The following is a 1,040,350-nucleotide window of genomic DNA, read 5'->3' on the forward strand; positions in this document are numbered from 1 at the left end:
ACTTTTGTGCACTGGCTCATCTAAAAACTGCAATTTAATTCCTTTTTTAAACGGAACTCTATGTATAATTTCAATTCCACTATTCGATGCAGTTTTTCAATCTCTACAAAAGAGTACTAAGGAATTTATGCGATAAATCTAATAGTTCGAGAGAGAGTTAACACACCATTTCAAAGATTACATCTCCAAATTTTAGTCGAAGAAATTCACAAGAGAATAAAAACAAAATATAAGCGTCATGGATTATACCAAAATGAACAATTAAAAATGTTCGTTTTTATGAATGTGTCGGCTAGGTTTAAAAACAATCGTTCAAGTTAATTAATATTTTTTCATTAATTTCGTTCGAATCGTTCCCTGGTATTTTCCACAAGTCCTTTTTTTGATTTCAAACGCGTTTCTCTTTGCTTTCTCGTATTTATTTCGAATTTATGCGAGGGTTATAAAATTCAGTAAAATCCAGTAAAGTAGAAACTTTTTTGGGACACCGTATCTGCTGCTTAATTTGCATTTCCCAAGACGGACGAGCTACAATGTCTGAGTGTAGTGTATGCGCGTAAGAACATCGACATGGTCGATACACGTGTACGGATTATTGCGGTCTATCAGTTTGCGCCACTAACTCTGGCTGGTTTTTGCATCGGCGCGATCTTTATCGACGCTGCTCGAATAAGTCGTCAGTGTAATTTTAAATTCGCGATGCGTTGGAGCGTTATTAAAGTGGCTTAAGAGGTATCGCCGGTGTTACAGCCGTTTTTGGATTTAAACGCGGTGCCTCGAGGTGCATTTAACTAAGATTACAGAAACCTGAACCGGTTGCAGCTTTCCGGGACCCAGACCCCGGAATACTTCCTCCTCTCGCACCCTATTCTTTTCCATCCCTTTTGCCTTTTTAATCTTTTTCACGCCCCCATCTTCCCATAATTTTCCTTTTTCATACGAATTTTTCCAAACTAATTCCGTAAATCCTCAATAAATTAGATCGCTTTACTAGCATGCCCAGGACGAAACGCATTTCTTTCCTCTTTCGTTAGATTCCTAATTTCATTAGGAGTTCCAAACATTTTCCATAAACATACAGTATGAAACTGAAAAGGATATTATTCTTTATACAGGGTGTTCGGCCACACTTGGGAAAAATTTGAATGGAAAATTTTAGAGGCCGAAATAAGACGAAAATCAAGAATATCAAGAGGTTATTAAACAATTAAACTTGTTATTAAACAGTTAAGAGGTTATTAAACAATTAAACTAAAAAATTTCAAATCATTCTGAAAAAATTATCTTTGGTTGCGGGGCTCAATTATAATCATTTTTGGTGAATATACATACCCCCGAAATTCTACGCACTTTCAAGAAAAAAATTCATTACCGAAAATCTAATGTGAGGCCAGAAATGTTTCTCTGAAATTTCATGCGAATCTTTAAAATGTCATAACTCCTGAACGGATTAGGCGATTTTAATGTTTCAAACGGCAAACAACTAGTATTTAGGTGAAGAATATGTAGAAATTGTAAGACTATTCGAAAAATTGTTTTTTAACCCCGCAAAATGAGAAAAACCCTATAAAAATGGTCCAATTTTCAAACGACCATAACTCCTACGATAGTGAATATATTTCAATGAAATTTTTTTCTGAAGTAGGGTTCATGGGTACCTACAAATAAGTATTAGAAAAATTTTTTGTAGGCTCGTCAAACAAAATTGCTAAATATGTAAAACGAATTTTTAAGAAAAATCGACAAGGGGTAGCTGCCTAAATTTTTCGTCGAAAAAAAAAATTTCAAATCATTTTGGAAAAATTATTTTCGGTTGCGGGGGTCAATTACAATCATTTTTGGTGAATAGACATACCCTCGAAATCCTACCTACTTTCAAGAAAAAAATTCGAGAAGGTGTGAAACTTTTCGATAAAATTAAAACATTTCAAATCGTTCTAAAAAAATTATATTTAGCTGGGAGGGTCAATTGCAATCATTTCTGGTCAAGACATACCTTCGAAATCCTACGCACTTTCGAGAAAAAAATTCGAGTATGTGTCTAAATTTTTCGACGAAATTAAAAAGTTTCAAATCGTTCTAAAAAAATTATTTTTGGTTGCAGGAGTCAATTACAATCATTTTTGGTCAATAGACGTACCCTCGAAATCCCAACCATTTTCAAGAAAAAAATTCCTTACCGAAAATGTAATTTCAGGCCAGAAATATTACTCCAAAATTTCGTGCGTATCTTTAAAACACCATAATTTCTGAATGGATTGAAGGATTTTAATATTTAAAAAGGCAAATAACGCGTATTTTAGTGAAAAATATGTAGAAATTACAAAAATATTAGAAAAGTTGATCCTTGACACCGCAAAATGAGATAAATCCCATAAATATGGTCCAATTTTGAAACGGTCATAACTCCTACAACAGTGAAAATATTTCAGTGAAACTTTTTTCTGAAGTAGAGCTCACGAGTACCTACAAAAAAGTATTAGACAACATTTCCGTACAGCTTCAAACAAAGTTATTAAAAATGGAAAACTAATTTTTAAGACAAATCGACAAAGGGAGTAGGTGCCTAAATTTTTCGACGAAAAAAAAATTTCAAATCATTCTGAAAAAATTTTTATCAGTTGCGGTGGTCAGTTACAAACATTTTTGGTGAATAGATATACCCCGGAATTCCTATGCACTTTCAAGAAAAAAATTTTCGAAAAAGATTTTTCGAAAAAATCAAAAATTTCAAATCGTTCTGGAAAAATTATTTTTGGTTGCGGGGGTCAATTATAATCATTTTTGGTGAATAGACATACCCCCGAAATCTTGCGCATTTTCGAGAAAAAAATTCAATACGGGCGGAACTTTAAACGTTAATAACTTTTTAATGAAGCCTCCATCAACAAATTGGTATTCTTGATTTTCGTCTTATTTTAACCTCCAGAATTCCCCATTAAAATTTTTCTCAGGAGTGGCCGAACACCCTGTATACATATGTACTTGTTAGTACTTGTTAGTTTGGAAAGGAAACCATTTTGACTGGTAGTGAGGCTTCAGGTGGGTTCGATTAGATGATCAATGAGAAATAAAATGGATCAAATACCATTGGAGTGGACTTATTGGTTTGTTTCGATGGCGCGTTGCAATCGCCACGGAACGACGAGCAAGATATCGAATCGGGAACGATTCCATAACGAAACGCGATGTCTGTTAAGGATTATGGAAACGGCGCGTCCGCGTCGCGTCGGGCCCGGTTAAATCGATCCGAGTAGCACGTGCTCGGCCATAAGCGGGCGCAAATAAGCGGGCATAAAAATAAATGTCATGCCGAAGCAAGTCGCCACTCTCCCTTTTTCTCCGTTCCTTGGTCGGGACCTGTTGCTCGTTTCCTCCGGCATCGTTGCTCCTTCTGCCGACTCGTGAGACGCGTAAATAACGAGGGACAGCTGTAGACACACGCGCGCCCATACACCGACGTATTTACGCGCCTCGATACACGATTATTCAAACACCTCGATCAAACTGAAATCAAAAAGTGCGTTTCGCCGGGGGGAACGTGACGTTCCATAGAGACCGAATTTCGAGACGCGTACGTAGTCAGATCTTGTCGTACAGAGAAAAATTACGTGTTTCGAAAACGATTAGAGACCGACACGAATGTCGTAACAAACTGGATTTAATTTTATTCATTTTTCCAGCATCGATCTAAAAAAAAAAAACAGATAATTGTTTTTGTAAATGGATCAAATGGATAATTTTGATTACGCTATTCGGTGCAGTTTTTTGATCACTACCAAAGAGTATCTAGATTTTTATGCCCTATATCCAACAGTTTATGAGTTATTGCACTTTAAAGTATACTAAATTATTTCACTTTAAATTGCCATAACTCTTTAACTATTAGGTTTATGGCATAAGTACCATAATACTATTTTGTAGGGCTTAAAAAACTAGATGGAATAGTGCTATCGTAGTCATAGAGTTTCATTTTAAGAAAGAATGCAGTTGCATCGGTGCATCTAAAAAATGCAATTGCACTTTAAAAAAAAATCGAATTTTATAATTTTGAATAGGCTATTCGGTGTAGTTTTTTAATCACTACAAAAGAGTATCAAGACACTCATGTCCTATGCCTAATAATTTATGAGTTACAGCACCTTAAAGTATACTAAATTATTTCACTTTAAATTGCCGTAACTCTTGAATCATTAGGTTTATGGTATAAGTACCTCAGTACTATTTTATAGGGCTTAAAAAATTAGATGGAATAGTGCTATCGTAGTCATAGAGTTTCATTTTAAGAAAGAATGCAGTTGCATCGGTGCATCTAAGAAATGCAATTGCACTTTTAACAAAAATAGAGTTTTATAAATTTGAGTACGCTATTCGATGCAACTTTTTAATCTCCACGAAAAAGTATGGAGGTACTCATGTCCTAAATCTAAGAGTTCCAAAGCTATACCTCTTTAAAGTTTACTAAATTATTTTGATATACTTTACACTTGAAAACGGTATGATTTGTTAACTATTCAATTTAGGGCATAATTGTGTCCATATCTTTTTGTAGGGATTAAAAAATTGCATCGAATAGCGTAATCAGAATTATAAATTTCCGTTTTTTATCTATACTAAATTAAGTTTACTGCATCCTTAGACTGCTTTGTTACTTTTGCAAGTATTACTCGATTCATCTCAAAGTTTGTATAGAAGATCTCTTGTACTTGGTAGTAGTTATAATATTACTATCAGAACTTAAATTTAACACGTATATTCTTATTAACGAACATTGGAATACTTTGGTGTGCGAGTGTATTTATAAAAGAGCACATACGACGCGTGTTAAACCGGATCGGTTAAGCCGCGGGAATTATTTATTGTTGTGCACTTGGCCCAGTTTAAGCCACGCACGTCCTGCTCGCTGCACACATCGGGGTTGCGCCGTTAATTTTTACACCGTATCTTTCATATTTCCGCCATACTTCGCGATTCAGACGACACGGAATATATTTTAACAACCTCCAAACGGAATTTCGGATCCAGAATTGTCGAGGATGCCTCTCATAAATTGCCCGTTTAAAAAATAAGTCGAGTCGTGTCGTATTACGTTTGAAATTCCACGGAAATTCGTTGTACGAATACTACATTTACTATAAACGTTCATAAGTGCCTTCAAGACAGTACAGTCGGGGAATATTCGATTTAATGCTGTTGGTTGGTGGAATAATAATTGAAGAAATCACAGTTTTATATTCACAAGAATTCATATAGAAAGTAAGACGTATTCGTTTTAGCTGCCAATACCAGATGAGAGGTTGACTACGTGCACAGCACTTGTACAAAACCTAAACGGCAGCAATACACAGAAATATAGACAAACAATGTCTATCGTATAGTAACATAGGTGTTGCGATTATCCCTATACTGGAATTTCCGTATTCCAACAATTGCGTACGATATCAATTTCACTTGTTCCTACTCGTATCGTTCATGTCTTAACTTTTTGCTTAGGTGCCAAGTTATCGATAAATTATCGATATCTTATCGTATATAACGTCTCGCAGAACCTTTTGCTACGTTATTGTGATCGTCGTTCTATTTAACTATCAAGCATGTCTAAAGTTCTTTCACCAAGTAAAAAATATGTCACGGATTCGAAGCGGGCCGAAGAAATAACCAACTCGTTGATAGAAATGATAGCGAAAGACGTTTCTCCGTTCTCGATCTTGAACGATACGGGTTTCGTAAATTTCGTGAATGTGTTAAACCATACATACGAGTTACCGAATGAAAATACTTTGACGTCCAAACATCTGCCGGAATTGTACAAGACCAAGTGCAAGGAGATCAAGGAAAAGCTTTCAAAAGTCGAGGCCGTTCATTTTACGATTGATTCGTGGACGGATATTAATCATGACTTGTATTTTCTCGCCGTTACTGCGCACTTTTGCACCGACGGGACGCTGCAACGCAATACCCTGCAGGTTTCCCATTTTTCAACACAAGACGAGGTTGAACGGGTTCGGAAAACTGTCGCTTGTACAGTGAATGACTGGAAAATCAGTTCGAAAATTAAGACGGTCGTCAGTAACTGCGAGGACCTTGTAAATGATACGCCGTAGCAACATATATTGTGTTTCGGACATAACCTGTACCTGGCGGTGGAGTACGCCATCAAGAAATCAACCACCATCGACGCGGTGTTCTGTAAATGCAGAGAAATCGTTACGTTTTTACAAACTAGCGACTTGCTGGAGGAACAGGAAAGTGAAGGTTTTCCGGAAATCTCGAGTCTGAAAAGGGGCACGATCGGTCGTTAGATATCGACGTATTCGATGCTGAGTCACATGATAAAGTTGAAAAACATTTTTTCTTCTACTATCTATGCGGATTCATCGCGTGAGAAGGACGTTCCTATCTTAAATGAAAACGACTGGAACATAATTTCTGGAATAACTAGCGTCTTGGAACCGTTATACTTGGCGACCGAAGAGATGTCCAGCGATCATTACGTCACGATCTCGCAAATAATACCGATCGTTTACTGCATAGAGGCCAAATTGAAGAATCTGGAAAACCTGCAGTCGGACGTTGAGCTTTTCCGCAAGAATTTCTTGTACCAACTAGAAAAATATCACAAAGAGATCGAAAATAATTTGGTTTACACGTTAGCCACGTTCCTGGATCCCCGTTACAAGGGTAACGTGTTCCGTTCGAAGGATTCCGTGAAATTGATTAAGGATCATCTGTCGAAAACGTACGGTAACACCAGAAATGAAAACGAGTCCGTCGAAAATGAAGAAACGAACAGTCTTTTGGGAGAGCTCTATAAAAATATGGTCGATACCGAATATTCTCCTCCCTCTTTTACAGCTGAATTGGATAGGTACATACACGAAATGTTGATTAATTATTTCTAAATAATATTATTCCAATCAGGCTAAAATGAAAATGAACGTAACACTTATTTAAGACAAAATATATTTTGACCGTTTTGTACATCTTTTTGTTTACATTTTTAATTTAAACTCGAAAGTAATTCACTGGACATCGAATCCCATTAAGTGGTGGAACACAAAGGGCAATAAAATGATTCCGGAACTCGTGAAGCCTGCGTTAGAATATTTGTGCATTCCAGCATTGGCTGCACCCAGTGAACATTTGTTTTCCAATATGGGACAGATTATTCTCGAACGAAGGATACAATTGCAACCGAAATACGTGAATATGCTCACTGTCTTAGGCTGCAACTGAAATAAATAGAGTAACGTTAAACACGTATTAGTTATTATGTGTTATTACATTAACACTACTGTTGGAACCCCGGGGACCGAGAATTGAAAAGAATTACTTGTATTTAATACAACTGCTTTATTAATAAATTTCTTCGCTATACCGTTCACTCTCGCTATCATTCAAACTCTGGCACACTTCTTTCAACCGCTTACCGTTCCTCTCATCTTCTATTTCTCTCGCACTCGTTCTGCCATGCTCTCCGTCCTCATCCTCGCCAATCATACAATCGTTTACAAACATTCCATCTTCCGCACTTTTCGATTCGCTCGATCATACACACTCGTGCGCACCTAGTCGCGCGTCGTTTCGCGGCTGACGCGCGGTTCGATGCCACACTACGTTTGTTCTGTAGACGAAGAACAATGAGAGTCCAATCGGTGTTACGGATGACGCATGTCGTAGGTAGCAGTTGTCTTTCTGTTTTCTGCGGTTAAATTCTTCTTCTTCCACAAGGATAGAGTTGGCTATGGAGTCAACAGGTGAAGTTTAGCGTCGATAAATCAGTGAAGATAAAATGAGTCTAGCCGCCGCGCCGAACCGAGCGTTGCACCCGTTTTAGTTTTTCTTTTTCAAACTACCTGCCAGTATCCATTCAACTTTCCTCGGTTGAGCCACGGGACGCGACTAGGAATACCGAATCACGCAAGTGTGATTTGTCGTTTATGAAAATAGTTTTAGATTTTTGTATCCATAAGATAGTTTTTCAAATGTTGTTCAAATAGAAAGGTTTATTTTACAAACGATAATCATTATGAAACTTCGAATTGAAATTCAACCTGAAAGTCGAAGTAGTTACACACCGTAGTGGTTGATCTCGTTTCGCTAGCTTTCTAGGTGATTTCCGCTTTAGCTAAAAAAGAAAACAGATGCTTATTTTCATGATTTTTGTCGCGAAATTATGGCCTCTGTAAAATAAGCATCGGAAGTTTTGGTCGAACGAGGACCGTCCGTATTCGACGGCAAGGTGTTAAATATCGGACGTAATTGGAAATCGTGGTCACAGTTAATGGTGCGATTACGCATCAAGAAGGATTGCAATGAAACGTCAAGATATGCGGGTAGCATGAACGTTCCCGCGTAACCGTGCCTATAGCAATGTATATGTACACATGTATAAAGCCAGTTCTTGGAGGTTGGAACGCGCAGCTGATCGTTTTCCATTGCCACCTGTACCGTTTGTCTCCTTTCGTGTATACTTTTCCGTTTCACGGTCTTTTCGAGCAGGCCAATCGAACAATCTTAATAAATATGAAAACAGTGTATCCATCGAACCGACCGGGATAAATAAACTATACGCAGTACTATTTTACGAAAAATAAATCATGGGTCTTTCTGGAAGAAAAATAAAACATACAGTTCCAATATTTCTTTTAAACTAAACTTTCTCTTTATTCTAAACACTTGGAAGGGCACGTCTGTTCAGTTCGAAAGAAACTTCCAGAATGAGAAGGGTCAGTGAGGAAAAATTCGTCACGTACCTACGGACCTAATCGGTCCTATTCTTTGTCTAAATAAGCCAAGGAAGGGACACTGCCTGCACCCTCTTGACTTGTGCCCCGAAAAGCGAAACGCAACGCGCACGTCGATGGTTTTTGTAAATGATAGAAAGCTTTCTTTTTGAAAGAGACAAACCAACATGTACCGTAAGAATTGTAATTATCGTAAAGATATAGAGGGTGTTCGGCCACCCCTGGGAAAAATTTTAACGGGAGATTCTAGAGGCAAAAATAAGACGAAAATCAAGAATATCAATTTCTCGATTGCAGTTTCGTTAAAAAGTTATTAAAAAATTCAATTAAAAAATTTCAAATCATTCTGGAAAAATTATTTTCGGTTGCGGGGGTCAAAAAAATTCTTTACCGCAAATGTTTCTATAACTTTTTAACGAAGCCTCAATCAACAAATTAATATTCTTGATTTTCGTCTTATTTAGGCCTCTAGAATCTCCCATTGAAATTTTTCCCAGGGGTGGTCGCACACCCTGTACAACTTGGTTGACTAAGATGGTGGGGGTGGCATTGCAATGTTCGAAGCGGTGCATGATCGAAAAGAGATTTTTATTCTTTCGGATAACCGGGATGACCTAACATCGCTTTACCAAAACGATACGCGCACGTAACCGGGTGCTATCGATCGATTCGATTAAAAGTCACGTGGACAAGTCGATCGGTAGCGCGGGTGCAGGCAATGCGATAATGCGCATTTAATGACAAAAGCGAAGGGGATTATCGTCCCTGGGGAAGATTTTTGCTTTGACGATAGTGGAGCGTTGCTGCCCCTCGGTCTCCACGTAAATCCATTTCGGGATTATCACGCGACATTGCCGTTAAAGCCAAACAAAGTCGATTCTCATGGCATACCTCAATGTAGCGTTTGGTCATTCGATATTAAAAAAAACGAGTATTCATTTTTCAGAGAAATAATAATATTCTTTATCATGCTGTCTAGGGAAGACTTAGAAAGTAGTTCAATATCTTGAAAACATTTTTGTGAGTTCATATAAACGATCCGTTAGCTCTTCTTGTTCCACGTATGGATTAAAGAGAGCTCGAAATAAAGATAGAAGAGACGAAATTAAGGTCTCTGAGGGTCGAGCCAAATAAGACTTCAAATGTAAAATTCGATCGCAGAATAATTGTTCAACTGTAGGTTCATCGCAAATTTCCTTTTTAACACTTTATGGAGCTGGAAAAATTCATTCTCAAGTTGAGATATCGACGGAAATAAATTTGGATAGGATTTGTAGATTTTTAGCGAGGTCACAAAAATAAATAGTGTAACAAATTTTAGATTGTATAGTTTACAATGGTCTAAAATTACAATTTTGGTCTTGTAGAATATTGTACGGGTTTGATCTGTGAACGTGTTGAAGGAAAAACTTAGTTTCAACTTGTTCTATGGCAGTTTGTAATCACTAAATTTTAATTCTCAAAAAACTACAGAATGCACTTAATATGGAAAAATATAAGAAATACTTCAAGTAAGATACGAATTATTATATTTTGAGGTTGAAACAATCTTCTGCAAAGCTCTCATTTCGTTAATTCTATTAATAAAAATATGAATTTGTATAAAGATCCACAGTCTAGTGATCGCTATTCGAATTTCGTTTGTTTTCGTTAATCATAAAGATATTTTTGAAAAATTGTCTTTTTCATTATGGACACGTTCCGAGGGCACAGACTGCGAGTCTCTAAATGGCATATGGTGACGATGCAGCTATGCACAGAACGATGATCCACGTCGATGATGACTATGTCGGGGGATGTCGGTTGAATTGGACTGCTGGTTAATTTGTAGTTCATCCCCGCGACCTATTACTGTTTAGGGGTTCGAGCTCTACTTCCGCTTGACCCTTCCCAGGGGGGAGTCACGCATCGCCGATCTCGTGCTCTCCTTTTGATTTATCCTATTTGCTTTCATTTTCATTGTGCCACGCTTTTCCTTTAAAAATTCGAAAACATCGGATTTCTGTCCGCGTATTTGGAAAATTCAACTTCTCAACACGTCCGCTACGTCGATAGTTTTTACCGTGTAACTCTACCGTTGTTTAATAAATTATTGAACGGGTAGGTTATCGTAACCTTCGCTTAACACATAAATAAGAAGTAGCGGTAAATACATCCCGTCTCTCCAAGTAAAGAGTTGCTATAATTTATGGAACAGTAACTCGTACGCGTACTTTGTATTAATTCTTGCTTTATCGATGAAGTGTCAAGAGCTTGAAAGTGGCCGATTTTAAAGGCTTCGAGAAAGTAAGTTTATAATCAAATTTAATCAATCGGAAAGTAATTTAAAAAAATTAATTTTCGAAATTTTAACGCTGCAACGTGAAGTCGGCACCTGGACGCGAACGAAATATTTACGAGATAAACTTTTTCGGATATTATCCTAATATTACGTTTTAACAGGCACTGTACGTCAGCTCGGTTTCTTTTGTATTTTCCCACAATACCGTATAACATTTAAGAGCACGAAGCCTCGGAATAAAAATTGAAGAAATGGAGACAAGAATTCTTCTACACAAAGATGATGACAAAAATGTTTACTTGTAATATATGTACATAGAAGGAACAAAGAATACGAGGCGACCCGTCGGTGGGGCACGATTCGTCGGGGAAGGAAATTATTGGTAAAAATCATGTGAACAACGTGTATCGTGTATTAATAAAACGACGAAGCGTTTTAAGAGGTATGTTTTGTAGACTTGCGAATTTCGATATCCCTTGTCGCAGCATATGGTACCGAAAACTGGCTCGGCATACATAACTTTAAACGAAGTACTCGAGATACCACCACCTGCTTCTCTCACTCATTTTAATTTGTCACCACGTTCTCGCCATCGACTTCGGGAGTAAGACTTTCTCTGTCTTCTGGCTTGGCACCATGAAATCCGAACATCGGGCACCGGCCACGGGGAATTCTCTTCCTTTTTCGTGAAGCACCGTGGAACGCGCACTATGTCTACAAAGAAAGCGGTCGTTCGTTTCGTTGTTACATGTTCTCTGGCCGCCGTTTTGTCCAGACCTTGCAAAAAACTCATCCTCGCCTCGGATAACCGCGGCCCGTAATTATTTCGATCGACCCGGAATTCCACGGAGCACAAACACCGCGCGCAATGCGCCCACAAATATTAAGGATCCAGAGATCGTTGCTTTAAACGCGCCAAAATTAATCTAATTTTTTATACCGTATGCGGTAGAGATTCCTCTTTGACTAACTTTTGCTCGTAGCTTTCATAAACGTCGGTCGTAACAAATTAAGAAATTAGTATTTTAATTTACGAACGGATCGAGAAGTTCTATTCATTCTCTTAACTTTTGCTCGTAGCTTCCACAAACGTCAGTCGTAACGAATATCTTAATTTGTATTTTAATTTATGAATCGAAAATATCTATTCGTCGTTCGCGAATAAAAATTTGCCCGATTCCGTTTTGAATCTTATTTCGCATTACAACACGTATCATGTTCCATTTACGAACATGTTCGAATTTAAGGTTTAATGGAGGGTTTGCTCGCAGACTTTCGACCAACAACATCGAAAATGCATCCTCCTTTATCTCGTGACGGTCCAATTAACACGCCACATGACGTTTCCGACGAGCGGAAATCGACGGAGGGATGTCTGACAGAGAGAAACGAGGAACGGGTCTTCGACACACGGCCAGATACCTATATCGGGGCTTGCAGAGGGTCGAAGTTAATTGTAAATCGGTAATCCAGCCAGCTCGTTCCGCCACGCTATCGGAAGAATCATCGGTCAGGCCCTGCGATTTTTCTAATTAAAAAATTTCGTTCAGATTTTACGATACTCGATCTACTTCTACGAAAGATTTTAACGATCATGCAACGACTCTTAGAAGCTTGTTTCTTGGGCGTGACAGTCTCACAATTACTTTAAACATTCTTATTTTTGATACTCTTCCACGGTTAGATTTTACGAGTTCTGCTAATCAAGAACTTGCAAACGATTCCAAACAATAGGAGAACTTCAAGGGAATGGATAATTAGGGACTACAGTAAGGAGAAAAACATTTTATATTCAATATTTGCACATAGAATACAAAAAAAGCAAATTATTTAATATTATCTACAATTTTCTGGCTTTTCAAAACAAACTTAACATTCGTGATATCATTATTATTTTATATAATATTTTTTTATCCGGGGCTTCAGTTTCGAGAAAATCGAAGTTTGTTTATTTTTGTGAATAATTTAATCGTTGTTCATTCTTCTACCGCTGTTGTTTCCGTTCGAAATATCGAGATAGTGTTTACAAATATTAACAATGATGGAGACATTGATTCGTCGAACAAACTCGTATCGTACGTGAGTTCAGTTTTGCTCCTTACTGTAAATGAATCGACTTTGGAAATTTAGTATCGCGATGCTGAACGTTGCACGAAAGTAAGTAGAATACGACAGCTGTAAGAAAAAAAAAAAAGAAAAAACGTAAAGAGCAATCATTGATGACGGGGTAGGTATTTGTCCCGTATATTGGTTCTAAAGCCATATATTAAACCCCATATAGTCTGCCACGTGATCTCTGGACGTTTTATATTACCGTGGACGTTATATGCATGGGAACTTTTGAAAAAGTATATACTCACGTGTTACCCTGATCAAAATGCGTCCGTCTATTTCGGGGACAAATATTTGGGTCTATTTCGTGTGTAAACCGACGAAAGTTTAGTTTTGTCGCTACGATGGTTTATAATACCGCCCATGCAAATTGATTATTTCAGTACATAATGCAAAAATTTATTAAAAGGTTCACCGTTACTACGAAATAACTATTAAAAGTAACGCGAAGAGCGTAGTCGATAAACTGTTAGTAATATTAATTGCTCGATATACTATCATAAAATGTTAAATATGAAAAGTAAATTATTGCGTCATAGAATATTATTATTTATAACGCATTAGATTCTTGTTATCTAGAATAATAGGCTGTTTCTCTTTCATAATAATGACAGAAAAAAAGATAAGTAAATACGATAAGAATAGATTAGAAACATTTTAAAATAATTATTGTAGGAATCTAATCGTTTGAAAAAAAATGAATTTTTCCAAAGTCTGAAGGCTAGAACTCTGTAAATAGTTTTGTCCGGATGCTACTCGTCTGTTGTTTGCTGGAAGTTTAAGTGTGGGTTTAGTTTGCTAAACGCGAGCGCAGTTTGTAATTTTCATTTTCAGGAACGAGGAAGGCGATAATGACGTACGTAAACACGAACGACGCGTGCGTAGACAATGTTTCGGACCGAGACGATAATTTTTGCAGACAACTATGAGACTGGAGGGTCTTCATCCTGAATTTTCTCGTTGTACACACAACCGTTAGACGATCGAGCAACGGCAGCTTCGTCTTTGTAGCATCGTCCAATTAGTATCCCGGAAAATCGGGCGTGTCCGATCCAAGTGTGAAATTGTATTTGCCACATGGCACGCGTTCGCGGACAGATTGTTAGCGAGAAATTGGCAACATTTTTTTCTTCCTTCACCGAAAGAATTCGATCGGTTCGCGTTCCTTGGCTTCTTCCTTTGCGATTTTTATTCGAGTCTTTTATCGGATTGTAATTTTAACAATTTACAACAAATTTTTAATCACAACCGACGGGACTCTGAATTGTCTTTAAAATAAAATTGTAATTAAACGCGTAATTTCGGCAATAAAAGGATGCGTTGTTGAGCTGTACTTAATATGGCGAAATCGTTGGGTATTAATCGGTCCTGGAGAAAACGTTATTCGTTTCAGGGGTGAGCACAAGTTTGGGGGAGTCGCGAAGCTGTTAAGGGTCGTAATCCTGCGAGATAGGCAATCGAAAATCAAATTCTTGTCGTCGAACGCCATCGAGACGAATCAAAAAGCGTCGGAGAGTATCGTTCGAGTGCGGGGGTGGGGGAGTTGGGCGCATGAAACGAGGCCGCCGCGCCGCGTCGTACAGAAATAAGTTTGTTCCTCGAGGATGGCTTTTACCTTTCTTGTTCCTCTTTTATTTTTTCGTTACCTGGCCACGTGGCGACGCGTGCTAGCCTCGGGGGACAGTTGGAAGGGTCCCTCGGCCGATGCTCCGTCTGTCGCCTGGAACGCGCTCTAACGTTCTAAAGGCGTGATTCCATCGAGACAACACTACGCGACTTCTACTTGTAGTAGGCCACATGTTGTCCACTGTCGCCTATCCTTAAAGGGGTATTCCCGTGTAACAGAGTTAAAATTAAAGTTTCATTTTTAATTTTTTCCCATCAAGTATGTCAATTAAAAGTTCCATTGTACTATGCTTCTAGTAACGCGAATAGAGACCTCTAAACTATATGAAAATATTTTTTTAGCCCATTCTTTACTATCCTTTATTAAATACTAATTAAGTCTTTTAATTTAACAATTTTTTTCTTTAAAAAGTTTTTTAAATTTTCCATATTTTTTGTTTAAAATAGGTTTAGTATAAGTGGAAATCATCCAGCTTTAAGACAATTTTTCTCTATGATGGATTTAATTACTATTTAATAAAAGATAATAAAAAATGGACTAAAAAAATATTTTCTTTAGTTTAAGGGTCTTCCTTTACGTTCATAAAAGTCCAGTACAATAAAGTTTTTAATTTTTCACGAAAAAAATTAATAAAGGAAATTTTAATTTTAACGTTATTACACGAGAATCCCTCCTGAAAGCACAATTTGTACTTTGCTCGTAAAATGGAAATATAGTACCCGAATTCTCCATCGATGGTCTACATTACTTTTTCCAACACATAGTTTCACCGAGACAATTTTTTTCTTTAAATTATGAATATTTCATGTCCCCGAGGCTGGTGCAACCCTTCGGATTCGACGACACCTGAACTTTCTCGTAGTACCAGGAAAACACGACCGGTCGCCGATGTCTGTCAATCGCGTTTTTTAAAGTGCATCGATGAATATGCATGAAAGAAATACTTAAAATCGATTTAATAGCAGTCATTTATCGGTGTCATGGGCTCGTGTATCAACCGTTGCGAAACGAAATTCGATGTTTGATCGGTAAGACACTAGATTGTACGAAAAGGAATAATTTCTCGCACTCTGTCATCTACATGGTGGACTCGAATACGAGAAATTTCAGTGGAATTTTGGTTCTAATAAACATATCGTTCTTCATCCCCTTCAACACAATAACCGGACAGAGCTCAAAATAAAACGATTAACACTTTTATGTTATTAGATCTTTACGACCTGATGATTTTACTCTGATTTTGCTTGTATCGAGGTTGCAGCTCCATTTTCGAACAAGTAGGTTCTAAATGTACTCCCAATGTTCCTGTGTAATATGTACCGCTATTTTCACTTTATTTCTGATTGGATAATAAAGATAGGACTCAGAGATTGGAAGAGGGAAAGAAGTTGGACGGAGGGTTCACTTTTATGTTATTTAATTATTAGATCTTTACGACCTGGTGATTTCACTTTCATTCTGCTTGTATCGATGTTGCAGCTCCATTTTCGAACAAGTAGGTTCTAAATGTACTCCCAATGTTCCTGTGTACTATGTACCGCTATTTTCATCTTATCTCTGGTTGGATAATAAAGATAGGGCTCAGAGATTGGAAGAGGGAAAGAGGTTGGAGGGCAGGGAGGGGAAGGTTGCAAAAGGTGGAACAAAATCGAGGCGCACGGGTACGTGGCACACGGCACATGGCTCACGGAAATCATGATGAAACGGTGTGATTGAGAAAACCGGTAGGACATTACGTATGCGAAGTATGCCTGCATCGGAACGGCTGTACGTACCAATGCAGTAGAGAGAGAGCATATGGTGTCCTCACAAAGTCCGACCGTGTACCGTATACCGTCTTCGACGTGCAACGAAACGATGTAACAGATGGTGCAGGAGCCGCATGGCTCGTGCTCTACTCCTTCTCCTTCTCCTTGCAATTCCCCATCCCTTCTTTCTCTTTTGCTTTTTCATTTATCCACACCACTCTCGTCTCTCTTCCTCTTCCGCTCTGCCTCCCCTTGCAAAGATTTACCAGGGTTCCTCTTCCTCTTTCGTCCACTTTCGAGGATACTTCCGAAAAGCAGAGGAGAGGGGAGGATCCTCGAGAACTTAGTCAGGATTTTGGCCAGGAAGAAACAAGAATGGAGAAACTTAATCGAGACGTTGGGTGCCGTCTCGATGAAATCAATTTTATCGGTTTGGCCAAATAATTGTTTAATTGTATATTGTCAGGAAAAGTTTGATTGGATTTTTTTTTATAATTTTGGCATAATTTTACAAATGAACAAACGAAGCGCAAACCTGTACAAATTCATGGAAAATATACGGAGAGAGAATCAAAAGTAGTTTTTTAAACATTTTTATTTTATTTAAAATACACTCTCTGTAAAATCCCTTCGATGGACGAAACTTCGATTCCTAAGAGGTAATTAAATAGCGTCTGTTTGGATTTTTATGGGAATTATGAAAGATGGGAATAGTTTGTAAGTTAGAACGTAAAATTTATTATCAAACGATTTTCCTACCATGAAAGAATTGCCTAGTTTAGAACCGTACGAACGTTTCTAGGCCATCCTAATATGACGTTATTAAAAATTGAAGGTTTTACGCGTGAAAGATGGTGGCAAGTGTCTTACAGAAACACGACCACGTACGAGATGATGCACCTTTCTGGCTTAGGGCGACGGAATACATCTCGGAAATAAGATAAATGTCGCAGCAAACATGGGCCTGCACGCGTTCCGTTCACGAAATATCGCCTCCCGTATGACTTAATTGCAAGGGAGGATATTTGCGGTTGTTTGAATACGACAAAAGAAAGAAACAAAAGTCGCGCGTTGACTCGACAGGCCAGAGTGACAAGAAGTTCCCCAGCGAAAGTGCGAAAGAATTATTTCTTTTAGAACGCACGGTACGACATTAATGCCATCGAACGTATTATATATTGGCCCCGCAGTAATGAAAAAATGCAACGGTACCTTGCTATATTAAATTTATTCGCAATGTAATAAAAACTTGTCTTGTAGCAGGTGGTCTAAGACGTTTACACAATACCACCTATACGTGTAGACACGGATATCGCAAAGCCGTTTGTCTCAATCCTTGCAGGCACACTTTCACCCGACATCGAATTTCTTATCTTTCTTTCGCGAAAAATTAATCGACCGCGCAATCGTCCATATATCGATTGTCAAACTTATCCTCCTTCGAAGACGCTCGTGGCACGGTTCTTGTATCTTCCCTCGAAGATCGCGAACGTTTCAAGTAGAACGTCTAGACTACCGTTGAGCAACATTTCTTGCCCCGACTCTTCCCTACGAAATTTCTTTTCATACCAAAATTGTGTAGAAATCGCAGGTATATTTAAAAATCTAACACGTATTCGTTTAATAACGGGACCAATCTCTCCCATTAGCGATCATTTTTCACAACTTTTCTGCATATAATGTTGTATATTTCTCTCTCATTAGGTATAAAGTTACGGAAATATTGCGTCCGCGTTTTTATCAAGCAAACTGTAAATAAAAAAGAAAACATGAGAAACTTTGTTGGGAACTTTAACGATACTAGATCGATCAAGTGTTAAAGGCCGGATATTCGAGAAAACGGAACCTGTCAACGGAAAACCGCAGGTGTATAGCAAACGCAAACGAATTAGGGTGACTGTGCGGCACCTTTGGTCGCACGTGCGTGAGAAGTCATCCCCGAAGAAGAAACTTTCAAGACGCTGGCAACCATCATCGTTTCTAAGAGAAACCGCTTGTCTGGCGTGAAAACATGCGGGAACATTTAACGTACTTTCGACATAATTCTCGCTAAAAGACACGTGTGCTTCGATAGTATGTTGGGTTTCTTTCTTTTAATACTGGCTAGCAAGACTATTGTGTTTGGAGCACGTGTCTTCCGTTTCTAAGTCCATTAATTTACGCGTGGGTTACTATCAAGATAGAAACACGCCACGAAAAAAAAAGCTTATCGTTTTACGTTCTGGTTCGAAGATGACGAAGAAATTTTTGTTTTTGATCTAGTAAAAATATTTTATTTATAATTAGTAGATTTTAATTCTCAGAAAACTACAGAATGCACTTGATACGCAAAACTATAAGAAATCTACGAAGCTCCCATTTCATTAATTCTATTAATAAAAATATGAATTTGTGTTGTGATTCTGTACAGTTTTCTAACTTCAAGCTATCTTTTTCTTAATCATATTTCAAAGTTCCTACATTCGTAGAAAATTTAGGTATGTTTCCACGTTCCTCTCATAATTCTTGGCATTTATTTTTTTACTTTACCGTTTTAATGAAATCAAATGTCTAAAATCGCGACAAGCTTGTCAGAAATCAAATTTGTGAATTTTTGTTACGCAAGAGCATATCCAACGAAATTAAGAAAAATCATGAGATACGTAAACCGGAAACGATTTATTGACTACGCTATCTTCCTCACCATTGGACGGTCTGAATATGCACGTCAGGGAGGCAGAGTGCTCCGCGATAAAAACTACACCCTGACAACGATCTATTTAATTATATGCAATAATATGTTTCGCAGGTGTACCGTCGACTATCTGCCGCGTCTTTTTATTTTTAACGTTTTTTTCCGAGCCACGAAACCAATCGACCGTGTGAACCGATCCTCGGCCAACGCGACCAATGAAATTATACTGCCCGCATTTTAAAAACTCATCGTGGGAACGAACGCGTCTGACATTTCAATTTAAACACACGTCCATCGGCCAATTGTTGTCCAATCGATAAAAACAATAATTTTCGTTCCGACGAAATAAAATGGCTCGGAACGATCCGATCGAACGACATACTTTTCTAACGAGAAGGGGGGGGGGGAGATCTTTGCAATTACTTTCCTCTCTTATTAATAAAAATCACCGGGATATTAATAATCGTTAGTTAATCATTACCGTGAAAACCGATCACCATAAATTACGCCTGTAATCTGCAATCAGGGTTCCAGTAACTTGTAACCGTTGTAAGATTATTTTACAAAAAGCATTTAGTAGCTCTTCGGCCTTTTTTTCTTATCAAATTACAGAGTCGATCGCAATCGAAAACGTAATTATTTCGTAATTAAATATTAATAAGGTAAACGAATTCGACGATTGCAATTCACTCTGATTATTTCTGTTGTCCATTAATCACGACTACCGATTAATGAACAATCATTAATCACTGCTTGATCACGCGGAAATCGGAATTAGAGACTTGGATAATTTTCTTTCTGAATTTTTTAATAGTGAACGTCAATTTTATAATGAAACTTTTACGGTTGCGTCCAAAAGCGTCTAATAAATAATGGAAAATAGCATACCACCAATTTAATAATCGTGCAGTTTCTTCTTCCCCTTTTTCCACGTAGTTTTACAGAATATTCGTCTCTATGTATATTAACATTTTTAACATACGTAGAGATTTATAGTAGCTTCCCTAGATTTTTGAATTGTTCGAGAAACAAGAAAACTTCTATTCTAATAATGCCACCATTAAAAAATATGTTCGCAACAATCAAATTTCGTCCACGATCTTTATTCATCAGTAATATGCAATTTGGACAAACTTGAAAATTTACACCCAAAGATAAACGAATCCTTCATTGCGACTACTATCATTTGGTTCGAAAGTTATGGTCGATTCACTCAGGTTTCGCTACAACTGGCGTGGCAGCCCAAATCAATGAATGCTCCGTGGAATGATTGAAAATAATGCATGGAATACAAATCGTTACAGGCTTTGATGCTTATCGATGGATCGCAAAAGAAAACAGTCGGCGCCTTCGTCGAAGGAAGAGTGTACGAGAAATAAAAAGGAAAAAAGGAAAATGATGTGGCTTCTACGTCGAAGAAAGGAGTAATATATGATCCAGACATCGATCACAGTGAGCAAAATAAGATAACAATATTTTATTTGATGATAGCGTACGTTGCGTAAAATTTTAGACGTGACTCTTCTCGACCCAATGACTTTGTCAAAGGAAGGGGAAGGATTGTTTTCATAAAAATTCAATCATATGTTTAAAATATCGCTGTAAGTTGTAGTAGAAAACTCGGCACGAACATGTGGGACGACCTAATATATTAGATTACCATAATTCTTGAACTATTAGGTTTATGGCATAAGTACCATAATACTATTTTGTAGAGTTTAAAAAACTAGATGGAATAGTGGTATCGTAGTCATAGAGTTTCATTTTAAAAAAGGATGCAGTTGCATCGGTGCATCTAGAGAATGCAATTGCATTTTTAAAAAAAATAGAATTTTATAATTTTGATTACACTATTCGGTGCAGTTTTTCAATCACTACCAAAGAGTATCTAGACTCTTATGCCCTATACCCAACACTTTATGAGTTATTGCACTTTAAAGTATACTAAATTATTTCACTTTAAATTGCCATTACTCTTGAACTATTAGGTTTATGGTATAAGTACATCAGTACTGTTTTGTAGGTATTAACAAACTGGATCGAACAGTGCTATCGTAGTCTTAGAATTTCATTTTAAAAAGAAATGCAGTTGCATCCGTGCATCTAGAAAATGCAATTGCACTTTTAAGAAAAATAGAATTTTACAATTTTGAGTACGCTATTTGATGTAATTTTTTAGTCTCTACAATAGAATATTAACACACTTATACCTTATACCTAACGGTTTAAGAGTTATAGTACTTTAAAGTAGACTAAATTATTTCACGTTAAATTATTATAACTCTCAAACTATTAGGTTTATGGTATAAGTACCTCAGTACTATTCTGTAGAGCTTAAAAAACTAGATGGAATAGTGCTATCGTAGTCATAGAGTTTCATTTTAAAAAAGGATGCAGTTGCATCGGTGCATCTAGAGAATGCAATTGCACTTTTAAACAAAATAGAATTTTATAATTTTGATTTCGCTATTCGGTGCAGTTTTTCAATCACTATCAAAGAGTATCTAGACTCTTATGCCCTATACCCAACACTTTATGAGTTATTGCACTTTAAAGTATACTAAATTATTTCACTTTAAATTGCCATTACTCTTGAACTATTAGGTTTATGGTATAAGTACATCAGTACTGTTTTGTAGGTATTAACAAACTGGATCGAACAGTGCTATCGTAGTCATAAAGTTTCATTTTAAAAAAGGATGCAGTTGCATCGTTGCATCTAGAAAATTGCAATTGCACTTTAAAAAAAAATGGAATTTTATTTTAGAAAGAAACTCGAAATATCTGTTTTGCGTCAATTTAAGTACGCGACACTCGATTTGGATAACCGTATAGTGTAGCGGTCATCGAAGACACAAGATGGTTTATCGGAGCATAATGCGAAACACGTCCCTCTGTTCGTTGCCGCTGAAAAGCTCGGAAATATAAACGAGTTGGCCGGTCCTGTTGTAAGAGCAATCGCGTTCGAGACAATTACTCACTCTCTCGCTCCATTTCGGCAGCGGGCACAGTCCAGGCGCGTCAATAAAACTTATGCTTGCACTCCGCCTCGGTCCCCGAGCGATTACGAAACTCCGTTTCCGGGTCAGATACGTCGCGCTCGATACGATCGCCGAGCAAGCTTTTTTAATTCGGAGCTGCCACGAGCAAGTGATATATACCACGGGCCTGAAATTAATTCAAAAAATCAATTTTCGTTATTCCTTTGTCGAGGGTCTGATCGATACCCGATTAGCGTACTTTGACCCACTTCGTTTAACCGTGTTACCGTGTACGACGATTTAACATTTACAATCTTACTTCTTCGTCCTGCGAGCAACCAATTAACAATCCAGCCAATCGCATTTTTCTTCCCCCTTCTCTCTGACGGGGTGCAACTTTATCTTCAAAAGGACCTGACTATACAGGGTGTCACCTTCGAAACTTTGACTTTATACCTATTTTTAAATGAAATTAGGATATACTGATGACGGTTGTAACGTTGTAAATATTTCAAAATATATAATAAATATTGACATAAATTTCAATAAATAACAGTACATTCGGTACAAAGCACCGCCGTATAAGTGCTTTAATAAATAATAGTTTTAATGTAATCTTATTCTAAAGTTCAAGTGTTGCAACCATCATCGGTCAAGCCTAGGTCATGCAGATTTCTGGACGACATTTATTCTTCGAGTTCTGGCAGTCGCGCCGACGTTTCGACCAAAGTGTAATATTCATGAGGGACAAAGTACATTCTGTAGACGTTTTTTATACGTCTATGACGTTCCAAATCGGTCGATCGGTGGCCAGGTAAAAAGGACGACCATAAATTTCAAAGAATCACAAACATTGTGACCAAGTTGGAGGAGTGGTTCCGGTTTTGGTCGACTCCGATGGCAAAGCAACTCCAAAAACGATCGGGACCCGGTCCAATTGTGAAACTGAAATATCTGATCCGGGTGATTCTTTCGCGTGCTCTGTTTCTTTTCCTCGATACACAGCTTGCACTTGTTGCCGCGTATTCGCAGCTGTACACCATTTAAGGGTTTACCGGTACACCAACCGCGGTCTGCCTTTTTTCTTCCCTCTTTATAACCTCGCGCTTACTTTTGACAAACATCTCCGGTTATTCGTTTCGTAATCCAATCGTTTACCTTTTGACGAATACTCTTGGCAACTGTACCGCAACAGATACCCTCGAAGACCCCTTCGAATCTGCATAGTATAACAAAAAAGATCCAACGTTAATATAAAATATATTCGTATATTTCGATTATAAAATATTTTTACACGTAATTGTGACCGATAGGAAACTGAAAGGGGATTCGATTTTTAAAAAATAACTATAAAATGATACACACTTTCGTGTTTATAATAAAAAAAAAAACAGCAAGGAATAATAGAAAATGTAACGTGGGAAAAAGTGTTTCGATCGGATTTCTTAACACGCGACTATGAAAGACATACTTTGTCGCGTTCTATGAACTGTCGGTGAAATTTCTTCCACCGATACTTTTCTTAGAGACGAGCAATTTCGCTTTCGACGCATTCGCTCACCCGCACGCGAGCTTATTGCTCGCTGCAAACTACCGTTTTCTCTTCGATCGTACGGAAACTTGTTATTTCAACAATCTGGATGCATTATTCGCAGAAATTATTGGTCCAACGTTGTGACGCTATAATTGAAACAGAAATGGTACCTGGGGGCTTGGTTTCTCCTTCGAAATTGATGGAGTCATATCTGAAAAAACCATCTCTGTATAATAACGCTCGACTGTGATGATAATTGAGACATAAGAATTAGGATATCGTTGCGTCCACGATGATGTAGGTCGCGCTTGGCCAGTAATCATAGTAATCATAATCGTGATCGTTGATCGAGTAATCGTCACATGATCTAATAATCTTGCACAAAATTTGCAGTCTGTGATCGTTGTAATCTATAACTTATTATAGAAATTTTTATAATAGCCAAATAGATCTAAAACGCGGTTGGAACCAAAGAGACGCCACCGAACTGTTCTCAAAACAAAAATCGATCATTTTTTTTCTACCTTTAAAAACAAACCAGTTTCCCAGGTAACTACGGAATCGTTTGTGTGCTCGTCAGATCGCTGATAACGAGTAAATGCGTAATTGCAATTCCCGAATCGTTTTCATCCCGAGTTTGGTAAAATTATTACAATAAAATTGTAGCTATGTAACTTGGTATTTTCTTCCCGCAAACGCGAAGGTGCTCGGTATTTCCGTAATTGCAACATGTTACACGCGACTGTAACGAAAAAGTCGAGCAGCAGACCACACGTTGCGAAGGTGTAGCAGCAGCCTTAACCCTGTCGACATTTATCTGCAATTTTCAGATGCAGGGAGTTCCTCTTGGAACAGCTGCATGCTTCGCTTTGTGAAAGTGTCGACGTTTTTCATGGCATCCAGAAGAGAAATCGTAATCGGGATCGGTTACTCCTTTCTATTTTATAGCATCGTCGATATGTACCTGAAAAATTAATAACACGGGACAATGCTAGTTTAGCGATTCGTTCTCTCCGGGTCCCCCGATGCCTGGCGATAGTTTTTAATCCGAACATTCCGATCTAAACGCGCAACTTTCAAGGCGCCTTAATTGTTTTTTTTAAAGAAAAAATGGATTATCCACGTACATTTATTTTTAGTATACGCGGTATCTTTTTCGAGTAAAAATAATGAAAATTGTACGAGCTACAGATCGTCCAAGAAAGTCAAAGCCCAATTGATTTGTTATTTGTTTCTGACGAAAATAACGTGTATCTAGGAGTCGAACGTGATTGTTAAAAATTTTTCAATGATTATTAGCTAGAAACATGGCGTTGTTGGAAGATTTTTGAGCGATGCGTGCAAAATTACTCGGTTTACCGGTTTAAAGTCTAAAAACGTATTAACTGGTTCCTCGGTGTACTACATACGTCACCTGTGTGAGTGCATGAAGAATCTGATAAGCCGTTTCGTTGTTTATAGCACTTTCGTTAAATAAAAGTCGAAGAACGTAACGCAGCGTCCAGCTATAACTGTACTTGATTACCGTGAACCAGAAAATTCCACGGATAATTTCTCGGTCATCTTGTAAGCCCCGGCCGAAAATCATCCTCGTCGCGTGAATGGCAATCACCGATCAGTAATCAGCGATACGAATGGCCACTCTTGCGGTCGAAATCCCAACTGGAGCGCGATTCAGGACGCACCGATACGTCGCCTCTACTACTCCAATTCCTTCGCTAAATTATCTACAGCAAACATAAACCCAAGCATCCTGATTCGTTCCTCCCGCGACCCTTTTCAAAGACTCGACAAACTCGAATGGAAAACTGCAGAATGTGAGTGCTGTGTTCGATGGTTGGGAACCATAGCGTCGATACACATTGATTATCGTTCTAATGGCAATTTTTGAAAACCACAAGCTACAGTTTTCTAGGAACAATGCGTTGGTCGTACCGATGTTAGCCATTTTAAAAAATTGCATACTGGCCCTGACTACGTAGCCTTAACGGGGATTTTCGGACACGACGCGTAGAAATGACACTGGTTAATGATATGATTGGTTGAAGCGTGACTGCACGAAATATTGATGGAAAGTCTCGTCGACCATATTTGGTCATCGCGTCCCGAAGCGACATATTTGTCCTTATTAGCCATTTTTGGGAGCACAGTGAGCATTTGAACGAATTCAAGAGATCTCGCAGCCGTCGCTGGTCCAAGTTCTCCGAAAGCGGAAGCCTTGGAGATGTGGGTCACTCATGGTCCGATAATGGAGAGAATTAACCCGGTAATCACCGCGTTCGACTTCTCTCCACCCACAGCGAAGAGGACCCGGCCGTTTGCCGTCGCTGCCGGCTGATTTTCACTCTCTAGCCAATTTTCGAAGCCACCAATTACCGACCTGGAATCGGCCAGGACTAACAGGACTAACTTTCCGTCTCCCGACAGTCTGCTGATCTCTTGTGAACTCTATTTTTTCTTCCATTTTCTCCAAACGCAGAGCCTCGAAAGCGTTATTCTGAATCTAGGTCTTTTCGACAATCCAATTTTCTTTAAATTACTTTTCCTTGTCTACATTATTAAAAGTTTCTTACGCTGATTACTATCGTGGTTACAATAATCATCGTTCGTCGAAACTCCGCGATGAACGATTACGTTAATAAGAGACGTTACAAAGAGCAATTAAACTTTGACAGACCTTAAAACGTCTTCCTGTTGTCTTATATACAATAGACATCTTTAATACCTGCCCAGTAAAACTTTTATAGCTTCATTATTTATCAAAGAATTTTAACGAATTTCTGAGGGACCATATTCGTGAGACCTTACTCTATAAGGAAACGCAAGAAACGTAGAATGCATCCCTTGAAAAATTATTTCGTAATACAGTGATCCGTAAACCGTGAACCGGCCTATCGGAGACGTTTATCTTTATCATTTTGCTAATTTCGCGCCATAATAAATATCGGTAAGATGTAATCGCGAAGTATGATACAACTATAGGTGTTCCCATGCAATTGTCGAGCCGTTTCTCGCGTTCGTTCGTGCCTTCTTGTCCTCGAACGATACGCAAAAGTACCGACGAGTATGGCTTATGGCTGCGAATCCTACAATAAGAGCAGCTGTTATTTCGGTAGCAATTCTCACAATGCCATCGCGAGAATAATTCTTAATATAATTGCAACCGTCCGTCCTTTCTCCCTTTCGAGTCTTATTGTTTTCTCGTTTCCATCTGGTTCCTTTCGTGGATTCGTCTTTCTGCTGTTTTCTCACGAAACGAGAACAAAGATCATAACGGTTCTCGATAATCTATACAAGGGCAAATATTATTCGAAACAATTATAAGAAAGCTCTTTTATTTCTCGTAGCGTTACTCGGAAGCTATTCGGTTATTTTAAAAATTATTAATAGAACCATGATCGTTCGAACGCCGATTAAGTTGTTTGAATTCTGATCTAGATTAGAAAGGTTTAATATTTGGAAAAGATGAAGTATAATGCGATGCAAATACACGTTTCGTATTAGAATTGACGCAGTCGTTGGTCTGTGGCCCCTTGTATCCGGTTTAATATTCCTCCAGCGTGAATTGTAGGGCAGTGTAATCCGATTTGAATTCCCATCTTAATTTTTAGTGGAAAGACAAAAGTCCCTAATCGGTAAATCCTTTGTCAGTTTTCAACGGAACATCTGTCGCGCGTGTCTCGAGGAAACAAAACCGTTTTCCACGTACGATACAGAACCAAAATAAAATAAAGTCCCAAGCGTTGATATTAATTTTGAGTTTTCGATCGTTTCAAAATCAAATTATCATACGGTGACAGATTCACGAGTAAATTTTTTAACGTTAGATTCTATCGTTGGTAGTATCGTGTAAGAGGGGTGTAAATAAATTTCCATCGTGAGCTTCTCTCCGTATTTGGAAGGTAAACGTTGAACGTGGCACGTTCGTAAGAGGGTTCGTCGATGAATTAATTTCGAAGCGTCGGGAAGGATCGTTGACGAATTAATTTGGCCGATCTCTCGGCCCAAGCACGTGAAAATTTGCAGAAGCTAATTGTATCCATAGCCCGGGTAGGTTCGTTGCAAATTAAGCTGACGCGGCGTATATGAAAGACGAGTCGATCATGCACAGCATCGGGCAGCATTTTCTGCACGGAACAGCCAAAGGGGAAAAGGAATCGTAATTACGGAAATCAGCCGTGACGGAGCAGCTGCCGCCTCGTTCGATTAATTGTCGTACAACATCCTCGAGGCTGTCCGAGACTCGGCGATTCCATGCTTTCTTACCTGACATTTGATCCCCCGAAAACTACCGTGTAACGCTGCCGTTCGCCGTTTACTCATTCGCCCGAAATCTTAAGAAACGTTTCCTTTGTGCGTGAACGCGAGAAATACGTTCACGGTGGAAATAAACGAGGCTAAAAAACCGCAGGAATCGTTCAAATATGGTGGCTCCTCGATAAAGCGCTTGAGCTCCGAACCGATCGTAGCTCTTTAACGAGGTGGGGGCTCCAGTTCCCCGAAATAGAGACTTTTCTTATTTCTGGCAAGTTTCTCAAATTCTTTACTCTTCGCTTCGTAGTCTTGGTTATTTTTTTTAATAGTTTGACAAGCGAATCGTAAATTAAATCGTATAATTATTTTGTCCATTTCTAAAGAGATTTCAAAATCGTGCAGGACGAAAAGTTTCTTACCGTTTCAATCGTTCAACAAATCGAAACGTATACTATTCCGAAATGTCTAATAATTATAGTTTTGCAAACATTGTTACTTCTAAATACACGACGCAAACAAGTTGTTTATTTTTTTTTAAATGTGATCATAGCTTCGATAATGTTCTACACCGTGAACGTATATATTATACGTATTAGTTAGACATTTAGCTTACTTTTCTTACGTATGTACATATTTTGCGTAGATATCCCCGTGTTCTTTGCATATCGTGCATAAACGTTCGCAGTATATCGAAGAAACAGGACTATTTAGCGAAAAAGTTACAAAGTGAAAAATGAAAATGGCTGAAACCAACGTGAAAATTGAACGTTGCTCCGCAAACCATCGCGAAGAATTAATAACAAGTGCAACAATCGAGAGGACATGATAAGTTGCGGTGTTTGTTATACGAGTATTTGCAGAGTACGTCGTCGTAAAACCGAGGATTTAATTGCATCGTTGCAACGAGAATTTGATCGTACTCGCGTTTATGCGCACGCTCGTTGCATGAAACGAATTCGTTTATTCGGTCGTTGGATGTTATGCATCTGCTCCGCGATCCAACAAAAACCGCAAAAGATTCGACTCGATGCGAAACGTTCGCGAGCCTTAAAATTAATTATCAATGATTTATTTGACCCTTATGGATCTTGACTTACGAGATACAAGAAAGGAGGAGGAAAAGGAGAAAGAGGTCGTACCGGGCAAAAAGAAAATATTCACGATGCTTTCTTCGCAATTTCATTGCAACGGCATTCATTCGAACGATAATTATTTCAATTAAACGGTAGATGGTAATAATTTCAATTAACCAATTTGTACGTAATACTTTGTGCTTCGCGAGTCCAAAGTATCAGTTTACCATTTTAGCTAGCTGTTAATTGTGGTTTTTTCGAAAGACGAAAAAAAAACATACAACATTTTATACATAGATATCTGATGTAAAATAAACGCGATTTAAAAAATTTTGTCTCTTCGAAAATTCGTAAGAAACGGGAAGGTACTGTTTTAATTATAGTAATTAATTTCAGTCTTCTTAGTATGTACATACTAAGTACTCAAAGACTCTTAACGACAAATTGAGGCGTTTAGGTATATCGAATTGATAAAATTCTATCGATGGCGTAATCGTAACACGATTCCAAGCGTCCCCGATCGCAGTTTCGTGCTTGAATCGCTGGCAATTATTGCACATGTCGCGCACCAACTGGTACTGCTATATGTTCCTTGTAAGATTAAACTCTGTGGACTTTCATGGCCGCGTGAACGTCTCTAACGGGCGCGTTATCGTGCATAAATTTGAGATTAACGGTCGGAAAAAGGCGAATGTAGGTCAAGAGCGTCCGATATTTTCGGGGATCCGATCGAGCGTCGATAAGAGACGAACAACATCTTGTTGAACGCAGAAAACTGCCGAAAAATTTTACGAAACTCGTCGCCAGCCATACATATCCATTTTTCAGCGTTAATTTCCGTAAATTAAAATTAGTTAAAGCGAGATTGCCCGATATATAAATGTAAAAATGTTCCAACGTTCTGCTCGCTTTTATGTTCTTTTTTTTTTCAATTCGTATAGATACGAAGACGATTGTTTCCGTGTTTCGTATATTGAGCGGAGAGAAAGAAAGATCGAGAGAACCGGAAATCAGTTGTGCGTTCGTGATAAATTTCGAGCAGGTGAAAAAGACACAAGTAAAAGGTTTACGAGGGAGAAAAAAGGATACGGAAAGAAACGGATACGCGATCCGATGGTTGAAAATGACCGATAATCATGATTCACTGCTCCTGTGTATTACGGATAAAATAATTTATAGATCGACCGGCGCGTGTTACGGCCGAGCTAATAATTTGTCACGGGCGTAACGGGATTTCTTTGAATCACTTCCCATTTCGCGCGGGCAGGTGGAAAGCTGGCTTTCGGCAATTAACGCTTCCAGCTTCTTTATTTTCACAAGTTATCGATACAACAGCCATTTAATTACGTAAATTGAGCAGTTATGGGGTTCGAGCTTGTCGTCGCCGGACATCTTTTTCACTTGAAAAAGTGAAAATGCTGCCAATGTTGATATCCTTTGGTTATCGAATATATTGACCTGACCACATGCCTTTCGGTGCTCCGATAATTTTTAACGAGTCTCCGCATTAGTGTTCTTTTGGTACCATTTTTTATGTATTCCGATAAATGGGAACTGCCGTAAGATCGAACAAGGTTGGGATCAGAATACTCCGACACATCTGAATATAATAATATAATTTTATAAATGTAATTCTCAAATATTCGACTATAAATGTGAATTGTTTCGATTATTCAGGATATAAATGACATAAGGTAAAACTAAAAACTACCGACAATTACGGTGTATTTATTTGTTCCAAAGAAATTAAAACGATAGATACTTGAAGAAACGTATAATGCGATGGAAATAAATAAAAAATTAAACTTGCGAAAATCCAGTCGAGTAAATTTTCTACAATTTGTTATTAGAAATAACGAGCCATTTTGACCAGTTCCGGTAGTTCTAGCGTTAAATGATACAAATTGGTACAAAACCTCGTATCGATTAGTTCTCTACCGTTTCTGTTGTTCCGTTAGTGTATTCTGACGCCTTAAGAGTCACGTGTAACCGCACTAGAGTCCCGGGTATACCTTGTAAGCGTATCGAAGCGGCAAATTGACGGGCAACCGGGCCAGAAAACCGACGAGCTGACTTTTGGCGCGTGCCAGCTTGGTGTCCGGTTGCCACACGCCGAAGCGCAGTATTCGAAGGACTGATATCGCTGGTGCAGCAGCCATAGAAGGCACAAATGCAGCAACTGTCGATTCAGTTACCAGCAACCTGTGTGTATTAATTACACGCTCGAGGCGCGTCAGGTTGGTAACGATGTCGTCGTGGACGTCGGATTAGTCGTACGACCCGTTTCTATTCTCGATCACCCAGCTGTCCGTATCTGTGCTCCTCGATCGCTCGTGATCCTCTTGGATTTTGGATAAATTATTAAAACTCCAGTATTTCCACTCTTAACATAAAATTAATATTCGTAAATTTCACCATCCTCGTATACAATGAGGAGCAAAACTGAACATACATACATTTTAACAAAAGGTAATTTTTTAATCAATATTTGCATGTAGATTACAAAAGAAACAAAATTACCATTCGTGATATTATTATTTTACTTCGTACAATTTTTTTTCGTGTAGTAGATTTTAGTATACGATATTATTTTTTACATCTTTAGATAATGGTTTCATGACGTATCGATGTATGTCATTGCATGAACAACAATAAACTAACGACTGCACTCCTGGTCATGGCATTGACCGTGATGGGCTATCAAGTCGTTCGCAAAATCTATGTTTACAGTTCCTAATCCCGAGAAGCTTAATGCAAAACCGACAACACGATAAATGTTGAATTTGTTTTGAAAAAACCAGAAGATCGTAGATAATAGAAATATTTTAATAAGATTATTTTTGTTAAAATGTATGCGTGTTCAGTTTTGCATCTCACCGTGCAACTGCTATCGAAACTCTCATCTTCCGGAGCTCGTTTTTATTTGTATCGAACAAAGTTGGGAGTTATATCGAGCGATGAAGCGATTCGAGCTTCGAATCTTGGTAGTCTTGAAAAGTTGGAACCGTTTCAAAGATTTAGGTATCTTATTTTTGTACCTTTCTAAATTCCCTTGCGGTCGAGGTAAAAAAATGCGTAAGGGCCCGAAATTCCTGCGGTTTGCAGCTCGCACTATTATTCAGTGTGGATTACACGGCCGTAAAGATTTCCGGTTAAAAAAAAAAAAAAAAAATAAGGAAGCGGCGAAATTGCGAAGCAAACTCTGCGGTCTTGCGTTCTGATACGCACCTGTCCGGTTGCAGGGCCAATCACGGCGCCCTAACGAACGCGGACGAGGAAACCCTTTTTGCGTCAGTTTCTCTTCGTTCCTCTTTCCCGAGGGACCAGAGGCATGGCTCCTCTTTCTTTTCAATCGTGCCGCCAGCAAATTACGATCAAGTTCACACAGAATTCGTAAGAATCGAAATGGTCGGCGATCGCGCGTCTTCTAATTAGCCGGGCTACATCTTTGCAACATCTTTCTTTCGACGTGTTACATTTTGTCGGGCACTTTACGTGACAACACGCCACAACTCGCCTTGGGGTACGCGGTTTGAAAAACCTGCACCACTTTTTAACTTCACTTTTTTAGCGGTTGGACGACGAACGAAACTGGATTCGAATATTTTAAATACATATTCGTTGCTACTCCCCATAAGAGAATCTAAAAAAAATTATAAACTTGACGGATATGAAAATTTCATACATTTATTAATGGTTGAGGTGCTCAAATATTTGAAATGCGTAAATAAAATAGTTGCATTTTTCTTGTTGACTAGTTAATTAGAAATTTTTCGACGTATCGCGTTGAAAATACAAAGAAATATTTTTCAGTTGTACTCAAGCGACAAAATATTTTGCTTTATGGGGTGGTCGATGTTTATTATTGTTAATAGTTCGCGGAAACAGCAGTGATTTTTTTACCTTCTTACCATCTTACCGGAAATTAATCAACATTGCTGCTGATTATGGTCAATCTGAGAACCGTGTCAGGTTCCGGTATAAAAAACGGTCATTTCAATTACCGGTCGACTTATAACCACTTAAACTCCTTGAAGTTCATAATTGACGTCGTAAAAATCTGAGTTCCCCGCGTATATCGTGTCAGTCACGAAACTGCCTCGTTTGTTGAGCTCGTGACGCCGCTTTTAACAATCCCGAATATAAATTAGCAAATAACCGGCAGGAACGTATTTCAAAAGAAACGGTATCGTATTTTTACTACAAAACGTATTAATGAGTTACTATATTCTCGTGGTCTTAACATTTCTACGAGTACCGATATTACCATCGATCGTGACACCAGTAAAATACGTATTTCATTGAATTTATCGACCGCAAATAAGATATAGTAAATTGTAGTATCGAGATAAACCGAAATGAAAACGTTCATACGATCCGTTCAAAATAAACAGAAACATAATTAGCAGTTGTGATACGTAAAATATCATCTGTATGTAATATTTTATCGACTCATACAATTTTCAATCCGATGGATCAAGTTTCGCGTAACATGATAAACGATCAATGACCACCCTTTAGCTCTTTATAATCAAATTGTATTGGCAGGAACTGCTGCCACTTCCTATTGCTCAAAATGTTCTGAAGAACGTTTTTGGAAATAAATAGAGGCCTCCAAGATTTCTTTTTATCGGGCACTATTAAAGATATGGTTTACGACGTACCATCCAGAGATGTAAACAATTAAAATGTATAATTGCGATCAAGAAAAGCGTCGAAGTGTTAGATTAGGGGAAAATTCGATGAGGCCCCCCCCCCCCCCCCCCCCACCCAGGGTTAATCCCGATGTAAGAGCAGGGTAGCGAAAACGTGGATGGGACGAGTATGGTTGCGCGTTGTGTGGTAATTAGAAACGAGGCGAACTCTTGGTAGGCGTAGGCGATAGTGATCGCACACGAGCCACGGTGAAACGCGTCTGTGCGTGAATATTCAAGCTATGCTTCGCAGGATAGCGGTCACCTGCCGCACAGGTGCCCCCTACTCCTTCGCTAGCTCGTAATTCAACCTTCAGGGCGATCCTTACCAGCAGTCGCTTCCAGGTGTTGAACAGAGAGCGTACCCGATTTCCGTTTTATCTCCACTCTGACCCTCGTCTTATCTCTTTCCTTTCATCTCGCCCTCGCGTCCGTTTCAAAGTCTCTCAGCTTCGTTCCTATTTAAACGTACCATCCTCCATCATCGATCAAGAACACGCTGAAATTAATGATGGACTCTGACCATCGTCAATCATAATAACAAGTATCATAGTATCACAAGCATCTATGATTCAATTAGGTCGTCCCGTATGTTCATGTCGAGTTTTGTACAAATTAAAGTTCCATAATAATGTTCCGTTTCCACTATACAAACAAGTATTGAGGTACTTTTGCTCTAAAACAAATAGTTGCATCTAATAGTTCGAGAGTTATGTAGCACTTTAAAGTGAAATAATTTAGTATACTTTAAAGCGCAATAACTCACAAACTGTTTGGTATAGGACATAAGAATATAGATACTCTTTGGTAGTGATTAAAAAACTGCACCGAATAGTGTAATCAAAATTATAAGATTCGATTTTTTTTAAAAGTGCAATTGCATTTTTTAGATGCACCGATGCAAGTGCATCTTTTTTTAAAATGAAACTCTGTGACTGCTATAGCATTATTCGATCTAGTTTTTTGAGCTCTACAGAATAGTATTACGGTACTTGTGCCATAAACCTAATGGTTCAAGAGTAATGGCAATTTAAAGTGAAATAATTTAGTATACTTTAAAGTGCAGTAACTCACAAACTGTTTGGTATAGGGCATAAGAATATAGATACTCTTTGGTAGTGATTAAAAAACTGCACCGAATAGTGTAATCAAAATTATAAAATTCTATTTTGTTTAAAAGTGCAATTGCATTCTCTAGATGCACCGATGCAACTGCATCCTTTTTTAAAATGAAACTCTATGACTACGATAGCACTATTCCATCTAGTTTTTTAAGCTCTACAGAATAGTATTACGGTACTTGTGCCATAAACCTAATGGTTCAAGAGTAATGGCAATTTAAAGTGAAATAATTTAGTATACTTTAAAGTGCAGTAACTCACAAACTGTTTGGTATAGGGCATAAGAATATAGACACTCTTTGGTAGTGATTAAAAAACTGCACCGAATAGTGTAATCAAAATTATAAGATTCGATTTTTTTAAAAGTGCAATTGTATTTTTTAGATGCACCGATGCAAGTGCATCCTTTTTTAAAATGAAACTCTATGACTGCGATAGCATTATTCGATCTAGTTTTTTAAGCTCTACAGAATAGTATTAGGGTACTTGTGCCATAAACCTAATAGTTCAAGAGTTATGGCAATTTAAAGTGTATTAAATTATTTTACTTTAAATTGTTATAGATGATATCAGCGTACCGAGGCATTTTGCTTATCGAACAACCTTTGACCCGCAGATCGAAGTAGCCGTTTTATGGAGGGGGTTGGGGGGTGGGGGAAATGTTCCTGTTTAAGTTCAAAGAAGAAAAGAATTAATCTTTTATTTACCGAGTGTTTAGAACTGTTTAATTTCGAACTGCTTCTTTCCATCGCACTGATAGAAGGAAACGACATCTAGGAATAGGTTTTGCTTTCAAGTCAGAGTCGAAGCAACGTCCTGCAGATTGTTCGAATCATCTTTGTCGCTGAAAAGGAAAGAATGGACGGGGCAAAGATGGCGAAACAGTTTCCTGGAAGGAAGCAATTAATGGCTGAAACGATGACGCCCGCCGAAAGAATAAAACCGTCGTGTCGTGTAAAAGTTACGTAAGGAGCGAGAAATACGAGCAATTCAGTAATATAGTTGTCTGGTGAGGTACTGTTTCGTAACTTGGGCACCGGCACGTGGCGTAGCATAAGGAAATTGCGTCGGGGTGTCGCGTGCTACAGTTGCATCCGCGTGCATCAGCGCGCGTCGCTGCTCGACTCGTCTACGACATTAATAACCGACGCATTTGCATAATAAATGCGGAGTGTGTGCGCGAACAATGACAATTTGTCGTCCAATATGAAATCGAGTCGCGTACGATCGATATCTCTCTTTTGAGCGACGACCAAGTAACGACCTGGATAAAAGCCTTTGCTAACCGCTAAGCTGGCTTTTCTATATTCTCTGTCCTTTCCAACCAAGTACGTTCAACCTTCTGCCATGGAAAATTAAACGCCACTAATTGGATTCGTTTCTTTCGTGATTTTTTTTTCGTTGCGTGGATACCTCGGTACAAAAGGAAAACATGAACGTTTCGATCCTTATCCGAGTCATCTTCAGGCCGAAAAAAAATTACAATATCAGGTTTTCCAATAAGATCGACTTTTGATTGCCGTAGCTGCCACGTTCGAGATGCGTTTCCCCCGATCTTGAATTCGCTCCGAAACCTTAAATGCATTTTTTTTTTAGATCGATATACCGTAAATGAGAACGAAATACGATTTACGAAATCGTGTAACAGCAGTCTCAAAGCTTGTGCTAATTTTTTTTCGGCCCAACTTCGTTCCTCCCGACCGTAAAGGATCACGTGTACGGAAGAACTAAGACGCTGAAAGAGGATTATGATCCTCTACTCCAGCAACGAACTAATCCTATCGAGAAAAAGAGCAACTCGACCGGGTAATCCCAAAAATACACGCAAACGTGCTTCGCCAAAAAAACGGCTCTTTCGTTTTCTTCCTTTTTCTTGTCCCCGTTCGCGTGTGAATCCCTAGCTGACGATGACAAGAATCGCTAAACTATGTATTCTGTGTTTCTGCAACACGATTTCATTCTAATAGATACGTCCATTGCAATAATCAAAACAAAATGATAGTTTTATTATTGGAGTCTACTTTTCCTTCGAACTTCTTAGTAATCTTTGATCCTGTATAGCACGGTACTTTTTAGAAACTGCAGCTATCGCGTTGTACGGGGGGGTTGATTGTGCGCGACATCGAAATCACGATGGACGCCGACCTAATTCGCGTCGACGAAATACGAATGGAAAGTCGCTCGAACGGAAACCAAATTTGATCCGCGATACTTTCTTCCATTTGCATCTGCAGTTAATAATTTAAAGACCACCTGGATATTATGCGTTCCTGATTCGCGAGGCACATGAAAATTTATACGGCCGCGTTGACATGGATGCGTAGCGATCGTGAAACTTACCTGTCTTACGCAGCAATTCCTCGTACGCCAGTTACGCCAATTAATACCATTTTTGTCAGAAACTTGGAAGGAATACCAAAAACAGAAAAGAGGGTTGCAAAATTCATGAAATCGCCAATCTCGATGGTCTCCATCGAAGATTTAGAACTAAATTAAATTGACGGTGGGAAATAGGGCTCGAAAATCTCTGAATCCCATCTGTGAACTCAACTTAACAACGAAATACGACAGGAAATCTAAAATAAAAAAGAATATCGTAAAGTTGGAGTTACCAGTTAGAATAATTGTTAGAAACGAAATCATCCAACTGCGGAACGACCAAAAAAAGACGGCGTTAAAGAGTTCCGCCTGGTTCTGGGAAAATTCTAGAAATTTGCATGTACGAGTTAATAAGAAAAACGAGATACGGGTAAGAAATAGTCGGTGGGTACTAATTACGGCACAGTTAAATCAAAAGATATCATTGAGGGGAAGAATTGCGAGGCAGTCTCGTTCGCATGATCGGTTCTTTTAGCGCAATTAATACGAAACTGGCGTACGGGAGAATTACGGAAACGATAATAGATTTTGATAACAAGCTGCGCACCATTATAGAGATTTATACATCCGAACACTGATTGCCGAGGAACCATCGCGGCCCTTAATAATCGGCAATGATCGTACCGTAAGACGATAATTAGGTATAGAATAACCGCGGTTAAGTGTACAGTCGGCTGTTGAAATTTTTTCCGTCGTTTTAGCGGTTTCTTTGTTCGCTGCGGGACTCGAAAGGGGGAAAAAGTTGTCGACGGTGGCCGAGGCCAGTGGTATTTAATTAGTTCCCTTAACGACACGAAAATACAGAGAGCGGACAGGAGCTGCGCGGGGAATGGCTTAAATCAAGGGGACTTATCAAGCTGCGTGGCGTTTACCGGCGAGCGTTTAGTTTAAATTAGCCGCGGCTGACTCGCGCCTCGGGGATAAATCGGCAAAATCATACACTTCGGCACATTCAATTACCGAACCAGTCCTCGCCCCTCTTCACGCTGTTCTTCTCGCGTTGCGCGTCGTTATAACTGCCACCTTAACCTTGCTGCGTTCTTCCTTACTTCGCACGGTGCATGCCGATCTAACAAAAATTCCCTTACATCTCAAAAACTACATTTTTTCTCCTTCGAACTTAGACAGGAACATTTTTCTACGATAACCAAGGTGCCTTGGTACGCTGACATCTTGGAATAAGTCAGATATATTGGGAATTTTACAAAAAATATTATAAGGCAAAATTGATTATAATTTTATTCATTTTTATGCATCGGTGCAACTGTATCCATTCCCCACATGGAACTCTGCAATTCTTCGTAAATTTTCATGAATTTTTCACAATTTTTATCATAAATCTGGTAGTTCAAGAGTTATGACTTATAACAATTTAAAGTGGAATAATCTAATACACTATAAATTGCCATAACTCTTGAACTATTAGATTTATGACACAAATACCATAATACTATTTTGTAGAGCTTAAAAAACTAGATCGAACAGTGCTATCGCATTCATACAGTTTCATTTTAAAAAAGAATGCAGTTGCAGCGGTGCATCTAGAAAATGCAATTGCACTTTTAACAAAAATCGAATTTTATCATTTTGATTCCGCTATTCGATGCAACTATTTAATCTCTACAAAACGGTATTAAATCATTTATGTCCTACACCTAATAGTTCCGGAATTATGCCACTTCAAAGTTTCTTAAATTATTTCACAGTAGAGTGGAAACGATGCAGATTTATTATAGAACATGAACCAATTTCACTTTATCGAGTATTTTACAGTTACAAAGTACACATGATTCGGAAATTGAGCACGTAGTTTTTTCAAAATAAATTTCTCGTATTGTCCGAATACAATAGATTTGTTGTAATATTTATGAGAACGAAACAAAATTACGGATCAGCTTCCTGAAGAAGCTCTCGCGAAGAAGAGACTTTAATCTCAAAATTCGTGGCAGTTTTGGACCGGCAGAGAATTTTTAAGATTCTCGAGAGCCGTTTGAGAGGAAGAGAAAGTAGACCGACGCGTTAGATACGAGAGTAACAGTCAGATCGTATTAAAATATCGTCGGGATGGGTTGCAGGAATTTCGTGAAAGAACCATGTGCTCGGGACACGAATTTTATAACGGCGAGATTAAATATACGTTTTAATGGGCACCCGTAGTATCTCCCAGTCATCTGATCTTTTACGGTCCTGCACAGAGATTTAAGGGGGCGGGCTCCTTCTACTCGGCCAGGAAGCATCCCGAAGAACAGCTGATCCTCGCGTTAATGGTCCCTTCTACATTCCTTTTTTCAACAACCTGCAGCCCTAACCATTCGAACAATGACTTTGGGAAAAATTTTAACGCCCGGCACGTGCCCAGAATTAGACAATTTTCCAAACTACCTTTCCCCTGTACAGAACCGAAACACGTTTACGTTTTGTTTCTACGTCGATCGTGGCAATTGATATTCGTAATTTTGCACGACTTCATTCACGAAAACGAGCACACAAGGGACTTTTACGACTTCATTCATAGCCTACAGATCCCTTTAGCGAATTCTCGTTTCTTGCACCCTTCGATTCACCTCGAACCTTCTATTTTTACACGCTGTCGATTATATCGTCGAACGTTCAATTGTAAATGGATAACGAGGGTGTAATTTCACCCTGTGAATTGCTTCGAAACCCTTTACCGGTGGCTCCCTTTAATTACCTCCAAAGCGAGAGTCACGCTGACGACTTATAGTAATTTTTCTTCCTTCGAGAAACTTGAAACGCGGGAAACTCGTATGAGAACGCTTGGTCGGGACGTCGTCGTTTCGAGGGTTAAATCTTCAAGTTTCATCGGATTTTAAAGAGTTTCTCGTAAACGAATTTGTCAGACGAAAGAATCGCCTCTTAATCGAGCGACGATGACGGTGTCTGGACAATGTTGCACGAAACATGAAACGATGTCGGGACGAAGATAATTTTCCAGGGCGAAGGTGTAACACGTGACGATGGGTCGCGTGGTCAGCCTTGAAAACATATGCATCTAGGTCGGCGTATGTACGGCAGATTGCAATCTGTTGGCGTTGGAACGGCAAAGGAAAACCTCTCATTAGCGATGGAGGCAGCGAGTGGTAGCGTCTCATTAACGAACCCTCAATCGAAGCGGCACGGATATCTGCTCGTGCCTGGAAAAGAAGCTGAATGGTCAGGTGCAACCTGAAAGCGCACGCGTGCAGTTGGCTACATAATCTTTCGCTTCTTCGTCTTTCTTCCTCCGGGCGATACGTCGTCGTTCCTCCTGCCATCTTCCTTCTTCTTCGCGCTCTTATCGTTCACCAATCTCGCAGGGAAAGTCTTTGCGCGCTCATTATTTGCAACCTTCCGACGGATCAATTGTTTCCAAGCTGAATTTGTCGTCAAACTTCACGCTTTCCTCGTAATCGTCAGGGGGTAGATGCAGAAATTTTTCGTCGGAATTAAAAAATTTCAAATCGTACTAAAAAAATTATTTTTGGTTGCAGGAGCCAATTACTATCATTTTTGGTCAATAGATATACCCACGAATTCCTACACACTTTTGAGAAAACAATTCGAAAAAGTGTGAAATTTTTCGACAAAATTAAAAAATTTCCAATTGTTCTGAAAAAATTAGTTTTAGTTGCGAGGGTCAATTACAATCATTTTTGGTCATTAGACATACCCCCGAATTCTTAGGTACTTTCGAGAAAAAAATTCCTCACCGAAAATATAATTTCTGGTCAGAAATGTTACCCCGAAATTCCACGCGAATCTTTAAAATGTCATAACTCCTCAACGGATTGGACGATTTTAATGTTTAAAAAAGCAAACTACGCGTATTTTGATGAAGAATATGTAGAAATCCCAAAAATATTCTAAAAGTTGATCCTTGACACCGCAAAATGAGAAAAACCACATAAAAATGGTCCAATTTTCAAACAATCATAACTCCTATAATAGTGAATATATTTGAATGAAACTTTTTCCTGAAGTAGAGCTCATGGGTACCTACAAAAAAGTATTAAACAACTTTTCTATAGGTTGTCCAACAAAATTATTAAAAATGAAAAACGAATTTTTAAGAAAAATCGACAGGGGGTAGGTGCCTAAATTTTTCGGTGAAAAAAAAAATTTCAAATGCTTCTGTAAAAATTATTTTTAGTTGCAGGGGTTAATTACAAGCATTTTTGGTGAATAAACATACCCCTGAAATCCTACTCATTTTCGAGAAAAAAATTCGAATAGGTGTGAAATTTTTCGGCAAAAAAAAAAATTTCAAATCGTTCTAAAAAAATTATTTTCAGTTTCTGGGGTCAATTACAAGTATTTTTGGTGAATAGACATACTCTCGGAATCCTACGCACTTCCGGGGAAAAAATTCCTTAACGAAAATATAATGTCTGACCATAAATAATTCCCCTGAAATATTATGTGTATCTTTAAAACGTCATAACTCCTGAATGGATTGGAGGATTTTAATGTTTCGAAATGCAAACAACGCGTATTTTTGGTAAAGAATATGTAGAAATTCCAAAAATATTCGAAAAGTTGATCCTTGACACCGCAAAATGAGAAAACCCCCATAAAAATAGTCCAATTTTCAAGCAACCGTAGCTCCTGCAATAGTGAATGTATTTCATTGAAATTTATGTATGTAGTAGAGCTCAGTTCTTTACGTGAAAAGCTGGAGGACTGGCGTTGCGTCGGATGGTGTTATCGAGAACGATCATTGTAGAAATTTAATATTCGGGATGAATGCGAATTATCGTGATCGTGTCACTCGATGTGCCACTTGGTAGCGATCAACGCGAATATACCGTTTAATTGGCAGTGAATTCACTTAAGTAGATGTCCGCAAAATGGTGTTCTGCGTTTTCGGTCCGTATAATCACTCGGAATGGCAAATGATACCCGGTGTGGTCTACCGATACGCCGCCGTCCTGCCTCCTGGAACGCCCGCTTACAGCACGCCGACCAATTTCCATAATTTCGCATACTCTCATCTTTCTGGCCCATAATACACGTTCAGAGACTGTTATGGGTCCACGTTGCCATAATACCCATTTCTCGGCGACTTTTTAGAGACGGAAACATACGTTCCTTCGTCGGCAAATTTACTTTTATTAAACAGACGCAGCCAGTCTTCAAATTAAATCGCTCTCGATCGGAACATAGTTTATATTTTTCCATCCATTTTCTGCTTCTCTATTGTCTTTCGTGGTATGCTAATTAAATATTAGATATTAGGGCATTTTCGTTTGAATACTCGATTGGTAGTAGAATGGTATATCAAAACACGACGCGATGTCATTGAATTAATTTGTGCACCTAACGTGAATATATTACATCCACTTTGGGTGAACGGAAGCAATAACGAGTGCGTTAATTACATATATCGATACCGTTAAAAGTACGTGGTAAATTTCTGTAATTTTTGAATTAACGACAATGTTGAAAGTATTGGGTCATTCCATAAGTTAGTTGCTGGCCACAGGTGGAGTTCCATACACGGCTTTGTCCTCCTGCTCGCGCCATATTGTATTTGTATGGTGCAAGTAAACATAACCTGGCATCGGTTATACAGGGTGTCTGATCATTTTCAGACCGTGCTACGAGCAAAAATCAGGAAAAATATCACTAGGCTTCGCGAGAAAACGAAGACTAAACCGGAAAATACTAAGGAAAGTGCATCGTTGAAACTTTTGTTTCGATTAAACTAATCCTCAGAATCGACCTATTAAAGGTTATTTTTATAAAAAAATGACATCAAATGATAAATTGTCGTTTTCTTAAATTTCAGGATCTCGTCAAAAATAAAAAAGCGAATAACGTATCAATAAATCGATCAATGCTTATCAAATTTATTTATGCAAGATGTATTTATCGTTAGAGATGAACAATGTTTCCATTAAACGATTACTCGAGTATGTTAGTCGCGCCGTATAGAAGGAAGAGCCGCCTGTTGGACCCGATTAAAAGCGAAACTCAATGTTGTTATATAAACGAAAGGAAATGCAAGAGTCGGAAAAAAGCCAGACTACCCGTAGACTTTCAACGGTTGTCCGGTTCATTATCTGTTCGAATTCAGAGCCCATTTCGTCTAATTAAGACGTACAAAATACTGATGTAACGACGGTTCTTTAAAGGAAAACACAAGTCAATTCGCACTAATGAAAAACTGGTCCTTATTATTTTATAACCGGTACAGTCTTGCAAACGAATGGTTCGCGGTTAGTGCACTTGAGAATAAAACGCAAGAACCCGAGCATGCATTCTCCTGCGTGGAAAAGCTTGGAACAAGAACATGATCGAAGAAAACAATAGAAAATTAAAAATAATAATAGGGCTAGAAATACTATGTTTAAATGCGTATTGGTATCGTTTAAGTTAAGTTTGTGTTTCAGAAAACCTATAAGCGAATATTTTAATTTAACGTTGATTATTTTCGAGTCATGTCAGGAACTAGAATCGATCGCTTAGACGAACAAAACATATTTGCTGTAGACCGGTGTAATCGACTCGATACGTCTGAACAAACCAATTCGTTGGCTGGGAGAGTTTGACAGTGGTTGACCGCTTCGTTTCTGTTTTTTTTTTTTTTTGTCACAGTTTGCGATGCTTTTTTCTCTCCCTGTGAGCGTTCGTTCCCAAATACGTATACATCTCGATTCTTGTGTCGAACCCTTTGCGATCGATCAAACTCTTTCTTTCGATTGCGTTCAATTAAAACGGAATGAGCCGCGTCGCCGTTCGCCACGTGGGCACTCTCACCCGATTAACCGCTCCGAAATCATCCAAGCGGATCTTATGGTTTAACCGTACAGTTACCGAAGTAGATGTCCGACTTTGCGCGCACGTGTCGAAAAAGTTTACCATTTTTTGCTCGAGATACAATATCGTTTGCAATAGCACGCCAAAGTATTCGAAACGATAAAAATATTTATGGAAAGTTCAAGCTGCGAAAGTAACGTTGCAACTATCGCGAGACACGAGCATCCGATAGTCATCTGACACCCCCAAAGCTTCCAAATTGTTAGGATCGAATTTGCAAAAGTAACGATGTAACGAAACGTGTTGCGAGACTCGTCAAACTGTGAAACGACGAGCAGTAGTTATAAAAAAACGTAGAGTTCGTTTTTCGAGAATTCATTGGGGAAAAATGGACAGCAAGCACCGTTCGGCGCGGGGCAGTGGAATCGGCAGATTCGACCGTTATATAGAGGCATACGACGCTTCGAATTGGATGTATTAAGTGGAAGCACACACAAGCAGGAGACAAAACACCCATGTGTTTTCGGGTCGCTCTGCTTGCCAGATGACACCGGCCAACCACTCTCGAGCCAACGTCGGCACGCTGCCTCCGACGTGCACACGCGCGCAACATACGGGCCCTGGAAACGGGCCCACCGCTCCCCTCCCTTCTCTCCTCCCTCCCTCTCGCCCCTTGTCCCTCACCCCACCTCTGTCTCACTGGCGTGTGCCCATCGCGTGCCAATCTCCTTCCGGGATTTTCCAATTGCCCACCTCCTGTCTCATTTTCCCTCTACGCTCGATACATTAAGAGACAGGGTACACCAAGCTCTTGTATACAATGCAGAGTATAATAACCAGGGACCTGTCACAAACGAAGGAGTCGTTTATCGAAAACAATGTCAAGTATCTAGTTTTTCAATAGAAAGGAAAACCATTGATTTTAGATTTCATTCGTTTGCTCGCAAATTACTTAAGAGTATCAAAATATAGAAAATATAAACGGTACATTTGATATTATCATTAGCGCGTAGAATATTTTAAGAAGAAACAACGGTTGTTTGGTTTCTTCGACTGCACTCGAGACAGAATATTTATGCGAACGTTGATTCGGAACAGGTGTAAATGTTTGGACGAGTCTCACAGTTATACGAGCGAACACAAATCATCGCGTAGCGTACCGGGGCCAATTGACCCTGACGTTTCTAACGGCAATAAAGGAGGCTCGATATCGTAGAACAAAGCGACGGATACGATGCTCGAACTGGTGTGTTCCAGTCTCGCCATAAAACGACGAATGAATAATTCCCCAACTTGGGAAACAAACTGCCGCGAGACGCGATGACAGCTTTACTTCGGCCATGTATTCACGTGGCTCGCGACAATTAAGATCCTCGCGTAGGAAGTCCTCGAAAAATGAACGCTCTTTAACGTAACTCGTGTCCTCGTGGCGTTTCAGCTATGTCAGTTTTTATACAAGTTTTTTTATCGTTGCCACCGGGGCGATAGTATCGATAGCATTTTGCAAGGAAACGGGGAGGCTACGTCACCGTCGTTTAGATGGACGGATTATTTATAACCCGCACGACCAACAAGAATGTCTTGCTTCGATAGCATTGCAACCTGGGAGAGTTTCTTTGCTCGTGCAATTAACGAGGGAAAGGAGAGAAATTTAAATATTAAGTTTGATAAAATACAATTTCTTTTTAATATTTTATAGGCAACTTTATAGCACCAGTCTTTTTTCATAAAACGAGGTTAATCGCGGTTTTCTTTATTTTGGTCCCTGAATATAGACACTGTCCAACGAGGAGAGACCCAAGTTATCCTTGCTTGTAATAGTAGCGGACCGTTCACGAGCGTCGAGGGGGCTAAGAATTTCTGGGTCTTTAACCTTTTATACAGAGCGGCCAGGATGCAAATAAATAGGTATTACGAATCGAAAAGGTTGATTGCGATTAATTTTTTCGATCGATGAATAAAAAATTGTGTGGATGCACGAGAGCTGATAATAATGCAGAGTCGACGGAATCCCTTGAAAATATGGTGCGTTCGAAGATATAGACCGGTCTTCGTAACCGTCGGTTAAAGTTTCGGAACTGGGTGTAGGGTGATGGGGGCGCAACAGTGTTTTACGGTTGGTTTCCTTTGTGAATCGTGGTGCTTCATTTAATCACCCTGCAGGGGATGAACGAGCGCCGGGCACGCTTGCCAGGCCCTTGCCTCGCTCCTCGTGCATCGGACTCCACAAGTTAGGTGCCCGTGCCGTGACACCGGCTCCCAACAGCTGCTGTCGCCAGGTTAACTGTGCTCCGCGCTTCAAACGCCACGATTTCAAATCAACTTTCCAACAGAGCGGTTTCAACTTTGTTAAATTCACGCGTTTTTCCACACTTTTGTGTCGCCTACGTACGATACGGGCGACAGGACTCTTCAAATCGAGACGTTGAAGGAACGAAAATTTATGATGTAGAGTCGAAGATACTTGATACCATATAGCATGTGATAAAATATTATCGATATTACGAATATTCATGATCAGAAGCTGTGCGTTTGGTGATACGTCTATTGTATTCCACACTATGAGTTATTAGATTCAAATTAAAATGTCACAGCAATGTGGACAACTACTTTAGAAACAAAAAATTAGGAATATTTCCTCGTAGAATTTATTTTAATCGGGTGTCGTGCTCCCCATATTTTTATACGTATAAAAAAGAAGATGTGTACTGGAAGAAATCGAAATAAGAAATTTTGCCCGTGCAAATAGCGGTTTCGAGAGCAAAGTCCGATGGCGGAGGGCAGTGCGTAGGCGAAGGTGGCCGGAGGCGTCGTTTAATTGACGCAACGGCAGTGTCCGCGATGCCATCGGGGATTCAAAGTGTGTGTGTGTGCGGGTGTAGTGTGTGGCTGCACGAGCCGCAGTGCAGCTGCCTGGTCTGTCGTGTCCCTCCGGTGTGCAGAGGGACGCGTGCCTCGTGTCCCGTATCTTTTCGGTACAGTGACGTCAACGGCAACGCATTCGCTACCACATGCACACGCACACACACATACGTGTAAACACGGTGAACGGGGAACTTTTGAATAATGCATAACGCATCGGAATTGCGAGAGGGCCACGATTTTCGGATGCTTCTCTCGATAGTATCCATCCGAGCTTGAAACATGCTCTTTCGCCCGTCCGTTGAGTACCGTCGTATTGCTTTTCTTCCTTTTTCTTTTTTATTATTGCCGCCGACACGATCGAATGCTTCGTCACAACGACGAGAATCGTGCTAACTGTGTTTCTCGAATGAATGGCATCGAGTTAACGAGATGTCGGTATTCTTTACCAAAGTTGGGATCAACTACGTTTAAACCCCTCACAACTATTCCTTGATCGTAGACTGAATAAGACTTTGCACTTCAAATTAATCCTTTTGCAGAGCAAGTTTTCGTAAAAATTTATTTTCTCTGAGCTATCGTGATAAAAATAAAATTCAACGTAACGTTATTTGATATTTTTATTAAACATTCGGGGTTTAGAATCGATAAGTAATTAGAATGCAAAATGTTTTATCCAACGGCGAAGAAATATGTATCGTGTTTCGTTAAAAAGCACGAATGTTTTCAAACTTTTGAACGCCGGTGTAACATTGAATCATTTACCGTTGGAATAATTTTGTGGAGAACATGAAAGCAGACGTTCGAAATGTTTGTTAAACGTCGGGCGAGAAACAAATTGCCTTTCACCCGGGCAATGAAATAATCGTCGACGTTTCCTTCGAATCGATTTTATTTATTCTCGCATTTCGCGTAATAAAAATGTAAAAATGCATTGGGAATGAGATAGAAAGGTTCGACGGAAAATCGTAAGAATTCGTCGAGATGTCGAGTGGAAGAGATAAGGAAACGGCAAAAAGAAGGTAGAAGAGAAATTGAAGATTTTAGTTGGAGTGAAACGTATCGGTTAAAGCGAAGAGAGAGATTCAGATTCGGATCAAGATTGAGAGAGAGAGAGAGAGAGAGAGAGAGAGAGAGAGAGAGAGAGAAAGAGAAGGGAGAGTATTGAAGAAGGTGGCGGAAGGGAGTAAGAAAAGGTCGGGTTGAAAGTGGGAATGATAAGAAGAGGGGAGGTGAGGGAAGGGAAGAAAGGCGCGTGTTTTCTGTGAGAAATGTGGCGCGTGCCGGCGCGTGCCGCGTAGTCACGTGCTGTTTCACATTGGCGTAGATTGCGTCGATTTAATCGTCCACTTCGAGACTCGCTGCAATCGCGTTTTCTTTTCCAGAAATTTTTCAAAACCTTTGAAGATTACCAATGCTCTCATCGAGCTCTTTTCATTCTGACAATTCTAATAAATCCAACTATTTTTAATATCAATTTTTATCGATGGTATTTTTCAATCGCTTGTACGTTACGAATTTTCTTTCCATCCTCTCCATCTTTGAATCAAGGAATCTTCTACTTTTTAAAACGATATTTGTTGTCGAAAAACATATAAAATAATTTTAGTACAAATTACTGCAATTACTATTGCTATAAATAATTTTGTTCATTCGTGACCGATGGGAATTATCCTTGAAGTCTTGACTGAAAGGTGTAGAGAAATGTTAAAAAATGTTTGAATACCAATCGTTATAATTGACACGGTACGAGTTAAAATGAATGAAAATGTTTTGTAATATATTAATGCGATTGGTATGGTACCTGGGCATTGGAATTGGAAGTTGGCGAATCAGAAGGGTTGGAAAGACAGATGGTACGCCAATGTGCGATTCGCTTATCGGGCAAAGGAAAGGAAGTCGGATGCGCTAGACTGGCTCACCGCGTCGGATGCACGTTCCGCTCGGTGCATCCTTCGTGCACACGTCTTCTTGGCCATGTGTGACTATCACACTATCGGTAAACTCGTCTCACCTAATCCTGATCCGTTTCACCCATGACCCTTCGCCAGTTAGAAAATTATCTGCGCTGATTGCTCCTTCTGTGTGTATAAATTCGTATTACTACCTGGTGTAATAATAAAATGAAACAGAATAGGCACACTTATACTAGAAAACTGAACTGTATACACGTTGGAATTGTTTGGCTACCGATGCTAGAAGAAGGATTACCTCGTGTTGTCATTCGTATTTGACAAAACATGACGCGATTATTATAAAACGACAATATTGACGGTTCAACACTGCCATTACTTTGCTAAATAGAAATTTTCTGTGTGGAATCGGTCTTGCACCGTGACTTATGCTCAATGAATCATTGAGAGTTTGCAAACTCAAGGAGGGATTCTCTTTTGATTTCTTTTTTTGACTATTGTTACTTTGGATCGAACTTCCTTTGAGAGCATGAGACTATAAAATAATTCTTCTTACGATTTATTAATTAATATAAGAATCATGTCGAAAGGGGTCAATCGCGAAGCGTTGTCAATATTTATTATTTTAAGTAGGCTTAGCGGTCCGAAAATCGGTAAAGAGTTCCGTATCGAATGTTCTGTACGCATGGCCAGCTGAAATTACGGACCCACCTATGACAAGTGGCAAAACGAGTCCACGACTGATTTCCGAGTAGATGCGAGATTAACGGGAAGCGACTTCAGCACGCGAATCACGCGATTCCGATGTCAGCCCCGATCTGTCCGTTTGTCGATAATTACGCTTGCTTATTAATTGCCTCTCGCACACCTACTTTTCCTGCCGTTCACTTTTTTGCACCTGGAACCCACCGAGGCTTTACCGAATTTCGGATAATCTTGCTGTCAGAACCTTGACGTACGAACTTCCGCGAAATTACCAAATCCAGTCGTTCCTAAGAGCCTAAAAGAAAAATATGTGCAATCCATGTCCTGAGACTACATAAGCGAAATTAGTACCATTTTCACAATACATCTATCATATACGTATACCAGAGGTGGCTTACGGTATTTGAATCGACAGAGTTATTAGTAAGTAATTTGAAAATGTTTATTGTAATCTGAAAAGTTCGTCACGTCGCAGTTAGAGGTCCAGCGATGGTTCTACGAGTCGTAGTAGGTTTACACGTTGTATTGTCGATGATAAAAGCGCGGGAAAGTGACGCACGAATGTGTTCGATTCGATCGGGATGGAGATAATTAAATTAAGGTAATGGTAAATGGTACCGATGATGGTTCGCGTCGCGAATGCAAGCTGTTCCGTGATAATTGTTGGTACACGTTAATTATTCCTTTTACTGCTGAACCTCACCCCTCAAGCTGCACTCGCTATTAGGTATTCTCCTTTGCACCTGCATTTTAAGCACCGTTTCGTAACGACCGCTGGATCTCGGCGACAGATTAAAAGCTTTTGCCCGAGACAAATCTGAATGTACCGTGCAACCAGGGAACAATAATTGGCCGAAACTAAAACGGTACGACGTTTCCGTTATCCGGTACCTGGGTAGATCGACCTTACGTATATCTCGAGGAGTATACAGGATTATTTTTATTTATACACGGAATAAAATGAACAGAGGAAGCGACAATACTCTTTTATCGAGATACGGAGATCAAGTTAGATTTTAATAGAACTACCTTTATAGACTAGCGTTTCGGCGATCACCGACAACTGAAACAATTGTTTCCAATTTTCTTCGATAGGCTGTTTGCGTTTGTTCCCAACGTATTATATTTGTCGTTTATTTTATAGCCAACGAAATATGGTTACCGTAATTAAAGTTGATTGCAATGGATAATAAGGCAGGTGTGAATTTCGAAACGCGTTTCGAACGGATGAGAAAAAAAGAACCGTCCGGAATAGAAACGGAAAGGAGAAAACCGGGCGCGGTTTGAAAACCGATGGATCCATTCAAAGGGAACGAGAGATGTTCCCTGTCGGCGTTGTTTTTCTTTTTTTCGTTTCTTTTTTTTTTTATAAACACGCGTCTTGATATTCGCGACGCGTTGCGTGCCTGTACGCGAAAACGTATGAATGGGACACGTCTCACGATCCGACCGCAAACTTTCCTGCCATTTGGAGAGGATGTACGAAATCTTTCACCTCGCTGGGAGCGGAAAGAGCGCGTCAAGCCTTGAAAAGTGTGTCCCTCGGACGTGGTTGGAGACTTGCTACACCATCCTCTCGCGTTACGACATCGATAAACTCCACCTGTAACGAGAACTGTTTCACTCGAACAACGAAATCGCAGGACCGACGAACCCGACTACTTCCGGTCGCGACGTCTACGCGATTTCACTCTTTCGATCGTCATTTACACGGATCTATAGTTAATTCTTTTTTTTGTTTACGAAGAAAAGAAGATCGCTGATCATATTACCAAAGCATTCAAATCTGTTTGCATCGGCTACGATAGATAAATAGTGCGGAGAGTAGGAATATAGCAATGATTATGAACACTTGTCATAATTAAGTGACATTCTGTTAACGCGATACCAGTGGTCCAAATTCCAAAGATCCATCTACATTTCTTTACTATCACAAGTTTAAGAAATGATCCTAAAAAAATCGATTAAAAATTCTATCGCTCTTATTGGAAAACCCTACAGTGAAATTGCATTTCAGTTTTCAGTAGTATATTTTGGTTTATCGACATACCAAACCAGGCTAGTGTTTAATTGATTCGTAGGTAGTACAAATAACCAAGGAATAGGTTTCTCTAGAGCAAGATAAAGTGGAATGTTGTTGTGCAGGGAGAAATGGATTCGAAATTGCTGAATTCGAGCATTTCGATGTGCTTTTCGGGATTCTTGGGATCACTATGCGTCGGTTTGGAATTACACCGGATACGATCGTCTCGGGAAGCACACTTGTTCGAGCAAACCGGCCAGTCGCGGTCGAACGGCCAGGCGTACGCGCGCACCTTGGAAACATCGCAGGTGCAGTTACCTGCTGGTCGAGTTCTTTCCTCGTCCTTCCTACGGCAGCCAATTATGCAAGTTTCACTTATCCGAAGTAACCAGGTAGCTCGTTATCGCGAGACGCGGGACCACGAGTGGGTTAAGGACATCGGGACCTGCTTTCAATACATTCCTCGATACTCATTCTTGTAACACAAAGGTGCTCCGTATTCCAATAATACAATGTTCCTGAATTTTCCGTTTGCCCTCCTTGTATCTCTTCGACGTTCGTAGAAACATAAAACGTGCCCGATTTGTTCATAAAGCATATTCATCGTTACAGCAATAGATATAATATTTATTCATTAATTAAAGAATAATACACTTGACATTATTTTTGAAACAGTCGTTTTCATCGCTGATCCTTTTACATTTCTGTGTCGTCCAGTTTCTACGTTGAATTAGTTAAAGCGAATAGAACCAAAACCCCTTTGTTAAAACATTTGATTTTTTACTCTTTAATTCCATAAGTATCCTACGTACCCCGAAAATTTCATTGTCCCTTGCAAGTTGATCAAAACATCAAGAAGATTTCGATTCGATGCACCGTTAGGTTGATATCGCTTTGAGAAGCATTGTGCTACCAAGTACTTTCGATCCGTATCTTCTATTCGCTATCGAATGGTATCGAATCGATACGGTATCGTCGATAGTATCGGTCTCAACTCCATCGGTAACTCGAACTATGGACCTGACCTACATCGACCCAATGTCGGTTGTAGGAACCGCGGTGGCAACGGTTCGGTCCCGATGGATATTTACGACATCGGTGGAGGTTTCAAGGTCAGCGGTCGGAAACCACCTAATCTAGATCCGACTAGAGCTGGACAACGCACGCGATCGTTGAAGGTGGATCCGGTTCTAGGAAGGCGGCCCAATAGAACGTGTCGGGTCGGCGCAGACGCACTGGTTGGCTCTCCTTCCCCGCGAGACTCTTGCCGAATCAAATCTACTCGCGGCGCTAGTATGCGCGCGCATCTCTCTCGTTTTACCGTCTCGACTGCCTATTGGTCTCGCCGCGTCGTCCCCCGTTCTCCCCGACTGCCCGCCAAGTTGTCATTAACTAAATAGACTGTGCCGATGATTTTCCTCTGTCATGCACCGGATCATCCGCCATTTTTCATCCCTTCGTCTCCCGCCGCCACGTTTTCATCCCCTGAGTCGTCTCTGGCGGTTCTCGAGGATAAGATTTTAGATTTTAGTTTTGGTTTTTGAAGTGGTCTATAATCGTACTTACGACGATTAATCTCACGCTGATGCATCTCGAAACGGTGACTAAAGTCGGACTCCATCTCTCAAGAGAAACGTTATTCTTCGAATTTACGGTGATCTTAGTCGTATCAAACCTCTGTTAAACTTTTGGGGGCCATTTGAATTCGAAACGCTTTCAGAGTAAAACTACTTTTATTTTTTCACCTAATATAAGAGGATGTTTGAAAATATTCGTTTTAGGGGTGTGAAAGTAGAGGATTTACGCTTCAGAATCACTCTAGGGAGATCAAAATGTCCGGCATAGCTTGAGCATTGATAAAAGCAAAGATAAATTGTAAACAATTACAAGTGGTAATACTACGCTGACTAGTGCATTGAGCATTATGAGATGCCAGAATCTTAGTTTCTGCTCTTTTCGATGATCCGTGATAAAAAAAACTTGCAACATTGTTATTTTATATGGATAAAAAATAAAAGTTCTTCTTACGGAGCGTTGTCCTCGAGAAAATTGATTTTACAAATTCGTAAGTACGATCTCGTGAACGTGTCTGCCCATTACTCAACTTTTCTACTTACTTGTTCTCAATACTCACGGCACCTTTGATAAAAATAATGTTAACCATTGAAGGCAATGCAATGTAATGCATCTTTTATTGATCTAACTGTCTCTTAGTTTGTTAGAATCGATCGAAACGAACAATATCGATGCTTACGCGCAAAACTAGTAGAAATATCAAGCAATGGTCAGACACTCTAGACAAATCGAGAGAAAAATATAATTCGAGCTTCAGGTTGAATGATTCTGGTTCGACCGATCCAAGTCAGGAAATCGAAGGCTTAGTTTATGGTATATCAGCATCGTAGCGTAACCATGTCAATGGATTAGGTGTGTAATAGAAACAGTTCCTTTCAAAAACTTAGTTTCTCGCAGAGACTCGATTCTACGTACGCTGGTGGTTTTAACTGATAACAATATGGGTAGTGGACCGAAGGAGGAAGCGATTCTTGTATAATATTATTATATTATATAATTATAATAAAAAGAACACACGACAACGATAATGATTACGCTCGCTACGCGGTTCTTTCCTCGACGTTGGTTATAACGACGATCGAGTAGGACCCCTAAAATACAAACTAAAAACAAATATAATAAAATATAACATACATACACACGCATACGCATTCATATCCGGACGTAATTTCGAGTAAGGTGTGCTGAAAACGTTCCATTTTATCAACAAGTCGTGAGTTAAAAGATATTCCTCAGGTGCCATTCTGAAGAACGACTATAGTTGATAGTTTAGCTAAATTCGAGCTGCTTGTTTTGAAAGTACAAGTCCCAAAAGATCATTTATCGTCACCCTTGCCCTACGTCGTGTTTCTAGGGGTTTTCGGTGGGGTGGGGGAGGAAAAAGGATGCGCTCGGTCAGGCAGAAAGAGGAAAAATGAGGAGCGTGGAAGGCAGGGATGAAACGGTCGCCCCGACAGCGCGCGTGCGCCGATTCTCGTGGGCTAAAGTTGCGTGTAGCACGGTGGGCGTGGCCTCCAGGTAGCGGAGAACGCGCGAGGTGACGCAGGTGAGAAGAGAGAAACCCGAGCACGTAAACGGCTGAGCTACCGGCAGACTGCGACGCGCGCTCCTCGCGAGACCGTGCGTGTAGCCTTCTCGGCCAGACCGAGGTCAGTCAGGGTCCTGCTCTTAGCCAGGACACTCCGGAGAACATCTTCGAGAGGATCAGCCAGACAGCCGTTGTCTGTCGACAACCCTTGTCGCAACGATCTATTTTTTCGTTACCTCGGGACATTCCTTGGACGGTATCGTCGCGAACGATCGATATCGATCGCGAGACCGTCCGCGGGAGGCGAGTGCCGCGCGACCGCGGCTCGAGGGAAGTGTTCCGCGTCTCGATCCCGATAACGAAAGGAGGAAAAACATTTTTCGGTCTGTGGATTTGTGTGGAAGGTTTGTGCGCGAACCGCGGGGAACTGCAAGCTTTGGTGCAAGGTACTCGCGGTGGAATTACCTCGTTCCTCTCCATGAGCAGTCGGAAGCTTTGACGCAACGATCGATCGACCAGCAAAACGCGATGTGCGGTGAGTCTATTGTCGCTCTGTGTCATCCTTTTTCGAAGCTAGAATCGACGCACTTAACTTCTGTCGCGACATAGTTTGCTCCCGGAATAAATGCTCCGACATTTACTAATCTCGTAATTGTTATCTAAACCAAAATTTGGAATAAGAAATAGTTACAAAGTTCCTAAAATATCCTTGCTTTTCTATGGCTAGACTAGAATACCCCCCAAGGTTGGTCGTCAGTTTATTTAAAAAAAAAAATAGTTTATTTATTTATACGGCACCCTAGAATAATATCGTTGCTTACGTTTGAGTGTAAACTTCTCATTTTTTGTATTGTCCGTTTCGTGGCTAAACGATTTTAATGGAAACGTAATAAAAGTGTGACTTTGTACGTAGAAGGAATTAATTCAGTCGTAGTTTCGATCGAACGTTTAAAATTCGTCTCTGATTAAAAAAGAAAACAGTGTTTATACAAGCTGTTCCATCGTAGATAGTGCCAGATTTTTAGAGAACATCTGTTCCTGGTACCGATTCCGAATCTTTTGGAAAGACAGTCGTTTATATCGACACTTGTTTACACGTTTTTAATCGACTTGGAGCCACAGCTGTTTCTCAAGATTTTCAGAAAGTCATCTTTCTATTGCTAATTTATTTTAGTAGTTCTATTTTAGTAATTCGATTCGCTGGTGGATTTGGTACGAAATTTATTTCGATTCTGTTACGACTAAAATTATTTATGCGAATCTAAGGAAAAATTGAAAAAGATAGGTGCTTGTAGAAATAAGGAACGTTTAGATAATGAGTAGGAGACTTTATCGTTTCAAGGATGTAAATATGTACGTTCGAACTCGATTATAACAAACACTGGAAGAGTGACAAAGCATTCTATTTATAACTATTAGTTGCTATATCAGCGAGAAGTTTAAATCCAACAACTTTTTTCTAATTTTCAATAATTTGAAAGACGAGTTCTAAAAATGAATTGAAGGGAGGAAAATAATGCAATTATGTACCCACGAGTAATACTTGTATTAACATGCTTGTACAAATTACGATACCCTTAGTCTTGAACGCAATTTATTTCTCTATAATTGCAAGCATTAATAATTAACCCTTTGCAGTCGTATTTGTTATAGATATAACTGTTGTATATAATCTCTCGAGTAGTAAACCAAGTTTATTAGTACAATTCTAACGCAAATTAACAATAGAAAACACGTAACTATATTGTCTACTCTATACGAATCATTATGTATAATAAAATTACTTTGTAAATTTCTTTTATGCTTGATAGTTTTTCGTTCCCTTACTTGTAAATTTACACTTTTTTTTTGTAAACTCGAGTAATAATGTACGTTTGTGCGACGCAATATTTTCCTCCTTTTTCCACGGAATAATACAAACGTTGTTAAACTCGACAATAAATAACGGTCGGTGATTGACATCGAACTCGGGCATTATACCTCGATATCTATGCTAAGCAGGAACGACTTATGCGTGTACCTTGCACGGTCGTGTTTGCAAATTGTATTACAGATTTATTCAAACATCGAGTCACGATTATTAGGTACATTTACGCTCGAGCACGGCCGTTATCAGTTAGCAGAAAGCCTTCGAGGCAACGGTTACCATTTTCTTGTATTATTGGTCGAGCTATAATACGATCGTGTTTCTGTAGGTTTTTCGAAAAATACACTCGATCGTGTACTCTCGAAATTTATTTTAATCTCCTTGCTTAACGAAGTTGATTTCCATCGATAAGACGATTTTACGATTCGTTTGTCTTGGATCGTGTTTTAAAATTTTTCTCCGGCCGAATATTATTTTATTCGATTATTTATTTCCGGAACCCTTTGATAAAAGAAGTAACAAGCGTGACAAAAGTAAATATACGCAGTCAGATACGAGAAAACAGAAATAAAAGATAACTAAATAAATAAAAACAAAGAGAAAACATAATTAGTAGAGAAAGAAAGCAAAGTATCACGAATTGCAGAAATATAGGAGAAAAGATTTATGAAAATGAGTGTACTTTATTGTTGATGTTTCGAATTTTAGATAATAGGTATCAGAGTTTTTCAAGAAAAAACAAATGTAATACAATCTTTTTGCCATCGTCTTACTTAATTATACAATGCATTTCATCTTTAATAATACTTATACATACATTAAGGTATTTTCTAATTTTCTTTCATGTAACTAATATACACATGTATACTCTCATCTTTATTATTCATAATTCCTATTGCGTAAGTTTTCGACCTCTGAATCCAAATATGTACCTGAAGAAGAGGATTCAAATACCTATAGAAGACATATATGTCAATATGCAATAACGGCTTATTTAAAACTAGCCATTCGAGTTATTTATTATTATTATCTAGAATCATTTGCCTTTTACTATAATTTTATCTATTTTTACTGGTCAAACCCGTCTTTCTTGCTCAAAGCATCGCAGAATACTAATGTGTTTGCTATGGATTCGTGCGTAACGCGTTACTGCTGTAAGGAAAATATTCGAATTTTGAGTTTCCAGTGATCCAGTTATTGTTAAATTAGGGTTGATTGACTCCAGACACGAGTTAAGGGGCAAATTACGGATGACATCAGTCTCGAATCCCCCTAATTTTTATCAAATACTAAAATAAACTTTTACAAATTTGAATTCGAAGCAAAACATTGAAGGGAAAGTACAAGAAGTGGACTTTTCTAAAACTTTAGAACTGTAAACTAATCTTACTAAGATAATACACGGAAGAACTAAGATTTATTTTATTTTTCTCATTATTAGAGAATCGTGTTGAAAGAGAAATGTCTTTTGTTCTATTATTAAAAATCTGATGAAAGAGTCTTAAAAGATTTCATGCTTGATCCCGTTTTCACTCGAAGCTTGGTTCTTAAAATCTCGATGGTAAAATGGATGATCGCTGTCCTTCGTTTTATTACTAATGAAGTTCGTTGAATAGCCACACCTGTTTCGACTCATGATCAGATGAAGTTTCCGTTCTCTGTGCCCAGAACGACCACTCGCACGCGTACTTTATGATATATAATTCATAATCGTTGCTCGAGGGAGGAGCACGTTTGTGATTTTCACTATAAATCTGATAACTATGACTATCCGTGGCTCGCTCGGAATACTGCATTAACGTATGCTCGCTTTTAACTACACTGAAAACGCGTTTCCACTCTCTCGCTCTGATGACCGACTATAATTGCTTGTCATGAAACGATCTCTGAATACTAAGGGCGAGCTTAGTTACTTGCAAAGCAAATGCCACGCGTTATAATAAATAACATCATGTATAACGGACAGTCGAAGATCGGAGAAAACCTTTTTACACTTTCGTTCCTTTTCCTTTTCTTATATGTACTTTGTACCACATTCGTTGGAAATCTCTAGCCTATTGATATTTCGCAAAATATAAATTATGAAGGGCAAGCAGAAAACGAAGAGAAAAAATTTCCTCCGAATTTGAGGAAAATATTAGGAGTTGAAGGGTGAAAGTTGAAGGGTGCAAGGATTTTGAATTTTATATAAACGACAATAATGCAATATTTTGTCTGAATGTTGTGTAAACACAATCCTCGTAATAAAAAAGTTTTAACGTTAACAACTCGAATAAGTATTGAGTTTACGAGTTTATGATGTATTTTTGCAAAGAGGGTGTCGAATCGTAACAGTAGCGGCGTTGTTAGCGTCGCGACGCTCGTTTGCATGCACTATATAGCGACGATTTGTCCATTAGAAGCGGTACCGCGGACTTGGTACACGAAACCAGAGCTTCACTGCAACGGCGTTGGGGTTCCAGCGGGGGCGTTGTCACCCCCCGCCACGCTTTCACCACCCAGCAGCCCGAGCGTGACTCTGCCGCCTTCGCCTTGGAGTCCTGGCGCGACAGGAAACACCAACAGCACCGCGACGTCGTCCCATCGTTCCTCGGTTTGTTCCTCGGGTCTCAATCAACCATCCTCGGATCGATTCAGCGCTTTCACTCTCGTCTCTGCGTACAATCCTGACACGAGACTTCAAACTTTGCCCTCGACGACCATCGCCGCCACACGAGGTAACACAATCATCTCTATCCCCTGCAAGAAATTGCTCTCGATAAGGGTAATTGTGCAATTCAACAACTTTGTCTTCCTGAACACTGAAAACTCTTGAATACATTATAATACAAATAATTGAAGATACATTAGATCGTCCCATAAGTTCGTGCTGTCCGATATTCTGAAATTTTGTAATTTAATAGAAAACGATGCAACTGTATCCTATTTCTAAGCGGAACTCTACAATTTTTATTGCACTATTCAATAATGTTTCAATACGTACAAAATAGTAGTAAATTTGATAGTTTAAGAGTTATAACATGTACCAATTTAAAATAAATTGCCATAACTCTTGAACTATTAGGTTTATGGCATAAGTACCGTAATACTATTTTCTGGAGCTTAAAAAACTAGATCGAACAGTGCTATTGCAGTCTTAGAGTTTCATTTTAAAAAAGGATGCAGTTGCGTCGGTGCATCTGAAAAATGCAATTGCACTTTTAAAAAAAATAGAATTTTATAATTTTGATTACGCTATTCGGTACAACTTCTTAATCTCTACAAAAGAGTATCAAGACACTTACGCCTAGGAAATGAAATTTGGTGGGTTTCAGAATTACGGTGTGGTCTAATGTACGGTGGTTATGGGTCGGCGGGAGCTACCTGGTGGGCTCGACACGTGAGCCTCTTACTACCCCATTCCTTGCTGCCATCCGCGAGAATAGCTACTCAACAAACCACGCCTGTCGCCAATTGTTCGCCTATTCATCTAGAACCTCTCAGCCCATCCAGATCTGGCTCGCCAAGAAGATGCACCCCCGAAAAGACTAAATTCGGTGAGCATTTATGGTTCACCCTTTCAAATCACGTTCCTTCTTTAAATTCATCGTTTTACAAGTGGAGATTTAAAAAAATTCTTTTCCTAACCTTATGTAAAAAAATAATCTGTTTGCTTGATTTCAACGAAAAAGTTTGGGTAAATTTTATTCGTAATTTTCACCTGAATCGTTCAAAACGTTTAAAGCATGTAAAACAAGTTTGAAAAAGAAACCCTCTCGCCGATTATTTCTGCTCGCAACGATTCCATTCTGCTAGCAGTTTGCAAGCACTTAATTACTATCATTAGTGTCCACGCGTGTTGTTATCAACAAGAAAAGGAAAACCTGGCAACTAAACCAATTACGAATCCTTCTCAGCCTCGTACAACGTCTCGATTTCGAAAATTACCAACGATTACGTGACGTGTCCCTTTTTGCGCAGTCTATAGAACGCTAACAAATTAGGTTCCTGTCACAGTAATATTGTTACGCGTTTATCATTTTAGCCACGGTATTTCAAAACCAACATTTCACTGGAAAAGCTTTGTGCGGACTTAAAAATGTATAAATTATTGGAAACGAATTAGATTACTCTAATTCGTTTTAATTAATCGTTTTAATTAATTGTGACTCTTTGGAAATTGTTTCCTTTGCTAACTCGAAATATTTGAAACGAAAAGTGAAATTACAAAGGCAAAGCATATTTTATTCACGCATAGTAGTAATAATTTATTAACACGCGACTCGTGGAACACGATTAATATGGATCAAATGTGTATGAATTATTGAAAGTGAAATATTTAAATATGAATTTCAGAAGAAGAGGCGCCGCTGAACTTGAGCACCAAACCCGGCGACGTTTTGTCCAGTGTCGAGCGAAAAAGTAAAATTTGGTCACCGGGGACGGTTTGCGAAAGGGAAGCAAAAGAGATCAGAGTCCCATCTTCGAGGAGTCCATCTTTAACGCCTGTTGTCACTCGACAGATTCATCATTCACCCCTGACGCCACCCTCCTCGTCGGAAAGGACTTTCCAGGTAAGTCTTTAAATTAAAACACTGTAACGTGTTTCCATTTTTATTTTTAAATTCGCTTCTACTAATCCTAGCAACGATCACTAACTCGATTTTAATAAAGGAAATGTGCCGTATTTAAGACACTCGATACGTTTTTAATTCTATCTAAAGAATCACACCGAGTGTAAATTAATTTGTCAGAAAGTGATACATAAACTAGCGACATTCCAGCGTGGGCCACTCGATAAAAATAACGACACAATGAAATTTTCTGTGGAAAGATGAAGTTCTTTCAGTTTATAATTTTTTTTATTTCGAAAAAAGTGAATAATTTGGGGAAAGAAAGTAACAAAGTCGATTCGAACGTTATCGATATCGGTGTAGGAAATCTCCAACGACAAATTACTCGCCGTGAACAAACGTCGAGCATTCCTTTCCGTCAGTGCGCGAAAGCCAGCTTTACGAGTTTCGTAAACACTCGTTTCGGACTTTTACAGGTTCGACACCCTCGAGCTCGTAAACCGTACCGCGGTCAACTAGAGTCGTACTTATGGAAGTGCAGAGTTGTGGAACTCTGACGATTCATACTTCTCGGTGCGCCTCGAACATAGAAAACGTTTCCTCGCAAGCGCGTAGGGGAGAACAACGCAACAACGATTACTCGAGACCGGAGATGGGCAAAGTTTTATTCGAATAATAAATAACGAACGAAATCAACTAGCAGTAATTTATCCGCGACGATTCTTTTATCGAAAAGTCTGGAGAAAAACACAGTTGTTTCGTGTTTTTTAAACAGCTCTAACGTCGTGAATTTTATGAATTTTAAGAAAATAATTCTTGTTTAAACTTGTAGATCTCGGAATACTCGTTTAGTCTAACTTAAAAATCTATATATATATATATATATATATATCCTGAAACCAATTGTTGTGCTTTGTTAATCCATTTGCATCTTCACTCCAAACATAAAAATTATACATATTTCAAAATAGAATCGTTTTATATGATGTTAGAACCTAAATATTTATTCTTTTTCATAACTATACGGTAAATAAACTCAAAGTACATACTAAAATTTTTTGAACAGTACGATAATCTTTAAAATATAGTATTTATTTCTCTCGTGCAATTATTATTATTTGAACTCTATCCGATAGGAAACTAGATAGCCAAAAGAGCGTGTAGCCGTTTATTCCTGACGCCTTTAATTTGGAAATTAAGATCGAAAGGCTTTAGAAAAGTTGGTGGTTTTAGTGATAAGCAACGATTATTGTGCGCGTATTGTTCCGCTCAGCGATACGCCAGTTCGATTTAGAGAGGTAGCCGATTCCGTGGGATTGAGATTCGGAGTTCCGTAAAATGGGATATTTGCATACGGAGGAGAAATCCGTGGAAGTCACGCGATGGGAGTATTCGCGGTGGCGCAAGTGCCCTAAAGTGCACCGTGGATCGACGAAGAAGAGGGTCAAGCGTTTGACGAATGTCGGAACTCGACAAAAGGCAGCGGCGCAATTACGGCTGATTGAATGGAAGTAGAAACTCGCTTGGCCGCAGTTTTACGCGCGACACGTAACAGCCAGTGGACATATTAGGATATCTGGGGCACACGCGCGTCACACGATCCTGATTCCGACCGACAAAAGCTCTCCTGTCCCCGAAACCGGACCCGAGTCTCTTTCCGATCGTCCCCCAAACAATTCTCGCGAACAGAGCGTCTCTCCTTACCTGACCCTCCTCGATCCAGGAAGGAAACGTTCTTCGAATCTTCCGGCACGGAAACCGCAACCCCGGTGCACCCAATTAGAGACCCACGATCGTCTAAACGTTTACGACTAATGTCATTTCTACCAAAGATGTCAGGCTTATTTTCTAGATTTAATTTCTCCTCGTTTTGGATCTCTGTCAAAAGTTGCAAAATTTTATGAAATTAGGCACCCTTCGTGTTTCAAATTCAGCGGTATTTCGCAGAAATATTTTTTTTCTTCCTCGACGATACCGACACTGCGTTTCGACCTAAATTAAGTATCCCATTTGCAGATGTTTCGCGATATTTCGATTCGAGGCACCGATACGCTGTACCGTTACGTTCAGCGACGTCCCCGTAATCTCAGGTTCCGTATACAGTAATCGCCGAATCGTTAATTCCTTTTCCATACGAAGTCCTAATTTCTTCGCTAATTTAGTTAATATCGTAGAGTGACAATTAAAACATGGTATCGCAACGTAGAGTCTCAAAGCTTCAATTTAAAGAAGTCACAGCCTTTTCAACACCTTTTTTAATTCACAAACGACAAATCCGTATTTGTATTTCTCACCGCGTTTGATATCCACGCTAAAAGAGTTTGTCGGAAAATATACAAACGGTACGTAAATTTACGAACGAATAAGATTCGCCCGACTCTGATATCCCAGAATTTCTGGGAAAGTCCAACGATTCTCGAGCATCTCGAATAGCGTTCGGTCGAGGAGACCGTAATTTCGAATTCGTCTTGCGACGCGGTTACTTACTGCATTTGGACGACATCGAAGAAGTTCACCGAAACTCGTTCGCGTGTCCCTTCGGGAGACCGCAGAACGTGTAATGGTTCCTAAAGAGCTGATAAATCGTCGGTACCAAAGTACCGAGGTTTCTTCGTAGAAGCGACGCTCTTTGGAAAAAAGTCTGAAAAAAGGCGAACGTCGCGAGTCTCGTCGAGTTTAATTTTCTGTCGGTGCATTTGATGCTCGAACGAAACAATCTTGAGCTTAACCGACACGAGAATTCCTGAAATTTATAAAATTCTTCGAACAGAATCAAAGAAACGAACACGAACTGTCAGAGTTCCCTCTTGATATTTCTAAACGCAAAATCTGAACGTTCGTACAGAGGCCACCTACGAAAATAACAATTAAATTTTAATATTTCACGATTCTAAACGAAATCGTTGGAGCTGTCGGGGTTCCCTCTGGTTCACGAACGAAATATTTCGTGCATTTATCGCGAGGTAAATGCACGATAATATCAGTTTTGTCTGAATATTTGACGATGGTATTCTTGGAATAGAGAGTATTGTTAAAGAAACAGAATTATCGGAACTGTGACAGTGACGTTCCCTCTGAAAGTGTTTCCCCAATAGACATTACGTTTATCGACGGGAAAAGGTTTTCTAATGGCGGTTTGGGTAAAACGTCGAGTCCGGGAAACGACGCGGTTCTCCGCTAATTGCAATAAGAGTGGAAACCCATTAAAAAGATTATCGAGGGTCAAACACCGTGCAGAATTAATATCGTTGTAATATCGTTTCTTATTATTGATCGTCGAGGGTCGTGAATCATGCGTACTGGCGGGTCGCGTCTACCGGTACCGGTGCACACTCGTAAGTAATAATATTCCGCGGTGGCGCGTTCGTACGCGATTCCACGCATGTACCTATGCGTGTATCGTGAAAAGAGACACGCCTAAGTCGGCAGCATTGTCAGGACTGGCGCCCATGCGACAATTAGTCGAGGAGAAAAACCGCGGCTCTGTGAACACAGGTGCGCCTGGCGCGACCGTCTTGCCGATCCGATCGTCTTCCTTTTGCAACATCCTCCGCACCGATTTCGATACTCCAACCAATCCTTCGTCCACGACCAGTCATCCTCTTAAAACGCCTAACGAACGAACCGGAAAATTGACAATTAAAAAAAAAAACATCGCTAAACATTGTCGAGATTCCCTCCCACCCCCCTCATAAATTATCAATTTAAACAGATTATAGGTTCCTTTTACGCTTTATCAAGTATCAGCCATTTTGACTGGTGTTGGTATAAGTATGATACAAAACTAAAATTGCAGAAAACAAATGTCACATGAAGTAGGAATTTTTGAATAAAGTTGCGAAACCAGTAATTGTGACGTGTATTTTACAAAATGTTTCTAGCTGGTGGCCTGACAAGTTTCAGCTAATTAAAATTAAAATCAACCGTGAATCATAAAAAATAAAACGGTTTTTCCATTAACGAGTTTTTCCTCAACAATTAGTTCAGTGTTTCAAACATGAAAAATAATAGACATCCTGACGAAGATGTAATTATTTCAAGAACTTTGATAGTCAGAAGAGACTGTAAACAATTTATTTCTTCACGTTTAATGGGAAATAAATTAATAGGGTGTACGTTCACCCTAGTATTTGAAAATCGAGGGCTCCGTTTCGACCACGTTTTTCTTTCTGTCGCAGTGCAAACAGTGTGGGAAGGCTTTCAAGCGATCGAGCACGCTCAGCACCCATCTTCTGATCCATTCCGACACCAGACCGTATCCTTGTCAATATTGCGGCAAGAGGTTTCATCAGAAGTCGGACATGAAGAAGCACACGTACATTCATACCGGTGAGTTTGGCTCTACCATTGAAATAAAACGGCTCGTTTGTAAGATCGTGTTCATCGCGACTGATCGCGGGACGGTTTTGAGGAAAGTATCGCGAATGGAGAATTATCGAGTCGACGACAGGTGAAACTTTGTTCGGATCGTGCGCGTCTAAAAGCGCGGCTAACTTTCAAATCGAAGAAACTTGCCGGTCGTTGTTGAATTATTCACGCGAACCGTCTCGTTTCTAATATGCTCGTTCGGCCGCTGTATTATTCAAGGTATCATTGTTGTCGCGCGATCGTCGAAACCTCCTACCTTCTGCTACCCGAGAAACAACTCTACGAGTTCGCAACTTTTCAAGTTCTTTCCTCTCGAGCGCGGGAATCTTGGGGAAAAAAACGCGACACGCGTTAACGATTCCTCGACTTTTGACGAAGAGACGGTCGTGGAATTTAGTATCGTCGTTTTTTCGACATTTTCAACCGTTGTATTATTCAAAGTATCCTTGTCGTCGCGCGATCGTCGAAACTTCCCACCTTCTGCTACTCGAGAAATAAGTCTAGAGTTTGCAATTTTTCAAGTTCTTTCCTCTCGACTTTCGACGAAGAAGCGACACAGTCGTGGAATTTGGTATCGTGCTTTTTCGAAATTTTTTTTTCACCACGATATCGGTTTAAGACGACCAATCCCGAGGACGAAAAGGTTTGCTACGGCACTGAGAAATCCCTGTTGTTCTGGTTTCCTGTCGAACACATGTAGCGATGGCAACAAAAATAGCAATACGCCGCGGGAACGAAAGTATACGATCCGCGCGTGATTCACGTAACGTACACACGTAAATAGGACACAGGTTAGATGTAGGTGCGACGAGCATGGATGCACACTGCCGAGGATGCGTTCTATCGCATTGTATAGTGCGCGTTAACATGCACGAGGCGCGTGGATCAAAAAGGCGCGGTTTGTATGACGACCCCGCAACACAGGCTTTTTGGCATCGCTCGTGACAACCAGCGAACGTGCATGCCGCGATAAGCCTGCCTTCCTTTCGATGATAACATGTTTCGCTCGTTTAATCATGACGAGCCGCCACGCTGATCGATTTCAGAAATCGATTTTCCCAGTGAAATAATTTAATAAACTTTAAAGTGCTATAACTCATAAATTATTAGGTATGTGGCATAAGTGTCTTCATACTCTTTTCTAGCAATTAAAAAATTGTATCGAATAGCGTAATCGAAATTATAAAATTCGATTTTTTTTTAAAGTGCAATTGCATTTTTTAGATGCACCGATGCAACTGCATCCTTTTTTTAAATAAAACTCTAAGATTATGATAGTACTATTCGATCCAGTTTTTTAATCCATACAAAATAGTACTAAGGTACTCATACCATAAACCTAATAGTTCAAGAGTTATAATAATTTAAAGTGAAATAATTTAGTCTACTTTAAAGTGCTATAACTCATAAACTGTTAGGTATAGAGCATGAAAGTCTAGATACTCTTTGGTAGTGATTAAAAAACTGCAGCGAGTAGCGTAATCGAAATTATAAAATTCGATTTTTTTTAAAAGTGCAATTGCATTTTTTAGATGCACCAATGCAACTGCATTTCTTTTTAAAATAAAACTCTAAGATTATGATAGTACTATTCGATCTAGTTTTTTAAGCTCTACCAAATAGTATTACGATACTTGTGCCATAAACCTAATAGTTCAAGAGTTATGGCAATTTAAAGTATAATAGATTATTTCACTTTAAATTGTTATGACTCTTGAACTATCAGATTTATAGCACAAGTATTTTACTACTATTTCGTATAGATTGATACACTATCGAATAGCGCAATGATAATTGTAGAGTTCCATTTCAGAAAAAGCTCTTCCCCAAAATTCTCAATGTATTATATTTCGTTTCAAAGATAGTTTTCCGGGTTAGCGAAAATTTAATTAACGAAATAAACGAAGAAATTTTTCACGATCGTGCAACATTTCTCGCCGAACGAGTAATAGATTTCTTTCATATCCGGAAATTTTCCTTTCATTCGGTCGCGAAAGCTTTTTTAAAACACTTGTAAACTCCGCAAACGTAACAATTTTCCACGCAATAATTTGCACAATTATCGTTGTTACGACCACTGAAACGATAATTGTAAAATGTATTGGATTGTTTACAATTTGCTGAACAACGGCGTTTCTATACAACTATCGTTGTAATTCGATGCAAATACGACTTATCGTACTATAAATAGTTACGACTCATGGCCCCTGTACAATACATAAAAATTTTGCAGGCATGTAAACATGAAAAATAGAAGAATGTAAGTTATATAATTGATTAATGCTTGTCGATAATCTCAGGATTCGTTTAAAAACTATATTTCATTTTTATGCAAATTATTCATATTTGCGTACAATATATGTACGATATAAGTTTTTTTCCATTCAGGGCTTAGTTCTCGAGGTAATCTGGTTTAAACAACGACTACGCAATTTTACCAAATTGCTTGGAAAATCTAAAGTTCGTAATTAGACGAGTACAATTTTATGTGTATAAATAACGAGGAGTACAATTTCAACAGTTTTATAATCGATGTGATGAAATATTTTTAAACATGATATGTTAAAATATTTTGAAAAAAAAAGAAATTAGAAACGGGGAGCGATCGAACGACGTTTTAATTAGTTCCGTCGGGCTCGTAAGCCGGAAGAAAAGAAGATCAGCATAATAAAATCAGATTATCTTGGAATTTGATTCTTTCGAGCCACGTGTCTTCCATCGGACGACGACAAACGTATTGAAGGATCATAGTCATACTTTTAGCCGGGAAATATACGCACATGTATTATTTATTGCAACGTGTCACGCAAGGCTCTGCTTTTCCCTCTGTTCCCTGTGCTGGACTAATTACACACAGAACAAGTTCCTATCCAGACAAAATTTTCTTCTAAAGATTAACCACATTCTATCCGCTATTCATCTAATAAAAATTACAATTAGAATTTTAATTATAGCATATATTTTTCAATATCGTTTCGAAGTCGTTAAAATCATAAACAACTGGGATTAATAATCGTATAAAAATTGAATAGTCTCTTGTTAATCGAAACATATTTATGCTATCGGTCCCAAAAATAGTTTAAAATGATGAATGTGCGCGGAATTAGTCGCCACCCGACCAATTCCGGGTCACTTTGACCCGCCTTTTGCATGTCAAGCGTTATCGAAGTGAAAAATAAAATAATTTGTAACGGTGTTCTCCACAAAAAGTGTTAGTATATCTACGAACAATGTAAATGTAATAAAAAATTATCGTAAATTCAAAATGCACATTCCTTACAGTAATTTGTAAAGAAACACATTGTATTTGTTTGCTAAATTTGTTCGAGGATTAACAATATTATAATATTAAGAGAATACTCTGCAAATGCCTCTAATAATTTGTTCTTACATTCTAATTGCTCAACAAAATTCTCGAATCATAAATTTGAACTATTAATACTGAATTTAATTATCAGTTGTGGTCGAGTCTCGACGAAACCCTTTACCTAAAATATAAATAATGGAGTGTTGGAAATAATTGATCTTTGTTTTAAATTTTTGTTCGTTAGTTTATTGTGATTGTAAGACGTGGCGATGGCAAGTTCGAATAGTGTTGGTAAAAAGAAATGCTGATATCGCAGCAGGGTCGTTTTAGGGACGATTTAATCGGGCTCTCCCGCAGAAACGACCGGAAGGAATAGACGAACGATGGGAAACGCACTGTTTGTCATGGTCTAAGGGAGTTTCCGGTTAGACACGTGCCCGACACAAGGCGGGCGTCCTTTTCTAATTAGCACCGGGGCATCGCGAGGGCTGAAATCATGCTTAATCCCTCTTTTATCCAGCCGTGTAAACGTTTCTGGCCCCCTGTTCCACAAACCACCTAACGCAAATTTAATCGCTCTTCGTCGCGATTTCTTCCTATCGATTCCTCCTTCTGAACTCACGAGAGAAAGCTGCGACAAATTTTAATCGAATTAACGACTCTTCAACGACTATTATTTTTCCACGAAAAATGTCGTTTCTCCATTACCAAAATAAAAATATCGACGCGCAAAGATACATGAACAAAATTATATCGTCGTCTCGCACGAATATTTTCGTCAAATTGTATTTTCCAAATAAAATCTGAAATTTCATGTAAAAATTGCTCGTTTTCCACTCGCGACACGTATAATAGATAAATTAGAATAAACTTACAATTTCGAAAGATAGTGCACATAACTTTTTGGTTAATATTACGATATACTAATCAGTTTTTACCTTGTTTTTTTTTTATTGAGATAGATTAAGTAGAAAATGAACAGGAATGGGGACGTTCTTAAAATAATTTTTAACGTAAATGATACATGAAATGTTGTTTTATTAGACTCGATATAAATAGCCAACATAAATATAAATTATACATCCTGTACAGTATGTATTACATATATTACTAAGAATTTAAATACTTGAACAAATAAATTTACGATATCAAAGTTCCCAATACGTGAAACGTTGGTGTTTTCAAAATTCATTTTATGACCAAGTTTTGCCACGTTCGCAATCATTGCTTTGCACTATTATTGCAGGGACATCTTTGCTTTGTTCAACCTATCTGACCGCATTCTTGCAGTTTTGCATCGGTGATTCTAACAAACATACGTTTGTTTAAGATAATATACCGAATATCACGAAGATTTACATTTTACACGTGGAATGTTGAACGCGTTCTTCGAACGATAAACGAATACGGTATAGTTCGCGAGCTTATTTTTGCACGAAGAACCACGGTTCTATTGTTTTTCGAACCCTGTGTATTCGTGGCTCGAATAATTCACGGTGCATTCTTCTTGTCTAGAAACGAAACTGGTTCGCGACGGTTTAAAAACTAGACATCGCATAATTATCGGATAGATAAAATACGCCGTAGGTATTACGTAACGTAACCCTGGAGTGTGATGTACACACTTGCAGTGTTTCCAAGTGTACCGCGAATCGCTAGTTAAACGCATACAAGTGTCAGCCTTTTCAACATACCTCTGCTTTTCGTCGTGTTTTGATAAAAGCAACCTTGGCAGATAATTGCGCTTAATTGCTATGGAATTATTAAAAAAAAACACACACACACACGCGTGCACGCACACGCATACACACCGACGACTGGTATCGAATTTTAATAGGTCGTCGGAAAGTTTAACGAAGCAAACTCGAGATAAAATGACCGATATAGGCTGTGGTTAATTTCGATAATGGCCGTTCGGAAAATATCTTTTCAACCGATTCACTGTTGCTCTTTATCGTGTCGATTAATAATCGAAGCAAGCCTCGCTGTGCACTTTATTAGTAATTTTCCACCATCTTCTTTTCCGATCTAAAGTTCAACGTAAACATAATAATGAGAATTTACTTACCGTCACGTGTTCCAGTAAAAGGTTTCTAATTTAATTTTTACGTTACCATATTTTGTAGATTCTGTATTTATCGATTTCGAGAACCAAAGCTCGACGACTCTGAATGAAATAGATCGCAGAAGTCGGAATGGATCCCGGAATCCCGTTGATTATTCTACGACTTTGTTAATTCGCTGGTCGCGTCTCGGTGTTGCGCCATTATTAAACCGCCCGTCGTATTAATTAGCTCTGCTTCTACTCGAACCAATTAAACGACGGTAAAAATTGTTTCGATGCTATGACGCAGAACGATAAGCAAGGTGTGCATAAAACTTGGCGACCGATGACGTACCGTCGTGCCTTTTCGTAAGCCGATGCTGGCCGTCTTTGACGTAATACTACGTTCTCCTTTATGCTCTATTAAAACATATGACAATTAAAATCCACACACTTTCACGTTTTACGTCCGTAAAACGAATCTGTTCTTTCTTCGCGATATTTAATAAATTCGTGCGTATTTTTGGAAAGTTTTGAAACACATTTTACTGATGATTCATTTACTCCTGTTACAGCAAAAAAAGAATTGAATTAATTAAATTTAATGTTGTTATAAATCGAAGGTTTCAAGGGACCGTTGCGGGGGAATTTTTTTACGAAAATAATTAATATCGAGTTAAAATTTGAAAAGGTCTTTCGACACCTTTCGTAGCAATAAAGTTCAATAATTCAATTGAGATCGATAGACGGGACAATTCGACTGAAAAGCGGTCGGCTGTTTGTCACCGTATTCCATGAAACACAGCAACACTATAATAATCGTTGTTTGGAATAGCAAGTACGAATGGAGTCTAAACAATGGTTACACGCAGCTTGTAAATTTTTTGCTGGAGTTTTCTGTGGTGAAACCTCGCCACATAAATAATTCCCGTGGGAGACGGAACACACCTTATCGTCACTAACATGCAAAGTATCCACCCTTTTCTTAGCTCGACATCTGGATACTTGGAATCCGACATAAGATTTAATTTTCAGTTAACGCATAAGCGATACGTTTCTGATCGTTCCTGTAATTTTCTTAATTCTTCGTTTTGCCATGCATCGTTCAAATAATTTCATCGGTGATGGGAAATCTAAAAGTCCTACTTTTCTTTTTAGTACAGATAGAATAAACACCATCTTTAGAGAAAATGATAATAATTTTTACAGTCACATATTTTTCGATACTCTGGTATACCAAGTGTTCGAAATACGCCGCGTTTCTTCTACGATTTATTATATAGATTGACGTAAAAGTACGTTGAAGATGCACATACGACAGGCATTATTATATTTGTTCATCATTGTTCCGCTTCGAAAAAGAAAAATATATCGTGGGAGACAGGTATGATCGCTTTGAGAAAATAAGTTTCTTAGGAACGACCAAGGTGGACACGTGACAGTCAAGTTTTCTACACACCGTGGCAAGGTACAATTGAAGGAAAGACATAGAACAGGAAGCTGGCAGTCAGAAAAGGGTATTCGCAAAGTTTCGCTTACTATGTTTCATCGGCGATGCACGCATATTGTAGAAAATTGTAGACTCTTACGTCCGCATTCAGGGAAATTATTCTCTCGGGTAACAACGATCGAGGAAATTCCCTTACCATGTTCGAAACGATATAGCCTATCGAGGAATTTTGTTTGAACATTGCTTAGATTACCCCCACCTTAACCCGTATTATATTTAGTTTCTGGAAGAAAGACAAACTGCGAAGAAAAACAATAATTGAAAATACCAAGCTACGTAATAAACTAATGAATTTTATACGTGTTAGGTTACACTATCTAATACTTCTTTAAAATACAAGAACGCGTGAAAAAGTAAGTTAAATTAAATTGAAATAATTGTTAAAAAAAATGTTTGTTGAAAGAAAAATTAACAATACGATCGTTGTAGAAGGAATGAAAATTATTGAACTTAAAAACTAATTAAAAGAAAGGCGCCTTTTGGCTAACGTGTCTGATTGGAAACGGTATAATCTACTTCCCCTGTGAGCTCAGACCAACGAATCGATGAAAAATAGATTACGCCATTAACGATCAGACCCGACAGTCGACTTCTTGTCTCTGCACAATAATTTCTTCCGTTCGCGTTATTCGAATTTTCAAACATCCTTGTTATTATTATTTAGTCAGAATATCAAATAAACGTTTGGTCGTCGAGGAGAACGGAACCATCGGGCATTTCGATATCTCTTGACAAATATCTCAGTCGCGGCATGAAATCGATCTTCCCAGTGTCAGGACTCTTCGTAATCCATGCAACGCCATTACATGAAGTTCATTAAGCGATCGCTGCATAATTAAACGGGCTAGCTGCTACCAAAACACACGTACGCGCACCCACACGCGTAACAACGTATCCAGTGCTATCATTAAAATCGGCCACGAAGTAAACGTTACAGTTGGTAAATATTTAAGCCGGCCGGTAAGGGTTCGGTAATGAGAGTCGAGATGGATCGATACCACCGTGTATAAAACGACAACGTGTGCGTACGTTCGTCGGTCGCCGACACTCCCGATAAATATTGCCCATCGGCTGAAATTGCTTTCCCATTTTCACCCTTCTTTATGCAATCGAAATCGCGACTAATTCTTTGCAAATACCTCGCTCCGTCCAATCAAAACTCAGCCTTTTAGACATTATTGAATAGAATCTTGTCTAAATTAATCGTTAAAATATTATCGAAGCACGAGAAAAATATCACAGGGTTAAATTAAATGCACTATTCGATACAGTGTTTTAATCCATACGAAATAATACTAAACCATTTATGCCATAAATCTAATAGTTCAAGTGTTATAACGATTTAAAGTGAAATAATTTAGTATACTTAAAATTTCTATAACTCTTGAACCTTTAAATTTATGACACAAGTACTTTCATACTATTTTGTTGAGCTCAAGAAACTGGATCGAATATTGCTATCGCAGTCCTAGAGTTCCATTTGAAAAAAAGGATGCAGTTGCATCGGTGCATCCAAAAATTGCAGTTGCACTTTTAACAAAAATAGAATTTTATCATTTTCATTTCGCTGTTCGGTGCACCTTTTTAATCTCTACAAAAGAGTATCAAGACACTTACGCCCTATACCTAACAGTTTAAAAGTTATAGCATTTTAAAGTATACTAAATTATTTCACTTTGCATTATTATAACTCTTGAATTATTAGGTTTACAGTATACGTATCTTACTATTATTTTGTAGGGATTAAAACACTTCATCGAATAGTGCAATTAAAGTAATAGAGTTCCATATGAAAAAAAGGATGCAGATTTTTTAAATGCATCGATTCGACTGCATCCTTAAGAATAGAAGTTCTTTGTAACAATTTTGATCAGAAATTTTATGTAACGATTCGAAATAATTATTATCGAAACTTTTTCAAGCTCTGTTTGAATTGTAAGGGAAATTAGAATCATTTGGTTAAACGCAGACATTACGATTTTCGTCAGTGCCTTTTCAATTCTGATTAGCGTTGCAACATCGTGTTTATCATACTGTCACCCGTATATACGCATCGGTTCGTGGCCTTATCTCCTGCTAGTGTAACCTTGACGTTAATTACTTGCCGAAACGGTGCAAAAAGAAAAAAAATCGCAGCGCAATGCGGGCGAATGTACAGTCTTGGATAACGTAGAAGTTCGTTCAAGTTCAAGAATATTTTAATACGGTGGAGCCAGAGTTGTGCAGAATTATAATTAAATTTATTCCAGGCATTAATCCTATCAAGGAGGCAATCTTTATCGAGAACGTTGAACATTTTATTCGCGAATAAATGACAGAATTTATCGCACGATAACGCAACGTTTTTCTCGTTTCGAGTGGAAAATGGAGACTGTACTCTCATTGTGGATGGTTGAAAAGGTTTTCGCAAGATATTATACTTCCGTTCCAATACGCTCTATTCCTCTAATATGCAAAATGGAATTCTGTGATCGGAATAGAAAGACGCAACCGATTCAGCGCGTTGTGTTCCATCCGCTTCGCAAGTTTCTCTTACGAGCGATCCTACTTAATGGAAAGTTGAAAAGACTATGGTTAAAGTGGAAAATTATATAAAAAAAAAATATTTTCTACCGAATTATTTACTATTCCCAAGCTTCTTTTTCTTTTATTGCCTCTTTTATTATTTTATAAAAAGTGTTTATATCGATCATCGAAAAAAATAACATTTTTTTTTAAGAATTACGAAGTTTCCACTTTAATTTGTGTATTAGAAAAACTGGGGCCAATGTTTTAACTTTAATTTTCGTAATTCGAGTCGTAACGGAGGCTAAAACTAATCGCTTGGACGAAGAGTACATATTGACCAATATACAGGGTGTTCGTCCACTCCTGGGAAAAATTTTAATGGGAGATTCTAGAGGTCAAAATAAGACGAAAATTAAGAATACTAATTTGTTGATGGAGGCTTCGTTAAAAAGTTATTAACGTTTAAAGTTCCAGCTGTAATGAATTTTTTTCTAGAAAGTGAGTAGGATTTCGGGGGTAGGTCTATTCACCAGAAATTATTGTAATTGATCCCCGCAACCGGAAATAATTTTTCCAGACCGATTTGAAATTTTTAAATTTTGTCGAAAAATTTCACACCTACTCGATTTTTTTTCTCGAAAGTGAGTAGTATTTCGAGGGTATGTCTATTGACCAAAAATGATTGCGATTGACACCAGCAGCCAAAAATAATTTTTCAAGAACGATTTGAAAATTTTTTTTTCGCCGAAAAATTTAGGCACCACCCCCCTGTCGATTTTCTTTAAAAATTCGTTTTTGATTTTTAGTAATTTTGTTTGACGTCCTACGGAAAAGTTGTCTAATACTTTTTGATAGGTACCTATGAGCTCTACTTCAGAAAAAAGTTTCATTGAAATATATTCACTATCGTAGGAGTTATGGCTGTTTGAAAATTGGACCATTTTTATGAGGTTTCTCTCATTTTGCGGGGTCAAGGATCAACTTTTCGAATATTTTTGCAATTTCTAGATATTCCTCGTCAAAATACGCGTTATTTGCTTTTTTAAACATTAAAATTCTTCAATCCGTTCAGAAGTTATGACGTTTTAAAGATATGCATGAAATTTCAGGGAAGCATTTCTGGCCAGAAATTATATTTTCGGTGAGGAATTTTTTTCTCAAAAGTGCGTAAGAATTCGGGGGTATGTCTAATGACCAAAAATGATTGTAATTGACACCCGCAACTAAAACTAATTTTTTCAGAATGATTTGAAATTTTTTTTTTCGCCGAAAAATTTAGGCACCCCCTTCGATTTTTCTTAAAAATTCGTTTTTCATTTTTAATAATTTTGTTTGACGTCCTACAGAAAAGTTGTCTAATACTTTTTTGTAGGTACCCATGAGCACTACTTTAGAAAAAAGTTTCATTTAAATATATTCGCTATTGTAGGAGTTATGGACGTTTGAAAATTGAACGACTTTTATGGGGTTTTTCGCATTTTACGAGGTCAAGGAGCAACTTTTCCAATATTTTTAGAATTTCTACGTATTCCTCACTAAAATACGCGTTGATTGCTTTTTTAAATATTAAAATCGTCCAATCCGTTCAGAAGTTATGACGTTTTAAAGATATGCATGAAATTTCAGAGAAGCATTCTGGTCTCAGATTTGATTTTCGGTAAACAATTTTTTTCTCGAAAATGCGTAGAATTTCGAGGGTATGTATAATGACCAAAAATGATTGTAATTGCCCCCTATAACTAAATATAATTTTTTTAGTATCATTTGAAATTTTTTAATTTCGTCTAAAAATTTCAGTACCTACTCGAATTTTTTTCTCAAAAGTGATTAGGATTTCAGGGGTATGTGTATACACAAAAAATGATTGTAATTCAGCCCTGCAACCAAAAATAATTTTTTCAGAATGATTTGAAATTTTCCAATTTAATTATTAATATCTCTTTAACGAAGCCTCAGTAAAAAAATTGATATTCTTGATTTTCGTTTTATTTTGGCCTCTAAAGTCTCCTATTAAAATTGTTCCCAGGGGTGGCCGAACACCCTCTATAATCACGCGATTTTATGCTGTTTGCTATTACTAAACAATTTCTTTTACTTGATTATGATTCAGTTTTCGATATTACCTTTCTTATCTATTAATGTCATACTACATCGCGTCGCAGCCATTTTTTAATTTGCACGAAAATCATTTCGATAATAAGATGAGACTCGATTCGAGAAAGGTTATGAGGCAACCATCTTTCATTAGTTGTAAAAGGGTTGCGGATCGAAAGCTGACCGAACAATTACGATAATGGTATTTTTCCTTGCGTCGGCCTAAGTGGTGACACAAATCAACCGGTGCTTGTTGTAACAAGGTGTCATCGTCGCCATGTTGCAAGCATTGTTCGTATTTATAGCAAAGGCAGTAATTCTGATGCGAATCGATGACACGTTAAAATGAGAAAAGCTTGAAGTCGAGTACGGTGACATTTTCATTATTACAGAAAGCTTTTCTGCCCCCCCCCCCTCTTTCTCTCTCTCTTCCTCTTTCATTACCAACCAGTCTTTCCAACACAACAATTTGTTCGAAAGCTAATCTAATTATTTGTTTATAGCGTAAATATATTTTTTTAATATCGTATAATTCTCAGGAAAAATTAGATAAATAACATTTAAATGTTAATTATTTTCTCGAGATTATCTTCCAACTTTGATCACTTTCCTGGATAATGTTATATTAAATATAATAATATTCGCATTAACAACTAATTCCAAATGTAAAGGTGCCAAAGAGGTGCAAAAACTTATAAAATTAAGAAATTAGAATAAAGATAATAGAATAAAAACGAAACATATTAAGCAAGCCTGCGACAGACCGTAAAGAAATTCTGCTTGGCAATCGATGGACGGCATCGGAAGGACGTTGGTTCGTTAACGTGGAAAGTGTTGTGTCAATTAATGATTACCTAGGAGAAAAATTAAAAGGTCGTCGAGGCAGATAACCAACTCCGTGGACAGTTTTTTTTTTCTCGCCAGAGTTTGTGCACTTAGATAAAGTCCTCCTCCCTCCCTCGAGCAAAATTAATTTCTTCTCGATAGAATCTTAACGACAACAGGTACCGTCGTACGGTTTGCGCGCAACACTTTTATCAACGTTTTACAATCGTTAAACCGTTTGTTTGGAATTTCGTCGGGAGAACAGCTGTTTGCACGAATTATCGAACGATCATCCAGTCAGACAAGTACCTAACCGAGGACTTTTCGAACGAGCTTTTCCTCTTATCGGTAACCCGATCCGTACGAAAGATTGTTCTTCAACCACGCGATAACAGTACCCTGCAAATATTTAAGCTTCGACGAATTCCTTTTGCAGCGACGAACGAAGAAGCTTCGAACTTAACGAGAACTCGTACAAACTCGAAAAGATAAACTTTTAGTACATTTATTACAAAAAGACAAAATATATACAAGGAAAACTTATTTTCTCGAACCTTAACCCATTGTTTTTCTTTTTTTATGTAGCGTTCAAAAAAGAAAAAATAATTCTTTCATAAAAAAATATCCTTTTCTTTTACGTTACATGGTGTCCTATAAACAGGACATTCATACCTAGTAATATCGTGACACTCGTAGGTACAACATACTTGAAAAGCTTCTTGAAACGTTACTTCGGTGGGGAATTCCAACTTGCAGATATTTTATTAAATACAACAAAGTCGAAGATCGATCAATTATCTATACGGAAAAGCTCTGTCTCGCTGAACGGTGCAACAACATACCATCGAGCGACATTAATTCGGTCCCCGCGATCGCGAAACGCTAAATTATCGATTTCCGCTTCTTTGTTTGCCGCTAGTCGGTCTTTTGACATATCTTGCACGCCAGGAATCGTTTGCAATTGAAAGAAGAAAAGCGTAGAGAGACCCATTGTGTCGAAAAGGGACTCGGCTCGTCGGTGACGTAAACGGATTGTCCGGAATGACGGTGATAAAACAATCGTCACGATTTATCGGTTGATTCAGGTGTGTTTTATTCACCTTGACTCATTATTATAAGCCGCGTTCCGACGCTTTCCACGCTCGTTAATCGAATTTGCATCTTACCCCGTGGTATCCTCTGCCCGAGGCAGCTCGACCGAGCCAATGGTAATTGATTCGAACAATTAACCCTTTATTTTGTTCCAACTGGTCCATACGCGATTCATTTCCACTTATACTTTCTTATTGCAGTGATGAAAATTAACCGTAATAACACTTAAAGTACCCTGTCTTTGAAATTATAAAATACTACTTTTTTAAACACTGCAATTGCGTTTTTTTAGATACACCGATGCAACTGCATTTCTTTTTAAAATAAAACTCTATGACTGCAATAGCACTGTTCGATCTAGTTTTTTAAACCCTACGAAATAATATTACGATACTTATGCTATAAAACTAATAGTTCAAGAGTTATGGAAAGTGAAATAATTTAGTATACTTTAAAGTGCTATAACTCATAAACTGTTAGATATAGAGCATGAGAGTCTAGATACTCTTTGGTAGTGATTAAAAAACTGCAGCGAGTAGCGTAATCAAAATTATAAAATTCAAGTTTTTTTGAAACTGCAATTGCATTTTTTAGATGCACCGATGCAACTGCATCCTTTTTTAAAATAAAACTCTATGACTGCGATAGAACTATTCGATCCAGTTTTTTAAGCTCTACAAAATAGTATTACGGTACTTATGCCATAAACCTAATAGTTCAAGAGTTATGGCAATATAAAGTGTACTAAATTATTTCACCTTAAATTATTATGACTCTTACACTATTAGATTTATGGCACAAGTAGAGTACTACTATTTTGTATGGATTGAAACTCTGTATCGAATAGCATTAAAGATTGTAATTGTTTCATTTCGTTGGACAAGTACGGGGTAAGTTTGACACCGAATGGTTTGAATTTCTGTTTTCAGGCGAGAAGCCGCACAAGTGCGTAGTGTGTGGCAAGGCGTTCTCTCAGAGCAGCAATCTGATCACCCATATGAGGAAGCACACTGGTTACAAACCGTTCCAGTGTGGGCTGTGCGACAAGGCGTTCCAGAGGAAGGTGGACCTAAGGAGGCATCGCGAAGGGCAGCATCCAGCGGCGCCGGCGCTCGACTATCGCTCTCTTCAGCTACCCTCCCAATCCGCAAACGTCCCTCACTCGCCCACTCTCCAATCACCCTCCGCTTATCACATGATACCCATTCCCGGAAACAGTTGAGACTCTTTCACGGTCACCGTCCGTCCATATCTCTTCGTCTTTCAGCAGCCGATCGCGTGCTATTCGATCGTCGTTAAAAACGGAACGCAAGACAATCGGGAAGAAACGGAGTCGCGACGAGTCGAGGGTTTCCATAATCCATGCGTGGGTGTAAGTATCGAATGCGATTTTAATAGGACACGCTGGCGGCTAGATTCGATCTTCCTGTTTACGAAGACGCAGCGTCGCGAGGGCGGAAACTCAAGAATTTTTTAAATATTTATAATTCATTTTTCGTCGGTATTTTAAAACGTGGTTTAGTTACGACGTTTATCGAGTCGAGTGGTTTCAAGGCACTTTGATTACCCCTCCCCCCTTTTTTTTATCCGTTCAGATGAATTAGATCTTACGTGTGAAAGCAAATAGTGGATGTTTCCGAGAATCGCAGGAAAACACGGACGTGTACACTCATATACGAAGATATTCGACCGCTCGCGTTTATAACTTTCAACTAATTAAATACATGCGTGTGTCTGTGTGTGCTTGTGTGTGTGTTAAACCGAAGCATTTGATATAATACGACACATACAACTATGGGTCTTAAGACCGCGTAAATAAAATCAGAAAATAATTCAACAAATATTTAATAGTATTTAAATTAAATAATTGAGTTTAATAGGAAGTAGTGAGCCCACTGTTTGCTTCTATGACAATCTTTGTTTTCCCATCGAGTGGAATAACTTGGAAGAAACATTTTAACGTGTTTACAATATTTTTTAATTTCTCTTATGTAGTCTTAGGATCTTGTATTATATATATTAAATGCTTCAATTTGGCACACAGTCGTGTGAACAAGTTTTCAGAACTTCTTTTCATGTTGCAACAAATAAATAACATTTCGGTTTTCAATCGGTTTATTTATGATCATTAGCGAGGGAACAAGATTAGGCGTTTTAGATAGAGAATTTTCAGCCGTCCATTATTACTGTACTTTCAATATTGTACATACATGTGTATTGTATACAGGATACGGTTGAATAACACGTACAAGCGAATGGAAGAGGATGATTCTTTATGACAAAAATAAGAAAAAAGAAAAGAATAAAATTATTTTTATTTGAAATTTGATTCTCCTCTTTTTTCTCATTTTTCTCGTAAGGTACGACTTTCCAGTCGTTTGTACTTGTTATTCAGCCGCAACTTGTATACAGAGTAAAGTAGCTAAACGGGAACACCTAAATATGGGGTATTGGTTGATAACTAAAATTCATTAATAACTCCGATCCTTTAAATATGTTTGGGACAAGAATTAATGAAACCAATCACAAAATAAATTCACTCTACTTGAAACGTACATATTTATTTTTTTACGTAATCACTATTTAGTGCAACACATTTTTTCAAATATCCATGAAGAAACATTTGGGTTTATGGAAAATGTTGATTTTTTAATAACTCATTTAAGTTTGAGAACAACTAAAAGTCTGATTGTGCAAAAGCATGAATTTAAATTTAGAAAAATTGAATTTAGAATGCAAAATATGTATAGTTATACGAGCCCCTCAAAATAGCGTAATTTTATCCTAAGCAATTTTAAATAACAAAGTTAGGTGTTTCCGTTTAAACGCTACGTTCAGTATACACACTTATATGTAGATATATTCAAAAAAAATATATATGTATATATATATACGCGTTAATGTAGATGCAAAGATGTGTGTGTGTGCGTGTGAGTGCGTGTACACATGGTGTGCAAACACACGCGTGAATGTAAGTACGAGGAAATAGAATAATCGGTCCACCACGCAATTGAAACGTTTAAAATAATTCAGTGATTTGCAACACTGATTATATATTTACATCCAACAGAAGTTAACACTAAATCTACCGACACTTCATGTTTACCTATTTCTACCAAGAGGAATTGCTGAAACTTCTTTAAGTATATAGAGTCAAAGTAAATGTCAAAATAAACATAGAAGACAGCATAAAATATAATAGTTGGTATAGTCATTGGATAGAGAATGAAACGCTCTTTAAAATGAGCGTTTGTGAGAGTCGATAGCTTTATTAGTTCCGGAGATATAGCGATTTTAGTTTCAAGTCGATGCGGTGGCTAGTTTGTTTATGTTTCATTGAGATGAATGAACTCGCGCGCGTGAAAATAGTAAACAGTGCGTAGTAAATTCTTGGAAATACTACGACTTCCTGGTCACGTGACTGTCTCGACTCACGCGCGACAAAGAGGTACGACGCAATGCGTCAGACGGAGACAGAGATAGTCAAATTGAGAAAAATATCCTTTTACATAAATTACGATATCTCGAAAACGAAAAGTCGGATCGGCAAAAACCAAAAACCATTTTAAAAGGGAGGCTTTACCGTTTCTAACAATGCCTCAATAATTAATAAAACGCTAATAGTTTCGGAACTGCACGCGTCTAAACTGTTGGTATTTTTAATGCGCGTTAATAGCCTTTTCTAAGGCGGAGAGCGGAATTTAAAAAATTACCTTTTACATAAATTACAATATCTCGAAAACGGAAAGTCGGATCGGCAAAAACCAAAAACCATTTTAAAGGGGAGGCTTTGCAGCTTCTAACAATGCCTCGATAATTAATAAAACGCTAATAGTTTCGGAACTGCACGCATCTAAACTTTTAATATTTTTAATACGTGTTGTTAGACTATTCTAAGACAGTGGCCATTGAAGATTCTCTCTTTTCATCTTTGTTATATATTTCTTATTTATATCGGCAGCTGACCAGAATTTGATACCAAATTCTGTCCGATTTTTACAAAAAAATATAAATCGTTCAATCGATCAGATGACCGGTCGTGATAGGTTTAGTGTTAAATTCTGTTCAAAGGAATCGTTTAATTTTAGAGAGAAAACTATCGAATAATTTTAAGTTTATACATACATTTAGTTATATTTTCACGAGCCACGAGATTCAGTATAAACGCTCGTATCAAGATAAACAAAACGACAAATAACTTTTTTTAAAAACCCTATTGGAATTTACTTTTATGCGTACGTGAAGGTCCATTTATTCTCGAAATATTACGTAAACGATCTTGAAAAATATTTTGTACATAGAATGTTCAGTTTAAAATGTTGAAATTGTTTCTTCTGCCTGAACATAGAACATTAACACCGTAACATGTTATTAATATTAATACGATTCGCGTTAATAACTATGTCTACGGTTGTTTGCATCGAAACAAAGCGTAGAAACACTGTAAAAGATTTTACATAATTTCCTTTCTACAATCGAGTGGTTCTATAGTCATTCTTGTCCCGATTAATTTCAAATTACGTCCTGTTCGTACACGCGTGCACTCTGAGGATATTTTTCATAGTTCGAGCATGATCGTCGGAATCGTAATAAACCGTAAAAGAGTAAAAAAAAACTTCATAGTTGTATTTTTTAACGAAAAAAAAACACAGTACGTCTATATTAAGATGCGTGTATGCGTGTGTGCGAGTATGTGTATATGTTTGCGCTTATAATTTCGTACATACGAGTCAGCGTTACCAATTGCACGTGCAGGGTTTTAAAAATACTTAGATATACGTCCACTTACATATAGAAGCGATCGCTCGAGTGGCAATGGAACGTTTAAACCTCGCGGAGACAATAAATTATCGTTGAAATTAAACACAGTTGTTTCTGCTACGAAGAAGAGTGGTAACAAGTGGCGATTGTTAACGATAATTTATTGTTACGGGCACGCGAACTATCGATTCCGTTGAATCTTTATTTCGTGGTCTGACGCAGTTTCAATCAAGGATGAAACGGTTTGCAGAATATTTGAAGTATCGAAGCTTGGTTGGGCCGTAATGGACTTGAATAAATTTGCAGGTTTCAACGAAAGGAAATTTGAGAAAAGGTGAATGTCGAGTCGCCGCTCGATAGATTAAGAAATAAAAGGTAACTTTTAAAAGTGTGCGTTTAAAGACCGCTCGAAGGAAACTGTGCGTTAGGTAGAGTAAAAAGTGTTCTACCACTTAAACGATGGCCGATTTATTTGGTCCTGTCACGCGTTTCGCGCCAATTTGTTGTTGACAGTTGCGTTTAGGTGGAAAAAAAAAACGGCTCGATAGCGCCGCAATAATCTATGTATGCATCATCACTGTATACGTTTCTATGCTGACCGATATTTTAATAACAATTTTCATTCCTTCTACCTCCTGAAATCCGTATCACGGACGAGCAAACGGGGTTCGTCTTTCTAGATCTACGAAACCAAAATGCCGCGAACGTGCCTTATTTTAATTACGAACGTCTTTACGAAATTAAATCGTGCCATTCTGGGGAAACGGGTTGCATCGATCGGATCGAGAAACTCCGCGACTCTTTTGACCAATTAAGAATGAAAAGTTCAAGTTTCTTTGTTGGGTCCTCGGGTTTCAAAGCAATTATTCCTTTAACGTTGTCGAATGATTCGTCGACGCGTTTTGTCACGCGAATCGAAATAAATAAATCGAGAGTCTTTCTTTTACCATAGAAAATAACGTATCCGTCCAACGAGAACAAAGAGGCGGAGAATGAAGAGAACTTGAAAACAAATTTCTGTAGAAATTGGATGTCCGGCGAAGAATCATAGCGGCTAGAGGACCAAAGATAGAATAAGCTGGACCTGGTCGAACGGTACTGTTCGGGTTTTCGAAGGAGATAATAAAAAGAGAAAAATTCGAATTGTTTGAAATTTTATCGATCGTTTCAACGGGATCGAGAGCCCGAAATTCGCCGACGACCTTGGTCCTTCGTGTGTACGTACAGATTGTATTATATGGTTAGAGTTAAGTCGATCGTTTAATTAAGAATGCGGACTTTTAGATCCAAGTGTCGTTTGCGTGGCCATGATGATACACCGTGCGTACGAACTTTATATTTCTTTTCTTTCTTTCCTTTTTTTTCCGGTATCTTTATGGCGGTCGATGTGCGTTTTCTATTGTTCAACACATTTCGTGGCTATTCGATCTCAATTCGAACTATAATAATTGAAAAGACTGTGTGCTTCGAATCACTCGTCGATCGAAAAAGATAAACGGCACAGCGAACAAAGTTTTAATCCACGATGCGTTAACCATACGATCGTTGCCATAGATTGCATATTCGTTTAAAAAGCCTTCGATCGTACGAAATAGTTTCAAACGAACGCAAAACAGAATCTCATCGAGTTTCATTTTAATTATAAATCCGTTAGATTTCGCATGTATTCGACACGACTTTCGTAAATGATACTCTTGGGGGTTTAAGTATAAATAAAATGTAAAAAAATAGGCGGAGGCCGGATGCGTAGTTAAGTAGACATTAACTTAAAGGAAGCGTGAGATACGAGCAACAGTCAACGAAAGAAACGCGAGTGCGAGTGTAAATGATAAATTTATGTTAATCGGTTAAACCAAAAAATATGTTTATAATTGGTATAAAGACGGTATCGATTGAATAAATTGTTTTTCTTATAAGCTGCGTACACTGTTTTCTATTGTGTAAAAAATGTATCTCTATCGTAGACCTGGGCGAAATTTATTTGAAATAAAAAAAAAGTAATCATTTCGAAATGGATTATTTTTCAAAGCAACTCTGAAAATTAACTTTAAAATAATTTTGTTGAAAAATTTCTTTGAAATTAGATTTCTACCTTTCATTAGAACAAGCTGGAAAATATTATACGGTTTAGTATTTTTTAAATACAGCTTTTCTTTTGATTAGAGTATATATTCATATCGTTACATCGATTGAATTCAACATAAATTACTAACAATTAATATTTACGTGTTCTGTAACGTTTGATTTAGAATCTAAACGCGTCGAATTTACGTAAACCTGTTTCGTAAACCTAGCGTTAAAGAAAACTAATTAAAAAGCATTTTTAAATTGTTCTGATATAAAGGAAGAGTCTGTTGGAGCGCAAAGGGTTGAGAAATCTGATAGGGAAACGATGGAAACTTTTGCGCAGCACTTGTAAACGTGTCTTCCGGCAAAGACACCGTAAGTTATAGTTCGTAGAAGTTGTCAGAAAGGCAGCATTAATAATTTCTTGTTTGATTTTTCTCGGCCAGTCACGTGAACGCTAGTGTAATGATAGAGAGTGTAGGTTTGATGGCGTTTCCCTTATCTTTGCCATACCGGTTACCGGTTATCGGTTGACGCGACTCGCTGCGACACGGTGCGGTTATTACCAATGCCTTCGCTATATAAATAACGAGTCGGTAAACAATAGCGTTCTAGGTAAGCAACACGCGTCACGCTATGAGCATTGCAGCCACGTTCGATGCGGAATCACAATAAAATTTCCCTTCCTTATCGTGCCAAATCGCCACGAATACACCACCATCGTCCTTATAACGGCTATTTTAAAACAACACGTACTCGTTGAACGAACAAAAATCAAATTATGCAAGTTTCAATTTTCATTCTCTTCGAAACATTACTTCATTTTGCAGTAGAATCCCGATTATCCGGCATAATCGAGACTAGGTCAATGTCAGAAAATCAAATATGCCGGATAATTGGACTATACCTACATATGAAGTGATAAAAACGAGGAATTAGAACATTTTTATGGGGGTTTTCTCACTTTACGACGTTAAGGAACAAATTTTTGAACATTCTTGGAATTTCTACATGTTCTCCACTAATATACGCGTAGTTAGCATTTTGAAACATTAAAATCCTCCAATTTGTTCAGGAATTATGATGTTTTAAACATACGTATGATAAGAAACATTTCTGGTCACACATTACATTTTCGGTAAGGAATTTTTTTCTCGAAAGTGCGTAGGAATTCAGGGGTCTGTCTATTGACCAAAAATGATTGTAATTGACCTCCGCAATCGAAAATAATTTTTCCAGAATGATTTGAAATTTTTTTTTTCACCGAAAAATTTAGACACCTTATCTCCTGTAGATTTTTCTTAAAAATGCGTTTTTGATTTTTAGTAATTTTGTTTGACGCCCTATAAAAAAGTTGTCTAATACTTTTTTATAGGTGCTTATCAGCTTTATTCCAAAAAAAAGTTTCATTGAAATATATTCCCTATTGTAGGAGTTATGACTGTTTGAAAATTGAATCATTTTCATGAGATTTTTCTGTCAATTTTCCTTAAAAATTCGTTTTTCATTTTTAATAAATTTGTTTGACGCTGTACGGAAATATTGTCTAATACTTTTTTGTGGGTATCCATGAGCTTTACTCTAAATTTGATATCTCAAAGTGGAAAGAGAGCAATAAAAGTTGAAATTGAAACGTTTCCATGGCATCTTTGGTTGAGAAAGCCTCGGAGTAAGACAGGTGAGAAAAAGGGTACAGAAAAAGAGAAGAAGAGAACAGGGTCGGTGGCGTAATAGATTACCGTCGATTATCCTTCGCCGTAGGGACAAATTACCGAAGGAGGACGCGCCTCCTTTGAAAGATAAGCGATGAAAGCGCGATAGAAAAAAAAAAGATAAATTATTCGAGATATCATCTTGTTCCTTTATTTTAGCCGACCGAAAGTCCCTTGATTATCCGTCCGAAACTGTTACTACCCTCGTACAGCAAACAATAACCTATTAACCTATTAACCATCTCGATCGCTCGCTGCAGGATTTTTTTCATCGATCGTAATACATATTCATTGGGTGGGAAATGATAGTCTTGGACAGAATTTCTCCAACGCCGTTTACTGCCAAATGCTCATATGTTAGGAACGAAATAATAAACTCCAGTGTTTTCACTTAAAAACTAGTATAGACTACTACTATAGTAGTTGCGTTCATCTTCCACAATTAGGTGAGAAATACGTGAATAATCATTATATGTATAGATTGCGAGACCATGATGAAAAGTTCAAAACTGTAACCAATGAGAACAAAATTTAACGCGATATACAGTACGTACAATGTGGATATTTGTGTCTGCCCTTGCGTACGGTTATGTCTTTTATTATTTTCAAGCGTTTCAAATTGGATAATGAAATGCTCGAAGACGAAGTGGGTGCTTTATGGGTTGACATTATGGATGCTTGAAGTCCCAAGTCCGTGTGCAATGTAAAAAGAAATTGGCAAGATAAATTGGTGGCATTATTAACGAAATGAATGCTATCGCAGAGAACAAAACCATGGAAATATCGAGAGAAAAGAATATTGTAATAATAAAACTATTTGTGGAAAGATAGATTGCTAACACGATCTAAAATTTGGCACGTTCTGTTCGTTGAAATTTAAATGATAGAAAATTTTAGTATGCTTTAAATTACTATAACTCTTGAACTGTTAGATTTATGGTATAAGTACCTTAGTACTATTTTGTAGGGATTAAAAAACTAGATCGAATAGTGCTATCGTAGTCTTAGAGTTTCATTTTAAAAAGAAATGCAGTTGCATCGGTGCATCTACAGAATGCAATTGCACTTTTAAATAAAATTGAATTTTACGATTTTGGGTACGTTATTTGGTGTAATTTTTTAACGTCTGTAAAAGAATATTAACACACTTATACCTTATACCTAACGGTTTAAGAGTTATAGCACTTTGAAGTATACTAAATTATTTCACTTTAAATTGCCATAACTCTTGAACTATTAGGTTTATGGTATAAGTACCTTAGTACTATTTTGTAGGGATTAAAAAACTAGATCGAATAGTGCTATCGTAGTCTTAGAGTTTCATTTTAAAAAGAAATGCAGTTGCATCGGTGCATCTACAGAATGCAATTGCACTTTCAAAAAAAATAGTATTATACAATTTTGAATACGTTATTTGATGTAATTTTTTAACGTCTGTAAAAGAATATTAACACACTTATACCTTATACCTAACGGTTTATGAGTTATAGCACTTTAAAGTAGACTAAATTATTTCACTTTAAATTATTATAATTCTTGAACTATTAGGTTTATGATATAAGTACCTTAGTACCATTTTGTAGGGATTAAAATCTAGATCGAATAGTACTATCGTAGTCTTAGAGTTTCAGTTTAAAAAGAAATGCAGTTGCATCGGTGCATCTGCAGAATGCAATTGCACTTTCAAAAAAAATAGTATTATACAATTTTGATTAGACTATTCGCTGAAGTTTTTTAATCACTACAAAAAAGTATCTAGACTCTCACGTCCTATACCTAACAGTTTATGAGTTATAGCACTTTGAAGTAGACTAAATTATTTCACTTTAAATTATTATAATTCTTGAACTATTGAATTTATGGTATAAGTACCTTAGTAGTATTTTGTAGAGCTCAAAAAACTGGATAGAATAGTACTATCATAGTCATACAGTTTTATTTTAAAAAAGGATGCAGTTGCATCGGTGCATCTAAAAAATGCAATTGCAGTTTCAAAAAAAATAGAATTTTATAATTTTGATTAGACTATTCGCTGCAGTTTTTTAATCACTACCAAGAAGTATCTAGACTCTCACGTCCTATACCTAACAGTTTATGAGTTATAGCACTTTAAAGTAGACTAAATTATTTCACTTTAAATTATTATAACTCTTGAACTATTGAATTTATGGTATAAGTACCTTAGTAGTATTTTGTGGGGTTTAAAAAACTAGATCGAATAGTGCTATCATAGCCATACAGTTTCATTTTAAAATATGTTTAAAATGTTGTTTTAATATACGACGACTTAATATTATTGAAAGTACGATTTGTATGATTTTTTAAATTCGAACACGCGTGAAAAGAGAATCGAACCGGGGCTTGTAAACGAGCAGGGAACCGTGAAAGTACGACGAAGCGAACGCGGAGGAAGGCGAGATTAATTTCGCACCGCGAAGGAAAAGCCAAGCCGTGTTTCCAAATGACTGCATTACAACGAGGATTTACTGCATCTATAATTATAGGTAATAAAGTCAGAGACGTGGAAACCAGAGCGGCCTCGGTCTGTACTAAAATATTCGTTATCGACGTTGCTGTAAAAAACTGTTTCCAGAAACCGTGCGCTGCGGTTCTTTAAACGCCTTTAAAGGTACCGATTTCTCGTCTCCTCTATTGCACGCAGAATTTTAATGCTACTGCTTCCTAATACGTACGCGAACTTGAATTATTTTTTCACCTCAACTTTCTCAAACTCTCCTCTCCTGCTGCTCTGGCTCGTTTCGTCGAAATTAGAGATTCTCGGAATCTAACAGCAACCATTCGCTGCTATGCAAACCATTTTTCTTCCTCGATGTTCCTTCTTGTTAACGGTGGTGAACCGTGAAACGATAACATGTATTTTAAGATAATTAACGACCATTTGGAACGTTAAAAGACCGAACAGAGAAAGTGTTTTAATCGAAAACGGTGAAATAATTCACAACAGGGATAGAAAAGAAACTGAACCCGAAGAAGTTCAATCGACCAGCAAAATCTGTTCTCGATGCGAGTGATAGAAAATTAAAAAATTACGTCGAACGCGGTTGAAAGAGAACCAACGGCTCAGGGTAAAAGGTTGAATTTTCTAGGGGCGCTCGTGTTTTAAGATAACATGGCTTTTTTTTATGGAAGTTAATAGCGGTAATTATACGAGACGCGTTTGATTCAGTTAATAGATAGCGACCGGTCAATAAAAAGACGACTTGGTACTAAAATTACCTAGAAACGGATGATTAAAATAAAAATTTTACGCGACCGTGCACGAGTTCCCGTGGAGACCCTTATAAAAACATTTATCTGCTTTCCCTCGGGGGAATTCACTTCCTAAGAATGCTTTTGACCGCGTGTCTTGCGCGCGGCAAGAAACGTCCGATAAACGCCGAGAGAAAATTGCTCCCATAGGACTGATAAATAAAAAATAAGCAGAGGTCTTTCATCGTATTATTCCTTAATCGTTCCCTGAATACCTATCGTTTTCTAGAATCGTTCGAATTGCGATGAATGCTCGCGATTCCGATCACGGAACAAAATAATCCGCGATCGTTTTATCGTATTCCTCTCGTCCGCGAGTCGCGAGCCCAATATACAGTACACGTATGTTCGATTGCATCCGAAAGAAAAAAAGAGTAATATCGCGTGTAAAAATGTTATTTTAACGATTTTTCCCCGCATTTAAAAAATAAAAAGGGAACATCTCCCACGCGTAACTTTGCAAATACGAATCGGTGGGTTCTATACGTAGATAAAAAATGGATCGACGGTTGCTTGAACTCGTACCGCGCGTTTTAAAAGAGCGGAAAGACCTAATAGGATGTAAAAAAATCCTGATACGGTTTGCAAATTTTACGACCCGCCATGAATTATCCTACGGTAATTGGTTTCTCGTACAGGAACAACAGAATCTTGGTTTATCGTCCATTCTCGTTCGTGCAATCCCTTGCGCGTGCAAATCGAGCAATTTAATAAGTAACTTGCAAAACACTCGTGCGCGGTTATTAAAATTTATTCTATACGATCGAACGAATAGTTTACGCATTTTTGGCAAGACGTCTCGATCGAAACGATCTATTATCGAAATTTTTAATTGTAATCCACGCGTATAAACGGTTTCGAAAAATACCTATTTGTTTAAAAAATATTCCTTGCTTTAACCCCTTAACGCTCATATTTTTCGGGTTAACCAAGAATGATCAGTTTTCTTTATTGGATTTATTTCTAAAAATGCGGTTTTTATTACAATGTTGTATCCAACGTATAATTTGAAAGAAAACAAATATTATCATCCCTTAAATCATTAGATTAAACAAATATCGTTTTTCAGAGCAGTCAGACTCGGGCATGAACGTTAAGGGGTTAATTTATCCGAAACTCTTGTCGTCGACAACAAAATATTATTTATATCGCGTGAAGTGATTCTTTTTTTTCAAGTACGATTTTTACCTAAAGTGGCACCGCTCATTTGACGATAATAGCAACAAAGTACCGGTGTTTAAATTTCATGTATTTTACTAGTTGCAATATTGGCATGGAAACGGAAATATATTTCTTCTTTATCATAATTACTACCCTCGAGATCAATCCATCCGCCTGAGCTTATAAAATATAACATGAAAACGTGTCATGCTCGTATGGGGCGATTAATTCTGCTCCCAAGAGTATAAAACTTGTGACTCGTTCCATTAGTATAGCAAGTTTTCACGATCGAAGATCTCTCAGGAGGTACGGATGGATATCAGAGCATAAATTATTTAAACAAACCCGTCATCGAATGCAATTCTTCCAACGTAAAAAAAATAACGTACAATCTTTGACTTTAATATTTCCTTAAAATTGATTGTCGTCCATCGATTGGAATTTTATTTTATCCGAAACAGTGGTTTTTTTAATCGAGATATTCGTAAAGACGAACGTTAGGTGGAAAATTCATATTTTTATTAATAAAATTAACGAAAGGGGAGGTTTGTAGAGGGTTGTCTCAACCTTTAAATATAAGGATCCTATTTTAAGTATTTCTTATATTTTTATATAAGTATTTGCATTCTGTAGTTTTTTTAAGAATTACAATTTCCCATAAATGCATAAACATCTGCAGTCATAGATAATATTTTATTCATCTCCTCTATCCTGTTCAGGGGGCATTAAGAAACATTTTTCTTATCGATATTTTCACTAAAGTATCATGGGATTTTTTAAATAGAAAACTCGTACTTGAATAAAATCCCCGCTCGGTAAATTTTTATTTGGAAATTATTCGTGTCGATCGATTAAAGTCCTACTCTATTCTATATTATAATATACTGATCGCGAGAAGCAGTATGCAATATTAAACATATGAAACAAAAAATAACTGTATACTTGTAGTTTATTAGTCTGAAAACATTTTCTTATCGTAGGTAGCGATCATTTGTAATAATTTCGTGGCATTTGTATATTTGAAATGTTAAAGATTCCTTGGAGTATTTAATTTATTTTTTTTTATTAAAATTTCAAACGATTGGAATGCAGCAGGTGAAACATGAATGCAAGAAACCGGGACTGTGTCCACATTAACGCGAAGGCAATACGATTATCATAATAAAAGCTGGAAGGTCTTAGAATTATATGTAGATTATGGAAAGAGACGTGCCAGGAACGAAAATGGAAATAACGACTCCCTTTCTGTGCTACAAATATACACTATCGTTCGAAAGTTTGAAACCAGTTGATTATCGTAAAATCATGTTACAGATATTTTATCGCAAGTCCTGTAGAACAATTTATACTATATCTAAATCGAAATAACTAGCTTGAAGGTATTAAATAGGGTTGAATTTACAAATGCAGACACCTTTTGGTCGAAATGTAAGCATGCACAGAAATAGTTGTAAATAAATTTCTGGTAGATGAAAAAGGAAGCGAAGCGTCGTTCTAAAACAATATTTACAATATTGCTCGTAATGTACATGCTTGGAGACTAGACGAAATCTTGTATGCAAATTATCCTGATTGAATCGATCGTTTCGAAAGTCTAAAATCGACCAGAAAGCTCATTAGCAGCGACACATTCGTTATTGTTGACCGAACGACGTTCCAGTGCTTTTAATCGACTCAATCTCCACTTTTCAAAGAACCCTGATTACCATAAAAGAGAACTTCGGCGTCCATTTTCAAGTAGATCCTACGGAGACGTGTCACGAGACTCTTATGTATAAATTCGGACAATAGACGACTAATGAATTGTACAGAAATCCAACACAATATATACGTATTAAGGTGAAAATCGAAAGGGAAACGCAGGCTGTCTCTAGTGCTAATGCCATTCATCTAATTCATTTTTCTTCTGAAACTTACGGTGAATAGAACTTCTATAAGGGACACAAATTGTTTAGAAAAATGACAAGAATTTTGATAATATTATTACAGTGAATAATGGAAAATAGAAAACGAATAAGATAGAATTTCATAAAACTGTTTTTATATCTGTTGTAAACAAAACATTGTTAAAAAACTAAATTTGCAATGCTAATGACTAATACTGCTACAATTATATTTAACTACCTGAAATATGTATTTTTACTATAACAACATTCCTGCATTAATTTATATGCTTTATACAATTATTTTATAAAGTCCAAATCCCTAATACATTCTCAAAACATTTTTCTACCCATTTCACAGATAACTAATTAGTTATAAACGATTATTGGAAACGATAATTCTCTTATTCGGCATTTAGAATATTCATTCCGCGTTACAAAATGGCCACCGTGAATTGAGATTCAGGCTACTGAAAAGTATCAGGATCATAGAATAGGAAAGGAGGTCGACGATGAACATTTTCCCGCCAATTCGATTAATCGATCCACACAGTTTGATTATTCACTAATTACCCCTTTTCTGTGATTAAATTATGAACTTTTAGAATTTAATAATATAGTATAGACCCTTGGCAATATTTAAGGACCAATTTTGCAACGATTCTCGCTGAAATTAATTAGTTATTAACAATAATTCTCTAAGTCGTTGCATTAAAAAATTCGAAAAAATGTGCCGTCCAATATTTGTTAACAACTCTTCAATTACGAACAGAATGGTTATAAAAGGTATCCTTGAATATTGTCAAGAGTCTACGCTATAATACTGAAATTTAAAAGTTATTAAATTAATCCCACGAAAAAAGTAATTAATAAATTATCAAACAGTGGTTCAATTTATCAAAATGGCGGAAATATATTCTCTCTCTTTATCGCACGCTATTGTTCTCTTTTTCTAATCGATTGCACCACCATCTACGGTAAAACGTCCAAGTTTGTCGTAAAATAGTACACTGTCTTCGCCACTAAGTGGCGACGATCTAAACATAAAACATTACTCGTGAATGTTATTTATTTATAAAACGTGCTAGCAAAATTTCGAGGCACGTTATTATTCAATAGAGTTAGAAATGTGTAAAAAATTACTTATATTTATATTAATAAAAGATTGATAAGCATTCTACGGCAAACTCATATTTGATCTCACGTACATGTGACTATGAATTAGGATGTGTAAGCGGAAGGCAGTTTCCTTTGGGCACCGGTCTAGTAACACTGTGAGAGAACAACCCTTAAGTGTAATTTTTGACTTTCTTAGCATGACCAGCTCTTCTGGAGTCTTTCGACTTTCTCACAGACTAACAAAGGCAAAGAGAATCTCTCTCAAAATTTTCGTGACAAAACCAAAACACGGGATTAGTTTCGGGGCTTGATAATTGGCTCCCCTTTCCCCGCATCGTAATCTTATTTAATAATCATCATCAGAATCTAAAGGACCTTTCAAATTTCGCTGTTTATTAGATCTCAGTTTCGCTATTCCATAGCTATATTCACAGCATATGATATACATATCGTTGTTAGACTTGCAACAATGTTCACTTCTCTATTTATACATTTATTCAGTGTCACCACATTGTGAACTAAAAGATACCTACGTTATTTGCCATTATTTGGTTCTTCAATGTGAAATGCGTTGAGACACAAATATTTTTGGAAATATTAAAATATGCGTTATACGATAATGTTTGATTGTACAAATTCTTGAAGACGTCTTTTCAGGACTACCGTTTGCATAAATGTCTATTATTGTGTTGATCACGATTTTCAATTCTTACAAACAACGTACAGTATCTATATATTTATTACATAGCTTTGTGTTATTCACTGAATTCGATTGATGTTTCTTAGAAACAAATATCATTTTCATGCTTAAAATAGTTTATTTCCGAATTAGTTTTGTCAAATAAAATAGTGTTTGTTTTATGTTAATGTTTTAGGTTAAACTATCTACAGATGGCTGATAAGGCTATTATGAAGGTATAATTGTATAAATTAATTCTACTGTTTAATTATATTTCAGTACTCCTGAATGATTATTGTTTCGAATGTTTAGCAAATTGCAGAACAAAAACTGAAAGCATTTTCTATTGGCACAATGGGTAAGAGACCGTTGAGTAAAAAAGAATTGGAGGAACAACGCAAGAAAGAACAAGAGCAAGCTGCTGCTCAAGTAAGCAATACAGAATTTATTAAATCAAACTAGATCTGAGCAAAATTGATTTCGCACAGTAATTTAAAAATAATTGCTTCAAATAATGTTAATCTGTATTACATAAATAATGTGTTCTAATTGATCTTTGGTTCTTTATTTGGTCAGTTAATGATAAATTGAAACATTGCTTATAAAATGTATTACAAAAATTATTCAAAATGTCCAGATCTGGGCCACTGTATACATTAAAAAATATTTAATATTGTTATAATTTTAATTTATACATAGGCATTCGAAGAGTTTGTAGCAACTTTCCAAGAAACACCTAGTAAAACTACAAGCAAAGTTTGGGTGAAAGCAGGAACTTACGATGCTGGTAAACGACGTAAGTTGTTTTCATTACATTATTAATGCACGTTAAATTCAACAAAATATATTTTTATAAAAATAGAACTTATAAAATTATTAACAATCTACATCTTTTTTTTAAGGTTTTCAAAGCCAAAATTTAAACTACCCGCTACATACTTTGCATATTCTCCTAGTTTTTTTATATTATTGCTAAGATTTTTCCAATTTTATTTGATTATGAAAGTTTCATTCTTTTATAATAATATAATAAAATAATATTTATGAACTTGCACTCCTATATATAGCAGCACCAATAAAGAGAAATATACTCTGTATGTTATTGCTTAACTTTGCCTTGCAAGGTCGTCAAAAAAAAAATGAATAAATAATTTAAAAAGAATATAAATTTTCCTATTCTCGTGCAATAATATTAATGTGTATTAATGTTTGTTTAATAGAGGAAGATACAAGAGAAAAAGGAAAACTGTACAAGCCTCAATCGAAAATATCGGAGCTTGTCGACAGTAGATCATCCGCGGAACAGGCACAAGAATATGCGAGATTGCTCGGATCGAGCGAAAGGAAATTGGATAGATTGGGAAAAAAGAAAAAGGAAGGTGAAAAGAAAAAGAGCAATCTGGAACTGTTCAAAGAAGAATTAAAAATGATTCAAGAAGAGCGTGAGGAAAGGCATAAATATAAAGGTGTAGTGAAAACTGTGATTTCGGCTCAATCGGAGGATCCAATGTTGGCAGCTTTGAAATGCGTCGAAGGTAATTGACATAAGTCTACAAGATTTATAAAGCTGTATACTTACATAAATTTATTTACGAGCAAACCCACAAAAACGTAATTCAGCGACAAAGTGTAATTTTCTACAGTTTCAGTAGAGAAATAATTATAATACAATTAATGTATTTTTGTCCTTAAATTAACAATTTGAATCTAACGGAACCTCTGATAGGTATACCCTCCTATCCTGACCCACGAAAGGCCAACTTGCATAACCTTATAGATGATCCTCGACTCCTAGCCCTGATTTATGAGGGTAAACAATGCCCTTTTCATTAGTTTTCTTTGCTTCACCTTATCCTAGTAAAGATACATCGCGATAATAAAAAGATTGTTTTTTTTTTGTAGATGGATCATTCGACAATGGTGATCCTAATACCACAAATCTATATTTGGGAAATTTAAATCCAAAGGTACAAACAACTATAATTGAAATATATCGATTGATAATTACAATACATATCACATTGTTACCTTGAATAGATATTATACTTTATTTGGGAGAAATGTTTTCAATTATGATCTGTTTAATCGTTTACGTCGATTGAATTAATTATATAAAAAAAAACAATTCATTTTGAAATTTTGATGATACTTATTGCAATACATTGTACATAAAAAATATAGAAATAATCGAACACATTGTTTCATATAATAGATCACGGAGCAACAATTAATGGAAATATTTGGCAAATACGGACCACTGGCTAGTATTAAAATTATGTGGCCGCGTAGCGACGAAGAGAAAGCTCGACAAAGAAACTGCGGTTTCGTTGCTTTTATGAGTCGCAAAGATGGAGAACGTGCTTTAAAAAATCTCAACGGTGAGAAAATTGTACTTTAGAGTCTGTAATTTTTTTATTTAATTTCTTGTTAAAAATGTGAAATTTTATTTTTTTTTTTTTTGATGAAGTGAAAAGGTAAGGATTTTAATTTATTAGCATAAAACATTATTTTATTATCCAATTATAAAAAATGTTTCCTTATATGTTGAGGTAGGTCGTGATATAATGCAGTACGAGATGAAATTAGGCTGGGGAAAAAGTGTACCAATTCCACCTTATCCTATTTATATTCCTCCTGCTTTGATGGAAATCACACAACCTCCACCTCCATCTGGTCTTCCATTTAATGCTCAACCTCATCGTCGTGACAGACACAAGGTATATAGAATAAACTAAATCATAGTAATTAATTAAACCAGTGTTAAATTTTAGTAGAATTATAAGAACATCAACTTTATGGCTAAAATCAAGTCTGTGATTTAGATATCATTATTACTGTTTAGGATAAATGTAAAATTAGTCCTAACTTGATTTTGATATTATTGTATAATACTATTCTATTTAGATACAAATTTTATAATTCATTTTCCAAATACAATTTCAGGTACCTCGAATTCGCAATCTACAAACTGCAGATACTCAAGAGAAGGAAAACTTTGAAAAGGTAAGATTATTTTCTTTCGATAATGTTCCGATTTCGACGGTAATACAATTTTTAAATTAAATATGTGTGTGTTACACAAGTTATTTATGAATAATATAACTCAGTAAGTTTTATCGATTCTTATGGGTATGCATATGTAATTATTCTGGAATAAAACGAAACTAAAACATTTATTATATATATTATTTGAGTATCGCTTAAACATTGTAACCTACGTGTGTAATATATGGACAAACTATAGTATGTATCAAACATGGAAATCATGCTTGATTTGAGCTAATATGGGCTGGCACATTTAATCAAATATAACTGTTGCTCTGTAATGGAAATTGTCACAGGTTTTGCAGAACGCAGTGGTCAAAGTGGTTATTCCAACAGAGAGGTAAATTCTGATTTCAGTAATTTCTAAACATACATATTCATTTTTCAAGATATTACATAGTCATAAAATTTACAATTAAATCTTTAATGAAATTCTGTATTGTAGAAACTTAGTAATGTTAATACATAGAATGGTAGAATTTGTGATAAGAGAAGGTCCAATGTTCGAAGCAATGATAATGAATCGAGAACTGAATAATCCAATGTTTAGGTTTGTGGAATTTGAATCTCGTACAATGAACTCATTAATGGTGGTGGGTATTTCAAAACTATTGTTCTTAAACTTCAGATTTCTGTTCGAAAATTATTCTCCCGCGCACACGTATTACCGATGGAAGTTATATTCCATATTACAAGGTGATGGACAAAAGGAATGGCGCATCGAAGATTTTAGAATGTTTAAAGGCGGAAGTGTATGGAGACCACCGCCAATCAATCCGTGGACACAAGGAATGCCTGATGAATTGATCGAAATGGAAGAGAGACAAGAACCTAGAAGGGGCAGTTTATCAAATAGGTAACGATTGAAAAACTTTAAAAGATGAAAAATTGATTATATTATATTTTTTTTCATTAATTTTACCGAACATTTTGTTTGAGAAAAATGTATGTGTTTATAGTCAACGAGATCGATTAGAAGATTTATTGAGAAACATATCACCAGAAAGAATAAAAGTTGCAGAAGCGATGGTATTTTGTATAGAGCATGCTGAAGCGGCGGAAGAGATTTGCGATTGTATTTCAGAGTCACTGTCAATATTACAAACTCCTGTAAATAAAAAAATCGCGCGACTGTATCTCATATCAGATATATTACATAACTGTGGCGTTAAAGTAAATAATGCTACTATTTATCGAAAAGCGTAAGTTGGTTTAATTAAAGATACAGGAAATATTTGCAATGTGGTTATTAATAATTAATATATAAATGCATTTAGTATAGTTAATATTATATGCTTAAAATATAGGTTTGAAACCCGACTATTGGATATATTTAATGAAGTTCACCAAGCCTATAAGCAATTTGACAGTAGATTAAAAGCAGAAGGATTTAAAGTTCGTGTAATGAGAATGTTTAGAGCATGGGAAGATTGGGCAGTTTATTCGCGAGATTTTCTTGTTAAATTACAAAACACTTTCCTTGGTCTTGTCTTGGTAAACCCATTCTTTTAGACCGTGATTTTTCTTCCTGAGGATAACAGGAATGGAAATAAAAATAAATAAGTGATTTTAGATGGATGAGCCTGAACCGGAAAACGATGAGGATATCGATGGAGCACCTTTATCGGATGTGGATGGGGATGGTGCAGAAGATTTGGATGGAGTACCATTAGACGGTGCTGCACTTCTTAAAGGAGCTATGAAACATGGTCTAACTCCGCAAACAACGTCTAACTATGATGACATTGATGGCGTTCCTAGTAAGAATGTTTTAACCACATTTATTATTACTCAATTGTTATTATGTTTCATCTATTTATAATAATATATTTGTATCTTAAACATTTTGTGTTCTTTAGTGGATGAAGATATTGATGGCGTGCCTATGGACGACGAGGATTCTTTAAATATACGAAATAAAGAAGACGAAAGAAAACCATCAATCCCTGCGGGTTTTGTACCATCACGATGGGAAACTGTTGATCCTGATCAGGTTGAGAATATTACCTTAATACTATTTTGCGTACTTTCCTATTTTACAAAACAAGTAATGCAATGTTAGGTTGAAGCACAAGCTATGACAACTAGTAAATGGGAAGAATTAGGTCAAAACGATGATTCAAATTCTCAAGATACTAGCATGGATTCAAGGTAGTATACTTTTTACTTTATGGAAAATTTTAAGTCTTGATTACATCATAATGTACGGGCCTTGCAGTGGTAGAGATTATAACGAGGAAAGAAGAAACAGACTGCGCGAAATTGAAGTTAAAATAATGCAATATCAGGATGAATTAGAAAGCGGTAGGCGAACATTGAAATCCGGTATGACAATTCAAGGGCAAGTAGAACATTATAGAAAAAAGCTGATAAGAAAGGTAAATTTTTGTATGGTACTGCCTTTAAAAACGTTCACAATCTAATGAAATATTAATTGTAGAGCGAGAGGGAAATGAAAGATGTGAAAAGCGAAGAACGAGACGACGAAAGACGAAGGGAAAAGAAACGAAGTACAACTCCAGAATCTCCGAGTCATTACAGAGACCGAAGACGAACTTCAGCTAGTCCATCGTCTAAAAGCAATAGATATAGGTGAATATATGTTGCCATAAATTCATGTAACTTTAATTAGATTCTCCTACGTTACTGCGCTCCTATGATCATCGAGGGCTTGGGTAATAGGAAACATTTTAACGTATACACGCACATTTGGATATTAGAATGTTATTTATCTTATCCTACTATATGCGTAAAAATGTGTCATACATATATTTTTAGGTCTCGTAGTAGGTCGCCACGTGGTAAACGCAGATCACGATCGCCCTACAAAAAACGAGTACCAGTGACACCGTCACCGCCACGTATTCGACGAACACCTTCGCCTTCCTTTTCGTCCAGAGTATCTCGTAGGTCGCCGGTCAATGAACGAAACGACAGAAAAAGACGTGTTCGATCACCGTCATTATCACCGCCTCCACCACCGCGTACTTCAAAGCATAGAGCCAATAGTCCACCTTCTCCATCTCCGCGTAAACATAGACATAAGCATAAATATTAATTTATCGTACGTTGCGTTTTCTTAATTGTTACATTATAATGATCTATTATTTCTGTAATATGTATAAGTTCATAATATTACAGAATAATACTATCATTAATGGAAAAAAGAATTAGTTAACGCAGTATCAATTATACATTCAATATCGTAAGAAATTCTTATCTGATTAAAAATATTTAAGATATTCTTTCTCCGATTCCCATTCAAATTGATTTATTTTATACGCATAAATATTTGTATTTATGATAATACGACGAATGCGTGGATGAGAAACATAATGATAGGATTTTTTGGAATCATGAAAATCGTGTATCCTTATTCTATATTTCTAGAATGTAACTGCATTAATAATTATTAAACACATGTACAGATATAAAATTGTCATTTTATCCTTAATTATTGTACGATAGCAAAACGCTTGCAAATGAAATCAGTTGCGATAACGAACGTCAAATCAAACAAAAAATTATAGAATTCTTTTTAACTCAGATATTTTGTAATTAACAATTTAATTGTAAATAAATCCTTGCTTTTTATTGTTTCGTTTCCTTTATAAAACTAGCATAACGTGTTATAAGCCATGTACCTTAATCTATATCTCTAATAATTAGTAACATTGAATAAAACATGATTTTTCAATATTTCTTAAATCAATTATATTCTATTATGTATTATATTTTTTATTTTACACGCGCATGTGGTTAACAGATTTTTTTATAGTAATGCCCTTTGTAACATAAACAATACGATTTTCTTAAATTAATTCGTGAATTGTTGACACTTACTGTAGTAAACCTTTGAAAAAATATTTAATACGTTAAACATGGGGACTGACACTAAACTCTTCGTTTAGGCGGTGTCGGTCCTTGAGAATCGACTGTATCAAATTTAAAAAATAATACTTTACAATACATATAATATTGAAAAATATGTTTACGCTATTTATATAAATTTTCTTTGAAATATTTTAAACAAAAATAGAGTTTCTATTCATTGTCTTTTCAATATACAGACACCTTTTCTGTATTTACATGCTGCTTAAATTTTACGTAAAACAAAACTAGCTCCGCATTTAACGAATCAGTCTAATCCTAATATATTTGCATATATATATTTTCACATATGGTGTTGAGCAGATGAAATGTTGTTTTATAATAGATTAACATGTGTCTATTCAGATGTAAAAAATTGTAATGTACATATGTCACTATTAAATCATATATAGTGTATATATACATATATTACTACCAATGGCAGCAAATAATATTAAGCAAGGATAAAAACTAGTTAATATGTTCCTAAAAAGAAATGAGAAACGTTATATTTTCATAATATCATAGAACACATGAAAATGAAACAATTGTTTAGAAAATTATTCCTATTCACAACAATTATTTTTAAACACATGACTAACCTTATATGTATCATTATTTTCCTTCTGTTTCAGATTACTTTCAACGTTCGATATATTAAAATCATACACTTTTGTGCCACTTTTGTTCGTCATAATATTCTCCGTCTTCGTTTTGTCATTAACTTTCGCTGTGGCAGCAAATTCTGCTACTATGTTTCTAGATGCTGTAATAATGTATAAAAGAAAAATTACATATAATTAAAAATAGAAATATCACTTTACGCGTTTAATAGAACAGAAGATGATGAATAATACACGTACGAATATACATATATACATACGAAATATACATAAATCTGTTACAAAAAAAAAGAAAAAGGAACAAAATATTTTTTATTTTGACGAAAATATTTTGTCCTTTTATACACATACTTCAACTTTTTGAATTAACAGAGGTTTATATGGAGTATATCATTTCTTAATACCACTATACAAGATTAAATACCTCGTAATAGATCCTCCATGCTCGCTAGATCTTATTAGTTTTCCGTAATTTATATTAGTCATATTTCATATACACATTCGTTCTTTAAATTCTGATTTAAAACGACAAAAGCATAAAAATTATTATTTTAAAATAATCATAAATTTTAAAGAATAATTATAAAGCACAGTGAAATGAATAACATAGGACGAAAAAATTATATAAACTTAAAATCATTTCTTAAACTTTGTGCATTTGTTTCTAAAATCAACATGTATACAATTTTGACAAATTAATTACGTTTCCATTTTGACACACTGCTAGTTTCTGTTTCCTTTACTTCTTTAGTTTCGTTTCTATTATTTTGTAACTTTCCATATTTAGCTTCAAGTTTAGCAACCAGTTCAGAATCATCAAAATTGTCAATTTCATCATCATCATAGTCATCTTCTTCATCTTCCTCCTCTCCCTCTTCTTCTTCTTCTTCTACTTCTTCTTCTTCATCTACTTCTTCTTCATCTTCTACTAACTCTTCTTCATCTTCCACTTCCTCTTCATCTTCTACTTCCTCTGACTCTCTTTCTAACACTTTCTTTTCTTTCATGATCTTTGGTTTAATTTCTTCCTCTTCTTCCAGTTTAATATCAATTTTTTCTTCTCTCTTCCATTTCCACTCTTCACTATCATCCTCAATTTCTTCCTCAGGCTCCCTCTTCACCACTATTTTCTCTTTATCTTCTTTTCTATACTTTCCTGCTTCAGATATCCTTTTCTTTTCTGTAGTTGTAGTTTGTTCCCTGCTTCGTTTCTCAGATGAAATTATGTTAGATTCAGTTTCAATAAAGGTAACTTCTAAACATCAAAAAAATATATCATTAATTAGTTACATTTTATACATCATTTGTCTTAATTATCTTAAACAGTGAATTTGATGAAGTATGATGTAAACCATTTTATATAATACTGTAACTTCTATCATAATATTCATATATATTCTTAAATATTTTGTTTCAGGTACATGTTGTGATATACATCAGAATTTTTATTTATTTATAACTGTTACATTATTTCAATTCATATAACTATTTCTAACTTCTGATGAATTCAATTTACATATTATTTCTCCATTTAATTTTTTAAATCCAGTAATTTTTCTAAAACATTCATTTTATGTTTTTCAATTTATCTTTTTGTCTTTGAATTTTAATTATTTATACAGGGTGTTCCCGAACGACATGTATAAGCAAGCGAGAGATGATTCCCTATGAAAAAATAAAAGAAATAAAAAGAATAAAATTTTTTTTATTTCAGCTTAGTTTTCGATTATTTCGAAAACAAACTAAATTTGAAAATTCGCTGTGCTATACGCACTCACGGCTGAGACGTATAGTCAACAGTGTCTACCGTGTTTGTAAACAATGTGTACAGAATGTTTACGAGTTACTGGATTAAAAAAGAAATTAAAATGGATCAACTTCATCATTTAATATTAATAACAGAATTACTGAAATTAATTGCCTCGCTTTCGTTGACGAAGAATTCTACAATTTTGTAGTGATTGTTGAGGTTGGAAACAACCATTTTCCAAAAGATTCCTTTCTATCCTGTGTATTGTTCTTCGATCGGGAGTCTTACGATTCGGATATTGTTCTTTGTAATAACGAGAAGTAGCAAGATAACTTCCGTTACAAATTCCCAAAGCTCGAATCATATCAAGATATTCTCGATTCGTGTAAGTCATCGCGGTAAATTAATGAAAACTGACTATCTATGATGAACCATCGATTTGAATAGTATATCAAATATACAAAATGAATTTTTAAACTTGATTATTTCGAAAACTAAGCCAAAATAAAAAAAATTGTATTCTTCTTGTTTCTCTTATTATTCTATAAGGAATCACCTCTCACTTGCTTGTACATGTTACTCAAGAACACCCTGTATATCGTACGAATTTATATAAAACAAATATATGGAACTTATAACATGCATAAATGATGTAAATTGATCAACAATTTTTCAATTCCGTGTTTTAGAAAATGAAAATGAAAGATTTATACTGAATGTATAATGGTTATGATATTACACTTGTAAAACATAAGTGTCATAACATTTACCATTGTTCCATCGTTTCACAAGGACAAAATGTGCAGCAACAACAAGTGCCACACCAACTCCAAACTTCATTGCCACTGTAATCATCAGATATTATTTGTCATTGATGTTTGCAAAATTATAATGAAATATCATGAATTTAGTAGCATTCTGATATTTTTTTATACTTGTATTATTTGTACAATTGTATTTGTTGGATGAATATAAGAGCATGGAGGATCATCGAACTTGTTTCAAATTATAGAATTACTGTATGAATCAGTTTTAATCGGATACTGACATTAGACTTACCACTAATAGATTCTTCTTCAATTTCTTCTATATCTGGCTTTTTATCTATATCGCTAATATATTCTTCGGGTTCAATACTTTCTACCTAGTACAAAAATTATTAAATAATATGGTATACTCTAACGATATAATTAGGAAATAAATAAACAAATTATCGTAAAATATTTTATATACGCGGAACTCTATACAATTTAGACGGTATTATTGATAAAGCTTCGTGTTTTGCATTCTTCAAGTGTTCTGAATATTTAAAAAATCGGTATAAAACATTATTTCATTGAATATTTCAAAGTTTAAACAAAATGTTCCTTTTATTAAAAGATATGTATCACTTTCATAAACGGGATATATGTGTAATATTTAATAATTGTTCTCCTTTTAATTATTATGTCAACAATAATATGTAATTGTATTAATCTTACCTCTTCTAATGGTTCTATATTGTCATCGTTAATTTCATTAATGTCAGGTATGTCTAAAAACGATTCAAATATGTCCTCATTTGTTGATGTTTTTTCGATTTCATGAAATTGACTATCTGTTTCGTACAATACATTTTCTTTACTTTCTTCTTTACTAGTAGCATAAATTTCTTCTAATACATCAGTATCGTATGAATTTTGTGGACTAATATTTTCGTCTTCTCGTATAATTTTCATTAGTTTTTCCTCATATTCTTTTTGATGATTTAATTCTGTGCTGACATATTCTGTTAGAATTAAAATTCATAATAATATCTTCAGTTTGTATTCTTTTTATATTGCTATGTTTTACATCTCAATACCTTCTTTATCCTGAAAAACTCTACTTTGTTCTTCGTCTGATTCAACTTCTGTTGTTTCCTCCTCTAATTCTTCATATTTATTTGTATCTTCTTCTTCATCCTCTTCTTCTTTTTCCACTTCTTCCTGTTCTTCTTCTTCTTCCTCCTCTACTTCTTCTTTTTCTTCTACTACTTCTTCTTCTCCTTCTTCTTCTTCTTCTTCTTCTTCATCAACTTGTGTATCTTCACTGTCTTCTCCAATCTGTTCTTCTTCTTCATTTTCTTCATCAATCTGTTCTTCTTCTTCATTAGAATTTTCAGTTATTGTAGACTCTATTTCTGTATCATGATCATCCGTAGCTTCATCTCTTTCAGTTTCTTTACCGTCTTCATATCCATTTTCATTGTGTAATTCCTCATTGGATAAAGATATCGAATCATCTACCCACCCATCAAAAATGAAGGCCCAGCGAGATGATTCTAATGGTGTATTAACTTACAACATAAAACATTTTAAATAAAAACTCTGTATTTGTAACAATTATACCTCTATTAAGAATGTATTTCAAATTCACTTACTGTCTGTAGTACCTCTGTGTTCCAGAATAATTATACCAATCAATCCAATAAGAACTGCTAAAATAGCAAAGAATATAATTCGTGCACACCAGTGTCCACCTGTGCTGTTTTCTTTGTAAATATGTATAGTTATATTGTCTGTTAAACTTTCGTTAGAATTTCCCAAGGTAGGTGCAGGTATACCACTGTCTTCCTCATCTGAGTGATATAATACATTCGATAATAATAATTTTTTAAACAATTTTCAGAATTCTCTAATCCTAAGTTAAATAAATTTGTCTATGATATATACAAACATACAGAACATACAAATGTTCATGCGCGCGCGCCCGCGCACACAACCATATACTAGATAACAAAATAATATGTATATTTTATTTTTTTTTTTAATAATCATCAAAATTTTCGATAAAACATTCTCTTTGCATTGTTTCAAGCTAGTTCTACTATACTTAATTATAAATAAAATAATTTAATCAATGATCATAATAATAATAATGTTAAATATTTTATATCTGATGATAAAGTAATGAAACTATTCGATCTTTGTTTTAAAAATTTTGTTAAATATCTACTATAATGGAATCATCGATATGGTATATTTATGATTTATCGTATCGTAAAACAATACTAAACATTCATTGAAATTGCAATATTTATGCAATTTATGATATATACATATGTTTCAAAAAATAAATTTAATAATACGTAATGTACGAATATTTCCACATAGAAATATGTATCTATGCATAACTTTCTGATATACATAGATGCTGATTCGTATAACCTTCACTGTTACGCATTTATAATATTAAATTCATATCTCGTTTCGTTTCTATACAAAATTAAAAGCTGAACATATTTCATACGCAAGTATAAATATTATATTTATAAACATAAAATATGCAAATAAATTAGAGGAATATGTTTTTGGATTGGATATTAAGGTTGATCTATTTTTGAAAGCCAAAAGCTAGGCTGATCAAGCTTCTAAGACCCTGCATTTTCTAATTTGAGCAACATTGCCAAATATGCCTTAAAATATCTGAATTTTCACTCTTCATATAATATTATTATAAAGTGTTTTGAAGAAGTAGGTATTAAACAGAAATATATATATTACAGTTTCGATAAATAATTTAAAATACACCTTTCAAGTAAAATGTAATTTTATTCTGTAAGAAGAATCATAAACTTAAAAAACAAAAGAAAACATGTATAATAAATAGATATTTCTAAATAAAAATAAAAGTGATAACATCAAAACGAAATATTTTTAATAATATTTTACATGTTAGGGTGTTAGTTGCATAATAACACAAAAACTTTTAGAATCGATTCGTTTATAATATTTAAGTTTAATTTTTAATGCAATCTTAATGAAAATAATAATATGCATAATAAAAAATGTCAATAAATTTGATAGATATCAATTAATAAAGTATAAATTTATAAAACGACTTCTGATCAACTACGTAAATATTATATATTAATTTCATTGTTATAATTATATATATAATAAATATTAAAATGTATTAAATCGATAAACATTGTGAATAGTAAATATTTTTACGAATGTGACATTTTAAACACGAATTGTACGATTTTCACGGTATAAAGTCAGCTCAAAAGATGAGAAGGTATCTACATTTATTCTTCTTTAATGTAAAATATCTAACGTGTATTTCCAAGGCTAAAAATAAGAAAGTAAACATTGCTAAAAATATTGAACGCAAGAAATCAAAGTTATAATAATTCTCTCACACTTTCAATAGCTTATTTTTTACCCTTTTTACGTCTCTTCTCTTTTCGTTTTCTTGCTTGTACATCTCCGGACATCTTCCGCGAGGAAATGTACTTCAACTTTTGGGCGAACAAGCAGACACAATGAATTTAAATTTTTAAAACGATCGAACACTGTACCGCGTCTGCGATTATTTGGTTTGTAATGATCTTAACAAGTATTGACACAATATGAAAATCCCTAGTAACTTATCTTGAACATTTTCTCACACAAGGTTCTCAGTTTTTCCCAAATTTCTGCCGATCTTGAAAAATTATAAAACATAACAGATATTCGTCGAGAGTTTAACTTTGTACCGAATTTAAATTTCTTTAAAATTAAGAAACAATTATATGAATTTAAATTGAAACTAACGAATAAATATTACGATAAAATCAAGTTAACATTGTTAATCAAAGAGCAGCTTAAGTATTACTAGATTTAAAAATAGTAGTAAAAATTTCTGCACTAATAATTACATATGAATAAAGTTATAATATCAAACATGTAATATATATATTATTGAATAACTGATTCTTTGAAGCGAAAAAAAATATATATTTTTTCAACGAGACGCTTCATAATAAACAGTTTATTAACATTCCGAGTTACAAAATTATAAACTTAAATTCATTAAAAAACATTTACCGTAGAAAGCATATGTACAATATTAAAATACGTAGTATGGTTTAGTACAAGGTATAGCTAAGTTTCAATTTCAATAAATAATTTACGAAATACACTTATTTGCGAGTAACTTTTTAGCTCATCGATATACTTCAAAGCGTAGTTGTGCGAAAAATTTCTGTCAAAAAAAGAAAAAGAAAAAAAAAAAAAAAAGAGGAATACTAACTTAATGAACACAATGAAATAGGATACAAAAGTATTACTAAAATAATCAATTAATAGAACAACTTTAATATAAATAGTACCATTTGTAAGCAGAATTTTATATAAAGCAGAAAGAAAATATTATATACAATAAAATATATTCGATATAGTTTTAAAAACTATTCGTTATTTTTGATTTTATAACCAATTTACCTTTTATGTAATTAGTAAGAAGCATATTATTCCACCTTAAAAAATCTAATCGATTTTTTTACGAATTTCCGTTACCGATTCCTATCAACAACTTATATATAAACTATGCTAAAATTGTAATTTGAAAGTGTGAAATTGATCATACTACAGCTGGATTAGAAAATAGAATCGATCGGATAAAAGAGTATAAATTCTGATTTTTGTAATAAATTTGTTTTCCGAATGAAAATATCGTTTTATTTTAACTATTCGTACGAATAGTTTTCGTGCCCTCTTATAAGATGGCACTTTATAAATTTTTTACATTTATCAACTTATGTATTGTTCAAATACTTTTTCTACTCAAATACAGTACAATCACATTGAAAGATTAGAGCATAAAGATCTTTTTTTTTTTTAAATTATCTAACAATTTTGATATTCTATATTATCTTACAATAGTGTTAGTATCTGTTCTTCTTATTTGATAAAATTTGCAGTAGTTTATATAAAGGCATTGAATGAATATGTATCAAATTTTAATAATTATATGCCAGTTTTAATTACAGTCGTTAAATAATTTAGCAATCCTATAAATATTTCAATTAATCTACGACCTCTTTAACGTTGTTTCTAACCTTATATCTAAGAAGTTAATGCAAATTTTTTATCGTAGCCCTACCCTTAACAACGTGAAAGTAAATTAATCATGTATACTGTACAAATAAAAAATATGTAAATTATGTAATATTTATAATACATTTACAAACTATATAAATTTATTCGCTAATTTGGAGGGATGTTTTAGTATGGCTATCATTAAAAGTACAACTTTGCTTTCAAGATATCTAATTGTTCGTTAGTTAGTATAGTATCAGGAGATTACTGGAACATTAAATTTTGTTTTTCGAAAATAAATATTATACAATCAATTAAAAATTTAATGTTAGTTATTAATGTTTTTAAAAGTTTTGTAAATATGAATACTTTTTTATTATTAGTAGTTTCTAAAAATTTATAATTTTCACTAAAATTAGTTAAAAAAAAATATCCTCTGGCTGTTCGAAGTTAAAAAGTATGTCGACGCAAGAATAATATTTTAATATGATTTTACAAAAATATTTTATTAAATAATGAGCAAGTACTATTGAGTCGAGTTGTTCTTTAAGAGGAAAGTTGTTGATATTGTTCGTACCTACACAACTATTGAGTACAACATTAAATGTAATTGTAATTTATGAAAGACGAAGTTTTTTGCTAAATGCCAATTATGAGTTTTGCGCGCCCATAAGAGTAGATTACACAAGATTTATCACAATCATGTCACGTGTATCAATGAATATGTCTTGCAATTAATCAATTATTAATCATTTACAACACTTAACAAATAATTATATTGAAATAGCAGTCTTATTTATATTAATAAGATCATTTCTGTACTACAACTTTTGTTTATAAATCGTAGATTTCACAATACTATAAACATTTACTTTTGCAACTTTATTAAATGTTTCAAGTATTAAGAGCAATTTATAATTAGGTAACATAATAAAAATGTATCGATATGTATTTCTATATACAAGCTTGTCACACAAAAAGGACATAAACGCATTTTAAAAGGAATTTTAGCCATTTTTTTCAATTCTGAGTAAAAATCTATTCATAAAGATAAATGCAGTAAAAGATCATATTTTTCTGTTTAAATTATTAAACGTTTAAAAAAACATATGAAAGAAGCAAGAAAAAAAAAACTAAATAAGGTAAAGAGAAAGCTCAAATGAAAATCATAGAATTTAACACGTTGTACTTAATCACTGGAAAATCTATAAAATTACTATACTTAAATATATATTTATATTTTTTATACACATTTGACTCGAGAAAATTATGTTAAGATACAAAGACAAATTTGAAAACCACGATTAGTAATAGTTTTTGTAATGCTGCTATGTATAGATTAAATTTCACTTTGCATAACTGATATATTATATTTGTGCTGTTTGATTCGACTCTGTAAAAATGATCACGACCAATGTTACTTTTCTAATATTCAGATAGTATCGTTAATATATATTATATTCTCTTCGTTGTTATTTACAAAGATCTAGAAATGAGTGACATATGAATAGTACTAATCACTAACAGCATACCATTCAAGTACAAAATGCTATAACTTGATGAAATTATGAAGCAATAATTCGCGTAATATGTTGTACATTAAAAGTTCAAGTGCCTTTATGCATTGTTACTCATGACTTAACTCTCTCGATAATGAGATTGCAAATTTAATTTATCAATAATTTAGTTTACTATTATACTTATGCACATGTGTCTCCAATATATCAAAATTAGATATAAATAAATAAATAGAAGAAACTTTTATTGTTACAAAATATTATATTAAGTGCATTTTATGATAACAAATCAAGAAGTATAACTTGCTTCTTGAAGTATTGCTCACAATATGTTTTTTTAACAGATTGTGTGTAATAGCACTTTTATAGAATTTATACGATCCAAAAATAATTAATTTGATAAAGACATGTGCATATAAATAAAAAGAAAGATGACTCCTTATTAAAGGAGAGTCAACAGTATTCGAAACAGAAATAATTATACAGTATATTTAGTTTAAATTTAATTTAAAAATTTGTTGCTATTCAAAATACAAACAACAATTATTTATATAAAAATTGTTTAAACCTAAATCTTCGGTGATATTAATATTATCTTTAAACAAAACCTTATATGTGTCTAGTTTATTCCAAAAGAAATTAAATCGAGGTACGATAATAATATAATTATTAATATTATAAAGCTGAACAGTAAGTTCAGTCTTTATAAAGTGATTCAATTTTCAAAATATTTTTATGACCAAACTCTGATCAAAACTCTGGAAATTATGTCCATTTTTATTATAAACTCTGAAGAATTAAGATTTGGTTTTAAACTTTAAATTCTTTATCGTGTTTCCCCCTCTAAAGTACTGTAGGAAACTGGTAAGTTTGCGAGCAGGGCCAAATAGAGGAAGGAGAGATTTTCCATTTACTCTATCTATCCCCACCATTAATCAGCTGTCTCTATGTTTAGGGTCTCGGCGACTTGTCGAAAGTACGTACAGTATACGAACGGGGACTCTACAGTCTAGACCATAACCTATCGGGTCTCGTAAACTTACCAAATATCTACTGTACATATTTTTTATGTGAACAATTCTTTGTATCTTCAATAGCTTAAAAAATAACAAACGTGCCCTTTAAACTAGATATACTGTAAACGATTGTAAAATATATAGATTTCTACAATTTGATTTTAAACGCTAGATTCATGTTAGAATATAAGTAACGCGAACGTACGAGAAAAATTTCTTAAACAAGTTCATAAAAACATATCATTTTTTTTATCTTCACATTCGAAAAGAATTATTAGATAACATATTCATTAAAAGAATTATAAGAATACGTGTTATCTCTTAACGTTGTCACTGTATGTACATACATTCACTCAATATTTTAATATGATCATAATTGCTGAATTTTCTTGATACTAGACATACTAATTCCATCTGTTGCCAGTAAACTAGAGCTATCCAATCTTCTATTGTTTTCTAAATTTGCATTTTTCTCAAACTTATCTGTTCTTAACGTATTATTTAAACTATGGTCAAAGTTTTTGAGATCATTTTGGATACTTTTAATGGTGTCAGTATTATTTTCATACCGTCGTAATAAATTGTTTTCGTTCTCATACCTACGATGTATCGAATCAGAATCTAAACATTTCCTAAATGTTTCATCGTATCGTCGATCCTCTATTCGCCTAGAAAATTCACTGTCGTAACAATGACCCGTTTCTATATAATGTTGATTTAAATTGTCCACTTCGTAAACACACTTTGTTAATTGATTCTCAAACCCAGCTCTAGCTGCTAAGTGGAGGTAATTGTCATCACCGATCGGAGCTTGCCTAAAATAATAATTATGAGAGCATAATTATATAAGATAATCTCTAGGAACTAGAACAAGCTGTAACTATTTTTTTTATAAATATAATTTAATGAACTTACTTGCTTCCGTATTTAGTATCGTGCGCCAATCTTCTAAAATAGGCTCTGTGTTCGTGCTGTAAAGCATAAGCAGCTTCTCTTAACGCAGTTAAAGTTTTAAAACAAGAGGGCACATCTTCTATAGGAGATCCACCACCCGGTATAACGCACATATCACTAGCTCCGTATACAGCTTGACATTCGCATGCACTCATTAACGTTTCAAGCCTCGGCATGTTTGTAAATATTAGAGAATGTATTCGTTGCAAATCTCGATCTGGATCTAGAACCATGCGTAATCCAGCTTCTACGCCCGGTGACACCTCGCTACACCCTGGAGCATTTTCGGTCACTGCTTTGCAACTATAATCATGTTTTATTAACAATTGGAAATACTCTGTACATAAGTGATGTTAAATAACATACCAAAGCCAATGACCATTGATGTATGCGCTTGGGTGATACTTTTCTAAACGATTATTGTTCGTACGGCAAATTTTTGTTAAAATATCGATCCACTCTTTTTCCTCTACGCAATTTCCGGCTTGAACATACAATGCTCTTTGCGACTGAATAATTTGAAACATATTTTTCATTTTAAAAGAATTTTCTTGAAGCCTTTCAACAGCTAAAATTTCTTCAAGAGGTATTTTACATAAAGGTTCTTTACCTAAGAAATAATTTATCAAACATAAATTTCATTAAAAAAGTTACGGTTTTATAAAATTGATACACTGTTTTCATAATACGTATATTCACCTTTTGTTTTAGAATACGTTAGGTCTTGTGTAGTAAGTCTAAAGTATCTCTGCTTAAAATTTTTACGACCAAATCGTTTTCTTCCTTGTGCCCTTTTAATCATTACTCTGTAATAAAATAACAATGATATTAAACTTATCGACTACGCAGATCGTGTATTAAGATAAATACCGAAATCGTTAAATATCGCTACAAACCTCTTATCATAATCAGCAGTATGCAAGAAGAGAAAATATATTCTATTAGAAATGCTTTCCATTAATAATAGTTATATGCATGAACGAATACTATGGAATTTAAAACTTTATTGGAAAGTAGAAATTAATAGAAAAGATACGAAGACTTAAAATTAAAATATACCAATATAATCAACACACATACCCTTCTTTTAGCACAACCGGTTGTTCTTGTTGGGCACTTGGTCGTTGATTCGTAATACCACAATTACTACTAGTCGATATTAATTCCAAAAATTGTTTAACTGCTTGTATGTGCTTTTCCGTGTAAAATTCTCTATAAAAGTAATCTATGAATAATATATGAAATCTGTTTGTTTACGAAATAAATTCTGAAATAAGTTTTATCTCTGTGTACCTATACACACATTCCATGTATTCTTCTTTACAAACGCTACCTGCTCCGCCTCTACAACTTACTAAGTTTCCTAGACTCTGAATTGTTTTAGAAATTAATGTTAATGTCCTGTTAGTCTGAGAATCCTAGAATAAAAATAATAACAGTTATTATTGACTTAATAGAAAGCCAGCATTGTAATAATTTTTTTGTTAATAATGTAGATTCTCTTACAATTTGCTCAGTTGTAATATCAAATAATCTTGGACCCAATATTGCAGGAGCAAAAAATCGTAGAAAAATAAATCCACTAATGACTGAATATCTTACTTCTTTATTTTTTGGGAAATGTGTTGTTGCAAGTTCTCTTAAGCACCAGAACATTTCACACATTAAAGGCGGACACCGCACACCTGATGTTGTAATAGCAGTAAATACTCTTTCAACATATTCCTGTTACATTACACAGAGTTATTAAGGTTAATACAAATATAAAATCATAAGAGAAACTTAATTTTTTTGTATTAAATACCTTTAGATTTGCTAAATTAGTTTGAATTGTATTTGCATCCTTTACTCTTGTTGGATCTATTTCACACGGTTTTTTTTCTAGGAAGACTTGCTCCATCGCTGGTCTAAGCGTACTATGTAAATAATGAAGTCCTGCTAATCTCATACCTTCATCCATCATTTTACTTACTAACGTATTACCACGAAATATTGTCGTTGGATCGCTTTAACAAAAATTATACTTTGTTCTGTACATCGTTTTATATGGTTCTTATTCTTTAACGTTACAATTTATTTACTTACGTTAATTTAGAAATTTCATGACTAGCTAAAGCTCGCATTACAGAAACCAATTGACCATGATGTACTAATACTCTAACCAATGGTTGCGCAGCTTCCATTTTGCTTGCTACAATTTCTCCCAAAATATATACAGCAGACGACGTAATCGGTTGAATATTAACGCTTTGTAACAACAAATTTCTAAGTCTATCGTACATCGTTGACGGGAAAACATGATCTGCCGTGTAATGTATTTTTAATCGCAGAGATCCTAAACCTGGTAATACGCCCGACGGTGTAGAACTGCTTGAGATTTTACTTAGGCGATGTTTCGCTGCTCTGGGCTGTAGGAAGTACCTGTTTGTAAGGAAAATAAGATAAAAGTTATTCATAATATTTTTTTACAATTCCATATTTCCTCAATCTAGTTTGCAAAAAATAAATGTAAATAAGTACCATGCAGTTGTTGTACTAGTTGGTTGCTTCTGTAGGCCTCTTAGTGTAACTCTAACTTCACCAAGAAAAGCTGGTTGTTCTCCCATACCGGGAGATGCATGCCATAAACCTACAACTACTTCACCTACTTCTCCACTTTCAATAGAGTAATGAGAAACATCCTTCTCTTTGGATTCTGTTATTTCTGGCTATGAGTAAAATGGATAAAAAGAAAAAACGATTATTTAAAAACTAGATTTTCGCGTTGAAACGCAAACTTCAACGCAATGAATAAATTTAGTGAGAGAATAGAGAGAGAATCAATAGTATAAGTAATTTATTTGTATTTACCTCAAAAATAAACGTTTCGTTAAAATACGGAGACACTGTTTTTTTTTTTATTTTCGTGCGTTTCGATATTTGTTTACCGTTACTATAGATGACCGTGACAGTTGCAAACGGATCACAGCCACCATTTTTAATAGTTAATTCGCTACATTCTATAACTCTAAAAAAAAATAATTACAATTATGAAAACACAATTTATATCATTAGTTTAAAAATAATTTAAAAAATAAACTATTTCGAAATAACATTATTTCATGAAATATTTTATATGGCGCGTATATACCCCACGATACGATTAACGCGGTAAACGTAATATTAAGATATCAATACATGACTCCAAAAAGTTTTAAAAAGGTCTTTTTTTACAATGAAAATTCTAAATGCCTTAAATGGAAAGTTCAGCATGGGGCATATACATTCGGAAAATATTAAGATTCATTTATTGTAAATGTTTTAAAGACATGTTTTGATCGGTAACTACCATAACAGTTTATGTGTTAGCAACAAACAATTTACCTCACTGTTAATTTAGATTGAGCATGTCCAATTTGAGGTTGGAGAGCAAGTTCCAAATGTGTTTTGCCTTGAACTTCAGAATCAGCATCCACTGGTCTCAAAGGAAACCAATGTTCTTTATTATGATACGTTGCTAAATCCTCCCTCTTTATAGCTACTTTGCCTAAGATTTTATCTTGCTTCAAATGTCTATCTCGATCATAAACATAAATACCAAGATGACGAAATTTCCTAGGTACTTCAAATTGGAATTCTTCTCCAAAAAATGGGCTATGCAAAAGACACATTCTTTGTAGCTATTTTCTTAACAGAAAGTAATTTAAAAGAATATTATATTTTATGAGGAGAGTAAAAACAGAAGCTTACTTGAGAGTTCTTTCCATTGTTGTTGTTCTAAATATTTCCTCTTGATCAAGAGACAGAGCACAGTATACATCCCTTGTACCTGGAGATCCATGACTTCTACTTTGTAGATTTTTTACTTCACCTGCATGTAATTAAATAAACACTTCTAATATTTTCCATAATAACAAATATACTTATGTTCTTTGATATTGTTAAAAAATATTATTTTTTATTTTAAAAAATGTAATAGTATCTTATATTTTGGCAAAAGATAAAAGTATCAATGAATTCAGATATTTTATATTATTAATACAACATCCTGATGAGGAAGCTTAATATTACATAAACTACATAATCAACTTAAAAAGTAAATTTTAAGTCAAAACCAAATTATTCGTCTTACATAAATTCATCGATTCGATTCAAGTAAATAAATGTCGTAAAATCGTAATAATTTTTACGTTATGAATTTCGGATGTGATAGAATGTACATATGTAAAATACGATAAAATAAAATATTATCGAGCAATTGTTAAGTACTTCGGTTTGTATCTCGTTTCACCGAAATAAATGATGTTTCCCGTGACAACATTTTTCGGAAGAAATATAACGCACGGGGAAATAATACTGCGATTTTGATACGTTCTTGATCTCTGTCATAAGGTTAGTAAAACCGTACCACAGGAAAACCATTCATAAGACGTTTTAGACGAAAGTAACGAGCAAAGGGGGGAAAAGTTACAACCGTTAAAATTAACGAAGGCGGTTAACAATATTTAGGTTTGTCAATGTATTAATGAACGTAGCAAATATTATTTAGTGGTAACTATCGAAAAGTATTTCACGTAGGGACAACGATGCGTGGGAGCTGAAAATGTACGCGTACGCGCTTCTGATCACTAAAATTTGGAATAAATACCACCACACTGTGACCGTACAACAGATTTTTCGACTACACAGAAGAAACCATAGAATGAACCGTAAATCGATGTGAGAAAAGGATCAACAATGCTTTTCGTTCAGATAGTAAAGTTGACTAGCCGTAGGAGTCAAATTAGGTGACATCCCGAATGAACAGTAGCACGCGTGCACGAATATATCAGACTTTTTTTCCGAACAACAATATTCTTGCGACTTTTGCATAGCATATAACTCGACCAACTTTCACATTGTCGTCGAACGACATTTCTGACGAGTTTGCGTACCGATTTTAATCTTTAATCTTTCTTCAACGCGAACTAGGCGCGTCTCCTCGGCCATGTTACCTCCATGACACTACTGAGTAACTACATGAACAGAATGCAGGCGGTCTTTCATTCTGTGAATGGATTCTAAGCAGGGCCGTATTTTTCTATATTCGTACCCACCCTTTCAATCATTATGAATCAGAGATCTTTCAAATTAATTTTCGGTCGACGTAAACATACGTTATTTTTCCATTTACAACAAAAACCAGGATCCGGATACGTGAATACATAATAATTGAGCCCTTTATAAGCCAAAATGATTAATATCACTTTGCGAATTATTTATATGTTAAAACAAATTTCCTTAATAATTATGCTTCGCACTAAAATTGACAGGAAGACATTTTAAAGGGAACTTTGAGAACGAATATGTATTATTTTTGTCAATTTTATTTACTTTTCCTTTTGTTAAGTTAATCGGCTTGCAAATGAGTGGCTCGATGTTTATTATATTCCAAAAGAATTTTTCTTCATTATAGTAGCAAAGGTAGATTAAAATGAAACGAAGACAATCATTTTATTTGTACCATGTATAAATACAAAAATTACATTTATATTCTCGTTCCATAATAATAAGGAATATTATTCTAAAGAAATGTCGTCAGTGGATCTTGCTTTCCAAACTTGTCTGTTCAGCAAAAAAATACGTAGATATATACTACGTTTGAACTCTACGTTTACAGTTTTCTTTTCGTTTTCTTTTTAACCAAAGAGAAAGTTCACGAAATTGTGTAACAAATAATGAATATTGATAAAAATGATCATTGTACTTGAAAAAGAAAAAACTTCGACATTGTTAATTATTAATATCAGAGAAAGAAATTATTTAGATTGTAGTCAATTGTTTACGTTATTGTCGATCGCTAATAGTAAAATTAAATTATCGTGATCAATTATACATTTATTCTTGCGTTGAAAATAGTTTTTAAAAATCAAATTTTTTTAAAGGAAATATTCGATTTTTATTAACATATTAGTACAATAGTATGTATGGTCGGTATAACGACTACAGAACGTAGAAAAAAAGTATCTGCTATTATAGTTGCTATTAGAGGAAAGCGACTGAAGAAATGTGGAAGTCGTAAAGGAAGCTGATCAATATTATCCTAAGAGTGGAAAAAGATTCATCTTATCGAGTTAATAGGAGGACTTGTGCTAACCTGAGCAAGTGCTAGTGGCATAGTAATATTCGGATACGGTATTGACATGTGTAAGTACACAGTGTGCGGTATGTAAAGGCATTCTCCCGATGATGTCGATATTTACACACATACAGGGTAAAACCATCATTCGCGCGTTCCCTCTCCTTCCCATCACACCACTCTTTTGGCCAGTGCCTATATTCCGTTCTTATCTCAATGTGTTAAGTTTGCTGGCTGTTGTGGAATGAGAGCAAACCTCTATGTTCGAACATGTTAGTTAACTACACTCGTGTAAGTGGTGAGCCACTTCCTCATGGCGCAATGGCCCGCTTCCTCTCCTCTGAGCTTCTCTTTGCTCCTCACTCTTTGTAGAGCTCCATAGACCACGTCGCCTTCCACTCCCCTCTTCTCCTTCCTCTACTCACGCTCCCTTTTGCTGTCCTTCCCCTTCCCCCTCCTTCCTTTTGACTTTCCTCGCCATCGCTATTATAAAATCTTAATAAAAAAAAACAAACAAACAAAACCGAGGCATATTAAAGATGCAAAGAACGGAAAAGAGACCGAGACTGTTTTCTCCTCGTTTCCTTTTTTTGTATAGAATAATAAACATACAAATACAAAGCAACAGAATTGTTGAGAAGAAAATATTATACAACCATCCAGCCAAAGTTGAACAAATTTTATTCATGAATAACGAATAGAAATTTTTAGATTTATTCGTAAATTCATTTTATAAATTAGAATTTATTAGCAAATTTTTTATACTAATGTTCGCATAATATTTTTTATTTAAGAATAAAGAATTATAAAAAAATAAGTAAAAAAGAACGATCATTACTATTTTCTACACGTAAAACACCGCGAACCAAAAATGCCTTTTATTCTGACGTTTGTGTTGTTTACATTTTTGTTTAATAATTGAGATTTCACTTTCACAGTAGAAGTAGGATTTAAATAAATAATCCTATAGATATTCGTCGTTAATTATTACAACTATATATTAAAAATGTTTACTTCTTTTTTTTAATTATTATACATATAGTAATTAATGATAATTGCAACTGATAAAAAAAATATTACACGATATTTTGTCGAATTGCACTTTTCCTTACTAACTGTTCACGTTCAGCGGAGAAAAGAAGAAAGCTGATAATTCATGATAATACAATACACAATTCATTCTGATGTTCACATTGTGGGGTAATTGATACCCAAAATGGTTCTCTAACGCAGTCTCGCTGAAGCATTACCACATAATAATTTAGAGTTTCGTGAAAGTTTCACGAACTTTTTCACACAACTGCGCGTACACATAAATGTTTTTCCCGACTAACAACAATATCGTCGCTGTAAGAACAATAGTGATAATAACTAATTACACTCCATTGAAAATAAAACTTAAGGCATTTCCAGTGATGTTGTTCTCGCACACCTTAGTGTATCTTTTTTTATACTTTGTTAATACGCTGATTACCAGACTAAATTCGTGAGACTTTCTACGAGATTAAAATTTCCTTTTTTTTTTTAACATTTGGATACCGATTTTGCACTCCAAATTAACCTTTTTTCAGATCAATTTAATTTTTCTATAATTAACGAGCTAGCATTCGAAAGATGATCGATTGATAGTTTTTAGCGTTAAATAAGTATTTCGTGTCTTATTATTATATAGGTGCAATACAATTTTTTTTTTTTATTTTAGAATTGAAGCGCGAGACCAGTACTACCGAATTGTGTTATAGTAAAAAATGAGCTTGAAAAATGATTAAATTAAATAGATCTGTTAAAAAAGATACACGTAATATCTTGTAACGTTTGCTGCTGCCAACCATAGGTTTTGAAAGCTTGCGTGCAATATTCCCATACACGTGAGAAACGAAACTTGTGCCGTTTCACAAACCTCAATGTTTAACGTGTTCGTTTGTAAAATACGCCAGTATACTCTTCGTTTTCTACTCTGGTTCTCGATACCCTTACGGTGGCCCTAAATTTTAATATTTAAATATTGCTTGTGTTTCCCCCATAAATTTCCCCAAAATTTTGATTAATTGTCTCGTGATGTAAAACACAGTCCGAACGACCTAAGAATTAACAAAATTTCGAATTCGTCTTGGAAAAATAAAAAATTATAGTTATTAGCAAGGGTTCCAATAACAGTCACGGACTTTTTAAATAAATCCCCCCCCCCTCTCCTCCCACTATTAATAGTGGGTATCTGATCCTAATTAAACAGTATTATTCCATTTGTAACTTCGCTATACGAGACCCATAAATACGACAAAAACATAGAAAGTATTTGTACCTCAAAAATCTTAATTCAACCCTGATATGACAGGCGTATTATTATTCATAAAGTAGAATGAACGTTCGCGAAATATGGTTCTTTTGAATCAGCTCATGTACATTGTGGTCACTTCTGTCAAATTAGCCGGGATGTAGAAGAATCTTGCAGGATGTATCGTCCTTCCACGAAAAGAAGGCACAGCGTGTTTACATCCCCATTCTTGCTGCAGTTCGCTGATTGGCTGTCACGTTGCATATGTATAATATACATATTTCGTTGCTTGAATGTATAAATGTAAGTGTTCGAATACTTCTTTTTCACGTATGAGTGTGTATTCCAGTTGTTGTTTCTCATTTAGAACTTCCCCAGAAAATTCGTGATCCAGTAGTGTGAGATCCAACGAGCAAATTGGCTATAACACGATCCTATTACGGCCAATCCAATGACTTGAAAATTTATCATTAAATATTCGTGCTACAGCACATAAAGTATGAGTTGGACCGTTATTATATTTTGCGCTCCTTCGTCGTATGGTTGCCCTTGCTTAAATTGTATGTGATACAAATTTTGAAAAAATAAATTAAAATAGTATTTCACATTTAAACGAGAGTTTATCACGAATAACGCAAGTTTTGACGACTTAATCTAATATAATAATCTCGTGTATTAAATTTTGTTGCTATTTAGCTACAGAAGACATTCTACGAATCTGCTACGATCGAAACGTTGCTAACAGGACTCCATTCTCTCCTAACCTTTCTGTAATTGCTACTTCTACTGCTGCTACTTTTGGAATCACTACTGATATTATGACTACTGTAACTATTATCTTCATTTTTTTCCTCATTTAAGCTGTCATAAAAAAGTCCTTTGAAGTACAGATTTTATGTACTTAACTGCGGAACTTGGGCCGATTTTCCAACTTTTCTATCAGGAGAATATGATATCGGAAGAGGTAGCACGAATTTTGGCGGTTTCAAAGAATCGTGACGTCATTTCCAAGAACCATTGGTAACAGGAATTAGTAAGAATAGTGGTCCACAGTGGTCAATAACAGCAATATAGGTACGTCAGTTTAATTAATGAACAGTGTCTAAAGCTTATTAATATTATAATAACTATGTAATTCACTGTATATTTATATATATCAAGACGACATCTACGATAAAACGCCCAAGTTTGTCGAGAAATAATTCACCTTTTCGCACACTAGATGGGGTTCCAATTATTTACGATCGAAATCTAACTTTAATTTATTTATTAACGCAACAATAGAGTACTCAATAATTTAGATCACTTGTAAATGCTTCACTATTAACGCCAAAGGCCCAAATTTGTCTAGAAACAGTCCTATTCCTGTCAGAAGACATTGCTAACCTAAGACACAGGTTAACAGTATCTTCTGACAAGAATAGTATTTAAAGCCTATTATTATAATAATAATAAAGTAATGCACTGTATATATACATATATATATACGTCCTCCCCAGAGCTAAAATAAATGTATATGCTTGAAATTTATATACACAGAATGTTTGTTATCCCTATTTTAATAACTTGTTGCTAGAAAGAGTCATTAGATCCCTTAGAATACAAAGTAACCGCGAGATAATCATACGTTAGTTAGTCCCTTTGGGATTATGAGAATTGAACAAGACATCTACACCTTGCATGAGGAATCCCATATGATTTTAACAATGGCCAGTGGCTCAGCTAGATTATAGTATTTAGATGCTGTTTTGTTGGTTCAAATAATTAGATATCGAAGCAATATATTGCATTGTATTTATTAAACGAATAGAGATCTTTGGCTTACAAAGAAAAACATATTTGTAGTTTGTACGTTTCTTTCGACAAGTACATGGTTTCACAACACATCAAACATAATACACATTAACTTGAAACTATATGTACTTCAGTCTAATTAATACACAGTATCTAAAGCTTATTATTATTATTATAACAACTACAGTAGTATCTACATAAGTGACTGTCCGTTTAATTTGTCCGCGATGCACCCTATCTATAAGTTAAAGAAAGTGTGACCCATCGGTGGTACATGATTTGCACAACCATTTACGGTAAAACGTCGAAGTTTGTCGTGGAATGGTTCGTTATTTTCAACAATAGATGGCGCTTATTTTTCGACCTCAAACCCTCTGGTGTTAAAACGCCCAAGTTTATCGTGGAATAGTTCGTTACCATCAACGCTAGATGGCGCTTATTCACCAATCTTGGGCCCTCTGGTGCTAAAACGTCCAAGTTTGTCGAGAAATCCATCTAGCGTGGACGATGCGAACTATTCTACGACAAACTTGGGCATTTTAACACCAGAGGGCCTGAGGTCGGTAAATAAGCGTCATCTATCGTTGAAAATAACGAACTATTTCACGGCAAACGAGACCAGAGATGCCAGAAAGGCACCGAAGGTGCTCTCTCACACTATGCCAGATCACGCGTACGTGAGCTCGTGGAGTTTAGGAAACCCGACAAAGGCAAAATGACGCATGCCCTCTTTCTCGATTCTCCGAAGTTGTCCGAAGTAATTTCGGACCGCCTCGTGAGAGTCAAGAGAGAAAGGCTCACATTTGCCTTCTCGCTCTTAACAACTGAAATCCGACCTCCCGTCTACGGCATACGATTTGGAATCTCGACTGCCCAGGTATTTTTACTTGCCTTTCCTAGAGTTCATTACTGAACTCTGCAAATTACTTCTGGTTTCTATTTGCCTCTGATGACCTCTGATGGCCAGTGCTGAGAAAAGTACAGAACTCCCGACAACTTTTAACACCATACAGCAACTGTTACTGACTGCTCCTGATTGCCTGCTTGCCTCTGCTGGACTCTGCTGACCATAGCTTATATTTCTGACAACCTATAACGATTACTATTGACTTCTGCTAACCTCTGTTGGTCTTTGCTGATCTCTGTCAGCGTGTGCTTGTCTCTGCTGAACTTTCCTGGCCTCTGCCGAACGCTACTGACCACTGCAGGTATTTCTGATAATGTATAACGATTAATACTTACTACTGCATGCCCCTACAAGTCTCTGCTTGCCTTTGCAGGTTTCTGCTTGCCTGTGCATGCCTTTGCTGGCCTCTGCTGAACACTGCTGACCACCCCTGATGCTTCTGACATCGTATAACAATTACTACATGCTACTGTTCGCCCCTGCTGATCTCTGCTTGCCACTGCATGACTCTGCTCGTCTCTGCTGACCACTGCTGACCACCTCTGATGCTTCTGACAACATATAACGCTTACTACTTGCTACTATTCGCCCCTGGTGATCTCTGCTTGCCACTGCTGGTCTCTGCTGACCACCGCTTATATTTATGGTAACGTACAACGATTACTACGACTCCTGCCTTCCTTTGTTAACTTCTGCCAGCGTCCCCTGGCCTCTGCTGACCGCTACTGATCACTGCTGACCACCGTTTATATTTCTGACAACGTACAACGATTACTACTGGCTACTGCCACCCTCTGTTGACCTCTGCCAACATCTCCCGACGTCAGCTGACCATCGCTGACCATTTCTGACCATTGCTGACCATCGCTGACCATTGCTGACCGTTGCTGACAAATTGTGACACGATGTAATATAATATGTTTATATGTATTAAAGTGTTGTATAATGTAAATCTATGGCAATAAATGATATAATTTCAAAGAATTCTATGTGTTTTCATCATTTTTACCCTTCTTTTCCTATCGAAATCATTCTCTTAGTTATAAGACACTTCGAATCTTTTAAAATTTTCTAAGTTCCCCGGAAAGATTTCAAATTTCCCGCGATTCCAAATTACGTAATATTACGTAACATTACATCATTTTTGCCGAAAAATTCCGGACGGAGAAATTTTGAAGAGCTATTACGTAATATTACATAATTTTAGCCGAAAAATTCCGGCCGGAGAAATTTTGAAGAGCTATTACGTAATATTACGTAATATTACATAATGTTACGTAATATTACGTAATTTTTGTCGAAAAATTCCGGCCGCGAAAAATTTTAGAGAGCTATTACGTAATGTTACGTAATATTACATAATATTACGTAACAGCTCTTTAAATTTTTTGTCGAAAAATTCAGGCCGGAATTTTTGCCGCTGCCTGAAACTTCTTGGAAATTTCAGGGATTCTGAGAAGTTTCAGGGACGCCGGTAAGTTTCAGGGATCCGAGAATTTTCAGGAATTCTTAGAAATGACGTCATTTCCAGGAATTCGCAGAAATTCCTGGCGGCGGGAAATTTGGAGAGGGAAAGAGGGGTAAAAAATAATGATAGAATACATAGAATTCTTTGAAATTATATCATTTATTGCCATAGATTTACTTTATACAAAACTTTAATACATATAAACATATTATATTATATTACATCATGTGACAAGTTGTCAGCAACGGTCAGCAGTGGTCAGCGATGGTCAGCTGACGTCAGGAGATGTTGGCAGAGGTCAGCTGAGGGTGGCAGTAGCCAGTAGTAATCGTTGTACGTTGCCAGAAATATAAGCGGTGGTCAGCAGTGGTCAGCAGCGGTCAGCAGAGGCCAGCTTAGGCCAGGGGACGCTGGCAGAGGTTAACAGAGGAAGGCAGGATTCGTAGTAATCGTTGTACGTTGCCAGAAATATAAGCGGTGGTCAGCAGAGGCCAGCAGAGGCTAGCAGTGGCAAGCAGTGGCAAGCAGAGTCAGCAGGGGCAGGCAGTAGCAAGTTGTAATCGTTATACGTTGTCAGAAGTATCAGGAGTGGTCAGTAGCGGTCAGCAGAGTCCAGCGGAGGCAGGCAGAAGTCAGTAGTAATCGTTATACGTTGTCAGAAATATAAGCGGTGGTCAGCAGGGGACAGCAGAGGCTGGGAGAGGCTAACAGTAACCAGTCGTAATCGTTATACGTTGTCAGAAATTCCAGGAGTGGTCAGCAGCGGTCAGCAGAGGCCAGTGGAGACCTGTTGACAGGAGGTCGGATATTAGTTGTTCAAGAGCGAGAAGTGAAGTGTGAGCCTTTCTCTTTCGACTCCCACGAGACGGTCCGAACTTACTTTGGGTAGCTTCGGTGAATCGAGAAAGAGGGCGTGCATCATTTTGCCTTTGTCGGGTTTCCGAAACTCCACGAGCTCACGTACGCGTGATCTGACATAGTGTGAGAGAGCACCTTCGATGCCTTTCTGGCATCTCTGTCGGAGAATCGAGAACGAAAGCATGTGTCAGTTTGCCTTTGCAATTTGCAACTTTTCGAAACTATACGAGCTTACGTACGCGTGATCTGGCATAGTGTGAGTAGTGCACCCGGTGCTCAATCTCAGTTATATTTACGATATTATGAGGAATTATAAAAGTTAAAGAATTAATAGAAACGTAAAGTATTAAGATAATGAAAATAATGCAAGCAGTGCTTTAAAGGTATAAATTATTTATTAGAATGATTAAGAAGTTCATGTATAACAATATATTAAGGTTGAAAAATAAAAATTATAACTATTTTGTTTTTTTTATAGCTTAGTATCGAGTAAAAAAAGGAAACAATATCCAATACTTACATGTTACACGGGATGTTTAATTGTTTCTAATATGCAATGATAATATAATGCAACAAAATTAAATTAATACAACTATTTTATTTAATAACTAAATAAATTAAAATACATTTATAATAGCATACAAATTATTTTGGTTTATTAGCTGCAACTTCTGTAATTCGTTGAAGTATTTCTTCAGACTTTAAATTTTGTAAAGGAACACGCTTCTCTAAGCCATACTCTGAAATATATAATTAAAAATAAATAAATATATCGATACGAAAATATATATTAAATGTGATTATTAACATTTTTCTCAAAATACTGTAATACTCACAAAATTATAAGTGTATCGATTAAGTGTAAAAACATATTAAAATTATTAGATTTACCATATCGTGCAAATAGAAGAGGTTCAATTGCAGAACATTCTCTAATCAAGACTGGAAACCCAGGGTTGTTCTTTTTAAGAGGAACATATTGTTTTTCGAGAAAATCTCTGAAAAAGGATAAATAGGTTAGAGTTTTATTATATATAGACACAATAATTGCTATATCTTACGACAATATTAAATATTATGCATAGATAATATTAATATTATTATTACCTAACACCCTGACTAGATTTTGACGTTTGACACAAAAGAATCCGTAACTCTTTCAAGTGTGGTCCAAGTTTGATCGCGGCCATCTTTGAACTCTATACTGCATTATGTCATGTTATCACTGATCTCTATATTCAGATCAGTATATGTGTAGGTATAGAGATCAGTGCACTTTATACGCTGCAATAAAGTTACAAAATATTACCAAGTTACATTCTGTAATGTTTCTAACATTAGTTATAATTTAATGAGTCTTGATATTTATTCATCTAGACTTTTTAACATTATTCGAATAATTAAACTAGATTTATTTGGATACATTAATACTTCTTCTATCTTCTTCCTCTCATCTGTTCACACTTCATACTATTTAACACGTGATCATGTGAGTTTGTACTCTTGTCTACTGACACTGCGTTCAATTTTGTTTTGAAAGTGAGACAATTTAGGTTAGATACACAAATTTAATACAAATAGTAGTTAATGCAACTTAAGTAGTCATCCAATCAATGACGCATTATCTTTCTGTTCGGTAGATATGTGGTAATTTTATTAAATTTCTTTATTGTAGATTGTTTAACTAATACAAAAAAAAGCAAAATGAGACAACAAATAGTTGACACGAAGATTAGTTCTCACGTGTCCGGAGAAGCTGACGAATGCCTTTTTGAGTATTTGCATACAGAGATGGTTAATTACACCCTCAGCAAATCAGTTAACAAAAAGGTAACTATTCATAAAGAGTAATGAATTTCTAATTGCTTAATGGGTGCTAAATTTTAAGTAATGTTTAGATAGGTGTTATTAATTTATAAATATACTTCTAAAAATTTTGCTCTTTATGAATATAATACCGGTATGAGTGCAATGAAATTTTCTTATTTTTAACATTTACAATATAAAGGAAAAAGAGGAGGAACTCTGTCGACTAGAATGGATGGGATTCAGTGTTGGATACAGAATCATTGAACGATTGACACGGGAATGCAGTCGATTTAAAGATGAACTGGATATGATAAAATTCATTTGTACAGATTTTTGGATCAGTCTGTATCATAAACAAATTGATAATTTAAGAACAAACCACCATGGTGTATACGTACTACAAGACAATTCATTTCGATTATTAGAAAAAGTTGGTACTAATAGCAATAAACAATATCTTCAAGAAAGTCCACGTTTATTAGCATTCACTTGTGGACTTTTAAGAGGGAGTTTAGCCAATCTTGGAATTATTAGTACTGTTAATGCTGAAATATCTACATTACCAACTTGCAAATTTCATGTACAAGTGCAACAAATTTAATTATTTAATATAAATAGAATAAAATATTCGAAACAGAGAAAGCTCTTGTAAGAATACAAGACAGAGTAAATGTTTCTCTCTGTACCTAATGAATCATTTGTATATTTTCCAGTAATACATAAATATATATAAAGGATATAATTTATACCAATGTTGTATACATTAATATGTATTCATAGTTGCATAGAATATTGTAAATTTATATTTATATATAAATTACAATTCAGTAAAATAAATTTACTACATTATACAAAATTATATACAAATAGATACAAATATTTATAAAGTGTATAATTCAGTAAAAAATGCATATAGATTAATTAGTTACCAAGAAATAATATAAAAATAAAAATTATCTGTTAAAACCTATTGTAATGTTATAATATACCTTATGATTTAAGACAATTACATCCATCTTTAATATACCTAGTTATTAGAATTTATTGTACCGTTATTTTTAATAATAAATTTCAAAATATGAGATTGGTTCACAAGCCCAATAAAAGCATTATCATCTTCATCGTTTAAAATAACTGCATATAATTCTTTTTCGAGAACACGTGATAATTGTCCGAGACTTGATGAAACTTTAACTTTAACGTAATGTTTGATCATAATTTTTTCTACAAAATCTGTGAGTTTTACCGAGCCGGATATTAAATTTGACATTAACGTATCCGACATAACGACACCTTTTACATGTACGTTATCGTTACTAATGATTAATTGTCGAGACTTTGTTTCTTCAACCATGCGAACAGCTTCTTCACATTTTGTATCCTCTTTTAACAAAGGTACTTTATCGAAAGATAATGTTGAAATTGGTATATTCCACCACCATTTATTTGCTTCATTTTGATATGTAGATTCTAAAAATCCCCTAACTTCCATCCAATTGTCGGACACAAATTTAGTCATGTAGTTTCGTATTCCATCAGGCAAAATAATAACAACTCGTTTTCCTTCTGGAATATCTTTAGCAATTTTAAGAGCAGCTGTAAGTGCAGCGCCGCTACTACCACCGCACAGTAAACCTTCCCGTCGTATAAGCATTCTAGCAGCATTCAATGATTCATAATCCTCGGTTTTTATCCATTTATCGATCACATTACTGTCTAGAACTGTAGGTATAAAATCGTAGCCAATTCCTTCTACTTCGTAAAAAGTAATGTCATCTTGTAATTCTGGTGACTGGGCTAAGATACTCCCTTTAGGATCCACAGCAATAATTTTTGTATTCGGCGACAATTCCTTCAATTTACGCCCAATACCACTAACAGTACCACCAGTACCTGCACCAGCTACCAAATAATCTATTTTCCCATCGCACTGCTTCCAAATTTCAACTGCAGTTTGATCGTAATGAGCTAATGGATTTCCAGGATTTGTATACTGATCAAGAACAATACTGTTCGGTATTTCCTTTTGTAATTTATGTGCAACATTAATATGTGCTTCTGGACTGTCCCAACTTGCTTCTGTTGGTGTCCTAACAATTTCAGCACCAAGAGCATGAAGCGTGTAGACTTTCTCATTAGACATTTTTTCTGGCATAACAATAATACATCTGTAACCTTTAACAGCAGCAGCCATTGCTAACCCAATTCCAGTATTACCGCTTGTAGGTTCAATAATAGTATATCCTGGTTTCAATAAACCCTGCTCTTCAGCATCTTGAATCATCCTGTATGCGATTCTATCTTTTACGGAACCACCAGGATTAAAGAATTCACATTTTACATCTAAAAATAAAATTAAATATTTATCTTGTATTTACATTATGTAAAATTATACTAACACATTTCACACTTAATTCCATAGGATTTTGGGATACTGTTTAATTTTATAAGCGGTGTTTGTCCAATGGCTGTCAATATATCAGGTATTATTTTATTACGATCAACAGTTCTGAAATAAAAAATTTAAATTGGAAAAGTGAAACAATTTAGCACTTTCATGATAAATGTTAACAAATATATGATAAAAATCTATTAGATAATACTAAAAATAAAATATCCTTTCTTCAAATTTACAACTAACAAAATAAACAGAATACTAAGGAAAGTACCATACAGTCCTCATGTTAAGACATAATTTTTACACGGTACTTACTCAGTTCTTGTTGTATGCGGTGAATTTAATGCATTTGGTTTCCACGTGCAACGACTAGGCCGATTAGGTCGTGTAGATTCCATTATAAAGTTTTTAATTTTATTTCAAATAAAATCTCGAAATTTAGTTAAAATATGCAAAAAGTACAATACCCTTCGTTCAGAGTAAATGCAATATGTTAATACCCGTTATGCGTAACCACTGGAATTGTTTTGAACGATTACTGTGAATCAGTGTAGCTCAGTGTGGCCACGTCTGGCATAATTGAATGCATTGACATCGACATGAGTAACGACGAACTTCTTTAGCGTTGCATGAATAGCAGTCAATTTAATGTATTTCATTTTACAGTAATGAATTCAGTGGGGAATAAAAAGAAAGGCAAGATAAATGTGGACGTTTTAATATACGGTGAGTGGTAATGTTACAAATAAATAATGATTTTTTACATCCTAATAGAAGGAGGGGAATTGAGATCTATCAAATTTCCATTGAACGGTAACGTGCATGTTATTGTTTTTACAATATTGAAATTATTTTGAAAAAAGGCTCACACTAGCGTTCTTTATCGATTTCCCGAAGTGTGGGAAGTGCCGAGCTCACGTACATGTGGCTTGTGCAGTAGTATATGCCTATTATCCCCGCTACTCCGATAGACGCTAAGGAAGTTCGTCGTTATTAATGTCGATTTCGATGCACTTAATTATGCCAGATCTGGCCACACTTGTTGAGTTGCCGCTTTCACGACAGGTGGCAGCACCATTCGCTTTTTGGTGATACGCGATACTTGCCATAGGCGCTGCTGCTTGTGGCGAGAGCGGCAGTTTAATTGTCACAGTATCCTAGGTAGAAACCGCGGTTGTAAAAGAAATACAATGAGATTCGAGAACATTTCGTTCCCTAATAATTTATTATCTTTACGGGTTTACTGCGTTACTCTGACAAACAACTGATTTTCGATTAATGCGATAGTTTTTCTCGAAGAGTAAATATCTAAGTATATATATTTGCTAGCACTGTCCACTTAAGTTATCTGCTCTAACCTATAACTCGTCCGTGATAGGGACATCGTACCTATTCATTGCGTGTTGAGTGTGTAGTATTTGTGTCTTTCTGTCAATCAAGTGAACAATTGAACTCTCGCAGCTTCGTACTAAAGCCGTTTGTGATAACGCGCAATAGTTTTAACCAAATTATCTAGAGCCGCGTCTATAGATATATATGATCTAAGATTACTATACTTTGCAATTGACATAACCTCAAAAGATAGTAGTGGTTACGATGGCGCCCAATACGGAACGTAGGCACTGTATAATTTTCGCATTTCAATTAAAAAAAAGAAATGTTGCCATAGCAAAGAAATTAATTTGGAAAAATTGGCACCAAATGTTTTGCAATGAAAATTTCACATGAAACGAAGTTGTTTTCTATTCTACTCACTCTGGATAAGCAGGCACCAAGGTTACAAGATTGCTCCTGTACCTAGAAACACAAGGGGTTCTGTATCTGGTAAGGTTTTGATTGTGGAACTACAGTTTTTCGAATATTATAATTGTTAGTGTGTTCATTTTCTCATTGATTGATTGTAGAGCACCAAGAAGGTCTGAACTGATGAGAAAAAGTATGAATTGCTTTTGTCCGATTTGGCTAGATTTATGGCTATGGAAGCCCCCATGGAAATGCAACCATCTCTGGGTACAAATACACTCTGGATAGTGAGAAGCTGTAAGTAATTTAACTTGATAATTAAGATTAGTTGAATTTTGCACACGCTGTACAGTGAAGTTACAATTGATAGTTGCAAACTATGAGAATTTTTGTGAGCAATTGAGTGATAGAATTATGTGGGTTTGTAATTTGGTCCAAATATGGTGCTATTTTGTACCAGCAGAGGCTAATAAGACTAGTTAAATAACTTATTATAGTTGGAGTAATGGATTGGTTGTTAAATTTATAGCATCTTGTTTAAACATCTTTTCCAATTGTGGCAACATAGAATCTATTTTATGTGTAATTTAAATGTTATTGACAGATCAATATATTGCAAATATTTTTTCTAAGGTCACTTTTGGATGTTTCTTGCATGTAAGTACATATTTGTTTTTACTGTATTGTGTAACTGAAATTGAAATACATTCAGATATGTATATGATATGACTTTTGATTCTGAAAATTAAAAGCTGTTTTTCTTAATTATTGATCACTTTTATCATAAAGTAAAATTATATCAATTTTCTCTTGCTTTGAGTAACTTAACGTGAATGACAGATTGATAAACTAATAAATTGCTTAAAAATGGCTAGACCTCTGTGTTCGCAGAGGTCAAATTTTGAAAAATGATATTTAAAAAATATATTTTTTGCAACGTATTAGTCGTAACGCATTAATTTGACTGTTACTTAAAAGTTAAACGCTCGGCCACAATCAATTGCAAGCACCAATTGACGACACAATAAGGTAAATATGACTACATTCATTTTGTAGTTATACTTGTTTTTACAATGAATTTTAAAATATTTATCCTTATTATAGATATGCTTGGGTTATCGGGAAATCGTTCACATTTGATCAATGTGAATGAGGCGGCCTTCCCAATGGAATTGAGTGCAAAATCTTGTATGTGTAAAAATAGAGCTTTCATTAGATACATGTGGTGACTGAAATTTAAATGTTTCGATTATTTTTTATGAAAAAGTATCACACAAGTTCGTGCACTTCATAAATTTAAAATAGCAATTAAATTCGTTTCTTAAAAACATACATCTAAATGTCGGTGAAAAACATAGAATATCGTATTCAAGCGTGCGATTGAAAAATGATTGTAAAAATGAAAAAAAAAAATCCTGTACAGATTGATTCAGTAAGACTCAAAAACCTACACCGCGTCATCATATTACCACAAGGCGAACGTCTTACTGATCAGGCTGTAGTACATTAATTTTTTAAACATGTAATTATACTTCATCAAATAAACGTCAGTAACAACTCAAAGTGTAATATTTTAAGTTTTAGTTTCTTAACATCTACGACTATGCAAAAGTTGATTAGTCAACAGCGAACCTCGGAACCTCTCCTCGTTACATCGATAGAAGATACAATAGGTGTTCGTAAGATGGACAAATTTAATGGTAAAAATTTAAATGGATTTCATTTACTGGTTAACAACTTTTACCCTATGTCCCGTAAAAATTTGTTGTTTCTCGTTTCGCGGAGTATGTGAAACATAATAGGACGAATGAAAATGTAATTGCTTGCATATTCGTAAATACATAAATATGTATATGTCAGTCATAAGCCGTGGACATGAGTAAAAATAGCTGAATCGCGTACGGGTCTGCTGCAGCGAAATATTAAAAATGTCTGGAACCGCAAAGGGTTAAAAGGGTCTTGTATGCGCGCAGGCGAAACGGTCTGGAACGTCGTAATTGTGACGTAAACATATACATGTACATAGATAGTCGCGACGGACGGGTACGCGTTCACGGGAGCGGAAGTCGAGCGCGCACAATCAGGATCGGAAGTAATTCCGGTGGCCGTGGTCGCCGCGATGGCATTGTTAGCCGATCCGCTGAATAATAATTGGCGTTCGGCACATTCACATGGTCAGGATCGTAAAGCGTCAATATCTTTCCGGATGGAATAGAAACGTCACCTGGCAGCTTTGCTCCACGATATAGCGTTCGTTCAGTCGTTGTGGATCTATACCTGTGATTTGATCGTCGCTCGCTACGTATGTACGTATTAAAAGTAAATCGGGCCTAGTTATTTTCTATTAGCGATCGAAATTCGTTGCGTTTGATAGTTTTTTGCGCATCGATCAGCCTTGGAGCTTAAACTTTTTTAAGTTTTGTCGCGATGCGAAATATTAATTTTAAAGATTTGTTCAGTTTACCCAAGGCAGTAATTTAAAATCTACTTAGCTTTACTATTGAAGTATAAAGCTATTACCAGAGTCGGTTTAGGATACCTTTGATTAAACGAGGCGTCAGAATGGTCCATCGTAAAGGGTCCCGTGAGGCTTGGCTTTACTGTTAGGCCAGGATTTTTTTACCTGGAACGTGCTCGCCCTTTTGAAAGAAGACTTTTCTGATTGGTAGTTCGCTTCTCCAAACAGTATTTACGACGGCAACTTGTATAAGAAGGACAGTTAGAAAATTATATCGAAACCGAGAACACATATTATACCGAGCTAGGATCAATACCAAAAAGCAGTTCTATTATATTTATTAACAAATTATATATATATATTTCGTCGCGATCTAAATCGACAATTATGTACGTCAAAGCGGCGTATGCGACAAGTTTCATTCGAATTTAATTTGATTTATTCACACAAGATGAAAATATGAAGAGTACAGAAAGAAGAAATAAGTGACGCCTAACAGTGGCCACACAACGTGTAAATAATAGAAAAGGATTACACAAAAAGAGTGGCGATATTAAAAAATTAAGTCAAGTTTGTCAAGGTACGATTTAATGAAATAAATCGATCATAAAGCGTTTTTATATATGCAGGAAATACGAATATTTATTTCATATTTCTATACATAAGGATAGGTAGTCGATTGATTAACGTTATCTACGAGGGTTGATTGATAACTAAAGCCCCCAACAACGCCATTTTGCGAGTAAAACAGGGATGTAAATACATTCTAATCTCAAGTGTTTAATTTAAATATACAAACTTCTAGTTTCCTGTGTAGCTTAATTGCATAACGGTGTCATCTATCATGAGTGGGACTTTTAAGTTACGTACCAATTATAATCAATATGTAATTCGTCGTTAGATACTGACTGTCGATGAAAAAGCGTTTGGTAACCCAAAGGTAACCCGTTTCTTGCCACTGTTCTGAGCGATTCGTTAAATAGATAGATTGTGCCGACGCGTTTCCGGCAGAATTAGGAACCGTTTGAAATTTATCCATCTCGCTAGCCCTTTAACCGGAAAATGTTGATAGCTCAGCGCATACATGCATATGTATGCGCCAGACCATGCGCATGGAATTCAATTAACAATCCTTGTTTGTTTCCGTCTTTTTCTTTCGGAGGAGGATGGGCTGTGCACCTAGCGGGCCTTCGTATACGAAGGGCGGTACTCGATTAATGGCCACGAAGCTTGCTTTCACCAAGGGTCAGCTGCATAACCTGAACGTATATTTCCGCAAACTGCTCGACGAGGCTCAAAACGGTGAATGTTTAACCGAGAATTATCTCGATATATGTATTGGGTCGAGCGGAAAGTTTGTGGGTTGTTGGCACGAGCAAAATCAATTTTGTTAATCGATGTATTTCGTCGGACATCGCCGGGAATAGAGAGATTGGTCGGTTGCTATTTTTAACGCACTTTGCAATTAAAGGGGTATTGCTGCCTAGACTGCTATTTTTCAGCCTTTTTTGTGATTTTTTTTTTAATGGTAGATGAGCTGTTTTGTACTGAGACCTTTGTAGAGATCAAAATAAGGCGAAAATTAAGAATACCAATTTGTTGATCGAGACTTCGTTAAAAAGTAATTAACATTTAAAGTTCCGTCTGTAAATTTTTAAAAATCTCTAGTTCCAGCGATGAAGGCGTGTCTGCTGAATATTTTCTCCAAATTTAAAATCAATCGATCTACAATTTTTAATATTTTTTTACTTATAAAGATGAATAAATACATCTACAAAATTTCAGTACAAAACAGTATAAACCTACCTATCATTAAAAAAAGATCACAAAAAATAGTACACAGTAATACCCCCTTAAAGTGTTCAGCGATAGAAAGCTTTGTACGATTATTTTACAGAGCCAACGTTGAACGAATGTTTTACAGATTCTCGGTGCGATTCTGCGATCGAAGCCACCGTAGAAGGATTGGTTCAACGTTTGATGCTGGCTGTTGGGAATCTCGATCGAAAATTTTCATCCGTGTTTCTCGTTTCGTTGAATGAGTCTCGCCGGATAAAGGTAAACAGGCTAAGAGGTCCGGAAACTTCGTGTGCTGTTACCGTAACGACCCTCGTGAAGTTTAGAAAAGATACTGCGTGAACGGGGCGCAAAGATCCTCGTGTAAGCTTCTCCGTTTTTTGTTTGTTTGGTCAGTGTCTCAGGTTTGAGTACTTGCTGCGAATAGACGCCCTATCCGAGCCAGCCGCAAGTTCCGAGCTAGAAGTCTCGAGGGTAAGCGTGGAAGAGGATGCGGCTCTGCCAGGCTTTATTCGGTTAAAGATACTCGGCCCTGGGGTGGACCACTGGCAAGAGTACACGGATGCTGCAGGAAGATTGAGGAGGGATCTAGTGAAAGCGAAATTAGCAAATTTGTTAGCTACGGCCATTAAACTAGCTACCTCGTACCCGACAGGTCTGTTGGTCTTTGCTGGACGTTCTTAATCGCCATTCACAACCTACGAATTTCAATTTATATTTCTGTATATATAGAGTACACTACCAACCATAAATGATAGGGTATTAGGAATTTTCATGAAGTTAGATTAATTGAAATATTGATACTTTGTTCAAGTGTCTTAATACTTATCGGTAACATGTATTGTCTTTCTAGTGGAACCGTTCTATAATTAAATGCTTCCGGTGTCGGTCGGAAGCGTCTGTCCATTCATTAGGATCGCTCGAGGATACGAAACGTTGGATATTAATATCGAACAAATGTTTTCAGATACGACGAGTTCAATGGACAACGAGATTTGCGTTTCGCCGGGCCAAGTCGTCGACGCCGAGGTGCTGGACAAAATACTGAAGCAACCGACCCACTGTAGGATATTTTACGGACCAGGTAACGATCTTAAATTATCGTGAAACTTAAATGCTGGCGTTAATTAAGGAGGATAAAAGTACGCGATAAATTTCTGTAGGTGGATTACGTGGTAACCACGATGCGTTTCTCTATTCTGAGATATTATGGCGCGTAACTAACGAAAAGAACCCGATTCCAAGGAATCGTGAACAAGGACGAAACACTGGCAGCTTCGTTATGTATTATAGAATATGATAGTATTTGGAAATTCAAACGAGAAAGGTAGCATGTTTATGTTATCGAAAAGCTTGTAGGATTTCAGGTACTCGGCCGCCCCTAATTTCCTTCTTCTTCTCGTTCATCGTTTTTAACCCTTGTTCGTTTAAGATCCGTATTCGCGCTTTGTATTAAATAACCGATGCGCGAGGCGACTCGGTAATTCGATATACACCGGGTGTTGTATAAATCAGAATAGGACGTTCGGGCAAAGTTGTTTAATAACGACTTCTAGGGATTTAGAATAACGAGCGCCGCGAAATATGCCCGGTTTCCGTGTAACTGGATTAAGGAACGCCTCGTAAATCAAGCCGCGCCGCGTCTCGCGGAACAACAGGCTCGGCTAACGACGCGATTTTTAACAACGCGAACTATAGTCCGAACAAAATCAACTGGTCGCCGAGAGGTTGTTTTTTTCCAAGATCGCGGTTGCTCAACTTGGTAAAACATGGCGAAATCCCTACTATTGTTTACGCGAAATAGCGATCGCGTAGTGTTCCACACTGTGAAGATAATTTTCTAGTTTGATATACATTCGTGTATGAATTGTAAACGTCAATGTATCGATGGCACCGAAACAAGTTTTGAATCGCTAACAGGAGTTAGCCTGGCAGTGATGAACAAGTTGATTTTGTTTCGACTATAGATACCAGCGAAGTTTCGTGAAACTGTTTGCAGCTGCTTCGAACGGACCATTACCGGAACCCAGGGATCATCGTGTGGCTCTAATAGAAGACGCTGGAGGAATACTACTCAGAATTGGATTGGATGGATGCAAGACTCGCGAGGCAGAGGTCAGGCTATTAATCGGCATCGGTGTGTCGTGCTGGCCCAGTTTGTCAGATTATCCTAGAAGAGTGCCTCTTCATCACTGCGACGCTATTCTTCATTACACCGCGGCGCAAAGTGTGAGTACGTTTCATTCGATTGGACGTCAAAATGATGTCGTGTGTCTAAAGCAACTGTCAATACTTTCCCTACATAGTAAATAAAAAGTAATAAAAGACCTCTACTATACTACCATCCTTAGAACGAGTAGAATGCGACACGAAAGTTTGGCGACCTATTTCTCAAGCATGTCGACAAATTAGCTCGATTTTTAATAGTTATCATTCAACGTTTGGGGAACTATCGCGTAATTGAACGAATTAGTTTATCGATGATGCCGCGATGAGGAATCCTGCGAGTTTGATAAAATAAGGAACAATAGAACAAACGAATTGTGCTGGGATTCTATGGATTTCTCGCTGCGCAATTTGTTCGTCGACTTTTGGGGCCCGTTGTCGAGCGTTCGATATTTCTGTTCCGCTCCAGTTCGCGGGAACAAAATTATCGAAAAGCGAAGTTTATTGACTTGCGGTCTACGCATGCGTCGTGCAATTAGAGCATTGATTATTTCTATTTCATCGTTTGTACGCGTTGTAAATAAGTGATTATCTATTAAAAAGATCAGTATCGTGCGAGGAGATGAAATAGTATAAAAATAAATCGATACTGTTATTGAGTTTGCTTGCCGCGATCAATAACCGAATAAAGGTTCTATTGTAGGTAGCGTAATTGGTTCTCTGACATGAGTACAGATACGAAACACAAAAGGTTGACGCGAACGTCTCGTGGGAATGTCGGGCAAAATGCGACTTTAGAAATTAAATACGCGGCTCGGAACGATATCGATATAATCACGGTCGTGGGGATCCTCTTTTGTTATTTGTGCTTTAACGATCTATCGATGTACAAGCATAGCGATAATCAAACAAAAACAGTGTAAACTTGTTCTCGCGGAAACGCAAACTGTTTGGAATATCGATACGCGCGAGACCCACAAGGTAAATCCTTGGTTGGTCGCAGTTATCAGCGATTCGACCGAATCGCCGGCGAGTTTAATTAATGAATGCGAGAACCGGTACACGATTGCGCGAACCAAGCCTCTTTTCATTCCGTAAACGTGTCGCAGAGCCACCGACTTTTTAAACGTATTGACCAAATAGCACGCCCTATCCACCATTTTACGCGATCGATGTTTCATTAGGAGCGTTAAAAAAAGTCCACGCTTCCCGTCAGAAGGTTTTAATCTTTAAATTCATGCAATTTTTAGTTAGACTGTTTCTTAAATTAAAACCATTTTCGCTTAAGTAGATGGTTCAACCTTTAAAATGACCACAGGAATATTCATGTATGATTTCTCGTTACAAAGACACGATAGTTTAAAGATTGATAACGTTTTGGCCGAGTGCTCTAGTATTTACTTACTTATGATCAGCAGTGTATGATTATTAAAATCATTTTGACACGTGTTCGATGAGATTCTTGTTGAACAGACTTGTTTTGTTTCACAACCTCGTTTTACCTGTGACTATTTCAGGGTATGTATGCCGTGGCTGTTGGACCATACACTGGTGCACGCTGCGAGGATCGAGTAACTCTCTGGGGAGTACGTGTTCCAGCAGCGGAGAAAATTATGAGTCAACACTATGCCACCGACAGTGTACCCGCCCTAACGGAATCTCTGCTCATAGAAATCTTGCACCAGCTGCGCGAGGGACGCCCCTTGAATCCACCGGTCAAATCGAAGGTGACATTTTCTCCTTTTCACGGACTATTAATATTCTCTACAACCTGAATAATGCTGTCTTTCGTTTGCACTCGGTGATCGATAACTGTGCTCTTCAAGAATGTAATTGTGCGAGTAATAGGGATAGAAACAACTTCTAGCTTACAATTTTTTCTGTAGAAATTCATTTAAAATGTTATTGTTAGGTAAAGGGGAAAGTAACATTGAAATCGGAATTTTACAGGTATTCAGGCTGGTTCGTCTCTGTTACCTTTGACATTTTCATCTACGGTGAATATTAGGCGAGTTTGATACCTTTGCGACGCAACGAGATGGCTCGATAATAATTCAACCCTCGCGTATCTGGTCGTTGCATTTCGTTCGACGCGGCCATTGCTCGCGTTCGCGCATTCTCGATTCTGTGGCCTGTGTTTCTCGAAACACACGGACCGAACTTCCTCTTTTTTTCTTGGCTTTTTCTTCCGTATTTCAGATACACCCTATACTAGCACGGCGTCGCGGCTGAAAACGCTATTCTCCCTGACGCGCCGTTGCGTCCTGGATGTTTAATAAAAACGCTGTTGGATGCGACTCGGCAATAATTTATCCGTCCCAGCCACGGTAACCGAACATGCAGCCCCGGCGAATACGTAATGAGAAAAGTTGAATCGATTTTAAAAATTTCCATCTCGCTACCCCTTCCTCTGCTTCTTGTTTAGCTGCGTCCTGCTCCACGGATCGTAAACGAGCAAGGATTTTCTACGCGTCGGTCGAGTATATATTTAATAAATCTATTCTGCAATCTTTGCCTGAAATCTAAGTAGATGTAGTTATCGTGAAACATCCAGGAGATTATCCACTCGAGATATTCATTGCCGACTCAAATTCAATTCGACTCTTATTCACTTCCATAATTCCATCGATATTTACACATAAAAAAGAAACTTTAACTTTTTGTTTTAGTTGATTATTCATTTATAAGTCGTTATATATTACTCCAATACGAGTTAAATAGAGAACGAAGAATTTATACGACGCAAGGAAAGTATGTTTATCAGTTTTTCTATAGTAAAGTAGTATCTGTGTTGGGGTTAAAAGGGTGAAGAATACGATCGAAACGTTTTCTCAGGCAGGACGGAAAGGTGGTTCCCACTCGCAAGATCAGCCACGAGTGATTTCCAGGCATATCGTGAGGACGGTGCACCGGTGGTCTCTGGAAAGAGCAGGAGTAGATCCTTTGACGAGTTGGTCGCCCGATACTCTTTCGCGTCATGTTCTTTCAGCACTGGACGAGTTGGTCGGTGCTCTGAGATGCCAGAACTTAAGGTGTTACTTTCAGCCACGGTGCAACGTGATGCTACAATGCGCGAGAGGTAAAGTAATTCGGTCGATGGAAATAAAAGGACCGCCAGAGCCTCGGGGCCTGGCTCTTCTTCGCGCCCCGTCTTTATTTTTCCCCATTATTTTGTTCGTGTGACAATCAATATTGCGGTGATACGCTCGCGGCACGATCCTCTGGTTTCCATGGAAATCTTAATTGGTAACGATAACGACGCGTACCATTATCGCGGCCGACGAACGCGTACCGACAATTTGTATACATCCATAAGCCATTCGACGATACACTTCGAACTCATCAACGTTTTTCAGAACGTTGGAATTCCCTCGACAACCGTTCGTTCAATCCACGATACGACCAGCATTTGCAATTTTATCACATCGCGCGAGCTTGAGAAATTGCTATCGGCCATATTGAACATCCCCCACCATTTGTTAACCATTAGTTTGTCAAAAAGTTACTCCACCTACGGACAATGTACAGTTATGATTCATGGATAATTTATTATTTTACCGATGAAAAATTTGATCAATTACGTTGTTGCATTTCAAGGTGGAATAGTGCATCACGAGGGCTCTTACGTCTCGGACTCGAGACTGTTGGAATCTTATCTAGGAATCCTTCATCATCGTTCCGTTTCAATGACAGAAGGAGTACCCAGACCTCTAGAAGTTATGGAAAGCGAGCTCATTGTCCGATGGCGCGACGTCTTGGCCTCTTTGCCCAGGGGAACGACGGACGCGAATTACGGATACAGCTGGAGACAACTGGAATATTTAAATCTGATCTTGGAGCAAGTGTTACGAGCAAAAGATGCCTCGTTACAGGTATAACAGCAGCATAATAGGTCGATCATCGGAACGAGTCCTTCTCCGTATTAGTTTTGTTGCGTTCGCAGGATTGGTGGCACTCGGATAACTGCGCGTACCTGAATTTCCCGGAGATGTCGTGTCATACGACGAAACAGCTGGAAAACCTTGTGTTCCTGCTGAAATTAGTTGCGACTCAAGCCAGGGATCAGATCCGCGCGATGAGAAACCATAGAACGTGGGTTCGCGATCACCGTAAGGTATTCAGAAAGAGGAAGAATTACAACACGACCAGTCAGTTTGATTACTCGGTTGGGCTGTTGATCGACGCAGTCAGAACGGACAGAGAAACCGCCAATACAGATCTAGAAGGTTACCTCATAATGGCGAAAATGCTACTACAATGGTTACACTTCGGTACGTAGATAGTTTTTATTCTTTACGATTAACCTATATTTCCATTTATTTATCTATACCGAGATAGGAGATGACAGAAAAAAATGTTTATTTGCCTCTGGTTTGAAAAATATAAGGAATGATTTATTCGATTTAAGTGCAGTAGATTAAAGTAGATTAATATAACCCATATATGGGTAACAAGGATTTTTCACAGAGGAACTAAAAAAAAATGGATTTTGATCTTAAGGTACAACAATGAGTACTTCAACTGTTTAATTTCACTTTCGCGTAAACTGTTCCAGCCATGGACTACGACAGAAAATATTTAGAGCCAGTTCTACGCCCGTACCTGAACAACCTCTTTAACAGCCTTCACGAGAACGGTTGGTTTGCAAACCCTTGGAAGTGTAGACAAGAGATTTACACTTCCGAAATGCAGTCGTTATCCGCGTTTTGTAAATCCGTGATAACCGAACAAGTATCGCCTGCCGTCGGGATCGTCGACTATCTGTCCAAGGGCTGGCGATGGGCGGAAAGTATGACAAAAATGATCGAACGTTCGGGAAATTCTTTGAAACTGGTCCTCCTCTCCCGGGACAGAGTGCTGAGGTATAATTTGACGTTCGCCGAAAACAAGGGACTCGGTGCTTTCTCTGAGTGGAGCAAGGCGAGGAGAGTCAGCACGATTGCCAGGAGAAGAAGAATGAATTCGAGGGCCAGTGAGATAATCGAGTATCTGACGGAGTCCCACGGAACGTCTGGAGAAAAGAACGGTGAGCGATGAAACTTTGAAATACAGTATTTCTCGCTCCTATGCGGTTCGTTTTTACCTGTTTAGAGGTATTAGGATTACGGCTAGTCTAGAGAAATAGATTATCAGTCACTGGCGAGCATATAACTAGGGAAAAAATTTTTTTTAAATACAATACGATGATCTATCAACATTTTTCTTTTGAGAAAACTATGATTCTTAGTCTTTATCATTGGATCGAGTTTAAAAAAATAAGAATCTTAGAATGGTAGCTCGTTCGATAGTTTGTAGAGTCGAGACGAAGCGGCACGCGAGTAATTACAGCAAGAGCTCCGCTAAATCAGGTATTAAGATAGAAACTTAAGCAAGGATCGCGGAGCTTCCGGTGGCTCTCGGTTCCGTTATACTTGAGAGAAATTTGTCGCGATGTAATAAGCGTGCTTCGGGCAACGGGATCGGTCGTTCGGGTTCAAGTTTAGAGCATTAATTAGATTCGTCGTTTCCCGTTTTCACGGCAATCTAGAGATAGAAAAACATTGGTCCCGCTACCAACACCACCGATCGTAATCTAAGCTTTCGATGATCGTACAAAAAAAAAAGACCGAGGTGTAAAAATCCACCCTTCAGTCCCTCCAGCCTTCCAGTGAGATTTTTTCCAACACCATCAAGTCTGTATTCTACTTCATGCGTGAAAGAGGTTAATTGCCTGTCGACTGTGCACGCAATTCCGGTGCTCGTAAAGTCGCAGAGAAGATCAATCTCCGAGTACCGAGATATTTATTTACATTTTAAAGCCAGATGTGGTATGCACTCGTACGCGAAAGTATTCCAACGTTTACGTTTATAATTGTTTGTAAGGTGACGGGAGATGCAACGTTGACTGTTTATTTAATCTACGAAAAAACGATTTTGATTGATTTTGTTTCTTGGTAATTTCAGGGAAAGTAGGAAATAAAAGAATAAATGTCTTATAGTGCCTTATATTCTTTTATTTTCTAGTTTTCATTCAGATTAAGGCTGAGGATAAAGGTACCAAATATTAATTACATTACTATAATCTATATTTATGAAACGAAAAACTATGATTTTTCTTACGTAATCGTATTAATTTGGTCGCGTCTGCCGGCGTTAGTATTCTTGGTACCAAGTTTTCGAGCAAGTTCAGAACACGTTGAGACTGTCTTGCGACTGAAACGAGATTGAAAATCCTGAAAATCTTGGAAGTTTTGGAAACGTTGAATATTTCAATAGTCCTGAAAGTTTTGAGAGCGATGAATATTTTAAAAGTTTCGAAAGTCTTGGATATTTACAAGTCTCTTACAAGAGTTAAATGTTTCAGTAGTCCTGAAAGTCTTGACTGTCTTGAAAGAGTGTCATAAATTTGTTCAATGTGATGGGGAAATATCGGGATTGTTTGATAATTAAGATAATTCTTGGACCGTATAAAATATGTTTGAAATAAGAGGAACTACCGTAATTGATTTTAAAACGGAGGAACAGATTTTTCATATTTCACGAGGGTTGTGTAAAACTAGATCTAGAATATAGAACGTTTAGGTAAGTGAAGTGTACGCGGGATGTGGCGCAAAATCAATATTTTCGCTAGGCATTGCAGGACACATAGAACTGAGGGATGTCAGCCCTTTGACATATGTCGCGTCGATGAGCAGGTTGCAGGCTCGACAACGCGGACCGGGAGATTTGATCTCGGCCATGATCTCCCTCGGCAAATTCAGGGTGAGTTCCTTCATTTTTACATATAATTCTTACTCTGTTAAAATAAGTTTTATTTTGCTTCGCCGTCTATCGAACGTTTTGTCCCCTGTTCGATACTGCTTCCACAGTTTGTAGTAATTTTTCTAACCGTGAAGCACTATGCCAGAGGCAACTTGCAAACTCACGCGCAATGGTAACATACAAAATAGGGCAAAAGTACCTAACAAGTTTCTAATATGGCCTCTCGTAATATATCTTGCAAAGTAAGCAAAAGTAAGCTAAATTAGTCCTTAATACTACAATTACCGGTGAAAAATATTACAGAAAAACAGTAAAGATCAACAGTATTGATTTTGACGACCGTTTTTAAACGAGGCTGATAGGTATGCTAACGTTTTTCTAAACTTCATAACATATGATTTCAGTTCCTTTGTAATCTAATAAATAGTTTGGTTCGATTATTTACAAATATTGTTTTATTTTATAATCGTAAATCTCGTTTTCATTTCACGTTAGTTAAGTGTCCGGTGACGTATGTAATTAAACGAGTCGCGTGTTACAATTTCGAACGTCTTGTATGTGGTTGTACGCGGTCCAGTTTCGATGATCGATTATTTGTTAAAGTAATTTCTGCGGTGAAACTCGTATCCTCGGTCGTACGCGTTCCGCCGTTTGTCCGTCGGAGTTTCGGCCGTGGTTTTCGTTCCGTGCAGCAGACGCGAGCCAGCTTAATTACACGCACACAGTTCGCGCAATTTCATTAGATTAGACGAGCACAGATTTCCGACGCAAGCGGAGAAGGCAATTCCAGGACAGTAATTTCGCAGGAGAGCGTCCGCGTAGGAAACGAGCGCCGCGCCGGGGACGTTGTCGAAAACGACGCTAGATTCTACGACAATAATATCGATGCGACAGTCTCGAAGGAAGGAAACTTGTGTAGACTTCGGTGCTCGAGTTCCGTCGTTTCCGGCGATCCGCTTCTCCCTTCGAAGCGCCTCCCATTATCCTGCGCTTATATAATCGGCTCGCAGTCGATTCGATAGCGTCGACGATAACCCTGTTACGACTGCCCGGTTGAAATTTATCGATCTTTACCAATTTTGCCTCGATCGAATACCTTCGAACTGGCCGTTAGGGGAGACCTCGCATGAAATGGCAGTATAAACTTGTGACTTTTGTATAATTTCTTTCTAGAAAGCTATTAATGATATAAACATAGTTTTTTTAAGGTATACGTTTTAAGAAAACGCGAATTCTCGTTTTATTGAAATTTACGTTACCAACAAGTATTCTCGTTTTATGACAAGCGTGTGTTTTCCTAGTAATTTTTCCGACTACGGTATTATTTATGACAGTGGTGCATTTTTACATTTATTCTACGCATTGTAACATACATTTATTAGTGTTTTTTTAACAGTTGAATACATGACAGTAGTTAATTTAAAAGCATATTTTTGGTCTAAACACATCACCCGTTGTATGGGAAAGTTTTAATAAAAATGCACCGTTGTTAATGTGTTGATGTCTTTCTGCATGGAGATCAACTATACAGCCCCAAAGTATGTACGAACAGTCTCGATTTGAACTCAAAACTGATTTACATGGGAAAACCAAGAACGAAAAATGATGCTAGGCAGCGAATCAAAGTCGAATCTCGGTTGCAACCGTAGAAACAACGGGAAAAATTGAACGTAGCGACGAGGAGTATTTGCGCGACGTCGGTGTTTGCATCTCATGCACATGCATGCATGATATATGTATAACGAAGGAACGTTTATCTCCCTCCAGGAGGCTCCTTCCTTGACAACGCGAATTAAACGTCGCTCACACGTCGCCGTGAAGAAACCGGCTCCGACACTGCATCGTTGCTGTTCCCCCTTCGCATAAATCTCCGAGGGAATATAAATTTACTTTTAATCGGGCCGTAAATGAGCGTTAATGCGACGAGCATATTGAATTGTTGTTTCTATCAAACCGGTACCGTGAATGAAATGTTTGACCGTGATTAACATTATTCTTTTCTTTTTCTTGCAAGGGGGAAAAAGCTAAAGGTTGTCCCCATTTTGACGCCCGCGTGTAGACGTCTCGCGATGGTAAAAACTTTTAGAAACATAGACATTTCACGTGGTCACCCTTGCGTATTTGAGAGATTCTTCTGGTTTCCTGTAGAGAACAATACTTTTTTTTTTTATGAATCTTTCGCTCAGATATTTTTGATAATAGCTTTTGATCGATTTTTGCATGTTCGGAAATAATGTCGGAAATATATGTGGATACTACTTACTTGATTAGCGCGTCTGACTATGACTTGGTATTTCTACTTGCGTTGGCGTTAACGCATTACTGACCGGCGTAAAAGGGGAAATCTCCCATATTGTTTTTTGTTTTTTTATTCGGTTGGTTAAATTCCTTTTTAACTTTTAGAAAATACTATTTTTATTAATCAAAAATAAGGAATGCGGAATCGGTGTAAATAGTTCCAGTAAAAGAATCGCGATAGAACGAAGATCGATTTTGCCTTGGTGGTGCGTCAGTATAATATTATTTCAGTACATAAAGCAAAAGAATTATGGTAGTTTAGTATTATTAATTACTTAGATTATTAATTACAGTAATCTAACAGAACTACTTTTGAATATTTATTTGTATAGCACTATCTAAGAATAGAAAGTACTGTTATAGCTTAATTTATTTCAAAAAGATCAAATTCCATACATTTTAAGGAGTTGGTATATTTATGATACTCACTGTATAATATTTCCAACTAGATTCCATGGAGAGTTTATCGAAGGTTAGACAGATTGGTTCTTCTAAGGATAAAGGAATCGTTCCCAAGAGCTACTTTCGGAAGCTTCGTGTTTTACCGATACAGCGAACAGGAAGGTAGTAATGAAAACATTCGGTGAAAAATATTGCGTTGCATCCTCGTGAAAATAGAGAATCGAGAGGAAGATTAACGTTTGGATAAGGGGCGAGTTCTAAGTTCCTGATTACGAGGCTACGCGAACCTATAGATATAATGGCGGATCGTAATTTCGGGGAAGCTTCTTTGCGATATATCAATCCATCAAGCTTTGGCAATTTAATACGGTTTCGACAGTCTAATTTTCTTGGAGATCCCACAGGGGCTTTTGGTAGTAGTCGATTAACCCTGCGGATAATTAGACGGAAGCCACCGTGCCGCGAGAAACGGACGAACGGAAGTCATGCAAACGACGGGACATGATCCTGCACTCTGGAGGACCGAAACTTTTTTACGGCCCGTTAGGAATATCGCCCCCGTCTACTGGAATCTCGACTTCCCTTCTTCCAACGAGTCACCTCCGCTGAAATTTCGCTCTGCGATCAAAAGAGACTTCTTTAAAGGTTAGAGAGTCTACGTATCAGCATTTGGGGAGCCCAAGTATCGAGTTAAACCAGACGTAATGGGCGTCAGCAAGTTCTCTTTAGCCAATACGTAGCCCTCGCGTCGATATCCTTAAACTGTCGATGATAAAATTCTTGGGCAGACCCTTCGACTCGGGCCTCTCTTAATTAACTCTGATCGAATTGACAGTTTCATACCTAGAGATGCTCTCCTCCTCGACAAATTATATAATGTTTCATTTTTATAAAAAACTTTATCGTTTATTCGCCAGAGAAATATAAAAAGACATAAACGCCGAGTGTTGGGTACAAAGTAGGTTTCAAGGTGGGACGTTGGAACAATTTGTCGGACGCTTGTGCCTGAAAAGTGGCCAGATCTACGCCATCCGACGAGACTTCCGTGCGGGATCAATAAAACTCTGCCTGATTCCCTCGTTCCGCGCAGAACGGTGCAGTTAGAACGGAATTCTCATACAAGGGTTCCGAGGTGGTTGCTACTTACCCGATTAACGGTCCCATCGATCGAGCCATTGGCGTCTCGAGCCATTCTCTCCGAACAAATTAAACGACGCGACGCGACGTTCGTTTCTTTCTCTGCTCGAATCTCCCGCGAGATAACCGGGTCCGACACGTCCTCGAACCTTTCCAGAGTTTACGAAGCAACAGGATTCCGCGACGAAGGGTTTTCATCGTACGATATAACGATCAAAGCCCGGGATCGATGGCTTTTCGTCGCGTCTCGCTCAATTATCGCGACGAATAATTCTCTTTTCTCTTGACAACTTTGTCATCTCGAAGGTAACAACGAATTAATAAACAAATGCCTATTTTAATTATTTTTACATGTTCGTCCAGCTGTCGAGAAAAATGTTCGTTCAGCCAATCAATCAGCAACGAAAATCGACGTGCTTAATTCCGCTCGCGAATCGTAAAGGTGTTTGCGAGGTTCCCTCGATTAAATTACACCCCCCAAGGCATCAGCGATTCTTTTTCGTATTTCCCGACGATTTCGCCTTCCGGAAACCCCCCTTAGTCTCCTTTGCACCAGTCCCCTCCCCCCTCGAGGGAATCTCGGTCGATAGTCGAGCTACGAAACTGTCTCTCGAACGCAGAATAAAAAGAAAACTCGGCCGTGTTCCCGGTACTCTGGATGTATGTATTTCCAGCGCCACCGTCGGCGAATAAAAAGGGAAAAAGTGGACACGTATTTACTTTCCCGAAGCGCCCTCGCGAGCTATACTCGCCGAGGAGCTCTTGGCTCCTGCTCCTCGTCTCCGTCCTCCGTGTGCCAACTAACTTTCTACTTAAAGAGCGACAGCCCGAGAATCGGGGGGCCAGGAGGCTAGGCCACCTTATGCTTATGGAAAATGCGTTTTGCGCTTCGAAACTAAGTTTAATCCCGGCCACCGTCGAACCTGCACAACGATACATACATACTGCCCCGACTCTCGTTTGGTCCTTGAATAAAGAACGAGTTTCGAGGGAAATTTATGGGAACGTATTCGTTCCATCGTCCTGGACAGGTTGCTAAACACGGCTCGACAAGCGTTTGAAACTGTTCGCGTAACGACGCGACTTCTTTCATTGGCGATTCTTGTAAAGCAGTTGTAATATCGCGAATTAAATGGGACAGGGAACAGTTCTGTCACTTTTTCGTCCAAGCTTGGTGAAATCTTCCTATTCGTATCGTGATATTAGAAATTAACGCAATTTTCGTAACAGATTCAACTCGATGATAACTCGCTACTTGTTTCTTTCATCATCTGAAATTTTGTAATTTAACATTTTATAAATACTCAAATATTAGCCTTCAACTTCTTGTTTTCAACAAGATCGGAACTTTTACTTGAAATGAAATGAAAACTACAAAAGATAATCTGGTGTTTATTTTCATGTTTGTATCTATATTCTGACATTATACTCACACTTATCAGCCAATCTTTATACATAAATACAGAGTGTTACAGTTTTTACTATAAGCAAACGTAAGAAAAAAATGTTATATGAATATAATACTGTATGTAAAATACAATATCCTTCATATAATCACCACAATTACGTTTGATGAGGACGATACGTACAAGTATCTGTAGCTATTGGAAATAGATAGCGCTTATAGCGTAAGTTACGATTACTCGGTGATATTAAATTATCGAATCGAGAATAATTGTTGTCCACAGATTTTGCAGGAGCTGACGAGCGTTTTGCCACGGGAGGAGCAGGCGGCCATGTTGGATATGGTTCAGCGAGTCGCTAGGGAATCGTCTCGTCGGTGTAGGAAGACCAGCAGCCTGGACGCGACGAATTCACCCAGAGAAATCTATAGACCGAGGTATTACGGTTTCGCGTTGAAGAAAATCGTCGCCTTTAAAGAGTCGTTAATGGCCACGGTTCCACTCGGTTGCCTCCGGATGCATAATAGATCCGTCTTTCTCCGCTTTAGACCGGATTCGGATCTCCTGGATTCATCGCTGCGATTATCGCCCGGTGGTAGCGAACGGCGAATCGTAGCGGAGCATCAGAAACAGCTCGAGAAAGAGATGCAGGAAATGCACGACACTTTGAGACGCAATGCGCTGACGAGACACCGTCCTTCCGTTTGGGACACGTACTCCGTGTCTTCTTGGAGCTCCTCGATCGATTCTATCGCGGGAACAATAACGCTCAGGAAATATCGCGCGCCGATATGGGGCGCTATCAAAGGTTGCGTTTTATTTTTCTTATTCGAATCTCTCAAATTTCTCTATCCTTAGTTACTTATGGCGTCGTTTCTTTTTATTATTATTATTATTCATTTATTAACGGGAAGAAAAAACCCTTTAGTACAAAAGATGTAATATGTAAGGAGCAACAAATGTGGATTGTAGATAGTATATTATAATAATTAATTTACAATACTGCAACGATAATTTTAGATTTTCTAATAATTGTTCAATTATATCTGTTTTTCTGTGTACAGACTTTGCACGAATAATTATTCTATTATTCTATTTATACAATTCTGAGATCCAAATGGAATAGGATAGCCAAGAAAGCATATAGCTGTTCATTAATAACCAGAATTTTTCTACAAATTATTAATGGGATAAATAATATTTGTACAGGATAATAAAGAACGAACAAAAATATCGTGAAACGTTTGAAAAGTAACGTCAACCGAAATCGAAGAAATTTTTACTCACTACGACTGTGAATCCGGCGTTTGCAATTGCATTTGCATTCGCCTAGATTCAAAGCTACCGTTCAGTTTAATACGGGCGCAGCGACAATTTATTCGGAGAGCACGGCGACTAATTTTTTTCACGAACGAGCGCGCCTAGTAAACGGTGTGCAAACAATACTGCAATCGATTTTTCAATTTTCAGGAAGCTCGCCGGCGCGGACCGGTCACCCCACCGCGGATCGTAATATCGTGGAAAATAAATTCGACGAGATGATCAGCCGCGAGGAGTCGCCGATCTGGAGCACGCTGGACTCACGACGAATCTTCGACGACTCCGGCTCGAAGAATGGAGACGAATTGCCATCTTGGGAAACGCTCGAGGCTACGTTGAATAGAAGGCTGTGTAATTACGGCAACGCCCTGAAGGAATCCTTCGAGATAGACGAAAGTGTCGGAGGAAGCTGCGCGGCAATACCACGAGAATGATCTTAGCACGGAACAGTAGGTGGTTCGAGGTAGTGCTGTTGATCGACTGGGTAAGTGCGAGACTCGGAAGAACCGAGAAGCTCGAATTAATTAATAACGCTTCTAAACTACGTGCAGGGAACGATACCAGTTTGAATCATTAACGCGTGGATAGTGTGTTCATTATTTTTATACGGCTCTATTAGAAATTATTCTGTTCTCGATCGAAGCGTTTTTAAAAAGATTCTTAATAATTTTTCTTTCGTGTAAAATTTTAAGTTTTACACCCCTTAAATTAATTAATTTTTTTTAATATAAATGATAGATATTTGTTGTTTATCCTGATCCAAGGTTCGTAATCCAACAGTTTTCTAATGTTTCCAACGCGCGACCAAGTTTTCCGGGTTTCGGCTGACTGTTGGCCGTATTGTACCATGTTCTCATCAATCTTTACCACCTAAGGCTACTCCGTGACCGTACATTTTTATTAAGGATCCACGGCAGAGCCCCGGCAAGGTTTCCTCTCGGAGAAGCCTTTCTATGTACATGGAGTCTTCCTTGGTTTCCGCGTAACGTTCAACGTACCTTAAATTGCGAAAAGATGTAAGGCTACTTTATTGGGTAAAATTATTTCGATCCGTGGCGACCTGTATGGGACGCAGAATATAAAATAACGTTCGTTCGAAAGGCAATCGTTTGCCTTTCAGGCACTGGAAGCAACGGTGGATGGTAATTAAGCAAAGAAGAAACCGTACACTTTGCCACGTCATGAAATATATTACGTGTAATTGCCAATGACTCACACTTTCTGAAATTAACTGGTGATTAATCGCGTGTTAATTGTTTTTGGAAGCTAAGGATCATCTTTTTTAACGGTACTATAAATTTTTACACGGAACCTTGACTAATGTTGCAATTTAACAAATACAAGTTGCAAAACTGTTGAACGAATGCACTTTCCCAAGAAATAATAACGATTTTCGATGGTTAGTTGTCGAGGGCCTAGCAGTCGGTCAAGTTCGCATAATGTCTTCCAAAATAAATCAGCGTCGAGAGTCGATGTACAGGGTGTCGTAAAGCAAAATTAAACGGCACCGATGCATACCTAAATTGAATGTAATTGTATTCATTTTTGAAACTTTATAATTTTTATTGGCGAGAAAAGAATGTACTGTTCTTACATGAATTTGGTTCTCCTTTTCAAACCGAGAACATGCATTCTTACAGGAACATTGTCCACTGTAACTTCCGTCGATCCAAAGATTATCTGGGCGATGATCTATTCAGCGATTTACCGCGAGTTCGGGAAACGCGAAAAGCGTGCGTAATTGGAAACAGAGTTTCTATGAGCGCGCGATTCGATTAATCGAATTTAAAATAGCACGAGTGTTGCCAACGGGCCAATAATTGGCAATTAAAGTCGCCAGAATGAGCAACATTGTTCAAGCTCTCTATCGATGAGTCATTGAGCTTCACTCGTGCAAGCTCTAATCGCGTGAATTCTACTGGCTCGGAAAACCTCGAATTCGTTCCATTATTTTTTTTTCACTTTTTTTTTTTACTTCTTTGCTACGGAACGTTGCATTTACCGCATTACTGCAACTGCAACCCATTCCGCGATGCGAGTCACGTCGGTTCTTTCGTCGCGCGAACGTCGAGTTCCGTCCTGATAGTATTGGTTCTCGTTTTAATCCCTTGCGTTCCATCCACGAGACACTCGAAAATTTATCCGGAATCTCCGTTTCTTCTTATTTTCCCCTACAGTCTGTTACAGGGCTTAAAGGATTACGACACACGGTGGTTCGAATTCGTCAAAACGCGAACCGAAGCGAAATTTTACCATTGAATTCTGACATCCAAACAGTTTTTCACAGAACTTCGATGTTAGGAAACATTGTCTTTGTCAAAATACACATATATTAACCTTTTCAAAAATAACTTTAAGAGAATATTTATTTCTTTCCTTTTAGGAACAGTTTTAAGGCGGAGGTCAATGCACGGTCAGCACGCTAAACTCAGAAGAAAAATTCGTACAAACGTATTGATAAAGTATTTCAAGACGATCGAAGTCTGAGAGGTGGGCCCCAATACGTATAATAATTACCGAAAATTTTATAATAAATGTTTAATTATATATTTTAATATTAGTATTAGCACATTGTAAATAAAAGTTGGTGAGTTCGGTGAAGAAAGAGTCGATCCTGATACCGCTGACGTTAGGTTTTGGGATGCTGTTTATAGATCCTTATACAAAATCCTTGGTTCCGATAAACATTAAACGCAAAAGGGTGTCTCGTAGTTTTGGCGCGGACTGTAGGGGATTCAGTTAAGCTTGTGCAGTTTAGGATGCGGTGGACAAAGATGTTATGTTGCATTCTAATGCTTAACGCTCGAAACAGTCAGGAGGAAATCGTCCGATCGATCAATTAAAAACGCGCCAGCGAAAAAGTAACGAACGATCATGGACGTACGGGTTACCGACCCGGAAGCATTCACCGATAACGGTAGAAACGTTGGTCGCGAAAGTCTCGAGACTTTGATTCGCGCAGAGGATGTTCCACGGTCGGACAGCAGGACGAATGTCGAAAGAACGAGTGAAACGACGAAGGAAAGAAGAGAGGAAAAATGGAAGCGGGGGCATCGTCGTCGTCGTCGTTGTCGTCGTCGTCGTCGTCGTCGTGGTAGTCCTGGGGAGAAGTAAGCAGAGCAGAAGGAGGGGTAGCGTTCGGTTGGCCGGGCTGCTTCCGTGTATTCCGGGGGTGGTTTTGGTGCGCGCGCGCACCGGGGTTGCGCCGTGGTTTCATCTCAGTTTCGCAGCCTCCCTTCCGCGGTCCGCATCAACTCTGGCTCGCTGATACAGAGGTGTGTCGTTTTATTCGCGTTTCTTTCGTCGTGTTTCGTCCCCGACAATATCGTCGACGCATCTGGACGGTCGCTCGTGTTTTGGACGATCCCCTGCACACGGCAGATCCGATCGTAAAGTCGCGAAAGATCGGGGAACAGAGTGGAAATCGGCTACGACGTTCGACTTCCGCGCGCACCGTTCTCTCTTTCGGAGTATGTTATCTGTGCCATAGGTGATTCAGCGACGATTCCCGAGGACTATGGTGCGCAACCAGGAGCTACCCGCGCGAGTCACTTGGTAAGAACACGTATCCGTTTACGTGAAGATCTCCTGGGCTTAACCCCTCGGCTACGACGCAACTTTGAATTTCAACTTGTACGATAAAGCAGCCATGCTCAACCTCTTTTTTTCTCGGGCAGCGTACATATGCGTTCGCAACGTTACGTGGGTCGTAACGTAATATACTATACCTCGATATTCAAAGCTTGATAACTGTTGTAGATTTAGGTTCGTGAAATGGTCACGAGGAACTTCTATTCCGAACAACTGTTACGAACAATCGAGATTTTGTACTATATCGGTTTAAGTTAAGGTTGTTGCATCAGCTTCTATGTATATAGGTTCTGTACAGGCTTTGAAACGGTTTCGAATGTATATAGTGTAAATATTTGTCGTATGTCGTTTTCGGAGACCAGATCAGATATCGAGGCATTCGCAACCTAAACGTGGGTTATACATATGTATAGGAAAAGCTGTTCAAAATATTCAATCTAACAATATGTTTTTTGTTTCAAACTATCACGTACCAATAATAGCATATAATAATGGGATTATCAATCGATTTTTTCATTCTAGGTATGTTTTATTAAAATATTCTTCTATCTCATTTTCCTTAGCCGGATATATAACAGTCACGATGATTTTTTAATACGTTTTATTCTTAGTTAATATCATCGTTGCTCGAGGGCGTATAAGTTTACAGAAACTGACGCCAACTTAAACTATAGTCCGATTGTTAGGTTTCTCGTAACAGGTATTTTCGAAACCTTTTCAATCCCCGCGTCAAACTAAAGAAATACAGACTCGCGTGAGATCTAATTTCTATCCTTAAATTTATAAATATAATTTAAAATTATGTACACTGGTAGACGAAATTATTCAAACGCTTATATTTATAACGAACAACTTATTGATTTATGATATGTATAGCAAGGGATGAGTTTTAAGACTACACAAACGAAATTAGAAAATAATTCAATAATATACATTGTACGTTTATCGTAAACAGGTACCAGAAGTGGGTTACGAAGTATTTGAACTCTCCCGGAGAATTCCGAAAGATGACAGAATGTAAACAAACATTGGTCAGTTTATGAGCAGTGTTGAAAATTAATAGTGAAGAGAAATCGGAATAAAAGAAATATAAGAAAGTATCATGTAAAATGATAAAAAATTATAACGATATAAAACACGTAATCGATTGATGTAAAGTCGAAAATTCCATAGATTCGGTTCAAGAGTACGGTGTACGTCCATGGTTTCGATCTTTGCTTCGTTCCCGATCGTCGTTTAGGGTTGCTCGGACGACGTTAACCGCCGCTGGTATTGCGCCACGCAGTGTTGAATACCGCGAGAATCGCTTTGTGCTCCCGAGAGAATAGCGCATTCTGAAGTTCTAGCCAATGGTTGGGATGGTAAAGCACCCTTTGAACCCTTGCTCCGTCATTACGCGTAATGTGCCTAATCGTTGGGAAATCGGTCGCCGTGGAGACCGGCGCGGCGCGGCAGGACAACTAGAAGCGGAAGTCAGGATGCACAGGGGCTCGTGCTATACCAGAGAACAAAGATGGGAATATACAAATATAATATACGCGTATGCGTCGTTTTATAACATTCTAATGGAAATTAATTTATATTTTTTCTACGCGATATTACTAACGATAGAATTTAACGTGCAAGGAGGGTTCGTAAGTGTATGCACGCCACTGTATATTGCATATGCAAATTGTGTCAAACTTGAACTCGAAATCATTTTACGAGTTTCAAACGAGTTTTCTCGCGCGCGCCGCGCTGGGAGCTGCTTTACTATTCAGTGGCTGCTATTTTCTTCTCTGCTAGATATTGCAGTTATCCGACATCCGCGAACAACGATCGAGGAATATCGCGACTATTCGCAACGCTGAAACTTTTCGATTTTTCGTTGTTAAATCATAAATTTGATTAAAGAAAGTATCTGGTACGATACAGGTTTCTTGGTCTTGGTCTATTTGTATTCATAGTTAAAATATAACTTCGTTCTTTACTCATAGATGACAGTAACAACAAATAATTTTTTGTTTCGAATCAAATAGGAAGATAATCGTAAATAATACGAACCAAGTATTGTCTAGAGTTTGTTGACCCGCGTTGTTAACTCATCATCGTAACTGTGAAATTCAAGGAATATTAATTCGCGGTTTTGTTTGCAGGCAAAAAAAACATTAGAACGCTAGAAGCTTCGGTAACCGATATGAAAGCTAACGAGGTATCGTACTCGCGTTTAATTTCGAGTCCAGGGTATTTTCCATCTAATTTAACCGGACCAAAAGCGGGTTCTATTAAACGATGCATCGACAAACGTCCGCTCGTTTGAAATAATCGGTCGGCCGGCTGATTTTCGAGCGTCCGTTTCCGCTGTGCGTCGATCTACGTGCAATCGCAATTACTAGATGGCCGATGGGAGACAATCGAATTCGTGTGCATGCGTATCGAGTGCCATTTCCATCGAGAACGGGGCACAAGACACAAGCACGCGTCCAAAGGTGCGTAACGTGACGCCGGAATCGAGTATATTTTATTCACGAACAACGAGTCAAAGTTTCGTTAACGAAATTAGAATCGAACATTTTAATAATTCCTACAACCGTACAAGAATCGATGCGTTTTAAAATAAAAATACGCGTCGTTAAATCGGTAAACAAACTCGTTGGTCGATCGATCCCTGGTTTTATTTATAACACCGACCCGATGGAAAGTTGGAAACTAGTCGCAACAGCTCGTGCCAATATCCCCGGGACTAATGACTCTTGGAAGCAAAGTTTCGAACAACGTATGAAGGAACGTTTGTCTTCGCCCAGCAAGGAATACAAGCCACCTAGATGTTTAGGCTACGCGTACAGACATGGAAACGATCCGTAACCATAAATATTCGCAACGCCGATCGTCTCGATCCACAGATCGCCTCGCGATTAATGTGCGCATGTTAATGGCGTACGCGTGTCGATTACCTTTGAATATTTCAGCCATTCATTTGCCGGACGAATAGGTGACCCGAATAGGGGACTCGGGAATGAATTGGTCTCGGTGCAATTTTCGTTTGCGATTTCCACCGGGCGAATAAATCAACCGCGGTGTCGCGGACTCGGGCAAATTCTATCCACTTAATTTTTCCCTATAAACGATTACAATATTAGAGTCAGCCGTGGCGTGAAACCTTCCCGTCTGTAAGATTCGTGGTGATTTATAGCAGAATTTATTCGAACAATGCGATGAAACAACGGCAACGCCAATAATAATAATGGCTGTACACGTTGGGCGTCTGCTCGCGTTTCGGTTACAGAATACGCGAAACTGTACAGGAATTTTGTTGTCTGTCTCCGGCGGAGAATAACGAGCTGTCTTGTCTAGCCTCCGTTTTCCCTTCTGCTATTCTCGCTTCTTCGACGCTATTCATAAATTATTTCAATCGATTACGATCAACCGACTCTGAATATTAATTCGTCTCTGGTGAAAAATAGTGTGTTCGACTGTCAAACTTATCCCCTCGCGAAATCATAGCACAGCTTGAAACTATCGTCGAAAACGTTCCAACTAACGGGCCACGGGTATTGTTCTCGAAATTTCTATGCGGCGCGGCGCAAACAGACATTGGTCAAGGAATTATCGAGACGCTTGGTGAAACTTGGAGTCGGCGGTTGGTCGAGGAAATAGGATCAGACGGGTGGTTTCGGCAGGGCAAGTCGTACTCCGCTCTCGAGACGAGTACTCCTTGACCTGCACTTCCTCTCTATTATCACTCGCTGCACCCCCAAGTGCAGCTAAACGTTTACTGTTCTCAAACGACGCACCTCCTTCTTCTCGGATCGAGGGTTCCCGAGACAGATTCTTTCTCGACGATGAATGTTCCCGTGGAACGGCGAAAGATCTGTCGGATCGTCACCCGGCGCAGTCAGCACATTTTACTTTAACTGGAACAAGCTGCGCCGAGTGCCCCTTGACCCCTTCTAACCATTTTCGCGCTGTACGATCATTCCGAAGTGCTCGTCTCGTGTTTAACGTTCTCTCGTCCGTTCCTTTTTCGGCCCCGTCGTGTCGACGAGCAATTTTCCAACCATAGCAGACGAAAATCCCAGCGACATGCTATGCATTCGACGCTAATTGAAATTTTATTAAAATTATTTGGTATCTTACCCTGTTGCGATGTCCAATTGGGGAAGTAATCCGACGCGGTCGTTGACTTTTGTCCGACTTGGGTTGCTCGATCTGCAACGTGCATTGTACGCGTTTTTCGCTCTCTCGCGCGAGTTACTGTTTATTTTTCCGACGAAAAGAAATACTAGCGGCATTTTAATAACGTAGCTAAAAGAGGACGCGGTAAACCGTGGAGATTTACTACCGGGGTTGATTTATTTTCGCAGTGTTTAATGGTGTCGGCACGAGGGAAAAATTTAGTCGGGGGAAATCACTGCAGTCTGGATCGTCGGAAACGGCGCGTCGGAGAAGCTCCGCGCCGATGTACACCGGAAAGGAATTCCGTAATTAACCGACTCGAGTAATTAATGAAAACTTCCTCGTCCGAGGCTGGGAAGGTCTTAACCTTCTCAAGGGATCGAAGGTTTCCGGAAAATACAACCCCTGGCAGAGTAGTTCCGATCCGACACAGTACCACGAAATTTATTATACTTGGTTAAATGTCGTGGGAAACTAACGTTATACAAACTTTTATTTCTTAGGGAGGATATACGAAATTTTATTAAAGAGTTTTCGTTCGTTGGACAGTTTGGGAAAAACATTTTGACCAGACTTGTTAATTTAACCCTTTATGAGCCGAATTTTTTTCTTAAACTTGCTATTTACTTTGATATTTCAGGTTGATGGTGCTGTCGACCATCATCTTGTGAAAAAACTAAAATTATTTGGTAAAATGTCGATGTATTAGCATGTGACTTGAAAATTACATAGAGGGTTAATTCTATGAGAAATTATTTTATTCCAACACAGTATTAATCATAACATTAACGAAACACGTGCAGTCTGTTGTCGATTAAACATTAATTTGTGACTTTGAAATTATTCAATGACATTTACGAAAATTACCTAAATTACATAACGTGGTACAACCTTTTACTATCTTTGATTTTTCCAAAGTTAGACTACGTGCTTAGATCGCGTATTCCCGAATCCTTTCTCTTGTTTGTAAATCCGTTTCTTCCTGTAAATTCCTTATACCGCGACAGCATAGCGCGCGGCGTTCGTTGTAAATGTTTAACGCTCGGTTAAATTGCAACTCTGAATGTCACGTTCTCTTTATGGCTGTTGCTCGCCAAGACGTTGCATCCAATTGCACCGCATGCACTTTGTGGCCTGCGTGCACGTCCGACAAACTCGGACTCCGTTGGTATGTCTGACACGTGGTACACGTGTTATACATTGTGTCTGACATTCTATTCTATCGCGTTCGCTTTGAACGCGAATACCGATTGTTTCCCGTGCAGGTATCGCAGACAAAGCACTTTTAGTATAGAACGACAGACGCGCTATCATAAGTTTAATAATCCGTCGAGTTTCGTCCAAACAGTTAGCTTTTCTTGGGAAAGTTAGGCCTGATAAAACTGTGGTTGCAACAACGAAAACTCCAGGAAAGATTATAAAAATCATTTAAGAACGAACGAAACGCAGTTTTGACATTCCATTACGAAAGGTTGCTCTTAAACTTGAAGTAACCCTAAATTGCGAGTGAAAATATAGGATCGTGATCGAAAATATCATACAGGACGTTGTACAATGCTTTCAGACGGCCTTCGTAAATAGGTATGATTATATTGTAGAACGCTGCCCGGAATATACGAGAGGCAGCTTTTATCATGAGCGAAAACAGCATAATTCGTGTTATGCAAGGCGAACAGAACGAGCCCGTTGGCTTTGTAATTAACGCTATTAAACCCGAAAAGGTCGCGTAATTGAATTGGTCATTCATTATTTCGCTGGTGGCTCGCGCGTACCGCCAGCGATCGATCAGAGATTCCCGATAAATTAATGGCGCTCGCCCCGATTCGATCGTTCGCCGACAGTATTGCAAAACGTCTCCGTTCTTCGATCGATTCGTTCGCCGGGTTCTCTCTCACAGCGAATTTTGATTTTTCGTACGGGACGCGCCGGCTCGAATTTCATTCGTGATCCACTCGCAAATGGAATCAGCGATTGGTAGCGGCGAGGAAATAGTTAATCAGGTTCAGTACCGTCCGCTGTTCGCTGAAAGTCGAGAGAGGCGAAAGGTGCACCCGGCCAAAGTTAATTATAAAGCGCGATCCCGCTGGCTACTATCGAGGATCAAAGTCCGAAACGTCCTAGCGATGCTTCCGGTCGGCACGATGCGCTTGTAAAATTTATAACGCGAAACAATGGACACTCGTACAAATTATTTATCCGTTTAATAAACTAATAAACAGCGACGTGTCGTTGACTTCGCGTGTCATAAAATCTGTACAAAAATCCTAAGGTGCATACAATTTTTAGTCCCTCCTTGTAATGTACCAAGCTAATCTTATTTTCCTCGACCGTCATATTTTCTGTGTGTTTTCCACAATTTTCTCTTTAAATCTCCTTTAATTCTTCTCTTACGTTTGCGGACAAAATTAAGTGGACAGGTAGGGAAAATAGGTATGAATTAAATTTAATCAAAGTACTATTATACACTTAAGTTTTATATATTATATATCCTTATAGTACATTGATTATTTAGCGAATAATTTGAAAGAAAAATAATATGGAGGGATGAAAACAAATTTAAACTGCAGCAATTAAAAAAGAAGCATCCTTATGGAGAAAAAGAAATGAAGCATCCAAAAAATCGTTTTGTATTGTAACGTCAACTGTTAAATTTGATGGAGGGTTATTAATGTTGTGTTTTTCGTGGAATGGAGTTGGCAATTTGGTACAGATTGACGGATTAATGAATGCAAACAAATATATTGAAATAATAAACGAACGTTTAGAAGAAGCAATTACGAAAATGGGACTTCCAGAATTTATTTTGCAATAGGGCAACGACCCGAGGAACACTGCTAAAAAAAAACAAGCAAATTTTTAATGATTCCAATATTAAATTATTGGAATGGCCGACACAAAGTCCGGCCATTCCGATAAATCAATTGCTTTAGATATTTACGATTGGCATTTGAAAATATTGATAAAAATTACATTGAAAGTCTGATAAATAGAATTCCACGATGATTAAAAGCAATCATTCCAGCAAAGGATGGTTATACTACATATCGATTTTATATTTTTACTTATTTTTGTCCCTCGGCAACTAACCAGCATTTTCAATTAAGTTCAATTATATGTTAAATAATCTATAAAGATATATAATATATAAAACTTAAGTGCATAATAGTTATACTACTTCGGTTAAATTTAATTTATACTGATTTCCTTTACCTGTCCACTTAATTTTCTAAGAACCCAATGATTTTCTGCAAAATATATCGTAGGAAAACAATTTCAGAGCATAATGAATTCAATAGGAAGTTTAACAATTTTTTTTAACGATTGAACTATTATTGTGTCCTGATTTTGTAAGATGCGCGGATGCAAGTTACGAAGACATTTTTATTAGATCGTTCCATAAATTCGAGTCGTTCCATATTCTGAAATTGATGAGGATAAAATTTATAATTCAATAGAAAACAATTCAACTATGTATTTTGATCGTACTTGAGTCTGATTGCATGAATATTTTTGTTAGCATATAATAAAACCGAGCCTTATAAGAAATAAAATACAACAATCTCCAGGCTTATTAGTGGGTAAACAATTTGTAGACGTTTTAATGAAAAGCGTTAAACTACTTTTTAATAAAAAATTCAAGAAATTTTGTATCAACGATATACTAACTTTGCCAAAGGATAGGGAGTTGTCGAACGGGAAGAGGTTTACTACACTTCGTAAAATATCATTATATGTTTAAAATATTGCTTTAAGTTGTAGTAGAAAACTCGATACGAACGTATGGGGCGATTCAATATTTTTAAGCGAGTGCCAAAACTGGCCATTTTTCAGGCTTATCTTTCGGTTCCCCCGCCACTGTCGTGGCCGACGGCCATTTTTGACCGAACCATTAAAACGAAGAGCCACGTAAGGCGGCTGCCACGGCGCCTGTTTAACGAACCTAACGGAATTAATGTCAAGAAAGTTTCTTATTAACGCCGCAGATGCCGCAATTGCGTTTAGCTGGCGCAGCAGTTAGTAACTCGGGAGACTGAACAGCCGAGTTCGATTATGCAAATCACCGCCGCGATCCTTCGCCAAGTTGCGTAACGATTACGAAAACCATAACGGAGAAGCCACGCCTAGGTCGAAAGAATCGGTTTCGAAGCACACTTTGTATCCGCTTATACGCGATCGCGTGTCTTAACACCCATAAGCTTTTTCAACTTTCGATCGCCGTAGACATGACATTTGTTTTTGGTAGTTTCTCTCAACGCGTTGAAGTTATTAAAATTTATCATAAAAATTTTTCATTAATTCAAACAACGCTTACAACGACGTGCAAACATATTTTTACCTTTCTGAACGTTAATTATTATTAATTATTTCTCAAGTGTAATTAACCAGAGCGCTGCCAATAATCCCGTAGGAGGTTCGTAGCGTAATAAAAAAAAAACTCAGCTTAACCAAAGAATTTACGTCGATGGTACGCGCCTAATTGTAGACGAACCAGCCGAATAGAGGCAATGTTCTCGCAAAGATCCACGAACGTACGAGGGTCTGACAGATATTCCGGGGAATATAGGCACTGGGAAGAATGTAAATTTTCATTAAAATCACAGCTCACGAGCAGAGCCACGTTCTCTGCGGCTCTGATTGCGAGTTGGGTGGCGTTTCGTTGATTACGCGGACGCGGTAACTCGTAGAATCTTTGTTTCGCTGCGTTCGTCGACCGAACAAATATTTTGAGTGTCTTTGATCCGTGAAATAGACAATCGACGATGTCGTACCAAAAAATAATCGAAATTCTACGGTGGATATCGTCGTTTAAATTCAGGTTCGACCAGCCAGCTGTGCATCGATGGTTTCTCGTTAGAGTTTGCGCGAGTCAGGAGGAACACTCGAGCATCGCGGATGATCGTTATACGATACGAGCGCGATGGAAGTAGATGTTGCCTAGGGGATGTCTCTCCGAGTCGGATACGTCACGCTCGTTGGACACAGCCGGGAATTTCCGCGAAGTAAATGAGAGATGGCGGTAAAATAGGTTGCAAAGGAGCACGAGAGCCGCGTAATCACCGTTACTCTCTTGTTCCCGTTGAATCGACGAACTTTCCTAGCTCTAATAAAATAACGGGCTGCCGCGTTCCAGGCGTGTTCCGCCCTCGAGAAAGAACCACCAACCGCGACGCGTTCCATCGAAACTCGCTGGATCGCTTTTCAATCCGATTAATAATTTTGAGTGTGTCGCTTGTTACGTTACCGTAGCGTCGAGTTCGTTCGAGCTCATTATACGACGTCAGCCGCGGCTCAGGGTGGATTTATCCTTCGACGACGACCGACCGTCCTCGAGGCGACCGCAGTTGCAATTTCAATGCACAATACCTTGAATAGAGAGGAACTTCGGAGCAAAAATCTAATTTTCATTTTTCATTCATACATATTTTAATGCATTGCGCTGTCAGAGCTCTTTTTATAATACGAGTACATAGAGGTACGATAAGTAAACAAAGGTACAGAGAATATAAGTTTAATATGTTGAGAATATTGTATAATTTTAAATATAATTTCAAGACACTTGGCTATGTCCTCTGAAGGGATATCTAGCATAGAATTTTGATGTACTCTCTAAGGGAACACAACGACATTATTTTTTTAAAGTGATTATACAGGGTGTTCGACCACCCCTGGAAAAAATTTTAATGGGAGATTCTGGAGGTAAAAATAAGACGAAAATCAAGAATACCAATGTGCAAACAGCTGCCTGACAGACAGCCTTACAATGAAATACATAAGCGAAAAATTAAAAAAAGAAGATGTGTTTGCTTGGAGTATTTACTATTGTATTATACTATTCGCAAGAAAGTTTGTTTGAGTCAATGGTAGATGGTGGAAGAGAAGTCTCCGAGTGCAAAGGGTTAAATTTAACAATGTTTAATTGTCCACCACTCGTTACGATCGTCAATATCAAAGAAAATTTAAGTTGACGTAATTAATGCCAATCCTAATTGGAACTGTTGATAGTTCGAGTTAACAACGTTCCAGCATAATCGTCGAATGAAACGACGCGTCGCGGAGAAGGTTTTCACGACTTTTAAGCTTCCATTGGTCCGCGAAGTTCGATTCGATCGACCTCGTTTGCCATATTACGAACCAGAGCTGACCACTCGGGAAGTAACGCCATTTCGAATGCTGTTTTCCTTCTGAAGCGCGACCGCGTGTTCCATGGCTCGAGAAATGATTTCAACTATTAATTGGCCTCCCGGGGAACTAATTAATAGTTGAACGCAAACGGGCGCTTCCGGCGTTGGAACGTTTACATTCAACTATCGACCTTTCACTGTTTCCACGGTTTTCTTTATTTTCTAGCGCTACGTTTGCTACACAAGTTGGATCATTATTTTTAAAAAATGTAACATTTCTTTGCTCGTTGAATCCACGCGTGAATCCTTTCCGTGATCGTTCTTTTATCGTACTTTGGACTTACTTGGAATTGGTTCCAGAATTGTCGATGCAAGTCAGAATAAATATGCAACTAGTGTTAGGAATGAGTTGCTTAAGTTTTACGATAAGTGTATGTTTTCTAGTAATTGCAAGTAGAAGAAAAAAGTTTCAATATTATGCAGGGTGTTCAGCCACCCCTGGGAAAAATTTTAATGGGAGATTCTAGAGGCCAAAATAAGACGAAAATCAAGAATACCAATTTGACGATGAAGGCTTCGTTAAACAGTTATTAACGTTTAAAGTTCCAACCGTACTGAATTTTTTTTCTCGAAAATGCGCAAGATTTCGGGGGTATGTCTATTCACCAAAAATGATTGTAATCGACCCCCGCAACCGAAAGTAATTTTTCGAAAACGATATGAAATTTTTTTCCCTCGTCGAAAAATTTCACACCTTCTCGAATTTTTTTCTAGAAATGGGTAGGATTTCGGAGGTATGTCTATTCACCAAAAATGATTGTAATTGACCTCCGCAACCGAAAATAATTTTTTCAGAACGATTTGAAATTTTTTTTTTCGTCGAAAAATTTAGGCACCTACCCCCTGTCGATTTTCCATAAAAATTCCTTTTTCATTTTTAGTACTTTTGATAGACGCCCTACAGAAAAGTTGTCTAATACATTTTTGTAGGTACCCATGAGCTCTACTTCAGAAAAAAGTTTCAGTGAAATATATTCACTATTGTAGGAGTTATGGCTGTTTGAAAATTGATCCATTTTTATGAGGTTTTTCTCATTTTACTGGGTCAAGGACCAACTTTTCGAATATTTTTAGAATTTCCACGTATTCTCCATCAAAATATGCGTAGTTTGCTTTTTTAAACATTAAAATCGTCCAATCCGTTCAGGAGTTATGACATTTTAAAGATTCGCATGAAATTTCGGGCAGACATTTCTGGCCAGAAATTAGATTTTCGGTAAGGAATTTTTTTCTGGAAAGTGCATAGGATTTTGGGGGTATGTGTAATGACCAAAAATGATTGTAATGGACCCCTGCAATCGAAAATAATTTTTTTAGAATGATTTGATAAATTTTTTTTTCGCCGAAAAATTTCAGCACCTACCCGATTTTTTTTCTCGAAAGTGGATAGGATTTTGAAGGTATGTGTATTCACCAAAAATGATTGTGATTGACCCCCGCAACCGAAAATAATTTTTCCAGAACGAATTGAAATGTTCGTATTTAATTGTTAATAACTTTTTAACGAAGCCTCCATCAACAAATTGGTATTCTTGATTTTCGTCTTATTTTGGCCTCTAGAATCCCCCATTAAAATTTTTCCCAGGGGTGGCCGAACACCCTGTATATAGCTCTTCAAAATTTCAATAAAATAATCAATTACAAAAATACACACGTTAAAGGAGTTCTATATCATTAAAATCAATTGTCATATTTTAATAAAAACGGCCCGTCGTTGATGTATTAAAATAACGTGTATCTTCGACTTATTTTTAATTTAATAATTGACTTAGATTAACAGAAAGGAGGACGGAACGGAAAGGAATGTTGGTGGATAATTTAAACCGGCGCGGCGGGGTCACCGGGGCCAGATTTTCAAGCCCGCCTCCCAGTACGCGTGCAGTACACGTTCGTTACGAACTTGCGCTTATGAATAATTACTCTGTGCCCGGAAAACTGTTAGCCGAACAATGCCGCGCTAACTAACGGCCAAGTTTAATTATCGAGCACGCGCCGGGGTTGCAAACCGTTGTTGGGAGGTGGCACGGGACTGTCTATTTCGAAATTAGGTTGTTCGTAGGTGCTCCGAAATCGAACTAGATCTATTACTAATTAGTGTCGCACGTATCGCCGATGGACGGTCCGTGCAAATCGGGAAATTAGTCCTATCCTTAGGTTAATTGCTCTATCGTCAAACGGCAGTTTCAGCATCTGCGTGTGTTCAGAACAGTGATGAGCAACAACTCGTTACTGAAATATTGATAATTGCGTTATTTTCGATGGATAGTAGTACCGAAAAGGAAGACGGAAGCTCAACGATACACCAGTCATGGTATACCAGGTCGTTGAATTCCTCTTGACACGAGTTACAATAATATAACGCAAAAACTATGCAATGCCATTTAAAAAAATTAAAATGACTTTAATTTTTTATAATAAAAAAATTTTCTTTCGCACTTCTTATATTTAAAACTCGTAGCGACAGTTACGTGCCACACTCTGTATAACAATTAAACATATGCTTTGCTCTATTCTGCATTTTTTATAATGCCTCATTCTTTTGGTGGAAATATATTTTACAGAATTAAATTTGTCATAAAATATAAGTTTTCAGGGTATTTAATAAATATGTATGCGTGGACCATTTATGGTACAAGAAGGCCATAAATGGTACACGTGGTACGGTACGTGTTAACCCCTTGACGTACAATTTAATTTCAAATAATTTTTTAAACGTATACAATTTAACTTCATTTAAATTTGTTCGTAGAAAGAATGACCACGAAAAAGAATAGATTTGTTTTACGAGTAGCCTCATGGCTGTGAAGGGGTTAATAATGACGATATTTTAAGCGTGTGCAGGAATTGTCGCCTATTATTCGTGCAATGGTATTATCGCAGACTAAACGTTTTGAAATTTCTAAACGAAGCAGTATTATTAATAGTATTTGGTTAGGAGGCGGTTTTAAAAGGCTGACGCATCGGGAGTAATGTCGCTTACAATGGTGGTATCTAGGGCGGGAAATGAAATTACACGGACAATCCAGTAACGGGGGGTTCCTTTTTCTGTTACAGAAACGATTCTCCCGGGAGCGCAGTAGCGAGAATGAGCGACGCTCGCTCGGTGGGTAACGAACACCAACAGGATCATCGTCTGCGCCTGTGAAATTGAACCGAGAAACGGTAAACGAGGTTCTCTATCCCCTCGTAGGAATTTCTTCGCTTAATCCACTCGCGAAATCCGCTCCGCTGCCGCGGCGTGGGTCAGAAACCGCCGGCAGCCTGAACCCAGCAACTGTGAATGATTCGTTCGTCTCTGCCTGGAGTCTGTATCGTTTCTCTGACGGAACGCGATACGGAAAACGAATCGAGGTTGTCCCTCGAGTAACGACCGGTAAATCTTGCCCACGGGTCACCCGCGAACAGGACAAGACAAGAGGAAACTTTCGTCGTGGCGAAGGTGTGTCCGGTGGGCGAGATTTTGTTCGTTGGCTGATTCGGTATCGGCGGATCGAATTGACCGTCTTTGACGCGTCGAATTCGGTGAGAGATGAGAAACGCCTACCGTGAGATTCCCGTGGCCTTTGCGAGAAACGCGATTTCAAACGGGCCTAATCGGTGCGGCGTAAGTCTAAATTGAATCGTAATTGCGAATCGGAACGTTGCGGATCGTGTCTCGCCGACACGACGGAACCAACCGATCGGATCGATGAACAGGAACTAGTCTCGGTCCGTGGAATTTCGTGCAATAACGAGGTTGCAAGAGGCGATATGCGAGCGTAGAGCAACGACGATGACAGAGCTGAACGCGATGAAGGTCGAGACCTCGACCGGCACGATGAATCTCGTATCGACGATATCCTCGTCGCCACCTAGCGCGGTGGTCGCAGCCGCGATTAGCGCCGGCACAGCGATCCCGACTAATCCGTCCACGACGGTAACGGCTGGAGATGCGGTCACCAGCACCGCCAAACCCGACCATCACGTCTATAACACGACCGGGAACCTCGTGGAACACGACGAGCTTGATCACAGTGAGTAACAAGAGGGCAGCTTATCTGTACCATTCGTTTTAGACCAACCAGACACACTCGTACAGCCACAGTTTCCATTTTCAACTTACAGTTATTCCCAAAAGTATTCGGACACTACAAATTTTACTTTAAAATGCTGTATCTGGGTTAATTGCAAAGGAATTGCATAAACTCAAATCGAAATAAATCTTGAAAATCACACTCAAGAATTAAACTGAAAATTGGGAATGTAAAACCATTAAATATGGTTTAACTTATAAATATTCTTCATTAACATACGCGTCGTTTCCATTTTGAAACATTAAAATCCTTCAATACGTCCAGGAGTTATGATTTTTTAAACATACGCATGAAATTTTAGAGGAATCGGAATTTCAGGGTCAGACATTGTATTTTCGGTAAAGAATTTTTTTCTCGAAAGTGCGTAGGATTTCGGGGATATGTCTATTCACCAAAAATGATTGTAATTGACCCTCACAGCTAGAAATAATTTTTTCAGAACGATTTGAAATTTTTTAATTTCGCCGAAAAATTTGTCCTCTTACTGAATTTTTTTCTCGAAAGTGTGTCGGATATCGGGGGTATGTCTATTCATGAAAAATGATTGTAATTAACCCCTGCAAGTGAAAATAATTTTTTCAGAACGATTTGAAATTTTTTAATTTTGCCGAAAAATTTGTCCTCTTACTGAATTTTTTTCTCGAAAGTGCGTAGGATATCGGGGGTATGTCTATTCATGAAAAATGATTGTAATTGACTCCCGCAAGTGAAAATAATTTTTTCAGAACGATTTGAAATTTTTTAATTTTGCCGAAAAATTTGTCCTCTTACTGAATTTTTTTCTCGAAAGTGCGTAGGATATCGGTGGTATGTCTATTCACCAAAAATGATTGTAATTGACCTTCACAGCTAGAAATAATTTTTTCAGAATGATTTGGAAAATTTTTTTTCGCGGCAAAATCTAGGCACCTAACCCCTGTCGATTTTTCTTAAAAATTCGTTTTTCATTTTTAATTATTTTGGTTGGCGTTGTATGGAAAAGTTGTTTAATACTTTTTTATAGGTATCTATGAGCTCTACATCACAACTAAATTTCAATGAAATCCATTCACAATTGTATGAGTTATGGCCGTTTGAAAATTGGACTAGTTTTATGGGGTTTTTCTCATTTTCCGGGGTCAAGGATCAACTTTTCGAATATTTTTGCAATTTCTACATATTCTTCACTAAAATACGCGTTGTTTGCCTTTTTAAACATTAAAATCGTCCAATCCGTTCAGAAGTTATGATTTTTTAAAGATACGCATGAAATTTCAGTGAAACATATCAATGGTATGGTCAGACATGAAATTTTCGGTAATGAATTTTTTTCTCGAAAGTGCGTAGAATTTCGGGGGTATATCTATTGACCAAAAATGATTGTAATTGACCCCTGCAATCAAAAATAATTTTTCCAGAATGATTTGAAATTTTTTAATTTTTAATTTCGTCGAAAAATTTCTAAACCTACATAGATCAAAACAGTTTCTAAGACTTGCCTATTCGAGATCCAACAACTTAAATCGATATATGCAGCTTGACTCGTAGGTTTGTAATAGTTTTTTAACCACAATGGTTTTAATCGAATTATTTTCGGAATCTTTTCAAGATGGCGCTGCGTATCGTTCAGAAACGTCTAACGTTAATCTTATCGAGTGTTCCCATCGTTCTTTCGCCTTTTTCGACGTCTCTTGTCGAAGAGTCGAGGTAGCTTCGATGCCCTTTTGATACAAATTGCGTTTCCAATATGTAGCAGGGTTGTAGGTCACAGAGGGCGCGGCACTCGTCGGGACTTCGATCCAGCTTTCGTCGACGCGACGCGACGCAACGCGACGAAGTCGTTTTGTTCGTTCGGAAGCGTTTCCATTGAATTAACCGAACGCCGCGCGAAACTCCAATCGACGCTGTTCAGTTTTTCCCCCCTCGGCGTTATTCTTTCCACTCGATAATTTTTCATTCGGAAAAATGTCGACGACCCCCGTGTCCTCGTTGGTCCCGTTCGAAGGTCGAACCACTCTCCGCGGAGCGTTCGAATCCCGTTTCGTCGAGCAACGAGAGGATTTTTGGAATTGATCTAAACGTTGCTTAATCCGTGTATCTGTACGTGGATTTCCACGTATGCCCTAGCATCCCATTCTCTGAATTTATTACACCGTCGCGTTTTCCTATTGGAAAAATATCTTCCTCGGCGTTGTGTCCTCGTTCGCAACGATCTCCGGGAAGTTTTCGCTGGATATTGGAGATTCAAGAAGTTTTAAGCTCCGTCGTTTGCTATTCCAAGTTCGCGCGAGACTCCTGTTTCTACCCTTAGTTACTCGCGGTATTTTCTATACTGTCGTAACGTTTTGTCGTGCCATTTTGCGCGACTAGTATAGACTAGTTAATAAAATTGTACTCGATACGGAAAACAACGGTTGGAAAACAACAATCTTGAAAATATCAGATTTTATAAGCCAGCGTAGTTAGATTTCTAGTTTTCTATTCTATCAACAAATATTTCCGTGTTATCGCGCGATACGGTTTCAATGTATAGAAGAAAGGTCTGGCGTATGTCTCGATCCGAGGATAATCCGTTATCAGAGCAAATCTTACCATCTTCGTCCTTGTCCAACTGCAACACAGGCGGAATACTAATCGCAACGCTGCGGTCTACCAAAGTCGGATCGATACCACCCACGCGCTACAACCGCGATGTACGAGGAAATTCAGTTTCCGATCGAAGCATTTTCAACGACGGTAGAAACGGTGCTCGCGATCGGCCATGGGCTTCTTTTAAACATTCCCGCGTGGCACAGTTCGAGAATAGTTGGACGCTCCGACGTTGGTAATCTGAAAAATCGAGCGAAACATCCTCAGCTCGGAATCCACGGAGTTATTTAACCGTTTCGCATGCATCTATACAGTGGGCGAAATTTCTATAAGAACGCTACTATACAATTCATTTATATGAATTTCGATTCTCACCTCGGTTTAATGTTTCTTACTTTCAATGTACACTTGCCAATTAAACGTGCTTGTATACGAGAAATATTCATTTGAAAAATAAAAGATGGCGTAAAGATTTTGTCGAGCACGCGTCTGCAGATTTCAAATCGTTCGATTCTTCTCGGTCTAAAAATAATATGGCATCGATGCGATCATAAATAATTTTATCGAAAGTTTCTGATAGTTACGTTCGATTCGGCCAGAAAGATCGACAAGATTTTCTGAATTTTCCTTTGCGCTTTGATCGCAAACGGTCTGTCCAATTTCCTCAAGAGACGCGTGACGGTCATGGAGAACGCGTCATAGTTATCCGAATCGGTCTCGAAAGAGTCACTGTTCGACGACGCGCTATGCAATCCATAGATTACAAATTCATGATGCTTCTTATGCTGCAACGAGACGATTTAATTACGCGTGGATGAAATTGCGGTATCGATTCAATCGACTCGTTTCTGGTCGATTTATTCCTTTGCATCGATCACTCTCGTTATATCGTTACCGATAACTCGTCATCCAACTGTTTTGTTGGGCGAATAATCCTGCTGCAGGATCGAGGACAAGTTCGAGGATGAGTATCGACCTCTGGCATTGAAACGGTTGGGGAACTAGTTGAACCTAGGGCACCAAAAGCTCGTCGGGTTAGTGAAAAACATTTGATAGAACCGTCGAGGCACCGACGATCGAAAGGATTCCGACGGCCATCTTCACCGTCCGTTTCTTCTAGCTCGCAGATAGTTTGACCCACGTCCTATGGATATTCATTGCGACAAATGTCACTAGATAGCAGCTTTAGCTATCTAAGTGGCTTTTACGCAGTAGTATTTAAATTAGAGTATAAAACTCCACCTTGAAAAAGTACAGGCTAAAAGTAAAAGATGCAATTATTTTTTATGTAGACTCAGGATATACAGTTGCGGACAAAATCAAATGGGCAGGTAGGGAACATAGGTATGAATTAATCAAAGTGCTATAACTATTATGCACTTAAGTTTTATTGTACAAAATTTTATTGTATAAAACTTAAGTGCACGATACAGTACAATTCCGATTATCTGATATACTCAGGACTGGGGCTATGCTGGAAAATAAAATATGACGGATAATTGGACTATACCTACATCTGAAGTGATAAAAACGAGGAATTGGATCATTTTTATGGGAGTTAGATAACTTTACAGGGTCAAGGAACAATTTTTCCAGCATTGTTAAAATTTCTACATATTCTTCAATAAAAAACACGTTGTTTGCATTTTGAAACATTAGAATCCTTCGATTCGTAAAGGAGTTATGATCTTTTAAACATACGCATGAAATTTCAGGATCAGACATTGTATTTTCGGTAAAGAATTTTTTTCTTGTAACTGTGTAGGATTTTGGGGGTATGTCTATTCACCAAAAATGATTATAATTGACCCCCTCGACCAAAAATAATTTTTTCAAAATGATTTGAAATTTTTTAATTTTTGCACCTGCTCCCTGTCGATTTTTCTTTGTTTTTCATTTTTAATAAACATAACCATGGGTAATGTAATAATACAATATATTAATAAAAAATAAAATATATGAAATTCCTACTCTTTATTCGTCAACTGTTTAGTATCGACGTCACTGTTGGATGCATGCGCCTGCGACTTCTTTGTTTGTGTGAAATATAATGCGTAACATTAATAACCGGATGCCGGATAATCGTACCTCTACTGTAGTTATACTGCTTTAGTTAAATTTAATTTATACTTATTTCCTTTATCTGTCTACTTAATTCTGCCCGCAACTGCATAAAATGCTTCTGTTTAACATGCATAATTAATTACTTGAATGTTCTAAACGTAACCGTTCGAACAGTTTTGTGACCGCAGTTCGCGAACCGAGAACTAGGACGAAAAAATTGAAGTAGAACAAAAAAATGTCGCCCGTTAGCTCGACCGGCTTTCCCGTTTCACCCGAGTCGGAGCGTTGCATTAAAAACAACGACATCAGTTTCGCTCGTGTCGGATTATCGGGGGCGCCGTTGTAATCGTAGTATCAAACGCGTTTCATAAATCGTCCCCGATGTGTAGTCTGCCTAACGAGAAGCTACAGCGATGTTATTATTGGCAAAACCGTCGAGCACTGTCGTTGCTAATGGCGTAACGAATTTATCGATACGTACATGCAACTCGACCGCCTCTTCGTAGTCCAGGTATGGATAGAGAAATCGATGCAAATCGTAAAACCATGGGTACGTATTCTCGCGGTGGTCGCCGCTAGACTCGGCCTCCAGCAGCTTTTTCAGCTCCAGCACGTAGAGCCTGCGCATCTCGCGAATCCTCAGCAGAATCTCGACTAAACTCACCCCCGGTATAGCCAGGCTTTCGCGAATATACCTGTACGCGCGGTATCTGCGCTCGTTGTCGAGATAATGCCTCGAGTCCCTCTTCCATAGGCACGGCGATTTCCTGTAAAGCGGGATCAGCTTCCGGAAATGACAGTCGATCCATTTCGACTCCCCCACGCGACGCTCGTTCATTTTGCGCCCTATGTTCGGGCCCGTCTGTTTATCGTAGCGTTCGATGCGCTTCGATGCATCGTCGACGTGGGTCTTGGAAATTGTGTAACCTAAAACTTTTCATCGATTCGTTCGTCAGCGAAAGCGAAGCGTTTCAAACCAGAAATTGCAGCTTCGTCGATTACTTTTAAACAGATGTCATCTTGCGGTCCCTGGCAGCTGTCGTCGAAATCGGTTCAACGCGAATGAAAAACGCACGTTCGCGTCGCGTTGCTCGTATATTTCGATTCGCAAAATCGAAGTGGCCACGAAAACCGTTTATTTGTTTACTAGACACTGGGCGGATAATTGATTTTCTGGTCCTACGAGCCTAGCCAATTAAATGTGAAAATGTCCCGTATAATAATTAAGACGTTTTGAAATTAAAATGTTGGTGTTTTACAGGTATACTCGCTGGTTTCTCAGATATACAGACAGTTTTTCTTGCGTGCATCTCGACGCTGTTGCCGCTGATCGTTGCGCTGGGAATTGCCTTCGGCGTTAGGTAAGATATATGCATACAGTTTCTTTGCCCTGTACGCCTCGAAAGCTGTCGGAAACTTTTGCTTTTGCCTCTGCTTTGAACAAACCGCTCGTGTCTCATCACCGTGAGAATTTTTTTTTTTTTCTCTATTCAAGCGAATAATATTATAAAATATTGAAACAGCGAAAACTTTGGAAAACTGAGTGAACTCTCGTTTGTGTTAGAAACAAATGCAGTAAGTTTAGAATTTTTTTTAATTAATTGTCACTTCTTTAATTCTTTGTTATAGTTTACACGTTTATAAAGATATTTCGTACGTCGTTTTATGAAATAAAGTAGTTTATTTTGAATATGAATATTTACAAGCCCGAGAGAAACAGAACAGTGTGGACAGAATTGAGTGGAAATTTTCATTTTTTCTATATTCTCCTCTATTTACATTCTTTTAATATTTTCTATTTCCTCCTTTGGTCTTAATGACTGCTTTTAAACGTTGTGAGATACTTTTTACTAAATATTCGATGATGTTTTTCGTTATACATTCCTATGAATATTGTAACCGCTGAAAACGAAGTCTTGTCTGTTCTGGTGGTTATTGATATTCCTTTATTCAATAAGGCTCATAGGTTTTTAACAGGATTCAAATCTGGACTTTGTGGTGGCCATTCCAAAAGCTCTATTGTTGAAATCTTCAAGAAATTCTGTAGAATTCTGTAGAAAATTTTGTTACAATGCTTCAAAATATAGTATCAACATTTTCATTAAAAATTCTTGACTTGCTGCATTTTTTTCTAACACAAACGAGAGTTCACTCAATATTGTCCCTGACCGTAGTTCTCGATTGTCTAAAAATATAACGTTCGCCTTCGGTAAATTGCAGTAATTTGAACGCGTTAAAGCGCAGAAACGAGATTCATTTGAAACCGTGGAAAGAACAGCTCGAGAGACCGTTAAGTCAGCGAATAAGTTAACGGTACAGTAACAGTCGCGTTACAACAGCGAGGAGGATGAAAAGCGCGGCGGTCGGCTCGCGAAAGCGAAAGCTTCGACGTTGATTAATGGAGCAATTAAAGGGTAACAATAAGTCAGGCAACGCGACGAGCGCGACTCGATCACTGTCGAACTTACTTGCTGCCATAACGCCCACTCTCGCCGGATATTCGTGACGTGATCGATTGTTCCCCGCTGATCGTAATCTCTCATCCCCCCGCGTCGTATCGACGGCTAAATCCTGGCTCGCCTCTTGCTTCGCCTCCCTTGACGTTAACGAGGGACTAAAACCCACCAAGGATTTCGGTTTCCATCGTCCAACTTGAACTTTCCGTCGCGGAGTCTCGAATTTTCTTTCTTCTCGCGAAACAGAGACACGTTCGAACGCCCGCGACTCAAAGAGAGGCGTGTGTCAGCGGGAAATGTATCGATTAACTTTGAAATTTTATTACAAAATATGTTGACTGTAACTGCAATAATTTGAGTGAATACCCATATATGTGTTCATAGCGCTCAGAAGGTTAACAGAAACATGATCTACTAAAGTTTTACACGTAGAACTCTTCAACTATTAGGTTTAATTCAAAAGCACACAACTGATTGTTTTAGCAAGTTTGACTTGGCAATATACAATATCAGCAGGCGTACGCATAATTGGGATTGCAACGTTGCAGCGGTTGCATTCGCAAAGGGAACTTACTTTCCGGATACGGCCTCGTAAAATTCTGATTTCGCGCGATCCTTTGATCCCGAGAAATTAACTCCGGCCTTTGCGATAAAAACCGATAGTCCAGTGTTCTACGCGCCCGTGCGTCGCTGGGAGCTCGAAAATTTTCGCGGTAACCGATGCTAAGCCATGTAATCCCACGCTATTGCAGGAACTGTGGCGTCGCGATCGCGGCGATCGGTTTCATAAATCTACCCGGAGAAAATTGTAAAAATGCTTGGCTGCTTGGGATCGTGACGGGTTTTCCAACATTTTGAAACGATGAAAAAAAGATTTGTTTTCGAAACGCTCGGTGCCCGTGAAACGGAGCCAGCGGATTAAAGATCGTCGGGTTTTCAACGGGACGGATCGTTTATCGAGTATTGAAAAACGCGTTTTGTTCTGTTTCGCAGACACGTGTGGAGGAAATATCGGAACAGACGAGACAGCTCGAGTGGATTGCCCTGGTACAGGAGTGTCTGCTCTCGAGACAATACGGCCGAATCCTTGCGTCATCGGCCCCACTCGGGAAGCACGACCATTCAGTCGGCCACGAGAATTCTCTCCGCGCAAAACGTGAGTACATTTTCCGTTATCTGAAACGCGGACGATTAACGAGGTTTTTCCCCCCGTCGGAGGGGGATAAACGGGAGATGAGAGCGCGCGTCGCGATGGATCGTCACCGTCAGGGTTTAGGTCGTTGCACACATGGCATGGACGACGAGTGTCCCTGACGAGTTCGGAAATCGATTTCCCGTCGATAATTCGGTGGCCTATGATGCTAAGTTTGACTGGGCATCGTGCATAAATAAAACGTTCGGCCAGCTCGAAAACCGAGCCACCCTCTCGAGCGTGGAAAACGAAATTCTCGCGCCCCAGTTGTCACAGATCTCGGTTCAACTTGGTCTCTGACTCTGCGCCCATTTTTCTCGACGAGCTTTTGCAATAAAACGCGCGTCCGTTACGCTACTTTATAATTTTTCATTCTATACCAAATTGTATCATAGGTATCAACAAGTATCTGTTAATTTAGTATTATTTAAAAAAAAACAACTAATTATTACGGTCACTTGACTCCGTCGCTTCGTTACAATGGCTTTCGTTTTTCTCTATATACATATATACAGGGTGTATATAACTGGTGGTATTTTTCATCTACATGAAAAAATAAGCATTATTTCCGAATAAATCGATGTTAATGATTCGTAGAGTAAGCGTACACTTGACTGTGTTGCAGACTAGTCTTCGTTGTATTTTAATTCATAAACAGTACCAACGTCATGGCTTAAACTTCTTGATCAAAATGTAGTCTTATTACTTCAATGTTTATCCCCCAATATCTAAGCTAAGCAATCGGAACAACAATTTGATTAACACATATCCTTCATCCTTCAGACAAAAGAATGTTTCAATCAAAAAAGAAGATCCGTACGAAAAAATGTCACTCCACATTTCCTTCTTATTTTTTCATCTAGATTCACCCACTTTCCGCTTGTACCATCAGTTCTGTAACACCCTGTATATATATACGTACGAGATAAGTGCGTTAGTCCCAAGACAATAGATGTCACGCGTCTGTTTACACGTGTACATATTATGTACGTAAATCGCATATTACCTTATCAGCATGATTTACAGTTATTCTTAACAGATGGGAAAACAGAAGCTACAAAAGTTTTTTTGAAAAGGTGACAATTTTCTAGTCGTGAAGGTATGTGTGAACGCGTGATGTGGTCAAAGGACAATCGAACAAGTTTTGCGTTGTCCTTAGAGACCGTAGTTTTCGGAAAGATCGATGGTGTCTGGATTCAGAAGGACTGAAGCCAAGCGCGGAACTCTGCAAATGAATGCGAGGCTAGATTCGTCTCGTCGACGCACACTTAAAGTATTATGGCTGTCGTAATGCCGAAGAATGCACAGAATGCCGAGATCCCGGCTCCGGAGAGGAATTTACTCTGGCCGACGACCGATGCTTCCTTTCTCGAGCGAGTGTTTTCTTCGAGATACCAGGCCGCAGGCTAAATCGAGGATAATTGCGTGGCCGTTGCAAACTTTTGGCATAATCGTGGCCCGTTCCTCGCACGCATTCATCCAGAATAATAGGTAGAAACCGGAAGAGATCCCGAGGTGTCCGTAAGAATAGTTCTCGCGCCTCTCAACCATCGATCGAGTTTGTCGAAAAGAAAAAGACAAAATCTGGGAAAACGATTTCACGTCGCCATATTTCTTGTTATTCGCTCGTTCGAGTCGCATGACGTTTGTATTCTGTAGGTTTACGAGCGATCGTGACGAGACAGACGGTCGTTGAACGCGTTGAAATTTATTATAGAAATTCTTGTTGAAATTCAAACAACTTTTAAAGCAACGAGCATCGTTTATATTTGTACTTTTCATTTTATTCTATTCGATTTGGAGTTCTATCGTTGTTATTGGGAAAGCTGTTAGAAGGAAAGGGAGGTCCGTGGAGGCGGTTAATACCGTATAATGGAAAAACAGTGTATGGCTTCATTGTTGCAGCGTGTCGCTCCCATCCGTCGGACAACCGATTCGCGGGGATTGTCCATTATCTTTTTTCCCTTTTGTTCGTTCTCCGTTCGTGGCCTGACACCCTCCTCGTTAGTTTCGGGCCGACGTATTTTGAAAAGTAGTCGCTGGACAGTAACAAGAAACTATCCGAAAGCAAGGATTGCGAGTCTCTTTATCCAGGGTGTCGTAACATTTATCAAAATAGATCTTAAATACGTGAGAAATTGAATAACATTATTATTGAAATAATACATTTTAATGGGCAATGCCCTTTTTACAAACTTACATAGCTAAAACAAAATAGAAAATATTAAAATAATACAAGATTTAGAAATATAATACATGTAAATATAAATACCGACATACATTATACTTCCGCCACTCGTAAGACTCGTTGGACATTTCTTTTGAGGGTGACGAGCGATGCATTAACATTAGAACTACCGGAAGTGGTTAAAAACGAGTCGTAATTTCTAATAAAAAATGGAAAAAGTATATTCCACGGGATTTTTGCAAATTTACCGTGATATTCTATAAGAGAATGAATAAACATTTATTTCAATTACATTATACAGTTCTTCGAGAAGCTATCGTTTTAATTTCTATGATACAGAAAAAAATGTACATTCTAATTGTCGGTAGTTCTAATATTAAAGAGATCTATTTCATCCATATGTGTATTTTCTTAAACTTGCAATGAGGCAATTTCTTTTTACGCACTAGATCCTTCAAGCATGACGGGAGCAATACTTAATAATATACTTTGACAGTATACTATTTTTACCAATGTTGATTATACCGAAAAGGAAAGAAAATGCTATCTATTTTGTAGTTATGTTACAATATTGGGGATCGGTTTGATCGAAAAAGAAAGTTGAATTTTGGGGGAGGGGAGGGGGGAAATCGTCGGAAGTCGATGTCTGGTAATGAAAAATGCCATAACTCTGTGTTTTTTACGTTCCAAGCGGACCTTGGTGGATCATGACTCACACATACATATATTGCAACAGTTTTCAAGCCCTGATCGACTCGAAGTCGAACAATGTAGGTCAAACGACTCGACTCGACTCGACTCGCAGGCACAGACCTCGCGCGTCGATGAACACCCGGCGCGAATTCAACTTTACGACCGCGTTCCGCCCTTTTACGACGACTTTTCATGCTCGCGACGCCTCCCACCTTTCCTCCCACGATTTCAAACATTCATACCCACGCTTCGTGTCTTTTCTCCTCCGAGACGATCCGAATTGCTTCGTCAAGAGAGACTATCCGCGAGTTAAGAAGTTCTAATTAGAAACTTCTAACTTCTAAAATTTCTAAATATTGATTTTGACGAGAAATTAAACACGAACCCAGGAAGCAAAATTGTGGTGTTACGTGAAAATTAAGCACGCTAGAATATTTCGGATGGTCTTCGAAAACAGAGAAAAGTAGATAAAAAGCGAGTAGTTAGGAAAGGAGCAGGATCTCGAAGGGGAGGTTAAAAGTTTGGATGAATAATTCGTTGCGGTGGTGTAAAAAGACTAAAGTTTTTATCTGAAAAAAATGAAGAGGGTTGTAAAGGTGGAACGAAAGGACAAGTTCGTTTCTATGCGACCGCCACCGGACCGCAAAAGTTGAAGCGGCAGAGCGAAGGTACTTTGTACGCCCCTTTTGCCACCGTTTGCCCGCCCAACAGAAACCCGTAGGGCATAAGGGTGCCCGGCTGTAATGTCGGAGCAGTTGGCCGCGATTTCTGTGATCTTAACTGGTCGGCCGAGCAAGTCTTCGTCGAAGTCTCTTTGTCGGTACGGTCCGTGCCAATATTTGCTCCGCCACTTGGCGCTCGTTCGCTAAACGATCAGAATTTGCTCTTCCTAAGCCCGCCGAGTCGAATAAACCCGCCATCGCGTTTGGAAGTACGTACGCGTTATCGCGACTGTGGGGGAAAATCGGCGGTTCCATGGCCGAAACCACAAAGCGATATCTTTTGTACCTTCCATACAATTGTTTTCATTTTTCTTCTTATTTAGACTTTCACGTGAAAAATATGTATCCGCGTTTAAAACGATAATTTTATACTTATGTCTGACTTAAATGAAAAATGGACAAGTAGACTTTGTTCTTTCTTTAAGGATGCGGTGTGCATTCGTGTTGTGTTTAAACCAACGTACAGTAAAATTCCGATTATCCGGCATACTCGGGGCTGGGACAATGCCAGAAAATCAAATATACCGGATAATTGGGCTGTACCTACATATGAAGTGATAAAAACGAGGAATATAATCACAAACGAGGTATAAACATACGTATGAAATTTCAGGGGAATCGGAATTTCAGGATCAGACATTGTATTTTCGGTAAAGAATTTTTTTCTCGAAACTACGTAGGATTTCGGGGGTATGTCTATTCACCAAAAATGATTGTAATTGACCCCTGCAACTAAAAATAATTTTTCAAAATGATTTGAAATTTTTTAATTCTATCGAAAAATTGCCGCACCTACCCGTTGTCGATATTTTTTTAAAATTCGTTTTTGATTTTTAGTAAACTTAACCATGGATAGTGTGGTAATGCAATTTGTTAATAAAAAGTAAAATATATACAATTCCTACGGTAGTCTACCGTATTAGGAAATATAAATGCCGAATTTGACGTAGAAATTGAGTTTCTTAAGGTTTTGACCATGAATTGGACGAATTTGGCCATCGTGCGGCGTACCAAAGGGGCAAATGACTGGCAGAAAGCGGGGCTGCGACCGCAAGCGCAGGTTTCGTAACGTGCAGCATTCGGGAACAGCGAAACGAACCAACGCGACGCTTTGCGGCAAGTGCATCGCGACGAATGACACACAGGATCGCGGACAATGAGCGCCAGATGGCGAGGGTTGCATCCACCCTATTCTCGGTCCTCTGCATCAGCCAAGTGCTCGAATTACCAAGTAACCAGCTTGTACGCTCATTATCTAGTCGGTGCTTATTTTTTTGTAATCCGAAACTTGCGGTTCGAGGTTAGACGAGATCCCATTCGATAGGCGATCGCACGCAAACTTGGGCAAACGCGTGAAACGCTTCAATAAATATTTATTTCATCAATGAATTTCCCGGTTGTACCACCATTAACGAATCACCCTGTACAACGTTTTCACGAAGCATACGGGAATCCTATGTGCACATATCGCGTCGTCCGTCTGTGTACTCGATTTGATCCCCTTTTATCTGATCGACTTTATTTCAACTCCTTTTACCCTCTTGTCGCTGTTACCAGCTAACATTACACGAAACGCGGTTCATTCGCCACCGAAAGGGGATCATTATTAATAGACACAATTGAAAAATTCATTACTCGACGGACGTTTACGTCAATCACGCTCTAAATGCAAATCACGGTAAACGATGAAACGCTTTATACCTTGATGTACTCCGAATTGTTTTTCACCTTTTTGCGTCCGCTGTTAAAAAGTTGACACGAGAGCAGATCCTCGACGACAGACTGCTAATAATACTATTTAAAAATGTCAAGGTGTTGAGAACTTTTTATTGGAAAAGATAGTGTTTTGGTTATTTTTAATATAGGTCGACAAGCTTCCGTCGAAAACATATCGTTAATGATTAAATTTGTTTGTACAATGGTCACGAATAAGAATAGGTTTGTTTCACCAATACCTCGTGAATGTAAAAACGTGTTGATTTTAATCAAGAACTGTACAACGAGGGATTTATCATGAGGAGTACAAACTATTGTTTACAATTTGTTGATGAATAGAATCAATATAGTTAACGTAGTTTCGTAGTAGTCTGTTCGACGAGAAAATTGCCGCGAGACGTTGGACGACAGGGTGAGTCGTTCGGTGTTTCAGCGTCGGAAACGACGCGATTATCGAGATTTCAGGACGTGCCGCGATAAAAGATTAGATCTCCTGGACGTGCACGGCACAAGGAGTGCCGTAGAGGAGCGGTTCAGGTTGGTAGGTGTTCGGGACTGCACTTTAATCTCGCAAACGATGTGAGGACACGGTTCGCTACCCTGGGAAGCTCGAGGATTCTGGATAAAGAATACCGACTGGCGAGGATCACGGCGCTTTTCGACTTGTTTATCGCAACACCGCTCTAGACGAAACGATTTCTCGTATGTGGAAGGAAATTGAAGCCCCCGAGCTTGAAACGATGCTCCAAACGGATTGAATTCCGGAGAAGATGGAAGACGCGGCACGACGTCTGGGGCACAATGGCCCAGAATGCTTTCGGATTAGAAATCAAAAATTTCTCGCTTCCTCCTCGCCAGACGTTATCGAGGAAAACGCGTTGCAACTAGGGACATGCAGCCATTATATGTCGTGACATAACATATGGGGATATTAGTTAAAAAAGAATAAGCAAGATGAAATAAAATTTTAGTGATTATAAAATGTACCTTTCGATATACATATAATTCCATTCGATAACACCTTAACAACTCGAGAGAACGTATATCCCTTTTGCTGAAAACTATAACGTAATACTTGTAACAATCACATAATCACACGTTTGGAATCACTTTTACGAAGCACCGATGCTCACTTTGATATCGTGGTATATTGCCACCGTGTCTTCGTTTGTCTTCCTTGTTTGTGTTTCCTTTTTCAAGGAAGTCAAGAACGAGCTTCGGTTTTTTAACCGAATTTTCTCAATTTTAAATATAGTAATTCGCTGCAATTTTACCAGATAGTATGTGTCGTATTTATTTTCTTGCAAATATATTTTATGTACATATTAATGGCTATATCCCGTATAAATGAATAAATAAATAAATTTCCGCGTCAATCGATATCGAGGAGCGTTTATTACGCATACTCGATAAATATTCGAGGCTGATAGAAAATAATGCATGTATCACGATTTACGGGATGACCTGATCGAAAGGCTCGAATAATAATGTTAAAGAAATGGCTCGTAGAAAAAGGGTGATTTTATTGGACGATCGTTTATTCTTCATACGCTATAATGTCCTCGTCAAAAGCATATAGATGAATATTTTTCCGCTCGTCGTGCCAGAGAAAATATAGTCTTGGAAAGTAAATAACGTCAAGTACAATAATCGTAAGGAAATTCCTCTTTCGTGTATGATAATTAATATTCTTTTGTTTCTCATTCATTCTTTTACTAATTTAAAGGCAGATAAAAGAACTACCTTCTAATTTCTGAATTTTATCGTTGAATAATATTTACTGTACATTCGTTACTAGAAAAACCTAAAAATGCCAAACAGTTTTGATCCATCGATAAAACCCGTCTTAGAAATTTAAGCTACAACGTAGTTGCTAATAACTTGAATAGTAGATTGATAAAAGAAAACCATTGATAAAAGAATTCGATAAAAAAGAATTTGTACGAGTTATAAATTACCCGTCGACAGGGCGTGCCATTCCTTTCAACCCCTAAAATTGTAATAGGACAGAGACGAAGGCTTCGCGATAAATCATACGATTCTGTCAGACTTGTAAATACTTCCACCGAGATCGATACTCTGAAAATTTCATCGTGAGCGACGGCTGCCTGATAAATTGTTATAATATAAAGCGTTCATAGTTCCTTTGAAATTTTGTGGTTGCTTGCTAACTTGAGAGCAATCGGATGCATTATTATTACAAATTTTTGCTAGTATTTACGTAAAGACCTATGTGGAACCGTCGAAAGTTGAGATATTCACGCGACGAATTACGAATTACGATATCGAGGAAGTCGCATGATCGCCGACGCGCACTTTGTCACCGAACACAGTTTATCCGTCGCTGGTGCCAGTAGTAATTTTTCCGAAGCGATACGTCGCAAAGATCGACGAGAGGATCCGGCTGTGATACGTCCAATTCAATTTCCTCCTGGTGGTTGGCCACCGGGTATGACTTCCCCCGCGTTTTCGGGACGCCAATGACGCGTGGCCGATTCCGGAGACGGTAATCGAATTTTCACGAAATCCGATCCGCAGTCGTGGAGCCCTTTTCGATCGCCACTTTCGATCGGGTTTAATCGAATGTCCTCGGTTCCGTTCGCTGCTGTACCGTCGAAATTCCAGCTCGACGGGGCGTCGCTTTGCCGGTAAATAGTAAATTTCCCAGACGAGGCGTCGAGTGTTTGTTCGTCGCGACGATCCGCGCTCCGACGCGCAGGAGATTCTCGCGATTAATTTTTCTAGTTGCATTTCCCGGACGCGATCTCGTAGAGTTTAAAAAAACCGGCCCAATCGGTCGCACTTCCATCGATTTTCCGCCGCGAACCTCGGCCACGACGATGCAACTATTTTCCAGCAATAGTAAGCGCGAGGCTTGTCTATGTCGACCGCTAGTTGCTCGCGTAGTACTCGAGGGTGGGGGGTTGGCGCGCGCCTTCTTAAAGCTTTGCGGTTTTTTCAAAAGCGCCGCGTCGCCCCCACTTCGACCGACTGGTTCCCTCACCACCTATAGTCGCGTCTCTTTTCTACCGCTGTTCCCGTTCCTTCGGTCTCTCTTCCTCTCTTCTTATCTCTCTCTACGGTTTCTTCTTTCTCTGTTCCGTCGCCTCTCTCTAAGCCTGACGTTTTACGCCCCCTCTTACCGAACCCTCCCTCCACCTCCTCACCCCCATCCGTTGCACGCCTCTAGCATGTCTCTTTTTCCGACGCTCGCGCTGATCGCCTGCACTGGCTCGTCGCGAATCTCGACCTTTGCGTCCTCCTCGACGACTAGCGAGGGTTAGCGATGGGATCGATACCGTAGCATCGAGAAGCATTAAGCTCTCGATCCGAATCGATACTTCTTATCGAGCTCTTTCGTTCGGTATCGTCGATAGAATCGATACCGATCCCATCGACGCTCGAGGCTCGAATCCTTTCCTATGCAATCCGAGTCTCCATGACCCGCATTCGGGGAAATTTAAAATACGCGCGTACTGCGACGAATCGCAAGGCTGATTTCCCCACGTTCGAAAACCAGTCGGTCAATACACAATATCTCGATATAGATTGTTTACAGTTTGCTCTTTACAATTATATTTTTAACAAATAAGTCTTTCGTCTCGTTCATTTGCATATACCGAAATAGAAAATTTAGCTCCAGTTTCAAAAATATAAGGCACGATTTCTTCAATTCTAATAGAACGAATTTAAGTGCACAGATGTGCATGAAACACGTTTGCACGGTAATCGTTGCTGAAATTGATGGATAGCATTGAAACGTACGTTCCTTTATCAGTATTTGAGGACATAGGAATTTGGGAAACGTAGATTTCAATTTTGTTGGTTTTGTTCGTTGTTGGGCACACTGTGTGGCGTCGATATGGAGAACCGCGGGGCCCGAAGAACGCGGCCATTCGACAGCCCAGTGAGAGATAAAATCCTACAGAGGAGAAACGTGGCGGCCGGGCCGGGCCGGATCGTGGCTGGGGCCGGGGCTGGGGCCGGGGCTGGGGCCGGGGCCGGGACCGGGGCCGGGAGAGATGCACTTGGTTGCAAGCGGGGAGAACTAGCTGGACGCGGCGCTAATGCGCCTGCTAACCTTACTTTCGCATTGCTAGACTCAATTCATGCCAAGGCTGACTGGGTGCGTTGCCCTCCATTGCCCCTATACTGCCGTCATTGGCCCCCTCCTGCCCCTCGCGAGCCCGGGCAGTCTTCGTCGCCCGCTGCCACGCCGCCCACCGACAGTTTCTTGCCCCCTCCCCTCCCCCTTTTGTCCCCGCTTGAACCTCTCGTTCGGTCCGCTTAGTCCCTGCTAGGGAACTTCGTCTTCGACTCCGACTTGGACTCCTGGCATCGACTATCTTCGATAGCTACGAATCGAATTTCAGTTTTTAAGTTCGATAGTATCCAACCACGCGAAAGAAATTTCGCGTCGATCGCAACGAATTTCGAGAATTTTCTTTATCTCTCTATCGTAACTAGTAATTTTTCATCGACGCTATTGGAGAATATTTTTTATGGAAGGAAAAAGTAGTCGGTTCCAATTCCAATTTTCTGTGTCAAACGTTTGAACATTCTGGCGAATTGACATACGGCATTTCCGTTCGAGAAATATTTGGAAAGAGCGAGAATCGATCGCGATCGATAGTCAAACGTTCCACCGCGACGAATATAGAATTCGCGGGAACTGTTTTTGGATCGAATGCTGGAAAGTTATTTCCGTTTGCGAATCACCGTGACTGGTTACTCGTTTTTATTATTGTTTCGTCGGTATTTTAAATTGCTCGAAGCGTTTGCAGAATACTCGGGTTCCCGTCTGGCCCGTGCAACGAGAATCCACGCATCGTTCGATGCAAATGGCAGTCGGTTAAAAGTTTTACCCACTGGCGGCAGTCAGTTTCTTTCGTTTCGCTTGTTTACCGCTGGTCGAAATGGGTTTATCGAATCGCTTCTATTTCGAGAAGACGAAAAAGTAAACGAAACGGTTATATTCGATAGGTGACAGGCGTTATCGAGATGGAACCTCAATCGAAAATATTGTCACGATTCCAAAGTGGCAGAAATCTGCGTCAACTTGTCTGGCTAACCTAAAACTTTCCACGTTACGTTGAAACGCAATTCCATTATCAGTGACGAGGATTGCAGGCGTGTGTTTAATCGGCGATAACGCTGCATCGGCAGCGTTTCGCGGACCGCTATTTCGAGCGAGAAGCGTGTGCTTCGTGTACAGCGGACTGCACTATTTCGCTCGACCCCGCCCATAGTAGCGCTGCCTATTATTAAAATCCCCGAGCACCGCATAAACTTCCCCAGAAATAAAACTGCAGCATCGTGTTCTCGGCCCGTTGCTACGAGGGTGGATTAAAAAGTTCTCGGAACGGAGAGGATAGAAATAAGAACTTTTAACAAACTGTTTCGATTGATCAAAATGATAGAGGATGTAGTTGGATTTTTTCTAAATTGATTTAGAAAATAAAAATAATAGATTGCAATCGTATTCCATCAGAGTATCGTCGAATTTTCAGATTCGCTTAGCTCTCTCGTTTAGTTCGTTCGCTCGAAACGCGAATCAAATTGTAGGAGACACATCAATTTGAATTCTCGACGGAACCAATCAACGAACGCTCGATTTGATTACCAAATGCGAGCAAGACACTCGAGAATCCCGGTGGATAGAAGAAGCGTTAATTGGGGAGCGATCGGTGTCGAGAGATCCGCGGCTCTATGTTTGCAATAGCAACCAACACGTCGTCTAACGCAACGCTTATTTATAACTTTTTCATCCGACGAGCTCTCTTATCTGGCGTCTTGCCATCGGACTACCTCCCTCCATTTTACCACTCTATCTCTCTTTTCATAGCTCCCACTCGTTGCAACTGTGCAGCAAAAAACGTTAGAGAAACGCGATCTGAAGAAAAATTGTTTTCTCGTTCGGGGTTATTCCAATCTGGGTTCGCAGTATTTAGACATTGTCATTTTTTAAAAAGAAAACCTTGGGCAATTTTATTGGACAAAATTTCTATAATTTCTAATATAACACTATGATTTTTTGCAAAATATTCCTTTATTTTATCAATACCTTGTATTCGTACGAGTAAATCTTTTGCCATCCACCGCATCGTTACTGAGGCACAACAAATGTAAACAAATATGCTGATAGAGGCAATGGCGAAATTTCTATAAGAAGAGTAAGTATTCCTCAACATATGTGGAAGTAACATTTCATCTCACTAAGAGTAGGTATTGAAATACAATATTCATATGAAAAATGTAATATTTTCGAACGAAAAAAGGTTGAATCTTGAATCACGATTTAAGAAAAGATAAAACCGTAAGCTTGATTATTAAAAATCATAGTGTTCTTATAGAAATTTCGTCCACTCTATTTACCGATGTTCCGAGTACACGTACATAGTATTTTTGTCAAAATTTGTATCGGTTATTTCTGAATGAAATTTATACGCTGCTAGAACACGATGGAGTCCGGCGGTTAGTCGCGCGAGTTGATACGTTGCACATGGTAGAACCGTGCAAATTGGCGTGCACATTGCCGGTGCAGGTTGCACTGGTCTCTCTCGGAAGGATGCAACTCGCTCGAGTTGCCGTTCGGTACACCTGTTTACACGGCCGCGTTGATATTAAAAGGATTTAACATGGCGTGCGTCGAGCGGCGAGAGTTACGTCGAAAGGGCGGGTATTCCGCGTAGGAATCGACACGCTCGCGCTCGTAGCGTTCCCCTCGCCTTTCTTTTCGATGCATCGATGCATCGCCATTTCGGAGCGTGCAGCCAGCGATCACGGGAACGTCGCTGTCGCATTTGTAGCTGACTGCTGACACCTTTTCCGATAATGTCGCAACCCTGACGGACACCGGCTGATGAACGCAGCCGTAATGAACTCGCGAGATTAATAAACGCTGTTGCATAATTTCTAGATAACAGCTTTATTATAGCAGAGGACAATGTCGATAGATGGTCGTTCCTCGAGCTCGTCTGAAAAGTATGCTCTTAACACGCGAGTGTGTAATTTTAACGGTAGGATAAGCAAGGATTCTATTAGGTAATTCTATAAATTCGATAGAGTTTTGTACTACGATTTATTAAAAATCTACTAAAAATAGTAGAACATGATAGTCAAAATAAGGTTACAAAGGTAACTTTAACGCCAAACGGGTAAAGAACATAAGGACAAAATGTTGATAAAATTTAAATATACAGTTTTTGAAAGGTGCAATAAGTGCTCGTGAAGAAATCCAAGTAGAATAAGAGTTTGCGATCAAGCAGAGACGATTGAGTGGATCTATCGACATCAGGAAGAAATGTGAGAATCTAAACGTCCTTGTGGGAGCAGTGAATATGAATATTGGCGTTAATCAATTCGTATAAAAGTTATTGATTGAACAATTATGGATTGTTTTGGATCTCTAAAAACTATTCTCGACGCGCGAAATGATTAAATAACACGACACGCTTGCTTACGTCCATATTGTCGGGAGGAAAGTGGCATGCGCGGCCTTGCATCTTTCAAAGCACGCGCCAATATGTCGTCGTGATTCGCGAGGAAATTTATGCGAGGCGCGGCAAAATTCCATACGGTTCGCTCATTGTTCGTTCCGCGTAATTAGAATACAAAATCCCGTGGAAACGGTTGATGATTCGATGCGAGCGTTGCCCTTGACCGCGAATTTAGGTGAATCTGTTTTCGTCGCGTTTTGTTCGAACGTCAAACCGGAAATACAAATCTTTCCAATGACACCCTAAAATTTGGTAAATGGAAATCAACTTTCCTCGAATGACATACATTTCAAATGATTACATTGACATATATTAAATAATTATTAGTTTTAACTTGCCCCAATAATCCACTTAAGGGTTAAATGATATTAAATAATAAAATGAAGAAGAATAAGAAGCACGAGATTATTTTTTCTAGTATTCGTTTCGTTTCGATTGGAAGTTGTATCGCTGACATCGGAAAAGCCCAAAAGATCGCACGACGATTCCATTTGTCTCTCGAAGCGTAGGCAAATGCGGCGCGATCGATCCTTAGATCGTGTCGGAGTCGCGTTTCCCGATACATACCACGTGTTCGTCGTGACTCTGTTATTGTATTTCCTATTCTCGGTAGGTTTCTCCTTCGTTTCCAATATCATAAGCGAGCTTTGTGACTCTGACTTCTGTCGAGTGAAAACCAATAAGTGCATCGGCTGCCGGAGACTCTCGACGGTCTCTTTGTTCTACTCGCGCGCCGAAATTCCATTTCGATCTTGAAACATGGATTCGTGGAAACTCGATACCAGCCACCTCCATCGGGGCTCGCCGCTGATGTGTACTTTCGGAACGGTACTCGTTCGCAAAAGCGAAACGAGTTTTCCAGTTACACTTTCGACTGGAAAGTCGACAGGGAAGATCCACCGGTGCCTCTGCGTCGTGAAACTCTAAAATTAAAAGCGGGCCACCCGTTCCCTGACCAACTCGTTCCGTCTACGCTCTGCGACAAAACGATACCACGCTAAATAATTTTTAACAATTATTAGTCCTTTTCAAATCGTTGCATTCGGATTACCGATATTGTTTCGTGTAAAGCTACCTATAGAACGACGTAATGAATCTTGATCTCTCAGATTTGCATACATTGCCTCGAAAGCTCTAACAACGTTCCCTGAAAGTGCTAGCTTATGCTACATATGTACATGTTGAAGGGAGGTTTACTGTTGGTGAGAAGTACGTGCTTTCATGGAAATGGAACTTACGTCAACGAGATTTCTTTCTATTTTAGAATATTTTGCAAATAATTGAAATATGACATATACAGTGGACGAAATTTCTGTAAGAGCACTATGATTATTGATTTATCTTTTCTTAAGTAGTGCCAATAATATTTGTATCCGTCCGGGTTTTCTTACGATATATTTTGCGGAAAATCATAGTGTTCTTAGAGAATTAAGTAGACAGGTGAAGGAAACAACTATAAATTAAATTTATCTAAAGTAGTATTTACTATTATTAAGTTTTATGTACTATTAAGATAAATAAATATATATAAAACTTAAGTGCATAATAGTTATAGTATATTTATTTCAACAAAGTATACTTTATTTCACCAGAAATGTAAATATTAATTTCAATTATTCGCTAAATGATCTATGTACCATAAAGACGTACAATATATAAAACGTAAGTGCATAATAGTTATAGTATATCTATTTCAACAAAGTATACTTTATTTCACCAGAAATGTAAATATTAATTTCAATTATTCGCTAAATGATCTATGTACCATAAAGACGTACAATATATAAAACGTAAGTGCATAATAGATATATCTATTTTTCTTACCTGTCCACTAAATTTTGCCCGCAACTGTGTAGTTTTAGATAGTAATTAAATAGCGAATCGTTTAAACGAAGATGAGTGTAACGTCAGAGCGGTAATCGGAAGAGGATCGTGACGCGTGACGTCGCGTCGCGGCGTTTTCTGTTGAGCGCGTGTTGGTTGCTCTCGATGCACAATTACACGATTCCCCAAGTTCGTCCATCGGGACTGTCCATTCGTCTGTACATCTGTCCATCCGTATGTCCGTCCGACCACCCGTCCGTTCGTTGGTCCGGTCCGGTCCGGTCCGGTCGTGTTGCTTGGTCCGTGGGGTAGCTGACCTAACGGAAGGGGTCGTTGCACTCGTTTGGGCCCGCTTTCATCCCCTCCAATCGTCCTCCTGGTTCTTCTGGTCAGCCTCGCGGACCTAACCGCTCTTCTTCTCCTCTCCGTCTACTTTCGGCCCGTTTCTTCCTTCCTTTCTTCCTCCTCTTCTTGCGCCGTTCGACACGGATGCCCGCTTCTTCGATCCCCCTCTCGCTTCTATCCGTCGCGTCGTGCGCGTGTTGGCCAACCTACTCAACCCTCGGTGTACCCGTGGCCAGCACCAAAAGAAATTATAGTTATTTACCGTCGGCCCTTTCGGATAGTCGGTTATTTCGCGGTAGTTGTTCCCTCTCTTGTAGGCATAACTCGACTTGGGAACCAAGAGACAACTTCTTTGCTCGGCCCAAAACGAAGGGATGAGAGCCACGATAGAACGAGTCGGACGGAGACGGATGGACGACCGTTGGAGGGGAGTCGAGGAGGAGAGATCCGAGTGGACGAGGGCTGGTAATGCCGGTGATGTTGCTGCCGTTCGCATCGTCGATGTCGAGGAACGAGGAATCCTTCCGTTCGCCCTTTCCTTTTTTCTTTGACAGGGGTCCCGCGATAACCATCGCATGCGATTCGCCTATCTCGTCGCGCGATCTCGTGAAAATTATGATTCCCTGGAGCGACGAGCAACGCGACGCTCGACTCGCCGATTCTCTTCCTCCGCTTCTCGTCGCAAGGCAGTAACGATCGCCGGAGGAACCTTTTGCTAACTCGCGAATCGAACGCGATAAAGGCGACACTCCTAAACGGTCTTTCGTATAGATATTTAAACTTAAATAACGTTCGATAAATTTTTATATTAGTAAGATTCGTTAAAATTCCTCTGCTAATTGTTGTTAGTGCTTATTTAACTTAACCTGTATTAGGTACTTCTAAATTTTGAGTATTCAAATATTTGAATAGTATGCCCTCCTCTAAGGGAATACAACAACATTATTGATTTAAAGCGATTATATACAACAAAATACATAAGCGGAGAATGTAAAGAAAAGATATGTTTACTTGGATATTTACTATCTATTTCGTAAGAAAGTGTGTTTGAGTAGGTGGTCGAAGAAAAGTCTCCGAGTGCAAAGGGTTAATATTCGATCTACCTCGTTTTCCACTCATCGACGAGGTGATTAATTTCCAAAAGGGCGGATTCGATTATCAAAATGATGGTTATGGTCTGCGAAAGGGTAAATTTCGAGTGGAAAATCTGTGATTTACGAAGACGGTTGCGATCTATTGTCAAGTTCATCGACGCTTCTATCGAGGGGCCCTTTAGATCGCGATTCGTTCGGTCCCGCGATCCTCTCCGCAGGAGTCAATGCCTTTTCGGCGGCACGCGGAGCATCGTGGAGCGTCGAGGGGCGGCGAGGGAGCAGGAGGGGGGGGGCCGGGGAAGGGAAAAAGAGGCCCAAGGAAATCACGCTGTTTCGACGGGATTCACGAAGCGTGCATGACGGAAATGCAGCGCGGTCGTGCAGCGGTGGCACGAAACCTGGCCCAAGACAAAAAGTCCTCTCCGCAGGGGAGGAAGAGAAAGGAGGAAGCGCATAGAATGGAGACGAGAGAGGGAAGAAATCTGCCTGGTCGAAGGGGGCCATTGGCCTACAACACTGACGGAGTCGAGGGAAAGGGGGAGAAAAAGTTCCTCGCCGCACGTTCTACCGCTCCGGAGGAGTCGCGAGGAGTCGGAGGAGGTTAGCTATCCTCGTGCAATCCTGATTATAGCCCTCTCGTGTTTTATTGCGGTCCTCTCGGTGCTTCATCGCGATTCCCATTTCACGCGCTCCTGGCGACTTGCGCGCGAATTAGACGCGTACAGCGCCTCGATCAGTAACACTCTAATGCATCGTTAAAGAGACTCGATCGCGAGAATCGGGAGGATTGCAGACCTTTAACAATTCTGTGAATCGTATGGGTGATATTCTGCACACGTTTATCGCAGCTTTCTATTCTAAATCGGAACTTTCTGCGCTGGATATTATTTGCTGGCAAATACCAATTAATTAATAACGGTATATCGAATTTACAAATACCTAATAATAGACCAATGAAAATTTTCGCCCCATTGCACAATCGAGGCATCGACACCGATGTAGCATTAACGTTTCGGCACGAATAATTAACGTTTAATCGGCCAATATTATGGGTAATATTATACAGTTTAAGAACCGAATTGAATCAATTATTGGAATATATCCCGTTTGAAATTCTGCAAAGCACTTTTGCACGCAACGGTGCCCCGCGTGTCGTTTTAATTATTTTTGTATAAGAATAAGAAACGTCATAAATGCCCCACCCATCGTACGCGAACGAATAACGTGTACTATAAACCGCATTGCGCTGTAAATTATTTCTCTAGCGGGAAATGGAGAACTTGTTTGGTATCGATCCGCACACCGCCCGCTCCGGGATGCTGGAAACCTAACGGATCCACGAACTATTCGCTGGCGGATTTAGGTTTTTAGCACGAAATGGCGCGCGCGGTCTGGTTATCGGGTGACGTAGCAGCCACGGACACGATAAGGCTGCCTGTTTACCCGTGCGTTCCAGACTATGATAGCTTATCTCGACTACGAGCCACAAGGAAGTCTCTGTACATTCGCTCTGGTACTATGTCAATATTATTTCAGTGACCGTCGTCGTGCAAACAGCGTCGCGATGCTTCGGAACTGCGACATATCCGTCGATGAAGACGTTTCGACGCGCTTCTTTGAACTACAGTTACTGAAAAAAATATCCACATGCCACCAATACATTCAATTTAACAATCTTTCTCTCACATTTCTCTCACATCTACATTTTAGAATGGATGTTTTATATCTCTAAAAAAAGTTACGGTTAAGGGGGTATTGCTGACTAGGTTCATTTTGTGATTTTGTTTTCAATGCTAGGTAGGCTGTTTTGTACTGAGATTCTGCAGATATATTTATTCATCTTATGAGCATGCACAGTATTTTTTTCATCAAGAAATATTAAATATTATGGGAGTTACAATTTCTTGTTTAATGGGTCTTCTGAAAAGGGCACTCCACTGGCTTCCACGATTCCATCCGATCTAATCTGAAACAAAGAGAGCTAAAGTACCTTCATTAGGAAGAGTGTAGTTATAGCAGGAACTAGAGAGAAGTTAAAATCTCGATAAATAAAGGAATTTTAATCTTTTGTTTTTAGCATATTAAAAAAAAAGTAGTAAAACTCAATATTTTTAAAAATCTCTAGTTCTAGCGATGAAGGCGTGTCTGCTGAATATTCTCTCCAAATTAGAAATCAATCGTTCTGCAAAATCTTGAAATATCATAGAAGCCAGTTTAAAAAAACGCATTTAAACAAGAAATTATAACTCCCACAATTTTTAATATTTTTAAATGAAAAAAATACTGTACACACTTATAATACGAATAAATATATCTGCAAAATCCTAGTACAAAACAGCCTGCCTATCGTTAAAAAAAAATCATAAAAGAGGTTTATGACAGTCTAAAAATGACAGTTTAGACAGGAATACCCTCTTAAATCGGTGTCCGAATGTGTTGTTCTTTCCTCGTGCGTAAACTGTTCCGTGACTGTGTTGAAAGAGAGACAAAATTGGTAGGAAAAGACGGCAATTATTTACGACTCGACCCAATATGTATTTCGAGCGGCGGAGAGTCGCGAAGATTCCTGGAAACGAGTTCATTTGCATGCTGCGGAATACGAAACGCGGGTCAGGTATCGCTAAGGGTCGTCGAAATTTAATTCCGACCGTCCGTGGGGAATGAAGCGTGGGAGGCGAGGGGTTGAAATAATTTGTCGCGAGAATATAAGGAGGGCAGAGCTCTCGCGATGGTCCGAGGAGTGTGCGAACGCGAGCGGCTTCATTCACGGCGCTTCAAACGAGCGCGTCCGCGTTCCTTTCGCCGTGAGACTTAAATTATTAATGCCAGCTGCTTTGGGCACTCATGTAACATTTATGGGAGGCGGCGTTTCGAGGAAACACGGCCGAGAGATTCGCCGATTCGCCCTGAGCGAATTCGCTTGACCTTTATAATAAAAGCGGCCCGAAATAAATCTAGTAGCGGATACAACGAGTGTCGCTCATTATAGTTCGACGATACGATTCTTATTCCCTTTCCATGAACGCGTCAACCCGGATAGACGATGCGTTCGTTATGCCAATTGGATTAATGCAGTGGACGAAATTTCTATGAAAATTAAATTTTCAATTGGGGTTATTCCGATCTAGGTTTGCAGAATTCAGGCATTGTCATTTTTTAAATAGAAAACATTAGGCAATTTTATATTGGGATTCCGCACATATACAGTGGACGAAATTTCTATAAAAACACTACGATTTTCTGTAAAATATTCGTTTATTTTATAGACATCTGGTACTGGTACGAGAAAATTTTTTCCCAACCATCGTTACTAGGGTATAATGAAGGTAAACAAACTCGAGCACTCAACACTTGGTAAACAGAAATACTAATACGCTGATAGAGGCAATGACGAAATTTGTATAAGAGCAGTATTCCTCGGTTTTAGTTCGTTGTTCATGGAAGTAACATCGATCTCATCTCACTAAGAGTAAGTATTGACACTGAAATACAATATTCATATGATAACATTAAATCACTTTGTGGTGTATAAACTAAATTTACTGTACTTGAAATATACATATTTATTTATCTACGTGATTGGTTTACTCTTGATCAAATAGACAGTTTTATTCACGGTATGATCAAGAAAATGAAACTGAAACCATAGGTGTTTTCAGATGTGGTGGGTACATTGGAGCAAGTGTACGTCATCCCCAGGAGACACTACTCCAGAAGAGGCTACAAGTGTTCAACTTGTACCTACGTGCTATAAGTTTTACGCTAAATAATAATACTTGGGATTTCTGTTTACTCGTTGTTCGATTAACCACGATTTAGATTTATCGGAATTTATACCGAATTCGACAACATTATCGAACTGGTGATACAAGTGGAAAGTGGGTGAATCTACATGAAAAAATAAGTCAAAAATGTGGAGTGACATTGTTTTGTACAAAATTCTATTTTTAAATAAATTAATATTAAGTGTTCGTAGAGTACGTGTACAGTTGTATTCGATCTCACTTACGTTTATGTCTGAATGACGAAGGATATCACTATGTCATTCGAATTGCGAAAAATATTCCGATTGCTCGGTTAAAATTCTATGGAATAAACATTGAACTAAAACTACTTTTCGACGAAGTTTTTTATAAATTCAAAAATTGTTGGAAACATTAAATCACAGTTAAGTCACTCCACATTTTGACTTATTTTTTCATTTAGATTCGCCCCCTTTCCGCTCGTACCGCCAGTTCGGTGACATCCTGTATCATTTCATCGGTTTCTAGCATAAATTTCTGCAGCGTAGATAGAAGAAACTTTCCCGCGCGACTCGTTAATCGCAAACTGAAACGACAAATTCGAGCCCGGGGGTTGGAACGAACTTACAGGCTAGATGGCTCGAGCGATACGAACTTTGCTCTATTTTCTGAAGATTTTCTATCCGCGGAGGAAGTCGGCGATCAAGGGAGTGGGTGGACCGGACAGAAGACAATAAGGAAGACGTCAAGGGGATGGTCGATATTAAAGGGGGGTTAACAACAGTTTGTCGAGGTAGGAATCGGAGACTCGAGCTGGGAGAAGGATAATAATGGCGTGGACGGTGCAAAGCTGGCGGCTGAGTATCGCGCCGGGCCATCTTTGGTCTTTGTCTCGGTGACCTCTCCGACGCAGATTGCTTTCGGGTATTATACGAGAAACGTGGGCATAATACTCGGCCACTACACTATTCCTGTACTAACGGTATACGGCGAAACGCGAACTCGCATAACGGGCGACTGGTTTATGGTGGCCTACTGAGAGAAAACTTAGTTCGTCTCTAGCGGAGCGCTAGCTGGTTACATCTCGGAGGCCTACGAAATACCAGGATCGCGATTTGATGCATTGCTCGGAGAGTAAGAAAAAAGGACACTCCGTGGATCCTCCGTGATCTATTTCAGTGTAAGGTCGTGGTTTAATTATTTACGCTCCCGCTAGATTTTATCGAACGAGTCCATTCATCAGAACCCATTGCTTTATGTTTTTATATAAGATTTCTTCATTATTAGGTCGTCCTATACGTTTTGTATTACGACTTGAAGCAATATTTTAAACATGTAATGGAATTTTATGAGAAACAGTAAACCTCTTTCCTTTAACAAAGATATTATATCGCTATTTGATTTTTTATTGAAATGTTGTTCAACGCTTTTCATTAAAACGTTAACATTTTCATATTATTTACTCACTAATAAGATCGTTGTATTTTATTCCTTAGAAGGCTCGGTTTTATAAACAAATTTGGGTAGGATTTGTGAATTTCAGCAAAGTTACTAGAATTAGTACTGAAACAAATTTTAAATTTCTAAGCTAAAAATTTTAGTAAAAACGGTTTCGTTCCGTGAGTCAGTGCGAATTTTCAAACTATTTCTAATTTTTATGTACTCTTGATGTTAGTTTAAAATTTCTGAAATGCTCTGAAATGACAAATTACTATCAATTTCAGAATATCGAACAGAACCTATGGGACGATCTAATATAAATTTTAAGTTAACACTAGAACAAAGAAATTAAAACGATAGATACTTGAAGAAACGTATAACGCAATGGAAATAAATGTTTATTCATTTTCTTATAGAAAGAACTATGATAAATTTGCAAAAATCCAGTCGAGTAAATTTTATACAATTTTTATTAGAAATTACAAATCATTTTGAACCACTTTGCTAGTTCTAGTGTTAAAACCCTTTCCACCTGTTTCCATCATCGTGTTCCCTTTGACTTTTTTCGACCTTCCCCAACGCGTCGTAATGCTAGCAATTTGCGATTGCTTTTTTTCACCCTAAATTCCGTGGCCCTTGGACGAATAAGGAAGCTACTCGACGGGAAGCGTTCCTCGCGTGGTTTCTCGCCATTTTTAACGAGTGTTTCTCTTATGCGCGTGCAACGTAACGTCGCGTCGCGTCAGTTTCGCCGAGGAAATAAATAGCTCAGCGATCGCAAATACGTCAAAGGCACGTCCCACAATATCCCGAGTTCCCGTTGGAATTTAGGTTAGACGATAATGGCGGTTGAGTGGGTACGAGAAAAGCATTCGTGTCCCGGCCAAGCCACCGGAGAACCTTGGCTGTTCTGGAGCCGAGGTCATTGTCTCGGTTCGAACCTTGGTAATGAACAGCCACGAGACTGAGCCCAGTTTTCGTACCGTCGATAGCTTCGTTCGATAATCACATAAACTCTATCGAAACTATTTTTAGCGTAAAAGAATACATTATTAAATTTTCACTTAAAATCAGCTTCGAAATTTTCTCGATCGACTCCTACTTTTTCTTTAACGATTCTTTCTGCAATTATTTTCATCGAGATTCACGGAAGCGTCGGTGATGAAATGGCATTAGAAAAGGACCTCGAAAACCGCGGTCGTTGGCTGCGGGACCATTAAACGTCCTTCGTCTCTGGCGAACACGGCCAGAAAATTTGGTCAAGTTCGCGCGACGGCCTCGATCGACGCGTTTCTAATACCAACGCCAGTTAGAACCGGAATAGAACCGTCTTGCCAGATGGCAACGTACCTTACAAGTCGGCCAAGATCAACGAAAGGACGAGTCTTGGCGATTCCCTGACGTAGAGTCGAGTCGATGCTCGAATTGTTTCGAATAAATTCGCAGGATAGTTTTTATTATTATTCACGGGGATGAATCCCCTTTTATACAAAGATAGGGAGACGTCAGTATAAAATATATGTGATTATAAAATCACATAAACTATATAACAAATTGCAATTAAACATAAACATAACAGATGCCACACTTAGTTATACCACTTACAAAATTTATGTAACTTGTCTTGATCTTGCTGTATTATTAAAAAGTTTATATGTTCGCAGAACTTATTGGCATTGATTATTTGACGATTAATGTAGTTAAACTTTCCATGTAATGTAAAATTCTTGATATATAATCTTATAGTGTATTCTTGTAGTTGATCTGTCTTGTCTTCTTGACGATTTTCGAGCGGCCAAATATTTACATTAAGTTGATAAATATTAATGATTTATTGCTGCCATAGGAGTTTCCGAATATCTAGAAGCTAGTCGTAAAAATCTGTGTTCAACCCTTTCAATAATGTTTGTTTGATAAAGATAATAGGGCGACCAAATCAGGGATGCATATTCTAGTTCAAGATCTACTAAAGTACAATACAAGTATTAGTCGTATTACAAGTTACAAGTATTACTGCACTACTCGTGTGTACAATATGTTTTTTAACATTACTTGTGTTGAGAAGTATATCCCAAGTTGTGTAAAGCGATATCGTGTTTGCGTGAAAAATGCATTATCAGACATTCAGATAAATATAGAAATAATTTATTACATCAACCGTGCATACGGTTTAGGTCCTCCAAATTTATTATAGGATAATAATATAGGAATAATTATTTTTTGTGTCACGATGACAGAGAATGGTTTGAAGACAAAGTGGTCAGCATCTGGTTCGACGAGGCATGCAAGTTTATTGCGAATTGCGGTCGAACTCCGCGGCGATAGTAATTAGCACGAAACACGCTCGCGCGCTGATTAAATTCGATTTTAATCGGCGATTTTAGTTTCGCGCGGGACGATAAGTCGGCCTTTGAAACGTCCAAATGAATAATTACGTTCTCGCAATAATGGTAATGGGAACAGCCTGGCCCGCTATTTCCGTCCGTTTGTTTACCTCTTTATTTCTGACTGCAAACCGGTCGGCCGGACGTTTCTCCGCGTTTTAAAATTCAAAGCCAGGCCTGAACCGTGGGCCTTTGTTTCTCTGTGTCGTCTAGTTGCTGCGCCACGTTACATTTTCCAAATTTGCACGTAAAAATTCCGACGAAACGTTGCGAAGGCAGCTCTTGTCCATCCTAGAAACACTGAGATACAGCTTGTCACTGTTTTTAATTATAAATCATTTGCTTGGAATTAAAAAAACATGGGTTATTGTAGTTCTTCATTTTTCGTATATATAATAGTACTTAAAATCCGTCGAATCATTTAATGGCACGTAATTTGGTTATATGTTGACTCCCACGAAGTTCGCGAAGCAAATAGAAAAATTCTTATTTGCAAACACAATAATTTATTAATAATTCTATGATATAACTATACAAAGATTAACAGAAATTGCTCATCATTTATTTGAATATTTAACGAGGTAATAAAAAATTGGCAATAGATTGTCGTTCCGAAGAATTTCTATTTTGTATTGTTTGTCGTTTAATCATAAATCGTTATATGATTGATGTAACGTTTCGTGCTTTACGTGAGATTTATGGTCGAGAAACGTTATCTTTAGCGACGAGGCAGATTTTTGGTTAATTGGTTTTGTAAATAAGGAAATTTGCAAAAGTTCAACAGCGTCGAAAGAATCATTGTTTGGCGAAGACGATATCGTTGGACCTTATTTATTCAAAAACGAGCGATGCATTTTCTGTTAGCGACTAAAGATATCGAACGATGATAACAGAGTTTTTTTGGACGATTTTAGATGGTACAGTTAGAACCAATAACTGGTTTCTGCAAGATGGTGCTACTTGCCACTTTCAAGGTGCCATTATTTCGCGAAACGGTGACATAAATCGGTCTCCGAGGTCATGTGTGATCTAAATGAATCACGATGCGTCGATCGGTGCAATTCGTCGTTCGTTTCGACAAAACTACTTGTAGCAAAAAATAATTCGCTTGGAAGATATTTTAACATCATATTTTTAGTGTCGCCAGCCATACCACAGCGGTCAGGATATTTATTTATTTATTTATTCACGGGATTAAATACCCATTAATACAGAAAGAGATACAGGCATAGAAGATAGTTATATAACAAAACTAAACAGAAATACAAAATTGAATGTTATGAGACTGACTGTGAATAATTACAAGGAGAGGCCAAGTATAGAACATTTAAATGATAGAATCGAATGGTTAAAAACATCGATCAAACCATGTACAGTATTCGCGTGAATGAACAAACGATTATAAGGGTTATAGAAGTGTTCGCTACTATTTTATGTGAAATAATTCAGAACGATCTAAACATTTCAATGATATTCGGATACGAGATCGGACCATTAACCCTTTTTGCATTTCTATGTCGAGTGTGACTCGATATCAGTTTTTCGAGTCCAAACCAAAGAGATATCGTACACTTAAAAATTACAAAATACAACAATAGCATGAATAAAACGGATATTTGATTAAATTTGTTTGCCCCTCTATTCGTTTAAATTGCCCTATTTTTTAGTTAACGTAAATTTCAAATAAAACACTTAAAAGCGTTTGGGAGCTGCTGGCAACAAAATTGAAATATAATTCGGAGTGCAAAGGGTTAAGTACCCTGTTAACAAAGAGTAAGTCAGCTACTATTCTGCGGTGCTCGAGCGTGGTCAAATTTAATTTGGCTAGAACGTAATCGTAATTATGAGAATATCTAAGCAGCCAGGCGTAAAAATTTGTGTTGTGGTCCTTGAAAATTGGCCTAACCAGTGTGCAGTAAAGTAATCTTAGTGTGTTCGTGTCATTGAAAAGTCTAGCGGTTCTATGAGTAAGACCTAAAGATCCATTATTGTAAACTATTATTAATTAATTAGATTTGGTTGGGTTGGTCATGTTGCGTTTGTTCGCTTACATTTCGCGACCGTGAATCACTTTTTCACGGTAAAGGCGGGTATTTCGAGCGAGCGTACGAGCCTCGTATAGAAAAGGAAGAAACGAATTGGCATTCAAAGTTTGCCATTGCGGAGTCGCGTTCGCTTAGGCTCTCGCTTAGATAGTTACGTAATGCTGAGAACCGGTGTGAGAGCGAACGTTACGGCAAAGTTGCGCAACCGAGCCGGAATAATAAGGAACCTTGATCGTTCTAACGAGCCTAGCTCCGAGCGACCGTCTGCGACCCTACCATTAGAAAGCAAAAGTTAAGGCTGCCGACTCATTCTAGTCAATCAAGATTATTTCCTCCCGAGACGGCCTTGATTCTCTTTTCTGCCAGTCTATTACCATGAACTACGTTAGCGAAACCAGCGACTCGTCTTCCTAGCGACGCGAGAAAACGAACGAGATCTTCGATGCTCCTTTGATTGAAAACGGCCAGCATCTTTCCAATACCTTGGAAACTTGATGAAATTAGTCGGGGCAAAACTTTCGTTTTTATAGGAGATTATTTGATTGATATGTTACCGAATCTGGGTTAGAACACACGCTGCGATAAGACTTTCCGTCGCTACGAAGATTGAATACAAAATTTTCTGTCCAACGCGTAAAAATGGAGTGCAACCTCTTGCGCGTGGAGAGGAGCTGCTGATTAATCTCGAAAAATATTAGATTGTGATGTTGTCCGAAAGGGGGAAAAAATCTCTCGTCAAGTTGCTTGAAAATATTAGCAAAGGCCCGCCTTCGCGTTGTTACCGCGTTGTTAATTATATTAATACGTCCGACGTTTGCTGACGCGATAGGATTGGCTGCTCGCCGCCCCACCTCGAGCGCGTTTTAACGACAGGTCAATTATTTAATTGGCGGTGACGCGCTCGTGATTCCGATTAGAAATTACGAGCAGAGAAGTCTCGGGTTTCTCCTGTTGCCTGCGATCAGAGTTGGACGAAACGTAATCTGATTAGGTCGCGTACGTTTGTAAGAATGCACATTTTCATAAGAAAATATAAAGTTAGGCGAATCGAACAAAAATTTGTCTTTTTCATTGGAGCATTCGAAAAATATAATTTTCACTCTACGTATCGCGTGTCTACGTATATTTTGCACATTCTAAATTCGTCGTTTGTCGTTGATTTCGATTTCTTTGCACGTGCAATGTAGAATCGTCGTAGGAAGGATCCTCTTCCGCGGAACCTTGGCGTTTACAGCGTTTTTGTCTAATTGTAAGTGTCCTCTAAAGCTTGTTTGACCGTCTACGACCTCTAACGGTGCTGGCGAAAAAGCTAGTCGTTAAATAAGGATCCTTATCCTTGAGTGTCTAGCACTTTGGAAGGGAGCGACGACTCTCTACGAGCCTGCTAATGCGCGCGCGATAGACACGGCATACATGTATACACATCCACCCACGTACTTTCTACGATCTTCTATTCCTCTGGAATATAACCATTTTCTACGATTTAGCTCGTCGTTAGCGAACGAATCGATCGTTCTGTCGCTCGTTTTGAACAAACGTGCGTTTCTCTTTGGTGGTTCGATCTAGGAACGTACGTATGCAACTTGAGGGAATCAAATTTTTCAGTATAGAATATTTCTAGATTAGTCTTCTAAATTTGACTTTGATCGTCATTTATTACTCTTCAAAATTATGCATTATCATTTCATGTACATTACTGTAATATAAATAAGTAGAAATCATGTTCAATTACTGCGTGACAAAATTATTCGGACATTTATGAAAAAAACTGTTTTTGTACATATCGAATGGAATAAATGCAATATTAATTATTTGGTTAGCTGCCCATTTTGCTGGATCTTGTATTTCAATCTTTTGAGCATATTTGAAATTATTTATTTTTTCTCTTCTATTAATCTTGTTATTAATTCTGTCTTACTGCGGACGTTTTTTCGAATTCTAGAATCAAGTTCACCCCATAGATTCTCTGTAATTGCGGTGGGGGATGCAAAACTTTCGAACAGCTTTTTTCTCTATGAAATATGACTAATTTACGTTTGTCAAAATTAGTATTTCTTCATCTACGTCTCATTATTAACACGTGGTGTTTACGCTTTCGTTGAAAATTCCAAACTGATGGGTAACCAAAATATTATCCCGTCACATACAAAATATAAATGAACTTGGCAACGAGGAGGTTCGCGTATAGAAATCCAAGGTGCCCGAATACTTTTGCCACGCAATAATTGAACATGATTTTATCTTATTTATGTTACAATAATGTATATGATATAATTTTAAAGAGTAATAAATGTCGTTCCATGAGAGTTTATGCAATTCCTTCGTAATTAAACCAGATACAGCACTTTAAAATCAAAAGGTAGTGTTCGAATACTTTTGGGAGTAACAGATTATAACAGTTTCCGAGTCCTCGGTATCATAAACCAAATGCAACAACTTAACCCATTTGCATCTTCGTTCTAAATGTGAAGTTTGTTTTATAAATCAGAAATACTCGATGAAAGTCTTTCAAAAGATATACATATTTCAAAATATTAGATTGGCCAGAAAATTTGTGCAATTTTTGACAATGTTTGTCATTTTGCAGTCTAAATAGCAACCAACTGCAGTTTAACTCTTGAGTGTGCGATATAAATCGATAGCAGACATTTCACCGTACTTATTGCCACAATATTTTCACAATATTTACTTCGATTCGAGTTTATGCAATTATTTCGTAATGAATCCAGATACAGGCCGTGTTCGAATATTTTTTGGAGCAACTGTAAGTTGAAAATGTGAAGTAAAATAAATATTTACAGGAATGGTTCGCCTTCGTCTCGTCGTTTTCTGTATTCAGCGATTCAAGACGTATTTTTTAGACGGATCAAAATATTTGCTGAGATTCTGGCAACGAGTCGGTTCTCGTGGGCCGCGAACACCGTTAGGAGAGGAGAAATTCGAAAGCAGAATGATGTATCGGGAGGTGGTCGATCATGGTTAGAGAGTCGGTAGCCATGTGCAGTGTACGAGGCTTTCCATCGGCGTAACGTAAACACTCGTTGGTAGACTAAGCAATCGGACCGCGTCTAATCTTGCGGCCACTTTGCACGACCTCCGCCATTTCTGCGAAAGCCGGAAACGCGGTTTTAGTCGCGACGTCCGATAACGCGGACGGAATCGAGCTCTTCGACGCGCGAATAAACAAAAAATGAATAAATCACCGTATTTAGAATCTACAGCTTTTCCTCGATTGCAACGGGACTCTTTGTAGAGCGCTCGAGCATACGATCTATTTTGTCTCTGGATACAATTGAATCATTGTTGGAGACAGACAATATCAAGTGCGCGAGAAATTGTGGCGATCGAGCGAATCCGGGTCACCGAATTTACGAACCTCGCGAAATCACGCGAACGTTTGATCGGTTAAACGTTTGATACTCTCGATCTCGATACGCGGGGCAATTAAATAGAATTTCGAGGCGAGCATTTTCGACGGATTCTAGAATTGCAAAAGGAATCCTACGAGGTATCGTGCAACGAGGGAATATGCGAAAATTTGTCTGACCGAACGGTGGAAAATTCCACTTGAGGGGAGGGACTCATGTAAAATGGTGAAACGAAAAGTGATATTCGACAATTTTTTTACAGCGTAAGGGTTTGATGAAACTTTCCGCCACTTTTTACATATATTCTTTAACATTTCAAGATAGAAATATTCTTTTTTCGTTACGTTTTATCGACTTTGAATGAAATAATAAATGAATAAAAAATCGAACGACATTTTGTTCATAATAGTACTACGCGTCGCATGATCCTCCTTAAAAGGTGCAAAATTGTCGAAGATACACGGCTCTGAACCTAAAAAAATTTCTAATTTAATTGTGCAATAAACATAGTTTAAATATTCATTGTTATTATGAAGGATGAATTCAAAGAAAATTACAAACGATTCGAACTGGAATTTGTTTCGATTCGTTTGCGTGAAATTGAATGTCGTTGACTGGTGACAGTAACGGTAACGTTATCAGTGACTATCTAGAAGAACGTTGAAACAAAGGGGGTCGTAGACGTTCGAAGAAACGAAGCAGTCGCTTGTTGATTGATATAAAAAGACGTCAGCGTTGGCTGCAGTCGCAGTTTTAAGCGGACGCATGATTATGGAGTGACTGGGTGCATATTTTTAAACGGCTGGCGTAAACGCCATTAGATCGCGTCACGATCTATGACTCAATTCCTCCTCTGGTCTCTCTGTTTGACTCACAGCCTGGTCTGGCCGTGCTAGGCACGACCTTCACGGTGTCACTAACCTATGTTACCGCGCGAGTCGTCGAGACGGACCTTAGAAAACGCCAACTAAATTAATAATATTATTATTTGTACATTGTTCGTTACGATAGAAACGATTCCAAGAATAAAACGACTTCGAGCACGTTAGTTCGTAATGTATTCTAAACACACCGGGTGCCAGACTTCCGCTTGAAATCTGTTAGCCTTGAACTAGCATCGACAACCTCGAAGCGTGTCTGCGTACTTGGAAACCACTTGTCCTATGAATAGATTCACGACGAGGCGTGCAACGAAATTATTTAACCTCTTCAGAGTCCGAGGAGATTTTATTCGCGACCAACAAATACCAATTTTACACTTACTCGTTGTACCAGCTTGCGTACACGACATCGAATGGTCCGTTAAGGCCATAATTGGACGCCGTGCAACGCGAAAATCACAAAACCAACGAGAGCGTATTTTATGGCCGGCCCGTATTGTTCGAAATTGAAACCAATTGTTGATTTTTCCAGCGGGAACAAGCGCGTTTTATGAAAAGCCTACGAGCACCTAGCGGAGAAAGAACGAGGGAAAAGCGATTTATTTATTCAATTGCAAACAATAGATCGCTATATGAAATGTATCGCTTTTTAAACGAACAAGAACGGTTGGATAGTCTCGGTTTTCGTTCGAAGGCTGGACGGATGGGCCACACGCTCGCTCTAATTCGGCCTTGAGTCTAATCCTCGTCGTTGACCGCTGGTCACAGACCCCGGCTAACGTCCGTTGCAAATAATTCTCATTCGACTCGGCTGAAAAACTCGACCCGCGCAACGAGCTGCTCGAAAGCCACCGTCAAGACGACTCGGATTCTTCAATTTGCTGAATTTGTTCGCCGTTTCGGAACGAACTTACTACGAATGTTAATTGCTCGACGCTTGGAAGCCAAGATCCGCGAAAATCTTTGCTTTCGATGTAATGTCACGGAAAAACTAATAATTGAATTGCATTCTAAGAAGACCGGAAAACTGCACGAAGGTTTTGACACGATGCTTTGGTAGCTTAAAATGTATACAAATTTTGCAAACATTGTAATAATGACTTTGCGTCATTATTGAAGCAGCAATTTCAACAATTTCTGTCCCACTGAATAATTTTCTTGGAGCAATTTTCCAGACTAAATTATTAAAACTTTCCTTTGCAATCTGTGTATAGCTACAAATACATCGCTCAAGTAGCTTTTCGTTGCTCCAGTCTTCATAAATGTGTAAGATTATTTTAAAAACATCATCGCGAAGTGCTGGTTTATATAGCTGTCCAAATTATTTTGTTCCGACACCTCCGACTTCCGGCGCTCGACATTTTTATCTCCCAAATCCTCATTTTCCACCACAACGTCATGAAACTTTGGCATTTAATTTCTGAATAGTATTAATTTCGAAAACAATATATAAAATTAAAATCGATTTTCTGATTGCCTGATGACCTTAAGAAATTGTCGCCATTGTGCATTGAGGTACAAACGAGAAACAATTTCGCGAAATTATTTTCACGCTCGAGTATCAGCATCGCTTGAACATTTACCGAGAGTGACGCGCGACAAACGATCGATGGATCGATCGGTTGCGTAACGCGAAACCGCAGGATTTCCGAATACTCATCGAACACGGTGTTTACAGTGTACGGCGATCGTGTTTATCGCGTGGCTTCATTCATCCATCGAAACTCCGTTGTTGGACTATTTTCATTCCGCGAACCCGCGGTTCTGTTGAACGTCGCGAAATATATCCTGGGTGGTCTGGCGCGATGGGCATTTAAAAAGAAATGGCGACGGAGCGAAGAGCGACGCTTCGATTCCCCGGAATTCGACCAGCCATCTCTGGCCGGGCGAGCTTGAATCCTGGAAACGTGGCCTGGCCTCGCCTTTCTTCTCCTCTCGAAGACGAATTTACCGCGCGATGATCGATCCGTAGCGAACGCGAGATGCTCGTTGCTTTTAAAAACGTCGACGAACGAAGTTGTGTTCACTCTCGATACTCGATTCGTACGAAAGAAATGTTTGTATTGTCGAATGTTGAGGATCGTCGAAGAGGTGTAAATTCGACGCGCGAGAGAGAAAGAAGAAGCCTGGCCGTGCGATTTCCGGCTGGGCAATTTCTCCTTGCGAGCGCGCTGGCAAAAAATCGCGCAGTCGAAGGCCCCAAGAGATCGTGGCATGGCTCGCGCGAGTCGACGATTCGCGCCAAAGGTGAAAGGCCCGGTATATGGGACACCGGCTGGCCAAAACTCGTCTACGTGGTATCCTTTTCTTGACGGTACGTCCGCACGTCGCGCTGGAGGGGGCAGATGAACGGGCCGGGGGGCTCGTGGGGCCCGGGGAACGATCTTAGCCGAACCTTTTATGGGGAAGGCGAACGACCACCGAGAAATCGGAACGCGAATCGCTTGACTATGCTCTTTTTTCGACTCGAGTACTCTAACGAAGATGGGATGGGACCGATTCATCGCGGAGGACGATTCTCGCGTCCTCGATTCCCCGCGACACGACCGACGATTTCGAAACGTTTCCGCATACGCTCAAGCACGAAAGTTTTCGAACACTTACATTTATAATATTCGATTAATTATATTATTTTATTCTCATGAACATTTATCCCTTATAGCGATAGATCCATAACATTCGATTGTTTAAATTATTTTATATTCACGCATATTTCTCCCTGATATCGATAGATCGAAGTTTGGAGCGATAGATCCACTTATAACATTCAATTAATTACATTAGTTTATTCTCATGTACATTTCTCCCTGATGTTGGTAGATCCAGGTATAGAGCGATAGACCCACTTATAATATTCAATTAATTAAACTATTTTATACTCACGGATATTTCCCTCTGATGTTGATAGATCCAGGTTTGAAACGATAGATCTACTTATAACATTCAATTAATTAGATTAGTTTATTCTCATGCACATTTCTCCCTGATGTCGATAGATCCAGGTTTCGAGCGATATATCCATAACATTCAATTATTTAAATTATTTTATACTCATGCACATTTCTCCCTGATATCGATAGATCCAGGTTTGGAGCGACAGATTCACTTATACCATTCGATTAATTAAATTATTTTATTCACTGATTTACATACAGTGATTTGTTTAAATGTCATTTTTCATTTAGCAACTAGTGTATCTCATTATTGAGCTATTGGTAGATGAAGTCTCTCTAGTCTTTTCGTTTGTACAATATTATTCAATAATTTTCCTCTCCAATTTTTTGTTTATCTTCTTTATAGTCTTTGAATATTCCTCTCTTGGTGATAAGCAACCGTTATTGTGTGCGGATTATTCCGCTTAATGATGCAAATGGGTTAATTTGGTAAAAAGAGTTTTATCGTTCGAGTTTAACGGTAAACCGGGATCCCTGATCGTCGATCGAATCTTTGGAAATGTTTAGACACATGTAATAATGCGATTTTAAGAAACAAAAAGTAGGTGGACAAGATAGAGGCAGAAGTATACTGTAGGTATAGTTGCCAGGTCCGAGTACATTTATTTACATATTTCTATGTACGGTTTGCTGGGAATTCTTCGTCTCCGTTTTAATTGGTACATACCAAATAGTTATCGATTCGTAGAGCTAGTCGGTGGCACGCAGTCGGGTTGTGTATTCTGCGATACCGGAATTAGATTTAAATCGTAATTATGTAATAGGTGTCGAGCTGTATTAAATTGCAGGTTACGCGTACCCGTAATTGTTCTGATAATAATTAATTGGGAACGCAAACGCGGCGTCGAATAATTGGACGAGGAACGGTTCAACGCGATAAACGCATACTCGATATCGATTCACGTACATGTTTCGTCGATGCTCCGACGACGATTGATCGATTTTCGAAATCAACTTGGACGATATTCGATTCAATCTTCTTTCTAAACATACAGTGATTCTCTTATTATGTGAATTTTTCTCCTTCGTTTTATATGTTAACAAAAATGAAAGTTCGATACAAGGACCTTATTTATTTAAATTTAACAAGTTGGCGTATTATTAATCGTAAACGCTAAATAAATTCTGCACACACAGGCTCGATAAGAATTTTTACGTATCTTTTATTGTAGATTATTCGTGTATCCAAGGACCCGATGTAAAGTCGAACACGATAGCACGCTTTTACAGGCTAATTAATAATTGTATACAACAAGCACGAACACACGCGATCTAAGTAATTTATTTAATTATCCCCGGCGCGAATAAGTATACGTATGATGTAACTTTTTCCCCGATAATTTCCAACAAATAAACAATATCGATCAGCGTTAAGCGACCGACTCTGCTAATTGGATTTACGGATTTAATTTTAGCGAACATAGGAAAGTTTATACGCCGTTGTAGAAATCCGTCGGATAAAATTAATTGTTCGAAACAAAACGCTAATTAATTGTTCGTAATTAGAGTCGTGGCGGAGACTATAATAGAATAATTTTGCTCAGCGAATAAAAGGGATTAACCGACCGGCGTTAGAAAATAATCTCCATTAGGCGACGTTGTTTGCTCGATGTCTCGTGGATTCCTGAATGAAAAGGAAACCATGAAGAAATACGAGGCGCGTATCGTGCGAATAGGAAGTGGTTTCGCTGCCGCACGAGTTCCAGACACGACCTCGAGAAGAACGATAGAAAGAGCGATAGTCGTTAGTCACGCTCGGCTTGGCTAGACGCATGCTAGACGCAAATTCCTAGACCGGTCGGGCCAAGGTTGTCTAACAAGAGTCTATTCAGGTGTACCTGCTCGCGTCTAGTCGGTCTCTGAATCACGATCGAGGGAACGACAATGTCAAAGGGACCGCGGGAAACGGTAATCCGTACCGCGTTACGATTACAATTTCAGATCGCGTGTCGGCTACAGCTGGCCGAAAAAGAAACGAAACCTAAGCACTTCTTTGCATAACAAGATCGCACGGAGCCGCTCGGCCGTCTCTAAGTGGAACGTAACGACTTTGGTCCTCGACGAGGAGGCGGCGGCCATCGCCTTGTCCAGCGAAACGACCCAACTTTTCGCGAAATTCCACTACCGAATCTAAAACGGGGAAACGAGGAGTAGGGATATTATATTCGTAGCTCTTGAATACCGAATAACTCGTCGAAACAGGTATTTGTTTCCAGCGGAATAGGAAACTAGGTGCGCTAATTCCTCGACAGTGCACGTACGATTTTACGTTTTTGACGAACGATCGAAAATTATAGGGTGAAATTAGAAAAAGATCGAAAAGTGTAAATACAACGGAGGTTCAAATTGATACTGACGCGCTAAGCTAAGTATTGGGCAACTTTTTAACTTTGATAAAGCAGATTTTAAAATCGATTGGTCGTCAAGTATGGAGTAAAATTGAGATTTCTTGGTTCCAAGAGCTTCGGAGTTTCGCCATTTTTCCAGCTAGATTCGCGGTTTGGCCCACTGTGGGTCGTGCAGGTGTGCGTGCGCAGACGCGCGAGCGATCCAGCGTGGCTGTGTGTGCGTGTGCGTGTGCGTGCGTGGCTCTGGTTCGAGTGGCTTGTGCCAAAGGGTACTGACCCTGACCCAAGGGGCATTGCTCCTACGGTGCGTTTCTCCGTTCCTTTTCTGTTAGATCGCTCACACCGGCGTAGCGACGGCTTAGTAACGATGTCCGGGCCATCATCGGGAATCTTTTTTGCATGGATTCTGGAACGGTGAGCGTCGGAAACAACTAGTCGCTCTGGATAAATCCGCTCGAGCCCGGATCAGCTTCGGAGCGAGGAAGCGATCGGACTCCCGAGGACGCTACCGCGATCAAATCGATTCCGAACCATTTTAAACCGGTGCTCGAAAATAATTTCTTCGAACGTTATAGAAAACCTCCGCTCGACATTGTTAATTGTTTTCACCAGTACTTTCCACACGTGTCATAACTATAAAGTCACGATAAAATTTGCAATTTTTATATGTTGCTGTTAAAATAATGAAAAGCAAAGTGCACTGTATTTGAAATTGTGTTAAGAAACGATATTCCGCCGAAGAAGGATAAATTGTATCCACTAGAAAAAAGGAAAAATTACAGAAAGTTATACAGGCTGTTTGGCTACCCCTGCGATAACTTTTAATGGGTGATTCTAGAGGCCAAAATAAAACGAAAATCGAGAGTATTAATTTGTTGATTGAGGCTTCGTTAAAAAGTTATGGAAACATTTCCTGCCACACAGTATATTTTTGGAATAGAATTTTTTTTCTCGAAACTGTGTAGGATTTTGGGGGTATGTGTATTCACCAAAAATGATTCTAATTGATCCCTGCAATCGAAAATAATTTTTCCAGAATGATTTGAAACTTTTCAATTTCGCCGAAAAATCTAGGCACCTACCCCCTGGCGATTTTTCATAAAAATTCGTTTTTCATTTTTAATAAATTTGTTTGACGTGCTACGTAAAAGTTTTTTAATACTTTTTTGTAGGTACCCATGAGCTCTACTTTAGAAAAAAGTTTCATTGAAATATATTCACAATTGTAAGAGTTATGGCTGTTTGAAAATTGGACCATTTTTATATGGCTTTTCTCATTTTGCGGGGTCAAGGATCAACTCTTCGAATATTTTTTGTATTTCTACATATTCACCACTAAAATACGCGTCGTTTGGACTTCGAAACATTAAAATCGTCCAATCCGTTCAGGAGTTATGACATTTTAAAGATTCGTATGAAATTTCGGAGGTCTCACATTAGATTTTCGGTCAGGAATTTTTTTCTTGAAAATGGGTAGGATTTCGGGGGTACGTCTATTGACCAAAAATTATTGTAATTGACCCTCACAACTGAAAATAATTTTTCCACAACGATTTGAAATTTTTTAATTTCGTCGGAAAATTTCTGCGTTTAGGAATTATTTTCTCGAAACTGTGTAGGATTTCGAGGATATGTCCACTCACCAAAAATGATTGTACTTGACCCCCGCAGACAAAAATAATTTTTCCAGAATGATTTGAAATTTTTTTTTTTCGTCGAAAAATTTAGGCACCTACCCCCTGGCGATTTTTCATGAAAATTCGTTTTTCATTTTTAATAAATTTGTTTGACGCGCTACGTAAAAGTTGTTTAACACTTTTTTGTAGGTACCCATGAGCTCTACTTCTCCCTAAAATTTCATTGAAATATATTCACTACTATAGGAGTTATGGCTGTTTGAAAATTGAACCATTTTTATGTGGCTTTTCTCATTTTGCGGGGTCAAGGATCAACTCTTCGAATATTTTTTGTATTTCTACATATTCTCCACTAAAATACGCGTCGTTTGGACTTCGAAACATTAAAATCGTCCAATCCGTTCAGGAGTTATGACATTTTAAAGATTCGCATGAAATTTCGGAGGTCTCACATTAAATTTTCGGTCAGGAATTTTTTTCTCGAAAATGCGTAGGATTTCGCAAGTATATGTAATGACCAAAAATGATTGTAATTGACCCCCGCAACTGAAAATCATTTTTCCGTGAATGATTTGAAATTTTTTAATTTCATTTTTTATTAACTTTTTTACGAGGCTTCAATCAACAAATTAATATTCTTGATTTTTGTCTTATTTTGGCCTCTAGAATCTCACATTAAAATTTTTCCCAGGGGTGGCCGAGCACCCTGTATAAGGGTATTAATAAAGGAGTATTCTTCATGAACAAATCATACAAATATTGAGCTGAGAATACAATTGAATTAAGAATAATAGAGAAAATAATTTAACAACGCGTAGGATATCTCTTATTTCCAAGAATTTCAATTTTCCATTTGTCATACTTCTTATTAGATTTTGTCATTTCTTAGTTCGGATATATTTTGATACTGTTTATTATCAGAATAGATCACTTCTCGTTTGAATGCTTTGTAAAAAATTTACTCGATCGAATGCTTGCAAATTTACCGTCGTTTTCCATACACGAATGAATAAACTGTAGTTTTTATTCCTTTGGTACAAATAAATATAACATTATTGTAATGTTAAATATAGTTTTAGTGTCGAGTAACGTTGAAACTATTAATTCATATTTTTATTAATAGAATTAACGAAATGGGACCTTTGTAGAGGGTTGTCTCAACCCCTAAGTATAATAATTCGTAACTGCGTTCAATGTTTGTGTGTGCAAACTCTCGTCTAGATTTTTAGATTTCCTTTTCGAAGCGCAGATGCGCGTAAATAAAATTGTAAATAAAATTCACGATGCAAATGACCGGTTGGTTACTTTGTTGCAGAGGGTAATTGCCGGTGCGTATCTGGCTCATAACTTTTGGTAAGCTATAACATCGCGTCGACCGACAGATGGTTTCGATTCGGGTAATTAGGAAGGTAGCGATTACTTGTAACGAGGGATTCCCTTTCGTCCTCCTCCCGATCTTTGCGAGATCGGGATCTCGCGTCGATCCCGCCGGGATCAGATAATCGTAATCGATCACTGTGCACCGTGAATTTCTCTGGCTCGCGTTCGATTGGTCGGTGGAGAGGCTCAGCCTGCATGGGACGGTAAATGCTTTGGCAATTTAACGCGCAATATATGTACCTAGAGTATTAGTGTAGGTAACGCATAAGAACGTGCTTACATAGAACGGTCGAGTGAGTAAACGGTATAGTAGGGGATAAAAGCTCTGATGGCCTTGAGCGTCCGATTGATTTTGACCCGACCCGAAATAGTGTTCCGGACAGCAGAAACGCGGAACGTATTGAACGATTCTATCCGTGGTATTGCAATCGATGGAATACGCTCCATCCAATCTCTTTCTAACCATTTGGATATCTCAATGAATCTAATGCCTTTCGTACACGCGCGATACGTTTACGGGAATCTTCTACTGTAAATCGCCAAAAAATTGCATTTTTTTAAAGGATATAATATTAGAAGTATACAGTTACCGAATGAAGTATCCATACATCGTAACACGTTCAGTTTAAACAATAAAAACTTTGATTATAGAAGGCTAGTTAACTATGAAAAGCACATAAGCAGTCAGGGAATTAACTCAGCTTTCAGATAGTCTGAATTTTATTGTAACTTAAATAAAAATACAACAGACAAATTTCAAATGTCGAACGATGTAAGAAAATCAGCGAGCAAAAGTATTCATACAGAATTTTGTTTTATAGGGTATCGGTTATTATTAATAATCGGTTGTAATTGCCTGGGCATATATTTATTATTAAAATTTAAGTTTATAGATTATAATATTCTATCTTATATTTTCAAAATATATGCTTAATCAAGCTCATAAACTTAAAATTTTATATTTATTATATTTAAAATTTTAATATAATAATATTATCTCAAAATTTATTAAATGTTGAATTTAATAAAAAATATGAAAAATATAATAATGAAAATAATTGTCTTAAATTAGTATAAGGATATTCAATTAATTGACTACCTAATCAAGTTAATAAAATAAATACATTAACAAATATTCAAAATATAATTTTATTAATTGGATAAAATTTACTTGATTTAATATTATAATTATTAATAATTGGTAAAAAATATAAAATTAAAATTGATATAAATAATATTAATACCCCTCCTAATTTATTTGGAATAGCTCGTAAAATTGAATATGCAAATAAAAAATATCATTTATCACATTTCCCTCCATTTTTTGTCATTCTTCTTGTAAAGCATTTTTTGAATCATTTTTATTTATAATTTTATATTCTTGCAAACGTTGTCTCAATTCTTGTCATATGTGCTCGATTGGACTTATGTCCGGTGATTGTGTATAATCCTAATTAAACGAGTCTTGTGGATGGGAGCGTTACCTTGCTAAAAATTGTAATTGCCAGGAAGACCCTTCTGTGCGCTGTTTTTCAAATTTGATTTTAAAATATCTAAATATTTATGTTAGTCTGCTATTCCATCGATGAAATGCAAGTTTTCGAGGCCATTCGCGACTAAGTAAAGAGTAAAATAAAGAAAGTAAAATGAGAACAATGTAAAAACCGGATAAGTGGCGTAAAAATACCGAATGTAATGTATCCGAGCACCGAATAAAAACATTCTGAAATTCTGAGCTATTCTTTCAAAGGAAATAAAAGGAAAGAGGAACGGGAGTGCTAGGCGAAGTGGAAGAATGAGAAGAGAATGGAAGTGAGAATAAAAAAAATGGGAAATGGAAAAATCGATGTAAAAGAATCTGATATGGAATTCTGAGCACCCGAAATAAAGCAGCACTGAAACTGAACGATTCTTTCATAAAACACGACATTGTTTCGACAGGATCGATGCACCAATGAGTTCCCTTTCGACGAATACTATGCAAATAAATTATTTAAATAGAGGAAGCTGTCTTTCGAAAATAGTTGCGTCGTGTCTCGTTTTAAAATGTTCCCGATCGAGTTGTTGTATCGTTTGGTGTTTCGTGTTTCGTGCAGTGGTATTGGTCACAGCTTTCGGTGTCCATGGACGTCGTAATCGGAATAAAGGAATCGTTAAGAGCGGACCGAGAAAGCCGGAAATTATTTTCCTCTCGGTGTCGCTCCTTTAATGAACGCTCGCGAACGTGCCCCCGCGTTCACCCTTTCTAAATCGGTGAGAGACGATCATCGAGAAGCGGAGGAGGCAATGAACCAATCAGGCCTTCGATCGAGAGGGTTGAGAACGGGGTCGCAGCCACCTTCGTGCGACGACCGCGGAGACAATGGCGGCCTTCCAGACTGCTGGCGAACATAAAAAAATGCATCTTTCGTCTTGGAGGTGTCTGGAAAAAGGTTTATGTTACCGGAAACGAAAATAAAAATACGGTAGCTCTCAAATTTACAAAAATAATAATATATCGTGCATTATTTCTCAAAGTTTTTTTTTTGGCAATTTATGGCGTCGAGGAAACACGATTAGAAGTTTGAAAGCGATTTCAAGCGAGAATTTTAAAAAATGTCTCTCGACGCTTTTAGTAGGAATAGCGTTAAGTATAATGTGCATTATGAATAACAGTTATATGAAACAAATCGAGAGGAGGAGAAATATATACAAAAATCAAATTGTGCGGAGGGAGTGAATTAATATTAGATTATTAGATTAAACCGCGCTAACGAGATCGAGTTTAGTTTAAATTTGAATAAACGAGGTAAGCCCATGAAAAGATCTACTCAGGAGTAGTATTTGCATATGAAAGCATTCTAGAGATTAGTTCATTACGAACGTAATTGGTACTCTTTTTCTCTTACTGTACACGAGCTTTCGCAACTATACAGCATATACTAATTGTAACATTAAATTGATGGAAATCCACCGAGGGGCTTTCATCCTTAGCACGATACTTGGTTAAATGAAACTAGAAAAATGAAAGATTAAATTGTAGAGGATAGATTGGAGTAGATTGGACCCCATAACGATACTTTAGAGTTCAGACCTTTTACGTCGTCCAACATGTTGAACAGAGTCTTAAATCTCTATAGTATTGTTTATAAAAATTGCAATTCTTGGAAGCACGTTGAATTCATGAATTAGATAAAACTGATCAGAAATAGAAAGGCAGAATCGAGGACATTCTTTCAGATGACCATACAGGGTGATCATACAGGATGTGTTGCAGGAAAAAATTTTGTATGAAAAAGTTGCATGGTTTAAAGGGGTACATTATGCAGTATATTCCCTTTTTCCAAGTCTCTATCGGTCCAACTTTAAACAAATCAATTAAGGGAAGTACCTACATTGGGAACAATTTTCTTCCTCAGACGTGATCAACAATTTATGGTCCCATTTACGGTAAATTTACGTTTCAAACTTTTGAGCTACAACGTGTTCGCTAAAATATAGCAAACGGAGGATCGAAAGGAGAAATCTTGACAATGCACGTAACAAAGTCTAACGCGACTGCCCTTTGCGTAAAGATTAGACAAGATAACGTTGCTTTGGCGTTACCTTCGGTTCGCCGATAACGCGACAAAGTCGTCTCGCGTGTTTTCTGATATTTCATTCTTCGTTTATCTCTGTTCTTATCGGGTATCGTACTTGCCGCGACACTCGTCGACCACGGCGGCCATCATCTACGCGGCGAACGAATAAAACGCGAACCGTTCGATGAGGGTTTCACGGCGAGAACGCGTTTCCGGTTGATTTGCGCGCAGCTACGCGAGAAAGGGATGAATTTCTGCATTGGGAATTGCCCCGGAGGAAACGAACTTTGGAGCGAGGCGCGGCCTCTTCCGTTTCGCTGTCAATTTCCTTGACAGATAACTCTCCTCTTCCGTTATTCAGCATCTCCCCCGGGAATTTCGAGCTCCGGTGATACGCGGGATCGTGACGCGCGCGTGCACCATCCATCGCGCACGGTAGCAACCGTTTCCTCGGGCATAGATTGGATCTCTCGCAGACATTGACCCACTTTTCCTCTCGCCAACGAGACGGAGAAAAGTTCTCGCGCCGGAGAACCGGCGAGGGAATCGTTCTCGACCCGTTCGAAAGCAGAAACGCATTCTGTTGCGTCTTGACTAAATATTCGGAGCCACCGGGTACACACCTCGTCGCCAGGAAATCGGTCCCTGGGTACTTCAACCCCTCGCGATTTGAAACGTGTATTCTTTTAAGGGAGGAAACCACTGACGGATTGACAAAATCGAAATTTTTTTTAGCTCTTTTCAATGCTTGGGGGTTTCAAGAATGACAAAATATTAAAGTAAAATTCGCAAAAGTGACAAAATTACAGAAGATTTAGTAGATGTAGAACATGTAATACGCGCAACGCTTGAAACTAACTGCTCTTTACTATGGGACATTCATTTGAAATTGTTTTATTGTTTCTAACAATATTGTTTCTGGGAAGTGTTTTGATCTAGATAGCTATGTGAATCAAGAGTATTTAGTCTAGAGCGATAAGTGGTGTGAATGAAATGTACCGATGCACGACTAAAGTGCTCCAACTGGCATCTTATTTAGCCGTAATTCAATTTAACGATAGCTATTCAGGATTATTACAAATAATAAAGGTCCTCGATATTAAAATTGGACCACAGGCAGACACGTATCGACGTAAATAGGGCATGCTATAATAATTATAATAATCACGCTCTATAATAATTAATATTTTTATACAAAATTTTTGCAAAATATAGTTCAAGAGATGTACTTTCGAAAACATTAAACATTTACTAAAAAAAGTTACTAAGTTACCTCCAAAAAATTCTTGAAAATTGCTTTTATTTTCAGTCGTCACAGTGGTTTTCCTCCTTAATAAAAAAAATCCAAATTACACAAATATATTTAATAGAAAAAAGCGAATGTTTTTTAACATAGATATTTCATTGATCGAATGTTAGAATGTTGGAATGTTTTCCTGTACAAAATGTGTGTGTGTGTGTGTAAATGTACAATCTATCATTGATTGTCCAAGAAACGACGATTCTATTATTATTATTCATAGATGAAGTCGAGAGACCAGTGGAAGAAGCAATTGATTCTCTTCTTTCTTTCTGGTTTCAGCTGGTGAACGGCCTCGATGGACCCAGGTACATTTGCGAGACCGAGGTCATGGAGGAAGCGAACGTAGCCAACGCGGTCCCGATGGAATATACTACACCAGGGAATCACACTAACAAGAACGCCAATGGGAACATCATCACTCTCACCCTCAAGAACAACCAACTTATCGTGGAAACCGAGGAACGGACAGTGAGTATATTACCAATCATTTTTCTGCTTACTTTTCCATCATTCCACACGGAATCGAACACTTTTTTGAGTAAGTTTTCAAATTATTAAGTTTTGAAATACGTTTAAACATCCAAAGAGTGTCCAATTTTGCGTGAAATAACCCCTTTCCCTGTTACTTCTACCACCCAACAGGACCAGCAATTTTTTCACGAACTTTCAAATTTTTATTTTACACGAAACAATACTAGAAAACACGCGTCGAGGAGTCGTTAGAGTAAGCGTCAACTATGACTCGATTGACTCGAGTGTTCGTCAAGGATTCGAGCCTCGACTTTGTTGACGTACAAGAGGCGTGCTTCCGCGGTACCAATTAAATGAGATTCGTCGATAATTGGAAGCCCATTTCATTAGCGATTCGTGAAATTGGAAGAAGGGGTAGACGGGTACGGAGCGTTTCGTCACTCGCGTAATAACTGAAATGTCGATTATTCTGCATAGAAGATGGAGTCACGTCGCGATAAAGGTAAAAAAAGAGCCATTAATTAGGTTGGAAAAGACGGACGTTGCACAGAGCTTCAAACTCTGGCCACAGTCGACAATGGTATCATTTGATATTTTGAAAAAATTTGGAAAGAGAACCATAGGACGTTAACGAGGGTTACAACGGCAGTTTTTACCAAATATAATAGTTCCACTCGTCAACATTCGATTTCTAACATTTTATACAGGATGTTTCAGGGTTAATTTACATTTATTAACAGTTACATTCATTAAAGTAGTAAATATCTCTTGAAGGAAGCATTTGCGAGCAAACTTCCACAGGAAAAATTTATTTATTTTAGAGTCCTAAATTCATACGTAAAGTTTTTTAAATCTCTAGTTCCGGCGATAAAGGTATGTCTGCTAAATATTTTCTCCAAATTTGAAGTAAATCGGTCTGCTAGATCCTGAAATATCATAGAAGCCAATTTAAAAAGTGCATTTTAACAAGAAGTTATAACTCCCACAATTTTTAATATTTTCTACTTTTAATAGTTCTGAATAGTATTACTTTCGAAACAAAAAAAAAAATCGATTTTCTGACTACCTGGCCCCCCTAATGCTGTAAGGCTGAACGAGAACCGAACGTCCGTCGATCGTCCTCGTTGCCAGGAATTTTCGAATCGCGGGGACGTCGAATCGAGCGGAATAATCGGCATGCCGAGTACAATAAAGGCGCAACAGGTGTTGAAAGGTCGTCGAATCGACGAGAATCGGGTCGAGAAAAGTCGACGGGTGACTAATTAATCGGTTCGCTGTGCACGGCGCGACGGTTTCGTCTCCATCGAGATTTCTCTGTTCGTTAGGTCTGGCCTCTCTCAAGGGTCGTCACGATTGGCGTTCGTGGTTCGCGCGGACCCTTCTGTTCCTTTTCGTATTTTCTCCCGCGCGTCCGCGGGTGAAATAGATTAGCTACGCGTCGGATTAATATCTCCCTTTGTTCGTAGCATTCGACAACGCGAAATCGATCCACGATGCCCGGAGATTTGCGCAGCTGGGTCAGCCATTGGCTCCCCCTTTGACAAGGATAACAGGTTCGCAATTATCGGTGCTCGTACGGCCCTGTAAGGTCGAAGGTTACCAGGCAATTTCGCCTCCGCCTATCGTCCTACTTACCGGTCGAGGCTTATCCGTGGAAACTCATCTTGCCAGGGATTCTCGAAATCCGCCGAATTACCGCTCCGAATACCCCTTCCTTCCTCGCGAGCGGATTTTGACAAAATTTCATTGAAATAATTCTTCGGAAATAATTGGGAACCAAAGTAGTTTAAACACCTGCATAGGTGTCGAAACTGTGAGATTTCCACCCCCTTTTTCCAAAGTTACGAACGCGAGTCAAGAAACACGAGGCTCGACTTTTGAACTGTACAAGCGATGTCTAAATATATTACACGTTGACCCGTGGTTTCCTTTTTTCTTATCCTCTACAAGACATATTTCGTCCAACTCCTGTATCTTGTCTGACTATCATTATTTATTTATTTATTCAATAAGTGTATAACGAGCCCTATGTATAAATCTCCATGAACTGTTTTCAATACCTAATAATATACGTACTATTTTATTTTATTTATTTTTATTTATTCGATAAACGAGAAGCCTCATTAGTGTACAAAGTAGTAGAACATGATTGTCAAAATAAGGCTACAAAAGTAATTTTAACCCCAAATGGGTAAACAACATAAGGACAAAATGTTGACAAAAATTTAAATACAGTTTTTGAAAGGTGCAATAGTGCTCGTGAAGAAATCCAAGTAGAATAAGAGTTTGCGATCAAACAGAGACGATTGAGCGGATCTATCGACATCAGGAAGAAATGTGAGGATCTAAACGTCCTTGTGGGAGCATAAAAATTAATCAACTCCAACAATTGGGAGCAGTAAATATTGCCGTTATTATTATAACATTTTTGGGTAAACGCAAACGCAACGTTTGCAAGCATTTAGAAAATCGCCTATTTAGTTTCTGTTCACTATTTCCTAACGAATGTTTCACAATTTTCAGAATCATTACTCGATTTATTTCAAATTTTATTTCTTCATAATTCGATACTTGTACCGTGTAATAATCACAAAGTTACTTTCATTACTTTTTTTATCGTTGAAGAATTAATAAGTAACGAGCGTTGTAATGCTTTGAGCATCTCTGTAACGCGTTGCGTCATAGATCGAGAACCAGCGATAGTTTGACAGAATTGGCTGCTACAGCGAAACGTTGAGGAAATACGGAGGGTGGTGGAAAATTCCAAGCAGGGTAGGTAAATAGATCGAGAAGATGCCTTCTCGTAGTCGGGTCCCGGGCAGGACAAGTGTCGCGGGCCACTTTCCTCGTAGCGGAATGCAAAAACCGTGCGTTACGCTCGCCCAAGAGGAGAAGAGACGGAAATGAGACAAGGAACGGGACGGAGTTGAAGGGGTGGATGCTCGGGATGCTTGAACGTAATACCTGGCCCGACGCCAGGTCGCGGTGTTCACCCTTGGTCGCGTGGAATACCCTCAGAATTCGAGAAATATTCACACTATCGGGGCCACAAGTGCTTCTTTCGAATGAAGTGCGCTTCGTTGAAGGCCATCCAACGCGGCGCTTTCTACCGTAGGCGTCGCGACGCTTGCTTTGCCGTCGAAACAGATAAAACGGAGAAATTAACCTGTCGCCGTTCCGAGTGTTTTCCTTGCTCTCGACGAAACTAACGCGGAATCGGCGCATTTCACGTTATTACCATTCATTTATTAACGAGAAGAAAAACCCTTCAGTACAAAAGATGTAATACACTGCGCGTCATAACTATAAAATCATCCAAAAATTTTCAATTTTATATATATTCTTATTCAAATTTTTAGAAACAGAATATACCATATTTGAGATTAGCAATCTATGTTTCTTTAGAAACAGTCGAATTATATTTATTTTAAAAAAATGAAGTGCAGAAATAATTACAGAACCAAGCATTCGAATGTTGTTTTCTATCTATATTTCGTCAGTTTTGTTTTCTCTAGCCACTCGTACCAACTATTGGTTCCTGCTGGCTTTTTCTCAGCATTCTTGAGATGTACGAGCCTTATTTTATGCAAAAAAAATTATATTTTTTCCCCCAAATAAGCCCAACATATTTTTATTGTTTAAAGTTTCCAATTGAATCCAGTTTATGAATTAATACGATTAATAGGAAACAACAGATTCTCGTTCGATCGTTTAATAAATCAATCGACGTTTCGGCGATACGATGCGTGCGCGGAATTTCAACGCACAAATAAAAAACGTAAACTAGTTAATATTGAACAAACATTTCTCAACTTTATCGAACGTGCCCATTTTACGACAGATGTAAAGAATAACCACAACGGCAAAGCCAAGGTAAAAAGAAAATAAGAAATTCCATTTTACGATTCTCGAGTTTCTTCTTGTTGATCGGAAGTTAGAGAAATGTTGATTGTAGTAGGTTATTAACTAGCAAACTGTATAAATAGCAACAAGAACGGGGTACGGAGAACGCGTCATCCGTTTAGTAGAGCATCCGGGATCAGTAACGCGTGATCGGTAATCTCGCACCCTATTATGCATCGATTAATTTATTACGCGGAAGATTAAATTCTCAGCGAAGCGTTCCCTCTCTGATCTCGATAGGCAAACATATTTATACGTGTAATATGGTAATAAAGTACAATATCCTCGACGCTATACCCACGTCGCAACACTTTCTAATTCTGTGTCGTTGCAAACATCGACGACCCTAAACGGTCGTAGACACGGGATATCAATGCATTTAATTATTTGTCGTCACACGGGAACGTTCCTCGCGACATAAACACGCGTGAAAGTATTAAATTGTCAGAACGTTCTACCATCGTAAACAACAATTCCGCGCGATGCAAACTAATAGCCGGGGTGAGTAGTTTGTTATCGGCGAACGATGGTGATTGATGGGTCGGCTCTCGATTGTTTAAAATGGCATCCGTGCAATTATCGATCGCGAGCGTACGGGCGTGTTTGCAGCGTCGATCGCGTAAATAAATGATTCGGGCGGTGAAAGAAAAATTGGTTGGGAAATTTTGCGTTAAACGTGGCAAACAACGAAACTGAAAGTTTGCAAATATTGAGAAACAATTAATAGTTTTGGTTTTTGCAGATTTTTGTACGGGATCGAAAGAGTAATACTAACGCTATTATCTCGGACAGGGTGTCCCATTTAAGTTGAGGTTGTAAAAAATCTCGAAGAGACGCGATTTAACCCTTAAGTGGACTCTCAATCTCTGTTGATTGAAAAACAATAAACTAATGGAGGATTATATATTTTAAACTTGCAAATTAATAATCCACTTAAAAGTTAAAAGGAACAAACTGATACGTGCCCTTTAGAGTTTCGAGTTATTTCATCTTGTCTTTTCTTACCATAAACCCATATTTTTTATTTCGGAATCGTATTTTTCCGTAGCATAGTCGCATGGACGGCGGTCGATCGATCCCATTAACAGATTTGAAAGGTGGCGAACAAAGTTCCAGAATTATGGACTGTTTCCCAGCGACTTTTCGAAAACGGCCGCCGGGAGTTTCCTACCTGAGACGTCGAGCGAGATCTCTAAAGTGGAACGAATGGCGGTGCTGTCCCATTTTCCTTTTCGCGCGTCCTCGAACGCTTCCAACCCCTACGTGTGCGTTCTCGTCTGCTTATCTCGGCACACCGACACTTCGAGCGTCGCGCGACCCAGGGAAATGTCTCCTGCGAACCATTCGTTTCTCGATCCGTGGAAGAATCGACGCGATCGCCTCCGATTTCCGACCAGAGTCGGCACTTTGCGACGGCTGGTGAAAAACTGCCATACTCGGGCCGCGTTTATACGACGCCTCGGGGATACAGTTTCTTCGAGGAACCGAGAAATAGAAGCCACCGTCGTTTTACCCTCGTCGTTTCCTTCTCCCTCCGACGAGGGTGGACGGAGGCGTTCTCGAACGATCCTCTTTGCCCAACGACGAATCGACTCGCTTTTTCGAACAACCCCGCCAAGAAAATGCTTCCACCGAACCACGCTTTTACGTACATAATTTTACGACAGGTATTTTAATCGAATGTCATCTCTTTTCTCAAACTGTAAATATACATAGGATTTAACAAAGAGAATTCGTATTTGGAACAAATATACAAATGATAGAATTATATAAACGAATTTAAAACTCACCAAGCACACAATCTTTTTACACAAATTAATATTATATAAGAATTACGTCTGTTCTTCACAATCACTCGTTTTGTTCTCCCTGTTGTCTGTCCTTGGTTGGCCATTTTTTCACGAACAGAATACCTTCAACCCTTTTGCACATAAATTAACATTCAACAAAACTACAGCGCGGCACGAATATTCAAGTTTGAGACGAAAAATAGCTGAAAAGTACAGCAATTATCGAGTAGAATTTCACTGGACCGGAAATGCGAAGTTAATTTTTAGAATGGGAAGCCATATAACGAAACGTTTTTTTCTCAAACCACAAAATGTATATAAAACATCGCGAGGAATATATGTAAATATATATATCATAAAGTTTGAGACGAAAAATAGCTGAAAAGTACAGCAATTATCGAGTAGAATTTCACTGGACCGGAGAGACAAAGTTAATTTTGAGAATGGAAAGCCAAATAACGAAAGTAATTGGTGCGAAAGCCAGTCATGTATGGATATAAAATCAATAGGTAATAAAGAAGTACTAATATCTAACTGTTTGGTAATAGAATAGAATTTGTTTGGTTTTCAGTTCCTCGAACGGGAGAATGGGGAAGGTAAGGGACAATAGCGAGAACTAATTCTGCGGTCCGTCGAGTCGAGCAACTTCCATCGTGGTCGCATTTATACACGCCCACGGCGGGGGGAGGGGAGGGGGTTGGTTACGGGTAAACTAGAAACATCGGTCAGGAAATCCATAGGGTGGAAATTAATTTCCCAGTTTCGATGCAGCGTGGCGGTTTGTTCGCTGTCGTCGGGCGTTGGACTGCTTTGGCCTTCCCAACCTCGCGAGGAATCTTAACCCTTTACAGCTACAAACATTTTTCATATTGTCGTTTCATTGTTTTAATTAGCTAATAGTGCTTGAACACTTTTAATTCGTCCTCGCATAGTTTTAAGGCTGAGCGTATCGAATTGCTGGAGACTTCGAATATTTAGTTATAAGAACTGCGGTAACTTCGTAGTCTCCTTTTGCGTACTTACGATGTAATTGTGCTCCTTTTTATTTTTTCACTTTTTCGTAAAGAGTGTTTACCCGTCAAATGAATAAATAAATAGCCATATTGTCGATCGGATAAATCAATTGTATGTATATCTGTCGAGTTTAAACCTATGGTCGTTCCGTGTTTCAGGTGTCGATGGAGGATACTAAAACTCGCATGTACCAAGACAACGGATGCTCGTTCGTGGTGGAGGTGCAGCCCAGCTACCAGAACGACGACACGGAGGCTAACAAAGGATCCTCCGACGACATGACTGCTGGCGTCACCGATCAACAGGCCCTGGTTCACAGAGAAGAAATTCCAGAGGATCGATCGCCGGGTACAGAAACAATTTTAACCCTGGAATCATTGGGTCAGAAGCTACTACTTCTGAAACACCGTTCTTTTAGAAAATTATCGTCGTTTCGTTTTTGCTCTTGGCTGTATTTTTCGAATGAAATTAACCAAAGGACGCATCGAAAAAATCGCAAGCTCTGTTTCGTCGGGTTGCAGGTAATGTTTGGCTGAAACTGTGTGTTTGGCGGTGTGCAGGTTTCGAGAACACGAGGCTATTCGGGAGCACGAACACGGGACTGTCGCAGTCGGATCTCTCGATCTCTAGCCAAGGCTCGGTTAATCCCAGCTATCGTTATGGAAATCAACTAGAGTACGATGCGGGCCATCTGGGGTATCCGATGTACGGTGGTAATTACGAGTCCGATACGGTGTCCCGGAAACTCGAGGGTGGCTCCAAATGGGTGGAGTTCGATAAGTCGCCGGACACCGAGAAGACGCTGTTGAACGTCTCGAAAACGTCCAGCATCGAGAAGGAGGCTGATGAAAGCGTAAGTAAACATACGTACGTTACACTCTGTGTGACCAAAACTTGATCTAGAAATCTATAACTTGTATTTATATTAAATAAATACAAATTGACCCACAACGTCCATCAATGTTCTGACGATACTGCGATTGAATACTAAAACTTGAATACTAAACGTTCACGTACAGATAGGGACAAAAAATTGCGTCTCTTCAAGCAATTGCGTACAGAAAAAACCTCGTCACGAATTAAAAAAAATACCGGCAAATGCACGAAATGTAAAGCTAGGGAGAATAAAAACAAAGAATCGTACTAGAAAAGTGGGTGACATACTCGATTCTTTCGAATTGCTTCCCCGTCCGCTTATCGCGTTTCATGTTACCGTAAATTGTTTCAGCCGTCGATGGCGGAGAAGCAGAACAACCTGGACGCGTCGCAGGGATCCGGGGGATCGATGGATCAGCAGGACTCGACGGACGCGAGCATCTCGACGGAGACGGTACGGTCGAACCCCAACCTCCAAGCGAACGGCGCCACCCCAAATAAGCTGGAGACGACGGAACAGAAGGCGGTGAGCAACGAGTTTGGAAAATCGGAGGCGAGCAACAAGCCCGTGATAACCGGGGCGTTGCTGAAGGACGACGTACAGGAAGACACGTTCCAGGAACAGCAGCGAAAGCTGGGTAACGGGACCCTGACGCCGGAGCACAAAGGCGACAGACCGAAGGATCAGAAACCGGAAGGTAGCGCGTTCGTGCCCAGCCACAAGCGTAGCGGAAGCATCCCGCCGCGACTGATCGAGGAGAGCCTGGAACTGGACCGGAAGAAGTCGTTGGACATTTACAGTCAGATCAAGACCAGCACCAAGAGCATACTTCCGGGCCTGAGCCCGAAGTTCGAGCTTCTGCAGAACGAAGTGAGTCCCATCGAGGAAAAGGAGAGTTAATGGGTACGGCCAGTCGTCCCATCGTGTTCCGTCTCAGGTGATAGCACGACATCGAACGATCGAATCGAGCATCGAGGGTCGCCACGACGACCCTGGCCGGACAGGGTTGCTTTGCGCGTGCCGATTTTCGACAAACTCATCGGGGAATCGCGGTTCCTCAGATTTGCCCGCACGGAGCGAAATCAAAATGAATGCAACCGGTGGGGAACGGTTTTTATTTAAACGCGCAGCCCAAACTCATTGTAGATATCTCATTAACGCCGTTTCGCGCGTCTCGCGACCCGTTTCGGGGAACTTGCGCGACGAAGGGGCGGAACGGCCATTTTCATCCGTCGACGTCGCACTGCGTGCAAAAGCTAAGAAAATATTTGATTTTTACTAAAATTGACACGCTACAATCTCTCGTGAAACGAACTTTGAATTTGGGATTAACTTTTTGATATAATTTTGGTTTCTGTACATTTCTATTATCTCGGACAGGGCGTTCCATTTAAGTTGAGATTGTAAAAAATCTCGAAGACGATTTAACCCTTAAATGGACTCTCAATCTCGACTGAATTATTTTACTTAATGTTTCAACTTTCCTTTAAAGCATTTAAAAAACAATGAACTAATGGAGGATTATATATTTTAAACTTGCGGAGGACCGCAGCGGCCCCAATAATGCACTTAAGTCATCTTGTCTTTTCTTACCATAAACCCATATTTTTTATTTCGGAATCATATTCTCGGTAAAAAAATGACAATTTTTTCCGCTGATTTTAGGTGATTTTTCATGTTCACGTAAAGGATAATTTTCTTTTTCTATTAAAATGACGTCTCCGTTCGTAAATAGTTGAAATCAGTCCAACTATCCTCGTCTTTGGATAGTTGGGTCATATTATTCGAGTATTTAATGCAACTAAATGTATTTTGCCACGCTGTGCGTCGTCGGCGTTGCAGCCTCGCTCGATGAATGGGGGGATGAAAAGGAAAGATAAGAATTAGAAAATGGCTCGAGTTTGTCTAGAATGGAATGATCGAGGGAGAGAATGGCGGGCCGGATCGATTCGGGAGGCAGAAGGTGACCAAGGGCAAGTTGGTCGTATCCGGTGGAAAGCGTGTTTCAAAGCGTTGGATTTGACAATATATCCTAATGACTCTCCGCAGTTCCCAGCCCTTAACTCTCGCGCTCCCTCTCCGTTCCTCCTCTGTTCGTTCTCACGCCGCAGCAAATTTACCAAAGCGAGGATACACGAACCGCGGAGAACAATTGTCGGCTAACGAACTTGACGCGGCGCCGCGGATTCCGCGTCCGTGGCTCTGTGTGCAAGCTTAGACCGCAACCAGTGCTCGAATATCGCGCGAAACGACACGCGGGTCCGCGACTGTTTGCCAAGAGGGACCGTTTCGCGAAAAAAACCCGGAGGGAAACATCGAGACTGATTAGATAACCGAAACGGGAGAGCAATCGGAGTAGGGGCAAAGCCAAACGCCAGCTCGACGATTATTTCTCTACCATCTGTCGTACTTGACGATCTATGTGCTTTCTTTGAGATCGAAGAAGGGATGCGAAAGGGGTGTTCGAAAACGACGATTTAGACGCCAAAAAGTCAAATTTTTTACTGTCTCCAATCACTTTACTTTGGGTGTCATTAAGTTTGTAAATCCTTGAATTTAGTTTAGTTTCTATTCTTCTTGGAAACCAGTTTTTGCAGTTCATATCTCTCCTTCTAGGAAATAATGATATTACAATGATTTCATTTTAAGCTGCATGAATCTTTCACAGGAAGGTACACATTTTATTTTAGAATAAAAACAACTGATCAAAATTTATTATAATTTTAAATACGGGTAATGAAAAAGAACCAATTTTAGTATGCAGTTATCGTAAGTTTTTGTTCATTTCTTTGGTTTCTCTGGAAATCAGCTGCTACTTTTTGCTACTTTTTTAATAATATAACTTTAAAGTTAGCGAATCTTATTCTTATTATTCCTATTTTCTATTATTTCCTTCATTATTTACATACATTGTATAATTCAAAATGTTATGCATCAGTGAAACTTTCGTAACAAATACATTTCGTTTTTTTCTATAATTAAATGATTTAATTTTCATTTAATATAAAATGATATAAAAATTATTGAGCAAAATTAATGTTAACAGTGTTAATAATCGTTATGCACTTACAAGGTGAAATATACTTTTTCGCGTCTAAATCGCCGTTTTCCAACACTGTGGGACGTCTCACATCAAAGGCACACAAGCACCGAGAATCTGGGTTAGGTCTCCAATCAACAACGTGGAGAAAGGCAAAACCTTTTTATTTTTTCTCTTTAAAATTCTGTTTAATATATTTGTGTATTTTCCTCATTAAAACGAGACAAGACACAAATTAAATAGAAACGTTTTGCCTCAAGTATTGCGTCGTACTGGTTCCGAAGCTCATTACCCTAGTAGGTGGGAGAAGATTTTCACATTTAACGCGATGAACTTTCTCGCATTTACAATAGAAATATTATCGACTTTCTGTAGCACATTTTCTTAACTTAACAAGAATTTTGATTAAACGAACACACTCGATTACCAATTAGTTATTTTTAAATATAATCGTCCAAGCGACTAGTCGATGGAAAGTCGATAGTATGGGTCGAAGCGTTACGGTCGATCAGATATTTTGAACGCGAGGTTTCAGGGAAAGGGAGTCCGCACAATGGTGGCCGATTCGTTGTAACGTCGCTGAATATCGTTGAAAACAAAGCCGTCCTGGTCGCCAGCGACCTGCGCGATTTGCATCTGAAAACTGAACCGGTGCAGCCCGTTTCGTACACGGGAGACGAATACAGAATGTTGCAAAAATAAATGACACCGTTCGAAAAAAAAGGATGGTCCCATCCCTTTTCGAGTTTGACCATGCAATTTTTGACACTCCGTACGAACGAGTGTTATATTTTTTTTTTCCTCCACCCTGTTTGCACCGTCACCTTCTGCGTCAAAGGCTGCGGATTTTTTCCTCGACGGAACGTTCGCAGGAAGAACTGAGATTCCCTCGCGTAGTTTTCCCACGAACGAGAAGAAACAGGGCACCCGATATGGTAAATTCGGTTCGTTCGAAGAAATTTCTCCGAACACGCCGATCGTAAAGTGTTTTCGAGCGAATTCGTAATCTTTTTAGCGCGTACGTCTTTAGCGCGGACACGTATGCCGAATTTTGTAATCGTAGCGACAGGTTCCGCTCGATCGACACAGTTTTACAAAACGAATCAGATTTACTAAGAATTTTCTATTGTCCTAGACCGTAGGTACGAAATAGCAGATAATTAAGCATCATAATTGAAAAACGCTACTAAGTGTCCAGACCGGTAGAATATAAGACACGGATCGCGGCTGTCGATCGTTCGAACGATCGCAGAGTCCAGGAAACCTTTCGTGGATCCGTTCGAAATATCGAGGGCCACGGTCGTTTTAGCAGGTTCTGTACGCCTGAAACAGCTCGATCTAAGATTTCACTTCAGAGATAATCAGAACCAGTAAACTAGGTATACAGTATCCATAAACCATACGTTAAACGCGGGACTCGCGACTCGATTAAGTCGAACACGCACGCGTACACGTGCACGCGCGCACACACATACACGTACACACAGAGGCTTTAAATTAACGCTACCAAAGTGGATTCTAGTGCCAAAATAGTTCCTTAAGGTTTCTCGAGAGCAACTCGACGAACGTATGCCGAACGACTATACTCTTGATGATCTTATTTATTACTTGTACGTTTCGAGCAGATGCTGCGTTACCAATATTTCAAATTTTATACGCTTCCGTTAATTAGTGCGAACGTTTGTTGTTGATACGGTGCTATTTGCGTGCGAATCCACGGGACGTGGACCAGGTTCGCGTTCTCGCGACGATTCAGAGTTTGTCAAATTTTATTTTCAAATAACGAATAAAAGTTTCCGACTTCCGTTTACGTTTCATTCGTAAACTATACTCCCAGTACGGATAATATGGTGAAATTAGGGGCTAGAAATGTTCACGATATTAGATTTTGCGAACAACGAAGGAAAACTATGCTAAGAACGAAATGATAGCATATTTTTGTTTCGTCGTAATCGGTTCGATAACACACCACTCTCGATTTATTCTACAACAAATCGAGTTGTTGTTTATTCGAGGAAAATAATATCGACTGTCCAAACGATCAATGCCAGAACACATCTATAAAGTGATCAAAATATACAAGGTGAGACACGAATTAGTCCCCGCGATTTTTCAACCCCTTTCGATGATCTGACAAATAAAGGTTTCCTATCGAACGTTAATCAGTATTTAATCGACAAGAAATTGCAGTTGCGTGAATTTAAAAACAAATTGATTTTCGATACAAAATTGAGGTCACTGTTATATTTTTAAATGGAACTAGCTATTTTTAACTCCATAGTATTGTAGACGAACTCAACGACCTGCTACACTATGACCGTAGAGACTAGTTCGTGCCTCATCCTGTGTAACATTCGATACTAACTTTATCCATCATGTCTATTTAATAATTAGTAGATCCTTTATTTCCTACTATCTCAGTCATTTGATTTATAGTCTTTCAGGCGTATATTGTTTCAAGTTATATAACTTGTTTTAATTCGTGAATGTTTCCATATTGTCTTCCATTCTTTCTGACCCCCCAACAATTTTCAATAATATGGTGAGCTTGAAAACTACTATTGAGTATTTTACTAAATGTATAAACGAGTAATTTCTCATTCTTGAATCATAATTTTGTCTATTAAAATTGATCTGGACTTACGTACAGTTGAAACACGTTGCATACGTATTAATTCGTGTCGTTTGCGAATCTAAAAATTCTCGTTCGTTATTCGAAAGTAAAATGTGCCCAAGTCTGGGAGGGATCTAGATCCTTCCGACCGCGTTCCGGAAACGAACGGAACTCGTCACCGTTTCTGGATCGCGGTTCCACGTTTCGCGTAACTCATCGAAAATGTAATGGCGAATCGTCGACGTAAGATAATAGACTATAGCGCGTCTAGGAATTAAGCACGCCCATACGTAAGAAGTTAGCCGTAATCTCGATCCCCCGGGGCAGAATCGATTATTCATTTCCCTCTTCCCCGCTTTTACACCGCTAACGGGTAAGTCTAGTTTCCAGGTATAGCGATTCTCGTGTGGCTGTCAATGGTGTTAGAGGTCTAACTGTGGGCAAGCATAAATTTTATATAACACCTGAATGTCTCGCGTATTTCTAGAAAATAACTCTCACACAAGTAGCTGATCGCGTAGCGGTCGATCGCGCGACCATTTAGTTCGACCTACCGTCGATCTTCAATAGTCTGAACGAACCGAGAAGCAGAACGTTATTATTAAAAATGGATGAACGTGATCCGAGTTCAGGCGATTCGAGTTCGACGCGAGAGGCCGTGTTACAGTTTGTAAGTGGAGATTCTATCTCTGGTTCTTTGACGCGACACGCTCTGGTATTCTATCGCAACGCGCGTCACGAGCTCGTAAGGACACTTTAGAGATAATTACTCGTAGAGACTCGTCAAAGACTCGATTAACGATTAAGCGAGACGCGGATCCCCCGATGGGGATCCCGGCACACAACCGTTCCATATGATCAATTAAATTCGAATCGTAGTTGTTAAGCGAATGGTGGACAGAGAGCAAGTCAGTTGAAACTTGGGGCTCGGATGAATATTGAGCTTTCGATTCGCACCGATTACGTTCACTCACCTTCGGCTATCTTCCAGCATGACAACCCCCTCTCCCACTCTTCGTTTATCTCCTCCAGCACAGCCCCGCCTAGGGGAAAATCGTGACGAATCACACAGGCTGAACGAGGCAACGTTGCCCATCGCGCTGCATAGTTGTACGCTCGAAGCACACGCGCGACTCATTTTAGAAGGAACGCGTGGTGGACATTCATTTTCGCTAAGGTACCACGTTGTATATGTCAATTTATTTTGCAAAATAAACCATTGGACACGAGCTATGAGTGATCGTGAGTCCCCTACCCCTGTGAAAATTAACACGTTGACTGTCGTGGGGGTCACCGGTGACCGGCGACGCGACCAATAGCAAAAATACATAATTAAAGTAAATATCGATACTGATAAATTTTTTAATAATACCATTGTTACTATGATGGGTTGAAGAAATTAATGAAATATAGAACATACAAAATCCATACAAAATGTTTGATGGAACTTCAATTGATTCCAAAAAAGAACTTCGTGCCTTAAATTTTTCGTCAAGAAGGGGGAGACCAAAATTATTTCGTAATCTACAGGTAGGTGCTGAAATTTTTCAGCGAAAAGAAAACAAAATTTCAAATCGTTGTGGAAAAATTATTTTCAGTTGTGGGAGTCAATTACAATCATTTTTGGCCAATAGACATACCCCTGAAATCCTACCCATTTTCGAGAAAAAAATTCCTCACTGAAAATCTAATGTGAGACCTCCGAAATTTCATGCGAATCTTTAACATGTCATAACTCCTGGACGGATTGGACGATTTTGATGTTTCAAAATCCAAACGACGCGTATTTTAGTGGAGAATATATAGAAATACAAAAAATATCGAAAAATTGATCCTTAACCCCGTAAACTGACAAAAACCCCATAAAAGTGGTTCCACTTTCAAACGACCATAACTCCTATAGTAGTGAATATATTTCAATGAAATTTTAGGGAGAAGTAGAGCTCATGGGTACCTACAAAAAAGTATTGGACAATTTTTCCCTACGGCGGCAAACAAAATTATTAAAAATGAAAAACGAATTTTTAAGAAAAATCGACAGGGGGTAGCCGCTAAAATTTTTTGGCGAAAAAATAAAATTTTAAATCGTTCTGAAAAAATTATTTTCGGTTGCGGGGGTCAATTACAATTATTTTTGGTGAATAGACATACCTTCGAAAACGTACCCATTTTTTAGAAAAAAATTCGAGAAGGTATGAAATTTTTCGACAAAATTAAAACATTTCAAATCGTTCTTAAAAAATTATTTTTAGTTACAGGGGTCAATTATAATTATTTTTTGTAAATAGACATATCCACGAAATCCTACGCAGTTTCGAGAAAAAAAATTCTTTACCGAAAATACAATGTCTGACGACTGTCTGATTCCCCTGAAATCACATGCGTATCTTTAAAACGCCATAACTACTGAACGGATTGGAGGATTTTAATATTTCATAATGCAAACAACGCGTATTTTGATGAAGAAAATTTAGGAATTCCTTCAATGTTCGATATGTTGTTCGTTAACCCCGTAAAGTGAGAAAACCCCCATAAAAATGGATCGAAAAAGTACATTGGTTGTACGATGCACTCCTCTGTGATTTGACAACTACAACGGAAAGTCCGTTTGCGATTAACCACGGTGGATAATGTGCCGTGTCGGTAAGGTGGCTCGATTAGTATCGTTTCGAGCTTGATCACAGAGGGTACACACCCCCTAGAGCCCGCGAGAACCATCGATCTCTTTTTAGGGGTTGAATCGACCTCGACGCGACGCGCCATCTGGAAAGAGGAGTCCAAGGGATGGCTCGATCGGTATAAAGTTCGAGGGGGTGGTGGAAAATAAGGGCGCGAGACTGGCGGTGCCAACGGCGAACCCGAGTAAACGCGGAATATCGCTGAATTATACATGCGCGTTTTTAATTCGGTAATCAATAGTAAAAACCGCTAATATATATCCCCACCATTTTTCCGCTATTCCGGATTCGCCAATGCCCAACTACCGGGCAACCCTTTACGATCTCGCGTGGGTGGAGCCGCCAAACACTGGCTCTGTATTACCGCGATCGACCCGGGCGGGATTTTGAAAGGGAGGACTTCTTTTTTCCCCCTGTTTTCCGTACGTCGAACCGGAGTACAATTTACAAAATTAAATACAGTAGAACGTCGATTATCGGAACACAAAACGAAACGCACGAGCCACGCTAACGCTCTTTATTATCGTTCGAAAGTGGGATGGACAAGTGTTGTCGATGTTTCGCGTGCGGGAGAGATCAATTTTTTTAACTCCGGTTTCGAAACCTTTCATTAATAGGCTCAATTGTCTGTGACTTTTTCGAAGAACAGTGTATTATTGTCTAAAATATGAGAAAAGGACTACCTTTTTCGAGACACTTCTTGTCCACGTATCGCAAAATCAACGCTCGAAACCAGTAAAACATTTTATCGCTTCCGCTTTATATTTCCAATTCTATATCGTCAGATTTCTTATTCGAAGAAGCGAAAAGGAAATGCCCAAAACTGGCTGAAACTAAAAGACAAAGAATCATTCGCTGCTGGTTATAATTAACGGAAGGTTTCCAAGTTGCATTAATAATTGTAGGAATGTACTTTTCTTTCGTTTGAATCTATTCAGGAACCGTTTTGTACAAGTTTAACTAAAATCGACACACGTCAGGTATCGATTTTATGACGACGTCGCCATTGGAAAACGTAATTATAAATATTTATTCGCTATTGTAGCTGTTGTCTCGATTTTGTATCGTTTAAAGTACAGGAAAAATTTAATCGACCTCTTATAAAATCTATTTTGTTAGACTATATAAGAGTCCGTAACAAAATTGAATTTACCAAGTAATTGTAAGTTTTATCTTGGACAATGATACCAAAGCATTTATGAAATAAAATAGAAAGATGGTCATACGGGTATAGTTTGAGAAAAAGCGTCGAAATATTATAAAATTACGGAAATCGATAGGTGCAAATGTTTACAACGAAACAATTGCGATTATATATAAAAATAAGTACACGATGACAACGACTAACGTGTAACTTATGGTCGACAGAATTTATAAGAAGCATCTGTTTAGGATTAAGTTATAAAACTGTTAAGCGCTACGAGTTTTGTATATTTAGAGAAATGGCCCCGTTTAAGGACCATCGAATAATTTACGTTGAGAATGTTTATAAGCAGCGCAAAAAGGTATGCCTGGTGGGGCCTCCTCTAAGGGTCTTAATTTTGAAGAGATCTAAGAGTCAGTGTTGTCTAAGCAAGGGTAATGGAAAGACGTACCCAGGGACTTTGTGTGAAACGTTCGAAAGGACACTTAGGATTTATCGACGTATCTGCGTGTCGCGTCGGAAGGACCAAGCGAACTTGCGGGTCATGGGTATGAATAGTGCTTGTGTTCGATTAATTCCCGTTGCTTGAAATATATTTTTTAATATCGATGACCATGGTCTCCTTGCAGCGATCGAGTACGAGCGTTTGAAAGAAAAAAAGATGCCACGAAGATTCGGAGGATAGTGAAATCGTCGGGCGACAAAGCATGGACAGCGGGCTTTTATTCGATAATTTTTCCAAGGCAAAGCCTATTACGCCGTGAAAGACGCGAAGTAAAGAGTAAACGGGAGGAGGGGAACGGCCCGCAGAGGCACGCACGTCACCCGAACGAACGTTTGCTCGACCATAATTACTGTTTATTAAAGACGATTGCAAAAACCGGGCAGGTGCTCCGTCCAGAGAGCGAGAGAGACCGTCGGTTAAACCCTCGAAACACTGTGTATACCTGTTCGACGCGAGTTCTCGACGGTTTTATTGTAGCCCCGTTCAGGGCCCTCGCGCTAAATTCCTTGCCTCTTTGCGATTTCGTTTTCGCTAAGACGACTCCTCGAGAAGCTGGATGCAGGCACGCATTGTTCGTTAGGCACAGAGGCTAGGGCCAACGAAAACCTCCATTACTACGTGCTCTCTACAAATCTATGCACTCGTACCGGCTCCCTATTCTCCTAGTCTTTCGTTTAAACCCTCTGGAACAACTTGCACCCTTCTTGCAGCGCATTGACCATTCTTAAGGACACTCACCCTCGGACGTACAAACACGCACACTCCCAGCCGCTGTTCAGCCACTCAGACGTATGCATTCTTCTTCACGTTATATACTCTTGAACATTACAGTCACGCTCGCTTTTTGCCGTAAATATTAGGTCATCTTCGTGACGAGGTTTCTATTACGACTAGGCAATGTTTCAAACCGTGAAATTTGATGGGAAATAGCTTTATTAGCAAACGATCTTTTGATGTTTGACAGAAAATAATAATCTTAAGCGAGTAACTTTATTTTATCGAGCAGGTCAAAAGAAAATTTTCTATTACGACTCGAGGCAATATTTCATACCGTGAAATTTGATGGGAAATAGCTTTATTAGCAAACGATCTTGATGCTTGACAGAAATAATAATCTTAAAGCGAGTAACTTTATTTTATCGAGCAGGCCAACAGAAAATTTTCTATTACAACTCGAGGCAATATTTCAAACCGTGAAATTTGATGGAAAATAGCTTTATAAGCAATAATCGTTCTTGATGCTGGACAGAAAATAATAATCTCAGGCGAGTGACTTTATAGTATCGAGTAGGCCAAAAGAAAATATTCGTGAAACAAAAACCTATAGACTTTTAACTATACTCGTGTATTCTTATTTAATATTTTATCTTACGAAGTTTCATCGTTGTGGTCTAAGCCCCTTTTCGTTCGATAGTTTAAATATTTTATTAGATTCCCAAGTTGACACTAGAACTGAAGTGGTTCAAAATGATTTGTAATTTCTAATAAAAATTGTTACAAATTTACTCGACTGGATTTTTGAAAATTTACCATAATTTTCTATAAGAGAATGAACAAACACTTATTTCCATTGTATTATATATTTTCTTTTCTATCGTTTCAATTTCTCTGATACAAATACACTATAATTGTCGGTAGTTCCAGTGTTAAGTTAGCAGTTTACGTAGTTTTTAGCCACGAGCTTTTAATCTTGACTTCAGTATCGTCGATCGAGACAAAAGGTTGCTAAAAGACTATGTCTTTGAAGAAAGGTCCAACAGGGCTATCGGGCAGCTCGTAACGCCCCAATTAAGACACAATATGTAGATAACAGTAACGTATCGAATAAAGTGGTTTGGCACACTTTGGCTGCTACGTTCGCTCGATTTGAATCGACTCGATCTTTTCTTGTGAGGTTTATTAAAAGGTAAAGCGTACTAGCAGCCTTTAGTTTAAATCGGTAACATAAAAGGTAGAATTAAAATTTATTGAGCACGAGTATAAACGCTGCCTCCAGAATGTAATAAAAAATCCAAGGGAGTGAGTAATTAAGCGTTTAAGCACCGATGGTGAAACGTTTGAACACCTGATGTAACAAAATAAGTTTGTAACGCAAAGAATGAAATTTTCTTACAAGGTATTCGATGCTCGTGCCTTGATACTTTTACATGAAAAACGATACGGGGTAAACAAGCATACATTTACAGTGTAAACAAGGTTCTACTTCAGAGGATTTCTATCGAAATGAAACACATGTAACAATCTTTTAAGGGGGGGAGACTCATGTAAAATCGTAAAACGAGAAGTGATATTTGACGATTTTTTTATAGCATAAAAGTTTGATAAAACCTTTTGTTACTTTCTACATATATTCCTCAACATTTCAAGATACAAATACTTTTTTTTTGGTTACGTTTTATCGACTTTTAATGAAATAATAAATGTTATTCCTTATGGACCTTCCGGTCGACGGTGTTCATTGACGTGCAGTCATTTTTTCTTTGATCTAGAATAAGAAATCGAACGACATTTTGTAGTATGTGTCGTATGAACTAACATCCTTCGTAATAATAATTATTTAAACTATGTTTATTGCATAATTAAATTAGAAATTTATTGCAAGAATCATTTTTTTTGTGTTCAGAGCCGTGTATATTCGACAATTTTACATTTTTTAAGGAGGATTTTAGTTCATAATAGTGATCAAATATCACTTCTCATTTTACCATTTTACACGAGTCTCCCCCTTAAGAAGATCTTGCAGAAATTCGATTGAAAAATAAGTTTTTCGGCGTGGATTCTGCTCGTTTTGCAAAACCAGCATGTGATAAGATTTACTTTTAATTTATTAGAACTTTCGTACACATAATAGACGATCTCACTTATCACGTGTCTACTGTATCTAGTATCTTTACAGACTAGAGGATACTTAAATACAACGCAACAGTCATCCTTACATACACACATATTTCTATACATGATTTGTCGATGCAACGGATAAAGATGTTAACGAATTACAGCTGGTTGCATCACACTCTTCACAGTAAGGGCCTATACAGTGATAGTAGTTAAAGATTTGTTTCGAATTTTTGCAACAGTATTGTTTGGGACAGTAAGGAAACATGAATTAGTTAGGATTACACAAACCTGTATGTGATAAGTTTTACATTTAATTTATTAGGGCTTTTGTACACATAATAAACGATGTCACGTGTTTACTGTATCTAGTATCTTTACAGACTAGAGGATATTTAAATATAACGCAACAGTCATCCTTACACTCATATTTCTATACATGATTTGTCGATACAACAGATAAAGAAGTTAACGAATTACACCTGGTGGCATCTATACACACTCTTGGGCCTGTACAATAGGGCGGACCTTATTTTTCAATTTTCGAATTCTTTTTGAGACACCCCCTGAAATTGTGTCACTAAATGAAAAAATAACCTATGGAAAATTTGTGCCACAAAAAAAATTTGAAAATTTAAAAATAAGGTCCACCCTACCGTACAGTGATAGTAGTGAAAGATTTGCCCCAAATTTTTGCAAGAATATCGTTTCGTCGGATTTCCAGATGTCACGGATAGTCGTGAACGTGATTGTTGACCTAAGATAGGTAAAGAAAGGGAAAAGGAAGGACAAGGACACCGTAATAAAAGGAAGCAGTATGATTCTGGGGCTAACGAGCGGCTCGTCGCGAGTTCGTCGGCCGACGCTACACGACGCGACGCGACGTCCCACCATCCGCGAATGGAGCGAACCGGGACTGCCCACCGACGCGCGGCACCGCGCTCTTGGCCAATTATTTTTACCGGTGGAATCGAATTATCGGGCCGCGGCGATTAACGCGAATTTAACGCCGTTGGAAGGACGAGGACGGAAAGAAGCCGACCGGCGGAGATATGAAAATAGAAGGGAAAAAGAGAGGGGGCGGCGAAGGGCGGTAGCGTCATACCTACGCGTGGGTGACAAGAGAGCGAGGCTGAAGAGCAGGTTAAGGGTGAGAACGGCAAGGACGGAGAAAGAGAGAGAGAGAGAGAGAGAGAGAGAGAGAGAGAGAGAGAGAGAGAGAGAAACGACCACCGAGAGCAGAGGGTGGAAGCGAATCGGAGAACCTGCCGAGCGTTTCGGGGGACGGCGGGGGCGGTAGAGAAGAGGGTGCGCTTGAGCGTCGGTACAGATACGGCATTATGAAAACACGAATGTACTTTTAAATCAATACCACCATCGCATTGTGGGGAGCGAGCTGGTGGGGGCGGAACGCTCGCATCCCGGAATACAGGAGAAGAGAGCGAAAGAGAAAAGGAAAGAGCGAGAGGGAGGTCGTCGGGACACGGGGGCGGTAGAGGAGCCGTAAGAGGAGATGTGCATAGGCACAGGGTTGCCACAGGGGGTGGCGGTGGTGGCCGTGAGGGTGCCGTTTGGAACGATTCAGCCTGGTGAAAAGTATGAACACCGGTTACCGTCGCTGCTCAGCCTCGCGACGACAACTACGCGCTGCACCCGCCGTGGAGAATGGCTTTTGACAGCTCGATCCGTCCTCGTCGAGGCGACGCGACGCTCCGCGGGACACGGCCGGAGCGTCGTTAATCGACGCGGCGTCCTTCGTCCTGGGACCAGCCGACGGCCGTCGACCGAAACGGAGTAATTGGGACGGATGCCGCGACGCTCGAATCGATTAATCCGGTCAGCTGAATTTTGATCGATGCGCGACAGAGAAAGTACCGCCGGGGAGAGATGATTGAAAAATGGACGGGTGGAAAAACGGTGTAAAAAAAAAAAACAAAAAAAAAACGAGAGGAAAAAAATAGAGAAATAAAGAGCGAAGGTTGCTTTCCGCTCCGCGAACGGGGCCAAACGCGAATAAATTCGTCGATAGAGGAATATTTATTTTCAATAATATCGATGTGCCCGCGACTCCCGATGTACCCTTTCGTGGCCGTTTTAATGCATCGACGACCGGCCAATTTATACCCACTGGGAAATTAGAGTTTACGTTAATTATTTTAATTGGTTTTGCTAATTAAGCGCGGCCATTACCAGTAGGACCGGACAATGATAGCAAAACGGACATATTATTTGCTAAACACATTATCGTAGTCGATTGGGACGCCCCGTGACGAGTTCTGGCGAACGACCGGCCTCGTCGCCGGTTAATTACGTTGATTAGAAACGCAAGAAGAACGCAACCAAACAAACTTCCACGCGTTATTTTACGCGAACCGACGCAAAGATCGCCCGGAACTGTCTAATATGGTCTAGCAAAATTTTAATCGCTGTCGATCGATATATAATTCATATTTTTACGTATAATTTGTCTCCAAGTGAAGAGAAAATTATTGCACTGCTCAAGAAATATTGATTATTTGGTGTACATATGAGTTGATAATTTTATATATATTGGAGGACGACATAAATTTCCAAACAATTATATTGGCATATATCAAATAATTATTAGTTTAAACTAGTAGAGGGTCGCTGCGACCTTAATAATCCACTTCAGGATTAAATGCTTCATTTCTATTTCGGTAGCCTTCTAAATTTTGCCATATTGAAGTCGTTATATAATTCATATTTTTACATATTATTTGTCTCAAAGTAACGAGAAAATTATTGCACTGCTCAAGAAATATTATTTGTTGTACATACAAGTTGATAATTTTGTATATACATTTTTTAAATACTTTATTCTACTTTGATAGCCTTCTAAATTTTGGCACATTGAAGTCATCCCAGTGACAAAATTTTAATCACTGCCAAGCAAAACATAATTCATATTTTTAATATAATTTGGGTTCTTAATTAACTAAGAACATTTTTTAAATACTTTATTTCCATTTTGCTAGCCTTTTAAATTTTGCCACGTGGAACTCGCATCATTGGCGACACCGAGAGATCCGTATCGATGAAACAGCTCCGAATAAAAATTGTTCCCCAAAGGTTTTCTGGGGGAATAGATAAGCATCATAAGCCCGGGGGTGGAAAGAGCGTTAAAGTTTTGCAACGTCGCTAGACCATTGTCCATTCCGGGGTCTGTGTCGCGAGAGGCGGGAAAATGGATCCGCGGAGGAGAGAATAATCGGGGTTAGCGATGTCTTTAACCGGAAACGGAAATCCCCCGGTCGAGGGCCTCGGGCCGACTACCTCGCCGCGCCGGACGAGTAACAGGTAAGGTTCGATCCACGGTTAAAGCATACAGGTGGCCGAGCACGCTTTCATCATCCTTCCCACGTGCCGGTGTATGTGTCCCCCGTGTGTTAGTGTGCGTGTGTGCGCGCGTGTAGATGCACGTAGGTGTCCCTGGCGGTGCGTGTGTGCGTGGCGCTCGGGCGTACATATGTTTACGAGCACGAAGACGATGAGAGGGAACGGTACGATATCGGATAAGAAGCTGCGAGAGGACAGCCGACGAACGATGGGGTTGCCACCGATGCCACCGTCGGCGGTTACGTATCGGAAAACCCACCCCCGGTCGACACATCCGGCGAACAGGCTGCACCCTTCTACCAACGACCGTGGCGAAGGAATTTGGCCGAGGGGCGGAGAGGGCAGCGGCTGAACGACAGTCATTCCGTTCCCTCAAGATCCCCGACCTTGTGTGTCCTGTTTGTAAACAAGGGGATCGACGAGGAGGGGATGGAGAAACAGGGGATGGTTTTGTTCGATTCCGATCAGGTGTCTTTCGAATCTCGGCCACGGTGACGGGTTCGCGCTTCGATTAAATTTCATACGGCACCGAGTCGCCTCTTTTCTTCTTTTAAGGGGACCAGGCAGTCAAATCGAGCCATAAAAGAAATGGTTTGGTGTAATAATTTCCCTTTTACACGATGTTTTGGTAGCTTAACACTAGGTTTACGTCAATTTGACGCATTAAGATTCTAAACCTAACGTTACAGAACTTATAAATACTATTTGTTAACAATTTATGTTGGATATAATTGATCTAATGATATGAATATACACTCTCATTAAAAGAAAAATTGCATTTTAATGTCATTGTTAACACAGCAAATTACAATACAAATATGCGCAACGAGTGTCCTTAAACCTAGTGTTAAAATGTATATGAATGTATTGAGCCTTATTATAAGGGCTTAGTAAAAAAAGACTGTTAGGAATAAATAATTTCCCTTTTACACGATGTTTTGGTGGCTTAAAATGTGTATGAATACAAATTTTTTATTGCAAAATCTTGTCAAACAACCATGTAGCGAGCACTTAAACAAATACAAATTATTTTTTATTTTGCAGTGATTTCTCTTCCCCAGATGAAGCGAATCGAATATACCAGACAAAATACTCGAAATAATTCCTGTTTTGCAGTGAACCTATTTGAGTATTAACAAAAATTCAAATTATGAAAATAGCCCATTGAATACGAAAAATGGAGATTTTAAGGTAAAAGACTTCTCTTATAAATTTCTTTTTTCTGAAAATTAGAAGTTTTTACGGATTCATACTGAGGTTCAGTGCATAAAGGAACATTTTTTACGTAGATAAAAAAAATTTCATGTCAATCTGGAACTCTGTCTTTTTTTTGCAATCACTGCAAAATGAAACGAAAACAAGTTTTCGAGAAAAACGCATTTCAAGTTTAGAGAAACTTTTTATTGCTGTAACCATTGCATATCTCTTTTAAAAACTTCCAGCAGAATAATACGACGTTTCCAGAGCTTCTTCAGTATCACGTTGCTGCTTAGCAATCCTTCTATTAATTCGGTTCTGTTTGGATCTATTCTTTATATCCATTTGGGATTTGTTTAAGCGTCGCTTATTTTTTTCCTCACACATTGCCTCCACGCGCTGTCTATTTAATATATGACAATGTAATTATTTGAAAATTTATGTAATCCTCCGTTAGTTCATTATGTATTAAATGCTTTAAAGGTAAGTTGATTTCCATTTACCAATTTGGTAAAAGTCAATATTAAGTAAAATAATTCAGTTGAGATCGAGAGTCCACTTAAGGGTTAAAATTTTATTCGATAAAAATAGAAACACGGAGGTCAGTTCAGGAGTAATGACAATTTTTGGTGTGCCTTCGGCGAGCCAGGTTGCCTACGGAGGGTTAAATTGCATCGAATCAAAATACACACCATTGGCGTCAATAGTTTTCTCTCGACGGTTTATTGAAGGATATATATATTCAAATAAATTCGGAATTTTTAAACTTTTATTTGAATATATTTTAAAATTTTATTTCAATATAATTTCATTGCTTTTCAACGCGCATGGCACATTAAAATTGGTAGAAATAGTTTTAATCCGTTTAATTTACATGAAATATTTATTTATTTATTTACGGAAGGATCCTTTGTCTCTGGGTTCTCTTAATATTATATTTAACGTTAGATTGCATACTGTTTTAATTATTCCAACAGTGCGAAAGGAAGTCCTACCATAATCTTTCTGGGGTCAGTTTAAAACACGAACTCTCTATTTTCTATTTTAATCTCAGATGCGTAGCAAATTTTTAAAATTCCTGAGGCTTGTTTAAATTTGAAACATTTTTTTAAAACAAAATAAAACAAAAAAAAATTCGGTCTAGGGACATGAAAGTAGAGATTTAGCCTTTAGAAAGATCTCTGTTGAGTTACAATAGTTCAACAGTAAATTTTTGAAAATTTACTGTCATTTTCTATGAGAGAATTAATAAACATTTATTTCCATTACATTATAAACTTCGAGTATCTATCGTTCTAATTTCTCTGGTACAAATAAACACATTATAATTGTCGGTGGATTCCAGTGTTAATCATCCAACGTATCTGAAAATATTTGAAAACATAAAAATATGAAATAAATTATCAAAGGATTATAATATTTTTCTTAATGAGTAAGAGACGAAGGGGAAAGGGAATGAAGAACACTCTCAACATATCTGAAAATATTTGGAAACATAAAAATATGAAATAAATTATTGATGATCTATAGTATTCTTCTTAATAAGTAAAAGACGAAGGGGAAAGGGAATGGAGAATACTCTGAACATATCTGAAAATATATGAAAACATAAAAATATGAAATAAGTTATCAAAGGATTATACTATTTTTCTTAGTGAGTAAGGGATGAAGGGGAAAGGGAATGGAGAATACTCTGAACATATCTGAAAATATATGAAAACATGAAAATATGAAATAAATTATCGATGGACTATAACATTTTTCTTAATAAGAGTGAGGGAGGTTTCCTATGGGACCTAGGTACCAAGTAGGAAGAACTCTGAACATATCTGACAATATTTGAAAATATAAAAATATGAAATAAATAATTGATGGACTGTAATATTTTTCTTAATAAGTAAAGAACGAAGGGGAAGGTTTGCTATGGACCTATGGACCAAGGAGAACGAGGCCGTTGGTATCGAATAGAGAACACTCTCGGTCGAGAGGAATAATTTGCCTAACAAATCAGATCACCGAGCGTGACCACGGAAAACGGTTCGATTTAACGAACGGGTCGTCGTTGCGCGGGAACAACAGGTACGCCGATTATCCTTCCGTGATCGCGTCGCGGCGCCGTTTCCCGAATCGAGACGGCTCGCCATCGGTTGGATCGCACGTAGGATAACGTTGGCGCGTAAACCGCAACGGTGAGCAATCCGGTTGGCAAAGTACCGTCGAAAGGAATGCAAACGGGACGCGAAAGTGAAAAGCAAAAGGGGGCAGAGCGATCGGGTCGGCGAACGGTGGAAATCAGAAATTGTATCGGTACGACAACTATTCCGGGTTACTTTTCATGGGCTGTAGGGGCTGATGAGGGTGGTGATGTTCCTGGCAGGGTCCCCGGGCACGTGGTGCTACTATTGATTTTAATTTTAGCGAAAGAGGTGGAAAAATTAGAAGGGTGGCACGAGGAGGGCTGACACACGGTAGGAAAGAAAAGGGAGGACTGAAGCGAGTCGCGGCGAGCCAGAGGGAGAGGAAGGAAGAGTCGAGCGAAACGCGAGGGTGGAAGAAGAAGGACGCGTACCCGCGTGAGAGACCGAAAGAGAGCCAGAGGGAGACGCGAAGATCGGGTGAGAGCACCGCTGAACCGTTTCGCTTTCATTTCCCTCTTTAGCCGAAGGCAAAGGTAGTCGTTGCCGAGGGTGGGTGGGAGGGATCCCGGTGCCCGAGGGAAGGCGAGCCAAGGCACAGGCATGGCAAGGCGAGCCGAGCCAAGGCGAGCCAAGGAAGGCAAGGCAAAGCAAGAGGGTGAAATCGTATCACGGGGGGAGGACGAGATAGTTTGAGAGCGAGGGAGAGAACGATCCGGTGGAAAGACACCGCGTGAGTCGGTTGGAAAAAGAGAGATGTTACGGGGGAGGGTAAAAGGAGGGTGGTACTATTGAATGAGAGCGTGGAACGGGGGGCAGGGCTCGCGAAAAAGAGGAGAACATACCCTCGACTGTGTAAAACACAGAGGTTCGCGGTGCCGTAGCGAGTTTCGCGTTTAAAAAACGGTGATACCTCTCTCTCTGGCACATGGATCGTGGTTCTCGTCGTGTCTTGTTCGGGTACCCGTTACCCCTTTTCGTCCCACGCGGCTCCATTCGTCAGCAACCGAGGACGACCTCCGCGATAATTCTCGCCCGACTCCTCTCTCCCGTCGTCCCTCGCACGACTTTTCTTTCTTCCACCGGACGGGGTAGGGTTTTTTTTTTCTCTCCTCCTCGGTTTTTTCGATCACGGGTGCACGCGCGTACGCGCCTCCACGCGTCGAGAGCGAGAGAGGGTGAAGGATGAGTTCCTTTGTGGCCGCCTAGATTAAAGGCAGACGCTGATGGGCCGTCAAAGGAAACTATTAGCGTAGAAGGTAATGCAATATTTTTTCCCTCCCCGCAGCCAGGATTTCTCTCCGCGAGGGTAGAGACGCTCTCTGCTCTCTCGAGGAGAGAAACGACGACGACGTCGACGACGAAGAGTCCCCGTAAGTATAGCCAAGTATATTGGCGTCCGTTGGTCCGTCCGTCCGCCGATGGCTATTTATTATTAATGTCCGATTAATAACAGCGTTACGCATCGGAACTCGTTCGAACGAACGAACGAGTCGCGGTGGATAATTAATATCATTACGTCCTGCGAAACACAAAGAGCGGAGTTACGACATTTAATTAACAATATTACGAATCGGCGCGGGGGGCGACCGGGGGGAGGCGGAGGGGGGTGGGTGGCAGAGAGGAGAGCGGAGGGTGGCGGTGCGCCGGTTCGGGCGAACGGGGGAAATATATAAAGAGAAACAACGATGTGTTTTTCCTGGCGATAGGCGAGTCAGGTATGATCGAGAGGGGTGTGGGCGGAGGGGGAGTGGATACGGTGGTATAACCAGCGTGTCGAGAGGGAGGGAAAGAAGAGCGGCAAAAAATTGACTTTGCCAAAAGCCGGCATCGGTCGTGATCGTTCTCATTGGCCGGCAGCGAAAAAATCCCATCGAATCAGCGGACGAGGTGAGATTTGCAATTAAAACGCGGGATGGTATACCGCGGGGTGGCGGCGAAGGGTGCGCGGCGAGGGTGGAGGAGGGCCGTGGGGCTGCTGTTAAGCGGGAAGGGGTAGGCGGATACCGACGACCGAAAGGGCGCAATAAATGTACGCATTGCGCAGAATTAGTTGATTAAAATATAAAAGAAGAGCGGTGGGGATGGAGGAGGGTTCGGGCAGGGGCGAGGTGTGGCGCGGGCGACGGGACGGTGACGGCGCGGGGGCGGGATAGGCGCCAGAAGGAGAAATCTCTTTTCCCCTCTCGGTTTTGCTCCTCTTCTCTACGGACAGGAGAGCAGGGTACGGGGATGGGGACGGGGACGGGAACGGGGACGGGGACGGGGCGAGGGTGGAAAGCGCCGGAGAGAAAGAGAAAGAACAAGACTAGGCGGGAGAGCGCAGCAGCCCGGGAAAAGAAATAATCTGCGAGCTGTATTGACGTTTCTAGTCTAACTCTGATTGAATTATGCATGAGCACACCGGAGATGCCGAGAGCTGCCCTTCTCTTTTCCACCCCGCGCGCATAATTTTCCTCCCTGCGTGCGTAAATATAGTGCACGCATACCTCGCGCCGCGCCGCGCCACGCCACGCCACGCCGCACGACCATCTAGAAAACAGGGGTTCGAGTGTCGCCAGCCGCGCGTCATAATCACGGAAATAGACAAAACGCCTTCAGCCGTTATCGCCTCGCACCTATACAACGTACACGGGACCACGGTTATTTATTAGAAATCAATCCTACGGCCACTACCATTTTTATCCAATTATATTGCAACCTAATCAAACGCACTTGATCGCCCATGAAATCTAGCTTATAACTTAATTCGTTGGTGTTAAGGACCAGAACACCGTTATTTTTATTTACAACTTTATTAACTCCTTGACTTACGATTTAATTACAAATAATTTTTCAAACATATACTTAAATTTGTTCGTACAAGGGTTGGTCACGAAAAGAAATAGACTAGTGAATGTAAAAATGTGTTGATTTTAATTTATAAGACTCGATGACCGGGAGTAGCCTCATGATTGTGAAACTTGACGTCAAATACTTGTGACGAGTCAAACACGTCATTGTATGGCAAGGGATTAATATAGAAACATTGAAACAACGACTTAGCGTATGGAGCTCCGTTTTATAATTAAACGATGGCTATATGGATTATCAATTACATAATTAGATGCTAGGTAATGTTGGTTTACATTGTCAGAGGAATTACAGTTAAGCGTTATCGATTATTCTAACACCTGGCCCATATAATTTATAGTTTAGAATTTCCCAAATTGACCATGTCTTTGATAGACTTATGATCTAGGGGTGAGTGTAGCCAAGTTTATTTGTAAAGAATTACATTGCTCAATACTTGTTCGTTTTTCTTCCTATACCTATTATATTAATTATGCTATTCTTTAGTTGCAGGTATGCTTCTTCAAAGAAACTATGTTTAGGTAATCTTAAGAACAAGAACTGAGGAGGACCACAGAGTAGGAATGACAGGAGGGTGTATTCTGCGTTTACCCTGACTCGCCCCAGAACTTCAGTTACAATCGGTTTTCGGTATATTTTTAACAGACCAATTGCTCGATTACGTTAACCCTTGAAAAGCCTTTATGTAAACTGACACGTAACATTACGGATACGCTAATAGAAATTTCTTGGTTGTGTCATTTGCATATTCAGAAGACAAAGTTGTAAGAATAACAAAAAGATAGCGACGACAAAGGAATTATTTTATCGAAATTTCACGATTCTTGGGGGCGCTCGTTTCGTTGTTTTTTATTCAGCTGTAACACTCGTTTGGCCCACTGTGCGTCGCGACGCGTGTCTTTAGCAAACGCTAGAGGGAAAAACCGCGGCGATATGAGCAACCGACGAATATAGATGCACGCGCGGCGCGAGTTGAACGAGTCGAGACCTCTTAGCTACCCTTGGCAACGTGGTCGCTTGCGTGTGCCACCCCTTCGGTGTCCTTTCCAACCGTGGAAGCCTCGGGTAACATGTTTTTTTCCAACGTTTCCCTGACTAATTTGCCGGAACGCCACGTCGCGCTGTTCTTGTTCAGTATCTCGCGAAGACAGCCACTTTCGTTCCAAAATGGCTCTAGCGCGTCTATCGAGCCATCCTTTCCCCCATTTTGAACCACGAGCTTATTCAAGATTCACAGAATTTCACAAACTAAATGTAATCTGTCCATGTTCACTTTGTGGGTCGGAAGTGAACCGGTCCAAAGTGGCCTGAGTCATGAAATCAAACTAATTGAGATTTTCATTTAGTATCATATCATATCAACTATATTTCATTATTACTTCATTATAAAACTCCATTTATATGCGTTGTGACAGAGAAAGTAACATTTTCATATTTTCAGCACAGTTTTCTACAAGTTATTCATAAAATTTAACGATATTAGATAAATGTCACATTAGAAGAACATATACATATAACTTTCGGTAAATTTTCACAATGTTGAAGGAATATTTTTCAATACAATCAAACGCAAAAGTTTGGATATCTCCAAACCGTCTTAATTATTAAGACGTTGCTAGACGACAAAGTTTAAATAATCGAAAATCTGTTTCGTTTCGCGAAAAGGAAACGCGAAGGAAGCTTGGACGTTTCTAGAGGAAACGGTGTACGGTGCCGAGACGCGACTTGGAAAATATTTTTTTTCTTCTTGAAAGTGGTTCGATCTCGGGATTTTTTTCTCCCCCTAGGCGAGCGTCCCCGTCGAAACGCACGGTCTCCTTCGTGCACGCAGGAAAGGAAAGCTCGAGGTTCCGCTATTAATAGAAAAATCCAGGCCAGGGGAGAACGCAACGATCAGCGGCGCGTGCAAGAACATAAGGGTGGAAACGCGGCGCACTGCTTACGATATCGGGAAGGGTTGCGTGCGACGTGCGTGTATCCCATCGCGTAAAGAAACGCGCGAAAATCTTGTCCGACCGTGTCATCGACTCCGGCTAAGTCCACGGGTCGGTCGCTTGTCAACATCCTGCGACGCGTTTACCACGGGGTTGTTCTATGCTCGGCTGCAACCCCGTCTATCCAACGCAACTAAAGTTCGTTCCATCCCTTTTGCAAATTCAGTTAATATATTAGAGGTGCAACGTTGCGATATATTTTTATTAGGGGTGTGCGAGGTCTCGAAAGGCCTCGAAAGTATCTTGTTGATCGAGGATATCGACAATCTCGAATGTACAATGAGATTATCATCGTTTAGTATTATCTCTGACTGAATCATTATATGCTCAATCTGTACTATTACCAGGCAATATAGAAAAATTAGCACTTTTACAAGTAAATTCTAAATAAAATATTGTATAGTTAATTACATATCATTTCTTTCTTATATTCAGGTTCATTTAAACTCTTTGAACTTCCGAGAACCCGAAAATTTTCGAAATTCTTGGTATTCTTGATTAACAAGATGGTCTCGTCTTAAACGTCGAGATCTCGATATTTTCGAGAAGAGGTACGTTAGGTATTAACCCTTGAGTGGATTCTTGGGGCAAGTTTAAACTAATAATTGTTTAATATATGTAAATGTAGTTATTTGAAAATTTATGTAATCCTCCATTATTTTTAACCCATAATGGGATAGTATACTTAGCGAACTTCCACTTCACTTAATTCTCTATTTTGTCTTAAAGTCATTGGGCTAAAAGAAACTATGATTATGAAAATTATAAAAACGTATACAAGAGTCTAAAAAACTATATATACAAGAGTGTAAGAGACTATATATACGTTTGTGTTATTTTAATAGTTTTCTCTAAATATTTTTTATTTGAAAAATAGTAAACTATTTTAAAGTTTATTTTCAAACACCTTATCGTTGGTCTTCAATAGCTGCAAAAATAATAATTCTAAACTATTGTTTCGACTACTTTTATACTACTACTATACGGTGAAAGGTAAAAAAAAGTTGATTTCCATTTACAAATTTGGTAAAAATCAACGTTAAGTGAATGAAATCAGAGATTGAGAGTCCGCTTAAGGGTCAGAGCGTTATCGTTTGAATAATTTAAGAAGGACGTCCGGAAGCTTTCGCTGACCAAGCCCCCCGCGAGCCTTTTTTTTTTTTAGCGACACAGCGTCGGTTTTAAACCTCGTTAGAGTGCGGAAGATATACCGTTGCCGGTGTAAATCGGATCCGGTGAACCGTTTGACGAACACAACGAATTAACTGGATATTTCAGATACCCGGTGCGCCGATATACATCTGGCTGCCGTTTATCGCGCAAATATTGCGTCGATACCGGCCGAGCGCAATTGATAGTCGTTTTCCTTCGTTTAATTTATTAATCGAACATTTACGACAAGCCCGACGGCCGACAGCAGACAAGGGGTGGAGCGGCGAGGAGAAGGAGGGGAGGGGGAGGAGGAGGGGGAGCAAGGTGGGGACACAATGATCATAGGGAACAGAAAGAGCTCTACTTCGTGTTTGTTTAACTGTCGGGATAATTATGAAATGCATTTCGTTGCTACGGGAAAATAACGATAGGTATATACTTTCGTACGGTAACGCGACTAATTATTATAAATGGTCGTGTTAATTTATAAACGAAATTCATCGAATTACGCGACGAACGCCGGGGCTGGATCGGGGGGTGAACGGCGGCCGTACGGGAGGGGGAGGGAGGGGTTTGAAACGCGTCAAATGGAAATGCATGTTTTTTGCCGCTTTAGTAAAATCAGGGGCGCAGGAATTACAGTCCCTCCGATGCTCGGCGCGCGAGTTTTATTATGCATTTACACACTTATATACCAGCCAGTGTAACTACGCATCGCTCTCTCCGCGATGGCAAGCCAACCCGCGACAGGGGCTGGCTGCCAGAGGGATGTTGAGTCTCCCACCATCGCGGTCCAGGTACATCCCCACCAGCCGACCGCCGATGAGGGAGTTTCGCGTCTAGTACTAAAAACGGTAGGATCGATACTAAAATGCTTTAAAGTCCTGAATTTTATGCCCGACCCTTTCCTTCGCTCGGTTCAAGGACAACCGACACGCGCCTCGCCCGGTGCAGCCTCGATCGCCCGACGACGACCGCGATCCACGATTTTCCTGGGCCCCGATCGAGCCGAGACTTTCGCGACGAAGGTTCCTATTTTCCTTTTTTTCTTCGTTTTTTTTTTTTTATAACGAAGGGAGAGCCACGAAGGTCCTCGACTCGTGGGTGGGTTCGGGCTCTCGGCCGAAAGAGAGAGAGAGATCGGTCCGAAGAGCCCACCGAACGTCTGGGTACGCAACTTTTTCTCTCCCTCGTTGACGAACCCTAGAGCCACACCGAGCGAGGCGAACGCGGCAAGAAAGCAAGAGAAAGAAGCTAAAAGGCGTGCCCGCTCGAGCGGGAGCAGGACGGAGCGAGGGTCGCGGCCACGGCGGGGAACGAAGCGCCCCTTGTTTCATTCCGCTTTTTAATAAGGACCTCGTTTGGAACTCTAGGCTTTAAATAGATCAATACCTACGTACTTCATCCCTGGCAACGAACCCATCCCGCTCCCGCTCGCTCCGACCCCCTGGTCACCCTTTTTACCCCGCGTTCAACTTCCCTCTTTCTCTCTTTTACGTCCTCTTCGCCCCTCTTTGCCCTTCTCTCTTTTCCGCCGCTCGCCGTTCTACTTCCCTCTTTCTTCCACCGTCCCGTTTTCACCCCGCGAACCATCCGCGACGAAACTACACCCTTTTTCGCGATCCCCCTCGCGCGTCGTGCGTCCCCCGCCCTCGAACGTACGCGTATCCGTTTGCAAACGTAACCTACGCACGAACCTCCGTACGCGTAGCTATTAGCGTGCACGGTTCACCGTACGCTCTCTTTCGTCTATCTCTCTCTCTATTTTTTTTCTCCTCTCCCTCCTTTTCCCGCCGTTCGCCGCAAAACACCCTTTTTCGCCGCGTCGCTGCCTGTACCACGAGCGTCCTGCTTTTTTCCCCTTTTCTACCGTGCTTTTTCCTTCCTCCTTCGTCGTTTTACTTTTCCTTTTTTTTCCGTTTCTTTTTTTTTCCTTTTTTTTCGCCTACCCTCCCCCCCCCCCCCCTCGTTCGTTGGCAGGCGCCTTCTCCCCCGCGCCCCTCGGTGGCCACCCTCCAGCCTCGTTCTCGGGCTCTCCGCGTGAATGGGCGAAAATGTAGGTAGGAAACCCGTTTTCGCTTTCTATACGACACCCGGCGAAAACGAGAGTCACGTACGCTCCGGAGCACCGACGCGACGCCGGTACCATCACGCACCGACACACGTGGTCGACCGACCTCTCACCTTTCCCTCCTCCCACACCCCTCTTCGACAACCTGTCCGCCGTCCAGTCGATTATCTAGCTGTTTCTCTATTAACCCTTTCGTTGTTGGACGAACGAGCGATCGCTTCCGTTGCATTTTGCGTTCGTGGCCCGTTGGAATTCGAAAAAGAAGGCTCGCGTGCGCGTTCGTCTCTCGAGACCGAAACTATTACGAAAATAATTGGCGATTCATTCTGGATGGCCTCGAAAACTGTTACGATGCACGAGGCGTTACCGGGCTGGCGATACGAGCGAAAAGTGGGTGAACCTACGGGGAAAAAAAAGTCGAAAATGTGGAGTGACATTTTTCATAACGGAGTTTCTTTTTCGAATAAATTAATGTTGAATGTTCGTAGTGTAGGTGTACACTTGCGTACGATTTCACTTATTTAGATTTACGTGTGAAAGATGAAGGTAAAATGATGATAAAATATCACTATGTCTTTACTTTTCAATCAAGAAGTTTTTTGTAGATTCAAAAATTATTGGAAATGTCTGTTTTTCTGCCAAAATGATTGTGTCGTGTTTCGCGAACGTTTTGTAAGGTATTTTCCATTATTGAATGTTCAAATGCATTTTTTAGAGTCATGATACTGGTTCTGTTTATAAACTCAAACGCATCGAAGATTAGTTTATAATGCAGTCAAGTATTCAACATCAATTTATTCGAAAATGAAACTTCGTACAAAAAAATGTCACTCTACACTCTACACCAGTTTGGTAACCCCTGTAGGTTTAACTTTTTGAAAAATTAGTCTTAAATACTAATAATAATTAAAAATATATAGTAATTAATACTTGCGCGAGTTGAACCATACGATTCTCGTGGCAGATTCAAAATGCAGGGTTCGTTTCAAACGATCGTGATTCCGCGAAAATAAATCGCTCCATTAAAAAAGACAGACCTAAAGCGGAGATTGCAATGTTTAATGTCTCGTTGCTAAAAATTAAAAAAAATTCTCGAAACCGCGTGCACGGTACCGAAATTGAGGAATTTTAAACGATTTGACACGATGCTTGGAGAAACATCTCCGAGAAAACCGTTTTACAGCATTTAAAAAACCGTAGCTTTAACCCTTTGCGGTCGTATTAAGTTTATACTTGGACGTCATGCTGGTCGGAATTATAATATGCAAGATTACGAAGGAAAAACAAAATTTATTAATTCTTTTTTAAACTTTAGATACATGTAATACAATAATATGTTTTAATTATATGTAAAAACTACATTTTATAGTTTCTCGTGTCGCAAAAATAATTAATTTGGCATCTTCTGCCCTCAATTTTTTTGTTTGAATATACACAACAATCTTCATGTAGATTGCCCTCAAGACTAAGAATTAAAATAAAATTCTTCAACTTTCTTTTCGCCAATTTTAGAGTATTATTTTTAAAATACTTTAAGAACCGAAAAAACTCAATTCTAATTACACTTAAACACAATTTGTGAAATATTATTTCGAATTCTGTGTGTATCTCTGAAGCTCATCGACTTAGTATAACGTAAGATCAGTGTAAACTATAAAATCCTTTTCTCGATATCGTTGTATAGTTATTATTCACGAAATTTCACCATTTTCTCAGCTCGTGTAGCTTATACTTTAAAGTTTCAAAACTTTTTCGAACCCTGGTTCAATCCGATCGATGACTCGGATAATTTGTCAGAAACACGTTCGATGTTCGAAACGTTCGCAGCTGGGAGATTGGCGTCCTGCGGGAAACAACAGAGGTCTTACAAACCGGGGGTGTAAACATCCCCCGAAACGATTGATCGAGCGACGTCCGTCCATGCGTCGTTAGCGGACAATTAGCAATCAAGCTGGCTCTTAATCTAACCAATTCTCTCGAAATGAACGGCCGTAGAACAACGTTCACGCGTGTATTCATAGTTCGATACAGAAGAATGGCGTTTCGCGTAACTGGTTTCGCGCCGTGATAAAAACAACAATGATACGCTGGGCCTAAAAAAAAAAAAAAAAAAAAAACAGTCGAGTTTCATCGATATTCTATGTATCCGCGTCGGTTCAAGGGACACGAGCCCACCGACCGAAAAATCACTGATTGTTGCCGCCGCCAATTCGTGTAAGCGATCGGTTCGATAAATTCGTTTCAATTAATTAAAGCGAAATCAAGTCTGGTCCATCGAACTCTTCGCCGGCGAGAGGGTTAAAACGCCGAGCGTCCATCAGCGCTTTCCACCTCCCACGCAGAAGCGTCGTCGCCCTCGGGACACGCCGATCGTTTCCAGCATATGTTTCGAAGGTTTATCCGAGCATTGTAGGCGAGTCACGTAATTTTGTGGCCGATGAGGCGAACGACGGAGGGTGGCTACGCCCGGATCGGTCGCGCCATTTGTATTTTCCTTTTTTTTTCGGGGTCAAAGGGAGGCGGCCATGGGCGAGGAAACTCGAAGGGCGTTGGATCCGCTCTCCCTATCCTCGCTTCGTCTTTTTTTTTTACGGATGTTCGGTCCGGAAAGGGTGATTTGTCGACCTGACCTCGAGAACCGTGAGAGCGTCCTTGACCTATCGACGTCGACGCGCAACGTCGATCACCGGAAGAAGACGTATTCGCTCCCTCGTTCGCGAACGAATTGTCAAAGGATGTAATCGAATTCACGCAAACAAAAGTTCCCGTTGTAAATTACATCTGAGATGCTTATAGGAACGCTCAATGATCGGTAAAGAATCCAGTTTTATTCTTTGGAACGTGAAAATAGAGAATCGTAATCCCTTTTGGCTGTTCAGTTTGGTTCACGAATCTTATTTTCCAGCAGACCGGATGTTGCGTCGTTGGTGCGAGGAGTTGTAAATTCAGGGTGTTCAGGCTGTACTTTTAGACTGGTTGGAAATAGAAAAAATGTCGTACTGAATGTGATCGTATTCGTTTTTATGCACAAATATTTTTTTTAATGGAATATAATTTCAATTGCATTCCACTTGTTTAAAGTTTGTTAGAAAGAAACGAATAGTTGAAGAGATATCGAGGATCCGGATGTCAAGCGTGTCGTTGGTGCAACAGGGTTGTAAATTCGGGGTTTTAGACTATACTCCCAAATTGGTTAGGAATAGAGAGATGAATTTAATTGTATTCGTTTTTACGGATCGATATTTTTTTAAATGGAATATAATTTCAATTGCATTCCACTTGTTTAAAGTTTGTTAGAAAGAAACGAATAGTTGAAGAGATATCGAGGACCCAGATGTCAAGCGTATCGTTGGTGCAACAGGGTTGTAAATTTGAGGTTTCAGACTATACTCCCAAATTGGTTAGGAATAGAGAGATGAATTTAATTGTATTCGTTTTTATGCGTTGATATTTTTTTAAATGGAATATAATTTCAATTGCATTCCACTTGTTTAAAGTTTGTTAGAAAGAGACGAATAGTTGAAGAGATATCGAGAACACGGATGTCAAGCGTTGGTGCAACAGGGTTGTAAATTCAGGGTGTTCAGACGAAACTTCTAAATTGTTTAGAAACAGTGAAATGAAATTAATTGTATTTGAAATATAATTTCAATTGCATTCGACTGGTCAAAAGTTTCTTGAAAATAAACAAATATTTGACCAGATGTAGTGGTACTGTGAGTACTAGACGTTCGATGGACGGTATTGTAAGAGTTTCGCGGCACGCGAGAGCCGGTTCTCCTAAACTGATCGTTCGGAGGAGCTCGAGGGAGAACGGTGGATCCACGCGGAGGAGAAAGCTTATAATTTCCATGACGTCTGTTCTGAATCCTCGAGGCCACGGGTACCCACGCGGGTCTCGGCATACCGGAAGCACGCGAAGGGGCGTAGCAGAAGAAGCGTTCGGGAGGCGAGGTTATCGTTATCGTTGTCAGGGATGATGGCGGGTTTGCCGAGCCAGCAGTCAGTCAACCGGGCATCCAGAGCCCAGAGGAGAGGATACGAGACGAGACGAGTCGAGACGAGACGAGACGAGACGAGCTAGGGCGTGCATACATCCATGGGCCGTATAATTTCCGCGGGTCGCCGCAAAATCAATAAAAGAAACATTACATCGGCGGCTGGCAGTACTGAGCTTGGCAGGGGCCATGGGATTGGATGGGGAAAACGAGATGGGAATGGGTCGCGCAAGCGTTGCTAGAAACTCTGACAGCGGCACGGGGCTCCGGTGGCTCTCGGCCGTTCGACCATCCAAAGAGGAAAAAGGAAAGGGAAAGAAGAACCGGAGGAGCTGGAACACCAGCGGCTGGAGGAGGCGGCGAAGAAGGAAGGAGGAAAGGAAAGCAGCCGGAGGAAAGCAGCGAGTCTTATGAAATATGGCCTCCTTACCAAGGAGTCTGTACTCGCGTTCCTGGGCTAGGGAGCGGCCGCGAGGGGATACGGAGAGAGAACACCGAACGCAAAAGTCGATGGGAGAGAGATAAAGGGAAGAAACTTTGCCGTATTACCTGAGCTATAGTCTACGATGAATCTACGGGGTGTCTTGCCGCAGGACCGTACCTTTCGTCGGTATTCAGACCAGACGGTCGACGAAATTTGTATAGGGACACCATGATTTGCGACACGAAACGCAGTCATTGCGAAAGTTGCAAAGAATTTAGAACCAGTCAAACTCGTCGTGGGGGTTGCAGATCGAATTTAAACGTTTCAGAGACTATTTTAAGATATATTTATCACTATTAATTTACACGATTGTTTGTATATTACGAGAAGGAGACGAAATTTGTATAGGCACACCATGATTTGCGACACGAAATATAGTCATAGAATAGAACTAGTCAGACTCGTGAGTTGCACCTTGATTCGTAAAATATTTAAACATTTCAATGATTATGTTAAGATATATTTATCAGTATTAGTTTACGCGATTATTTGTGTATTACGAGAAGTAGATAAAACTTGTATAGCTACACCATGATTTGCGACACGAAACGCAGTCATTGCGAAAGTTGCAAAGAATTTAGAACCAGTCAGACTCGTCGGGGGGGTTGCACATCGAATTTAAACGTTTCAAAGACTATTTTAAGATATATTTATCACTATTAATTTACACGATTATTTGTATATTACGAGAAGGAGACGAAATTTGTATAGGCACACCATGATTTGCGACACGAAATATAGTCATAGAATAGAACTAGTCAGACTCGTGAGTTGCACCTTGATTCGTAAAATATTTAAACATTTCAATGATTATGTTAAGATATATTTATCAGTATTAGTTTACGCGATTATTTGTGTATTACGAGAAGTAGATAAAACTTGTATAGCTACACCATGATTTGCGACACGAAATGTAGTCATTGCGAAAGTTGCAAAGAGTTTAGAACCAGTCAGACTCGTCGGGGGGGTTGCACATCGAATTTAAACATTTCAAAGACTATTTTAAGATATATTTATCACTATTAATTTACACGATTGTTTGTATATTACGAGAAGGAGACGAAATTTGTATAGCTACACCATGATTTGCGACACGAAATGTAGTCATTGCGAAAGTTGCAAAGAGTTTAGAACCAGTCAGACTCGTCGGGGGGGTTGCACATCGAATTTAAACATTTCAAAGACTATTTTAAGATATATTTATCACTATTAATTTACACGATTGTTTGTATATTACGAGAAGGAGACGAAATTTGTATAGCTACACCATGATTTGCGACACGAAACGTAGTCATTGCGAACGTTGTCGTAAAGAATTTAAAACCAGCCGGACTCCTGAATCGAACCTCGAATTCAACCCTTAAGTGGATTATTGGGGCAAGTTAAACCAACAATTATTTAATATATGTCAATGTGATGATGTGAAAATTCATTAGTTCATTATGTTTTAAATGCTTCAAAGGAAAGGTGATTTTCATTTACCAATTTGGTAAAATTCAACGTTAAGTGAAATAATTCAGTTGTGATCGAGAGTCCACTTAAGGGTGAAACGTTTCAAAGATTATTTTAAGATATACATATTTATCAGGGAAAGAAAGTAGGTATTAATCTACGCACTTATTTGTATATAACCAGAAGTAGACGTAATTTATTAATCGCCGCGCCGAATCTTTTTCTCCAACGTGATGCACCGTTCGCTCGATCGAGCCGGTCCGTAACGAACGTATGTTAATCTTTTAGATCAGCGATCCTCAAACCGCGATCTCGACGCGACGGTTTCTCGATTTTATTCTTATTAAAAGAACCTTTTAATCCAGGGTATTAACAAAATTAGCGTTTCTTTGTGAATCTTTTGGTCGAACGACGTCTCTTTAAAAGATTGCATTCTTATCACTAGACTTGGGATATTTATGCATTTATAGGAAATTTTAATTCTCAAAAAATTACAGAACGCACTTAATATGTAAAAATATAACAAGTACTTAAAGTAAGATTGAGTCAACCCACTACAAAGCTCCCATTTAATTAATTCCACTAATAAAAATATGAATTTGCATAAAGATCCGCAGTCTACTTATCACAAATACTACCTACTATGCATTGTACATTAATTAGTCTGGATGGACCATGAATAAAAAGAAATTGGTTTCTCAAGTCTCATCCATGAAAAAGTATCGTCGTTTGTGTTTAGTACATCAGATTTGTACAACTTTTTCTTGTAAAATTCATTTGTCAAATCGCTACGGGTAAAACCATAATAGAAATAACGTTTTGGTCTGTAAGTTACATAAAATAAAAATAAGAGATTAATATCGGTGTCGTTGGTCCAACAAGAAAGCGTTCCTTCATCAAAAAGTTTGAGAAACACTGTTTTAAACGATGATGCACCGTTTGATCGTGCCAGTCCACAGCGAGTGCGTCAATCTTTTAGACGATCGGCGCCAATCAACCGTGCAACAGCCGCACTAAAATTTAAAATGCGTCAGTCTTTTGGACGATGATGCACCGTTTGATCGAGCCAGTCCGCAACGGGCGCTTCGATCATTTACGAAAAAACTTCGCCAGGACTCGCGCGCCGGCGCAACGTTAAATCACGCGCGCGAAGTAATCTGTTTAGAGGCGTTATCCATCGATCTGTACACGGATAACGATTAAGCGGCTGGTCGAGCCTCCGGAGGTCTCTAATCCGAAGACTGGGAACGCTTAGCGCCGAGAAGAGAAGAAGGCGTCGCGTCGTTAAGCAACGCATTATTATTCCAACGGTATCTGCGCCAGCATTGTTCGCCGGTAGACAAGAGACGGCGAGCAACAAGGTGCACCCCACTTGTGGCTCGAGCTGGAAACGGAACACCTACGTCGGTATCGGTTCTCCGAGCAAAGCCGACCGAACGGGGTGGAAGTTGGGGGGGTAGGTCGACGATACAACGAGCTCGAGTAGCGACGTACAATCGAACAAGTCGGTCGATAGAACGGGGAGACGAGCGTAAGAGCAACGCGGACGTCGGGGATACCGGGCAGAGGAAATGAGAAACCCGCCCTTTCGAAGGCCAGACAAAAGGAAAAAGCAGGGGGACAGAAGTTTGTCTATCACTCAGCGGGCGCGGTGGATATTTATCGAAGAGCTCGATTCCTTGCCCCGGGATCGAACCCGTCCCCGCTGTCATCGAGGCTCGAAAGGATTTTGCAAAGTTAAGGGCCCCCCCCCCTCACGCTTTATCCACCCTCGAAAAGAGCACTTTTCCCACACTCGCCCCGATACCGGAGTGCCAACCGTAATTGCTCCGTTCGATGCTCTCGTTAGAAACGTTTCTGTCGTGCGTCAAAGTCATTCGCGATAGCTTCCGATAGCTATACTGGACGTACCCGGGACCCGGGAACAGCACTCTAATTAGAGGATTCTCGTCCGACTCTAAAACTCCTATTTAGGAATTTTATTTCTCTCGATTGTTTGCATTGTTCGTTGATTAATGTAGAATCTCGTTCTCGATCCCTTCCCACCTCTGCCTTTTTTCTACCAGGCACGTTCGATTCTAAGTTAACTTAAGTTGATTTATTCTGTAAATAAATGTTAACTACCAATTGTGGCGTATTTATTTGAACGAAAGAAATTAAAACGATAAATGAAGAAATGTATAATACATTGAGAATAAGTGTTTATTCATTCTTGTGTAGAAAATCACAGTTTTGCAAAAATCCAGGATACTTTTTACAATTTTTATTAGAAATTACGAATGGGTAATTTTGACTGGTTTGGTAGTTTTAGTGCTAATAACGAGAAGCTTGTAAACTGTATTGTATCGACGACCAGCGGCCACGAAGCGACCTTTCCCCTTCCAGCGTAGCGATTTTATAGCTCTTCAACGGCTGGTTATCTTGAATTATATCCGCGTCCGAATCGCGGATAACGCCTGGCTCGCGTGTAAGTAAAGGCTGGTTTTCGGGCTCGTGCACGTTCGTCGTCGGTAGCGTGTGTGCGGCAATTAGCTTACCAGCGAGCGGGTCTTCTTGTGTCACTTTATCGGGGACTCTTCGTCCCGGAGGCGCGAGGCAATAAATCCGCCGTTGGGAACGGAAATACTCGATGCGCATGATTTTCGAAAATGCCGATGCGACGATTTCGCATCGATAGTCAACGCGTCGCGGTTCCTATTTTAAATTCACCGAGCCGCGAATAGTTACATATTTTATGCAAATACGCGCGCCGTCGAAGGATCGAAATTCGCCATTTTTTCGCGCCACTGCCGTCACCGTCGGCCAGCATGGCGGCGAGGGACGGTTCACGTGTTGCGAACTTGCGCGTAAAATAGACAGAAATCGAATTAAAATATACAGATGCCCCTTACCATAACAAGGTAGTCAACACTAGCTTCACGGTACGCGTCAATTTTACGCATTCAAATCTTAAACCTAAAATAAAACTCATAAAATTTATTTCTTAGCAATTTATGTTGAATTTAATTGATGTAATGATACGAATATATACCCTAATTAGAAGAAAAAGTGCATTTTAATGTAACTGTCAACGCAGCGAATTACAAGAAATATATGCACGAGTGTCCGTAAACCCAGTGTTGAGAAGTGTCTTATTATATGAAACAGAAGACTAATATGAAACATAAATTAGTATCAAAATTAACGAAAGCATACTACAATACATTCCACGTTTATTAAAATAATTAAGTAAAGATGACGAAGTAAAATATACAGACATCTCCTGCCATATCAAGGTAGTTAAGAAGTGCCCTATTGTAGGAAACAGAAAACTAGTATGAAACATAGATTGTCAAAATTAGTATACTACAATATATTCCATATTTACTAAAACAATTAATAATTAAACTATTGTACGTTAATGTTACGTAATATTTTCTTGTCGACACTAGAACTACCAAAGCAGTCAAAATGACCCATTCGTAATTTCTAATAAAACTGATGTAATGTATCCTCCTGTGTAAGTTTCTATGTAATCGTGCTACTTTTTATTCTTACACTTCTTCATAAAGAGCGTTTATCCGTTAAATAAATAAATAGTTATATTGTCGATCGGACAAATCGATCATCTAAGTATGGTCCGAGGGGCATCCTATGTACATACATCTGTCGAGTTTTATTATTATTATTGAAATAATACATTTTGACGGGCAATGCCCTTTTCACAAACTTATACAGCTGAAACAAACTAGAAAATATTAAAATAATACAAAATTTAGAAATATAATACATGTAAATATAAATATCGACATACATTAAATCTTTGCCATTCGTAAGACTCGTTGAATATTTCTTTCGAGAGTGACGAGCGATACATTAACGCTAGAACTACCGGAAGTGGTTCAAAATGATTCGTAATTTCTAATAAAAATTGTTACAGATTTACTCAGCTGGATTTTTGCAAAATCATAAGAGAATAAACATTTATTTCCCATTGCATTCTATCTAACGTTTCAATCTCTTTGATACAAATAAATACGCCATAATTGACGACAGTTCCAGCGTGGAGAAACCTATATCAAATAATGCAACAAAAATTACGTAGTTTCATTTAAAAAGTATGATACAGATGCAGTTTAATCGTCGCTTTACGACGTTCGTTCGTGCCTGTAATCGTTTTAGAGATCTAGTTACCGTTTTGCACGAGGTTGCAAAGCGTCGAAAAAATTGTCGAGGATAATAGGAAGCGACGAGATTGGAGTTCGCCGCGTCCCGACGAGCGTCCGTGAGTTTTACGGAGTGCGGTAAGAGATGCGAAAAGAATTTGCTTCCCTCCTTCTCCATCTTCTTTGGCGACACGTTCTCGAAGCGTGACGCCGACAGCTGCGCCGACAGCTTCACGAAAATCGCATAACCGTCGCCGGTTTATCGTGCAGTACCTACAGGACAGGGGTTATGCGTATCGAGTGACGGGGAACATTGGAACAGCTTGTCGGACAACACCTTCGATTCTGCTTTATTCCGCGCCCGGAGCCAGCCGGTTCGTTTGAGAAAACGATCGTCTCCCATCGCAGAGGAGAAATCGACCTTGCGATAGAACTCGCGAAACCGTAAGAGGGACGCTCGTGAAAATGATACGCGAAACTTTCTCTTTGACGAAGGTTGCGCAACCGAGCGACGATCGTTGGTACGGGGTACGTTCGAGCCTCGAGTCCCGTTCGAAACAAATTGAAAATAGCACGGGGGACGTGAAACCGCGACGCGACGCGTCTAGCAAACGCGCGTCGCGGCAAAACGTCGCTGGAGAAAAATTTGCGAACCACTGAGAAAACTAGTTGGCGTTCTTGCGGCCAAAGAAGTCGAAAACCTCCCGTGAACCCTACGTACCCCCCACCATCGGTCCAGGCTCCTTTCTTTCGTCTCGTTGGGCCCACTCCCCGCCGACCGGGCCTCGCCGTGCACCTAAAATGCATGCTAGGCTTTCCCCCCGGGCTCGCTCGCGCCCCCGCCCACCAAAATTTCTCCCCACCAAGAGCGTTGCTAGGTATCTTCCTCTGGTTGCCACGGCCCCATGCACTCGAACCTCCTTTCCCTCTGACGATCGGTCCCCAACCTAGCGACGGGGACCAGCGCGCCTCGAATTGCATCGAACCCATTGCGAAAGCTGCGTACGAGCTGCCCCGTGAAATACCTTTTTATTTACTTCCCCCGAAGATAAGCCTATTAATTAAGATTCATAAATTTCGTTTGGCAGATTGAGGGGGGGGGGGGCTGAAAATTTAGAGAGAAAAAGTAGGGTTCGAAGGAGAAACGAAAGAGACTTGGAGTGTTACGGGAACGTGGCTCCGGGCGGGCCATAATTCCCGGACAGGCCCTGATAATTCAATACTGTTGCGTGTCGGGTCGTAACACCCGAAGGCTTCCAAGAAACTGAACTTGCACATTTATTAGCGTTGCCCTTGGTGGATTTGAAACGGTCGCACGACAAAGTTGCACGGAGGTGCAAGTTACGAAGGAACAGAGGCCCCGACCGCCTATCGCTATCCTTTCCCAGCATCGACAATCCCCCCTTCGCGGTGCAGCTCGTACAGTCGCGTCGGTTGGACGCTGGCAAATAGTCCCAAAATGCATCGGTGCCCCGTTCCTCGTCCCTCTAACCGCCCGCGCCGATGCGAGAAACCGAGACGGAGGGGCCCCAAGTGCAACGGCTTCTACACCAATACGACGTCGTCGTGGCCGAACACAGCCTCTACCACCACGATCGCAGAGCCCGCGATCACCTTCTCTACAGCTTTAACTTTTAAGCCGCTGCTCGGCCTGGGCCCTGGGCCCTCCTCTCACCCCTACCCTTCCATCCACGTAATGCAGCTACCCAGCCTTCACCGAGCACTCCCCTCTAGTTGCTAGGTCCACTTACCCGCTTTCTTCGCGAATAGACATGTAGGTATATAACTTATACCCACTTGGACGATCGGTGGGTATCGGGGGAACGGCGTGGGCAAACCCCACCTTAGGTGCAACGGCCTAAATGCAAGTTGTTCCCCGGGCTACGTTTCTTCGGCCCGGACCCCGTTTGCTACTCCTGCTGCCGCTGCTGCTGTTCAAAGGCTTTCTCCTTTACGCGGCATTAGATTCATCTGCGATCGTATCCTCAACCCCGTCGACGTACGATTTAATTACACATTATTTTTCGAACGTAGGGGAGGTTGGGGCTGGAAGTATCGATTTTGAGAAAACATAGAAAATGACTAGGAGATGATGTTGTTACTTTTTTCACTCCTGACTAATTTACTGTTAAATTGATTATATTTTAAAATTTTCAGTTGAAATTTAATATATTTAAAGTTTTCATAGAATATTTTTCTGTGGTTGGTCGAAACGGAACTTCTTACACCGTCGTGGGGAAAATTGTCATCACTCTGGAGTAAGTTGTTATTAAGAAATAAGTGTTATATTCTAATGAGACGTTTCATTCTCTAATGAAATAAAACACAATTTTATTAATAAGGTCCGTGACAGGTGACAACATGACCCGAGTCGTGGGAATAATTAGCCCCAATTGACATATGTGGCAATGTTTACAAATATTTTGTTTATATATTCAAATATTCTAATAAATGCTATTATAACATGTTCTTAAATGTCATTTGATATATAATGACAGAACGATAAATAATATTGACATTAAATAATTTAATTTAAATAATTTTAAATAATTTAAAAGTACACAAATCGCTGTCACGGACGCTACTAAAATGTTTGACAGCGTGGCATGATCAGTTTGTTTTAAAAATAATTGAAAGCACAACGCCTATCTTTTTCCATTTTTAAAATATAATCGTCGGAACAACTTACCCCCGGAACTTCTAGCTCCGGTCTCGAAGAAAAAGATTCTAGGTTCGAAAACTTTTAAAAGAATTCTTTGTTTATATTATTTTTCCATTTCTGTGGGTGAAATATTCTTTTCCTGTCGTCTTAAATATGAAACGACAAAGTCAGAAAACGCCTTCCATGTTATTGTACACGGAGTCAAAGTTGCTGTATTAGAAATAGTCAAGTGCATGCTTACCTGACAGACCTTGAAAGTTATTTTCCTCGATAATGGAAGGTCGTACACAAACAGTTTATTCAACATTTTCGATTTATTCTTGCATGAAGAATCACCCTGCTCCCGATTCTACCACGATTGCTGAGAAACTTTGCTCAATCGTGTAAATTCTTAAATGGTTAACTCTTGGACCTGCGAAATTTAGTACGATTTAGTCCTTTCCAGAAAAAAGCGTCTCTTTTCAACAAATATTTGTCATAAATGTGCTATTCTCGAGACACTTGGATTTAAACGAAAGCTTCGAAACTATTAGGTTGTTCGGAAAATTTCTTTCAAATCTTGTACGTGAATTCAAAACACAATATTTTGTTTATCGTACAACTGTATTGAACCAACTATGCACCGGTTTGTTCTATGATCTTGACTCATCTTTCGGGTAACTGTACAATACATTTGCTCCAAATGAAAGGTTCTTTACTTCTAAAAAAATAAATCCAGGTGATTTTTAATTTTTTAGTGAAAGAAACGGGTGGAAATCAGAACATCGCAATCGAAGTTCAATAACTGTTTTGATTCTCCATTTTACCATTTAATTTCTATCGAAACAAACGTACTTAGTAAAGCCTGTAAAGTTATGTCAGTTAAGACCAGGGTCACACGAGTGTCGAAGCAACGTCCGTTTTTATGTTTTTCCTTGTCTTACAATTGAAAAAACCCAAGACAGACCTAGGAACGCCAATCTTAAAATCTAAAACTCTAATAAAACTAAAATCCTCCTTAAAAAATGCAAAATTGTCGAAGATACACGGGTCTAGACACAAAAAAATGATTCTTGCAATAAACTTCTAATTTAATTATGGAATCAACGTAGTTTAAATAATTCTTATTATGAAGGATGTTAGTTCATACTACGCGTAGTACTATTATGAACAAGATGTCGTTTGACTTTTTATTCTAGATCAAAGGAAACAAATGCTAGACTACACATAAGAAATAACATTATTATTTCATCCAAAGTCGATAAAACGTAACGAAAAAAAAGTATGTGTATCTTGAAATGTTAAGAACATATGTGGAAAGTGGCGAAAAGTCTCATCAAACCCTTATGCTGTGAAAAAATCGTCAAATATCATTTCTCGTTTTACCATTTTACACGCGTCTGCCCCCTGAACCCTTAAATGGATTATTGGGGCCTCCACAAGTTTAAACTAATATGGTATAATACATGTCAATGTAATCCTCCATTATTTCATTATGTTTTAAATGTTTTAAAGGAAAGTTGATTTCCATTTACCAATTTGGTAAAAATCAACATTAAGTAAAATAATTTAGTCGAGATAGAGAGTCCACTTAAGGGTTAAGGCCAAAATAATTTTATTTATGCAAGTAACACGAATGTTGGTAATGAACATTTTCTAATGGTCTACGACGCGGTATTATAAAAGTCTCTGTACGTGTTTCGTTCGGTGGACGTAATAGTGGTGGTTGGAAGAATTTCGAGGGAAAAGCGGCTCGCTGGGAAGAAAGGAGAGCGAGGCTCGGTAAGAAATCGGGCCGTGTAAAAAAATTGCAAGCCAGATGCGGCCCTGTCTCTTTGCTAGAGTCCCCTCTACCGAGTCCGAGGCTGCACCTAAATGCGCTATCCCTCTGTGGCTCGTCGTTGCGCCTCGGTGCCCCACCAAGCGCATTCCTCCTATTTGGGCCCCCCACCATACCGGGGCCGAAAAGTGCAACGGCCTAAATTCACGTAGGGGAAGGTAACAAGGGCCTTGGGCTTCTCCCACCCGTGGCCCGGTGCAACAACCTAATTTCTAGAGGCCCCCCCACTCCCCTCGAGCAGCCGTTTTGCACGGTCTCCTCCTCCTCCTCCGCCTCCGCCGCCGCCTCCGTTTTCATCCTCCCGATGGCCCCCGTGCGTCCCTCGCGACCCTGTTCGCCGTTAGCCCCTGGCCCCGCGCGCCCTTTGCTCGTCCACGAGGAGCTCAGACGTTCCTCGTGGCGGCCGGCTCGAAGAATCATCGTGCTTCTTCTATTTAATGCAATCGCTAGTCGGTTTTCGGCAGCGTTGCCTCGCCCCTCCGCTCCGCGTTCCGCTTCCATCCGCTCTCCACGGCTCCGCGTCGACGTCGTCTTCTTTTTCTTCCCTTCCGTGCAATCGTCTCGGCTTACTAGCAGCGAGTCGTGCATGCAATACGATGCCCGCTCCGTGTACTACGGCTAGCACGAAGCCCTTGCCTCGTCCTTTGCGCCTTCCTCGGCTTCGACGGAGTACCCGGTTCCTCCTGAGAACCACGAGCTTTTCAACCGACTTTGCATTCTTCTCGCGGATCGACGACCCGGCATCGGACCAGAACAACAACAACGTTCCGAACCACCGTCGGGAATCGAAATTCTCGTTCGAACAGGATTTACGAAACGTAAATACGCTAAATACTTCGTTACGCGAACTCGATGGTTTCGCCGTGACTGGTTCTATGGCGTCCCGGGAGGAGAAGGCCTAACATCGTTGCACAAGACGCGTATCCGTAAGATGCTTCTCCCCGCCAGTGTGTGCAACTTTCGATAAAACGGCCCCTCCGGGAACGGAGGGCCTTCCGGGGGCCAGCGAGGCACGCTGCACGCTTTCGAATTTCATGCGAAAATCGACCGATTTTGACGGCGGGGTCCGCGCGCTGAGAATATTTGAAAGCAGCTCGTTCCTTCCTTTCTTCCTTCCTTTGACTCGTAAAAAAAAGGGAAACTGTCGTCGGTACTCGCGCCAACATCCTCGCGTAGAGGTGTGTTTCCCAAGAGAGAGACTCTGTTAGCCCGTGCTCGGCAAGATCAACGCCCCGACAAAAGTTCTTTGAGCCGAGGACCACCTGCCCGCGAGAGACCCGCCCCGCGTGCATCGACTCTGGTGCATTGCCCTCGTCCTTCGGTGTTCGCTTCACTTCACTTGACTTAGCCACTTAGAAGCGACGCTGGTCCACCGATCCACCCGGGAAACACGCACGGGAATCTCAATTGCGCTGTTTGCGTTTCGTCCTCGCGACGGAGATAAATACCGCCTCGATACCACTTGATCCTTTTTCGTTCTGTACGAAATTGTATCGAACGCACGGCGAGGAGTCGAATCAAACCGGAATCCTAATCCATTTTTCAGGCACAAAGTAGACGTATTTGGTTCGCCATTATCGATAGACTGCGAATGCAAATTCGTATTTTTATTAATAGAATTAATGAAATGGTGGCTTTGTAGAGGACTGTCTCGACTGTTGAGGATAAGCTTCAATAATATTTTTTGTTTTACAAACTGTGTGCGTGAGAAGTTGCAACCAAAGTTGCTTTACTATGTTGTGCTAACAGTCACCTTGATTAACGTGACATTTTCTAGAACAAGATAATTTATTTTTGCTAGTATCTCAGTAACTATTTTTTTCAGACTCCATTTGGTATAATACTTTTTTATATAGAATTTAATGTTTCATCTAAATTCGAGAAAAACTATTAATCATTACATTTAAAAAATTAAAAGTATCCTTCCTCTAAAAACCATGCAACTTTTATCTGAAATACCTTTTTATACAATACAATAAATAATTTATGAGTTACTTGAAATCATCATATTACGAGACTCACCCTCTATAAATACTTATTATTATAAGAGGTGTGTCTTTCCACTAAAAAACTAACATCAACCCCTAAATATAATTTATATCTTACATTATGTGTTTCTTATATTTCAGTATATGAAGTGCATTCCGTAGTTTTTTGAGAATTAGAATTGCAAAAAAACATATTCTTCTTACGCAAATAATTATCATTTTTCATGGAAACTCTTTAATCGTGCTCCTAAGCCGTGTAAAATAGTTGAATGGAGTCGATACAACGAAATATGAAAAAATATGTCTGACAATGCATTAATTATCGAAAGACGGCGATAAAATGGAGCAGCAAGGAATCGAACGTTGGTTAATGCCTTGAACCAGTAGCGAGTAGGTAGCGTGGTCGTGTAAGTCGAGTGTTTCGAGGGTTCCGGTGCAACGGCCTTAATCTTTCTAGGGCCAAACTCCCTGCAGCGTGCGTGACTATAGCGCGCGTGTAGCCGTTCCTCGTGCGTGAGTTTGCGTGCACGTGAGACCCGGGGGCACCGGTCCGCGTATGAAACGGCCAAACTTTGCATCGGGAATGTTTGATTCCGCGAAAGAAATAGCCGAGGACCACGGCCGTGTTGTAAACCGGCGTCGAATTTAACGGGTTCTCGATGCTCGGTCCGCGAGGGAGCGAAAAAATAGTAACGAACGATGTTACTTGCACCGCTAGCGTATTATTAGAGCGGGCCGGTTGCAGCGGAAAAGTTGGCGCGGCGAAAGTTTACGCCGAGGCCCCCGTTAAAAATAGGCCACTCGCGTTACGAGAAAACGCAGGTCCTCTCCTAATCTTGTCCGCCCCGTCGGCACGAAATTCGCGGAAGATGCGGTTCGATGTTGTTTCGCGAACGTTTCGGTCGGACAGTGTGCAGAACCGTCGAAAACGCGGCCAAGACGTAGACGAACCGAACATCGTTCGCGAGGGAATTGGAAATATTAACGAGAAACGTAAGCGTCCTGCGGAGCTGAATTTTGGCCGGGCGCGGTCACGGCCCCGTGAACCAGCTAAAAATTTTTTCCATTCTTCCTGCGGACACGATTGTTTCGTTGCATCCTGCCCGCTCGCACTCTCCCACAAGCTTTGGGAATCAGACTGCCGCTCGTCGTTTCGCCGATTCGTATCTATGCTTTGTGAAATATATTTTGCGCCCGTCTCCGTGAAACGAACAAGCAGTCGAGGAGAAAGGGTGGTGAGGAGGGGGTCCCGAAACTCGCACCCGTATGTTCTGCACCGGCGACGGACCACCTTGTAAACTCTAGCCGGTACTAATTGCAGTTTCTCCCCTTTTCGAAGCTACAGTATGGTCTGGAATGCGGCAATTTTTTTGATGGACAGTGTCCTCGACGACTGAGGCTTTGTTTTAGCTAGATTCGGAGCTCGAAAGGATGGGGAACCACCCGGAACAGAGGGACGTTCGACGTATGGTTCCGCTATAATCTCGTTTGAAACGAGGTAATTTTTTTGATAGCCATCGATAGCCGCTGTTCTCAACAACAGAGACTTTGTTTTAGCGGAGAGATTAACCTTTTGAGCGCTATGAACACATATATGCGTTCGGCAAGATCGTTCACCATGTGCTATGAACGCATATATAGGTTCTCTTAGAACCTTTCGCTGATTTTTGCAATCGCTGCTCAAATTATTTCACTTACAATCAACATATTTTCAAATGAAATTTCAGAGTTAGTCCACAACTCAGCGCTCGAAGGGTTAAGGAACGACCGGAACAGAGGGACGTTGGACAGCTCGCGCAACGCCCGTAAAAATTAAGCGACGCAACTGTCCAACGAAATACAAGCACCAGAGAGAGAGAGAGAGAGAGAAGTTCATTTTTTTTTTAATTTTTCGAAAAGCCAATCGCTTAAACCGGCGGGTGATTATGGGATCAGCGGAGCGTGCAGGGGAGGAGACGCGGTAGGCGCGGCGGATCTGTATCTCGTTTCGGCGGGTGGCGCGGCCGCGTTATCGACGAGCCGGGCGCATTATATTTTTGCAATTTTATCAAAAAAGAGGGGCGAGCGTCGAAATAAATGCGCAAGCCATCCGCCGTCGAGCGTGATCAGCATTATCGAATTAGCGCGGACGGTCTACGGGAACGAAATTTTCGATGGTACCGCGGGCGCGTTTGCATTAGCGCGTCCGCTCCAGGGAATATTGCGTTCCGATTGGACGTGCACGCGGAAATCGTGAATGATAAATATTAATTATTTTTGTTTGCCTCCCGCCGCGCGTACCAGCATTAATAACACTTCGACCTGCCCCCGGACCACCCCGTCCCACACGAACCCACCCCCCTCCAGGTTTCCCATCTACGGCCCCACTCGAACAAAACTATAACGTTGTGCCAGCAAACGAATCGGTTAGCGCCGGTACCTGTCCATTCGACCTCGCAAAAACGTTAAAATAACAGAGATCTCGCGCGCAACCACCCACCAGCACCGCACCCCGGCCTCATCTCTTGCCCCGTAACCCCGCCTTCTCTCGCCCCCTACTTCCGCGCTCCATCCCCCCACACCACCCTCCGGGGTTCTACGTAACCGAGGCACAATGATCGTCGCGCGAATACGTAATTTTCGCAAACAAAGTAGCCGCGCAAATAATAAAACGCCCCTGTTTACCTTGACCGACGCGTTTCCCTCCTCCTCCCCCCCCCCTGCCCCCTGGCTGTGTATCGCGTCGCGAATTTAATTGCGATACCGGGTACGCCTAAAATACCCTCGGCTTCCGGTCCTAGTCGACAGTTTCCGGACCGAGCCTCCTTAGAAATTGCCCTCTTCCTCGACGCCGATCGGTCCGCGAACGGAACGACCGCGCGTCGCGCCAAACAAGATGGCGGGTTCATCCCAAACGCAATCCTCATCGGTACGATTCGACTAGACGTTGTAACGACTCGAACAATTAATAATCCGAAGGAACAAGGTTCTAGGTTGATACAGTCGAGTCTTCTATAACGCGGTTAACTCGTATTGCGTTCTATGGAAACCGTTTTATAAGAAAATCAGAATTAATTGAAATCAGGAAACCGCGTTATGAGAAACATAGTAATAAGACAAATCAGATTAATTTTTACTTTGTTGCATGGAGACCGCGCTATAAGAAACTCAGAAATAATACAATTGAATGAATTCGTACCGCATTATATGGAATCTCTGCATTCTTTATGTGGAAAAACTGCATTCTCAAAGTATCAAGTTGAAATTGATACTTGAGTTGAATAGATAAAATTTTATAATAGAAATGGCAATGAATTATGTGGATATGTTTCATGTACGATTCGACTAGGTGCTGTAACTATTACTTAAATTAATAGTCCAAAGTGACAACGTTCTAGATTATTACTAACTTCATTTGTCTGCATTTGTTTGAATTATTACTTCGAGGAACGTAATAATAACCTGATGATCCGACGGTCTTCATCGTTATTTACGTTTCCAATAGTCTTTATAATTACTCTTACTCTGCAAAAGCTGAATTTCTTTCGTCTATTCTCGCCTTTTGCCTCGTCAAAATTGTCTAGTTCCTTCTCGTATGCTACACCCTACTATTTTAATCTCTTATCTGCTCATATCCGCTCACTCGCCATTATTCTTTCGTTTATACATGCGGATAAAACCTTCATCCCGAACCAATTCTTTTTAGTTGGACCGAACCTTCTTTAGAGACTACGCAGAGACGAAATTTTTCCTCCTTTTGCTCCGAGAAGTTATAAAAATATTTAGTATTACCTTGCTGGAGAAAGTATTGCGCATTTTGTAATATTTATTTCTGTCGTAACAATAACGATTTTAGGTAGGTACGATAATCTGTGGTCGGTGGGAAAAGAATTTTCTAATAATATCTATTGAGAGGCATATTTTGTTTCAATAGACGGTCTGAAAACAATAGAAGGTAGTGGCTTGAACAGAGTAATATTTTCTGACCGATCATAGTGGATTAAGCTTCACTGCAGAGCAACTGAGTCTCGCTATTGTATATGACGAGGACGATATTGTAATAGAAATACTTATACGCTCGCAATAGAATGTACCAAGAATGAATGTCAAGTTTAGAGTCTTGATTACTGTTATCAATTTGTTAAGTTAGAAGAACGCAATAATGATACTCTGAATGGATTGACTTTGGAATCATTCTACGTTACATTAAGGATGAAAATGGCTGAATTTCTATTTAATTTGATATTTCATATAACGTTTATCGATATGGCAATTTATTCTAACATCGACTGGTCAGATATCAGTTACTCGTACGGATGAGTTAATCAAAACTACAAAGAAACTTAGAATCGTTGTCGAAGAACCTAACTTCGTAGATGATCTGTCTAAAATGTACATTCAGTTCGATTCATTAATTTAGAAAAATCTTCATTATTTTCGCACAGTACGATTTGTTCGAGGCAAGATACGCAATTAATCCGACAATCTTTATATGTTTTTTTCCGAACCGTTCCTTATCATTATTACTAAATTTTCTTGCATTTACCTGGTTCGTGAATTTTCAATACTCGCAATTATCCGATAACGATTCTAACTACCCACCCGTCATTTCTTCTTTCTTTTCTTCGTTGTACAGCTGTTATTAATATTTAATTCTCGTTTTACTTGTCTTATTTATTCCGCTGTGTATATAGGGCGGACTTAATAATGCATTTTACACGATACATAAGTAATTAGTATATGCAATTTCGTTGAGCAGAGTCGTAACAAGTGATTAATTCTTTCTGTTAGTAGTTGTACTTTTTATTTGGTAAATCTCAAAATAAATCTTTATTTAATACATTTGCCATATTGTTTTTATTTATTAGTAATTTTTACTCAAACATTTTGCACACTTTCTAATTTTCTCGTTGGGTATTCACAATTTTCACCTAGCTGCGATTATTTTGTACCGATCTGGAGGTTTCTGAAAATTATGCATAGAAAGTTGTTTGTTTTTTACTCGTCGAACGACCCTCGTACAATAAGGTTTATTCCTTTGAATTTTTTTATTATTCGAACGTAGCTGCGGGAGATATTTCTGTACTGCGAATTGTGTAGCTATTGTGAGTGTTAATGACAAGTGTTTGAAACAGAAGGGGCGGGATCGAACGAATATTTAGACCATAGTATCGGACTGTAAGCGAAGAGTGCGTGGGAATTGATTGGTAGAATACACAAGAAGATTTTCGATTCAAGAACTCGAGTGAATCAGTCTTTTACATAGTCACGATCGGATTTCTCAGGCTGGTTGCGTAAGGATTACAGAATTCAAAGCGACAGAGTTATTTCAGACGATAAAATGTTAAATACATGAACGAACGTTTGTAATTTAATTTCATTTAAATGCGCAGATGATACTTGGATACTTGAAGGTGATATAGTTCGTATTTTCTATTGCAGATTCACATATTGGTTTTCAATAGGCAACAACGTGTGCACCAACTCTACATACGTATGTCTAATAATACTTTCTAATACATTTTTATTTTTACCTAATAATATAATATGTATTTTCGGTGAAGAATTTCTTTCTCGAAAGTGCGTAGGATTTCGGGAGCATGTCTATTCACCAAAAATGATTCTAATTGAACCCTGGAACCGAAAATAATTTTTTCAGAACGATTTGAAACTTTTCATTTTCGTTGAAAAATTTAGGCACCTACCCCCTGTCGATTTTTCTTAGAAATTCGTTTTTCATTTTTAGTAAATTTGTTTAGCGCTCTACAGAAAAGTTGTTCAATACTCTTTTGTAGGTACCCATGAGCTCTACTTTCCCCTAAAATTTCATTGACATATATTCACTATTGTAGGAGTTATGGCTGTTTGAAAATTGGACCATTTTTATGTGGTTTTTCTCATTTTGCGGAGTCAAGGATCAAGTTTTCGAATATTTTTGGAATTTCCACGTATTCTCCATCAAAATACGCGTAGTTTGCTTTTTTAAACATCAAAATCGTCCAATCCGTTCAGAAGTTATGACATTATAAAAATTCGCATGAAATTTCAATAGATCATTTCTGGCCCGAAATTATATTTTCGGTAAGGAATTTTTTTCTCGAAAATGTTTAGGATTTCGAGGGTGCGTCTGTTAACCAGATATAATTGTAATTGACCACCCTAGCTAAAAATAATTTTTTTAGAACGATTTAAAATTTTTTAATTTCGTCAGAAAATTTCTGCATTTAGGAATTATTTTCTCGAAACTGCATAGGAATTCCAGGGTATGTCTACTCACCAAAAATGATTGTACTTGACCCCCGCAGACAAAAATAATTTTTTTAGAACGATTTGAAATTTTTTTTTTTTGGCGAAAAATTTAGGCACCTACCCCCTGGCGATTTTTCATGAAAATTCGTTTTTCATTTTTAATAAATTTGTTTGACGCGCTACGTAAAAGTTTTTTAACACTTTTTTGTAGGTACCCATGAGCTCTACTTCTCCCTAAAATTTCATTGAAATATATTCACTACTATAGGAGTTATGGCTGTTTGAAAATTGGACCATTTTTATGTGGTTTTTCTCATTTTGCGGAGTCAAGGAACAACTTTTCGAATATTTTTGGAATTTCCACGTATTCTCCATCAAAATACGCGTAGTTTGCTTTTTTAAACATCAAAATCGTCCAATCCGTTCAGAAGTTATGACATTTTAAAGATTCGCATGAAATTTCGGGGTAACATTTCTAACCAGAAATTATATCTTCTGTAAGGTATTTTTTTTCGAAAGTGCGTAGGAATTCGGGGGTATGTCTAATGACCAAAAATGATTGTACTTGACCCCCGCAACCAAAAATAATTTTTTTAGAACGATTTGAAATTTTTTAATTTATTCGAAAAATTTCTGCATCTAGACATTGCTCCTTATTGTGAACATAATGTTGGTGCATGGATTGACAATTCTTACCCTCACGTAACCATAATTTCATCGTTTTTATAATATACTTGACACTAAATTACAAAGAATTTACCTTCTATTATTTGAAATAATTATTTTACTGATAAATCACCTTGCAAACAAGAAAATATTAAATACCAAATATCAAAGTATTTAGTGAATATTACAGGCGATATTTCAAAGTTTACGTTTATTTGTAATAACTGTACCATCGCTACTCGTTTAAATAATAATGTATCCAAAATTTCTGATAAAATTTTTCTTTGCCATGGTTAAAAATCGGCCTATTGGCGAAATTTTGTTTCCTTTCGATAGTCGTTCCAGGAAAGCTTGTCAAATCCGCCCTCGTAATTTGATTCGGTGTGGATGCACGGTACGGCAGAAAACGGTTAGCAGAGCGGGGAAATAGTTGACCGGTCCCGGCAACTGCCGAAAACTGGGAAAAGGAAGTTCACATGGGTAACGACGCGCGATGCTAGACCGGGTACATACCTAATTATAACTATCTTACATCTACCGCATCGTATTATTAAGCTGAAATGTATCCGTCAGCCTGTTTGCGCTGCGCGTAGGCCGTCCGCGATACGCTGTTACGGGCACGTTCAACAAACGTTTCTGACGAAATTTGCAAGGATGCGCATAATAATCGGCCATTATGCAGTCACTTACGTCCGGGAAGAGGGATTCCCACGCACCGTTCAATCACACGTAATCGCGGGTACGCGCGCTCGTCGTCGACGATCGATTCGCGATCGACTTCGGGGACGAGATTCGTCCACGCTGGGAAACGTTTCCACCGACCCGTTCGGCCGTCGATCAACGGGCGCGAGGGGCAGGGGGGAGGGAAACGAAGATAAACCCCGACCAACGCGAAAATAAAAACACGGCCACGAAAAACTTGACCGGATTAAAAGCGCCGGCCGTGAAACAAATATAAAACGCTTAACCGTGAACATCGATTTTTATGCGCGATATAGAAGCCAGATTTTCACCGTTCTGCGAATTTAACAAGCTGTACGCGATTTGGCCGATTAACTTATACCGTGACACGATGTTCGCTTTCCATCGGTGCATTCCTCTCGTTTTTTTTCAGTTTTGTTTTGTTTTGGAGTTTTTTTTTTTTCATTTCACCGTCGATTCATCCGCTCCGAAGCCAGTGACATTGGAAATCGAGTCGCGGGAAAAACCAGTGGCAATGTCGAACGACGGGGAATTTTAACACCTCGTTTTACGATTTAATCTGAGACCCCGCGCGCGTTGATCGCGTGCCGCGGAACAAACGTCCGATCTACTTTTACCGATGGACCCGGACGCCCCAACGGTGTCGCGAGAAGGAACTTTCGAAAATTAACTCCTCTCATTATTTTTATTAACAGCCCCGGCGAAGCGATCGTTCGAACGTTTCGAAATAGATTTCTCGCGAAATAGAGATCACCCCCGTGCACGCTGTAAACGCATCGCGCGCGACAGTCTATAATTAAGATCCTAGGGTGGATCGAAGCAGGTAGAACGACTTCTCCGGTCCTGTTCGATCGAGGCTCTCGGCTGGTTTAGTCGGCCAGGTGACGGCTGCCCTGTAGTTTATTCACGAAGGTGCAAAAAGTCCTACGGCTGTGTGCACCTTGAAAGCGGCGATGCAAGTATCTGCAAGTGCGTATCGGGCATATTGCGCGCGATTGGTCGAATGCACACGGCATTAAGCACGAGCTCATGCACTACAAAGCGACTAGTCGAGCAACACAATCAGCCAAACATTCGTCGGATAAGCATGAACATTCCCCGAAGCAGGATGACGCAAGACTGGTTATGAAATCGCTGAAACGGGGCCTGCAGAGACGCGTTTTGCTATTTTTACGGTGTAAAAAGTAGTCGTAGATGCGACGAGGAACCGAAACTAACGGTCCCCGGTGTTTGGGTTATCGTTCGCGAGATGTTAAACGTTTCGTCTTGAATTTAACAACCGATAGTAGAAGAAGAAACAAAATATACAGCGGCACCACGAATGGTTCGTTTTGGCTGCTTCGAACAGAGTTTAATCCTTGAATTAATTTTTGATCGGAGATTAATTTGTGCTTAAATTTAAGCGCAATTTCTTGTCGATTGGATACTGATTAACTTCGATAGGAAACATTTTTTTCTCGGACCATCGAAAGGGGCTGAAATCATGGGGACTACTTCGTGTCTCACCCTAATTAAAAGAAAAACTGTATTTTAATGTAACTGCACATAGTTAGATTTAATAGCATATAGTAGGTCACAAAAGTATTCAAACCGTAAGGGCAACCATCGTATTAATAATATTTCTAGCTAATGACGAATGTAAACAAACACTGCTCAGTTCATACACAATTGGTCTAAGAGGATCACTGCGTCGAAATTTATTTAAAATCAAATTTTTTCCCCTTCCGCAAAAGAAGACAAGTTTATATTAAACAGTTAGTTATTATATATAGGCCACAGCAGCACTAATGATCCACTTAAGAGTTAAAGAAGCAATTGCTCGAATAGAAATGCTTTTTACTATACGAAAACTAACGTAAAATAATGAAATGTTCGAACAGAAATCAGGTACGTGCAAACGATGAAAACATTTGCATACTCCTAATATCAGGGGCGCTTAAGCTGATCGGACATCCGGCGCTCGTTACGCCGGTGAAATTTCATTTATTAGCTCGAACGTGTGCGGCCAAAGCGACCGGGCTCGTCCATCGTGCGCACAAAAATTCGCTGGAATCACGAACCAGGAGGGGAAGACGCTTCCGGTTCTTCATTATGCGTTAGAATGCACACGCGTGTAATTGGGAGCCGTGTCGTGAATTAGGGTCCCGGTATCCTCTTTATTTCTCTCCCCCCCGCCTTCCGTAAAATTGCAGAAACGTCAGCAGCGTTTCCTGCTTTCTCGCGTCGAAAGACTGTCTTTTCGATAAATCTGCGTGCCATCGCGATGCATCTCGGTAGATTCGATGAAGCAACACCTAACGCGAGCAAACGGTGCTTTGAAGGTGCCAAAACTCGAATGAAAGAGAATCACGTTTGAAAAATATAGTTCTGAAAATGTTAAGGAATTTACAAAAATAAGAAAGTTACTTTACTGCTCCCATCGGATAGAACCCCAAGACAAATCCCATATCAAGACCTTGCTGTTGCGATAAATCACGCCACAAAACAAGAATGGAACACATTATGGATCTCGTCCAACAAAACAAAATGGCACGAAATAACACAAGATTTTTATCAACCATTACCCACCAATAATGTGAAGAAGAAAGACCGAATAATCATGACAAGGCTACGAACAGGACACTGTAAACTCACACACGAATGCATAATCAAAAAAAACTGAACCATCAATCTATAACTTACGCAATAAAATCATAACGACTAACTACCTACTATATGAATGCAGAAGATACATATAGAAAATACCCTGAAATATCTAAAAGAAACCAACATCTACCACAAAATATAACCACGCCAAAAGAAGAGAACCCAGCACCAAGTCGTCGCTAAAAAGTTACTTCGTAATGAAAATTTTGAAGAATAAGAATATAGTAACGTTGGATCGAACGGATAAAATAGTTTGTAAAGATTTCTTTGATCGAATTCGCGACGAATAATAAACGTAAACAAAGGTGCAATGAATCTAGTTGGCGTCTTGACGATCTCGATGCCCAGTGTTCAGCAGGCAGAAATTGAAACCCCAAATATCTAAAGTTTCTATTTCTATTAGAAAAGTTTGTCGAGTGTTTCTGGATTCATCGGTGTAACGCCAAGTCCGCTGAGCTGTTCGAAAAGTTCTAGTTCCCGTTCCGACTGCGTCCTGGACCTAAGTATTGATTTCTAACTCTAATCCAAACCCGTTCTAATCCCGCTCGGAGCCTCGATACTTAATGAAACCGTGTTCTCTCCTCCCGAGACGTTCCTGGACAACTGCGAACGCGGCTGATTGCACGAGATAATCGATACCGTGTCTCTTTTTTTCTTTTCTGCGGTTTCCTGAATTTTGCATGAGCACCGTCGAAACCCAGGTGCACGCAGCATGCATTTATGCAATGCAGGATCGTTGCATATGTTCCTGATTTCGGGAAGATCTACAGTCCGTCAGGGCTGCTGATGCGAAATTACGATGCACCGCGAGAGAGCAAGTTCTAGGCTAGACGCAGAAGAGATCCTGCAGCTGGAAACGGAGCAAACCAGTTTTTCGTAGGATATACAAGATTTCACTCATTTAAATAGCGCCCATTTGTAAAGTAGCACAAATTCTTGTTTGAAAAAGGACTTTCGACTTGGAAAATATCTGAAAAGTGTGCAATGTCTCGATTAAGTGTCGCAAAGAATAAATAGAAGATTATTTCCAAGTTTGGATTCGCAAATTTTGAGCTCGTCGATGCTTCGCGTATGGCACCAGAGAAATTGTCTCTCTTTTATTTAGTACTACTTTTTGTGAAAATAATTGCGTAGCTGATAACGAACGTCGTGCCCTAGATACTTTTTAAATGAAATTTATACAATTGGATAAATAAATTATGTAGCAATCGTGATATTTGATAGTAGGTGAGTTCCACGATATTCATATTATTTTAGTGTAATGTTGACAAGTCCTTTGAGACAATCTTGTTGAGGCTAAAAATCATTTTTGCATTCACAAGGTATTCGTAAAACAAATCTATTATTTCCCGTGGCCATTACTTCTGCAAATTTAAATAGAATTAAATAGCATACGTTTAAAAAATTATTTGGAATTGAATCGTACGTGAACTGAGGGATTGGCGAAAGAGTTTGGGAACCGCTGAACTAGAATGCAACGACTCGTCTAAATATGCACATAGAACTCTTAGGCAATCGCGCGCGCCTTTCCTAGAGCTTCAATTACGCTGACTATGTCGCGGCTTCGCTGGCTACACGGATAGGACGTTACAAAAGGAATACATATCACGGTCAAACGATATAAATTATTTTTATGCGATTATGCGCGCGCCTGCATACACACGTACACACAGACGGTAGGATAGAAGTCGCGGCACGGTAGTGGGTGCAACGTCGTCACTTAGAGGAGAATGGCGAAACGTTCAATGATGAAATAGGCGTTCAAGGAACTGGAACTGGATCTCGGTTGTCGCCATTTTAAAAGCTTTATTACCGGCTCGTCGGATTTGGCAATTGCGGTTCCGTCGAACGATGCATCACTGTAACTGTCACTGTCACTGTCACTGTCACTGTCGCTTCGCCTCGATCCGCTTGGTCCAACAACTTCTTGCTTCCTGACCCTTGGCCATTCAGGGAAGTAGCCGGTCACTGAACTTCGTTCGTGTATTTGGGACGAGCCCTTTTCGCCCGAGCGCTTATGCGTATCGATATTAAAAATAGTTCCCCCGTTCACGAATCGACCGGGGAACTCAAATCGACTCTTCACGTTTCGCCTTTCTTTCCTTTCCGAATCCTTTGACACTTTGTTGCGTGAATTTTTCTAATATATCGCAGGCAGACTCGTTACTGTTTATTAAACGTTCGATACAGAAACGTCGCGTAGAATTAACTACGTCTCGAAAGTCTCTTGTTCGATGCTGCTAGTTTTTTAATTATCAATTTTTTTTCTGTACTTTTTCTCTGCCCTGTACTGCCACTTGACTATTTCTCGTTGTAAAAATTTGTGAATATTACCGATATAATAAATATATACGTGAAACACCGGTGCAGGAAGTTGCATAGTTTCTTTCTAAAAAAAAATATCAAAGAGGGCATAGAAAAACGCGTTTTACAGTAAAAGACCCTCTCAAGTCGAGCACTGTACGTTCTCGGTGGACTCGGGACAGCAACAGTCGATTTAAATCGATCGAACAACCACCACGCGGTCGTAGATCAGCCGAGGACTGGTTCACGGATGAATGGCGGTCGCGTGCGATCGATCGTGGTAACGTTAGACGCGAGATACATCGACGGGAAACACGAGCAAGCTACAAATCGCCCGTAACCGGTCACTCGCGATAGCGCAGCCAATCATCCTCTCAGGGTTCTACTGATCTCTCGAAGAATGACCCTCAAAGACTGTTCGCCAAATTGACATTACTATATCGCCTAGAAAAGCTTTTACTTTTTGGCGATTTTGCAATAGTATCCCGAAGAGGACCTTTAACAATCTATAGAGGATCAAAGTTTCTAATGAATTTCTTTGAATTTAAATTGATACGAACTATCACAGCACGACGATACGTAACACTATTCTAAAATGAGCGATGGTCCATGAGAAAACACCTCACGTGTCACAAATGGCCCGCGGGTCGTATATTATCCACCTGTGATATAACTATCATACATAAAATATGACCAATCTATAAAGTGAATATTATTGAATTATACCGAGCGTAACATGCGTTTTGAATTTGTCTTTGCATCTCCTATCGTACGATTAGAAAAAGTCTACGACGGTGAATCGATAATTATCCACGATGTTGCTGTCAGATTTACTCGAATATAAATATAATGTCAACATTGGCAAAAGGAAGGGAACGTTTTCAACCGATTCACAGTCTGTGAGCATTGCAAACGATTTCGAAAATGTTCCATCCCGAACGATCATCGATGGGAATAAAGAAAACGTGATACGTTTGTCTTTTTGCTCGTCAACGATCGCTAGACACCCGAAAATGTCCGACGCTAGCCAATTAATTTCCACAATTACCCAGCACATACTATCATCTCGATTCCGCTGGTGAAAAGGGCGTGGATGCAAATTCGCGTCATTACGCGCCACTCCGGGCTGCGATGGAAACGAGCGATTTTTCCCCCTCCCCTCCCACCCGTCGTGAAAAAAAAAGAATACGGTAACAATATAAACGAAATATTGATTGCCGTACTTAAATTAAATCTATCATACGCTCCGGGGGGATGAAAAGGTAGCACGCGAAGTAAAACAATCAGTTTTTTTGCAAAGAAAATTGATAAAAAAAAATGCGAACATCGAACGATCGTCGCTGTCGGACGCGACAGCTGATTGAGTCCCGATAGGAGAGAAAGTAATATTTCGGTTATTAGGTATTCGAAAAATCCAAAGCCATCTTTCGCTCCGCTAATTCGGATCATCTCTTAATCTGGTTGACCAGCCCTCCCCCCTCCCTCCTCCACCGAAATTAATCCGTATTAACGAGGCTTTACTGTAAACAGAAAAACGAAAACACGGAAACGGGAGTGAAGGAAGAGAGAGAGAGAAAAAAAAAATATGGCAGTCAAAGGAAAAGAGAGAATGACCGTGCGAAGAGAGGCCCCCGACCGGAATCCGAATCGTAGCGCGGCCACTTCTGAACGGGAGAGGAATTTTTGCGCAGGCCCCGAGGGCCCAGTGTGAGATTTTTAACACGAGAGATTATCTAACAGCGGCGAAGTGGCGTGAATATAGCGTGGATTCAGTAAGAAGCGAAACGTGCGAGTCCTCTCGTGCAGAGAGAGAGAGAGGGGCCCAAACGACGGGCAGGAGGGGGATCGCAGGTCCCTGGGGCCAGGGTGGCTAGCTTTTGAAGCTGACCAGAAAAATGGTGGTAGAGGAGCAGCGAGGGAGAGAGAAAGAGCGAGAAGGGGCGAAAGGGAGGGGGTACGAGGCGAACGGACCCTTCCGAGCGAGATAGAGCAAGAACAAGGGCCAGAGGGACGGGTGTCGAGGCGGCACAGGAGGTGAACGTCCAAGGGGGCAACCTGTTCGGGGTTCATGGCCCTCTGTCGACTAGCAAACTCGCAGGAAGCCATCCTGCCCAATCCGCTAGCGCGGCCCGTGCGAAGAACCGCGGCGTCCTGGCCCAACGAGACGCGGGGCCTTCGCGAATAAGCTCGTGGAATAGACGGTCGACGTTCAAGGACGCCTCTGGGATGCACATCTAGGATGCAGCGAGCGAGGAATGTTCGTAGGGCCCGTTGGGCCCGTAGAGACACGCGATTCTGGGAGAAACCGAGTCGCTTCTGTTCTTTCTCAGCGATTAACTCGTTCCTCGATGTTTCTTCCGAGTCTTGGTTTTCTTTTTTTTTTCTGTTTTTTTTTTTTTTTGCGAAAGAATCATCGACGAGGAGAAAAGCGAAAAGACGAGAAAGTAAGGGGAACGGTCTAACAGGAACCAGTTTTCTGACCGTACCAACGCCGCGGTTCCTTAGCTACGAATTCTCTGGCTGTTCCGTCATACTGTTCGGGGCAGATTTATTTACCGAACAGGACACAACGCGATACCGAAGTGGTTATAATTTAGAATTGATTTGCGCCAGGAAAACGGTCGTTTTTGCTCGCGCGAAACGATACGAAAGTTTGTTTCGCTCGACCGATCGGATGAGTCAGGTCAAGGATCGCTCATCCGGGAATAATTTTTAGAGTAAAGTTCGACACAGGATTTAACAAACTACGTAAACCACATCTAGACTCGTTACTATACAGGACAAAAAATCATTATAATTAGAATATCATTATTTTGTTTGATAATTACTTGCAATAACGACAGAGTATGAAGTTTCTGTCGTGTTCAATCTTACAGTAGAGGCACTATAAAACTGTATTGCATACTTTTTTTACTCAGAATAATCATCCTTTTAAGCTGCAAGTCATTCGATGGAAATGTGATTTAAATAGTTTAACTCAAAATAGAACTTGCATATTGAAAATTTGTAATAATTGAGGTTCCTGCAATAATTGACACAAATAGCTGTCTTCTTTACAGTCAGGATATAAAGATACTTTAGTATCTTAACTCTGCTACAATATTCCGGGGGTTAAACGACAGTATGATGAAAAATGAATTTTTTTTGTAACCTATTGTCATTTAAAGAAAGACTGTGCACGCCGTTGGGATAATCTAAAGAACACCCTACTTTTAGTTATTTTCACGTGAAAGGAATCGATAGACAAAGGAAGAGCGATCGTTTTGGGAAATAATAAAAATACTTTGCTCTAACCGCGACAGGGGACATTAGGCAACCGAGATCTCGGCGAGTGTGAATTTATAATCTTATCTTGCACGCGCGTTAGTCACGCCATAAATATGCTTGTACACAGGAAAGCGATAGGTTTAATTCTACACCGTCGCGATGATAGACGACTTCTAGCGACTAATGTTTAAAGAATACTAATCTTCTTAGCGACTACATTAACTTTCCTCGTCTCGTTATAAACGATACCGTTGACGTATAGAATCCAGTGTAAGATTAATAAATCCCACGACGTTCACGATTTAATTAGAAGTAATTTTTCAAACGTACATTTAATTTTGTTCAAGTTTGATCGTACATGCAATGTCGAGAAAAGAGACAGATTTGTTTTACTTATTATTATTTGAACAATACATTTCAACGGGCAATGGCCTTCTTTACAAACTTGTACAGCTAAAACAGAATAAAAAATTAGGAAATTATTAAAAATACGTTGATTTTGATACTGGTTACACACTGGTAATTGTGAAACTCGACGTAAAGAATTTATGACGAGTAAGATTTGCCGTTGTACGACAAGGGGTTAATGGGTTCGTCCCGTCTAGACAAATAAATAAATAAAAGACTCGTTTCCAGAGTTTCGGACGGTGAATCGTACGAATCGAATTCGGAATTCTCGCTGGATGTTGTAATTCTTTTTTGTCCAGCGAATTTCGGTCAGAGGTAATACGAGAACGGGCAGAAGGCGTTCGAGAACTCGTCGCGGCCAGGGATCCGGCTCGATTTACTTTGTCGAGACCGCAAGAAAATCGATGTCTGCGAAGATTCGTGCACGCGGTCGAAAGTCGATAAGGAACGTGGAAGAGAGTTGCAGATTAGGAGTCATCGTACTGGGAATTCGGTTCTTTTGATCCTCGGGTTTCAACGTTCTCTTCTGCCCATTCGTGCTAGGACGATCTTTGCATTTATTGTTTAATCAATGTCTCGAAAACGTACGCAAAAGCATACACGCTTCGAAAAATAGAGTCGAGTTTGCTTAAAAATGCATCGACGCCAACACATATTTTTCTCGTTAAAATCAATAATTTCGCTCCACCCGTTCAGTCAGACGCCCACGCGAGGCAAAGTTGCAATAAACGTGTCCAGACGTGTCCGCAGTAAAAAACTGGCCGAGGATGGATTGCCGCGAAACGTTCGACGATCATTGCATGTAACACGTCCGGGTGTATGAATTGCTTGCATTACACTTTGTATTACACGTTCCATTACATCCATCGGTACTCGTCCTGAAATGCCGGTTTCTCGGACGGGGAAGCTCGACGACGCTCTTTCGTAAAAAGCTAAAGATCTCGAGACTAACAGCTGCCAGTTAGTCTCTCGCTAAAATCGTTATATCATTGAAAAGGCGAAAATTAAATTTGTATCGGATAGATTTTGTACCGAAATCGAGTTCCATTAAAGGCAAGACTTTTACAAATAGATGTAGACCAAGATCCAAAATCTGTAAGCAACGTTTGAAGCAATGGGCAATTCAAACATTTCGATTCGCGATTCCTGTCGTTTGCTTTATTTTTCAAACATACAATATCTGTGCCAATAATTCTCTGACTCACCGTGTACGTACTTCGACGACAGTTTCTCGCGATAACGCAACAAACCTGACGAAATCCTACTGCGAACTAAACGCTAGACGTGCACTTTTCGACGATGCACGGTGTGGCAATTAACTAATAAAATTATTACCTTGAAAAATCATTTCAATTTAATCGAAATACATGTATCCGTGGAGCATCGATCAACCGAGGTTGTTTAAAAATGTTTAAGCGAAGACTATGATCGAAATTCCATATGTTACGTTTGATAATAAACGTCTATAATCGGTTAGAGTGTTTCGTCACTGAGAATTTGCGTTCGACGAGAAATTTGCAACGTTTCAAATTGTCGAAACAATTTGCAATTTAGCAAACGCGTTCGAGGAAACTAGGTCTGCAGAAAGAACGAACGTTTTCTTACCGAAATATCCGTTTAGTTGTAGGAATAATTCGATGACTTGGCGTGTTCGGTAGTTAGGAAATGGCTGGCGTTGCCGAAGGTTCGCGCGTAGATTGTTGTTTCTTTGGATCGGTCGATGCATTATGCGCGTTGTCGCGATAAATTCGCGCGAGCTCGCGAACCACGTCGATTGTTCTGCGACGCGAAATATATACCGGGGTCCGCGCGGCGCGATTTCTGCGTACGTGTACTTGCGTGCACGCGCGCGAAAACGCTATTTCAGAAATGGTATTTTTAGAAATGGCATACATATCTACCCGATGCAGAGGTAACTTTTTATCGACGACGAGCCGTTTTCTTTTTCAGGCCGCGTGTACGCGAGCACCGACGAATCACCGCATTCCTCGATGTCTTCGATACGCGGAAAATGCCGATCGACGGCGTAACGAGCTCGAAAGATTCAATGCTGTCGATGCACGCAGGTGATGCAAGAAAGTGTCGTAATCTCCGAGAGTCCCCGCGAAAGCGCACCGACGGTAAATCGCTAAATCGTTGCCACGATAAAAATGTAGAATGAAAACCGCAACCTAATCCGGACTATAAAGTTAAAATAAAAAAAGTAATTTGGTTATACGTAGTTATATAAAAATGAAAAGATAGGAAGCGAGTGTTTACTTTGCATATTTATATTATGATGCCTTGGATAAATAAATGTAATAAAAGAGTGGAATAAGGGTCGAGGTAAAACGATCAGATTAGCTATTCACGGGACAAGAAGATGTCGGTTGTCGAAGAGTTTATGAACGACAGAGTGGATGGTCGATGCGAGGAGGCGATACGACGAAAAAGGGAAGGCACTTTTCGCGAACGGGTGTACACGTAACATCCGACCTCGAGTCGGTCGAACGCGTCTTACCCGCCAATTAGATTCGCAAGTACGTGCTCGCAGCAAAGTACGGGCTGATCGAAGAAGACGGTCAATTAAGGGCGAACGAACGGGAGTTCGCTAATGACCCGCAAGATATTAATTGGCCCTGGGACTCGACTGGACGCGGCGTTCGAAGGCGGATCGACACATAAACGAAACTCGAGATAGTCGGTGGGCTCGCGTGGAACACCTGCCAGCGATTCCGTCGACGCTCGGGAGGACAAAGAGGCCACGACATTAGGGAACGTCTTCATTCGAGTTTGCGAAAATACGACGCGTGCTCCCGTCAGCTTCTCAGCCTCGGAACGCAAACACGCTCGAACCACGATGGTTGGCGGCTAAACGAGGATAAACGTTGTTGCGAGTCTCCTGGTAACCAATCCGATAAGAATAATTACACGGTGTAATACTGTCTCGCGTAATGTCACGATTCCTGCTTTCCGTTATGTCACTAACTTATCTTCGCATTGTTTCTCGCTCGCTCTCGAAACTCTTATCTGAAGAAAATCGAATGCAAGATAAACAAATGTTTATCCTCCTTAAAATTTCAAATATACCATCGTTTCGCTGCAAATGGAAATTTAACGATTCGATCGAAACAACGTCACTGATCTTGTTCTTATTTTCTCGAGAAAACAAGGATGATTACTTCCTGGTTTTTTTTCCGGATATTTTCCGCATTCTTTGTGTATTTGTTGACAACATTGCACGAAGATGCAGGAACTCGGATTCGCGGTTAACTTTTGTCGATCGACCCGCGACTCGATCGTTGCATTAGTATTTTAAAAGCAGCTATCTTCGTTGACCTCGCTGTATCTGTAAACGAGCTTGTAATCGAGGTCGACGTCGATCTGGTTTAGTACAGTTTTCTTGGAACTGTTTGACGCTCGCGCGTCCTCGTGGCAGATAATCGGAGCCCGTGTAATTTCAAGGCGTACGAAATATCGAATATTTCGTCGCGTTCTTACGATCAATAGCGCAATTAGATCGCGAATCGACGACCACGAACGATCGAGTCGACGAACGACGCGATTCTAGTCTAATCTGGAGACACGCACGCAGAGCCAGGCAATGGCGAACACCTTGCAACGTCGTTTACACAGATGCAACGAAATTACAAACGAATAATACGCGTCTGTGAAAATGATCGATCGGCGGAAACGCTTGTCCGATTCGACGCGACAATGTCTTCTGTGTTTGGAGCAAGTGTTGGGTGTTACGCTTGCTATTTTTTCCACTTTGATTAATTGATTTTAGGAAATTACTATTTGATTTGGCTGAGAATCTGAAAAGTGTTTTTAAGAAGGATCAAAAGGGATGGGAAGGAAGATAGATCGTGGATCGTCGGGCATCGCGAGATCCACGAGTCGCCGGCCGGCCGGCCGGCCGGCAGAAAGATCGACACGACTATTTGATGCGCAGCTAACTGTACACAAGTTCGGCTATGCACGGCTAAATGGCATGGTGTACGGTCTGAGGTGGTGCGCGGAGGCACGGAAAGAAGGAAGGGTGCGAGCGAGCGAGCACGGTGGACGAAAAGAGTAGGAAGTTAGAGAGAAGGGTGTGCAACGAAGAGTACGAAGGGAAAGGGGGTAAGGGAGGATGAGGACGGAACGGAATGGAACGGAACGGAACGGAACGGAACAGCGAGAGGGTTAGGAAGGGTGCAGGCAGAGCGCGTGGAGCGAGTACAGAGGGAACAGCGCCCGAAAGGCGGTTGCGAGAAGGAGACGTAGAAAGGAGGGCCAGGGGTCGAGGTTCGGGGTGTGGGGTGACGAAGAGAGAAACGCAGTGACGAGGTGGCAGAGCGGGAGGGCAGACGAACCGTGGATAGCAGAGACGGTCGAGGGGAAGGAACGAGGAGCGGGACGGCCGTGGAGGATGGCAGGACGGCGAGGGGGCGGGAGGGAGAGAGAGGGAGGAAAAGGGAGGGTTGGGGGAGCACTAGCGAGGAAGTGGTGGGGCCAAAGAATTGGCGAGGACCAGGCTGCTCGTAGCAGGAGGAGGAGAAGGAGGTGGCGGAGGAGGAGGAGGAGGTGGCGTGGAGGAGGAGGGTAGTCGAGCGTACGGAGGGGTGTCGTGGGGCAGGAGCGAGAGCATAGGTGGGGGTTGCCGCCCCTCTCACGCGTTAACCCCGCCAGCGTGGAGAGAATCGTGAGACGGACGGAGATAGAGCGAGAGAGCGGGGGCCGTTGCCCCTCTCCTCCTTCCGCGAGGTTCCTATGAATTTTGCGACACTCAATAAAAAGTGGTTCCACGAGGTTAACATTTCGGTAACTATACCCTCGCCTACCCAGGCCGCGCACGCACGCAGCACCGAGGAGCGGATCGGGAGGACGACTACGCGACGACGCCGACGACGACGACCAACGACGACCACGACCACGACGACGAAGACGTAGACGTAGACGAAGACGTAGACGAAGACGAAGACGAAGACGAAGACGAAGACGAAGACGAAGACGAATACGACACGCATATACGCGATCGCGGCGAACGGAGGACGCGTAAATACGCAGACACGGAGGCGAAGAGACGCGCGCGTAGAGGAGGCCCTGTGCGCACCAACACGAGGAGGAAATTGAGCCGTGTGGACGACGCGACGACGGACAACACACACGGCCGAGCGGGAGCTAAGCCGGTGTGTAAACGCGTGCAGGGAGAGAAACACGGTGGTGTGTAAAAGCAACGAGAGCGAGAGAGGGAGAGAGGGAGAGGAAGAGCGTGGAGGAAGGAGAGACAGAGAAAAAGTCCGAGGGACACGCACGCACGGACACAGAGGAGCGCGCGGGCGGGCGCACGCATACATGCACGCGCATGCACGCATACCACGGGACCGCCGAAAAAACTGCACGGGAGAGGCGCAGCAACGGGCAAACCGAACCGCGCGCGAATCAAGTGCTTTGGCCAGTCGCGTTCCCAATCACTCTACGACTAGGTAGTCCCCCGGTGTGTCCCAAAGAAGCGGCAGGGAGCTGGTCCTTCGCTCGATGGTGTCGTCCCGCAAGATAATACCGGATACTTTGACGCGGGATCCTTCTTACTCATCGACGCGAGATCAAACATTTTAGATCGTTTCAAGAAACTTCGATCGTGCGATCCCCCCCTCGATCGTCGATCGCCGATAACGTTTCTCGCGTTCGTGTCCTCTGCGCCATCGGGAGACAAGACACACGGGAGTGCGTATCGCGTGCGTCGTTTTCTTTATTTTTTTACTTTTTCGCGCCTCGATTCTGTTCGTCGTCGCGAGGACGGAACAAGGAAGAACAGCGACCGAGTGAAGCCGAGCACCATCGAAACGTATGGGAATCGTCGCCGGCCACGTTACGCCGAGGATCCATTTCCGTTTACGCGTGTCTTCTTCGTCCTCTTCGTCCTTCGAGGCGCGAGTGACAACCCCCCCGTAACCGAGGGCTCGAAGAAACGCAGTGCAAAGCAGCGAGAAAAGGCCTAACGGGGGTATAACAGTGTGACCGTAACTGTACGCGTATTCGCGTCGAATAAACGTGGTTACGAAGGGAAAGGAACAAGGGATTGTTGCGATCGCGGAAGGAAGTGTTACACCTTCGGTGGATCCGATTGTTCTTTGTACGTCGAGAATCGTGCGTCGTGCGTCGTTTCTCACGAGGATGGACCCACGAGCGTCCTCGGGACCCTCCGGAACGCACGAGACCGCGAGAAACGATTGCGTGGCTTAAGGAAACTCGAGTAAATCCATAGGCTTCCCGGTCTGCTGTCTCTGTGCGTTTCATCGACGGCTCGGAGGAGAGACGGTCGAGCGAGCATAGGTCAGACCGACGAATCGACGAGGAGCTGGCCGCCCGGAGTCGCGGAGGACAAGGAAAGAAGGCTTGCTCGCGATCGTCGTCGCATCCGACAGTCTCAAACGGTGGGTTTAGCACCGACGACAAGGACACCGGGCAAAGGAGCCCCACACTTTACTTCGCGCTCGACGATCAAGGTACGTTCACAGCTGACAGCGGTGGCCTTCGGCCGCCCGTCTCTGTCGGCTTCGAAAGCGAGAGACCGCCGACAGAGAGTACGCGCGCGGGACGCCCGTAAGAGAGAAAAGAGGAGCGGGAGAGCGCGTCGTGTGTATATGCGTGGCAGAAAGGAAACGACCGATCGTCTGCGTCCCGCGGGCAGCAGCGAGAGCAACGCGCGGGAGAAAGAGAGATGAAACGAAACGAAACGTGTGTGCGGCGGCCGCCGCGTCGTACGCTGTGTGTCGTGTGGTGTCGCGCTAGCTAAGCGTGCACGCACACCGCGCGCGATCTCGCTTGCTATCGCCTGTCGACGCGACGCGACTACGTGTGCATTTATTCGTGGCGCGGCGCGACGCGACGCGACGCGACGCATACGCACGGCCGCCACACGGCCACGCCGCGACGCGCCGCGCCACCGCATCATCTCGGTGTGTGCGTTTGGTCTGGTGGCACCTAGCGAACGCGTCGCGCTAGAGTAGCTACGCGCGAAAGGTAGCAGAGAAGCGCGTAACCGGCCTCGATAGTTAGTGTGTTAGTCCGAACAGGGATCGCCTCGCCACGCCGAGCCGGCTAGACGACCGCTAGACGAACGTAATGCCAGACGTTAGAGGCTGGCTGGAAATGACGTAATTTCTCTGTGAGAGCGAGCGAGCGTTCCGATCCTTTTGTCGCGCGCCGCGCATCGCTCCGGGCCGCGTGTTACGAGTACCGTGTGTACGTTCCACGTACGGTTAAGCTCGACCCTGGCTTTCCTCGTTCACTCTCGTTTTCTCCGTGTTTTTTGCCCGGTTTTTCCTAGTCGCTCCTGCGTACCACGCGCTCCGCGCCTCCTCTCACTTTTTCGCTCGGTCGTCCGTCTCTCTTTCACACACCCCCGCTCGTCGTCGCGTTTTTCCCTTCTCTCCTTTTTTTTTCGCTTCGCCCCCCCCTGGTTCATTCACCAAAAATTCGCGTCTCGTAAAACCCGACGCTCTCTCGCTGCCCCGGAGAAACAGAGACAGAGAGAACCCCCGTCCCCCCGCCGCCTCCCGCTCTAGCGAGATTCAATTAAACCCAGACTCTCTGGTCGCTGGCGATCGCGTCGGGGCGATCGTTTGTTTTTTCACGGGCTTGTATTTGCACCGTCGAATTAGGAAAAACCGACGAAAATAACCGTACGAGGAAATCGCCTGTTACTCCCCAAGGTCACCGGTGCCGATCCCGACTTTACGATTCCTCTTTTCCTTCGCACCGAGGAACCTACAGCGTCGTTTTTACCCTGCGTGCCGCGTCTCTTCGGCTGTTTCGCGGATCCTCTCCCCCTCTCTTGCCGCGAGACGTGCAACGTATCCGTGCAGATCCCCTATTTTTACGATGGACGCGCGTTTGTTACACGATGCCGCTGCAACTTGAAAACACCGTCCGACTAGGTATAAATAGATCTCGCGATACCGAACGCCCGGATAAAGAAGAAGGAAAAGCGAGGGGGAAGCAACGGTAAAAAATAAAAATCCTCTCTCTCTCTCTATGCATGTGTGTGTGTGTGTGTGTGTGTGGCTCGCTGGCGCGCGCGTGACTTCTCAAAAAAATTCACTCGACCGCCTGCGCGCGTATATTATGCGCGCGTCAGACGCAGCGCTCGGCCAATAAAAATTCCTCTGTACAAAGCCGATCCTTGAACGTGAGTTTGGAAGCGAGATCCCAGGAGCCTTGAGGCTTCGACGCTCGCCTACGAAGCCGTTGATTCTGTCCTCGCTAGAAGGATACGCGGATTTTTTTTTTATTCATTTTGTTTACCTTTCGTTGCGTTCTCGGCGATCGTCGAACAGAGTTAGCAAATTGGAAACGTAACGAAGGTATAATACGACGGCGAACGGCGCGGTAGAGAAACAATAGATCCTCGCGGTTCGCGGAACAATAGCACTCGCGAAGCCGTGGATGACTTAAACGCGAGAATAAAGATGTCGTTCCGGGCGGTTGTGTAAATATCGTTAAAATCGCCGTTGAATTTTGGGAAAACGAACGTTTTCGGAGCGTCGATGATCTCTATCGAGCAACACCGTGAACGACCGTAGAAAAGAGGGAAAAGACAAACCAGCTTTACTAGTCGGGGCCACTGTTTTGTCGACGTTCTCCTTGCGTTATGGCAGCCTTACGGCTTTTTTTTTTTATCGTCCACAATGACGCATAGATGCCCAGGTGCTCCTGCCTGCATACACACGTACCTCGCGTACGCGCGAGCACCAGTGTGTGCAAGCTCGTGCGACGCAAAATCGAGAGATTCGACGTCGCTCTCTCGTCGACGAAACCCGCCTTTTCAACGAGCGTCGACGGATTTTTGCACGATCGAGGTGCCATTTTTAAGCAACGCGCGGTTCGATGAGTTGGCAAAACGGTTCGTTTACCGTGGAACCACTTCGATCGCGTCGTTTCGACATCTAACGACACACTTTCGTCGCGCTCGCGCGCGACCGTGTGCGCCGCGGCGCGGTTCGTGTTTTCGTAAAACAATAACACGTGGAGAAAGCAATCTGTCGTCGTTGCAAAATGCGCCGCGATATTTTCGCCGGTCCCCCCCTCCGCGCTGCAAATTCCAATTGGCCTCGTTTTCGTTTCGCGTCAGGACGATCGAGGCAGGAAAGAATCTTGATCGCGCGCGAATAAATATTTTGAAATCTGTCGGTACGTTTTCCTCGTTTGAGCTGGACTCGTATCTTGTTCCAGTCGAACCATCCAGCGGACGTAAACCCGATTGAAAATTATGGGCGTCGAAATAACCAATTTTAATCAGTTAATTCAATTCCGAATCTCTCTGCGCGACCGCGAAGGGTTCGATTCTCATCGACGGGGGACGAACGTGGCTGGAAACTTTTTTTCAAGCAACGCAACGGCGAGAATCTGCGCGCGGAACAGGTGTCTCGAAGCCCGATTCGTACAGGATGAAATTACAATGTCGTCGAATTTCCAGCCGATCTCTGGCATTAACGCGTTCTCGGTCTTCCCGCTTGGCACCTGCACCTGGAAAGGGGTATACATCCTCCGATAACGGTTTGTTCTCCTTGAACGGCGGAGGGCACTGCTTCTCGCACCCGTTATTTCTCCCATTCTCTTCTCCGCCCTACCGTTTCCTTTCTTCGAGTTCCGCAGGAACTGCGTGTCGCGGAAGGCCCGTCGCGTCCGTCGTCTCGCAGTCTTTTTAAACGCGTGTCTGACCGTCGAAAACTCGCAATTACTCCATCACGTTACGTAACCTTGCATTTTTCTGTGCCCAGAAATCTCCAAGATTCGGAACTTCCGCTATCATTTACGTATAAAAATTATTCGAGCACCGTAATAGACGCGTCGAAGTCCAATAATTTTGCTAATAGTTTTCTTTTATATTAATGGGTTAAATATTGTACATTTCGGAAATTTTGTATAGAAGAGTGCATATAGACTTGTAATTTTATTAATAGAATTAATTAAATGGAAACTTTGTAGAGTACGTATTTCTTATATTTTTTCATATTAAGTGCATTCTGTAGCTTTTTGAGAATTAGGATTTCCCATGAATGCGTAAAAATCTGCAGTCTAAGTATCACTTTATAACTGAAAGATGGAATTTGTAACTTCGGTATTGAAGAGAAAGTTTATATTTGTATTAATAGAATTAATGAAATGGAAGTTTTGTAGAATACGCATTTCTTATATTTTTGCATATTAAGTGCATTCTGTAGCTTTTTGGGAATAAAAGTTTTCCATAAATGCATAAACATCCGCAGTCTGTGTATCACTTTATAACCGAAAGATGGAATTTGTAATTTCGATATTGAAGACAAAGATAGAAATGAAGTAGACGGTGTCGAATACGAGTTAATGTCGAAATTAGGAGTACTTATCCGAATACTTTGTCAGTTTCGTGCTAAAGTGTGACGAATGTTTCGATAGGAGGTGAGATATTCTACAAGGACGTGTTATGTTCGTATAATAAAACGTTCAAATAACGCAGTGTTCCGATGGTGGAGTACTTGGGTAACGGAGATTCGGATAAAGAAATTTTAAACGTGGTCCTTTTTTTTTCTTCAATAACGTGCAACAGTCCATTTAGTTGCATATGCAATGAGATTGTAAAGAACATTTAAAAACAATGTAGATTATTATCTACACAAACTGAAATACACGAGTATAAATGACAGTTGATTGAAGCATAAAAATTGCATGGTATATAAAAATGATTAAAGTTGAAAAATGTGTCTTTCGACGTATTTGGTAGAAACAGTATTAAACCAAGTGGCCAATTTTATATTCCCTCGTCGAAAAGAGTGGCTTAAAACAAAGATACCAATAAGCAAACTTGTTACGCTCGAAGAGAACGATAGTTTCGGTCTAATCAACGACACGTGTACATTTATCTAATATCGCCAATTCTCGATATAAATTTATTATTATTCGCACTAATGAGTGCTTGAAGCTCTCAAATCGATTCCACGAATCGATATACGTAGCAAGGAACGGCGAATTGCTCGTAACGTGTTATACGATTACACGGAGCATGAATTTCGTTCGAAAATGGCGGTTTCCGTAAATCTATCGTTTAGCGCGTGAAAAGAATCCGAATAGAAGCAAGGATCGTTTCCTTGGTAAAATTCCAATTGGTCGATGGCGAAATTAGCAAAGAAATGGTCGTGGCTGCGGAGCCGAAGAGAACGAGCTTCCAGGACGGGATCGACCCAGTTAAGCGGCGTTTTTAAAAATAAAGGGGGGCCTAATTAAATTTAATGAGCGGCAGCCGGTTGTCGCGAAGCGTTCGACGAGTCACGCTCGCTCGTTCGTTTCGTCGTCGATTCTATTCGGTTGGATTTTTCGGTCTGCGCCGCAGGTATGCATGCACATAATCCGAATCGACCGATTAGATTAGACGCCTAGCAACTAGATTACGCGACGTCCGTGTTATCTGTGAAATTAGAGCCCCGGCTTGAATACGTTATTTAGGCGAGACGGATGTTAGAGTAACCTCGGCGAGGATTTAACACGACTGGCCTTTGGCTCGTGATTTACGATCGTCGCCCGTGGATCGTTTCGATTATTGGCGAATACGAAATGGCGCGCAGTTTCGTGATTTTTGCGTTTGGCCTCGGTTTCTTTCTGCAATCGTCGTCCCGTTCAACCGCGCGACTCGGTATTGAAAATTCGCGATCGCCACGAATCGACAAAACGCGATCTCGCCGCGTCTCCGGCCGGTATCTTATTGCGATCGGGTTTGCCCGCTGCTAGGCAAATATGCATTTCGCGTGGACGGTCATTGAAATTCATCGCCAGGCTCCGACCAGTCTCCTAGCGAGCGCGTGTTACAGAGAAACACTGCCCATTATGAGAAGCACTGGCGAGACGTCGTTCGCGAATATGCATGCATTTGAATGTACGCGTTGATCTGGCAAAGAACGAGCTTTGTGCCTCGGACTCGAAACCAGCTCGCTTTCGGGCTCTTATCGAGGCGCCAATGATTCCTCTTCGAACAGACTTCGCCTACAGTGCTTTAACAGCTAAATTAATACTTTTATTATTTGCACATTCTCTAAAACAGTTTTAAAAAAATTTTCAGCCGTAGAATTTGATTGTTATATTATTATTATTTTTTGTTTTATTAAAGAATACGATGGAATTCGCTTTCGAAATCGTGGCCTGACAAACATAACGTCTCGCATCGGATGGCATTGTTAACCTGAATATTATTGATCGGAACGTTTCCCAGAACGGTATTCGAACGCTTCGGTAAAAGCACGTGCAACGTTTCGAACAAATACGTAGAAAAATTGGTATTCGATAGGTTTTAGACAGCGATTTGTCGACGGTGTGGTCGGTTTCGATATCGGTTCTGGAAATACTTGGGACTGCCCCGCGGCGATCGAAAAATATTTACATAGGGTGCTTAGACTAAACAGAATGCGTATCTGAAACGTGCGCGCGCCAAAATATAAACGCGAAAAATATCCGAGTGTATTACAGAGCCGTCCAAGGACGGAGAAAGCTGAATCTGCAAAAATGTTTAAACGTTATTATCGCTCGAAAATTGCAACGAATATGCCCGTGTGTTCTACAAATTCCTATTTATTGAATATTTATTTGCTAAATAAATACGACAGAGTTTCGACCTAAGTATGCATTTAATTAATGTAGTTTTACAAAACGAAAATGCTGTTCTTGACGGTTTTCTGCTGAGCTTGAGTCTCAAAACAAAATAAAAACGAGACGGGGGTTCAATAAACGAGTGCCCCCAGGTAGTACTGATCTTTGCGAGTGGACTGCACCAATGGATACAAATTTTCATTAAAAATACACGTATGCAATGCTTATTCTCAACACTGTTTCTCAAAATACTAATAAAGAAACGCACATGTCAAGAACTTTAATTGCATTTTTTAAAAATACGTGTCATTTTCCGAATGTTTGTGTTTTCAATTTGATTTATTCAAGGTTACATTTGGTCAAACCGTCGAATAATTTTTCTTCCGAATTGCCGTGGAAGCGACACGCTGTCACGATGTTTGGCGAACGAGGAGGCGTCAAGGTTCCACGTTCTGCCGGTAGAAATTCTTTCCGCGTAAAGGCGGCCGGATGTCGCATGGAATCCCGATTAATTAGTAGCGCGCGCATATCGTTAAGGTAACAGTATCCACGGCGTATTGCAACCGACCGCCGCCGAATTAGAGAGAAACAATGGGCCGGCGTTTTCGCGCTCCTTAAAATTCGACTGACACAGCTGATTATGACGAATCGCGTCCCGCGAACGGACCAATTCACACCTGCGTCAACACACGAACGAGGGGATCAAACGGGCGAAACACAATTTGAAAAGTTTAGCCACGATACAAAGAACAAGAAAGTAAACGTAGTATTTTGTAAAACAGCGTAGCGTTACAGATATTGGCTGTTTACACCTCGAGTCCTCTTTATGTTTAAAATCGTTAGCCATTCCATTACCTGTTCCGAACTACGTTAGTTAATTAACTCCAACGCGTGTCCTCGGTCGCTCCCATAATATGCCACATTATCGTACGCGTAAATTCCGAACAAATTTTCCTTTCTCCGTATCTAATTACCAGAATTTCGAACTTTGCAAACTTTCTACGCGACCATTATTTCGTTCCTTTTCGGATCGATTCGTCTTGTCTATCTATGCTTTTTCTCACGATCTCGTCTCGTTACCTGTTTAAATTTTGTCCCCCCGCTATAGTAACCGCTATTCTAGAATTTCTTATGAACTTCAGCGTTATGTACTCGATCTCATCGCTAGAGGCGTGAGTCGGCCTCTGGTATTTATGCGAGCAAGCGGTCGTGCGGTTCTTTCGTTGCTTCTTTGTTTCTCGTCGTGTGTCACGCACATGCACATGTGCACGTGTGCATATGCTCGCACCCACAACCACCGTACGGCTGAAAAAAATGTCGCCTCGCTCGTTGGCCCATGTCTACGGCCGTCTGCGTTTCGCCAACTCGAGTCCGCGCTCCATTTGCAGATCGTCAGGGCAAACGTTATTTCTGAATATCGAATTAAAATTTTACACAGGTTCGTAAACTAATTTTACGTTTCGTTTGTAAACTCGTTTAGAGCTTCAGACGTCATTTTTACCGCGATTTTATACGTATACCTACTCTTTTTGACACCTTTGTACTTGGATGCAATTTTTTATAAAGTGAAAAAATGAATCGAGGAAAAATATTTTAGGGAAACACTTCGACGTCAAGTCATTTTTTTTGTGCAACTGGTTAGAGCTTCAGATTTCTTAACGCCATTTCTACCGCGGTTTTATACGTATACGTAGTCTTTTTGACACCTTTGTACTTGCATGCAATTTTTTATAAAGTGAGAAAATGAATCGAGGAAAAATATTTTAGGGAAACGCTTCGACGTCGTGTCATTTTTTTCGTGCAGCTGGTCACCGAGCAGATTCGAGAGTGAAATTTCTTGGTTCTGGAAACCTTGGGAGTCTCGACTATTTTCTCTCAGTTAGATTCGCGGTTTGATCCAGCGTTTTTGGCAGATCGTAATCGAACCCACGCGGTTTTGTCCCGATCGTGAACAGCCGGTGACAGATGCACCCGTCTACGTGGATGTCTGCAGCGCAATTAAAAATACAGCCGCCGCGACCTATTTTCCGTATTTTTAGGTCGGAGAATACGTATATTCGACGCAAATATATTCGGCGGATCATCGTGTCTCAATTAATCGCGCGAGCACCGATGGAAAACTGGGTCGACGCGAGACTCGGGGACACGCTGGAAAAAGTAAAACGGTTCGAACCACGGATTTTTACCGATTCACTATCCCGTCCTGCCCTGAAATAGATATATCGTGGCTATACACACACGACAAAAACGATATCACCGATGCTTAGCCAATGAACAATAACCACTCTCAGACAGTAACGGAACACTACTCTCCGTTAACACTTTTCATGCGTCAAAAGACACGGTTGCTTTCATCGAAATATATTAACGCGTTAATAACCAAGGAAGATTCAACAATTAAGAATAAAGAAAAGATCAGTCCGCTAGAACTATCAGAACACTACTACTCAGTTAACACTTTTCATGCGTCAAAAGACAGTTTATCTTTGAAATATATTAACGCGTTGACAACGAAATAGGAGGATTCAAAAATTAAAAATAAAGAAAAGATCAGTCCGCGACAGCTATTTATTATTAAAAGGATAAAGTAAATAATAAATTGTTCGATGCTGACGTAGGTGGAAATAGTGTTAACGGAACGGTAAAAGAATGGATAAATTTATTTCACCGTAGGCATAAAGGAATCCCATTAATCGAACGGTCGTGACTGCTTGGTGGCTCGGATAATGGAGATGTTACCGTGCTACACGTCGGAGAAATTCTTTCATCGTACGTTACAAGCTTTTTTATCGTTTTTCCCCGGCTCTGAACGCGTTAAGAATTCGATTCGCGAAAGCACGCGCTCGGACGCGTCGTTCGAGTAGTAGCGAGAAGAAGAGACGCGACGCGGCTGCAGTAGTACGAGTACAGCGATAGTTGCAGTGGAACAAGACTCTATAGGACTAGACACGCACTAGCCGCCGATGCAAGTAGTCCACGTCTATTGCTAGGCGGACAGGAGCACCGCGTCGCGTCCCATTCGAACACTCCACGCAACGTCTCCTCTCTCGCGGTTCAATTTCTTCCCTTTGAATCTAGCTTCTATATACTGTGGCGCAAAATCGCGCCATTTGCCACCTTCCAGACCTGACAACGATGATAATAAGCAAGGAATCTGACGGGGTTTCCAACGAGAGCGATCACAACTTTCAATCGAAATGAAACGATAACTACGATAGATAATCTTTCGATTACAGACGAAACGCAGTGTGTTTATGCATTATATTACAAGCTTTATTTCTACCAATAGAGAACAATTTACGTTTATTTACAGATTAAAGCATTTCCTTATGAAACTCGTTACAGATAGAAATATTTATATAATACTTCCTTTAAATGTCTGCTTGTCGATTTTTAGAAAATATTCTTTGAGATTTCAGGGCAACGCGTATGTTTTCGTATTTCGAAGATCTAAATTACATTTGCAATTGTCTCGACGTTTCGGTCTTGTTTCAGATTCGCTTCGCCAACAGTTCAGATTCAGGTCAAACCGGCCGCGTGTACATGGATTGTTGGAGTTAATTTTATTTCAATGAAATGAAAATAAACTAGTACGAGCGTCGAATTTGTCCCGGATAACACAAACTCCAAAGTGGCCAATAAATTACAAAGGTTAAAACAGTTTCCATTTTTTACAACCTCTTTAATCGACTACTTTACGGTTTATATTATCCATAAAAATAACTAAAACAATTCATGTATATATATATTCGCGGTTGCTTTAACCTCAATTTAAATTGTTCTCGAAGTGGACCCGAAACAAGGTCGAAACGTCGGGACAATTACAAATCTAATTTAGACCTTCGGGATACGAAAATACTACAGGTCGCTACGAAAAATTAAAAAATATACGTTTTATAGATGATACCACACATTCGAGCCAATTTAAACATTCATTGACGATAATAGAATCGAAACTTTTACTCGTATGAGTAAAAGTAAATTTTGAACGAACAATTGACCAACTTACACGATACTAAGAAATCAAAGTCTTGGATTGCACGACGACCTTTTACAAACAGTGGAAAGTAATTATGTATTTGTTAATCTTGTCACTGTGTAAATCTGTTCGTTGAATATTTCGAGTTAGTTTACATTACCTACGATTTTTCTCTTTTTTCTTATTTCTAAAACGACGAGACCGGACGTAATTTTATTCTTTTTTACGCACCGAGGCATGTTTCCAATTATACTCTTCAAATAATCTGCGTTTACGTCGTTTCATTCTTCGACCGACTTTTGTTTTAAAGTTATTTTCGATGATATCGAAGTTTTTCCGATCCTCCGTTCCCGTAGTTTCGGCTAACGCGTCGAGAGGACCCGTATCTCGGGGAGTCCCGATGGCTCTCGACCCGTTTAGAAAATATAGATCGCGAGGAAAGCGTGGGAACGACGTTCTGCCCCACGATTTAACACGTCAACTGCCATCAAATCCTCTGCGAGGCCAAAACTTTGATTTCAGACGATCGTAAGCTGTACAACTTGAAATTTCTACTAACGGGATACTCATTTTTGTAACCTCGTTAAAATTCACGCATCCTATCCAAATTTGCGTCCTTCGTCTACACTACAAATGAGAGTTCATTTTTTTCTGGTTCCACAGTTCAAAGTCCTGTGACGTGGTAAAACAAAATAATTACTATCAATTGGTATCACATTTTGATGAAACATTGTATCCTAAAACGTTTACACGTTTAGTTGATGGTAACCTCGTTAAAATTTATGGGCCCTCTCCAAATTTGCGTCCTTCGTCTACGCTACAAATGAGAGTTCATTTTTTTCTGGTCCCACAGTTCAAAGTCCTGTGACGTGGTCGAAAATAATTACTATCAATTGGTATCACATTTTGATGAAACATTGTATCCTAAAACGTTTACACGTTAAAATTCACGAGTCCTATCCAAAGTGTCCCCCGTGTCGACTTCAAATGAGAGTTCATATTTTTCTGGTTCCACAGTTCAAAGTCCTGTGACGTGGTAAAACAAAATAATTACTACCAATTGCTGTGACATTTTGACGATGAAAAAACATTGTATCCTAAAACATTTGCACGTTTAATTGTCAGTAAATGGAACGTGGAATGCAAAGAAACGAAGATCGAGGTCTGAAATTGACAATTTCGACGATCGATCGGAGTACCGAAATAATTTTGTTATTTATTAGAACGGTATTTTTGTCGACATAATACCGGGTGATAAATCGTTGTATTGGACCCTGTGGAACTATACCGACGAAAAGAAATAATTGGTTGTTTGGCTATAGGCGGATTAGTCGGCTCGAGGTCAACGTCCGCCAAATGTTTGCGAATGCTGAAGTAGGGAGGGAAAGGGTACCGGTTCGAACCGAAACACTGGGAGCGGAGACGAGGGGATGAGGAACGACGGAGGTGACGGCAGAGCGGAGGGAGGGAAGAATTTGGCGAGAGGGGTCACGCGGGGTGGGTTGGAGGGGAAAAAGAAAAAGGTGGAGAGGGCACGTACGATGCCGCCACAGACCCCGCATATTCTTGCCCCTGCCGCACCCCCCACGAGACTCTCGCGTGTGTAGAGTGCATTTGGGACGCGTGTACGTTCGCTGCCTAAAGAGGATGATATTCTTTATCGTTGCAGTTTCTGTCTATTGGGAGACGAATTCGTGCGCCGATCGTTGCCAGCCCCGTTAACCAGCAGGTGCGCCGCGTCGCGTCGTTTTAACGACCGTACGGTAACGAGCATAACCGATAACAACAAGTTTCGTATAAATCATCGATTACCATTACGGTTACGGGAACAAAGAAACGTTATACGTATGTTTTATCGTGGTTGGAAATTTTAAATGACCTTGAAATACCTCGACACAAGCACGAAAGAGACATGTACGCGAGTCAGGGTACGATTGGTATTCTATTACGACGCCTAAAAAGACAGAGTCACGATTTCGTAGGTCTCGTTGTTTAAACGACGATGGTGTATGGGTACAGAGAAGGATGGTCAATGGAAGAGTAGACCCGTGACGTAAGATGGCAGAGAGATGGTAATGCGTGTGGGTGAACCGGTAAGGAAGGAAAGGTGGGGTGGTAGGGGTGGTTAGGGGGTAGGAATGCTTCTTGGTCCAGTGTTCCGCGATAGATAGCCTTGAACTCTGTACACCGGTGTACGTCGCAGACCGCCCCCGTGTACTCCGTTTCTCTAGTTTCGGATTAGCGAGAACTCCAATCGGAGTTTAAACTATCCGTTGTTTCCCTGGCCAATGTTGTTCGACCGACTGGACTTTCGACCTAATTAATGTCGAACAGGGCACGCTGGAAGCGCTCGATGACGCTGAAAATATTATCCTTTCATATTTCAAGACGGTCTAACGCGAAGGAGGACGGATATAAATAATACCGCAATTGTATCGATCGCGTTCTGGAAAATTTCTCACCTCGCAAACTGTCGAAGCGCAATTCAACCCTGGATTCGCAAGGTTTTATCCATCGAACGTCCATCGACTAGCTTTTTGGTACTCCGGAGCGATTTCTAGCCCCCGTGAACTCTTCTTTTCCTTCGAAGAAAAACGATGACTTTTGCCTCGAATTCTGTATAAATAAAAGGTGGTCTCTGTTTCGCTAATTTACGATAAAACGGTTTTACGAATCGGGGTTCGTTATACTTGGTGCGCCACGGAAACCGTTTCAAAACCAGGGACACCTGCACGTTCACGGTTCGGCGCGCATGCGCCTCGCGAATCGCGAAAACGAGGATCGAGATGTATCGCGTAGATCTAATCTAAACGCAGGTGGAGCTGCGAAACTGTACGCAGCCGCGACGGACCAAGATCGATCGAAACATCTGCAACTTTGCTGTAAATCGTGTCACATCGTTCTTCTTATCCTCCGATTTGTTTCACGGCGATCGACGGGAATCGAATTCTATAAATTCTGGATTACTTTACGTAATTCGATTTAGGGTTTTTTCTCGGGTCAACCCCTGTCCTTCGTGTGCTTATTTAGCCGACATCTCGCTTTCTTCCTCCTCCGCGTATACTACACGCTCGTACCGTGCGTCTAAATACTCCACGTGCGTTCGTAGGAACTCTTGAGCAATCGGCAATTCATTGAAATAGTTTCGATGGTACAGTTATAGAAACGATAAAATGCATTGTCTCGTAACGATATATCGGGTCCAGTCTGGTCAGGACCTCGTTAAAATTCACGAGCCCCCTCCAAATTTCTATCCTTCGTCTCGACTTCAAATGAGAGTTCATTTTTTTCTAGTTCCACAGTTGAAAGTCCCGTGACGTGGTAAATGAAAATAATTATTACCAATTGGTATCACATTTTGACGAAACATTGTATCCTAAAACATTTGCACGTTTAGTTGGTAGTTAAGGGTGGCGTTTCTTTTCGAGTACGAAAAGATCCCGGAGGCTGTACCTCGTAGGGAAGGGTTGTCCAAGGATCCCTTTCTGTCTGCGCCGCTAGATACCGACCGGCGTCCCGTCGCCGAAATTTCTGGTAGACAGGAGTCGAATTCCCATGATCGTTGCTATTTTATCACGGACCGGGTTCTCTGTCTCTATTCATCTGGTTATTCCCCTCCTCTCGGACAGAGTCTAGCTTCCATCCATCTATTCGACAGTCGGCCTGTCTCGCGATCCCTTCTGCCGTCCTGCTCCTGCTAAGCTCGCGCCCGCAGCTACTACCCCCTCCGACGGTGCTGTAGGCGACCCCACTCGATTCGCCCCTCAAAAAATCATTACGCCCTTCCGCGGGCTGCGCATGAACGCGGTTTTAATTCGCTACTAGAAAAGTAAAATGTAAACGCCGCTGGATGAGAGGGACGAAGGGGTGTGGGCTGTGGGTTGCACGCGCGCGCGTGTGTGTGTGTGTGTGTGAACGGATGCGTGTATACGTGTGCGTGTGCGTGCGTGTGCGTGTGTGCGTGTGCGCGCGCGTGGAGTAGGGGAGGAGGGTTGGCGCGGGTTTAGGAAGGGCAAGGGAACAAGGGAGACCGTGGAACGGGGCGAGAAAGGCGGAGGGGCTGCAGTAGGGTAAAAGGAGTAGGGTAAAGCGATGGAAAAAAGTGAGTAAGAGAGAAAGAAGAAGAGTTTCGTGGACGAGAGGCGTGGAAGGACGAGGAACGCAACGACTGCAAGAGCGCGACGTAGGACAGATCCTTTTTCCACCGACGCGACAGCCGGAGGAGCACCGGGAGAGAGAAAGAGGACGTGGCGCGGTGACGGAGGGACTCGAGGGCGAGAGGAGGATGCTCCCCTACTTCTCTAGGGGTTCCATTGTAATATTTATTGATTGGATTCCTAGGAGCCGAAGCTGAGGGCTGTGGCACCTATACTTCGTCTAGATCGCCTAGAAACATTTCCCGCTGAGCAATCTTAATCCTGGGTCTTGGGAGATTTCTTTGGACGTCCGAGTCCTCGACGGAGGAACGTTTCCGTTGACCTTGGTCGAACAATCGCCGTCACGCGACCCGCCAACGGGACGATAGGTGCGAAATAACGTTCCCGGTGAAAATACCCTGATGCGTTTGCGATCGTTGACTCGTCGTGGTAGGGGGAGGCGAGAGAGAGAGAAAGCGAGAGAGAGAAAAAAAACATCGCGTACAGGAATTAATCCTTTTATGTCGGAATTAATTCAGCGGCAAAATATTTCTAAATAAAACGTTTATCGCTTCGCGGGCGCAACCGAGTCTGAAAACAGAAAAATCGAGTGTTTGCACGATGAATCACACGGTTCGCACTCCATTTTTACCCCGTTAGACCAACTATGCAGCGCGAAAATCATAAATTTTTTTATTTTTCCTCTATTTACTTAACGTCTGTATTTTCTGTATTAAAAATGAAGACAACACGCGTGGATGAAACACTGCATTTCACAGGGTAAACGGAGTTTTCGGAAAGACTGCGTTGGAAACCTAACCCTCGTCAGGGGTAAATCATTTTTTCGTGTCTGTTTATTCCTTTCCCTTTTTCATCGTTTAGTTTATCGAAACGACAGTTAATCCTTATCGTACGTAAATAAAAATTTTATCCGACTTTGCTTGCGATCATTAATTTAAAGTACTGCTTTGAAATTCAATATTAACGGGAAATACAGTTTAAGCTGTTCGGGTAAATATCAAAGAAAAGTTTACTCTCGTTAATTAGCAAGTCTAAAAGGAGCGAATCTGTAAATATCAATTGATAAATAGTTGATAAAGTAGCGAGACACGTAGGAAAAGGAAGCTTGCAAGACTGCTTTTTCATCATATCTCTGGGCCCGTGCGCCGATTAGCGATCAAATGATCTAGAAACGAACCATCAAGCGCGTCGACATCGTTGTCTACGTCGCTATTCTCATTCAACGATACGCCATTGAGACAGAAACAAACGCGACGGCCTTTTTATTCCCCACCCCTGACTATCGATGGACGAATACCTTGGCCACGGTGACTCTTATGAGTAAGTTGCCCTTGAACGTGTATATTCAGGATGCTTCGCGCCGCTTCCCGTACACCTCCGTGTTTGCAGAATCGAGGCTACGGGCTGAAAAATTAATGACTCGCCGAGGGAAGATGGCAGAAAACCCAGAGACGCGGTGCAACGTCGCGTGCACGAGTGATCCGTCTAATTCGAAGATCGATTAAAATTTAATTCTTCTCTCGTTACCGGTATCACGAAAGATCGAATCTCTATAAGGGTGTTTCGCTTATATCTTTCCTTGATCTAGTAATTAGACGTTCCGTGGCCTCTGTACCGTTTCCTCGAGGCTCCCGGGAAAGGTGTAACGCGTTCACGCCGCTGTTGGACAAGTAAAAAAATAAAAAAAAGTAGCTTCTGGCGAACCGTCGATGAAAAAGCGAAACGGTATCTAAACCATACCGGATATACTCGAGGAGCGTTATACGGCCAATCCGCGCGCGATAATCCCCGGTGTACCGTCATCGGGATCGGGGCACGCGTTGTCCGTGACGCGACTCGTCGCCTTAAAAATTCCCGAGTCCAGCGCTTTTAATTGGAAGTCGTTAGCTTTGTGCATTTTCGTCTCGCGGGCCAACGGATGAAGCGGGGTGGGCCTCGACGAGGGCGCGAGAAAGAGATGGAAACGGTTTCGCGGAGGGCGTACGGGGGGAAGAGGAGGAGTGAGAGGGAGAGGGATTCGGGAAGAGGGCGCGAGGAGAAGCAAAGAGAGAGGTGGGGTGAAAGGGGAGGCCACGGCCGATGCGGCCACAGGCATAAAGCTCTTCCCCACCATCGACTCTCTTTTCTCCATTCCTCTCTCTCTCCTCTCTCCCTGCGTACGCACTATTTTTTAGTCCGCACTTATTACGACAGATGTCTCATGCTCCGATAAAGAATAACGGCGGGCGCCGATCCCCCCCTCCCCTTCCCCCCGCGTGTACCGTGCTAGTCCTATCCAGGCTCGAGAGTTGCAGCCCGTACTCTCGGCGCTTCTCGTGGCTCTCGTGGTGTCGTCGTGACACGTCGCGACGCGACACGGTTACGTTACCTTACGTTACGCACACCTTTTTTGTCTCCCCCCCCCTCTCTCTCTCTCGATCGTTTGCCACCCTCGCCTGGAGCGAGGGCTCCACCTCTCTCCTCCCTCTCTTACGCGCTCGGAACGTGTTGCGCCGCCGTGACAGTGACTTTGTTCCACGACGTGTCAACGGCTGGCTGGCTGACTGGCTGACTGGTGTGTCCGCTCCGCTAACGCGATCCCGTCGTGTCCACGCGAGGAGATAAACTCTCGCGCTTCGGTGGTGTGGCGGCGGCGGCGGCGTTGGTGGTGGTGGTGGTGGTGGTGGTGGTGGTGGTCGATGGTGGTGGTGGTGGTGGTGGTGCGGTGGTGGTGTCCGAGTGCGCTAAACAGGCCGGTCGAGAGAGATCCTTCGCATTCCGGAGAGTGTGGAGCGTGGAGCGCGCGGCAATTTGCGTCACGGTGGCTGCTCGCATCCCGAACAGAACGAACACGTGGCTAGGTGGGTAGCTCGTGCGTGCGTGTGTGCGTGCGACCAGGCGAGGTTTGAAATTCCCGCGCGTACGGGTCTCCTCTCGCTGGCCGGGAACCGATGCTTTCGTATTTCGCGGGAACCGCGACAAAGGGAATTCAAAGAAAGCTCCACTCTCCCGTGCGTGCTCGCTTGGGCGTTGTATCGTCTTTTTCTCTCTTTCTCTCGCGCACACCGTCGGAGGGGTAGAAGGCGGGGGCAGGCTGGGGTGGGGGCGATGGTGGTGGAGGCTTTAGGGGTTGGAGGGGTTGGAGGAACGAAACGCACGTGAGCGGTCTGACAGGTGCTGCGAGGAAAAGCTCTCGTCGGATCTGGAAAAAAATTGTGAAAATTCGAGACGGCCGCGCGGCTGCCCCGTTCTTCTCGATCCTTGTCGAAATCTACTTATTCGCTTTCTCCGTCCTGTCTTCGTTCTCTCGCTCGCTTTTTTCCCTCCCGCTTGCTGCCTCCCTCGCGGCCAGACTCCTCGCGTTCGTCTGCTGCGTCCCCGTGGTACGTCTCGTTCTATCTCTTTCTCTCTCTCTTTCTCTCTCTCTACGACGCTCCGTCTTCCCCTCGAACCGGCTTCTCTCTCCTCTCGGTCGTTCTCGGTCGTTCTCTCTCGTCGTACCGGCGATCGCCGGCTTTTCGTACGTTTTCGTGCGGCCTCGCCGCGACGTACGCCCGCGTCGTCGACGAAGGCACAGCTGCACAGTCGTGACGTGACGTTTCGGGGGTTAGTTCGCACGGTATGTGACGGAGAAAGAGGCCACCGGTGGACTGCTCTGGTCGTAGTGCGTTTCCGGTTTTTCCAACTGCTTCGCGCGGCGCCTTGGATCCCCGCTCGCGACATGTGATCCTTGTTGGCCGGAGTCGACGAATCGCGAGTCCCGGTGCCCCGGTGCCCCCGTGCCCCCGTGCCCCCGTGTCCACGGAAAGCGGGAAACAAACGCGCTTTATCTGCCTTACACGCTCCCTCTGGACACCTTTACGGTTTTCTCCCTCGCGCGTACGCGTCAACGTCGGCCACGCGATCAAACCGCACGCGGATTTCCTTCCTGCTGAATCGTTTCTGCCGCGTCTCGTACCATCATCGTTGGTCGTACACGACCAGCTTGCAGATTCCCCGCGATCGAGAATGACTTTCCGGCACGAAGCACTACTGGTCGAATGTAGGGGACTCGTTCGCGAACTTGTGAAGTGCGCACTTTTTTGCGAGGTGGCGTTGTGGAGATAAAACGCAAACCAGTTTCGATTCAGTTCATTGTTACGGTCATTAGCTTACGCGGCATGACGAGTGATAGGTGTGCTTTCGCGATAACGCATCCGCATTTTTCCAACTGTGATTCCTCTCTGGATAGTGTGGTGGTGAATGTGCCTTAGAAATTACGCAAATATCGTAAACAGCCATTTAGCCGCGATCGCAAAGGAAAAGGTAATCAGTGGTCAGACCGGTCACACACACACACACTCTCTCTTTTTCTCTCTCTCTCTCCTGTCTCTCTGTCATTCTCCATTTTCGAAACGCGTGCACGAAATAATCGTCCGCGTATTTCCCTGCACTGCGACTCTCTTTCGCGAGACAGAGACAAATTGAAAGACGGATTCGCGGTGTACCTTTTTTCCCCGTTCGTTCGACTATCGCGTTCACGCTCGCTTAGGATCGTGCGTGGTAAATAAAGTCGACTTTTGTGTTATTCGGGTGTCTTATAGGGCCACGCTGACACACAGCATACGGATGTAAACAATAATATGGCAAATACACAATTTTAACGTCCGAGGAGCGTGTCTAGTATAAATTACGCCCCGGGATTAATTCGCGAAAATTAGTTACCGTTAATGATTGGAGAAAGTAAAAAAATCGTCTAGTTAAAAAGATAGCGCTTTTTAACGCTGAATTTCCTTTATCGTTAATGATTCAGCAATTGAAAGAAATGGTGCATTTTAATGTAATCGTTTCGATAAAAATACGTGCAATCTGGTGTTACGAAATTTTTAAATAATACTTGACGCGGATCTGGAAGGTTCGCGAAGAAAAGCATCCGTGGAATGAGAAGGAAAGGGTTCGATGTTGCATTCGTGTAATATGGATACCCTGTTTTGGATAATCATGCATTTGACGTCGGGGGGAGGAGGGAGGGCGAATGAATTTTGAAAAGGGAGACCGGACGATTGGAAACGGTTAGAAAAGGTGGATAGTTTGAACGTGTACTATTATGAAAGCGTTTCGCTGGTCAGAATTTTCACGAGACTGCGAAACTTATCGCGAATTGGTCACATATAAATTTAGCAGTGCGCGATAGCCAAGTTAAAAAAGAGTCTGAAAACAGTTTCCGAATCGCACCGCCGGCTTATGATAAACGAGTATCGAGAAAGAAATTTCTTTTTTTCCTCCTCGCACGTCGCTAACAGTGGCCACACGATAATCGTTCGCACGTAACCAAAATGTTGAAGTAAATATATTTACCGAAACGATCGTTGCGTGTTTGGTCTCTTGTGTCGCGGATCGCGTTGCGTTAATGACTATTTTCTTGGAGACGGACGGGCCTGAAAAATATACGAGCGTAAAAATACCTTCCGAATCAGCGATACGACGATTATCAACGGAAACGTTATAAAATAGTGTACACGGTGTCTGTGGTGCTTGTTATCGTAAATAAACGCGTTATAAAAAAGACAAAAAGAAGAAAAAAAGAAACTATACAATCGACGATCATTAATTCCATTCTCTACATCGAAGCTTTTGTCATAGCAATACCAACACATACGGACGCGTAGCCAGGCGAGCACTGTAAATTTGTTTTAAGATCTTTTCTCTTTTTTTTTTTATCATTTTGCTAAGATAACACTATCAGCATACATTTAATGCCTGCGCTTTTATAAGTGGCGGAGAGAATTATTTAATCGTACGTTCTGGCTTCGCTCCAGCCTGGCGACCTAATTTTCTCGTATGGTGCAAATAAAAAGTAGTGTATGTAATTCCTCGACGACTATTTTTACGCCATGCACTCTTTAATTTTTATTCTTCGTAAGCTCGCGAGAGAACTCTACGTCCCGTAACCGATTTTCGTTCGTAACGGTTGTACCCCGGTGCGGGCGTCGTGGTTCTTTGGCTGCTCACGGCGAAGATTCCTCGAAGGATCCTCGCGGCCCACGATTCGATGCCACGTAAAAATACCGCCGACTCAGAAGTGTCGTTTTGCGCCACCGTATTTTTATTCCGTCGGAATTAACGACATATGTTTCGCGCGCGACACATTCGGTCCGGTTCGAACCGCAGCCGAACCGAATCTGCGTATTAATTCGTTATATAAGTTATTTTTTCGCGGGTACAGAGAGAACGTGGACAAAAAAAAATTGACATCTGTTCTAACGCCACACCTACGGGTAACGCGCGCTGGTTAAATACCGGTCGACACATCGAATCGTTATATAATTACGTTGTTTATTGGATCCTTTTCTTTTTTTTTCTTATTTTTTTTACCGTTTCGATCGAGTTGCAACAGCGCTCTTCGTTTCGAAACGTTTTTTATCGAGCATTATCGGGTTTTCGGAACGCTTATCGACGAGGTTTATCGCACGACTAGAAATTGCAACTCGACGATTTCGTGTTCCGGTTCCTTCGGGTGCACGCGAACGATCGAACCGATCCGAGCCAGTCTATCGAACCTTAATTGACTCGCAGCGGGGCATAATGTTTTATTAAGCGATAAGATAAAGTCTTGCGTCGTTTTAAATAGCGCACATATTATTTCTGATTATAGGTGAATAGACAACGATGGTAGATACGCAACACTTTTGCCTGCGATGGAACAATTACCAAAGCAGTATAACGTCGGCGTTTGAAAACTTGAGGGACGATGAGGATTTCGTGGACGTCACATTGGCCTGCGATGGCAAGAGCCTCAAAGCGCATCGCGTCGTACTTTCCGCCTGCAGTCCCTACTTTAGAGAATTGCTCAAGGTAAGATACACGCGGTTCCGTCCGTTTTCTATCCCCCTTTTTTTTCGTTTCTTTTTGTTTGTTTCTTCTTTTTTTTTCATATCCCTGCCATAACCGCGACTCGATGCATCGTCGAGCGCAACGTCAATGTTTAACTAATCCGAGAAAATGTCCCTTCTTCTCTTTCCCGCCAACCTTCCCCTTTTGCAGAGCACACCGTGCAAACACCCGGTGATAGTACTTCAGGACGTAGCGTTCAGCGACTTGCACGCTTTGGTGGAGTTCATCTATCACGGGGAAGTGAACGTGCATCAGCGTTCCCTTAGCAGTTTCCTGAAGACCGCAGAGGTCCTCAGGGTATCGGGGCTCACGCAACAGGCGGACCAAACGGACAGGGACGAGGTGAGCTCGACTTTTACCCTTTAACCTCGCGAGCAGGGCTTGGAAAGATCCCGGGAAATAATCGTTTCGACCTGATTCTCGAAATAAAAATTCTTGGTAATCGTTTCGAGAACCTAAAGTTACTACAAGCCCTGCTTGAAAGGTGCACCTGGTTTCGAAAAATTGAAAAATTCTAAATACGCCAGCCAACCCGCAAATTGATTGTGCTTTGCATGTTATCTCTGACAGAGACGTGACTTTCGACTAAAGTACCACCTTATCTCGCTGCACAATATATATCCATCTTGATTTCGATCCATAATTGTCATAGGTCAAGCAAACAAAGATAACCGACCATGTTACAAATAGAAAGCCGAATAATCGTAATCGTTCGCGGATCCATTTTTCGCTAGTCGATTAATAACGACGGAGAAGCTCTTGTCTTTCTTTCCCCTCTGCTTTTTTTAACAAATCTATAGAAAATTTCGATAATAGTTTCTTGATTGAAAAAGTCAATTACATTATAGTTATCGAACAGTAAATCGCCAAACTGATCTAATTTTTGATTATTTATTACACTCTTGTCGTGAGATTGAGCGAAATTGTTCTATTTCGTCATCGTATGTCTGCTGATAAGATTGTTATGCTCGTTGTTAAAGATTTGATTTGAAATACTCTAAAGTCGGGATCTATCGCATTTTATTGTTAGGCGCGACTATGGCAATGTTTGCTCAGTCAGTCATCGAAACTTGGACAAAACGGGAATTAATGTCTAATTTTACACAAAGTTGCATGATTTTATGAATTATGTAATTCATTGGTGGCACGATTCCGATCGGAGAGTTCTTTCGAATACTAGAAACGTAGTCGTCTCATCGTTAAAAATGCTCTTCGAAACAATATCTTGGTTCTCTAGGCGATGTAACGCCGAGCTGTTTGCTTCTCTCAACGCAACCAAGCCTAATCTAAACAATCAATCCTACGATACCTGATAGCTACGTGACTCGGAGTCTGTGGGGGTGTATGGTTTATGTCACAATCCCATTTAGTCTCTGACCCAACCATGAACCTATAGAATAACAAAATAGCGTCGATCTGTCTGCCTTTGAACACATTTTCAACGTTACTTCTATCGCGGTTAATACTTAATTCGATCAAAGGGTATCACGCTTTCGTGTTCGGATGAAAATACTGATACTTGTTTCGTTAGAAATGAATTTAAAGTGCAAATAAAGTGAATTATTGAATTAAACCAGAAAAAGCATCCTGTCGCATTGTAAAATTTTGGACAATAAGCTTCGCCAAGGTCATAGTACTTCGCCTTGACGATAAGAGAAGTTTGTACAGTCATGCTTGTTTTACCGAGAGAGTAAAGTTAATAGTGTATTAAGTCAATGGTTTATATTTGTCTTTTTATTTATCTCTTTCTTTATCTTTTTTAATAGAAAAAAAATCAAACAAGTTTTGTAGCGACGATACAAGGAATACAACATAAGGAATAACATTTATTATTTCATTCAAACTCAATAAAACATAACGAAAAAAAAATATTTCTATCTTGAAATGTTAGAGAATATACGTGGAAAGTGGCGGAAAGTTTCATCAAGCCTTCATGTTGTAAAAAAATTGTCAAATATCATTACTTGTTTTACCATTTTACATGGAGTCTTCCCCCTGAAGTTGTAGTAAAAAACTCGACACGAACATATGAGACGATCTAATATTTTTGGAAAATTACTGTAGATACTTGATTCGTTAAACCATGTTTATGATTGGGTCATCGTTGGGAAAAATGAGATGTACATGTGATGTAAAAATTCGAGTGGTCATGAGTTGATCCAATTATGGTCATGGGAACTATTACGATACAAGGTGTTCGGTCACCCCTGGGAACAGTTTTTATGGGAGATTCCAGAGGCCAAAATAAGACTAAAATCAAGAATACCAATTTGTTCATTGAGGCTTTGTTAAAAAGCTATTAATGTTTAAAGTACCGCTTGTACAACGGTAATCTGCGAACAGCTACGTGCGCGTGATAGTGTGGTAATAACTTTTTAACAAAGCCTCAATGAACAAATTGGTATTCTTGATTTTCATCTTATTTTGGTCTTTAGAATCACCCACAAAAATATTTAAACATTAATAAATTGGAATTCTCAATTGCCGTCTTATTCTGGCCTCTAGAATTGCCTATTGAAATATTTTAAAATCAACAAATTGGTATCGCCCATTAAAATTGTTCCCAGAGGTAGCCAAACATCCTCTGTGTCGGTCACGATTCTGAAAATCGGTGTCGAATTTGTCTATCCGATGGTTCGTCCGATCCTTTCCCCTTTACCGCTTTTCCCGTTAGCTCGAACGTCCCGGAAGACGAGACAGCCGGCACACGCTCCTGGTCGTCGATTAAGCGGCATTCGACCGATGGTTTGTGCCTCTGTTGCAATTGCAATTGTTTCTCTTCAGCTGTCCCACGTCCGCGCGTTGGCCGCCGGTGGCAATCATCTTCCTTTCCACGAGAAATTGGACGAAAGCTTTCCCCGGGGTGGTTCCCCGCCCACGCCAGTGACCCCGATACCACCCACCGTGCAGCAATTGCTACGCAGGACGCAGATACGTAAGAACGAAAGACGAACGCCGGATCCGCACGAGGAGCCCACCAGGAAGACGAGGCTGCTGTCGCCGCCGTTGAACAACAACGACGCGACGCCCACGGACTTCTCGATGGTGAAGAACAACCATCTTTCGAGCAAGGTCGAGGGTAACGGCGTGCACGAGGAGACCAGCCCTCTGGAGGACAACATTAAGTGCGAGCCGTTGGAGCTGACAGGTGGTAACGGCGGAAACGGAGGCAACAACGAGGACTCGTCGGATTCTGCAGCGGCTGCGTCGGACCGACCACCAGCGTCTGCGAGCAGTAACGAGCACGAGGTCGAGTCCGAACACACGTCCACGCCGAATTTTTTGTCAGAGACGAAAATCTTCCCGCCGACGCCTGGAGGTTATAATTTCAGTATGGCGGCGCTCTCCACGGACCACATGCCGTTGTCAGGTACGCTAACTAAACTCGCTTGCACGTAGGCCTGTACGCATTGACCAATTTTTATCGTCCAACGAAGTCTCGATCGTCTCAGGTACAACGGTAACACGAATTCTCGGTGCTCTTTTCTCTTATCTGTCTATGGACAATAAGACTCGAGACATTCGGGTCAACGATTTAACCGAACTTCGTGAAGTGGTAGATTTCAACATTCTGGTTACAAAAATAACCTATTGTGCGGTTAGAAACGTTTTTCATAATATTAATGACGGTTGGTAACATCCAGAAATATCAAAGTAAATGCCTTGCAAGTTTATATTTGAGATAAAAATTCGGCCCATAAAGGGTCAACGATTCATCATGTATTCGTGCAATAGAGTATGACTTGGATGTTACCATAAGTAGAAACCATGATGGTGGAGATATACCTAAATTCAATTATACGGAAATCAAAGCGGTATTTTATAGAATTAACCCACTGTACACGGCATTTAGAGAGCTAGAAACGAAAGGAAATATATCTGTTTGCTAAATGTGTTCGATTTAAAAAAAGTCTGCTCAATTTCCAATATTCTGTCATCATTCTGATCGCTCCGATTGTAACTAAATTAGTCGCGGTGTTTTTCCCTCATTGTTCTATATATTCCTTTAAGAATACCGAGTGATGCTTTCTTTTATTATTAATTTTGGTAATCGATACCAAGATGACGACGTTACAGAAATATAGATATTCTAAATACAGAATTAAATTGAGAATATGACCTGCTATCCAGCACCAAATAACGGTATAATCAGGGATCGTAAGAAACGAGACACCAATTACGATCATCGAGACGCGGCTCTACCCTTTTCTTTCATCGAATCACTCTTAAAACACCTAACTTTACGTACAATAATTATCAGTAATATTTTGTACCTTGATTAAAATATTTAATCCATTCGGTAGTTCTCGAACAATATTTACATGCTGTGAAAAAAATATGCTCAATTTTCTCTAATGGACACTCGATTGACGTTACTATGTCAGTTTTACGATTTCATATTAGTTGCCCATTTTATCCGTGCATTCGATGGGTTTAGGATAGGCGGAACGAACAAGTTTTTCCTCTTGTTCTGCTCGTTGCAAGTTTAACCTTTTGCTCATACAAATTCTTGATTCTAAGTTTCACAATCATGAACTCGTCATCAAGTCTTATACAGGGTGTTCGGTCACCATTAGGAAAAATTTTAACGGGGGATTCTAGAAACCAAAATAAGATGAAAATCAAGAATACTAATTTGTTGATGGAGGCTTCGTTAAAAGGTTATTAATGTTTAAAGTTCCGCCAGTACTGAATTTTTTTCTAGAAAAGGCGCAAGATTTCGGAGGTATGTCTATTCACTAAAAATGATTGTAATTGACCCCCGCAACCGAAAATAATTTTTCCAAAACGATTTGAAATTTTTTTTTTCCGTCGAAAAATTTCACACCTTCTCGAATTTTTTTCTAGAAAGTGGGTAGGATTTCGGGGGTATGCCTATTCACCAAAAATGATTGTAATTGACCCCCGCAACCGAAAATAATTTTTTTAGAATTAATTAAAAATTTTTTTTTTCGTCGAAAAATTTAGGCACCTACCCCCTTTGTCGATTTTTCTTAAAAATTACTTTTTTATTTTTAGTAATTTTGTTTAACACCCTACAGAAAAGTTGTCTAATACTTTTTTGTAGGTACCCATGAGCTCTACTTCAGAAAAAAGTTTCATTGAAATATATTCACAATTGTAGGAGTTATGGCTGTTTGAAAATTGGACCATTTTTATGGGGTTTTTCTCATTTTGCGGGGTCAAGGACCAACTTTTCGAATATTTTTACGATTTGTACATATTCTCCACCAAAATACGCGTAGTTTGCTTTTTTAAACATTAAAATCGTCCAATCCGTTCAGCAGTTATGACGTTTTAAAGATTCGCATGAAAATTCGGGCAGACATTTCTGGCCAGAAATTATATTTTCGGTAAGGAATTTTTTTTTCGAAAGTGAGTAGGATTTCGGGGGTATGTCTGTTGACCAAAAATGCTTGCAATTGATCCCTGCAACTAAAAATAATTTTTCCATGACGATTCGAAAGTCTTTTTCATCCAAAACTTTCAGCAGTTACTCGAATTTTTTTCTCGAAAGTGGGTAGGATTTCGGAAGTATGTGTATTCACCAAAAATGATTGTAATTGACCCCCGCGACCGAAAATAATTTTTCCAGAACGATTTGAAATTTTTGAATTTAATTGTTAATAACTTTTTAACGAAGCCTCCATCAACAAATTGGTATTCTTGATTTTCGTCTTATTTTGGCCTCTAGAATCCTCTATTAATATTTTTCCCAGGGGTGGCCGAACACCCTGTATATTAAAATCGACACATTTTCCTATTTACGAGGTATTCGTAAAAGAAATGTATCCTTTTTATCATTCCTTGTACGAACAAATTTAAACAAAATTAAATAGTATATTATGAGGATACTCGTCATCAAATCTTATAAATTAATATCAACACATTTTTCCATTCAGAAGGTATTCGTAAAAGAAATCTATCCTTTTTATCATTCCTTGTACGAACAAATTTAAACAAAATTAAATAGTATATTATGAGGATACTCGTCATCAAATCTTATAAATTAATATCAACACATTTTTCCATTCAGAAGGTATTCGTAAAAGAAATCTATCCTTTTTATCATTCCTTGTACGAACAAATTTAAACAAAATTAAATAGTATATTATGAGGATACTCGTCATCAAATCTTATAAATTAAAATCAATACATTATCCATTTACAAACAAATCTATTCTTTTTATCATTCCTTGTACGATCAAATTTAAACGAAATGAAATAGTATACGTGTGAAAAATTATTTGTAATTAAATCGTACGTCGACGGGGTTGATTATGTACGATCGATTATATCGTTAATAAACGGATCGAAGACGATTAGAAAGATTGCTCTGCTCGGATCTCTGGTAATTGCGAAGTTGCGTACAGGCCGTCGTTCGATCCCACGCCGCGGTAGAACGTTCGTTACTACGTGTAACGATAGTGAAATTTCCAGGATTGGGCCACGGGTTGCAACCACCGGACTTGGCAGGAACTTCGCAAGGTAAGAATATTTACAATCAGCTCTGCCCTGTAAAATCATTAGAATCGATGCTCGAGCGCTCGCGTCGTATGTTTGTTGACGATTGATCTGTAGTTGAAGGATGTTAACGGGAGGTGATGCCCGATCGATTCGATCCTTTGTTCTTTTGATTTTGCCAAGGGCGTACTCTATGCTATTCCATTATTTTCCACCGACAGTCGATACATCGTGGCCGCAATCGTCTGCGGTGTAGCGGTTCGCTCTAATAAAAGTAACTAAAAAAGACTTGTGCAGTTATATCAAACTAACAAATCACGAATTAAAAGAATAAATATTTCTTTTTTTTTCATTATATATATATATATATATAATTTATTTGGTTGCGGTGAAAGAGCACTACTGTCTGCTTGGACGATTAAAACTTCTTCTAATTGGCATGCGTTAAAAAAAATCATCGATATCATCATTCCTTATTTGGTTTACCATTTACAAATTCGCCTGCATTCGCATTTCATGATGTCATTACGTTTCGCGTTTACCAACGAATTCCCGTCGTTCGAAGGAATTTATCTGCCGATCGCGCGGACGTTCCTTTCTTTTCTTACCCCGAATTTTCGAGGTTTTCGCTCCTCGAAGGATAAGAATAGCCGTTCGAAACGAATGTGCAGCCGATTCGAGGCACGCGCCCGGTGTCCACGGGAACCGTTAAAAAGCGAACGTTCGGCAGATACATTCGCTCGATCGGCCGTCGAATTCGCTGCGATCATTCTAATTGGCAGAAAAACGATCGATGAAACCATCAGTTTGGAATCACTGTACAAAATATCCGCTGTAATCTCTACCCGTAATCTAATGGGAAACGAGAATTTCTCTCCCCCCGACCCCAGCCTCCCCCACGCCCGAACAAAAAAAAGAACAAAAAGGGACAGAAGAAGTCGACAAGTAACGGATGCAGCGACAGACTGTTTTCTTTGTGTACACCTAGAATTTTCGAGTAAAATTGTCGCCGATTTATTAACGCTTGACGCTTTTCGAGTTTACGCGAAACCGCGTCGAGCGTCGATCGACGATCGCTCGTCGACCATTTGCATATATGTATTTATACGTGCCGTGCTCGTATTGTCCAATTCGTCGTTGAAGTATTTTTTTGTATCAGTGTTGTTGTCCCATTAACGTTTGGTAACAGTATATACACGACGCTGCCGCGATATCGCCGATAGGACAACGTTATGACATTGCTTACCAGACTCGTGTTTACGAATATACAAATTTATATACAGAGCGTTCGTTTAAAAACTTTTACATCGAAATATCGATTACGTAACGAATATTAAATACAAAAGTTTTGCTCGGTTTCAAGGTGGAACGTCGATCGACTTGCGTATCTTTTATTCGTTCAACGTTTTTAAAGTTACGTTGGCGCATCGAAGATGCTGGGAATACTGTTACAAAAAAGTTCTAAAGGCTGACAATGTCAATGTCGATAGAAAGAATTTGATACGAAAGTCTTGTCTTTTTCTTCGTGGGAGAAAAAGGAAGTTGACCTTCAAATAACCTTGAAAACCAGAGAACCGGGAGAGTTTCGTATTTAAAATTTGTACGTAAAGTTTTCGACCAAACGCTCTGCATAGGCATACGTATAGCAGTGTGTATCAACGTATGTGCCTACGTTACTTTTTATTGTATGTACTTTGCAGACGTTAACGTTATCTACTTAATTCGAAAGCTTACAGTGTACACCGTAATTGTACGTAATTATAATCGCGAAATGTTTCGTTACGAGACACCACTTTGCAGCTTGCTCGTTTTCAATTACGAAAGAGGATGTGATAGGTCAGGCCCAAGTTTGTCACGCTCCTTAATGCGTTACGTTCGAGCGACATTTGACCCTGACGCGGATACCATACGGCAACGACGTTGCTACGGTGTATATCTCGACTTATTGACGATTTTTAATTCGCGCAACCGCGAAATGTCTGCTCTCGCAGCGCAGGGTGGGGGCGTTAGCTGTAAACACGATTATTATCGGTACAGATTTCAACATTCGGTCTCTACAGACTGAGAATGGAAGGTGTCCTCAGTTTCCATGCTTAGAATTCACCCACTAGTCAACGAATGCCATCGTTGGTAAAATTTTATTAGAATTTATCGAGGGATCCTGGTAAAATAAAATTTGCCCAACTTTTGGCAAATGTAATATTTTTTTTTGTCACTTCACCGGAGAGGAGATCGCGTATTTTCCACGGTATTACCAGCGTACATATTTTATACATTCGTTACGTTCCACCAGGGGATTCGTTTGAATTTTTAACCGCGGTTCGGCGAGCTGGTTTCGCGATTTCGCGCGAAACTTCGGCCTCCGTAATATTCCCGACATTGTTTTCGACGCGATCCTGGGCGAAAAGAGAAGGCCTTTAATATAAACGCGTCCTGACAGCGCCTAGCATCAGCAGCAACCATCACCAGCAGCAGCACCAGCAGCGTCGTTGAGTAAATTCAGGTGTGGCCTCTCGTCGTTTTCTCGATTAATATTTGAACGGCTGGCTTATACTAGGTTAGTACTGAAAAAGTTATCAGGGGCCGTCGATAAGGCCGCAGATGTTATCCGCGAATTTCAAGGTCCCTCTATCTCCGTCGAACGTGGCCAGCTAAACATTGGCCTAACTAAAAATACGACGACCTTGGTACGCCACTCACGTTCCCGCTGCGCGTTGCGAATCATTAGACACATTAAATTATACGCGGCTCGTCGTTCGACCCGTACCGTCTCAACCGGCGTATTTTCTCGCGACCTCTACCCGCAGATGGCCAAAATTCTTATCTAGATAACGATCTCGTGCAACAAATAAAAGACAAACAACTTTTTTTTTTTCTCGTTATCGTCTGAATTAAAATACAAATTCAAGCGTCGAAGAAAAGTTTGACGTGTGGTACCACTAAATGTATGTATATATATATATATACAGCGAAACGTCGATTATTCGAAAATTATGTTCAGAGAACAAACGATAAACCTATTATATTGTGTTGATAATTTTTTTTCGATTTAATTAAATTTTCTTCGAATTTCAATAGCTTCGAAGGTCGACTTTTGTTGTCGGTTCTCTTTTCCAGTTTATCTGGTCGCGAGAAAGAAGAAAACGCAGCGAACGGGCAGAGGACGTTGCGGCGTTTTCGCGACGCAAAAATAGACGGTTGTTTGGACGGGCCGTTAAAAACGATAGCGGCGCATTATTCGCTCTCGGTTCGAAAATTTCAAACCGTTTAAAAATTCCCTCGAGTACGGTACCGATCTCTAATCGGTCATTTGCTCCGACCGAGGTGTTTGTTTTTCGCAATTTTTTTTTCCTGGTAAGACCTTTGCTTATCTCCGGGTGTCGCGCGCCGCACCCTGTGGATACTCGCGACAGGCATTTTTCGCTTCCTGCGTGACCAATTGCAACGCCCGTGATTTTTTGGCAACGTTTCAAACGTCGAACGCGAGACAGTTGCAGGGTCGTCGGTCTTTGCAAAACTCTCCAATCATTTTCTTTTCCAGTACAACTAAACGACAATGAGAAATCTTTTAAAAATCGCATAATAGTTTTGCACGCTTCTTGCGAAACTCGTTTCTTTAATTACAAAGGTTTAAGAGGCTTCTTCGAGATTATGTGTTTAAAAAACAGTGATTATTGCTTTCGAAATTACGGATACGCGAAATTGTGGCACTGGTAATAATTGTTGGCGCGACCTTGTGTAAAAAACGATTCAATTATACGCGCAAGAAGGTTAGGCGAATCGAGAGTTTCGGCCAATGGGGATACGTCGAGTCGTACGTTTCGTGGATTACACGATTATGGTCGATAATAGTGGTAGTGGCGCGTCGATTCTTATCGGGCGTATCGAAAGAAAAGAGCAAGGTCTAAAAGTTACGTAGATCAAATTTAGAAAGCGCGTTATCATCGGACCCGATAAAGTGAAATTTTATTCGCGTCGGTGGATCGTTCTCTCGCACTCCGCGCGTTCTTTAATCGTCTTTAATTCGTAATGGCTGTGGTTACGTAAAAAACAATCGTGCCAGATAGAAAGTACAACGTACGACCACTTGTCGCGCGATCAGACTTAAACGCGCGGAGCTTCTTTGTTCGTACGCCACTTCTGCCCGCTCCGTTAAGATCTTTTTATTCCAGCAGCCGGCTGCGAGCATATGCTCCGCAGTCTGCGCGTTTCTAGGCGGATTCGTTGCGACGTCGAAAAATTTTCGATCTCGCCGACGGGATTTGCTCAACATTTTTCTCTTACAACCGTTCTATTCGTCTCTTTCCCTCTCTGTTACCACTTTTTCGCCACCAACGATGTCAAATTCTTGCAAAACAATTGATTTTTCACCGTGAACCCTGTAAAATTCTAAAATTTTTCTCGCCACCAACGATGTCCAATTCTTGCAAAACAATTGATTTTTCATCGTGAACCCTGTAAAATTCTAAAATTTTAATCTGGAAAATTGCTTTCGTTTTTAAACATCGTGAAAGAAATTCAGAGCGGCGAATACTACTGTTTATTAGCAATTCATGGAGAGCGTTCTCCTGGAATGGATGTCTTCGATAATTAGCAAATACTGTCCGACAAGGACGCTTAACGAGGGACAAATAATCTCGCGTATATGTACTTTCCAGTAATTCTTTGGTAATGTCCAGCGATAATGCTTGCTTTTATCGCGAAAAGAAGATTGAGGTCCTTGTGAAATTTAAAACGAACTCGCCGGACGGTTCTTAACGGGGAAAGATCGATTGGTTTGAAAATCGAATGCAGAAGAACCGTAAAAAAAAGAGCTCGTTAATCGCCTCGGAACGATCGATTTCACGAAAAAGAGAGGAGGATCCCTGGCACGATCGTGGAACTCCGGCGATTCGCAAACTTTTTTATTGCTACTCGATACGCGGTTTTATAGATGGGCCAGAGGTTCCAAACAATGGGAATTATACGATCGATTAAGTTAACCTTTTGCACTCGGAATTGTTATTTTTTTCCCCGTAACGCGGTCGACATTTGAAATTAAAATAATCGAACGATTCTTTTGTTTTTTTTTCGCTTGCATTTACTTTCTCGTTAATTTTTTTCTGATTCTTTATCGAACTATTCGAGTTACGGATTCCTACGAGGAAACCGTTCTATTTAGGTATAATTTGTCCCGCGTTTTGGGTGGTTTTGCGCACCGCGTCGACGTTTTACGCGTATTCTTTCCGCGACGCGGAGACAAGCGGTGGTCTCGCGGCCTCCTCGTTGTTTATTGAGCGTGCCCAAGAGAGAGAAGTTTCGCATAGAGCCGACACACTCGGGAGAAAGATGCGTTTATCGCGGTCTAATTTTAAATCTATTCATTCCGGCCCCCTTTCACTCCGCGCGCCCGTGTCTATGCCAGGCGGTTCGCGGCCGGTTTCGATGTCATTATCGCAAAGAGAGGAGAAAATTCTTTTTGCCCGGGCCTAGATATTCTTAGCTCCGTTTCCACGGCCGAGCACCGAAAATTGCTTTGCAAAAACCGATACGCGCCGCGCGTACGAATAAACCCCCTCCTCCCCCGCCCGCGCTCCTCTCGACGATTCCCTTTTTCCTTCTCTTACTCGTCGTTATTATTTTTCCTCTACCCCCGTCCTCCTCCGCGTTTCACCTCTTTTTCCCGTCAAACGACTGCACCCGCGGTGGTGACCTGTTGTAAAACCCGGCTGCATAAAAATAGCGGGTGGCGAGCTCCTCCCGGAGTCGTCGAGCACTTTATCCTCTTTCTCTTTGTATCGGAGGGCACCGTTGCAGCGCATCGAGCAAATATTTATTTCACGGGACGTTCCCTGCCGCCTATAACGCGCGCACACACGCGCGTAACATGCACCAACGTCTACTATAACTCTTCTTCTCGTTTTTACTCCGGCGTGCTCTTTTTAATGGCTGGCCGAATTCCTACGACGAAAGCGCTCTCCGGCTTCGCGCGGTCCAGTTTCGCGTCCCGTTCGAGAATCGATCCTGCGTTTCCTCTCGATTCTAGGGACGCTGCAACGACCACTCGATCGATATTCTTCTCTCGAAAGATCCGACCCCTCTCGACGAAACGCGACAAAGTTTGGTATTTTTTAACGAACGTGTGCTCGATTCTGCGTGGTAAATTATTAGGTCGTTCGATAAGTTCTGTTCGATATTCCGAAATTGATAAAATTTATAATTCAACACATTGACTGCCACGTCGCCCACATATGGGTGACACAATTTTTCACTAAGGAACTAAAACTATTAATTGTCAAGATTAGATGTTAAAAAGAATAAATTTAGATGGGGCTCTTGAATTTTAACTAGTCTAAAAAATAAGGTCAATAACAAATAATAGGTATGCTAGTTTTTTCAGTTGTCTAAAAACAAAGTTTTGTTTTCGTGGTCAATTTGTGGTTTGGTCTGGCAGCCAACGTGTTAATAGAAAACAAACAAAATTTGTCAGTTCGGGAGATTTATAAAATTTTAAACGTACCAACATCAACTATTCATACAAATTTTAGATATGGTGTCGAAGTTTGAATTCCACACTGGCTTACGGAACGAAAATTGAGCCTCATCGCACGAATAATTTTGTTAGCATATAAGAAATCCGAACCTTATAAGGAATATGTTGGATTATTTATATGCTAAATACATACAACAGAGTTTCGACCCAAGTATGTATTTAATTAATGAAGTTTTACAAAACGAAAATGCTGTTCTTTGACGGTTTTCTGCTAACTGAGCTTGAGGCTCGGAAAAAAAGACGTTCAAGGGGTGCAATAAACGAGTGTCCTCAGACAGTACTGACCTTTGCAAGGGGACTGCGCCAATGGATACAAATTTTCATTACAAATACATGCATGCAATGCTTATTCTCAACAAAATAAAATACAACAGCCTCCAGGTTTATTAGTCGACAAACGATTTAAAAATGTCAAACGTTTTAACGAAAAGCATTTAACTACATTTCAATAAAAAATTAAACAAGTTTTGTATCAACGATATAATAAATTTGCCAAAAGATAGGGAGTTGTCCAACGAGAAGAGGTTTAATGTTTTTCATAAAATTCCATTATATGTTTAAAATATTACCTTACGTTCTAGTATAGAACACCGCACGAACATATTGGACTACTACATTGAGAATGTAGAATAAAATTTCGAATATGGTTTTACTTGGCGCGTCTGAGCGCGTAGCGTCTGTTCATTACTCGCCGTTTCCACTTCCAGCGCTGTCTAACCGTTACGCGCGATCTCCTATATTTTTCTTGCGAAAAAATGTTTACTGTTTCTTCTTTGACTCTGTAACCGTAAATTCTCTACTTCAAAGTTTTAACGCTCGATACGTGGAGAGGCAACATGTATGGATCGTTTTACAACAGGAAACGTTGACGGAAAAATGTTACTCTTTCTTCCTCGACTCTGTAACCGTAAGTCCATTTCTCTACTCAAAAGTATTAACGCTGGTGGGGTGTGCAAAACGTATGGATCGTTTTCTGGCAGGAAACGTTGACGAATATCGAGCGTCTTATCGTTTTGGCCGATCCAATATATATGTCGGGGCTCGCGCGACTAGTCGAGGTAAAGAAATTCGCAGAGTTGCGTAACCCGTTTGCTAATGGCCTGTTTGCGAAACGCGGAATTCATGCTGCCATCTGTCGTCGTTAGCGATTTCGATGGCGTGTGCATACGTTTTTGTCTGTGTGTAAGTGCCCCCGGAGCTCTCTTCTGCCTCTTGCTTACACGACGTCCATGAGTCTTCTCCTTGTGCATACGTCTATTTACTCGATACTTACTCATCTCTCCTCTCTCTTTCTCTCTCTTTTTTTTCTTCGTCCCGCGACCCTACCAGTCTCTTCTCCGACGGTTTTGTCGTTGGTTCGTTTCGGTAGCCGACGATCCGCGCGGCTGGCAATTTACTTTCGTAGATCGCGGGCGCGGGTGCGGGTGCGGGCGCGGGCGCGGACGCGGCGCCTGCCAAGGCCAAACGAAAGTTCGTTCTGAACCAAATCCGACGGAATTTTTTATCTGTAGTATGTGTACTTATCGGGGACGCCCAGGTCTAGCTGCTTGTTTTCGCCTTGCTTGCGCTATTATCGATGATGAACTTGAGGTGACCTCGAAAACTGCGCAACAGTGAGCGCGGGCGTCAGACAGAGAGAACCGACTGCAAAGGGGGACGGAGGGGGGCGTGGGGCTAGGAAGGAGCCAGGGAGGGGCCAGGGAGGGGCTGTAGAGCGAGAGAGAAAGCAAGAACGAGAGAGAGAGACAGGGGCGTTTATACTTTCGTTCCATAGTCGTTCGCTGTCACGATTCGATCTGTATTTTTTTCACGCAGTACTTTCCGGTATCTTTCTACGAATATATTTTATTTTTTCCGCACGAAACAACGAAACTTAGTCAAACGAAGTTGCCCTCCTAATAAAAACATAATACCCCTACTATCTAGTGCCCGTAATTTGGCGATAACGAAGCGGCCCGAAACTTTTGTCCGTTACTGTATATCTGGTGTTCCGCAACGAGCGCGTTAAGACTCTCCAATCTCGAAGACAATAAAGAAATCAGTCGACGCAACATTTATCGGTTAAAATTAGCTCGAAAAAATTTGCACGAAAATATATTTGCATTTCATCTGGAGGCGCACCGTGCGTAACGCGAGCGGCAGGAGTTAGTGCCTGGCGTCCCGTACGACCGCGGCGCGTTCCTCCCCGCCCTAATCAATTCCGAAGACTGTGCGTCGTTTGCACAAATTCGAGCGCGTTACGTACGGATCCGGGGACAGGGGGGGAAAAGCAGGAAAAGAAAAAAAACGCATCGACGATCGTCGCGCGTTCCCGCGGAGCGACGCAACGCGAACTTTCTTTACGCGCGCGTTCCGCGTTATCGCGGGATTTTGCGCGTAACAATCGGAAATCGATAAAGGCTGTTTACGGTATCGAGCGAATCGGGGATCTCCGGGTACGAGGCGTGCACGGCGTTCGAGAGACAAGGTGAAGGTCTACTCGGTTGCGCCGGTACTTAATTCATCGAGACACTTTAGTTTCGCGCTATACTCTGCTGGGCTCTCTCGTCTTGTTCTGCGATTAACCCTTCGCAGCCCCGCGTCGTGTTACGGATACGTACCGAAACTAACGTTTTGCAACGCGGTACGCTTTTGTTTTCATTTCTTTTTACACGCTTAAAACGTCTCGAAGAGGAATAGTGTACAGTCGAACTTCGATGATTCGAGTCTCGAGGGATGAGCTAGAATCTTCGAGTCATCGAAGTTTTCGACCAAGAGAGGTTCTCAGGAGGAGACTTATGAAGGCTTTGTATGATAGTTAATAACTTTTGTAATGACTTAAAGTTCAATTTTTAAAGGCGAGTTATTTATTTTATATATGCAGAACATAATCATAATCATAAGCAAATTCTATTGCAGACGAAAGGCTGCTATTACTGATTATTACTAAAACAGTCTCGTAATTTTACTTTGCGTTTATTGGAATTGTAAGGCTATGGGTTGTATGACTGAATTAAACAACAGTATTTCACTGTAGAGTATTTAGTCTTTATTCGTAACGCGAAGATGTTCATTCTGAAATCGGGTTTTAAACAGTACGATTCAACCGCAGAAGGTAGGCGAGAGTAAAAAGCAGTTCGCCCTCGCGACGAACTCTTATCTTTGTTTAATAAACACCATGAGTTCGTAGAATCCATGGTCAAAACAGGAAAGAAACTTTAGACATGTACAGTGGTCACTGGAGATTATTTTTGTAACATCATGAGACGGTTAGGAAATTCAACGATGTTAAAGATTGAACCCTTAAGTAGACCCTCGATCTCAACTGAATTATTTTACTTAATATTGATTTTTACCAAATTGGTAAATGGAAGAAATAATGTACTAATGCAGGATTACATAAATTTTCAAATAATTATATTGACATATATTAAATAATAATTAGTTTAAACTCGAGGAGGTTAATAGATTGTTGATCAGTGGCATTTTCAACGATAACTAAAGCAGAAAATATATTGTCTTCAATGCCATTACACGTTTCTATAAAACATCATCTTATGCTTCCCAGCGTTCATTTGTTTCCAGTTAGGTAGCCATGATAAAAGTTTGATTTATAGAGGTTCGGCGATTCTAAGTCGAGTTAGAGGTTAAAGAATGCATACGATATCTGTAGCAGATAATTCGAGTTGAAGTAAGTGTTGTTTCGACTTACAGAGGTTTTCGAGTTATCGAAGTTGGGCTGTATTATAAATCGTGCATTTGAGTTATATTAATTATATATTATAGAAGAATTGAATTATATTGAATTACATAGAACGACGAAAGATCTCGTGGCTGACAACGAAAATACGCACCCGCAAGAAGGGAATTGCTCGACAGAAGCGACTAATTATTTAGGGTTGCACGCAATGAGAGATATTTCCGTTGGAAGCGAGTGTATCTTTTTGGCTGGGAGTGTAGAAGGTTCGAGAAGACTCGAATCCTGTAATCGCGGTGATTTCGCGAAACGCGCAACCGCATATCGGAGGGAACGAGGGCCTGGGAGGGCCGAAGGGAGGGTAGTTGTTCCACTCGTCCTCCTTGCTTCGCAACCCCCTGTCTTGGCTCGTCCCCACTACCGTTCGCGTAACTCTTTCAAAAAGTTGGTAAGACTCGCGTAACCAATCCGGAAGCTACTTAGATTTTTCTCTCCCCGCCGATCCCTCCGGCCCTCGACTCTTTGCAACCCCGTTGGCCCTCCCTTCGTCGTTGGTTTCGTAGTCACGGCGGTAGTCGAGTTATCGATCGCCGTGGCTCTCCGCGCTTAGAGTCAACATCAGTCATAATACAGCGCAACGGCATACGGGGGTTATTAAGAATAATACGCATCCTACGTATATATCCCCCCTCTATCCCCCCCCCTTGTTCCTGGCCAAGCAGCAAGGCACCACGGAAAATCGGGGGAAGAAACGTTGCTCGTAGGGGGTTCCGTTGCTAGGGTAACCGGCTGGGTAAAATCCCGCAAAGAAGAAGCATCGCCGTTACGTTCCCGCTGTTGCTCTTGCTCTTATACTCCCATTACTACTGCCGCTCTCTCGTTGTATCGACATCTCATCCTCGCGGACGTTATACTCGCTTTTATGAGACGATGAATGTACGCACGCCCTACCTTGCTCAGCTCCCCTAGCCCCATCCACCTTTCGAGATCCTTCTCTCTTTCTTTCTTTCTCTCTCTCTCACCCTTCCTGAACCTCTCGCGGACGATTAACAACATACCGGTGCCCGTTTAGCCGGAAAGCGGCTCGCGTTTCTCTCGATTCTCTGTTCTTTTCTCTCTTTTCCACCTCGTTTTCGACCCCATCCCGGTCGTCGTGGCCGCCTGCGAGCCATTCGACGCGCCGGGACGACGACAGAACGCCCGGAAAAGACGAGTAAAATCGCGACGCGGTTATTAATTCGCGCGAATCTCGGTTGGACTCAGCCCCCTCCTCTTTGGTTGCAGACCGGGAGGTCGCCGAGGAGGACGGGGGTTGGCAGTCCGCTACCAACGGAGACGGTCAACGGGAAACCGGCGAATCGGGCCAAAGTACAGGAACTAGTCAGTGCGAGGTGGCGCAGCATGGCCACCAGCAGCACCAGGAGCTGCCCATTATCGATCTTTTAGACGACATTAACGATCAGATGCAGATCGTGCTCAAGTCTGAGCCTCTGTCGCCGAAGATCGACGAGCTCGAGTCCTGTCTGCTCTCGGAGCAGATCGATCTGCAGGCGGATCCGCTGTCGACCGCCCACCATCAGAATCGCCAGCAGATCGGCAACAGACAGCAACAGCAAGCGAGGACCACCGAGACCGGCCCGTTCGCCGATCTACGATGGCTCGCGCAGAACGGTAACTTGCAGACAGCGTCCAAGTACCGCGACGCGGACCACAAGAGCTCCGCGAACCGATCGAACAGCGCCACGTACTGCAGCTTCTGTCAGAAGACGTTCTCGCGAGCTTGGTCCCTTCAGAGGCACCTGGCGGACACGCACTTCTACGTGCCGCAGTCACTGTCGTGCGACCAGTGCGGCAGGAGTTACAAGTCTAGGAACAGCCTCGTTAGCCACAAGAGCCAGTACCACGCGAGGAAGGACCGCAAGGAGCACGAGGAACAGTGCGAGGTCACGTATTGAACGTCCTCCCACGCGGTTTACTGACCGAATTGCGTCGGTGGTCCCGTCACGCGTCTCGAAATCGAGAACACACCGACCGCCCAGGGGACGCGTTTAGGCTGAAACCAGGAGTTTCAAGCGCTCGCGTGGATGTTCACCAGGCACAGATTTCGATTCCGTTCGAGCTCGTCCGCCAGGCGGCCATTCCTTCCTAGTCCTCGGATCGCGACGAAGCGTTACCTCGTTACACACGCCAAAGAGAGTTTAATGACTCGTGTTAGCTTAAGTTTCGCGCGGACCTTCCCTCACGGTTCTGTTGTACAGTCGTACCCTCGCGTCGTTTCCATCGCGTTACGGAAAAGGACAGAACTTTCGGTTTTACATTCTGTATCGGAGACATTAGTATTAGAGTCGTAGAGGATTGTCTACTCGAACGAAGAGTACGTGCATGGTGGCCACCTCTGGGAAAAATTTTAATAGGAGATTCTGGGGGCCAAAATAAGACGAAAATCAAGAATACCAATTTGTTGATCGAGGCTTCGTTGAAAAGTTATTAACGTTTAAAGTTGCGTGCGCGCTCGCATGCTAAGTTAATAACTTTTTAACGAAGCTTCGATCAACAAATTGGTATTCTTGATTTTCACCTTATTTTGACTTCTAGAATCTCTCATTAGAATTTTTCCCAAAGGTGATCCAACACCCTGCATTTGTTGTTGACCAGTGTTCAGTAATTATCCCACTCGTTCGAACGTACCAAATCGGTTTGATTTCTTGTTACGTTGTTCGAAGATAACGCTTCATACTTAAAGTTGCAGAACTTACTTGTTACCAATTTATGTTGAATTCGATCAATGTAACGACAAATATGTATAGTGATTTAAAAAAAGACGAATTTCAATAAAAATACGTACCTACAATTTAGTGTTGACTATTTATATGGTTTCGTTTTCTTTTTAGAATTTTTCTTTGACGATCGTAGTATACGTAAAGGAGGAACGAAGCAATTAACTCGAATAAAAATTACGAAAATTGAAAACGGAAGAACGCGTGTACCCCAGTTTCCATAGCAGCGACGTTTCTTCAGATTTTGCGTATCTTATAATTATTAATATAACCGTACGCTAAACTTCACCTCCCTCATCGCGTTTACTAAAGAACGGAAAAAGCTAATCTAATACAGTGTTAATATATACAGTCATACCCTGATTTACGTTTCCTCGACTTACCGTTGTTTCTCACTTATGTCGTTTCTAGCAGCGATACACGTTTCGTGCTCGCGTGCTTCGTTTTACATATTTTAGAATTATAAATATAACTGTACGCTAATCTTTATCTCCCTCGTCTTTACTGAAGAGTGGAAAACGAGTTCTGAATCTTTTTATTTTCATTTCTTTGTATATTTGGGTCTCTTTCTCGACTCGCGTCGGCTATTCCGGAGCTAATTAGCACGCAAGTTCGGGGTACGACTGTATATGTTTGGAAATAAATGTGTTCCGCCATCTGAACCAGTCTCGTGCCAAGTCCGCGGCGAAATCGATATCTGTCTCGTTCGGTACGATTGTGCTCTTCCTCATCCACCCCCGAGGGTTAGCCGAGGGTACTTCACCCACGATAAAGTCGACTTTGTAGTCATTCCTTCCTCCGTTGATCGCCAATGCTCTGCGAACAATCGATGGAGGAACGGCCATCTCCGCGTAGCGCGATATTTGCCACGAAAAGCTGGCCAAACGTCGATTATCTAAAATTTCTAAAAGTTTAGTAGCAATTACAAGGCACGGTATTCGATTATTCTTTGTACGACCGGCGAAGAGTGATCCCTCGCGAAGGAACAAGTCGAAAGGAAAGAATAACATTTTTTCGTACGAGACTTCGTTTTCAAGAAAATCGAGTTTCAAGATATATGGGTACGCGTATAATAGATTCGAGTTGGAGGTAGAAGTAGAAACAGTGAGTAATGACCAGACGCACCGCACAGTGTTCGAGAACGGCGGTTTAGACGCGAAAAATGATATTTAAAAGTGCATAAATCCTTGAAAACAAGTTTATGGACGATTATTAACACTGTTAACATTAATTTTGTTTAATAAGTCTTATATTATTTTGTGTCAAATGAAAATTAAATTATTTAATTAAAGAAAGCTGTACGCCGTAAATTGTTTTCGAGAAACTTTTCAAATAGGTACCTACACTGCATCTTCTTTATTTTCCCTGTATATTTGTATCGTTAGTTATATTTGAAGATAATTAATAAAACTTAAGATACATTAAGATACGATAAAAAAAGATTTCTACTACGTTCAACTTTGCGTTTTATATTCGGTTTACGAAGAAGCGACGCGAAGTAAGTATTTACCAAGGAATTGTTTAGTTGTAGTTCGATGGTTTCATTAAATTTGAATAAATTTTTAACAAAGTTTGAAGATCGAACGAGTATCGAAGTAGCTTTGGTCACCGTTTCGAGATAAATATCTCGTTTGTGTTTATTCGCACCAACGACGCGTCTAATTTATCGTTAGATTGGACCGTGGCCCATGTATCTGCGAACCTTTGAAAGTAATTTTTCGTGTACGGACCTCGCGTCTCTCGTTTCTCGTATCGTTCCGTCCGTCCCTCGTTCTCATACACGGGCAGCAGCGGTGTCTCGTTCTCCGCGATCCAGCATCGTCGAATCGACGAGGATCGAGCGTAACTGTTACTAGCGCGTAGCATGTTTGTCGTTAGAACCGAATGAGGAAATAAAAATACGTTTCTGAAGGAAGGAAATCTGTTGTTTCACTGTTAAACGCCAAACCCGCGGAACCGTGGAACTCTCAGATCCCTGATAGGCAATTTCGCGATCGTAAAATAAAACCAACAAATCAACCGTTCGCTTCATCGCATCATTCCGTTAGACCAATTATATCACACTCTTGTATATACATATATTTATATATATATATATATTTACATATATATATATCCACACACGTATACCTACAAGAATCTACTCTGCTCTGTCTTGCTGTAAATAATACGCATCGACATGGATCCATCTCTGGTGCTCTGAAAACACTAACGTCATCGCTCACGATCGTTCACTGGAATCTTGGAATTGCTTGCACTCTACTATCGTAATGCGCTAAAAAACAAAAAACAAAAAGAGCACAACGATGAATCGTGAAAAGTAAAGGTACTTCTGCACGCCGCTGCCTTTCGAACCGGAGGAATTCTTCTGCCAAACGGTCGTCGCCATTGTCATCGTATCGCGATATATGGATTCCCGATTCGAACTACAGTATCTCCATCCACGAACAATACTTTGTTATATCAAAATGCCGATGGCCTTCTTCGAACTTATTAAATTCCTCGGCCCGCTCTTGAGGCAATTAAATTCTTTCGATTTATTTAGAAGAATACAGTCGATCAGTGTTATCGTTGCAACGATAAATCGATCTGTCGTACAGTTAATTTTACATAAATTTCAATTTCACAAAGTTCTCTCGCTATGCTCGTGATCGTTGCATTCCATCACGGAACGAAGTAATTTACAAAAAAAAAGAGAGATAAAGCGTTTTGTAACGCCGAAATGTGGGCGTCGAATCAGTTTTAGAGACGATGAGACGATCGAGAAACGGAACGATGACAATGGCGCGGACACGATGGCTGGCGGAAGACTGGGGTTTCCCGTCGAAAAGCACGCGCGCGTAAAGAAAAAGCGGAAACTAGAATGGGCGATACGATGAAGATGCAAAAGACAAAGACAGTTTGAGCACGGCTTGGTCGGGTGACGGTGCAACGTTGTGCGCGAACTAATCGAGAAGGGCGCACGAATATTTCTCTCTCTCGGATAAAAAAAAAAAAGGTGGTAGATGGTGGTGTTGAGAATGGATAAAAAAAAGTAAATGACCACGTGTCACGGTACACGCGATGCACGTGACTAGAGAGAGGACTCTAGAAACGAGTTTTCCCATGCGTGCCCGGACCCACGCGTCCGAATCTGACAGTTTCGAGCAGAAACAAACCAAAAGTAACCCCTGTGTCTGGTTCTGCCGCCAGGTCAGTTGGCTGGCAGCGGCGCGTCCGATGAGTTTCGATGCGAGCCTTGCAACAAAATCCTGACCTCCTTAACGCGGTTGAGGCGGCACATACAGAACGTGCACACCAGGCCCAGCAAGGAACCGATCTGTAACATCTGCAAGCGGGTTTACTCGAGCCTGAACAGCCTCCGGAACCACAAGAGCATCTATCATCGTCAACACAGCAAGAACGAGCAGCAACGCAAGGAGATGGAACAGATGCGAGAACGGGAGAGAGAGCAGAGAGAACATTCCGAGAGAATAAGCTCTCAGCAACAACAGCAGCAGCAGCAGCAACAGCAGCAGCAACAACAGCACCAGGATCAACAACATCATCAACAATCGAGATTGGGATAGACGAACGTCCGTTGAAATCTTGATTCGATTTCGCGGGACTCCCCGGGGTCCCCGACTTCGTGGAACGCGCGACCAGTTTCCGTAGAACGATTCACGCGTGTGTGTCTCCGGATGGATCTGAGATCTAGGGATCGAGAACGATGCCGGTGTTCCACGCGTCCGTTGTCCGTTTCCGTTCAGAGTTACAGCGTTGGTTGGCGAACCATTTTTAATCGTTTAATGTACACGTGATCGACGAGTCGTTAAAGAATCTCCTTTGTAACGCCGATGGTCGATTCAAACGTTGGTTTCTCGGCAATATCGTTGGGTTATGTAGACGTCACGCGTGGTTATCGGTTTTTTCCATGCGTTCTCTAGCATTTACGAGGCGGTATCGAGAAGACTCTCTTCGCGGAATCATCGTTAATAATCGATTCCGCGAGGAGAGTCCAGTTTCTTTTCGATACCACACCCGGAGAAAGAGGCGTGTTCGAATTCGAATCGCGAGAAACGCTATGTGATACTGTGAAGGAGTCTCCGTTCGAGCAGACAAATCTCGTATTTAAAGAAAAAAATGAAACAAACGATGCGCTCCGAATCTGCGCTGGAAATTTAATTTTTCTACTAAGGTTATAAAGAGAGAAATATATATACATATAGAGAGCGAATCGTAAATTCGCGATGCAAATTGGCTCGGGTAGACTCTATCGCTCGAAATAAGACGAGAACCTGTACTTAATTAACGACCCAACACCTTTTGGATTCCTATCTACGTGGAAAATAGTTTATTTCGAAAACATCAGTCAATTTCGTTGCTCTCGATTCTCGTCCCGTTTCGAGACACGAGAATCTAGTCGATCCAACGCGCGCCACGAATTTACGACTTACTCTGTATATACGTTGCATTGTATGTAAATAGTCGAGCCGAAGCATCGGTACTTCCATTCGCGGCTGAATTTACTTAGAAGACGTTTTTTATTTAATTCTGTCCGAGAAATAGGAAAACGAAAGCAACGTTCCTTGTTATTTTTGTATTACTTAATTTACGGAAGGGTGGTTTATCGGGTGTCACGAGGATAGTCGCAGTACAAACCTTAAAGTAAAGTATAAGTTAATGTATCTAAGTTAACGTCTCGCGGTGCTCTCCGTTTCCTAAACCGTACAACACGAGGGATCTTTTCTCGTCCTGTTTCCGAACCTTTCTCTCGAACTCGAAGTACGCGTTTAGGGGTACTTAAAACGCGCGTTGGCGTCCTAAAGGCGCTACCAAAGGAAACCTCTCGATCCTGATTCTCGCGGGAAATGGTGCAATGCGCGATCGAAACGATTTCAGAATTTTCGTACAATCGCGAGAACAATTTTCGCCCGAGACAATCAACGTCGATTGCAAAATTAGTTACATTCAGCGCGATCGATTACGACCGGTTCGAGGCGGAAACATGTTCCCTCGTATTTTTCGTTACTCGTCCTTTGTTTATTTCTACGGTGTTCGGTACATTCTCGAGCGAGCGATCGATGATTTTCGACGTTTCGACGACTAAATTACTATATCGAGATGCGAAATTGTGATAAACGCCGTGCGCCGTCTTCGAACACCTCTACGTTCGCGCGAAACAATAAAAAACATCGACTTCGATGCGAGTAGAACGTTTGTCTGCACGTAGAATGTAAATAAAAAAAAAAAAAAAAGTTCGATCAAGAATAAACGGCGTAGAACGCGTGGTGTGTACGTATTTCGTGTAAATAAGAATGTCTCTTTTATATTGGAATTTATCGATACGAACGCAATCACATTATACATTGTATTCGCAAGCGTATATACGCGTTTTTTTTTTTTTTTTTTTTTTTAATCTCTATCATTGTTCCTTTTTATTATTTTTCTTTTTTTTCGTTATCGGTTTTTCGGGGATAGCGTACGTCCAATGGTGCATATCGTATCCTTGTTCCCCCGTTTCGGTATTATTATTAATCGGGTTCTCAAAATTATCGACGATGGATTTGTCCATTTTACGATTACTATTGTCATTATTATACCAATATTATTATTATGATTTATTATTATTATTTATGAATAAAATGTTTTTTTTCTTTTTGCACGCTAAGAGAGAGCGGCCCCTTCCACCCCACCCCCCTACTTTTCACATACATTGCCGGTTACAAGTATTAAAAATGTTTGGTCGAAACGTTTCCATTGCCAGGGATATTGTAACTTTAAAAAAGAAAGTTGTATGTATAAATGTCGATTACTGAGAGCGATTTCGAAAGTTAAATCGTGCGTTTTCGTGTCCCTGAGACGAATTCTTTTTGAGATATTCTTGCAATAGGAAGAGCACGAAAGAATAAAGGGCAAACGACTTCCAAAAGATTTATCAGTTGTATTTAATTTTTGCTTTCTCGTTCTTCCTTGCGTAAAATGATCTTTGAGAAAATTCGACACAGGCGCGTGAAAGTAGAAGGTTCCTTTAAAATCACTCCGGGAAGATCAGTGTACGATTTTTTTTCACGATCTTACGATAGTCGTTTAGGCCAGGTGTCCTGATAGAGGAAGAGGTAGGAACATGAAATACTCATTGTATTCTTTAGGGAAACTCATAACAAATATAATGTATGAGAATGAATAGCCTGGACCTAACAGAACATATCAATTTAGAAAATTTGCGACGATTCTACTGTGTCTAATCTGTTTTGTTGTTCCTTACATACACTGCGTGTCGTAACTATAAAACCACTCTAAAATTTTCAATTTTTAACTCTCGTCTAGCTTTTTTGTGCCGACTTAATAGTCGTGGAGCTTTAATAAAATTTTGTCTTCTTATGTGAGAACTACTTGTGATAATTCGATGTATCGTCGAACGAAACACATTTAATTGAAGTTTCGACTTAATTTCAGTAAGTGTTTTACTGGAATTGCTCACTGTGTTAAAGATTGAACGTTGAGATCTGAGGGAAAGCTACTTTTTTGGTCCCCCTTTTTTATTTTGCCCATATCGATTGAGATTAAAAAAAAAATCATCACAACATTGTGAGAACGATTAAGTCTACGTACAATTTCAGGTATTTTCGCATTACTTTCGTGAAAAGCTAAAATTTTGCCTTTTTCTTGCTCACTTAAATAACTTCCACATGTCATTATTAACCAAATTAATATTATCACACTAGACAAAACAAAACAGCTTGTTTTAAAATGCTCGATTCTATAGTTATGAGACAGTAACAAATCAGTTTTCTGTAGTTCATTTTGTTAAAATAAATATAATTCAACTGTTTCTAAGGAAACATAGATAATCTCAAATATGGTATATTCCGTTTCTTCAAATTTCAACAAGAATGTATATAAAATTGAAAATTTTTGGGTGATTCTATAGTTATATCGCAGTGTATATCTCAAATAGAGAATCCTGCGTTTTGGTATACATCTGTTTTTATTTTCTCTTCAGGAACTCTCACTGTTCTTACACGGATATCGTTTCGTTACCTCGAAAACTTCGATATTTCTGTTTCGAAAGCGAGAACACGCCGTTTCACGATAATGATACCGGTTCGTAACGTACCATCGCGTTAATAATATATATTTAGGGAATAAACGAAGTTTTGGTACAGTTAATTTCGTCGATAGTAGAAAACCTTGATGTCCCATATTTCTACCCTGTCTCATAATCGTACGGGTTTACCTCTTCCTCCGCTTATGGCCCGCAGCGTGGATCGGAGAAAGGTGTACGCGCGGGCAACGTCGGTGCACGCTCGTTAACCTTCGCGAGCTGATTACGCAACCTTCTGGTTGCAGGTAGTTTTGTATTTTCTTTTTCCGTTCCGTTTCGTTTTGTTCTCTTTGGCTGCGTTACACCTCGTTGCCCTGCGTGCGCTTCCGGTCGACCCACATACACGCGTACCCCACCGTATAGCACGTAAGCCCCAGACCCCGTGACACGTATATAGTCGCCCGAGATGCCTCCTCGTCTCTCTCGTGTTCATCCCCAGAGTCAATGGGTGCGAGTTCACGCTTGACAGCGGCCGAGGGTCAGGCCAGCCACCATCGAGAATGCGTCGCGTCGCGTCGCGCCGTTATATTCGCAAGCCCCGAGGACACACGCCCGCGCCGGTCGCCTCTCTTTTCTTTTTATCCCACGGAACGGAAGCTCTTTCGCGGCCTAGGACGAGAGAAACCCGGGAAGCTTTCGTGTTCAACGGGTCAGGTTCGACGAAAGCGACAACCGCTCTCGCTTTCTCCTCGTCGACGCACAGTGTTCGAAAAGGGCGATTTGGACGCGAAAAATTCTATTTCACCTTACCATTTTGGTTGCTACGTCACCCATATACAGGGTGTTCGATCACTCCTCGGAAAAATTTTAATGAGAGATTCTAGGGGCCAAAATAAGACGAAAATCACGAATATAAATGTCTTGATTGAGGCTTCGTTAAAAAGTTATTAAAAAATTAAATTATAAAATTTCAAATCATTCTGAAAAAATTATTTTTAGTTGCGGGGATCAATTACAGTTATTTTTGGTGAATAGACATATCCCCGAATTCCTACGTAGTTTCGAGATAAAAATTCATTATCGAAAATATAATGTCTGATCATAACAGTCTGGTTACCTTGAAAAAAAAATTTCAAATCATTCTGAAAAAATTATTTTTAGTTGCAGAGGTTAATTACAATCATTTTTGGTGAATAGATATACCCCCGAATTCCTACTTACTTTCTAGAAAAAAATTCATTACTGAAAATATAATTTCTGGCCAGAAATGTTTGCCCGAAATTTCATGCAAATCTTTAAAACATCATAACTCCTGAACGGATTGGACGATTTTAATGCTTAAAAAAGCAAACTATGCGTATTTTGATGGAGAATATATACAAATCGCAAAAATATTCGAAAAGTTGGTCCTTGTCCCCGCAAAATGAGAAAAACCCCTTAAAAATGGTCCAATTTTCAAACAGCCATAACTCCTACAATTGTGAATATATTTCAATGAAACTTTTTTCTGAAGTAGAGCTCGTGGGCACCTACAAAAAAGTATTAGACAACTTTTCTGTAGGGTGTTAAACAAAATTACTAAAAATAAAAAAGTAATTTTTAAGAAAAATCGACAAGGGGTAGGTGCCTAAATTTTTCGACGAAAAAAAAAATTTTTAATTAATTCTAAAAAAAATTATTTTCGGTTGCGGAGGTCAATTATAATCATTTTTTATGAATACACATACCCCAAAAATCTTACGTACTTTCGAGGAAAAAATTCTTTACCGAAAATATACTGTGTGGTCAGAAATGTTTCCCCGAAATTCCATGCATATGTTTAAAAAATCATAATTTCCGAACGGATTGAAGGATTTTAATGATTCAAAATTCAAACAACGATAAATACTAAAATTGGTTCGCTTTGATTGCCTGTATTTAAAATTATAATAAATTTGGATCAATTATTTTTATTCTAAAATAAAGTGTGTACCTTCCTGTGCAAGATTCATACAGTATAAAATGAAATCATTGTAATATCAATATTTCCAAAAACAAATTTCCAAGAAAAACAGAAATCCGAGTTTCCGAGTAAAAATTAACCTATTTAAACAATTTCTAGGGATAAATAATGCTTCAAATGAAGATCCTCAAGGATTTAGAAATTTAAAAATTGAAGTTTTTGGCGTCTAAATCGCCGTTGTCGAACACTGTGTGTCGCTTCTATGGGAACGTTCGCAACGAAAATCTTCACTTGTTGACTAATTCATTCTCGACATCATGCTACTAATCCTTTTTTTTTAACGCTGAATTTATCAAGTCAATTTCTCGACTTCTCTACAATTTTTACGGGGCGTTTCTTCACGAGCAGTTTCCATGGCTTCTTCAGGCATTATGTATATAAAATTCAATTCAATTCCTGCGCATCGATTATTACAACAGTTTGAAAAATACGGTAAATCTACGCGTTCCTTTATTAGTATTTTAAGGTACGAGTAGAGTATTATAGATTTTGTTAACTTTTATCCATTGTTGGACATATTATGCGACGCCTCGGGGCTTCCATTGCATTCCCAGATCTTGTCGAGCGTTTAACACATTCGCTACCACGTATCACCCAAAATTGAGTATCACAACTGTCATTGAACAGCTAAGAAACACTAGTTCTCAAGATAAAATGTTAAACAAAATAAATAAATCGAAATAGAATTCTTGCTAATGAGGTTAAAAACAAGTTTGTCTGGCACTGAAGGTGTTAAATATATATTTTATTTGTACCTAATCGAAAGCATGCACTGCAACGAATAAGATTATTAGAAACGTAGACGTGGTCTGTGGCAGACGGTTTTCCAATCAAATGGTAGTGATCGGATCGATATCGATACTATCGATAATATTCGATCGGTTCGATACCAAAGTATTGATATGTATCAAAATTTCAAGTACTTGGCACCCACTTACGATACTTTATCAACTGATACTCGTACGAATGTATCGATACCTGTTTGATCCTTCGATAAGAATTTCAATACTCGTTTCAAATCTTAGCCCCTTGCCATACAATGACCAGTTTGACTCGTTAGAAATTCCTGATGTCAAGTTTACACAATCATGAAGCTATTCACTGGTTATCAAGTCTTATATGCTAAAATCAACAAATTTTTCCATTCATGAAGTATTAGTGAAACAAATTCATTCTTTTTCGTGGTCATTCCTTGTACGAATAAATTTAAATAAAATTGAATAGTATACGTTTGAAAAATAATATAACTGTCTCCCAGGTCGTTCTATATACTTTGAAATGAATTTTTAGCACTGTACGTTACTATTAGTAAGTAGTTTTGCGAGGTACCGAACAGGTATCGATGTTTTCGATCGACAGTATTCGATTCGACACGATAATTAGCTGACATCGATAACTATCGATTCGATATCGACCCGACGAGTACCGAATGGTGGTAGCGAACGCGTTAACACACAGGAAAGGAAGAAATTCGGAGAATGCAGCGGAGACCTCGACTCAGTCACGGCTCAGGGCCGCGCTGGAACGCGTACGCGTGTGCATCGATAACCAAACCTCGAGATTCGTAGAGAATCCCGGACTTCCGGTGGCGACGATCGCCGATCGTTGCGTTACCTATGGTCAATGACAAACCAGAGCCCCGAGCCACCTTTCTCTCTGCGATCGAAACGATTAAACAAATCGAAATAAAAAAAAAATGAAATAAAAAAAATAGAAAAAAAGAATTTCGAGCTCCGGGGGTTGAAACGATCCCGGAGAATGGCTGCCACCATGGCGGCGATCGGCGGCCTATCGACGCATGTATCTCCTTATCAACCTATTTTTACACCCTCTCCGTCGAACCTTTTTGTTTCCTTCGCAGTCTTCCTTGATTTTCCCCCCCTTGTACGAACGCCCACCAATTCCCCGTTTACCGACCATTAATGCCCCCCACCCCCAACCCGAGTATCACATCATACAACCCCTGGCCCTGCGCATCGAAGAATACCACCAGCGTACACTAATCTTGTCCAGTGATATTAATGGCAGTCGTATCTTTGTTCTTGTTTGTTCCCGGTCCCGCTCGCTCGGCTATACGTTCGGCTCTGGTTCGTCATTGTTCTGTGTGTACCTACCCGCTACCTTCACGAACACGGATTTGCGCTGGGGGTCCATCCACACACGTGGCTCTCCGTGTGCCTCCTCCTACGCCACAAATATTGGTTCGTAACGGAAAATATCTTTTCTTTTTAATTGGGTGTCGATATTTATAACGGACATATATTGGTGCTTGGTCTCTCTCTCTCTCTCTCTCTCTCTCTCTCTCTCTCTCTCTCTCTCTCTCTCTCTCTCTCTCTCTCTCTCTCTCACTTTCTCTCTATCTTTCACATAATTTCCTATACTCTTGGTTACTATTTTGTATTCTTTTATTTTTTTCGTTGCTTATGTCTCTATATTTCTCGCTGCTTTAAAACACTCTCATTCATCTAACTCGTTCGTATACGCGTCACTTTCTTGCTCTTTCGTTTCCGCCTAACCTCTACCGGCCGCGTTTCACTTTCACGTAACGATAACCGTGCGGTCGTCTCCTTTCGCTTTCCGTATAAAAAAAAAAAAAAAAATTGAAAAAAAAACCAATTCAGTCGGTGGCGGTGCAGCAGGTCCACCGTCCGCGATCCTCGCGATGAGATTGTCGCACCCGTTGCACGGCAGCTTGCTACCCCCGGGCGTTTGCTATACTTGCGACGTTTGCGGTAAAACCCTTTCCACGAAGCTCACCCTCAAACGGCACAAAGAGCAGCAGCACTTTCAGCCCCTGAACAGCGCGGTCTGCGCACTCTGCCACAAGGTGTTCAGGACGCTGAACAGCTTGAACAATCACAAGAGCATCTACCATCGTAGACAGAAATAGAGCCGGTTATCGTCGCGTTACGCTCGCACCGTGCCGAGGAACACTGTGAAACGAGCTTAGTAGACAAGAATGAAAATAAAAAAAAAAAATAAATAAATAACGAAAACGAAAAAAAAACAAAGTAAAAAAAAAAAAAAAGAAAACGGTGCCAATGGACGACGGACGGGGGACGGGCTCTGGAGGGACGAGAACGACCGACTTCGTCGACAGCAATGGCCGCTCGAGGGACGGATCGCGCTGAGTTCTTCTCATTTTCTTTCCAATTTTCGACGTGTTCGACGCGCGTTACGCGGCCCGCGACACGTTTTGCGTTTCTCGTTGTCCCAATCTCGACACAGGCCCCGTGTGTCGATGGCCGCGCGGATAACGGAATATTGTTGTTACTGTTAGTTATTAGAATTCGGTTGCGTCGCGACAGCGGCGAGACGCCTCGCGTTCGTTCGTTGGTTCCACGATTCACTCTGTTGACGTTTTTTGCGATACCATGGGACCAGTTGCAGTAACGAGAATTCTCGCGTTTGATAGTTTTTATTCCCTGTCGTGAAACGAGGGGCGTGGGCGAGGGGGCAAGAGGGGAGATTATGGTCGACGAGATGCCGAAAGTATAGTAGAAATAACCGACGCGAAGCGTGGAGCATGCTGTTCGCGACGAGAATCTCATTCCGTCGACGAAGGAGCGAGAAAAAACGTGCACGTCCGTAGCGAAGAAAGAAGCGATCCTGGAAATCGAAAGGGACTGGCTTAGAGAAAACGAAATCAGTGCTTCCAGACGAAGAATTTCACGGACACGTGGTGATTTTTATTCCAAGATCTGTCTCGGATCTTTCGTCACGCTACGTTTCCGAATCTGTATATTTTCATCGTGTTCCGACGTTTAACGATTCGGCCTCTTCGGTCTTTACAGCCGGACTAATGTTATCAATTGTTAGGACTAAGCGATACAAAATGAGATTAATCGCGAATCGTGCGCAAAAAAAAAAAAAAAAAAAAACAGCGAGACGAACGGGGCTCGTCCGCCACAAGCGATTCTCCACGAACAAAAGGGGTTTCTTGTATATCCTCGTACGATGGATCGAGGACTTTCCTCGATCCCCGCGTCGGCTGAAGTCTGTAGGAATCAACCGATCTTCCGGACGTGTCCCTTCGGTCGAGGCCTGCTCGTTGTTTCGACGTCACGAACGTTCGGTTTCCATCGGTTCAAGCGTCACCCTCAACGCGTCTCGCGACCGACGAAACTCTACCGATCCAACGCGATGTCTCTTCGGGTCCCACGCAATTTGCGATCTTCGAGGGGGAAAACATCTAGGGTATAGTTATTTTCGTCTACTTTTATACCATCGTTCTCTTGGTCTTTACGCGATATTTGCCGACGAAGACTATACGACTCTCGACGATTCAACTGTCCTCACCTGATCTCAGAGTTTCGAGGATCATTCGTGAGATAAATTTCCTTCGTGTGCGCGTTGACGGTGATCGCAAAGCGACGGAAGAAACGAGCAACAGTTCGTTCGAACGATACGAGAATGAAAAGCAAGTTCTTTTGGAAATTCATTTTCTCCGTTACGTGTAATTTCTAATTTATTCGATCGAGTTCTGGGTACATTTTACTACGTTTCCTTTTGCTCCTCGTTGAATTGAAATACCAAATTAATATAATTGTGCAAAAAATATTCTTACGTGAGCAATATTTTTAGAATCATCGAGAGCTATATAATGTAAAATTTTAACGAAAAATTCAGCCTTGACCCACACCTGTTATGGAAAGTAACACGTTCGTCTTCGTTGTCATAACATATGTCACGTTTTGTTTTTCTTTTTCGAAATTCTTCTCGTAGCACGTAAATTCACTTCCACAAAGACTTTCCGTCCAGTCTCGGACAAGAATAACGCGCAACGAGATTCGTTCGGCGGAAATTTTTGTTCGACGTCGAATCGAAATTTCTGTCGAACGGAGTAAAGGGTGAAAACTTGTCGTTGGAGACCATCGTACGGATGAAAATGTTGCTCGTCCGTGATCGTCGGCGCGTCGAGGGATCGCGAATCGTCGAATATCTCGCAACCACGATTTTTGTTCGCACGAACCACGTCCTCTCAAGACGAATCGCGTACGAGACGCGTCCGGTCGATCCAGTCGCGTATCGATAGGACACACGGCTTAACCGCAGGCTATACACGGTAGTTAGATTTACGTATTTCGACGAAAGAAAGGAAATGAAAGGAAACGAATACTTCCAGGTGTCGGAGACACCATCGTCCAACTAACTTTAGGCGGAAACGTCCGAAACGTTTCGAAAAGACTGTAAAACGAATATTGATTAACAGAAGACTCGAGAATTTTTAATTGTTTCGATGTTCGATGGGGGGTACGGGAGGGTGGGGGGGGGGGCGAATTTCGGATAAAACGGGGCTGAAAAGTACGCGCGGGAGAAGCAAAATGGGGAACCTCGTCCGTCGCGGATCGACAACGATCGGTGACGCAGCGACGCGCTTGTAAAAAGTAAATAAAAAAAGTTACAAAAAGTTAGGGCGAAAGAAGTCAGGGTAGAGCCGCGGCGCCGGAGGAAAACTCGACGGTTCCTCCGTAACGATTATGGTTGTCGTTTCGCGACGGATCGCGAGAAAGGACGTACACATTGATATAATATAATATAATATATACATATATATTTTATCTTAATATATTCATTCCATATTAAATGCTTTAGCGGGGTACCTTGCACACAGACACATATTCATTTATTGGTATATACCGGGCTTTACGTAAAGTACCTTATCTTATTATTATTTTTTATTATTACTATCGCTATTATTAACGTACGAACGAGATGCACAGGATGTTTCACTGGACCACGTTAGGGGAAATGTGCGCGATCGATCGATTTTTTTCCCAACCCTTATAGTACAAAAAGTTCTGTTCGTACTATAACGTTTAATAAGGAAACGATACCGATTTTACGGGATACATTCTCCGGGGAACTCTGACCTGCACCTGCATCTCTGTTTACTATTATCGAATGATCTATCTATATACCTTCCTCATCGCCGTGCGTGATAACCATTCGTTCGTGTTTTCGTTTCTTTACGTATAATTCTTTTTTTTACTTTCTAATTCGTCCGTTTCCACCACCGATCGTTCTGTTTCGTTCCGTCGTTGTCTCTGAAAGTCCGTCAGAAATACTCAAGCGTGAGAACAGCAGAGGAAGGAAGGCGCGTTTCAACCCTCGACACGATTTGGCCTTGGCGCGTTCATTTCTATACACTTCCATTCTTCGCTGCCTCTCCGCGCGTACGTAACCAAACGCCGTCTTTGCTTTCTTTGCGACTTTCCAATTTTCTTTTTTCTACCGCGCTCGCGCGCGCGGTACCAAGCCTACGTCCGTTTCACGGCGAAGAGTTTGTCAACGCGACGGAAACCGCGTCGCGAATTTAAACGTGTTCGAAAAGGGGCAAGGGGCGAGAGAAGAGGAAACACGGTCCATTAACACTGACAGGTTACTTATATACTAAACGATAATAGCCATATAATGCATATAACCGACTACATAGCATATACCTATATTTTAGTAGAACTTTGATAAGCAACCACACGAGGACTTCCTGACGATCGCGAGATCCTTTTTTCCGTTCAGGTTTTTCGTTCGCGTCGCGTCCCAGAGAAAAGTGTCGCGCGTTCCTGGCGAGTTGGCGCAGAGAAATACGCGTCTGGGAGTCCTGGACGAGTCGCGTGACCGGTCCAAGCTAACAAACAGAAGCGACTAGGCGTGCCTAATCCGTTACCAACCGATAAAACTCCCGTTTCTTATGGCAACTTACCAGCAACGTGCGATATAACGCAGTGGTCCTCGCTTTAGGACATTGCACGAAATGTCTTGGAACGTGTGTCTACTTTTCTTACCAAGTTCGAAAGGAGGGACACGTATTTCGTCTGTTGCTAAAAAATTCTTACTCGATCGCGCGGAAAGCTCTGAGAGGTCCCAATTTCCGATAATTCTAAACGGGGAAAATTCCGGGACGCTAAAGCCAGGACTACTGTCGAATAAAATGGCGCGCGACACGTTTCTACGCGCATCAGGAAGACTTCGAAGGTCCCCGAAACGATAAACATATAGACAGACTAGGTCCCGTCGTGCGTCGACATTCGTAGAAGATCGATTCGCAAAGTAATTCGCAGAGCACACATAGACGACACATACGATATATATTTTACAGCGTACCGGGGATAGCACACACTGTGCGTCATTGTACAAACGGTGAACTCAGCCAGGCATACACAGACACACATACCACACATATGCCACAGAGCACACACACACAGGACTGACACGAGCAGCTCGATACGATATTTATCGACGAACACGGAGCAAGTCGACTCAAAAACACACTTGTGCATCGTTAGATAGGCTATGATAATTTAAATTAGGTTATATTCCGTTTCAAGTGATCCGCGTCGCTCGTATTTTCGAAGAGGATTTCTCCGCGAACGTTGTTTCGATCGATAGGAAAGGGATTGACAGTGAGAGAGAGAGAGTGAGAGAGAGAGAGAAAGAGAGAGAGAAAGAGAGAGAGAGAGAGATCGTTTAGCAGATTTTTATTTAGCGTTTCGAAAGTACGCCCGACGCCGAACATTATTATGCAAATAAAGAAATGAGTGGGGGATAAAAGGAACGATGTCGGGAAAGAGTCTGATGTTTCTTTGTTCGGTTGGAAAGAGGAAACGAAGAAGAACGAAGCTTTAAATTACGAAAGAGGGAGAGAAAGGCAGAGTGAGAGAGAGAAAAAGAGAGAGAGAGATAGAGAGTAACGAACACAATTTTATAGTAGTCAGGACTGGAGAAAGAACTGATATTGATAATATTTAAACTAGTAGGTTTATTCAAAGAAATTGATTTGTGACTACTGTAAAAATGGCCAAATATTAATTGCGGAATATATATTCGCCCTCCGATCCGCGGTCGGCGCTATATTATGAGAATAATAAATTATTAATGAAATTAATATAAATTGAATGAATATTTAACTGCAAATTATATATTAGTAGAGGTTTATTCGAGTATTTTCTTTTTATTTGTTTTGACGTTCGTTTCTTTTTTTTTTTTTTCTTCTTTTTATATATATTACTATTAATTTCGCTCTTTGTTAATGCGTTAATGAAATTACGCGATCTCGTGAAGCCGCGGGGATTTTTTTTTTCCTTTTCTCTTAAAGATAATTTATAATTATTGTCGACGGCTCGTTGGAATTATAAACCGACGCGTCACGCCGTTCTCGGAATTCGCGCTCTGTAGTTGGCCTTGCGAAATTCGCGCGCAAAGACAAGGAGAGCGAAGGTGCTTCCTTATTGATTTACGATTGGCCAGTGCAAAAGAAATCTGTTCGAAGGCGTTGTCGAACTTTGAAAGACTGAATCGTTGAATTGAACGTGTCGCGGTTGGTCGCGTGCTCAACGCCATTTTCATCGAAGAAGAGAAAGAGAGAGAGGGGGAGAGAGGATCGAAGCGTGAAATAAAAAAAAAAAAAAAAAAATGATACGTTCGACCGAAAACGGAGAGAGCAAACGACACCTAAGAGAAAAGGCTCGAGACGCGTACCTGATTGCAATTATAGTTGGCCGCCGCCATCCGCGACACGATTTGGTTGTCAGACTGAATTGGGACTGATTTATCTTAATTTTTTTTCTTTTTTTTTTCTACTTTTTAATTGTTCGAATTAGTCAACATCTACACATTGGACTGATGTTTTAAACGTTTCTTGACTGATGTTACCAAACGATGTTAATTAAAAGTATCTAATTTCTAAGTTAACACGGGTAGAGGAAAGCATGCGAACGCGATTAGATTCGGCAGGGCACCGCAAGGAGTTCGAATCAACTGAGAAAGAAAAGAAGAGGGTCAGAATGATTTTTGACGAACGCATATTCAATTTGATATTTTGCAAAACGCAGTGAGTTTCATTCGTCGAATACGACAAAACGTTTGTAAATCGTTTTTTTTTATACTATCTGACATATCCACGTTTCCTTCGTTCACTTCTCGTTTTTGTTTTTTTTTTTTACGTTTCTTTATTTTTTCCTTTTTTTGTTTACACGATAGGCTTTTAGCGCACAGATTACAGATTTAACCACTGTTTAATTTTATGGTCATGGGTAAGAGGTACGTTTGTACGCATAGTTACACACACACGCACGGACGCACAAGTCCTAGAATCTTCATATTTTTTTCTTTTTTCTCTTTTTTTTTTATTTTTGTTTGTTTCTCGTAATTATTAATCCGTAGACTTAACGACAAATAGGGACGATAGGATCTTACGTTGTTCTTTATTTCTTTGAGTTACTTTTACCTTTCTGTTTGCTGCTCTTGACGCGAGTACGTATTTACGAGTACGAACGGAAAGGGAAGCAGCAGTTTCGTACAACATCTATCTTAAATAATAAAGTAAGCCGCAATTCCGTTTAATTACCCTACGATATAGAGTTAAATTAGCAATCACCCACGGATACTAAGCAGACATACCATCGACGATAATGGTTACCTGTGCGAAAGCAAATCGCGATTACCGTTGCATAGAATTATTTTGTATTCACGAGTTAGTGAAGAGGGGGAGAGAGAGAGAGAGAGAGAGAAAGAAAGAAAAAAAGAGAGAGAGAGAGAGAGTGAGAGACCGAGCAGGAGAGCAAAGAAAGCAGCGAAGCACTGATAGATACAAAAGAAAAAAACAAAAAAACAAAAAAACGAGCTTATTCAAAATTCGTGAGATATGTAAAATTGTATGGAAAGAAAAATAAACAGGGAAAACCGGTGCCATTGGCTCGAAACATCTCGAAACGTCCGAGAAACATGAAAAAAACAAAAAAAAGTCTGAATTCTTCCCGGTAACGACTCCGTTTCGGGTACAAATCGTGTCATCTTTTAAGCGAGTATGTCGAGCGTTACCGTGCTTACTTATTATTTGTTATCTGCCAAGGTGTTCTGGTTATAATATATATTTATTGACGACTATTATTAATATTATTATTATTATTATATTATTATTATTATAGTTATTATTATTTTTATTTTTAAGCAATGTCAAATGCATCTTAATATATTTTCACCTTTTTATATATATATATATATACATACACATACATATATATATATATATATATGTATATATATATATATATATGTAATATGAAATGTACTATTTGGTTTAATAACTCGCTTGTATTCCTTCGTTTTTTCTTTCTTTCTGTATTTTTAGTCACCTATCACATCCTCGATGAAAAAAAAAAGAAAAAAAAAACTAAGAAACCGATGTAACTACCGTTTTGCACCTTAGGTAATTCGCTACCCCACGCGCCACACGCTTCTTTCTTTCAGCCGGCAGGTAAGTTTATACGCGGGACAACAGAGGATCCGTGTCGTCAATGGAAAGCGGACACGGATCGAAATTCCATCGTCCGTGGACGACGGGGCGATCATTCAATAAATCGTGTAACGATCCGCAGCCATTGTTCCGTGTGTGTACGTTCGCATTTCCATCGGCGGGCACACTCTCTACACGGTGGAACGGTAACCAAAACGGCCTTCGCTTTGAATACACGTGGTCGCGGCGGAGCACGAAGTAAGAACGATTCAGAAACCAGGAGGCCGCGGACACGACGGTCGTAGAAAGGGTTCTCGGAGGAGGAACAGGTGCACGCGACCGCGATACTTGGATGCTCGGAAGGCAAAGAGCGATACGAACCGGAACAGAGTAAAGAAAATTCAGGAAAAATAACGAGGCGCCCTTTGGAGCCAAAGGACCACGCGTTCTCGATCACGTTCGAGAGGGCCATTCGCGGCCAGGATAAACGGGAGAACAGATTAACCCTTTCGCTGTTGAGTAACCACACTGGTACTGGATAAAATGTTTGGACTCGAAAATATCTTGGCTCTTTAAAATATACAGTAATGTTTCCAATTATTTTAAGCTACTCATTTGTCCAGTGGATTAAAAATTCATTTTTAATTCTCACTATAAAATATAACAGTTTGGCGAGGTTCTACTAAAAAATTACTGCATTCGATAGAGAGACAGTTTATTATATCATCGACAGTTACGAAGAAGAAATTTTCAAATGTCTGTTTTTAAAACGTAAAAACGATAAATTTATACGTAAAAGAAGGTAGCGACATTTTAAACCGTATAATTTGATTAGGCAGCGAAAGGGTTAAGCCGCCACGCCGCTCACGCATTACTATTACGTTTACTTCGAATTGCATGCTTTAAGTGTCACCCAGAATGCTCAGTGTTTCCTTCTCGTCGTCTCCTTTATTTCTCGTCTGGTTTTATTTTTATTTTTATTTTTTTTTTTTATTTCTTTTGACATCCCCCCACGTTTTGTTAGGAGTCTAACGAAGCATACGTTCGATACGTGTACGTATGCGTGTACTGAGAGTGACTGGTAAAGTGTTTATCGTCGGAAACGAGCGCGCAGTTTTTGTGCATACCTGGTCTGTTTTTATCCACGTTGAACCTTCCCCCTATTATTCCATTCCCCTCTATTGCTCGGTAGCGAGCAACGTGCAAGCAAATGTGCGTCGTATACGCGTGTACAAGGAATATTCACGATATTCTATCAGAAATCCAGTCGACCGACCTCATCAGCGAGGTGTTGACTGGTTTTTCACAGTTTCTTTCGGCCCGGAGTTTAACGAGAAGCAACTCGAGAAATTGGATAAAGAGCTTTTTTTTCGCACGGGAAAGGCATTTCGAAGGGTTGTGCGCGTTCGATGGCTAAAGGACGAAGAAAAGGGGCAGATACGGCATTATGCGTATACGCGCACGCATGTGTATGCAGATATATACGTGTGGGGTAGCATAACGGGAGACTTTAGCGACGGAGAACGCCAACGTCTGACCGGATCTTTTTTTTTTTTTTTTTTAATTAACGAGCACGCCGTCCATTACAAATGAACCGCGCCGCGTTTCCGTGTCCATGCTTCGTTCTTCATTCGCGACCCTTAGTTTTCCCTTTCTTTTTCTCGTTCTCGGCCATCTCTTCGGGTCTTGAATTGCGTGGTGCCCGTGAATGCACAGAAGTCACACGCGCAGCACACCGACTTATATCAGCGATATGCACGGGAGCCATTCTACTCCGTTCCCCCGTGTATGGCTGCACGCGCGTACATGCGTCTTAACCCTTTTCGAGCCTTTGGTTACGCGGCCCGAAGAAAAGACTGGCATTGAAAGTTCTTACTTCGCTACCCCGAAAGGCGACCAGGCGTCTCGTAACGTCGTCGGAAGAGTTTCCAACGGGTCTACCCCCCCTGTATTCTTCGTTTGTCGAATGCGCCCCGCCGCGCTTCTCCTTACCCTTTTTTTCGATTTCTTTTTGTCCCCATTCGAATCCGCGGCCGCGCTCAATCTCGTCGCGTTTCAATGAAATAATCGTCGTGTGCTTCCCACAAAAAGAAAAAAAAGAAACCGGCACCGGTGCGCGAATATATCGTTCTCGTCGTCTTTCGGAACCGCGAGAACCGCGGAAGATGGCCGCGCGACTCTATTAGTTGCTCGGGCGAATAATTTCTAAAGAAGAGACCCATTCGAGGAAAACGTTTCAGCGATCGCGCGGCTTCGAACGTTCAACCCTTTGCAATTTGCCAAAACGTAAATCAGATTACTTTTAACTTTCGTTCGTATTTCATTAAACGCGATGCATACACTCTTGGTAAATTTTCTTGAGAAGAAAGACTCTTCTTCCTCTCTTCTAGATCATTTATTTCACTTCTTAACGAATTATATTGCATAAACAATAGAAGGTACTCTGATTTATCCGAGCGACCCATCTCAGATCGAAAGTAAAATTTTCAATATTGTACGATTGTTTTTGTAGCGGCGTTTTTTCGAAGACCGAGGAAATTAAACCGTGCATTAGTTGCGTCAGACCTGTCGCGAGCGTTCGCGTCCGGGATAGTACGAGCACGAGCAGAGAGCGTAAACGACACTAATGGGGAAAAGAGGAGAAGAGAAAGCAGAGAATCCGCGAACACACAGAGAAAGAAGTTTTATCGGTTTGCGTGGTGACCCTTTGACACGGCCGTAGGGTATAAGTGTGGGGGTTGCAGCTGCATGAGGTGCATTGTTGTGTTTCAGTGCTCACCTCTATGACCTTGAACTCTCTGAACACCCAGTCAGCGAAGAAGCTGTTCACCTGCCAGCTGTGCAACAAGGTGCTATGCAGCAAAGCGTCCCTGAAACGCCACGTTGCCGACAAGCACGCCGAGCGACAGGAGGAGTACAGATGCGTCATCTGCGAGCGGGTGTACTGCTCGCGTAACTCCCTGATGACCCATATATATACCTATCATAAGAGCAGACCCGGCGACATTGACATTAAGTTCTTTTGAAGGTTTAGATAAGGTAGGGGTGACACGTATCTGTCAACGCCGCGCACTTTTTCAAAAAGTGTGCTTTCTCGTCTTTTCTATCTTCTTGATTCGATCCTCCTTAAAAGTCCGGGTCCCGTCCTTTATTCCCCCCGTTACTTATCCGTTATCCCCCTTTACTCGACCGTCTGTCTCTTAACCACGTTGGTGCGCTCGCGTAGGTCACAATCGCATAATCGTTGGTTCGCAACGACCTCGGCTCCTCGTCGACAGTTCGTTCCCTCTTCCTTTTTCCGGTACTCCCCCTGTCCCCTCCGCAAGTGAGTGCATGCCAGAGAAACCGGTCTCAACTCCCACGTGGATCGACCCTTATTCTTCTTCTTCTTCTTCTTCTGCGTCTTCTTCGTGCGGTTCGAGCTTTCGTCCCAGCGTCAAGTTCATTCCTCCGTCCTCCCTCCGCGCGAAACTGCTTTTCTTTCCTCTCCTCCAGTCGTCCTTCGTTCTCTTCGGTACCGTACGGTCGCCGATCGAATTCTTCCGGTATTCGCAGCTCCGTTATAATACCATACCCCCTGTCGATGACTCGGAATCGACGCGTCGGGGTCGTCCTTCGCCGCACCGACGCGACGCCGCGCCGAAGACGCGGGAATCCGACCGCCTCGTTCGTTGATCGGTGATCGGGAGAGATCGTTAACGCTCGATTTACCGGTAATGCTCGCCACAACTGCACCGATTTCGCCAAATTTCTTGTTTCTTCAAGTTTCGCCGCCATTGATACGAATTGAAACATTTTTCTACCGAGAATTTTTTCATTTCGATGCAGTTATCCGAGCATTATCGCACACGAATTTTCAAACAGGTCTGAAGATTTCGGATCTCGTACAGGGTTTACGATTACGCTTCAAGTTTTTCCTACTAACACCTCCACCTTTTCCCACCAACGATTTTTTTTTTTTTTTTTTTTTTGTATACGTTTCGTGGCAAACACCCTGTGCGTTGTTCTTTTTTTTTTAATATAGTTTTGCTTTTCTTCTTCCTCCATTGGTCTCCTTCTTTTCTTTTTTCTTTTTTTTTTTTTAATTTATTGTGGCTTTTTCGATGTTCGATGTTCGATGTTGTGTGCATGTTGTTGTGTATCGTAGTTTGATACTCGTTTTGCAGCTTCGATACTCGCCTAACACGGAATGCCTTCGAGAACGGCGGATCGATGGTCGACGAATCCGTCGATCGGTTCGAAACTTTGAAAAAAATTTCTCTTTCTATTTTTCTCCCGTCGATAATACTAAACTGGTTCATCCTTTGTTAATTCTATTAATTCTATTCTCTTGCTAACATTAATTTTGAAAACTGTCGCGTATCGATACCTTTTCTCTTTCGCTAATCGTGCAAGCATGACCGCCTGTATTTTTTTGCACGCACGCGAAACCCGCGTAATCGCTTCTTTCATGCACGAGTAGAAAAATTAGCCTTGCACTTCCGAAGCGTCGAGTAACAGATTTTTTTTCTTCTTTTTGCGTGGCTAGTTAATATTCCGGGAGATTACGATATCCGAAAGGCACACACACCTAACTGGGTCTCGACTCGCGACGCGTCTGGCATGGTGGTTTTGGTCCTCTTCGTCTCTGCTCACTTGACTAATTACCACTCGGTTTAATTAACGATACCTCGCTACTCGTGCGATGGAATAGAGTCAACCTGTGCTAATCCTTGATCGATCCCGTGACAGACGGTAGGGTTGCGTTACACTGGGGCCGAGGTCGTTTCGAGAACGAAACGAGAAACGAGATCGAACGTTCCAGCTTCCGGCCTATCGCTGGTCCAGGACTACAGCGGATGTTCCGACATCGAAATGTCTGACAGGCTGGTTTAACGCGCGTTCTTCATCCTTTCCTTTTACTTCCCATCTAGGACGTTTGAGAAAGATCGAACCCCAATCGAACGACTGTTTTGGTACACGAAAGGATCGACTTACATACGTATTTTAGTGTCTCGTGTTTCTGGAGATCTCTTTTCGCAGCCAAATCGATCCTTTCGTTTACCGTACTTTGGAACTTTAGCGAACCTATGGGACCCAGAGTCGGGCAAAATCTGATCGGATCAGATAATTTTTACCAAAGTTACTTTTCGATCGCAAGCCTTCGTAATCGTGATCAGATTTTGGTCGACTCTGACAAGGTGACCTAGCACCTGTGGGATCGTTAATTTTATCCAAACTTTTTCTGATGATTCTAGAGCAAAAATATGTAGACACGTGTTTAAGCTGTTTTGCCAATGCTCATTATTTCTGAAGATATTTAATATTTCATTTTTAGATTCGGATTATATGTAGTTTCGTCAGGGGATCGTAACAGTTACGTTAGCGACTGTGAATAGTATGTACATGGATTCTTATTCTCAAAATTCGAAATTTTGAATCTCGTTAGAGATGACAAATTTTTTCATTTTTTAAGTTTGTTTTTGGTATTTTTGTTTATCTGTTTCCTTTTGCGTGTTCTCATTTACTGCAAGCCGTTCATCTAACAACTAAACGAAACGTGTTTAACTAAAATAATGTATATTTACGAGCTGCAAATGGACTTACACCTTTCTTAATTAGTCACGTAACTTTCATAATTAGTCAGTTGTAAAGATCATTTAATTTCTGTTATGAAAAATTAAATATCACTTAAAATATATTTCGTATTAATCCAATTTTCTTTACATATAATAACAAGAAGTAAAATAGGAGTAGCATTTTTTATTAAGTATTTTAAAATACTCATGATGCGCAGGAGGTATATAATATATAACTGCTCCGTATCCTTATATTTTTCATATGTAATAGGCCAAAGGAGCCAGGGTGATTTTTTTTTAATTTTGGCAGTCTTCCCAGCCATGTAGGTGATAAATCCCAACTCTTAAATTCTGTGTCCTCCATTTATCTTTCATATAAAATAGTATATGATGCACTTTTGCAAAACCTCATCCAACATACTTTCAACCATAAAATAAGTAACCTAAAACGGTAATTTTCGGCACGTGAAATAAACCAAACGTGACCACTAGTCTATGAAGAAAATTGGACTTTTACCATTTCCATAATCAGTAGCTAAACAATTTCTTATACCGGTCAATTTTAAATTGAACAAAGCATTAAATATTAACATAAATAAAAAGTTTACACTGAATTATTCTTTTACAAAATGGACTTTCATCACTTTCAAAATAAACCATACAATTCGAATCTAAAAATTCAATATTAAATATCTTTAGAAACAATGAGCATTGGCAAAGTAGCTCGGATACGTGTCTCTAGAACCGCCGGAAAAAGTTTGGATAAAATTGACGGTCCCCAACAGGCGTGCGAGGTTCTCCTTGGGAGAATCGGAGATTCGAGGGGTCGTAAATAATTTGACTAACAGACGGACGATTTTCAGGTACGGGCAACGGGATGCATCCAGCATCGACGCCTCCCTCTGCCATGTACCGGATGCCGCCGCCAACGGCGGGCGGCATAAACGAGCCTCAGGAATGCCCGTACTGCCGTCGCAACTTCTCATGCTACTACTCCCTGAAGCGTCATTTCCAGGACAAGCACGAGAAATCGGACACCCTGTACGTTTGCGAGTTTTGCAACCGCAGGTACCGCACCAAGAACTCGCTCACGACGCACAAGAGCCTCCAGCATCGCGGCTCGAGCGGCATGCTGAAGAGGCTGCTCAAGACCACGTCGATAAAGAACGTTCTAGGCAGCATGCACCAGGCCCAGATGCAGCAGCAGCCGCAATGAAAATGTCGGGACCGTCTTAAGATCGACCCGTCCCCGGACTCTCTTATGCGTCGCCATCCACGGCGACGCGTTCGCGTTTCCATCCGGTTCCTCGCGTCGACGACAGATCGGCGTTCCTCCGTCGAGGGGACGCGTTTCCGCCCCCGTCGCAGCCCTCGTTTCGCGGTCCTCCTCGTCTCAAGACTGCGATCAAATCCAAAGAGGAAAGGAGGGAGTAATCGACCGAGACGCGATCCGTAAACGTTCGCTCGATGGTCGAAGAATACATTCCATTTAAGGTACCGATTTTAAACGAGGTCTCGAGGCGCGTTGCTTTAAGACATTCGACGAGGGGGGTCACGAGGACGTCGGTCACGCGGATCACTCGCGGAATCGCGTCCCCCTGCTCGCGGGAGAACGGAACGCGAGAGCAGAGGGCAGAGAAAGACACGGGTGTGAAGGGAGACGTAATCGTGTGTGTCATCGCGGTAATTGGAACCGATAGGCGATCGTGGATCGCGAGGATCCGAGGATCTTAGGCCTAAGCGACATTCAATTACAAAAGTCTGCGGAATATGTGCTCAAATTTTTGGAAACCGAAAGAGAGGAAAGGGACGGAAGGGACGAGGTTTTGGATGTATCGAGGCAGACCGAAAGACGATGAGAGTAGGAAGGGGGAGGAGGAGCGTGGAAAAGTGCAAGTAGAAGTTATATGGGCTTTTACACGTGTACAGGTCCGTCGTGCGCGCAAATTACACAGACTATATTTTTAACTCTTTAAAAGTAATATTTTGAGCTGTACATATATATATATACATACATATATATATATATATTATATTCGTACGATAATTGATAACGATGATATTCTCTTGTTCAGGTTTTATAAGTGGGGGAAAAAGATGGAATGAGAGTGAGAAAGCAAAAGAAACAAAGTAGTTCGACGTAGATAGACAACGGCAAAGCAGGGCAGTGAAAAGCGTCCTCCAATTTTCATTTACGAATCGAATGCAACGCGATTAAATAGAATACGGCTATTAATTAACGCGTCTCGTTGGCGAATGTGCAATATTACGAGTAAGTGGTAAAATAGAATTTGGATTCGTCTTGAAACGGCACGGATTTCTTTTCTTTCCGTCTCGATCATTTGTCGTCTTCTCATCGTTTCGTGCAAGAAATAGAATTGATAAACGATAGAGAGACAATCCGATCAGGTTAATGGAAACCGATCGGGACGGGGAACGATTCGTGCGAGAACCGTCGAGCACTGCCCTGTTCTTTTAAATCTTGGATACATCCATATTTACGATCGTACAAGGTGAAGAGAAACACCCTAAAAGTTATTCGTCGCGCAACATATTCAGGTTTAGAGCTCAGCGTTAAACAAAGTTGATGTTTTATCGTAAGGGGATTACAAAGAAGCAACAAAAGAAAAAAAAAAAAGAGATAATGAAACAAAGGAAATGCCATTATAACTAACGAGCAAGTACAAATTATTTGAGGGGGAAAAAAATGAATAAAACAAATTATGTCTACGTCTAATTCTTAGATTCCGTACTAAGCGGGGAATAATGGAAAAAATGGGGGAAAAAAGTATTTAAAAAAGGGGGAGTTTGAGTGAATCGCGCTCGTCTTCTCGGGGTTTCGACGACGTTAGCACGGAGATTGGAAGAGAAACGGAAACGAGTAGAGAGGGAAACGCGGATAAACTAGAACGGGAGAAGAAATTTTCCAAAACATATCTTCGCGAGAATGAAAAAGTATACCGTGAGAAAGAGAGAGAGAGAAAAATTATACGATTTTAGATTTAGGTGTCTTCCGATGGCGGGAGTTTTTAAAATATTGCGTATACATTCGTAGAGGTAAAATGAATAATAATAATAAAAAAAATGTCTTTTCCACGACCGGCCAAAGCATAATGTGGAGATAACAAAGAATACGAGAAACGTTTCTTCCGCGGAAAAAAGGGAAGGGGGGAGGGGCGGCACCATTGCGCGTGTACATCTTTGCTTTTCGAAAATTTCTTTTTCGACTCGGGAAAAGCTGAAGATAGAATTCGTTAGTGAAAATTATCCTAGTCATTTTGGAAACCTTTTATAATTCTGTGATATATACATATATATCTCTATGTCGAACGCGAAGAAGCATCAAAGATACGATATATTCGGCGCTACAAAATGAAAGGGGGTCAGGGAACGTGGCAAACGGGTTGGGGGGAGGGATTGTAGGGGATTAAAAGAAAAATAGAAAAAAAAAAGTCTCGCGAACGGTTCCACATTATGATTGCCGGCGTGCGTGCTGATCGTGTATATAGCGAAAGGAAATTAATTGGTTAATTAATATCGGGAAATTCTGTGATGTCCTTCAGTTTGGTATACTGGAACGAAAAATATTAGAGGTATATGACGAAGAAAACAGAAAAAGTATACGGAATTAGGTCGATGTTCGGTGTTGTGTAAGTTAATTGTAAAAAAAAAAAAACCAAGAAAGCCGAGACGAGACTCTTTTAAGCCGAGAAGATTGAATCGGATGCTGTCAAAGGTCTCGCGATCCATCACGGGCGACCGCTGATCCATTTTGGTGTAGTCGACGTTCGACGATCCGGAGAAACGAGCGAAGAACTGAACGGCGCGCATCGTGGAAAAATTTTGGCGGGAAAATCTCCGTGAAAAAAACAATGGCGAGTCCCGAGACTCAGGATTAACGTAATAATCGGTACGATACCAAAGCGAATTTGACTGCTGTTGCGACTATTTTATTTCTTTCTTTAGTTTTCTGGGTTTTTTCTTTTTTTTTTCAAGCGAGACCAAAGCTAATAATGTCGTGGATATTCTCGACGACGATGCGCGGAAACGGACGCGTATTTCTTGCGAGATCAGCCGTCGCCACGGATCGAGGGACAAAAGCTCAGTGTTTGGATATATAAACATATCTCTTCAGGGTACTCGACCCTATTTGTACACTGTCATACGGTGTTGAATCGAAAATTACAAAAAAGTATAAAAAAAAAAACTTTAAAAAAAAACGAAAAAAAAAATGATACACATACACACATACACACACAAAATCTATTCCAATGTGCCAACGTCTTCAAACTAAAAAAACAAGGAACTTTAGGTCTTTTACTGTTTACACGTGATGAAAATAAGAAAAAGATGTAGTTAGGCGTCGCGTTTGCATCTTCTATCGCGAAACGAAATATTACCAACATTATTACTACTACTAATCGTTCTAGAATTTAAAGCGAATATTATTATACGGAATATTATCGATGATCTTTTTTCGAACTTTAATGCATGGATTTTTGTCTCGTATGCTATTACAAGGAAGAAACGTAAGAAGAGGACGAGAGAGTGTGACTGACGTGTGAATTTACAGAGGTAAACGATATATCATCGTAAACTGGTAGTTGCATAGGCATTATATACTGTATCGGCAATGGAATGCAATCCGTATGAACTGGACGTTAAAAAGCCCTGGGCGTCTTTGTGTGAACGATATGTGGGTTATTGTTGTCTCGAGAATAACGCTGTTTGTATCGCGTACTTCCTTTTTTCTTGTCGATCGTGTATAATCGCAACGACGATACCAAGTGGCCGACTTTTCTTGTGCGCAGACTTTTTATACTGTAAGCCCCGACTGTAATACTAAATAACCGTATTCAATTGTAAAGGATTATTCGCGCGAACGCGAACGCGAACGCCACGAACGAGACACAGCGTTAATCGCGTGGCCCGCGCACGTTCGACGGATTTTTCTACAAACAATCATACACGTAGATTCTAGCTTCCGTTTGATCCGTTAGAGCCGTCGTTGGACTTTAATACGTGAACGTTTATCGAGGTTTTACGTTGATTAACATTCTTTTTCTTTTCTTGTTTAATTAACGACTCGTAATCGCACTTGAGCCGGCATTTCTCGCAAGGGCTCAAGCTAATTTCCTGGCGCTGTGACGAAATACTTTGATACGCGAATTTACTTTCGAGAAGGCTGATTTTTATAATTTCTAAACGTTAACGCGTTTAATCAAAGACTCAAATTTATTTTTTAACTAGTTTCCAGACTTAAAAAAAAAACATCCCTACATTTAGGGAGAAATCGACTGATTAGACTGTTTTTTTTTCGATTGGTTTAACTTCTTCTTGATCATGTGATATTGTCTTACCAAAGAGCATCGGGAAATTGTGAAAGCTTCTCGGACTTTCGAGCGATGTCCAACCGTGAGCGAGTACTTTTAGTGAAAAGAGAAAATATTTCGTTCGAGATGGGGGACACAAGTTTATTGCTTTTCGATTAATAAACGTTTACCTTCTGATAGAAACAGAACCGTTCCACTGTGCATTTACTACGCCAACGATCTCGTAAAAGGTATCGAATAGTTCGAAAAAGCTGGATATTACGAAAGTCCGAGAAAGTGTTGCGGATATATTATTTTGGGTACAAACACTCTTCGGTTTCGTTTGGAAGAAAAACGAAATTCTTATTGTTTTTCAAAAAGGGTATTAAAAGTGAAGCGAAATCGCGAGGGTATAATGGGGGAAAAAAAAAGAGAACAGAAGTAAGAAAACGCATCTTTGAATCGAAAACAGACAAAAGTTGCTTAAGAACGATCTATAATTACGAGAAATTGATAGAAAAAAAAAAGTAACGTCGAGCATAGGAGAAAGACTACTTAAATTTATTTTTATTATGTCTTCAAAAAGACTTTAAATATAATATTTATATTGTGCCATAATTAATATTAACAGAACCTTAAGTATAAATTAATTGTTACGAAAGTTTTTAAATTTATCGGAAGGGGAAAATTGCAAAATCATAAAAAAAAAAAGAGTGGAAAAACGCTAAGAGGAAGAAAAAGATATCACTTAACTGTCTATCGATAATTAACTGTACGATAGTTATTAAGGAAAGGACCGCGTCATTTTTAAGTGAAACACACCGCATTTACAAGAGAAGCTAGGATTAAATAAAAACGGTTTTATCACCTCCGCTCATCATGTAACACTAACGACTCGCGTGCGTCCCCTTATCGCTTCTATGTCGGAAGCAGGGGGGAAGAAGATTGTAAAAAAAGAGCTAATATAGAAGTAAGACTCGCCGTTCTTCCGCGTATCAAGTATCGTCTCGCTTCGTTCTTGCCAAATTTGCGAAAACGTGGCATCATCGTCTCGTTGCTTGCCAATATTTTTGCTGGGTCTTATTTATTTAAAAGTTTTTTTTTTATCGGCGTTGATGAAAGCCAGCGTTAAGGAATCAACCGTCCCGAATGCAAAGAACGACGAAGAAACGAGCCGATGATGGAATCGCGCTCGATGTAAGGGATGAACGGGCGAGGTACGCGCGATTATTCGAACGACGAGCCGCGCTGTTGCGCGCGCAACACGCTGCGCAGAGGCGTTCGAACGAAAAGGGTCAGTGCGCATCGAGGGAGCATCTCGAATCCATTCGACGATGCGGCGAGAGCGCGAAACGCACGAAAACGAGGCCCGACGCGAACAAACGAATTAATAAAAAAAAAAGAGTTTCGCGATTCTAACGAATCTCTCTCTTTACGCAATATCATCGAAACGCGCGGAAGGATGCAGAATTTTTTTGAAAGATTTCGAGCCTCCTTTTTGTTCGTTCGCTCTGTACCAAGCGACGCGTGAACCACATCGAATATCATCGTTTCATTTGATTCTACATATCGTCTGTTAGTGTACTTCCCTATGGATATTCGGGTCTTCGTGTCACTTCGACATCGTATCGGAACCACTTTACGTTGTTCTGCTCAGTGTATTATTATGTATGAATTTTCTGTCTGTCGAGTCTTCTGCCTGTTCAACGTTATACACGTATATATACATATATGTGTACATACACGCGCACGCGTGTGTGTACGATGTATGTATCGGTAACGTTTATTATCGGTACGTCTACTAATATCATTAATTGATCACCAGGGATAGTTCGATCGTTTAGCTAGCTCGAAAAAAGAAGAAAGAGGAACGATGTACGATACTGACGAGAAGTCGATGGCACGTTATGTTAACTTTTTATGTACATAAATATATATATACAGATATGTACGTATACATACATAACACGCATAAAATATTATATATAGGCCTATTTTGTAAGGTTTCTCCTTGATTTTATTTTTATGTTAATCTTTTTCGATTTGTTACAGCGACTTATGAGAGTGATTGTTTAAACGCGTTAAGGAGAACTTACTGGATACTTATTATTATTATTATTATTATTATTATTATTATTATTATTTTATTATTATAATTCTTGTAATAATAATTATTAGTACTACAATTAGCATTATTATTTTTATTATTGATTTTGTCGCAATTACGGTCGTTTGTTTCTTTCTTTTTACTATTCTTTTTTAAAATGACGATCGATCGCGATGTGTGCACGGTCAAATTACGCGCATGAAACCGTTCAGGCCAGTTTCAAATCGCCCACACATCGCGACCACTATCGCTTTCTCGCTTGCGTGTAATTTCTTGCGATTTACTACTTCCTTGTCACGATCGCGAAGCGTCGATGGTTTCCATCCGTTTGTAAACTTAATTTTAGTCCCATACGTAACTCACCGTACGAAGCACAAATTATTAAGAGATAGACCGGGTCGTCGAGCGCAAAAGGATCCACGTGTTGCAAGTGTCTACAGTCCACTTTTCTCAGTTCGAGTATTCATTTCGTGAATAGCAACGCAATTCGGGTTTGCAAGCAAGCGTGCAACCACCGTTTTTCCACCCCCTATCATTCCTAAAACTAATTTTCTTCGATTGCAGAATCCTTTTCACTGTCGTCGAAAACAAAATCTGGCCCCTGTGTTTACATTCTCGATTCAATTGCTTGTCCGTCTCTTCAATCGTTCACGTATTCCATTTTCGAAACTCAGGTCGAGAGACAGAAAAAGGGAAGAATCCACGCGGAAGATGCAAAATACACACACACAAAAAAAAAAAAAAAAAAAAAAAAAAATGAAAAAAACATAAACAAAAGAACCATTCGCGACGTTGTGGAATCTTTCGTGGACAATCACGGCCCGACTATAATTGTAATTGTAAACAAAGTGCAACACGCTGCCTTGCTGAACAGTACAAGTACAAAACGAATACAAATACATAAAAAAAAAAAACATGTCTTCGATTTAATGGATGGAAATTGATTCCGGTAGTTAAGATATCAAAAAAAAAAAAAAAGAAAAGAAAAAAAAAGAAAAAAAAGTACGAGAGGGGAAGCGAGAAAAAAAATAATTTAAAAAAAGAAAGTTGAAGAAGAACAATGCGTTCAACTTGTAGGGAATGAAAGAGAAAACGAACCTCCGTAGTAAGCAGCGCCGTTGTTCGTACAGAGTGTAGGAAAAAAGAGAGAAAGAGAGAGAGAGAGAGAGAGAGAGAGAGAGAGAGAAAGTGAGTGAGAACGAGAGAGTGAGAGAATGCGACACGGCGTGCGTTCGTTCACAAATACCTCAGTTGCCGTGGCCTCAGACGATCGAAAAATCGCTATCATTCTTCTAACGCGTTTCACGATTTCTTTCGATGAGATTTCGCGCTCGATCGCCGCGAACAACGTTTCGCGATCGTATTTCCACCTGAACCAAAAACCGGTAACGCGGTTGAGAAAAGAGGACGGTTCTGGAATCGAGCAGCAAATCGTCCCGTCGTTTGGGGACGAAACGCGCAAAAATCGTCACGGTTAGTCCAACGCAAGACGTCACTGCCAAACGAAAACTTAGCGTCGAAAGAGACTTTTTGGCCGATCGGCAACAATCGAGACGAAAGTCGTGGAAATGCAAACGCGTCTGAGGCCCGGCAACAACAGATTTTCATCTAAGCTACAATAGTTGTTGTACTTACTTGTCTACTATTTTGTCACTACATTGTCTGGGTATTAATGCGAGCAGGGTGACGGGCGTCGTTCCCCCGGGCGGCCATGACGCTTCAACCGCGGACCGGAAGCTGAGCGCGTCGACAGTGTCGCTGAAGAATCTCTGACATCGCGAACATGTTCCAAATTATGTGTAGACAACAATTTCGAGTAACAAATACAAGGCGAGCGTTTATCTGAATCTTGGATGAACGAGTCGCGATTACAGATTCTGGTACGGGGCCTGTTTAGAATGTTCTAATTTTTATTGGAATATATTACGAAAGGATTCTTTTGATTAACGACAAAAAAATTAAAGACGAGGAAAAAGTGGACGTTTCCATCAAGATTTGTAGAATTCTATCCATAGTTCTTTTATGGTATATTCGAACGAAGATGAAAAAGTTTTGAAATAATCGTGACTTGTTCTTTGACAATTTATGGCATCTTAGTATCAGTTTTTACTTAGATTTATGGATCGACGATAATCAGAAATATCCCCTTTACGTATCCATTAATGCTGTTGGTTGTAAATTACATTTAGAAATTTCCTCCAAAGATATGCGTATTCTAAATTGATTTTTTCGAAAGGAATCATCCTCCTCCCTTTCCTCTGTATTTGAGTTTCACCACATACTTTGGAACATCCTGCACAGATGGGAACGTCGCGCGTGCACCACGAGCGCGCAACAGTCGCCGTATTATTATATTTTACAGAATACAAAATATAGATATATAAACAAATGAATAAATAAATGAAATTATATATATTGTTCCGTTATCGCCGTTATACCATCCGTGTAACATATAACATTGCGAATAAATTTGCAGTTTATTAACCGACGAGAAAAATTCTTCAGTGTACTCCGTAAACGATTAACGAGCTTCTTTTTCCGTATATTAATGATATTATAAAATATCGCGTAATACATATAAATAAATGAATAAATAAATAAATAAATATATATATATATATAAATAAATGAATATATAAATAAAATTCTCCGCCCGGTTGTTTCGCCGTCTGTGGATGCAAACCCCGGGGAACCTTCGTTTTCTGATTATCATTGTAACAAACGTACCTCTTGTCTTTCTTGCGTAAATGATGGAAATAAAGGAACAGAACGAATGAAAATGCGACCGAGAATGGAAAGAGGAGATTGGAAATGACAGGGAATATGATGACGAAGAACGAACGATCGATCGATCGGAGGTTGATGTGTATTTAACGTATGTAGCATAGTATGTATGAAACTTCCGCGACGGAGGCTTCGCTCGTAATTGCGCACCTGTGACTTCTTTGTCGCTGTAGCCGAGAAACGATTTTCGAACGCTAGACCGGTCGACGAACTTGCCGCGGTCGAGCATTCCACTCGTGTGTGTTGACGACGGAAAGTAACCGAGGATAAACGGTTCAAGGCGTTGTAGCAAAACAAACAAACAAACAAAAAAAAGAGGACGATCGATTCACGCGACCCAGATTGAAAAACGAAGAAGAGAGAGTAAAAGAAATGATATATAATTCTACAAATATATACATATATGGCGAACAATGTCGACATATTTTCTAACGCGCGTCGCGTCTTTAGGCTATTATTGCATTAATTGTAAGACATTGCAATTAATTAATGTATGTATGTAAGCGTTCATTCGTATTTTTCAAGCAGTAAAAAAAGAAAATTATTATTGTCTTTATAATTATTATTATTATTATTATTATTATTATTATTATTATTATGTTTATTTTTATTACTATTATCATCTATTAATTATTATTATTATTATTATTATTATTATCTATTAATTATTATTATATAAAAATTCAATAATAGTTGTTGGTGTAATATTATGAAATAAATCTTTAACGATAGTAAAAGAGAATCTACGTGCGCTTTTCTTTTCGGTTACCTGTTGTCCATTTTTACCTGAAACTACTATTGCATGGTACAGACTAGACGTTAATGGCGATGAGTGGCAATTAAATTTCTCGTTGACTCTAATTCGGGAATCTTTACTGTGTTTATAAGAGGATTATTGTGATCGGCATAATCTACTGCAGTTGCTAATGTTACTATCATTATTACTACTACTGTTACTGCAACTGCAGCTGCTATTTCTATTGTTACTACTGCTGAGGATGCTGGTACTTCTATAATTATTGCAATTTCTACTATTACTTTATCTATTATTGCATCTACTAGTGCAACTATTCCTGTAAGCAGTCCTTCAATCCCAACTGTAACTCTAACTTCCACTGCTCCAACTATCTCTGTAATTCCTACCACTATTATAGTATATTTTCGCTTGTGTCCATGTCCTTTGGGACACATACATCATGAGGATTTCCCCACATAAAAAAAAAAGAGGTGAACCCCTACGTGGCGCGTCCCAAGGTAGCGGATAGGGATAGCCTGGGAGGCGTAGGTGCTTCTGCGAACCACACACACGCATGAACGAGTCTATGAAAGGGCTGCTGGGGCCGTGGGATTTTTGTAAATTACGCTAGTGTACGCGATGGGGTACAAATTTCAATTTTTCAACTCCTAATACGTTTCCTGGTTTCATGACACGTTTTAAGCGATATGCCTAATTGTTGAGAAATATTTCGATCGAACGCGAAACTGTATTTCGTGAACGGACTTATTCTTTAATAATAAACCTACCGCGACCGATCAAATTACCGTTTTTAAAATTTCGTTTAGAATTTCTAACACGCAATATTATTTTAGCGCCATTTAAGTTCACGACTTTTCTTATAGTATACGTACAATGAATTTTACAATGTTCACGTCTATTCTTATTGTCTGTTTTCTGAGAAAAATATGTAGTCTACCTTGCCTACCACGACCGGTCATCTGACCGGTTGAATGATTTATATTTTTTTGTAAAAAACTGGACAAAGATACCAAATACTGGTTAACTTCCGATGTAAATAGGAAATACATGTATAGCAAAGACGCAAGGAGAGAATCTTCAGTTTCGACTGTCTTACAACAGTCTAACAACGAGTATTAAAAATAGTTAAACTTCAGACGCGCGCAGTTCCGAAACTACTAGTGTTTTATTTATAATTGAACCACTGTTAGAAGCGGCAAGGCCTCCCCTTTAAAATGGCTTTTCGTTTATGTCGATCCGACTTTCCGTTTTCGAGATATCGTAATTTATGTAAAAGGTAATTTTTTTTAATTCGACTGTCTCACTGCCCGGCTCGCGTATAATAGCCTATTCACGCGTATTAAAAATACTAAAACTTTAGACGCGTGCAGTGCCGAAACTATTAGTGTTTTATTAATTATTGAGCCATTGTTAGAAGCGGCAAAGCTTCCTCTTTGAAATGGCTTTTGGTTTTTGTCGATCCGACTTTCCGTTCTCGAGATATCGTAATTTATGTAAAAGGATATTTTTCTTAATTCGACTATCTCTGTCTTCGTCTGACGCGTCGCGCTGGACCTCTCTTTTTCGTACGTGACTCGCGACCCAGTCACGTAGTACATAGTTACTCGGCGTAGTATTTCCAAGAATTTACTACGCTCTATTTACTATTGTTACGCGCGCGAGTTCATTGATATCAATGGAACGTAAACAAACGCTTCGGATCCTTATATCTTCGTAACTAGCCACCGCATCGACTTGAAACTAAAATCGCTATATCTCCGGAACTAATAAAGCTATCGACTCTCACAAACGCTCATTTTAAAGGGCATTTCATCCCCTACCTAATGATCATATCACCTACTATAATTTTTTCTATCTTCTATGTTTATTTTGACATTTACTTTGACTGTATATACCAAAAGAAGTTTCAGCACTTCCTATTGATCATACGACTGGTGTGCGATATACCTGGATCATAAATTTTTTATTTAATTGAAAATTAATTTAAATTTGTATACAGGGTGTTTGCATAATTACTATGACATTTTTACGTAAATAATTGTTTTCTCCGAAATTAACTACGGTATCAACTTCAAAGAAAATTTGTTTTCAAGAGCGTTTTATCTTCTATCTGATGAAAATTACTAATTATCTAATACTATTAAAGTACTAATGCACGTTCAGAGTAAAAGTATTGAATATTTTTGGACAGGTTCTTAGAATTCAATGTTTTAAGAAAAAATATGAGACATACAAAAGAAGGATATCTTACGAATAAACTTCAAAACACAACTTTCTATACATATAATGCAAAAATTAGAAGTACGTTGCCTCGTAAAAGAGAAAAAGACTGGTCATTTGACCAGTCATAGTAGGAGTGGGTATACATGAAGTGGTAGTAGGTTTAGTGTTAAGAATTTTCAATCGTCGCCTTGAGAACGCTGTTTAATATCATATTGCGTTCTGTGAAACGTACCTAACGCCGCTATTGATAGACGTGACTGTAGTTCACATACGGCTACTATGTTCCTCGACTGCTCTACCGGCGATATTGTATGAAATTGCAACGAAATGGATTATCAAGTATAGGCAAGTTTAGATAAGATTATTTTGAGTGTATCAAAGTCTTATTAATTTTTAACGGTACGTTGAAAAGTGCTTTGTTGAACATCAAGTAAGATGTCTGGTTTTGATGAGAATCCCTTCGGGGAACCGAATATCAATGATCCATTTTCGGTGAGTATTTTAATGCAGGCTATAACAAGGCATGCATTGCTTCCTTCAATATTGCGTGTCGAACTGTCAAATGGAAATTAAATATTTGTAATTGAGTTATATTTTCTTGAGGAAGTTAAATAATGTATATGCTTATTGCGCCTTAGCGCGTATCATTTAATAATATTTCTATATTATATTTTTTCACATATATATAACTATGTAAATCTGTTTTATTTGTTAATTGTTTTAATTCAATTAGGATCCTGCTATTAGGAGAGCTGTAGCCTCTACACCAGCTAGTAGGGGTTTGGAGGATTATAATCCTTTTGCAGAACAAGGCACACAAGGGACTGGACAAGTTAGAGGTGCTGCAAATCCTCCAATTTATGATGGAATTGGAGCCACCCAGCAACCAGCAACGCTTTTTCCATCAGTTCCAAAAACTCCACCACCTCCATATGCTCATCGTCCTTCTCGGCCAACTGTTAATGAATCGGTTGGGAGCACATTGTCTCCTACATCGGATGTAAATATATGCAAAGCTTTATATCCAAAGACATCTTAATGATAAATCCCTGTGTTTTAACATATCCTTGAAAAATTATGATATTTTAGCAAAGATCAGAGCCAGAATTGAAAGCAAGTACAGAAGATATGAGAAATACCCTATATTATCGTAAGTTTGAGTATTTAATTAATAATATGTTTGATATATTTATTAATAAAAAATAAATATATTAATAAAAATTTTTGATATTAAAGCAAAACCGAACAATTGGCCACCTTTGCCTGACAAATGTTGCTTCCAACCTTGTTTCTACCAAGATATAGAAGTTGAGATTCAATCAGAGTTTCAGAAGGTAGTCAGGCAACTGTATCGTTTATGGATTTGTAAGTCTAATGTATTAAACATTGATATAATAGTTGTTTTCTAAAACAAAGTCCAAAATATTCTTTACTTTTAAATTACAGTCCATGGCTGTGTGTTGGTCTTGAATGTTATTGGTGGATTTATATTAATATTATGTAATGAAAAATTCTCAACGTTTGGTCTTGGAATATTATTCCTCATATTGTTTATACCATTCTCCTTTTTGTGCTGGTTTAGACCTGCATACAGAGCTTTCAAGTATGTATTTTCTAATATATTAATAATTTGACATTTGCTATTTATTTAAAATGAATTTCATGTTTTCTTTTTTTAGAAATGACAGTTCGTTCAACTTTATGGTATTTTTCTTCGTATTTTTCTTTCAATTAATTGTAACAGCGATCCAAGCCATTGGTATTCCCGGTTTTGGAACTTGGTAAGATTTTTATTTTTAAAAACGAACTTATATTTACAACATTTTGATTTTGAACTTTTGAAATTTATAGTGGTATAATAACGGCAATTACAATGTTTGACTCATCGGTCAAAGGAATCTTTGTTGGCCTTATACTACTCTTCATTGCCTTTTGTTTTGTTCTTGCCGCGTGCGGTGATTTCCTACTGTTGACCAAGGTACCAGTAAATCTTGTTTCTATCGTCGGATCATATATTACAATTAAGAAACCGAATATATTTCCCATAGATTCATCGTATTTATCGTTCTCTTGATGCTGTGAGTATGTCGAAAGCACAACAAGAATTTGCTACAACATTTTTGCGTAACGAACATGTGCAAAGTGCAGCAACTGTCGTCGGTGAAAGAGCTGTCCGCGCCCAGATGGCTAACGCTGCTAATCAACCACGTTATTAAGATGATTGCGCAACTCTACAAAATTTATTCTTCAGGTATCCTAACCTCTTACCGCTCAGTAAACCGATAGTTCTTAGTTTTAATGCATACATGAAACTGTAATGTTTCACGGAAAATCTATTCTTACATTGAAAAGCTGTATTTATCTATTTAGAGTCATTATTTTGTTAAATATTGTATATGCATGCTTTTTTGAACGAAATTGTATAATTTATTGATCGATTCATAAATATGAACCCATACTTTCACGAAAGCTTAAAAAATAACGTGTATTATTTTTTCTGCAATAATAATTTCAAATGTGATTATCGCGTAATGTGCGTGTCATCTAATATGCAAATTATATGTCATGTTTCGTTTTTATTAACTAACGAATGTCATCAAATTATTTATCATCTAATAAGAGTGAGCTATTAATAACCATATCACTAATTCTTGTATTATTGCTTCTATATACATAAATATATTTGCTAGTTTTTCTACTTTAGCGACATTATTTTATGATATCATCATATTGTGGTTTATTAATGAAAAGCATTCGGTTTGCTGAAAATCAAAATAACTTTAATGGTTATGTCCATTAGTATAGAGTTAATTTCAATTGTTGATCGATATGCGTTAATTTAATTATCTATTAGACACATATTATTAATGTTCTCTATCTACTCCTAAATATCCTATACATTCCTTGCATTGTGTATTATATGGCCTTTCTTTATTAAGTACTTGTTATTTAGGTCCTTGAAGTATTATATCACTTTGTAAAGTTTAAGGTATATACATATACGTGTAAAGGATATTTTAAAATATGACTTTTACGCATGTTTAATTATTTATTAATTATCGATAAATTATTTATAGACTATGAAAAATTGGGTTATATCGTTGCTGTTACTTTATTGGGTGTATCGAATCGTCTTATTGAACTGGAAAATCGATATCAAGTAAATGTTCGGGATATAAAAAAAAGGGTTAAGACCTTGTTATTTGTTGAAATTTAAATCAAACAGATTATGCCCTCTAAATATATTTTTACATAAAAAACAATGTTTAACTTGATTACAATGATTATTATATACCTTTATTACATAACAATGAACAATAGAGTATGTAATTCGTTTTGTATAAACAGAAAGTTGTTTAAATTTTATAAATATGCTGGTATATTTGTACTTATGTAAGCAGTAATATAAAAAGTGACAAATAAAAGATTTAGTTTACTCATAAAAAAAAAATTTGTTTTATCGGACTAATCAATCACAGATTTTTCGTTTTTGGGAATATTTACAACAAATTTATCAAGTGTTCTAAGCCAATAATCCGCAATAACTTTTTAGCTGGAATCAGGGAAATGTCATGAATCAACTTTTGAACGCGATTAGATAAGGGGATGTTCGATTCTAGTAATTACAATACAAGTCACTTAATTAATACGAAAATAATACACTATATACCTTCAGCCCTGTATACCGCCATAGGATCTGTTGGAAACGGACAACCGAGATCTGTCTCAAAGGCAGTTTCTGTTCCAATTAATTTAACTACGTATACGGCATCCATAAGTTCAATTTTTGATTTATACATTAATTTAGCGTGGCCTTCAGCTAATCTGAAGAAAATTATTTTCAAATGTTTTCAAAGAAATTATAACATTTCTTCAAAGATGTTTGTCTCTTTGTACCTAATAAGACTATCTAGAAGTCGTACTGTTGTTCTCTCTTCCCTTCTATCTGGGTGAGATCTATGATAAAGATAAGCCGCTCTAAGAACCTGCTCAGCTTCTTTCGTCAATACCGGATGCAAAGAATGTATATACGCCAAATACTCTCGTAAAGTGTCTTCTTTCCAGAGACCTTCCGATTTCAGAAGCTCAATATGATTTTTTGAATGTCTGATAAAATAAAAACTGCTTGAATCGATAAATAAAAACGAAACACAAAAATTCCGTAGAAAATTTTGATTACGTTTGTGCTGTGTTTTCTCTAATTTCGTAAGCGGCTCTCAAAATGTGATCTGACGTCAGTTTGTCCCACTCTGGGTTTCTGTTGTCTTTTAAAAGAAGTATTAAATCAAATCGCGACAAAAGGGGATTCCCTAAGTTCGTTTCCCATTCTTCTTCGTCATTAAATTGGCCGCCATTTGGATTAATAGCTGCAATGACCGAACATCTAGAGTTTAGCGTACTTACTAACCCAGCTTTGGCAATTGATATCGTTTGTTGTTCCATGGCCTCGTGCACGGAAGTCCTATCCTGTGAACTCATTGTCGTGAACTCATCTACGCAACAGACTCCGCCATCAGCTAACACCAAGGCTCCAGCTTCCAAATGCCAACCGTCCGAATCCTACATATGCAAATGTGAAACAAGAATGCTTTAAATGTTAATTATTACAGAGAAAAGATTGCGCATTAAGCTAACTAACTCTAACAGCAGTCGCTGTAAGTCCAGCTGCTGTTGATCCAATGCCGGTTGTAAGAACCGATCTTGCAGCTAGACGGGACGCCGCGCGAAGCAATTGCGACTTGCCAGTTCCGGGATCGCCGATTAAAAGAAGATGTGGTTCACCTCGTACGCGTGCCCCTTTATTTTTTTGTCTAATATTAAGTATATTTTGTATCGAGAACATATAATAAAAGATTGCAATAAATAATTACCACTTTCATTACACTTTGGCACACCACCAGCTAGAACGATAGCCAATGCTAATTTTGCTGTATACATCCCATAAAGCTACAAGTAATTACAATGGTGGTTATGAATCTTTGTATTTATGTTTTTTATAGTAAGAGTTATGCTTTAAACTGCTCTACCTGGGGGCAAATTGATGCTAAAATATTATCTCTACCAAGTAAAGGATTATCAGTATATTGCTTCCAATAATTTTTGAAAATATCTCTCATCTCTTGGGTAGACGCTGTTTCGGATAATTTACGACGTACCGAGACACTGTTTGCTAACATAATGGTCGTTGCTTCCGAACGCTCGCCTACTTCTAATTGTCCCCATATCCGTACAACTACACCACTACAAATGTACGTTCGTCGATTAAGAAATTTTATTTTTTTTATTGAAATATACAAGTAAGAGAAATTCACCTAATTTCAATATTATCCCCTGGCCTACATTTATCTACCAAATCATCCAATAAGATAATCTGCATTTCTTCAGCAAAAGATCTATTGGTGTCTACTCTGCCTTTTTCCTAATTAAGAATACTTGAAAGTTAGAAAAGCTAACAAAGCAATTAATAGTAAAGTAATTGTTGAATCAAATAATGATGTACTTGGATTCTTATTTCCTGATAATCAGATGAATCTTCTAGATCAAAATCTGTGAGAGTTGTTAATTTTGTTGCATGACATGCTTCACATTCAGAAATATCTATAAAATTTTGTATTTCCCACTGGTACTACAAAGGGATAATATTTAATACAAAAGTATCTGGCTTAAGATGAAATCCTGTAATATGCACAACATACTTTAATAAGAGCAACATGTTTGCACTTCTTACAACTGTATCTTTGAATAAGCTTTAGCACAGTTGGCTGTGATATTTTCACTGCAATGCCACTGGTTGAAACCAGTTGTCCTATTTGCCCTTGGTCCACCGTGACTGGTACAGCTGTAATTCTGATACGTACCTGTCCATAGCATTTAAATTAACATTTGGAATAATGCAATTGTCTAATGCAGCACAAACTCAAAGTATATCTATATTTTATGTCGCTAATTATGGTAATTTGTTATTACTCTTTTTTTCACACTTTGCTCTGGCTTTGCTATTTGTTCTTGTGTTTTTATTGCTGCCTCGTCGCACATTGGCAAATAATGCCTAGGGTACCGCAGAATTTTTTGCGCTACATCGGCGTCTGCTTCGAATAGCGATACAAAACTGCAAAACGATCTCCCATAGGTTACTATTAAACAAACGCATTTAAAAGTCACTCACTTTACGTGGACCGAATAGAAAATATTGACATCCATAGCGTTTAAAATTTCCTCCAAGTCACCCAAATGATTCTTTAGTAAATAATTTTCTAACATCTTGAACGTTTACTCTATGGACACGAATCGAGGTTATAACACGTGTGTTGTGTATGACGCCATTCGCACGTGTCCGGCGCCATAGATCTCCCGCCATCGGTAGAACTGTCAGTCACATACTCTTCACCGTTGACTAGAATTTTGGAACGCGTCAATTCGATATATTTTTCAATTGGAAAAAATAGTCAATATTCTTTAGTAGACCCACAAATAAATATATAACAATTTCGAGTGGTGTAACACTATCGAAAACCAAAAATCTCTTAACAGGACATTGCTTTTCTAAAAGTACACTTCTCGAAAGAATTTTATTAAAAAATTCATTGTTAAGTGAATGGTAAGAGGTACATACATTGGAAGAATTGACATATAATTTGCTTTTGTTTTTTCACTTATCGAATGATCCTCGTAAATCATTTTACGGTCTGAAATTCTATATTTTACGAATTTCTTTACCTTTGTGCCAGTTTCATAAAAAAGATAGTATATCTGTTACTTGTCGTGAAACCGCACTGCCATTTCACCCATTAATCGATTCTCGCGTCTCCCTGTATCCATCTCGTAATTCTGTTCCCGTGGTTTTGCACGGAATTCTGCGGTAAAACTTACTCCGCAACACCGGAAACCTTTTCTGTGTCTACTTTTCAATGGGCAATTCTAACGTTCCATTAATCGTGCGTTTGTAGCGGATATACATAAATGTGTATATGCCCGTAAACGCGCCGAAATAAATAGTTTTGCCTACAAATTGCGGTCGATCAATTTGATAATCCCGATAAGTACCGTTCAAATTGTCTATTAAAGAGCTTTGATTTATCTTCGACGTCGTCAGCTCTGACGATTCGGTTGGGAAGCCCGCTAGAAGGGACGTACGTTGTTTGAAATCCAGCGTTTCCTGCGATTGATATCACGTCCTCTAGACATCCGATGTACCCATTATCCTTCCGGGACTAATTGTTTCTTTCATGGAACGTACTAGGGAAGACCACTCGATCACGCACTCGATGATCTATAGCGAGGTAAATCTTGTTTAGCGAGATACAGGTGGCCATCCTATACTCCGGATATAGAGCTTGATGGATAGCCGGCACGATCTTGCGGTATACCGTGGTTTAGACGGCAAACATACTGATACGTTAACACTGTGGAACGTTTGGTAAAGCGAGCCTTGCAGAATTCGTCTTCGAGGTCGTTATACGCGTGAGTTCGCTCGAGACAAGTAGCGTGGTGATAACGTTAAACTCACTGGTGAAACGCGATATTGGATATACCAATCAAGTTGCAACAATCGTGTCCTCCAACCATTATCTTTAGCTAGCTTTTGCTTTTAATATTTAAAGCTTGGGAGTTAATTTATTCCTTTTAAAATTTACATACGCACTAGCATTAGTTTTCTATTCTTTCATTCCTCTTCTAGACGAGGCACCGATTAACGATTCGTAGTATGCGTTGCAGACTAGTTTTATAGTTACTCCCGATAAATAAATTTGGTACGCGTACTATTGAATACGATGTGGCTGGGCGCGGCGTTATATAGGAATTCAATAGGAATTGCTGAAACTTCTTTATCTATATAGCATCAAACTAAATTTCAAAATAAACATAGAAGGTAACATAAATTAGAATAGCTGTTAGGTTTATGGGATAGAGGATGAAAAGCCCTTTAAAATGAGCGTTTGTTGAAGTCGATAGCCTAATTAGTTCCGGAGATATAGCGATTAGTTTCAAGTCGATGCGGTGGCTAGTTTCGGAAATATAAGGGTTCGAAGCGTTTGTTTACGTCGCGAGATCAATGAACTCTTACTACGGTCTTAGCAAGGTTGTTGACCGCACGTGATTCTAGTAAATAGTATACACTACGTCACTCGGCCAGTCGCGTGCGAGAGAAAGAGGTCTGACGCGTTAGACGGAAACAGAGATAGTCGAATCCAAAAAATTACCCCTTTACATAAATTACGATATCTCGAAAACGGAAAGTCGGATCGACATAAACCAAAAACTATTTCAAAGAGGAAGCTTTGCCGCTTCTAACAGTGGCTCAATTATGGAAAAAACACCAGTAGCTTCGGAACTGCACGTGTCTAAAGTTTAACTATTTTTAATATGCGTTGTTAAACTGTTGTAAGACAGTCGAAACTGAAGATTCTCTCCTTTCGTCTTTGCTATACATATATTTCCTATTTACATCGGAAGTTAACCAGAATTTGGTATCTTTGTCCAGTTTTTTACAAAGAAATATAAATCATTCAACCGGTCGTGGTAGGTAAGATAGACTACATATTTTGTTCAGAAAATAAACAATAAGAATAGAAGTGAATACTAAAAAATTAATTATTGTACGTATACTATAAGAAAAGCGAAGTTAAATGGCGCTAAAATAATATTGTATGGTAGAAATCTTAAACGAAATTTTAAAAACGATCATTTGACCGGTTTTGGTAAGTTTAATATTAACTCAAACCTATTATACGCGATTTCTTATTGTAATATGTATCCTCAAAGTGGATTTTCTGTTAAGAGCAGTCGACGAAAGGCAAATCGTGTAGCAACTTTCTGACCGTCGCAGGCAAAGAGGTGTGGCAATGCACGTCGCTAAAGAGACGTAGATCATTGGATAATGATGGGATGTTCCATCCCGTTCCATTCTATTCGGTTGTAATCCCATCCTCCCTAACACAACAGTCATCATGTCGTCGTGGTACGGATCACTTAGGGATCATTAGCTTTATGGCGCTTCCGTATGGTCAGCCGTTCGCGTGCAAGTGGATATCGTTCGATGCGGTGCCACGTTTCACGATGCATTCGAGAGAACGACCAAAAAAAAAAAGGAAGACACAATTCTGTCCGTTCGTACAACTATCATTTTTGCTAGAGCGAGCTATAAAAACGTTGGCGCGTGGGTGGGTCAGGGTCGGCCCCGTTAAGCTTCTTGGCCTCTTTCTTAATTGTCCGCGCCCCCATCGCCGTCTCGTGGGCTTCCCCGAATCCTGATTAATTCAGACGGTACGCGATACCCTTGGACACGTATTCCCAGGACGTGACACGCATGTCGCGTCGTGTCGTATGCACGGCCGAACGTTCCCTGTGTAACGATACACCGCGGCTTGCCATCCGCATCGCGGATGAATATCGCGGATATAATGTTACTGTATTTCATTACCCGAGAGTACACCGGATGCGCTATGCTGGCTCGTTCCCGTGTATCCTGCATCAGCACCGGGCTATCCAGCTATACGTGTACGCGCCCCACCGCACCGATCCTAGCTCTCTCGCCCTCGTTCCGTTGTATATCCTCCTTTATGCGGCCCGGTTTCGGCTTCCGGCCCCGCCATTCAGGAATATCACCTTACGCGCGCGTCCTCGTGATTCAGCCGAGGCTCGAAACACGTTGTAATCAAAGGATTACCACGGGTACCGAGGCGCGGCCTCTAAGTCAGTCTTTGCCTGACCCGGACCACCTGGCCTGCGCTATAATCAGCCTCGTACACGCGTCCCGGAGGCCCTCGTTCGACGAACCCCCACGCTAAAGATCCCTTCGCCCTTTCGTTAAGCGACCGATTTTCGGACGAATTGCCCCCCTTCCCTCTGGATATCGCCGGGGAAGTTTCGAAATTTCTCCCGCTTCTCTTCCGTACCCTTCAATTTCCTTTACTGACACGACGGTCCTTCGTCCTCGTGGCTGCAACTATCGCCTTTTCCCGTTGCACCATTATATTACGATAAAATATTACTGAAAATTTTGTTCTATTTTTGTAACATATTAAGCAAAGGAGCATCAAACTATATACCTGTATATGTATTTTAGTCACTTATTGTGAATTTTACGATTTATAAATGGAAATCGACTGAATGCAATTTTAAGTGACAGTCACTGTAGATAGTTACTGGGCTCGTGTCTTTCAAAATGAAAGGGTGAGAATCTCCCACTTCCGACACCTTCTCGAAGGTTCGAGATCACTCCAGAATGCGGTATAATTACAAAGGTGTCGGTCGTCTTTACCAAAAAGTCATCGCGCCACTTACAATATCGCGCTGACAGATAACCAAACGGCGCGGCGACATTAAAAGTATTCGCAGAATCCTGCAGTAAATAAAAGTTTCCTAACGTTTGAACGGACGGATTGGAATTTATTACCGCCGATAATTTTTCGAGACCCCGAGCAACCCGGGCGGAAGAGTCTCGAAATCGCGAATAAATTTCAACGAAGCGAGCCCGGACGCGGATGGAAGAGCGGAAAATAAATCGGTAGTATCGTTGAAATGTTATTACATCGGGATCCCGCCGAATTTCGCGGCGGAACCGCGCGCCGTATCTAATTATATCGTGATAACGAGGCTAATTTGGAGCCACGCAAGACCGTTTCGCACTTGTGCACTTATAAAGAGAATAGGATTATAAATAGAAGTAGCGGAGACGACCAGAGAGAGGGAATCCGAGCAGCTGAACTTCCTCGTGTTCTACCCGGCCTCTCTCCATTATTATACCGTCGACCTGTAAATTGTAGACGCTTTCTCTCGAATTCAAGTGCCACCCACTATTACGTGATTAACGCACAGACTGGCATACGTGATATTATCTGCGCCAGGGCTGCGAATAGAATTCGCCAAGACGAACCGTTGCACCAGAGACATAATAGTCCCTCTATTCCCCGTCCCTCGTTTCTTTTCTTTTGTTATTTTGCACGTTATCCCGACGGTGGGATCGCGCATTGGGCCAGAATTCAATTTTAGCTTTTCTAATCAATATATTATTTCTAGCGTCATAGTTCTGTTTTCTGTAAACGAGGAAACTTACGATCCATAATCGAATGGATTTTTCCCCCCAAATAGTATTAGTTTACAACACGTTGAATAGAAATTTTCGAAAACGATAGCTTTAGGTACGAATCTTTCCATTTAATTTACCTACTTCTAGGGATCGAGGTAGCCAGGCGATAGATCCTTCCAATTCATTCATTTGGAAGTCGTTTATTTAAAAATTATCTCGCCAAACGACTGAAACGAGCAGGAACCAATATGAACAATTTCGAGCTGGACGTTCACCAATGATTCATTCGACTCGTTCGTTAAAAAGTTGGTGTATTATTTACAAGTTAATTTTCCAGTCACAAAAAATGCTCCAATAAAGATAAATTGATGTTGATGCTTCCATTAATTGGGAACGTATACAGTCGATAGATGACTATTTTCGAAATATTCTAATATTACGCGCGCGAATTGTTAACGAGAATTATTCAAATACAAAAATGCTTGTACTCGGTATAGAAGGTTGAGTAGGGTAAATGTTTCTATGAACATTATCTTCACGATGAAAATTTTCATCTTGTACGTACGTTCTTCGTGTTTTTTCGCTTAATTTTAATTCAATTCTTTCAAGAGTCGTCGATTTTTACGGCGATAAACAACTTTCTGCTTACTGACTCGCAAAGCTGAATTACTTCCGCTGATTCGAAATGTTAATCGTGCGTCGTTGTTAATAGCTTCGCCGTCTCTTTATCTTTGTTCAATAACTCTGAAAGATCGTATTGGCGAGCTCCAGAATTATTTACCTACTGTTCGACGGAACCGGTCAGGTAATTATTTACACGGCCTGTCCGCCGGTCAATTATACAGCCAATTATTTCCGGGGAACGGTCGATTTAATTACAGGGTCTGCACGATCGCAATTTTTAGGTCGGCCGCGCAACAAACTTGGACGAAATTAATTGAATTTAATTTGCCGACTGGTAACATCGTAACGTATCGTTTCACCGTATTATTAACAACGGTTCGATTGAATTTTTATTCGTCTTTTGTCTTTCTACGAGATGTATGCGATAATCTGAGAATATCTTGGATTCTCGAATCGTGAGATACTTTTGGGAAAAGGTTTTTATTTCAAAAAAATTGTCGACTCGACCAAACGTTTTCTACTTCACGCACACCTTTGCTTCTCCACCTATTTGTTGACGGAAGAACGTAAAATTTACAGCGTAACCTGATAAATGATTTCAGCGAAATCCGTAATTACTTTTGAACAAAGTAAATTTGCTCTTTCTTTTTCCTACGATAACGTTGTTAACGATTTTTGCTTCCATTTCGGCGGGATTCACGCGTTCGGAAGTTTGCTTAATTTAGTTTTAAGCGCGAAGGATTATTGCGTCAGGAATATATAGAAGTTGTTCTCCGATGAAAATTTCAATAGTTCCATAATGAGTTGCGAGCCGTTAATAATTAATTCAGCAAACTTACATATATTCCATTACCGAGTTAATTTCCGAACCACGCAAATTAGGATTTTAATCAAATCTTGGGGGATCGTTTCAGCCGCGGTGGTCTGACGCACAAAAATAGCAATTAAATTCAACGGGATATCGTTGAATGTCACCGATGATTTATGAGAAATCTCAGTATCTAAATCTTCTCCGATGGTGTCATTTATTTCTTTAACAATTCTTATTATTTCTACGTCCAACGATGTTGCAAAACAACTTTTACGTTTGTTGCACAGCGTCAGAAAATATTCTTTACAGCCGTGTCGAAAGCTCTGCGCAATCCACGACGATAAATATACGTTATCGATATTACTTTCCGAGTGGTGTCCACGATAGCGAGCCGATTCCCCGGACCATCTTCGTTTCTTCCTTTTTATCGTTTTGTTACTCCTTCTCATCGTCGTCGAGAGGAAAAGAATTTGTGCTCCACGGGCAGCCCCGGGGGCAGCGAGCACCGTTTCTATTCATCGAAAAAAATAAAGGCGTGCCCGATCGCAAGTCCCGATAGCCATGAATATTTTATCTGAATAATATCTCGTACACTCTACACATTCAATCTCGTACGTTCACACGTACGCCCGAACGCTTCTCCTTTCGTTCTTTCCTGTTCGACCAGTCATTCAACCCCCGTGGAGCTCGTACGCTGCCAGAGACAAGTGTAAAACCATAGCAGGGGATCGTATTAAATAGTAAGAAAATTATAACATTTATTAACCCTTGAGTGGACTCTCAATCTAAAATGAATTATTTTACTTAATGTTGACTCTTATCAAATTGGTAAATGGAAATCAACATTCCTTTAAAGGAAAAAACAATGAACTAATGGAAGATTACATAAACTTTCAAATAATTATATTGATATATATTGAACAATTATCATTTTAAACTTACAGAGAGCCACAGCGGCCCCAATAATCCAATTAAGGGTTAAACAAACGATACTTTAGCAGTAATCGTTTTTTGTAAAATTATTTTTCAATTTGGGAACGCGTCAAATACTCCGAAAGGGAACCAGCAAAAATTCTACCGTACACAACAAACCGCTTAGAACGTACCGCGATGAGCGATTTCGATGGCACAAATTTTTTCGAGTCGTCCAAATCCAATTTCCCCATCGCGAACTTCCTCTAAAAACCGATTGACCAATAGAGAGGGTCACTGAAAAACCGCGTGGCTTGTTGAAAATCACGGATCGCTTTCACGACCAGTGCCATCGACGCGCGTTTATGGGGGCAGCCTCGTTTTACGCACGAACCTACTTCATTCGTAATATTAATTAATCCATGATAATTAATTCATGATTCAAATAAAAATTTTACGGAAAAACCACCCCTTTGTCTACAGAACCGCGTATTATTATTATTTTTAAACAATATCATATAATAAACCTAACGTCACAGAATTCATAAATATTATTTGTTAACAATTTATGTTGAATTCAATTGATGTAATGATACGAATATACAGGGTGAGGCACAAATTAGTCCCCACGATTTTTCAGCCCCTTTCGATGGTCTGACAAAAAAATGTTTCCTATCGAAGTTAATTAGTATTTAATGGACAAGAAATTGCAGCTGCTGAAATTTAAAAACAAATTGATTTTCGATCAAAAATTAAGGTCACTGTTACATTTTTCAATGAAACTAGGTATTTTTAACTTCATACTTTTATTGTAAGTGACTCTGTAAGATCGTTGAATTCGTTTATGATACTATGGAGTTAAAAATACCTAGTTTCATTTAAAAATATAACAGTGGTCTTAATTTCTTATCGAAAATCAATTTGTTTCTAAATTTAAGCAACTGCAATTTCTTGAAAAGGATTGAAAAATCGTGGGGGCTAATTTGTGCCTCACTCTGTATACCTTAATTGAAAGAAAAAATGCATTTTAATGTAACTGTCAACACAACGAATTACAATAAAAAAGTGTTCGTAAATCTAGCGTTAAAAAAGTAAAAAAAAATGAAAAAGTAATATAACTTGGAACGTTAAGGAAGACACATATAACGCGTCGTGGAAAACAAGGAACAGTTTACTGTGTTTTACAGTTTCACGTTCTAAAAAATTTGCCAAAAACAAGTGTTACTCGCACGGTTTATACGAGTCTGCCCCCTTGATGGCAATAAATGAACGAGGATGATCAGCAGAGTGCGGTTTCTTCGCACACAACCGCGATTCGGGCACTCCCACAAACATGATCCTGTGGGATACGCGTAGAGGCTCGAGTGGCTCGTCCCGCGTTGATTCACGCACCGTTAGTGTGGTTCACACACGCACGCACGCACGCACGCACGCACGCACGCACGCACGCCACGAGCACAAGCGTTCGCCGCTTTGTCACGCGTGCGGTCGACTGTCTGCTCGTGCTTGTCTCTCGTCTCTCACCTAAGTTTATTGTTAGAGGGTTCGGTCGGCCGCGGACGTGCCACCAGGATTTAGTGCGTCTTGCACGGCCATACCGGTACCACGCGTCTTTCGATCGTTCCCCGAATCGATCCTCTCGAACATTATCGTTCGAAATCGTTGTCGATATCAGTGACGAGTTTTCCAGTTTGGTGAATTCGGTGATAAGTGATACGATGCCAAATGGTGCCGAAAGTAGAAGCGAAATCGCGAACCGGAGATTCGAGTAAATCATACTTATTTCGTTAAATTCTGTTTCTGTTCTCCTCTACCATTTCCATTTTGATTTGCTCGTCTATTCTCGCGACACCGGCAGTAGGAAGTTTTAATTCCATTTCCCTCTTTTTTGTTCGCCACAAAAAAAAAAAAAAAAAAAAAAAAAAAAAAGTATCGCGATGTCCGCGACGGATATCGCGCGAAAGGGACTTCCGTTCTGTCGGATGACGGGGCGCTGCTTTCCACGGGACGCCGAATCGAGAATGAAAAACGTGAAATTAGGATTTCGAGGACATCGGAGTGCGCCGAACACGAAAAACCAATTGCTGGAGTGCACGTGAGAGCAGCCGGAGGGGGTTGAGCGGTATATAGAGGGATGACGACCTGTTTCGGCGGGGCGGCGCGCGACAGGGGAGTCAGGGCCAATGGTAGGGTGTGGGAGGGCGGTGTAACAGTCATCCTTTGAGCAAACGCTATTGCGTCAAAATAGAAAATACCAAGCCTCGGGTATAAGTGAAATTTACACGAGCAAAGCGTGCCAGCTACCATGACTATCGTTAACAAAGTCTCTTCTAATATTCTCTCTTAATACCAGACTAACGAATCGCTGCAACGATTTCGAGAGTGTTGTAACATTCTTCCCCATTAGATATCGAACCGATCGACGTTCGAAAGTACACAGAAAAGAGAACCATCGCTCGATATTAACGCGGTGTATTCAACAAGTTTCTACGTTGCCGGAGGAACCACTCGTGGTATTATTTTTTTTTTTTACGCAAAGTATACCCCGACGGCGAACGAAGGGACACGCGACCCTCCAGATTTTTCGCGACGCTCGGTCTCGAGCGTTTTGCCACGTTTTAACGCCGTTTCTGGCCCCGGCATCCGCCGGCTAATACATCCTTAAACGTAGCCCACGCCAACATCCAGCACTCGTTCTCACTCTCTTTCATCTCCAAGGCTCTAATTAACTTTGGTAATTATGTGTACTCCCGGGCAGAAGGGCTTTGCGCTCGTTCCGCTCGAAAGTGTGGGGGTGGAGAACGGAGGTTTTAAGGGGAACGATGCACGCGCGTGCGACCGGCACCGTGTCAGGCAAATTTTCGCTATAAATAGCGCGCGCGCGAGAGAGGAGATCTCGCGAGATTTGACAGCTCGTGACGAGCGACCGCTCCGACGGATGCCATTTCGCGAAAACGAGGGGTTCTCGCTTGTTCCTCGAGGGTCTTTTTCACCGGAGCTTCCCCGGAACGACGTTTATTCTAATATCAAAGGTAGCCCTGAGCCCGTCTCGAACAGCCTCCCGTCTTTTTATCGCCCGTACGTTCCCGGGAAACCGTGCTCCTAAGTGGACCGTGTACTTTCGGTTTTAAGCGCGACGATAAACGCGGACGCGTGTTGCGATCTTTTTATCATCATTCTTCTAGTTTTATTACGTTCTCGTGAAAACGGGAAGCGCACCGCGGCCAATAGAGACAGGCCAACGACTGTTTACACGTTAGATCCGAATTTGCAACATTCGATATTCGATGAGTATTCTTTGGAGCTTCTTCAGACATATGCAGGCTCACCAAAATATTCGAACGATGACATATTCCTAATTGAAATTGACACAAACCGTCAATTTCTGACGAAAAATGTTCATATGTGGATGAATTTAAACTAATAATTGTTTCATATATGTAAATGTTTATTACTTTTTAAATGCTTTAAAGGAAAATTGATTTCCATTTACCAATCTGGTAAAAATCAATATTAAGTACAGTACAGTAAATATTTTGAAATTGTCGTAAATATTGCGTATGGAAAATATGTGAGAATAATATGGAATTTCATTGAAATCAAATAACACATACTCGAGTTAGAAAGACTTTATCAGATTTAATAGCATATAGTAGGTCACGAAAGTATTTGAACTGTAAGGACAATCATCGTATTCATAATATTGCTCAGTTCATACACAGTTTGTCTAAGACAAACACTGTTCAAATCTTGCGTCGTAATTTATTTTAAATCGAAGTTTTGCAAAATGAATCGGAAAAAGTCAGAAAGAGAACTGATAGTAAAATGGTACAAAGAGAAAAAATCTATGAATGAAATTGCGAAGCTTATACAGGGTGTTCGGCCACCCTTGGAAAAAATTTTAATGGGGGATTCTAGAGGTTAAAATAAGACGAAAATCGAGAATACCAATTTGTTGATTGAGGCTTCGTTAAAAAGTTATTAACGTTTAAAGTTCCGACCGTACTGAATTTTTTTCTCGAAAATGCGCAAGATTTCGGGGGTATGTCTATTCACCAAAAATGCTTGTAATTGACCCCCGCAACCGAAAATAATTTTTCCAGAACGATTTGAAATTTTTTATTTTCGCCGAAAAATTTAGACACCTACCCCCTGTCGATTTTTCTTAAAAATTCGATTTTGATTTTTAGTAATTTTTTTTGACGCCCTCCAGAAAAGTTGTCTAATACTTTTTTGTAGGTACCCATGTGCTCTACTTCAGAAAAAAGTTTCATTGAAATATATTCACAATTGTAGAAGTTATGGCTGTTTGAAAATTGGACCATTTTTAAGGGGTTTTCCTCATTTTGCGGGGACAAGGACCAACTTTTCGAATATTTTTGCGATTTGTACATATTCTCCATCAAAATACGCGTAGTTTGCTTTTTTAAACATTAAAATCCTCCAATCCGTTCAGGAGTTATGACATTTTAAAGATTCGCATGAAAATTCGGGCAGACATTTCTAGCCAGAAATTATATTTTCGGTAAGGAATTTTTTTCTCGAAAGTGAGTAGGATTTCGGGGGTATGTCTGTTTATCAAAAATGCTTGTAATTGACCCCCGCAACCGAAAATAATTTTTCCAGAACGATTTGAAATTTTTTATTTTCGCCGAAAACTTTCAGCAGTTACTTGAATTTTTTTCTCGAAAGTGGGTAGGATTTCGGAAGTATGTGTATTCACCAAAAATGATTGTAATTGACTCCCGCAATCGAAAATAATTTTTCCAGAACGATTTGAAATTTTTGAATTTAATTGTTAATAACTTTTTAACGAAGCCTCCATCAATAAATTGGTATTCTTGATTTTCGTCTTATTTTGGCCTCTAGAATCCCTCGTTAAAATTTTTCCCAGGGGTGGCCGAACACCCTGTATACTGGAGTAAGTCCACTGTTCGCTATATTCTTACAAAATTGTAAGTCAAGACACGGTTTGTGTCAATTTCAATTGTGAATATGTCACCGGTCGAATACTTCCATGAGCCTGTGTATCTCTCCAGAAAAAGTTAAAAGAAGCAATCCTATTACTCCGTTACTATTCATACTATTGTTAAATGCATATTACGTTTCTATTTTACACAAGTTTCTACAAAGTCGAAAAACGAACCTACGATTCGCATTCTCCCTCCAACTATCGCAACGACATCGGATCAAAAACCAGCAGCCCGCATTATTATCGTTCAATTTCCGCTACAGATGTTTAGTTTCAATTAACTCTGTAACATTTGTGGTAAATTAAATTTAAACATCCCCCGAACGTTCCCGCAATTTAATATTTAATATTAAAACATCCTGCTGCCTCGTTTCCCTTCCGAGCAAAGAACAGCAACGTGCATTTAACCTCTTCGCACTCTTGGACGAGATACTCGAATACACGTTTTTCATGTAACGCGAACGGGTTAAATACCGATTCTTTATTCTTCAGAATGTTTCGTTAGCTCCTGGTATCGGCTGTTCCATCGCTACGAGGTACCAACTCGATGGTGACGCGTTATTAAGAGATAAAAATGCAGTTAAAAACAATTACTACGGGAAGACCGTTTCATCCTCGAAGAACTCCAGCGATGAAAGCTGCAAGATTCTCGGGTCTATCCAGCGGTTGTCGCCGGTGAATGCGTTCTTAAGTAAACGAGGTGTTATCGCGCAGCCCTTCCGCAGCCTTGGTCGTTGCAAAAACGTCACGCGTTAACACACCTATCGCAGCTTCCTCTTCTTATCCGCGGGTCTCGCGCTTATCTCCGATCGTTTCACGGGAACGAACCGAGCAGTCGTCGTAAATAAACCCCTGACCGCGCCGTGGAGTGAAAAGCTTGGCCAAGTGTACGGAACGATCGAGTGCAAAGTGTTCGCTGAGATTCTGTGTTCGCGACGAGCCGACGAGTGAAAGCGTTCGAAAGTTTGGCGGGTTCGGCGGGTTGTTGAAGTCTGCGTTACGTGTGAACAGGCCACAGGGAAGGAAGGAAGGGAGGAAGGAAGGAAGGAAGGAAGGAAGGAAGGAAGGAAGGAAGGAAGGAAGGAAGGAAGGAAGGAAGAAAGGAAGGAAGGAAGGAAGGAAGGAGGGAAGGAAGGAAGCCGCTCGAGGAGGCGTTATTAAAGTTTCCCCCGATCCGGGTGTAACGTTCGCGTTTACGTGGCCGGTACGAAAACTATGAGGCACGATGATGGGTCTAAGAATCGGTGGCCTACCGAGTGAGAAAATGCTGGACTTCTGCCAAGAGCCGCGTCATGGTTGGACAGTGTTGCTGCTGTTATACTTGGGTGTCTGCTCCTTGCTGCCTATCGCCTGTTTCTCCGGTTAGTATACTCGATATCGTCGCTTTCTACTTTTTATTTTCCTACCATTGTCCGTCCTCGTACCACTGTTAGGTTCGGTGCACGTCGAAGCCAAGGATTTCATCTGTTTCACTCCATACCGAAACGTTGAATAAAATATTGCTTGCGTTAAAAGTCTACGTTATGTTATTGGCCTCGCTAGGTTTTCGTGAGTGATTTTTTTCACGTCTCATTGCACGCAGCCCTGATTCCGGTTACTCCATTAGCCGCGTCTGGCTCGTCAGAGTTTCAACGACGCGAACGTTCCCAATGTTTTTCCACGTTTTCCACGGGTAAAATTCAAGACGAAACATTCGACGTCTCCGTGTTCAATATCGGCTTTTTTCGTACGAATGATTATCCGTGTAGGCGCATTGAATAGAAACGCCAGCGAAATGGGAATAAATCCAACGACTCGTCGTTTCTCGTTGTTTCGTCGACGACGAAAAAGAACGGATCGACGACGCGCGATTCCTCAACGCGGAAACCGCAGAAAGTTCCCTGCATTTGTTTCTCGATATGAACTGTGACGGTCCCACCTGAGAAATGAACCGCCATGAATCACGACACGCTCATCGAGTCTGCCACGGTTTCAATTTTACCAAACTTTTCTCACAAATCGTCGGTCCGTGGCTAAGCGTCGCCGTCGCCGTCTCAGTCTTTAAAGAATTCTTTTAAACCCCCTCCCCCAGTCGCCCGCCTTTCGCGACACTGCGTCAGTTTTAGAACGGGCGAAAACTTTTTTTGTTTCTTGCGAAATAAAAGCTACTTGCGTAACGATAACAAACGCGACAGCGAAATATTCATGCGACTATCGTGCTTAAAGAATCGTCGGTTTTCTGTGAAAGAATGCTAGATATCTTCACTTATTATTTTTTTTGCAACTTTTTATAAACTACCATAGAGTATACGAGCCAATTAATTTACTACTATCGCGAAAGTATTTCTATAACAAATCGATCGAATACGATCGAGCTAACTGTAAGAGCATCGAAATTCGTTGCTCTCCAAAATTGAAACGAGCACGAAGCTCCAAAATCCCAGCGTACACGCAAACAAAGTTCGTTGCAAACGGTCACGGTGGTGGAAATTTCGATCGAGCGTCATTCGATCGATTAATTCGAACGAAGTATTGACGGTACGTTCTCATATTTTTCCGTCGAATCGGTTTTCCGGGGGAGCCAACAATTCGCGTCCCAGTCATCGAAATTCCCGTTCGTCGTCAATTAACTGTGTTTCGCGTTCCAATCTGACGCTCGATAATTAATGTAGAGAATTTTAATCAACATCGTGCCCGATCCGGTGAATTCGATTGAACGCGGACACGCGTTAACGAACTACGAGGACCTGGCGATTGGGAAACTCATCGTCACGGCGAGAAGTTTGTCGTTCGAAAAGCTCGAACAACAGGAGGATCCCATTTTCGTGCCGCGAGACAATACGAAGCGCGTTTCTTTTAAAAATAGATCGATGAACGGCTTTCCATCGACGAAACTCGGATCTTCGGCACGCAGCGACGACGAATAAAGAACAAACTTAACGTTGAACGATACGAATAACTTAAACGTTTCTTTTCTAAGGATATTTCTTTCACGCTATTTTAAAACCAAAAGTAATAAAATAATGAATAATAATTCATTCGATAATATCGTTTAGGTAGAAGAACGGGGTCGTGGTAGCACTTTGGACGTTTGTAATGGAAATTGCGAGTCGTATTAACAATTACCTCGTAATTGTCTGCGAAAACCAGACAACGGATTTGCGAAGCAGAATTACATTTCTGTCGCGATATTCCATTACACGAATGTCACTCTGGTACCCAGCGCTCTATCGCGGATCCTCGCCATTGTAGTTACTCCGGGCGCTTTGTTGCAATTTTGACGATTTAGTCGTGCGGTGGACCGTAAAATTGAATTTTTACTTAAAAAGCCCGCGCGCGCTGCTTTGTTCCTTGAGAAATTGTCCCCGTTTGACGACCGTACCGTTCGTCGACGCTCTCAATTGTTTGAAAATTACGTATCACGCTGCTGTTATTTGTTTACTCGACTTTGCGTATCTCGTTGATAAACGATTCCCTTGTTCGCCGTTTAAGAGACGCGAGCGTGTAAAATAAATTCACGCAATGTAACAAGGAATAAGGGATAAGAAAAAGATTATACTTTGATACGAACTCTTCCGACTCGAATAGTGGGACGAGGCCAATTTTACTCTTGCTAGCAGAAAAGCATGAATTATGCACTTGTTGAACGATCAGCCACTCGAGTGGATACTCAGCCCATTGACATTCAAAAATCTATTATATTGTTCCAATTTCTTTTGGAACGTGAAATCATTCTTCTTTCGATAACAGATCAATTTACAGTCGGTATCGAAACTTGATAGAAACTGGATGTATTCACGTTTTCGTTACTTTAAATCTCCTTTGAGATTTGAATGCTTCGATAAAAAAAAGAACCGATAGAGTTTGGAATATCTTGCTTCGCCTTTTCATCGCCATTTCCAAAGGTTAAATTATTTCAAAGACGTCGAGAGCCTTCCAATTTGTCCACATTTTATTTTGTAAAAAGAGGCGAGGAATTAAGACCGCCTGTCCGTCTTCGTTTCCATGTTCTTTCGAGGAAACACTCGCTTTATGACACGCACGTGCTGCCATAAAGGTCTGCACACGGTCGAGCCAGCGCACACTAACGTGCTCGTACGGCTTCAGCAATTCCAAATGTGCCAGGCTGCATAAGTACTTCCGTTAAATCTGTGTCAGAGAGAACACGGACGACAATTTTTTCTTCGTCGCCGTACCCTTCACGCCTCATACATCTCGAGCGGCCTAATCTGAATTCTTTTTCGTATCAAGCTGAGCACAATTAAAAGATACGATCCAATTAAACCATTCGCGTATGTCCGGTAATTACGCCGATAGTAAACCTACGAGGATTTAATTAAATCGGAAGCTTAGTTTAACCAGAAACTACCCTTCCTTTTAATTCGAATGCTTAAACGTGTTTTCACCGAAAGGATAAACAAAAATAGTTCGAATTCAATTTTCAATGCTTTCAATACTTTCTGTTGTATCTGCAATACCGTGTATTTTATATTTGCCATCCTGCAACTCTCACTCTCAGCATGAATTTTGCGACGAATTTTTTAGTCCAGGCAGATTTTAAGTTCAGCTCCCTTACATATATGCTTTCAGTTTTATTAAAAACAATCTGTCCGATTTCCCGTCATATATTGTAGTAACAGACGCATCAACAGAGTCGTGTTTTTTAATCTCAGGTTGCTATCGATTTGTTTTTTAAATGTGCATAGCAAAGAAATGTTTGCAAATTTAATTTTTAGCAGATTTTTTTTATGCACGTATTTGCTGCGAAAATATTTGTGGCCGGAGCAGCGTGCACAGATTGGCGGTAACGAATAATCAAAATCGACTGCGTTTTATTTGTATAAATGCTATTTTTCTAACGTTAACAGCACGTCAACGTGCGATTGAAAATAACACGTTTGAATCACAGAAACGATGTTATAAATTTTTGAATAGCAATAACGACATGACATGGTTCAGAGTAAGTTCAGAGTTTTCCCGAAACAGATAAAAGACGCAGATGTCGTGTACGTGCCAAGAAGAAAATACGATTTGCTACTTTGTATGTATTCCAAGTACAGGGTATTCGAGTTTATGTATCGATAACTGATTTTAAGTACACCTTGTATCCTCCCTCGGTCTACAAAACGTTCGATCTTCCTTTTATATAAATTTTAATCGGAGAATTCAGTCAGGTACCTTCCGACTGGGTAAAAAAAAAAATTCTTTTCCAAGGAGATGATTTTACAAATTGTTCAATAAGTAATAATCCGGTAGAGTCGTGTCTAAAGAGTAAGAGAAGTGCATTCTTCGTTCCTATTAGATTTAATCAATTTTCTGCCAACGTCGTATTTGACACGTGTGATCAAGCATTATTACGTTCGTTTTAGTTGACTCTAATAAACTTTCATATAGATGGATTGGATCCCAGCTGTTCGAAATGGATTGTCCCTTCTGTAGCTTACCAAAGAGAGGCAAAATCTTTCGTGGATGATTGCCTGTGACGTAAACACAATGCGTTAAAGATTCATATATGTTTGTAAGAATTATGTCGAAAGGGGGTATACAGGGTGGGGCAGTAACTATTAGCACCTCAGATATCTTGGAAATTATAAGTTTCACAGAAATGTTTGCTAAAGTAAATTGCACAGTACGAAGGGCGCTATTGGGTGGCGAGAATAGTTTTTTTGCAGGTGGAGGTACTTCGGACATTTGAAGGTCACATCCATTTTTTTAAATGGATCGGTATGTTTTTGCTTCCGTATCACGATAGAGAATCTTAAAACGAGTTCAACGACCTATTACACAAGGTCATTGAAGGTCATAGAAAGTAGAGAAAGGCGATAATACTTACGGTTTTGGTAGTAAATGAAACATACGTATTGTCAACAGTAGAGGAATGCGTAATGCTTACCGTTTACTTTACTGAGAATAAACACTGCTTGAAGGACACTTTAATAGTTTGCAGAGTGAGATAAACATCATAAGATTAGTATCGATAAATCGGTCAATCCGGCACAATGTATCCGTTTGAAGAGCAGGTTGATATGCTTCTTATTTGTGGCGAATGCCAACAAAATTCTGTAAGGGCGAAAAACTTGTATGCTGAACGATATCCACATCGGTCTCAGCCTTCGCGTCAAACATTTAAAAATGTGTATGATAAACTTAGGCAAACCGGTAGTTTAAGTGTTCGTAAAAGTGAACGCCAGAAACGAGTAATTAACGAAGAAATGGAAATCGGTGTGCTCGCTAGTGTGTCTAGAAATTCTCATATTAGTTCGCGACAAATTGAACGCGAATCTGGCATTAGTAGGAGGAGCGTACTTCGCATTTTGTACCGTCACAGATTTCATCCGTATCACGTTAGTCTTCACCAAGAATTGCATGGGAACGACTTCATGAATCGCGTTGAGTTTTGTCGATGGGCTATACGTCAGATTCAAAACAATGAGCTTTTTTTTAATACCGTCTTATTTACTGATCAAGCAACATTCACAAATCACGGGAATGTTAATTTGCATAACATGCATTTATGGGCAGCGGAAAATCCACATTGGCTGCGACAGGTTGAACATCAAAAACAATGGTCTGTGAATGTATGGTGCGGTATCATAGGTGATCAAATTATTGGACCTTATTTTATCAATGGAAATTTGAATGGCAACGTCTATGCTAATTTTATTAAGGATACATTGGGTCTTTTGCTAGAAGAATTACCTTTATTTACACGACAAACCATGTGGTATCAACATGATGGATGCCCAGCATATTATTCATCGATTGCGCGAAGGGAACTCGATGAAAAATTTCGAAATCGTTGGATTGGACGCGGCGGTCCAATATCGTGGGCAGCTCGTTCACCAGACATGACACCTTTAGATTTCTTTCTGTGGGGAACACTAAAAGAGAAAGTGTACAAAGAAGTACCAACTACATCTCACGATATGCAATAGCGAATTATTGCAACCTGAGCATCAATAAGTTCTGACGCTGTAAGACTTGCAAGTCAATCAATCGTAAAAAGAATCCAACGGTGCATTGACAGTGATGGTCATCATTTCGAACACCTACTATAAACATGTTTCATTTACTAGCAAAACCGTAAGTATTATCGCCTTTCTCTACTTTCTATGACCTTCAATGACCTTGTGTAATAGGTCGTTGAACTCGTTTTAAGATCCTCTATCGTGATACGGAAGCAAAATCATACCGATCCATTTAAAAAAATGGATGTGACCTTCAAATGTCCGAAGTACCTCTACCTGCAAAAAAACTATTATCGCCACCCAATAGCACCCTTCGTACTGTGCAATTTACTTTAGCAAATATTTCTGTGAAACTTATAGTTTCGGAGATATCTGAAGTGCTAATATTTACTGCCCCACCCTGTATTTACAGGAAAACTGGTTACTCGATATTGTCTGACAATGATAGGAGATAGTAAGTAGCGTTTACACGCCCCAGGCACGCGGGTGTGCGATATTAATTGCTTTCTTGAACCGAGTGCCACATTCGAGGTAGTCCGCGAACTAAACATCTGGTTTCAACGGCGTAAACAGTTGCGTCCAAACCCGGCCTCGTCGTTCTCAAACGGGAACACTGAGCTAAAACAGTGTTCCAGCCTGACTGCACAAATAATCGTACGACTGTACGGACTCTTTTGACACGCGACTTCTTCAAACACCGTGTTCATTACTTGTCAGTTAGCTACGCGGAAGTTTCTTTTCGAGTAAAGCTTTTATAAATTTTATTTCATATGTTTGAAATTCAATTCCAGTAGGACCACGTAAGATAAATCGTCGCGATACAGGTTTTCGTTTAATGCGTCGAGATCACAGGAAATATGCAAATTGTTCTATTTACAAGTTGTATAATTTTTCAACGAAGTTTAGAGTTATGCAGCGTCGTTTAAAATTCAGAAAAACCTAACGTGTTTTTACCATATCCCCTAACGGCACGCAACTATAACTATTTATACGTAAATAATGGAAGAGTCACGTTCGCTAAACTCTTATCCTTGTCAGTTTAGGGAAATTAGTTTGGTAAAAAACTTTCGTACCGCTACATATTTAATTTTTTACCGGTTGCTCGTAAAAAGTTCTCCGTATTAAATTTAATGCGTCACGCTGAGAAATTCAAGTGCATTCAAAATACGCGCGCGAGAACTTATGGAACGTGGTTCCGTCGAAAGTCGCGCATTACCGATGCTTTCAGAATATTTTACGCTGTTGCGCTATCGCAATTTGCATACGTACGAAACTTCGTGGAAAACCAACGAGTCCCAAGGAAAATTAACGGGGATACGCGCACCCTAATATACACATAACTTCTCATCTGCAAACGCTGTATCATCCATCTAGTACGATCCTTGTCATACTTTAGACTTTTTATCGTTCACGAAATTTTCTATGCATCCTACAGTAAAATTCGGATTATTCGGCATACTCGGGACTGAGGCAATGCTGGCAAATGAAATATACCGACTAATTGGACTATACCTAATAAAGTCTCGAATTGGGCATCGATCAATTAATTTCATTGGAAATATAAAATCATTAAATATGGGCTGATTTCTAAATATTCTTCGCCAAAATACGCGTCGTTTGCATTTTGAAACAATAAAATACTCCAATTCGTTCAGGAGTTATGATTTTTTAAACATACGCATGCGGGGAAACATTTCTGGCCTCAAACCAAATGTTCGGAAAAGAATTTTTTTCTCGAAAATGGATAGGTTTCCGGGGATATGTCTATTCATAAAAAATGATTATACTTGGACCCTGCAACTAAAAATAATTTTTTTAGATCGATTTGAAATTTTTTAATTTTGTCGAAAAATTTTACACCTACTCGAATTTTTTTTCTCGAAACTGGGTAGGATTTCGGGGGTATATCTATTCACCAAAAATTATTCTAATTGACCCCCGCAACCGAAAATAATTTTTCCAAAACGATTTGAAATTTTTTATTTTCGCCGAAAAAGTTAGGCACCTGCCCCCTGTCGATTTTTCTTAAAAATTCGATTTTGATTTTTAGTAATTTTGTTTGACGCCCTACAGAAATGTTGTCTAATACTTTTTTGTAGGTACCCGTGAGCTTTATTTCAGAAAAAAGTTTCATTGAAATATATTCACTATTGTAGGAGTTATGAACATTTGAAAATTGGACCATTTTTATGGAGTTTTTCTCATTTTGCGGGGTCAAGGACCAACTTTTCGACTATTTTTGCAATTTCTACATATTCTCCGTCAAAATACGCGTAGTTTGCTTTTTTAAACATTGAAATCCTCCAATCCGTTCAGAAGTTATGACGTTTTAAAGATTCGCATGAAAATTCGGGCAGACATTTCTGGCCAGAAATTATATTTTCGGTAAGGAATTTTTTTCTCGAAAGTGCGTAAGAATTCGGGGGTATGTCTATTCATCAAAAATGCTTGTAATTAACCCCCGCAACCAAAAATAATTTTTTTAGAGCGATTTGAAATTTTTCAATTTCATCGAAAAATTTGTCCACCTACCCCCGTGGTTTTTTTCTTAAAAATTTGTTTTCGAGAAATAAAATATATAAAATTTCTACCTTTTATTTGTCAATTGTTTATTATCAACGTCACTGCTGGATGTATGCGGTTGTGACTTGTTTGTTTGTGTGAAATATCAGAATTCTACTATATTAGGTTATCTTCTGAAAGCGTTTCGATTTCTTTTCGAGAATGATGACGAAATTAATGCATTAACGAGCGGCTGCTCATAGAAAATAATGAAACTTTTCGAACGTGAAAAACAATTTTGATAATGGCACAGGTACGCGCATAGCGGAATAGCTGTAATATCAAATTACCACGGGCAGGAAAGCAATTAACATTACTGACTGGTTCCGACCTCGAGTCTTGAACCTTCAACCTCTTCTCCCTTAATCGCGCGCACGCATGCTTTGCATCGCGAGCTCGTACGCGGCACTTGAATTCCTTCCTTTTTACCCCACTCTCTCTCTCTCGTTTCTCTCTTCTTTATTTTTATTTTTATTTTTTTGTTCGAATCTCGAGCACGTCGTCTCGTGGCGTAAATTAACGCGACAAACAAACGCGCAACGGTTCGACGGCGTTTAATTGCAATGTTTGTCCATTGTCGCGACACGCTCGCGCGCTCGTTCGCGAGGCAAACGTTAGAGGATAATTTTGCGTGTACGATTTGCCAGCCTGTATGAATCCGGATAATTAGAGACTGGCGCATTAAATGGAGAGTAGAATTTCATGGATCGTCACGTGGATTTCCATAGGTTTGTGCAGGGGAAATCGAGCTCCAACGACCCGTTATATAAAATTCCAATTGCGTGTAATGATATGCAAATTTCGGCGGTGGTGTTTTATCGAGGGTACCCTGACTCGTCGGGGTTGTATATATTTTTACTCGTTATATACGTATAGTTGAACGATTAAACGATGCGTTGAGTCGAAAACGTGCAAGCTAAAATTTAATACCGATCTGCTATGAGATGTAGCGAATATTTGTTAACGTCTGGTGACTCGAATAAATATCCCGGATGAGTCCACTAGCAGGTTCGGGACGAAACTACTTCCTACCTATCTAGCAAAGTGCGCCACAGAGCTATAGTCACCCTACTGTCTGATAAAACAAAGCGATTATACGTTACGAAAAGAGACACGTTTCACCCACTACTCGGCGGATGACAATGGTCGAGAAGAACAAACCGCGCGAAACCGATCTTCTTCAGGAAACTCGTTTGCCGGGCCAGACTCCTCGAAGAGCGTTCTGATTACCAGGAAGAGGGAGAAGGAAAGGGAGAAAGACTTGGTCCAAGCGCCGGTAGTTACTTACGCTTAGGACAATTTACCTTAATTAATTAACCGGCGTTGCGACGGTCTGCTAATTTATGCTCATGAAATGATTCAGTGTTCTTTCTCGTTTCTTTCTTCGTCTTCGTCCAGCCCCGTCGACGAGAAGCGAAAATTTCGTCGGCTATATCACGGAGACAGACGGCCGAGCCGCTCTAATTAGAAGTCGTCCGGAACGTTTCGGATCGTACTCGAGAATCCGGGTGACCGGTCGCGGTTCGTTTCGCAATCTTCCCCACGACGCGACGGGACCGCTTAAACGACTCGACTCGATTGCCCCGGAATAAAATACGCGTCGGGTAGAATAGCGTCGTCGTCGTCGTTTTCAGTGTAGGGTCGTGTACTTGTTGCTCGTTTCGATGCGTGTTAATTTCCGGCGCATTTTCGCGCCTTGTACCGCTCCCTCGCATTGTTCTCTTTCGGAGCTGTCGTATTCGCGAAGAATCGAGCCCTCTCGGCGTGCTCCACGCGTCAGACGACGCTCCAGCGACGCTCAAATCGGGGTTTTAATTCTCTTTTGAGTTCTCTTGGGTTTCTAGGAATTTACATTAAACTAGGGAAATTCTATCAAATGAAGACGAATTTATGTAAAATGACATTTTAGCATTTGTCGAGTCCTGCGAAAGTTGTCCAAGAGTCAATAACGTCCAACTGAAAAGGATACATCTCTATGAACACACAAGTTACCAACAAGAATCGAGCCCTCTTGGAGTGCTCCACACGTCAGACGACGCTCCAGCGACACCCAAATCGGGGTTTTAATTCTCTTTTGAGTTCTCTTGGGTTTCTAGGAATTTACATTAAACTAGGGAAATTCTATCAAATGAAGACGAATTTATGTAAAATGACATTTTAGTATTTGTCGAACCCAGCGAAAGTTGTCCAAGAGTCAATAACGTCCAACTAAACAGGATACATCTCTATGGACACACAAGTTACCAACAAGAATCGAGCCCTCTTGGAGTGCTTCACACGTCAGACGACGCTCCAGCGACACTCAAATCGGGGTTTTAATTCTCTTTTGAGTTCTCTTGGGTTTCTAGAAATTTACATTAAACTAGGGAAATTCTATCAAATGAAGACGAATTTATGTAAAATGACATTTTAGTATTTGTCGAACCCTGCGAAAGTTGTCCAAGAGTCAATAACGTCCAACTAAACAGGATCCATCTCTATGGACACGCAAGTTACCAAGATTTAATACGACCGTGTCACGGCCAAGTGATTTTAATATCTCCGAAAGCAGAGGTACAAGAAGTTTTGTTTGCAGTTACACGCGTCCCCGTGAACGTCCAATCTCGTTAATGAAACGCCGTTAGAGAAATTCGTGGCTTTATGTTAGATGGAATCAAACTGGCCAGAGATTGCGTCCGAGATAGAATAACAAGGGAGAGGAGTTTCGTTTAGGACGGTTTAATTCGACGTGCAAATCCGAGAAACGATACGGAAGGGGCAGACTTCAATTCCGCGGTGTTTTCTTTGAATTTAGTTACTCAGTCGGTTCGAATACCCGATCATAGAACTTTTTCTAATTTCGAACTCCGGACTGGAAATCAGCGTCCTCTATTTGCTCTGTATAGAACGTGGAATACTCTACCATTGAAATTTCGCTCGTGTATCTGAATTTGTATATTTTGGTTGGACATTTCTCTACACTCGTTTCAAGTTCTCTCGGCCCTAAGCGTCGAACGTTCGTTGTAAAACGTTCAGAATCGGATTCGAACGGTTTAATTGCGAATTAAAACTCCCGCGCGACTGGTGGAAGCGAAAATCTTCGGTCGGGCCACGCCGAGGTGCTTTTCCTTCCAAATTCCGCCTTAGAAGCGACCGTACGGATAGGATTTCTCGTTCAGGCAGTTAGAAACCGTTTGCCAGAGTTTCAAGTGCCAACGAAACTTGAGCGGGAGTTTGCGTTCGCGTTCTCGGGTCCGTTTATGGTTTCACGGATTTACACGAGCTCCGATCCGCAGCCAATTTCGGGCGAATTTTCGAAGCGACGTAGAGAAGCCTCGGTTAGCCACATTTTTTGCGCGCGTCTCAACGTTGAAGACGCTTTCTTGCAACGGAACGCTCGACTCACCGAATTTTTCTCGCATTAACGACCCTCAAGATAAATGATCTTTTTTCCAGGAGAACGACGCGCGCGCGCGTCGTCGAAAAACACGAGCCGTCGATGTACATTCGTTAAATTCGTGTCGTTATATAAATTGTTGTCTTGCCAGGGGTAAAAAACGTGGCCGCAAGTGTCGCTCGCCTACAATTTCACGACGGTTAAAAACGCCCTCGAAAAAAGAAAGTCGACGCTGGGCGAAGGGTGGGTGATGCCTTTGATTAATATCGCAGTAAAAATTCCCGTTAACGAGCGTCTTAATGACAAGATAATTAAAACAACACCGGGAATTTCTGGGACGGCGTATACATTTAACGGCTGTTGCACGACAAAAGGGTTAAAAGGTTAATAAATGACTTCGCTCACCACCAGATTATCTACGATGACGTGAATTTCTAATGTTCCTTTTGAAAGTAGAACAAGAACACTATGTTGTTATCTTAACATTTTAATCTTAACATTTTGTTGAATTTAACATCGATTTTAAGGAGATGTAGCGTTCCAAAATTTGAACGAAAGAGTAGAAAAATCATAAGCTAACATATGAAACTGAATCTCTCCGGACCTATTTATCGTAGAGAGTTCCGTAGGATCCCATTTTCTTCATTGGAAAACAATTCTTTTGCAAAATTCTACATAGTTTCGGGCGTACATCGTGAAAACTGGAAAAATTGTGCCCTCCATAGCTTTATCTTTCACGTTCCTCTCTGAATTCGTTTCTGCAAAACGAAATGCGTTAAATTCGCGCTTAAATGCATTCATTCGCGTTATAAAACGTTTCATTTTTAATTAACCTAGCTTTTAAACCTCTAGGGTTGGCTAACAGACCTAGTTCCTAAACTCGTCCTTTTAAATAGTATTATTTTCCCGCAAACTAGCTTCGATTTAATCGCTTTGTTTATCATGCGATACGAATACATGGTATTTCGAAATGCATATTTGCGAAAAACGTGCACAGGAATCGCAACGACAAAATATTGTTCGGTCAGGTTTTCGGTCAGTTATCTGTTACGTATTTCCATATTAAATTTATCCGTTCCGGTGAATAAAAATTATCGAATTAAACTTTCCACGCTACGTACACGACGACGCTATCGCGCGACACGAACGGAGGACAATGCAATTATCGTTACCGTCGAAAAATATCGTTCGCGCGACAGGGAAACATTTTTCTACGGATCAACCGTGCGCGGTCGCCTCGCTCCCCATTTTCGTTCGATCAATTCTTTCTACACGTGTTCCGGTCCCGGATTACGCGCCGTAAAACGAAACGCGTATGCCTATCGGCCGCGCCTATCGACTTTCACGATCGTTCGCGCAATTAAAACGAATTCTCGCGACCGTAATAACGATCCTCGCGTTCCGACCGTACACGGAATTCCGCGTGTCCCGCACGCATCACGCCACCGGGGAAATTCCGATGCGACGTTAGGTCGAATGGCATGCTGGAAAATAGGAAACTCGTGCTTATCGTCGTGGAATTCGGTGACGTTAATGGAGGAACCTTTTATAGAGACGAATCGTCGGGTTTCATTGGACGAAGTAAGCCTCTTCCGATTTTTCGACAACTTTCCAAATTACTAGAATCCGACTACTTCAATTTGAAGAGTATATTCCATTTCCCAATAAATTTTTAAGGCGATATTCTGGCGTGAACCTTTGAAAAAAATCGATTTCTTTTTTGCGTTGTCTTAAAGAATAGAATTTGAGAAATGTCTGCAAAACCTGATACCTGAACTCCTACTATTAACAAAGTTAAAGAACTGTACCCTTGATATTTCAAAATCTACTTGACCAATCAGGTTAAAATTGTAGATGCACATTCAGTACATATGTAACTATAGCCCGTACTAGAATCAACCCAAAATTGTTACTTTGTATTTCTTTAGGGCTCAAAATTAAAAGTAAGCTGAACAGAGCTCCTGATGGTTAGTAATTGAAAACAAATTGCTCGTATTACTTATTCCTTGGACCATCGGTAATTTTTTCGAAATATTTCCCAACGTCGAACAATTCCACGGGAGAAAATTATTAGATTCCTCGTTGCCGAGTTTCTGTCTCTTGTCTTTCCCGTTTTCGGAATAATACATTAGGAGCTGGCTGCACAATGATCAAATTATCCGAACAACAGGCATCGTAATGGAATAATACCCGCGGTAATTACATTGTGCAACTAATTGGAGGGATGTGCTTCGCACTTTGGTCGGGCTGGGTATTATCCTTGCGCGAAGCGTTTCCTTTTGGAACGCGCTACACCGTCGACGGCCAGAAATAAATTATTTGGAATGCGTCCTCGTCATATGGCTTTCACGAGCAAGTTACAGTTGGCGCCGTGCATCGGATCTTTTTTCGTTTTGCGACTTCCGCTTTCTGGGCTTCAGAAACTAATCTCACAAAGGTTTACAAATAAACGGCGCGCTCGCGTTCTTCCTCTCTGTTTTCTCCCATCTGTCTTCCACCGCGTCACTAATTTTACATATCGCTCCGTTGCTCTTCAACTACATTTCGCGACAATACAACAACGTATCCCTGAATTCTTTCAGCTTCGATAACGCGCACAAAGATTTTTTCTATAGCCGCGACTTCAAGAAGTATCACACGCAATTTTGCGTGTATTTTAATAAAATTGAATTTCCGCGCAATCTAGGACGTTTTTATTTTAAAAGTTTCCACTTCGAAGGATTGAACGAAACTCTGCCTTTTCCTCTTTGTTCTTTCGCGACGACGTTGGCTGCGTTGCATGTCAATCGAGTTCTACGGCCTTGAAATCTACATTAGACATCGAGGGGTCAATTGTCGTTAATGGCTCCCTGCACTGCGAACAAGTAATTCTATGGAGGAACATAACCAAGGGTACTTCTTTGAACCCTCCCTGTAATTTATCTTCAATTTAACTCTCTATTAGATGCATCCATCTTAATCTACGTTTAAACGAAACCGATAATCGCTTCGCTCGACGACTTTTCTTCGGAAGGAAAAAGCATAATGAACTATACAAGAAACTCTGAACTGCTTACGCGACTAGGTACTGTACGTAATAATCTTAAATTAATTGAATAAAAAATTGGACAGTGTTAAATTCGATGCAAACATCCCAGCTCCGTATTTTAAAAGAGGTTATTGTTTCGAAGACTCGATAATTTTTCCGATAACTTTTATATAATATATTTCCCGGATCGTTTTATTATCACTAGGTATCGAGAACGCGATAGGCTCGCCGTCGTTTATTCGTTTCCTGCGGAACATTAATTAAAATCTGCCGTCGAGCTGTCGATTTGAATGCCTAAGTCGGCAGTGTATAATTAATTTTATTGAAATCGAGCACAATTGGGCGCCCTGACCGCGCCCGGTGCGGGGGACAATATAAAAGTTAGGATCGCGAAAATCGATTCGGCGGGGGTTGGGTGGCGGGGGGCCAGTACGGGACAAAATATCGGTCGAAACGCGAGCGGAGACGAGATTGAACTTTCGACCCGGTCTCTCGCCGACGCTTCAGCCCCGACAGCCTCGCACTTGGTGCAAATTGCGAACTTTGATGCTCTCCTCTTCTGCTCAGCTTTTTCAATAAACCGTGGAAACGCGAGAGGAGAGAAAATTGCCCGTTCTACGTGAAAGGGCGCCGGAAAAAAACCATTCGCGGAACGCGATAGTTTCTTCAAGCGTTATCCGGTCTGCGGGGAGGGGGCAGTGACCAGACCACCATCGTACACTGCCTCGAAACCCTTTCCGAGAAAACGGAAACGAAAAGGACGATGTTCATCCGTCCCACTCTGCCAGTAAGAATAACTCGAGAACAAATTCTTTACTGTCAAATATGATTTGGAGTTAAGAAGGTTGATCGAATCTACCTGTGTGACGCCTGGCGACGATACGAGCGATCTACGCTTTTCTTGCCCGGATTCCTACATTCGCGTTTCCTGGGCACGAGTGGGCGAACTTCCGGCCGCCGAGGAACGAAAAATTAAGTCGTTAAAGTAGGTCGGTTAATTACGAAACTTCGTCGACCGGCCAAACTGGCTTACGATTTTAAAACTGATTCGTACTCGCGGCACAAGACGGACTTCGTTCGAAGGCATTATGAAGGAATTAATAGTTGGCTGACTGGGAACGACGTACAGGTGTTGCAAACTATTGCTTGTAATATGGACACATAGAATTTAGAATAACGACAAATAAAAGTGATGGATCAAAACTGCAATTTCTACGTAAGACTCCAAATATCGTTAAAATATTAACACGTAGTACGGAAGCTTCGGGGAGGGTATCCGCCTATTTTTTTTACGATATCAGCTTTCACGCGATAAGGCTCGTATTGGAAAAGGCGTCATTTCTCAAATCGATCGTCGCTCGTTTATTTTACCGGGCGAAAAAATTCACCTGTACCCGGAAAGTTGTTTCGACGTTGAGATATCGTGTTCCGTCATTCTAACGGGCAGGAACCGGCCTCTGAACGGACCGTTAGGTAAATAGAAAAAATAGACTGTACCCGGTCGAGTGATTTCTTCTCTTTAGAAGTGCGGCTAGCAGTACCGTGCTTTCCACCCACGAAACTCAGAAAGCTTTCTCGCCTTTCCCGCATTTTTCAAGTTTCCCGGCTGACCTGCTCGGTTTTTCTCACCCTCGTGCACCATTCTCGGCCCTTCTTTTTGCCCTTTACCCACCTTCGTTCCGCGTCCTCCCGTCCCTTTAACCTCGTATCCTTTTGCCTTGGCTTTTTTCCACGCCGAGACAAACGTTATCATAATTTCCCGACGACCACGCGCGGCGGTTCCGGCCACACACGCTCTCCAGCGCGGGACCGAGTCGTTTAATTTTATTATTTGAAATACCGAGGGTTACTACGACCGTCTCGAGTTAGCCTTTTTCCTTGCCAACTGAATTACGAACGAACGTTAACATCGTGTTGCTCGTGCTTGTAGAACCTATTGTGATTTTAATAGTAGGCGATCACCTCCATCGTCCCTCCTTGGATCCACCTCCGACGAAGCAAACAAAGTGGTAGAAACTTTGCGATAGATATATCGCGGAAATGCTATCCGATAAATTTGATACCGTTTTGACGAACGAGTTCCCATCGATTCGAGCAATAATAAGCGCCTGGCGACATTGCGCGCGAAGATTGCGCGAGTTTCTCGGTTTCGGCGGCCGGGGAAACCGTTTCCGCATTCGAGTGGCTCGGCTAGAATTTTTCTCGAGCGATCGGCGAACTTCCTGGATATCGTTTACGATCTTAAGCCGTCGTAGTTAGGAAACGGAGTTACCAGCGAGATGGAGAAAGTTCCATTGTTTCGCGCGCGTGTGCGTCTCAAACGGTGCGCGGCCACGTCTCCCTTAAGCGCCATTTCGGATAACGGGTTAATAAGCAGAGACGGGCAAACCGTTATTTTAATATGAAACGAACAATAAAAATCTTCGTATAAATCTAATGGTATCACCAAAAAACCAAAAAAGTAATTTGCAACATAAATCGGATTTCCTACACTTAGACCAGAGTTACAGCAACTACAATAAAATCTACAAATTACAGGACTTCTTCCAACAAGTACCACACCGAAATCTCATCAAGAAAGATTGAATAATTCTATTAAGATTAAGAATCGGACACTCAAGGATTACCCATTAATACTATAAACATGAATCTACTGCATAATTGCCAAAGATTTATTGTACAAAGTAGAAAATATGGACACCATCCAGAAATATCGTTGACTTCAGAGGATCACGTCAAGAACACCTTGAACTATCTGAGAGAAACCCAATTAAGTATTAAAATTTAGTAAAATGAAAAATAAAGATTATAGTAACGAATAATTGATTCAATAATTTAGATTGTATTTTCTATTAAACGAATGCTAGATTAAATGTACCTATCTAAAACAGTTGTGCATACTATGTGGTATGTATAATTAAAATATTTTGGAATAGTTCGATTTTTTCGAGTATTCGAACAGCTCGAGGTCAGAGATGTGCGCTGAACAACGCTTGGTATTCGGTCGTTCATCGCGACCTCGTGTGGTCGACGATTCTCTTCCACCCCCTACCCTGGACGAAGTTCCAAATTGTAGGAATCGAGGAAAAAGAGAGGCACGGGATTCGAACACCCACGATCTTTGGATTACTGGCCAGCCATCCTACTCGCCTCGCCATCGCCGCAACGCCACCATTCTGTAATTGTAGATTCCTTTTCTATGGGTATTGGGGATCTCCGATTTCACACTATAATACACAGAAGTAACGCTACTAAAACCTGGCTCGGTAGTCACCGTATCGATCAAAAAAAAAGAAAACTGAAAAACATTCTCGAATAATTTACTTCAAACTCCTATAAGAATTCGACGCGATTCGTTATCTCGTCGCGATAGAGTTTCGCTATTTAGAATGTTCACTATATCTCGAGCGTAGTATCAAATTAATGCCATCGATAGTATCGGTTTCGATTTAATTGCCAGCAGAGAGACAGTACCGGAGCCTAGATTTGCGACGGAACGGCTTCTGTTCGTTTTCGTTTGTTCGATCATCTCGCTGTCCGTCCGCGACAATTAACCGCGTTTCCACTTTAAGCGTTGTTACTGCATTCGCAGTGAAAACGCCGGCTGACAGCGTCCTGGAGTGCATCCATTACCTCCGGGCGCTGTTACCAGCGTCTAACTGCACGTATCCGTGCCCATGCACACGGAAATCTCGCGCCCTCGAACCACACACTGACACGATAGCGTACGTGTGAATGCATCATATGTAAATACACGGGGAACTGGATAGCGTAGACGCGCGGTTTACGGAAGCTTGCGCCTCGATGGAAACTTCGACGCTAGGAAGCTGCCTCGACGGCTGCGCGTTGGACCGCGTTTCGATGCGTCATAAGGATTTCCGAACCAGTAAAGGGTTGCCCCTATTCTACGCAGATAGCAAGATTAGTCCTGCAGAACATTTGGGCGTTTATAATCAACCTTCGTGATGCTCGCAACTAGCAATCTTTATCGTCCACTCGATCCGAGACTCGTGTACCTTCTTACAGTAACTAATGAAAGTATTCGAACGCACATGTTTAGCACATTAAACATGTATGTTAAACTAAAGTGTTTAAAACAATATGGTACATCTGTAGCAAGGGGGAAGTCCCAGGATTTTGTTAGTAAAATTAGAAAATAATCCAACTCCAATACTTCAAAATTACTAATGTTTCTTCGCGCATTTCAACTATGAATGTAAACAGTAGCATCAAATTTAAACAACAGATATTCTTTTAATTCTAAATCGTGTCTCGAGAAAGAGTAACAGTGAATTATACAGCGTAATAATGAAACAAACTAAGAAGTCAGAAATGCAAAATTGTGAACGTGAAATAATATTTAAATCACATGAGGATAGAAAATCTTATACATTACATAATAAAAAAATCACAAACCCAAGGAACCACTACAAACAAGACTCGTTTGACAGCTGCATGCATGTTTCATGTGCTAAATGTCGTGAATCTAAGCGTTCCAATACTTTCGTTAGCCACTGTACATATGTATATCGTACGGTTAGAACGAACAAACTATTTTGTCGATAATATGGGAGGTATGGACACGAACGGAGGAAACAAAGGGGTTGCTTCTGGCTGGCCATCTTACCCTGATCTGGCACGAATTTCTACAATGTGTACACACCGACGACTATACTTTGCGCGAAGAGCGTCATTTCCGCTTAACTATCCGGCGAGGCGACTGTTTGTCGATCGGAATACCGTGTCTATTGTTATCAGGAACTGTTATTATATTACGGGATGTGTACTGTCTTGAAATTACTCGACGCTGTAACGGGATATATAGGGTTCTACGGTTATGTCGATAGCGGTGGCCTAGTTCCGCGAACAATGGACCAACCCCACTTACGGTTCTCTCCGTCTCTCCTATGATAATTAAAATTGTATTAACGATTACATCGGCGAGCGAAGCGGTAACTCGATTCCGCGTCTTTTCTCTCGCGTAAAGGCGAACAGGATCCGCGATAGAAGCATTTCTCGCGTAGTTTCGCCCGACCGAATTGTCTCTATTGATTCTCTGACGTTTTTATCTTACCCGACGGATATGCCCTTTGTTCGTCGTTACAACGGGTGAAAATTTTCCTTTCGCGGTGTAATTGAAATTTCATTGTTTTCGCCTCTTAACCGCAGTCGAATGGATCGCATTTTCGAAATGGAATTTAAAAATTTCTCGCCGAGCTCTTCCACCCTTTTCGTTTTTCGTTCCCACGGCGCGTCGTGTCGACTTTCAAAGCCGCCCGTTTGAATCGCCTCGGCGAGAAATTAAACGCGAAAGAGGTTTATTATAGAGGGTCGCGCGAATGGAACGGGTGACTAACGAAAGCAGGGTTAACTCGGTGTTATGTCGCGATACTTTTTCAGTCGTCCGCGAACAGGACCAGACACACGCGCGTTTCGTTTCGGAAACAGGACACGTAGCTCAGAAACAAAACGCCCCCGAACGCAACTTTACACCGGTCGTTCGCGCTGCACCGACGTATAGAGTCAACCCCGAGGAACACTGTCCCCGTAACGTTATCGACACTCTGTACATACACACAGAGCTAATTCCGTGATCAGAATTGTTCGTCGAACGAACGAGAAACGACGCGAGCAACGGCGTGAATTCACGATCGCTCCAAGTTCGCGCCCCGGGAAACGGCGAACAAAACAAGCTCGTCAGGTTCCATGGGGCTTGAAAAATAGTAGCGGGTGTCGACTTGAAAACTCCCTGTCGACCAGACAGCCACTCGAACACGATATGCGATGGGGTCGTATGATATTTTGCTGCGTGTGCATGATTTTAGGACGAGCAAACGTTCGCCAGCCGATACGAATTTTTATTGTTGAATAATAGTGATTTGCGGCGAGCTTGACCTTTCTAGGATTAATTCCAGCTGTCGCCGTCCGGAGATTCAGATAAATCTCCGTTCGAAGAAGCAATGGTTTGGCGGGGGCTGGACGAATATCGACTGGTCGAAAGGAAAAGGAGATGGCTATAAAACTACAAAGCAAAGCGGCTGTTAATCTTACGTCTGCCTCGAATCGCGTGGCGGTTCGCCGCTCTTAAACCAGACCACCCCCGTCCCCGAGCCTCTTCTGCCGCTCGAAATAATGAGGACGAAAGTTTACGGTCGCGCTAGGCCACCGGGAGAATTATATATTTTCGCCGCAAAGCTCGTAAAATTTGGTCGCTCTAGCAGTCGGCGCATCGGTAGTCCGGTTGCGTAGCTATCGTTGCGAATATCTTCGCGGAAGAACACGCGAACCGTTCTTCCCGAAAAGTGACAGGGGTAAAGAAGGAATAAGAGGAAGGAAAAGGTCAAAGAATTTATCTACCCTATTTAAAACCATCAACGAGAATCGGTTAACGGATGTTAACTCGGGTCAACGAATGTCTACAGTGGATGTATGTTTATGTATAGGGAAAAGAAAGAAAATGTACAGGTAAAATTTAAATAAAAAATATAGAATCTTTGTTAATACAAAGTTGACATTCTATGAAATTCGTACTTCATGTACGTAATGAAAAATTAAATAGAACAGTATAATGTATCGGAAGATTTGAACGCAAAAGTATCTAAAATGATGGATGAGAAATGTAAAACATTCTCGTCCGAACATGAAGTTATTGTAAAATTATAGAAAGAAGGAAAATTTTAAAAACAAATTGCAAATATAATGGAAAGGACTACGATACAATATATATTGCACAAATTGTTAAAATACGAAACCATTATAAATAAACCGCGACAGGGAAGACCTAAAACTACTGACTAATCGTGAGGAAACACGTATACTGAGAGCTGTTAAGCAGGATCCTCGTATTTCCAATTATGAGTTCTACAAAATGTCAATTCATCTCGTATTCATAAAGGTTAATTTCCACATATATTATTTTGATTTCACTTGTACGTTTCTGTTCTTTTCCCCATACATACGCTGAACGCAGTAGGTGGACGATCACTTATGCAGCCAACTGTATGTGCTTATCGATCTACGTAGTGTGGGTCAAAGGGTCGGTAAATAAATTCCATACTAGTTTTCTTCTGGTTGCGAGAGTAACTACGTGCATTTAGATATCGGTTAACCGAGTTAAAACTCTTTTCAACCCCTGTGGTTTGTATCCCTGGCGGATTCCGAAGGTCGTTCGTCATCGTTTTGCGCGCAGCACGTTCCGCGTTGCTCGCAGGGGTGGCGTACGGAGGGAAGAAGGCACGCAATACGCGGTAAGGATCGCCGGTGTAAAGGGAGAAAACCAGGGGATAATGCTATCAGGGAATAAAAATGTCGTTTCGCGGTGGGGAAAAAACCTGGTCGTAATAGACGGTAGAGATTTCGAGAGGTTGCCGGTGGCGGGCAGCCCGGAGTCGAGTGCCTGCGAAAGATAGCGTAACGTTGCTAGATTTAGCACGTAGTAATTCGCCTTAATGCCGACGTACGTACGCGTCGTCGACGCTCCATTCGAAAGCGATATTTGTATTCCGGGTACGGGGCCCGGCCTGCTTATCGAACGCCGCGAGGAAATTTGCCGAGCGTCTCCCTTTTATCGGATTCCTTACGTTGCAAGCGAAACGAGACGAGTGCTTTTTCCCCCTTTTTTTTCCTTTTTTCGTACCCGCGACGAAAGTTTTATCGGTTACCGCGCCGACGTTAAACTGTCACTCGTTTCCTTTATTCGCCAAGGTCTCAGACATGACCCCCGCGAAAAATGCATCGATTGCAATCGGTGCCTTTTAACAAAAAACATTGGCTCTTCATGGTTCGAGCACAATTGTATCTTAATTTCTGTAACCCTTTTGTACTCTCTACGAATGTTCGCTGATACGTGGCGCCAACTGCAGCAGATTTTATGCTTATATTCAAAGATATACATCAGACTATCAAATATTAAATGACGCTGGGACTAATAAAATTTAATATTCCGATGAAGGCGCTTAGAAACAATAGGATTTTTTTATATCTTTCCATACTGGACCTCGCTAGAAAAAGAAAATTGCATCGCGGGATATGTGCGACGATAAATGGCTTTAATGTGCCCGTAACCTTCTTTTTATGAATTTTTCATAGTTCCGCGAGACCGTAGTCGAGCTTTTGCGTAATGATGTGCTCGTTTCGATTTGTTTACCTAATGTTTTCGACACCAAATATTTATACCTTCAATTGCCTGGTAGAGTTTAATCTTGCCAGTGTTGCAGGATCAGGTCTGGACCACGCCTTGGAAGAATTACACCTGTAATCACAGAATTAAGGAATAAATATAACTGCAGTGTAATTTAAAATATTTTCTACAAACTAATGCACGTTTGTGCAACCGTATCGAAGTAAATCTGTAAAAGGTAATCCTGCAAAAAACTGTCGCGCGAAAAGAGATACACGCGTACGCTTGCGAAAATGGTACGAAGCTCAAGGAACTGATGATTACAGAAATCCCGCATTGAGATTCACTGCGGGCGCAATAACGCATTGTAAAGTCTCCTTTTTTGCTTCGAACAATGCGCCTATTATGTTTTAATTATTCGCGTAATGACCGCGAGCCATATTCGCGGTATAATTCGTCTAGCCGAGCTTTCGATGCCAATGAAAACGAAATTTAACGTGCGTTCGTCGTGGCTGTGCCGGCCCGGCGGCGTTATTCGCTTCCCAGATGCGTGGAATAAAGAGAAAAATGATGCCTCGACGCCACCCATAAAGTACCCAAAGAAAAATAGCCCGCGGCATCGCGAGCACTGGGAGGGGCGGAAGAACAGAAAGAAAATATTCCCCGGCTACGGGGCCTCCTTATGCCGTTTATAATATTATAAAGCAGCGAGAAAAGCGGCGAAGGAGTCGTATACGAGCTTTACCCGCGAGCGCTCTAGAAAACAGTAGAAACGAACGACGCTTGGTCAGACCGAACGCTTCGCTGCCAGAACAAAACACTCTATATGTATAGGGTGTTTGGCCACCCCTGGGAAAAATTTTAATGGGAGATTCTAGAGGCCAAAATAAGACGAAAATCAAGAATACCAATTTGTTGATCGAGGCTTCGTTAAAAAGTTATTAACGTTTAAAGTTCCGCCCGTATTGAAATTTTTTCTCGAAAATGCGCAGGATTTCAAAGGTATGTCTAGCCACCAAAAACGATTGTAATTGACCCTCGCAACCGAAAATAATTTTTTTTAAATGACATGAGAATTTTTTTTTTCGTCGAAAAATTTGTCCACCTACTGAATTTTTTTTTCTCCATTTTCCGTATTTAATGCGCTATTTTTATAATTTCGATTCTTGTTAATATTTAAATAGGTTCGGTGCAAACCAGGGGTTATTCCGAGTATTTTGCTGTTTGGTACATTCGCATTTGTTTAAGTGCTTGCTACATGGTTGTTTGACAAGATATTGCAATAAAAAATTTGTATTCGTCTACATTTTAAGTTATCAAAACCGTTTTTTTTTTTAATAAGCTCTTATAAAAAGGGTCAATCTGATTGCCTGGTCCCCTTGACGGCGGTGTCAGTAAACTTGTTACTCTTCAATTGCAAGGCTATTTCCCGGTATAACGGGAACGGGATAAAGAGCCCCAATTCGTTGGAACGACAGCGGCCGGAGGATTTTGAAGCGGGCTGGTTTTTGTCAATTAATCTAGAGTTATCAGTGGCAGGGGCGAGGTCGGCCAGGGGGGAGAGAAGTTGGTCATTTGTATGACGGGAGGCGTGCTGGTGTGTATAGGGGCGTTATCTGCACTCTGAGCTGACCCCCTGGGGGGGGGGGGGGGTGAATCTGGCTCGCGGCGCGTTAACTTAAGGGCGAGAGAGCGAGAGGAATGTTGCGCAACGGTAGAAACGGGATACCGCTGTGTTTGGGGAGGACGTTGTTTATGCGAAACGGTCAGCGCAACGAATTACAATGTCAGCGGCTCGTTCTGGTTGGGTTCGTTTGATAATTCGATACCATTTTTGCACCTCGTGCTAGCCGCTACACTCTCTTTCTTTCCGTGTCAAGCTATACACGCGCCCGGGCTCCATTCCAATTAAATTTATCCGGCTGTGTTTTCGACCTCGGGGAAAATATGCGATCCGCTGCCTATAAAAGGAGAACGGCGAACGAGACCATGCGAGAATGCAATTAGAATTCTCTTTATATATATATATAAATATAAAAATGTATATATATATACACGCGTATATACATATTTTTTGTTTCTTCCGGCGATTTTTAAAGCTTGCGGTTTGCCCGTTTCGAATTGCGTTGATTGACGCGCACCCCTCGCCCGCCGGGGACGATCCAATTTAGTCTGATAACGTTCTTTAATGCTTTTCGAGAATTGATGTTCGTACGTTTCCAGTTCGAGTTAACCTTTAGACGACGAATATCAGCCATTTCTGGCTCGTATTAACTCTCGCCCGTCCTTTGTGCCAATTTGAATATAATAAATTTGAAGAAACGTCGAGGATAATCCAAATCGCTCTCGGAGTGCTCGGCGGAAATGAAAAGGCATGCAAAATTAACTCGGCATTCAATTTGTTAAATGGAAACATGCATCCTTTATTGCATATATCAATTCTTTTTATCAGACTGCGTAAAAAGTATTATACGTCATTTGATATTTTATATTCCATCGTTGCAGTCCAATCACTTTTTACTTGATTAATTTCTGTCTATTTCTATTGCGTTTTACAAATACTCTGAACGCGTACATCCTCTTCGTTATTATCAAGCTCTCAGAAAATGCTCGCAGTGGTTTCTATTTAGGTTCTCGGATTAGTCTCTCGATTAGGAGGTTCCGAAAACATCAAAAGGAAGAGAAGCTGCATCTTTGGTGCGGTTTGCAGCGGAATATTAGCAAAGTCGTAGCCAAGCTAGGTTTTATTACACCAACTTCCCTTCCGGATCAATCCCTGTCAACCAGCAATGGATATCGTCGCTTGGTCTGATGATGATTGATGATGATGGAGAGACGGTTCGAAGGTATACTAACGAGGCAGCGTTCCGAATAGACCGACGGCTATTCGACGAGCCGAGGCTATTCGGGAAACTTGGAGAGGGATCACGTTACATGTACCCTGATGACCAGCAGGAACTGAACGAATCAAAAGGAAAGAAACGAACCCCACAGAGAAAGTTTTAATTAGAAATATCGACCCCGTTCCTGAGATTCGCGAAACATTAATCCGAGCAAAGAGGAAAGGTACGATTGTTAAATGCGTTTCTACTTGTCGAAAATAGTATTTTTTCTCTTGTTCCACTACGTTTTTGCTTTAATTTCGTCCAAGATTCCCTCTATCTCGTCATTGTTAAAAGTTCTCCGACTTTGACGAAAACGCGGTCATTTGTATCCACCCGCCGCGTGGCGATCCCAGAAATTCATTTAGAGAATTAAATTTAATGCCCGGATAAGGGTTAACAACGGTCGTTGTTCCCGGCTGTTCGAAGAAATTCCAGGATTAACGGAAACGACGAGCCACCACGAAAAATAGCGTTCAGTCCACGGTTGTAGAATGGCGGTTGTAGCACGCCGAAGGATTTCTAGTTCTCCGCGGGGAGGTCGTTACACGAGCGTTGCATAATCAAGTATCCGCTTAAGAAATGAGCCGAGTTTGCTCAACCGGTAGTAGTTTACTACTTGCCGGTGAAATGCATTCGGATTCTGGGTATCTGGTTAAGGATGAGGCTGCCCCAGACAGAAGGCACCGGAGTTCCATTCCCCAAGGAGAACAGCCAGAGTGTCGGCTTCCTGTCCAGAATTTGCGTACAAGTTTTGCCGAAGATGGAAGCGCGTATGGTGCACGACGACGTGCTTCCGGCGCGATTCAGTTAGAAACTGAGAAATTATGGGATCCTTCGAAAGCATCCTTTTACGTGCTGCTGCGTGCTTTTGAAAAATTACACTGTCTCTTCAGACCATACGTTTCTCGTTCCGCGTTCCACCTAGCTATTATCGTGGCCTGGATCTTTGCACAAAATAGATGGTTCTCAAAATTCAGCCCCTGGACGATTATTTCGCGTTCCTAGATGGTGATTTCGTTGCGACAGTTGGAATTTTTAAGAGGCGCAGCAACGACTTTTATATTTGTTCCTATATATAAAGTTCGTATTAATACGCACTTTTTAAATACATTTTATAAGCACATGAATTTGGCCCTTTTCTCTCCTATTTGAACTGATTTTTTGGCCGTGCAGTTTAATTTGCGACACTTTATTTGTCGGATCGAGTATATTCTTGAGTATGATATCAACGAACGATAGATCTTTTTTCCTTTACATTTTATTCCATTGTCGGATATTTATGTGAAATTAACAACCTTTGAATAATTACTTCGCGTCCCGAAATTAATAGCACTGAATATATTTGTGGAATTTCGTATAATTAGCAGGATATGCATTTCTCTGTAACATTAATTACCGCTGCGATGCGGCTTATGAAAAACACCGTTAAATTCTGAATCACTGACATGTACTGGAATTTCTGTTACTTTGTATAATTGTCATGGTGTAAATTTCGACGTGAAATTGATGTTCGTTTTCAATGTGAAGCGTTTCATTAAAGTTGCTGTAAATTACCAATCGAAATTTTCGATGTTTCATTAAAAATCCATTTAATTTTCCTCTCTTAACAAATTGACTGACACGTCAGTTTTTTAGATCCAGAGACTCAATGACACGTATTTAAAAAAAATTACATTCGGCGAGAATATATAATATTAAGCTCTATGTTCTTTTACTAATATTTACAAATTTTTTATTTTTGCACATTGGTTGTCACTAGACTGCGGATCTGTATACGAATGGATGGGGACGTGGATTCAGACATCAATAGTTTATACTATGGATTTGGAAGATATGAGAAACGTAGTTGAATCGCAAGATGCTCTTCAAAATGAATCGTTAATACAGAATTTACTATTTATTGAAACTAGTTTCCAAACTTTGCCCGACGATATAAAAATATTGTCACACTGTCGCTGTATCGATTCGCGCTACGTTTCCGTTCGCAACTATTACAACAACGCGGTACTTCCGTCGAAACATAATTCCGTGAAAATGTTGTTTTGCTTCCAGTTCCGATGCAAGTTCGTGAAATATCGAGGGAGAACTCGCAACGGCGTCCGAACGACGCCAATAATGACTCAGCCGAAGGGGATTCACCGGTGTTTGAACCAACGGCGGCGAACGTCAGCGCCTTCGTCGGTCAGACGGTCTACCTGCCGTGTCGCGTACGAAATTTGGGAGACAAAGTGGTAAGCCGCAACGATTTGTTTCAAAAACGAGGGAAAAACAACAGAAATTACCAATTCGAGGTGTCGTTTAAGAGAGAAAAAACCGAACGAGAGACCAGGCTCTCGTTTAACCGCGACGCTCGAGCGGCGTCTAGGGTAGAAAAAGAAAAGAAAAACGTTTCCGGAGGGTAAAAAATTTCGTCCCGTAGCCCATATTTTATATAACCGCGGAGTTTTATAGCCGATATGAAAAGTTACATCGTAAAGGTACGGCGTAAAAATTCCAAGCCTGAAACTGTCCCCGAGCCGACGTTTCGTTAACCAACGCCAATAAAGATTCTCAGCGCTTTTTAAAATCCGAAACTTCCGGTTCTTTATCCTTGCGTCGTCGCGTCGCGAATACGAGAATTTATCGTCAGTGTACTTTCCGTGTTCCTTAAGGTTTAAAAAAGCGTCTTCTCATCTAGAAAGAGGATCCTTACTAAAATTGCGTTTAGCAATAGAGGTAATTTCGCCAACGATATCCGCGAGTCGTGCTCCGCGAGTCACGGAGATCGCGATTTCGATTCAAAACACCCACGCGTTCCGGCACACGCGTTACGAACGCTGTAGCAATTAATTTTAGGAAGTTGCTCGAGTCCTGGTTCCCATTTCGAAGGCCAATTTCTATTCAAACAGGTTGTCTCGCGTCTCTGACGACGACGTCGCGGCCCTTTGCCTCCGTTATCTGTACAAAGGGGACTCCCGTGTAATTAATACTCTGCTCCATGACAAATCGTCGTTTCCGCAATAACGATCGTCCAATAAATATACAACGGTCGCGATTAGAGAACCTGGCACGAAAATGTAGATGCCTTGCTGGGGCGCTCGAGTGCGCCTAGCGTGCTTGTGACAATCGATCAAAACGAAACGTTTGGACACAGACATCAGCATGTTCCCCTCAGGACTAAATATCTGCGCGATCTCTATCTTACTCGTGCCTCTCTTTCCCACTCCAGCAATCTGTTATCTTAATTCGTCGTTTGTAAGTTAATAATCCCTCTACGATCGCGCAAAACGAAGAAGCAACAGTGATTCCACCATGATACTAATGCAACAGGGATCTATTAACGATTTGACTGCCACTAAAATTATTAAAAAAATTCCGTCGGGTGAATAAAATAAGATTTCGGGTCATATGCTGTTTCTTCACCGTGTATGAATATGCTATCGCAAAAGGAAGAGAATTCGATACTAGTAAGAATATCAGATTACTTACGAAGAAGAATTTCCTTGATACGGTTTTATCAATGTACGACAGACTGACGAAAAGCTACTTACATAGCATGATTTTGCGTAAGAATCCAAAAGATATTTCCCCATCGAAGAGCCTTAAGATGCACAAAGACGCTAAAGAATTATTCAAAGTCTCTAGAATAATGGAAAAGAGGTTTGAAAATATTTTATGTCCTGTTCCGTTGCGGCACAACAGACATTGAATCAATAAAAGTGCTTACTGATATTGCATTTTTCCATTAACGCGAGTTAAACCAGGCATTTCAAGCGGTTAACTCATAAAAACATAAATTTAATTACACACGATATCTTCAAATGACCTTGACCAGCAAAAATTATTTCTATACGAGTCGAAAGGTACTGTACACAATTTACGCGATAATACTTTATTTTAGAAAGCGTGTATCGCGATGACCGTCAATTCCCATTCATTTTCGAATGTATAGCTGTATTATTCGAGATATAAATGAATGATTGTTTTATATTTTCGACAGCGCCAGATATGAATGCATCGAATGTTTGTAAATGTGCTTTCAAGTTGAATCATGAATGTATCGCCATTACTTTGGAACAATCGAACGTGGAAAATGGACATGCATTTATCGTATTCGAAAATGTATGGAAACATCTCTTCAAATAAAATTATTACACGTTTATAGTACCGTTTAAGAGTAGAAATATTGTTTACGAAAGTTTAAGAAATCTCGTGTATCGTAAGGAATATACAGGCTGTCCCATTTAAGTTTAGATTTTAAAAAATCTCAAAGACACGCGATTTAAAAGAAACAAACTGACACGTGTCCTTTAGTGTTTCGAATGGGGAGTCAAATGGCACTACTAGTTCTTTAATGCGTGGATGGTTTCAAGATTATTTCAAGGACATCTTACCTTTTTTTTTTAAAATGCACAACTTTTGTTTGAAACATTTTTTTGTAAGTTCAATATTTTTTAAGATACGTAGCGAAATATTTTTTAAAATTTATGCTGATACCACATCTGGAGAACTTACATCTTCAAGTGTTATTAGTAACTTGAGATCCAGAAAATGTATCTTGCAATGTGCTATCAAAACAGGATAAGTTTGTAACAATGGAATATGTAACAGTTGTAAAAAAAAATTGAAATAAATCTTTTTTATGATGAATCAGGACGAAACATTGAAGAATCTATTAATTTTACGTAGTATATTTTACCGTATTGTTAAACAATTTATGCAACACGCACAAGTGAAAACAATGCAAATCGCGTATTATATACAGCTGTTCCCAATCCAAATACGAGTATTTAAATATATTAAGAAATATTGAACTCGCAAAAAAATGTTTCAAACAAAGTTTGTGCGTTTTTTGCGTAGAATATGATTCCAAAATAAAAAATATAGACTTATGACAAAAAAAGACAAGATGACAGAGGCACTACAAGATTAGTAGTGCCATTTGTATCAGTATGTTTGTTTTAAATCGCATGCCTTCGAGACTTTTTACCATCTCAACTTAAATGGGACGCCCTGTATAGAAGCGGGAACTATATTTTTAATAACCTCGTGGATTCGCGTTTTTAATTCGCGTTCATGGACGATTGCGGTGCCGGGTAAAAGTTGCGAAACGTAGCTGAAAGCAGTAATCAACGATTCTCCGGATTCAGCGATTCTCGATAAAATCTTCTGCGCGTTGCGTGATCGTCGAGGCAAGCGGGTCGGCGAATGTAAAAGTTTTGAAAATCGATCGCCCGGTTAAACACCCGAAAGAGACCAAAGACGAAAAAGGGAAAGAGGAGAGAAGCGGTATGAAAGAAACGGGAGAAATTTATGCTAATCGATGATCATAATCATTTGACGGGAACCACGGATCGTCGCGTACAGGCAATAATCCCGTCTGCTTGATTCGTTTTGCTCGTAGATACTCGTTAGATTAAGGGTCGCTTGGCGCCGCGCTCGCCTCTATCGCTTCCTATCCCCTGTCGAACGTCGACCTGTTATTTCTAAATTTCCTCTGAAAGCCAGCATCAAACGCAGAAAACGCGTCGAATGGAACGCTATCAATTTTTCCAACATTTCCCGTCCGGATCGGACCGTCGCGTCGCATCGCCTCGATTGGTACGATTGATTTTTTCCCCGTACATTCGCGACGATTCGCTGTTTGATCGAGCTTAACGCCGATCAATCGCGCCTGCCGCGGCCCGAATATCGGCCAAATTAATGCTCATCGCCGATCGTCTGGAGTTAATTTGAAAATTAAATGAAGGTTAATCGCGGGGTCTTATCGGCCCACCGGTCGATTCTAATTAGGTTAGGTTAATTCGGCTTTGCGTCGAGAGTGCTCGTAATCTCGTTTCGAATTAATGCAAAACTCCAGCCTTTTCTGCGATGCGTCGATCGAACGATGATTTCAAACGTTTATAATATCAGCAGTTTGGTAAAGAAGACCGAAATTGTTTACCTCCGATTTATAAAATATGAATTTCTTTTTAGTGATACAATTTTGTCTTCTAACAGCAATATTTTTCATTTACTTGCTGTTAATATCACGATTAAAGAAACTGTAGAAAGTCGTTTCGGACAGTTCGGGTATACTACACATATTTCAACACTTAGGCAACAAACATTTTCTATCGCGAGTAGTACCTATATTTGCAGACGCTGAATTAATGGTTCAATAAAGTCGGTTTTTATCCGCGATCCATATTGACGAACGTCGTGTCGCTTGTTCATTACCTTAGATAGATATTTCATTGGTCTGGATACCGGTGGCTACATTTTTTTTATTTTCTATTTCGTCCAAGCAGCGAACGAAAACGTACCCAGACGTGCTTTTGACCAATTTTTCCTATACAAAGCATACTAGTTTCCTCTCGCTTTTTTTTCGTGTTATCTTTTGTATCGTGTTTCTATCGATTTATTCTTTATCGAACGATCGATTAAACAGCGAACCGAATAGACCGTTTCAACTGTCCGCGTGGGTTACCTGCCAACAGATTCTGAAAATATACAGTTGGTCACGGAAAAAGCTGATGGGATTCTAAATTCGGAACATCCATACCAAAGGCGATTTAATTAACAAAATTAGAATTAAATTAATGCTCCGGTAAGAAATAGAATGGAAAAACACGTTAATAGAGTAGAAATGCCGCTAATAACTTCGCGGTCGACGCGGCGTATAAAATGGTATAATTAAAGAAATAAAATTTGTGACATTCGCAATCCTGCAGCATGATCTCTTAACACGGTGGATCGATACGATAACTCAGAATTGTCGTTGCTCATTCGCGAATCGTCACTGCATCTAGTTCCCCCCTGGCCTAGTTTTTCGCTAATGTGCTCCAAACGATGGAAGAAGGACGAAACGAATCGGGCACGGGGCTCGAACAGTTTCGCGAACACAGGCGAAAAGTGACCGGTGATTTGTTGACCCGGTAGACAGGCCAAACAGCGGTGTCATGATGGATCGTCGTGAAAAAGAGAAGCCTCATCCCGCAACGAGATCGATTTCCCGACGCGTAAGACTCGAAACCCTCCCCTCTGCTTCTGTCGTTGCGTTTCCACGGCATAAATTGAACATTCGTGAATTCTGGATGTGCATTATTCATGGCGTTGGCGGCGGGCAGCCGTAAATACGATTAATTTTCGTTCGGTTCCGAAAAACCAGGTGCCCCGCCTGGGATAATCAGTCGAACGGAAATACATCGCGTTTACGAACCCTCCCTCTTCTTTTCCTCGTTTTCCACCCGCGAAATGCCGCGAGCAATCGAATACTCGTCACGAATCAGCCGTGTGCTGTTAACGATTTTTCTTTCTTCGCGGATCACGGGTCATCGATCCCCTGTTCGCGTTGTACAACGTAAGGTTACAGATCTTGTTGGATCTATGTCAGGGTCTTCCAAAGCACGCGGACATAATTTCGTAGCGAATTCAGTACACTACGGAGAAGAAAACTCACCCTATTTAGTACACTTTCTCTTGTGCATTGTTTTTCTTGGTCTTTGTTTGACGAATAAAGTCGTTAAGAAAAAAACTGTTGTATATTACAGTTAATGCATGCGCATAATTAGCTTATGAGCGATCGAGAACCTTGTCTCTTCATCTAACAAACACTGTGTTTACAAACATCATCTACTTTCGTGAACAAAGTTGATCTATTAATTATGTTGACAGTCACGTTGACTGAACGCGTTTGCCAACAAGATAAATTATTTTAATAGTATCTCGGTAACTATTAACTTCAAACCGTATATGATACGTTTTCTTACGGAGAATATGATATTTTATCGAAATTTGAGATGAATTAGGCACAAAGAAGCAAGTAAAAATAGTTGTAACGCGTGTCCTCTTGAAAACCATGCGATCGATCGAAATTTTGTACGTTTCCTAGTGCTTCAACCTAAACTAACTGGTATTCAATACAAATGCATCAATTTTGACCTCATGAATTTCTATTTTTAAAAATTCTACAAAATGCGATGGTAACTTTCGTTTTGCCTCGAGGGAAATCTCTATTGTTGGGACTGTTCCAATTTCAATTTGCAAACAAAATTCGCGATGTATATTGTTACATCATAATTTCCCATAAAAGAGAATCTGCTGGGAGAATGGTTCCTCTATATTTTTACGATCCAGCAATAAAGCACGTGACTCTCTAAAGGGGAAGACTTCTGAATTTTTCAAGAGGAGACATTAATTTGACCCTGCATTAAATAAACGACGAACAACGTGGAATAAATTTGAATGTATTTTCGATAATAATTCCATTCTGGGCGATAACTCTTAAACTTTGCATACGTAACCTTTAAATCATATTCAGTGTATTTATTGACTAAATCCATGCAACTATCACCCGAAATCTTTCTTAAAGACGATAATTTGTGCATACGTGATAGATGGGAACACAATTAAAAACCTTCTTACGCAAACTCGACCATTACAAATTAATGCAAATAATAATGGGAAGCGACGCAACATGGAAAAAGTTACATTGCAGTACAATGGTACTTTAATTCCGTTCCGAGTGGTTATGGAATAATTCGAGGGCCAAAAATTTGCAATGTCATTCCGAGGGAAGGTATTTCGCTCGGCTTAACATCATGCCGGTTAAACTGGCTTTGGGATGGACAATTCAGTACAATTTTCAAATTCTTTCAGCACGCGATGAAAAGGTTTGGAACTGTTCAATTGCATCCAGTACACCGATGAAAATACTTCGCGTTATCGGTGAAAAAATGACAAAAACGTATTCTCCGGCACGACGAACAAAACATGAACACGTAAAATTGAGCTTCGCGCTGTTTCCGTGTTCCGATTCAAAACTAACGCTTTTTACATATCAAATTATAAACAATCATTGGAAGCAAACTTTGATGGTTTTAATGAATCCAAAATATTTACGAAACTATACATTAATTATTTAAAATTTTCAGGATTTAACAAAATACTATATACCGTAACAACTTTAATAATAAATAGACACAAATATGAAAATTCCAATCTCGTGTTTTACGATATAATTACGGACTGGAGGAATAAAACATTGCATCCAACTTACCAATTCGGGTATGCAACCATGAGATATACAGAAAATGTAGAAAACAAAAAAAAAAATGATCTATCGTATAAATTATAGATATTCCATAATTTTATATATGAAAGACTCCACGTCCAAAACTGAGCACAGGTTTCTGATAATTTACAAAATTTTTTACTGATAACAAAATTTAAAAATATCTTTTTCTTTCTAAACGTGCATAGAATAAAGTAAGGTGGTACTTACATTGTTTATTTGTAGACTTTCACCCAATTTCTTTTCAGCGGTGCACTGACTCTAATACCGGTAACGAATAATTTTTATTTAGAATAGAAAAAGTTATAAAAAGTATAACAAAAATATGAGAGCATAGTAGATTAACACGACCGAAAATCAAAATCGGCAAACAAATGACTCTAATGTCGAGATTCATAAAGCATAAAGAGCCACGATGCTCTGGAAAGTATTTGCAAATGGGCGATATACACTGACTCGATCTTCGCGTGTGTCTAAAATGTAAACGGAACTCTATGCAAAGCAACTGTATTTCGAAAAATAAAACTTTTACGAACCAAGCACTGACTCTATTAACCGCATTGCACGCGATTACCAAACTGTCTGAAAGAGAAAAAACTGTTAAACACTCAGGTAAACTCGATAAGAAGACATAAACCGTTTATATACTCACGTCACTTGAATTTCAAATCCTTTCGATTCGAAAGCATAATGGTGTCGATTGCGTGGCGGTAGTGTTACACGTGCTTCGATTGCAATCATGGGCTGTAGCAGAAATAAAACATAAATTTCGATCAGATGCATTATAATAAACGTATGACGAAGCTTAATAGTAGCGATTAGAAGTAAAGATAAATGTTTAGAAGAAAAAAATACGTACTTAATTAAACGTGAAACTGTCAACGATCAGCACGAAGCACAAGCACAAAGCACACTAACCGTTAACCAATGGGAATTAATGTGGTGGGGGTTAGGGTAAGTTAGTCACGTATTCCATCATCTCGACTTTCGGTTTGTATTTTCGAAGGAAAGGTTAAACCTTGCATCTCGGATAACGTTGACGATACATTTAGAAACTGCGGCTGTCAAATAAACACAGAAAGATACCAAACATATTAATTACAAAATGATTCATGACCGTTACACTTCGTGACGTCACAATGCGTAGCATCCGTCTTTCGATACATTCGATAGATTCGATACTGTCTCTTAAAGATGCAATGTCGATATATCATGTTATTCATAAGTATTTCGGTCGATCGAAATATGTACTTAATGATATGTAAATATGTTAATTTTCGATCGAAATTTTAATCGATGCTTTTATATAAATTCTGTGAATAATACAGAATACACGAAAACATTACTTTTTCACGATGTTCGTATTTTACTTTGTAAGACTCTGACTCCCATCAAATAACTGTTCTAGTCTATTACTCGTCAATGCCTATTTCTTATGTGCTTTAGAATATTCTTTTAACGTGATTTTGTTCTTACCATTGGTAGCATTACTAAGCCAGGAACAGATTCGATGCACTTGATACGTTTTGAAGACTCGGTCGGGCTGTGTTTATATACTGAATCGCCGGCCTCTCGACTTCGCCTTGAAGTTAGGTTCACGAACTCCTTGGCGTGTGACACGAAAGAGTATTATTTTACGCGTCTACACTGTGCATCGTCTGTGGCCTTACTTCGCGGGTTACGAAAAAATATTGGTTGTGACCTCTATGTTATACTTCGTTTATGCCTATACTACAGACTAATAGTGTGTTCGTCGTTCTTACCATTAGTGCGTCAATCCCAATATTATCGACTAAGAATCAAGAAGATTTTTACGTAAATCTAGTGAGAATCGATATTTTATGTTCGAGAAGTGTCAGACACTGGTTACTTCGTATTGTGATGTTACGTAAGTGTAACGATAATAAATCATTAAATAATTAATATGTTTGTCTGGTATCTTTCTGTATTTATTATACAGCCGCAATTACTCTATGCATCGTCAATGTTGTTTGAGATGTAAGGTTTAACCTCTACTTCGAAAACATACAGAGTGTCAAGACGTCTAACTACGTGACTGCCTTACCTCAACCCCCACCACATTAATTCCCATTGGTTAACGGTTAGTGTGCTTTGTGCTAGTGCTTCGTGTTGATCGTTGACAGTTTCACGTTTAATTAAGTACGTATTTTTTTCTTCTAAACGTTTATCTTTACTTCTAATCGCTACTATTAAGCTTCGTCATACGTTTATTATAATGCATCTGATCGAAATTTATGTTTTATTTCTGCTACAGCCCATGATTGCAATCGAAGCACGTGTAACACTACCGCCACGCATTTGACACCATTATGCTTTCGAATCGAAAGGATTACAAATTCAAGTGACGTGAGTATATAAACGTTTTATGTCTTCTTATCGAGCTTACCTGAGTGTTTAATAGCTTTTTTCTTTCAGACAGTTTGGTAATCGCGTGCAATGCGGTTAATAGAGTCAGTGCTTGGTTCGTAAAAGTTTTATTTTTCGAAATACAGTTGCTTCGCATAGAGTTCCGTTTACATTTTAGACACACGCGAAGATCGAGTCAGTGTATATCGCCCATTTGCAAATACTTTCCAGAGCATCGTGGCTCTTTATGCTTTATGAATCCCGACATTAGAGTCATTTGTTTGCCGATTTTGATTTTCGGTCGTGTTAATCTACTATGCTCTCATAATTTTGTTATACTTTTTATAACTTTTTCTATTCTAAATAAAAATAATTCGTTACCGTTATTAGAGTCAGTGCACCGCTGGAAAGGAATTGGGTGAAAGTCTACAAATAAACAATGTAAGTACCACCTTACTTTATTCTATGCACATTTAGAAAGAAAATGATATTTTCAAATTTTGTTACCAGTTAAAAATGTTGTATATTATCAAAAACTTGTGCTGAGTTTTGGACGTGGAGTCTTTCATATATAAAATTATGGAATATCTATAATTTTTATGATAGACGAAATTTGTTTCTTATTTTCTGCAGTGTTTCTATATCTCGTGTTTGCATATCCGAATCGAATCGAAAACTGCTTAGACAATTTCGTCGCTGATTCCTTCGTCATAGTCAACGATTGGTGAGTTGGATGCAATGTTTTATTCCTTCAGTCCGTAATTATGTCGTAGGACTAAAGGTCCGTTGTTTATTTTCTATCTTCGACGAATATAATTTAATATTGGAATTTCCATATTTGTGTCTATTTATTATGAATTATTTTTTTGTAAATATTAATATTTACACAAATTCTTCTATATCTTCTATTCTGTTGTTACGCTTTATTAAAATTAAAATTATCGATCATATGGAGACCAAATCATTTGGTAACTGTTTTCAAATAATTTTAATTCTGGGCCCCTTCTGTTCTTCCGACGATTTCACGTTGATCTATCGACGCTAAGCTGTGGGTCGTTAATTACCGAATTACACGACGTATCGCTAATTTAATTACGCAGTTTCGCGGTTAGATAGGCCGCACGGAGCGGCGTATAAATCTTCCCGACAGGGAAAGCGTGGAATCGTCGCTGGTTTTGGACAGAAGAGACCCATTTCTACCACTTTCCTCCCCTTTTTCCATTCATTCTTGCCGCAGTTTTCTTTTTTCCTCTTATTCTTTGCCCCGGATGCCTGGTTCCTCCTTCGAGCATACCTCGTGCATTTAGTAAGCCGTGAAAGTAAAGGAGTTCCTTCTGAGCGCAAAGTGGTCTCTCATCTTTGAAATACCTAGCTACTCGCCCTCTGTTTTATACGCGTGCATTCCCCGTTCTTTTCTTCTTCTACCGCCTGCCCTTTTCTCTCGCCTCGTGTACTTTGTTTCATTCTCACCGACCGTTCCCGTCTTGGCTCGACATAACAGGAAAACGAACATTTTGTTTAGAGAGAGAAAGAGAGGGTGCACTTGGTCGAGTGTAATCTTAATGAAAAAAGCTTCCCCCGTCTTTTGCCTCCTTCTTGAGGCCGCCTCTATGTAATTAAAATTCCAAAGCTCCGTCTCCGTCTCGCTCGTTTCCTCTTCAGGCTATAAGAATTAGTCCTTGACGACTGCATTATTGCAACGCGCGAGAAAGTTTCTCCTTTCCCCGAGGAAAGCGCAACGACTGCCACGAATAATTCCAGAGAAACGATCCCGTCGCGATTACGCGTTCCGCGCGACGAAAACCTTTAAATCTTTATCTTCTCTTGCTGTTGACGACTGCTAGACACCAATCTCCTTTTAACTATATTCGTACCGGTGATTATGAAAATGGCCTAACAAGGAACATTACGCGATCGACAATCTCCGAATTTCATGAATCTTACAAAGGACCATCTCAAAACGTTAATTCTATTTTCTTTTTATCTACCATGGTCCACACTGGAGGGATGAAAGCGTCCCTCTTGTTAGAATTTAATCTCGAGAAGAATTCTACCGTCGCGTGTAGTTGCGTATACGTTTCCCATTTGGCGCACACAATTTCTGTGAAAGGTAGGACGTTCGGGGAGCAAGTTAGTCGTACGAGTTCTTCACCAATGTGTCACAAGCAGAGCAGATAAACTCGGCTGGTCGGGAAAAGCTGTAAAGCACTAGAGAGGAGGAACTGTTTGACGCTCGCGACTGTCGAAAGATGAGATTTCAGGCTTTGAGACTAAGATTCCGACTTTCCTTCCTTGCCCCGCCGCTTCGTCGACTACTCGAAGAGATTCGATATTCCCTTTGACGAAAAAAAAAGAAAAATAACGCGAACGACGACGCGCCGGACACGTCCATCGGCAATGACGCGCTATGTAAATGTATATCAAGCCGCGTTTGATGTAAAGCCTTAAGTCCGACATGTTTTGCTTTTGTTTATTTATTTAACGCCGCATTAGCTTGAAAGCCATTATCAGCTACCGAGAGTTACACGATTTACGTTGAATACTTCGAATTTAATAAATAAACCGTACCGCGAAATTATTTATGGCAGAACCTCGATTATCGGAACTAATAGAATTCATTGTTTTTCCACCGGCAATGAAATTGGAAAATATTCTTTCACAATTGCTCGCGGAACCAATGTGCTTCGTTGGCGAGAGAACGGTGAATGGAAAAAATTTCGCGATAAGTTCGCGGCAGACAGAGAAGTCGAATGTGTGAATCCCGACAAGGCCTGAAAGAACGTGATATCAAAAGAGTTCGAGATAAAAGTCCGTTGACACAACCAGCTTTAGATTTCGAAGACTCAGTGACGTCAATGGGCCTCGGAGAGAAACTTTTCTCAAACCAACTTGCGATTTACCGGTAAAAATTTTATCAGACACTTGGGTTTTCCTCTTGTCTGAACTTTAAGAAAATGTTAAAGTTCCTGATGTACTATATTAACAATTTACTGTCGCCGCTGTCGACTTCGACAATAGGAGTTTCGAACTTTAAGAATTTAAAATTGCAAACGGGTCCCATAGTTGTCCAATTATTGCTGAAACGTACGGTACTTTTTTCCTTTTCTTCTTGCCGATAGTACGGAGGCGAAACATTGTCGAGGAGTTCGAATTACTCGCGAAGAATTTTGTTTCAATTTTATGCATAAATGATAAAATGGCAGTTATTTTTTTACTGCACCGTCGAAAACTTCTTCACTGAATTCTATTATCATTCTAAGTGGCGAGCGTCAAATAATTTATGGATAATTAAGGGAATTTACCTTATGTAAAAAAGTTGTAGCCGTTAACTTTTGCTACCGAATTTCGCGAACATTCGAATTACAACGGGATGTAAATATGCAAAGCAACCTCGCCTTTCGATTATCAAGGATGACCGCCGGTTATTTAGTTAGCCGTGGTTTTGGTTCATTAGCGAAACTAATTTTACTCCAACTAAATGACCCTTTACCATTTTGTGACATTTCACAATTTCCGTGTACACGGATTTATAATCTGAATCCGTAATTCTCTTTTCGGTGGTTACCGGTCCGAACAGCCAGACGATTTCATACGTAAATCGCTTTGCATTTAGAGTCATGAAATTAGGCTGTATATAAGGAGAGTAAATGTAATACTTTCAACAAAATAACAGAAATACCGAGACGAAAGATATGATTTTTCGCGTATTATTCAAGAGTCGCCTTAACTTGTAAAAAATTTAATACAGAATTTCCAATTTTATTTTGTACCTGTTCGCTTCGTCGACCGAGATTTAAAATGAACGGGGACCCTTCGCGACGGAATAAAGATCAATAAAACGTTATCAACGGAAATGGGAAGACGTGACTTCGATCGAGAAGAATGGCCAAGGAGAAAAATTGTGGACTCACCAATTAAATTCTGAAACGCTGTGTTTGGCGAAACGTCGATGCCATCTGGCTTCATACTTTACTTCCATCTGGCAGCTTCCTCTGCTGAAGGATGTCGATAAAATCCATCGAGAGGTCATCTAATTGTTTTCTTCGGGAAGCTTCACCTAGGGGCGTCTCGGGGCTGTGACAAATGACGCCTACCCCTTATTCGACGTTCAGTTATTCCTATAAAAAAATGCATCGACGATCAGGAACGGAGGGAAAAGTGGCCGGTAATTTTCTCGGAAAATGCCACGCGACGCTTGTGTGTAGCGAGAGGAGAAACGGCCGCGTAAAATTTCAAACAAGAACTTTCGTTGTTTTTAATGGCCGTCGGCGGAACGTGGTTTCCAGAGAAGCGCTCGCAATTAGAAAGTTTTTGAAAACGTACAGGAGTGGAAACCGGACAATTAAGAAGGGAAAATTAGAATTAAAAATTTTAAGCTCGGCCTCGGTGGACCGTCGCAAACGCGCATGGCGCCGTAATTCTCAAATTCCTCGTGGACCGAGAAAGTTGGACAAAAATTACGTAGACTTATTCTTTTCAAATGTCTCAATTTAAAAATTGCGAAACTGTTTCTATTATTGCTCTGCATGAATTATCGATAAAGCAATAGTTCTACGTAAGCCACATTCAAGCATTATCCAATTTAAATGATTCGATCGGGGAAAAGTCATCGGATTCACCGGTTCAGCTGGCAACCGCGACTATTATTTTATTCTTTACGAACCGACTTCTCCGGTGCATTTTCGATTCCACGAACGTGGATTAAGTTACACCGTCGACCCGCAGAATTAAAACGCTAATAACCAGCGGCCAATATTTATTGGATAGCCTTTGGGGGTGGTTAAAGTCGAATCCAGCCGGTGTTCAGCCTCGGCCAGCGCGGCCCTCTATCGGTCCTCTTTCCTCGTTATACGCCTGTGCCTTTCGTTCTCCCCGCAAAGCATCCAAACTTTTACGAACCCTCGAGAGGAGTCTGGTAGCGCCACCATTGTTTCCCAAACAGGGGTTGTTACCACTTTTATGAGGGAGATTTCGAGCTTAGCCGGGCAGATAAGTTCGGTACGCTCGTCGCTTAATCGGCCTCGGCCCCCTCCCCAACTTCTCTGCCACGCCTTCAACCCTTTTTCGAGGTGCAGTTTTAACCCCTATTCGCTCCTGGTACTCGTTGCACTCGTTGGAATCAAGTGATTTCGGGATCAACCGAAACGAACCGTTTCTGCTTCAACGTGGACTGTTTACGAGGCTCGATTCCTTTCCCATTCTGCGTGATGGGAATATGGAAATTCCCGGGGAAATTGTTTCCCTTCTGGTAACCGGACAGGTGATATTTTCCACCCGGAAATAACGTCCAGTCTGTTGATCCGTATTCATAGTTCGTTCCTAATGCCGCTTTTAACTGTGTTCGTTGTTACGACTTATACAGTGGATGGCCAAATTGTCACGTATGTTAGGTGTACGTTTTATCTTACGTATTAAAATTTCGAATGTGTGTTGAGACGTCGTCCCTCGCAAAGTATCGATATCCAACGCGAGGACGAGCCAATAGCGATCGATATTTGTAACCAGACAAGACCCCAGCTTGTCGAAACGTGGAAAGCACAATACTCGTCGTAAAATGAACGAGCGACTCGGATGAACGAAAAGACACCAGAGACCACGGTCATACAGAATTTCACAGGATCGCGTATTCCTTTTACGTCCTTGCGTTCTTCACTGCGAAGCTATCTCTCGATCCACGCCGCCGTCGTTTCTTTCTACTTTGAATAATCCAGACCGGATACTCCGAAGCCGCGCGGAGTCCCTGAGAAGAATTATTTAAAGTCGCTTAGGATCAGCCACGTTCAGCTATGTCGGTCACTGAGGACTTCGCGGGCTGTTCTCCTAGTGACTTTGTAATTTCAACTTCGTCGCGGTTTTCGAACAGTTTAATCGCGCCGAATTATTCCGAGGATCCGCGGAAATTGGAAAAATCTTAAACGCAGCTGAATTAATGTACCTTTGGGCCGTCAGGCAAAGATGGATTGTTTCGTTGGGAACGTAGTGTCTTAAAAATCATATGGATTTTCTAAAGGAAAGATTGCTAACGAGAAGAATCGATGTACAGTGGAGTATTTGATCGGAAAAGCTGGCCAAAACTATTTTGACCACTTTGATACAACGAATTACAATTGAAAATAACACAAAAAGTGAACGTAACATCTTCATCACACATAAACGATACTAATAACCGTTCGATATTTCAAAAACGGATGAAACAAAAGTGTTTAGTTTCGGTGCAAAAATACATTATTCGATGCAAATAAATTATACTGATACAATGTCGTTCATATATTCAATTAGCTCAAACAACGAAAATTTTACATCTTGCACAAGATTTGAAAAATCGTATTTTGGCTCGAATATTCCACTGTGCGACGTTCGAAACTATCTCGAGAGCAAAAATGCTCGAGACACGCGGCGCGTTCCCTTCGAACCGCAGAATTCTACCTTAATCACCAGTCACGGGAAATTAAATTGGCGCCTGGTGTACATAAAATATTAATTTCTACACGAAACACCTCCTCTTCTACCGTGCACTAACCATCGACTTCTAAAGTACACAGTCTTCCGTAAATTACATCACGATCGATGCTCCTACGACGGCTCTCCGTCTGTAAAGACGTTACAACACGCCTCGCCGTGCCAGAGTGCTTTGAACGGTGTTGCAGCAGTCAAAGGACCATCGATGGAAAATAAATAACGAACACGAGCGAGAAAGATGGTCGTGGAGGGCGATAAATACAGGAAAATAGAGAGGGACGAGGTCGCGATGGGAACAGTGAGAAGAAAGATTACGGTTTAATTTATTCATTGACACCTCGAGTATTTTAAACAATGAAACAGTATCGGTTTTTCTTTTCGTATATCGGATCGAACAGCAGCCGCGCGGGCAAATCGAGGCTCGTTCTCGAGGATGGTCGGTGACGGGGGTGGCTAGAAGGGGTGGGTTAGTTTCATTTAAGCGTATCAACTGGCGCCGGTGTACACGGCCCCGGGGCTTGAAACGCCTATACGCGACTTCGCTATCGAACAGTTCTCATCCCCGATTAACTTTAACACCGGGAGCCGGTCTCTAACAGGTTTCAGGCTCCCAGGGAATGCATAAAAATTTCATCGAATGGCATATCGGTTAGCGTTCCGCGAGACTAAAGCGCGCGTAATGAAAGCGGTACACGTGCCGCGAGAAATAACGATCCTCTTTTCCATGTTTCATCACTTTTCTCGTTCTCCTTCTTCTTTGTTCCTTTTTTCACCCGAGCGACCGAAGCATCGGAGGATGGAAATTAACTGCCCCGCCGTGCTTTGGAATATTTCGGTAATTGATATTTCGGATTCGACCTGCCTTCGCATACAGCCCATGATTTCCTCGGTCACGATTCCCGATATTGGCACCCAACGTTGAATCTACGAATTTTTTAAACGATACTGACGTTGTTCAATTTACGCGTCACGGGACTCGTCAACGAATGGTTTTTTATCGTCGTTTCGAGGGTGGAAACTTTGAACGAGTTACTTCCGATACTTTTTATTCGATCAAGTTTCGATCCTGCGTGGTGAATTTCGTCAATAATACAGACCCCTAGCAATTCTCGAAACTGAGATTAGTTTGAGGCAGCGGGCTTATCAAAGCTGATTAAAGAGCGTTGGAAGGAATGTAGAGGAAAGAGACGGTAATGAGAAACGAAAGGAGGGACAAGAATTCACCTCATAATCTCCGTAATAAGCGTCCTCTTCATCTCCCTTTTACCATCGCCTCGGGTGAAGGGCCCTCTTCAATAAATCACGTGCTCCAACGCCGTGTAAACAGGGCTGACTTAATAAATGTAATTATCTGCGGAAAGAGAGCGTTCCGCCGACCGTGGAAAAATAATTTATCGCGAGGAATATTCGGTGCGCCGATGCCGATAACGTACCTCTTGCTCGATCGACTTTAAAACTGTCAACCAAGAATATTTATTAGTTTGAGGCGGAGAAACTTGTTCGACGACTGTTGAAGGTTGTACAAATTTTATGCAAATATGAAAAGATATGCCTAACGATGCAATTTCTCTACATTCGTTTTCTAATCGAAATGTTAAAACAATAAAAAACGAAACGTATCGGTTTATTAACGTAATCCAATTTAGGTGGTGGTAAAAATAAGGCTTCATCTATGTATTCTTTTTTTTTTTGGATTAAATATTGGACATGGACGTGGAAATTTTTTAACGAATCGAAAAGACAAATTTTTCTTCGCAGGATCGTTTAAACCAACGTTTCGCGCGTGTCTTTGCTTCACCTTCGCCCTTCCATATATTCTAGCTTCTCGTTCGATTTCCACTCTTTCCTCGATCCACCCCCATTTTCTTCGTGAACTTTCGCGGAACTTCTTGATTAAGGATTTGACGATGTTTTTTATGTTATCTCCCTTGATGCAGAATTCGAGAGGGCAATCGCGGCGAACTATCTTCGAATTTAGGTCCTCCCTATTGACTGTCCCTTTTTCTTATGGGATTAAAATTTGGAACTCGATTCTCGAAACGAGATACCGTCCCTCGCAACTCTCAAAGTAACACAGATCGAAATCCCATTGATATTTAAAAGGAATCCAATCAGCAAACATAATTAATTCGTTAATCGTTAATAGATTGCGGATTTTATGTACGTTCGTGGTGCTTGTGAATATAGAAAACATGATAAATATACATATGCAGACTATTACTATATACGAAACATTAATATTATTATACTAATTTATGAAATTGATTATGGTGCCTCCGTGCCAAGCCATTTTTGTATAAATAATTAGCTTGTTTAGATTAGTTATCACATTGTGTACTATTTATGCTGTAATCAGTTCGATTGTATTAGTCAGATCGAAACTTTTCAATTAGTAAATAGAACCTGCTCTATTTGTATTTGTTACGTGAAAAACAAGTGATAATAAAATATTTAACAAAAGAGGGAGTGGATAAATATACAGAGATAGCATTTTGTGTTTTTTATTTGTTTCTGTCGAAAAACAAGTATTTATTGTTTACCTTCATTGGTTTATTCTTTCATCTTTTAATTTTTTTGTATCGATAAAGCGATCCAACTTTTACTTTTTATACCCGATGATAGGTAACATTGCTTTAAAAAAGTAATTATTAATTATGCTTTGTTCTATACTGCATTTTTTATAACGCCTCATTATTTCGGTGGAAACATATTTTACAGAATTAAATTTCTCATAGAATGTATGTTTTCAGCGTATTAAATAAATATGTCTGCACGGTACATGTTAATGATTACTCCTATTAGAAACAATTCAACACAAATAATCAGAAAATAACCAATTACTTGCCAGGCAGTCGATAAGAAAACTACAGGAGCAAGAAATTAGAGATACAACGTTCCTCCAAAGGTAGCCTAAGTTCTTTTTCCTCCTACGTATGTCTTGTTCTCATTTTCCTCGTACGATGCAGTTCTTGCATCGGCATTCAGCCAGACACAGACTCCCCTTTCTCTCTCTCTCTCTCTCTCTCTCTCGTTTCCTTTAGACTGCGAAACTTAACTCGAGCGAGACTGCTCGACTCGATAGGCAGCTCGCCTTTGCTCCCACAACTTCTCTCCTTCTATTCACGACATTATTTTCCGCGCGCTCCAAACTTCTCGATTACTTTTATTAGAATGAAACTCCGAGAATTAACGTGGCTGCGAACGTTCCCCGGAATTGTTTGCGACGCGACTCGGCCTTATAGCCGCCGGAGGTCCCTCAACCTTGCCTCCTTCGACTTCCGAGCGAACTGCAGTCGGCTACGACCTCCGATAACAGACTTCCTTTACGATCTACCAACGAGTCGAAACTTGGTTCTACCTGCTTTCGAATTTTTCTCGCCCTTCGACTCCCTTCGAAGGCGTCCTCCGTGCTTACGCTCACGCTCGGTCTCCCCGATGAGATTCCACGCACTGGAATTATCGTCGATCAGCTGGCCAATCGAAGCACATTCGGAGCACATTGTTTCGAAGTTATTTATTCTTATTTTTCAGCCTTTCTTCCCTCGTTTCCTCGCGCTTCCCTCAATCTTATCAGCGAGTCAATTTATCCGTCGCGCTCAAATTCTTCTGTTCTTGCTCGCTCGTCGTTCGTACGTTCCTTCCAATTTTTCCTCCGCGACTCTCATCCCTCGTTCTCCGCGGCGTATTTTCTCCCTGTGTCGTCTACCTTGTGCCCCGGCACCCTCTGCCCCATCGTCGTCAGGCTTGCTCGTCGACGAGCTGCATAAGGGCCCGTCATCTCGACGTTACCCCCGCGGTGGAAATAAAATTTCCCCGTAGCGAACGTCGTTATCCACGCGCACGCCTAGCCTGGCGAGAGACCGAAATACAATAATGAGCAAAAGAGAGAGAGTTTCTCGCAGGCACTCTTCTTCCCTCGCGAGAGAATCCCGTATATAGGGTCCGTGTAAAACTGTTCCGCCGCGGAACGGAGTTTTAACAAGTTAAATGGTACCCTTCTTCCACTCGGCTCGGTGAGAAGAGATTCCGTCCTCTAATCTGGCCGTGGAAAGCGCGATCGATCATTTTCTCGGGCCAGGCTTTCCGCGCCTCGCCTTAAAAACGCCCTCTCTCTCGAGATGAATGCAATCGTTACCGAAAGGGAGAGAGAAGACTCGCGAAGAAGGGCTTCCCGAGAAATTCTTCCTATACGAGCCCCGGAGAGAGGATGCATCCTCAGTTTTACGCGCGGCCTTTATCGCTATTCCCGTTTCCTTGTGTCCGACGCTTTCGTCCTCCCCGTTGCTCCCGTTTTCTGACACCGCGGGCTTCTTTGAGGGATTACCTCGCCGCGCTACTTATCTCGAATTAATACCGCTTCCATCTTTGCTCAGCGATTTTCCCTTTTCAGCTGCTCTATTCTGGGTAATTTCGTATAATGGAAGCAGTCACGGGGCATCGAGCGGAAAAGCATTGTAAAAATAACGGGCGAATCAGTCGAGTACACATCTCCGGGGGGAGCTCGTAGCTTCCAACGACGCGAAAGTATGACCAAATCGGGCTTCACTGAGTTCGTATTATGCTTTTTTGTATCTATACTTGAAAGGAGAGCTCGAACGAATTACTGACAATTTATTTATTTATTTATTTACGGGTATGAATCCCCTTGTATGCAAAAAAAGATAGAGATACCGTAAGTGTAGAATACATGTAAATGTAACAATGAGCGAATGACGACATGACAAATTGCAATTAAAGATAAACATAATAGACGCCATACCTGGTTATACTACTTACAAAATGTATGTAAGTTGTCTGAAATCTTACAGTATTATCTAATTTCTACATGAATGCGGTATAAAAGGAGAAGTTACACGTTTGCAGAACTTATTGACAGTTAAACTTTCCATATAACGTAGAATTCTTGATATATAATTCTATGGCGTCTCCTTGAAGTTAACTTAGGTATCGTTAGATGCGACAGAGAGAGTATTTCAAGAGATACAACCAATCCATTAAGAGCTCTATAAATGAAAACTAGGTCCGATTTCGTACGACGATGTTCGAGCGGCCAAATATTTAGATTAACTTGAATCGATAAATATTGGTGGTCCATTGCTGCCAGAGGAGGTTTGAACCCTGTCAAAAATGTTTGTTTGATCAAGATAATAGGGCGACCAAGTCAGTGATGCATATTCTATTTTAGAACCTACCAAAGTACAAGTATTGTACTAGTATCTCTAAAGTATTTGGCAACCTTACTAATAAAGTCAATAGTTCTAAATGCTGCACTACTTGTGTGTACAATATGTTTTCCAAAAGAAAGATTTGTTGAAAAATATATCCCAAGATGTCGTGTTTGTGTGAGAAACGCATTATCAGAAATTTAGATAAAACTAGAAATAATTTATTACACCAATCGTACATACGGTTTAGATGTACTCTTGATCAACAATAGTATGAAACAGCTTTGAATCATCAGCAAAAAGTAAAAAATAACAGTATGGTTAATAATTCAATAGCGTTGAATTGGCAAACAGCCTCTCACTCGTCCCGCATCGTATTTGAATCTCATTTTCCATCCGTGCGGGGGAAAATTATACCGTATCTAGAGATATTTTATTACGCGTACTTTATTATGGCAGGGGGCCCAGACAGACGACCGACACGACATTTTTATGCAGCGATTTGCTCGCAATTTCTTGAGAACCATATACGGCGCGTAGTCAATATGAGGGCTAGATGATGAATTGCCAACAAGTCGTTTTGTGCGCTTCTCCCATGCCTAGGGAAACTACTTTGCCGCTGGTTCACCGTTTCCTCGCATCTCTTGCAATCTTAGTGCCATTCCGAAAAGATATACGACACCTCGCGCGACGGGAGCATATTAAATCTCGACCAAAAATTGTTTCAACCCCCAAACAGTGCATTTGCCAACGTACCGGCATTTCTAAAGTAACTGTACCGCTTTCAGCAATTGTGAATGTCTTTGAGTTATATTGTCCAATAAATCTACCTATCTGTCTAAATACACTCGTTAGAAATAGGAATATAATTTGATAGGAATCGAACGACCGTTTTGCGTTTCGAAAATTCCAAAATTCCATGCGCGAGATAAACGAAGCCTGTTTCCCTCTGTCCTACTTTCTATTCGATTTGTGCGCTGGAATCGAACGGAAAGATCGGAACTGAAAGAAAGAAGATATCGGTGGGGTTGGTGCGTCGACGATATCGCTCTGTTCCTCCCCTTGCCGGATTTCTACGGAGCAAAGCATCGGCATCAAAACTAAATTCCGTCAAATCTCGTCATTTCCGATCGCGCAGTCCGCGTCTCTCGGGGGAAAATCGATGGGTCAACATAAGAAAGAGAGCTTTCGTCCGAGCTTGTACACCGAATCCACTAACTACACGGCCTAGTCTTGAAAACTGAAACGTATGCTACTTTTTCAAACGCAAACGATACATTGTGTAGGGCTGGCATTAATTTGCAACTAGGATACACCTGTACCAATTAAAGTAAATAAAGAAATTAGATATCGAGAAAATTGAGCTCGAGGATTTAAACATTACTACTAGAATTATTTTTAAACTGCATTTCCTGTTAACGGAGTTCAGTTTTGGAGAGAATTGGAAATTTCACGATCAGAAATCGTTTATTAGAACTAGAATCGGGCCTCCGCCTCCGATATAATTACGCTCGATCAAGAGTTCGGGGTGGCCAGGGCTCGAAAACTGAAGGGTTGGCGAGGGAATTATCCTTGCGAGCTCCGGTCCGAAGTTTCACGCCGTTTCGCCCTCGATTTCCTCGTTAAGGTTCGAGTCGAGTGTCGAAATCTCGTTCGCTCGCAGCCGTGGCTGCAGATGTTGGAAAACTCGAAACGGTCGCACGGCTGCCGACTGACGGCGGATGGTTTCATCGAAGTTCTTCGATCATCGTAATTGCGGCCCCGAATGGCCCCCTCCCCCCTATCTGGACGACGAATCACTAACGTCTGCGGTCCATTTTCGTCGGACTCCCAATGAATTTCTCTTCGAACGTCCGACATTCTGGGCCTCAACTTTCCAATGTTGTATCTATATCGTTATGAGATTTTCTAAGTTCTTCGCACGTTATTTTCCCAAATCAAATACGTTTTAAAAGAACTAGTTTTGATATACTTATATTAAAAATTTTATAACTAGGTATACTTTTTGTTATGTTTACGTAGAGTTGCAATTTGTCATTTCATTACTCGCCCATTGTTATATAGTTTGTAGTGAAGTTTATTTTTTGTATAAAAAATATGAGTTTCGTTTCACCCTAGAGAATTGAAATTACTTTCACGCGAACCCAATAGTTCGTCACGGATGATAGTCTAAAACGAGACGGTACGCCTTCGATTTCGATTATTCTCAGCCGCGCAACACAACGTCGGAGGAGCCATCGCGTAATGAACAACGGGACGAAATTGCAATTTCAAGAAGTTGTAATCGCGCGTTCTGCGCGAAAGCCCGGTAACGATCCTGGCAGAAGTCAATTAAGACGATCGTACAATAAACATATCGGGCGTATTGCGAATAACCGAGTTCCCGCGGAGTCGATCGAACTCTCTTTGGATCGAGGCTTTACAATTAGGAGCACGTCGGTCCGTACGTTTCGACTCGAAACCGAATGCTCGAACTTCGAAAGCCCCCCCTGGCTGCTGCTTTCAGACGTGTATCCTCTTTACGCGTGAAGTTCGAGGCTCGTTCCTCGTCTACGTTATCGAGAGTTGCTGTTACGAGGTCAATTCGCGAATCCACGGGAACCGCGAACGCTGTTCCTAGGAAATAGCAACTGCACTGTTCTCAAAATTGCTTCAGCGAGAACGTTTCCCCGCGAGAAGATACGACCACCTGCCTTTCGACGTTCCCCTCGATAACGTTTCTATCTTGTAAATTTTTAATAAGACGCTACAATTGTATAAGTGATGATGGTCGCATAGCGGATCGTTTCCTCGTCTCGAAAATTCCCGACGAGCTTTTGATTTCGATGCGTCATTTTCAATTTCCCAGGGTTACTCGACGCAATGAATCAACGCCTATCGATCGACCGCGAACCAATAACTTTTTGCGCCGCCTTGGGTAAGTAATCTTCGTGACGTTCAAAAGATTGTAACTTTATATCGTGGAAGAGACTATCTACAGGATAGGGACGCTCGAGGAGGCGTCTGGCGACGGAAACCCTTGGAAGGCGTCGGTTTTTGCGACAACGCCCAGACCCACGGCTTATCGTCGAGAGGATAAACGAACGTCATACAGTCGGATCATCCGGATTTGGATGTTTCGCGAATCGATCCGAGGATCGAACCGACGCTGCGCCGACACCACGATCTTTTCAAACGTGGCGCAATTTGCGAATCGTGAAAATCCCCTTGACGATTCGTCGATAATGTCTTGAGCACTCAGACCCCGGGGCTCGACTGTTTCCCATAAAATTTTAACACCAAACACAACAAGCATGTAATTTTGGCTCTTTGAGTAGAAGGCGAATTTTTTGAAGCATTTGTGCCAAGGCTAGACTATTGTTCGTATATTCTTTTGATATTTCTATTGGGTTTGGTGCTCTGATTGCATTTTCTAGAAAACTTTTAATTTGGAGATAGTTTAGTAGATGGTTGTATTCTTGGCCTTCTATATACTTTTTGACTGGTTCGAGCATATCATCGATTTTGTTAAGGGTGAAAGGCGGGGGATGGGGGCCGTTTTGATTTCTTGATAGTTTGTTTAGAGGATTTAGGAGTCGAAATATCACTTTTTTAAAACTAGTTTCACTTACATTATTCCATTCTCGTCTAAATTAAATTGCCCCAAAATAGAAGAACAGAATCGTCGGAATTCCATCGAGTCGAGGATCCGTTTATATCGCAGCAGGAAGTGTCTTCCTTTATAAAGTCGGCGGACAGTACACGGCCGGCAATAACGCCAGGTTAAAGATTTTCGGCCGTCGATATACGCTTTCCACGGTTCGTCAATTACCGAAAGTTCGAGTATCGATGGACCGTAGGGAGTACGGAAATACGATATAACTTCATCTCGGTCCTTTCGACAATCTCGCCGGAAATAGTGTAGCGAACTCGCGGGAGGGTTGGAGGTTCGAAGTGGATCGAGGGCAAGGGAATGCACCTTCTGAACATATATTCCGACAGAACAATATGATACGACAGCCGAGGGAGAAGCGGCGACCAGTTTTCTCCGTTCGATAAACCGACCCCTGTTTGCGATTCGATTCGTGTACTCGACTCCCACGCGTGTTGCACCAGCCAGAAAGAACCGAAGGATATCGGTCGTTCGATACCCCTAGGGTACCCGTGATACGTTCACTGAAATCACGGGTCCTCTAATTTAATTATATTCCTGACCGTGGGATAGCTTACAAAATATTGCGTAGCAGTTGATTGTATGCGCTTCTGGTGGATTTTTATATTGCTCTGGCATCATTTACCGTCTACAGCCCTGCAGGATATTAACAGGTGCAACTACGGTCACCTAACAATCCGTTTAGGGCATCCTGAACCTTTAAAACCAACGAAAATCATTGCAACTACCATCAACTTTGGACCTTTTTATTTAATTACGGATATGAATTTTCTTGTATACAAAAATAGAAAGACATATGTATGTATTTTCCTTTCGGTTCAATCGTCCTTTGCCATCTTCCTTGCAGTTTCATGATTCCACGTTCATAGAAGTTTTGAAACTTTTTAAACCAATTCAGACAGTTACGTTCTGTTATGCAATCAACACCATAAACTTCTACTAACTCTTTGTGAGTCTCAACAGCTTTTTCCCCGTTACGGGAATAAAAAAATAGAATATAACGAAAATGTTAGTTTCTGTACTCCATGTTAAAATGGACACTTAACTAACAGTTACGTACAAAATTAGGCACAACTTGCTTCTAGAGTAATCTAAATGTGACTGATATCAAATACCATCCTTGTGGATTGTGAACATAACACTGACGGAATTCCTGCAAAGCAATTACAACACTATCTACGCGTGACAACCGAAACTATTTCCTTGCCAACTTAATAAATTTGCCCGAACTGGACCATTTAACAGTAATAGTTAATTAATTAATAATACGAAGAGAAACGATATAAGAAAATACGAGCTTGTAGTAATTTGTCAATTTTTCGAATATTCGATCGAAGAACTCGGGCCACAACAGTCTGGTGGACTCAAACCATCCGGTACTGAGGTCGTTTCTCTGAGCTGTTGTTATAGTATCGTATAATGGTTACGATCATGCTTCAGCGTTTCGGGTATCCATACCGTCAGGCTTCTGCTGGTAGGAGCGCGGAACAGAAAGCTGATCCACTTTCCAGAATCGAACCGCTGGTATTTCGTATCATTGGCCAAAGTGGTTTCGCAGATTCGCGAACCCATGTTACGCGTACACCACCGATAACATCGAATTTCCCGCGCTCGATCTGCCTACAAATCAAGCAACGACAGTTATCTCGTTACACTTTCGATACTTACACTATTTATGACGCGAAACGTAATCTACGTCGACCGTACCTCTATTGTAGAGATTGCACCTGAATTCGTGGTATCGTGACATATTTGCTCCTCGAATATATTAACTTTACTGTCTCCATCGTTTACTTCCGCCAGCAGTATTTCACGCGGTTGTATGTATCGTTCTGGGAGGGTTGTAAAAATATTTAAATTAAATTATACAGATAACTCTTCGACATAGACAGTATCTATTTTTTATAATCGTTTGAATAGAGGAAATAAGAATAAATAACTAGTATCGATCCCAGGGCAATATACACAGTTTATAAATTAAAATACGACTTTTATCGATGATTAATTTATGTTAAAACGTCCCATTGCGTCACGATTAAAAATTGAGCATAAACACTAGCTTTATTTACGGTGAAATGAAATGTTCAATTGTTTGTTCAGTATATTCCGTAGATTAATGCGACGTGTTCAATCACGCGAATCGCAGAAACGAAATTAATGCGATGCGAAAAGCGTACGGACTATTTTTATTAAATTCCTTTAACGTCGAGCATGACGTTTTTTTTTCATATAATCACTGCGCACCGCAAGCTCTGAAAAGCTTCATCACGAAGCGCACCGGTTGCGAAACCATTTTCATTATTTGTCTCTCATTGATACAAGAGCATTTACTGAGCGAAATGAAATGCGTGTAACGCTCGGTATTCCAGAAATAATTCTATTTGCTGGTTTTTTAGCGGAAATAAAATACGCGGAGGTTCGATTTCAACGAGACGAATATTACTTGTGACAATTAATATTTCAATCGTAACGTACTTTTAATGCTTCTCGTTTAGATTGCGGGTGTAATTTTTTCATTCAATTTTCCCCTCTTAAAACTAGTTTCCAGGAAATTAATCGTTTGATGTGTTTGGAGAGAAGATGAAGTACGAATGCTGCAGCAATTAAGCGTATCTTTGATCTTTTTAATAAAGCCCTGTTACAATATTAGGTGAATGTTGATGTATTCGTATCGCGAACTGGTTTCCCTGCTAATAACGATGGTAATAAGAACACCGGTAATAACGGCAATAACTGTCGAGGCAACGAAATTCCCGAGAGAATAGCGAACTGGCAAATTCCGCGCGTGTAAAATGCAAGAACGCAGAGAGGAGTACGTGTACTTACTCGATTCAGTTTCTTTGGGACATCTGCTTCGCATCCTGCCCGCGGATTCCATCAAAACTTCCGTCTATTCGCTCCCGCGCGACACCACGCGGATCACAAACTTCACACGCTTTGCGTCGATGTCGACACGTCGGAGGATCGAGATCTACGTATACTTCTGCGTTCCACGACCTTTGATCTCTGCTTTATTTCCTCGACTATTCATCAAATTTGGGAAGTTAGCGAGAGCTACCATTTTTTGTTTCGGCAGTGGCCTCGCAATAACGTCGCGGAATCCCACGTGTGCGCTGTATTTTTCATTTCGATCGTCACAGAGACACGGGGAAATGAGTTTCGGTGGTAAAAATTCCGATCGTTTCTATTCATTCGCGACAAATTGCTGTTATGGAAATATCGAATTAAACCGTAGCAAATTTCGCACGGCAATAAACGTATTTTCGCGTGCATAATAACACCAATATGACAATGGTCGTGGAACTCGAACCAGCTCGATGATGTTCATTCGAAAAGCAATTATGTTTTTATTCATGTAAATGATATTTTCACTCTTTCCAAACATTTTTCCGCGTTACTACGCGCGTGTACTGTATATGTTCGATGATATCCGATAATGCTTGAAACACCAACGCCGTGTAACCGTAATATGAATAAAATATATTCTGTGGGGGACACTTTGTGCATATGGTAAAAATAATATTTTATTTTTACGCTGTCGCAATCAAATTCTGATATTTAATACGAGAACACTTCGGTTATAACGGTATCTATATTTCCGACAGCAACTGTGGAACCGTGTTACATCGTATTGCATTTTTCATTAAAACACCGTTCGATGAAAAGTAATACAATAATAATTGTCTTTTTTATAACGTTTAAGAAATTGCTCAGTGCTCCTTTCTTTGTCCGTAAATAAATAAATGCCTGAGACCCTACGTTCCATCAATTTGAAATATTGGAAAGCTATTTTAATACGCGACGAATAAGATTATTTAATTCGACCGTCCATCGTCTCGACTTTATCCCGTGGGATTTCGAGGAATCGCAAGTCCATCGATATTCCCGCGAATCTACCGTCCATTATCGTCCACGATCACCATGACAATGCGACCAGAATTCGGGCAGGAGAGTTACGACGCGAGTCGACGCCAGACGTCGTGATCTTGGACCATCGAGGCGCGATTCGCACGAGTCTCTGGCATCGTTCTCGGCCAGGGTCTATTCGGGTCGGGTTCCTTCCTAATCTTCGCAGTATAATTCAGGGGGAAGACAGTTTAGTATTCGTCGAACGCCTGGAGCGTCGTATCCAGGGCGCTCCGACGCGCTGGGCTGCAACGATTCGCCTTGTCTCGCGGTTAATAAACACGGAGGGAAACTTGCCGATGGTCGTTCCGCGGGAATCGTAATCCGGAAACTGGCTGGAACTTCCGGAGTATCCGCCTGAGTATATTTCGGATCTGTAGCCTACTATGAAAGCGGCTTTAACCGCGCCCTGTTCCACCGTTTCACGGCCGTTCGCAGATTATTGCTCAAAATTAATTACACCGACTTATTATAGTCTTAGACAAGCGTCAGTCTTCTTGATTGCATAGGATGACTAATCAAACTTGGTCACCTTAACCCCGTCAACGTACGATTTAATTTCAAACAATTTTTCGAACGTATACTATTCAATTTTATTTAAATTTGTTCGTTCACCTACTACTGACTCAAGCACACTTTCTTACGAAATACATAGATAGTAAATACTCCAAGCAAACATATCTTTTTCTACATTCTTTGCTTATGTATTTTGTCCTGTATAATTACTTTAAAACAATAATATCGTTGTGTTTCCTTAGAGGGTACATCCAAATTTTTTACCTGTATGTCCCTTCGGATGGTACAGCCAAGTGCAAAGGGTTAAATTTGTACAAAGAATGGTCATCGAAAATAGGATGACTAATCAAACTTGGTCACCTTAACCCCGTCAACGTACGATTTAATTTCAAACAATTTTTCGAACGTATACTATTTAATTTTATTTAAATTTGTTCGTTCACCTACTACTGACTCAAGCACACTTTCTTACGAAATACATAGATAGTAAATACTCCAAGCAAACATATCTTTTTCTACATTCTTTGCTTATGTATTTTGTCCTGTATAATTACTTTAAAACAATAATATCGTTGTGTTTCCTTAGAGGGTACATCCAAATTTTTTACCTGTATGTCCCTTCGGATGGTACAGCCGAGTGCAAAGGGTTATTATAAATTTGTTTCGTGAATAACTCGTGAATGTAAACATCTGTTGATTTTAATATACAATACTTGTCGACGAGCGAGTAGCCTCATGATCGTGAAACTTGTTGACATCAAAAATTTGTAACGAGCCAGACTCGTCGTTGTACGATAAGGGGTTAAGGTGGTGTTTGATTTATTTTGAAAAAGATGAAAATCAAGTATCGAAGAAGGTTGTTATAACGCCATTCCGTGGCAATAATATTTTTCAGAGTCGTTATCGCCACGAGAACGTTCACCGGTGGCACACGGCCGGTTGACTAATACTAACCGCGAAAAGAAAGATATTCGGAGCGGCCGTTATCGATATTCACATGCGAACGCGCAATAAAACTCTATCGCGGGGAACAGCGATCTAGACAGCCGTCTTTCGGGCCAGGAAATACCTAGTCGAGGAAATACGAGGAAAGCAGAAGGAAACGAAGGGGCCCGAAGGAAAATCGAGCGTAAGGGAGTCTAATCGACTGTGTACCGTTATTGCTATTGTCAGATATTACGATCGTCGAATAGTCGACGCCGCGGGAACGCAGATCCCAATATCAAACCGAAGTGAAAACAGGGTCAAACTGATGACACCGTTCCCCTTGACGTGTCTGCGAGAGATTATTGCAACGAGCAGTCGATCCCGACCCAAATACAACACCCGGCTGTTGTCTACCGTTCGCGGAGTATAGCCAAACTGTTCCCTGCATATCTGATGCGTGGTACGATACCCTCGTAACACGTGGAACGCGTTCATTCCTCCACTTTTCTCATTTCCGAAATGATAACTGCTCCGTTATGGGGATCCACCGAGAGCTTGTCGTGTTATTCGACCGACGATCCACCGAGATCTGACAAATAAATTGTTTTAAAATAGTAAATGTTTTACAGTGGACGAAATTTCTGTAACAGCACTATGATTTTTAATAATTATGTTTATAGTTTTATCTATTCTTAAGGTCATATGCAAATTCTAATCTCGCAGCTTAGTGCTCTTGGATAAGCGGTGGCTCAGTTATTAGTTTTGTCCATTTTAGCCGTGTATCATTATGCAATATTTGCTGTACACATCGCGTAGTTACAGTTAGATATAGATCTCTGTTTACTTGAGCGGCAGTTGTATTATTGCCTCCGATATAGTGTTTATAAAAGATATATTTATACAATGAAGGAATATTTTGCAGAAAATCATAGCGTTCTTATAGAAATTTCGTCCACTGTATTATCCGTGTTTTTTCTCAATGGTTCTCGAGATGGCCACTCGGACGATTCGATATCGCTCATCGAATTGCAGTCTCGCGTCGATTCATTCGCCGCGCGAAACCGCCCCGCGTTCTTTTTAATACGAAACACCGAGAAAGCGAACACGTGCCGAGATAATAAAAGAACAAAAAAAAAACAAGAATGGTTGCTGAAACGGTCGATTTACCGGCGGGAGTTCCCTTTATCAGATTTCCAAGCACCATTCTCATCAGATACTCTATATAATAGAAGCATGTTCCGGCGTACGTAGTTCCCCTCGTACGGGGGTAGCCGTTGAAAGGGGAGGAATCGGTGGGCGTAGGTGAACCTATCATCGAACGCCATCCAGGCAATAACCGGAAAGCTTTATGAACGATTGGACTCGTATCTCCGACAGAAAGTACATCAACGTGGACGTCCCGACGGCGAAAACAACGAGCGAACGAGCTCGAAGGAAATATGAACGGCACGCCCGATCGAGCGGCTATATATTTCATAACTCGCGGGTACGACGCCGGTGAAAAGAATCGTCAAGAGTATCGTTTCTAAGTGGTCCGTAAAATTTCGCCGCGCTGTCTCTTTCATTCGACGTCGCGAGTCTTGTATACCTGCTCTTTCAGCTGGGTATATTTTTTTAAATCTGCTTTCTCTTTTTTTTTTGCGCGCGTCTGGCAACCGACCAACAAACTTTTCATGCCACCGCGATACGACCGGTACAGTAATGACCCGAAGGGCGGTACCCTTTGTACTTTCTTCCTTCATTTTTCTCGCTTCAGCCCCCGACGTTATTTCTTTCCCAGACGTTGGGGATTTTAAAAGTCATTTCATCGGCAATTTACGCCCGAATCCGGGCTAATTAGCCGAAGGATTGTTTGCGTTTGCAAAGGATTCCCTCGACGATTCACCTTTTCGACTCGTAATTCCTCGCTAAGCATGTCCATCGGCCGCGTAATTAATACGGCTGGAGAAACCGTTGAAACATAATGGAGGATAACACTGGTTCTTCCTTTTCTTCCGTGTTTTAATTTTTAAATCGACGATAGCGAACGATGCAGCGCCAAACTCGTTCCGATAGGAAATTTCCATGTGGATCTCGGTCGCGCGGAATGAGAAATAAACGGTACGATGATCGTTCCGGTATATCTGAAAATCGACGTCCCTTTTCAGGGCCGGAATGAAAGCTGGTGCAAAAACGAAAGAAAGCTTCGCGCGGTTTACACGGTATTACGGGCAATCCATGCTGATGTAATCCCGACGTGAAGCTTCGTGGCTCTCTGAAGGTCGCAAGAAATTCTCGATGAGAATCGGTAAAGGGATCTACAGGGATTCTGAAAGCTCTTCCATATATGTATGCACGTGGTAATTCTATCCTTGGACCTTTTTCGCGCTCACGAGAGGTCATTCGATCGCGTTACGTTTCGAACGTTCCGCGAATTAATTCGCTCGGTCGAATAAAAATAAAGTAGTATATTATTCAGCGATAAAAAGTATCACTTTCGTCCTTGAATCTCATTCTGCGACGTCCGTGTATCGGAAAGCGACACACAATGCGTTGTCCTAGCGACAAAACTTGAAAAATCGTCTTTTCTGTCGATAAAGATTCGTAGACGTGTTTTACAATCCATAGTTAAGTAGGAAATTGTATAATTAGACAAATAAGTCGCCATGAAAAGGTAATGAGATAATTGCTTTTTTATTGTATAAGTGATAATTTATTGTTTGCACTGGAATGTGCTGTGAGAAGTCATTGTTTTGGTTGTTTTGTTCTTGTTTTTCTTTTCATTTTTCTAATGATACGTCAAATATATTAAGAAGAATAGTTTTACTAAAATACTCCTCAAACCTACTCACTAATTTTTACTGTATTGTTTCGTTATTATGCTACGTAAAAGATCCTACAAAAATTAGCTGCCAAGACCTGCCAGAAACTGTGCTATAAGTCTTTTTGACTCGACATCATTGTGCGTTCACTATAATTTCTCAGGAATTTTGATTAAAGTTGTAAAGGAACGTTTCTAACAAAAGTTCATCACAAATTATGTGACAATAAATTGCAATAGTAAAACTTAAAAAAATACACTTTATTCGATAACAAGTTCAGGTCAGCTTAACTAATGAAGTTGCATTTGTATTTTCTATAAAAAAAAATTATTAGCGGTTCTAAGTCGAAAATCAAGTAGCTTAGAAGTTATGAATTTTGTCTCGAATGCCCATATACTTAACGTACGTGTCGGTGCAGAGTCTGTTTAAGTTGAATAAAGAATTGTGGAAACAATTAGGTTAAAAAGATGGACGTTTCGTAGAAGAAGGCTCGATCGCGCGATGTATCGGTTTATTTTTACGGACAAGGGAAACGACACTAAAGTTTCATCGCTGTGAACGTTTTGCTCGCGGCAATATGTAAATTAAAAATTGTGTCTCACCGGCGCGACGGAGAGAGTTTTTTCCGGGTCAAAGCTACGGACGAGGATAACGAAGGCTACGGAGGAGGGCGGTTGACTGAAAACAAGTTTCATCCGGCGAATATGTACTTGCGCGTCGTTGTAAAAGAAAGGCAATTTCCATGATTCATAAACTCCCCGGTTCATTCAGTGCATCGTACGCAACACCCACGCGAGCACTCTCCGTATTGAAATGCAGAACCTGTAAAGCGACAAAGCTCTCAAGGTCAGCCGAAATTCACAATTCCGGCTGGTAAAAGGATCTTCCAGAGATTCCAGCGATTCTCCTACATACATGCATGTCGTTATGGTAATTTTGATCCTCGACGGTGCTCGCATGCGCGACGAATTTCACGAGTACGCGGCACAATACCGAGGTTCGTTCTTTTTCGAGCATCTTCGAGATCTTTTCCCCCGCCGGTCGTAGGGACGAATTTCCGTGGAAACGGCGTATAATAACAACTGTCGCAACTAGTTCCGGATAATAATAAACATCGTCCGTTGCATAGAGACGCAGACGGACCAGAAAATGCGCGGCGAACGACAAAAGAATTGCAATTTCCGCTTCCTACTTGGCGGAACCGAATTGTTCCGCGCTTTCTATGCTTTGGCGTTCTTGCAAAATGTCTTTTTCGTCCCGTATTTATTCTATGGGCCAGGAGCCGACCACTTGCAGCCTTTTGGATAAACTATTGCCACCCTCGAACGGAATCTAGTTATTTGGATCATATTTCCATTAAGTTTCCTGCAAACTTTGTTGCTTGAAACTATATGTGGCGCTGCTTCGCTGCGACGGGGGGGCTGCTCGAGTGAATTCTGTTGGACGGACGGAAAAGGAAAGGAGGGGGCGCGTTTCGTCCGGGCCTGCTAGTGGACTCATCAGTAAGGCTTTTTAGCAGGCCCTGCCTTAGACGACGGGATATTGGGAAGTCGTTCGAGGAGTGTATACATATATAGGAACTGAGGGGTCGGTCGAGCGCTTGCGAGAGCGCGACCCCTCTGGTGGCGAGCATGGGAGGTGACGCCACATATATAATTATGTAGGAATTTACTTTAAAGAAGGCGAGGAACAAAATTATTTTAAGTATAATTATATATACATTGCTGGACATAAATCGTTTATACAAACAGAACAAATTTATTAACGTAGTAAACATATTTGAGTATCTATTACATTGCTTGATTCTTAATCTCGAGTAACGCGAATACGGAAATTATCTTGAGACTGTAAATTTTAATAGCGCCGTGACTCTTTGCTGGAATATATTAATACCCGTTCCGTAATTCAACTTCTATCAAAGTCTGTGACATGCAATTTAGGAAACAAGTTTCTGGCTTGAAGCTCCTTGTTCGAAATTTGGTTATTAGGTTTAATTTCCTTCGCTGAACTCGCGGAACAGCCGCCACGCGATACATCGTGTGTACCCACGGTTTTAAAACTACCTAACATCGCGTAGTAATTTCGGCTTATGAGACACGGTGATCATAGTTGGTACGGTCTACCGCTTGAGAATATTCCGTGTGCAATATTCCCTTATTCTGCGGGGGAATTAAAATCATTAACTAACACGAATAATCATTAGTTACGGGCGCATAAGCTATGATTCGGTGTTAAATTATAGTTTAAATCAGAATTGGACCTCGAGTGGACTGTATAACGGTAATTAATATTCGACCGCCATTGACCATAATTATAACGAAGCCAATATTGTTATTGTATTCGTCGACATAGCGACAATACCATTCGCGCTACGTATTTAATTATATGCATATGTATAGAATGTTTTAAATTAACCAGCGTGTTCAACGGGTGGAAGAAGATAATATTATAGAAACGTAAATTAAAGTAAATATAATGGTTGCAGCGAATTGCTCCGCGGGCCGTAGTTTGCTTTTGGCGTAGACGGTTTGACGATGGAACGAAGTTATAACAGAAGCTGGTGTGGTTCGAATAAAAATCAGGGCCAGAAGGGTGGTTTCGGGACGTCTTTCCGATGGAAACCCGAGATGAAAACTCGATCAGCGTGGTGGTGGGTTGACGTACCGCGGGCCGCTGGGAAATGGGGGATGAAAGTCGTTGCGCGGTGGACGACGGAGGGTGTCCACCACTCGCGATTTCTTCCACGATTTCGTACGCACACCGAGATATCGGAATGAACGAGAAAACCAATGGCTCGTGAGTTGATTTCGAACGATTCCAGATTTCCAAGGGCGAATAAAAAAAAAAAAGTGAAACGAATTTCCGCGGCAACCCTTTTGTTTCTCTCCTGCGAGAAAACCACCGCCTACCCTAACCACCTCTCCGTCGCTCTGTTTTCCGCTCTTGAGAAGGATGGTTTTGCGGAGGAGTTTTATGCCGATGGAAGAGGGTGGTTGGGAGACGAGGCGAAACACAGGGAAAGCGAAAGAGCAAGTGAGGGCGTAGCAAAGAGGAACAGCGAATCCCGAGGGGAATGAGAATTTCAGCGTGGATCGTAGTCGCGGATGATGATCGATCTTTTTTCGGTGGTTGGCTATCAGGAAGCTAGAGGCTGAAATGTGCTTTGACCGTTACCTTCGTTCCAAGAATTCCGCACTTTGGACGCTGGGGGATGCCGTCGATTTCGTTCTCGCGGAACGAACAGCTAAGAAGGATATTTGTTAAAGGGAAACGAGATTTGATAGTCCCGCTTGGAGCTCTTTTTATATCCTCGCTTCTCTCTCTCTCTCGGTAACGATTGGCTTTCTTCTTTTCTTCGACGGAGTCGCGCTATTCGCGAATTCTCCGAAGCTAACGGGGCGAATTTCCCATTCAGTGCGCTGCTTATCGTCGGTGATCGATACCCGTTTAGCTCTTGGTATAGGAATCGAGGCATTCGATGGTGTTGCGGCTTCGGCTGGAAGAGGCTCGTGGAAACGAAATCGTTTCAATTCCCGCGGAATTTCTTTTCATTCTCGACCCGCGATGCTCGCGCGCGCTCGCGAAAAGAGATGAAAGCAGGATTTCAGGGACAGCTTTCTATCTACTTTTTAAACCTAACGAGCTCGTTTCAGATTCCATGCTAGATCCCGCGAATCGACAGCGGTTCGTTCTTAAACGATTTCGAGAACCTTTACGTGCAGGCTAATGCGAGGCGATCGTTTCGATAGTTCGTTTATACAAATTCCGGAAGTGCGCTTGCAAACTCTTTGGTCGAAAAATATTGACTTACAAAGTTACACGAGCACAGAAATGAAAAATATCAAAATATCTCGTTTATTTTAAAGATACCGGCGATGTTTTTGTCTGCATTGTAAACAAAACTGTCCATCCGTAGCAAATAATTTTTAGTTGGTTTTCTGTTAGCGAAAATAGATCAATATCGATAAAATGGAGAATGGTGCGAGCAACCGTTGCAACGGTACGAGATTGGAAATTTAAAATATATGAAAATCGAAGATGTTTTCTCAGCATTCCGATATTTTAAGGTGGGAAACCGCTGTGACGGCTGAAAATAAAGTCAATTTTCAAGAATTTTTTAGGCGTGACTATGAAACTTTTTCTGATAAATTAATTATTATGGCTATAATAGGAACCAGCGTGAGTGGCCTCTAAAAATTTGTTAGAAACGAGCGGACAATTTTCTTAAACTATAAAACAGTACCTTCAGCTGCATGTACGGATTTTTAAAAATAATTATTCATTATAGAATGATATAATTTTGAAGGAAAAATCTCAGAAAACTGTGACAAAATCAATATTTCTTTTAACACCACGTCGAAACTAATTATTTATCAAAATACTTCTCATTCATATGAAACCTTTACCATAGCAGAAATAATAAAAGAGTTTCTTTAATGAATGTCCCGAGGTAAAGAGCAGTTAGTTTCAAGCGTTATGCATATTACATTTTCTACGTCTACTAAATCTTCTGTAACTTTGTCATTTTTGCGAATTTTACTTTAATACTTTAGAGTGCCATTCTTAAAACTCCAAGCACCGAAAAGAGATAACAAAAAAAAATTTCGATTTTGTCAATCTGTCACAGTGGTTTGTCCCTTTAAGGGGGTCTTCTACTGTAAACCGCCAAAAAATTCAATTTCTTTTTTTGTATTTTCATAAAGGATATAGTCTTAGAAATATGTGTGTAAAAGCATATCACTGAACTCCTAAAATTATCGAAGGTGTCCGTGTTACTTACAAGGCACTGCACTGCCACTAATTTTGACTATTTCTCGTAAAAATTTGTGTATATTACTGTAAGAGTAATAAATATGTATACGAAACGCCGATGCAAGAACTTGCATAGTTTCTTTATAAAAAAATAAAGAGAACATGAAAAGACGCGTTCTATAGTAGAAGACCCCCTTAAACGTGGACGGGTCGAACGCAAAACCAGGTGTCCGCGAACGCGTCGAAGGAATGGTATCTCGAGCAGGTGTCGCTGCACCAAGCGAAAAGGAAGTCGGTGGTTCATCGATCTTCCTCGCGACTGGTATCAGGACGCCATAGCGTCGAGGCGCTTCTGCCTTTTGCCTTTGTTGGCTCCTCCCGGCCCTTTCTTTGGCACGTCGAAATCAGGTGGTTTCGAAACATCCAATGCGCCGGAGAAATCTCTCCTTTCAGTCCGGGATCCGGCAATGCCGAGGAGTTCACCGGCTGCGCCAAGTCCCGACCCCGGTATTCGGTATAAAAGTACTTTTTCCAAGGCCCGTTTGGCCGGCATCGAAGTTTCAAAATGAGTTTCCTTTGAAATTTAACTCCCCCGCTAGTAGCGTGAAAGCATCGAATCGTGCGTTACCGGGGCGCACGTGTCTGCGGGGAAACTCGATGGAGGCGGACCGCTTGAATACGGAATTGAAGTTTCCTCGCGATTCACGCTTGATGAGGAACGCAAACAGGCTTCGATAGATACAGGGTAAATATCGAGTCTGCCATATGGTTCAAAGTGTTCACTGGCGACGGATCGCGTCGACTAAACTCGATTTTTGTTTCGTCCCTCCCTCCAGTTTCCATCTCCTATAGACGCGTTACAATTAGACGATGTGCTTTGCAAGTCGGGGGAACAGCAGGAAAGTTTCAAGCGAATATTTAATAGTGACAGCCAAGTGCATAACGCTGAATAAGTAGGGTGTGACAGAAGGAATTATGCAGTAGATGGAAGGGGTTCAGCGGAGGTGCAATATCTCGCGCCAGGGAGCGAATACTCTTGCATTCGTTCGCTGGAAAATTATTAGATAATCCTCTTTCACCATAATAATACGGTACAAACGGATTAAATCCGGACATATTTCGTGAATTCCGTCGGTATTATTCAGCCTCTTTAAGAAAATCTCGGGATTCAGAACTCGATTGCTAGCTTTTCAAAATCCGTAAGTGAATTATTTCAAACGTAAAATTAAGGAAAGAATTTTTCATTATATAAAAGAATTATAAACGTTAGAAACTTAAAATATGCAGGACTATATTGTAAATGGGGGAGAGTCAATAATTTTTCCTCGAATCGTGTTCATCGATACTGATAATTAAAATTATCTTTTTAACAACCCTTTCCTCAATCTCAACCCTTGAAAGAAAATCCCTTCCTCAACCAACCGCTCGTTATCGGAACGTTTTCGTTTTTCCTAGATGTTTACCCAGCGCAAAAATGGAAGTTTTTAATTAAAAATTGAGAAGTTGCAGTTTAAAGTTTCACCTTTCAACGCGTCGAGAGAAACGGGTGCAATTCGAAGGGGGAGGGACTAATGCACGACGAATAAAGTTAGACATAGTGTTCGCTGGAAGTGAAACGAAATAATGACAGGCCGACGTAATCGTGTTTCCCGATCACAATGGGTTCTGATAGAACTCGATACTAAGCGTTAAAGTAGCCTGAGCTGGTAACGAATTACAGCCGCCAAACAGGCTGGTGCATTAAGCCGAGTTTGAAGCTTCCGTGAAATTTTAAACGAAAGTGGAATGGCGTTGCTCTAAGTCAAGTTTACTGGACTACCGTTCCGTGTTAATTAATACTGGATTCTAGATGCTCCTCTGGGCATGCATACACATACAGAATGCAAATCAAACGTTTCGGGAACGAGGTTGCCCATTTCCGCCAATTGGGAACATCGTACAGTATCTAGTCGATATAGTCGACCAAAATTACTTGTAAAAAGTGTATACAATACGTTTAAACCGTAGGAACGTTATCGTTGGCTTCGTTGATGGAAATATTTCAGGGATCTGCTCCTCGAACGTGCATAGTAAAAGGAATTTTCCGTGTCGGTGACCTCATTTGTTTATGATATGTAAATAAGAATTGAGAGGGTTCGACTTCATCAGCAGAGAGACACTCGATATCGTAGTTTGGTCGAGAGAAGTCTTTATATACTTTGTGTCAAATAGTTTATCGTAATATTAAATAATATAGTTTATACAATTACGTTTAAACTGTTCCTTCCAACCATCCCTGACATCTTTATATACTTTTATTATATCTTACGATGTCGCGATTAATTATCAACAACTGAGGGTATTCGATGCAACAGGATGTGGCGCGCGTCAAACCCAGTATTTGATATTATTTCCATCGAAGCACAAAATTGACACGTTTCCCGACCGTTACAACGACGGAATGTTTAAAGCGTCGGGATACATTACGTTAATGGAGATGGATGAGCGATTGTAACTGGTACTAATATTCAATATTTGCCAATAATACTCTATCGAATACCGTCGACGAACGATGGGGAAGTTATTTCGTTGGGAATGCTGAGTGCTCGATAACGAATTGTACAAAGGGCGGAGAAGCGGGGTAGAAAAAAAAAACGCGCTCTGTTGTTCCGAATCCAGAGTGTTCAACCGTGGATCGTGGGCTCTTTCATCGTCACGGGATGGTACCATCAGCTTTACAGTATTGTGGAAAAACGCCATCGGTAGAACCGACGGCCACTTACCGGCCAGGACGGAAAAATTGTACTCTATTCTCGGCGAGAATGTTGAAAGCGTTATAAAATAAAAATTCATAGTCTGGACGGGGCATCTGGATTTGTCTCTTGTCAGCGTGCAATTTTCACCGTCCCGCCGATTGTTGCGCTTCAACCTGAAAACGAGCGTAAATAATATCGCGTACGCGCGCAATCGTTCTTATTATTCAAAAATGTCCAGCTTCGGTTATACGTATGTACGTCCGACCGGTGACGTTCCTTGTTGATTAATGAATAGAGATCCCGATAGAGTTTCGAATAATATTTTTGTGGATAATCTCCGCGCGAAGACGCAGCCGGAAAAATATCGAAGTGGGTCGTTATCTGGGAGAAACGTCAAAAATACCACTCGCGGAGAATGCAGTTCTTGGACGGTTTCCAATCGATCGCTGAAAGTAGCGCGTAAATCTTTATTTGTCGGCGGTCGTTATGCTACCGAAGAAAAAAAAAAAAAGAAAATTATCGGTTAGTCGAAATAATGAATATTCCGGGAAGAAAATACGGCACTTTTTCCAGTGTTTCCGGGTTTTGCTGAACCGAGGAAATTGAGCGTGGAATTGTGGCTGACCTACACAGTCCGTTTCTATTGGGAAATGTTTGCCAGTTTTAGGGAAGGTATTCTCATTCGCGAGCGGAAATGGGTGTTCGTTGAAGATATTTCCGTAAGAAAATTGTACGCGCAAGTAATTTGAAATTTTAATACAAGGTTCTGGAGTACGTTTACTATGCATTCGTAGCTTTCGATGCTTACAACTGGAATAGAGTCTGTTTGCAACCCCTCCAGAAATATAAAATACGATTTATAAATTACTACGTTTTCTTGTAATTACGAAACTTGTTCGTTTATTGATGCTTTCACGTTGGAATTAAACATTCCGAAATATTCCGTCAAAGGATGAAAGTCAGTGGCATCTGATGGCTGACTCGTACATTCCGCTATTATTACGAACGTCGGCTTCGTCATAGACCGTTGCTCCTGTGTCAGCATATTCGCGCGGAATACTACTGACGAAATGGTAATAATGTTGGATAGTCGGGGTCGGTCGTAAAAGCTTCGAGATTCTCCTGATAATCGCATTAACCGCGCAAACACACCGCGTACGGACCTCTCCGTCGTCAAAATCCGCTCCAACAACAACACGAAACGTTTCAATAAAAGTACGGAAAATAAAAAGTTAAAGAACGACGACGAAACATTCTGATTTCTGCACGATGAGAATCCGTGCGGGGAAACGGTTCCATTCTCGCGTCGGATTGATCATTACGCGGTCGCCCAACGTCGACAAGACGGAGGGTGGCCCAGAGACAGGAAAACGACGCAGGGAACGCTGAAGAAAGGAAATGGGAGGCGAAGTGGCTCGAAAGTGGTCTCATCAGTATGCAAAATGCACGAGTCGCGAAGGGGTGCACGCGTGGTCCGTCGTGGCCTCCATTTACCCTACCAGCAGCCATAGTATTGCGCAGCATTCAGCCACCTAAACCGCCCGGAAAACGTCGTCGTCGCTTGTCTGACCCGTTTGTTCGCATCCTGGAGAAGAACAGTTCGCGCGATCGTCGAAATTCCATTACCATTCTTTTTTTGTTCTCCTTCAACGTGCACGAGTAAACACGTTCGCGGATCCTTAGTGCGTTCCTAAGAAAACGGTGCAGACCGTATCCAGATATAAATTTCGAGTTAACAGCCACGTAAGACACGCGATATAATATTTGGCGCGGGTATATGTTTCACGGTTCACATAATTATCTTCGTTCCCCTCGGTTGCGTCTTATTTTCCCGGATCCTCTTATTTCTGCCTCCATCTGGTCGCTTCGTGCACGTCTCAAAGAACTGTCTCTTTATTTTTTCGCTTGCCTACTCTTTCTCGTTTCTCCTTTTTTTCCTTCCTTTGCATCGCCCCATCCCCTCGGCGCACCGACGCAACTTCCTCCAGACGCGCTGGCTAGGCATCTTTGATGCCCTAATGAAGTTAGTTCGCTAAGAAACTGCGTCGGCAGTTAGATTTTCTTTCTCTCCGTTACTCCCGTAGCCTTTTTCCGCGACGGTCGGAGAAACGAGCTTCGTCGTCGCACGTTAAGCGACGCTTCTCCCTCTCGAGCGATCTTTTACACGCGTACCCCGTCGACGGAGACGAGGACGCGAGACCCTGAGGTGGCTTTCGTAACCGGATCGCGCCGCGACGGTCTGAGACGGAAAACGCGTGGCTTTTTATTCATCAAGCGGCTCGCGATAGGCATTCGCGTTCCCAGCTACGGGATGCGAGTACACAACCGGAGAAAGAGAGCGAACGACGAGAGGGAGATGCTCCACAGCTGCATAATTAAGTAGCCTCGTTTGTACCGGAGGCATTAGCCTCTGTTTAGACTTGTGAATTTTAAATCGCGAACGCGCCGACCCGCTTGAAAAATTAATACACGCCTTAAGGAGGAGTGGAGCGAGATTGCGCCGCGAGTATGATAAATTCATGGCCTAGATGCTGGCGTTACTCGCGGCGGGATAATTCGCACGAAATGGCGTGCTTCTCGAGTACCGGAATAGTCAGTCATCACTATGATGATAATTTGTGGCCGTTTCGAGTATCATGCTTCAGCATCTCAGTACTCCAGTGTTGTTTCGTTTCGAAATTTATCAGGTGTATGCAAATTTTTAGTCTTTTCGAGGATGCGGCTCGTTGCAAATTCCATTTTTCGTCTTCGGTGACTGTCGACACTCTGTTAAATGCATTTATCTTTATTTTTTGAAAATTGTTTAACGATATGACGTTAAAACGACCTCTGACACGGGGTTTATAGAGGGTCTTTCTGGCATACAGTTAGGCGAAAAGGTCTTCAGAAGCCCCATTAAAATTTATTCAACAAATTTATTCTACACAGTCTGGCTCGAGAGTTTTCCAACTGAATTTGAAACAACGCTTTTGCCATAAAATTTTATACTTTTTATCACACCAATCGGTATTCTTTACGAGAAAATATTAATCTTAATGTACACATATATGTATGAAATTTCGAGAAGACATTTCTGGCCACACATTATATTTTTTTCTCGAAAGTGAGTAGAATTTGGGGGGTATGTTTATTGACCAAAACTGATTGTGATTGACCCCTGCAACAAAAAATAATTTTTCTAGAACGATGTGAAATGTTTTAATTTTGTCGAAAAATATCACACCTACTTGAATTTTATTCATAGAAGTGGATAGGATTTCGGGGGTATGTTTACTCACCAAAAATTATTGTAATTGACCCCCGCAACCGAAAATAATTTTTCCAGAACGATTTGAAATTTTTTATTTTCGCCGAAAAATTTAGATACCTACCCCCTGTCGATTTTTCTTAAAAATTCGATTTTGATTTTTAGTAATTTTGTTTGACGCCCTACAGAAAAGTTGTCTAATACTTTTTTGTAGGTACCCATGTGCTCTACTTCAGAAAAAAGTTTCATTGAAATATATTCACAATTGTAGGAGTTATGGCTGTTTGAAAATTGGACCATTTTTATGGGGTTTTTCTCATTTTGCGGGGTCAAGGACCAACTTTTCGAATATTTTTGCGATTTGTACATATTCTCCATCAAAATGCGCGTAGTTTGCTTTTTTAAACATTAAAATCGTCCAATCCGTTCAGGAGTTATGACATTTTAAAGATTCGCATGAAATTTCAGGGAAGCATGTCAATGGTATGGTCAGACATTATATTTTCGGTAAGGAATTTTTTTCTCGAAACTGGGTAGGATTTCGGGGATATGTCTATTGACCAAAAATGATTATAATTGACTCCTGCAACTAAAAATAATTTTTTTAAAATGATTTGAAATTTTTTAATTTTGTCGAAAAATTTCACACCTACTCGAATCTTTTTCTCGAAACTGGATAGGATTTCGGGGGTATGTCTATTCACCAAAAATTATTGTAATTGACCCCCGAAACCGAAAATAATTTTTCCAGAACGATTTGAAATTTTTTATTTTCGCCGAAAAAATTAGGCACCTATCCCCTATCAATTTTTCTTAAAAAGTCGTTTATCATTTTTAGTCATTTTGTTTGACGCCCTACAGAAAAGTTGTCTAATACTTTTTTGTAGGTACCCATAAACTCTACTTCCTCCTAAAATTTCAATGAGATATGTTCACTGCTATAGGAGTTATGGCTGTTTAGAAATTGGACCATTTTTATGTGGTTTTTGTCACTTTACGAAGTTAAGGAGCAACTTTTCGAATATTTTTGCAATTTGTACATATTCTACATCAAAATACGCATAGTTTGCTTTTTTAAACATTAAAATCGTCCAATCCGTTCAGAAGTTATGACGTTTTAAAGATTCGCATGAAAATTCGGGCAGACATTTCTGGCCTGAAATTATATTTTCGGTGAGGAATTTTTTTCTCGAAAATGCGCAGGATTTCGAGTATATGTCTATTCGCTAAAAATGATTGTAATTGACCCCTGCAGCTAGAAATAATTTTTTCAGATCGATTTGAAAAAATTGAATGATTTGAAAGTCGGATCGATATATGACAAAAATGATTTCAAAGAGGAAGCTTTGCCGCTTCTAATGAAGACTCAGTTTCTGTAGAAAATATAAAATGAAAGAATCAACCATAGTCAAACGGCACGAACTTATGGGACGACCTAATATAATTTATAGTATCCAGAAGCTTTCAAAGTTCATGAATTTGTACTCGGCGTTCTTTTAGACGACTATTGCAGTACCATCGTGTGTTTGAAATCGTTCCGCAGTGAAATACAATTGTAATCTAAAACGCATCTTCAAGGGAAAGAATTTCAATTTCAAATTTTATTCTGAAAATATTCAGTCCGGTAGCTTCTACGCGTTTCTACTTACGGCGGAGAGTCTGTTTGGTTTCACGGAAAAATACAGAGAATATGCATTTCACGAAAAAGTCGGTCGAGAGTCAACAATAGGAAGCAAGCTTGAGTAAACTGACCTGCGAGGTGCAGTTGTAAGACTTGTTTGATATGTTCTGCCCGAGATGCGGGATATGGAAAGCATATGGGAACAATCAACGTTTGATGGTTGTTTCGCGTTTTTAATAAACGTGTATTCAGAAATAAATTATGATACAGTTATCCAGATGTACTTGTATTATTAAAATTTAATTTGAATTTAGAAACCTTTTTAAACAAGCGATAAAATAAAATGCACAGCATTATTTGAAGCGAGAATTCATTCAAAGTGCTATTTTAAACAATAAATTCTTCAGAATTCTGGCCTGTGCATCGATGCGTGAAAATCGAATTTGCTAGCGTCTGTCCATGTCGTGCATCATTTTCGTCGAAAGCTCTTGTACTCAGGCACTGGCTTCCAACACTGTCGGGGAAGTTAATTGAATCACGCGCGATACGTCGTATCATAATTCGATGCTCCCGGAGCGGCCGAGCCGATGTACTCCGAGATATCTTCGAGTTAGTCAGCGGTCCTATTGTGCGCGACAAAAGGGACACGACAAAGCCCCGTGGCTGCCGGTTTCAGTCCCCGTCCATCCGCGAGAAACGGCCTAAGAAAGATAAACTGAAATAAGAGGGACGGCTGCTGGTAAAAGACGAACGAGTAACGACGGAATATAATCGGAAAGGACAAGGAAACAAACAACTTTTACAACTTTCAACGTTAACTGTTGTAAGAAATTTGTGTTACAGGAAACGTGGAACTGTATCGACCGATATCGCGAGTTGCAACCTTGTCCTGATAAATTTAAGGTTATCCCTATGCGTTTGGAAGCACGCGAGGTATTTCTGTTCGAAAGAACTACGGGGCATGTATTATTCTTCCAAACTGCATTAAGGTCGCGCGTTCCGCCATCGCCACGCCGGAAAATGAATTTCCCCGCGATCCACCCACAGGGTTTTTTCCTCTTCCGCGTACTTAGTTTTCTCACTTTCGCGGCCCGACGGACGTAACGAACGGGCTCTAGCCGACTTTAAATTACGCAAGGGGTTAGAAGCGCACGGTTAATCGAACGGCATTACTGTCCCAGCGGTAGCAACGTGTAACGGAAGAAAGGTAATCGATAAAAGCTCAGTGACCCGGGTCCGTTGTTGGTCACCGATTAGTTTAGGTTAGCCGAGGTCAGGTTTAGACCGGAGCGACGCGACGCGACGCGTTGAACGGGGCTGTCCTCGCCATTACACTCTCTCTCTCGACAATACGTCGTACGCCTGCAAATAAAAAAAATACACTTCCCATCGCCAGGCGCCGCGAGAATGGTTAGAATTTTGTTCGTTTACAAACAGGATTGACACGTGTTTCGACGACGGTAAAAACTGCACTGGTGAGAGGGGCATTTTCAATAGCTCGATAGTCGTTCCTAATCGAATATTCATAGAGTGGTTTACGAAAATATTCGAACGCTCGCTACCGACGCTTTAAACAATTAAAAATTTGCGCTGTTAAAGTTAAGTTCCGAAGGCAAACTTGAAGTACTTTTGTAGATCGTCGTTCAACCGATAGAACACAATACGTGATACGTAACAAAATTATTTGTATAGTTTTCTTGAAGGCTATCCGTTTGCTAGATTTTGATTATTTTTTATCGTAAAACGTACGAGACTGGCGAAGTGTTCCAACATTGATGCGACGGAGAAAGAGCGAAACGGGGAGCAGGTTTGCATCGACCGATACAGAAATGCTTGCCCGTCCGTTTTTTAATCCGATTTCGTTTATCGAGAAAAGTCGAATATCGTTCGCGGAAAAATTGCGCCGCCGACGCGGGAACGACGTACACAGGCCCGGCCGTCTATCCGTCGAAGCGGATTACGCGCAGCACGAGGGCCGGTTCGGAGCGTGATTTTTTGAACCCTTCGACAACCACGACGCTTTCGAATCCGTCGATGTCCGAATAATTAACCTACCATCGATTATTCCGGGGCATCGAAATGCCTGTCCAGCCGGCAGGAGAGCTTCGTTTTTCGGTCGGACATGTGCGACCGGATCGCCCGGAATTCTTATTCATACGTCCGTTGGCAAAACTTTGCCACGCAAACACCGTTAAAAAACTGGCGCAGAAACGTATTTGAAATCTTTTTCATTTCTGAAGAAAGAACTCGATTAAAATGATTGAAGGTAAATTGAATCGCGCGTCGCTGGTACCGACATCCGTTTGAAAATAAATTTCCAAAGAGCGAAGCTCTGTAATTTTCAAAGCTGCTCCATTCAAATTTCGTTTCGCTGTTTCCTGACTTATTTCGGTCTCCTTGGTTCTGGAATTCAGCCGCGAATAGGATTTTAATAACGTGTCCCGCGAAAATTTCATCGATAAACTGAACTTTTTATGCGTAACAGTCGAATTAAGGGACGAAGAATTTCGAATCGAAAGCTACTGTGGTCAAATCGTTCCCTTACAATTTGTTTCGAAATAACTGTAGAACCGTTCTATGAACAAATATTATACATACTCTCCAACATGCTCGTTCTTGCTCGGTTTGTTCCTCTTCAGACCCGAGGGCATAGCAAGCAGAAGGGAAGAACAAGAACCCAAGTAAATAATACGTCTTCGGGCTCGAACTTAGGCGGTTCACGTGACGTAACAGCAAACAACTTTTCATTTACCATATAATCGGTACCACGAACTTCCGTTGAGATCCAACGCGTGTGTTCGAAACTTCCTACCGAAAGATCTAGCAATGATAGATCGATTTCGATGCATTTGCATCATTCCTTACGAATCGCTCTGCATGAAAGAAAATAAATCCTACGAACTAGAAAGAATTTCCCTGAAAACTGACACGCTCGGGAGTTTGTGAGAGCGACCGTAAGGAAGTTATTATTATTCAATTATAAACGGGAAGAAAAACCTTTTAATATAAAAGATGTAATATATAAGGAAGAATAAAATATAAATTATACATAGTAGATATTATCGCTTATAAAATTTTAGCAAAATAATTAATATACAATGCACTGCAAGGATAATTTTGGACTAATCTAATGATTGTTCAATTATATCTGTTTTTGCATATGCAGAATTTGGATGGATAATCTATTTATACAATTTTGAGATCCAAACGTTGTGCAATGGCTTTCAAAATAAAATAGAATGTGATTTCTATGGTATATATAAAGAAAACGATTGAGTAATTGTTGGACATGAAATACAATCTCTGATTAGTTTACTTACAAACATGATATCGCTGATTTTCCTTCTATTATGCAATATTTGAAGATTAGTATTATCAAATAAATTATCCTAATTATGCGAGTCAAGAAGCATAGGAGAACAAGTGTGCCTAGCAGCAAGGCGAAGAAATTTGTGCTGCATTCTTTCAATGTCATATACCAGAATATTAACATGATTAAGTGTAGTTAGTAAGATACCATTTAGTTGTATTAAACATTTGAATTTTTACATAATTTTGTATCTGCATAGGAATAAGTTTGCATTTCATGTATCTTTTTCTTTTTGTTAGAAAATAAATATAGAGCTCCTCCAACAACGGTAACTGATTTGTGGCAAAGAGTGCAAGAACAATAGTATTCTATTAAACCAGAGTATTACGAAAATGTAGTATTAAGAATGCCTAAACGTATTGAAGCAATTATCAAAGTTAAAGGTTTATAATCGAAATATTAAGCGTCAATATTAAATTTGTTTTGAAAAGCCAGAAGATTGTAGATAATACTACGTATTTTGTATTCTACATGCAAATATTGAGTAAAAAATTATCTTTTATAAAATGTCGTATGTGTGTTCAGTTTTGCTCCTTACTGTAAATACCGACGCGAGTATACAGAGTGGGGCAGTAACTATTAGCACCTCAGATATCTTGGAAACTATAAGCTTCACAGAAATGTTTGCTAAAGTAAATTGCACAGTACGAAGGGCGCTATTGGCTGGCGATAATAGTTTTTTTGCAGGTGGAGGTACTTCGGACATTTGAAGGTCACATCCATTTTTTTAAATGGATCGGTATGTTTCTGCTTCCGTATCACGATAGAGGATCTTAAAACGAGTTCAACGACCTATTACACAAGGTCATTGAAGGTCATAGAAAGTAGAGAAAGGCGATAATACTTACGGTTTTGGTAGTAAATGAAACATGTTTATAGTAGGTGTTTGAAATGATGACCATCACTGTCAATGCACCGTTGGATTCTTTTTACGATTGATTGATTTGCAAGTCTTACAGCGTCAGAACTTATTGATGCACAGGCTGCAATAATTCGCTGTTGCATATCGTGAGATGTAGTTGGTACTTCTTTGTACACTTTCTCTTTGAGTGTTCCCCACAGAAAGAAATCTAAAGGTGTTATGTCTGGTGAACGAGCTGGCCACGATATTGGACCGCCACGTCCAATCCAACGATTTCGAAATTTTTCATCGAGTTCCCTTCGCGCAATCGATGAATAATGTGCTGGGCATCCATCATGTTGATACCACATGGTTTGTCGTGTAAATAAAGGTAACTCTTCTGGCAAAAGACCCAATGTATCCTTAATAAAATTAGCATAGACGTTGCCATTCAAATTTCCATTGATAAAATAAGGTCCAATAATTTGATCACCTATGATACCGCACCATACATTCACAGACCATTGTTTTTGATGTTCAACCTGTCGCAGCCAATGTGGATTTTCCGCTGCCCATAAATGCATGTTATGCAAATTAACATTCCCGTGATTTGTGAATGTTGCTTCATCAGTAAATAAGACGGTATTAAAAAAAAGCTCATTGTTTTGAATCTGACGTATAGCCCATCGACAAAACTCAACGCGATTCATGAAGTCGTTCCCATGCAATTCTTGATGAAGACTAACGTGATACGGATGAAATTTGTGACGGTGCAAAATGCGAAGTACGCTCCTCCTACTAATGCCAGATTCGCGTTCAATTTGTCGCGAACTAATATGAGAATTTCTAGAGCACACTGATTTCCATTTCTTCGTTAATTACTCGTTTCTGGCGTTCACTTTTACGAACACTTAAACTACCGGTTTGCCTAAGTTTATCATACACATTTTTAAATGTTTGACGCGAAGGCTGAGACCGATGTGGATATCGTTCAGCATACAAGTTTTTCGCCCTTGCAGAATTTTGTTGGCATTCGCCATAAATAAGAAGCATATCAACCTGCTCTTCAAACGGATACATCGTGCCGGATTGACCGATTTATCGATACTAATCTTATGATGTTTATCTTACTCTGCAAACTATTAAAGTGTCCTTCAAGCAGTGTTTATTCTCAGTGAAGTAAACGGTAAGCATTACGCATTCCTCTACTGTTGACAATACGTATGTTTCATTTACTACCAAAACCGTAAGTATTATCGCCTTTCTCTACTTTCTATGACCTTCAATGACCTTGTGTAATAGGTCGTTGAACTCGTTTTAAGATCCTCTATCGTGATACGGAAGCAGAAACATACCGATCCATTTAAAAAAATGGATGTGACCTTCAAATGTCCGAAGTACCTCCACCTACAAAAAAACTATTATCGCCATCCAATAGCGCCCTTCGTACTGTGCAATTTACTTTAGCAAATATTTCTGTGAAACTTATAGTTTCCAAGATATCTGAGGCGCTAATAGTTACTGCCCCACCCTGTATATTATAAATAAGAAAGGTCTCACGTGGGAACCTTTTGAAACACCAGATGTAACGTTGCAACGAGCCCAGAGTGGCACTGAAAATTGTCCCCGATGGGAAAGGATTTCCTCGAAAAAATTCATTTCTCCCGAAAGACAACGTCAGAGCGTGGTTTTCGAGGGAATCCAAAATTTGGTCAGATCGGTCGCGCGGCTACCCGAGACACGGAAGCGTCTAATTTAAGAAACGCTCGACGACGCGAGGCGTCGCGTGTACACGCTCGATTTCCCCGGGTCGGAGGGGATGGCGCGAGCGTCGGAATGGCGCGCATAACGTAGCCGCTCGAGGAGGACGCGCGGAACGAGCAGCGAGACTCGTAAGGTTGCGGCGAAACGACTTGCTAGGAGTTGCATTTTTATCCGGCAGACTGTGTCGACGTAGCAGATGAAAGCGGTTATGCCGGGGCACCGTATATTGCCATTCTTTTGTCTCCCTGCGACGACTCTCCGCGCGCACACCCCAGAGGAAGCTTCGCGACGCTTTTTCCGTCTTTTCCGTTTTCTCGCTCCTCTCCACCGCGACCTCAAAGCCAGTTCTATTTCGGTGCCATCCGACGTATACTCGAGTAAACTGGCATACGACCAAATGCCGTGATACACCGGCCGGGGGACCCGCCATGCCGTACATTCTTCTCACCCCTAACGTTATGACCTTCGCCGTAACGCCGTGGACCATTACGCTACGCCGTGTGCTGCTTACGTTATTATTGTATAAATCAGCCGCACGCGGCGCCCGGATTCTCTTCTCGTTACGTCTAACGCCGATATCGCGCTGGTCCTCTTCGGTTCCAGCAATTGTTTCACTTTATTGCCGGGGGATATAACCTATTTTCAAAGGCCTTATTGCCCCTATGCTTCGAGAACCTGTTTGCTCCGACCAGAAAACTTCTCCTCTGAAACTAAGAGTAACGGAACAAAAATGAAATTAATTTTAAAGCGGGTTATCTTCGTGGGGCCCGCAGTGTACGTCGTTCTTAAATGTAAGTTCATCGACGGCACGGCGAACGTTACGGTAGCCCAGCATCGATTTAATTACCGATTAATCCGGACTTCTTTTGTTCGCTTTTGAATAATGTTCTCGCGCCGACAGACACGGTTCCTGTATCGCGGCGGTTCTCTTAATAACGACGATAAATCTATGGTTGGCTGAAAGTGTCGGAGCAACAAGCAGTATCTCATCTTTTTCTTCCGGGAATTATCGCGTTCTCCTGTTGGTAGCCGGGGCGAGACGTCGCGGGAACCGCCTCGATTCCACCGGTTAGGTATTAGGACATTATTAAAAATCGCGGGACAGCCCACGGAACGATTGTAATTTAGATATCGCGTCTGTGCCACCGCTTCGACGAGTTCTCGATACCCTTTTCCAACAAATCATCTCGTCGGCGATCGTTTTCTCTCGTTTTCGCGGTGATTTCGATTTTGCACTCTCGAACGATCGATAGGAGAATAGCGACTGGGATGCTGATAGGAACTGACTGTAACCCGATAATCAGGCGTCTAATATTCCGCCCTTTGGCTCGTCGACGAAAAAATACGACCGATCGGATAAGCCCAGTGTCCAACTAACCATATTCGACCGGCGTGCCCCTCCTCTCGTCGATCTTTTTCCCTCGGGCCGTGTTGCAGACTCGCCCTTAAGGTCGCCGGGGAAATATTTAATCGTAACGAGGAAGGTGGCTCGCCTTTTTGAAGAGTCGCAGCAGTTGGGTGTGCACACTCGTCTTTGCAAGGGTCGCGCAAACCTTTGCTCATTACATGACGAACGAAACTCTGAAAGGGAATGAATTAACAGAGGGAATTATGCATGCACGGGAGCAGCTTGACGCAAACGCGTTTTTAAACTTTGCTTCTAGCGAATCGTCGCTTCGCCGACGTACAGCGCATTTCTGGCCACTTTGATCACTGTTTTCTTGAAATTTCGTCGATTAGTTTCATCGGCTGGATTACTAATTTTGTCGATTAAATTATCACGCTAGTTAAACTATCTTAATTCTCTGTTTGTTAGTTTACTAGTATTCCACCGACATAAAATTATATTACAACGTGATAGAAACGACGATCGATAATTTTTACGCGGTTTCGGGAAGCCAGGCAAACCCATTGGGCCATCGATCAAAATTAAAACAAACTCGCCAATGAAACGATCGTCGTAAAGTAAACTGTGCGCAGGGAATTAAGGATTAAATTCATCGGCCGAAAGACGCGAGGGAGGAGAAAACTTGTAAGAATTGATGAATCAAGCTACCGGGGAAGCAGGGAATAGTACACCAGTTGAGAAACTCGTGAATTTAACTGAGTAATCGGTAAACTCCCATTACCCCTCCCCTCCTCGTCTACGGGTGCAGAAGTGGGAGATGGGGATTAATTATTTAGCCCGGAGCAATAAGATATGTCAAAGGTGCCTCTAACTACGGGAACACGGGGCCGTCGCGGCCCGGAGTTGGTTGCTGCGTTTTATTAACGACGCTTGCCAGTGACATAAGAAAATCGTGAATTTTATTGTCCGGCGCCAAGAAAGAATAATTGCACCGTATATTAACTGGACCGGCGTTTAAATTACTCGGCGAATAGTTGCAACGATAAAAATAGTTTACCTCCGGCCGGCGAGCTCGCGCCTAATAAAATTATAACTGCATAAATATCAACTTGCCACCGTTTCTCCTTAAGGGGACATAAAACACCGAACCCGCTGGATACTCGTACTTTTACCGAAGTCGGCGAAAACAAAATTATTAACGCCTTTAGTTTTCCGTTTACCATTATACCGATCGTTTCACCGGTTACGTTAAAAATAAACCGTGCAAATACTTTTTCCCAGGTGCTATGTATCTTCTTAATTCTGGCTTCGGCGCTGGAAATTTCAAATTTCCCTCTTATTTCTGTGAAAACGGTGATTATCTCTTGTCGGTCCATTAAATTCCACTTTTGTCCGTTCCGCTATTCTTTCCCCTCTTAGCCGAACTTTCTTTTAATAGTCTCTATCCTTTATCTCAGTCGTGGAGTAACGATGTCGTAATATGTTACTATGTTCTGTACCGCAGCCCTCGTAACGCGGGTGTATCGATGCGGAATATTAATGTTAAAGGTTTGTTCGATTCGCCAAAGGCGACGGTTTAAAGTCTGTTTAACTTTACTATCAAAGCGTGGAGCTATTCTGATTGAGATCAGCTGACAGCTACTCCAAACAGTATTTACGGCGACAACTTGTACAAGGATAGTTAGGAAATTGTACAGAAACCGAGAACATATATTATACCGAGCTACGAGTAATACCGAAAATAAACAATACTGAAAAGCAGTGGTATTTAACTTATTAACAAATTACACACATATTTCGTCACGATCCAAAGTGACAACTACGTCAGATCGACGCGACGTACACCACCGTGTAAAGTAATTGTAACGGGAGGAAAATAAGTCATAATGGAGCGCTGATTTACTGACCGCAAGTGTGCATTCCTCTGCCTTCGGTTTTAAGGGGACGAATCGCGTACATAGTCGTAAATAACATCTGTCAACTTTCGCAACGACGAGTCCATTAGATAAGAGGAAGATTGTACGATTCTATAAAACGCGTGAAATGTAAACAAAACCAACAACGTAAATACTCCGGTCGATGTTTATTTTGAAACATCGGAAAGAATCAAGATCGTCACGACTGCAAAAGGATATTTCGCAATAGCACATTTTGACTTGAATTTTTCTTAATCGTATCGACTTGCGTTCTACTTAGTACAAATTGTGATTAATTATCGAAGAATTTAACACTTTCGTCGACTCGTAAGCTTAATATTGTAAAATATTTGCCCGTCTCGAGCTTCGAGTTGTCAGCCACGACAAAGTCCAAGTAATTTCATTACACCCGCGGTAATTTCAACATCCATCGCTCGTGTTCTCAGGTGTCCTGGATGAGAAGCAAGGACCTCCACATACTCACGTCCGGGAACATGCCGTTCAGCTCGGACGCGAGGTTCGGGCCACAGCACACACCAGGAAGCGACGCGTGGACCCTCAGGCTGGACAACGCGAGGAAGACTGACTCGGGCAAGTACGAGTGCCAAGTGAATACCGAGCCCAAGATGATGTATGCTGTTCAGCTGTCCGTGCGAGGTAATTGCTATTTATCTTCTCTCCTTTATTTAAATCCGCCCATCAAATTTAATTGCTTTTAAATCGTTCTTCGTTTAATAACTTTAATAATCACAGTTCGCGGAGAGCAAACATTTTACTCCGAATAAACAAAACGCGCCGCTATTCCGTTAAAAAATCATCGCGATCGTAGATCGTAAATTGCACGATGTTCCTCGTTTCGTAATGGAGTCGTCAAGATTTCGAACACTGTCGCAAAGCGAACGCGAGGGAGAATAAACGGTTAGGTTCCTCGGGCAATTTGAAAAGTTATTTATCTGTTAAGCAGTTCGCGACCGTGTATGACAAATTGCGTTTTGATGACCGACTGTTGCACTTTTGCTTTTAGATCCCGACAAGCCGGAGGGTTACGACGAGCCGCATTCTCAACAGACGCGTATAAGTAAGTGCGCATCGTGTAGTCAAAGGCTTATTTCTGGCCAGTAGTACATTCGTACGAACGTTCCCTTAGCTTAATTGTAGCACATCTTTGCCGTTGATTGGTTGCTAACCGAAATAAATCCAACCTCTCGACATATGATTTGATTACGAGTTATTTTTCAAACGGCTTTGAAATTCGGTTGGTCAATCAGTTTGCATGGTTCTCAAGAAAAATTGTAAAACATATCGAATATTCAAACATTTTCGTTACATTGTTTACTATTGAATAACTACGGTTTGTGTAAATTTCAATTAGAAATTTATCATCGTTCGAATATTTCCGTGACCTTGTGTATATACTTTTACTTCATGTTTGACGATCGAATCGAATGTGTTGACGAGAAACGAAAAAATTTTGTGCCGGAATCGCGATAAAATATAAACCCGTCCATCGGTAGAAAAGTTCCATGCGCGAAACTAAACAATTCCACTATTGTATATTTTTATAGGTTCCAGGGATGATTAAAAAATGTTTTCAATCAAAATCTAGCGATGGATCGTCGTTCATTCCCGGCGTTTTATTGCAAATTTTTCGACGCGTACCGACAGCGCGCAGACATACATATGAGCATACATACGTCAGGAATGCAATCAAAACTTCATCGAAAGTTTTTCCGTGTCAGCTACTCACGGGAATTAATCTCGCCTTTTTCAACGTACAGATTCACCGAGAGTTTCCGCCTTTTTTAGACGCGTGGTTAGTCGACGATCGTAATGAAATACTCGTCGAGGACGTTATAACGGAACTTGTGGATGTAATGAGCAAATTAAATTTCAGTCTTTGCGTATGCTACGCGTGGCGTTATAGACGTTTGATTAACACTGTGCAATTTGTCTTTTTTTTTCGTATAAAAATATTATTTTTAGTCCGAGAATATTGTTAGGCAGCTCGCAGAGTTTCGGACCAAGTTTCTAGGGAATAGAGTTTTTCGACGGTGCATAATCTCTGCTAAATTCCTAATCCATGACACTTGAGGGCTCGGTACTTATTCTGGGATTTCAAGCGCCGGGCGAATTAATTTTTGAAGCTTAATTACGCACGAGTTTTACGAGGGATACCAGAACGCACGCTGTTGGCCGTTTCGCCGGGTTCGAGCGAACTTCTCGACGAACGAATTATTAGATATTTCTGTTGTTCCCTACGATAGTCCCTACGAAAGCTTCGCAGATATATCGCCGCGTAACTTTGTTTCTAAATTTGCATACTCCCCGGCGCGCGGAATGTATTCCGCCGTTTTCAGGACGATACTTAAATTTCCGTTTTGAAGCGGTTAATTAGTGTCGTCTGCGTTGTACTATTTAAAGCTGTTAGAGCGAGTATACTGCTAGTGAAAAAGAATGCACACGCTATAATTAATTTTCCAGTTTTACGTTCGTAATAAATAACATGTCGACGGGTTCGATGCACGATAAGCGTTCAAAATTCGATCGCGCGATTTCTTATTTATAAATACGCCAAGTTAATGGAGATTTATGTATTTCTCTGGTACGAGATAGAATGTAGCGACACTTTTATACACCGTCGGTCTGTTAAAAAATCATCCGACAGACACTTTTTATTCCTTCGCCGGATCCAGCCGACATCAATCACTTAAGGATAAGTGCGCTTCCTCGCTGGCTTTGACGGCCGGTATCTGTCGTCGATTCTTCTTGCAGCGTCCTTCTAGACGCTTCATAATTCTTTCCAAGTTCCATCATTTCATCCTCGAGACGCGAGATTTCTGGACCTTTTCTTTATTGCTTCTAACTCCGGCTGAAAGTCTTCCCAGCGCTCTTCGAACAGTCACGAAATTACAAACGATATTAAATCGCCGTGAAAATAAGCAGAGAGATTTCGAATGGAAATATGTTACGGAAAATGCAATTCTATAATCTCTAGAGAATATGTTATCGGATTATTTTTAACGGGTCCTGACTGTATTAAAAATGTTTAATACAATTAAAGGTTTATGAACGCAATATTAAATGTACCAAAATCCGAATTGTTTACTCAAAATTAGTTGCGGTGCAAAACCGATTACACGAAAAAAAAATTGTACGAAATGAAATAATAATGGTATCACAAATGTTAAATTTGTTTTGAAAAGCCAGAATATTATTTAATTAAAATTATTTTTGTTAAAATGTCGTATGTGTATTCAGTTTTGCTCCTTACTGTATTTAAAATTTCAGGGATCCACAGATATCTATCTACGGTCTTTTTAGGGCCTGCGGACCACAGATTAAGAACCACTGCTCCTAGAGTTTTCTGTCGTTCTTGACTTCGTCGTCTCAAAACATTTGTACGTTATTGTCAGCGCATTGGGCCGATAATCGCGAATGGAACGTTAGGCTGGAGAAAAAGCGAGAACAGGCTGCCGCGTCGCGAACAGTAATAACAGCATAACGTAATATTTCGCCCCGGAGAAATGCAGTTCCCGCGGGATTAATTCGAGTCTAATAGGATTATCCTTAATCCCGGTAGTCCTGGAAAACCTCCTCCGTTCCAGGGTCTTTTTCCTCGTCAGCCGACCGCGGGCATAACCGCGTCTCCGTAGAGCTCAGGTCGAAGACAACGTGGCGTTAAACGAGTCCCAACCGCGCTTCTCTCGTTGAATAATGTATGCTTGTCCCGGCATTATCATGTGCTATGGAACGTCCACGTAGCGCACGCTTCCCGGTGCCCCGTTGTTTGTCCCTTTCGCTCCTAATGAATTATTAGGCCGCGCGTCCTTGTCTCAAGAACGCGACGTCGGGGGCTCCTCTCTCGTTTGTTCACACTTGAAACTCCAATTTCCGGACGAGGATCTCGCTACCCGGAGCAACCAACCGACGAGCAGCTTTCCACTTTTTCTACTCTTTTCTCGCCTTTCTTCTCCGCGGACTAACTCCCCCCGTCTACGTCCCGCCCGCGATCCGGAGAAATGGGTCCCGTTTTAATATACCGACCAGACTTAAGGCTCGACTCACGGTAAGTGAATCGTAATTGTGATCTCTTTGGGGCGTCGCTCGACCTTTGACCCGCTCGACCAAAGATTTTTCAGACTTCTTCCACTCTACCGTCTCTCGCCGCTTCGAAATAGTTGTTCTCGAATTCAGTTACTATTGTAATAAACATTCCTGGATGTGTTACTTAACTAACGTAACTTCACAGACGTTACTAAGTACGTTTGTTTTGATAGAAATTAAATGGAAAAATGGAGAGTCAAAAAATTCACTATCGTCACGTAATGTCACAAAAAAATTCTTTTTTTTTAAAAGAATCGTCATTGGTGTTGGAAAATAAAACGTCGAATTATGAAACAGCAAGAAAGATGATAAAAGGTGATCGAACAGAAAGGAAAATACGTGATTGATCAAAGTTTATTCCTTATATAAATAAATTGTATTTAACCCTACAGAATTGAAATTACTTTCTTGCCAACCCAGTATTTCGTTTCTTGAGTAAACTTAATCCCTAATCTCAAATAACTCGCGAAGAAAAATCCTTCCGCCCTAAAAACCGGGTGCCATTAGCTTCGATGCTTTAACACCTGACAATTGTGGAGAAGCTGATCGAAAAGCGAGTGTTACGCTCTGGGATCTCTCCTTGTTAGAGAGAAAGAGTGGAAGAGGAAGAAGTCGCGCGGTTCGATTTCGAGCGCGAACTGGAGCGTACAAAACGCTTTTACGGCGAAAGAAGAACGCGTCGTTTCACGGCGGCACGCATATTAAACGAGTACTTGGCCCGTTCCTCTAAATTAAAACGTACAAACTCGACTGTACGTCCCGCGTACGTGCCGCGTTCTTTTCCCGCCGTTTCAGCGGGAAATACGTTTCCTTTCGCACGGTTCGCATTAATTAAAATTATTGCGTAACATTAAAGCAGTCCTGGCGCTGTCGGGGCCTTATCCCTCCGTAGGACGGAGCCGATGCTTTGTCGGGGAGATACTAAAACCGAGAACGGATTACGTCAATTACGAAACGTTCGCGATACGTCAAGCCGGCTGGCGCTGTCAATTAAAAAGTTGTGGAAAAGTTCGTTTTCCCGGAGACGGTCGATCGTTCCGCGGCTTTTTGAACTTACGCCCGGTAATATTTCTGCCCGGGGAACGTAATTAATTCGCCTCGAGGGGTGTTTTAATCAGCAAGACCAAGGAACGAAACCCCCGGTCTTCTAATGAAGTCATCGAGGAAACCAAGGAATCTCCATTGATCGCGGCCGATTCGCGAAACTTGACCTCGTCTTTCGTATATACGTCCGCTAACGAACCCACTTTTCCAACTACACCGAACGTAAAATGGATTTATCACCTTCTGTCGCCCGGTGCACACCGTGTAATTACTTTTCGGACCCTCGACTCTACGAGCTTCTTAACGTCGCTTCAGGCATCCGAGTGTGATTTATTTATTTGTGTCAACGAGCTCGGTAGAAACACTTTCGTGCGACCCGTTTGTTCCGCTCGTTGCGAACGCGTATAACTACATCGAGGCAAGAAATTGTTTTAAAGATTTCGCTACCCTTTGCTCTCGACCGTAGACGGACAAACACTGTACTTCGTTAAATACAGTTCGTGACAATATAATACGACTAGAGTTTTCCCGCCACTGAAAACTCATGATGAAATTTAAATAAACTCTCCAAAGTAATTTCTTGCCCTTCGTGCTTCTTCCTCATCGCTCGGTTCTCTGATCTCGATTCAATGACTCTTTGACACCAACTGATTTTCGCTTGACCTACCGTACTGCACTCTTCTGATCACACAGACGCACAGATACCGAGCATCTCTTTGCATCAAATGGGTACCTTCGGCTTGATGTTCACGCGCTGTGAACGTTTACGCTTTCAAGTACTATTTCAAACTGTACTCTTTGACTTTTACGGGAGATTTTAAGGACTATCTTTATCAATTGCTTCTCAAGTTTCCGCGCATTTCTCATCATACTCGTGGTAAATCGTGTATTTATCTTTGATGATGTTTCATCTATATTCGAATGTTTACAAATTGATCATTTTTTAACCGGCTCGTTTCTCAAAAGGATCGAACGCAAATAGTCGCCAACTAATTGGAAGGGCAAGTGTTTAGAAACCGAGTGAAATGTTTGCCAACGGTAATAACCACGCTCGGGGTCTAATGATTCTACATTGCCAGCAATCTAGCCCACGAGACCTCGCAAACAGTTAAACGAACCAGCTGAAAACTGGAAGCTGTTTGCTACAATAACATATCTCCGTGCACCGTGGCACGGTAACAGCCACCGGAGGTCTAAAGAGGCGAGAAGGGACTGATACGACGAGCTTGACGAATACCGTGCGTTGAGAAACTATTTAACATCACCTTAAGCCCGTTTAATCTCGCTGGTAGACTGCGTCGGTTGTCGTATGATATTTGTCCGTACATGGGTTGCAGGTTATGAGAGCACGGCGCCAGTGGCGGCCATAATGGGTCCTCGGGAGCAAAGCGTGCCGTCGGGGTCGACGATCACCTTGAGGTGCGTCATATTGTCCCCGTATCAGACTCGACCCATCCGGGGCGTGCAATGGCTACGGGATAACAAACTCCTCACATTCCAGGTAATTTCTATTATACACTCCTCCCTTTCCCTTGGATCGACTCTAACAGGGATGGGATCAAGTATATTGCAAGTATACTCGAACCTCTGTGAGGTAGACTCGAACCCTCATAAATTTTTGATTGAGAACCCTCTATTTTGGCAAAAAGAAAACAGCACCTTCAAATATAGTCGAATAGAATCGAATAGAATCGAAACCTTCATAAATATTATATGTATGTACATATAATGATGTAATTACAGTTTTACAATGTGCTGGATTTTTATATCAGCACTTCTGCACCCTCGAAAAGAGTCTTCTCCAAAGCAGGAAATATTATACATAAAAAAAGAAATAGGTTAAAACCAAGTATTGTAAATAAAATATTATTTCTAAATAGTTGTAAATTCAGCTATCAAATATCTTACGTAAAACCTGTTACAGAATTCTGATTTACAAGATTCGAGGACTACTTACAAAAGGTTCGAATATCCATAACATCGAAGTGCTTACGTGCTTCGATATCTATTTGTATAGAATAAATACACTTTATGAATAATTATTGAAACATTATTGCTTCCGAGTAGTATTCGAAACCTGGGAAACGAAGCATAGTTATTGAAATTGACTCGGTTTCGTATACCGAACTTGATTCCATCTCTAGACTCTAATTAAACTTTTTTTATTCATGGTTTCGTACCTGTTTTCTCCCTCTCGGAACAAAATCTCGATTCCGCCTTACCGTATCGTTCCAGTTTTCTTTCATTCTCGAATCGGGCTGCCCTAAATTTTGGCGATTTTATTTCGACATCGTCCGAGTCCCGTAATATCGGATATCTGCACATCTCTATCGTCGGCACGTTTTGGCACTAAACGGGAAACGCGGGATCGCGCTGCTTGGCACTGAAACTGTTAAGGCAAGTTTCCTAGTTCCGGTTCACTTGAACTATAAACCAAATCTCGTACTATCCGGTTGTAGATTAATTTACACGGAATCTCGCGACGCCCGCTTGACGATAACAATAATTCTGTACGGAGCACGCAGATTGTAGTAATTATTGGTGCACGGTTGAATTCCATTCGACCAGAATGAAAAACGTTTTCGGTTCAGATAGGGGGTCGCGATATCGACGGACACGAAAATTTATTCGCGGGGCTCGTTTCGATTCGTTCGCCTCGCGATTTATTATGAAATTACGAACCGTTAACGTTCCCGGATATTTATATTTAACTTTCCACGGTCCCCTCGCGATGGTTTTCGATCGCAATATTTGCATGATCAACACGCGACGTGCGGCGGTGGAACGATGTATATTTTACAGATGAAACGGTATTAATTGTAAACACTCGCCGTGCCCGGCGTCGGGAAAAAAGTTTGTCGACGTCGAGTTCGTCGAACAAACTATGGAATTTTACATTGTATTTGCCGGTTGCATTATTTACAGGCTGCACGGGGCGGAATAAACGTGGAGACTGAAAGAGGCGCGGCGCGCACGGTCTCCGAATTGACTTTGGCGTCGGTCACGCTAAACGACGTCGGAAAATATTCGTGCAGGCCGACGGAAGGACGAACGGACACTGTAATGCTGATCGTCGAGCCAGGTTAGCGTTTAAAATTTCGTTTTTACCCGTTACCTTCGCTGGACAATTTCTGTTTACCTTTTTCCGCGTACCTACACCAGCGACAGTATTCGAACGATGACGTATTCATAATTGAAATTGACGCAAACGGTACGGTATATTAAATATTTTGAAATTGTCGTATATATCGTGCATGGAGAATATGTTAGAATAAGATGTAAAAATTCCATTGAAATTAAGTGACACATATCTGACTTAAAAAGATTTATTAGAATACTTTTGTGACCTACGGTATGAAAAAAATCTATTAAAATCTTTCTAACTTGGATGTGTGTTACTTAATTTCAGTTCAACTTTTATATGTTATTCTCAGATATTCCCCATATTCGATATATACAATTTCAAAATATTTAATATTCCGTACGGTTCGTGTCAATTTTAATTAGAAATATATCATCATCGTTCGAATACTTTCGTGAGTTTGTGCACATATCCTGATTAAGTTTGAACGGAAAGGTTCTACAACGTAGATAAACTTTGATCGTCGGACCTAGCAGGTTTCTGAGACAACGCGGAGAGCATCGCGCAAAGAAAATTTCACGAAATCCGTTTGGCAGCGAAGGTGTTAACTCGATCGCGCGAACACACACGCTCGGCGGAATATTGCGAGCCCTCGAGTGCATTTGCATTTGCATTTGCATTTGTATTCGACCGGTCGCGGCCGAGTCACGCGCACCCCTCAGGAAGCGAGCGGAAAGAAAACGAGAAACAGCCTGACAGCGGTGAAAGAGGGAAGCAAAGGTGGTTCGTGTGGGGGGTGGTATCCCCCATGATCTAAAGTCGCGCCTTAGGATTACTCGAAACACTTTAAAGTTTTAAGGAGGCGGCGGTATTTCACGGCGGAACTATTTGTCTAGCTCAGCCCCTCGGTTCGCCGCGGACGTCGTTTGGGGTCGCAAGAAAGAGAGAAAATCCCGGTTAAAACGGGTGGTTCGTGTGTCCGCATGAGAAATAGAGAGGGAGAGTACGAAGAACGTGGTGCTCCGCGCTAGGGGTGGGAAACGCGAACGTGGAGAAGCGAAAGGAGGGGGTGGGGCTAAAGGAGAACCGTAAGCACATTTGCATGCGGAATTCACAGGCAGTAGTCTCTATTATCGTGAATTTTCCTTCGGAAGTTATTGCGAGGAAGCGGCGGCCCGCGAGACGTCGCATTTTTCTTGGACGACCGACGCCCACCGTCGCCCTCTGTGGCTCGTACACATGCACACTCTAGCTCTGTTCGTTTTCTCTTGTCCCGCGTACGACCAAAGGGACGCGCCATGAATCAGAACTTCGCCGACTCGTTTCGTAGTTTCACAGATTGCGAATTTACGCGGCTTTAAAGCGACGCTGGGAGCAGCCAGCCACCGTTGCTTCGCGATTTTTCCACGATGGCCGACGGTAACTGTCTTCCGATACCCGTTCGCGGCGGTCAGGGTCTAAATTTTATACTTGTTTTTTGATCGTTGAAATCGGGTACGCTTGCTTCGTAAATAAATAAATATTCGCCGCATGCAATGCCCATATTCGGAAAAGCTTGGATCGTATTCTGTTAATTTACATTCGGGTCGCCCGGTCGATCGTGACTTTTGAAATACGCACACAGAATTCGAACAAATATTGAAACAAAAGGACGTCGTTTCTCGAGTTTGACTGGCTCTGTTTGCGGATCTTCGATTGACAGAGGAAATACCTATTTCCTCGTCCTCCAACGTTTCGAGGAATCGACTATCCTAGTGGCTGTTGTCCTATGAACACAAAAACGTGTTTTTCAAAAAAAAGGGCTGCGCGGAACGAGGTACCATTATCCACTTGGAGGCTCTTTTGGGTAATTCGACCCATTGTACGACGATACGGTGAACAAACGTTGTTCGTTACATCGAGCGTGTAACATTTTCCGGCGATATCGATCGCGCTGATAAATCAGAGTTTCGGCAACTCGCCACACGGTTTTCCAAATTGCGAAATTACGCATGTTTATGGGCCTGGCCGAGTAGCCGGTACCAAAAGAATTACCGTTCGAACGGAATTAAACGCGACCGTCACTGTGCTTCGACGACGAGATGATTTTTACGAGCTTACACCGATGCAAATGCCCTCATAAATATCGTCATAAATGCCGTGTAAACTGCGCGTCTCGATGAAACACTGTCCCAATCACGGGGTCGAATAAATTGTGAACATCGAACGCTATTGGCCAGAAAGGAATTATTAACGGCGACCAATAGCAATCGCGTTATGCAACAGGAACCTGAGAAGTTGGCTAGTTCTACCATTTTGACCTCGTAAATAGATTTTCCTGAGATAAAACGAGACTCGCAATTTGTCTAGTCAGAATTTTTCACGAAAAAAATTAGAATAAAAGAGGTTGCTATAATTCCTCTATTGGCTAATGTATTAATCTTCAGTCTGTTAATTATTGGTTTGTAATTATGGCCATTAACGGCCGAGTGAAATTAGCGTCGAACTCTTTCCAGCAACGTTGTACGCTTCGCGTAACATTTTCCGGTTCATTAATTGCCCCTCTTTTCGCCGTGAGACTTACATCCTTTGCCGCGCTTAATACCGCGTTGTACCATAATTGTTTCTAATTTTTAATTAGATTCAAACAAGTAATTTATTGACGAAAACGAATAAGGAATTATAATAGTTGACCACCGTATTCTGTTTTGCTTCTTATTTTGTATTTCTAATTGAAATAAAAACGGCGAACGATTTAATGTATCAAGTTCCGCAATTGCAACTAATAGTCAGAGACGAAAAGCTCGTAAGGTAAGGAAAAAAGCGGTATAAATTCGTTCTTTCACTATTTTTAGCGTGTCGGGGGAGGAGCGCAGTTACGTATGCACGCTCGAAAGCGTTTACCAGCACGATAAATCAGAACTTTGGCGACGGGTTCCACCGTTCTGCAGATCGCGAATTTACGCATTTTATCGCGACTGTGGCATTTCCATCGGGGATGGGATTAAAGGCGCCTGTCGTGACGATTTTTATGAGCGTACACCGAGGTACAAGCGTCGTGACCCCCACCCGAGAGATGTTGCGATTCAAAAAAGATTAGGAAACACTGGCCTGGCACCTTCGAAGCAGGTGAATCGATCGTCTTAAATAACGAACGGTTACTGTCGGTTTTATTAATCGTGCCCCCCCTGTTGAACAAAATCGACGTCCCGTGATTAATTAATCGCAGATAGCCGTAAAGAGCTGCGAAGAAAAATGATTTTTGGTGGTTTTCCGGCGAGCCGAGGTCACTGGAAGCTTTCCCTGTTAATTTTTCATGCCGCTGATACGATTCGTTGACAATTTCACCAAAGCAAACGGGTCTCCGGGCGAAACGGATTCGTCGACAAAACGCTGTCTCAGCGAACTTTATCGTTTTCGGCGCGAAGTTATTCGATTTTAACCGAATAATATTATTTTTCTTTTACAATTCTTGACCCACTCATCTGTACGTAGCAGTTCTTGGTTAAAACCAAACAAGTTATTCGATTTCAACCGAGCAATAGTATTTTTTTCCAAAAATTGTTGGCCCACTTATCTGTAAGTGGCAGTTCGTGGTTGAAATCAATGCACGTTTCTGTAATATTTCCTAGTCTGTGATAGTTTCATTAGGAATCGAGACACACGACGTGAATTAGCGTTACTTGCGCTCCCATCGATACGGTTTACGGCAAGAAGCGTCGTTTGGTCGATTCGTCGAATGCCGCGCGAGATTTAACGACTTTTGAGGAAGCGGACCCGACAAAAACCGGTCGAGTACAGTACCAACCAGTCAGTCCATGACGCAAAGCCGGCTTTTTGCTTACCGGCAGACTGGCTTGCTGTCTGAGCTAATTCTTATGCGATCGTAAATAACGTCGCGCATATATCAAAACTTAACAGCGACTTCCCATCCTCTTTCGTTCTCGCAGTCGTCGCCACCATCTCCTGCAACAATTCTGTCTTATACCACCGGCCTTACTCCCCCCTACCCCTCTTTCTCATCCAACCCGTTCTATCTCCTTCTGGTGGTTTCATCTTTCGCTTCGCGCCAACCCCGTGCCCTTCTCGTTTGCCAACCGAGCCTCCGAAAGCGGAAACTCTCTCCTCCTCGTGACAGAAGCTGCCAGAAGCACTTCCAGAAGCAGCCAGATTAAAGATACAATTCCGCGATTCTATTAATTAAGAAAGTTAATTACGTCGGAATTCAATTTTCCTAATTGCACATCAACCGGGAAGTCCTCGTGGCACTCGTCGTCGAGCCCAATCCTCGATATCTTCGTACCAAGACTCGGCCTTCAAGGCCACTCGAGCCCGTTCGTCCAAACTTTTTTTTTCCCCCTCCCGCCCCTCCGCCAGTCTGCTTGTCCCTGTTTTTTTTTCTTCCTCGTGTCTCCTTCTCCCCTTTCGAACGTCCGTTCTCTTCTCTTCCGTTTGCATTCGAGTGCTCTCGCTTTGAGTTTTTCAAGGACCTTCGGCGACCCGAGGGTCCCGATCCACGGAATTTCCAAGGGGTAATCTTCCGGAATCTGTTTTTAAGCGCTCACGACCTGGCCCGCGTCTTTGATGTTTATTTCGGCGGCAGAAGATTTTAATATTTGGCTGGTATTCAGCGCGCGCGCCATTAAGGGCCGCGGCGGCGACGAGCTTTTAGTGCCCGTTGCGTTCGGGATTACGAGTTTCACAGTTTACCAGGGGAAAAATTTGGCTAACGACTCCGGGCCGCGTAAGTCGCCCCCGCCTCGTAATAGCGCGGAAACTTCGGTTAAAGCAGTGGTTGCGCTCTAACGATATACGCCGAACATAACGCGCGAAAACGTTTTAACATGTAGATTTTAATACTGGTTTCGATGCTTCGCTCTCTGGAGAAGACTATTCGCTACGAGGTTATCAAGGCCTTAAACTGGTCTGAGAAATGCAACGCATATTTACTCGTATAATAGAAAAATTCGAGAACGCAAGTATCAGAAGTTTTAACGTTGTCTGACCATACCTCGATATTACTACTTGCGTCGAGTGTTGTATAAGCATTAACATTGGGCACGTTATTATTTATTTCAATTAATTGCATATATTATCAATTCTAGTTCTTATTAATTGAAAAATGGTGGATTAATTGAAAAACTAACGTCAAGAACTTCGATGCAAGTAGAAATATCGAGCAATGGTCGGACACATTCGATCTTAAACGTACACCACGAATTTTCTCAAAAACGAAGCATCGTACGAACAAATTCCATTCTACATTTTCGATTCCTTTTTTCATATAGAACGATGATATTCATTCTATCAGTAATTACTGGTAATTTTGCATATATGAAAGTATTAATTCCAACATACACTGCAAAAATTGACATTCACGCGAGTTAATGCGTTTTAAAATCCCAACGAAAAGTGAAGTAACATTTTCCAGAAATCGTGATCAATAAATCTGAATTCTAGCCACTAGATTTCGTTGTTAAGGAGATGAGGACGAAGCGTATGGCGCTCTAGGAATTAACCATGGTGAGTACTGCCGGTAATTTCGCATTATGCGTTATTGGCATCGTCATCGGAGGACGATGTGGTCTCATTGTTGACCTTAATAATGTTCTAAGCCGAGGACAGTTTAAGGCCAATGCTTGGCGGGCTCGCGAATCAGCTTTAAGAGCGGCGCTGATCTGGCTCACCGAGGTTAGCCGACAGCCTTACTGGGTCAGTAGTAGTAGCAGCGGTAATGGATCGTATAAATCAGCCATAAGTGCTCCGGTAAGCCAGCCTACCAAGCTTACCGAAGAACTGTAGATCAGCACCCGTGCTATCAGAAGCTACGAATTAAAATATATAATGCAGCGATTAAGGAAAATTATTAGGGCCACTTGGAGCCATTTCTGGCGTTTGAACGATCCGCCGGGGCGAAAGCTTTATTCGTTGTGAATTACCGCGCGACCATTACCTCTCCTAATCGATTCGTGATTATCCTCATTGTTTTTCATCGTTCGTAAAGTCGGACGATTAGTTCGTCGTTCCGTTATCGATGCATTCTGCGTTATTAATTGCTGTTCTCCGAGTCAATGATTATTAAAAGACCTACAATAACGTCTGATTTATAACGTGAACGCAGCTTTCTTCCCGAATATGAAAGGAAAGTGGAAATGAATGCGAGGAGGAAATGTAAAAGGATAAGCAATATGTTTAAATGTAGAAAAAATAGGTAACAAAATTGGATAATGTGATGTTAAAGATCTGTATATACAGTAAGGAGCAAACCTGAACACACGTACGACATTTTAGCAAAAATAATTTTTTATTCAATATTTGCATGTAAAATACAAAAGAAATAAAATTCTTGGTATTATTTACTATCTTTTGGTTTTTCAAAACAAATTTAACATTTGCACCGCAACTAATTTTATAGGTAATAGTAAGTATTTTGTCTTTTCTGTATTCTACACGCAAATATTGAATAAAAAATTATTTTTGTTAAAATGTCATACGTGTGTTCAGTTTTGCTCCTTACTGTAAAGTTTTTCTGAAATTTGAAATCTGAGCTTCCTTCCTACTGTAGAGATTATTTGGTGCTCGTTCGGTGAGTCTTTTAAGAAGTAAACAGTCAAAATCGAATCACTCGAATAAAAATTAAAGTAAAAATATAGTGTAAATCGTATTTGTGCGATTTTCATGATTTGCGAAATCGCGAGGTCGAAGAGATTCGGTGGTAGGTTCGGTGAGTGAACTTTTATCCCGGTGGTTCGACGCGTCGATGTGGAAGACTCCCCTGTTGTCGCGGGAAAGTGTTTGCGTTACGACCAGCTCGGATTCGCGAACGATCTACAAGCTTCGAAAGTTGCGCGAGTGGCACTTCAGTTCCTCTAGTTTCCCGTAGGAGCTCTTGGAAATTCTCTCCTGTCCCGTGCGTTTCTGAAGTCGATCGTTCTTGGGGCGTTACTTCGTCGCAGCTTAGCAATGGTTTGAGATTCATTAGGGCGATCGATGCTCCAACCTCGACAATGCTTCCAACCGGATGGTACTCTCCCCGAACGGGAACACGGATAAAATCTCGCTCGAAATACAGCGACTCGTATTGAAAATTGCCCGTCGCGTTTGTTCCGTTAACCCTGGAATTGGGTGTCTTTCGTCGTCGGGAAAAATTTCATTATAAATAAATAAAAAGTGGTTTTCATTCACTTTGTTAAAAGCCAAATGGAAGTTATTGGTGTTTCCGAAATCGTGGATTGCGATCGATTAAACAAAACTGCACCGTCGAAAAGTTTCGCTCGCCTCTCGCGCGAGTCGTGCAGTGAATTTTTTAATAACACGGAAGACAAAAGGGAACGGAAGAAAATGAATTCACCGACTGCGATTCGCGCAGATATTTCGAGTCTGAAATTTAATAATATCGCAGGAAAACGAGTTTAAGCGCGACGTAGCTCGTGGAAGGTGTACGAAGAGAAAAAGAGAGGGGAAGAAATGAAATTTGGAGCCGTATAAAAGGCAGCTCGGGGAGTCGTTAAGTGTTAAGCTACCTACGAACTTGCCGTCGTGTCCCGCTTGCTGTACGCAAATACTAGGCGTTCCATGGGAAACAGGCCACCGTAATATCTACACTGGATTAAATAACAGGAAGAAACGTTTCTTACAAAAGTTATGTAGCTTCGAGGTGGACGTTACGTAGTGGCGATATTTGGCCGAGGACGTTTTAAAGATTTCGACATCAGCCTTCTTATTCAAAATGGAACGACAAGCATACAATTGCGGAATTTTAGTAATACAATTTAGAAATGATTCTTGAAGTGTATCAACAAAGAACCAAGACCGTTAAGCTAATTCTCAAATTTAACACGTGCTCGCTCAACGTGCTTCCAAGGCCCACATATTTTTTAGCGCTCCACAAAAAATTTATACAATGCACTATGTACCTTTTTAATTCACATTAATAAAGTATTCATAAATATTACTATATATTTTTTATATACCTATACTATTTATACAACATTGCAGTAAGTCCATCTCAATGGGTATTCCACTTCACAATTTAAACTCCTTCAATTTTTATATACAGACACTTTATGACACGTTTCTGAACTTGTAGAAACGTTTTTGTAACTTTAATATGTGTTTGGATATTTTTTAAACAACGAATGCAAAATATCGTTTTACGCAGAATAGCTAAAATGTGATTGAGACCACTATGGCGTAAGTGTAGTGTAGCAGGTCGTTGAATTCGTCCCGACGTCGCCTACAATACTATGAAGTTAAAAATACCTAGTTCCATTTAAAAATATAACAGTAACCTTAATTTTTGATCAGAAATCAATTTCTTCTTAAATTTAAACTGCAATATCTTGTCAGTTAAATACTGATTAACGTTCGATACGAAACATTTTTTTGTCAGATCATCGAAAGGGGCTTAAAAATCTTGGGGGTTAGTTCGTGTCTCACCCCGTATGCGAGATATCTCGTAACCCGTACGCGAAATGTCAAGATCCCGTTTTTTAATCGCGAGTCGTGGTTTCAATTTTCGAACTTCTCCCTCCATCATGGCCGATGACATTGACGAATATTCGAAGCTTCGAGACGGAGATCACCGATTAATGCCAAGCAACGCCGACCGAAAATCCGTCGATGCCCTGCCACTCTAATTAAACGGTCAATTGACCGTGCTCCATCCCGGCAGCCAATTAACTACCCTTGATACCCATGCTGGACAAAGGACGAGAGTGGATCGCGCGCTGATGTCCGGAATCCGTCGTGATCTTCCGGCCACGAGGCGCCAAGTAGGAACAGAGTCCTCGAATTCCGAGGAAATTCTGTAAACCGCAGGCGATAGGCTCTGATGCCCGCAAACGTTCCATCGACCGTGAACCAAATCGCCTTGGCAAAGATTTACGCCGATCATGTTTCCTCCCCCGCCCCAGGTCCTCGTTTGTATTAACGATGAGAATCTCACGTGTGCTCTTCGCGCGCTTATAGGCCAGCCGCGTGGGTCAGTGGTTTCCGTTAGAGTAGTAAGCCGAGGATTACTATACTTGGCAGGGCCGGTTCTCGCACGAGGCATGTGCGCAAACAACTTCCCTATACCCCTAAGCTCATTGTTTCCGACTCTAACCTTCTCATCTTTTCACAACAATCGAGACAAACTTACATAGACTCTCCTATAATACGATCTTCTTTTCACCCAAACAAATATATCGAACATTTTCGTGGTTGTCCAAGAGTTGTTGGATAATTCATTTAGTATTTCCATGTATGACACTTCTGTCACCATCTACTAGATTGGACTCAGTCAGTGTTATAAAAAGGTGCGAAAGAAATGTGTATCAGTGGTTTCCGTTAGAGTAGTAAGCCAAGGATTACTATACTTGGCAGGGCCGGTTCTCGCACGAGGCATGTGCGCAAACAACTTCCCTATACCCCTAAGCTCATTGTTTCCGACTCTAACCTTCTCATCTTTTTACAACAATCGAGACAAACTTACATAGATTCTCCTATAATACGATCTTCTTTTCACCCAAACAAATATATCGAACATTTTCGTGGTTGTCCAAGAGTTGTTGGATGATTCATTTAGTATTTCCATGTATGACACTTCTGTCACCATCTACTAGATTGGACTCAGTCAGTGTTATAAAAAGGTGCGAAAGAAGTGTGTATCGAGCAGAGTGATCATACATGTTAATCCCTTCCCGTGGCATTTAGCTCGACAAAATCTGGACCCAAACGATAGGCGTCAACACACGGTAAACAGACCAGACTGATGCTAAACTGCTTTGTAAGGGAGATTATAAGAATCGTGGCCGACTCTTGTGGCGTACCGATAGAAACTAAAGCTCAATCACGATCGTCTGCGAGTTTGACTCGTGATTACGTTTGGGCCGACCTTCTGTTCGCGAGTCTGGCTCGTGATATTCATGTTTGGGCCAAAATTTTTATCACGAGTCAGACTCGTTAAAGTACAGGAAGGGGTAAACTGTGTCTTTTCCTTTATATCTTAAGAGTTAGAATATTTACGTTTGTTAATCTACGAAATAAATATATTGAGTAGTGAAACCAAGTTTTCCTTTAAGAGTAATCATGTAATTAATAACGTGGATTTCGTAGGAACGATTGATTATACGTTTCAAACCCATTACGCTCTAACGAAGCCATTCGAACGCTAGAAATCGATGTTCTTGTTGCATAATCAATCATCCTTCGATCTTATTATAGCAAACGCGGCGGATCAGGATCTCTGCAACAGCGTTAACGTCCATGAACCCTGTGATTGAACGTAATATGATATTTCAGAGTAATGCGAACACGCGTGGCTCTAGTACGCTGGCATTGTGTAATCTCGATATGAATTCTTGATCGTGTAATTAACAACGACATTAAAATATTTACGAGACGAAACGACTACGAATTTAATTTATATTTTAGCAAATCCCGTTTCGATTCGCGAGCTTCCGAACGTCGTTTTTCTGATTCGCTGCGCAACCGTTTCGCGACGCTCGATCGATTACGTCTAATTAAACGACGCAATTCGTAATCGCGCCATCGACAGAACGCGCTCTCGATTTAAAGTTTTAAAGGTAGTGGCGCGCGAACGCTTAATCGTTCGAGAATATGCAAGGAAAATTACCGTTGGGAGACCGGAAAATTGTTGCTGCCGACGAGCCCGTTGCATTCAGAGCACAGAACGAAGTGCCTGTTACGGGAGAAATTAGGAACAAAAAAAAAAAAAGAAAAGAAAAGAAACGGGAAACGGGAAACGGGAAACGGGGAAACGAAGGAATTTGCTAGTTATTGACGCGCGCAGACCGACGTAGGGCAGTTTCTCTTTCGCGAGCCGTTCGTATTTCCGCCATTAGGGAATCAGGGCTGTGTAATCAGAGAGGAAATCGATAAAAAAGTAATTTCAGAAAATGCAGTACCTGTTGGCGGTTCTTGATGAAAGTCAAGACGGCGCGCGTTCGTGCCGTTGGCCGTAAAGCGCTTCTAAGACGAGCGCTGCTCGCCAACTGCAAATACCCAATAGTTTCGACCGGGGCTTCCGCGTCGTTAACGTCTTTAATCGCTTTCTGTATCCGAGCACCGACAGCCCCCGGAAACGTTCAGGCACACTTCTACCCCGTAAACGTAAAAATCTTGGAAATTCATTCGTCTTCCGACAGCCTTTTCAGAAATCCATTCGAATCTACTTCTTTCGCGATATCGAATCGCACGCGCTTCCAATTAACTATCGAACGTTTAGAATTTCCAAACGAAACGGATTCGTGCTTTTGGAAACTACAAGAATGCGTTTCTCTGATTTTCTTGCGTCTTGCGTTACCCAGATATAACACGTTTTCAAACTACGATAAATGCTGTGTCGATGGTTGTATGATTTCAATATATTTTTGGATAGGATTTTGAAAGTGTTTGGCGATAAGAAATGTTAATAACATGCCCCATCGTAGATATTCCCAATAATCCTGAGGTCCTTTTGAATTTAGAGTTGAAAAGGCTGCGATTTAATATCACGATGAGAATTCGTGGTAAACGTTTTAATATGTAGATTTTAATACTATTCTTGGTGCTTCGCTGTCTGGAAAAGCGTATTCGTTACGAGGTTACCAAGTCCTTAGATTAGTCTGAGAAATTCAACGCAAGTTGCGCGTATCCGGTATCAACGTTGTCTGACTATATCTCGATATTACTACTTGCGTCGAGTGTTTATAAGCATTAAAATTGGCACGGTATTATTTGTTTCATCTTATCGATACATATATTATTAGTTCTAGTTCTAGCTGCTTAAAAAATGGTAGATTAACTGAAAAATTGACTCCGAAAAAAGTAGAAATATCGAGCACTGGTCAGGCATATTCGATTTCAAACTCCACGAATTTCCTCAAAAACGACGCATGGTACGAACAAATTCCATTCTACATTTTCGATTCCGTTTTTCACGTAGAACGATGATATTACTCATTCTACCACTAATTACTGGTAATTTGCAAATTCTTTAAAATTGACATTCACGCGAGCAAAAGTTCACGCGTTATAAAACCCTGGCCAATAGCGAGATAACCTTTTCTAGAAATCATGATTCATAAGTCTGAATTCCAGCCACTAGATTTCCCATGTTGTTGAGAACCGAGATCCTTTCGAGTTTAGAGTCGAAAAGGTGATTTAATATCACCGGCGGTGCGAAACCGCGATAATCGTCGCACTCAGCTCGAGATTGTATGAAATAGATTTTGGCAACGCCAAGGGACTTCTTGTAAGCACAGTCCTTACACGTGTGCGATGCCATCTGCTCGCAACCCGTTCTTTACATTTACGGCGAACGTGCAACATCTTTATCTTCGAATTCCACGATCGCGAATCTTTTCTCTTCGAAATTCAATATTTTTGGGGTGAATCTTTATCGAGTTCCTATTATGTCTATAATAACTAATATTTTTATACGAAATTTTTACAAGAAGTAGCTCGAGAAATGTACTTTCGAAACCATTAAATTAGAAAAAGTTACAAAGATGCTCCCAATGAAATTCTTGAAAATTGCCCTCTTAATGGCCCACGAACATTTCAAACGAACAATAGATAATTGCCCGGAGAAAGAAATATTTAATTAAAACGAATGAATTGTTTCGAATCACGGGTTGTTCGAATAAGTCAAAATATCCCATCGAACAATCGAGTTAGCCGCCACGGTGGAATAAAAAGGCGTCCAGGTTTGCGGTCTAGAGCGCTAAAGAGCTTGGTAATTAATGAAGACCTTTCGCCGGCACTGAGTCCGGTAACGCAGAAAAACCTATAATCCGACAGTCCTCCGCGAGACGTTGATTTACGACGACCCTGGTCTCATTATTCTTTCGCGAGCGCCGATACTATCCTCCGGGCAGCATAGAATCGCCCGGGAATCCGTTCATAAATTGACGATTGTTCGCCACGCCGCGAAACTGAAGACCTCCCCCCTCCTCCCGTGAAACTGAGAGAGAGTTTTATTTCTGTTTCAGGAGAACGTACGGAAGCCATGCAACGTGACGCCGGATACGTCTCTTCCGGATGCGACGTCAGCCACTGGCCCGGGTTTCTACTTCCGTTCTCGTGGTTTCTAATACTCGCGCGAAACAGCCAAACTTTCCTGCAATAGCGCCACACCCCGACAGTATTTCACGCGTGCTTCTCTATTCTCTCATTCCGGAGGAGAAACGGTGGGAGGGAGGCCGAGGAAGCGCCTAGAAATTCGACCAAGGACGACTAGATTCTAAGCTAGATACGTAGGAATTATCGACGAGAGTGCAACGACGGGCGTCGAAACTATGGATCTTTTGCTCTCAGAACTTTGAAAAGAGCCTGCTCTTTAGGAATTTCTTTCGAAACGTGTTGTCGAAGACTTTTTCGAGAAACCTAACCAAGAGTGGAAGAAAAGATGACAGTATTTTAGTCATTTGGTACTCAAATATCCTTCCTTTTCCTGTGCCATCCTGCTAATCATCGTTCCAGCTCAACACAATAGTTTGGTGACTTTTCAACGTTTACATTCAACGAGGTACGAATCATCAGCATTTCTTCTAACTAAAACATAAAATTAATATAATATTATTTTATTATTCTATCTCTGTCATTTAATAATTTACATTCTTTGTGCACTGATACATATTATTGAAGCATACGAATCACAAGTTATCCAGTATTAGTTAACGCTTTAAGAATATGTTTTTAAAGAACCGATTTTTTTTGTAAGTTCTAAACCAGAAGATCCCTTAGTCTAAGGTCCCTTTGGAAAGATGCATTTTTACGAAAATGCACAACTTGAAGTACAAATTTAAACTTTTGTTTAAACGAGAAAATTTATCGATTCGAATAGTGTTTCTCTAACTAGGACTTATAAAAGAAGAGAGTTATGTAGATATTCCTGGGGGTTTCCCGTCAAATTACGGAAGCATATTCCGTAGGAAAGAATAAAGAGAAATAAAGGTTCGGTAGAAACACTTTGTCTCAAAGGTATAAACGTTGAACGCAACGTGAAACAGATAATAAATTTTCCATTACTGAATATGAGAGATCGTTTTCATTTCGTCTGCATATTCGCATAAAACGTCAGAATAATAAATCTATATTGTTTCGAGACAATTGGGTGTGTGAGCCAATGCTCTTAACGATGTCATTAATAAATCAAAATGTTCTTGCGCGTCTACGTAAACTTTATATCGATGTGGCGTAGAATATATCATACTACGAATTTCCTGTGAATTTTGCTCAATTTCTATTAATTACAGTCGTGGAAACTGCAGGGTTGAAAATTAAAACTAATCTTCGTTCGCAAGTATTTCAAATACACTGTATTTAAATACCAATGAAGGGAAATAGAAAAACGTCGAACGGAGAAAAATTATTAACGAGCAACGAGATTCCAAAAGGGCATAAAATGGCGATCGTGGGGGGCAATTTGTTGGAAAAGTGGTCGCGATAAGGTTCACCGCGTCCTCGTCGCCGGCGAAATGTATTTTTTACATAAATAATTCAGTAAGTGGCGATGCTGCGCTCGATCTCAATCCATCGGAACGTCCTTTTCAATTCGTCGTTGCGATTCACGACGGTTCTTTGAGCGTGCCTCTTGAACCGAGTAGAATTAAAGTGGCCGTGCCGGCGTCAAAGAATGCGGAGATAATTTAATATCCAGCGTCTTAGCTCGGCTGTTGCGTCTTGCGCGCTAAGGAACGACGACATTAATGAAATCTTTAATTCATAACTTCGTTCGCGGGGACCCGTCGAAACGGGCGCGGTCCCGCGTGGGTCGTTGCAGGGTTGTAAATAATTAAGCGATACCCACTAACAACGCACAACTTTTTGTCGAATTTAGAATAGTATTTATTGTTACGATACCTTAAGTAGATTTCTAAACGCACAAAATCAGGTCGAACGAGTTTATTTGTACGATTGCACCAGCGTTATCCAATTTATATGAGATTAGCAATTAGACGAACGAAATAAAAGGGATTAAATAAATTTTCCACATTTTTAGGCTGTACAACTTTCTTAGTATTGTACTCCTTAACGTTATTATTTTCGGTTATTAACACATTTACGACGGGACATTTTTATTAAAACTTCTCTATACGGGTAGTGTATCTAAAAATACTAATAAATGTTTGTTACCATTGTAAATGATACAGTTATCGGAGAAATTATTAGAAAAACCACACATTTGTCGTAGAACGAGAATTCTCGTTTCTCGTCGGTAATGTGTTAATATACAGCAGAACCTCTGTTATTCTAATTCAGGAACAGAATCGATCAGTTAAGGGAATTTTCGGATAACATGTACGGAAAATTCTTAATAAAGACAGTTTTAATGCCGATGATAAAATGTATCAAGCGTATACTGTGTTCGATATAAATTGAAAGTGCACAGAGATGCGTGTGGTTTGAACAACCACGTACAAGCGTAATTCACGCAGCTGGCTGTGTAAATTGAAATCAGTGTTGACGCGAACGCGAGTAGAAAAAACGATATTCGAATCGAGATCCGAGTAAATTCAAGTTCGTGACCCTAAGCGAGAGGGAAGAGTGAATCGAGGCGACTCGGAGGTTGAGGAATCGTTTCACAGTTCGCAGACTTTCAGCGTTCCTGAATACCCCGATGTGTTACGAATTACAAATAAGACGGCACAGTCGAGCAGTTTTCCCGCTACGTGGTCAAAATTCAAACAATCGACCAATACTCTCGACACACAATTAATAAGCGTCGAACGAAGCTGTCAATACGTTTTCGACTGTTAATATTTCGTTGAAATTTTTATTCCAGTAATTTTTCCACAAACAAACGGGGACTCCGTAGTAAGAATTTCGTAGTTACACATTTTAGTCGCGTTTTGGGGATATTGGTCCACTGTGCGGCGCAACGATTTGCAAAGGGAGGTGACGAACAGATTAAACGTTCGATCGTTCCAGTGAATCGCCTGCGAGTAGAAAAAAGGGGTTGAAACGAACGTATCGCGACCCTCCGTGTTGTTCCCGACCACTCTCGACACGTGCGTGTTGAACGTTACGTAACTCTGTCCGTTTGGGTTTTACAGGCTACGTCACCCTTTTCACGGGCTGACAGTTACGCGGGGCAGCTTAACGGTATCCCGTGAGATTTCCACGTTCGTTCGAAATCGCATGTTAATAAAATTTCGTTTCGTCCGAGACGTCGCGAGAAGTAGAATATTCTCCGAAACGGACAAAATGATTTTTATCGTCGTCCTCGTTATCGAATAAGTTTGTTCAGCGCTGTGAACCTGTTAAAAATTCACCTAGTCACGCGCGAAATAATGACGCGGACAAAATATCGTTCCGAAGCAGAACATTAAAATCGTTCGTGGTCGAAATCGCGAAAGTTCTGAAATCGTTTCGCGCGCGGGGTGGATAGAAGCGAGGTCGAAACGGTGTACGGAAGGTTAGGGGGAGGTTGAACCTGGACGACAAGGCTCCCAACCGGAAACAGTTACCAGCGCCAGCGACGGCTACTTCGGCTGCAGCCACCAACGGCGCTGTCCGAACTTGAAAAATAATTCAGCACGCAGTAATGCCCCGAATAGAAAATTCCCCGGGTAGCCAGCCAATTCGGAGGCGGAAAGGGTGGATCGGGATTCCGGCGAATTTTCATTTATAAGTTTCCCCGAAACTTCGAACTGGATCTCGCGTAAAATTGCGCCTCGAAGCTGTCGAGCTTTCGAAATTAAGATATCCACGGTCACTTCGAAGCTCCAAAAATTCAGATTCGATCGATCCTTTTCTTTTTACAAAATTCTAAATCGTATCAATTTCAAACTTTTATATTTAGAAATTTCTTCGACTACAAATAATTAAGTTTGTCCAAGTATATATTTCCAGAATAAGGCCAAAGAGGGAACGTAATAATAAAATTCAGATTCGTTTTTAATTAATTTTCAATTGGCCAATGAGAATTAATTGGAATATTAGTTTACGATTAAGTACAATGAAGTTATTGTGGAATATCTTATTTGACAAAAAGAATTACTAAATAATAAAAAAAAAATCAGATACGGAATTATAATTTTAATTAATTTTCAATTGGCCTGATTCTTTTTCTTTTACAATATTATAAAACATATCAATTTCAAACTTTTATATCTAAAAGTTCCTTCGAGTACAAATAATTAATTTTGTCCAAGTATATATTTATATTTATATTTAATTTAATATTAATTTATATTTAGAAGTTTCTTGGCATATAGATAATTAATTTTGTTCAAGTATATATTTCCAGAATGAGGTCAAAGGGGGAACGTATTGGCACGAATTTTTTCCATTGTTTTCGCGTCCTCGATCGACCGCCGAAGTGGGCTCCACACGTTAGGTTATATCCAGTATAGTTGCAATTTTTGATCGAATTACGCGCAGTCCGTATCACGCCGGATTACTCTGGTAGATTGAATTTTTATCGAAATCGCATCACTTAGCGAAATTTGGCATCGGCCGGTGGCTTTAAATCGGCCTAGTTTTTCGGCCGATGTTCACTCGAACGAATCCATCGAATTGGAGAGTGTACAGAACACCGCGGAGAGGAGAAGGGGTTTTGCGTCCGTTTCGGGGCTGTTTATTCGTTACAACGAAATTGAATCGCGCGTCAATAAAGCAAAATTACAAACACTTTTTAAGGGAAACACAAGCCTCCGGCAACTACGCTGACGATGATGAAAATTAACTGTTATTTCCAGATCGAAACGTTTCGTTTATTCGTTCAAATGGAAAGAGGAAATTTATTCCGTTGACCCTTTTTCTCGAATGGATGTTAAGATGTTACTTTAACATTTTATTTTATTTGCTCTGCACCGTGTTTCGTTTCAATGAAATCTATAATATTTCGTGTATATCGATCAATTCTTACACAAAGCTCTTCGTTCGAAATCTGAAACCGACTCGATTGCAAGGAAAGAGGCAGCGCTGTACCTTTTGCCTGATCGCGTTGATCTTTAATTTGTGCTAGAATGAAAGACGGAAAGGCGAAAGATACGCGAAATTTATTATCGGTTGGACGATACAGCTAACGAATGTGTCTCGCGGGAACCGAACGGCTGGACAATGCAGTTTTCCAATTTTCACCCTGTTACTCCCCGCCCCCTTCGAAAACCATGGTAGCCTTCGTTCGACCTCTCTAGTCCACCTAGCCCTCCGCTCTCACCCTTTATCATCCGTAACCCGAACAATCATAAAGCACGTTGATTCACGGCCCGTCGTAAATTTAGCGTTATTTTATTCTTGTTCTGGCATCGGTTAAACGGATACTTTGAACCACTTCGAGCGTTACGCGTTTCGTTTAATCGATCTCGATGATTCTCGAATACTCGTCTCTGGAAAAGATGCAATTTTAAACAACTTTTTCCTCTGGCAAGATTTCCACTCGGCTTTGGTTCCCGAGATATTAGGAGCGGGTCTTGAATAAGCAAATGTTTCCAAGCAGTCGAAAGAATAAAAATTCAGCGAGATTTAGATTCAGGAAACGAACAGGCCAGATTATAGGTCCTGCAGGACCTATCCATCTCTTAGAACATTATTCGTTGGAAGAATTATGTGACTATTCGGCTGAAATATGGCGGTGCACTATCGGGCATAAATCACACGAGACCTACATTTAATGGAACTTCTTCTTGCGACTCGTGCAATTGATTATTCAAGGAATTTACGTAAAGGGTGAAACGTATTAAATGGAAATTAAATGCATCCTGTTCGTAACGATTGTTTAAGCCTGACGCGTTGGAAAACTGTTTTCGAAGGACTGCCGTGGAAAGTACCCCGGTTCACGAGATTTCAATTTAGAGAACGAAACGCGGAGCCCATACGTTAAGTTCGGAGCTTCCGTCGGTAGGCGAGTGGCGAAGTGGAAAATTTCGGTGGCGAATCGATTACTCGAGTCACGGTCCGAGTTACCCGAACAGAGAATTATGCTGCCAATAAAGGGCTGTACGCCATCTTGGACCGTTAACTCGCGATTCAGTTTCGCTGTAACGAACGGCCGAAACACCATCGCCTCCCCCGCCAATCGCACGCGAAAACCTGAAATTGCTCTCGACTATCGAAAAACAATTAAACTGGTAAAATATCGGCAAACAGGATTCGATGGACGACTGATATTTTAACAGCGGGCGAGGTTCGATCGATCCTGTAACCCTTTGACACCGGGTTATATGCGATGACCTGTGCACTTAACCCACTTGTTCTCTCGTTAACCTACGTCGAGTCAATTTTCACTTAACGTACAGTTACAAGTGCAGGGAGAGAAAAGTGCCCACCGTAACGATACCATCGCGCGTTTTCATAGCCGCTGCCATTGCAGTTTCTTCTGGAAGTTTAAAGGGCATGCTTCAAACACGAGCACGTAATACTCGGTTTATGTTTAAATATGTCATACACGGCAATCCTGGTACCACTTTTTACGAGTTGTTTGCTGAACGTGCGACTGTTTCACTAAATTTTTGAATTTCACGCGTACAGTCTCGTAAGTACTGATCTGATCGTTCATACAAGAATTCGAATCAAGAGACGCGTGAGAGATTTCGCAATAAATTTTTTAAGCGTTTTAACGCATTCGTGTTACGCATTGCCAGCGCACGAATGTACTCGTGGTACCTTAAATTGAATTCACAAACCTTTTGTTTTATGCATATAAACATTTATGACAAAATATGAGTACTTATCAAGAAATAACAGATGGACAATACACCACTCGAAACAGAAATCGCGATAGGAATAATACCACATAATTTGATTCACGTAGAGTAATAATTATTTTATGCAAATTCATATATTTATTAATAGAATTAATAAAATGGGAGTTGAAATTTCAGTATTTCTCATAAATATTTGCATATCAAATGCGTTACGTAGTTTTTCGAAAATTAAAATTTGCCACAAATGCATAAACATACGCATTCAAGCAATAATATTCCGAATTCCATGTAGATATTAATCACTGTACGTTGTATAGATTTTGTCGAAGCGAGCACCGAGTTTAGAGTAAACGTACCTATCGTCGAAACGTTCCGTCCAACAATCCGTCGAACGTTCGTGCCCAATCTCGAGAGATTAGCGGGGAATCGGTAAATTGTTGGAACTAGTTGTTCGAAAGGTTTACCAACCATGCAACTATTAAAAGACGACGGTTCGCATACGGGCTCGCGACAATATATTTTTCCAAGCCCAGACCGTGCTGCATATGTAAAATTGATCCCGCCGCGCTTGTCCAACAATTTTTCCTCGCTTTTTATCCGGTTCTCTCGTTCTGTCATGATCGCGTGCGCAACGATTTCTCTGTCTCCGTATGCGTTCGGTTTTCACGTGGAAATTACCTCGCGCTCACGTTCCGACCCGAAAACGAACGACGGGCTAAGCTTTTCGGGGCTATCCGGCGCGCACAGGCCACGACCGAACCCAGCTTCGCTGCTGTCACAATTAATGAATCGAACCGGTCCCACCTGCTGTCCGACAATTTCGGCCGGAGAAGTGGGCGGGGATTGCAAGCTTTTCCGAAATCGTCTCCGGAGACTCGCTGACGGACACACGACTGGATAATAGTGGCTTAGCACGCGGCTCCGGAGCTCGAAATCAGTACCATCCAATTACGTGGCTGCGTTGTCGATAGACTCGATCTTCGTTAGACACTGACGAGGGAACGCTGCAAACTGTCAGACGTCGTTTTTTGACGGAAATTTGCATTGTTCCAACGTAACAACGCTCGTCAATTACTCGACGATGGTAGTTTCCTCGTGTCTAGAATATCAAGATGTGTTTCGTTAATTATTACAACGGGCAATCTTGACTACGGAAAGAGTATCTCGAAACTTCGCAAAGGTTAAACCGATGGGGAATCCGGGTGTTACAGTTTTGTACGAACCAGTTCGCTAGGTCAGAGGATTAGACCGATTCGGACAGGTTACTTTTTCTTTGGTCGAAAACCTCGGATAGCGGTTGGATAACGTGCACGATCCACCCAGACCATGCTCGAAACTTAACATAACACGAAGGTTCACCGATTAATCTCAACGCTGAGAATCGCAGGTGGAATCAACTTGGGCCGCCCGGGATTTGAACCTCGAACCTTTCGTTTCTTCTCTCTAAGCCTAACTACTAAGCAGCTTAACAAGAAAGAAAAGTTAGTTCGTAGAAATGTGGCCAGTGTCGAGTAAACTCTGCTTAAACTTAGTCCCGACTGAAATTTTCCGAGTAAAATATCGTTGGTTCTCAGGGCTCTTGGTGGATAAATACTACGAATGAATTAAATTTATGGCGTCACCTCCTGTACTTGCCACCAGATGGCTGCTCTTGTCTATTCCTATATAGTCGAGCGCTTGCGAGAGAGACAAGACCGTAGTAGCCCTCTAAGGTAGGTGAAGCCATAGTCAACGAAATAGCTGAAAAGCCAAACCGGGTGAATTTTATTTCCGTCAGATCCAGGAATAACAACCCCCCGGGATTTGAATTTTAGAATCTTTGCAGCTCGAACCGGTCCTGATTAATCGAGTTAACCAGACCGCCGACAGAATCCATCTACCTAAACTTGAAATCTTGAATGGCTGACAGCGAGACTACTCTGCTAGGAGCGTGGGGTACGAGAGACAGAGGAAGTGAAAAATGGACGAAAGAAATTGCGGGAGGGTGAAAAAGAGAACGCCAAGGGACGCGAAAGCGGCGTAGGACAGGGAAACAAGTTTCGGGGAGGATACACGCTGGCTAGGAACGGATAACATCGCGTTATAGTTGTTTTTCTTTCGGGCTCGACGGATTCGCAGTCGAATGATTGCATCGAGTCCTGGAGTACCTTCGAGGCCGGATGTCGGTGTTCGCGCCCACGGATGATGTCGAGAGACACTTCGGTACCGGTCGATTGTTTTTTCGGCGACGGACAAAATTGATTACTCGGGCGTCTGGGGAAATATGACGTAATGGCGCTTTGTCGTAAGCGTATTATCCGGCTGTTTCTTTTTTTTTCGCGGCAAATGGAAGCTTGAGAGATTGAATCTGAAAATGTCCCGAGGAGAATTTGACATTCGCGAGATTAAGCGACACTTCTTGCGGCCGCGGTGTCGTCGACGATGATGAATCGTCGGATCGAATTTTCAGGTCGCCCTATCTGCGGAATTTTTCAGCGGAATCGTTCGTGTCGATCGCGAAAGTCCGATTTGGGTCGCGACCAAAACTACGCGTACCCGTTAAACGCTTTCATTTTCGGAACAGATACAACGCATGTCGAATCATGCAACATCAAACACCGTTCCCGTGTTCGTAATGAAATTTATTTTCTGTGTTTTGCCGTTTAAACTTAAGATTAGGCTCGGTTATCTTACCTTGCGAAGCCTGGATACAAAGTTCTCGAACGTGTTCTCCATTTTGTTGCATCCTTAGATCCGTTTTATTAGGGAAGACAGCAAAGAGCCATCCTTGTTTGGGCCTCGATTCTTGAAGAAGCATAAACACAAGATAGTATGTTCCTCGTCTTCAGGAGAATGGCCTGCGACGAAAATACAGTTACCGATTTTATTACCGTTTCAACTACACTTGTTGCTCACTAATCTTTAAAAATTTGTTTGCATACACACAGCGGGAGTTATAATACATATAATACTTACCTGCTGGTCACAGTTTAGCACTCGAACCTTTCGTATAAACCTCTCTCTAATATTAAGAAATTTAGTTTTCTAGTCGATCATAGTAGCATTAACAATTTAAACAGAAACGTCGCGTCGCAGGCTTGCTCTTTCGCTCGTCACCGTAGAAAAGAAAACGAACGATGCGGAGGGACGAGAGTCGTTTTCGTATCGACGTTACTTTATTGAAACACTATCCTCGTCGATGCCCACCTCCCTTTATTGCCCCGATAGAATAAATAGAAAAGAAATCGAATGATGCGGGAGGAACGAAACTGTGAGTCGTTTTATATCATCATTACATTTATTGAAACAGTATTCACGTCGATGAATATTTTTACAGTATAATATTCCGTACTCGTTCTCGCCGATTTTGTCTTGTGTCTCTTTGATTCGTGCTGACGTTCCTCTATAACATGATACATTATCGATTATGGATTTTATGTACAATGCAATCTAACCCTTACCTATAAATGTGCAACATTCTGTAACTGTCGCGGATATCGATTATCTAACGTGTGTAATAACGATTTTTCTCGATATCTTTCTGTTTGACCAGCGATTTAATCAGCCCGCGAGTCGATATGGCCATTCGTTCGTTTCGTTGCGCGACGTCGAGTCGAGATCGAAAGGAACCGAGCATCGAAGGTTCGAGAAAAAAGTTTACGATAAAGATTGGAATGAAATTTCACCGATAATATCCCTCTTGTTTCCAACGTTGTTCAAATCGCTCGACGCGCGGATATCGTACGATCAACGTTCGAAAACTTGGCTGGATCGATCGACGATCGACGATCGCTCGTTTCTTCTCTCTCGCGTCTCGTAATTATTAATATATTAATTCGCCTAAACGTGGTTCACCGTGCTTCGTACTCCCGTCGCCGTTCTCGCGCGTCAACTTCAAAATATTGTCCTCTCACAACGACATAAATTACCGTATATAAACTATACAGGAAGGAATAATATATCGCGAACCATAACTTTTTCTCCGTGTTCGAAACCTCTCTCAATTACAACATACGTGAACGTGTTCCGGCAGTCTGTTTTACACCGTAGATCCTATCGCCTCCCTGTTACAACATTATAAAAAATCTATTTAGACTATTAAGGGTAAGTTCACACCTTAACACGCTAGACGTTATGATATCGTTTTTTTTTTTTTTTTGCTTTGCTTCGTTTACTCGTTAACGTTACATTGTAGTAAATCTACTTAATCAAGTTACTACTATCGTGTCCTTACGTCGCGACGAAGACCTAGGCAGGTCCTTCGGGGAGGTTATTTCAAAATTGAGGGGGGGAAAAAAGATTTTCAGTCCTGACCTATAATAGAAGAACGTAATCAATTTTTTAGCACCGTTTCGATGAGTACTCGTTCACACTCGAAAGCGAAAGTGGAATGATGAATTTTTTCGATATACACATATATATATATACATATTATATATATATATATATATATATATATTTTTTCTTCTTTCTCGGAAAGACTTTGACGCAGAAATACGCTACGAAAATGAAATTTTTCGTGAAACGACGAGATTTATATTATTCATGCACATTGCCCTTTTAAGCGCGCTCATCGGGCGACCTCACAGACATTCTCGATATCGGATTTATACACACAATCGTTACGTTTCTCGAACAACAACGGAACGTCCTTTTCCAAGCACGTAGCAAATAGTACTATTACCGATGCGCTTAAATATACAATTATATTTATTCTTATCTATACGGGCTCCATGATTAAGTCTCGTTCATAGAGCTCGCGGTCCTTACGAGGTATCGAATGTGATTGCATTTTGATTAGACGTTAAACGACAATCCGAGACACATTCTCGCGTCCGGGTGCTCGCGTGTACAAGAGAGGGGACGATAAAAAGAACACGCGTTCAATGATTTACCTGTTTCCCGTTGTTCCTCGTTCCGCGTCGAGCAAACAGAAACATATCGAGGACGATTACCGTACCTATTATCGTTCCTAAAACGACTGAAAACAACGATGAAAGCCTTCCAAGAAGGGAAACGCTCTTTGGAAGAACGATCTTAGCGTCCGGTGGGAATCGTTCGCTAACTCGCAGGCCGATTGCGTCGTTCGAGCGTCAGCCGTTTCGGAATTACAGTCATCTTTCGTACGGAGGCCGACCAAAGTCGGACCTCGGCAAACCACGAACGTTCGTTAAGAAAAATCCCACGCTTCGATCGCACTCACCGCCAAACGGAACGATTTTGCATCAATTATACTAACTAATTTCGAATCGTATGGAAACTAGTAAAAGGAAAAGTGCGATTCGCTCCTCGATTTTTATACTTGTCCGTTCAAAGTTTGAAGTCGCTTGTAAAATTCGGATATTTTCGGGCAAATGCTACATTCTATCCTCGTTGCTTTTGTCGACAGGCAAGAATAAAGTACTAAAAAGATATCCAGAAGACGTAAAGCGGTGCAAATGTCAGCCCGTTCGACGGTGCTCGTTAAAATCGACCGGATGTCGGTTATTCGGTAGCCTCGCGCGAATTCTATGTACAAATCATTGCCCAGATCCGACAACGTTCCGCGATCCTCGGACGTATTGTACTGTACAATCCAGGCCGACGAACCCTATCGTTAAACGTCCGTTACTTTTTTATATACAGAAGAACTTACTCTACCTACGCAACACCGTTCATTGGTAAATATCGACTGTCCGACAGCGATGAGTGTTGAACCTTCGTTAATTTCCCAGGGTCCTTGCGACGCGATGCACACGTTCGTCCATCGAACGATTCGAAATTCGCGCGTAATCACCAGCCAATCGAGAACGGGAACTGTGAAGGAGTCCGGAGAAAAGAAGATCCACGTTCGCGTCGCTGCGTATATTGCACAGGATTGTTCGCTGCACTTTGCGCGATCCTTTCTTTTTGTTCGAATCGCTGGCGATTTCACGGCGAGCGATCACCGCGCGAATTAAATTGATTTATCCCGGCTCCGAGAGCCGGCGGGGAGCGGTTTTTTTCCTGTCTTTCCTGTTTGTTTTCTTTTATTTTTGTTCACCGTTATTCCCGATCCATGGTTCGTGGGTCGAAAGGGAACGCGGTCTCTCTTTACGGTCGCGTTTCACACAACGTTCCGACCCCCTCTTTTTCGAAGTCGTCACGATTCACAACGAGACTGCTCACCTTAGCAGATTGGCGATCAAAAGCGTCGCGGTCGCCAGCAGAATGGTGGGCGTCACGCCGCAGCTTCCACCGTGTTGCATGGCCGCCGGATGCTCGCCTGGAACAAAATTTTAAGAAGATCGTGCATCAAATTCTAAGGGGATACTTCTAAGAAGGCTTTAATCTTCGACTTTGTAATGGTTTTAATGAGTTATTGGTTATTCGATGGTCGAGAATAGTTGGACTATGGTAATAGATGGTCAATAATGAGATTGATTTCAAGGTCGGCGATGCAGTGTAGACCAAGGAAATGCAAAGCGATAGGATCAATGAAATACATTCACTATTGCAGGAGTTATGACCATTTGAAAATTGGATTTTACATGGTTAGGGAACAACTTTTCGAATAGTCTTGGAATTTTTAAATATTCTTCAATAAAATACGCGTTGTTTGCATTTTCAAACATTACAATCGTTCAATCCGTTTAGGAGTTATGATTTTTTAAACATACGCATGAAATTCCAGGGGAATCAATCAATGTATGGTCAGACATTGTATTTTCGGTAAGGAATTTTTTTCTCGAAACTGGGTAGGATTTCGGGGGTATATCTATTCATCAAAAATGATTGTATTTGACCCCCGCAACTGAAAATAATTTTTCCAGAACGATTTAAAATTTTTTAATTTTGTCGAAAAATTTCTCACCTTCCCGAATTTTTTTTTCGAAAATGCGTAGGATTTCGAGGTTATGTCTATTCACCAAAAATGATTGTATTTGACCCCCGCAATTGAAAATAATTTTTTTAGAACAATTCGAAAATTTTTTTTTTCGCCGAAAAATTTAGACACCTACCCCCTGTCGATTTTTCTTAAAAATTCGTTTTTCATTTTTAGTAATTTTGTTTGACGCCCTACAGAAAAGCAGTCTAATATTTTTTTGTAGGTGCCCATGAGCTCTACTTCAAAAAAAAGTTTCATTGAAATATATTCACAATTGTAGGAGTTATGGGTGTTTGAAAATTGGACCATTTTTATGGGGTTTTTCTCACTTTACGAGGTTAAGGAGCAACTTTTCGGATATTTTTCCGGTTTATACATATTCTCCATCAAAATACGCGTAGTTTGCTTTTTTAAACATTAAAATCGTCCAATCCGTTCAAAAGTTATAATGTTTTAAAGATACGCATGAAATTTCAGTGAAACATATCAACGGTATGGTCAGGCATGAAATTTTCGGTAATGAATTTTTTTCTCGAAACTGAATAGGATTTCGGGGGTACATCTATTCATCAAAATTTATTGTAATTGACACCCGCAACTAAAAACAATTTTTTTAGAACGATTTGAAATTTTTTTTTTCGCCGAAAAATTTAAGCACCCTACCCCCTGACGATTTTTCTTAAAAATTCGTTCTTCATTTTTAGTAATTTTGTTTGACGCCCTACAGAAAAGTTGTCTAATACATTTTTGTAGGTATCCATGAGCACTACTTCAGAGAAAAATTTCACTAAGATATATTGACTATTGTAGGAGTTATGGTCGTTTGAAAATTGGACCACTTTTATGGGGTTTTTCTCATTTTACGAAGTCAAGGATCAACTTTTCGAATATTTTTGCAATTTCTACATATTCTTCACTAAAATACGCGTTGGTTGCTTTTTTAAACATTGAAATCGTCCAATCCGTTCAGGAGTTATGACGTTTTACAGATACGCATGAAAATTCGGGTATACATTTCTGGCCACATATTATGTTTTCGGTAAAGAATTTTTTTTCTCAAAAGTGCGTAGGATTTTGGGGGTATATCTATTCACCAAAAATGATTATAATTGACCTCCGCAGCTAGAAATAATTTTTTCAGAATGATTTGAAAAAATTTTTTTTCGCCGAAAATTTTCAGCACCTGTAGATTTTTCTTAAGTCGTTTTTGATTTTTAATAAATTCGTTAGACGTTCTACGGAAATGTTGTTTAATACTTCCTTGTAGGTATATGTGAGCTCTACTTCATAAATAAATTTCAATGAAATACAGTCGCTATTCTAGGAGACCATTAGAATCAACTACTTCTTTCTCAAATCGTCGAAGCTATACAAGGTTCCAGAACTAGTTATACAAAGTAGCTATGCATTAGTGTGCGTAATTGGAGAGGCAGTTTCCAGATAATACTGGATTGTCTGTCTTTTTCAATCCCTCCCATAGTCAACTGACATCTATTTACGCAGACACTACATCTGTCTGTCCATTAATACTAATTCAGTGAATAGTTTCTCAATTGAACGAGGATGCTACCACGTCTGAATTTTTTACTCTTCTACTACTCTAGGACCGACTTGCCTCAACCTATCGCGAGTACACAGCTGTTCTTAGATTGCCGTTCTACAGACGGAACTTTAAACATTAATAACTTTTTAACGAAGCCTCAATTAACAAATTCTTGATCTTCGTTTTACTTAGGCCTCTAGAATCTCCTATTTCTACCTATTCCTCTAACGCTTTTAACACGGGGGAAAAAATTTTCCGAAAATTCACTCGACACCGTAATCATTCTCCCAACCGCGCAATCAGAGTTCCAATAAATTCCTCAGCTGCGACGCGAAACCTATTTCCAGGACACACTTGTAATTCACACCGTCGCGCTGTTCCTTCCATTACAAATAACCATTAATAACAGCGACAGCAGCCAGGGAGTGGAAGTGAGAGGATCAGGGGGGGGGGGGGGGTCGTAACCGAGCGCAGAGGGCTAAAACGCACGGACGCCAACAGAAGCAACAAACCAGCGTTAATCAGGAACTACCCCGAACAGGGACCACGATTTCCATACATATATTTCCCATATCCAGACAAATGTTAACGATGTATCGGGTCGGATGAACGCGCGCTACGTCCGTCCATAATAAAGATAATCACGTCGGTGTAACCGCGGTTAAGCGAGTCCCTCTACTCGCTTGTTCCCGCGATTTACGAACAAACGGAAAATCTCGCGCGTTCGCGGATATTCCGCGAGGCGAATGCTCGGTACCGGGTGGCCGTTTCGTCGAAAAACGACGCCGTTCGTCGTCGCGATGCGCGTACAGCCCTGGTAATTCCCTTAATGCGCCGGTAGCGCGCATCCCCGATGGATAATCCTGCCTCGCGTACGGTCTGATCGCGAAATAACTGAAACTTGCGATCAATTTCGCAGGCGCGAGTCACGGTGTTCGCTGTGATACATGCAGCGAGAGCTAAAATTAACGGATACTGCAAGTCAGAGGCAGCAACTGAGTAAATCCAACGAATCCGTGATTGGTCAATAACAAATTGCACAGTCGCGGGTTCGATCTGACGGCCGTACCGTCGAAAAATGGCGTCGCGCTCATCCCGTTGCCCGGTAATTGCGTTAATGCGCGGATAGCGCGCACCCAGGACGGATAATCCTGCGTTGCGTACGGTCTGATCGCGAAATAATTGAAATTTGCGGTCAATTTTGCAGAGTAATCAGCCGTGTTTGAAATAACGTCGATGGTCGTGCAGAACGGGACGAGGACCTCGCGTCTGCCCGATTGTAAATTAATTATGCAGACGAACTGCGCTGCATTAATTTTCATCCGGCGCGCGGAACCCGCGTAGCGCTTTTCCCGCGGATCGTCGCGACGCGGAGCGTTCAGGGACGCGCTCGAGGGTCATATCTGCGCGCGATCGATGCACGCCGTCGGGTGTTCTAGAAATCGTATCGATGGTATCGGACCGGCTCGAAAGTATGCTCGATTCAAGTCCGTTAATAGAATCGCGTGCACTAATCTTCGAGCCATAATTCATGCAGCGTTGATTAGCAGTTCATTGTTGGGCCACCGCACCGGACGCGGCCAACCTTCTGCCTCGGCTGAATGCGTGATTCCGCCGATGAGAACGGAACAATTCGGTGCGCTGCGCTGGACCGCGGAACAAAATGATTATTCGTCGAGCGAATTGGCATTCGTGGACGCCCGCGAGCTTCGAACGCGATATAATTAATACGCGATTATGATTAGAATCGAGAATTCGAAACGCGGCGTCGTTCGAAAGGAAGAATACTTGTTTAGGTTACAAAAAACTGAACAAATTGCAATTACTGCGGTATCGAGCTTCGAAACGACGCACAGTGGCCCATTTGGCTGAAAATCTGGTCAAAATGCTATTTTTGAAGTACAAACCAGCTCCTTGTCTGTATGGTACATTTATTGTTATATCAGAGCATCAAATGCCGATTGCAATTTTAAAATATAAAGATCGGTTACTGAATGATATATTCAGTACCTTTGAAGCTGACAATTTTTGCCATTTTTATCCATTTCGTGTGTTTTAACAAAGAAACAATCAACCGAGTTTCACAGTTCATATTTTTGTTATAACTTTTCAACAAAGCATTTATGGGTTTTTTGTTACATAACATTTTAATTTTAGTGTACGGAAAAATGCGGAACACCTTGTAGTCGATGCGACGTAAAATTCTCAAGAAGAAGAAGAATAAATAAATTTCTGTTCAGGTTAATGTTGCAAATTTTGTTTCAGTCAGTATCGAAATTAACTGTATCGACCTTGCGCCGCGTAGTAAATTTCACCGTTGGTTCGAAAGCGCGCACCATAGTTGGGAATTTTATTAAATAAACGACTCGATCGACGAACTTTGATGGCGGCTGTCGGGAGATTGTTCCTCCGAAAACGGGTGAACGGTACATCCGCCAATGAGATTACATCGCCGTGAAGAGAGTAAGTCGTCGACTTCCACGGCTGACGTGTTTCACCGGGACTTTCTGGCGGAGGGTGCGTGCGCGGGAGCCCCGGCCGATGATTGACAGTCTGGATTGGCGAACTTGCCGGAGCAAGATATTGCACGCGTTACCACGAGTGTTGCCGGCTGACAATAGATCAGAGCCAAGAGTATGCGTGAGAGGGCCGAAGTACTTGCCGCGGCCCCAATACACGAGGCTGTCAAACTTTATGACGAGGGATTCAGATGCTTGATGAATGAACACGTCGTCCTTCTCTCGCTTCTGCCTCTGTTACGGGAGCCATTCATGTTGCATCTCGCTGTACGCGGACAGCCATTGTCGGGAAATTTGTCGAACAATCGCGACGTAAAGGGCCGGCGATACGTCTTCGACGTCGAACCGGGCGCTGGGATGCTCGAGATGGTCCCCTGATTTTCAAGGTGTCGCCCATTCGTACGGACGATATTAAAATAAACGATTTATCGATACTCGAAACATCGTACGAAATTATGCACCGCGTTGGACGTGTTATAAAACTTTACTCGTTGAATTTGTCGAATAATTGGGCCGTAAATGAGATTCACGGTCACGCACGGAGGGGGGGGGGGGGGGGGGGGACTTTGACCGTGACGTTTGAGTTATGGAAAACGCTACCGGCTTCGTTCGCGATGGCGCAACACCCCGAAGATGTACTTATGCAATGTAAATTCTCGATGGAATCTTGACGTTGACTTATGAGAACCGAGGCACTCGCCGGCGAATTCGCTGGAGAATCGATTAAAAGCTCGGGAACAACTTTGTAAACGTTCCAATTCCTTCGGTGGAGTCTTCTCGCTCTGTACGAATGTTTCCAAACTTTCTTTTCGACTCACGATAAAGCATTGTAATCGAGACAAATTTCGAAGAGATTTCTTTACGAACAATATGATTAATACTTTGCTATTATTATGGCGATATTATGCGAGATGAGGCGCAAAAGTATTTACAGTATGGCCGACAAGATGGTTGCTAATCCTTTCGTGCGCGATTCCTCCTTTTAAACGGATTTGCGCGCGACGTTTATGGGGGCGCGTGTGCATGACGCGACACTCGGAACCTTTCGAACGATTCGCGCGTGTCGTGCAAAAAGAGATATGCGCCTAAAACGGTTCGCATAACGACGTCGTATCGGGAAACTCTGGCGTAGAGATATCGAACGGATAGCGTCAACCGAGTATAAAAATAAATCGACGGGGTAAAATTTCCCTCGATCTTGCGTCGAAGATGAAACGTTGGACAGGATTCGAAGGAATTTTTGGGGCATTTTTGTATCACGCACGGTAACGCTTGGAATATTTTATCAATGAATTTACATTCAATTTTATTTCCAATACGAAAGCTTGAGAAAAGAATTTTGTAGAAAAACGTGATTTCCGAATAGTTTAATTTGGAGTGAAAAGAGAACGCTTTGCATCGCGATGCATAAGATACAATTAGATTTGATAATCGATATCGAATGGTTTTGTCAGGAATTACGATTTTTACATTATACAAATCCTTTTAAATTGTCATCAATAATGAACAGAATATCGTACAGGTTTGGTCCGTCAGTCCTTCGTCAATAAATCCCGCAGAAACGGCTGACTGAAATAATCCAAAGTACACGGTAATGAATGCCCGCGATTTAATCTGAAATCTCTTGCGTTATTAACAAATTTCAACGTGATTTGAGTTCCAGTAAAACGCTCTAGAGCACGTAAATATGTAGAGTAAAATACAGAATTGTCCATTGGGAGGCTTTTCGAAAACGAAGGGAAACCCCACGATTGAAGTCAGCATTGGACGAGTTTCTTAACACTAAACCTACTGCAATCGCTCAAATGACCGTTTTTAAAATTTCGTTTAGAATTTCTAACATACAGTGTTATTTTAGTATCATTTAACTTCACAACTTTTCTTATAGTATTCTTACTGAATATTATTCCTAAGAAGAATATGTAATCAGTCTTGCCTACTACGATCGGTTATCTAATATTTATATTTTTTTGTAAAAACCTGAACAAAATTTGGTATACGGTCCTGGTTAATCTTCTATGTAAATAGGAAATATACAGGGTGTTCGGTCACCCCTGGGAAAAATTTTACTAGGGGATTCTAGAGACCAAAATAAGACGAAAATCAAGAATACCAATTTGTTGATTGAGGCTTCGTTAAAAAGTTATTACCGTTTAAAGTTCCGCCTGTATTGAATTTTTTTCTCGAAAATGTGTAAGATTTCGGGGGTATGTCTATTCACCAAAAATGATTGTAATTGATCCTCGCAATCGAAAATAATTTTTCCAGAACGATTTGAAATTTTTTTTTTTCACCGAAAAATTTAAGCACCCTACCCCCTTGTCGATTTTTCTTAAAAATTCGTTTTTCATGTATAACTAATTTGATTGACGCTGTACGAAAAAGTTGTCTACTACTTTTTTATAGGTATCCATGAACTCTACTTCCATGCTAAATTTTAATGAGATACGTTTACTATTGTAGGAGTTATAGCAGTTTGAAAATTGAACCAGTTTTATGGGGTTTTTCTCACTTTACGGGTTCAAGGAACAACTTTTTCATTATTATTAGAATTTCTACATATTCTACACCAAAATACGCGTTGTTTGCTTTTTTAAACATTAAAATCGTCCAATCCGTTCAGGAGTTATGGTGTTTTAAAGATACGCATAAAATTTCGGGGAATGATTTCTGGCCTGAAATTAGATTTTCGGTAAGGAATTTTTTTTCGAAAATGCGTAGGATTTCGGGGGTATATGTAATGACCAAAAATAATTGTAATCGACTCTTGCAACCGAAAATAATTTTTTTCAGGATGATTTGGAAAATTTACCTAATGGCACCTAATTAGATTTTCGGTAAGGAATTTTTTTCTCGAAAGTGCGTGGGATTTCGGGGGTATGTGTAATGATAAAAAATGATTGTAATTGACCCTCGCAACCGAAAATAATTTTTTTAGAACGATTTGAAATTTTTGAATTTAATTGTTAATAACTTTTTAACGAAGCCTCCATCAATAAATTGGTATTCTTGATTTTCGTCTTATTTTGGCCTCTAGAATCCCCCATTAAAATTTTTCCCAGGGGTGGCCGAACACCCTGTACAGCGAAGATGAAGGACAGTCTAAGAATATTAAAAATACTAAGAATTTAGACGCATGCAGTTTCGAAAATACTAGTGTTTTATTAATAATTGAACCACTGTTGGCAGCGGTAAAGCTTCCCCTTTAACATGGTTTTTGGTTTTTGTCGATCCGATTTTCCATTTTGAAGATATCGTAATTTATCTAAAGAGATAATTATCCAGTTTCCACTATCTCTCGGTCCGTCTTATGTACAATAGCCTATTAACGCGTATTAAAAATACCAAAACTTTAGACGCGTGCAGTTTTGAAACTACAAGTGCTTTATCCATTATTAAGCCATTGTTAGTGGCGGCAAAGCTTCCTCTTTAAAATGGTTTTTGGTTTTTGTCGATCCGACTTTACGTTTTCGAGATATCGCAATTTATGTAAAAGGTAATTTTGTAAAATTCCACTCTCCGTCTTAGAAAAGTCAATTAACACGTATTGAAAATAGTAAAAACTTTAGACGCGTGCAGTTCCGAAACTATTAGTGATTTATTAATAATTGAACCACTGTTGGCAGCGGTAAAGCTTCCCCTTTAACATGGTTTTTGGTTTTTGTCGATCGGACTTTCCGTTTTGGAGATATCGCAATTTATGTAAATGGTAATTTTTCTTAATTTGACTATCTCTGTCTCCGTCTGACGCGTCGCGCCGGACCTCTCTTTCTCGTACGTGTCTCGTGACCGAGTGACCTAGTTTCTCCGAGTCACGTGCGGTCAACGGCCTTGACAAGGCCGTAGTAAACAAACACTTCGGACTCTTATATCTCCGAAATTAGCCATCGCATCGACTTGAAACTAAAATCGCTATATCTCCGGAACTAATAAAGCTATCGACTTGTTCGAGCGCTCATTTTAAAGAGCATTTCATCCCCTATCCAATGACTATGCAAGCTACTATAATTTTTACTATTTTCTATGTTTATTTTGACATTTACCTTGACTCTTCATACCCAAAGAAGTTTCTGCAATTCCTATTGATTATACGACTGTTGTGTGATACAACTGGACCATAAATTGTTTATTTAATCGACAATGAATTTAAATTTGTACACAGGATGTTGCGTAATTACTAGCCAGCATTTTGTTCGTAAATAATTGTTTTCTCTGGAACTACGGTATCGACTTGAAACAAAATTTGTTTCCAAAGACGTTTTTATCTTCTATCTGAAAAATATTAGTTTCCGGATAATTTGACACGGCAACGAATGGATGTTGCGCGCGTGCTCAATCTTGGGAGCGCATACGTTGCAGGATCGATCTAAAATCATAGCCAGGTGATCGTGGGGTAGATAGTTGACGCTTAGGTGACACTTCTCGCAAGAAAAGAATCGTGACGAGCTTCCTCCAGACAGGATAAGCAGTGTCGCAAGAAGAGTGCTGATCGATATTAAGAAAGTTGTGTGTTACGGCGCAGCTACGTCTGGGCGCAAGACTGATCGTTGCTTGGAGCCTCATAGAAATTACGTTAACTCGATGGAAAGGGGAACGTTTGAATTCGTGGAATAAAAATGTCTCTTACCATTCAGCACGTGGACCATTACGCTGGCTGGATTCGCGTTGCTGGGAATGCAGGTGTAATTTCCGCTGTCGGTCAATCTGGCTTGCGTCACCAGAAGTCTGCTCGTTGTGCCGCTTTCCGTCTTCTCCGTTTCCAGGGAAACCCCGCCCCTGCGGTGAACGCTGAATTATCAAAGATACTTTGGTACTGTTCACACATCGACATAGGTTTATAATACTTTGTTACTAGTTTCTAAGGTTTCTGACTTTCGTGGGGCGAGCTTCTACTCTTTCGCGTCCATCGCTTGTTTAACGAGGCTGTTTACATGCCCGCTATTTCCCGCGTTTTCGCGAATTCCCGGTTCGAACATCGCAAGTTCGAAGTTCGGAATTTCATGACTCGCATCCAAGTAGAAACTACTACATTCGAATTGACGTACCGACGAAGTTTACGCCAAGTTTTGCGCGATCCTTTCGCAGTTTAGTCCGTCAGAGACACGGAAAAGGCGTGAATCGCCTTGGAATTTTTCTATCGATTACACGACGGATTTTTATTTCATTCGATTCTTAATGCAAACTGATAAACTTTAGAGGATATAAAGAAACACACGTATTTAGTCACATAATGTTACTCGTGTTAGTTGCATGACAAGCCGCATTAAAACTAAGCATTTGCGATCGAGAAATTACTCAATTTGCAGGTTAACGAGCTAAGAAACAAGTGAATCTACACGCGTGCATGCTAGTTAGCAATCAGCGATAACCCCGGACCCAACGACCCTGTCGCATGACTAATTGCAAGTACTTGACGGCCGCTATCACGAGCACGTGAATAGACTACGGTTTTTAAATGCTTCACGATTCTTTTATTTGCCTCGAACGTTCGTTGGTATTCAAATTCGAGGTTACGTTTGAAAGAATTGGTTTTATGACTAATGTCGATCATCGTGCAGCATTAATCGTAACGCAAGCGATCGAACGAAAGCAAGGATAGACCGGCGGTTAGAATATAGCAGATAGGTATGCACGAGGGGGCATTATGGGAACAAACTTGGGAACTTGATTCTCGTGGCTTGTACCTGGGACTGTCGAAATCCACCACGGCTCCTCCGTGATGCCACGAAACGCTGCTGGGCGGTGTACTTTGCACATTAACGGTGCACGTGAGGCTTATCGTGCTGCCCTTCTTCACATAGACGTCTTCCGGACCCAGGATTTTCGCTTGAGCGGCTGCAACACACATTGGAAATCGGCTGTTTAAATATTCCGTCCTCGGCCCTACTCAACTTTCGTTTATTCGCTCGGGGAAATGTTGCGTCTACGGTCTTATGAATCTTGCAGGCACCTTTAAGCATCTTTCAAGCCACAACATCGCGCAAGCGACGCGGCGTGCGTTAAAAATTGACAATTTCAATGCCAAAGTACAATTTTATGCCACGTTTCGATTCGATCGAGTAAGTTTCAATTCGTTCGAATAACGATAAATTGATAATTTTAAGTAACCACGTACAGTAGTTACCACAAAAGTTACCTAAATCTTTCCCCATGTACCGCGAATGACTCGAATTCTAGTTTAATTCGTGGACGTCTAAATACCCAAGAAATATTGTTTTTATTTATTCCACTCTTGTATAACATTAAGTACTCGAGTAATATTCGAGGATAACCTCGATTTACGCTAGTTGAAATTGAGTTGTCGAAAAATGCTCGCATAAGACTGTACCATAACATTTTTTGGGTTAACGATTACGTGCACAGTGCGAGCGGAGTTTCGTTGAAAACGTCTATGCATATAAATGGTCGCTTTAACGCGTTAATCCAATTCTTATGATTTAATTTTCCGAGCGTGAAATGTTGGATCATCGATGCCCCATGGTTGATAAAACTCGAGCGAAACGGAGTAGGGTGGTTGGATCGAAATTAGGCAGGAAAATAGCAACGAACCGTGGCGCGTTATTAATGCAGAGAATTACGAGATCCGGTTCAGCAAATTGTGGTAAGTGAACTTAAATTCGGTTGTGTGTAATACTCTATGCAAATGTCGGCGGCGGGTATCCGCGAATTCCGTGGCGTCGGCCGTGACTAACATTCGAAACGAATTTCCCCGAAGTTTTAATGGAACTTCGAAAGTTGAGGTCGACGAAAACAAAAACAGAAAAAAATCGAGCCAGAAGGACACCCGTCTAAACTTGAGTTATTGCCGTGGATATTTTAATCGCGAGGGAAGTGGAGAATTGGATAAACAAGTTTTGCCCTCTCCACGCGTGGGCGGAGATATTCCGTAAATTATTTTTCGAGAGCAACTTATACTCGACCACTTTGTTGTTAGTTTAAGCGACCCTCTGTTTCAAAATTCGGAATATGTCACTTTTTAAATGGTAAAGTTTAAATCGAAACATCCCTCGAAGGCGATTAGAATTCTTCTCGAGACACCCTGTGCGTGTCGATATACAAGAAAATTGAGCTCATGCTGAACGCTATGCAAAATCTCGTCCGTGCCATAACAAATACAACGAAACACTCGCGTGCCCGTTGATCAGAACGCAATTATAGTCTACGAAACGGATCGCTGTAATTTAAAAAAAAAGTTGCTCGTGCGAACTATCCAGTTCTGTTCTATCGACAAAATGCACAGCAGTTTCGATATTATCCATGCTCCGTTCAATGTAGCTTTCGTATCAGCGATGGAGTCGAGCAAAGAAATCGCAAACGCCAAGAATTATCGAGCATCAGCACGGAGGCGGGGATATCCGGGGTGGAGGATCGGTCGAGCATGCGTGTCCACGAAGTCTTCTTGGCGATTATCGCTTTGTAGAATGATATGTCGATAATTAAAGGAGACGAGCGAACGCGTAACGCGACGATCAGCGAAACGGACCACTCACCGGTTAAAGTCAGCTCGACCGGCCCTCGTAAAACAAAACCATCCGAGATCGGGGGTTCGTCGAGGGGGCTGGATTGCATTAATTAACGCTAAATGGAGAAGACGTGCATGCACTGATAGAGCACGAGCCGGCACACAGACACTAGCACGCAGAGTAACGCACATGCTAGCCAGCGACAGACGAACACAAGCATACCGATCTCTACACAATTTCGGTGGCAATAGAACGTCTAGGCAGCATGTTCAACAGCTTGGAAAAGGAGTTTGTTCTTGCGTGATTCTAACCTGAGTTGAACGTCCGGTGAATGGCGTTCGGTGTGGTGGTGGCAGGGACAGGGGCACTTTCTGGAACGGGAGGACAGAAAAGATATCGAGTTAATCGATTTGAGCCGAGAGGGTGTACTGTTTTGTGGCTGGTCCGGGGGATTGCACTGCCACCGGAAAGCACCGTGAATACGGACTCGATCTGCATACGTGTGTACCGTACGCTGCTGTTCATTCATTGTATCCCGACCCACCCCCACCTCCTGGTACGCCCTCGTCCTTCTTTCTGTCGCGATAACAGTTTCGCGGCTTCTCCCGGGAGTGCGCGCATTTATCTTTAACCCGCGACGCGAATTCGCGAGGAGGAAGCTCGTTTCGCGGCCATTCGAGGGAACGGCGGACGGAAGTTTCGATCAACTTTGAGTTATTCGAACAGGGAGCGGGGGGGTTGGAGGAAATTGTGTTAGTCGACGGTGAAATGGATTTTAGAAAAATATACGCGCAGAATGTTAGTTGACTGCTCAAACGTCTTTTCTTTACGACAAAAATAATATTCTAATAAATGCTACTTTAATATTATTATCGTTCGTTTATTAACGGGAAGGAAAACCCTTTGGTACGAACAAGAAAATATAGATTGTAGTAGATATTATCGTTTATAAAATGTTTGCATTTACAATACGTTGTAAGGATAATTTTAGACTTTGTAATGAATGCTCAGTTATATCTGTTTTTGCATACAGATCTGGGCACTTCTGAAATAACTTATGAGAAATTTTAATTTTCAAAAAACTACAGAATGCACTTAATATGCAAAAATAGAAGAAATGCTTAAAGTATAATACGAATTATTATATTTAGGGGTTGAGACAACCCTCTACAAAGCTCTCTCTTAATAAAAACATGAATTTGCATAAAAATCCGCAGTCTAGTTATTCTTGTTATAAGCGGTGGAAGTTATACAGGGTGTTCGGCCACCCCTGGAAAAAATTTTAATGGGAGATTCTAGAGGCCAAAATAAGACGAAAATCAAGAATACCAATTTGTTGATCGAGGCTTCGTTAAGAAGTCATTAACGTTTAAAATTGCGCCCGAACTGAATTTTTTTCTCGAAAATGCGCAGAATTTCGGGGATATGTCTATTCATCAAAAATGATTGTAATTAACCTCCGCAGCTAAAAATAATTTTTTCAAAATGATTGAAATTTTTTTTTTCGCCGAAAAATTTGGGCACCTACTCTCTGTCGATTCTTCTTAAAAATTCGTTTTTCATTTTTAGTAATTTTGTTTCACGCTCTACAGAAAAGTTGTGTAATATTTTTTTGTAGGTACCCATGAGCTCTAGCTGACTACTAAATTTTAATGCGATACGTTCACTATTGTGAGAGTTATGGTCGTTTGAAAATTGGTCCATTTTTATGGGGGTTTTCTCAGTTTACGGGGTCAAGGAATAACTTTTCGAACATTTTTGGAATTTCTACATATTCTTCACCAAAATACGCGTTGTTTACCTCTGGAAGCATTAAAATCGTCCAATCTGTTCAGGAGTTATTATATTTTAAAGATACGCATGAAATTTCAGGGAAACATATCAATGTATGGTCAGACATTATATTTTCGGTAAGGAATTTTTTTCTCGAAAATGCGTAGGGTTTTGGGGGTATGTGTAATGACCAAAAATTATTGTAATCGATCCTTGCATGCGAAAATAATTTTTTCAGAAGGATTTGAAAAATTTTTTTTTTGCCGAAAAATTTCAGCACCTACCCGAATTTTTTTCTCAAAAGTGAGTAGGATTTCGGGGGTATGTCTATTCACCAAACATGATTGTAATTGAGCTCCGCAACCAAAAATATTTTTTTCAGAATGGTTTGGAATTTTTTAATTTAATTTTTTAATAACTTTTTAACGAAGCCTCAGTCAAGAAATTGATATTCTTGATTTTCGTCTTATTTTGGCCTCTAGAATCTCCCATTAAAATTTTTCCCATTAAATAAATTAGACAAGCTCGTAGAATTGATACGTTTTACGTTCCGACGGATCCCAGACGAGCGAGACTCCCAATCTCTAAAATTACTAATAGTTCCTTTGCGCTTCTACGAAGCAACGTTTCCTTATTCATTAGATACATTTATTCTTTAAGAAAATCCGGCGCCAGAGATCATACTTAAAGCTCCATTTCCCTCGATCCTATTCAAAGGTCTACGAATTCAATTACGTGCAAAATGGTATTCCATTGAAGCTCCGTGTCTCAATCTTTCGACCGCATTAAGGATTCAATTCTCCGGACGACGACTGACTGTATCGTCACGGTTTTCATCGGTCGAAATCGATATTTTCGACCGACTGACGAGCAATTACTGTTCGTGATAAGGACAGGTACTGGCGGGGAACATAATTAATGAACAGCCCAGCGTTCGTGTGCACGCGGAGGCTTCGAGATCTCGAGAAACACGGTTAACAATTTGCGGACGCCGAAGAAACCGTTTTTCACGTAAACGACGACTAATTGCTCGACTGGATCTCGTTTGGAGCAGTGGCTGTTAGCGGACGTTTTAGATGATAAAAATATTGCAAAATTTAACGTTTATATCGTTCGAACCTAGCTCGCAGTTCGACGATGAGAAGGAATGTCGATTACGGGCGACCTAGGATAGAAATTACGAGCGCGTTGCTGAAAACATCGACCAACGACGCTGTTAAATCACGTCGATACACGGGAACGATAGAACGCATTATTAAATTACCGAAACACTGATACGATACGGAGAGCGTTATCGTTTGCCGCGGTTATTTGCGATAGAACTGATCTCGAACCGTGTATATCGTTATTCGTTACAGGTTGCCGCGCGCGAGCGCGAGCGCGATTAATAACGATAACGCGTAATCGTCGAGATCGATAAATATTTGCAGCCCCGAATAATAGGGACTCGTTAGCGCGCGGCAATATATTGTACAGGGGGAACAGAGGAGCACGAGGAAAGAAACGAAATTATAAACGACGCAGCTGCGAAATTCGCAATTACGCGGAATGACGTGAAACGTTGACTGAATCGAATCGAAACAATCGAGGAAAAATGACGCGAAAGTAAGCGACCCGTTCGACTGAAACGATCGCATAACGCCGGGGCGTTGTTTGCTAATTCCCCTGCATCAGTGTTTCTCAAACTGTGCTCCGCGAACCCCTTTCGCGTGGACTCACAATCACTGAAAACCCATTTGCATCTTCGCTCTAAACGCGAAGCTCGATTTGGACCGTTTATTTTGAAAGTGGTGTAAGTCCTTTTTTTAAAAAAAATGAGATATGATGTGATTTATGCTTAATTTAGTGTAAACTTTTTGTTTATAACTAGTTAGTATTTAATATCTTAAAAAATGCTAATGCTTTGTTCAATTTAAAATTTGACAGTAAAAGAAATTACGTAACCATTGATTATGAAAGTGGTGTAAGTCCAATTTCCATACTTATGTTATTGCATATAGTGATACGTGAACTGGGCAAAATTGAAATTTACAAATGGCGTTGATGTGGTTGAGGGTTGTCCAGTCTTTGGAAAATAACATTGAGGTAATTGATCATCAATTTTTACTCCCCGGACATTCGTATCTTCCAAACGATGCAGATTTTGGTATCATAGAAATGGCATTACGAAAAAAGAATTTCCTGGACACACCACAGGATTATTATGACGTTATAAACCAATGTAGGCGACATAATAAATTTATTTTATACGAAATGAAACGAGAGAATTTCGTTTCAACAAAAAATCTACAAAACGCAATTAAAAAACAGATAAGAAGAAACACTAATGGAGGAAAAGTAAATTGGTTGCAAATATGTTGGATGAGATTCTGCAAAACTGCACCGTATACTATTTCATATAAAACATCAATGGAGGACACAGAATTGAAGACTCTAAATTTATCAGCTACATGTCGGGGAAGACCGCTAAAATTTGAAAAAATCGCTCTGGCGCCTTTGTATCACGATGCCAAGCCTATTACATATGAAAAATATAAGGATATACAGCAGCTATTACCTTATATACCTCCTGTGCATCATGAATATTTCAAAACACTGCCATATGAAGAGCATAAATAATTAATAATACCAATATCTTGTGTTAAGTTTAACAATATATAAATATAATTAACGTTCAAAATAAAAAATGCTAATCCTATTTTATTTCTTGTTATTATTTATAAACAAAATTGGATTAATATGAGATATATTTTAAGTGATATTTGTTATTTCAAAATTGAAATTAAATGATATTTACAATTGACTAATTATGAAAGTGGTATAAGTCCATTTGCAGCCTGGAAATTGTACATTATTTTAGTTAAATTCGCCTAAAAGAAATTTATATAATTAAATTACATATTAATAAATTAGTACAAACATTCCCAGACTTCACATAATTAACCAATATTTTTTAATTGTCAGATCTGCTAACATTCAATTTTCTCGAAATAAAAGTAAATGGACTTGCACCACTTTCAAAATAAACGGTCCATTTATAAATTAGAGACGCTCGACTGAAAGTCTTTCAAAAATTACATTGTAAATAAACTTAAAATAGATACTAAAATATTTTAATTGGTACGATAATGTTTAAAATGATCGATACATAATGGAACATCGCAAACGTCACATTTGAAAACAGTTTAAATGACCTTTTTCATTTAGCTTCCGTTGGAGCTATCGGTAGATGGAGTCTCTTTAGTCTTTTCGTTTTAATAAATAAAATTTTTGTTCATAAACATGGGGAGCTCGATTTTGTTTACATGTGAAATGATGCAAATGGGTTAAAATCGTACACCAACAAGCATTAATAAATAACAATGCTGAATTCTTTTTCTAACAATATGTTTCCAAAAACAACGTTTCTGAAAATAGCTCGTTTCATCGCAATCGGTGAATCGTAGAGGGGGTCTTCCAGTCTGGAGGTTTAAAATTTCGCAGAACCCTGCGTCTGCGGTTCTAAGTAGATTACGCCCAGAGTAGAGGAGCCTCGTTGACGCGCGAACAGAATGATGCTCGATAATTCGCGAGAACTTTTAATTGACACTGTTGCATCACCGGATGTATGGTCGCGACGGGCGTTCGACGTTGACAAGGCAATCGATTAGATGAAAAAATTGCTCGGTAAAAGTACCAGGGAAACGGAAATCAACGGTTTTGTTGCAGGCACGTTCATCAAACGTTTCTCACCGGTGGGTAATGAATGCATCGGTACTAATTGTAAGAGAAAAGAAAACCGTTCTCTTAAAGATTCGTACGCTTCACGGTGACAGGCATGCAAGGCGGTAAGCTTCAATCCTTTTTCGCATGCTGGTGCGTAGTCAGGGTACCGGAAGTGTCTTGATCGAACGGTAGACACGTACACAAGCGTTTCGAACGTATTTCTCATCTACCTCCATTACGCATAATATTTACAGCGATACTGTGATTTTTGTAATGTTGCCAGTTAACCCTTTCGCGATCCATCTGTGAACGTTCAGATCAGCGTTACAGATTGGTAAATTTATCTCGGGACCCAACGACGTGGAAAACAAATAAGTGAAAATTAGTTATGGAATGTAGAAGGTTTTACGTTTCGTATTGTTGTTTTTGGACACATATTTTAAGTTCTCCTGATAAATATAAGTTTAAACGCGACATTATTAACCAGACAAAGGTTTAAAGAACAACGTTTGAACTTCTTAAGAAGGAACATGATTCTAGCTAAGATATAAATTTATAACAGCATGCTAGTTTTGAAGCGGAATAATATTTATTCTACGTTTTCTAATACATTTCTACTTGAAGAATCACTTACTTTCAGGTTGTGACGCTTTGATATCGCACGTACCGTATAATTTAGAAGGGCAGAGACAGTGTGTATACTTTACTGCTCAAAAGTTTGCAACGCTCTTCGATCTTTATAGAAATAAAGCTCTTGTGCACGCAATGTTCGGTTCATCGAGAACTTTACTCTTTCATATTAAGAGAACATCGATCAGGCGTCATTTTCGAAGAAATTTACACAAAGAAACGATTAAGAATTTGCAGAAATAAAATATTAAGTAGCAAAATTACATTGGTATTTAAGTAACCCTCGACTCATACGTAAGGATAATATTTGAAACGTTTAGGTATGTGAAAAAGATTTGCTTATTTGAAAGATCAAAGGGTGCTCCAAATATTTGAGCAAACATGGAAGCACTTGGCGATTGCTCAAAGTTTGATTTCCATAGATTTCGTTTGTATGCGTCGGTCGCGAAAGGGTTAACCGGTAGGATAATAGTCGCGCAACAGCAGCTTTACCTTCGACTCTCAACACGAAGGCTAAATTCATTTTGGGCTCGGTGTTAACCTGGCATTCGTAAACCCCGGCGTCACGTTGCTGGACATAATCGATCTTCAACGTCCATTCGTTGGATGCTTCCGGGTGCTTCACGGAAAATCTTTCGTCTCCCGTGTACGCGTAAATGGACGACGTGAGTATGTGTAAATCCCTTTTACGTATCCAGGATACCTGAAATCAAAATGCAATCCATTCAACATACAACGGAATTTCTACAAAAATTCTGGGACCCTCGATTTTATATCTTTTTAAAAATTATTTCCTCAAACATTTTTTTTTACTACACACGAAACAATCGTCTGGGATTCTCGACATTATATATTTTTTAAAATTATTCCTTGAAACATTCTTTTTATTGCTACAAATCTCAGAGTTTACTGTAATTAATGAAACGTTTCTGGGAGGCAGAACAAGGATCCCAGGATCGAAATTACACACGAAACAATCGACTGGGATCCTCGACATTATATATTTTTAAAAATTATTCCTTGAAACATTCTTTTTATTGCTACAAATCTCAGAGTTTACTATAATTAATTAAACGTTTCTGGGAGGCAGAACAAGGATCCCAGGATCGAAATTACACACGAAACAATCGACTGGGATCCTCGACATTATATATTTTTAAAAATTATTCCTTGAAACATTCTTTTTATTGCTACAAATCTCAGAGTTTACTATAATTAATTAAACGTTTCTGGGAGGCAGAACAAGGATCCCAGGATCGAAATTACACACGAAACAATCGACTGGGATCCTCGACATTATATATTTTTAAAAATTATTCCTTGAAACATTCTTTTTAGTGCTACAAATCTCAGAGTTTACTGTAATTAATGAAATGTTTCTGGGAAGCAGAACAAGGATCCCAGGAACGAAATTATGCACGAAACAATCGACTGGGATCCTCGACATTATATATTTTTAAAAATTATTCCTTGAAACATTCTTTTTAGTGCTACAAATCTCAGAGTTTACTGTAATTAATGAAATGTTTCTGGGAAGCAGAACAAGGATCCTAGGAACGAAATTACGCACGAAACAATCGACTGGGACCCTCGACATTTTATATTTTTAAAAATTATTCCTTGAAACATTCTTTCTAGTGCTACAAATCTCAGAGTTTACTGTAATTAATGAAATGTTTCTGGGAAGCAGAACAAGGATCCTAGGAACGAAATTACGCACGAAACAATCGACTGGGACCCTCGACATTTTATATTTTTAAAAATTATTCCTTGAAACATTCTTTTTAGTGCTACAAATCTCAGAGTTTACTGTAATTAATGAAATGTTTCTGGGAAGCAGAACAAGGATCCCAGGAACGAAATTACACACGAAACAATCGACTGGGATCCTCGACATTATATATTTTTTAAAATTATTCCTTGAAACATTCTTTTTAGTGTTACAAATCTCAGAGTTTACTGTAATTAATGAAATGTTTCTGGGAAGCAGAACAAGGATCCCAGGATCGAAATTACACACGAAACAATCGACTGGGATCCTCGACATTATATATTTTTAAAAATTATTCCTTGAAACATTCTTTTTAGTGCTACAAATCTCAGAGTTTACTGTAATTAATGAAATGTTTCTGGGAAGCAGAACAAGGATCCCAGGAACGAAATTACACACGAAACAATCGACTGGGACCCTCGACATTATATATTTTTAAAAATTATTCCTTGAAACATTCTTTTTATTGCTACAAATCTCAGAGTTTACTGTAATTAATGAAACGTTTCTGGGAAGCAGAACAAGGATCCCAGGAACGAAATTTCACGCAAAATAATCGACTGAGATTGATCGTTTCGCATCGAACAGAGTTTCAAGATTTGCCCTCGCAACGGTACAGATTTACAAGGGGTATTGCTGAAACGGTCGCGACGAAACAATGTTTGACGGGAATATACATCTGTCAAATCTGCTAACAGTCGTGTAATAACATTCCCATTGATCTATCGGTGCACCTGTGGCAATCTAATAATCGTATCGGCACGCAGCTCGTATCCAATTTTCGATGTCTATTAGCATTGACGAAATTGTGGTAACGCAAACGTCATTATATATCAAACCGTAGACGAAAGCCGTTAAATCGTATGGTGGCGACGTCACGTTCGTTAACGTCTCAAACAGAATCGAATAATGCAGTCCATAACCAAATGATTAGTTCATCTACTCGTATTTAACCTCCATTATTTCGAACATACCGTTTTATAGTAATTTTTATTGTGCTATCCGGAGAAATGTTACAAAATCTCTTAATCCTTTGACTACCGTCGATTGTGACGCAAGCACAAGTTGCGTGCAGAAGACTTTTTCGCTCATAGGCGTTTAACGCGCACAGTTAACCGATCGAGTGAGCGCCAAAAGGTTAAAACTGTTTTCTGTTGAGAAAATAACGAAGAAATAAGAGTGCAGTGAGTTTAGTCGACTGAAACAATATAGCAACGTCAAAGATGATCGACTATTCGGCTTTATCGTCTAATATTTGAACGTTTTATCCGGGAAAAAATCCCCTCCGGGTGCTAACGACCGCAATGAATCAATGGAGACGCGCGACAAATTTCATAAGGTGGACTACGCGGTGTGTCTCGCGCGAAAAATGTTTGAAATTTTCCGGCCCTGACGGATCACCGACGTTTAGGGTGATCGTTAAACGTCTCCATGATGGCTGAACAATTATAGAAGTACGTGACGTCCGACGACTGTTTCTGCGCCAAAAGTCACTCTCCCTCGCGAACCCCTTTTCCAACCCTCGCGTTCATGGGTGGCGGCACTTGTAACCCTCAACGATGGGGGGATCGTTAAACGTATGTTCCCTAGAAAGAAGATCTTCTCACCCTCGTTAATTATTCCCGACTGCATCCTTCCGCGACTCGCAGGAAGACAGACGGAGACAGAATCATGCTACGAGCGGGAGAAATGCAATCCTTCTCGTCAGATCCGGGAACACGTCGAAACGGCGTGGATCTCCCCGAGAAGTTTTCGCCGTTAGACGTTTGATAAGGGTTCGTCGTTTCATTTCACGGCCGCCTTCCGTGTACGCGACTCGCGCATTAATCGAACATTACCGTTTCGTCGATGTTGTCTCCGGCGGTTTAATCGGTCGAAGAGCGTCTCGTAAATCAACGGAACGCTCTAACGCGGAAAGACGAGGCAGAGTTTTGGAATTTTGTTAAGCAAACGCTATGGGAAAGGTTGCACGTTTAACTCGTTTGCATTATTAAGCGGAATAATCCGCACAACTGTTGCTTACCGCTAAAAGCGGAATATTCACATAAATGATCGAGCTTTACGTGTTTATAAACGAAAATTAGCGTAGACGATTATTGAAGAATACTGTATGTAAATCGATATCAGTTAGAAAAGAAACTGGTTTCAAATGTGACATTTTTATTTTAGAAATTTTATTTCACTCTTCAATACTTTTTTCAAATTATTTTTTGTGGAAATGTGATGTGATCGAATTTTTCTTTTTAAATATATATGTTCGATTATATTCATATCTGGCGATTGTAGAGGTGTTACTAAATGTTTTCAGACATTGCATAGGATCCACATTTGTGTGTTATACGCGCGATGTTTCGGATCGTTGTCTCGAACAAGGATAAAATTATCTTTCAAGCCCATTTCTTCTGCACTCGTGTGAACGGTTCAGAAGCCAATCAGTGCAAGTCCACTTTTTTTCGACAATGAATTACGCAGTGAAAAAACATCCTTTTGACATTAGCTACTGTAAGAATACTTTTCACGCAAACTGTACGTATAATTTTCGAAAGACTTTGCGTTCCGTATCTCTGATTTATAAAGCAAGCTTCACATTGTGAGCGAAGATGTAAATGGGTTAAACGCTTAGCGTTCTAATCCGAATCTACTCTAATAATAACATATGTACATATTGCATTTTCCGCTGCATCGAGTTAATCCGTGGATTTAACGGTACAACCAACTCAGATGTCTCCATTAACATTGTAAATATCACTCCTTTCATTGTCTTTCTACGAGAAGTGAAAAAGCGGTTTTTGAAATATAAATTTCGCGTATCAGTTTTCTTCTTGCCAGGGCTCGGCCGGTTATCGTTTCGCGCCTTTCGTATCTAACGGACGACCGGCTCCGGGGAAAATTAAATATCTTCCTGGTCTTCCGCTCTGCCTCCCCCTCTCCCTCCCCCAGAGGAGTCGAATCTCTTCGTAAGTTACCCTACGGGCGTCTTATAGTTTCGAACTCTCGGGCTCTCGGGCGTTGAGATTACAGGAACAAGGATGTTACGTGCTCGACGTGTTATCGCGGAATTTCGCCTCTATTAAAGTACAACGGGGCGAGAAATCTGCAAATAAAAGGACCGGTGCATGCCGCAGACCGGCTTGAAACATTCTTCTGGCAGTCTGAACGCCAGCATTTTAATTACAGAAATATTTCCCGTCCGAATGACAAGGGTACAAAGGGTTTTAGTAAACATGGACGTTGTTTGAGCTCTATGGGGAAACGTAATATTAGTCACGATTGGGTAAAGTTTCTTTCTTGTTTTCTTGGCTTTTGAAACTCGAAAGGAGCTTTACTTGTCAGAAATTAATTTTGTCTCGCACGGAGATGCGTTACGAGGGTCAAATTTAGATTTTCTATCATTTATGAATTAATAATATTAGGCGAATAATCTGGTTTCGTTCGGCCGGGTAAATACTTTGTTCCTCCGATTAAAGCGAATAATAAATGACGCAGAGGAATATTAGATGTACATTCGCCTAACGGAACGAGAGAATTAAAACGTTATACGTTATTATAATGAAATTGTGCCCAGCGTCGTAGAAAGTAATTAATCCAGACGAGGTACAACAGAAATAAGTAATTAGAAGCGTGAGAGCTCCTACTTACCGCCGGAACGGAATATATAATACTAACCAAGTAACTCGTACTCCCACGGGATTACAATTTTTAACCCGTTGGAGAGGAATCTTATTAAACAGAAACTTCTCTTCTTTCGCAGAAGAGAACTCCTCTTGGATCGTTATTTATCGCACTCGGATAAAACAGTTGCGACGAATTCATCAAACTTTGTACGATTACCAAAAAATATTTCAAAACTAAATTATTTCTCGTCGTAAAAAGTTCAAATTCTTGATTTAACCTTCGAAAAGAATTATTGGGGCAAATTTAAGCTAATAATTATTTAATATACGTCAATGTGATTATTCGAAAATTAGTTTTTAAATGCTTTAAAGAAGAGTTGATTTTCATTTACGAATTTGGTGAATAATTCGGTTGAGATCGAGACCACTTAAGGGTTAACCAAATCTCAAGAAGAAGCGCGGGGGCCGATTCGTAGCAATTTAAACGAAGAAGAAACACAAGACGGGAGTAAGAAGAGAAAACCGAAGTGACGAGAAACTTTTTCGCGGACGGAATATTTCTTCGTGGCGTTTTCGTTTGCCCTGTCCCTCGTCCCGTGGAAGCCACGACATACGTGCAGGCATTTTCTAAACGACACAGACGGCACCCGGACGACGACTGTTGCAGCCTCGACGCGCAACCAAGTCGCGTTTCCGCCCGAAGCGTCTCGAGCGTTTCCGCTCGGGGCTGGATGAAAATGGAAGCCACGGCGAACGATGATTTTCCTAGCCATTCGCGGTAATTTCTCGGGATAAAAGGATTCCTACGCAGGTCGTGAGGGGGGTGGAAAAAGCGTTCGTGTGAGGTAAACTCGATGTACGTCTCCGCTTGCACTTGTCTACGTGCGCCCGTGGCTTTCTTATTTCGCTCTTACCGCGGCTTTCGCGAGATCCACGGCCGCAGTCGAGCGTGTCAGTCAATTTAGGGGCGACAGATCGGTTTGCCTCAATTTTATTTCGTTCGTGCCATACGGGAGGCGGCGAGGCGGACTAGCGACAAACATTGACTGACGCCTGGAACGAAGGCTTGGCTTGGATAGATTTTGTAAAATGTCGCGCCCCGAGACACGGTTCGACGATCGTTCGAACGTTGTTTTTTGCTACTCGAAACCCACCTTGGTCGCAAATAAATTTAATTGCTACCCACTAGTTTATGTAGGGTCATTTGCCCTAATATGGAATACTTTTTCTTTATTCACATGTTTCATTTGCTCGCAGAACTTAAATATTATGAATTTATAGGAAATTTTATGCTCTTTTGACTGGTAATGGACAAAGTTAAAATATAATAACGGTTTAGGAAATGTTTACTTTTTTACTGTAGTTCTATTTATATTTATGTTTTAAGAAATAACCGAGCTAACACAAAGCTGATGCACCTACCTTATTATGTATAATATTAGATCAAAGATCACTTTGCGAAAACTCAGACTGCGATATTTTCTTGAATATTTTCTTTTTTGGACACGTGTTGCTTTGGAATTCATCGCCAATAGATAGAAAAATCACGATTATTTAATATTGTTGTATTCCAAATTAAGAACGTATTCCATATTAGGCCAACTGACCCTGCTCATTAGAAGAAATAGTTCTGGAAACTTGGATTTTCTCTTTCCATCGCCAGACGGTACACTAAAAGCCGAATGTAACCATGAAGCGACACAAAAATATCGGATGGTAGCTGCTCTCTGCTGCTTTTAAGACGTTACCACTCGAGACGCTAACAAGAAAAGGAATTTTCTCATCCTTTTCAGGTGTCATTTGCACTGTTCCCGTATTATTTACACCCACGCGACGCTTCTTTTCGCGAAACCTTTCAGCGATACTTGCACAGGCGCGATACAGGGATCGCATCCTGTAAATCCTCCGAAGTAAACTAGGAGCATTATTTGCAACCGCGGGAACGTCGATCGCCACTCTGACGATCGTTATATCGTAAGCTAGTTGGGTACACGACCAATAGAAATTAGCGATACCAATTAGCAGGTAGTATCAATTTAATGGCCTCTCGATGTCGTTCGTCATCGTCGTCGGTGCGGCAAACTGCGTTCGATACGAGTGTTAGCCGTTGATTATCGTCAGCGTCGTTATCGTTGTCATTACTTGAATATCCCGTCGATTCCAGTTTTCTCCGTCTCTCTCTACCTTGCTGGAGTTCTCTGTCTTTGGACGCGGATCTCCACGCTCGCCGGGTCGTTCATTACCTGCCCATCCATGCCTGCTATTCGGTCAATGGCGAAACGGAGGCCCACCGTTTATAACACTCGATATGCGACCTAATAAATCGGCAGCTTTTCGGCCAATAATCCGCAGACCTATTCGCTGGATCGTGCAACAAATTCTACCCCGCATCTGACATTTCTACAAATAAAACTTTACTACGTACAACCCCAATTTTCAAATATCTTGTGCTTTTTCGTTTAAGTACCTTCTACTGTAAATCACCAAAAAATTCGATTTTTCTTTGCGTTTTCTTAAAGGATATAGTCCTAGAAATATGTATATGTGCCAAAATATATCACCGAACTCCAAAAATGAACGAAATCTATACCTGTTTGAACAGTTCGACCCTTCTGTTTAAATGTACTTTTCTCAAAACTATTTTTTCTGAAACGGCTGTCGTGATATTTTAAGATCTACTCTATCGATTTCTTTCAAATTTAGCGTGTACCTTCAGTACACGTGACAGTATAAGTTGTAGCACAATGAAGTCAAACTCATTATTTTTCCTACTTTTTTTTAGCCTGCTAAAGTTGAAAACAACAAAAACAAATCGATATATCAACTTCGAAATGCTACCATTTTTTAAATTATCAATATTTTTCTGTCCTTCTGCTGTAGAACAATGTATCCTGATTAAGAATCTTTTTCGTCTTTTTGTTTTAAACAAACAGAACCGGCTGTAATCGTGGAATTCATGAGAATACCTTTTCTATCTGCACTACCACTAATTTTGACTATTCTAAAAATTTGTAAATATTATCCAAAGAGTGACAGATACATACGAAAAGCACCGATGCAAGAAGTTGCATAGTTTCTTTATAAAAAAAAAAATGCGTTTTACGGTAGAAGAAATCCTTAATTTGGTAGGTCGTTGAACAAACACTGCATGCATCTTGAAGAGCCGCCCTTAATGAAATAATGGCGGTCGCAAAGGGCGCCCAGGAAATTGCTCTCTTCGCGCCCCCGGACGAGATGAAACGAGAGTAATGCCTGGTAATTGGACGAGTTTCGGGAGTGCCAACCAGAAACGTCCGCGGGTAGGACAGTTGGGCATGGCAGCGGTCCAAATTTCAGACAGAGGGCAACAGAACGAAGAGAAAGAAATAAAAAAAGTAAAACACGAAGAAGGTGACACGGCCTCTTTCGGGGCAACTTTCGGGGTTCGTTTTCGCGCGAATTTCTTGTCGGTCGCGCGATCGACAGAACGTTCCCGGCTCTGGCGAACGCTGAAACAGACTCCCGAAGAAAAATGAGAATAGAGTTAACGAAGGGAAGTCCGAAAAACGACGGAGGAAACGGCCGTAGCTTCTGCTGGGGAACGATCGAACCGATGCGATGGGCTAATTAGTATTGGAGCTCTGCAGGTTCCTCGCGCCCAAACGCGCCGACTAAAACCTCCGGGCTTCTGGCTCGGTTCGAAGGCACTGCTACGGGTGTCTTGGGGATAGTTCCCGTTAATGAGCCTCTGGTAACGACGCCTTTTTCCTCCGTGCCCATATATCCAGCCCGGGGATCTCCTCCTAACCTGGCTCGGCGCATTCTCTCATCCTTACGCTTAGATCCTCTCCGTTGCAACGGATCATTCCCCATCCCTCCCATCCCTCCCCCCCTCCCCGTCGTTCAACTATTCCGAGAGTGGGCGAAATCTACCGGGTCCTCTGCGTTCGACGTACCCTGCCTTCGGGAGCGGTTAAGCGTCGATAAAGTACCGGTGTTCGCCAAGTTCGAAATTGTACCTGGAACAGTTTGCATACTCGGTAGTTGAAACGCAAACTGTAATCACGGGACACTTTTTCGGGGGAGACTGCGTCCGGTAAACACGAAATTTTAATCGCCTTAATTATTTCTCGTAAGTACACTCGCGTTGGTATTTACGTTGACACTTAATTTTTAGTAGGGACAGGCGAGGTTTCGAAAATATCGAGGCGAGACGAGACAAGAAGTTTATTTATTTATTTATTTGTCTTCTTCTTTTATATTTCTGTCGCGTGTCCCTCTTTTGTTTGAAACTTGGCGTTTGTCGTTTGTTGTTTCCCCCACATCGACAATGCATCAGTATAAACGGAGAAGCTGAACTGTTAATATTGCTTTAGATTTTTCAATTAAAAGCGTAATTCTTGAATTTATTCTGCCGTTAGGAAGTACGTTGACATGTATTAAATTTTATGTTTTTATTAGAATATTAAGTTTTTATTCAGTTATTTGTATGTTTTTATATTTAAAGAAGTTTAAACGATATATTTTGTGTATATATTTTATAAGATGTGCATTAAATTATAATGTCAACATACTTTCCGTTTTCAGTTATATTAAACATTTTGCTACTTTACATAATTTTGTATCCGTATATGAATTAGTTTGCATTCCATGTATTTCCTTCTTTTTGTAATAAGCTCCTACGCGCATGTTATTAACTTTATTTTTGATCGTTCATAATAGACATTACGTGTCAATATAAATATCGACGCGAGTGTACATGCTGCTTATTTTCTTTTAAAAAGTGTTTCGATAAAATCCACTAACCCTTTTACTATGAAAGATTTATTTATCAATTATTATAGAAGAAACGAGCAAGTTAAGTAAATTGATAATAATTTAGAAAATTGTCAAAGGGTTATGTTGAATTCCCTAACAGTCTCGTGATGATATAAAACTCATCTCCAGTAACGATGTATACAGGGTGTTCGGCCATCCCTGGGAAAAATTTTAATAGAGGATTCTAGAGGCCAAAATAAGACGAAAATCAAGGATACCAATTTGTTGATGGAGGCTTTTTTAAAAAGTTATTAACAATTAAATTCAAAAATTTCAAATCGTTCTGGAAAAATTATTTTCGGTTGCGGGCGTCAATTACAATCATTTTTGGTGAATACACATACTTTCGAAATCCTACCCATTTTCGAGAAAAAAATTCGAGTAAGTGCTGAAAGTTTTGGGCGAAAAAAAAGACTTTCGAATCGTTTTAGAAAAATTATTTTTAGTTGCAGGGGTCAATTGCAAACATTGTTGGTCAATAGACATACCCCCGAATTCCTACTCAGTTTCGAGAAAAAAATTCCTTACCGAAAATATAATTTCTGGCCAGAAATGTTTGCCCGAAGTTTCATGCGAATTTGTAAAACGTCATAACTTTTGAACGAATTGGACGATTTTAATGTTTAAAAAAGCAAACTACGCGTATTTTGATGGAGAATATGTACAAATCGCAAAAATATTCGAAAAGTTGGTCCTTGTCCCCGCGAAATGAGAAAAACCCCATAAAAATGGTCCAATTTTCAAACAGCTGTAACTCCTACAATTGTGAATATATTTCAATGAAACTTTTTTCTGAAGTAGAGCTCATGGGTACCTACAAAAAAGTATTAGACAACTTTTCTGTAGGGCGTCAAACAAAATTACTAAAAATGATAAACGAATTTTTAAAAAAAATCGACAGGGGGTAGGTGCCTAAATTTTTCGGCGGAAATAAAAAATTTCAAATCGTTCTGGAAAAATTATTTTCGGTTGCGGGGGTCAATTAGAATAATTTTTGGTGAATAGATGTACCCCCGAAATCCTATTCAGTTTCGAGAAAAAAATTCATTACCGAAAATTTCATGTCTGACCATACCGTTGATATGTTTCACTGAAATTTCATGCGTATCTTTAAAACATCATAACTTCTGAACAGATTGGACGATTTTAATGTTTAAAAAAGCAAACTACGCGCATTTTGATGGAGAATATGTACAAATCGCAAAAATATTCGAAAAGTTGGTCCTTGACCCCGCAAAATGAGAAAAACTCCATAAAAATGGTCCAATTTTCAAACAGCCATAACTCCTACAATTGTGAATATGTTTCAATGAAACTTTTTTCTGAAATAGAGCTCATGGGCACCTACAAAAAAGTATTAGACTACTTTTCTGTGGGGCGTCAAACAAAATTACTAAAAATGAAGAACAAATTTTTAAGAAAAATCGACAGGGGGTAGGTGCCTAAATTTTTCGGCGGAAATAAAAAATTTCAAATCGTTCTGGAAAAATTATTTTCGGTTTCGGGGGTCAATTACAATAATTTTTGGTGAATAGACATACCCCCGAAATTCTACCCACTTTCTAGAAAAAAATTCGAGAAGATGTGAAATTTTTCGGCGGAAAAAAAAAATTTCAAATCGTTTTGGAAAAATTATTTTTGATTGCGGGGGTCAATTACAATAATGTATGGTGAATAGACATACCCCCGAAATCTTGCGCATTTTCGAGAAAAAAATTCAGTACGGTCGGAACTTTAAACGTTAATAACTGTTTAACGATGCCTTCATCAACAAATTGGTATTCTTGATTTTCGTCTTATTTTGGCCTCTAGAATCCCCCATTAAAATTTTTCCCAGGGATGGCCGAACACCCTGACCAGTGTTTTTTTCCTGCTTTAGACACGAGCTCATGTTGTTTATTATACAAAGATAAGAGTTCATTGCCAGGACAAACTGATCATCACTCTTGCCTTTGACAGGTGAATCGTACAATTTAGAAACCGATCTCATACCGAATTGACCTCTGAGATATATATTTACGCTCATAACAAAGACTAAAATATTCATACATTTAAATATCGAAGTTTGATTTAATTATGCAACCCATAACCCTACAATTTCAACAGAGTTAATAAACGTGCGGACATGTTTCGTAGTCTAATAAAAATTGCAAAGTATTACTTTTAAATTTGATATTCTCGATCTCCTGGGAGTGCGTTAAAATTCATACGTTTAAATATCGAAGTTTGATTTAATTATACAACCCATAACCCTACAATTTTAACAGGTTTAATAAACGTGCGGACATGTTCCGTAGCGTAATACGAATTGCAAAGTATTACTGTTAAATTTGATATTCTGGGTCTACTGAGAGCGTGTTAAAATTCGCGACAGGGTTCGAAGAGCTTTATAAATCTGTGGAGGTGTTGGGGGTGCACCAATAAGCGTTACGTGGCAGCTAGTCTGCGAGCGGGGATGGCCAGGGGGGCGCGGAAAGTACCGGATAACGGGTGAGAAGGTGAAAAGGGTCGGCGTCCTTTGCTCGTCGATATCGAAAATTCGAAATTCGGAGCAGGTAGACGGTCCGCTCTTTCGCGCGCGTACATTTCGCACCGCTGACACAGCCGTACGTGAATAACCGACGCTGCGGTCGCGTAGCCTCGGCCATTGCTTGCGGATGCAGGTTACGAAAACACTTCGTGATCGTGCACCGATCGGCTATGCACTCGCGGCTCATAAATCAAACAATATCGATCCCCTGTTTACCTTGCCATTCTTGCGTCGCGTCGTCGCGAAGCAATATAGATCTCGATTTTCCATTGTGCACCGAACTGCTCAATCAATTTTACAGTTTACGTCTTTCGACAGTCACCGTCAAGTTAAAACTGTATCGACATTTGCAATAATTTTATTTTCGAAACTAGGGGCGAACCGTTCGCGCGTGGTTTGCTTCTTCTCCGAATTTACAATTTCGCTTCCTCGAATATTATTGAATGTCAGAGGCCGATGTATTGCTATCGGTCAACATTTGATCGTCGCTGTATATTGCATTCCTCGATGTTTTAACGTGCTCCGGGACAAACATTGAAAACAACCGGTTACAAAATTCTATACACACGTATAGGCGCGTGTGTACGTATGTTGACTTTCCTTTCGCTTTATGTTTCAAAATGTCATAAACTAGGTATTGTGATTTTTACGTATCGATGCCATTCAATTTTTTTTTAGACTGAGAATGTAACACGGGAATTATAACATTCTGTTTCGAATCTAAAGAAGGATGACGTAAGCACTTTTTACCTCTACTGTGTTTTTATATTTCTTCGTACGTTTCAAACTAAAACGTAAAATATGTCCCCTCGACGAAAGTTACCGGAAACGAAACGTAGGGTAGCCAATAGCTGTGAAAAACGCTGTTACACGCAATGACACTGACATTTTGTGTTCGTTAGTCTGTTTCGACGCACCTTCCGTGGATTTTCGACGTTCCTTTTTCCAATCCCTTTTACTAGCGGAACGTTTTGATGTCGGGTTGATTGGAAAACGTTCATACTCATTTGTTCCAGCAGGCCAGTGGAATACCCATACGTCAAGCGTACACGTGTTATTATCCTGTAAAGCTCACTTTTATGGACGCGCTTTTATCAACAGTACGGACATCTGTTCCGCTATCGATATCGCGGCCCGGCCTAAAATTAATGGTTGTTTCAGACAGGAAACAAGCCGTCGCCATTAAATGTATCGCGCACGGTTTAATCGACAGTCCTCGGCTAAATTGACTGATGCGATCGGACCCGTCCCGGCTGTATACAGAACAAAATAAAAAACTATACGCAACGACCACATCTTCCATCCTCTATCGTGGCATTTTTTCTAATCGTTCTACAGAAACAAAACCATAACATTGTCTGTAATAGTTAAATTTTTAGGGGATTTTATATCGCTGGAATAACGACGCGTGTCTCTTGCAATTTTCCAGTTTTTTTCAATTTTTTTTAAAACCTGCCAGCCTGGCATATCCCCCTTTAAATCGATACTCGCGTGACGCTTTTGAAACGCGAAACGTTGTTTGGCAATAATTCAATCTCGTTGTTCCGCGCGAACGTTAATAAGTAACATGATGGACGGCGTTGCGTAAATTACATCGAGCACGTTGATCTGCGCTGCATTACCCGGCCGTCAAATTCGATGTAATTTGCTTGTAATCTGGCAGGTTCATCGCGCCACGATAGCAAACGCGCTCGAACGATTATGGACTTCGAATTGTCTACTCGTTTGCGTCGATTTTCCGACTGGAGAAGATTCGCGCGTCCATCGATAACGTAGAAAACCATCTTGGGCCATCTATGCTTGCCCGGAAGTCGATATTTACGAAGCAAGGAACGACGCGATGAATCGAGGGAACATTAGTCTTTGTTACGAATGAGAAATTGTCTTTCATCTTGAATCGATCCACACGCGAGCAACTGCAAAATCACGTGAGATCGAGTCACGATCCGTTGCATTCATTCGCGTGGAAATAGCGTTCTCATCTTGGAGCTTGTTTCCTCTCTTTTTATATTTTATGATAGTATTAATGTAAACGTAATGTTTGGGGAAAAGTAGACTTACATTTTTGTAGAAACAAAGCATAGGAAATGGTCAAGTAGATTAAAGAAAGAAGCCACTTATAGTATTCTCATCTTGGTTCCTTTTTCTATTTCCTTTACATTTTATGATAGCTTTAATATAAACGTAATGTTTGAGAAAAGCAGGCTTATATCTTTGTGAAGACAAAGCATTCGAAATGGCCATGAATTTGTTGCACGTTCGAGTAGATTAGAGAAAGAAGTCACTCATAGCATTCTCCTCTTGCTTTTCTTTTATATTTTATGATACTTTTAATGTACACGTAATTTCCAGGAAAACGAGCTTTTATCTTTCTAAGAACAAAGTATAGGAAATGGCCATGAATTTTTCCGTTTCTTTTGCATTTTATGATAGCATCAACGTAGACACAATTTCCGAGAAAAGCTGGCTTATATCTCTGGAAATCAAAGCAAATGGCCATGAATTTGTTGCGCGTTCGAGTAGATTAGAGGAAGAAGCCACTCCAGAGGCAATTGGTTCCACGAGTGGCCAGTGTTTTACTGTTCGACCAGACGCTGGAAGAGGCGAGGGGCGTGGGGACGGTTCCGATATCGGGGCTGGAAAAGCGTCTCGCCGCGGTAGTTTCCTCGCCCAAAGGAGGACGAAGTTCGATGAGAGACGGGGGATCGAACTAAAACGGGACGTATTCGCGGTCGGGTCGCAAGAAAGGCGTTCGCCAAAGTCGTAAATCTCCCCGGGCGAAAAGTCTCGGTGAAACTCGCGCCGAGTGTGGGACACCGAAGTAATTTGAAAGACAGCAGGGCTGACGCTTACGTAAGCTCCGGTTGTCAGATCGAAGGGGTGGCTACGGGGGCTGCCCCGCGTACCACCCTTCGCTCGTTTTTCCGTTGCCTCATCCAGCAACGTCGGCAATCCGGCTGCTCGTCGCCTTTCAGAACGGAGGTCCCTCCTTCTCGCGAAAGGAAAAGTTACATTTGCATTCGGCACCGTCGTCTGAGCAAGGGTTCGTGTTTCTACCATTCCCCCCCCCCCCTCTCTTCTGGACCTATTCGAACCCTGTCCCCTTTTGCTTCTATCGACCTTTTTTTGCTTTGCCTCGTGATTGCTGCGCTTCCTCGGGCGACCACGTTTCTCGTCGTCCTTGAATTCGGATTTAGCCGCGATAGAAATTTATAACGTCGAGGCCCGGACCGGAATAAAAATTCACTCTCGGTCGAACCCTATTCCTTCTGCTTTGCTTAGCCTTTTCTCTGGGTTAGGTCCGCGTACGAGGTGAATCGAGAACGCAGCAACGAATTTGTTGAGCGCTGAAGCAGCCTCTTTCCATTCTTAGACGAGGTTTATGAGAGAGCAAAAATCCTTCACTCCAGCACACAGCCCTAACGTGATCTTCTCTAACTGGAAACCAGAGAAAGGCATTGTCCTAAGGATGCTTGGAAGGGAGGAGATGGCGTAGGAGTTTTCGTTAACACAAAATAACCAAGGAATCCACACTTGGTTCTGACACGCCATCGACAACACATCAATGAAAACTTTCAAACATCACGTTAGAATTCAGTCAGGACAGTTGTAGAATCGCAAATTCAGATTTCACTTACCATAGAACGCTTGTACATCATAGTCAGAGCTGGTATTAAATTGCAAATATTGGCAAAGTCTCGTGTTCGTTGATGTAAAAGCACAGAAAACCATCCTCTTCGAATATTAATTTATTTGTAGAATAGTCACGTGAACGATCCATTAGAACATGATCGATCGTCACCGTGTGTCGCAACAGAATTCATATGGTGTAAAGGAATATTTTTTTCTGCCTGCAGCCCTTATTGATGATCCATCATTTGGCGATTGTTTTGAAATAAACGAAAGTTTGTATTTGACACGCTGCACTAAAGGGGTGAGTCGATTCTGAATCGTGAGCTTTAGCGTTATCTGGCCAAGAGTGTGGGTAACGTTCGCGCGTAAATCAGGAGAAACGACCCTATTCAGCGGCTCTATTGAGAGAGAGAGAGAACTGTAAACGCGTACCCTATTTGACCTTATTCCCGAATTAGGATACAGCCATTTCGGTACTTCGGTAATGTACAGCTGCTTATTCGAGTTGAAATTTTCGTCCACATATTAGCCTTTACAATTTACATTTTACTATTCAGGTTTCACGTAGGGCAGATTTACCAGAATCGTACTAGTAGATGAAATATTAGAAACGATGACACGTTTCCATTTTTGTCGTTCACTCGTGCCCTCATAGATAAGCATTGTTGGATACCTTTTACTTGTGACATCCTTTGAAAAATGAATGCAAAATATAATTACGCCATTTTTGCAAATAAATAAATCAGTTCTACGCTTAACCCCTTGTCGTACAATGACGAGCCTGACTCGTTACTCACTCGTCATCAAGTCTCATATATTAAAATCAACACACTTTTACATTCACAAGGTACTCATAAAACAAATCCATTTTTTTCGTGGCCATTTAAAAATTATTTAGAATTAAATCGTACATCAAGGGGCTTGGCTAGTAATTATGCAAACACCCTGTATACAAATTTAAATTCATTGTCGATTAAATAAACAATTCATGATCCAGTTGTATCACACAACAGTTGTATAATCAATAGGAATTGCTGAAACTACTTTGGGTATGTAGTGTTAAAGTAAATGTGAAAATAAACATAGAAGACAGCATAAATTATAGTAGGTGATGTGATCATTAGGTAGGGGATGAAATGCCTTTTAAAATGAGCGTTCGTGCGAGTCGATAGCTTTATTAGTTCCGGAGATATAGCGGTTTGAGTTTCAAGTCGATGCGGTGGCTAGTTACGGAGATACGAGGGACCGAAGCGTTTGTTTACGGCGCGAGATCAATGAATTTTCTTACTACGGCCTTAGCAAGGTCGTTGACCGCACGTGCTCGTAGTAAGTAGGTCACGTGCAGTCACGAGTCACTTACGAAAAAGAGAGGTCCGACGCGACGCGTTAGACGAGGACAGAGATAGTCGAATTAAGAAAAATTACCTTTTACATAAATTACGATATCTCGAAAACGAAAAGTCCGATCGACAAAAACCAAAAACCATTTTAAAGGGGAAGCTTTACCGCTGCTAACAGTGATTCAATTATTAATAAATCACTATTAGTTTCGGAACTGTACGCGTCTAAAGTTTTAATATTTTTTTATGCACGTTAATAAGCTTTTCTCAGACGGAGAGTGGAATTTTACAAAATTGCCTTTTACATAAATTGCGATATCTCGAAAACGAAAAGTCCGATCGACAAAAACTAAAAACCAATTTAAAGGGGAAGCTTTACCGCTGCTAACAGTGGTTCAATTATTAATAAATCACTAATAGTCTCGGAACTGCACGAGTCAAAATTTTTAGTATTTTTTTATGCACGTTAATAAGCTTTTCTCAGACGGAGAGTGGAATTTTACAAAATTACCTTTTACATAAATTGCGATATCTCGAAAACGAAAAGTCCAATCGACAAAAACCAAAAAGCATGTTAAAGGGGAAGCTTTACCGCTGCAAACAGTGGTTCAATTATTGATAAATCACTAATAGTTTCGGAACTGTACGCGTCTAAAGTTTTAATATTTTTTTATGCACGTTAATAAGCTTTTCTCAGACGGAGAGTGGAATTTTACAAAATTACCTTTTACATAAATTGCGATATCTCGAAAACGAAAAGTCCGATCGACAAAAACCAAAAACCATGTTAAAGGGGAAGCTTTACCGCTGCAAACAGTGGTTCAATTATTAATAAATCACTAATAGTTTCGGAACTGTACGCGTCTAAAGTTTTTAGTATTTTCAATACGTGTTAATTGACTTTTCTAAGACGGAGAGTGGAATTTTAAAAATTGCCCCTTCATTGAAATTGCGGTATCTCCAAAACAAAAACATCGAATCGATATAAACCAAAAACCATTTTATAGAGAAAGCCTTGCCGTTTCTAAAAGTGACTAAATTATACATAAATACTATTAGTTTCGAAACTGTATGTGTGTTAATTTTGACTATTTTTAATTCGTGTTCTTAGACTGTTCTAAGACAATGGAAATTGATAATTCTCTCCACTACGATGAACCGAGTAATAGAAAAGTATTATGCCAGATATTATATTTGGAAAATATATGAGAATATAGGTTTATGGAAATGTCGGGCAGCGTAGAACGATGCGTTTACGGTTTTAAATCTTCCGTGGGGCCTCGGTTTTCTGCGGTTTGCTGCTCTCGTAAGTTCAACGAGAGTAAAAAAAGGGACGTTTACCACGGGTGAAATGTGAGCATAGCCGCGCGAATCTGGAGAGTATCGTGGCTATGAATACATAAAAGTACATTATCTTAGGATCCGCGTGAGTTTTTGTTTTTACATCGGGCCGCTGTTTTGAATATAAAGCAGCGCAGAAAATATTCGGAGCGTCAGGTGTGTATTCATACATCTCGATGCCTGTTGCTGCCTTCCGGCTTCTCCACGGTTACGTGTTTCTCTGCAACGCGTTTTTCACTCCGGATCGGCGTAATTCTTTACATCACGCTCGCTTTCACTTTTCGCCCGTAATCGATCAATCATCCGTACAGAACCGAACGACAGAGGGAGAATACGATATGAAAAAGTTACGCCCGACGTCTGCGAACACGGTTACGCAAATACATCCCCGGTCCTCCCATCGAACAGTCAGCCCAACGAAAATTCAATTTAATCGTCAACGTTCTCGAACCTTCGTTCGCCCGGATCCCAGACGTCCAAAAGATCCTCCTAGGATCGATCGAGAGATAAATCCTAAACGAATATAAATACTCGCTTTTTCCCAGTTACGCTATTTATTCCGATGCAAAGGAAAAAATTGCATTATAGAGGATTAAAAACATTCCCTCTTTATTTTATTATCGAATTCAGTAGTACGCGTCGGATCGCTGCTCCTATGCGCTTCCTGCGATATCGTGCATCGTTATCGCGCATTCATCTATATAGTACGCGCAAACACACCGCTACATCGCGACACGTGCAATACCCGCTATCGATCATCGCATGAAATTAATTACGGACCGTCGATCGGACAGTCGGATGAAGATCGAAGGCTCGTCACGGATGTTTAACGCGACGACAACACCGCTCTGTCCGCCATGAAACGAAACTATTCGTATAAGTGGGACGGACGTTTACACGCGTTCGTTTAACGTAATTAACGACCGCATTGTTCGGGGGAAAATAAACTACGGGGTGGCGCTGAAAACAGGACCCATCGGGCGCATTCAAAAGAGATCGGTTTATTTCATTAATCGTGAATTTAACGCGTCGCGGAACGACGCCGATGGCGCGCGTATATATCGCGGCTAAACTGAATCGACTAAATCGAATTTCCCTTCGACGTTCGCCCCTAATAACGCGACGCGGGCATTTTTTTCTATCTCCGGTATTGTTCGGATCCGCCGTGTCACGAACGTACGCGAGCACGTGACTGGATTCGTACAGGCTGCTAAAAAAAAGGGATTCAGCACTTTCGGGACCAGACAGTATTCTACAAATGGGGGGAAAAATGTCCTAATAAACATGCGTTGGAAAATAAATTATCTTGTGGAAAGCGAGACAGTAGTCATCTCCAGTGGCGACTGTATATGTCTGAAGTTTCTCTCCTATTTTGGCCATGGGTTCTACGAACTTATGGTGTTTATTATACAAGAGTTCGCTCAGACTGAATGGATGTCTAAGATATATCTTCGCGTTAAGAATAAAAACTAATATTCTACAGTAAAATATTGTTGTTTAATTCAAACATACAATCCATAGCCCTACAATTTCAATAGAAATAGACTTTTTGCTTCTCATAAATACATATTTCGAAACGAAAAAAAAAGGTTAGAAGCACCAACCTTTTCCCTGCACCTAATGTTTATTCTAACGAAGATCACACGCGAGTCGCGCGCACCGTGTGATTGATCGCATGACTTTATGCCGGTTTACTTTTTCCTTCATTTTTTTTTTTCTTCTTTTTTTTTTGTGTTCGTTCTTCTTTTTACTTTGCTTCTTTGCCAGACTGTCCACGCGTACCTCTCGCCGCCGTCGATCATTCCTTTGAGAACTGAACGTTCCACGCGTGCCGATATCGATTTCCTATAAAACCTTCGGGGAGATGCGCCGCGTTCAAAGGAGCATCGGCACACATAGACTCGCGGTCGGTGAATTTTGAACAATGTCGGATAGAACTGACGCGCAACCGTTTCATTTGGCTCGATGGAACGGATGAAAAAAATTGCGCGCCGCTTCGCGCGGATAAATTACGCGAAAGGAAATAAACACAGGACCGCCTTTTTTTGCTCGGCTCGAACGTAATTCCTTTCTCTCTTTTTTCTGTTTTTTTTTTTTTTTTGGCAAAATTTCAATGCAATCGACACTTTCTTTTTAGCGGATTGACACACTTTCGTTCGCCGTGCTATTCCGGGGCTTTGTTCGTCGTAGAAATCGAATTCTCGAGCACGACGAGCGCGATGTTTACTTATAAATTACTTTTTTCAGAGAATGGAAGTCTGTTTCGGGCGTCTGAATATTTCTCTACGCGCGATGGTTCACGAAAGTATTCGAACGCTTACAATCTACATAGTTAACGAATAGAATGCACACGTTAGGTTTAAGTTTTCAAAGTAAGATCGTAAGTGAAGTCACACGGGAGTCTCGAGAATGCATACGTAAAACGTACCGTTTTCGGACGTCAGAAAAGTATTCGAACGTACGAATAAGCACTTGACTTGTTTGATGTTAATATCTGAATGGTCCTCTTTGGCATCAATAACGTGTCTCATGTACAAATAGGCATTTCTTTCATAGTAGGAAATACCTTCATTCGATAATAAATTTTACGTTCTAACTTCTAACCTATTCCTATTTTTCAGGTAGCTTCATGATTCTCATAAAAAGCTAAACAAGCACTATTCAATGACCTCTTAGGAATCGAAGTTTTACTTATCATGCTCGTCAATGTGTATTTTATTTGTTAACGATGTAGATTGGAAGGGTTCGAATACTTTCGTGAGCTATTGTACATACGTATTAGGTTGCCCCATAAGTTCTTGCTATTTGATTTACTCGGATTGACTAGGGATGAAATGACAATCACTAATTTCGATGAAATTAGCACACTAGCAGAGCGATCAAAAATATTTGACCTTCATTTCCTTTTTATCGTCTATGTTGAGGAGGTGAAATCCGTCATCAAAGTAGAGTCTGTATCTTATTTTGAAAACTTTAATCTAACGTGTGCATTTTATTTATTAACGATGAAGATTGGAAGCATTCCTATTTCTTCGTGAATCACTGTATGTTCTCAGCCACGACAACCGATCAACCGTCGATTTTTCTTTTGAAGAGAACTTTTGAAAGAGAACTCGTCGCGAAATCAGTTTCACGGAAGTATCGCGAGAGGAAGATCGTCAGGGTCGCCACCGAGGGTGAACACGCCAAGGGATGTTTATTTTTAGGGGAATGCTGGTACGAGGACCGACGGGCGGTGCACTTTCCCAGGTACTCGCTCGGTCGTTTGTCGAGTATCATATCATACAACACTCGACCTCTCTGGCCTGACTACACTAACCTATCTCGAGCTAACTCAACATCGCCGTAGCCAGGCCAACCCTCCGAGCCACCCCCACGGACAACGGGATACTTTGTTTGGTTAGTGCTCGACCATTACTAACCCAGACCTAACCCAGAACCTCTGTTATGTACGATGGCTCCATGGATGAGCTACAACCCACACGAGCATAAACGACGTCAACCCGTGGCACACGCACGCACACGTCCCTCGATCGCGTACCCGGAAAAGCACCGTGATTGTATTTATTTATTGTACTTGGAATACTTTTTGCAGTCCCAGTTTTTCCCCCGGTAATCCGAAATCAGGACGTCGGGCTCTTGTTTACTGCAAATATTGGCTCCTTTCGTTTCCACGGCCGAGGATGCTTTTACGTAATTGATAGCGCCCGGTTCCTGATGAAACATCTGTCGTGATTATTCTGCACGATCGTCTGTGTCAATAGAATCGGGGATCGCGATGAATCGTCCATTCCGGTTTCCACCAAAGCCCGCCGACTGTTGCTTACGAGGCTGGATTCGAAAAATGCGGACGTTTCAAACGCGATACGGAGCCAATTATTAGATTTCGCGATTCAGTTTCTATCCAACGTCGGAAGCTAGAGACTGGGTTTCATCGTCGATCGACCGCGTTGAAATTACAGACGCGATTAGGGTCATTTCATTGGCCGACCGTCGCGGAAGCTTCAGCATTCGAAGCGCATTATCCCTCCGATATGAATATTTTACCGATTTCGGATACTTCCGCGGACGCGAGCGGCGTTTTTATCCTTCCAGCCTCGAGGAAACCTACTTCTACGATAACAGCTAGTTATGCATACATAGATTGAGTCGTCTAACCTCTTTAAATAATTCGTAAATTGTTTCGTGTACAAAATAATATCTCGAGCAAACGTACAGCGATTGATTTCTTTATAATTTTTCTATCGAAATACGAAGGTTGCCTTGAGTTTTGTATATATATAATGTTGAGTATCTATTACATTTATATTCTGTGGAGATTCTCTTGGGGATCCATAGTTTACTATTAGCGGATAAGAGGATGGAATCTCTAACCTCTCTTTAAATAATTCGTAAATTGTTTCGTATACAAAATAATATCTCGAGCAAACGTACAGTGATTGATTTCCTTATAATTTTTCTATCGAAATACAAAGGTTGCCTTGAGTTTTGTATATATATAATGTTGAGTATCTATTACATTTATATTCTGTGGAGATTCCCATGAGGATCTATAGTTTACTATTAGCGGATAAGAGGTTGGAATCTCTAACCTCTCTTTAAATAATTCGTAAATTGTTTCGTATACAAAATAATATCTCGAGCAAACGTACAGCGATTGATTTCTTTATAACTTTTCTGTCGAAATACGAAGGTTGTCTTGAGTTTTGTATATATATAATGTTGAGTATCTATTACATTTATATTCTGTGGAGATTCTCGTGGGGATCCATAGTTTACTATTAGCGGATAAGAGGTTGGAATCTCTAACCTCTCTTTAAATAATTCGTAAATTGTTTCGTATACAAAATAATATCTCGAGCAAACGTACAGCGATTGATTTCTTTATAATTTTTCTATCGAAATATGAAGGTTGCCTTGAGTTTTGTATATATATAATGTTGAGTATCTATTACGTTTATATTCTGTGGAGATTCCCATGAGGATCTATAGTTTACTATTAGCGGATAAGTTTGGAGCTGTTAGTAGTGTGTGAGAGTTTGCCAATAAGAATATAAGAGCGTAACAGTAAGGAAGGTCACGCGAGGAATAATATAACGTATAACAGAAAAATAAAATTTGACAATAGTTGATAGTGTAGGCTCGAACCGGACGCGAGGGGCCCTCGAGAGGAACTTTAATTCTGTTTACGATATTCGTCGTTCCACTCGAGGCAGGGTCAACACTCTGGCTCGTTCAATTACGCAACCTTGTAGTACCCAGGGCGCACGACATCAATTGATTTACAAGGGTGCAACGTTCCAGAGAGGCGATAAGGGGTGTAAGGGTTGCTTTTAAGAGCCGCGTCGCGCGGATGGAACCGATAAGGGCCGAGCGTGGAAGAAACAGCGTATGGGAATGGGAGCAGAGAGAATGGGTCGGAAGAGGGAAGAACCACGAGGCCGGACCAGTCCTTCAGGATTAAAATAAATCCTAATCTGGCGCGGGTCGTAAAGTCAAGAGGAAAGGCTGACCCCTCAGGCCTTAGGTCGAGGAACGAGCCAGGAAGCTGGAAGGAAAGAGGAAGGAACGGAGCAAATAAAAGGGTCTCAAACACGCCAGGAGGAAATGTTACCTCGGATACACGAACCTTTTCCCCTGTACTCTGGTTCACCCTCGAGATTTTCACCTGTTCTTCCGTATAGATATTAATCCCTCGCGCGACACCGGGAGGATTGTAAATTTCAAACGTGTCCCGTCCCCTTTCGACCAGCTTCTGGTAAAATAGGACACTCGAAGGAGTATCCAGCGCGAGTGCAATTTCGTAAAACCAACGAAGGAAGTTGTTATCTGCTGTCTCTCCGGTGATTCGGGTACCTGTCGGTCCTCGAGAAATATTCCGGGGAGCCCGGATGCTCGCCGAGCCGTGAACGGACCAAGTTTTAGGGAAACTGACGCAAATGCGCGACAAAGTATTCGAACGCTCGCTAGTAAAACGATTAAAATATGCAGCAGCTCGTTGGCAAATAGAATGCACACGTTAGGTTCAAGTTTCCAAAATAAGATCGTGAGTGAAATTACGTAGGAGTCTCGAGAATGCATACGTAAAATTGCAAACACATCTGACAACGACATATAGAATTTACAGGACATTTAGTGCAAACATATCGTAAACAAAAAGCGTATTTCTAATTAATGGAATGTAAACATTAGTCTTTAGTCGATTCCGAGACATTGTGTGATTTCGTAAAGTATAATCTTTTATAATTATTCTAATTGTAAAATTTATTATCGAATTAAGGCATTTTCTACCATAAAAGGATATATTTGTACTTTTAGAACCGTACGAATTTTTTGGCCATTCTAATATTAAAAATATTGGGACGAATTGGTAAGAAATGCATTTGTTTAAATTCTATGTTGAAAAATGGGTGTAAAATGAGTAAGTTCTAGTAGAAAACACCAACTTACGGGACGATGTAATACATAAACTCAATCGTTGTTGTATACTTTTAATCCTTTGACTAGTAAATTATAAGGAAATCGATTCTCTCTCTTTTGGAGAGGACGAATGCTCGAACGAATCAGCGAAACGACGAAATGGCGCGAACAAGTATAAATGCACTCAATTAAACAAATCAATCGGTGGGAAAAGGTACGTTTTCGAACGGCTGCATCTGGCCCGCCGATGGTTATATTTTTCTGCTTCGAATGGCAGCACGCTCGGTTTCCTAGCCGCGATTTTGCCGAAATTATTTCGCCTCGAATTTCATCGTAAATACGCTCGAGAGCGGCGGGGGGCACACGCTCGCGGGCCGCGCGAAATCGCAGCTACTGGACATATCATTCCGTGGAACGAAATATCCTAAATATCGATCGAACCGCGCCGCTGGAAAGCAAATCCCGAATTACGCGGTGTCCATCGGTTCGTCACCAACGCTCTCTGAATATTACAAACCAACCGTACCCGTTTCGATTAAAATAAAAAATCCGATCGAACGAAAACATCATACTTTATGATTTTTAAATATTTCCAACAAATCGAAAGGTATATTTTAAAGAAGTTATACAAGGCCCTAAGACCCACTTCAGGACTAGATTCTACACATGAAAACAATAAAAAAAAGTTCATATAAACGTACGTTCTATTCGACTTTGTTTTCGAGCTATGACATGTTGTATATCGATATAATTATTTAGAAAATTATTAATGAAGGAACTATGCTTATCTCAGTGTTTAGAAATAGAGCTCAGTATCTTAGTATTTATCAATGATAAAATGTCTCCAGGCCTGTGCTCATTTCGAACATTTGTTGCGAAGGCGAACAAACAATTCATTTTACTTCTTTCATGTTTAGAATCTAATCCTGAAGTGGGCACCACATGCTACGGGACACCATGTGTAAATATACAAAACGGTTTTGCGGTTGCATCGCGAATTCGCGCCGTTTTCAAAATATCGACTCCCCGCGTTGCGTACAAAGGAATTTCGAAACATCGAAACAACGACGGAAAGATTAAAATTCAAAGTTCAAACAGTTCTGGTCAATGGTCCGGGGATTTTCGATCACTGTGTGCTCACTCGAAATGTAACTGCTCTTCCAAACTCCCTTTTGCGCTTTGTTAAAGCCATTCGACAAAACCTGACAGATCAATTCTACTTGTAAACCGGAACGAAACGTAAAAGGGCTTTAGGAATGCGTGTCCTTGCAGGGATAACTACGCGTTCAGTTTAGTTAACTGTGTTTCGACCAACACCGAACTAGTAACCTTTGCGTTCGGTGGTAAGTTATATTCGAAACAAAAGACATTACTGGGAAAAAGAATTATCATGAATTGCGATTCACTTTGTAAGGGATACCAATGGATGCAGAACGAAAACGGAACGAACGCAGAATTACTCCACGTTCTCGGAATAAAAAAAACTGAATACTAATTGCCAAGGAACGAAACAGTAGCGAGGATTAATTCGGCATTCCACTCGCAATAACGGCACACACGGAGAAGTTTGCGAAGGCGAAACAATGGGACGAATCCGCGCGCTCCGTGTTACTGCGAAAGGAAACGTCCCTGTGTTGTTTGCGAGCAAAAAAATGCGGAAAAAACGACAACTTATTGTTCAACGTTACCGTACACGGTCGCGACTCTATTTAAAAAGCTTTGCACAGTTTCGTGCTGGCAACGTAAGTTCAATCCATTTTTAAACCGAACAAATCTCGTATCTCGTACGCTTACAATATGCTTTTCATTCTGTCGAATTGAAACGTATCGCGTATCGATTCACTGGAATTTCAGAAACTCGTATGGAGAAGTAGAAGGGGATAAGAAAACGAAAGAAACTTATTTTGATATATTTTCTTGAGTTTTTAGTATCGTATTTGATCGACCAGCCACTAGAAATATCGCGGCTGGTCAGACGTGTATACGATTGCATTGATTATAATCATGATACGATCGAGAAGCTGATGATTCTATGGAAGAATGTTAGTTGAAAATGTAGAGATTAAATTTTGTTCGTTCGATGCTTTGGTTTTGAGATAATCGAATTTTAATGCCGCGTCTGACCATATCTCGATGTTTCTACTTACAGATGGCGCCCAACTTGTATAATAGAAAGTGAATATTCTCGAAAATAAAACCTCGTGCGTGAAAATGTTATTCCACACTTTCGACTTACGTTTGTTAAGTTTGATATTTTGAAATTGATAAAATTTGTAATTTAATAGACAACAAATAAAATTTGTCAGTTCAGGGGATTTCTGGAATTATAAACTAACATCAAGAATTCATAGAAATTTGAAACAAATAGATATTGTATCAAAGCTTGGAGTTTGGAATCTACACTGGCTCAAAGAATGAAATTTTCTTGATCTTATAAGAAATAAAATATAACGATCTCCAAGCTTATTAGTGAGTAAACAATTTGAAAAACGTTGAACATGTTTGTTCAGCAACTATGTTTGCCTAATATTAACTTTTATTCGCCCAAAAAATTTGCAAATCTCACTGAAACATGTATAAATGAACCTTGTAAATTTGACTGCAAAATGTACTATAGTTTATAAACAAAAAATTCCCCAAGAAAGTCTAAGTGCATTTCACACTAGAATACCTCTTTAAGTTGCAGTAGAAAGCTCGAGACGAACGCATGGGACGACCCAATATACAATAAATAAAAAATGTAAGATATCGTTTTTGTCCCGGAGCGTAACCGTGTGCGTTCGATAGGGAACTTCAAAGGGGCCAGACGAAGAGCTGTGCGAAATTTCGCGTTACCGTGGTCGCAAATCGATCTCACCGGGACGTCGACTCTCGCCCACCCCCCGACCGGCGATTCGCTCTTCGCCCGCGTTCCCCTTTTAGTGACCCCGTTTTTCCCAGACACCGGCCCACTCCTGGTCTTTTTCATTTGTTATTCACGGGTCGGTGATTTTTAAAAGAAAGCCTCCGCAATAATTATTACCGTGGGCAATCTTTGGCCCGCATTCAAAGAAATCGTCTGTTCCAAGAGCATCGCGAGCGCGACTGTCGTCGGTACGAATCTCTCGGTCTGAAGAGGCTGGAAAAGAGGGGGTAAAAAATTGAGGATTCCCAGAAAGAGAGAGAGAGAGTAGCGTGGGAGGGTGCCCGGAGAGAATATAATGAGAGGAGCCTTACGGGTTTTACGGTGTCTATATTCGGCTCGTCATTACCGTCGTTCGTTTCATCGTGCACGAATTTCTTCCTCCTCTCCCCCTATTTGGACGTTTCTCCTTCTACTTTAACGTTTTTCTTCCTTTTTTTATAACTTCCTCCGACTTTCCACTCAAGGCCATTATGTTAACGGCACAATGCCCGCCGACGACGATTGTGGGAACGATTGCTGATTCCCTCGACTCGAAGTAGCAAGACAGATCCTCGGCCCGCGAGCGACTTTCGAAACCCGAGCAAATCGACGGTTCATTTTAACCATCGAATCTTACTACTAGACTGCGGATATTTATGGGAAATTTTAGTTTTCAGAAGACTAGGCACTTAAAGTAAGATAAGAATTATTGTATTTTGTAAGGATTGTCGAGGATGGTCAGAGGCGTATGGTCGGATTCAAACACGCGGATAATAAACGTAACTAGACTAACTGTGTTATTTAATATTTAGTAAAACTATTTAACATAAAGAACATAAAATAAAGACATAAACGTAAATTCTGTAAGCATCAAAACTGTTACTCCTCTCGACTAACGTTCGATGCAGAGTGAGTTCTTGCCGTTGAAGTCGACCCTTCCTTATTCCTATCTTATAATACTGAAACGCACGTTCGAGGCGCAGTCCCCCGAACGTATTCTAGCTTAAACCTAAACACCTCACTCGATACCTACTCTAGCTTAGACTAAACATCATCGACGCCAACGGTCCCACGGTCCAAACACATACACTTCTTACAATTTAGGGGGTGAAGCAACCCTCTACAAAGCTCCCAGTTCGCTGATTCTATTAAGAGGGTATTACTGTCTAGCTTCTTATTTTTTTGAGCTTCTTTGTGATTTTTTTTTTGTAATGATAGGTAGGCTGTAATTACTTGAAAATTTATGTAATCCTCCATTAGTCCATTATTCCTTAAATGCTTTAACCCCTTACAATAACGTGTCTGACTCGTTACAAGTTCTTGATGTCAAGTTTCACAATCATGAGGTTGCTCATCGAGTCTTATACAGGGTGGGGTAGTAACTATTAGCACCTCAGATATCTTCGAAACTATAAGTTTCACAGAAATATTTGCTAAAGTAAATTGCACAGTACGAAGGGCGCTATTGGGTGGCGATAATAGTTTTTTTGCAGGTGGAGGTACTTCGGACATTTGAATCCAAGTTCACATCCATTTTTTTAAATGGATCGGTATGTTTTTGCTTCCGTATCACGATAGAGGATCTTAAAACGAGTTCAACGACCTATTACACAAGGTCATTGAAGGTCATAGAAAGTAGAGAAAGGCGATAATACTTACGGTTTTGGTAGTAAATGAAACATGTTTATAGTAGGTGTTCGAAATGATGACCATCACTGTCAATGCTCCGTTGGATTCTTTTTACGATTGATTGACTTGTAAGTCTTACGGCGTCAGAACTTATTGATGCACAGGCTGCAATAATTCGATGTTGCATATCGTGAGATGTAGTTGGTACTTCTTTGTACACTTTCTAAAGGTGTTATGTCTGGTGAACGAGCTGGTCACGATATTGGATTCGAAATTTTTCATCGAGTTCCCTTCGCGCAATCGATGAATAATGTGCTGGGCATCCATCATGTTGATACCACATGGTTTGTCGTGTAAATAAAGGTAACTCTTCTGGCAAAAGACCCAATGTATCCTTAATAAAATTAGCATAGACGTTGCCATTCAAATTTCTATTGATAAAATAAGGTCCAATAATTTTATCACCTATGATACCGCACCATACATTCACAGACCATTGTTTTTGATGTTCAACCTGTCGCAGCCAATGTGGATTTTTCGCTGCCCATAAATGCATGTTATGCAAATTAACATTCCCGTGATTTGTGAATGTTGCTTGATCAGTAAATAAGACGGTATTAAAAAAAAGCTCATTGTTTTGAATCTGACGTATAGCCCATCGACAAAACTGAACGCGATTCATGAAGTCGTTCCCATGCAATTCTTGGTGAAGACTAACGTGATACGGATGAAATTTGTGACGGTGCAAAATGCGAAGTACGCTCCTCCTACTAATGCCAGATTCGCGTTCAATTTGTCGCGAACTAATATGAGAATTTCTAGACACACTAGCGAGCACACCGATTTCCATTTCTTCGTTAATTACTCGTTTCTGGCGTTCACTTTTACGAACACTTAAACTACCGGTTTGCCTAAGTTTATCATACACATTTTTAAATGTTTGACGCGAAGGCTGAGACCGATGTGGATATCGTTCAGCATACAAGTTTTTCGCCCTTGCAGAATTTTGTTGGCATTCGCCATAAATAAGAAGCATATCAACCTGCTCTTCAAACGGATACATCGTGCCGGATTGACCGATTTATCGATACTAATCTTATGATGTTTATCTTACTCTGCAAACTATTAAAGTGTCCTTCAAGCAGTGTTTATTCTCAGTAAAGTAAACGGTAAGCATTACGCATTCCTCTACTGTTGACAATACGTATGTTTCATTTACTACCAAAACCGTAAGTATTATCGCCTTTCTCTACTTTCTATGACCTTCAATGACCTTGTGTAATAGGTCGTTGAACTCGTTTTAAGATCCTCTATCGTGATACGGAAGCAAAAACATACCGATCCATTTAAAAAAATGGATGTGGCCTTCAAATGTCCGAAGTACTTCCACCTGCAAAAAAACTATTATCGCCACCCAATAGCGCCCTTCGTACTGTGCAATTTACTTTAGCAAATATTTCTGTGAAACTTATAGTTTCGAAGATATCTGAGGTGCTAATAGTTACTGCCCCACCCTGTATATTAAAATCAACACATTGTTACATTCACGAGGTAACCGTAAAACAAGTCTGTTCTTTTTCGTGACCATTCCTTGTACACAGAAATCTAAACGAAATTAAATAGTATACGTTTGAAAAATTATTTGTAATTACATCGTATGTCAAGGGGCTAAAGGAAAGTTGATTTCTATTTACCAATTTAGTAAAAATCAACATTAAAATAATTCAGTTGAGATTGACAGTCCACTCAAGATTTAAAAAAAATTACAAAAGAGGTCGAAAATTGACAGTCTAGACAGCAATACCACGTTAAGAAAAGTATGAATTTGCGTAAAGATCTGCAGTCTACTTACTACTGTAAAATTATTTATCAAAAATTAATACTCGAAGACCTCGATAAATACAGGAGGACTAATAAAACTTCTAATAATAGTATTCTTTCCAAGATCGGTATTTTCATCGCGGCAGACAACGCGACGCAGCACGTTTTTCTTGGAAGTTTCCCTTTGTCTTCGTTAAACGGTGGGAAAGAGGTTATTTCACAGGTACGGCGTGCACGTGCGCTCACAAAGGGCTTGGAAGTCGAGGTATAAATAAGGGAGTACGTGTAATTACTTGGGCAGATAGTTTCAAGGAGGATGCGTTTATTCCGACCTCTGCTTTGCGATCGTCGGACGACAAGGATTCGCTAATAGGCCTTCAAGAATAGCACAGCAAACCCTGGAAGCGCTATCAGCCGGCTTTGTGTACAGCCATCGCTCTCTGTTCGCTATCCTATTTGTTCTGGATTCGCAGAATCTCCGAATATGGCTTCGTAAGCGGGTGCATGATCAATTCGGAACGGAGCACGCGTCCATTTTAATCGAACGAACGGTACGAACTTTTTGCAACGATACGAGTGTCTCGAATATCAGTCGATTTAATGTTTGATGGTTTGGTATCGAATGCACGAGAATCAACAGTCGCGTAATTCGAGTGCATCACGGCTTCGAGAACACTCGATTCCATCGTTAGCGATTTAATGATTTGTTTTATTTACTCGATCAAATGCTAAACTGCCGAAGTGACCCGTTGATTATAATAACATAATTGCCAGGTATTTCGAAGAAACAACGCCGGAAGTTTTCACGAAAGTGCAGCGATAGGTCAAGCCAGCGCTCAACGAACAGCATTTAAAGCGGCGTTGGTCTCTGTAAAAATTAACCCTTAAAATCTTTGTCGAGCTAAGAACAATCATCAGGATTCTTTACGTTCCGTAATTATTAGCTCGGATCAATCCAAATATTGCCGAGAGCCAATTAGTTCGTTCAGGTGCCCACTTCTAACGTCGAGCCCTCTATCGACTATACTGTTTTTTTCAATATTCGCGCACCAGGCTATGCAAATTTACCTTCTTAAACAGCTTCGAGTTTCGCGGTAACGAACACTTGCAATTACTCGACGTCGTCGATCGTTATAAACCGGAATATCACTTTTATCGCCGATGGAACTTGCCTATCATTGCCTTTAGGTACGCTATTTGAATATTGATTTTGATTTGAACGTGTTAAATCTTAATATATTATTCATACGTTTAGTTAACATACCTTCTAAATTTAATCGATAATAATAATAATACCTGAGTACACTATACAGGGTATTCACCAAAAATGATTGTAATTGATCCCTGTAACCAAACATAATGTTTTCAGAACGATTTGAAATTTTTTAATTTTGTCGAAAAATTTATCACCCTGCTCGAATTTTTTTCTTGAGAGTGCGTAGGATTTCGGGGGTATGTCAATTGACCAAAAATGATTGTAATTGACCCTCGCAACCGACCATTATTTTTCTAAAATGATTTGAAACTTCTCAATTTCGCCGAAAAATTCCAGCACCTAGCCCCTGTCGATTTTCCCTAAAAATTCGTTTTTCATATTTAATAAATTTGTTTGAAGCTGTACGGAAATGTTGTGTAATACTTTTTTATAGGTACCCATGAACTCGACTTTCTTCCAAAATTTCATTGAGATAGATTTACTATTGAAAGAGTTATGGCCGTTTGAATATTGGACCACTTTTATGGGGTTTTCCTTACTTTACGGGGTTAAAGAGCAACTTTTTGAATATTTTTAGGATTTCTACATATTCTCCATTAATACACGCGTTGTTTGCATTTCGAAACATTAAAATCCTCCAATTCGTTCAGGAGTTATGATTTTTTAAAGATACGCATGAAATTTCAGGGAAACATGTCAACGTATGGTCAGACATTACATTTTCGGCAAGGAATTTTTTTCTCGAAAGTGCGTAGGATTTCGGTGATATGCGTAATAACTAAAAATGATTGTAATTCATCCCCCTAGTTAACATAATTTTTTTAGATCGATTTGAAATTTTTTTTCATCAACCTCGAATGAACGTATTAATTCTAAAAATATTCTTCACGTGTTTAGTTAACGTACATTGTAAATTTAATAATAATATCTGAGTACACTGCGTAATATTAATAAACGTAAATCAAAATTGCACAGGCATTCATCGAACTCGAATCACATAAAGAGGCCGGAAACACCGAACAGAATATTTGAAAATTCGGATTAAAAAGTGATACGAAAAATTTGGTTACACTCCGAAAGAAATTCACGGTTCCGTGGGCGTGATTGTTAGACGACGTCAGTAGAAGACGAAAGGTGGGGAGGATAATGAACGAAATTAAGGTAGTTTGAGAATCGTGGAGGCAGGAACGCGAGGCTCCCCCCCCCCCCCACCGGTGCACTTCGACGCGAGAAATCGTTGTGCGTGACAATCGTGGAAAGGGGTGGGGGAAGGGTGTGTTTTGAATGAAAGCGTCGTAATTGCAGCCAGACAAAAGAAGAAAACCCGACGCGAGGAGACGCGGGGTCCCTCAACCGGCGTGACGGAACCCGAGACGTCGCTTACGGTGATGACGTCGTAGTCTCGGTTGGATACGAGAGGGGTTGAAAGGGCTGGAAACCGCGGTACTGGATGGCACATAATGAGACCTGTTCGCGCGGTAATGCTCACGGTCAATCAAAGGGCCCCGAGAAGTGTCTGAGACGCGCGAAGAACCAGCTACGCTTGCTGGTACGTTCTACCTTCTCAGCGAATGACAAATTAGTCTGCGTTTCAAACCCCAGGACGGATGAAGGCTAAACGTAATTGCGCGTGATAAGATTAGCTGCTTTTTTTTATTTATCTTGGACGGGTCGTTATGCAAATTCGAGTCTTTTGACGTAGGGGAGACCGGGGCTAGAAATTCCAGGGGTAAGTTGTTCCGAAGCTTATATATCTTTCAGATGAAAAAAGATAGTGTTATGCTTTCAATTATTTTTAATACGTAAACTGATCACGTCAGTCGAACATTTCGACAGCGTCCGTGACAGCGAATAGTTTTAGACAAGAGGTAGTCACGTATTAAGTAAGTAAATATTTCGCAGTTATTATTTTTTTGTCGTATTCAATTATTTAATATTAATATCGTTTATTGTTCTGTCGTTATAAATTAAATAACATTAAGAAACACAAAAAAACGAGTTTCTATGAAAAACTTATTGCGATATATGAAATTTGAGCTGAGAATTTTTAAAATGTAACAAATTTAACAATAAATTAGTCAGGAGTGAAAGAAGTAACTACGTTATTTATAAAATTACAATTAATGTCTTAACGTAACACGAAAATGGAGCAACGTCTTCTAGAAAACTTTCCATTCGACTGAAAATGCTATTTATGAGTTACGTTTTAATGCACAATGAACTCTAGGGCTTTGATGCCATTCTGATTGCATTATTTCGTAGGGAATGATCAAAGCTGCCTCGACTTTACTGTCGTAAAGCATTCGCTTAGGCGACATCTCCACTTTGAAATTTTATAATAGCCAATAAAAAAAACAATACGCGTCTGGTCAATATATATATGACACTTTCAAGCTAATTGCTAACAGATCGAGTTCACTGCGCGTATTTATTAATTTTTAAATATTCTATGGTAAAATGTGACGTTTACGTACTAGCATCGTACACCCACGCATTAGTTCAACGTAATCAATAATTATGTTATTTAGGCTGCAGATTTTACGCAGTTGGTGTCTGCAAATATGGAGAATATATGCAAAACGTATGCAGTATACACGTGTACTCAAATATTGTAGTAACATTATTGTTACATTTTGCATAAGTGCGTTTGTTTTGTACTCGTCCCATGTATTCACATATTCTGCAAATGTACAAAATCTGCAGTATAATAATGCCCATATTATACAATACACGGGGGGAAACTGCATCACTAAAAATATGTTACCTTTCGTTTCCAATTTGCTGCTGATTCCTACGTAAATTGATATTGAAAATTGTAGCTTGATTTTTCAACCTTTCACTGTAGTTTCCAAATTGACACATATCTGTTGCCTCGATTTTTCAGGCACTTCCAATAGTCCGACGAAAAAATGTTTCAGGCAATAGTTAATCAGTTTCTGGTGCAAAAAATATGCAATGCCATTTAAAAAAATGAAGATGATCTTGACTTATTGTAAAAAAAAAGTTTTCTTTGACATTGGAGCTCACCAGAAACTAATTAACTTTTGTTTGAAACATTTTTTCGTCAGACTATTGTAAGTGCCTGAAAAATCGTAGCAACAGTTACGTGCTACACCCTGTGTAAAAACGTTTCTTTTTTTAAATCTCAACCGTCCGGCTCGACGAAGAATTACAAAAGTACGTCATAATTACTCGAAACATCATCCAACGTGATTCCCGCCGCCTACGTCGAACGAAAAGGGGTTGAGAAAACCACCAGACAAAGAATGTCATTTTTTTCCACGGTCCGATCTCGATGATTCCTGTTATTAATCCAGACAGCTCATCCCCGCTGAAAGCACCGCGAACTGCAACAGCACGGGACGAATGACTCCCTCGTCTATCGGGGAGAAGAAAGGTCGTTTGAATTTGCGCGACACTTAGCAAATATATCCCCCACGCGTTCAAAGGAGGTCTCAAGATTGAAAACCGCGGGGACGAGCGTTTGCCCGGTATCCCGTTAACGCGTCAAAGAGCAGACGCAGTTTTTGATTAGTCGGCTCGGCGGGCCGACCTCCCCTGTCCAGGTGATTCCTTTTTACGAGAAGCCTGGTATCGAGTCGCGACAGGTTCGATTAGCAAACTCGTTTTCAGCCGACGAGACACAGAGAGGATGCAGACGCCGGTGGAAACACCCTGGGCAACGGAAGGGTTGACTTGGACGCGTAGGGTGAGGCGAGACGGGGGAAAAAGAGGGCCGGTTCGCAATATTCCACGATCGTTATTGCGAGTATCTCCGATGGAAATGATTTTCAAGCCGCAGACTGTACACCTAACCATCATCTCCGTTAATGACTGTCGCCCAGACCATGCGAATGGCTCCGCGAGCACAAAACACCGCCGTTTTCTGTGCGTGTGCGTGCGGCGTTCGTGCACAGGAAGGGAAAAATCCCCCTTGAATCGACAGCCACCGGTGAATATATGGGGGAGAGGGAGGATATATACGGAGATTCTCTATACCGTCGAATGGGTTTCGTTCTTTCCGCGCGTCTTTTCGAGCCCTCCGACCTTTTTTTCGGCACCCCGGCCATTGTCTGAGATTAAACGGGAAGGGTGCAGGCTCGCGATACCTCGCGCTGGTCCAGTCAAAAGCCCTTCGTTAGAGTTTCTACCCCGACTTGGCTTCTCTTCTATTCTCCACGTAGCCGCGAACCCTTTCAGAACAGACACGTCCCTGTCTCGTAGGGTAGTTTTTAGCTGGAGATAAAATATTATCGTACGAGTTAGTTAGCGGAGAATTTATTTCGTCGTCGAACAAATTGTTTGGGCTTCGGTGAGTCGACCAGGTTTATGACACAGAAACACCTTTTACTCAAGCCAGTATCGGTAAAAAATAAAGGAGGGTGTAAAAAAAATGATCATTTTTGGTATTGTTTGGAAATGAAAAATTCGTGCAGAATCTTTCAGACGGTTTCCTAACGAACAAATAATGTCTTCCTGTTCTCCACGTAGCCGCGAACCCTTTCAGAACAGACACGTCCCTGTCTCGTAGGGTAGTTTTTAGCTGGAGATAAAATATTATCGTACGAGTTAGTTAACGGAGAATTTATTTCGTCGTCGAACAAATTGTTTGGGCTTCGGTGAGTCGACCAGGTTTATGACACAGAAACACCTTTTACTCAAGCCAGTATCGGTAAAATATAAAGGAGGGTGTAAAAAAAATGATCATTTTTGGTATTGTTTGGAAATGAAAAATTCGTGCAGGATCTTTTAGACGGTCTCCCAACGAACCAATAATGTCTTTCTGTTCTCCACGTAGCCGCGAACCCTTTCAGAACAGACACGTCCCTGTCTCGTAGGGTAGTTTTTAGCTGGAGATAAAATATTATCGTACGAGTTAGTTAGCGGAGAATTTATTTCGTCGTCGAACAAATTGTTTGGATTTTGGTGAGTCGACCAGGCAAAATATAAAGGAGGATGTTAAAAAATGCTCATTTTTGGCATCGCTTGGAAATGAAAAATTCATGCGGGATCTTTTACAGTGTCTCCACAGGAACAAAAATGTCCTTAGGGGAAATTTCCCAAGTACCGAACACTTATGTTTTTTTTTTTTAAATCATTACAAAAATATAATATTTTATGCCTTGTATACCGTTTTATTTAGAATTTAACAATATTAGAAATTAATATAAAGCAACAAAAGAGATAATATTATTTAATTGAAGCTTTGGTTAAACTTTTGTATAGAATTCGAACAGATCGTTAGATGTCCCCTAGTACCGGACACAGCATTAGTTCAGAATGTAACTCAAAAAAAGTTTCAATGATTTAAATAATCGGTCCCAGTAATTTACAGTAATCGTAAACATAGTTATCCACACATTCAGGGATATATCTTTTTCATTTGACTTCGACAAACAGTACGGCTGGAATCATGGACGTCATTAGAACACTTTTTCTACGAGGCTCTGTATTGCCATTAATTTTTATTATTTCTTGTTGTAAAAATTTTGTGAATATTACAGAAAGAGTAACAAATATACATGCAAAACACCAATGCGAGAAATTCATAGTTTCTTTATAAAGAAAATACCAAAGAGACCATAGAAAAACGCGATTTACAGTAGAAGATTCCCTCAACAGAAATAGTTTGGAGGCTCGTTGGAATCGTTGGAATATTCGAAATCGTTGTACACGCGAGTTATACGAGAAACGGGGCTCACGCGAGGAATTCATACCTGACGCGGCGAGTCGAAGACGGACGTACCAAGGATACCGTCTCCGAACGATGGGTAAGAGCGATCATCTAGGTCCGTTTCATTCTTCGGTGTCTCTTTTGTCGCCCGAACAAGTCCAATTCCGGGGTTCGAAAGACTCAAGAGGGTCCTGGTAGGAGAGTAGTCGTCGGCTAGCAGCCAGTTTTCGCGATCCCAAGAAACTACGACCATTCCGATCCCGTGGTGGCGCAACTTCGGAAGATTTAGGGGAGGTCGAGCTCTCATTTGGCAGCCAATTACAATGCCACCGGCAATACCGTCGAATCCAGTGGCGGAACTACGGTCGGGGAACACTGGTCGAATTGCTACCAATAGTGGCGGTGGCGTGTGGTTTGCGACAGCTCTGTGGCTCTATCCTCGCCACCGGCCCTCTAATTCCCCACCGTCCACCCCGTACGAATCCAACGTCACCCATTCACCGACCCCTCTCCATCGACGTACGTTCACCCTTCGACGCGCTGCGTTGCCCGACGAGGCTCTCTTCAAGAGTTTATGTTTGGCTCGGCCGGGTAACGCCAACCTGATTTCGCCGGGCGGCTGTAACACGAGTATGATTGCATGCGTAATTGAAACACCATAAACCACGCCGGGAATCCTTGGTAAGCTTCATATCGGGGGAATTATGTCGCGTATATATATATCTATGCGCGTTCCGGCTCTTAATGCCGCTATCCCTCGCCATTTACGGATCCCGAATCTATGGATTCGCTATATTCGCCTCTCTGCGTCGCTCTATCCGTTTCTACCTACCCAACGCGATCCTCCTACGTCGTCGAAGATAACCGAGAAAATTGTCTGTTCCGTGGGAGAGTCCTTCTATTAAATTCTCGTGGTTTCACGGCGGGCTCCGCGTCGACGGATAAACGAGCCCGAGAGAACACGAACGGCGCTCTAGCGATCCAGCCAGTCCTTTTTCCATCCCCGAGCGCCATTCTCTCCATTTTCCCGCGGGGAAGAACCGTCTTGACCGATCTTTATCGACTCGCATGATTCGTGGTGTGGCGACAAATTGGGCGGGGGCACTGTAGGGCGAGACGATTGGCCCTCGATCGCTCTAAACGCGAGATTTTTCCTACACCGTGTCTGTTTTGATAAATTTAAATTCCAATGCTGCGATTAGTAGTTCTGCAATTATAGATCCTACTGTTTATTCTTGTTTCAAGCTTATTTCTCTGCTCATCCGTTTTGATCTTGTCTGCCCCCTCCTTTGTATCTCACTATGCGTTAAGGAGACCTTTTACTGTAAACCGCCAAAAATTCGATTTATTTCTTTGCATTTTTTTAAAAGATATAGTCTTAGAAATATGTGTGCAATATCACCGAACTCTTAAAATTAACGAAGGTATACGTATTCCACGAGCTATACCTGTTTAAACGGTCTAATTCTTCTGTTTACATGAACATTTTTCTACCTTTTTCGAATCCTATATTTTTCCAAATATATCGCACTAAAATGAGTAAAATTATGTTCAGGTTATGCACCGTTTAATTTTACCAATAACAAAAAAGTTGAATAACTATGTTTTCTTTACATGAACTTCAAATGTAATAGTTTTCACATAAATTCTAATGAACTGTTTTTTGTTTTATTTGTGCAGAATACGAAACATTTATAAATCTTAAAAAATAAGTGTAAAACTCGATCGAAAAATTACGACCCTTATGTTCAAATGAATTTTTCTCAAAACTGTCTTTTCTGAATTGGCTTCCGTGATATCTCAAGATCTACTTGACCGATTTCGTTCAAATTTGTCACTATAGCTTGTACTACAACGAAGTCAAAACCATTATTCTTTCTATTTTTTTTAACCTGCTAAAATTAGAAACAAGAAAAAAATCTTGCAAAATGCTGTCATTTTCTTTAATTATCAATCTTTTTCTGTCCTTTTAGTACCAGCTGTAGAAAAATACATCCAAATAAAGAATTTTTTTCATTTTTTTGACGCTAGCTTTTTTTTTACATAAGCACAACAAGAACGTAACCCATTATTCGCCGTTTGTTCCTCTATTTGCGGAATGGATTTCCAGTTTTATCCGGCGCCATTACGTCGCGCGTTAACGTAGGAGTCATTCGGGGGCCAACAATTCAGATATCCGACGACCTGTTAGCGTCGTAGCTTCAGGTATACGGCGAAACTTAAGAAAACACGGTCGCGAATGTTATAAGATTTTATGGCTCGAATATTACAGCTGTGCAGCCGGTATGAGGGCCACGTTAATGTTCGTTACGAGACTGTACTAAGTTATTATTCTATAGGAAACTCCGTTAAGCTATAACACCCTCCCCCTTGGAGCCCCTTCGTCGCCATAACACGCTGCGTTAGAGTTACGCGCGAATGCGGCGCGTTATGTTTCGCCGTGTCTCGGTTATTCGGGCCCCCAGACTACTGGCTACATCGACTCGAATGAATATTCGTCCCGTTAAATTCTCGCGTTTCTGGGCTACGTTATTCCCCGGCCCTTAAACGCCGCGTCGTATTTTCCGCCGAGTGTCGCGTAATCGAGTTTTACGACTCGGTTCTGAGCCGAAGCACATCACGGTCCGAGAATCGACGAGGAAGCAATTGCAAGTATCGCCTTTTATAATTGCTCGAAACTAATGCCATCTTAATTATCGATGTATCACTCATCGGTCATCTCAAAGATATAATCTCTCCTTTGATCTTTAGGTCTTATTCATGGAACTGCTAGACTTTTCAATGATACGAACACGCTAAGATTATTATACTGCACACTGGTGAGACCAATCTTGGAATATGGCTCGTTAATTTGGCTCTTTTACTATACTACCTACATTCACGCTCTTAAAGGACCATAACACAAATTTTTATGCTTGGCTGTTTATCATAGTGGTGGTCTTAGATATTCTCATAATTACGATTACGTTCTAGGCAAATTAAATTTGATTATGCTTGAACACAAAGTAGTTGACTTACTCTTTGCAAAGCTTTTAAATGTTTTATTTAAAATTTACGTTAACTAAAAAATAGGGCAATTTAAACGAACAGAGGAACAAAGAAATTCAACTAAATATCTGTTTTATTTACACTATTGTTTTATTTTGTAATTTTCAAGTGTATATCACTTTGGTTTGGGCTTGAGAAACTGATGTCGAGTCACACTCGACATAGGGGTGCAAAGGGTTAATGGTCTGATCTCGTGTCCGAACATAATTGAAATGTCTAAATTTAGTATTCCTTCCAAAATACGACGTCGTTCTGAATTATTTCACTTTATGGCTGTAACCCTTATAATCGTTTGTTCATTCATGCGAATACTGCACATGATTTGATCAAATGTTCTTTACTTAGCATCTTCTTGTAATTATTCAGTCAGTCTTACACTTCATAACATTCAATTTTGTATTTCTGTTTATCTTTGTTATGTAACTATCTTCTATGCTTGCATCTCTTTCTGTATCGATGGGTAGTTAATTCCGTGAATAAATAAATAATCTATTTTGCTCGAAACGATCGAGATGCAGAATGTGGCGTCGAGACGTTATCTGGTTGCGAGGAAAAAGGCTAGCTGGCACCGTCGTCCCGACGCTACACCGAGCCACGCAATTATTTCAGATCGTATCGCGGTGAATCCGATTCCTCGCGAGACAAGGGCCGCGAATGCAATCGTCGTCGCTCGCCCTTAAGAAAACTCGCAACGCGTGTTCCGCGGCGAGATCGTGCCGCGACGATAAGACGCGTGAAACAAAAGCGTTGGCCGTATATCTCGACAAAAGACGGAGAAATGTCCCCCGTCTTACGTAACGACATTGTCACTTCCAGGCAGAGCGGGCGGTATCAGGGGGGGTGGACGCCGAGGAAAAGGTAAATGGCGTCGGTGGTCGCGAGGGCGCAAATCATAACCGATTGTCTGTTGTTTCGACGCTTTGTTCTTGCGTGTTCTCGCGCTCGGAGGCCATTTGTCTCGTCCCCGTTCTACGGGCTGTCCTTTACCCTGGAACCGAGATTGGCACTCCCTTTCTCGGATCCGAGATCCTTCCGTTGCTCTCCGCGGACCTCCTTTTTCCTCTCTCGATGCCGAGAGCTGAATAGCCAGCAGAGCAGACGCCGAGGGGTGGAGAACTTCCAAGGAGAAAATAACGAATGGACGGAGACCGAGGAACGCTCTTCGCCGAGACGTGGAAACGTAGGTCTTTGTGGACCGATGAAAATAGTACAGTAACGTGCTTCCTTTTTTATTGTCCGACGATCGAAGCGACTGTATTCTCGGTACCGGCTCTTCTCTGTTTCTATTCACGCGTGCAATATAATTACGCCGTCCAGGAAACTTTTATCAGACGTATCCTATATTTCGTAAGAAGCGTACATACAGGGCGTCCGGCCACCCCTGGGGAAAAATTTAATGGGAGATTCCAGAGGTCAAAATAAGACGAAAATCAAGAATACCAATTTCTTGATGGAGGCTTCGTTAAAAAGTTATTAACATTTAAAGTTCTACATGTAGAGCTATCTGTACAAATCTGTAAGGCTACCGATATGTCGGTAAGTAGAGTTTCTCATGCTGAGTGAGAACCACTATCACAAGCACACAGCCTCTCCAATGCAAATTTGTCACTCGCTCTTCGGCGTTTTGTATTGCTCGATATTTTTACACACACCGCGTCGAAAAATACGAAACGTACGAATATCGACCTCTGTATCGCTTTATATTCCAGGAATGGTTTATCGGGAAGTCTAGAAAACTGGTACAATAGTGTTCAGATTATTCGGTACACGGTTATCCGAATAACTATAATACAAGGTGGAGATATTTTTCGACAGAATTAAAAAATTTCAAATCGTTCTGGAAAAATTATTTTTAGTTGCAGGGGTCAATTATAATCATTTTTGGTGAATACACATGTCCCCGAAATCCTACGCACTTTCGAGAAAAAAATTCATTACCGAAAACTTCATGTCTGACCATACCATTCATATGTTTCACTGAAATTTCATGCGTATCTTTAAAAAATCATAACTCCTGAACGAATTGGAGGATTCTAATGTTTCAAAATGCAAACAACGCGTGTATTAATGGAGAATATGTAGAAATCCTAAAAATATTCAAAAAATTGCTGTTTAACTCCGTGAAGTAAGGAAAACCCCATAAATGTGGTCCAATTTTCAGACGGCTATAACTCCTACAATAGTAAATCTATTTGAATTAAATTTTTTTCTGGAGTAGTGCTCATGGATACTTACAAAAAAGTATTAGACAACTTTTCTGTAGGGCGTCAAACATTATTAAAAATGAAAGACGAATTTTTAAAAAAAATCGACAGGTAGGTGTCTAAATTCTTCGACGACAAAAAAATATTTCAAATCGTTCTAAAAAAATTATTTTCAGTTGCGGGGGTCAATTATAATTTTTTTTGGTCAATACACATACCACCAAAATCGTACTTACTTTCGAGAAAAAAATTCATTACTGAAAATATAATTTCTGGTCAGAAATGTCTGCCCGAATTTTCATGCGAATCTTTAAAACGTCATAACTTCTGAACGGATTAGATGATTTTAATGTTTAAAAAAGCAAATAACGCGTACTTTGATGAAGAATATGTAGAAATTGCTAAAATATTCGAAAAGTTGATCCTTGTCCCCGCGAAATGAGAAAAACCCCATAAAAGTGGTCCAATATTCAAACGACCATAACTCCTACAATAGTCAATATATCTCAGTGAAATTTTTCTCTGAAGTAGTGCTCATGGATACCTACGAAAAAGTATTAGACAACTTTTCTGAAGAGCGTCAAACAAATTTATTAAAAATGAAAAACGAATTTTTAAGAAAAATCGACAAGGGGGTGTCTAAATTTTTCGACGAAAAAAAAAATTATTTTCGGTTGTGGGGGTCAATTACAATCATTTTTGATGAATAAACATACCCCCGGAATTCTACCCACTTTCTAGACAAAAATTTGAGTAAGTGTTGAAAGTTTTGGGCGAAAAAAAAAGACTTTCGAATCATCTTGGAAAAATTATTTTTAGTTGCAGGGGTCAATTGTAAGCATTTTTGGTCAACAGACATACCCCCGAAATCCTACTCAGTTTCGAGAAAAAAATTCCTCAGAGAAAATATAATGGCTGACCATACCATTGATATGTTTCACTGAATTTTCATGCAAATCTTTAAAACGTCATAACTTCTGAACGGATTGGACGATTTTAATGTTTAAAAAAGCAAACTACGCGTATTTTGGTTGAGAATATGTACAAATCGCAAAAATATTCGAAAAGTTGGTCCTTCACCCCGCAAAATGAGGAAAACCCCATAAAAATGGTTCAATTTTCAAACAGCCATAACTCCTACAATTGTGAATATATTTCAATGAAACTTTTTTCTGAAGTAGAGCTCATGGGTACCTACAAAAAAGTATTAGACAACTTTTCTGTAGGGTGTCAAACAAAATTATTAAAAATCAAAAACGAATTTTTGAGAAAAATCGACAGGGGGTAGGTGCCTAAATTTTTCGGTGAAGATAAATTTTTTCAAATCGTTCTGGAAAAATTATTTTCAGTTGCGGGGGTCAATTATAATAATTTTTGGTCAATACACATACCACCAAAATCCTACTTACTTTCGAGAAAAAAATTCATTACTGAAAATATAATTTCTGGCCAGTGATCTGTGACTACATTCCTCGTTTTTACCACATCACATGTAGATAAAATAGGGAAACGTTATCGTTGGCGTCGATGAGGGAAGTGTTTAGTATAAGATCAAGTGTTTATGATGTGTAGATAGGAATCGAGAGGGTTCGACTTCAACAGCAGAGACACTCTGCATGGAACTCTAGTTGAGAGCAATCACTCATAATTTTTTTTATGTTCTTTTTTAATCAAATAGTTATAGCAATATTAAATAATATAGTTCATATTGTTAAGTTTAAAGTGTCCGAATCATTGAATCTGATCACACGTCTGTAACCACCCCTGACATCCTTACAATTTTTAGCTATCGCGTTGCTCGTCGCCCCCCAGGCTTTGCTCCGCGCGGTTCTACTCGATAAGCGTACGTTCCCGATCTCGTGAACTCCTTTTGTCGGAGCACGGTGCATCCACAGTGAATCAAAGTAGAGCTCGAAGCTACTCGCATTCCAAGATCTTCCACCGCCTTGAGCAACCATCGAGGAATAACAGCCGCAGACTCCGCGCATGGCCGCGCTCTACGTAAATGTCGGCATTCCGGGCCAAAGTATGCGGAAGAGCGACTCGTATGGGAGCTCGAGATGTTCCTAGCCGGGGAAATATTTCCAATATATCGGCTAACATGTGTCTCTCGCGTGGCGACCAACCGGGTGGATCAACATCCAGAATCTCGAAGGCAGCCGAGGACGAATAAAACTGGGGGCGTGCTATCGACTCTACCCATCGAAGAAATTTTTTAATCCAAGCATAAGGGAGCAGTGGAATCTACGATACATATTTATTTATTTTATCACCCTTTGATATAAAAGTCACATAATATATAGACCCATTATGACGAGGGTCTGTTTTAATAACGATCGAATTGGAAATTTAGCAATTGAAAGGAAACTAACCGGCTCTAAGTACTCTAAGTATGTTGAATTATAATTTATATTTGAAAGAAATAGGTCGTGCGTCTTTCGGCAAGACAACGACCCAAAGCACACCTTAAGGGTTGCTCTTGAGTCAGCTCAAAATCCAGATCTGAACGCGATCGAGCATTCGTGGGAGGAATTAGATCGTCAAATAACTCTAAGTGAAAGATACGTAAGATCAGAATTTATAGAAGCATCGAAGAAGAAATTGAATGAATTAAGCTCCACTGCGCTGAGAAAATTAATTAGAAGTATGCTAGGTCGCCTTTTAAAAGTAATAAGAGCCGTAGGATATCAAACTTCATACTGAAAAAAATTATAATAATATAAAATGTGCATTAAATTACAATGTCAACATACTTTCTATCTTCAGTTCCATTAAACATTTTTGCTTTTTTACATTATTTTGTATCTGTATTAGTTTGCATTTCATGTATTTTCTTCTTTTCGTTAAACTTCAATAAACATATTTACACGATAAGTGAGCTCCTACACTTTTATGCCATTAACTTTACTTTTGATCATTTATAATAGAACCTTACGTGTCAACATAAGTACCGACGCGAGTGTATATAGGCATGTGTCTATTGGGTTAGGCGTGTGGGCTTGGGGTCTGTTGTGTGCGTGTGTGTGTGTGTGTGTTCGAATAAGTATGCGCTCGGTCGGGATGCTTAACACCGGCCCTTTCGCTACGTGCACACACATATCCGTCTGAGTGCACCGGGTCTACAGCATGTCCGCGCGTTTCCACCTATGAATGCAGTGTTTACTGACGCAATATGCCGAATCCCGTGTTTACGTCGCCGGCGTACACATCCCTGGCAAGCGATAGCAATCACCGTCTCTGCACATCGTATTTCGAGCCAGGGCGTCACTGTTCGTGTTCGCGGTTCCAGAAGCTATCGCCGAGCTTCCGGTTGTGGCCTGTAACGCGACGTTCTGCGTATCCGCTAGTTACTCCTTTCGATACTTATCACGATGTTTCGTCGCCCCCGATTCCCAAAAATTAACGCCAAACGAACCCCTTATTTTCGAACAAACGTTTAAGTGGACATTCCAGCCTGAAATGGATTTTTTCCAACATTTTTGAGGAATTTTTTTCAAATAAACTAATCATTTCATATTTATCGCGATGTTTCGTCGTTCCCGATTTCCAAAAATTATCGCCAAACGAGCTCAATATTTTCGAACAAACGTTTAAGTGGACATTTTAGCCTGAAATGGATTTTTTCCAACTTTTTTGAGGAATTTTTTTCAAATAAACTAATCATTTCATATTTATCGCGATGTTTCGTCGTTCCCGATTTCCAAAAATTAACGCCAAACGAGCTCCTTATTTTCGAACAAACGTTTAAGTGGACATTTCAGCGTAAAATGGATTTTTTCTAACTTCCTTGAGGAATTTTTTTCAAATAAACTAATCATTTCATATTTATCGCGATGTTTCGTCGTTTCTGATTTCCAAAAATTAACGCCAAACGAGCTCCTTATTTTCGAACAAACGTTTAAGTGGACATTCCAGCGTGAAATGGATTTTTTCCAACATTTTTGAGGAATTTTTGTCAAATAAACTAATCATTTTATATTTATCCCGATGTTTCGTCGCCCCCGATTCCCAAAAATTAATGCCAAACGAACCCCTTATTTTCGAACAAACGTTTAAGTGGACATTTCAGCCTGACATGGATTTTTTCCAACATTTTTGTGGAATTTTTTTCAAATAAACTAATCATTTCATATTTATCGCGATGTTTCGTCGCCCCGGATTAAAAAAAATTAAAGCCAATCGAACCCCTTATTTTCGAACAAACGTTTAAGTGGACATTTCAGCCTGAATTTGATTTTTTCCAACATATTTGAGGAATTTTTTTCAAATAAACTAATCATTTCATATTTATCGCGATGTTTCGTCGCCCCCGATTAACAAAAATTAACGCCAAACGAGCTCATTATTTTCGAACAAACGTTTAAGTGGACATTTCAGCCTGAAATGGATTTTTTCCAACTTTTTTGAGGAATTTTTTTCAAATAAACTAATCATTTCATATTTATCGCGATGTTTCGTCGTTCCCGATTTCCAAAAATTAACGCCAAACGAGCTCCTTATTTTCGAATAAACGTTTAAGTGGACATTCCTGCGTGAAATGCATTTTTGTCAACTTTCTCAAGGGATTTTTTTCAAATAAACTGTAACACCTTTTGCAGTCAAACTTCCAAGGTTTATTTATACGTGTGTTAGTGACATTTAAAAATTTTTTGATAGAATGAAAGTTAAAATTGGGGATACTGCATACTTTTATAGTTGAGTTTAAAAAAGCCTCACGTTGTTCATGATTCCGGCCACTCTATTTGTTTAAAAAGAAAACAATTTGAAAGATTCTTAATTAGTATGAGTTTAACTCTAGCTGCTACTAGAACATAAGAAAAAAGTCGATAATTAAAAAAATGACACCTTGAAGTTCGATTATCGATTTTGTCATGTATTTTTTAAAACTCTGAGACCCTAAGGAAAGATAAACTTAAAATTTCAGGTTGATTCCAGTACTACAGTCGTACATCTACCTAATGTGTCAAGTAGATTTTAAAGTATCATGGACATCATTCTCATAGACATAGTTTCAAGGAAAATGCCTTTAAATTTTTACATCCCTATAACCATAACTTCCTTAATTGTAAGAGTTTAGGCATAAGGTTTCCCAGATATATTTTTCAAATTAAATTCTTTAAGACAATATAAAAAAAAAAGATTACGCTAGAATACCTCCTCAACGTTAAACTACTTTATCGCACTACTGTAGTCGGCGAGAGCCACTTTGCATAAGAAATAAAGGAAATAAAACGAACGATGGAAAGCCCTGATGGAATTCGAAAGCAACGGGTGAATCGAACGCGCTGGAAACGTTCTGTCGGGACCGAAAAAGTCTCCGAGTAGTTGCACTAATGTTCGGACGCGTGGCTTTTTGCGAACCGGCTCTTATTTTCGCCGCATATATCGCCAGTCATAGGTGAAAGCCACCGATTCTCGGTCGCTCTTTTCCCGTTCGTGCTCCTCTTTGGCCCTGTTTCGCCCCTTTCCAGGGAACTTGATGGAGCGACTGTAACTCAACGTGTCGAACCAACAGCTGCGGGGGAAACTTCGAGTCCGGTTACAATGAAATCGACGGGTATTGGTGGGCGTTCGACGCGCGGAAACGGTAGGAAAGAACGGAACCACTGCCTGTGTTTTCCACTCCATTTGGTATTTCTTTCATAATGCGTGCACGGGCGGGCTTCTTCGCGGCGTGGGCGCTTGTACTCGCCTTCGGGGGCCATTTCACGGTGCCACTCGGACGTTCCAGACCCTTTCCAGTCGATGTCGTCTACTTCCCCGACTGTATATCTGTCTATCGAGTTCCCTCAAGCGTGGAAGCCTGGGTTAACGGTCGCCTCCCCCCGAACCAGATTTCACCAGTGTCTATTTGTATTCAATTTACGAATGTAAATCTTACGACAGCATTCCGATAAGAACAGTCAAATGGGTTATGAATTTAACATCAGTGTCCCCCGAACGGACGAGCAAATTTGTCGAAATAAAAACCTATCGGTCGATTACGAATTGCTCGAGCTCTCGAGGAAATTTCTTTTTATACGCGAGGCATCTGTGGGGAAAATTATGTTCGATATTTTCCATAAATACATTGTACGTTTCCGTCAACACGTTGAATGCTACGCGATTTTGCAAAATATGTTATGAAAAAGAATTCAAAGAAACTAGGACAACCGCAAAAAATTGTACTAAAAAGGTCACAGCATATTGCAAAGACCACCGGTTTACCTTTTCTTTCGTGTATAAATGAAACTATTTTTATATGTTCTATTAAATTTTGCATTATAAGTATCGACATTCATTCTAATCATGTATTTCTACTAATGTTGGCGTGACATTACACGTCTTAAAAAAGGAAATAAAATATTAGCAATCTAGAAATGCATAACCAAGTTAATAATGAAATGTAATCCATTTGATTCGATTTAATAAGCGTGTCAGTGTCCGAATGGTTGATGATTACGACTCCGTTAGCGAACTGGTTGGAGTCCAGGGCAGGAGTCGATCGTTCCATCCCCCAATTATGTTGTGGTCACAGGAAGTTAGCTTTTCTCCCGTTGATAACACGTTGACTACACGTTTCACCGACGCGGTTAAACAAACGGACGGCCAAGGGGGCGGATTGTTCGCGGCGAGTTCCATAATACCGGCAGAAAGCCGCTGGAAACCTGACCAACGTTGCAAGATATACAAATGCGCGTCGTGCGACGCCCACAATTCCGGAGCTTAGAAATTTTACGCAAAACTCGCTCGCGGTGTGTGTTCTCGCGTTACGCAACGCCAGCGAACATCTAATCGCGACGCACAGTCTGCAAAAACGCTGAAAATGCCGCCAAAATGCAGCTATACCGTGAATTCCTTTTGAAAATACTTCTTTATTCTTTATTCATCGATATATTTGCATACGTCCTTCCATGACATTGATATTTATACCCTCTTTCAAATTAAAGATATTTTCAGCATTTTTCCACAATGAACGTGGAACCAGTTGTAATATCAAAATAAGAATCCCTCCTCTCTCTGAGATTCATATATTATAGAGAAACGCATAAAAACTCCGAGTCCTTTCGTACGTACGCATCGGTGAAAAAACATATATTCGAAAGGAAAAAAGGAACCTCATGGACGCCATTGTCGTTGAACGTAAAGGTTAAATGTAACGTAAGTAGGCCAGCTTGCAGACAAAAATTAACTCGAGCCAATTGCAAGCAGTTTACAGTCGAAGAGAAAAATATAAAAAGGTTTATTTTAGAGAGTAAACGAAAAAAAAAAATAGTTTCTGTTCTGGCTTATCAACGAGGATTTTTAGATTCTCTATGCAACGGTTTGAAATAATTATTTTCGGATCTCTGGTTTCGAACGGGACGGAACTAAGAGTAGGATGACACGCACGGTTAGACAGCGTGCTGGTTGTTGAGCATCGCTCTCCGAAAGTGTAACTAGTTCGAGTCAACGCGTGAATAGCGATCGTCTGACCGCGAGTGTCCGTTTCTACTGTCGCGCACGAGCATTCTCGAAACGAAACCGTAACTACGTCGCTTCTGTTATGGGCTTGACGATGACAAAGGACGCGAAATGAATATGAAACACGGTCTGTCGAGCGATTAATTTTTATACGACGCCGGATTACGGTCGGACGTTTCGTTATCTTTCGAAAAATTATACGCAACTTATCTTGCCGCGTGTTACCGGGCGTAACACCTTATGGATTGTTTGCGGCTGGAGTGCCGTGCTAATGAATGCCATAGCACGCCATATCTCCTTGTCAAGAGCACGCCGGGGGTCTGGGTCCGCGCGTGGTTCAAAAGACGCGGCGGCAAACATTTTTCCCTTAAATATGCGACCGCTGTTGGGGAGCGTTTCATTGATAACGCTGACGCAGGTTCCGTCACGGTTTCTACTCTTCCACGATTAACGACCAATTCAATTTATCCACCAGAAATTATTACTTCAATAGTTTATTATTATTGTTATTAAGTCGTCACGTATGCTCGTGATGAGTTTTGTGCTACAATATTTTAAATATATAATGGAACTTTATGAAGAACCTTTTTCCTTTGGCAAAGCTTTCATATCGTTGGTACGAAATTTCTTTGATTTTTTATTGAAATGTACTTTCATTAGAACGTTGACACTTTCAAATTGTTTACCCATTAATAAGTCTGGAGATTATTTTATTCCATATAAAGTTCGGTTTTATCACACGTTAACAAAAATATTCACGCAATCAGGCTCAAAATTTCGTTCTGTAAGCCAGTGAAAATTTCAAACTAATCCCAAATTTCCAGCTTTGACGCAATATCTATTTGTTTCAAATTTCTATGAATTTTTTACGTTTAGTTTAAAATTCCAGAAATCCCCCGAACTGACAAATTTCGAGTGTTTTGACACGCACGACATAATATATTTTTTACAGACACGGGGGGGAAAAAATAATGCATAAATATTTCGTGTTTTATAGTTTTGTCGCGGAGTGTACGCAGTGGTTTTGAAATTCGGAGAGTTATGCCCGCAATTGGTTTCCTTTTCAGTAAAGAAAGCGTGGAAACGAACGGCGCTCGGCTGTCGATGGTGCACTGGCCATTAACATTCTCAATAATTCATGTAACGATGGCCGATGGTATAATTCGCGTTGAATTCAGCGCAAATCGAATATTATTACGAAATCAGCTTGCATTACTGTGCAAGCGCGCGTTTCCCTAGTACGGCCCGATCTCTACCCACTTTGCTTTCGATCATCCACATAATCGATGTTCTCGAATGTTTGTTCTCCGCTTGTTTACAAACACTGCTTCACAATTTATGTGGCCCGACTACCACCGTCGATCGCAATCGCCGATATCTCTCTAATATCAGCGCATCGTGTTTCGACGCTATTCTAATATGATAACTAATACAGTTTATTCTGTCGTAATAGCTCGTACAGTTTAGAATCATTTACGGTCACGGCTGTACCACGTTACAGAAACTGGAAATTGCAGAACGGTTCGATTCTAAATCGCCCAGAGCCCTCGAATCGGGATCAAAGTCACTTTGTACGCGTCCTAGATTAAATGGCACAAATTTGAAATACGAATTACCTCAAAGGCCTCTCGTATCTACGAGATCTTGAATTTCTTTGCGAGCTTTGGCTCCCTTTGCCCTTTGAGCCCTTTCGTATCCGTCGATGTATCGAAACTGCTTAAATACATCGCGATTCCGACGATATTCGTTGCGATTCGCGCAACGTAACGTCGAAAGTTGGTAACCATGGCTCGAATCTTGAAGCTTGAATGCCATTGTTGAGTCCAGAGTCGTCTTTCACGCGGCGAACGAAACAATGGAAGCGTTTGATATACGATGCATTCACAGGCTTCGCGCCCGTCAGCGGGAACTTTCATTCAGACCGTATGTAAGTCATTAACCGAACGACTCCCCACAAATCGTATAATAATTCCACGCGGCGCGACCGATTAATTATGATTAACGAGGCGAATCCATTGACACGAACAATGTTGCGGAGACGCGGGAATAATCAGGTCCCCGAACATTACTGATAGATTCGATAGAATCAGTTCGCGCAAAGTTTCATACTTTAAACGCCGGACAGTTCCCATACGCGGAACACGTTCTAATTCGATACCACGATTTTAGCGTATTAGTCGTACACGTTCTAGTCAGTCAATATATCAAGCCTGGCAAGCAACATTATAAATTCAACGTGTTTCGCGTTCATTTCATTACAAGCCCCTGCCGGTAGTTTGTATCAATATTAGTTTACTGTAAAAGCGTCGTTACGTTGCGAGAGAGGATCGTCGAGCCAGGCAGTCTTCGCGGTAACCTCCATATTGAAATTTTCTGAAAACGATGTGAAAGCTTTTAACAATTTCACAGCCGTTTACCGTAATTTCGAATCGTTCTCGAAAGCACGGAATCTTCTTGAAATTCGTAATGTCCCTTTTAAATTCATTTAATCGATACGTATGCCGAAGAAACAACTTCGTCGGAAATTAGTCGTAATTTTGAAACGATTAACGATTAACTATCAACTCGAACAAACTTTATTAAAAGGAAAGAATAATCAACGAAAACTGATGAGTTTTCATTTTTCAAACGTTCTATCCAGACAACCAACTCGACTACTAGTCGCGCGTTTGTGTTTTCGATTACAGCCTACATGATTTTACCTATACAAAATTAAAATTTTCTAGCGGTTTATTTATATGTATTTTATTATTTATCCATCGAAGTTGTTATAAGCCATGTATCGAAATAACTCGAGAGAGTTACGGTGCCGAGTCAAAAGGCGAACGGAACTTATCACTCAGGTTAATATAATCCAGGGCCCCGAACTTTGACGGAACGATACAGAATCGCAAGCTGCTCGTCCCTCCCCCTCGATGGAATTAGATTGAAACTGAGCTCGCATGTCGTATCATCAACAGTGCGTTAAACCTTTCACTGACCGTGCGAGAAACACGCAACCGTAAAATAGCGCGCGTTTATACGTATATCAGCAGCTACAGCGGGGCTAAATCAGCGGGATACGCGGAATATCTGTTTCACGGGAGAATAAACGTCGAAATAATTCGCTCCTCGCGAGCGCGTCGAATCAAAAGCCGCTAAATTCAGTTCCGCGTCGTAGTCGATTTCCAGCGTCCGGGCGGCGCGGGTGGGAAAGCTGGAGAATACATTAAAATGATTGATTCGAAATCTAGCAGTGATTTTTGACACCGACACCGATAAAACCTCCCCTGTTTTCGCGTTGCCAGTCTCTTGCGTCGACCGTGTCGTCCCCCCTCCCCCCAGGAGCAGCCGTGATTAATGGTTTATCTGATGACGTTCCATCGACGGTAATCTTGTTATTGTACATTCTGAATCGCGATCACCGCGTCAACGCGGCGATTTTTACCCCTCCTTCGGAACGGAGTTCCGTTCGACAGCGTCGACGCGACGAAATCTATGAATATCCAATGTAAAAAATGTAATCCTCTCGGAGCCCTGCTCTTGACGCGTCGATCGTCGCGTAGAGAAAAATAGGACGCGCGTTCGGACTGCTATTAACAAGCTAAGGGTTAGAAAGAGAATTAAAATGGCGAAGAAACTCTCTCACAGTCCGCTTGATAAGAACGTGGGCGCGATGTTTTTAAAACTTGATACCTAATGCAAAATGTATCCTAATTAAGAATCTTTTTCATTTGTTTGACTTAGACAAACAGAACGGCTGAAAGCATGGAAGCCATTAGAACACTTTCTCGGTATGCGATTGCGTACGAAGCCTGCTACTAATTTTGACTATTTCTCGTAAAAATGAATGAATATTACTGAAGGAATAGCAAATATACAGGGTGTTCGGTCACCCCTAGGAAAAATTGTAATGGAAGATCAAGAATAATCAAGAATATCAATTTCTTGACTGAGGCTTCGTTAAAAAATTATTAAAAAATTTCAAATCATTTTCAAAAAATTGTTTTCGGTTGCGGGGTACAATTACAATCATTTTTGGTCAATATACATACCCCCGAAATCCTACCCACTTTGTAGAAAAAAATTCAAGAAGGTGTGAAATTTTTCGACAAAATTAAAAAATTTCAAATCATTTAAAAAAAATTATTTTTGGTTGTAGGGGTTAATTATAATCATTTTTTGTCAACAGTCATACCCTCGAAATCCCATGCACTTTCGAGAAAAAAATTGCTCACCGAAAATTTCATGTCTGACCACACCATTGATATATTTCACTGAATTTTCATGCGTACCTTCAAAAAATCATAACTCCTGAACGAATTGGACGATTTTAATGTTTCGAAATGCAAACAACGCGTATATTAATGGCGAATATGTAGAAATCCTAAAAATATTCAAAAAGTTGCCCTTTAACCCCGTAAAGTAAGGAAAACCCCATAAAAGTGGTCCAATTTTCAAACGGCCATAACTCTTTCAATAGTAAATCTATCTCAATGAAATTTTTTTCTGAAGTAATGCTTATGGATACTTACAAGAAAGTATTAGACAACTTTTCCGTAGAGCGTCAAACAAAATTACTAAAAATGAAAGACGAATTTTTAAGAAAAATCGACAGGTGCCTAAATTTATTGGCGAAAAAAAAACTTGAAATCATTTTGAAAAAATTATTTTTGGTTGCAGAGGTCGATTTCAATAATTTTTGGTCAATAGACATACCCCCGAATTCCTACGCACTTTCGAGAAAAAAATTCCTTACCGAAAATCTAATGTGAGACCAGAAATGCTTCTCTGAAATTTCATTCGAATCTTTAAAATGTCATAACTTCTGAACGGATTGGACGATTTCAATGTTTAAAAAAGCAAACAACGCGTATTTTAGTGAAGAATATGTAGAAATTGCAAAAATATTCGAAAAGTTGATACTTGACACCGTAAAATGAGAAAAACCCCATAAAAGTGGTCCAATATTCAAACGACCATAACTCCTACAATAGTCAATATATCTCAGTGAAATTTTTCTCTGAAGTAGTGCTCATGAATACCTACAAAAAAGTATTAGACAACTTTTCTGTGGAGCGTCAAACAAATTTATTAAAAATGAAAAACGAATTTTTAAGAAAAATCGACAGGGGGTAGGGTGTCTAAATTCGTCGACGGAAAAAAAATATTTCAAATCGTTCTAAAAAAATTATTTTCACTTGCGGGGGTCAATTATAATAATTTTTGGTCAATACACATAGCACCAAAATCCTACTTACTTTCAAGAAAAAAATTCATTACTGAAAATATAATTTCTGGCCAGAAATGTTTGCCCGAAATTTCATGCAAATCTTTAAAACATCATAACTCCTGAACGGATTGGACGATTTTAATGTTTCAAAAAGCAAACAACGCGTATTTTAGTGAATAATATGTAGAAATTATAAAAATATTCGAAAAGTTGATCCTTGACACTGCAAAATAAGAAAAACCCCATAAAACTGGTCCAATTTTCAAACAGTCATAACTCCTGCAATAGTGAATATATTTGAGTGAAACTTTTTTCTGAAGTAGAGCTCACGGATACCTACAGAAAAGTATTAGACAACTTTTCTGTGGAGTGTCAAACAAATTTATTAAAAATGAAAAACGAATTTTTAAGAAAAATCGACAGGGGGTAGGTGTCTAAATTCTTCGACGAAAAAAAAATATTTCAAATCGTTCTAAAAAAATTATTTTCACTTGCGGGGGTCAATTAAAATCATTTTTGGTGGATACAGGTACCATCGAAATCCTGGGCATTTTCGAGAAAAAAATTCAGTACGGGCCGAACTTTAAACGATAATAACTTTTTAACGAAGCCTCTTGGCCTTTAGAATCTCCCATTACAATTTTCCCCAGGATATGCGAAACGCCGATGTAAGAACTTGCATAGTTTCTTTATAAACAAATACCAAAGAGAACATAAAAAGACGCATTTTACAGTGCCATCATACGTAGAAAAGTTGGTAAAAAACACGCCTAAAGTTGTCAAGAGATAATCTCTAATGATAGAGATTAAACCCACTATTAAACAAATGCGTATTAGATTTTTAAGTATACCTGCGACTTGTACACAATTCTTTACGAAGAAAATTATTTTTCAAGCAGCCTGTAATTCGTCGAATCGTAAAATACAAAAGGTATTTAAAGTTGAGAAACGGTTCGCGGAAGGTCTCGTTTCGCTGAACGACGCGATTTCCCCGAGTATCTTTCGACCAAGTCTCTATTTCCCGGACCAAGTTCCACGGAAATCGGATCGCGTAAGTCGCCCCTTGGCTATTCTACGCGTGCCCAGCACGCGAAACGGCAGTTCCCCCGATCTTTTAAAACAATCACAGGGCACGCGATTGTTTCTCGCGAGTTCCTCGCCCCAAGCAATTCTTCGCCGGTTCTTCCAATCGTTCGTTCCCGGTTTTCACCCCCCGATACGTCGACTCGAAATTTTAATTTAGCCTTTTCCACCGTGCGTCGACGGCGGCGGCGTCGGTCTCGTGGCCGATGGTCGTTATAGTAAATCGTCGTGAATTTATAGACACGGTCGTGCACCGCCCTGCCCCCCCCCCCCCTGGGTCGGCCATCGCGCCGCAACCTCGAACTATACCGACCGGCTTTCATTATTAGTTGTCCGGATTCGCTTCGCTAACGCGATCTGGCGGCCGGCCAGTTTTTTTTACTCTTAATTTCCGGTCGAGCGCGGCGACCCCACCCTGGCACTCTTGTCCGTTGCACCGAACGCGGCGTTTCCTTCGGATTTTTTGCGCGCCAGCGAGTCCGCGTCGCTTAAAAATACGGTACGCCTGCAGTGGGTGTTTTTCATTTTCCGGAAAACACGCCCGCCGTCTGGCGACAGCCTCGACGCTTAGTCTACGCGCGTATCATCGACGCGAGCATGCATAGGTTGAGCACGTAACATTATTCAGGAAGATGAAAAGAACCACGAGGCTGAATTTATCGTTTGGCTTCTGATTTATTTTGCATGCGTCTTCGTTCAAGACAGAACGATCAAATCGTCGAAATAAAGTCGAATCGAAAGAAATAAAATTGGTTTTACTCTTTTTAAGAAGAAGGCGGCGGGCAGTGGCCCTGATTATCGGAGCAGAGTCCTTTCCTGTCCTTAGACGGTGATGTTTACGCTATGACGGATCCGTAGCGAAAGAGAGCCGCTCAACGCGAGGTTTCGCGAGCCTGGTCGCGCCTCACCACCAAACCACGCGAATTGGGCAAAGGCGCGTTTATACGCGCGACATCTTACAAGCAATAATCAATGTTGCAGCGTCGGTATACAAAAATGAGAAAAGATCTTTCCTTGCACCGTAAAATACATTCGATTATCAGCTCCTGAGGCGATACAGCATGCTACAATGTTGTTGGTTATCGATGTAAGGAAACATCGATTGCCACGACCTGAGCCAGGTACTCCGCGAGTTACGCAAGGAACAGTCTTCCACCTTTTTCGAACCCTATTCCTTCGCCTTCGTTTACTATATCCGAATTTATTAAAAACAATGCCTTGTTTGATGTAATAAATTGGGACTTTGTATGGATACTATTTTTTCAAATATATTGCACAAAAATGGGTAAAATTATGTTCAGGTTATACATTGTTTAAATAACTGTAAACATAACTATGTTTTCTTGACAATAATTTGAAATATAATAGATTTCACGCAAATTATAATGAACATCGTTTAATTTTGCCTATAACAATACTGTTGAATAGCTATGTTTTCTTCACATTAATTTAGAATATAAGTTTTCACACAAATTCTAATGAGCTGTTTTCTTTTTTACTTGTACAGAATACGAAACATTTATAAATCTGAAGAATTAGTGTAAAATTCAATTGAAAAATTACGCTTCTTTTAAACGACCCTTATGTTTAAATGCATTTTTCTTAAAACTACTTTTCTGAATCGGCTTTGATGATATTTCAAGATCTACCTAATCGATTTCGTTCTAATTAGGCACGTACCTTCAGTACATTTGTCGCTATAGCTCGCAGCACAATAAAGTCAAAATTCTTTTAGTTTGCTAAAATTAAAATCAAGAAAGAAATCAACTTCAAAATTCTGCCCTTGTTTAAATTATCAATTTTTTTCTGTCTTTTCAGCACCGGCTATAGACAAATGTATCCTAATTAAGAATCTTTCTCGTTTTCTTCATTTAAACAAGCGGAACAGTTGGAACCATGGAAGCCATTAGAACCCTTTTTCGTGCGAGGCTCTGTACTGCCACTAATTTTGACTATTTTTCGTTATAAAAATTTGTAAATATTACTGAAAGAGTAACGAATGAATATGCAAAACGTCGATGCAAGAAGTTGCATAGTTTCTTTGTAAAAAAAATACCAAAGAGCATATGCTTTAAACAACTCACATAAGAGGGCCGATTTCCATCGGGGCACGCTGTATATTAGATTGTATGCAGAGTCGCGCTACCGACCGTACGTCTGTTCTAATCCACGGCGACACGAGGTCCCCGCACGCGGTTCTATTAACATAAGCGAGGCGAGATAGCGGCGCGGAACAGGCGACGAACGAAACGCGAGGGGAACGGTTGGCGGGATATTACACGGCTGACACGCGGGCAGAGGGACGGGGAAAGAATGAACCGGGTCACGGAAAGCTGTCCTCGGAGAATTATTTCCATTTAACGGCCCCGGCGCGGCGTTCGGTCCGCCATCCGGCCTCCCGAGTCCACCGGCGCGATAACGAGACGTTTGCAATTATTCAGAGAAGCGATAATTATGGGAAGAGTTACTCCGTCGGCGACGATGCGATCCGTACCCGTCGCGACGCCCCTGATTTTTCAATTCCGGGCCACTTCCATTCGGCACCCGGGACGGTCCGACGGCCCAGACCGGATCTTCCGGCGAAAATTAATGAGGCCGTTTCGCCTTTGTCGGCTAAGATGTCCGCCTGGTCCCTCTGTAAATGGGAAATCGTTGAACGGCAGCGGAGTCGCGCGCGGGGGTGGGTCCAACGACGATTTAAGGGTGTATCTTCGTTCGCAGGCTGGGGAAAATGAAATGCAGGGCGTTTCGAGCAACCGAACGGACGTGTATCTCGACCCTATCGAACGTCGTTTAGATTGGAGAATCGTAAACTTGTTCTACGCTGCCTGACATTTTCATATATTTTCGAAATATAATATCGAGAATAATAATGCATCTCAGTTTATCGCCATGGAAAGAATCTTCAGTTGACACTGTCATAGAACAGTCTAAGAAAGCGTATTAAAAATAGACAAACTTCACACGCGTGCAGTTACGAAACTACTGGTGTTTTGTGTATAAATGTCGTGATGTAACATTGGCATTGTCGTTACATTGAATCTTTCCTGTAAATAAAATCATTACAATATTAAAAAAAGAATTATGATATCCTGACAACATTAAAATTAAAGTGTCTCCTCAATAGTTTTCGGTTTTTATCGATCTGACTTTTCGTTTTGGAGATATCATAATTTATGTGAAGGGGTAATTTTTCTGATTCGACTATCTCTGTCTTCGTCTAACGCGTCGGAGCTCTTACTCTCGCACGCAAGTGACCGAGTGACGTAGTTTGTACTATTTACTATGATCACGTGCGGTCAACGACCTTGGCAAGGCTGTAGTGAGAGTTCATTGACCTCGCGACGTAAACAAACGCTTCGAACCCTAATATCTCCGGAACTAACCACGTTATTGACTTGAATGAACACTCATTTTAAAGGGTTTTTCATCCTCTATTATTTATGCAGTCTTCTATGTTTATTTTAAAGTTAACTTTGACACTACGCACCTAAAAAAGTTTCAGCGTTTCTTATTGATCATATGACTGATGTGTGATACAACTGGATTATAGATTATTTATTTAATAGAAAATAAATTTAAATTCGAATATAGGCTGTTGGCCCAATTGTCGTACGATTTAATTTTAAATAATTTTTCAAACGTATACCATTTATCTTTTTTCAAATTTGTTCGTACAATCGTCACGAAGTACAATAGATTTGCTTTACGAGTACCAGGTGAATGTAAAAATGCATTTTAATATATAAGACTTGATGACGAGTGAGACTCGTCATTGTAAACTTGAGAGACGAAAGTATGGAATGATATTCGACGAACTACGAGCAGTAGTCGAGGACGAGGAGAAATCCATATCGTGCATATCACGTTATATCATTACAATTTACCGATATATGGAAAATACGACGTAAAAGACTTTTTTGTCGCGATCGAGTATGTTTTACAAGAGCGTATTGTTTCTGTGAAGAATTTTTAAAACCACTGACAGAATACGTTAAAAGCACCGTAGAGAATTCTTCCCTCTGATCGTTGAACAATTATGCGACAAGGCAAGGAAATCCCATTCGCTACGATTTTTCTTCCGAACACGAAGGGTCGACACCGCCCACCTTTTCTCCGCGGAAGTTCGTCACAGTTTCGAGCGTTCCGAAAGGTTTGCTTTATTTACACGAGCCGAGGAACGTCCGAGAAATTTAATATCGAGATACTCGACCGCGGTTAGGCAAAACCAGTCCCGCAAAATTGGAATCGTTCGGTGTGCCAGAGACGTGGGCGAAACCGCCTTAATATGACACGTGAGGGATGTACAACCGTGAATATAAATCTCATCTCTTTTTTATCCACTACAGGGAACGCTTGGAATTACAAAAATTATTAACGTCTTCATAACCCTGACCCCTGGAGACATTTCCATGGGAAAGGTGTCTCAGAGGGTTCTCTAGTGACGCGCGAACGAGAGGGAAAGAACTGGCTCAGGGTGGAGGTCTGACCTTTATGCGGTGGTTTAGGTAGAATAATGCGAAACGTTTGTACGAGGGTGTTTTGAGTGGAAATAATTTTAAACCTCGATGAAATATTAAAATCGAGTATTGCTTGCCCGACTCACTATTCACTGTCACCCTAAACTGTTTCGCTTGAGCCCTCGACACGATATGATTTAATTTCAATTTTTCATAAATATGCTACTCGATTCTATTTAAATTTGTTCGTACAAGGAATGGAATAGATTTGTTTTACGAATACTTCGTGAACGTAAAAATGTGTTTATTTTAACATTAGAACTACTGATAATTATAAAACAATTATAACGATAGATGAAGAAATGTATAATGCAGTGGAAACCTAACCCAGACCTAACCCCTCGACACGTACGATTTGATTTCAAATAATTTTTCGTAAATATATTATTTGATTCTATTTAAATTTGTTCGTACAAGAAGTGGAATAGATTTGTTTTACGAATACTTCGTGAACGTAAAAATGTGTTTATTTTAAAACTAGAACTACTGATAGTTATAAAACAATTATAACGATAGATGAAGAAATGTATAATGCAGTGGAAACCTAACCCAGACCTAACCCCTCGACACGTACGATTTGATTTCAAATAATTTTTCGTAAATATATTATTTGATTCTATTTAAATTTGTTCGTACAAGGAGTGGAATAGATTCGTTTTACGAATACTTCGTGAGCGTAAAAATGTGTTTATTTTAACACTAGAACTACTGATAGTTATAAAACAATTATAATGATAGATGAAGAAATGTATAATGCAGTGGAAACCTAACCCAGACCTAACCCCTCGACAAGTACGATTTGATTTCAAATAATTTTTCATAAATATATTATTTGATTCTATTTAAAGTTGTTCGTACAAGGAATGGAATATATTCGTTTTACGAATACTTCGGGAATATAAAAATGTGTCGATTTTAAAACTAGAACAACTAACAATTATAAAAAAAGTTAAAACGATAGATGAAGAAATGTATAATGCAAGGGAAGTAAGTGCTTATTCATTCTTTTTTTCAGAAAATTACAGTAAATTTTTTACAACTTTTATTAAAAGTTAGGATTCATTTTGAACCACTTCCGGTAGTTTTAGCGTTAATACATAATACTTGAGACTCGTGATCGTATAACAAAGGGTTAACGAACCTTACGAACTTTTATTTTATCGTCATTGTTTAGTCTTCGCTCCATACTCGAGGGTTTTTCCCAAAACTTCTCGTCCGCAGTTCAGCAGCAAAGTCACGCCCACACGTTACAAAGCCGGGTCCCGCGTAATTAATTTGCGTACGGAAATAAATTTCGTGGATTCGAAAGAGATAGGGCCGCGCGGTTCTGATACACGGTCACGCGCTAATTTCCATCGGCATTCATTTGCAAATTAATTAAAAAGGCGCATAAACGGGCCGACAGAAAATAATCGAACAAAATGGGCGATATCTGGTCCAAATAAAGGAGGGTTCGATCGCTCGAGGAGGATTAAAATGGCATCGGCGTTGCGTCGAAAATATTGGCTGCCGCGAAATTGATATTACGCATAAAACGCTCGGGATTGGTTAGCATCGGCTGTTACATATTCATTGGATCACCTCCGCAGGGGCCCGGGTACCGCCATTGGATTTCAATAATTTATTACGATTTCAATCTCGTTTTCTCAGCGCGTCTACGATCTACCCGGAAGATCTTATCTGGTCTTTCCGGGCAGCGATACCGTCCCTCCCCTCCTGTTCCCGTCGACCAGGAAACGAAGACAAGTTTTGCAAAGTTACTTGGACCGTGCAAAGACCGAGAGTAGACTAATGCCAATGCCATCCTCTAATTGAAATAATCTCTCCTCCGGCCGTCTCGCGGTAATATCTCCGTGGCTCGCAGGAACGCAATTTATTTCTTGCATTCATTTCGAATCTTAATTTTCATTCGCCGCCGTCCGGCTCGTTGTAATTACGCATTGATCCACGCGCCTCGCCCCACGGGGAAAATTAAGGAAGTATTCGGAGAGAAAATTCCTGCCGGTCCTTTCGCTTTTGATTCAGCCTTTCGACGATTATGCCGCGCTGAACGACCAAAACTTTTCTGCTCTTTAAATTTTTTACAATTCGCGGCAGCTCGCGGTACGTCCGTCGAGGAGTTTTCTTCCTCTCGAATTCGCTTTATAAACACGTTTCGACAAAATTTCACATTTTTGCTCGTTGAGAACACACAAATGGCGCGTATTCGATAAGCAAGATTTTCGCTCGTTGAATAATCGACGTGCCCCCAGCAGAGCGTAGCAAGTTATTATTCAATTACCGTTGAGCGCGGTCCCGTCGCGATGAAATTAATTGCAAAAACTCCAACTGTTAGGGCGAATCAACGCTGTCGTGGCAAATTCGAGCGTTTCACGAGACAGGCGCGAGAACGTTACGTTAACGAAGACGTCGGTTGACAGCATGTAAAATGTCGACACGTTCGTGGAACATGTTCGTCGCATCAAGTTTCTAATTAGACGCGAGCGTCTAATCAACGAACACACGCAACACGGACAGTTGGCGAACAACAGGTATTCCTGTAGAATTCACGGTGCGCTGGAAATATTTCGTTATAGGTGGTCCTACGGTCTGCGACGCGGTTGCATGCACCGACGACGCCAATCGTACACTGCAGCTCAAAAGTTTACGACGCTTTAAAACGAATACACCACTCGAGAGTATACGCTTGGATCGCAAATATATTTGCGATACGTTTTTCTTCAGAAAATTCGTTGCATAAGTTCTGTTCGATATTCTGAAATTGACAAAATTTGCAATTTAATGGAACACAACAGAATTTGTAAGTTCAGGGGATTTCTGAAATTTTAAACAATTAGATATCGTGTCGAAGCTCAAAGCTTGGATTCCATACTGGAAAATACATTCGTAAAAAAAGAAGAAAAACGAATATTGCTGTCTCCCTATAAAGGAGACTCATGCAAAATGGTAAAAGGAGAAATTTTTTACAGCATAAGGGTTTGGTGAAACTTTTCGCCACTTTCCACATATATTCTTTAACATTTCAAGATAACAAAAATATTTTTTTTCTTGTTACGTTTTATCAACTTTGGATGAAATAACAAATGTTCCTTATATGCAGTCTAGCATTTTTTTCCTTTGATCTAGAATAAAAAAATCGGACATTTTATTCATAATAGTATTACGCGTGGTATGAATTAAAATCCTCCTTAAAAAAATGCAAAATTGTCGAAGATACACTGCTTTGAACACAAAAAAATGATTCTTGCAATTTTATAATTTAATTACGCAATAAACATAGTTTAAATAATAATTATTATGAAGAATGATAGTTCATACGATGCGTAGTACTATTATGAACAAAATATCGTTCGATTTTTTATTCTAAATCAAAGGATAAAAATGCTAGACTGCACATAAGGAATAACATTTATTATTTCATCCAAAGTCGATAAAACGTAACGAGAAAAAATATTTTTGCTATCTTGAAATGTTAAAGAATATATGTGGAAAGTGGTAGAAAGTTTCATCAAACCCTTATGCTGTAAAAAAATTATCAACTATCACTTCTCTTACTATATTACACGAGTCTCACCCCTTAAACGAATACAAAATCTATCACAGTGATCATAGTGTAATTCAGAAGGGAGGAAAAAATTTTATGTGAAAAAATAAGTCGAAAATGTAAAATAACATTTTTTCATACGAGGCTTTGTTTTCTGAGAAAACTGATGTTGGGAATTCAGTAGAAATATCGCAGACTGGTCAGACGTGTTTTAAATCGCGTTCCCTATAATTATGATACAACCAAGAAGTTGATGATTCTATGGAAAAATATTAGTTAAAAATGTAGAGAATAAACTTTGTTTGTTCGCTGCTTCGTTTTCGAGATAATCGAATTTTAATGTTGCGTCTAACCATACCTCGATATTTCTACTTACGTTGGCGTCCTACTTGTAAAAAGTGAATTTTCTCGAAAACAAAGCCTCGTGCGTGAAAATGTTAGTCTACATTTTCGACTTATTTTTTCACGTAGAATTTTTCACTTTCTTTATGATCTTGTGATTATACGATAATTGCTAGAACACTCTCTATAAAAATATTAGGTCATATTTAATGTATAAATCAAAACGCGTTCCCAAAAATGTATATCACCTACATTTTGATTAACACTAGAACTACCGGATGTGCTCAAAATGATGTGTAATTTCTACGAAAAATTATAAAATATTTACTTGATCGAATTTCTGAAAATTTCATTCGGAGAATGAACAAACGTTTATTTCCCATTGTACATTTCTTCAAGTGTCGTTTTAATTCCATTGTTACAAATAAATACAGCATAATTGTCAGCAGTCCCAGCGTTAATTAAAGAGAAGCGAGTGTAAAGAAAACGACTGGAAGGTGGAGGGAAGTTTTTGGGGCGTAGTGTACGTTATCACGTAACAGCGTTAAGGGTGTCGTGGGCGCGCGTTCCAGCGTCCCGGGCCACGAATACGGGTCACGTACGCGTGATAAATGCAATAACATATAAACCGCGGCGAGAATTAGAGCCCCGTGGCGATTTATATCGGGGGCTTTCGTTCTCCGGAGGCTGCCGGCCACCGACGCAACGGGGACGGTGAAATCCCGTACGCTCGCAGCGAAACTTTGGCGAGTTAACCGGGCCCGGTCCAGCGTCGATTTGTCACTCGTAAATAATAATAGAAAAAAAGAAAACTGTCAGAAAAATATCGTGAACTTTAACAAATTGCTTCTCGGAAATTCCGAGACCACCGTCCCTGGTTCGGAGCCACTCCGTAGCGTCTCTCGCTCGCGCCGGGCCTTGGGAATCGAGTTCACCTATGGATTTTATTCCCTGTCGTTGCCTTCGGAGAAAAATGTGCGCTCGTGACCGGTTTATTAAATAATTTACCGTGTTCCCGTCCGCGATTTCATACGGAATGGACGCCCCGTTTTCTCCACTGCGTCGCCACACTACGCTGGACGAGTAAACTATTGTCATCGAGAGAACGAAGAGTCTCGCGTGTAAACTTCACGATATTCGGATCGCTGGTAGCCGTGTCGCAGCATCGAAAGCGAGGGTAGTTTCGCCAAACCCCTTGTTGTTCCATTACATAAAACCTCTCGATAAACACCACTTGATTCGTACAACGAGTTCCACTGTAATTCCACCCGAGCGTAAACTAGAATTCCCGTCGAGTGGAACGTTTTAATCGAGATTCGAGCAGTTGACGTTCCATTTTGAACGACGCCGTGTTCTGAATTATTGCAGATAATCTGCGGGACTCGCGACAGAACCGATGGAAATAGAAGAACTCGGAGGATTTCGTTCCCCGGAGGCTTTGATACCGACAAAGGTAATCCCGAGAAAGCGTCGAGATTCGGTCCTCGTATATTCGGGACGGACAGTGGGAGAATCAGTCAGATTAGGGTTGAAGCGCGGAAAATTAGGTGTCAGCGTGCGCAGAGAGAAAGCGAACGCGCCGCGCTCATTGTTCCTTCGCATTCATCTTTCGCTGGCCGGGTACCAATATTTTTTCGACGCTCGACAGATTCGATCAGCGTTCGCGATTCGACTCGCGCCGCCCTCTCGCCCGAGTTTCCTGTCAATCTTCGTTCCGAGGCACATTTGTCGGCCCTGGCCGCGCGAGTAGGCGTTTCCACGCCAAGCAAACGTTGCCTCGCAAAATCTCTCCAACGAAGGAAACTCGTTTCTCCGATGACGTCTGAAAAATACGCCCAAGAAGAACTTGGCTAACTTGCGGGTAGCACGAAACTGGTAACGTCTCTGTCAGTTAGAGGAGTTTAGGTTTTAACTACCTGGGGAATCCGTCAAGCTTAGTGGTTAACAACAAAGACTATTTACTTTTAGAACTTACCCCATCTTTCGACAGTTGTACAGATTCTTTGTGGTTGCCACGTTTTATAACTGGTTTATGAATGGGTAGCTTTCTAGGTGGCCACTCAAGTTAAAATTGTATACAATAAGGGGGGAGATTAATGTTAAATGGTAAAGCGAGAAGTGATATTTGACAATTTTTTTACAGGATAAGGGTTTGATGAAACTCTTCGCCACTTTCCACATACAGGGTATTCGGCCACCCCTGGGAAAAATTTTAATAGAGGATTCTAGAGGCCAAAATAAGACGAAAATCAAGAATATCAATTTCTTGACTGAAGCTTCGTTAAAAAGTTATTAACAATTAAATTCAAAAATTTCAAATCGTTCAGGAAAAATTATTTTCGGTTGCGGGGGTCAATTACAATCATTTTTGGTGAATACACATACTTCCGAAATCCTATCCACTTTCGAGAAAAAAATTCGTGTAAGTGTTGAAAGTTTTGGGTGAAAAAAAGACTTTCGAATGGTCTTGGAAAAATTATTTGTAGTTGCAAGGGTCAATTGCAAGCATTTTTGGTCAACAGACATACCCTCGAAATCCTACTCAGTTTTGAGAAAAAAATTCATTACCGAAAATTTCATGCCTGACCATAGCGTTGATATGATTCACTGAAATTTCATTCGTATCTTTAAAACATCATAACTTCTAAACGGATTGGACGATTTTAATGTTTAAAAAAGCAAACTACGCGTATTTTGGTGGAGAATATGTAAAAATTGCAAAAATATTCGAAAAGTTGATCCTTGATCCCGCAAAATGAGAAAAACCCCATAAAAATGGTCCAATTTTCAAACAGCCATAACTCCTACAATTGTGAATATATTTCAATGAAACTTTTTTCTGAAGTAGAGCTCATGGGTACCTACAAAAAAGTATTAGACAACTTTTCTGTAGGGCGTCAAACAAAATTACTAAAAATGAAAGACAAATTTTTAAGAAAAATCGACAGGGGGTAGGTGCTTAAATTTTTCGACGAAAAAAAAAATTTTTAATTAATTCTGAAAAAATTATTTTCGGTTGTGGAGGTTAATTACAATCATTTTTGGTGAATAAACATACCCCCGAAATCTTGTGCATTTTCGAGAAAAAAATTCGGTACGGTCGGAACTTTAAACGTCAATAACTGTTTAACGAAGCCTTCATCAACAAATTGGTATTCTTGATTTTCGTCTTATTTTGGCCTCTAGAATCCCCCATTAAAATTTTTGCCAGGGGTGGCCGAACACCCTGTATATTCTTTAACATTTGAAGATACAAATATTTTTTTCTCGTTACGTTTTATCGACTTTGGATAAAATAATAAATGTTATTCCTTATGTGCAGTCTAGCATTTTATCCTTTGATCTAGAATAAAAAATCGAACGATATTTTATTTATAATAGTACTACGCGTCATATGAACTAACATCCTTCATAATAATAATTATTTAAACTATGTTTATTGTATAATTAAATGAGACATTTATTGCAACAATTATTTTCTTGTGTTCAGAGCCGTGTATCTTCGACAATTTTACATTTTTTAAGGAGGTTTCTAGTTCATACGATGCGTAGTACTATTATGAATAAAATGTCGTTCGATTTTTTATTCTGGATTAAAGGAAAAATATTCTAGACAAGCTTTCACGGTTCGTGCTTTGACAGTTGATTCAAGGTGCAAGTCGTGTCTCAGCTATGAAACTAGCAGCGATATTGACGAAACGTCGGGTCAAGTTCCTTCGAAGATAGTTTACACCCGGAACCGTTAATGAGTATCACCTGTCAATTCGATTCGAGGAATGATTAACACGTTGACTGATATACCAGTTTTTTCCGTCCAGGGATATTTTCAATATTTTTTCAAATTATATAACAAATATTCAATAGTTCAATGGAGTACTTTGGGTTATTTTGTAGTATTCTGAATGCCAATGACATTATTAAAAAATATACAGGCAAAAAATGTTCGGCCACCCTTGGGAAAAATTTAAATGGGAGATTCTAGAGGCCAAAATAAGACGAAAATCAAGAACACCAATTTGTTGATGGAGGCTTCGTTAAACAGTTATTAACGTTTAAATTTCTGACCGTACTGAATTTTTTCCTCGAAAATGCGCAAGATTTCGGGGGTATGTCTATTCACCAAAAATGATTGTAATTGACCCCCGCAACCGAAAATAATTTTTTCAGAATTAATAAAAAATTTTTGTTTTCGTCGAAAAATTTAGGCACCTACCCCCTGTCGATTATTCTTAAAAATTCCTTTTTCATTTTTAGTAATGTTGTTTGACACCCTACAGAAAAGTTGTCTAATACTTTTTTGCAGGTACCCATGAGCTCTACTTCAGAAAAAAGTTTCATTGAAATATATTCACAATTGTAGGAGTTATGGCTGTTTGAAAATTGGACCATTTTTATAGGGGTTTTCTCATTTTGCGGGGTCAAGGAACAACTTTTCAAATACTTTTAGAATTTCTACATATTCTCCACCAAAATACGCGTAGTTTGCTTTTTTAAACATTAAAATCGTCCAATCCGTTCAGAAGTTATGACGTTTTAAAGATTTGCATGAAAATTCGGGCAGACATTTCTGGCCAGAAATTATATTTTCAGTAATGAATTTTTTTCTCGAAACTGAGTAGGATTTCGGGGGTATGTCTGTTGAACAAAAATGCTTGGAATTGACCCCTGCAACTAAAAATAATTTTTCCAAGACGATTCGAAAGTCTTTTTTTTCACCCAAAACTTTCAACACTTACTCGAATTTTTTTCTCGAAGTGGGTAGGATTTCGGAAGTATGTGTATTCACCAAAAATGATTGTAATTGACTCCCGCAACGGAAAATAATTTTTCCAGAACGATTTGAAATTTTTGAATTTAATTATAATAATTTTTTAACGAAGTTTCCATCAACAAATTGGTATTCTTGATTTTCGTCTTATTTTGGCTTCTAGAATCCTCTATTAAAATTTTTCTGAGGGGTGGCCAAACACCCTGTATATGCTGGAGAAATATCCTCATTGGGAATTATTCGTGGGCTACTAAGTAAGAGTGTCATTTCTTTCGGGCAAATCGTTTCATATTATTTAATATTTTCAACTAATAACTCAATTAAACTTTATTTAAAGGAAAGAATTATTATCGAACACTGATGAGTCCTTTGTAGGAATTATCTATCTTTTATATGACAGGTCTTTATCGTACGGAAACCTTTGCCACTATGATAACAAACACAATACGTACCATACCTCGATTCAAATTTTATTTATGAAAACGCAAATTGAGTTTAGAAAATATATGTATAGGTATTTATACGTTTTCATGGGACAAAGAATATTTTTTTATTTTCAGAAATCACGTCACGAAATTGCAATTGGTATTGCTACTTGTTCATACTAATAAAGATTAAACATTCTGGTATCCAAACAACCATTTCGACTGCCTTCAAAGGCCACATCCAAACGTCATCGTTTAAATTTAAATGTCGATTAAAGACAACATAATTTTATTAATACAGAGTGAAAATTTTCTAACGATTTACGACATGTAAGTGTCGGTCACCAGTGATCACCGTGGCAGTGAACGTGTTAAAAGAGACGGTCGTCGACGGGATAAATAAACACAATATGCGTAGAAAATTTAGAATCGACGTGTTTAATAGTATCGTTTAAATTAATATGTAAGATAATACGCTGTCGGGAGCGGATCATCCCGGTTAATGAAACTTTAATGAATCTGGAGTCGATGTAATCGACGCTGTAATTTAAAGCGATTTGATTACGGACGAAACTCCGGGCGAATCCACACAAGGCAGCCGCAATTACGGAAGTATCGGTTGAACGATGTCTATGAAAGCTTTGCAATGCGTGCCCGGGAGAGAGAATCGACGATTTCGAAATTGATTGCGCGGTCGCGTTTCATGAGCATCCTTCGAAATAAATTGTTATAAAAACGATATTTCAGAGAAACAAAATTTTTATACACCTATGCACGTACTACGATTTTCCAATTGTGCTGCAAAAGTAGCGTACCGTAAGGTAGATACCGTATTTTAATATTTCAGAACCGTCCGACCATACAAGCCTCGTTCTACTTCGTCGCGTCTGACCATGCGCGTGTTTGTTCTACTTGCAACGCAACGGAATCTAATTCTCTTATTATCGATTCTCCGGTGTGAAACGGAGATTATTAGCAATGTTGAACCACGAATCACACATTCCGCGTGCAAACAGCGAAGCCTGCGGCGTGTATTCTTGACCTGTCCCATCGAACACGGTTCTATTCTACTTGCAATATATCCAAGCGTCGCCTCTTTACCCATTGCGCTAGTTTCTATTCGTGCCTCTCTTTCGCTGACAATGTGGATGGCAACATTTAGTCCACGGATGCACAAAGTCCCGCCTGCGGGACAATCCAGGCCTTTCGTTACTTATCGTTCTCGAAATACGGCCCCAAAATGTATCTGGGATCGATGTTCGTAAAATCGTTGCTCCACGCTGCTGTCGCATTATTGAAAATATCACACGGTTCAAATTATCTTAATCGACTGTATCGAAGCGTCTTGGAAATAATTAATAGGAATCATTAATTAAGACTAATGAATCTTATTAACTAATAAATCAACGGGCAAATGAATTAAAGATAGTAATCGAAGAAACTGGAAGTATATAATCATTGCTACATAGGAATAAATTCTATGTCTCGAAAGAGATATTTTAATTAAAATAATCAGAACTGTTTACCTTTTTAGCCCTGAGTTCTAACTCTTGTTTAAATATCAACTTCTCACCATCGCGACGTATAGGGAATATGTGTTTATGGCGAGGATCGTATGCTGCAGTGTATATTAAACTGAAAGTAAGAGCTTCGTTTCGTTCGTTTTAGCTTCGAACCGCGTGAGTGTCAAACCAGTGTCAGAGAGTCTTGTCAGATTCTATGTAATAGTGAATACAAAATGGAGAAGATTTGTGTAAATTGTAATAGGTCTCTCAAGAAACTAACACGTAAGAATTATTACTGGACGAGCAGTGGTATTGCAAAGCATGCTATCAAATTAAAGTAAAACGTCCTAGTTCGTCGACAGAAAGTGTTGTTGTAGAAAACATTGGACGCCGATCATGTAAATGACAGCAAAGATTTTGCTGCTGACAGGTTTAGGGGTTTCTGGGTGACGAGTAGGATGCACGTAGACCGGATAGAAGTCGTGCAAACGATAATCGAGCCACTAGGTCAAAAGAGGGAATCTCGAGGCTGGGTAAGGTGGTCGAAGGCAGAGCGGAGATTGAAGAGGGTGACCCAAGGCGGGGGAATGGTTGTGCTGCGAAGACACGGGGCTCCTAGGAGCGGACAAACGTGTCAAGTTGTCTCAGGCAAAGCCAACACCAGAATCCGTCTACGTGTACGTGTACGTGTACGCGCGCGAGTCTCCGTCAAGGTGCCAGAGAGGTACAATTCTAGTTAGTGCCCTGTTTCAACTCCTCCTCTGTCGTTTCCACCACCCCCATCCACCCTCTGTTCGAGCCGTCGAGGCGGTGTTCTTTCTCGTTCTAGCGCCATCGGCAGTTTCGCGTCGCGGCCTCGCTTCCGTATTGAGAGCGTTTCATCTTTTATATAACAAGAGAGCGAACGCCTTCGATTGACACGGCTCTGGCCCGGCACCAACCCGATCCTATTGGATTTGCCATTCGTTTGCCTCCATTTCTGACTGATGAATTTATTGGAAAAACGCGATGCATCCGTCGTCGACGCCGCGAGGACTCGCGGGGCGCATTGAAAACGCGCCCTCGGGAACGATGTTTGCCGATTACGCGCTCGCTTGCGCATTTTATCGCGATTTATTCCGCTCTCTGACGTCAACTCGCGATTCTTGCGGCCCTTTTAAGACACTCGACAGTCTGTTCAAGGGTGCATCCTATTCTTCGGTGACTTTTTCTCTGGTAAGGATCTCGAAATACAGCGCGGTGCATAACTGTAGCAACGACCCAATTTTAAATTGGAATGCAAGAAAATTCATTATACGAATTTGAAGAGTACGTTGAACGATTACTTTCATGTAAATATTACTGAAGTTACTTCTGTATGAGGAATGAGATCACTGAAAGAGCAATGTTCAACTGTTGCAGAACTATAGCACCAAACGATAGGTGTGAAATATAGTAATAATAATGATTAGAATATTTTTGTATTCTTTAGTGACCGATAGGCCCTCCTTTATTTTATATTAATTGAATAGTGTGATTCGACATGTTGTTAATGAGGTTTTGAAATATTTCTTCCCGAAATTAGTTATGCACTGTAATTATTCAACTTTTTAATTCCGATATGTTCTAAAATTGAAGATTTCCGGCGTAAATTTTTCTAACAATGAGACACAGTTGCGTTGTACTGTTCAAATGTTCACTCAACTGTATCACGTTGTACAAAGAATGGTAGTGAATTGTCTTGTAAAATTGCCATTTGCTCTGTTCTGTCTATTTTCGTGGATGAAAAAGCCAGATTTATCGTGTTACGAATATAATCTGACTTCCCAGATTATAAAACTTCCACCAGCAAAATTTCTTTTTTAAAAATATCGTGAATTTTTTCGTAAATCTCGCCAATACGAATTAAATCCACCTGACCCACCTAAATTAAATTCTTTTTCATTGGCAAATATTACCTGAAATCACTATGGAATTTACAAATTGCTTGAAATTAAAAAAAAAAAAAAATATTTTAGTCTTTCAAAATCTGGCAATCTAATCTGGCAATTTTACATTTTAAAAATTTAGGTACAGCCATTAATTTTTGTCTAATAATGATAGAACTCTCGTTAAGAATTCGATGGACTGTACATCAAAATTATGCAAACATTCAAATTATTTTCCTTCGGTATTTGACTATAGTTTTTCATAGAATTGCTGTTATTCTTGTCATAATTATCTACATCGCTTGAAAAGTTTAACACAACTTTGTGTGATTTTTCAAGCTTGCGAGCGATTTCTCGAACACTGACAGTTTCTATTTGATACATACGTTAAAATTGCACCTTTTTCTTCAGACATGTACCGCGCGGTATATCTGTATATACATGAATATATTACATTTAGTCTACACGCTAGAATACCCCCTTAATAAAAATATGAATTTGCATAAAGATCTGCAGTCTAATTATACGAAAAGATTAGAAACGATCGTGATAGGTTTAGTGTTAAAGCGAGTTATACCTATAGAGAATTTAATATTTCCCTCTTTTCTGTTTTGTATTATTATTATATAATTAGTTCGATCAACGCATACTTTTTGCTCTGTAAGAGTTAACGAGTGAAGTTTGCGAGAAGCTCTTTCCCATTCCTTGCTTCGAAGTTTGTCCGCCGATAACGTCCTTTAACTATACTCGTTAACTATACTTTAAGGCGATATCCGATGTCGCGGAGAAAATACTTTCATAAAATCGACGTTAGGCAACGGTGAAAGTTGCACAAAGAGACACGGCGTAATTTGAACAGACTCTAGTCGCCATTAAAGCGGATGCTACGGAGCATGACGATGCCAAGCAGATTGCACGTATAATGGGGTAGTCATCTCGCGACTGAGCTTACGTCAACCGCCCCGTGCTTTGCACGCGTGGAAAATGTATCTCGAAGGAGGATCATAGTCGATTACTGTTTAGAGCTTTCAGACTAGGGGACGTTAAAGGAGTCCTCTCGTCACCGTCACGGTTTGCTGACGACGAAACGTCGTCCTTCGAATGATTAAAACCTGTAACGCGTCGTCTTGAAACATCGACTTCGTCTTTTCCCGCGGAATTACAGTGTTTTGGAACGCTCGATAAATTGTCTAAACAATTTTCGACTCGCTCTTCTTTTCAGGAAATAGCTCTTTCTTTTCCTTCGTTCCAGCGACTGAAAGGAGGATGTTAAAAAATGAAACAAATGAAAGTGTCTTCCAAGGAACAAGAAGTGTCATCACTTTCTCAAAAAAACGATGGGAAAGTTGTCAAAAATGTCTTCTTATTCGGATATCGAACTGTCCTCGAAATATTTAACGATTTTTAATCCTTTGATTACTTCGACAATATACTGATATTTTGTAATGAGTTTCTGAGATGATGTTTCATCTCCAACTAAAAACTACCCTACGAGACAGGGACGTGTCTGCCCTGAAAGGGTTCGCGGCTCCGTGGAGAACGAAAGAACATTGTTTGTTCATTGGAAGACCCTCTAAAAGATCCTGCATGAATTTTTCATTTTCAGGCAATGTCAAAAATGATTTCAACATCCTCCTTTCCTCCTCGCCGATGGAACGCGTTCGCGGTATTCTTCTATTCAAACGCCTCGAAACGAATCGAGAATATTTCACGAAGAATAACGCGACCGGCTACGAAAATTCGCTTTGAAGTCGCCGGTTGATTGCGTACCGGAAGCGGCCGGGCGGCGCGCGCGCGGGCGGCAGAGGAAAAATTTCGCGGGTGTAAGCACGCGTGTTCCCGGGCTCGTCGAATCGTCCGGCCATTCCGGCGCTTTGAAATTGTAATGACGGCGGAGTACGGCCGCGAATATCAGCGTAATCTGGCGCGGTATGGCCGACGTCGCGGGTTGAACGTTGCAATTCACGCGATGATCGTTACGCGTTGGCTCCAACCGAGTGCTCGACGCGCGGCCAGGCGACCGGGAACACCCGGGAAATCGAATAATTCGATTCTGATCGCTTTAACGTTCGCGCTTCCCCATTGGACGGGACGATCGGTATTAAGCGGATTATCGAAAACGTAGAATCCGTCGGCGCGATAGGGAATTGTCGTCTCCGGCAGATATTGCGTCTAACTGGCATCCGATGAATCTCCTACGGAGGAAATACTTCCGTTTGCTTCCTTAATTTAATTTTCGTCTGAGCTAGTCCGATATTAGACGCCAAGTGGGATCGACGGGGATCGATGAACGTCGTTGTAAGTTAATTTACCCGAGTCGGTGCGTTCCCGGCGAAATTGCGCGGATTATTTTTACAAATTTTTTCGGCTGGGAGACTCTTAAAGGAAGGGACGCAGCTGAGACCAATTTTTACAAGTCGAAAAACTCGACGTCCCCAAGGTTCTTGCTATTGAATTTTCTCTTACTTTTTGGCGGTAAACTATAATTTGCACCGTCTTAATATTCCTCGTGTCGTATTGAACCCCTGTTAGTATTGCGTCATTATAATATTTTACGAAGAACGCGACCCTTGTTTATGAATTTCTCGTCCAACGTCCAAACGAAGACGTACGAGTCCTGACTAATCGTCGAGAATTACTCGACGTCCCCAAGGTTCTAGTTATTGAATTTTCTCTTACTTTTTGGTGGTAAACTATAATTTGCACCGTTTTAATATTCCTCGTGTCGTATTGAACCCCCGTTAGTATCGCGCCATTATAGTATTTTACGAAGAACACGACCCTTGTTTATAAATTTTCTCGCTCAACGTCCAAACGAAGACGCTTTATCGAGGGACGCTGACGTATGAGTCCTGACTAATCGTCGAAAATTATTCGACGTCCCCAAGGTTCTTGCTATTTAATTTTCTCTTACTTTTCGGCGGTAAACTATAATTTGCACCGTTTTAATATTCCTCGCGTCGTATTAAACCCCTGTTAGTATCGCGCCATTATAGTATTTTACGAAGAACGCGACTCTTGTTTATGAATTTCTCGTCCAACGTCCAAACGAAGACGCTTTATCGAGGGACGCTAGCGTACGAGCCCTGACTAATCGTCGAAAATTACTCGACGTCCCCAAGATTCTTGCTATTGAATTTTCTCTTACTTTTCGGCGGTAAACTATCATTTCCACCGTCTTAATATTCCTCGCGTCGTATTGAACCCCTGCTAGTATCGCGTCATTATAATATTTTACGAAGAACGCGACCCTTGTTTATGAATTTCTCGTCCAACGTCCAAACGAAGACGCTTTATCGAGGGACGCTGACGTACGAGTCCTGACTAATCGTCGAAAATTACTCGACGTCCCCAAGGTTCTTGCTATTGAATTTTCTCTTACTTTTCGGCAGTAAACTATAATTTCCACCGTTTTAACATTCCTCGCGTCGTATTGAACCCCTGTTAGTATCGCGTCATTATAATATTTTACGAAGAACGCGACCCTTGTTTATGAATTTCTCGTCCAACGTCCAAACGAAGACGTACGAGTCCTGACTAATCGTCGAGAATTACTCGACGTCCCCAAGATTCTTGCTATTGAATTTTCTCTTACTTTTTGGCGGTAAACTATAATTTGCACCGTCTTAATATTCCTCGTGTCGTATTGAACCCCTGCTAGTATCGCGTTATTATAATATTTTACGAAGAACGTGACCCTTGTTTATGAATTTCTCGCTCAACGTCCAAACGAAGACGCTTTATCGAGGGACGCTAACGTACGAGTCCTGACTAATCGTCGAGAATTATTCGACGTCAGAAAAATGCTAACCGTGGTAATTACAAAGCGCGTAACAAACTTGGCGGTTGTCAGACGGTACGCGTAAAGGGACCAGGAACGAGGCGGGTTTCGGGGAAGGAACGACTTAGCTCGGAATGACAAATGCAAAGGAGTTCACCGCGCGTATACCTAATTAGCGCAAAGTACGTTAAGTCAGCCAATTATATAAATTGTACGGCGTACTCCATTCTTCGGTGGTTTTATTAAAAGGATGGCGTATAACTCCCGGGTCTGGCATTAGCCGAGGATTTAACTTTAAATCCAGACTCACGGGGCTAGATACGGGATGCTGGCGCGGCCTCTGAGCGGAAAGTTACACGCGGTTCGAGCACCAATATCCATTTTCTTGGACCTCCTTGGACACGGGCCGCGACCGCATTTCGACGGTAAAGGTTTACAGGCGGTCGACGTTCTCGAATCGTCTGAGAACCGACGCTTTTCCTCTGGCTGCAATTACCCCTCGAAGAGAGCCGCTAATTTTCTTTGCCGCACGCTTCAAGAAACGTCAATGTTATCCTAAGAAAATTGAACGATCTCACGGGACGAATTTGTACAAGATTCGCTCGCGGCCTCTAATTCCAGGGAAAATGTTTTATTCGAGCAGACACACGTGAAAATCTCGATTTCTGTGATAATCTTGATTAGTTTTTCCTTTTAGGATACTTCTTGGATTTAAAAAGTAAATCTTTATATCCTTGCGATGAAATAGGGCCATACAATTGTTGATATTGTCTTAAATTATCGTCTACACATGGTTTCATTTTTAGACGACTGTTGACGATCTCTAACTATTACTGCTGGCTCCTACTGACAACTTCTAACAACTTTTAATGACAACTACTGGCCAATGAAGACCACTGTTAATCATTCCGGACCACTTCTGGCCACTACGAACGTCGGCCCACAACTTCTGATGACTTTTAACGACCATTTCTAACCACTGCTGACCACTGCTGACCATTGCTCTGTTGACAACTGCTGAAGCCTCTAACGACCACTGTTGGCCACTAATGACCACTGTAAATTATTGCTGATCACTGCTGGCCACTGATGATCACTGTTGACAATTGCTGACGATTTCTGACATTTCTATAAATTAAAATTTGTGTAATGTAAATCTACGTTCATACGCGATACAGTTCCAGATAATTTAACATGTTGTCATCATTTTTATCTTTCTTCTCCTCCTTATAAACCATTATACGTATAAGAGGAATTGATGTAGACATAGTAGCAGTGCGATTATAATATAATATTATTGTTTAAATTCCACCTATATTTACCGTCGTTGTTTACCTGTAAGCATAGTAAAAATCTCCTGATTAGAATCAATGAGAAATTGAGACTATATAATAAATATGGACAAAGTAGGAATCATATGTAATTGATCGAGAAAAGGAGACTGTGGTTTTTGGGCAAAGACACTACAAAGTAGTGACAATTATTAACGTAGATCCAGATGGATTATGTCAGATTCATCGATGCAACAAAAGCTTACTTTGAATATTCTTGGATATTCCGTACATTACATACAATTTGTTATTCAAATAACGAACAGTAGAAACATTCTTGGTGACTCGTGTATACTCTCTGCGCAAGAAGTTGGGGGAAAGAACCGTAGTTTTTTTCCAGGTACAAGGGGTTCGCCGATTGCCGAACAAGTACGACGCGAAACGAAGTGTCGCAATTATCGGTCGAATTGCAAGAGCAACCGTCGCGGTCCCTTATCTGCATACGCCATTATACTTCTCCCGCGTTAGGAAGAACTTTCTGAATAATCGAACGTCCCTGGAAACGGGCGGACGTTATCGGCGACCCTAAATGGAATTTCTAATTCCTCGATACAATTAAGCCGCGGAGCCAATTTGCGGCTGCGACGCGGAACTTTCGCGGTTCGCCTCGCGTAAAACTCGACTGTAAATCTCCAACGTCCCATCGATTTTCGTCTCTCGTTCGGTCTGTTCGCGCTGTCACACGAAATCGCTCGACTTCAAAGTGGACGTAAAACTCAAAATTGCGAGGACAGGTAATACTCATCGAAACGTATCGAACGAACTTGGAATTATCGGTGATAATATCTGTACCTTATCGTTGTAAGTTCGTCAATGCCGCGGTAATTAATTTCGTGATCGATGACGGTCGATTAAATATCTATCAGCCGCGCTTTTCACGTAAACGCTTGCACGGAAAAACCTGCAACCAACCCCCTCGACGAAACTGCTCGCGCCTCGTTAAATACGTTCACGTGCCCGACGAAAAATCAGGAACAGGGTGCAATTACATTATGCAGGTCTCGTCCCCCACGTTGGCCGTAAAGAAAAAAAGGAAAGAAAAAAAATGAAAAGAAAAGGAGAGATCGAGCAACCACCTGCTACGCCGCCATTCCGCAACAACCCTCGGCAGTCCCTCGTAACTCGTAAACCGACAACCCTCGTAGCGGGCGCCTGCAATGGCGTAGCATTGATTCCGTTACACCGTCGACTCGAAGGTTCGGTCATTTTCAAGCTTGACTCCCTGGCCTTGTGGCGAGATTATGGCCAGTAAAAAAGTTGCAGCGTGTATCAAGGGATCACCGTGGGAGACCTAATATATTCATTTTTAAAAATTAACTACAGAATATTTCGTGCAATTAAGGGTGTAATCTAGAGTGAAGTACATTTAGACTTTCTTGGGGAATCTTTTGTGAATAAACTATAACATCTTTTGCAGTCAAACTTCCAAGGTTTATTTATACATGTTCCGGTGACATTTCACAATTTTTGGAGAGAAAAAGAGTTCAAGTTCATGAGAGTTCATTAAATTCATCAAAGTTCATGAATCCGGCCATTCTGTTTGTTTAAAATGGAGAAACCTGAAAGATTCTTAATTAGTATGAGTTTGACTATAGCTGGTACTAGAAAAAAAGAAAACAGTCGATATCTAAAAAAATGACAACACTTTGAAGTTTGATTATCACTTTTGTCATATATTGTTTTACATTTCGAGTGAGTGTTTGCTTCAAATTTCTATGAATTCTTGATGTTAGTTTAAAATATTAGAAATGCCCTGAACTGACAAATTTTGTTTGTTTCCTATTAAATTATAAATTTTATTAATTCTAGAATATTGAACGGTTCGAACATATGAAATGACCTAATCTTTTGATAGAGAGTGTTCTTGCAATTAGAGTGCAATCAAAAAGAAAGTAAAAAATTCTACGTGAAAAAATAAGTCGAAAATGTAGACCAACATTTTCACGCACGAGGCTTTGTTTTCGAGAAAATTCACTTTCTACAAGTTGGACGCCAACATAAGTGGAAATATCAAGCTATGGTCAGACACGGCTATAAAATTCACGCCTTCGAACACCCATAACTTCGTTAATTTTACTTAAATCATATTCCTTGAAACAATGCAAAAAAAGAAATCGATTTTTTCAAAGGTTCACACTAGAATATCTCTGAAAATAAAACAACACATTAAAGTTGTATCGTAGTTGTCCTTTTCAATCCCGTTCCAACGCTGTACAACCTATAACTATTTATCAGCATTCTTCTTTTGTCTAGCTTATAAACTGATAGCTGGATAGTATATTCTCCAGGAACTGTCCTGTACTATATCCAGAAGCTCGTTCGATCGCGGTCTTGGAACTGGCGGGACGCGGATCGCGGATAACAAAGATTTATTAGCGGCGTATTTTCAGGGTGGCGGAAAAACAGTTGGAAAGACTAGACGCGAAGATTGACCGGGGCAACAATAAGCGTAAAACGGACACGTAGATAGAATTTGTGAAGCTATGCGACGTACTAGCCGGGTGGACGCGCAGCTGCGCACTCGTGTATATCGTTTAAATCGTACACAGTCGGAACGGGTGGATTCAGACGGGGCTGAAGCGCGCGTTATTCGGGGCGAATTGGAGTAGCTTGACGGGGGACGAAACTCGTTCCTTGTATCTTCGTGGCTGATGAATGTGTCTCGTTAGTCGTCGCTTGGCTCGGTAGCGTCACCAAAATTCGGCTATTACCTCGTTGCTGCGTCGTCTACGACGTCGTCTGTAATTCTCTCCGTACTCGCTCGGGGCTTCAGACACCCTACATTTTGCGCTCCTTTTTATCATTATCCACCATCAAGTTGCTCGCGGCTCGTTTTCTATCAAGATCACCGACGACTGGAACGGCCTGGTACTTTGCAATCAGCCGAGGCTTCGCTATTCTCCGCTACTTCGGATCTGAATACGCGCCTTTGAATCGCCAACGTTTCGTACCGACGCTTAATTCCGAAATTAGGAAAAACTTGTTCAGCCTCGAACAAACAGTACCGTGTTCTCGTAATCAAAGAAACAGTTAGCCGTCATTTACGGAGCATTCTGGGACTTAACTGCGCATGATTGTACCGGGGAACTGCTACGCAGGGAGTTTCAGGTTAATCGGTCCATCCGTACATCTTCTCTATGATAATTTCGAGCCGTTCGAATAGTTTTTTCCCTTGATTGTGCTTATACTTGAATTCGTACAATTGTTTCGTAGATAGCGTGCGATAAAATACAATCGAACCACGTTTGTACTGGTGAGAGGGATGTCTCTGAACGACTGTATGGCTGAGTGTAAATGACGAGTGTTTGGGACAGAACCGAAGCGATCGAATGGCTGTGAATACCGAGGTATCGATTGCGAGAATGGAATGAATGGATTCGTAGAATGCACGTGGATGTTCCGCCATAAAAGCGACACCAGTGTGCGGAGAGCGTGTGGTTTGGTGGATGCGGTCAGACGGCTAGAACGAGGATCAACTGCGACCAAATAGTTATAGAGTCGCGTGGAAAAAGTTTTACAACGTCGAGGTGAAGAATTTTTAAACAATCTCAAACCGCTGTATTATAAATCTAATTTTTAAAACTAATTCTCTTTCAATTTAATTATTGCTGATCACTGTTGCACTGTTGGTCATTGATGACCACTGCAAACCATTGCTGACTACTGCTGACCACTGTGGACAACTTTTGACGACCTCTAACGACCATTTCTGATCACTGATGACCATTGCTAATCACTACTGACCACTGGCAACCTCTGCTGACAACTCCTAACGTCTGTGGACTGCTGCTAGTCATGACGTAAACGTAAAAATTCATCTACTTTCATTCTAAAAAGTAATTAGAGTTTTTGCAACGAGTCGTTTCAACATATTTTTTTCAAGAAGTACAACTCACGACCTTTTCACTTCCGCGTGGAAAAACCCTTTTATCTCTTACCAACAAAAACATTTGATTTTTTGAAGGAAATAAAATTTCTGCTAAAGTATATCATTTTATCTTCTACTTTTTGATAAATATCTTTACTGTACCAATTCACCCTACCATTTAACCTGCACAGTGTTATTCTTAAATCCGTGGCGTATCGATTAAAAGAAAAGACACTTGAATCCACGCAATACAGTCCGACATATAAGCGATCGAAGATGCGGTTGTGACTCTACGTGAGTATTTCGGCGCGCGTGTTCGAAAGTTAATTTGAAGTTCGATCCAGCGAGCACTTATTATTTCAAAACCTTTGGCTCGAGGCGATCGAAACCGCTATTTACAATACGCCGAGAGATTTCGTGGCGCGTTAAATCCCTGAAAGTTCAATGGTCCGGTCGTTCCAACGGGTACGCGCGCTCAACACTTTCGCGACGAGTAATATCGCGCGAACAGCACGGAAATATGCGACGAGCCGCGCTCGCGGATAGCCTTCGAATATCGAGCTACTAAACAAACGCCGTTGGCGACGATTTCGCGCGGAACGGCGCAGAGCCGGCGCAGCGCGTTGCATCCCGTTGATTACCCGCTCGTCCGAAACGCATGATTGCCTCGTTTTCGAACGTATGGACAGCTGGGGAGGACGAGTTCGCCGTGCTGGGCGCGATATCCACGGGGGAAACGCGACCGTAAACATTTTTCGCGGGGTCGCTGATAATGGAGGACAACTTTAAAATGGACAAGCAGTGAAACGTTCGAGGGATCCGCGCGTTAGGCGTATCTTTGGATGAAATTGATTCGACGCTGGTGACATTGATGTATGGCGCCCGGTTTAGATCCGTTCGGGGTGTCTATGCTCGCGTCATGGTTGGTTGATTACCAATTGCCGAGTTCACGGATCACTGATCGCCAATCGGAGTCGTTTTAATTGTCCAGCCGAGCGTCGATGCGACATTTGATCCTCGGTGAAATTCACAATTATGCAAACGGTCGAAGGTAGCGCGAGACGGAAATCCGAGTTTTCGCGAGGGAGGCAAGCGTACCACGGGGACCCTCTTCGAGGAAGAACACTTAATATTAAGCGGAAAATGAGCTTAATGAGAGCTTGACGCGAGTAAAAAACTTTGGGTGGGAGAAGCTGGCCGGAGGGCGAAAACGTTCGCAAAGGGGAGGCGGATTCCTCTCTTTTTACGTTCCTCCGCCTCCTTCGTGCATCCCCCCTCCTACCGTCGCCCCGGCCTCTTCAGCCCCTTGGGACCTCCTCGACCACTTGGCAGCCGTTCAGGAAAAAAGTTTGGTCGAAAGCTCGTTACTTAGCTTGCGGACAGAGCTTTAGACGCCGTTTAGTGAGTAGCCCGCGACACTCTCTTTCCCTCGCGCACTTATTTCTCAAGCTTTCGTCTTGTTTTTTCCCCCGGTTTCCTCTGTTCGACGAAGCAGAGGGTAAATGGGACCAGGTAACGAATGGTGCTTCGTTAAAAGAAATCGGAGTAATTTCGTATTCTCGAAGAATCTCCGGCGCCGACTAAAAAGAAGGCCGAACCGCTCGGCGAAACTTGGGAAACGAGTCTCGGGCGAAAGTAGTCGATAAAAGTAATAGTCGAAGGAAAGCGTGGGACGCTGCGTCGCGAATTAGGTGAGAAATCTTCGTGAGTTGAACGAGGCCTAGTAATAAGCGGCGCTTTATTAAATAAAATGCGTGGAGCGCCTCGCGTTGACGAACTAGGTTAACTGCTCGCGAAACTTCTTATTTCCTAATAAACAATCGTAGCATTCGGGACTCGAAGTTTACTTGTTATAACTAACGCGAACAACTCCTGCCAAGCGAATGCTTGGCACACGGGTATCGCGTTTGCTGAAAGAAATCGAAGTTATTTTAAGAGAATTTATCCAAAGTAGAACAAATTGTCTGTCGTTTTATATGTAGACCACTATTGACAACCTTTAATGACCACTGTTGGCCACTGCTGAAACTGATGACCACTTACGGCCACTTATGACCACTTATGACCACTGTGAATCATTGCAGACTACTATTGGCCACTGTTAACGTCTGCTGACAACCTTTAACGACCACTGTTGACCACGCATGCAGAGGATTTTTCACCGAAAATCTTGTCAACGTAAAATTAGATGATATTCCCATCTAATTTTTGCTCCGAGATACTGTTAATTGCTCGATACGTGCAACATATACGTGTTTTGAGAAATTCCCAAGCGTACCACGGTGCAACGATGCGCGGCTCGTTATCGAAACACCAAGCGTCCCTTTTACCGGAAGATATTACGCAGCAGCGAGCGTGGGAAGTTTCCGGCGGCGCGGAAAATGGCCACGGTCTGAGCACGATCTACGTCGATGTCCCTTAAGCTTCCCTCCACGGAAACGTACGGTTTCTCGTACACCTTTGCACGCTCGTTGCACGCTCGAAAACAATTAAGAAAGAATATAAGGGTGTCTACGGTCCCCCAGCGGTATTATGAGAATTTTATTTACGAGATCTCATATAACGCGGACGACTTTGGACAGTGGCTGCGTTTATTGTCTTATGATGATGACTGTACGGCGAGAATGGTCTCTTCGCTGCCTCGTTTCCACCCCTTGGAACCATGAAATTTGTAACAACGCGATTTCACCGCAGATACATGTAACATTTCACGAGCAATTCGCGATCTTCACGAAAAATTTCGTCGAACGAGAACACAAAAACGTCTCTACGTTTACAGTTTCGATTTTTCTTCGTATTCTTTAACGCTAAACTTGAGCATCGATTCGTCGTTAATTTCGAGCAATGACCAAAGTTTGTTTTACTTGTTATAATAGCGTTTGCCAAGCAACAGGGACGGTCGTAATATCTCGTGGTTCACGACCGACTGCCTTTCCATTACGAATACTTAATTAAATGATCTAGGAATTTGCCGAAGTTTCACATCTAATATCGGTGCGCCATAACCGTAGGAACGGGTACGTATAAATTCTCCGTGCTTTCGGAAAAGCCGCGCAACGACCCACGGAGTAACGTGGATGCCTTTGGGCGAGCGACGTCGTTGCGAACAACGGCAAAACAAGTTAATAAAACATGTTGCGCCGGCAGATTGCTTCGCAATAAGTCCCGAAACACGTGTACGCAGTATCTCCGAAGCAATGATCTTTCTTATTTTTCGTTTCCGCGTTTAACGTGCCCTCTTCCCGCGCCATTACGTTCCGAGGAACGGAGCTAGATAAAGCACGGGGCAAGAAAAAGCGTAAAGGGGCGCGTTGAATCGCAAGTATAAAATATCAAAGAGTTTCGTAAAACGAAAGCCAAGCACGGAACAGCATAAAATACGTAACTTTGTAAAACTAATTACAGCAGTTCTTTTTTCCCTTTCAATTATTCATTAATTCCTCCTTCTATTTGCCGAACGTTTAAAGATATTCCGTAAAATCGCTAAGATTCGTTAGACGCTTTTCATCTAATCAAGCTCCCACACCAAGGTGTTAAGATTTTTATGATTTCTCGACGCTGTTTCCGTATAGTCGACGATAATGAGTTTCGTTATTAAGACGAAACTGTTGAATTGGCAGAGTTAACGACGCCAATTACAAGTCAGGAACGAAACGAAGGGGGCTTTAATAAAGGCGAGGGGAATCGAGAGTGTGGTAACGCGAGAAGTACAGCGGATTTCAACGAATAAAAATTGATCCGACGGAATTTAATTAACGCCAATCAGCTGACTCGGAAAACTCTTTTTCTATAGGGGAAAAATAAAAGACACGACCGGCGGGGGGCTATCACGGAAAGAATATCGAGACATCGAGGCACGGCAGAATGTATCAAAGGGAATGAAACCAGGCGAAGCAAACGAAAAGGGAATGAATACGAAGTACTGTAAGATCGACTATTAATTAAGCGACACGATTCCGTTGTACAGAATGAATCCTGATTTAAGCACTCTGTCCTCCTTCTGCTTCGCTTCTTTCCTATCGGGAACACCGCTAAAGAATCATGCAGACGCGTCGAAGACTGTCTCGTTCGCCTTCCATCTTTTGAAGTTACTCAGACACGGACGTTCGCGTCGATCAATCGCGAAATTAATCTCAGTTTCTTTCGTGGATCCGAATCCATTCATAGTCTTTTCCACGAAGCTGGCTAAAACTGCAATCTATATTCCATATTTTATGTAAACCGAGACAACTATTTCTACGGTCTTTTTTACCATATTTTCGGGGGGACGGAGGCCCATTGTGCGCCGCGTTATTTCATTCGCCATCGTTGCTATACAGGGGGTATATAAATTGGAAATCGATCGGGGAGAAAAATCAACAATAATAAAAATAACCGGCGCGCGTTTAAAGCGGCGCGTTCTGTAAGTGACGGGAGTTCCGGGCGATTTTCTGTCCGCGCGGCGCACGTGCGTCGACGATAAATTATAATAATTCGCGCGGGAATATAATCTGCCCAACAAGTTCGAAATGTCAAACACGCCGTCGCCACGGGTCGCGTGGTTAATAACGTTAATTTACCGGCGCTCGCGTGATTTTCGTGGACCGGGGGCCACCGGGTTTCCCCAAACGACGATCAACTTGCTAAGTAAAATCCGCGTTCCCGCGAGCAGCCGCTCGAAACTGTTTCGACTATTTTCGGTCGACGAACTGCACGATCAGCTGTCATCTAGTTCGCCAGGAACGAATGGAGTTTCTGGTCGTTTCGTGCAATTTGGGACGGAATGGATTAAACGCATCCAATTGCGCTCGGAAATCGCAACGGCTCGTTTCGAGTCGGTCTTTTTTTCCTTTTTTTCTTTCTACTTTCGTCAGGCTTGTGTGCGTGCTTTTACTCGTCAAGTTTTTTATCCTGTACTTTCCGCGATAAAAAAAAGCGTCCTTAGTGTCTCGATACTATAGAGATTACGTTTTCAAGTATATATTCTAGGCGAATTCAACCTATTTCGCATCACACGAGGTACTCAGTGTCCGATACTTACTGGATGCAGTCTTTTGATAATTTAATTCAGAATTTTTATGTATATGGATTCGTTCAAAAGAATCATATGTTAGATGATTAGGGCGGAATATTCGATTCGTTCTTTACGACTGATTGTGACACGTATCATCCAACTTTACTGTTAATTTTACAAACTAATGCTGCTAATTATCAACCAGAGAATCCAGATTAGCATTAGGTTTGAAGCGGTGGATCCACTCGATCGTCTTTGATCGTGCCTTGAATATTTTTACATCGTACAGAAACTATGTATTAAAATTACCTTTGTAACCTTATTTTGTTTAACATGTTCTACTAGTTTGTATACTAACGGGGCTCCCCGTTTATTGGATAAACAAAATATTATTCATGTTAAAATTCCATGTGCGCGTTTCAGTTTTGCTCCATAATGCAAACTAAAATAACAAAAGTTTGAAAATAAACTTGTAAATAAATGTGTGTACGTTGCAGAAACTTGCGTTGTTTTAGTTGTACCTTGTCGGTTTAATAGAATAACAAGCAGAACTGAACACTAATTTTAACAAAAATAATTTTTTATTCAATATTTGTATGTAGAATGCAAAAGAGGCAAATTACTTAGTATTGTAATGGTATTCTGTTACACCAGAGTATTATGAAAATATAGTATTAAGTACGTCTAAATGTATTGAAGTAATTATTAAGGTTAAAGGTTTATGAACGAAATATTAAGTCTACCAAAATCTGAAATGTTTACTAAAAATTAGTTGCGGTGCAAAACCGACTAAACGAAAAAAAAAACTGTACGAAGCGAAATAATAATGAAATGTTAAAGTTTTGAAAAGCCATAAAATTGTAGATAATACTAAGTATTTTGTCTTTTTTGTATTTTACAAAAAAATATTCAGTAAAAAATTATTTTTGTTGAAATGTCGTATGTTCAGTTTCGCTCCTTACTGTAAATGGACGTTTAACTCCTCTAGTTACGCGTACAATAGAGCACGATTTACGCGAACTCGACGAATACATCTCACATAATCGATTTGGTTTGTGTAATAGTATAGTGGAAAAAAATTATCTCGATCACCTTGTCCTCGAAAAGGAAACTAAGCGCAACATCGCGCGACGACATTCCACTCGACGCCTCGGCGTGTAATTGTCACCGTGTGCTCGAAATGCCAGGCGGCCGCATAATCGATGCGAATTTAAATCTGCTTCGGCGCTCGGGGGCTCGAAAGCCGAGGGTGTCGCGTCGAAAGAGGGTGGCGGTTGGCTAGTTGGCCCTCCGGTGTTCGTTCAATCCGCTCCTCTCTGGGTCTCCCGATGGCCCACCCAACCGGGTTCCGCGCGTTACTCCTTTTTTCAGAATCTCTCTTCTCTCGGACAGGACGATCCGCCAATACAGGCGGTTTAAAAGGAAGCGTACAATCAACGTCTTTGAACCAATCCTTTCCACGTCAATTACAATTTTAGTATCGAGATCGTAAATCGATTTGGAAATATTGTATTATATATCATGCGGTTCAATATTTTGAAATTGATAAGATTTGTCAGTTCAAGGGATTTCTGAAATTTTATATTAACATCGAGAATTTATAGTTTGGAAGACATAGATATTGTATCGAAGCTCGAAGTGTCCACGCTGGTTTACTGAACGAAATTTTCATGATCCTGCTTGAGCCTGATTGCATGAAAAAAGCGTTGAACTACAATTTAATAAAAAATCAAACAAGTTTTGTAATAATATAATACCTTCGCCAAAGGAAGGGGAGGCAGTTATCGAACGAGATGTTAAATTCTATCGTATGTTTAAAATATTGCTACAAGTTGGACGGTCTAATAACATTGACGAATACTATTGCCTATTGGCCACGTCAAAAATTGACCAAATATCTACCATCGCCTTTCGTCTATAAATGGGTAGCTGGGTAATATAACTTTTTACGCGAAAAATGTGCTGAATCGACACAAGAGACGGACGAGGGTTAAACGTTCTGTATATCTGGACAGAAATGGAACGAAGCTCACGGATTTCCATTGCAGCAACAGCCGCCCGCGAGCCAGGAAATCACGGAGGAGGACAAAGACGGTCGAAAGGACGGATACTGTGGAGGAAGAAAGAGAAAAGAGAGGGAGGATTCGCGAGAAAGTGGCGCGGATTTCCAGGTTTCGGTATTAGCATACGTAATATCGGCAGACAGTGGATTCCGGAGGGGAGCACGGGCGTGAAACTTGGAATTCCCATTGGTAATAAAGAGTTATCCGTTACACCGGAATACGCCGCTGTCGGCGGAAGAGGAGAATACAGATGGAGCTCGGACGGAACGTAGACGAACGACGTAGGATTCGTTCTCAAGGAGAGAAGGGCCGGAGTAACGAGGATGTGAGATACGACGGCGTAAAGTTCAGGGCCCATTATTACGTTCCGCTGACGGTATGTAGTCATTTCACGCCCGGAGAAGGAATGATGGAGGGGGGAAAAAATGGAACGTCCACCGGCTGGATCCGTTATTATTTATTGCCCCACGAATTACTCTTCCTCTCTTTCTCTTTCTCTCTCCCTCAGCGTCATGGCTGTGAATGAACTCTTCGAAATCTTCCCCCGCGATCAGAACATGATACTGGTTCACCGCTGATACGTAGAACCACGACGTGATTATAGATCCTTTACGAAATTTAGGATTTACCACTATGATACTAGAAAAATTAATTCTCAAATTAAGAGATTGAGCAAAATAAATTTGAATAGAATTTATAAATTTTAGCAAGGTTACAAAAATAAGTACTGAAACAAATTATAGGTTATGTAGCTTACAAATGGTCTAAAATCAAAATTTTACTTTTGCAAAATATTATAAGGTTTTGATCTGGCAGTGAATGTATTAAAAACGAATTTTGTTTCGCAAATTAAAAATATCATCCTAAATAGTACGAAAACATACTGTATACAAATTTAAATTCATTTTCAATTAAATAAACAATCTAATCTAGTTTTATCGAGCACCAGTAGCATGTCCAACAGGAATCGTTGAAACTTCTTTGAATGCATAGTGTCAAAGTAAATGTGAAAATAAACATAGAAGACAGCAAAAATTTTAGTAGCTGGTATATTCAGTAGATAGGGGATGAAATGCCCTTTAAAATGAGCGTTTGTGAGAGTCGATAGCTTTATTAGTTCCGGAGATATAGCAATTTTAGTTTCAAGTCGATGCGGTGGCTAGTTCCGGAGATAGAAGAGTCTGAAGCGTTTGTTTACAACGGCCTTGTCAAGGACGTTGACCGCACGTGACTCGGAGAAACTAGGTCACTCGGTCACGAGACACGTACGAGAAAGAGAGGTCCGGCGCGACGCGTCAGACGGAGACAGCGATAGTCGAATTAAGAAAAATTACCATTTACATAAATTGCGATAATTCCAAAACGGAAAGTCGGATCGACAAAAACCAAAAACCATTTTAAAGAGGAAGCTTTGCCGCCGCTAACAATGGCTTAATAATGGATAAAGCACTTGTAGTTTCGAAACTGCACGCGTCTAAAGTTTTGGTATTTTTAATACGCGTTAATAGGCTATTGTACATAAGACGGACCGAGAGATAGTGGAAACTGGATGATTACCCCTTTATATAAATTACGATACCTCGAAAACGGAAAGTCGGATCGCCAAAAACGAAAAACCATTTTAAAGGGGAAGCTTTGCCGCTTTCAACGATGGCTCAATTATTAATAAAACGCTAGTAGTTTCGGAACTGCACGCGTGTAAAGTTTTACTATTTTTAATCCGCGTTCTTAGACTGGTCTAAGACAGTGGAAGGTTCTGTCCTTTCATCTTTGCTATACAGGGTGGGCCGCCACATATTGCCATCTAGATCTATGTAATTATTATGTAATTATGACGTAAATCTGGTATCTGTATATTTTCTATTTACATCTGAAGCTAACCAGAATTTGATACCAAATTTTGTCCGGTGTTACACAAAAAATATAAATTGTTCAACTCATCAGATAACAGACTACATATTTTTCTCCGAAAGCAAACAATAAGAACAGAAGTGAATATTGAAAAATTCATTATAGGAATACTATTATATAAGAAAGGTTACGAAGTTAAATGGCGCTGAGATAACATTGTACATTAGAAATTATGAACGAAATTTAAAAAATGGTTATTTGATCGGTTGTGGTAGGTATAGTCTTAATTTTCTTATTTGGAGGTTCCTTGGAACGAAGAGACCGGCGCTGGGACGCAGAAATTAACTTTGCGAGCGGTTCAGGGGCCATAATCGCGTTCGGGCGAACGGCAACCGGTAATTTCGCGGCATAGAAAGAAACGAGGCGGGCAGAAACGGCGGTGGTACGCGAGATATGAAAACGAGAGAGTCCGCGAGCGAAAAAGAGTGAAACGCGAAGTCGTATCGTTCGCGGGGGCGCATCGACCGGGTGGATCTCGTTATTATTTATTGCCGGCACGAAGCACTTTTCCCCCTTTCATCGTTGCAGCGTGAATAAGCCGGCGATTCGGTGCCGACGGATGCGGAGAATTCGTCCGTGACGTTTCGCGCCGCTGAAACGCTCGGGCGAAATGCGGTGAAAAAAAAAGAGAGAGGAGAGGAAGAACGATCGTTGACGATACCTCTGAAAAATCGCCGCTGCTCGGAAAGATTCATACGCGGCCGTGCGTCGTTTCTGTCCTCTTTGTTCTCTGTTTCTCTCGCTAGGAAATATTATAATAAAAGGAAGACCACTTTCGAAAATTCGTAACAGAGAGAAAATGAGAAATTCAACTTTCGTTGAGGGTGCTTCCGTGTCTCAGTTATTAACGATACGTGTAATTTGAAAAAGGACCCATGAGTGAGTGCTTACACGAATTTATATTTGCTTTACATTACTTTGGTTCCACCACCGATATGTAAATATTTTTTGCATTATTTTAGTATTTTGTATTCTATTATAGCTGTATAAGTTTGTAAAAAAGGACATTGTCTGTTAAAATGCATTGTTATTGAATTCTTATTGAATAATAATAATAAAAAAATAGCACGTATAGAAAGGATGAAAGTAATAGGCGGTGCTTATGCTATTTATCCGTGTCAGGTACATTAATGGAGATAATGAAACTGCCATCCATTTTTCGAGGATGGGAAAACCTATTAAAAATATCGGCGGCAGTGAATATCGCGAGCCCGTTTCCCTAGGTCCCCGCCATGATTCACATGCCCATTATTACTCGTTCTTGCGGCCCGGCTACTCATTAATTTCTCTTTAATCCAGCCGTGCCCCCCTCGAACGCAAAACCCACATTGTTCGTATAATCTACCAACGCGAGATATTACGTCAGGGTCGCGGCGAAGTATCCACCCCTGCTCGCGAATTATATCCCAATTTATGGTACGGCGCGCGTGGCGCAATTCGCGACAAACTATACATACGGTCCGTAAGGCACGATATGTTCAACCTATCAGAGTAAAACGAAGACTACTCGAAATACGAAGAATCGTTTCGATACTCAAATCACTCTATTCCGGAGTTTATTATAATTTTTCAAAAGGTAAAGGGTGTATACTCTGTCCCCATGATTTTTCAGCTCCTTTAGATGATCTGACAAGAAAATGTTTCCTATCGAACGTTAATCAGTATTTAATCGACTAGAAATTGCAGTTGTTTAAATTTGAAAACAAATTGATTTTTGATATTTAACTTCATAAAAAGAATTGCCGCTACATTTGAAATTATTCGGCGATACATAACACTAAGGCCTCACATTTGAACGTAAACATTACGAATGCCCATTTATTCAACTTCAGAATTTAACACATCCTTATTTTTCACCATAACGACATGAAACTTTGACATTTAATTTCTGAATATCACTTTTGGAAGAAAAAAAATAGAAAATGAAAAAGAAATTGATTTTCTGACTGCCTGGTCCCCTTAAAAATATAACAGTAACCTTAATTTTGGTATCAAAACACAATTTGCTTCTAAAAAACAATTGTGATTTCTTGTCGATTAAATACTGATTAACCTTCGATAGGAAACATTTTCTCATCAGACTATCGAAAGGGGCTGAAAAATCGTGGGGGGCTATTTCGTGCCTCACCCTGTACACCCCTATGCAAATGCTCCCGTAAGTATCGAAAATCGTAGCAGACCCCGGAAGTTCGAAACGCCCACGTTGTTCTTTGAGTTTCGAACGGCCGGCGGAGAAAAGTGGCCGCGACGCGAAGAATACGGAATCGTAGGACGTCGAAACGAAGAACGGGAAAGGGGTGAAACAACTTACGAGCAGGAAAGTCGTCGAGAGGGGGATAAATTCATTGAAGTGGATAACTGCATTGTGCCAAAAACACTGCAGGAACACATCCGATTATTGGGAAGACGGGATTTCGGCATTTCTTTACCGTTTGGCCGGACGCCAGGGGATGTTGTTTCCTGTCGTCGGGGGCCGCTGGCTCGGAAGAATCGGTTCGGTTATTGAAATAATGCACTTTTATTGCTCGTCCGTACTCCCAGGCGCGCGCTACCTTCGATCTTCGAGGCTCGTACGTCGCTACGTACCGGAAAACGACGCTAGCGAAATAAAGCCACGCTGGAAATACGCCCTCCCACTTCGTAACGTGGCTAGCACAGTTGCCCGCGGACCGAATTATGCACGCTCAACTTTATCCCCGTTGCTTCGCGTACCCTCCGGGTATCTTTTTTCTTTTCTGGTCTCGTGTATAGCTAGTTCAACGGCGCGGCGTCTGGGAAAATCTCGCGTCCGGAATGCGGTTTCCGGCCACGAACAACCTCCTTCGGCACCGCGGAGCAATATTGGAGTCAAAGCAGCTGAAAGGGAAGTATACTAGCTGGGGATTATCGCGAAGATCCGATACGGAGGAACGGCTTTAGGGATCTTCTTGTTATCGATATCGATGATTCTGAGATACCGCGGTGTTTGTGAAATTCTATCGATGCCTTTCAACGTTACCTCCGGTCTCCGGGAAGATTCCTGTTTAGTCGTAGTCGTTTCAAACCGCTACTTTCTCGAGGGAACTATCAACTACGATTAGCGGGCGACAACCCAGTTTTGTAAATTCGACGCCGAGAAAGGGAATTTATTTCTTAGAAAATGGATATTTATTGTTTATTGGCGTTTGGAACGTAAGTGGAGCAAAATATACTCGTTTGACAACTCTTGCTAGGAAACTTCTTTGATTTTTTGTTAACCCCTTGCACTCTTTTGGCGCCGTCAATTCAAGTTTTACTTATAATATAAATTGAATGTAGGAAATATATGAATTTTTGTATTTAAACAACGACTAAACAGGTCGAGCTCAGAATTCAAAATTTAAAGGATTAGACTCAGTCAAGACCTTGTACGAATTGAACCATTTATATAGGGTGCTCGGCCACGTCTGGGAAAAATTTGAATGGGAGATTCTAGAGGCCAAAATCAAGAATATCCATTTATTGATTGAGACTTCGTTAAAAAGTTATTAAACAATTAAATTAAAAAATTTCAAATCATTCTGGAAAAATTATTTTTGATTGCGGGGGTCAATTACAATCATTTTTGGTGAATAGATATACCCCCGAAATCCTACGCACTTTCGAGAAAAAAAATTCCTTACCGAAAATATAATGTCTGACCATGAACGAACGATTCCCCTGATATTTCTTGTGTTTCAAATCGTTCTTAAAAAATTATTTTCGATTGAAGGGGTCAATTACAATCATTTTTGGTGAATAGACATACCCCCGAAATCTTACGTACTTTCGAGAAAAAAATTCTTTAGCGAAAATATACTGCACGGCCGGAAATTTTCTATAACTTTTTAACGAATCCTTGATTTTTAGAATTTCCCATTGAAATTTCCCTCAGGGATGGCCGAACACCCTGTATATCCGCACTGGGCACTTTCTGTTAACTCGTTTCATGTTTATATATTCGAATTGTTAATAAATCATTGCGTTGCGAAATAAGTAATCTGTTCTATTTACTAAATAATCGGCTCCACGAACTTTGTGGGAGCCCAACAATCGTCAATTTGAGAACGCGTTGACTTAATATCACGTTTTTAACAACTCCGAAAGAACACGAGAGCCGATGCGTTCGAGCGACGATTCACACCCCCGCGATCCCTCCAAGCAGAAATCACGAATCGTCAGTTTTTTTCCAAAAAGTGTACAGCCCGTTGGTCTGTCACCTGCAACGTTCGTTCGCGTCAGCGCACCCGAATGCCACGGCTGGTTGTCGCCGGCGAATCGGACGCGTTCCACGAAGATTGTTTATGCAATTATTAACGGTGACGGGAGCCGCGGACGACACGAGGAAAGGGACAAGATTGACGGCCGACGAATCGATCGAACGAACAGGTAAACGCGGAATCGCCGATGCGTGTAAACGTCCGTTGTTCGAGTTGGCGAAAGCTAGAACCGCCAACGAGAGAGGGAGATACGGGTTCCGGTTCATCGGGGCTGGTTGGATAAAGAGAGATCGAGGGAAGCCGGGGAGCGTTTCGAGGGCGTTGGAACCAGCCCAACATCCGGACAACGTGAAATAACGTTTTCAATATTCGACGGAAACCTCGCGCGGACGAGCCCCGTGGATTTCTCCTCTCTAGCGCGGCGCTCGACTTTTAATTCTCGACGCGACGACGGGTTTCGGTATTAGACGCCGCTGCAATTTCCCACGGATTCTTCGGGACCCCGAATTCTTCGCAGGCCAGTCACGAATCGTGGCGATCGATACTAAACTGCTTTCGTACCGGTCGCGAGAAGGGTGAAATTTTTTTTCGAAAATTGATCGTCGAGCAATAACGAGTAACGTAGCTTGCAGGGGTGTTTATTTTTTCGAAACTCGATTTCCATTCCCCCGGGGGTCACTGAATCACTGTTCGAAGAAATTTGAAATCCTCCCACGCGCATTTTCAGAAAAGATCTCCCGCGTAAATCGTCTTCGCGTCGAAAAGTTTCCGATAGCGTCCCGTACATTTGCTCCTGGTATCCAATTGTCGTAAGTTTGCGCCTTTTTAACCCTTAACTCGGAGCCACCGAGCTCGTTGCGTTTTAGCAAGATCGTTATCCCTCGAGTATCGAAAGTTTGAAGCTGCTCCACAGTACCTGTCCCATTTGGCAAACTTTCCAATTACTTTCGGTTTTATTAAAATTACGTGGACGGTAACGAAGCTGTCGAGCTTCCTCAATCTACCCTCACCGGTGCGCGTAAACGTAAATTGTTTCTACTTTCGACGTCCGCCATTCCTAGCCTTTCCTTGAAAACGAAATTGCCCTACAATTTCGTCCAACAGGACGAGGCGGAAGATTACAAACAAAATATTGTTATTTTATATTGAAACGGACGATATGAAACGGAACAAATACCTTTTTACGAAAATAATCGTTCAGAGATTTAATATAATTCGACATCCGCGGAAGATAAGCTACAACTGCACGCGATTACAAACAAACTAAGTATCGTTATTTTATACCGAAAGGGAGGATATGAAGCGAAACAAAACAAATACCATGTTACGAAAATAACCTTTCACAGATTGAACATAATTCCTATTATTAAATTGAAATATAAAATTTTGTGTACATTGTTCTTCTATATTTTAAAGATTACTGGAAAATTATATTTGTAGAACGCAAATCGTTCTCGAAGTACAGCGCAGTGGATTTAATTAATTAATCGTATAAGCGCGAGCGGCAAATTCAGAAAATTCTGCGCGTTGTTTCGAACATATTTTAATTAATTAACCAGAAAGTAATGAAGATTTTAAAATCGAACCGTTACTAAAACCGACCGAGATCTTTCGGATCACAATTGTGAAATTTCATTTAAATAATTTCGTGAAACTTTGGGACGTCCTATTATTTTGACTGGAGCGCTCTTAGTCTCGTTATTGGACTGCAGATGTTTATGCATTTATGGAAAATTTTAATTTTCGAAAGACTACAGAATGCACTTAATATGCAAAAACATCAGGAATACTTTAAAATTTAATATTTTTATGCTTTAAATTTTCTTTTTTATCCCTTTTTAATGTTTAAAGGTTTAGGAATGGCCCCCTAAAATGTTAAAGTAAAATTCACAAAAATGACAAAATTACAAAAATTTTAGTAGATGTAAAAAATGCAATATACCTAACGCTTGAAACTAACTGCTCTTTACTTCGGGACATTCATTTGAAACTTTTATTATTTCTGCCGTGGTCAAGTATTCATACGAATGGGAAATGTTTAGGTCAAGATAACTATTCTAATATACAGGGTGGTCCACGCAACATGTGCAGCTCTATAACTTCCAAAATATGTTGCATGGTTTAAAGGGGTACATTATATACTGCATTTATTTCTTTTATAAGTGGAGGCGTTTCAGAGATTTTAAAGTCAACTTTATCTTTTTAAATAGAATACTATATTTTGTATATCAAAATACGAAAGAATATCGAATTCTGAGTAAAAAAGTGTTGATCTGTATTAATCCTAAACCTAATAGCTAACGAGTGATTTCACTTTATTTCTTGACAATTTTTTTTACGTAATATGAAACTGAAGACTCAACCTTATCACAGATTTCTGTAGAACAGTGAAAATTATCAAGAAATGAATTTTCGATCAAACAATTATAATAAATTATTTTAAATTTATTTTATAATAAATTATTATTTTTATAAATCTCTACGTGCAATTGAAGCTACTGTCTTATAATCTAAGAAAATTGTATGATTTCTCGTTTTAGGATTTGTAGTGAAAAATTACACGTCCATCTGTTTCCAGCAAATGTTCGGAGGCCTCTCACGCCGATTCCTATTACGTCTATAATAATCAATATTTTAATACGAAATATTTACAAGTAGTAGTTCAAGATATGTACTTTCGAAAACATTACATATTTATTAGAGAAAGTTTAAAAACTTATCCCTAAAAAATTCTTGAAAATTGCTTTTATTTTCTGTCGTCACAGTGACTTCTCCCCTTAAAGCAAAATACGAATTATCATATTTAGGGGACAACCCTCTACGGTTTCATTGATTCTATCGATAGAAATTCGAATTTGCATGAAGAATCTCAATCTACTCATTATATTCCTCCTATTCCATCGTACGATACAAAGATCGTCTCGATCGTCCAACGTTTCTATTCTTAGTAAACTTCCCAATCCCCCGGTGCATTTATGATGCATCAGCCGTCCGCCGAGAACGCGACTCGATCCACGGTTCGTCTACCATCGATTTCTTCGACGGTATCGCGTCGTCCAGCCGCGAATCGGATTTCATCGGCTTCCGTAACAAATACGTACGGGCTCGATAATGCGTCCCGAATCATGGCAAAAACGTCGGGGAAGATCGAGTACAATGTCCACATTCCATTTTCAGAGGTACACACACACATCGTGGATCGACCAACGGTCGGGCGATCTCACGATCGATCGGACGCGATCGCTGAACACCCCTATGTATCGTCGAAATATTCTTCTCTCTGGTTTCTCAGTTCACGCACCACCATCCACACACACACACGTTCTAACGTACCCGGTTTTCCCGGGGATCTCGAGAAGAAGATCTCGGAGCGCAGGTGTCCCGCGGCGAAGATTCCCGAAGGAGATTTCCCGGATTCTAACGCTAGTATCGTTTCCACGGCGTGCGAGATTGCGTCGCTCACGGGTTCCTTTTTTCTTTCCTCGCCGCCCTATTTTCGACTTCAGCCCCCATCCGCCCCCGTTCGCAGGGTCTTATCTCCACCTTCTGGCCTCCGTCGTCGCCAGGGCGACGTCGATGCAGCGGCAAGAGATTGGAAAAGACAACCGTCGCGTTCGGGGACCAATGGCGAAACAACCGGACGACGGAACGCGCTCGTAATCGAAAAGAAACGCCAGAGGAATCGGGAAGCGTAGGTTTATTAAGCTTCCCTGAAACCCATACGGATTTATTTGCACTGTTGGATTTCCTAACCGTCTTGCTATGTTACAAAAATCATCTCCAGTGACGATTGTATATATCTGGAGTTTCCTTTAGTTTTGACCATGGGTTCTACGAACTCATGGTGTTTATTATACGAAGATAAAGAGTTCGTCGCTAGGGCGAACTGCGCTTCACTCTCGCTTTTCTTCTGCGGGTGAAGTCACAGTCTTCAATCGTTGTAGAGCAGGTCACTATCATCTTGCAGCATCTCTTTCACGACTACACATAATAGATGATCCCAAATGTAACTGCGGTAATGAGATTCAAGATCTTAACCATATCATTTGGCAATGTACCTTGTTTGAATCACAAAGAGTTGATCTCATGAAAAAATTAAGGAAGCTCAAATTGTTTCCACCCTTAAATATCAGATCGTTACTTTATGAACCGAATATTCAGGCATGTTATTTTCTTTTCAATTTTTTCAAGTAATGTAATTTAAAGATTTAAAGTGATGTACTTATGTGTTATATACCTAATGTGTCCCACGATTGCGATATTATTAATGCTTAACAGTAAGATGTACATATATTACTAATGTATAGCTTTATAACCCCTATGGGGAGTTTCAATTAAGCTTTCATTATAATAAAAAAAAAAAGTCACAGTCTCGAAACAGATCTCTTAGAGAACGGTTCAAAACTCTGAGATATACCTTAGCGTATTTAATAAAAGCATTAATAAATCTACCAGTAATTATTGTCGTTTTAATCAATCATACGTCCCACAAACCTACCTATTCCAATATACACGTTGGAAAGTCAACATTTTCCATCGAATATCGAAGCTCGGAATGTCGTGCGATCGGATCGAGGGCAAATCAGAATGGAGAAATTGTTTTGGAAAAAAAAACGAGACAAGAAAGTTTCAAGAGCGTCCTATTGTTCCACGGATAGAACGATCCCTTTCTTTGCTACGCGAACAGGCAGCCATGAATATTCGATCGACCCCTGAAAAACAATAACCGTCCGCCATCTTCTGTCTCGGGCGTGATTTATTTGGACGTTCCGCCGACGACGCGCTCTAGTCGCCGGTTAGCCAAGACGTCGCGCGATTCATAACGCGAAATTGATACTAAATTAGGGATTCAACGACCGGAATACGAGAACGGACGCTAAAAGTTAAAGAAAACGGGAACGCGCCGATAAATCTTGCTTACGTAACCGTCCTCCTCCGCCCCCGCGAACGTCGGAACGCACGAGACCCGCGGATCGTCCAGAAGGAAAAGCCACTTCCGACGAAACGGTATTAAGCGCCACGCCGGTCATAAATAACGCGGGCCCCGGGCATTGTAATAAATGAACACCTCTGGCATTATATCGCTAAACCGGAAGAGATACGGCTGACATTAATCACGAACGAATCAGTCACGATTGAAAAACCAAGCCGTGGGAAACCGACCGCTCGCGGACGAATAAAAGAAAGCTACTTAACGTCATCGATCAACTGCGCCCGCCGGAGAAAAGTAGCGATTCATTCGCGCTGCCGTTCCTAATCTCGGTGTCGTGTTCCGTTGCGTTGAAATTTATGTGTACTCGAGACGCGAGGTGATTGCACCGAGAGTGCGTCGACGACCGAGGATTTTACAAATAAACCATTGTTAGCGTTCTTAAGCAATAATCTTTCAATAATTATACTTAACCCCATGACGTACGATTTAATGTAATTTTTCAAACGTGTACTATTTAATTTCGTTCAAATTTGTACGCGCAAGGAATGGCGGAATACCTCGTGAATGTAAAAATCTGTTGATTATCAATTGGTAAGACTCGATGTCGAATGAGTAGCCTTATGATTGTGAAACTTGATATCAAGAACTTGTAACGAGACTCGTCATTGTATGGCAAGGGGTTAAAGTGTATTCATTCTATACAAATAGATATCGAACCCTGGAACGAGTCCTTGCAAGCTTCGAAAAGGTACTGGTAAGTACTTCGATGTTATGGGTATTCGAACCTTTTGCAAGTAACACTCGAATTTTATAAATCAGAATTCTGTAACAGGTTTTATGTAAGATATTCGATATAGTGCTTATAATTGAATTTACAACTGTTCAGAAAATCAGCGATATTATGTTTGCATGTAAACCGATTAAAGGTCATATTTCATATTCAAGAATTATTCAATCTCAAGAAGTATCTAAGAAGTCACATTTTTATTCTGAAAACCATCACACAACATTTGGATTTAATAGATTACTCTTGCAAAAACAAATATAACTGAGCAATCACTACAAGGTCTAACAGTAAATTAATTATGTTGCTAAAATTTTATAAGAGATAATATCTACTATGTATAATCTCTATTTCGTTGTCCCTTACATCTTTTGTACCAAAGGGTTTTTTCTCCCGTTAATAAATCAATGACAACAATAATACTTAATCCCATTCCTACTCCTAACGAAATAATTTCCAACACCGTGGAAAATATGGCTACCGATAGTAGGGCTTTAGACTCTTAAGATCATTGACAAATGTTCGTCTTCTGTGTTTCGAGCAAAGTCTGATCCCAAAGCTTGACAACGTTCGTTCTCTGCTCTTCTTTTAACGTCTTTGGGTTACTGCTCTGACAACTCTTTTACACTCGCGCCGACACTTTTTGCCTTCTTGAACCGCATGCCTCTCACGTGCTCTCCGCGCTCGTTAGTCGTTGTCACCGCTTCGTGTGGTCCCATTCTACTTCTGACACCAAACGTACACTCAGCGACAATTGTCTGACCTCGCCTACGTTGGTCTCGAAACGTCATGAAATATACTATACAACCTCTATACTATAATACCACCTTCTTTCGAAAGAATTTTATAGCTTCTTTATAGTTTTGTTGGTTAATCTAAATTAAATCCGACGTCGACGAATTCTGGTAGATGAAATTTGTGTCGTTTTTCGATGGTACCTCTCGACCATTGTATCGAATACTGCTCTCGTTTGTTACTGCAGCGAAATAGTCGAGTAGAAATCAAGTGCGCTGCATACACTTGTGACTGACAATCGGTTGTCTGTTTAATATAAATGCTCTCGATTCGACATTGTTCTACCAGGAAACCAGAAAAAGGAAGATGTAGACGTTGCTTTCTTTGATTCCATACTCAGCAAAAAAAATATTAAAAAGAAAGTTTCGTTTAATTTACGAGAAACTTTTAAATTGTCCAGAGAAAGTTCAGCGAATATTATCGAATGAGCCCAGGAATGTTTACAGGGCTTCCGTAGTTAATTGGGCCTCGTTAATTGGCATCCCGAAGTGATGTTATTTTTTTTATTATTAATATTATATTTTACTGTCTGCACAAAATAAAGACAATTATTTATTTATTTATTCAACAAATGGGAAGCTCCATTAGCGTACATACTGGTGGAACATGATAATCAAAATAAGGTTAGAAAGGTAATTTTAAATGTTAAAAAAATTTTAACGCACAGTTTTTGAACGATACAATAATGCACGTAAAAAATCCAAGATGGTACGATAAAAGTTCGCGACCAGACAAAGACAGAAATGCCTTTCAAATCAGTAAATGTCCTTGTAGAAGCATAAAATTATAATTTAATTAATTCAATTAATCGAGTTGCATAAAAATGACATATCTGTAACAATTCTCCTACATTCAAGTGTCAATGGATCGAGTCTAGATGAAATCAAGGTATAATCGTAATTCTAAGACTATCTAAGGAATCTGTGTTGCATTATACAACTCGTTGGTCTTTATTTTTCGTTAGTATATTTTCGAAAAATAAACGGTACCATTAAATAATGCAAGCAGCCTCCAAAAGTGTTCAATTACCGGCAAGTTTACCAACGTTTTCAATCAAACAGCTAAACATGTACAAAACTCGTTCCGATCTTGGAAGCTGGAGGCATCCGTACTCGAGTCAGCCTCAGCGTGATTGAACTTCTCGATTGTTTCTCGACTTCTTACGCCGCCTCTGGCTTCTGTCCGTTCTCCCGTACGTTCCCCCCGCCAAGGTAAACTCTTGGATCGGTTCAATTAACGAATAGAACATGCTGACCCGTGGTTTTTGAACGTTAATTGGCTCCAGGAGTCCGCGAGCGTAAGTTCCGTTGGCTCGTTTCGTGCTTCGCTCTTCTTCTCCACGGAGAACGTAACCAGAAGCAGAGATATTCCGTTCTGCGAACGTCCTCGTTGCTCGTCAGCGTACGGAGTGCTCGCCTAAGTCAAACGAACCAACGGAACAAACTAGCTGCTTATTAATTTACGAGGAACTAATGAGTCATGCGGCGGGCTACGACGTCGCGAAACGTCTTGACGGTACGCGTCGTCGTCGTTGGAATTCGACCGTGCACCAGGAAGATCTCGTCTCTCTGACGTGCATCCAGCGTCTGTCTGTTGCGGGCGCAGCGACGCCTAACTTCGAAATCCTAGCGTCTTCCGGGACCAATTAGGAAATTAGGCCGCTTTAGGTACCGATCAAATTTTCACTATTTCGTATCAAAGATGCAAACGCTACTATTTCGAAATAAACGAAGAAAATAAAGGAAGCGTAATAAATATTGATAAACGTTTTCTGGGGTTTCTTTGTTCGAAAAATTTAACGCGGGATCGAAGAACGCGACGATGGGCGGTATGAATTACTCGTCGTTTCCCGTAATCGCTCTTTGAAATATCCGCGCGACTACCCGTTACTTTGTTTCGTACACAGAGCTTTAAATTAACGAGTTTCTCGTAATCAACAGCGTCTGTGCCGGAATGGACAATATTTCCCGAGGAAAAGGAAACGTTCCGTTGGCTCGCGATTGATCTCAAACGGAATAAAAACGTTTCGCCACGCCTACTTCGCGGAGGTACGCCTGAAACGGATATTTACACGGATCCTCGACAGAGTCTCCGGGGCAGGAAAAAGAGAAAAGGAAGAGGCGAGCTTAAGATTTTAATTTATAGCCGAGGAGACCCGCCTTTAATCTGGCAAATCTGTAGAGTGCCGTGTTGCTCGTAAATAACCGGAGACGGAAAGTATTGTTCCACGTGAAAAAGAAACTGAAGACAAGAAATTAATAACGGTCCTTTATTTCGCGGAATAAACTGTAACAAACTAATCTGCTCTTACGTTCTACACACCTGAGGGACTAACACGCCAGGTAAGTAAACATGACGCAACCGAACGGCGCTTTATTTTTCTCTTACGTTCGCGTAAAGCGACCCTGCACGCTGGAAAATCTCTACCAGATGGAAGACATTTTTAAATCCTTGCTCTGCAATTACGGGATGATTTTTTATTTTTAAAAATCGCTTTAACACTAGAACTACCGAGAATTATAGTGTGTTTGTGCTAAAGAAATTAAAACGATAGATACGTGAGAAAATGTATAATGCGATGGAAATAAGTGTTTATTCATTCTTTTATAGAAAATAACAGTAAATTCTTTACAAGTTTTATTAGTTAATTGTGACAGCTTTGGTAGTTCTAGTGTTAATACATCGACATTATACCAAATAATTTTATTTTTTTCACAAGAGGACGTAAACGTTTTAATTATACAGAGTGTTCGGCCACCCCTGGGAAAAATTTTAATGTGGGATTCTAGAGGCCAAAATAAGACGAAAATCAAGGATACTAATTTGCTGATTGAGACTTTGTTAAAAAGTTATAGAAACATTTCCGGCCACAGATTATATTTTCGGTAATGAATTTTTTTCTCGACAGTGGGTAGGATTTCGGAGGTATGTCTATTCACCAAAAATGATTGTAATTGACCCCTTCAACCGAAAATAGTTTTTTAAGAACGATTTGAAACACAAGAAATTTCAGGGAAATCGTTCGTTCATGGTCAGACATTATATTTTCGGTAAGGAATTTTTTTCTCGAAAGTGCGTAGGATTTCGGGGGTATGTCTATTCACCAAAAATGATTGCACTTGGCCCCCGCAATCGAAGATAATTTTTCTTTGAATGATTTGAAATTTTTAAATTTAATTTTTTAATAACTTTTAAACGGAGCCTCAATCAACAAATTGATTAAGATCCCATTAAAATTTTTCCCATTGGTGGCTGAACACCCTGTATAATGTCTCTGAGATAACCAATAACAATGGTGATGACGGTTGTCAGTATCATCAATGTGAAATATCGGAAGTAAATGCCTTGCAAGTTTATATCTAAGAAAAAAATTCGGTCCACAGAGGATTAAATCAACGTCCAGTGAATGGGAACTCTTTCAAACAGGCAAAAGCGTTACAGCACGATGTAATCTTCGAGTTATCGAGCCTGCACGAACATACACCCACCGTCGAAATCGCAAACTATTAACCCCTGTAAACGAATGTCGTGATGATCGCGGTTCCTTCTCTCGTTCTTACATCGAGTTTCCATTAAGAAAAGATTTTCGTATCTCCGCGACCCGGTACCCGGTACAATGCCAGACGTCATTAGACCGGCACGTGCAACAAAAGAACACGAATAGCGGATACTATTAGCCCGGGCCGTTGATGTTGCCTTTTCTTAGCCAGTCAGCCGGTATCGCGTAACGTTTTACGCGAGCATGCTTGACAACAATGCCGAGTATTCTCTGGTTCGCGTCGTTTACCAGACCGCGCCGTTTCTCCAGTACGATAGTACATTAAGATCCCGGGACGCCCGATACGACGAATAAATGGTAATGAGAAAACACGGCCCAAGATCGGGCGTAAATTTTATTTTTCTCAACCACGTCGTACCGGTGTCCGTGGCTTCGTGGAAGAACCGTCGCATCGAAATGGTCCCGCGGTAGTTTCGAGAGGGTGGAGCGTGAGCTCGTTTCGAGAGAGAAATTTCAAGTTTCCGGCAATGTCTACGCCAGACTTTTTCAGACGCTTTACGATCGGCCTGCGAGCGTCGACGGATCGTCGGGGATATTACTTCGTTTACTGCACACGTGTGCATTGTCGTATGGGCGAAACGTGGACGACGCGTAAAAAGCGTTCGAGAAGCCAGCCTGACGTGTACGCTGTTTCTCCGGAACAATGGCTGGTCCACTCGTGCATCAAACCCTTATTTGGAATTAATCAAAGCCAGAAATTGAACCCTAAAATAGTAATATGACAAACGACGATTCAAATAAATCAATTTTCGACATTGTTCCAGTATACTTACGTAACTTACATACCTTGTAATGTATACTTATATCCAATATATATTTTGGCCCATTTTGTCTGGGGTCCCAGGACCTCATTACCATTTTTGTGCCCCATGCGACATTACCAACATGTCAGAGAAATGAACACAAGTGGAAATGATACAGAAAATGAAATTACACAAACATTTCTGGCCACAACATTATATTTTCGGTAAAGAAATTTTTTCTTGCAAGAACGTAGAACTTTGAGGGTATGTGTATTCATAAAAAATGATTGAAATTGTTCCTCGTAACCAAAAATAATTTTTCCAGAATGATTTGAAATTTTTTTTCTTCGTCGAAAAATTTCTGCACCTACCCCCTGTCGATCTTTTTGAAAAATTCGTTCTTTATTTTTAGTAAATTTGTTTGATGCACTACAGAAAAGTTGTTTAGTACTTTTTTGTAGGTGTCCATGAACTGCACTCTCCCCCAAAATTTCAATAAAATATATTCACTATTGTAGGAATTATGATCGTTTGAGGTTTGAATCATTTTTATGGGGGTTTTCTCATTTTGCGGGGTCAAGGATCAACTTTTCGAATATGTTTGCAATTTCTACATATTCTCCATTAAAATACGCATAGTTTGCTTTTTTAAACATTAAAATCGTCCAATCCGTTCAGGAGTTATGATATTTTAAAGATTCGCATGAAATTTCAGGGAAGCATGTCAATGGTATGGTCAGACAGTATATTTTCGGTAAGGAATTTTTTCCTCAAAAATGGATAGGATTTCGAGGGTATGTCTATTCACCAAAAATGATTGTAATTGACCCCCGCAACCGAAAATAATTTTTCTAGAAAGATTTGAAAAAAATTTTTTCGCCGACAAATTTTAGCATCTACTCGAATTTTGTTCTCGAAAGTGCGTAGGATTTCGAGGGTATGTCTATTCACCAAAAATGATTGTAATTGACCCCCGCAATCGAAAATAATTTTTCCAGAATGATTTGAAATTTTTTAACTTCGCCGAGAAAGTCCACCTACCTTATGTTGGTTTTTCTTAAAAATTCGTTTTTGATTTTTAATAAATATAACCATAGGTAATGTAATAGTGCAATTTATTAATGCAAAATGAAATATATAAAATTCCTATGTTTTATTTGTCAACTGTTTAGTATCGCAGTCACTGTTGGATGCGGCTGTGACTTGTTTGTTTGTGTGAAATATAATCCGTAACATTTACCGTAGAATAGTCGGGATTAATATGCTGGTTATTTTGACATTCCGGATAATCGGAATTCTATTGTATATAACGAACGCCAATTCAAACAAATAAATTGTCGCCATTTTTCGATTTTGGAGAGTAGTTTAATAGAAAAATAGCTACCAAACGACATTTACCGTTAAGTCCCCTGGAAATCTCGCGTCAAATGGCGTTTTGACGACGCGAAATGTAAAACTCTTTGTCACGAAAGTCGACGTTCCGCGGGTGTAACTGCGTCGACGAATAGTTAATCGTTTGATGAACGGTAAAAGGTGTGCTGCACGGCTCCGTAATATCCCTTCGTTACGGGCGAGAAAGATAATTTTTCATAAGTACGCGATCCGTGCGCAATAAAGACACGGTTAATGTTGCTTTATTAATGAATGGCCGGTGCATTCTTCAACGGACCAAGCCAACGGACCGTCTGTATCGTATGATTTTCCGAACCACCGAGGAACAGAGAGGCAACTTTTTTAATTAAAACTGAAGCCGATCGGTGCGTGGGCGCTTAATTATCGGAATCGCGGACGGGCGTGGGCGGAATTCATTGTCCGAGCGAGGGGGGATCGCGTTGGGGGAAAAAAATTATTCACCGAAAGGACCGTCGCCGTCATCGAACTTTCATAATTTACTCGGGCACGAACGATTTCGGTAAGGTTGCAACCCCATTACGGAGGGAAATTACAGCGGCGAAACTTGGACCGGCAACCTACTTCCAAATTTTCGCTAATAGCCTCTCCGCGAGCCCGACAATGTCTCACAGTGTCTACTTTTTGCCCGCGAGGTCTCATTTTTAATAACGTCCCGCCCCTCTGGGGGGGAGGGGGTGGAAATTATGTCTGGGCTCGACCGATAAAAAGGTAGAAGGCATTTTTAGCGTCGGCCGTCATCGACGCCTCGCATTCTTCGTTGCTCTTCCATTTTCACTCCCCCCCTCCCTCTCCAGGGACTCGCGCTTTTTTCCACCCTCTGTCGCAGCCTTCCTCCGATATCGGCCAGAGTGCAGTTCGTTTCACTCGACTTAATAGATTACCTCGCGACAGATCGACCCTTTCAGCCGAAACACCAACGCCATCGAGCTAAATAATTAATAAATTCTGCAAATGCCGGGTCTGTCCTTCGTCGTTGATGATCTGAGACTCGTACGAAAAGCAACGATGAATCGCTATCCTTGGTACTAAATGAAATTTTGAATAAGAAAGTATAAAAAAGAATAACGAGAATATTAGATCAGAAATCTAAACTATGAGAAATCGTACCAATATTACCATCGACTATAAAATTAAACAAATATAAAATCTTGGCTTGGAGGTTCACAAAATACCGAAACTTTAAATGGCGAGCCTTTTTCTTTATTTGCTGGCGAACGGGTCGGTTTATATTTTTCACCGAGAGTAGTAAGGTTTCTCGAGCCAGAATAATATTTGGTTTCACTTATATAAATGTTTGGTTTCCGGTTTCGTTTGTATAAATTTTTTTCGTTTAGCCAATGTTCGACGAACTAGAAGCAAGCAAGCGTGAACCTTCTGTTCCTTTCAACCCTTCCGATATTTCTCTCCGAGAAAGAATATAATAAAAAAGCCTTGCGTACCAGGAATCGTTGAAGGAACATTTCCATTCTAACAAAACGGAGCAATTAAAATACTATAGCAGCGTACAGTTGCTCTGTAAAGAACGACGCTTTCCACCCCTATATAATCGCCCCTCTTGCTTTGCTCAGACACGACAGTAAATCATTAGGAATTATTACTTATCGGACTGTAAATATTTTAATTGGTTACACAATTGGATTCGTTTCGTTGATTCGTGGAAAAAGATTGAATGAAAAGCGAAGGGCGTAGCGTGAAAGGGTAGAGAGAGGTCGCGCGACGGATTTCTATCATCGCGAAACGCTCCGAGGCGGGATGAATCCGAACGAGTTTGCAGTCGTCGCGTAGGCAATAGAATTCTGAAAGAAAATAATTTCGTTAGGACGGAAGGGGGGGGGGCCCTTACGGCTGAAAATGACTCCCCCTGCTATAACGGACGTCTCTTAAAATGGTCTGTTTCGAGATTGCTCGAGTTAACGAACTGTATTGTCGTTCGGCAAGTGTTGAAAGAAGTTTCGCATTTAAAGTCGATCTTCCAGCTATTTGTTACAGCGGAGAAAATACGCTCGCCCGCTCGATTTTAATCCGCTTTAATGAACTTTCTGCGAACGCCGGACAAACGACGAGTTTCTTTTGCGCGACGGTGGAACTCGAATTTTCCCGGCCGTTTTAATTATGCGAGGTGGCTTTTGTGAAACGTTCAACGCGATTAATCTACAAAGTTGCGTAGCGTACGAGGAGAGTGTTCAATTTGATGGGTCACGATAACAGTTTACTTCCTAGCAGACGTATAAGGAGTATTACAAGATTAATTTCGTTGTATTATTTATCCCAGTGATGGAAAACTGATATCAAGACGATCGAAATCGCTCAACACGCGATCGAGCAATTTCTCGCAGAGTACGCGTATCTTATTTGGAAATCTAAAGGAATAATAAATGTTCGAAGGTTGGTTTCGATTCGAGTGTGCAACCCTTTCGTAATTTGTTGCAAAATATTTCCCTGAAATAATAAACTGATAAGAGTCTATCGTGCGTCCTGAAACTGTCGAGATACCGTCCACAATTTACAGGACTATCGAGGGGGAAAAAGCTACCTGTAACAATTTGCTGGATTTTGCGAGCATCCGAGCATACACGCGCGCACACAGGCGTACACGTATATATGAACGAAGGAGAATCAATGTTTCTCCGACCCTCGAATGTGTACATTTTTTCGCGATTTTATTTGAAGCCACGTGTCTCGACGTCGGAAAATTACCGCGGCCATAAACGCGACTATCGGCGTTGCAATTTGTTACACGTCAGATTTCAATGAAGCAACGGACTTCTTTATCGTTCTGGCCCAATCTCGGACCGCGAGAACCAGCCCCCCCTCAGCGTCCCCGTCGAGTTCCGCTGGTTGGCTCGTTCGTCTGGTAACCGCAACAGGCCACGTCGATTTCAGACGGGCTCGTGGACCGGGCACCAGCTACGATAAAGCCAATTCTGGTCGACGTTGGACGCGGAATTTAGCTGATCGCACCACCCACGCGTCGTTCTGGTAATTTCTGTTCCGTGTCGCCACGCGAATCCCCTCTCGCAGACTTACTCTCGCCCTCGTTTGTTACTCCACAAAATATTGCGCCCCTTTACGCCACTTTAACCCTTCGACGTAGGCACGATTTAATTTCAAATAATTTTTCGTACGTATACTATTTCATTTTTATTGTGACGCGAAATTACACGAATGCCACGATAAGCCACATTATCGTGCATTTAGTTCTGTATAGTTTTTATTTTTTGAAATTATTATGTGCTTTAATTTAATGGTTTAATGTAAAAAAAGTTTTTGTTCGTATGAGTGGCCAACAGAAAAGAATAGATCGAAGAGAATCTTTAGGTTCCACTGTCTAAGAACAGTTTAAGAACACGTATTAAAAATAAAATTAAAATTAAAATATTTCCACGCAGTTTGTAAATTTTCTTTATGAAGTTAAAGTACTACGTATGCACATTTGGAATAAAATTAATGAATCTTTTTCTATAGATTTTTAAAATGTGCGCTTTAAAAAAAAAGTATGTGATATAAAAGAGAAAGATATGTTACGAATAAACTTTGAAATACAACTTTCTATACATATAATGCAAAACTTACAATTACGTTGCATCGTAAAAGAGAAAAAGTGGTCTTGGTAGTGTTAATTAATTCTAAACAGATAACGTACAGTCCGTCTTCTGGAACAAGGCAATGATTAACCCCTTGACGTACGATTTAATGTAATTTTTCAAACGTATACTATTTAATTTTGTTTAAATTTGCACAAGGAATAACCACGAAAAAATAGATTTGTTTCATGAATTTTGTGAATATAAAAATGTGTAGATTTTAAGACTCGACAACGAGTAGTCTCATGATTGCGAAACGTGACATCAGGAAGGGGTTAATCACTGGTAGGAAAACCGAATTTACGTTTATTTAATTAATCCTGGTGCACTCGAGGTTTTTCACGATCCCCAGGAAAATTTCCTTTGCGAAATAGTAATAAGTCAACAGACAGTCCAAAGAAGAAATAGTGTAGCGTTGCAAACGTTCATAAATTAAAGTTTCTTTCCGGGACGCTCGTCGGCGTCGCTCACCTCTCTCGTCGACCAACCTGTTCGACGGCGTAAACAAAGCTAATTGAGGAGAACAATTTCGCGACGGTGTTCCCCGATGAAATTCACAGGCGCCTGGATTACGCGGCGCTTTTCATTGCGCGTCATAATCACGGATACTGCTCGTTTCGTAATTGGTTCGGTGGCCCGCGCGCGCTACCTGCGTTCGTCGTCCGCGCGATCGAGCGCAACGAATTCCTCGATCCCGGGAAAGAGGATCTCGCAGGAGCGCCTCGACGCCGTTTTACCGCTTTCTGGAACGAAAGACTTAATCCTAAAGTTCGTAAACCCGTCTCGTTTGGCGGGCTGAAATGAAACTGATGCGGAGGGAACGACCGCTAATATCGCGCGTACCGCTTTAGGAATTTTAATTGACGTTGGAAATATCGCTCGCGTATTGGGTGTAATCGGTTATAATTATTTATAAGGCCCGAAGCCTTCGTACAGAACCGTTAAAAACTAATTTAGTCAGTTTGCTGTTGCGAGAATTTCTAAACGAGCTTACTCTATGCATAGACTTGTTCAATGTTGTATCTGGAATATGTTAAAGACTGTTGATCTTTATGCAAATTCATACTTTTAGAATTAACGAAATGTAAGCTTTGTAGAGGATCGTCTCAAATCCTAAATATAATAATTCGTATCTTTAATGTAAAACTGTAATTTTTTTCATAAACATCTGCAGTCTAGCCCTTTGACTGTCACGCCGAGATCGCATGTTTTGCTCAGGACGCCACGGGGGTATTTTTATTATTCAAAACATATAATGGCAAAATAATAATATATTGATGATGTAAGTAATTGTATAAAATAATAAATAAAATAATTGTTTAAACGAATAAATAAGCTGAACAATACATGGAAAATAGAAAATCCGCTTGTTTAGATAAATGGACAGACAAACACCAAAAAAAAAGATTCTTCAAGATTTCCAAAGTATCTTCTAATCGGCGGTTACGTTCAGAATGCACAGACTGTCAATTTTCATTGAACTCTTACGATTGTAAATGGTTAGAAATATTTGAAACAATATAGCATCCATAAATCAACTTTCGAACGCGCGCGTAAATCAGATTATATTATAATTCAGGGGCTGTAGTCGATGGTATCGATTCGAGGCCTATCGCTAATTCGAATGTAGTTTATCAGGTTTCGATAACCCTGGCGATCAGCTGGGGTTGTCCCGTCGCCCTCCCATAATTAAAGGAGCTTCGAACAGGCAGTGATAACGGTAGAAACGATTCCGACGCTTTCATCCGTTCGCCAAAGAGTCAAACGGCTGCCGGCCCTCGGGTCCGTTCCACCCTCGCCGTAAATACCGATAAAGCTAATTGAGAGCAATCGTTCCTCGGGAACAGCGACGGGTGCTGTTCTCCTTTAATCCCCGGGATAGAGGATAAAAGCTTCTTCTCGATTGCGCCTCGTCATCCCCTGTCGTTCCCCGATGTTATTGTTTGCCTCGACCGGTTCTTTGTTCGCGTATTAGACGCACGAGACGAAGGTTGCAGCAGAGGGGGGCGGAGAAACGGATGGCCGACGGAGCGCGCGATTCGTCCGTACGCGGATCCGCAAATATAAGCTATTGGAAATCAGCGGCGCGCAAGCGGGTGTGGTTCGAGCTCGAGTAATGGACACAGGACCCTCACGGCCGTTGTGCAAACTCTAGGACAGTGGCTCGTAATCGAAAGACGGGGGCAGACCCCCTCACCCGCCCTCCCCCCCAGCTCGGTCAGAGATATCCTCGAGGATGCTCTCGTTCACAAACACTCGTTCCGGGCGAGGATTAAGGCGGAAGCGTCCCGGCGTCTCCGTGAGCGCGGCCGCCACGCTGACGATTGCATTTCTCCGCTTTTTCCTCCAGAAATTGTTTCCATTCGGCTCCCCCGTCCGGAGCCCCCGCGACGCGTCGATTACGAGATTAAGTCAGGCTTAGTTCCCTTAGCCTCCATCTTATTCCGCGAGGTAGCTTACCTCGCGGCCGCTAGAAAACAATTTCCTAAATTTGCGGCGATTAAGGGCTCGTTCACATGGCCACCGGCGTTGCCAAGCGTCGGACGGCGATCCAATTAACCTTCGAAACTCGCCATTGCTCCCGATAAATGCAACAGAATTATTAGAATTTCCAATTTTTACTTTCGTATTAAATATTTCTATGGAAAAAGTTTTATAGTTATTGTAGCTCCGTGAAAACACGGGAGGTATACCGTGGTGGAAAATGTTTGAAGTTTAATTATCCGTGGCTTTATATAACCTGATATGTTTAAACGCGAGAACAATAGAAACTCGAAGAGCAGAAGGCTGAAATAAATTATTATACAAACACATTGTTCGATATTCGGCGTCACTCTTTTGTAGACTTTTCATTTTCGTTCTCGATTAATAGGAACAATCGAGGCTTGTATTGCGTTTTTGTTCGCTTCGAGGAAAATAATTCGACCCCTAAGTTTTCGAGATTATTTAAAAACTTTCGAACACTTTCGTAATTTATTTTATCCTTTGTTATCGAGTATATAAAAAATTTGACACAGCCGCAAACGATATTGGTTTTTTGAACAGCTCTTTTCCATCAAGCGTTTGTCCAATAAATATTTGTGTCGATAATATTAATCTTTATTAAATACAAACGTTAATTGTACGTATGATAGTTGCTAAATAAATACTTGTTGGGGGAAAAAGAGGTAGGAAAAAAACGTTTAATGGCCACGGCGAAGGTAAGAATCGTCGATCCTTAATTTCTGATTAATGATGCGAATCGGTCGACAGCGTCGCGAGTAATTAAAAAGGCGGTACGACAATCGTTTCGTTTGTTCTTGTCGTGGGTGGTGAGATTGCGACAAAGCAGCCTGCCCGAGGATAACATCTGCTAAGAGCCACGGGACCTCGTTCCTTTGCTCGTTCTTCCGTCCCTCCGCGGAGCTGACTTGCGTTTTCTTTGTTCATTAGCGGCAACTTGGAGCGTGCACAGGTTGCAGGTGGTCCACGGAAACTAAAAAGTCTTTCTGGTTGAATTGCGTCGCCGTTCGTTGGCTGGCCGGGCATATTCGTGGTTTTTTCACCTAGCATCGGTGCCAGCTACCTCCTTTCCTGCTCTTTCTTTTAATTACTCACGCCCGCCGCGAACCGCTTTAAGTGAAAATATCCCGGGAGATCGGTAATAAGTTTTTCCTCAAATTACACCACACGAGGGACGCTTCAAATTTTTCAATGACAGTCGAATAAAAATTTATCAATATTTCCGTTTAAAATATCGCGTCTCGTTTCACACTGTAAACCTATTCTTGTCTAATAATATAGAAACGATAACACTGTTACTTTGACATTAGATTTTACTTTAGTAAGACAACAAATTATTACAATTCGTACAATTCGTTACAACAGCTCACAGTGCGGTCTATATAATACATATGTACATACGTACAAGGTAAGTACGTTAGTCTCAAGACAATAGATGTCACGTTTCTGTTTACATTCGTACATGTACGTAAATCTCATACTAATGATGAGTCTGACTCGTTACAAGTTCTTAATGTCAAGTTTCACAGTCATATAAAGGATGAACTATGCATCTTGTGCTCCTTTGTAACTAAACTGTAAATAAGTTACAAGTTGCATAGACCATTCTGTATATTAAAATCAGCACGTCTTTACATTCACGAGATATTCGTAATTCGAAAACAAATCTATTCTTTTTTGTAGCCAAAAAACAAAATTGAATAGTTTAGAAACGTTTGACAAATTATTTGGAATTAAATCGAACGTTAAGGGGTGAAATAAAATAAATAGCAATAAAAATGTAGAATCCTTTGGAAAATTCAATCGCGATTCTACACTACATAGTGTACCCATTCTATATATACTTTGCAAACTATAGAGGTGCACAAGTTGCATAGACCAACCTGTATATCATAATCAACACGTCTTTACATTCACGAGATATTCGTAATTCGAAAACAAATCTATTCTTTTTTGTGGCCAAAAAACAAAATTGAATAGTTTAGAAACGTTTGACAAATTATTTGGAGTTAAATCGAACGTTAAGGGGCGAAATAAAATAAATAGCAATAAAATGGAGAGTTCTTTGGAAAATTCAATCGCGATTCTGCACTACACAGTATACCCATTCTATATATACTTTGAAAACTATAGAGGTGCACAAGTTGCATAAACCAACCTGTATATCATAATCAACACGTCTTTACATTTACGAGATATTCGTAATTCGCAAACAAATCTATTCTTTTTTGTGGCCAAAAAACAAAATTGAATAGTAAACGTTTGACAAATTATTTGGAATTAAATCGAACGTTAAGGGGCGAAATAAAATAAATAGTAATAAAAATGGAGAGTCCTTTGGAAAATTCAATCGCGATTCTACACTACATAGTGTACCCATTCTATATATACTTTGCAAACTATAGAGGTGCACAAGTTGCATAGATCAACCTGTATATCATAATCAACACGTCTTTACATTCACGAGATATTCGTAATTCGAAAACAAATCTATTCTTTTTTGTGGCCAAAAAACAAAATTGAATAGTTTAGAAACGTTTGACAAATTATTTGGAGTTAAATCGAACGTTAAGGGGCGAAATAAAATAAATAGTAATAAAAATGGAGAGTCCTTTGGAAAATTCAATCGCGATTCTACACTACATAGTGTACCCATTCTATATATACTTTGCAAACTATAGAGGTGCACAAGTTGCATAGACCAACCTGTATATCATAATCAACACGTCTTTACATTCACGAGATATTCGTAATTCGAAAACAAATCTATTCTTTTTTGTGGCCAAAAAACAAAATTGAATAGTTTAGAAACGTTTGACAAATTATTTGGAGTTAAATCGAACGTTAAGGGGCGAAATAAAATAAATAGCAATAAAATGGAGAGTTCTTTGGAAAATTCAATCGCGATTCTGCACTACACAGTATACCCATTCTATATATACTTTGAAAACTATAGAGGTGCACAAGTTGCATAAACCAACCTGTATATCATAATCAACACGTCTTTACATTTACGAGATATTCGTAATTCGCAAACAAATCTATTCTTTTTTGTGGCCAAAAAACAAAATTGAATAGTAAACGTTTGACAAATTATTTGGAATTAAATCGAACGTTAAGGGGCGAAATAAAATAAATAGTAATAAAAATGGAGAGTCCTTTGGAAAATTCAATCGCGATTCTACACTACATAGTGTACCCATTCTATATATACTTTGCAAACTATAGAGGTGCACAAGTTGCATAGACCAACCTGTATATCATAATCAGCACGTCTTTACAGTCACGAGATATTCGTAATTCGCAAACAAATCTATTCTTTTTTGTGGCCAAAAAACAAAATTGAATAGTTTAGAAACGTTTGACAAATTATTTGGAGTTAAATCGAACGTTAAGGGGCGAAATAAAATAAATAGTAATAAAAATGAAGAGTCCTTTGGAAAATTCATTCGCGATTCTACACTACATAGTGTACCCATTCTATATATACTTTGCAAACTATAGAGGTGCACAAGTTGCATAGACCAACCTGTATATCATAATCAGCACGTCTTTACAGTCACGAGATATTCGTAATTCGAAAACAAATCTATTCTTTTTTGTGGCCAAAAAACAAAATTGAATAGTTTAGAAACGTTTGACAAATTATTTGGAGTTAAATCGAACGTTAAGGGGTGAAATAAAATAAATAGCAATAAAAATTCCTTTCGAAGATTCAATCACGATTCTACGAAACACCTAAGTTTCCATTCAATCACCGGCAGAGATAGTTCCCAAAATGATTCAAGACAAAGACGTAGATTCGTACGATTAAGTTATTAATGCCTATAGGCAACGTTTCAACCGCACTGGCGAAATTCGCTTTGTGCGACAGACAGCACGTGATCAATTATTCGTCGAAGTTTAATGAACGCAACGGTCGTGCTAATAAGATATCTGCCGTGAACGCCTCGCCTCCAAAACAGAGCACATTACGCTCTCCCGTAATTGGAACTTCTGCGATCGACTATATTTGCTGTTTCGTATAATTAGTTGTCGGTAATTAGACATGCTCCGTCGGAACTTTGGTTAGTCAAATATTTAAATACCCGTCTGGCTTCCAGTCTTTAAATTCCACTCTATCCGGCCCGTCTATGGACTAGTTCGGGACTCGTAACTTTTCGATTACCGGGACGATTTGTTTCTGGAAAGGATCTGGCACGGTCCCCGTCGAAAAGTCTCGTTAATATCAACGACGAATTAATCAGCGTCCAACGTTATCGTGCAAGAGAGAAAAAGTTACCGACGCTCGAGACGGGAGTCGAGCAATCGACGATGACGGGAAGAAACGAGGCACGGAGCAGCTGACACAAAACAACTGGTCGTTGCGCTTCAACCCAATTCCCCGGGAACTCCTTCGTCTCAATTAACTACGCCCTCGTCTACGCCAATTTACCATTTCCAGGAAACTGGCAAGACCTGTCTGTCCTTCGTTAAACTACGATTCACCTGACTGAATATGCGTCCCGACTAATTCCTCGACGTTCCCTCGTACCTCGTGTTCATTTCGCTCTTATTATCCGCTCCGGTCCGTGTAGCGTACAGACAGAGCGTAGTATCGCGTGGATTCTTCTCCGTGGACCGTCGTTTCTTAGATCATCGCAGCCATTATCCGAATTGATGCTCAACGATATCTCTCTCGGGGCCATTCGGGAAGATTCTATCCCGTCTGGATCGCGTGTACACCGTCCCGCACACAACTGACGCGCACCTGTATCGCTCGCACACGGCCAACGGGACACGTGTAGCGTTCTGTTCGATGCCGTAACTACCCAATCCCTTGCAACCCCCCCGTGGAGAGCTACTACACAGACGCAACCCCTTGTCGCCAGGCGGTGTGGCGCGCGTGTCTTCGTGTGTACGTATCAACCCGGCGTGCCCAATAAATCCACGGTTTAATTAAACTAAGTTTAAACGGATCCCTCCTCCCACGTGCGAAGCAGTTATATGTATATACGTTCCTGATCCGCCGCTAAATCAATTATCGGAGTTACGGGCCGAACGCGAAACGGCATTGTGTTCGTCTCGTGTGCCTCTATAACGCTACCACTTTGCTTTTTATGCCATAGATTCGACGTCAAGAGAAAACTCACGAGGATCAAAGTAACAAATTTTTAGTCAATAAAATCATGCAGAGGGTGGGTTTTAATATCGTCGATACAGCCAGCCATTTTATTGTCAATTTGTTCGTAGTCGCGTCTCGTTTTACGGGTCGTATTTTTAACACGTTTTTTTTTACATGGTTTGTTTATTTTACGGGATCCCTGTTTGCACTTTTCGTTATTTTTTGTTTTGTTTTTGATGCCACGCAGTCGTGTAAAAAGAAAAGAACGTGTATGCAGAATATTCCGACACAAATTTTATTTTTATTAAGATATTTTAAAATAATATACAGAGTGTCAAGACGACACGCTTACTTAATGCTAAGCCTACCGGCATTTCATGTATGACCGGTCAGACGACCAGTTTTTCTTTTTCCCTTTTACGAGACAACGTACTCCTAATTTTTGCATTATATGTATAGAAAGTTGTGTTTTGATGTTTATTCGTAAGGTATCATTCTCTATAAGGTTAAAAAACTTTTTAATTTTCACCGGATAGAGGATAAAACGCCCTTCAAAACGAATTTTGTTCCAAGTCGATGCCGTAGTTACTTCTGGAGAAAACAATTATTTACGAAAAAATGGCATAGTAATTATGCAAACACCCTGTATACAAATTTAAATTCATTTTCAATTAAATAAACAATTTGTAATCCAGTTTTATCATGCATCAGTAGTATGATCAACAGGAATCGTTGAAACTTCTTTGAGTGCATAGTGTCAAAGTAAATGTGAAAATAAATATAGAAGACAGCAAAAATTTTAGTAGCTGGTATAGTCATTAGATAGAGGATGAAATGCCCTTTAAAATGAGCGTTTGTGAGAGTCGATAGCTTTATTAGTTCCGGAGATATAGCAATTTTAGTTTCAAGTCGATGTGGTGGCTAGTTCCGGAGATAGAAGAGTCTGAAGCGTTTGTTTACTACGGCCTTGTCAAGGCCGTTGACCGCACGTGACTCGGAGAAACTAGGTCACTCGGTCACGAGACACGTACGAGAAAGAGAGGTCCGGCGCGACGCGTCAGACAGAGACAGAGATAGTCGAATTAAGAAAAATTACCATTTACATAAATTGCGATAACTCCGAAACGGAAAGTCGGATCGTCAAAAACCAAAAACCATTTTAAAGAGGAAGGTTTGCCGCCGCTAACAATGGCTTAATAATGGATAAAGCACTTGTAGTTCCGAAACTGCACGTGTCTAAAGTTTTGGTACTTTTAATACGCGTTAATAGGCTATTGTACATAAGACAGATCGAGAGATAGTAGAAACTGGATAATTACCCCTTTACATAAATTACGATATCTCGAAAACGGAAAGTCGGATCACCAAAAACGAAAAACCATTTTAAAAGGGGAAGCTTTGCCGCTTCCAACGGTGGCTCAATTATTAATAAAACGCTAGTAGTTTCGGAACTGCACGCGTGTAAAGTTTGACTATTTTTAATCCGCGTTTTTAGACTGTTCCAAGGCAGTGGCAACTGAAGATCTCTCCTTTTGTCTTTGCTACGCATACATTTCCTATTTACATCGGAAGCTAGCCAGAATTTGGTACCAAATTTTGTCCAGTTTTTGTACAAAAAAATATAAATCGTGCAACCGATCAGACCTGTCGTGATAGGCAAGGCAGACTAGACATTTTTCTCAGAAAATAAACAGTAAGAATAGAAACGAATATTGTAAAATTCATTGTACGTATACTATAAGAAAAGTCGTGAAGTTAAATGGTGCTAAAATAACACTGTATATTCCAATTTCTAAACGATATTTTAAAAATCGGTCATTCGACCAGCCACGGTAGGTTTAGTGTTAAAAATTGTAAATTGTCGCGACGGTTTCGAGAGTGGCTGTAGGAAGGAGGATCGACCGCGATCGGATGCAACTAGTTTCGCGTGGAAGAAGCTAACTGGATCGAATAATCGAACGGTAATCCTGGTCGCGCGCATTTCGAATTCCTTCCGCGTCCCGTATGCTCATGTACGAGGTACACGATTAAGCCTAAGCCGTGCAGACTATTTCCGGGCGGTACACGCGATGGGAAGGGCTCGATTAAACAGATCGCTTCCGGTACAATCGAGCTCGCTGTTGCGCGTACATTGGCAAACGAGATGCAACCGCGTCGATTTTTCTTCGGCCCCGATGGGAGGGGGAAGGGAACAGTGATGTAGTGCAGCGCAACAGTTTCCAGCAGAATTTTAAGAAGCCCATACATCAGCGTATCAAACCTCTTGCATTATTCAAGCTAATGCATCCCCTTAATAACAGACGAATGGATACTTTTTAACTATTTACAACGCGTTCCAAGCACAATCGGTACCAGACAAAGTTGAAACGAACCAGACACATTTACGTTAACAGTCCCAATAATCGATCGAGGACAAACCGAACCGATCTCGAGAAATTAATGATCGTCTTCGTCTTTCGCTATTTTACTTTCGTTTTTGTTAATTAGTTAAAAATCACTTCGCACGTAATGACGGGATTAGAGTTGTGTACACGTACCGTAAATTATGAAAATGTAATTAATAAATTTGCTGCTTCAAAAAGCAAGAGAATTCCATTATGAAGGTAATTAAATTTCATATATTTTCCCTCCGTTAAACTATGTTTCGTTCTGTTTTCTTTATTCACAGATGACGTAAAATTCAGTCTTCATATTACATTTTATTATCGAACGGATTTTATTTCGTCTATTAAATATCGACCGGATTCCTCCCCTTCCCCCTCCGAAACTCGACACTCCCTCTCTCGCCGCGCTGGCTGAACTTTTCGACGCACAAAAACCAAAACTAAAACTGTCATTACACACCAGCCACATTGACAAAGTTGTACACACGCACACATTCGGCTGCACATGGTCCCGAACCGTATATCACAATTTGAAATGAACTTCGCGAGGTTGTAAATCTTGCTTGCGCGCAACATTGCTTTGCCTGGGTCTACCAAAAATCACCGACAAGCGTTTCATCGACGTACAAAATCGATGTTACAAAAAGACACATGGCTGCAGGGTTTGCAAACGAAAGCTACAAAAATTATAAAGCACAGGCAAATATCATCGTTCTCTCGCTAAAACGGAAAGTGTGATTTTCGAAATAAATTAATAACACACTTACTGTACATGTAACACAAAGGAACGTGAAATCATAACTACTCCAACACAGAAGCACGCTTTTCTCGAACATGCTTCTTTGCTAAACATTTCTGTTAGATTTTTTTACGTGGAAATCCTGTGTTTCCGCGTATTACACGGATTGTACGATGACCTAACGAGGTTTTCAAAGAGAGCGGAAGAGCGCGGTAGGAGTCAAAGAGTTAAAGGGTAAAGAAGTCCAGAGCATAAAAGCTCTACAAGCACACAAGTCTAAAGGGGTGTGTCTACACGTCAGAGACCAAAAGCAACAGTGTTAAATTACACATTTTTAAAGCAAAAAGTCCTTTTTTAAAATATACGTGCAAACGGTATTCATAGCCACTTTCTCACCCCGTGTAAAAATCGTGGAACATTTATACGGGTCACGTTTATCTGGGATCGACCAAACGTTTCGATATTGTCAAAACTCTGGAATTGAAACGAGAAAACAAACACGTGATTCATATTTGCGAGAAAGGGAGCATTTTTAACAATTTTACTGCCACTTATAACTAAAAAAATTAATTCTTAATTTAAGACGTCGAAGGAAATACATTTGAATTTTGACAAGGTTACAAAATTAAGTAAGTTTAGAGTGGTCTGAAATCAAAATTTTAGTCTTCTAAAAAATTGTATGGTTTTCCTGAACGTGTCGATCGTTGATACTGAAAAGTGTGCGCAATTAAATACGCAAAGACGCAGTAGACGAGGCAATTTTCGACAATTTCTGTCTCGAAAGTTCGTCGATATTGTTGGACCTCAAACCCGTAAACTATTAATAAATCCTCGACAAAGTGATACGTCAACGTGGACATCAGAAACAGCTGAAACGTCGAGCGCCCGGCTAGTTCGTTCGATTTTCACCGTCGGGGGCTATCTAGCGTTTATCCTTTGATCTTTGTCAGCTGTCTACGATCGTCGATGCATTCGCATCGTGCGTCCACATATTCCCCGGCACGTTTGCGACCGATTCGCGTGTCCGTTGTGTACGTAGACGGACGAGTGGATCGGTATAGGCGAGCCAGAACGGTCTGGCTCGATACCCTGTGTAACCACTTGGACGATCGGTTCGTTTGCCGGCGCCGAGGGTACAGTCACCCTGGCCACTCTTGCCAATCCTAGTCTAACCTGTGCTTGCCCCTTCCGCTGCTCGAGACTCTCCTATCTGGCAATTAAAGGCAACCCTTGTGCGATCGAGACACACGACACGTGCATCGACACGTACCACGGGGGGGTTTAGACTCGCCACGGACACACGGGCACAGGGACACGGAGGCACAGCGGGTTGGAGGACGAAACCCGGGGGGCGGAGAAGAGATTTAAGGACTGTCTTTCTCGCTGCCGGCCCGATAGACGCTCAGTGACGCGTTAAAGTAGACTCGACCCGAACACGCGACGTCGAGGAGACATTGGTATTTGTGGCTGACTTGTACGTACCGAACCCACTGGGCTCGTATCGTTTCCCGCTGAACGAGAGACGATATCTTTATTGAGTTTATTAATTCGGTAAAATATTTATTTTTTTGTTCAGTTTGTAGGCTTCGCGATAGAAGACACGCTGAGTAATTTTGATACTCTTCGTAAATGTTTTTCATATTTTACAGGGTGAGGTACACATTAGTTCTTACGATTTTTCAGCCCTTTTCGATGGTCTGACAAAAAAAATGTTTTAGCTTAACTGACAAGAAATTACTGTGTGCTTAAATTTAACAACAAATTGATTTTTGATATTTAACTTCGTGAGAAAAATTCAAAGAAAAATTGCCACAATATTTGAAATTATTCGACATTTAGACGTTTACAGTTTACTGAGAATACATTCATTGAAAAAAGAAATAGTGGAAAGTAATTTTTAGTATCGAAAAAAGATTTACACTAGATGGATCGGATGGATGTCGATCTTATTTTCACGATTTGCGTAAAGAACCACAAATTTTAAGTCATCGACAAGGTGGTGGAGGAGTAATTGGGCTGGAATTAGACACCATGAAAAAACTGTAATTAAGTTTATACGCGGAAAAATAAAAAGCTCTAATTACATTACGTTAATTCAACAAGATAATGCAAGTGTTCATACGGCAAGAATTTTAAAACTTTACACAGCACAATATTCGAGTTTTAGAATGACCAGCCAGATCACCAGATTTGAAAATTATTAAAAATTGTTGGGCACAATCACCAAGATTAGTATATCCTAAGACAATTTTAGATCGTTCAAAAATTAAAGAATCATATCGAGGAAAACTGAAAATATCCCCAAGTAAAAAGTTTCTTAAAACATTATTTAAATCTCTACCAAATCGTTTACTAGCAATCATACAAACAAAAGGTGAAGGAATAAAATATTAAAATAATTATGAAGCTCCGATTTTTAATTGTATTTCCATATTGCAAAATAAAATTTATTCTTTTCGCAATAAATATTTTAAAATATACTTATATAATTTGTCATTATTAGACTGGGGATCTCTATGCAAATTCATATTTTTATTAATAGAATTAACAAAATGAGAGCTTTCTAGACGGTTGTCTCAAACCCTGAATATAATAATTCCTATCTTTAAATCTTATATTTTTGCATATTAAGTGCATTCTGTAGTTCTTTTTGAGAAATAAAATTCCCCATAAATGCACAAGCATTAAAAGCAATGCAATATAATTCAAAAGTTAAACAAATCTTATTCTTATACAGGGTGTTATCTTTTTGTCGCGAAGTATAGTACCATATAAGAATTATATAAGAATTATATTAAGATTAAATGAGAAACGAATAACTCCCTATCGATATGAATATTAGTTTTCCTTTCATCGCACGGATAATTAACATTTCATTAATATTTGACGCACGTCCGCGAAATCCACGAACCGGACAGGCATCGGCGGGAATCACACTGCGACAATATGGGGACACGCACCAATAAGTAAACATTACACGGTTCCGGGGCGCGCGCGTGAATTTGCGGAAAATTAGCCGTTATGCATATTGATACGGTTGACGCGTGTGCTAATACCCGAATGCACATAATTATACGATTATTTCGTTTCACGTTGGCGCTTTTAATACTCAGGCATTCGGTGAACGACTTCGAGCCAGGGATCGTTTATTCGTGCCCGTTCGAGAGCCACGCTCCCTGACGGATACTTTCCGTCGGGTGAAATCGATCACGGTTGCGTCAACACAACCGTGAACATCTCGGATAAACAGTTTGGGGAAAAATAAATATCTCTACGAAACCTCAGGGGTCACGAACTCTGTTTGCACAGTTTTTTAAATAATTCCTGTGCTGATCGCGCGGAACAAGAAACCGGTGTTCGGTGTGTTCGGTGGCGAAATATCACTTCCTATTTTATTAAATAAAACTATGCAAATTATTTAAAAAGAATTCAACTCGTAATCTTTGATATGCAAAAGTACTATCGATTTCGAGATCCATTTGCTGTGCTATAATTTTTCCACTGGACAGTTTAACGCGAAACAGAATTGGTGATATTTCAACGCTAAATCCGGCAGATAGAGTAGACAAGGAAGAACATTCCAACCTTACTCTAGTTACACTTCCCGAGTTTGTAGCGAACCGTGCAGTTTCGCGTTATTCTACCGAAACACAATATCTTTCCTATAGGCTAATTCAAGTCGTTTCTCTTTAATTGCAGCATTTAGTTGTTCTAATTGCAAAGTAGGTATACAGGGTATTCGTCCACCCCTGGGGAAAATTTTAATGGGTGATTCCAGAGGCCAAAATAAGACGAAAATCAAGAATGCCAATTTGTTGATGAAGGCTTCGTTAAACAGTTATTAACGTTTAAAGTTCCGACCGTACTGAATTTTTTTCTCGAAAGTGGGTAGGATTTCGAGGGGATGTCTAATGACGAAAAATGATTGTAATTGACCCCCGCAACCGAAAATAATTTTTTCAGAATTAATTAGAAATTTTTTTTTTCGTCGAAAAATTTAGGCACCTACCCCCTGTCGATTTTTCTTAAAAATTCGTTTTTCATTTTTAGCAATTTTGTTTGATGCCCTACAGAAAAGTTGTCTAATACTTTTTTGTAGGTACCCATGAGCTCTACTTCAGAAAAAAGTTTCATTGAAATATATTCACAATTGTAGGAGTTATAGCTGTTTGAAAATTGGACCATTTTTATGGGGTTTTTCTCATTTTGCGGGAACAAGGACCAACTTTTCGAATATTTTTGCAATTTCTACATATTCTTCACTAAAATACGCGTAGTTTGCTTTTTTAAACATTAAAATCGTCCAATCCGTTCAGAAGTTATGACGTTTTAAAGATTCGCATGAAAATTCGGGCAGACATTTCTGGCCAGAAATTATGTTTTCGGTGAGGAATTTTTTTCTCGAAACTGAGTAGGAATTCGGGGGTATATCTGTTGACCAAAAATGCTTGCAATTGACCCCTGCAACTAAAAATAATTTTTCCAAGACGATTCGAAAGTCTTTTTTTTCACCCAAAACTTTCAGCACTTACTCGAATTTTTTTCTCGAAAGTGGGTAGGATTTCTGGGGTATGTTTATTCACCAAAAATGATTGTAATTGACCCCCGCAATCGAAAATAATTTTTCCAGAACGATTTGAAATTTTTGAATTTAATTGTTAATAACTTTTTAATGAAGCCTTCATCAACAAATTGGTATTCTTGATTTTCGTCTTATTTTAGCCTCTAGAATCCTCTATTAAAATTTTTCCCAGGGGTGGCCGAACACCCTGTATATGTATAGGTCTGAATGTATGGCACGTTTATCCGCGAGGAGCTTGCGATGCAGAATTTCCTTCACAATACCATCGCACGCAAAGCATAATTTTCTTTGCATTTTCCTTCGACAATTTTTCTTTTCTCGCTTGCTAGACAAATTAGAAAATTATGAAAGGAAACTGTCCAACGATACAGAGCGTAGAAAATAAATTTGTACGCGCGCGATAGAGAGCTTGGAGTTTAACATAAATAGAAACAGCGAGTAATAATTAGACCTATCATGCATATTTTATTCTAGAATTATGTTTCACGTATTCGACTTATATTTTTAGATAGAATCGCCCCGTCCGCAGTCGTACGTTTTATATAGTCGACCACGGGTTAAGAAATGGTTCGCTTCACTATCTAATTAGCAATCCTGGATGTGAATAACGAAAGACAAACTCGGATTTCTATGGGGACTGAACAACAATATCTAACTTTAAACGATAAAGATAGAAGGGAATATAGGAAAACGTCGTTGATTGCTCGAGGTTGTTCAACGAACGAACGCAGTAACGTTTTCCGAGCTTTTTTCTCGCGGATTCACGCCCGAGTACGAAAATAATATCGAGACTCTGGATGTTCTCGCGAGTAAACGGTAAACTGAGATCGTTGTAACCCGCGGACCATTGCGAACGAGGAAACTTACGCAATTTCTTTGGTGACAGCGCGGACGTCTCGTGCAATCAACGAGTGAAAAGTCGACTTCTTCGAGGTTTCTGAATAGAGAAACGGAGTGTTGCAGCGGGCAGGGAACTCGGTACGCGATAAAAACGTAGGGCAAGTTTTTGCAATAGCGAGTTTACAATGACCGACAAGAAACGGCCTGAACTTCCCCAGTCTGATTAAATGGAAATCTTGAACGCGCTTACCGTTATGAAGACCGCGCGTACAGAAAACGTCGCGGTCCTTTTACGTTCGTATTCAGTCGAGGAGTTCCTGATTATTTCATTTCGAGTAAACGACTTGGCGCGGGAACGATGTTAAAAACATACTAACGGGGACGAAATTTTTCCACAATTTTTCGACCAACGCTCGAGGAAATGTCCCTCCACAGAATTTAGAATAATTAGAATATAAATTTCTTATTCGTAAACATTCATAGAGCAATGGATTCGAACAGAGTCGCGTCGAGCATCCCAGAAATTCGATAAACAGCAGTTCCCAAAAATTTCATTCGTGGAATAAAAAGTCGTGCAGGCGTTACTCACCACTCTGTCCCCAAGATACTTTACGAAGCAGCTCAATTCTGATGTTTGTCCAACGATGGCGGTGACATTTCGTGGCGTGATGTCGTCGAACTCGGGTTTATTGAAAGGATTCGTCGGCTTGCTTCCAGCGACTACGCTTGCCAGGCTCGAACCACCTGAAGCAAATAAAGGAAACGCTATTAGAGGAATTATCCTCTGAATACTATCGAAATCTACGCTTTTTATATTAATTCTATACATATTTATATTACTTACACCATATAAGAATTTTCTCAATTAACCTCTTAATACTAGGTTTACGGTACGCGTCAATTTGACGCATTCAGATTCTAAACTTAACGTTATAGGACTCATAAATATTATTTATTAACAATTAAATTAAATTAAATTTTTATTATTAATATATTTAAATAATTGTTAATAATTAAAAGAAAAATACTGCATTTTAATGCAACAGTCAACGTAGCGAATTATAATAAAAATATGCGCAACGAGTGTCCGTAAGCCTAGTGTTAATGTACGATTTAATTTCAAATGATTTTATTTATTATTGTTAATAATTAAAAGAAAAATACTGCATTTTAATGCAACCGTCAACGTAGCGAATTATAATAAAAATATGCGCAACGAGTGTCCGTAAGCCTAGTGTTAATGTACGATTTAATTCCAAATGATTTTTCAAACGTACAGTATTTAATTTTGTTCAAATTTGTACGAGGAATGACCACGAAAAAAAATAGATTTGTTCTCCGGAATAGTGAGTCAGACTGGTCATTGCAAGAAGCGTAAACACAATTACAGTATAGAAACGATGGAATATCTTATGCAGAATTAAGGTTATAATAAAGATGTCTCAGTTTTAAATGTTGAAAGCCTTCGTAGGATTAAAGCTAGCGAAATTTAAGTTCAAGACGAGTCTCGAAAGTAAATTTCCACAGTCCGAGTTGCGAGTAAAAATCACCAGAAAGGAAAAGATCTTTGTACAATGCTTGAAACGCAACGATAAATAGCAGAATCGCGATGACGGAATGCAAATGGGGCAAGATTCCACGGAAACGCGTAGTACTGACTGTGTTTCTCGGAATCAAAGCGAGTCGGATGAATATGGAGAATCTTGGAGCTTTGGGTCGAAAACGAGGTTAGGCGGCCGCCCCGTGCCTGCAACGACGGAAGTTCCGTCTCGAGTGGACCCGAAAGTTGTTGCTCGCGAGCACCGTAGACACAGGTAATTCTAATAAGTATTTGATTAAGGGTGAACTTTCGGTAGTAGCAATGCGTCATGGTATTATGTATGGTCGTAGTGCACAATCACGGTTAACGTTCATGAAATACCACGTTACCCGAGATAGGAGCACCGACGCCATCCTCTTTGATCTCCTCGTTAATGCAAATAGTTCGCGAACTAATAATTCGGGGAACGCGAGGCTTCCTCCTATGGCATGTTCGCCGTTGTTTTCGCCTTTGGTCCCATTGACCTTCAATTTGAACGCGCGAGAGGGATTCAAGGAATTAACTTTCGCTTTAAACTATCTAGAACTGAATCGTTAAATGGACCGAGTCCTCGTTCGGTTTTAAAATTAGATAAGTTGACGATCCCTGGCAGAATACTTTCTATCGAACGAAATGATATGAACAGTTTTTAAGTACTCCGGTTTTCGAGATGCAGAATGAATAGGAAGGTTAAAGCTTTCGTATGGCGTCCAACAAGTTCGCGTTGTATTTTGAAACGATTCTAAAATTACGCGTTAAACTAATATTATCCGCAGTTCAATCCGGTAATCTATTTTTGTGTACTCTGCCATGATGATCTACTTCAAGCTACAAAGATAATTAATTTTTGAAAATAAAATGCGTTCGTAGAAAAAAAAACGTACGTAGCTCTTATCAAACGGATATAAAACGTATTCCAGCGATCATAGTATAATCCAAAAGAGGGTGAAAAATTCTACGTGAAAAATATGAGTCGAAAATGTAGAATAATATTTTTCGTGCGAGGGTTTGTTTTTTGAAAAAACTGATGTTGAAAATTCATTGGGTATTTGTAGAATGAAGTGCGATTTTCGTTCCAGCCAGTAGAAATATCGCGGACTGGTCAGACGCGTATTAAATCGCATTCCCTATAATTATGATACAATCGAGAAGTTGGTGATTCTATGGAAGAATGTTAGTTGAAAATGTAGAGAATAAACTTTGTTCGTTCGATGCTTTGTTTTCGAGATAATCGAATTTTAATGTCGCGCCTGACCATACCTCGATATTTCTACTTACGTTGGCGTCCTACTTGTAAAAAGTGAATTTTCTCGAAAACAAAGCCTCTTGTGTGAAAATGTTATTTTACATTTTCGACTGGTTTTTTACGTAGAATTTTTCACTTCCTGTTTTGGTTGTACTGTAATTGTTAGAACGCTATTAAAATATAAAGAATCATATTAAAAATAATGAGACATACTTCGATGGTCTGGGAACCCATATAATTTGCGTTATTTCTCTTTGCAGAAAGTATTATGAACGCTCGAAATACAAGTAAATATATGTGTGGAATATTTTGGAATAGAACACAATGAAAATATAAACAATCGTACTAAAAATAATGAGACCTACTTTCATGATAACGCATATAATTTGCGATATTTTTCCTTGTAAAAAATATTGTGAACGCTCGATATGCAAGTAAATATATATATAGAATATTTTTACTCTCTTTTTGATTGTACTACAATTGAACACTTTCTATCAAAATATTAGGTCATTCTATAAGTTCGTGCGGTTCGATATTCTGATACTGACGAGGACAAAATTTGTAATTTAATAGAAAACAGACAAAGTTTGTCAATTCAGGGAATTTCTGAAATTTTAGACTATCATCAAGAGTACATAAAAATTTGAAACGAATAGAAATTGTGTCTAAGCTCGAAATTTGGATATCTCACATTTTTGCTAGCATATAATAAAACGAAATAAAATACAACAATCTCCAGGCTCATTAGTGAGTAAACAATTTGAAAATGTCAATGTTTTGATGAAAAGCGTAGAACTACATTTTAATAGAAAATCAAAGAAGTTTAGTATCAACGATTTAATAATTTTGCTGTTTTTCATAAAATTCCATTATATGGACCGTTTATTTTGAAAGTGGTGCAAGTCCATTTACTTTTGTTTCGAGAAAATTGAATGTTAGCAGATCTGACAATTAAAAAATATAGGTTAACTATGTGAAGTCTGGGAATGTTTGTACTAATTTATCAATATGTAATTTAATTATATAAATTTCTTTTAGGCGAATTTAACTAAAATAATGTACAATTTCCAGGCTGCAAATGGACTTACACCACTTTCATAATTAGTCAATTGTAAATATCATTTAATTTCAATTTTGAAATAACAAATATCACTTAAAATATATCTCATATTAATCCAAATTTGTTTATAAATAATAACAAGAAATAAAATAGGATTAGCATTTTTTATTTTGAACGTTAATTATATTTGTATATTGTTAAGCTTAACACAAGATATTGGTATTATTAATTATTTATGCTCTTCATGTGGCAGTGTTTTGAAATATTCATGATGCACAGGAGGTATATAAGTTAATACCTTATATTTTTCGTATGTAATAGGCTTGGTATCGTGATACAAAGGCGCCAGGGCGATTTTTTCAAATTTTAGCGGTCTTCCCCGACATGTAGGTGATATATTTAGAGTCTTAAATTCTGTGTCCTCCATTGATGTTTTATATAAAATAGTATACGGTGCAGTTTTGCAAAATCTCATCCAACATATTTGCAACCAATTTACTTTTCCTCCATTAGTGTTTCTTCTTATCTGTTTTTTAATTGCGTTTTGTAGATTTTTTGTCGAAACGAAATTCTCTCGTTTCATTTCATGTAAAATAAATTTATTATGTCGTCTACATTGGTTTATAACGTCATAATAATCCTGTGGTGTGTCCAGGAAATTCTTTTTTCGTAATGCCATTTCTATGATACCAAAATCTGCATCGTTTGGAAGATACGAATGTTCGGAGATTAAAAATTTATGATCAATTACTTCAATGTTATTTTCTAAAGTCTGGACAACCCTCAACCACATCAACGCCATTTGTAAATTTTGATTTTGCCCAGTACACGTATCACTATATGCAATAACATAAATATGGAAATTGGACTTACACCACTTTCATAATCAATGGTTACGTAATTTCTTTTACCGGCAAATTTTAAATTGAACAAAGCATTAGCATCTTTTAAGATACTAAATACTAACTAGTTATAAACAAAAAGTTTACACTAAATTAAGCATAAATCACGTCATATCTCATTTTTTTTAAAAAAGGACTTACACCACTTTCAAAATAAACGGTCCATATGTTTAAAATATTGCTCCAAGTTCAGCATGATCACATATGAAACGAGCTAATATATTTAGTTGAAAATAAGTGAGATTTAAATTATGCCTGTTTATACAATATCCCTGGTATTTTATATTTTAAATACAACGCGGAATCACCGTACTCAACAAAACGTTTGCCCACACCTAGAATTATACACAAACAAGTAGAATAACATTTCCTAACGATATCACACGATTCTCTGCCATACATTACCCGGCTTTGAAGTTCGATCGTCCTGTATCCGTTTCGATGACGTTTACTTCGTTCGCCACTGTGTCACTGCGGCACTGTAATTTCAGCGTAAATGAAACTTCAACGCCGGTCGGATTAAACAAACGATAATGTTCGCAGGCGTCGAGCGTCGCTCGCGTTTGGTTTGCTACAAAGTAATTGAAAGCCAACGCTATTCGAGTTTCCACCTGGTCGCGAAAATCAGAAAAATCAATAAAGTGCCATTTTTGGCTGACCATTACTTCTTTCAATGCTATGATTTTCAAACCCCTCGTATTAAAACATTTCTCTTTCAATTTGTAAGCATTAAATCCGAAACTCGTTCTGTTATTCGATTTCCAATATTTTGATTTAAACAAAAACTACGCTGGTTCAATACGCGAGCCCAAACTAGCGTTACAAAAAGTGGTCTCCGGAGTCTTCTTTGACGTTATGATTTTCAAACTCGTCGTATTAAAACATTTCTCTTTCAATTTGTAAGCATTAAATCCGAAACTCGTTCTGTTATTCGATTTTCAATATTTTGATTTAAACGAAAACTGTGCTGGTTCGATACGCGAATCCAAACTGGTGTTACAAAAAGTGGTCTCCGGAGTCTTCTTTGACGTTATGATTTTCAAATCCCTCGTATTAAAATATTTCTTTTTCAATCTGTACGCACAAAATCCGTGACTCGTTCTATTATCCAATTTCCAATGCATTTTGATTGAAACAAAAACGATGTTAGAAAAGGTGGTCTCTGGAGTAAGCAACGATTCCATGCAACTATTTCTATCGATGCTATCTGTGAGCACTATCTCCTTGGTCCCCGAGTGGTCGCTAGATTTATATGAATCACTCGATTTGCCATTAACCAGGATTTCGTCAATCGCGGAGATGAGAGAGTCGCCATTAACATAATCCCACGATAGTGGGTGGCAATGGCGGAAAAACGACGGGGGCGTCGGTCGGTTGGCGCAGGACCCGCACAAGGATGAAACAGAACAGCGCTCGATAAAATTTCCCATTGTATGTCGGGGCAAATGGGATTTCGCTCGTGCAGAAATTGATATTGTTACGAGGTACATGCGAAATTGTTGGAAATCGTCGGGATGATATCCAAACGGTATCGATGCGCACTTCGAAGGAACGCGTCAAAGGGATTGGCAGTCGATAACGAACCGCCGAGCCGGTTGTCGTGAAATTAATTTACCGTCGCCCGATCGCAGCCCTCGTAACGATCACGGTGGCTCGTTACTTTCGGGAAGGACGATTTAACGGGAACCGATTTGAGGTCTCCGGTAAATGGGAAACCTGTAAGCGTCGACGCATCCTGCAAAAACGACAATGGAACGGACCATTGGGCGTCTCTCTGCCAGAAAATACCAAGATCCTCGAACACGTTCGACTCCGACGCGTTTCAAAGACGAAACGTCGGACGTAGCCGGGTAAATAAGTTTGCTTTCAACGCTCCTCCGTGGTCGATCCGTCAAACGCGGGTCTTCCACGGGCCTCCTCTGTCCGAGGAAGCAGGTAGCATCGCGAAAAAAAATATTCTTCCCCGCCTCGCAGTTTATTCAAATTTATTCAAATTCGAATTTATATCCGCGAGTATCTGCCGCCACGGTGGGTACATGTACCGGTGCCGTCGATTTAAATACGGCCTCTCGAGGGCGGGGAAAATCCCGGGAAAATCCGGGGAAAATTTTCAAGAATTTCACGGCGCCTCGGCGATAAACAGCAACTATTTTAAACAAACGTTTCCCCCTGCTGCACCGACCCGCCGCAATCCCTTCTGCCGTTTGGTGATTCTCCAAATTTCGTACCTACCAGTCGCGGCACGTACGTTCAGTTATTTGATCTGCCCCGTAGATTCCAAGTTTGGCCGAAAGCACAGCCGACGATACCTTTCGACCGTGGCTCCGTATCGTTTACCCGCGCCAGTGCATTTAGAATCGGCCCTGAAACGGCAGGGGAGGCGAAAAAGTAAAGGTGCTCTCGAGTAAGAGGAGGAACAAGGAAAAGGGTTGATCTTCGATTTAAATATGGGCTTTTCCAATATTTGTTATTCGATTGTTCGAGTCGTTGAGTCAAATATACAGAAGGTGTTGAGGCAAGAAAATAAAATGGTCTCGTTTATAATCTCGTAAATTTTAAGTTGATCGAAAGCAGGGTCCACTCTGCCAATGACAAAGACCAAACGATAAAGGAGCTCTCGTGTAATCTGAGAAACAACAGAAACTTGTAGGCTTGTTGTAAACCATTAGAAAATTTTCTTTATCGACATTCATGTCATTTCACGCTGTATAAATAAAATTATATTGGTTATAATCGGGCAAACGTGCGACTGGTTGACGTTTGGATGTGGCCTTTGAAGATAGTAGAATTTGTTGTCTTGATCTCAGAACGTTTTGAAAAGAAATATACGATAAAGACGTGTGATATAAAAGTTAAATAATTCCTACAAGGGACTCATCAGTTTTCGTTGATTATTCTTTCTTTTCAATAAAGTCTGTTTGAGGTAATAGTTAATCGTTAAGTAGTTAAAAATTTCGAATATAAAAAGAAAGAAATAACCCACGAGTAATTTCCGATAAAACTTGATGAAACTTTCGATTTTTATAGTTGCCATGTTTGTTATTCGATTGTCCGAGTCATTGAGTCGAATGTACACAGAAGGTACCGGTGGTAAAAAAAAATAAAATGGTTTGGTTTTTGCATGCTCTACATATTCATTTACGCGTTCCTAATCGCTCTGTTATCAGAAATACGGGTACGTCCAGCGATTTGATCACGTAAATATGAAGTCGAGCGAAAGCAGGGTCCGCGATACGTTTAGATCGAGGCACCCTGCCGTTTACCCACCCCGGTGCATTCAGAGTCAGCCTAGAAAATGGCGGGGGCGAAAAAATAAAAGAGGTTTCGAGTAATCAAAGGAACAACGGAAAGGCTGATGTGCCGTGCCGTGTCGTGTCGCGAGACGAGGAAATAGGGGAGCAAAATAATGGCGTAACGCCGACTGGTTTACGTATTCCGCGCTGACACGCGAGGCGAAAACCCTAGATGCTTCGGCTCTCTGATTTACATGCGGGATATAATTTCAAAGGAATGCATCACACAGATAAGGAAGCGTAATTGAACCCTTGAAACCTGCACGTAAACTAAGGCGTTCAGTCTGTTTCGTATCGTCGCTCGATAATAGATATTCCAATTCTCTGGATCATATTTATTCTGTAACGTTGCTGGGGATAGTTTCGTAGAATTATAAAAATTTATATTCTACATAAAGAAGAAAAACAGATTTTTGACAGAGAAATATTTCAAGAAAATGTTCGTTCGAATCGAGTAAAGTCGATCACGTTAACGAGTTGTATTAAAAATGTTGTAGAAAACAAATAATGGAACGTTTTTGATTGATTTAATGCCGTTTTGCGTCCATCGTTCGATAATAGATATTCTAATTAGATGATATTTATTCTAGTAGCTGATATTTATTCTGCAACGAATCATTGTTGGGGGTAGTTCGTACAATCATAAAAATTCATATTCTAAATAGAGAAGAATAACCGATTTTTAACAAAGAAATATTTCAAAAAACTGTTCGTTCGAATCGAATAAATTCGGACACATTAATAGTCGTATTAACACTTTAACTGTCACAAAACAATTAATTCTTAAGTTAAAATGTCAAAGAAAATAAATTTGAATATGCCTCGTAAATTTTAGTGAATTTGCGAAATCAAGTACTACGACAAGTTTTAAGTTATGTAGTTTGCAATTGACTAAAATCAAAGTTTAGATCTCGTAAACAATTTTAGGATTTTAGACTGGCAAACAACGTGTTAAAACTATTTTCTAAAATAAATAAAGGAACAGATATTCTAATTCTGTAAACGATATTTATCCTGTAACTAGCGTTGTTGGGGATAGTTTTGTAGAATTATAAAAAATATTAGAGTTATAAAAATGTTCGTTCGAATCGAGAAAAGTCGGGCACGTTAACGAGTCGTATTAAAAACGTTTCAGAAAGGAAATAAAGAGACATTTTTGATTAATTTAATGTCGTTGGAACGGTTGTAAGACGATCGAACGAACACGCTTTACAAAATGCCCCATTGTTACCCTCTTCTTGTTTCACGACGGAGTTTTCCAACCAGTTCCTGTAGTTTCCATTCGAAGCCGTAGTTGGCTCGAAACTACGACGTCGATTCTTTCGAAGTGGTTCGTATCGTCGATTTCGGCATTGAATTCAGTTCGAGCACAGCCGAAGGGTCTGCTCCTTTCAACCGTTTCATTCCACGGCGTTCGACCACGGTAGACGCCTGAACTCGGGGCTATTTATGCGATTGCTGGCCCAGGATTCTTTTTGCTCCTCGCACGGAATCTCAACATTTCCGTTTTACCAACGAGCGATGCTTCCACCCGCGCGCATTCAGCGTTTCCTCGAATTAATTTCCGGCCCGGTCTTTCTGCTGACTTTCTTTCGAGTTACGATTCTCGTTGGCCGATTTGCGCCCGATTTAAAAAAAAAAAAAAAAAAAATCATTAAACGCAAACTCCGAGCCGAACGCGCGGCGAAAATTTGTTCGAACAACGCGCGAAATGAAATTTCGCACGGATATTCGCTTCGCTGCCGTTCGCTAATTGTATTAAAATCAATGGTTCGGGTTAATGGGTATGGATAATTGAATATCGGCCGCGTTTGACTAATTTGATATAATACGAAACGATCTCATTAGACTGGACAAGTAGCATCGAACGAATAACTTGGCGTTTAATAAATCCAAATCATATGTTATTTCACTTTTTACAGATAATCGAATGATCCAAATAACTTTATCACGAAGAAGTAGTATCAGAATATTGATTGGAATTACTATCGTGGCAGAATGCTCCTATAATTTGCTCGTTATTACCGAATAGAGAACCAGTGGCGAACACACGAGAGAAGCGAGCAATAAAAGGTGTAGAAAATAAACTAGACTATGGACATATTAAATAAACAAGTCTGTTTTGTACAATTTTTGTCGTGTTTGTATTACTTTTAAAAAACGTAACACTGCAGTTTTGTGGGCTGTTTACCTTTCTCAGCAAAATAAGTTCATCGCGGAAATATTTTATATTTATTTTCTGTGCGTATTAGCTTTGCCCCGTGGTTTCGTTTGCTCGCTTATCGGTTTAAAAAAATCGATATAAAGAAGCGTACTCTCTGTACGCGGACGATGGCTAAAACGTTTCATCTGAATATGTTGAGCCGTTTTCGAGTTATGGCGAAACGAACAAAATTCTGAAAATACATATGGCTTTAGTATCGTCGAACAAATCCCAAAAATATGGAAAATTTACAGAAAAAATCACATTTCGTTATTGTAGTTCATAAATTGTATAACATTATTAAATATATTCCGATTCGCTACTTCCATAATAGAATTTACTTTCTAATCGAGGTGGTTTACATTTTGTCCAAGTCTCTTAATTGAAAGCTGATTAATATAAACAAACTCGAATACGACTGTTATTGATTTTACAAGATACGAATGACAATAAATAGATTTCGTTGCTCTTTCTCTTCAGAGTGAGGTGCAACTGTGTCCACAAAATGTAACAGACTGTATCTTGACCCTTTGAAACGAGCTAGAATATCGGATAAACGATTCTTGTGGAACGATTAACTGGCTTACATTTTGTCCAAGTCTCTTAATCGAAAGTTGAATAATATAAATAAACTTAAATGAGGCTATTTTTGATTTTACAAGATACAAATGACAATAAATAAATTTCTTTGCTTTTTCTCTTCAGAGTGAGCCACTGCTGTGTCCACAAAATGTAACAGACTGTATCTTGACCCTTTGAAACGAGCTAGAATATCGGGTAAACGATTCTTGTGGAACGATTAACTGGCTTACATTTTGTCCAAGTCTCTTAATCGAAAGTTGAATAATATAAACAAACTCGAATGAGGTTATTTTTGATTTTACAAGATACAAATGACAATAAATAGATTTCTTTGCTCTGTAGCGGCCATTGTATAGCCACTACGTCCTTGCCAGAGTATGAATGGGAATGGAATGAAAGGTTAGTTTTAAGCTTTCTATTTTTCCATTTTCCCAGGGTCTCGTGCGAGTCTGGTCGTCCTGGTAAACACTTGGCGACCAGAGCCATACGAGGCGCCTGTTTTCCTTCAAGGTTTCGCCTGGGCCTCGGACCTCTTTCACTCTAACTAAACTTTTCCTACACTAGATATTTTCGAGTTTCGTTTTTCCGTCTTTCTGTCCTATCTCTTTTTCTCTCCCTTTGTCTATTGGGGTAAGGAGTGTATACAGGGTGGGGCAGTAACTATTAGCACCTCAGATATCTTCGAAACTATAAGTTTCACAGAAATGTTTGCTAAAGTAAATTGCACAGTACGAAGGGCGCTATTGGGTGGCGATAATAGTTCTTTTGCAGGTGGAGGTACTTCGGACATTTGAAGGTCACATCCATTTTTTTAAATGGATCGGTATGTTTTTGCTTCCGTATCACGATAGAGGATCTTAAAACGAGTTCAACGACCTATTACACAAGGTCATTGAAGGTCATAGAAAGTAGAGAAAGGCGATAATACTTACGATTTTGGTAGTAAATGAAACATGTTTATAGTAGGTGTTCGAAATGATGACCATCACTGTCAATGCACCGTTGGATTCTTTTTACGATTGATTGACTTGCAAGTCTTACAGCGTCAGAACTTATTGATGCACAGGCTGCAATAATTCGCTGTTGCATATCGTGAGATGTAGTTGGTACTTCTTTGTACACTTTCTCTTTGAGTGTTCCCCACAGAAAGAAATCTAAAGGTGTTATGTCTGGTGAACGAGCTGGCCACGATATTGGACCGCCGCGTCCAATCCAACGATTTCGAAATTTTTCATCGAATTCCCTTCGCGCAATCGATGAATAATGTGCTGGGCATCCATCATGTTGATACCACATGGTTTATCGTGTAAATAAAGGTAACTCTTCTAACAAAAGACCTAATGTATCCTTAATAAAATTAGCATAGACGTTGCCATTCAAATTTCCATTGATAAAATAAGGTCCAATAATTTGATCACCTATGATACCGCACCATACATTCACAGACCATTGTTTTTGATGTTGAACCTGTCGCAGCCAATGTGGATTTTCCGCTGCCCATAAATGCATGTTATGCAAATTAACATTCCCGTGATTTGTGAATGTTGCTTCATCAGTAAATAAGACGGTATTAAAAAAAAGCTCATTGTTTTGAATCTGACGTATAGCCCATCGACAAAACTCAACGCGATTCATGAAGTCGTTCCCATGCAATTCTTGGTGAAGACTATCGTGATACGGATAAAATTTGTGACGGTGCAAATTCTATGACCTTCAATGACCTTGTGTAATAGGTCGTTGAACTCATTTTAAGATCCTCTATCGTGATACGGAAGCAAAAACATACCGATCCATTTAAAAAAATGGATGTGACCTTCAAATGTCCGAAGTACCTCCACCTGCAAAAAAACTATTATCGCCACCCAATAGCGCCCTTCGTACTGTGCAATTTACTTTAGCAAACATTTCTGTGAAACTTATAGTTTCCAAGATATCTGAGGTGCTAATAGTTACTGCCCCACCCTGTATAGGGAGTAGGGTTTTAAGAAAGAGGGCTCAGTCTGTTAGACTCAGTCGGTTACGCAGTCTGATGAAGACGCGTATCGCAGAGCATAGCAAAAGTAATTTAGCTTAACCTACGTGTGGCTGCGTGCGCCCCACACCACCATCACTCGCGTTGATAATAAATGATAATAATCGTGGGGTAGCTTCGTTGGGTTATTATATTACCCCCTAGCCCCCTCAGCTCTTTCTCTTCAGAGTGAGGCATAACTGTGTCCACAAAATGTAACAGATTGTATTTTGACCCTTTGAAACGAGCCAGAATATCGGATAAACGATTCTTGTGGAACGATTAACTGGCTTACAGTTTTCCCAAGACTCTTAATCGAAAGTTGAATAATATAAACAAACTCGAATGAGGCTATTTTTGATTTTACAAGATACAAATGACAATAAATAAATTTCTTTGCTCTTTCTCTTCAGAGTGAGGCACAACTGTGTCCACAAAATGTAGCAGACTGTATCTTGACCCTTTGAAACGAGCTAGAATATCGGGTAAACGATTCTTGTGGAACGATTAACTGGCTTACATTTTTCCCAAGTCTCTTAATCGAAAGTTGAATAATATAAACAAACTCAAATGAGGCTATTTTTGATTTTACAAGATACAAATGATAATAAATAGATTTCGTTGCTCTTTCTCTTCAGAGTGAGGTGCAACTGTGTCCACAAAATGTAACAGACTATATCTTGACCCTTTGAAACGAGAATATCGGATCAACGATTCTTGTGGAACGATTGTAATTCTCGAAACATCGCCGTTCCTCGTTCAACGCTGTTATTCAACAACAGCGCGTGTATTGTAATTCGCGAATCACGTTTCGCTTGGAATATCCTCTCAATAACTAGCTGGAAACTGGCAAATAACTCAACGGTTTCGGTCAGAAGCGCGCAGATTGCACGGAATAGCCGGCGTTGTCGGGCTCGTCGGCGCGCGAGGGGGAAAATCGCGGAAAACGGGAAACCCGGGGGTTACTCGTTACGAGTTCTGAACCCTCGTGTTTCCTACGGGACCAGAATATGGGCATATTCTATTAGCAGGATGGTTTACACGGTTCCTGGCCCCGTAAATAGAGTCGGTAAACAGATTCGTGCGCCAACACCGCGGGGTGCAATCGGAGCTTGCAACCGTTTCGTTCGCCAATTTCATCAACGCTCTCGCGCGACGATGCATCGTTGAAAGCAAAAAAGTGTCACTGCATCGTCGACCACAAAATCTGCTCGCCGTCTCCGAGAAAAATATTCAAGAGATCCCGTGCAGGACGGCCATTGTTTTCGATACCGTTCGCCCGACGTTCGAACCTTTTTTCCATTACAACGCCATACAAAATCACGACCACGGGAAGTTTCTATCTGTTCTCTCGACGTTTTTAGACACCTTCCGGCTGGTTCCGCGCTCGTAACACGAGTTGTTCGAGAACTCGTTAAATCTTGAATCCAACGCGCGAATCTTCTTTCCCTCGACGCGAAAGTTTCCTGGCGTTTAACGATTTACGCGGCCATTTGGAATATTTGAAAATCGCTTAATGCGCTAGAAGCGCTGGGAATTCTCTTAACAGGAAAATTGTCGCGGCAATGGCCCGATCTACGTTCCCATTAATCACTGTGATCTCACTCGGTTAAATTAACGAAGCAATTAATTGTTCGTATCCGGTGGGTTCTTTCAATAATTGCGTAAACGCGTTTAGAAATTTTCTTTTGTATTTGGTTTTCTAATAGCGTTCTTAAGTGATCAATCGTCTTCCTGTTCGAGATATAACCGTTTAAAGAAACGTCCATCGGGGGATCGTCGTGCTCTGATAACGATATTCCACGCGTATTCAGGCAGTATCGGCGTCCGAAGTTGCCAGGTAAGAGTAACCAAGTTTACGATACAAGCACGTCGCTAATGCATACGATGTCCCAAGTACAGATTAAACTTTTCGAAATCCATTAGTGTGCATCGAGGGAACGTCGTATCTCTGGCGAAGTCAGCGGTTAAATTCACGGACGTCCGGGTCCCGTAAGGATGTTCAAAACGTTAACGTAAGTACGTCCTTTAGGATCCAAATACGTTAGCAGGTATACACGTTTATCGTGACACGGGAGTTCAGAAGGGACGACGAAAGTGATTGGAGGGGTTGACGTGCACGACCCAAGGACCTTGAATTTGAAAGGGCACTTTGTCCGTGTTCATTTACCGCGAAACCACAACGCCTAAATTAAGGTCCTTGCGGCATCGCTATTTCTCAAATAGCTTCTGGCCCGACCATGGATGCAAATAAAACGGTTTGGCGATTGAAATTTCACAGGAGCCTCATATCGCTGATTTTAATAACGAAATTATTATTAAATGTTAAATAAAGACGAAACAAAACGAAAACCTACCTTTCTCATTTTTTAAAAAACTACAATTCAAAAATAAATTCCTAAGAATTCGCTTCGAAATTCCGAAATATAACGAAGCTGTTAATACCTTCGTTAGTTATAACGACCATTTGCGAGAGCGTATCAGATTGTTCGAGCACACGATCCAGAAGGTTTGAACGCATTTATATCGAAACCGTGTTTTACGAAATTTAATAAATATATTGGCTTTAAATATTCACGGTATATTCTGAGATATATTATTTATCATTTAATTTCGGCTTTTTCTCGTTTCTTGTTATTAAAGCTGAGACAAATAACGTAAAATATACATATTTTATTCCTTCTTTATCTATATTATTCTTTGAAGAATTAAATTTGTTTCGCGTTAATAATTTCCGGTAAGGACAAATTACGGAACTGAAAGCAAATTGCAAGAATGACCTTATTTTTCGACCCGTCAGCCGGGTTATTCCAATTAAGGGAGGTTTCACGTTTTACGGGACGAAAAAAAAAGTTAATACTTTTTCATTTCGTTTTCATACAATCTATAGTTTTAAGAATGCCCCAGTAAAAGTTTATACCGAAATTCGACAAATTGACAAAGTTACGAGAGTTTGAAGAAGAGGGTCTGCTGCGACAAAGTGTAGCTATAGAAAACTTTAAAACAGTTTTTCTCGAAACAACGTTAATGAAGCTTCGTGAAATTTTAACAGCTTAAAATAACACGCTTAGCATCCGTGGTTCTATGATTATAATATCTGTCGTAGCTTCTTCCTGATAGATAAAGATTCCACTTTCTTTCTTTTATCAAACTATCTGTCTCGTACGTTGTCTTCGTGTGCTCGAAATAAATATTTTATCTCGCGAGCAAAAAATGTTAGAGAAATTCTATCGTTCGTTAAGAACAGCTATAACTCGAGATCAAATAAAGCACGTGTTTACACGAACCGTGTTCGTTGTTTTTGTGTCCCCGATGGACCGTTGAATCGGGTCCCACGCGTTAGGGTATACCTTGTACATTCGATATTTGTTCTTCATCAACGATAACGAGGTCGATCGAAAATGCAGCGAATGCTATGCTGTTCGACGGACGTGGTTCGATTGAGGATCCAGCATGAATTCGAGGCGGAATCGGATTTGACCCTTGCAGGCGAAATCGCTACTCAGAATGTTACGTAACGGATGGGATTACGAAACCTATTGCTCGAGAAGAGAGAGGAAACGCGACGTCGACCGACGCCGTGGCGCCATATTCTAACCGTCTGGAACGTCATTCTTCCGCGCTGTTCCACAGTGAAGGACACCAAGACGATTTTACTCGTCGCCTCCCGGTACACGTCGACCGGTTCCTGTCCCGTGCAGATTAAGCGTTTATTCGATGGAAAACATAATTTTTATCATGGAACGATATAATTTATATCATCGAATACTCGAGTCAATACGAATAGAATTATTTTTCGTTGCCTGACAGAGAGAAAAGAAAGATTGTAGCCCTACGCGGGAATCTGTTACCGATTTATCATTCGAGGAAATTAGAACAGAAGGTTCGGTGGCTAAAGTTTTGCTTCCGTGTTGCTTGAATGAGGATGGGAGACACGCTGGGCACCTTCGTTGGCCCGCTTACAAAACTTCGAACATCTCGAGCTATTACTCCGATGAAGGATGACGACTGTTCCCCCCTGGCCAGACGCAGTCATTTGTTATTTACTGACCATTACCTTTCGACGTGATCGAAATCTTCGCCTACTTCCGAAAGACATCGTACCCGAGAGGAGCTTCCTCGACCGTGCATCATCCGACGCTGTCACCTGTCAAATTTATACGATCATTGCAACGTTCTAAGATAATCCTAGAAATTCTCGGAAAAATACGGCCGTAAGCGCACCGGAGATGCAAAAGTTCCGAGCCCCCATTCGTTCGCGTCGTACTCCATCATGCTTCGGTACCTTCTTTTCGAACCGCTGATATTTTTTACACTTTTTGATCTTACGACAATCTTTGTTCTAATTTTCTATCGTGAAACAGGGTATTTTCAAATTCGTGTAAGAAAAACTTTTGGGAAATAGTGAAACGTTATAAATGTTAAATTGGGTTACTTCTTTTCAGGCATTGTGAAATGCAACTTCCTTTCAAATCTTAAAAGCATATAATTGTTTGATAGTTAACGTTAAATTGTATTCGTTGATTTTGTTTTATAATTTAGGCATAATTTTAAACACGAACAACCGAACGGAGCATTTTCGATGTATTATGTTGTATTTTGAAAAATTATTGTACTTTATGTACAATGTACGGCTTGTCAAATTAGGCTTGTCTACATAATATCAGCGTACTTAACAAAATGTTTGTTCACACCAAGAATTACACACAAGCAAGTTTTATCTATAATTGAGCCACTGTCGGAAGTGGCAAGGATTCCCCTTTGAAATAGTTTTCGTTTTATGTCGATTCGACTTTCCGTGTTGGAGTAAATGTGTCAATTTGAAAATTTATATAATCCTCCATTAGTTCATTATTTTTCAAATACCTTAAGGGAAAGTTGATTTCCATGTACCCATTTGATCAAAATTAACATTAAGTAAAATAATTCGGTTGAGATTGAGAGTCCACTTAAGGGTTAAATGAAGAGGCAATTTTTTAATTTCCACTCTTCGTCTCACAAAAGTCATACAAAAATATTGCAAAAATTAGAAGTATGTTGCCTCGTGAAAAAGAAGAAGAAAGACTGATCACGTAAAGTGCCTGTAAGTTTAGTCTTAAATAGCGTTTGTTTAGCTTTTTATGGGAATAGGTTATAAGTTGCAGCGTAAAATTTATTATGTAACGAAGATAATTCCTATCATAAAATAACTGCCTATTTGCACGTTTAGAATCATACAAACTTTTCGTCCATTCTCTTACTCAACAAAGTTAAATAAGATCGCGTAAAAAGTGCAATTGTATCAGGCGAAGGCGTTAACAAGTAAGACGAAGTAAACAAAATAAGAGATAGATCGTCGATCATAATACGCTTTTTACCGAGCAAATGAAATCGTCCCGAGGTTAATAAAGCGATAAAGCCAAACTGGTGTCGCCGTCCCTCGACGTGGGCGTTCTTTAGGGAATCAGTCGGCGGATCACGTGCAAAGTCACCAAACTCCGTAAGAGTTTTCGCTCCCAACCCCCGAACATTAACACCGTCGATCCCGAGCGATTCTTCCGGCTGGACTCTCTCGATCGGGGAAGTCAAACACGCGGATAATAAAAGTTCCGCGGGAACGCAGACACTCGAGACCGCCGAAAATGAACTTCCAACGCGGAAGGGAACGCGGGAGGTCAGTATATCTCGTGCCGAACTTACTTTCCCGGGCATTCTTCTCCCTACCTATCATTTCCTTTCCGTTCCCCTTCCAACCCCCCTTTCCTTCTTACTCTTTCCCCACACGACTTCCACCGGAGGGAAGAGTCGCGCCAGGCGCGAAGCCCCGTTAAAGCCCTCGCTTTAAAGCTTCGCAACTTTGGCAGAAAGTCCCTCCCGCCCCTCCCCCTCACCGCCCACCGCCGCTACCCGTTCGAACTATCGGGAAAACCTCGCCGCAGTATAAGCTCGACCTTTCCGATATTATTATTGCCCTGGGCGAGCCTTGTACTCTCGGCGTCCTCGTTTTTCTTTTCTGCCTTTCTCGTTTTACTTTTCACTTACTTTTGGCCCGCAGGACACGTACTGCCCCCTCCAGCGGCCGAAACACCGAGTATAGAAGAGACAAAAATATTCCGCGGGTTCGTTCTTCCCCTCGGATACAGGGAAAGTCCAGCCACGGGAACGATTTCTAAATTAATCACCGATTTATGGTAACAGGGCCGTATTTAAGCGTACAATTCCGACCTTGTATGATTCACGATACTCTCGTTTAAAAACACGTTCCAGAATTAACGCTGGAATTCGTGATTAATAGCATAAATTGTTACAAATTTACCCTGGTTTTCATTTATTTCCATCGCATTGTACCCATCGTTTTAATTTCTTTGGTACAAATAAATACACCATAATTGTCGGTAATTCTAGTGTTAATATAATAAAGGAACGTTTTTGATTAATTTCTGTCAATTATTCTGTAACTATCGTTTTATACAATAATAAAAATTCATATTCTATATAAAGAAAAAAAATAGATTTAAAAAAAAAAAGAGATATTTAAAGAAAATGTCCTTTCCGACCTTGTTCCGCGTAGCGCGAATTTACAACTTATACGCAAAGTATAATTCACGATCGTATTTAAAAACACGTTCCAGAATTAACGCTAGAATTCGTGATTCCTAATAAAAATTGTTACAAGTTTACCCTAGTTTTCATTTATTTCCATCGCATTGTACCCATCGTTTTAATTTCTTTGGTACAAATAAATACACCATAATTGTCGGTAATTCTAGTGTTAATATAATAAAGGAACGTTTTTGATTAATTTCTGATAATTATTCTGTAACTATCGTTTTATACAATAATAAAAATTCATATTCTATATAAAGAAAAAAAATAGATTTAAAAAAAAAAAGAGATATTTAAAGAAAATGTCCTTTCCGACCTTGTTCCGCGTAGCGCGAATTTACAACTTATACGCAAAGTATAATTCACGATCGTATTTAAAAACACGTTCCAGAATTAACGCTAGAATTCGCGATTCCTAATAAAAATTGTTACAAGTTTACCCTAGTTTTCATTTATTTCCATTGCATTGTACCCATCGTTTTAATTTCTTTGGTACAAATAAATACACCATAATTGTCGGTAATTCTAGTGTTAATATAATAAAGGAACGTTTTTGATTAATTTCTGTCAATTATTCTGTAACTATCGTTTCATAGAATAATAAAAATTCATATTCTACATAAAGAAGAAAAACAGATTTAAAAAAAAAAGAGATATTTAAAGAAAATGTTCATTCCGACCTTGTTCCGCGTAGCGCGAATTTACAACTTATACGCAAAGTATAATTCACGATCGTATTTAAAAACACATTCCACAATTAACGCTAGAATTCGCGATTCCTAATAAAAATTGTTACAAGTTTACCCTAGTTTTCATTTATTTCCATTGCATTGTACCCATCGTTTCAATTTTTTGGTACAAATAAATACACCATAATTGCAGATAGTTCTAGCATTAATATCAACGTTAGTGGAAACGTCTCTAATCCAGCACTTTGCGTCGAATCGGTTACATCAAGCGGTTCGAAAGTGTAGCCAGCCGAGGCGAGTCGATATTCAATTTAAAATGGCCGCGCGATTAAAAAGCATTGTTTCGCATCGCGTCGCGCGCGCCGGTACACCGCTGAAAACGAACCAACTCTCCTGGGCATCGTACACTATGCACGATCCACGCGTATGCGATGCATCCGGTTCCACGGATAATGGCCTAAATGTACATAGCACGAGCGGTTCGAGAAATAGAAGAACAAATACCGCGGGACACGTAAACGATACACGTTACGTTACTACGTGACTGAGCTACGACCCATAGGAAATACCGCAGACAGAGGCATTTATGGGTTCGGTTGGCAGATACCGACTGCCTTGCGAATCGCTGCGACCGTACAGAATCATTCTACAGAATTTATTTTTCATTTCGTACCGCCATCGCGACGCTTCCACCCGGGAATCAACTCCTAAAAAAATGTACAAACTTAAAACTTAACGAACTGGTCTCGCGAAACATAAATTTTGGACGAAACTAAAAATAAAGATAATATTTCTTGAAATTTCCTCGATATATTATAGATTTGTGATTTCTCGTTGACGACGTGTTACAAGAACGGGTGCAGGGAATATAATTGAAAAGCATCGTAAGTGCGAATCGTCGTAAAACGGATGGTCGTAAACTGGGATACGTTTATGCGCGACTTTCGTTTTAAACATTTCGACGTTTCGTTTCTACCTTTGGCGACAAAAAAGTGTAACGCGTTTCAGGTCGATTACGAGATCGGACGTCTGCTCACTCTTGCAGAATAACCGATTCTCTGGGAAAATGAGGATTGCAAATCACGCGAGTACGGATTTCTTTTTTTGAAATCGACTCTTTTTCGCTTGCGATCCGGAACGAGCCAGTCTAGGACAGATATTGTAAAAAAAGATGATATTGACCAGTTCGCTTTTAACGACGAACGAAACGAGATGGCATCCATTTTCTCTCTTTAAATATACCTCGATGTATGTTTTCCGACTCCGTCGCTTTCAATAAAACCGGCGGATTAAAAATACTGCGTCCATGGATGGAAAGCTTTTAGCATTCGAAATTCTCCGATGTACTTCATTACGCGTTAAACTGATATTATCCGCAGTTCACTTCGATAACATATTTACGTATTCTGTCGTTACGATCAACATCAAACTACAGAGAAGATAATCTTTAATTTTTCATAATAAAATACGTCCGTAGAAAAAAAAAGACGTACGTAGCTCTCTTGAAACGGATACAAAATGCGATCGTAGTATAATCGAAACGGGTGTAAAAAGTTTTACGTGAAAAAATAAGTCGAAAATGTGGAATAACATTTTTTCGTACGAGGCTTTGTTTTTTGAAAAAACTGATGTCGAAAATTCAGTAGAAATATCGCGGACTGATCGGACGCGGATTAAATCGCATTAATCATAATCACAATGCAACCAAAAAGGTGGTAATTCTATGAAAGAGTATTAGTTGAAGAAGTAGAGAATAAATTTTGTTCGCTGGATGCTTTTTTCTCGTAATAATCGAATTTTAATGTCGCGTCTGACCAAGCTTCGATATTTCTACTTACGTTGGCGCCCAAATTGTAGAAAGTGAATTTTCTCGAAAACAAAGCCTTGTGCGTGAAAATGTTATTCTACATTTTCGACTGGTCTTTTACGTAGAATTATTCACTGCCTGTTTTGGTTGTACTATAATTCCTAGAACGCTACCGAAATATAAAGAATCATATTAAAAATAATGAGACGTACTTGGATGGTCTGGGAACCCATATAATTTGCGTTATTTCTCTTTGCAGAAAGTATTATGAACGCTCGAAATACAAGGAAATATATGTGTGGAATATTTTGGAATAGAACACAATAAAAATATAAATAATCGTACTAAAAATAATGAGACCTACTTTGATGTTAACGCATATAATTTGCGGTATTTTTCCTTGTAACATATATTGTTAACGCTCGAAATGCAAGTAAATATATGTGTGGAATATTTTGAAATAGAACTATAGAAAATAGAACACTATCAAAATATAAACAATCGTACTAAAAATAATGAAACCTACCTCGATGATAATTCATATAATTTGTGTTATTTTTTCTTGTAAAAAGTATTATGACCGCTCGATAGTAAGACTTTTATTATACGTATAACTATAAATATTATATTATGTTACTTGTTTTCAGCTATTATGAAATGCAACTAACTTGAGTTCATATCTTAAAAGCATATAATTACTTGATACTTGACATTTAATTGTATATTGTGACAAGAAAGTTTAACTGGATTTTTTTTTTATAATTTTGGCATAATTTTACAGATGAACATACAAATGGAGCATTTTCGATGTATTGTGCTATTATTTTGAAAAAGGAAAAAACGAAGCGCAAACCTGTACTTTATGTACGAATCAAAAGTAGTTCTTTAAACATTTTTATTTTAATAAAATCCCCTCAATCTTATAGTATACGAGTATTACAATACTAATGTTTGTTTTCTGAGAAAAATATGTAATCTGTCTTCCCTACCACGACCGGTCTTCTAATATTTATATTCTTTTGTGAAACCCCGAACAAAATTTGGTGTCAAATTCTGGTTCACTTCCGATGTAAATAAGAAAGATATAGCAAAGATGAAAAGAGGGAATCTCCACTGTCTTAGAACAGTCTAACAACGTGTATTAAATATAAACAAACTTTACACGCATGCATATAATATATGACATATAATTTGCGTTAATTTTCCTCGTAAAAGGTACCATGAACGCTCGAATTGCAAGTAAATATATGTATAAATAATCCTAATAGGCCACCTGTAGATACACATACATTCGGTGCAACGCGTTATACAAGGATGCTTTCGCTGTACCACTTAAATTTCCTCAAAATTGTACACCGCGTTGGTGGGTGGTCCATAGGTGCGATTATACTTACGGGACAGTTGTGTATTATACCGAAACCGATTCGAACAGGTCTCCATTCTCTCGGGGTCCGGCGATCCAGCGACGCCGAAACATTTTCCTAACAATGCGAATCGCACGTGCCTGGCCTACGGTAGTCGAAGAAGGTCGTTCGAGCTCGCTACTTCCGATTCGAAACCCGGTTCCTGGCATTCGTACCTTGTACCTTCGAGATCCGAGGCGCGGATCCGTGATTCCTCGGGTATCCAGGGCTAACCGGGGCCACCGAGAGGCCGGTCCAGAGATGTTTAATGCAAACTCATCGATTCTCCAAACCCTCGGACATTTTTCTCCCCCGTGGAAGCCTCTCTAAGGGGCTCTCGCGGAAGATTGCGGCGAAGATTCTATGAGCGATGGTGGCTCATAAAGTCGGATGTATGCCGCGGTCTGCCCTTCCGTGCTCCCTGCCGTCGTCCTTTGCCTTCTAAAACCACCCCTTGACCCCGAGTCGAGCGACCCGGCCATTTCTTGCGCCGGCGGATCCTCGGGTGATACATCGACCCGGGGCCATGACACTCGCGATTCTTGATTGGCTGCATAATTTTTTCCCATCATCCGGTATAATATCGCCGCTCCGTCGTGGATCGTGGTTCGTTTCCTGCGAGTAAACGATCGCGGGAACGCGTAGCTTCGAGCTTCTTCCATTTTCGAAGCTCGTTCGCCAGCGATTCGTCTCCCGCACGCCCGAGCTTATCTACGGAACTCGCGATTACGCGCGAATGGAACGTCCGCGCCGGAAGGATCTCGCCTCCGCGAATATCGTCGAAACGATTATTATAACGTCGGTGTCGCTCGTTACATTTTTGTCGAGGCAATATCTCGAAATCTCCGAGAGAATGGCCTTAGGGGAAATTCCTCTTCCATCGCTATACACGCCCCTACGAACGATTTAACTATATTTAGGCGTTCCCCTTTAAATGGCCCACTTTGTATATCATTGACCCTCGACTCCCGGTGCCCGCAGCTTTTCCTGATAAATTTATATCGCGGAGATATATCGGCGAACTTTGAACATCTACGCTCACGTGCCTCCGTGAATCGTAATTGCGTTCAACTGACAACGTTGACAGCTTTTCGATTAATAAATTTTCTTCGTTTTAAGTGAAAATAATGCTTCGAAAATAATGTTATCTTGAAATGATATTCCCTGTTGAGGGATTCAACCTCTTCCTATATTACTTTTAGACCTTCGCTTAGAAAAGCCGAGCGCAGCTTGTCCCAGTTTCCGCAGTGTGTCCGTTGTCGAATGGAAAAATGAGAATGTTTCGCGAACAGTTAAAGATAGAAGAAATTGTTCTCGCGAAAGTTTTGGTTCGAAGGAGGATGTTTGCTCGATGTAAATAGTTTCCATTCTACGTGGAAGGATAGAGAAGATTTCAAGATCGACGACGTGGATATTCTAGTGCCATTTGTTCGCGACCGAATGTATCGTAGAATCATTCTGTATAACATAAATGCGTTATTGTCCCAGGAAACGATCATGCGGTATAAACTTCTGTCCTCGATCCCCAGAAACGGGGCAACGTGCATTCGTAGGGAACGTACGAAGACAAAGGCTCTTTGGACATCGAGTTTATAGCCTGGCGTCTTCGCGTGACACGCACGCGAGCGCAGCACTTTACCAGCAACGAAATCTATCCGTGATTCACAAGCACTGCGACCAACCGTGCGCATCGTTTCGCCAAAGTGATCTCGCGGATCGCCGAGGGAAAATATTTACAAGGAATACCGCAGGATATTTTCTTTATCGCCGATCGGGCGCATAAACAGCGTCTCTGAACCAAATATATATACCAAGACCATCCCTATACCGCCCGAAATAGGATTCGACCGCGTTTACCGCCGCGTCCAGAAGTGGAATATTCGTCGTCGACGAGAATCGATGGGTAGAATCGAGAGAGTCGTAAAAGGAAGACTCGTCTTTCGACTGTCCAAGAAAAGACAAGAGAGATACACCGATCCAAATAATTGGCAGGTTGAGAGACATAGCGGTGTAAGTACAAATTCTTCAAATTTGAGTTAACACTGGATTTGAAACTTTCAAATTGTCTTCTATTTATCATCAAAGTCGATTTACTTGTCAGTTAAACAGAGTTAGCAAAGCATTTCGAACCATAATAGTGTAAGTCCACCTTACGCTCTATTGTTAATACTTCTATATGACAATTAAAGAACATATTATATTATACGTTAAAAACTTTCACTTCGTTATTAAATTTTCACCAAGTGATATGTTTCCGAAATTTCACTTCAGAATTTAAACATCCTTCAATTATTACACAGACACTTTTTAACAGTTTTCTACACTTTTAGATGTATTTTTGTAACGTTAATATTTCTGTGGAATCTTCTTAGTCAACGATTGCAAAACATTATTTTATGCGAAATAGCTAAAATGTGATTTACACCACTGTGTCTCTCAACAGTGGAATAAGTCCATCTGAATGATTATTTCACTCCAGAATTTAAACATCCTTCTATTTATATTTTATACAGACATTTTATAACACGTTTCTGAACTTGTAGAAATGTTTTTGTAACCTTAATATGTGTCTGAGTTTTTTTTAAACAACCACCACAAAACATCATTTTACGCAGAATAGTTAAAATGTGGGTTACGCCACTACAACTCTCAACCCGCCAATTACAAACATCACGCTTTATTTTCTAGAATCACGCTCGCGTGGGTGTACATGGAATGGAAGAAACTAAATAAATAAAAATTTGTATCTCACGTACGTGGCTTACCCTCGTAAACGGGAGATCCTAACAGCTGCCAGCTCGGGGAGAGCGATAGACCACGACGAAACACGCAGAGTTCGGCCAAGCAGACGTCTCGACAAAAAGACATCTCGAAGGTTTTCGATGTGTCGTCGTGTATCTCGTGTGTTTCACCCCCGTTTTTTTTACCAGCGTTGGCAACATCTTCGCGGTCTCCAAATGGTACTCCGTTCGCCCAAGAACCACGATTTATACGAGCTTTCTTTTCTGGGGCTTCCTTTTAATTCTCGCAAGATTTACGAATCCGAACCGTGCGATTTTTGGAACCCGAAACAACCGCTCTGGTTATAGGTACGATCGAATAAGACCACATTCCACTTCCTGTACGCGAAATATAGAGCAGCGATTCTTCACCTTTCTTTCTAACGGCGCTCGCGAACCCTGACTCTGGAATATATAGTCATTGCTCCCGAAACAAATGGTTATTTTCTAATGATATATAGGAGACGTATTATGCTGTTATATTTTGAAAAAGGAACAAACGAAACGCAAACCTGTACAAATTAATGTCAGATAAACGAATCAAAAGTAATTGTTTAAACATTTTTATTTTATTTCAAATACGGTCTCTGTAAAATATGAACGAAACTTCGATTCCTGAAAGGTCATAAACACTAAACCAACCGCGACCGGTTAAATGACCGTTTATAAAATTTCGTTTAGAATTTCTAACATGCAATGTTATTTTAACGTCATTTAACTTCGCGACTTTTCTTATAGCGTGCGTACAATGAATTTTTCAATATTCATTTCTATTCTTATTGTTTGTTTTCTTAGAAATGTGTTTGATCTGATCATCTAATATTTATATTTTTTGTAAAAAACCGGACTAAATTTGGTATACAGTTCTAGTTAGCTTCCTATGTAAATAGGAAATATATATCAAAGATGAAAAGAGAGAATCTCCAGTTTCTACTGCCTTAGAACAGTCTAACAACGCGTATTAAAAATAGTTAAATTTTACACGCGTGCAGTTTCGAAACTACTAGTGTTTTATCCATTATTAAGCCATTGTTAGCGGCGGCAAAGCTTCCTCTTTAAAATGGTTTTTGGTTTTTGTCGATCCGACTTTCCGTTTTCGAGATATCCTAATTTATGTAAAGGGGTAATTATCCAGTTTCCACTATCTCTCGGTCCGTCTTATGTACAATAGCCTATTAACGCGTATTAAAAATACCAAAACTTTAGACACGTGCAATTTCGGAACTACAAGTGTTTTATCCATTATTAAGCCATTGTTAGCGGCGGCAAAGCTTCCTCTTTAAAATGGTTTTTGGTTTTTGTCGATCCGACTTTCCGTTTTCGAGATATCCTAATTTATGTAAAGGGGTAATTATCCAGTTTCCACTATCTCTCGGTCCGTCTTATGTACAATAGCCTATTAACGCGTATTAAAAATACCAAAACTTTAGACACGTGCAGTTTCGGAACTACAAGTGCTTTATCCATTATTAAGCCATTGTTAGCGGCGGCAAACCTTCCTCTTTAAAATGGTTTTTGGTTTTTGTCGATCCGACTTTCCGTTTTGGAGATATCGCAATTTATGTAAATGGTAATTTTTCTTAATTCGACTATCGCTGTCTCCGTCTGACGCGTCGCGCCGGACCTCTCTTTTTCGTACGTGACTCGTGACCGTCTGGCCGAGTGACCTAGTTTCTCCGAGTCACGTGCGGTCAACGGCCTTGACAAGGCCGTAGTAAACAAACGCTTCGGACTCTTATATCTCCGAAATTAGCCACCGCATCGACTTGAAACTAAAATCGCTATATCTCCGGAACTAATAAAGCTATCGACTCGTACAAACGCTCATTTTAAAGGGCATTTCATCCTATATCTACTGAATATACCAGCTACTATAATTTATGCTGTCTTCTATGTTTATTTTCACATTTATTTTAACACTATGCACCCAAAGAAGTTTCAACGATTCCTGTTGATCGTAATACTAGTGCTCGATAAAACTGGATTATAAATTGTTTATTCGTGAACAATAGCAAATCGTAGATTACGCGATGGACGATTCTATTAATATAAGAAATACAAATGATCGAACGAAAAAGAAAGAGGCGGACATTATTGGTGAAGACAAGAGCTTCCACAAGGTCTTGCCAAATTTTAAATCAGGCCTTCCTCTCTCTGAAAATCAATAGAAAAGATTTTTATGGGCAGAAGCAAAACCCTGGAATAGTTAAAGCGCAGACGAGGTGAATGTGCCAAGGAAGGCAGCAGACCATGAAGAAACCTCCTAAATTCGGCCATTTTTGCAGAAGTATGTCTCTTCGCGTTCCTTCTGCCCTCTTTCGCTCGCCCCCCTGCAATCCCACTTCTCGCTCGATACTCCTTCGTTCTTCCTAATTTTCATCGCCGAAAAGATACAAACGTCCACGTCTCCCTACCGTAAAAGTGCCTTACAGATTGTCTTCCATTAAATTAAATCGTAGCCATTTTTTTTAGGCAAGAAACGGGTCAACCTTTTTCATATCTCGCGATTCGTACGTTTTCGTTTAATGTATACGTATTTCTCTGTGTCGTCGAGGACCTATTCTCGAATCTTTCTTCGCCAAAAAATCGTTCAAAATTCAAGGATCATCGCGTAAACACAAAGTTTCAAAATTCGTTTTCGTTCTAGCTCTCCTGCTACAGCATCCTCTGTGCACCAAATAATATAAACAATCTATGAACGATTCGATCAAAGAATAAGGATAGGAGCCCACCCACCTTCGTCCGGCGAGATTCAAGCTAACCGAGGCTCAAGGTAAACCGTTTCTCGAGTAATTGCGGTCAGAGTTTCCCGACGTGGCGAGAAGAAATCAGTCGGGTCTCGCGAAGAAAACGCGAGAAGGTGGGTCGTCGGCGGGTTGAACGAGATTTCCTGGGTCCGCGAGCCAAGGGAAACCGTCTGCCAAACGAGATGCTCGGGCGGGGCGCGGATTACCGCATGCGAGGTTAAGCCTTCAGGCAAGACGAAATAGCTGCGCATTTTTACGCCGAGCGACGACCAAGGCGACGCTCCCTTTGAGAGACGCCCAAAAGAAAATGAGTAAATATAGGCGGCAGCCTGGTTTCCTCGCCGCGGCTTCGCGGCTGGCTGAAGCGTAAGCGTCTTTAGAAACTACAAACCCCCCCTCTCCCCCGCTGCCTTCGCCACCGTCGCCGCGACCTTTTCATCCCCTCTCGCGACGACGATTCCTCCGGCAAACCAAGAAGAAGACGACTTCGCCCTTTTCAACGGCTCGTCCGTGTCTTATATTCCACGTCCGACCGTTGAAAAGGGGATCCCCGGCGTTGCGAATCCGTTCGCTTCTTTGGCTGAAAATCTCGTTGGCACGAGGACCGGAAGCGAAACGACGGGGTCATTCGATGCCGGAGATAAATAGCCCCGCTTTAAAGGCCGGAAGACGACGCGCGGTTGAAACCCTGGTCACTCGATGAAAAGAAGAACGCGAATAAATAACGAATTATCCAACCGCGGGCATTTTTTTCCGCTCATAAATAATGCCCGAGCGCACGAACGCATTGCAACGGGCACGTTTCTCCCGAGAAACGTTGGATGGCTGTAAATCATCATGGCGTCGTCGAGCGTTGAACGAACTTTTAATCGGATCGCGGATAACGGATACAAATAAAGAATAAAGGTCATCCTGAAAGTTTCCGCCCAATATAACCCTTAAGTGGACTCTCAATCTTAATTTAGTTGTTGGACCCTAAGACGTCTTTCTCTTCCACTTCAAAATGCCAATTGTTTTATAGTGTAATAGCCCGTCAAATTATAGGCGATAGTGTTCCGATTATCCGGCACTCGGATATCCGAATAACTATAATAGAAGGTGGACAAATTTTTTGGCGAAATTAAAAAATTTCAAACCATTCTGGAGAAATTATTTTTAGTTGCAGGGGTTAATTACAATTATATTTGGTCAATAGACCTACCCTCGAAATCCTAACCATCTTTGAGAAAAAAATTCCTTACCGAAAATATAATATCTGACCATACATTGATATGTTTCCCTGAAATTTCATGCGTATGTTTAAAAAGTCATAACTTCTGAACGGATTGGACGATTTTGATGTTTAAAAAAGCAAACAACGCGTATTTTAATGAAGAATATGTAGAAATTGCAAAAATATTCAAAAAGTTGATCCTTGACACCGCAAAATAAGAAAAACCCCATAAAAATGGTCCAATTTTCAAACAGCTATAACTCCTGCAATAGTGAACATATTTCAGTGAAACTTTTTTCTGTAGTAGAGCTCATGGGTACCTACAAAAAAGTATTATACAACTTTTCTGTAGGACGTGAAACAAAATTACTAAAAATGAAAAACATATTTTTAAGAAAAATCGACAGGGGGTAGGTGCCTAAATTTTTCTGCGAAATTGAAAAGTTTCAAATCATTCTGGAAAAATTATTTTCGATAGCAGGTGTCAATTACAATCATTTTTGGTCAACAGACATACCCTCGAATTCCTACGCACTTTTGATACAAAAAATCTTTACCGCAAATATGCGTGGCCAGTGATCTGTGATTATATTCCTCGTTTTTATCACTTCATACATGTATAACACTTTAGTCTTATTTTTACTTGTAGAACACACTGCTGAAGTGTGTATGGAAGAATGCGAAACACTCTGTATATTGAACGCTTATTAGTTTAAACTTGCTGACAATAATTCACTTAAGGGTTAAAAGAACTCGTTTTGATCCCTCGGCGGTAACGAAGAGTAATGGAACCACCCTGAATATTCCTTCTTCTTCGTTTTATATGACTCGAATCTACGACTGGAGTCCCAACGTGTTACGATACGCCCTGCACAAAGAAACGCTGCTCGCGTTTGCCGATAAAACAACGCTCGCACGCGTTGCTTCGTTTCTTTCGAGGTAGGAGGGTTGTAAAAGGCAGCACGGTTCGCCGCGTTCGATACGTCTTCGCGATTCCCTCTCGTCTCTCGATCGTAGTAGGTTAAACAACGAGAAGAAAAGAAGCGTTGTTCGACGTGTTTACGCGATACCTCCGTGCGTTGAAGTTTGATTGGATCAGCGTTTCCAAACATGGCTGGTTGCGTCTTCCCCCGGGGATGCTAGTCTTTCGACCAGGGGGGTTGGGTGGGCGTTAAAGTGACTACAAACTTCGGTGGAGGTATTGTTTCCGAAGTCCAGTCGGATAAGGTGGTAGCAAAGTTTCTGTAACGAGACAAAGATGACGGAAGTATGCAGCTGAATTTAATATTTTCTCGAACCGCCATCGATGTCATAAAACTGCTTATTACGTTTTCTAAGGGCAGAACGCGTCGGAAAAAGATTTCGAAAACGGTGTTTCGAGGGTTTGGTGTGCTATTTCGGCGCACGTGCGTTCGTTTCGTTATGCAACGATTCAGCCCTCTTCGCGAGGATTAAGATTACGGCGGAATAGTTACCTTTCTTCGTTCCTTTATTATTACATTCTGCAGAGAGCGAAGAAAGTTACTCCGTTAGAGGGAACTACGATTATCGCGGCTTTGTGCGCGCGTAATGGGAAACATTCGCTTAAACTTTGGCGATGAAGTTGTTGGTTTTTCCATAACACGGGTTACATCGCCGCGCTTTCAGCACTTAAGAACCTTTCTTTCCCGTTTAATCAAGTCGCGGGAACGCATCGTGCGGAGTTAATTCGCGAGGGTTTGCTCACGATGACAAATTGGATACATTACACGCGATTAACAGCGGTGTCCGTGGCACTTAGACAATGGTGCGTGAATATAACACTATTCATACGTCATGAATATTAATACGGTTAATTGTTTAGAGATTAAATTTATTCAAGCCAGTGAATGCGGGTAATGGAATACTTGGAAGAGCCATTACCCTTTACACACGTCTATTTACATAAAACCTCAGCCTATGAGGATCGAGGCAGCACAGACTGAAAGGGTTTTCACGTCTCTTTGGCTACTCTTCAGATTTGAATTAATCAAGCTAATTATGCGACCCGCGAGTCTCGCCCGAGATCGTAACACAGGGCTCTCGTTCGGAGTTTAAATAACTAATCGCCATAGTTGCGCGTACCGCCATGAACGTACAACGTTTATATAGAAAATTAAAATAACTACTTTTCAACAGCTACCGGCAGCGCAAAGTGGATTTAAAAGCAACGTTTCGTGCTTAAAACGGCACCGAGCGAGAGGGGGAAACAAATTAACGAGCACTTCGAACCACTTACATAATTAGAATCTAATTTAGGCGAAGGTCAAAGTTCCTGGGAAATTTCACAGAAATCGTGGATTCATAGAATGGTTTGAAACTAGATAAAACGTTAAATCCCCAGAAAAGATCGCGTGCACGTAAAAATAGTACTTCCATACTCTCCAGAGATTCGCGAATGCTGTTGAAACAACGCTGCCAAGTGGCTGATTACTTTCTTAGAGCACGAATGAGATGCATAGTATCGGCGTCCGCCAGTTTCGAGGCAATTCGATGTTCTCCGACGCTGTTGCAACTATTCGGGATTCCCCCGTGTCTACACAGCAGACATTGTTAGCAACTACGCTATGTACGAACCGGGGGCAAATTAAACCAGGCACGGTTTCGCCTTCGTCTATTCGCGTTTCAATATCGTTTGATACTGTTATTCCCGGACATTCTTGCGTAATCCGAAAATTGAGGTTAAGTGTATAAACAGCAACGCGCTTTTGCATATTTTATTTTATCGCGCTACCGTTTAATTTATGCAAGGTGTTTCCCTTCCAGGGAGAACAGAAACTAACAAAAATATTTCTACGAGAGAGATTACACGATAGAACGAATACGTTCCAGGTCGTTATGAAGGGACTTGTTACGGAGTCTCGTATTTCTCTAAATCGGGCCAATTAATATTCTAACCACGCGTTCGCCGGGGCTCTTCCGTTATCGTTCGCGAAAATCCAGTGGCGAGGAAGTTACGCGAACAGATTAAAGCCACGTTAAGCTGCCCCTCCACGGTACATAGGAAGATCGACGCACGCAACAACCGCCATAATTACGCGACAAATGTTCAGCTTCACCCCCCGGAAGAACTCGAGGATAGGAATTATATCGAATATTTTAAACCATCTTTTGCATAATTTCCTTGTAATTAGACTGTGGTTCTGTATAAAAATGCATACTGTTATTAATAAAATTAATGAAATAGGCTTTGTACAGGGTTGTCTCGATCTTTAAATATAATAATTTGTATCTTACTTCAAGTATTTCTTGTATTTTTGCATGTTAACATATTACCGAGAATTCCTGTTTTACGACAAGTGTGTGTTTTTTCAGTAATTTCTCCGACAACGGTACTATATTTACATTTATTTTACGCATTGCAATATACATTTATTAGTGTTTTCTTCTGACAGTTGAATATATCACAGTAGTTAATTTAAAAGCTTATTTTTGGTCTAATCTTTTCCCTAATGGATAAAGATAAACTACTTCAAGACCAATTTAATGACGATTTATCAGACATATCTAATGATTGTGAAAACATCGAAGACGAATATATAGAAAGCGATAGTTCAGACGGTGACATTATTCTCCCCCCAAAAAGATGCTTACAAAACTAATTAATTATTTCAAAATTTATGTAATCTTCTATTAGTTCATTATTTTTTAAATGCTTTAAAGGAAAGTTGATTTCCATTTAACAGTTTGGTAAAAATCAACGTTACATAAAATAATTCAGTCGAGATTGAGAATCCAATTAAGGTTTAAGAACACAGATGGAATGCACGATAGTTGTAAAAATGACGAATTCGTCTCTCCGTTAGTTCAAATAATCCACGGGTTCCGCTGCACCCGTAATTCTGAATTAATTCGAAACATCGTCGAGTAGATTTGGCCTCGCGTAAGAAGACGTCGCCCGGACAAGGGACGAACGGGTCTCGGTTTTGCCCGTCAAACCCGAGTTCCGTATAACGTTAAACGAGTTCTGCGGTTAACAGGGAATATCATAAATCCAGTTGTCGGTGCATTAACTCACGATCTACCGAGCGGGATAGGATATAATCGGACCAAGTTGAGCCAAAGATGACGCTCGGAATATCCCAGCTAGCCCAGTTCCTCCTGGGCCATCACCGAAATTCGTGAGATTATCCAAGATACCTATGATTAATACTCGGCCCGGAGGCTGGCATCCGGTTTCGTTTGGCCTCGTTATCGATTCCGGGGCACTCCGTGCACCATGTTAGTGGACATTAATTCTCGCCCCGGTTCTACCGAGTTTCGTTATGATTAATCCGACCGACGGCGTACAATGCATCGTCTAACCGGACCGCCTAACGTTCGCGGCAAATAATGAACCTCGAAACAATACAGTTTCTACTCGACCGGTTCTGGTGACACAGCGTAAATATTTAGCCGGTTGAAATTGCTACGTGCACTCGGTCACCGCTTCACCGACTGTTCTCTGCTCCCAGGTATTTATTTACCCTCCCTCAAAAGGGTGCAATGTTCGATTAACTTAACTTTTAAACTGTCACTGGCTAACTGTTTCAGCATACGATGCCTCTAATCGCTGCAATAGCTTCCAGACAATTAACGGTATCGAGATATGAAGCATAATACACTAAGGAAAATTTAGGGACAAAAATCAAATTTTAAGATGTTTTAATTTATGCATGTTTCAAAGGATTATAAGAATATTAACATTCCTTTTTACAAACAGGCAGTAAAAACATAATTAAATACTAGATAAACTTTATTGTGCATTACTGCAATGTAATATGATACACAGGGTGTTCGGCCACCCCTGGAAAAAACTTTAATGGGAGACTCTAGAGGCCAAAATAAGACGAAAATCAAGAATACCAGTTTGTTGACTAAGGCTTCATTACAAAGTTATTAAAAAATTAAATTAAAAAATTTCAAATCATTCTGAAAAAATTATTTCCGATTGCAAGAGTCGATTATAATCATTTTTGATGAATAGATATACCCCGGAAATCTCACCCAGTTTGGAGAAAAAAATTCCAGGTGTGAAATTTTTCAACAATATTAAAAAATTTCAAATCGTTCTAAAAAAATTATTTTTATTTGCAGGGACCAATTATGATCATTTTTGGTCAATAGACATACCCTCGAAATCGTACGCACTTTCGAGAAAAAAATTCCTAACCGAAAATATAATTTCTGGCCAGATATATTATCCCGAAATTTCATGCAAATCTTTAAAATGTCATAACTTCTGAATGGATTGGACGATTTTAATGTTCAAAAAGCCAAACGCCGCGTATTTTAATGCAGAATATGTAGCAATTATAAAAATATTCGAAAAGTTGTTCCTTGACCCCGTAATGTTAGAAAAACCCCATAAAAATGGTTCAATTTTCAAACAGCCATAACTCCTACAATAGTGAATATATTTCAATGAAACTTTTTTCTGAAGTAGAGCTCATGGGTACCTACAAAAAAGTATTAAACAACTTTTCTGTAGGACGTCAAACAAAATTACTAAAAATGAAAAACATATTTTTAAGAAAAATCGACAGAGGGTAGGTGCCTAAATTTTTCTGCGAAATTGAAAAGTTTCAAATCAGTCTGGAAAAATTATTTTCGATTGCAGGGGTCAATTACAATCATTTTTGGTCAACAGATATACCCTCGAATTCCTACGCACTTTCGAGAAAAAAATTCAGTATTGGCGGAACTTTAAATGTTAATAACTTCTTAACGAAGCCTCCATCAACAAATTGGTATTCTTGATTTTCGTCTTATTTTGGCCTCTAGAATCTCCCATTAAAATTTTTCCCAGGGCTGGCCGAAAACCCTGTATACTCTTAAAAGTAACGAGAAATAATTTTGGATATATAGAAACATGTTACTTTTCCTTTGGTCTGTATCACTTACAATCCACCGGTCAAAAATAGCTCTATTTGTGAGCGACCGTGAATGACCTAAACAAATAATTATAAAAAATTATGGGGCAAATGGGAGCTGCTGATTGTTGCGTGATCTTCTCAAAGATACATCCACAAAGATTTCCAGCCAGAATTATGGAGGAGTATCGAGGAGTATTTTAGAAAAGTATAATCAAAGTAGAGGAAATATAAATAATAGCGATGGATCGTACAATGGTTCTTGGCGTTGAGAATTAAATGGTTCGAACACTGTTGGATTTACTCGATTCTTAACGTGATTAAATAAGAAAACATGCTGAGAAAATGCAAGTGGAAAACAGATGTACCGTTTAAGTACGGATCTTTACTTAAAATGGCGATTCTTAGGATTCGAGGCAGCCGATAGAATGACGCTCAGCACATCAACGGTGACAAAAACAAGGGGATTAAGTAAAAGATTAAACAAGAATAATAGAGATAGGTGAGAGAGCGAGAGCACGGGATAATAGGTTCGTAGAGAAGACGTAGCAAGTACGAGGAAGACGGAGACAAACAAAAACTATGGAAACGGATAAACAGAATGGGGTCTCGATTCGAAGGAAGAAGAAAGGTATAGCCAAGGAAAAAGAGAAACAGCCCGCGAAGGTGTAAGTAGAGACCAAATACAGTAGTAGTCGCAATATTTTTAACGAAATGGAGGTCTTCTCGTTCTCGAAGATACTTTAACTAAGCCTATGTCACATATGGTGCTTATCTATTTCATATTCTTACAAACAGACGTCTATTTTTTAATCCAGAAGTCAATACCGAAGATACAAAGGTAAACGAACTGATAGAATAAATGCAATAATAACGAATCAAAGTTTTCCTTTCGCTGAGGCATTTTCTCAAACTGTTTCTCTCGTAAAAGCAAAGAGTACTTTGGCTTTACAAAAATGACAAATTTCGCTCAACGATCGTTTCTACGCTGAATTAGAGACTTAGATGTTAGTATGTTAGAGTATCCTCGGATCTTTTTAAAGCCTGAAACGATACGATTGCGCCTAGATTATCGATCGCATCGAATTATATAAATATTATTCATCGGTAATACGTTCAAAGACGATCGTTCGAACTTGTCGACGACAAGGGAGATGCATTCGATGCGAGGGGATGTGTTAAACGCATAAGGCAGGGGATCGAAGAGGATCGGAACAGGATTTCTGGAATCATGACGTAAGCGTTTAAGCTCTTTCCGCGAGACGAGCTTCTACGCAGAGAAACACGTTCGCAGCCGGTCACGCCAACATTTTTCACTCTTAAACCTGCAATCTTTTCCATTAATATTTAGACGTCACGCCACTTTTTTAATCTCCTGAGAATTTCTATCTTCACCCGGTGTGTTACGATTATTCGATCTCTGGACTCGACGTAGCACGAGGCGAAGCAACTTCGTAAACTTCACCGATGCAAAACCCTCGTGACTGGTTGAAAAAAATCGAAATCTTTTTTTTAAACTGGTAAGCGATAGTAGAGTGAAGCATACCTATACGAAAATAAATAAATGAAAAGTGTTTCACGAGATTGGCTTTGTTTTAGAAAAAAAAACATGGTTTGAGAAATCAGTGTACAATTCCAGGTTTAAGACTGTCATTGAGTTCAAAACATCGCTCTGCGCGATATGTGGTTCGTATCGAATAGTCCCCAGGCGGCCGTTAAGTTCGCCATTAATTACATCGTTTGTCCGTCATGACCGATACACAGGAGGTCATATCCCGTATCGATACGTAAGCTTTGGCGCACGAATGTCGATCGTGAATTTCTAGACCGGACTTTGACAAATTTATCATACTGCCCGCGAGGTAAGGATTATTTCGAGATAAACCTCGTGTGGCAGAATCACGAAACTCCGGCACGCGTGACGCAATATTCGTTAATAATTGTTGCGGATTTTACGTAGATAAATTGGAATTGAGGAGTGTTGAAATTTTCATGAATGAAGGATATTTAGGTGACAGCGTACGTAACGTAGTACGGTTTTCCTTGGCTTTTGGAAGACCATGAGTCAGCTTTTAGTAGAAACACGGCGAGCAGAGCGTAGTAGAAAAGCTTCGAGCATCGAATACTTGTCCTATTGCGAGTCGCGTTTGGAAGAATCGCTCGTTGGAAGAGTCGTCGAGTACTTGCTCGTTACCAGGCGAGAATGCTTGCGTTCATGCAGCGCGCGGAAATGCAAACTCAACAGTCCTCGATCCTTTGCTGCTCGGAAATGATGAAATTACGCCCGCGGAAAAAAGCATTCGCGCGATAAGATCACTCGCACGACCGAGGATAATGCACGCTCTAATTGTAGAAACATCGATAAACGTTCCACGTTTCTCGCTTCGTAATGCACGGTATTATTTTAATGGAACAACCCAGTGATCGCCACTTTCCATCGATTACCAAACGAATCTGTTTCGTCACGATAATCATTGCTTATTTTCCAAAAATACGAAAAGAAACGAAGTCCTTTGTTTCTCTCGCAATGTCGTCTAATTGGATAATTTCATATTCGTTTGCTCGCGATTCGTCGAATCTTTCATAGGATTGTTTGTACTAACAAGTTTCCTAGTTCGACAGATTTTCCAGGTAAAAGCTTATTTTAGGAATTTTTTTTATTTTCACCGCGATAGAAAATATTACGCTCGCTTTCGTACTTTTGTGGATCTTGGCAATAAAATGCCGGTGCAAAGAGGCGACAAGAATAAATTCCAAAAACGTGCTTTGAAATTTGTTACACATTCGTTTTTATCTTAAGAGAGAGATTTTCTACTCTACGTTCCCTCAAAGCCTGTTTCGTGCTTTAAAGATAAGGCTTGCCCTTGACACATTAATTTTTTATCTTCGAAATCGTACGTACGGAGAAAGATTTCGAGAAGAAATTTAATGAATTTGAAATAGACAAGTTCGTAGAAAACACACGATACTTCCAGAGAATATGAGGGAATATACAATAACAGAAGCAACGAGACTTCATATTAGACTAGAATCGATCAATTTGGTAGTAGTTTTCAAAATAATTAAACTAGTTCGAGTTATCTAACATTCGTCGCTGAAATATTTATTTGCAAGGTTAAGCATCCCCTGATAAATTTGATCGTCGTCCCGATGCACCATTATTTAATTGCACGTAGATTGCATTAAGTTTCGACGATTAATTGATTCGTCGATAGAGTAGGATGCGAAGTACGAAGTTGTTTGTAGAACAATAATGCGACGAAGGCTAAGCAAACGATTACAATGCGTCTATCTGTCTCGTGTCTGCTCGTCGTTGCGTAGATATCAGCTCGCGGTAGATTGTAATTATTGGTATGAACAAAGTCGCGTTGAATGCGAACGGTATGTTCTGACAATCGTGAAGTAGGGTTCTTTCGTCACAGATTACACCATGGCGACTACGCGTTACAGACTGTGAAAACAAAGGTCACATTCATAAGCACGTTGATTCTAGTGTTTCTCTTTTTTTGTTTGCTGCTCTATAAACGCGTTATGCTTTGTTGCAACAGCCGCGAAGAACGCGTATTTGTAACTGTAACGACCGTGACATCGTGCTCCATTTCACAAGTAATTGCAATAGGGTTCGTAGAGGGGATTTATTCCTCGATTATCTCCGATTGTCTGCGATAGCTGATGAAGTATTTTTGATAAAGCTTAATTTTCGTGATATTTTGGAATATTTCGACAGTTGTTGCAATACTCTTTGGCGATGGTAAATAACTGTTGAGAAAAGATTGTGTAAAATGTTTACTCACGGACCCGTAGATCTTATCCGAAAATTCCAGACATTTGATTCTATTTAGGATCCGATAACAGAATCGTTTTATCAGTGTGACAAAACACTTCGATAATCATAATGCTTTACCTTACTGATAATGTAATTCTGTTATGAAGCCGTTCTTTCAACTCCAATGAAAAATATAATAGATTGAAGAAGTATCGATGTAACATCGTAATCTCGTAATCCCTTGGAATTAATTTAAAAATATATGGCAAGCTGTTTCCACGTTATTTCGAACGGACCTCTGACTTATAATCGATATGACTAGATAAACCCTTCAAGATAAAAGTAAAATGACAGGTTGTTTTATTTAACATGACGAAATGACAGTTTTATTAAAACTGTGTTATAAACGTAGGAAAATTGTTCAATTTCTACCAATGTCGCTTCTCTGAAAAGCAAAGGATGTAGAAACGATCGCTGTCACGGTACGTTTCGCAACGTTAAAAGGTTAATTCCGATCGAAATTTGAGCGACAGTATTTTTCAGCTTCGCAATCGGGTATATAAATTACAGCTGACTAAAAACTAGCGTGAATTCCTGTCAAACGATTACGTAAACTCTAACGCGATAACGGCGTTGTTATTACCGCCAAGACGAACGAAGCAATCTTGACGGGTAAGGTCGCGGGAATTGTTCCCGATGGCGGCGTATCGCCAGCCGGAAATATCGATCACCGTTAAAGTCGACCGATTATCACGATTCTAACGAGCGTTTTCAGCAAACCGTAAAAATTCGCGGTCCTTACGGTCGACGTTCATTGATAATAATTGGATGAGCACCGCTACGTTATCGCCTTCCAATAACCGCGATGGGTCACGGGAACCACCCACGCTAACCTTGAGCCTCTTCACTCGTCGAGGAGTCATTGCAAACACGATTTGGCCAAGTTCTTAACGGCGTCGAGTGCTCGTCGAGCCAAGACCTCTCCACCGATCAGAATCTCTTCTCTTCGATGTCATCTGTCTCCCTCTCCGAAATGCGCATAAATCCGAGAACACGCCGCGCGAAATTACCGAACACTATTACCGATGTCGTTTCCTTTACATTAAATCTGTCCCCCCCCCCTCCGTTCACGATAAAACTGCATCCCTCTAACTGCCAGCGATCATAGAATCGTTCCCTTAATTACGCGTTCGATCGATAATTCAATCAACGCTTCGTCAACCGATCGTGTTCTAACAACCGCGAACTAGAAATAGTTATTACAAAGTCGCGTCAAAAAATTCAAGTGATTTGTTACGCGATTGGACGCGACATATTAATAATAATAATTACGTGGATTGGATTCACTTTGTTATCGTGTGACAAGCGACAAGCAATAAATGCGGTAACCGCGTCTGGGCAATGGTCACGCGATAGCGCGACCGCGTAATTAGCTCTATCGTGCCAATTAATAGCAATCAAGCTCTTGTTCCCGGTGTCCGACGCGCGCAGTTTCCTCGTCTTTTCTCCTTTACTTTGTCCTCGACGCGTTATCGCCGCGGTATCTTTCGCGAGATACTGCTCCTGACGAACGTATTTATCGGGTAACAATTATTCCCGGGGAAGGTTACGTTCCCCGATAAGAATGATAAAGGAAATTACGAGTTTCGACGCGAAATTGAGTAGCTTCGAGAACGAGCTCCTGCGCCCAAACCTGTCCGCCGTTATTTTTACCGGCAGCCAGTGGAAATTTTGCAGAGCCGGCAGGGAACGATTGGATTAACTTCCCGAAGAAGGGCGCAGCAACGATAACGACAGGAGGCGGGTTCTTCAAATAAAGTACCCTTAGAGAAAGGGGACGAGGACGCGTACCAACGACCGTTTGGAGAATTTTCAAGACATCAGGACGCGCACGTGCGCGCAACCATCACCGTACCGATGGTTTATTTATTGACACGAAAGCTTTTGCTTGTTCGAGACCTGATAAATCGTAATAGCACGCTGGCGATACGTGACTAACTAGACTTTTCACTGAGGATCGGAAAGTAATTAATTCTCGAAGAGAGTCGTTGTAAACTATATTTTGGATTCGTCCACTTCGACCAAGTTAACATTACGACAAAAAAAGAAAAAATATTAATTGTAGAAGGTTTTCTTTTGGTACATTTTTCCCAAAACTATTTGCAATAATCGCTAAAAGTTTCGGTACAGATGTACGTGGACTTTTCTTGCCCCTTAAGTGGATTATTGGGGTCGCTGCGGCCCTCTGCAAGTTTAAAATAATAATTGTTTAATATATATCAATGTAATTATTTGAAAATTTATGTAATCTTCCATTAGTTCATTGTGTTTTAAATGCTTCAAAGGAAAGTTGATTTCCATTTACCAATTTGATAAGAATCAAGTAAAATTATTCAGTTGAGATTAAGAGTCCATTTAAGGGTTAATTTCGCGTAGAATCGAAAGTGTCACAAAAAAAAGAACTTCTACAGTTAGTATTCTATTTGTTAACGATATAGATCGGAAGCGATCGAATACTATCGCGAGCTACCGTATTTGCAGAACAAAATTCATTTAAGTATTATCGAAGTATCCGCGCAGTGCGTCGCGTGGAAGCATCGGTAGTTTGGCGGATGGCCCTCGAACGGTCTCCTTAAATGGCGGATTGTCGTTGCAATTGAAAATCCTCGATTCTGTCTCTCGTTCTCGGGCCATCCCGCGACGAGGAAACGGCCAAAGAGATTCTACTCTGTAAAGCGGTGCAGGAGGGGCTCTGCCAGAGAGGATAAACTCTCGAACGCGGAGGGTTGAAAAGGTAACGACTGTATTCAGCGCTGCTAGCAATCTTTGTCGCATTTTGCAAGGACTTAACGGACCTTCTATCGATGTTTGAACGTAGAGTCGTGCCCAGCTACGAGTCCGCGGACTCGGACCGCGGAGTCCTCGTCTTCGAATCGCGGCGCATGGCCGCCGATAACAGTAAAAGTTTATTCCGCGCGCTGTTACAGCGCCAACAGTCTAAAAGTACAAATACAACGAGGACGCGTTACGGGCCCGAGGCAACAAGAATTGATGCCGTTCTCGCCAGTGGATGGAAATTCCCGCTCGAATGGTTCACCTAATGCGGCCACCTCGATATCCTCTGCAAAAAGTTCATTCGAAAACGGTTTGCTTTTATTTTTACGAAAGTACGCGGAACAATGACGATTAACATTTTCTACTTTCCCTTCTACGATTTATCAGGAACTTGGATCAAGATTTTCGCGCTGTGTCTATTCGACCTTTCTAGGAACGGAAATTTAAATTTTAAATTTAGGACGATGTCGTTTATAATCCCAAAATTATCCAGGGACTGCATGCGCACGAAGCGTTCATTTTTTCAGCTAACTTGTAAAAGAAAAGTAGTACCCGTATAAAGTAGACTACAAGTATCAACAAATTCCAATAAGTACGAAAATGGCAACCTTACCAACAAAAATATTCTCCGCTAGAGCAAAAAATACTACTCGATGCCTTTCGTTCTCCATACTCTATTTTGCGGAGAGTGCTTTCCTACGTATGCTTGTAAAATTTGAAATCGATTGCTGCATTACTTACCCGAGAGTCCTGGTCTTGGTATTTTTAGAAAAAACACCTTTAAAAATCCAGGTCAGGGTACCGACTAGATAAAACGATCGAAACGATTTTAGAGAATTTGTCGCATACCGGTTTCGAACTAACTTTCGGGAAATATCGATTTCTCATCCGACAAAATAGAAAATCCTCTTAAACCAGGAACAAGCCTGCAACACCGAAAACGTAAAGCAAGTTATTATTTTCGCGTATATCAGAATTACTCCCGACGTAATGTAGGTCGTGCATACGTCACTTATTTCAAGACTTCGATATTACAATAAATTTTGAAACGTTCCATAAAGTAGAACGAACGTTCGGCTGCTACGATCCATGTATTCCATGTACGTGCATTAACTTGTCGTATTTTTATTCGTACAATAATTATCGCACAGAAACCAGTATATTCATAAACATTGACCCGAGCAAATGCTTGCGTACACAACGATACACGCGCGTATGTACCTTGAGGTAAATGGAAATGAATTATTACGGATCCACAAAACAGTTTTGATAACAATGAATCGTTTGTTCTGATAGAGGAAGGACAATATTAGGAATAAATCTGAACCTTTTATAAACACACGCGTATCTGTGTAAACAAAGAATATAATTACTTGTCACGTGGAGGTATTTTAAAACAGAGAGCATAATTATACTATACAGGGTGTCCAGTAGCGGGATTAGATTTTACACATGAAAACAATAAAAAAAGTTCACATAAACATACGTCCTTGTTTTCGAGCTATGACGAGTTGTATGTTGGTATATTAATGTCTATTAATAACGTCGGAATGCTACGCGAGAGAATTGTACAAGGTTTCTAAGACAGTCAATGATAAAACGTCTCCAGGCCAGTGTTCAGATGAAAGGAGCTCATTTCGAACGTTTATCGTGAAGCTGTGTTAAAGAAGAAATGTTTATATGAATTTTTTTGTATTGTTTTCATGCGTAGAAATTATTCCTGAAGTGGAATGCTACAGGACACCCTGTGTACAAGGAGTACCACTTTGATTGTTCATGTAAGGGTAAGTTACCATTATATAAGAAAAGACCGAGTGAATCGTTTCCTTCGTTCGCCGTACTTTCCAGTTCGAATCTTTCTCCAAGGAGAAGGAGATATTTAAGCGAAACCATTTTAGATACCTCACCCCGACAATTAAATTCTGATTTACCGGTGTCTTTAAACCTATCTACCGTTACTACCGTCCCACCCTCCACCGCGTACCGCGGTAATTTTCTTAAAACTACCGTCTTATTTCAGTTCCGTCGCGAACGACGTTCGGTGGACTCTTTGAAAATCGATTATCCTCGAGCGTTACGATAAAGCCTGCCCCGTTCATGATGCGTTTTGAAAATTGCATCGTATATTCCAGGGGCCTAAAGCATCGTCGGAGTATCGATAAACCGTGACCATTGTAAATTTTCCCGGTGCACGGCAATATAATTTTTCATCGCGCGATAGCCTCGATAATTCAACGCAACGCGTATCAAAACGTACCGGTGTAAATTGCCAGGCTCCTCTCGATGATGTAACAATTTGGACCGCAGCCATGCGATAAAACGTCGAACCGCCGATTGAATCGCTGAAATTACCGACATCGCGGATAATTAATAACGATAATACGCGTAAATGTTAAAAATAATTTTCAAAGTATTCTCTCGATCTAAATTGATTAAAAATTGTACAGATTTGACGAAAAATAATTTGTTTACCTGATCAAAACTACAAAGCCATCGCTAATGACTGTGCAGGAATACTAGTTTAATGTCATGTACGCTTTATTATAGCGCTCGTGCGTTTTCCTCTAGCTAATGTGCATTTAATTTGTCTGTTGCATACATTTTTAATAACACAGTCGTGAAGCCTCAAGGTTAGGAACTCGTTCTAGCGGAGAAACAGTTGATCGCGGATTTCAACGTAGTAAGCTTACGCAATGAGGTGCTAGGAATTAAAGGCACATAGGAAGATCGTGGGATGATGCGAGTAATTTCATAAAAGAGAGAATTGAAAAGTTGGAGATTTTCGGCTCGAAGTCACAGGTGCTTATTTAAGAGTAATAATTTTAATGCTCTACAATTATGGAAAATAACCACGTATATCGTTAGATGGAATTATTTCCTGTTCAAAAATCGTTTCACCAGCGGATGCGGATTACAATGTTCTCGATTGACGTATTATCTCTCAATGGACCCGTTGCTCCCTGTCGTCACGATACTAATAGTTACGCAGCTGGTCTGATTCAACCTTCGCCGCGGCAATGATTGCTCCAATTTCAGTTTCATGTTTTAATAAATCAACGGCATTGAAGTGATGAAAAGATTTACACGCGCGTGACCGGAGCAAACTCAAGGTTGATCAATCCGACGTCGTTGCCTCGTAGTAAACACTCCTTCAATGTTACATAATAACCAACAGAAACGTACGATAATGTTACTTTGTATTTCCTACAATTTCTAACAACGTTACTACCATTAGGAATACTATAAAATATCAAGTACAAGTTAAAACTGATATCCCAGCCAATAAGGACAAGTAATATCATACGCTTCCAGCAGCTGATACATTATCGCAATATCACGATTGACCTTACTTTAAACGTTATTTTACGGAGAAATCGTTACTTGCTAAAAATGTTAATTTCAAGATTCCACGATCCGATTTCTCGTATCACTTGAAATTGATTTCGCGTCTGGCAATAAAATTGCAAAATTATATGCAACTTCTAAGATTTAGAATATCCTAAAATTTAAAAAATTTTAAATACCATTAAAGTACTTGAGATCGTGTGCAGGCTATTTTACCGTGTCTATAAATTTATTGTTTACCAGTTTTTGTCGGTAAGACCATGCCTTCTATTGATTAAATCTGTCTCTCACATCCAACATTGGATTGCACAACAAAGAGTCACGAAGCAGTAATAGGTATTACAAGCAAAAATGACGTCTTTCATCGCAATAAACATTGTTATGTGATAAAGAACACATCATTACAATATTGTGCTTGAACAAACGCTCTTGTCGCTTTTATGATATTATCTTGATACGACTATTCTTGAGGACGTACAGAAAATATACCCAGTGGATCTGTATTTCTCTTATAAAACGACTGATCATTAACTATCTACAGTTGCTTGATCGAAATTAAATTTAATTCTGTATTGGTTTTCTGGAGCGTTTAATCGTTGGAAATATTCAATTAATGGCATAAACATAGTAAACTATTCAAAAATATGTATTTGAAAAACTTCAGTTCCGACGCAGACCAGCTCGAACGCGATCGCAATTTTCGACGAGAGATGCCAATCGTTTCGATAAAATGCGCACTCGTGGGCAATGATCGCTGAACAATGTAATTGAAAACTAGCGGGCAGCTCTGTTTAATCGGCTCGCGCAAATAAATCGATTGGATTGTGACTGGTGCGTGACAGGATTCTAAAATTACAGGCGAGCCTATAATTTTGGTCGGCTACTAATGATTCGGGCCAATCGGACGCATTAGGTATCAGCCTTGTCGGTGTTTCCTTCGAATCCATTAAAATGGACCGAAAATGAAATCGCGTTCAACGCTCGTCGAATCACCATCGCGTCTATTTTTTATTCCGAGATTTTTCGCGGCACGTGTGAATATAGTACGATAAACCCTCCTGTAACGCGATTAATTTTGCGTTAAAAAAAATCAGAGACTAATAGAAATTATGTACTTCAAATATATCGAGTGAAAAATTAATTTAATAATGGTTGAATTATTTCATACGTTGTTCGTCAATGGTCTTCTAAATACCCCAGCAATATTTCCCAATTTTCGTGAGCAGAAAATAATTTATTCCCGAGTAATTAGTTTTCTTTCAATTCATTATCAATTTCATTATTATGAATACGCGTTTATTACAACGTATAATTACAAAGTAATTACTATTATGCAAAGTTATAATTGACGATGAATTTCGAAGAGAACTTACTTATTGATTTTCATCTACCGTTGATTTGATTGAACTAATATTTATCACAGGGGCGTAGAACAACGAAATTTGTGATATACATATATGTATATTCGTTTATTGATAACGTATAGAAAAATATTGGACGATATTAGTCTTTGAGAATGTTTCAAAAATTTAATGCTCCACATTCTGAAGCATCAAGTAGAAATTCTATTGAAGTTCAGGAATGCTATTTGAAGTTCCAACAGGAATTCTATAGAAGTTTCCCATTGCAAGACTAGATTCTCGATTAAGAGACTAAATTGAAAAACTTCCAATGCCTAGTGAATTGCAGTACACTTAAGAATACGACGCTACGACGACGTTGTTACGCGGAGATTATCGATGATGCATGTAAGGTATAGTATATTACTCTCTTCCTTCAAGCAATGAATAGAAATTCTATGGAGACGTCAATAGGAACTCTTGATTCTAAAGAAGTAATATAAAATCTTTCGGCTGTAAAAAATGCGGAAGACAGATGTACAGGAGAATCTCTAAGTAAAATCTCGTGGCACCGAAATCATCGTCGATGTGCAAAAGATATTGTATAAAATAATTTGCAATATTTTAAGAATATAATTTGACGGCCTATACATAATTTCTATAAAACGAAATCAATTATCATTATTGTAGATTTAAACTAATTTTGTTATCGACAAGTATCGATAAATTATCAAAATATCGATGAAAAGTATTTAAACGTTTCGAAATGTCCAAGTAAAATTTTACTTGCAAGCTTTTACATTACATTTCGTAAATAAAGGAAATTCATATCGTGTAAATATTTTTTTCGGAACGAATTTCCTTTATGAGTTCTCTGCGTTCGAGATGCAAATACACTTGTTACACAATATGCAAACGGCTGTTGCAAGTGTAACCTTGACTACCATTTATCTCGATTATTAATTCAAAGCTACGACTTTGAGTTTCCGGAAAATGAACGCCTCTAGCAAATTAATTTCTTGTATCTTGCTGTCGGTCACAACATAATTAACGTTTCCAAAGGAAAAAATATGTAAATAGTTCCGTATCGATGCGTTCCATGAAATCTTTCCTTCGAAAAGGAAATTTTGAAAATCACTAATGAATTCACGATACACATAGCAACAAAAACAAACGAGAATGTATGCGTACCGTTAAATCTCCAAGATGACAAACTGCTTGTATACACACAGTGGATTCACGGTAATTGCGATTCTCACATAATTCCAGTGTACACGGTCATAAGTCTGCGAGCAGTTCGAAATCGAATCAAGCTTTACGCAGGTTACGTAATTATGTATCAACGCCAGTATCTGCGATCGCGTACTCCAAATAGACCCGTTATCACGATAGAAACGTCTATCCAGGTATCGTTGAATAATTGATTACTAGTCCAACGACGGAGAAGCTTGCAAGACAAACGCGAGAGCTTTGTGTTTCCTCAACATTCGCTCGGATTCAACAAACTATACAGAGACGTAGAAAATTATTTCTATTTTTGGTGGTTCAAATCTAAAATATACAACAATCTTTTTCCTACGAAACTTCGTCATCGAATAAATGTTGAAGGCTTGCCAAGTGCGAGCACATTTGACCATGACATAGAATAGTGACATAGAACACTGCTTGTTATCGTTTCCCATTCAGACTCTCCAGTAATAGATACTACGCAAACATAATATAACCAGTTGTTAGAAAGCTAAAACAAAATTTGCTCGACTCTGATAAGAAAAACTGTTCCAAGTACACAATTTTTCTATTATAAAGTGTCAAGTATGGCTTACTATCGTCGATCGTTTTAAAATCCTTACCCGAAAGAAAAGGCTGTTTCGACCTTTGATTCGTGAGGTCTCCGGGTTCGTCGTTACGTAACTTCACGGAACATCTCGAGGGTAATGACAATAATAAACAGTGACTTACACCCGTGTCCTGAAACTCGTGACAAATGTCGTGGGAGGGGATTTCATAATAGCATCAATTGACTTCCGTCGACCCAACTGTGTAAACCGCTGTTCAAGTTCGCGGAAGCGTGTCACGTAAACGCACTCGTACAACCGCTCGAGGCGGCTCATGTTTAATCACTGGCGTGTCGATGATTGAGGCTCCTTAAATGACTGTGTACTTTTGCCACTCGACTAGCGACTTCCGGTTATTTTTGTTTCATGGAGCCACAAAAACCCTGAGCAAACATGTATCGTTTGATTCAACTTGATATTTCATCGCCATTTTCTGCTTCCTTTTTTTTTTAGAAAAGACTTATTGCAATTAATGTATGAAACTATAGTTCGATCTCTTGATGCAACGCCCAAACCATGGACAACTTGTTTTGTTGGCTAAATCACTAAAAGAATGCAGAGCCTTTTTTCGAGAAATTTCACTTTAAATTTCTATTTTAAATATATAAGTAATGTTATAATTGCAAACTCTCAACGACAAAAGTCTTATCGCGCGATATAATAATTCTAAAAGCGACGTTTAAAGACTATATTTGATAAATTGTTTTCTCTATTTATACTATTTAAAGGAAAATCAATTTTAAATACTTGAGGAGAGTCTAAATCGGAGAGACGCGTGAATCAGAACAGACCCAAGTGTGCAAGGGACGAGTAAACTATTATCATTAACTCTCTCTCTCTTTCTGACAGCGAATACTGATCCATCAGATTCGAGAAAACAATACTCTGTAACGTGCCAGACGCGAACGATCGCTGCATTACAATATTATGATAACATACGCGCATCGTGTCGTGTACGAGCTATTCGCAGGCGGTGCATCGGGATTCAGTGCACTGAATTCCAATGTCATTTCACAACACTCGTTTCACAACAAACTGGATGCAAATGACAGGTAAACGTATCAGAGGATCACCGAGGCGACGTATCATCGGCATAAATTACAGAATTAAAGTAGCCTGTTCGGCCAACGACGCGTGCAATCATCGTTAATATCACTGGACGTGCTTCCGAGCCCCTGATAAAACACTCGACATCGCTCATCTCCGCGACTGTTGGCGGTTCTATTTAGGTAATTATCCTTTGCTATAATATTTGTATATAAAGGTTACTTTCTTGGTTACTTGCAAGTTATCGATGCATTCTTGTTTATCTAATAAAAATTTTAATCTAAGGCATATCTCTCTCATAATCTAAGAAGCAGATCGAAAACAGTTATTCGAACGTGGTTGCACAACTTTATGGATTAAGAAATAGAATTTGGATAGTCCAAACTTGTCGAAGGATAATATTTCCTTCAATATAAAATTTTTCATATTTGTTTTTATTTATAAATTCATATACCTGTATAGTAAATACGTACACGTTAGGCTACAGTACGACTCGGTATTTCGGTTAATCTCTTTAATGATATTCCTATTATTTGATTTCCTTATTAGGAGAGACAGAATCATTCCTGTATTCTTTAATTGTTATTCGCCCATACTAATTACAGATAATGCACGTGGTCTGGGGGTTCTTATCGTGATATAAGTATTGTGTGGTAGGCTCGTATAAAACGTGACAGTTTGATTCTCCGTGGCTCACTCCGTACCAGATATCCACGGAGGCAGAGCGAAGTGATCCATTAGGTGCACGCTCTTCGAACCGCTTTTCAATCCGCAGGTCAGTGGGCGAGGATCACGCGTCCCGTGCGTTTTCCAATCGTTTCCTTCGACGCGTGAGTTCGTCGCGAATAGTGCAAGACATTTTGACGGAAATATTTCTCGGACACGGGACAAATGTTACTTTTAGAATCCACCGTAATACCGTGTCGATTACGTTTTCGCGCGAGTGATCTCCGCCTGATTTTCCGATCGTGATGATCTTTGAGAAACGACGTAGTGAAGTTTTGGTATTTTTAGATCGCCCAGCTGAAATAATGTGTAATATTTCCGGGACTGAAAGTGAGAGTTCTCCGCGTGCACGATGTGCCAGTGCCAGTAACGTGTTTCTAGACAGGCAGGAAACATCGTTCGAGCATAGAACGCGTCACGCGTTGCCGAGGTCAAGATAATTGGTTTTCGCTTCTAATCGCGTCCCGTGATATTACAATCCCAGTTTGCATAAAATGTTCATTCGTCACAGCCTCTCCGGGGGGGGGGGATCCAACCGAAATAAACGGAATCGTTCGTCTCGTTTCAGTCTGATTTCGAACGGATTTAAATATACCATTGAAATAATTGAAATTTACGACGCGACTGTTCCGGACAAAAATACGAGACGTTTCGCGATTTTATACATCTTGTAACTTCAAAGTAAATTCTTTGTTCTCGCTGTAAATTTCGTTAAAATACCGCGGTTTAACGAATGAATCTCGATGACGAGACTCGAGCCACGGGAAAAAGGCAGGGAGGGAAGGATTGCCGCGTTCCGTGACGTTTCTAATTGAAACAACGATCCGTAGAGCACGATAAACGTTCGTCGTGAATATCGAGGGTCGAAGGTGCACGGGGAAAGACGTAAACGGGGAAGAAGAGGTACGAACGCGTCGAAGGTGGAAGAAAGAAACGGGAAGCGTGATAAATCTCGCCGCGAACAATAAGTTACCGTAAAGAATCGTTTCCGCGTCTCCCGACGCGTCGAGAAGAACAATGATTTGTCGAGGAAATTCTCCAATTCCAATTCCAATTTCAGAAATGGCCCTAGAGGCACCGTCGTGGCTGAACGTCGACTTCACCGAGAGGATACTGCGACTGACGGGGGACTACAACAACGTCCAGGTGAACGATATATTTATAAAACCGGCCACCAACAAGGGTGACAACTATGTCAGCGATATGATGAGAGTGGTCGTGGATTTCACATATTTCAAGGGGGACAAGAAGTTAGACGGGAAGAAGCCGCTCTTATTTAAATTCGAACCGCTAGAGGATGGGCCGCGAAAGGAATTCGTAAGTCATCGAAATATTTTTTTATTCGAATCCATCGACACCGCTGTTATTCCATCTTTCAAAGTATATTATCCAAAGTTTCGTTAGTCAAATTCAGTCGTTATTGAGAAATTGATATGAATAATATTGGAAAACAATTTTTTTGGAAAATCACCGACGCTTAATTTAGAAAATTAACAATTCTCTAAGTGTTCTGTGTAATGTTTCGTAAGGTCTGTCAAGCTCAAGTATTCGATACCGAGATCATAATGATGACGGACACTTTGAAGAAGATGAACGACCTGCTAAGTCCAGGACCCCGTCTCAGCGCTCGAATTCTTTACGCACGATTGGAACAACCGTTGTGTTTGATATTAGAGGACCTGGCGCCTTTCGGATTTCGCATGGCCGACCGTCAAGCGGGTTTTGACCTAACACACTCGATAATGGCAATCCGAGGAATAGCCAGATTCCACGCCAGCTCGATCGCGCTATGTGAGAAGGTAGAGACTCCTGATGAATGCGCTAAAACGAAAACCACTTCCTTTTTCTACCGTTATCCTCTTTACTCTTTCGACTCACTGACCACTAAAGAGGTAATCCTTGAAGCGATTAATGGAAAAAGAACGCGCGACATCCGCCGGATTCGTTTCTCTTTTAGAGCCAAGCTTATACTCGGGGGATCTTCAACTACGCCATTCTAGCTGCTTCTAAATTAAAATTCTAGAATCGGTTATCATTACTCTATCACAGTTTCACTCTATTCATAATTTTTTGAAGTTGTATTCGAATTTATAGTTTTTATTTTTTGAAATTATCATGCAATTTAACGGTAACGGCCGACTGGTTCCATCGAGTATTTTCATTTTATTTCGTCTCTGTGCATTTAAAAATTTCTTTCAGCCAGTACATCTGAACTGCAACAATTGGCGTAAATCATCTGACAAATTTTTAGCTTCTTCTTAAAACCGTTAAAATAGTAGAAACGAAAGAAATAATTACAACGCGCATGACATTTAACAGCGATTATCGAATAAAAACTCCAATAATTCGAAATAATAAATAATTTTTACGTAAATCGTAGGAACCGAAACATAAGGAAATGTATAAGAAGGGTATGTTCAGGGCTAATTACTCAAAAGAAGCTCTTGATATGTTCGCGAACATGTGCCAGACCGTTGCGCATGAAGTAGATCGCTGGCCAGAATTATCAAAAGAGTAAGCGCCACCAAGTCTTATTATTTAATCGACGAACGAGATCATTTAATGCTCGATCGTCCGAGTCTCACCGCATCGATGAAATCCACAGGTACGGGGACAAACTTCGGGCACTTGCACCTCACATACAGACGCTAGGCTTGAAAACGACAGAGCAACACTACGACGAGCTCAACGTGATCAATCACGGCGATGCCTGGGCAAACAACATGTTGTTTCGATACGATAACAACTCCCAGCTTATAGAACATATTTTCGTAAGTATCGACGTACTTCCTGATAATTTCCTAATAATTAACCCGTACCATTATACTAATCAGAGTTAACAACTGTAATTAATATCAGTTCGATTTCACATAGGAATCAATGCTCTATTCTCTTTTTTAACTCTCAAGTGGACTCTCGATCTTGACTGAATTATTTTACATAATGGTGATTTTTACCAAGTCGGCAAATGGAAATCAACTTTCTTTTAAAACGTTTAAAAAATAACGAAGTAGTAGAAGATTAAATAAATTTTCAAATAATTACATCGAGGGCCGCAGCGGCCCCAATAATCCACTTAAAGGTTGTCATAACGGAATCTTCTAGTAATTAGTTTTTCTGAATGCGTTAAGTACATGAACTATATATTTTAATGCTTATTAAAAAATTGGTGTGTTTCGCGTAAATCCTCGAGGCTCGCGTTCTTTCGAACGGTTTCGGTTTATCGCGAAAGAAGAGGCACCGCGACAAAAGGCCGCCGCTTCGAATCCCCGTGCGTTATGAATAATGCAATAAATCCGATTCGATCGCATTTAGGTACATTTTCCGCCTGTCTGTTCGGGTTTTGCAAGGAACGGGAAACGAGTCGAGTCGCGTTCGCGTGTAGATGGACCCTCGACAGTGACGACTTCCTAAACGCGATCAACGCTTCTTTCCCCTCCCCCTCCCCCAAATCTCGCGATTTACAATTCAATTCGCACCATACTCAAAATCGATCGACGTTCGATTGCAGGTGGATTTCCAAATGAGCCTTTACTGCTCGCCCGCGATCGATCTGCACTACTTCCTGTCCACCAGCCTGTCGGTAGATGTTTACGATAACAAGATAGACGTGTTGCTAAACGAGTACCTGCGTACGTTGTGCAGCACGATGAAACAGCTTGGTTGTAAAACAGAGCCACCCACCATGGACCATATAAAGAAGACCATGAGAGAACGAGAGGCGTACGCGTTTATAGCGTCGATCTTCGTCCTGCCAGTGGTCTTGGTGGATAAGAGCCAAGTGAAAACGATCGACGAAATGACACCCAATGAGAATGGCATAATAGACACTCCTGCCGTCAGGAACCCGCTTTACAAGAAAATAATGCTCAAGAGATTGCCAAAGTTCATGGAACTGGGTATCCTCGAAGTTCCGACGTAAACCGTTCCACGACTCTTCGAAAGAATGATTAAACAAGGATCGAGGAGACGCGTTATGGTTTAATCCGTGTGTGTATTAGGCTGTGGAACCGCGACGTAACCTCAGAGTCGAACAATTTTAGTCAGTAACGATGCTAGAAACATTCGCGACTCGTTCGCTAGTTGTGATACTGACAAACATAATTTTCATTAAAACGTTGAGCATCGAGCGAGAAAAATTTAAGTAACCAAAGCTTCACATTCTCTCTCGCAATGTAAGATAGGCTAATGACGAATTGTATTTTAGGAAATTCACGACGCGCACTTATTTTTATTAATCCATCGACGAGATAGTACAAATCGAACGACACGTTTCTTCCTTATTAGTCGAAATAGATTAACGCGACAATGGGTTCGCGATACGATTGTTGTTGACAGTATTGCTCTTGCGTTGATAAAAAAAATCTACCAGCAGACTGAATTCTTTCACGATCAAGGAAAAAGAATAAAAATAAAATTCTACTTAGTGTAATAGTTCATTAAACGCTATGATTTTTAAACTCTTTGAAATTTGTCTTCCTAAAAAATGGCTAAAATGGTTTATATTTGCACTAGATACAAGAGTACATGTACAGTAGATTAAATCAAAATTCGATTATCAAACACTAAAACATTGTAGCTGTACCAAAACTAACGATCGTATTCGTGTCTTAACTACTTCCTTTCTAATGCCATCTGTGCTTGTGTTAATTTTTAATCTGTCTAAATATAACAACATATTTCTGTTTATATATTTGTATCCTGTAAATTTGAAAAATATGGTCGATTCGAGAATAGTGAGTTACATTTCTTCTCTGGCATTTACATTTGTGTTTAAAATTGTATCAAACAAATTTCACGAACAAAATAAATAAATAAAGAATTAAATGAGATTATTGAGTCCAGAAGGTCAAGTGGAAATTTTTATTTCCAACTATGTACATCTTTTTCGATTCCTAAATATATTCAAACACGAGATACAGACATTTTTATCATTGGTCAAAATGATTTCGAGGGTTAATCGACTTCCTTTAATTTGCCTCTGCGATTACTCGCGCCGTCATTGGAACAGTCGTTCGACTGTTTTGTGCGTAAATTCTCGCCGTTAAGCGGAAAGATTTAAGAGCGAATTGTACTTTCGCGACATGCAAACGAAACGTGCCGCGGCGTTTTGAATAAATGCTCGTGTCACGTTTCCTCGTACACGGCCGCGCGATGACCGTTTCGGGGGAAAACAAAGAGATGAAATGCTAGCGTGGACGATGAAATTGCTGTTGAACATGCGTCGCGCTGCGCGTACCTATTTTATGGATTAATTGCACCCCCACAGTCGCGGCGCGAGACTGACGGCGTGTCCGTACGTTTGTAAAACTGAATTGGTTTCTGTGTAGCGTCGCGCATAGTCGACGAAATGATTATGACATCAAGATTTAACACGCCCCGGGAAGAATTTTCCATCCCGATAATGACTAAATAACGCACGTTTGATTAATTTGCGAAACAGAACGTAATTACGCCGTCGTGAATTAATTATAATTACCGCGTGATGGTAGTATTTCGAATATAAAAGTTGAAATCTATTACATGAAAATCTCTCCGTACTCCATGAATGTCGTTCGAAATTAACAGGCAATTAAGTTCGATGGACTGGACAGGAATGACACGCGTACTCGGCCAGTTATTTCAATCGAACGTCCATGAATTTCATATATTGATTTTATATCCAGAGACGTATGCACGTACGCGACACTTACCACCCGTGGTCCGCTAACGAGCTTCATTCAAAGGATCATTCGAACAAATCACAGCCAATTGTAGAGACCAGGAATATCACTTATTTCGAACGAGTCTCCGCATGGATCAGAGCTCCTTCAATTGTTTAACAAGCCACGTATGAACGATCCTGCAATTCCGAATTAAAGTAGTAACCTTATTTCCAGGCAGCGACGCACAGTGTGCAAAAACGCTCGAAACGAGGACAAAATGAAGCAAAATGGCATTCTTCAAAGTAACGAATATTGTTTATACGAGTTGCTACATCACGGTACAAGGAATCATATAAAATTAACGAGAAAACCTAAGTACAAACTTGTTGAATCATAGTTTTATGTCAATTTTGATTGATTCAAATGATTTGAAAATGAGAATTTATTGTGTCTGCCTTTAATGTATACACTTTGGAACATTTTTTTTTTATTGAAAATGGTACTACTGTGATTGCATAATGAGATAATATCATTAGTATTACTTTCCTGGTCCTGTTTAAGAACATGCAGAGCTTTAAATTACGATTTTGCGAAAAAAAATCAGTTTGACTAACTTCCATTCTCATTATGAAAAACAGAAACACGAGTACACATGTTGGTTTTGCATAGAAATGATTTCTGGATACGTCTACATTAATATTCAAAAAGAAAATCTTGCAGAAATTTACAGAAGAAAAAGAAAATCGTGAGTTATGAAAATAGACATACCTAAATTTTTCAGCGAAAAAAAAATTTCAAATCGTTCTAAAAAAATTATTTTCCGTTGCAACGGTCAATTACAATCATTTTTGGTCATTAGACATAGCCCCGAATTCCTACGCACTTTCGAGAAAAAACTTCCTCACCGAAAACATAATTTCTGGCCAGAAATGTTTCCCCAAAATTTCATGCGAATCTTTAAAACGTCATAACTCCTGAACGGATGGGACGATTTTAATGTTTAAAAAAGCAAACTACGCGTATTTTGGTGGAGAATATGTAGAAATTGCAAAAATATTCGAAAAGTCGATCCTTGACCCCGCAAAATGAGAAAAACCCCATAAAAATGGTCTAATTTTCAAACAGCCATAACTCTTACAATAGTGAATATATTTCAATGAAACTTTTTTTTGAAGCAGAGCCCATGGGTACCTACAAAAAAGTATTAGACAACTTTTCTGTAGAGTATCAAACAAAATTATTAAAAATTAAAATCAAATTTTTAAGAAAAATCGACAGGGGGTAGGTGCCTAAATTTTTCGATGAAAATGAAAAATTTCAAATCGTTCTAAAAAAATTATTTTCAGTTGCGAGGGTCAATTACAATCATTTTTGGTCAGCAGACATACCCTCGAAATTCTACTCAGTTTCGAGAAAAAAATTCCTCACCGAAAACATAATTTCTGGCCAGAAATGTTTCCCCAAAATTTCATGCGAATCTTCAAAACGTCATAACTCCTGAACGGATTGGACGATTTTAATGTTTAAAAAAGCAAACTACGCGTATTTTGGTGAAGAATATGTAGAAATTGCAAAAATATTCGAAAAGTCGATCCTTGACCCCGCAAAATGAGAAAAACCCCATAAAACTGGTCTAATTTTCAAACAGCCATAACTCTTACAATAGTGAATATATTTCAATGAAACTTTTTTCTGAAGTAGAGCCCGTGGGTACCTACAAAAAAGTATTAGACAACTTTTCTGTAGAGTGTCAAACAAAATTATTAAAAATCAAAATCGAATTTTTTAGAAAAATCGACAGGGGGTAGGTGCCTAAATTTTTCGACGAAAAAAAAAAATTTCAAATCGTTCTAAAAAAATTATTTTCAGTTGCGAGGGTCGATTACAATCATTTTTGGTTAACAGACATACCCTCGAAATTATACTCAGTTTCGAGAAAAAAATTCAAGAATGAGTGAAATTTTTCGACGAAAAAAAAAAATTTCAAATCGTTTTAAAGAAATTATTTTTAGTTGTGGGGATCAATTTCGATAACTTTTGGTAAATAAACATACCTCCGAAATTCTATCCACTTTCGAGAAAAAAATTCTTTTCCGAAAATCATGTTACCAAGGGTGGCTGAACGCCCTGTATATTAAAAAATATCTATATATGTAAATGTGTCTTTTACATACACATTATACATTAAACAACACCTGTTCTACATTGTTATGGTTTAAGCAAATAAACTACGAATATTATACCTTTAGTTGTTCAGTATACTGTTTATTTCTCAATTGTATTATGTTGTGCAATAATATAATATGTTATATTGAAAATATTTGTTATTGACGAACCATTAATTCAAACATTAATTGGATATTAGATTCGTAATCAGCGACCCCAAAAACTCTAATTTACTAATTTTCGTACAAATCAAAGATCGATTTCATATTTTTTCTACGTTTTGGCCATTTTTGCATACTGTGCGACGTTGTATAGTTGAATCTCGACTATTAAAAATCTTTTAAAATTTCTTCGATAGTTAACCATTCAAAGCAAACTGAACCATTTCAACAAACAGTTCCACGACTGGAATTAATATCACGTCGAGTGGTCTATCTTCGAACTCGACGATCCATCCAGGTTGCGCGAAGCGAAATAACGACGCTCTGTGAAATTGTGTAGATTTCGTAGACACCGCGGGCATCATGGAGGATGCGATTAACTCCGAAAGCTAATTAATATCTTCAAAGCCCGTTGCACGCATTTCGCCTTTCAATTAAAGCATGCCGGTGTTTGTCCATGCGCATATTTATGCGTGCAATCGACACGCGCTTGTGCACGAACAGGCGCGTGTACGTGACGCGAAACAAACGATCAAATTAATCACCACGATTGCTGTCCGCGATATATTCGAATAAACTTCGATTAAACGGATCTCGTGCGATACGACGTCTCGAACGCGCGACGTCTTTAATCAGTTCCTGGCAAAACGCTCAAGCAAAAGGAAAGAAACGAGCGTTTCGCGTTCCCAGAGTTTCGAGATCTCGAAATCAAATTTCGAATCATCTCTGGATTATACGTACGTTTCACTTGGTTTGTTTCTACTTTCCTTCGTACCCTCGTATTCCGCGCTGCGAAATTGCGCGAAACGTTTCCTCGCTGCCGTCTTATCAGAAAAGTTGCAGAGTTGCGAAATAAAAAAAGAAAGACCTAGGAAAGAAAAAAATACACAGACCATCGAGAAGAACGTTCACGACGTTTTCATTATCTTGTCGCAACGAATTCTCCGTGCACGCTGTAAGATTTTCATGGCAGACAAACGAAAGAGAATTCTCTCGTTCCGACCGTTACCGCTTTCTTCTATATTCCTCGCTGAAGTTGTAATTAAAAATGCACGGCCCTATCGTCGTTACGTTGATACGGTGGAAAAGAAATTCTAGGAAAGTTTCGCGACGCGTATAATTTTTCTCACGGTCCCGTCCGACGTTGGAATCGCTCCCACGGGGACAAATATCGTCCGCAATAATCGATAGGAAGTCTTGCGAGAAACTTGGCGCTTCCATAGGTAGCGACGATAGGCGACGAGACGGCAGACATATTGTTCAATGCAGTAAGTAATAGGCAATTCCGATAACAAATAAGTTGTTGCGGCGATATCATTAGTCATAGTCTTCTGCTGCGCTATGCACGGACAAAATGACACCTTCGTGCGATCGTTCATGTCCCTCGTCGCGTCTACGGCTTGTAAAACGGGAAACTTCTCCGTGGAAATTTTATTAGCTGCTTCAAACGTCAATTAATTCAGCGTACAAATTGCCGCTTTCGCGTAGGTCCGGGAATAATAGAAAAATTCAAGTATCTTGTTTGATACATTGACTGTGAGGCTGACATAATTTTTCACAGAATTAAAAAAAATTAATCTTCAAGGTTAAACGTCAGACTCTTGAATTTTAACGAGGCTATCAAAATCGGTTGACAAATAGTAGATATGCTAATTTCCAATTGTCTAGAGACGAAGTTTCGTTCTCGTAAACAATTACAGGGGTTTGGTTTGGCAATCAACGTGGTAAACTGGGTTAATCAAAATCGTGTTAAACTTGTTAAATAGCAGTCAACAAGCTGTCGAAGCAAACAAAATGTCATGAAATAATTATTGTCGATAACGTCAGAAATATTTAATGGAATGGTTACTGATTAAATTATTCGAATGATTTATTATGATTGCAATACTGTTCTCTCCATAACTAAACCACTATTATAAACGGCAAAACTTCCCCTTTGAAATGATATTTGGATTATATCGATCAAACTTTCCGTTTCAGAGATATCGTAATTTAAATGAGGGGGCAATTTTTAAAAATCAGCTACCTGAGTCGTGACAATCGTGAGCTAGTGACGTAACGTTTACTAATTTACTACGGAGTCAATGACCTCGCTGATGTCAACGAAGAAAAGTAAACAATCGCTTCGAACCCTTATATCTCCGGAACTAGCTACTCCATCGACTTGAAACAAGTTTCATTTTAAAGGGATTTTCATCCTCTAATCGTGCCCTTAAAAACGACGACCTTGAACAGTCCAACTCGCCCGAATTCGAAGCGGAATGTTAAAACTTTATTCTCCGATGGTTCATCGTTAACCCTACCCTGGTCGAGAGTTGAGCGAGGTCTGGTGACTCGGGGAATTAATAAAAAGAAGTAGAAGGGTTATTGAAGGTAGAAAGGGATCGGGAGGGGGGACAGAGAATGAAAAAGTAGAAAATTACTGCCATTCCAGGCGAAATTGAAGCGCTTGTCCAACGACCGCCGTAACCGGTCGTTCCAGCATCGTATAGGTATATAGTTACATATGTATGTATTCGAGCCCTTTGTCTCGAGGAACTGATGCGGTATCACGTGTATAAAAGTAATATCTGTTATCCCAGTAGCAGTCAAAGGGGTCTCTTCGCGTTTGAGTTATAACGCCACACAGCAACTGTAGGCGAGAGTGTCTCGAGAGGAGGAAGAGGGCTGCGCCTCTATGTATATATTCGTCGTCTGTATGCGCTTGTCAGGGACAGAGGGTTGATAAACGCCCGCCCTGTCCCTCCCCAGCGTTTTCACCGTCGTCCCGACGACCCCAGTCATCCACCACAGCCACAATCATCCCAGCGTCGCGGTATTCATAAACTACTCAGACAACGTCTGAAACTTTGCATCACAGGCTGGCGATGCTCTGATACGGAATAATGGCGACGGCATAGTAATGAAGATTGTGCACGTTCGCGTACACCGGACGACGACGGCCAAGTATGAATTTTCCATTCGTGTCCGACGAGTTCTCCCGATGACGCGAACGTTTCGCGCCGTTTTGTTGCGCATTATCGCGCGCGAAAATTGATTAATCGCGCAAACTGCGAGCAGTCGTTGTTCTGAGTAGCGCGACGAAGAATTCCTAGACGTCGCGGCATAGAAACGCGAACGTCGACTTTGCTCAAGATAAATTAGCGCACCGCGAGATCGACGAAACGAGACGAACACATTGTATCGTGGATTTTGTATATTTTAGTAATTCGTTGAGGAATCAACTTTGACCCCTTGCCGTAGGATGGGGAGTCTGACATGTCACGAGTACTTGATGTCAAGTTTCACGATCATATGTATTAAAATCGATACATTTTTCCATTCGCGAGATATACGTAAAACAAATCTATTCTTCTTCGTGGTTATTGTACGAACAAATTTAACCATTGACTGGGATAAACTCAAAAACTCATTGACCGAACTGGCTGAAATTCTGCATAAATTTACATTATAATATTGTTTTATTTGATATACCAGAAAGTTTGAAGTTATCGCTTTTACAAAGTACTTTTCTTTATATAAAGGTAGCAAAAATTGTGTCAAAAATTGATATTGGTATATTTATAGCGTAATTATATCATTCATCGAAAAATACCTTGCTTTTCTATTACAGATCCATATAAAATGATAAGTCGCGCGAGAGTACACCTACAAGGCTGTAAAATAAATCCGTAATTGTTTTCATCTTTAAAAATAAAAAATTTTGTTTAATACTCTGAAACTACAATGAAATCTTGCAAAAGTTTCAGAAACAATAGACTATTTTATTACATTAAAAAAAATTCCTGAAAAACGCCTCATTTTCGGGCGTTTAAACGTATATCCCCCCTTAATGGTTATTTAATCCCGCGAATAAATAAATAAATAAATAAACAAAATTGAATAGTACACATTTTAAAAGTTATTTGAAATTAAATCGTACGCCCAAGAGATTAACGGGAAACAGATACGCCGCCAAAGATCCACATATGTTCGAAATCTTTCGTACATAAAGAATTCCAATAATTACCCGTGTAATTGGCTTCCTAATGGGAATCGGCCATTAACGCGGGGTCGCGAACGACGGAGCGCGATGCGTGACGAGATTAATAGTCCCAGCGTTCGCGCGGATCACGCGAACGTTAAAAATAATCATTTGTTTCTATCAGTTTCAATCTGTGCCGCAACGCCGGAACGCCGGAACGCGTAACGGTCCTCCAATGACCGATTCGATTATAATCAAGGGAAATCGGCGTCGTTACACAATCGTGCCATCGTACGCGAAGCACTGATTTCGGGGGCGTAGCGCGATGGATGGCTGCGAACAGGCCGGCCAACGGGGGATGGCACGAGGGACAGGGCAGAATAAATAAACGCCATAATTCACGTTCAACAGTTACGAACGGTTCAATTCGCAATTGGAACCGGTCCAACGGCAGAGGATGCGGATATAGACGAACGCCTGGCAACCGGGGACTCGGGACGTCGCGTGACAGGGGGTTGGCGCGATGGGGTTGGTTGAAGCGACGAGTAGGGAAGAGCTGAAAGCATTACACGACGAAGGGACAAACAGCTAGTCACTTCTGTGTACGACGACGAACGTTGCCTGAAATTAATTTAAAAGGCAGTATTTCCTGCCGCGAGCTTTACACCTGCATAATCTCACGCGGTGCTCGCTATTCCATGACCGTTCTTCATCCCCCCACCTCCCACCAGAGCCACCTAGTTGCCGGTTAAAAATAAGTGGATTAAGGTAACTTGATAAAGCGAGGATCACGTTTTATCGGGTTAAAGAAAACCCCTTCCAGCAGCCATCCCACCGTTCCGATCCGACTCTCCCTCTCTCTCGCCACCCGCGTCTCTTATTATTTCCGTTTTACGTCTTCCCACCACCTCTCACGCGTTCTTATTCCACCCATGCGTTTCAGCCCCGGTTTTCCCTCTTCACGTTCTACATCCTCTCGTCTCTCGTTTCATCTAATTTACTCGGAACGCATTGTCTTTCCGCCCATTCAGTTCCGCGTATTTTCTACGCGTGCGTCTCGCTTCGTTAATTTCTGAACGAATTTAGAAACGAAACCGAGCGCTTCCATTACCGCGAACATTGAAATTCCCGGTACATTTTTCGCGAGGAGAATTTAAAGTATCGTTGGAAATTAGAGTGCAGTCGGTAGGGGGGAAGCGATCAAAGGTCTTTAAAACGTAACATTCATATTTACGTATTTCGAGAAGCAATAGAAAATACAGCGCAGATAAACAGAGTTTCGTAGAGCTTTATTTTCAACAACGTAGCAACCCCAGGCATAGAACCCGCATTATAAAAGAATGGATCTTATATAACGCGACTCACGTTCTGGAAACTCCATCACAAAGTTTTGATCTCGATCCAATCGAACGTTTCTGGGTAGAAATTGACGGAAAATTAAATAACTTTACTTTATCAATTCCAAGGGAGTACTAAAGGAGGAAATTATAAAAGTTTCGGACAATACAGGGGAAACTACTATTGAACAATTATTGGCGAACAGCATACATCCGTGTATTGCGAATTGTTTAATAAATACTTTCGTAGCGCTCGTAGAATCAATGTTTTCCCAATTTCAAGATATATATTTATATTAGATATTCTTTACTTTCTGAGATACTCGTTCAAACATGACTTGTACGACTATAATAAAAGTACTTGGAAAATCAGAACATACATTGGACGAACTTGCTGTCGTTTGGAGCACCATATTTATTATTTATTTATTCATTTATTTACGGAATTAAATATCCAATAACACAGAAAGCGATACAAGTATAGAAGATACTTACATAACAAAGATAAACAGAAATACAAAATTGAATGTTATGAGACTGACTGTGAATTACAAGGAGATGCCAAGTAAAGAGCATATAAATGATAGAATTGAATGATTAAAAACATCCATCAAGCAATATTCACGTGAATGAACAAACGATTATAAGGGTTATAGAAGCCATGAAGTGTTCGATATGGTGTTCTATATGAAAAATGTTCTAATATTATTCACATATAACTCCCGAAAATTTCGATAAAATATATTAATTAGAAAAATGCTTATCACATTTTTAGTATAGACACGTTGAAGGAATTCTATGTCATTAAAATCACCCGTCGTGTATTTTTCCACTAGTTAAAAATAATTCGCGACGTAAGAGTTAACTGTGACCGCAACAGCGTATGGGGATTGAAGCTCGTTCCGTTCATCAGTCTCCGAATTCCTCCGGCGAAAATACAAATGGTTCGCGACCGTTTCATCCAGCGTTTCTGCGCGACACGATCCCGACCCGGGATTGTTGTCGAGCGGGACAAAGTGATAATCACCTGTTCCGCGTAACTCGCGGCTTTTTGTTGCCCCGTAGGCGGGCGCAAACTGCGCTGATGTAGGGTGCATTACGTGCATCGGATGCGCGACACAGTTAGCCCGAAAATGCTAACAGCGAACGCGCCGCGCGAGATAGCACAACGCGAAGTGAAATTAAGCGTGCACGGGGTTTTTGTACGCGTTGTTCGAGAACGCGCGCACGCGGGCAAATTGAAATTGTTTTACGGAACGCGGCGGACCTCGGGTAAATCGGGGCTCGAGTCGCCCGAGGCTAAAAAAACCCCCAATTCTCAACGCGTCGCACGGTGCGTCAAAGAAGGACAGAAGTAAAAAACTCAACTTGCTCATCGGCAATAATGCAATTCATAAACGCGTTGTTGGATAGTATTAGGATGAGAATGTGTGTTAGCAAAACGAATGAACAGTCGTCGATTGTTTTAGGAGAGGAAATTCTTTGACTGACAGAAATTCCTATCGCATATCGTATAAATGGGGTAAAGGTTCTTTATCGTAAGAATATTATTTTATTATTGTCAATAGATCATATTGTTCAAGGTAAGTATTCTTTATTTTGAATTTTCGTTTTTCTTTCCCTTTACATTTCCTTTAAATTCTATTAAGAATTTGAAGCCATTTTTCGTAAGTTTGATTAGACTTTTCTAAAATAGCCCACGAGACACCTCTATAATTTTGGTTGGAGATTTTTGTGGATTTATGCCGGGTTTTGTGCCCCTTAATTTTTTATAATTATTCATTTAGGTTATTCACAATCACTCTCAAATAGAACTATTTCGAAGAAAAAGTAAGAAAAGAAGAAATAATAATACGACGTTTAGTCGCGTCAAATAAATGTATTAAAATATTCATATTCGACATTACAAGAGAAAAAAATACTTGTAACAAATTTCGAAATTTTTATCTGTTGTATATGTACTCGAGGGCGATAAATTTGGCGAAAAATCGCGCCGCGCCGCAGAACGTTGAAACGACGACGGTTGAAAAGGTCGATAAATTTTTCCGAACTACGCCACATCGTAACTCTTCGAGGCGAACCGCGGAATATGTTAATAAGGGAAGAACGAACGAGCCGAAATTGGAGTCGCCGAAAATTTAAGCGCGACCCCCGCCCCCCTCGAACCATTTTAATTATCCGCGTTTTGCGTCGCGCTCCGACTTATTTCCGTAATTCCCGTCGCCCCCGTGCAATTAAACCGTTCGGAGCCTTCGCCCGGCTCGAGATCCAACGGAATAACGAATTCTATAAAACTTCCGTAAATATCGGGCCGAAGATCCGCATAATCCAGCAAGTTTGCCTCTCGCGAGGTAAATTGTTTCTTCGAGGGGGAGGAGAAAAAAATTGTTTTTATTAGAGGCCACCAGACTATCTCGTCGCGACATAGAAACAGGGACGTCGACTTTGCTCGAGATAAATTACCGAGAGACGGATGAAACGAGACAAACGTATTGTACCGTAAATTTTGCATATTTTAGTAATTCGATAAGGAGTCAACTTTGACCCCTTGTCGTACGATGAGTAGTCTGACTCGTCACAAGTTCTTGATGTCAAGTTTCACGATCATATACAGGTTGTTCGGTCACCCCTGGGAAAAATTTTAATAGGGGATTCTAGAGACCAAAATAAGACGAAAATCAAGAATACCAATTTGTTGATGAAGGCTTCGTTAAGAAGTTATTAACGTTTAAAGTTCCATCCATAATGAATTTTTTTCTCGAAAATGCGTAAGATTTCGGGGGTATGTCTATTCACCAAAAATTATTGTAATTGACCCCCACAATCGAAAATAATTTTTCCAAAAGGATTTGAAATTTTTTAATTTTATCGTAAAATTTCACACCTTCTCGAATTTTTTTCTAGAAAGTGAGTAGAATTTCGGGGATATGTCTGTAGACCAAAAATGATTGTAATTGACTCTCGCAACTAAAAATAATTTTTTTAGAACGATTTGAAATTTTTCATTTTCATCGAAAAATTTAGGCACCTACCCCCTGTCGATTTTTCTTAAAAATTTGATTTTAATTTTTAATAATTTTGTTTGATACTCTACAGAAAAGTTGTCTAATACTTTTTTGTAGGTACCCATGGGCTCTACTTCAGAAAAAAGTTCCATTGAAATATATTCACTATTGTAAGAGTTATGGCTGTTTGAAAATTAGACCAGTTTTATGGGGTTTTTTTTATTTTGCGGGATCAAGGACCAATTTTTCGAATATTTTTGCGATTTGTACATATTCTCCACCAAAATACGCGTAGTTTGCTTTTTTAAACATTAAAATCGTCCAATCCGTTCAGAAGTTATGACGTTTTAAAGATTCGCAAGAAAATTCGGGCAGACATTTCTGACCAGAAATTATATTTTCGGTAAGGAATTTTTTTCTCGAAACTGAGTAGGATTTCGAGGGTATGTCTGTTGACCAAAAATGCTTGCAATTGACCCCTGCAACTAAAAATAATTTTTCCAAGACGACTCGAATGTCTTTTTTTTCACCCAAAACTTTCAGCACTTACTCGAATTTTTTTCTCGAAAATGGATAGGATTTCGGAGGTATGTGTATTCACCAAAAATGATTGTAATTGACACCCACAACCGAAAATAATTTTTCTAGAACGATTTGAAATTTTTGAATTTAATTGTTAATAACTTTTTGACGAAGCCTCCATCAACAAATTGGTGTTCTTGATTTTCGTCTTATTTTGGCCTCTAGAATCCTCCATTAAAATTTTTCCCTGGGGTGGCCGAACACCTGTATATTAAAATCAACACATTTTTCCATTCGCGAGGTATTCGTAAAACAAATCTATTCTTCTTTGTGGCGAAATTTAAACCATTTAAATTCAACCATTGACTGGGATAAATATCTAAATGAATTAGCTGTTGACGAATCTGTTGAATTTTTCTATCGCCATTTATACTTTACAATAGATGATTTTGTTCCGTCTTCTTTTCGTTATTCGTTAACCTACCGTGGTTCTCCCGTGAACTTATCTCTTTAATAAAACAAAAGAAGCTTCTACATGAAACCTACAAACGCACTAATTCCTTCGCGGACTATGTATCCTCTAAAATAGAAAAGCTATCAATCTTTTATTGCGATCAAGATTAAGTTTACAGTTTTGCATTCCCTTTTCTAATCTCGTTACTGTATTATTGCCATTATTTTATTCGTAATCCGGCAAGTTTGCCTCTCGCGAGGTAAATTGTTTCTTCGGAGGGAGATGGGAAAAAATTGTTTTTATTACGGGCCGCCAGACTGTCTCCAGAAAATTGTCGAAGCGTTCCAGCGAGAGAACTTCAGGATCGAACCGATATCTGAGAGAAATATAAAGGAAACGTTTTAAGAACCGTGCCGGAATCCGTGTTCGTTTATCGCGAGACAAAGTTACGACGCAAACCGGTGTATCGGGAACATTAAATTATATCTGTGACGGAAGTTTGCCCCGATAAAGCCGTCCCTTAATACGATTCAACGTTTCTTTTGATAAATATAATGACCGAAGAAATTCTGAGGAACGTCTGAAAATTATAAATATTTATATACAAACGGTTCTCAATATGCTTAAGGGGTAGCTTTTTCGCTAAGTATAAAAGCATTCGTGAAATAATTTGGTGGAAATTAATATAAATTCTCTAAACTCAAGCGTTATGAAGTAAAGGATGTACAAAACTTCCAGTACAAATGCAATTATACTATTCTCAGGGCAATTTTGATATTTCCACGACGTAATGTTTACATACTGGTCATAATTAAATTTTTGGATTACACCTCAGCTGCAATTAGACTCAACTTATTGACACTTGAATTTAGGAGAATTGTTGCAGACATGTAATTTTTGTACAACTTGATTAACGGCAATATTCATATTCACAGCTCCCAATTATTGGAGTTCAATTTTTATGCTCCCACAAGGACATTTAGATTTTCACATTTCTCCCTGATGTCGACAGATCCGCTCGATCGTCGTTGTCTGATTGCGAAATTTTATTGTACCACCTTGGTATTTTTTTACAGGCACTATTGCATCACTCAAAAACTGCGTATTTATTTAATATTTCTAAATTAAAATTACTTTTGTAACTTTCCACTACTTTGTACACTAACGGGACTTTATCGAATAAATAAAACTAAAAAGAATCGTTGGGAAAAATGACTTGGACGGGGGTGGAGTGGCAAGTGACAGTATCGAAAAGGTTATGTGTTATTGCCCAGCACAGTCGTGTGTCGTTTCATCGAACCCGTCGATAAGACGCATGGGCCCTGTAGCCTAAATGGCGCGTGCAGGAGGGTGGAATCTTGAAAGCAATAATATTCACATATCGGGTGGGGTCATCGTGCACGAGCGACGGCACTTTTTCGTCGATAATCCTCCTACAACGCTCTCTGCTTGGTACCAGACACGGTCTATCCATCCGCGTGTCTGTAGGGTAGTTTATTATTCATTGGGGTTGCATCCCCAACGCGGATAAACGGCGCATTGTTTATGCATTAGCCTACACCCTGCCTCTGGCCATCTCTCGATTTGGCCGTTGAGTCGATTCCGCCTTTTCTCACATTCGCGCTCATCAAACTTTCCCGGCTAATTGCATCTACGTCCGTCGCATTAACGAGTTACAACGCGTTTAATTTGCGTTTATACAGGACGGTTCGCCAAGATCTGCCACGCAAATTGCTTCGAAAACCGTTCGTTGCGCGAAAAAATATTTGTCTGCGACTTCGAAACATTTTTTTCGATCTCCTTAGAATGAAACCACCCTCCAATAATTTAGGCGACTTTATCATCGGCGGAAATATCGTCTCCATTTTAACACTAGAACTACGGACAATTATAATGTACTTATTTGTACCAAAGAAATTAAAACGATAGATACACGAAGAAATGTATACATTCTCTTATAGAAAATTACAGTAAATTTTCAAAAATCTAGTCGAGTAAATTTTTTACAATTTCTGTTAGGAATTATCAATGAATCGTTTTGACTGATTTGGTAGTTCTAGTATTAAAATCCGATTTTTCTATTCCCCGTTCAGCGAATTAAATAACAAATAGCAGTATAGCGAGAGGAGAATGGAGGAAACAGATAGCAACGACGCATCTACTTTGAAATAATTCGATATCCACAGGGAGGACAGTTAATGATACTTTTTACCAATTCCTGCTAATATACTTCTTGCGACAGAAAGTGTTATTTACGAGGTATTTTGCAAGCGGATAGTGAACGAACCTCGAGCGAAAATTGAACGAAAGAAGTTACGCCCCGGTTTTTCGGTCATCGTTTGAATCAGACTTCCCCGGGTGAGATAAGAACCGAAGCGATTAATCAGGAATTTCTGTCGCGGACAATCGGAGTACGAAATACAGACGGAACAAAAGGGAGCCGGACCGCCTCGTATGAATAAAATAACCATTAATTCGACGCGGCGCCCGGGACGGGAGTGATAAAATTTATAACAGAAGTAGAATTTCGAAACGGAATTCCGTTCCTCCCCGTTTTCGCCGTCCCGAAAACGGGATAAAGTTAACGAGTTTCGCAACTTGAGCTCGCCGGGTGCACTTCAATTTTCGCTTACAAGTGTCGCGACGTCGTCAGAGGCGACACATTTTCATACCGCTCTCGTGATCTCGGTCACGAAAACATGTTCTAAAAAACACTTCAAGTTTATTAGCCCGCGGCGCGTATCACGGCTGCCTCGTAAAATATCAAAGGACATCGATGCGATACAACTGTTTTCCGACTGTCGTTACGAGAATTCACCGAATCGTAGGTACGATAATTAGATTAAAATACCAGGATATAGAGGGATAGTCGTTCCACGTCAAATCGATCACTTTCAGCGCCCTGGGGGTCGGGGATTTCAATGAAATTTAAATGAAATCAAAGCCATTCAATTTGTGTTATCGCAAAATAATGAATGTTAAAATGTATTATTATTATTGAATTATACAGCTAAAACAGAATATAAAATAAAATACTAAAATGTAAGACATACATTATTCCTCCGCCATTGGTAAGACTTGTTGGATGCCCCTTTTGAGGTAGGCTAGCGATATATTAAAAAGATCTATTTCATCTGTACGTGTATTGTATAATGCAGAAATACGATTTACGAGGTCATGCATACTGTATTCTGTATTTTAACAATGATAGACAATTTATGTTATTATTTACTAATTTGAACCAAATAGTAATATCGAGGATTATCCTTCGGTTTTTAACACTAGGTTTACGGAACATATCAATTTAACGCATTCAGATTCTAAACCTAACGTTAAAAAACTTACAAATATCATTCGCTAGCAATTTCTGTTCAATTTCATTGAAGTAATGATAGGAATATATACCCTAATTTAAAGGAAAACTGCATTTTAATGTAACTGTCAACACACCGAATTACAATAAAAATATGCACAAAGACGTGTCCGTAAACCCAGTGTTTATGTGGAAGATTAAGGGTTCCTATAAAAGGTTAAGGGTGTTCAGAAGAAGTATCTCCAGCAAAGACGTATAATTATGATTATAAAATCTCATCGGACGTTGTAATTAATATGCACAAAATTTTAAGAATTTATACTGCATTCCTTCAATCATTTTGATATATTTGTGTATCGATGGTGACCATATTATGGAGGCGTACTCTAACGAAGGATGGTCCAAAGTAATATAAAGCAAACGAATAGTGTTAATATTGCGAAATTCTTCGGAGAGGCGAGTCATAGAATTGACAATAATTGATGTGTTTCGAAAGATCTAAGCAGTAAAATGAAATATGAATGAAATTTGATATGTTCGTAAAAAGAGGCATAAACAATAAATTCTTAAAACTTTATCGTCTGAAATGGACCAACAATTGTACTGTTTACCGCAGTAGTTGGACACCTAATCAAATACCTGAAATGGTTCAGTCCTCGACCTTTAACAATTCAGATGTCGATTACGATACGCCCAGAAACAATATGTTTTATACAAGAAGATTTAGATTTTTCAAAGACCGTTTCCAGCTTAAGAAGTTGAAGTTAAACATAGCATGGAAGGTTAAGGGTCCCTATGAAAGGCTTGCTCTTCTCGAAACGTTGTTACGCGTAACTTTTTGTCGAAGCACGGCGGTCGGGAGACAATCTCGCTAGAAAGCGGCTCTTGGCGGAACAATAGTTTCGACCGGTAATCTCGGACGGTGTTTTAATCTGAAAGAACCCCGGGTACGCCCCTGATTGCATTGCATAGTAATCTTAGTTTTTACCGTGTCTCGAGATTGGTGGAGGGGCCGCGTTTTACGCCCGGTACACCATGCACCGGGTGATATTGGGGTCATGCCGTTCTGCGACCCGCATTATACACGCCGTCACGTATAATCCCGACGAAAATAAGGGGACGAAACGAATCCGATGGAAAAGAAATGCCTCGAAGAAATATTTGAAGACAACCTCGTTCGCCGCGTTTTAAAAATCGCCTGTCGTATCGCGGCCCATTCGACTAAAGTCACCACAAGATCGGTGCTGTTCACCAACCCATATCGTAAATTCAACAAATTGTAGTAATTGTCGAGGATAATAACGAGTTATTGCGTTATTGTGTTTGCCAATTCTTCGAGCGTGAAGATTGAAATATTATCGTTTGGTCGAAATCGAACACCACCGTTTTATTCGGATAGCGAACGAGGAATAGAAATGGCGGTCAATGTCTCTCTGTTCGGCGTAGACCTTGGGATCGTATTGGAATTTATTCGATCGACGTGGGTAGACGTACAAGCGTCTCGTTTCTTCTCCCCTATTATGTGAGTGTTTCGGAAATTATTTCGTGCAGGTGGTCGCTACCACGATAAAATCTAAAATAATCACCAGACTCTTCTGTCTCTACATGATCGTGAGAAGAGTACGTAAATGTAATTGAATTTCATTCGAGACTTTTCAACCGTGGTGTACGTTGTGGATTTTTCAATGGCTGTATTACCGTCGAGTTCGGAACAAGCGTTCGAAGACTCTGTGCATAACGAACGACGCGAAATGTGCAGAGACGAAGAAACGAGAGGATTGCAATCTTCAACGCAGTACAGATGAGTAAGCTAAGTGGAATAGGGGCTGTGACGCGTGAAAAGTCAACAGTGTCGAGTGGCAGCGTTGGCAAAACTTCGTATCCTGTTAACAGGATTATTGTAGGACAACCTAGTTCCAAAGTCCCAAAGTAAAATGATCCGTTATTATACGCGATTCCCGCTTGCGCCTTATCGTGTAATTCTCTGTACGCTCGTGTAACGTTTCAAGTAAAATCGAGGCCGCGGGAACAATTAGCGGAATAATTAATTCAATCGTTTTTAAAGCTTCGCCCGAGCAACGCACGATGAACAATTATTTTGGCGAATCGCGCAGGAAAATAATATTTATTACAAATGACTCGAACGAAGCCCACCTATGCGCGAAATTTGATGAAAACGCGAAAGCTGCGTTTACCCGCCGATCATATTTGCCAATTATTCCAGTAATTTGTAAGTGATGTGCATAGTGAATCAAAGCATGCATCATATCGCACGCGATATTAAAAATACCAGAAGCTATCCTTTATGGAGATGGTATTATTATCCACCAGATAGTTACAGAGGGATTTCCAGCGTTCAATTAATAGCTCGAAACGAGAGATTCACGCTCCAGGCGATGCTGTAACGATTTACTTGTACAACGCGTTGAAAACTTATTCGTCAAATGTATATTAAATTTTTAATTCGTAATGTCAATTATTGTAATAGTTCTAAGAGTCGAGGGAGCTTAAAAAAGGAGTGTCGAATACGTAGGTATATAGCTGTTTAGCGGACTGCTTATTTCCAGGCTTTGAAGAAATCGTGAGAGCCGCGAATGGCCCGGTTATTGGATTTTTTCTCGAACGTAATCAAGTAGTAAGTGGTGCTCCAAGAACTAGACAACACGAGGACCGAACAGAAACTCGATGTTAGGTATGAAAAGCAACGAGAGGAACTGTCTAGACTGCCCGCCGTAGTCCGTCCATCGATATATCGGTTTTCAATAAAACGGAAGCTCGAAACACGACGCAGAATTTCGTCCATTAAGCCCGATGACGAATATGGAATTAAATTTATCGCGTTCTCCTTTTCGCCGCGGACCGTCCCCGGAAGCTCTTTCGCGTCTTGTTTCGACCGTAGTTATAACGTTTCTGCTCCCGCGGAATATTACCCGATAAATTACTCCCACTTCGCGAGGTAATAACATTTTTCCGCGCAAAGACCCGTCGCGTGTGATATAACTCTCAATCACGTAGCCTCCATGTATCATGCGCGCGACTCGCATTACGCTTGTCGTATTTCCTCCTCGCGAGCCAAAGACGAATCCAACGAAACGTCCAAATGACAAGAAAAATCGTCGATTTGTTAAACGGAAACGATTCGCGAAGGGAAAATTGTTCGATTCGTAGCCACGGAAAATAGAAAACGGTCTCGTCGCAATTTGCCAGAATTTATTTCTATCGTTTCCAGTGCCATAAATTTCAATTGTAAAACACAAAACACGTATTTAATACTTCGCGAGCGTGCCTCTAGCATCGATCGTAATCGATTTGTTAAAATAGGAATTCTTGAATTCGTTGATTAATTTCATCAATTCGAGTAAAAAATGATTTATCAAATATTTTCTGGCCGGATGCGATGAAAATAAAATTCTGCGACGCGGATATACGCTCGATCACGGTCAATTAAAGCATATTTAATCGTAATCTATCGAATGCGTTCGAACAAAAGCCGTTTAAAATCTTCTGCGAAGGAACGAAATTTGCCGCCATTGTCTGGTTTATTCGACGCGCGTGTGGAAATCGACGAGAATAAGGGAGCAGCATTCAGGACGATCGTCTTATAATTCCGTTGATTATACACAAGTTCGTGCTTGTTCGTTGTATAATCGACGCGTGGCCAATGAAGCCACTTCGAGCACCTACAATAGTTGGAGCAACGTCAATTGGCCACTCAAGGACACTTTGGACCCTCCCACCATGGATCGCGCCAGACGCGTCTACTACTGTCACGTGATCCTCGTTTGCATAGAGCTATTCAATGCAAGCCGAGGGACTTTCTACCACTTTGTCCCCGTCAGCCTGGTACAAGAACGTTGCCTGATGACACGTTGTGTATTCATGACCAATACAAACACGATACAGCACGCAAAGAGGGACGAAGCTGCGTGAGGCGCTCCATCCGTGGACACCACTGACCCAAAGCCAAACACATACCAAAGACAGAGTGGCTGGAGGAGATAAACAAATACTATAGTGGATATTTGGAGCCCCTCGAGCGGTCTAAACATATCCGATCGTACTAAAATTTTGATCGAATAAATTTAATACGCCTATACATTTATAGTGACAGTTGTTTGGAAACCTCAGACCCATCATATAATTTCGACCAAATTATTGAATACGAGTTTTTTTCATTAATCCCTTGACGTACGATTTTATTTCAAATAATTTGTCGAACGTATACTATTTAATTTTGTTCAAATTTGTTCGTTCACGGAAGTTTCTTTCTCAACTAAGAATCTTCTCGCTAATAATTATTTTCAAATTTCTAGAGAAGCATTTTTTATATATTTAATCTAAGTCATGTTGTCTTCCTGAAATGTATGGTCTTTTTTTTATCGATAAATGTATATAGATAATCTAAATCTAGATTTATATCCTAATTGTATTGCGCATTTATATGCGTTGCTAATAATAAAAAAAAAGACTTTATGACGCGTGAGTAGCCTCATGATTGTGAAACTTGACATCAAGAATTTATATCGGGTCAGACTCGTCATTGTGCGGCAAGGGGTTAACCGTTTTAAAAACTTGAAACCGATATTTCAACTGTTTTCGAGCCCTGTAATTACCTGGTATTGAACGCCGATAAAAAAAGACAATTACGAACGTATTTCGCTCGCGAGAAAGGGAAGGATAAATTTAACGATACGGCGGACGTTTTGTAGGATGAGTCGGATGACAGATGTCAAACTGAGTGTCGTATAATTACGTTGTTACAATGGGTGTACATTACTCTTCAGTCTTCTTGACGACCACATTCGCCAACAGCCTCCCCCGTTCCACGCGAACTGCTTGTACAGATTTCATTACCGCTTCTACCGCGGCTTCATAATTACGAAGAGGATGGGTAGTCGTTAATTGCACAGAAAGCCGGCACAATTCGCTTCCGTCGGTATCTAACAACGGCCGTTGGAACGATACGAAGCTTGGAGGTTCTCGCGAACACCGTGCCCCGAGCCAGCTACGATAAAATATGGATCTCGACGAATCTGCGGCCGATACCCGACCGCGTCGTACGTTCAAAGCGATATAATTCGATGTGAAAACCTCGACGACCGTGGGAAATTCGAGAACGGGTTCGACGCCGATACCAAACGCGGAAACTGATAGAAATTCCATGTAATCTAGAATTTTTACGACAGGCTCGTGGAAACTTCCAACCCTCCTAGAGCTTCCTCGTTATATTTTGACCCAAATGTCTCTGTCAGCGAGTAATAGTTTCATTAACGGGGACGTTGATCGCGCAGGCACATGATCGGTTTCAAGAGAAGCCGTCATTATCTGGTGGACGTTCTAATCGTATCGCGACGCGGTAATTGCTCTACAGGTTATTCCACGCAACTAGGACCGGCTGTATCTTCCAAACTGTTGGGCGCGGATAAAAGTAAAACCGAATGGTATCGAATATGTGAGGTGACAGAGCTCGAATTAAACTGTCGATATTTTTAATTGGTTATGATATACGGTAATTTTCTCTGTTGTGAGAAAATAGTTACGAAACGATGCGGATTAAATACGATTAAGCAGTCGAAAAATGACTCACCAAAGCTTTTCACCGTGGGCGAGATGGAGGGTTGCGCGCACAGGACGTGCGAGCCTCCTAGGAGCGTCAAAACGAGTCGAAAAAACTTCATAGTGATCATCGTTGCGTCGCTATTCCATGGAACTCCTGAAACAAACAACCATAAACACTGTGAGAATTGAACCCGTGCACTTGAAAAATTATAGATACAATCGATCACGGAAATGTTGGCTAGCAATTAGGCAAACTGTCTCTATTCGAATTTAAATTCATTTTCAAAGTGGAACAATTATAAATTAGCTCCATTCGCAGGATGTCTCGTAAAATTAAACACTAAATCTACCGACACTTCATGTATAGCCATTCATACCAAGCATAGTAATTACGCAAACATCCTCTATATAAATTTAAATTCATTTTCAATTGAATAAACAATTTATAATCCAATTTTATCGCACACCGGTCGTATGATCAATAGAAATTGTTGAAACTTCTTTAGGTATATAGTGTCAAAGTAAATATCAAAATAAACATAGAAGACAGGATAAATAATAACAGTTGACATAGTCATCGGATAGAGGATAAAATGCCCTTTAAAATGAGCGTTCGAACAAGTCGATAGTGTTATTAGTTCCGGAGATATAGCTATTTTTGTCTTAAGTCGATGCGGTGGCCAGTTACGGAAGCGCGAGTTCAATGACCGTACGCGCGCGTAAGTAGTAAACAGTGTGTAGTATATTCTTGGAAATACTACGCCGAAACTAGGTCACGGCAGTCACGTTCGTGAGGTAGGTCAGCACGATGCACGTGCGACAAAAAAGTCCGACGCGTCAAACGGAGACAGAGATACTCCAATTAAAAAAATTACCTTTTACATAAATTACGATATCTCGAAAATGGAAAGTCGGATCGACAAAAACCAAAACCCATTTTAAAGGGGAGGCTTTGCCGCTTCTAGCAATAGCTCAATAATTAATAAAACACTAATAGTTTCGGAACTGTACGCGTCTAAAGTTTTAATATTTTTAATAAGCGTTAACAGGCTATTGTATTGAGAGATAGTGGAAATTAAAAAATTATCTTTTACATAAATTATGATATCTAAAAAACAAAAAGTCGGATCAACGTCATCCATAAACCATTTCAAAGAGGAAGTATTGTCACTGCCAATGATGGCTCAGTTATGTATAAAACACTAATAGTTTCAGAACTGCATGTGTGTAAAGTTTTAGTATTTTTTGTTGTACCTGCCTCTATTACTGGTTGACCATGCGCTGCTCCCATCCAGATAACAATATTTGCCTATGTGCCCTATTTTCCCAAACACATAACATCCTGTGAGTCCTTTGTAATTGGTACGCTTTGTCATCCTGTATGCCTTCTTATCCCTACTATTTCCAGATGTTTGTCCATTCATTTCCCGACTTATCCTGCATTCCTTTTCTTTCAACGTGCTTTGAATTTCTTCTAATTTTAGTGACCTCTGTACTCTAAGCACCATTGTCATTTTCTCATATCTTATATGCATGCTTCTTACCAGGTGGTATTTCACCTCCCTATCATTAATGGGATACCCTAAGCTGGCACTTCTTCACACTATGTTCTTAACCCTTGCTATGTAATCCTTTACGGATTCTTCATTATTAATTTTTATATTTTTTAATTCCAAACCTATATTTATGCGTATATGCTCTATGGTGCTTTCTGTATGCATGTATTCTCTTTAACTTCCTTGCTGATTCCTCTGTTAGAAATAACCCTATCTGTCCCTCATATAAAGTCATTATAATTATCCCATACGCCTCGTCGTTGTTGGTTTGCCACGTGGCTCTTCGTTTTCCAACGACGGATTCAGAGTTTTCATCATCTGGCGGTTCCTCACTTTCAATTATTTCCCGAAATAATTCACGGGCTTTTAGCACAGATTTTATTACGCGATAATTCTTTCCATTTAACAATTCAGTTTTAGTGGGCGATAAACCCGTTCCATCAGCCATGGTTACAATCTCTTTGTTCTTCGCTCGCCACGTGTCTTTTCTAACCTCTCTACAACACTTTTCACTTTTAACTATTTATACTCAAACCGAACCACGCTCTGCTACCAATTATTGTATAGGATTAGGAATATAAATTCAACCACCATTGTAAATTAAAACAAACGTTCCCGCTCGTAGTTAACCGCCGTGCAGCCACTCTTGCCAATATATAATGGCTGCCAACTTCTATCTCTAACATTCCACCGTGCAGTCACTCTTGCCAACATATAATGGCTGCCAACTTCTATCTCCAACATTTTTAATACGCGTGTTAAACTGTTTTAAGTTAGTGGAAACTGAAGATTCTCTCCTTTGCTATATTTTGTTTAGTTTTTTACAAGAAAATATAAATTGTTAAATCAATCAAGTGATCTATCGTGGCGGGCAAGTCAGACTACATAGTTTTCTCAGAAAATAAACAAGAATAGAAGTGAATATTGAAAGATTCATTGTACGTTTACTATAAATAACCATAAAATAACATTGTAAAGTGTAAACGAAACTTTAAAAACGTTCGTTTGACCGGTCGTGGTAGGTGTAGTGTTAACAATCGTGCCTCGGATTTGGATCAACCGTGAGCAACTATGGTAAGTAAAACGAGTAAACGTCAGTATATTGTAAAAATCCAAACTAGGTTAATGACACAAGAAAATAGCAGGCGGAACGCGTAATCCAGCGACCGTGCTCGCGTTTCGAGAACGGGAGAATGTACATTCAGGGTTAATATCCCTTCGGGTGTTGGCTCGAAAACCATAAGTCAAGATCATTCTAGGTAACACTCTGTTCATTTCCTGGCTTCGTTTGGAGACACGGCGCGACGCGAGGACGCTCAGAGCAAACGGGACTCTATCTCCGCAGCTCAGAATCTCTTCCGTCCCTCCAGGGTTAGTCCGCCGAGCAACCGGTGTTCTCGTGGCTCGATTCACGGAGAAGCATTAATATGCTTCAGCCAAGCCCATTCCGTGCTTCGTTACTGTAGTTTCTTAGGCCTGATAAGCCCCCGAGGAGCGACGGTGACGCTCTCGTCGCTGGCAAATCTATTTTAAATTCCCGCGTCGCCGCTTCCACCTTTTGCCAACCCTCGACAGTTCTTCCCGTGCTAGCGCGGCGAGGTGTTTTCACGAGCGTCGATCGCGTAGCATATTAATTTCCGATAAATCAAGCCGCTGCCAGCGCGCCACCCATGCCCCAACCCCCCCGACTTCTTATCAGAGACCCGCAACGCCGAGGCCGCCAGCGATCCGATCGCTGTATCAGAATCTCATTTATCTGGAAAACGGTTTCCACTGCCGCCTTATTTTCCTTGCGTTTCTCCTCGGAGAACGAGGAAGATCGTCTCGAAGGAAGATCGGCTTTCGGGAAACCCCGTCGGTCGGTTCGACTATCGCGTTTGAATTCAGCAACGCAAGCGTTTGCTTCTCCCACGAGGGTTCCTTCCTTTCTTCGGAACACGCGCGTCGATGAACGCTTTCGTTCCTTTTCTGTCCCGCGCCGCTGGTTTCATTTAATGAAGGTCCGTCGCCAGGCGAGTGGAACGGGTCCTCTGTAGCCGATTCGAACCGATTCGAATCAGCAAAAGTTCCGTCCCGAGACGGCAAACAGAATTTTTCACGATCCCGGAATCGATCATAGACGCAACGTTGTTGCAAGGTGAAACGACCCGATTCGGAACGCCGGGGATTGATTATTATTTCTAATAGTCGTTACTTTTCTTTATACAGGGTGTTCGGCCACCCCTGGGAGAAATTTTAATGGAAGATTCTAAAGGCCAAAATAAGACGAAAATCAAGAATATCAATTTCGTGACTGAGCCTTCATTAAAAAGTTATTAACAAATTAAGTTAAAAAATTTCAAATAGTTTTGGAAAAATTATTTTTGATTGCAGGGGACAATTATAAGCATTTTTGGTGAATAGACATATCCCTGAAATCCTACCCACTTTCGAGAAAAAAATTCGGATAGGTGCTGAAATTTGTTGGCAAAAAAAAATTTTTCAAATCGTTCTAAAAAAATTATTTTCAATTTCAAGGGTCGATTATAATCATTTTTTATGAGTATATATACCCCCGAAATCCTACCCAATTTCGAGAAAAAAATTCGTGAAGGTGTGAAATTTTTCGACAAAATTAAAAAATTTCAAATTGTTCTAAAAAAATTATTTTTGATTGCATGGATTAATTATAACCATTTTTGGTCAATAGACATACCCTCGAAATCCGAACCATTTTCGAGAAAAAAATTCCTTACCGAAAATATAATTTCAGGCCAGAAATGCATCCCTGAAATTTCATGCGAATCTTTAAAACATCATAACTTCTGAACGAATTGGACGATTTTAATGTTCAAAAAGGCAAACGACGCGTATTTTAGTGTGGAATATGTAGCAATTATAAAAATATTCGAAAAGTTGTTCCTTGACCTCGTAATGTCAGAAAAACCCCATAAAAATGCTCCAATTTCCAAACAGCCATAACTCCTACAATTGTGAATATATTTCAATGAAACTTTTTACTGAAGTAGTGCTCATAAGTACCTACAAAAAAGTATTAGACAACTTTTCTGTAGGGCGTCAAACAAAATTATTAAAAATGAAAAACGAATTTTTAAGGAAAATCGACAGGGGGTAGGTGCCTAAATTTTTCGGTGAAATTGAAATGTTTCAAATCGTTCTGGAAAAATTATTTTCGGTTGCGGGGATCAACTATAATCATTTTTGGTAAATAGACATACCTCCGAAATCCTATCCACTTTTGAGAAAAAAATTCAGTACGGGCGGAACTTTAGACGTTAATAAATTCTTAACGTAGCCACCATCAACAAATTGATATTCTTGATTTTCGTCTTATTTTGGCCCCTATAATCTCCCATTAAAATTTTTCGCAAGGGTGGCCGAACACCCTGTATGTTCATTTCACGGCTCGCAAACAAAGAAAAGAAGAGACCTCGGCTTAATAAAGTAGTATTTCCTTAGTGCTTCTTCTTTCTCTTAATCTTTAGTCTCATCCTTTTGAATGCAATATTGATCGTTAATTAGCACTTTTAAACGTATTGTTAGTGAAAATTTGTAATATAAATGCAAGACTGGGGTCGACTGTAACGTTACTATTAGAGCAGAATATGAAGAAAAACAAAGTGTAAAAAGAAACAGATATAATTCGAATTTGAAAGAAAAGGTGCTAAAAATACATTTTCCATTTATTACTAATAATTCGAGTATTACTTGCAACAAATTAACCGTGAGCGAATACTGTCAGACAATTAGGTAACATTTTCACGCAACAATTTTTATTTCAAGTGTAATACTTTTTGAATTACTGTATTCCAAAATCAAAGTGTTACTATTGACCCCGGTCTTCTCTACTAAAAATGCAAGTTCGTTCGTAGACCGAGGAAATCCCATTTCGTCGGACAGGTTTCCATCGACGCGGAAGAGACTGGTAGGAAGTGGTCGTGGAAAAGCTTCGTTAATGCTCGAACGCGATCAAAGGAATCGCTGAAACCGATCGGGGTCATAAATCATGACCAACGGGAACTGGGGAGAATAAATGTCCTGTCTGACTGGTGGTTGAAAGACTCTGCGGCGGGGACAATATACGATTAACTTCTGTGACGTATCGACTGGCAATAGGGACGCGTGAGAATAAATCTCTTGTCATTCACAAGCTTTTAGTTCGCAGGAACCGTATCGCTTCATGCTCGGCCAGCTACCCGAGATAAATCCGCGGCTCACGACACGAATCGACTAAACCGTTTAATCGTGTAACCAACTATCGCGCGAACCCCAAAGTCCGCCAAGAATTTTTTTTTTACGTCCCTCGAAACCGGAAGTGGCGAAACCGCGTTCCACGGGACGACCGGCCGGACCGTACCTTAGCAAACCGCTTTGTTATCGGTTTAAGTTTCCGACGCCTTCGGAACTTCACAAACTTCATCCGACAGTTGGAAAAGAATTCTATCCTATTTCGATGGTAATGTTTATCGATCTTCATTTGCAACTTTCTCTGGACGAATAGTCGGAGCGTCCTGAAACCGGATTCCTCTCGCTAGAGATCTTTCGTCGGGTTCGTTGCAGAGTTCCCGAGTTTTCGAAGCCGATTATCGAACTCAAAAACCGTGCAAATGCAACTTTAAATTATATTTGAGAGAAACCTCTGGAGGAAAAACTTGCAATGGCTGAAGGCCTTGTCTCTAGTATGCGTGTTGTTCAAGGGTAGCGTAGAAGGAACTAGCCTATTTTTCAACGTCCTTTGTACGGTGCATGAATTGCCGTTGAGTACGGTTCTTTCTTAGTTAGCTGCCATTTCCCGGCAGTGCCTAGGTCCCTGAGAAACATCTACAAAACAGAATTGTGCTAGCGACATTGTTCAACAGCAAAAACCCAACTACGTGTCTCTAAAGGCGAATCCTGACATCTGTTGCTCATGTGCGTCCCAGGTTTTAATATTCAAACCTTGTCAATATATTCTATTCCACTAAATAAGAGAAAAATGTTTATAAACATAGGTCATTTAAAGCTTTATTGAAAAGTTATAACACAAACAAGTGAAATAGTACTGCGAGCATTGGCTCGAATAGAACAGCAATATATGCATTTCGTGAGTTTATGTAAGCTGTTTTCTACTTGAGGTCGCCAAAGATTTTGAAAACAATTTTCACCAATAATAGCTATTAGTAAGTTGGACTTCATATCAAATTTGATCGCTCGTCTAAAACGGTGGACATTTTTAAATGGAGTATTAATTAATTCTGGAAGCGACGATATTATAACTTTTTAATAAAGCTTTAAATGACCTACGTTTATAATCATTTGTTTCTTATTTAGTGCCACAAAACCTGGGGACACCCTGTAGAATATTAAAGCCGTATAGAATTAGTTGTACGTATTCAACGTCTCAAATAAAGTGGTATATTTTATGTGAAATACCGAACAAAGACAGCGTGGTTCCAGTAATCCCCAGAACTAGAAAAGTCTCTGGAAATGCACGGGACGCGAATCGCGACGCAGAAATCGTTCGCGAGCCCCGTCGAAGTATTCTTCGAGGATATTCTTGCGTGGTCGTTCGAACGAGAATCTATTTCGCCCGAAAGCCAAACCGCTCTTTGCGCGAACAAGAAACGACACCCGGTATCGGACGAACCGCGGGCGAGCATAACGCGACCGCGCTCCAGAAGACAATGCGCTCTGAAACAAGTAAGCATGATAGCGGGGGTGGAACGCGATTGTACGTTCACCGGGCGCGGTGTGCCACTGTAAATTCGAGCAACCGTGAATAGGGGATGACTAGGTTCTTCGAAGCATGCATTTTTGTAAAATATTCATGCGCGCGCCTGTCGCTGCCGAGTCAGAAACCGTAACCGCCCTTGTATCGCGGCTTTCGAGCAGAGAGCACGAGCTAGGACTGCTTCCCTCGGTGGCACCTCCACCGACGCGACTGCCACCCTCCACCCTTTCTACGAATCAGACGCCAGAAATCCCAAAGACAAATAGGCCGAAATTACGCTAATCTTCTTTGCAGATAGATAAAAAAAGAGCTTTTCGATACGCGAGACGAGGTTGAAACGTTTTTCCCCGGTAATTTGACACGGTACTACAGATTAATGCAAATTGCTGGTTTAATGGGGAACGATCGACGCTATTATCGAGGTAGATCCGATATATAGATATACAGGGTGTTCGGCCAACCCTGGGAAAAATTTTAATAAAGGATTCTAGAGGCCAAAATAAGAAGAAAATCAAGAATACCAATATGTTGATGGAGACTTCGTTAAAAAGTTATTAACAATTAAATTCAAAACTTTCAAATCGTTCTGGAAAAATTATTTTCGGTTGCGGGGGTCAATTACAATTACTTTTGGTCAATACACATACTTCCAAAATCCTATCCACTTTCGAGAAAAAAATTCGAGTAAGTGCTGAAAGTTTTGGGTGAAAAAAAAGACTTTCGAATCGTCTTGGAAAAATTATTTTTAGTTGCAGGGGTCAATTGCAAGCATTTTTGGTCAACAGACATACCCTCGAAATCTTACTCAGTTTCGAGAAAAAAATTCATTACCTAAAATTTCATGTCTGATCATAGCGTTGATATGTTTCACTGAAATTTCATGCGTATCTTTAAAGCATCATAACTTCTGAACGGATTGGACGATTTTAATGTTTAAAAAAGCAAACTACGCGTATTTTGGTGGAGAATATGTAGAGATTCCAAAAATATTGGAAAAGTTGTTCCTTGACATCGTAAAGTGAGAAAAACCCCATAAAAATGGTCCAATTTTCAAACAGCCATAACTCCTACAATTGTGAATATATTTCAATGAAACTTTTTTCTGAAGTAGAGCTCATAGGTACCTACAAAAAAGTATTAGACAACTTTTCTGTAGAGCATCAAACAAAATTATTAAAAACGAAAAAGGAATTTTTAAGTAAAATCGACAAGGAGTAGGTGCTTAAATTTTTCGACGAAAAAAAAATTTTTAGTTAATTCTAAAAAAATTATTTTCGGTTGCGGGGGTCAATTACAATCATTTTTGGTGAATAGACCTTCATCAACAAATTGGTATTCTTGATTTTCGTCTTATTTTGGCTTCTAGAATCCTCCATTAAAATTTTTCCCAGGGGTGGCCGAACACCCTGTATAGATATATAGATCTGCTGAATGTGGACCCAGCCAATTTACGAAAGCGAAGTTTGTTACTGTCGATACCAATTAATTTAATTTTATGAAAAGAAATGCAATAAACATATATATGACATATGCAGTATGTTTCGACATATGTTTTGATACAAAATATGCAAAATAAAAAATATATTTTTAAGAACCTCTAGTGATGAAACAAACTTCTATTTAGATTTCACTCTATCATCTATTTCCTAGAAACATATGCATTTGCATAAAGATCTACAGTCTATCTATTATACCAGAGTATTACGAAAATGTAGTATTAAGTATGTCTAAACGTATTGAAGCAATTATCAAGGTTACAGGTTTGGTATACTTTATTAAGTGTACCAAAATCTGAAATGTTTACTAAAAATTAGTTGCGGTGCAAAACACGAAAAAAAATTGTACGAAGCGAAATAATAATGATACCACAAATATTAAATTTGTTTTGAGATACCAAAATATTGTAGATAATACTAAGTATTTTGTTTCTTTCATATTCTACATGCAAATATTCAATGAAAAATTATTTTGTTTAAAATATCGTATGTGTGTTCAGTTTTGCTCCTCACTATAACTATTCCTGAATTTTCAAAATTATCTTTTGCAAGGATGTCAGGGATGATTTCAGGCGTGTGGTCAGATTCAATGATTCCGGACACTTTAAACGTAACTAAATAAATTATATTATTTAATATTACGATAAACTATTTGACACAAAGCACATAAAAGACATAGGCGACTTCCCTCGACCAAAGTTCGATATAGAGTGCCTTTCTATTGTCCAAGTTGGACATCGATACCCATTTCATCTTAGCTTAAACACTTCCATCATCAACACCAACGATAACGTTGTTTACATCTCATATAATTTCTTACACTTTTTCAATTTTCACCGACGAATATCAAAATTTCGAATTTTTCTCACGATTTATTATTAAGTCCCTCAGTCTTTTGAGTTCTTCGAAGCCCTTTGAGTGAGCGTAGTATCGGTGCGTATCATTCTTCCGCGGCGAAATTACGCTGTCTAGTTTCTTTGCTCACTCGTCCTATACCGACAACGTAAACCGCCTCGAGGCCGGGGTTACGCTGAAATATTGCATGCGTGCGAGCGTGCAAACACGCGGGTCTCGTCGTGCAAGAGCTGAAAATCAACGTGACTTCTGCTTTGCATCTGTGCGTCATGCGATTGCATACCCAACGCGTTCGAAAGTAGACGTCGCGAATAACCGTGATTTTCGCGTAAATTCACCGGTCTCGATCGTTCTGTCGGTATTTATTAACTCGAACGCGATAGGTGCTGACCCAAAAACCGAACAGCTAGTCGGCTTGCGCGCTTTCTTTGAAGTTACGGTTCCTTTGAAGTTATGTAGGCTTTAGTAACACGCCTTTCGCGAAGTTTTCTCGTTTTACTTGCTCTTATACACGCGTGTAAAGTACTGTTCAAATACCCTTACTCGTTAAGTAATAAATCGAGATTAGCCAGCGAGTATCGGCGTGCAAAGGCAGTAATATCCATTGACGAAAGTACAGCAAAACTAATAGGGATTCTATTCACAAAATTATAAAACGATAATTAAACTTTTTCGGAGAAATAGAACAAACCCCGAATCGTATTATTAAATGCTTCGTGTTCAATCTAATTTTCAATTAAAAATTTCTATGGTATGTATCCGCATAATCCTCGCATGCAACAATGTTGTCTAATTAAAACGTTCGTTGGAGCCGTGGATTAACGATCAAAGAATGAATTGACAATTTCGTATTAATATATAAAAACACCGAATCTCCCGTACGAATGACTAACGATTTATCCGTTCTATTATTTCGTTCGAAGTTAATTATGCGTACAGAGGTACTCGCTTCGACGATAAATTGTATTCTGTGTTACACAATTAATCAAAGATTTATTCCTATCATACGTGTGTCCAATATTGTCAGAACGTTGAATGATAGAAGTACAACCTCTAACAAAAAGTTTTTGATGTGTCTTTCGATGATAAACTAAAGTTTGCGTCGTTTCGTTGCTATTTGCTTTAAATTCAATCGCTTTTAGTTTCCTGTCAGTAATAATTACTAGTAATAATAACTCAGAAGTATGAATATTCTTTATGAATTTCATTATATTATCCGATCGAAAACCTTTTTCCAGAGGCTGTAGCCTACCGGAAGCGAATAGAGCTAAAGCTTTGTTTTGGAGAAACTTGGGTGGTAACGATCCTATCTTTTTTTTTTTTTTTTTTTTTTAACCGGAGCAATGCGCGTTCCAATTTATCGCTTCTGCTATTTCCAACACCTTCTCTCGCGAACACAGACACGCAGTCCGTACGATGTATTTTCAGTTCGCCTTGAAAAATGGACCGACAGAAATTTAACCAGATTTAGGACCTAACATTTTCCACCGAATGATACTCAAACTCGATGAATCCTTTATAAGCAATCCTTTTGATAAATATCGTAATTTTAAATAAACAAGCTTGATAATTTATTGATTTATTTTTTCCAAACTGAATAATGTTCGGTTGTACCAGAATTGTAGAACACCCAGTATTTCTCAGTGTCGAAAAATTATATCTGGAAGGAGCAGGTCGTCTCGTGTCGCGCGATATAAGTGCACATTGCGTTCACGCAGTGGAAGGCGACACGTATTCCATGCTTCCCTCGCGCGCTCGTAACTCCGTCAAATATATCTGGTTTATTACATTTTCACGGCGTATATCGTGCCTCGATAACCATTAGAGCCATTTCTCCTGCCATACTGTCGCGCAACATGTGTTTCAAGAAATACTTTGCATTCGTTGAAACGAGATTAGACAAACAATAGCACAATAATTATATTTAAGAGCAGGATAAGCTTTATAAAAGTCAACGTTCTCGTTTCTGCCTTCGAAACATTAAAAAGTATTTCGAAATTAATTAAGGTTTAATATAAAAAAAAAATATCTCTGACATTTCGAAAGTTACGTAGAAACGTCACACTATTCCTGAATCGGAACCACTGCGGGATATCGAGCCGTTCCCAACGATAAAATTGGACGACCCGCCTTGCGCGATTGTAAAATAAAAACCCGGCGTAACTTGAAACAAGGGGGAAAAAATGGCGACAGAACAAAAGGGTAATGTTTCTTTTATGACGCGTTGCGCTATCGATTCCCCGACGATCTCTGCGACTCGCACCTGTAGGCAATTGCAACGCAACGGTATTTCGAGCCACGGTCGAGTGGACACCTCGATGGTGGTCGTAGTCCACTAAAACGCGCGAAAGTGTTTTCAAGCGGTGCCATAAATCCAATGGCGTGCAGTTTGCTAATAGTACACGGTGTAATGTGTCCCCAGTCGCGAGTTCGGTAACATCAGTCCCGCGTGTCACGCATTAATCCACTTCAAAGTGGAAAGGACCGCCACGTCGCGCGCAGAGTTCGTAGGATGACGTACTGTTTCCCCCGAAATATAGGATTCCCATTGATCAGCCGACGCTTCGCTTGCTAGGAATTCGGGGCATCGTCTTTGCATACGGCCATTGTCAGCCGGAGGACCGTGCGTCCGCTAATAGGGTATTCGCGTGTCCTAATATCCCGGCAGCATGACAAATCTGCTAATCGGCCTATCCTCTAAAACGTATAGAATCGTCATGGCTAGGCGACCCTGTGAGTGATTAGTCTGAACCGGCGCGGCTCAGCGTATCGGCTCCCTGAATATTGAACGAAAATTGGATTACATATTCCGGCGACTGTTTCCTGACGGTTTTGCGCGACGACAACCGCGCTTTTTGCGTCGTTTGACGGCATTTACATTCTAATCGCGTCGCGTACCATCCTCCTTTCGATGTTAGTGGGGTATTTGCCCCGAAAAGCCGATTTTTTAAATTTGCCGTAAACTACGAAGTTTCTGCTGTCTGAGGTAGTCGAATATGCGAGGAACATTGTATCGTCATTCCTTTTTTTCATTTGTGCACTCATGGACTGCTGTGCTTCGTCGAGAGTTAAGAGATTTTGTGGTACATTAGTGATACAGACTAAAGAAAAGTAATATATTTACGTATATCCAAAATTATTACTTGTTATTTCTCCGCGTATATATCACATTGCAATAACGCACAATGAAGTTTATTTATTATTTAATTATGTTTTTACCGTCTCTTTGTGAAAAAGAATATTAATATTCCCATAATCTTTTGAAACATGCATGAATAAATTAAAAAATCTTAAAATTTGATTTTTGTCTCTTAATTCTAATGGGCAAGCATACATTTTCTTTCAATTCTCTGGCACGAAGAAATGGATTTTTTTAACTTCTAGAACTATTTATCTGTCTCGACGAATGGTTGTCTTCCTCCTTCTTCCAGTTCTAGTCAAATTTTCTGGTCTTAATATTTATTGTTTTAAATATTTTTCTTACGCATTTTGAGATGCTGAAGTCCATAGCAATTTTGTTAAAAGCTTCGCCATTTGCTTGACAATTATAAATTTGCACATGTTAACTTTAATCATTTTATGAGAAATTCTCTATTATAATAAAAAATATATACACAAAATATGTCATATAAACTTCTTTAAATATGAAAACATACAAATAACCAACTACAAACCTAACATTCTAATCAAAAAATAAAATTTAATACACGCCTACTCAGTTTCCGACGGTAGAACAAATCAAGAATCACACTTTTAATTGAAAAATATAGAGCAATATTAACCAGTTCGGCTTCTCCCGGGTGAAACAATAAAGGACAAAAGAGAAATACACGAGATACGTAAGAATACCTCAAAATTGGCGTCAAATATCGAGTGTAATTGCGTAAATTGTTGCTACGAAGAACGGAAAAAGCAACTTCTAATCCAATCGATTGCCTCCAGAGCTTCTCTATTCGTCTCGCCGCAGTGGAAAAGGTCGATAAATAGTCAGATGCTCGTATGCTCGATTTCTACTCGACTAAACTCTTTTACGGTCTAATCCACGAAAAGTCGATAGTACGCGGCCAGTATCGTTCGAACGAGGCGGTAAGACGCCTTATCGGCGTCGGGATTGCGATCGGGAGCATCGCGATGCACGATGATGCATTATGACGCATCGTTATTGATACAAATGGCGCGGATACCGCGGGAATTTATCACGTGGGAAAATTATTCCACGTTGATATCGTTCGTTCCTAGATCGCCGGCGTTGATAACGCTTATCCGATAGGAGCCCCTCTGCCTCGAAATAGAATAATTGCAAAGTTAGACGGTCGGTGGAGAACGGTTGCACGATTCAAATTTAACGCGGAAGTATATCAAGATCGGCGACCGACCACCGTAAAACTTTTAAGACCCGTTTTTCGAGAACGAGGAAAACTTTTCGGGGAAACCATGAAAGTTTCGCGAATATGACACCGAACTTTTGAGAATCCGCAGCGACCTAGATCGTTACCACGCGACTACAAGCAATCCGAAGCCGCGCAAATTCAAATTAAAGTCGCCCCGACGACGAACCGGGATGCGAATGTTATCGCGAAAGCAATTGCGGTTCTCAAAAATCATATTTCCATATACTCTCTGCGCTCTGTATACAGAGTGCGAAGAAAGTATTCTCTGCAGCGTTCTGGAGTTAATCTACACGAATCTTAGCCATTCGGAATTAATTCGTTCACGATACCTTTCGATATAATTAATTTTTGTCAATTTTATTCTCACGTTCGTAGGTTTCTAAACTGTACTCTCTGTTAATACAATTACTAAAATTATCGTATGAATTTAATTCTGTAGAGCGTCTCTGCGCAAGTTCTGTGTCCTGTTAACGTATGCACGAGTGCTTTTCATGTGTGACTGGGCCACACAATCATAATGCGCCATGCGGAGAGAAAGGAAATTGTATGAAGCACTCCACCGGTGGATACGATAATACCACGTGGATTTAAGTATCTGCGTGTACGTACAACCACCATTGTTACGGTATAGAAAAGGCATTAGAAAAATTAAAGGAGTCTTTAGTACTAACTTAATTATAAAACTTAATTACTCTAACTAAGTAATATTCTCTGTATAAATAATTAACGATGGAGCTTCGATTAATATTATAGAAAATTAGAATTGAATAAACAGATTAATTATATGCGTGTACGCAAACGAGGGTGAACAATGTGCGTGCGTCACGCTTAAGGGGTTAACAGTCTGACTGACACGATGTTGACAGAGTAGGGGATAAAGTGGAAAGTTAGACAAGGATAATAAAAGTAGGTAAGATGGAGGGCACAAGGCGATGGGTTGAGCGTTATCGAGAACGTGATTGAGACGAGGAAGACAGAGCAGGACAGGAAGATAAACAGAACAGAAATCGACGAAGAGGAGGGAAGCGAGTCAAGAAAGGTCTGAGTGTGACGGAAGTAACACAGTACGAACGTAATATCAACAACAAACAATGGAAATGCAGTTTTAACTCCGGAATGATTAACTAGAGTCTTTCGTGACCCAAGAAAAATTTCTATAAATAAATGGAAAGTGTGGTAAATGGTGACAACAAAATATAAATTAGATTGTCCATTTTTTTGAAAACAAAACTCCTCGTGGCCAAGTTTTATTCCAAGTTTTTAACTAACTTCTTTACATTGAATCGTCCTGTATAAAGTTCGTCCTCGCAAAGGGAAAACGTCGTGCAAATTCCTCTCATTACTTTAAACTCATAAATGTTCGCATTAACTGCACACGATAAAACTTTACGTCGGTCTTAAAAACGAGCAACAGAACAGCAATGAAAGCAATTATACGGTGTTCATTTTTATAGTACCTACTTACGTTATTGTTAGTCTGGAATATGATTCGAAGAACAGACATACTCGCGAGCGATCGTAAACCTAATCTTGAGTATAACAAATGTTAACAAACAAAAGGAAACGGCGAATAAAATAATGGCAATAATGCAGTCACTAGATTAGAAGAGGGAATGCAAAACTGTAAACTTAATCTCGATCGTGATAAAAGTTGACAGTTTTTCTATTTTCTTGTATGATTTACGCGCGGATCACGTTTGAATTTTTTATTTAATACAATTTCTAAATCCTTCGTTCACATCTTAACAATGTTATAGACAATATTTATTGATTTATTTATTTATGGGATTAAATACCCATTAATACAGAAGGAGATACAAGTATAGAAGATAGTTATATAACAAAGATACAAAATTGAATGATATGAAGTATGAGACTGGCTGTGAGTAAGTAGAAGGACATGCTAGGTAAAAAATATTTAAATGATAGAACTGAATGGTTAGAAACATCGATCAAACGATGATAAGGGTTATAGAAGCCATAAAGTATTCGACGGTGTTCTATGTGAAATAATTCAGAACGACGTAGTATTCTGGAAGGAACATTAAATCTAAATGAGATCGTACTAGACATAGCTTTCAAGATCGAGAAAAAATACCAGAGGAGAGAGATTTATTGAACATTATCCAAAGAATCCTAGAAACAACGAAGAAGTAAGATTTTAAAAGCATAGGGTGGATACCATCGAGACCTATACTAGAATTATTATTGAGAGTGATAATACTGTGAAAGACATCATTGATACTTATGGAGATATTCGAGAACTGAATTGAGTTCGTACAGGAAGGATGACTAACAGAATGATCAATTTTTAAATCATCAGCATACAATAAATATTTACACAAACGAAAGGCTTCAGATATATCAGAATAAAAAGGGTCCCAGGTGTGAACCTTGGGAAACACCTGAATATACAGATACAGCATTAGAGTAAGCGTTATGAAACTTAAATAAAAATTAAATATTACCAACGTTCCAAGTTATAGGAACGTTCGTCTTCGATTTTGAACGATAGTTCGAAACAAGGAATCGTTAAAGGTTTCATCGTATTTCCGGAACCGTCTCTGCACATCGTTATTTCTCGTTCAGTTATTTACCGATAAGATTTCTCGCGACCGTTTCCCCGCGTCTCGTAGCGAAACGAGGATCGTGACAGAAATTGCTTCGTCCGAGTCGAACGATGACAAATGTCTGTCACCAGGAAAGACTGGAAAACTCATTAACCGGAGCAGTCGGTTGATGACTCCCCGGTATACTATCACTATTATCGAAACCGTTCGAGTTAACTGCGCTCAAGAGCGTCCTAGGTGTCGACCTATTCTGTACACATGCATAACTACTTCCTCTCGGTCTTTTGTTTCCTGGAGCTGTTTCCTTCGTCGCTCTGCCGCCCACCGCCCGGCCGCCATCTCGTTCTTTCCATCAATCATTTCAGTTTTGCGCAAGATTCGCCCATTATACTCGACTTTCTGTCCTCGACTGTCGTACGCCCTCCTTCCGGTCGGATTCGATCCTCGATGACTCGCGACTCGCGAGCTATTTCACCAAGCGTGCATTCGTTCGATAAATCCTCCAACGGCCAGACCGGAAACGAGGAATTACGCCGTGCAAGTAAACTCGTTCCAACGGTTATTATCAGACGTCGAAATTGATATTTTTCAAGTTACGATACGAGAATCAGAAACACGTTGACATCATTCTCGAGTAACCGTTACAATAGTTGTTATTAAAGACGCAATCAGCAAAACGTTCATGAACCGTGGCCTAATCGTTTTTACGTCGAGCCATTGCTTTAAACGACGACGTCGGTCTGGAATAGACTGTAACGGGGATAATTTCGTGTAAAAAGCCATTACGTGCCGGTATTCGTTACCGGTTAGAAAATGTATTCCTTTTCAGGGTCGAGACGGGCGATTAAAGTTCCGCCGCGCGCCATCGTTGCGGGATATCACGCGAGCGAGGAAATGTGTTTACGGGGGGATTATTAAATAAATTGGAAGGAAAGACGTATTGGCGAAAATGATCGTTGCGCGAAATTGTTCACGCCGCGAACGTGGGAATGCTGTACAATGCGCATTATTTCAAATAACATGGAAACAAAACATTCTCTGCAAACGAGCTTTCCAACGATTGATCCGTGCGAGCCGAAAATAGAAATTAAAAATTGGGGGGGGGGGGGGGCTTATTTATAGCAATAATGCGAGCATTAACCTTTTGCCATGACGAGTCTGACTCGATACGAGTTCTTGATGACAAGTTTCACAATCATAAGGCTACCCGTTATCAAGTATTATTTATTAAAATCAATGTATTTTTATATTCACGAGGTATTCGTAAAACAAATCTGCTCTTTTTCGTGACCATTCCTTGTATGAATAAATCTAAACAACATTAAATAGTATATGTTTGAAAAATTATTTGAAATTAAATCGTATCATCGGAGCTAGTTCTTTCAATACGCGTAAAGTGCTCGAGTGACTTTTAACAGAGTTCTTTTACGCGATAGTTCGGAGAAGCAATGCGTAGTAGCAGGGTTAAAGTCTAGGAAGAAAAGCTACCGCGGTAAACGTTTTAAGCCGCTCGAAACGGTTTCCGGTTCTAAAGTCAACGTTCTTTCGTAACGAGTTCATTGGCGATTTTCCACAGGATCGAGCTCGTTCCCAAGGATTTGTTAAGATTTTCCGCGTAAAACGAAACAGAGGATACCGCGCTAAATGTTCGAACGTCCGACGAATAAAGACCGGCTTAGAGCGAATACGTTTTTAATGTTTCGCGGTCGTCGTAAAGTTAATATCGGACCGCGTACCTGGCCAAATGGGCTGTAAACGCCGCGAAATAAGTGTAAATATTTTTGAATCCGGGCTCGGTGGCGAATTACGCGCTGTTTAACCGGTTAACTCGACTGGATCCGTGTTCATAAAATATCGGAAACATTTTAATAGCGGAAACGCACGATCATTGGGGCTCGCCTTGATGTATTTGCGTTCGAAAATCGAAGTCCCGGGATTATCGTTTCGATAAGTCTTCTATATGATGCCGACGCGAAACCGTCATACGAGCGCATAATAAATATTTACCAAACGTTTCATCGGGGGTACGCGGCTCGATTCATTTTGCAACGTGCACGATTCGATGTAAAAACACGGGACTTTAGCTTTTTCGAAACCTCTGTTGCATCCTTCGCATTTGGCTGGACGCTGCCGCGGGAGAATCGCAATTTAAACGAGCAATATTTATTACCGATGTCAGGAAAAATATATCGCGCGTTTTAAAAGTGTTTAGCATGCCGTTAGCACGATGATTTAAAAGATCGTGCATGGCCGGTGATATACCTCTCTGTTGTAATTTATTATTCATTTATTCGTTTTACTTATCGTCGTTATTGCACCGGTAGAAAACAAGGGGAGGGGGTAATATTTACCACACTGATTATACCACCATGAATAGGCGAGATGTCAACGCGTTAAATGTACCGATTTGCTTGGAAAAATCACAGAATATTTTTATTTACAAACTTGTTCCGCCTTTATTTATTTATTTACGGTTCTGTACACACTTTGTTATAATAGAGTTGCATAATATGCGTAAATGTCTCATTAATTGCGTATGTTATGAGATGCGTACAACGCTAGTAACGTGCTTTTTGAAGGAATACAGAGAACCGATAAAGAAGTCCAGACGCTGGCTAAACTGGTTAGCGTGGGCTGGGATACGATTAATACAATTATTATATAATATGGTATAATGTCGTTTAAATGTTGGAATATGGAATAATTCCATATTTCGAGTAATTCTCGCCGGAGCATTAAAGATAACTAATTGTAAAATTTCGGGATAATTTACATAGTTATTGATGATTGTATAAACAAATAACATACCATATACAGGGTGTTACTGGACGGATGGTACTATCGGGTACTGGGTGATTCTACGTACAAAAATAAGTTGAAAAAAAGAAATAAAATTTGTTCATTTGTAGCTTCGTTTACGAGAGAATCGAATTTGAAAATATGTTGATAATACATTTATTATTATTCGATATTAAGAACCGTTATATCAAAATTTACAGACCTTTTACGACCACCAGATTTATGGTAATTATGAAATGCACGTACGTAATGTACAATTTTGTATCGATAAGTGTGTACCGATATACATATGATCTAAATGTGGATATACAGGGTGTTCGGCCACCCCTGGGGAAAATTTTAATGGGAGATTCTAGAGGCCAAAATAAGATGAAAATCAAGGATACTAACTTGTTGATTGAGTCTTCGTTAAAAAGTTATAGAAAATTACTGGCCATGCAGTATATTTTCGCTAAAGAATTTTTTTCTCGAAAGTACGTAGGATTTCGGGAATATATTTATTCACCAAAAATGATTGTAATTGACCCCTCCAACCGAAAATAATTTTTTTAGAATGATTCGAAATTTTTTAATTTAATTTTTTAATAACTTTTTAACGAAGCCTCAGTTAAGAAATTGATATTCTTGATTTTCGTTTTATTTTAGCCTCTAGAATTTTCCATTAAAATTTTTCCTAGGGGTGGCTGAACACCCTGTGTAATGTATAGTTCTACGTTGTTCAAGCGTAAGAAACCTTGATCCCGACAAAATTCTGTCATAGTGATGACAAGTAACTGAAATTGCCCAGCTTATAGGAGACGATGCGTAGGAATTTTTAGTCGAACCAGAGCTATTTGTCCTAGTTTCTAGAATTCTAAATTTTAACGAGGCTTCGCTGTATTAATTAGCAGGTAGAGATAGTGTAATTTGTGCCTGTTAACGAATACGCTACATAGTGTCGGACGGCCTCGCAACCTGTTAACCAAAACGACGCTCAACAAGCATAATGCGACCTCGACGATCATCATTCTTCCGTGATCCTACGTCGAGCTGGACATCGTATTTCGAAAACACCCCTTCTCTCGTAATATCGTAAATCGATCCAACTATCTTGCAAAAGGTAACGAACGACGAACAAATTTTGATACGTAAGAATGAGCCGCGTAGACGCTTTACAGGGCCTTTGTAGAAATTTCAGTTGTTCTTCTCGTCTCGATAAAACCGATATCCGTCGTCGCGATAAGTTTTCGGAGAAGGTCCCCGCAGGCGTTATTAGTTTTCTTAGACAATGCCGCGTTAAATTCGTTCCCCGTCTCGGCGCGTCGTGTCACGAGACGCTTTAATTAATTTTTCTTCCATGCATCGGTCCGCGAGACCCGACGTTCCGAGTTCTTGCACTCCAACCGATAGCGGAGCAACGGAAGAAGGCACGTTGGCGAGCAGAAAAGAGGGAAAATCGGTCGTTGAGCGATGGCTCGCGATAAAAAGTAACAAAGCGAATCGAAACTCACCTCCGAGCGGATCGGGTTTCCTCCGTGTTGGGTGACTCGTGTGCACGGGGATCGCCTTTGACGCGAAAAAAGAAGACAATCACACGAAACTAAAGTAGAAACGGTTAACACTTGGCTCGGTTGCACTCGGGTGGACGCGATTCCTAGGCCTCCCCGAGGCGCATCTATTATTTATCACTCCCGAGGAACTCTCGCGGCCACTCCTCGCGGCCAATCGATCTCGTCGATGTCGTAATCTGCACGCACATTCACAGACCGTTCTGACCGAAAATACATATATATTCTCAAAACGAGAACAACGTTCCCGATGGGCTGGTCGCGTGCACCAGGAAGCGACCACGGGCTTCCTCCGCGTAACTTCTCCCCTTCTAATTACGGCTCGAACGTGAACGAACTGAAAGAGAGAGACCTTCGATCCTCGATCGATCCTGGATCGCCGCGATTCGCGATGTATCGAGTCCCAGCGAAGCGACTCCGCGCGTGCTTCGGTTTCGTCGAATCGTTCTGCTCCTTTTCTCCACCCTTCGATACGTTACGCACAAGCTTTCGACCGCGTATTTATCGCCGATCGGCGGATCGATGCCGCGGATCTCCAACTTGGAGTGGCGCTTTCGAACAGCCGGGCATGATGCACCGGCGGGCTGCAACACTCGTCTGGAAATTCACCGAGTCGAGTGTTCTCCAGGCGCGATGATCGTCCGACGCGTAACGGGCTCTCCAAAGTACTTTTCTCGACGCACGACACTCCACTGTCACCAGAGAATCACACGACTCGCGACGACGAACGTTCCCGCGACACTGGCCCCGTGTCCTTTCGTCGAATCGTGGAAACGAACGAGCGAACACCAGTCCGCGATACCTGGGAGAACCGTTCTCGGAAAACGCGCGACGCCCGCGGTGAAAAACTTGGCGCGTCTCGCGGTGTAAACAGAGCGCCACGGGCAGGAATTTTACAGCCTGTTTACAGAGTCTGGACGACGTCCTTCAACAACTTTCGAACCCCGAGGACGGTCCCGTGACCGGTTCTGCACGCTTCGAGGGCCGCGAGGCTGAATCGTTGCCAACCCACCGTTGCCCTTGATCACGATCGTGCGTAATTGCTCGACGATGGGGCCCGTACGGTTCATCTTCCCATTATTTCCCCTTCTGGCATCCTCGACGATCTCTGCACGCTGTCGGTGCACGCGTTCGCCGGACGACTCGATCGTCGAACGATCATGTCACGGCGAGACCGACGATCGACACGTTGCACAGGTATCGTTACGCAGAAGACACGGCGAAGAGGTACGCGAAATCGCGAGGACGGAATCTTTCCTGTTTCCTTGAAATATAGTCGCACCTTGGCGGGGGATGCGCGCGCGAAACCACCACGAGTGATGCTGGGCTCGGACTGGAGCCTCCGGCGCGGCGCTAGCGTCGCGACGACTCGGGCCGAAGCAAAATCGTCACCCCCGCGCCCTGTCCACCACCCATGCTCGGCCACGGGGTGGAAACAGTGGCGGAGACTGGGGGTTAGTCACCCTACGCCCTGGGATTTTCAGCTTTTCTTTTATGACGTAGAGAACCTGCTCCATTCAGTATTAGTTTGTTTCTCTTTTTCAGGACCTTGTTCTTTTATTGGAGGTCGCGAGCTAGCGGAATTGATACGATTACACGTAAGATCGAAACGGGTATGGATTCTACTTCGTACCTGTGGCAGCTTGAACATTTATTCTTATTTTATTTATTTGATAAACGCTCCACTAGTATACTAAGTAGGAGAACATTATAATGTAGGATTTAACAAAGAGAATTTGGAACAAATGGACAAGTAATATAATTATATAAACGAATTTGAAACACACCAAGCATACAATCTTCTTACAGAAATTAATAATTAACAACGCAAATTAATATCGTACAATAATTACGTCTGTCTTTCACAACCACTTGTTTCGTTCTCCCTGTTGTCTCGCTGCCCCTGGTTACCCATTCCTTTTTGAAGAAAATACTTTCAACCCTTTTGCAGATAAATTAATATTCAACAAAACTACAGCACGGCACAAATATTCAATACGAATCTCCTACAATAATCAAAATAAGGTTTTTTGCTTATTTTTTTAGCAATGCATATAGATCGACAATACAATTAGAATATACAGAGTGTTACAGGACGGGTAGTATGTAGACATTACGTCGTGGGAATATCAAAATTGTCCTGAGAATAGTATAATTGCATTTGTACTGGAAATTTTGTACATCTTTTAGTTCATAACGATTGAGTAAGAGAATTTAGTATAGGTAAAAAGTGATTGTCAGTGTATTGGATTGACCAAATATTTCGTACGGATTTTGACGATACTTATCTTCGAGCGCTGCGAAACGCAACTAACGTCAGTTCAAATCTTAAGATCATATAATTATTTGATAGTTAACATTTAATTGTATATTGTCACGAAAAAGTTTAAGGATTGGATTTTTCTTATAATTTTCGTCTAATTTTACAGACGAACAACCAAATGGAGCATTTTCGACATATTATGTTGTTGCATTTTGATAAACAAACAAACGAAGCGCAAACCTGTACAAATTTATGTAAAATGTCATCAAAAAACGAATCAAAAGTAGTTTTTGTAAAATCAATGGACGAAACTTCGATTCCTAAGAGGCCATTAAATAGCGCCTGTTTAGCTTTTTATGTAAATTACGAAGCTATCTGAAAGATGGGACTAGGTTATAAGTCAGAACATAATATCTATTATCAAGTGAAGGTATTTCCTACCATAAAAGAATTGCTTATTTGCACGTTTTGAACCGTACAAACATTCTGACCATCCTAATACTTTATTAAAAAGTTCTTTGATAGCTACCTGTATCGATTAGGTGCTCAACAGTTCCCAAGCGAGACGCAGTAAGTCTTTCCTTAATTCAGATTTTGTTATATCGTCCTATCTTGCACCGAAATGGAATGTAAATCGCACGAATAGCAATCTCGCCGAGTTAAAGTACAAATTTAAAGCAAACGGTAACGTAAATAAAGGTTACGGATCGCGAGGAGAACCGAATACATATGTATACGGATCTTCTTACTTTTCAGCTTTCGTGATATAAACCATTCGGAGTTTATTGTAAAATCTTGGAGGTTCTTAAGGTTCCAGGACTTGACCGCAGAAGTATAAGTAAGCTAGAACTAAACCAACTTTCCGCCGCAGAGTTCAACTTAAAATTAAAGTTTAAAGACTTATAACTTCGTAACGCGCCGCTTCTTGATCCCGTGGGCGAGGATAGTTAACTCGACGGCCTCTATCTCGAAAATTTAGGAAACTGACGGCATACGCAGCAACGCTGTTGTCACAGGTTACAACGATACGTAATAAATTTTAGGAAATTCGGTAATTAAACGCAGCTGCATGGACGTTAAGTCGAAGCCATAATTCACGAAATGTTGATCGTTAAATATATCGAATCGTTTACAATATATTAGTTAAACACAAGCATTGGTAATAGTCAACGATGCATTCGATCTAAATCAAGATTTTTCTGTGACTCGAAAAAAGAATTTTCTTTCGGAGGGAAAGGTGATAATTGATGCGAGGGTCGAGGTGTCGTAAAATATCAACTTATAGTATCCGTTTGGTGTCCAAGATTGCCAGCTTAAGGGCAAAAATGCGAAAAAAGTTCAGTCATTAGGTATGCTATGTTATCGGTCCAATAAAACTTTCCTTCCGCGGCTGTAAAATGTTCACTGCGGACAAAGGATGCGAGTCTTCCTCGAAGTGGTGATCAAAGTTATCGGCGGGATCAATGGGGTTACGACATTCTGTGTGTTACGACGCGTTTCGCGTACGATTTAATGGCGCGTCGAGTGCTCGTTGAAAGAATCTTTCGCCCGTACGAAAGACAGCGAACAATGACTAAAATCCTCGGGACTGGGGAATGGAATCGACGCAACGTAGGTGGCAGGAGGTCGATTAATTCTTATTGTCACGGTCAGACGGACTCGGAGAAAAATATAACATGGCTGGACGGTCGTCTGGTCTGTACTCGTCGGAACGGAGACTGGCTATCAGCAGTTCCACTCGAGAGAGGACAATTGGGCCGAGTAGTCGTCCGTTCGAGCCGTTTCGATCCAATCGGATTTGTACAAGGTGGCCGTTTAGAAACGTATCTTATTAAAGGATATTCCCTCCTATCTTACCTTCTGTATATAGAAATTTATTTGTGAGAAACTTTATATAAATCGAACGTACAATCGTAGCTTAGAGTCCTCCTCTGTTTCGCTGCACCGTCGATAAAAAAAAAATTTGTTAGAACGTTGACGAGGCATCTTTGAGGTTCTAATTAGAGCGTATGCCCCAGAGCGAGCGATCGAAGCAAGTGTAAGGCTCAATTGTACTCCGCACCGTGCAAGGATCCCTCGACGACGCGAGTCTGGATTGAGAGGAAATTAATTAAGATGGCACTGTCCGGGATCACCCCTTTTCGCACCTCCGATCTACAGACTCGCGCAGGAGCATTCCATGCATAGCTTGCGGCTACATCTCAGGCTACTACATCACCAAATCCGTCCCTTCCTTGTACCCTTTACAGGGGCTCCAGGACGACCATTCCCTCGGTACTGGTTCCTGTACTCGGTACGTACCCAGTGTCCTCCCACCCACGCACACGATTCCACCGAAACCACCTACAACGCATTTCAATAACTATGAAAACCACTCTTCAATACAAGGTTAGAAAATTGAACCCTGTCGATGACGTGGAAAAAGGTTTCGTAAGACGAGTCGAGTTTTCGAAGGTTATCGCGACCGACCCCTTTAAATAATTTTAAATTCGACGTTCTAGAACAGTATTCGCCTTTCAGTCTTTTTCGCGATACAGAAAATGTTTGTGTAATCGCGGATAAACGTCCGAGCGAAAGTTATAGGCACGGAGAGGTCGTAGCCGAGCGAACCGAAGAAATCGTCAAGTTGAAATCCCCCATTGGGTCGAGCCCATCGCAGAAAATTTTAATTGGCATCATTAGACTCCGGCGAATAATTAGCGCTTCAACGATCGAGGGTTTAATGGCGGGGCCGGGAATACGGTCTTTAGGGTCTTTTCACGGCTCGACTCCGCATTACGAGTCGCTGCCGCGGATACGTTTGCCCCCCGAACTCGGGATTGACGAACTTCCAGCATTGCTTATTAATATAGAACGTCCGAAAAGTTTTCCAACTAATGGCTCGGAACTCGAACGTTTCCTGACCCGTGAAACGCCGACCGTTCGAAGTATCAGTGCGTTAAACGTCGCGGGGGCGTAAACCTTTGAGCAGGACTTAGACGTTTGACCGTAATGGACTCGGAGGATCTACATCTTGAACCATTGTTCCAAGTTTCGGCTACACGTAGCAATAAGCTCCGCGCCGCGAGGACTAAGAAAGCTTCGCGAGCCAGCACGATGTTGTTACATGCTGAATACAGACCCTTAAGAGAAATATAATAGTTGTGCAAACGCATAATGAACCTATTGTCCAGGGTGTACAAGTTTAATTGGATTTCGCGTCGGGCGTCTTACTTTCGCCCTTGGAATTAACCATGTGCTTTGCGACGTTTGCTCGGAGGGAAAGGAACGTCGAAACTCGAGTCGAAATTCATCAAAGGTTCGAACTATGATTTCGATTTAAGGATTTTCAGAAAGTATATGTAATCTTTAGAAAAAATTTATCTTTGTTTCTTCCCAAGAGAGTTCCTTAGTAGTCGATGCTAGGCTAGAATTAACCCCTTGACGTACGATTTAATGTAATTTTTCAAACGTATACTATTTAATTTTGTTTTTGCTCGTACAAGGAATAGCCACGAGAAAGAATAGATTTGTTTTACGAATATCTCGTGAATGTTAAAATGCGTTGATTTTAGTATTTGAGACTTAATGGCGAATGAGTAGCCACATGATTGTAAAACTTGATACCAGAAACTTGCAACGAGTCATTTTGTCGGTACAGTGTAGCATGGACGTTAAGCAACAAGTATGGAGACGCTATGTACAGACCATAAGCGACGAGTATACTTCTCGCAACAGAAAAGAATCTAAGAGAGAAAGGCTAATGGCAGGACAGTAATTTTGACTCGCGAAACGCCGAATTTCCCGTTCGTGGAGCACATCATTGATTCTAATCGCGCGGAGTGTTCTGAAATTTCATTGTATCGGGCGCGATGGGATTCCTTGGAGTTCCAAGATCGAAGGGGCACACCGGGTGTACGAAAAGGTCCCCGATCCAATCGACGGGGCTATCAGAAGTAGTGATTAAAATGGAGGGGTGAGTGCTTGGTCGGCAAAAGGGGTTGAAGGTGGCCTGAATGGTGGTCGGTGGGGGGTCTCGTCTCGGGCTTGGAGAAACGTAGATAACACTTCTTACCCGAGGGACTTCCCGCGACCCCAATCTCAAGTCAGATATTGTTCCGAGCTTTGAAAGCTCGAAAGAACTTGTGAAAAGGCATTTCGTCCCGATTCGATGTATTATACTGGCCTCATACGTATTGTACTCTCCGATCTTTTCCTTTCGAAGACTGAACGGCGAAAGGAGAAATATCGAGGAGTCGTTTCTGCGCCTCGGACGTCTGGATAAGAGACGATTGTAATTTATAATCGTTACCAGCTCGTGAAAGTCCGCTGGTACTTTATTAAATGTCTCCTAGAAAAAAACTTTTCCGACGTTTTACATTTACACGCGTTCCCCGACGATCGTTCGAAAAGATCCAGACGTCCAGAGAGTTTCGAGGACATTTGGAAACGAGATGTTCGGAGAGAAATCCTGCTCTCGTACGAGTCGACATTTTTCTTCCCTTCGAGTTCGAAAAAGTTCATTTTCGAAGCAAGTATTCTTCCATAAGACGGAACGTATCATTTTTCTTAGTTAGCTCCAATGAGTTTTACAAAGGTATATTCATCATCTTTCTGCGAAACTATTATTACTCTTTTTCCTCCTCGACATGAATTCATCTTCATCGAGCTCGTTCAGTACAGTCTTTGCTGCTTAAAGAACAATTTCACTTCATATTCTGCTCTCCTTGTCCAAGCGTAATGACAGACTTCTTACGTCCTTCTCTTTATTAGCTTCCAACCTGCATCATTCAACTCGCCTCGTTCGAATACTTTTTAACCGCTTCTTCTTCAGTATTTAAAACTGCTATACCATCGTAGGGATAACGATTAATTATAGGAAGAATCTGGGAGGAACAACGATAGCACCAAAGTGATATAACGGCGACTGTAAGTTACTATTCCCGTGGTTGCGTGAAACGTTGGGTCGTCGAAACGACACCGTTCATTTATTTTCCGCAAACTATTATGGGGATACTGCGGAGTCTGAGGTTTATCACTTGAATCGTTCATCGTGTCGTTCCCGAATAGTCAGCTCGTGGAAAACCGAGGAAAGGAGTGTTCCCCGGGTCCATAAGGAATAGTCGAAGAGGACAAGGGTCCGAGCAGAACGATAAATAAATCTCGAAAGCTGCACCGGGAGCCTCGATCTCGGCTAGAGGTAGATAGATACTGCTTTCACCCCCTTTAACAGGCATGTTGGACGAATGGTGAGGGAGAGAAGTTGGTTCTCTGCGTTCTTCACGGTGGCACCGCTCACTCGGAAGGATTTAGGGGCAGGGTTCTAACTATACGATACGAGTCTCGTTCCACGGTCGGAGGAGGACGGAGAAACGGAAAGAAAAGCCTCCTCGAAGAAGAAGAAGGGACGCTCGGGCGCCAGAGACCAGGTGAAATTGTAACAAACCACCTGACGAGACACGGTTTTGCAATAAGTGACAAGTTTGTGTACTTCTTCGATCGTTGGATCACTTATGCATGGATACCGCCGTACCAAATTGCTTCGTGGCCACGCCACTCCGAAACCGGAAGTTACCGCTACGTCTAACGTGTCCGGATTTACGCTGGAGATTACGTAACCATGAGTAACCTACACGTAACTCCGTGTTCATCCTGCCCACCGAAGGACTTTAGGACACCGCCAAGTTTCCTTCTAAGAAGCAAGAACAAGTTCTAAGAGGTCTTCTCTACATCGGGCATGATTAATGCCAGTGACTACTGCGGAGTTTTCGCTTCGGCAGCCAAACTAGCAAACACAGCATCGAGAATAACCTTCGACCGATGACATCCAATTTTCATGTCGCTGGTGGTGGCCACCAATTTCTTTTCGCGGAGAGAATGAAAAATGTATTTGTTTATTTATTCACGGGGTTACATACCCATTAGTAGAGGAAGAGATACAAGTATAGAAGATTGGATTTTCAATTTTAATCGTTATCGCTGTTGGCCCATTAACACTAGAACTACCGAGGTTAAGACGTAGCTAATTCTAGCAAAAGCAGTCATTCTGCCTGGTCTTGAACAAATACGTAATATTTATTTATTCACGGGGTTAAATACCCATTAATACAGAAAGAGATACACGTATAGAAGATAGTTACGTAACAAAAACAGAGAAACAAAATTCAATATTATGAATTCAATATTATATCTGAATAATTAAGGAGATGCCAAGTAAAGAACGTTTAAATGATAGAACTGAATGGTTAATAACATCGGTCAAACTATATGCAGTATTCTCGTGAATGATCATACGATTATAAGGGTTATAGAAACCATAATGTTTCATCAAGATCAGACCATTAAGTACCCTGTTAACAAAGAGTAAGTCAAGTGTGGTCAAATTTAGTTTAATTATGAGGATAAATTTTGTTTACCTTCCCTATCATTGCACTGCAGATAATCCAATGATTCTTCGAAGAACTTTAGAATACCAGCAAGTTTCTCTCAATCGATCCCTTTCTTGGAGGATCGGTTTCAAAATCGTTAGCTTCGCGCGATCAGAAAAGTTCGTTTCGTTAGCAACGGAGGAGGATATTTATCCCTAGGTGAAAGACTCAAGGGCGTGGTTGAAGTGAGTTTTATACGACCCGGAGGAACCGAACAAAACTTTCTTCTATACATTTTCGCCGTGAACTCGCACTTTTCTTCGAGAAAAAGTTATACCCGGCGCTGCATCTCAATGGACGAGGGACGCTCCTTATTTTCAGAAATATTACGAGCAACTTTCTGCATCGCGGTACGCGGAATCCGTGTAGATACGGAGGTTGACTCTGGCCGGATGCTGGGAACACGCGAAGCATATTTAACGCGCGTACATCGACGAGCGAAGCTTTCCGTGCGTATCGATAGGAAAAAGTAAAGAAATTTCTAAAATTACTACGTATGTAATTTACGATACAGTGATGTAATTAGGAAAATTGAATTCTCGCGTGCGGTTCTAATTCAGCGAGGCAGCTCTCTATTTTATCGCCGTCTCGATAGCGTAAACCCTCAAAACGGAAGAGTGTTTGAGTAATAACTGAAAGTTTCGGTCGGGAGAGCTGAAGTTTCCCGGATAGAACGGCAAATAGAGCTCCGTGAACGATTTCTCGATACGCGGTAATAGTCCGGAGGTGATTCTTTGTTGATCTTAGTTAAAAATCGAGATTAAGTTTCCAGTGGGTCTACATCGATTCCTCCGAGTGTCCACTCGTCTTCGTCCAGTGGTTGTCTGCTGATAGTGGCCACTGCAAATCTGACGAGGGTGTAGATCAATAGGGAATTCCGGATTTCGGTTTGTCTTGCTCCTTGGAGCACATCTCTCAGATATTGAGAGTCGATCGACTTAAAATAAGCGCGCATGAAGCTAGACGGAAGCCACTTCACGGGCTGTCGCGTTCGATGGAGTTGATATCACATTTATCTTCGACCGTAAATACTGTTTTCCATCTTGTACGGGGTTCCAGGAACCCTCGGTGAAGGGTTCGATGCACGGTGCTGCGGACAATTGCATTAAATTGCTGTCGTTCGCGGCGGTGTTCGAACGTTATCGAACTCGAGGAAAGGGAGATAAAGTTGAAAACGGTTTAAGAAACTCCTATGAATACGAGCCTAAGTCAACGATTTATCACCGACTTTTTGTCTCTCGTGTTCCGTCGCGAAAATACCCTTTCGTTCGGGCCACGGGCCGCGGAACTATTGACCAGTAAATTTTCCAGCGGAAATCGTGGATCGCGTCGCTCGACGCGAGTCGCCTTCCGAGAGGCTCAGCGGTTTTCAATGACGTTCGAATAAAAATTCAGCAGTTTTCGCGGACGCCTCTGGTGCGCTGTTCGCCGGAAGGGCGACGAAAACTGCCATTTTTATCGGTGCCAGGAAGGGGGGGACAAAAGATCTTCGGCCGTGGGAACGAAGGATTAATGACTCGGTCGGTTCGTCACGTGTCACGGCATCAAGTGACTAACGACACGACAAAGGAGAGAAACGGAAACGCAAGAAGAGAGGACTTCCCTTTCGTTCGGCGGCTGGGTTCCCTCGCGAGTGCTGAATTTGTCGAAATTGCCAAAAACTCAGCGACTTCCGTCCTGTAACGTACATAATATAGATACACCTGACAAAATGTCATTTCATACTCCAAAGTTCTAAAATTCCTCTATGTTATTATTATTAAATACTTCGTGTACGCTAGGTTCTTACTTTTTATTGGTTTGGTACGAGAGATAGGGGTCTTATACATATATGATACAATACTATAATTGAAGTACATACAGGCAACAACATCGCAAAGACAGTAAACATATTCTAATTTACATGTTTATGTTACTTAACATCGACACTACATACGTATCTCGTCTTGTCCTGTATTAAACTGAGAGAAACAGCGTTATCATATCTTTTACAGTTCATATTTTTGTCATAACTTCTTAACGAAGCATTTATGGATTTTTTGTTTAACACTTTAATTTTATTTTTACTTGTAGAACACACTGCTCAAACAAGTACGGAAAAATGCGGAACACCCTGTATATCCATGTCTTCACCATACAACTCAATAAACAAATATAACGAACGAAATGACTTTGCGACGTCGTAAAGTAGTATTTTCTTAGTGCGTTAGAATTGTGATTATGTGATACTTTCTCTATCTTTCACTTTTTACTAATAACTTGAATATTACTTAGCACACAATAAAGTAATCGTGAGCGAATACTATTAAACAATTACGTAACATTTTCATACAACAATTTTTATTCTAAGCGTAATACTTTTTGAGTTATCGTATTCCAAAGTCAAAGTGTTACTAGTGACCCCGGTCTCCCCTACTGCTGCAATTAAGTTATCGGTCGATAAACTGTTAACTATTGATAATGCAGTTTCTCTACCAGACGAATCTCCAGGGCCCCATTACTCGATGGTCTCAAGCACATGCAGCGCGGTTCGTTTATTCTGACATTTACTCGGTTCCACGATACACGTCATATTTGTGCGTTTCCCCGAGTCGCATTACGTCCTTATCACGCCGCGTAATGTCAACAAATGGGGCGAAGTAACAACAGAAATCGCTGCAGAGCGCGAGCTTTACGATCGCTAAGGACACCCTCGGCGATGCAAACATCGAGACGCTCGATGAAAGTCGCGGGGTATTTACTTCTGAAAGCACCGAGCCAACGTGCATTTTGTAGCGCCGATAAAACAGCCGACGAAACGACAGAGGAACCGTTGCGAACAGAAGGTTTACGATGTTGCGGGCGGCGGAGGCGGCACGGCGGGTGAAAGGGGCGCGCCACTTGATCAAATTCAATTAAAGAAACCGGAAGTTATTAGGAGCGGTGCAGAATCGGCGAAGTAGTTTCGAGATCGGGCCGCTGATATAACGAAACGCTGGCTCCTTCCGTTGGGAAGAAAAAGCGGAGAAGAGCGCCGGGCACGATACTGCCGAAAAGTTTGTTTCTCGATTGGCTTATCTGATGTCGGCCAACGAGAAAGTCTGAAATGGGTCTGCAAACCGAGTGACGTAGACTTGGTTTCCCGAAAATCCTCGCTCCCTCGACACCTGATTCCTTCCTGGCGATGCCTTTTGTAACGTGTTATTTAACGTGATGGGTTTGAGGTAGGCTAACAACGAGCTTAGCCTAGAGTCATACATGTTTTTCACTTGTCTTGCAATTGAAAATGTCCAAGACTGAGAGATAGAAACGCTGGTCTCGTCTGTCTTCGTTGTTTTGATTGCAAAACAAAGAAATATAAACTTGACACGTATATGTCGTCCCTTGAAATACCGCTTCTTTTGGTTGACTGTTACCTTCTTCATTTCTTTTCGATAACTACAACGTATGCTATGAATTTTTTCCACTGCTTCCATATTGGAAAATAGAGTGACGAATCAACGTCGAATGAGTTATACGTTCAGATTCATCGCTAGTGTCGCTGCCTGCATAGTCTGCCGACAGCTTAAACCCATTGCTTGTATCGAAACTTGCATCGCAACAAGCATCAATCAATCCATCCATTCCATCCCTTGCACGGAAACCAACTTCGACGCTTCTTTTCGCGCGTAAATTGAGAAACTAATAATAACGCCGAGCGTCGGAGTGTCTTTACCGTTGGTAAATGAACTCGCAACGCGTTTGTGCGATCCGGGAAATCCGGAGGACACAATCGTCTGTAGGCTGATCGACTCGGCGAAGACGATGCCCCGGGGGCGCAATTTCCTGGGGTTTATGCCGTTCCTGCATCGGCGCGCTGCTCGCTTCTTCGGCTCATTCGTCGACGCCGCGCGATTCCGCGAATGAAAATCATTTAACCGAAGGGGGCTGGATCGCCCCCCTCGAAACGGTTGTTTGATTCGCAGTTGAATCGAAATTAAACCGTGGTGACCGTTACCATCACGTCCTCGTATCGTATCCTGAATTAAACAACTTCAAATTTCTCCAGCTTTCGCTACTTCGAAATTTCTTCTTAATTTACTTTATTACTGTAAGGGTTCAGACACATTTGGGGACCAGGCCCACACAAGTCTCAACGTTGTTACCTCTCTTTTCCATTTCAGTTATTCTTCTCTGTCCCTATATCCACCCCTATCGTTTTGTTACCACTGTATAAGCCACTGAAAATCCATCGAGAATCTAAACAGTTCCGAACAGACCAACAAATACTCTGCCAGTTGTGCCGTGATTTCAGTAAGGTCATTGTACGGTCACTCGTGTGTCGTCGTTAGAGAAATAAATTGAGTTTCTGGTTACAAGGGTGGGAATTTCAGCTTGCAACGAACTCCTCAAAACAGAGTAGCCAAGGAATACGCCGTAGATGCGTTTTCCGTTTATTTCGAGGATCCGGGACGGTCGGACACGCGTAAGTCGTTGAAAATCGACTTCCAACCGCTGTAACGGCCCGGTCTGGCAGAGAAATCCCGTTCCTCCGGTGAAGTGTTAAATTATACGCCGAGAATGGGGTAACAGCGCTCCGGCTGGGAAGCTTCGCCGGTTTAGCAGCCCCTTACGAAATGACTGTTTCAATTGGTTTGCATCCCGGGGGATTGTCACGGCGGCGGAATGGTCGAACAGCGGTACCACCGACGTCACCATCGGTGCCGGTCCCCTTTAACCTCCCACCGGTACCATCCCCTCGTATGGTAACTACGGATAGCAACCGGACCGCAATCTGCATTCCGTTACCTAATTGTCGTAACACGACGATGTATGTAGACGTATGTATGCGTCGTACATACGCCTAGGCGGTGCCGCTATGCCCTGTACATGCGCGAGGCGCATACGTTGCGGACCTAGATACATGGCGAACAGGATAAGTGGAAACCGGAAGGAGGGACACCCAAGCGATACCTGGAGGGGGGGGGCGCGAAAGGTGATATCAGGGCTCCTTATTCGGCCGCCGATAGAATTTATGATAGCAAACGATATACCTGGGAGTCACGGCGACGTGACGCGCAACTTTTCACCAGCGCTGAAGTTTAGTAGCTTGTCAGCGACGTTATGAAATATCGCGAATTTGAATTTATGGACTTGCATGGGACGCCGCCTACGGTGTGATGTATTACACGCGCCCCGGAACAGAGAGAGGATCCCTCGCGCCATGCTACCGCTAAAGAGACGGAACACTGAATATTTCACCCGACTTTTTAACTATTTAGGAGAACAACTGCGGGGCATCGCGAAACGCGCGAAGGAGTTGTCAAACATTGGTAAATATTTGAAACGAGCCGACGAACGCGGGTACTGAGCACTCTGCCAGGACGAAACGCATCCACGAATAATAAATGACGATAAAGAAACTTCTATTCCGTACAATCTGTGTGCTTTCGATGTCCATATCGATTGTAAGAAATGTATATTAGTGTGTATGTCTTAACTGTGGAACGTTGACACGAGAAGGGAACGTTATCGTTGGTGTCGATGATGGAAGTGTTTAGCGAACAGCTGCTAGAGGTACTCACTCAGAAAACTGCAGGGCTGTCGATACGTCAGTAAGTAGAGTTTCTCATGTTGAGTGAGAACCACTACTATAGGCGGAACTTTAAACGTTAATAACTTTTTAACGAAGCTTCGATCAATAAATTGGTATTCCTGATTTTCGTCTTATTTTGATCTCTAGAATCTCGCATGAAAATTTTATATGCCGTTTGAACGACGTTTGAAAATTGGACCACTTTTATGGGGGTTTTCTCACTTTATGGTGTCAAGGAACATCTTTTCCAACTTTATTAAAATTTCTACATATTCTTCGCTAAAATACGCGTCGTTTGTCTTTTGAAACATTGAAATTCTCTAATCCTTTCAGGAGTTATGATTTTTTAAACATACGCATGAAATTTCAGGGAAACATATCGATGTATGGTCAGACATTATATTTTCGACAAGGAATTTTTTTCTCGAAAATGCGTAGGAATTCGGGGGTATATGTAATGACCAAAAATTATTGTAATCGATCCTTGCAAGTGAAAATAATTTTTTTAGTACGATTTGAAAAATTTTTTTTTCGCCGAGAAATTTCAGCACCTACCTGAATTTTTTTCTCAAAAGTGGATAGGATTTCGGGGGTATGTCTATTCACCAAACATGATTGTAATTGAGCTCCGCAACCAAAAATATTTTTTTCAGAATAATTTGAAATTTATTGATTTCGCCGAAACATTTGTCTGAATAGGCTAAGATTAAATTTGTATCGATGAGTGAATATTTAGATTTAAGCCAAAATGCGTTCGAACGTTCTCCTGTATCTGTGACCTCATTCGATGCCAACAACAGAAAGACACTGCATCGAACTTTGCTCGAGAGAAGTTTATCGTAATATTGAATAATATAGTTTATATAATTACGTTTAAAGTGTCCGAATCATTGAATCACCCTAACATCCTCACAATATAAGTACGCCTGTACGATGCAAATAATAACACTGCGAATAGAAGAAGCGGACAATCGTTGGTTAAATAGTTTGTGAAAATATTTTGTCGCAGCGTATGGTACACGAGCGACAAAACTTTGCATAATAACAGGAAAAAGTGAAAAGGTCAAGCGGACTGAACGTGGCCCGAGGATCGCGCGTTTGATATGCCGGCCTTAAACAAACGCACAATTTTTAGTCTATGTTCTTTTTTCGCGTTTTGTCCGCGGACCAAACGAGGGAAACAGCGACGCGTCAACAATAGAACATTTCTTTTTCCGCTTATTATCCTCCTCTATTCTAGGACACGAGCTTTCGCTTATATCCACGCATCGGTGGTAATAAGTTCTTTAAGGGGTCATTCTCATGTGAGTCCTCAAAAAACACGTTTCCTTTTTATTTTATTTTTTGAAAGCACATATATTCAGAATGTACTGTTAAGTTTTTAGAGATAAGTTTCAAGTATAGCCCTCGCGATAATTACCGAAATTAATCGATTAGCTACAACCCAAACATTGCTGAAAGTCGAAATTTAGCATTTGTTCCATCTGGGTGCCAAAACTCTGAAAGGAATTCCGTATGGAATTGGGATTGATTAGTATGAGTTGTCAGACTTTAAATGCGTCTCTCTCGAAATGTAAACTCGAAATGTATTTCAAAAACTATACTTACGATTGCTTGGAAATTTGTACACGTTATTCCATATACTAATAGCTCTCGCCTGAACCAAAATCATGTTTTTATAATGAGTTTATCATATTTTTTTATTAAAAAGATGCGAAAAAGATGACAACATTTTGCCAATTTCCAACATAAATTAATTATTTTGATTCAGGTGATAACAGTAAACCTACCGAATAAAAATCTTTCAAAAAACATGGTTTCACACTCGATTCCTCCAACAGAATTCTTAACGTCCAGGAAGAATCAGAGTCCGTACTTCCGGCGGCGTGCTTGGGCGGGAACGATCGCTAAATAACATGCGGCTAATTGCAGGGTAATCGAATTTTCCGGTCCGCGCGGATCGGCGCGTTCCGCGTGAAATGGATCTGCACGCTGGTCGAAAGGCGAAAGCTGCAGAGTCCGAGAGGTTCACGCGCGAACCGCGGCAGCCTAAATCGCCGAATCCCTCTCTAACGCCGTAATGGATGGCGACAAATTGATAGTTGCCGCTGTACAAATAGCAATATAACCGTGGATACCCCTCCTCTGAGGGCCGCGCAACGAGAGTGGTCACGGGTCGAAGTGTCGGGTCAGGCACGGAGAGAGTTAAAGGGGTTAAATGGGTGACTGGTCGGGTTGGTGTTTCGGGGATCGCGCGGGAACAGGAGGCGTTGGGGAGGCGCAACGGAGTCCAGAGTGGTGATGTTCCACAATATGTACCGAACGCCGTACCCTCGTGGCTTGATTGTTGTTTGAGCACTTTGCAACCCCTCGGTCCCAGTACGGGGCGCTTCGCGTGTAATGAAGAGAGCGCCGGATTCTGGATCGCGCGCTCTCCGACCGGAATTCGACGCGCGTGAAAGTTTTCGGTACGCATTGTCCACTTGGGCCGATTGCCACTTCGCGTCTGCCTGGATCGGTGAAATTTAGTTTACAGTCGCGAAACGCTGGGAACTAGAGTCGCTAGTTTTGTATCCCGTCGATGGTAGTCAATATCGATCACGAGGATCGGTTTATGCTCGCCACCAGAGGGGTTGCGTTCTCACAAGCGCTCGACCGACCCCTCGGTTGCTATATACAGGATGTTTGGCCACCCCTCAGAAAAATTTTAATGGGAGATTCTAGAGGCCAAAATTAGACGAAAATCAAGAATACTAATTTATTGATTGAGGCTTCATTAAAAAGTTATAGAAACATTTTCGGTGACACAGTATATTTTTGGTAACGAATTTTTTTCTCGAAAATACGTTGGATTTCGGGGGTATGTGTATTCATCAAAAATTATTGTAATTGACCCCCGCAACCGAAAGTAATTTTTCCAGAGTGATTTGAAACTTTTTGAAATTTCAGAGTAATCGGAATGTCAGGGTCAGACATTGTATTTTCAGTAAAGAATTTCTTTCTCGAAAGTGCGTAGGAATTCGAAGGTATGTGTATTCACCAAAAATGATTGTAATTGATCCCCACTGCTGAAAATAATTTTTCCAAAATGATTTGAAATTTTTTATTTAATTTTCTAATAACTTTTTAACGAAGTCTCAATCAAGAAATTGATATTCTTGATTTTCGTCTTATTTCGCCCTCTAGAATCATCTGAATGCACACTCACTGAGAACACTTTGTATGCACTCATCGACCGACTTCCCAATATCCAGTCGTCTAAGACAGGGACTGCTAGAAAGCCTTACTGATGAGTCCACTACGGCCCGGACGAAATGCACCCCCACCTTTCCTTTTCTGTCCACCTACGAATTCTCCGAGTTCCTATCCGTAGCGAAGCAACGCCACACGTCGAACTCCGGAGAGTTTACAAGGTAAAATGGTCGTCAATCGGGGTCAGTGTCGCTGCAAGCTTAGCTGGCCACTCGGTGAAACGTTCGAACCGCGGGACGAGATAATGAAGAGATTCGTCAGGGATGTTGGCGATGCGCAGAAACATATCCGACGGCATCGCGCGAGAGTAAAACGGACAATCTGTCGCGAGAATGGATAGAAAGCGATATATAGGAGCCGGGGCCAGCGGATGCGAGCCGAAGGGGTGGCGCTACATTGGCTTTTACGAGCGAAACCCCCATCATCGTAAAGCGCCCCTGCTCGACTATTTCCTGGATCCCTCCGTCTCTGTTCCTCCCCCCTTCGGTTCGAGTTTTCCCTCGATCCTCCGCTCCTCTCGTCTCCGTCTCGCGTCGGATTTTCGGGCTCGTCGGATCTCCCCTCCTCGTCGGAGACGCTGACGGACTCCCTCGGACCGCTACGGCACAGCGCGGCGATATCCCCCGGTTCAAAGTGAATTCCAATACATTGGGATGCGACCAAAACGATGAAACACGAACGCGGCTTTCCCCGTCCGGGACGCAGGGGGGCGAGATTTGAATGTCTTGCTCCGGAATTGGCGACGGTTGAGCGTCGGAATGGAAGGCAGAAATTGCTGGGAGCCCGTCGACCTCTCGTTCCTCCTACGCCTTCGTCGTTTCCATCGTTTCGACTCGGCCTGATTCGCGCTGTCTTCTTCGTACCGGTGTTTCGAGTTTCGACGTCCCCCCTCGGTAAATATCGACGTATCCTTTTGTTGGTACTTGGACGCCGCAGCTCGTCCCGACCGTCCAAAGATCCATCCTTCGATCCCCGTTTCCCTCTATTCCCAACCGCGTCCACCCCCGGACTGGCTCTTTCTCTTTAACGCGGATTACGGGGGAGTCTCGTTCGTCGGATCCCGTCGGGTGATAAATTCGTTCGGTTCTCTCGGCGCATCCCCGTTCGGCCCGCTACGGAGATACGTGTTTCAAACCCACCCACCCCCTCCCCCTCGCGTCCCCACCGGCCGCCCCAAGAAATCTGATGATAAATTCCGTAGATCTTGATGCTATGTACGTTCCGCCGCGTAATCCTCGGACTCGAAACGAGTTTGCGGCGCGAACCGGGTCGCTAACCTCGCCGCTGTCGACCTTTTTGTCGCTCCGTCGGACGTAAAAATGGATGTCCCGTTATCAGCACGGGTCGCGTTTACTCTCAACTTTGTGATTGGACGCTGTTCGCGAGATTGTGCGGCTGCGAATTCCCCCTTTAGCCGGAACGCTTTCGATCCGAGCCGCTTCTTTCCTCGAGATTTTCCGACGAAAATTTCCCCCACGATCCTCCGCTGGAAGACTTATCGTCGTTAAATATGGTCCTCGTGGTTATTGTTAAAATATTTGGCTTGCTTTCTAAACAAATAGCGATGAGATGCACATTGGAGTTCCTGGAGATGTTCGAGGACAGTTTAGAGACGACTTCTGAGTGCATAGCATCTGTGAATTTTTTGTATGCTTGATTGGTACACTCCTGGACAAAAAGATAGCACATGTGTTGATATCTTTAACCCCTTGACGTACGATTTAATTTCAAATAATTTGTCAAACGTTTATTATTCAATTTTGTTTCTTGTTCGTACAATGTCCACGAAAAAGAATAGATTTGTTTTGCGAATACCTCGTAAACGTAAAAATGTGTTGATTTTAATTAATAAGACTTGATAACGAGTGAGTAGACTCATGATTGTGAAACTTGACGTCAAGAATTTGTAACGAGTCAGACTCGACATTGTACGGCAAGGGGTTAATTGCTCGGAAACTACGTAGAATTTCTCAAATGTAAAAGATAGTACGTAAAGGTCACGATGCAAGAGGAAGAATCACGTTAGAAAATAAGAACGCTCTGGCTGATATTCACAGTTCGCAGAAAAGAACATGTAAACACCGAGGGCGAAATAATAGCACACTTGAATTTCCTGTTTTATTCAGTAGTTCGCGATTTCTCGAGCAGTTGTGAACAGGTGCTGTTTATTATACGATCAGGCGTTAATATGAGTCGCGGAAATATGTTAAATGAGAGTGAGATCAGAAAGATCATTGAGCTGGAAAGTCGTAATTTGAATGTTTCTTAAATTTCAGAAATTGTGAAGAGAATTGAAAAGAAAATTGTGAAAGATTGCAATGCTTTTTAGTAGGCAAAAAGTTCGACAATATTGAACATGTGCAAAGTTGTGTTCGAGAATATTTTAATAAAAAACCCAAGAAGTTTTACACCGATGGAATAATGGCTTTGCCTAAGAAATGGTGAGAAGTGGCAGAAAGAGATTACGTTTCTTCGTAATATTCAATATTAAGTCCTAACTTTTCGGATGACCTAATATAATAAATGTTTCGAGTGGTTACCACAATCGATCGACGTATGGTACGGAAGGTAAAGTAAGATTTGAACAAGCACCGCCCCCGGTATTGACATCGATTCCACGGCGAACTTAATATCGTTCAGTGCCTGCGCGTTTATTTGACAAGAGTTTTGACGTACAAGCCGGTTCCGCGTGAAAGTGGCTTTCTAAGAAGGCGGTAGGGGAATGTAAAGAAAATATGTGGCGGCATTGAAGCGTGCGGAGCGCGAAAAGCAAGTTGATATATTGCGTAAATGTGACAGATATCCTTCGCCCGCCTCCGCCTCCGCCTCAACTTTTCGTTCCTACGCCTTTTTCCTGTATATACCAAAGCTGCGGCATGAATGAAACCGAAGCCACCCGTTAAAAGCCTCGTGCCGTCGTGTCATGATAGTCGTTTGTAACACCTGAACCTCTATAGGCGTGCCCGTGCCCTGTATGAGTAGCTTCCTTCTCCTTTTGCTTCGACCTAAATGCCATCGATGCGAAAACATTTTATCGCGATTTAAAGTGCTTCGAATCTTCCATCGTTCTCGCTATCGCATTAAACAATATTTACAGCAGATTTTTCCTGTGAATACCTTTGCGTAAACGTGATCATAGAAATCGTGCGTCCGTCGTATTCCACTATGAAAAAAGACAGCTAAAGTGGACTTACTAGCAATAACGAGGTTTTAATTTATTTGGTGGAAAAAACTGGAAGAAGGAAAGATGTTTTATGGTCGTAGTAGGAGTCCTCCCTCAAACGAGTATAATACGCAGGGAATGCTTAATGGGAAGTTCATTTAGTACATTTATGAGCATCATTGAGAATTCAGCTCCTCCACCATCAATTAATCGACCGCAGTTAAGTACATACAAAGCCGGATGCAAACTAATGCTCGTGAACAATGATCGGCATTTACGTAGCCCTCATCTCCTTTCGAAAGGGCTGCCTAAGACCAGCTTAAGGAATATTTAGAGAGGGATTAAGTATAATATTCGGAAACACGGCAAATGTAACTGAAGTCAATATCGATCCTAGTCACTGTCACGCTCGGATACGAGCTCCCCGCTACGTACTTCCTACTATTTCATCCTTAAGGGGGGAAACCACTGTGAGGGCTAAAAATAAAGGCAGTTTTCAAGAATGAATGTTTGATGTTTCTGACAGTACATTTCTTGAACTACTTCTTGTAAAAATTTCGTATAAAAGTATTAATTATCATAGCTATAATAGGGACCAGCGTGAGTGGCTTTTAAAAATTTGTTAGAAACCGGTAGACGTGTAATTTTTCACTGGAAATCATGCAATTTTCTTAAACTATAAGACAGTAGCTACGGTTGCACGTACGGTTTTTAACAAATAATTATTTATTACATAATGGTGGAACTTTGAAGGGAAAACCTCGAAAAACTGTGACAAAATCAATATTTCTTTTAACACCACATCGAAACTAATTATTCGATCGAAAGTACGTGCTACTGAAGAGAGTAGTAGTAGAAACCACTTAACTTTGTCATTTTTGCGAATTTTACTTTAATTTACTTTGTCATTCTTAAACCTCCATGCATTGAAAAGAGGTTCCCTCTTAAAAATCATATGCATCAGGTATATTAATAAAAAAAGTTATTTAGATGGCCCATTTTGCACAAATATTAATCCCGTATCTCGTATATTATATATTTACGCGTACCTAATACCACAGTTGTATCGCCTTTATCGGCTTTCGTGGTCGATAAAAGAAAAATTTCATAAATTGAATCTTTTTCCTATCGAATAATGATTATCGTTAATAGAGAAAATTCTTACGGTAAACCTTGCACAAAATATTTGTTTATATCTTCGAAACCAAGATATTTAGGGATTCTGATTCCGGAGAATCCTCCTTAACAACGAGCCCCTTAAGTCCGAGGTTTGATTCGAAGTTATCCAAGCACCGGAACTCGAATCGAAATGTCAAGTGCCTGCCGATCAAAGCGAGCACCGTTTCTGAGAGGGCCGACCGCTGTTATTCCGTTCGCTGCTGATTTTCCGGCAAGATGATTCGATAAGCTTCGAAGTAATGAAGTTCCACTGGCAGCTGCCTACGACACCGCGCCGCAGTACCCTCCGATCGTAATCCGTGGCGCGGCCATATTGAAACGGAAACACAGAGGCCGCTGACAGCAGAGATTAGAGAATTACTGCGGACCAATAACCGTTAAAGAGAACGACCGACAGTGCCAATGTTCCTCCGCCGCAAGCTGGCTTTAAACTGCCCAATATTAAACTCCGTATTGCACGGATAGCGGGATGCAACGGTGCGGGCGTACTCGAACGACCAGCGAAGGGCTCTGGAATCACTCGAAAAGATCCCTTTTGTCATCGAAACGTTCCACGGACGTGAAAACACCGCGCGATCGAGCCTATAGATATTGTATTTCTCTCGATTAGCAGTTTCGACGGTTTCTTACGTATCGGAATTTGTTTAATTTTTAGTTCGAGAAGCTTTTCCAACATCAACCAGAGATACTTGACGCTCTTAGTTCCAAGTGAGCGAGTTGCTCCGTTCGCGGATCGCTACTGCAGCCGCGATGTCTCGCTCCAACGGTCGACGTCGTAAAAAGTAAAAATGAAGCACGCAGTTTTAACGACGCTCGTGAAAAAAAAAGAAATAAACAACCGCGGACTCGCGTGGCGTTAATCCAATAGCGCTTCGTTGCCGCAATAATGCACGAGCCTCGTAGTTGTGAAATTTCAACGAGGCTTCAATGTTTAAACACACTCGAAATATTTAATTTTTTAAACAACACGAACTGTCTGTTCGCTTTTAATCGCGTGGCGTTTGGAACGGTTTTTACCATATTCCTGGGTTTATATTATACACGTCTATGTACAGAGTGTTCGGCCACCTTTGGGAAAAATTTTAACGGGCGATTCTGGAGGCCAAAATAAGACGAAAATCAAAAGAACCAAATTGTTGATTGAGGCTTTGTTAAAAAGTTATTAACGTTTAAAGTTCCGTCTGTAGAACGAAAATCAGTAGAGCGATACAGACAAGGTATACGAGTAGACCTTACACGTAATTGATTTTCGTGGCTCAATCTGACTGGCATACCGAACGAAAAATTTTTCGGCGAAATTAAAAAATTTCAAATCATTCTGAAAAAATTGCTTTTGCTTGCGGCGGTCAATTACAATTATTTTTGGTGAATAGACATACCCCTGAAATTCTACGCATTTTCGAGAAAAAAATTCCTTACCGAAAATATAATGCCTGACCATGTATGAATGATTCTCCTGCAGTTTCTTGCGTATCTTTAAAACATCATAACTTCTGAACTGATTGAAGGATTTTAATGTTTCAAAAATGCAAAGAATGCGTATTAATGGGTTTCTAGAAACCCAGAAAAAATGAGTCGAAAAAATACATTGAATGTAAAGTCTATAGGCGGAAATTTAAACGTTAATAACTTTTCAGCAAGGCCTCAATCAACAAATTGGTATTCTTGATTTTCATTTTATTTTTACCTCCAAAATCGCCCATTCAAATTTTTCTCAGCAGTGGTCGAATATCGTTATTGTAACGTTTCTAGATAGTCTTTGAATTATAAATGGGTTTGGATTTGACCAGATCGGATAAAAATAAGAGAAAAATAGGTACCTCAAAAACAAGGAGGCAGTACAACGTTTTTATAAACACGTTTTATAGTAACTGAGTACTCTAGGACTAAGGATAGCTGTCGGGGAAAAAGCATAATAGCCCCATTTCGAGTACACCATTGATGGAACTCAGCGATTTAAGCTACGAGGGAAAGTGATCGGTAGCTTCGTCAATGGCACTTCCGGCTCCGGAACCAGATGACAGACTACAACGACCTTGTTAAATAGCATCTGTAACAGCGACACGAAGAGACGGGTGTGGACAACCGCAGATCCCTCAAATTGTACGTCGACAAGGTTTCCTCTGTCTGTCGATATGCGTGCGGACAAACACAAATTTACAGATGGACTCTGGGCGAGTTATTGTGTATAACAATGACGGAGAAGACTGAGATAGCCAGCCAATATTGAAAAGCATATATGAACCCACTTTCAGACGCTATTTAGTTGCCTGAAAATTTATTGTTGACATACTTCGTCAAGATCGCCCGGTAGATAGATGATTCTTTAAACGTAACATGATCGTTTCCACAAGTTTGATCGCCTTATAACGAGAATGTCGACCGTTTAAAGCTTAAATGCTGATCATGGTCGGTAATTAGCTAAGGACGGCATCGGGTATCGTGTTGCATTCAAAGTTAAGCAACTACAAAGGTAGCGTGGAAGTATTCAGCGAGGAAACTTCGCGGCAGTCGAAACTGATTAGAAGTTGTTAACGCGTTTAGGAGCCCACCGAGCAGTGGCGCGTTACAGCTTCACGGGTCCCCAAGATACAATGAAATTTAAGGATCTGGAAAAGAAACAAACCAAAGAATTATTTTATGTTATTTTTTTAAATAACTGCAACGCGGTTTCAAAACGTCGATTTTATGGGGCATCTTTAAACGGAGGCCCCTGAGAAACGTCTCCTTTGTCTATAGTTTAATACGCCACTGCCTTCGAGTCGCGAAATGGCCCAGGGGGCCGTCGAAGAACACGCTAGTCGAGGAGGATTAAATAGGTCATTCGGTGGGATGATAATTAGCGACGCGAGTGGCTCGCTGTTTCGCCACGTGAGAATTTTAGATCGTGCCCCTCCATCGATTGGCCGCCATACAACTCTTTAACAAGCTTAACTTTGGCCCCGATTCGTCCGGAGCCGCAAAGGCTCAATCCCGACGAAACTTTCCAATAATTGCGAAAACAGTTAACGATTTTTCCGGCAAGTATATAGATGGCCATATCTAGCCACTAGTCGTGGTCTTGAAATTCAGGCACGTATTAACAGGTAACGGCGTCTCAGCCCAGCAGCAATCGCGCTCAGTAGTTTTCATTAAACTTTCCTTTCATTCGTCGGGCAAAGAATCTTCGTTCTTCCTCGAAAGTTTCAAGTTTTTAAATTTAAAGTTCCCTGTAAATAATTATCCACTGTTCAGGGCCTTCCATCCTCGTTTATTTTGCGAGAAGGAATTTCTGATTATAGGAAAGAAGTTATAGCAACGTCGTTTTCGGTGACCTTTTGTTAATAGGACATTTCCCGTCCGCCCTCCCAAATATTATACCCCCTTAATGGCGGGCAATCCGTCTCTATGATTCCGAAGACCTCCACGTACAACCGATATTTTACTGGTACAAAAGGACCTCAAGGACACCGTTATCGGCAGGAAGCAGTAACTTAAAATAATTGTCTATATTTCACGTTCTATCGAATACTGGCTTCAGGATAATGAATAATCACGCCCGGCCCCTTGAGCATTCTATCCTAGGTTCCCACCATTTGTGCATTAACGCGCGATAATAGTTACAAATGGCCGTGGGGGCTATGACGAAACGGGGGATTCGCGGTTATATCTCTTAGGTGGTTACCCGTAATTACGTGACGAATCTTCTCTGTCCATACGCGATTCCGCGCAACGAAACAGAATGTAAAAATTCGATACGTCCGTACTGCCGTGAAGTGACCAAAAGAAATTTTAATTAAAGCCGCTTGTACGGCTTGTAAATTCTAATTACAGAAGAGCCCAAGCTCGAAACGGCTGTAGCGGGCTGTCGCGCGTCAATTTCATCAAGCCACCGGCTTTTTCTTCGTCGCTACCCACGCATTCGACGTCGCTCGCTCTCCGCTACCATTAACGCTGTCTTTCGAGTCCAATTCAATGAACACTAATTACAGCGCACTCGTGTTTTCGTCAATGCGATGAAATTTCACGGAAGCGTCTTGAGGGTCGCGAACGGGACGAAAAACCGAGCTGTTGAATTCGACCACGAGAAGGGAGGAAGAAGAGAAATTACCTCGAATCGAGTATTATGAAAATGCGTTCGTGTAACGAATAAAAAAGTGAAAAATAAAAGGCAACTGTACGGGAGCAAAACAAACGTGTAGAAGATATACATGGAACGTGTGCATAAGCAACGATCGAGATTAAAGCAATGTAAGCGTGGTACTCCTGAAAGAGAGTGGTCGAATTGGAGTGTCTCCTGGTCAAAGACGAGAAATGGGGAAACTGTTCGACACGAAGAACAAACGAACTCTGCACATACGCCATTGTCAATATCATTCTGTTCAGCTCCGTTGGCTGCTACGAAAATCGACAGACGCGGTTTGTTAGAAACTACTGCCTTCCCTTTTAAACATTTTGAATTAAATTACATGCTCGCTATTGTTGAAATTTTTGCTAGTTAAAAAATATTGCAGTGGTGATCGCTTGATGTAAGGTCCGGAGTGTACGGTGGATATGGCACAAGTTCCCAATTAAAATTTTTAATTTTTTCCATTGTTATCTTTGCTGTGTGTAGCGTTATCGTGGCGGAACAGAATTCCTTTAACGTCCATCAAATTTCGTTTTTCCACTAAAGTTACTTGCGAACGATCGAGTTTTTGGTTATAGATTTCTGCTGTTACAGTCAGATTTTCATTTAAAAGTTCAAAGTGAATCCTCTGATATCCCACCACACTCACGTAACCATTATTGTTTGCGTTTGGGATTGCTATAGAAAATCTACTTTTCATCACCAGTAATAATAGATACGATTTGAAGTTGACAGTTCATGTGGTACCTATCTTTCAAGTTTCGATATTTTCCCCTGTCGTTGCAAATGTCGACGAACAGTACTACTACTACCTAATCTTTCAGCTGTTTCTTCAGTAGTCAGACGAGGCTCTACCTCGATTAAAGTCTGTCTTACCTCTGTAACGAGTGACATGGACGATGAGTAGTCGTTCACATTTTTGTAACAATGATAGAAAGAAAGAATTTAACGGTTCTCTGAAACGTCGGGTTTGGAATTGGAAAGAGAATAATTGGGTTCTTTTCCGCGATGATCCTTTCGCGGACAGTTGTCTGGTGCGCGCTGTAAAGCGGTGGTGCATTAGAAACGATGGCACGATTATCTGTCCTCGTATCCCAGGGGTAGACTGAGGGTTTGCGAAGTGACGGTGGGGTGTGGGTTGGTGGTAAATGGCCAGGGTCATTGGGGAATATCGTAGTTACGCATTAGAGCGACGCAGGCACCACTGCTCTCTGATAGGTTAACGATATTACCTGGTTAACGACGAAACTCTACGTTACCAGCCGGCTCATGACGCCTTCCTTGCCGAAAGGCACAAGATTAGAGTGATTTTCTAGAACCAACCGGCAGCGAACGCTTTACGACTAACTTTTGTCCGGACACAACCGCCAGACTCTAACTCGGATACATTACGCCCCGTGTTACCATTGAGTTTTATTTTTTGATAAAATCATACGAACGAAGCATTTTAACGTGGAAATTTAACCCTTAAGTGGACTCTCAATCTTAGTTTAGTTGTTGGACCGTGAATTTATAAAGTCATGTTTCTCTTCCGCTTACAGTGCAACAGATTATTTAAAATGCCAATTGTTTTATAGTGTAATATGTTTAGAAGTACGTGAAGATATTAAAAATTTGTAAACTAAAGTAGGTGAGATTTTACGACTAATGTCAAACAGTCATTGCATATTATTTTTGAATGTTCTTTGCATACATTTTTATTACACTTTTGGTAAATTTGAAAGACACGTCTCTTTATTAATCACAAATGACGACTTCAACGTTTTATCCACTTTCTCTGACAGTACTTATAGTACACTTTACTGTTTTATTACGTATATTCTCACATATTTGAGATTGATAGATAAGATTAATAGATAAAATTACTAATTGAATTTTTTATAACTAATCATTCTTTTGGTCAACCTGCTGAAAAACCGCTCCCTCACGGATTTTTATGGACCTGAAATATGTTGCAAAGATATTTTAGACAACTTTTCTCTCTATATACAGGGTGTTCGGCCACCCCTGGGTATTGGGAAATATTTTAATGGGAGATTTTAGAGGCCAAAATAAGACAAAAATCAAGAATACCAATTTGTTGATGGTAGCTTCGTTAAGAAGTTATTAACGTTTGAAGTTCCGCCAATACTGAATTTTTCTCTCGAAAGTGGGTAAGATTTCGGGAGTATGTCTATTCACCAAAAATGATTATAATTGACCCCCGCAACCGAAAATAATTTTTCGAGGACGATTTGAAACTTTTCAATTTCGCCGAAAAATTTAGGCACCTACCCCCTGTCGATTTTTCATAAAAATTCATTTTTGATTTTTAATAATTTCGTTTGACGTCCTACAGAAAAGTTGTTTAATACTTTTTTATAGGTACCCATGAGCTCTACTTCAAAAAAAAGTTTCATTGAAATATATTCACTATTGTAAGAGCTATGGCTGTTTCGAAATTGGACCATTTTTATGGGGTTTTTCTCATTTTACGGGGTCAAGAACCAACTTTTCGAATATTTTTGCGACTTGTACATATTCTCCACCAAAATACGCGTGGTTTGCTTTTTTAAACATTAAAATCGTCCAATCCGTTCAGGAGTTATGACATTTTAAAGATTTGCATGAAATTTCGGGGTAATATTTATGACCAGAAATTATATTTTCGGTTAGGAATTTTTTTCTCGAAAGTGCGTAGGATTTCGAGGGTATGTTTATTGACCAAAAATGATTATAATTGGTCCCTGCAATTAAAAATAATTTTTTTAGAACGATTTGAAATTTTTTAATTTTGTCGAAAAATTTCACACCTTCTCGAATTTTTTTTTCGAAACTGGGTAGGATTTCGGGGGTATATCTATTCATAAAAAATGATTGCAATTGACCCCCGCAATCGAAAATAATTTCTCTAGAACGATTTGAAGTTTTTAAATTCAATTGTTAATAACTTTTTAATGAAGCCTCCATCAACAAATTGGTATTCTTGATTTTCGTCTTATTTTGGCCTCAGGAATCCCCCATTAAAATTTTTCCCAGGGGTGGCCGAACACCCTGTATAATAGGTGATCGAACTCAATGTAATGAGAATCCAACAACTGAGTTATTTTACTTAATGTTAATTTTTACCAAACTTTTAACAATCCTTTAAAGCATTTAAAAAATAATGAACTAATGGAGGATTGCGTAAATTTTCAAATAATTACATTGACATATATTAAAGAATTATTAGTTTAAATTTCTGGAGGACCGCAGCGAAAACTTCTCACACTAAGATATCACGCATATGTTATCGTTATGTTCTTAGAAGTGAATTCACACATTCATGATAGCATGCTTGAACGCATTTTCGCGGCAATTTTTGAGAAAAACGCTTTGACGGAGCGTAGGGTGCGAGCAATCCGTTTAGCGTTCCGCTTTGCCGCGACGCGTCACAACATCGCCTCGGATGACATATCCGATTCTCGCGTCTGTCGTGTTTGTTTATCAGACGCATCGCGACAGTGCACGCCGCTATATTCTCCGCGCGCGACGTCGACGCCGACGCCGACGCCGGAACGTACAAAAAGACGTATCGCGGCAAACGCTCGACGCTGTTTTCGATCCGCCGTTACCAAAAACAGTCGAGAAATTTCAAATTAAGAGGATTCCTCTCGAAATGAAATTACCTTAACAGGCCGTAGATAAAATCTCGAAAATTATACGTTCGAGTGCACTGAAATTTTTACACGTTGTTCCACATACTAAACTCTCAGGTTCCCGCTTCAACCAAAATTATATTTTTATAATGAATTTATCATATTCCTTTATTAAAAAGTTGCGGAAATGATGACAAAATTTTGCAATTTTTAGTTCAAGCTTTCGTCGTTTCGCCAATTTTTAAATTAATTATTTTAATTCAGGCGGTAACAGGAAACGTACTGAATAAAAATCTCTTTGATTTTTTTTGATTTAGTCCAACTTGAGAGCTGCAATCATCTTCGCCAGTGTTCAGACACATCTTTACTGGGGGCGTGATAACAATATGAGAAGTCAATAAAAATTATTAAAGAATTTATTTTGTATTCCCAAAGGATAGTTAAGTAAACTGCAGAAATGAATTACAGCGTTAGATGGAACATTTGCTTAAAAAAATTAATAAAGATGGTTAAATTTTGCAACGTTTACGCGAGACAGCCCCCTCAATAAGAATATGAATTTACACGGAGATTGTCAGTCTAGTGATCGATATAATGGCTGACAATAGATTCAGTTAATACGGTCGTGATTATCAGTTTAACTACGCCGCAAACGACATCTAGTCGTGGAAATCCGCATGATCGAGCCGAGCCAAATCGTTGATTAGTCATTATCCCTCGCGCGTGCATGTTCGTCGCGGGTACAGTTCGCGTTACGGCGTTACGTCGTCATAACGATTAGCAGACTGAGAAAATAGAAGGGAGCGTTACTCTGACGTCGATGTGTACCCTCGGTTCCGGGGGATTGTTAATCGACGCAAATATTTAACGCAGCTGAACGCTACGGGGTGCACACAACGCGGCCGCGTCATTGGAGGCGGACGTCAAGCGATCTGCATTTCCGGGACGGGGATTCGTGTGCTTGGATCGGCCGTGAAATAGGGGAGGGCGAGCGACGAGGACTGACAGAGCCAGGAGTCGGAAAACGCGGGACAGCGAATGCGGCTGTTTAGATATTATTTAGCAGTAAATCGCTGGCGAAGTTGGCGGGGGTGTAACGCTGACGCGGCAACACGCTAAGGGCGGAACCGAGCCTCGCCGAACCAGATGCCGTTCTCCCTTTTACCCAACCCTCCGTATTGGCCCGTTCTGTCTTTCGTTATTTTCCTTTCTATCCCACCGCGTCTACGGCGTTTCGTTTCCCCGGCGATCCATCTTGCTGCAACACGAGATCGCCCACGCGAACCGCGATTAAAATATTTTCAACATTTTCCTGCGTACCCGTAACCAGCGGGAGCAACGTCCTTAAATTTAATATTGTCAAGAGATTTTTCCTTGGAAACGATGCCCCGCTAAAAGCACATTTTCGTCGGTGCATCGTCGGCTTAGCGAAACTGGATCTCTCGCGCCTAATGCAATTAGCCAGGGGGCGGTACAGACGCGTTCGAACCCCCGAAGTTAATAAGCAGCCACCGAGACGCGTCGAAGAAAATCCAGAACTCGTCGCGAGACAGATTGGATTAGGAATTTTAAGTATTCCACGCGATACTCTCGGGAACTATATTATGTCTGGTTTTTTTTGACAGTTACCGCGAACAAGAGACTCCCGAGGAGCGAATAACTTTGTCCCCGTTTGCGGAATTTGTTAGCTCGTTTTTGTGCGCGTTCGTTTAACGCAAAAATTCGAACGGAGGGTCTTTCTTCCCGATTCTGTTTCGCAAGTTTTCCCCGATGCGTCGGTGAAACTTGCTTGATTGTAGAGCAACGAGCCGGGCCGAGTCAGAGACGACCGATGCAGGTGCCTGTATGTATCTAGCCGAGTAAGAATTCCCGATGGCGCAGCTGCAGTTTGTTCCTACCGACTCTGCTCGCTAATTAGGATGACCGAGACATTCGACGGGCAATTTTTCTTCTGAAACTTTTGCCCCAAATTCGCGTCACGAGTCGCCTTTTCTTTTCCCCGTACGCCGCTCCCCTGACCGTAGGTGAATAATTTTACTTTAAACACAGCTCGAACAATTTCTCTTCAAAGGGAGACGTTAATTACACTGCGGTAGACGCGTGGCACTTAGGCGACTTATTGAAACTTTCAATTTGAAAGCAAGCTTTGACTTTAAGAACACCTCTCGATCGAGTAATTACAAAGGAAGGCGCAACGAGACGCGAGTAATCTACAGATGTTGCATTAATTATTGGTAAATTTGCACGTTAATCATATTTACGCGTTTCAGTTTACTTGGTATCAAATACTGTTGGGTCATTATATAGAAGTTACTTGCTTCAAATGAATTCCTAGCATAACGTTATTTGAATGATACGTCGTGTCAAATTCCTTTGAAACTCAGTTTTTACGGATAAAATGTGCCATAAAAGAATCGTCACCCTTTTATACTGCCGCCATTTGTTTCCTCATTGAGGTTACATGTATTTTCATTGTGCAATCTTCAAACTTAAATTGCGAACACGATATTCAAAGTTTCTGCAATGTACAACAGTTACCAGCGGTAACTTTCGTTGTTTTGTTACATAGCTAGTCTCAACTGTAACGAATATGTGCATTGTGTACGTGACAGCGTTTAAAATTCCGACAAACTTTATTTCAAAACAATTTTCAAAACAACACAGGCAACTGAAGTTTTGAAGAGTTGCGGTATTTGATATTTTGATGTAAACGTGTTTGACCATAGGTGGTCACTTTTCACTTGCATTTTTCATAACAATGCTTCATACTTTCATTTCAAAATCAAAAAAGTGTACTTCTTTGCTTTTTAAATGAGTAATAATGAAGAAACAATAAGACAAGCAGAGAAAAATTACAACGAGAGGAGTGCGAGCCTGTCTGACTATAACTGTTCCTTTTTCACTTAGAGTCTCCATATCAATGGTTCATACTTGTACTATAAAATGAAAAACAGTATACTTTGGTTTTTACGAGTAATTACGAACAAACAAACAAACAAGCAGAGAAAAATTACAGGGAGAGGGATGCAAACCTATCTGACTATAGGTGGTCCCTTTTCACTTAGAATCTCCATATCAATGGTTCATACTTGTACTACAAAATGAAAAACAGTATACTTTGGTTTTCACGAATAATTACAAACAAACAGACAAACAAAGACAAATTACAGCGAGCCTGTCTGACTATAGGTGGTCCTTTTTCACTTAGAGTCTCCATATCAATGGTTCATACTTTTACTATAAAATGAAAAACAGTATACTTTGGTTTCCAGGAATAATTACAAACAAACAGGCAAACAATGAAAAATTACAATGAGCTGGATGCAAGTCTGTCTGACTGTAGGTGGTCCTTTTTCACTTAGAGTCTCCATATCAATGGTTCATACTTTTACTATAAAATGAAAAACAGTATACTTTGGTTTCCAGGAATAATTACAAACAAACAGACAAGCAGAGAAAAATTACAGCAAGCCTGTCTGACTATAGGTGGTCCCTTTTCACTTAAAGTCTCCATATCAATGGTTCATACTTGTACTACAAAATAAAAAACAGTATACTTTGGTTTTCACGAATAATTACAAACAAACAGACAAGCAGAGAAAAATTACAATGAGCTGGATGCAAGTTTGTCTGACTGTAGGTGGTCCTTTTTCACTTAGAGTCTCCATATCAATGGTTCATATTTTTACTACAAAATAAAAAACAGTATACTTTGGTTTTCACGAATAATTACAAACAAACAGACAAGCAGAGAAAAATTACAATGAGCTGGATGCAAGTCTGTCTGACTGTAGGTGGGCCTTTTTCACTTAGAGTCTCCATATCAATGGTTCATACTTTTACTATAAAATGAAAAACAGTATACTTTGGTTTCCAGGAATAATTACAAACAAACAGGCAAACAAAGAAAAATTACAGCGAGCCTGTCTGACTATAGGTGGTCCCTTTTCACTAGCATTCTCCATATCAATGCTTTAAACTTTCACTACAAAATCAAAAAGTATACTTTGGTTTTTACGTGTAATAACGAGCATACAAAAATTACAGGGAGTGAATTGGAAGCCTGTCTGACTACCACCGACCCACTTCCACTTGCATTCTCCATCTCAATGATTTGTATACCTTGAAAGCCAAGCAGCGAACGTAACATTCAAAATGTTTACAATGTATAACAACAATCAGCGACTACAATTCTTTACGCTCGGCTTGTTCCTGTCTGTAACAGAGCCCTGAACCGTAGGTATAAGTCAGCTCCGTGATACGAGAATTCCAGGTACGATCGTCGTAACGTATACTAATGCATACACGCTGCTACAACTCCCGGAGGCGCAGTTGCTAATTAAGATGACTGAAGACGTTGGATCGTACGTCGGAACAGGGCTGTAATCAAGATTCAGTCGATAAAGCGGTCGCAACATTGTAACCTAGATCCTCGAGTTCCTGTGTAGCTTTCTTATTTCCGAGCGTCGTTACAGCGTTTCATTCCTTCCGCCGATACGTCGTTCCTCCTATCCCCGTATAATCCTGGATCCAGCTCGGTTTCGCGCGTTCGATTCGATAATCGATACGCGTGGAATTTCTTCGCCCGAGTGACAGGAATTCCCTTATGGGAAACTAGTGAATATGCAGGCATGTAGCACACGTGGTAACTATTCCGGGAACCGTGTCTCCGGCTGTCTCGTATTCTGGACCTCGGGCTGGTGCGTCAACTCGGAATGCAACGTTCCGTCTTCCGGTTTATTTTTACCTCTGAAAACAACGGCTTTCACAGACGTCTCCAATTCCAATTTCGTGTATCGCGCGAACGAATACCACGAATCAGCGGTTCTTAATATGACAACTCAAACTTCTGTTGCTCTTTTTGGAAACCCCTATATAACAAGGCACCTTAGTTGTTACTAGACTGCGGATGTTTATGCATTTATTTTAATTCTCAAAAAACTACGTAATCCGTTTAATATGCAAAAATATAAGAAATAGTTTGAGATACGAATTATTAGATTTAGGGGTCCAGACAACCCCCTACAAATATGAATTTATATAAAGATTCATAGTCTAGTTGTTACTCACAAAAGAAACATATTCGATTAAATATTAATACGTATTTTGGGTCCTGCATCGATCATGATCAATATTAAAAGCACTGGGAATAGAAAATATATAATCAGCGTACAAATAAGTCACGAATTACGAATTGCAGAGATCGCAAGTTATTTAAATACAGAAATGAAATATATATAAATATTTTTTTAGAAATCGGTATTAACGCTCGTGGAGCTTCCCGTGTTAGTGATTGGACCGTTCAACGCTGATTACTAGAGACGACAAGCGTAATTACAGCAGAGCATCGATTGTCCGAACTAATAGGAAGACAAATTCGTTCCGATAATCGATCTGGGAAAACTGAAGTTGCAATCGCGTAACCATACAACGAACGAAGTAATTCCGCAATATTCACGTTTATTGGTAAAAAAAAAAGCACAAGGTAAACGTAAAGTACGGAAGGGCATAAATTTAAAAATTCTGAGTCGAAACTATACGCTCCACCGACTTTTTTCAAGCTTTTAATTCCCTTTCCCCAAATGCATTACGTCACGCTACTGTTTGCGTGGTGTGCGTTGGTTTGCTACACTCATAGTGGCTCTTACTTAGTACTCAGGATTTAGACGCTATTTGGATAATCGCATCCCTGCAGTATTTTACAATTACCATGCTCCTCGCGCGAAATCCACTGCAAATGATTCAGACGAAAGGGGTGTCGAGTAGAAATATATGTAAATAATATTATCCGATAAAGCGAAAACTTGAAGATATTTCTCTATTTAGACAAGTTAATCGCATAATTTGTTGTCCATTGTATCTAATCGATCACACAGGCACTGTTAAATATGATTTGTAGCGTGCATTACTATTATTAACTACGTTGCCGCGAACGTGAAACAATTCGAAATTAAACGTTGTTATTCGTGACATTAATCGGGCATAAATGGAATTTCGAGGAAACTTTTCGTTTATGTCGTTCGAACGAACATTAAATACGGGCATAATGGGCTCTTTTTGTTATAATAGCGCTGCTATTAAAGTTACCCGGAAACGATACCGAAATATACATTGAAAATTCGCGAACATATAAATGGAACGTTAAGTGAAAATAAAGAAAGGCATTACAGTCTGATCAGATAAGAGATTGTAATACCGAAGCGTGGAATATAACGACGAACCAGATAATTCGATAGTTTGCAAGTCAAGAAAACATGAATTTCGATCATGTTGCACGCAAGACGGAGCAATTGTTTGGCCAGGATTGCCAGACGGGCGTTCGCGTAATCGAACAGAGAGAGTGTAAGTAATCGAGAAGGATACAGCTTTCTACGAGAGTCGAGGATATTTTATAGGGGGACATAAGAGCTTTATACGGTTACGAGCTGTTTGGGAATTTGATTGCCACGTGGGACGAAAACTTTTATGTGGATTCGAAGGTTACAGCGAGTGTTTTGGGGGATGATCGAGCCGGAATTATGGTTCGGTTTATTGCAGCGGGATAGCGTGTGACAGATCATGAAAGTATAAAAGAAATAATTCGAAAAGATTCACTTCCAGGCCATTCGCGGATCTTGGAGGAAAATTCTATTACAGGTCAAATTCACCCTGTCTTCTGAGGGTTAAAGTTCACAAGTAGCGTGCAAGTCACGGCCGGATACTCAGGGTTGCGCTCGAAAATTCGAACGCCCTCAACAGTCGATTCGAGGTTGTTTCGAATTTCGGCTCGTTGGACGCGGGATTCTTGTTTCGGTTATTAATCGAATATCTTGTCGCGTACCAGTTCGATCGATCTACGTCCAGCCCCGTTCGTAATCGCGAAGCGTCAATCACTGTCACGACGTGAACGGAATCGGCGCGACTGGATCGGAACCCACGCGACAGATTTCGCTCCGCCGCGCGCCGGCCAGCGAGATTTCCCGTGATCGTACAACGGAGGAATTTCCGCCGTGGCGGTCCAACGGAAGCTCCAGAATGCGTTTCGCCGCGACAACAATTCCCGCGGGCAACGTTGCGACCCTTGCCCTCCGGGCTGCAATCCCTAATTAGCATGCTTTAAACGGTGGAACCAGTACCGATTCGGAGCTACAATCAGAGGCAATTCTTCTTCTTGGGATCGAATATTCCATGGACAGGCTTCATCTCGGGTGAACTTCGGCCCCTGGCTTGACGGTGTCGTAGAAATGACGGGATAATGAGATATTAATTAGGGGATATCTAACACAGGGGATAACAAACTAAAATTAAGTGTCATACTAATTGACATTTTGTATATAATTAATATAGAAGTGTATGGTGACATATAGAAGCAAAATATATTGAAAACAGTTTTACAGTATATAAGAAAATAAAGTTTTATTTTTAATAGTGATTGGAATGTAAATTGACAACATAAATCATGTAGAAAGTAGTACATAAAATAGAAACTTTAATAGGAAGTTTGGTATCCTTTGCTATGAATAACAGCTAGAAGTCTTTTTGGAATATAGAATTAATTAAATTATTAATGATACCACTGTTTATTTGTAACCAAGCTTCTTGCTTTGGTTTTTACGAGTGATTACGAACAATCAAAAAGGCAAACAGATAGAAATTACAGTGAGAGGTGTGTGAGTCTGTCTGACTACAGGTGGGCCCTTTTCACTAGCATTCGCCATATCAATGGTTTATATTTTTACTTCAAAATCAAAAAAGTGTACTTCTTTGGTTTTTGTGAGTAATAATGAAGAAACAAAAAGTCAAGCAGATAAAAATTACAGCGAGAGGAGTGCGAGCCTGTCTGACTATAGATGGTCCCTTTTCACTTATAGTTTTGTAGAATATTTCGATATTTTAAATATATTTTTTGTTTGAAATTATATAATTTGTGTACTCTTTTAACGAAAAAATGTTTAAACAGTAACGTAGAATCTTCGTTCTTTCAAATTTTTAATAAATTATGTATACTAATTATTAATTATTGCCTGCTAACTTACTTTCCGTTTAGGATATTGAAAATTAAATAACGTCTTCTCTCGTAAGTCAGTAAAACCGACTGATTCCTTCGCTTATTTGCAATAAAGCAACAATATCAGATCGCTACACTTGAACAGTGACGTTGATCTTCCAAGAATAGTGTTTTCATTGTTTCTATCACAAGAAATGTACTTATTTATGAAAGGCGTGTACTTTCCGAGGCGACTGTATTCCTATTTAAAATTAGAATACGTATTCCTATCAAATCTGTGTTTGACGACTATATCCGTCATGCGTAAAATTATTCACCATTTGCTATTTAAATCGTAATTTCAGTGAAAACTAGGATCTATTCATTTCCAATATACAGCGTGTTCGGCCACCCCTGGGAAAAAATTTAATGAAAGATTCTAGTGGCCAAAATAAGATGAAAATAAAGAATACTAATTTGTTGATGGAGATTTCATTAAAAAGTTATTAACGTTTAAAGTTCCGCCCGTACTGAATTTTTTTCTAGAAAGCAGATAGGATTTCGGGGGTAGGTCAATTCATAAAAAATTATTGTAATTGACCCACGCAACCGAAAATAATTTTTCCAGAACGATTTGAAATTTTTTAATTTTGTCGAAAAATTTCACACCTCGAATTTTTTTCTACGAAATGAGTAGGATTTCGGGGATATGACTCTTCACCAAAAATGATTGTAATTGACCCATACAGCCAAAAATATTTTTTTTAGAACGATTTGAAATTTTTTTTTTTCGTCGAAAATTTAGGCACCTACCCCCTGTCGATCTTTCTTAAAAATTAATTTTTCATTTTTGATAATTTTATTTGATGTCCTACAGAAAAGTTGTCTAATACTTTTTTGTAGGTACCCATGAGTACTACTTCAGAAAAAAGTTTCATTGAAATATATTCACTATTGTAGGAGTTATGGCTGTTTGAAAATTGGACCATTTTTATTGGGTTTTTCTCAGTTTAGAGGGGCAAGGATCAACTTTTCGAATATTTTTGCAATTTCTACATATTCTCCATCAAAATACGCGTAGTTTGCTTTTTTAAACATTAAAATCGTCCAATTCGTTCAGAAGTTATGACGTTTTAAAGATTCGCATGAAAATTCGGGCAGACATTCCTGGCCAGAAATTAGATTTTCGGTCAGGAATTTTTTTCTCGAAAATGCGTAGGATTTCGGGGGTATGTATAATGACCAAAAATGATTGCGATCGACTCTTGCAACCGAAAATAATTTGTTTGAAACGATTTGAAAAATTTTTTTTCTGCAAAAAAATTTCAACACCTACCCGATTTTATGTCTTAAAAGTGGGTAGGATTTCAGGGATATGTCTATTCACTAAAAATGGTTATATTTGACCCCTGCAACCAAAAATAATTTTTCCAGAACGATTTGAAATTTTTAAATTTAATTGTTAATAACTTTTTAACAAAGCCTCAGCCAAGAAATTGGTATTCTTGATTTTCGTCTTATTTTGGGTTCTAGAATCCCCCATTAAAATTTTTCCCAGGGGTGGCCGAACACCCTGTATTTAATCCTTGGAGGTCACAACGAAATAAAGCAAACAAGTGTAAGTTCTCAAAAGAGGTCGCCACGGCTGACTGTTTATTACAAATTGCTAAAAATGAAACAAGGTATAAATTTTTACAGTTTCGTCGTTCAGATTTACGGAAACCGAGAACTGGTACACGCTGGTCGTAGTCGACATTTCAACTCGGTAGTATTATCCCGTTCCGATTCAGTAGCTCTAACGTACGCGGTGTTCGTCGTGTCCCGTGCACAGGAAATGAGCTAAATACGATCGGATGATTAATAACAAGGCTACAGCCAATGCCGGCCGGTATCCGCGTGGCCACGTCGCGACCGTTGAATCCTTGCCTTTGAAATGTCATTTCGTTCCGCGAGGAGGGCAGCGTCGGACGTTCCCGGAGCACCGGGACGCTCCGCTAATTACGGTGACCGGAAAACTCGAAGGTGCATCGAGGCGGAAACGCAATCTGGGACGGAAATGATGACGCGGCTACCCTTCTTCTTTTACGATCGCTTCAGCGACCGTTACTTTCATACTAACGTCGCCGGACGTTCGTTCGCGTCCCTGTTAGCGACGACGGGCACCGGTCGTCCGGTGTCTTTCGCGACGCAAATTGGAGCAGAAAGGGTAATCATTCAATGGGATTAAGCGTAACAGACGGGATCCTCGAAACGAGATGGAATTATTATACGCAGAGAGAAATTCAAATGGTAATTTTACCTCTATGTAACCCGGTAGTTCTCGCAAAGATTCCGCGGGAACGTTTCATTATTCTTTTCACCGTTTCTCTCAGAAACGATCTATCAGAACCATTCGCGTTTTCAATGGCGTTAACACCTGTTCGGGGGCTTGTTTTATCGCGGAAATTTCGCGAGAGCCCCTTACCGAAGGGGGTGCTTTCAGACCGTATTCCGCGGAATCTCATAAATCGTACACATTCCTCGCGTGCGCCTCGTGAACGGATCGCGCGATTCAATTACAATACCAATTTTTCAAGAGAGCTCGACTGAAAACCTCCCCCTAACATAATCGCCGTCCATTGGTTTCGACGTGCCATTACATAAGCAGTCGGATCCAAGCCAGACGTTTTCGCAGACTGTTGCCGGGGCCCTTCGACTCGCGGGCTTCTTCTGCAACCATCGATTCTTAAACGAAAGGGCACTCGCTTATAAAACGTTATTACGAGAAACTCGAACGCGTGCAAATATCTCTCTCGCGTCGCTGTGTTATTTTCTTCGCGTTCCGGCCGGACAGGCGAAACAAAAAGGGAGCTTCGAGCCGTCGGTGGCGCTTTAAAAGTGATTCGGGAAATCACTTTTAAAGGGAGGAAATGAAAATCGTAACGCCCCTCCCGGTACTCTCTTTAACCTACGCTATCCGTGGAAGTTCGCTGTTTGCCCGTACGTTCCGTGCCTTTTTGCGATCAGATAGTGTCAGGCAGACGCTTCGAAACGAGGACAATAAAGTCATTCTCATTTACTTCCACCATCCACGGTTCGTGCTCCGCCTTCTCCCTTCGGTTCCATTGTGGAGAAACGATACAAGAGTAAAATGAGAGCCGAACCAGTCGATCGGGGGCAGCCAGGCGCGACGAGGCTGGAGATAGGACGGCCAGAACGGGACGGAGCGAGCGTGTGAAAAGCAGAGTTAAGGGCGTGGATCTAAGAAACGATAGAACAGATAGAAAAAGTAGATAGAGGCCGGTGGGAACCGGTGAAACGAGAGAGAAAGGAGCAAATGGCCGGGGTGGATGGGGGATGTTCGCGAGAGAGGTGTTCTCGCTCGGCTTCTTTCGAGCTGAAACGAGGGGAAGCCCCGGTACGATGAATCGTTAGGGAAGAAGGATGGAGACTCATAAAAATGTAATTAACTTCGTATAAGATGAAAGGAAAGATGAAGCCGACCTACCCGGGGCTCGTTGGAGCTGGCACGGCCCTGACATCCACCGATGTCGGCTAGAACGAAGATGGTGGAAGAAATTAAGACAGCCGCCCACCGGCCGTTACTTACTGGCCCTCGGTTCTCGCGGATTTCCTCTTCATTTCGCCAGGAATTATTATGTCGGTTGCATGCGCGTGATGAAGCAACTTCTTGCTCTGGCCCGCGACACTCTCGACCGGTAATCAAACTTCTCGTAATGAGGAAAGTAGAAGAATATTTAATTAGTATTTCGAAATTTTCTCGGGGATCCGGTGCACAAGGAGTTTGGCGACGAGCTCTCTTTGACCCGAGCTCTTTGCTCGTTCCATGTTTCGTTACGAGCGAGATTTCGCGTAAAATTGTACAACGCGACGACTACCGAATCTAAAGATATGCAAAAAGAAAACTGTAATAATAAATAAGCACGAAAGTAAGTAAACAGCTAGTATCGTTACGAAAATGTATGTGTATAAACATCCAGTCAAAGAGAATCAGTTTCATACAGTCAATCAAAGAGAAACATTCTCAAACACTCAATCAGAGAGAAACAGTCTCATACAATCAATCAAAGGGAAACATTCTCAAACATTCAGTTACTTCAAACATTCACAAACAGTCATTCAAGGAGAAACATTCTCAAACATTCGCATACAGTCAGTCAAAGAGAAACATTCACAAACAGTCATTCAAAGAGAAACATTTCACAATCAGTCTACAAGTAAACACAATTCAACGAGAATTCTCATTCTACCCCGATACGCATTAGTTTGAGATACTCCATTTTGATAATTGTCAGTGTCATCGCACCAAAACTAATAGTATAACGCTGTATGCCAAAGATTACTGCTTCCAAATACCTAGTAGTTCTCTTATTTGAGAATTACTACGGTGCCAACAGACGGGCTATCGGTTGTATTTTCTTCCGTGACTGCAAATTGAACACTTTGAATCCCCATACCGCAAAGTTCCGATCGAGAGTTAAACAGCAATCGTTCAAAAGCATCGGAGCTTGGACGAAGGTTTCCAGCTACCGTACAAATTGTATCATTCGAGCAGACGTTCTGCAATCAGGCACAATCACAGAGCCAGGCAACATTTAGCCAAGTTCCAGACGCGTGGCAAACAATCAGCATACTCCATTAAGGTCGATCGGATATCGATCTGTAAACCAAGGTAACTGAAACGCGTCTCGAGGGCGCGAGCACTAAGGAAGCCACGGCCTTAAGCTAACTTCGATGGCCTCGGTTAGGTCAAGTGTCGGCCAGCCCAGTTGTCGTTCTTGAGGTCGAACGCCCGCAGATTCGTTCATCACGATGCTATCGCGGGCGTCTGGCTACGTGACGGAGATCGGATCTATCCGGTTTGGAAAGGGAATCCAGTCTACGTCGACCTGGCGACGTTTGATCGACTCGTCACACCCCGGAGGGTCGGGAACACTGCTCCGTTTCGGACGTCGGCATCTGGCACGGTGCAGACGCGCAGAAATTATAGGCGCCCTGAAACGTACACGCGTGTCCGCACGTCTGATTGATGTAATGGAGATCGAGTGGCTGAAATTGTCGATCGGTCCCTCGAAAAGGCACCAGTTAACGTCGGAAGATCCTATCTTTACGATATTTTAAACTAAAAATGTTTGTAATCGATATGTATAAAACAAGTACGAGAGCGAAAATCGATAACATTGTAGAAATAGAGAGAATAGCCATTATTTTAATTGAGAATTATACAGGGTGTTCGGCCACCCCTGGGAAAAATTTTAATGGAAGATTCTAGAGGCGAAAATAAGACGAAAATCAAGAACACTAATTTTTTGATCGAGGTTTCGTTAAAAAGTTATTAATGTTTAACGTTCCATGCCGACTAGAAATTTTTTCGGCGAAATTAAAAAATTTCAAATCATACTGAAAAAATTATTTTCGGATGCGGGGGTCAATTACAATCATTTTTTGTCAATAGTCATATCCCCGAAAACATAATTTCTGGCTAGAAATGTTTGCCCGAAATTTCATGCAAATCTTTAAAACATCATAACTCCTGAACGGATTGGACGATTTTAATGCTTAAAAAGGCAAACGACGCGTATTTTAGTGTAGAATATGTAGGAATTCCGAAAATATTGGAAAAGTTGTTCCTTGACCCCGCAAAATGAGAAAAACCCCATAAAAATGGTCCATTTTTCAAACAGCCATAACTCCTACAATAGTGAATATATTTCAATGAAACTTTTTTCTAAAATAGAGCTCATGGGTACCTACAAAAAGGTATTAGACAACTTTTCTGTAGGGCGTCAAACAAAATTACTAAAAATTGAAAACGAATTTTTAAGAAAAATCGACAGGGGGTAGGTGCCTGAATTTTTCGGCAAAAAAAAAATTTCAAATCGTTCTAAAAAAATTATTTTCCTTTGTGGGGGTCAATTACAATCATTTTTGGTGGATGGACATACACCCGAAATCCTACCCAGTTTCAAGAAAAAAATTCGAGTAGGTGTGAAATTTTTCGACAAAATTAAAAAATTTCAAATCGTTCTAATAAAATTACTTTTGACTGCAGGGACCAATTATAATCATTTTTGGTCAATAAACATACCCTCGAAATCCTACGCACTTTCGAGAAATAAATTCCTAACCGAAAATATAATTTCTAGTCATAAATATTACCCCGAAATTTCATGCGAATCTTTAAAATGTCATAACTTCTGAACGGATTAGACAATTTTAATGTTTAAAAAAGCAAACTACGCGTATTTTGGTGGAGAATATGTAGAAATGACAAAAATATTCGAAAAGTCTATCCTTGACCCCGTAAAATGAGAAAAACCCCATAAAAATGGTCTAATTTTCAAACAGCCATAACTCTTACAATAGTGAATATATTTCAATGAAACTTTTTTCTGAAGTAGAGCCCGTGGGTACCTACAAAAAAGTATTAGACAACTTTTCTGTAGAGTGTCAAACAAAATTATTAAAAATCAAAATCGAATTTTTAAGAAAAATCGACAGGGGGTAGGTGTCTAAATTTTTCGGCGAAAAAAAAAATTTCGAATCGTTCTAAAATAATTATTTCTAGGTTTTGGGGTCAAATACAATTACTTTTGGTGAATACACATACCCTCGAAATCCAACGCACTTTCGAGAAAAAAGTTCGTGTAGGTTGACAAATATTCTGTGTTTTTTAATAATTATTTTCATAATGTTTTGATGTTCGAGAACGAACCCATATCAGGATTGACCGAAACTATATTTTGTATGTTTGATATTTGTACAAATGTTTGTAATCGATAAAATAAATAATACGAAGAGGAAGACAGTTGAGAGTGATAATCAATAACGTTGTGAAAATAAAGACATTAGACATTATTTTAATTAAATGCCCTTACAATATCAATTGGGAACTCCAGATTCGTGGTTGATCTTTTATTATCATCACAACGTCTTTTCCGCGTATTTAAAAAGAATCTCCATTAAGTTGAAAACCAAGGTTACTCTTGACAATGCGTTTAAGAGACTACCTCGCGTCTCGAATAATTATCAAGACAGCATCAGAGGGCGAAACTTCGAAGGGTAATTCGACCCTCGAAACTCGAGGCACCGTCGACGAGAGGAAAAAGATATCTTTTATCTTGAACCGGCCTAGAAAGCAGCGAAGTTTCATCGAAACTTTCTCCCTCTCTCGACGATCTAATTTGAATTCGGTGGACGTATTTTCTCGTCGCTCGAACACTCGTTAAATCTCAATTTTCAACGATCACAAAAGACGCGTCCCGTTGCTCGCGAGCCACACGGAAGATGTCGAACATTTTTTCGACGCGTCGCTGAACCGAGAGCCACCGAGCAGAAAGCAAACGGGATAAAACCGAAGCGAACGGTAAGGGTGTGTCGCGAGACCGAGGGTGGATGGAGGGGTGAATTGGTACGTGGAATCGCGAGACGAGGGGGTGGAGGTAGGGAGTCGCGGGTAGTCGCCGTTTGTTTCGCGCCGGAACAAAGGAATCTCGGATGACAAATGCGAAGCGTGCACGCGGTCAACCGGATCCGCGAGCAAAGAGTTACAAGGGCGGTTCGCGTAGGGTGGGGCGTCAGGGGGTTGCTAGGCGGGATGATTGGACGAAGGAGAGTGGAGAGACACGGTCGACCGTGTAGCGTACAAAGAACTGCCCATGAAAAATAATACCCAGCCGACCTGGATATCCTGGCCACCGCGAATTACAGGTTTTTTGCGCGACCACGGCCACCACCGACGCGTGCATGCATGCACACCCTGCTAGAATCTATAAGTAATGAAGTTGCCCGTGGTACGACCAACATCGACTTCCTGTCGCAGTCAAGTGACGACGAAAAGTCTTTAAAAAAGTTGATTATTTTCGGTCGCGGTCGGCTGTCAGCCGACGAATAGATTCAAGACTGTCCGTCCGCCCCGGTGACTTGCTTTTCAGCGGTCGTTGCATCGACGTCAAAAGGGAAGGCCATTTTGTTTCCAGAAGACTAATGGACGCGTCGCACAGTGTTCGAAAACGGCGATTTCAGACGTGAAAAAGTCCAATTTTTTACCATCTCCCATCGTTTTGCTTTAGGTGTCGTTAACCCGTAAGTGGACTCTCAATCTACGACTGAATTATTTTATTTAATGTTGATTTTTACCAAATTGGTATATGGAAATCAACTTTACAGGAGGATTACATAAATTTACAAATAACTACATTGACATATATTAAACGATTATTAGTTTAAGGGTTAAGTTTGTAAATCCTTCAGGATCTTCATCTGAAACATTATTTATCCCCAGAGAATTGTTTAAATAGGTTAATTTTTACTTAGAAACTCGGGAATCTTCTTGGAAATCTGTTGTTATAGTTCATATTTCTCCTTCTAGAAAATAATGATATTACAATGATTTCATGTTGTACAGTATAAATCTTGCACAGGAAGATACACACTCTATTTTATAATAAAAACAATTGATCAAAATTTATTATAACCAATTTTAGTATGCAGTTATCGTAAGTTTTTAAAATAGAAGTTATCAGAAGTTCATTTCTTTGGTTGTCTCTGAAAATCAGCTGCTACTTTATTAATAATATAACTTTAAAGTTAGCGAATCTTATTCTAATTATTCCTATTTTCATTATATAATTAAAAATGTTACGCAGTAGTGAAATTTTTATAATAAATACATTTCGCTTTTTTCATTAATTAAATAATTTAATTTTCATTTAACACAAAATAATATAAAAATTATTAGGCAAAATTATTGTTAACAGTGCTAATAATCGTTCATAAACTTGTTTTTAAGGATTTATGTACTTCTAAATATAATTTTTCGCGTCTAAATCGCCGTTTTCGAACACTGTGCGACGCGTCCACACATCACCAACATTTATCATCCTTATAACAAAATCTGACTCGGTTGCTCGTGATTACAAAGGAATCACTGGTTCGCCGCGAATCGGGCCGATTTCTTGTAAACATTGCAGTAGCGCGAGAAGCGTTCTTGCGCGGCTCTAGGAAATCAACCGAGCGATACAGCACAGAATGTGGTCTTCCACGGGCAACAGTATGGAGAATCTTAAATAAGGACTACGCGAGAACGTGACCGTCGTTTTCAGATCGTACAGATATTATCTAGTGCAGATAAAACCGCTCGCGAACCACTGATTAGGAGATCTTCGTTCATGCAGCGACCTTTCTTCTTCGTCCCCGAGACAATCTCGTTGCCATTTCAATCAATTACAAAGAAACATAAAGAAAACAGCAGTCGGTTACTCGAGTGAAAGATTAATCGATTATTGTCTTCGAATTAGTTAGTTATTTAAACGATAGTTTAAAGTTGTGAGCAATGTGATGCGTTAATTTCTCAATTTAAGGGGTGAGAAGAATGGTGAAACGAGAAGTGATATTTTACATTTTTTTTGTAGCATAAGGGTTTGATGAAACTTTTTACCACTTTTTTCCTTTGATCTAGAATAAAATCGAAATACATTTTGTTCATAATAGTACTACGCGTCGTATAAACTAGAATGCTCCTTAAAAGATGCAAAATTGTCACAGATATACGATTCTGAACACAGAAAAAAATGATTTTTGCAATCAATTTCTTACAATATACATTTGTACATATCATTTTTCACTTTCCAAAGCCTCAGTAACACGCCATTCTCATCAATTACTAGCTCCTGCTTGGTTTTACTCGAGATCGACTAAGAATTAGAAATTTTCACACAACATTCTTGAAATGCAAAAGCATCGTTTTATACAGAAAAAAATCGATTTTTTTAATCCGCTACTCGCGTCTCCCCCCCTAAGGGACGGATACGAGGATCGATATCATTCTTCTGCATGTTCTCGTAATAACGGGCAGGATCCATCGGAAGATCACGTCGCCTGACGGATAAGGGGTCGAATAAATTTGGTATTATCGTCGACCCACATAGCAGACGATCGTGCAGGTTGCGTTTGACAGATAGGATGACAGGGATCGCTCGAAACGAACCTAATTTCCCGTGCGCGAACCAACTTTTGTCGGTGGCTGAATACGAGCACTCGATTCGAGCGCCGCTGAGATTGAAGTGTCGCGGATTAATCGAGATTTGGATGACCGAAGTTTGGAGGGGACGAATTTGTAACGATTCGCGCGCGCACGCCGTTCATTTCGACGCTGTTGTTAGCAAAGTCCGGCCCGGTGGTTTGCTTGTCATTAACTCGACACGGCGGTCAAGTGGCGCTGATAAGTCTCCCGTTAAAGTTGATTACTTCTGCCGCGGGCCCGTTTTGTTCTCTCAATGGATTTCGAACGGCCGCAGCTACAATGGCCTATAATCTGCTCTTGACAGCTATTGTGCCGAGAATTCATGGAATAAAAGAATCTAGATAACGCGCGCCAGCCATGGATAAACCGTATTGATGCACATCCTGTTTACGTGATTTAGTATCCGGTTTGAAACACGAACCTGCAGCGTGGTGAACATTACCTTCATTAGCTCGATACATATTTCTCTTCCATTTCAATTAGGCAGTTGAATTGGCATCATTGTTTTGAAGTTCTGACGCTGTTTTGAAGTATTGCTTTCGCGAGAACGCACGCGAAATCGCATATGACCGGCCCGGGACGTTTGCGCTTTCAAAGCGGTCGCTACTACTATGATACAGGGATACAGAGTGCCCTGTAGCATGTGGGACCCACTTCCGGTCTATATTCTACACGTGTATTCGACCTTGTTTTCGAGCCATGACGAGTCGTACATATGTTGATATAATCTTTGGGGCTATTTGAAATCCATCGTATACAAAGTGTCTAAAAGCAGTATAAACACGTGACTTTTATATTATTTTTTTCTAGCAAACTATTAATAATATTGGTTTAGGATTTTTAAAGTGTAAAAAGATATTCATAAGGTACAAGAAAATTTTTTTATTTTTAGTTCTTTTTATTGTGAGAGCGAATTTAATGCAATTTTTGTAATCCTTTCAGACGATGTGACCATTATTGCCGTACAGTATGTGTAAAAATCATCAGAGTCCAAAAAATGAAAACTTTTCTTAAAGTTTAAGTTTCTTTTACGATTACAGAAAGATAATAGTATTAGCAGAATGGAATCAATATCTAGTCATAAGTATAACTCTGAATTATAGGTCATTCGTTCTTTTACTTCCTAGTTTTTATATAGTTAACTCCTGTACCATGAGTGACTTATGACATAAGATACACTCCTTCACAGTGGAATAAAATGTTAGAAAGATCATGCATCGAATTGTAAAGGGATCCTTATAAGAAGGTTATAATTCTCGACTAAGTGATGGTTTTAATGGGCCATTGGTTATTCGATGGCTAACAATGGTTAGTTTGTGGTCATCGATGGACAATAACGAGATGGACATCAAGGTCAGTGGTCCAGTAATGACTAGAGATGACCACTACTGACCACTGATGACCAGTCGCAAGAAATATTTAAAAATCTCCTCCCTCCTATTTTCTTGTCTGATTCCAATTTAACTTTATTTAACTGTTCAACCGCTTTTGCTAAATTACGAATGTTTCCTTGCTTTTTAATCTGAACTCTTGGTCACCCATTGGTAAATACTAGCTGACAAGAAGTAGTATGCCCACTCCCCTCAATTATATAATTCAAACAAAATTTACCTGTTGATTTTATTTGATTGTTTAGTCTTGAAACTGGATAGACACTTCTATAATGTTGAATTATTATGCATATTTTCTTTCTCCATTTCTACTTTCATAGTAGATATCAGATTAGGTATCATATTAGGTATCACATTATTTTCTTAAATTCTGCTCAATTTTCGTTTCTGTTTACCTCTAAAATTTGTATGGTCCTTTAGCTAGGTGATAGATAATCTTTATAATCGTTTGTTACTTTACTTTCACATTATTTTGCGAATTTGTATCACTCGTTACACAGATATAGGTAGAATACTTCGTTCAATCTCTTTAGGATACGTCAATTTCTATTGTTGAGTGAGACAATAAAATAGTAAAATTACAAATTAAGTAAATTCCGTGCAGTTAAGTAATTTGGAGGGTTTTAAGCCCTCGTGCTATTAATATTCCAAAAGGATAAAGAACACGTCCTAAGCTGTTCGACAATAACAATGCTTGGAATTCCAAACAATAGTAAAATGAAATAATGGAGTACACGCGTCGCGGGAAGAGTTTCCGATGGAAACATCAGCAACGAAATCGAATCGAAATTTGCCACATAATCGAAACAAAAGTTACGCGACTTTTCCCGCGTCCGATCTAATTTCGTTGGCCCGGTGCCGATCGCGAGCGTAATCGCGCCACGTGCCGGCGTCCAGTACGTCGGAAAGTTTGAGAAACGCTGATCTGGATGGTTGGTCCAGCTACTAACCATCTGGCGTGACGGTGGTTTGCCGTTTCGTCGTGATTCCAGCCACTTCTTCTGTTCGAAAGTCCGAACGGAGTCGCCGCTTGTCCGGTAAATTCCCTCAAAAAAGTTTGTCGGAGAAATATGATTCGGTTCACGTTCCGCCCCGCACCCTCCGCCCTCGCCCCCTTGCCTCCCTGGCCCTCCCAGGAATTCTTCCGGCCTCGTACGTTTCGTCGATACTTCATTACGATCGCGGCTCGGACATAATATCCGAAACGTGTTCCATCGGGAACGAAAGATGTTTCTTTCACGAACTTTCCCCGAAGAACGCGTCGCCCCTAAGAGGATTGCCACCCCTCGAAACAGAGGATATACAGGGTATCCCTCTAATCGCGGCACAATCGGAAAGAAATCGAAAATATGCAATGATATTGTGAGAATTCTATATGTGTTTGGACCGGGGAAGCGTTATCGTTGACGTCGATGGAAGTATAATATTTAGGTTTAAACCGAAATGCGTTCGGGGGTCTGCTCCTTGAACGTGTGTAGTAAAAGGGGTCCTCCGTGTCGGTGACATAATTTGTTTATAAAATGTAGATAGGAATCGAGAGGGTTCGGCTTCGACAGCAGAAAGACACTCTGCGTTGAACTCTGGTCGAGAGTAGTCATTCATGGTTTTTACGCTCATATTGTTATGTTCTTTTATGTTAAATAGTGTTAAATATTTATTTGCTAAATAAACACGACAGAGTTTCGACCTAAGTATGTATTTTATTAATGTAGTTTTACAAAACGAAAATGCTGTTCTTGACGGTTTTCTGCTAACTGAGCTTGAGACGCTCAAGAGGTGCAATAAACGAATGTCCTCCTCAGGTAGTACTGACCTTCGCAAGGGGATTGCACCAATGGATACAAATTTTCATTAAAAATACATGCATTCAATGCTTATTCTTATTATTATAGTTTATGTAGTTACGTTAAATGAATCCGAATATTTGAATCTGACCACACGCCAGTTGACCATCCCTGACATCCTTACAAATTATTTTCAGCAACGAATAAACTCGAGGAACAGGAAGTAGATAGAGTACGTGTTTCCAAATGGGCCAGGAATAATTTCGAAATCGTTTGCAGATTTCGTTTTAAGATACTGCTGCTACCCTTTATAAAATTCATCAGGTTGAAACGTTAATACCGGGTTGCCCTCGTCTAATTAGCACGCTTCGTCCCTTTCGAAGGATTCCACGCTTATCTGGTCTAGCACGTACTGTGAGATGTTCACGGGCTGTCGCGGCGGGATAAATAATCGCAGACATTACAGCGACGATCTCATTCGCATGCACGAAAGTGGCCATGAAAAAGGCTTGAATTTTTCGCGGTCTTATCGTCGCGTACAACCGATGTACCGGTGCACTGTGCTGGCCAGTGTATGGAGGTTCGATATACGCGCATTGCCGGTCGTATCGCGTCTCCAGGGCATGATAACGACGCCGTATTAACTGAATTAGCAGCGATATAAAGCCCACTCGCGGTTTAATCTCGACCACTTCGCGGCCCGGTTGCTCTTACCGCCGCCGTGGCGGCTAATTTTTCATCGATACACCCCCCTCGCCGCTAAATTCAATACCCCATTCGATATTAAAGAATAATATTCCTGGGCCTCGGCTGTAATTTGAATCCGTTCAGCCGACGGCATTTTTACTCTCGAACGCCGCGAAACCGTGGAACGGACGTTTACATCCGACGCCGCGGGGAAATACCCTTTGGGCAAATATTATTTCCGGTTTGAAAAAACAGCCCCCCCACTCGCTGGAACGAATATCGAATACGACAGGGGCTAGAATTTCCAATTTTGGGAAAACATAAAAAATGATTAGGAAATAATGTAGTCACTGTTTTCACTCCTGACTAATTTATTGTATGCTGACAAAAATATTCATGCGATCTATATCAGCGTGGATTCCAAAACTCGAGCTTTGACACAATATCTATATGTTTCAAATTTCTATGAATTCTTGATGTCAGTTTAAAATTTCAGGAATCCCCTGAGCTGACAAATTTTGTTTCTTTTCCAATAATTTACAAATTTGATCAATTTCAAAATATCAAAGCTAGCGAACTTATGGAACGATATGTTTTTATAGAGTGTTCTAGTAATTTTAGTACAATCAAAAAGGAAGTAAAAAATTCTACTTGAAAAAGTGTGTCGAAAGTGTAAAATAACATTTTCACGCACGAGGCTTTGTTTTCGAGAAAATCCACTTTGGGCGCCAGCGTAAGTAGAAATATCGAGGTATGGTCAGACGCGACATTAAAATTCGATTATCTCGAAAATGAAGCATCGAACGAACAAAGTTTATTCTCTACATTTTCAACTAATATTCTTCCATAGAATCACCAATTTGTAGGTTGTATTATAACCATAGGGAATGCGATTTAAGGCGCGTTTGACAAGTCCGTCATATTTCTACTAAATTTCCAATATTAATTTTCTTAAAAAACAAAGCCTCGTACGAAAAAATGTTATTCTTTCGACTTATTTTTTCACGTAGAATTTTTCACTCCCTTCTGGATTATACTGTGATCACTGGGATAGATTTTGTATCCGTTTAAGGGGGGAATTCATGTAACATGATAAAACAAGTAGTGATATTTGACAATTTTTTTACAGTATAAGGGTTCGATGAAACTTTTCGCCACTTTCTACATAAATTCTTCAACATTTCAAGATAAAAATCCTCTTTTCTCGTTACGTTTTATCAACTTTGGATGAAATAATAAATGTTATTCCTTATGTCGATGGCATTAATCGGCATGCAGTCTACGCGTTGTATAAACTAACATTCTTCATAATAGTAATTATTTAAACTATGTTTATTGTATAATTAAATTAGAAATATATTGCAAGAATCATATTTTTTTTGTTTAGAGCCGTGTATCTTCGACAATTTTGCATTTTTAAAGCAGGATTTTACTTCATACATTTTTAACTTGTTTTTTCACTCCCTTCTGGGATAGATAGATAGTACACGATAAAGTACTGTATGAAATTAACGAAAAGCCGCGTTCTGTCTATTCTGTCGTTCCCCGTCGCCATCGGTTCATAGTCAGAGGCGTCGCGGGCGTTTTCTACCCACGCAAAAAGACATCGTACGATCAAAAACAGTATCGATTGCGCGTTAAATAGAGTTGGTGGAAACTCTATATCTCGCGTCGGCCTCGCGGATTCGCAGAATCGACAGGAATCCGAGTAAATGACGAGCCAACAACACAATGGAACGCTCCGAGGCGTGCCTCAGATTTTCCAAAGCGGGCGAATCGCGATGCCGTTCGATCGTCGAAAAGTAATTATTCGCGAATCGTTCCCCGTGCTCCGACGCGTTCTATCCCAGCCTCGATATCGTATCGTGCGCGTCCCGACGCGTGCGTCGCCGTCGCGCGGTAACGCGCACGCTGATAAATTGGTGAAAACGATTTGATTAACTTCTCGACCATACGTCAGAGCCGTCGATCGATGCGTGTGTCGTTCACACGCGTGTGTCTTTGGCTGTTTCCATGAATATCGCCGAAAGAATTGCAAGTGGTGTGCATGCATAATCGGAGCTTTATAGAGGCCTACGTTGCTCGTTTCGCTGCTGGTTCGACCACAAACGAGGTGCAGTGGTGATCAAAATGATAGGACGTTTGATATTTTTGAATGTTTCGCGTAATATAATTAAATATGCGTACATTTTAGACTCTCTGTATATTAGTAATGTCCTTAGAGACGAGCACAATTAATCTCAAGTTTGTACCTCACGTAGAAAGAAAGTTAAGGAAAATAATGCAGAAATGTGTTGAGTTTAGTCGAAGAAAATGTTGGAGATGTTACAACAAAAATGCAAAAGGTTTCTAACTTTAATATTGTCGCTTTAATATCATCGATAAAACAATTGGCATGGAGTGGCGTGCAAAAGTCTCCGGACAGATGTTTTCTCTTTAATTTAGAAAGAAAATAGCCATTTCACGGTTCGTGTCATAAGTCTCGAAAAACTCGCGAAAGTCACCAGGCTGGTATTATCGCTCCGTTCGCGGCGGAAAAACTTTCGAACGCGACGTTTACGAGGAGCAAAGTAGCTGATTCGATCGTTTAATAACTGGGATTATCTTACTCCGGAGAAAACTTAAGCTCTTCGAGTGATTATTTCACTTCGCACCTAGCCACTTGTTAACGAGTACTTGAAAACGGTCCCGATTAACTTGTCACGCGTTCGTACAACCGTCAGGTTGCGGTTTGCGTTCGTATAACGAATCTAGTGCGACCCACGTTGACGCAATCGGTACGTGCGTAAGGCATCGCGTGTATCGTGAAACACGCGTTACGCATGCTTTCAAGCGGTTTCCGCACAGTACACATAATATCGACATCGCGCGAGGTATGAACGTTTTACTAACGAACCTACCCCCACCACATTCTTCGTAGCCATTTCTAGCGATGGGTTTAAACGAAGATATTATCGTTAAAACGAACCCTACCACGCGATTTTGTTACTCATAAAAATACTTTTAGATCGTGAAACATATTATCGTGAGTAGATAACTTTTATCATTTTTTAAAAAGTAATAATGAAAAATTTATTCACATATATTTAACTGGACATGTGGACCATGATTTGACATGACTTTTTTTACGATTTGTTAATTTTCGAGACGACTAGACGATGTTGAAGTGGTCAATCTCAAAATTGGTCGTTTATAATTGTGTTGTTTTTTTTAAATTAAATGATGAGCGATGAGGTCAATTTTACCTAGTATGTACATGAATTGTACCAAATTACATTTTTATATTTTATATCTATGATATTTTTTGAGTTGTACCTAATTGAATTCCATTTTTTAATTATGACTGCAGTGAACTACAGGATTCGTTTTGATCACATTTTGAAGACTGTTGCACATCAAATGTCGCTCGTAACCTCGAAGTCGCGTCATAAAATGAAAATATTGTAAACGCAATGTATTTGCCTCGAATGTTACACAAGCATGAAAGAAACATACGGAGCATTTCGTTTTCAATCGTCTTGGAGAAATCAGTGGCATTCTCATGTGTTTCATGCTTGCAAAGTGATACATGCTTAGTGCAAAAACGATGAAATTACCAAGTGGATCAGGCAAGAACATACTCGAATTTATCCACTTTTATTTACTTTCTTTGGAGATTTATTTACAATGCTTTTTTAGCAGTAGATATCGTAGTAGGATAATTTCTTTTAATCATAATGTTTATTAGGAGTTCGAAATTTTACTATGACGGAATTATATAACATCGTGTGTCTCATCAAACTAAATTTTTTACTTAAATATATTGCTATATGCAACACTAATTAAAACGTGTACTATTATGTATAATGCGTGTCATTGTCTGAGAGGGCCTCCAAATTTCTTTTATAATACTATATTATCACCTACAATATGCATACGTATAAAATCTTGAAAAACTAAGTGAATTAGAACTGTCTAAGAAACGAATTCTAAAATTTGATATTTGAAACAACCAAAGTTAAATGACAGTACGTAGAAAAAACAATTGTGCTAGTGAAATGGTATCGGAAGAGACTAAAGAGTGACTGAAATATATATCTAAAGTGTATAAAATAAAAAATAAAGATACGAATATGCGATTTCAGTTAGTTTTACCGCGTCTCGACGTTCCGACAACCGCAATTAGCCGGTTGGATAAAAAAAAAAGTACCCGTGGCGTCTGAATTCTCAGGCTTGCCAGCAGACAATAGTCGCCCACGCGCGGGAATCACGAATCGAGGATCGTATCAACCCCATCGCTGCTTGAAACCACCATCATCAGCGTTCTCCTTTCGAAGAGGCGACGTTGGATAAGGGCGCGCGCGCGTAAACGTTGCAAAATCGCGTGCATGCACGCCGGATGTTCGACGAAGAGGGCGAAAGGGAGAAGCACAGGACGGCGAAGGGGTCGTGGCGGATAGAGGGTGCAGAAGAGGGGCGGCTACGGCATCGACATTACGAATTCCGCGTGTTCTACCCGTCGCCTATATTCCGGCTGCGTTCCATTTATGAATACATAACGAAGTCCCGAGGAAAACTCTGTTGGACGTGGAACCTGCGCTGTAGCCGAGTTACAGGGCCGTCAGCAACTGGGGGGATGTAAATAAAGGTGTTAGTAGCCGGCCGTCAACGACTTCCGTCCTTCTTCCCTTTCTCCATTCGTGGGAATTATAGGTTTTGTCCTTTCTTCAAAGCGTTGTCGTTAACGCGACTGCAACTTCGAACGGGACACTTACATCTTATCTCGATAAGAGTCGTCAATGAAACCCGAGTGTTACGACTATATCCTTGACAAAAGAGACCCACTAAACTGCAGCTCCTGTGGAAACACACCACAGGCAACAAACCACACTTTATTCGAATGCAGAGAATTCGACCAGCAAAGACAGGTTTATGGCATCACATACAATCTTAACATCCAAGGACCATATAAGTGATACCTTAAAACTCGTGAGCGAGTCAAATCTATGGCACAAAGTTTAACGATACAAATGTGAGAAGTAGCATCGTTAATCGTCGATGCGACGTAAAAGAAAACCAGAAGATGAAGAATAAGAAGGAGTCTGACTAGTCACAAGTTCTTGATGTCATGTTTCACATATGTATTCAAATCAACATATTTTTCCATTTGCGAGGTATTCGTAAAACGAATCTACTCTTCTTCGTGGCCATTGTACGAACAAATTTAAACCATTTAAATTCAACCATTGACTGGGATAAACTTAAAACCTCATTGACCGATCTGGCTGAAATTTTGCATAAATTTACGTTATAATATTATTTTCTATATACACCTAAAAGTTAATTAAATACGGCCTTAACATCCAAGGATTATATAAGAGATACCTTGAAACTCGCGAGTGACTCGAATCTATGGCACAAAGTTTAACGATACAAATGTGAGAAGTAGCATCGTTAATCGTCGATGCGACGTAAAAGAAAACCAGAAGATGAAGAATAAGAAGGAGTCTGACTAGTCACAAGTTCTTGATGTCATGTTTCACATATGTATTCAAATCAACATATTTTTCCATTTGCGAGGTATTCGTAAAACGAATCTACTCTTCTTCGTGGCCATTGTACGAACAAATTTAAACCATTTAAATTCAACCATTGACTGGGATAAACTTAAAACCTCATTGACCGATCTGGCTGAAATTTTGCATAAATTTACGTTATAATATTATTTTCTATATACACCTAAAAGTTAATTAAATACGGCCTTAACATCCAAGGATTATATAAGAGATACCTTGAAACTCGCGAGTGACTCGAATCTATGGCACAAAGTTTAACGATACAAATGTGAGAAGTAGCATCGTTAATCGTCGATGCGACGTAAAAGAAAACCAGAAGATGAAGAATAAGAAGGAGTCTGACTAGTCACAAGTTCTTGATGTCATGTTTCACATATGTATTAAAATCAACATATTTTTCCATTTGCGAGGTATTCGTAAAACGAATCTACTCTTCTTCGTGGCCATTGTACGAACAAATTTAAACCATTTAAATTCAACCATTGACTAGGATAAACTTAAAACCTCATTGACCGATCTGGCTGAAATTTTGCATAAATTTACATTAGAATATTGTTTTCTATATACACCTAAAAGTTAATTAGATACGGCCTTAACATCCAAGGACTATATAAGAGATACCTTGAAACTCACGAGTGACTCGAATCTATGGCACAAAGTTTAACGATACAAATGTGAGAAGTAGCATCGTTAATCGTCGATGCGACGTAAAAGAAAACCAGAAGATGAAGAATAAGAAGGAGTCTGACTAGTCACAAGTTCTTGATGTCATGTTTCACATATGTATTAAAATCAACATATTTTTCCATTTGCGAGGTATTCGTAAAACGAATCTACTCTTCTTCGTGGCCATTGTACGAACAAATTTAAACCATTTAAATTCAACCATTGATTGGGATAAACTTAAAACCTCATTGACCGATCTGGCTGAAATTTTGCATAAATTTACGTTATAATATTATTTTCTATATACACCTAAAAGTTAATTAAATACGGCCTTAACATCCAAGGATTATATAAGAGATACCTTGAAACTCGCGTGCGACTCGAATCTATGGCACAAATTTTAACGATACAAATGTAAGAGAAGAAACTCGAGTGTTAACATAGATTATGCAATGTTATACTCGTGTGTTTAAATTTCACGGGAACTAGGGAGTCGTGGATCGATCCGAGTCAATGCTAACGCGCGGCTAATTGGAATTCCTCGACAAAATTCTCGAACGCTGCGACCGCATCAGTGAACAGGCGCAATTTTGTCGTATATTCTAGCTGGAAAGGGTCCCACCGAATTCCGATATCTTTATTATAACCGTGATATTAAAAACAGATCCCCCGGCCGTGGATCGCGAAAATGAATCGCGGCCGGCGAGCCGAAATGTCTTTCGAAACGAGCGATCGGCCCTCAGTCATTGATAAGACGAGACTCGCGAACGAACCCGGATTCGCTTGGCGGATATCGACTTTCCCCGTTCACCAGCCCACTCGGGGAAATACGGTTTCCCCGGGATGAAAGGACTTTATTAGCTTTTCCAGGCGCTTTTTAAAAACGCTTGAAAATAACATCATCCAGTACCATCGATACGGGTTTCTCCCCAGCATCGGATACCTTTTAAGTGTTTATCCCGAGCTTTTCACTTATCCTTGTCCGGCGACAGATAGACCTCGAGACGGAATAAAAAATCGAATGGTAATTTTACACGGAAATTGATCGAAATGCGATGGAAAATGTTCAAGAAAAATTAATCGTGGCATCGTCGAGACGAGCATTCTTTTATTCTCTCGGCACAATGCATCGAAATGGAGCAATAAAAATAAAAAAAAAAAAAAAACGAGAGTTTGCGTCGGTTGAAAATAGTTAACGAAACGAATATTTATAAACTTATGTAGCAATTTTAGCTCACCACCGCCCTTAGAGTTTTCTTTCGCCAATTTGCTTCGAAGCGATATTATTATATACGTTCCTTTCTGAACGTCGTACGTTGTCGAAACGCTTTAATCGCACGTACTTTTACAAATTCCGCATCGCCGGACACGAAGACCGCAATTCCCTTTTACGTTAAGGCAGGGAACGAACGGGAAAAGGGGTGTGCTCGAAGGGAAAAAAGCGATAAGAGTAACAGAGAGATCGAGCACAGGCAGGAAAGTGATATAAAATATATTCGTATTTTTTCAAGGGATTCGCGGGTTCTACGGTCGGCTGGGAATATCCCGGATTTGGCTTTGATGAGTTTTCCCATTCCCGGCGGTTTCTCCATTCTGGCCCTACCGAGAACCTACAGTTCAATCGTGGCCATTGAATACCAATGTAAACGTTCCCGCGTATTTTTTACCTTTGCGTTTTCGTTGCCCTTTCTCCTTCGCCAGGAGACATTTCCACGGTTATAACTTTCCCGAACTACGATATACGCTCGAAAACTACTTTGACACGGTAGGAAAATGTGTATTTTTAACAAACTACAATCGCAAACGCAGAGTTTCTATATTCAAAATTACAGAGTCTTACTTTTTCTTGTACTTTTACTCATTTAATAATAAAATATCGATCGTTTATTGTTACAATGCCTTAACGCTCATGCTCGAGTCTGACTGCTTTGAAATACGATATTTTCCTTAAAATTATACAGTAGATACAACATTGTGACTAACAAAAATCTGTGTCAACCACAAAAATATGAGTGTCAAGGGATTAATCATTTCGATTAACACGTAAGACGCCTGATTTAAACACGTTGGAATCGCACGGAAACCGACGGGAATTAATTTGCAACCGCAGCTGAAAAAGCACATTCGGTTTTGGGCAGACTTTTTCCCCCCCACGGATTCAAGCTGTTAGTCTCCCGGGTTGCTTTAATTACCCGTTCGAATATGCATCGCGAAGGGTGACGTTTATCGGGATATTGTGCAACGTATAACTGCTGAGCCAACACTGAATTACGCTCGCACTCTCCGTAAATCAAGATCATCTTGATCTTTCCAACGGCGCTGTAAATCATAATGGAATATAATGGCCTACGGATGAGAAACGTTTCCACGCGTATGAAACGTTTTTTACCGTGTGGCACGTATATCCCAAAAGCATTCGGTGGCTCTTATCGAATGACTTTATAATATTGGAAGAAAAAAATTCCCACGATGGCACTTCTGAGGAGTTCGAAAAGGGTGAGCGAAAAAATCGAAGAAAGTACGACGCGTACCGTTTTTTTGATACTAAGCAATGTGAAACTGATAATAAATAAGTGGGGTTTGCTGGGGGGCGGGAACAAGTGAGTCAGGCTTTAACTTCAATCTTTGATCAACGATTACAATGTGTTTTTCTTAACATAAAATATAGTGCAACACACTGTGTCTTATCAGCTGCTTATAGTGACTATTTCAACCCCAACGAATTCTACGAAAATGAGTTTTCGGTAAGGACTGTTTTACGATGAACCGAAACAAAAGAACACAAACGCCACGCGTATCTTTTTTTAAATACTAAACAATGTGAAACTGATAATAAATTAGAGGATACGGTTAGATGACTTTTGTTGTAATTTATCTACATGAGGTTCATTGAGAGAGAACAAGCGAGTCAGGTTTTTACTTCAATCCTAGAACAACAATTACAATGTGTTTTTCTTAACATAAAATACAGTGAAACACGCGTCTTATCAGCTGTTTATAGCGACAATTTCAACCCCAACGAATTCTACGAAAATATGTTTCCAATAAGGATTGTTTCACGATGAAACGCCACGTGTACAAACTTTAAACTCCGATGTCAGGATCGACGCCTGACGTGAAGACAGCACGTGATTTTGCCGAAAACGCGAGCAGAGATAACCGAGAAAATCCCAAGGATACAAGGTACAAGAAATCCACGAGTCTCATCGATAGACTTGGGAATCGCGATGCAAACGTGAGAACGATCGGAGAAAGGTGAGAACCGCTGTAAGGAATGCGGAACGTTTCGACCTAAACGGTCCCTAGCCCAGTGGCGCCGAACACCGTACCTCCCCCTTCGATCGAGAACCCCCGATCGATAGATCGACGACTGTCAGCCAAGTCTCATTCTCGTCACGCGTGGTATGTACGTACATATGTATGTTGACGCAACATCCGCGTAGATACCAGAATTATAGAGCACAACGACGGTCCGCATGGGCGGGATCATGTCGCTTGGCTGAGCTCAAAGTGATTTCGAATCAAATATAGGGGTACCCGGTAGAACTCGAACTCGTTATATACGCTTTCAGACGCAACCCAGTACGTGACGACGTGCTTCGAAATCCGTCGCGTGGAAACCAAAGAGAGACAGTTTCGAAGAATTATCAACATTTACTATGCAAACAGCACTTCCGTGTTATGCATGTCGCTCGTGCCGACCTGTAATCGCGGAATATCAATACGTCTAACAAGTTCGTGATATTATTTCTAAACACGCCTCGAAAATTAAGCGCCGCGTCAGGTAACCGTAATTCACTGTTATTCACGCAAATAAACGAAAGCACGCTTATTGCTCGCATTCGCGTGGTTCCTGTTCGGGCTTTCGATCTTCGGCTGGATCGTTAACGTAGTTATAAAATATTTGTTCGTCTGACGAAAAAATCGTTGCGTCCAGCCGTTAACGCTGGTTGCGGCGCAGAGTTCCCATTCCTCACTGTCGCCGTTATCAACATTAACTCACGGCCATTATCGTCGCGAACAATAACGTCAGCATTACCGCCCGTTCGCGTCGCGAGTCACGCGTTCTATTCGAATTATTACGACGTAATGGAGGGGAGCAAAGACGAAAGGAGAGAATCTTCAGTCTCCACTGTCTTAAAACAGTCTAACAACGCGTATTAAAAATACTAAAACTTTAGACGCGTGCAGATCCAAAACTATTAGCGTTTTATCCATTATTAGCCATTGTTGGCAGCGGCAAAGCTTCCTCTTTAAAATGGTTTTTGGTTTTTGTCGATCCGACTTTCCGTTTCGGAGATATCGTAATTTATGTGAAAGGTAATTTTTTCAATTCGACTGTCTCACTGCCCGGCTCGCGTATAATAGCCTATTCACGCCTATTAAAAGTAGTAAAAGTTTAGTCGCACGTAGTTCCGAAACTACTAGTATTTTATCCATTATTAAGACATTGTTAGCGGCGGCAAAGCTTCCTCTTTAAAATGGTTTTTGGTTTTTGACGATCTGACTTTCCGTTTTGGAGATATCGCAATTTATGTAAATGGTAATTTTTCTTAATTCGACTGTCTCACTGTCCGGCTCGCTTATAATAGCCTATTCACGCCTATTAAAAGTAGTAAAAGTTTAGACGCGCGTAGTTCCAAAACTACCAGTATTTTATCCATTATTAAGACATTGTTAGCGGCGGCAAAGCTTCCTCTTTAACATGGTTTTTGGTTTTTGTCGATCGGACTTTCCGTTTTCGAGATATCGCAATTTATGTAAATGGTAATTTTTCTTAATTCGACTATCGCTGTCTTTGTCTGACGCGTCGCGCCGGACCTCTCTTTCTCGTACGTGTCTCGTGACCGAGTGACCTAGTTTCTCCGAGTCACGTGCGGTCAACGGCCTTGACAAGGCCGTTGTAAACAAACGCTTCGGACTCTTATATCTCCGGAACTAGCCGTCGCATCGACTTGAAACTAAAATCGCTATATCTCCGGAACTAATAGAGCTATCGACTCGTACAAATGCTCATTTTAAAGGGCATTTCATCCTCTATCTAATGCCTATACCAGCTACTATAATTTTTGTTATCTTCTATGTTTATTTTGAGATTTACTTTGACGCTATATACCTAAAAAAGTTTCAACAATTCCTATTGATTACACGGCTAGTGTGCGATAAAACTGGATCATAAATTGTTTATTTAAATGAAAATGAATTTAAATTTGTATACAGGGTGTTTGCATAATTACTATGCCATTTCTTCGTAAATAATTATTTTCTCCAGAATTAACTACGGTATCGATTTGAAAGAAAATTTGTTTCCAAGAGCGTTTTATCTTCTATCCGCTGAAAATTACTAATTTACTAATACTATCAAAGTACTAATGCACGTTTAGAGCAAAAGTACTGAATATTTTCGTACAAATTCTTAAAACCTATGCTTCAAGAAAAAATATCTTACGAATAAACTTCAAAACAGAACTTTCTATACATATAATACAAAAATTAGAATCCACGTCCGTATCATAAACACACTAGCTGTGCCGATCCTGAACAGCATCGGTCCAACCAGTTTCGTTGTCTCGGACCAGTTCCGCGTTCCTCGATCGCTTCCGTCGGGAGGGCCGATCGTGTCAATTTAAAATTCTGATGCAGTCGAGCAACTTTGTTCCCTCTTCGGGCATGGATGCGCGGCAGCGACCAGAAAATGGGTTATCCCGTTCCCGACAGAGCGTGCTGGCCCCGCTTCCCCCCGTCTCCGCCTCCTTTTACTCTTGCCCTTTGTCCTCCGCCGGTCCTTTTCTACGTTTCGCGGAGATTCGACGAATAAAGAAAGAGGCCCGGAGGCGAGGGCCAACCGAGTCTCGTCGAATCGGACCCGAAGTCAAAGGGTTGCGCAACGGGACGAACCCCTCTTAAATGTCATGCAAACTCGATTCCGCTACGTCGAGATCCTTCGCGGCTCCCCGACGTTTCGCGCTTTGTCTTCGCAGACTTCTTTCCTCTCGTAGCGCACAGGAACAAGGTAAACTCGTTTCTCTTAGAGCCAGGCCACCCGGGCCCCGGGCACACCGAATTTTTCCGCGTCCAACACCAGGGCGTGAAATAAATATGTATGGTAAATCGATATCGTGGAACGAGAGAACTATCGACCGCGACCGTCCCCTGGGAACAACCGGCCGATATCCACGGGTCACGGTGCTAAAAATGCGCGATCCGTAATGTCAAAGGTGCCCGAGTCGCGCCCCTACATGGTCGATCTTTCTTTAAATTCTCTCGGATAAAAGTTGAATTAATGCTTCATCGGTAAGATAGTCCTAGATATTGGATGGTACAATCGAGATATTCGATTAGACCTGGGCACTGAAATAACACTATTTGAAATATTATGTCAAATAACATGTTGTCTTATTTTATAATTATTCGAAATAATTGTGAAATTAACTTTAATATTTGAATTTTCGAAATTGTGTTTCGAATTTGTTTACTCTCGTCGGGAACGTTCGAAATTTTATTCCGCGAAGGATTTTCGGTTGGAAATGTTCTCGATAGAGAATCGGCGAACGTCGACGATTAAAATATTCGAGTTAAGTGTTCGCGAAGCGCGGAGGATCCAAATTCGGGGAAGGAACAACTGTCTGGTCGTACAACCTTTCGCGACCCACATTTCAAACCAACTAAACAGAATGGGTCGCTCTGTATGCAACGCGACGATCCGGAAATCCTTTCTTTTCGTCGCTGATCCTCGCGTTGCGTCGCGGCGGAACTGCAACCTCGAATCCACCGGCTCGCTCCAGCTTCAACGTCAATCTTCTCCTCGCAAGTCTTCGTATTTCCAACGTTGGATTGTGCACTCGATACGATCTCGAGGTTGCGTCGCTTAGAGTGCGCGCACGTGCGACCTGCTGCACCTGCCGCGCCTGTCCAGGCACAGTATGCTGAAACAGAACGGTCCTTGGCCAAGGATAATCTTGGATTTCGCGTTCCTTTGCGACCGGATACCGAAGTTAGCCAATCCTATCGGTGCACTAAATCATCTTTGATATGTGCATCCGTATATTTCGCATTAGAAAAATCCATTTTAAAACGTAACCACATCCAGGCTGAATCCTTTCTAGGATGTTCAACCATGGACGTTGTGTAATTTTTATATTTGAAGTAAACCGATCGCAAAGAATGTGGTGTAATTCGCGCTACAACCGTAGGAGCGAATTCCCTCGGAGAAAAACAAATTAAAACTGCGAAATGAGATATTTTAAAATGAGATCTTGTTCCCAGAAAATGAAAATAATATCCCCCTGCATTCCTTGGTAACACGATAACACAGCCCAGATGACGATAAGAAATAATTTAAATGTGTATACGTAATTCAATATTTCAAACAACAAGACGTTCCAAGTTATACTTTCTCTTCTTTTAGTTCTTTTAGTTCTTTGGCCATATAAAATTTACTCGGGAGTACGTATATAAACTCTGCAATAAACTGTTGGTTCCCACCGCGGTGCATTTCCTTAAATGTCCCTCAAGGAATTTACGCCAACGTTTTATTTACCCTCATCGAACAAATTGCGTTAACGAAAAATTTCTTTTGCAAGTTCCAGCTATTGCGTTTAAATAAAGAATTATTTTCTAGGATCGACCGAATAAACCGAGTAACATCTGAATTTGCATAGTCGAGGAAACTGTTACGTATCCAGAGACGCTGAGAGCATTGATCAGTACAAACTCGGAAAAGTATCGAGCTGACAAAAAAATGTTTACGGCCAACGATTCGAGTAACGCTCGCGCGTAAAACCTCGTCCGTCCGGCTCGATGATTTACACGCTAACTCACTGTACTAACTTTATTTTCTCCACTTCGCCCTGCAACTGGAAACGACGCCTCATCGACTTGTTTACTCGATCGCGTGTTGAAGTACCGTTTCCAGATACTTCTAAGGAATTTGTCTCGTTTTCAAACTTTAAAATCCCATGATTTTTCGAATTTTTTTTCTGGAGACTCGCAACTTTTTATAGTATAAATTGCAGGGATCAAAAATAACAGTTAATAAAAAGTTGATCGTTTTCTCGAAACCAGATTTCTGAACTCGTGGCCTTCTTGGAGAGTTAAACAGACACGTTGATTCATTACAATTCGTTTCTATTTGCGTCTCTTTTCTTAACAGTGATGGCAGAAGGTGTAGGAAGAGACAGACTCTACAGGGTGTTCGGCCACCCCTGGGAAAAATTTTATTAGAGGATACTAGAGGCCAAAATAAGACGAAAATCAAGAATACCAATTTGTTGATGGAGGCTTCGTTAAAAAGTTATTAACAATTAAACTAAAAAATTTCAAATCGTTCTAAAAAAATTATTTTCGGTTGCGGGGGTCAATTACAATCATTTTTGGTCATTACACATACCCCCGAAATCCTACGCACTTTCGAGAAAAAAATTCTTTTCCGAAAATATAATGTCTGACCATACCATCGATATGTTTCACTGAATTTTCATGCGAATCTTTAAAACATCATAACTTCTGAACGGATTGGACGATTTTAATGTTCAAAAAGCCAAACGCCGCGTATTTTAGTGTAGAATATGTAACAATCATAAAAATATTCGGAAAGTTGATCCTTGACCCCGCAAAATGAGAAAAACCCCATAAAAATGGTCCAATTTCCAAACAGCCATAACTCCTTGAATTGTGAATATATTTCAATGAAACTTTTTTCTGAAGTAGAGCCCATGCGTACCTACAAAAAAGTATTACACAACTTTTCTGTAGGGCGTCAAACAAAATTACTAAAAATGAAAAAGGAATTTTTAAGAAAAATCGACAGGGGGTAAGTGCCTAAATTTTTCGACGAAAAAAAAAATTTTTAATTAATTCTGAAAAAATTATTTTCGGTTGCGGGGGTCAATTACAATCATTTTTGGTGAATACACATACCCCTGAAATCCTGCCCACTTTCAAGAAAAAAATTCGAGAAAGCGTGAAATTTTTCGACGGAAAAAAAAAATTTCAAATCGTTTTGGAAAAATTATTTTCGGTTGCGAGGATCAATTACAATCATTTCTGGTGAACAGACATACCCCCAAAATCTTGCGCATTTTCGAGAAAAAAATTCAGTACGGTCGAAACTTTAAACGTTAATAACTGTTTAACGAAGCCTTCATAAACAAATTGGTATTCTTGATTTTCGTGTTATTTTTGCCTCTAGAATCCCCCATTTAAATGTTTCCCAGGGTTGGCCGAACACCCTGTATAAGAAGAGATTCCAGAAACGACGATATGGTGGTCGTTATGGAGGCGAATGGAGTCTCTCGAAATAAGATTTATAACGGAGATGGCTAGCAGTTTATTAATAAATGGCATTTCCAGTGCGCTGTCAATGAAACGTTGAGTCGATCGGGAACTTAATTACACGGAATTTTTATTAGCTCGCCAGCGTCCGCGAATTTCAATGGAAAGTTCGTTTCCCTCGATTATACCGAGCGCCTGATAAATTGTTTTCGAACGAGCTAAAACACTCTTCGTGAAACCGTAAAATCAATTATCGTCGATCAGAACCGTTCGACGACACCAGAGGCCCGCGATTGAATTTACTCAGAGCTTTGGGAATCAAATTTAAGAAAGTATTCCTCGATTACCCTGCAAACTCGGAAGGATCGAAAGGAAAATGTAATAATAATAATAATAATAACCATAGCAGTAAACAACCAAAATACAGACAGAATGTTTAATAACATTTAGCGACACCGCTAGTTGGAAAATTAAGTTGAAACGAAAGAGGATTCAAAATGTACTTTTTAGCGGAATATAAAAGGACGGTCGAACCGTAAACACAAATTTAATCAACGCAACGGTTAAATTTATGTATATATAATGGGGAATGCGTTATCGTACTGTTCCTTTCGTCGTTATTAATTTGTTTTCATTCCATCCACGAATTTCGTTCGTTTCGTTTCATTCGTATCGTGTAAATCAAATTCGCAAGTTACTAAATCCTTTCACATTCATCCTCTCTCTGATCAAAGTAGTGCTCCATCGCCGAAATATTTTGTCGCTACAGCTATTTACGTATAAATTAATATCGGGAGAGCTAATTTAAATTGTAGTTGACTAGCGTGTTCGATCGAAACTTTATTACCGATCTAATTTGCAACGTCGAATGTTCCGTAATTATTTTTCATTTTACCTCTCATTTTTGTATAATTTTATGGAAAACACTCTCTATCGCGTTCGATATTGACACGTCGAGTCCCGTGTATCAGCGACCAAATTCGTCGCGATAATTCTTAAAATGTCCGATAATGAAACTTTTGTCTATTTCCAACTGTTCTAATGCCACGGCTCGACCCAGTTGCGGTGGGAGACTCTGTATATTTGATCAATTTCAGGAGTCACTGCGTTTCACGTCGAACGGATGCGGCAGTTTCTCGACCAATAAGCAACGAATGGGACGCCGTCGCATGGGACCGGATGCTCGTTGTACTCATCCCGCTTTATCCGTCGCTTTGGTTAATAACAGAAAGCCATGAATAAATACGATTCATTCCAAGCTGTTTACCGGGGAAAAGATTGAAGCATCCCGGCCCGCGAGAGCGTGTTTGCAGATGGATGATTCCCTATCAGCGATATTTTATATTAAATTCTTTCCATCAACGGAACATGGCTTTCCATTATTCACCTCCCTCCTTCGAAAACAAATAGCTCTTTCTGCCGTCTTTCACGGTTCAATTTCCAGCTTAGATCTTTATTTATTTTCCTGCCGTCACGTTCTCTATAATCCTTCCGCTGGCGCGACTCTTTCCAATATTTGCTTTCTTCTAAACGTAATTTTCAACGCGATTCCTCGTTTATAGCGGGTGGGATCCAGTCTAGATCGACGGTTAAATCTTCGCGATACTAGGATTCGCGAAACCACGATGCGCGAAACAAATGGAAGGAAAATCGTCGCGTTCGTATTTTTCGCGCTCCGCGCGATTTCCAATGTTGCGCAGTTTACGAAGATGGAACGCGCAAGCTGCGAGATGGCAGCTGCCAATGGCACCTTCGAGATCCCAATTCTCGGCACACACGTGCTCGCTGGCATCGCGAACAACCCCCTGACGAACGTAACGCGTAAACTTGCTCCGTCGACGGAGACAGTTGCAAGTTATTTGCCAGACGAGCTCGTCTCTTCTTCTCCGCGCACGTGGGAACGTTATAGCGCGTTGCATAAGCGTGTCGTTGGAAAATCGCGGAGAATCTTTGAAAACGAACAAAGTAATATCGTTTATAACTGTTTCTATATTTAACCCCTTGCCATACAATGTCGAGTCTGACTCGTCACGATTTCTTCATGTTAAGTCTCACAATTATAAAGCTACTCCGTCAAGTCTTATAAATTGAAATCAACGCGTTTTTAAATTCACGAGGTATTCGTAAAATAAATCTACTGTTTCTCGTGGCCATTGTACGAACAAATTTAAATGAAATTAAATAGTATACGTTTGAAATACGTTTGAAATTAAATCGTACGTCAAGGGGTTAATTATTTTTCTGCCCTGGAAAACTTGAATTTATCCATAAATTACCTCTTGTTCCCGATTTTACCAAAACTTCGCAAGTTTACGGAGCAGTCAAAAATACGGAATACGCGTGTTAGTGGCTGTAACTCGAGTTTAAGGGATGAAACTACCTTCCAAAATTTCATCCCCTAAAGCTATCTTGATAACTATTCATGGTATATTGAAGTACCTTAAACAAATTATGTATGGCTCTTGGCAGAAAATAATACGACGCATCGGGAACACAGAATTAATTAAAAATTCGAATGGTCCGTTGCAAACGCGAAGTATGTTTACTTTAAATTTACGAGTATACGTGCCATGAAAAATTATGCACCAAGCAGCCGGCATTAGTCAAAAGATATGACGTAACACAGCTTCATGACAATGGAGCCACATGTTGCACATGGAAAACTGGCGCAGCAGATAACACGTTAACTGCCGCAGTGCCATTGGATGAAATGATTCTCGTCGCCATTCGCACAGGCGCCAGCTACGAGGCAACTCGTTATTTTACTTTCTTTTGTGGATAAACATTCGTTTCTGTAATTCATACCGACGTTTATTCTTCTTTCACGCGCCCATTATCCATTGTTTTCCACATTCTACGTTTGTCACTTTATAACACGTTGAATACAAAATTGTCATTACGACGTTCTAAATTCTCTTTAATATCCAGATCTCCTTACGATCTTTCCTCGCGAAATCTTGTCTTAATATGTTTGAATCAACGTGTACCGTTTTTAAACAGGGCTGAAAGTGTCTTTCAAACTCTCGCGATTTCAATTTCGCTATTTTTTCTGGCGCCCGGAAAATCCGGTATAAAATAACAGGATCTCTACCACTGGTCGCAGGAATATTCTCCGCCACTAAACGAGCGCAACGGGACGGACTACATCGCGATAAAGAAGCACGCTTGATTATATTATTCGTTCCAGCGGAATAATGCCCGGAGAATATCACATCGAAAAAGAGAAGAATTTCATCCTTCTACGTAGACACACGCTATACGACATGTTTATATAAACTTTCTTTGTCGTTCACCGTGTTCTCTGTCCATCGTTGAGGTATCGTGCTATAAAAAGGTTCGTTGCGACAAGCACATGAGCTTTCTGATGTGGGATATTCAAAGCTGGCAGGCTTCATTCGTAGAAGGCCAACTAATGGGCTGCGCTTAGAGTACCTGAGCGAGGATTAGCGAGGCGTGTTGACGACTTGTGGCCAAGTCAGACCTCTGGTCCGTGCGCGTCTTGCTGCCGCTTGGACAAAAACTCCAACGCGTCGTCAAAGAGAGGCGATCCTCGAACGCGGCCAAAGAAACGAACGCGACGAACCGTCCGGCGCGGAGGGTAAGAAAGAAAACGCGGCGAATTAGAGGGAAAGACATACCGAAGTCGAGTAAAAAGGGCAACGAAGAGGATGGAGTCGTGAAACGAAGACGAGGAACGAGTAAATGTAATTGGCTTGAACCGGTGGAGATCTCGCAGGTCAAGCAGTTTCTCAGCTCGAATTATAAATTCTTCTTTTATTTCATCCGCCATCCTCGTCGAGCAATCCTATAAATCGGTGGCTACATTGTGAATTTTTACGAATATCGAAAGAACGATTGATATTACCAGGCACTAGATAGGAGTATTTTCGAAGAATATAAATTTCAAATTAAATGATCTTGCAGTATAGCAATGTTTTTCAATTTCCATTATTTCACTCGACCTTTTTCTGCTTTATTTTTTAATGCTCTATTTTACCACTGAAACGGGAAATAAATCGAGAGAGCTTGAAAAATAGTGTATTTACAGAGATACGCGTTCAAATATTTTGAACAATAAATCGTTCCTACCATTTAAACAGCCCCGAAACCTCCGGAACTATCGATGACAATAAAAAGTGTTTCAAACGAAATTTTTAATGATTTTAGGGGATACGTAATTAATTTTAAGTAATCTTTAATATTAATTACGTGAGAAGGTATTTTAATTTTAGTGTTGGGTGGTGATGTACCGCGGATAGGTAACGCGAGCAAAATATTGTCAAGAAATATTAATTATGCAATAACATAGAACCTGCATTTGTCGAGCGACGTTACTTCGTGGCAATGCCCGGTCGCATGGTGCACAGCTATCGAACCAAATAATAAACCAGCTTCGATTCGAAACTATTTCACATTCATCCTATTGACCGCATCTATCACTAACTGACCGGCACTTGTTCAAACATTTAAATCACCTTTTGAAAGAGAAACTATGATAAAACATCGATCGAGAATTCATCGATTTCACCAAAAATTTGTCAATAAAAAAGTTTGTTTAGAACGAGGTTATAGAAGTTGGCATGCAAAAATCAATCCGAAATATCCCAATAATCGGATCGCAACAATTCTTCACACAGACAAAGAAACAACAGCCGCATGCATCCAGCAGTGACGACGATACTAAACAGACGAATAAAACGTAGGAATATTATATATATTTTACTTTTTATTAATAAATTGTATTACTAGATTACTCATAGTTGTGCATATTCAAAATCAAAAACGAATTTTCAAGAAAAATCGACAGAGGGTGCTGACATTTTTCGACGAAATTAAAAAATTTCAAATCGTCCTTTAAAAAAATATCTTTGATTGCAGGGGTCAATTATAATCATTTTTGGTCAATAGACATACCCACGAAATCCTAACCATTTTCGAGAAAAAAATTCCTTACGGAAAATATAATTTCAATGTCACTGCAAAATTTCGTGCGTATCTTTAAAACGTCATAACTTCTGAACGGATTGGACGATTTTAATGTTTAAAAAAGCAAACTACGCGAATTTTGATGGAGAATATGTAGAAATTCTAAAAATATTCGAAAAGTTGATCCTTGACCCCGCAAAATGAGAAAAACCCCATAAAAATGGTCCAATTTATAAACAGCCATAACTCCTACAATTATGAATATATTTCAATAAAACTTTTTCCTGAAGTAGAGCTCGTGGGTACCTACAAAAAAGTATTAGACAACTTTTCTGTACAGCGTCAAACAAAATTACTAAAACTAAAAAACGGATTTTTAAGAAAAATCAACAGGGAGTAGCTGCTTAAATTTTTCGACGAAAAAAAGAATTTTCGAATCGTTCTAAAAAAATTATTTTCAGTTGCGGGGGTCAAATGCAATAATTTTTGATGAATACACATACCCCTGAAATCCTACCCACTTTCGAGAAAAAAATTCGAGTAGGTACTGAAATTTTTAGACGAAATTAAAAAATTTCAAATCATACTAAAAAAATTATATTTAGTTACAGGAGTCAATTACAATCATTTTTGGTCATTATACATACCCCCGAAATCCTACACATTTTCGAGAAAAAAATTGTTTACCAAAAATCTAATGTGAGGCCAGAAATGCTTCCTTGAAATTTCATGCATATCTTTAAAACGTCATAACTTCTGAACGGATTGGACGATTTTAATGTTTAAAAAAGCAAACTACGCGTATTTTGATGGAGAATATGTAGAAATTCTAAAAATAATCGAAAAGTTGATCCTTAACCCCGCAAAATGAGAAAAACCCCATAAAAATGGTCTAATTTTCAAACAATCATAACTCCTACAATTATGAATATATTTCAATAAAACTTTTTCCTGAAGTAGAGCTCGTGGGTACCTACAAAAAAGTATTAGACAACTTTTCTGTACAGCGTCAAACAAAATTACTAAAACTAAAAAACGAATTTCTAAGAAAAATCGACAGGGAGTAGGTAGGTGCCGACGACGAAAAAAAAAAATTTCGAATCGTTCTAAAAAAATTATTTCTAGATTCTGGCGTCAAATACAATCATTTTTGGTGAATACATATACCCCCGAAATCCTTCGCACTTTCGAGAAAAAAATTCAGAAAAGTGGACAAATTTTTTGGCGAAAAAAAATTTTCAAATCATTTTGAAAAAATTATTTTCGGTTGCAGAGGTGAATTATAATCATTTTTGGTCAATAGATATACCCCCGAAATCCTACGTATTTTCGAGAAAAAAAATTCCTTACCGAAAATACAATGTCTGACCATACATTGATTGATTCCCCTGAAATTTCATACGTATGTTAAAAAATCATAACTCCTGAACAGATTGGAGGATTTTGATGTTTCGAAATGCAAACTACGCGTATTTTGATGAAGAATATTTAGAAATTCTATGAATATTCGAAATGTTGTTCCTTAACCCCGTAAAGTGAGAAAATACCCATAAAAATGGCCCAATTCCTCGTTTTTATCATTTCGTATGTAGGTATAGTCCAATTATCCGACATATTTAATTTCCCCGCTTTGCCCCAGTCTCGAGAATGCCGGATAATCAAAATTTTACTCTATCAGGTCCAAGATAAATTCTTCGTTCGAAGTTCTCTGCGTGAAATCTGACGAGTCTGATTTGATTGCAAAAAGAAAAGCGGTTACTGTATCTAAACACACTTCTGCTACGTCGCTAATTTTCTCTCTCCTGCCCTTTCTTCGTGCCCGGTAGCGGCAACGAGCCGAGGAATTAACGGCGTTAATTTGTTTTAAGTACGCTCGGGGAAAGTTTCGAGCTGGCTTCGAGTATCGATGGCTACCGCTGACCGTCGATACGGGAAATGGTGTCGGGGATGGCGGAAAGAGCCAAGAGGAGGATTGGTTGGGCGCACCGTCGCGTCATTTGATTCCTTCAACGACTCACAGTCGACCATTACGAGGCTTAGCGAGCACTCGAGTTCTTTGCCGCGTTAACGTTTCCTTGGTTTTACTACGGGCGGGCACGCTTTCTCGTTAATATGTTAATCGATATGCAAATCCTCCTACCCACTCGCTGTTCACTTCCTGCATCGGCGCGGATCGCGCTCGATACACCGTCGAACGAGGAAATCCATTGTTCCCGGTACCGTTTTTCCTTAAGGAGCGCCGTTAACTCTGTAACGGTATTGTGTCGTTAACATTTGCCACTTCTACATGCACGTTCGTTACTTTACGCCGGAAAACTATCGATGCTTTTGTTCTTCTTGCACCTTTGCTAGGCATCAGATCGTTCCATATGAAACGAGAACACTTTTAAACTTCTCGAACTCGGTGGCTTCTTTAATCGAACGAAGCACTTTATTGAGAACGTGGAACGCTACTCGGAATAGGTATTCCCCGAGTTGCAACAGAACCAGTTGTATCAGTTAGTGATTAATAGATCATCGTTATTGAACACTTTTAAACTTCTCGAACTCGGTTGCGTCTTTTATCGAACGAAGCACTTTATTGAGAACGTAGAAAACGCTACTCGGAATGGATATTCCCCGAGTTGCAACAAAACCAGCCGTACCAGTCAGGGATTAATAAGTTATCGTTATTGGACCTTTCGCGTCGTAGCTATTTTCTTAACGCGATAAATAAACAACCGCGGATGGGAGTATTGGACACGCGAGCAGGAATATAATTACAAGCTTCTCGACCTACTTGTTCGAGTATCGCGCATTCCGCCATCGAGAAAATGGAAGAAACGTCGTTCTCCTACGGAACATTATCCACTCAGCAATTACAACGGAGGGTGTGCAATGACGTGTTGAGTCTTAACGAACGTGACGTCAATGCGCTGTAATCGTTCACGTCAATATCGCGGAGGAAAAGTTTCGTGCTTCGTCGTGGTCGTATCTCGCGAGATCCGATAACAGTTCTATTGAAGAAGCTGCGATTAATTGCGTCCCCGCTCAGAGTTGGTCGATATTTCACGACCAGCCCGATAGTCGTGTTTGTCGCACTTGCGTGAACCGATGGAAGTTAGAAATCGCGGCGCAAACGAGCACCGTGTGTTCTATACAGAAAGAAACGAAGTCATTTAAAGGCGATCTCGATCACGGATTTATTATCCAGCCGTCACGAATACTCTGCTCGTTCGACTTTTAATTTCATACGAACGTTTGCGTGGAATCAAAAGTAACCAATTATCGAGAGAATTTCAACGAAGCAAATCTTCCGATCCACTTTGGTATCTTGAGGAGCCATTATACAGGGTGGGGCAGTAACTATTAGCACCTCAGATATCTTCGAAACTATAAGTTTCACAGAAATATTTGCTAAAGTAAATTGTACAGTACGAAGGGCGCTATTGGGTGGCGATAATAGTTTTTTTGCAGGTGGAGGTACTTCGGACATTTGAAGGTCACATCCATTTTTTTTAATGGATCGATATGTTTTTGCTTCCGTATCACGATAGAGGATCTTAAAACGAGTTCAACGACCTATTACACAAGGTCATTGAAGGTCATAGAAAGTAGAGAAAGGCGATAATACTTACGGTTTTGGTAGTAAATGAAACATACGTATTGTCAACAGTAGAAGAATGCGTAATGCTTACCGTTTACTTCACTGAGAATAAACACTGCTTGAAGGACACTTTAATAGTTTGCAGAGTAAGATAAACATCATAAGATTAGTATCGATAAATCGGTCAATCCGGTACGATGTATCCGTTTGAAGAGCAGGTTGATATGCTTCTTATTTATGGCGAATGCCAACAAAATTCTGTAAGGGCGAAAAACTTGTATGCTGAACGATATCCACATCGGTCTCAGCCTTCGCGTCAAACATTTAAAAATGTGTATGATAAACTTAGGCAAACCGGTAGTTTAAGTGTTCGTAAAAGTGAACGCCAGAAACGAGTAATTAACGAAGAAATGGAAATCGGTGTGCTCGTTAGTGTATCTAGAAATTCTCATATTAGTTCGCGACAAATTGAACGCGAATCTGGCATTAGTAGGAGGAGCGTACTTCGCATTTTGCACCGTCACAAATTTCATCCGTATCACCTTAGTCTTCACCAAGAATTGCATGGGAACGACTTCATGAATCGCGTTGAGTTTTGTCGATGGGCTATACGTCAGATTCAAAACAATGAGCTTTTTTTTAATACCGTCTTATTTACTGATGAAGCAACATTCACAAATCACGGGAATGTTAATTTGCATAACATGCATTTATGGGCAGCGGAAAATCCACTTTGGCTGCGACAGGTTGAACATCAAAAACAATGGTCTGTGAATGTATGGTGCGGTATCATAGGTGATCAAATTATTGGACCTTATTTTATGAATGGAAATTTGAATGGCAACGTCTATGCTAATTTTATTAAGGATACATTGGGTCTTTTGCTAGAAGAGTTACCTTTATTTACACGACAAACCATGTGGTATCAACATGATGGATGCCCAGCACATTATTCATCGATTGCGCGAAGGGAACTCGATGAAAAATTTCAAAATCGTTGGATTGGACGCGGCGGTCCAATATCGTGGCCAGCTCGTTCACCAGACATAACACCTTTAGATTTCTTTCTGTGGGGAACACTGAAAGAGAAAGTGTACAAAGAAGTACCAACTACATCTCATATGCAACAGCGAATTATTGCAGCCTGTGCATCAATATGTTCTGACGCTGTAAGACTTGCAAGTCAATCAATCGTAAAAAGAATCCAACGGTGCATTGACAGTGATGGTCATCATTTCGAACACCTACTATAAACATGTTTCATTTACTACCAAAACCGTAAGTATTATCGCCTTTCTCTACTTTCTATGACCTTCAATGACCTTGTGTAATAGGTCGTTGAACTCGTTTTAAGATCCTCTATCGTGATACGGAAGCAAAAACATATCGATCCATTAAAAAAAATGGATGTGATCTTGAAATGTCCGAAGTACCTCCACCTGCAAAAAAACTATTATCGCCACCCAATAGCGCCCTTCGTACTGTGCAATTTACTTTAGCAAATATTTCTGTGAAACTTATAGTTTCCAAGATATCTGAGGTGCTAATAGTTACTGCCCCACCCTGTATACGTTTTTGCGCTCTGGAAAATTTCAAGGACCATCAAACTCGTATTGGAGAAAACTTAAGATTGTTTATTTACGAATTATATCGAAAGCAGTACACTGAATTTTTGAAATTTTAATCAATTCTATTACTGAAACGTTGTGTTCTGTCTTTAAAAATAACTTGGTTATCAAAGTGTACCGTTTTAATTGCACTCAGGCTGTTTAATCGAACACGAATACGAGCGTCACGGCAATTATACGCAACGATTTTTCGTTGTCGAGAATAACGAAAAAGACACATCCATATTGTAATTCCAGTCGTTCCGCGAACCCTCATCAGTCATTTTAACGAACTTTTAGGAATCGAATCGTTACGCGTGTTCTCCGTAGTTGAAAATTGACCTACTAATTTTCCGCGTGTAATTGCGGCTAATTATTCAGAAAGTATCACGCTCGATCGCGCAAGTTTAATTCGTCGGTTCGGAACGGTCCCAACGGGGCGGTGTGTTTCTTTGACCAAAAACACGCGTAATTATACTACTTGCGCGACGCGTCCCGCGTTCCTAATATTTTACGCATTTTGGTCGGAAAATCTTGGTGGCGGTGCCGTGTACACCTGCAATTATTCATAGCAATTACGGCTGTTTCCCAACTGGCACAAAGGTGACACCCTTTTTACGACCGCCCCCATCCTGCACGGTTCCGAGGATATTGTTAGAAATAATATCGCCGCGTTTAACGCGACGTCGCTGTAAAAAAAACCGTGTCGCTCTAAATTTTTACACTTTGTCCTTGTAAAAGAGCTTGTGGAAAGAGAAACAAAAGGCACAAGCATCTGGACTTCTGTACCATATTTTTGAAGAATTTCACGAGGTTGTACGTCTCGTGGGTTAGCATTGATAGTCATTGATGCAAGTATCGGACATTTCGATACAGGTACAGGGATTTGATTTTGGATATATTCCTTTATCGCTCGATCGAAATCGAACAAAAGACCGCTCGAAAGGAGCCTCGATCTACCGTGAAAATAATCGTGCTCCAACGAAAGAGAAGCGTACGTCAAATTTCAATCTTTTCCATTTACGTTCGCGAAACATCGGAATCTAACGGGACGGAGCACGATAACCATGGATCTCGCGAACAACGGCTCCTTTTATTCGGAAACACGCGCGCCGTGAATCAAGTTTCTATTCACGGGCCACTTTCGAATCGAGTGAAAATTCGCGAATCGTTTTTATGGACAGATAATATTCAGGCATCCAATATTCCATCGACGAGTATCGTTGATTCGTTCTGGCTGCCCTCGATCCCCCCAAGATATTATCGACAGCTGTAAAAAATGTAACACTGGAGAAAGAACTCGTAATCGTAACGTAACTCATTTTATTTCGTAATAAATTTCAATACCTAGGGCTAGCAATTTTTATATTTTACAGATTTTATGAAATAAATATCAATTTTTGCTGCAGAATTATGGAATCTTAGTAATTTCGATTTAAAATCAATCCCGGAATCAAGTGTTTTAAAAGAAAAGAAACGCTTCTAGGAGTGAGACAACTTTTTTAACGATCTCATGGCGGCACAAAAGACGCAGATAAAATGGACTCATCTCCGTTTTGAGCGGGAAAGCCCAATTTCGTTTACGGTCGATCGAACTTTCGCGCGGAGTAACATTCAAACACTGGGACCCGTTCGAAAATCGACGGGCATTGGAATTGCTCGTTAACCAGCGAGAAAAGTCGTTTTTCGAGACGATATTTTCGTCCCTCAGTGGTGCCAGTGGGTTCGTGGAAAGGGCGCGAAACGAGGGTAGTTCCAGATATCCTCAAGTTTTATTCCGCTGGTTTTTGGTACGATTTAATGCCTGTAAATTTGTGGAAAACTCAGACGATATTAGCCTCGACGCTATAAAGAAGCCAAAGAAAGGAAGAGAGCGTAGATTGGGACGGTGAAATCATTCGATATTCGAAGGGCAAATAGTAGCAATTAATGTAAATAGCTTCGTGAAATATTCTCACGCTCTGTCTGTCCTATCAATTTTAAAAAATATTTCCACAATAAATTTTACCCATTCTTGCAGCTTGATTCCGGAACAGATAAAACTTGGAACATTACAGAGATGTGGGAATAAATGGAGCTTGAAGTATTTTAGCAAGGTGCTAGAGTGCATGGGACTAAGAATATTTTCAAAGTTACTGCAACTCTAGCACCTGACTAAAATTTTCCAACTCCCATCCATTCTCAGATCTTACTCTATAATATCTTATATCCTAAAGGAGGAATGATCAAATAACAGTCGGTAGTTTAGTGTCTCTTTCTTTGTCTCATAATGTGAGTTCGCGTAAATGGGACGAGGACGGGACGAGGAGAAAACGAACTGTTCATGGTATTCGGAATAAATTCCAAGTTCTACGTATTCTTAGAACGAAAATATATTTATCAATGAACAGATACTACTAATAGCAATAAAACTCTGAAAATAAAATGACAATTTTGTCGATGGAAATAGTATTCCGTGTCAACCCTGTGAATTTTCTAGCTGTTCGACGTCATCTCGCAACTGGCCGATCCGCTCGAATTAATCACCGGCAGGTCTTTCGTTTCCTACCTCTATTCCGTCTAATTAGATCGTTAATCACCTTGTCATACACTTCCGCGTAACCCTCGCTAGATTTAACGCCACGACGACGTAATAAACGACCGATCTGTCTGTGTAAAGCCACACATAGTATGAGAACGCCGATGTGACGTGGGGAGACACACTGAGAGCATGTAAGAGAGAGAGAGAGAGGAAGAGAGAGGCGGTGAACGCATAAAAACGTTCACCACGGCGTTCGGTCGTTCCGCCTTTCATGACTATCTGATGTACATTGCCGACTTGATAGATGTTTATGCCTCGCGCGACACTCCATTTGCACTTATTTTCCAGACATACCGAGGCCCCTCCACCTCCATCAGTCCTGGCCCGTTTCACCCCATGGTTACCCGATTACTTTTACAGGGTGTTCCCTTCGAAACGAGCATTTTAAAATCGACGAAAACCGAGGAACAAAATAGTCTAGTTTCTTTATCGATCGAAGAAAAAAAATTTTTAAATATTCGCTCCCGCGGGGAAAGCAATTTTCCTTTCCTTTGACTTTTTTCCATAGCTCGGAAAGAATCGGAGATATTACATACGGTCATATTACAGGAAACACCTTGTATAGTACTGGATATTGCTGTTCTTTCTATTTTTCAAAGGGAGCTACCGACGTCGACGTCTCGGTGGAAGACGCGACGTATTATATTACGCCTGTTCCCGTGTCTGCGATACGTGTATTTATAAAGAGCCCGACCGGTAACCGTGATGGACTGGACAGACTGGAACCGTGGACTTCCATTCGCTCGATATTGGTGACGGCGGTCCCTCTCCGCTGAATACGTCTGGCTACTGCATAATTAGCTCAGTTTTTATTGACCGTCGAGCCGTGATTATTTTTCCATCGATGTCGGACAGCGGGAACTCTCAGTATCGCAGTTGTGAAAGACTGAAAAGCGCGCGCAAAGTTCAACGATGATCCCAAAAGAAATAAGAGACATAATACCGGGGCGAACGGTCGTATTAAATACGAGAAGCTTCTAGAATGTAATTAAGTAATAGGAAACTATTTCGGACTACCGGTAATTTATGAGAATTTCTCTTCGAGTCGATAAATAGACTCTGGAAATATTGGCTCTTCTTCTAATGATACGACGCGGCTAGAAATACTCGGCTCCAGATAACATTGTTATACTTTACTACCACTTGTACGTGACACTTTTTGTTGTACATGTCACTTACGTTTTCCACTGCCGTGCTTCATTATTCAACGTCGCTTATGCGAAACAGTTCTTATCTAGATACATCAAATATTCATGAAGAGCATGAATTATGTCCATTTGTTCAATGTTGACTGCTCGATTTTTATTGCCTGTCGTACTAAGGCACTATTTCCTTCTAATTCCATAAACTGCTGATGCACGAAACGTGTCCATAAAGCGACGAAATTACACTCGTTTCACAAGAATTAGCAAAATTGTACATTTGATTTCTGTTCGTTTAAAAGACACTCGTATTAATGTAATATTTAATTGAATATTTGGAATCCATTTCTTCAATCTTGACTGCTAGCTTTTTACTGCCGCCCGTACTAACAACTTGATTATTATTTATTACATGAATAAAATCTCCAGCACATAAAAATTTTAAAGATTTAAATAAAGCATGAATAATTATATGAAAAAAAGCTAATTCATTGTAAGACACTATTTCCATAAACTAGTGATGCATGTAACGTGTCGAAAAAGCGATGAAATTGTACTCGTTTCTCGAGAACTAACAAAATTGTACATTTGCTTTCTGTTCTTTTAAAAGACACTCGTACGAATATAATATTTAATTAAATATTTGAAATCCATTTCTTCAATCTTAGCTTTTTATTGCCTCCCGTACTAAGAGTTTATTTCCATAAACTGGTGATGCACGCAACGTGTCCGAAAAGCGATGAAATTATACTCGTTTCTCGAGAACTAGCAAAATTGTACATTTGATTTCTGTTCGTTTAAAAGACACTGATACGAATATAATATTTTATTGAATATTTGGAATCCATTTCTTCAATCTTGACTGCTCGCTTTTTATTGCCTGACGTACTAAGACACTATTTTTATAAACTGGTGATGCCCAAAAAGCATTGAAATTATACTCGTTTCTCGAGAATTAGCAAAATTGTACATTTGATTTCTGTTCGTTTAAAAGACACTCGTATTAATGTAATATTTAATTGAATATTTGGAATCCATTTCTTCAATCTTGACTGCTACCTTTTTATTGCCTCCCGTACTAACAACTTGATTATTATTTGTTACATGAATAAAATCTCCAGCACATAAAAATATTAAACATTGAAATAAAGCATGAATAATTATATGAAAAAAAGCTAATTCATTGTAAGACACTATTTCCATAAACTGGTGATGCACGAAACGTGCCCAAAAAGCGACGAAATTATACTCGTTTCACAAGAATTAGCAAAATTGTACATTTGCTTTCTGTTCTTTTAAAAGACACTCGTACGAATATAATATTTAATTAAATATTTGGAATCAAATTTCTTCAATCTTAGCTTTTTATTGCCTCCAGTACTAAGACACTATTTCCATAAACTGCTGATGCACGAAACGTGTCCAAAAAGCGACGAAATTATACTCGTTTCACAAGAATTAGCAAAATTGTACATTTGATTTCTGTTCGTTTAAAAGACACTCGTTCGAATATAATATTTATTGAATATTTGGAACCCATTTCTTCAATCTTGACTGCTCGCTTTTTATTGCCTGACGTACTAAGACACTATTTTTATAAACTGGTGATGCCCAAAAAGCATTGAAATTATACTCGTTTCTCGAGAACTAGCAAAATTGTACATTTGATTTCTGTTCGTTTAAAAGACACTCGTATTAATGTAATATTTAATTGAATATTTGGAATCCATTTCTTCAATCTTGTCTGCTACCTTTTTATTGCCTCCCATACTAACAACTTGATTATTATTTATTAAATGAATAAAATCTCCAGCACATAAAAATTTTAAAGATTGAAATAAAGCATGAATAATTATATGAAAAAAAGCTAATTTATTGTAAGACACTATTTCCATAAACTGGTGATGCATGTAACGTGTCGAAAAAACGATGAAATTATACTCGTTTCTCGGGAACTAACAAAATTGTACATTTGATTTCTTTTCGTTTAAAAGACTCTCGTACGAATATAATATTTAATTGAATATTTGGAACCCATTTCTTCAATCTTGACTGCTCGCTTTTTATTGCCTGACGTACTAAGACACTATTTTTATAAACTGGTGATGCCGAAAAAGCAATGAAATTATACTCGTTTCTCGAGAACTAGCAAAATTGTACATTTGATTTCTGTTCGTTTAAAAGACACTCGTATTAATGTAATATTTAATTGAATATTTGGAATCCATTTTTTCAATCTTGACTGCTACCTTTTTATTGCCTCCCATACTAACAACTTGATTATTATTTATTAAATGAATAAAATCTCCAGCACATAAAAATATTAAAGATTGAAATAAAGCATGAATAATTATATGAAAAAAAGCTAATTCGTTGTAAGACACTATTTCCATAAACTGGTGATGCACGAAACGTGCCCAAAAAGCGATGAAATTATACTCGTTTCTCGAGAACTAGCAAAATTGTACATTTGATTTCTGTTCGTTTAAAAGACACTCGTATTAATGTAATATTTAATTGAATATTTGGAATCCATTTTTTCAATCTTGACTGCTACCTTTTTATTGCCTCCCATACTAACAACTTGATTATTATTTATTAAATGAATAAAATCTCCAGCACATAAAAATTTTAAAGATTTAAATAAAGCATGAATAATTATATGAAAAAAAGCTAATTCATTGTAAGACACTATTTCCATAAACTGGTGATGCACGAAACGTGCCCAAAAAGCGACGAAATTATACTCGTTTCACAAGAATTAGCAAAATTGTACATTTGCTTTCTGTTCTTTTAAAAGACACTCGTACGAATATAATATTTAATTAAATATTTGGAATCAAATTTCTTCAATCTTAGCTTTTTATTGCCTCCCGTACTAAGACACTATTTCCATAAACTGCTGATGCACGAAACGTGTCCAAAAAGCGACGAAATTATACTCGTTTCACAAGAATTAGCAAAATTGTACATTTGATTTCTGTTCGTTTAAAAGACACTCGTACGAATATAATATTTTATTGAATATTTGAAACCCATTTCTTCAATCTTGACTGCTCGCTTTTTATTGCCTGACGTACTAAGACACTATTTTTATAAACTGGTGATGCCCAAAAAGCATTGAAATTATACTCGTTTCTCGAGAACTAGCAAAATTGTACATTTGATTTCTGTTCGTTTAAAAGACACTCGTATTAATGTAATATTTAATTGAATATTTGGAATCCAGTTTTTCAATCTTGACTGCTAGTTTTTTACTGCCGCCCGTACTAACAACTTGATTATTATTTATTACATGAATAAAATCTCCAGCACATAAAAATTTTAAAGATTTAAATAAAGCATGAATAATTATATGAAAAAAAGCTAATTCATTGTAAGACACTATTTCCATAAACTGGTGATGCACGAAACGAGTCCAAAAAGCGATGAAATTGTACTCGTTTCTCGAGAACTAACAAAATTGTACATTTGCTTTCTGTTCTTTTAAAAGACACTCGTACGAATATAATATTTAATTAAATATTTGGAATCCATTTCTTCAATCTTAGCTTTTTATTGCCTCCCGTACTAAGACACTATTTCCATAAACTGGTGATGCTCGAAACGTGTCCATAAAGCGATGAAATTATACTCGTTTCTCGAGAACTAACAAAATTGTACATTTGATTTCTGTTCGTTTAAAAGACACTCGTATTAATTATTTAATTAAATATTCGGAATAATGAAAGTATTTGAATATTATTCGAATCACCAACGCGTCGGAATATCGGAATACCAGAAACATTCGACGAATAATCGCGATTCCTTATCTTGTAGACGCACATCGCGAACTCGTCCAACAAAACGGAACGTAACAAACGGAGCAGGAACAACAATGTACGTCGTTTATATGCAAGCGTGTCGGCACAGAAGGGTGCTATCAGAGTTCTCAGTCTGTCACGTTTCACGTGCAAACAAATTGTGTTATTGTCAGCCGCTTGAGACGCCCTTACTTCAGTCATCCGCAACTCTATCGCATACATTTTAAAATAGGACAAACGTTCGTCGAAGCAGCTCAGCTGCAACGTGTCTCCTGTTTAATGCAAGACAAACAATACTCCTGCCAGATTACGTAGTAATCGTCGTTCCCCTAAAATCCCTTGCTCCGCGTATTTGTTCAATCTCGGGTACGTCTACGCGCAGTCGATTCTCGCCCGGCGAGAAACACGGAAATTCGCGTGTAAAATTGATCATTACCGACGATACTATACCGGTTCGTTGTCGTCGACGTCGACGTCGGTGCAGTAACTCCGTTAATGTACTTTTCAAGCCGTGTCTACGAGAGAACTTGCTCTGTAATTTGTTTATACGCGGCCTTTTATCGAAAGAAGGGAGGACTCGTACGGAAAAACGAGAACGAAACGAGCAGGTCGGTGAGAAATGAACGATCCTTGTTAAGAAAAGGAAAACACCAAAGAAAAAGTATCAATTTATTTTTCGATACACGCTGAACTTGATTTCCATCAACGACTTTTAATGTTTTGTAACAACTTCTGTAGAAACCTATGCACCGCGGTGGTTCAGTTATTCCAAATGTGTTATTCGAAGACTTACTATACAGTTACAGGGTATCCTAATCTATTTTCACGCGGTGAACAAAGTTATGGGGCGTACTATCTTTCTATCCCGTTTCTTTAATATCGATAAAATTGATAAAATCGTTTTTAATCTTTCCTGCGAGTATTAATACGACTGTGTTTCTAACATTTTCTCTGCCTTCAAAATTTATCGTACGACAGGGAACGAACGTACAGAGGTATGGTGAATAATGTTCATTGGTGTTCGAGAATTTTTTATTTATCGCGACTCGTCGATACAGGCCGGCTGAGAGTTTACATTAATACTTAACGAAAATTTCGAGGAATATCAGTTGGTTTCCGTTTGAACGGAAGATTTACTGCCCTATGTAAATTCGTACCATAGTTTAAAGCTTAAAATTTACATACAGACGTAATTTTCAGCAGCACGTTCGCGTCCACCGACGAGATACATTATTTCTCATGTTTCGTTAAAATGTACAACCGAAACGTTCACGGGACCACATCCACGAAAATCTGTACGGATTCGTATGCGCTTACGTCCTGACAAAGTTATTGTCAAACTGTTACCTTTAACCATAATCCCGTCGAGATACTATTTTCTGCCGCGTACCAAGTTTGAGTGACTTTCTATTAAAGAAGCTTCCTCCTATTTTCGCCACTGTCAATTGTCATCGTTTATCTGAACGAGAAATCAACCACTTTACAAAAATAAAAGCGTTCTATATCTGTTACTCCGTGCAGTGTATCCTAGAATAAATTCAATTGATGCAAGTTCGGACAATATCGTCGTTATTTCATTCCGAACGCATACGTATAAAATTTTTCACTTTTGCGGATTGAAGAGAAACATTACAGCAAAATTTATTGCACATGGATAAGGCAAACCGCAGTCTACGGAGTCTGTCAATTTTTGCACGTTTTTTCGAACATATTCATTATTTACTAAAGAATTAAATGGAATTTTAAAATTAAATGTCCTCCAGAATTTGTTGAGATTTTTCAAAAGGTTTTTGCAAACAACGTTATTTCACGTTGAACTCTTTTTATTAATGTAGTCACCGACAAATATCCCCGAGTTTTATTACTACGAGGTTATAAGTTTATTAAAAAGCAGCGGTGCATCGCATGCGAAAATATCGTTCAGGACGCACGTCATCATGCACTGAATCTAATAAAAAATGTAAATATTATATTATAAACTCTGATGTTCAAAATTTTCCTCTAGAGGAAAAATAATCTCTGCCTGCGTGTGCTGGTCTGTGCTTACGTCTGCTGGTCTCTGCTGGTCTTTACTTGCTTCTGCTGACCTATGCTGACCACTGCTTACCACTCTTAATACTTCTGACAACGTAAAAAGATTACTATTTGCTACTGCTTGCCTCTGCTGGCCTCTGCTGACCACTGCTGACCACTGCTGACCACTTGTGATATATCTGGCAACGTATAACGATCACTACTGGCTACCATTTGTCTTTGCTGGCCTCTGCTGACCACTGATGACCACTCTTGATACTTCTGACAATGTATAACGATTACTACTGACTGCTGCTTGCCGCTGCTGGCCTCTGCTTACCTCTCTATGCTTCTACTGACCACTGCTGACCACTTCTTATATATCTGGCAACGTATAACGATTACTACTGGCTACCGTTTGTCTCTGCTGGCCTCTGCTGACCACTGATGACCACTCCTGATACTACTGACTACTGCTTGCCTCTGCTGATCTCTGCTTGCCTCTCTATGCTTCTACTGACCACTGCTGACCACTCCTTATATATCTGGCAACGTATAATGATTACTACTAGCTACCGTTTGTCTCTGCTGGCCTCTGCTGACCACTGATAACCACTCCTAATACTTCTTACAACGTATAACGATTACTACTTGCTACTGCTTGCCCCTGCTGGTCTCTGTTAGCCTCAGTTTGCCTCCACTGGCCTTTGCTACCCCTTGGGGGCCCCTGATGGCTTCTGATGACCACTGCTGACCACTCCTCACATTTCTGACAACGTATAACGATTGCTACTGACTACTGCTGGCCTCTGCTTTCCTCCACTGTTCTCTGCTTGTCTTTACTGATCTTTGCGTGCCTTTGCTAACCATTGCTGATCACTCCAGCAGAACGAACTGGAAGAAAAGAGAAAAATGAAGGAAAACAAAAAACGATGCAATGTCGCAGATCGATAATTACGTTACGTCACTCCGCGTGCCTCTATCACATACACAAAACATTCACTCATTCGAGTATCGTTGCCCTTATCGTAAAAAAAATAACGAAAATTTTGCAAAAAGAAAGGAAAATCCTATTCGAATGACGCATGGTATATTAAGTACTAGAATTTTAGCGATTCTCCTCTATTTACGAAAGATCGACGGAAATACACGGCTGAAATTCCATCTTGCTCGAAATCTGACGGAAGAATCTAGATCGACGAGAAAGCTGACACGTCGTCGGGATATTTTTATTTCACGCGAGTCTCTTTGTCAGCGCGCGAGGAATCGAACTTCCGCGACGTTGCACGTAATGGGAACCGACACCGGGTCGGGGTACGTTCGATTTGGATTAACGCCAGCATCGACATTAGTCTTTGGCTTCGAATTCGAACGAGGAATAAATTGGAAAAGAGCTTATCGCGTGATGCCTGTGCGGCACTTCGCGTCCACGTTAATCTTGTACTTGTCCGGAACGTTATCCAGGCGACGCGGAATAATGTTCCAGATATGCCGTTGTCGCGTTGCGCGGGCTCGTTCGGTAATGTCGACTCATTTATTTAGGAAAGGTGCGCCCTGGCAGTGCGAACGCCGCTGTAAACAATGTATTAACGCCGACCGGGAGGGGTGGAGGAGCAGGTAAGAAAGGGACGGAGAGATATAATTTTCGAGAATAATAGGGTAATATGTGGTCTACCGCGAAAATTACAGCCACGGCGAAAACAATTGCGCGGATTCGGTATTTTAATATCCTAAACGCGAAACGCAATTTCGACGGTGTTGTTCCGGCCGACCCGAATTGCGAACGGAATTAAATTATTCGCGTTGCACCGCGCCGAAAATTAATAATTACGCGCGAAACGATGAAATTAGAATCTCGTTTCTTATCGACGCTCGAACGTCCCGAGTACGTTCTCCTGAGTCGAATTTAAATCTAAATAACCTCCAAGGATATAAAACCTCTGGTTTTCCAGGTGATTTCTATCCCGTCCCGCGTTGTCGCGGTCGCGCCAGTAATTGCGGTGCACGCGACGTATAAGCAACGATATTTAGGCGGTTCACAGACGAACGATCCGGCCTGTATGATTTCCATTGTTTCCGGGTTGCCATACTTTCGTAACGCGCGAGCAGCGTCACGGGAGAAAAGAAGGATCGCGAAACGCGGCGGTTAAATTATACGCATCATGGGACACACGCTGGCAATCGCAAATGGGTTTAATGGCTTTAGCGTTTGCCTCGTATGCGACCGTGGTTTGTTCGCAACAGAACAATCTGAAAACAATTTGCCAGGCACATATGTACATCCTCGAGAACCATTTACTACATATGAGTGCTGTAATAGGGGCGCAGACGAATCTGCGCCCGCTTCCGCGTCCTCGCGCCCCCTTCCCTCCCCCTGCCAGGGGTTACGCGCGTTGCTCAGACTGTCCACGAAGTCGATATTAATTATTCCGGTACGCGGGAGCAATTTATAGCAGTTATCATTGTTTACCGGCACTTGGCGGATTCCGGTGCGCAATTTTCCAGAAATTTCTACACCCATCGATCATTATTGCTCGCCGTTGTTCCGTATTCGTTAATAATGTCCGGTCCGGGCTCGATATAATCAGCCGCGCTATTTCTCCGATTCGGGGACGGATTAATTATCGAATAAAACGTGACGTTTTACAGCGTATCGCGAAACTCATTTGTTCGACAATGGGAAGCGCGAAGAGGTTTGGTAAATTGTCGGTGTGTACTCGAACGCGCCGGGAAATAAGTATTAAAACGAATGAAACGTACGGCTGTCGGAATACTCCATATCGACTGGAACTTATTATTTACGAATTAGGTGGAATAAATTATTCAAACAGTTATTGATCTCTGTCGTGTCGTTGGAAAATATGATTATAAACATTAATTTTCAATGGTCCGTACCGTATTATGTTATTTACCGGTGAAAATTAAACGCAGGCACAATCATCGTCAGTAATCTTGCATGTTGGTGGCATGAATTGACAATATCGATATGAACTTTCCGCATTAGCCAAAACGTATTATTCCGTGCTTTGAAATAATAATATTGTTATGGTCAAACACGATTTATTTATACGTCGAAAGAGCCAGCAATAATAATTCATGGAAATTAACGTAGTTCGTCGAAACTCTGCCCGTTATTATATATATTGCTTCATACCACTCTGATGAAACACTGGAGTCGCACCATGGGACCGTTTAGATATCGATTAGACGTCTATCCTATAGGTGAGCGATTTGTATATATAGAGATAATCGATTAGTCTGTTTACTGTGCGTAACCCTCGACTGGATTATGCCTGCAATCGATTAACCGTAGAACCGATCGACCGCATTCGGTTAACAGATACTGATACATCCTGCTGCAATTAACCGCTTAGCGGTGTACTCAAATTACCTAATACTCTTCGTCACGTTGTATTGACTTTGAATCGTGGTTACTGCGGCGCGACCATAACGATCCGACTTTGAAACGTTTGTCAGAGGGTCGCACATCTATCTAACGTTACGAAGGTTTCCCCGAATTTCGGCTCTATCGTCGACAGAAGCAACTCAGTGTCAGTTCCTCGGTTCTTTAATCGTGTTAAACTACCATAAGATACTGTTTGTTCCGTGCCAGGCTCTGTTTATGAATAAAAAGCGAGTATTAATTACGAACGCGTGGAATTCAGTTTAATTTCGCTGGTCCGTCTGACCATTACTGGGCGTTTCTACTTGCGCCGAAGTTCGCAAGTATTTACCGTTACACGTTACCATCTGTTTTAACTGCCTCTTGCTGGTTAGAAAATAGTAATATCGGTCGAATACGGATGCTATCCTACCATTCAAATGATTACGTGCACACAAATACAAGGTGTTTCACGGAATTGTGTTAACTCATAGCTTTCGTAGTCGTACTTATCGCAGATATTGTTACTTTGTCGAAATTAATTTTCATGGTAATAATAAGTAAAATTTATTATTTTTCTTTTTTATATCCTCGACTATGCATCGCATAAATTTGCCTACGCGTTAATGGTTTATTTCAACTGTAAAGAGACGGTCCAAGAATCCGTAGGGAAATCGGGTCAGATTCGAGGATGAAACGAGCAGAGGCTCCCAAAAGTAGGCCACAACGATAGGTTCTAGTGACAGACGTCATAGTCTGGTGTCACGACGAGAAGCAACGTCTTAGTTCGTGACAAATTAGACAGAGGCTGGTCCAAAGTAACGGGAGAGAGTCGTCGTTCGCGGATAGACAAGACGTCGGGGAGCAAATTCGCGGCAAAGAAGAAGCGCAAACAGCGCGTGCAAACGAGGACGAACCAAGAGCGACGCGTACAATGACAGAGCATCGAGAGCGTCGTGAGACGCTTCGCGAGAAATATTCAGGTCTCGAACCCTGCGGCTCAGACCGAACGTCGGGATGACGGATAAAGAAAGAGGATGCTCGAACAGTAAAAAGAAACGTTTCTCTTCCGTTGCGAAGCAATTTAACACTAAACCCACCGCGATCGGTCAAATGACCATTTTTTAAATTTTGGTCAGAATTTCTAACATACAATAACCAGCTACTATAATTTATGCTGCCTTCTATGTTTATTTTACTATTTACTTTGACACTACATACCCAAAGAAGTTTCAATAATTTCTACTGATCGTACGACTATTTATCATTTTTTCGTAAATGGTTGTTTTCTCTGGAATTAACTACGACATCGACTTGAAAGAAAATTCGTTTTCAAGGGCCTTTTATCTTCTAAAAATTTCAACGTAGTTTGTAAATTTTCTGTACAAAGCGATGCACATTTAGAGCAAAATTGTTGAATATTTTTGTGCAAATTTTTAAAATACACGCTTTAAAAAAAAATATACAACATGAAAGAGAAAGATATACGAATAAACTTCAAAATACAATTTTCTATATACAGGGTGTTCGGTCACCCCTGGGAAAAATTTTAATAGAGGATTCTAGAGGCCAAAATAAGACGAAAATCAAGAATACCAATTTGTTGATGGAGGCATCGTTAAAAAGTTATTAACAATTAAATTCAAAAATTTCAAATCGTTCTGCAAAAATTATTTTCGGTTGCGGGGGTCAACTACAATCATTTTTGGTCATTACACATACCCCCGAAATCCTACGCACTTTTGAGAAAAAAATTCTTTTCCGAAAATATAATGTCTGACCATACCATCGATATGTTTCACTGAATTTTCATGCGAATCTTTAAAACATCATAACTTCTGAACGGATTGGACGATTTTAATGTTCAAAAAGCCAAACGTCGCGTATTTTAGTGTAGAATATGTAACAAATATAAAAATATTCGGAAAGTTGATCCTTGACCCCGCAAAATGAGAAAAACCCCATAAAAATGGTCCAATTTTCAAACAGCCACAACTCCTACAATTGTGAATATATTTACATGAAACTTTTTTCTGAAGTAGAGCTCATGGATACCTATAAAAAAGTATTAGACAACTTTTCTGTAGGGCGTTAAATAAAATTACTAAAAATGAAAAAGGAATTTTTAAGAAAAATCGACAGGGGGTAGGTGCCTAAATTTTTCGACGACAAAAAAAAAATTTCGAATCGTTCTAAAAAAATTATTTCCTGATTCTGGCGTCAAATACAATCATTTTTTGTGAATACATATACCCCCGAATTCCTTCGCACTTTCGAAAAAAAAATTCATTACTGAAAATATAATGTCTAACCATACATTGATTGATTCCCCTGAAATTTCATACGTATGTTAAAAAATTATAACTCCTGAACAGATTGGAGGATTTTGATGTTTCGAAATGCAAACTACGCGTATTTTGATGAAGAATATTTAGAAATTCTATGAATATTCGAAATGTTGTTCCTTAACCCCGTAAAGTGAGAAAACACTCATAAAAATGGCCCAATTCCTCGTTTTTATCATTTTGTATGTAGGTATAGTCCAATTATCCGACATATTTAATTTCCCCGCTTTGCCCCAGTCTCGAGAATGCCGGATAATCAAAATTTTACTCTATCAGGTCCAAGACAAATTCTTCGTTCGAAGTTCTCTGCGTGAAATCTGACGAGTCTGATTTGATTGCAAAAAGAAAAGCGGTTACTGTATCTAAACACACTTCTGCTACGTCGCTAATTTTCGCGTATTTTAGTATAGAATATGTGGCAATTATAAAAATATTCGAAAAGTTGTTTCCTAACCCCGTAATATTAGAAAAACCCCATAAAAATAGTCCAATTTTCAAACAGCCATAACTCCTACAATTGTGAATATATTTCAAGGAAACTTTTTTCTGAAGTAGAGCCCATAGGTGTCTATAAAAAAGTATTAGACAACTTTTCTGTAGGGCGTCAAATAAAATTACTAAAAATGAAAAAGGAACTTTTAAGAAAAATCGACAGGGGGTAGGTGCCTAAATGTTTCGGCGAAAAAAAAAATTTTTAATTAATTCTGACAAAATTATTTTCGGTTGCGGGGGTCAACTACAAGCATTTTTGGTCAATAGACATACCCCCGAAATTTGCGCATTTTCGAGAAAAAAATTCAGTACGGTCGGAAGTTTAAACGTTAATAACTGTTTAACGAAGCCTTCATCAACAAATTGGTATTCTTGATTTTCGTCTTATTTTGGCCTCTAGAATCCCCCATTAAAATTTTTCCCAGGGGTGGCCGAACACCCTGTATATAATGCAAAAATTGGAAGCGCCTCGCTGAAAAAGAAAACGAAAGGTCATTTGACCAGTCATGGTAAGAATGGCCATACACGAAGTGTCGATAGATTTTACTAAAATAAAAAATAAAAATCTCGTACGTGTTGTATGGTTAATTTGGCACCGATTCCAGAAGAAAACGCCCGATAAATTGTTCGATCGAGTTTGCTAGAACGAAGAGGGTCCGGTTGTTCCCGAATAAGCGAGGGAGGATCGGCAGAGGCCTGTTTACCAGCCGTTGCTTGAACTTTAAACTTCGTAGGTGAGGCCGACTCGTAAATCAAGCGTTTCAAAACCGGCCACCTGTGGCGTCGCGGCGTCGGTGCTCTCCTATGGAGCACTCTTTCGACCACAGAGACTTTTCGATCTCTTTTCGTCCGCGTTTAACCCTCGGTCCTTTGCCTATTCGTTTCTCCGGCGAATCTGGCGTCTTCGATCGCCCGAGAGACGTACGAGTCTGGGTACGGGACGAAAAAGAGAAACCCAGTTATGAGGTCGAGCTCGTTGATTTCAGTGCCGGCGATGGTCAGATCTCGTTACGATGGTTACGAGGTCGCTCGAGCTGACGCGGTCGGACGCTGCTCCTTGGGAACGAGCATGGCCGCCATTAAGGGATTCCAGTGGCGTCCGTCGGTTCGAATGACGACCTCCAGCGATCCAGAAAATAAACCTTCCGTCTTCGCCTCTCCCGTACGCGGTGCTCCTGGTGCTGCTGGGGGTTATGAACCTTCGCCGACGGCCACCAGCAGGGATCGAAGTCGCTTCTTTCGATCTCGGAACGTCGTAAAGGAGCCGTGACTGTGCTTCGAGCTGTTCGACTCCGTGGATGCCGGCGTATATGGGCCCTTCTGGTCGTCGAGAAGACGTTTCCAGCTTCAAAGGTCGATCGCACGACCTTGCCGATAGCCGTCCACCATGTTGGAAGACTCCAAAGTTTTCATCCAGATATAAACTCTCATAAGAATTTGTGTCAGAAAATTAAAAATAAGTGCTTCTTCTTGGCGCGTTTCACTCTCTTAAAGGAGGATCGGTCAGGAAACTTGGTAAAAGAAGGGCCATACTGCCAAGGGTGGTTATTGTATTGGCTCTTGCCCTAACCAATCGCAGAATACAAAGCTTTAGAAAGTCCACCACGTGTCGAGTTCATTCAAACGCCCAATTCTGAGCAAAATTGCATCTCTCTTACATTTGCATTCTCGATTGTCTCGTTTCTTAATTTTTGTCGTTACGACGGGTATCGAACGATGATAGGAGGGGTAGACGGCAAGGTTAAATGAGCATAAAAACGCAGAAGCAGGGCAGGACCAGGCCCGACGGAGCGTTAAAACAATTAAAGTAATCCCGCGGAAATAATCTTCGCGAGAGCAAGCTGTCGAGGAACGAGGCTTTAAGCTTCGATGCGGGCGTATCTCTTTAAGCCGAGATAAGCGCCGAGCAGTTCAGAAAGGATGCTCGGTATCGTCGGCCGTTTATCATCGAGGCATAGCTACTTCGGGCACAATCCGACTCGTTTTAGTGGCTCTCGAAATCAGGACGCCGGTAGAGAAAATGGGACAGGAGGGACGCGGCAAGAATGCCACCGGGGGAGGGAGATAACCGACGATCGGACGGGTTAGGGGAAGGGGGGGGGGGGTAGAAAATAGAGAAAGACGAAGAGGGAAACGCGACTCGTCGTCTGACTAAACGTTAAGTGATTGCCCGTCCTAACGAAAATTACGGGTGGAGGGAACACGGGAGTCGCCAGTGTGCTAACCGGAACGATAAGTCAGTGGTAGCGTTATCTCCGTTCCATCCGTATTATTGTTTCTTGTCGTGTAGACGGTTCCCCGCGTCCTTCTTCGGGGCAGAACGGACCGCCAACCTGACAGCGGACGTTGAGAATAGAAATGAATTTACGAGCCTCCGTCCTCTTAGCCGCGAACCCGTTGTTATTGTTTCTGTTCGTTGTTAGACGATGGGGGAACACGGGAGGAACCGAATGAAATTGGGCAAAGAAAGAAAGAAAGACGGGAGAATTGTGTTTCCACCGTCGCGGTAACTCCTACCCTCCGTTGTCCCGGCCGCCACGAAGGGTTTCCCCTTTTTTTAAACTAATTGATACCTCTTTTGTCGAGCAGGGACAACGACGACACCGGGAGAGGAAAATGGTTCGCTCCTCACAAAGAGCCGTAATTACAGAGCTATTTATCGCTGGCCTTGAGGAAATTTCTTCCATATCCCCCGCAACATCTATCTTGCTTTCGTTGTTGCCCCCCGGTTCGGCTGCCTTCGCCCCTCTTTTGCCACGACCCAAAGCTCTCTCGCGCGAGATTTACCAGTATTAGCGTCGAACGGAAGACCGAGGCGTTTAAGGCAAATTGCCGAGATATCGTTAAAAGGGCCGGTTGGTTGCGGACTCTAAGCATATTTATGACCTTTTGCTCGCTAATTAAACCACCGAGCCAGAATCGCGCGGCGGCAGGGAACAAAGGATCCGTGACGAAGAACGGTCGGATGGATATTCGGCTGTCGGGATCGGAGAAACATCGGCGAATGGTTTATGTATGATAACGGTGATTTCAATGCCTGCGCGAAAAGTGCTTCGCGTATTATGAATAATGTATCAGAGTGAAAGAAAAATCTCGTCCATTCTTCGCCCCCTTCAATTTTGTATTTTAATTCGAAACCGTCGAATCATCGCGAACGCTAGATCGAAAAACTTTTGGACAAACCCGGAAGCCGTGGGCTGCGGAAATTAGAACCGTGATCCATTTAAATAATAGGGTCAGTTGCCCTAATATGATTCATAATGTTTCACTTGCTTGCAGAACTTTTATAAAAATTTAAATATTGTATGCTCTTTTGATTTGGGAAATGTTTACTTTTTTCTACTGAGGTCCTCATTTTCCATATTAGGCTCATGGTGTTTGTAATATGGAGTACTATATGTGCCTAATACGAAATAGCATAATATATCGAATTTAGTAGAACTGGATTATTTTTGGAAGGCTCAATGTCTTCTACAAAATGTTTAAACTAATTAGTAAAGATATCTAGTTATAAATTACTGTAGTATCTAGACTTCTTTTTTCTGAGAATGTTCGGTTGGCGTGATTGCATGATAGTTACATCTGTTTCATCGCAATTGAATATTCTACTTGCAGAATATTGACGTTTTTCATAAATTATTTCAGTTACAATCAACGTATTTTCCAATGAAATTTCAGAGTTAGCCCACACGCTTAGGGCAACTGACCCTAGTATTCCACGTTCGGATAACATGGACGAAATACAATTTACATCGTTTTAAACTCCCCTTTTAGCAACATTACGAGCAACAAATCCGAGTCATGGAATTTGTTTCACTAAAAACTCCAGTCGTACCTTAATTCCTTTATTCTGTTCTACTTGGGGCTTGGATCGCGGTCCGAAACGTAGGCTGTGAACAAAACAGATTTGGAGCACTTTCCATGACCGGTTTGGATGCCAAACAATGTTCCATCGGCCATTATTGCTTAATGTATACTGTTGTTGTTATTACACGTGCGCCATAAACTCGCCGTAAAAAGTGCGCCAGACGGTTTCGACGCATTCGCAGATAAGCGTATCGCGCGTGTCTCATCGTCCCGACGCCGTTAACCGACGCGTAGGATATATCATCGGAGATTTATCTTTCATAACGGTAAAGATTACACGTGACGCGAGGTGCGGTCTGAATAAATTTAGATCGATATCTAACGACGTACTCCTCGTAGCGTTTCTTCGCGGCGCGCACCCCGGTTTTCGAGCGTCGACATTATCGGTGTAATGAAATTCAAAAAGGAAGGGGATTTTTAGTGCTCGTCGCGGAAGGACGGCCCAAGCGAGCTTATGTTGCAGTGAAAAGATTATGCAAAGCATCAGACTGTTGGATGAATCTCGTTAAAAGCGTCGCGCGACGAAAGGGAGGCAGACGAGTGTTTTCAACCACCGTGGAATACGGGTACGGTAGGTAGTTAAGGGGCCAACCTTCAAGGCGGCGGCGGACACTAATATAATTGTCCCTCCGATCACGTGATCTCGTACCAGCTAATGACGTCATTACGTCACGCTAATAGGCGTCCCCTAACAGGCTATCGAGACTGAAACTCGAGTTCCGCTGCCTACATCATCCTTTTATAGTTACCTTTCCTTTCTCCTTCCGTTTCTCTTGTTCGCCGTGAATAATGATGGCGGGTTAAACGGTAGAAGAAATTCTCTTTAATTAATCTTGTGTGTTACGCGAAGAATTCGATTGTACGCCCACACTATTATATTTCCAGGGGAGATCGAGCTTTGAGAACGAGGCATCGAGACTTTTGCGATGGCCAGTACGTTATTCCCTCTCGGAGAATATTCCCCGAGACGAAAGAATTATTTAATTACTTCCTCGAGATCGTAAGCAACCTTAATACGCATCAAAAGCTCTTGAAAATAAAACGAAAAGTGCACGTTGAAGAGATGTAATGCCGCGTAATCTAGCCCTCTCCAGGCTACGCTAAATTTCCTCGTCAAATTTCGCGGAGAAAAGGCGGAGCCCGTGCTCGAATGTTTTTAATCACAGACGAGATAACGTTCCCGCGAGCAGGCCAAAGGAATGGAAAAACAGAGATCTCCCGTGTGGGTTTAGTCCGCGTTTACCAGAAATTTACCTCGCGTCCCGACGCCATGCAACTGACGTTTTTAACACGTTACGTACATTTAACGTACAGGGCGCTTAAAAAGCTCGAACGCTCGAATGGAGAAATTAATTACTTCAGTCTCGAATACAAACTCGCTTTATATCTGTATTTCTACCCTTAGTTTCTTAGATTCTAACGATTAGATTACAGTTAAGGAACCAAAGTAATAATATTGTAGAAAATTTGTACTGAAATTTTGTTAAATGTTAACCTCTTGTCATACAATAACGAGTCCGACTCGTTACAAGTTCTCGATGACATGTTTCACAATCATGTAGCTACTTGACATCAAGTCTTATCTATTAAAGTCAAGATATTTTTCCATTCACGAGGTATTCGTAAAACAAATTTATTCTTTCTCGTGGCCATTTCTTGTACGGACAAATCTAAACAAAATTAAACACGTTTGAAAAATTATTTGAATTCAAATAGTAGGTCAACGGGTTAAAGGAATGGGTAACCAGGTACAGCGAGGTGAGAGAGACGGAGAAACGAGTGGTTGCAAAGAACAAACGTGATTTCTATATTTGTTTCGAATACAATTTTCTTCTTTAAATCCCCGCAATATTGTATAAAATGTTTATTCCTTCGCCGGTGGTTAACGTTTTCTTGGAGCACCGAGTGTTTTCGAGTGCCCCACGTGGGCGCCGCCCCCGCAAAGAATCCATTCCGTCCTCGTCGGTCGACTCGCGACGAGGAAAGATTTTTCATGCGTTCCACCGGCGTTATGGAATTTGTAACGAACCACTCGCCGCCCCTCAAAGGCTGATTGCAAGCACAGCGACGATTACAGCTCGCTTGTGTCCCGCGGACGACTCGAAATACGGCTCGCCGCTCTTTCCGCGGACAATGACAGACGCGAGGGTATCCTCGAGCCAGCGACGCGTAAACTCAAGCAGACGTGCTAGAGGTGGAGCGAAACTTGATTATAATTACGATTTTCTCCGAAGTGCACTACGAGTGTGCGGGAGTAACGAACTGCGCCCGAGAGCCACGCCAAACATTCGCGTGGCTGTATGCGACCGCTACATTCTCGGAATCTTTGTGCAACAGGACTGTTTCAGGCTACCCGAAGAGAACTTCCTCTGTACCAGGCGTTTCGAATACGCGGGGCTAGGCAACACTTATCTAGATAAAAGTTTCGAACGTAGAACGAGATACGAACGACTGTTTATTCATTGCTCGTTAAACGTACACAGTTATTCGACGAAGTATTTCAACGTATCATGAAATACTTTACCGAATTTATCGACACTTGAACGTAGGAGAATTACTGTAGACATGCCATTTTTATACAATTTTATTAACGACAATATGCGTATTCACTGCCTTCAATTGTTGGGAGTTAATCAATTTTTCCCATAAGAACATTTAGATTCCACCTTTAGATTCTCCATAGCTTATTGTACTATTGCATCATTCAAAAACTGTGTATTTAAATTTTTTTAACATTTTATCTCTCTGTTGTTTACTTAATTAAAATTGCCTTTGTAACCTTATTTTGATCATCATGTTTTACTATTTTGTACACTAATGGAACTTCTCGTTTATTGAGTAAATAAAAATAAGTAAAATAAAATAAGACGTATATTATTAGATATTGGAGAAAGTTCGTGGAGATTTAATGTTAGATTCACTTTATTAGTAAAAGATTGTCTTCAAGCTGTGAGATTATTAAAGTGTCCCATCACTTCTTCGAAAGGATACTGTGTTTACTTTTTAATTGAAGTTATTTGTAGAACTATTTACTAACTTTGATTCGGTTGTTGGTGAAGTTTTTTAATTTCCCTTAGAACCGTTCTTCCTTCGCGGGTAGTTATCTTTCGTTGCATTCTTTGTCTGCCTCAGTTCCATTTGATCTTATGGTTTTAATTGCACACTCTATACTATATTTATCAAGTCTACGATAATACTTCGTTACAAAATGTAATCATTGTAATATCATTATTTCCTAAAAGGAGAAATGTAATCTGCAAAAACAGATTTCCAAACAAAATAGAAATGTCGAGTTTTTGAGTAAAAAATAACCTATTTAAACAATTTCTAGGGATAAATAATGTTTCGAACTTAATGACACCTAAAGTAAAATGATTGAAGATGGTCAGAAATTGGATTTTGTCGCGGCTAAAGCGCCGTTTTCGAACACTACACGCGACCCAAAGCACATCTCAAAGATTGCAAAAGAATTTCTTGAAACCAGCAATATAAATTCGCTTCGATCTGAACCTGGTCGAGCATTTGTGGAAGGAATTACATCGTCAAACAACTGTAACTGAAAGGCACACAAAGTCAAAACGAAATAGAATAAATTAAATTCCACTACGGTGACAAAATTAATTACAAGTATGTCAAAACTCGCCTTCAGAAGTAATAAGAGCCAAAGGATATCAAACTTCATACTAAAAATATTACAATAACATAAACACGTCTAAACAATAAATAATCTCGCACGCTTACGTCGTTAGCTTTATTTTTAATCATTTACAATAGAACCTTGCATGTCAACATAAATATCTACTCAAGCGTAGCTTTTTCCCAGGAAAATAATAATATACGAGCATCGAGAGTGGATATTTCACGTTCGATCGGTGACATCGACACGAGTGTGGCACGAGCAACGTCTAAACTATTCTCAGAAAAGAGGGTGAACCGAAACCGTGATTATTTTATTCCACATTAGAATTATTAAAGTCTGAATCGCGCAACGTTTCTCCTACTTGCGTTCGACGCATTATTATACGACGACCCAGTTATTTGCCACAGGCTGCGGAACAGGAGCACACTAATTTATATCGGAGCGCGTCGTCGTGTTTCACTCTAGATTTCCTATAATTATCCTGGAATCGGGGGATGCCGGGTATGTCGGGCGGTTAGGAGCTCGAGCTCGCAGCTCGAAGGAGAAGCGGCACTCGAGGCACTCGAGACGCGCGTACATCCTACGGATATTCCTCCGACGATTCGCGACCTACTCTTCTCGCGGGGAATAAGAAGAACACTGGCGAAACCTCGTGGAACACAAACAGGGTACATCATTATTGCCGAACAGTGGATTCGCGGCCGATCGCTTGCCGAAAGCCGCCCGATGCAAGCCTCGTTGAACACGGGAAGAGGAAAGGAGGCTTCATTGTTACCGTGTTTCTTCTCTTTTTTCCCCTCCTCGTTCCTCCCGTCTTCGCCCGCCCGTCCCTGCGTTCGTCGTGTCTTAACAATCCACCCCTGTAACTTTCAACGGCCCTTGTCTGAGCATCCGGATGGTGGCCCGTGGTCATTACTCGGCTCGGCTTGTACGTAACGAGACCGTAAAAGAGTACGTGTACCCGACGAGGCGCGTACATTCGAAGAAATACACCTTCCAAGTCGGGGGAGGGGGCGACGCTGTTATTCGTTACAGACCGTTTCCACGCGAGCTCGTCGGATCATCGTCGCGCGGGGCTGATTAAGCTCGACGCGATGCCATCGCGTCCCTGTTTCTCTCGTCTTCTCGTAAAAACTCTCCCCGTGAGTTTATTAATGCACTCGATGCTCGCTGGGTACCTTCGACGATTTATTAGTCGAAGTGGCATTTATTTGGTCAGGAAATCGCGCTTCGTGATAACTAAACTGCTGATGTCTGTGCGTTTATGGGAAATTTTAATTTGCAAAAGACTACAGACTAATATGCAAAAATATTAGAAATACTTGAAGTAAAATACTCACGTTTCATTAATTCTATTCGTGAAAATATGAATTTGCGTAGATATCCGCAGTCTAATGACAGTAACGTGAATTTAAAGTACTTTTCAATGTTTAACCTTTAACGGTATAGTAGAGACTTTTTGACACATTTTTGTGTTTATAGCGATAGAAGTAGTCGAAATAATAGTTTGGCGGAATTATTATTCTTGCAGCTTTTGATGACTAATGATAAGGTGTTCAAAAATAAATTTTAAAATAGTTTACTATTTCTCAAATAAGAAATATTCAGAAAAAAACTATAAAAATAACACAAACGTATACAATAATATAATTTCATAGTATTATGATATTTTTAAATATTCTCTGAATTAAAACTGCATATTGTTTTAATTAACTTCATAAAAAACTCTCTAGTCGACAACCGACCCTTGCAGCTGTAACTTCCGAATTATTTAATAACTATATATAGGATTTGATTTATTTATTTGATTTGTGATATTTGCAATAAGAATGTTTGCTCAGAGCCTTCAGAAAAAAATTAAGTGCATTGAATATATTAAAAAGTAACATAATTTTTCAAGTTATTTGTTATTTTATGAATTTATCATAATTTTTTAATTATTTTTCTGAGCTGTGAATCATCATTATTCTTATACAGGGTGTTCGGCCACCCCTGGGAAAAATTTTAATGGGAGATTCTAGAGGTCAAAATAAGACGAAATTCAAGAATACTAATTTGTTGATGGACGCTTCGTTAAAAAGTTACTAACGTTTAAAGTTCCGCCCGTACTGAATTTTTTTCTAGGAAATGAGTAGGATTTCGGGGATATGACTCTTTATCAAAAATGATTGTATTGACCCATACAGCCAAAAATATTTTTTTTAGAACGATTTGAAATTTTTTTTTTCGTCGAAAAATTTGGGCACCTACCCCCTGTCGATTTTTCTTAAAAATTAGTTTTTCATTTTTGATAATTTTATTTGATGCCCTACAGAAAAGTTGTCTAATACTTTTTTGTAGGTACCTATGAGCTCTACTTCAAAGAAAAGTTTCATTGAAATATATTCACTATCGTAAGAGTTATGGCTGTTTGAAAATTAGACCATTTTTATGGGGTTTTTCTCATTTTAGGGGGGTAAGGAACAACTTTTCGAATATTTTTAGAATTTCTACATATTGTACACTAAAATACGCGTCGTTTGCTTTTTTAAACATTAAAATCGTCCAATCCGTTCAGAAATTATGACGTTTTAAAGATATGCATGAAATTTCAAGGAAGCATTTCTGACCTCACATTAGATTTTTGGTAAACAATTTTTTTCTCAAAAATGCGTAGGATTTCGGGGGTATGTATAATGACCAAAAATGATTGTAATTGCCTACTGTAACTAAATATAAGTTTTTTAGTATGTTTTGAAATTTTTTAACCTCGTCTAAAAATTTCAGTACCTACTCGAATTTTTTTCTCGAAAGTGGGTAGGATTTCATGGTTATGTGTATTCACAAAAAATGATTGTAATTCAGCCCCGCAACCGAAAATAATTTTTCCAGAATGATTTGAAATTCTTGAATTTAATTGTTAACAACTTTTTAACGAAGACTCCATCAACAAATTGGTATTCTTGATTTTCGTCTTATTTTGGCCTCTAGAATCCCACATTAAAATTTTTCCCAGGGGTGGCCGAACACTCTGTATAATTTCTTATAATTATAAATTATTTATTATTGTGCGAACTAAGAATGACACATTACATATTATTATACTTTTTTAAAATTTTTATCCCCAACTGTTTTAGCACGATTTCAAATGATGAGACTTTTTGACTCTTCTATACATTTATGTTATAAAAGTATACTATCCCGTTAAAGGTTAAAGTACTAGCATAAGTTGCAACTAAAACTAGCATATAATTAGCAGTCTCTAAGCAATTATATTCGAAGAAAGACCATTGCGTTGAAACAAAGCAGTTTCTAGAACAACTCAAAAACAAGAAGATTTTCTTTTCGCTCGGCCATTACGTCTTCCAAAGCTTATCCACTGCTAGCCGCGTAATTTCGCCTAACAAATTCTTATCGATCCCGCCTAATAGGCTGTCGATAATGCTGATATTTAAATTCCTTGTCGGGAATGGAAGTTGTTCGAGTGTAGTCGAAGAAACCGCGGGGGCCGGCGTGTACTCGATTATAGAAAGAGAACGAGATCCCCTTCGCGTACGAGCAGAGTCGCGATTATGTTAGCAACTGATTAAACCTCTCGTGGTTTCCACGGCTCTCTTTCTCTCTTTATTCCCCCGCGCATTATCGATCTACCGATTCGTTCCTCCGATTTTGAAGCCGCGATCGTGTTCCCCTCGCCGATAAGGAGCACAAATGGACGCTGAGTGGAAACGAGAGAGCGACAGGGAGAAGAAAATGTATTCCCAGGGCCTCCACTCGTCCTTTTTCTTGGCTCGACTCCTTGTCTATTGGTCCTCTCAATCGCGGAAACTCAGTTATCCGCTCTGATTCCCTTAAATCGATCCGAGAGGAAGTCGATACTTGCGGCGACTCTTGTAACCTGCATAACCAGCCAGGAAAATAATACGAGCACTCTCAGACGTCGCGAAACTTCTGTCCTTTACCGTTATCCCGGGGCACGGTCGGGCGTTTTTATTCGCGCGTAAAGACGAACGTTGAATCCTCCGTTCCCCCCCCCCCCCCCCGTTCGTTGAAATAATTAAACATCCAGACGACAGTCCTTCGAGTTCCTTACTTTCTCGTCAAACTTCCCGTCGATCTCTTTCCTGTTTCCGCGGGGCGGGACAACGTCTGTCCGCCAGCGACGCGAACGTCTTTTCGTTTTCTTCTCGCTCGAGGATCACGGAGGAGACGGCTGAGTCGAAGAAAGAACGAAAGAAAAATGATTGCCATCCGTCTTTTGGTCTTTTTTCTCCCCCACGGGTCCGCTCGGTTGATACGCGTTGATTAGTTTCGCTTAACTGCGAAAGGCGTCTCTCGCGGAACTTGGATTCCGCATGGCCGACCCACGCGTCGACTCACACGCACGAACGGTATCCTTTAATCGAGATCCGTTGCGTAGCCGTTAATTGGATACGCTCCGATCGTTGTTTTCCGCCCTGAAGCTCGAAACGCCTTGGAGAGAAAAAAATCACGCTCTGACAATAAAACGTCGATTTCCTGAAAAGCGACGACTAACGAGAGGCCTCGTTTCCGGCGAGCCACCGTCGTAATAGGAAAGGGAACGAATTATCGAAGTTACTTTTTCAAAGGAATTTTCAATGCGATTCGCACGGGCGAAGTTAAGTAGAAAAAATGGTTCGCGTGTTGGATTTGAGAGCGTCTGACTAGTCACGGTCCATTTTCACTTGCAATTCTTAATTCTCCGCTGTGCTTCTATGTTTTTATTCTTGAGAAATACAGCGAACTCGAGGCGAACTGTACTCTCCGGGAAAAGTAATTAAAAGAATCTGTCTTGGAAAGCTCGGTTTTATTCGAGAAGAGGGAAATTCTTGGGAATAAACAATGTGGTAGAACCGTTATAATTAAAGATATCGAATAATAAGAAAGAAGAAGAGAAATGCGTTTGATAAATAAATGGGGGGGAAAAAGAACCGTGCGATATTGATAACGTTGATCGTTCGACGGTAATTGGATCTTTTATCCGTACGTCTGTTAGAAAATCACTCGTTTAAGACCTGTCTGTCTACTAGGCTAAATCGAGACGGTACATCGGCGTGCATAAATCACATGCGACGTACAACGTCTAATGGATCTTCTTCCAATAATTCATGCAACTGATTACTCGGCAAATTGACATATGATTGACGTATTAATCTCCTATTAAGGAAAACAAGGAATTATCAATCATCGTATACAACGGTTTAGCAGAATGGGTTTCATCGGGTCGGTTAGCCATTGAGAATTTTCGAAAAGAAAACGAACGGTTGAAATAGCGTAAAGCTTACGAAAAGTAATAAATGAGACCCGGCAATATAGAAATGGACATTGCAAGTCCGAGGAAGCGTCGGTATGCCAAAATGTGTTGAATATTGCATTAAACTGGACGGAAGCTCAAAAGGAAATATGTAAATAACGTTCAAATATTCATTTCGGAAGGAAGACGGATCTGCCTGGTATCTGAAAATGATTAATTTCTATGTTACATTTGCGAAGAACAAAGGAAAAAGAATTGTTAAAGATTATGATTAGTGCACTGTATTTAATATTACAAGTATAATATATTTAACAATTCTTTTTCCTTTGTTCTTCGTAAATGTAAAATAAAAATTAATATAATCTCTGCCAAAGAGAAAAACAACGAAAAAAAATACACATACGGGGTGTTCGACCACCCCTAATAATAAGACAAAAATCGAGGATATTAATTTGTTGATTGAAGCTTCGTTAAAAAGTTATAGAAACATTTCCTACCACACAGTATATTTTCGGTAAAAAAATATTTTTCTCGAAAGTACGTAGGATTTTGGAGGTATGTGTATTCATCAAGACTGATTGAAACTGACCCCCGCAACCGAAAATAATTTTTCCAGAATGATTTGAAACTTTTCAATTTTCAGGGTAACAGACAGTTATGGTCAGACATTATATTTTCAGTAATGAATTTTTTTCTCGAAAATGCGTTGGATTTCGGGGGTATGTGTATTCACCAAAAATGATTGTATTTGCCCCTACAACCTAGAAATAATTTTTTTAGAACGATTCGAAATTTTCTTTTTCGTCGAAAAATTTAGGCACCTACTACCCCCTGTCGATTTTTCTTAGAAATTCGTTTTTGATTTTTAGTAATTTCGTTTGACGCCCTATGCAAAAGTTGTCTAATACTTTTTTGTAGGTACCCATGAGCTCTACTTCAGAAAAAAGTTTCATTGAAATATATTCACTATTGTAGGAGTTATGGCTGTTTGAAAACTGGATCATTTTTGTGGGGTTTTTCTCATTTTGCGGGGTCAAGGATCAACTTTTCGAATATTTTTGCAATTTCTACATATTTTCCATCAAAATACGCGTAGTTTGCTTTTTTAAACATTAAAATCGTCTAATCCGTTCAGGAGTTATGACATTTTAAAGATTCGCGTGAAATTTCGGGGTAACTTTTCTGGCCAGAAATTTGTCCACTTTTCTGAATTTTTTTCTCGAAAGTGCGAAGAATTTCGGGGGTATATGTATTCACCAAAAATGATTGTATTTGACCCTAAAACCTAGAAATAATTTTTTTAGAACGATTCGAAATTTTTTTTTTCGCCGAGAAATTTAGGCACCTACCCCTTGTCGATTTTTCCTAAAAATTCGTTTTTGATTTTTAGTAATTGTGTTTCACGCTGTACAGAAAAGTTGTCTAATTCTTTTTTGTAGCTACCCATAAACCCTACTTCAGAAAAAAGTATCATTGAAATATAGTCACTATTGCAGGAGTTGTGGCTATTTGAAAATTGGACCATTTTTGTGGGGTTTTTCTCATTTTGCGGGGTCAAGGATCAACTTTTCGAATATTTTTGCAATTTCTACATATTCTTCATCAAAATACGCGTTATTTGCTTTTTTAAACATTAAAATCCTTAAATCCGTTCAGAAGTTATGACGTTTTAAAGACACGCATGAAATTTTGGAATGACATTTCTGGCCGGAAATTATATTTTCGGAAAGGAATTTTTTTCTCGAAAATAGTTACAATTTTGAGGGTATGTATATTGGCCAACAATGATTATAATTGACCCCTGCAATCGAAAATAATTTTTTTAGAACAATTTGAAATTTTTTAATTTAATTTTTTAATAACTTTTTAGCGAAGCCTCAATCAACAAATTGATATTCTTGATTATCGTCTTATTTTGGTTTCTAGAATCTTCTATTAAATTTTTTCCCAGGGGTGGCCGAACACCCTGTATATGATTTTAAACAGACGCCTCGTACTATCAATCCCCTCTTTTTCTTACTTAATTGATTCACACGCGCAAATTCGGTCAGTAAAAAGAGCTATTTACAACAAGAATATTGTAGGAACATGGACAAAATATAAAAAAAAATGGATTATAATTGACCAAAGAGAAAGACGAAAGCGTACCCTGAAAATGATGGGATATAAAAGGGTAAAAAGTTGTTTTTGTGCTTCTATCTTCTCTACTACGAAGATTAGTCAACGGAACTACCCGAAGAAATGTAGTTTAACGTTATAAACGAGGGGAACACCGGACCTCGAAAACAAAACGAATTCTCAGACGATTTCGTCCGCTATCTGATCCACGTGGAGTCCTCGGTCGATCGCGAGGACCTTATCGGTTCCCGAGGAAAATGACAAAAATGCCTACGTGCCCGGAAAACTTGCCCCGCCCGTGGAATTCCAGAGGGGTTGGGAGGCGACGGAGTCTCCTTATACACCTTAATTGCGTCGGCGAGTGTAAGGTAATGCCATTAGCGCACGGACCTTTGAAGTCGAAATTCAATTATTTTATAGGGCAGCCCGTGCTCGCCCCGCTGCCGCCACTTAAGGCGAACACACAGAGAATGGGAGGTAAATGTCCAAGTTCTTCAGGCGGGGATGTATAACTCCTTATTAACGTTTCGAACTCACGACTAATTCCGGTCGTAATTTACTCCTCGTAAACGGGTTCGCCGCTATTGTGCTGTCTGTGTTAATGTTCCCCCGGGGGCGTCGCGTTAAAACTTAACGCGTACTCGCGTGAGTAATGCCACGGCTGAGTGCCATAGGTGTCCCGCGGCCATTGTTCGAGAGACGTTGAGGGGATCCTCTCGTGTCTCGGGGGGGAAAAAAAAAGAAAACTGGATTTTTTTATCCAGCCTTCCCTCAAACTGTACAGCACAGTTGGGCGAATTCTATTCACGGGTAACAAGTACAAAGGACGATGGTAAAAATAAGCCGATTTTTTACCATGCTGCCAACGAAAAATTTGATCGGGGTATGATTCTATGTAGAGCGAGACGCGAACTAGTCCCCACGATTTTTCAGCCCCTTTCGATGGTCTGACAAAAGAATGTTTCCTATCTAAGTTAATCGGTATTTAACCGAGAAGAAATTAGAGCTGGTTATTTTCGATAAAACATTAAGGTTACTGTTGTATTTTTAAATGGAACTAGGTATTTTTAACTTCGTAGTATTGTAGGTGGGAAAAATTGCCATGAATCGATTGTCACAGTATTTGAAATAATTCGGCGATAAATAACACTAAGGCCTCGCATTTAGACATAAGCAAATGAATGTAAACATTACGAATGTAATGACACAAAATAAAAGAAAAATTTATACAAAACCAAACTGAAAACACTTCTCGAATGAATGATTATATATTTCATATTCTTTAGGAGATATAGAATCATACTGTGATAAAATTTTTCGTTGGTAGCATGGTCCAAAATCGACCTATTTTTACCACCCACCTTTGCATTCGTTTGTACCTATGAAACATCCCTCGATAGATTCTAACCCTTTATACTCGTATGCCGCCATATAGTCGCCATCCTACGTTTTATTATTATACACATATTTACATTAGTATTTCATTCTAGGGACCCTTGTTACAATGTTTGTTTTTGTACTTAAATGTGTATGTATATATAAAATAAAATAAATAAATAAAAAATAAAAGATTCTTCCTCTTTTGTCCTGACTAATTGGTTTTGTTCCCGAGGTAATTTGTTTACAAAAAAAATCATCAAAGAAGAATAAAAAATTGTAATACAAGATTGTGTTTTCGAGGAGAATATCGGAATTAGATCAAAGGCTAGTAATAAAAAATATACTGAAGCTTCAAAATTTATGTATTACAGTATTATTTTAGCCTTCGGTATTCCTGTGTATCCTATGTGTTCCTCCCAATTTAGAAGCTACTTTTATTTATCTTTTAAATATTTTGAATAATCGAAATTTATATACGCATGTTATTTAGATTTCTCACTGTTCAAGAGGAGGTGGGATGCAGATTAAATTTGTGTTAAATTGTAATATATTCCCAGAAAAATGTTTTCATTTCGATTGCATATAAAAAGAAATTTCGAGTTGATTGGTAGCCTTCTCAAACACGAATACGAGTGCAAAGGACTAATTTACGGGAAAAACGTAAATGGAAGTTAGTTTGGAACATTAAAACTCTGTTTATTAGTGTCTTGGTAAGTAGTAATTATAGGTTGCGTGTGCTCTAGGGGGTAAGAGGCTAGAGTGGGACTCCCTGGCAGTCAGCCAGGTCGAAAACTCCGACGTAGCTGATGTTCTTCTATATCTGGGTTACTGCTCCGTGGTCTGATGCGGTGAATTTCGGCGAAGTTGCCAGGCCTACTCTGGTCAAATCCACTCGTCTCGCCCGCGCGTGGGTCCCCTGGGACCCCGAAACGACAAAATGCGAAATATAAATTTTCTTTCCCGCTTATCTCGTGTTTGGGCTGCAATCTGTGTCGCGAATGAAAACTCGATATTGTGTGGCAAAGGGATCGAATGTCTTCGGAAAGAAGAAACGAGGTTTCCTCGAGTTTCTTACTTCCGGTATCAGGTATTTCGAGCCCCGGAATTTCTATTATCAATAACTAGTAAAACTGCAGGGTTAAAGTATTCAGATAAGCAGCCAAGTTCGCCGATTTATTACGTTCCATATTGAAATTCCGGCGTTGTTATTGAAACGTCGTTCGACGAGTGCATTCCAGCTACTCTGCGGGTATATCGGCGAGAATCGACGAATCTTAGCTTCGCTATTTTTACCGAAACAACGATAAAATATTCCTTTTGCAACTAATTCTCTTCTAATTTTATCAAATGTATACAGAGTGAGTCATTTAACTCTTTCACCTTAATGTTTCTTGCAAATTACATGTTATATAAAAAAAATGTTTCAAATTAAGGACAAGAGGGTACTTTTACATGAAAAAGCAAATCGAAAGTAAAGAATAAAATTTTCTCATTTGAGGCTTTGTTGTCGAGCAAATCGGCTTTGAATATTGAGGATGCGTGCAAGTAGAAACAGTGATAATGGTCAGACGCGTCAGACACAATGTATTCAGTCACTCGTGTACTCCGTGAATATTCGAAGTCAATTTTCGAGACAACAGAGCAGCAAATGAAACAATTTTATTTTTTATTTTCAATTTACTTTTTCATGTAGAACCACCGTCGTAATGGCTCCCACAAAGTTCGTGAAGCCGCTAATTTAGCAAGTAGAAAAAGCAACACCTATTTGTCAACACAGTAATTCATTGACAATTCGCGTATATAAATATAAAACAAGTTAACAGAAATTGTCTTTGAAATGTTTGAAATCTTGTCCTGAGTTCGATCTTGAAACTTGAAATCTTTTAAATCTCAGAAGTTCTGAACAATCTAAATTCAGAACAATATAAATTGTATTATGGAAGGTGACCTGACGAATAAATCGATGCTTGCCCATCCCTTATGGGTCAGTCTATCATAAACTATAAGTCCCCCTTAAAAATTAATTAAAGTGTGCGCGTCGCGTAATGGCTTTACTGTATGGTAATTTCTATTGTCGAGCGAGGTAGTAAGATAATAAAGTTGGACGAGGTCGCCAGATGACCAAATTACGCGCAGTCAAGTGATTTGGAGGGTCTTAAACCCTCGTACTATTAATATTCGAAAAGAACAAAGCACGCTTCCTAAATCACGTGTCCGACAATAACGATGTTTGGAACTGGACACCCTGCGTATCGACGCAAGTAGAAGTAACAAATAATGGTCAGACATGCCAGCCAATTCGAAATTAATTGGTTCGACTTAATGGAAATCTAACGAGTAACGCTTGGACGACATACACCTGCGACGAAAGTTCAACAGGGTGGTCGACGCAGAGAAAGGGGACGAAAAGAAAAGCGGATGCAGTGATTTTGTAGCGTAACAGTCGTTCTTCTATCCCTCGTTCATCGCACGCAGCATCCAGCAGCTCTTCCCTCGGTTTCCACCTTGAGAACTCGCTTCGTCCGCGAACTTGCACCGTCTCGTTCTTCCCTTGAGCAACACTTGGACCTTTCCAACCCTATGTTCCGCCGCCCAGGGTCGGGGAAGGGCGAGAACGACGGGAACACGAAACTTTGGCCGCGACTTCGACTTCGTGAGATCGACCGCGAGCGTTGTTGAAACTTTCGTAGCACCGAGCTTGGGCTGCCGCAATCATTGCTCACCGATCCCGAGCATTCTCCGTGTATAGGAGACGGTAAAAGGGAGCGGAGGATTACGCGTTCATTCAAAGGTTTCCCGTCGAGCGTCGCTGGTTATCGGGAAATTGCGTGGTAACGACGAAAACTAGCTGGCTCGATGGAAGACCCGCGATCTCGGCGTTTCTTTGATGTGGCTCGCCGAACGCTCGCTACGACCGCGTTCCCCTTCCTGAAACGTGGCCGCGGATGCTCGATTTTGAGGTGCCGCCGTTGCAAAACTTGGAACGAAGAACGAGCGTGCATCTCGTTCGCGGATGGGCAAAGAATTGTCGAAAGGAAGCCCGATCGAAAAGTATAGCTTTATCGTCCAAAGGTTCCAGAACAAAGCACTGAAAACTATTGCTGCCGCCCCATGGTACATCACCTCGCATTCTCTACATAAAGATAGATAAATTCGCTACAGTGCACGAGGAACGAATATTAAATCACCCCAACGATTTGCAGAATAGAAGGTGGAGAAATTTTTCGACGAAATCAAAAAATTTCAAATCATTCTGGAAAAATTATTTTTGATTGCGACGGTCAATTACAATTATTTTTGGTCATTAGACATACCCTCGAATTCCTACCCGTTTTCGAGAAAAAAAATTCCTTACCGAAAATACAATGTCTGACCAAACGTTGATATGTTTCCCTGAAATTTCATGTGTCTGTTTAAAACATCGTAACTCTCAAACGCATTGAAGGATTTTAATGTTTCAAAAGGCAAACAACGCGTATTTTGATAAAGAATATGTGGAGATTCTAAAAATTTACGAAAAGTTGTTCCTTAACCCCATAAAGTGAGAAAAACCCCATAAATATGATCCAATATTCAAACGTCCATAACTTCTATAATAATGAATATATTTCACTGAAACTTAGTTGCGAAGTAGAGCTCATGGATACCTACAAAAAAGTATAAGACAATATTTCCGTACAGCGTCAAACACATTTATTAAAAATGAAAAACGAACTTTTAAGAAAAATCGACAGTGGGTAGGTGCAGAAATTTTTCGACGAAATCAACAAATTTCAAATCATTCTGGAAAAATTATTTTTGATTGCGATGGTCAATTACAATTATTTTTGGTCATTAGACATACCCTCGAATTCCTACGCGTTTTCGAGAAAAAAAATTCCTTACCGAAAATACAATGTTTGGCCAGAAATGTTACCGCGGAATTTCACGCGAATCTTTAAAACATCATAACTCCTGAACGGATTGGACGATTTTAATGTTTAAAAAAGCAAACTACGCGTATTTTGATGGAGAATATGTATAAATTGCAAAAATATTCGAAAAGTTGATCCTTGACACCGCAAAATGAGGAAAACCCCCTAAAAATGGTCTAGTTTTCAAACAGCCATAACTCCTACAATAGTGAATATATTTCAATGAAACTTTTTTCTGAAGTAAAGCTCATGGGCACCTACAAAAAAGTATTAGACAACTTTTCTGTAGGGAGTTAAACAAAATTACTAAAAATCAAAAACGAATTTCTAAGGAAAATCGACAGGGGGTGCCTAAATTTCTCGGCGAAAAAAAAAATTTCGCATCGTTCTAAAAAAATTATTTCTAGATTCTGGGGTCAAATACAATCACTTTTGGTGAATACACATACACCCGAAATCCAACGCACTTTCGAGAAAAAAATTCATTACTGAAAATATAATGTCTGACCATAACTGTCTGTTATCCTGAAAATTGAAAAGTTTCAAATCGTTCTGTAAAAATTATTTTCGGTTGCGGAGGTCAATTATAATCATTTTTGGTGAATAGACATACTCCCGAAATCTTACCCACTTTCGAGAAAAAAATTCAGTATTGGCGGAACATTAAACGTTAATAACTTTTTAACGAAGCCTCAATCAACAAATTGGTATTCTTGATTTTCGTCTTATTTTGGTCTCTAGAGTCTCCCATTAAAATTTTTCCCAGGGGTGGCCGAACACCCTGTATAATGTGTAGCCTGAGATCTGTGATTATATTCCCCGTTTTTTTCACATATAAATTATGTTTATCTTTCTGCCTTGTATTAGATCTGTAGTATGATTCTATATTTAAATAAATTTCTTAGAAACGACGCCACGATTCCAGGAATCCGCGGATTTTCGTGCCACCTCTTTCGATATCGAGTTCTCCCGATACAAAGTTCCCGAAATTTTTAACTAATTTCTCGGAAACAACGTCACGATTCCTGAAACCCGCGAGATCTTAAAAAGATCCAAGAAAGGGGAAAATAGATAAGAGTAAGTTTATCGTTCAATAACTTTGTAATGTAGACATTACTGTAAATAACGTCGCAGAATAATCTCCATCAAGGGTTGAAACTGCGTTAGAATAAAATTTAAAAAAAGTGTTTTGTCCCTTGATCCTGCTTGCAAGCACCATATTCCTCTACAGTATTTAAGGGAAGCTTCTAAATTTTCTTTCTAAGGATTATCCTGGATTTCCTGAAAATCAGCAAGCAGCTCGAAAGGGGATTAAAAGCCCTCAATCCCGTTCTCTGTCCAAGCAAGCACGATTCACAGCGATCTAGAAATTTTCCTTCGTGATATTGCCGCGTAATAAAGTAAATTTCATCCGTTCCAGTCGAGTTGCATCAACGAAACGACAAAAGTGATATTCGTTCCTTCAACTAATCCCAGAACAGATCTCGATTGACAAACTATGCTTTGTATAATAATTAATCGAACGGATTCCGTTTATAAATTTTGTCACATCCAATAATCATTTACCTTGTGCATTGCAATAATTTTTAACGAGCAACAAGTTCGTGAACATCAACGTACCGAGGACGATACTTAACACTAGGTTTACGGACACTCGTTGCGCATATTTTAATAGTTACATTAAGATGCAATTTTTCTTTTAATTAGAATGTATATTCATATCATTACATCAACTAAATCCAATATAAATTGCTAACAAATAATATTTATGAGTTCTGTAACGTTAGGTTTAGAATCTTAATGCGTCAAATTGACGTATTTCGTAAACCTAGTGTTAACGAGAAATCAACGAATAATAAAATCGCGTTACGTTTAAGGTGAGAGAGGCTCCATCGCGGCAGCCGTGTTTCGAATATTTGGCGTGGCAAGGTTAAGAAATAAACGCTAAGTGGAAACTGCAGGAGCAGGTGCAGCCGGGAAAGGAAAATAACGATAATATTTATCGTACGGCAACATTCGTCAATGGAACGTAGGACAGCGTTTCACGCTCAATAATTTTTATTGCTTCACGGCTGAGAAGAATCGAATGAAGTTGCCGGTTCATTGCCCCGACCAATGACATTCCTTTATAGCGACCCGCGACGCTGCCGCCTTTGTCGCAAACTTTTGTAAGCAAATCGATTCGACCGACGAAAGATTTCTTTCGGAGTTGGGTCGAGCTGTTCGACTCGCGTTCGAGCGTTCCAACATAGCAGTAACCGACGACCGTCGTTCGATAAAATCGTCGATCTATAAAATTATATAAAAGACCGAGAAGGTACGTTTCGCGATACAGGTGCCCTGGATCGTCCAATTATCGCGCCTCCCCGTGGAATCGAGGATCAGAGGGATACCGGGAACAAAAGGGCACAGGATTTTTCCTTGGAAAACGAAATGTATCCGATCCCGCCGTTGAACTCATTAGGAAACATTTCGCTCGTCCTTTGTTCCTTTTTTTTCGCGTAAAAGGCGGAGAGAAATGATGAAAACTGCCTTCGATTACGTCAAGGAAATTCCGTCTAATCGTATAAATCTTGGCGGAACGCTACTCGACTAACGAGTAACCTGATATCCGTTCTGGGATCTAGTGTCTGGTCTCGTCGTTAGATCCATGATTCAATAAGGAGTACTCTGTCCACCTTCCCTCGAACCCCGACCGCTGCCTCCACGACCAACTTTGTTTAAGTCCCACAGGGTCGTCCGCGATAACCTTCGGGATAAGATACTTCCATCGAATAAGTATTTCACCCACGACGGGACGATAAGGACCGCCCTTTCTCTTCTACTTCTTGCCTAAGCCAGCCCCAATAAATCTCATTAACCCTGCTGCGCCCGAAGATGCCTCGATTTGACCATTATACCGCTAATTCGAAGAAACGCTACTCCGGTACGTGCAAACACTATCGGGACTGATAATCGAAGGACTTGTTATCGGAGGGTACAAGTTTTAACGCGTTAATTGTCACCCACGTAAAAAAATTGAACGATACAGTGAATTATGAAAATAATTATTAAATTGAAATTAATAAAAACCAGTCCAATACGAACACTATCTTGTAATTACTAGTGATATTACTTCATCAAATATTGATTAACAACGAAATTTTCAGTTAATATTACTCGTATCTTTTATAATTTTAATTACTCCCGGAATTCTGTAATATTTATATTAATATCCAAACAGAATCATTCATATCGTGAAATATATAATCCGGGAATAATTCAATTAATTAATTTAAATAAATGTTGACACAGTATACTAGGTTTGCGTATTGCGATTGGAACATAATATAGTTAATGTAAAAAAAAAAGAAAAATGTAGAAAATAATGGAAGCATATTTCCATTAGGGGAAAGCGAAAGAACCTGACATTTCATGTATTATAATCGGAACGGTGCACTTGAGAAATAACGATGTTTGAAATAAATTATTATCATATTTCGCGGTTGTTTTATTTTTGATATAAAATTACGTTGCGTTATTTCGTTAAATAACTTTCAAAATAATGATCTTACGTTTATGTAATTAATACGAAATTACGTAATTAATTACGAAAACGTAATTATCCAAATCAATCGATAGTTTGAATTACCAATCTCTTTAGATCGTTAAAATAATGGAACGTTAATGACGACTAGAAAAATAAATATATCAAATATATACATTATCCTTCGTAATAATTTAATGTAAATCATACGCAAAATAATGTTTAACGAAGATTGTTATATTAATTTCATTGCCATTATTATATCGAACACATTGATATATCAATTTCCAAAATAATAACGGTGCGTTGGAGAAATAAAAAACAATTGCACCGCGATATTTTCTACTTTTATTTCAAATAAAATTTGTCTAGGCTCGCCGGGGCGTAATATTACTGCAATTCGCGCGTGTAATAGACGTATTATTATTAAGGGCGTATTATTTCATTCCGCTTTTAATGTTCCATGTAACGTTTCGAAATTAACCCGGACAGAGAAATACCTTTTTCCGTTGCGAACGACGTTGCACCTTTACGGAATTAAAATGCATTTTTAAAGCGCGTTTCGTAGCGCAACTGCGTCGGTACGAAAGGTGGGCGGTGGATCGTGTAAACACGCAACAACCGGGCTGAAAAAGAATTGCTCCCCCGACAATACCGGATCCCAACGGACGAGGAATATGATATTTGATCAACACCCACGCACAATTAGCCCAACGATCGCGGGCCTCCATGGGATTTGCCTCGATGCAGTTTATCCCGGGCTATTTTAATTCCGTGCCATTACCGGTATTTCATTTTCTCATTAAGCCAGCTGCGAGCTGATTAAATTACAGCGGCTCTGCCCCTCGTCGACGGACGTAAAACGTTAACGTTCGCCGAATCCCGTTGAAAAAAAAGACATAGATCACGCGGAGGTTGGGAAAATAAAAAAAAGAGAAATCAGACCGACAAAGGGAGATGCAAACAGGAAGAAGAGTCACATACCGCGTTACTGGCTCCTATTAACGATTGTTTTTAACGACAAAAAGCTCTACGTTCAGGAATTATGAATTGTACAAAAATTAAGTCGATTGGTATTTGCTCGTGATAAATGTTAAACTTCAGTTATAAGAGCTATGTCTCGTTGGATGCGCTAAAGGACTGTTCGATAACACTTTCGTGGAGGATTCTTCCTCAGGTGTGTTTATGAATTGAAAGTCGACTCCTTATGTGGAGCTTTCAGATCGAAAAGCCATACTGAAGGATCCTCTGGCAGATCTAGCACACGATACAATATTGTTTGCTTTTACTATCAAGAATATCGCTTTCTGCATAAGTTGTTTACGCTTCAGTTTTATTTATTTCTCAGACTTTTTGTTCCAAAGTCGTGTGATCTCGTAACGTTCGTTAACCCTTTGAGCACTGAGTTGTGTGACGTTAAGCGTGTGCTGTGAACTCTAAAATTTTATTGCAAAATATGTCGATTGTAACTGAAATAATTTATGCAGTTACTACAAAAAGCAGTGAATGGTTCTGTGAGAACCCATGCTGAACGATTTTGTCGAACACTAATATGGAACACTGCAATATTAAAGAATCGATTATGGTTGTTATTTGTTGCAACTGGCGTGCATATGCCCGAATTCCAAAGCAACACGTGTTCGTAAAAGAATATTGAAGAAAATATCACAGTCTGAGTTTTTGCAAGGCGTCCTTTGACCTAATATTATACATAATAAGATAAGTACATCAGCTTTGTGTCAGCACGATTATTTCTTCAAATATGGTCACATTTTCGCGACAATTGTCGAAATTATGAATTTCTATCTCGTAAACCTAATATTTCTAAAAGCTCAAGGAACAATGATGCACCTACTATGGAATACCTAAACGAACTCAATATGGAATATTTCATATTAATGATCATATACCTCTGATTCCATTTCGATTACATAAAACGTGCTTTCTGTTCTTTAGATCTCGTTTAACGTACAACTTAGAAGAAAATGGACAAAAGAAAACATGTCTAGTGCAGTTCAAACGATTATAGACACAAAAGTTAGATTTCTGAAGGTGGAAAAAATATATTCGGTTTCTAGAACAACATTATTTCGATTCATTAAACAAATGCGTCTGATGCTTTTTGTAATTTATTAGAAAGTGAATATAGAAACCATCAATATCCTGCAAGTAGAATATTCGATTGTAATGAAACGGGTGTAACTATCATGCGATCACGCCAATCGAAAATTCTAGGAATGAAAGGAAAAAAAGCAGTAATACTGCAGTAATTTGTATGAATGCTAATGGAATTTATGTCCCACGAATGATACTATTTCCTCGTAAAAACATGAAAAATGAGTTGAAAAATGATGCTCCACGTCGAACCATATTCGAAGCACACCCTTCTGGTTGGATTCAGATGGATATCTTTACTAATTGGTTTAAACATTTTGTAGAACACGTTATGTCTTCCAAAAATGATCCAGTTCTACTAAATTCAATATGTTATGCTATTCCATATTAGGCACATATAGTATTCTACGTTTCGATTTAAGGGGAGATTCTCGTGTAACAGCATTAAAATTTTATTAATTATAACAGCATTTTTTATTATCATTTATTAAATAGTAGTTAATCCTATTCGAGGATGTTAACCATAGTTAATGTGAACGTAACAAACGAAAAATTTTCTTAACCCATAAGTGGATTATTGTTTAATATATGTCAATGTAATTATTTGAAAATTTATATAATCCTCCATTAGTTCAGTATTATTGAAATACTTTAAGGGAAAGTTGATTTCAATTTATCAATTTGGTAAAAATCAACATTAAGTAAAATAATTCAGTTGAGATTGAGAGTCCACTTAAGAAGGTATTGCTGTCTAGACTGTCAATTTCACAGCCCTTTTTGTGATTTTTTTTTTAATGATAGAAAAATTATTTTTGATTGCGAGGGTCAATTGCAATTATTTTTGGTCATTAGACATATTCTCGAATTCCTACGCGTTTTCGAGAAAAAAAATTCCTTACCGAAAATGCAATGTCTGGCCAGAAATGTTACCGCGGAATTTCACGCGAATATTTAAAACATCATAACTCCAGAACGGATTGGACGATTTTAATATTTAAAAAAGCAAACTACGCGTATTTTGATGGAGAATATGTATAAATTGCAAAAATATTCGAAAAGTTGATCCTTGACACCGCAAAATGAGGAAAACCCCCTAAAAATGGTGCAGTTTTCAAACAGCCATAACTCCATAACAATAGTGAATATATTTCAATGAAACTTTTTTCTGAAGTAGAGCTCATGGGTACCTACAAAAACATATTAGACAACTTTTCTGTAGAGCGTCAAACAAAATTACTAAAAATCAAAAACGAATTTCTAAGAAAAATCGACAGGGGTAGGTGCCTAAATTTCTCGGCGAAAAAAAAAATTTCGAATCGTTCTAAAAAAATTATTTCTAGATTCTGGGGTCAAATACAATCACTTTTGGTGAATACACATACACCCGAAATCCAACGCACTTTCGAGAAAAAAATTCATTACTGAAAATATAATGTCTGACCATAACTGTCTGTTATCCTGAAAATTGAAAAGTTTCAAATCGTTCTGTAAAAATTATTTTCGGTTGCGGAGGTCAATTATAATCATTTTTGGTGAATAGACATACTCCCGAAATCTTACCCACTTTCGAGAAAAAAATTCAGTATTGGCGGAACATTAAACGTTAATATCTTTTTAACGAAGCCTCAATCAACAAATTGGTATTCTTGATTTTCGTCTTATTTTGGTCTCTAGAATCTCCCATTAAAATTTTTCCCAGGGGTGGCCGAACACCCTGTATAATGTGTAGTCTGAGATCTGTGATATATTCCCCGTTTTTTTCACATATAAATTATGTTTATCTTTCTGCCTTGTATTAGATCTGTAGTATGATTCTATATTTAAATAAATTTCTTAGAAACGACGCCACGATTCCAGGAATCCGCGGATTTTCGTGCCACCTCTTTCGATATCGAGTTCTTGATTTTAATTTATCAATTTGGTAAAAATCAACATTAAGTAAAATAATTCAGTTGAGATTGAGAGTCCACTTAAGAGTTAAAGCTGGTTGGTTTCTACTAGTACTGAGACTATTTTAAATGATAAATATGACAAATTTTTAAAACTATAGCATTTTGAAGAAAAAGTTTCTATACAAAAAATGTTTTCTTCAAGATATTTAAAATACATTCAATACCAAATTCCATGTTATAGTACTCCATATTACTATGAGCCTAATATAGAAAATGACCTCGGTAAAAAAAGTAAACATTTCCTAAACCATTATTATATTTAAAATTTGACTGTTACCAGTCAAAGGAGCATAAAATTTCCTATAAATTCATACTATTTAAGTTTTTATAAAAGTTCTGCAAGCAAGTGGAACACGTGTATAAAAAAAAGTATTCCATTTTTGGACAACTGACCTTGTATATAATAAGTAGCAAAACTGAACACACGTACGACATTTTAACAAAAATAATTTTTAATTCAGATATTTGAATATAGAACAAAAAAGAAACAAAATACTTGATATTATCTACAATCGTTTAGCTCTTCAAATTTAACATTTGTGATATCATTATTATTTCGTTTCATGTGTTACATAGCGCTCGAACGATTAATCGTAGCTATAAACACGTCGCTCTTCAAGTGGTTCCCCCAGTATTTAAAACAGAAACTGCCAAACGTAACCGTCCTCGAACGAGATCGCGGTACGAGCAAATAAACGAAATTAATTTCTGTTTAATTTAATAAAGTTCATTCGCGACGAACGATATATCCGAAAAACGTTCGCCCTCTGCGAGCCAGTATCCCGTAAGAGGGAGCGAGAGAGACGACGGCGGAAATGGCGGTGGAGGACAGAGAAGAAGAAGGAGAGCGGGAACAGCGGAGAACAGAACACCGGTGGACGTACGTTTCCCGAGTGTCATCGGGGCGGCGGAGATTTAAATTGTGCCGGCAACAAAATGGAAATGAGGGTTGTAGAATGGAAAATGGAAGGCGGTATAATATAGAGAGAGGGTCGTGCTCGACTGTACAACCGTCGGCGTGCCCGCAGGACTCACCTCCGCGGCGAATAATAGCCGCCGGATGCGGCTGTTGTTCCATTTTTGAGTTCGCAGCCATTCGTGCGCCCTTGTTTACGCGCCCGTTCGCTTTTCTCCCTCGACAACCGGCGGAGGGGGAGGCGGAAAAGAGAGACAACGACCGCGCCGTCTGCGAGACGCGGGAACCCGCTCGGAGACGCGGCGTAACGCGCGGCCCGGATATATGCGGTGCACATGCACACGCGCGCCGATTCCACGGAATATGTTTCAACCTGGCTGATGAATATTCACGTAAATAAGGCCGCGTTCTAACGAGAGCCAGGTTAATGGAAATCCGGTGCTGCCGGTGAACACGGCGCCAGGGGAATACGTACGGACTTAAGGAAACGCTTAAATACTAGCACCGTTTCTCGATAGCCTTTGACATTCGAGACGGCTACGAATATTACTTGAAATCGTACACCGTCGTGATCGGTGGATTCCTGATCAGTGCCATTCTACGCGCGAGGACCAGTCGTTTAACCTTTAAGCTTTTTCGAACAGGTGTCTATGCTCAACGACGCTTTGATAAAACGCGTATTCTTTTTCGGTTTGAGGGGGAAGAAGGAGATTTGAATGAAGGAGATGACGGTGATCTTTCTACAGATGATGTGTTTTGGGGTCCTGAAGTGAATGCCCTTTAGAGCTATAGTATCTTCATAAGGAAATGTGTAGTTATAGCAAGAACAAGGGAGAAATCAAAATCTTGATAAATAAAGGAATGACTGCACTTCAAATTTCGAATTTCTATTTTCCAACCTCTCTTTTGTCTTTAGCGTATTAAAAAAAAATAGTAAAACTCTGTATTTTTTAAAATCTCCAGTTCCAACGGTAGAGACGTGTCTGCTGAATATTCTCTCCAAATTTGAAGTCAATCCGCCTGCTAGATCTTGAAATATCATGGATGCCAGTTTAAAACCCCTCATTTAAACAAGAAATTATAACTCTCACAATTTTCAATATTTCTTAATGAAAAAAATACTGTGCATACTTATAAAATAAATAAATATACCTGCGAAATCTCAGTTCAAAACAGTCTACCTATCATTAAAAAAAAAATCACAAAAAAGACCGAAAAATAGGATTCTTTTCCTCGGTGTGGTAACAATTTACACCACCTTTTATTTAAGTAAAATATAAGAGGACCGCTTAATCAAAAACGAAACAAAGTCGGTACGTTTATTGGTTTCTCAGGAAAGCACACGGTGCATCTCGAGTTCGTAAAGTCTCTAATACTAAATAGAATCGCACTTCTTTCGCGACTGTAACAACAGGCGCGGGTGTGCAACCATTGGAAGTAACGGCGCTGCAAAAACGAAGAAGATCGACGCGACGGTGTTAATTCAATTCGAGAATTCAATTAAGTGCTTTTCCTGTCCCGCCGAAGCCGCTGTTATATTTCTTTCCAGACACGGTTCTGGCAGGTACGGGAACGCGAACCGACCCGATAAAACGCAAATGGTTTCGCGGTTCGGAACGACGCCCTCCTTTCTCCGTAACCCTCCGGGCGACGCTCCACCGGAATGGATTTAAAAAATAATACTCAGAAACGGTCGGACCTAGACCGGATATATCGTTTGTTTCCCCGGAAGTGGAGTATCCAGGGACGCTGCAGCCGACGGTTGAAGGAGATATAAAGATCCCTTGCAGCATAGAATTCGCGATTTTCTTCCGCGCAGATGGTACGAAATGATCCTTTTCACTTCACATTATATACTGCAGCCACTCCACGCTTTCCTCGGCCGCGTCGAGAAACCCAGACAGGGCATATTTCGTTTTCGAACAACGACCGCCGTACGTTCTACCAAACACAATTTTCTTCGAACCGATTCCCCCCCTACGCGCGCTCCTCGTATTATCGAAAACGATATCCAGACGAAATTTTCAATGACAATGACACTTCCGCGCGATGGCTTATCATCGAGAACTCGATAGGGCGGAGCGGATCGTTCGATGAAATCGTTTCGACGCGCGACCCTGAAAGGACCCTAAAAATCTACTAGTCTCTTCGTTGCTTTCAGCGAATCTATCGTCTTCATTGTCGCGAGACTCCGGCAGAAAACTACTTTAGCTGGTGAACCTGGCGTACTTCCTGGAACTCGAAAAGTCACCACCAGAGGACGCGTGGGATCAAAGCGACGCCGCCGAATAATTAGAATAATAATCCTTTATTAAAGAAGAATGCATTAGTCAATGTTTTTACGTACGAGAGGGAAGTTCGATCGAAATCGAAAGTTTGCAAATGATTCTTGAGCATCTTATCCTGATACAAAGAGCTCTTAAGACGGATCAACGGCAGCGGTTCGATCAAAGTGGCACTATGAGACAGTATAGGCACATTTCCGAATCGATGGAGGATTTTGCATAAGTACTGGGCCCCAATAATCTGGGTTTACATCTTGGTACATTTACGAGGAAGACTTCCATGAACTATCCGCTTCCATTTCCTCCTTGGACGTTCTAGGCGCCCCGGTGATTCGTGTTCGAAAGTAAATGCCCTCTTCGTCCTTCCAGCGGACGGAGGGTGCTCGCAATTTCGTCGTTCCGGACCCCGAATGCCCACCAACCCCTTTCCGTTTGGCCCAATAGCAGAGCTCTCTCGCAAATAGTCTCTTGTCCAACCGCCACACTAATGCCCGGGGATTTTGAAATGTGATACGTTGGAAATCAGAGCGTCGCTAATACCTTATGTCTTTCATTTACAAAGGACGCCACGGAATTCATTGGGAAATTCGAAGATGCATCATGCGCGATCCTCCGTCCGATTAAACGATAGAGAATGAATAAACATTCGGCGGAGTGGGTTCGTTGAGAGCTCCTGCTATAAATCTCATTCTGCGTTTCGTCGTTTTCATATAGTGTCTCAGAATCGCAAGTTCCGAGCTTGCTTTGATCTGGTGCTACGTAAATTATATTTCATCGTCGGAAAAATATACGTTTGAACGATAATGACCAAAAATACAGGAAGAAAATCAATGTTTGCATTGGAATAATAAACTCATTGGGTAAATCATTTCTTTTTAAATTATTACGTTTTAATTTAAATTATTTCAACGTTTTCAAATTATAACAAAATTGTGCGTATTCGGGAACATAAATATGTTCGAATTCAATTATATTGGAATAAATGAGGTATCCAATTAGAATCTGATCGGAGGATTGTTACACATTCAAATGAATTCGGACTGGACCAGATCCCAATTAGGGCATGGGAAATCGGATCCCAGTTTTTTCGCGATCTAAGTCAATGAAACGTTCTCTAAATTAGTCTACGTTTTACTAATTTTAATTTTGAGATGAGCTCTACATTTCGATTTAAAGGGGGATTCTCGTGTAACAACGTTGAAATTCAAAATTTTTTTATTTTCTTTTGTAGAGAATTAAAAGTTCTATTGCACTAGACTTTTAAGGACACGAAAAGAGACTCTTAAACTATACGAAAATATTTTCTTTGTTCATTTTTTATTATCATTTATTAAATAGTAGTTAACTCTATACGACGATGTTAACCATAGTTAGTGTATAAATGAAAAATTTTCTTAACCCTTAAGTGGATTATTGTTTATCATATGTCAATATATATGTAATGTAATTATTTGAAAATTTATGTAGTCCTCCAGTAGTTCATTATTATTTATCAATTTGGTAAAAATCAACATTAAATAAAATAATTCAGTTGAGATTAAGAGTCCACTTAAGGAGGTATTGCTGTCTAGACTGTCAATTTCACGGCCCTTTTTGTGATTTTTTTTCTAATGACAGGTAGGCTGTTTTGCACTGAGACTTTGTAGATATATTTATTCATTTTATAAGCATGTACAATATTTTTTTCATGGAAAAATATTAAAAATCGTGGGAATTATAACTTCTTATTTAATGGCTCTTTTGGAAAAGGTGCTCCAATGGCTTCCAGGAATCCAAATAATTTGAAACAGAGGGGGTTAAAGTATCTTCATAAGGAAGGTTGTAGTTATAGCAGGAACTAGGGAAAAGTCAAAATCCTGATAAATCAAGAAATGGCAACGCTTCAAGTTTCGAATTTCTATTTGTTAATCGTTCTTTTGTCTTTAGCGTATCAAAAAAAATAGTAAAACTCAATATTTTTTTAAATCTCTAGTTCCAGCTATAAAGGCGTGTCTGCTGAATATTCTCTCCAAATTTGAAGTCAATCGGTCTGCTAGATCTTGAAATATCATGTAAGCCAATTTAAATGCGTTTTTTTAAACAAGAAGCTATAACTCTCGCAATTTTTAATATTTTTTGATGAAAAAAATACTATACATACCTATAAGACAAATAAATATATCTGCAAAATGTCACTACAAAACAACCTACCTGTCGTTAAAAAAAAAATCACAAAAAGGGCCGAAGAAATGACAGCCTAGACAGCAATACTCCCTTAAGGGTTAAAGCTAGTTCGTTTCCACTGGTACTGAAACTATTTTAAACAAAAGATATGGAAAATTTAAAAAACTATAGCTTTTTGAAGAAAAAGTTTCTATACAAGAAATGTTTTCTTCAAGATAGTTTTTTAAATTTTCCATATTTTTTATTTAAAACACAGTCAATACTAATGGAAACCGACCAGCTTTAAGAAAATGTTTCGTTCGTTGCGTTTTTACCTCTATGATGGATGCTACAGTGTACACCAACTATGATTAACATCGTCGATTAGAATTAAACGACTTAACTACTATTTAATAAAAGACAATAAAGAATAGACTAAAAAAATATTTTCCTTCAATAACTTTTAATTCTCAGTAAAAAATGTAAACATTTCCTAAACCGTTATTATATTTTAAATTTAACTATCAGTCAAAAGAGGATAAAATTTCCTATAAATTCATAATATTTAAGTTTTTATAAAAGTTCTGCAAGCAAGTGAAACACACGTATAAGGAAAAGTATTCCATATTAAAGAAACTGACCCTACTATTTAATAAAAGATAATAAAAATATTTTCCTTCAATAACTTTTAAATCTTCGCAAAAAAAAAAATTAAAAAAAGAAACTTTAAACTTGAACTCTGTTACACCAGAATCCTACCCTTAAGTTCTCACAATAATTACGTCTGAAATAAAAATCCGAGAAATTTCCCAAGACAATTACACCGGTGGCGTTTTTTATCGTACGTCTACCACCCCGATCGGGGTATCCGGGTCGTCTACAAACTCTTTCTCCCCGAACGTAATATTCAGTCTGTATTACCGGAAGAACTGTCGCGTGGACAGAGACCAATACGAGCACGATGATATTCTAGGAAAGGTCGACATCTCGGTGCCTTTGAAATATCGCAGTCATATCGCTGATGCCGTTTCTCTTTCACGGACCTATCAGTAGTCTCGGTGGTGCACAAACGGTTCGTAGAAATTGCGAAGCTACCGACTGATGCAGACACAGCGCGGAATAAGACGAGATATACAAATGCTGACTCTCTTATCGTGCACCGACCGTAATCTTCCGTGAGATAAACCGGCTACGCGATCCCGTACCGTGTACAGAGGCGCACCGGTTACGAGCGGCGGTATGGTGGTATTAGTGTTACGACCCCGCGGGACAATGGTCCGCGCGATAAATTAACAAATGAATTAAAAGCGCCGGGGATAGAAGCTGAACAATTGCGGTCTCGGTCGTATTCGTTGGTCACGTACGCTGGAACCGGCCAGCCGCGCCTTGTTTCTTCTTTTATCAATTACCTACGAACGAGTTTAGTGCTCGCCGGAACGGCAGAAACGAGGGAAAATGCAGAGTCGAATTAATTGACAAATGTTTATCTCGAAGGCGAAACGCTGCGAGTTCCCCGCGCCGTTCCCTTCAGCGTTCAACGAACCACCGCGACGTTCTAACTAGAGAATCCCGGTACACTTCGAGAACTTCACCGCGTAGAGTATAATTAAATGTATTAAAGTCCGCTTGGATTTATTACGAACCGGGAGGATGATATTTGTTCCGCCGTTGCCCGTGCCTCCGGTCTTTCGAAAAATAAACCGAACCGTTCGTCCATTGGACGTTATAACGAAATACCTTCGCGAACTATTCTGTAATTTACTTGGTCCAGCTGTTTTTTTCATCGCTCGAAAGCAAAACGGCGAGTACAATTTTTCTCTGTACATTTGGAATACGAAATTCGCGCATATTATGGGCATAAACAACAAGTTTAATCAGTCGGGTAACAAAGTTTATTAAATCGAACAACTTGGCTATCGAGCCATTGAATTTGAATTTGAACAGTTTCGACCGACGCGGAAACTGGTATGTAGATCCGCGCTGAGCTGCAACTGCGATATTGCATTTGGGTTCCAGAGGCTCGAAATAGGAACGGGAGTAATAGCGTGAAGCAAAGTTTAGAAACGTTCCGTTGGGACGCATAGAAGGCCAAGATGACGCGGAGATTTGTAGAAGCGGACGACCGTGTGTTTACAAGCGTGCTGGACGCGGAATGCGGATGATTCAGTGGCGATGAGAAGCCGCTCTCGTAGATAAGGACGGTTTCACGCAAAACAACGGGCAAAGGTAATTGCCGTTACGATTCGACGGACACGGGAGCTCGAGGAGAATTAGCAAATTAATTAAAAGCACTTGGCCCGGGAATCCAAACAATCGTTGGCCCGGCCAACGGTGTTTTTCGGTCACGTAGCCGACCGGCAACCGTCTTTTCCGCCACCCTTTCCATCAACCGGTTCCTCTCCGATCCGACCACCCTCTTTCCTCCCTTCTCCTTCGCCAGGGTGGAGGCAGATGCGCTAAATAGCCCGCAGGGAAACCGAAACGCTCGCCTCCGTCGCCATGAATGTAGCTCGAGGGTGCATTTTATGGGGCAACGTTCAGCCACCCGTCGACCTTTCCCCTGGAACCTGACCTGGAAGACGCCTTTCGTTCGGAGATCAATCATCCTGCTTCTCCGTTCGCCACCCAGAGATCGCAGGTCAACGATCGATCGTTCCTCGTGCGTCGTTAGACGACGACGCCGTTCGACTGACGTTGAATTCGAATCATGGTTTCATTCTGGCTCTCCAATCGATTTATGCAGGGTATCGAAAACAAATTTTCGAGCTCGAAATAGCGTCCCGGCGGGTGACGCGTGACCCCAAACGCGATGTTGTATTTTTAACCCCAAGATAATAATTAGAATCTTTTTTGCGTTTTGTCTTACAAACATGTGTCATAACATTGTTTTCAACGATCAAATTAAATTAAATGTTACGTTCACTCATATTAATTCTAGTATTTTGTTGTTCTGCCATTTGCTTTAATGGCTACTGCACCAACCTCTTTACATAGATTGTATTCAACGAACGTATGGATCGATGGGAGTCGAATTTCATGAAGCTTCTATTACTCTGTATAATTCGTTACTATTTTTCAGCTTTTCATGTCTTATATCCCTATCAGCGTCGATCCGATGCATCTCAATTGGATTTAAATCAGGACCTTTGTGCCAGCCATTTCAAAACATTAATCTTTTTTCTCATCAGATTGTTTTACATTATACGTTAAAAACATTATCGTTTTTATATTGTACTTTTCTAATGATTTAGAAAACACGTCAAGTGGTTTTAACACACCCCCTACTTTATATCGAATATACAATCAACGTCGTTCTCGGCGAAAAGAACCCGGATCGAGCGTGAAGAAGGCATAATCAGGACTTGACGTTTATTAAGTACCGGGTCCCGGTGGGTCCCGTCGCAAATTCCTCGTCGACCGGTCGAAATAGAACGCGAAAGTAACCGTAGAAAATTGGAAAGTTTCCGCGCGATAAAATCGGACTTAATTTTCAATAAATTCCCACCCTCCCCACCCCCACGGAGGGCAGCCTCTCGGGTGGGCGGCCGCTACGTTCTCGTACGTGGCGGCGACCGGGCGAGAACGGGGGGAGTGGAAAGACCGACGGAAGGAGGCAGAAGGGATGGAAAGCGCGGAGGAAAGGTAATTTACTTGGTAATTATAAAGTTACCAGCTCCGGCGACGCGCATAGTTGTGAATATTCAAATGCGATTACATCTATGATCGCATAAATTGTACGCCCCCGCGCCTTTCGACCCACCCGCCCGCTCTTCGCGCGATCTCGAGCCTCCCCTTCTTCTCGCGTTATCCGAAAACATCGCAGATTCCTGCATCATAATGACGGGTCGATGAGCGGTTGAGGCGATTAAACGATCGATCCTTTCCCATCCGGTTCGTATCGTGAATCTGTGCTCGTAAACGTAAATAGATATTTGTTTTCCTGATCGTTTGATAATTTCAGCGAGAAAGGGTCGTCTCAATGTAAACGTAACACCTTATTTTAGATTCCCTATGATAATATTTTACACCTTTAACGAACCCGTTACAGGAATTAATTAATCCATTTTCCCGGCCCTGGTTACTTTTCCTCTCGGAGCGGTAATTATTTCTAGCAGCATTTATTTTTCAGCGGCGGCGGATCCGTTCGCCTCGCAGACGTGAAAAAACTTCCGGAGAACAGCGCCCGAGATTCTTTAAACATCGCGAATATCCGACCATTACAAGCGTCGGCGGCGAGTATCAAGCGAGATAAGAGAGTTCTCCCGGTCTTTATCGTGCTTTTTTACCGAACGCGAACGCGACACAACAGGGACCCGTCCGCGAAACAATATTTCGCGTTCCTCCTTTCCATTTCCATTCTATTCTTTTTCGTTATTTTTAAAACGACCGGGCGAAAGGGATCTCATTAACCGTTAAAAATGACCGTCGTGCATTACCCGGTACCCCGGCGGATAAGGCCGAGAAACTACAAGCGGTAGCCGGTGTTATCTTTATCGAATAATTAAGAATTGTTTAATTGTCCGCGGAAATGCTTATCGCGAGCTGAAGAGAAAATCCCTCTCTCGGATCGAGTGCCTTCGTGGCGCGAGCTTGGTGCAAATTCGCGTCGTCGTTTCTTGTTTTATGAACTTACGGAAAGAAGGAGAAGCAACGTTCTCAATGTTTAGCTTATCTTTAGACTTAGAAAGTCTATTGAATACAGAATGAAGAATTATTAAGGTGCAAGGGGTCAGAAATTTGTTCTTTAGTTGAACTAGGTATTCTTAACACAAAATAAATACTTTTTTACCTCGAACGATATAATCCATTGAAAATAATAATATAATATTCTCTTTGCGATACAGAATCTTTACCTTATTTATAAAATATGCGACAACTAAAATCTTTGTCAGTCAAGAAATTTCCTGTTCTAAAACAATTGACTGTTTATTCGTTTTACTAACACATATTCTCATCCTAATACTATCTAACAACATGTGTATGAATTGCAATATTACCGATAAGCAAGTTGATTTTCTTACTTTTGTCTCACTTCGAAGTTAAAAATATCTAGTTCCATTTAAAAATATAATTACCTTAATTGTTTTATCGAAAATCAGTTTCTTTCTAAATTTAAGCAACTTTCTTGTCGGTTAAATACTGATTAAAGTTCGATAGGAAACATTTTTTAACCATTAAAAAGGACTGAAAAGTCGTGGGGACTAATTTTTCTAGTAAACTAACCGTAATAATTTATTGTTCTTCTAAAACAAAACCTAATATCAAATAAACTTAGTTTATTTTGAAATAACCGTTACTTTACCAATTGGAAACCGTGACGTTGGGTCATTGACTGCGAACGGAGTACTTGTGTCAGATGCCAGTGGATGAAACGACCATAAACCGCACGCGGTCGACGTGGATCGCACGTGTCAAGGAGTTACTTATACTCCCACGCGTGTCCAACCGACTCGTGCTCGCACGCTCGTGCGTGATACTGGCTGTTCGTACGTTATTGCGAAATGAAATCGTTGAATAGAAGAGAACGATACCCGGATTGGATACAAGTTGGGCTGTCGGTTTCAGGTATTCGAAGGCGATCGTTTTTCTACTCGATCAGGGTGGGAGTCGAAAGTTGAGCACCGCGCAGAGAGCATTGGCATGAACTGGATTTGACGTGCAAGGGGCGGAGGAACGTAAGCGAAATCCATAGTCCATTAATGGAATACAAGCTTCCCGTTAACTATTCTAACGAAATTATCTGTAAACCGTGGCCGGGAGTGAGTCGCAGTACCGTGTTAGCGCGAAAGTAACGCGCGTTTCGATGCATTAGGCGTTTTACCGGGTGCCATAAACGATTTCCCCGTCGCGAAATAGTTGAAACTCGTTCGGGCACAATGGGAAAGTCTCGGCTGAAAATGGACGAGTTCGACAGAGGACCTTCGAGTTTGTACGAAATCGAGTTTCTCCCTGGAACGATCGCAGATTTGGTCGAACGAATCGCGAAACGTTTCCAATTAGTTTGCACCTTCATTATTCGAGCATGGCACCTGGTCGACGTTTTGGGGAAACCGGGGTACAAGGTACCGTGGGTCGCGTGAAATAGTTAACGAATTATTGGAAGCACGGACTGACGTGAGTCAAGAACATTTTCGACAATTATTACAATTAGAAAGGAGGGTCGTAGAAATGGACTTTGGACCATCGAAAAATTTTATTAACACTAAACCTACCACGACCGGTCATCTGACCGGTTAAATGATTTATATTATTTTTAAAAAAACTGGACAAAATTCGATACCAAATTCTGGCTAGCTTCCGATGTAAATAGGAAATATATGTATAGCAAAGACAAAAGGAAAGAATCTCGAGTTTCCACTGTCTCAGAACAGTCTAACAACGCGTATTAAAAATAATTAAACTTTAGACGCGTGCAGTTCCGAAACTACTACAGTATTATCCACAATTGAGCCACCGTTAAAGGCGGCAAGGCCTCCCCTTTAAAATGGGTTTTGGTTTTTGTCGATCCGCCTTTCCGTTTTCGAGATATCGTAATTTATGTAAAGAGGTATTTTTTAAATCTCACTATCCACGCTCTCGCCGCTTTAGAAACCTGTATTAATGCGTATTCAAAATTCTAAAACTTTAGATGCGTGCAGTTCCGAAATTACTAGTGCTTTATCCATTATTAAGCCATTGTTAGCGGCGGTAAACCTTCCTCTTTAAAATGGTTTCTGGTTTATGTCGATCGGACTTTTCGTTTTCGAGATATCGTAATTTATGTAAAAGGTAATTTTTTCAATTCGACTGTCTTACTGGCCGGCTCGCGTATAATAGCCTATTCACGCCTATTAAAAATAGTAAAAGTTTAGACGCACGCAGTTCCGAAACTACTAGTGTTTTATTAATTATTAAGCCACTGTTAGAGGTGGCAAACCTTCCTCTTTAAAATGGTTTTTGGTTTTTGTCGATCCGACTTTCCGTTTTCGAGATATCGCAATTTATGTAAATGGTAATTTTTCTTAATTCGACTATCGCTGTCTCCGTCTGACGCGTCGCGCCGGACCTCTCTTTCTCGTACGTGTCTCGTGACCGTCTGGCCGAGTGACCTAGTTACTACGAGTCACGTGCGGTCAACGGCCTTGACAAGGCCGTTGTAAACAAACGCTTCGGACTCTTATATCTCCGAAATTAGCCACCGCATCGACTTGAAACTAAAATCGCTATATCTCCGGAACTAATAAAGCTATCGGCTCTCACAAACGCTCATTTTAAAGGGTATTTTATCCCCTATCTGATGACTATACCAGCTACTATAATTTTTGCTGTCTTCTATGTTTATTTTGACATTTACTTTGACGCTACATACCCAAAATAGTTTCAGCACTTCCTATTGATCGTACGACTGGTGTGCGATAAAACTGGATCATAAATTGTTTATTTAAATGAAAATTAACCTAAATTTGTATAGAGGATGTTTGCATAATTATTGTGCCATTTTTTCGTAAATAATTGTTTTCTCCAGAATTAACTACGATATCTACGATTGAAACAAATTTCGTTTTCAAGAGCGTTTTATCTTCTATCCGATAATGTTGGTGTATCGGTTGACGATTCTTACCCTTACGTAACCATAATTTTATAATTTTTATAATATACTTGGCACTAAATTACAAAGAATTTACCTCCTATTATACTACATTACCACGGTCCAAAATCGCCCTATTTCTACCTCCTTTGTATTCTTTGACGAACAAAACTCGGCAAGAACTTTCTTAGGTGCCTGAAATAAGAAATCTCTGAATGATCGATTCGCGGAACGTTTAATACTTTGTAGTCGAATATATTTGCATTAAGGAAACGCTAAAAGGCGCACGGTTACATTGTGATTTTGTCTCGTTCGAGGGAAAATCCGCGTAAATAGGAGCGGCCCGGGAGTTGATCTCGTATTCGATGCGAGCGGAAACGAAACGAGTCTTTTATCGCCAGATATACCCCGTCCCCTTTCTCAACGAACTTTACGACTCTTACCGGGTTTTTGTTTCTACTTTTATCAGCCGCCCTTCGTCTGTACACAGAGACTGAATTTATTTATAAGTACTACAGCCCCGGAGGACGACAAAACGAAATCGTTCACGACAGACCGACTATAAAATCCTGTTCACCTGGTCCTTTCATCAATTACAAACCCAATTATTATTCCGCGCCCTTTCGCGAACGCAGGACCACTGATTTCCCAAAATAATAGGATCTTTTATAGAGGAATAATCTTTTCGCGTTTCTCGTACAGAACCCAAAGGAATAGAAACGATATTTTTACTTCTTTTACGTCGAGGGTAAGTTTGAAACGGGTCAAAGTGATTTCTGGTCGCGTCAACTCGACTTTATCTCTTCACAATTATCATTCGAAATGATTTTTACAGGTTTTACGATGCGTTAATATATCGAGTTACCTGTAAAGAGTGTAAATTATCGGTAATAAATCTTAATGAAATTTTCCACAGTTCCCGGATATCGGTGTCTCTAATTACAGGAAAAATTTTCAAAGGAATTTCAGTTCATTTTCCATTAAACCGATGTAATCCTCAGTCGCGACGAATCCACGTCGAAGTGAAATTCTGCGAAACACTTGTACGGACTCTTCCACGTCACGCGAAATCCTTTTGTCTGACATTTTATGGATACTTTCATATCAAAAAGGGAGACTTTTATCGACTGTTAACTTCGTTCCACCAGCAATCCTTTTCTACGGCGAAGGAATTATTTGGATTTTATGAACGCCTCGATACGAGACGCTACGCGATACCGGTGAGACACTTTCGGTACCGAATCGGATTCTAGTGACCGTCGTATAAAGCTACGAATGTTTCGCAGACATTTACGGTGATTCGACAATTGATGATTGCTTGTTGGCGGAAAGTTCAATCGGCGGTAAAGGGACTCGAGAATGTTTGTCGATGGTATTTCTCGGAAGAACGCTCTCGATCCATTGTCGCGCCCCACGACATTCGGTAAAATAGAGGAATTATTCCGAGCCATTTCTCGCGGAATTGACTCACCGCCGTGGTAATTGAGATGCGAAATAATAGCGGCGAGCGGTTGCTTTGTATTATAACTGCTCTCCAGGTACCACGATCGCGAAGTCTTGACGCTCTGAAAAGTGATATCTACGAAGAAATTAATCACAGTCGACGCAAACGATGTTCGTGGCTGGAATTTTCAATCACAAATTATTTCGCATTCGTCGTAAACTCTATATCCGTCGATACAGCGCACGACGCACAGTGATCCATTTTAGCGAAAAGCTGGCCAAAATGCAAATTTTGAAGTACAAATCACCTCCTTGACTGTATGACATATTTATCGTATACATATCAGATCATCAAACGCCGCTTGATTGATCGTATTATCGATACAAAACGACGAAAGTGTCACGATTTTCTAACAAAATTAAAATTAATTACAATATTACCATTTTTATCAACATATTCGAACGTTCTGACCTTGTTTGTTGAAATTTTGCTATTAGATTCATAATCAGCGATCTCGAAAACTCAAGGATACCAATTTTCAGGCCATTACGATACTTTAGATTTTTACTTTAGACTCGTAATCGACTACCTCGAAAACCCTAGAAGACCAATTTTCGTACAAATCAAAAGACACCTTTATATTTTTACCAGCTTTTCGTTAAAGTAGGCCTTTGTGCGACGGTCCTGTAAAGAATCGCCGTAGCCATAGGTCTTCATAGCTATCGTGCCTAGTTTCCATTATCACCGTAGCAACCCTCTCCCAACGAGAGCCAGAGGTGGGGAGAAAGTGACCCCTCTGCAGGGAAAAAGGAGCATCGGAGCTAATTGTCGCACACGCTGTCCGATCACTTGTCACTCGGTATCCAATAGTCACCGAGGGAGCTCCGTTTAGTGACTCTCCCCTCCGATCGGACGATAAAGAACTCGCGTCGAAGAACTCTCGAAATTCTAAAATACGCGCTGAAATATATACATATATACTAAATCGAAAGTTTTCGACGATGGTCAGGTACGCGTATAAATTGCGTCGCTCGCGAGTCGGGTTTAAAAAAGTGAATTTTGTACTCGACAGTGGGTGTTTCCGGCTGGCTGTGTATTTGTTGCTCGCGAACGAGTTTGCAACGAGCATCGTCGGACGTCGTCATCATCGTCGAGAAGAGTGGGTCGTCAGACTCGAGGGTGGGCCCCGTGTTGCGTCTCTCCTGGCGTTGCAATCCGGGTACAAGCATCTTGGACCCGTGAGTACTTGTTTGCTTGAAAAAAATACGCGTTAGGAACACGCTGCGCTTTACAAACCCCTCAAATTGCCCACGAAAGCGAAACTTTGTTCTCAAACAATTGGAAACTCATCGCAATTTTTCATAGAATTTATTTTTACAGCCTCCTTAAAATCCAAGAGTCCTAATCGTTTATTTTCCTTCGCGTCTAATCTTGAGGATTCGTTGTTTTAGCTCCTTAGTGAAGACCGTGTCACCTAATGTGTCACCTAATGTGTTAAATCAGCGTTTTATTAGACAGGGGACGAAGGGAAATTTTCCTAACCCAGACCCAGTTCAACCCCCTCAAATTGCCCACGAAAGCGAAACATTGTTCTCAAACAATTGGAAACTCATCGCAATTTTTCATAGAATTTATTTTTACAGCCTCCTTAAAATCCAAGAGTCCTAATCGTTTATTTTCCTTCGCGTCTAATCTTGAGGATTCGTTGTTTTAACTCCTTAGTAAAGAGTTGTGTCACCTAATGTGTTAAATTAGCGTTTTATTAGGCAGGGGACGAAGGGAAATTTTCCTAACCCAGACCCAGTTTAACCCCCTCAAATTGCTCACGAAAGCGAAACTTTGTTTTCAAACAATTGGAAACTCATCGCAATTTCTCATAGAATTTATTTTTACAGCCTCCTTAAAATCCAAGAGTCCTAATCGTCTATTTTCCTTCGCGTCTAATCTTGAGGATTCGTTGTTTTAGCTTCTTAGTGAAGAGTTGTGTCACCTAATGTGTTAAATCAGCGTTTCATTAGGCAGGGGACGAAGGGAAATTTTCCTAACCCAGACCCAGTTTAACCCCCTCAAATTGCTCACGAAAGCGAAACTTTGTTCTCAAAGAATTGGAAACTGATCGCAATTTTTCATAGAGTTTATTTTTTCAGTCTCCTTAAAATTCGAGAGTCCTAATCGTCTATTTTCCTTTGCATCTAATCTTGAGGATTCGTTGTTTTAGCTTCTTAGTGAAGAGTTGTGTCACCCAATGTGTTAAATCAGCGTTTCATTAGGCAGGGGACGAAGGAAAATTTTCCTAACCCAGACCCAGTTCAACCCCCTCAAATTGCTCACGAAAGCGAAACTTTGTTCTCAAAGAATTGGAAACTGATCACAATTTTTCATAGAATTTATTTTTACAGCCTCCTTAAAATTCGAGAGTCCTAATCGTCTATTTTCCTTTGCATTTAATCTTGAGGATTCGTTGTTTTAGCTTCTTAGTGAAGAGTTGTGTCACCTAATGTGTTAAATCAGCGTTTTATTAGGCAGGGGACGAAGGGAAATTTTCCTAACCCAGACCTAGTTCAACCCCCTCAAATTGCTCACGAAAGCGAAACTTTATTCTCAAAGAATTGGAAACTGATCGCAATTTTTCATAGAATTTATTTTTACAGCCTCCTTAAAATTCGAGAGTCCTAATCGTCTATTTTCCTTCGCGTCTAATCTTGAGGATTCGTTGTTTTAGCTCCTTTGTGAAGAGTTGTGTCACCTAATGTGTTAAATCAGCGTTTTATTAGGCAGGGGACGAAGGGAAATTTTCCTAACCCAGACCCAGTTTAACCCCCACAAATTGCTCACGAAAGCGAAACTTTGTTCTCAAACAATTGGAAACTCATCGCAATTTCTCATAGAATTTATTTTTACAGCCTCCTTAAAATACAAGAATCCTAATCATTTATTTTCCTTCGAGTCTAATCTTGAGGATTCATTGTTTTAGCTTCTTAGTGAAGAGTTGTGTCACCTAATGTGTTAAATCAGCGTTTTATTAGGCAGGGGACGAAGGGAAATTTTCCTAACCCAGACCCAGTTCAACCCCCACAAATTGCTCACGAAAGCGAAACTTTGTTCTCAAAGAATTGGAAACTGATCGCAATTTTTCATAGAATTTATTTTTACAGCCTCCTTAAAATCCAAGAGTCCTAATCGTTTATTTTCCTTCGCGTCTAATCTTGAGGATTCGTTGTTTTAGCTCCTTAGTGAAGAGTTGTGTCACCTAATGTGTTAAATCAGCGTTTTACAAGGCAGGGAACGAAGGGAAATTTTCCTAACCCAGACCTAGTTCAACCCCCTCAAATTGCTCACGAAAGCGAAACTTTATTCTCAAAGAATTGGAAACTGATCGCAATTTTTCATAGAATTTATTTTTACAGCCTCCTTAAAATTCGAGAGTCCTAATCGTCTATTTTCCTTTGCATCTAATCTTGAGGATTCGTTGTTTTAGCTTCTTAGTGAAGAGTTGTGTCACCTAATGTGTTAAATCAGCGTTTTACAAGGCAGGGGAGGAAGGGAAATTTTCCTAACCCAGACCAAGTTCAACCCCCTCAAATTGCTCACGAAAGCGAAACTTTGTTCTCAAACAATTGGAAACTGATCGCAATTTTTCATAGAATTTATTTTTACAGCCTCCTTAAAATTCGAGAGTCCTAATCGTCTATTTTCCTTCGCGTCTAATCTTGAGGATTCGTTGTTTTAGCTTCTTAGTGAAGAGTTGTGTCACCTAATGTGTTAAATCAGCGTTTTACAAGGCAGGGGACGAAAGGGAATTCTCCTGTGGTCGTAGGAGGCCACGGGTGTGAATAAATTGAAATAAAAAGAAACGATTAAGGTCAAAGATAAATTGCAGAGGGGACCCACTCGCGTTTCGACCCGACGCTCTGGTCGCACATTAAACTTCCCCCGTTTGTTCCGAGTGAAAATACAAGGGAGGCTGATTGAAGTTACGTGGAGGATCGGTCTTTTCGCGTCGCTGCCCGCGCCCATGAGCGAACACGAAAATTAAGGTGGCATTCTGGAGGGTCTGCGAGAATCGATTTTTCAATCATAGCATCTTCTTAAGGTTATGAGCCCTGAAAATGTGTTCCCGAAGCATTAAAGCGACATTCGTAAGATTGCCAGTGTTATGGAGGATTGAAGTTTTAGTAGCTATAAAGTTTATAGAGGTGTTATTCGTTACATTTTTTCCGTGTTCTCGACCACCGTTGCACCTGCTGTTTGCAAACGAAAACATCGAAGACCCGTGGCGAAGCGAGTGCCTTCGAATGGAATAAAACGAATTACGTATTGTCCAACACGAGAAACTTTAAACTCCTTTTTAAGGCCCGAAACTATAAAGATATTGCGAGAGAAATCGAGTTTTACGGAAGAGTTGTAACACCGTTTGAAAGGAAACACAGTACAGCGTCGAGCATACGTGGGATTTGGACCCTGTGCGACACGTAGAAGCGTAGAAGAAGCTCGGGATTGTCGTTCCTTGGAACGTTCGCCGATAATCCCAAGAATAAGTCTGTCGTCGTTACGTACAGCTCCGGGGAACAGGGGGGGCGACTGCGGGATGCAATTAAAACTTGAACAACTGCTTAATAACTCATTGTTAGCCACTTGTGCATCGCCCAATTCTAGTTTAACTTCGGCCAGAGCATCTCGGTATTGTGACTTTAACTTTCGTGTTTATTCTCGAACAGAAGTAGAGGCGAACGAACGCAGTTCCCTTCGTCGAGAGACGATTAAGTCGGGGATGGGGCGCAGAAATTTACTGGCGAACAAACAGAATTATTTTTACGCTATTGGCGGAAAGAAACACGCGACAACTATCCTGTAGGGCTCGTAGTACTCGTCGAGGAGAGTAACAAATCTTTAATAGACTGGTGTTGAAACCTTTCGATAGTTTGGAATTGTAGTAGCTATTATTAGTACACTATTTATGTCAATAAAAGATGTAAAAATATGTAAGTGACATATGTCAATTATATGTATCGATAATATGCCAAAATATATGTTCAAATAATTTTATTACTTAAACATAATAATAATCAATTATAATTTAAATTAGGGTATGTTACGAGTATTTTTTCGGTATTGTCGAGGGTTAATTGATGTTTATTATTGCTTAAAGTTAATTTATAGGCAGATTTGAGTTTGCTGAAATAGTATGCTTTAATTGGTTTGGGTACTTTAACAACCTGATCTTGTAGAATTTCACTAATTTTGAATATTTTAAGTTTTCGTAGAACCTATCTGCCAAGAATACTTCAGAATAACTGATTAATACTATTCATAGCATCTGTGGACTGTTGCCATTAATGATTCACTATAGGTAGACACAAGATGTATAAATAGCTATGTTACATATACAAGCATAAAATTAGTAAATTGAAATAGATGTTGGGAAGCCCATATAAACATTAATTTGATGAAAAGAAATGCAATAAACATATATGACGTATGCAATATGTTTCGACATATGTTTTTATAAAAGATACACAAATCATATGCAATATTCAAAGTAAAAAATATATTTTTGAGGATCCCTAGTGATGAAACAAACTTCTATTTAGGTTTCACTCTTTTATCTATTTCCTAGAAACATATGCATTCGCCTCAACATTCAGAGTCTAATGATGACTTATACATTGATGTAATGAAATATTGTGTGAACGATATAGTCGGGCAAAACCGTCTTGGCACGGAACGTGTTAAAGAACTAATTAATAATTGGAGAGTCTATAAACATATAGAATAAAAAACGTCGTAACAGAACACGAACACTTTAAGAACAAGATTAGTGAATATCAATCGGCGCCCAATCAACATTTTAATAAGGTATTCGGAGGACAACATATGCGACGCACGATGGGGCGTTTCCATGTTCGATAATCCGCGTCGGGTCACTCTAATCTCAAGTGTTCGTTAAACAAGACGGGAAACGCGTCCGGTCGATTTCACGCGTGACGCAGACAGGAATCAGCGAATCGCGGCGTCGTCGATATGGAAAACCGTGAATCCTCGTCCGTATGGCAACGGTGCGATGGAAAATCAAACTTTCTAGGACAAACGATCGCGGGGATTACAAGAAAGTCACGGATCGCGGGTCCGTGTAAACGCCGGCTGTATATTTTTCATCGAAAAATAGGAATTGGCCGTCTCCCGGCCGGAGAGGAATTCCGGAAAAAAGTCATTTGTTTGCTCGATCGGACGTATCCGTTATCAAAAATTGCAGAAGTAACCCGAATAGCTTGGAGAAACATTTTACGGGAATATTTAATGCCCGATCGGCCGTATTCGCGACGAGGCGCGGGAGTTTCGCTGGCGTCGAAAACTTTTATCGATAAATAATATTTACATATAATACGAGCTTAACCGGGGACGAAATCATTTTTCCATTGAATCGACGTTCATTGGAGTCGACGTGGAAAGACCCGTTTACGAGACGAACAGAGATACGAGATATTCGCAGTAATTAAGAAGAAGACTTAAGGTTTCGATCCTTGGATTAAATGGAGTTTAGGGGAGGGCTACGGGGGCGGTTTGCTCCACGAATTTACGTGGAACCGTGCGTCGCGGGGATCGGACAGCCAGGAAGCGACGCGATTGGTCGAAACAGCGTCGCGGTCGCGAGGGAAAGAGGAGAAGATACGAGTGCCGTGGACGATATCTTTGGTCGACGTGGCGTTTTCTTCTCGCGCGACTTGATCTCAAGGCGGAACTCGTTTTGCAAAGTGCACGAGTCGAGGGAGATCCGGCCGATGTCTGGGGCGAGGCGAGCAGGGGTGGAGAACGGGAGGGGTAGAGAATGGCTGGAACGAGCGATCAAATGGTTCGTGAGGCTTGCTTACCGAGATAATCTCTTTGCAGCGATCCGTGCCCCCGGAGGAAACGATTTGGGCGCACTTTTTCGAAGCTTCCCGGTACATTCACGTCTCGCTGGATACCGAAGGCTTGAAATACGTTTACGCTTTCGCGCAGATTTACAGAGCGGGCGGCGAGGGTCGAGCGTTAGAAAAATGTACGGAACTCGCGCTCAAAGGACCCGTGAGCCCGAGGAAACTCCTATTCAGAAATGTTTTAGAATATATTTTTATATAGATTTTATTTTATTTATTCGTTCGCCTGTCCCCTTTAGCGTACGGGTTGTTCGTTTGAAAAGTTACGGTCGAAATGTTCCGAAAGAATGAACTTTTTGAAGAACCATTCGATACACGGCTACGATTCTCCTGTTTAGTTTTTATTTGCCCAGGGTTTTCCAGGTTATCCGAACATCGACTTTGCAATTTTGACCCGTAATTGGATTACTGGGACCGTTACGGCCCTCCGCAAATTTAAACTAATAATAATACGAGGGTCGTTCGATAAGTCCTTAGAAAAAGATAGAAAAACAAATTATTTTAGATAGATTTTTTGTTATTGTTCAGCATAATCTCCTTTTAGCTCTATACATTTTTCCAAGCGTTTGTTTAACTTTTTTAAGGCATCTAAAGAGTAAGATTTCGGAAAGTCCTCATAATAGGCATCTGTTTGGGCGGTGACCTCCTCGTTCGACGTTCGCTCAGCTATTTTTTTAAGTTTGGAAATAAAAAAGAGTCACTGGGGGCCAAATTCGGTGAATACGGTGGATGTTGTAATAATTTCAATTTTAATTCCATGATTTTGGCCATCGAAACTGCACAAGTGTGCAACCGTGCATTGTCTTGATTCAACAGAAAGTTTCTTGCTTCGATCGACAATAAAAATGAAACCATGTGGTGGGTATAACTGAAACTTTGACAGTTGTCTAGTTTCTAGTTTTTTATGCTACGAGCGCAAAATCCTGGATTTTCTAAGGAATCACTGAACGATGCAGATTAAACATATGTTACTATATTGAACAAGAAAATGAATTCAACATTTTCGGTACGGTCGAGCTCGCCGCGTGGCTCAGCCACTGTACAAACATAGTCCTTCCAGTTTTACATAATTCATCGTATCTGTAAACTGGAAAATATTTTTATCCGCGACCAAAGGTCGACGGGACACTCTGTCTGACATTTTATTCGGCCTTTGCGCGACCTATGACCGAGCTAGAATGTCACGCTATCCGTACTCTACTTAAAAACGATAATAAAAAAAATTAAAAAGGTTATTTAGTGCGTAGAAAATTTTATATACAAAATCCCCGAAATAAATTATGTTATAGAGAACGAAATTACCAGGTCCACCGTGGAACGCCAAAAGATTGCCCGGTTGGTCGGTACGGTCGAAAACATATTCCAAGCATAAACGCTAACGACCTCCGTGTCCTACGTTATCGTCGCAATTGACCTAATCGCTTTCGTGCGTCTAGAAGCGACGCGTGTTTTCTGAACATCAGCCAGGGATAATACGAGCGGGCAGCGCGGCATAATTACGCTAACAGAGTGGCTCTCCTTTTTCAACCGTTTCACCTGGCCGACCCCGCCTTCAACGTCGAGCACCGCACTTGTACGTCCGCGAAACTGCATTTCCCTGCAGCTGCAGCCGCGGGAGCCGACTGGCGCAGTTGCAGCTGCACAGGCAGCCTCGCGGCCGACCGCAATCCGCGCCGAGCGCGATTCTCGGGCCCTCGCTCGCTCGTATATTTCCCAGTCACGTCGTGTAATTATTTCGTATAATTAAGCTCACGTGGTCGGCCTCGTAGGGCAAAAGGACCGGAATGCCCTTTGCGAAACATTTTATCGCTCGACGAACCTCGACGCGCGGTATCAACTAACCGACAGTCTACGAAATGTCCTTTAAATCTCGTCCCCCTCGAAGGACCGCCAAACATTTTCTATTTATTCCATTATTTATACTAGAAATTGTTAGTGGAACCAAATATCGTATTAGGGCGATTCGAACGGATATCTCGTAACCAGTAATTATCGTCGAACGACGCGAACGTTCTTCGTGGTAAAGAATATTATAGAAAGTTTGCATGAGAAGTCTATTTCTACAATTTTGAGATCCAAATATTGTGCAATTGCTTTCAGAATAAAATAGAACGTGATTTCTTGAATATCTCCGACGGTACATAGAAAGGAAACGATTGTGCAGCGGCCATTGTATTGCCACCACGCCCTTGCCATGAATGAAATGGAATGGAATGGAATGTAAGGATAGTTTTAAGTTTTCTATTTTCCCATTTTTCTAGGGTCTCGTGCGAGCCTGGTCGTGGAGTCGTTATTTTAACTACCAGCCCCCTCAATTGAATTGTTGGACATGAAATATGACGTCTGATTAGTTTACTTGCAAACATAATATCGGTAATTTTCCTTCTATTATGGAATGTTTGAAGATTAGTATTATTGAGCAAGTCATCATTAGACTACGGATGTTTAGGCAAATGCATATGTTTCTAGGAAATATTAGATCGTCCCATAAGTTCGTGCCGTTCAATATTTTGCAATTGACGAGGATAGTAATTTAATGGTTTTTGACATTTTAAATATATTAACATCAACAATTCGTACAAATTTGAAACAAATAGATATTGTGTCATAGCTCGAAGTTTGGAATCCACACTAGCTTACAGAACGAAATTTTCTTAATCGTGCTTGAGCCTGTTTGTATGAATATTTTTGTTAACATATAGTAAAACCGATCCTTATAAAAAATAAAATGCAACAACCTCTAGGCTTATTAGTGGGTAGAAAATTCGAAAATGTCAACGTTTTGTAGCGACGATACAATGGCTTTACCAAAGGAAGGGAAAATTTCATTATACATATGTTTAAAATATTGCTTTAAGTTGTAGTATAAAACTCGGTACGAACATATGGGACGACCTAATAGATAAAAGAGTAAAATCTAAATAGAAGTTTATTTCATCACTAGAGGTCCTTAAAAGTATATTTTTTATTTTGCATGTGGCATGTGTTTTGCATATCTTTTATAAAAAAAAAATTAGCGAAATTTGACGAGTTCAAATTGTTAAAGAACCTAAAACAACTAAAGCATGCTACTTCAGCAAATTCAAATATGCCCCAATCACATCATGTAATAGTAAACATTCGTTCTATAAAGACTCTGAGCAACGTCATCAACTAACCCTTGAAAATATTGAAAAAACACTTACAACGTTACTGTAATTTAAATTATAATTTATTATTACTATGTTTTAAGTAATAAGATTATTTGAACATACTTTCAGTATATTTTGCATATCTCTGTACATTTTGGTACACCATTCATACATATCTGACATATGTCAGTTACATGTTTTCACGTACTTTATTGACATAAACCTCCGCAGTGTAATTTATTACACATTTCGTATACGATGCTTCAGTCACTCGGATACGGTGGAATAAAAATATTTTTCTATTCTGAGTATCACAGGCGTATTCCAGATCCTCCAAATGCAAGACTGTAATTGATTTCGTACAGGCCCATCCCTTCATCATGCGATACCCACGACCGATTAAAAAGGCCATTTTGGCGGCGTCGATTTGGCAACAGAACACGAGATTCGGCTGCCGCTATTTTTCTCCGGCTACGTGTCGTAAATTATTGCTAATACGTCCCACGAATTGAAACGGGGACACGTCGGGGAGATAACTCGATCCGGAAACAGTCTCTGAACGGCTTCTCTTAGCCGCCTTGCCAAATCGTGTATCGCAATTATACGTTTCCTTGTTCGTGATAACTATAGCGTAGGCTGAAGAACACTTTAGTGTTCTCCTAAATGCTTCAAAATTTATTTGCCTAGAGAACGTTCCGTGTATAATTGTTTTAACGATTCTACCTTTCTCCTGAAACGATAGGGCAAGCGCTGTTTTATTTCCTGTAAATTTTACCCCTCGTTTGGATCGTTTACAGTTTGTCGAAAACCGGCGCACAGTGTGCAAAAATGGCCAAAACGCGGACAAAATATGAAATCGATCGTTGATTTGTACGAAAATTAATAGATTAAGGTTTTTGGGATCGTTGATTACGAATCTAATGTCAAATTAATGTTTCAATTAACTGTTCGTCGATAAAAAATATTTTTAATATGAAATAAAATATTATTGCACAACGTGATACAATTGAGAAACAAACAGTATATTGAAAAACTAAAGCTACAATATTCATAGTTTATTTGCTTAAACCATAACTATCTAGAACAGGTACTGTTTAATGTATAAAGCATATGTGAACACCGAGCCTTTCAAACTAATTCGGGAAAACATAATAACACGAATTAACAATTTCATTTAATCGCAATAGTTTCCCTAATATGGAATAAATTTTTTTTATACAGATATTTCACTTGTTTGCAGAACTTTTATAAAAACTTAAATATTATGAATTTATAGGAAAGTCTATGCTCTTTTCTTTCAGGCTATATCGGTTCAAAATTCTTGCATCAACTCTCATATAGGTTCCATTGCCGTTATTTTTTAGGCTTCGACTCGTATAAAAAATATTCGTTACTTTGAGAAATGCCATTTTGCTTCGTTTTGTCCCTGTTTCGGACGTTTTTGCACACTGTGCGGCGTGCGTCGAGAGCATTTTCGAAGAGCGATTCACGCGTTCGCCGTAATCTGTCGTTTACTTAAGCACACCGGGAGGCTCGCAGAAAATTCGATAAGCAAGCTGATTACTCGTAGTGAAACTTCTGAACGCCTGGGTTACTTTGGTTTATCATACATCTTGGCGCGGGTTCTTATATTATAAAGGCACGAGATTGCTCAATCAAGCTTGGCCTCCGGGCAAATTGAAATCCAGTTATCGAGAACCTGTTACGAAACTGTTGGAATGAATTTCCTAACATTAATTTCCTGCACGCCGGGGAACAGTACATTCTTTATTCCTGTATAGTCGAACGAGCTGCGAGATCGAATAAACAGAAACATCGACGCGACGAAATCAGAATTCTACGCTACGAAGATGAAAGGTCGTTGTAAACTCGCTGACAACGGTCAAGTAAACATATAATTTTACGTACGCGTAAATATAAAGAAATAAGCTACTTATCCGAACGAGAATTTACTCATTGTCAACACGACGTGGAATTATTTTACGATTTTCGCGATCGAACGAGCGACAACCTTCTACGTTATTTAACAGTCGAAGTCGTTTTAAATGTGTTATTTGCATTCGATTTTAATGAATTTTATCGATTTTAATGAAACGAATGAAAGGTCTCGTAATTGAAAATTGTTTGATATAATTACTTCATCCGTTCGTCAATATCTGTCGTATGCCGTCGATTTTGTTTAAAAGGAAATTAACTGCGCTTTCGAGCACCGACGAACCCGTTGTCAGAGTATGGAAAAGGCAGTCAAAAATTAGCGGGTCAACGATAAACATATTTCATCAAATTTCTGCATGCATATTCATGGCCGGCATCGAGAACGACTGCTCATCTTTTATTCATGAAGCGAAATAATTGATAACAGCATTCTTAATACGAACGCAGCTCGCGAGAAAACGATTTCTTGGCGTTCTTATCTAAGCACACGATACCAAAGAGCATCAACTAGAAAGACAAAATGTTATTTAATTTTCGATCGATAGCTTTGCCATTCGATTCGTTTCGTAAATTTACTCATTTTGTGTTAATACGTTGACTGCCACGGTATTTTTGATTTTGAATAAACTTTGTACGATTATATTTGTTCATTTATTAATAAATTTCATGTTCATGTAGGCCAACCTTGATTTTGTATTCTCCTCCCTGCGGCTATCTATTTATATTATAATAAAAACTATACAGGGTGTTCCGCCACCCCTGGGAAAAATTTTAATGGGGGATTCTAGAGATCAAAATAAGACGGAAATCAAGGATACCAATTTGTTGATGGAGGCTTCGTTAAAAAGTTATTAACAATTAAATTCAAAAATTTCAAATCATTCTGGAAAAATTATTTTTGGTTGCGAGGGTCAATTACAATCATTTTTGGTGAATACACATGTCTTCGAAATCTTATCCACTTTCGAGAAAAAAAATCGGATAGGTGCTAAAATTTTTCAAATCATTCTAAAAAAATTATTTTCGATTGCAGAGGTCAATTACAATCATTTTTGGTCATTACACATACCCTCGAAATCTTACGTACTTTTGAGAAAAAAATTCCTTACCGAAAATCTAATTAGGTGCCTAAATTATTCAACGAAAAAAAAAATTTCAAATCGTTTTGGAAAAATTATTTTCAGTTGCGGGGGTCAATTACAATCATTTTTGGTGAATAGACATACCACCGAAATCTTGCGCATTTTCGAGAAAAAAATTCAATACGAACGTTACTTTAAACGTTACTAACTTTTTAACGAAGCCTCCATCAACAAATTGGTATTCTTGATTTTCGTCTTATTTTAGCCTCTAGAATCCCCCATTAAAATTTTTCCCAGGGGTGGCCGAACACCCTGTATATTCACACTTTTAAATATCGAAGTATTTTAATTATACAACCCATAACCCCACAATTTCAGTATAAACAAACGAGATAACTCGTAGTTGGTAGTCAACGTGTTAATTTTGAACGAACCATGGTCGAGTAGCTTGCAGATAATAATAATGTTATAGATAGTAAAACTTTTTTGGCCGCCATCGCGGGACCAGCGACTGCAACACTTTGATCGTCTTCCAGGCGAACGACCGCCATTAACGACGTACGTTCGTAAATGATCGAAACCGTGGTTCACCGATTTAGCTTTAACGTTTGTCAGTAATTGAAATGAATGACGCGGCGCCCTGCTGGACGCCATAATGAACTTCCCCGTTACAGGGGTTGACAGATGTCACAGCGACCTGCCGCCCGATGCCGTCGTTAGCTTCCCTGGCTTCGGAGAGATTTAATCTAGACTCGAGCGTGCCATTCTCCGATATTCGATCCCCGATCTCTGGAAAACCTCGATATTCTCGCGTCCTCGACTCCGATCGTGACTCCATTGGACGAATACGTCGGCAAATATTGTATTAGGGTGGTTCGTTCCGTACAGATATCTCGTAACAGTAATTATCGTCGAGCAACGCGAGCGTTCTTCGCGGTAAAAAATATTATTGAACGGTTTACGTTTACATTTACGTTTAATCCACAGCCGTCGTTGTAGTATTTGTTGACTCGCAACGATGATACAATGTATACTATTATATGGCCTGACAAAGATCACGTCATGGGGTGTGATCATCGTCGTCGTTTTTTTTTTTAACGAATAAAACCATATAAGGTGGGTGTAAACAGTATTTGTACAGCAGTCAATTTCAATAAAAATTTTATGGAACTTTATTTAGTACGAAAAAAGTGCCGACAAAAAATGCATACACATCTATAAAAATTTAACACTAGACTTATGGGCATTGATAGCATGTATATTTATTGATACCTCTCATGTTGACGATTACCTTAAAATACGATTTTTCTTTTAATTAGAATATGTATTCATGCCATTGGATCAATCAAATTCAACATAAGTTGTTAAAAAATAATATTTACGTGTTCTGCAATTTTAAATATGGAATCTGACATCCGTCAAATTGACGGCTTCCGTAAATCTAGTGTTAAAGAAGTTTCGTTAAAAACAAATTGTATACTTATATTTTCTATGAAAATATTAACAAAAGTCTTGAATATGGTCGAAAATACACTTCCAATTTTATAACAAGGACCGATAATTTTTATACATAAAAAGATTATTCATTTGTTATTGGTATTTAGTGGGATTGCCTTTTGCTTGTATCATTGCTTCGAGCTTTCGTTGCATTGAAGTTATTAACTTTTTCGTGATAGTGCTGGGAATTTTACTCCAGTCTTCTAACAGTGCATTTTTAAAACTGTTCTTTTGAAGAAATATGGTCGTTTCGAATTTTGTCTCCCAGATGACTCATTCAGGACTTTTATTAATATTTTCATAGAATAAACAATATATTTTTGATGAAATTTGTTCTTGAGATTTCGGATAATACGTATGCAACTTTTCGTGATAAACAAAGTTCTATAAAGTTTTTGTTGAAATTCATTACCGTACGAATACTTTTTACACTGTATATATTTTATTACAAAGTTCGACACTTTTATTCTAAAATCCTACAGTATTTTTACGCAAGTCCGGAAACAGAAAGTAGTGAAAGGTACGAGAGAAGTTTGTTAACGCCATGATTACGGTTCTTAATTGCGCACGATCGGTATCAATAACGGATTCGATACTTTTGGCTCTGATAGATTGATGCATGAGAACGCTATTACTGACCCGCGACGCAGCTGATATTTCCCGGACGATATTGCCGCGAAATTAGGTACTAGTTTACGCGCGCGCTTGCGAGTAGCGCCGCGTGTCAGCCACATAATTCCGGCGCATAACATAATCGATACAGCACTAATAGGTTCAAGAGTTAAGTGAGATCGAGTATATGAAACTAGTCAGCCCCTCTCTTTGACCAAATTCACGTGACGTTGGTTACGGCGTTGATTTCAATTAAAACTTTGACTTTGACGTCAGGCTTGACGCGATAAAGTTTCAAAGATTGCCTTTGCCAATTCAATTTTCGTTGTATCGAGTGCCCGACGTGAGCGCTAACTGCACAAACAAACGACAGATTGGTCCCCACGACCATTCCCCGTGATTTTTTAAAAATGTGAACCCCCCATGTGATCGTTATTTCGCATAAACAATAGTAAGGACAGAATAAACGATGATCAAGTTTCGTCATGTTCTAGTCGCGTGTACACAGCTAAAGAAATCAGTTGATTGTTGCGTCTAATTTGAAGCTAGTGTCTCGTACAGATTATAAGCTTGTTAAACAAATTATAAATAAATCAATTTCTGTAATGAAAAAACGCACGAGTGGTATTATTATATCTTTGTAATAAGTACTTTCTTACAACAAACTTACAAACAGTTTTTTATGACTTTGTTGTCCCCTGGTTCCTGAACAGATCATCGTCCCCTATTACCGGATACTAGAAATCAAAATTTTGCTTATTCATATTCGTACTAATGGCTTCAAATGCACTGGAATTTATCCTCTGGATTGGTATATATTCCCAGACATTGATTATGCAGGTTGTAAAGTGATAAATATTCCACACGAAGAAATAGGAAATCAGAAGAAATTATATATGCAGCCATTTACTAGTTTTGCTGATAATATTTACAAAATAATTCTGAAAGTGTCTCCCTCACCTAATGCCAAGAAAAAGAGAAATGAAACAAGAGCAAGAAGATAGATTCTGCTTTATGGGGAATATTTTCTGCAGTTTTTCGAAAATATCGTTATTCCTTCTTTTCTAAGAATCTGTACTTGGCGTCGTGTTTTACCCAAACTCATGATTAACGTTTCAAATCTAGTATACGCTCTGTCTAAACACACGGACAAACTAGCGAAAACTGCTTCCGAGATCAACAAATTCAAAACAAACGATGCAAGCATACATTGTAATAGCGTTCGTAAGTACGTGTCCGCAATACTGTCAAAGAGTTAAAACAAACTGTTATTTATCGTCTATAATAACAAAGTTATTTAAGAGATACACCAGAGAATAATATACCTCAACATATAATAAATATAGAATGATTCAAGTAACGAAGCTTTTTATAACAAAATAACAACGAAAGAGATTCCGAGATCAACAAATTCAAAACAAATGATATAAGCATACATTGTAATAGCGTTCGTAAGTACGTGTCCGCAACACCGTCAAAGAGTTAAAACAAATTGTTATTTACCGTCTATAATAATAAAGTTATGTAAGAGATACACCAGAGAATAATATACCTCAACATATAATATAGAATGATTCAAGTAACGAAGCTTTTTATAACAAAATAACAACGAAAGAGATTCCGAGATCAACAAACTCAAGAGAAATGGACGACACAAAAAATTATATATTTTTAATGATTCAACAAAATACCTCAAGTGTTGGAAACAATCTACGGTTCTCGTTTTAAAAAAACGAAACGAAAATATCTGGAAATTGCGTGTCTAGACTTATCCAAGAATACGATCTCCTCCCACACCTTATTATCAAAAATATCTCCCCGACAGATTTACTGAAATCGTCGTGTCACCGATTTCAATTTTTGCATAGTCTGGTTCGCGATACCACGATACAGCCCCGGCGCCGTCCGCCCTGGCACATTTGCTTTCCATCCGCGAGATTGTTTTCGCCGGGCGCGTCTGCACAAGCAAACCGATGCTATCATTATTGCTTCAGACATTCGCAGTTAGATATCGACGTGCAAACGTTTCGGCTGTACCGCGCGATCCGGGGGCTGTTTGGGGATCCGTATATCGCAACCCCCCGCGACCCATCGCGGAACGGAAATTTCCGCCCTGTGCTCTATTCAATGTATATAATTGAATTTGGAGTCCGCAAGTGGCAAGCAACGCGGAAATCTCGAGCAACACGCACGCCGCGCCGCTCAATAAAGCGTTCTCTACGGAGGGAACCGCAACGACGTTAAACGATACGCAAGTGATTATCGCCCCGGGGAGCCTAATGACGCGATCAGCTCGCAATTTCTACGAAATTTCTGGAATTTCCTGGTAGCTTCGACGGGACGGGTGGGTGAAATTTTGCGCATTTCTCAGGCACCAGATCGCTCGACGGGGATGATGTCTCCCAATTTGCGAGACAAAGACTTTGTCAGGAATTCAGAATTGATACAAAGTGGTGAATATGTGTATATAAATACCTCGCGTTTATACTTTCGATTGTTTAGGCGATGGGAATTAAGGGGAGTTCCTCAAAAAATTTAGAAACTCTGCGAACAAATACCAGAGAGTTGAGACTACGAGAAATAATTTTTTCAAAATGTACTTTGAAAGATAAGTTAGAAGAGAAAGTAATACCGAGATCTTCAACACGATTAAGTGTGGTTAACAAGATACCATTTAGAGTATAATTATAAATAGTTGTATTTTTTTTATTACTAAATTTAACAATATAACACTCATCTAGATTGAGGGACAATTCTTGAATTACTTGCATATAATACAAATTTAGAGTGTTGGAATACTTTAAAGATGCCATTAATATATTATAAATAAAAAAAAGGCCCAAATATCTGGAAAATAATTTTTCCAGAACGATTTGAAATTTTTTAATTTTGACCAAAAATTTGCACAGATTCCTGAATTTTTTTCTCGAAAGTGTGAAGGATTTCGGGGGTATGTGTAATTACTAAAAATGATTGTAATTGACCCACGCAACCGAAAATAATTTTTTTAGAATAATTTGAAAAATTTTCTTTTCGCCGAAAAATTTCACCACCTATCCGATTTTTTTTCTCGAAAGTGGATAGGATTTCGGTGGTATGTGCATTCACCAAAAATGATTGTAATTGACTCCCGCAACCGAATATAATTTTTCCAAAACGATTTGAAATTTTTCTTTTTTGCCGAAAAATATAGGCATCTTCTTGAATTTTTTTCTTGAAAATGCGTAGGATTTCGGGGGTATGTCTATTCACCAAAAATGATTGTAATTGACCCCCGCAGCCGAAAATAATTTTTCCAGAACGATTTGAAACTTTTTAATTTAATTGTTAATAACTTTTTAACGAAGCCTCCATCAACAAATTGGTATTCCTGATTTTCGTCTTATTTTGGCCTCTAGAACCCCCCATTAAAATTTTTCCCAGGAGTGGCCGAACACCCTGTATATGCCAAGAATATAAAACGTTATTACAAGGATAATATAAATTCCCGGGCACACGGTTGCCCGCGCGAAGGTTAATTATGAATATTTATTCGCAATTTCGGTGGTCATTTCCATGTCACAGTACTTAAAATAGCTCGAAAATTAAACGTACACGTACGCGACGCTATCCTCGGGGTAAGTTTAATTCGTGCTCCAATTCCTCCGCGAGAATGTCGATTCGACGTGCTCTTTATGAATATTTACACGTGTCTGGTTCACGATATTTCTTCGCCGCCTTCGTCACGGTTCCGTTAATTTCCAGAACGCGAGAAGCACTCTCCGGACTTACTTTCTCATCAAGGTCGACGCATCTGGGACAGGTACCAACGGGCCTAGCCTTAAATTCCACGGCCGGGGAACGCTCGAGACTCGAATCCTTCCGTTACGTGATAATGGCTCCGTTTTCCCTTCGTCCCCGTGGCAATCGAGGCTCTACAATGTCCAAAACTACCCTCGAGACGAGCCCTCGCGCGCGCCGTCTCCCTGTTTGTTAACCGAAATCGCCCGCAAAATGGCGGCGTACGTGAGAACGAGGCTTCGACGCGGGGGTGTCGTCGCGGAGGCGTGAGAAATCAGGGGCGCTCATTACTTCGCGATCAGCGATTCGTCTTATCAGCCGGTCGAATTACGCTCGAACGTCTCCCCTGCGGGAAAGTCTGAGAGACCGAGGCCATCCAGGTCGGTTTGTAACAGTCTTCGGGCAAACGACTGATTCTACTCGCTCCGGCGAAAGAGAGGAGAACGCGAAACAGAGAGAGACGGAGGGAGTATTTTCGCAGTCCATTTGTTTTGATCGGATTTCGAACTGTCTCTGGTAATCCCACGGCAGTAAGCTCCCGCAGGCGTCGTCAGATTCCAATGAAAACCCTAACGCCTCCATCCACTGCGGAACAGAGACACCAACCACCTTTCGTCGTGTTCGTGCCAAGGGCCACACCTTCCCCGTGGATTTCTGGCTCAACCGTCGGTCTGTCTGCGAGCTGCTCCTCCTGTCACTCTACGGCTCTAGATTGCCACCCTTTAACTCTTCCTCGACGCGTTCGATTCTGTTCGAAATGTTCTATTTATACGCTAATGGCTGCTTCGAATCGCGACCCCCTGTATAGTTGAAAACGTCGAACGAGCAATTGACCATGGAGTGGCGCGTTGTCGATTACATATTCAGATTTAGAGATACTTTATTACGGTACATTCTGCCTTGTTACATTATTTTTCAGGTTTATGTTTTAACATTTCTTACATTTCTTTCCTTATTTTATATTCTTTTGATTCATATTCTATTGCACTCACTGCCTTTGGTTTTTCTTCATTCCTTCGCTCTCTTTCTTCAATCTTTTTACACCTTCTTTCATACCTTTTCCCTCACTTACAATTCTGCAGATTAGTCTGTACTTCTAGATTTATATTTATGTGGAAACAGATGTAAAAAGGAAGAGCTCGATTGCACTCACTGTCTTTGGTTTTTCTTCATTCCTTCGCTCTCTTTCTTCAATCTTTTTACACCTTCTTTCATACCTTTTCCCTCACTTATAATTTTGCAGTTCAGTCTGTACTTCTAGATTTATATTTATGTGGAAACAGATGTAAAAAGGAATAGCTCGATCTAAGAGTTTTGCAATCGTTATCGTTATTATTATGTTTTCTAAAAATTTGAGTCTCGTAGGAAACGAGCAAAAGAGTCAACAACAAGCATCCACGCGAGGAGGAGTGTTTCTCTTGAATATTACATCCTTGTTTAAATTAACATTTTTGCTTTTCTTATATTACGCCAACCGACCCAGAACTTGTATTTTTCTTTCGCAATCCACCATATACAGGCTGTTCGACCACCTCTGGAAAAAATTTTAATGGGAGATTCTAGAAGCCAAAATAAGACGAAAATTAAGAATATCGATATTTTTAGATACACTGCGTCTAAAAATACGAAGCATACGAATGTCGATTTATATCCCAAGAATGATTTATCAGGAAATCAAGAAAACTGGTACAGTAGTGTTTGGATTGTCCGGCACCCAGTTATCTGAATAATTATAATATAAGGTGGACAAATTTTTCGACGAACTTAAAAAATTTCAAATCATTCTGGAAAAATTATTTTTAGTTGTAGGGGTCAATTATAATCATTTTTGGTCAACAGACATACCCCCGAATTCCCACGCGTTTTCGAGAAAAAAATTCCTTATCGAAAATCTAATTTGAGACCAGAAATGCTTCCCTGAAATTTCGTTCGATTCTTTAAAATGTCATAACTCCTGAACGGATTGGACGATTTCAGTGTTTAAAAAAGCAAACAACGCGTATTTTGATGGGGAATATGTACAAATCGCAAAAATATTCGAAAAGTTGGTCCTTGATCCCGCAAAATGTGAAAAACCCCATAAAAATGGTCCAATTTTCAAACAGTCATAACTCCTGCAATAGTGAATATATTTCAGTGAAACTTTTTCTGAAGTAGAGCTCATGGATACCTACAAAAAAGTTTTAGACAACTTTTTTATAGGACGTCAAACAAAATTATTAAAAGTGAAAAACGAATTTTTAAGAAAAATCGACAGGGGGTGCCTATATTTTACGATTAAAAAAAAAAATTTCGAATCGTTCTAAAAAAAATACTTTTGGTTGCAGGGGTCAATTACAATCATTTTTGGTGAATAGTCATATCCCCGAAATCCTACTCATTTCTTAGAAAAAAATTCGAGACAAGTGGTAGGTGCCTAAATTTTTCGGCGAAATAAAAAAATTTCAAATCATTCTGGAAAAATTATTTTTAGTTGCAGGGGTCAATTACAAGCATTTTTGGTCAATAGACATACCCCCGAATTCCCACGCGTTTTCGAGAAAAAAATTCCTTACCGAAAATCTATTGTGAGACCAGAAATGCTTCCCTGAAATTTCGTTCGAATCTTTAAAATGTCATAACTTCTGAACGGATTGGACGATTTTAATGTTTAAAAAAGCAAACTACGCGTATTTTAGTGGAGAATATGTACAAACCGCAAAAATATTCGAAAAGTTGGTCCTTGATCCCGCAAAATGAGAAAAACCCCATAAAAATGATCCAATTTTCAAATAGCCATAACTCCTACAATTGTGAATATATTTCAGTGAAACTTTTTTCTCAAATAGAGCCCATGGGTACCCACAAAAAAGTATTAGACTACTTTTCTGTAGGACGTCAAACAAAATTATTAAAAGTGAAAAACGAATTTTTAAGAAAAATCGACAAGGGGGTAGGTGTCTAAATTTTTCGACGAAAACAAAAAAATTCAAATCGTTCTGAAAAAATTATTTTCGGTAGCGGGGATCGATACAATCATTTTTGTTCATTACACATACCCCCGAAATCCTGCGCACTTCCGAGAAAAAAATTCATTACCGCAAATATAATATCTGACCAGAGATCTGCGATTATATTCCTCGTTTTTATCACTTCATATGTAGATATAGTCTAATTATCCGACATATAATATTTAGTGGGAGATTTTGGAAGCCAAAATAAGACAAAAATCAAGAATAGCAATTTGTTGATCGAGGCTTCGTTAAAAAGCTATTAACGTTTAAAGTTCCGCCTATAGTAGTGGTTCTCACTCAGCATGAGAAACTCTACTTACCGATGCATCGACAACCTCACAATTTTGTGAGTGAGAACCACTAGCAGCTGTTCGCAAATTACCGTTCTGCAGTCGGAACTTTAAACGTTAATAACTTTATTAAATTAATTATTATCAGAGTAATTAACGTTGCTGCGTGGCGGTTTAAAAAATTCCCTCTCGTCCGCATCGCGACTTCGACGGTCCCAATAACGCCACCGTACTATCAAACAATACCTGGGCCATAAATCATCTTACATGTCGGTGAAATTATTTGGCAAACCGGGCGTCACGGATGTAAATTGCGCGTTCGACTTCCTGCTCGCCGGAAGCCGCGATAACATCAATAGCACCGCGCCCCGTCGAAAAATCGGTAACTGCTTACGCGATCGTTCGCGTCCCCGTCCATCGATCGTTTATCCGTCGAAAACAAACCTGAGGGGAGAGGGGGGAGAGAGAGCAGAAAAATAGGTAAAACTAAAAAAGAAGCGCGTATCCGTACAGAGGGGAGGACATTCAGTCGTTTATCGTTCGGTTCGGCGATCGAACGCATTCCCTCTGGCTGAATACATTGGAAATATTATGGATACCGGTTTATAGGGTTTTTGTTTCGCCAATGAACGACGAGGGGAAGTGGCAGATGCAGGATTATTGTTTCATAACGCTCGCCGCGGATTTCTCTGGCCTTTGTTTCGCGCGCCGATGTGATTCGATGAAAATTGGGGTCACACTTGAGCCTATCGGCCGACCGCTGGATATCCCCCGTAATATCGCCAGCGAGCATCGCGATCGCGGCTGGAGCTTTTCGACAATTAAATCGGTCGTGATTTTACCCGTGCGCGTTATCGCGACCGTGCGAATGCATTAAAATGTCTTCGGCTGTTAATTAATGTAGAAAGTTATCGCGCGGTCGACCCTGTCGATTGCGGGCTGTAGATTATCGAAACCTCGTAATCGGAACCGTAGGCGATTATTCGTTGTTCTTGTCCTTGGTCTATCACCGCGTCACCCGAAATTTTATAAATCTCGATCACGATTTTCAAACGCGAACATTCTAACGAGAAAGTTCGATTAAGGGAGTATTGCTGTCTAGGCTGTCATTCCTTCGGCCTTTCTTTGTGATTTTTTTTTAACGACAGGTAGGTTGTTTTGTAGTGACATTTTGCAGATATATTTATTTGTCTTATAGGTATGTACAGTATTTTTTTCATCAAAAAATATTAAAAATTGCGAGAGTTATAGCTTCTTGTTTTAAAAAACGCATTTAAACTGGTTTACTTGATATTTCAAGATCTAGCAGACCGATTGACTTCAAATTTGGAGGGAATATTCAGCAGACACGCCTGTATAGCTGGAACTAGAGAATTAAAAAAATATTGAGTTTTACTATTTTTTTTGACACGCTAAAGACAAAAGAACGATTAACAAATAGAAATTCGAAACTTGAAACGTTGCCATTTCTTTATTTATCAGGATTTTGACTTTTCCCTAGTTCCTGCTATAACTACAACCTTCCTTATGAAGATACTTTAACCCCCTCTGTTTCAAATTATTTGGAATCCTGGAAACCATTGGAGCACCTTTTCTAAAAGAGCCATTAAATAAGAAGTTATAATTCCCACGATTTTTAATATTTTTCCATGAAAAAAATATTGTATATGCTTAGAAGATGAAGAAATGTATCTACAAAGTCTCAGTGCAAAACAGCCTACCTGTCATTAGAAAAAAAATTACAAAAAGGGCCGTGAAATTGACAGTCTAGACAGTAATACCTCCTTAAGGGGTTAGAAAACTCTAGGGATATGGAAAACAAGGCAATTTTTTAAGCAACAATGAAGAAAAAGTAAGCAGTCAATTATCCTGAGACTTTGCACTGTATTTAGGTATAACAAATATTGAAAAAAACCCTTGGCAATGTTTAAAAAATATTTATAATTAAGCCTACATAGCGCCATGTTCCCGGGCCACTTCATTTTTTGATGCCTAACTGGTGTGCAGGGTTATGGTAAAATGGTTGTCGAAATATTCCATTAACTATGATAAAAGTCCTTAGCATTGACGATGAAACATTTCAATTTGTATAAAAATGAACAATTTGGCAGATATTTGAAACCTAAAATCGAATTTTATTAAAAATCGAGTTTTTATTATTAATATTTTGCAGAATTATTAGACAATTTTTTAAAAAACGGATCGTAAATGCTTAATGAATATAATAGTAAAGATAACTGTAAATTTTCAAAGCAATTGATTAATTAGAACTGGAGTAATTCTGCACACCGTTTTGTAGAACATAGTTCCGAGGAAAATGCATTTAAAGTTTGATATACGCAGATATAAGCAGATATACGACATTGTTTGAGACTCTAAATTTTCAGCAAAAACATTGTTCCGATACTGGAACCTTTCGAATAATAATTTTAAGGCTTCAAACTATTATTTAAGCCAAAAAACAAAATATCAAATTTTTCAAAATTTTAGAGTTACCTAACCCTTTAAAATTTAGAAAATACAAATACCGTTTCATATCCCGTAACCTTGTTCTCGATCTCTAAATATTCATCGACTTCGCTTTGAGCTTTGCTGACCATTTTAACCGTATTTTTCGCGCAGTCATGAAAGCCATCTTTTTTCCACAGGGCACCTGCGCCGAAATTTAGTAGCCTCCCCGCACCCAGAATGCTTTATTCCTCAATTGTTCTCTACACTATCTCGAGTATACGTCAATAATCTGGTTTCCATATTATGTTAACCACAAAATGTAAAAGCTGCAAGTTTTTGTAACATCAACTTCAATATTCCAATTGCTATGGCTTGAAAACTCAAATTGTAATACTGGTCAAACGTATGTAGATCACGATTCGATTAATACTAGAACTATCGACAATTACAGTGTATTTATTTCTATCAATGGAATCGAAACGATATGGCGAGTTTCTTTTTTAATGTCTCAGCCATTTCATTATACACGAAACTTTCCATTTTTAGCAAAATAATATCTGCAAGACTAAAACAGACCTCTTCGCGGTCTAAATTTCTGTATCTATTGGTTTAAAATTTTTTAAGAGGCTAGTATTGTTAGTCATGTGGTTTGAGGCCCCTGAATCAACTACCAGACCTTTTATTACAAAAATAACTAAAGCAACAAAAACAAAAGAAACCAAAAAGAATAAGTATATAATAATATAAATCAAATAGGAAAACGAGATAGAAGAAAAATTAAATAATTATTACAGAATACAAAGTTAAAGCAGATACTGAGCTCTTTTTATCAACAGTGAGTTTGAACATCATTCATTAATATCTTTGAAAATAATTCTACCAAAGTACAACTCGTCATAGCTCGAAAACAAAATCGAATAACACGTATGTTTTTTATTGTTTTCATGTGTGTAATCTAGTCCTGAATTAGGTCCCACATGCTACGGGACACCCTGTATAATGCAATGGAAATAAGTGTTTATTCATTCTTCTATAGAAGATTACAGTAAATTTTCAAAAATTCAGTCGAGTAAATTTTGTACGAGTTTTATTAGAAATTACGAATGGATCATTTTGACCATTCTGGTAGTTCCAGTGCTAAAACAACTGTTCGCGATGCTGTTACATACGAGGTTCGTTACATTATTCATAAAAATATAAAAAATCCGCGAGCTATAATAATAATTCTCTGCCGTTGCTGGAACGAGTACGACGTTTGCTTTATCCTGTTTTCAAATGAAAAACGCTGATTCCATTAATAACGTAGATTCCATTAACGAATTTAAATCGTCCAGAAGATTTTTCTTCGTGCGAATTAATAACGTTGTAAACTTTTGTTCCGCGTTGATGCATTCGATCGCAATATCCGTACGTGTATTGCAAACATGAAAATAATGATCTAACGGGATGAAATAGAATACGAGATCACGTTAGCAAGGAGGAGACACAAACACATGCAGCGCAAACAGACGCATTCGATTTTATGCGTCCCTCGTAATCCACGGTCGACTGTAATATTTATAATTAATGTTCGTGTCGTTAAAAACGTGTGTAATGTTCGTAAAACGCCAGCGTTTCAGAATCTATTTCGTTAAAATAACGTTACTTGTAATTTATAGAAGATATTTATTTCGATTGCTCGCAATAATTATACATTTTACACCACTTTTCGTTATATTCGTTTCGCGTTATCAGATAGTGATTATCAATAATTCGAACTGGAAAGCTTTTCGTAAATAATAGTAAACCATACACCATATAGTAAAGCAAAACATTTGGTCGAATGCAATACGAATGTTCATGACTGTTTCTTAATGTTGAGTCGTTAAAAAAATGAAATTCCAGGGTCACTTTTTACTGCACACGTTTCTACGTCAGCTTATGGTAGAAATACTAGATCGAGAATTGTCATACCTTTAATAATTAACACTTGTTGAATTTATATAAATCGTAACTATTATAAGAATAAAAATTCTCGATCTAGTAATTGTACCATAAGTTGACGCAGGAACGTGAGCAGTAAAAAGTGATCCATTCTAGAATTTTATTGTTTTAGCGACTCAACATTAAGAAACAATTATGGACATTCGTGTTACATTCGACCAAATGTTTTGCTTTACGATGCAGTTTATGGTTTACTATTACTTACAAAGAGCTTTCGGTTCGAGAATTTTCATAACTGTAATAATTAGCACTTGTTGAATTTATACAAAACGTAATTATTACAGGTATGAAAATTTTCAATCAATTCTAATTCTATCATAAGCTGCCGCAGAAACGTAAGCAGTAAAAAGTGACCCATTCTAGAATGTTATTTTTTTAACGACTCAACATTAAGAAACAATTATGGACATTTGTGTTAGATTCGACCAAATGTTTTGCTTTACGACGTGGTTTATGGTTTACTATTATTTACAAAGAGCTTTCGGTTCGAGAATTTTCATACCTGTAATAAGTAGCACTTGTTGAATTTATATAAACCGCAACTATTATAGATATGAAAATTCTCAATCAATTCTGATTCTATCATAAGCAGAAAAGTGAGCAGTAAAAAGTGACCCATTCTAGAATTTTATTTTTTTAACGACTCAACATTAAGAAACAATTATGGGCATTTGTGTTACATTCGACCAAATGTTTTGCTTTACGATGTGGTTTATGGTTTACTATTACTTACAAAGAAATTTTGGTTTGAAAATTTCCATATCTGTAATAAGTAGCACTTGTTGAATTTATATAAACCGCAACTATTATAGATATGAAAATTCTCAATCAATTCTGATTCTATCATAAGCAGAAAAGTGAGCAGTAAAAAGTGACCCATTCTAGAATGTTATTTTTTTAACGACTCAACATTAAGAAACAATTATGGGCACTTGTGTTACATTCGACCAAATGTTTTGCTTTACGACGTGGTTTATGGTTTACTATTATTTACAAAGAGCTTTCGGTTTGAGAATTTCCATATCTGTAATAATTAGCACTTGTTGAATTTATATAAACCGTAACTATTACAGGTATGAAAATTCTCAATCTAGTAATTCTATCATAATTTGAAACGTGTGAATTGAGTGGTCGTTGTAAGAGTTGAGTAAAAAACGAGCCAGGATGAGTATTATCGTTGGCACCTGGGATTCCCCCAGAAGGTCGTGTCCGTATTCCCATGTGTGGTGGGACTACAGCGCCGTACGAGCAATAGGGACAGTCATCAGGAAGAGGACGTGGATCGATAAACTATCAGGAGCAGAGAGTCAGAAAATCCAAGCGCCAGGAGGTGGATCGAAATAAAAGGCAGGAGGTCGTTACGGAAATATCGTGGTTCGTGGCATGAGTGACTCGTGCCAGGTGGTCTCCCCTACCATAGAAGAGAGGCGACACATGTGGATGCCATAGAGAAACGTACTGCCGCCGCGTGACACGTGGGCTCTGGCCCTGGATAATAATAACGTTACGATACCCCATTTTAGACGTTCGATGGTCCCCCAAAACCCTCTCCTATTCTCTCTTGACGTTGACAAACCAACTGTCTCCTCGTGCTCTCCTGATCGAAGCGTCCCTTTCGATCTTTCGAAGGGCTGAAACGTCGCGACGTGGTGGCTCGACCGGCCAGACCGCTCGATTTAAGGGGTTGGAGCAACCCCGAGCAACCCCTCGTCGATCGAAGGTAAAATTGTTTTACTTGGCCCCCGACCATCGCGTGGAAAACGATCGCGTATGGAGTCTTCCATCGTGGACAGTGTTTAGCAATGGCGTTCGAAGAAGCAGCAAATCTTGGGCGTACTCTTTTTCCAAGATAATATTCGTAACTCAAATTTTTGGCAAATAATACAAAATAAATAGCTGGACAACGAACAGCGTGCTTAAAGTTATGCAGCGAACGGTTATCTTCTATAAATTATTGACCATAAATTTACTATTGCTTGCACACTATCGCAAGCGTAAATAATATACCGAATTATCCAATAAAATGTGACGTATTTCGTTAAAAATTTTAATAATCTTTTTTCGTCAATTATTATAGCGGTTCGATAGACTCCAATAAGTATCCGTTTCTCTGATAACCGTTTCACGCAAAAATTCCACCAACCCACGGGACCGCATCGTTTCCTGCAATTGTTCAATGTGAAACGTATAAAATTGCAACAAGACGAGTCAAGCGTAACCCAATATTGCACATGGGATATCCAATATTGGTATCGTGTTAATTTAAATTTTTGGCAATATTTGCGCATCGTAGTTGTAGTGCCTGTTGTTACGCCGAGTAACCTGTAGGGAATAACGTATGAGCCGCAGAATATTTTGCAGTCACAGCCTGTTTTTTAGTTATGCGTGTTCCCTTCGTACAGGTTTTGGGTTTCAAAGACACGTACATGTGGATTAAGGACGACAATGCCGACCAGAAGAAACGTGGAGGACTTCGTCTGACCAAAGCACTCAATTCCAGCGCCAAGGTAATCGTTTTCGGTCATGTATAGCAACGAAACGAGAGAATCTTCAATTTCCACTGTCTTGGAACAGTCCAACAACGCGTATTAACAATACTAAAACTTTAGACGCGTATAGTTCCGAAACTATTAGTGTTTTAGTTCCCCTTTAAAGTAGTTTTTGGTTTTTGTCGATTCGACTTTCCGTTTTGGAGATATCGTAATTTAAGTAAAAGCGCAATTTTTGAAATTCCACTGTCTCTCGCGTTCCGTCTTAAAAAAGCGTATTAACGCGTATTAAAAGTAATAAAACTTTAGATGCGTGCAGTTCCGAAACTACTAATGTTTTACCCATGATTGAGCCAATGCTAGCGGCGGCAAAGCTTCCTCTTTAATATGGTTTTTGGTTTTTGTCGATCGGACTTTTCGTTTTCGAGATATCGTAATTTATGTAAAGAGATATTTTTTAAATTCCACTATCCACGCTCTCGCCGCCTCAGGAACGTCTATTAATACGTATTAAAAATATTAAAACTTTAGATGCGTGCAGTTCCAAAACTACTAATGTTTTACCCATGATTGAGCCAATGCTAGCGGCGGCAAAGCTTTCTCTTTAATATGGTTTTTGGTTTTTGTCGATCGGACTTTTCGTTTTCGAGATATCGTAATTTATGTAAAAGGTAATTTTCTTAATTCAACTATCTCTGTCTCCGTCTGACGCGTCGGACTTTCTTGTCTCGCACGCGAGTGACCGAGTGACGTAACGTTTACTATTTACTACGATCACGTGCGGTCAATGACCTTGACAAGGCCGTAGTAAGAATGTCAACAAACGCTTCAGACCCTTATATCTCCGAAACTAGCCACCGCATCGACTTGAAACTAAAATCGCTATATCTCCGGAACTAATAAAGCTATCGACTCTCACAAACGCTCATTTTAAAGGGTATTTCATCCCCTATCTGATGACTATACCAGCTACTATAATTTTTGCTGTCTTCTATGTTTAATTTCGAATTTACTTTGACTTTATGCACCCAAAGAAGATTCAACAATTTCTATCAATTATACGATTGGTATGCGACATAACTGGATTGTAAATTGTTTATTTAATTGAAAATTAACCTAAATTTGTATAGAGGATGTTTGCATAATTATTGTGCCATTTTTTCGTAAATAATTCTTCTCTCCGGAATTATCTATGGCATCGACTTGAAGCAAAATTCGTTTCCAAAAACGCATACATATTTAGGTTTCCAAGGAATTCTTCAAATCGCCGGCATTCTTTCAGTTTCTATTGTTCGTGGTGAATAATTGATTTTTAAATCGGAATGTCAAAGAGTTTGATAATTTTCTTACTTAAAGTTCGGCTTGACCAGTCGCGATTAGTGCAATTTCACGAGTTACGATTCTCTTGTCACGATTCTTCTTTTCGAAAGATTATTTGGGCGGATCAGCAAAAAGTGATCGAGCGTCACAAACGCGATCACGTGCCATTCGCGAGTTTAGAATCGGAAAAGCCACTGATAAGGGAGAAAAGGCTCGAAGTGGATCAGTATCGCTTGAATTCCGTGGAGGACAACGAGGATTGGAATGAATTTTGGTCAACTGACGCCCAGGACTCTAGATCGATGTTCAACGACGAACTTTGGGATCAGGAATGGTACCTGGTAATAAAACACTACGTTCGAATCGCATAAAATTATCGAATTGGCCAGTAAACAATATTTCTAGTAAAAATGACCATATTTTGGATTTTTAAATTTATGTAAAATGTACGGAGAGGATGTCATCGAAGGTTTTATTTAAAATAAAAAATTTTTACCGTCCATTCTCTGCGATATTCCCTCAATGGACGAAGCTTTCATTCCTGAGAGACTATTAAACGGCTCTTGATTAATTTTTTGCGAGGAAATAGTGGGTTTTTTTTATGAACGATGAATTGAAGTAGGCCAAAAATTAGAACGGAAAATTTATTATCGAATTAAAATGTTTTCTACTGTAAAACAATTACTTTCTATTTATTGGCCAATCGAATATGGTGGGAGTAAACGTAAAAATCAATATTTGGACAAGTAGTTGATGGTAAAACGTTATCTCCTGATAAGATAAGGTCATATGTATCATCTGCTGTAGCAAGACACGAGGTCGAACAAAGCTTTGCCGAAGCTCGACTTGAATGTTCTACCCCTCTATCGACTGGGAGTAACTGGTCGTGGAGTTAGGATCGCCGTTTTGGACGATGGATTGGAATACACCCACGACGATCTCTGGAACAACTATGTGAGTCGTGAAACATTTGGCTTACAACTGTCCTGTACACTCCACAGATGACAAAATCAATTCAAATAATTATAGGAGTGTCAAGCCTGTTAAAACTTACTCCAAAGCTACTCTGGCTGGTACATTTATAGAACTATGCTCAGTACAAAAGTACTGAATCTTTACCAACCACATCCTATTTTAACGAATCTTACTTTTCAAAACACAGCACTCCAAATTGATCAATTAAGAACGCAATTGTAAACACTAACATCAAGAACACTACTGATGTAAAACCTATACCCCAACCATCTCAGGATAGAAAGTAATCTGAATTGGTCTGAATAAAATAATAGCAATCTGTCTATACTTAATTAACAAAGAGAGATTTTAGAGTTACAGATTTAGCTTATAGATCTGGATGCAAAAATACACTTACACGTACAATTGTACTAGGAATTTGCAAGATAAAATTTAACAAGTGCTAATTATTACAGGTATGAAAATTCTCAGTCTAGCATTTCTACTCGTCAATTTAATTTATTTATAATTGTTCCTATTGTTGTCGTCGGAAGACATTGTCAATGTATGCTTTCCAACACTGTAATGTGTATTGTTAATTTCTATCTCTCTCTATGCGTACTTATAGTACAGACAAGGTATACGAGTAGACCGTTCACCTTATGGACTTTCGTGGCCCAATCTCACTGCCATACCGACCTGAAAATTCGAAGGTGATTTTAGCGTCCTCTTCTCATGGATGGCGGTCAGTTGAGAAACTCACTGAATTAGTGTGATAGGCAAACAGACTAGTTGTGTGTAAATGCATATGCGTTAACTATGGAAGGGATTAAAATTCATTTCTGAATCTGTTGGTAACGTTGCGAATGACACGAAAATGATAATGGGGTTTCGAGACCCCATAAAAATGGGCCGAAAAAATACATTGGGTGAAAGATCTACTCGTATACCTCGTCTCTGACAATACTCTAGAAACTTTGACGAATCAATGAGAATCAAAACTAACCTAGCGAAGAAGCTCTATATTTATGATGACCTATGCAAAGCGGATCGCAGCCAATTTGCTAATATTATTTAATTTTTAATTAATAATTGCATTGCCCGGCTAAGAGTGATACGATTATTAATTAAACGCTAAATAATATTACCCAGGTCTCACCACGAGGAGGTTGCTGCGAACGGAGACCCGCCCTAACCGATTCCCAACCACCCTCCATTAATAAAGATCTTCTGTGACCAACGATCGTTGGTCGAAGAAGAAACAAACGAAAGTGCAACCAATGAAAGATGCACAACCAACGAAGAGAGTTGAAAGAATTTTCAAAAGAATTTGTCTTCAAATAAAAATAACCTGTTTAACGAGGATCTCCTTACAATTTGATGCATGATCTTTTTAACATTTTGTTCCACTTTGGAAGAGTGTATCTCATGTCATAAGACACTCGTGGTACAGCCACAGACGAGGTATACGAATAGACCTATCACCTAATGTATTTTTTCGGCCCGATTCTCTGGGGCTCTAGAGCCCCATTACCATTTCCGTGTCACTCGCAACGTTATCAACAGATTTAGAAATGAACACAAGAGGAAGTGAGACAGAAAATGAAATTACAGAAATTTTATTATTTTTTAACAGAATGAAAGCTGTACGGTCCATAATTGGACATTAATCGATTAATTTCATTGGAGTAATCAATCGATTAAGATTATTTAAAAATTTCAAAATTATTAAAATACCTAAGGATGTATCTCATTGATACGTACACCGCAAATCCTCTATTTTTTATTTTAAATTGTAATACATTGTTTAAATATCGCGTTAATTCGACAATCGAAAAACGTCGGTTAAACCATCGCGTGATCGATAGAAAAACGGGCCATTTCTTGTACGGTATTGTTCCTAGTTTACGCGACATTCCAGAGTCTTCTCTGAGGCGTAATACGTTCCGGGAACAATACCGCATAGAAAAACTCCGAATTTACTTTCGATAACAGTCACGCGATCGGCCCAGTAACGGTTCCTAGAGAACAGGTGTTACTACGCCGAAACGAAGAGAGGATACGACGATAATAAGAGATAGTGGCCGTGATTAAGAATGTCTGTCTCTTCACTCACTCGCTATTTAGTTCTCGACGAGAGCGGACCTCGATCGCCGACCTCATTTGAAGACGGAGACCGATTCTCGACAAGTTAGTTTTGTCTAACTTGTCGTAGAATCACGTGAACGAAGTTGCACGGAATTGAGACTGCAGCGGATTAGAAATAATCCTGCCTTGAGTCGAAATATTCCAGCCATACGTTCACGTGCAGAAATCGGTCACCGCGTCGAACGAACCATTTTGGAAAGTAATAAAATCAAACTGATTTTCTTTCCACTAAATTACAAAGCAACCGAAGGCTGAAAGTTACCAAGATTACACTCTTATAGTGATTGGTTACAGCCATCGGTGCTAAATAAACACGTACCGCCTCAGTCAGCGGTCGTGTAGAAGTGGAAAGGATTAAAATCAGACTGATTATCTTTCCAAAGATTTAAATAGCAACCGGTGGCTGAAAAATACCGAGCTTACACTTTTATAGTGATTGGTTACAGCCATCGGTGCGAGGGAAACACGTACCGCTTTAATAAGCGGTCGTGTAGGAGGTTTCGAGAAAATTTCTCGATCCTTCCTTGATTATTACACGGTGCTAAAAATCATCCAATAGGGGCCTTCTGGCGTATACCCTGGATGAAATCAGCGTCCTCCAAGGTGGAGGCCAGGATTACACCCACATAGGGGCCTTTTGGCGTATTCCCTGGGTGGTATCGCTGTCCTCCAGGGTCGAATCTGAGCTTGGGATAACACCCCCATAGGGGCCTTATTGGCACATTCCCTGGGTAAAATCCCAGCTGTTTTCGACCTGCTCGAGCGTGGTTTCCGGATCGTCAGTGTGTACGGACACTCGACGTAGAGCGACGCTCAAAGGGCACCGTGGTGTAAGCACCTTAATAGTCAGTCGCTTCTGCACAGTTAAGGGACTGCACCACACCGATCCCGTACTGACCAGGGGACGGTGAAGAGCCGCGGAGTGGACCATATTCGGAGCCTTACAACCTCCGTCTGTTGTCCACTGCAGCAATAATCAAACCCTGCAGTCAAGGGTTAATCGAGATTAGAATCTCGCCTTCCTATACTGCAATCGAACGTTTCCCAATCATACGAGAAACGTTCATTAATACAGTCCACTAACACAGTTGTGTATCGCTGTGTAAGTATTCCGCTCCTGTTTACCGTAAACGGAGTAAGGAGCGTGTGGATCAGAGCGAGTCAGACAACGCAACGAGCGTTGTCAGGTATTAACAGCCGGACTTCGGTATTTCTTTGATTACAGAAGACCGAGACGAGAGCCGTAAGGGCCGACGGCGACGCAGGTTTTTTCCCCGAGCCACCAGCTCGGGGTTTTTCCTGCAATTTTAATACCAAGATTATAATTTCATTTCATTTCTTTCAAATTTCCTTCAGTTTTGTTTATTTTCACTTTTAATTTTATTTGAAATAAACGGCCTAGTCCGAATTGGACTAGGTGAAGGAAATATTCAGTGTACAACTCACTTTCCCACACAATTCCAATCCCTCGAAATTCGGACTTCAGGTTAAAGGGTGAGAGATCAGGTCACGGGAGAAAACCCCCACTGACCGACTCGCACCTATTTTAACATACATCATTTATTTAAAAAATAACTCGGCAAAAACGTATTTGCGACTCGAAATCAGTATTATCAAACCGCGCATCGGGGGCCCCAGGAACTCCTCATTCCACTTTCGCACACTATGCCCAATTGCGTATACGTGAGCTCGTAGAGTTTCGGAAGAGGCGAGAAGAACAGGCTGATACACGCATAAATGCATGTTATGCAAATTAACATTCCCGTGATTTGTGAATGTTGCTTCATCAGTAAATAAGACAGTATTAAAAAAAAGCTCATTGTTTTGAATCTGACGTATAGCCCATCGACAAAACTCAACGCGATTCATGAAGTCGTTCCCATGCAATTCTTGGTGAAGACTAACGTGATACGGATGAAATTTGTGACGGTGCAAAATGCGAAGTACGCTCCTCCTACTAATGCCAGATTCGCGTTCAATTTGTCGCGAACTAATATGAGAATTTCTAGAGCACACCGATTTCCATTTCTTCGTTAATTACTCGTTTCTGGCGTTCACTTTTACGAACACTTAAACTACCGGTTTGCCTAAGTTTATCATACACATTTTTAAATGTTTGACGCGAAGGCTGAGACCGATGTGAGAGTCGTAGTAATCGTTGTACGTTGTCAGAAATATAAGCGATGGTCAGTAGAGGCCAGCAGTGGCAAGCAGAGATCACCAAGGGCGAATAGTAGCAAGTAGTAAGCGTTATATGTTGTCAGAAGCATCAGAGGTGGTCAGCAGCGATCAGCAGAGACGAGCAGAGGCATGCAGTGGCAAGCAGAGATCAGCAGGGGCGAACAGTAGCATGTAGTAATTGTTATACGATGTCAGAAGCATCAGGGGTGGTCAGCAGTGTTCAGCAGACGCCAGCAAAGGCATGCACAGGCAAGCAGAAACCTGCAAAGGCAAGCAGAGACTTGTAGGGGCATGCAGTAGTAAGTATTAATCGTTATACATTGTCAGAAGTACCTGCAGTGGTCAGTAGCGTTCGGTAGAGGCCAGGAAAGTTCAGCAGAGACAAGCACACGCTGACAGAGATCAGCAAAGACCAACAGAGGTTAGCAGAAGTCAGTAGTAATCGTTATAGGTTGTCAGAAATATAAGCGATGGTCAGCAGAGTCCAGCAGAGGCAAGCAGTAATCAGGAGCAGTCAGTAACAGTTGCTGTATGGTGTCAAAAGTTGTCGGGAGTTCTGTATTTTTGTCAGCACTGGTCATCAGAGGTTATCAGAGGCAAATACAAACCAGGAGTAATTTGCAGAGTTCAGTAATGAACTCTAGGAAAGGCAAGTAAAAAATGCCTGGGCAGTCGAGATTCGATATCGCATGCCGGTTATGCGAGGTCGAATTCAGCTGTGTGAGAGCAAGAAGGATAGACTCACATTCATCGCCTTTCTCGAATCCCCGAAGCTATACGAAACGCCAAAACTCATATTCAAGGTGGTTGTGCATTGTGTGTGTAAGTGGAGGGGCAATTTCCTTTGGCCACAGGCTTGTCGTCTGATAAAACTGCACTGCCAACTCACATGTATTTACGCCCACACTACAGCTTTCTGCTCATCAATACTAATTCAGTGAATAGTTTCTCAACTGACCGCCATCCATGAGAGGAGGCCGCTAAAATCAGCTCCGATTTTTCAGGTCGGTATGGCAGTCAGATTCGGCCGCGAAAGTCCATAAGGTGATAGGTCTACTCGTATACCTCGTCAGTGGTACAGCGATAGCGTTCATCCAACTAACGATAGGCCTATTCTTTACCTCGTTTATGTGTAATAGGTATACATGAGTTGGAAAATAAAAATGCCTGGGTGAAAGGTTTACTCGTATACATCGTCTGTGCTTATAGTTTCACATGGCATTAAGCGTATCATGCGTTAACATTGGATTATATTCATCGATTTATTAATTTTTTAATTCAAATTGTGGCGCCATTTACGGTAGTGCGTCCAAGTCTGTCGGAAAATAGTGCGTCGTCTTCAATGCTAGATGGCAGCATTGAACTGGCATAAAAAATGGTGTAGGCGTCATCTACAACAAAACGTCCAAGCTTGTCGAGAAATACTATATTATCTAACATTGATTAGAACGTACTATTTCTCGACAAGCTTGGACGTTTTGCCGTAGATGGTGACTCAATTTGGATTAAATGTAATTAATAAATCGATAAATATAATCTCAAGTTAATTTATACGACACTTAATGCAATGTAAAATTATGAACTCGCATAGATCTGCTAAATTCAATCTTTGCAAATTCCTAGTGCAATTATATAAATATATTTTAGTGCCTATATATTAGTTATCGTTTAAAATTTATTGACTTAGGATCCATACATTAGCTATGATGTGAACGAAGGCGACAACGATCCCCTGCCGCGATACGAGATATCAGGTGAACATTGCACTATTTAACACAAATTTATGGGTTTCTTTTATTTTTTTTTTTTAAATCTCGATCCAAGGAAAATCGATCCAAGTTGTTTCTTTCGAAAAGCTTATGGAACACTCACGTGTCTTTTTAATTTCATTTATGGAACGTACATAATGTAGTTTGATAGTGTGTTCAACGTTTAATATATTTGCAAGTTTTATGGATGTTTTACTTGGATCTTCTTCTAGTATATGGAAATATGCAAAATCCGACATTTCATATGCACCGACCTAATACTGTAACTTCCTGGTTATTTTAGCCAAAGTTAAATGCAGTTCATGCGGGGGCGATTCAGAAAGTTCGCAGGATGGAGAAAGTGTAAAGGTTTGAAGTTTTATTGGAGTTAATAGTTCTATTGCGTTCACCGTTATTGTAAAAATAAAAGAATATTAACACTAAACATACCATGACCGGTCAAATGACCATTTTCTAAAGTCCCATTAAAATGGTTTTTGGTTTATGTCGATACGATTTTCCATTTTGGAGATATCGTAATTTAAATGAAAGCGTAATTTTTAACGTTCCACTATGTCTCTCTTCCCTTCTTTTCTCTTAGAAAAGCGTATTAACGCGTATTAAAAGTAATAACACTTTACATGCGTGCAGTTCCAAAACTACTAGTGCTTTATCCATAATTTAATCACCATTAGAAGCAGCAAAGCTTCCTCTTTAAAATGGTTTTTTGTTTTTGGCGATCCGACTTTCCGTTTTCGAGATATCGTAATTTATGTAAAGAGGTATTTTTTAAATCCCACTATCCACGCTCTCGCCGCCTTAGAAATCTGTATTAATGCGTATTCAAAATTCTAAAACTTTAGATGCGTGCAGTTCCGAAATTACTAGTGCTTTATCCATTATTAAGCCATTGTTAGCGGCGGCAAACCTTCCTCTTTAAAATGGTTTCTGGTTTATGTCGATTGGACTTTTCGTTTTCGAGACATCGTAATTTATGTAAAAGGTAATTTTTTCAATTCGACTGTCTCACTGGCCGGCTCGCGTATAATAGCCTATTCACGCCTATTAAAAATAGTAAAAGTTTAGACGCACGCAGTTCCGAAACTACTAGTGTTTTATTAATTATTAAGCCACTGTTAGAGGCGGCAAAGCTTCCTCTTTAAAATGGTTTTTGGTTTTTGTCGATCGGACTTTCCGTTTGGGAGATATCGCAATTTATGTAAATGGTAATTTTTCTTAATTCGACTATCGCTGTCTTTGTCTGACGCGTCGCGCCGGACCTCTCTTTCTCGTACGTGACTCGTGACCGTCTGGCCGAGTGACCTAGTTTCTCCGAGTCACGTGCGGTCAACGTCCTTGGCAAGGCCGTTGTAAATAAACGCTTCGGACCCTTATATCCTCATAACTAGCCACCGCATCGACTTGAAACTAAAATCGCTATATCTCCGGAACTAATAAAGCTATCGACTCTCACAAACGCTCATTTTAAAGGGCATTCCATCCTCTATCTGATGACTATACCAGCTACTATAATTTTTGCTGTCTTCTATGTTTAATTTCGAATTTACTTTGACTTTATGCACCCAAAGAAGATTCAACAATTCCTATCAATTATACGATTGGTATGCGACATAACTGGATTGCAAATTGTTTATTTAATTGAAAATTAACCTAAATTTGTATAGAGAATGTTTCCGTAATTACTAGCCTGTATTTGTTCGTAAATAATGTTTTTATGGAACTAAGTACGGTATTGACTTCAAACAAAATTCGTTTTCAAGTGTGTCTATATCTTCTATCCGATGAAGATAAAAAAGTTTCGACGTAGTTTGTAAATTTTCTGTATGAAGTCAAAGTACTAATGCACATTTAGAGCAGAAGCATTGAATATTTTCGTACAGATTTTTAAAATGCTCGCTTTAAGTAAAAATATGCAACGTAAAAGAGACAGGTATCTTATAAATAAACATCAAAACGCAACTTTCTATATGTATAATGCAAAAGTTAGAAGTACCTCGCCTCGTAAAAGAGAATAAGACTGGTCATTTGACCGATCCTGGTAGGAATGGGTATACGTGAAGTGTCGGTAAGTTTAGTGTTAACTATCTACAATTAAAGTATAATTCATTCTGTATAATACAATTTCAACTCGTCGAGCATACTCTTATCGGAATTTAAAGGGAATCTATCGAGAAAGTAAAGATACTACAGCGATATTTCTATCAGCTTGTTCATTCGTTCAGCGAACTTCCTGAACTTCCTCTCCCGCTAGTCCCGACAGTTTTTAAAGTTTCCCGATACGGGCGTTTTCAACATTAAAGAGTACGTAAAAATTTATAACCGACCGAGCCGTGCTTCCCCTCGGATTCTCAGCCCAGCGTAAATATTGCACGCGATGTAACCCTCTGAAAGCGAAAACCCTTCAACCACCGCGAGTCGAGGTTGCTTCTTTGAGGCTCCGACGCGGCCGATTCGATCATGCATTGCTTTCTCATGCGTCACTGCGACAACAACCCCAAGGGATGAACGGTCACGGGACGAGATGCGCCGGGGAAATAGCAATGGAGGCGAATAACCGGAAGTGCGGCGTGGGCGTCGCGTTCGAGGCCTCCGTCGGCGGGATCAAGCTCCTCGACGGGGTGGTCAACGATCGCGTCGAAGGGGAGGCGCTCGGCTACAAACCGGAAGCGGTGGACATTTACACCGCCTCGTGGGGGCCCGCGGACGACGGTAAAAGCTTGGAGGCACCGGGAAGACTGGCCACGGAGGCCCTAGAAAGGGGCATCACGATGGTCTGTATCTAGAAAATCAACCCTTAATTTTCAAGAATTTTTTGCACGTAACTATGGAACTTTTTCTGATAAATGTTTAATGTTTTCGAAAGTACATTCCTTGATCTACTTCTTGTAAAAATTTCGTGTAAAAATATTAACTATTATAGCCATAATATGAACCACAATGTGAGAGGCAAAAATTTGTTAGAAACGGGCGGACGCGTAATTTTTCACTGGAAATCATGCAATTTTCTTAAACTATAAAACAGTAGCTTCAGTTGCATGGTACATCTGCCAAGGAGTCTGTAACGTCGAATAATTCTAACAGATTATTTATTTAAAAACAAAGGTTCGTAACGGAAAGATTAAAGCAAATCTTATTCGGATTCAACAAGCTCCGTAAGCCAACGGGCAGCTTGACAATGGCGAAAACCCATTGTCGCCGGGTACACAACAAGAGAATCGTACAATAAACCGCCCTGGGGGCCTTAAGAAAGTCACTATATTTGTTTCATGTACTATACCTCGCGAACGTATTGACTGTGGAACAATAGACGGGTTATTTCCAGCACGAACGAGCGGGCTCGCTTATGTTCGTCGTTTCACGAAAGAGGGGAAGTTTGTTGTTTTCGAGAAAATTGATTTTTAAAATTCATCTGACACGCGTGCGTTGGGGGAAATAAATAAAACTAACATATCGAATCGTCTACGATGTCTGTCCATTATTTGTTGTGTCTACTTGTGTCCGCATGGTATTGCATGGTTCGTTCCAACAGCTTCGGGCCATGTGCTTCCATCTCGCTGATGCAACTTCTGATTAAATGCGTGTACCTATTTCTCAAAATATAGTATTTCACATTGGAAATAGTTCTAGATATTATTAAAAAGTTCTTGTACCACTATTGCTGAGTGTTTGTTGCTTTTTGTCTAAATTAGTAGGCCATCAGCGAGAGCATGTTTATTGTTATTAATGTTGAGTTCATAGATACAAATGTCGAATTTAGTGTTTCTTGTTGCAAATGCAGGCCCTGTCTTAGGCTCTCTAACATTTCACAGTCTCCCGAGAAGCATATAAACATATAGGAATAAGCGATTGGTCGAGTACTTGTGAGAAAGCGTAGCCCTCTGTTGGCGAGTGCAGAAAGCGTCACTTTCGTGGTACCTTGTTGCGCCCCTCGTTCAAATTTCTTTAACCCTTTGCACTCCGAATTATATTTAAATTTTGTTACCAGCAGCTCCCAACATAAAATAAAGCAATTTAAACAGGTAGAGGAACAAACAAATTCAATTAAATATCTGTTTTATTTACACTATTGTAGTATTTTGTCATTTTTAAGTGTACGATATCTCTTTGGTTTGAACTTGAAAAAGGAGCTCCTGAGATAATAACTGATGTTACACTCGACATAGGAGTGCAAAGGGTTAAAAAAAAAAATAAAAAAAACAACTTAAATCCGTTTTCCCAGTCGTTCCTCCTGAAAATTTCCGGGTATTGTTAATTGGAGAAAACGCGTTTCGCGAAATATACAGCGAAGAATGGCACGAAAAGGGGGGAAGCGAAACTCGATGCAATATTTATGTCGCGGATGCATATTCATCGGGACTCCCTACGACGTTGTTTTATCGAACCTGTCGCGAAAATATCTTGCGAAAGCTAATATTTACAGTCTCTTTCGCGATACGACGCTGTTATCGATTTTATCGGGCAATTGTTTAGGGGCGCGACGGCAAGGGGAGCGTTTACGTGTGGGCTTCCGGAAACGGAGGCTCGAAATCGGACGATTGCGGATGCGACGGATACGTAGGAAGCATTTATACGATCGCTGTAGGATCGGCCAGCCAAACAGGAAGATTCCCATGGTACGGCGAAAGTTGCGCGGCAACAATGGCCACCACGTACAGCAGCGGCGCTTATCACGATCAAATGATTGTGAGTATACTGTCGTAGAAATTTTATCGATATAAATATCAACCACTCGACGCACAGTGGCCTATTTTGAGGAGAAGATCGCCAAAATATGAAAGTGCCTTTTGATTTGTACGAGAATTGGTATTCTAGGGTTTTCAAGGTCAAAAAAAAATATCGAAGAACAAAATGGGTAAAAAGTAGTAATGGCTTGAAAATTGGTATCCTTGAGTTTTCAAGATCGTTAATTATGAATCTAAAAGCAAAAATTTCTTTATTTTTTGTTTGGAATTGTGCCCGAAAGTGTTATAGTAGATATGGAATCATATTTTTTATTGTATCAATTGATGCCCCTTGATATTCTTTACAAAAAAGTATTAATCTGTTTATGTTAAAAAAATCATTACTTTAATTTAATTTTGTTAGAAAGTCGTGACACTTTCGTCAATATCATGAATTTAATAAACATTACAGGACACTTTCTGCGTCGATAATACTTGCCTACTTACTTAATGTTTTGTTTACGATTTTGCTCAGCGGTGTTATGAAATATAAACATTTGAGAATAGTTCAATCTGAAAAATAAGTTGTATGCTAACTACCATGATCAATATGAGAGATCGTATTATCACTCAGTGTAACAAAATAACATTAGATACATTATACAGTGTGAGTGAATCATAAATCTATCGATTCAGAAAATATAAATAAAATCATTTCAGCATTAACAAAGGAGTTACAATTTCCTAATAATATTAAAATTAAAATATCTCCCAAAACTAATGATTTTGTATCATAAATAAGTTAATATATTTTTGTAAAGAATATCAAGCAGCATTAATTGATGCAATAAAAAATATATGATTACATTTAAAAAATCGTTGATGACCTTCATATGTCTAAAAACTAGTGTCATCTCGAAACCATTCAACTTCATCTGTAATATTTTTCGCTACGCGTAGGAATAATGACAGAAATTTAAATGGCAATATGTAGTGAGCCACCCTGTATAAGTCTCGATGACGAATAAGAAGCCCCACGATTAGACTGTGGATCTTCATGCAAATTCATATTTTTATTAATAGAATTAACGAAATGGGTGCTTTGTAGAGTGTTGTCTCAACCCCTAAATATAATAATTCGTATCTTACTTTAAGTATTTCTTATATTTTTGCATATTAACTACATTCTGTAGTTTTCTCAGAATTAAAATTTCATGATTGACGTCAAAAACTTCGGACTAGTCAGACTCGTCGTTGTAAAGAGTTCTATTATTCGAAATGACACGCAGAACACGCTCGTTCTGAACTATGAATCTCGAATAATTATATTTTCGTCTCAATTATAGGGAACATTAATGAAAATTTGTTCATTCGATTCCGCGGTGGGCGATTTAAAGCAAGTTTTGCCGAACTTCTGGTTAACAAAATAAACCGAATGCAGTTTACTGGCCGAGTAAATAATTAAACGAATTCCGTTGCCGTGTTTCCAGGCGACTACAGACCTGAAGAATACCTGCACGACGCGACACACTGGCACCTCGGCGTCCGCGCCATTGGCAGCTGGAATATTGGCCCTGGCTCTGCAAGTAAAGTACGTAACTCGCCTAATGATAACTCGAGTATCCCGCTGCCTCGAAACTTTTGCCTCGCTATCTCAGTCTTATCATACTTTCGACCAAAGTTCGTCCAATTCGAAAGAAGGGTCATTAGAATTATCAGCTTCCGTTCATCAAAGAACTTGCCTCTATTAAACTTCCTCCCAGAGTTTTCAACATGGTCCCAAAGATTCCACGAAATTTCGATTAGAGAGGCGGTTTGGGAGTAATCTGCTTGTTATTTTTAAAGCGAAAATCTCACGTGGAGGGACGTGCAACATCTCATCGTGTGGACCTCAGAATACAGCCCTCTCAGGTGAGACAATAAATATCAGAATTAAAAGATTAGTAATAATTATGTAATATACAGGGTGTTCGGCCAACCCTGGGAAAAATTTTAATGGGGGATTCTAGAGACCAAAATAAGACGAAAATCAAGAATACTAATTTGTTGGTGGAGGCTTCGTTAAGCAGTTTTTAACGTTTAAAGTTCTGACCGTACTGAATTTTTTTCTCGAAAGTGCGTAGGAATTCGAGGGTATGTCTGTTGACCAAAAATGATTGTAATTGACCCCTGCAATCGAAAATAATTTTCCCAGACTGATTTGAAACTTTTAAATTTCGCAGAAAAATTTAGGCACCTACCCCCTGTCGATTTTTCTTACAAATTCGTTTTTGATTTTTAATAATTTTGTTTGACGCTCTACAGAAAAGTTGTCTAATACTTTTCTGTAGGTACCCATGAGCTCTACGTGAGAAAAAAGTTTCATTGAAATATATTCACAATTGTAAGAGTTATGGCTGTTTGAAAATTGGACCATTTTTATGGGGTTTTTCTCATTTTGCGGGGTCAAGGACCAACTTTTCGAATATTTTTGCAATTTCTACATATTCTCCATCAAAATACGCGTAGTTTGCTTTTTTAAACATTAAAATCGTCCAATCCGTTCAGAAGTTATGGTGTTTTAAACATACGCGTGAAATTTCAGTGAAACATATTAACGCTATGGTCAGACATGAAATTTTCAGTAATGAATTTTTTTCTCGAAACTGAGTAGGATTTCGAGGGTATGTTTATTGACCAAAAACGATTGTAATGGACCCCCGTAACTAAAAATAATTTTTTTAGAACGATTTGAAATTTTTTAATTTTGTCGAAAACTTTCACACCTACTCGAATTTTTTTCTCGAAAGTGGGTAGGATTTCGGAAGTATATGTATTCACCAAAAATGATTGTAATTGACTCCTGCAACCGAAAATAATTTTTCCAGAACGATTTGAAATTTTTGAATTTAATTGTTAATAACTTTTTAACGAAGCCTCCATCAACAAATTGGTATTCTTGATTTTCGTCTTATTTTGGCTTCTAGAATCCTCTATTAAAATTTTTCCCAAAGGTGGCCGAACACCCTGTATAAAAAATACTACAAATACAAACATCTAAGAAATAGTTAAAGTAACATATGAATTATTATATTTAGGGGTTGACAACCCTCTACGAAGCTTCTATTTCATTAATTCTATTAATAAAGGTACGAATTTACATAAAGATCCACAGTCTAGTAATAATAAAGTAGACACGTTGTATACGTTTAGATACATTTGTCTGAAAAGATCGTATTTCTAAAATCAAATTCGATTTACTCAAATCCAAAATGTTACTTTAGCCCAATCGAGACGAAAAGAAATCTTTATTCATGTGTCCACTGACACATGTGTGATGATTAGGGGTGCCCGTATGTGTCACCGAGCCTGTACACTAAACGGTTAATTATACACCGTCGTTTGGTTAATTAGAGAAATTTGTATTAATCAAAGGCAAACTGCGCGCGAATGGTGAATATCGAATAATGAAATTATCTCTCTGTGCTCGAATAACACATCGACAGAATTAAATTCTTCGATTGGAAATATTAATAAAAAATTAAATTCCTCTACCGGTGAACCGAATCAGATTAATTTACTTCGTCCACATATACGGCGATAAATACACAGAGAGCGTGCACGTTTCGTTTCGAACAATCGAGGCGACTGTATTGATTTTTATACTCGATTAAAATTTCCAACGTAAATCCACAAACCAATTTTTTAAACGCTCGAACGAAAATTACACATGTTCGAAGAACTTCTTCCGAACGAACGGTTGAACGTAAACTCTTTAGTCTCGAGGCTGAATAAACTGTGTAATTATGCACCGAGGAAAAGAATTTTTTCGTACCTTGGTTATTTTCAGGGTACATTTTACAATTGTTCGGGGCAAAAGATTCGACTTGGAGTGCTTTTCGCCAGGACGGGTTTTCGGTTGGTTCAATACGCGGTACCCGTTGGCAACGTTTCCACAGATTTTCCTCTCCGGGAGAACCTTTTTCTCCATTCATCGAGGCGCGGAGAAAGAAGGCAAGGAGACGAGTCGATCGTGCATTCTGCTCGCCGGGCATCGCGAATCACGCTGGATTAAAGTATCGCGTCATTCTTATTCGCCCCGCGACCGACGGGAATGTAGGTCGTGTCGTTTCAACGAGAAACAGTAATTGAGGTGAAACGAACAGGAAGGAAGGAAGGATCCCTCGCTTTCTCTGGTAAAAATAACACGTCGGTTGGCTCGCTCCGTACCGCGGCCGATCGTCTGTCAGGGTTACAACGCGGTTTCACCATTCAAACAACGTGCCTTCTACTTGTCTTCCTTCGATAGTTACCTCTACTAGGTCGTGTTGTTTATGATCTCGCGGTTACTGTATTTGCAAATAATTAGAAACATCGTCACGATCACCTCCTCCTCGTTTCATTAACCCTTAAAGGGGGAGACTTATGTAAGATGGTAAAACGAGAAGAGATGTGTGACAATATTTTTATAGCGTAAGGGTTCGATGAAACTTTTCATCACTTTCCACATACAGAGTATTTGGCTACACCTGAGAAAAATTTTAATGGGAGATTCTAGAGGCCAAAATAAGACGAAAATCAAGAATACTAATTTGTTGGTGGAGTCTTCGTTAAAAAGTTATAGAAACATTTCCTGCCACACAGTATATTTTCGGTAAAAAATTTTTTTTCTCGAAAGTGCATAGGAATTCGAGGATATGTCTAATGATAGAAAATGATTGTAATTGACCCCTGCAACTGAAAATAATTTTTTTAGACCGATTTGAAATTTTTTAATTTTTTCGAAAAATTTCACACCTACTCGATTTTTTTTCTCGAAAGTGCATTGGATTTCGGGGGTATGTGTATTCACCAAAAGTAATTGTATTTGACCCCAAAAGCTAGAAATAATTTTTATAGAACGATTCGAAATTTTCTTTTTGCCGAGAAATGTGAGCACCTACCCCTGTCGATTTTTCTTAAAAATTTGTTTTTGATTTTTAGTAATTTTGTTTGACGCCCTACAGAAAAGTAGTCTAATACTTTTTTGTAGCTACCCATGAGCTCCGCTTTAGAAAAAAGTTTCATTGAAATATATTCACTATTGTAAGAGTTATGGCTGTTTGGAAATTGGACCATTTTTATGGAGTTTTTCTCATTTTACGGGGTCAAGGAACAACTTCTCGAATATTTTTGCGATTTATACATATTCTCCATCAAAATACGCGTAGTTTGCTTTTTTAAACATTAAAATTGTTCAATCCGTTCAGGAGTTATGATGTTTTAAACATTCGCATGAAATTTCAGGGGAATCACTCAATGTATGGTCAGACATTGTATTTTCGATAAGGAATTTTTTTCTCGAAAGTGGGTAGAATTTCAGGGATATGTCTAATGGTAAAAAATGATTGCAATTGACCCCTGCAAGTGAAAATAATTTTTTTACAACGATTAGAAATTTTTTAATTTCGTCTAAAAATTTTAGTACCTACTCGAATTTTTTTCTCGAAAGTGGGTAGAATTTCAGGGATATGTGTATTCGCCAAAAATGATTGCAATTGATCCCCGCAAGTGAAAATAATTTTTTTAGAATGTTTTGAAATTTTTTTTTGTCACCGAAAAATTTAGAGACTACCCCCTGTCGATTTTTCTTAAAAATTCATTTTTCATTTTTAGTAATTTTGTTTGATGCCCTACAGAAAAGTTGTTTAATACTTTTTTGTAGGTACCCGTGAGCACTAGTTCAGAAAAAAATTTCATTGGAATATATTCACTATTGTGGGAGTTATGGCTGTTTAAATATTGGACCATTTTTATGGGGTTTTTCTCATTTTGCGGGGTCAAGGATCAACTTTTTGAATATTTTTGCAATTTCCACATATTCTCCATCAAAATACGCGTTATTTGCCTTTTTAAACATTAAAATCGTCCAATCCGTTCAGGAGTTATGATGTTTTAAAGATTTGCATGAAATTTCGGGCAAACATTTCTGGCCAGAAATTATATTTTCGGTGAGGAATTTTTTTCTCGAAAGTGCGTAAGAATTCGAGGATATATCTAATGACCAAAAATGATTGTAATTGACTCCTGTAACTAAATATAATTTTTTTAGTGTGATTTGGAATTTTTTAATTTCGTCTAAAAATTTTAGTACCTACTCGAATTTTTTTCTTGAAAGTGGGTAGGATTTCAAGGATATGTGTATTCACCAAAAAATAATTATAAGTAAGCCCCGCAACCAAAAATAATTTTTTCAGAATGATTTGAAATTTTTTAATAACTTCTTAAGGAAGCCTCAGTCAAGAAATTGATATTCTTGATTTTCGTCTTACTTTGGCCCCTAGAATCTCCCATTAAAATTTTTCCCAGTGTTGACCAATCACCCTATATATTCTTTAACATTTCAAGATGCAAATATTTTTTTTTCGTTACGTTTTATCGACTTTGGGTGAAATAATAAATGTCGTTCCTTCTAGAATAAAAAATCGAACGACAGACCCTTAAACTAAACGAAAATATTTTTTTAGTCTGTTTCTTATTATCATTTATTAAATCCTATTCGATTAACCACAGTTGGTATGCAACGTAGCATTCATCATAGAGAACAGAACGCAACAAACGAAAAATTTTCTTAACCCTTAAGTGAATTACTATTTAATATATATAAATGTAATCTAAAAATTGATGTAATCCTCCATTGGTTCATTATTTTTTAAATGCTTTCATGGAAAGTGGATTTCCATTTACCAATTTGGTAAAAATCAACATTAGGTAAAATAATACAGTTGAGATTGAGACTCCATTTAAGGGTTAATTGAGAGGGGATTCTCGTGTAACAGCATTAAAAGCGAATTCCCCCTTAAATAATTGTGATGAAATGGAAGACGTTTCATAGAAAAGTCGACAATATTACGAGTAAAGTAGATTCGAAACAGGAACGAAGTTAAATTAACTGGTCTTAGTCGAGGCGGGATATAGGTCCCCCTCCCCCTGCGTGTAAAAAGGGATTACTCTGTAGTTGGCTGGGGACCGTTTTATTTTACGTGCGTCGTTCTTCTTTTCACGCCGGGGAGCCCAGTAATTGCGTCAACTTTCAGGCAGAATCCAGGCTGGTTCAGAAACTCCGCTGGATTTTGGTTCAACTCACGTTTCGGCTTCGGACTTATGAACGCGTACGCGCTGGTCACGGCGGGCTCCAATTGGACCAACGTGCCGGGAAAAACCATCTGCAAAGTGAACGTCGCCAGAATGTGAGTCCATCGAAACTAAAACTTTAACGTAAATAATATTCTGTTCGATGTCAGAGCGTAAGGTGGCTTTTTACTAATCGTAAAACCGTTATACTAGATACGTACAGTGGCAGACATATGTTTACGAACAAGTGTTAAGGTTCTGTTGTTAGTAATAAAATATACTAGTACTGAGTTTTCTTAATGGCATACATATACGTTTAAAAAATGCGAGGTAATTATTAATTAACTGAATGTCCGGATAACTATGTTTACGATCGCTTTAAATTACACTGAAAATGTTGAGTTACGTTCTGGACTTATGCTACGTCCGATACTAGAAGACACCTAATGGTCTGTTCAAATTCTATGTCTAAGTTAACCAAAGTTTCAGTTAACTGTTATAATAATATTATTTGTTTTGTTGTTTTATATTGATTTCTAATATTGTTAAATTATAAATAAAACGATTCATCGTTCCTTCGATAACAATAATTAAAGTCTTTCTTGCGTTTCGTCTTACGGAGAGTTAAAACAAAGTGTTATTTACCGTCTATAATAACAAAGTTACGTAAGAGATACAACAGAGATTAATAGTACATACCTCAGCATACAATAAAAATAGAACGATTTAAGTAAGAAAGCTTTCCGTAACAAAATAACAATGAAAGTGCGATTATTCGTAAGTATATGTCCGCCACTGTGTGTACAGTTTCCGTACGGACGAAGAATTTGTCAGATTTTTAACACGTAATCGTAGATACGCGTTCGTTAATCGATAATTTTGGCATAGTTCGCTACATCCGAACTCACCACACGCGAGCACAGCGCACGTAGGATTTACCTCTCATGGTCCATTTGGATTACCACAGGTCGAACGTGATTCCCGTGCGGTGCCTCCAACGACGAATATTTGAACGAACTGCGGTTATTTATAACATTCCCATCGGAAACCCGCTTCCCCGCCAGCCTTATTCCTTATGTCTATATTTTGATATAACCGAAAACTAAATCCGAACGAATCAATTATTTGCGTTTAAACAATTGTTATTATTAGCAAAAAAATTGAGTAAGACATTGATTGCACATATTTTCATTGAAACTCTTTACGTTGACGGTTACATCAAACGTGGAGTTTTCTTTAAGAGGCGGTTCCGGTCTAGGACTTTCAAAAAATTGATTTTTTTACATTTTTTACTTCTTTAATGTATGAAGAATATATGTAGATATTTATACAGGGTGTTCGGCCACCACTGGGAAAAATTTTAATAGGAGATTCTAGAGGCCAAAATAAGACGAAAATTAAGTGTATCAATTTGTTGATGGAGGCTTCGTTAAAAACTTATTAACAATTAAATTCGAAAATTTCAAATCGTTCTGGAAAAATTATTCTCAGTTGCGGGGGTCAATTGCAATCATTTTTAGTCATTAGACATACCCCCGAAATCCTACCCCTTTTCGAGAAAAAAATTCGAGTAGGTGTGAAATTTTACGACAAAATTAAAAAATTTCAAAGCGTTCTAAAAAAATTATTTTTAGTTACGGGGGTCCATTACAATCGTTTTTGGTCAATAGACATATCCTCGAAATCCTACTCAGTTTCGAGAAAAAAATTCATTACCGAAAATTTCATGTCTGACCATACCGTTGATATGTTTCACTGAAATTTCACGCGTATGTTTAAAACACCATAACTTCTGAACGGATTGGACGATTTTAATGTTTAAAAAAGCAAACTACGCGTATTTTGATGGAGAATATGTATAAATCGCAAAAATATTCGAAAAGTTGGTCCTTGACCCCGCAAAATGAGAAAAACCCCATAAAAATGGTCCAATTTTCAAACAGCCATAACTCTTACAATTGTGAATATATTTCAATGAAACTTTTTTCTGAAGTAGAGCTCATGGGTACCTACAGAAAAGTATTAGACAACTTTTCTGTAGAGCGTCAAACAAAATTATTAAAAATCAAAAACGAATTTGTAAGAAAAATCGACAGGAGGTAGGTGCCTAAATTTCTCGGCGAAAAAGAAATGTCGAATCGTTTTAAAAAAATTATTTCTGGGTTTTGAGGTCAAATATAATCATTTTTGGTGAAGAGTCGTATCGCCGAAATCCTACTCATTTCCTAGAAAAAAATTCGAGAAGGTGTGAAATTTTTCGTCAAAATTAAAAAAATTTCAAATCGTTCTGAAAAAATTATTTTCGGTTGTGGGGCTCAATTACAATAATTTTTGGTGAATAGGCCTACCCCCGAAATCCTATTCATTTTCGAGAAAAAAATTCAGTACGGGCGGAACTTTAAACGTTAATAACTTTTTAACGAAGCCTCCATCAACAAATTAGTATTCTTGATCTTCGTCTTATTTTGACCTCTAGAACCTCTCATTAAAATTTTTCCCAGGAGTGGCCGAACACCCTGTATATTATCAAACTCTCAATATATATATTAAAAGGAAATTTCAAAATTCTAAAAATTAACGTATATTCGTAGCATTAATCAATTTCAACATAAATTGCTAATAAATAATAATTATGAATCCTGTAACCGTAAGTATGGAATCTGACACCAGTCAAACTGACGTGATCCGTAAATCAAAAACATCATTCATATGCTAATGCACTGTGCAATATATTCCTCTTTACCCCTTTCGATAGTTTACATTTTCAACTGAAAAATTACGACGGTGTGACGCATCCTTTCTTTCAAAACAAGGAATCCCTTTGATGTTTCATAAAATCGGCAAAAATTTTTCAGCGCACTGACAGCGAAAAAGAAAATTACGAGTTGCATTCTCGGTGTTTCCAAGGTGCTTCTTTCATACCGGGGAAATAAAGAGCAGAACGATTTCCGCGTTTCGATGCTGAGGACGCTTTAAATTTCTCGCGATGAAAGAGCGTATCGGACCTCCGGGTCGTCCTTGTTCTTTAAAAAGCGCAGCAAAGCTCGGTGACTTTAGGTCGTTAAATTCTACATGCCTAAGAGAGCACTTGAACCACTCGTTGCAGCACCGTGGAAAAGTTGAAAAGATGGAACGTCCCAACAGATTTTTCGTGCCTTGGTTGCCCGTTCCTTTAAAAGAAAAAGTATCTTTCCCTGCAACGCGATCTCTACTGTCAACTAACTGCTTTATGAAACATATTTAAGCTGGTTAAAATCCCCCGCGGTGACCTCAGGCGACATCCCTCGACGCAGGGATGTCTTCCGGTTGAAATTTCAGAATAATCCCCAATAATCTCCTCCACTCGTCGAATAGTTTCCGCATTCACGACCGATCGTGGTCTCCCGGATCGTGAAAGGACACTAATTCCACCCTATTGTCGAAAACGTGCCACCAAACGATTAATCGTCCACTCGGATGGCAATACTCGAACGTTAAAGTGACAACGGTATGCTCTGTCTAGGTCGTAATAATTGATCGTTGGCACTCAAACTGCAATTCGATTATCTCGACTCACTATTTTGCCACGTATATTTCCGTAATCACTCGAGACTTTTCTGTGAATTTATAAAAAAAAAAAACAAGCAAATAATTAGAATATAGACCTACGGTATGCTCTCTCTGGGTTATAATAATTCATCATTAACATTCAAACTGCGATTTGATTATCTTGACGCACTGTTTTGCCACGTATATTTCCGTAACTAATCTCTCGGAACTTTTCTGTGAATTTATAAAAAAAAAAAACAAGCAAATAATTAGAGTATGAACCTACGATATGCTCTCTCTGGGTTATAATAATTGATCATTAACATGCAAACTGCAATTTGATTATCTTAACTCACTGTTTTGCCTTGTAGACTTCTGTAACTGATCTCTCGAGACTTTTCTGTTAATTTCTAATACGAAAAAAATAGATGATTAAAGAAAAAATAAACTATTATACGCCTATTGTAAGTGGAACGCTAGTACCGAGGAATGTTTAAAATACCAGAATCGGCTGTCGAGGCGGGAACGTGGTTGGATGTTGACAGTTAATATTCCAGGATGCTGCAACAAGTTCTATCGACAAGGGACGTACGCGAATATAACTCGCGATTAATATACGCGGACGTACCGAAGGAATAAACGTGGCGTTCGGTTTTAGAATCGACAGGAGGCTGGTTTATGGAAATGAGAGGCGACTGCGCTTCGAGGCTGGCGACGAGTGTCGATCGACGGGCAACGAGATAACGTTTTTGGAACACGTGGAGATCGAGGTCAGCCTCGAGTACAGTCTTCGCGGCGCTCTTCAGATGCACCTCGCTGCGCCCTCAGGTACGCTGTTTTCATTTTCAGAGAGCTGACGTTGCTTTGAAGTTGCTCGTTGCCTGTAAACGTATCGCGAAACGAAAGTCAAGAAGAAATATAACGCGAGATGCATTAAGAACAAGCAGACAGACGGGCGAAAAACCTGGTTGAAAACTAATTTAAACTATGGTAAAAGGTACACCACACACGCTCCTATCGACCTAAATTCTTCTACGCCCTTGTACTAATTCTCTCACTTTTTACTCTTTACGATCTCGTTCTAACAAATTCTCACTTACGCGCCAACATATCCAACAGACACATGCAACTTCTTACGTTGATACTCTATTATCGATTCATCGATTGTCCAATTATTTTACAAGAAATTCAATTTATTTACTCTGTTCGATGCTTTATCAGAAATTTGTTCACGATGAGCCAGTGTACCAAGCACTGATCTACACTGCGTGTCGTAATTACAAAACCACTCTAAAATTTTCAATTTTTATGTGATGCTGTTAAAATAATGAAAAACAATGCGTTTAGATTTTGTTACATTATCAATGTTTGTGTATGCAAACTCTTGTCTAACTTCTTTGTGCCGATTTAATAGTCGTGGAGCCTTAATAAAATTTAGTCTTCTTATGTGAGAACTACTTGTAATAATTCGATGTATCGTCGAACGAGACATATTTAATTGAAGTTTTACTGGAATTGCCCACTATGTTAAGGATTAAACGTTGAGATTTGGAAGAAAGCTTCTTCTTTAGTCCCCCTTTTTTATTTTGCCAACATTGATCGGAATTTAAAAAAAAATTCATTACAATAGTATAACAACGATTAAGCATTTTCACATTACTGTTGTGAAAAGCTAAAATTTAACCTTTTCCTTGCTCGCCTAAATAACTTCCACGTGGCATTATTAACCAAATTAATATTATCACACTTCCAACATCCTAGACAAAATAAGACTGACGACATATTGGCAGAAAACTGAATTAAGGATTAATTAAAACGAAAAACCATTCATAACCAGTACCGTACACGCTGTAACAATCTTCAGTAACAAATAATTTGTAAAGATATGATTTAAATAGGAAAATGAATTGCCACAGAAATAGATTACTACTGATTTTTCCCGCTATGTTTTTCAGTAACCGTATCAATTTGTTACACAAAATCAAATGTTATATATTTGACTTAACTTTACATGTACTGAAATAATTATAAAACTACAAGACGTACAGTAAGGAGCATAAGTGAACCAATGACCACAAGTTTTGCATAAATCATTATTTATTACTAGGAATATACAAGAATAACAACAAATAAACATTATAATTATTTTTATCACAGTTAAAAGTAACATAAGAAAGTCTTTCTAATAATACGAACAATAGATTGACTCAGTTTTGCACCACGTCCAATAATTAATATATTATTTATTTTTAATATTTCGTCCACAACCCTTTTGCTTGCAAAACTGAACTAATTCTCTTTGGCATACTTTCTATTCACTTTTTACAATAATCTGGAGATATTTGTTCCCACTGTTCTTGAATATAAATCCCTTTCCTTCCCTTTTTTCCTTTCCTTTCAAAAAAAGAAAAATGTTATTCTTTCTTTTCTACTTAGTTTTCTACGTAAAACCACCCCTATTCGATTTCACCACCCTTCCGGTACATCCTTTATGTTAGCAACTCTTACAGTAAAAAATTCGAACAATTTTAATGTATTGAGTTCAATATTTACGCAGGAATTGAAATATTCACGAGATTAAACGATTATAGAACGTATTAAAATAATACAAGTATGTACGTGATTTCCATCGTTAGCAATACAGACGTAGTAATAGGCTTTCGGAGAGTTGGGAAAATCACTACAACTACTACTGTTAGATTTTAATTCAAACTTGGATTCGTCACTCCAAATGATCGATTTCCAGAATGAAATTGGTTTTTTATAATACTCTTGTGCAAATTTTAACCGTTTCAATGCGTTGACTTTAGAAATGTAAGGAAGTTTTCTTGAAATTCGACCGTATAATCAATGAGAATCCAAACTAACCTAGCGAAGAAACTCTATATTTATAATGATCTATGCAAGGCGGATCGCAGCCAATTTGCTAATATTATTTAGTTTTTAATTAATAATTGCATTATCCAGATAAGAATGATACGATTATTAATTAAACGCTAAATAATATTACCCAGATCTCACCACGTGGAGGTTGCTGCGAATGGAGATCCACCCTAACCGAATCCCATCCACCCTCCATTAATAAAGAGCTTCTGTGACCAACGATCGTTGGTCGAGGAAGCAACAAACGAAAGTGCAACCAGTGAAAGGTGCACAACCAACGAAGAGAGTATTTGAACCAAAACTAGAGTTTGTATTCAAATAGAACCCTGCCTGACATAATAGTTAATTGAAATTGCAACCAACGAAGGAAACAACCAACAAAAGAGTTTTCTGAGAGAGAATTGTCTGTAAATGCCCATCAACAAAACAGAGAAGTAGACCAAAATATAGCCTGCCTGATAGAATAGCTAATATAGACAACTAAACTCCTGCCTAACTATAAATCTAAATTAATTGACATCCTACCTATCTAATTATTTAACAAAATACATTAAAATATGTACTTCCTTGATGTTTCTGTTGTATTTTCTGTTTATCCCACGATGATTTCCTGAAACACAAACAAAACAATATGAAACAAAATTGTAACAATTCTTAATTCTTACTTCTGTAAACCTAGAACTTCCATAGAAATATGCTCTGTAACAGAAATTTAATAGATTAGAAATAGAACAAACAAAAATTTGACATTCGTAAACCTACAGATACTACAACTACAGGCAAGTGCAGTGACAAAGTGAAAATAGTACATAATATATGTTACTTTGATTCTACAATGTATTCGTCGCGAAATATCTTCTTGCACGTAAATCTAATGATATATTTTAATAAGTAAAGAAAGACTATGGTTATTTTCGATATCGAAGATACCCAAAGTCGTAAAATCAATTATGAAAGTGAATTTAATTACTGAAAAATATAAAGAACAACCGGAAACTACAAATTTGACACTAATTTCAAGATGAATATAATTACAAGTAAAAGATATTAGAATCCTGACTCTACTTTCGATCGACGGTACGATATTTGTCATACTAAAAATCGCGGCGTGCAAAAACATCGCACGCTTAAATAAAACGCGGCGCGACCCGACGCGTGCTCATAGCGTGCAGTGAGTGTGGGTATCAAATTGATCCCCCCCGGCCTTGATTATCAGAAAAGCAAGTCACGGTTGAAACTGGTCACTCTACTTCTCTACGTACACCGCCGGGTCCCAGAGAACACACGATTACAAAGGGACCCAACTTAGTACTGAGAAAGGACCTGAATCAAGACCTCTCGACGTCGGTTATGCTCTTTTCCGGATAAAGAGGAGAATAATCCCTCCGCCAAGGCCCCACTTAAGCTGAACCAAGCTGCACCGGGGTTGAAGCGGTTAGAGTTATCAGACCTACTACACAGGTGATCACGTGTTTCATTCCATTAAACAGAGGTGATCGAGCAAAACTCTCTGGTCCTTTCAGTCGAGACATAATCTCGGAAAGCGAGAACCAGAGAACGAGCGAACGAGAGAAACTGATGTATGTACTCATTATATATTCATTTTAAAATGAGTGTCAAATTCAAAATAATTGAATCTACTATGACATTTGTCATCTTAAAAATCGCGGTATGCAAGAAGATTCTAATTTTAAGCAAAAGATCCGAAGATAAAACAATATACATGTGTTACTATTCACGCGGTCATTACACTTGCCAAAGAGAACACGTATACAACCAGTCACCCATGTCGGTTAGGACAAAACGTCCTAACCGACATGGGAGCTGGAGAAATAAAAATCATATTCAACTCACTGATTCTGGCTGTTACTCACCACGGCCCGGCATTGGTCAGCATTGGTCAGCATTGGTCAGTATTGGTCAGTCCTGGTCAGTCCTGGTCAGCCCTGGTCAGCCCTGGTCAGTTCTGGTCAGCTCAGTTCACTAATGGCCAGAGGTAGGCCCCCGAATTCGCGAGACCCGTACTGAGAGAGTACGCTAGCAGTGACTCTTTATATACCTCTTCCTAAGGTGGAAGAGTGGGGAGACGGAGACCAAGGTAACAGTTAAAGACAATTTGGTCTACCGAAGAACTATTTCGGTTGGCCCTACCTTCTGGATTCCTGGACCATTGATCTTGATGTCAGCCTCACTGTTGACCATCAATGACCATTACCTAATCGTTGTTGACCAGCGAATAACCAACGACCCATTAAAACCACGACCAAGTCGAAGATTAAAGCCTTCTTACAAGGATCCTCTTAAAGTTTAATGCACGATCTTTTTAACATTTTGTTCCATTTTGAACGAGTGTATCTCAAGACTAGGAAATAAAAAAATAAATGTTAATCGGACATCGCGGATAATCGGTACAATAAGACATACAGTAAGGAGCATAAGTGACCACAAGTTTTGCATAAATCATTATTTATTACTAGGAATATAAAAGAATAACAAAAAATAAACATTATAATTATTTTTATCACAGTTAGAAGTAATATAAGAAAGTCTTTCAGCAATTAACATCTTGTTGTTTATGAATAATACGAACAATAGATTGACTCAGTTTTGCACCACGTTCAATATTCGACAATATTTAATATATTATTCATTTTTAATATTTTGTCCATAACCTTTTTGCTTGCAAAACTGCACTGATTCTCTTTGGCATATTTTCTATTAACTTTTTACAATAATCTGGAGATATTTGTTCTTGAATTCTGTTATGCAAATTTGTGATTGAAGTTGGTTGGGAGTCATATGAATCCCGAAGTCGTATTTTCAATAACTCCCATAGATTCTCTATGGGGTTGAGATCAAGGCTCTGTGCAGGCCAATCCAAAATAGAAATTTTTTTAGTATTGAGCCAATTTTTCACACTTTTAACAGTATACCTAGGATCTCGATCATGCATGAAAATTACATTTTCTTCTTCGAATGGCATATTTTCAACAGCATCTGTGAGATGATCTCATAAAATATCTTTGTACATATATTGATTCATGATGCCATTAATTTGGTGCAGTGATCCAACACCAAATGCTGTTAAGCACCTTCAAAACATTAGGGATCCGCCACCATACTTTACCATTTGCTTTACATGTCGTGGTTTAAGCCTTCCATCATTATTATCCAGAAGCTGATCATGCTCAAAATCTAATCAGACCTGGAAACGAGAACATAAAATTGAAATGTAAAGTTTCATTGAAATTCATTCAGCCGTTTAGACGCAATCATGTTAATAGCATAGAAACAAAAAAAAATGTCTTTTTTATTAATAGTCACAATATGATCAGGGGGTTTTAAAACGTGTATTTCCGCTAAAAAAAATTTTCGAAATTTTTTTTTCATTATGGTATCTTATACCTTACATAGGTCGGAAAGTAAAAATGCTGGGCAGTCGAGACTTGGAATCATATGCCGATTATCGCGAGGTCGTATTTCAGCTGTTTCTCTTTTCAAAGAGCAAGAAGGAAAGGCTCACACTAGCGTTCTTTATCGTTTTCCCGAAATTGTGCGAAATGCCAAGCTCACGTACAGGTGACTCGTGCGGTAGTATATGCCTGCTATCCCCACATTCCGTTTCTTAAAATTTCAACAAGAATGTAAAATTGAAAACATTAGTGTGGTTTAATAGTTATGACACGCAGTGTAAGGAGTTTTATTTACACTCAGGTGTTTCCAATTAGGTGCTCTACCGCAGATTGTTGAACGTAGATAGTTTGACAGAAGCATAGTTGCAAAATCGAATGGATTCGGACCACATGTGGCCCACCTGTTTAGCATGCTCGTTGTATTCGCTCGAAGAATACATTTGACTTCGCCGTGAAATATCACATATACAACGCATCGTCGTTTTATTTATCGCCGCCCGTAGCAGATTTTATCCGGAGGAAAATATCTCGAAAATAAGATTTTTACGATGTACACAGATGCGACTGAACCCGCGCGTTACTACTTGAAATCGATTTCGCGTCGTGTCAAACGTTCTGAAGTGGTAGAACAGTCAAGGGCTGTGGATTTACGATCGTATTAGCCAAGCGATTGTGTTACTGGCATAACTCGACTATCAGGTTTACGGAACGAGTACCTTAACTCCTTGACGTACGATTTAATTCCAAATAATTTTTTAGTACACTATCCAATTTAATTTTGTTCAAATTTGTTCGTGCAATGGCCGCGAAAAAGAACAGATTTGTTTCACGAATACATCGTGATCGTAAAAATGTGTTGATTTTAATATTATTAGTTAATTTTCATTTTATAAAGATTACAAAACTGTAACGGTGTAACCAAAAGTATAAAGTTCCAATTAACCCTTTATGAACTCGTGTAACTTTCAGGTCACGTGCTAATATATCGACGTTTTGCAAAATAACTTCTTAATTATATAATATCTCAGTAAATATCAAAGTAAATGTCTTGCAAGTTTATATTTAAAAAAAGTATTCGGCCCCCAGGGGGTTAAGAAAAATTAATTTATTTACTTTCAAGGAACAAAGGTGCAGATTCTGAAACCTAGGAAGTTGGACAGCTCGGGCGCAGGTTTCGAGAAATGGAAATTCATGTCGGTGGCATCTTGGGGAGAAGATCCGAACGGCGTCTGGTTTCTAGACATTTTCGACGAGGTTATTAAATTTCGAAAATTCTATATTCTCGTTTTGCAATATTTCGTTTTGCTCCATTTACCGGGATGACTATTGACGAAACACTTTCAATTCGTCCGGTTCTGCTGAAAGCGTTGCGAACGAACGTTTAATTGCATTTATTTGCGCCGGAACAGATCGGACCAACGGGGAATAATGGCACGGTGAAAGACTTTGCATTGATTCTGCACGGGACCAGGGAAATGCCACGTTATCGTGAAAACGGGCCGAGAGTGTACGACCAGAAGTACAATCGACTTCGAGAAACCGTAAGTGGATGCATAATCATAATTACAGAACAATAATGCGATTTATTTCCGGTATAAAGTCGCCGGTAAACGGTCCGTTTACCATTTTTCACGCTCATTGTATGTTACAGAATGAATCCTTCGACATAAACGGGCCATCGAACTACGTGCCCGAGAATAAAGATCTCGAGTCAGAAGTTCTCGAAGCGAACGACGTTTATGGAAAGCACTGGCTCGAGAAACTTTTGCGAGTATAAATCGACGAATCTCGAACTCGAAAAAGTCTGTTCTAAACTGTCATTTATTCAACCTTCTTTGTGATTTTTTTTTCTTTTTTTTAATGATAGGTAGACTATTTTGTACTGAGATTTTGCAAATATATTTATTCATCTTATGAGTGTGTACAGTATTTTTTCTATTAGAATATATTAAAAATTGTGGGAGTTATAATTTCCATGATTATTTCAAGATCTAGCGAATTGACTTCAAATTTGGAGAGAATATTCAATAGGCATGCTTTTATCGTTGGAATTAGAGATTTTAGAAAATATTGAGTTTTGCTAGTTTTTTTAATATCCTAAAGACAGAAGAAAAGTTAAAAAATAGAAATTCGCCCTGCCTTATAAAGACTCTTTAAGCCCCTCTGTTTCAGATTAGAGGATCGACTGGAATCGACGAAGTTAGTGGAACACCTTTTTCAGAAGAGCCATCAGACAAGAAGTTACAACTCCCACAATTTTTAATATTCTTTTATGAAAAAAATCCTGTGCGTGCTTATAAGATGAATAAATATATCTGCAAAATCTCAGTAGAAAATAGCCTACATATCATTTAAAAAAAAAATCACGAAAGGGGCCGAACAAACGGTATATTTATTCCATCTTCCAAGCACTATTCCATTCCAAGGGTGGATCTAATGTCGAAAAGGAAGCGACAACGGGGTGTTGTTAATCACCAAACACCTAACTTACCCTTTTCATTTGTCCAAGAATTGTTTGAATTTCATGGAAGCCTCGTACAATTCTATTTGTAAACAGTGGGATAAGCACAGTTCATTGATTAATATCTTTCGAAATAATTATACCAATATACAACTCGTCATAGCTCGAAAACAAAGTCGAATAAGATGTACGTTTATATGAACTTATTTTATTGTTTTCACGTGTGTAGAATCTAGTCCTGAAGTGGGTCCTACGGGACACCCTGTATACTGCAGAGTGTATTAGGAAACACTTGGATTATTCGATCAAGAACTTCAATGGCCTTTGAGTAAACCGGTACCTCGAAAATAAAGACTGGAATCATTCCAAACAGTATCTTAAACGAAAGTTTGATCCATGAAGCGGTTATTCGGACACATATTCAGAGTCGAGTGATAAATCACACGCGTCGAGGCAAAAAAATTCAACTTCTCCGAGATCCTGTAATGTATAACCGGGGTAACGTTCGCCCGTGAAATATAGCGAATGCTATTAGCGTGGCACGCCAGCTATTCCGCGAGTTACCCCTTAAGGGTGGGTCCAAATGAAATTTTCACGAAAACCATCTGCTCGCTGAAACTGGGAGTCGTGTCGAGTTCCTCGATCATTACCGTAATTCAGTTATCATTGTTTTCTCTTTAACATGGAAACTCAGTATATTAACGGAATTTTACAGAGCGTCGCGCAGAAGAGATTGTTTCGTTCCTTTGTCGTTTGGCCCTCGAGTAGAAATCGCATCGGAGATCAAAGGGACCGTACGCGTAATATTTACGAGATTTACATTTCAATTTTACTCGAGATGGGTACAAAGCATTTTTGAACCCAAAAATTCAATTTCACGGGCTTCTACGATAATGAAAATACACGCTGCCTGTTGGTTCCCAGTAATTTACGCTCGATGGAAGAGCGAACCAATAACAGCGAAATAGTAGACGCGATTGCTAACGAGAGAAAATAGTTTCTTTGAAATTTGAATTCTTGGACGATGATTTTTTAGACTTTCTTGGGGAATTTTTTGTGAATAAACTGTAACACCTTTCGCAGACAAATTTACAAGGCTCATTTATACGTATGTTAGTGACGTTTTTAAATTTTTTAGACGAATGAAAGTTAAAATTGGTGACACTGCATATTTTCAAAAAGGTTGCCTCACGGTGTCTATGATTCCGGCCATTCTGTTTATTTGACATGAACAAATCTGAAAGATTCTTAATTACTATGAGTTTGACTATAGCTGGTAGTAGAATAAAGGAAAAAAATTGATAATTTAAAAAATGGCAACACTTTGAACTTGATTATCGATTTTGTCATGTCTTTTTTTAAATTTCGGGGGTTTAAAGAAATATGAAAAATAAAAATTTTGAATTGATTCTGGTAGAAAATTTTAAGCCAATTGGTCAAACAGATTTTGAGATATGTTAATTTTAAGAATTCAAGCATAAGGTCTTGCAGATATTCAAATTATATTCTTTAAGAAAATGGAGAAAAAAGAGATCGATTTTTCAAAGGTTCACGCTAGAAGACCCCCTTTAAGTCGAGGCACAGTTGCATATAAATTTGATGGGAAAAGTCTCTGAGGAAGCTTCAAATAATCCCGTATGCCGAAAAAGTAAGCTACGATCGACGTATAAATGATTACGCCCTCTCAAGTAGCCGTAGAAGCATCGCGTTGGAAGTTTCATCCCAGGAATGGTGTACTCGTTTTAAAGTAACCTTTCTATATTCAGGTGGGCCTGACTTAATTATACATTAAAACTCTCGTGTTCTTTTCGACCGAACTTAGCTCACCGAAGGAAAAAGGTTTGCAAGGTTACGAGAAGTGTTGGTTTATCGGTGCACGGTACGTCCCGTAGTATACGCGATATAATCAGAAAGGGAAATGATTTCGCGACCTGATAATAAATTTAAAGTAGGCGCGGCGAAACTCTCTCGCGCGTGCGTGTCAAAAATTAATAAAAGAACCATCAGTAACGCACCGCGTGCAAAATGTATAATTATTAAACGACTGTTTGTCGTTTCAAAAATATCGTAAATCAAGTTTTTACAGTTTTAATAAATTAAAGTTTTAGATTTTTATAAAAAATAGATATTAAATACCGAATAAAATACAAAGTATGTATGTTCACTGCACATTCAATACATATAAAGAAACAGTTTTGTCCAGCTAGTTTGTAAATGATATTAGACTTTCTAATAAATAATTTATGAAAAGGGGTCCCATAAATTTCTGCACGCAGCTTGTACTTTTTTAATTCGTCGCGTGTCGAAGATCGACCATAATTTGAGAGACACTGATACAATATCATATACAATATCTTACGAGATATTGAAGATATCAAAAAAGTGTTTTTACAAAAGTTGTTTTATTTAAAGGGGCGCATTATTTGGTATAAGTAACTTTTGTGTAAGTATACACAGTAGCAGCTAATAGCAGCTAATTTTTTTTAGAAACAAAGGCAAGATATCAGTCTTCAAAATGAGACTAAAACGAAACCTTCAACTCGCTTCAGTCCCAATTAAAAAGTGAAATGAAAATTGAAAACGTTCAATGATATTGATACGATTCAAGTACACACTAGGTAAAATTGATTTCATCGCTCATCATTTAATTTAAAAAAAACAACACGATTTCGAGACGACTTTAATACCACTTCAGTTCCTCCTAGTCGTTTCCAAAATTAACAAATCGTAAAAAAAATTATGCCAAATCATGAACCATACGCCCAGTTAAATATACGTGAATAAATTTTCCATTACCGGTGCACTTTTTACAAAAATGACTTATCACCACTGTGCACCGACTAACAAAGGTAACAAAAGCAAAGCACGAGGGCACGCGAGGGCCTTGAATTTGTACTGCTGCGGGCGCCAATCATAGTCTTTGCATCCACCACGTAGCCGCGCTGCCGTCGACCGTACATTGGGGTGTGTGGGTGGCGAAACAGGGATGATTCGAGCAGTACCATGCCGCCCTTGGTGCCGTGAACGTCGTGGAACGCGCTCGTTGCGGAGGCCACTTTGACTTTGCGCTCGTATCGCTCCTCTTCGACCTTCGCGAACGAACACGAGGAACCCAGACGTCGGCTATACTAAAACAAACCCCCTAGAAACGTGGACGCGTAAGTAGTATTTGCAATTTCCCATTTTCCATCTCGAGGGAACGAGTCGAAGCGGGCACGTTCGCGCGAGAAACGTGACTGAAATCCACTGATCGTGGGAGGAGGGGTACGGCATTAATTGAGCGGAGGTTGCTTTCAACGGTAATTAGACAATGATAAATGGGTGTGACAACGCGGCGCGCGATGACTGCTGCTTCGTCGAAACTAAATTTCTTCCGAGTGGCTTCCACTCGACGCGTATCTCGTTAATTAACCAACGACACCTTCGTTTACCTCCTTCGAGGCACGCAGCAGGAACGCGAACCCCTACCGGAGGGCGGGAATCTCTTTTTTCGCGTTCGAATTTCGAGCCACTCGAACGAATCCCGATTGGTCCGCGACGATCGTTTTAACCGTTCGTGAAAAACGCGCTAATGTAATATCCAGACGATTCCTGGGGACTCGTATCGCGAAGAAATTGGAAATTTATTTCATCGTTGGACGTAATTTCAGGGGTTGAATGGACGAGTAGATTCTTTGTTGTACTGCACCTTGCGGGGTGAACTTGATATTAACCCTTAACTGGTATGGTACGTTTGCAAGAACTAGTTGCACAGAATTGTAGAGCACAATATTGATTGAAAATAAAAATAAATTTTAGTCGTTGGGACATTAATGTATAATACTTCGTAAAACGAAAATTTTTAATTGTTCGCTAACGTTTTAAAAAAAGGATCAGGTCGGAAGAAAATGTATCCTCATTTTTCTCTACACACCTATACAATAACAATATTTTTTTAACGTATTCCATATGAATATAACAGTATGACGTAATTTAATTGTACAAAAATGTAGGTACATCGTTATTTAAATATTTTCATGCATATTCTTTCTCGACCCAATTTTTCCTGTACGTTTTTCAAAAACTTCGTTTACATTGTACTCGAGAGCATACGTATCCATTTATATCTACATGGCATGGCCAATACATTTCAAAAACTTCTATGAAAAAAACTAGAAAAATTACCATGATTTAGTTTCTACATTTAAATAATAAAAATTTCTAATAATGGATCGTTCGGATACTGCGAATTTTACTGTATTTTGTTGTTAGTAATTTCCATTTTATAAACGTTTTAGCATGATCCAACCGAAAAATTAACGGCATTTAAATAATTTTAAATTTAAATGCCTATTAAAATTCATCTGCTATCGAGCCTGACCCATATATCTGGCAGAGTGAATTTGATAAATAAATCGAACAAGGAAAATAATATTAATAACAACTTCGTAGCTGTGTAGAGTCCTCTACACCTAAATAATTCACATAAACGGAATTCTATTGCGTTTTTAACGTCGTTTAAATATATTATCCAACAAACACGCGAGATCGAAGTAGGTTAGCTAACGAGATTAATATTCTAAATAATGTCCCCCTTGACAAGGTGATCACACTTCAGGAAAAAATCATTATAACTCACGATTATTATAGTGTGATGGTCGCGATTCGATAGTTCATTTTTCTTTAGTTCAAAGCCACGTAATTAAATAGACGGTTGCATCGAGCTTAGATCCTCCTTCATAAAATACATAATGTTCAATTACGTGCCTTTTAATAGCAAAGATTTAAAAAATGCATGCGGACGAGATGAAAAACAGCAGGAACGAGACGCAATTACGTTTCAACGAGGTTTCTAGCTGAAAGATAATTTTTTTGCGAGCATAGATCTTTCGATTTAACAAGGAATTTCCATTAGGAAAGCGATTATTTAAGCAAATTTTAACATCTCTTCTTTAAAGGGACGTTAGTTATATTTTCAAACTTTTAAGCATGCTGTTTGAATTTGCTAATACACATTTCAAGCATTTCGAGTTGTCCAAGCACAATATTTTCACAAATTATCATTGAAATTAATTCATGCGAAAGGATAAACGCAAACGTCAGCGCAAGATTTCTTCGTATCGATTGACAACAGTCGAGTATAGTGACTAGCAGGTGAGCAAACATAAACAGTTCTCAAGATTAGTTTCGTGTTTCGCTTAAAGGCTCGAGTAGCCGTGTAGAGCAATCGCGAATGAAAGGAGAAGTAATGCTGCAAAAGGTGGTATAGAGTTTCTCATTTCGCGCCCATATTTCCCGTAAGTCGTTTCCTGAAAATATACTCCCGCCTCGTAAACAATTTCACCGTTTTGATGCATCGTGGAACCGTCGCAATTTTACTCATCTCTCTTTCTTTGCAAACTGTGGAACGCGTCAGAAACCGTTTAACAAATTGTATGAAATTCATTTTATATTTATAAAATATTTTTTAAAAATCTAATTGCACATATATCATTGCAGCAATAAAGTTAAACGCTTGACTTCGTTTGAATGTAAAACACTGTTTGGGGATTTGAAATTCGAGTTTCAAAACCAAAATTATTTTCTTACCGACTCGGTAAGTGATCTGTGCGAAATTCATTTTATAAAATATTTTTTTAGAATCTAATTGCACGTATATCATTGCAGCAATAAAGTTAAACGCTTGACTTCGTTTGAATGTAAAACACTGTTTGGGGATTTGAAATTCGAGTTTCAAAACCAAAATTATTTTCTTACCGACTCGGTAAGTGATCTGTGCGAAATTCATTTTATAAAATATTTTTTTAGAATCTAATTGCACGTATATCATTACTGCAATAAAGTTAAACGCTTGACTTCGTTTGAACGTAAAACACTGTTTGGGGATTTGAAATTCGAGTTTCAAAGCCAAAATTATTTTCTTGACACCTCGATAAGTAATCTGTGCGAAATTCATTTTATATTTGTCCTTTATAAAATATTTTTTTAAAATCTAATTGCACGTATATCATCATTGTAATAAAGTTAAACACTTGAATTCGTTCGAATGCAAGACACTGTTTAGGTGATTTAAAATTCGAGTTTCAAAGCCAAAATTATTTTCTTGACGATTCGATAAGTAATCTGTACAAAATTCATTTTATATTCGTCATTTATAAATCTAATTGCATGTATATCATTGCTGCAATAAAGTTAAACGCTTGACTTTGTTTGAATGTAAAACACTGTTTAGGATTTAAAATTCGAGTTTCAAAGCCAAAATTATTTTCTTGACACCTCGATAAGTAATCTGTGCAAAATTCATTTTATATTTGTCATTTTATAAAATATTTTTGTAAAATCTAATTGCACATATATCATTGCTGCAATAAAGTTAAACGCTTGACTTTGTTTGAATGTAAAACACTGTTTAGGATTTAAAATTCGAGTTTCAAAGCCAAAATTATTTTCTTGACACCTCGATAAGTAATCTGTGCGAAATTCATTTTATATTTGTCATTTTATAAAATATTTTTGTAAAATCTAATTGCACATATATCATTGCTGCAATAAACTTAAACGCTTGACTTCGTTCGAATGTAAAACACTGTATAAAAATTTAAAATTCGAATTTCAAAGCCAAAATTATTTTCTTGACACCTCGATAAGTAATCTGTGCGAAATTCATTCCATATTTGTCATTTATAAAATATTTTTTGGAAATCTAATTGCACGTATATCATTGCTGCAATAAAGTTAAACGCTTGACTTCGTTCGAATGTAAAACACTGTATAGAGACTTGAAATTCGAGTTTTAAAACCAAAATTATTTTCTTAACGACTCGGTAAGTGATCTGTTTACCCGAATCATAAGCATCTAGATTCATAAATTACGTCGTTCGATAAAGGTAACTGATATTGCGTCGGATAGTCGATACGGCTGGTGAATGCTGGAACTATTAACCCAGATCGAGAAATTCGGATTTCGTTCTGTGAACTAATATGGCCATTGATGCGCGTGTTTCACGGATTCAACGACACGGGCGCGAAACAAGTCGCTCGGAGGACGAGCGATCCTTTCATCTCTTCAACGTTCGAGCCGGAACACCTGCTCGTTAGAATAGAAAAAAAAAATTCATCCCGTGCCATTTATCACCTACTATATACGTTCCATCGATAAGTCAAAGAGACGTTTCAATTTATTTGGAGACCGCTATTTCACGAGCGAACGTTCCCAGCGACCGCGATTCAAATCCCGCGAAAAGAAACTGTCGCTTTCTCGCCGGAAGAAAAAAAACTTTTTGCTCGCCCTTACGACTTCTATCCTTTCCCGAAGGATAAAAAAGAAGGGTTGAAAACGTACAGATGGAGGAAGAAACTTTTTTATACTTCTCCAATTGCTTTACGTTCGTAAACTTTTAAAACGCCGCGCCGCCATTGGCGTATTTCGCGATTCAAATCCTCCGCAGTTGAGATTATGAGTTTGCAGACGTGGATAAAACGGAATCAAATGAACGAAACAAATGGAAATTGTTTCAAAATAATTTCCCCGATGGACGTTTCTTCTTTGCTGGTTATAATATAAATATACGAAGAGTCCACCGTTTGCATCGTCAAAATGACGTAGATATATATTATAATACGCCCAGCGCGACAAATACCGATAATTAGCCTCATTAACTGGCTGTTCAAATTTTACAGTATTCTCACATTGCAAATTGGAGCACGCACCATACGTTATAATGGTGTGTGTTCAACTGTTTACCATGCTCTCTTTGATCGACTAACTTTCCACGGAATTTGCCAATTTAATGTGTTTTGATTTTTATATTGATTTGATTTGATTTCGATTCTTATATTTGTAGAAAAAATTTGTTCTTCGACTATTCTAACTATTTTCTAACTTGAAATTATTAAAGTTGCTAATGTAGATAATTAAATAAAAAAAACGACCCATTTTTGTTCAAAAGTGTACGATAATTTTGATTCGCTAGTGATGTTGCATGCAAATTAATAATAAATAAGGAAGAGTAACTAATAACAAAAATTGGAGCACCATACTAATTTTCCACGAAATTCTAGCTATTTTCTAACTTAAAATTATTAAAGTTGCTAACGTAGATAATTAAATAAAAGAAACGCAAGATTTTCGCTCAAAACTGTTTGATAATTTTTATTCGCCAGTGATACTGCACGCAGATTAACAATAAATAGAGGAATGTGACTGGTCGCGGAACGTCAGCGGTAAAGAAACGCTGAATTTTCTAGTAACCAAATACACCTTTTGCAAATACAGAAACGAGCGTAACCAATGCTAGAGAATGGTCCGAGCGTGCAGGCGGTTCGCACGCTCCTGTTATTGGAAGTTTCAATCGATAATCGAAGTGCGAAACATTTTTGTACCCGCGATATATGACTGTGCCAATATCAGAGTTCACTGAATACGTATACACGTATATGTATATGTGGATATCCACGCGAAGCCGTGCTCGAATTATCGGGAAAGCAGTGGAACTCTCAGCGAGCTCGGTTTCTATCGAAACTGCTTGTCGTGATAAAAGACCCACTAAAGGATCGTAATTAATTGCTCGTGCAAAGTGGAAGTTATCAGCTTCCACGAGTCACGGGCGCCATTACTATTAATTCTGAAACGAGGTGAACAGAGGATCGCTTTTCGACCCATAGAAAAATTACGTACAATCGCACGAATGGTTCCTACGATTCACGTTGTTGCTTTAAAGGAAATGATAACTAGAGAACGTGATTTTCCGGGAAAATAATTTAAAACTTCTTTACATTTTCCGTTTCTGCGATATCTGTCGATTTATATAAAGTGGTCCACGCAACTGAATCATAACTCCGTTATTAATGCATTTAAATTTAATAATTTAATTTAAAAATGCCAAAGGAGAAAGGTAAATAGAAGAGCACTGTATCTGCAGGACCTTAGATTTGTTTTCAAATTCAACAGTGCATGTGCAATTAAGAATTGCTTCCTTTCTTTGAACGGAAATGCATATTTTTTGTTGCAGAAATCCATTCTACGTAAAAAATTTCTAAGATATTATGACAAAAGAATTATTAGCTCTTGAGATATTTTATAATGAAGAAGATGCTCAAACGTTTCATGACTATGAGAGGACGGATCATACTGGAAAATACAACGATAAATACAGATACTTTAAACGCAGTTATGGAACCAATAAAAAAAACGTTATTGGAAATCTTTACAATGTAATGAAGAAACATTTTCTTCGATAAAAATATTCTTTAAAAATATCTCGAGAACTAATAATTTGTTCGTAGAATGACCAAGGAAATGGATCTATGCAACAAAAAATATACATTTCCATTCAAAGAGAGGATGCAATTCTTAATTGCACATGCACTGTTGAATTTGGAAAAAATCCAAGGTCCTACAGGTGTAGTGTTCTTCGAGTCATTTATCTTTCTCCTTTGGCATTTTTTTATAAATGCATTAATAACGGAGTTATCAATCGAAACAGTCGCACGAACTACCCTGTATATTTTTTCGAACTGGCACGAGATAAAACACGAACAGAATTAAAAGCTCCGCTCGAATGGTTGTCGAAACGAATTTCCCATTTTCCCTCCGACAATGGAAGACGCTCTCTCTTTTATTATCGCATGCAGAAAATTCACAATGACGTCAGACCAGTGTTATTTTTCACCGGAACGAGCGAACTGTTACACGACCGCCGGGACATTGTCCTCGCGATCGAAATATAAGAATAAATTGACGGTTCGTAGGAGAAACATAGGTCATCGCTTATTTTTAGCCCCGTGGAGAATTCGCGTAACGTCGACAAAGCCCTGTTCCACTTGTTATTTCTAATTTCGACGTTTCGCGTTGACGTCCACTGACTTCTCGAAAAATCGATCGCGCCGCGACGCCCGTAATTACTTGGAACGATTACAGAAACGGCATACGCGACCTGACGAACCGGGAAACGTATTATTGAAACAAGAAAAGTTTCTGTGAAAAATAACTTAAATCTTTCACACTTAATGACACGTACAGTAAGTAGCAAAACTGACCATACGTACGAAATTTTAACAAAAATAATTTTTCATTCAATATTTGCGTGTAGAATACCAAAGAAACAAAAGGCTTAGTATTATCTACAATTTTTTAGATTTTTAAAACAAATTTAACATTTGTGATATCATTATTATCTCGCTTCGTACAATCTTTTTTATTATACTTAATATTTCGTTCATAAACCTTTAGCCTTGATAATTGCTTCAATACGTTTAGACATACATAATACCCCATCGATGTCCTATCAAAAAAGAATGTCAAGGCCCGTCTGAATTTTTCACAAAAACATTTAAGCTGGAATATGGAGCAATGGAAAAAAGCAATTATTTCCAGCGAATCAAAAATCAATCGAATTTCATCGGATGGACGTTGTTGATGTTGGAAAAGGCAAGAACCTCTTTTATCGTGTCATGTGAAGCAAACAATGGGTGGTGGTTCACGTATAGTGTGGGTGTGTATTGTATCACAAACGTTAAATTTGTTTTGAAAAGCCAGAAGATTGTAGACAATACTAAGTATTTTATCTTTTTTGTATTCAACGTGCAAATATTGAATAAAAAACCTATTTTTGTTCAAATGTCATACGTGTGTTCAGTTTTGCTACTTACTGTATTTACCTCGACAGGCTGGATTGACAGAGCCGGAACAGATGACGATGAGAATATGGGGGAAACGGGGTTAGAAAAACGAACGCGTAGGAAACAGGGAAGAATGGCCTGCATCCTGCGGCACCGTTGCATTGTGGTTATTTTTAGCCAACCTCGCGGTGCATGCACCGTGCGTGTACAGGTCAAATCGACTCTCGAACGTTCGTAACAGCAAAAATTCCCGCGTAACCTGCGAAATTCAAAAGAGAAATTTCTATCAATCCCTAGTTTAAATACTAGGAAACATTTACATTTTGTCTCTCTCGATTTCACGACCACCCGTTAGTGCTCGATACTGCGGAAAAAAGGTTACGGCTGGCGCTTCGTTTTAACCTGCTGCACGTTACGCGAACCTAATTTCCTATGCTGACCCTCGGTTGACTTTTGCCAGGCTCGTGCTTTCAGCGAGGGTGGTGAAACTGGTCGTTCAGTGATCGGAGGATGGGCAGAGATTATCATTCACGCGGTAGCACGGTTCAGGTGGCTTTATTTTTAGCACAAAGGCGGTTGGGGAACGTGCGGATGGCGCTCGAAGGCGCCGCGATCATTCTTCATCCCCCGTTCCGTGCGTCCCCCATTTTTCCTCGTGCCACAACAGAAAGAAAGGCAAACAGGGGACGGTCGTCTCTAATTACTTGACTTCTTACCGTGGAGTCGCGTGGTAAATGGTCGTCCCTCTATTTACACGGTTTCATTGATCCGTCGAGGGGAAACAAGCATCGTGTGTCACGTAATAAACTCTTCCACCAATTTTACCCCGACTTTGAAAGTTCGATAAACCCGACAGTCTTAGGTAAAAGTACGTAGAAATACGGCGATAATAGTGTTTAGATGCTTGTAAAGAAGCAAAAACACAGTTGTTTTACAGTGAAACATAATAAAACTCAGCTGAACGTCAAATGCTGTATCTTAATTTTTTACTAGTATAGAAACTAAATTAAAAAACACAGTAATTTATTTTGACAATCCGGAGTATTCATTTCCAAGTAATACATTTTCCTTCGGGCTGTGACGACGAAATTTCACGCTAATTTAGAAAATTACTACAATTGTACTGCGTTGAAATCAGTAACAGAGAGAGGATCGACGAAAAAGCAGAAAACGCGAGAGAAATACTGGCTCGGTATTCTAATAACTCGCTGGTAATTAGCTCCGATTGTTTTAACGTTGCAACGAAACCAGGTAAGCTCGATAAAAGTTGTAAAGGCTCGCCATTAGATTATCGTATCATTTCCAGGACGAAAGAGTCCCGATAAACGCTCGAGACGGCTGCGATGAAATTTAGCAAAGAGCCATCGATGACTTCTAATGGATCACCCAAGTCCTGGCTCCATTAATTGGAGGATATCGACGATCCGATCGAACGATTCACGCACACGAATTCATTTCGCGAGACGAATCAATCGAGCCTGTCATTTAATATGTGGAGAAGCGCTTGATTCAAAATTAATTTCGGGAATATCAGAAAATACGAGAGTCTGGGAATTCGCCAAGTAGAATACGATACGCCTGATCAGACGGAGCACTGGTATTATAGTGACACGTACATAGAATATTATTCACACTAAAAAACGTACAATAACGAAAAACGTAAATATTGTTGAAGAACAACAGAGTTCATTACCTACTCTAAAACACAGATAAGGAAGGAGGAAGTGCCTTACAAAACATCCACTTATTCAATTCATAAATTAATTTCAAGAATATCAGGAAATACAGGAGTCTGGGAATTCGCCAAGTAGACAACGATACGCCTAGTCAGACGGAGCATAGAAATTGTAATAACACGTTCATGGAATATTATTCATACTAAAAAATGTACAATAATAATGAACGTAAATATTGTTGAAGAACTACAGAGTTCATTACCTACTCTAAAACACAGATAAGGAAGGAGGAAGTGCCTTATAAAACATCCACTTATTCAATTCATAAATTAATTTCAAGAATATCAGGAAGTACAGGAGTCTGGAAATTTACCAAGTAGAAAACGATACGACTAGTCAGACGGAGCACAGAAATTGTAATAACGCGTTCATGGAATATTATTCACACTAAAAAACGTACAATAATGAAGAACGTAAATATTGTTGAAGAACAACAGAGTTCATTACCTACTCTAAAACACAGATAAGGAAGGAGGAAGTGCTTTACAAAACATCCACTTATTCAATTCATAAATTAATTTCAAGAATATCAGGAAATACAGGAGTCTGGGAATTCGCCAAGTAGACAACGATATGCCTAGTCAGACGAAGCACAGAAATTGTAGTAACGCGCTCATGGAATATTATTTACACTAAAAAACGTATAGGAACGACAAACCTAAATACTTTCGAAGAAGTATTGAGTTCATTGCCTATTCTGAAACATCGATAAGAAAGGGGGAAGTACTCTACAAAACATCCACTTATTCAATCTAGTATCATTGAAATTTGATCATTATTTCGTTTCTACGCGAAATTAAGTTCCAAACGGGCGTGCATACTTCATCCCCAGAATTGAGGCACAGATTATCTTAACGTCGTTCCGGGAATCGTGAACAATCGGGGTACAAAAAATGCGTCAATTTAGCAGATTGACCTGTCGATACGAAATGTTCCCAGCGTCCCATTTTAGTTATTTGTAGGTCAATCGAAGCCTCCGCGGCCTCCCTTCTTTCCTCTGACATTCGTCGTGTAAGAATATTCACGCTTGGTGAAATCGATCACACGAGTACGGTTGTTTAAGTACACTCGTCGCTCGTGTTACGCGACAACAACGTCGCGTGGATTCTCCCAATTTCTCTAGTTCCTGATAAGTATTATTTAAAAATTCGTATTTTATTAATTTACACGGCGCAAAAAGTTCAGCCACGTTATTCCGCGCCGTTTAAAGAACGTACGTTTACAATGTTAAAAATTTGTCTAGGCTCGAGTCTTTGTCCGACCCAACAATGAACGTTCCACTTAGATTCTCAAACATTGTGTAGAATTTTCAGTGCATGTAACGATCGATATCGCGGATTGTATAGCGTTGTAGCGATACCGAATTTCGACTATGTCTTCTGTAAATGTGACCTATGGTTACAACGAGAACGATGTCACGACCAACGTTTACCAGAATCCGATTGATCCGCCTGTAGCTCGAAGCGAACGTATCGGTTTTGGAAATTGCAACGCAGGACATCGTTAAATCTCTACCTTCTCGAGAACGATTGACCTCGACGATTAAATTCATTAACAGGAGAATATCGATGTTCTCAAGATTTAAACCATAACGTTGTATATTACACTAGCTTTTATCCGCGGATTCGCTTGCACAAAAAACCATTTAGATCCCTTGGAAATTGATACTGTTTCTCCATAAAACCTTTCAAGCCCCCATTCATCTCTATAGAGTTTTAATTTTGTCATGTCGCCATCTTAGATTTCAAAATTGAAGTCGTACAAACGTTAATGTTCCCAAAATGGATTGCAATTCGGTCGTTTTCGACGACTCGCGCAGGAATAAAGGACAAAGTTCGGGTGAACGATAATGAGCGTTCATTTCGGAGCAATCAAACTCTTCGCGTACCCGCGAATTTTTCCTGCGGCACACCTGCACATCCCCGCGCGACGAATTCCTCCGCCGTGAAATTGTAAACAGTTGCTTCCGTAATTAAATTGAATTGTAAAAATGTTAAGAACAGGGGACGGGGACGTGGGAAAAAGGTGCTTATTAAAACTTTTCTACCGACGACAATTCGTACGGAATTGGTCGAGGGTACTTTTTGCCTCGCCGGACCGTGCTCGTCGAGCAATTTTTCCGCTTTCCAGCGGGACCGTTTCGCTGAATCCCGTCGCTGTTTAAACATTTCCTTCGTTATTCGTTCGAACGATGAACGAAGAATTTTTGCCCGGCGACAAAAGATTCATCGACGAAAAGGAAACCGAAGTTTCGAACGCGTTGTCCTTTCGTTCAGCGTATTCCTTCTGCTTTCGGCCTCTTTGAAAATAATCCGATATCTTCCCTTTGAGAACGGAACGCGAACAACATCTGCGTTCAGCCGGCGGGAATGTTTCGTGTTTATACATTTTCAAAGGGCCCGTTCCCCTTTGACGTCCCGACAGACGATACTTCCACGACAGAAGTTCTGTCTTTCGACGCTCGTAGCGCAAAAACGAAGCGCGGATTTTACATTACGAACTCCAACAAACGCTCCGGGGCGAGCTGATACCGTTGGCTGTGTAGAGAAATGTCAGCAAACTTGTTTAAACAATATCCCCGAAGCGTGAATCGAGCATCGCCTAAAATAGTACAGTATCAACCCCCTGACATACGATTTAATGTAATTTTTCGAACGTATAGTATTCAATTTTATTTAAATTTATTCATACAAGGAATCGCGACGAAAAAGAATAGATTTGTTTTAGGAATACCTCGTGAATGTAAAAATGCGGTGATTTTAATATACAGGGTGTTCGGCCACCGCAGAAGGGAGGGAGGAGACCTATATCCCGCCTCGACTACGACCAGTTAATTTAACTTCGTTCCTGTTTCGAATCTACTTTACTCGTAATATTGTCGACTTTTCTATGAAACGTCTCCCATTTCATCACAATTATTTAAGGGGGCTTCGCTTTTAACGCTGTTACACGAGAATCCCCCCTCAATTAACCCTTAAATGGAGTCTCAATCTCAACTGCATTATTTTACTTAACGCTGATTTTTACCAAATTGGTAAATGGAAATCCACTTTCCTTTTAAAGCATTTAAAAAATAATGAACCAATGGAGGATTACATAAATTTTTAGATTACATTTATATATATTAAACAATAATTCACTTAAGGGTTAAGAAAATTTTTCGTTTGTTGCGTTCTGATCTCTATGATGAATGCTATGTTGCATACCAACTGTGGTTAGTCGAATAGGATTTAATAAATGATAATAAGAAACGGACTAAAAAAATATTTTCGTATAGTTTAAGGGTCTGTTGTTCGATTTTTTATTCTAGAAGGAACGACATTTATTATTTCATCCAAAGTCAATAAAACGTAACGAAAAAAAAATATTTGCATCTTGAAATGTTAAAGAATATACAGGGTGTTCGGCCAACACTGGGAAAAATTTTAATGGGAGATTCTAGGGGCCAAAGTAAGACGAAAATCAAGAATATCAATTTCTTGACTGAGGCTTCCTTAAAAAGTTATTAAAAAATTAAATTAAAAAATTTCAAATAATCCTGAAAAAATTATTTTTGGTTGCGAGGCTTAATTAGAATCATTTTTGGTGAATACACATATCTCTGAAATTCTACCCACTTTCGAGAAAAAAATTCGAGCAGGTACTGAAATTTTTAGACGAAATTAGAAAATTTCAAATCACACTAAAAAAATTATATTTAGTTACAAGGGTCAATTACAATCATTTTTGGTCATTAGACATACCCTCGAAATCCTGACCATTTTCGAGAAAAAAATTCCTTACCGAAAATATAATTTCTGGCCAGAAATGTTACCCCGAAATTTCACGCGAATCTTTAAAATGTCATAACTCCTGAACGGATTGGACGATTTTAATGTTTAAAAAAGCAAACTACGCGTATTTTGATGGAGAATATGTAGAAATTGCAAAAATATTCGAAAAGTTGATCCTTGATTCCGCAAAATGAGGAAAACCCCCTAAAAATGGTCCAATTTTCAAACAGCTATAACTCCTGCAATAGTAAAGATATCTCATTGAAACTTTTTTTTGAAGTAGAGCTCATGGGTACCTACAAAAAAGTATTAGACAACTTTTCTGTAAGGCGTCAAACAAAATGACTAAAAATGAAAAACGAATTTTTAAGAAAAATCGACAGGGGTAGGTGCCTAAATTTTTCGACGAAATTAAAAAATTTCAAATCGTTCTAAAAAAATTATTTCTAGGTTTTGGGGTCAAATACAATCACTTTTGGTGAATACGCATACCCCCGAAATCCAACGCACTTTCGAAAAAAAAATTCGAGTAGGTGTGAAATTTTTCGACAAAATTAAAAAATTTCAAATCGTTCTAAAAAAATTATTTTTAGTTGCAGGGGTCAATTACAATCATTTTTTACCATTAGACATATCCTCGAATTCCTAAGCACTTTCGAGAAAAAAAATTTTTTACCGAAAATATACTGTGTGGCAGGAAATGTTTCTATAACTTTTTAACGAAGCCTCCACCAACAAATTAGTATTCTTGATTTTCGTCTTATTTTGGTCTCTAGAATCCCCCATTAAAATTTTTCCCAGGTGTAGCCGAACACCCTCTATAAAACTCGATGACCAGTGAGTAGTCTCATGATTGTGTAAACTTGACATGGGGAAATTGTAACGAGTCAGACTAGTCATTGTATGGCAAGGGGTTAAACTTAATACAACTAATTTTTATCAATACTCGTCAACTTATTATACAATTAATACAACGAAAAATTAGTAAATTGTAATAGCGATAAATTTCGATTACCTAATCACACAGGGAGACGTTTCTCCTGGATTCTGGACGATCTCAGCTTTCTTTCTGTGGCAGTAGTCTTTTCTGAAACGTAGAAATCAATTAGGAAATGGAGCTTGTCGAGGAGAAAGAAACGCTGGGATTCGAAACCAGCGGCCTCAGGATTACTGACCAGACGTTCTATTCCGCGTCACTCGCCTAATTCCTGTTCGGTGTAACTTAAATACGAGCGATTCTTGCTCTGAAATTAACTGTTTCGCACAACATCTGTTACGGACATAACAGTCTCGTCGCAATTTACAAATTGAACGGCCGATTCGGGGTGTAATATCGTTACTAGGAAGCCCATCGACGCAAATTGCTAAATAGAAGGTTTGCGTGTCGAGCAACGTGTACAGGAGAAACCGTACGTATGCATATAATTATTTCATTTATATGCCGCGAGGAGCCTTACGGGCATGTCCTGGTTTCCACGTTCGAACGAAAACTCTGGGGCATTGTTGATTGTACGCGAATCCTTTCCTGACGAATCACAGCCGCCACGAAATACGCAACACGATATTCGACGGGGCTGAATTTCCTTCGACAATTATTTTAAATCCTGAAACGTTCTCGAAATGTCAAAGTGCTCTTTCGCTGGTCGATCGTTTCTGTCATTATGGCGTTCGTAAACGTACGAACGTGTTCTCGCGACTTTTATATAATTTTGTAACGAAGGGGTCCCGATGTAATCGTCGGGTAATAGAATTTTAATTGCGTTTCGTTTGTACAATTATTCGAGCCGCTTGAAAAGTTTCTCGAAATCGTCCACGTTTTCGGGTCAACATCGTGGCTGAACTCGACGCTCAAAGTTAACCTACCGCGAGCTACATGTTCGGTCAATGTTTCGATTTTCAGGTCTAATAATTACACGGGCTAACTAAACATGCGGACAAGGGGAACGTGAGGAGTAAGATGGTGGACAAAGAGGAAATAACCAAAACGCCCTCGCCCGTAAACATCAACGAGGCGATCGAGGGAGAAGTGTTGAATCAAAAGACTGCTAGAAGTAAGTAACATCTGTCTCAAAATCTATCCAATCTACGAATACCGAGATAAACATAATTCTATTCGAACAATAGATAACGAATAGAACCAATATTAACCCTTTCCACTCACATGTTGCCATATAGTCGCCATCCTACATTTTATTATTATACATATATTTACATTTTCATTCTAGGGACCCTTGTACCAATATTTTCTTTTAGTTTCTGCTTAAATGTGTGTGTATAAAAGATTTTTCCTCCTCTGTTCTGGCTAATTGGTTTTGTTCCTGAGATCACTGTTCAAGAAAGGGTGAGATGCAGATTAAATTTGTGCATTTTTCTAATTTTTTCTACTAAATCGACAAGTTAAATTGTAATATATTCCCATAAAAATATTTTCATTTTGATCGAATATGAAAAAAAAGTTGATTGGTAGCCTTCTCAAATATAAATACGAGTGCAAAGGGTTAAACGCGTGAATTTAATATTCAAGGTGTATTTCAATTACAACATCGTTAGAATACGTCCAAGTGGCTGGTTCGAAAGAACAGAATTTGTCATTAGAGTGAATCGCAAGAGACATTCGCGCGTTTCTATTTTCCGATTTCTAATCGCGCAGAGATCAAAGAGAGATTCGGGAAAATGCGAAACGAAAAATTACACCGGAAGTAGTTGGAAAATTGTGTCCGTCACAGTGCAAGAGCGCAAAAGAAATACGAAAAAGGTGGAAGAAATGTATATGAAGATGTAGATTTACCGATGGTACGGGAAAGCTTTCCGAGAAACTCGTTCCGTCTGCTTTCTATCCTTTTTGATATCGTCTCGCCGAGGGAAAGGAAGATTCTCGAAATAGAACCACATTATTCCGTAGTCAAAATTACAATATTTTTGCGTCGTGCTCGTCAGGACGAGCTTCATTGAAGCTTTTCTTTTTGCCAGTACTTAAGAACGACCTTTTGCTACACGAGGCTGTGATAAAAAATGAAGCGGAGACCGTTCGCAAAGTGCTCAAAGAGACCGTCGACGTCGATTCCAGGAACAACGTAAGTTTCCAATCGTTCGAAACCGGTAAACCATTCGTAGTCATTTGGAGGAATTTTTTAACTCGAAGCTTCGTTGTCGAGATAATTTGCAAATTTACGCGTGCAAATGGATACGATTTCGCGTGCCCGACCAATGCTAGCTCTTTCTACTTGTCCACGCGTACAGATTGAATTTTCGTAGTCATTCGGAGGAATTTTTTAACTTGAAGCTTCGTTGTCCAAATAATTTGCAAATTTATGCATGCAAATGAATACGATTTCGCGTGTCCGACCAGTGCTAGCTCTTTCTACTTGTCCACGCGTATCGATCGAATTTCCCAAGTCTATTCCCTCGAGAACAAATCCTCGAATGAAAAAATGTTATTCTCTATTTTTAATTTGTTTTTCCACGTAGAACCACCACCTTCTCGATCGTATCCGCAATCTTGAAAATTTACTTTATAGCGGCAACTTCGATTTCCTAGACCGATTATCCGAGAAAATCGATTACGGGAACGAATCTGTTCCCCCATTATATCGGATAATCGACGCGCTAGCGTAATCATGGCAACGCGCAGAGTGCAAGCCGCAGCTCGAAATCTCGATGGAATTTTTCGCTTTGAAAATCGGGTTGCTCGCTGCAAAGGTGGAAAACGGTCTGGTTGAAAATAGAATCTTTCAGTTGGTGCCACTTCGTTAACGTTAACGTCATGCAAAACGCGTTACACGCTCCGAAGCGCGAGATAACGTGACGCGGTTGAAGCAGTGGCGTGCCACGAATATAGTGCGACGTCTGTCTGACTGAACACGGGGACGTATCGCTAGTGTTCTGCCGCGACTATTAAAGGTCCATTTGTACCGGCGTTTTCCAAACCTAATCGCTTCGCCCATTGAGAAACGCTTTTACGCTGCGAAAAAATTCCTCTACTTTCCCACAGTGTCTCGAATTTTTTCGTATTTCGAAACGTAATTCTTTCTTAACTACGATTGTACGTCCGATTAAAGACGGAATATTTCACTTCGAGTTTTATAGCGACTGTTAAAATGTCGCCGATTCTTTCTCGTGAAAGCACGCTAATGAAGGTGTCTCGGGCTCCGTTCACAGCGGCCCATTAAATTTACCCAACCTGGTACAGGGCTCCTCAACGATCGTAGTCCAACCAAGAAAATGGCTATGCTTCGTGCAAGAATTAATTAAATATATTGAATCGTATTACACAAATTTATATGCGTTCGAAACGGGTCATTTTCGATTTGTTTTTCCACGATTGTTCGAACACCCTGTATCAAATGATATTATTCGCAGCGTAAGAGCGTCGAGCATGAATGAAAATGCGCGGTGGAAGCTCGTGCACATTGTCGCAAATATTCCAATAGCGAACTCGCGCGCGTCGGTTTCTCATTAAACGCAACGACGAATCGCTCGCATAACTGAAACTGGCTGTTTAGTATGGCCGAGCGCCGATCCATTGGGCAGCGTCAAGAGGAAATACGGAGATCATCGAAATGCTGATGCAAGCGAAATGTGACATCGAGGCGAGGGACAAGGTAACGTTTCGTCGATAAATTTGTAACAAAACCGTTCGAACGGAAGATCGTGGACAAGGGAAACGCAATCCACCGTCACGTTCATAAATTGTTATCGAAACGTTCGTAGGCTACGATGAAGCTGTTCGGTGAATAAATTTTAAAACTCGAAGCACCGATACGAAAATGAATAGCAACGTCGAGAATGCTTGTTCTATAAATTATAAACGTTACTTTTGCCTGTTTAACTTTTAACGAGCTTGAATAACAGTTTGGCCAACAACGATAAAAGTATATCATAAACACAAAGCATTCGACAACTCTATTCAGCGAATGAATGAAAGGATCCTTTCGCGAAAGGGGCAAAAATAAACGAGGAGAACGAATCGATCCAGGATCCGACAAATTGTCTGCCACCGATGAGAGATGGTACTTTGGACCACTCTTCGATAGTTACCCTTGGAGTACCAGAAGGTTCCCACAGGCTTGCAGTTGTTCTTCGTCTTTTTGGGACACTCGAGATAACTCGGCCACCTTCTGACAAGGCCCACTCGTTTTACTTTGAAAAGCCCTTTTCTTCTTTCTTTCCTCTACTCTTTTTTCCACCCCGCTTTTTCATACAACTTTTCTGCTAACTCTTGTTTGACCTCTTCAGGACAAGCTAGTCTTTCAGTATTATTTTTAACTTATATTTTCGTGACCCTTATGACATACTTTTTCGAGCCAAATCGTACCCAGTTAGTAATTGTTACTAACTTTTTTTTCGATTTATTCAACTTCGTACGGTGACGTTAAAAATAATACTTATTTAATCTAAACCTATCGAAATAAAGTATTTCTTCTTAGTAACCAATGCAATTTCGGTAAAAGAAATGCCCTGTTCGACGTTTTAAACAGAAAAAAATAACATCAGAACGAAGGGGTAACGCTTCATTTACGACAAATTGTATTTGATTTCCAAGAATACCAGCGAAACCGTAGCCGGGACGTTTACGAACTCGGCGCGAATTTTGACGAGGGATAATTAAATTCTCTGTGTAATATTTGAAGTTTGGCATGCGGCCGTTGCACATGGCTGCTTGGTATGGGCACAGAGACGCCGTGAAGATGTTAATCAACGCCGGAGCAAATGTGTCTGCTGTCAACAAGGTATTCTCGTAATTACATAAATAAATATTCATTACTTTCGGGCGTCGTGTAACGTAAGATTACCGAGACTAATCGTTTAAATCGAATTAATTTGATACTCTCGACGTCCGCGGGACCTTTTTTCGAACCGTTTGGCACGCGGGGAAGCAAGAGGAATCGCAGTCGATGCAGGACAAACGCCAGGAATCAGAGAATCGGGTCACGATCCATCCTGAGATTCCGTCCCGCGATAAAAATGAACCTCAAACGTGCTCTCGCCCGAGAAAAAAGTTTCTTTCGTCGAAGACGTACGGATCGACAAAATTTCCAATCTTCTTGCTGAGCCCCTCGAGCACGATCTACGAAATCATCCCCAAAATATTCGACACCCATCTTTTCCAAAGTATTCGATTGATTGAAAAGCCTTCGCGTTTTGTAACAAAAATAACCATTATTCTTAGTTTGTCCTGCTTATGCGAGACATAATCAAACGATTAATTCCGATGTTTGCAATCTGCTATTAAATCGAGTAAACAAATGCCTTCGATGAGAACACCCGCATATCGTCGATAGGGACGGGATTCTCTTCGTCGAGAATAACTCTCGGTTCCACGTTCAGTTTAATTGCCGTGGAAGAACTTTAGAAATTAACTTGAGAAATTTGTGATCGTCCAAACTACGTTTCCCCCGACTGTCGTTCGTATCACTGGAAAATCGTTTTAATATAGCTTCGCTTTCCGTCGAATAAAACGCGAGCTTCGACCCAATTACACCGACATTAGCGAGATAAGGAATGTTTGTATAACCTTTCGTGCGTTAATCGCGTTACGTGGAACACGAATGCAACGCTGCTCGTTTCAGCCACGACCGAAGTAATATCAGTGTTCCTTTGTCGCAGAAACAATACACTCTTTTAATGTGTGCCGCCTGGGGCAGCAACGTCGGGGTAGTCGAGTACCTCGCGGAGGCCGTGGAATCGTTGAACGGCGATGCAACCGATTGCACCGGTGCAACTGCACTTCATCACGCGGCTAGTGCCGGTCACCCTACTGTGATAACGGCGCTCTCCAGCATACCTCGGCTCGAGCTAAATGCCACCGACAAGGTAAAACCCACGAGCCATCGTAATCGACGAGTTATTCGGGACAAAGGGACAAACGCATCGGCTAAAACATTTTATTTAACGATCGCAGTACGTTCTTCGAAATTCTGTATAAAAATTTTTAAGACTCTAGCGTATCGCCGCATATTAAAACTCCAAAAGCCATTACATTCTTCGTTTAATACCTGTAATACATTTTTCGTTGAATTTCAGAAGAGAGTAGGCAGGGGGGAGACAAGAAGTAGGTTAATCGATCGCGGAAGCTTTTCGTTTCAGATTATTATACAACGACCAATACTTAAAATTTCCTAAAAACGAAAACGAAAAACGAAATTTAATTAGGAGAAAATCGATACTCGTATGGGAATCGATTTCGATCGAGTAAATCTTTAACGCGACGATTCCGAGGCTCAATTTTTCTGTGATAATAATAATAACGAACAACGTAATAGTTAAATGGACTGAAAATTAATGGAAAAGCGATGTTTCGATTTTCGGATTAACCCCTTAATGATTGCTTGTGCGTTTAAAGAGCTGATGATGTTGCACCGAGGATTTCAAGGATATGAAATTTCCGAGAGAAAAAGAGTTGTCCCACGAAAATTTATCTAAATTACAGGCACGTATTTCGAGGTCCACTTTATATCCCTGTCCACCTCGAGCAGAGAAGTCAGGAGAGCGTCGCTTTATTCATGTAGAAGCTGCTCCGTTGCGCTAAGCATTCATCTACAATCCAGGATCAACTTACCCGTGACGCAGATACTCGAGGCCTCTGTAGCCATCGCCCAAGGCATGAATACGTAGTTCGAACTTGCACGTTATATCTATACGCATCTAAGCTTACCTAAAACAGTATGGCGCAAGGTGAAACGGTTGATCGAAACCCTAGGTGCGAAACTGCAATGGAGAAAATCATAACATTGTATTATTCTTATTATCAGTTGCCTTATTATGTTTCACAATTCGAACTTTATAGTATATACATATTCTATATTGGCCAACGTGTGCTGGAACCCATGAACTCAATAAATTCTGGAATTCTAATTTCTGGTATTGTTTGAACCGAACAATATAACTTCCAAACGTGAATCAAGCTCAGAGTACAATCGCCATTATTAACTAACTCACGCATTTATGTTTTTGGTAGAAAGGTAGTTCAAAATATATCGATGCAAAATTTTGTATTAATATTTCGAATAGTCTCATCTCTCCCGCGTTTTTTACACAAACATCCCGTTAGGAATACTTATGACTCCCCCGAATTATTGCGGTCGCAAGTTTATTCTAATGCTCGAGGACGATTTGCTCGCTATACTTTGAGATATTAATCCGTTTGAAATTGGAACGGAAATGCAAATATCCGTGGCGGATGCAAAGGCAAGAAACTTCAATTTATGCGGAAACTGGTTCACGCTGGTTCTTCCCGGTTCAGGCACCGGAGGGGAACTAGACTTCTGGTATTAGCTATATTGCCTTCTTATCGCGAAGACAAGCGAAATCCCCGAAGGAGAGGGCGCGAGATGCAGCTGCGCGAATCCGACAGCAGTCCTTTGAGGGAATTTTATGAAACCCCAACCGTTTACAAAGTTCACGGATTTCGTACGGCCTGCTGTAAAGAATTTTGGACGTTGTTTAATCGTTATTTGCTCGTGTTTCTTTCACCGAAGTAACATTAGATAAATTTCGCGACGATTCCTAGAAAGGACAGACACCGATACACTGTGCTTGCGCGGAGGAACATCTGGAAGCCGTCGAGGTCCTGATAGGACTAGGAGCAAACCTGGACGCTCTGGACAACGAAGGAAACACCCCTCTTCACGTGGCCACCAGAACGAGGCACACGGCCATAGCTCAATTATTATTAAAGGCTGGGGCAAACACCGAGCTGACCGATCAAGTAATTAATACTTTATCTTACTCGAAAATTAAGGGGGGCTTTCCATGCAACAGCTATATAAACACATAACTTTTGTATAATTTTTTTCTAGAAAACATGATCCTTTCGTTGGGAAAGAACTTTATTATTCCCTCTTCAACAAAGTATCTAATCGAGTCGTTCCTAATCACTTTCATTTTCGAGATATTAATATATTTGAGTAGAGCTTTTCCCCAGGAAGAAAATAAAATCATAGAATATAGTTGAAATTACAATTTGAAGGGAAAACGAAGAAGATAATTAAACTACATATGAAGTTATAAAAACGAGGAATATAATCACAAACGAGGTGTACGTGTGGACCTTGCGTCAAATGCATATTTTCAGTCTATTATTCTGAATCTCTAGAGCCCCATTACCATTTTCGTGTTACTTGCAACATTACCAACAGGTTACAGAAATGAACGCAAAAAGAAGTGAGACAGAAAATAAAATTACAGAAATATTTCTGGCCACACATTACATTTTTGGTAAAGAATTTTTTGCTCGAAAATGCGTAGGATTTCGATGGTATGTCTATTCACCAAAAATGATTATAATTGATCCCCGCAACCGAAAATAATTTTTCCAGAACGATTTGAAAAAAATTTTTTTCACCGAAAAATTTAGGCACCTACCCCCTGTCGATTTTTCTTAAAAATTCGTTTTTCATTTTTAGTCATTTTGTTTGACGCCCTACAGAAAAGTTGTCTAATACTTTTTTATAGGTATCCATGAGCTCTACTTCAAAAAAAAGTTTCAGTGAAATATATTCACTATTGTAGGAGTTATGGCTGTTTGAAAATTGGATCATTTTTAGGAGGTTTTTTTCATTTTACGGGGTCAAGGATCAACTTTTCGAATATTTTTGCAATTTCTACATGTTCTCCATCAAAATACGCGTAGTTTGCTTTTTTAAACATTAAAATCGTCCAATCCGTTCAGGAGTTATGACATTTTAAAGATTCGCATGAAATTACGGGGTAACATTTCTGGCTAGAAATTATATTTTCGGTAAAGAATTTTTTTCTCGAAAATGGTCAGGATTTCGAGGGTATGTCTAATGATAAAAAATGATTGAAATTGACCCCTGCAACTGAAAATAATTTTTCCAAAGCGATTTGGAATTTTTTAATTTTGTCGAAAAATTTGGCAACCTTCCTGAATTTTTTTCTCGAATCTGGGTAGGGTTTCGAAAGTATGTGTATTCACCAAAAATGATTGTAATTGACCCCTGTAACCAAAAATAATTTTTTTAGATCGATTTGAAATTATTTAATTTTGCCGAAAAATTTCAGCAGCTATCCCGTGTCGATTTTTCTTAAAAATTCGTTCTTAAATTTTAATAAATTTGTTTGACGCAGCACGAAAATTTTGTGTAATACTTTTTTGTGGGTACCCATGAGCTCTTCTTCAGAAAAAAGTTTCATTGAAATATATTCACTATTGTAGGAGTTATGGCTGTTTGAAAATTGGACCATTTTTATGGAGTTTGTCTCACTTTACAGGGTTAAGGAGCAACTTTTCAAATATTTTTGGAATTTCTACATATTCTCCATCAAAATACGCGTAGTTTGCTTTTTTAAACATTGAAATCGTCCAATCCGTTCAGGAGTTATGATGTTTTAAAGATTCGCATGAAATTTCAGGGGAACCACTCAATGTATGGTCAGACATTGTATTTTCGGTAAGGAATTTTTTTCTCGAATGTGCGTAGGATTTCGGAGGTATATCTATTCACCAAAAATGATTGTAATTGACTCCTCCAACTGAAAATAATTTTTTTACAACGATTTGAAATTTTTTTTTTTCGCCGAAAAATTTCAGTACTTGTCGATTTTTCTTAAAATTTCGTTTTCGATTTTTAACAAACATAACCATGGGTAATGTAGTAATACAATTTAGTAATAAGAAATAAAAATATATAAAATTCCTACGCTTTATTCGTCAACTTTATTTTAGTACTCGCTTTAATTTCAACGTCACTACTAGATGCAAGCGGCTACGATTTCATTGTTTGTGTGAAATATAATCCGTAACTTGTACACATGTTGTATACACATGTTACATCCGTAACGGATGCCAGATAATCGAAACTCTACTATACTTTTAATTTATGAAAAGAAAAATTGATTTCTTGAAGCTGTTACATGAGAAGCCCCCCTTAAATGACTTTCAAAACGTTAAATTATTAGACAACAAGCTGCTAAGATGGCCCGAATTGTACATGTTAGATGGGTTTTACCCCCCTTCACGTCGCCGCCAGTCAGGGGTGCAAAGGGATATTAAATTCGATGATTCAACATGGTGCAGCGCTCAATAAGCAGTGCAAGGTACGCGTTCGATCACGACGTATGGTAGTCGGAATCGAATAACTATCAATCTTCGCGAATCGGTTTTCAGTACGGTAACACGCCTCTGCACTTGGCCTGTCAAAACAACGAAGTAGAAACAGTCGAGATATTGATTAATAAAGGCGTCGATCTGAACTGCTTGAATTCGGTGAGTAAAGCAATTACGGGATTGATTCGTTCGTTCGATTCTAACGCGATGTCTTGCGACGTGTTGCAGAGGCTGCAATCGCCGATTCACATCGCCGCCGAGATGGGCCACACAGACATCTGTGAGCTGTTGCTTGCAGCAGGTGCGAATATCGAGCAAAGAGAACAGGTGAACACTGATCGTACACCTTCTCTTTCCTTTCGACCCGCTTCTTTCAACGAATCCCCGAAAATCTTTCGGAATATTCAAAAACTCATCGTCGAATACGTACATAATTGTCTTTAAGTCTCGTAATGGTGTCTTCAGTTTCAAAGGTTCACGAGGCAGTGAGATTAATTCAAATGTTACTAAATAACAATTAATAAAGTCTTCGCGATCTTTCAGTAAATAATTATATTCCCGAAGCGGTCCGAAGCTTCGAACAACGAATAAAATCGAAGTAACTTTGTTCGATTCTTTCTTTGGATAACTTCTTTACTCGATTAACGATCGACTCTGAGCGCGACCAACGCGTTTTTTCACCAATAGATAGACCAAACAAAGGTGTCGCGGGACAGTGTCTCGACTCGATCGAACGCGATCGTAGTAGGCGTCTCTTTGTACCGAATATGTTAACCACGGTTTAACACAGGCGCGATGAGCCGACACTGTCGACAAAGCTTCAAGCAAAGTTTGCACAAGGAGGCGTACGCGATTCGAACGAGATCGGCCGACGTCGAAATTTGTCGATTCAACGTAACCGTCGACACGACTGACGTCGCAACTCGCTAACAAAGTTAAAAGCAGAGTTGTTTGGATGTTTGCAGAGCGGCAGAACGCCATTGTACATCGCGGCGAGGGGCAGTTTCACGGCCATCGTCGACATGATTATTAAAACTGCCAGGCTGGATTACCCTGCCCCGGTAAGCGATTAAAAGTTAGCAAGTTAGAGACACCCTCTGCAACGATCCCTAGTTCTCAGAGTAAAAAGAATATTTATTCTTTGTGTTAGAATCGCGAATTCTGAAGATTTTTTTGGTGTTCCTCCAAACGAAATAAAATAATCTGAAATACGGAAATCCTTGTTCGAACGTTGATCCGGATAAAGATTTATTCGGACGCGTGTAAGAAGAGTTTATTTACTTTTCAGGAAGCTTCGACGTCCGAGAAGGAAATCCGAGATCTGACGCCGGCAAGAAGAAGATGGCGAGAGGGATCGAGGGGCGGAAGTATCTCCAGCAATAATTGCGGACTTCCGGAACACGTTCGATCGGTTCTGTGGAAACTGGCGTACAAACACCTGGGCCCCGAGGATTGGAAAAAGCTGGCGCTCCATTGGGCTTTTACGCACGAGCAAATTCGGGCGATCGAACATCAATACACTGGTAAAATAACGATTAATATAGTATTAGTGAAACAAAGGTACGTACAATACGTACGAAGAAATATTTCGATGTTTGTTGCAATAGAGCAACAGAATTTGGTCTGTAATCTTTAACGAAAGAATAGATCTGACAATAGGTCGATTCAATGGTGAAAAATACCTTTTGAAACATTTTGTGCCTCGATGTTCCCTCCGTAAACCGAGGGCGGCTTTATGAAAAGGACGATAAAGCTCCTATTGTAGGTCCTTCGAGCTACAAGGAGCATGGCTTCCGGATGCTGATGATCTGGGCGTCGGGACTGAGTCCTGACATTCCTTTAGCGAAGGAACTATGCGACGCTTTGTCTGCGGTGGATAAAAAGGCCGCTGCGGGTAAGTAATTTTTGACCAAGTATGCTAGTTCCTCGCTATAGTCCGTCTGAATCGTAACGAAGATATCATTCTGGAAATTATCAAATCATCGTGAGCCAAAATAAGATTCATTGGAGAAGTCTCAACGGTTAATACCTATGAATTGAAAAATATAAAAATACTATTTTTGGTATTTATGCTACTAGGAATCGGATAAAGGCACGAATTATAACGAGAGACTACTGTAATGTTGGTTGCATTCGATACGATGGGGATATTCTACTTTAAACTTGCAATTATGTTGCCACAGCTTTCGTCGAGTCAAGAAATGAAATATCAAATTTCCTTTTCTTCCTAATTTGTTTAATAAAAATTCGTAAATCCACGATGATTGTTGACTCAATAAATTGTAAAAATTATCCTGAAAAAAAACACCGTCTAAAGTAGAATACTCCTGAAATATCAAGACAGAAAGTGTCTCTAGAAAAATGGTTACAGAATCTGTTCGCAAGCATTTGGATCAAGAAAAGGAAGGCAAAACGAAGTCGAACAAACAGCGTTGTCACAAATGCTCCGTCGCTTAAACGCGTTGATTTAACACTTAAAAACAAGTGAGAATCTGCAAGTGAAACTTGAAAGATCGTTACAGTGGAAAGATTCGAGTTCTAGCGACATTCGCGTCGTGACACATTGGTATCTGTATAGTTGTCGATCTTACGTTTTTTACAGTACGATGTTTCAATACGAAGTCGCAGTTTCATAGTGAAATTATTGCGTATAGATACCGGAGAAAATCAACGAAACGTGTTACACAAGTCAACGAAAGCTTTCGATGTCTCGCGAAATTCGATTTAAAGATTTTCGAGTTCGAAGGACGAACGAAAAATCACGCGAACGTGCAAATTTTACAGTCAGCGTTTTAGCGTGAATTAGAAGAAAAAAAACTGTTTGTACATATTTTTGAAAAGTGCTGTCTCGTCTTGACCCGCTTTGAAATATTTCTATCCAGTATAGCTTTCGTTTCATCCTGGCGTCGCTCGATTCAGCAAACGTTCGCGACAAAACAAACCGTCCTGTTTCTTTTTTTGCCAAAAATCGTGCTCTTCGAAAATCTCGAGATTCTGTTCCGCAATAGTTACGCGAAATCGAAATTAAAAATATAACATACGTACCTTGAACTATGCGTGGTCGATGCGGAGTTCTGCAGGGCTTTCGATGTGATAAAAGAAAGAAGTAGTTTTAGTAGGTATTAAAAGAAAAGAATATGTCTCAAAGCTTAAAAAGTAAACGTACAATTCGAGAAAGACAATCTACATATCCAAATAAAGTGTACGATTCAATAAACGTGTAATTAAAACGTCTAGAAATTTTTAAACGTTCCCCTAAATAACTTTTACACGATCCTTCGTTGCCCCTCGAATCCTGTAAAATTTCTGTAAAGTTTCGCGGTAGAAAAAAGACAAGTTTCGTCCGTGATGTAATTCATTTATTTCATGTACACTCGCCTCTACTATTTCTGGACAACACTATGGATAGGGTTATCAAAAAGCTACGAACAAAGTCGAACAATCTTACCACTTTGATCCACGAGTAACGGGAACCCGTACGAACGTGGTGACATCAAGGGATGAACAAGGGGGTTGAGGAGCTGAGACGCAAAGACCAGGAGAAGAACCCTAAACGGCGTTTTCTATTAAAATGTGAATGTTTATTAATCGATACGGAATATTAATTTGCTTCTATGCTATAAAAGAATGCACTTCTTGCTGCTTCCACCCTCGCAAATATGTATGTATATTTATATATAACAAAATATTATGAACGGTATTATCATTAATCGTATCGTACTAATCAATAATAACGGTATGTCAGCGTCGATGATAGAAACGGGGCCCGGAGTGCCGTCAACGGCAGATCCATCATCGTAATCGTGAATTGTACAAACCGTACGGTAAACAGGGAACGATTAATCGCGCCGAACTCCTAATCCTTAACAATACAATTAAACGCTATCGACAATTAATCAGCTACCGTCGTCGTCGTTCGTCGTTACAACGAGCATCACTGTTGCGCGCATCGATCGATTTACGACTTCGTAAACCGATCGAACATTGCGATTTATTTTATTTTTTCCGTTGCACTCGAACGTCTGAAAAAAGTAGCCGTGTCTCCATACTTCATCGCGAACAAGTACGTGCGCCGACAACCGGAAGCGCAGTTGCATCGTTCGTTTACTGAGAAACACTGATACACAAATCCAGGGAAAATAATCGCACGTGCAAGCCAAGTTCCCGCGCTCACGACGGGCTGCGCGAAACCCGCTCAAAACGGCTCTACTCTGCGCGCTTCGCGTACGGAGAACACTATAGTCCAATTCAGCGACAAATTTTAATTAAAATAATCGTAAATTATTCGCTACGACCGACGATTAAAATAAAAACAGTCGTTCACGACCATAGTCGATCGAACGAATTTGTTATTCGTCGGTGCCGTCGAGTCGACAAACTTGAGAACACTATAGATTTCGTTCGAAATTCGGGAGAATAAGAATCATCAACAAAGTTGTTGTAACTTCGTTACTTCTTCGAAGATCGAAATAAATCAACGCGTTGATTTCGACTCGACGTTACTAAGGGATAACCATTAGTAGCATCGACGATGATCTCAAGCAACTAATACGAGAATTTTAATCGTCGATCGCCGTGAAGGATTTCGGCGATCAAATCTGCCGACTAAACTTTCAATCTCTGATCCAAATTGGAGAAAACGAGGAGAGCTATACTCGGTTCGAACCGATCTGAGATCGAGAACTCCGGAAGATCAGAACGGTTCCGAGTTATTACGTAGCGTTTCAGATTATCCGCGTACCTACACTTGTACCCTATCTTGTACGATCTACATACTTTCGATTTAACCATTAAAGACGGTTACAAGTCACTTGAAATACGTTCGAACTCGTTCCTTTCGAATTTTCGATTCGTTTCGGTTCGAAACACACTTTTGTTCGAGCGTGTTCCGACGCCGCGCGTTGTCGCGGAATCGTGGCTTTTTCTACGTCGCGGACTGTTTCTATCTTTTTGATCATAGTGGTTTCCCGGATGAACGTACAGAACTTGGCATAATTTGCGGTACAACCGAGCGGGCGGTTCGAATACAATCTCGTACGCGTACAATGATCCGCCAGCGTGAGTACGAATACAAACGTTCGTCGTTATTTGCGCTCGCGTTGCGCGATATCGTCTCAAAAGTTCGTTCTAATTACACATGAGAATCCTCGTCGAACGACTCTGGTGGCGAGAAAACGCGAGAAAACGTGTCACGACGGACGATAATTCGAAAGCCACCGGTGGTGAGTTTGTGTCGGTGCCCATGCAACACGAACAATTGAATAATTTCACGCGTGTTCGATAAACATAACACCCGTAGAGAACTCTCGAAGCGAAAGAAGAAGATTTCGTGCGAGACTCGAAATAGCGATATACAATAACAGGTACATGACATTAAATACGGAGGTACAACGCAAGAAAATCAAAAAAGTAGAAGGAAAACAAAGAACAGGAAAGAGACAACAGATTGAATTAAGGACAAAGGACCGGCTGATTATTAAATAACTGAGAAATTCCTTAATTATCGCGGCCCGTTAAGCGGCGACCGCGGTTCTAAACGCGTGTTTTTTTTTTTTTACCTCAAGTCCACAAGCCTCGCGTCATCCAGTCAGAAAAATGAACAGGACGTCTAGGAAATAAACTTCCTACGGCAGAAATTGAAAAAAACAAAGGATTAGGTTTTTTCATTGTACTGAACTGCTTTTGTCGCCGGTCGCGACTACTAAATTAAAGGAAAACTCAAAATGGGGTAAAAATTGAGCGTCGCGAGCGTGAGAAACGGAGACTTCGCGTGCGACATACGACGTGCTCTCCGTTGTTATCATTGATCGAAGACGTTAGATCGAATAGTCTAGGGACCGTTGTATTCGATCGAAGAAGGGTTGGGGGAGAAATGAAAATAAAAGAACAGGGTTTAAAAGAATCACAACCACGTTGTTTTTCGCAACGAAGTACTCAAACGGTCTGCGTATCACTGGTCCAAGACTCAATGGATCGTTATGTTATCGTAAAATCCTTAAATCTAAACTTACAATACCCACGCTTTCCGTGTTTTGGACGAACGGTGTTTCACCGACTTCACGCTTAACTCTTTCTCAATTTTTTGTCCTCCGTAATGTTTAAGAATGATTCTCGAGCGTCGTCGTCGAGACGTCCCCCTTTTTTTCTTAATTTTTGTTTCGCGTAAGAACCAAAACTCACGATCGACGATAACTTTGTCGCCCGCGCGGAAAAAAGAACTAAATTGAACAGGTCAGGTGTCGACACAGCCCCGTCGACTGAATCGTGGTCGATTCTATGGATAGAGTTCGCTTCGTCAGCGACACGTTAACGACGAATAATAAAATATGAAAAAACGCGTGAGTGACGCTACATTATCGAAGACGATCTTCCTGAAGACGAGTTCGAAGACTGGCGAACGCTGCTCGCACAGAAAAATTGGTCCGGTGCTCGAAGACTTGGTTCCTCGTCCACGTACAGCTCTGGTCTCCGAAAATCCTCTTGGCGCGAAAGCTCTCCCGAATGTTAAATGTCCGCGTTATATTCCTATACGTCTATCGATTTCGATCGTTCGCGCGCTGTGAGCTCGAACCATTCGCGACGATTCGATGGGACGTATCGATAGAAAAATATCGATTCCAGGTCATGATTCGCGCGTACCGCGCGAACGTGGGATCGAATGCAACACGTGTTTCAGCGCGTACGTATGCAAACAGCACGAGCGCGCTCGCGAAGAGGGGAAGAAGCGAAATATCTCGCTCTAAACGCCGGGGGACTCGAGTCTTAATCCATTCTAGCGACGGTAAGGATGGTAATTGTTGGAGCTGGATGAGGATCCCGTGTAACCCCTTTGGGGTCCACCGCCACTGTAGCTGTCGTTGGTTCCTGGGGCAGCAGGAACGCTCTCTAGTCTCGAGGATCCGTATACGGTGCCTGTTAGAATCGCATAAAAGAACGTAGTACTGTATGCCAGGACGCGGCCTAAGGACGCAATCAGGGAGAGAGTGATATATCAGAGAGCAATGGCGCGTGCAATCGCAAACCAGCTTCTTAACGAACGTTACGATCATCCAAGAGGTCGACCACCAACGCTCGAACCGGATAGTCCGAGACTATGAAACGCCTTTCACGAATTTTCGCGATCGCCGAATGAGACGATTCGTTCGCGATAAATTCGTCGACCTCTTCCGATAACCGAATCGTTGGAGTTTCGCGCGCTCGACCGCTGGATCGGCGATTGAAAGTATGGTGAATCGAAGGGCGACGCTGCGATGAAGGAGAGTTTCAGAAGGTTCTACGAGGATTAAAGGATCGGTCCGAACGCGAGGTTTAATTGGATTCGATCGAGGACAGCCACGCGCAAATGAGATCGTTTGTTTCGATTCCCCGGGATTATCCTACAAAGCTTCGAGAATACATGACTTGCCAAGGTATGCGAAAATCCGAAAGTACTAGTCGATACGTATAACTAGAATGTAACGTGCAAGTAGAAAAAAGCTTATATTACGTCCTTAATCGTAGTGCTTATAGATAAAACACCAGCGGCTTAAATGTATACAAAATATACATATATGTATATTATTATGTATATTATTATTATTGTTATAAAAATAAAACTAATATTTAAATAACGTCAATGTATCTCTTTCTCCGTCGCTCCTTTTACAATTTTCAGTACAAAATTTTTTCCTTAAATCACGGCCTTAATAATTATTATAAAAGTATCTAGTACTATGCACCGCGATTATCGATCAACTTCGGTGTTAACGGAGAAACTTACGGGTCGTAGTATCGCGGACGCGAATTTTTGGTACGCACGTAATGGGAATTTAAAAATCCAAGCCAGGCGACGAGTGATTCGAATTAACGTGTCACCGAGGCTATATCTAGAGAAAAATCACAGGATTGAACGATCGTTTTATAGACTTCTAACGAGAAAATGAAAGTTTCGTACCGCGCGTTCACTTTTAAATTTCACGATTCACTTACTGCATAAATAATTCTACGGACGCTCGATGTCATGATTCCCTCTTTATAATAAACCTACACGTATAAATAAACAAAAAAAAAAAAAAAGAAAATGAAAGAATAGCTTAGACGCTACACAAAGCTAACATTTAAAAAAAAAAAATATGACGAATAATAAAATTTAATGTTATATAGATTAATGATGGATCCATACAACTAAATTGGCGGCCTTAATTAATCTTAATTTGTAAAAGGACGCTTGTTTACACGCCGTCACTTGCACGTAACTTAGTATAATCCTTAATCGATAATCATCTTACGACTATATAGTTGTCGGCTGAACAAACTCAAAAGAAGCCTCTATAAAATTAATTTTCGTCGTTAAATAAGATCGTAAAAATCGGACACGGTGGGTTTTAGAACATAGGGAAGCAAGAGGATGGCCAGTATCGAAAACGATCGGGGTTCGTTTTCTTCGAATATTTTTCACCCTGAAACACAATCTCTGCTCTGTCTGTATCATCCTCCATCACAGCACCGCCAACCTCTCTCTTCTCTGATCTGGTAATTTATAGGAACCTAGAGTCTTGGTCTGTATCTTTGGTAGCTGGTTGGGTATTTCTTTAGCGCCTATAAGGATGGTAATTGGTATGCTGTGTCAAGGAAAACCGCTGGGGACCCGGGGCTGCGTCTCCGTTCGGAATGAAGGTCGGGCTTCCTGTTTCGGTATTTTTGAACTTTGGGATCGGGATCACGTCTGCGGGAAACAAAGGAGGGAATTAGGTGGCGCGCACTGACGCGAATACACGCCGTTCGCCAGCCGCGAATGTAACTGAAACTACGCGAATACAAAGGGAGGAGAAAGGAAATTTCGATGGGCCCGCCGCCGCCGTGTTTCGCGATGGCGAGCATTCATTGCGACTAAAATTTCGATCGCGGTCTTTTCAACTTTTAAACGCTATTCGTGGCCTACCGCACGGGAATATTGCACTGAATGTAAACAGACACCAAAGGGGCAAACTGTCCAATTTTGAACGGTAGGTATTTCATGGCCTGTATCAACGGTATTGCCAATGTACGAAAATAAAAACACAACGGTGTACGGATATATGACCAACGATCCGGAACAATAATTTTTTTATTTTTCATATTATTTTGTATTTTTTAATTCGTTGTCGTATATCCAAACACCGCTGTATTCGGCACCTGAAGTACCGATGAACGCCAAATCGCCTCGAACCTGAGTCTCTTTTCGAGTGCAATTTTTGCTTTAAAGCGGCAAGAATTTTTCACGATCACGCGAATATATTTATCTGCCTCAGTTTCGAGGGGACACGGCGAACGCTGGAACGCGCATAAAACACTGCACCAATGAGGAGGTAACGTCAACGATGCAATAAAGAATTCAAAAAAATATCGTTCGAAACCATCTCCATAACTCCGTCGCAGATAATAAAACAATTAGCGCCGCACGCGACGGTTCGTGTGCGACTCACGAGTGGCAGCGTCACAAATAAAAGAAAATATATATATATAAAAAAAAAGAAATAAATTAAAACAAGTCAAACGGAAACGAAGAGGAACCAGCGACTAGAATTAAAAACGAAACCTCTCCGGGTCTACGAAAACGTCCGAAAAACATCGGTTTAAAATCTAAAACCGAGCTGATTGCAAAACAGAAGCGACAAAAAGAAGATAGAAGGCTGTCTAAAATTATCGACCAGCAATTCGAGCGATCGGGGAAAGGATGTTAATATTATTAAAACTTGTTGAAATAACCCGAAAAATGGGAGTCTCTCATCGCGCGCACTCGCATGCTTGCTTTCATTCGCACGTCCGCTCATGCACTGTATGTCTTCTACGTGATCTTTTTTTTTTTTTCTACGACATGAACAAACTTTACGACCAAGTACCATACATTCGCCTTACGACGCTCGTTCCACGACCATGGAGAGCCAAATGATCGCTCGAAAATAAAAGGGTAAAACGACATCAACTGTGCAGTGTTTTAAGTCTCAAGGAATTCATGGTAGAAGCTATAAAAACGAATATATATATATATATGACCATTTAAAAAGAAAACTAAACGGAGGGAGAAGAAAATTGTTTGGATTCGATTGACAAGAATTTGTTTTCTTTTTCATTAATATCATTTTCTATTTAATCATTCTCATAATCTATTCCATTATGTACTTTACGAATAATGATCCACTCTTTTTTTCTATATTATCATTATATCATCATAATAATTATCAGCATATCACCTTATCATCATTATATCATTATATATATTTATATATATATATATATAATTATATATATATCATCATTTATAATCGTTAATATTAATATTATTAATATAATATCTTAAGTATCAATTAATTAATTAATCCACTAGAAACACCGTTAAGTATATTAATATATATTATATATATATTTATATATATTGTGTGTGTATGTGTGTGTATTTAATGAATAATAATAGTAGTAATAATGACAATAATTCATAATAATTAATTAATAATAATTAATAGTAATAGTAGTAGTAGTAGTAGTAGTAGTAGTAGTAGTAGTAGTAGTAGTAGTAGTAGTAGTAGTAGTAGTAGTAAGTAGTAGTAGTAGTTGTAGTAGTAGTAGTAGTAGTAATATTATAGTAGTAGTAATAGCTGTAGCAGTAATAGTAATAGTACAGTAGCAATAATAGTAGTACTGTTTGTTTCACGTGTCGTTGGGAGTGAGGGGAGCGGGTAGGAGTGAAGATTTTTAAATTGTAAAAAGGTGTATTGAGCGAAAATAAAGCAGAAATTAGCGATTCAAGAATGAAAACTGCCCTCCCCAACTGAACCTTCCTAACCATTCTTTTCGTACTCTAGATTTCATTGTTTCCTAACGAACCCCGTCTCTCTCATACATTTTTTTCCCATGAACCCTTTCGTCGCTTACTCTGAAATCGCGAAAAATATTAATCGCCAAAGTCGGAGGTTGCGGTTTCCTTTATCCCTTCAACGAGACACACGTTACTCCGTCGTTCGTCCGCTCCCTCTCTCATCGACCGCCATTACCCTGTCCACGTAACCTTACTGCCTACTCTACTTTACTTCCACCCTCTCTATTCTGACTCCACCCCAAATTCTGCCGTACAAACGGCGGAACTCTGCGTGCCCGTCTCTTTTTCCCCCTAAACAAATTACACACGTCTCGTGCGTTCTCTGGTTCTCGTTTCGTTCTCTCGTCGCCGTGTTTCAAATTTTCCTTTAACCACAAATTTCCCCCCATTGCGACTCGACGTTCGCGACTTCGTTCTCTCGTTGATCCCCTTCATCAAGATAAACTAATGTCGTTAAAATTAGTTAACGATCCGTCAGTCCGCCATTTAAAAACTACTTCCCGAGCTTTTCGCTTGTCTTCAACCCTTTCTCCCTCTCGTCGCGTCACAACGAAGAACATCCACAAGAATAATTGACGAACAACCAATGCAGAGAGAGGAACACACCATCTTTACGGTTTCAAAAACTGTGATATCATTTCGAAGATACTCTCCTAGAATATTAAAACGAGATTCAAAAAGTCAGCTTTTCCCCTCTGCATCCTTTAATCCTTTCATCGATGTTGGCTTCCGCAATGAAAGGGTTAAAAAATCAAATTCAATTTCGACGACTAGAATTGGAGAAATCCCAATATAGCAAACGCTTATATTTTCTATGTAAATTAAAAAATCCCCAAATATCAGCAGTTTTTCGATCCTAAAGGTGGTGTCTCCCCGTAAGAAACGATCGCGGTGGAAAAGTATAAATTGTAAATCACTAAACGTCGCTTCGGTCCATGTTACTTTGAGATGGTCGTGGGGAGGAGGGAAGAAGGGGGGTGGGGTCGATCGATTTGGAAATATTGCATCGTCACTTTTTCATCACATCATCGCGATAAGCACTAACGGTTTAGCTATGATTCTTTTAATGCAAGTACTTCCTATATGCACTATACACGTAATGCAGCTTAATAAAGTTTTACATTGTCTCGCGTGTCTTTACTTATTAGAGATTTGGCAAACCTTAAATCTGGTACGACGCTGAACGCGCTCAGTTGTACGGTCGCGTACAAACTATGTTCCATGTATCACGTGTGTCTCTGGTCTTTGTGTTTTATCCGACGTGTCGCGTCGAAAATTCATTTTTCCTTTTGTTTCTTTATACGCCCTCTCCTCTCGCAATTACGCTGACATTCACGCCAGTTTTTCTTCATTCTCGCTTCCGTTCTCTCCCTTCCTCTCGTTTCGTTGAGCATTTCGACAACCATGCCTTCCTCCGAGTCATTCGAGTCTCGCTTACGCAATTCACAGATTCATTCATCTCGAAACTGTCTCGATCGTCTCTCATTCGTCAACACGCGTCTATCCCTTCTCCCTTCCCGGCAATTTAACGTACCCAGCCTCCCAATTATACTTTCGTTCTCCCATTGCGCCTTGCTCTCTAACGAAAGAATTAAAATTACAACGACTAATCAACGACTTAGATACGCTTTTGTCTTTCACTTAAGAGTTACGGAATAATTATGATTCTCACGAGAACACAATGGTTGGCATTTGTTGTTTCGTTAAAAACATCCTCCCCACCGCTATTTTAATACGTCCCTACGCAACGGTCTTAACGTCGAGTTTATACGCTTTAATTAATTAATTAGATAATTAATCGATACCTTAATTATTGATCCTACGCGTGTCCCCGTACCTCGCGGTCCGGAAACCGCGATCTTATATTGGTACAGTCGGGGGAGAAAATTCTACATAATATTGAGGTTGAGTTTGTTCTCATTTTTTCTCTGTCTCTCCATCACACACATACACACACTCCCTTTCCCTCTCTCGCTCTCCCTCTCTCTCGATTTTTCATTCGTTCCCGCTCACTCGTCTTTCTGCGTTTAAGGTACTCTGAGGATAATCGTTAATTTATAATACATTTGTACACAACTTATCCCTTAATCAATAATTATATCGATTTACCTACAACGTCGCCTGGGTTTTCTCGCATTCGTTCGTCTCCTTTCATCCCTTTGTCACGCACCCATTCGCATTCACGCATTCTTTCCCTCGAGTCTGGCACCCTTTCACCCTTTTTCTCCCTTTACGATTACTAATCGCACGACCGTCGACGATCGTGCGGTTTTAAGACACGTTCAAAGAGCCTGCCGTTTCGTCGAAACGCCATTGTAACATTCAAAAGTAGCGTCGAAGTGAAAAACAAAGGTCTCGACGTAACGATAAATTATAACGGAGTAAGTTATAGAGTTGTAGAATAAGGAATCAACGTGCAAACAAACCAAAGAGTCATGCGACGACGAAACAAAACAAATTGATGTTCGTTTACCCTTAGCACTATGATCTTATCGTCCGAATAAAACGATTGATTTAATTTTCCATTTTTCTTGGTAGCACTTTCGGTGTACTTTCGTGTATTTATTGATCATTCCCCCCCTCCCCTACCCGTGAAATCTATTTCGTAGTACTTAGCTTATTTTTCGAGTCGCCCTTAAACGGCTACGACCCTTCCGATTCGTATGATCTATATCCTTAGGCGGAGGTAACGAGTTTCCCTTTAATCCCCTTTTATCGTGTAAACTAGACCGTTAAACATTAGACAGCCTTTTAACTATTTATAATAAACGTGATAGTCGACGATAACCTTAAAAACAGCGTTATTTTTCTCATCTAATTAGTAGTTCGAGGATTCTTCTGCCCCGCAAGGCTCGCGTTAATGTAATAATTCTCTGTTTAAATTGTTTACTACGCTTATTTATCTATCTACCCGTCCGTCTTTCCTATTTGTTACGTTAGCTGCAGCCCTCCGTCTCCCCTTTTGCTTTTATACTCGCATTTGCTCGCATCCTCGCTTGATGATTCGTGTCCCCCATTCATTCTCCTTTCATTCTCTTCTCGCGCGTCGCCGATTAAATTGCCTTTCTTTCTCTCTCTCTCTCTCTATCTCTCTCTCTCTTTGACTCTCATTCCCTGTTTTCTCTCATCCTTTCTATCTCACTCGCTCCCTCTCCTCCCTTTATTTCCTTTCTCTCGCTGTTGATTGATTTAATTAAACGCTACGCGGTCTTCTTACAGACTTAAGCTACGCTGATAACGCGCCCGCTATCCCGTAGCCTCGAGAAGCTGTAAGATAGACATTTATCCGAGAAGAATAGTAAAGCCGTTGCTCGTAATCCGTGAATCGTTAATTAATTAATTAATTACAATAGAAAATAATAACAACAACAGTACAGTTCCTTCATTTAAATGGTACTAGTCGTAAATAGTAGTAAATAGTTCGATTAAGACATAGCGGTACTTTGACACTTTTCATTTTATCTTTAATAGTTTCTCTCCCTCTGTCGATTATTTCTTTTGTCCCTTCGCGTTTTATAACCCTAAGCCTAAAGTGGCCGCAGCAATATTTCCAAATCGGCGTTCTGTTCGCAGGAGAGAAAAAAGAAGAAGTAGAAGCGCGTTCGAACGCGGTCTAAGGTACACTGGATTTATCGTATTCTTTCTTATTTTTTTTTTTGTCGTTTACACGCGCCGAACCCTCGATCGCCCCTCGTCGATCGGAGAACCTCGCCGATCGAAGCAGATTTATCCTACGAGCGAAAAAGTATTCTTTTCTCTCGCTTAATCTGTTTCTTTCGTTTTTTTTTTTTCCATAAAAGGGCAGTGGTCGTTGGACGTATTTTACTCAGCGAAAAGTACCGTAACAATTAAATAAGCTAAGAGTACCGTTTCAAACGCGAAATCAGAACTTACCGTAGGATCGATTTACAATACAACATATATACTGTACAATTTGTCTATTGGTGTATCTCTCTCTGTGTGTGTACATGTGAATGTGTGTGTGTGTGTGTTTTCTTGTTTTTGTCCGAGAGCATCAGTCTTATTAGGACCGTTTCAAGGGACTCGACATCTTGGAATGAGCAAAGTGAAATTCTTTTCAGACTTTTTTCGAACGACTATTTCGCACCCTTAATTCAGTCGTGGCCCGGGATAAATTACATCGAACTAATTTAAAAATAAGATATCTTAGCAAATAAAATTAAGGAATCTTAACACGGACTATAGTTATTCGAAAATTCGTTCCAACCACCAGCCGACCCTGATTTTTATTCGTCGATTTTCGTTTAATTGTACGCGACCTCTATATCTCTACGCGATCGTTCTACGTACTTATATACGATAGATGCACATCGAAACATTAAATATTACACGTTAAAGTACAAACAGTTATCTATGGTAAAGATTAGGTGCATGCGCATACAGGACTCGTAAATACTATACAGAGCGTTTCGTTATCGCGCATAACTTCGGGGGTGAATTCAGCGCGCTAAAAATGATAATTAAAAAAAAAAATTAAGAAAAAGAATTCATTTGTGGGACACCCCGCGCGACCTTATTTCCAGAATTACAGCGATTTTTTTGCGACCACAGATCATTTTGGTACGATAAATTCACCCCAAAAGGATTGTACCTATTAATAACAATACATCCTCTGTATATCGTGTCTCTCGAATCTCGTCTTTCTTTGTGTATGCCGATTTAGCCAAACAGTGTTGTATAAGTATACATATATGTCTATATATATATATATACATATATATATATATATGCATATATACGTCTCTAATAAGAATGAAGTGACTCTTTTAATTCGAGTTTGTCGCAAGCGAATATTGCTCGCTTACACGTTCCCCTCTCGTGCTCTTTTTTATTTTCCCATTGTTCGCGATGTTTTAATAGTGTCCACGCTAAGACAATAAAAAAACAAAGATGAGAACGGAAGGCATTTTCGTGGTCGTCACATTTGCGATTCGAATCCCGAAACGATCAAAATCTTCGGGAAGTGTCGCGCGAATGTCGCGTTCGTCGCGGGCCAACATTCGTCGTCACGTTTATAAATGCAAGGGCGAGAACTTATACATTCCGACGAATCGATCAGTTTAATGGAAAGATTATGCTGCTGCGTCCACGCGTACAACCTGAAAACGGTCACTCGTTTTATAATTCGGCAATTAACCATTACTTTAAATCCCTTAATTAATTAATATCCGTTAGTAACGATCTAATAAGTTTTGTATCTCTCTGATCTGGACGTACCGTCTAATATTAACCAGTAAATTCTATACAAAGAGTAAAAGTATCGATTTAAGGCTCGTTTATGGTTCTTTCTTACCCAAAAGACCTTGCTACCCCCCCTTTCTGTCCGCTAAACCTCTCTTTCGCAACCCGTTATATCGTAATAACCCATCGTTTCCAAACGCTTTCTACGTTTCGCTTCTGGCCCGTCTCCCGATATCTCTAGGAATTACGATTACAATAAACTAGTTACTTAATTGAAAAACGTTTCTTTCGGGTCCCGAATTGCTTACTGTCTGACTTACTTAAAGAGAACGATCTAAAAACGTGAGCTACTTAGAGAATTCTCTCCGTCTTAAACAATTTTCATCGCGCGAACGTCCGGTGTAAAATCATGCTCTAAAATATTGGGGTTGTGGTGATGGTGGGGGTTGGGGTATATGGGGGGGGGGCAGAGGGGGCGTAAGGAATTTTCTTAATCGATTAAAATCTCAGTCTGAAACGTCCGTCTTGATTCCGAATCCGTAACGTCGGTCTCTCAGACGACGCGCACACTCGTTTATCGTATCTCGTTCGCGTTCCCGACCGTAAAATCGTTTAAAAAAGAGAAGAAACGGACAAAGCAACGTATCCACAAACGCACACGTGATCTGAGAAATGGACGTTAAACGTCGAATTGTCGATCGACAGAAAACGTTCGATCGTAGAAAAGTAGCTAGGCTATGAATAATATTTTTTATTTTCTTTTGATTGTGTCGTGTTAATCGACGGTCGCAGAAGTAGAAAGTGCCGTTTGATGTCGATTGAATGCGAAACGCGTCTGGCGTCTGTACTTAACTATAACAACACTGGCGTGAAAACTCGTAAACGTTACCCCTTAGCGGTTAAATCTTTATCTTTAGAGGAATAATACCGTTAATTGTTATTATTGTAATACGTAAATACAACGTAACGCCTGTTTATATGTACATATTACAACCGCGGGAAAAAGTAGAAGTATCTCGTCGTCGACGATTTAATCGATATCAGCTAACGAGCGAAGGACTTATTTATCACGAAAGGACCGACGTTTTTTTTTTTTTTAGGAACTCCAAGAACAAAGAAGCAGCTGCCGCCTCGTCGAGAACCACGGTGTATCAATAATCGTTAATTACAATGAGGTATATTCGAGAAATGCTTACGAACGATTTTAAAAAACAGCTGTCGTGTGTGTTGTCGTTTATCCCCAAATCGATCGCGTTTTTTTTTCTTTCTTTTTCTTGTTTAATTCTAAGTATACCCTAAGAGATGCCTGCTGAGTAAATTGTATCCAAAAAGTAGTAGATTAAAGAAATTGCTAGCAGAAATTGCTCCGTTTGTTTGATATCTTATTAGGTTTTCTTTTTTCCTTTCGTTTTGATCGTGACGCTGTCTCTCTCGTTCGCGTGTCCCATGAGCAAAGTAACTTCGTGACTTGAAATACTCTCTACCGTCTGCCAAAAACACAACTTATTAACACGATATTTGCGACTATTCTTATCCCTCGAAACTTATCGCATGGTTTTAGTCGGGGGAAAGTAAACAGTCACGTTACGAACAAACGCGACGATCGCGCGATTTTCGCGTAAAACGCGATTGCAAATGTGACGATCCATGCGTGTGTTTTTCTCTGTGTGTGTGTTTATTTCACGCGAAACCCTCGTCGCGAAGTCGTGATTCCTTACGCAAGATCAGCAAATCGAGAAAAGTGGTAATTACCATCAGTGATGAAAAGAACTACGATTCGAAAGTTCTAGAGAGAAGTGATAAAGAAAATGATAAAAAGCGACGTATATCCGTCGTGATGATAATAAGAAAAATGGTAACAGCAATAGCGGTATCTACTATAAAGTAAATAGGCGACGGTGGATAATAATTCGAGTAATAATCACGTGTTTGCGTATTTTAATGTTGCATTTGTCCAAATTGTATAAAATACCGTTCGAAAGATTTGAAACACTCTTCAACTGCGATGAGCAAAACTCTTACTTCAATAAAAATTTGTAACGATCAGCACGTTGAGTAGAAAAAAGAATTTTTTAGGATATTGTTATATAATGAGTGTGTGAATGATATGTAATGTGAGCTGTGCTATGGTGTGAATGACAAGTGTTTCACTCGACCGCAATTCGCGCAAGATATTTAACAACATACATTCACAAACATATTCTATAACAATATCGTAAAATTTCAATTCTAGAACAAAACGTATCACAACGAACAAATAAAAATTTCAATCTATCTTAACTTTGATACTGTTTTGTAGACTGATTCTTCCATTGCTTAAGTAAAGATTTATTAAGTTCAAATAAAATTAATATGTTTGTCTCAAATTATATTTTAGCAACGTTTAATAAATATGTAAGAATAATATTTTTGATGAAACGTTCGTGCATGTATGAAGAACGATTTATTTATTTTAAAGATCAAAGAGTGCTTCAAACTGATCAGAATAATTCCAAACGCGACATATTACAATTAATTAAACAGTGTATGCCACATCAATTATATATCAATGTTTCTCAAACTTCATTATCCTACGAGTCCCCTTAATCAAACACATTTTTTGCACACCTAGAATAGAATTAAATTACTGCTTTCTTATTAAATGTAAATGTGTTTTTATATTTAAAAGACATTAATGTAATTTAAATACTTTCGTAAATTTTAATTTGAACTTTGTATACGTGATAAAGCAATGCACGATATTAAATACAAAGCGGAGTTAAACGAGTCTTTCGGAATTTATTTAATACTGTTTAATATTTAAATGCTCAGATTATTTCTTCCATCATCGGACGATGTCATGGACGATGCTACTTTTCAGAAATTAAATAGGAAATATTGCTTTTATTTAAAAACATTATTATGCTGTTTTTCTGCTGAGAGTTCGTGGATCCCAGTTTGAGAAACGCTGAAATATATCGTTTGGAAAAGTGAAGCTACGTTTGGCCTCCAAGGAACAGTATGTATCAAATCAATCAAAAGCTATATACATTCGAAATAATAGCCACCGATGACCACCATATGCCAACATGTTAAACGTATCTGATGAAAAAAATGTGATCGATTTTCACGGATAATGGAATCGCCATCTTCCTATTAGGACTAATTGGTTACCCTCTCTCATTCATTTACTTTCACTCTCTCCCTATCGAGCCCTTATTTTTCCATCGGTTTCCCCTACCCTTTTATTTCCATTTATTCCCGAATAACATCGTCTATCTACGATGGAACGATATCGCCCACACGTGTTACGCACCCGGATTCATATCTGTACCATATTATTATCGATCTTTCGTCGTACAACGAACGTTTTCGCCACGATATTACTCTCTCTACGCGACTTTCCCTGAGCGTTTCGCGCGTTTCTAATTCCTACATTCCCCTTCCCCATGTGGAAGCATCTCTTTCTCATCCCTCTCGATAGAGAAAATAAACGAAAGAAAAAAAATGTGATCGTGTGTACGGTGAGTATGAGTGTACAGAGACGTGTACATATGTGGTAATACATATACGTACATATGTCGACATATACGCGTGCACGAATGGTCGTGCATGCAAAATGTACGTACCTTTAAATAAAAAAAAAAAAAATTAAAATAAAATAATAATAACGTACGCCCCTAAATCGATATATTGTCTCCTTCTGCTTTTTAAAGGTATACATTTACACGAGCAGACATACGAGTGCGTGTACATACATATATGTTGCAATGAATAATACAGATACATGATAGAATAGCATGTAAACATGTGTTTCTCTCTCAACATCTCTCTCTGAGTGTAATAATAATAGTAATAATAATAATATTAATAATAATCATAATCATAATCATCGTTACTATCAGTTAACGCGCATAATATTATAATGTTCATCGCGACAACACTCTCTCTCTCTCTCGTTCGCTCTCTCTCGCGCTCTCTCTCTCTCTCTCTCTTCCTCACTTTCGTTATCTCTCTGTAAATATTTCTACTTCGCTCTGAATTTCTCTCGTGATTACTCCTACTTTATTAATCGTTTCCCTTTTCTCCGTTTCGCTTTATCCTATCCTGTATTTTATTTCTCAGCTTCTTTCTCGCTGTATCTCCCCTCCCTCTATCTCTCTCTCTCAATTTTCCTTTATTCTTGACTTAACATCTTTATCTCGACTGTTCCTTAAGGAGTACCTTAAGATCAGAGACAATGCGCTTTAAGCTGACATACACGTTTTATACTGCTACTGTGCTGACAGCGGGGTGTTCGACTTTTTCGTCCGGTTCGAATTAGTGAAATTTTCTTGGAAAATTGTTTTTTTTCCCTCTCGATCAACGTATCTCCCTCTCCTCTTTCTCTTTCCCTTTCCATTTCCATTTCTGGTCTTTCGTGTGCGGAGTTCTTTTCGGGCTCGTCGAGTTCGGCTTCGTGGGCTCGTTAAATTATCGTCGGAAAGTCGGACACCCCTCTCGGTACAGAGAGTTTTCTTTTTTTTTTCATATAGTCTGCGGGCACTGGGAATAAGACGGACAGAAAGCGTGCGAGCGTAAAGATCCTTAAATGTATCCCTTATTTCTGAGGTAAAACACAACGAACAGGAATACGTTTTCGCAGCTTCGACGACGCATCGACCCCGGGCCGATTTCTCTCGTGATCTCGGCCGAAACACGTTGCGGGCCGATGCGATCGAACCTCACAAACGCATATTGTGTATCGTTCTTTTTCATTTCGTTCTTTATTTCTTTCATTTTTTTTAGTATTTAACTCTTGTTCCGCGTTAACTATCGTTCCACTATAATATTCTAATCGTTCGGCTCGTAGGGGGGCACGATCTTACCAATATAATGCTAAACGTTACAAGTATACAGGTCATGTTATTACAGTTAACAATTTCATTTATTATCGTTACAATCGTCGACTATTTTTTTCCCCCATTACGTTTATTTACCTTATACTTCACACTAAAATATGATAAAAAGTAGATCGATCGAATTCTCGACTCGTTTCGATGCGAGACAAAGCATTCCAAACTGTAGGAATTCCATTCACTAAAGTGCAAAAAATCGTTTTACGTTTCTTTTCTTTCTCTCTCTCTCTCTTTTTCTCTCACACACTCTCCCCCTTTCTCTCTCTCTCTTTCTCTCTTGTCATTTTTCTCGGTCGTTCTCTCGAGCGAAATGAAGACACGGGCAACTTGCTTCGAACGTTTCACGTCCGACGGCCACCATTTTACTAAATAAGGCCAACGTATTCGAACTGTTAAAACTTTTATTCGATTGCCATAAAATATTTTATAAATCAAATATTTATTCGAAAAGTAAGATATAAATAAGTATTTATATTTCATTTGATTATATCCGTGGACACTGTAGTTTACGTTTGTTGTACGCTACAGTAATTTAATAACGTATCCTAACTAAATTAATTGAAAAAAAAAAAATCCTCTCGTGATCGTCGATCGAGAAACGTCAACGCGTCTTCGAATAAATCGTTATTGTTTCCTTTTTGTGTATCTCGTTTTCTTTTTTGGCAGCTCTCGAGTAGCATTTCACGAAGTAAAGTCTTTCGTTACATTCGTCCGTTCCATATTCGTTCTTCCAATCCGTTAATGCACTCACGATTTCGTTAAGAACCTCTAATTTCTCTCTCCATTGTATTCCGCCCCCCCGTCCCATCGCTTAAGTCTCTGAACGTGAAAAGCATTTAATGTGATGTAAAGTGGTGTGTCAAACATGTGTCAATGGGTGTGTGTACACGTGTATATTTTCTTTTGCGCACACAACGTGTCGTTAATATGGTTCGGTTATAATAAACCCTCCACACGTCGATATAAGTTTTTTTTTTTTATCTCTCACACTTATAGCAGGACACTTAACATAAATGTACATTTAGAATTTTCTCTCTTATATGAAACCTCGCTTGTATGTGTTTGTGTGTGCATGTATGTGTGTTTCTTTAAACCTGTACGTTTCCTTTCGCTACTATAATAATGTTTCTATTATGTTTTTCTTCTTTCATTAAGACAACACGATTACTTTGTCCTTTGTAATTAGAATTTAATTCCTTAACTGCTTCTATGTAAACGTAATTTAGAATATTCTCGGTGTGTGTACCTGTGTACGCGTGTGTCTCCGGTGTGTACGTCCGTACATGCATATACATATGTGACACACATTTCCCCTATCTTATCATTAAATCCGTTTGTCGGTTTTCTCTCGTCTGAAATCGCGCCTACCTTCTTTCTGTTGCGATTCGCGCCATGTGCCTTCGTGCGATTTATTACCGAAATTCTAATCGCGCTAACCAAATACTATTTACCGATGACATCGCTACCTCGATTTCCCTCTCCTTATTGTTGGACTTTTTTTGTTGCGATTAAACAAGCGTTAAGTTCTATGTCTGACGACGGTAAAGATACTTGGCAACAGCTCGAGAAGTTCAAAAATTTTTTCCTTTTTTTTTTTTCTTTGGGGCCGTTAAATCGAACACAAGAAAACCGATGACCGGACGAAAAAATTGGCTCAGGCAGTGGTATATGTACTTAATCACCGGATGAGAATTTGTGCTTAAATCGAGCGAACGATTGACATTTTAAACGTTAAAAACTATTTCGACTGACGATCATCTTTCCCGAACGTTATTCCATACACCTTGGAAAAATGCCCACGCGTCGACACTCGCGGCAAACATATTATTATATTATCGTGCTTCGATGCTGTTCTCGCCCACCACGTCAACAAACAAGAGGAAAAATGCGAACGTTCAAGGATCAATTGAATTGTAATAATAAGCGTGTAAAAAATGCAATGACCAATACGTCGTTGTGGTATCAACTAATTATATTAATATCGATTAAAGATACGATTAAACTCATCGATAAACAACGGTTTCTCGTTATAGATTACAATATGAGTAGTAAGTATTTACGTATAATTATTTAATTATATGACCAGTCTTCAGTGAGCGGGACGTCAAGTATGCGTTAACGTTAAAAACAGACATGTAACGCCCCCGGAATTATAATATATTTATCGTTTTTCCTTTGCTTTAAATATTGAACGCTTAACCTTTTTTTTTTTTTAACCTCGCGAACCTAACGTATGTGTATTCGTAAAATTAAAAGATTCAACATGCGTGCACTACCTAATTAAATTAAAGACGAAAGTGAATACCTAAATATAAATTATATCTTCAAGGAATTCTTTCAGTGTACAAAAAAAAAAAAGAAGAAAAAGAAAGAAAAACGAAAACAAACAATGATTAAGAGAAGATTAAGTTACGAAATGCATGAAGAAATGGGAAAACGGTAAAATTGTAACGGTTCGAAGAATGAATTTAATCCTACGACTGCGTAGAAAGATGAGAATACTAAAATATGTAAAAGTGTAAAAAGTTAATTCTATATTCCGGTTAGTAAAGACGAATAATTTTGTACTCTCCCCGTTGCAGTGCCTTACGACAATAACAAACAAAAAGGAAATAATCTAACAGCTGTCTGGAGTTTTCTATACTTAAATCTTAATATACAATTAAAGTGGTCTCAGTCCTACAAGTCGGCAATAAATATTAAGCGGTAAGATCCATGCTTTCTAACACACGAAGTCGCCCAATATTGACAGAGTCTTCTCTCGTCCGAAAAAGAAAAAAAAAAATACAAGAAAAACATATCGGCCTAAAATAGCACAAATACAAAATGACACTCGAAAATTATAAGAACGAACCTAGCCAGGGAGAACTTACAAAACCAAAAAAAAAGAAAAAAAAGAAGACAAAAGAAAAAATAGAAAGGAGGAAAAAAGACAGTAACAACCCTGAGAGCAAGCCGTAGTTCGCGAGTTCGCGAACACGACAGGTAGTAACAACGGTTAGAATCAAAGTATCTTTCCCTATTTGCTACGTATTTACGTTAATTAGATGCATTATCTCTGTATTGAAAAATACTAATAATATTGCGTTAAATATAAATATATTATCTGTTATAATTATTTAATCGTCAATTATTTCAAATAGTCCCGCTAGTTCCCGCTTTCCTGTCATCATTTTGTGTCAGTGTGTGTGTGAGTGTGTTTCTCAAATCCATTGCTACCACTTTCGCTCGTTATCTTGATACTATAACTTCCGACCGTACCCTAAAATATACGTATATACACAGTGCGGCAAGGCAGCCATTTTGTTTAAACTTTGTATTATCTTTTTCTTCCCCGTTACCTTTTTTTACTTCGTTCCACGCTAGAGTAAATTTAAAAATCACTCTGAGACTCGTTAATTATAATACAAATTAATTTACCTCGCTTACCGATTTCAACAAACACATTAATTATCGTTAACGCGTCTATAAAACAAATGTATTAATAATCACTTTCTCCCTAACTCTCCTTTGCATACACTTAAAAGCCTTTAAATTTATCATACGCTTTAACTTTATTTAAAAATTGATAATATAGTAGTAAGGAATACAATTAGTTACTTCGTAATAATTATAATCATAATCGATATACTAGTGGTTCTTGTTTACGTTCATTTATTATATTACTTTATAAAATAAGTTCTGAAAAAACAGCCATAGAGATAAAACTTTTTTTAATTCTCTTTTTTTTTCAATCTATTAAATTTGCCGCTCTCGCTCACCTTTCTCTCTCTCCCTCGCTCTCCCACTCTCTCGCGCCTCTCAAGTAGGTATTAAACAACGTATTATTTAGAACAACCACAAAGTCACTGTTTATTTTTGTCCGCGTTTATCTATTTAGCGTCTTATCGATTCACTATTGTTTGGATGTTCGATATAACTTGTGACCTGTTTAAATTCATTTTTTTTCATTTTTACTTCTTTTAATGCGCGTAGAACTGTGTACGTGTTTGAATGTGTATCTGTGAGAGTGCGTATATGTTACGTGTATCCGTGTAATTACCATAACAATTAGTGTACAAATTGTTTATGTTTGATTGAGCTCCCCACTCGTCTTTTCTTGTCTTTAGTTTAGTCAAGTAAACGTGTTATTGCGTTGATCCCAGAAGTTTCCACGAGTCGCGTTTGTTATGCTTTCTCTTCATCCCAGTGACTTTTACGTATCCCTGTTCTACAGCACTACATGATACTGTTAACAAGAACTTCAACAAGGAAATATATCGAATTGAGACGCGAAATGGTATCGAACGTTCAAATGGTTGTATATACAGAATAAGTACAGTGTATAATCGATTGGGAAAAGTCGATCGATAGCGAAAAATCTCGATCGCTTCTATTTACTCCGTATATTTTAATGCGATGGAGACGAAAATAAAAGACAAATGAAAGAAAGAACAAGTATGAATATCATATATATGTTATGTATATATATATATATATATATATTTTTTTGTCGCGAGTTAAAATGTGTTTACATTACGAAAGGGCACTGCAATTTGACAAGAAAAAGAATAGTCGCTATGAAGAGACACACTAATCGTATTGAGATCATAACGAGGAAGCTTACTCAAATTGCTGGATCCATTATTGTAACCTACTAATTACCTTGTGACATTGTAAAAAATTTAAAAATTACATTAGAGCGTAATACTTGCGATTTCTTATTGACAAAAGTAAGACACAACGCGACCCGCTCAGTAATAAACATGAGCATATTTGAGAACATTCTTCCGAAATATTTCTTGTTTAGAACTATGGTAAATCCTACAGAGTAAATACAATTAAGTCATATATTTAATCAGGTAGACTTTTCAGATCGACGCCCCCCGCCGAGAAAAACCGCACACAAGTTTACACAAATACCCCTCCCTCCATCCTTAGATACCGTGATCTCATCTCTAATCATCTAAAATTTAAAAACACTTATAAGCATCATCGTACAATATTTGTAATTATCATAGACAGTAATAATAGTGTGTAATAGTAGTGCAATCGTAGTGGTTGCAGTAGGAGCAGTCGCAACAGTAAATAGTGATAAATAGCTGTAAATAGTTTTATAATGGTAATAGTAGTATAATAGTAATAATTATTATAGAAGTAATAATAATAGTAACAATAATTGTAGCCTTAAACGTGCCTAATAATTAACTATTATAAATCCGAGGTAAAAAATAAACTAGTTTCCACATATTTGATGCAATATAGCCGTACAGAAACCCGTCTGACGGTTAAGAAGTTCTTATGATACAATTCTTTTACGTTCTTTTTCTTTACTTTAAAAATCATCATCATCGTTTTCGTTTCTATTCTCGTCCTCTTCCTTCCAAACGCAATAAACTTCCGCGACTCGGTCGGAAACGGAAAAGGACCAGACGAAACTTAATATAGAGAAAGTCAAAAGCGAAAGACAGTAGAAGAAAAAGAAATAGACAATATGTCTAAGACAACTACTATAATGATATGACGTGAAAAAGTAAATAAAGAAAGATGCTTAAGGAAACTGCACCCTGCTGTCAAAGAGTTATAGATTATACATACATCATATTAAAATGATCTATTTTTACTTTACACTATCTCTGTAGTTTAGGTATAAGTCAGCCTGTATTAACACCTTACTTAATTATTTCATTAATTACTCGTTACGTTTTTCATTTTTTTTTTTTAAATCCTTCGGTTATTCAGCATAACAACTATTTAATAAATACGAGATCGTGGAGGGACGGGTGTCTCAAATGTGCAAGTCAATCGCTGACCTTCCACTTGGAGACCGTTAATAATATTAGACTTCTTTTATTTATTATTCTTATTTTCAAATTACCGAAGAGTGATTTACTAAATGTATGTAATAAAGGAGGTGAACGAGCATCGAAATTTGTGCCATTCACTGAGAAGTAATTTCTCGAACGAGATCTCATTCACCCCCGCGTAAATGCTGTTAAATAATTAATGATTCAGCATTCCTTGTTCTTTACACTCGCATTTTACTGTTTTTACGTCACTTAATCCCAACTCGATCTAGTTTATTCTTATAATACTTCTATGTTCCGCTTCCTACCCTCTATCCCAGTGCCATACACAAAATTCGCTTGCACCATGGGTGTTTTTTTTTTTTTTTGTTTATCGTAAACTCTTGATCTGTCTTCGTTTTGAGTTATTTTTTTTTTCTTTTTTTTTTTATCTCACACTCTCTCTCTCGCGCGCGCTCTCTCTCTCTCTCTCTTGAATAAGTATGATAGTTCCGTTTCCTTTTGCTGTTTTCCAGTTTATTTTGAAACCCGACAAGATCATGGGCCGTTCTCGCGAGCGATCAATGAAATCAATGTTTCGAGCAACCTAACACCCTCTTTTCCTTGACGCTTCCGTTTTACAAACTTGGGCAGATGCTGCCGTCTCTTCTCTCTTTTTAATGCCGAAAAAAGATATGTCGTAAAATATTATTGGATCAACTGCGAATACGACCGCTCGCGAACGACATGCTGGCTCGGTTGAGACATTCTTTGCCTAAAAAACAAACCGTGAAATCGACGACAAAGAAAAAAACCACCAAAAACTATGATACACTGATCCAAACATAATTCTGTGAGCAATACCAGATATACTATTAAACTATTAATTTTCAGACTCTCTGAAAGAAAAACTCATCGAATCTATCGAACGCCAACGTGCCAATGATACGAAACATGATCTTCGTTGCTATTCCCCCCCCCCCCCTTTTGAGCAAAAATTGCAAAGAACGTCCCAGATCCGAGCACAGATTCACGATCGATATACAAGTTGCGTTTTCCCCGAATATGTAATAAGAAATAACCCACGAGCAAGGCCAAGCCATTCAGCGCATCTCTCCATCACGGGTCAATTAAAATGGTCATGAAGTTTGCCACTCTTTGAAATCAAAGCCTTGCTGGGGTTTAGGGGCGCTGGCGGCATACCCACCTTGGTTGCTTTCTCCTCCCTGATATGAACGCTGAGGATAACTGGTGTCAGCGTAATTACCATATGCGGAGTACCCAGTATAATCCGGAGTCTTAGCTGAACTGCTACTGGATCCAGGTGCACCTGAGCCGGTGGTCTGTCGTGAATACATATCACCTGGAACATTGATTTTCAACGTGACATTACCCACCCACGCCACTTATCCCGCCTAAATTATTTAAAAGCTGAAACTACTCTGATAACGAAAGATACATTTTCGATACTTTTCGTCGACGGTGTATATATATATATATTTATATATAAATAATCGCTAATACGACCGGACTATGCCATCTACAATCGAGAAGAGCGTTCAAAAAATACTCTGAGCATGCATTTGAAAGATCTGCGAATCGTGTAAAGGGAAAACAAAGCCAATTCGCTTTCCGTAAAATTCTAACAAATGAAAAAAAGTATCTAAAAATATATCTCGAGTATTTTTTTTTTTATTTATTTACAAATACGTTAGTGTGTGTTTGTGTGTGTTCGTGTATTTAAAATAGCGTAATTATATTTATACAAAATGCTGAGACCAGTACGTTTAAGACTTGGAAACTTAAAGCACGTTTTCCTCGGTTTGCTGTTCGATAATCGTTATATGCTTTGTGGACAATTACAAATGTTCTTACATAAAAGTAATTTTCGTAAAGGATTTCCAGGGAAATAAACTTATTACACAGAACAAGCAGAAAATAATACTGATCTCAGAGTTTCGAGGACGAATTTATGCCTATTATTGCTCCGAAACCAAGCGAAATACTGCACACTTATTTATTAGAAAATGAACTCGATTCTTTTGTATCAAATTAATTTTGAGTAACTGAAAATTAGTGAACGTAGAATATTAAGACATAAATTCGTCGCAAGTTCTGCTGGTAGGCAATAAAGGAAATGAAAGGAGCGAGAGTAGGATTGCACTATCATACATTACTGTGAATCAATCGTTTTCAGAAAAAATTGAATCTTTAACTTTTTACAACAACGTCTTACAATGGAACATACATAGAGACATTTGAAAAATTAGTTCCAAATACCTACTCTATTTCTAATAGTGCCACGACAGTAATCAACTAGTGGAAATATTTAAAAGAATAACTTATTAAAGGGGTACTGGCCAGCTATTATTTCTAGGAGGTATTATTGAAAAGTAAACAAAAAATAACCAATAAGTAGAAAGAAAATACTTGTATTGGTTCGCATAGGACGAAAAGGTGACAAGATATTTAAACAAAAAAAAAAAAAATAAAAAACCATAAAATCAGAAGTGAAATGAACGGATGAATAAGTGCGAAATTCGGATGATTACTACGATTTACTAACTAACAATAATAAGCATAAGAAGTATTCTAAGCGTAGCTTCAATCTGATGTTATGTCTACGTCTAAATATTTCAAATTTTTGCTGCTATAATATATATATGTAAACTTCTTTCAATTTCAAATACATATTTATAATTCGTACGATCGAAAGGTACATGCTTTTGAAATTCTGCACGCAACAAATCAAGCGTTAGAAACACGAAAATCAGGATCGTCGATTAACAAACTAATCTAATAAATCTGCAAGTATTGGAAGAATTTGGAATCATACAGGATCTCGCGGGTATAGGTGTGACAATATTTTATTCGGTAAAAAAAAAAAGAAAAAGAAAATAAATCTCGTCTCGTTTATAATACACTTAAGACACGAATATTTCTGTTCTTCCAACCCCTATGCACAAAAGCTCGTCTCTTCCGTAAACCCCAAAAGCCAAAAACGCATTAGTATTTGTTAACAAGGCAACGGACCGTTAATATTGCCCTAGTGACACGACATCGTCTCGATAAATGCATCCTTAACGCTTTCGAACGATAGGTATCAGGCAACGCGATCTCGCCACTAGGATCACAGTCATGCCGAACACGATGTAAACCGACAAATCGATCTTTTAAATTAATCGTAAACTGTCGATCGCCAACGAAGGAAAAGAGCCTCTGTACGTTAAAAGTGCATATGACCAACAATAAGACTCGAAAAAGACTGGGGCTCGATTCGACAAAACTTAAAAAGAGAAAAAAGAAAATCAGAAAACGAAACAGTAGATGACTTTTGTAGTTAGGCTCGAATAGGTGAAACTGGAGCTGTATGATGCGAAAGGGTGGAAAGAGGAAAGACTTTGTTTGACTGAGCTTGAAGACTCACCCTGCGGGCCAGAGGGGTTCGAGTTGGAGTTGGGCTGCGAGGAGTTGGGCTGAGGGGGCTGAGGTGGTGGCTGGGTCCCAGGAGGAGGCCCATTCTGTGGCATGTTCCAGGAGTTCCAGGAACCCCCGGGCCCGCCCCCCGCAGCCCCGCCAGTACCCGCCGTGGGCCCGTAGCCCCCTGAAGCGGCCGCCGCCGGCCCACCTGCGATCATCAACCACACAAAACACGTGTCACCGACCACCGTCGTCTTCTTATGCTTTTTTTCAGGGTACGTTTACACTGCCGCGACATTGCTTCCTCGCAGAACACGCCTGAAACCCTTGAAACGAGCCTGCTTCCATGAAACGCCGATCCCCCGATTCATGATTTCTCTCATAAACGACGTTCTTGCGTTCGAAAGTAAACAAAATTCATGGTTCTGAGTCGAGCGTTCTCAAGAAAGGTACGAGAGCGTAAATAGTATTCAAGCCCATTTCGAGTACCATTTATTATAAACAATAAATTCCCATAGCATAACAGTACCAAACCATATTTTTCTTTCCTTTTTAAAAAAGAATCAAGCTACGAGGCCAAGAAGCTCTGGGTCAAGATTTAATGCTTGGCAGTCGTATTTGTGCTACAATTATTTACATACTGATCGACATTATACTTTGCAAAACAAGGTTAAATTTTACGTTTCAAGTTTAAAACTTGAGCTTCGCTGCTGAAGGGACGCTTGGAAGTTTCCTCTTTCGTAAACGTGTAAGCCTGATGTTCGTCGTGCTCGTTTTCATTTTTAAGTGCTTCAAGTGTATTCTGAGCCGTTTATCGCGCGCGACTCGTCGCGGCAGTGTAAACGTACCCCAACTTGGTCAACCACTTCAGTGCCAAGCATGCACCGGTGAGCGGTGTTTTTAATCGAATTATGATATTTTTAAAAGAAACACTTTATAAAAAAAAAAAAAAAAGAAGAAAACGCGAGCACATGCTCACCGTTTTTCTGCTGACGATTCTAGAACTGCTGGAAAAGATATGTGGACTTTTAAGCAACAGACTCCAAAGCGTTTCAATCACTTTTGTATAATGTCTATCGCTAATGGTGAACTTACCTCGGAATCTTCTCTTCTGAAATAATGTGATGATAGTATCTTCTGCAGAACAGTGAAGGCAAATTTATTGAATGGTATGTTTCTATGAATGTAGGTATTTTAAATTCATAACGCGCGTTATAAAACTTGCCCGCTCGTTGCAGTCTTGGCACTTAAATGGGTTAATTTTGCTTATGAAATGTTTTTTTTCTTTTATCTAGTCTTTTTAACGCTAGTCGTTCAATATCGTTCGACTTAAAACGTTCATGCTTGGCTCTCACAATAGACAATCAAGCACAAACTTTACAGATAAGATTATGAGGTCCAATGTTTTGAAAGTGTTTATTATGTCAATTCAGACTCTAAGAAAAGGAAGTTCTAACTTAGAAAGATACATGTCGTATAAAACTCTATTATTATATACTAACTACGAAATAATGGCTGCATTTCTGTTTATACAAATGACGAAACTATTGCATCGTAAAGAGATTATATATGAAGCCTAATATTCAAACGCAAATTATAATCGTACCGGGAAACACGCGATATTTAAAATATATATACGTATCAAGCGATTAACAGGCCTAAATTGACATAATTTGACATTCATTTGATATTTATGATGTCCTATTTGTATTCTCTTTCCATAATATAACCTCCAGGGGGCATCGAAATAAAAGTGATAATCGTACATTATAGGTATTTGTTTTCTCATGTTCTTATCTTTCTCTTTCTTCTCCTAACATCTCCAAGGAGGATGGAGGGGGAGAGGACAGGATCAAAGTTATTGTTAATCTTTATAACTATGACCTTATCGTGTGTTGTCCTAACAAATGCGTAAATGGTGTTGACATCGGCGAATAAACAATCACAAAATGAATTATCATCGAAACAGTGTTATACGAATTTTAAAGTCAACATTGCCACCATTTTCAATTCGTTGCAATTAAAAGGCTGTATATATATAAATATAACAATTATACCCTATCGCACGGGAAATAAAATTACACTCTGAACTTTAAAAATTACATCGCGCATTTGATCGAAAGCTACGATGTATTTAATTTTCAACTAAGTATAATCGAGCATCGAGATTAAGATATACTTTATCGTTTCAAACTTAAAATGTATCCACGGGTATTATTGTATCAAATTCGTGAATACGAATTTCGATAAAAAGAAACGAAGAATTAGAAGATATAAAATCGAAATATGTCTTAACAACTCACCATAACTTCCGTAACCTTGAGTAGCTGCTGCAGGTTGGACGTTGTAACTGCTACTCCACTGATGATGTGGTGGTGGTGGAATTTGTTGCTGTTGTGGCGGACCAGGAGGTGCACCCCAACCCTGAGAATTATACTGAGTAGTGTACCCAGCGTATCCACCAGTTTGAGGACTAGTACCCCACCCCTGATACTGCTGCATCATGTTCCCTGGTGGACCCATCGGGCCACCCATCATAGGTCCACCCATTTGTCCATTCGGGCCACCCATTGGACCCATATTCCCAGCCATACCCATTGGAGGTCCACCCGGTTGCGGTGGACCCCACTGTCCCTGATGACTATCGTTCATTTTACTAGACGAATCCCGTGGCTCTGCACGCTTGATTTCAACCTGAAACAAGAAAAATAGAGAAGATCCTATGAAATGTCAATTTCACATACCTTACTGTAATTGTAACTAACAAAAATTATGCGATAGGACTCCAACTTTGAATAGAACTAAAACAACTCCATTGTTGCCTTAATAAATTTCCTCCTTTTATAAGTATACAGTCGTTTAAGTTTTTTTTTTTTTTAAACTCGCCAAGTCTTACATAAATTCTAAATATATTCTAATTTTTTTATCTTTTATATAACGCATAATGTATGGTATTCTAAATCTTCTTTTGTTCAACTGACGCTTATATAATAGTAACTAAGCATACAGCCATTAAGCTAACACAGTATGAAAAAGTTGTGTAAAATAAAATAAGTACTATAACTAACATTAATGTATATAAAGCTATGTGGTACATAATAGTAAATTATACTAACAGTTGTACTTATTATTATTTTACATTACAGTAATCTAATAATGTATATGCTAGTGTGTAGGTATGCTATACCTGTTTTCCGTTCAGGTTGACGAAATGCTCCGCTACGCACCGGTCCACCGCATCTTCATCCTCGAAGCTGAGAAAGCCAAATCCTGTCGTCCAAACGTGACAGTATATCAAAAATTGCCCCATACATTTATACAATAAATACATTTTTTTTTCTTTTTTTTTTAATAATAACCCCGACTCCTGAATTTGTATCCTCGTATTATACTATCAACGTTACAATTTTTTCTTTGTACATTTTTGTTTGTACAAAACTGGTCCGTTACATCTAATTAATTACTTTTGTTGCATCAATGATAATGGTAGTCGTTAGTTTTAATTTGGTATATTTTTAATAATTTATAAATAATACTTATTACATGTAATTTTAATACCAATAAAAACATGCACCTTCTAAAATTTGTGAGTACTTATTATTACTATTCACCTTATATGTTCATAAAGCTTAAAATACTTAATCTAAAAAATTAATGATGGCTGATTTAAAGAAGCTTTTTAACTACATTCCTCTTAAATTGTAAAACGAACGGAAATTATACGTTCAAAACTATACAATATCAACATAATGTCGTTTAAACTTATGTGTTATATTAACAAACATGTTATATTCCTTCCATAAAAACTTTTAATAATCATAATTAACAGAAACTCTTGAAACATTAAACGAGTAAATATTTGTCAAATGCATGTCATTGAAACTTTAATTGTACAAAACAATCGATACTGTTAAAAAAAAACAAGATGCTTGGAAGAAAGTTTGGTCGAACTTGTTGAGCACACTGACTTCTTGAATGCAGCCACCAAATATGAATAAATATTCAAAGAAAAAAGAAATAGAATCTGTCACAGTAAACATGGATATCTACTAAATGTTTAATCATAAGGATACCAATGTTAAGGCAAAAATTTGTTTGTTTACTAAAAAGCCACTGAAATTAATATTATCCTAATTTATGTAAAGATATAGTAATTATAAACTGTAGTCTAATATTTAAGATTAATTTTTTATATAATATATACCAGTTAAGGATAAGTATAATTAAATGAGATTATTAATCAATGGATAAGATAATAGATGGATAATATCTAATAAAAATAGGATTTACAACATATCTTACTAGTAACTTAACTTCGACTTAAGTTATGTACATTTAACTTATGTACTTAATATTCTATTCTTAACAAAACTTAGCCAAAAATCACAATATGTATAAATACATGTAATGTAATTTAATGTAACATAAAGTACCTTAATGTTCTTTAAGGTAAGACAAGGCGAATTATTGAGAGTAGCAAAGTAGGATAAGAATGCTACATAAATAACCATGTATAATGCATATAAGTTTCAATGTATGGAGAGGACCTTAAAGTATTTCATAACTCTATGTCAAAAACAAACAATATTAATTAAGAAGTCTATGAATCAGGATGTATTAATTATAATTATTAAGGGAAACAAGAGCAGGGTCGTTAAAAAAAAGGGTAATCAAGCAAAGGAAGTCCAATGACCATTTATTATTCACTGGCCTAAGCATAGAAACATATTCACCGTTTGACTAATTACCTGCTAATTCTAATATTCATATTTAACCTTTATATTAATAATTGGATCAAATTTTAATATTGTACTTTAAATGGGTGTGCTGCATTCAAGTCAGAATTTTTGATTCTATATATACAAAATATTATGGTTTGTGCATACTGTACAATACATGCATTATTTTTTGTATAATGCTCGTCATAACAGGCTACTTGTGTTATGGTATCAGGGGTATATTTATTTCAAGAATTCTGACTATATTCCTGATCACGAAATAAACAAAATGACAAAAATAACCAACTATAAATTTACGAATTATTGTTTTTTGTAGTTTCCATACTAAATAAAAAAAAATATATAATAACATATAGGAGAATGTATACCATGGTTTTTAATGGATTATTATTCTGTATTATTTAAAGTACCAAATTTATTTCTATGGAAACTACTTCAAACAATACTAGTGTGTGTAAATAAATATTTTATAATGTACTCACCCCTTGATTTCTTCTTTTCTTGATCATACATTATGACAACTTCCATAACCTTGCCAAAACGAGTAAAGAAAGACCTTAAATCTGTCTCTGTCACGTTGCTTGGTAAGCCACCGAGAAAAACTTTTGGAAAGCCTCCGCTACGCTTTGGCTTTTGTTGAGTACGTGGATTACAGGGTTTAGGATCGATCTGTAACCCAAAAAATAAATAACACTTTAAATGTTTTACTATTTCCTTATGTATTGAAATGGTGATACTTGTTAATCTTAAAACAAATGCTTACCGTGCGTCCATCAAGTTGATGGGGTCCATTCTGAAGAACCAAAGGGACATTAGCTGGATCACTAAATGTTACAAATCCAAACCCACGACTGCGACCAGACTCACTGTTTTTCATAACAACACAATCAATTACTTCGCCATAACGGCCAAAGTAACGCTGAAGATTTTCTTGTGTTGTCTCCCAGGACAAACCGCCAACAAACAGCTTTCTATAACATAAACATGTAACCAATTATGATTAACATGAATATAGAGACTAAGATTACATAACTGATACCATTTATGAATATTTATTCTGTAATTGATGCACTATATTTTTTCAATACAATTTTCTTTAAAATAAATTTAACTGAAACAATTGATCAAAAATTTTATTTAATATTGCGTGTAAAAAGAATACTAAGAAAGCGTAAAAATCAATAAGTGCAAGTTAACGTGATATTAAATGGGAAACAAAATATTTTGAATGAAAAAATCATTTTTTATTCATGAAAAGCGCAAAAATTACATTTACAAACTAACACGAGATATAAGCTTCAGCCGTACAAACTTAATAATGCGCATAACGCTTCGTAACATATTTTTCATCCTAACAGTAGCGTAAATTTACGTAAAAGTTGACGTATACGCAAATACCTGCCCATATTTGCAGTTAAATAAGCGCGTGCGGGTAGAAAATCTAGGCAACGAGGGAGTATATCAAAATGCACTCTGATCTTTCAGAATATAGAACATAAAAATAGAGAATCTAAAGCCGAAAGATGCATCGAGCAACGATGCAGTAGCGTACTTTCATGGTGAAATAAATCGAAAAATCTATAATTTTTGTCATTCGACGTTACTTTATTTTCATGTAAATAGGTTTCCTCGAAAACTAATGGATCGTTTGCCGGATCAAAGGAGCCGGGCACACGAGTCAAGCACCGTGCAAAGAACCGGCATCGATGAATTATTCCCCCCTCGCGAGAAAAACTACACATTCAAACGTTCGTTGCTCTAGGGGGGAAAAAGGTTGGCCTCGCGTTCGTATTGTGGGATTTCCACAATAAGCGAGATTCGATGACGTTTTACGACATGCGGATAAGCGATTAGCCCAAAGATCAAGCGAACATCGAAGGAGAAGCAAAAGATACGAGCTAACTGCAACGCGCAAATGGAGTTCCCACGCAATAAACTCGACGGCCCGTGAACGCGTCCCGATCGAATTTCTCGCGTGTAAAACCGTCCACAAACGGCTGCCTATACGCAATTTGTACTCACCCCTTTTCGTCGTCGTCCATTTCGGTCTTCACTCTCATAATATTTCACTTAAAACTACGAGAATGTTGTTAGTATTAGGGCGCGAATGGGAATATGGCACGATGCTTAGCGCGGACGAGGGTAATGGCTCCCCACAATGAACGCGACGTCGAGAACAGAATGTAAACGTAACGAAGCGACTCGCGTCACTTCCGCCGACTGACTAGTCAAATCAGCAACCGTGAACGGTCGCAACTCAGGTACGAAGATAGAAAAACCTGGGGCCCCTGATCAGGCAAGAACTATAACTATCTACGTTATTTTTTATTTAACATTATACACGCTACACAAATATGTTTAGTTTTATACGAATGATGTTTATTCAATGAAGTAGAAACGTTATTTTCATAGTTATAAGATTGCAATATTATTGAAATTCATAATTCGTGCTCCTTGATTCATGATGCATTATTAATAAGTTTCATACCGATACGGTCCTGGGATTGATATCGCATATTGTCAGTGTGTCTAATTCTCAAGCAAACAATTGATAAAACACTTGACAATAATTTTTTCCTTGTAATATGAGAGATTGAATGGAATATACACGTAAGTCAATATATTAGTTGAATACAGTAGTGCGTATGGGTCAACGATCTGTCGTCACATAGCTGATTCCCGCCATTTTGTTCTGAGATTGGCGGCAAGATTTAAATGATTTGTTATCCGACTTCGAAAGCACATTGCTAACTCAAATAATAATCTTTCCATTTCGTTGGGAAAACGTGGATCTTTGCAAACAAACGAATTCCTGCGGGGCAAAATATCCCACGCTTATCATAAATTCCTAATCTTGTTAAAGAAAAGAACAAAGTAATCATTTTCTTCTTACATACAACGCAATTTTCTAACTGTTGCATAATGCATAAGAACCACCACATTGTGCAATGTATTAGTCTTTCTACCGGTAATAATTTCATAAGGCACTCATGTAGAACGATGGAAGACATTAAGTCTACGTAATTTTAGACGTTATTACCGTGAAGTTTAATTGAACACGGTTTGCTGAATTTGGATGCAAAATACGAAGACGTGGCAGTATTAATATTGCAGGAAACATGACGTATGTATACTTTCGTTAACACGTTGACTGCCATGGCGGTCACTGGTGGCCGGCGTTTCAAATCTACGTGTCTTTAAAACACTTATTATAGATTCGTCTTAATACTTGTAAACTTTTTAATAATGCCATTGACATATCCTCAGATAACTGGTATGACAGTAAAAATGTTAATAAATTCGATTGTTATAGAAATCTAATTTTTGTAATTAACAGGCATAAGATCATATTATTATGAGAATAATTTAATCGTGAATATACTTTTTTTCTTTATGTTTAAACTATTCACGCTATACAGAAATCCTCTTATCTGATAAAATTGCGATAAAAGAAACTCGTACAATTGAATGTTCGTCGGGAACTTATATTAAAAATAATTTCTCCGTAAGGAAATTGACGCGATTTTAGGCGAAATTTTAACCGTTAGGTACACGAACAACGAAAGTCTGTTCCCAGTTCCTTTTTCACGTGAGTCAACAAGTCGTCTGCATCCTTGTGTTCCCCCATATGTTGTCAGCGATGACTGACTTTCCGAGACGCTATAAACCGTGCACATTGTCGAGAAATCCTACCGGGGATGCGTTCCAAACGAAAATCATCACATGTGTAGAATTCTAGGGATTAGTTCGTCCGTTTTCTCCGTCTTTCCGGCCAATGGATTTCCTCGAGCAGCTAAAAATAAGATTATTTAACATGCCCCGCCTTTAGTAGACTTCGCCTACTTCGACTGAATCATCCATCGAGCTAAATCAATTTCACCGAAAATTAACGTAGTACAAGCCCAGAAATATCCTATCCAGCCGCCTGTATCGTATACTATTAATACTGGACTACAATTGGATTTGAGTTTTTCATTGCGAACACATAACGTTCTCGACTCTAGGATTCTACCCATCGTCAGAATATTTGATAAGATCCAAAAGGCAAATATATAGTCTTAAGAAGAAAAAAAAAAGCACAAACAAAGAATATAATTTATGGAGCGATTCTATAAGCCGAGTTGAAAAGAAAAATCAAGAATGACGAAATTGAAATTGTCTACTGAAAGAAGGTTTTGTTATTTTAAATTGAAAAATCTCGAGTCAGAGGTCAATGATTCGAGTCGCGACCCACCCGATGCGATATTTAGCTTGTCGTTCTGGCATTTTTCAAGCACACCTACGTCGCTCCTTCGCGTCTTAATCCGATCGTTCCGGTCGAACAAGGATCGAGCGTGGCATACGGGAGATAATATTAAACTCACGAAGCGTAAAGGTAGTTCAATTCACTTCTATTTCGACGGAAGTTCCTGCTTTGCGAACGATAGGCCGCACCGTGTCAGCTTCGACTGTTCTTACTGTTTATCCAACGTACAATAACGTTTACGTTTACCGCATTTTGTAGCACACGCGAAGATCGCGCACACTGTTCTCCGTATGTTTATTGTACGTTACATACGTGTCTCGTTGCACAATACCCTAACGACACACATACTTGCGTACACATCGTGCTTCTCTTTGCGCTTGCCCGGGCAAACACGTGTGCGCCGCTATCAGCCTCTAACATGCTGTGCAACAACCAAATCACGGACAATCAACCGTACTTGTCTAGCTAATTAAACGATATCGAATGTAATTGACTAGACGCGATACAAAGTACTCGTTGAAAAGAAAAGCAAACACTTCTACCTTATCTTCAATGGTTCGTGACAATTTTTTTTCACGCACCCATCTTGATTAATGGCGTTCAGTTTATACCCGTATCTAATATTTTGAAAAATTAATTGTAATCCTTAATAACATACAAGTTCGATACGGTTTGATCGATCAAATTTTCCCTCCCAAGATTGCAAAGCAATCCAACAGATAAGAATATTTTTAGAAGGTCACGAGATCTATGTTTAAACCATGTGTGTGCACGTACTACGATACGTGTTTGCTCCGAAATTTAAGTAATCTATATCGATAATCCGTCGTCGATTAAAAATAGAAACGTCCTAGCTCCGTTCAGACCAAACAGTTCACGACGATCGATTCTCGATGCTCGGACCGTACAACGCGTTGCAAATAAAATGACTTTACGGTTCGTTTCGTGTTGCGGCCCCTTCGTTGTGCATATCTAAACACGAATGCTCGCAAAAGACGATATCCATTTGTCGAAATTCCAGACGCTTCGAGGAAATGACAAAAGGAAAAACTTTCGCAGCGTTTCATCGAGTCCGATCCCAAACACTCCCAAAATACTTTGACGCTAACGTACGTATGAAATATTAGGCGTTGTTTTCTTTTTTATTTTCACTGAGTTATGCGTGTACTCTGAAACTTCAAAGCTGCGAGCGAGGATTTTACCGCGAGTAAAAAAAGATACAGAATCTTTTCGTAAACTGTACCGCGAGCTTGAGAACATCAGAAACCGTCTCTGTCGTCGGAAACAAAATCAAACCGATGTCTGTAAACGTTCTATTTTTATCGGATGTTTAAAGGTTTGAGGAGGTGCAAAACCGAGTACAACCAATTTGTTATCAAGAATTTAAAGAATGCAAATAAACATTATAAGGCTTCAGAAAATTATTAATTTGTCGTCTGTTCGAAATAGTAGTGAAATGTAGTTTACAACCTACTAAAAAAGAATCAATTTTTTTAGGGTTCTGGGATAAAATACCTCCTTAAAGGGGGATTCTCGTGAAACAGCGTTAAAATTAAAAATTTCCTTCTTTTTCGTAAAGAATTAAGAGTTCTATTGTACTAGACTTTTAGGGACACGAAGAGAGATCCTTAAACTATACGAAAATATTTTTTCATAGTTGATGTACAGTGTAGCATCCATCATAGAAATCAGAACGGAACAAACGAAAATTTTTCTTAAAGCTGGTTGGTTTCCACTGATACTGAACCGATTTTAATTAGTCAGCTGTGTTTAACGACTATATCCGTCATGCATAAAGTTTAGTTACCATTTGCTATTTAAATTGTAATTTTAGCTAAAACTGAAATATACTTTAAAGGTCGAAATGAAATAAAACAAACAAATAAAAAGTATAAATAATTTAATGTTTCGCGTTTGAGCGGTAAACATTTTCCAGGATTACATACCGGGCAGTTCAACAACAAATAATCCTTCACGAAGATGTACACTTTGTTATAAAAAAAAAATTAGGAAAGAATCGCGGTATTAGTATTCGATGTGCAAAGTGCCACTGAGTATGAGTAAATATCAGTAATAAAATTTTTCATTTTTGATCCAATATTTTAAGAGCGTCGCTTACTCTGTTTGACGACTGTATCCGTGATGAAAGAGGTCGCCACAGCTAATTGGTTAAGTAAAAAGTATAAAAAATTGATAAAAACTATACTATTTTGAAGACAAAATTTTTTTTTGGTGTAGAAATTTTTTCTGTTACACGAGAATCCCCCTTTGATGGATTGTTGGGCGCACATGCATTTGGAAATCTCGAGGAATCTAGCGAGCAGACGCGACTGCTGCTGAGGACGGCCAGAAAAGGGTCGAATCGGAGGTGGTCGAAGGTTGCCGAGGTCAGGAGCGTGGCGCGAAGCCTGCGTATCGGCTTGTTCCCTCCGTATCCGAACGAGAAGTTTCGCCGCTCTCGTGGAGGAGCTTAGTATACCCCAGCGAGCCGATCAGGCTGCCTGTAGCTCCGGCTGGCCGACTGCTTGGCCGATTGCTCGACTGCTAGCCGGCCCCCGGTGTCTCGTACTCGTTCAGTTGTCGTCCCAACATCCTCCTCGCAACGCGTACGCGACCAGTGCCGCTTCGTGTCGGAGTCGTTCCACGTTTCTCTCGTCACCTCCTCGTTTACGGTTTCTGTCATGCGGTGGAGGGCGCAAATGGGTCGTTGCTTTTTTCGCCGCTAACCCAAACCCACGTGCACGCCGAACACGACCGAATACGACGAGGCAAATCGTCGGCGCGCCGACAGTTTCAGTTCTCAGAAAAGTTTCGTTCTCCTCGACGGATAAAAAGAAGTATCAGGAATCGTTGGTAATTAAATCCGGTGAAAGTTTTCTCGTGAAAAAGTGCGATCGTGTGAGAAAGTCTCGTGGATGATACCGAGCTGGACGAAGAGACTCCGAATTTCGAGGGGCCGTCAATGTGAGTAACCGACTCTCCGAATCGTTTAGGGAAGACGATTGTGCCACGGAGGACATTTCGTTTGGAAGCTTAGCCACCGCGAAATAACATCCGTTCAACCGTGAACCGTGGGGGGATCGTTCCATGAACCGTGAGCGTTTCGTTATCATCGTGCTGGAACTAGAAAAGTCGATGACTCTTTCGAGACTTCTACCGGTTGATTGAACAGCTTGACTTCGAGTCCAGTCACGACCACCGGGGCGACTCTGTTAAACGTGTCTATGCCCCGACGATCACCGCCTTGGTCTCGACGTCTATGGGAACAATTAGCGGAGGCCCCGTTCCTTGTTACAGCTTCTAATGGCTCGGCTCCGCTGTTATAGCTCGGTCTTTCGAAAATACGATCGAACACGAATCGACAACCGCGACGAATCTGAGAGCAACGCGTATCTGTCCGGACGAACGGTTCGCGAAACGCGTGCAAATTCATCGGGGAATAATTTCGATCGATCCAGTTCCGCGAATGTACTTCGCAATCGTAACAGAAAATAACACAAATATCAAGTGAAATGGAAAAGAATTTAAAGAATGTAAGAAACGTAATTTTTTTAAAGAAACAGTCGTTGACATTTGGTCTATCGATAGTAATTTGTACGCTGAATACGAACATTCTACGCTACCGGATGTAGTGGATACTCCAATAACATTCCAACATACTTTTTCGTCGGTTCACGTTCGCATACCGACAAAATATGAAATATAAACGTCGCTTAATCGAAATATACAAAGTAAAAACATTGTAATTTTCATCTTTCGCTCGTTATTCGAGAACAATGTCTCTAGATGACATAACGTTATATATAACTTCTGGAGAAACGATATAGACGAAGTGAAGTTATAAAACCTGAAACTCGTGGTAATTAAGACTCGTTAATGTCGTACGTGTTGTAATAGTAAATCATACGTTCGTACATGTCTAATTTCATCTAGATACACATATAAACATCCAAATAGGATTGCGAACGACTACCGAAACACTACGTGTGTTTTGTAATAAAAAGATTACCACTATTATCATTTACGTTACGGAATTTTAATTAAATTCTAACTTAACGGAATATAAATATCCTGTTTGCTTCGAATAATCGAAAACTCGGGAGGTAGTTGGAGACTGGAACGAATTCTAGGTAATATCGGTGTCGGAGCAATCTCCTTTACTATAGTTAGGCGAGGTTCGAGACCAGAGGAAACAGTAATTCAGGGTCTGAGTGTTCCTCTTATACGTTTATTATTGTATAACGTTTCATTCCTCTTCGGGAACTTGTACGGATTCGAAGAAACATACGTAGATGTACAATGCGATAAATATTTCAATCAATTAAGTAGTGAGAGTAAACGGAAGTGAACCAAGCTTACGCTAGATAAAGGAGCAAAGAGCAATTATAAAAACATAAAAAGCGATGATGCTAAATTAACTATATACAAAATTCATTCGTCTAAAAGGGGTTCAACAATTATTTTCCGAAACTTCGTTAAAAACTTTAACGCGTTATTATTTAGGGAATCATATTCCCTAAATTGGCATCTAGGATGACACAAAAAGTAATTTACTGATTTCTCCGGTGATCGAACCTAGTTGTGAGTGTCCAGAACGTATGATCGGTAGTGCAAGTAGCGAAAATCTTCGTGAAATTTTTGTATGAAAGTAAACTTTGCGACACACAGGTTGGTAACCAATGTTCCAACGGTATGGAATATACAAATATGCAAAGTGTCGTATCATTTTGTCCCGCACTGTAGCTACCCGTTGCATCACAAACGTAATTTCCACGTCGAAGACCGGTGCATCGACACTCGACTTTCACGAAGTTCACGTAAGTCGATGAACCGCGTTTCCAGCTTATCGTTGCTTATCGTCGCGAGCATATCCTGATCTTCCTTGCCGTAATGAACTAGACGTCGTGGCCTGCCGAAGAAACTAGCCAAGATCCGAAGCTTGACTTTCGGCTCAAACCGGTTCTCCCGCCATCCGTACGTTCTCGTTCCTGCACGTCACATCGAATCCTTTAACGGGACGAACAGCGGGAATTTCGTGGATTCGTGGATCCGAACCGCGTAATCGCGATTGTAAACACCGTCGATGCATCGTGCTTTCACCCGTTTAATCCCAAAACTAATCGTACTCGATATAAAAAAAATAATTCTAAAATATAAATTTGTCCCTCGACTTCTCGATGAATCGATTGCAAATACTAGAAAATAATATTAAAACGTACATTATCAAGCTTTAGAATTAAACGTTAGTAACTTCCAGAGCACTGGTAACGGTATCGATGCGAATTTCCTCCGAAAAAAAAAGAAATCCGCGATTTATCAGTTTTATCCGGCAACGCGAACCAACGGAGAAGAAATTACGAGTACGTGGCGCGAAGTTCGTCACGGTCTCGAAATTATCTCCGAGGTGAATTAGTTTTTCGTAGCATTTCTCGTACCGATAAGATTAACGGTGCTAACGGAGCATCAAATTCACGTTGGTATCGCGTTTCGCCGAACGTACTTGCAGAGATCATTTTTATTAAAGCGTGGATTTTAACGGGAATCCTCTTGCCTCTACGATCGCGGGAGGATTGTGGGAACGGAAACGAGGGCGCGAATAACAACCAGGTACAATCAACGATGGCCATCAACGATCTTGCGTGTTGAACAAAAGCAATCAATCTACAGATAACGAGAAAATTCTTTCTCTTTAATTAAACCATCGGGTACTAACCCGCCACGGTCTGAAACATTTTTGATATTCCGTTCCGTCAGGGCGCGATTTGAATTATGTTCCGAGTATCGTTCAAATGAGACAGCTAGTTAGCGGATTAATCTTTCGAACGATACATTTTCCGTCGAGGGGAGACGCGTGATGGCTTGAAATCCAATAACTGCCCGCATTCGGATATGCATATCAGCATGCCTGGAACCGGTTTCGCCAAGGGACAATTCTTTGTCTACGCCGATTTAGGGGAATGCGTCTCGTCCAACCGCGTAGAAGACCATGGTCCGAGGGAAACGTACGTTCCTTGCGTTATCGTGCTCGAAGATTAGCTGTTGCGACATTGCGATACAATTTCTACGAATTCCTTACGATATCGTTGTAACTGGAAAGATTGTTACGGAAATATTTTAATGGGGGCTCTTGACGAAGTGGAAAACGCGGACCGTGGAAGTATCGTTCAAGAGACTGGGGAACATTGAATTTGATTCGCGACACGTGGAGTGTGGATTCCGTCGCACAGTCTGCGGGGAAATAACAGAACCATGCGGTTGATTCGCCGAGAACGTTTTATAACGGCGCTAGGTTCTCATTTTATGGGCACGTTCTTGTATTCGTCACGCGTACTGGGACCTTCTTGCGCCGCACAGACCCCGTACTGTTCACGCGGGAAAAAAGAAACGTTCCGCTCACCGGGTCAAATCAGTGACACGAAAGGCATTTAACGTCAGAACTGTGGAATTTCGAATCGTTTTGAACATTATTCTGGTCCAAAAGGTTTCGAATATCTTGATCGTTCTTGAAGTCTTGGTCAATCTTGAAGTCTTGATTGATCTTGATTGGACTTGAACGTCTCGGATGGTCTTTTAAAGTCTTCGTCGATGTCGAAGTCTTGCTGGGCCTTGGAACTGTTAATAAATCTACTATGAAGATAATTTCTAATCTCTACTTGCTCTACTTTGGTGTAAAAAAAGGGCAGCTCCAATATTTAAATTCAAATTTAATACAAATATTAGTTGACTATAAATTTATAACGTATTTAAAATTCTTGATTTTGATTTTTGTTGATATTAGAATATACACGTCCCGATGAAGCGTTTATCTAAAAAATGAATCTCTTTTTATGCAATCTAGTTCCAAGAACTTTGGTACCAGGACTTTGTTATCGTTCTTATCGCAAAAAAAGAGCGTTCCGCCCTCGCAAGTCAAATAATTGAGTGGACTCGTCCCACACGCGTGTGCCATTCGACGTTTTCAATTGAAACGCAGTAATCCGACTCGTCCCTATAAGTTTTGCCACTCGACGTGACGAGCATTTTGATCGTCCATCAATTCCCGACGAACGAATCAATTTGTTGACATTGCGTTCGAACTGTAATAAAATACTTAATAAATCGGAGCGACGATCAAAAAAACGAGAGAAAAAAATCGTTGGATCTTAATTGCTGACGTTCGTTTCACTCTCGCTGTTTAGCACGTGCGCGACCTCAATCCTTGGAGGAGGCACTTGAACATATTGATCGTATCAATTTTGGTACGCGAATCGCCGATTGCCAAGTGTACACGTTATCAAACAGTTCCCGATGTTCCTTTCAGATTAACATGGACGTTCGATTTGTCAGCATCTCGGGCACCCATGAAGCGTTGACGGAATTCGCGAAAATGCAGTCGACGGAATTGAGAAAAGGATTCGATGTAAGTTTCACTATTAAAATTCTTATTTCCTCATTGTGTGTTCGTGGGACGGTAGAATCTGGACAATGGGTCACTCTAATAGTTGTACATTTGTTGGATTTTTATTTCATTGCATAATCGATGCCGGAGTAAAAATAAATGGCTGACCAAACAACGGTCAGCTTTGTGGTCTTGCCGTCAGCGATAAAAAACATTCGTTCGTTTGCTCTTTAAATGGCAAACAAACGCTGACCAAAGTCCGTGAATACGGAAAGAGCGTCTTTTGAAACCTCTCAAATATCAATTCAGTCTCGAATGCCTCTTCGACTTTCGAAATCGGTCAGGAGATTCGGAGGACAGTGTCCATTGACTTTCGATCGCTCGTAGATCCTTAACGCGTTGGCTACCAAGATGGCCACTGATGACCTGACGTTTTAAGTTTTTAATGGTACTTTGAACGTTTACAACTGATTAACCCTTCGTTAGTCATGCGGATGACATGTGACACCCGTCTCTACAGTTCTCTTTATAGTTCTAAAACGGCTCGAGTTAGCGTCGTCTACAAGGAAACTTTTTACATAGTTTTGAGGTCGTTCACAAATTACGTCACGCTTTTACAAGAAGCCGCCAACTTTTAGCCCTCAATTGCAATTAACCCTCAAAAAGTATTAGAAACTACGAGGTTATGGGAGAATAATTCTAAACACTAAACAATGATATCAAATATCAAATTGGAGTCTCAACTTTATCACAGATTTCTGTAGAACAGTGAAAATTATCAAGAAATAAAGTGAAATTACTCATTAGTTATTATTACTCATTATCTGATATTGTGTGAAGAAAATTGTCAAGAAATAAAGTGAAATTACTCGTTGGCAATTAGCTTTACTCAAAATTCGATATTCTTCCATATTTTGATATAAAAAATATAGTATTCTATTTAAAAAAACAAAATTGACCTTCAAATCTCCGAAACACCACATATAAAAAAAAAAACATTTTGGAAGTTATAGAGGTGCACAAGTTGCGTGGACGACCCTGTATATGGAAGGTATGTCTTTACTAGTTCTCTATATGAGGTCTGTAAGCTGACTAAACAGTCCTATCGATGCACCCACCGAAATGACATAAAAATGCGACGCTGTTCAAAACTCTTATATCACCCCCTAATAAATACTTGGTTCCTAGAACCTGCGTTCGAAGATTAATTTTTGTATTAAACTAACTGCGTATGAAACTCAACGAAAAGCAAATATAATACTTCACAGAAGTAAATATAGTAAAAAATAACTAATTAGTCGACCTCGTAACACAAGTGTCTGCTTGTTAAATGAAAATATGAAGCACCAAGCTGTCTCCGTATAATCTGACATCGATTGCTCGTCGTATAGGGGTCCCTTTGCATTAGAATTCCCTTCCCTCCCACTTAATGCAAAATCTTCCATACAAAGTGTTGACGATCAACAGGTCTGAGCGGAACTGGTGCTCGCCACGGCTAAGGGGAGCAATGGGATCGCCCGTAAATCGTCAGGCAATCGCGCTAATTAGCACGTTGAAATTATCGAAAAAGACGACGGCGAACGTTGGAAAGATGACGATGAATCCAGCCGTAGGTCCAGAGACCCCGGAACAGTACCAATGGAGGAGGTGACGTAGCAGCCAGTGATGCGTAAACGACGTGGATTGGCCAGCGCCGTTCTGGGCCTGTCAGTGGGCCTTCTCCTGGGCTTCCTGATCCAAAGTTACCGGATACTCTCGTCGAACCATCACCAACGTGTCAACATTTACGCATCATCGGTGTCAGGGCCGCGCGTGCTGGCCAAACCGCCGACGCGAAGCGTTCCAAAAATGAACGACGACGAGCAAATAAACAGTTCCACGAGCAGCCTGGTGTTCGTGGGTGTGATGACAGCCGGGAAATACCTTGACACGCGGGCGAAAGCCGTGTACGAGACCTGGGGCAAGGAGCTACCGGGCAAAATAGCGTTCTTCTCGTCCGAGAGCTCCACCGTTCCGGCGAACTGTCCTGATCTGCCTTTGGTACCGTTGCTGCGCGTCGACGACACCTACCCGCCCCAGAAGAAGTCGTTCATGATGCTGCAGTACATGTGGAACAATTACGGCAATCGTTTTGAGTGGTTTCTGAGGGCCGACGACGACGTTTACGTGAGGTCCGACCGTCTGGAGAAATTGTTGCGGTCCGTGGACTCAAGAAGGGCCATGTACATCGGCCAGGCGGGCAGAGGGAACTCCGAGGAATTCGGTCTGCTGTCTCTGGAGTACGACGAGAACTTCTGCATGGGCGGGCCAGGCGTTATTTTGTCCAGGGAGACCCTGAGGAGGATCGTGCCGCACATCAAGTACTGCTTGAGACATTTGTACACCACCCACGAGGACGTCGAATTGGGAAGGTGTGTACAGAAGTACGCCGGCATACCTTGCACCTGGAGCTACGAGGTAATGTTGTTCGTTTGTTCGCTTTTGCTCGAACCCGTGGATCTTGTCGCGCGTCGTTAACTCTATTCTCGAGTCACTTCCACGACCGTGGCCCTACGTTGTCCAGCGGCTCGACGTGTCTCTCTGCCGTTCACATAACATTAAATCTATTTTCGGTCGTCCTCCTTTCTTCTCTCTCCCGGTGCACACACCGCGACACCGTCGACGTACATGGCTCGTGTAATTCGCCGATCGACACGGCCTGACGGTTCATTAGAACGCCGGTTATCCCACAGAACGTAACGCGTCCACCATTGATACTTTCTACGCAGGCACGAATCAAGTGTCTGGGGCCTAGGATCTTGGTTATTCTTGCTCCAAAATATAAAGATTTCACGTTTTAAAATGAAATTTTTTTCTCATCAACGGGACTTGAGAAACGTTATGCCGACCGAGTCGCGGACATTGATGGAATTCTCTTTCGAGATAACAATAACTCGAAGAAAAATTCTATCGAAAGAAGAAATCCGTTTGCGGATACTCGACCATCTTGCCCAGGTTCCATTCGTAGGCAATTGTTTCATCGTATGTTTTACCGATTTAGTAATCGTTGAAATAATTTAGTCGTTTACAAGGGAAGCACTCGACTTGTCCCCCTCCGATCTTAACCTACTTCTGCCGGGTGGTAGATTACAGATCTCTGTTGCTACGTGTACGACGGTGTTTTCCAAAGGGAAGGAGGAAAAGAACATTGTATTTCGTAGGAGTATATTTTTCTTGCGCCAAGCTTTCACCTTAAATAATATTTATGTGAAATTGGTACGGAGTAATTAGAGCTAATATTTAGCGCGTAGCAACAGGGTAACAGCGATCTGTCGTTCGAAAAAAGTAAGTTGAAATCGGAGGGGAACAGGTTCGGTGCTTCCCTCGTTAGTTCCAAGCAGTACAATGTTAGCGCGTTTAAAGCGAGCTCGGCATGATACATATTACAGGTTTAAATACGTAAGCTACGCATCTGCATCATATACAGGGTACGCTATCATTGGGTTAACTCGGAAGGTACAATGCACAGATGAGGATGTTAGTCGTTAAGTACAAGCGAATAGTACCCTGCTAACCCAGTGGCCAGATCGAGTCATTCTCCTCCATCTTGACACTCACCGTTAGGTCGAACCGCTTAAGTAACAATTTGCAGCACGAACTACTTGAATCTTTGTGCTGCTCCTTGCAATAATTTAATCGAACTGCACGGTTACGCTCAACGTTGCGCGACGTTCCGTGCATTATTATGTCACGCTGTTGGCGGCGGCATCGACAGAAACACGATCCAATAAAACTCTTTTCCATCCTGTTTGCCTGTTCAAACAAAAAGCCTTACGCTGGATTGAGGAAATCCTTATCAAAGAAACGAAAACAATTCGCTGAAAAAAAAAGAATAATCCTTTAGTTTCGGATCCATAAAGCTTGCTCGATGTAAACTTATTTACGCAAATACGTACTCGAAGACATTTATAGTAATGTAAAATAAGTAGTAAATATAATTTTTAAGATACGATTCTCCAAGAGGGGGAATTATCGCCCCTTAACTTAATAATCTTCGCGAGCTGTGCGATCGAAAAGAAATCGTGACCTTCGGAAAGTTTCGCGATCAATTTTGCGCAGCGAAGCCTTGCGATCGTAGATGCCAGGTATCGCTGATTGCACGCGAACAGCTCCGTTGAAAGGTAAAATGCACGGATGAGGATGTTACTCGTTAGATTTGAACAAATCGTAGCGTGCCAGCCTACTGACAGTACGTTCGTTCTCGTCTTGACACTCGACGTAAGGTCGAAACACTTGATAGCCTATTCGTACGACATGCAATAACTACGAAGCATTTGTTCTGGACTTTTCGTACGTTCACCGATTAATTCGTCGATCGATCCACGGAACTAATCTACTTCCTGGAAATCACCGTGGTCGCTTTTCAGAATACACAATGACCCACACAGATTCTGACGTTTCAATCTTGCGGAAAGTCGACCAATCGTCTTGTTCTATTCAATTATTAAATAGATGTAAAATTCAACGAAGCTGCTTTCCAATTCCCAGACACGAGCGAATAACAGAAAAGGAACATCGACGCGAATGGTCTCGGAACACGACCGAGTTAACCTGAGAGATGTAATACTAGAATAATTCTCTGTAACAGGAGACCACCACACCCAGTCTCACGGGTTGATTAACACTCGTTCTGCAACCCAGTGTTTCAATAAGACGCAGCCTCACGTTCTTCAGCAATAATTATTATCGACCGTGCACCGACAGGAAGTTCATACTTTAACCTTAACTCCGGTTTTGTTTGTGCTAATTGCCATCTGGCCGGGCTCGTTCGCACGTCCCTTCGAGACTCGTTAATTCGATAACTCGAAACGCGCTCGCGAAAACACCACGATGGAAAATCGAGGCCGCGGGGTCATCTCGATCCCTTTTTCGGGCATTCGATCAAACGCATTCTACGCGTAACGCCTCGACAAACAGGTTCCCCGACACTTTCGAGTCATTAATAATACATTTTTGTCTCGTTCGACGAGCTCTACCGTCCAGCCACGTATCGATAGTGTTGTATCATTATTTCTGATTATTCATTAGTATGTACACGCAGAGCCCAACGACTGAATACACTCCGCTCGATTGCATAGTCATCTGAGAAAATCAACTTGGCAGCTAAGCCAATGAGTCTCCTACAAGCCATGCGTTCGATTCGTTGGCAACGAATTTTCAATTATGAAATATAGAAGACGTTCTTTGAGTAAATATATCAAAATTTCATGGAACATCGTATTAAAGTTTCGCGATAATAACGGCATAAAATTGTTATCGCGAATGCAAACGTTTTAAAATGATCTTAAGAGAGAACAGTCCGTGATGACAGTCCGTCTATTTCTGTCCCTTTAATCTTAATTGCAGCTGGCAATATTGGACGCTTTCGCTGTTACAGATGCAGTCCATTCTGTATCATAACAGCAGCGGTGCACAGGCGTTCACCGGAAACCTGAAGAAAAAAGAGGTTCACCACGCCATCACTTTGCATCCTGTTAAAAACCCGCCGCACATGTACAGGCTGCACAATTACATGAGGGTTGGTAGCCACGTTACCTGTACTCGTTCCGATTATGCAACAGATTACGTTTCCGTTGCAGGGACTTCGGATACAGGATCTGCAGCAAGAGAGACTCAATCTTCACAGGGACATTTACACCATGGCCAAACAGTTAGGAATTAGAGTCGAGGATCTAAAGAATTTCGAGATCGCGAAAGGCGTTCCCCTGTTTCCCGTCAACCCTCACTCGAAAGAATATCCCGGTGACACGGAAATACTAGGTAAACTTTTCCAGAACTTATAAAAAATAATTTGCTTTCGATATCTAGAAAAATATAACCCTAATAATCTTTTCTTCCAACAGTAACCGAAGTTAACGATTGTTTAACCTAGTTCGCGACTTTATATCTTCGGTTCTATCGATCGTACAGTTTCCCACGGCCTCATTTTTCTTGTTATAGTTTGAGGAATGTCCTCCGCATTTTTCCGATCCGAGGCGCGAGAAAAGTTTCACGACGTTTTTCATTTTTCTAAACAATACCCCACGTACCAGCTTTTGCTATCTGACCACAAATGCATTAGGTCATCGCGTAATGTTTCTTATCTCGCTTAAATAAACACTGGAATCTCATCGATTTGTAGAAACCTCTCGACAGTCGACAGCGTGCGTTCGTAGCAATAAGATCCATAGTTTTCATACCAAATGGAATTTTAATATACTATATGCATTTAAAAAAATATTCGTGAAGCGTGTATCAAACGTGTTTTAAATTTACAAAAGGTGGTTTCCATATATCCTAAATGTCTTTTCTCCATTTTTGGAGGAGCAAGTGGTTCGATTGTGCGTCACGTGGATCGTTACGCACCGTTCGCGAATAGTGCACCGTAAGTGAAAAAGATGGAAATGAGTAGAATCATGATCGAAATCCTGATCGTCCCGACTGATGGGCTGAAACGAATCGTGTCGTGCCTCCGTTTCAGCATCGCCGCGTCAGTCCGGCGATCAATTCGCACGAACTAATCATCCTAAGTGGCTCTATTAATAACGCACATCCACGGAAACGATTCAAATGCTTATCGCAAGGACGAGATTAAGTAACCGCGCGATCAAGCTTTTCTTTCCTCGACGAAGCAGCAGAAAAAAAAGACTCTCGAATTTCAACCCCTTGTCGTAACCATTTAATTACAAGTAAAACCAAACGATATTTAATTTTCTGTAAATTTGTTCGTACGCTCGACGCTCGTAAAAAGTGAATAAATTTGTTATTGCTCGATCCGATTGGTTATCTTCAGCTCTAGAATAATCTCTACCCTGTATACTGATATGCAAGTACAAATTATGGGAATGTAACGGCCACGTTTGCTTTCATTTGCGTCTGAACCGGAAATTGCGATGAATTTTACAGGTGTTCCAGAAGGACTTCGGTCGTTCAAACCGAGGAGCAGCGACGAGGTAATTCCCTGGGACTTTCTTTCGAGGTCGGAGTACAGCCTGACGGATTCCAATCCCAGGAGAAGAATTCACAGCGATATAAGGGAGGGCCTGGAGGACATCAGGAGAGAAGTGATGGCCTCCATAAACGCTTGCTCACGACAACGCGGCAGAGTCGTGGAGGAAAGGTCGGCTCTATACGGGTACAGAAGAGTGGATTCTTACGGCGCTGACACGATACTGGATCTTCTGCTAGTGTACCGGAAGTACAGAGGCAGAAAGGTCACGCTGCCCGTCAGGAGACACGTTTATCTGCATCAACACTTCACCGGTACCTTTTACGTTTCTAAACGATCCTTCGCGTTTCTCGGAATGCTTTTTCTCCGCTATGCCTTTTATATCCTCGTCGTCGACCCGTTCTAAGCACTTTCCTAATCCTCAGTGGTTTCCTTGTATCGTTATCGCGGCGTTGGCTTGAGGCGACGTATCGAAAATTCTCGTGATCCGGAGGTGGTCGTGACGTATAATTTTGCGATAACCTGCGCATAATTTATCTTTTCTCTAACTCGCAGGACTGGAAATACGAGAAACGGTGAACGGAAAGGAAATCGATGCCCGAAGCGACCGACGAAGCGACAAGTCTTTACACAACATATTCAGCGGCGGTTTCTTGAACCTGAATTTCAACTCCGTGTCGGAGGATCCGGTCGCTGGCAAGATCGTCCATTTCATTCTACCATTGGCGGGAAGGTACGAGGTTTTCCAACGTTTCCTGCAAAGCTACGAGGAGATCTGTCTGACCAGCGGCGAGAAGACCACGCTGTTGGTCGTTCTCTATCCTCACAAAACGGAAAACTCGTACAACAAGACGATCAATCTGATCGAGGAGATCAAATACAAGTATCGTAGCGCCAGTATCGATATCCTGCCGATCGACGGAACGTTCTCTAGGGCCAAGGCCCTAAATCTCGGCGTTTCGAGACTGAACAACGACGATCTGATGTTCTTCGTCGACGTAGACATCGTGTTCACCGGTTCTGCGCTTTACAGAATACGCGCGAACACTCTGCTAGGCAGACAGATGTATTTCCCGGTGGTGTTCAGCCAATACGATCCGCGGATTGTTCGTAGGATCGCAAGAAATCGCGACACGTTCGACATAGACGAAACGACCGGTTATTGGAGACAGTTCGGTTTCGGTATCGTCTCCCTGTACAAGCAGGATTACAAAACCGTGGGTGGTTTCGATCTGTCCATTCATGGATGGGGCAAGGAGGACGTGGACTTCTTCGAGAGGGTGGTCAAATCCAACGTGAAGATCTTCAGGGCGGCCGACAAGAATCTGATTCACGTTTATCACGAGGTGGAGTGCAGCAAGGACCTCTCGGACACCCAGCTGTCCATGTGCATGGGCACCAAGGCTGACACTTACGCGGGGATAGAGATGTTGGCCAAAATGATTTACGAGGACCCGAACGTCCTGCGATTTGCCAAAGCCAGACGAGCGAACATGACGAACGCGGCCGGTTGAGAAATTATTTTGCGTTGACTGCCCATTGAACAGCCATTTTTTAGATTCTTTTAGTCTACTTCGAAACCCCTACCAGATTCATAAGATTCCCTAATTGCGTTTAAAGAAAATAATTAGGAAATATTTTCAATGGCGTACATAAAATTCTAATCCTCGAATCTGGAACGTTTGTTAATCCGCAGTCAACGCGTTAAAGTCGAAAGTATGTTTCTGAGAGCGCCAGAACGTCCGTTAGCTAGAACATTTTGTAAATACACGGGTGTGATTACGATTCTTTTTTACGCGAAAGTGCCGTGCAAGCAGCGGATATTAAAAAACAAAGATCAACGCGAAATCACCAAAGCCATTGCCGTATGAGTTTGACACTTTAATGGCCGCGCAGAAGCTTCCGTTACTATTTCTAAATTTATTAATTTGAAACATCTATCTATACCGACATTATAAACCAAAGTGAGGCAGGCGAAGATGCTAGGAATATTAGTATAAGGAATTATAAGTGTTGGTATACCATAATAAGCACGCGATATAAAATCTGAATCTTGACAAACGTAATAAATCAAATGGACGATGAAACGGTGAAATCACTTACGCGTGACAGCGGCCGTGAAAGTGTTAATACCGCAATTACGTTCGTACCGCGACTTTCCTATATCGATAGAACGGAACGCAAACCTGAGATTTAATTTAACGAGTAATGAAAACGATATTTAATTAAACGGATATTAAGTTCCCGAATTGCGTGAGCAACGATCATGCTATCCTTGTAAGAATGTAATTATCGATAGGCGGGGTGTTAAGATATTAGAACTGGAAATACAAGTTTCACGAAATCGTTTTTGTCGTTTCAGCGATTAACGCCCTGTCTATCGAGTGCAAGATTTTGGCATTATTTACGCTACGAATGTGATGTATCGCTTCCTGAACAAGAGTCGAGGAAATTTTATTTTCAGAATCAAGGAATACCTTGAAAGTTAATTTATATGAACGGATCTAAAATTTCTATTCTTTATTCTGGGATAAAATTTGCCCGACTCTGGGCGCTAAATATTTTTCATTCTCACGACGAAAAGTATATTAATACCTTTTTTTTTTATAAACGAATATTATATTGTAAGGTGAAATACTACGTCTCCGATTTTGGGGACGCTTAAAACCTGCCTAAATGTTACCGGGCGGAAGTAAGAATGCGCGAATGAGTAACTTAAGACAATTTTAAGATGCCAATACTCGTAAGAATGTTCTATTAAACCAGTCGTGTAAGTACATGTGATATTATCGTGCCTTGTATAGATCTTTATTCGTAAATCGAACGTACTGCCTATTTTATCGTATTTGTACCTAAGCGCGTCCAGCTGTGAAAATCTGGCATGCAGGTGCCTAGACTTGCATAATCGTTTATGCAATTCGCATTTCGAGCGGTCGCTAAGATGCTTCGACATTTCATCGGATTCCGAATAAAATTTCTCTATTAAATAAGCAGAGTTGCGTCGATGACTCTGGTCAAACGGTATCCCTGAAACGTTTCGAATCCTTTGTATCGCGACTTTGAAAATTCATCTTTAAAATTTAACTCTCTTACTAAACATCAAATATTACAGAATAACCTATGTAAGACGTTTTTCTCGAATCTTAACTATGCAAATAAATTATCATTTTCTAGAAAAGTATTATTGATTTTGCTCTTCACTGTATATAGTGTTGAAATTTAGTTTGCAACCAAGTAATGGTTGTCTTGTCGTTTCGTTATGGGGCGTAAGAAAACTGACGAGAGTAAAACGGTCGGTGACAATAAGTGTCAAGCTCGTTACTGACCACGCAGCGCTTAGGGAATTATAATTCATCGTCCAAGATGAAGGCCCTCGCATATCGTTCGGCATAAGAGCGCCGAACGGCGCCAGTCGTGTCGCATTTAAGCGCGAATCATCGTCGCGGTCGCGTCTAACGCGAGGCGCTTTTGAACTTCGCGAAGTTCGTCGAAGGCCAAACGGGGTCAAACATGAAACTGTGCCTGGCCGTGTCGATCCTGATCGTCCTCTTAATGGACGACCAGGTCGACGCGAAGATCCTGTCGGAATGCGACGCGGCTCGCGAGCTTCAACGGGCTAAAATCTCGAGATCCCTCATCAGCAACTGGGTTTGCCTGATGGAGAGCGAGAGTGGGTTGAACACCCAGTTGGTCTCTGGCCCGAAGACGGCCTCCAGCTACAGCTACGGCATACTGCAGATCAACAGCGCCAAATGGTGCACCAGAGGACGCCGCGGAGGAATTTGCAACAAACGGTGCGAGGATTTCGCGACCGACGATATCCAGGAGGCCATTGCTTGCGCCAAAATAATCGTAAATCAGGAAGGATTCAAGGCGTGGGACGGATGGCTTAAAAAATGCAAGAACAAACCTCTGCCGAATATTAACGATTGCGAGGGAGTATGACGATCGGTCGAACCTTTTGGGGCAATTATATATCGTGATACGTGTCGGGGATTACAAAAGTGGCCCCAGCAAATAATCTTTAACCTTCTTCGATTGGAATGCACTGTTGACATTTACGTTCGCCCCGACTACTCGGAAAGCCAGTTGCTATGATATTGTAATCGAGTATGAAATGTAAATTTGAATTAATAAATCGATGGTTAAGTGATGCCGTTTGTACAGTTTCGTAATTAAAAAATACCTCCTCTACAGTCGCTCGTTTAGTAATTGTTGACGCATAGAAACCATGTATTTTCCATCGTTTAATTCCGTTTGGCGAATAGTTTTGAACGCGGAAATTTGATTATAATCGACAGCCACGGTTCAACGCAGTTTAAAGTTCACGCGAGTGCGACTTCAACCAGCGCTTCATCAATAAGAATGAATATTTACGAATGTAAGCCATATATTTACGGACGCTTGAAAAATTCTATCGTTATGTACGAAATTGCACAAATTTCGACCTGCTACTGTATGTTAGAAATACATATTTCTTTACATATTGAACGCGTGCGTTTCGTACATTTCCTGGAATGTTAGATAATTGCCCGAACTTCTTGGTAGTTATTTTGCAATTATTCCGACGATTTCTCCATTAGATTTATCGGGTTTTCTACACTGTCAGGCGTCGTTAGCAATGTCTTATCGCACTTTTACCTACGAAGTGGAGAGGGTATTTCTCGCGGTATTTTTTATCAGCTGTGACAGCTTCCAGAGATATTGTACCCGACAAATGTATCGTTAAGCTGGTAGCTCTATCGAGTGGAATTATGTAACGAGATATCCGCGGTGCAACCTCGACAACTGTCAAAGATAACTGTTTCAAAACAACACCGGTTAAGAAAGAAACATTCCACATCCGTGCGTTCGGTGAACTATCCAATGAATATTCGATCATTATAATATTTACATATTCATGATGTGTATCTTGACATTCGCGACACAAGCAAAGAGATAATATATCTCGGCTATAGTTACGAATCGATTGAACTTAACCCAGACGAATCGATGACTCTGTAAAATCATTGAGGAGGATAATTTATCTGGCACGGTGAACGCAGGTTACCTGCTTTCCAGCAACCAATGCGAATCCACGCGAAGAAAATAAACTATAGCGCTGGTTGTTGGCAAGTAGGTTTTCTGCTTTCCAATATAGTAACACAGACGAGGTATACGAGTAGACATTACATCCAATGTATTTTCTTGACCTATTTTTATGGGGCTCTACAGCCCCATTATCATTTTCACTCGCAACATTTCCAACAAGTTACAGAAATGAACACAAGAGGAAGTGGAATTCATTCTTAGAATTTCTACATATTCTTCACTAAAATACGCGTTGTTTGTATTTTGAAACATTAGAATGCTCCAATCCGTTCAGAAGTTATGATGTTTTAAAGATACGCATGACAATTTCAGTAGAATATTCCTGGTCAGACATTATATTTTCAGTAAAGAATTCTTTTCTCGAGGATATGCGTACATAGAATTTCGAGGATATGCGTATTCGCCAAAAATGATTGTAATTGACCTCTGCAGCCAAAAATAATTTTTCTACAATGATTTGAATTTTTTTAATTTCGTCGAAAATTTGTCCACTTATTGAATTCGTTTCTCGAAATTGCGTAAGATTTCGGGGGTATGTGTATTCACCAAAAACGACTGTAATTGACCTCCGCAACCAAAAATAATTTTTCCAGAATGATTTGAAACTTATTAATTTTGTCGAAAAATTTCACACATTCTCGAATTTTTTTCTAGAAAGTGGTTAGGATTTCGGGGGTATGTCTATTGACCAAAAATGATTGTAATTGACCCCTGCAATCGAAAATAATTTTTTTAGAACGATTTGAAAAAATTTTTTTTCACCGAAAAATTTAGGCACCTACCCCCTGTCGATTTTTCTTAAAAATTCGTTTTTCATTTTTAGTAATTTTGTTTGACATCCCACAGAAAAGTTGTCTAATACTTTTTTGTAGGTACCCATGAGCACTAGTTCAGAAAAAAGTTTCATTGAAATATATTCACAATTGTAGGAGTTATGGCTGTTTGAAAATTGGACCATTTTTATGGGGGTTTTCTCATTTTGCGATGTCAAGGACCAACTTTACGAATATTTTTGCGATTTGTACATATTCTCCACCAAAATACGCGTAGTTTGCTTTTTTAAACATTAAAATCGTTCAATTCGTTCAGAAGTTATGACGTTTTAAAGATTCGCATGAAATTTCGAGTTAACATTTCTGGCCAGGAATTATATTTTCGGTGAGGAATTTTTTTCTCGAAAATGGTTAGGATTTCGAGGGTATGTCTAATGATAAAAAATGATTGAAATTGACCCCTGCAACTGAAAATAATTTTTTTAGAACGATTTAAAATTTTTTAATATTGTCGAAAAATTTCACACCTACTCCAATTTTTTTCTCGAAACTGAATAGGACTTCGGGGGTATGTCTATTTACCAAAAATGATTGTAATTGACCCCTGCAACTGAAAATAATTTTTTTAGAACGATTTGAAAAAATTTTTTTTCACCGAAAAATTTAGGCACCTACCCCCTGTCGATTTTTCTTAAAAATTCGTTTTTCATTTTTAGTAATTTTGTTTGACGCCCTACAGAAAAGTTGTCTAATACTTTTTTGTAGGTACCCATAAGCTCTACTCCAGAAAAAAGTTTCATTGAAATATA

At 39.9% G+C, this 1,040,350-nt stretch overlaps 21 protein-coding genes, 2 long non-coding RNA genes and 1 pseudogene across 66 annotated transcripts; 15 read left to right on the forward strand and 9 right to left on the reverse strand.

The window, feature by feature from the left end:
• Window positions 1-5,594: 5,594 nt before the first annotated feature.
• Window positions 5,595-7,254, forward strand: LOC143343488 (E3 SUMO-protein ligase ZBED1). The gene is made up of 3 exons (XM_076768433.1): window positions 5,595-6,086; window positions 6,390-6,792; window positions 7,019-7,254. The coding sequence occupies exons 1-3, from the start codon at window positions 5,595-5,597 to the stop codon at window positions 7,234-7,236; spliced, it is 1,113 nt and encodes a 370-aa protein (XP_076624548.1). The 3' UTR covers window positions 7,237-7,254.
• Window positions 7,255-54,657: 47,403 nt separating this feature from the next.
• On the forward strand, window positions 54,658-80,709 carry LOC143343632 (uncharacterized). Its single transcript, XM_076768720.1, has 6 exons — window positions 54,658-55,125; window positions 58,857-59,174; window positions 59,772-59,993; window positions 60,793-61,010; window positions 65,189-65,339; window positions 79,688-80,709. The coding sequence occupies exons 1-6, from the start codon at window positions 55,119-55,121 to the stop codon at window positions 79,978-79,980; spliced, it is 1,209 nt and encodes a 402-aa protein (XP_076624835.1). The 5' UTR covers window positions 54,658-55,118; the 3' UTR covers window positions 79,981-80,709.
• A 14,529-nt stretch (window positions 80,710-95,238) lies between these two features.
• Window positions 95,239-102,049, forward strand: LOC143343242 (U2 snRNP-associated SURP motif-containing protein). Its single transcript, XM_076767923.1, has 20 exons — window positions 95,239-95,451; window positions 95,607-95,646; window positions 95,723-95,839; window positions 96,110-96,206; window positions 96,631-96,945; window positions 97,313-97,377; window positions 97,623-97,788; window positions 97,964-98,127; window positions 98,354-98,413; window positions 98,752-98,795; window positions 98,901-99,005; window positions 99,084-99,311; window positions 99,415-99,657; window positions 99,763-99,949; window positions 100,029-100,215; window positions 100,315-100,448; window positions 100,518-100,606; window positions 100,674-100,833; window positions 100,896-101,047; window positions 101,234-102,049. Exons 2-20 carry the CDS (start codon window positions 95,623-95,625, stop codon window positions 101,511-101,513), a joined length of 2,817 nt encoding a protein of 938 aa, XP_076624038.1. The 5' UTR covers window positions 95,239-95,451; window positions 95,607-95,622; the 3' UTR covers window positions 101,514-102,049.
• Window positions 102,050-102,185: 136 nt separating this feature from the next.
• LOC143343244 (uncharacterized) lies at window positions 102,186-103,492 on the reverse strand. Its single transcript, XR_013079937.1, has 3 exons — window positions 103,373-103,492; window positions 102,928-103,091; window positions 102,186-102,811 (listed from the first exon to the last, which is right to left on the reverse strand). It is a non-coding gene; the product is annotated as an uncharacterized LOC143343244 (long non-coding RNA).
• A 92-nt stretch (window positions 103,493-103,584) lies between these two features.
• On the reverse strand, window positions 103,585-109,055 carry LOC143343243 (uncharacterized). The gene is made up of 7 exons (XM_076767924.1): window positions 108,887-109,055; window positions 107,100-107,297; window positions 106,542-107,015; window positions 106,180-106,466; window positions 105,758-105,842; window positions 105,469-105,543; window positions 103,585-104,203 (listed from the first exon to the last, which is right to left on the reverse strand). Exons 1-7 carry the CDS (start codon window positions 108,936-108,938, stop codon window positions 103,644-103,646), a joined length of 1,731 nt encoding a protein of 576 aa, XP_076624039.1. The 5' UTR covers window positions 108,939-109,055; the 3' UTR covers window positions 103,585-103,643.
• Window positions 109,056-111,002: 1,947 nt separating this feature from the next.
• On the reverse strand, window positions 111,003-119,023 carry Rasgap1 (Ras GTPase activating protein 1). Of its 3 annotated transcripts, none has more exons than XM_076768756.1 (15): window positions 118,924-119,023; window positions 117,740-117,860; window positions 117,374-117,643; window positions 116,861-117,017; window positions 116,531-116,718; window positions 116,096-116,431; window positions 115,815-116,016; window positions 115,517-115,735; window positions 115,314-115,428; window positions 115,091-115,235; window positions 114,907-114,948; window positions 114,710-114,816; window positions 114,377-114,620; window positions 113,972-114,313; window positions 111,003-113,871 (listed from the first exon to the last, which is right to left on the reverse strand). In XM_076768756.1, exons 1-15 carry the CDS (start codon window positions 118,976-118,978, stop codon window positions 113,427-113,429), a joined length of 2,988 nt encoding a protein of 995 aa, XP_076624871.1. In that variant the 5' UTR covers window positions 118,979-119,023; the 3' UTR covers window positions 111,003-113,426. The 3 variants fall into 3 exon arrangements, with proteins under 3 accessions (XP_076624871.1, XP_076624873.1, XP_076624874.1); XM_076768758.1 differs by having other exon boundaries at window positions 115,091-115,222; window positions 115,304-115,428; XM_076768759.1 differs by lacking the exon at window positions 111,003-113,871 and having other exon boundaries at window positions 114,135-114,302.
• An 8,568-nt stretch (window positions 119,024-127,591) lies between these two features.
• On the forward strand, window positions 127,592-129,985 carry Trs33 (trafficking protein particle complex subunit Trs33). Of its 4 annotated transcripts, none has more exons than XM_076769339.1 (3): window positions 127,592-127,665; window positions 129,085-129,239; window positions 129,418-129,985. In XM_076769339.1, exons 2-3 carry the CDS (start codon window positions 129,114-129,116, stop codon window positions 129,817-129,819), a joined length of 528 nt encoding a protein of 175 aa, XP_076625454.1. In that variant the 5' UTR covers window positions 127,592-127,665; window positions 129,085-129,113; the 3' UTR covers window positions 129,820-129,985. The 4 variants fall into 4 exon arrangements, with proteins under 4 accessions (XP_076625454.1, XP_076625453.1, XP_076625452.1 ...); XM_076769338.1 differs by lacking the exon at window positions 127,592-127,665 and adding an exon at window positions 128,295-128,425; XM_076769337.1 differs by lacking the exon at window positions 127,592-127,665 and adding an exon at window positions 128,767-128,898 and having other exon boundaries at window positions 129,418-129,984.
• Window positions 127,988-128,825, reverse strand: Nd-b8 (NADH dehydrogenase (ubiquinone) B8 subunit). The gene is made up of 3 exons (XM_076769340.1): window positions 128,517-128,825; window positions 128,301-128,407; window positions 127,988-128,149 (listed from the first exon to the last, which is right to left on the reverse strand). Exons 1-3 carry the CDS (start codon window positions 128,597-128,599, stop codon window positions 128,055-128,057), a joined length of 285 nt encoding a protein of 94 aa, XP_076625455.1. The 5' UTR covers window positions 128,600-128,825; the 3' UTR covers window positions 127,988-128,054.
• Window positions 129,986-130,099: 114 nt separating the features above from the next.
• Cbs (cystathionine beta-synthase) lies at window positions 130,100-508,226 on the reverse strand. 2 transcript variants are annotated; one of them, XM_076769326.1, is made up of 3 exons: window positions 508,222-508,226; window positions 131,618-131,726; window positions 130,100-131,561 (listed from the first exon to the last, which is right to left on the reverse strand). In XM_076769326.1, exons 2-3 carry the CDS (start codon window positions 131,619-131,621, stop codon window positions 130,246-130,248), a joined length of 1,320 nt encoding a protein of 439 aa, XP_076625441.1. In that variant the 5' UTR covers window positions 131,622-131,726; window positions 508,222-508,226; the 3' UTR covers window positions 130,100-130,245. The 2 variants fall into 2 exon arrangements, with proteins under 2 accessions (XP_076625441.1, XP_076625440.1); XM_076769325.1 differs by lacking the exon at window positions 508,222-508,226 and adding an exon at window positions 131,932-132,195 and having other exon boundaries at window positions 131,618-131,727.
• Window positions 132,289-155,681, forward strand: LOC143343923 (uncharacterized). 10 transcript variants are annotated; one of them, XM_076769317.1, is made up of 20 exons: window positions 132,289-132,429; window positions 133,385-133,440; window positions 133,521-133,656; window positions 133,993-134,388; window positions 134,464-135,059; window positions 136,980-137,119; window positions 137,742-137,875; window positions 138,011-138,269; window positions 138,582-138,698; window positions 139,614-139,843; window positions 141,298-141,507; window positions 142,616-142,859; window positions 143,378-143,652; window positions 143,724-144,051; window positions 144,336-144,806; window positions 146,391-146,521; window positions 152,047-152,198; window positions 152,310-152,569; window positions 153,232-153,565; window positions 155,465-155,681. In XM_076769317.1, the coding sequence occupies exons 6-19, from the start codon at window positions 136,984-136,986 to the stop codon at window positions 153,513-153,515; spliced, it is 3,231 nt and encodes a 1,076-aa protein (XP_076625432.1). In that variant the 5' UTR covers window positions 132,289-132,429; window positions 133,385-133,440; window positions 133,521-133,656; window positions 133,993-134,388; window positions 134,464-135,059; window positions 136,980-136,983; the 3' UTR covers window positions 153,516-153,565; window positions 155,465-155,681. The 10 variants fall into 10 exon arrangements, with proteins under 10 accessions (XP_076625432.1, XP_076625434.1, XP_076625430.1 ...); XM_076769319.1 differs by having other exon boundaries at window positions 132,302-132,342; XM_076769315.1 differs by lacking the exon at window positions 132,289-132,429 and adding an exon at window positions 132,740-132,916 and having other exon boundaries at window positions 133,286-133,440.
• LOC143343924 (uncharacterized) lies at window positions 156,221-237,424 on the forward strand. Of its 2 annotated transcripts, none has more exons than XM_076769323.1 (8): window positions 156,221-156,636; window positions 170,064-171,022; window positions 176,976-177,075; window positions 179,164-179,326; window positions 222,766-222,954; window positions 229,823-230,012; window positions 230,186-230,517; window positions 230,893-237,424. In XM_076769323.1, the coding sequence occupies exons 2-8, from the start codon at window positions 170,782-170,784 to the stop codon at window positions 231,439-231,441; spliced, it is 1,764 nt and encodes a 587-aa protein (XP_076625438.1). In that variant the 5' UTR covers window positions 156,221-156,636; window positions 170,064-170,781; the 3' UTR covers window positions 231,442-237,424. The 2 variants fall into 2 exon arrangements, with proteins under 2 accessions (XP_076625438.1, XP_076625439.1); XM_076769324.1 differs by having other exon boundaries at window positions 156,224-156,636; window positions 230,225-230,517.
• LOC143343414 (uncharacterized) lies at window positions 174,211-177,443 on the reverse strand. Its single transcript, XM_076768305.1, has 3 exons — window positions 176,196-177,443; window positions 174,546-174,794; window positions 174,211-174,435 (listed from the first exon to the last, which is right to left on the reverse strand). The coding sequence occupies exons 1-3, from the start codon at window positions 176,550-176,552 to the stop codon at window positions 174,211-174,213; spliced, it is 831 nt and encodes a 276-aa protein (XP_076624420.1). The 5' UTR covers window positions 176,553-177,443.
• Br (broad-complex core protein) lies at window positions 295,697-373,246 on the forward strand. 11 transcript variants are annotated; one of them, XM_076769710.1, is made up of 7 exons: window positions 314,344-314,443; window positions 315,567-315,887; window positions 318,217-318,416; window positions 318,606-318,797; window positions 321,240-321,825; window positions 324,885-324,944; window positions 336,413-338,243. In XM_076769710.1, the coding sequence occupies exons 3-7, from the start codon at window positions 318,231-318,233 to the stop codon at window positions 337,081-337,083; spliced, it is 1,695 nt and encodes a 564-aa protein (XP_076625825.1). In that variant the 5' UTR covers window positions 314,344-314,443; window positions 315,567-315,887; window positions 318,217-318,230; the 3' UTR covers window positions 337,084-338,243. The 11 variants fall into 11 exon arrangements, with proteins under 11 accessions (XP_076625826.1, XP_076625827.1, XP_076625825.1 ...); XM_076769718.1 differs by lacking the exons at window positions 314,344-314,443; window positions 336,413-338,243 and adding exons at window positions 359,941-360,207; window positions 363,590-363,729 and having other exon boundaries at window positions 315,091-315,887; XM_076769720.1 differs by lacking the exons at window positions 314,344-314,443; window positions 336,413-338,243 and adding exons at window positions 359,941-360,207; window positions 363,590-363,729 and having other exon boundaries at window positions 315,091-315,887; window positions 324,897-324,944.
• On the forward strand, window positions 376,184-380,692 carry Scamp (secretory carrier membrane protein). 4 transcript variants are annotated; one of them, XM_076768768.1, is made up of 9 exons: window positions 376,184-376,401; window positions 376,643-376,909; window positions 376,999-377,059; window positions 377,146-377,274; window positions 377,356-377,512; window positions 377,589-377,690; window positions 377,761-377,887; window positions 377,958-378,160; window positions 380,557-380,692. In XM_076768768.1, exons 1-8 carry the CDS (start codon window positions 376,345-376,347, stop codon window positions 378,123-378,125), a joined length of 1,068 nt encoding a protein of 355 aa, XP_076624883.1. In that variant the 5' UTR covers window positions 376,184-376,344; the 3' UTR covers window positions 378,126-378,160; window positions 380,557-380,692. The 4 variants fall into 4 exon arrangements, with proteins under 4 accessions (XP_076624883.1, XP_076624885.1, XP_076624884.1 ...); XM_076768770.1 differs by having other exon boundaries at window positions 380,560-380,669; XM_076768769.1 differs by having other exon boundaries at window positions 380,520-380,651.
• Window positions 378,965-382,826, reverse strand: LOC143343658 (DNA helicase MCM9). Its single transcript, XM_076768766.1, has 13 exons — window positions 382,627-382,826; window positions 382,076-382,303; window positions 381,877-382,018; window positions 381,606-381,767; window positions 381,410-381,535; window positions 381,222-381,328; window positions 380,937-381,150; window positions 380,781-380,856; window positions 380,549-380,706; window positions 380,090-380,469; window positions 379,807-380,016; window positions 379,580-379,734; window positions 378,965-379,462 (listed from the first exon to the last, which is right to left on the reverse strand). The coding sequence occupies exons 2-13, from the start codon at window positions 382,168-382,170 to the stop codon at window positions 379,410-379,412; spliced, it is 1,878 nt and encodes a 625-aa protein (XP_076624881.1). The 5' UTR covers window positions 382,171-382,303; window positions 382,627-382,826; the 3' UTR covers window positions 378,965-379,409.
• LOC143343287 (zwei Ig domain protein zig-8) lies at window positions 395,345-500,943 on the forward strand. Its single transcript, XM_076768040.1, has 7 exons — window positions 395,345-395,618; window positions 423,227-423,405; window positions 478,042-478,252; window positions 478,620-478,673; window positions 484,081-484,244; window positions 485,669-485,825; window positions 498,782-500,943. The coding sequence occupies exons 1-7, from the start codon at window positions 395,483-395,485 to the stop codon at window positions 498,916-498,918; spliced, it is 1,038 nt and encodes a 345-aa protein (XP_076624155.1). The 5' UTR covers window positions 395,345-395,482; the 3' UTR covers window positions 498,919-500,943.
• Window positions 432,342-432,766, forward strand: LOC143343288 (uncharacterized). Its single transcript, XR_013079942.1, has 3 exons — window positions 432,342-432,368; window positions 432,484-432,575; window positions 432,649-432,766. It is a non-coding gene; the product is annotated as an uncharacterized LOC143343288 (long non-coding RNA).
• A 519-nt stretch (window positions 508,227-508,745) lies between the features above and the next one.
• On the reverse strand, window positions 508,746-757,933 carry LOC143343927 (zwei Ig domain protein zig-8). Of its 4 annotated transcripts, none has more exons than XM_076769333.1 (8): window positions 756,561-757,933; window positions 735,722-735,847; window positions 659,290-659,444; window positions 530,396-530,606; window positions 524,107-524,166; window positions 522,017-522,167; window positions 520,960-521,108; window positions 508,746-511,667 (listed from the first exon to the last, which is right to left on the reverse strand). In XM_076769333.1, the coding sequence occupies exons 2-8, from the start codon at window positions 735,819-735,821 to the stop codon at window positions 511,567-511,569; spliced, it is 927 nt and encodes a 308-aa protein (XP_076625448.1). In that variant the 5' UTR covers window positions 735,822-735,847; window positions 756,561-757,933; the 3' UTR covers window positions 508,746-511,566. The 4 variants fall into 4 exon arrangements, with proteins under 4 accessions (XP_076625448.1, XP_076625447.1, XP_076625450.1 ...); XM_076769332.1 differs by having other exon boundaries at window positions 520,960-521,120; XM_076769335.1 differs by lacking the exon at window positions 524,107-524,166.
• LOC143343926 (uncharacterized) lies at window positions 709,457-714,414 on the forward strand. 5 transcript variants are annotated; one of them, XR_013080033.1, is made up of 7 exons: window positions 709,457-709,616; window positions 710,628-710,884; window positions 711,097-711,366; window positions 711,948-712,081; window positions 712,173-712,338; window positions 713,079-714,065; window positions 714,106-714,414. XR_013080033.1 is itself a non-coding variant. In XM_076769327.1 (6 exons), exons 2-6 carry the CDS (start codon window positions 710,630-710,632, stop codon window positions 713,487-713,489), a joined length of 1,236 nt encoding a protein of 411 aa, XP_076625442.1. In that variant the 5' UTR covers window positions 709,457-709,616; window positions 710,628-710,629; the 3' UTR covers window positions 713,490-714,414. The 5 variants fall into 5 exon arrangements, 4 of the variants coding, with proteins under 4 accessions (XP_076625442.1, XP_076625445.1, XP_076625443.1 ...); XM_076769327.1 differs by having other exon boundaries at window positions 713,079-714,414; XM_076769330.1 differs by lacking the exon at window positions 709,457-709,616 and adding an exon at window positions 709,833-709,997 and having other exon boundaries at window positions 713,079-714,414.
• Window positions 757,934-892,504: 134,571 nt separating the features above from the next.
• On the forward strand, window positions 892,505-952,500 carry LOC143343489 (neuroendocrine convertase 1). The gene is made up of 15 exons (XM_076768437.1): window positions 892,505-892,512; window positions 892,576-892,741; window positions 920,577-920,681; window positions 922,094-922,324; window positions 922,791-922,937; window positions 928,954-929,020; window positions 931,535-931,806; window positions 933,506-933,718; window positions 935,187-935,287; window positions 935,542-935,607; window positions 940,752-940,904; window positions 944,975-945,144; window positions 951,733-951,866; window positions 952,022-952,153; window positions 952,264-952,500. Exons 1-15 carry the CDS (start codon window positions 892,505-892,507, stop codon window positions 952,387-952,389), a joined length of 2,091 nt encoding a protein of 696 aa, XP_076624552.1. The 3' UTR covers window positions 952,390-952,500.
• Window positions 952,501-956,087: 3,587 nt separating this feature from the next.
• Window positions 956,088-983,468, forward strand: LOC143343775 (uncharacterized). 2 transcript variants are annotated; one of them, XM_076769001.1, is made up of 14 exons: window positions 956,088-956,231; window positions 971,082-971,232; window positions 972,152-972,255; window positions 973,684-973,782; window positions 974,812-974,910; window positions 975,788-975,994; window positions 977,691-977,888; window positions 980,141-980,239; window positions 980,310-980,408; window positions 980,478-980,576; window positions 981,215-981,310; window positions 981,538-981,772; window positions 982,003-982,143; window positions 982,621-983,468. In XM_076769001.1, exons 2-14 carry the CDS (start codon window positions 971,139-971,141, stop codon window positions 982,704-982,706), a joined length of 1,656 nt encoding a protein of 551 aa, XP_076625116.1. In that variant the 5' UTR covers window positions 956,088-956,231; window positions 971,082-971,138; the 3' UTR covers window positions 982,707-983,468. The 2 variants fall into 2 exon arrangements, with proteins under 2 accessions (XP_076625116.1, XP_076625118.1); XM_076769003.1 differs by having other exon boundaries at window positions 982,015-982,143.
• A 147-nt stretch (window positions 983,469-983,615) lies between these two features.
• Window positions 983,616-1,017,249, reverse strand: Hrb27c (Heterogeneous nuclear ribonucleoprotein at 27C). 7 transcript variants are annotated; one of them, XM_076769294.1, is made up of 9 exons: window positions 1,017,109-1,017,249; window positions 1,015,850-1,016,057; window positions 1,015,569-1,015,755; window positions 1,013,535-1,013,617; window positions 1,012,651-1,013,041; window positions 1,010,355-1,010,555; window positions 1,008,135-1,008,290; window positions 985,808-985,873; window positions 983,616-983,812 (listed from the first exon to the last, which is right to left on the reverse strand). In XM_076769294.1, the coding sequence occupies exons 1-8, from the start codon at window positions 1,017,144-1,017,146 to the stop codon at window positions 985,809-985,811; spliced, it is 1,329 nt and encodes a 442-aa protein (XP_076625409.1). In that variant the 5' UTR covers window positions 1,017,147-1,017,249; the 3' UTR covers window positions 983,616-983,812; window position 985,808. The 7 variants fall into 7 exon arrangements, with proteins under 7 accessions (XP_076625409.1, XP_076625408.1, XP_076625406.1 ...); XM_076769293.1 differs by lacking the exon at window positions 983,616-983,812 and having other exon boundaries at window positions 983,819-985,873; XM_076769291.1 differs by lacking the exon at window positions 983,616-983,812 and having other exon boundaries at window positions 983,819-987,161.
• Window positions 1,017,250-1,021,803: 4,554 nt separating this feature from the next.
• Chsy (Chondroitin sulfate synthase) lies at window positions 1,021,804-1,036,948 on the forward strand. The gene is made up of 7 exons (XM_076768231.1): window positions 1,021,804-1,022,296; window positions 1,026,633-1,026,731; window positions 1,028,178-1,029,167; window positions 1,032,127-1,032,267; window positions 1,032,329-1,032,509; window positions 1,033,635-1,033,991; window positions 1,034,233-1,036,948. Exons 3-7 carry the CDS (start codon window positions 1,028,376-1,028,378, stop codon window positions 1,035,189-1,035,191), a joined length of 2,430 nt encoding a protein of 809 aa, XP_076624346.1. The 5' UTR covers window positions 1,021,804-1,022,296; window positions 1,026,633-1,026,731; window positions 1,028,178-1,028,375; the 3' UTR covers window positions 1,035,192-1,036,948.
• A 120-nt stretch (window positions 1,036,949-1,037,068) lies between these two features.
• Window positions 1,037,069-1,037,831, forward strand: LOC143343381 (lysozyme pseudogene; annotated as a pseudogene).
• Window positions 1,037,832-1,040,350: the final 2,519 nt, after the last annotated feature.

Source organism: Colletes latitarsis, chromosome 7 (genome assembly GCF_051014445.1).
Source record: "Colletes latitarsis isolate SP2378_abdomen chromosome 7, iyColLati1, whole genome shotgun sequence".
In the NCBI taxonomy this organism is placed as follows: domain Eukaryota; kingdom Metazoa; phylum Arthropoda; class Insecta; order Hymenoptera; family Colletidae; genus Colletes; species Colletes latitarsis.

Bases quoted from the DNA above. Each gene is read 5' to 3' on its own strand.
- LOC143343488 (XM_076768433.1), top strand. From the start codon at position 5,595: ATGTCTAAAGTTCTTTCACCAAGTAAAAAATATGTCACGGATTCGAAG. The intron at 6,087-6,389 runs GTAAATGATACG...TCGCGTGAGAAG, and splicing joins TCAGTAACTGCGAGGACCTT to GACGTTCCTATCTTAAATGA. The intron at 6,793-7,018 runs GTCTTTTGGGAG...TAAACTCGAAAG, and splicing joins CGAAAATGAAGAAACGAACA to TAATTCACTGGACATCGAAT.
- LOC143343632 (XM_076768720.1), top strand. The intron at 59,994-60,792 runs GTGAGCATTTAT...TATGAATTTCAG, and splicing joins CCCCGAAAAGACTAAATTCG to AAGAAGAGGCGCCGCTGAAC. The intron at 65,340-79,687 runs GTGAGTTTGGCT...TTCTGTTTTCAG, and splicing joins GCACACGTACATTCATACCG to GCGAGAAGCCGCACAAGTGC.
- LOC143343242 (XM_076767923.1), top strand. From the start codon at position 95,623: ATGGCTGATAAGGCTATTATGAAG. The intron at 97,378-97,622 runs GTACAAACAACT...TTCATATAATAG, and splicing joins TGGGAAATTTAAATCCAAAG to ATCACGGAGCAACAATTAAT. The intron at 99,658-99,762 runs GTAAGTTGGTTT...CTTAAAATATAG, and splicing joins GCTACTATTTATCGAAAAGC to GTTTGAAACCCGACTATTGG.
- LOC143343243 (XM_076767924.1), bottom strand. From the start codon at position 108,938: ATGTCCGGAGATGTACAAGCAAGAAAACGAAAAGAGAAGAGACGTAAA. The intron at 107,298-108,886 runs GTAAAAAATAAG...TATATCACTCAG, and splicing joins AGAGAAGAGACGTAAAAAGG to ATGAGGAAGACAGTGGTATA. The intron at 105,544-105,757 runs GTAAGTCTAATG...TGATGATTACAG, and splicing joins TGAAGAAGAATCTATTAGTG to TGGCAATGAAGTTTGGAGTT.
- Rasgap1 (XM_076768756.1), bottom strand. From the start codon at position 118,978: ATGGCCGAGGAGACGCGCCTAGTTCGCGTTGAAGAAAGATTAAAGATT. The intron at 117,018-117,373 runs GTAAATTGTTTG...ATTTTTTTTTAG, and splicing joins CAATCTAAATTAACAGTGAG to AGTTATAGAATGTAGCGAAT. The intron at 114,817-114,906 runs GTTTGTAGCGAT...ATTTTATTACAG, and splicing joins ACTGCTGATTATGATAAGAG to AGTAATGATTAAAAGGGCAC.
- Nd-b8 (XM_076769340.1), bottom strand. From the start codon at position 128,599: ATGGCCGCGATCAAACTTGGACCACACTTGAAAGAGTTACGGATTCTT. The intron at 128,408-128,516 runs GTAATAATAATA...ATCCTTTTTCAG, and splicing joins AAATCTAGTCAGGGTGTTAG to AGATTTTCTCGAAAAACAAT. The intron at 128,150-128,300 runs GTAAATCTAATA...TATATATTTCAG, and splicing joins TCTTCTATTTGCACGATATG to AGTATGGCTTAGAGAAGCGT.
- Trs33 (XM_076769339.1), top strand. From the start codon at position 129,114: ATGAGACAACAAATAGTTGACACGAAGATTAGTTCTCACGTGTCCGGA. The intron at 129,240-129,417 runs GTAACTATTCAT...TACAATATAAAG, and splicing joins GCAAATCAGTTAACAAAAAG to GAAAAAGAGGAGGAACTCTG.
- Cbs (XM_076769325.1), bottom strand. From the start codon at position 132,014: ATGGAATCTACACGACCTAATCGGCCTAGTCGTTGCACGTGGAAACCA. The intron at 131,728-131,931 runs GTAAGTACCGTG...TTTTTATTTCAG, and splicing joins CCGCATACAACAAGAACTGA to AACTGTTGATCGTAATAAAA. The intron at 131,562-131,617 runs GTTAGTATAATT...TTTTATTTTTAG, and splicing joins TGGAATTAAGTGTGAAATGT to ATGTAAAATGTGAATTCTTT.
- LOC143343923 (XM_076769313.1), top strand. The intron at 138,270-138,581 runs GTCTGTTGGTCT...AAATGTTTTCAG, and splicing joins AGCTACCTCGTACCCGACAG to ATACGACGAGTTCAATGGAC. The intron at 139,848-141,297 runs GTACGTTTCATT...TGACTATTTCAG, and splicing joins CACCGCGGCGCAAAGTGTGA to GGTATGTATGCCGTGGCTGT.
- LOC143343924 (XM_076769323.1), top strand. From the start codon at position 170,782: ATGACAGAGCTGAACGCGATGAAGGTCGAGACCTCGACCGGCACGATG. The intron at 177,076-179,163 runs GTAAGATATATG...TCTGTTTCGCAG, and splicing joins GGAATTGCCTTCGGCGTTAG to ACACGTGTGGAGGAAATATC. The intron at 230,013-230,185 runs GTACAGAAACAA...GTCGGGTTGCAG, and splicing joins TCCAGAGGATCGATCGCCGG to GTAATGTTTGGCTGAAACTG.
- LOC143343414 (XM_076768305.1), bottom strand. From the start codon at position 176,552: ATGAACGAGCGTCGCGTGGGGGAGTCGAAATGGATCGACTGTCATTTC. The intron at 174,795-176,195 runs GTACGTATCGAT...GAATATCCATAG, and splicing joins AAGAGGCGGTCGAGTTGCAT to GACGTGGGTCAAACTATCTG. The intron at 174,436-174,545 runs GTAACGATATAA...GTCTCGTTGCAG, and splicing joins AGTTGGATGACGAGTTATCG to CATAAGAAGCATCATGAATT.
- Br (XM_076769711.1), top strand. From the start codon at position 318,231: ATGGTAGATACGCAACACTTTTGCCTGCGATGGAACAATTACCAAAGC. The intron at 318,417-318,605 runs GTAAGATACACG...CCCCTTTTGCAG, and splicing joins ACTTTAGAGAATTGCTCAAG to AGCACACCGTGCAAACACCC. The intron at 324,945-336,412 runs GTAAGAATATTT...CTTTGGTTGCAG, and splicing joins CTTGGCAGGAACTTCGCAAG to ACCGGGAGGTCGCCGAGGAG.
- Scamp (XM_076768768.1), top strand. From the start codon at position 376,345: ATGTCTGGTTTTGATGAGAATCCCTTCGGGGAACCGAATATCAATGAT. The intron at 376,402-376,642 runs GTGAGTATTTTA...TAATTCAATTAG, and splicing joins ATATCAATGATCCATTTTCG to GATCCTGCTATTAGGAGAGC. The intron at 377,275-377,355 runs GTAAGTCTAATG...TTTAAATTACAG, and splicing joins ACTGTATCGTTTATGGATTT to TCCATGGCTGTGTGTTGGTC.
- LOC143343658 (XM_076768766.1), bottom strand. From the start codon at position 382,170: ATGTTAGAAAATTATTTACTAAAGAATCATTTGGGTGACTTGGAGGAA. The intron at 381,768-381,876 runs GTAATAACAAAT...TGCTATGGACAG, and splicing joins AGCAAAGTGTGAAAAAAAGA to GTACGTATCAGAATTACAGC. The intron at 380,707-380,780 runs GTAATTATTTAT...AAAAAAATAAAG, and splicing joins GCCAAAGTGTAATGAAAGTG to GGGCACGCGTACGAGGTGAA.
- LOC143343287 (XM_076768040.1), top strand. From the start codon at position 395,483: ATGATGGGTCTAAGAATCGGTGGCCTACCGAGTGAGAAAATGCTGGAC. The intron at 478,253-478,619 runs GTAATTGCTATT...TTTTGCTTTTAG, and splicing joins TGTTCAGCTGTCCGTGCGAG to ATCCCGACAAGCCGGAGGGT. The intron at 478,674-484,080 runs GTAAGTGCGCAT...CATGGGTTGCAG, and splicing joins TTCTCAACAGACGCGTATAA to GTTATGAGAGCACGGCGCCA.
- LOC143343926 (XM_076769327.1), top strand. From the start codon at position 710,630: ATGGCCCTAGAGGCACCGTCGTGGCTGAACGTCGACTTCACCGAGAGG. The intron at 710,885-711,096 runs GTAAGTCATCGA...ATGTTTCGTAAG, and splicing joins ATGGGCCGCGAAAGGAATTC to GTCTGTCAAGCTCAAGTATT. The intron at 712,339-713,078 runs GTAAGTATCGAC...GTTCGATTGCAG, and splicing joins AGCTTATAGAACATATTTTC to GTGGATTTCCAAATGAGCCT.
- LOC143343927 (XM_076769332.1), bottom strand. From the start codon at position 735,821: ATGATCACTATGAAGTTTTTTCGACTCGTTTTGACGCTCCTAGGAGGC. The intron at 530,607-659,289 runs GTGAGTAACGCC...TTTTGATTTCAG, and splicing joins AGTATCTTGGGGACAGAGTG to GTATCCTGGATACGTAAAAG. The intron at 524,167-530,395 runs GTAAAGCTGCTG...CTCCCGTTCCAG, and splicing joins CTTCGTGTTGAGAGTCGAAG to AAAGTGCCCCTGTCCCTGCC.
- LOC143343489 (XM_076768437.1), top strand. The intron at 940,905-944,974 runs GTGAGTCCATCG...GTTCGGTTTTAG, and splicing joins AAAGTGAACGTCGCCAGAAT to AATCGACAGGAGGCTGGTTT. The intron at 952,154-952,263 runs GTAAGTGGATGC...TGTATGTTACAG, and splicing joins ACAATCGACTTCGAGAAACC to AATGAATCCTTCGACATAAA.
- LOC143343775 (XM_076769001.1), top strand. From the start codon at position 971,139: ATGGTGGACAAAGAGGAAATAACCAAAACGCCCTCGCCCGTAAACATC. The intron at 973,783-974,811 runs GTAACGTTTCGT...TAATATTTGAAG, and splicing joins ACATCGAGGCGAGGGACAAG to TTTGGCATGCGGCCGTTGCA. The intron at 980,577-981,214 runs GTGAACACTGAT...GGATGTTTGCAG, and splicing joins ATATCGAGCAAAGAGAACAG to AGCGGCAGAACGCCATTGTA.
- Hrb27c (XM_076769291.1), bottom strand. From the start codon at position 1,017,146: ATGAGAGTGAAGACCGAAATGGACGACGACGAAAAGGG. The intron at 1,013,618-1,015,568 runs GTGAGTACATTA...TTTGGACGACAG, and splicing joins AGAAAAGAAGAAATCAAGGG to GATTTGGCTTTCTCAGCTTC. The intron at 1,010,556-1,012,650 runs GTGAGTTGTTAA...TGATGATCGCAG, and splicing joins TCAAGGTTACGGAAGTTATG to GTGGGCCGGCGGCGGCCGCT.
- Chsy (XM_076768231.1), top strand. From the start codon at position 1,028,376: ATGCGTAAACGACGTGGATTGGCCAGCGCCGTTCTGGGCCTGTCAGTG. The intron at 1,029,168-1,032,126 runs GTAATGTTGTTC...TCGCTGTTACAG, and splicing joins CTTGCACCTGGAGCTACGAG to ATGCAGTCCATTCTGTATCA. The intron at 1,033,992-1,034,232 runs GTACCTTTTACG...TCTAACTCGCAG, and splicing joins TCTGCATCAACACTTCACCG to GACTGGAAATACGAGAAACG.